Here is an 861,952-nt window from a genome sequence, read left to right on the forward strand (position 1 = left end):
GTTGGTAGTCCCACATGCCTTGTAGGTGATGTACCGCAATCGGAAGCTATTCCACTCCATCAATGTGCAGATGGTGTGTGATGCCAGCAAGATGATAACACATTGCTGTACCAGATACCCAGGATCCACGCATGATGCAATGGTTCTGCGGAACTCCTCGCTACCCCGCTATATGGAAGGAGATGCCGTAGGACGTGGCTGGCTGCTGGGTGAGTCTGCTCCCTGGGCCATGAGAGAGTGTTTGGGGGGGTGTACCTGCATATGCAAGCAGTCTGCTCTCTGGGCCATGGGAGAGTGTTTGGGGGGGATGTACATGCATACGCAAGCAGTCTACTCTCTGGGCCATGGGAGTGCCCTCAATGGGTGTCTGGAAACTGTCCATGATGCCAAACACTGTGCCCACAATTAACCAAATAAGATGCATGACACAGACGTGTGAAGACGTCGAGGGACACGTGCATGGCGTCTACAATAATCCATATGCATCATTGTCTAAACAAGCAGTATCATGTAGTCCATCAACCTAATGCATCAAACATTGCCCAACATGCATTTGTTCTCATCCCCTGCCACACAACCCTCACATGTGTGTACATCATGGACCTTGTCACTCCATCTGGGTGGCTGGTGATTCCAATGTCAAGGCCCCTAAGTCGTGAACGTCACCCAAGACAGCACCATGGATTGCCAAGTAGTGTATAGGGCAGATAGTTGTGCAGATGTGAAGTCAATAGCTGCCATTGACAAAATACTGCATGTGAGCATGAAAGATGTACAGGCCGAGCACAAATGGAAATTGAGAAATACCCTTACACATACCTTTTTGTGCTCTCATGCAGGTGATGCAGGGTATCCCCTGAAGACGTGGCTCCCTACCCCTGTCAGGAATCCGCAGAACAGGCACGAAGAGGACTTCAATCATGCCCATATCGTGCATGGCTTCGCTGCCTCAGCAGGTCGTGTGGCGCCCTCATTTACGGGCCTGAGAAGGTGGGTAATATCATCATGGTATGTGCCATGCTGCACAACATGTGCATCCGGCGGAACATACCTCTGTCACCTGAGATGGACCAGTCACCACCAGGTGAAGTTGAAGATGAGGAAGGTGTAGATGTTTGACATCGGCCAGGTCGCGATACGCTTGAGGGACGTGCTGTGTGCCAATCAGTAATAGACCATTCTTTCTGATGCACTGGGATGCAGAGGGTGCTATGTATGTGGGACTCTGGGCACTGGGTGTGGGGGTATATGGGCACTGTGCACTGTCATGCAATAAATTGACACACACCGAAGAAGCAATGTCCAGTCATGTGTTGTTTTTTACACAACAGGTGTATTGTACAGATGGTATTTACAATGTGAATGAACCCTCCACCCCCCCACACACTTGACAGACGTTCCTCGACGTCCCGTATTGCGGTGTTGGAGGTGGATGGTTGGTTTGCTAGTGTGGATGCGGCCAATATGGGGCTGTCCTCTATTGGAAAACACTCTCCATGTCTGCCCTCTCCTTCAGAATTATGATGAGGGGTGCCCTGTGGGGTGCCCTGTGGGGTGACCTGTGTTACGCTCACCTGGTCTCTGCAGAGGTGTTGGGGCACGGTCGCAACCTTCCCAAGGATGAAACTCCTCTTGTCTGTTCCTCCCTCTGCGTCTTTGTGGGGAACTACAGTGATAAGCAGTGCGGTTCCTGCGTGAATATAAGGGGGAGTCGTATGAGTATGCAGCCTGTGGTCCTTGACCCCTTCTCTAGACCTCTTCTACCTGGATGTTGCTTCCCTGGGGTTGCACTACTCTTGAGGCTCACCTGCTAAATGATGATGATGAGCTCTCCATCCTGCTGCTTCTGGGGCTTGTTGAAGGCAACCGAGTTCCTTCACTGGTCCCTTGTCGTGGAAGTCCAGGCCAGCTGTGACTAGTCCACTTCTCTTGTGGGCAAGCGTTTCCCTTGTTTCCACGTGCCCGCTTGTCTTCCGACTGTTGTAATTGTATTTGTAAAGTTTGTTCTCTGTCCTTTGTATGTAATGTCTCTTTTCTCTGCTCTCTCCCCTTGCAGGTGGTGTAGCGGTGCCGGCGGTAGCTGCGGTAGAAGAAGCGGAACCAGCGGTATGGCGGAGCGGGGCTGAGATGGCCCGACAGCTGGTAAGTAGCCTTTAATGGTGCCTTAGGGTGCGTGTTGGGTTTTAAATGCGGCACGACCCTGGGTTGGGTGTTTTCAGGAGTTCTAACCTTGTCTTGTCTTCTTTTCTTGTTTCAGGACTTCGGCTTCGTGGGACAGAGAGCGCAGGTGCTGCGGCGTCGATTCGGGATCTGCCATGAAGATGGAGCGTTGCCGTGAGATGCGAGCCAGGGTCCAGGTAAGGATGCTGTTGTTGCAGGATCACGAGGTAAGTAGCTGGTCCAGGCGGCGGTGACCGTCACGTTGCACGGAGGTTGCTTGAGGGATAGGTGGGTTTATATAGTCCTGTTCCCAGCCACGACCACTAGCTCTGGCCTGCCTGCTCCCACGCCCTGCATCACCCAATGAGTCAGCACCTGAAGACCAGGCCTAGGGAGCCATGCCCGATGACTCAGCACATGGGGATGTTCTCTGGAATAAAGGCTTCCAGCACCTGGAAAGTTCTTGTAAAATAAAAGCACTCCAGCCTTGAAGTAAAATAAAAGCACTCCTGCACTGAAATAAAATGTGCACTAAAGTAAAATAAAAGCACTCCTGCACTGAAATAAAGTGTTCCTGCTCACATCTCTATATGAGCCTGGCGCCAAAGGTGCCACGACTGAGTCCAGCCAGGGCCCCTGTGTTTAGGAGTCTCAAAGGGACATAAGTGAGTCAAGTGACCCATTCCCCTTGTCACTAGATGGTGTGGTTTTTGTGTTCTCGAGCCCGTGGCCATGACAGCACTCCCCCTCAAGGCACCTCTCAAGGGGGTTTCCCCCTTCCCTGGTTTAGTGGGGTTATTGCGGTAGAACTGCCTGATTAATCGTGGATCTTGGGGTCCATAACCTTTCCAGTCTATAAGGTAGTATAGCTTGGATGGGACCATTTTAGAGTGTAGGATCCTTTTAACTTCGTATTCTGATTCTCTCCTTCAACTATTTTAGGATACCTGGTCTCAATGGTTTTAGGAGGGAGACATGAAACACGGAGTGGATCCGCATGTGGGCCGGTAATTCTAATTTCATGGCCGCAGAGTTGATCACGGCTTTGATGGAATAGGGTCCTAGGTATCTGGGACAGAAGATTTGTGGCCCCTTCAGAGAAATGTTTTTGTTTTTGGAAACTAACCAAACCTTGTCCCCAACCTGATCATTTGGAGCCTCCATTCCATGTCGGTCTGCAAACTGTTTCTGCTTTTCTTTGGCTCTGGCCAAATGTTCTGTTTCCTGCTTAAGGACTCGAGTGATGGTTTCATGTAAGTTTGTTACTGCTAGCATCTCCAGTGCTTCAAGCGAATCAAAGACAGATGTTCGTGGATGTCGACCATATACTATGTAAAATGGCGTTTGTCCTGTACTGGTGTGGATGGAATTGTTGTATGCATATTCGGCCAACCAGAGTATGTCCTTCCAGGTATCTATGGTTTGTTGTAACATGCACCTTAAGTACTGCTCTAGGGTTTGATAGGTCCGTTCGCTCTGGCCATCGGTTTGGGGATGATGGCTTGTGGACAATTGTCGCACTCACCTGATTCCCACGGAGGCGCAGGTCTGGCTTCGAGTGCTGATGCTTCTTCAATGGTGAAGCGCAGGACTCTGATGATGGACAGGAAGGGCCCCTCTACTCTGGCTTTTCTGGCTCGCAGGAATATTCCCCTGTGCGTGAAAAGGGAGTATTACCTACTGACGGAATAATGCTCAAGCCTCCCACTCCCTTCCAACCCTCCACGATACCCTTCCACGATTCCCCGTGAAGTCTCACCTTAGGGTCTGGAAGGTTGAGTTCTCCATCCTGCTTCTGATGCAGGGGCGCGTTGAAACCCAGTTACTTCACTGGATTGAGGTTTGATGGGAGTTCAAAATAAGCTTGACTATTCAGGTGAGGCGCTGTAAGAGTTCTGTTGCAAGTTCAAAAGTTCAAGCTTAATAATAATGTTCATTGTCTTATTGCAGCAAGCGCTAATGCTTATGTCTTTTTCCCCTTAGGGGCCGGGGTTCGGAATGCCGGAGATATGGCGCCGACCCGAAGTGTAAGTTCTGGATGAGCGTTCAGGTAATGTCTTTGCATTCGCTCATTCAATGTCTTTGTCTTTTTTCCCCATAGGGGCCGGGGTCCGGAATGCCAGGAAGCGGCAGGACCCGAAATGAAATGGGAATGACCCAACAGGTAAGTCTTAGAAGGAAACAGAGCTTTTCCTATTTCCCTTCCTTCTCTCACCTTGTTTTCTTGTCTTTTCTCTCTAGGCTCTGGGAAGTGGGTGTGGATCCGGATGATCGCTGCTGAAGATGCAGGCGCCCAGGAAAGGTGAGTGAAATGCAGCGCTGCAGCGATCGAAGCGAAATGCTTTTAAAATGATGTCTTCCCTTTCAGGATCGTCGGTGTGATGTCTCAGTGATGCAGCTTTAGCAGGTAAGGTCTCCTTTCTCTCCAATTCTCTCTTATCTCCCTTTGCAGGCGACCCAGGATGCTGACAGGCGTGGCTGAAGTCCAGATGCAGGAGCTGACACGGTGAGCGTCCAGCTGCGAGGAGCAGAACAACGCGAAGCGTGACTTGCTGATCGGGCGTGGATTAAATAGCTTTGGAAGAAGTTCCAGGCATGTATCCTTCCACCGATCAGGTCTGTATCCTTCCCCGACCACACCCAGGTGGAAAGTAGTCCCACAGGTAAAGTAGTTCCATTCAGGCCTCAAGAGGGCCTGGATGTAGCAGCATGGTCTGCATCAGGCAAGTGCACATTAAAACACTTGAACACATGTCTAGCTTTATGAGCCTGGCGCCTAAGGCACCAGGACAGGGGTCCAACATGAGCCTGGCGCCTAAGGCGCCAGGACTGTGTCCAAAGGGCCCCAGCTTGGGCCTGCTGGCACTTCCCTGGGGGGAATGATGCCTGCCTCTGGGGTTGCTGGGTCGGACCTGGCTCCTTGGAGGTAGGCATCATGACAACAATTGAAGGTCGATTTTGGCGATTCTGCAACATCTTCTCCAGAAAGCTGAGACAAACTGAGTTCCGCGGTCTGATATCAATATTGATGGCCAGAGTAGAGGCCGCCGGGACCCCTTTTAGAGTAATGAAATGGGCCATCTTAGAGAACAGATCCATGATGACCAGGATGGTGTTCTATCCGTTGCACGGGGGAAGATCAGTAATAAAATCCATAGACAGCATGTGCCAAGGCGCCGGCGGCACCATCAAAGGAAATAGAAGGCCTGCAGGACTTTGTTTTTAAGACTTGTGCTGAGCGCAAACAGGTCGCAATGAACTGGGCAATATCTTTTTGCCTAGTGGGCCACCAGTAATTTTTCTTTATCTTAGCTTGAGTTTTGACCATCCTGGTGTCCTTCTATTAAAGAGTCATGGTAGTTTGCTATAATTTGGTTTTGCAGGTCTTTATCCAGAACGTACAGTCTCACTTGAAAGTCCAGTAGATTGTTCACTATAGTGTATTGGTCTCCTCTTGACAGCCATTCCTGCTGTTCTGATTGGTTCATCAAGTGTTGAAGGTCAATTTTTAGGTCGTCCAAAGTGGCAGTTGCTGCAATCGTGTTCAGGATTCATCTTCAGGGATGATTGCCACAGGTTCTGGTGTGGTGAACGCCTTTTTGTCTTCGCTCATTCGTAATAGGGTGGCCGCTTTTCCATTGCGTACTCTGGGTCTGTAGGTAATGACAAAGTAATATTCCGCAAAAAAGAGAGCCCAGCGTAGTTGACATGATGATTGTGTTTTTGTGTTGTTTAGATATTGTAGGTTACGATGGTCCGTAATGACTGTGACTGTGTGCCTGGCTCCAAGAAGGCAATGCCTCCATGCCTTGAATGACGCTTTTATTGCTAACAGTTCTTTAAGTGTGATTGCATAGTTCAATTTGGGAGCGGAGAACTTACGAGACCAGAAAGCCACGGAATGTAATTGACCTGTTTCGGGATCTCGCTGAGTCAAAACCGCTCCCATTCCATTGCTACATTGGAAGCATTTGTTTTTTACGACGTATGGCAATTCGGGTCGGGATGCCGTAAAATAGGTAAGTGCTGATGTGAATGCTCGTTTTAGGGCCTGGAATGCTTCTTCTGCTTCTGTGGTCCGCTGAAATTGTTTGTTCTTTTGCAGCAGGGATGTAATGGGGTGAACAATCTGGAAGAATCCTGGGATGAACCTACGATAAAATTTGGTGAACCCGAGCACACTTTGTACACCTTTTGTGGAACTTGGTGAGGGCCATTGGAGGATGGTATCTACTTTGTGTGTGTCCATGTGTACCCCTAGCGGTGTGAGTATAAACCTGAGGAATTCAACCTTCGTCACGTGAAAGAAACATTTCTACAACTTGGCGTACATCCAATGTTGTCGAAGTCTTTCTAAAACAGCCCGGACATGTCTGACATGATCCTTGGTGGTTGAGTAAATGAGGATGTCGTCGATATAGACGAGTGTGCACACGTCCAATAGTTCACAGAGCACGCCGTTCATAAAATATTGGAACGCTGCATGGCATTACATAGCCCGATGGGCATAACCTGATATTCATAGAGCCATATTTTGTGCGAAAGGCTGTCTTCCTCTTGAAAGGGGCCCCTAGGGGACCCTGACATCTATGGAAACAAGGCGGGTCACCACACACGATAGAGACGCCAGACACGAGGTTGTATTCCCAAAGCTAGGGTTTTATTGCAAAGCAAAAGTCTCAGTTGGCCAACTCGGTCTCACGCCCCGCGACGTGTATCTCTAGACCTCGAGGGACACAAGAGAGTGAATTACGTACATCAGTTACATATATACAAAATGCATATCAAACAATCAGCTATGACATGGTTAACACCCCTCTTTATTGGGTTTCTTTGAACTTGGTGTGAGGATGGACATCTCCGACCACTATGACACCTTCAAACATCTATTCTAGTAACAATTTGCAATTTGTGAGTGCGTAGGCATCTTTCGGTTATTGAATAGAACACAGCGCTTCTGTTCTTGGAAGTGAACTACATACGGGGGAGTTGCATTCCGGACCTTGCTATCTATCAGGTGCTATTCGCGTCCTGGGAGCCGACATGCTCTTAGCGGGCTCAGCAAAGGGGGGCCGTTAGAAAAGCATAATTCAAGCCTTTAGCGGTATTATTCTAACATATTCTACCATATAACGAGACTGGTTGGCAGCTGTGAAATGATTAAATGCCCTGCAGCTCTGCTTCAAGGCTACATTAAGGAGGGAGCCAGGCATTTTTCCTGGCGCTGCCTACGTTTGTGTTTCAGCGAACTCTTGTTATCCTCTTGGCCCTGTGGCCTTGTCCTTTTCACATACAGACAACAATGTTCCACAGTCGAGCAGTGTAAGCGGAAAATATACTGCAAAGCAATAGGAACAGAAAGCAATGAGCAATGGTTAGAAAACAAAATGGTGATTCTTGTTACATCAAAATAGCCGTTCATTGGCAAACTCGAAAACCTATATTCTGTCGTATCGTGCATGAGACGGTTGGTCCACGGCCACCAAAATGCGTTTGCGGTCTCAAATTAGAGGTATCGTATTTCTAGACTGACAAACCCTCCTTTGGCCGTATGCCAAACGTCTCATCTATTTATTGAAACCTCCTCTAGTGATGATGAATCTGAAGTACTTATGTCTGAGTCTCGCATGCTATCGTGGGCATCATTGTCTTCATCAATATCTATTGCCATCAACTCTTTCACTGCTCTCATCTCATTTGGGTCTGGGCTAGTTCGATCATGAGGTTGTTTTTTCTTTGTTATCATATGCATGCATCCTTCCTTACATCCCTCAGTTACCTCTGCACAAACTATGGGTAAACAATGTATACAACAACAGCACGTTAGGAATATTCCAAATACCACTACTAATATTGAGATCAACTTCCATCCCCAAGATCGTAGTATTCCCCAAAACCAAGATCCTATTCCCCAGCTCCCTTCTCCCGTGGGGAGTTCAGAGCTTAGAACGTGCATTTTCTTTATTGCTTCAAAGATCGTGGGGGAATAGTCATCAACATAAACGCAAAATGCTGATCCCACTATTTTGCAAATTCCCCCACGATCAACCAGGATTACATAGAGAGCCATTCTATTTTGCAGCGTCATTAACCTGATTCCTTTTTCTTCCAACGTCATGTTAAATAATATATCTGTTGTGTTTATTGTATTCTTTAGGATTATGGACAGTTGCCTTATATTATAGGAGTTCACTATCTGTCCTAAGAATGGAATGAATGATTCTGCTACATCAGTTGCTATTAAAACACCTTTGTCAGTCCTCTTGACTCTAGTTCTGGATAATCTGGCCAGGGCTGCTGTTTCTAAGAGGAATACTCCTGGGAACAGTAGCCCTAGGTAACATGTACCTCCCCAGTTTCTGGGCAACCAAGGGTATGCTTTCTCTCCACATATAAAATAAACTGGATCACCTACGTATAATGGTTCTATTTCCCATTTTAGTACCACTGTATTCATACAACCAGTATATGTTCCGACTGAAAAAGAGCCTTTCTTTTTTAGACAAAAAAGGACAGTTCTTGGGCTATAATTCACCGTGTAAAATGGGGGAATTGCATCTTTGTTCCCTTCTGTTCTTACACGAAACATCATTAGAGATGTTATTTCTGGCGGGGACAATCTATCTCATCTATTTTGTTGTGTTATCTTCCGTGTACTTTTCCTCGTGGGCTCTGGGGCTATTACTTGTGCTTTATGGAAAATGGAACAATCCACAGGCTTCATTATTATCTCTTCAAACTCATTCATGTTGGTTCTGTCTAATTGACCCGTATTACTCTTATTCCACTTCCCATAGAACATTGCACCTAAAGATGCACTACATGCAGAACTTAATGGTAATGGCTGCACATACCACCCTATTCCTTTCCCGGCATGCTGTGATAAATGGGCACATACCCAGCAGTTTGTTTTCTTTAGGATTGCATGTGTCATGTTCATTATCAGAAGTAAGGTGTTATTTCTAAAACCTTCCCTGTGTTTTTCTTCCATTGGTGATCGCCTGACCCCGGCTTTCAGTAGTGGATATATTAATTATTGGTAAAAACATTTCTAATGGGTGTATTGTTTCTACCCACCATAATATTAGGGCTGTCGATATTGGTGCTACCACGCTCATAAAGCACATTATTATCGTTAGTGTCAGCATACAATTTGTTTTACCATGCGTTCTTCTTAAACTTATAGTCTTTATAACTGACTCATTCTCAGCAGTTGTAGTGCAGGAGGAGGCTGGAACCGGTCCCGGCATGTTTCTCGTCATCCTTCTTCTTCCTTATCACAGTTCGTTGTGGATATCTCTCTTCGTCGCGCTTGCTCTGATGTCTATAAGTTCAATGGAATTCTCACAATTCAGTTTTGCCTGTCCTTTTTAGCCTGGATTCGATTATTCGTTTTTAGGCGAGATCACTTGTCCCTTCTTATACTGCTCAGAGGACCTTTGATCAGTTATTGCCTCAGTATCATGTGCACCCAGCTTGTCCGCTCTGGTTCCGGACACATGTACTGTCAATCAATTATCTCACTTGCCATAGTACCATGTGCGCCCAGCTTGTCCGTTCTGGTTCAGGACAAATGTACTTTTTATGATCGCACCGAGGAGCCGCGGGTCTTGAATTGTCCAACTTGCACAATCCTCACGCTTCTCTCCTCTACACCCCTGGTTCCTTCTCCGTCCATGAGCTGAACCAGAAGTTGACATAAACACCAAATGCGGATCACTTTGCCTTCCGAGGCCGCAGGTTGTATCGCCTTGCTCCTGGTATCGTATGATCCGTGAACAGTGCCGGTGCACTTTCAGATTCAGGCTTGAAGTCAGCCTGTGGCGCTACTGCAGGTGCTGGTGTGCGCCGCGCCAATGATGCAGATTCATTTTTTGGCGTGCTGGCAAGTGCTGGTGGGCGCCAAAGGGGTACACGATTTGGGTTTGCTGGTATCTGCAAGGCAGATTTCACGTCGGTCAGCAGTGATGTCGATTCTGCTGGGCAACATTGGGGCACTCTTTGCCCTTCCCCCTTTTTGGCAATCGTCTCAGGCTTTGTTTCGAGTTTCACTTCATGTTTTGGCAGATCAGGTGGCTGCTCACTGGCAACAGTTTCTTTCGTTTCTGGGACCGCAGTCTCTTTCCGGTCAGCAGTGTCAGGCAAGACTTTCAGTGCAGTTGGAATCTTTTTGGCATGGGTGGCATGGATCCACGACTTCCTTCCATCCACCCGTATTGCCATCTGCGTTGCCAAAAGTACTTGATGGGGCCCGCACCACCTGGGTGCTAATGATGACTTTCTTTCAAAGTTTTTTAGCAGCACCCAGTCTCCTGACTCCAGCACGTGCCCCGGACCGGTATACTGTACGGGTAATGCCTCCTGCACCTGCTGATGCATCAAACGCAATTTCTGCATTAAAAGGCCACAATAAGTACTAAGCACAGGATGTTCTATCTCACTTAGTCGTTTTGGCTGAGGTGCGCACCAAACATTTGCCGGCCTCCCCATCATAATCTCGTACGGGGAGAGCCCAGTTTTAGCCTGTACAGACGTACGCATGCATAATAGTGCTATTGGTAATGCATCCACCCAACTCAACTTGCTTCCCGCACAAATCTTGCTAATCTTTGATTTAGGAATCCTGTTGTGCCTCTCCACCAGACCGGCAGAACTCGGATGCCTTGAACTATGGAATCTCTTATCAATCTGAAGACCTGCACATATCTGTAACACCACTGCACCCACAAAATGTGGTCCATTATCGGACCATAGGACACGGGGCAAGCCAAATCTGGAAAAATACTCCTTCAACATTACTTTTGCCGTAGTCATTGCTATGCAATCTTTTAAAGGATATGCCTCCACCCACTTACTGAATGCACAGATTACCACCAAGAAGTATTTTAAGTTTTGGCACCTCTCCATCTCTATGAAATCAAAATGAACTACCTCAAACGGCATGGAGGGCGGGCCAAAACTGCCTGTTGGTGTCACTGTTCCCTTTCCTACATTGTGTTGTAAACACGTGATACAGTTCTGCGCCAACCTCTCTGCATTCTTTTTTATGTTTACATTCTGCCATACTGTAGAAAGGTGCTGTATAATTTTCTTGGCACAGATGTGCGTAGGGCTGTAGGCCATTGTGACCATTGCAGTCACACATGAATTTGGCAACATCCAGTTTCTAGTTCCCTTGTCCACCCAACAACTCTCCAAATCCAACTCAGCAGATCCCTCTGCCCATCCCTGTATTTCATCGGCCGTAGTCTCGGCCTGCATTTCTTTGACAGTCGCAACTCCATCTTCTATCATACAGGGTACTTCCTCTGTCTGAACCGTCATCATCTTGGTATTCAAATCAGTTTGTTTCGCAATCCTGTCTACAAACGCGTTTCCCTCTCCTATTTTGCATGTTACTTTTTTATGTGCCTCGCATTTCACTATTGCTAGGCGCTTTGGAAACGTGAGTGCAGACAGCAATCGTACAATCAAAGGGCCATGTTGAATTCTGGCACCATGTGATGTCAGAAACCCTCTCTCAGCCCAGAGTCGACCAAAGTTATGAGCACTCCAAACGTGTACTGACTATCAATATATATATTCACATTCAAATTTTCAGAAATCTCGCAGGCTCTGGTTACTGCTATTATTTCTGCGGTTTGTGCTGAATTATAGGGGATTCTTTTACTTTCTACAACACTCTCTAGGGTAGTGATAGCGTATGCGGCAGTTGTCGTGCCATCTGGTAATTTAAAACATGAGCCGTCACAAAATAACTCTCTATCCGGCTCTTTCTGTGGAATATCACTTAAATCAACTCTCCCCTTGGTTTCTTCCTCAGTAACCATTAAGCAATCGTGCGGGGGGGTGATTCATTCTTCCCAATTTCTTTTATGGTTAGTGGCATTAATTCTGCAGGATTCAAAGCGCTACACCTCATAATTTGGATATGGTGCGCGAACAAGATAATTTCATATCGTGTCAATCTAGCAGAGGTGAGGTGTTGCGTCTGTGTCCTATTTAATAGAACGTCTATGGCATCTGGCACCATCAAAATTAAAGTGTGCCCCAATACCATCCCTTCCGTTTGTTTCACTGACGCAGCAGCCGTCGCGACAGATCGCAAACAGCGTGGTAGTGCGCGCGCTACAGGGTCCAGCGCAGAAGAAAAATAGCCGCACGGCCTATTTCTTCCACCTTGTTCCTGTGTCAAAACCGCCAATGCACATCCTTCACTTTCACACACAAACAGTCTAAAAATGTTCTGATAGTTCGGCCTACCCAAAACTGGAGCCAAGCATAACGCAGTTTTTAATCCATCAAATGCTCTCTGACATTCCTCATCCCACTGCAAAGGCATAACCGCATCTTTTCTAGTCAAATTCACTAATGGTTTCACAATTAACGCAAAATTACAAATCCATTGTCGGCAATATGAAGCCATGCCCAATATCGCTCTGACTCCTTTTTGTGTCTTTGGAATAGGCATACAAGAAATACTTTCTGTGCATTCTGGCGTTAGTCTTTTCCCTCCTTTTGAAAGTAGGTAGCCCAAATAAGTTACCCCCTTTCGATTATATTGAAATTTCTTCAAACTAGCTTTATGGCCATGTGCCGCTAGGTGTGACAGTCGCAATACAGTGCTTTCTTTACAAATCTCCTCTGTGTCTGCAGCTAGCAATAAATCGTCTATGTATTGCAAAAGTACACAACCCACGGGTAATTGCAGCATGTCTAGCTGTTCTTTTAATGCTCTACTATAAATACTTGGACTTTCCGTATAACCTTGCGGAATCTGCGTAAATGTAAATGATCGTCCTCTTAATGTGAACGGGAACAAATATCTACTGTCCTTGTCCGCTGGAATACTAAAGAATGCGTTTTTCAAATCTATTACACTAAACTATTCTGCTGAAACAGGTATCATTGTCAATATTGTAGTGACGTCTGGCACTAGAGGAAATTGCGGATCTACTACCTTATTCAATGCGCGTAGATCAATTATGAAACGGTAGGGTACCTCATTACCTCCTTTTTTATAAACCGGAAGAATCGGGCTGTTACATGTACTGCCTGTGATTTCCTCTATTACCCCTAATTTCACCAAATCGGTAACAATACTCTTCAATCATTTCTCACCTTCAGCCGAAATTTTGTATTGGGTATTCGCGGTAGGGTAACACCTTCTTTTAAAATAATCTTTACTGGCTCTATCTTTAAACATCCCACATCATTGTCATGCATTGCCCATATACAGGTTGGTACTTTACTTAGTTCCCCTGGTAACGCTTCGGACATGAATTCTGACACAGGGGCATCGTTTGGCCATATCGTTAGAAACACTCCGTCTGCCGTGCAATGTATAACAGACCTAGTTTTTTCAACAAATTTCATCCCAACAAATTTTCTCCACAATTTTCTGTTAGAAGGAAAGGACAATGTTCGGTAAATGGTCCTATGGTAACTGGGACTGGTTTGGACACTGGGTTTATGACTGGTGTACCTGCGAACCCTACGGAAACATTCTTTTGCCCTGACAGTGGTATATCCGGAACTAAGTGGTGGTCTATTGAACACTTTTGCGCTCCTGTATCTACAAGAAAGCGGTGCTCCTCATTCTCGACTCTCATTTCTACGTAGGGTCCTCTCTGATTCACGGGAATAGACACGGGTTCCGACCCCTGTCCTGGGCTGTCCTATTGGGGAAATAACACATTGTCCGATGTGTAATCATTGCTATTACTGTAATACGTGTTTGGCTGTGTATCGAAAACATTTCCACTCTTCCCTCTATTTCCACCACTCTGATTTCCATATTGTTGATTTTGCTGTCCCTGACTCTGGTTTGGGGCATTTTGGTTTTGGCCTTGGTTTTGATTACCTCCGTTATTCTGATGCTGCTGCATACTATTCCTATTTGGTCCATTCGCTCCTGGGTGTCCTCTATGCTGTCTCCTTTGACCAGACCCATTTCTATTCTGTATATGCGGGCATTGCGCTTGCCAATGCCCTTCCTCTTTACAATATGCACACTGATTCGGCCCCACTGTTCCCCCATGCATATTCGAACTACTCCTTCCTTGTGCGTTCCCTCGCCCTCTATTATGTCCTACTACTTGCTGCATTAATACTTGTGTCTTTAGATTTACCCTATCCCTCTCTTCTTTTTCTTTTCCTGCAGTCACTCTGCGCTCATAATATTGGGCCATATGCAGTACTTCGCCCAACGTTTTTGCTTGCCATGCACTCTCTGATGTCATTATTAGATCCTGAATTGGAAGTTTTAACCCCCTCAGATATTTGTCAACAAGTAATCTCTTTCCTGCTTCTGAACCCACATCCTGCCCGATGAAGTCTGTGAATACTTCTTCAAATCTATTAAAATAATCTGTAGCCAACTCATCTTTGCCTTGTACACATGCAGTCAATTTGTCCCATTGGATTCTTTTCTCTGGGACAATTGTTTTGAACTTCTGTACTATACGTGCTGGTAACGCTGCCAGGTTCGCTCCTGGTATCCCTCCAACCGTTTTATTTCTATCTTCTATTATCAAGTCCACCCATGTGGCGCCAAAGGCCGTTGTGTCATCTACCTTCTTTATTTGTTTCCATGTGTCTGCTAGCAGGATCACCGGGAATATTAGGTCTATATCACCCATGGTAAGCACGGATGATTGTAGGCAGGACTCTACTTCCTTGTAAAACCCTGCAGGATTCTTACTTATATCAGGAATCGTCTGCTTTATGTTGTTCACCTCCTGTCTGGAAAATGGGACATGCACATATTGGGCGGTGTAATGGGCTGGTGTCACCTGCGCCGCTGCACCGCCAGCTGCGGGAACCTCCAATATGGGCACAATGGTAGGTGGGACCTCTCTCATAGGGAATGCCCCACTTACCGTCCCTCCCCCTTCTCTTAGATGTAACAATATTCCCAGATCCAATGATAGGGCTGTTTCTCCTGTCCCTCGCTCTAGTGCTCTTCTATATACTGCCATTATTTCGGGCGGGCTGGCCTTATCGTTTTTTATATCTTTATCTAATAAATGTTCAACCATCGATTGTAGCGCTTTTCTTTTCATAGGCATGGAATATTCATCAAATATCTTGTGTATCTCCATTGTGGGAATACTAGGATCTGACATCCATCTAAACGCTTCTCGCATACATACTTTTAACTTGTCGCCCCTTTGTACTGATGACATCGAATGTCGTCGTTGTATATATGGCTCTACAGTTTCCATTCTATTTCTCCCGATATCTCTACTTCTGTACCCAGGTGCAGTAAACATTTCGGCATAGTCATTATGTAATTCATCTTTAAGCTCAAAAAGTCTATACACATGTTCTCTCACTTCTTCATCCCTCTCCCTACAGCGTGCTAATGCATTCAAATCTAACAATCGCTGCAGTGGTAATTTCCCAATTAGCTGTTTCCATCTATCCACCAAATATTCACCCATGCATTCCAACACTACCTGTCTTTCGTTGCTTCTACGAAAGTCATATGTCGAAGCCAATGTTGCCGTCCCATCATTCCCGTCTATATACATCTCTGCCTGTTGCTGCAATTCCACCTTCCTTTCCTTGCTGATTGCGTTGTGGGTTACCCTCGTGCACTCCTGTTGGTCAGTCCCACCTCTTGCCCCCGTGGTTTCAACTTCAACCCTGGGATGAACGGATGGTACCGAGTCTGTGTCTAAGGCGGGAGGTGCGGATGGGACGATGGGAACAGCGAGTGTCTGTTGTGGGCCTGGTTGGCTAGTAGGAAGTGTTACGTGCGCGGTCTGTGGCTGTGGGGGGGCTTGAGCTACCGGAGGGGGAGCTTGGGCTACGGGCGAGGTCTGGGCAATAGCTACTGACGTATCTGGTCTTACTTCTGATCTTGGGCCTTGTTTCGTATGGGTCAATATATTTTCTATCAACTCATCTTTCATGTGTAATTCTCGTTGTGGGTATATCTTTTCTATATTCAACTGGTCACGCCTGCCTGCCTTTCTTAGACTCTAAGTCCACTCCTCCTCTTCTTTTTCTTCCGCTACCTCACCTTTTGATTTATGCCTGCGCGCATGCTTTGCTCTGCTTTTAAATCGGAGCATTGCTTCCTTTCTCCAGTCTTTAATAGTTTCAAATGCTGCAGGACGCGCTTTCTTTCTTATCAACACCCTTTCCAAGTTATCTATCCTCGCCATCTCAAAACTACCATTAATCGGCCACTGATGGTCTTGTTGCTTTCTGGTTTGCCTATGCCAAGTCTCACAAAATATTATCACAACCACTCCATACTTCACATACATCTCATAAGCCGGCGTTCCCCCAGGTGGTACAATTTGGCCATTTTCCAAAGATTGTCTACCACAGCAGAAAAACCCTGCTAAGGTGGACAATACCCAGGGCATGTTTCAACCTTCCCCCTGGTTAATCAACCTTACCTAGGGCGTTTGATTTTGCAAAGTCAACTCTCAACCAATATCAGGATACTTTGAATCGGGGAATGACTCACCTGATAAATCAAGTTGTCTGTATACTGACGCACCAAAGGACGTCGTGGCTGCGTTTCTTGGCTTCCGCCTCGTTTCGTGACCCTCGCCTCCTTGTTCTCTGACCAGGCACGTCGATCAGGGATCAGATATGTGCAGAACTGCAAAGGAGTCTCTCATCACTTTTACAGGGTGCCCCGAACACCTCTTGATCCCGGCTCGATCGGCCCGTCCTCGCCGTTCTCTGCCTTTCTCAATTTCAACGTTACGCAAAGGAACAAGTGGCGGAGGGTCCCTATTCGGGCGCCATCTTGAAAGTGGCCCCTAGGGGACCCTGACGTCTATGGAAACAAGGCGGGTCACCACACACGATAGAGACGCCCGACACAAGGTTGTATTCCCAAAGCTAGGGTTTTATTGCAAAGCAAAAGTCTCAGTTGGCCAACTCGGTCTCACGCCCCGCGACGTGTATCTCTAGACCTCGAGGGACGCAAGAGAGTGAATTAAGTACATCAGTTACATATATACAAAATGCATATCAAACCATCAGCTATGACATGGTTAACACCCCTCTTTATTGGGTTTCTTTGAACTTGGTGTGATGATGGACATCTCCGACCACTATGACACCTTCAAACATCTATTCTAGTAAGAATTTGTAATTTGTGAGTGCGCAGGCATCTTTCGGTTATTGAATAGAACACAGCGTTTCTGTTCTTGCAAGCAAACTACATATGGGGGGAGTTGCATTCAGGACCTTGCTATCTTTCAGGTGCTATTCGCGTCCTGGGAGCCGACATGCTCTTAGCGGGCTCAGCAAAGGGGGGCCGTTAGAAAAGCATAATTCAAGCCTTTAGCAGTATTATTCTAACATATTCTACCATATAACGAGACTGGATGGCAGCTGTGAAATGATTAAATGCCCTGCAGCTCTGCTTCAATGCTACATTAAGGAGGGAGCCGGGCATTCTTCCTGGCGCTGCCTACGTTTGTGTTTCACCAAACTCTTGTTATCCTCTCGGCCCTGCGGCCTTGTCCTTTTCACATACAGACAACAATGTTCCACAGTTGAGCAGTGTAAGCGGAAAATATTCTGCAAAGCAATAGGAACAGAAAGCAATAAGCAATGGTTAGAAAACAAAATGGTGATTCTTGTTACATCAAAATGGCTGTTCATTGGCAAACTCGAAAACCTATATTCTGTCGTATCGTGCATGAGACGGTTGGTCCACGGCCACCAAAATGCATTTGCGGTCTCAAATTAGAGGTATCTGTATTTCTAGACTGACACACTCATCCCCCTTTTTGACTCTTACCAGATGGTAGGCCCCTCGTAAATCTAATTTGGTATAAATGGATGCTTTTTTTTACTTGATCCAGAAGTTCTGGAATGAGTGGCAACAGGTACAGTTTTTTTTATCGTGATCTGATTGAGGACTCTGTAGTCAATGAAAGTTCTTAGGTCTCCCTCCTTCTTAGGCATGAAAAATAAGGCTGAGGAAGCACTAGATTTTGACGGGCGAATGAAGCCATTGGCTAAATACTGATCCAAGTATGTTTTTAAATGTTGGTTTTCTTGCTCCGTTAGGGCGTAAATCCGACTGCAAGGAATCTGGGCCCAGGGTACAAGATCAATTTGGCAGTCGTACGTTCTGTGCGGGGGTAAGGTATTCCCTTTCTCCTTTTTAAATACATCTTGATAATCCAGGTATTCAGAGGGTAAAGAACTGGTGAGACCTAATACGATTCTTTTCTTTGAACTTGGTTTCGTGTGATCTTTCACTAAGCATTCTTTGTTGAAACAGGTGTTAGCACAGTCTGGTGGAAAAGTCAGAACTCTTTTACACCAGTCGATCTTGGGATTATGGGTTTCCAGCCAAGGCATCCCTAATATCATTTGGAACTGAGGAGTGCCAATGAGATCGAAGGTGATGTCCTCTTGGTGACCTCCCTGACACAGAAGCGTAACTTTTTCGGAATAATGCGTCACAGGGCCAGATGATAACTGAGATCCATTACCCGCTGTAACATTTTCCAATCTCTGCTTCTGTCGGAGAGGAAGACCTATCCAGATAGCCAAATATTGGCCAGTGTAATTCCCCACAGCTCCACTGTCAATATATGCTTCTAAAGCATGCATAGATGGGTGTTTGTGGTCTACCAAGAGCACCGGGATAACTAGGTGTGAGGTCTGTATTGGTTCCTTTTCACCGCTCAACAAGGGGACCCCTATGCTTGCCTGCCGTTGGAGTTTCCCGAGTCCAGTTCTTCTTCTCTCTTGTCAGTTGCTCCGACTGTTCTCTTGGGTGGTTTCACCAGACATTCTCGGAGAAAGTATCCTACTTTGCCACAATACAAGCAGAGCTGTTGCTGTCTTCTTTTTTCTCTTTCCGCCTTGGTGAGAGGGCTGTGCAAGCCCCCGATCTGCATTGGTTCCGACCATTCATGCGGCATGGCCTGATTCTCATGGGGTTGCACATAGACCGACCGCCCTTCAGCTCTGGCTCTATCCATTTTCCGATTCTGCAATCTATGATTGAGTTGAACTGTTAGGTCAATATATTCAGCACACCCCTAAGAAGAGGGATTTACTACTTGAGCTAGAACGTCCTTAAACTCCCCTCAAATCCACAGTGGAAGAGCGTAGTTCTTTTTCCCTCTGGCCAATTTGTTTGGACTATAAGATGGTTGAAGGAGGCAATGTAAGTTAACAAATCTTGGTTACCCTGCCGGAGTGACAATAACTTGTTGTTCAGAGCCTGACCTTGGACATGCCGTGCAAAAAGTTTCTCCATTTCGTGCTGAAAACCCCCAAAGTCCTGAAGCAAGGGGTCATCTTGAGTTACCAAGGGTATAGAACATTCTGCTGCACTTCCTCCCAAATTTGAAAGAACAAATGCTACCCTAGATTGATCGTTGGGAAGGCCCCAGGTCTGCACAGGAAATGAAGGCGGCATTGATTCCTGAATACAGTGTACTTATTTGGATCACCAGTGAAGCGTTCGGGCGGAGCTAAGGGAACCGCCCCTGGAAGAACCACCTGTACGGGCATTGGTGTTGACTGTGGTGGCGGAATAGGGTGGACCAGCCCCGGTAATGGGGCTTGGCCAGCCTGTGCTTGGAGCATCTGCCTTGCTAAATCGGCAGTGCATTTTCGATTCACAATGAGGTCCCTCCTTAAGGCTTTGGTTTCCTGTCTTGAGGCATGAACTTCAGCCCGTAACTCTCCCAGTATCTGAGCCAACTGGTCAGTTTCTGAAGTTTCCATAACGCCCAGGCAGAGATTCATAGGAGGCTTTGCGTTCTGTTACGCTCACCTGGTATCCGCGGAGGCGTTGGGGCACGGTCAGAGCCCTCTCAGGGATGAAACTCCTCTTGTCTGTTCCTCCCTCTGCGTCTGTGTGGGGAACTGCGGTGATGAGCAGTGCGGTTCCTGCGTGAATATAATGGGGGTTGTATGAGTATGCAGCCTGTGGTCCCTGACCCTTTCTCCAGACCTTTTCTGCCTGGATGTGGCTTCCCTAGGGTTGCACTACTCTTGAGGCTCACCTGCTAAATGATGATGATGAGCTTTCCGTCCTACTGCTTCTGGCAGGGGCGCTTGTTGAAGGGAATCGAGTTCCTTCACTGGTCCCTTGTCGTGGAAGTCCAGGCCAGCTGCGACTAGTCCACTTCTCTTGTGGGTAAGTGTTTCCCTTGTTTCCACTTGCCTGCTTGTCTTCCGACTCTTGTAATTGTATTTGTAAAGTTTGTTCTCTGTCCTTTGTATGTAATGTCTCTTTTCTCTGCTCTCTCCCCTTGCAAGTGGTGTAGCGGTGCTGCCGGTAGCTGCGGTAGAAGAAGCAGAGCCGGCGGTATGGAGGAGCGGGGCTGAGATGGTCCGACAGCTGGTAAGTATCCTTTAATGGTGCCTTAGGGTGCGTATTGGGTTTTAAATGCGGCGTGACCCTGGGTTGGGTGTTTTCGGGAGTTCTAACCTTGTCTTGTCTTCTTTTCTCGTTTCAGGACTTCGGCTTCATGGGACAGAGAGCGCAGGTTCTGCGGCGTCGATTCGGGATCTGCCAAGAAGATGAAGCGTTGACGTGAGATGCGAGCCGGGGTCCAGGTAAGGATGCTAGTGTTGCAGGATCATAAGGTAAGTAGCTGGTCTAGGCGGCGGTGAGTGTCACGTTGCACGGAGGTGCAAAGTAACGCAAAGCGTTTGCTTGAGGGATCGGTGGGTTCATATAGTCTTGTTCCCGGCCATGCCCAGTAGCTGTCATGACCCCTGCCCCTGGCCCTAACAGGCAAGCCATCTGGACTGCACCACGGCCTTCCATCAAGGCCTCAAGGGCCTTACCATTCCGCCCAAGGCTCTCTTGGAGTCAGTCCTGGCGCCTTTGGCGTCAGGCTCATATGTGAAGCCAGGGAACTTGAGAACTGGGACTTGCAATAGCCTTTGAACAACATGGATGCCCTCGCATAGCTCAATCCCAGAACTGAGCTATGCGTTCTAGTGTTTTAGGTGTGGTCAGACCTAGGGGCACCTGGGATACCTGCAGGCTATATAAGCCACGTCCAAACTGAGGAACATGCTTCGCGTTACTCTGCTAGCTGCAGTGTGACGCTCACTACATTCTGTTTGGATCCTCATCTGCATTCCGGAGCCTTACCTGCAAGAACAAGAACAGTGTTAGCATACACTTACCTGCAAGCAAATCCTGCTTCTGTCCACCGCCCCTGGGTCGTGAATATACAGCATCTCGGCGAGATGGATCTGGAAAACCGCACCTGGGAAGAAAAGAGAACCGAAAAGCAGCATTAGTACGCGTTTATTCTCCAATATCGAAAACAATCAGAACAAGCGCACGCTTACCTGGAATTGAATCGCCTTTGGCCCACGTCCATTCCGGGCCATTGAACGACCTGCAAGGAAGAGAGAACAACAGGTCAGCGCAAAAAAGGCACATAGCACCGCGCTTCACGATTTCACTTACCATCTCGTGCACAGCCCCAAGCAGCACGGCACCATCAGAACTCCATTCGCACCTAAGGAAGAAGGAGAGACTTTAATAAGGGGCAATAGCAAAGTAAAGGACAAACTGCCAAACCAGCAGTCTTACCTGGACAATCGGAGTCATAGCAGGTCTGGACTCTAAGGGCCTGCCCCAGTGAAGCAACTAGGTTGTGTCGCTCCCACTCAACAACGCACCCCTGCACAGAGCAGCAGGACGGAGAGCACACCATATAATAAAGCAAGGTGAGGAGAGCAATAAGGGGGTTGTTGGGTCCACAAGGGAGGTGGTCTCCAGGCTAGAAGAGACAATAAAACTAAACCCCAAATTTCCGTGTTTCAGACCCGGTCCTCGGCCGAACAAGAGTCCAAGGGAGGGGGTTCAAGGTCAGAAGTGGTCCAACCAGACTGAGTGGCGTTCCCGTCGATATCAGGTGAGCATTACAGTAGCTCTGGCCTGCCCGCTGCCACGCCCTGCCACACCCGATGAGTCAGCACCTGAAGACCAGGCCTAGGGAGCCACGCCCGATGCACACGGGGATTTTCTCTGGAATAAAGGCTTCCAGCACCTGGAAAGTTCCTGGAAGTAAAATAAAAGCACTCCTACACTGAAATAAAGTGTGCACTGAAGTAAAATAAAAGCACTCCTGCACTGAAATAAAGTGTTCTGCTCACATCCCTGTGTTTATGAGTTCCAAAGTGACATAAGTGAGTCAAGTGACCCATTGCTCCCATCACTAGATGGTGTGGTTTTTGTGTTCTGGGGCCCGTGGCCATGATAGCTGGGGCCTTGGGGGTTTGTCCAACATCCTCAGACAAGATGCGTCGTACATGAGTGTTGTCATCGTGGCCCTCTTCCTCATCGCCACTATGAGGTGCGGATGCAGCTGTCTCCCCAACCGAACTTGTTGCCGCGGACTGTGAGCCGTCATGCTCAGTTTCCACAGATGTGGCCTTACCCTGTGTGGATTGTGTCTCCAGGGGTACAGGGGCAGGTGTCTGCTGGTCCTGTGTTGGTGGCGGCGGAGCTGGTTGGGCACTGGTGAGTGACTTGTGTGGCACTTGGACCATCCCTGTTCCCCTCAGCGTGGATGCCTGGTGCCATCATCCCGGCCCTTGGGCCTTTTGGCAGGTGTTCTGGCCTGTGCACTTGCATCGTGTTCATAGCTGTCTGCATCCGTTCCTGTGGGGGACAGAGAGAGGCAGGGCATCAGTGATGGTAGCGCTTGCATCATGCATGCATTTGTCTTTGTGCAGTTAGTGCCATGTGGATCGTTGCATGATTGTTGTGGTAGCGGACAGGGTGCGTGCAGGCTTTGGGGGGGGAGTATTGCCATCTCTCAGGTGTTCACATGTTCACCATGGTGTCTGCTGTGGGTCCTACGGGCGTGTTGTGTCTTGCGTGCTGTGTGACACGTGCAGTTCATCTGTGTATCGGGTGTGTATTTGGGAATGGGAGTGGCATGCAGCATGCACTTTGATGTGACAGTGGTGGGGCCAGCATCTGGACAGGGATATGTGAATGTGTGTATGATGGGCCATGTATTGGCTGGCATCACAATCACATTTGCTGGACAACTATGATCATTGGATGTCAGGTGTTTGTGGGGACACTCACCTTCATCTGCCGATGATGGGACTCCGAACTCTGCTCCACTAACTCATTCGATGGACTCAACATCAATTAATGTGCTGCAGATCTCTTCCCACCTTGGCAATTTTATGGGTGAGTGGGCACTACTGCCCGTTGCCAACCCCTGGCTGCGATTGGCCGACAGGATGTTCCTTACTCGTAGACACAGGTCATCCCACTGCTTTTTGAAGTCCTTAACGGTGCGTGCGGTGGTGCCAACCGCACTCACTTTCCTCGCTACGTCCTCCCAAATCTCCTTCTTCCTGAGCGTTGCTGGACGCCTCAGGTCAGCACAGAAGACCACGTCTGCGTGCTCCACTAGTGTGTCAGCTAACATGTTGAGCTCTTCATCCTTGAATCTGGGATTGCGCAAGCGGGCAGTGCCTTTCTGGGTTGCTTTCGACATATTCTCCAAGGTGTGTCAGGGGTGTTGCTTCACAGGTCCAGTCTGTAGAGGATGGCAATGGATTGTGTTTTTGAAGATAGACGCCGGAGCATTTCCCATTCTGGCGCGATGATGTTGCTTCCGATGCTGATAATAATCGACCTGTTAATACCACTGTGTTAATACCGGTACCGCTATTTGGGGGATGCCGATGGCGGAGGAGGTATCTGCACATTTCATGATGCCTCTATGTGGGGGTTTGAGGGTCGTTACCGGCATGGCAATGACAGATTTTTAGCGCAAATCTAGTAATGAGGCCCACTACTTACCAACAGGGTAATTCATCCATCAAAACATAACAAAAGGCAGTACTGACATTGGAGAATGTTATAATAGAGAAATACAGTAAAAGAGGGTGCTAGTGAGCCCAGACAAGATGGCGGCAAGCCCGTGACCTACCGGGCAACCTTGTAAATCCGGTCAGAATCCTGCTATACGCCGCACCTCTGATACAATCATCGGCATGCCATCTGTTGTGTAACGCTTTCAGGAACACTGAGGGGACGTTTTGTCGCTCTGGGTACCGTTACCCTGCTGATGCAGGTGTTGTGGAGGAGCGGCGAGGGTTGCGCTGTGGAACACATGTCAGGCTGGCATTGACCGTGACCGGAAATCAAGCTGCCTTGGCGCTGCTGTGGAGTTCATACCTTATCCACCGGCCCTGCTGGAGTGAACGCTGGAACCGGCAAAGGGTGAGCAGCAATCTGAGCCATTGGAACAAGTCAAACCACAGCAGTGGTGAGGGGCGGGCAGGCCCACGAGCTGCACTCTGAGGACCGCATGGCTTGAGGTGCTGATCTTTGCTGAGCGGTGCAGCCCCAGGGGCCTGCACCGCAGGAGCTTTGGGCACAGGAGTGCCAGCAGGACAGGGAGTGCAGGACGGCCGGTGCATGGGGCCTGGACCCTCTAGATGGGTCCCTTAGAGACTACAATCCCCAGGATGACCTTAGGTCAAGGACCTGAGCCACATTGAGGGCTGCTACATTGGGTTTTTTCTGCAGCCTGTTTCACCACGTGGACTAGGTTGCACGCACAACTGGCTTTCCTTGGTGCTCTTGAGGGACTGGTTGCTGTGCCACCTGTGGGGACCATATTTGGATACATGGAGGAGCGGGGGGGATTGCCACCCTGCTGAATACTGAGAGGTGCATTAGGAGGAACCAGGTGATTGAGTATACTCCAGAGGTGTTTGTTGTAAGCTGGGGGCACCTCACTTTTGGTGGACGGTGAGTCTTGGGGGGCTGGTTTGTTGCTTGGAGACAGCTGCTGGTTTATGCTATGGCTGCTGTGCCCTGTGAGGCTTTCATGGTGGCAGGTGCGCTGGAGGACCGTTGTCACTGCTTGGCCACCCTTTAATTACAGGTGAGGGGCGTGAACCCGTTTTACACTGACGTGATGTAGAGGAATGTTGTGGACTGCTGGAGGAGTGGGAGCTGATGGCCTTGGTTGTAATCACGGTGTGTGGGTTTGTAGCCTGGGTGGTGACAAGAACAGAGTGGATGGCTATTTGGTCAGCAACTGGAAGTGGGGGGACTGGTAATTGTTGGGAACATTCGAGTGATTCACAACCAGCAGCGCTGTTGTAAACCCCCTGTGTAATAGTGGTTGGTCGGTGGGACAGGTGACACATATCATGAAAATGTCTAAAATGCGGAAAACAGGGAAGCAGCAGTCGAAGTTGCAGTTTGAGACTCCCTCCAATTCTAAGGGCAGCACAATGGTGGAAGGTCCTGCATGTGTGAGTACTCCATCGTCTATGCCTGATTCGACTGGGGCGTTCAACGATATTAAAGTAATGTTCAATCAATTGCAAGTCAGTATACAATCTCTAGATGACAAAATGGATACCTTCATGTGTAAAGTAGATCACATGCCGGTCCGGCTGGACAAATATGGAGAGAGGTTGGATGAAGTTGAACCCAGAGTGCCAGCGGTCGAGGATGAATCATCCGCAACCTCCAGAGAGCTTGTTCAAGTCAAGAAGGCTCTTAAAGAACTGGTGGATAAAAAGGAGGATCTTGAATCGAGATTCAGAAGGAACAATCTCAGGATAGTGGGAGTGCCCGAATCGGTTGATCAGCATTCCATGAAGTCACTGGTGAAATCAATCCTGCATGAAGCGCTGGGTGATGAGGGCTTTTCTGCAGTGTTTTTTGTTCAAAGAGCTAATCAGATCCCGAGTTGTAGGAAGCCGGTCCCAGGTGCGCCGTCTCCACCGATTATTGGTGGAATGTTGAATTACCGAGATCGGTATCTGGCTCTCTGAAGAGGCAGGGAGAGGGGTCCCTTGATGTATAAAAGTGATTCCATCATGTGTCTTCCAGATTTCTCCAACAAGGTCCAGGCATCACAGAGGACTTACATCAATGTTTAAAAAAAAGGCTCGGAAAGAGGGTGTAGAGGAGCAGACGTGTACATCCGCAGAAGATCCTACCTTCCTACCTCTCTTGTATTGGAGCCATGAGACCATGTCCTGTCTAACCTCAGCTACTGTACCAATAGTGCAGTGAGTATATGGAATATTCTATCCATTAAGGTGACTGTATCGAATGTACCCTCGAGTTGATGACAGCTTACAGGAGGAACTCCCTGAAGGAATATGAGAAAGAGCTAAGAAAATTAACTGATGATGTCATAAGAAAGTGTGCACGATGTCCTGAGATATTGAAGGAAGATTATGCATGTATCCTAGAGGAGAAAAGACAAAGTAAAGAATCAAGTAAACTCTCAAGTGTAAAAGAAGAAGATTACGATAAAAAGCTCTCTGAAATCAGAGGCATGAAGAATGTACAGACGCTGAAACGCAAGATAGATCAAGTCATCATATAGGCTAGTGTCATGATGCCCGTTCCCAGGGAGCTGGTTCAAGCCCGGCGTCCATGAAAGCGGACATCCAGTCCCCAAGGAAGGACCCAGCAACCCCATATAGGGGCCCTTTGGACAGTGTCCTGGCGCCTATGGCGCCAGGCTCATAAAAGACATCAGTCCTGGCGCCATAGGCGCCAGACTCATTATGGGAATGCTTGGGTGCACTTACCTGATGCAGACCATGCTGCAGGATCCCGGCCTCCTTGAGGCCTGAAAGGAACTACTTTACCTGTGGGACTATTTTACCATCCGGGCGTGGTCGGGGAAGGATACATACCTGATTGGAGGAAGGATACATACCTGGAACTTCTTCCAAGGCTATTTAAACCCCACCCGAACATCCACACGTGATTCGCGTTGTTCTGCATCTAGCAGCTGGACGCTCACCGTGTCTGCTCCTGCATCCTGACTTCTGCCATGCTTGCCAGCATCCTGGATCACCTGCAAAGGAAGAGAAGAAGAGAACAGAAGAAGGAAAAGTCCTTACCTGCTAAATCCGCATCCCGGAGACATCTCGCCGACAATCCTGAAAAGGAAGACTTTAATTTAAAAGCTCATCGCGTCCATCGCTGCAGCGCCGCATTCCACTCATCTTTACAGGGCGCCTCCATGTTCAGCAGTGATCATCCGGATTCACAGTCACGCCCCAGCGCCTAGGGAGAAAAAGACCAGAACAAAAGGTGAGAGAGAGAAGGGAATAAGGAAAGCTAAATCTCCATGTTAAGACTTACCTGTTGATTCATTCCCTCTTCATTTCAGGTCCGCACCGCATCCTGGCATTTCCGGACCCCGGGCCCTAAGGGGAAAAAGAGACATCAGCGTTAATGAGCGAATGAAAAGACATTACCAAAAAACGCTCATTAAAGACTTACCTGATTTCTACAAGGATTTCACCTCTCATCTCGGGTCGGTGCCTGTTCCCCGGCATTCCGTACCCCGGCCCCTATGGGGAAAAAGACACTAGCATTAGTACATTAATGCATGGACACAAGGGGAACCTCTTATCAAAAATACTTACCTGGAAGCCAAGCAAGTTTGGTTCTCACCAATCCGAAAATCCAGTGAAGTAACTAGATACCGACGCGCCCCTGCATCAGAAGCAGGATGGAAAGCTTGTCCTTCCAGACCCTAAGAAGGATACTTCTGCGAGCCAGACAAGCCAGATTTGGGGGCCCAGTCCAGTCCGTCTTCCGAACCCTGCGCATCACCTTAGAAGAGGTCACAGCAGCGCGAACCAGGCCAGCGCCTCCGTGGGAGTCAGGTGAGCGTAACAGAACGCGAAGCCTTCCTACAAATTCCCACCCAGGCGCTATGGAAAGTTCTGAGACTGATCAGTTGGCCCAATTACTGGGGGAATTACGGGCCGAAGTACATGCCGCTCGTCAAGAGACTAATGCCCTCAGGAGGGAATTAATAATATCAAAGGAAAGAACTGATGACCTGGCCAGACAGCTTTTGCAAGGTCAAACTGGGCAAACTCCTCTACCCGGTTCCGGAGGGAACCCCGCTCCTGTGGCTTCCAGTAACCCTGTGCAGATTAATCTACCTGGAAACATGCTGCTAGCCCCACCCGAACACTTTGCTGGGGACCCCAAACGATTTGCCGTATTCATGAATCAGTGTCGTTTGCACTTCCTATGCAGACCTGGGGCCTTCCCTAATGATCAGACCAAGGTAGCCTTTGTATTGTCATATCTCAGCGGCTGCGCTGCCGATTGGTCAGTTCCACTGGTTACTCAAGATGATCCGATTCTCCGTGATTTTCAAAGGTTTCAAGCAAGCATGGAAAGGTTATTTGCTCGACACTCTCAGGGGCAGGCTCTGGATGACGAACTTCTATCCCTGCGACAGGGCAATCAGGACCTCCTATCCTATATTGCAACCTTTAATAGACTAATTGTGGAAACGGGATGGCCAGAGGATAAAAGAGTCACGTTGTTTTATCGAGGCCTTCGCGGAGAACTTAAAGATGTCTTGGCCCAAGTTGTAAATCCGCCCCAAGAATGCACAGAGTATATAGACTTAGCGGTCCAATTGGATCACAGACTTCAAAACAGAAAAGCAGATCGGTCCAGGTTTGAGACCCGGTTGTTGGTCAAGACCCATGCTAATCCCAAGGGAGTTAATGTCTCTGAGCCTATGCAAATTGGAGGGGTTAAAGGACCCTTAACTCAAAAGGAACGTGAAAGGAGGCGGCAGTTACAATTATGTCTTTATTGTGGGAATTCTGGACACTTTCTACGAGATTGCCTGGCAAAACCGCCCCGAAAGGCGGTAGGAGGCGCTGATAAAAACCATGAAGACTCTGTTTCGGGAAACGACTCTGCCCGACAAGTGTAGGGGTCCGCTTGCCGAGCTTGAAAACTAACTCTCAGACCTCGCATTTCATTGTGCCAATGGTTCTCGTAGATCCAGAACAGCCTAAGCGGTTGCATGCAATAAAGGCATACATCGATAGTGGGGCTATTGGAAACTATGTGGATCGTGAATTGGTCTCTAGGATTAACCTCCCTCTCCGTCCTAAAACCAGCAAAGATGTCATCACCACAGTCGATGGAACTGAAATTGCCTCTGGACCGGTAACACATTCCACTACTGAGGTGACTCTTATTGGTCCCGACGGCCATCGGGAGGGTGTTGTGTTTGATGTAATCAAGGCTCCACAGTTTCAGGTTATTCTTGGAATCCCTTGGTTAGAGACACATAATCCTCGAATTGATTGGCGAGCTAAGAGAATAACCTTCCCGGATTGTATACAAACCTGCTACCCAGAAAACCTGAAGATTAATCTAGCATCTGTAACCTCTGCCTCCATGCAACTACCTCCGGAATACCAAGACTTTCAGGACGTCTTCCAAAAGGAACAGGCCAACACGTTACCTCCTCACAGATCGTACGATTGCCAAATCGATCTGGTGCCCGGTGCACAACCCCCTTGTAGCAGGATTTATGCCCTTACCGAACCTGAGAATCTGCATTTGAGACAATATTTGGATCAATACCTAGCTAATGGTTTTATTCGCCCGTCAAAGTCCCCAGCATCCTCGGCTTTGTTCTTCGTGCCCAAAAAAGAAGGCGACCTTAGAACTTGTATCGATTACGGCGCATTGAACCAGATAATGGTTAAAAACCGTTATCCTCTGCCTCTGATCCCTGAACTCCTTGACCAGGTGAAGGACGCTTGCATATACACCAAGTTAGATCTCCGGGGGGCTTATCATCTGGTACGAGTTAAAGAAGGCGACGAATGGAAAACTGCCTTCCGTACTAAATACGGATTATTCGAGTACCAGGTGATGCCTTTCGGATTGTGTAACGCGCCGGCTGCCTCCAATACTTCATGAATGATGTCCTTCGGGAACTCATCGATGTTTGTGTTGTCGTATATATCGATGACATTCTGGTGTACTCCTCTTCGGAATCTGATCACAGAAAACACGTCAGGGCAGTACCTGAAAAACTGCGCCAACACAAACTATTTGCTAAATTGGAGAAATGTGTTTTCCATACCACAGAAGTCGAGTTTCTAGGTTTCATCCTGACACCCAAAGGAGTCCGAATGGACTCAAGAAAAGTGGATGCCATCCTCAAATGGCCATCACCTAGCTCTGTAAAAGGGGTTCAAAGCATGCTCGGCTTTGTCAATTTCTATCGCAGGTTTATCCCGGAATTTTCACGCGTGGTACAACCCATTACTGCACTCTTGAGGAAAAATAAACGTTTTGAATGGTCTGAAGAAGCCGAGCAGGCCTTTCAGGATTTAAAAGCTAAGTTTACCTCCGCACCTATATTGAAACACCCGTGTCCAGATCTCCCTTATGTTGTCGAGACTGACGCATCCAGCCTAGCCATGGGAGCTGTCCTGTCCCAAAGAGATCCCGAAACCAACCAACTGCATCCCGTAGCATTTTGGTCCAGAAAATTCTCGGCACCCGAGGTTAATTATGCAATCACGGACAAAGAACTGTTAGCCATTAAGTCCGCTTTTAAAGCCTGGCGGCATTATCTGCTTGGCGCTCGACATACCATCACAGTGATCACTGATCACCGGAATTTACAGTATTTGAAAACTGCCAAGGCTCAGTCATCTCGGCAGCTCCGATGGGCTTTGTTTTTCGCTGAATTTGATTTCGTGATTACCTATCAACCTGGCTGCAAGAATGGCAAAGCAGACGCCTTATCCCGAATTGGAATGGGAGAATCTGATAAAACTCAGAACCAGTACCAATAATTCCCGAACAGAGGATTCTAGGCATGACTTTGTTACAGACGCTTGAAGACATTCAAGCCAGAGTGAAACAACTCCTGGACCCTACAACCTTACAGGAATGGATACAAAAGGGATCAGACTTTACCATAGATAATGGTTTACCTTATTTCCAAGGACGCTTATTCCTGCCACATAAGGAATTACACAAACTAGTTATTTCCGGTTATCATGATACATTAATAGAGGGACACCCCGGTATTGCCAAGACAGAGGAAAAGGTGAAACGACAATTTTGGTGGCCCTCTTGGCGAAAAGATGTTAAATCTTTTGTGATGTCCTGTGGTGTTTGCTCCCAAAATAAAAGTCAAAAGAAAAGACCAGCCGGTCTCCTTCAACCTCTAGACATATCACAAGCACCCTGGCACACCCTATCAATGGATTTTATTACGGACCTGCCTCCTTGTTCGGGGTACAATACTATTCTGGTAATTGTGGATTTGTTTTCCAAAATGGCCCACTTTATTCCTTTGAAAGGTTTACCTTCAGCTTCTGTCCTAGCCAAAGAATTCCTCGAAAATATTGTTCGGCTACATGGATTCCCATCTATACTAATCTCTGACCAGGGCACCCAATTCATTTCCCACTTCTGGCGCAAATGTTGTCAAATGGCGCAGATCGACGTAAGATTATCGACCAGTCACCACCCTCAGACCGATGGTCAGACCGAGAGGACAAATCAGACCCTTGAACAGTACTTACGGTGTATGTTACAGCAATCTGAAAGCAACTGGAAAGACATTCTTTGGATAGCCGAATACGCATATAATAATTTGGTACACTCTGGAACCCGCCACAGTCCTTTTTATACTTTGTTTGGGCATCACCCTTGAACCTCAAACCTTGACTCACCTCAGAACCTCGGAATGCCTGCAGTAGAACATCTGCATTGTACAATTACCCAAGCCTTCAAAGAGGCAACTACACATTGACAACAAGCCAAGAGAAAATACAAGGAGAATGCTGATCTACATCGGAGTGAAGCACCTCCGTATCAGATTGGGGATCAAGTGTGGTTAGCTACCAGACATTTACCACTCAAAGGGCCTTGAACTTTTAACCCAAAATATCTGGGACCTTATTCTATTACGGCAATAATTAACCCAGTGGCTGTTAAATTTGATTTACCAGCTAGTATGCGAATTCACCCTGTTTTTCATGTGTCACTTCTGAAACCAATGGTACCCGGAACCCGACTACTCAAACCTCCAGAACCTATTCTAATAGATGGGGAGCCCGAATTCGAAGTGAAGAACATTTTAGACTCAAAAATGTTTAGGTCAAAACTGTTCTACCTAATTGATTGGAAGGGGTACGAACCTCAGGAGAGGTCGTGGGAACCCAGCGACCATGTGCATGCACCTCGATTAGTCAGGAAATTCCACCGACTCTTCCCAGACAAACCAAAACCCCCGGAGGGAACAACCTTGGGAGAGGCCTTGGGAGGGAGTGCTGTCATGATGCCTGCTCCCAGGGAGCCGGTTCAAGCCCAGCGTCCCCGAAAGCGGACATCCAGTCCCCAAGGAAGGACCCAGCAACCCCATATAGGGGCCCTTTGGACAGTGTCCTGGCGCCTATGGCGCCAGGCTCATAAAAGACATCAGTCCTGGCGCCATAGGCGCCAGACTCATTATGGGAATGCTTGGGTGCACTTACCTGATGCAGACCATGCTGCAGGATCCCGGCCTCCTTGAGGCCTGAAAGGAACTACTTTACCTGTGGGACTATTTTACCATCCGGGCGTGGTCGGGGAAGGATACATACCTGATTGGAGGAAGGACACATACCTGGAACTTCTTCCAAGGCTATTTAAACTCCACCCGAACAGCCACACGTGCTTCGCGTTGTTCTGCATCTAGCAGCTAGACGCTCACCGTGTCTGCTCCTGCATCCTGACTTCTGCCACGCTTGCCAGCATCCTGGATCACCTGCAAAGGAAGAGAAGAAGAGAACAGAAGAAGGAAAAGTCCTTACCTGCTAAATCCGCATCCCGGAGACATCTCGCCGACAATCCTGAAAAGGAAGACTTTAATTTAAAAGCTCATCGCGTCCATCGCTGCAGCACCGCATTCCACTCACCTTTACAGGGCGCCTCCATGTTCAGCAGCGATCATCCGGATTCGCAGTCACGCCCCAGCGCCTAGGGAGAAAAAGACCAGAACAAAAGGTGAGAGAGAGAAGGGAATAAGGAAAGCTAAATCTCCATGTTAAGACTTACCTGTTGATTCATTCCCTCTTCATTTCAGGTCCGCGCCGCATCCTGGCATTTCCGGACCCCGGGCCCTAAGGGGAAAAAGAGACATCAGCGTTAATGAGCGAATGAAAAGACATTACCAAAAAACGCTCATTAAAGACTTACCTGATTTCTACAAGGATTTCACCTCTCATCTCGGGTCGGTGCCTGTTCCCCGGCATTCCGTACCCCGGCCCCTATGGGGAAAAAGACACTAGCATTAGTACATTAATGCATGGACACAAGGGGAACCTCTTATCAAAAATACTTACCTGGAAGCCAAGCAAGTTTGGTTCTCACCAATCCGAAAATCCAGTGAAGTAACTGGATACCGACGCGCCCCTGCATCAGAAGCAGGATGGAGAGCTCGTCCTTCCAGACCCTAAGAAGGATACTTCTGCAAGCCAGACAAGCCAGATTTGGGGGCCCGGTCCAGTCCGTCTTCCGAACCCTGCACATCACCTTAGAAGAGGTCACAGCAGCGCAAACCAGGCCAGCGCCTCCGTGGGCGTCAGGTGAGCGTAACAGCTAGCTATAAGTAGTAAAAAGAATGCAAGTGAATAGAAACTGGACATTGGTATCATGAAATAGTAAGCCAAGGAATCATTGAGAAGGAACGAGAAGCTGTGTCGCAATCGAATACTAGGTTGCTGGAGCTGCATGGCGAGGCTGTCTGGCCTGAAGTCAAGATCCTAGTAATCGAGGTAAACTATCTACACTGAAAAAGAAAATGCTTGCAGAGGATGAATCCTCTCACGTTAGGGAGCAAGGAAGAACACAGAATTTGCCAAGTCTTAATTTATTAGACATTTAAAGCTTGCAGAATGAACAGAATTGTGGTCTTGTGTCACGTGAGTCAAGGCTGAAAATAGGGCTTGAACTTGGAGTTGCAGACACAATAGCGAGCGCCTTTAGTCCCGTTGAATTCCTAGGACGAGAATAGTCTGCAAGGGCAAGTGCAAAGACAATTTCCTGGCACAAGGCATGGGTGATGAGAGATGCTGGGCTAATTCGGTGGTGAGGTACCTTCATGTCCTATCTCCCTGAACCTGGGTCTTGGCTTACTTGCTGCTAAATAAACCAAATATTCCAGACAATGCACAAGCGTGCCAACCAATTGCATTAGTCCATATAACAAAGGACCTTAGAGCTTGTGAGACCAATGAAACACTGTGTATCTGATGTTTCTGAAATTACATATTTGAAGAGGTAGGCATGAGTTATCGCACAGCCAATAACAATCCTAGCTCCTATATGATTGTATATCTAGATGTTTCACTTATCCAATCCAAACCCTTGATAGGTTTTTCACTATTGCCACATAGTATGATGTCACTCTAATGCATAATGAAGTATATCAATAGTATTTTTTGTGGAAATCACTGAGGGACTGAGTTTCCATCCGTGGATGTTCATTGTAACATCCCTGTTTTAGATCATTGTTAATAAAACAGTAACTTGCCATCTTCTTGTGTGTGTCCGGTTATTAGGACTCTGAATTATTCTGGTGTAATCCCATCCAGCTATAAGGGCACGTTCCAAGGGCCATAAACTCAAGGGGAATAAAATATGCAATGCTCTTCCTGCAAAGCTCCATTTGGAGCATGATGGCAGGTGCAGTTTTCTCAGCCTCCCTTCCTTGATTAGCTGCTGATGATCCCCAGGAAGAAGGGGGGTAATGAGCATGGGGGTGGCCCCCCTGAAGGAATGCTGTATAACTCTGGCACATGGCAAATATTTGAGGTCACATGTTTGGAGTTATGGAAGGTGACACCTACTGTTGTTGGAGGTCTGATAGGGTGGCTGGGCACTAGGGCAGCCATCAAGCGGAAGCCTATGATGTGTTGTGTTTTTTGGGGGGGTTTTAGGGTTGATGGTGGGGGTGAGGGGAGTTGTGGGGAATGTGGTTGTTCTGGGAGGGAAGCAGGGGGTCCAGCGTTCACCTTCATCCAGTTTTGGGGTTTCCCCTTTGTATGGTCCAGTTGATGTGTGGGACGTTTGAGGGGGGTGGCTAAGGCTTATGGAGCATGTGACTGGTTAGGTGTGCAGAGGGGCGGGTGTCGGGTCTTCCAGAGGTGTACTGGGTGATTGTTCTTGGTTATGGCTAAGGGGGTGTGCAATATGACATGGAATGCGAAAGGCCTCAATTGCCTGTCTAAAACATATAAGGCATTGCTCTACATGAAACGGCACCATGTGGATATAGATTTCCTACAGGAGATAAATCTAGCTGCCTCTGGGGAAGCACAATTTGGGCAAGGATGGGATTGTCACCACTATTTCTCATCCTGTGCCACTTATTCTCATGGGGTTTCCATACTGATATATAGGTCTGTTGGATTCCGCTTGATGGACACAGTGAAGGAGTAGGAGGGAAGATCGTTGTTGGTTATAGGGATTATATATGTCAGCCAATAACCATGGTTAATTACTTTGGTCCTAACACTGATATGGTAGATACTTTGGAATGGCTAGATCAGCAATATAATTGTATGGGCGGAAGATTTCAATGCAGTGCTGGAGCCGGAAGTAGACAGAACTAGGGGTGTTTGTAGACCTCTGCTGAAGTCGACCTGTAAACTAAAAGATTTATGCTGGGCATGGGATCTGAGCGAAATCTGGAGGGCTAGTCATGCGACAGATAGGGGGTACACATTTCCTCAGTGGTGCACCGGATTTTTGATTTTGGATAGGGTGATGGAATGGGTAACTGCGGTCGGGATACTTGCTCACACTCTGTCGGATCACATGCCAGTGGTACTGGGGCTTCATATTCCAGGGAAGATGTGTGGAAGACAAACCTGGATATTTAAGAATGGAGGTCTGTCTGATGTTGTGCTTCAGACAGCTATTACGCAGACTATAGGGATTTCTTTAGGGAAATGTTCATATTCAGTGTTATCGGAAACCTTTAAATGCGCTGTCAGATGTGTGAGAAACCTGAGGGCATCCTCACATCTACTTCTCATGGGTCCCTCTTCTCAGGTGGCCTGGGAAATGCCATCACTTTTGGATCCTGACCCTGGGGGTGGAGAGGCGAGGGAGGATCACCTGGCTGGAGGGTTCTTGGGAATGGGGAGAGGACATCCTTAGGGGAGATGTGGTATTCCCCCTTCGCATTCCACGATGAACCCAAAATCCCAGGCATACTTATGGGGTGTTGTTAGCCCTTTTTCTCTTGCCAGGATAACATCAGGAAATATAAATCAAGAAGCCACAGAAGGAGGGTAAAAGAGAGGAGGGTTAATAATGAGACATAGTATCCCCCTTTTGCTTCTGAAGACCCGCCCAACCCTTCCCCAGCCTTTATGGGCTATTGTAACACATATTCCTGCATTTTCCATCATTCAACTGGGTCGAGTAAGAGGCAACTAAGAGTGATGAACACTAGTAAGTAATTTCACCACTCTAGTACTGAGACGTAGAAGAGGCCTGCAGAGTATTGTAAAGGTCATGCATGTCCCTTTAACTATGGTCAGGCAATTGGACTAAATGACCACCATCTGTGGTCACTTAGTAAGCCCAAAGACATAAAAATGCAGGCTTTTCACAAGAAGTGGGGACGCAGAGCAGGCTGGAGCATGGAGCCGGCTGGAGCTGGATGCTGCCGAACCGGAGAGAGAGGAGCAGGAGACACAAGTGCAGGAAGCCATGTCAGGGGAGGACCAGAGATGCCAGTGCAGAGGCAGGCTCAGAGAAGGTTGGGAAGTCCTCTGCACCCTCTGTGTCGGGCACAAGCAGGAGCTGTGGGGCACCAAAGCACTCTGGTCATCGCGGACCAGAGGGAGAGTGAGCAGCTCTCTCCCCAACCTCCGCGAGAGAAGATCGGAGGCGGTGGAAGCGGGAAAGGCACAGCACAGAAAGGAGCAAAGCTGATGAGAGCTACCACCTGAAGCCAGTGACGGCAGATGGGAAACACTCATACCGGGGTGCTCTGAAAACCGCCAATAAGCCTTTCTTGAATGTCGAACATTGTGGAAACCTTCATAAGTACTTTTGAACACTGAAGCAAGTGCTTACAATCTTGAAATGAAGTGAAGATAGTTTCAAGGGTGAAACAGATAACCTTTTGAATACTGAACAAACTGAAAGCATTATTGAATACCGTATAGAAGTAAAGCAGAATGAAAGTATAATTGAATAAGCATTTCTGAATGCCACACAGAGACAAGCAAATAACAATAATGTTTTGAATGGAACAAAAGCAAGTTGGTACATATGACCAATACCACAGAGCAAGTTGATTGAAATACAAGTGTTGGCAAGCTAAATACAAACCCAAGAAGGGTGTAAGAAGAGAAACAAGTATTGACACAAGCCAAGTAGTCAAGAAACTAGAGGTTGAATGGAAACCTGTATTGGCAAGGGTCCGAGAAGTATCAACAGTGTAACCAAGTGAATGGTGACCAAGCTAACTACGATAAAGTGTTGGAAGGAGATAATTCTGATACAAGAAGTACTTTTCACTGTCAGGGGGGAAAACAGCGGACTATTGTTATAAAAGCAGATGGAAATGGGGTATCGGTTGCGTGACTTGTGGACAGTAGGGTCTGTCAACTGCGCCTAGAGCGAGGGAACCCCTGCATGGGAGCAGTATTAAAGAAGAATGACCAAGGAAGGGTTATCGGTTGCATGACCTGGAATGGGTGGACCGCGTGGTCTGTCAACTGTGCCTAGACCGAGTGCCCTGCATGAAAAGCAAGTGAAAGGAGGAATCAAGAGTGTTAATATCCAGAAGGAGCAAGTCAATGAAAAGATCCATGGAAAGACTTGTGTTGTAACAGACCTGCATTGGTGAACCAGAGAAATTACCATTGGTAAAAGGGTTGGGGAGGATCCGCATCCTTTGAGAACTGTTTTGTTTGAACTTTGAACTTTCTGTCTTGGACTTGGGGAAGGGAACCCCAAAACTTTGTGGAACTGTCTTGGACTTGGGGAAGGGAACGCCAAGGGTTTTGTGGAAAAGTTTAGACCTTGCAAAGTGGACCTGAAAGGTAAGCCAGGAGCTGGAAGAAGTTCAGAACGTTGTTTGGAACACTATTTCATTTATTGCTGACATCCCTAGACATTGTCTAGCTTTAGTTGTGAGGGCAAGTATAGGTTTTGTACACAGACAGACTTTTAAAATGAACTCTTTGAATGAGAATGTCCTTAGTTTCTTTAGTTAGGGAAATCCCACCATATCTTTGGGCAAGTTAGGCCTTCATCCATCCGGACCATTAAGTTAAATAAAGTAAGTTTGCTTGAACTTTGAATCGTTGCCTGTGTCTTGCTTCATGATGCCGTCACAGAGGGGAGTGCATATCAAGAGAATCTGATATTTTGAAAATGATTAGGAAAGAATGAGCAGATAGTAAAGCAAAAATTAGATGAATATAGGCTGAGGTTTTGCTAAGTGGGAGACTCAGTGACACAGAAATTGGTTTGTTATGAGCTGGACAAATTTCATGCTGCAGCTCAGCGGGAAGGGCATTTCTGAGGAGGAAAGTGGCGGTATGACAGTACGGGGAAGGTCAATGCCCCGGTAGATTGTTAGCTAGGGCGGCTAAGGCTGATGCACCCAGAGCACACATTATAGTGGTTATAGGATGCGCAGGGGCTTCTGCAATTCACTGATAAGGATATTCTCCAGGATTTTTCGGAGTTTTACACATGCTTTTACTTTTCACAGAGTCGAGCCTCACAGTCCGATTTAGATAAGTTTCTTGATCAGGTGGAGCTATACTTGTGTGACGCTGGACAAAGGGAGTGGCTACGTCAACCGTTTACATTGCAAGAAATTCTGCAAGCGTTTGAAGCTTTATTACCGGCAAAGGCCCCCGGACCAGATGGCCTTACGGCTGACTTTTATAAGCAGTTTGCATCAATCCTGGGGCTGCATCTGCTGGAGGTTTATTGGCAGGCTTTAGTAGATGGAAAATTGTCTGAATGTATGCGGGAAACAGTAGTCACTGTATTGTTGACGCCTGGAAAAGCCGCAGATGAGTGCTCCTCTTACCATCCAATCTCTCTAATTAAACTTGATAATAAGATCTTGGCTAAGCTTCTAGCTGGGCGATTAGCGCCATTGATACATAAATATGTTAAGTCAGATCAATCTGGCTTTATCCCAGGGAGCTCTACCTCTTATGGGTTGCAGTGGATATTTGGACTAATGTCCGCAGTGCCAGTGAGTCAGGAAGAATCTATTGTGGCTGCGTTGTTGGATGCTGAGAAGGCGTTTGATTAGGTGGAAAGGCCCTTTCGATGTGTAGTATTGAGGGGGTTGGGAGTGGGATTTATTTCTATGGTCTCCTTGCTTTATGCTTTTCTGAATGGTCAGGGGTGTCCTCTCTCTCTCCTCTGTTGTTCGCCTTAGCAGAATTAATTAGAGATAAACATCTGCATAGGGGGATACAGATGTACAGTCAGAAGTTGGTTAGTGGTGTCTTTATATGCAGATGACATGGTATTATACATCAAGGATACAAGGTTAAATCTGTTGCTGATTATGGCTGATGCCTTGGAATTTGGGGAATTCTCAGAATTGAAAATGAATACTATGAAATCAGTGCTTTTTCTGCTTAATGATCACACTACCCAGTACAATGATGGTTTACATTTTCAGTGGCACATGGATTGCCCCCACTATCTGGGAATAGATATTGCTTGTAACAGATATTTTATATCAACGTAACTATGGGAAGATATTGGAGCAGGCCATGGTGGTGGTTGGGAGGTGGATGGAGCGGGCCCTCACCCTGTATGGAAGGATTTCCATGGTTGAAATGGTCCTGCTGCCGTAGTTTTTATATTTTTATTCAAATGTGTCACTGGTACTGCTGCAGCCTTACTTCAGAGATGTGCAATTGGTTGTGTCTCATTTTATATGGGCAGGTAAGCAACCTTGTATGCAGTGGGGGAAGCTGATTGCTTGCTAGATAGAGGAGGTTTGGTACTACCTGATTTCGAGGCATACTATGATGCAGCCCAGGCATAATTTCTGGCATATTGGTTTATTGCTGGTACGGACAGGAGGCCTGTGGAAATAGAGAGAGCACTGGCGGCTCTGTGGTTATTTAGGGCAGTGATTCTCAGTGCTCCTGGTACCCTGCCAAAGCCTAAGAATATGGCAGAGTTGACATGTAGGGCGTGGGTAGACATTGAAGGTAAGGGGAGGGGAGATGTCCTCTATTCTCCTAAACTACCGGTTACATATATTCTGAAATTACCGCTGATCAGCTAACCTGGGTTCACACAGTGTATGGGGAAGATGGGTAGCTCTATATTTCAGGATTTATTTCCCAGTGGGCAGTTTCTCTCTATAGCTGCATTCAGGGAGAAGCAAAATATTATGTCTCTGGATTTATTTTTTGACTTCCGGTTGAGAAACTCCCTGAAGGAACTATTTCCGACGTTTCAGAGTTTGCCAGAGGTGGCTACCATTCTGGATGGGATGATTGGGTTAGTTGATTTGGTCAGTCAACCTCTATTGCAAAATAGTGGATACTAAGGTGAAGTGGTTGGAGACATCCCGGGGCAAATGTGAGGCAGCTCCGGGTTACAATCTTACTGATGAAGTATGGTGATACTGTTGAGCGCAGACTTAGAAAATAGCTCTTAATAGCAGGTTTAAGTTAGTTTATTTTAAATATTTACACCAGTTCTATTATACACCTAAGATTCTCCATAAATGTTTGCCTGACACACTGAACGAGTGTTTACAATGTGCGGCCTTGCCTGTGGAGTTTCTACAAGTGGCATGGCGGTGGCCCCCCGCCCCCAGTGTTACAATTTTGGGAGGAGGTCTTCAATGTTCTTAGTGTCATTATTGGGGAGAGGGTGGATCCTACGCCGGTGGTGGCATTGCTGGGATACACTGGTCAAATTGCAGGGCATGTGCGGAGGTTGGTGGGGCTGTTGCTGTTATTGGCAAAGAGGAGGGTGGCAATGGTTTGGGGCAGGTGAAAGCTGCTCACAATAGAACAGTGGAAGGAGGACATTCTCTACTGCAATGAAATGGAGATGGAATATGGGACTATGGTACATCCAAGTGCTCGGCCAAGGGATATCTGGGACCCCTATAAACAATTTCTCATCTGCTTAGCACGAAAGACTGCTTTAGAGTCAGAGGACGTGATCCCCCAATATAGCTTAGTGAAGGGTGCTGGAGAGGTTTTAACTGGGGCACGCTTGGCACCGCTTATGTTCAATATGTACTGGTTGGAGTTTTGATTAGTGAGGGGGCAAGGGTTGGATAATGCTGTCGGAGGTGCTGAAGATGATACTGGGGAGGTGGATTGCTGGACCTTTGTTCTTATTGTTTTTGTCGTTGGATTGCTTTGAAAACAAAATGGATTTTGAAAAAAGAGAAATACAGCAAAACATTTTTACTATGCATATTAAAACTTCAAAGAATCACAAACAAATCAAAACACAAAATACAATTTTTGGTGCTAAACTAGTATCAATATATACACAAAAAGTAGATCTTTGTTGTCCATGCACAAATGAAAATTTGAATATCTTTCTCATCCTTAGCGCTTGGACAACAAAGATCTACTTTTTGTGAATTAATTACTGTTGGGCAAACACAGCAGTGTATCTTTCACCAAGCGACAAGGAAACCAAAAAAACAGATATACAAATAAACTTGCCTAGAAATTGAGTAAATGTTTGCAAACATATTTTAATATGAATATATGTATACAAATAAAAATCACAAAAATAATGTGTGGAAGAACACATATGTAGGTGTTTTACCCCTGAGGAATGTCCTGCTGTGGTTGTCGTATGGACAGAAACATGTAGGGTGGCATCATAATTTGTTTATGGTTATATTAAGACTGAATCATTCAGTTTTTTTATTAAATTCGGTTCCGATCAGTTAAGGCATGTGAAGGTGGACAGTCCTAATAATATTGATACAACAGTGGTTGTGGTTATATGAGATCTCCTACGGGTTGTGTTTGGACACTTCTAAATGCATTGCATATATGGTGTTTAAAGATCTATATTTCACATATTACTGCATTATGCCTTATATGTTCATATATTTTTCATATGTGTTCTTCCACACATTATTTTGGTGATTTTCATTTGTATACATATGTTCATATTGGGTCAGTTGCAAAATGATTTTTGGGTGTTTTGCTTTGTTTGTGATTCTTTGAAATTTTAATATGTATAATAATGTTTGTACTGTATTTCTCTATCATAACACTCTCCAATGACAGTACTGACGTTTATTATGTTTTGATTCATATTTTAATAAAATGCTACTTTGATCGTAATTTTGACCAGCTTCTAACATAAAGTTTTCTCATTTAAAAACATCTTTTTTTTGGCCCAAATATCTTAAAGTTGGGCACTTCAGTTTTGCCAGTTTTTGGTATGCTCCTAGATTTCTTCAGGAATTGTTGCACTGAAAAACAAAATTGGAAAATCGACTTGATTTATTTAAATATATTAACATTTTATGATTTATATGTATTTGCCCCGGCCCAGTTTTCCAGAGTTCATACGAAGTGTGGCAAGAGGCGTATGAGTTTCACAGTTTATACATGACACCATTACATCTCCTGAAAACTCACATGAAACTGACTTTGATGCTAGTTTTCAGGCAATTTAATTAATGTGCACAAACTGTACAAAGATATGTATGAGTTTTACAGCTCATAAATTACACATTTTAGATCTGAACACTCACGTCAAGTCAGGGCTAACTTGGATATCCGTTTTCAGGAGATTTGATGAATGGATATCTTTAATATGAACTGTGGAAAGATGCTATGAGATTCACAGTTAATACAGTACACCATTAGATCTCCCCATACCTCACATCAAAGTCAAGGCTGCCTTTGATGTCCGTTTTCAGATGTAATTAAAGTGCATAACGTATACGTTTTACAGTTCATACATTACATATTTTAAATTTCCTAAAAACTCACGTGAAAGTCTGGGATGACTTGGATGTCATTTTTCAGGAGATGTACATTGCATACAAGTACAAACCGTAAAAGTTCTATATACCCCTCTTGTACGTATTGAAAACACACATCAAAGTTAGATTTGACTTTAATGTGAGCTTTCGTACATGTAAGAGGCATACAAGGCATGAGCAGAATGAAGGTACATTTTATATTAAATCCCTACATGTAAGTCGGTAAGATGAACATTTTATATATCTACACTAATAAAACACTCTCTTACTACACATGGTCATAGGACACACACTCCAAGGACACACGCTCCTACAGCATGTGCTCCTATGGCATGTGCTCCTATGACACATGCTCCTACAACATGCGTTGCTACAACTCACATGATTACAAGACACACTCCTATGACATGAGTGCCTATGACACACACACCCCTCCAACACACACTGCTATGACACATACACTCAAACGACCCATGCTTCTACTACACGCACACTTTCAACACACGCTTCTATGACATGTGCTCCTACAACACACCCTCTAACAACACATACTTACAACACACTTTTACCACATGCTATTATGCGATTAGGACAAATGCTCAGAATCAATGTACACCTCCTACACAAAATGTACAGGTACATGTAGAAGATGTACATTTTGTACATGTTCACTACTATACATATGAAAACTATTGCGTGCATGTAGTAAATGTAAATAATGTAGCTCATATGCAGGGTTTCCAGTTTTCTGCTTGTACTAACTTTTGCACTTAAATACAGGCAAAAATCACTCTACTTTCAGTGGGATTTTTTTTTAAAAAAAGAACAAAGCAGAAATGTCTTTGTCTGGGTTAGCTATTCAGAGTGTCAATTATTCCTTGCAAGTCAATGGCTGTGCAAAATAACACAATTGAAAAGTGATGTATTTCTCTTTGAAGTTGGCTAAAGGGCTACAGTAATGTTTATCATTTCAGCATAGAGAGCAGCTGTTTGTATTCAAGCTGAAAAGGGATCTTGGATTAAAGTGCGGGAACCCAGTTCGCTGAGCCTCCCTTGCAGGCATTAAAGTGCTACATTTTTTATTTGAATAAATTCAGAAAAGCATTAGTTTCTACTTTTTCTTTACAGAGCAAATACAGAGATAAAATGACTAAAAAATAAATATGGATAAATACAGAGAAAAAAGTTGAAAAAATGAATATCATAAAAGCAGGAGTCTTACTCATATGTTATACGCTAACACAGTCATAAAGCAAACACTCATACTACAGGCACTCACTCACACTCAAAAGAAAATCACCATCTACCAGTCGAATACAACACTCAGATCCAGTGACAACATCTGTCTAGAAACTAAACCATACATGAGGAAAAAACTTGGTGGCTCAGCATTCTCTTGTAAATCAGGCCAGGAGTGGGAATAGCATTAAGGTACTGTGATGAATCACTGGTATTTGCCTCTTCTCTCCAACGGGAAGCTCCCCTGTCAGGCTCGGGGGTGAGCCTTCTCCACAAAACCCTCCCTAGAGGTCGAGGCAAGTGACTCTTGTTCCTGTGAGGAACTCCCTAGACAAACAAATATGATTGCACACATGGGACTACCTGGTAAGATGAAGAATGGGGCATCCTTATTGTTGGCTGAAGGCAATGCAAGACTACCGGTAAACCCTTACCGCATTCCGTGTAATGAGGCCCTTTGTCTTCAGACAAAAGAAAGGACTCTGGATGCGATTTTGCAGTAGCAGTCGATTGGAGAGGCTCTCAGAAAAGGAATCTTTGGTGCTTCTCGCGGCTCTGTGGTTTTGGCTACCTTTTCAAGACACCGGATGAAGAACGATTGCCGTCCAAACTATTTGCCTTGGTTTCTCGGTCCAGTTCTCTGGATAGGGGACTTCAAGGAGTGGAATTTAGCCTCTGGAGGTCCAGAAGGAGTCCACCAATGGTTTAGAGAGAGTCATTCTTAAGAAGTTTATGCACAGCACTCAGCCTTGAGGTTCCAGGGTATTGGTGGATTGAAGGTCACAGCTCGTCGTTGGGTGGTTCGAAATGCAGGTCTTCTACCGACTGATTGGTCCCATCAGTCCAAGGGTCAGAACCATCCTCTTTGGGGCTCCTTTGTCGCATGGAGGAAAGGGTCACCACAGCAGTGGTCACTCAACAGGCATCTCTGGTTGCTGGAAGTAGCTACAGGAGTCTTCTCTTCTTCTTCCTTATCGGATTCAGTTCCAGTGGTCGACTTGTCTTTAGCCTTAGGATCCAAGCCATGTATCCAGGAGCCCAGCCAATCAGCACTCATGCTGTATTCAAACTTTGGGGGGTGGCAGTCCTTTTAGGACAGCCAGTCTCCTAGTTGGAACTGGTTACAGGCAGGCATGGCAAAAGACAAAGGACTGCAACGTTTCGGACTGCTCCCTTATTTCCTGTCTTCACAGACACACTGGAGCCCCGGCAGGCGTCACAAAGGATTCCAACTGAAGACAAAAGTCAAACCAGGACTTCCCCACCCAGCACAGCAGAAGAAGGACCAACAAAGGACAAGCACACAAAAATGGCAAAAAGAATACAGCCACCATTTTGGGTCAATGGGGACCCTTCTGCGCATTACAGTGGCTGTGAACAGAGCCAACGAGTACAAATCACACAGAAGTCAGTAGAACGCGTCCATTGCCACCAGCCATTCAATCTTGTCACTGTAACAGAAATGTTACAGGAGCAGTGAGAACCTGTCAGCACTCCACATAAGGTGGTGTGTGCTGATCTCACAATATAAAATGTAGAAAAGATAAAAAAGTATCCCTGTGTTGTTACCAGGAAAATAGCATAAAATGCAAAGGGAAGCCCAAAGGGCTCCCCAGCAACATTGTACAGTAAGTGCTTTGTGCTGCAAAAGGAAATTACAGATGCCTAAAACGTTATAGGAAAGTATGATTCCAAAAATAAAGTATTGAGAGACACACAAATGACTCCCTTAGTTAGAGTAAAAGAAAGGGTGAGTGGTGGAAAAAGTTCTCACTCACCCAGGAACATAGAAAAGAAATCCACCAGTCCAGCAAAAAGTGCCGGGGGTCTCACCGGTGAAGGACATTTGGCATAAAATGTAAAATCAGACCTAACATCAAAACATTGAAAAATATGTTAAAATTCAATTATCATGTAAACCTTAACTCACCCACAAACTTAAAAGCATACAATATTATCAAAAAAGAATCATAATGAAACGCTTACAAACAAGTAATTTTATAAAATGTAAAAACTATTAAGAGGCAGATTAAATGTACACCTATAATAAATGTTAGAACAATGTACAACATGTTTTTGTAATGCACAATTATTTTATGATAAGAAACTGAAATTATAATGTACACAACATAATTCCCCCTGAAAAGTGCAATTACAAAAAAATCTAAAACACAGAACATTTTGTAAATAATTAAACAAAATTAACCATACATTTACAGTACCAAAATATATATAAACATGTCAATATCATAATTTACATATACAAATAATATCAATAATGAACTACAAGTAATCATTACAAATATATAATTTAATAAGCAAAAACCATAATATAAAAATAAAACATACACTAAACAACTAAAAACGATTCAAATATATACATTAAAACTTAGTAACATTTACTTCAGCAAATAACATCAATATATACACATTTATAATTTACAAAGTTAGTAACATTTAAGTACAATAGGCATTACATCAATTTCACTATAACATATTTTATAACAAAAACAAAATATTGCAAAAAACATGGTGAGTTAAGGTTAACATATTTGATTTAATTATAATGTTTCATGTATTTATATATGGGATTAAGTACCCCCTACTGTAAGTTATAAGGATATTGCAAGTTACTGAGAATGTTCCTGACCTATAGAGGAACGAGGCCGATGGCTGTGCTCTTTGTAAATTCTCGGAAGTCCAAGGTAACTTGCAATATTCTTTTTATGTATGGTAAGGGGGTATTTTATTTCTTGTAATATATGCACACGCTGACAGTCATTCCCTTTAATACCTCATCTCTTTCATGACATAATGTAATAGAGCTTCCATTTGCTGATCCATACATTTACGAAAATGCAGATCCCAATGTGTTTCAGAAAAATAGTTAAAGCAGTTTAATAAAAATGAATCTGAAAAAATGTTTTAATTTTCGGCTATGGGGAGGCGAAAGTGCAGCCCATGGAGACCCCGAGAGCCCAAAAGCTGGCAAAATCCACCGAAACACCAGGACAGCTACTGGCCCGAGTTTGGCCTCCCGGGACCCACGGGTAGTACCGGAGGGAGAAGCAGCCGCCAACGACGCAGGAGGCCCAGGTACGCGGCTCAGTGCTTTTGGCACACAAGTGCCTGTGCGCAGCCCGGGACCCACTGGCTGCCTCGTCTCATGGCCAGAACTGGTCCCGACAGCGAGGCGCAGTTCAAGAATTCGGCTTGCCGCTGAGTGAAGAGGTCGGGCGGCCCACAGCATTGAGCTCCCGCAAGGGGAAACGATCAAGAAGTCCTGATAGCCTTGGAGTGGAGGTGTTGACTGGCACCCCGGAAGGTGTGAGCGGGGCTGTGGCGTGGCAAACTGTAGATGTGGGTCCGGATGACATTGCAGCCAGCCGAGGGAAGTGAGCCCCGCTGCGGCCAGGGACCGGCCCTGCCTGCCCAGCTCCATCGAGTCGGGACACAGCTGCTCTGGAACGCACTTGAGTCCCCGTCTGCGCTGTCCCCGAACGATGCCGACTCCCAGTTCGCAACATTGGTTCTCCCCCAGGGAGTGAGAAAGGCGAGCGCTCAATGCTGATGGAGTGGGGATGGGGGAGAGCTGCCCTCACGCCACCAGTAAGTAACCTGGATTCCCTCACATTGACACCCCAGGAGGTGAAGGCCATTAATGCATGGGATCTTAATGAATGAGGACCCCTTTGGGCACCATAGGAGTCAGTGCCTGCATCAGTGAATAAAGGCCATTACCCCAGGCTCTTTGACCTGCAACACAGAATAGCCTTCTGGTTTGGGAAGACCAGGGGAGAGCAAGGCCATAGAGCTCTTGGGCTACTGGCAACCCCAGAGAGAAAACAGTGGCAATCAGAAGGTGGGCTGCATGAACATAAGCTTATATGAGGAGAGGGTATGCACAGATGGAATGAGAGTCAAGGGGAAGGAGCGGGTGCCCTGAAAGGAAGGGTGTAGGAACAACAGAGGAGATCCTCAACCCCTGCAGTACACCCGGGGCATCTCCAGAAACAATTAGCAACCACAGCCCAAAAATCACCACAATAACTTGACCGATCAGTGGTGGAAGTCAGAGAGGTACGACTGGCAAACAGGGGAGTGAATAGGGTCACTATGGTCATAGAATAAACTCCCTCGGTATACAAGACGTCAAAACCCTGCGAGGCGACTGAGGGGAGAGCAGCATCATCCCCAGCTGGAAACAGTGGCAGTGACCTCTGAAAAACATAACAGAGTATCCCCTGGAGGACAGGAGAAGGATCCCCGAGGGGCAAGAGCAGACGGAGAGGGAAAGGCCCATGCCTGAGCACACACAGAGTAATAAGTAGGAGACCTTGCGATCATCACTCTGAACTGCTCTGATAGAGCCTAGCGTAAGACTACACTGAGTGCGCCCCAGCACAGGGGACACCCCTTGCCCCGACAACACCGCCAGAGAAGTGAAAATACGGGCACAACAACTCTCCCTCACAACCCTGGAAAGTAAGGGCCACACATCACAAACTGTCCACACTGGCACAGCAATCAGTGGGAAATCTCCCCAGGCAGTGCAGGCTCTGCGCTTAGGGCGCAGTGAAGCGGATGCCACGAAAATATTTATGGCAAAAGGCAACAACAAGCGGCAATCCCGCCTACCGTTCACCCAGAAAGAGGGACTGACCAAAGGCAACCCCCAGTTGACAACTCCTTAGGAAGCCCCTACGATGGCGTCCTCTGAGCCCCAGAAATGAATGATCCTCCATTGGAGTTGAGTCTGGTGCTAGCAGAAATGCGATGCGGCTTTGCAGCCATCAATACAAAACTGGATGGTATGGCATATAAAGTGGACATAATGCAGGAGCACATAGACTAAGAGAGTAGCAGGACTTCAGAGGTTGAATCCTGTGTCAGTGCACTTGAACACACTAGCAACGAAACAATGCAAGCCATTACAGAACTGCAGAGAGAGGTGAAGTCCATTAAAGATAAGAATGAGGACCTGGAGGCGAGGTCCAGAAGAAATAACATCAGAGTGGTGGGGGTACCGGAATCTGCTCTGCAGCAAAACATGGCGGTCTTCATGGAGAAGCTCATTATGGAAGTGCTGTAGAACCTGTCTCTGCCCTCCCAATTCTTGGTGGAGAGGGCGCACAGGGTGTCACAGGTCGGCCCCAGACCCTGCTAGAACCCTCGCCCAATCATAGCATGGGTTTTGAATTGCCGGGACTGGGACGCCATACTCCGCAGAGCGAGAAAACCTGTAGATCTCACCTATGAAAATACCAAGGTATCCTTCTACCTGGATTTCACTCCTGCAGTTCAGAAGGCCAGGCTGACCTTCCTCGCGGCGAAAAGAGCACTGCAGGAACATGAGATACGGTACTCAATGCAATAGCCTTCTAAATTAAGGGTGCAACATAATGGACAGAATAATTTCTTTACGGACCCAAGAGCAGTACACGACTTTCTCGAATCTTTGCCGAAATGACCAAGTAAGACCCACAGTCCCAAATATGGAGAGACCCGATGAGATGGGCCCAGCCAAGAGTACTGTTGATTCCTGCTGTGAGATGATGTTAATAAGGTGGACATCGAGAACGGGGCACTCCCGATGGGTCTTGGTAACATAGTGCTAAATATGTAATGAGTAAGTCCAGTTGCTTAGGTACGATTTGTTTAGTTAATCAGGTTCTCCCCTCGAGGTCCAGAGCGGACAAGGTCACTTGGGAGGCAGTGTCCACTGCCCGTGGGCCGTTGCCCAGGGTAATGAGGATGTTGAGGGATCCGGGATGGGGGGCTCTAGTCACTGCAGTTTGTGGGTGGGCAGTGTGGGTGGGCGGGGGTGTTTGGGATTGTTTGGGAATGTTGATGAAAGGGCGTGGGAGGAGTTGTGGAAGTTTTTTGTTTGAGTTACATACAAAAGATTCGTACCTCAAGGAGTAGGCTGTAAGTTGGATATACAGCTGCATGATTGGGCAGGGTGAATTAGCTTTTGTATACTGCCCTCACCCTAGCTATGGCATATAAGGTCATTAGTTGGAACGTGCAGGGACTCAACAACCCGCGCAAATCTCGTAAGGTGGTGCAATATTGTGAACGCCATGGGGCGAAGATTGCTATGCTTCAAGAGACTCACCTTATGGCGGGGGGAAACCTGGGAGTCGCCAAAAGCTGGGGAAGCTACAAGGATAACACCTCATACTCTGCTTACTCTGCCGGGGTAATGACGCTTGTGCAGAAGTCACTGGGGTTCCACCCAAGTGAGACACATAAAGATCCGCAATGAAGGTATGTCATAGTCACCGGATGCTGGGGGTCCACATTGCTCACACTTGTCAATATATATGGTCCAAACTTAATCTAGTGAAACTGTGCCAGAGGTATATGCATACAAATATAGTGTGGGCAGGGGACCTCAACGTGGCGTTAGACCCTGACAGGGACAGAACCCCGGGACATGGGAGACGGCGCTCCAGGGCTGCGGAGGTGGTCCTCAGTGATATGAGTGATTTGGAGCTGGGGCATGTTTGGAGACTTCTGAGGCCAGAGGGAGAGGGGTATTCACACCATTCAACTGAACACAACACCTCGTCCCAGTTGGACTACATCCTTGCAGGCCAAGCCTGGTGAACTGCACGGAGGACTGTGTGCTGCTATTGAGAACACTCTCTGACCACTCCCCTGTGTTGTGGTCACTTCGTCTATACATGGCACAGCCTGGCCCCCAATGGAGGTTTAAGTCCGCGGCGCTGGGGGACGTGGTGTTCAAGAGCGAAATTCATAGCCTGATCCAAAATTACTTTACTGAAAACCTAGGCACTGTTTGCACAATGGGCATGATATGGGAGGCGTTTAAGGAGGTCCTCCATGGAGGCTGTGTGTCCTTAGAACTGGCGGTGTTAAAACAGATACAGAGGCAGTAAATGACACCGAGCATGATATTAAAAGGTGGGACGAGGAGGTGGACAGGGGAGATGCACCGGGCCCACAAGCTAAATTAAGATATGAGCTGGACCGCTTCGGTGCCCTAGCCGAAAGAAAGGTCAAATACCTAGCGCGGCCAGCAATGGCCCACAGATATGGTGAGGAAGGCAGGCCCGGCAGACACCTGGCTGCTATCGTGAGACATGAATGGGGATACAGGGAGATAAGCGTGATAAAAACACCAGAGGGGGAGGTAGTAGTACAACAAAGCGCGATAGCGGACATCTTTAGGCAATACTAAGAGACCCTGTACACCACCAGGGGGACTCAGCTGGAAGCGGAACTGCAGAACTACGTGAGAGAGGCCACTCTCCAAAAAATAAGTAATGAGGCAGCGGAGGCCTTGGCAAACCCCATTACGGTAGATGAGATTGTAAATGCGATTGGAGCTCTGCCCTCCTCTAAGGCTCCGGGCACAGATGGCCTAACTGCCGAGTTTTAGAAGGAGTAGTGCCCCATAGTAGCTCGACATATGCTGGCAGCGTGGGAAGAAGGGCTGACAACGGGACAGCTCCCCCCTTTGATGTGCGAGGCGGTGATCTGATCACCCTTATCCTTAAACCAGGCAATGACCCCCTTGAATGCTCATGCTATCTTATCGCCCGATATCCCTGTTGAACCTTGACACAAAAATGTTTGGCAAGGTACTGGCGGACCGGTTGCTTCCGTATGTCTCGCAGGTTGTCCACATGGACCAATCTGGGTTCATCCCAGGGAGGCCAACGTCCCTGAATATCCAGCGATTGTCCGCTATTCTGGCCCACAAAGACCCCAATGCACAGGCAGGGGCAGCTCTCCTAGACATGGAAAAGTCTTTTGACTCCATGGAGTGAAGCTACCTGTTCAAAGTGCTGACTCAGTTCGGGATCCAAAAATATTTCCTCAGGGCGGTGCGCTCCGCTGTGCAGGCTCCAGCGCTCAAATAAATGTGGGCAGCACGCGCTCCTGCATTTTCAGGCTGGGTCGTGGTACCAGACAAGGCTGCCCCCTCTCGCCCGTGCTATTCGCCATGGCAATTGAAATAATGGGAGCCTGACTGCACAGATACCATGGGCATAGGGATCTGGCAATAGGGGTGGCGAGAGAATTAATATCTCAGTATGCGGACGACGTGATTGTCTATATCAAAGTCCCCACTAATAACCTAGCTCCGGTGACTCTGGAGACTGAGCGGTTTGGGATGGCATCAGGCTTGAGAATCAACAAGGCTAAATCCTATCTGTTCCCCCTCAATGAAAACACTTCTTGTCCCCCGAACATCCAGGGATATGGGTGGGATATTGATATTGATATTTTATTTCTATCGCGCTCGTACACAAGTGTTACAGAGCGCGACAAGGCAAGAGAGGGGAACAGGGGAGAACAAAACAGCGATCTTACTAGGCCCAGTGACATTGAGAACGCGCAAGTGCATGGGAGAGGGGCAGGGGAAAAGTGCATGGAAGGGGGGAGAAGTGGAAAGTGCAAAGCAGAGGATAAACAGATAAATAACAATAAATAAATAATAAAGGCAACAAATAGTGGTAGTGCAGCCAGAAATTTGCAAGTGCTAGGTTTAAGGCAGCAGACAGGGTAGGTCTGATAAGTGCAGGAAGAAAAAGGGGTGCTGTATGGGTACAGATACAGACCCCAGTGCAAGGGGGGGTGGCAGGGTGAGCAGGTACCGAGGCCCAGAAGACAGAGGGTGGTCAGGTACACGGTGCCAAGAGAGAACAGATCAGCAGGGGAGAGGGGGAGCAAAGGCAAAAGAAAAGAGGAAGGTCTTGAGGTGCTTCCGGAACCGGAGATGGTTCTCCGCATGTTTTAGAGTGGCAGCGAAGACAGAGATTTACCCCAAGCTTGCTTCTTTGAAAAATGACTGACCCTGAGGGAGTTGGAGGTAGAGGAGCGAAGAGCTCGAGAGGGGAGGTATTTGCAGAGGGATAACTGAAGGTATTTTGGACCCAGGCCCCAGAAAGCCTTGTGGACAATGCAGAGGGTTTTGAATTGAATCCTTGCATCCACTGGGAGCCAATGGAGAGATATCAGAGCTGGAGAGATACGATCCCAGGGCTTGAGGCCAAGGACAAGTCTCGCAGTCATCTTCTGGATTAGTTGCAGAGGGCGCAGAGTAGAGGCAGGTAGATTTAGAAAGAGGCTGTTACATTAGTCCAAGCTAACGAGAACCAGAGCTTGGGATACCATGAGCTTCTGGGGGAAGGAGAGGAAAGGCAGAGTACATCTGAAGAGGTGCAGTAGGAAATTTGACTTTTTAGAGATGTTAGGCAGAAACCTGTGCAGTTCCCTTAGGGACCACTGCAAAAAGTTTAAGTCTACAGGTGTTAGCAGTAAACCCAATTGGTAGCAGTCTGTACCACCCAGATTTACCCGGTAGCTGTGGCTGAGCAGTCAGACTTCTCTCAAGAAGAGTTAGGCAGTATGTAGAGTATACACATTAGGTACAAAAATACAGTAGCACAAGCAAACACTGACCAGAGCTTTGGTATAAAAGTATATAATTATTTATTTAAAAACACACTTGTAAAAATACACTGGCACTAATATGTAAAGCAAGTTCAAACAAAGCCACTAGAAATATATACACCTCCCTGATTAATTATTCGACAAGTCTTAGGAAAAGAACACCACTTATTATCAACACAGAGGTGAGCGCTTAACCAAGATAGCACTCCAATAATTATTTAAAAAGTGAGAGAAAAGGCAGAAATAGGAAAACACACAATACCAACACTTTTAAAGAACCACAGCAGGTCAAGAAAGGCAGGGTCTAATGTAGAGCAAAAAGTTCATAGGCCAGGCCCACTCTTGGAGAGAGCACGGCGGAATGTGCCCAAGATCACACAGTTGAAGTACACTTTAAAAGACTTTGCAGATAGTTCAAAAAGGAGTTAGATCAGTTCAGAAAAGTTAGTTAAGAGGTCCGAGGTCACCCCAGGATAGAGAGTCAAGGATTTACGGGACACCTTGGACAGTCTGTTGCAAGGGAGACCAGGCGGGACACAGTACCTGAAATGGTGAGAAAGCTCCAGCGGGGGCAGTTGTTCCTGGCAGCGGGTGCAAGTCGGTGCTTCATCAAGGGGAAGAGAAGATCTCGACGTGGAGGAAAGCTGGAGGTCGTTGCACTGCCAGGGAAGAAACCAGCCGCGGAGTTTCCCGGTTAAAAGGTACTACCCTTTTATTCGCGGTAGTGGTGAAGCGTGGCTATCCGGCCACCGGGGTGCTTGGCACGGGCGATTCGACCACAAGACGATCCAGGAAGGTGAAAAAAGGGCGAACTGGTTAACCCCACCAGCTCAAAGGAAGAAGACTCTCCTGGAAGAAGATCTTCTCTGTCGTTGGAAAGTGGTGAGTCGGTTCAGCAGGGCTCCACTGGTGGTGTCGTCGTTGCAGGTGGGCTCAGCTTCTCCCTCTTCGGATTCTTTAGGTCCTGTGGCGACTTCTGAAGTTCCAGTCCCCAAAGCCCTGCTTTTATGCAGAAAACCCCCATTCATCAGTCCTAGCTGTTCCTCAAACATGCTAAGTGGTGAGCCGGGCGGCTCACCACTGGGCCAATCACACAAGAGTGGGACTTGAGTTGCCGAGGCAACTCAGTCCAGGGTGCCTATTCCCCCCTCCCACACATCCTGTAGACCCAGACAGTGTGGCACCACTTTAGGAGGCTTCTGTGCAGAAGCCCGCCAAAAGTGGAACAAAGGGCTTGACTTGGGTTGGATTACAGAGGCGAACACAAACGCCATTTTAAAACCGAGTCCTGGCAAAAAGACCCAACCGGGGAATAAATATTAAATAGATAACCCGGCGGTATCTTTAACATTGCACCAAAAAAGTGGTGCGTTTAAAATGAATGGGAAAATCCCATAGGAAATATTCCGGTGGAATATTTCGTGTGGTATCCACTGCCACCAGCCAGAAACTTGACAAGGGGGGACTGGACAGTGCCCCCTTGCAAAACAGACCCAGGGGCAATCTAATTACCCCTACCAGTACTTCCACAATATGATGGTTTGTACTGGTTCTGTTCACTATTTGAGACTAGTAAAGCCAATGGTGACTTTACATGCCCTGGGAGACAGTAGTCAGTCCCAGGGTATGGAGTCTATGTTTGGGGGTCACTATGACACCCCTGTGTTACTGCACTGAGGGTGATGTGTAACACACATACCAAAAACACATGAAGCCCTATGGAGTAAAAGACCCCATAGCCCATAAAACACATTACATAGTCAAAGGACATTCTCAAATCATGCCTAAGAGTGGGAGAAAAAGAGTCTCACTCTTAGCAGGAGAAAAAAATAAACCCCAAAAATCCAGCAAAGCTGCTGGGGGACTCACTAGGTTTGGGAAATTAGCCTATACAGAAAATTCTCCCTAACACTCGCCCCCCCCCCCCCCCAGACTAAGGGACAGGAGGATTTAATCCACTCCTGGATGAGTCTCATACCTCTAGTCGATGACATACATCCTAGAGAGACCATCAGCATTTTGGTGGTGACACCCTGACCTGTCCTCAATGGTGAAATCAAACCCTTGAAGGCAGATTGACCATCTCAATAGTTTTGGGTTTTCCCCCTTCATTTGCATCAACCATCTCAAGAGTTGGTGGTCAGTCTGAATGACAAAAGTAGAACCATACAAGTATGGCCTAAACTTCTTCAGTGCACACACAATAGCAAAACATTCTCTTTCAATTGTTGCCCACCTTGTCTCAGGATCCTTCAGCTTTCTGCTGATGAAGCAAATGTGGTGCTCCCTACCTTTCCCATCCAGTTGGCTAAGGACTGCACCTATACCTACATTAGAAGCATCTGTTTGTACAATGAAAGTTTGGTGGTAGTCAGGAGCTCTCAGTACTGGTGCTTGGCAAAGAGCTTTCTTCAGGTTTTCAAAGGCCTGATTGCACTCCTCATTCCATCTGACCTTCTTAGGGAATTTTCGAGAGGAGATTACATTCAGTGGAGAAGCTATGGTCCCATAGTTCTCAATGAAATTCCTGTAATACCCAGTGAGGCCTAGGAAGGCTCTCACCTGGGTTTGAGTAGTAGGTGTTGTCCAATTTTGCACAGCTTCAATCTTACTGAGCAAAGGCCTTATTTCTCCACCTCCTACCTCATGCCCAAGGTAGACCACCTTTCTCTTTCCAATCTGGCATTTGCTTGCCTTTATGGTCAGGTTGGCCTTCCCAAGAGCCTGCAAAACATGTCCTAGGTGGTTAACATGCTCTTGCCAGGAGTGGCCGAACACTGCAATGTCATCCAAGTATGCCATGCAGAAGTCCTCCATCCCAGCTAGAACCTGATTTACCATCCTTTGGAATGTTGCAGGTGCCTTTTTCAGTCCAAAAGGCATAACCTTAAATTGGTATAAGCCAACTGGGGTAGAAAATGCAGTTTCTCCTTGGCATGGTCTATTTGCCAATAGCCTGACGATAGATCAAATGTGCTGAGGAACTTGGCTGCATCAAGTCTATCCACCAACTCATCTGTTCTAGGCAAAGGGTGGGCATCAGTCTTGGTGACTGCATTAAGAGCTCAATAATTCACACAGAATCTCAATTCTTTGGATCCTGCCTTTGGTACTAACACAACTGGGCTAGACCATGGACTAGTAGAGGGCTCTATTACCCCGAGGTCAAGCATCTTGCTGACCTCCCCTTTGATATGGGATCTCACATTTTCTGCCATTCTGTATCCTCGGCCTTTGACTGGCAGACAGTCACCAGTGAGTATATCATGCTGGCCCCAAGGGGTCAAGCCTGGTGAAAGTGAGAACTGGGAGGCAAACTGATTTAACATAGATTTGCACTCCTCTTGTTGCTCAGGTGTCAGATTTGAAGAGAGATTTACTCCTTCAATCTTTTCATCCAAGGGTAAGCCTCTGAGGAGATCAGGGAGAGCTTCACTCTCTTGTTCCTCGTCTGTTGAAGCTAGAAGCAAGGCTCCTACTTCAGGCCTGAAGACATACGCATTTAGTCTGTTGGTGTGGAAGACTCTGGGAGCCTCCTTGGGCTTGCCCAAGTCCACCAGATAGTCCACCTCTCCAAGATTACCCACAACCTTGAAGGGTCCCATCCATTTATCTTGCAATGCCCTCTGCCTTGTTGGGATCATAACTAGAACTAGCTGGTCTTGAGTGAACTCAACCATGTTAGCCTTTTGATCATGCCAATGCTTGACCAAAGCTTGTCCAGCTTTCAGGTTATCACTAGCTTCTGCCATCATGTGTGACATTCTCCTTCGGAGACCCATCACAAAGTCAGTCACTCTGACTGGCTTGGGGAAAGGAGCACTCTCCAACCCCTCCTTAATCAGGGCCAATGGACCTCTGACTGGATGGCCATAAAGAAGTTCAAAGGGAGAATAACCTACTCCCTCCTGAGGGACTTCTCTATAAGCAAAGAGAAGGCATGGCAGTAGAAGGTCCCACTTTCTCTTAAGGGGATCTTCCAAAGCACCTATCATGCTCTTCATGGTTCTGTTGAACCTTTCTACCAACCCGTTTGTCTGAGCGTGGTAGGCGGTTGAGAACTTGTAAGTAACTCCACAGGTTTTCCACATGGCTTTCATGTAGTGCGACATAACATTTGACCACCTGTCAGAGATTACTTCCTAAGGAAACCCAACCCTGATAAAAATACCAAGGAGGGCCTTAGCCACAGCCTGAGCTGTAACAGTCCTCATCGGAATTGCCTCAGGGTATCTAGTAGCATGGTCTACTACAACAAGAATAAACCTGTTGCCTGAGAAGGTTGGGGGATCAAGGGGACCAACAATGTCAATCCCTATCATCTCAAATGGGACTCCCACTACTGGGAGAGGCATTAAAGGTGCCACATTCTTGGAATCAACCTTACCAGAAGTTTGGCAGGTATGGCAGCTCTTGCAAAACCTATCTACCTCAGCCCACATCTTTGGCCAATAAAAGTAGAGAGCCTTTCCTTGATCTTCTTGAAACTCAAGTGACCAGCCAAAGGAATCTCATGGGCTAGTTGCAAGAACTGTTGTCTGTTTTCTTGGGGTACTACAAGCCGCTTGTAGTCTCCAGGTGCAGACTCAGTCGGTTCACTGCAGAAGAGGCCATCTTCCCAGTGCAACCTATACTTCCCAGGCTCTTGCCCATCAGCCTGAGAAGCTGTCTGATGGCGAAGACCTTCCAGAGTTGGACATTCTCTTTGTCCCTTACTGAAGTCTGCCCTGTTGGGTCCACCTTCTGCCAGTAAAGACTGCAGCTCAGGATGGTCAACAGGATCCAGATCTCCAATAAGTTCTTGGCCTTCCACTAGCTCTCCTTCAAAGTCTAGTTCAACCATACAGGGTTGTGCCTCCCTCTCAGAATCAGCTGGAGGTGGAGGTACAGGTGTAACTTTGGAAAACCTAGGGTAAGTCCTTGTTGGAAGCACTGGAGTGCTTGCTGCTGGCTGTTTCCTAGAAGTCTTGGGTTGCCCCATTGCTTCTGTTGATTTAGAGACTGCAGTAAGTTGCTCCAGTGGAGAAGGAGTGATATCTTTCTTCATCATCTCCAGAGAAGAATCTCTTCTGGTTTTCTCTCTTGCAGGTCTGGTTAGCTCCTGTAACCTTTTACTAGGAGGTCTGGGGGTGTGTGACACTACTCCAAGAGTTTTCAAGTCATTTCCTAACAGAACCCTTCCTGGCACCTCACATTGTACACTGACAGGATCCTTCACAGTCATATCATTGCACTGGATGAGAACTGGTAATTGGGGGAGCATCTGCACAGGCCCTCCAGATAACTTGGTGAGGCATTTGGGTGCCTTAGCAACATCCTCTGCCTTGAAAAATGATTCATCCACCACAGTTATGCTGGCCCCAGTGTCCCTAATGGCAGTAGTCTCCTGACCATTCACCTGGACACTGTCCTTATAATACTCTTTAGTATTATCTGGGATAGAATTATACACATCTGGGGGACGCTGACAGTGCCATGGGAGTGAGGGGGGGTAGGAGTATTGGATATGGAACTATATTTCATGGCGGCACAACTGTCCTTTGCAAAATTCTGGATGCCAGCAGCCCAGAGTGCCCCCCACATTTGTATCGAACGAGGCTCAGTACACCCGCAAAGGGATTGCTGTTCTCCGGCATGTCACAAGACAGGTGTAGATTGAACCCGGTGGCATGCACAGTACACACCTGGAAAAGGGCTCTAAAAAAGATGGGAGTGGATCGCCCATTTAACTAGGGCATCTCACTCTGGAATATAGAGACCTTTGTCCCAACTTGCGACAAGGCCATTATTCAAGACTGGGAGGCAGCGGGTATCGCTCATATGGATGATATGTACCCAGATGGGAAGTTTGTCTCTCAGGAATTATTTGCAGAAAAGATGGGGGGCAGCTTCCAACGCAAACTCCAGTATTTCAGAATGAAAGCGGCTTTCAGAAAATGGTCCCCGGAATTCCCAGAGATGCCTCAAACAACCCCACTACTACACTATATTAGAAACTCCCCCGGGTGTAGGGGGGTGGTGTCCGCACTGTATAAAATACTCCAGACGGATATACCCCGGGAACCACTGAAATGTAGGGGAAATTCGGAGCAAGACACCGGGGTAGAATTCACAGACAAACAATGGGAGGCACTCTGTCGCACCACGCACAAGGGAGCGTTTAACTCTAGGCTACAGTTAATTCAATTTAAGGCTCTGCACAGAATCTACATCTCTCCAGCACGCATACACCAGAACAACCCCACAAAACCCGCCAATTGTCCGAGATGTAATGTGGACCCGGCAAATATGGTACATATGATGTGCAATAAGATCCGCCCCTTCTAGGAGGGAGTGGTCAAGGTTATGTCAGAAATGTTGGGACATCCGGTGCCGGGAGAGCTGTTGTGTTGCATGTTTGGGGGCTCCCCTGGGTGCCGAAGCAATATCGTAAGCTACTATCTACATGCATGATTATAGTGAGGAGATGCATTCTAATGAAGTGGACAAACTCCTCCCCACTGGGGGTGCAAGCATGGTTGAGAGATTTAATATGGTTCAGCGAGACGGACTAGGAATACGCAAATCTTTGTGGACTCCCCAACCGACCCAAGAATATTTGGTACTCTTTCACTATGTACCTACTGAACAGAGAAGGTCCTCAGACATGCCCCGACACGACAGTGGGAATAAATAGTGTGCTGCCATAACTGTGAGCCTTCTCGGGGGCAGTGGCGAGCCCGACCAAAATGGCCGCAAGCCCGTAGTGCTACGCTGCACACACCAATCCGGTCGTAAATCCGGACGTTGACCAGCGGATGTCGGCGCTGCGGTGTGGAGAGTGCCCGGACCTGGAGGGTGTCCTTTCTTTGTGGATCGGAGCTTTGGAAGCCCGAAAACTCCGAGTGTGGCAGGAAGCTGGAGGTGGTTGAGAGCTGCGGCCGAGTTGGGGAAGGGCCGCAGCGATCCCAGGCGGTGCAGCCCATCTGTGGCACCCGGGAGAGTGCTGCCCAGCAGTGTATCCGGGCGGTGGCCCCTCCGGACTGTGGAGCTCGTCAGGTGCTGGTGAGGAGGCGGATTGCCGTGTGGGAGGATCTGCGCACCCGTCTGGGCTGCGAGCGGGCGGCGGGCTTGGCAGCCCGCGGAAGGAGAGTCCCTGCAGCCCGGGCCCTCCTCCCTGGATTGATACGCGGGGATGGGTCTGCGGACGGATCCGGCCTTGTGCGCATTGGAGACAATCCGAGCGGCAGCTTGCCGGAACGCCAGTGGAGTACGGCGGACCGGCGGTGGAGGGAGGACGTTCTTCAGAGGAGGAGGGGGAGCCTCACGGTGTGCCTGCGCTGGGAGCCATAGCCTGTGCGGAGCTGCTCTCCGGCCTGAATGGGGAGCCTGTCTGACCTGCGGTGAGTCCCCCATGAGTGGTGTCCAGTGGCTGGGGACCGCTCCGGGGGGAGCTGGGACTTGTGTGGGGCTCTCTGGAGACTGTACCGGGCACAGGGGTGACCCCCCCTCAGCTGGAATTGCTTGCCTGTACTGAGGTCTCTCTCTTGCTGTGGAGGAGGGCCCCGAGTTATCTGCAAGGATTGATGGCATTTGGCACTTCTGGAGCTTATAACCTGTGGACATAGAGTGGAAGTGACCGTGGCCTGTGGCAGCTCCGGGGGTGGTGGAGACTTGCCTCTTGTGGGAGCCAGCTGGGGGGGCCGAGGACACCTGGCTGGAAGAGGGTGTATCCTGGCGGACTGGGTGACCGGGCACACTGGAAGGTGGTGGTGGACTGGGCTCAGCGGGCGCCTGGCTCTGGGGCCGACAACCCCGCTATTCAGGTGTTAATTTGCACCTGGATGGTGGCGGTCTGCTCTATTCATCCATGGAGCCTGGTCACTTGGGGTGCCCTGTTGTGCGGGGTTGGAGACTGCTGGGGCGGCGGACAGGCAATGTCTTGTGCTTGTGGAGATTTGGAGGCCCAGCTAAGGATCAGGCCAAACTGAACTTTGACATGGTGCCACAGGGGAAGGGGGGTAAATCCGCTGAGGAGGCGCTAGAGACCAAAAACTCATCCTTTCCCGAAGATCGCGCCTCGGCCTTTCAGGAAATTAAGGTGATGTTCCCGCAGTTGCAGTCGGGAATACAATCCCTGGACGGGAAACTAGACTCGCTGACGTGCAAGGTGGATCATATGCAAGTGAGGCTTGACAAGCAAGGGGAGAGGCTGAATGAGGCCGAGGGCAGGGATTTCGAGGGTGGAGAATGAAATGGCTTCCATATCTAGGGATATGACTGCTGTTAAGAAGGCTTTGAAGGAACTTGTAGAGAAACAGGAGGATTTGGAGTCGCGTTCCAGACGGAACAATGTCAGGATTGTGGGTTTGTCGGAGTCTGTGGACTGGGAAACATAGAGGAGTTAGTGGATGAGATCCTCCGGGTAGCGCTGGGCCCTGAGGCTTTCTCATCATTCTGTGTGGTGGAGAGGGCGCACATAATTCCGAGTGGCAGGAAACCGGTCCTGGGGGCTCCGTCCCGCCCACTAATAGCTTGCCTGTTAAACCATCGAGACAGAGACACGATCCTCCGAAAAGCAAGGGAGAAAGGCACGGTCTGCTATAAAGAGGATGTGATAAGGTTTTTCCCTGACTTCTCCGATAAAGTACAAGCGTCTAGGAAAACATTTATTGCTGAAAGAAGAGACTGAGGGAGAAGGGCATGAAATATGCTATGTTGTTTCTGGCTAAGTTAAGAGTGGAACACAATGAATAGTCCATTTTTTTTCAAACTCCGGAGGAGGCTAGCTCCTTTCTGGATTTGTTGCCACGATCCCCCCAGCCCACGGGATGAAGATGTGTGAGATACTCCTGGGCTCGTGGCGTGATCTTGGCTGCTAGTAGGCACCGTGGTCCGCGGCAATGGGTGAATCTGGTTACTGTAGGCTTACTGTGTGTGGGGAGGGTCAGCTTCTAACCGCCCTCTAAGCGAGAGCGGGTTAATGCTTTATGGTTGGGGTTGTTCATGGAGGGGAGGGTGAGAGTATTATGAAGGGGGAGAGGGGTTGGCAGGCTATGACCTGGTTGTGAGGGGGGGGCTGGTGGGGTGGATGAGACACCGACAAGTTGGGGGGTTGTTGGTAGGGGTGGGGGGTGGGGGGATAGTCATACTGAAGACACGGGAACGTAGACTGATGGGAGGCGACTTGAACATTTCTGATAGACTATTGTGCGATGGCGGCACTTAATCTCATGACGTGGAATATCAGAGATCTTAATAGCCCGCCTAAATGCAGGAAAGTGTTACAATAATTGAGGCGCCATCAGGCGGGGGTGGTCTTTCTCCAAGAGACCCACCTGATGGCAGATACTGAGTCTAAATTTGGCAGGGGCTGGGGTTGTCATAGGTATTTCTCGTCCTTCTCGTCATATTCCAGGGGTGTGGCTATCTTGGTACATAGCTCGGTAGGGTTCAGATTGTCCACGGTTTTGAAGGATCGGGAGGGTAGGGCATTAATTGTGCAAGGGATGATCCAAGGGAAGCTATATACATTAATTTGCTATTATGGCTCCAATCAGGACACAACGGATTCTCTCCTGTGGATTGAGAAGCAGTTGGGGGGCCTCCCGGAAGGCGAGATAGTCTGGGCTGGGGATTTTAATACAGTCCTGGATTCATCCCGGGATCGGACGGGGAAATGCCCCCCGTTTGGGAAACAGGAGCCCTGATTGGGTCCGGGGAATGCTTGCAGTGTGGGCTTTGACGGACGTATGGAGAGTGAGAAACACGAAGGTGAGTCAGTTCACGCACCACTCAGCGCCACACAATTCAGCTTTGCGCCTAGATTATTTCCTGGTATCCCGGGCACTTTTGGGACTGACAAGCGATGCAGGGATTTTGGCCCATACCCTCTCGGATCATGACCCTGTGGTGTTAACTATCGTGCTGGCGGGGAGAGTTGGGACAAGACCTCCCTGGAGGTTTAAGAGTGAGGCCCTTTCGGATGTAGTTTTTAGGGAGGAACTGTCAGCTGCTATAGATTCATACTTTGGGGATAATGAGGGGTCGGTATCATCTGTGTCCACTTTATGGGAGGGGTTTAAATGTGTGATACTGGGGTATGCATAGTCAAGGAATTTTTGCACCATCAAACGGATTCGGAAGGAGCTGGCTGATAAGGAGGAAGAGATCCGTAACCTGCAAGCAGTTGCCCCCACCCCTACTAAACTTCAGCAAGGAGAAATAATGCAAAGGCTTCAGGAATTTCATGCTCTTGTCCAAAGGGAGGTGAAATATCTGTGGGATAGGGCAGTTCCTCGTCAATATTGGGAAGGTCAGGCCCCGGGAAGGTCGCTTGCTAAGGCTACTCGAATGAACGGGCAGGAAAATAGAATTACAGCAATTACGGATGCTATGGGGATGGACCAGTTTGAGGATGAGAAAATAGTCCTTGAATTCCATAAATTCTACAGCCGCCTGTTTTCCACACAATCACGGGCCACACAAACGGATATCGACACATATTTGGACGGGGTGGGTTTGTACTGGTGCTCTGAGGAGCAACGGGAATGGCTGAATAGACCACTGACCCTGGAGGAGGTGGTCGATGCTATTAAGTCACTACCGGGCGGGAAGTCTCCCAGGCCGGACAGCTTTACAGCCAAATTTTATAAAACCTATGTGACTAAACTGGCCCCATACCTACTGCGAGTTTATCAGCAAGCGGCAGATGAGGGACGTCTCCCGGACACCCTCAGGGAAGCTGTGGTGGTGCTGCTGCTAAAAGCTGGCAAACCTCCCAGTGATATCAATCATAAATCTTGATAATAAGATACTGGCCAAAGTGTTGGCGACTAGATTGGCTCCGTTGATGTCGACCTTGGTTAGGGCTGATCAAGCAGGGTTTATACCGGGGCGGTCGACATCATTTGGGCTGCGTAGAATGTTTGGCCTGATGGCAGCACTCCCGGAGAGTGAATCGACGATTGCGGCCTTATTGGACGCCACTAAAGCGTTTGATTCCGTCGAGTGGCCGTTCCTGTTCACAGTGTGCGGCGGATGGGGCTGGGGGCGTAGTTAATCTCCCTGGTATCTCTGCTATACGAAGGTCCGATGGCCAGGGTAAGGGTGAACGGACAGGTGACTGAGTTGATACCGTTGGAGCTCGGAACAGGCCAGGGTTGTCCGCTGTCCCCTCTGTTATTTGCCTTGGCAATAGAACCATGGGCTGAGCGGGTAAGGGAACTTCATCTGCACCGGGGAGTCCAGCTACACACGCACCGAGTGGTCATTTCTCTGCATGCGGACGATATGGTCTTATTTATTCGTCACCCTGAGGTCAATCTGGACCCGATCATGGCTGATGTGCAGCTGTTTGGGGAATTGTCGGGGCTCACAGTGAACCCTAGTAAATCTGTCATATTTCCGTTAACATAGGCAGCGGTTCAATTTCAAGACAAATGGGGATTCCAATACAATGGGAACGAGAGAGTACCCAATATTTGGGGATCACGATAGCCAGAGAGGAAGGTGTGGGGTATCATAGGAATGATCTGGTTGCACTTGAAGCGATGCTCAGGTGGAATCCAATCCCGCTTAACCTGATCGGTAGGATCTCCGTGGTCAAGATGACCATTTTGCCCCGGTTTCTTTATGTGTTCCTTAACGCGCCCATTACAGTACCTAGGACGTTTTTTCGGGAGTTCCCCTATGCGGTGACTAGCTTTATCTGGGCTGGTAAGCGAGCAAGGATCTCTTGGAACAAACTGATAGCACCCGTTTGGGAGGGGGTCTGGCTTTACCAGACTTTGAACTATATTATACCGTCTCAGAGGCTAGCTTTCTAGGGTATTGGTACGGAATGGTGGCTGAAAGCCGACACGTGGAGATAGAGAGGTCTATAGCGTCTCCGGCGTTGTTACGAGCGGTGGTTCTTACTGCGCCGAGCCGAATAGGCAAGGTCAGAATTATGGTGGACCTGACTTGCAGGGCTTGGACCTTTTGCAATGGAAGTCTAAGGGGGGAGGTATTGTACTCACCGGAACTCCCAGTCACGTATATACCCAAGGTCCCCTTGTCCAGCGAAAAGAGCTTTGTGGATATTATGAAACGGCTAGCGGTGTCCAAGTTTGGTGGTTTGTTTCCAAATGGGCGGTGGGTAACCTCTGATCAACTGAGGGAGCGAGGGGCCATGTCCGCGTTAGATGTGTTCCTATATCATATATTGCGAGTGACGCTGAAGCAACTGTTCCTATCTTTCCCTGAACAGCCCCGCGTGGAGGATATGCTTGACAAAATGATACGGGGGGTGTGGAGCAGTGAGTAACATCGGTATTGTATGCAATGGCCCTGACATACAGATCGGGGGTGGCAGAGTCATCACGGGAGGTCTGGGAGCGGACTCTGGGCAGGAAGATATCGGTAGCCATGTGGGGATACTGCTGTGATAGGACAAGGAAGGGGGTGTCATGATGCCTACCCCCGGGCACCCGGATCAAGCCCATCAGCCCCGGGAGCAGGCATCCAGACATTTACAAAAACCCCAGCAGCCCCAGCTAGGGGCTGTCTGGGTTCAGTCCTGGCGCCGTAGGGACCAGGCTCATAATAAAAATCAGTCCTGGCGCCGTAGACATTACTTACCTCATGCAGACCATGCTGCAAATAAATCCAAGCCAACCTGAGGCCTGGATGGGACTATTTTACTACAGGGACTATTTTTTTACTCGAGTTTGGTCCTGGGGAACTTCTTTCCTGGGACTACTTTGGAGGCTATTTAAACCACGCCCGAACAGCAGCACATGCTTTGTGTTATTCTGCATCCAGCGTGTTATTCTGCATCCAGCAGCGTGACTCTCACCGTGCCTGCAGCCAGCATCCAGTCTTCTGCCACGCCCGCATGCCTGCGGCTAGCATCCAGTCTTCTGGCACACCCGCCTCGAATCCGGAGCTCCTAGAATAAAGAGGAAGAAAAGGACAAGGTTAGAAAACAAACTTATTTCAAATTCCTCACCTGATTCTGGATCCATTTCATCTCCCGACCTGGAAAGTACATCAGTCCGGCACGCGTCGCATCGCCAGCTCCAGCACGGCGCCATACTCACCAGTTCTCACAGCATCTTTCGATCCGGCACTGTCTCCATCATTTCTTCGCCGTACTCCGGCACCTAGGGGCACAAGAATAACAAGTTGAGCCAAGGGAATCAACAAATACCTCTTACCACCATAGATTTACCTGATTTACCACCAGCGGTATTATTCCCCATATCTTCATATGCCGCATCTGTAAAGAGGGAGAAAAACAACACGTTAACACATTAACGCATGCAATAGTTACCGGACAGCGTTGGGTAACACAGACTCTTACCTGAACGCCAGCAGCAGCTACGAGACCTTCTTCTCACAAACTCAGTTGCAACTTAAGGAAGGAAGGGGACAAGAGTGAACATCGGGCACATTGAACTCTTTGAACTTGATACTTACCAATCCCGCCTGGGACTTCAGAGTCAATGCTTAACGGAACTCTCCCAACGCCTTCAAACCAGTGAAGTAACTGGTATCTAAGCGCCCCTGCAAGACACGCAGGATGGAGAGCTCATCTTTTACAAACATAAGGAAAATACTTCTTCGGGTCCAACAGACAAGACTAGGCGGGCCAGTCCAGACAGTCATCTCTGCACTACGCATCACGTTGACGGAGACCGCAGCTGTCTGGGTCCGATCGACACCCCTGTGGGGTCCAAGTGAGCGTAACAGGGGGCGGTCTGTTCTAGATTTAAATTGATTCATTTTTAAGTTTCTACATCAGTATTATTACTCTCCAGCCCAGCTAAAGGAATACTTTCCCCAATGCACGGGTGCCTGTATTAGATGTGGGCATGCCACAGCAGACTTCCTCCATGTGGCATGGGAATGCGTGGAACTGCCGCATTACTGGGAGCAGGTCTTTACGGTGGATGGTGAGATAGTAGGGGATTGGGGTGCCTGTATTAGATGTGGGCATGCCACAGCAGACTTCCTCCATGTGGCATGGGAATGCGTGCAACTGCCGCATTACTGGGAGCAGGTCTTTACGGTGGTTGGTGAGATAGTAGGGGACCATATAGCTCCAGACCCGGTGTTGGCTCTACTGGTGTACACTAAGCAGATACCCAAGTGGACCAGGAAGCTGATTGGTCTCCTTCTGATTCTGGCAAAACGGAGAGTGGCCTTGGGGTGGGGTAAGAAGGGCGGGCCTAAAGTTACTCAATAGGCAGAGGATATTCTGTATTGTAATGATATGGAGTCAAGATGGGGAGCTCTGCAAGGGAATCGCTGGGGGGATGGACCTATGTGGGATGCGTACACGCTGTATTTACTCAATCAACCGAAAGCCGGGGATGCTGTGCCCCCTTCGTCACAGGAAACTGTCAACTACTCTTCATCTTCGAGGTGTCTGAACGCTAGAACTGTACCTGGTTAAGGGAGTAGGGGGCGGGTGGTAGCTGAGGTGCTGGGGACACTGGGTGTGGAGTAAATGCCTGCCTGCAACTCGATCCTCCCACTGACAGAACCCGGGACCTCTGAACTGTTGTCCGCCATATGCTAAAGATCAATGTAGTGTTCACCATTGCAATACTGCAGTTCTGGTAATTATCGCCTTGTCATGCATAGTAGGTTTTTTTTCCGTGGGCACTGGGAGGATTGGAGGGGGGTTGTTGTTTGGAGTTTTGTTGTTATTAAAATGCCGATAAAGAAAGTTTAAAATAAACTGTGAGCCTTCTCCACGGAGGCAGTAGCAATAACATTTGATTTCGCCGGCTCCCTCTCCGGGTGTTCTCTCACCCCGTATTAAGTACATTTATGTTCCCAATGGCGCCTACCTGCACAAATGTATGCTTTATTGTAATATCTGCAAAAGTTAAGCTATACCTAGTCGAACACTCAATTTAAAAAGATGTGCAAACTGTATGTGGCCGAGGTGGAGAAGGTACGAATCAAACAATAAAGAAAGTAAAAAAAAAAGAAAAACACTTATAATTTTTTTATTTCCAATTATAGAGCAGCAATAGTTGCCCTATAGTAAAGATGAGTCGGACTCCCATAGGATCCCCACAAAATTCTATCGTTAATAGCTTTTGATTCGAGTAATGTTCTTGGCCGACATTTCTAAGGTGATTAAAAACCCTGGGCCCCCAGACTGTAAAGTTTCGTAAAAATTTGTTAAGAAATAAAAAAGTTATTAATTGACACAAAAGAAATGTTCTACAAAAGTGTGGCATACTTCCCATTCTTTTTCCCATAGACAAACAAGGTTAATTTTTGCCAATGCTCACAGCCCCAATCGCTGGAAAGATTTGGACCAGGTCCAAAACAACTTGGGCACGAAGTGTTGACTCGCGATTCATGCGTGGTTTGGGGTTATTCCATGCAATCGTTTTTTTAATATTTGACAGAGAAGGGGGTTGCACCGTCCCAAAAATAGAAATATCTCTGGGAATTTCCCCCAACTTAGAAATGAAGTGACTGCTATCTTGTTTTTCTCTCGACACGAGAGATATCTGTGGCTATAGCTGAGGATATGGGAAAATGAAATGCAGGAAAAAAGCTATTTGCAGGTCAGAAAACATGCACATACCAGCAGAGTGGGGTGGCTAGAGGGCACCAAGTGAAATTTCGGACTTGGATGGTGTCTAAGGACTGAGTTTGTTAAACAAAGCTTTCAGGAAGCCTTGTATAGCCGACATTTCAAAGAAAAATGTTTCACAGAAACAGCGTGGGCCTCATTCCGAGTTTGGAGGTAAGTACCAGTTATTACTGGCATGGTGCAAATAGCTTGTCCGAGCTGGCAATAGACCGCTAAAAGCGCCCTATTACGACTTTGCGGGCACGAGCTTTGCGCCATGCCGGTAATATACCTAGCGCAATGCCGCAAAAGGGACCCAAAAAGCCCTTACCGGCATCAAGCGCAGTGTACATAACACTACCGCCATAGAGTAAAGCAGCAATAGCGGTGACCGTAAATAGTGGTGACTGTAATCAGTGGTCACTGCTATTTACGGTCACCGTTAAATAGCGGAACCGGAAACAGCGTCATCGCACAGGAACGGGAAGGAGCACGGCGGCCATCTTTAAAAACACAATCCATTGCCATCCTCACCGCACAGGACCCGGAGCCATCTTGTGAATACAGATATCGACCATCAACACCAGCATCATGCCGAAAGCACCAAAAAAGGGAGCTGCCCGCCTCAGGAAGGAGCGCTTTAACCCGGATGAGCTCCAGATGATGGTGGACACTCTCCACAAGCATTCAGACACCGTTTTTAGCGATGACATGCGGAGGGTGACGATTATTAAAAAGAAGGAGATCTGGGCCATGGTAGCACAGAAGGTGAGCGCCGTGGGAAACCCCCCCCGCACCACCAAGGACTGCCGAAAGTGGTGGGACGACCTACGGCTGAGGATGCGGAGCATCCTCTCGGCCAACACCTGGAGACAGGAGGAGGGCCAGGTTCCCTGAACAAATTGATGCCGTGGGAGGAGACGTGTGAGGCCATGATAGGCCCAGAAGCCATTGAAGGGGTTGGCGACATGGAGTGCGGGGCAACGTCATCCTTCGATGGAGGTGAGTGTCCAAAGTCAATACTGACAACGCATTTGTAATGAAAGTCACTGCCAAGGGCTGGGCAAGGTGTCACGTCATGGTTGGCCAAACCCCACCCCCCTTTAAATAATGCCGAAACAAGTGAGACCCAGGCTAATGCCAGGTGCAAGGCTGTAACCCATGTGGCACATACCACACAAAGAGGCCTATTCCGTGAGGCACACAGGGCAGTTGATGTAAATATTGTGCAGGTGAGCCAACACAGTACCCGGCCAACATGAGTGACCCAGACATATGCATGCATTTAACATCCAAGCATGGATCAATGTGCCGCTCACCACCCAAATGGCGACAACCCACTAGAATCCCATTGTGATATTGTAGGCATGTCCAAATGCTGAATCTAAAATCATTGCTCATGCCGTCTCTCTCTTCCACCCCCACGGGCAGCGAGCATGACAGCGAGGACCAGGCAAGCAACCGGCCCAGTACCTCCAGGGGCCAAGTCAGGGCCCGCCGTCTACCTGCAAGCAGGAAGACACCGCAAACCACACCACCAGCTCCCGCAAGGCCCATGGAGGGTGCACAACCCCACCCCCACCGCTACCCCACCCTGCACTGGCGCAGAACACATGCCCCACGCCTCACTATGAGGAGTCCAGTGTGGCTGGGGAGAATGCAGCCACGGGCCCCCTCGATGTTCCTGACAGCCCCTCATCTGTATGCGGAGCAACTGAGGAGGACACTGATGTGATTGTCCACACCCCTGACGCCCAAACCAACCCCCAGGTGTCATACAGCGACTCCGGTGAGAGTGATACACCAGGGCATACAGGGCAAGGAGGTACACTGGAACATGCCAGTCCTGTATCCACTTCCCTTATTGAAGCAACGGAAATACATGCAAGCCCAATTCCCCGCGGGCCAACCACATCTGCCACATTAGCCATGGATGCAGAGCGCTGGCAGCAGCTCACAGGCCTCATTAATGAGTTCATCCGAGACAATCGGGAGTCCAGGGAGGAGTGGCGTAATGAACTCAGGGCACTGGGTGAGGTCATCACAGCCAGCACGAACTGGCTCTGCGAGGTCCTTGGCCAGATTGCAGACGCCCTGGAGGCTGCACCTCCTGCACGACAGCCCCAGCAGGAGGACACACATTCTCAAAGCTCCTCCACCCAGACCAGCCCTCTCCGCCGACATGGATCCCCTGGCCATGGGAGCGCACATTGACAATGCTGGCAAACACATGTGGCCTATGTTGTCCTTATGGCACTAGTGTGGGGTTGTTGTGGGGGGGAGGCGGTGGGGTGTGAGGGTGTGTTTGGGAGTTGTGGGGGGAGGGGTGGAGGGTGAGGGTGTGTTTGGGAGTTGTGGGGGGAGAGGGTGGGGGTTGGAGGTTTTGTTGTTCACGTTTGAACCTTATAATTCAATACACCGGTTGTTCATCCAAAAAACAACAGAGTGGACATTGATCATTGCGCATGTGTCATTTGAAGTTTCACAGTGCATAGTGTACATGTATCCCCATACCCAGTGCCGATGTCCTGACATCCTCACACCCTCTGCTGACTTATGTGTCAGAAATATTGTCCAATCAATGATTGCCGCACGGCACGTCCCTCCTGTGCATCGGCACCGTGATGCTGTCCTGCCACTTCTTCCTCCTCCTCCTCTTCATCATCATCAGGTGCTAGCAGTTCCATGTCAAGGGGCAGGGGTACGTTCCGACGTATGCACATATTGTGCAGCATTACACATGACATGGTGATCTTGGCCACCTTCTCATGGCTGTACATAAGTGCCCCACCCGACCGGCTGAGGAAACGAAATCGTGCCTTCAACAGGCCAAAGGTCTGCTCAATCACCACACGTGTACGGGTATGGGAACGATTGTAGTCCTCCTCATGCCTGTTCTGTGGGTTTCGGACAGGGGTCATGAGCCACGGCGTCAAGGGATAGCCATCATCACCTGCATGAGAGGGGAATGAAAGTAAGTGTTTGTACATTCATGGCAGACAACTGTGGTAGTCTTACATGGCAGCAGGTAATTTCTGCCCATACACACATGTCCCTGGATGCATTGGCCCCATTTCTGACCCCGCTATGTGTCCTGTGCAATGGGATGATGGAGTGGGTAGCATCTTCAGGATGGGTTATGGTGTGCACTCACATCTTGTTGCACATGCATCGTATATGCAATGCAGCAGTGTTGGAGTGAAATCATTGCTGTGTTGTGTTCTGTGAGATTTGGTATTAGGGAGTGTTGGCTGTTTTCAGTAGCATATTGGTACCACGCTGTGGTATCCCTGTTAGGCTGTGTTCAATGCACTCCCAGGGATGACTCTCCGGTGTGGTGATACGCTGGAGGCAGCGACACAGTGCATATGTAGTGCATAGTGCTAGATGCCCTTACGGTGTGTGAGGGCCACCGATGAGTGGTGCATGTGTTGTGGGATGTGACCTGGTCACCTGTTAGTTATGTCGTGTTAGGTGTCAGCCTTACTTCATCACTGTGGGATTTGGTAGTCATGTGCCGTTTCACTGGCTCTGCGGCACAGTGTTCGGTGAGGTGCACATCGTGCACTGGCGTCAACATTCCCACCCAGGTGGTCTATGCAGCCACCCATCTCATAACCCCTATGCACGTCCAGCATGTCGCTCCATATAGCGTGGTAGCGTGGAGTTCCGCAGGACCAAAGAGTCATGAGTTGATCCTGGTTGTCGGGCACAGCAATGTGCGATGATCTTGCTCGCCTTGCATACCATCTGCATGTTGATGGAGTGGTATTGCTTGAGGTTGCGATACGCCACCTCCATGGCATGCAGGACCACCAACTCCACGTGGGTGCAGCCGAGGGCACCTATACAATTTGGCATGCCTGCCAGTGCATGGAAGGCAACTTTTGTATCAAGTATCTCCTGGGGAGTCCGTGGCAGGGATAGGTGGTCCCTTGTGTGCTTGAGGAGGGCATCCAGCACTTGGTTCAGTATCTGGGAAAATAAGGGTTAAGATATGCCATGTATGTGCCCTACTGTGTGCTGGTAGGTGCCTGTGGCAAGGAAGTGGAGCACAGACACTACCTTCAGTGGAGGGGGGATGGCGGTGCGTATTTCTATGGGGCTCACTATGTCATCATGTATCAGGGTCATTATGGTGGTGATGGTGTCACGGTGAAGCCGGTACAGGGTGTGGAGCTGCTCAGGGGTTAGGTTGAAAGGTCTGGCTCTGATGCGAGGGATTGGGGGCTGCCTGAGTGGTAACGGTGGCTGCACTGGTGGGGCATGCTGGGCCTGTCTCACCATCCTTCTCCTCCTGTGTATCCTCTGTGGTGGGGGCTGTGGTTGTTGTTGTTGCTGTTGTTGTTGTTGCTGCCTTGCAAGCAGGGCGTCCAGCTCCAGTAATGCTATTACTATTGTTATCATCTTGGTGTGGGAGGGGGTGTGGTGTGTGGGTGTGCTCCTTTTGTGCTGTGCCAGACTCCATTGCCTCCACCTGTGCTGATTGTGTGCACCTACGGCTCTTGGAAACACTGCTCAGGGTTCTTAACACCTTATCTGAGATGCCGGTATTTACTCCATGCCGGTAAGGTACTTTTCGGGCTTTAGGAGGCCGTTATTTGCATGTCCGCATTACTTGGGATCAGCTCCGGTTTACGGCATGCCGCTAATATCGGCATGGTGTGTCGCGTGCGCGACCGCAGACCGATATTTACGGCATCGTACTTTACGGTGCCGTAAATAGCGGTCTGGTTGGTCAGAATAGCCTGTGGCAGTAAGGGATGCCGGTAATCATTTACCGGCATCGTTCTTCCCTTACCTCCAACCTCGGAATGACCCCCTGTGTGTTGTGGGAGGAAAGGGAAGGCAAGAAGGCCATATTCGGGATGCGGGGAGCTGGCACAGATGAGCGGGGCACTTGGAGAGGGCTTGTGGGGGGCAGGAGCCATTTTGCCAATATGTTTTGGGAATGTGTAGTTCAGTACCTGTGGTTACAGTTTATTTTTTCTCCAAAAGATATGTTTACAGCTATAGTGACGTCAGGTGTGAAAGCTCACTGGTCATGGCCAAAGCCAGTGACACTATTGCCATCCAGGTCTCCCATCTGTGCAGTAACCAGGACAGCCCCTGCTTAGCTTCCAAGTGAAGAAGGGGCCAATCGACTCAGGCCATGTTACCCAATATATAATCGAAATTGACAAGACCACTTAGAGAAATGGGCTGGCCCTTTCCTTGCTTTGAAGCTAAGCACGGTCAGCCCTGCATGTTGCATGGATGGGCATCCACATTGTTTTTTTAAACAGTGCTACTGCCAGTCCTTGAAAGTTTTGCACTAAGAGGCAATGTTTTGCCTTTTGCTGAATTGCATTCTGGTAGTTGTAGTCTCTGAGTCAATAATAATAAAAATAGATATTTTTACAGCAACAGTGGGTTTCCCATCCCGGCAGTAACTGAGACAAACCCTGATTAGCTTCAAAGCAAGAAAGGGGTCAGCACCCTAAGGCCATGTTGCCTAATAAATAAGCCCACCTTACGATACCACTTAGAGAAACATGGCTTAAGGGGGCTGGATCCTTCCTCGCTTTGAAACTAAGCAGGGTTGGTCTCAGTTACTGGATGGATGAGATACAGTCACGAATGCCATGTGTTTTCTTAGTTTTAAATATCTCATAGTACACGGCATCCGCATTATTTATTTTTTAAACTGTGCTACTGTCATACCTTGAAAGTTTTGCACTCAGAGACCATTTTTTGCCTTTTACTGAATTGCATTCTGGAAGTTGTAGTCTCACAGTCAAGATGGGGGTAATAATGCCACAATTGTAAATGTTTTGCCTTACATAGTTCTATAAGGATTTGTATAGTAGAGAATGAGCTAAGTACCCGCCCCTCAATCGCTTCGCCTGTCTTGCCTATATGCTGGGAACCGAGTGTGAGACACATGCGGGACCAGTGAAAATACCAATACCAAGGAGAATCCTGGAAGCAAGGTTCCCATTGAGAAAGCCATACCTGCATATAAGAAAGTATGATGGCCATTTGAATGAAATCCCGGAAAAAGCAGAGGAAATGAATGGTCAAGATGAATGGTGACGTCACACAAAATCAAAACTGACGTACACAGAAGGGATGCAGACTAAAATAATGCTGCTATTCTATAAGGAATCAAGAAAGGATCGAAGATAAGTGGCATCTTGGGATCAAGATTAAGAGACATGCTACAAAGTGGATTAAGATATCACTTCAGTTTACACGTGTACAGATGCAAAAGAAACGCAAGCAGACAAAGTATTCTTGAGGCTAGCTTAATAGTGAATAGATTGCGGCATGTGCCAACATATACATATATGCATAAGTGAGTAAAGATTGGATGTTTCCACTACAAACTATAGAAGAGCTGGGCTAAAAAAAGGAAGGCCTCTTTTCCAGTGTCTCGCAGTGAGAAAACAAATGAATTACAAAGTGGATCTCAGAAAGGCGAGGCTGGATGAACCATGAAGCCAAGCCATGGTCTTATCAGGCTGGAGTGAGCAGACATTGGATACAAAATATTGTGAAAGAATGGAACTCCTGTTCAGGAGGCATGCACAAAACAAGGAAGACGTCAGAGGTTTATTAGAAAATAGTATTTTAATACACTAGAAGCTCCATTTAGTGGTCTTCAGTCATGTGGATGGATGAAGTTAGACGAACATGATGGTCACACCTACGGAGGAGGGCAGAGCGTGCCTTCACTCCCCTGAATTCTCCAGAGCTAAGAACACTCCCAGGGACAAGTTCAAAGTCCTAATTGACAGCAGACCACTGAGGTGATGATAGATGAATATGCTAATTGGTGGGAAGCTATGATTAAGACTAGCTCACCAGCACCTGGAAGCTCAGCCTGTGTGCTGCTATCGTAGGATGAAAAGTACTGGCGGGGGTTAGAGTGCCAACCAATAGTAGGGGACTGCATGATTAGGGGCCCTATAGTTTGTGTAACCAATAGGACGTTGTGTATTTTATTGATGTTCATAGTGACTGTTTATGGGAAGGGCTTAGTTGCCCCACCTGATGTTAAGAAACAAATCATTTTCTTTCACTGCCTTAGATGAGTATGGATTGTATACTTAGATATTCCCTTAGACCCTATCCCTTTCTTCAATAGGTTTTTGTAGTTTGCCACGTAGGATGACGTTAGTAATATGTAGGTTAACGTCATCAATGACGATTTTTTGCTATAAAAGAAAGCTTTTTTTTAGATGCATTGAGAGTTCTTACGCTGCGAAGTCCATTGATGTCCGTTGTACTCCCTGTTTAGATAATTGATATTAAAACAGTGATCCTTTTGCCAACTACCTGAGTTGTTTCGATTATTTATGTTTGAATAATTTCTGCATCCCCATCCACCTCAAGGGTATTACTACCTCATCTTAAAGGGATGGGATCTCCAGTTCACGTGGTAGCAGAGAGAGGATGGTTAGATAGCCATCGAGATAAGTAGGCTTTAGGGTCCTGGAAATATCGCACAACACCTGCCATTTGGCTGAAAGGACGTGATGCTCCCTGTAGATAGCGGTATTAGTTTAAGTGTCAACGCTTGAAAGCAGGGTGAGACGGGTCCCCCGGTTTCCACGGAATCCCCTCCCGACGCCTACAGGAAGCTGAACGGACAGACAATTGAAAAGGCTAATGAGGAGGCGTACAATCCCGAGAGTCGGAAGTTGAACAACCGAATGGTGAGTAAAGACTGAGTGAGGTGGCAAAAGTGTGAATGGGCAGTGGGTGAAGAAAGTGATAAAGAGAAAAATGAGTAACGGTGGGAGGCTAGGGTAAAGTAACTTAAGAAATGATGAGTATTGGAAATTAAGTAATTGACTTGAGGAGAGGCCAAGCAATTAAGAGGTATTGTGAGGAGAGGATACGATAAAGAGTACACCCAACATACCTGCCTTTTAAAGAACATAACAGAAGGAACAGTACCTAGAGTTCCATAGCGAATGACGTAGGAGATGAACTTGGTTAAAGACGAGTTTAAAGAGGACAGTTCAAACTCCGGAGGAGTATTTTTAGAGGGCAGGACAGTATTAGAGAGAAGACTGAGAGATATATGTGGCCGATCGAGTATGTTTGTTTGTCTGTTTGTTTTATGTGAACTATATATGGTGCAGAAGAATTGATAGACACGAAAAAGAATATATGAGAATTGTGAATTAAGTACTTATTTGTTGGTATTGAACTAATGGTGTTTAGTGAAAACATAGATCAAAAGAAATAGAAAACGTAATATAGAGGGTTTGGAGCCTGCGATGATTGGTGCATGCTCATATTGTTTTATTTTTCTGAAAAGTATTTTTAAAATCTGCAAAGTGGAAGACCACCAGGGGCCACAGACATGATGTCAGCCTGAGCCTGTGTCTCCCTCTCCAGGTCGAATACACGTCAAAATAACATTGACAATGGAACACAAATAGCAATTTGAACACAGGTTGCTGCTCATAAACTCATCAGGCATTTTATAGCAAAGCGTGAAAGGAAATGGCAGCGTGTCTCCAGGAGAACGGAATTCGACGAGATAAGCACCCGTCCCAACACGATAGTACCAAGATGGCAGTCAGCTGGCGTACCCTACAGTGAAGAGGCACCAGACCAGCCACGCGAGCAAGGGACCTACCGGGCAAAGCAGGCAGCTCAAACCTTCATCTCGAGGAGCAGCCCCTCAACAAAGTCGCACAAGAGCTGCCGGTAAGGAGAGTGGGGGAAGGCGCAAATACTGCCAAACAATGACTAATCCCCCTCACTAGCGTGAGAAGGGGGTTTAGATTCTATTAAAGACAAGGAGGCGAGTATTATGTATTTAAATCTTTACTCTGAAACCACAGCAGCAAAGAAAAAAAAGTTTGAAAACAGAACTAAATAGAGTTCACTGTCAATGCAAGTGGGGACTCCCCAATCCATCATGGAGGACAGGTCATGCCCTGCAGGAGACCAATGGGCAGGGACCCTCCTCTATATAAGTCCTTTACTCCAATCCCAACTCCTCTTTCTGTAGCTGTCTTGAAGCACACGTCCACTGCACAGACCAGATGATAAATTATGAAGACAAAATCCAGCGAAGCTCTCGTATCACACACTCTCCACCTCTTATAACTGTGACCCATGTTCCTGAACAGAATCTCTCAGCCCGTAGCTGTAATAACAACAAAGAAGGGGGGGTGGATGGGAAAAACCAACAAACCAAAAAATATTCTCACTTGAAACACCTATGTATAGGCGCGCTATAAAAGCCATATCATATCATTTCAAGGGTTGGTGGGTGGGATAATACTCGCCTCCTTGTCTTTAATAGAATCTAAACCCCCTTCTCACGCTAGTGAGGGGGATTAGTCATTCTATGGCAAGACAGGAGGCTCATATTATGCAAGTTTGAAGCCCTTGCATCACATTAATTACATCATGATCAATACAATAGTGAAAGTACAATAACAATAGGAGAAAAAGTGTTTTAAATGTTTCCCTTTTTACCAATCCACTGATTGCAAAATGTATTCCCCCAGGCTAAGCTGCCCCAATAACTGTCCTGTAAGGCAGAGCAGTCTTAACTGCAAGAACTAGGAAGCTGTGCCAATTCCAGCATTCCTCACAGGCCCCCCAAAACCAACTGGTTAAAAAAGAGGTGGGGAAACACTAGGCAAAAGTCTTCCCATAGTAATAGGTAGTTAAGCATAGGAGTAATAAGCTCTATTGTTGTCAACATTAAACATTGAAAACACTTAGGGCCTCATTACACGGTAGGCGGTAACCATGGCGCTACTAGCGCCATGGTTGCCGCCGGTACCATACCGAGTCCGCCATGGTGAATGGCGGAATTACCGCCACATTCCAAGGTTGGAGGGGGCGGTAATTCCCCATTCACCATGTCACTTCCCCATTCCCATTTGAGCCCCCATAGGGCTCAATGGGAAGGGGGAAGTAGCAAATAACGGTACCACTATTAGCGGTACCGTTATTTGCTCTGGAGTGGTCTGACCACACCTTAAGGACGGGACCTGCTGAGGGACCTCGTAGTATGGCGGTAGGGGATTACTGACACTGGTGAGGCCCTTAGAGTCATACCATATTATGGTAACCTAGATAACAACATAATAAGTTAAACACTTAGTTCTCCTGGAGATAAAGAAGTTACCCCCTAGGGGGTGAAGGCTTTGTAGGCTCCATCCCATGTGTTGATGAAAAATATTGTATTTAGAAACAGAACATATCACATGAGTATCCTGGGGACCAGGGTTTGAAAGACAAATCTTCATAGAAGGCAAAAGCAGGCGTCAAAGGGACATTTTATTAACCTGTTATAGGACAACCCAGCTTAGGTGGGGCCACCATGCAATATACTTGAGGGCCTTGTGCACCCAGAAGTGTCAACTCCAAGTCCTGTACATAACTACACAATAGCCCCTGTATACCAGTTACCTTTCCCAAACCAAGAAAAGTATTACTTCTTCTGGAGGCAGAATCAGGATGGAAGAGTGGGGCCACACCTGAAACCCAGAAGATAGCTGCTTAATAACCTTCTGACTTAGAAGAGCCCGACCAGGGGATACTAATGACAAAGCGATACTCCCGAAAGTTCTTGAAAAACACCAGCAAGAGTTAAATCCGCCAAACCGTAAAAGCCTGAGCCCCCCAAACCTCCTGAGTCCTCAAAGAAAGACTCTGCTACCATGACAATAGGAAAAAACTTACAAAACCTGACCCTTAAGAGACAAAACTTGGCAAAGAGAAACTTATCTTACACCCAATCGCTACCATCATAGCGATGCCTGAAATCCCTGCTAGATGCGCCAGGTGCTTGGACCTATCCCCTCCTTCAAGGTTGATAAATCTCGTATGGGAACATAAACCAACCGTAGGGGGACCCACAAAATTCCATAGTCTTGAGAAAAGACTCTAGACTGCAAAGAAAACTGATCACTAAACAATTGAAATAAAGTTGCTTACCGGAGGAGGACTAACCCCCGTTTTAGTAAATCTTAACTATCTTGACATCCCCCGCACACTGTGCTGGAACATTAGTGCGGAACCATCCCCAGAGGAAACCAAAAGGTCTACCTGCCATGCAGGCGGCTAATTGAACCCCAGTCACTAACGAAGTGTCTCCCTGCCAGACACTTGCGGGGATGGCTAATGTTGGGCGTTGAAACGCCCTGTGATAGAGAGGCCGTAATACCTAGGATAGAAGATGAGTACCACCCAAAGACCCCTCTATCCCACCAAGGGATATTGACCCTTTTTATAGGAGGATATAAACCTCCTCCACTTATCCAAGGAAAAACCCTTTCCACCCAGAAGGAGAAGGATGCAAACCATGAGGTCCACACTGAAGGCCAGAAGTTGATCCCCTACACCTCTTCAATATATATATATATATACTTTTGCACTTATAACCAACCCCAATGACCGTAGAAGGGGCTCCCCTGAGGTGAACCTGCATCCTGTTAAATGAAAACACAGAAACCATGAGGTGTTCCTCCCAGAGGTGTAACTATGATGCAAACCCCCTCCCCCTGCAGAAAGGGTGGTGGGGGGGATGTGGAAGGGGGAGGGGCAATGACATTGGGGCAATTATCGTACTCAGTGAACGAAAAGGCTGCAAAGGAATACTGGGACCACCGTCCCTTCAACCCTAAGGCCTGAGCCTCTTTATGCATGCCAGGCTGACTGGCCTCATCGGAGATCAGGGGAAGGAAAGAAGCACATTGCACATAATAAAATAGCACTTATATAGTGATACGAACCCTCAGGAATCTGAGCGTTGCTATTATTACTACCCACGGTGTGTGGTGTGTGTGGAGTTCATTAATTGACCTCAGAAGGATGAAAAAGGCTGATTTTTACCGCTCCAGAATTCGAACCTGCGTCAGCAGGCTCTGAACAGATGTCAAAGCAAGCACTCTGCTTGCTGCGCTGAAGGGAACAAATAATGAAAATAAACAGGTGAGAAACCACTGCCTTGAGGGCAAAAGCTGAGCTTGTATTCCTCGAGCAGAGGAGAAATTGCATACACCGCTAGACGTATTAGCCGGAACAGGCAAAGCCTTGGGAGAAAACTATAGGGTAGATCCACAATGTTATTATTTGGTAACTTTTTTCTCTGATCCCAGCAAGTGTTCCCTAAACACTGCAGCCAGGTCAGAAACTGGGTGCTCAACGTTGTCTTGCTTACAAGACTAAACAACTACCTTTGAGCTGACCTTGTCCCGTCCAATAGTTAAAATTGGCTTGATCAATGCCATATTGGGGCAACAGTAAGGGAAATCACGCCACTATTTAAGAGTGGAAATGAAGTTGCAGAGCAGGCAAACCCTATCTGCACATGAAACCCCACAGCCCCTGTTCATCAATAGGGACATTAGGGGTTATTTCCCTCTTCAGCCTGTCGAGAGAAAAAACCTGGTTACAAGCTCACCACTCGGATACCATCCTTCCAGTCCTCATCCACCCCTCTTACGGGGTCTTTCCCTTTCCTTGGAAAAGAAGGATACCAGCACTGCTTCATCAAGAGGAAAAAAGGGGGTGTTCTAATATTTTCAACGCCTTATGAAGGCGAGTAGAGTAGAGATCTCCACTTATTTGTATAAGAAATAAGGACTGAACAGCCTAAGGAAACGAAAGGACTGAGTTGTCCTGTAACTAACTAATGTATGGGCTGACAGAATTACTAAAAGACCAAGGTTAACGCCAGAGTGATGGCCAGAAAGGAAGGTAAGGCCCCCCTAAGGTCCTGTTAACAACCTCTTCCAAACACTCTTTTCTTTGAAGTACTAAATAAATAATGAATACATAATAAATACAAAGTAATCCTTTCCTAGGAAGTGGGGTTACGCCGGACAGGTGTCCTAACCCTGAGCCCTTATATAAAAGCTGATGCTTACTGAGCCATCCGGGCTACTGCCAACAGGAAAACATTAATGTGCCTCACACATAGCTTAAAATACTGTTTAGGAGAAAAATACACTGAGCAAGTGCAACTCAAACCACTCACCCTAACACGCAACCAGCAGTACACTAGGTGGGGACAACCTCGCACTAGAACACAGGCAAAGCCTTCCACCGATCAGGTTATGGCCCACTTACAGTGAAGGTAATTACCTATGCCATATGCAGCACCTAAACAAAGGTGCCAAATTAAGCGAGGAATACACTGAGCAAGTGTACCTCAAACTGCTCAACCGACCAGGGTGTGGAACCAGCAGAACACGAGGGGCAACCTCGCACTAGAACACAGGCAGACCTGCCACCGAGCAGGTTATGGCCAATTTACAGAAAAGGTAATGACATATGCCTTATGCAGCACCTAAACAAAGCTGCCAACTTAAGCGAGGAATACACTGAGCAAGTGTACCTCAAACTGCTCACCCGAGCAGGGTGTGGAACCAGCAGTACATGAGGGGCAACCTCGTACCAAAACGCAGGCAAAGCCTGCTACCGAGCAGGTTATGGCACACATACAAAGAAAGGCAATTACCTATGCCATATGCAGTGCTAAAATAAAACTGCAATTGGCAGTGCACCGCCTATAAGCCTGAAATTATTTATATACAGCGCTTCATGAACTGTGGTAGACTCCTAAACACTTAGGTAGGCACAGTCCTTATTACTCAATGAAATTGGTACTTATTTTACTTATTAAAATATAAATAAATATATATTAGACACGGCAGGATCGAACCCAGGTCCTCTTGTCTGGTAGACATGCAGCTTGGTCATTGAGCTATCCTGCTTCTGCACTAACACAGAAGCTTTTGCTACATAAACACAGAAAAAGAAACATATGGCTCCGTGAGCGCCAGGCCTGAAGCGGAAGCTTCTCACCTCAAACAACAACAAAGACCTGTGCTCACTGTGTCTGAAGCAGTAGCTTCCTATGAGACCAGTGCGCACAGGGAGCACACAAGGCAGGCAGGCCCAACATTCAGCACCTGGAATTCCCAGGACAATAATTTATCAAAGAGGCCTGCATGTGCCTGGAGAGAAGCAGAAGCTTCCATTAGCCCAGTGCGTGCCGGCTAAATAAACACTAGAAAGGAAACATTATCAAAACGGGCTTAATAGCCAGAGGCATACCAGCGCGAGCACTACATTGTTCAAAGAAAACATATTAGCAAAAGTAATGGCCGCACGTGGCCTTTCCAGATACAATGATAGAGGAACCCAATATAAATTAAGTAATACATTATATTTACAAATTTTTAAAGGCCTAATGTACTACTAAGGCCCACTACTGACTAACATGCAAGACACAACGAAAAGGAGTGACTTAGCTGTGGTGTCAGCAGCAAAGAAAGAGGAGTTGGGATTGGAGTAAAGGACTTATATAGAGGAGGGTCCCTGCTCATTGGTCTCCTGCAGGGCATGACCAATGATGGATTGGGGACTCCCCTTTGCATTGACATTGAACTCTATTTAGTTCTGTTTTCAAACTTTTTTGTTTGTAAAAGTTTTTTTTTTTTGCTGCTGTGGTTTCAGAGTAAAGATTGAAATGCATAATATGAGCCTCCTATCTTGCCATAGAATAGGGAAGCAGAGTGAGTTCATCCCCTCCCCTCGCCTGCCCGACTCAAGCTCCACTACAGCCGCCACTCTCAACGGCAAAAGCTCCTGTCTCCTGGGGCGCACAGTGCGCATTCAACGTGTGAGCCCATAAAGACTCTCCCTGCATGAGCCTGCAGCCAGCATCTGCAGGATCATAAACACGAATCATCCCAGCAGCTGTTTCCCTGGCCATAAGCGGCAAAGGCTGACTAACGCTGGTCACTCCCGAGGTACGGAATTACACGCCTCCCTCTAAAGCAAAGCGGGCGCACTCTCCACACGGCCTGACACACAGCACCTGCACCTAATGCTCTGAGGCACCCTGGAACCTGCTTAGCATACATCTACACTAATACCTTATGGCAGACCCTTCGCCTTTGCACGGACGCCATCAGATAGCGCACAGCTGCACAGGTACAGAAGCAATCACTTGGACAGCACAACGCTTACACTGCTCCCCTAATATTGTGCTTTCAACTGTGGACAGCTAGACCCCAATCAGGGCAAGAGATGAACAACTTCATACTCACAGCCAACGCAGGAGCAGCCCGGGAGAACACCCTCCATTCCCCTCCATCAATACACATTGGGCCTCATTACGACTCAGGCGATAAGGGTTTTACGGCGGCGTAAACAGCGCCGACCCTTACCGCCTGAGTACGAGGTCCCTTAGCGCCATGGCGGATTTAACACCTGCTTTTAGCAGGTGTTAAAATCCATGGCGCTAAGGGACCATGGAGTTAATTACGCCACCGTAATTTACGGTGGCGTAATTAACGCCTTCCCCACTCCCATTGTGCCCTATGGGGCAAAAATGGGAATGGGGAAGGGTAAATGGGGATTGGGGACTTACCGCCCCGCCAACCTCGGAATGGGGCGGTAAGTCCGCCAACCACCATGGCGTAAACATAGTTTACGCCATGGTGGTAAAGTCACGGCCCAGGCGGTAACTTACCGCCTGGGTCGTAATGAGGCCCATTAGGAGGCAAAACCTAGGGTAGCAGGTCCACAATCTATTGCACAGTGGGGAAGCAACCCTGTACTAACCAGCAAGTCCCCACACCTATGCTCTCACCTCAATAAGCCGCTCCACGCGCAGGGGAAGAACAGCAACTGCAGCTACACACCATTCACAAGGAACAAGCAGTGAAGCTGAAAAAGCACTGCTGGAACGGTAGAAAGAACCCTTACATCATGATAGGTGCAAACGGTGTTAACATATGGTTTTCACACGTAACACTCTACCACTTGGAATTCTAAACAACTAATTAATAACAGAGGTATACCTGAATTAAGTGCTGTCAAACAAACAAAGAGAACAATGATCTCCCTCTAAGGGCTATCTCAGCTGCCGCACTACAAGGACACTTGATCCATCCAGACTCTCGCCCCCGAGGAGGAAAGCTGGACCTGTGCAATGTTGCCAAACTGAGATCATTTAGTCATGTTCCAAGCAGTATGAAATCAAACGAGGTTCAGAGTTCCTCTGAAATACCCAGAGACGACCTGGACAGTGCCACCAAATCCGCCATTCGACTCTTGCTCGGGGAGATCCGCACAATCAAAACCAGCCTCACAGAAACAGTTTCGGACCTTCAGACAAGAATTACCAAGGTTGTAGACCAAATGGAGGCAGTAGAAAACCACCAGCAGTCGGAGGACATAACAGCAATGAACTACGAGGCTAGGTTCCAGGATCGAGAGCAGAAGGAATGCGAGATAAAGCTCAAACGCGACAATCACAAAAACCGGAAACAGAGGATGAAAATCTGCATTATGGGCCTGAGTGAGAAACAAGGGAAAACCCAACGTGGCCTGGAATCCTGAGTCAAAGCCCTGCTAACATACCTATATGACAATTCAAATCCCCCGACCCCGAATTTGACAGGATTCACAGAGCAGAAGGTCCTGCGAGAGGCCCACGATCAGTCCTCAGAAAATATCATTACTACAAACAAAGGCAGGATATCTTAGAAAGAGCGAGAGATAGGGAGCCCATAGAGTTTGAGGTGTCAAATGTCCAGCTATTCCAAGATCTCTCCACTGCCAATTAAGCAAAAGAAGAGGATGTCACCCCCTAACTGCCTGGCTACAAGACCGGGGAACCTGTTACTGATGGGGCCACCCTTGCTCTCTGAACTTCGAGCATGAAGGAGAAAGTTATAGACTTACTTCGGAAGAAGAAGCCAAAAGAGCCCTGGATCATCTGCAAGCATCGGCAACAGGCCCAGACACAGACAGATCAAGGAGACCCACAGGACCCTCACAAGAGACTCTGCCTATGTCCCCCAGAAGGGGCTGAGCCCCAGAAAGATGGAAATTCAAGCGACTTAACAACCCCGAGACAGATCACCCCTCAGAGTTTTTTCTATTTACATGTCCATCAGAAACGGGTCAAACAAAGCTTTATGTTAAAGGCACTCTGACGCTGCGCAGGGACTGAAGAAAAGCCTGACGCTCTGCTAGGGACAGACTACTGTAGACTTTGCAACAAAAGTTACAGGGAATTACTGTTCGTGTACTGAGAACTTTACGTCATGTGTTCTTGCCGTTTAACACATTTGTGGTATTAATGTTATTGATTACATGCCTGGAGAGGGGCCCCATCAGAGTGGCCCTTATTTTTTCTCAAGAGCGTCTCCTTTGTCGGAAAACGCCCGCCACAGTGTTTTGGGAAGGGAAGGGGTTGTCGGAGAATGCCAGGCTTGGTGTTCTCCGGAGTGGGAGGGGGAAAGCTTGCGTCGAGAGGAAGAAAATTCCCAATTTCACATCTCACCACCACCACACTCGCAGCTCATCCTACCACTATTCCAGCCACCTGTCGCCTGTAGACCCTTCAAGCACTCTCTCTTAGCAGGGCAACGCAGCAACAACACACACTTCTAAATGGCTCCACCTGACCGCATAACATTTGGGTCCCTCAATGTTAAGGGCCTCAATTCCCGCCATAGACGTTCAATTCTGGCACAGCAATTCAAACTTTAAAAACTGGACATTCTATTTGTCCAAGAAACCAAATATGTACAGGGGGAGGAGCACAAGATATTTGGCATGGACACCGGAGATCCTATATAGGCCACGAGGACCGAAAAGAAGGGGGGGGGTGATCATTCTGTATAGGAAGTCGATAGGCCTCCAAATACAGCACATCTACAGGCACAGCTCAGGTAGATATGTAGCCCTTAAGGGTGCGCTACGATCACACACAATTACCCTATGCACCGCCTATGCCCCTAATCCAAACCAATCGCAGTTCAGCGACTCCTTGCTCGATTTCCTAGAGAGCTGGCGAGAGGGTACTCTGGTGTGTGGAGGGGACCTCAATCTTGTAGCAGACCCCGACTGGGATTGGGACTCCATGAGATTAAATGCCCAACCACCAAACACCCTACGAGGGATACTGATATCGGAGGGGGCACACAGGAAAAAGATCCAATTAAAAAGAGAAGAGGAACTGAAAGCTGAGATTGTGCATCATGAACGGAGACTCCGTACCCAAACAGCAGGGGCAGATCTAGTCTTAGACCACATCAAAACACTTCGGGAGGAACTGCGTGATATATGGCAGAAAAGGGCTCTAACGCAACTCAGGCTGTTGAAACAAATATTTTACGAGAGAGGCGATAAAGCCCACACTATGCTGGCCAATCGCCTACAGAAACAGAGGGCGGATAGGGCAATATATAAAATTAAAAGTGAGCAAGGACTACTCCTGACCAACCCCCGAGACATAACAGATAGTTGTTCGAGATTTTACACTAGCTTTTACACCGCTGATGAGAATGGTTCAGAGTCTTTTACGCTCACCTGGTATCCACAGGGACGCCACCCAGCTGGGTTACTCGCTGATATGCTTCTTAGCTTTGCCCTGATGTGGTCTGCGGGGAAGGTTCTGCCTGAAAATACAGGAGGACTGTGTTCAAGACTGACCGACTGGGGTAAGTATCCTCCCTCCGCCCCCGTATGCTTTTAGTCCCTCTGGCGCCCTCTCCTCACCTTGTGGTAGAATTAGGCGTGCTCTCCGTCCTGCCTTCTTTGCAGGGGCGCGTTGTCTTTCATGGGCGAGTGCGGTCCAGTTACTTCACTGACGCCGGCTCGTTTGATATTGTTCAGGTAGGTCTTATTGCTGTTCTTTAATTTTGTTGCTATCCTGCACGCCTTTCTTTGTTTAAAATGTCTCTTTTTTTTCCCTTAGGTATGCAGAGCTTCAGCACGGCGAACTGGCTTGGTTGAGCCCCGCTGGTAAATGATGGCGCATTAAAAGCACTATGATGCGGTAAGTAAGCGCTAGTCTTGCCTTTGCTAACCTGTGTTTTCCTTCCTTGTAGGTCGCGGTGTTCTTCAGCTCAAATGGAATGTCCGGAGTGGTGCCAGCCGAGATGCGACCAGCCAGGTAAGCCTTTTGAGCAGTTCGTGATTTGTAAATGTCTCTACAGCTTTCTTTAATGTTGCCTCTATCTTCCTCTTTCAGGTCGTTCTCTCCGGGAGGCGTGCAGATTCGGGGAAGCTGTTCTCAGTACCTGCGAGTGTTTAAAGATGAAGACTGCAGGTAAGATGCTGCTGCTAATGATGTTCCTTTTGTCTCTTTGCAGGTTCTGCTTCTCCGAGGTTCGAGGGAATAGCTGGACACGGTGAGCGTCACGTTGCAAGCTGCAAAGTAACACGAAGCATGTTCTGCAGTCAGGGTGTGGTTTACATAGCCCAGGTAAAGTAGTACCAGGGAAAGTAGTTCCAGGCCTGCCACACCCAAAACACTAGACCGCATAGCTTGGTTCTTAGGAACCAAGCTATGTGGATGCCTCCATGTTGGCTGACAATACAATAAAGTAGTTCCCAAGCACATTGTTGTTCATGGTGTATGAGCCTGGCGCCATAGGCGCCAGGACTGGCCCCATGAGGGCTTTTGAAGAGGATGCCAAGCTCTAGAGGCCCAAATCCTGACTCCACCTGGCCAATGGGTTTGCCAGAGGGGGTTTTGGGCGAGGGTCGTGACAGCGTCAGATATTGAGGAACACTTGTCAAGCTTACCCCAGCCCCAATAGTACAAGACCACTTGAACATACTAAATGCCCCTATATTGATCGAAGAGGTCAAAAATGCCATCTCCCATCTCAAAGCAGGCTCGGCCCATGTGCAGGATGGATTCACCACAGCATATCTATAAAGCGAACGCTAATGCCCTCACCCCTTATTTAACTAAACTCTTCAACTCAATCCTAGAATCAGGTCAGGACCCCCCCCCACCCCTGTCATTTGCTGAATCAAGAATAGTTGTAATTCCCAAGGAAGGCAAAGATGCTTCGGAGTGCGCATCATACTGCCCGATATCGCTCATAAATGTGGATGCCAAACTTTACGCCAGCATCATGGCCTCCCGCTTGGCACATGTCCTCCCCCAACAAGTCCACACTGACAAAGTAGGCTATATAAAAGGCAGGCAAGGGGCGGATAATGTACGAAAGACCTTAGATCTGATGGGCGACCCCGACACTGAAGATGAATGGCCCATTTTAATGTCCATCAATGCCGAAAAGGCGATCAACCATGTTGAATGGCCTTTTCTGAACGCAGTAATGAGATGGGCGGGCCTGTGCGAAGTGTGGGCTATGGGTGCTGGTGTGTTGTATTGCAACGTGTTAGCAAAGGTTCTTCTTAATGGCATTGCCTCTGACTCCTTAGACTTAACCCGTGGCAGGCGACAGGGCTGTCCGCTCCCTCCCTCCCCCCTCGTTGTATGCCCTGGTAATTGAGCCTTTTGCACAGAAAGTCCGGTCAAATTCCCAAATCAATGGCATGTCAAGAGGGGGGAAAGAATATAAATTGGCGATGTTTGCCGGCGATATCCTGACATACCTCACACGTCCATTAGACTCTGTCCCTGCCCTCTTCAAAAGCATGCAGGAATACGGAAGGCTGTCAGGATTCTGAGCTAATTTGAAAAAGACAATTGCGTTGCCCCTTAACCCAACCCCTCCCCTCCCACCTCGGCTCATAGCAGAGTGGGGTTTACAAGTGCAAACAGAGGTTATTCGATATATGGGGGTGGACATTACGTCTACTTTGGGCAACCTGTTTCAAGCAAACTTCTTATATCTGTGGAACGCTGTTAAATTAGACCTGAACAGATGGTCCAAACTCTCTCTATCCTGGGCAGCAAGGTTCACATCCATTAAAATTAATGTTCTCTCCAGATTTCTGTTCCTCCTCCAGTCGCTGCCAGTCATGGTTCCCGACACATTCTTGGTGGAAGTCAGGCGAACGCTGTTGGCATTCTTATGGGCAGACTCAAAGCCCAGAATTCCCTACACAACGCTGATCCAACCAAAAGAAAAGGGAGGTGCATGGTTTCCCGATTGCTCAGAATATTATAGAGCCTCCCAACTTAGAATCCTCTCTCATCACCTCTGGGAAAATCATTAAAAGCAATGGGTCTCTCTAGAAAATACTCTCTTTGCCCCGGTCATCTTGGGTGAATGGTTGTGGGTCCCGTGCGCCCTTATGCCCCGCAGGGTCCAGGAAAATCCAGTCCTCACTGTGCTATGAACGATGTGGCATCCATCACAGTCCATGAAGGGAGTAACGACATGGCCCTTCCCGCTAAACTGTATCTGGTCCCCCCCATACGTAATAACATCAATGAAGTTCTCAGTTTCCAGCAGTTATATGAGGAGCGGTTGGTAAGAGCCAGGCAAATGTGGAAGAAGGGGATTTTCCTTTCCAAAGAAGAGCTAAAAAATGCTCTGCATGGCATCATAACTCCCTTTCTCTATTTGCAATTGAGCAGCGCCCTGCACGACCCTCGTTGGGGCAGCTCCCTATGTCACCCTCTCACTACATTTGAGCAGGTCCTATCGACGAATCGAGGTTCGATGGGACTGATTACAAACATATACAATGCACTCCTCACCAGGGCCCACCTGGCGCATCCTACCTCTGAGGCTAAATGGGAAACTGACCTCGCACTTCATGATTGCCCAAACGTCGAGGTGTATGGGGTTTGTCAATCTCCATTCAGTACAAAATTCACAATGTAAAACTGTTGATGAGGTGGCACTACACTCCCCAGCGGCTCTCCGAGATGTTTCCAGGGACCTCTCCATAGTGTTGGAGGGGAATGCAGAGAGGTGTGGGACTACTGGCACCAATGGTGGAACTGTGTGCATGTCCAAACTTATTGGAGCAAGGTTTGGGGTGTATGCAAGCAGTAGACGGCATCTCCAGGACGCTTTCTCCATTACTGGCACTGTTTGGCATAGAATCAGATGGCGAAGACTCGTACACACTGCTATCACACATGCCTCACAACCTATTCCTAGCAGCAAAGGTATGCCTGAAGATCAAATGGAAGTATGATATCCTACCTACAAAAGGGGAATGGATCATTAAGGCACACGCCATATATGAAATGGAAAGTCTCACCACTGCCCTACAAGAGTCACATAAACACATTGACCTGATATGGTTTCCCCTTCATAGAATATGATACAACATACTGAGAATCCTTGCAGAACGCAACTAAGCAAGTAACAGTTTGGAGTTCAAAGCCCGCTATATCTGTTCTGTCAATCCTTACGCAGATCACCCCCTCAGGCTTGAAAGGGGGGTCGGAAGAAATGGGCAGGTCCCGGACTAGGTTTATTGCCACATGTGGTGGATACATGGAAAAAGCAAAAGTGAAAAGTGGACTTTTTGGGTTATTGTTCCATGCTATGTTAACCTTCCTCGTGACAAGTTGGGAGCGGGGAGGGAAGAGGTGGAGGGAGGGAGGAGGCGAGGGACGGGATGGGGGACTGAGGTGGAGTGCAAAGTTTAATGAAAATTGGGTTTTTGCCACTGTTTACCACTTTTGGTTCGACACATCTTGTGACTGTTGTAGTGTATGTAATATGCATATTTGGTTACTGTCACGCTTGCTATAAAACCAATCAAACCTATATTTTAAAAAAAGAATCTGCAAAGTGTAAAGGTGAGTATTGACAGTCAAAGAGTGACGTGTCAAAATGGAGGATGTTACTCTGCTTATACATCTTTGCAAAAAGCTACCCAAGCATGCGCCTATGCTTAGTACAGTGCGGAGTGGGTGAAGGGCACTGTAGACGAAATGTTCATGCCGTGGCCACAATGGGGATCATTATCAAAGGCAGTTCTGCAGCATATGACAACATATTTGCATGCTGCATATAAGGGAAAAAAGTTAGACAAGCGATTACCGAGCTTAGAACTCTGGAAGATGTATCAGGAGGAGAAAGAAGACCCGCCTCCTGTAGACTGGATACTTAATATGTGCAAAGAGGGGGGTGAGGAGCCTTCTGCTCCACTCGCTGCACCTGAAACAGATAGCGATAGTAAGAAAGATGACGGGCTGTACCCAGTAAGGGAGCTTAAGGCAGCGACAGGGTATAGTAGCCGAGCATATGACTCACCTGCGCAAAGCAGCGGCGAGGGCTCAGAGAAACATACTGAGAAAGATGTAATCTGTAAGGTCACCAGGGACAAAGAGAGACGTGATAAAGAGAGAAGTGATCGACCAAGTACATCCGTAGATATAGGACAATAAATAAAGAGATGGAAAGGAGAAAAGGATAAGACTGATGAGTTAGTGCTTATAGAGAACAAATGGATGGGTGGTCAGATTTTGCTCAAACTTGATGGTAAGAGGCAAAGGGAAGATCGAGATGGGCAAGACGAAAAGAGAGGAAAGATTGAAAGAAGATGGGGTAAAAAGAAAGGATAGACAAAGACGGGAACAATTGTATCAGGAGGAGCAATTTAGAAAACAAGAAAGGGCAGAGGAACAAAGAAAATATGACAACAGACAGAGGGCAACCGAAGAGCAGGAAAGATTAGAAAGGAAGAAAATGGAGGAAGAGGAACAGAACTTAAGGTATAAAAAATGCAAAGACATAGAGACGAAGAGATACAAAGAGCAAATGAGAGAAGACACATGAAGAGAAAGGAGGAAGAAAGGGTGAGACAGGAAGCAAGAAAGTGAAGAGAAGTTGACGATGAGTTAGAACGAAAGAGAAGGCAGAGAACACGCAACATTGATTGTATGGAAAAGGAAGTCATGAATCCTAATCCAGTAGTGTCATGGGAAGACATAGAAGAGTTCTTCCCAGCACATGAGCCAATAGCAGGTCTGCCTAGAGCAAATCTAGAGGATGAGTTTGACTCAAGAAGCATTGGGGATGCTATCGATAAAGTTTATCATGGTATGAAGATTAAGAAAGTGTTGTAGTTGAAGGGTAAAAATGATTGAGTCGGGAGTACGCAGCTGTACGATAAAGAAGGAGTCTCATGTAGTTTTGAATCAAAGAAGTTGTCTTTAGACAGACTGACTCTGGATAGAGACGAAGAGGAGAGAAGTCACACAAGCTGGGGGCAGGATATGTCAGATGAAGACAGATTAACCTTCCGTGGGGGAGAGGAAGGTGACGGATGTGGCCCTGAAGGGTGTTTTTCAATGGAGAAGGAAGTAAGGTGGTCATGTCTAGACCTACCCGAATCTCGGGCGTCAGGGTCATTGACGCGGTTAGATCCACCTAAAGGGTGATCCCATGGTCAGAGGGGTGACTCGCCACCTTATGTGAGCAGGCTAAGGTCACTAAACAATGAAAGAAAGAAGATTCAGCCTAGGAATCCTCCCGTCCCCTGCACACTTTCAATTGTTTGGATAAGAAATCCACTACTATGATTAGTCAACAAATATAACAAAATGTTATGTGAAACAAAGTTAGACAACAAGAATCTTAGGAGCAAAGTATTTTATATAGAAAAATATATTTTAACGTCAAAAGAAAGTAAATATTTACAAGGAAAGAAACAATATAGCATCATGAGTCAACATCAAAAGTCAAGAGGAAATGGAGTCCGATAAATTCAGCGACGCGTTTCGAGGATACTTTCCTCTTCTTCATATGGCCAAAACAGACTCATAAATAGTGCGTGATGGAAGTCACGATATGGTAGGAAAATTCAAGAAATAAAATAAAAGATGATTAAAAAAATAATAGTAAAACAGGGTTTGTTGCTTAAGCACGATTCACCTATAATGTGTATTCTTACATATTTTGAATGGATATAGTAAATCAAGAATAGGCATGTAGAGTGCATATCTCAAAAACAACAGGTACAATGTGAAGACATCTGACAAATAAACACAGGTTCTTTTAAACAGTTCACTCAGTACAGTACGTTATACAAATCTGTCTCATTAGAAGTTTGAAGATCACAAATAACAATTCAAGGAGAAATCCGCATTAAGACCCCATGGATGTATGGAGCCCATCATGTCAACCCAGTATGCTTCTCTTTGCAGTAAAAGGGATTGAAAGTCACTGCCTCTTGTGGGACGCTTCACTACTTCAAGGATCTGAAATTTCAGTTGTGCAATTGAATGCTTTTGTAAGTTGAAGTGGCGTGCCACTGGCGAATGTTGGTTATTACACCTTATATTGGACTTGTGTTCAGTCAATCTCAATTGCATTGGTCTTTTAGTTTGTCCAACATATACTTTACCACAAAGCATTTCAACAAATATATTACTCCTGATGACATGCACGTGGAGTAATCTCTGAGTTTTATTTTTTTTCCCGTTCTAGGGTGAGTTACTACATCGCCTTTAATGACATTATTACAGTGTGTACACCCCAGGCAAGGAAAGGTGCCTAGTTTTCTGGTGGTTAGAAATAGTTGTTTGTCTTTGGGGGTTCTTTCGGCTTTAAACAATTTGTCCCTGATGTTTTTACCCCTTTTAAAACACATCATTGGTGGAGTAGGGAATAGTCTCAGAAGGGTTTGATGGTTATGTAAAATATTCCAATGCTTCTTGATACTTTTTGAAATTTGGAAGCTTTGTCTCGAGAACTTAGATATAAACAGAAGCTGAGTGTCTCTAGCCTGTGTTTTGGGTTTTAGTAAGTCAGTGCGTGTTATCTCAGAGGCTCTGTTTTTGGCTTCTTCTAGAATCTCAAGAGGATAATCTCTATTTTGAAACTTGTCAATGAGGTTTGTACATTCCTTATCTAATTATTCTGGATCAGAGATTATTCTCTCAAGTCATAGGATCTGACTGTAAGGCAAGCTCTGGAGCATTGCCCTAGGATGAAAGCTTGAATAATGCAATAAATTATTAGCATCAGTTGGTTTGTGATAGATAGATGTAACAATTTTGTTGTCAGCAATTCTTAAATTGACATCTAAAGAAAAAGAGAGGGGTTACCGATCTCTATGGTGAACTTGATTCTTGAATGCACAAGGTTAAGATATTCAAAGAATAGATTAGGATCATCTTTTGTACCACACCAGATGCAAACAATATCTTCAATAAACCTTTTCCATGTAAGAATATAGCGGGACCAAATGGGGTGTTCTAGCACATGCTGGCCCTCAAATTGAAACATAAAGGTGTTGGCATATACAGGGGCCATCGATGAGCCCATCGAGGTACCTGAAGTTTGTAAATAGTATTTGCCTTGAAATCTGAAATAGCTGTTATAGAGGATTAGGTTTAGTAATTCCAAGACAAATTGAGGATTGCCTTTCAACCCAGAGCTATTCAAGAGCAGCCATTCAACTGAATCTATCCCCTCATTATGATGAATTGATGTATACAGACTGCATACATCAAGACTGAAAATAAATAAATAAATAAATAAATAAATACATAAATAAAACTCGGAGATTACTCCACGTGCATGTCATCAGGAGTAATATATTTGTTGAAATGCCCTTGTGGTAAAGTATACGTTGGACAAACTAAAAGACCAGTAAAATTGAGATTGACTGAACACAAGTCCAATATAAGGTGTAATAACGAACATTGACCAGTGGCCCGCCACTTCAACTTACAAAAGCATTCAATTGCACAACTGAAATTTCAGATCCTTGAAGTAGTGAAGCGTCCCACAAGAGGCGGTGACTTTCAATCCCTTTTACTGCAAAGGGAAGCATACTGGATTGACAGGATGGGCTCCATACATCCATGGGCTCTTAATGCGGTTTTCTCCTTGAATTGTTATTTTTGATCTTCAAACTTCTGATGAAACAGATGTGTATAACGTACAGTACTGAGTCAACTGTTAAAAAGAACCTGTGTTTATTTGTCGATGTTTTCACATTGTACCTGTTGTTTTTGGGATATGCACTCTACATGCCTATTCTTGATTTACTATATCCATTCAGATTATGTTAGAATACACATTATCGGTGAATCGTGGCTTAAGCAACAAACCCTGTTTTACTATTATTTTTTTAATCGTCTTTTATTTTATTTATTGAATTTTCCTGCATATCGTGACTTCCATCACACACTATTTATGAGTCCGTTTTGGCCATATGAAGAAGAGGAAAATATCCTCGAAACACATCGCTGAATTTATCAGACTGCATTTCCTCTTGACTTTTGATGTTGACTCATGATACTATATTGTTTCTTTCCTTATAAATAATTACTTTCTTTTGACGTTGAAATATATTTTTCTATATAAAATACTTTGTTCTTAAGATTCTTGTTGTCTAACTTTGTTTCACATAACATTTTGTTATATTCTTTGACTAATCATAGTAGTGGATTTCTTATCCAAACAATTGAAAGTGTGCAGGGGACGGGAGGATTCCTAGGCTGAATCTTCTTTCTTTCGTTGTTTTGTGTAGGGGTTTTGTGCCATGACCCCAGTTCGTCCCCCACACCTAAAGACACAGGATTGACATTTGAAGTTGCTCTCGTTATAATTCTTTAAAAATTAGGTGTGCACCGTTGTCCAAACCTTGTCATTTTGTTCACTAGTCATCTAGTGTGGCACATTACATTGGTTGCATCCCATCGCTTGAATCTCTATACTCTAGAATGTCCTTCTCTAGACTCAATGAGCCTACCGACAAACATGCTACTACACTAGCCTTTAGTGCAGAAGAAGCAACCTGCATCTTAGGTCTCATTAAAACCACAGAAAAGACACTACAAAGTGAAAACAATCCTGAGAAATCAATTAAAAAACTAGAAAAACTCATCAGACGGGAGAATTCACAAAAACTGCATGCTAGCACATTAGTGGAATATTATAAGGCCAAGAGAATTCCTAGACACCTGAGAGTCTATTTAAGACCGACACTATGTAGTGAAAATAAATCTTTTGTGCTAAAATGGGACCACATTTTGAACAAGTGCTAATTAGACTTGATACTTTTAACTATTGAAGAATTGTCTAAGTCTCTTGAAAGTATTGACAATGAGATTACATCTTTGAAGGAACAATTGTCTAAATTTAAATCGTCAAAAGATCTCTTGGATATACTAGAGGATATTAACTCCAAATTGGCAAACTATAAATCTGAAATAGAATAAAGAAAACTTAGAAAATTCAAGAGGGATACTTTCGACAATTTAAATGACATAGTATATAATTGGCAGGAATATTACCGGAGGCGGAACTTTAATCATAACAGATTACAAAACACAGGTTCGTCTAATTCAGAGAATAGCAGCGACAGTAGTATTGGAGAACCTATACAGAAGTCCGTCCCAGAACAAGCAGGTGAACGCAACCAACCCTAGGACCTAAATAGATCATGAGCTCCAACATCCCCAGTCAGTAGAGAAACTGAACCCAGTACTACAAACAGGGTTTTTTTAGGCACAAGAGAAAGACCAGGAGAGGCAAGAAAACAACCAACAAAAAAGAAAAACAAATAAAGGAGAATCACTTGGTTGTTAATATCTCCAGCAAGATACTTTCAACTGAACAAATTAACATACTTAACAAGGGACTATATTTCGTTCCCACATGCAATACGTCGTTGTTTCAAGAAAAAATCTGCTTACATAGATTGTTGAGAAAACTGAGACTTAAAATCTTCTTTGATTCACAGATTGAAATAGAACCAAAAATGACCCATGAGGATACATTAGAAATGTGACCCAAAAGTGTATTCAATCCTAATATACAGAATTCAGTCTTGAATTTATTTCAGAAGAGTGTTTTTAATGATTTAAATAGAATTGACTACAAAAGAAAAACACCAGTTAACATTAAGAATTGCCAGCACGACTTAGTGGACAACCTAGCCAAAAGTGAAGCTATTACCATCAAACCTGCTGATAAGGGAGGTGCCATAGTAGTCATGGACACATCCCTTTATATGAATAAATGTATGGACCTGCTTAACGACACTGACACTTTCGCGATCCTTGATAGGGATCCATTACCGGAGATTAGAGAATTGATCAACAAAACACTACATAAGCCCAAAGACACTAAGTGGATCAATGACAAAACTCATCAATTCTTTACCAACTGTCATCCAATAGCACCAGTGTTCTACGGTCTCCCCAAAATCCATAAGGACAAATATAATCCTCCCCTAAGACCTATCGTCGCTGGGACGGAGAGTATTTTTGATCCCTTGGCAGTATATATCGATAGATTAATACAGCCACTTATACAGGCATCATCAACCTATCTGAAAGACACCACAGATTTCCTGAATGGTTTGAAAGATTTTACAGCACCAGGTGCAGACTGCATACTGTTCAGTCTTGATGTATGCAGTCTGTATACATCAATTCCTCATAATGAGGGGATAGATTCAGTTGAATGGCTGTTCTTGAATAGCTCTGGGTTGAAAGGCAATCCTCAATTTGTCTTGGAATTACTAAACCTAATCCTCTATAACAGCTATTTCAGATGTCAAGGCAAATACTATTTACAAACTTCGGGTACCTCGATGGGCTCATCGATGGCCCCTGTTTATGCCAACACCTTTATGTTTCAATTTGAGAGCCAGCATGTACTAGAACACCCCATTTGGTCCCCCTATATTCTTACATGGAAAAGGTTTATTGACGATATTTTTTGCATTTGGTGTGGTACAAAAGATGATCTTAATCTATTCTATGAATATATTAACCTTTTGCATTCAAGAATCAAGTTCACCATAGAGATTGGTAACCGCTCTCTACATTCTTTAGACGTCAATTTAAGAATTGCTGACAACAAAATTGTTACGTCTATCTATCACAAACTAACTGATGTTAACAATGTATTGCATTATTCAAGTTTTCATCCTAGGGCAATGCTCCAGAGCTTGCCTTACAGTCAGATCCTACGACTTAAGAGAATAATCTCTGATCCAGAATAATTAGATAAGGAATGTACAAACCTCATTGACAAGTTTCAAAATAGAGGTTATCCTCTTGAGATTCTAGAAGAAGCCAAAAACAGAGCCTCTGAGATAACACACAATGACTTACTAAAACCCAAAACACAGGCTAAAGACACTCCACTTCTGTTTATATCTAAGTTCTCGAGACAAAGCTTCCAAATTTCGAAAAGTATCAAGATGTATTGGAATATTTTATATAACGATCAAACCCTTCTAAGACTATTCCCTACTCCACCAATGATGTGTTTTAAAAGGGATAAAAACATCAGGGACAAAATGGTTAAAGCCGAAAGAACCCCCAAAGACAAACAACAATTTCTATCCACCAGAAAACTAGGCACCTTTCCTTGCCTGGGGTGTACACACTGTAATAATGTCATTAAAGGCGATGTAGTAACTCACCCTAGAACAGGAAAAAAAATAAAACTCAGAGATTACTCCATGTGCATGTCATCAGGAGTAATATATTTGTTGAAATGTCCTTGTGGTAAAGTATATGTTAGACAAACTAAAAGACCAATACAGTTGAGATTGACTGAACACAAGTCCAATATAAGGTGTAATAACGAACATTGACCAGTGGCCCGCCACTTCAACTTACAAAAAGCATTCAATTGCACAACTGAAATGTCAGATCTTTGAAGTAGTGAAGCGTTCCACAAGAGGCGGTGACTTTCAATCCCTTTTACTGCAAAGGGAAGCATACTGGATTGACAGGATGGGCTCCATACATCCATGGGGTCTTAATGAAGATTTCTCCTTGAATTGTTATTTGTGATCTTCAAACTTCTGATGAGGCAGATTTTTATAACTTACAGTACTGAGTGAACTGTTAAAAAGAACCTGTGTTTATTTGTCAGATGTCTTCACATTGTACCTGTTGTTTTTGAGATATGCACTTTACATGCCTATTCTTGATTAACTATATCCATTCAGAATATGTAAGAATACACATTATAGGTGAATCGCGGTTTAAGCAACAAACCCTGTTTTACCATTATTTTTTTAATAGTCTTTTATTTTATTTCTTGAATTTTCCTACCATATCGTTACTTCCATCACGCACTATTTATGAGACCGTTTTCGCCATATGAAGAAGAGGAAAGTATCCTTGAAATGCATCGCTGAATTTATCGGACTCCATTTCCTCTTGACTTTTGATGTTGACTCATGATGCTATATTGTTTCGTTCCTTGTAAATAATTACTTTCTTTTGAGGTTGACATATATTTTTCTATATAAAATACTTTGCTCTTAAGATTCTTGTTGTCTAACTTTGTTTCACATAACATTTTGTTATATTCTTTGACTAATCATAGTAGTGGATTTCTTATCCAAACAATTGAAAGTGTGCAGGGGACGGGAGGATTCCTAGGCTGAATCTTCTTTCTTTCATTGTTTTGTGTAGGGGTTTTGTGCCATGACCCCAGTGCCTCCCCCGCACCTAAAGACACAAGATTGACATTTGAAGTTGCTCTCGTTATAACTCTTTAAAAATTAGATGTGCACCGTTGTCCAAACCTTGTCAGGCTAAGGTCACTGCCAGGTAGAAGGTGGAGTGGTACCATTGTCCCTGATATGGATAGACTGATGATGAGTGACAAATATGAGTTTGGGATTTCACAGTTTCCTTTGTTAGAAAAGGGAGGAACGAGGCCACAGTACATACCTTGGCCAGAGATGGATAAAGATAATTTAAGGTGCAAACTCCAGGGTTTAACTTCTGGCGCTGGGAAGTGGATACATGAGTTAGAGAAAATGACAGGAGGTAATACGTTAGCTGTAGGGGACATTAAAGGTCTCCGGATTGCTATCCTTGGGGAGAGGGCTGATAATGTTTGGTCAAGAGCAGGGTTTTCTGGTGTCACCACGGTGAACACTGCTCATGATGGAGCACCGTTCAATAACTGTAGGGCGGCGATCTGGAAAGGGCTTAGAGTACTGTATCCGGACATGTCAGATATGGGAGTTATAATGATGAAGAAGATGCAGGAAGGAGACGATCCGCTTGTTTACATTCAAAATTTCCAAGAACAGTGGGCCTTCGAGACACGGGAGGCGTGGGGGAAATCTATTGTCACGACCCTCGCCCAAAACCCCCTCTGGCAAACCCATTGGCCAGGTGGAGTCAGGACTTGGGCCTCTACAGCCTGGCATCCTCTTCAAAAGCCCTCATGGGGCCAGTCCTGGCACCTATGGCGCCAGGTTCATACACCATGAACAACAATGTGCTTGGGAACTACTTTATTGTATTGTCAGCCAACATGGAGGCATCCACATAGCTTGGTTCCTAAGAACCAAGCTATGTGGTCTAGTGTTTTGGGTGTGGCAGGCCTGGAACTACTTTCCCTGGTACTACTTTACCTGGGCTATATAAACCACACCCTGACTGCAGAACATGCTTCGTGTTACTTTGCAGCTTGCAACGTGACGCTCACCGTGTCCAGCTATTCCCTCGAACCTCGAGGAAGCAGAACCTGCAAGGAGACAAAAGGAACATCATTAGCCACAGCATCTTACCTGCAGTCTTCATCTTTAAACACTTGCAGCTGCTGAGAACAGCTTCCTCGAATCTGCATGCCTCCCGGACAGAACGACCTGAAAGAGGAAGATAGAGGCAAGTGGTTTTTACAAATTACGAACTGCTCAAAAGGCTTACCTGGCTGGTCGCCTGTCGGCTGGCACCACTCCGGACATTCCACTCACGCTGAAGAAACTGCGACCTACAAGGAAGGAAAACATGGGATAGTAAAGGCAAGCCTTTGCAGCGCTGCGCATAGAGCTTATTTACCGCATCATAGCGCTCTTAATGCACCATCATTTACCAGCGGGGCTCAACCAAGCCAGTTCTCTGCGCTGAAGCTCTGCATACCTAAGGGAGAAAAAAGAGACATTTTAAACAAAGAAAGGCATGCAGTATAGCAACAAAACTAAAGAACAGCAATAAGACCTACCTGAACAATATCAAACGGGCTGGCGTCAGTGAAGTAACTGGACTGCACTCGCCCATGAAAGACAACGCGCCCCTGCAAAGAAGGCAGGACGGCGAGCACGCCTAATTCTACCACAAGGCAGAACCTTCCCCGCAGACCACTTCAGGGCAAATCTGAGAAGCATACCAGCGAGTAGCCCAGCTGGGTGGCGTCCCTGTGGATACCAGGTGAGCGTAACATCTATACCTGTATTTTATCATATATTATGCCAGGGGCTGCCAGACCCAGTACAGAAGCCGCTCAAGAAATTAGTGGGTATGGAAGCAAAGCCATGGTCAGAAATACAGCTGACCATCGGCCATTATTGCAGGCTTTGCAAGAAAAGATTTGAAAGAAAGAAGATGTTAGGAAAAGAGAAGAGGCAAAGCTAGTGCAGAAAAACTATCCAAGTACGCCATCGAAGGGGCAATGTTGACTAGTGGAGACGAATCGGGTGCACAGCAAACAGCGAGTATGCAGCAGGTGAATAACCAAGGGCAGTTCGATCAAGGTAATAATGGGTTTATACCACAAGGAAGGAAAGGTTTTCGGGGAAGAAACTTCAAGAACAATCAAGGTGGGTTCCAAAACACGCAGAATGATAATCAAAGCATGCAGGAAGGGCAGATCAGAAGACCTCATCCTATATGTTGGACATGTGGTCTGACAGGGCACCTCTCCCACACATTTAGAAGTCAAGTCATCGTGCAGAATGGGCAATTCTTAAGAGGGGAACTACAAACCCACCTGCATATCGCAGAAGAATGGAGATGGGTTTGCTCAGAATCAAACGGTGCAGCAGACACAAGCTCAGAGAGCACAACAAGACTTTCAAACACAGCAGGCAACAATGAATCCACCACAGAGGCAGTCGCAGCAGTCACCTATGCAGATACAGCAGAGCACAAACACAGGACAATTAATGACTCCTAGAGTAGGGGGTGTCACTGTTGATGGAAGGAATCCTTTGACAGGTACGGGAATGAGAATGTACCCACAATAGGACAGCTCACTGGAAGACTTGATGTGTTCAATACTATCTATAACGCCAAATCCTCAAGAGGAACCTAGGGTTGCCGTAAATATAGGAGGCAAATCCTTTTCATTTTTAGTAGACACGGCTGCAACACGCTCATGCATACGTGAGGGGACATTTCTGATGTCTGGAAATGCCATGAATACTCAAGGATTCACAGGAGCTACAAGCAGAGTTCCTTTTACTGATTCATTGCCAGTCTCTATAAGAGAGTGTGACATGTCTGTGTCATTATTATATTCAAGGCAGACACCTGTCAATATATTGGGTCGAGATTTAATGACCAAGTTGAACATGGCGATTTCATTCACTGATAAAGGCATAGTGTGCTCAACACCAGGAATGCATTATTTAAACGTGAGTGAAATTATTATGGCATTTGCAGGACAGGTGGCCATACGAGGAATGCCACTAGAACCAGAAGTTTTTCAAAATGGGGTACGCATTTTGTTAGCATGGCTTCCAGGCTTAGTGGGCAAAACTGTGAGAATACCTGATGATTTTTATTCAGGCCAAAGATACCTATGGATGAAGAGGAAGGATGAGCCTTTCCTTTAGAGTTACAAGCAGCTATAGTGCGAGGAGAATTAGCTTTTCTTGATGGGAATGACCATGACGGCCAACGATGGTGCACAGTGATTGCTATTGAGGAAAGTTACCAATTGACTGGCGTCACTGATGAGGATCTGTTTGGAGATCATCCCACACACGACTAAGTGATATTCGAGATGAGTATTACTTATTGGGTGAGAGCAATTAAACGTGAGGTTCCTCAGAAAATAATGTTGGCTCAGAAACGCCCTGAGTATTATGATGAAGACATGGCAAAGATGCCAGCCTCATTATGGACAAAAGTCCCATAAGACGTAGGCCTATTGAAGGGGACTGGAGAAGTAGAGATTAAATTGAAGCCAGGAGCAATTTTACCTCGAGCATGACAGTATCCCATGTCTCGAGAGGCAGATGAAGGTATTTTTAAGACGATTTCTGCTATGATGGAACAAGGCATCCTAGTGATTTGAGAGTCACCATGTAATACCGCAATTTATCCTGTGAAAAAAGGGAAAGGGGGGTTGTGGCGTTTAATTCAAGTTATGAGGGCAACTAACCAGATTGTAGAGGCCGAGTTCCCTCTAGTTCTTAACCTAGCGACAATTCTATGTAATATAGGTTTATTGTAATATGTCATCCACGCACTGCATACAACACTCTCTAAATCTATTGAAAATTGATGGGGACTCACAGTACCCCTGAGGTAAACGAGTGCATTTCAGGCAAGTTTGTCTGAACGTAAATAATGTCAGATCTTGCTAATCTTTTCTGCAGTGGAATTGAGAAAAATGCATTTTTAAAGTCAATCACAATGAAGTATCGTGACTTGACATGTATACTTCACTGTGATTGACATATGCAGAGATTTTTGAGACTGTGTAATTATGTAAGAGCATGGGTCTTTGATTACAGTTCATATATAAGACCCTTGTTGCAAGCTTTGAAAAAAGCACAGGTAAATCAGGAAAAAATTGTTTGGAATGAGGAGATGGAAGAAGGGTTTGACGAATTGAAAAAAGCTATTTGCACAGCTCCAGTTTTAGAGATTCCCAGAATCTAGAGGAATTATTTTTATTTTTGCACACGAATGGCACTGTTATGACAGCTATTCTTATAATGAGGGGGTCACTTTCCGTGCGAACAATCTTTGGCAGCCGCTGCGTTCGCCATAGAGAAGGCTGCTAGCATAGCGATGGGATGTTCTATGACGTTATTTGTTGAACATGCATTATTTGCAATTTTGGGAAAACCTAAAGGCACGTTGACTTCTCAAAGGGCTTCTGTCTACGAGGTAATCATGTCAAATCCAGCGATCAAAATACTCAGATACAGAATAGTGAATCCTGCCATCTTTTTAGCAGAACCATTGGCAGAAGGCGAGTAGGCTTATGATTGCTCGAACTATGAGGAGTTCTATGATGAGCTCCCGAGGGTAAAGGAAAATGCGTTGGGAGCTGGGGAGATACCCTTTATTGACGGTTCTTCGAGAATCGATCAAAAATATGGACAAAGATATACAGGTACTGCTGTTGTGAAGCACATGGCAATGGGGAGTTTCAAGTGTTGGTAAGCGCACGGCTACCGTCTCACTTTTTAGTACAGGCTGCAGAATTAGTGGCATTGATAGTCATGCTCGAGAATCATGCAGACCAGAAAGTAACGGTGTACAGTGACTCCGCCTATATGACATCGACAGTGCATGCAGGGCTAGCACTTTAGAAAAGGAGTGACTACCATCCGAGCGGATGGGCACTCCAGTGCAGCACAAAGCCTTATTGGACAGGCTTATTAGGGCACTACAATTCCCAGTAGCCATCACAGTAGTTAAATGCGCAGCTCATACTAAGAGAGCAGATTTTATCTCATGTGGAGATCAAAAAGCAGACGAGGAAGCAAAACACATTGCATACACGGAAGTTATAATGTCCTTTGATACGCCTGATGTGAATGAAAGCATGGGGGTGGTGATGAGTAGGTCTGAGTGTTATAACAACCTGTCTAGGACTCAATTGGTAGAGATCCAAGGGGAAGCGCCCCAAGACGAAAAGGACATGTGGACGTGGAGAGGGTGTTCTTTAAACCCCTCTGAAGCATTGTGGCAACAAGACAGGACTGGTAAACCTGTGAAGCCTGTAGCCTTATTAGGGTGGCGTTGGAACAGCTACACTACCGTGCAACGTTACTAGAAAGAGCCTCACTGCAACAATTGTGGAGGATTGGTTTGTTCCAAATATAGTAGAACACGTTGCATTTTATGTAGTAAATTGTATTGTACATCAAAGGTTTACTGCTGGGCACACATTGCGCACAATTAGAGGAGTTATTCCGAGACCAAATGGTCCCTTTCATCATTTACATATCGACTATGTCGACATGCTGCAAGTCTGTAATGAATATAGATACATGATTGAAGTGGTATGTCCCTTTTCAAGGTGGGTTGAAGCTGGACCATCCACACATCCAGATGCCACCTGTGCAGCCAAATTTCTAGTACGAGAAGTGTTTCCTAGATGGGGAATATGTGAAGTATTAAGATCAGATAATGGCCCTCATTTTGTTAACGAAGTCTTTAAGCAAATAAGCTTGTTGCTTAGAATAAAGCACACGTTTTAATTGGTGTATCACCCACAAGCAAACAGTATCTGTGAGTGACTCAATGGCTTGCTTAAAGAGAGAATAGCCAAATTAAAATTGACCCTGAAGAAAGGATGGGTGTATTGTCTACCACCGGCATTGTATGCATTGAGAAATCCACTGGGTTCAGACCACCATCTTATCCCCCACGAGATAGTGACAGGGAGGCAAATGAAGAAACCTCTCACACCTCCGGCTAGGGTTAGAAGTGTTGCCCAGCCGACAGCAGAATTGTTAGGAAAGGAGCTATGTGATTAAGTATCTCTGTCATTTCAGATCAGCTCAAGCAGAAGGGGTGTGGGGCAACTCAGAACACATAAGGAGATGCTATAGCAAACAGAGTTAAAGAGCTATGTTTTCCCAAACTTTTCCCTGGAGATGCAATCCTAACCCGAAACTTCACTAGAAGGTGGCACAAGCTGCATTTTCACGGCCCCTTCATAGTGGAGGACGTTACACCATCTGCAGTCAAGGTGCAAGGCAGACGCGCTTGGATAGTCCTTGGTGACGTGAAGACCTACACTGGAGAACCCCCTTCACCCCCACCACCATCGGAAATAAGCATCGGGGGAAGAACCACAGCACATGCAGACCAGGTCTATGACGAGGAAGAAGGACGTAGAAGCTGTTGAATAAAGATAAAGAGTTTATTGGACTGTGGCTTATTTCGGGACACTCTTTTTAGTCATTAAAAAGGAGTTAAGGGAAGTTATTTGTTCTTGAGCCACAAGAGCTTGTTGACATTGGACTGAGGCATGCTTAAACCTTCATCGAAAAATAAAGATATGCCAGAACTGGAGTTCCTTTTCGACGACTGGAAGAGGGAGCAGTTCCCTGATTCCTTTCTCACTGAGGTCCTGTTCTGAGGTGCCTATGGTGGTGCCCAATGACAACGTTTCGAGGATCGTTCTTGTAGTTTTTCTGTTCATATTGTGCGCTTACCCTGCGCTTGTGGGGAGAACTACTAGCGTTCATCTGTTCTTGCAAGATCCTAAGAATGGTCCAATTGTGAGGAGATGGCTTGCAGCTATCATTAAGCAAATTCTTCTGCTTCCTGAGTTCAGTGGGGAGAACGCAAATGTCCCTGCCACCGGATAACGCATATAGACTGGTCAGCTTAGTATTCTACTACCTGACTGAGGAGTGCCCGCATCTTGTTGGGAGGCAAACTGATGTCCAAACGTTCCGGAGGGACCTGAGGAACAATGCAGCGCTCAATAGAATATTGAGAGACATCATAATACAAGTGAATGGGTACTCTGAGAGAACATTAAGAACTGAATGAGACTTTTAAGGGAGAAGATCCAAAGGTCTACTGATTAATGAACTTTGTTTCATGCTGAGAGAGGATCTTCATGTCTTCGGGTCAAAGGTCAATTCGTGGTGTCCATTGGGAATTTGTATTCATCATCGCCTAGCCAGCTGAAGCTGATCGAGGATCTTTTGGAGCCGACTCAGCAGCATCCAGAAGTAGTGCATGATGTTGCATGATTAAAGTTTATTTTTCCTTCCATAAAAGTAAAATGGGCAGCATCAATAGCAATGTTGTCATGGCAGATCACGAGAGACGTCCACGATGTGCAAAAAGCTATTGCTGCAAGTGGTCATACTTATGTGTCATCTACTCTTGTATCTTATTCTTAGTGATATTGCTCTCACTTACAGTAGGAACTGCTTACTATGCAGACATAAGTGGAGCAAAGACTTCTGTGTATCCTCCTATAAAAGAGAAGGGTACTGATGCGGCAACTACAAGACCGGACCTTGTCTACAACTACAACTACAAGACTGGACAGCCGGACCGTATGTGATTATTCCTACACTAGAGATACACACAAGAGCACCTGGTCCTGTGCTAAGTAAACCTGGGTTACCTTTTAGAAGGTGATCACAAATGGAGATTATGCGACATATTTTTATGCCTAAAGAGTATATCAATAGGATGAAATTTCTGAAGCTTTCTCTTACATAGGTAGTACATGCAAAAACACCCAGTCCACTGACAAATGTTTCTAAGATTGGTCCTGTGAGAAGAAAGTATGCTGACATATTGCATGAGATGGTTAGAGAAGCTTGTAAGAAAAGAACCAGACCTAAGAGAAGCGCTAGGGAGGATGATCATGAGTTGAATGATTACCTGGACAGCACAGCACACTTGGGGCATTACATCTGGTATCAGCATATGAAAGAAGTCAGAAGAAGACCTCAAAGGAGGAATGCTTGTATGTGCATCCTGCCTTATAGCATGGGAAAGTCTAAGATCTTCATAGCCATTGAAATAGACGTCCAGACAGCACATTGTCTATCACACATAGCACTTTGCCGCACCAGAGGTCAGTTCATGGGCTGAGATGCCTATCTCAAATGGGCAACTGAATGGACAGATCCAGACGAAAATGACTACATTCAGGACACGAAGACAAGAAATGGGGCGCATACTAAGAATCATGTGATCGGATAAGAAAAACTTGGAGTGAAAGGAGCTGGAATGAGATGGGAAGTAAACAGAAGACTTGAGAGTCCAGAAAAATCGGCAGAAGAAATTTGTAGATGCAAAAACAGAGGCCAAATGCAGATTTGGGGATCAGTGTTATCACCTGATGGATGGGAAGAAGGAATGTTATCTGCAGAGCTTGGGTGGTCATTGGTTGTTATCAACCAGCCATTGACATAGTGCAAAATGGATAAGCCACTATGTCCAAGACTTGCTAAGCTACTGACTGGCTCAAAGATAGAGGAGGACCCTTGAAGATAGTGCCTTTGGAGAGTGCAAAGCTGTGCTTCAGAAATAATGGCACAAGAAAAGTTAGATTGAATCAAAACTGTGCTTAAATCTTTGATGTACCAGGAATGAAGCTTGGAACAGCAGTGATCATGGAACACTATTGGGCTTGTGGATCCAGAGCATATATGAAGCTACCCAAGGATTGGGGAGGACGATGCTCACTAGTGAATGTTCATGTTCCAGCATTGGTAGTTCCTAAAAGTTATCTGAATATTGATAGTTTCCCGAAAGCAGATGCGCACCTGAGGAAGAAGAGATCTGTAGAGCTGATTAATCGAATGAAGTGGAAGACTATTTCTCTGCCAAGTCAAGTCAATAGAAGCTTTTGACTCTATCTCATATGAACACAGACTGTTCAGCCAGACTTTGGGCCTCATTACACGGATGGCGGAGAACCATGGCGCTATTAGCGCCATGGTTCATGCCGGTAAAATACCGGCACCGCCTTGGCGGAAAGGGGAATTACCGCCCCATTCCAAGGTTGGCGGGGCGGTAATTCCCCCTTCCACCCTTGCCCTTCCCCATTCCCATTTTTGCCCCATAGGGCTCAATGGGAATGGGGAAGGCGCTAATTACGGTACCGCAAATTGCGCTACCGTAATTAGCTCCCTGGGTCCCTTTGCGGGTTGGTTTTTAACGCCTGCAAAAAGCAGGCGTTAAATCCCCCAACCCGCAAAGGGACCTCGTAGTAAGGCGGTAAGGATTTACCGGTACCAGTATTTTACCGGTACCGGTAAATCCTTACTGCCATCCGTGTAATGAGGACCTTTGTCAGTATTCACATTGATCTTTATGCCGAGAATCCAAGTTGGAGCTAATACCAAATGGCTGCAGATTACCAGATGGGAATTGCTGCAGATGATCAACACAAACATAAAGGGATTTAATGCTATCAGAGAAGAGATGCAAGCCATAAGACTGATGACTCTCCAGAACAGATACGTCTTGGAGATGATCATAGCCCTGGATGGAGGTGTTTGTGCAAAAATGGGAGAATCATGTTGCACATTCATACCTTCTCATGATGACGTGAATGGCCCCTTGAAAGAGGCCATAGAGATGTTGATGAAGCTACACGTTCAGATGATAGACGAAGTAGAGGACATAGCTGATGACAGTTGGTTTGGATCACTCTTTTCTTGGGTTCCACAATGGATGGCAGACATGTTCAAGTTACTTGGAGCCCTGATCGTGCTGGTGTTGCTTGAATTCTGTGTGATCAAGATAATAATCACACAATGCAAAAACACAGCAAAGAAAGTTATAGGGATGAAAATCATGATCCATGTTGAGTCAGGATGGAAGGCTAGAGACTTGATAGATGAAGAAATCAGAGACTTTGTGAAGGCCAGTATCCATGTACCTGAATTAAAAACATTCCTATATCCAAAGAATCATAAGAAATATGTGGGAAAATGGATCAATTGCAGTCCAAGTGGACAGTGCATGCGCATGACTTGGAGCAAGGATGAGCATGTGAAATCAGCTGGATGCCTGAAGGGAGTCATAAAGAAATGGATCCCAAAGAAGCATTTCTTCAGACAAGGATGTCTAAAAGGATGATGGGAGAGTGGTTGATGAATTGCCCAGATGAGGGAGTGTAGAGAAGGAGCTAAGTACCCCCACCTTAATCGCCTTGCCCATCTTGCCTAAATGTTGGGAACCAGAGTGTGAGACACGTGCAGTACCAGTGAAAATACCAAGGAGAACCATACCTGCATACAAGAAAGTATGATGGCCATTTGAATGAAATCCTAGAAGCAGAGCAAATGAATGGCCAAGATGAATGGTGACGTCACACAACATCAAAACTGACGTACATAGAAGGAATGCAGACTAAAAGAATGCTGATTTCTATAAGGCATCAAGAAAGGATTGAAGATAAGTGGCATCTTCGGATCAAGATGAAGAGACTTATGCTACAAAGTGGATGAACGTATCAAGTTAGTTAACACGTGTACAGATGCAAAAGAAACGCAAGCAGACAAAGTATTCTTGAGGCTAGCTTAACAGTGAATAGATTGTGGCATGCGCCAACATATACATATATGCATAAGTGAATAAAGATTGGATGTTTCCACTACGAACTATAGCAGAGCTGTGTTAAAAAAGGAAATCTTCATTTCCAGTGTGTAACAGTGAGAAAACAAATTAATTACAAAGTGAATCTCAGCAAGGCGAGGCTGGACGAGCCATGAAGCCAAGCCAAGAAGCCAAGGTCTTATCAGGCTGGAGTGAACAGACATTGGATACAAAATCGTGTGAAAAAATGGAACTCCTGTTCAGGAGGCATGAACAAAAGAAGGAAAATGTCAGAGGTTTATTAGAAAATAGTATTTTAATACACTAGAAGCTCAATTTTGTGGTCTTCAGTCACGTGGATGGATGAAGTTAGACGAACATGATGGTTACACCTACGCATGAGGGCAGAACGTGCCTTCACTCCCCTGAATTCTCCAGAGCTAAGAACACTCCCAAGGACAAGTTCAAGGTCCTAATTGACAGCAGACCACTGAGGTGATGATGGATGAATATGTTAATTGGTGGGAAGCTATGATTAAGACTAGCTCACCAGCTCCTGGAATCTCAGCCTGCATGCTGCTATCGTAGGAGGAAAAGTACAGGCGGAGGTTAGAGTGTCAACCAATGAAAGGGGACCGCCTGATTAGGGGTCCTATAGTTTGTGTAACCAATAGGATGTTGTGTATTTAGTGACGTTCATAGTGACGTTCATAGTGACCTTTTTATTTATTTTTTTAATTTATTTTTTATGTTTTATTGGTTAAACAGATTAAACCTTTAACATTTCTCCATCTTCAATTACTTCATATCGAGTGGATGTCCATTGTTTATTGATATGTAATGATCTTTCCTATGCCGGTTTTAAGCGAGGGAATGCTGTGGGCCCGCTTGATTTTCTCACTCTTCAGGTCCTTCTTCCTCCAAACCCAATTTTAGGGATTCCACAAATTTTAGGGCATCTAATGTCTTGCCAACCTTTTCAACTGTCAATAATGTTTCCCAGTATTCCTCCTCCGTCACAGAGGAGATGTTGGTAGTATAGCTTCCCATAGCTACCATAGCTACCTGGCGTTTCGATACCAGGGCCGGGCAGTAGCATCACATGTCTAATGGGGTTTATAGTGATAATGTCGAAAAAAAATGTCGACTTACAAAAATGTTGAAAAAAAAATGTCGAAAACAATAATGTCGAAAACCTATACATATAATGAAAAGAGTCAATTTTTAGAAAAAAAAATGTCGAAAAAAAATGTAATTTTGCACTATCAATAAATACATAAACAAGAAGAGTCCCCCCAACCCCCCTCACCCAACACCCCCTAACACCCCCCCACCCCCAACACCCTCTCACCCCTCATACTCAACACATTTTAATTATTTATTTATTTATGTATTTATTCATTCAATAAATAAATAAACAAGAACAATATCATTTACTAGGGGGGGTCCCCCACCCAACCCCCCTCACCAAACACCCCCCTGTGACCCCCCCACACCCTTTCACCCCTCATATTCAACACATTTTAATTATATATATTTATTTATTTTTTTCTAAAAAATTCGAAAAAATGTAGAAAAAATGTCGACTTACTAAAATGTCGAAAAAAAATGTTGAAAACAATAATGTCGAAAACCTATACATATAATGAAAAGAGTCAATTTTTAGAAAAAAAAATGTCAAAAAAATGTAATTTTGCACTATCAATAAATACATAAACAAGAAGAGTCCCCCCAACCTCCCTCACCCAACACCCCCCTGCCACCCCCCCCACTCCCCCACCACCCTCTCACCCCTCTTACTCAACACATTTTAATTATGTATTTATTTATTTATTTATTCAATAAATAAATAAACAAGAAGAATATCATTTACTAGGGGGGGTCCCCCACCCAACCCCTGTCACCAAACACCCCCCTGCCAAACCCCCACACCCCTCGCCACCCTCTCACCCTTCATATTCAACACATTTTAATTATATATATTTATTTTTTTTTTTCTAAAAAATCCAAAAAAATGTCGAAAAAAATGTCATTTTGCACTATCAATAAATACATAAACAAGAAGAGTCCCCCAACCCCCCTCACCCAACACCCCTCGACCACCCCCCCCACCCCCCACCACCCTCTCACCCCTCATACTCAACACATTTTAATTATATATTTATTTATTTATCTATTCAATAAATAAATAAACAAGAAGAATATCATTTACAAGGGGGGTCCCCCCAACCCCCCTCACCCAACACCCCCTGCCACCCCCCACACCCCCCACCCCCTCTCACCCCTCATACGCAACACATTTTAATTATATATTTATTTATTTATTTATTCAATAAATAAATAAACAAGAAGAATATCATTTACTAGGGGGGTCCCCCACCCAACCCCCCTCACCAAACACCCCCCTGCCAACCCCCCACACCCCTCACCACCCTCTCACCCCTCATAGTCAACACATTTTAATCATATATATTTATTTATTTTTTTCTAAAAAATGCGAAAAAATGTAGAAAAAATGTCGACTTACAAACATGTCGAAATTTTTTTTTCAAAAACAATAATGTCGAAAACCTATACATATAATGAAAAGAGTCAATTTTTAGAAAAAAAATTTCGAAAAAAATGTCATTTTGCACTATCAATAAATACATAAACAAGAAGAGTCCCCCCAACCCCCCTCACGCAACACCCCCCTGCCACCCCCCACCCCCCCACCACCCTCTTACCCCTCATACTCAACACATTTTAATTCTATATTTATTTATTTATTTATTTATTTATTCAATAAATAAACAAGAAGAGTATCATTTACAAGGGGGGGGTCCCCACAACCCCCTTCACCCAACACCCCCCTGCCACCCCAACCATAATCACCCCTCATACTCAACACATTTTAATTATATATCTATTTATTTATTTATTCAATAAATAAATAAACAAGAAGAATATCATTTACTAGGGGGGTCCCCCACCCAACCCCCCTCACCAAACACCCCCCTGTCACCCCCCCACACCCCTCACCACCCTCTCACCCCTCATATTCAACACATTTTAATTATATATATTTATTTATTTATATTCGACATTATTGCTTTTCGACATTATTTTTTTCGACATTTTTTTTTTGACATTTTGACTGTCGACATTATTGCATTCAACACTATCACTGACCACCGTCTAATGGATTGCAGATGTTCTTTGTTTTCACAGAACCTACAATGCACTTTTGACTTTTCCATTAGCTTTCTTCTCCATTTTACCTCTCTAGAGTTCCAGATATTAGGTCTGCATCTCAGCAGAAGGTCTCTGTAGTGGCTTGATGGGAATTTCTTCAGGTTCGGTGGGAGTATGTTTAAAACTTTTCGCTCCCATATGATGTTATGGCACTGATTTCTTATCAGTCTGATCGCCTGAGTTTCCTCCCAGTCCCTTTCCTGGATGGTTCTTTTAGCCTTATCTGGATTGAATTTCAAGGTGTCCGCAGAGATGCCGAACTGTTCCAAGATAGCCTTACATTTCATTTTCCAATATTGGAATATCGTGTCTCCATTTATTGTCCCTGTCTGTGCTAGTATTTCATACGGTTGAGGTGGTTTATCAAGGATACATTTTCTGTAAAGAATTAAGGTTTTCCACAGCACTATTGATACCAAGGATTGGAGCCTTAATTCCGTTCTTATGAGCTCAATCGGCAGCGAATTTGGGAGGCATAAGATCTTCCGCCAAAAGTAAGACTCACACAGATTCCAGACTTCCCAGCGCAGGGCTAACAGGGCCTCTGCTCCATAAGTAATTACAGCCACCACCTTTTGTTTATAAAAAGATGTTATGGGCGTTAAAGAGAACTTTCCGTACCTTCGGTGTATAACTAGTCTTTGGTTAGTCAAGGTTGTTAGCTTTTCCCGGATCAATGCGTAGTGCCCCTCTTCATTGCAGTTTTTCTTTATCCTTATCCCAAGATATAATGTTGTGTCCACCACCTCCAGTTTTTCCTTCTCTAGTGACCAGTCTTGGTGTTTCCCTGCCGGTTTCTTTCCTCGACTGGACTTCATTATTAGTATCATGGACTTCTTGATGTTTATTTTCATGTCATTTTCTATTGGGTACTTATTAAAGGCCCCTATCCGTCGCTGAAGTCCTATGGTCGTTTGGTCGGCAAATACAACATCATCAGCATACAACATCCACGGCACTTCAGTCCCATTTATCTTTGGGGGGAAGCCATGGATCTGGGCTTGCATAATCTTCATATCTGCCATGTATATGACAAATAGAAAGGGGGCTAAGGCGCATCCCTGTTTAATTCCACGGGAAGTTCCGATCTTTCTGGATAGCCCTCCATTAGCTGTTGTTTGAATCTGTGTCATGGTGTCAGTGTACAAGGATTGGATAGCTTCTAAAAGATCTACCGGGCATCCCCAGTTCTTTATTTTGAGCCACAGGCGCTCCAGGTTTATCCCGTTGAACGCCTGTTCGAGATCAATAAAGGCTAAGTAGGTCGTTTTTTTTTTCTCTCCAGGGCCTTAGCTTTCATCAGATTGATCAGGAACAGATTTAAGGCAGTTCCTACTGATGAAAGCTGTTTGTCTTTCGGCCAGGATTTTTGCCTGTGTTACCCATTTTTTTTAAGTCCCTTAACAGAATGGACACAAATATTTTGCCAATTGAATCCAACAACGCTATCGGCCTATAATTTCTGGGGTTCCCTTGGTCCCCTTTTTTATAGATTGGCACGATGTATGCCTCTGCCCACGAAGAGGGAATTTGCCTTGCTTGTTTTATTTGTTGAAACAGCGCATATATTAAGTCCGACCAGTTTTCGCAGCTATCTTTGAGCATCTTGTTCGAGATGCCATCTGGGCCCGCTGCCCTGGAGGCACTAGGTTTTTTTATCAACATTACTATGTCGTCTCTGTCAAATTCCAGAGCCCAGGGAGTTGCATCGGGGGTCTTCTCTATAGCCTTTTTCTTGTTTTTCCCATCATACAATAGGGTAAAATGGTTAAACCAATTTTCCTATGAAACTTGTTTTACACCTATTGCAGATTGGTTCAGGTCTCTGTTGTTAATTATGTCCCACGTACTTCTTGCATTGTTTGTTGACACTGCAGCTAGAATTTTCTCCGCATCTCTTTGTGCTCTCAAAAATCGAGTGGAGCGTAGCCAGTTTTTGTATGTTTGCCGACACTTCCTCCGTAGATCCTATTTTTCACCGGAGTTAGCCTTTTTTATACGTGTCAGATCAGCTCTGTATTGTTTCCTTCTGGCCACTAAAAGTTCATCATAAGCGTGTTTCTTTTCAATTGTTTTCACTCTATTAGGATCGTACTTGACCTTGAAGGCTTCAAGCAGCATTTGTATTCGACCACGTCTTCACTGTTCTCAATGACCTTGTTATAGTCTTGCACCAGCTCTATTATTGCCTGTTTTTTAAGCCTTAATCGATTTCTTCCCCAGGTCACCTCTGTTTCCATCATTCTTTTTCTCCCTGGAATTGATCTTATTTTCCAGGAGGGTTCCGTTTCCAGTAGGCTATGGCCGCTGTTTGCTTGCTTCTTTATTGTGAATGAGTTTATCCATGCAAGAGTATTACCTCCTACGAAGCAATAATCCAGACAAGCTCCCGATTTTCCACAGTGCCATGTATTAGCACCAGTCAGGTCACCTCTCGTCTGGCTATTTAGCATCCTCATGTCTCGGGTTCGCATTTCCTCCATCCATTGTTGTTCTTTCCCTACTAGATGCTCTGTCTTTTTGATTTTACCCTCCGTGTCCAGCAGTTTAATGTTTAAGTCCCCGCTAAGGAGTATCAGCTGGTCTTTTTCCTCCGCCATTGATTTATCAAAGCCATTCATAATGGCTTTTAGGTAGCCCACCAGCTTCGGCATATTTTCGCTCCAATAGGTGTTGATCAACAGCATCTTTACTGGCTCTTCTCTCTCCTCAGATTTGAATGCTATTTTCAATATTTGCACATAGGGGTTCGGGATATAGTGTTCCAGCACTTGTAGGGGACTATCTAATTTTTTTAGAATCATAAGGCCCACAAATGGTCTCCCTTTGGGCCCCTTTCTAGCCGTGTTTATATACACTTCATATCCCTCACACACTGGTGGTTCACGCAGCCAGGATTCCTGAATAGAGATGAGGTTGTATTTGCCCAAGAAACTACTGTCTTTAGAAAACAGATGTTTAAAGCCTCTGGTGTTCCATGAGGCACAGTAGACAGATCTCTGGGACTCCTCAACAATCTATTGTTTCTTCTTTGTGTTTAAAGTGCTAGCCATCCATGTCCAGTCATTGAACTTCTTTTTCACTTCATTAGGGTTTATTTTACCCTTCCTCAGGTTCCCTGAATTATCCACAGTAAACCTCAGGGTTTTCAATTTCTCTGCGCTTTTTTTTATTGTGGATAAGTGTTCCCTTTGGATTTTTGGGTCTTCTTTTGTGTTTTCTCTTGAGTCCTTTTTTGTATCATCCACTGGGATCGGTCTGGTTTTTCACTACACTCCTTGTCGATGACTTTTTCATGTTATTTACTTCCCTCGCCTCCTTGTGTTCCTTTTCTTCCTTCTTTGTTTCTTTTATACTGTCAGGCTTGAGATTATCCTCCAGAGTTTCCAATTGGAAACCCTTTTTTTTAAGGATGTCACTGGCCTCCAGCAATTTCTGCTTGATCTTAATGGAGGTTAGATATTATATAACTTGGTCCATCCGCTTTTCTCTTGGGATTTCCACAATTTATATGTCATCTGTTGATATTGTGCATAGTACTGAAGTTTGATTACAGAGAGTCATCACATAGCTCCTATTTAACACCCCCCTTCTTGGGCCTTTTGATGTTATTTCTAGTTTTAGATAGCAACCTTTAGGTGGCCTAGGTTTTCTGGGGCTTTGCAGAGGAAGGCATGACTTGGGTCATCCTCAGTATTCTCCCCTTCTTTTTTGTTACGTTTTGATTTTGGGTGGAGCTTTCCTTGTTGTTTTTGTGCATTCTTATCTTTGATATCAAGCTCCTTCCTTTTTTGTCCAGGGTTGAAATGGATGGAGTCTCTTTGATCCTCACAGAGGGACCTCTATGTAAAGAGTCTGCCTTCTTCTCTGGTTTCTTGGTCATCTTTGTCAGTTTCTCTCTTTGGGGTTTCAGCATCTTTCAACCTTTTGGTTGCGCTCCCGGGTCGACGGTTTCCCAATTATCTATGATTTTCCAATCAGATAAACTGATGCTATCCCATTCTTCCTCTTCCCTGTTTTTGTCCATTATTTCAATGAGGTCACTTAGGTCTGCAGATAGCTCTGTCTCTTCCCATTCTTCTTCATCTATTGCAGCAGTGTTTTTGGGTTCCTTTTCCCTGTCGTCCTCTAGAGTATCCGGCTCACTCATTATCAATTCTCTTCTGGGCTTCTTTGCACACTGTTTGCTTTCTCTTTTGGGCGGTGTTCTCAAATTTCTCAGGAAAGCTCTCGTGCCATTGACTTTCCGTTTTAGGATTTAATTCTTTGATTTCTTTTCATTTTCTACTTTTTTCTTTGGCACCCCCTTTCCCTTCTGAAGGTCCTGGCCGTTGGAGGTGCCACCTGCAAAAATGGCAAAATTTGATTGATCCAGTTTAGGTGCAGGCTCTCCTCTATCCTCCACCTTCTTTCGTGTAGAGACCAAGATTACATCTTCAAGAGGTTGGCCTGTTTGTTTTGGGTGAGTACCTTCACCTTGTTTCAATTTAATTGGGCCCTTTCCTGCCTTTATGTTAAATCCCAATGGGTCTGGCTCGTTTTACTGTTTGTAAAGGCTTCTCATCCATTTGCAGTCCTCAAGGACTGACTCCATCAGTAGTGATTTGTCATTAGCGTCTCTTCTCGCTAATTCGCTGAGGCGGTTTTGCCAGAGTTGTGTTTGCTCTGCTTCCTTGTTCATTCGTATGTCCAATCTCTGCAGGGAAGATTCCATTTGCAGATTTGCCTCTTTGATTTGTGTATTAGTGCTGGTTACTTCTTGAACAGAGTCCTTTATCACCTCGTAGAGTTTTAAGAATGGGGCGAGTGTGATATTTAAAGATGCCATGATCATTTTTTGAGTGTGGTCAGTGTCCTTTAGTCTTTCAGTTTTACAAACATCATTGATTATTAGTGAGATTTGCTCTTTAGACAGTTCCGCTTGGCGCAGACTTTCATCTTTCAGCTGATGTTTGAGTCATTTTAGTTGATGTTTTTTTCTCATGGGGCTTAGTCGGGATTATGACAGGGTCCTCATCATCAAAAGATCCCCCTTTAGCTTGTTCTTTATCTAATGCTGCCATCTTCTCATTTATGAAGGAGAAACATTTTCTTTTCTCTCTTTCAATTTTCCCCATCAGGATCGTTATGTCTTGCATGATTTTATTTGCTAGACTTGAATTGCTCTGGCTGGCTGCTGGCAAGTTTGGATATTCATTGGCCCTCATTACGACCCTGGCGGAGATCGTGGTGCTAAATGCACCATGGAGCACGGCGGAAAGCTGCCGATACCGCCATGGGGGTTGGCGGATTTACCGCCCCATTCCGACCTTGGCGGGGCGGTAAATCCCCAATCCCCATTTTACCCTTCCCCATTCCCATTTTTGCCCCATAGGGTATAATGGGAGTGGGGAAGGAGTTAATTACGCCACCGTAAAATACGGTGGCGTAATTAACGACGAGGTCCCGTAGCGCCATGGATTTTTCCGCCCGGAAAAACCGGGCGGAAAACTCACCATGGCGCTACGGGATCTCGTAGTAGGGCGGACGGGTCCGCCGCGAATACCGCTGGCGTAGACCCACTCCGCCAGGGTCGTAATGAGGGCCATTGTCTCTTAAACTTCCTGATAGTTTCGCTCTCTTAGCTAGCATCCGGGCTTGATCGTCACTCCACCCAAATATGGGGTCGCCATAATCCTTTCCTGAATGGGGCTTGAGTAGTGGCTTGGTTTATCTCCTAGGTTTTTGTTAACCGTAGCCATTGCTTCATTTTGTTGGCGTTTTTGGTAGTCTCTGCCCTTGTATTCTTGGTTTCGGTGATCTTCCATGTATGGCTGGAAGATGTCAAAAACAACTGGTTCTGCACCTGTGAGACCTATTTGCTGGGGGTTTTTCCCCACAGCAGTAGTAGAGTCCTGTAGGGCTTTTTCCAAATGGCCTAGCTCAGTCAAGTCCCAAGGACCTGCATTTTCCCATAAGGCCTCCGAGTCTGCAGCTGCGCATGGGGTTTGATTAAGGAGTACCTTTACACTATTGAGACCATCAATGGGTATCTTAGGTTCCTCCCCTGACATGCTTTCAATCAAATTACCTGATGGACAATCATTCGTTCCCTTGATTGAGGAGGGCATTTTCGAATTTTGACTTCCGACTTGCTCACCTTCCCCCTTGTCAAGGAGTTTTTGCCCTCCACGGGGCGAGTCAATAGAGTAATCTTTCTCGCTTACTCTAGATTTTTCACTCAGCTCTGGATTCTCTTTCTCAATTTCTGTTCTCGACCTGTCCAGAGACTCACACAGTTACAATCTTGTTTGGCCCAAGCAGATTCCGGGCTCTTTAAAGGGGATGGAGCAATCTGTCTGGCCATTTTCCCCTGAATCGCAATCATCTTGATCTCCCGAGATCCAATGGTCCAGACGAACTTCAGCCGACTGGGTTATGCCAGGATCCATGGGTGGCTGCCTTGTACTCTCCGCTGGGGTTGGAATGGTGCGGGCATCATGGGGATCAAGGAGCTTTGGGGCAGGATCTAATTTGTCCTCAGTTTCCAGGGGTAGCAGTGTGTTCTTTGCAATTGTCAGATCAGCCCCCACTGAGAGGCTCTTTTGCTTCTTAGTGCTAAAAGGTAAGTCTGTCTCTTTTAACATAGGCAGATCCTTTTGCATCATTCTAAGTGAATGGTCAGGGTTTCCATCGACTTCTGGGAGGGAGGTAAATCTTTGTCTTACCGGAAGGTGGGTTCTTAGACCCGCGGTCGGCGTTTCCACAGGTACCGACTTCATTTCGTCGTGCAGCTCCTCTTTGAGCTTCCCTCTTGGCTGAATTCAGCTGACCTCTGCCGTGAGGTTAGTTGGCTGGCAAAGCCACAGCAAGCAGCCAAACAGCACAACAGCAGGTAGTCCCTCAATATCACGCCCTTTGCTTGCACAGGCTTGGCGCCGCAAGGGTGCCTGGGGCAATGTTTTGTAGGCACACTTCCTGCATAAGCGGGGCCTGGAACAGAGGGGTCGGGGCTATTCGGCGCAACGGCGCTTCTCCTCACTCCGATTCCGGGAGGATTTCTTCCTGTTCTTCCTAATTCAAACAGCTGATAGGACCGCTAAAGGGACGCAGCCACAGCACAACAGCAGTTAATCCCTCAATATCACACCCTTTGCTCGTACGGGCTTAGTGACCTTTTTATGGGGAGGGATTAGTATCCCCACCTGATGTTAAGAAACAAATCACTTTCTTTCACTGTCTTAGATGAGTATGGATTGTATACTTAGATATTCCCTTAGACCCTATCACTTTCTTAACTAGGTTTTTGTAGTCTGCCGCGTAGGATGACGTTAGTAATACGAAGGTTAACAATCATCACCAATGATGATTTTTTGCTATAAAAGAAAGCTCTTTTTTTAGATGCATTGAGAGTTCCTACGCTGCGACTTCCGTTGATGTCCGTTGTATTCCCTGTTTTAGATAATTGATTTTAAAACAGTTATGCTTTTGCCAACTACCTGAGTTGTTTCGATTGTTGATGTTTGAATAATTTCTGCATCCCCATCCATCTCAAGGGTATTGCTACCTCATCTTAAAGGGCTGGGAGCTCCAGTTCAGTATATTTGAGTGACACAATGGCATATGTACTTTTCAAGTTAGCTTTATAAAGCTGAGTATTTTTGAAAGCTAGACATGGCGTATGGAGGGGAAATGATGAGGGAGAAAGTAAGTCATGAGTATTTGCCCAACGTGGCAAGAGAGTTTGCAATCCTGGACACTAGTGCAGTTATTTTCCCCTGATTGTGGTTGCTTTTCATGCCACCAGTAAAGGACAAGTGGATGGACAACGTAACTTTTTTTCAGAGGACGGACGCACCGCTTTGTTTTTTTGAGGTTGGCAAGCTTGCTCAAGTATTTGGCTACTAGGATTTTACTCAGGTTGTCATGTTCCAAGTACAGACGCTTACTCACAAGACCACAGGCACTTGTTTCCTATTGGGATTTAGTTTTCCAGAAAATATTTCATGACGGATGGCTGGGTTAAAAGGTGAGCACCTTTTATACTTTGCCAGCATATTTATTGGAACCTTTCCTCTCTCTCAAGTTATTTTTCTGGTGTTCATTACTTTTTTTTAAAAGTCCAATGATATTTTGTCTTGTGCACTGTCGTCTAAGGATTAGGTTTATTCAACTACTTTTGTATTTTTCACTTTAAGATATATGTTCACTTACTGTGCATATATTCATGGGTGCCAGCTTTTGATTTTCGCTATGGGGGTAAAATAACCTGGGCACATGTCATTTTGTTATTTTTGCAGCTGGTCATTTTTTTCCCTTTTACGTGCTGTTTGAATGTGGTTAGTTGGAAGAGACCGGCCATAAAACAAGAGGCTTGTAGCACGTTGCTTAACTAAAATGTGTGATCATCAGCAAATAATGTAATCGCACAGGGCATTGACTCTCAAAGCCTGCAATATTTTATGTATAATAAAAAGCAATTGATATTTTTACAGCTACAGTGATATCAAGGGTAAAAAATTACTGGTGACCTGGGTCTCCCATCCATGCTGCAAGCAGGATTGAGCACAGGGACCTCTCGGCACAAGGATGTTTTGGCGCGAGAGGGCGCAATTGGCATGGCATGAACCTGCAGGCACTTTGCATTTTGTACCTCTCAGTGCAAGGATGTTTTGTTACGAGAGGTCGCAATTGGCATGAACCTGCAGGCACTTTGCATTTTGTAATATGGATTAAACGTGAAAAACATTTATTTACTGCAACATTATAAAACGGAACGGAACATGTATTACACCGTGCCTGGGCAACATTATAAAACTGAAAAAACTAAATAAAAACACATGTGTGTTGAACTCTGCCTTCGAGAATCCTGGCCTGCAAGAGTTTGAGACGCACCACTTCACCATTATGGTAGAATTACATTATTGTGTGGATGCTCACAAATTTCATACTTAGCCTTTAACAATTGGACAATTTTAATTTGGAGGCTAAGTATGACATGTATGCAGCATAGTGCACTGAGTAATTGTGGCGTATTGGTTGCATGCTGGTCCTTGAACTTTGGCAGACTAGGGTTCAAGACTTTAAAAAAAAGAAAATGTAAAACAGTATATTTTGGTAAAGACTCTTCTGTATGTAGTCTTAACAGGCATGCCTTTGATCCATGTGGCCTCCTTCATGGAAATGTTCACCCAATCACTGCATGATTTTGAAGGTCTATTGAGCTGTACTACCAGTGGGTTAAGAATAGTTGTGTGTCTTCCATTGCACTTGAACCAGCGCAAACAAGACTTTCTTTGCAGCTCAAGGGAGGGGCTTGCCACACAGTCCTATTATTCCCTTTGTGTATTGCACTACTTTTAGCCTTTGAAAACGGCGTGGGCAAGTAGACACCTCTCCTCTACAGCACCTTATTCTCATTTTCCCCAGCTGAAATTTCTTTTTTACTTTTTTCCCCTCCTCTGAATCTACACTACGCACCTCCTCCTTGAACAACTTCAGATCTCCTACTGCCATTCAACCCAAACAAATAGAGGTGCAGGGGAAATTATGAATATAGCCAAGTTGCATGTGTTGTATATATTGTTATTTACCACACATACCTTGTTATTTGGAAGATGATCATTCAGATTTCCTTTTTACTTTGCATTTTGGGACTTGTAGTACAGGACACTTGATGGTCAAAACAAAACTACAAGTCACAAAATGCACATAAAAAAACAAGAAATGGATGGGCATCTTCTGAATTACATGGAGACATGCCCTCCCCCTCATGCCTCCCCCCCACACACACTGATACTGAAAACTCACACTTGATGTGTCACATTGCTCACATACACACACGGGTGCACAAGCGTGCACACACACTAACACTCGCCATCACGGAGCAAATGCACACTGCATGCACAATCCCTCACACACACCTTCACATAATGTACACACACACACACGCTCACATCAAACACACACCCACTGCATGTACACCCTCTGAGATGACATGCACACCCTCACACCACACAATCCCCCTTGCACTGTACATATATTCAAAAAGAGCACTAAACCGTCTCTGAGCAACATTATAAAACAGAAAGAATGTAATAAATAAAATCACATTTATCCTGAACACTGCCATTTGAGAACCCTGGCCCGCAGAAGTTTGAGATGCAGGACTTAACCACTATGTTACAATGATGTTATTTTTTGGATTCACACAAGTTTCACCTAGCCTTTTATCACTGAACATATTAAAATATAGGCTAAGTATGAAATATTTGCCCTATGAAGCAGCAACCTATTATGGTCTAGAGGTTAAATGCTGGTCCTTGAACTCTGGCAGACCAAGAATCAAGGACGTGTGTTTTTTAAAATGTAACTAATTGAATTAAACGAAAAGCAACGCAACAGGGAGGTGGCAGGGATTGTTGCAGTTCAGTCCTGTGATCTTATTTGGCATGAGGGCATTTAGACGTGGCTGTAATGTCAGCCACATCCAAACATCCCTCGCACCAAAATAACAGCGCCACAATGTCTTTCTCGCTGAAAAGGACGCTGCGGTGGAATGGCTCTGCCAAATCAGTGAACAGCAAAATGACAGCACTGAAAAGGGGTGTACCTCTTGGAGCATGCTGCTTAACCAAAGTGTGTGGTCCATCGCAAATAATATTGTCTCACTGCGCATTGCCTAAAAGCATTGTGGGTTCTCAAAGCCTGCAATCCGAAGGCCGTGGTTAGTGGTCTGGTAGCATTTTAAAATGGACAGTGGGCACCACTGACCATGGATGAAGAGCATTTTAGTGGTTTGGAAGTGTTCTAAAAATCTATGTAATAACAAAACCCTTCAAATTCAAGGAAAAAACTTTAGTTGCAGGGGCCTTAAGGTGAGCAATAGATTGTAACAAAACCTTTGAAATTCAAGTAAAAATCTTTAGATGCAGGGACGCTGAGGTGTGAAATTAACTCAACAAAACCCCTGAAATTCAGCTAAAGCCACCTTAACTTTGCGCCCCCTGTTGCGCAGCCTGTGACCACAATGATGACATCACAGATAACATCACTGATGACATCACTAAAGTTGGGAAGGAGCCTGCTCCTTTTCTTCATTTCCAAGTTTCCAAAGCGTTTTAGAATTAGGAAAGACTTCTGTTAACTGTTTTCTTTTTTAACATTTTGTTTTAATTTGTATGTGGTTTAACAAAACCTTTACAAAAATACATTTTCATAAAAAGGAGAAAGACAAAAAAAACCCAAAAAAACATTAAAAATTTACCAACAACTCAATTATTTATATTTGAAAAATAAATTGAAATTAAAAGTCAATTTAGATTGAGATCAACTTAGCTCAATTTCATTTACAGCAGTTATCTAATATTCAATTAATGTTATAATGCCACACACTTTTGTTAGAAACTTAACAATCGCCAATTTTAGCTGTATATATAGATTTTCCATGTAACATTTCAATACATAGGGCATGCAGGTCAACATTCTCAGAATTAAACACAAATTTTACAAAGGTCTCAATCTATTAAAAGATGTCTCGAAGTTTCCATTTCTAAAGGGTTTTTACAAAAACGACAGGGAATACATTTGTTTCCAAGCTCTTCTCTGATTCCACGGATTTCAGCTGTCATTAAAACATTAAAACGGAAGCACATATACTTAATACGCAGACCGGGGTCAGGAAATTTTGTAATATAAAATTCCGGATTTCCCAAAGGTTTCACATGTAGGACTAATTGATGGTATAACCTTGATGCTCGTACACTATCTGTTGTTTTTATCCAGTCCGTATTCTGAAGTGCTATTTTTGCCTTATTAGGATTTAGCATCAATGTAGAAAATTAAGAACCTATCTTTACCAATATTTGTCGGCAATCGAGATGAAGAGTAGTTAACCATAGCCCTTTCGATGTACCATTCCCCATCTTCAAGCCTATATCTGACATTAAATTGTTCCGATTGGAGCCCAACAAATTTCTGTACAATGTGAGCCTTCTCCATTGTACATCACAAACTATTGATTGGAGTCCCAATTCGTATCTCAGGGCAGCTAGTGGTACACATTTCGGAAGAAAATAGATAATCTTTCTCCAAATTTTGGATTCTAAGTTGTTAAGAAAAAGCTCAGACAAAATGGGTAATAGTTCTAGTCAATATACAATTTTTGGAATGATTTTTTGCTTATAGTATCTTATAAGAGGGGTTAAAGAGTACCTGCAGTACTTATTTGCTACCTTTTTCATTTGCGGTATAGAATTGAGTACTCTTTCCAGCACACTATTCCTATACAGACAGATTTTTCTTGTATCAAAAATAGGAAAACCCAAATAACGCATAGACCTGGTACGCGTTAACATTTATTTTTTAATATCCCATTTACATTTTTGGACTCTTTTTTTCTGATGTGTCAAACACATTATTACCGATTTTTTCTCATTTATTGTAAATCCATTTTCTTTTGTGTATTTTTCAAATGCAGAGAGTTTCCGTTGAAGACCTATACGTGTACCATCTATTAGTAGAAAGTCACCTGCATATGAGCACCAATTTATCATTATTCCCTCTATCTTAGGTGAAATTACAGATGCTTCGTCCAAAACCCTGCCAGAATCTGATACATAGAGATTAAACAGTGTTGGCCCAAATAGATAACCCTGAAGTAATCCATTAGAGGTTTTTATTGGGCAGGATAGCAGTCCCTCTGAATTTAACCTCACCTGCACTATTGATCCTTCATGCAGATGAATTAAAATTGCCAGTATCCCCGAGGGTAGTCCCAGATATTGAAGCTTAGTCCATAACAGTAGTCTGTCAACCTTGTCAAAGGCAAGGGAAAGGTCGATCGCAGCTATGTATGTTGGAATGGCTGCTCTTTTACATGCCTTTTCCAATAGAAGGCCAAAAATCAAAGCTCCAATTTGGGTACCCATCTCCTTACAAAATCCAAATTGTTTTTTGGAAAGAATGATATTTGAATCTGCCCAAGCTACAATGTTTTTAAGAATTAATCCCACAAAGATTTTAGATTCTGGGTCCATAATTGCTGTAGCCCTGTAGTTTAATGGAGATTGTCTATCTCCCTTCTTATAGATGGGCACTATGTAGGAGATATTTCATGAGGTAGGTATGTGTCTTCTCAGCCTTATATCTGAAAAAATGCAAGTAGAGAGCTTTTGCCCAGGTTTCCGGATTAGCCTTAAGATTTACATTGGACAAACCATTTGGTCCACACGCCCTAGATGGATTCGAGATTTTTATCTGTGTTTCTATCTCTGAGATGGTAAAGTCACATTCCCACAGATAATCTGTCATTTCCAAAAGTTCTTTCGGGAATGCGTATTTCCCTGCATATAGGGAATGGAAATGGGAGGTCCAAGTCACCTCTGAAATACTATTTGATAAAAAAATGTCCCTGTTGAGACTCTAATTTATTAATTAATAACCAAAATTGTCCTCCCGAGGTGTCTTTCAAGGTTTTAATCATAGCTTCACTTTCAGCTTGTAACATTGCCCCCTTGTGTGGAGCGAGAAATAAAAAGGAGGTAAATCACAAGCAAGTACATCTTCTGATACAGAAAGAGGGGGCAAAAGATGGAAAGGAAATGAGGATAGAACTGATGAGATAGTATTTACACAGAACGAATGGATGGGAGGTCAGATTTTATTTAAACTCGATGGTAAAGGCATTGATGACGCAAACCGAAAACAGAAGTTAGACGATGTACAGAGAAAGGAGAAGGAAAAGGAAAAAGGATTGAGAGACCAAAACATTTGGAAAAAAGATAGGCAGAGACGAGAGCAGTTACATTGTGAAGAGAAAGAAAGACAACGAGATCATGAACAGAGAGCAGCTAACGATCAGGACAGACAGGAACAACGAAGAATAGAGGAAGAAGAACAAAAGACACAGGTGAAAAGAATAAAGAGACAAAGGGATGAGGAGATACAAAGGGCAAATGAATGTATAAATGCAAAGAAAGAGGAAGAAAATATGGTCAGAGAGGAAGCGAGAAGGCGCAGAGAATTCAATGACGACATAGAACGTAAGTGAAGACAGAGAGCGCGCGATCTTGAATATTTGGAAAGAGAGGTTAAAAAACCGGATCCAGTAGTAGTGTCGGAAGACATCAAAGAATTCTTTCCTGAGTACGATTCAGTACCAGGCACGTCTAGGGCAAATATCGAGGATGCCTTTGAGACCAGAAGCATTTGAGAGACGAATGATAGAATATACAATGAGATGGGGCTAGAGCAAGCACCCCAAGAGGAAGGGGTGGACGAGTGCCTGGAGAGTTCTCAGCTTTATAATGCTGAGGACGTCTCCCAAAATAGTAGAAATAGAGAGCTATCCCTAGATAGGTTGAAAATCAGTAAGAACAAGGAGTATGCTAGAAGTTGCACAAGTTGGGCACAGACAATGTCAGACGCAGAAAGAGAGGAATATGAGGAAAAGGAAGATGAGAGAAGACGCAAATAACGCTTCTGAAGAGGAAAGGGAATAAGGTGGTGGGATTCTAGTGTGTCTGCACCGAGGGCATCGGAATCAGCCACACAGTCAGGCCGACGTGAAGAAATATTTTACGGTCAGAGGGGGTGTCTCCACCACCCTATGTGAGCCGACTGAGGACATTACCAGTTAGGCGGTGATGCGAGAATATCACTCCTGCAATAGACAGAAAACCAATGACAGAAGAGAGAGAGGGCTATGCATTCCAATTTCCGTTGCTCGAAAACAGTGGAACGAGACCACAGTATATTCCATGGCCACACATGGATCGGGAAAACCTGAAAAATAAGCTTCCACTGCTGACTTCGGGAGCCGGAAAATGGATACATGAGTTAGAACAAAATTCCGGCAGGGAACACGTTAGTTATAGGGGATATCAAAGGTCTTTTAATCGCCATCGCATTGCAGAGCTGCGGTATGGAAAGCATTATGATTGCTATACCCAGATACTTACTGACATGGGAGCTATAATGACACGTAAAATGAAGGAGTCAGAGGACCCTTTGCTTTACATTCAGAATTTCCAAGATGCTTGGGTACTAGAAACACAGGAATCTTGGGGGGAAATCTATACCCGTGTTTTACCATATATTATGCATAGGGCTACCAGATCAGGTACAGAAACAGCTCAAGAAATTGGTAGGAATCGAGGCTAAACCGTGGTCTGAAATACAGTTGACCATAGCTCACTATTGCAGGCTGCTGCAAGAGAAGAATCACAAAAAAGAGGCTGCACGAAAAGCAGAGCCATAATTAGTGCAGATAAAATTGTCAAAATATGCCATTGAAGGGGCAAAGATAACTAGCACAGACGGACCGAGCATGCAGCAGGTCAATAATCCACAACAAGCAAATCAGGGGAATAATGGGTTCTACCCCAGAGGGAAAGGATTTAGGGGAAGAAAATAGCAGAGTAATCAGGGAGGTTTCCAAAACATGCAAAATGGAGGTCAGTATATGTAAAATGGGCAAATGATCAGACCACCGCCAATATGTTGGGTGTGTGGGATGACATTGCACCTAGCACGCACATGCAGAAGTCAAGACATGATGCAAAATGACCAAGGAACCAGAGCAGGTATGGTGAATCCACCTGTGGTGTTACAACAGGGAGAAAATGGAGTTGCACAGAATCAAACGGTACGACTGCAAATGCCAGGGGCACAGCAAAGCTTGCAACCTTAGAATTTGATAAGTTTTCCACAGGCACTGTCCCAACAATCACTGATGCAAATGTCACAGACAACAAGTATAGGTCAGGCTGTGAACAATGGGATAAGAGTTAACACTGGTGATGGGGGAAGACCATTCACGAAATATAGGACAACATTCTATATGGATTAGGACAGCTCACTGGGAAACCTGATGTGTTCTATCCTATCAGTGACACCAGACCCTCAACAGGAACCAAGGGTGGATGTCGTTATAGGGGATAAAGAATATTTTTTCTTAGTTGACACAGGTGCGCACGCTCGTGTATACGTGAAGGCAAGTTTTCCTTCTCCGGTGATGCAATAAATACTTAGAGATTCACAGGAGCAACAAGTCAAGTTCCTTTTACAGATGCACTTCCAGCCTCTATAGGAGAATGTGACATGAATGTGCCACTGTTATATTCAAGGCAAACCCCAGTAAATATATTGGGACGAGATTTAATGACAAAGTTAAACATGACAATCTCGTTCACATAGAAGGGCATAGTATGTTCGACTCCAGGAATGCACTATTTGAATTCATACGAGATGATTAGAGCATACGCAGGACGCACAGCCATGAGAGCTATCCCATCAGAGCCAGAGATATTTGCATATGGAGTACGTGTGCTGATGGCATGGCTACCAGGCCTTGCAGACAGAACCATGAGGACCCCAGATGAGTTTCTATTTAGGCCAAGAATACCTATGTACGAGGAAAAGTATTTCCCTTGATGATGCACACAGCCATAATACGAGGGGAAATGGCTTTGATCAATGGTTGTGATGATGAAGGCCGACAATGGTGCACAGTAATCGCCATTGAAGAAGGGTAGAGATTGACTGACGTCACGGATGACGATCTGTTCGATAAACGAACAGACGCTGAGGAAATAACAGTTGAGGTGAATCTCATTTTCTGGGTGAAGATGATCAAAAGAGAAGTGCCCCAGAGAATGATGTTGGCGCAGAGCCGTCCTGAATATTCTGAGGTTGATATGGCCCAGGTGCCTGTCTCAGTATGGACCACAGGCCCCTATGACATAGGCTTATTGAAAGGAGTAAGAGAAGTAAAAATTAAACTGAAGCCAGGAGCGATTTTAACAGGGCACGACAGTATCCCATGTCTAGGGAGGCAGATGAGGGAATTTTCAAGACATTTTCGGCTATGATGGAACAGGACACCTTAGTGACATCAGAATCGTCATGCAATACCGCAGTTTACCCTATCAAGAAATCAAAGGGAGGGTCTTGGAGACTAATTCAAGATTTACGCCTGATAAACGATATTGTAGAGGCCGAGTTCCCTTTAGTCCCAAACCCGGCCCCAATCCTATATAATATACCTGTTGAGGCAACATATTTCACGGCGATTGACTTGAAAAATGCATTTTTGTCAATCCCATTGCACCGAGACTCACAAGATCTGACGTCATTTACATTCAGACAGATGCATCTGAAAAGCACAAGGTTACCCCATGGGTACTGTGAGTCTCCTTCAATTTTTAACAGAGTCCTGCAGATGGACTTAAGCAATATTGCAGTAGAGAGTGTTGTCTTGCAATATGTAGATGACATCTTAATTTGCTGCACCACAGAGGAAAGATGCAGACGTGATTCTATTCAACTATTGACTATATTAGCTGAGAAAGGATATAAAGTTGACAAAGAAAAGTTACAATATTGTCAGCAAGAAGTGTTGTATATAGGCGAACTGATCTCACATGAGGGGAAAAGAGTTACCCCGGAAAGGGCTGAAGCCATACTGAACAGAGCTAAGCCACACACGATAAAACAGGTGCAGAGCTTTTCAGGTCTTTGCAATTATGTCAGAGCTTGGGTCTTTGACTACAGCTCATATACCAAGCCCATGTTACAGGCCCTAAAGAAGGCACAGGTGACGAAAGAAAATAATCGTGTGGTCCGAGACCATGGAGGAAGGGTTTACTGAACTCAAGAAAGCCATTTGCATGGCACCAGTTTTAGAGATTCCCAGTTATGCAGAGGAATTTTACCTGTTCTCACACACGAATGGCAGCGTCATGACGGCAGTGCTCACACAGTGAACTACATTGGGGTACAAGCCCCTGGCGTATTACAGTGGGAATTTGGACCCATTGATGAGAGGCCACTTCTCATGCGAACAAAGTTTAGCTGCCGCAGCGTTTGCCATAGAAAAGGCTTCAACCATTGTGATGGGATGCTCAATGACGTTGTACGTCGAGCATGTGCTATTTGCCATTCTAGAGAAACCAAAAGGCACGTTGACATCTCAGAGAGCTTCTGCTTATGAAGTGATCATATCGAATCCATCAATTAAGATCGTTTGATGCAAGATAGTTAACCCAGCTATGTTCATAGCAGAGCCAGTCACTGAATGAGAGCCAATACATGATTGCGCAAACTATGAACAATTTTATGATGAGATTCCCAGAGTGAAAGAAGAATGCATTGGCAGAAGGAGAAATTGCCTTTATGACGTTTCCTCAAGAATCGATCAAAACGATGGGCAAAGATATACAGGCGCTGCTGTGATGAAGCACACGGCAAATTGAGAATTTCGAGTGCTCCTTAGTGCACAATTACCATCTCACTATTCAGCACAGGCTGCAGAACTATTGGCATTGATACTCGTGATTGAGAAGTAACAGTATACAGTGACTACGCCTATGTGACATTGACAGTGCATGCAGGCTTAGCGCACTGGAAAAGGAGGGGCTACCTCCGAGCGGACGGCACGCCAGTGCAGCATACAGCCTTATTGGACAGGCTGATTAAGGCTCTACAGCTCCCAGTGGGCATAGTGGTCGTGAAATGCGCCGCTGACACGAAGGGGACAGATTTTATCTCACGAGGAAATCAAGCAGCAGACACAGAGGCCAAGCGTATGGCGTCCAAGGGCGAAGTTATAATGTACGTGGACACAACTAATGTAAACGAAAAAATGATTGTTGCACAAAGTGAACCTGAGAGCTATAACAACATGGGGTAAACCCAGTTAATGGAACTGCAAGGGGAGGCACCACAGGAGGAGAAGAACCCCTGGAAGCGGCAAGGGTGTTCTTTAAACCCCTCCGAAAGCTTGTAGCGACAAGACAGCACTGGTAAACCAGTAATGGCTATAGGCCTGTTAAAATTAACATTAGAACAGCTGCACTATCCAGCACACATGACAAAAGAGAATCTCGCTGCAACGCTCGATGAAGACTGGTTTATAATGAATTTAGCAGAACACGTTGCATTTTTTATGATGAACTGTATAATCTGCCAGCAGTTCAAGGCTGGGCACACACTAAAAGTAATTAGAGGAGTTATCCCAAGGCCCAATGGACCTTTTCAGCACTTGCAGGTCGATCAGGTCGATATGATTCAAGTATGTAACGGATACTGGTACCTGATTGTTGTGGTGTGTCCATTCTCTAGATGGATAGAAGCAGGTCCATGTACACACCCAGACTCTACCTGTGCAGCCAAATTTCTAGTGAGAGAGGTATTTCCCAGGTGGGGAGTATGTGAAGTCATGAGATCAGATAATGGGGATCACTTTGTCAACAAAGTTTTTGAATAGATTAGCTTGTCGCTTGGTATAAAGCACAAGTTCTCGTTGGCATATCACCCGCAAGGTAATGGTATTTGTGAGAAGCTCAACGGCTTGTTAAAGGAAAGGATAGCCAAGTTGAAGGTTACTCTAAAGAAAGGATGGCTGCACTGCCGTCCACTGGCACTGTACGCACTCAGAAACCAACATGGTTCTGACCATCATCTTATGCCACACTAAATAGCAACAGGAAGAAGGATGTGCACTCCCCTGACACCCCGAGGCAGAGCTAGATGTGATGCCCAGCCAACCAGAGAATTCTTAGGGTCTGAAATGCAAAATTACTTGAATTGCATGACATCTTGTCTTACTGTAATTTCAGGCCAGCTGCAGTGATGACGAAAAGGGTGCAGGGCAGCAGAGAGCACAGAAGGAGATGCTACTGCAGACACAGCTCAGAGTCTATGTGTTCCTTCAATCGTCCCTGGAGAAACGGTCCTGGTGAGGAATCACATGAGAAAAAAGTGGGACGAGCCAAGGTTCAATGGACCTTTCACAGTTGAAGACGTCACTCCCTTTGCAGTAAAACTACAAGAGAAAATAGCTTGGATCTTCCTGGGTGACATCAAACCATACTTCGTAGAAATCCCCTTTCTGCACCCCATCGCGTAGAGACTACAGACAACGGGGAAGAACCACAGCACGTGCAGACGAGATCCATGACGAGGAAGAAGAACGCATGACCAGCAGCAAAGCAAAGACAAGGAATTTTTGTGAAAATTGTGGCGTCATTTTGGACCTTCCTCTCAGCAAAAAGAGAAGGATATAAAAACGGACACTTTGTGCATCCTAGTTGCAGGGTGAAGAAGAGAAGTGCACGTATAAATCACAACATAGTCTGTTGACTTTGAACTTTGAACTTAGGCACACTGAAGCCTTGATAAGAAAAGAATATGCCAAATTTCAATCGCAGACACACACATTGGAAGAAAATACAGTATCCAGACTCTTTCAAAACAGGAACATTGTTTGGACTCACAAATGACGTCCCACAGCCGCGACATCACTAAAGACGTTCTGAATTACCTTGACCTAGTCTTGAAATCATACCCATCACTAGTGGGAAGTCTCACTAGTATCACTGTATTTCTGCAAGACTCTGAAAATGAAAAGACAATAAGGAGGTTGCTCACCGTGATCGCCGAGCAGTTCTTCCTGCTTCCAGAATACATAGAGGAAAAAACAATTGTCCCAAGCGGAAGAAGAAGCGAATACACTTGTCAATGTGATATTTTTTCGTCTAATTGAAGACTACCCAAACTTTGTCGGAAGACACACTGATGTCTTAACATTTCTTCGAGATCCAGCAAACACAGAGCATAATTTTGAATGGAGTAATCATCCAGGTCTCTCTCCACACACCTAAATCGTAGAAGCCACTCACAGTGAGTACCGAACTGTTCCAGAAATTAGCAAGGACTAGACAAATGTCCCTGTCACCAGAAGATAGCAGATTGGCGAATAATGTCTTCTTTCGCCTAATTGAGGACTTTCCAGAGCTTGTGGGGAGACCTGCCGGTGTTGACGTCCTCATGTTCATCTGAGATCCAGCAAATTCTACCCAGCTAAGCATGCTCCTGCATGGTATTGTAGTGCGAATCAAACTCTCCAATCTCCATCAGAGTTTCCAGAGGAGACCGTGAAGCTTTCCGCTGAGGGACAGATCGAGAAAGCATTGCTGGAGACTTTACTCTTGTTTATACCATCGAGGACAACATTTCGTCCAGAGTGAAAAAGTTAAGAGGAGTAGATGTAGGAACTTGTGTATTTTGAACTGATGCAGGGAAAAGGACTTGTAGAACTCATTGCCTTGATCGACATTTTTTTAGAATAACAGAAAAGAGAACTGTATCCAGAGACAAGGGAGGACAATTGTTCCAGGACCTGCAACCAACATACAGAAACAGCAGGATCCAAAGATTTTGTTACGAAGAGTATATTAAAACATTAGCCTTTTCCTTAAAATGTTCGAGAGGGGAAATCAAAGTAGCAACTGTGTCCTCCTTCAGGAGGAGAGACACTCTTATTTTTCCGGAAGTAAATGCTGTAGATTAACCTATAAGGGAATCATGTACTTATGCATTATAGTCATCAATGTTTTACTGTCACTGGCGATTAGAACTGCATTTATTATTGGTATACAAAGTGTTCACAGTCCAGTGCACCCACCTAACGATGCACACATGAAGCCCACAAAGGCACCCAGACCCTATGTAGTCATTCCATTCCCTAGAAGGTCTGATAATGGAGTGAGTGAGCTTGAGATGGATGTGAGTAGCAATAACACACACACATTTGCAGTAACAAGCAAATTAAAAAGCCAGAGACAGGGTCGGCAACATGAGAATGAAAAAAGGTTACTGACAACCACACGCATACAAACGATGAGTGCACACACACCAGGTCTAGTTTCAATAACTGCAGAACCACAGGCCAATGAAGGGGAGAAGGTTGAGCAACCAACTGTGAGAATCTACCCTACAAGTGAAGAGAAAAGACAAAGGAGAAAAGCCAAACCTTTAAAGAGCCAAAAAGAGTTGTAGAATGAACCAACAGAGACAGCATTGACAAGCACCTCTAATCCAATTAAGAGAACAAGCACAAGTCCTGCAAAACTATCACGTGCGGAGATGAAGAGGCCTGAACATGAATGGAAGTGCCTGAGAATCCCCCAGTGAGAAGAAGCTACATGGACGCTATTAAGGATGTAATGATAGCACACTACATGAAGACCTTGAGGATAAAGAGAAGCATACAAGGAGATGACAGTGAACTAAACGGTTACCTGGACAGCACAGCACATTTGGGAAACAACATATGGTACCAACACATGAAAGAATTTGTAAGACGGAACTCAGAGGAGGAATGCTTTGTTTGCGCACTCCTACCCTACAGCACAGGAAAATCAAAGATCTTTGTAGTCGTAGAAATTGATGTCCAAACAGCACACTGTCTGTCACACGTAGCAATGTGCAAGACCAGAGGTCAGTTCATGGGAAGTGATGCCTCACTGAAATGGGCAACTGAAGCAACTGATCCAAACGAAGACGATTATGTCCAGGACATAAAGACAAGAAACAATGGAACATAAAGACAAGAAACAATGGAAAGATGAAACACATTGTGATCAGGTACGAGAAGCCTGGAGTTAAAGGGGCAGAAATCAGAAGAGAAGCAAATCAAAAAATGAACGTCCAAGGAAGAACTCCAGAAGAGGCCAGAAAATGGAAGAACAGACGCCAAATGAAAATCTGGGGAACAGTGCTTTCCCCAGACGGATGGGAAAAAGGGGTAGTGATCTGCAGGGCATGGATGGTCACCGGAGCCTGCAAAGAAGCAATTGAAAATGCACAGAAAATATGCAAGGCTCTATGGCCAAGACTTGCAAAACTATTGACATGGGTCTAAGATAGAGGAGGACCCATACAGATAATGCCATTGGAAAATGCCAAACTGTGCTTCAGAAACAATGGTACGTGAAAAATGGGAGAAAATTAGAAATGTGGACGAATCTTCGAAGCCGCAGGAATGGCACAGGGTACTGCAGTGATCATGGATCATTATTGGGCATGTGGATCCAGAGCATATATCAGGCTGCTGAGAAACTGGGGAGGTATATTCATAATGGTAAATGTCCATGTTCCACTACTGGTGATCCCAAAAAGTGATATGAATATTGACAGTTTCCCGAAAGCATATGCTCACCTGAGGAAAAGGAGATCAGTGGAGCTGATGAGCAGAATGAAGAGAGAGACAGAAGAAGCCTTTCATGCAATCCCATATGAACACAGACTGTTCAGTCTGACCTCATCAGTGTTCACGACAATCTTCGTACCGCAAATCCAAGTTGGAGCAAATACTAAATGGTTACAGATTACCAGATGGGAGTTACTGCAGACAATCAATACCACCATAAAGGGATTCAACGCGATCAAGGAAGAATTAAGGGCGATTCGACTAATGACTCTCCAGAACCGATACGCCCTTGACATGATCACAGCTATGGATGGAGGAGTTTGTGCAAAAAATTGGAGAATCATGTTGCACATTTACACCTTCTCACGATGAAGAAAATGGAACTCTAACAGAAGCCATAGGTATGCTGACGAAACTACAGAATCAAATGATTGATGAAACTGACAAAGTGGACAATGACAGCTGGTTTGGATCACTGTTTTCATGGGTTCCACAATTCAAATTCCTAGGAGCCCTGCTAGTGATGATATTGCTCGAATTTTGTGTTATCAAGATAATAATCTCTCAGTGCCAGAAAACTGCGAAAAACATCATAGGGATGAAGATCATGATTGATGTCTAGCCAGGATGGAAGCCTAAAGACTTGACGATGAAGAAATAAGAGACTTTTTTAAAGCTAGCATTCACGCACCAGAAGGAACAAAGTTTCGGTTTCCAAGGAAAAACAGAAAGTATGTGGGAAAAAAAATGTATTGCAGCCCAAATGGACAATGTCAATTTATGACATGGAACAAAGATGAACACATGATAACAGCAGGAAGCTTGAAGGGAGTAATAAAAATATGGACCCCAAAGAGGCATCTCTACAGACTTTTATGTGTGAACCCAGAAGATGAAGGTGAAATGAATACAGAGGATGCAGAAAAGGTGGATACCAAGGGAAAAGTGAAAGTGGTCGATGAATCGCCCAGAGGGGGGAGTGTAGAGGAGGTCCCAAATATGGCCCGCACTCCAACCAACTATTTTGAAGTACCAGGAACGTTCACGCTGAAATATGCGACGTATGATGAGCAAATAAATACACCAGCAGAGAGCCGCAGTGGGGCTCTGTCCAGTACCTATCAGACTGGCAGCACCTATTGAAGTACCTACACTTAAGAAACCTTGGACAGTAAGGTACCCATTGAGAAAACCATATCGACAAGTGAGACAGAATGACGATTGTCAAAACGTAATGCCTGAAGAAGCCAAGAGACTCCTAAAAGAAGATGAATGGTGACGTCACAAGAACTCGGACTGACTCACAGATAAAGAAAATGACGACCTGTGAATGACAAAAAGAGACGAATCACCATGAACAAGTGACATCCTGAGTTTGAAGTGAAATGAGTGATGCCAAGTAAAAATCTTATGCCATAAGAGCGATGAAGATATGCAACCAGTTTACACGTGTACATATGCTTGGAACCGTAAGAAAGCTGAGGTAATCGTGCAGCTTGCTGTGCTTAGTAGAAAGATAGATTGCGGCAAGCACCACCTATACATAGCTACCTCAGAAGGAGCACTTTATATAACGTATATGTCCACTTTGCACAAGAGCAGAATCAACCGCAAGTTACTAGAGGCCCCAGAAGAGGAGCCCCTCAAACATGGGAATCAAAAGCCAAGTACAGAAACGAAACTCAGATGCACGAAACCTGTGCGAAGAAGCCAAGGTCATCTCAGCTGACACAGACTAATACAATGTATGACGCCAAGAGTAGAGTATCCTGTTCAAAGGAGTCAAGATAAGCAACAGAAGGCATTTGGTGGACAGAAAGCTGAAATCAAATACACCAATTGCATGAGACGGAGACGATTTCACAGTGCCTGAAACACGCTACCTGCAAAGCAAGAAGAGTCGGGGCCTTCACACCTACGTGCAGCCTTGAGCCATGCACAGATATCTGAATTATTTCAGACAGAGAGGCAGCATCGAGGCCTACTAACAAGAGATTAATTGACACAAGGCCAGTGGGGTGGCGATGGATGGTGGTACTGGTTGGTGGGAGGCTGGGGGAGCTGACGGGCACCCTGCACCTGGCCGACCATTCTGCATGCTGCTAAGCGAAGTGGAAAAGTACAAGGGGTCTTGGTGCCAACTCAATCACAATGGACCAAGTAATCTACGATCCTATAGTTTGTAGAACCAATGAGACGTCGTACTTTTAGTGACGTCCACAGTAGTCATTCTGAAGGAAGGGCTTAGATGCCCCACCTGACACTAGTTATCCAATCCTTTCACTCCACTATCATATACAGATATAGTACCTATAGTAAAGTTACCTTCCTATAACCAATAGAATTACATGCAACATTTTTGTGTTTCACGTCAGCGATGACAAGTTTTTAGTATAAAGGATTTGATTTTTGTGAAGTTCATCGGAGTTGTGAAGCGAGAAGGAAAATCATGCAACCGCAGATATTCATGAAACTCCCTGTTTTTTGTACTTGTCATTAAACAGAGTCCCTTTGCCAAACCATTGAGTTGTCATTAGTGATTCGATGCTTGAGTATTAATCTGCTTGCCCATCCATCTCATGGTGCTGCTATTCTATCTTAAAGTGCTGGTTGGGAAACCCCCAGTCCTCTGGGCTGGCTGGGGTCCCTCCTGTACACCTTGGAAATAAGATCTCTTGTTGTTCAACTCCTGAGGAGTCACTTTGTTATTATTCTCTTCTCCTCCCCTACCCATCCCTGATCCTCTACCAAAAACAAGGATATCATATCCCATCCTGTTAAACTGTTCATATTCCCAGAGAATTGCGTCAAACACACCTCTAGTGTTTAGCACAACCCTCACGTGATCCAGTCTATCAGGATGTATGAAATCTATTTGTTTTATATCTGCCGTAGATATTAATCTCAGGCCTGGGATTTCATTTAGTAGGGATAGGGCCCACCCTCTATGGAGTGACGGAGGTCCTCCCTGATCGTAGAGGTTATAAAGGAGGATACTAGGTAGCTCAGGATATTTGGGTTTGCGCATTGCACTTTTCGTAGATCACCATCGTCAACATGGTTGGGTAGGGTAGATTTATCTTTTGATGATAGTAAACGCGCCTGTTGATCCACCTCTTGATTTGTCAATTTTTGGTGCAGGCCGAACAAATCAGCTCCAAATTCAGCTCCCAAACTATCTTTACCTGTTTTGTTTTCCTCAGGGTGCCCTTTTCTGAGTGGGATAATTCCTATGTTAACCGAAGTACCAAATGTTGTTAAACCTGTAATTAACTCCTTTAAAGAAGTTTTAACGAGATTTGTAATCAGTTCATGATTCACAATGTTACATTCTGCTTCTAGTGTTATACTATTAGGTGGTAAATTTCCCATTTCTAAATTCTGTATTTTATTAGTCACTACTTTATTCTGTACAGAGGAGACATTTTCTCCTTCTTCCCATTCCCTTTCCACAACTTTAGTTATAATTTGGGGCTGACTTTGTACGTTTACTGCATATCAATTATCCACCGCTACTTTTTTTATTTGTTGAATTATTTCAAATTCATTTCCTACCCTATATTCTTGCTCCCTCAAGTTTGGAAATCCTGGGAGAAGGTCCATCAATGTTGATTTTATAAGATTTGTGATGTTAGTATGATTCCCCTCTGTGATTTTCATATCTGGTATACCAGGTAGTTGAATTTCTTGAATATTACTTCTAGTGGGCAGAAATGTTTTTCCCCTTGCAAATTTCCCATTCCCAAATTCTCCTGACACAGCGGGAACATATTTTGACCAACCCTCTGAGATTTCTGTTGCATTTCCGACAGTTGGTTCACCCCTCCCCCTAGCGTATGGTGTGCTAGAGTATTTATTTGAACAGATAGTTTCTTTGTAGACTTTTTTTCTAAAGGGACCAGTGGTCTTGATGTCATTGGTAATTGCTATCTATTAGATGTTACACAGTTTTCCCGTAGTTCCCCGATAGTATAATTACTATTTTTCCTAGATGTCGATTTTTCCACCATATGGTAGAAGGTAGATAATTGGGATTGTTTAGATTCTTTTGGCACAAGTGGGGATTTTCCTTGTAATAACTCTGTGGTGACTGGTTCCTTTGTAATAGTAGCCTGCATGATAAGGGTGCCATTCTTTTGTTCTTTGTTTTTCTTTTTTTTCTTTTTATTATTTTTATTATTAACAATGGTAAAGTCCTCCTTCTGGAGTTGTAATGCCTTTTGGCTTTCCTCATCCAACTGTATCAGGTCCGAGATAGCGACCTCATTTACAGAACTATTTGCTTTTTGTCTTTTTACTTTGCTCTTTTTTGGGTTTTTTATTTACATTTTTTCTTTGCCTTAAGATCTAGGTGCTTTTGGCGCCTTGATAAATATACTAAATTTGGATTTTCATCGATTTGTTTTAAGTCCTGAGTATATTCATTTTTAGTTTTATTTCCCTCTTCCTCATTTTGTTTTTGCAACAAGTCTGTAAGAGCTAATTGACTGTCTGGGGAGTCATTTGTATAGATAACTTCTTCACCCATAATCCCTTTATGGTCCCTGGACTCAATCAAAGATGTAACTATAGATGCTAATTCAGTAATTCCCATCTCTAAATTGGATACTTTTTCTGTGACTCCTAACAGATAGTACAGTATCTTTGCATATTGAGTGGCATTCGAGAGGGAATCTTTTGTTGCCTTTGGTGCCAATATCTCTGAATAAGATGGTACAGGTTGCAAATCCAGGTCCTGATCAGATGTAATTGGATTATATTGTTCACTCAGGCATTTAAGTGCTAAATTTAGCTTTGGTCTAAGCTCAGATGCAGTACAACATTGACATGTCTTTTGTCTCCTACCTTCAGACGACCTCTCCCTACCAATCAGGAAGCCCTCCAATTTATTTGTTATATTTAGATTATCCAACGCCAAATGTTTTAGATCTCTAATTTCCATGTGAGTTAATTCATGGCCTTTGTCCAGCAAATTTAGTATTCTTGTTATTACTGGACAGTTCTTCTCCAAATCCTCGTATTCCGATGTATATAATGCATTTGTACCAGCTACTGATAGTGAGGCTTCCAGCTTGGCTAGATAGATCGGTTCTTCCAGCAGGGAGCTGGACATGGTGGCGTGGTTGGAGAGTAACTGATGGTTTTCCTTCCCTTTTGATTCAAAATGTGATTGTTCCTCTTGGAACAAGGAGGCTGAGGGTTGTGGAAGAAGTTTTTCCCCTTTGCCAAAATCCCTAAAAGGAAATGTATCTCGCAACCAGGAGTGATATAAATGCACATTATCTATTCCATTTCTGGATACATTCACTGGTGTCGAGGGGCCTAAAGATAATCTCGTTCTTCTGCCCAGCTCCAGTTTTACAGCACGAGCCATCATAGATATGTCATCTATCAGCATGTTGTCTGATGGTATGCTGCAAACGGTTGGGGGAAGCACTGAAAATTTTTCATGCATACTCAGGAAACTATTTTGAAGTGGCAACTCCCTATCTCAAGTCTTCTCTGGACTTAGTAGATTTGAATCATTTTCCACCTATTTGTGGGATTTCAATTTCAATTGAATCTGAGCCCGCATACAGTCAAAATCCACCTCCACCTCCTCCACTATCGCAGCTTTGTGAGTTTCCATATCTGGCAACCCCATAACTTTGGGTGACAGAGGTGGAAAATCCTGAGTGCTGCCCAAATTTATCATTGTTCAGATTTCTTCATTTCTGTTATCTTTAGATGACATAACCTGGGAATCGTTTCCCAAAGTGGATAAAGACTTTGTTATTCGTACGCACAATTTTCCACTTCTTAATAGAGTGGCCATAGGGGGGCTTTTGTCGGGGCTCAAAGGGACAAGGCCCGCAGTCACCCCTTACCACACATGCACTATAGGATAGTTTCAGTTGGATTATTTTCTCAGGGCTCAAAGGCACAAGGCCTGCAGTCACCCCTCACAGCTCATACACAGTAGGATAATTTCAATTAAATTATTATCTCAGGGCTCAAAGGAATGAGGCCCGCAGTCACCCCTCATAGTGCATACACAGTAGGATAATTTCACTTAGATTATTATTTCAGGGCTCAAAGGCACAAGGCCCGCCGTAACCCCTCACAGTGCATACACAGTAAGATAATTTTACTTAGATTATTATTTCAGGGCTCAAAGGCAAAAGGCCTGCAGTCATCCCTCACAGCGCATACACAGTAGGATAATTTCACTTAGATTATTATTTGAGGGCTCAAACGCACAAGACCCGCAGTCATCCCTCACAGCGCATACACAGTATCATAATTTCACTTAAATTATTATCTCAGGGCTCAATGGCACAAGGCCCGCAGTCACCCCTCACATTGCATACACAGTAGGATAATTTCAGTGAGATTATTATTTCAGGGCTCAAATGCACACGACCTGCAGTCACCCCTCACAGTCCATACACCGTAGGATAATTTCACTTAGATTATTATTTCAGGGCTCAAAGGCACAAGGCCCGCAGTCACCCCTCACAGCGCATACCCAGTAGGATAATTTCACTTAGATTATTATCTCAGGGCTCAAAGGCACGAGGCCGGCAGTCACCCCTCACAGTGCATACACAGTAGGATAATTTTACTTAGATTATTATTTCAAGGCTCAAAGGCACAAGGCCCGCAGTCACCCCTCACAGCACATTCACAGTAGGATAATTTCTCTTAAATTATTATCTCAGGGCTCCAAAGCACAAGGCCCACTGTTGCCCCCACTTACTTAGTTTTTTTGTGAGATTCTACCTCTTCACCAACAACAAAAGATTTCCGCCTAAATCAGGGCTATGATCCTGAAGCAGTTCTTCTGGCTGTTTCCAAATTCCAATAATAAGCAGCAATTGCTGTTAGTCATTACTTTGTAAGATCAAAAATTCGCAGTTGGTCCAACTAACACGTATTTACTTCCGTGTTCACAGAGAAAAGAACACAGAAAAAAAACTCAATGGGTATGTAACTAAATTCCCAAGCACAGATATTTTCAGTTATAGGCAATCAGCACTTTTTGTACATCATTAGTCTCTTTAGGATGAATAGAAGCACGTATTAATTCTGTATTCCTAGTTCAGTGCAAAAAAAGACGTGTTAAAGTTATTAGAGAAATTTAGTATATCTTAAAGTCAGATGACGATTGGGACCGCTATTTTCAGATGAATATGTCCTCCAGAGTCCTCTATAAAAGTTTTCTGTTTATTACCGTTATATGCAATAGAGGGAACGAAAGCAATGAAATTACCAGGCAGGGATATGTTAGCGGAGCGCTTACCCTCCAAGCGGTTCAGAGCTCAAACAGAATCTTTCCTGCTTCCGCTGACCCGCGAGCCCCCAAACACTGAACATACTGCAGCACACTGCTGCCCTGTGCTTCCAGTGGAGTTTTTGTAGCTGGTGCTGTCTCTGCCTCCACTTGCAGGGACAGAAAGAGGACTTCCAGGGAGTTTGCAGCAAAAACGAAAATGCTCCACAGCAAAACGGCAGGAATGGCAGAAAGAAACACACAGCAGCACTTCCAGTGGAGTTTTTGTAGCTGGTGCTGTCTCCAGGGGTGGACTGGAAACTAAAAGAGGCCCTGGAAATAATTACTGGGGTCCAAAAGAGGCCCTGGAACTATTTTTCAAAGTGGCCCCATATGACACATTTTCAGCAAGCCCAATGCTTTTCCTATGAGAACATTTGGAAATACCACACAAAAGAGGCCCAGGGTGCAGAGGCCCACCGGGAAATCTCCAGAGTTCCCTATAGACCAGTCCACCCCATGCTGTCTCTGCCTCCACTTGCAGTGACAAAAAGAGGACTTCCAAGGAGTTTGCAACAAAAAATGAAAATGCTCCACAGCAAAACGGCAGGAATGGCAGAAAGAAAATGTTTTCTAAGCATTACAAGAGTCCGGGGGGGGAGGAATGCCACTAAATAAAGATAGGTAGTATTTAAAATATAAGGTGCAAATAACCATTAGTTGAAAACACGTGTAAATGTTATTCTGTGTAGCTTTAAAATCTCAAAGCAGGCTCTCTCTCGCAGAGCACACAAAGTGGCTGAGCAGCTGTTCCTGTCCATCAAAAGCCCATGCAGACTAAGAATAAGAGAATGTACATGCTCATGCACACAATCCAACATTATGTAAAAAATAATGGTTTTTATGAGAATTACTGGACCAAATGAAATATCATTTTATTGATTGAAGTGTTGAGAGAATGGCGGAAAGATGTGTTTATGTATGAATGATTATAACATAGCAAATTTTGCTAAGCAATAGCTACAATGTATTCTTATAGAGGCAGCAGTATGCTAAGCAGGATTGGTCTAAATGTAAACCTGGCATTGCAACACTGGAGACTACAGCATCCCTTGTATGGCAAGAAGAACCGTTTTGGATGAGCTCTGCTGGTATCCAGTGACCAAGTTGAAGAGTATTAAGGCGCCTGCTTGCCATTAGAATGGAGGAGCCAGCCAAGGAAGACAGAATGCTGGTCGGAATGGCAGAGACCTCTGCCATTCCCCCCAATCCTCATCTTTGTAAAGATTAAAGTTTATCTCTTGCAAGATAGACTCATGGCCTTAATTACCTAGAGGGGTGCATTTAATCTGGTGTGAGCGTGACCAAGGGGTACCTCAATGTATTAAGGGGTACAAGTATGGCCTACCTTTCACTAATTACATGTTGTATGAAAACACTGATGACATTACAAATCACATCACTGATGCCATCACTGGTGACAACACTAATTACATTGAATATAACTGATTACATCAATAATGGAATTAGGCATAACATAATTTATAAGTTAGCTCATGAAAACTTTGATTACCTGATTACAATTTGGGCCGTGGACTTGGCTATGACAAAGGGTGTGGTCACTGACCAGTACCAAAGGCCATAGCTAGTGGTCCGTTAGTGTTCAAAAATACCAATGTGCATGGTTAAAAGCCATGACTAGTAGCCCATCAAAGTTGTAAAATATATACTGGCCAATTTTGAAAGAAAGCTGTAGCCAGTGGCCATGACTAAAGGCCATAGCTTGTGCCCATTAATATGTTAGAATATACAGTCGACACAGGCAAAGGCCATGGCCTCTGGCTAGTATTTTGTTGAAGGCCATTGCTAGTGGCTGGTTAGTGCATATAATAAACAGTGGGCATCGCTTATTGAATTTTATTCTTTTAAAATATACTTTGGACATGGCCAAAAGATGGACAAACTGATCAAGGCCAAAGGCCATGGCTAGTGGCTCATTTATATGTTAGAATATACTGTGGGTACAGCCAAATATTGTGGCCACTGGCAAGTATTGTGCTAAAGTCCATGACAAGTGCCTGACCAGTGTATATAATATACAGTGGACACGGTTGAAAGCTGTATCCACTGGCAAAGGGCTACTATGGTTGGTAGCCTGTTAGTGTTTTAAAATATTCAGTGTGAAGGTTGTGACCACTGTCCATAACTAGAGTAGTGTCCCCATCTCCCACAGTTCCAGCATGACCCTTGTGGTCCGCCTCTCATTCCTTGGCCGCCAAATCCCCTATTTCCCATACCTCCAAACCCCCCTCTCTGGCCACGGTACCCACCTCTTCCTCTTGCTGGTCTGTCTTGCCACTGTTGTCCACCGTATTGCTCTTCTCCGTTCCACTGTCCTGGTCCTACTGTAGCCCGTAGTGCTGCTATCGTTGCTGGTCTGTTCCCTGCTCCCTCATCCCCCTCGTTTTCTCGGTCTGTGGTTGCGCTGGCGTTGACGGCGGCGACCTTCACTAATTTGTTCTGTACCAGCTTTGCCTCGTCTGCCAACCTTTTTTGTGCTACCTCCTTTTCTCTTTCTTCGATCCTCCTGCAGTGGTGCACAATTATACTCTGTATTTCAGGCCAGCCCTTGGCTTCTATCCCAGCTATTTTGTCCAAGGCCTTCTGCACCTCCTTCGGGAGCCCCTTCTTGATGATAAAATAAAACAAGGCAGTGGACTGGTTCCACGCCGTGCCAGTTTCACTTCTCCATGAATCCTGCACCCGTAGTATGAATTGCGTAGGATCCTCGTACTCTTCCATTGTACACTGCATTACTAAATATAAATCCAAAATATTGGGAAACGTGCGCCTCAATGCATCCCATACTTGTGCTCGAACATTATTGAACGCTGATCCATCATGGCGATCACAACTCATAGTTACTCCCGGGAATCCGGCCCTTTCCCACACTGCGTCTGCTTGGTCACCGATTGCTGACACTAATAAGCTCTTCACATCCCCTATTGCTAGCGGCACTCCCGCTGTGTTTTTCTCAATGGCGTGTATCCATTTTCCGGCCCCTCCCGACAGTGGGGGGAGGACCTTGAGCAAGTTGTTTTTGTCCATTGTGCCCACGGAATGTAATGTGGCCTACCTGCTCCTTTATGTATCAATGGCATTTTGCAACTCCCTATCTTACTTAACGCACCTTTCTTTGTCTTACTTAACATCATATTTCCCTCTCGCTGTCTTAACCTACCCTGCCATAGTGGTGGCGATGGTGTGTCTGGGTACCGGCGGTTTGGCAGTGGGGACCCTGTCTCGGCAGCTGCCTCTTCATACTCGTCTAAGTCACTCCACACTTCTTCTATTTCTGACACCTGTTCATTGTTCCCTTCACATCTTTCTCCCCTCTCACTTTCTGGGGTAGGTGGGCGTATAATTTTCACTGGCTTGTCATTCAGATGGAATTGGAACTCCCCCGACCGCTACTCCTTCTCTTGCCCTTGCGGTGTGCGTGTTTCTTGTGATGATACTGACCGTGCTGACTGAGATTGCTTGCGCCACTTCTCCTGCTGTGCTTAATGTTGGTGTTAGATCCGCTATAGATAATGGTGGCACCTCTCCTCCTCCTGGCAGCATCTGGCTCCTATCGCATAATGCTCGTAGCCGCGTTATCTCTATCTGTGCATGCGTTATCTGGCGGTCTAATTCTCCAGTGATATGTGCTAAATTCACGGGGGGTGCGCTTGTTGGGCCATACAAACCTCCTTTATCATAAGGGGTGGTGCTGTAGCAACTGCTCCTACTGTAGGTGTAGGAGTTGGACAGGCTGGTACGTACAGGGGCTCACTATATCCTACTGCTGGTCTGGACATTAGACGGTATATCTTTGTTGTATCAGCTTCAGCTGTAGTGGTTGTGCACTCACCCTTTGGTGTTCCACTTACCTCTTCCTGTGTTTTCTGTGTTTCATTCCTCTTCTCCTTGCTTACCTCTGCTGCAGGTGCAACTTCCTCAAACATTCGCCATAGGTCTAGTACTTCCCTTCTGTTTTGCAGTTGTTTCCCCTTATACCTTGCTAACAAGTGTGTAGATACTAGATCCAATACTCTCTTGTCGAATGGCCCACCCTCTGGCCAGATTGTCGTCACACTGTCCCCTTTTATCTCCGTTAACCATTGATCATGATATTTTTGCATTTTCTCACTGTATAACGGAAGGTGCTGACAAATATGTGCTAGTGGTGTTATTCCTCCCATGTTAATATGTTTCCTTCCCTCCCTCTGGCTGTACTTACCTTTTGACCTCCCTTTCCACTCAATCACTTCTTGACCAGTTGAATAATATATCACAAACTTTGTCACTTACTGGTAATTTGTATGTATATATGTGTATCAAGATATATATATCATCCCCCCTTTCAACGTTAACTCTTTAATTATTGCATGTTCAAATTAAACAGTTCATTATTGCATATTTTGCCACTTTAACCACAAATCAACCACAGTAATTGGATATCATTGACAATAAATGGACATAACACGAAAGCACATATAACACTTATCATGCACATGCACTGAATATGACAATCTCCTTTACAGAACGAGGAATAGTGTGCTCAACACCGGGTGTATGCCCAGTACGAGCAATGTTGATGATCAGCACATTGATGAATGAAGTTGTGGTGCGAGGAGTACCCATTGATATAAGCATGTTCATATATGGAATCAAAGTGTTGGCACGGCTGGTGCCAGAAATAACGAGAAAAGAATGGAGAACACCATCAGATTTCATATTCTGACCAATTGTACACACAGACATTGTACCAGGCACGATAATGTCTATAGACATTGAAGAAGTTCAAGTATCCAGTAAACGCATTTTGGTCATAGGACTGGACGCGCAGGGGTGCGAGTGGAGGACTGTGTTATGCATAGACCCAAATGTAATGCTACGAGACATAACAGATGAGGAATTGTTCACTGATGGTGAGGATGATGGAGAAATAATAATGGAAATAAGCATACCATGTGATATTATGGTCCAATACAGAGAGGTACAAAACCCATTGATGGCTAGCGTTAAAGCGCCACTGACTATATTTGAGGAAGACATGACAAAAGTAGCACCTGAAATTTGGACTACTGGGCCCCACGATGTAGGGCTGCTGCATGAGGTGACACCAATAAAAATAAAACTCAAACCAGGTGCAATGCTGCCGAGAGTAAGACAATATCCCATATCAAAGAAGCGGAGGAGGGAATTAAAGAAACGATAAATGCACTCCTGAAACAAGGCATTATAGTGCCATCAACCTCCCCATGTAATACAGCGATTTTTCCGCTCAAAAAAGCAAAGGTAGGGGCGTGGAGGATGATCCAGAATCTCCGCCCACTCAATGACGAAATTCAAAAAGAGCTCCCTCTAGTCCCTAACCCGGCACCAATACTGTGTAGTGTGCCAAAAGAATCAACATGTTTTACTGTAATTGATTTGAAAAATGCCTTCTTCTCAATACCGCTTGACCCAGGATCCCGATATCTGACAGCATTCACATTAGGGAGCAACAGGTATGAACATTGCAGACTCCCACAGGGATACTGCGAAAGCCTCAGCATTTTTATCAGGGTATTGCGGGAAGACATTGGAAACATAGACGTAGAAAGCACCATCATTCAATATGTAGACGATTTGCTCGTTTGTAGCCATACAGAAGAAAGGTGTCAAGAAGACTCGGTAACACTATTGAATGTGCTAGCTGCCAAAGGATACAAGGTAGACAAAGGGAAATTGTAATACTGCCTTGCTGAGGTTGTATATCTTGGACCACTGATATCAAAAGATGGGAAGCAAATACTCCCAGGCAGAGCAGCTGCTATACGCAACATAATCATGCCAAAAACTGTGAAAGACATGCAAACATTTCTTGGCATTTGTAATTATTGCCGAGCTTGGATCCTTGATTATGCGGCATACACACGCCCCTTACTGCAAGCATTAAAAGAGGCACAGAAAAATAGGGCTGCAATAAAATGGACGCAGGAAATGATAACACAGTATTTGAGATTAAAAGACTTTATCGCAGACGCCCCAGTCCTCGCGAACCCAGATTATGAGCGGGAGTTTTTCTTATTTGCACACTGCAATGGGACACTGATGACAGCAGTACTAACACAGAAGACATCACTAGGTCACAAACCATTGGCTTACTACAGTGGAACACTAGACCCAGTAATGCAAGATCATTTCACGTGCGAACAGGCCCTCGCAGCTGCGGCCTTCGCGATTGAGAAAAGCGCCACCATTGTCATGGGATGTTTGGTAACGCTGTATGTAGAGCATTCCTTGTTTGCCATCCTTGAGCGAACAAAATAAACACTAACAACCCAACGAGCAACATCGTATCAAGCCCCAACGTACAAGTAGTGAGGTGCAAGACAGTAAACCCTGCAACATTTATTACAGAGCCATGCACGACAGAGGACATACAAGAACACGATTGTGCCACGTATGAGGGGGAAGGTGACGATATCCCTAAAGCAAGTGAGAATGCCCTACAGGAGGGAGAAATATACTTCATGGATGGGTCAGCATCAATAGACCCCGAGACAGTAGAAAAACACGTCGGAATGGCGGTAGTGCGCATGGAGGAAGATCATGCAAAATTGTTAAATGAGCTGATAGATGCATTAGCAGTACCATCAGTAGTGGCAGTGGTGAAGTGCCAAGCCCATACCAGCAACACAGACGCAATCTCATTGGGAAACGCGGCAGCCGACGCAGCCGCGCAGGAGGCCTCGTATTTCAATATGACACCAACACTTGAGTTTATCACAAAAGCAACTACAGTAGAGCCACGAGAAGAAGCATACACTAATACCCCAATAGCACAGATAATAGAGTTACAAAAACGTGCATCCCAAGAGGAGCAAGAGCTGTGGAACAAACAGGGATGCACACAATCAGCCATATATCTCATTTGGACACAAGAGACGACAGGGAAGGTTGTAATGCCCATAGAGTTACTGGAAATAGCATTCCAGCAGTTGCATTTCCCCGGCCATATAGCAAAACAACACATTGCTGCAGATATCCAAGAACACTGGTTTGTTCCCAACTTACAAGAGCACCTGTCAAAATTCATTGTAGAATGTATAACATGCCAAACATATAATTCTGGAATGACATTAAGAACACTGCGTGGTACTTTGCCCCGCCCAACAGGACCATTTAGAGAGCTCCACATAGACTATGCTGATATGGGAGAGCGGTGTAACGGATCGAGATATCTGATTGTGGTGGTGTGTCCCTTTTCAAGGTGGGTGGAAGCAGGCCCCTGTCCCCATCCAGACGTGAAATGTGCGGCCAAATTCCTTGTACGGGAGGTGTTTTCACGATGGGGGATATGCGACATGATCAGATCAGATAATGGCACGCATTTTGTGAATGACCTCTTTAAGGAAGTGACATCACTTTTGGGGGTGAAGCACAAATTATGCTCGATTTATCACCCAATGGCGAATGGGATGGTAGAAAAGATCAACGGGTTACTGAAGAGTAGGTTGTCTAAATTGTGTAACACATTGAAGAAGAACTGGGTTTATTGCTTGCCCCTAGCACTGTTCCAACTCAGGACGCAGCCGTGCAAAGACTACCACCTAAGCCCCCACGAAATTGTGACTGGGAAGCAAATACACACACCAGTATCCCCAATTAGGAGAGCCTCGAATGCGCACAAGGCTGCCACAGTGCTGGGGGAAGAGTTCAAGGAATACCTAACTCAGTTAACACGTGCAGTACGTAGCATAGCTCGACAAATAGCACCGCCCTTTACTGAAAATGTGATGACTGATACTACTACACCCGCCGCAGATAGTTCCAGCAGGCCACTAATGCCGGGGGCATGTGTGTATGTCCACAGCTTTGTGAGAAGGTGGAATTCACCCAGATTTCATGGCCCCTACAAAGTCATTTATAGTACCCCCACTGCGGTGAAAGTGAAGGGATTGAAGTTTTGGGTGCACTTATCTGATGTGAGGAGGGCACACAGTAGTACAATCCCCCCAGAGGAGCAAGACAGTGCCACTGGGACCACAAACGAGGTTGTAGGAAAATAACAAAAGAGTCAGTAAAAGAACATGCAGAGATAAAAATGATGATATGTATTTTGTTCTGCACAACTTCCCTTTTCCTTCCTTCTTTCCTGCCTCTTCCCCACTCTCTTCTTCAATTGGCCAAGCATACTATTTACACCTCACCTATCTCTCCCCCTCTATCTCCCACCTTCATTTTTTTTTATGACTGTCTCTACAGTAAAGGAACATGAACAACAGAGTAACAGAACAAGCCTGACTGAAAATAATGATTAAATGTGAAGTTGAACAAGACTGTAAATAATTGTATATATTATGATGACTTAACAAATTTATATCGCCCCTCCAGGTGACCAATGGCCCAACGACCCATGATCGGAGAGAGCGTATTAATGTTAGATAGCGATAGGGTCGCCACTAGGCCTAAAAGTTTCAGTGATGTTGAATGCATTTTGAAATGTGCTGCAATTTTTATGTTGGTAATGCTGTTCTTTGCAACATGGTACTACACCCTTTTGTCTCTTGTTGATGACATGCAAAGGGGAGGGAGCGGGGCTAACTTGATAAGAGAAGGATCACAAATGATATGGACTGGGGTAAGGACAATATGGCAGGAGTCACATGGAATTAATGTTAACCAAACAGATGGAATGCACCCCTCAGAATACATAACTGTGGAATCAACAAGTGTGTCAATGTCGGGTTTCAATGTAAATACGAGCAATGCTTATGGATATAATGAATATGATGGAGAGTATTATTGGACAAATGATTTAATTAACACTAGTATTAATGCACAAACAACCATACACTCTACTTCACACAAAATTGCTGCTACTGATGACGATACACATGCCATATTGAATAATAATGATACAACATCGGCTGGGATGTTTCCGATACATTACAAAAGAGTGAAAAACAATGATCAGGAAGGGAGGAGGAGGAGAAAAAGGGGGGCGGGAGGGAAAAGATACAACATCTATCACGATTTGGGATTAGATGAAATAGAAGATCCCCGCCACCCTGATCAATCAAATAAATGGTATCCTGACATGAGTGCCACGGCGAAGCAAGCAACCAATGAGAGCTGTTACGTCTGTTCACTCATCCCGCACGCATCAGGAACACCGAAAATGTTAGTACCCCAAGAAGTGCCCTTGTCGGAGGCCCAATGTTTGATTCATCTGGTTCTATGCAGAATAAAGAGCACATTCCAGGCGCACACTGTCACATTGGAAAAGCTGGAGAACGAGAAAACATGCACAAGCCGACGCCAAGGAGTAGTTTGCCTCGTAGAACCATTTCTTGTCATCAAGGGGACACGATTTGCAGACAATAAATGGCACGAAGAAACAATACAATGCAAAGCAGAAGCGCTTCGAGGCCTACCAAATGACACCTTCCAATGGATAAAAGGGGCATGTAGCCACATCTGGTCACAACACGTCGCAAAGCTAACATGGGTCACAGCACTAGAAAAACCTATCAAAATACAAAAAGAAGTGCCACATGAACTGTGTTTCCGTGGGGAAGAAAGGGTAAACATGGGTGAAGAAAAGAGATGTAACAAGACGGTAATAATCCCCGACATGAAGAAAGGCACAGCTGCATTAATGGACATGTATTGGGTTTGCGGCAAACAAGCTTACCTGCACCTCTCCGCATCGTGGAAAGGAACTTGTGCTTTAGCGACCCTCCACAGAGCCCTGATGGTAATACCGGAGAGCCACATCCAAGGGGCTGCAGAGCAATCGGCTGGCATATCAGCAGCAGAGCAATCGGCTGGCATATCGGCAGCAGGGCAATCGGCTGAACCATCCACAGGGCCCCAACTAACACTAACAGAAGGTCCAGCATATGAACTATTGTCAGAATATGAACTAAAGAAAAGATTGACATGAAGTAAACGATCCTCCAATTACATCTCATCGGAATCATCAAAACTACTTGCTGAGATCCCGCAGAAATACAAGCTCTTTTCATCAGCAGAGACATTCTTTGCCTCACTTCTCGCCCCTGGACTACAAGCATGAGCAAACTCCAAATGGTTACAGATCGTGCGCTGGGAGCTCATTCAATTGGCTAACGACACTGAAGAGGGTTTCAACGTGATAAAGCTAGAACTCCAGGCGCTGCGCCTAATGACAATGCAAAATAGATATGTCCTTGATCTCCTTATGGCAATGGACGGTGGTGTTTGCTGAAAAATTGGGGAGACGTATTGCACATTCGTGCCAACTGAAGACGCTGATAACGGGACACTCTCCCATGTGATAAGTGCAGTACACAACCTAGGGGAGAGGATGAGAGTGGAAGGATGAGCAAAGGAAAGTACATGGTTCGACAATTTGTTCAGCTGGATACCATCATGGGTAAATGTGGCAATGAAAATACTGATCCCCATCATCGTTTTTATGCTCCTGTTCTTTTGTGTATACCAACTGGGACTACGGTGTTGTGAGAAAAGCATGCCAGCCTTGACTATGATGATGGTGACAATGGGCCGAACGACAAAGGTAGCTACCATGATAGATGCACAAATGCAAACAGGGGAGTACACCACAGTACAGGATGACAGCAATATACAGGCAATATGGGGACATAGTCGATAATTTGCATTACACGACAATAAAGGAGCCAAGAGAGTTGCAATGGTACCAAGAAGTATGGGTAGATCTAGATGGGGATGGAGGTATTTACTTAATGTGTACCCCAGATGAATATGCCAGAAGAGGGAACAGCCTTAGAAGCGTTTGCAGAGCTTGGATGCCCATAAAAGGTACCCCCGCGTGGGACGAGGCGGTGGCAGAGGTTGAGTACTACCGACGGGAGAATGAAACGAATAAAAATTAGAAGTATTCGTTACTTTAGATGTAACGAAAGGGGGGAATGTGTGGGAGCGAGGGGCCAATGGGCCCCTCTCTACCATCACTTCTCAGTACAAAACTTGGACCAAGTGCCTCTAGTGGTGGGTACGCCCCTCACCCTTATGCAATACTAACTTTTGGTTATATTTGCATAGATGGGACCACCGAGCAGGACACAGGGCATCAATTTTCTTTTCCCCCCTTCGACTCCATGTTGGTAACTAGGCCTCACTGCGATAGTACAAAATGCATCTCTCCCTTTTTCCTGCCGCTGTAGCTCAGAGCACATGGCCCCCACCCTTGTCCCAACTCCAACTGGAAAACTCTGCGACTCCATTCTCACGCTGAGGCCGGAGCTGCTTGCAACAAATGATGAATGTAACATATCCCTTTTCCTGTGAGATCACTGTCCTGCATGTGAACCAACATGAGCCAAGCACATAGCTCGTCCATCTCCACAAAAGTGTCCTTGCCCTCTTACCCTCGCCAATCGAAACTTATTGCCATTCTAACCCTGTGTCCTTGCAAGGCATCCCTTTCATGTGCCAGACTGCCAACCTCGCCATGAAGCCCACCCAACAGACCCCCCAGCTAACATTAGACCCCGGTGCAGTATATCGTGCCCAATATTAACAAGTGCCACATACCTGAGATTCTTGTGAGACTAACCCTATAGTTCAATGACAGTATTATAGTGGTCAAGGCCCTTAAACCTGTGACCTGTGTAACCCAAATGTGTAGATGGTATAAACCCTTGAGTGATTTGTATAACGACATGAGACACTACTAAGAGTCTTTTGATCAACTGTTATTTAGTGCATGCATTATTCAGAATGTATTTTCTTAGCTTAGATAGTGACCACCGTGTTTCACAGCGACCTGACCTTCACCCATCCGGAGCACAATGTCTGACATCAATCCTCCCGCCAACCCAGCAACCAACCCGGAGGAAGAGATGGTGCCCACACCTAAGTCACCACCACGGCTGACCAATCCTGGTCCAACGTAGCATCATATGTCAAACTTGCAGATATACTATATAAGTGTATTGTAACTTTTATGTGGTCAGAGCGCTCTCAGAGATCTACATAAACCTTCCTTGGAACTCTCACAGCCTGCACTTTTGTGCCTTATTCCCTGTCCAGGGAGTGTCTGTCATGCCCGCGCCGCTGGCGCACGCATTGGCAACCATCATGGACTACTTGGTACTCATTGATCCTTCTAATAGTCTTTGAACAACTCCTATTCACGCCTTGGTCTTTTATTTCCATTTGCTCAACTTTGGTTCTTTCTTATTTTATTCAATTAACTACATTTACCATAATGCACCTGGCTACAGTCCTCAATTCCTGGCTATTCTCATTCATCGTTATTGGGACCACAATCCCCAGAAGCCCTAGCGGCCAGTGCTGCTTCCCCCTGCTCAGGACCAGAGAGGGAGGAGGCAGATTGCCTTCAGGTGTGCTGCTCCAGGTGCTGTCAATTAGCCTGCCTCAGAACAGGGCAGGGCTGTATATAAGCAGCTGCCTGCAGGAGCACAGTGTCTTGCATCTTGAGATCTCTCCGCTCCTGTTTGCCTTGACCCTCTACTTTGTATGCTGTTCCTGTTGCTGCATTATCCTGTTTTGATCCAGTGCCCCTTCCGGGCTCCCCACCTTGCAGCCAATCTCGCTCCGCTGCCTTCTACCTACATCCCTTGTCCTCCGGACTTCCTGCCTTGCAGCCTACTACAGTCCTCTGCAGCCCTCTACAGTCAGCGGTCCTGCTCCTCTGGGCTCACTCCTTGCTGCCCTGCTCATCTGGGCTCCTTGCCTTACAGCCTGCCTCACTCCGGCTGCCTACAGTCCTTGTCATCTGGGCTCCCAGCCCTGCAGCCTGCCTCACTCCGGCTGCCTACAGTCCTTGTCCTCTGGGCTCCCTACCTACAGCCTGCCTCACTCCGGCTGCCTACAGCCCTTGTCCTCTGGGCTCCCTACCTTGCAGCTTGCAACCCTCTGCTGTCTCCAAGCCCTTGTCCTCTGGGCTCCCTACCTTGCAGCCTGCACCTCTTCGCTGCCTACAGCCCTTGTCCTCTGGGCTCCTTCTTTGCAGCCTGCTCCCTCCGCTGCCTACAGCCCGTGTCCTCTGGGCTCCTTCTTTGCAGCCTGTCTCCCTCCGCTGCCTACAGCCCTTGTCCTCTAGGCTCCCTGCCTTGCGGCTTGCTACACTCCTCTGCCTTACAGCCTGTTTTACACTTAGCTGCCTAGGGCCCTGCTCCTCTGGGCTCCCTACCTCGCGGCCCTATTCTTTTGGGCTCTCTGTCTGTCGCCTACTACTAATCTCTCTCTGTCCTGTTCTTCTGGACTCCCTGCCTTGCAGCCTACTACAGTCCTCTGCAGTCCACTACAGTTTGCCGCACCTAGTGCCACTCTTGACTGCAGACCTGCTTCCTACTTTGCAGTCCTTCTGTTTTCCTGACTGCTGCTCCCTTGTTCTCTTCCTTGAGTCCTCTTGTACTCCACCTTTGGTTATCTACTTCAGTCTAACTGTCTTTCCTTCTTTTCCTTCTGCTAGATTGCTCATTGACTTCCTTTTCGCTGGATATATCTGTTCTTGTCTTCTCATGTGTCTTATGTAATCCCTTTGTACAGAGCTTGCCTGTTGGTTTCCGGCAGGCAACCTCTGGCCCTTCCCTTGTCGCGTTTTCAGTGTTACAGACACCCACTGCTGTTGTTCCCAGCCATGAGCATACAGCGTGGGCCTCTGTTATAGCAATCTGTGCAGAAGGCTGGAGTTTCCTATGGTTCGTGGAACACTCTTTCCCATTTCAGCATACACCCCAAGAGGGAATCCAGTTTGTTTGTACCTTTGTATCTTTTGCCCCTTTTGGCTCACAGCTACAGTTTCCTACTCTTCTTCTTGTTGAACTTCCTGCTGTGTGTGCTTATCTGCTTCCTTACTTCAGCACAGCCACCCAAAACCTAACTGGGTACCCTGTGCCACTCTTGACAGAGTGCCATTCTTGACAGTGTCTGTCTTATTTATTTTACATGTTTTAGACAGGGAGGGCACTAACACTAGTACCCATTCATGTGTTAAAATATATCTGGCCATGCACACAGCCCATGGCTGAAGGCCAATACCAGCAGTTACTGTTGTAATGTATTTAGTGATGTCATCAGTGATGTCATCTCTGATGTCATCATTGTGGTCGTAGACGGCGCAACAGGGGGTGTTAAGTTCAGGTAGCTTTAGCTGAATTTCAGGGGTGTCATTGTGTTCATTTCTCACCTTAACGTCCCTGCAACTAAAGTGTTTTCCTTGAATATATTTACAGACACAAAACATGAGCGATACCAAACTTTCAACAATATGCAAATTTGCATAGCAAAGCATTGAAGCTCCGTAAGCAAAAATGCTGAATAATAAAAATGTGTCCTCCCTCGCAAGGAAAATAAAAATTTGGCATGACAAATAATGGCAAACGTTTTAAAAACGGGGCTCATATAAGACTCCGGCTGGCCTACAGGGCAATCGGGCAATACCCGAAGCAAAAACATAAGATGGTATTGTGGGACCGTTTTTTGGGTCAAAGTGGCCCCGTTTTTTGGCTATGTGGGCCAGTTTTATAAGTTACATCACCATGTGGCTAGTAGTTTGGACCAGTGTTATTGAATAAATATTCTTTAAAATGCGCAATTTGCCTCACATTTGATCAAACACTTCCACCCTGGGTACTACTCAGTCAGTCTGTCCCAAAAGGAATGAATTGCCATTTGCAACGGGTGGGCCACTTTTTCATTGGTGCCCGAGACAATTTTATGCCCCAGTCCGACAGTGGCTCATATATGTGACACATTAGGAAAACAATGGGAGACGCTAGCAGAAGGGTGAGGTTGCAGATTTCCCACCCCCGAAAATTCAGTATATTTGCTGAGGGTAAAATACGTCGTGTCTCCAGGGCGAGGAGGTGTCTATCTCATGCCAGGCCGCCAGGAGATGCAGCAGAGCACACACGGGAAGTCCGCGAGAGCGCAGTTGCGTTGCAGCCTCCTCCCACAGCTAGGGTTGCTGAAGTTCACGGTAGACCAGAGTCAGACGCCAAGTGCAACTTTCACCCGCAGCGCCGTGGAGTGGCGGGACACTGTGCAGTCAGGGAGAGTGGGCAGGCGAAGTACCGGAGTGGATCTCGTCCTCCAGGAAACTCACACACCTCCCCATGTCGTCTCCGGTGGCCCCCAGGGCCGCCCCCAGGAAGATTTTCCAGGAGAGGCAGAGGATAACCTCGCTGCCCCTTTATTTCGATGGGTTTCTGTGTGTGAGGCGCGCCCGGCAGCAGGTAAACAGCTGTGCACATTGTGAACTGTCAGTGATCTGGGATTTACCGAACGTCAATACAGTAGTATGCGGAGATGCGTTTGAGGGGAAAGCAATGTGTTTCTCGCGTTTTGTTTGAATTCTGGAATGTGAATTGCTGGCACCTCTGCACGCGGACTTTGCTCTCCGAATCTAAACACATATAGTATAGCTGTGCGGGGAAATGCTTATGCTTAGCCTGTATTGTATGACGCACTTTCAACGTGTTCGTGGTGCTTACAGTAGTTCACTTTTATCACCTACCTGCGTTGTATGTTTGTGCAGTGCTTCGAACTAGCGCAGTAAGCGCTCCACTTTTGAGTTATAATGGCTCGCCTGTTTGATCTTTTTCATGTCCTTATCTTCTGTTATATAACTCCCTCTCCTCATTCTCCCATGTTCTCTCTGAGCTGCATTTCAGGTGCCCTGTTTCATGTACCACCACCTCTCTTGTGTATAGACGTCAGTCACCTTTTCTTCATCTCTTCCTCTGCGTGCTGTCAGGCCATTGTTATTGGTTGGTCTCTACAAACTTCCCCAATTCCCACCTGTCTTTGACCACACGAGCAATTTATTTGTACATTATTTTACTTAGCGAGATGTCATGAGGAAGAGGCTTCCCTATGGTGTTTCATAAAATGATTTACACCTTCGACCAACGTTATATTTATTGTACGACTTCTGTTTTTACAACCATTTAGTGAGCGAGCGTCCTTACACACAGTTTAATACAGTCCATTCAGCAGGGCGTTCTCTAAACAATAATGCGCCGGCCGAGGGTAAAACAAAACACCAGAATACAAGCCCCACGGCCCCACTTTGCTCCACTACTGCACTCCCGCCTTACATCTTTGTAACTTAAACACAGGTCTGTTGCATGTACTTACAATGTATAAACAGATAACATACTAGTTTAAACAGGAATTCATTTTCTATCTCATGTTTTTTTGTAGACTGTCCAAATGAAACGCACTCTCCTGGATGTTGCTGCCACAATAAAGTCTATAGTTCAGGGAAATCTATTTCCCAACAATTTCGCTGTGGATGGAAACCATAGCAAGAGCCAATAGCTTGCTTCGGTTGGTGAACATAGGCAGTAGAATGGAAGATGAGTGTGAAAATTGAAAGAGTTAGGTGGTGGTGAAAAAGGAGGCAGCTCCCAGCTATATTAAGTAAGGTTAGGTTACAAAGAGTTCCTTGAAGCTACTTCAATGCGCTGTAGGAGAAGACCAGAGAAGGAGGTAGGCAAAGAGATGAATCAGTAATGTTGACATATGATCGGCAAACCTAGACAAAGTATAAAAAAATCTGCCGAATAGTGTGAATGCATGGGAGTATAATGGTAAACCTGCTATATGGTGAGAGTACCCAAGTATAGGATTGCACAATCTAGAAAATAGCATTATCACCCGAGTGAGCCAGCCAATCAGGTGGCTAGGACCGCAGGCTTGAACTGAAGCCTGCGTTTTTGCCGCCTGACGGCTGGCTCCCCCTGCCGCCATCTTGCCCCACGCCCGTCCCGTTACATTTTTATTTTTTTTACTTCCTTCCCCCACTTACCTTATTTCAGCTGCAGCAACCCTCGACGCCACAGCCGCACCTTCCTCTCAATGTCCCACGGCTGCCATGGAAAGAGAAGAGGGGCTTCATATGGAGCCCCGCCTTCCCTTTACATGGCAGCCATCTTTGTAAAGGATTTTCCTTTGTTGAAAAGGAGGCACGCAACGTTCCGTTCAACGAAGGAAAATCCTTTTTTTTAGCACCCACGCTTGGCAAAATGATGTTATGCACCCAATCCACGGGCAACACAAGGGGGTAACGGCCATGGGCCCACGTTAATGGCACTCGCTTCGCCCGGGCCGTTAACTGGGGCCGCGGGCCATTACCGCTCTGTGTTCCCCCTGTGGAACGGGTACATAACGCCACATGAATGTGATGCTCATAGTTGCGTAATGGTGTGAGTTCCTGGGTATATAATGTTAACTGCTGGGAAATAGTTGCATGCCGGAATGTTACCTCATGTGCCACGTGCTAGTTTTTCAGAATGAGAGAATGCCATGAAACAAGTTTGAAACCTGGTGGCACTGACCAGGAGAGTTGCTAGGTCTGGAAAAGACCCGGGGCTAAGCTGATGTCGGAGCTATTGGGACTGGGGGCTAGCTAGCCTTCTGGCTGTAGCTCCTGAGATTCTATCCGGGGCTACAGACAAAAGATCAGGGGCTATAGCCCCCTTAGCCCCCCCCTAGCAACGCCCCTGGCACTGACAAGGCCCATCTTCATTCAGAGGGTGATGAATCGAGTTCAATAATAACGCACGTTAATACAGAGCTTGGAAGTGATCCATCTACATGAAGCACTATGAAAATCAAATTATAAATAGATGCAAGTACAATGCCAACATATTTAAATACCTGGCACATTGTGCTTGTTGCTATTGTCTGATGGCAAAAGCTGTCCATTTGTGTGAATACCTGGCAATGATGCGAGTTCCTTACTGTATGATGACAGAACCTGTAATAGGTTCGGTGTTATCAGATCTTGGCAAAGCCTTTATAAAATGATGGTAACTTGGACATGCAATTGTAACAATAGACACATCGCGAATGTACATGGGCGTGTGATTTCAATAGCTTCAGCCAGTACCAAGAAAGAAAACGGTTTCACTACATACACGTCAAAACTGTTTTACCTTCTCTCTCTCTCTCTCTCTCTCTCTCTCTCTCTCTCTTCCATTTCTCCAACTTGTGGTCCCTTTGCTAAAACTTCAAGGGCAGCAACAAACATAATTGCTAACAATATTACTATTTTTACTACTTACTGAAACTTTTTCTTTTTGCCTCCCAGTAAAGAGCATAGTTTGGCAAGGTGAAGTTCCCAGAGCATGTGTTTCCAGTCCTGGGCTTTCTGGGAGGTGTAGCCTTTTGTCTCCTCTGAATTAACATACTGGAAAACAATGGTTTTTACCCCAATGGTGTGCAGATGGCACGTGGTTTGTTATTTGATTGGTCTAAAATATCACGTAAAAAATAAAATGAGCCTATAATCACCTGTGAAGGAAAAAACATGAATGAATGCCAAACCCCTCTTCTCATATTACGCCTTCCTTTCACCATTGGTTTCCCACCCCTGCCCCCACAACCGCCTACTGCTGCAGGCTAGCACTGGCCCTTTTGATTAAGCTAGTATAAAATAGAAAACCTTGAGTCCACTAGAAATGCCAAACCCTCCATTCAAGCATGCCAATTCTCTGCACACGTCATTCGTTATTCCACTGGTTGAGCATGTTTAGTTTCTGAAGTATTCTACACGATGCGAGGTAGAATAGCTTCTTTATTACTTCAGCAGGAAAAAGTGTACAGAAGTACGACCCCACGAACACTGCTCCTTCCAGCACCCAGCTCAGTCAACCGTCTCCCACAGTAAGCCCTCTCAACCTTCCACGTTCCGCACTCCAACCCTGTCCTACAGTAAACAAAACATAGAATAGAATACAACAGATGCTCATTTGGGAGGTGGGAACCTTCTTAAAAAAACCTCTGAGCATTGTATTAACCCATTGACGGCATCATAGAGGTAAATGGATAGGGGCGGGGCAGGCGTTTGTCCCCTGCATCGGTCTGCTTATTGCGCAATGATGTTGAATGTGAAGGCTCCCTGCTTTCCCAGGGCAAAGATTTAACAGGCTGCCTGCTGCGTCCCTTGCCCCAACTGTGCCGCAAGCTACCGCCTGTTTTGCCCAACCAGTACTGGTCATTGAGCCAGCTCTCGCCGGATCCGAAATCCGGCGCTAGATGTGTAGCCGGATCTTGGGATCCGGCCAGAGTCAGCTGCTGCAAAATCCAAATTATTTTGGAAAAAGTTTTTTCTAACAAAAAGCTCCTGCGACGGCACGGAGCGGGGGGGCGGAGCAGCTCATTGCCGCCATGAGCGCTCTGCTGGCTGCGCCCTCTGCGTATACACAGCAGGACTTGGATACAGCTCACAGCTGCAGGAAAAGCAAACTAACTTCCTCCAGTGACCCCGTGCAAGGGGTCACCGGAGGAAGTTACAGTTCTCAGCCAGGAATCGGTTTATTTATTTATGCAATGTTTGTCGGATACATGGACCACGTTTATTTATTTATGCAATGTTGGTCGGATATCGGTATCCGACAAACATTGCATAAATAAATAAATATACAGGTATCCGACAAACATTGCATGAATAATAGCCCTATTAACACTGAAACTATCACACAGATGCAGCCACCCAACTGCTTTCAGAGGGGAGCTGCAGGAGATGTGCTTGGTGTGGTTCAGGTAAAAGAAAACATTGCTTATGTCGAACAGAAATCACCCTGTTTGAATAGTACCAAGGGGAAGGTTTTTTTAATAAAATGGGATGGAAATTGTGCATTTTAAAGAATATTTACTCAGCAACACTGGTCAAAACTATTATTGGCACAGTGAAGTAACTCATCACCAGTGCCACGGAAGTGGTTTAAAGTGGAGTTGATATAGTTTGGAAAAGAAGCAGCATGAAAGAAATAGCGCTGTTTAAACTATTATTTTGGACATCTGCTTTGATCGGAGGTCCACTGCCTGCTCCGCCCCCCCTAAACCCTGCCTCCTCTGGCACCGTCCCCCCAAACTCCACCCGCCCCCTCCCTTGTGGGATCCTCCACCAATTTCTCCCCATTTCCACCATTGAGGCCACCCCTAAATACAGGCCTGCCATTCAAGTACCTCTTACACGTATGGCATATTTTACATGAACACGCACAGGATGGGCACAGTGAAGTTAACACAGATGAATTCATCCTAATTGCTGCCATTACTTTGGGTAATCTTCCACGTCACCTTGCCTACAGTCCGGGCTTGCCTACACCCATTGATGGCAGCACTAAGCCTGATTTGCATATGGCTGTTCCACTTCAGCAGTATATGGCTGTTCCACTTCGGCAGTGGTGCCGACGTGCTAAAAAACGATGGTGTGGAAGGTTGCCCATAGCAACACCAACTGTTAATATTAATTCAGCACCTAACACCCATTACATTTTTTGGCTTATAGTTTTTTCTCCCCAACAAAGACAGTTAAAGTGAGTCCCAAAATAAAACATATTTTTAAAGCTTTGTTCATAGCTATGCTGTCTACTTGCTTTTATGTGGATATTCACATTTTCTTATCATGCATAAGAATCTGGAACTTTGAGCCAAACCATTTAAATAGAAAAGTAACCTTTTTTTGTGTGCCTTTAAGTGGGGAAAATATAGTGATGCAAAACAGAGGACATTCAAGGATTCGATTACTTTGCATTCTGGGACTTGCAGTCTTTCAATCAGGATGTGGAAAATAACTCTGCAATAATTCTTCCTTCGCTTAACATGTTTCAATCAGGATTCATATGTTGTAAAGCTGCCTTACTACATGATTTGTGTACTTTGCAAATAAACTATGTAAAATAGTTTTTTGTAAATATTGTTTCCAACTACTACTCCTAAGGTTTGTTACAAGGCATTGGTAAAGGAGAGCTGGTTCTACTGCAGACTGTTCAAAATAACATGGTCCGGGCCGTGGGGGGCTTACATAAGAAAGATCACATCTCAGAGGTTAGGAATGCCCTACATGGGCCCCTTGTGGCATCCAGAATTATTTTAGACTTGTTGACCATCACACCCAAGTGCCTCCAAAGGCATAAATTAGTTTTCAAAAATTGATTAGCAGAGTTTGCTAATTAAAATGTTCTTGATTAGCAAACAAACCCATTTGATTAGCAATGTTTACTCCGATTTTTAGCACCACCAGAAGTTACTTTTACCATACAAATTGAAATGAACAATGCAACAGTTTTGTGTACCACTGAAGTAAGACATTAGTGAGATAAGTCAGATCTTGCAAGTTATTTAAAATTCCACTAGACCTGCAGGTCTAGTAATTTAGTTTACCCACTCGACCGAAGAGAAATGCATTAGACCCATGGCAACGAATGACAACACATTTAAATGTGCTTTCTGTAAAATGGTGCATGTTACAACAATCCCACTTTAGTTTGGCGCACTGCTGCTACGCAGAGGCCAGCCCTGCACAGTGAAACTTTTGTTTGACATTTACTGCAAACAAAGTAAAGTTTAAATAAAAGTTTCAAACATCCCCTGCAAATGGTACTGGCCCTTCGTAAAATCTACTCGACTACATGAGTTGGTGAAAAAGGTTAGCTGCATGAAGGGACACACATAGATATGATAAAAAGTCTATGTTAACAGTTTGGCCAGCTCTCTCTACTGCAGGTGCTACTACATAATGTAATCATAATCCTAGAGCAAAGCAAGCTCTTAAGGCTAACTACAGTGATGGTAGTGCAGTAGATCTTTAGATGCACAGACTGGATAGAACTATTGATCACTGCTATGTGTAAACATCTAGTTAGCTTTGTCTATTGATTATGTAAGAGGAAACAAGTAAGAGACTAAGCAGAGGGGGTGGTGTAGCAGGCAGACAACTGGGCACACTAGGTGGAATATTGTAGTTTGCAGCCATCTCACTTTCAGGGCATCTGGTATAAAGCAACAGGGTGATAAGACAGAATGTCAATGAGTATGGGATCAGCTTGTGAGTTGAGCACCAGTTGCAAGCTGCATGTAGCCAACAGGTTGCATAGCTAGGTTTGCCATCAAAAGCATTTTGCCATTTGATCATGTACATTTTCAGAAGTGTCCACTAGTCAATATGATGCTTCTTCCCCAACAAAATGAAATATAGTCAACACTATGCTATTTAGATACACTAACCTAAAGCTTTACTGTAAAGCATGGAGACAATGCAGTGTTTTACAGTAGTAATTCTAATTATGCATTATGTTACAAATGAGATTTTTAGAAATGGAATTGAATGACTGCTTTTAAAAATTAAAATAAAGTTAACACAAAGGTGTCTTTGGCAGACAGGATACAGTTGGCTTAATAAAGGTATTATCCCGATTACTTCTGGTTTGCAATTATTTGAAAAAGAAAAGAAAATCGTGCTTGCGTACTCACATAGGCCTTTGTCACATAAGGATGGAGGAGACTGCTGCACTCTCTTTCCATTAGCTCTTTTGAACTTGCAGTGAACAGAGTAAAGAGAGTGGAGGGAGCCCTGTAGTCAATAGGAATGCAGGGCGATCTGTGCTTTCATTGAACAGGGTAAGTTAATTAAATAGGTTTGCTACACAAGTACCAATTTAATTAGCAAATCTACAGAATTGCTTAGAATTGCTTAGCAAATTGCTATGCGACACTGCATATTTTAAACCTTGTGCTGTCATGAACCATCGGACACGCCCCTTCTGGGCCTCCTGGTCCTTGACACGTCGGGGCTTACACTCTGTTGTACTTCCAACATGGCCGCAAGCACAGAACGCTGCCTACCAGCCTTCACGTCCAATGCAGCACTTTCTATAACGTGGCCACACCCCTGCGGCCCCACGCATCTCAACGCTATTGTTAGCTGTGGCTAGACGTGTGCTCCGTAGTTCGTCTTCACGGAACTCTGTTGTTTCCTAGTTCCTAGACCCTCCGCCTTCCCCTATTACCCTCTCTCCTTCTTATTCTGCCTCCTTCCCGAATTCCATGCACCCGCCTCCGAGTGCGCCTTCTACTTATCCTGGACTTCCTGGAGTTTCCTATCGATCCCGGACGTTGAAGCTGATCGAACACTGGAAGCCGAAGACGGCCGAGCGGGCTTGTACAAGACCTGAACCGTACGGAAGAAAACTCCTCCTAAGGATTCCATCAAACAGCGAAAACAGGTCAGAAAGGGGGAAACCTGTGACAGATTGAGACGCCACCTGACCGAAGTCGATACAGAAATGGAGGCGGCCATTCAAGATCTTATGCGCGGCATGCAAGAACTAACAACCGAAGTACAAAACCTAAAGGCAGAGAATGCTGCGTTAAAACAATTAGTCTTATCCCGCGACTCTGCCACGAAGGAAAGCGTACTACTGGGCGGCATTGTAGACAAATACGATGGGTCAGCAAAAAACCTTCGTGGATTTCTTGATTCCTGTTTGGTCCACTTTACTTTTAAGCCCTATTATTTCTCTACCCCCAGGGTTAAGGTGGGCTTTATTATTTCACACCTTTCCGAGGAATGCATTAACCTGGGCCACACCATTAGTTAATGCCGGAGATGCCATCCTGGATGATTATGACAGATTCATTCAAGCCCTTAAGACCATGTTTGACCGCCCAGAACAGGTCTATAGTGCTCAGGAACGTCTACTCGATTTCCAGCAGGGCTCCCAGGACATGCTCACGTATGTAACACGATTCAAGCAATTGGCTAAAGAAGCGGACTGGTCCTCTGAAGCCTGCTTCACTCTCTTTCGAAGAGGGCTAAACGAAGGCATCAAGGATGAACTAGCCAGAGTGGCACGTCCAAGTTCATACCAGGCCCTTATGGATCTCGCTCTACAGATTGACTTTCGCATCCAGGAAAGGAAGGCAGAGAAAAAGAAGACCAAGTTACCCTTCAAGAAGAACCCCCATAGAGACATCCTCGAAATCCGAAGGTGTCCCTGTTCCTAGTAACAAACCCGAACCTATGCAGCTAGGGGCCTTCCGTGGACCATATCCCCCCAAGAAAGGTTGCGAAGGATCCATACCGGCTTATGCATGTATTGTGCCTCGGACAAACATTTAGTGAGAGAGTGTCCTATAGCCCCTCCACGGCGTTCGGGAAACGCCAGCTCCCGATCCTAGATGGAGCACAGTTTCGGGAGAGAGATGTTTGCTCCACATCTATTCTATCCTTGAACTCTCCTGGACAAAACAATCTGGTAATGTTACAGGCCTTTCTATCGCCATCCAAGAAGGAAACCTACCCAATTCTGGCACTGGTAGATTGTGTGGTCATGGGAATATTCACAGATCAAGAATGGGTCTTTAAACACCATATTCCTTACGAATCCCGGAATATCATGCAACCTGTAGAAACAATTGATGGGAGATCCCTTTCTTCAGGACCCATAACTCTTCAGACCAAGGAAATTGAGCTCGCAATAAACCACCATCGAGAGAAGATAAAGTTTCACATCATAAAGTCTGCCCATTACCCTATGGTTTTGGGAATGCCCTGGCTACAAAGACACAATCCATACATCAATTGGGCAGCAGGTTCCTTGTTCCTGGGTTCTGAGCATTGCATGTCTCATTGCCTACTCTTGGACCCCGCTCCGACACCATCGGAAGGACTTTCAGCAAACCATCAAGGTCCGCTCACAGTCTCAAACATCATCCAGGTTCCTAAAGTCTATCAGGAATACTCTGATGTGTTCTCTTCTGTTATTGTTCAGGCTTTACCTCCTCATAGACCAGAAGACTGTGCTATTGAAACCGAACCTTCAGCTGTGATTCCCTTTGGAAGGATGTTCATTTTATCTGAACCTGAGAAAAAGGCCCTCCGTGAATACCTAGATACTAACCTTGAAAATGGCACCATACGACCATCCAAATCTCCAGCCGGAGCCTCACTGTTTTTTGTTCCTAAGAAAGACACCAATGAGCTCAGACCTTGTCTTGATTATCGAGGTCTAAATCAGTGTACCCTTAAGGATCGCTATCCGTTGCCCTTGATCTCAGATATCCTGGAAGCAGTAAGAGGAGCCGTAATATTCAGCAAATTGGATCTCAGAGGTGCCTACCATCTCATCTGTATTAGAGAAGGTGACAAATGGAAGACAGCCTTTAGAACACGCTTCGGTCATTTTGAATACTTCGTCATGCCCTTTGGACTTGCTAATGCCCCAGCGGTCTTCCAAGGCTTCATGGATCGGGTGTTTTCAGACATCCTGTTCCTCTTCGTCATCGTGTATCTGGACGATATCTTAATATTCTCTAAGGACCCTCTCAAGCATGAAGAACATGTCAAGGCAGTATTACAACGGCTACGTGATCACAAGCTCCTGGCAAAACCCGAGAAGTGCCTTTTCCATGCCTCTACTGTTCACTATCTAGGATTTGTCCTTAGCCCAGAAGGTATTGGAATGGATCAATCCAAGGTAAAGGCCATACTATCTTGGCCAAGTCCGACCACTGTGAAACAGATCCAGTCCTTCCTGGGCTTAGCTTACTTCTATAGGAAATTCATAACTTCCTTTTCTGAGATAGTCCAACCGATCATTGCCTTATTGAAGAAAGACACTCCCTTTCACTGGACAACATCCCAAGAGGAGGCCTTCCAACGGTTAAAAACAGAGTTTACACAAGCCCCCATCCTGGGTCAACCTGATATCAACAGACCCTTCCTTGTGGAGATGGACGCCTCTAAATACGCCATTGGAGCAGTTCTAAAACAGGAATTCGATGATAGACTGGAACATCCTATTGCCTACCTTTCACGGACATTAACTCCCAGTGAAACCCATTACTCTGTTTTAGAAAAGGAACTGCTAGCCATCCGTCAAGCCTTCAAAGAGTGGCGTCATTTACTTCTAGGAGAAAAACATCCTGTCCAGGTTCGCACAGACCATCGAAATCTTCAAGTATTATAGGCCCTGGAATGTAGGAATAGCCGTCAAGCCCGTTGGGCCTTCTTCTTTGCCCAATATCAGTTCCAGATTCATCATGTTCCTGGGACGCAGAATATAATTGCTGACGCCCTGTCTCGACATCCTGACTATGAACCCCCTGAAGACCGGACATTCCCTAAGATGTTTCGTTGTACGATATTTGTAGCTCAAGCAAACAGCCTTCTGGAAGACGTTTGCATTCAAACCCAGTCTCCTGAGCTCTGGAAGGATATTTCAAGGATGAATCAATGGAATCTGAGAACCAAGGACAGATATTTGTTCAAGGATAAAGCTCTAGTCATCCCCACACAAAAACTACGACAAAAGATATGAAACCTCTGCCACAATACCCTTCACTCAGGACATCGTGGCATTACTAACACCCTCCGTCTAATACAAAGACAATTTTGGTGGCCTAGAATGAAAACTGACGTACAACTGTACATCCAAGCCTGTTCTGTCTTTAGTCAAAACAAACATGATAACAAGAGACCGGTGGGTCTCCTATTGCAGCCTACACTACCAACAAGGCCCTGGGAAATCATTGTTATGGACTTCATTGTGGAATTGCCACCTTCCAGGGGATACACCACTATCATGGTCACCATAGACCTGTTCACTCATATGGCCCATTTTACACCCCTGTATAAACTGCCATCCTCCTCAGAACTTGCTGGAATCTTCCTGGAACACATATTCCGACTTCATGGACTCCCTTCCAAGATCATATCAGGCAGAGGGCCTCAATACATCTCCCAGTTTTGGAAACACCTTTGCCGGATACAAGGAATTCAACGTGCCCTCTCCTCAGGCTATCACCTCCAGACCAACAGAGCTACTGAACGTGTGACCCAAACCTTAGAACAATATCTTTGTTGCTTCACTACCAAGGTCCAGGATGATTGGTCACTTTTAATACCTGTGGCTGAATTCCCCTACAATAATTCGGATCACTCGGCTGTTAAAACCAGCCCTCTTTTCTGTAGCCAAGGATTCCACCCTTCGGTTCTACCTTCTGTCCTCCCGCATCCTACACCAGTTCCTACAGTCGATTCCTGGATTGAAACACTCATTAATGTACAAAGAGAAGCCAAAGAACATTTAGAAAGGGCCCGGAATCAGACCAAGTATTATGCAGATTCAAAGAGAAGACCAGGGCCCTCCTACGCACTAGGAGATAAAGTATGGCTATCCTCGAAATGTTTGCCCCGGCATCTACGGCCAAATAAACTGGCCCCCCGGTATTATGGACCTTTTCCTATAAAAGAAATCATTAACCCAGTGGCCTTTCGGGTCAAATTACCAGACTCCTGGAAGAAAATTCACCCAGTTTTTCATACATCTCTAATGAAACCTTACATCCAGACCTCTCGGACTAACCTCAGACCCAGTCCTATACTTGTCAATGACCAACTGGAATACTAAGTCTCCAGAATATGTGACTCCAGATATAAACGTGGTCAGCTCCAGTACTTGGTAGAACGGAACGGATACCCTCCCAGTGAACGCACTTGGGAACCAATCTCAAACTTAAATTCTCCCAGATTACTCAGAAGGTTGCACCTCATACACCCGGGCAAACCCGTCGGAACGGGTTTTCGGAGGGGGCATGCTGTCATGAACCATCAGACGCGCCCCTTCTGGGCCTCCTGGTCCTTGACACGTCGGGGTTTACGATCTGTTGTACTTCCAACATGGCCACAAGCACAGAACGCTGGCTACCAGCCTTCACCTCCAATGCAGCACGTTCTATAAAGTGGCCACACCCCTGCGGCCCAGCTCATCTCAACACTACTGTTAGCTGTGGCTAGATGTGTGCTCTGTAGGTCGCCTTCGCAGAACTCTGTTGTTTCCTGGTTCCCGGATCCTCCGCCTTCCCCTATTACCCTCTCTCCTTCTTATTCTGCCTCCTTCCCGGATTCCGTGCACCCGCCTCCGAGTGCGCCTTCTACTTATCCTGGACTTCCTGGAGTTTCCTATTGATCCCGGACGTTGAAGCTGAACGAACACTGGAAGCCGAAGACGGCCGAGCGGGCTTGTACAAGACCCGAACCGTACGAAAGAAAAATCCTCCTAAGGATTCCATCAAACAGCAAAAACAGGTGAGAAAGGGGGAAACCTCTGACATGTGCCTCTATGGAACAAGCCTGGTATACTTGTCCAACAGGCTTCTATGGCAACCCACACGCTCTCTTACCAGGCTCAAGCGTGGCTTAAAGACACTGCTATTCCCGTAACTCCTCTTGTTACTTGCCTGCTGTCCATTTGTTGCCTTCATCGAGTCTGATGGTTTATGTTCTTTGTAGTCTGTCTTGTCAGCGCTCCTGTACCTACGGGTCTTATTTCAGTGCTATCTAAAAAATAAATGATATAAATGTCTAAAGGAGTTTGCATGTATATTAACTCCCTGGATTACAGAGCTTGTAAATCGCTCTTTCTCAGAGGCACCTGTGCCTGTAGCCATTAAGGAGGCGTGGATCACACCACTGCTAAAAAAGGATAACCTGGATCCCCCGGTTCCAGAAAATTACCGCCCCATAACAAACATGCCTTTTATATTAAAAATCCTCGACAAGATAATGTACTCACAATTCCAAACTTTTGTTGAGGCGAATAACATTCTGGCAAAAGAGCAATCCGGGTTTCGAGTGAACCATGGGACCGAAACAGACCTGTTGGATTTAAAAACAAATATTACAGAGATTATTGAGGAAGGAAGCCCTGCCCTGCTTCTCTTGCTGGATTTGTCCTCAGTGTTTGATTTGGTTGATCATGACCTACTGGCAGACTGAGAAACGTAGGACGAGGCTCTCCTGCGGCAGTATCTTAGCTAAAATCTTTTCTTGGCCCTAGAACAGCATGTGTAGCCAAGGGAACATCACAAACACGGAAAACGTCAGTAACGTGTGGTGTTCCCCAGGGATCATGCCTATCCCCCAGCTATATAATATATATATTAAATGCCTGTGTGACCTTCTCCAATCTCTTGGTGTGAAGTTCACCAACTATGCCGATGATACCCAGATAGTTTTTAAACTATATGGGATCTAGGAGGAGGATCTAGCCAACATTAATAAGATCTTTGGGGCAATCCAGAAATGGATGGCCCTAAACTCTTTGGTGCTCAATGATAAAAAGACAGGGCTGCTCATTGTCAGTACCCACCATAGACTGAAGAACTTAGATGCGCAATACAAGACCTTCGTCATCAATGGAAACTCTATTCCAGTGTCTGATTCTGTAAAAACGTTGGGAGTGTATTTTGACTCCCACCTCTCATTCCAAAAACATGTAACATATCTCAAATCATCCTGCTCTTATTTTATACATCTACTATGGCAAATTCGTCCCCATCTGTCTGAACCTAATAGAGCCTTGATTGCGGTGGCAATAGTCAATACAATGTTGGACTACTGTACCAGCCTCCTTTTAGGAACATCTGAAGGCAACATTAGGAGACTTCAGGTCCTACAGAATGGCGCAGTCTGTGCCGTCTGTGGGCTTAGTCGTCAAACTCATATCACAGAACATTGCAGGAAGTTACACTGGCTCTCCATAGAGCAACGTATCATCTTCAAAGGCTCAGTCCTTTTATTCAAATGCCTCACAGGTGAAGCACAGACTACCTTGCATCAAGAATTACAAAAGTCACTTCACAACGGAACTTGCGCTCAAATGACCAGATGCTACTGACCCAACCGCGCACCTTCAGGAATGGAGCGAGCTTCAGTGCATGGGATCCACTTATTTGGAACTCAATTCCCTTAAAAATAAATGAATGTGCTACCATTCAGCAGTTCAGGAAGTGCCTCAAAACATTTCTTATTGATGTCTAACTGAACACTTATTTTAATTAAATGACATCCTGGAATGGCCGTCATACTCAGTCCATATAGTTGCACTTGCAACCCCCTATGTTTCTTTGTTTGTTTTGTTATGTGAGCGCTCTGAGACCTGCGGGTTAGTGTGCGCTATATAAGAACTTATTTAGTTAGTTAATTAGTAATTACTTTATTAATATAAATGTAATACTTTAACTTAATTATTATTACAGAATTGCATAGCAAATTGCAATTAAATTTAATTAAAAAAATCATTTAATTTAAAAAAAGAAAAGAAAAATGTCATTAAAAAAGTAAATGTACTAATTAATTTCAATTTACATAAAAAAATCAATGTAAATTAATTAAATAAATAAATTGCAATTACATTTAATTGCTATTAAATTATAGATTTAATAATATAAATGTATTACTTTAATAATTTAAATGTATTACTTTAATTTAATTATTATTACAGAACTGCATAGCAAATTGCTATGCAACACTGCTTATTTTGTGCCTTGGGTCTCTATGGAATAAGCCTGGTATACTTGTCCAACAGGCTTCTATGGCAACCAGCAAGCAGAGTGCTTAGATTCAACAAATATTTCCCTTTGCATGCCCCTAGGGCTAAATTGACTTGGGTTGCTCAAGGGTCCTTCCCCTATGTTGCGCCTGAATGCTGGAATGCTCTTCCACCTGACCTGAGGTCCTGTCACTCTCTTACCAGGTTCAAATGTGGCTAATGCCCGTAACTCCTCTTGTTCCTCGCCTGCTGTCCATTTATTGCCTTCATCCAGTCTGATGGTTTATGTAGTCTGGCTTGTCAGCGCTCCTGTAACTATGGGAGCTTGTTCAGTGCTATATAAATAAGAAATAATATAAATAAATATAATGTTGACAAGTGCCTCAATTGCATAAGGTGTTAACAACTCAGCTTTGCTTTTTAACCAAACAGTGTGATGTTGGCAAATAATTGAATCTCATTGTGCCGTATCTGCAAAAATTGGGAGCTCCTAGAAGTTTATCAGTTCACACTATTCAAAAATCTCTCTTACTGTAGGACAGATATGTTTATGAACACAATGGTGTCCCTCCATGCTCCTCTACAGGTGACCCCAGGACTGTAGCCTAGAATTAAGTTATTGTAGCATCCAGCCTGCCGCAGTCCATAATTACTTGATTTGACCAGGAGGATATACTTTCTCACCAGCTGGTCAGGGCAGCCGAGATTCCAATACATCAGACTGACCATAGCCGATCCAACATTCATTTACTCCTCTCCTGCCAGTTGCAGGAGTTGCTTGAGCTGGGCCAAGCTCCGTCCCAGAGGAGAATGAGTGAAACTCTTTGTAATGCTCTGTTAGGCCATGTTATTTGATCTTGCACCACCATTATTTTCATGGTCTCTTGGTACTTTATGGTTTGCAAGATGGAGAGTTGGGGGAGATCACTAACGTTGGCGTAGGCAACAAGGTTGCTTTGTTTCAATGTTGAGATGTGCAGATCTGAAATGGTATGGCTCTATATGGTGTGCATATTTTAGTCATTTTGCCAGTTCTGGAGCTTTGGTTAAGGTGCACTCCAGCGTCCAAATGATTAGAACTTTGATCTTCTGCAAAAAATGGAGCAAATAGGGTTTGCCCCAATCAGTATTATCTAACGGTGTTTTTGCAAGGTCAAAAATGAAGCAGACTCGTTTTTTTCTATGTTTACTGCATAGCAAAAAAGAAACCCAGTGAACATATTTATTTGTTTGATATGTAGAAAATATATCATAAAATAAACCCTGCTTTATTTTTGCTTTAGTGCTAAAAATAAATGTGTTACTGAGGATGCTCGATTACATATTATCTAAGCACTTGATTAATAGTTGGCAATGGTGACACCGTTAGATAATCTGGTCCCAAGTTGGCAATGTAAATTGTTTTTGGGGTTGTGTTTTTGTCTGGCAAAGTAGTGCTTAAGGACAATTTGGAGAGTTGTGTTGGTGTATCTGTGGTTGGTTGGCGTGGTGTTTAGCAAAATACACAAGGTAATTCGTGGAATAAATGTGCCCCAAAATCGGGGGCGCAAGTGTGAAAATCGCAGCGCACGCGTGCGAAATGCGCACAAGCGCCCGTTTCCGTATTCATGGAACACATTGTGCGCGGCTTCCCCTCGACCTGCGCTGAATCCGCGTGGCATCACGGAAGCCCTGCGCCAGATGCCCAGAGAAGGCGCACACCGTCCAGCGCACCCACCTAAAAAGGGGAGGGAACATGCGGAATGTGGAACAACATGCGAAAATGTGGGCGTTACAGGGGAAGTTCCGCTACGAAATACTCGCAACGCCCATGCGCGCATTAACAACACGTATTCATGGAACTGAACAGGACAAACCTGTGCGTGCCAAAAGACACGCAAAGCCTGAAACATGTACGCCAAGCGAAAGCAGGCGTAAGCGCCCTCGCACAGCATAAAAGTGCGCGCAAACAACAAACAAGCATATACAGCTAAAATTAATGTCCCATTTCTCGCAGCAGTGATCATGGGACACTACAGGAGGAGGAGAATAGCCAGGCCCTGCATTTCTTTAACCAGGACCAGCCTTTTTGGGATGCCTGATGACCAGGTCTATAGCAGGTATAGGTTTCCACCCCATATCATCCTAGACCTGGTCCCTGAGTGGGAGTATGACCTCATATCACCCACCTAGCGCTCCCAAGCACTGAGCCCCTTGCAAAAGGTGCTCAATGTCCTGTATTTTTTGGCCACTGGGTCATTTCAGCTGACAACTGCCATAGTTGGGGGCGTGTCACAACCCATGCAGTCACGCTGCCTACAGCAGGTGTTGGCAATCATGACTGCACACCCCTCAGTCCGCAGGCACACATACATGTCCAGAACACCCGCAGAAAGGCAGGCTGTGGTCCAGGACTTTTACAGGGTGGCACACTTCCCCAAAGTGCTTGGTGCCATTGATTGCACCCATGTGGCCCTACGTCCTCCTAGGTTTACTGAGCACATCTATCGCAACCGCAAGCACTTGGATTCCATCAACGTGCAGGTTGTATGCAATGCCAAGGGATTCATCACCTCTGTCTATGCAAACTATCCCGTGTCCACCCATGACAGTTTCATATTCAGAATATCAGCCCTACACCGGGACCTGGAAGCTGGGAGGCATGGCAACACATGGCTCATTGGTGAGTACAAATGCCTGTGCACATGCATGCATGTCACACACAGACAAATACACAAACCCAACTAATAACAACCATCATTACCTCCCCAGGGGACAGTGCCTACCCTCTGAGCACCTACATGATGATGCCAATAAGGAACCCCACCACACCACCCCAGGTAAGATACATCGCAGCCCATATTGCGACCAGGGGCATAGTGGAGCGCACATTCGGAGTGCTCAAGTCATGTTCGCGCTCCGTTGACCACTCTGGTGCGCAGCTACTATATGCTCCCCCAGTAGTGTGCAGGATCATTGTGGCAGCATGTGTCCTGCACAACGTTGCAACACGGCGGGGTGTACCGGTGGACATGGTGGTGGCCCCACATCCCCAACCACATGCACCCCTGCTGCACATGGGAGGGGAAAGGGCATGTGGCGAGGCTGCCCGTACCCAGCTTGTGGCAACATTTTTCACCTAAACACCCACCCCTGTGGAGTGCACACAGGCCTGGCACATTGCAGGTGACAATCGATGATGACAAAGGGACAGTGAACTGTCACAACCTTACCACCCTGGGAATGTGTCCTCAGAATTGCAGCATTGTGTGCATCCCTAGCCACTGAAACAAACACAATCCTGTGTGACCAAAAGGCACACATGCAAGCTACGGATTCCACCACCCCCATGCAAAACAGAACATCAAAATCCTGGTGTGTCACCTAAACCCCCCTCAAACCCATGTCACCCGCCCGACACACCATGCCATGGCATGCAATGTGAAAACTCCAAAATAAATTCACAACACATGACACAACTGTCACAAAGTGCACCGTGACAAATGGAAACAGGCCAGAGACAATTCCCTCAGACATGGACTCTGACGAAAGGACTGATCCAAAAAATCCAACCTATACCAAAAGGACGTAAATGCATGCCACCAAAGGTTAGAACACCAAAAGTTCGAACCTTTGGTGGCATGCATTCCAAAAAAACAAATGAATGCGGTTGCTGTGGGGGTGTCCCCCACAACACCACGCTCACTACACTACACAGTAACGTGAGCGGGGTTGCGGGCTGGAAACCCCTGCAGCTGCAGAAAAAATAATCAAACTAAAAGAACCGGCAGCGCCAGTTCCCGATCACGAAAGTGAAAGTGAACCTGCGCATCAGGGACACAGCATGCCTCTGAGGGTAAGTAGTGTGTGCGTGGGGGTATGTTGGGGTGGAGTTTGGGGTGGGGGTGTGTTGTGTGTGTGTTGTGGGTGTGGGTTTGCAGGGGTATTCAAAGCATGTTTGCATGTGAAATGTACGAACCTTCAGTGTTGCATACATTTCCATGTGAACCACTCTGTTGTGGACTCATCGGTAACTGAAAAATCTCCCTGATCCCTGACACCTCAAAAGCAAATCCAACACAGGACTATTTATTTACCAGCATAACAAATCATGATCACAGGACCCAACAGTGACAATGTCAGACAGTGACCAATAACTATAACACAAGTGCCTCAATGTGACATTGCCACCACCCAGCCCCCTTCCATTTTGAGTGTGTCTCTGACAGCTAAAGGGGCCAGGGTACCGCATACAGCATGAAGTGCATCAACAGTGTAGACAGGCAAGGCAATACATGAATAAGCAACATGAAAATATGCACAGTTAACAATATACTCACAAAAATGCAGGCCAACTATGCACTGGAGAAACCATCATGAATCCCCACTAGGGGTGTATACAAAAGTTGGACTTCAGACTGGCCAAAGGTATGACGGAAGCCCAATGCCACTGTGTAAGATACTGTCACACGGTGGCATCCCTGCGAGCCCATGGAAAGGGGAAGCATGAGTGGCATATGTGTTCCTACCCCAAGCCACAAACACTAACACGAGACAAGGCTGTATGGGCCCTGTCGGAATACAGTGGATGCCTTCTTATGCCACAAAGCAATACACTGTGACAGCACGCATGCAGGTCTGGTAAGCCTGGTCCTGCAGGAAGATGGCACGGAGGTCCCCATGCAGCACCTCATGTGTAGCACGGAGTTCTGCCTGCATGACCTCATGTGACAGACGGACCTCCTCACGGCTTGCATGGAGTTCAGCCGAGATGGTGCGTTCCAGCTGGTCCATCCGCTGTTCTGCCCATGTACCCTGGCCCATCAAAAGTGTAGCCAGAGTACGTCTGAGGGAGATGTTCTCTTCCCTCAGGGCTTCCCTTTGGGCCTCTGTGTTACGCTCACCTGGTCTCTGTGGAGGCGTTGGGGCACGGTTGCAGCCCTCCTGGGGTTGAGGTCGCTCAGGTCCGACTTCGTCTTCTGCGCTTATGTGGTGACTGGTGGTAATAGGTGACGCTGCTCGGGACTGCTCCTGCGTGGAGAATAGGGGGCGTGAGTATGCCAGCTTGTGAGCCTGATCCGCTTCCAGACCCCTTCTCCCAAACTGTTGTACCCGTGGGATGCGCTGCCCCTGGAAAGCTCACCTGTTGATTAGCTTTGGTGAGCACTCCATCCTGTTGCTTCTGGCAGGGGCGCTTGTATGATCTGGACCGAGTTCCTTCACTGGTCCCTTGCACGTGGTAGTCCAGTCCAGCTGCGACTAAGCCACTATACTTCAGGTAAGTGTTCAGTACCCTGATGCTTTACCCTGATGCTTGTGTTCAATGTCTCCCTATCTACAATGACGATGGAGGAAGAGGGAGGAGGCAGCGCTGTGGAGCCAAGCGGCGGGGATGTCTCCACCAGCCGGAGACGCAAGGCCCAGTCACCCTCCCAGGTTACTACATCTTCCGGGAGTTAGGGGACTGGTGCCCCGTCCACGACTACAGCCACAGCTGCAGAGGGGATGCCCAAGAGGGCGAGGTTGGACGTGGGCTCCTCAGCAGCGGAAGGGGCAGGTGAGCCCCCACAAGGACAATGCAGTGCGGAAGACGGTGCAGATGCATCCAGGTTGGTGGTGGTTGAGGTGGACGAGGAGGCAGCATCAGACCCGCACATGGGGCCTCGAGGGGGTGATGCCACCAGTGCAATTGTTGTAGTCCAGGGGCAGGGGCAGGAGGCAGCGCAGGTCGCCGTGGAGGGGCCTGTGCCTAATCCTGTCCCTGATCCTGCGACTGCATCACTGTGCACCGGCACCCATGCCTCAGTCCAGACAGTTCCGCAGGTAGACGATGAGTCCACGTCAACTGACCTTCCTCTACCTGCGGACCAGGCAATTCATGACAGGTTTGAGCCCATACTAGTCAGTGTCGCGATGCGCAAAGCCTTCATTCGTGATGACGTGCGTGGTTCCTGGCAGGACCATGCACGTCATCACAAAGAGGTCTGCGCCATCCTGAACTGGCTAGCAAGGCTCATTTTCACGGGTTTGCTCCATGTGCTGGGCACTGCTGCGACACCCTCCTCCTCTTCACCCAGTATGCACCAGTCGTCCTCCCAGCTGTCTTCCGGCCCAGTTGCCACCAGGGCCCCCTGTGGACCTGTCCCAGCCACTGCGGCCACTCTGGTGGAGATCACATCTCTGCCACAGTCGGGAGTCGGAGGTTCAGCAGAGGTCATCACCCCAGCAACAGGACCACTGGCAAAGGAGGTTGTGCAAGCACCTTCGAGCAGGGCACGTGAACGACTGCCCTGGGGGTGTCATCATCCCGCAGGCAGTCCTGGCAGAGCAGGCACAGGGCTTCAAGGCAGCCGCAGGCTCAACATAGGAGGTGTCCGGACTCGGGGCCAACAACACCACGGGGGCAGGCATCGGCCAACAGACAGGAGGACCCAGGAACAAGTGTGTCTTTCGTGTGGCAGCGGATGGGCCAGCGAATTGATGCAGAGCGGCGGCGGGCACGGAGGGCACGACCCACCATGGCCAGGGCGGAGAACTCCATGCGTCGGGCAGGGAGGTGGGCGGAGTTCCTGGCGGAGACTTGCAGGGAGTTTTAGAGGAGCATGACGGAGTCCCTGTGAGCCCTCATGGATAGAAATGAGTCCCGCTTCCCGGATATTGACACAGAGTTCGATGATGCCCTGGACATGGTCATGGGTGATGGGCTGCCTGCTGGGTATGGACATGGGTGTTGGGACTCCCCTGTGGTGTGGGCTACCTGCGGGACATGGTCACAGGTGATGGGCTGCCTGCGGGGCATGGTGACAGGTGTTGGGGTGTCCACTGTGGTGTGGGCTGCCTGCGGGGCATGGTCACGGGTGATGGACTGCCTGCGGGACATGGTCACTGGTGATGGGCTGCCTGCGGGGTATGGACACGGGTGTTAGGGGTCCCCTGTGGTGTGGGCTGCCTGCGGGACATGGTCAGACGTGATGGACTGCTTGCGGGGCATGGTCATGGGTGTTGGGAGTCCCCTGTGGTGTGGGCTGCTTGTGGGGCATGGTCACGGGTGATGGGCTGCCTGCGGCTGACTCCAAACCTAACACACTTCACACACACTGCGTTGTTTGTTGCAGGTTTAACCGCAAGCACAGTGCATATTACACAGTAAAGAGTTTTGGGGCTAACATAGAGTTACCTTCAGCCTTTTAGTATGGCAGTGCAATAATGCAGCAATAAAATGGCGTTAATGGAATTACCACCACTTTATGGCCATTTTGAATGCATCACCATACGTGTAATGACGACAAATGTGTGTAAAGGTAACCTGTTTTTTTTCACTGTCTGACAAAAGGCTAACTTCAGATATGATGGGAGGAAAATATGGCATTCTATCCGTTTTGGTGTGTCAAAATGAGGGGGAGATGTTTTTTGTGTGACATATGTTAATTATCTTGGAAGAAAGCATATCATTGGGGGGCTAACTGGTGCTTTTGCGTAGTTTCTAAGTAAAAAGACCCATTTTGCAGTTCTTATCACTGAAACGTTAAGAGCTCTTGACTAAAACAATAGTTAATTAAAAGAACATCACGTGGCACTTAATTGTCGACTTCTGATTCTAGAGCTCTCAGTTTTCAAGTGACCATGACTGAGAAGGCGCTCCTGTCTTATTTTAATTTCCTTTGGATCTTGGGACTTGCTTTTTTGTTTCCTATTTGAAAGGTAGGAACGCTTCTTCCCAGAATTCCAAGAAAAAGGGCACTAGATGGTCTTCTCGCATGGCCATGGGAGCTCTGTGATTTCGGCCTCCATGCCAATTTAAGAGAGTTAAGCATTTGAGCCTTTCTGCAACATCAGTGAGCTCAAACGAACCTCAAGAAAGCATGTTGGTTTGCCTCCATTTGCAAACCAATGGTTAGGGTGGTACATTGTGATCTGCCCATAGCCATTTTCCCCTTCAGGCCCCGACTCCAGTCTCCAAAACAGGACAAACTGAAAATAAAGAGTTGCTCTAAATATTTCAGGAAAGGTTATGGGAAATGCAAAGTTATAACCCATAGCCACTCAAAAAGCAGACCAGAGAAACGTGTGCAGGGACTTAGACAAACTAGGAATGGAGTGCATACAACATGCAGAAAACACATTTACATCAAACTATTAAATTATCAAGGAAGCGGAAGTGTTTACCTTTTGAAAGCTGCCACTGTGCTAATGTCCCATTCAGCCCAGTAACAACAGTGGCTACAGTAAATGGTTCGATGTAAAGAATATATTCACTCAACTAAATTTAATAATCGTGTGCAAGGGGCACCGCTGCTTTAAAGTTACTCATGAACAATCACAAATCAAAACATGTTCTTGTACCCTTCAACACATTGAAGGTCGGGAATGTGCCTAATATAATAGTCAAATGAAATCACATTACTTTAGAGCTCATATACCCTCCCATATCAGGTTTGAGAAGTATGAGAAAGTGAGATAAAACTGTTGGCTTTATCACTGCTTGTTTTCAACAGGACTTTAGTACAAGGGAAATATATAAATCAAGGGGCTGCAGGCACACTTGGTTAAGACATGTTTATTACACAAGTAGCACATTTTACAGCTTCGATTAAGCCATTACCTCTCAGCAGACAGATTAGAAAGAATACAGGCAGGCCAAAGTTTGATGTTGCTATTTGATAAAGAAAGTTCAAAGAGAGGATGTGTTTTGGGCGAGCAGGGGCAGATAGTGGGTGCACATGGCCATAGGAATTACTACGGGCATGGGCAGTCAATGGGTGTAAATAACCAAACAGCACCTAGATACACTCCAGTGCAACAGTTTCAGCTTTCAGCGCCACCTTTTAGGCAAAACTAGAAAGAGTCTGTCTGAAAACAGTAAAGGACCTATAGAATACAAACTGTTTAAAACTCTATGCTTCAACACAGTGCGTGCAATTTAAGCACAGCTGCAAAAATCTCACTGTACCAGTGCAAAGTTTCTGTAATACGGGCCTCATTGTCTTTAAAAGCTATTTTTGAATTTTTAGTTTTTGAATTCATTTATATGGCGCACCGTACAACCTAAATCATAGTTGGGCGCTGATGTAACAGTTTACCATTGATCTTTGCCGAAATCCATTTTAATAATATAAGATTGGTATGCACCACCTCAAGTCTAAAGTTTTCTAGCAGAACAAATGAGTCTTCAAAAACCTGCGGAATACCGGGAGAGTCTTGATCTCACACATTTCTTTAGGTAGTTTATTCCATACTCTTGGACCGTAGACTCCAAATCTACAGTCCCCTTTACTCACATACTTAGTACGTGGTATCTGAAGCAGATTGTGGTCTGCTGATCGCAGCTGCCGAGTTGGAACATGACTCTTAATTTTGTCTGATATATATCTTGGCGCGTGTTTTATTGACACATTTAAATACCAGACAGAGAGTTTTAAACTCAATTCTCTCCAGTGTAAGGCTCTTCTTAAATTAGAAATTGGGGCTGATTTTTTTACCTCATATGCCAACCTAACTGCTGCATTTTGAGCCACTTGCAATCTTCGCACCTGATAGGCTGGTCTACCTGTCAACAGTGCATTCCCATAATCCAGTCTTGAATTGACCAATGTCCCAATAACCACCGCTCTGTCTTCATTAGCAATAAATGTTAGAATATGTCTCAGTAGACGTAGGGAGTGGAACGCTGCCTGCACCTTCGCACTAACCTGGGCTCCTCATCCCATATTGCCCTCCCAGATGCAGCCCAAATTTTAATTTCTTTTAGCAAAATTCAGCGGTGTCCCCCGAAAACAAGGTGATTGTAACTGATTCCTGTATTGCAGTTGATTTTTTGAGGCAAATAAAGCCACTTCAGTTTTGCTAGCATTCAACAATAACTGATTAGCACACATCCAGGCCTGTAGTTCTTGTAAGCACGGTTCCACTATCTCATATGTCTCCTCTGAATTGTGTATCCTCATGAACACCTGAGTGTCATCTGCATACAAATGAAAATGTATGCAGTGCTTCCTCAGTATGTCCTTGAACAATTTGACATATAGATTAAAGAGCAGAGGGGAGAGTGAGGATCCTTGCGGGACTCCACATTTTTGTATCACTGAGTCTGACAGAAAATCTCCCAGCCGGACTCTTTGTTCTCATCTAGTAAGAAAGGATTCAAACCATAGAAGGGGTTGCTCCGTCACCCTTCCCACTTCCCTCAAGCGTTTCAGCAGGATCCGATGGTCCACCGTGTCAAAAGCGGCGGACAGGTCTAACATGGCCAACAAAGACATATCCTCCTGATCCACCGTTTCCAACAGGTCATCTCAGATCGTCAACTGCGCTGTCTCTGTCCCAAAACCTGGTCGGAATCTGGACTGTAATGGATCTAGCAAATTCTCTCCATCCACATGTTCATGCAGCTGGGCTGTCACAACTTTCTCCAGAATTTGTAATGGCCATGACAGTCCTGCTACTGGTCTATAATTCTGGAAATTCTTGGGGTCAAGGTTAGCCTTTTTCAACAACGGGGTAACCACAGATTTCTTCGGAATCTGTGGTACTATGCCTGATGTGAGAGATTTATTAAAAAACTTTGTAATAAATGGTGTGATATCTGGAGCTGTTCGTTTAGCTACAGAGGAGGGGATGGCAAAGAGTACCTCCTTAGTTGCCTTCAGAGCGGAGAGCAGGGAACACACCCTCTCCTCCAATACTTTGGTAAACGCAAATAGCTTCTGATCCACCACCATTATCTACACCGGGGGCTCCATCCCTCTCTACGTCATTCTGAATCTCTATACGTTCTGGGCCGGTCACCTCTGTTATCTCTAGATCCTCTTGAGAATGTAATGGTTTAATTTCTGTGATCTTTCCTCGTATCAGCTCTATTTTATTTATAAAATAGTTATTGAAAGCCTCCGCTTGTGCTTGTGACGATTCTGGCGCTGCGGACACCCACCTAGGGTTAGCTAACTGGGAGATCACTTAGTGCAATTCCCGTGGCCTATTGATAACTTTGTAAATGTTCCTGATTGTGAATTTGGATTTGGCCTCAAAACGCCTTTCCATATTATCTTCGGCTGTTCTTAACCAATTCTAAATTGATCTCTGTGTGTTTTTTTCTCAATTTTTTCTCTAGAGATCTCAGCTGTCTCCTTTTTTTGGCCAAATCTGGTGAAAACCAGGAGCTAGTAGACTTCCTTACTTTTTTTTTGTTGGAAAGGGGCCTGTTCATTGCATAGCTTGGCCATGATCTCAGTACCCTTATTAAAAAACTCCTCACATGAAAGGGTATCCTCAATCTGTGTCAATGCATGTTTCAGAGCTTCCCCCGAGATATTCTGAAAGTCTTTCAGTTTGTGGAACTGACCAATCCAGTTATCCATCTGCCCTTCCAAAGTTTTCTTAGGCAATATCAATTCAAATACTTAGCATAGTGATCTGTCCATGATATTGGGATTGTCTCTAAGAAATTAATTATCTCCCTTCGATATAACAGGACATCAAGACAATGGCCCTGGAGATGTGAGGAAGATGATAGTAAAAGTTCCAAGGCATGAGCATCCAAATTGTCCCTTAATTCTCTACCATCTGCAGATGTCATGTTCTCAACCCATATATTAAAAGCCTCCCAAACATAACAGCTCATTATGCTTACTCCCTATATCTGCCAGGAATGATTCTAAGTTATCCAAAAAATCCTTTGCTGGACCCAGTGGTCGATAATCAAACAACATTTTTATAGTTCTGTTTGGAGTACACTGGATGCAGGTATTACCAATCTGGGTGTCATCATCCCAGTCTAAAGGTTGCAAATGTTATCGTTTCAATTGTGCTCTCACAATAGCTGCAATGCCACCTCCTCTTTTTCCAATTCTATTGATATTCTGTATCAAATAGCCTTGTGGAACTGGGAGGTGATACATGGCCTGTGAGCTTCATTGAACCATGTGTCCATTAGGAATAAACAATCCAAGTCCTGTGATAAAATGAGTTCATGAATCTCTAATGCATGCTTCATAGCTGATCTAACATTGAGTAGCATTGCTCTAAAAACGTGTGCCCCATTATGATTTTTAAAAGATATAGGTTCCGTTCTATTAATCCTTTCAATCCCCAAATTCCTAACTTTGTCCAGAGTGCGTAAGGATATGAAGCCTCCTTCACTCATTAACTCCTTTAGTTCCATGTCTGAATAACCTACCCTATTGCTGTTATTTTCTAATGCCCATTGGACTAAAGGCTTATGCTATTCTCACCTGATAATCTTGCAGCTGTTAATCCAATGATGGCTCGATATGGCAGAATTCCCTGCCACACGCCGATCTACGGCCACCAACAGGCCTATAACAGGCTTTGCGTCAGCGCTGACACGGGCCAGTTATAGCCCGCGGTGCGTTATCAGATGCATCACAGCTGGCGCGCGGCCCTCAGCAACTTGGGAACTGTAGTATTTCCTCGCATACACTAAAGTGTGCAGGTGAGTGCCTCCGTTTCCCTCAGGTGCTAGGTACGTTTTCTTCACCACATCTCAATATTCTACTAAAACGAATACCCTGATAAACCAAACTAGTAAAGCACGTTATAAACACATTATATTTTCACACTGATTAAAAATTCACACAATTCTAAAAGCACGACTAAAGAGCGTGTACATCTATGAATATCCCCTAAAGTGCAATTCTCTCTTTATTAAATATTTCGGCAATCATTGAGCATCCGATTCAAGTCGGATTACTCAGCCCCGCTGACGCAGGCCAGTTATAGCTAGATGCGCATTTTCAGATGCGTCAGAGCCGGCGCACAGCCCTCGGCAACTTGGGACCTGTAGTATTTCCTCACATACACTAACGTGTGCAGGTGAGTGCCTCTGTTTCCCTCAGGTAGTAGGTAAGTTTTCTTCACCACACCTCAATATTCTACTAAAACGAATACCCTGATAAACCAATCTAGTAAAGCACGTTATAAACATATTATATTTTCACACTGATTAAAAATTCACACAATTCTAAAAGCGTGACTAAAAATCATGTACATCTATGAATATCCCCTAAAGTGCAATTCTCTCTTAATTAAATATTTCGGCAATCATCGAGCATCCGATTCAAGTCAGATTACTCGGCTCTGCTAACGCGGGCCAGTTATAGCTTGCGGCGCATTTTCAGATGCGTCAGAGCTGGCGCGCGGCCCTCAGCAACTTGGGAACTGTAGTATTTCCTCGCATACACTAACGTGTGCAGGTGAGTGCCTCAGTTTCCCTCAGGTAGTAGGTACGTTTTCTTCACCACACCTCAATATTCTACTAAAACGAATACCCTGATAAACCAATCTAGTAAAGCACGTTATAAACATATTATATTTTCACACTGATTAAAAATTCATACAATTCTAAAAGCGTGACTAAAAATCATGTACATCTATGAATATCCCCTAAAGTGCAATTCTCTCTTAATTAAATATTTCGGCAATCATCGAGCATCCGATTCAAGTCAGATTACTCGGCTCTGCTAACGCGGGCCAGTTATAGCTTGCGGCGCATTTTCAGATGCGTCAGAGCTGGCGCGCGGCCCTCAGCAACTTGGGAACTGTAGTATTTCCCCGCATACACTAACGTGTGCAGGTGAGTGCCTCAGTTTCCCTCAGGTAGTAGGTACGTTTTCTTCACCACACCTCAATATTCTACTAAAACGACTACCCTGATACACCAATCCAGTAAAGCACGTTATAAACACATTATATTTTCACACTGATTAAAAATGCACCCAATTCTAAAAGCACGACTAAAAAGCGTGTACATCTATGAATATCCCCTAAAGTGCAATTCTCTCTTAAATAAATATTTCGGCAATCTTCGAGCATCCGATTCAAGTCGGATTACTCGGCTCCGCTGACCCGGGCCTGTTGTAGCCTGCAGCGTGTTTTCAGATGCGTCAGACCAGCGCGCGGCCCTCAGCAACTTGGGAACTGTAGTATTTCCTCGCATACACTAACGTGTGCAGGTGAGTGCCTCAGTTTCCCTCAGGTAGTAGGTACGTTTTCTTCACCACACCTCAATATTCTACTAAAATGACTACCCTGATACACCAATCCAGTAAAGCACGTTATAAACACATTATATTTTCACACTGATTAAAAATGCACCCAATTCTAAAAGCACGACTAAAAAGCGTGTACATCTATGAATATCCCCTAAAGTGCAATTCTCTCTTAAATAAATATTTCGGCAATCTTCGAGCATCTGATTCAAGTCGGATTACTCGGCTCCGCTGACGCGGGCCTGTTGTAGCCTGCAGCGTGTTTTCAGATGCGTCAGACCAGCGCGCGGCCCTCGGCAACTTGGGAACTGTAGTATTTCCTCGCATACACTAACGTGTTCAGGCGAGTGCCTCAGTTTCCCTCAGGTAGTAGGTAAGTTTTCTTCACCACACCTCAATATTCTACTAAAACGAATACCCTGATAAACCATGATAAACCAATCTAGTAAAGCACGTTATATTTTCACACTGATTAAAAATTCACACAATTCTAAAAGCATGACTAAAAAGCGTGCACATCTATGAATATCCCCTAAAGTGCAATTCTCTCTTAATTAAATATTTCGGCAATCATCGAGCATCCGATTCAAGTCAGATTACTCGGCTCTGCTAACGCGGGCCAGTTATAGCTTGCGGTGCATTTTCAGATGCGTCAGAGCTGGCGCGCGGCCCTCAGCAACTTGGGAACTGTAGTATTTCCTCGCATACACTAACGTGTGCAGGTGAGTGCCTCAGTTTCCCTCAGGTAGTAGGTACGTTTTCTTCACCACACCTCAATATTCTACTAAAACGAATACCCTGATAAACCAATCTAGTAAAGCACGTTATAAACATATTATATTTTCACACTGATTAAAAATTCACACAATTCTAAAAGCGTGACTAAAAATATTGTACATCTATGAATATCCCCTAAAGTGCAATTCTCTCTTAATTATATATTTCGGCAATCATCGAGCATCCGATTCAAGTCAGATTACTCGGCTCTGCTAACGCGGGCCAGCTATAGCTTGCGGCGCATTTTCAGATGCGTCAGAGCTGGCGCGCGGCCCTCAGCAACTTGGGAACTGTAGTATTTCCTCGCATACACTAACGTGTGCAGGTGAGTGCCTCAGTTTCCCTCAGGTAGTAGGTACGTTTTCTTCACCACACCTCAATATTCTACTAAAACGACTACCTTGATACACCAATCTAGTAAAGCACGTTATAAACACATTATATTTTCACACTGATTAAAAATGCACCCAATTCTAAAAGGACGACTAAAAAGCGTGTACATCTATGAATATCCCCTAAAGTGCAATTCTCTCTTAAATAAATATTTCGGCAATCATCGAGCATCCGATTCAAGTCGGATTACTTGGCTCCGCTCACGCGGGCCTGTTGTAGCCTGCAGCGTGTTTTCAGATGCGTCAGACCAGCGCGCGGCCCTCGGCAACTTGGGAACTGTAGTATTTCCTCGCATACACTAACGTGTTCAGGCGAGTGTCTCACTTTCCCTCAGGTAGTAGGTAAATTTTCTTCACCACACCTCAATATTCTACTAAAACGAATACCCTGATAAACCATGATAAACCAATCTAGTAAAGCACGTTATATTTTCACACTGATTAAAAATTCATACAATTCTAAAAGTGTGACTAAAAAGCGTGTACATCTATGAATATCCCCTAAAGTGCAATTCTCTCTTAATTAAATATTTCGCAAATCATCGAGCATCCGATTCAAGTTGGATTACTCGGCTCCACTGACGCGGGCCAGTTATAGCCTGCATCGCGTTTTCAGATGCGTCAGAGGAGGCTCGTGGCCCTTGGCAACTTGCGAACTGTAGTATTTCCTCGCATACACTAACGTGTGCAAGTGAGTGCCTCAGTTTCCCTTAGGTAGTAGGTACGTTTTCTTCACCACACCTCAATATTCTTCTAAAACGAATACTCTGATAAACCAATCTAGTAAAGCACGTTATAAACACATTATATTTTCACCAGGGACGTCATTTAGGGGTCGCCAGAGTTCGCAACTGCGACCTCTGATGTCTCCCATGCGACCTCTGTGATCTCCCTTGCGACCTCTCTAAAATAAAAATAAACTATTTTTATCCTTTTATTTTCTTCTTTTTTTGTAATGCAAGTTCCTGGCGTGGCTGGCTTTCTTGTTCAGGCCCTTTACCTTTAAAAAAAAAGAAGAAAAATAAGAACAGGAGTGCCACAGGTCTAACACTTTCAGCACTGACCCTAAATAAGAAAGAATAGGAATACCAAATAATGTGTCTTTCTGGAATTCTATACAATAATTGCCAGACTCATTAAAGGTTTATTTCAGGCACACTTCAGGGGGTGAGTCACTGATTTAGTCTGTTCTAAAAATGCCTCAACTCAGCCTTTCATCCTACTGAGGTCGATAAATGAGTGCCGACACAGGTTGGATGATATTGGGTGTATATTTTTTCTATATAAAGCGCTTAAGCGTAAGTGCTATATAATAACACATCATTATCATTTGGTCATGGCCGTCTGCTTGCATTCACAGTAATTTGATAATATGGGCCTGTACACACTGATTTTAACGCTACATATGGCGATCCATTCTTGCATGAAATGTACATCACATTATAGTGATATCGTAACCATATTTTTCGTAGTGTTCAATGCTATGTGATGTCACTTCCTGTTTTGTCAACGGGTGAAAGGTCGTGTTCCATCGCTTCCCACGATATCACTTCGGGGTGGGGTCAAATGACATCACTTCCTGTGATGTCATCAGGGGTCAAGGGTCGTGTGATGCCACTTCTGCTACCCCTGGTATTTTGGTGAAATGACGTCCCTGATTTTCACACTGATTAAAAATTCCCACAATTCTAAAAGCACGACTAAAAGTGTGTACATCTATGAATAGCCCCTAAAGTGCAATTCTCTCTTGATTTAATATTTCGGCAATCATCGAGCATCCGATTAAAATCGGATTACTCGGCTCCACTGACACGGGCCAGTTATAGCTTGCTGCGCGTTTTCAGATGAATCAGAGCTGGCGTGCGGCCCTCAGCAACTTGGGAACTGTAGTATTTCCTCGCATACACTAACGTGTGCAGGTGAGTGCCTCCGTTTCCCTCAGGTAGTAGGTAAGTTTTCTTCACCACACCTCAATATTCTACTAAAACGAATACCCTGATAAACCAATCTAGTAAAGCACGTTATAAACATATTATATTTTCACACTGATTAAAAATTCACACAATTCTAAAAGCGTGACTAAAAATCATGTACATCTATGAATATCCCCTAAAGTGCAATTCTCTCTTAATTAAATATTTCGGCAATCATAGAGCATCCGATTCAAGTCGGATTACTCGGCTCCGCTGACACGGGCCAGTTATATCTTGCAGCGCGTTTTCAGATGCGCACTGCCCTCGGCACCTTAGGAACTGTAATATTTCCTTGCATACACTAACATGTGCAGGCGAGTGTCTCAGTTTCCCCTTAGGTAGTAGGTAAGTTTTCTTCACCACACCTCAATATTCTTCTAAAACGAATACTCTGATAAACCAATCTAGTAAAGCACGTTATAAACACATTATATTTTCACACTGATTAAAAATTCACACAATTCTAAAAGTGCAACTAAAAGCGTGTACATCTATTAATATCCCCTCAAGTGCAATACTCTCTTAATTAAATATTTTGGCAATCATCGAGCATCCAATTCAAGTCGGATTACTCGGCTCTGCTGACGCAGGCCAGTTATAGCCTGCAGCGCGTTTTCAGATGCGTCAGAGCTGGCGCGCGCACTCTGCAACTTGGGAACTGTAGTATTTCCTTGCATACACTAACGTGTGCAGGCGAGTGCCTCAGTTTCCCTCAGGTAGAAGGTAAGTTTTCACCACAACTCAATATTCTGCTAAAACGGATACCCTGATAAACCAATCTAGTAAAACACGTTTAAACACATATATGTTCACAATGATTAAAAAATCACACAATTCTAAAAGTGCGACTAAAAAGTATGTACATCTATGAATATCCCCTAAAGTGCAATTCATTCTCTCTTAATTAAATATTTCGGCAATCATTGAGCATCCAATTCAAGTCCAGGTCAGCAAGCCACCCATGTGAAATATTTTTCAAACCTGACTTAGTGCTTGTTTTATTGACATACCAGGTGATGAAATCTGCAAGACAAACATTTGTAAAATCATAGAATCATGCAGACTACTTCCCAGCTAGTAACAGCTGAGCCAAATAAATTAATGCTTTTTAGGGTATAAAGACCTGCCTACATTTGAAAATCAAAAACCCTGAGTTTTCTGCAGTTCGTGCTGGATGTATGTGTATATATATATATATATATAGAGAGAGAGAGAGAGAGAGAGAGAGAGAGAGAGAGAGAGAGAGAGAGAGAGAGAGAGAGAGAGAGAGAGAGAGAGAGAGAGAGAGAGAGAGAGAGAGATTATAAAGCACAGAAGGATAAACTGATTTACCCAGGATCAGTGGTGCAGCTGGGATTTGAGACCAACCTGCAATTTAGGGACTTGACCACACATTTGCTCAGGTCTAGTTGGTAGAAATGTGTCCAGTGTGTGGATTTCAAGAATGCTCTGTTTTAACTTCAAAAGTACACAGGTCCTTCCTGATCAACTTGATGAATATATAAACCCCCAAAGCAATATGTTCAGCAAAAGGAGAAATATTGAAGACTCCCCTTCCCAGAATCTTGATTGGAAGACTACAACTACCAGAAGACAAGGTGCTATGTGTTGGGTAACCTATTACATAACAGAGGCTGTAAAGTCAGTGTGATTACACAGCCTACCATGTAAACCCCCACCCACATTGCATAGTATGCCCCTAACAACTCTACCTCCCTAAATGTTTGTGACTGTGAGGGGTAAGGTGTCAGGTCAAGGGGCACAAAGCTAATTAAACCCTGTACCTAAGATATAGCTCAGTGGGTTGAATTTTGTTGATGATACTGTGCAGTGCAGAGTTTTGAATCTTGTTAGGGGATCCAAGCTTGAGCCTTTTTCCTCTTCGGACGTTGCAGCACATCACAAATAGTGTAGGTCTCCCTCTTTCCCACAGAGACCCAGAGAAAACCCGGAAACCCAAAGACACTTATGATGATACGCTCCGTTTTAGTGCCTCATATAAATTCAATGTTTTTACCACGTTTTTTCTTTTAAATATTATTTGTACGGATTGTTTTATACCGGATAATGATAAAAACAAAGCTGGAAAAATGTTTAGCCAATGTCGCATATCACCTCACGTGCGCTACATCATCTAGTGCAGTGGTATTCAAACATTTTCATGCTGAGCATTCATGTGATAAAACATATTGTTGTTGATTCCCCCTCACGTAAAAATAGTGTTGCTGAGCCCCCCCCCCCATATGCCATATCTGCTTATAATTGCTATTGAACGCTGTTCCCGTACTCCCTTTTTAAAGAGCCTTGGGCCCCCCTGGCCAAATTTCTGGCCCCTACACCCCCACAGTTTGAAGAGCACTGATCTAGTGTGACCTAAATGCAAAATGAATCCCTCTTCCCTGCAAGTGCATTCTCGGTTCCATGATGGTAGGCCTGATGTCACATTTTGGATGTTGATGGCCTCTACTCCAGCAGAAAAGGAAAGATGTATTTGATAAGGGATGTTAGCATTTGAAAATAAAAGGGGGCTTGTAGTTGAACATTCTCTGGTGACATAAATGGTAAATAATTACAATTATATAAATGGCTTATTTACAGCCAAACTGGCAAATCAGCTTGTGAACAGGTAGGAAAAGCTCACAAAAGTGGGTGTGATGAAGTCGCATTCCTGGTCCATGGGGCGATGGTTGGGGTGGTCAAGAGTGCCACCCCTTTTACAATAATGTAATCTCACTAGTGACGGATCCCATGGCCAACCTCACCACACCTTCATTGTTTGGCAGGAGCACTTTCCATTCCACACAGTCATTTGTGTAATGACAAATAATAGGCAAGCTTGGTCGTATTATACGAATGACAAGTCTAGACACCCCCATATGCAGAGAAAAACATAAGTCTTACAGTCCCAGCAACCTCGGAGAAACCCTGTCAGAGAATTGAAAGTACGGGGTCAGAACCACGGGCTGAAGCATGGAGAAGGCCCAATTCACATGACTGTCCCCAAATAGCAGTCACAGTCAACCCTTTCGAATTCCATATAACCCTGTAGTCCTGCAGCTCCAAATGTATTACAACTGTAGATAATAATTTGTTAGTAGTCAGCCAATCGCAATCACACACTCGTTACAGGAGCCTCATGCACCGCTTTAGTGTGACTGAGACCCGCAGGGGGAAACAGGTTTTATAAAATCACTGGCTCTTTTAGTCAAGGTGTGGGTGTGTTGCAAAGTTCATTCAGAGATGGGTGGAGTGGAGAGAGCTGACAGAGCTGGAGGGTAAGAGTTGAATAAAGGAGGAAGAAGAAGGTGAGATTAGAAGAAAGGTGTAATATAGGAATATCAGGAGTTGGAGAGAGTAGGCAGAAAGGAACAACAGAAGAGATGAGAAGGTAGATTGGGAAGTAGGGATGGAGCTTAACACCCAAGGAGGAGGAGGAGGAGGGCGGGAGCTAGGAGAAGAGTACAGTGACAACAGAGGAGAGGAGGGTGAAACCTGAGAGGGGATAAGGAGAGGGTAACAGGAGGAAGATCATTAGAGTGAGTGGAGTGGAATGGAGGGATTGACATGTGTGCCCCAGAGTATGCTAGGGTGTTAGTCGAAAAGAGGGTGATTTTAGAAGGGGGATCCTGAGTCAGATGGAGGAACAAGCATGCAGCAAAGCATAGAGGAGGAGGAGGTGAAATGCAAGGACAGTAATATGGAGAGTAAGGAAGCAAGAGAAGGCCCGATGGATATAACGATGTGGCAAGATACATAAGAAGAGAAGGAGAGACTGGACTGGTGGGGAATAGACCAGGACCCTAAGCCGGGGATGTGGCGAGACATCCAGTACTATGTGAAAAACCAGAGGGTGTTTCACTGCCCATATCCTGGGGATCCATTGCCAGGGCAGGGCCATCGCCTTTGGATCCAGACCTTGGGGGTGGACAAGTGTGGGAGGATCACTTGGGTGAGCGGTCCTTGGGCAGTGGGGGAGGGACACCCGATGGCGAGATGCAGTATCCCTCCCTTTCCAATACCCCTACCCAATCCTATTTTTTGGGAAATTCCAACTTCCCAGACCACCCCCCTTTTCCTACACAAACACTGAGCCTAGGAAGAGGATGCCTAAGGCTGAAAGGATTACCACCCATGCAATACATTGGACATGTCCCTCTAACGAGATCAGGCAGGGTCAGGCACTTGACATTAGTTACATACACCTAGTACCTAATAACTCTCCCCACATGGTTAAAAGGTGGAACACTGAGACACACTTTGTGCAAGGCGTTGCATGATAAGGAGCAGTTCCTCGAGGGCTATGGCGAACCAGGCGAAGGAGAGTACCAAACCAAGGGGTTAATCTGAAGGGGCGGGAAGACATAGGAACCTGGCGAGAGATCGTTATTTCTGAAAGGCCGTGAGGATTGCACACAACAGCCCAGCTGCAAGGGAGAAAGAGTCTTCTGAGTGCTACAAGGTTGCCAGCCACTGTTGCGGGTGAAAAACAGAGTTGCGGATGTGCAGACGCGGCAGTGGGAACAACCTTGACTCCTACATCAAAGGCGCGAAAGACAGAAAGCATCTTAACATAACCAGTGAGTTGAAGGAAACAAAGAAAGCCTGGTCTGTGTTCAATTGAAATGTTTACGACAGTATATGAGGGATGCATGTTACGTGAGCGCTGATAAGCTGCGAGAGAAAGTGAATCCATTGTTAAGAACTGTGAATAGGAAATGCAAAGTAGCAGAGTGGTCCGGCGAAGTGAGATTGCCCAATCGAAAGTCTCTGTGAAATGTTTTGAAGCTGTAGAGGCAGCAGGAAGTGAGAGATGAGCGTTAAGTGAAAAGCTCACAAACTGTTGAACTTTGTTTTGTTGAATGGCATGGGAACGAAAGGAGTGCCCGAGTCCGACTTAAGGAGACCCGTGTGAAAACAACAGAAGGGTCGAGCCCAACCGAGGGAGAGCCGTGTGTGAAAGTAAAAAAAGGGTCCGAGCCTCACCGATGTTGACCCATGTGTGAAAGAAAAAGGAGCGTCCGTGCCCAACTGAGGGAGACTATTATGGAAAGCAAGTTGTACATAACAAGAACATTTTCCAAAAGACATTGGAATGGAAGGAAAATATGTAACGTGGAAGTAAAGAAAGAAAGGAGGGTCAAAGTGGTCATGTAGAGGAGAGAGCGAAAATCCTCCCATTTTCGACAGCTAAGTCAAAATACAAAAGGAGTTTTGAGACCATCTGAGGGGAACCTATACTGTGGAATGTGAAGAAAACTTGGGGAAGGGAACCCCACCACGGAGAAAAGGTTTGAGCCCAATTGAGGGGAACCTATAGTGAACTGTGATCAAATACTATATTTAGAAACTGTTTTGCTGAAACTGTGTAGAAGCTTGAAGGAGGACCTGGGCTTGGGTGAGAGGAACCCAAGAGGTTAAACCTGTGAACTTGTGACTCAGACTTGAAGGGCCAAGAAGGCTCCGGGGGGCAGAGCCAGCCACCTAACTGTGTTCGAAAGCCAAAGTGTGCTCATCCATCAAGTGTTTCACCTAACCCCGTTAGTACAACGTGGGGACGTGGGGACGGGACTTAATACTAATTCATAATGCCATGCTGGCATTTCGTTTCATCACTGATTTTTCCTTTTGTAGATACATAACCCTACATCACATTAGAGTGTATTAGAGTGAGGGCAGGCATTAGGTTTTTGTTATAGGCCTTTATTGTTTGACTATTTGATGGTCGAGATGACCCCCATGTTAGTTTTAGGGCCAGACAGGAGTTTTTCCAAACCCCGTGAATTTAACAATAAAGGTTTTGAAACTTGCAACCGTTGTGTCAGTGTCTACTTGTGATACCATGCCTCCCTTAGAACTACCAGTAGGAAACCATTCAGTGGCCTCCTGTTCGATTAAGAATTCGGGTCTTTGCAAGAGACCATACAACATCTGGCACAAACATAGTGGCCAGCTACAACACCAGACCAGGGACCCCAGAGGATGTCTCCCTACCGCACCCAAGCAATCAAGTCACTGGGGGAATTATAAAGAGTGACAGGCAAGGCACCCACTGTTTGGATCTCCCTCTTCCCCAGAAGGTTAGCAGTGACTGAGTAAGGAATGCATAGTTTCTGCCTCTTGGCGGCCCTGGCCCATATGTTGCCATACTCTCAGGATGATGGGCTTTTCCAAAACTAAACGGATGTTCTGGCTCTAGTTAGTAGCTGTAATGACAGGTGGCTGGTACAGGAAACCCTCCAATATTTGGTGGTGAGACTTCAGGAGGCAGAGGATGAATAGGCCAGGGGCTCTTCCTAGAGAGAGGAAATAGTCCACCTCTTCAACCCTTAGGTGCTGGACTCAGTTCATTCTCTTCACAGGCTCTTTTGAAAAAGAGCAACAGCACATTTCTTGCCCTCTTAAGGTCTCCTCAGCACTGGAAGGGTCCATGATGGATTATGACCCCCATTGAGGTATCAGCCAATCAAATATATTAGGGTAACTTAACTCTGATATTCTCGCATCTTGATCAATTCTTAAAGTCCTCATATTTTCCCTGCAGTTCATGCACAGCATTCTGGAGTGTAACTTTAGCTGTGGCTGCAGCTACAGCAGGCTTGTGGTGGTCACTTATGCCTGCTTCATTTTTCCCTTAAACACTCAATCAGGGCTTCAATCGCTTTTCTTGACCCCTCATTTTGTGAATGGTCCGCATAGGTAGTCCATTTCTTTTTCTTCTAGGTGGCATGGGGGCCTGTCAGGCAGGCATTCTGCACCCACCCAACAACCCAGTAAAGTCGGCAATGTTGGTCGTTGGAGTGCACCAAAAAGGTGTATTATGGGCTTGCTGGGAGCCCTTGTGTGAGAAACACCTACTGCAAGTGAGCTACCAGAAAGAGTCTCCCCAAATCTTCAAGTCACATTTGCTTTCTGACTGGGCCCCAGTGCCACTTTGACACCCAGATCAAAATTGTGAAAGTCCAGGAAGGCTCCCTCAACTGCAGCACCTGCAACTTAAGCTATTGGCAGTTTCCACTCATACGCACCCCAGGCTGCAGCATTAGCTCCACCCTGTCACAGAACTGTCGAGCACCAGAAATGGACCACCCACTGAGGAGGGGGTTCCACATGGAGTTCGATGTTAAAGAGGTCATTGACAGTGCGCTCTCACATGGGATATATGGTCCAATAGATCATGCCTGCAAGTCCTTTCTACTCACGGCATCAAGACCATCTCTTCATCTGCATCTTCCCAGGGCCACTTGTGTCACCCCACGCTGTCTTTAATTTCCCTTTAAATCAAGACGTCCACATTAAAAAACATTCACCCAAAGATGGATGAGAGAGATATGCGCAAAGAGAGATAGGATTGCTGATACAGGCAGTAGGAAGCCCCAAGCCTCACAACACCGAACGAGAATTAAGGAACCCGCTAGTTTCAAACTCATGGAGAAGCTATTCAGGATGCCAATATTGTGACAGAACCGAGACCCAAGAGAACTACAGGGCGGGAGCCCAAACCCGCGTGAAGTTGGTGGCGAGACCAAAGAGGGAAATCTGTGGTGGGCCATTGGTCCGACGAACAGCGCCGGGACAGCCAACAGCAGAGGATTGCAGGGTATCCATGAATGCAGCCTGGCACGGAACACCATGAGAAGGAGAGAGAGCTAAGGATACGAATGCCTGGAAGAAGAGAGTGTCTGCAATACTGCAAGACGGTCAAAAACCCTGAAGCTGAAACCCTTTGACAACTTTCCCCATAAGGAAAGAAGGTAACCGAGAGAATGGGAGGTATGGGGAGATCAAAGGCAATCGTATAGCGGGCAGCTTACTCATCACAGTAGAAGACATGAACCAAAGTTAGCTTTAAACCCAGATGGATATAAAGATTGTCAAGCAAGAGAACATCATTATAATATACTGCTAACTCATCACAGTAGAAGATATGGAAATAAGTTAGCTTTGAAACCAAATGACTATAAAGATTGTGAATCAAGAGAAAGTTATTGCAACACAAGTTGATGCTGCCCAGTACAAGAAATGTAACAAATGTTTACTTAGGAAAGAAATAGATACAAAGGTGGCAAACTTAGAGAAAAAGCAGAGGAAAACGTGGGCAACAAGAAAGAGAACCAGAGTGAAAAAATACCCTGGGAAGAGGAGAAAACAAATCGCTATCCCGAACAAGAGCAACTTAGTGAAAAAGAAGATGAAAGACAGGGCGATGACCCTATATGTATGAAACAGAGACAAAATCCTGTGAGTCAGAAAAAAATGAACTGTTATAGAGTGAGAGTGAAAACTCATGAAAAGTATATTCCTTTAAAAGGATCCAAGCAGGTCTATGACCAAAATCATAAACCAGATAAGAAAGAACCAAAGGCAATACGAGAAGAAGAGAAAAAGTGCAAGATCCCAATTCAGGAATTGAAGGAATTAATCCAGGAAGTCACGAGAGAATATTTATGGATAGTGTATTAAAGACTGGTATTAGAAGTACCATCGGGAGAAGGGAGTCATTCTCTTGATTTAAGTTAGTTTTCTCTCAGTGGTAGGGCCAGTTAGGGTACATTTGGACAGCAAACTTGTTACTTTGGGCATTCATGACTGACAAATGAGCACCTTAGTTAGTCAACTAGACAGGGATGACCCACAATGATTAGGAAAATGAGGCCTTCTATTTTTATTTGAATAAACCAGTGTACATCATGTCCTCTAAGAGTCTCTGGGCCTAATTCTAAGTTTGCTGTTTCTGGAAACAAAGGCACCTGTAACCTTACTGGCACCATTGTTTCTGGACCGGCAAACTACAGGTTTGCCTGCCAGGGCCGCTGTGCCCGACAGGTCTGACCCTGCCGGGCACAGTGGTCCCGGCAGGCAAAGCGGTCACGAAAGCACTGGCACCGTTAACAACAGTGCTGGTTTTTCCTTGTCCCCATTGAGACCTTTAGGAGTTCTATAGGAATGGGAATGGGGATTAACGAAATTGCTGGCATCTGACTTCCCGGCCGCCGGACTTGGAATAGCCGGTGGCACCGGGAAGTTAGGCGCTGGTAAGTTTTATGGGTCCAGTGGCAACCCGCCGGTAGCACTGACAGGGTTACCGCTGGACCCATAATGAGGCCTGCGTCTTTCTTCTGACTCACCACAAAGGGTATCAGGAGAGGTATCAGTAGTAGCTGATAGAAGATGGAAAGCAATAACGTTAACAAAACGAACTTCCAAAGCCAGAAACCCCACATTGGCTACAGCGGAATCCTTAGGATGTGACCTGCAGAGCACTGAAGAAATTGAAATTCCACCAGGTGAGAGGCAGTTAATTCCCACAGATCAGACCCTAACCCCTCCCAAAGGAAGCTATGTAGGCTCACTTATACGCCTGGGTTGGCCTGGAGACATTGGCTAGGATGATATGGAAAGAGTCATAGTGCCTGATTTCCAGGAAATATCCTTTGTTGAGAAAAGGGGAAACGATTTCTCAAGGCATTCTAGAGGAGGCACTGTTCCCAGTACCTCAAGAAGTGGCAGAACAGGAAGAAACGGAGAGATGCTCCAAAGGTTTGAGGAAGCTGACCTACCGGTCGTAGAAAGAAAACCTGAAGAGTTAGGAGAGTTGGTTCCCTTAACTGATTTAGCTTTTGGCCAGAGAAATTATCCCAACCTCAGCAAATCCTTTAACAAAGTAATAGCTGATGAAGAGGGTGGTAGTCAGACTAGCCCCTTCTTTTTCTTAAAGAAAGGGTTACTATACAGAGGTTGATAACACCTGAAGCAGTACGTTGAACCAAACTGGTAGTACCCCAAAGTCCTAGACACACAGTGTTAGAACTAGCACAATCCCATCTAACTACAGCTCACCAGGGAATAGGGACCATTCAAAATCAATTATTGCCTAGGTTCTATTGGCCGGGTGTCTTTTCTGATATGAGATCTGTCATAAGACTGCCAACACTCCCATACCTCCTGCACCATTACAACCTTGGCCAATAATTGAAGTCCCGTTTTCACTGATTGCTGTAGACATAGTGGGACACCTGGAAACCTCAAAGTTGGGGAATCACTTTATCCTAGTAATTGTGGACTATGCTACTCACCATCCGGAAGCTTTCCCTCTACGCAATAACACCACACAACAGATTTAAAAAAAACCTGTTGCCATTCCTTTCCAGAGTAGGATTTCTAAAAGAGATCCTTACAGTTCAAGGTAGCACCTTTATGTCACATCTGATGCAAGAGGTAAAGGAATTATTAAATATCATGATTCTCTGAACCTCAGTTTATCATCCCCAGGCAGATCGGCTCATAGAACATTTCAACCTAACCCTGTAACAAATATTAAGAAAATTGGTAAAGACAAACGGGAAGAATTGGGATGTAATGATACCAGGGGGTGCTTTTTTGCAGTCAGGAAAACAATTCAAGCTTCTCTGTGATATTCTCCCTCTTCTATATGGAAGGGCACCGCACAATGTCTTCGACATGCTAAAGGAAACATGGGGGAGAGAGAAGAAGCTCTGTTACCAATTTCTCATCACAAAAGTTAAAATCTCATATACAAGCTGTCTGACAAATTGTGAAGAAATGTTCTGACTTGAGTGTCGTGTAGACCGTTGAGACCTCTGTCCCCAAGTGAAGCACAGGGGAACCAAAAGAACCCCGCTGTGCGACCTTTGGGACCACAGGTGGGAGATGTTACTTCCCGGATCCACGGAACCTCTGGAACACCGATGCTGCTGCAGAAAGAACGAGTTTAAGTACCAGGCAAATACAATATAGCACAAGAACCAAAGGATCTGAATAATCTTACCTATCCGGTGTTTGGAAAACCTGGGAAACCTAGGAAGGAGGTTCGAGACTCAGATGAGAGGCGGTCCCCAGAACAAGAGGGGTCGCAGTCAAGCGTGGACACAGGATAGGCCACCTGTAGAGCTGAAGACATAACTTGAGTTCCCAAAAGGGCAATGGCGTAGAAGTCCAACAAAGTACCAAGGGATGATCCGAAGACAGGTGAGGGTCGTGTCGAGATTCAGCAATAGGTAAACAGTTCCAAGCAAAGGTACAAAAGGGTAATCCGAGGGAGTTCAGGTGAGAGATCCACGATCAAGGTAAACCAACAGAGTTTATCAAACGTAGCGCCAAACAGAGTCAGAAGACAGCTGAGAAGCGATGAGTGCTCCGTGCATCAGGCTTTATATACTGTGCGCTTCTGGGTCATGTGACGTCCACCAAGGTCACGTGGGAAACGCCGCTCTGAATCACGTGAGCAAATGAATGATCGATGCGGAGGTGTTCCGCCGCCCCTACTGCTGTATTTTCTCCATTTTCTCCATGGCAACTGCCAATGCAGGAACGGCTGCAACCGGGCACGTAAATTGTACCTGGTACGGAACTTTTGGTCCTTTGGGGTAACCAAATCACGTGAGTCTCGAACCCTGGAGGGAGTCGTGTGGGAACCCCGGGAAGGTGTTGTGGAGATGTTAGCAGTGTTCTGGTGTGCAGAGGATCGTCTAACATAGCCCCCCCCCAACGGCCCACGACCCCGTGGGCAGGATGGGTGATCCCTATGGAACCGGGCCACCAACCGAGGAGCGTTAACATCCAAGGCGGAAACACAAGAACGTTCCTCCGGGCCATAACCCTTCCAATCCACCAAATACTGGAGCCCACCCCTAAACCAACGGGAACCCAAAATAGCTGACACTTCAAAGACATCAGGGGAGGCCAGGGACACCGGGGCTGCTGGGGCCCGAAGGCGAGAGGAATCAGGGCATGGCTTGAGGAGAGAGACCTGAAAAACAGAATGGATTCGCCAAGAGTTCGGGAGAACCAGACGAAAAGCCACTGGATTCACAACCTGAGAGATCACATACGGGCCAACAAAGCGAGGCAGAAGTTTCCGACAACCAACCAGGCGAAGGTGACGGGAAGACAATCACACCCTGGAACCCACCGTAAGGGGAGGAGCAGCCAAGCGCTTGCTGTCAACACGGGACTTCATAGAGGCCTTTGCTTCAGTAAGATGGACCAAAGTACTAGCATGAACAGCAGACAGATCCCTAAGACAGGCTGTGGCCGCAGGATTCAAAGAGAAGAGGTGTCAGGGACAGGCAAGACCTTGGGGTGTTGGCCATAGAGGGCGTAGAAAGGAGAAAAACCTGTAGCAGAATGAGCCGCGTTATTGTATGCGAACTCGGCAAGCCGTAAAGCACTCAACCAGGAGGACTGCTGCTGCAGGATAAGGCACCGAAGATACTGCTCCATAGATTGATTCGTCCTTTCAGTCTGCCCATCAGTCTCGGGGTGATAGGCCAAGGAATACTGGTATCGATGCCAAGTAGCTTAGTCAAAGATCTCCAAAAACGAGAGGTGAACTGTGACCCACGATCGGAAATAATGACAGAAGGAAGCCCAAACAACGTGAACACAGATTCAAAAAACAACTCAGCCAGGACCGGGGCCGAAGGGATCCCCTTACAGGGAACAAAGCAAGCCATTTTTGTGAATGTGTCCACCACCACCCAGATGGTATCAAAACCCCGTACCTTGGGGAGATCGGTCACGAAATCCATAGTCAGTGTGTGCCAAGGTCTTGGGGGTACCGGTAGCGGAAGCAGCAGGCCGATTGGACGACCTCTTCGATGTTTGGCCTGAGCGCAGACAGAACAAGAGTTGACATAGCATTCCACGTCGCGCTTCATAGAGGGCCACCAGCACCAGCGCTTTAGGAGATCCATGGTACGCTCCTGGCCGGGATGGGCATTAAAGGGGGCATCATGAGACCATTCAAGGGCCAGGTTACGGGTGTCAGGCGTGGGGAGGAACAAGCGATCATGTACGAAAGGCAAACCATCACAATATACGGGATCCCAATCCTGCAATAGGTCAGAATGATTGCTCGTCCATGCTCGCACAGAATCCAACAATGACAGAGAGGGAGTGCAGAGACAAATCACATGACTCTTACCTAGAACAGTATTGGGGAAGGTTGGCAATGAGACTCCACCCGGAGAGCGTGACAAGGCGTCCGCTTTTCCATGAGTGATCCCAGGACGATGAGTAATGTGAAAATCAAAGGCGGAAAAGAAGAGATGCCACCGAACCTGTCTGCTGTTGATGCACTGTAAGGAGGCCAGATCCTGTATGTTCTGATGATCGGAGTAGACAGTGATTGGATGCTTAGCCCCCAGGAGATGATGGCGCCAGACACGAAAGGCGTCCATGACAGCCAGAAGTTCCTTCTCCGTTACAGTATAATGGGTCTCAGTATTGGAAAACTTGCGAGAGTGGTATGCCACCGGGTGCAACTTGCCTGTCGTAGGACATGTCTGAGACAACACCGCAACGAGGGCAAAAGAAGAGGCATCCGCCTCGACTATGAATGGAAGTTCGGGATTGGGGTGCTGAAGAATCGGTGCGGTTGTGAAAGCGGTTTTCAAAGCCTCAAAGGATTCCTGATGTTGCTTTTGCCACTGATAGGGTACTTGAGGGCTGGTCAGAGCCGTAAGTGGGGCCACAATTCTGGAAAAGGACGAAATAAAGCGCCTGTAAAAGTTGGCAAAGCCCAAAAAGGCCTGCAAGGCCTTGAGTGTTTGAGGAACTGGCCAATCTAAGACTGCCTTAACCTTGGATTCGTTCATGGATAGTGCCCCAGGGGTAATGTGGAAGCCCAGAAACTCAACAGACGTTTTATGGAATTGACATTTCTCGGGTTTGGCAAACAGCGAATGTTCCCTCAGACGGGATAAGACCTCCCGAACATGCTTTACATGGTCATCAAGATTCCGTGAAAAGATCAAGATGTCGTCCAGATAAACAACCATGTATACGTCCAGAATGTCCCTGAATATGTCATTCATAAAACGCTGGAATGTTGCCGGGGCGTTGCATAGACCGAAGGGCATGACTAGATATTCATACAAGCCGTAACTGGTGCAAAAGGCAGTTTTCCACTCATCGCCCTCGCGGACGCGCACTAGATTGTATGCGCCGCGAAGATCCAGCTTGGTAAAAACGGAGGCATGGGATAAGCGGTCCAGGAGATGGGTGATCAAAGGGATTGGATACCTATCCTTTTTCGTGATGGCGTTAAGGCGCCGGTAATCCACACAGGGACGTAGGTCCCCCTCTTTCTTGGGTACAAAGAAAATGGGGCTTGCAGCTGGTGAAGTAGAGGGGCGGATGTGTCCTAGTCGTAGGGCGTTCTGTACATACTGTTTCAGAGCTTGTTCTTCCGAGGGGGACAGAGAATAAATCCTACCCGAAGGAACCGTAGAACTCGGGATTAGTTCAATCGGGCACTCATATGATCTGTGTGGAGGAAGCACCTCGGAAGAACCGCGATCGAAAACTGACTCGAATGCTTTGTACTCAGAGGGAATCCCGGTAACTACCCCTCCGACGGTATGGGAATTCACAACCTCTGATCCACCATCATTCAATGTGAGTTGAGCAAGAGCTCCCAAGGCCCGTGAAGGAGTATCTGTTTCTTGATGGGCTGGGAGACAAAAGTTCTGACAGATATCCGACTCAAAGAGCACCGTGCCTGTTTGCCAATTAATCAGAGGATTGTGTTCACGCAACCATGGTATTCCTAATATGATACCGAACTGGGGTGTGGCGATCAAGTAAAAACTTAGCGTCTCTGTGTGAACGTCTTGTATAGTCAATAATAGAGGAGCAGTTTGGTGTCTAACAGGACCAGAGACTAGGGCAGTGCCATCTATGGCCTGAACCGGTTCAGGTCGGGTTTTCACCACTAAAGGTAGATTGAGAGAATGGGCTAAAGCAATGTCTATGTAGTTCCCAGTGGCACCAGAGTCAATGATGATCGTGACTGCGTGAGAGATACCCGCAGAGGGACAAAGAGTGGCCTGTACAAAGATGGGCTGGACACGAGCGAAAGCAGGAGTGGCACCCGGAGAAGAGGACTGGAAAGTCGACCTGGTCTCCGGATCTAAGGTCAAGCTGTCCGAAAAACCTGGGACTTCTTGGGACGCCGAGGGCATTCCTTAACATAATGTCCCGTGGTGCCACAATAAAAGCATGCATTATCCACCCTCCTACGTTCTCTCTCGGATGTCGTGATAGGACTACGTAATCCTCCCACTTGCATAGGTTCCTCAGTGCTGGAGGCGGGAGTACTGACAGCTGTAGGATGAGAAAAACCCAACTCAGCCCTGCGCTCTGAACAACGTGCATCTACCTGCAGGGCAAGATCCACTAGTTCTTGATACTGAGTGGGCACGGAAGGAATCACGGCTAAGGCATCTTTCATTGGATTATTCAACCCCCTATAGAATATGACCGCCCGCTTGCTTTCTGGCCATGATGTCTCGGCGACCAATTGGTTGAAGCGGGTGATGTAATCTATCAAGGTCCCTCTACCCTGGGTTAGCTCTAACAAATCCAGATCCCTAGATTGTGCCTTGTGTCGGGTGTCGAAGACTCGAGACATCTCTGTAACTAACAAATCAAAATCATAGAGAACCGGGCTATTGTTCTCCAGTAAAGGATTATCCCAAGCGGCAGCCGTTCCGGCCAGGTGGGAAAGGGTAAAGGCCGCTTTAGCAGTGGAATTAGGAAAGGCCAGAGGTCTACACAGGAAGTGTAACTTGCACTGATTGATGAAGGTCCTGAACTTCTTGGGGTCGCCTTGATAACGTTCAGGAGCGGCCAAGGGAGAAGGGGTTGGGAGGACCACCGGGGTTGGAGCTGGGGTACTTGCCAACGGACGAGGTGTGGTTGAAGTGGCAGCATCCCCGAATTCAGAGTCTGCAGGGAGGGAATGCTGGACACTCTGTATGGAATCTAGCCTTTGGTGAATCACTGTGTTAGCGGCTGCCATATCTGCCCTTAATACTGTAATTGCCTGGACTAAAGCAGCTATGGGTTCTTCCGTGGGCCCCTGCATTATCTAACACGACTATACGGCTTCTCAGTCTGTTCTGACTTGAGTGTCGTGTAGACCATTGAGACCTCCGTCCCCAAGTGACGCACAGGGGAACCAAAAGAACCCTGCTGTGCGACCTTTGGGACCACAGGTGGGAGATGTTACTTCCCGGATCCACGGAACCTCTGGAACACCGATGCTGCTGCAGAAAGAACAAGGTTAAGTACCAGGCAAATACAATATAGCACAAGAACCAAAGGATCGGAATAATCTTATCTATCCGGTGTTTGGAAAACCCGGGAAACCTAGGAAGGAGGTTCGAGACTCAGATGAGAGGCGGTCCCCAGAACAAGAGGGAACGCAGTCAAGCGTGGACACAGGATAGGCCACCTGTAGAGCTGAAGACGTAACTTGAGTTCCCAAAAGGGCAATGGCGTAGAAGTCCAACAAAGTACCAAGGGATGATCCGAAGACAGGTGAGGGTCGTGTCGAGATTCAGCAATAGGTAAACAGTTCCAAGCAAAGGTACAAAAGGGTAATCCGAGGGAGTCCAGGTGAGAGATCCAAGATCAAGGTAAACCAACAGAGTTTATCAAACGTAGCGCCAAACAGAGTCAGAAGACAGCTGAGAAGCGATGAGTGCTCCGTGCATCAGGCTTTATATACTGTGCGCTTCTGGGTCATGTGACGTCCACCAAGGTCACGTGGGAAACGCCGCTCTGAATCACGTGAGCAAATGAATGATCGATGCGGAGGTGTTCCGCCGCCCCTTCTGCTGTATGTTCTTCATGGCAACTGCCAATGCAGGAAGGGCTGCAACCGGGCACGTAAATTGTACCTGGTACGGAACTTTCGGTCCTTTGGGGTAACCAAATCACGTGAGTCTCGAACCCTGGAGGGAGTCGTTTGGGAACCCGGGGAAGGTGTTGTGGAGATGTTAGCAGTGTTCTGGTGTGCAGAGGATCGTCTAACAAGAAACATCTAGGGCAGGCCCAGGAACAACAACAGGTTGTCTATAACAGCACACCTTAGAAAATAGAATTATCTCATGGTGGTACAGCCCCTTTAAGGTCCTAGAACAGAAGGGTCCTTTGAACTACCTTATAGCACAACCTGACCGACATCAGAGCATGCATGTCTATCACATGAATTTACTTAAGGAGTGGAAAATAGACCCAGGTGAGAAACCACTGTTACTATGGCCTATGGCAGCCCTTCTTACTAATTCCCCTAAGGAAAATACATTAATCTTCCCAGAGCTAACCCCCTGACCCACCCCCCGCCAACAGAATGATCTCCAGGAAATGTTTGACCATTTTCCTGATGTATTGTCAGACCAACCAGGAAGGGTTACCAACTTCTTACACTTTAGTAGAACACTGGCAGGGAAAACCATAAATCTTAAACCATACAGAATCCCTGAAGCCCGAAAGAAAGTGATAGAACAAGAAGTAAATGATATGCTTCAAGCGGACATAATCGAGCCTTCAGCGACCCCTTGGTGTTTTCCTATAGTCTTAGTTGCTAAACCCGATCTGTCTTACTGGTTTTGTATCGACTACCGGAAACTGAACTCAGTATCCTTGTTCAATAACTATCCAGTGCAAGGATCGATAAACTCATCGAGAAGTTGGGGTCTGCCAAATATATCAACGTTAGATCCGACTAAAGGATGCTGGCAAGTATCACTGAATTCTGACGATCGAGAGAAGACCACCTTTTCAACCCCATACAGTCTGTTTCTATTTAAGGTTTTGCCCATCGGCCTCCGTGCAGCCCAGCTACCTTTTAGTGATTAATGGACAAAATTTGAAGACCTTATTCTTCCTTTTGTAGGGCCTACCTGTGGTTCATAGTGGCAGTTGGCGAGGACATCGTCATCAGCTCTATGAGGTTACCCGAGCCCTAAGAAAAGCTGGACTCAGAGCCAGCCTCTGTAAAAATGCCATCTGGGCCAGTCCAAAGTACAATATGTAGACTTCTTCGTGTGCAACGGACTCATTCAACTACAAACTGAGAAAGTAAAGGCAGTTCTAAAAACAGCAATCCCTAAGACCAAGAGAGAAAATAGCTCTTTTTTACGATTCACCGGTTACTATAGAAGATTCATCCCTAACTATTCAAGCATCACCGCCAATCTCACTGACGAATTGAAATATGCACAGCCACAGAAATTGATTTGGAACAAGGAAGATCATGAAAGTTTCAATGGTCTTAAGAATATCTGAATATCTTCTACAGCAATCCCATCCTTAAAATACCCGACTTTAGTAAAGAGTTTTTATTATAAACTGATGCTTCTAAATTCGGGTTAGGAGTTGATTTGCATATGGTATTTCCCCTTCTGTAATGGCTTGGCATGTGAAGAATGATGGTCTGGAGGGTTGCCCAGAGCAATGCCAGAGGTTAAGATTAATTCTAAAACGTCCAGCCATCACCTCTTGTATTTTGCTATAGTCACCCGGAGTGTGACGGGTATGCCCAGACGCGAGTCCATGCCTGCTGGGCCTAGAGACCCAAGCTACTGCTCACTGATGAAGCACAACAAGGTTGAAACATATCTTGGGATGCTAGAGGTCTTGTGCAGAAGGGATTTGACCTAGCATTTCAGGCTGGACTGCCCATTTTGGGGTGTGACCAAGCTTGATTGCATATGGGCTTTCCCCTTCTGTAATGGCTTGGCAGGCGAAGAACAATGGTCTGGAGGGTTGCCCAGAGCAATGCCAGAGGTTAAGATTAATTCTAAAACTTTCAGCCATCATTTTGTGTGTTTTACCGATTAAATTGGTCAGATCATGTGGCTATTTTATTTAGCATACCTCAGTCCATTGCAAACCAACCTAAGTTACCCAACAAGGTACTGTTACGAGTCATGAGATCAACACAGACTCTTAAAGGACATGATGTACACTAGTTTATTAAAATAAAGATAGAAGGCCTAACTTTCCTTATGACTATGGATGGTCCCTGCCTATTTTACTAACTAAGGTGCTCTTATGTTAGTCGTGAATGTCCAAAGCAACAAGTCTGCTGCCAAATCTATCCTACATGACCCTACCACTATGAGAAAACTAACTTAAATCAGGAGAGTGACTCCTTTCTCCTGAGGGTATCACTAGTACCAGTCTTTAACATACTATCCACAAATTGTCTCTCGTGACCTCCTCAATTGATTCCTTTAATTCCCCAATTGGGATCTTGCACTTTTTCTCTTCTTCTCGTACTCCTTTTGGTTCTCTCTTATCTGGTTTATGATTTTGGTCATAGACCTGCTTGGATCCTTTTAAAGGAATATACTTTTCATGGGTTTTCACTCTCATTCTATAACAGTTCTATTTTTCCTGACTCACAGGATTTTTTTTCTGTTTCATACTCTCAGATTCAGTCTGATCCTTGTTATCTCCACCAACCCCCTCCTCACCTGAAGTCTTTATGGCTGAGGTACCGTCTGAATCAGAGTCCCAGGATTCATCCGTTGGTATCTCCTTTCTTCTCTGTCTCCAAGTGTCGCTGGGCTTCTGGGGCGTCCTTACTCCTGGTTTGGTGCGATGGGTATGGGCTCCACTAGAGGCCACTTTGCCTGAGATGCAATTTGCCTGGCAGTGGGGACCCCAGGGAGCCCACCCCACACCAGGGAAAAAGCCTTGCCGAAAAAACCCTGGTAGGTTGTGATATCTTGCTGGGACTACTGGTCCCAGAATGTACTGAGATACTGAAGGAGTAGGCAAAGTCCACAATGGCTCCAGATAAACACCCAAGAGGGCAGCAGCAGGATACTAGGAGTCCGGAGGGCTAGGTTGCAGAAGAATATCAGGTTCCTCGCAAGAACTGCGAGTTAGGAAAGAGGGAGTTCCAAGAAGGTAAGGTAAGCAGTAGACAGCATACAGCGGAACAGCCGTCCGAGAACGGCAGAAACGGAAAGGGGAAGCCGTTCGGAAAGCGGCCAGGAGGAAAAAAGGAAAATAACACACGAGCGCTGGGAAACACTTTCCAAACACTGGAAGTTGCAACGCAAGTGCGTTAGCAACTTCCGGGAATATAAAGTCAAAAGACTAGAACGCGCATAGCGATTCCAGGGAAGGAGTCCGTCTTCTACCTTCTTTCCAGTCTCCATCTTGGGTATAGTCTCCACGGCGGGCGAGTTGTGACAGTATGACCCCTTTTTAGGCCTCCACCCCCTGGTTTTCCGGGATGGAGGTGATGGAATCTCCGTAGTAGACGAGGAGCAGAAATGTTCTTAACTGGTTCCCATGTGCATTCTGACCTTGGGTATCCTTTCCAAAAAACCAGGTATTGTAGTACACCTCTTTTGTATCTGGAATCCATGATGTCGGAAACTTCATATTCCTCAGTGGTCTTTGGAGACTTTTGCGGGGAGCTTTTTGTCTTTCGTGAATGAGGGTCCTCAATATATGGTTTAAGGAGTGAGGTATGAAAGACCGGATGAACTCTTTTGAGAATCGGGGGAAGGTCCAGTCTAAAAGCCACAGGATTGATCTTGGCTGAGATACGAAAGGGCCCAAGATACCTGGGTGCAAACTTTCCTGGATGAACCCATCTGGGTAAATACTTGGTGGATAACCACACCTGCCTTCCTACTTCCCACTGAGGATTTGGGCTTCTTTTTTGATCTGCCCATCTTTTACAGTCTTGTCGAGCTTTTGCGAGATTGGATTCTGATACTCGATGCATCCTCTGTATGGTATCCAGTAGATGATCCACTGAAGGTGTGTTTGTAGGAGGGATACCAGAGAGAGGTATATGCTTTGGGTCGTAACCATAGGTGCACTTGAAAGGACTCATGCCTAGGGAGGTATGTCTAGTGTTGTTATAAGAGAACTCGGCCATGGGCAGAAGATGGAACCAATCGTCTTGTTCTTGGTTACAAAAACACTGTATGTACTGTTCGAGAGTGGCGTTCAAACGTTCAGTTTGCCCATTGCTTTCCGGGTGGAACCCTGAGGAAAGAGATCTCCTGATTCCTAATGTTCTGCACAGAACTGTACAGAATTTGGACGTGAATTGAGCGCCTCTATCTGAGACTATATTGGTGGGAATCCCATGAAGCCTGACTATGTCCTTCAGAAAGACTTCTGCAGTCGTGCTGGCAGTAGGGAGTCCTTTAAGAGGAGAAAAGTGAGCCAGCTTGCTAAAGGAATCGATTGTGACCATTATGGCGGTGTGTCCACAGGATTCTGGCAGCTCCACTATGAAATCCGTGGATATCTGTTGCCAAGGTCCTTCGGGCTGTTTTTCTTGTTGTAGAAGTCCTAGGGGTTTGTGGTAATCGTACTTGTTTTGAGCACACACAGGGCAGGTCTTTACATACTCCTTCACATCCTTAGCCAGGGAAGGCCACCAAAATTGGCGAGATGTTAACTCTAGTGTGGCTCTTTGGCCCTTGTGTCCAGCAGAGGGAATATCGTGACACCAGGACATTGCTTGTACTTGGAGTTCTCGGGTTGGTATATACAAAGCTTCCTTTTTAAAGAGAAAGTTGCCCTTCCCTTTCAAATCCATTTCTGAACTCCTATTGTTCTGTTGTTCCGCTTTTACCCGTTGCAAAAATGTGTTTATGTTGACGATGAATGTCTTCCCTGCTAACATAAGTTCCTGTTCTGGTAGATCTCCCGAATCTTCACCCATACTCCGAGAAAGGGCATCTGCCAGAGTGTTGTCCTTTCCTGGGAGATAGGTGATCTCAAAGTCAAATTGTGAGAAGAAATACGCCCACCTAGCATGTCGTGAGTTGCGGCATTCCATCTTTTGAAGGACTTTAAGGTTTTTATGATCCGTACGGACCAAAAACGGGACTACAGAGCCTTGTAGCAGATGTCTCCATTCCTCACACGCTTGTCGGATGGCCAGGAGTTCTTTTTCTAACACGGAATAGTTGCGTTCACTAGTGGTCAACGTGCGTGAAAAATAAGAGACAGGATGTTCTAAGCCGTCTTCCTCCTTCTGTAGTAATGCTGCCCCGATGGCACCGAGGGAAGCATCAGTTTCCACTATGAACGGGCGTGTTTGATCTGGTTGTCTGAGGATCGGAGCTGTTACAAAAGATCTTTTCAAGGTTTGGAAGGCTTGTTCAGTGCCGGAATCCCAATGGAATTTCACCCCCTTTTTAAGAAGATTGGTGATAGGTAGAATAATCTCAGAGAAATTGGGGATAAACTTTCTATAGAAGTTCGCTAGTCCTAAGAATCGTTGGATTCCTTTGACATTAGAGGGTACAGGCCAATTTGTAATGGCATTCGTCTTGGCTGGATCCATCTGTAGGTTATCTGCAGATAATATAAAACCCAAATATGGTACTGTGGATGCCTCAAATATGCATTTTTCGGGTTTAGCTAGTAGACTGTTTCTCCTTAAACGTTGTAAGACTTCTGTTACCAAGACACGATGTTCAGCCAGGGTGGCAGAAAAGACAAGAATGTCGTCTAGGTAAACGACCACTGAGGAGTAGAGCATATTTGAAAACACATTGTCCATGAATCGTTGGAATTGTGCCGGTGCATTGACTAGTCCAAAAGGCATTACTCTATATTCGTAATGTCCTAGAGGTGTCCGGAAAGCCGTCTTCCACTCATCCCCTTCGCGGAGTCTTAAAAGGTGATAAGCTCCTCTTAAATCCAGCTTGGTGAAGACCCGGGCCCCCTGGACAGCTTCAATGATGTCCTTCATTAATGGCATAGGGTATCTATCTCGCACTGTAAGACTATTCAGACCTCTGTAATCTATACAGGGACGTAGTTCTGTTGTTCCTTTCTTTGGAATAAAAAAGAGAGAAGCCCCTGCTGAGGAAGATGACTCTCTAATAAGGCCGTTCTCTAGGTTGGTGGCAAGGTACTCTTTCAGAGCTTGCTTTTCCGGTAGTGACAACGGAAACATTCTCCCGAAAGGCACAACTGCTTCCGGTGTCAGATCAATCTTGCAATCTTCTCTGCGATGTGGTGGTAGAAGGCGGGGTTGTGTGTCTGTGAATACATCAATGAATTCCTGATAGGGAGCTGGTATCATGTTGACACTGAAGGAATGATGCAGTGTTGCTTGAATGACTGGGGTGATTTCTGTAGTTAAGCAATGTTGACTGCAGTACTGTGATTTGAAGTCTACTGTATTCAAACTCCAATCAATGTGAGGATTGTGCTTTCTTAACCAGGGAATACCCAGTATTACCGGAAAATGTGCCGCCCTGATCAGATCAAATGAGAGGTATTCCTGATGATTAGCCATCTTTATCTTCAACTCCTGTGTTTCGTGACTAATTGGGCCTGATGTTAGTGGGGTACCATCGACTCCTTCCACCGGTATAGATCTGATCTTCGGTCGTCTGGGTAAGAGATGTTCCTTGGCCCACTTGTCGTCCACAAAGTTGCCAGCCGCTCCACAGTCTAACATGGCTATGCACTCCACGGACCCTGTCGGCTGCCATTCTATTAGTATCTTGATCACCATAAGACTGCAACAGTCCAAAGCCGAAGGCTGCGCTAAGTGACAGGGATTTATGGTGTTCACCCCTTCCCTTTCCCTGTTTAAGGTTGGGGTCCTTCGTTTCCCTGTCTTTTGGGGGGTACTGCAGGACAATCTCTTAATAGATGGCTGTTCGACCCACAATACATACACAAGCCGAAGTCCCTTCTTCTTTTGCGTTCGCTAGTAGATAGAGGTCCACGTGTGGTTCCAATTTGCATAGGTTCTTCCGTGGATCTCTTTTCAGGCATCGAAGAGGGGTTTGGTCCTGATAAAAAATTGCGTGGTCTTCTTCTTTCTGCCTTCCTTTCTGCCATACGGAACTCTACTTGTAAGACTAAGGAGACCAGGTCTTGGAAAGAATTAGGTCTGGCAACTCTTGCCAGTTCGTCCTTAATGTCTTCGTGGAGTCCTCTTCGGAATATAGTCTGTTGGGCAGTTTCGGGCCATCCTGCTTCTGCAGCTATCCTTTGAAATCTCACAAGGTACGTTTGAACATCCGATGACCCTTGTCGTATGTCGAGTAGATTTTCAAAGGCGGAATACAAGACCTCCGGTCTCTCGAACCTTTCTTTTAGTCGTTGTGTGAATAGGCCGTAATCAATGAGAACCGGATCTGAAGTAGTAACAAAAGGCGTAGCCCATGCCAGAGCGTTGCCTGTCAGATTGGATATCAAGAACCCAACCTTAGTTCTGTCTAATTCGTAGGTCCTGGGGCGAAAGGCGAATTGGATTGTGCAGGCATCCAAGAATTCTTTTAATTTCTTTGGGTCCCCATCATATTTCCCACACGACAAGGGAAGAGGGAGTAGTTCTCCTCTGTTATCATCCCGTTGAGGTGCCCGTTGTCCCAACTGTTGAACCTGTTGCTGTAATGCTGTATTGTCAGCTCTTAGGGACTGTACTTCAGCCGTCAGGGCCTGGATGGCGTTTACCATTTCCTGGTATTGTTCTAGGGAGGCCATAATCTCTAGGCGTTGCAATCTCTCAGATTCAGTCTGATCCTTGTTATCTCCACCAACCCCCTCCTCACCTGAAGTCTTTATGGCTGAGGTACCGTCTGAATCAGAGTCCCAGGATTCATCCGTTGGTATCTCCTTTCTTCTCTGTCTCCAAGTGTCGCTGGGCTTCTGGGGCGTCCTTACTCCTGGTTTGGTGCGATGGGTATGGGCTCCACTAGAGGCCACTTTGCCTGAGATGCAATTTGCCTGGCAGTGGGGACCCCAGGGAGCCCACCCCAGACCAGGGAAAAAGCCTTGCCGAAAAAACCCTGGTAGGTTGTGATATCTTGCTGGGACTACTGGTCCCAGAATGCACTGAGATACTGAAGGAGTAGGCAAAGTCCACAATGGCTCCAGATAAACACCCAAGAGGGCAGCAGCAGGATACTAGGAGTCCGGAGGGCTAGGTTGCAGAAGAATATCAGGTTCCTCGCAAGAACTGCGAGTTAGGAAAGAGGGAGTTCCAAGAAGGTAAGGTAAGCAGTAGACAGCATACAGCGGAACAGCCGTCCGAGAACGGCAGAAACGGAAAGGGGAAGCCGTTCGGAAAGCGGCCAGGAGGAAAAAAGGATAATAACACACGAGCGCTGGGAAACACTTTCCAAACACTGGAAGTTGCAACGCAAGTGCGTTAGCAACTTCCGGGAATATAAAGTCAAAAGACTAGAACGCGCATAGCGATTCCAGGGAAGGAGTCCGTCTTCTACCTTCTTTCCAGTCTCCATCTTGGGTATAGTCTCCACGGCGGGCGAGTTGTGACACATACATATAGGTTCACCGCCCTGTCTTTCTTCTTCTTTTTCACTATGTTGTTCTTGTTCAGGATAGCAATCTGTTTTCTCCCCTTCCCTGGGTATTTTCTCACACCGGTTCTTTTTCTTGCTGTCCTCGTTTTCCTTGTCCTGTTCTGTTAGTTTGCCACCTTTGTATCTATTTCTTTGCCAAGTTAACTCGGTTTAATTTCTTGTACTGTGCTGAGTTAACTGTGTGTGATAATGACTTTCTTTTGATTGACAATCTTTATAATCATTTGGGTTCAAAGGTAACTTATTATCATATCTTCTACTGTGGCGAGTTAGCGGTATGTCTCAGGAGGATAGCTCAGGGGCAACATTCTCACCTTGGAAGCAAGACAACGCGGAGGAACACAGGTTCAATACACGGGTCAGCGCTTAGTAACCTCTGGGTATTAAACGTGTTATAAATAACCAATTATAAATTATATTAAAATGATTTTCTCTTGCTTCACAATCTTTATATCCATCTGGGTTTAAACCTAACTTTGTTTCATGCCTTCTACTTTGACGAGTTAGCTGTCCGCTATATGGATTCCCTTTGATCTCCCTGTACCTGACGTTCTCCCGGATACCTTGGGGAACGTTGTCGTAGGGTTTCGGCTTCGGGGTTTCTCACTGTCTTGCATTTTTGCAGGCACCTTCTTCTCCCTGGCGTTTGTACCCTCAGTCTCTCCTTCTCGCGGTGTCCCTCTGCCCGGCTGTATTCATGGGCACCCTATGATCCTCTGCTGTTGGCGTTCTCAGCGATGTTCGTCGGACCAACAGCCCACCACAGATTTCCCTATGAGGTCTTGCCGCCACATTCACTCGAGTTTGAGCACTCACTGTGTAGTTATTCTCAGAAACGTTTTGGCCTTATTGGGCCAGCTTGGGTATCTAGGCCCTGCAGGCTCGGGACCGCCCCGAGGTGATGGCTGGCAGGCAAAAACGATGGTCTGGAGGATTGGCCACAGCAATGTCAGAGGTTAAGATTAATACTAAACCTTCTAGCCATCATTTCTTGTGTTTTGATACAATTCAATGGGTAGGCAAAGAAGTACTAAGTACATTTATGCAGGAGATTACCAATATTAAGGGCTCTAACTTTGATTGGGTTGAATCCAGGGGATAAAATGAAAGCCAAGCCCCTTCAATGTTTTACCAATAAGAGCAGAATGGGAATCCTTAGGGTCATTAAAATCTATATTACGGTTCCATAATGTCATTAGGGGCATGACAAACTATGACATCTGATCGATTTTGTAAAATGTTTGAATCGCAGTTAGGAGGCCAATAAATGATGTGCAGCTTAATGTATGAGGAGCTCCGAAAGAAAAAACTACAGGATAGCAGCACATGGATGCAAAGTTAAAGATGAGTGCAGTACCACTCTCTTTTCCCAGCTGTCTGCTAACATTAAGCATGGATCAAAACTCAGGAAGGGTCACCAGTATTGAAGGACCTGAATATTCTTTAAAGCAAATGTTTGGTTACAGTGAGAACATAGATTTAGTTAAACATAAACTGCAGTCAGTAGTGTGGCTGGGGATTGAGCAGGCATTGGTTAATGCACATCAGAGTTTCATAAAGTCATCCTTACAAGGTTTATCTAGAGTATTGCAATCAGAATTATCCAGAAATAATTTCCCTTACCTCCATCTTTTTGTTGCTTTCTGTGTTGTCACTTTATCATCCACAGTTGGACCCAATCACCCAGCTCCCTATTTTAACCACGAATCTAGTGTTTCTGGGACCAGGTTAATAACTTGTAGCTATTATGTTTATTCATTTTGTTCCATGACACAAACCACACTGTTGAAGAGCTAAATGTACTTGTTTGAGTTAGGAGGTGCTGCAATATATTAATGCATTGTCAAGCTGCCAAGCTGTCTTTAAGATGAACAAAGGATGGATTGATATTGCCGAATCGCGCTATACCTCTGTAATATTAGTAACACATAAATATTAAATGGACAAGTCAAACTTGTTAAGTATTCAAATGTTAGTGATTCAATCCCAAAAATCAGCCGACACGTGTTTCGACTTAAGTCGTCCTCAAGGCTGATACAATAAACATAAAACTGTGATCAGGTATTGAAAATGATTATAAACTTGTATATTCAGACATGAAAACTATGGTTAACATACAGAGTGGAAAAATACAACAAAATAAGCCTATTTGTTACATTACACAGTGGTAAATGCAGAATTGATAGCTAAATGTTGGTAAATTCAACAGTAAGTTACATTCCCAATTTCATGTCACAATTGTAGGGGTACGCAGAAGCAAGAAGAACAGACAAGAACAAATTCCCTCAGTTATTCACATGTTATGTTATGTTATGTTACTTGGCATTTATATAGTGCCTTATGTATCATTGGTATGACCTCAAAGCGCTGGTAGGTTGAACGCCCTCGGGAACTGCAGTTCAAGTCAGTAGAGAGAGAGAGTGTTGTATGGTGCGTGGGCGCACTGGATATGTGTGCAGCTGGTGTGGTTGTTGTATGATAGCTGCTTCTTAGCGGTAGATGTGGTGCTAAGGAAATCAGTTGGAATGTGTTTGGTCTGGAGGGTGGGCACCCAGACTGAGTTCTGGCTGTGTTAGGCCTGAGGAAACGCCTAAGCTAGTCGGTATGTGCTCAGCTAGCTGTGTTTTATTAGGATGATGAGGTGTTTGTGGGGCCATGTTAGTATGAGAACAGCTAGGCCGAATGTGTCATAGCATAGCTGTGTTCTAGTTGAATGATGGTGTATAGGGGAGAGTAAGCGTAGCAGTGTGATATGGTGGTTATCAGTAATGTGCCTGCGACCAAGCATGAGAGCAGGACAGGGGGCGTACATAGCAGCATACGTATATAGAGCGACAAGATGGATGGATGGATAGGGTAAACATGTGATACAGATAACAAGGGGATACAGGTACTTAGCATATACATAGCATAAATAAGAGATGTGAAGATATACAGAGCTATACAGTCTGGCCTTTCCACCACTCCATTCACTCTATCCTTTCCTTCTACTCATCCACTTTTCCATCTGTTCCATCCGTTCCATCCTTTCCATCCACTCTATCCTTTCCATGTCCTCCATGCACTTATCGGTTTCATCTACTCCATCTGTTCCATCCATTCCGTCTGCTCCATCCACTCAATCCGCTCCATCTACTCCATCCTTTACATCCACTCCATCCTTTCCATCCACTCTATCCTTTCCATCCACTCCATCCTTTCCATGCACTCATCCGTTGTATCTGTTCATCCATTCCATACACTCCATCCGTTCTATGCACTATCCATTCTATCCATTCCATCCATTCCATCCATTCCATCCACTTCATCCGTTCCATTCTTTGCATCCGTTCTATCTGTTCCATCCTTTCAATTCTTTTTCTATCCACTCCATCCACTCCATCATTCATCCACTCTATCTTTTCCATCCATCCTATTGAGTCTATTCCATTCTATTGATCCGTTCTATCCACTTCATCCGTTCCATCCACTTCATCTGTTCCATCCCCTTCATCCGTTCTATCCACTTCATCCGTTCCATCCAGTTCATCCGTTCAGTGCACTTTGTCTGTTCTGTACACTTCGTCCGCTCTGACCACTTCATCTATGCCATCCGCTTCGTCTGTGCTATCCACTTTGACCGTGCCATCCACTTCTTCCATTCCATCCACTTCATCCGTTCCATCCACTCCATCCGTTCCATCCACTCCATCCGTTCCATCCACTCCATCCACTCTGTCCATTCTATCCACTCTGTCCGTTCTATCCACTCCGTCTGTTCTATCCACTCCATCCGTTCCATCCACTCCATCTGTTCCATGTGTTCCATCCATTCCATCCACTCCTTCCATTCCACCCACTCTATCCGTTCCATTCACTCTGTCCATTCATCCACTCCATCCACTCATATCCATCCACTCATCCACTCCATCCACTTCATCCATCCATTTCATCTGTCCTTTCCATCATTCCATCCATTTAATTTGTTTCATCCACTTCATCCGTTCCATCCGCTTCATCCGTTCCATCCACTTCATCCGTTCTATCCGCTTCGTCCGTGCCACCCACTTCGCCGTGCCACCCACTTCGTCTGTGCCATCCACTACATCCGTTCCATCCACTTCATCCATTCCATCCACTTCATCCGTTCCATTCATTCCATCCGTTCCATCTACTCCATTCGTTCCATTCATTTCATTTGTTCCATCCACTCAATCCGTTCCGTCCACTCCATCCGTTCCATCCACTCCATCCGTTCCATCCGTTCCATCCGTTCCATCCGTTCCATCCACTCCATCCGTTCTATCCACTCCGTCCGTTCCATCCACTCCATCTGTTCCATCCACTCCATCCGTTCCATCCACTTCATTCGTTCTATCCATTCCGTGCGTTCTATCCACTCCATCCATTCACTCCGTCCGTTCTATTCACTCCGTCCGTTCTATCCATTCCGTCCGTTCTATCCATTCCGTCCGTTCTATCCATTCCTTCCATTCTATCCACTGCATCCATTCACTCCATCAATTCCATCCTTTCCATCTGTTCTATCCCTTCATCTGTTCCATCCACTTCATCCGTTTCATTCACTGCATCCACTCCATTCACTGCATCCACTCCATTTGTTCTATCCATTCCGTCCGTTCTAGCTACTCCATCCATTCACTCCATCAAGTCAATCCTTTCCATCTGTTCTATCCCTTCATCCGTTCCATCCACTTCATCCATTCTATCCCTTCATCCATTCCATCCACTTCATCCGTTCCATCCACTTCATCCGTTCCATTCACTACTTCCACTCCATTCACTGCATCCACTCTATCTACTCTGTCTGTTCTATCTACTCCATCCATTCCATCCGTTCCATCCACTCCATCCGTTCCATCCACTCTATCCGTTTCATTCACTCTATCCGTTTCATCCACTCTATCCATTCCATCCACTATATCCATTTTATCCACTCTATCCATTCCATCCACTCTATTCGATCTATTCCATTCATTTCACTTACTCCATCTGTTCTATCTACTCCATCCATTCCATCCGTTCCATCCACTCCATCTGTTCCATCCACTCTATCCGTTTCATTCACTCTATCCGTTTCATCCACTCTATCCATTCCATCCACTATATCCATTTTATCCACTCTATCCATTCCATCCACTCTATTCGATCTATTCCATTCATTTCACTTACTCCATCTGTTCTATCTACTCCATCCATTCCATCCGTTCCATCCACTCCATCTGTTCCATCCACTCTATCCGTTTCATTCACTCTATCCGTTTCATCCACTCTATCCATTCCATCCACTATATCCATTTTATCCACTCTATCCATTCCATCCACTCTATTCGATCTATTCCATTCATTTCACTTACTCTATCCATTTCACTCAGTCTATTCGTTTTAGTTACACTATCCGTTTTAGTCTTTCTAGCCGTCCCATCGGTTCTCTTTGCTCTTTTATTTTCTTTGTTGAAGCAACCTTGGATTTCTGTTTGTTGTGGCTATTCATTCCATTTGCTCTACGCGTTTATTTCTTTGTTCAAGCAACCTTGGATTTCTGTTTGTTGTGGTTATTCATTCCGTTTGCTCTATCCGTTGATTTTTTAAGGAAAGAGACATGTTTTCAGTAATTTGCGGAATGACAGGTAGTCTTCGGTGTGTCGAATGTGAGGGGGAAGCGAGTTCCATAAGGAGGGGGCCAGGGCTGAGAATGATGATCCTCCTACCCTGACTGAGTTGTTGTTTGGTATCACTAAAAGGGGGGCAGAGCTTGATGTTAGAGTGTGCAGTGGGCGGTAGGGTTTTAGCTTGTTCTGTAGGTATAGAGGGCCGGTTTTATTCATTGCTCGGTGTGAGATGCATAGGGTTTTGAAAGTCACCCTTTGTCCAACCGGGAGCCAGTGGAGAGTTCCGAGAGCTGGAGAGGTGTGGTCTCTTGGGCCAAGTGCTAGAAGCAATTTGGCTGCAGGGTTTTGTACTCTTTGTAGTTTAATGAGATGGTATGCTTGGACCCCGAGGTAGAGGGAGTTTAGTCCAGTCTCGACATTACAATAGATTGGACAGTGGCGAGTCTGTTGGGAAAGGAGAGGTACGGAAATATGCGTCTGAGAATTTTGAGGTGGTAATGGCAGGATTTAGAGACGCTGTTGATTTGGCGAGAGAGGGTTAGGTCAGAGTCGAGAGTGCATCCAAGGTTTTTTACTGTGGTCGAGGTGGAGGGTGGGTTGCCCATGGATGATAGCCATGGTAGAGGATGTGGGAGAAGCTCAGTGTTGCCACACACCATGATTTCGGTTTTAGTGGGGTTTAAGAGGAGGTGGTTTATGGTCATCCAGCGGTCAATGTCAAGGAGGCAGGACGCGAGGTTGGGTTGACAGTTGGTGTTTGAGTTGAGGAGTTTTAGGATTAATTGGGTGTCATCGGCGTAGTTATAGCACAGGATGTTGTGCGTGTGGATTATTCCTGGGAGGGTGGACATATAGAGGTTGAACAGGAGGGCTGATAGGCATGCTCCTTGTGGAACTCCGGTATTGACTGGTCAGGCAGCGGAAGCAAAGGTGGAAAGGAGGGTTATTTGTTTCCTATTGTTGAGGAAGGATGCTATCTACTTGAGACCGTTTCCACAGATTCCTAGGGAATGGAGGCGGTCGAGGAGGATTGAGTGGTTGAATGTGTCAAAGGTGGAGAAGAGGTCTAGAAGGATTAGTGCAGCGCATCCCGCAGAGTCTGCAGTGATCTTAAGATCGTCCCAGATTGAGGTCAGATTGGTTTCAGTTCCGTGTCGAGGTCTGAAGACTGATTGTGCAGGATCTAGGAGATTGTTGGATTCGACAAAGGCATTTAGTTGGGAGTATGCGGTTAGATCTATGAGTTTAGCAAGGAACCTTGTGTTTGAGATGGGGCGGTAGTTTTTGGGGTCAAGACGGTCGAGGGAAGGTTTTTTTAGAAGAGGTTTGACATGAGCAGTTTTGAAGTCGTCGGGAAAGATTCCTAACGAGAGGGAGTCATTTATGATTGTTCTTGCGTACTCTCCTGCGCAGGTGGATGAGAATATTTCTTTGAGGATTGAGGTGGGGCAGGTGTCTAGGGGGGAGCCAGATATCCGGGCAGAGACAAGTTTGAGAAATTGGTCTCTTGGTATTGGCCTGAACGAGTCGAAGGTGGGTTGGGTTGTAGTTGGTGTGGCTTGCGTGGGGGTGACTGGTAGGGCGGGTGGAGAACCTGGCAGGGACATGGTGGCTAGTTTGTTGTGTAGTGAATTTGTTCTGTCGAGAGCAGTGGTGTAGAAGTGGAGAGAGAGTGAGTCACAGAGTGACTCAGATGGGGTCGATTGGGTGGTGAATTCACAAACGATTTTGTGGAGTTCCCTGCTGGGGTTTTCACAGTTGAGAATTCGGGAGTTGTAGTGGACTTTTTTTGCTTTTCAGATTTCGGCTTTGTAGTGGCAATGGTGCTAGGCCAGGTTGGATCTACTTAGGTTGGTTTTATCTTTCCACCATTTGCGTTTGAGGGATATATACCGTTGTTTTTGCATGCAGTCTTCAGTTCTGGTGTAAACCATCTGGGATAAGGGTAGCGACGAGCGGAGGACTGGCAAGTGGGGGTGAGCGGGATTAATGAGATATTGAATTTATTGCATTCTGAATTCATTCTATTTGTGCTCAGGGAGTGGGTATGCTACACACCCCATCATACCATGGCCACTCTGTGATTTGCTTCTGTGAGTTAGTCCCATGTTGATTCCTTAACAGTCGTGATATCGTGCATAGCATCTGGTAAGTGTCAGGTAAGTGTCAAAATCTCGGTGTTAAATACTAATGTTATGTGAAATGTCATATACTATTATTAATGTTAGATGGGTCTGTGATCAGTGCCAACTTGGCCACTCCCCAAAGTGTAGGCTAATGCCCAAAGCGGGTATTACTGTATCAGGGGAATGGTACAAACTCACCCTTGGTTTCAATGCTAGTATTGTGGATCCTAACATGTGGAGAAAAAATAGAACACTGTCTGAGTGTACTATGGAGACCCTAGTATTATTGACAATTGGCTGTTGGTTTCGCCAATGTACCATTTTACCAGTAACTGGCGTGCTGGTTATGTAGAAATGTATTCTTTGACAGTTCCTTATACAGCATGGTTAAATCCCAAAGTAGAATCTCTGTGAAAAAGTAAATAGAACAAAGTCTAAATGTACTATGGAGCCCCTAATGTTTTAGACATTGGCTATTGATTGGGTGTATACTATCTTACCAGTATTGGGCACGCTGAATATGTGGATAACTTTCTTGCATTTGTCTCCATCAGTTGCTAGAAGTACAGGATTAATTCCCAAAATAAGGTCTCTGTGTCATCAGTGGTACCTATATATGGCCAGAGATAACATGAGTGATAATCTTACTCATGCCTCCTCCTAGGACCAGAGGTCCATGTGTGGCAAAGATTATTAAAATGCAAAGTCCTTTCCCCCAAGACTTACCATAATGGTTGGCATCAAGCTTTGTCCATGGGTTGAAATCCCGGGAGCCATGCGCATGCTTGGTCGCACCACCGCCATATTTGTTTGCATTATCACGCGGACGTGCATGTGATGTCATGCACGTATAGCGTGTGATGTCATACACGCATCGCGCATATCGTCGCACCTATAACCTCCACGGCTGTGCATAAAGCTGCGCATTTATCTAAATGTATGTGGATACTGTATAGTGCAACAAGTTACCCTAAAAAGCATTGAGGGTGTGTCAAACTGTACCTTCTCTTGAAGATTGGAATCATGTGGTGCCACTTGTCAACTAAGACATTAGGACAGGACCCAACGCTGGTCTTGTATGTTGTGAATATTAACCACATATCATTGGATGTGTGTCATTAGATTAATTGGGTATATCCCAGCAGGCATGGTGTGTCTAACATTGTAAATTGTGTCATTTAGTGCCGAATCCCAGCTATGACATTATACCATGACCCAAGCTGTAGTCATTGTGTGCACAATTCTGGTATGCAATACAGATGTCAAGCCTAAAGGAAGATTGGTCATGCAAGATAGGTGATGCAACCATCTCCACCAATGAGCCCCTAATCTTCACGCCATGTAATGCAGTGTCCTTTCACTTTGTGGTCTATATTTAGACCCACTCCAGTACAACGCCAATGACAATGTCCATTGAGGATTGTTATACATCTTGTATCCCTCAGCATTATATTGTTAAGGAACCTACTACAACATGGCCCATGGAAATTACTGCAGTTAGACATTGGACATCAATAACCCTGGGTTGCAGGCTTGGTCAGTACTAATCCTCACTCTTGTTCTTGAGTGACAGAATTCAATGAAGTAGGGATTTTGCCACAAAGCTGTATCTCTGAAAACAATAGTTGAAGGTGCTGATGATGCACCAGTGGGCGTTTATCCAAAGCAGACACTAAAGCCACCAATCCCAAGCACTCGCAACGTTCTCTTGTATCCAGTTTACACTCCATTGGATCGTCTGCTGAACCTGTGGGCCATCACATGCAGGTGCAGCTGACTTCTCCTTTGCCAGCTCCTCAGGTGCCCTTCTTCTGCTCTATTGCTGTTGTTAATCATGTGGTGTGAGAACTTATTCATACGTCCTTACTCTTCACACCTTCCCCTTTTTGTTCTTTCTCTACTCTTCTTTCTTCAAGTGCTGTTGTCAGGAGCCACACTCGCCATGCTACTTTGTTGCCTTGTGGGATGTGCCTATTGTATGGCCTGCTGTTCTACGATATCTTAGTGTTCAGGTTACTGTCCAGTTCTTTCAATTTGATGTCAACATTTGCATCAGATCAGTGTGTTTTGCAACCACAGCTTATGTCAGTGCATTTCTTAGCAGACCGCACAATTAATTAAGTAGTAATGCCTTAGATGTTCTCCTGCAGAGGCAGTCCAAATGTTTAACTGATTGGAAACCTATTTTCAGGGCCGGTCTTAGACCAGATTCCACCCCAGGCAGGAAGCATCCTTGGTGCCCCTACCCCAAAAATGAGAACAAAAATTGCATGTTACATTTTTTTTTAAATAGAAGTGTCCTATTTTTTTTAAATAGGACACTTGAATAACTAGATGAAAATGCTATGGATACATTAGATACTAGGTGACAGTCTTAGAATGTTACGTGTATTATGTGTTCAAAGAATTTCTTCCTGACTTTGCCCTTGTAAATTGAAGCACAGCGTCGGATAGATCGAGAGACTGACCAATGCCATTTTCAATTGATCAAATAGCCAGCTATGTCAGGCTTCCATTGGCCATTGTTGATCAGAGGTACATTTTAATGAGCTTCAGTTTGGAGAAGCTGCGCTCATCACTTATAAATGTGATGGGCAATTCGTATGCATGGATTTGTCGGGTTGCACGTTTCAATTAATTTCTATAAAACAGAGTATTCTTAAAAGCCAGGCATACGCACATATTTCTAGCAATTAGACATGAGAAGATATGTACTTAAGTGACAAAGTTAAAGACTGGACTCAAATGCCAGCTTCCCTACAAAGTGTGTGATCCTGGACACATGATTATATCTCACTGTGGTTTACCTGCTAATATTAGAAGGGCCTAGAGATTATTATTTTCACACTGCACCATATAGTGCACCTTGAAACACTTGTCTATAGGCACATTACAAATGAACAATAAATGAAATACATACCAACATTATACATTATATTAGGGAGATGCTAGTCCAATCCTGGTTTTAACTTTACATTCTGGGACGTGTAGTCCTGGATTTATAATGGGGAAAACCAGGACTAAAAGTCCCAGAATGCAAATATAACCAGGACTGGGCTAGCATCTGTTGAATGGAAGAGATATGTTGGCATGCATGGAGTACACTATTAAAAATAAAGGCTTATTCATGGTATTTTGTTTCATGTATATATCAATGACCATTTATAAATGCACATCAAAACGTTATGTGCATCTTGGTTTACTGATGACATCTTGCATGCAATGTGACTGACTTCCTCTGTTGCCTCTAGTATCAAAGAATGAGGTCACTCACTGTAAGATAATTTTCTATGATGTCAATAAATATGCAACATAGGGCACCCTAGATGTCCTTTGCCACACAGCACCTCACAATCCCTAGAACTATCCCTGCGTATTTCAGTGGAAATTGACATCGTTTGTTAACCTTAAACTAGTACTAACAGCTTGCTCGCCTAAAGCCACGCAATCTTTAAAACCCACATTTAATACCATTCAGTGTACTACAAACTATCTGAAACCGAAATCACTGCACTTTCATCGTGTTATTTTAGTAAGTGCACAACAGGACACCGACCATAAAGAAAGGTCATTAGTTAGTGTGAGTTTTTATATTACAGGTTGGAGAAAGTGTCAATGTGGTGACTCCACTCTCCTGGCAAAGGTGACATACTTTATTTTTGTAGTGCCAAAAATGGCACCCATAAACCCGGTTGTGCGTGATGGGTGGCAATGTTTAATTTCCATGGGACTGAATATGCACAATGCACCAAACAATAGTAATTTCTGACCCTTCTGTGAGTTTATTTCAGGTTAAAAGCAGCAAACATTTTACTCAGTTCGCATCACAGCAGGCACAAATGCATTATTTTTAAATGCTAAAAGCATTTTGTGAGATTCTCATTTCCAACATACAAAACGTTCTGTGAACAAAATGTTTTTTTCTGAAATGTCCACAACTGCATGATGCTCGACACGGGTCCTCTTCAGTTAACTACTGCCCCCTTCCCTTATAATTACACAGGCTCTTCCTGGCCGTGGTTTCTACTAAGAAAGAAGAGCACCTTAAGTACGCATGCTAACCTCATGAATATTCACAAAGGGTCGAAAACCTCTCTCTCTATATATATATAAAAACCCTTCCACCTGAAATGTGAAAGTAGGAAAGTCCATTGGAGCCAAGTCATGCATTCCACAAATCCACCCAGTAGGCATCGCTGGAAGTTCACCTCCAGTTCTGAGCCACAACAGAACATGGTCAAATGCTCCCACCAGAAGGTTTGCATTTGATCTAATTTGCATATCCACAATGCCTTTCGGTTGTGGCTGAACTGAAGGTGAACTTCCAGCGATGGCTACTAGAGTGCGTTGTGGAATATGTTACTTGGCTCAAATGGACTTTGCTATATATATATATATATATATATATGTATCTGGTATTTTGCTTTCTATGGCATTGCCATTTTCTAATTATTACACTTTTTGGAAAATCAAATCGACACACGCACATGTATATGTGCGTGTGAAAAAATCAAATAAACACACACATATAGGTTTGATTTTCAAAAAAGAGTAACAACTAGCAAATTGCACTAATAAACAAACAGCACTAGATAAAGATGGGTTTTTGTGACAATGCCATGCGCCTAGATGCAGTCGGTGAGTAATGTAAGGCTACGCCACGTCTCCTTCAAACGGTTTAACCATATGTAAACCCTGGCTCAGCATTACACTCCTTGCGCCTCCCAGCCAGCCCTCCCCTCCAGAGGCAGTGAGTGGGGTTTAGGTTTGCGGTAAGAGCCAGGAGTGCAACTAGACTAAGATTTCCGGGGGACCAACCCTTAAAATGTTGTGAGGGGATAACTTCAGAGACTGTAGAGGAGGTGAAAACTTACTTGTGTGGGGGTATCTTACTTCTTTACACATACTAATGAGACTATTTTAGTGCAGCTTCGATGTTACAAGCAGTTAACTCTCTCAGCCACTTAAGAAGTGTTGTGAGAATGAGCTGTCCACTGTTCCGCCTCCACTACCTTGACATGCAAGAAGTACTAACACCCCATCACCATTTCAATTGCCTAACAAACAATGAAACAATTTACAGTAGTAATTGCCAGGCCTTTGTTAACTGTGCAGCTGCAGGTACTGTAATTGAAATTGGTTATTTATAATGCGCTTAATACCCAGAGGCTTCTAAGCGTGGACCCACGGATCGAACCTGTGTTGCTCTGTTTCATCTTGCTTCCAAGGCGAACACATTGCGCCTGAGCTATCCTCCTGAGACCGGTTAGTGCCTGTGTCCTGTCCTACCAATGGTCTGTAGGTGAGGCAGTTCACGTCAAAGTAACCTAACATTTCGGGGTGAGGAGACCGACCTGCCCAGTGGCCTTTGCGCCACTCGTAGCAGCACTGCTATTTGATTGCATTCCGGCACTTATAGTTCTACTTTGTCCACGTTACAGGCACTGAGATACAAGTTGAGTTGCCTGCCTCCCTCCCCAATCTCAAGCCAACACTGGCATCTCCCATGAAATCCCAAACTGGCATGCCCTCAAACCATGTTTGAAGAACCCCCTTACCTGGCTGCCACTGGTGCAGGCAAGGCGAGTCCTTTCGCCTGCAGATCACTCCCTTCACTGCAAGGAGGCATTATTTATGCACGATCCCATAGCAGGCGGCTGACAAATGGCCATTTTGTCACAGTTGGCTTCGCAAACAAATCCCTCGCTCGCTGTTTGTGCCCAGCAATAGGGGGAGATGGGATAAGGCAGCGGCTGGGAGGCCAGCCTTACATTAATGGCCGTTCAGGCGACAAGTCTCGAATGTTATGAAAAACAATGAGATGAGTATTGTGTAGCAAAATGGTAGCAGGATAATCGATCAGCAAGTGCTTCAGAGGGAATATGGATTCACAAGTAACATATTTAAATCACAATAAATAAAATACATCTGCCAGATGAGCACAGCAGTTTGATTAAAATTAAACTCAAATAATACCTTTCCCAAACAGAAGAGAGCAAACACAATAGATCTAACACTTTAGAAATCACAGAAATATTCAAGGGGCTGTACATAGTATGCAACATAAAACATGGCAGCAAAAACTCCTAAATAGGTGCGTTTATTTTGCCAATGGAGCAACAGAATGAGGGTGCATACACTTTTAAAATACATTAATCGGATTCATAAGGGAAATTGTGTGTAAACTTGGAAAGGGGTAGCTGGTGTAGACTTCAAGAGGGGCATCTTAAAGGCATTGAGAGGGAGCTGCCCATTGGCTCAGAGGGGACTTAGCGCTGGCTCAGAAAAAAGCCCCTAGAAGCTTGCAGAGACCCCAGGTGCTAGGCATTGCACGCACCGCTGCTGTCGGCGGCAGCAGCACCTTAGCTGGCCTTTGGTTTGGTGCTACTGGTCACTGCTCCAGTGCCCAAAGTGAAAGGTTTCATAGCACTTTGTACAATTACAAATAAATGAGGCATGATAGCAGTCGTTCTGGCGCCCCTAGAAGCTGCTGGCACCTCAGGCAGCTGCCTGTATTGCCTGATGCAAAGACCGGCCCTGCCTATTTGCATGTACGCGTGCAGCATTCCTTTGTCTAAACTCAGGTTTCACACTGTGAAATTCTGTGCCAAGAGTGATTGATTTACTCGCGGCAATCATTTTCAAAGCATAATTGATGGGTGAGTCACAAGGAAGTTTGAGAAGTTATTTAGTCTCACTGTACATTTTTTCCCTCAGGGTTCTGTTTCCTGTATTCTTCAGTTTCCGTGCCGGTAACTGGCCAGAAACTAAAGAAACTGCTTTGATCTCAGAAAATTGTTTCCATCCATAACATCAACCAAAACAGAGATTTGGGTTTCATGACCAGGGACACTATGGTAAACCTGGTAAATTCTACACCGCTTATAAAAAAATCTCTGTCCTGCAGTGGCTGAGAAAATCTATGGCTAGATTGTAATCATAATATCATCTGCACTATCGTCTCTTACCCTATCACAGTAATGTCAAGCAAACATAGAAATGTAGAATCCATTAGTAGATTATTCAAGATTTCCGGTCCATCTTTCACCCAAGAGGAGCTACTGAAAATCCTGAATCCACCAACAGCAAGAAATGCTGGTGTCCCTCAGGGTTTTGTACTACCCTCCCATATTGCTGAATGTTGATTTGAGGTCATGCGTGAACTCTATTTATCATTTTGGTTTTGGTTTTTATAGGTGCTCTGGCATCAGTGACATTCACTTAAGAATGAAGTGCTGGGTTTTGTGACAAAGGTCCGAGATGATCTGTCGGTTTTACAAAATTGGACGTAAAACATTGCAGCGAATGGGAGATTTTGGAAGCGACAAGCAGCCGTAAAGGGCTCATGGCTGATCTGCATTATCCCTCAAATCCTACTGTGTTATAAGATTTGCTCCTTTTACCTAAATATAGTATAAGGAAGATTTTAATGCTACTCTTGCACCACCACACACTTGTTTTGTCCCTGCCAGTGCTTAATTTGTGGAGGTGCTTGTCAGGGCTCAGCCCAGGCTCTTATTTCTGAGCCCCAGCACTTATTTTTAAGCTCAGCTTGCTTATGTTCTAGTGTTTGGCAGATTCATTATTTTAACTTTCAGTCAGTCATAATAACAAAACAATTAACAACAGTGTGCACTGACCAAGGTCTCTGCATCCTGGGCTGGTTCATTGTTATTCAGAAACCTAATGACCCAGATTGGCAGGGCAGGACTATTTATCCAGGTTCTATGTTCATTCATTCCCATTGATTTTTTCGCTGAGTTTTTTGATGAAATTATTTGGCTGAAAAAACAAATCAATATTTTCCAAATTTATTTTGGGGCTTAACTCTCACAATACCCTCTCCCTTTTATTTATTACCTATCTTCCCAACACCTTACCGCTTACATGCCCTTTCCCAACCCCCCATATTTTTCGATTAGTTATTTTTTTACAAAAACATTTAGGTAAAAAACTCTGCGAAATCAAAATGGGCGATAAATGAACGTCGTACAATTTATCCATTTCCAGGTGACAATCCTGGGTACTGATGCTGGCCATGCCTACACACTGCTCCACTGAGCGTGCATGACATTGCTGAAAATTCTGTAATGTAATAACCAGCATCGTGGGTTGACAACAACAGGACAGTCACCAGCAAACAGCCCAAACACAGGGGCAAAGTCAGTGAAAAGACCCATATCAAACAGGAGAGCCCGTCATGAGTGCCAGCCTATGCAAGACACTCTTGCTGCAGCGTTTGACAGGCAACTCATCAGTTCAGTAATCAGTTTGCCTACATTCTTCCATCAATTTACCATGGAGGAAAGCGTTGCTGCTTTTTTTTCTGTGGTTATATGGTTCACATGATCCACTTGACATCAATAAGATTAGAGCAAAATGTAAACGATGAGGTGTTTTAAAGAAATACTGGAACATTTATTTTATTTCAAGACACAACTAATATATTATAGGTGGGGTTTGTTCCGTCACTCTGCGTTTACCACTCAGTTATGTTTTGGTAGTTGATTTGATTTGAAAGGCATATGTTTGCCCAAGGTCATTTTGGTGCTACCTAGCAGGGGGAAGTGGAGAAACCAACTAAAAGAGAAAAGTCTTCAAAGCTTTACGAAAAGCGAGATAGTCGACTGTAGATCTGAGGGGACAAGGCAGGGCATTCCAAAGACCAGCCGCTACCAAGGAAAAAGAACGGCCACCAATGCGGCTGTATTTCACCATGGGAATGGGCAGCAGACAGGCACCGGCAGAGCGCAAGGCCAGTTTTGGGACATAGGGCCAATATTTTTCCTGCAAATATTCAGCACCAAATCCGTAAAAGGCACGATGAACCAGGCACAAGGACTTGAAATGGATGCACTTAATCGCGTAATCACTGGAAGCCAATGAAATTGAATCAGAATAGAGGAGATGTGACAACAAAGAGGAGAGGGCTTGGTCAGCCGTGCAGTAGAGTTTTGAAGAACCTTAAGGCGCTGAAGGATGTAAGCCGGTTGGGCCAGGAAAAAGGAGTTACAGTAGCCGTGGGAGAAGATCAGTTTGGTCATTGGTTGAACGTAAACGTTGAAAAGGACCAGGGAGATACCAGGCCCTTGAGGGATACCAAAGGTGAGCTACACCACGTGAAAGAGAAAAGGAAGAAGAGACAGAGTTTGACGGCCGTCCACAAGGAAAGAAGTGAACCAGACTAGGATGGTGCTTCAGAGACCGTCCCTGCCTCCGACCCAGCAGGACTCCATGAACGATGGTGTCAAAGGCGGATGATGAATCAAGCAGCAGGAGAGCACAGATGCCACCCTTGCCATGGATCCGTGCAATATCGTCCACAGCAGAGACCAAGACACTCTCAGTGCCTCGCCCCAGACAGAAACCAGACAGAGGAATGAAAAAAGATTCTTCAAGAAAAGTAGTAAGCAAAGGACAGACCAAAGATTCCAAAAGCTTTATAGCAAAGGGAAGCAGAGAAATAGGCCAGAAATTCGCTGAAATCAGAGGCTCAAGTGAGTGTTTTTTCAATAGTGGGATAACAGTGGCATGCTTATGAAGGGCTGGGATCACCCCAGTGGACAGAGAAATGTTTCATGTTAGTCAGAAGATGAATGCAGCGAGGTGCAATAGTTTTAATAATGCTAATTGGAATCGGACCTTGTGGAGAAGAAGACGTAAGTCTAGAGATAGTAACCACTACATTGGAGAAAGAGAAGAGAGGGAAGGTAGACTAAAGAGCCAGAGTAGAAGGCAAGGCACTGCGGAGAACAACAGAGGAGCAGATAACTGTGGGAGCCCAGAGCTAATATTAGACCTGATAATGTTAATTTTACCAGCAAAGAAAGAAGACAGAGAATCACAGAGATCCTGTGTAGAGGGCACTGGGTCTAGGGCCATTGAAGAAAGGCCATGAACAACCTTGAATAATTCTTTAGGCTGGTTGAGAGAAGTCTCAATTAATGAAGCAATGTATAACCGCTTGGTGTTAGCAATGGCACGATGGTACTACAACGTGGCCTGGGTCAGCGCGAGACTTGCCGGTGGAGCATAGAAAAGTCCCCATTTACACTTGAGCTGTCTGCGCTTCAAGCGCACAGCCCAAAGATCCTTTGTGAGACAGGGTTGTAGAAGCCGTACTGGTGGCCTCGACCTCCTATGGGGGGCAAGCTGATCAGCTGCCACCATAGAGGTGTTAGATAATAGGCCAAAATACACACGAGGGGTATCAGAATGATAGGCAAGGATTTGCGCCACAATAACATCAGGCTGACCAGATCGCCAATCCCGCTGATAGATGGTATGAATGCGGGCGGCCAGCTTCGGGCCCTAGAGACCCAGAGAAAGGGGACGATAAAATGGTCGGTCCATACCACAGGAAAGGCAAGATGCACTGAGGCCCCGTCCTCTGCTGAGAAGACGAGGCCCAGTGCATTACCTAATATATGCGTAGGACCAGACACTTGCTGGATGGGTGCGATTTCCTTCATGGAAGAAAGGAAGTTCTGGATCTTGGAATCGCAGTCATCATTTACTTTAAGATTAAAATCCCCTAAAATGAGGAGATGGGCTTGTCTGAGCTGAATGTCAGCCACAAAATCTGAAAAAGCGGCAGCAAAAAGTAGATCATTACCAAAGGACGGTAAACAATCAATAAGTGAAAACAGAAACTGGGGCAGAGAGAGAGAGGCGCCCTAGCATGGCTTCCATTTTAAACTGATGGCTAATAGCCAGTAGAGAACATGTAAAAGAGAGCTAAAAATGACCTCAATTCCACCCCCAATGCTCGGGGGTGGGGGGGCGGTTGATGTGAAGTATTTGGTAGTTCGGTGGTAGCAGCTGGACCAGAGTGGGCCAATAGTTTCCAGCCATGGTTCCGTAATGCAGGGGAAATCAGGCATAGTATTTCAAAGAAGATCGTGGGCTGCATGGGCCACACAAGGGCCACACAAGAACAGGAGTTGAATAATGCCCTCCCAACATTTTGCTAATACGATGGCCGATGGAGCAAACAAAAGTAGCTGACTGCGAGAATAAGTTGTGGAGCTCCCTTTGATAGGGTTTAACCACGTACAGCGCCTCCCGTGGCAGCCGTGCCACGGACGGCCACGGACGGGCTTGACTTTGGCAAGAAATGAAGAAATTAATAACACAGTAAAAGCTGCTTTTAAGTACAGCATTCGCTTAATATAACAAAAGGGAGTAGAGGTGACTCAACCCCGTCCTGCTAGATGAGCGCCAGCCGCCAAGCCAGGACTGACTACCTAAGAGCCAGAGAGTGGCCAATCCCCTGCAGCAGCGCAAGTGGATGGCCAGGGAGGAGACTGCAGTGGGTGAGGGAGCGGCAAGGAAAGCAAAGACAGAGCTGGATACCGGGACGAGCCCTGGAGCGAGCCGAGGCCAGGCAACCTCTCGCCGCAACGCGGCTTACAAGGAAACAAGAAGAAATGAAATGAACAGAAGAAGGAAATATAAATACAAGTAAAATGATCAGCAAGGTAATGAAGTAAATGTAAATGGCGCCCAGTCACACGCAAACGGCCCGGAAACAGGACCGTGAAAGGAAAGCAAAATAAAGAAATGAATGACACAGTAAAAGCTGCTGTTGTAAGCGCGGCGTTCGCTTGCTATAAGAAAAGGGAGCAGGGGCGACTCAACACCACCTGCTAGTTGGACTATCGCTTCACAGGGTGAGCAAAGGTATCCCCACACCTTACTTTTTTTTTTAGAACATTACAGGGTATATCACGCCTGGCACGCGTCCGTCCCCGTAAGATGTAATTAGTAACTTGACTGTGGGAGTTTTATCACATTAGAGTTTTTCTTGCATTGCCCATATGTCACCAAATAAAACTCTAATGGGAAAGGCGCGCGCCAGGGGTGATATACCCTGTAATATGTAATGTTGATTTCACCCTCCATGAACCAGTGGGAGTTGGCGCTTTAACCCCAATTATGCTGACACCATATGGAGCAGCCGTGTGACACTGCATGGAGCAACAGTAGACAGGGCGCTGTCCCCGCCTCATGCAAGAACATGTTTGGGCCCTGGCACTTATCTTCTTGCAAATGAATCACTGGTCGCTGACCCTGATGATCTCCCAGGCAGATGATTGTAATGCAGCACATGCTAACATTCTTTGTAAAACAAGGATGGTGCGTGCACAGGCAGGCTGAGTTGCTGCCAATATTATCTTTTGCACTTCTTTTTCTTCATTTGGATTGCTTTTCCTTGTGAAACATCCATATTTTATTTTCAGGGTGAGCTCCACCTACCCCATTCCTTTTCTAAATTACATAGTGTATGATTAAACAGAATAATTGGTCCTTGCCATGGGTTCTGTGTTTTTTCCCACAGAAAGTTCGCCAAAGTATTTCATTACCACATTTCACACTTTTTTTGCAACAAAATGCAGGGGGAGACCTGCCTACCGTCCCCCTCCCACTCACTTGCTTACAGTATTCTCTCAAGCACTGAATTCATTTCACTGTCTTCGAACAATTGTTAAGTAACTTTTCGGGATGTTGAAAAAAAGGACCTTGTCGGGATATTTTGTCAGAACAAATATTATTGTTTCTATGGTAATTTCCCCTTGTATTGTAGCTACGCATATGCCAAACAATACATTGCGTGACCCGCAAAGAAGTGCAACGCGTGAAACAATGTTGGCTTACTACCTAACCTAACAAAATGAATGTAATCAGGGTTATATGGGGAACATCTAACCCACGTGTCACCTGTAACACATCTAAGTTGATATTAGGGTGGCAATGACTAGATAAGAAACGCTCTGGTTTTCAGTACCTTCATCTTCTCCCATTTGGTCTCAGAAGGACATTTAACATGCTTTGTTGTGTGCACCCATTTTACCTTTTATAAAATTGGGTTATCAGTGCCACCATACATGCACCCTGAAATCTGAAGACTCGGGCACATGCAGACATCCCAACCTACTTTAAACAAGTGATGCTAGGAAGCAGACATTGAGCTCAACTCTTGCTTTGAAATGCTCTACGTAAGGAGCAATGCATTGCCATGAAGTATACAAGGATCACGGATGTGCCAGGCATAACATACAGTTCCCCACAGGGCTTTATAAGAGCTGCAAGTAAAAACTAAAGTAATTTGCTTAGGGTTAGGAATTAGTATAATTAAACCTCAACTGTGATCAGTATGGTTGTGTGCAAAAAGTAAGCATTAGGCTCTCCTAGTAAGCTCCAAAAATCATAGTGTGTTTAGTGGCGTGGTGGTGCTTGGACTCATGTCAACACTCTATTTTCCTGGATGGACACACGCCAACTGTGGTCTGTTTTCACTTTCACTGCTTTCATTGAAGATTTGTGGATTAGAACATTGTGCATGCACGGTGTGTAAGCAGTGTGTTTTGTGTTTGGTGATTGGAGACTGGAACCTAGAGCGAGCTGAGGTCTTGACCATCCCAAGTGCCAGTGAGATATTAACTTTTGCGATCTGGCAGTGGTTTAGTCTGGAGCATGTTTAGGACTTTGTATACCCACACCTGAATGTTCGAGTCCTTGCATCTTCATATTTGGGAGTGCGAGTTATCTCATAGCCATTGTATGGTTGCTGTGAAATCGGAAGTTTGGGAGTGTGAGCCTCCGTAAGACTAGCTCATAGCCCTTTCTCCAATAACACAGACTTGTGTTTTTTTTGTCTCTCAAACACGAGTATCCTTACTTCTTGACGCTGCTTGTTTTAAAGAGGAAGCAATTAATCCCACCACCATGTGTGAACTTCGCAGTGGCAAAACCTTGACTCGCTCAACTAAAACTGATCAGTATATATCCGATGCAGAGAGGCTGGTTGCACTTAATTTGGCCGTTCCCCCTTCCCCTGATGCGACTCAAGACTGCTTTGATCCCTCTTATAACCTTGCAACTGTATCATCATTGAGCGGGGTTGTAACAGATTCAACACGTGCAAATTATCAACAACTTCCGACTACAACTTCCGAATAGCGCAAACACTTTGATATCCTCTTTTTTTCCCTCTGAAGGGAAAATAAAGATTGGGGTCAATTTTATACATCATGTTTCTTCACAAAAACAGGTATAAGGGAGGCTACACAATACTATGCTGAAAAAGGTGGTAATGTGCTATAGTGAGGTTTCTGTGGAGCATAGTTTTGCAGACACCCCAGCCAGCCATTGTCATCGATGCTTCTTCTGCTACGTATTCTTTTTTCGATTCACCTTCAGCGCAGCCGAGACGCCTATCTTCCCTGACTCCAGGACTGACTTGTCGGTGGAATTCTCCTTCACATCATACTCTGAAATAAACCAGATCCTGTGTACCCTGGTTTCTCTTTTTGAAAGCTTGAAAACCGAAGTTAAGTCAAACTCTGCTGCCTTGGAGTCTGTGCTTTTTAACTTTGATAACATAAAACTACATATAGCGGCAGAAGAGTTTCTCTTTCAATGAGGGGACGGGCTCGACTTGAAGTCTGAAGGTGGTGATATATAATGGGGGCTGATAAGTTGAGGTGGGGTGATGGGGGTGTTGAATCAAACTCCTTGAGGGCTTCTGGGAATATACCCAAATCCAGAGGGAGGAGAATTGGTGGGAAATTTAGCGTTGTACAACTCCCTAGTGAAGATTCATTTATAGGACGGGCTCCTCCTATTACACCTAGAAAGTAGTCCTCACCAGTGGTAATATCCGATTCGGCATCTGATGAAGATGTGTCATGTATGATTTCACCATACCTGATACCTAGTGTCAATATTGATTCTGACACAGAGGCTACCTGTCCCGTATCTCACGTCTCTTCTATGCCTAATGTAACAACAACCGTCCATGCTAAGAATTCTGGGCAGATATAGGATGTACAACAACCGAAAACTAAGAACTTACCCACTCAAAAGTAATAAGCAATCATCAAGACCGTTTTTTATTCCTTTCTTAACCAGCCTAAGGTGAAGGCACTTCTTTCAAACACTGCATCTTCTAGCTCTAACTTACACCAATCACAAGTTAAGTCAACTTTAACGCTAAATTCCCATATTACAAATAAGGGCCTGGCCAGTGTTGGGCCAGGTAAAACTAGTCTGATGGCAGAGAATCCTAAAGATATTGCGACTGAAATTACTAGTCATGGCATAGCTAAATCATGTTTTGTGAGGTACAGAACAGATGTAGAAAGGCCTGATCAATCTGAGTATATCCAACAAGTGGCTCCACTCTACAGGAGTATACCTAATGGTCGACCTTTTGATGCGACCATATTTTTGGGAAAGAGTAGAAATGCTAAGTCTGTGTATAACTGCAAATCAGTGAATACCCGTATGGGTTCATCTAAAGATCTCTTTCTGGGGATGGTGGGTCAAGATCCTCAACTTTCTGATGGCTTTATGTATGATGATGACACCTCTTTACATGCCAGTATGGTGGTAACACACGGTTTGGTACATGCAGGTGGGCCGATTCCAGGCAAGCCTAACTCAATCGATCGTAGCCTTATTCATGAGGGAACATCTGAAACATTGGACTTTTTGCAACCAAACTTAACATTTGTTAAGGAAGTGTGAAGGAACTTTTGGGTTGATGAGGGCTCTTCTCTGGGAGATCACAGTAAAAATCAAAGTGCTAATTATGCTTCCAATCTGAGTACCAGAGACCTATGGACTAGGTATCCGGTAGGTCCTGATGTTGTAAGAACGCGAGGGAAACACTCCAACTTGGCACAATCTGGGTGGTTTGGAAACGAGAGCTTTATACCAAAAGAACGACTTTATGGAATCATATTTGAGGCATTATTACCAGAAAACTGTTCAGGGATTTTGAGAAGAACTGCAATTTTACAGTTGTTTTCGGCTTTACTGACGTTGGCTGGAGTTTCCTCAAGTGATTTACAACGGGTAGATTTAATTGATCACTTAAGAGCAGATCTCTCTATAGTCTTTGTTAAATCGAAATTGCTTTGAGACTGTATTATGAATGAACAAGAGAATTTTAGAATCCTTGGTTTTGATACCTCTCAATATCTGTGGTTAAATGAGAATGATAATGAAATATGTGTGGGGGAGTGAGATTTTGAACCCAAGGACTGAAATCAAAGCACCTGAAAGATATGATTCAGCTCTTTGACCAAACCAATGATTGGTCTTGGTTACTGAAAGCATCCCAACAAAAATGTCCTGGATGCCTACAAGAGACCAGATTTTACTCAGATCTCTTGGAATACTAGGAGTCATACACAACTTTTTTCAAATGTTGAATTGGGTGATAAGCTCCAAACCTTTACAGTTGTTGCTCTTCAGGAGACATGGTTGCCGGAGGTACCAGCTATGGATGGCTATCATGTATCCTGCCAATTGGCTAAACCGGAGGCAGTTGGACGGCCTTCGGGCAGCTTATTAACAGATGTTTGTTCCTCCCCTTCAATACATGCAATTGGGCCAAGTGAGATATGTCATGGAATTTTGGCTACCATATACGATTAATGAATAGGACCGCTTTAGACTACCTGATCTTGAATATATATTGGCACAACAAAATGGGGAATCTGGATGTTATATTGAAACAGTTGATGGATTATCTCGAGGAATGGTCTTCTAGTTTTTTGGGTGGCCATATAACTTTCCCTAGAGATGTGAATTCCAACTGTATCACTCCGGAACTGCTTGATGATGTGGGGATGAATGGAATCTGGGGTTATAACAAAAGGGGAAATGGAAGCCGCTGGCTTAAGTGTTTGAATGGACTGGGTTTGGAGATATTGAACAACTAATTATCCACTTTGGCTATAGTAGAACCAACATGGTCAGACGGATCTAGATCCTCAACCCTTGATTATATCTTTGTTTGTAGTTGGTTGTACTCTCGCTGTACTTTGTTTGTGGTTACACCGACCCAGTGGAGTGATCTTGCCATGCTGGAAACTGCCTTCATTATTGAACTGGAATTTGAGGGTGAATTACTGACGGGCCCTAGATATCTGATCCCGAATAGGGCAGGCAATAGGAGTGTGTGGCATGCGGGCAATATAACTCACATGAATAATCATCTATCAAACTTACCTCGATCCTCCTCAGAGGAACTGAAGAATATAATCCTTGCAGTAGGAACATTTGGGCCATTTGTTAAAACTCTCATAGGCATTTCTGGCACTACTGGGTATGGTGGAGGTCTACCTAAGGGTAAAAGAGAAGGTTATCTCCACTTATATAGTGAGGAACTCGTACCTAGAAGACAAGTCAGGAGGAAGATGATAAGATATTTGAAGTCCAATTCGGGACTACCATGGGAAGAGGCTCTTGTACATATTAGCAAGGTTCGACAGTCCTATAAAAATTGGACGTGGAACTCATTAGCCAAAAGACGTCAAGAAGATTCTGAAGGTATGCTGACCAGCTTAGTAAATAAAGACTCAAAATCCTTTTGGAAAACTGGTTAACAGCATTGATATTTCACAACCAAGCATGCAAATCAATGCAGTAAATGAAATGGCATGAGTTACTAACTTTCAAAATATTTTCTCAATTAAGGAAGATCATGAACCCTGTCCTCTGGTACTATCCCACGTGAGTACCACAGGTCTGAATCCTAAAGACTTTGGGCCTGAAGCAGTGTTTCATGCACTTTTCTATCTTAGTTCCTCTGGTGCTCCTGGCCCTAGTGGGCTTACTAATTTTCTATACAGAAGCGACCTTGACTTATGGTCTGAAGCTCCATGTACCTTAATTCAGAATGTTGTGATTTCCATTAAAATGCTAGAATCCCGGTCTACTGCATATGTAATTCCAATCTACAAAAGAGGGGATCAATGTTTTCCACTAAATTATTGTCTGATTGCACCTCAAGACGCTGAAAGTAAGGTTGTTGCATCAATCTTGCTAACACACCTTGAATCTTGGATTGTAGATTGCCATATTTTGAGCAAATGGCAAACAGGGTTTAGGTGCAACTTGGGGATCCCTTTAAATGGACTCATGCTAAATTGTCCACAACAACTGGCTTGGTTGGGGTCCTATGAGTCTATTTATGTTGCGTCACTCGATCTGGCATCCACATTTGATGCAGTCGACCGTAATAAACTGGTTGAAACTGCAAGCATGGGGCATCCCTCTAGGCTTGCTGACACTTATTGTGGGATTGTATAATGACACGCACATACAAGTTTGTCTAAACCACTCTGGTGGCCTATCTAGAACTATTCCTACCTTATGTGGGACTAGGCACGAATGTGTTTTGGTGGCCTGTCTGTTCATTTTATATCTCGCTGGTGTTGACGACTCAGTAAAGTCCTCAGTCTTTGTGTCACCTAAACAAGGGCAATCTAAGGGTAAGATCCTTGACTTATGCAAATGATTTTTTACTTTTCGATTGTACTGCGGTTGGCCTTCAGCAACAGATTAATTCCTTTGTTAAATATATTGAGGATCACTCTACGAAGGTCAACCCTGAAAAGACCAAGATAATGTATCTTTCTAGATGGAGGACTAAGAGCTCCTATCGATGGAACATAGGTGATATAAAACTTGATACTGTACCATCCATGACTTACCTAGGCTTGATAATCAATGCTAAGCCCTGCATTGGGAAACTAAGACTGTGGTTTAAAGATTGTGTATATGATCTCTCTTCTCAGTTAGTTAAGATTGATCAGAAATACTGTAAGTTTTCCTTGAAACCTGCTACTAAATTCTATGAAAGCAAACTCGTACCAAAACTGCTCTATGGTATCGAAACGTATCCTCCTAATGTAATATACTTTTTACCGACACTTAAAGCAATATTGATGATGATTGATACTGTTCATGCATTTTTTCCATATTGTTGCACAACATGGTTTTCCATCCCAGTTATTGAGTGTAGTGTCACACATCTCTCAACCAGCAGTCATCACCGTCATAGAATGTGAATGGCATTGTAGAGTGCATGTTGCCTGTGTTGAGCCTGTGTGCTATCATGCATGTGCCCTTATGAATGGTTGGTTGTTCTTGTGCACGTTTGCGGTTTCTGCTTTCCTTCCATTATGGCATCACCTACATGACTGCCATATTACATGCAATCACTGTCTGCAAGTGTTGCATTGTCTTTGTGCAGTGTTGAAATGTGGCATTGGATGAATAGGTATGTGTTCTCTATGCATTGTTGTTCCTGCAGTCCTTGGTGTGTGTATTACTTACATGTTGGTGCAATATGCATCAATGACATACTATGTATTGTCCTGTGTGGCCTAGTCCTGTGGATTGGTGGCTGTCATGTGAGGGGTGAGAGGGCAGGTCCTGCATTATAGTGCCTTGCCAGGGCATGCATTGATCAGTGATGTCCCCCTTCACATTGCATTTCCCTAGTGCTGCAAGATTATTTTGTGTGATGGTACTCATACTCACCTAGCGTCCATGCTTGTTGGCCTCTCCATGTATGCAGGCATTGTGCTGTTCCACAGGACATTGGCATTGTGGGTGGAAGTAGTGAAGTGGGCACAGTAATGTGTGAACACGAGGACAGCATTGCAGGTGACCTGGGCATCAATGGAGTGATGCTGCTTCCTGTTGCTGTGTGCCTCTTAGGATGCTGGGGGCTCTCCAACGCCACATGGGTGCAGTCCAGAGCAGTTGTTACATTGGTCAGATGGGCTGCTGCGTGAAAACGTGACTTTGTTGCATTTATCTGTGCTGGGGGGGTGGGCAGGGAGATGTGCCGGGAAGCATGGCGCAGGAAGGCATCATGCACCTGCACATGGGAATATGTGGGCTGGGACATGCCTGCAGCATGCCACAGTGTGCTGGAAGGTGCCAGTGGCAAGGAAGTGTAGGACCGACACAAGCTTCAGCAGCAGGGGTGAGGCAGTTCTGATATTGATCTTGCTCTGCATGTCATCATGGATCAGGGCAAGTGGCTCCAGAATGGTCTCCCTGTTCAGCCGGCACAGAGTAATCAGCTGGATGTCAGTTAATGTCAAGGGTGAAGGAACGACCCGGGGAATGTGCACTCGCCTTGCATGGTGTCTCCCCCTCCTCTTCCTCTACTGTGCCCTGTCCTGCTGTGGCTGCCTCTGCAGAGCAATGTGGAGCAGGAGCAGCTGCATGTCCCAGTTCGCAACAGCTAGTCGCAACATGGTGTTGATTAGTGTGTTAGGGTTCGATGTGGGCCTTATGTACCCTTTCTGAGTGGATTGGGTGCACCTGTGACTTGATTTCCGTCACCTATATGATATGATGTCATTTATAACGCACCTGTACACAAGTTTTTCTAGGCGCGACTGTATGTATTTACCTCCACCTTTTAGGAGGAGGTAACTCTGCTGTGTTTTTGGTGGAAGTGCTGTCCAATTCGGCCAGTATTTCGGCAGTATTTCAACTTGAAATATGGCGGAAATACAGTTGTGGATCTCAGCGGTAATTCTGCTGGCGCTAATTCCACCAGTTGTTGGTGCTAATTCCGGTGGTGCCAATTCATTATTCAGCGGTATGGTAAAGGTGGCAGTAATTCCGTTACCACCACTTTTACCGTACACCACTGTACTCATAATGAGGCCTAGTGTCTCTAGTACATTTTAGGCCTCTATTACATCTTCCAGCATAGTGGAAAGCGCCCCCCAAACCCACTGAACCCCTAAGGTACCGAGGCGCCAGAACACCTATGTCCACTCAAGGGCCCTCCCACAAGATGGGATCCAGCAACGTATTGGGAGCATTGCACAGAGAATAGAAAACATTTGCTGGAGACATATCTGGCTACAATTACTGCATTGGCAAGAGGACACCCGTCGGATGCTTAGTGTTCTATATGTGAGTGTGTATATATGTACAAAGCGTTAATGATTAATGCTGTAGTAGTTGCTGGTATGCAGTGGAATTCAAGTGAAGTCAGTATGAGAGAGAGTAGAATGTTTAGACGTACAAGGTTGTGGTTGAAAGAGGAAGGGAAGGTTGGAGAAGTGAGGCAACTGAGGCGAGATGGGACTGGGGCTGTTGCTGTAAATTGCAAACACAAACTTGCCAATAAATCTGTCCGAGACTCACCAGCCTCTGGGACTTAATACTTAGCTAGAGGCTAGCATGCAGCAACTATGAGGCCCACATCATCCCACCATTACTTAACCACAATCTTCAGTGGTCTTATTTGTCACAAAAATGCAATTCGGTCCAACAGCCAAAATGTGTGTGCAGTCTGGAGCAGATGATATTGTGTGTTTGTGTGGGACAGATGCGCCCTTTAGCTGTTGGGATCACCCATACTGATGGGCTTGTCAGGCCAGTACATTGCTATGGCACTGCATACCTCCTCATGCATTAGGTCTCCATTCTGGTCCATAAAGTGGTGCTAACTACTAAGAGCATATCAAAATCATGTCCACTGATTGGTCCTAACAAAAATGCTGAAGTTCTCAACAATAGGTCGAATATTACCAGACTGGCCTATAATCTTGTGCTATGTTAGGACATTTTTAGCTTGGTTGTAATTGTAATTGTATGTGTTTATTTGTAAAGTGCTTATACACAAGTGAAGTGCTTCAAAGCGCTTCAAGGCAGAAAGGGGAACAAGGGAATACAGAGTCATTCTTAGGCCTTGAAGTTTCCGAATGATCTAGCAAGTGCATGAAAAGAGGGGAGGCGAGAAAGGGGAGAGGACAGGGAGAGGGGCATACAATCCTTAAACAACCGTGCTAGGCCAACGACAATTCAGATAGTGCAAGTGCATGACAGAGAGTGAGGTGATAAGGGGGGAAGGAGAAGAACATACAGGTGATAAGGGGGGAAGGAGAAGACATAGAGAAACAAAAAAACGACCCTACAAGGCCTGGCGAACTAGGCCTAATATATTCTAAGGTAATGTAAGTGCGCAGCCTGGAAGTGTGAGGGTCCGTGGAGGGAACAAGTCGCCCAGTCCAGCAGGGCTCTGGGTTAAATCGTGCAGAGAGGTTACCCTTCCCATGGAATGAATTCCAGAAGTGCAGTAGTGGTGAGCATAGTGCAGAGGCCTGGGGGCAGGTGTGAGGACTAGTGGAGGAACCTGAGACCTGAGCGGCTGTGGAGGTGCATCAGGCGACCAGTCAGCAAGTGGAGCGGTGTTAGGGTGAGAGGTAGGTGGGAAGTAGGCAAGAATAGAGAGGAGGTTAACAGGGAAGAGGGAGAGAGAAAAAGGAAGAGAAGAGGAAGGTCTTGAGGAGTTTCCGGAACTTAAGGAGTGCCGGCTCAAGGCAGAGAGAGTCAGGGAGTTTGTTCCAGAGGGAGGCACCTGCAGAGGATAAAGATCTACCCCCAAATCTCTGTTATACTTTAATCTACTGTCCCTGTGAAGAAAAGTGCACTTCAACCATTAAGTTAAAAGTGTATCCATCACAAGTTGAAGAACGATACCTTTCACCGTGCATCCATTGTCCGCTAGGAATCTGAACACGTACACCATCTGAATACGTACACCACTACACATTGCTGGCCCAAGAAGGTCACTAAATTCAATAACATTACTTAATCATTCCTTCAAATATTCAAAGCAATGCAAACAGAAATTCACTGTATGGAATGTACACCATCATTTTTGTTAGAAGATTTGCTTGAGGCAGGGATGCTATGCTACCCGTTGCCTGGCCAAATGCCTAACTGCTGCACATTCACCAGGAAACTTGAGTAATTGTTTCTACGTATGAGGCAGGGACAATAAGGGACACATTTATGATAGCAAGTCTGAATATGATATGAAGTTTAAAAAAGCATGTTTTTCTTTTCGAACAGGATTTTATCAGGTATTGGGCAGAGCTCAGAGGAACAACACTTTTCCTGTATGCCAATAACAAGCAGGAGATGGTAAGTGGAGTGTATGCCATATCTCTGTTGCCATTATATTTGACATTTGCTTTCCTATATCTCTCAATCTCAATAATGAGGAATAATAACATCAGGTTTGTATACAGTGCTCCATGCTGGATTCCTCCCACCTTGAAACTGTAATACTCGGTGTTATCATTACTCAATGTACTGGTACTCACTGCATCGCCCTCAGAAGGATGAATGGTTGGTCCGGCCATGACTGGGGTTCGAGCTTGTGATGTGCAGAACGGTCCAGTTTCAGAGCTGCATGCTTACTGAGAGAGCCCTCCATTGATGTCCACCTCTAGGGTGGCTCAGTGGGTTAAGAGGTCACGGCTGAGATTGCATGTGCTTTGCAGTTCACGCGTTTGAATATCGGTGGGGCAAACGTACCTCGTCGTCCGCCTGAAGTCCGTACATTGAGTACCATAGAGTTGGGTAGCAGGACCGCCTGCCATTTACAGCGCTGTTGGGAGTCAGAGCTATATAAAAAAGTTATTCGTCCAACTCGCTTGTAAAAACGTCCAAGAGATAAGGTTGTTTTCAGTCGTTATTACGTGTCCACAATGCAAACTGAAAAGGGTCTGGAACAGCCCAGGTGCAAAGAGGAAGGTGTATTTCTCGCTGTGCTCCAGAAAATGCAGTGCGGCTCAGGTTAACAGAGGGAGGGAGGATGTGGTCACCAGACTGCTCAGAGCGTGGGCTTGTTCATAGAATACTCAGGTTGTGTGATAATGTCGCCTGGAAAAAGTCGCCAGGCAGGCGACTTTATTTTCCTGACCCCTGAAATACTTTCCCCAAATATTCTAGGATGGGTGTCATTTTATATTATACGCTCCCATCGTAGAATATTGGGGGAAAGTGTTTCATTTTAATGAGGGGGCCTTTTTCAGGAAATGTCGACCCTTGGCTGCCCATTTCCCGGACGACTTTATCACTGGACACCAATACAGAACTTGGGTGGCTGCTTGACTTACTAAGGGTGCTAACTTAATACATATAGTTCAGACAAAGGTTATACGTGTGCAAGGTGAACGTTTGAGATGAACAATGTACTGCCCAGTGCAAATGCACTGGTAACAGCCCTCCTACGCATTAAAGATAAATAAATAGGGCCGGGGGCTTGCATGCTTTCGTACTAGCCTATCCAAGAAGACTATTTGACCTCTTCTCTTATGGGAACGTGTACACTAAATAAACAACATGTTTAAAACCATTATTGCAAGATGTAAGGAGGAGATACAGAGTCTCTTTGCTTCTCACTTATATTTGAGCTCAAAATGTCATGGGCGGCGGAAGCGTTCTTTAGCACGCCCAGAAGACCCATGGACTGGATAGGGGCGTGCATACACAGAATACATTGTTTTTGCCAAGCATACCTCACATTTCATCCTTATATTATAGTTCCGAAAGTGGACAGAGTTGATACATTTTGCCCACCCTTTGATTTGTTCATGATCTGTACACTGTTGTTGATTTATGTTCGATACTACATCCTATCTGTAGTACCTATTTGGTTACACCCACACAAATTCATAGCCATAATTAAATAAGTTGCAAGGGAACATATAAGTGTTTTTGAACTTTTATGTACAAATTTGTAACTCATAACCACAAAGACTAGGAAATTAATTGTGTTAATTTGTATTCCCCATAGTCAGAGGCATTTTTGAGATGCATAAGGCCATGCTTTGAGTAACGTTATCATAGCCTGTGCCCACTATGATTGGCTTGCAGGGTGCCAGAGAAAAGTGACCATTGCCCATTTTGAAGAGGCGGGACAGCCTTTTGCCTAATCCAGGTCACACAGTGACCAATATCCATGGATGCAGGCCATGAGCATTGCCCACTACAGCCTGGCACTGGGTGGCATGGGGGATGGATGAAAGCCATGCTCCAGGTAAAGTGACCATTGGTCATAGCCAGAGGCCAAGGTCAGATGTCACCATTGGTAGGTTTGGATAACCCACGACGTGGCCAAAAGCCATACCCCAAGCAAAGTGACCTTTGGCCATGGCCAGTGACCATGAAGGGTGGATTGGGCACCAAGGCACGTCCACAGGCCATACCCAGGGAAACGTGCCGCAGCCCTACCCAGTTGGCACAATGGCTATGAACCGGGTGTAACTAAACTAAAAACTAAGAAAAAGCATTGGTTAAAAGGGCAATATAATAAAGTTTCCCTTAAACCATTAAAATTCAGCAAAACCATATGCTAAAAGGCCACTAAAGTTACCATGCAAAACAACATAACCCCACAAATGTGCCAAACATAGATCCCTTATGCAACCATAATTTGGCTACTGCCATAGTAAAATAACCATACCCCTGCCAACGTCATGCACTGCTCATGACAGCAAATATACCAACTCAAATGACATGCTTGTTCCCACAGCCATAGCCAGTGGTCACTTCGCCCAGAGGATGCTCTTTGGCCGCGCCCTAGTCACAGAGGATGCTCTTTGTCGTGCCCTGAATGGCCAAAGTGGGCCATTATCCAAGTTTTTAGCAGAAGAGGTTTGCAGAACATGATCTTTCTTGAGCTTGGGCTGCAAGAGTGTGTGCAGGACCATTTTGTATGCTGGACAGAACTAGGCTGCAATGCTGTCAGAAATGTGTAAGAGTTTTCTGAAGTAATCCAGTTAACAATTATAGGTGTCCTCAATTATTGTCACCAATAGGCTTGAGATGCTGTGGTAGAAAATTTGATTTCATTTTAGTATGTGTCACAATTAGTTTTAATAATTCCACAAACTCCAGGAAAACAATTCAAATTTAATGATTTAAGACTGAAACTAAGGTGTGTCCCAAATTTGTCCCTCAGCCTCCCATGGGCTCGCACTACACTAATCCTGGCTTCCCTAATTTTCCCTGGATGCAACTGTCGAATCTAATCTGCTCTGTCTATTCTGGCGTTGAGGAGATAAAGGCCTCATTCTTATCCACCCCAATCCCTAAGAGACTTTCTAAGTATTCCCTGCTCTCTTGGTGCCCCACAATGTGATCAATTTGAGTTTGGGATGGTGCCTCTTCTTATATCACTTCTTTCCACAATCTTGTCATTCTTTCTTCCTGTTCTCTTCCTACTCATTATTCTTCTCCTCTCCTCTCTCAGCTTCTGTACCCCTCTCGTTCTCTCCCTCCCCACCTCTTGTCTTCTCCCCTACCCCTCTTTCTCTCTCCGTCTCTCTGCCTTCTCTCTCTCCTCTGCCTTCTCTCTCCCTCTTCACCCCACCTTCTCGTTCTTTATTCTCCTCCTTCTCTCTCTGCCATCCCCTCTCCTACTACTAATCCCACCTGTCCTTGCCCTCCCTTCCCCTATGTTCCCCAGGTCTTTCCACCTCTGTCCTTCTCCTCTCTCTCTCTCTGTCTCTCTCTCCACTCCTCCCTCTTACTACTCTCTTACGTCTCCAACTTCTCTTCTCCACACGACACCTCTCCCTGTCCCTTTCACTTTCACTCTCTGTTAGGGAGAATTCTGATTTCATGGCTAATTTCCCTTACCTAATGAGTCCCCCAGCACCTTTGCTGGATCTCTAGAGTTATTTCTTTCCACTTGGTAAGAGTGTGAGCTTTCCCCCCACTCTTACTTGTATTTTGCTATGTGCCTTTTACCTGTTTTTAAGATTGTGAGCTCTGGAGTACACCACTTCAGTAGCCCCCTTCTTTGTGTGTGTCACACAGCACCTTCAGTGCAGTGGCACAGGGTTGTCGTTCAGACTTTACACCGACTCCATTTCTGAGGTGACTACTGTCCCCCAGAAAAGGGTAAAGTTACCATTTACTTTACTTAGTCAAATTTAACCACAGATCCAGTACACACCATCTTACATGGAGTGCTGGAAGGGTTAACTCTTAACTCTTTTTATCTGTACCTCCTTGCGCATTGTTTCGCTCTTTTAACATTTAGACATGGCTGGTGGCAGTGGTATCTACCCTAAATTTCTACCGCGGTTATCTTATATAACCGTGGTAATATTGTAGGCTATTGTGTTAGCCTTAAACTTAAACCCGCTTGACCAAATCCTTTTTCTTTTGGCCCCGGTGAGGTTTATTCGCCATTTCTTTTTGTTAAACTCCTTCTTCTGTTTTACTTTGCGCTGCAAACTATGTTTGCCCTCTTTGTTCACTGTCTTTTGGCGGGCTTCTACCTACAAGCCCTCCTCAAGGTGCCTCGGTGTCTAGGTGGGCTGAATGTGAGGGAGGGGTGTAGTCACCCCCTGCACAGGGTATCCTAAGAAACCCAAGTCGCACTTTGTCATGATTGGCTGAGGTGGTTGTCCGGGCTGGACAATCCCCTTGCTGGGTGATTGACAGCCAGGCTGTGTGAATGGGGGGTTTTGCGCATAAAAGCCAGGTCTCTTGGGCTGGAAGTCAGAGAGTCGCCACTGGAACTACAAGGAACCGACGAGAAGTGGAGTTTTTATTTCAACCATCAAAAACTACCAAGCATGATTAATTGCATGCTTAATGTCTTCAGTTGTTTTAAATGATTTGATTAACTATGTTTTGAATTTAACTTTTGGAATTCATTATTATGTTTCCCCTCCCTTATTTTCATTTGATTTTTTTCCTTCAAAAAACATTTTCTGTTTTTACTAAGCATTTGCATATGTCTAATTCCTAAAACAGTATTTTTTAATTTCTTGTGTTCATATGTCCATTCCACAATTGCAAAAACATAGATGTAATGGTGGAAGGTTTAGAATTAATCTCAAACCTCTGGTAATTGCTCTGTGCAACCCTCCAGACCATCATTCTTCACCTGCCAAGCCATTTCAGAAAAGGAGAAAGACCATATGCAAATCAGACTCGAACCCACCACCAAAGGGGCATTCCAGCCCAAACTGCTTGGTCACATTCCTTCTGCACGAGACCACGAGCATCCCTAGACATGTCTCGGCCTCATTGGGTATCATCAGCGAGGAGTAGCTTGGGGCTCTAGGCCCAGCAGGTACGGGACCTACATCTAGGCATATCCGCCATTTCAAAGTGACAAAGCAAAATGAAAGAGGTGATGGCTGGAAGGTTTAGAATTAATCTTAAACCTCTGGCAATAGCTCTGGGTTGCAACCATTGCTTGCTTTAATTTGAAGCTATAAAATTGTTATGTCAACCTTGAGAACGGTAATGCGCATGAGGCATGTGTTGGCTATTTATAACTACAATTGTGTTATAGTGTGACCCACAAAAGTATTAAAATCATTAAATGATCATGTCAGGAAGTTTCTTTGTGAATAACTTTGGTGACAAGCTTGCCCACATCATAAATTAAGGCTTGGCGCACGAGTAAATGTTCATATCATTTACTTACATGTATTAAACTACATGTTTAATACAGAAGTGTTAAGGATCCTGGGTTATGCATTACCTGCTGCCTATCCATGAATGAAATTATAACATAACATCAAATATAATAATCATATTCTCGATTCATTTTAGTATGGGGAATAGTGCAAACTGGAGGGTGTAAGATCCTTCCCTAAATTTAGCTAGTCTGGATTTATGTTTCATCTTAAATATGGTATTTATAAAACCTATATATTTATACCTTCCTCATATCAGTTTTGGTTTGTCCTCCAGGAGGATTGAAATATTTGCTTGTCACCGCGTATCTGGAAGCCAGCATACACAGGCATTATACATATTGAGAAGAGGTTCATATACACCATCGAGCAGATTCTATGAAACGTCAGGGGCAGATCACTCTTTCCTGGGCATTACCCGGGAATTTAAATATTGTAAGCTCCTTCTCCAACTGCTCCACCCCGTTTTGCTAACTTCAGTAGTTCCATTATAGAAATGAATTAGATTTAATGTCCTTCTTCTCTTGTGGTCCTTCGGTGCCATATAATATCTCAAAGAAGCTGCTGATTTGTTTGTTGTCTAGGTCGTGCATATTTCTTCTGCTTTCCTCAAGTTCAAGTTTCAAGATTTCTTCAGAATTAAACATGCCATAAAACACACAACAGTATGTATGATACATACATCATGTAAGGTAAACATATTTTAAACAATTCACTCAGTATTATTATAACGATTTGTCCATAAAAGATATTTTCTGATTTTCGTGGTCTGCCTAAGATAGAATCCTTCCATCCAGTTGAGTTGTTTTGCTCTCCAGAGGTAACCCAATTCAGAACAACATTAGTGAAAACCAGTATCACACAAAATCAAAATAAATCAATGTTGTTGCTCTCCCTTATCCATTGTAAATTGGACAAAAAAACATAAAATGCAATAAGTCTTTGCAGCTGTCAGAACAAAATGTACAGTTCTTTTCCTCAGTGATACCTTTGCAGTTTGCAGTGACTACGTTTAGTGAAAATCAATTGAATCTTGCCCTTCCTTTTTGGGATCACACCAATGGATCTCCTGCTCTCTGCCATTTGATGGCAATGTGCCAGTAGCGGGTTGCACTTCTCCACTTCTTCATGATATTAATTTCTTGTAAAAAAGACTGTGTGTGTACTCTACTCTCTCAGATATTATTTTATCCAGTTCGTATTTCTGCTTCATCAGCTCATTCTATATGTTCACGATTTTGCAAGTGGCATATGGCATTTCCAAACATTTCCTTCTCCAGTCTCTTGAGCCACTTGATTTTTGATCATCCCCCAGTGCACAGTTAAAAGCTTCCCAAGCCATCCTGTCTTCAACCTGTTCCTGTTCACCCGTAGAAATCATTCTGCTTCTTTCACTATTCTTTTACCATTAAGTCTCTAATAATTTCATTTTCTACTACTGCTACATTGAGTTTCCAAGCCACCCTTTTAGTGTGCAGTTGTGAGAAACAAGTGACATCACTGGAGTGTTGTCTGAAATGCAGATGTTCCTTATCTCTTTTGTGTAGCAGCACTAAGTGGTTCAACAGTCTGTCACATAAATAAGCCACATTGGCCATAAATAATTCTTGATTGGAACACACACCACTGTGTTTGTTCTAAGTATTCTCCAGTTCCCATCAGAGATGGGGATAGCCCTTCTGTGAATATGATCACCCTTCTCTCATAATCATGGCAATCCACGTGCATATGTTGCGCAATGCTGAGTGAAATCTGCAGTCCTTGGCCCTCTGATGTTCAGGTCTTCAAGCATCAAAGAAGTTGAACTCCAGCATTAAAGCTTTCACACCCCACAGCTTCTCCTGCTTCATGTAGATCTAATCAGCGATTTGCAACAGTCTATCATTGGGTCTATCACCTTGTTGAAATCATCCCCATGTGGAATTGATTTGCGTGGAACATCCTGTAAATGTTGTGTCACTTTGTGGAAAAACTGTGGGTCTTCCATCGTTGGGGTCATTTATATTCCCTATGATCACTAGCGTATCCTGTATTTCCAATATTACAGACACTACTCGCCCTGACTATTCTTTTTGTGTGAAACAACCTTGATCTGTAGATTCCTACATCTCAATATAGCCACCCCTCCTGATTTTGAGTTGTATGATGAGAATCATACTTACCTCACTTCTTGTATGTATCTTTGCCTCCTTTTAATCTGCGAGGTGTGTGTTCTGAATAAATGCCACTTCTACCAAGTGACCATAAGTATAATAAAATATTATTTCTTTGGATTTGGGTGCTGAGGCCTTTTCACATTCCACAAATCCAATTTTGGGTCAGTTTTGTCATATTTTCCTCTCTGTGTGCTTCTAATCTCTATTCTTCTACCATTTAGTTTTAACGTATTCTATTATGTGACCTACTTGTGTTACCTTACAATAAATAGCACTCCCAAGAATCAGGTTAGTCAATAGTGCACTGGTGTCTCTCTTGACAGAGCTCAGTAATGTATATTACATTTATCCTGTGCATGGCTGTATAACTGCCACTGTGCATTATCTTAGTTGAGTGTAACCCATTGTAAACTATAGACTATATTTATTACCTGCCATCCTATCCCTATTTGTTCCTATACATTTTTTGCTGCCTGTCTATATTCTACATCAGCTAACTCGCCTATATTAGTGGACGCTATAATTCCTATCCTTTAACAATTCACTGTAAACTCCGTTAATTGTGTAATTCTAACCAAAACTATATCTATGGCTTATCAATATATATATCATAACTGGTTAATTCTGCAAATGTAGAGTGCATTCCTACTCAGGTGCTTCCCACTATTATCTCTACAGGTATTACATCCTCTGCTTACCCTGTTAATAATCAAATATTCCCTGTTAATCCTACCAAATTTTAACCAATACTCTGCCCTCCTTTAATTGAAAGGGCCAAGGGCCTCCTCACAAGTTGGGCAGTAGTCTTTAAATCCGGTGCTAACGGTATTAGCGCTGCCAATACCTCTCTGCTGCATTACGAGTTGGCGCAAAAACCGCCGGACCCAAAAGGAACCGGAGCTATTACAGCTGGCACTATTACAGCCAATGTTAATAGTGCCAACAACACCAAGCGCAAATACAGCCTTATCACAAGTGCACTTGAAGCACTACCACTCCCTCAACATGCAGGTGACCTGCGGGCCTGACCTCATCATGACCCACTGCTGTGCCCGCTACCCAGGTTCCACCCACAACTCCATGGTCCTATGCACACTGCTAGGATACATAGAGAGGCACAGAGGACAACGGACCTGGATTGTGGGTGAGTACAACCCCTGCCACATATGCACAGTGTAGCACCAGATAAAAAGGGGGCGATGGGTGTGACAACACAGGAATGAAGTAAGGCATGAGAAGTGGATGCACTGGCATCACTCAGGCAGCACCAGCACCAATGACAGGGGCATTCAAGGGAGCATGCACGCATCAGACACACTTGGACACCCATGCTGATGGACACACACTGCTGCCGACACAGCGACACATTATACCACATGTACCACAATGCACCAGGAAAGTGACACAGCACAGACCCACAGAGCAGCACCCAAAAGATTGTCAAATTTTAGAGATCTTTTTGGACTATATTTTTTAGCATCTCGTGGTATTCTCTTTTGTGATATAGTGGTATGGTGGTATTTTGTTAGCTCTTGGTAATATATTGTGGTAAGTTTGGGGTATTTGTATAGTGGTGAGACTAATTTCAGAACACTGCCTAATAATTATTTTACCAGGGGAACTAACGGTGAACAAGTTCTGGATTTATTACACTCTGAATAAGTAACTCATCCCCTCCTGTGGTATTTTATGTACAATACCACTCTTTTATGCCATTGTGGCTTGCATCCCAGAATACATTAACCATGCAAATGAAATACAAAACATTCATTCAGCCTCTCAGAGTAAAACAAATTATAGTGACTAACTTTACTGTGATATTTTTCTTACTGCACGTTTTGCATCTCTAGACATGCCAACCCCATGAGACTGAGTGCAGAATAAATACAATGAGATTAAATCACCTTTTCGAATCGTTATTCTTTATCAGAAACTCAAAATATGCAAGTCACACAAAATGGCATGTGCAGTCACTTTGTAATTCAAACATAAGTGAAGTTTTTCCTGCAATGGGTCTCAACACTGTATTTGCGATAATGCCCAGAGTTCAGCCTGTCATTGGCCTTGAACTTTGCAACAAAACTGGCAGAGCCTCTGTCACTCTGAAAAGCACAACTTGGAAAAATATGAACACAGTTTTACATACACATGTCAAATGTTATTATGCAGTGCCTAAAAATGAAATTATGTATTTAACCTATGCTACCTAGTATCAAAAATCCACTTTAACATGCTCCTCAATTATTGCATAATTACCTAGATTCAGCTGGCGATATTCCCCAACTCATCTTGGAAGTAACCCACAAATTCCTTCACCAGCCTTTCTGCTTGCCGCACTCAGGGTCAAACACAGATAAGGGTGCTGGAAAACTGAAGCTCTTCTGACGACTGCTAACCCAGGAGAGAGACAGACAGCCCACAAGACACTCCGCCTGCAGCACCGGCGGCAGAACCCAGGAGACTCAGCCTGCCCAGGAACTAACTCTCTCCCAGTCTTTCTGCTCCCTTTGTTAGTGAGGGACTGACCCAGCCCTTTCTGCTTCAAACCTTTTTCTCAAACTCATGTGTCATTCAAGGGCAACCCCCCACCCCCTTTGACAAATCAGCCCATTAAATAGCACGTGATTTCCTTTGTGCCTTTGACTGAGAATCAAACTGCAGCGCTGAAGAGAAAATGTTACATTCACCGAGCGCTCCTCCTCCATTTTCATAAATGAACAATTGAGCCAGTTTGAATAAATCAACATGCATCTCAACCCTGTCACATATTCACTGCAAAACAAATCTAATTCTACATTTCCTACATTTTCAGTTGGCTTTGCACAGTTCAAATATCTTTACATTTTTAATGAAATGGGCCACTTTACCCCTATGCACCAATATTTTGCACTCATAAGCAATGGTCTAAATTGCATTGAATATTAGTAGGGGGTATGTTATTGGGTCCTGAAATATTAATAGAATTAGTATGCTAATTTTCTTTAATTGCATTTAGTCCATTGCTGTGGTGTGTGCAAATGATAAAACCTGTTATGCAGGGTCCAGTTCAAATTGGCTGGCATGTGCTTTTTGCGTTATAAGACTGACATCTATTAGGCACAGCTTGAGCCTCACCCATTAGTCTCACACCTTTGGCCCTAGTTTTAATTCAAACCTTTTCTAAAATGTGGATGATGAAATGTAGAGCTACCCTTGTTGAAATTCAGAATTGGGGAAAGTATTTCCCTACATCCCCCATGACACAGCCATGTGCCCATGTGCAGTCATCTGGCACACACCACAGAACACCTGCCACAGTTCCACAGGATGCATGTATAGTCAAAGGCATGCATGTCAACATAAACAAAGGCCGCACGGACAGCACACATTGCATGGCCGGGATGTACACATACATGCACACGTCGACCAATGCCCTGACAGTGTGTGAGCATACCCAGGTATGAGACAAGTGACTAATGTCAGCGTTCCACACCATGCAGGTGACTCTGGATAACCACAGCTGGTGCAGCTGATGACCCCTGTGCGTGATCCATGTACACCACACAAGACCACCTACAACCATGCCCACAGCCGGACCTGTGTATGCATAGAATGCACCTTTGGGCGCCTCAAGGCAGGATTCCGTTGCCTAGATCGCACTGGTGTAGCCCTGATATATGCCCTGGACAAAGTTGGGAAAATAGTCCTGGTGTGTGCAATGCTCCATGACATTTGTTTGAAGAGGAATGTGCCACTACCCCCTGAGGCGGAAAAGCCACACCCAGAGGAAGAGGCAGAGGGACAGCATAAGGCAAGAGCCAGAGTAGACACTCACAGGGATGACGGGAGACAGGCCCGGCAGGCACTAATAGATAATTTTTTCAGAATAATAGCCCGCCCCAGCCCACTACCAGCTCTGTGAATAAACTGCACATGAGCATAATCACAAATGTGTACGTATTTTTTATTGTTCAACTAACTAGGTCATATTTTTCTTAAACGTACCTCCCTTCCCCCACTCACCACCAACACCCCAGCAAACAAGCCCCCCTACCCTCACCCACCACTAAACCCCCAGGAAACAATCCCCCATCACCCCACCCCCTCAAAGTGCCCATGGCATTGCAACCCATGCCAACAGTCGGCAAGTCAATCACTGTGGCCGTGCCCTCTTTGTCTGACTCCCAACAGCCGGTGATCTGGTCTGCAGCTGTCGCAGTGACTGGCGCCTAAGGGTGCTTTCCTGGGACTCCTCGTTGGTGTTGTTGACCTTGAAGGGATTAAGCCTGTCCCCTGCAGCTGTTGCCGGTGGAGCTCATTGCCCTGATAGATCTGCTCCGCAAAGGCCGAGTCACCTTCTGTCATCTCCCGCACCCTTTGCCCAAATGCTGTCAGTGCTACTGTGCATTCAGCTACGTCCCTTAAGGACCTCACATTGTTGCATGCAATCTTTCTGATTGCACCCTGGCTTGCATCCCGGATTGTCTGCATATGGTCCGAGTGGTTGCGGCCGATGGCCTCCATCTCCCTTTGCCTCTGTTACATCTCACCCAGCCACTGCATTACCATGCCCATTGTGGCTGTAAACTACGTAGGTGAAGGTGTACGTCACGGTGGGTATGGTATTGTTTATTTGTAAAACACCTATACACAAAGCAATTGTTTCAAAGTGCTCAAGGAGGGAGGGAACAATGGGAAAAACAACAGTCATTCAGAGCCCTTGAATTTCTGAACCATGCAAGTCTGCACCGGCAGAGTGGGTTCATGGAACAAGTGCATATAATACAATAAATGGTGAAGATAGCAAATAGGTCTGACGACGATTCTGCAGTTTTTCCAAGTGCATTGAGGCGCCACCATGCACGGAGGGGAGACAAGGGAAAAACACGATCTTCAAGGCATGGTGCATTCAGATCGTACAAGTGTGCAGACAGGTGCAAGAGAGGGGAGTTGGAGGCGGGACAAGTACAGGGGATGGAGGGTGGGGGGAAGTGCACCCAGTCAGTCAGAAGCTGGGGTAAGTGCTGAGAGATCCCACTCTCATGTGTCATTGACCAAGTGCAGTAATGATGAGGCAAGTGCCCCTGCAGAGGGTAAAGCTCTGCCTCTACATCTCTGCTTGGAGAATCGGCTCCCACGCAGAAGGTTGGAGGTAGATGAGCGGAGGGCTATGGGAAGGACAGTATGTAGGTAGGAAACGTTGCAGATAGGTAGGTCCCAGGCCACAGAAAGCCTTGTGGACACTGCAGAGGGTCTTGAACTTGATCCTTGCACTCACGGGGAGCCAGTGGAGGGATTACAGTACCGGAGAGATGCGGTCCCTGTGCTTGAGGTCAAGGATAAGTCTTACAGTTCTGTTCTGGATGAATCAAAGCAGGGGCAGGGAGATTGAGAAAGAGGCTGTTGCAGTAGTCCAGCCTTGAGAGAACCAGGGCTCTGGAGACAGTGAGCCACTGGGAGAAGGTGAAAAAAGGAAGAGTACCTCTGAGGAGGTGTAGCTGGTAGTTGGCCTTTTTAGAGATGTCCGAAATGTGAGTGGAGAAGGAGAGAGTGGAGGCGAAGATGACCCCAAGGTTTTTTGCCTCGCAGCTGGGTGCAGGCGCAAGTTCAAGAGAAGCTGGCCAGAGTGAAAGTGGGAGCAGCAGTCCCAATGCGAATAATCTCAGTCTTACTGGCGTTGAGGCAGAGGTTGTTTGCAGCACACCATGACTGAATTGCTGACAGAGAGTCAGATATGAGCGAGGTAAAGGAGGTGGCTGGGGGTAGCCTGAAGGAGAGTTGCGTGTCATCCGCATAACACTGGAAGTTAGAGATGAAAGTGGCAATCACACGTGCAAGGGCAGCCATGTAGACATTGAAGAACCAGGGGGATAGGTTAGAACCCTGGGGAACACCATAGGTTGAAAGAGAAAGAGTGATAGTAGAGAGAAAGGACCCAAGTTCCACCTGGGATGTGCTGTCAGAAAGTAAGGAGGTTAATCACGCCAGAACCTGATCTGTGATTCCCAGTGTGCCATGCAGACATGCAATCAGGATGTTGTGGTTTACTGTGTGAAAGGCAGAGGAGAGGTCAAGAAGATTGAGGACAGAGGGAGTGTTAGTGTCGAGATTTGAGAGCAGGTCTTCATGGGTGTTTAGAAGAGCAGTTTCCCTGTCTCTGGATGCTCTAAAGCCAGACTGATGGTCGTGGAAGCAACCAGCGCTTTCAGTGTGGAGGGTGAGTTGAGAGATAGCCAGCTTCTCTAGGAGTTTACTCAGGAAAGGGGTGATAGAGATAGGGCGGTAGTTTGCCAGAATAGAGGGGTCAGCACAGGGTTGCTTAAGTAGAGGGTGCACAAGGTGGTGCTTAAGAGAAGTTGGGAAAACTCCAGTAGCAAAAGAGAGATGACAGAGATCAGCCAAGGATGGAGCGAGAGAGTCAATGTTGTCCTTAATGGTTTTGGAGGGGCAGGGGTCCACCTGTTTGGATATAGCCTTCATAGACCAGACTTGTCTGGCGACCTCATCAGGTGTGATGGGAGTGAGAGAAGAGAGAAGTGGTGGAGGGGCCAATGGAGGCTGAGAGGTGTTGGTGAATGAGGTGGTGTGGAGGAGAGAGACGAAAGGATGTCTTGGGTTTTTGCAGTAAAGTGTGTAGCGAGGAGCGAGGGAAGAGCAAAGGTCCTGGGTGGGTGTGACAGAAGAGAAGGCTGCTGCAGGATTGGCAGTTTCTTACAGACTTTGAAAAGTTTGGCCGTGTTGTTTGATGCCGCGTAGATGCAGGCTTGAATAAAGACTCTTTTTATGGTGTGGTTGAAGAGTCGATATTCCTTTGAAGGAGGCAGCAGACCAGTTTGTCAGAGGATCCGCCTGACAAATTCCATTTCTGCTCAGCTGCTCTACACTTGCGTTTAAGGGAAGCCACATCGGAGTTGTACCAAGAGTTGCACTTTTTGGAAGGCTTCAGTCGGAACCTCATGACAGGGGCAAGAGTATCAAGGGAGTTAGAGATAGAGAGATTGAAGTTAGCGAGGGCTGTGTCAGGGTTCAGCCGCAGGAGTAGGAGGCGGAAGGCCACCTCAGTCACTCTTTTCATGGGTCTGGTGACTTTGAGACCGAGTGGCTCCGCCGGGTGTGCCGATGCAAAAGTAGAGGAGAGCTTCAAGTGTGATGAGAGAAGAGAGTGGTCCGTCCAAGAGAGAGAGGTAGTGAGAGGGATAGAGTGATGGCGTTAGAGATGAAAGCATCCTCATGGGCTAGTGACTTTGAGACCGGGTGGAGGTGTATCCTCTGTGGCGGTGTCCTCACCGGCAGGGATGTTATCTGCAGCAACTAGTACTCCTGGTGGGCAAGGGCTAGGGGTGTAGGCCTGGCCCCGCTGTGATGGGATGTAGTGGGCTGTGTACTCCGCCTATGGGTGGCATGTATGCCCCTTTGAAGGGTGGTGGTGGCTGTGTCACAGGACGGCACACTCCCATACGGGCCGGCCACCTCTTCCTCCTCTGACGCCTCTGGCATTGCTTGTCTGCTTGTAGGGGACATAGGTGATGCAGTTAGGTCACATACCCCCACGTGTTTTGGCATGCATGACAATTTATGCATGGTGATATTTGGGGCTACTGGCTATTGACTTTATGCAGAGGCCTGGTCTGGGGTGTTTGCAAGTGGATTGGAAATTATGGGAACTGGTGCACTAAGGGGGGGGGCACAAAGCGAGTCTGCATTTGACCAGTGAGGGGATGGCAGACGATGTTGCTGGGCTTACTGTGCATCTGATCCCCATGGCTCGACTTTGCCAACGTGCGTGGTGTGGAGGGTGGGGAGCAGGGTACATGGCACTGTCAGGTCCCTATGGGGCACTGCTGTGCTTACGCCATGGGTGTGTTCTGCACTGGCTCATACATGCTGCAGTGGATAGCTGATGTGGCACCCACTCACTGCCCCCCGTCGCAATGCCCGGATCATGGGTCTGTCCACTTGGGCATACTGTGCTGGGCTGACATTGTTGCATGCACATGATTGGGGGGGTGTTGACTCACCTTCTGCCTCCTGGCTGCCCGCACCCGCCTCTGCACCTCCAACGCCCTCGATGCCCTCCATATCAAGCACCGAGCTGCACTTCTCCTCCCAAAGTGTCAGTGCAAGTAGTGGCAGTGTCCCTCCACCGGTGACCATGGTATCCTGCATGTGCTGGGCCAGCAGTCCCCGGACCCATACCTGCAGGTCGTTCCACCTCTTCCTGCAGTCTTCCCCATCACTCGGGACGCAGGCAACTTTGGTGACCTTCTGGCTCATCATTTGCCAGATGTTGGTGCAGCGCTGGGCAGACGTTTTACGCTGACTCACACCATACAGCTTCTCATGGTGGATGACAACCTCATCCACCAGCACCACCAGCTCCCCCTCTGTAAATTTCTGCTTTCCGAGCCGATCTTGTTCAGCCTTGCCCCTGACCCTACCCTCATACATTGTAGCTGTTTGGAGTGGATGGTTGCTGGCGGCTCTGATATTTGATGGATTGTGATTTTCAAAATGGGCGCCGCAGTGCTTCCCATTGCACCTGTGACACGTTTCCCACCAGTGTTAATAGCGCCGCCAAAGGACAGTAGCGCTAATTGCGCTGCATTTTTCAGCTGTAGTTTCTGACAGGCCCAGATGCGTGTGCTCGCGTACTTGTGATACAGCGATATTCGCGCCCGGCGGTAACGCTAATTGTGTCCTGCAGAAATAGCGCCCGCTTAGCACCAAACTCGGGATGAGGCCCCAAGTCTACCAAATGGTTCCAGGCACTAGGATCAATCCATACCTAGTGAGAAAGAAAGGATGCAGCCTCACTAAACATTGACTCAGTTTGCTCCAATAGACCCAAACTGACTGCCTCATTTCTTATCTGTTCATCTTTTATTATCACATCTTCTCTCTGTCCCCCTCCTTTTTCCTGCCCCCGTCCCCCGACCAGCTTCTTTGATCCCCATGTTTATTGCTCCTGACTTGGTTTTGGGATGATCAGGTCTCTCAGCCGTTCATCTTTTGCTTCCTGACCTTCAAGCAAGGAACCCTAGCCATACCTAGTGAAGATGCATGCAGGGATGCAGAATGTAGCCTTGCATGAGTAAAGACCATAGGCTGTGAGGGTGAGGGTAAGCCAGGTATTACTCCCTCTGTCCCCACAGGCCATCCCCACCCCTCTGGTCCCCCTGTGATGTTCCCTTGAGCCCCCCCCTTTCGCGCACGTAGGTGTTGCCTGTTTTGCTTGATTCTTCTACCCTGCTCCACCCCCTCCAGCCTACTTCTACAGCCTACTACCTACTGTTCTGATACATTCTGGTTTCACCATCACCATTTGGTGGCCAATGCTGGATTTGACTTTTATGGACTCCATTGATTCACGGTGCATCACCCTTTCTCATGGTGGCCCTGAATCATGCTGTTCCCTTCTTCATCTTGTATCCAGGCTTCCAACATTATGTGTTACTACTGACTTATGCAATTGTATTTGCTCTCCCTTCTTGCTTCTCCACTCTTTTTGACTGCTTACTCTCTGTTCTCTCCTCCTCTCCCTTTTCCTATCTCCTCCCCTCCTCCCCTTACTTTCTTCTATGCACTTACTCTATTAGAATTGTCCCTGGACCTAGTATGATAGCAACCTCGTCTGTCTCCTCCCCCGCACCCTCCACTTATTGCCCCTCCTCCCCCACTCCAGCACTATCTGAAACGTTGTCAGGCCTAGTACGATAGTCGCTTGTTTTGTTCCTCCCCTCCCTTTCTGCACCCCTCTCTCTCATCTTTTGTTTTTCTCCAGCTCTACCAGAAATGTAGTCAGGCCTAGTACGGTAGTCGCCTGTCTGTTTCCATTTCCTTCCCACTTCCCCCCTCCCTTAGCTCTTGCACTATCTGAAATGTCGTCAGGCCGAGTACGATAGTTAATTTCCCATCCTTACTGTTCATGGCCTGTAAGAATGTCATTGTACTGTCCCTTGTTCCCTCCCTTGCCTTGAAGCGCTTTGAAACACATTGTGTATAGGCGCTATATAAATAAACTATCATATCAAACTATCATATCATTCCTTACTGGCACTCAGCTGTGAACCCAGGTATCCCAGCAGTTCACATGAATGTGACAATTCCATTTTGATACCTCACAGTTGATGTATTATCGAATGCTAAACTACCCTTCAAATTAAGGTTTCCTTGGGAGTGATGATATCACACAGCTTTATAACAGAGTTCACGATTTTATTATGACTAATTTGTAAAAGCTAATACTGAGTGAGGCCCTGCACTCTGGATTTGTATTATAAAATACCAGACGATTGATCGCCCTTTCTTCTTGTTATCCCACTGGGCACAAGAATCCGCCCCCTGGCTTGGTGTGCTCCACCTATCAGCTACGCTCTTCCTCCAAAGTGCATTCGCGCTGGACTGAGCTCCTCTCCATAGCTGTGCCAACCTGCTCTCTTCCTCTCGGGATTCGGAATTGTGCATCCCAACAATTTCAGGGAAACACCCTGCAACATGTGCCAGTCATCTTCCCAAACTACATCGTCCCCTCGAGCTGGCGCATGTCGGCTTTCTATGATGTAACTGGAGTGTGCCAGGCATTTCCAGGCGCTGGTAAGCCATTAACTGCTGACAAATCTAAGTGGCATTTTTTTAATCAATAATCGCCATAAATATATTGTCCACTTGTGAAGCCGTACAGTCTTACCTGAGTATTTATGTGAATTTCTTGCCAATTCACCATCATGGCTCATATCGAGGAAAATTCAAGGCTGCAGGGGGGGGGGGGACAGTCTCATCTGAGTACGTATGTGAATCGCCTGCCAAAACGCCACTGCACCTCAGACCCATGTTGATGCAATGACACAAGGCGGACAGGGCAGGGCGTGTGTAAACAAGGCAATATCTCTTTTCTTCTTCAGGGCAAAGTCTCACCAGGGAACTGGTAAACAGGGGCATACAACTGCCGCACCTCAATGCATCTCAGCAATGTAGGGACCTTTATCAGTGCTTCTCAAACCATGTGGCAGGTAAACCTGCAGGTTAGCTGGTTTTGCCAGCATTGTTTTAGTGATCAATTTGCCCGCCAGCACCTTTGCTTCCCCAGAAGCCTTCTTTTCCCCACCACCTTTTTAGGAAAGTCTGGCAAAGGAACATCTGTTCACCCCTCCCTTTCATTCTGTCCTTCCCCTTGCTGCTTTGAAGATATTTTCTTTTGGATCGATCTTGGACAGGATGGCAATTATCTGCCAAGGTCTTCCTAGAGTATACGTCCTGGCTCGGCAGGCATATGCTTGCTGGGCCTAGAGACCCACATTACTCCTCCCTGATGGCGCCCAATGAGGCCGAAAACATTCCTGGGGATGCTTGTGGTTTTATGCAGAAGGGATGTGACCCAGCAGTTTGCCTGGTGTGCCCTTTTTGGGATGGAACCACGCCTGATTTGCATATGGTTGTTCCCCTTTTTGTAATTGCTTGGCGGGTGAATAACGATAGTCTGGAGGGTTGCCCAGAGCGATACCAGAGGTTAAGATTAATTCTAAAGCTTCAAGCCATCATCTATTTTTGTTTTGCTGTTGTCGTCCCTGAGTGGGACGGGTATGCCCGGACGTGGGTCCCGTGCCTGCAAGGCCCAGGGAACCAAGCTATTCCTCACTGAGGCTGAAATATGTCTGGGGATGCTTGTGGTCTCATGCAAAAGGGTTGTGACCCAGCCTATCAGCCTTCCCACATTGCCAGACTGTCGCTCAACTCTGATCCTCCCTTCCATGCAGTTTCTACCAGAGATAGCCTGTAGATCCTCCTAGTAGAGCCTCTCTCTGTGCCGTTGGCTAGACATTGGGATTTTGGTGAAATGTGAACCAAGATCTTCATATTGCAATGCCACAGGCAAGCAGGCACAAGCATGCAGAACTTTGCTAACTTTTTGTGTGTGAATGCAACACATGTCAAAGGGAAACAAGTTTTCCTTTGCGAAAGACATTGATACGAATGAAGGAGTCACATTTCTGCGGTTGACAAAAATGGAGTGCCAGTCAGGAATGGGGACGGGCTCACTGAGCTGTTGACGGTGTACAGGGTATGGGGTGGTCGGAGGGGTGACAACTGGTGCAGAGGGGAGACCACACTGAAGAATGGATGAAGCAGACGAAAGATGGCCTAGGGAACGGCTGGCGACAATAGGAGCACTGGAGCACCCATGGGGACCAGGGCCAGTGGACACAGGAAAGGTGACCACAGGAGTATGGTGGAGCGGGGAAAGTGGTGGGGTGGCAGGCAGGCTTTGTGACTGGAGGAGCTGAAAGGGTAAAGCAGGTTGAAAGGAAGAGGCTGGCATAATGGGAATGGACGCATTTAGCAATGACAGTCTCATGAAAAATGTGCCCACAAACTATAACCATGCAGGACTACCCTGCCAAAATACGTTTGAATGCTCTACTCAACACAGTGTTGCCATGAGAACTCCCTTTCGAGAGTACACTGCCCAGGAGCTTGGCCCACCCTAATATCGAACAGTGTGTGTTGAAGAAGTGAAATGACTATTTCTTGCTTCGTGGTATTCCAATCTAAAATGCGGGAGTGATTCTTTCATGATGTGCCATCAACCTCTTTCTCCATTGTGTCAAAAAGGTATAATTGTTTTGTAAAAGGTTAATGTCATAACCAATGAACATGAAAGAAATAAAATGTAACACTCTTTTTGAGACATCTGTACAAGGGCCCTTGTGTATGGCTTTTCATTTTTCAATACAAGGAGGCAATTGTTGTCAAGATATCCTCCATATCGTAATGGGTTAGTTAGGTTAAGCATGTTAGTTATGCAATTACATTCTAGTACTCCATATTTGTCAAGACCAAGCTTCCAATCAGTTTATGATCTTACTTTATTTAAGTCTGGTAACTAAAAATAAAGAAGTACACACACAACGGGTATTCGATCTCTGGTCCTGCAGAGATCCAACAGAAATCTCTTATGGCAACGACAGTAGTTTTCACGCTGAGCGAATTAGTAAAAGTAGATTGCTACACACATACACATGCAAATAGTCACCTACTTCTGTTGCTTCTCTTTCCCGTAAACATTCCACTTTTGGTGCAACACTTTGTAGATACCCGTAGAAAGAGGACAATGACAGTCATGTTTTGGCTTTAAATATACCATCACAGCAATGAAAATCGTGTCAACCCTTCGACATTAGCTGACTTGATCACCCAGTGAAAGTATACCTTATTGGTGGAATCTGCCCAGGCAGCGCATTAGCTGAGATGTGAGCCGGCCCTGATGGTGAATACACTGCGTGGGCACCATTCTTCGGATAATAAAGCGTGTGCAAGGAGAAGTGCAAATCAGGAACTGCAAACAAGTCATTAGCATTCAATGCCTTGGTGAGGAGGAAGTGCTGAGCTCTAAAACAATCTCTGGAAAGCCTGCAGAGCTCATAAATGTGCATGCCTCTGACATGCCCCATATCTTTGAATGTATTTCCCCTTTTTCTGTCAGGTGTATGATTTCACTTCTAGCAATGACACTGTGTGCTTGCCGTTGCTTTCTTTAAAGGGCCTGACTAATGGAATGTCATTACATGGATCTGGGCGCTCCGAGCCAGCACTTAATGACATGCCCAAGTGCCACAGTTATGAGCAGGCCAGGAAGCCAATTCACTAAAATACCAAGGATAGGAGAAGTGCCATGGAACGCCCTTTTATCTTTCTCCAAGTGACATCACAAGACGTGAGATCACATGACTTTCTCGTTTAATACATTCACAGGAAGTGATCTTGCTGAGATCTGTTGCTTTCTACGTCAATAAATTCTTGGGGGAAGCCTGTTAAAATGGTTAATTGAAAACGCACACGTTTCTAATTACTTGTGATCTATTTCCATTGGGGTTTTCATTGGTGCCTGTTTGGAGGATAACCATTCCGCTATTTAAGTTTAAATGTCCTCTGTCCTCCCTACGTGTCCCTACGTGACTGGAGCACAGGCATCATTAGTGTTATGTCTGGATCCCAGGGCACCGGGGTCCACGTCCATCATTGCTGGGGGAACCCAGCCGACAACCTTGATTGCAGGGATCACCATGATTGCTGGATCGTGGGCACACAGTCATATCACGTCCTGGAGGCACCCAGGCCGACACCGCACACACAGCACAGGCGGAGTTGCACAGCACGGGTTCTGGAATAAGGCTGCAGAGTTGCCCCCAGGGGCTCTGCTAACCTTGGTTCAGGAGGGACAGTGTTGCCCAGCAGGGGCACTGTCATAGTAGAGACCCTGCGCCTGCAAACGTAGTGGCAGGACAGCGCTGCAAGAGCCACACGGGCGGCATCAGTCTGGTGGTGCTAACTGATGAGCGGGAAAGCGCCAATCCTTTTTATTACCTGGGTCACATGTTCACAGACATGTGACATGAGCACTTAAAGGGGTGGCACACCACACTCCTCCCTTTTCATGACAAAACAAAATCAAAATAAACGGGCACACCAATAAATCAACAGTCACAAACACTACTGCTGGGTCCCTGTGGGAATCATTGGTTGGAACAAATACTCACAGACACTTAGACTCAGGCAGTTACACACATAAACCGTGTATTGACCACTTGTATGTATTGAGGGTGAGAGTCAGGGTTGGTTGACTGCTGGTGGCACGTTGGTAGTTTCACCAGATTTTAAAAGGACCCTTTATTGACCTGGGAGAGTGGAACTGAAACCACTGAATGACACTGTTGTCAACTCCTGACACCATAGAAAGCATGCAGCCAATCTGCAGGAGCACAGATTCACATATATACTAATTGGAACCATTTTAAGCATGACATGCAGGCTCACAGCATCACAATACATGCGTACTGAGGCCACTTTAAGCATTTGCAGGGGCTGCAGGAAACAAGTTTAAACTTGCATTAGTATCAGTGCAGGACAGTTACCAACACAGTTCACGGGCCAGCAAAGCCACACCTGGGAGCACCAGTGGCCACATCGGCATGGGCCATTGATGGTGGAGCAGGCAGCAGGACACTGGTAGCAAGGTGTCTGGTAGTCTAGCCTGATGCCATGCAGGATCTCCATGTTACACCTGCAGAGTACCTATGCATGTTCTGTGCCAATGTGAATGCACATCATTATTTCTTTTGCAGTGAATTTCATGGACAGTGACATTAGCCACAGGAATCTCCTTGTTGCAACCTTCACACAGCTGGGTTGTTACACTAGTCTCCAGCACTGGAAACCATAAATTGTCAAAAGGCAACGATGTCTGGCTCTTAGAAAGCATTTGGTGTCACTTATGTTGAGGTCTGGCATGGAGGGTGTGCAGTGTTATTTGCTCCCTTTCTTTTGCAGGTCGGGACAGGGAGCGCTCAGTGAGCATATTTATGTATTGTTTAGCAGCTCCCAGCATGTGAACACACCAGCTACCTCTTTGCACATATCACTCTTGTTCCCAGCACAGAGAAAATTGAAGGGAAATCCACCCTTTCTTCCAGCTGAGCTCCTGGCGCAAACGAACAGTGCGTCTTTTTCTTTTTTCCTTTTGCCGGTCACTGCCCATGGGCCCGGGATTTACTGGTAGGCCAATCAATTCACTGTTGCCGCCATGGCAGAGCGGGCCGTTCCTTCTCTCCCCTAACGGGAGTTAATGATGTAATTATCTCTGCTGGGATCGGCCTCACCTTTCTTCCTTTAGGCATGAGACCAACAAAAGTCCCACGGCGACTGATGCCATCTAATGTACTGTCTGAGTCTCGAACATGTGTACAACCCCAACTCATCGCACTCTTGGCCCGGCATCGCCAAAGGCCATTCACATTTCATTTTTATTTCAACGATATGGCGTGCTTCCTTTCCCCTTTTTACTGTTGAAGCTCCGAAAATTGTTGCTCTTCATTCCTCACTGCCAGAGGTTCAGGATCTATGTTGGACAGCTGGGATTTGTCACCGGAGCACTTCCATTTTTACCTGATCTGACATGCGCACTGAACATTTCACTGCTGGTGGGCCTGGGATTACTTCGGGGCCTGCCGGCACGGTGCCATTGCAGTCTGGCCGCTGAGTCACGCACACACCTTCTTCTTTCCGCTTGCCACTGCATACTGGGAATGCCGGGGGTGGCGGGAAGGGGGTCGGCAGACACCATCCCTAGAGCTGTGAGACTGGAGTGTCGGTGCCGATGAGCGACATGGCGGGCCTCTCTTCCCATCACCACACCGAAAATCATTAAAGCAATAAGCAAACTCCCAGCAGAGAGTCGAGTGGCCGCAGCAGCAATGTGGTCCGTAACCCTTCGTTGCCATTGTTATGTCTGGACCCCAGGGCACCAGGAAGCAAACAAACTTGGATCTACAAAGATTGAGCTGCACAAAGGACTCCATGACAAACACATCTATACCTGATGATTCAGACGAAGAGACGCTGCTTGATCAAAAAGCGCACCAAACTATGTTTGAAACATAGCTTGGATCGCCTATCATGCATACATCAAATTTGTCTCACTCCCCCATTTTATATCCAAACTCGTCTAATTCGACTGTGAGCTCTTCGGCATTATCTGATACATCCTTTGTCAAACCCAATCCAAGACCATTGTTTGTTTTAAAGCAATTACCCATTCCTGCTTATGAAATCACTTTAGCAGCAATGAATAACAGGCTTTACAGCCTGGCGAAAATATATGAAACAATGGAAAACAAAGCAGACGCTCATCCTCTGACTATGAATGATCTATCGGCTAAACTTGATTTTCTAATATCAGAAATTAATGAGCAAAGGAAAATAATAGAGAAAAATATATCTGTTACAGTCCCTCTGCTCCACTAATCTCTGAGGTACCCCTAAGTCTGGAAACTTAAGAACCGATGACCGATGGAGTGGATTTGAAAGTTAAAGTGATGTCTGACATATATGTTGAAGAGCTGGATGTAAATTCTTGTGATGACGGCATAGCAATTGGCCATGAGAAAATTGAGCAAACTCAGGAGTCGGTATTTGAAGTATTGCACCGACAAAAGCGCAAGAAAAAAACAGCAAAATGGGCAAATCTTGCCCAATGGAAAAAAAACAAAAATCAGGGGATTGGAAAAAAGGCAACCAACTCAAGAACAAAAACGTTCATTAGTACCCTGACCACGCCCTTATATAGCAACTCTCCCAAAAATGATAATACTAATATAAAATCACCAATTGATCGTAGACATCAAAAACCAAATATACAAATCAATGCTACTCAGGTGGAGGAGATGGCTATAGCACAAGAGGGAGAGATAGATGAAGAAATCATTAATCTCTCTACCTATTCAGTTACCACTATATATCAAGAGAGTGAGAAAGAACAGCACGTTGCATATCGGGGCAGAGATAAGGCAAAATCTAATTATCAGTATTTACCCACTACCTTAACTAACGCCTTCATGCACGAAATAAGTCAAGGTGTCAATAAATTCCTAACATTAGAACAAAAGAGAAAACACCATGATAAAAGCGCCAAGTCACAGATGCTGGCGCTAACTCAGTTGAAAGCAGGCTGGCACCGCAAAGTAGATGTTTGACAGATATAGCTTATGATGATCATCAAGAAGAAAATGACCAAAAAAAAATCCCAAAACAGGGAATGCAATCTGGGTCGCCTTATCATAACCATGATAGATAGACATAGAAAAAATCCTTACCCGAATAGAAGTACGATCCTAACTGGTTTCCAAACAATCCCCAAATTACATTTAATCGAACCGAGGGACATTGAATCGATTTGCATTAGCAATATGTGAAAAATGGATACTGCAACTTTAAAAATACCATCACTAATCCTAAAAGAAACAATATGGAGTTCAAAAGATCTCTTACTTCAATAAGGCGTTGAGCTAACCATTAAGAAATTATATATGAACTCAAAAAAAGAAATCAATCCACTGTGCACATAGATAAAGAATATGTGGATAAACAAGAATGTGAAGGCTCAAGAGGGAATTTAAAATGTGAAGTTTTCTATGAATGTAACCAACAGACCCCACATATGGCAAAATGGTTGTGGCTTAACAAAGCTATAAAGAACATCAAGCAAAGAATAAATGAATAGTGCCAAATCCATTTGCCTACTCTATCATTTAAAATGGCTGTTTCGAACACCAAGGGTTTTAAACATCTTCTGAAAAGGAGTACAAAACATCCATTAGATGAATTCGATCTTATTATCTTACAAGAAACCTGGATATCTTCCCAACCTACGTTACCCATCTATGAAACATGTTGGGTCCCTGCCATTAAACAAACCAAAGGCAGACCCTTGGTTGGCCTGCTGGCTGCCCTCAGATTAGATGCTGGGGGTAAAATAACTCCTTAACTATACCCCGCTCTTGTATACAACTACTAAAATTAGAATGTGCAAATGACGCGCATCCATTAACCTCTCACACTGCCATTATAAACTTATATTGGAACCCGGCCAAATTATCTGATGATGAGTTTTTTAAATATGTAATCCAAATGCTGGATATGATCTATAGCAAACAGAACTACTATTCCATCTCAATTGTGGGCGATCTTAACATAAGATGCTTACCTCTGAATAATAAATTGCTTTCACCAAAAAGCCTTAGATGGATGAATTTGATGGTGGAAAGAAACTTTACCCTTCTTTATGGAACCGCCAAAGGAGGCACTCCCCTCCACCTACGTGGAAGAGAAACCATTTCTCCGCCATAATAGATTATGGGCCTCATTACGAGGTTGGAGGTAGTTTTGCCTGTTTTACCGGCAAGGCTACCTCCAAACTCGCATCCAGGTCCGGCACCAGCGAATGGTCAATTACCGGCTATTCCGGCCCAGCCGGACCCGGTAATTGCCCTTTTGCCGGTGCCGGGCCCGGAACATCCCCATTCCCATCTGAGCCCCATAGGGCTCAATGGGAATGGGGAGGGTGGTAGCACCGGTACCGTTAATAACGGTACCGGTGCTACCTTCATGTTCTGGTCGTGGGTGCCGGTAAGGCCACCAGGTCAGACCTGGTGGCTGCAAGGGCACCCGCGAGCAGAAATCCTAGTATGGCGGTACGGTAACAACTGTGCCGGTAGCGATACCGGCACCGTTGTTGCCTTACCGCCATATTTGTAATGAGGCCCTATTTCTTTGTCTCGACCCAAGACATACATTGAGTCATGAGTTTCTCTGTCATTTCCACAACTGACAGTGATCAAAATATCCTAGAAACAACATGGAAGCAAACATATTGCCCCTCAAAACAATATTACAAACATAATTTAAAGCTATATGATGACAGAAATAGAATTAAATGGACTGGCCCTAAATTAAAACAATGTCTAGATAAAATATCCTCTGACCTATAAACTATTGAGAGCGGGAACCCGCAAACCGTAGGACTAGCAGAACACCTAGTATGGCGGTACGGTAGCAACTGTGCCAGTAGCGATACCGGCACCGTTGTTGCCTTACCGCCATATTTGTAATGAGGCCCTATGTCTTTGTCTCGACCCAAGACATACATTGAGCCATGAGTTTCTCTGTCATTTCCACAACTGACAGTGATCACAATATACTAGAAACAACATGGAAGCAAACAAATTGCCCCTCAAAGCAATATTACAAACATAATTTAAAACTATCTGATGACAGAAATAGAATTAAATGGACCGGGCCAAAATTAAAACAATGTCTAGATGAAATATCCTCCGACCTATGAACTATTGAGAGCGGGAACTCGCAAACCGTAGGGCCCTCTTACAACCATTTTCTGGCATTGTTTTATGAGAAAGCCCAAACAGGACTTTGTGATACATTTATACAAAGACATTTCTATGACCCGGAGATCAGGATTCAAAAAGCGAAATTGAAGAGAGCACAAGAAAACATTGTAGCATTCTCGCTAGCATAGTATAAAAAAAGGCTACGAATATTAGAACTGCATATAAGAACTTCTTAAAACACCACAAATTATTAAAATCACAAAAAGACAATGGGCCTCATTACGACCCTGGCGGTGACGGTATGAATGGTGCCGGTAAAGCACCGGCACCGTTCATACCGTCCCCCCGAATTACGAGTTATGCTCGCAGGTGCCTGACAGCCCGCCAGGACTTACCTGGCGTGCTGTGCGGCACCCACGAGCATAACTCGTAATTGCGCCGGCACCATTATCAACGGTGCCGGCCCATCCATGCTCCCCACCCCCATTCTGCCCTATGTGGCAGAATGGGGATCGGGAGCCTGGCATTACCGCCACCCACGAATGGGCAATTACCGGCCCATTCAACTCGTAATGGGCCGGTTATTTCCCAATCGCGGGAGCTGCTGCTGATACAGGTACGGCTACTGCCATACTCGTAATGAGTAATGAGCCCCATTGAGAATATGCTTAGGGCTCCAACAACAACATCTAGTGCTCAAATTTGACATCTTCTAAAAATTGCAGATAATAATGGAACTTCATCCCTCTTATTAAATGCAATATGTGAAAAAGTGTGGGTAGATTATGTCTCAAATCTGTTTTCAGAATCTTCAAAACTGATTAATGATGTGAAACCAGGCAATATTATAGCACTTTTAAAAATAGATCATAGCGATATCCTCAATCAAATTAATAAACTGAGCACTTCACAATCTCCTGGGCCTGATGAGCTCACAAATGCAACACTAAAAACGAATCCAGCGATATGGTCCGATATCCTACATGCTATTTTTCAAACCATCACACAATCAGGAACCATTCCTTCATCATGGCAACAATCGATCCTCATTCCTATTTTTAAAAAGGGTAACAGGAACGACCCTACCACCTATAGACCTCTGCCGTTATTGGATACACCAGGCAAAATATATGCCAGATTATTACTCACGGATATGCAAAAATGGTTAAAGGTAACCAAGCTGATGGACCCCCATCAATCAGGTTTCTTCAGTGGAGTGGGTACTGCTACTAATTTATTAGTAATATCTGCTCTAAAAAACAAGGATATCATCATAACAACCAATATACCTTGCGTTCATTGATTTTAAACAAGCTTTCGATTCCGGTTCCTGCACGTAATTACGGCAAAAAATAATAAAAGCAGGCTGTCGAAGTTACATCTTAAATATAATATGACAATTTTACACCAACACGTCCATCCGGGTTAAGCTCAATCAGGAAGGTCTCCTATCCCGCCCTATTAAGACATTCCTCGGGCATAAGCAAGGATGCATACTTGCATCTAAACAGTTCCATTTTTAAATCAGGGACATTGGTAAACATCTAAAAAGTGTCAGAGCCTTCCCGCCTAAACTCGGATCTTATCCGATAGCCTGGCTCCTCTACACTGACGATTTAGTGTTAGCTGATGAAACTCCAATCGGCCTTCAAAGGCAACTAGATGCACTTCAAATATATGCACTGGAGAATAAACTGTCAATTAACACTAACAAAACCAACATTTTGAAATTGCAGAGCAGGAAAGGGGCTAACAAAACCTCCAAGCTCCTGCTTTCTATAGGTTCAGAATCATTCACAATCATCCATGAGTACAAATATTTAGGGGTGAACATCAACGACAATAAAGCAGAAACATCATACAAACTGGAAACAAAGCATAAATTACAATCCCTTTGCTCACAAGCAAAAGCAATACATTGTAAATATGGCAAATTTTCCTACAGCCCTATAATAATATACTACAAACAAAAGGTCATACCGACAATAACTCATGGTGCCCAATCGAAATTCCCAGAAAATCACCCTGAGTGGGATTATTTAGAAGGCTTGGTTTGGAAATCTTTGTTACCAGTAGTAAAATGTTTCACCATTAGCATCATCCGAAATGAACGAGGGCTCATCTCATTAAAGGCAATAGAATGCTGGAATCTATTGACTTTATAGAGAAAATGCTTAATGACAGACACACAGACACTTTCGAGGCAACGCTAATACCAATCATTTCAATTACCATGTATAACAACGCTTATAAATGACTGGACACATGGAAAGACCTCTGTGTATCAACCATGGAAACAGCTGATATTGACAATACCACTCTAATTACTAACGCTGATCGTGCAAAGAGAAAGCTCTGGTATTATGATTGGGCAATCCCATTGACAAATTGTAGAACTTACAAAATTTGCAAAAGCACACATTTCCCCTTTACAACGTTTTATCAAATCCTGAGATAGATACAGAAATTTCCTGACCAAATTACCAGGCTCAAATTATGATTCTACGATTCAATCTATGTCCCACTAGATCTGTGCTGTCTGCTCCATCCAAGGATAGAGAGAATAAAGCATTGTGTAGTTTTTGTAACGCTGAAGTAGATATAGAAACATTAGAACATCTAATAGTTCACTGTAGCGAATTAACAAGCTTGCGCAAGGAATATTATCATACATTTTTTAGCGATTATCGTATTCTTCAGCAATCGCAAATGTGGAACATCATAATTAATGCTGATCATATTTCATTAAACTTAGCTATTATCAAGTACTTAGAAATATTACAACGTGAACCCGCTATCATGGAAAAAAGAATGACTAAACTGGAAATCGTTTATGTAATGTGTATACATTACATAAAGATGCCATCAGGCTGTAAAGCTTGCATGTATACTCATGTACTGTCCGAAAAACATATGATTCTTTTAAAGATGCGTTTGGATCATGCATATCAGATAAAAAGGGTGCAATCACACTTTAGATACTGATGTACATAGAGATTGCTGAAATTATTACTATTTATTGATTTTAACTTGGCTGTGTTATCACTCTGTGTAGATTTGCTCAATGTATTCAAATCATAACAGTGGCTGACATTTAACAAAAAGGAATGATTTATTAAGCGACTACCTTGGACTACAAAACATTTTTTTTTTTTTTTAACTTTGTTTATTTTCAATCAAGGCAGAATGATAATTACAAACAGTATCGGCAGTGATTCTTTAGGTATATAGATCCCCAGTCTCTTATCCCCCCCCCTGGGTTTCCTCCCTCTCCTCGTTCTTCGGCCTTTTTGCTCCTCAGTCTCTCGAGGAGGTATCTTCCCTTCTAGGTTGTCCACTTCTTGCCTCAGCGTCTATGGTTCTGCCTCGGGGGTCCCTTGGTTTTCCAGGATCCAGCGGGCTCGGGTCGGTTTGTAAGTTAGGGCGGGGAAGCGCTGGTCGTATTCTAGCACTGGGGCCCAAATATTCCGGAACCTGTGGAGTATACCCGCTTGTGCCGCCGTCACTTTCTCCGCGATCAGGATGTCCCATAGTTTGGTCCACCATTGGGCTACGTGAGGGCCTTCCGGGGATTTCCAAGTTCGTGCCACCACTGTTTTTCCTGCCAGGAGGCAGTGGGTTAGTAGTTTCGCTCTGGGCCCGGAGCGCGGGTAGATCGCGGGGATCGGAGCTCCTAGCAGTACTGCTTCTGGTTCTAGGGGGATTGTCGTTCCGGTGATCTGCGAGATGGTCTCCAGGCATGTCCTCCAGAACCGTTGGATCTTTGGGCAGGTCCACCACATGTGGAAGAAGGAGCCTGGGTGGCCGCATCCTCTCCAGCAGGAGTGGTCCAATTGCGGGTTCATGTGGTGAAGTCGGAGGGGCGGGTAATACCACCGGAGTGTGACCTTATATGCACATTCCCTGTTGGTGATGCAGGTCGATGAGGTGTGAGTTCTGGTCCATATGTCCACCCAGGTTTGGTCCTCGATTGGGTGTCCCAGGTCCGCCTCCCATTGCGCCATGCATCGAGTTTTTGTGGTCAGGAAGTCAGCTAAAAAGCGTCTATATAGGGTGGATACTCTACCGCGGGTGGGGAGGTCTCTCAGTGTGAGTTCCAGAGCGGTCGGGGGGCGTGTCGCTGCTTGGAGGGTCTGGGGGTGCGAGCACCAGTGGCGTATCTGGATGTAGGTGAATCTGTCTCTTTCCTGGAGTTGGAATTTCTCCTTGCATTGGTCGAATGTGAGTGGTCTCCCTCCTATGTATAGCTGGTCCACTGTCTCTAGTCCCCCGTTTATCCAATTTTGAAAGTTGCGGGGATTCGCTCCCGGTGAGAAAGTTGGGTTGTGGAAGATTGGGGATTGTGGGCTCAGCCCCCTTGGCACTCCCTTCCGTTTTAGTGCCCAGTCCCAGGAGCTGAGGGTGTGTTTAGTTGATAGGAGGAGGTCTCCCCAATGCGACCTGAGGGGGGGTGGGATGTGTGGCAAGAATCGTAGGGGCAGGGGTGTTCGTGATTGTTCCAGCTCTACCCATCTAGGGCGATTTGTTATGTTTTGCCATGCCTGCACCTGTGCTAGTTGTGCCGCTACTCTGTAGGCTTGCAAATCCGGGACCCCGAGCCCTCCTAATTTGGAACCCCCCAGCATCGTCCTGAGAGGGATTCTCGCTCTCTTACCTTTCCAGATAAAGTTCAGCATTGTCCTTTGGAGACCTCGGAGCGTTGGTGTGGGAATCGCTACTGGTAGGGAGGCGCAGGAGTACAGGAATCTGGGGAGGAGGTTCATCTTGCATGCCGTGATGCGCCCTAGCAGTGAGATCTCTTGGGTCTCCCATCGTTTCAAGTCGCCTTCCAATTCTGTGAAGAGTCGAGGAAAGTTGACCTTATATGTGTCTCTCGGGTCTGCCGGGATGTGGACCCCCAGATAGGGGATGGCCTTTTTTCCCCATGTTATTGGGCATATCTTGGACAGTGCCTCCTGCTCCGCTAAATTGAGGCCGATGCCCAAAGCCGATGACTTATCGAAGTTTATTGAAAAGCCAGAGACTTCTCCATAGGTGGCGATTTCACGGGTCGCGTGTTTTAGGGATGAGTGGGCCTCTGAGATCGTGAGCAGAACGTCGTCCGCGTATAGGGCGATTTTGTGTTGCGTGGGGCCACACTGTATGCCCTTAATTTGGTTGTTTCGTCTGATTCTTTGGGCGAATGGCTCCATGGTAAGTGCAAAAAGCAGGGGCGACAGCGGGCAGCCTTGTCGGGTTCCGCATGACAGGGGGATTGGATCCGAATTGTGGCCGTTGATTCTTAGGCTGGTTTTTGGGTTGTTGTAGTTGGCTAGAGCCATCGTTTGGAAGTTTGGTCCAAAGCCGAAGGCTTTAAGGGTGTGCTTCATGAATGTCCAATCCACCCTGTCAGATGCCTTAGCTGCGTCCAGCGCCACCAACACTAGTTTTTGAGAGTTCCGGGAGGCGAGGTCTATTAGGTTCAGTGTTCTTCGTATGTTGTCTCCTGCTGTCCGATGCAGAATGAAACCGGCCTGATCGGGATGAATGATTTTCGGTAGGATATGATTCAGGCGGGTTGCCAGGATTTTTGAGTATATGTTTGCGTCGATGTTTAAGAGGGCAATCGGCCTGTAGGAGGTCAGGTTTCTCGGATCTTTTCCCGGCTTAGGCAGGAGGATAGTGGTCGATTCCTGCATCGACGGGGTCACCGATCCGGTTTCTCTGAAGGAGTTGAATAGGGCAACCAGGTGCGGGGTCAGTTGGGCTCTAAACAGTTTGTAAAACCTAGTTGAGAAGCCGTCTGGCCCAGGGGCCCGTGATTTCAGTGATTTGATGGCTTGTTCCACCTCCTCCGCCGTTATGGGCTCCTCCAGTTCGTCTTTCATTGTCTCGGGGAGGTGAGGTACTGCTGCCTCTTGTAAGTATTCCATCTGTTGCGGTAAGCTCCGTGGGGTTGCCTTCATAATTTGGGCTAGGTAGTCTTTTGCGAGTCGTTGCTTATCAGGCTCCGAGTAGTGCATGACTCCGTTAGGATCGCGCAGGCTGGCGATCGTGTTACTACGTCGGCGTTTGGCTAGCTTGGCTACCAAGAACCTGTTGGCCTTGTTGCCCTTTGCGTAATACGATTGCTTTGCTTTCGCCAGCAGTTGAGCGGTCTGTTCCGCATAGTGGGCTTCCAGTCTTTTCCTTGCTGTGCGTATGAGCCGTTGCGTTTTAGGGGACCAGCCTTTTTCTTTTTGTATTGCCTCTGCCTCTTTTAGTTCATTTTCTAGGGTTATTCGGGCTTGGCGCCTGTTTCGGTGGTAAGCCGTCCCTTGGGCTATTAGGGAGCCTCTTATTACCGCCTTCATGGCGTCCCAGTTGTTCGCTAGCGAGGTGTCTGAGGCGGGATTTTCTTCAAAGAAATTTCTTATGCCTATTGCGATCTTGTCTCTGGTGGCCATGTCATTGAGGATCGGGTCGTACAGTGCCCATTTACGTGGGCCAAGAGGATTGGGGTTCTGTGCCCGGAGTTCCAGGAGCATTGGAGCGTGGTCGGATATGGCTCTGGTGCCAATGGAGACCTCCTTGACAGAGGGGAAAGTTTGCGGGGAGAGCAGGAACAAGTCGATCCTTGAAAAGGTGCGATGGACAAATGAATAGAAGGAGTAGTCTATTTCGTTGGGGTGGAACACTCGCCATGAATCTATTATGTCCAGGGACCTGAAGAGCCGAAGGAGGCTGAGAGCCTGAGCAAAGTCACCTGGAGATGGGGGGTGCGATCTATCTTTGGTGGGATCGGGTACCCCGTTGAAGTCCCCTCCTACGATTATTTGGCCTTCCACAAAGTCAGCAAGCGCTGTGCCCAGCGAGTCATAGAAGAGGGATTGTCCCGTGTTGGGGGCGTAGACTGAGACCAGGGTGTATAGGTCTCCCCTAAGAAGGCATTTGACCGCAATGTACCGGCCCTCCGGGCACGTTTTTGTTTCTAGAATTTGCGGGTGTAAGTCTTTTCGAAAGAGGATCGCAGTGCCTCCCTTTTTGCTTCCTCCAGAGGCGAAGAATTGAAGTGGGAACAGCCGGGAGCGGAGCCGCGTTACGTCCGCCGGCAACAGGTGGGTCTCTTGTAGCATGGCTATCATGGCATCTTCATCTTGGAGTTTTAGTAAAATTGCCCTCCGTTTGTTGGGGGAGTTTAGCCCATTCACATTTAGGGAGAGGATCCGCAGGGTCTGGTGGTCCGTTTGGGTCACTTGTTCCGGTGTTTGGGTTGGGGGGGGGTCGTGAGTTATTGCTTCAGCTGCCATGTCTGTCGGGAGCTACTATGGTATCGTTCTGCACTTGAGGTTTTACAGCGGTGCCCCAACGGGGGGCCGCAACTTTAACTTGTGGGGGGCCCGACCTTTCGGGTATGGGCCTCTCCCTGGCCAACGGGGCCAACTGTCCCATCTCGTCTTGAGAACTACGGGTATCCAGGGAGCCGCTGTTGGAAAGTCTCCCTGGAATGGGTACGAACCACGGGAATGGTCCGCCGCCGCTGCTCGATAGGCTTGTTCCTTCAACGAGAAGGAGGCGGATCTAGATTTTGGCAAGGTCGTAGGTGTCCGGGGTGGATGTTGTCGGGACCAGAGTCCGTGGGAAGTCCTGTTTCTGTGGTGTGCGTCATCCTTAGTTATCGTTTCTTGTGGTTTCGCTGGATCTTTGACCAGGATGATCGCCTGGGCCTTGGGGAGGGAGGAGGTTCAGAGTCTCCAGCTTTGTCTAGGTTTGGCGAGGAGGTCTCACTGGGTGAAGTTGGCTGCATGTTTGAATTTGCGTCCTCCAAGTGGCTGATCCGTCGGAGAGTGCCTCTGTATGAGAATTGCAGTGCCGTGGGGAACAGCCATCTATACCGAACCTGTTGTTTTTGAAGAAAAAGCGCCAGGGGGCGGAGCGCCCTTCGTTTCTGTAAGGTAAGTAGCGAGAGATCCTGATAAATCTGGAGGGGGGAACCTTGGAATGAGAGACTGTCTCCCGTACGGCTGATTGCTGCTATGGCCTCTTTGGTTGTGAAGAAATGGACCCTGGTGATCACATCTGGGGGAGGGTCTGAGTCCATGCCCCGGCGCGGGCGCAGCCGGTGGGTCCGGTCCAGCAGGAGCTGGGATTTGTCTAGATCCGGTAATAGGGCCTGGAAGAAGTCGCCTATGTATTCCGTTAGCTTGTTGTCGGGGACCGAGGATGGGACCCCCCGAATCCGGAGATTATTGCGGCGTGCCCTGTTTTCCAGGTCCTCCTGCTTAAACTCCAGCAGCTCATATTTGTCCTGCATTGTATGGATAGTTTGTTGGATCTCCTTAAGGGTGGTAGTATGAGCTTGTGATCGATCTTCAACCTCCCCCAGCCTCTGTTCCGCCTCTGTTATTCTTTGATCCGTTTGTTCTATTTTAGAGGTGAGGTCGGCTAAGCAGGAGCGGAATTCAGCTTTAATGTCCGCCATAAAGGCTACTAGGTCCCCTCTGGTGGCTAGAGCATCCTTTTCTTCCAGCTGTTTTTGCGGGGTCAATTTGGTAGTGTCTAGTTTTTTGTTTTTGTCCGCGCCAGCAAACATTGTGGGGATGTCCGTTGTTTTGTTAGCTTTCGATTGCCTGGACATGATAGGTGAGTGGGGGGGTCGTTACGACGAGTGATGCGTGGGTTTGCTAAATAATGGAGTGGGCCGGGGCGCCCCAGGAAGAGTGTGGTGGACACGTGTTAGTGGTTATGGGATTTTTAGCTGGAGAGGCTAGGTTGTGTCTGTGCCTCTATTGTCCTTCTTTTGCGTAGGTTCTGCTGTCGTGGGGGCGCCTCCTCTGCAGCTGTTGGTTGACGGGGACGGTGCGCAGGATTGCGTTAAGCGGCCACTGGGGAGGGGGCCCGTTCTTAGGTGCTTGAGTAGGGTGTTTGGCAGTGTGGCCGAGCCTCAGGCCTTCTTTGGTGACGCTTATGCGGCGGGCCGGGTTTGTCGTGGGGCCCCCCGGGTGTTTTGCGGGGGCCGACTCAGCCTCCTGAGGCTCCGAGAGTTAGGGTCTGTTGGTACGGGCTACTCTTGGCCCTCCTGGTGACTCGTGGTGCTTTCTGGTCCCCCGCCCCTCGTCGGGGGGGAACTGCTGGTCTCTCTTGCTGCCGTTAGGGTGCCCCCCGGCAAGGGCGCGGGGTGTTGCCGCTGATCTCCCGTATTGTGGGCTTTCACCCCTGGGCCCCAATATGGACCGGACCCCGGCGTCTTCAGCTAGGGGGCCCGGATTACTGCGGGAGTCGAGAGGGGGGAGGCGGGAGGCAGTCTACCACTGGGCTGTATGTCCCAGCCGGTGTTCCGAAAATCGGGAGGATCCTCGGTGGGGGCTCCTTTGCGGCCGCCGCTGCAGTCCCCACACCGCTCAGGCGGAGGTCGGAGCCGGAGCTGTACCTGGGTTGTCTCCTGTCGCTGGGTCCGCTGCTGGGTCCCCTGCTGCTCGGGCGGTGGTGCGTGTCCGTGCGCACTCCCTCACTCGGTCGTCCCTCTCCTCCTCACTCCGGCCTCCCGAACGTCCGCCAGAGCTGTTCCTGGGTTGTCTCCTGTCGCTGGGTCCACCGCTGGGTCCACTGCTGCTGGGGCGGCGGCGCGTGTCAGTGCGCACCCCCTCACTCGATCGTCGCTCGCCTCCTCACTCCGGTCTCCCGAACGTCCGCCATCTTGGATGTTACGGAGGGCGCTGGGTGGTGGGCTCGGAGGGTGGATTTGGGCACGATGCACGCGCGTTAGGAGTTCATCCACGGCCCAGATGTGCTTCAGTGGTTCCGATCGCCTTGGGTCGCCTCGGCGATCGAGTTACTTGCCGGGATCCGCGTCATATTTGTGGCGGCGGCGGGTCTCCCATGGGCGGCATCAGAGGAGCGACTGCATCGCTAGCGCTCCAAGCCACGCCCCCCACTACAAAACATTTTTAAAGAATAGGGATTTGATTATGATACCTGGTTTGCAGTATGCTGGTTCCTTGCATGCAATTCGTATGGCATTTGGCATTTGTTTTTTCTTCTCTTTTTTAATAGACTGCTTATATTGTTAAAAATGATTGATTTGTGTAAGGTTTTATTTTGTTTTTTAAACCATAACACAAATAAAATGATATTGGGTTGGTTTTTCAAAAGAGGTTGTATGAGACCAGTCTTGAGGGTGTTTGGTCTAATATACAACCACAGTGAATCTAGAGCAAATAAATAATGACATGTTATGTACATATTCGATCCCCAGGTCACCGATTAGGAACCTCTGGGTATTAAGTGCGTTATAAATACGCAACTAAGAGACATATTCCTGTAACAGCGCCTCCATTCCCCGGGGCTGTGTGAGCGTTTTAAAAACGCAAATAAATATTTATTGTGCTTTGCCTACAAATATTCTCTCTCATAAAATCTTCATCTTCAATCTCTTCCTAGCCCATAAGACTTAAATGTCACTTTCTGGGTTGCAGGGGCCACATGCGCATGCTTGGTATTCCAGGGGTATCAAGCTGAAGCCCATGGCTAGTGGTGGGTATCCCTGGCTACCTCTAAATGACTTCCCAGCAATAATGTGAACAGCAATTAGTGCCAGGCAGTTGGCTCCTGATGCTGCATTTTTTAGCACTTTTACTTGCTTACATAGTGCACATTGTTTACATTTCTTTTTATTTTTTGCTCCACAGTGGTTTCGCTATTTGTTTTGCTACCTTTACTGTAGTGGTTTTGTTTCCACTGCTGGGGGGAGGCCTTTGGACTAGTTTATTTGTTATTGTACAATGTAAATAGCAGATGTTTTTTCCAAGGAGTGTGGTTTCTTAGGGGGACCCACATCATAAATAAGTTCAGGACTCACTGGCAGATGGTGACTTTTTTCTTTGGTAGTGCATTCATATTTCACTCAAATCAGTGCAGCGACCGAGCAAAGCAAGGGATGCCCAACCAACATAGAGAGGTTCAGGAGTTTGAGGAAAATGTCAATACTTTTAATTGGCAAACAAGCACTTACCGGGAAAAATGAAGCAGCACAATGACTTTTGCAGAGGTGAGCTGTTCTAACAGTGCGTTGTTCAATGAGATGAAAGCAATTTGGTGCCAATAATGCACAGCAAATATATCCACTGCTTGTCGCAGGATGTTGATCAAATCAGAGCCAAATACAAACTTCTTTTATATTGATACTCGCCCGCTCTCCCAGCCCCCTTGAGTAGAAATATTGCTTCTGCACTTCACCACAATCTATAACTGGTTATATTTCCTATCAAATCCTTATATTTCCTGATAATATCAGTCATCATAATCACATTTTAAAGAGCCTCTCGACCTCCCCCGGACATCCCTCAGGCCCCCATCGAGGGGGCCAGCCTCACAGTTTGAAGACCACTGCTCTACAGAGTTCAAACACGAGATTAGTCCTGGTGTTTGCATCTCAGAATCCCAGGAAAAGCTGTAAACAATGTGGACATGATGGTTATTGAGCCCTGTAAAGGATTATATACACACACACACAATGGTACCAATCCCTCATGGCAACATTCTATAACTATATCAACCATGGCAGCCATACACAATAGCAAGAATTATAATTGCATAAAAAACCACAATGTAACACAGCTCACACATTTAAAACACTTCAATGTCCCATGTACCTTGAAATCCTTTTAAAAGCATCATTCAACACTTCTTTAACCAAAACAGTGTTCCACCTGCTCCTACTAAATGTCTGCCCCTATTTTTTATTTTTTTATTTAATGTTATTTGGTTAAAACAATAACCTTTAACATCAATATTTGACAAAGATTTTACACAGATTTCATACATGAAGATAAAACACGTTAAATTCACCCACATGGTTAAAACACATAGAATTATTACAGCAGCTATTTATAAAAAACAACAACATTCAATAGACCATTCATTATTAATATCAGGGTCAGTTTCATCAGTACTTAACAAAAAGATTAAAAAAACACATTTTAATAGTTTCTACCCTTGCTAAAATGGATACAAATGTCTTAACAATCACCTTCTCAGAGAGCCACGGTTAAAGTGCAAAGTGACTAAAGTGTGATATAATTCAACTAGATCTCTTCCAAAGATTAGATCACATTTATGACATCGCAGTCACTCTCTCAAACAGCCAAAGCCAAAGTGCAACATGACTAGGGTGCAATATGATGCAACTAGAACTCTTTTACCCTAAATCGCAACACATGCGGTTAAGAGGTGCCCCGTTGTGCTGCTCTCTTCCACAGAATAGGCAGTGATCTTGATTTCGCGACAACAACCCATATTGAATCTTAATTTCTTTACTATAGATCAAATCCCAGAGGAAAAGCAAGAAACCTCTTCTTACTTCACTGTCTGGATAAATTGAAAGATACAGGGCTACATTTTTTGTGATTCCATGTCAAACGACTCAGTGTCCACCCTGTCAGACCAATCAAGAAGGTATAACAACTTCATGGATTATCAATCAAATCCGCCGCCGATGATCCCACCATCAAAAGTTGTGAGAAAGAAAAGTATGCGAAAATGTTGATATATCTGTCCGGCAAAGTCTCCAAGATAATTGTCAGATCAAGGAGCAGGGAGTTTTTGGTGGGACAGATGATTCTTCCATAGAGACAGAGATACCTCCAATATGCCCCAGCTCTCATGGATTCAATTCCAAGCTCATACCTAACCGCCGCACTAGGCCCACTGTTAGGAACCCAAAGTATCCTCCTCCACACCAGTCCCTCAAGAACAGGTAAATAGCCCAGAATCCAGAAATCTACCAACTCAGTCCCATACAGGAGTTTGGGAACAATCTTCCTTATAATAACTTTAGCACAGGATTCAGTGAGAATTTACCATATTTTGAATCAATACGACACATCTGATTTAATAACGCACTCATGCGTATACTAAACTGTTCTTTAGTGAGTTGCTTTTGTTTTTTTTCTATATGGTAAATCCCAAATATATAAAATGGTCAACCAATTCGTTCGGCCCCGATTCCCCATTCCAGCTAAACCTGGGGGTCACATTTCCACATGGTACAATGTATAACCATAGTCTTTGTTGGATTGACTTTCAAACCATGAACCCCTGCAAAGTAAAAAAAAAGGCATTAAGCAAGCTCTGTAAACTTTTCTGCGTGCAATCAACTAGGAGTAAGTCGTCGCGTAAGCAAGCCGCATCACTTTAAGATTTCCTATCTCAGGGCTTACACATGCCGACGGCAACAAACACTTACCGACATCGGACATATACAAGTTAAAGAGGCAGGGTGCCGACACACAGCCCTGCCTCACCCATCGTGAAGTATCTAGGCATCGGGAGAGAAGACCTTGATGATTCAAACAACTAGGCACATTTGATCCTTGGTAGAGGCCAGAAATGAGCCGTAAAAGTCCCTCGGGAATGCCCCATCGAAATAGGTTAGCCCAAAGAAGTGATCTATTGACAACGTCTAACGGTGATGACAGATCAATATTTGCAAAAAAAGGTATCATATTTAGCCGACCACACCTGTCTCATTAGTACAGTTCAATACAAAACCATTCAGTGATGTGCCCAAATATTTTCGAAAGACCATCTGCCATTTAGAGATTCTACCGACTGATTTTTACCAATCCTATAGATGCACCAACATCAAGGCTGCAAAGACCTTGCTGTCGGCATCCAGGATTGCAATCGGTCGATGGCTCTTGGGGTCCGTTCTACTCCCCTTTTTAAAAACTGACAGTATGTGTGCGGTCGACCAACTAATGGGAAAACTAAATGAATTGGAAATCTGCTCAAAAACAGTAGACACAATTCCAGCCCATGTACAGGGATCACCCTTAAATAGGAGGTTAGATAACTTGTCAGGCCCTGACACTCAAGAGGTGCTGATTCGATGTATAATTTCCTCTATCCCCTTAGGGGAAATAGAGGTCTTCCCCGATTTATCGGTCAAGGACGAATCACACCTACCACTAAAGGGACCCTCTCCAGTTTTTGCAAATACAGACAAATAATATGATAGCCATGTTTCTTCAGCGATAGGATTAGCCTCCCGTGCTGGTAAAGGATTCCCTGATCCATTGAGCAAGCACCACAAGGTTTGGGTATTCTTATTGGCAAGAGCTTTAAGCAATTTGTTCAGCTTCTCATTGACACCTAATAATGCGATGGGACTTCAACCAATTCCTGTAAAACTGCCTAACTTTTTAAATAGAGACCATTCTTACTTTCTCTGATAATATAGCGGTTCTATTAATAGTTCTTATATGAGCTTGCATAAGTCGTTTCCTGGTTGCCACCTCAACATCATAGAGGTGCACATGATTTTGCAATGCCACCCTTGTATTTACCACAAGGTCTAAACAAACAGGTACCTATTAAGTCCCCAAACAGTACATTCAAAGTTCTCAATTGAGAAGTAGTCCTTCCAGTCTTTATCAGAAATAGTACATACATATCCTGTGAGACTCAAATTTACACAGTGTATATTAGAAGGATTCCAGCAAATCCTATTCCCCGGGATGTTTAGGTAGGTTGCAGTGTCCATATAAGCTACCTCTTCTTTATTACTCCCCTCCAGTTCAAGCTGTACATTCAGCAAACAATGATCGCTGAATTCAGTAGGCACAGTAGTCATTGATTTACATTTCTCAAAACAATCTGGCTTGTGAATATGTACTCCAGTCTGGATGTGAGGGAAGCATTAAACCATGTAAAGTGGCTTGGTACATCACCTGTGACAGCCCCATTTAACATCACCAACCCCCCTCCAACAAGGGCCTTGACCCATACATAACCAAAGTAATCCTTTCCTTTAAGGCCTGTAATGGTAGCTCTAGTGGTGTCTACTTCAGAGCAGGCCACGTTTATATCTCCTGAAAGGAGAATCAAACCACCTACCCGTTTGTCCTACCACTCATTGATTGTGGTCATTATCAAATTGATTTCATTGTTTAGGGTCCCGCAACCAAGGTGCCAGTAGATTTTAATAACTAAGATGTCACAATTAAACCCAATTAAAAGCCAGACGTGGGTGGTTTAAAAGCCAAATGTGTGGTTTATACTAAGATTTTACGTGACTGGCATGATTTCACTAGTGTCAGTAGCCCAACTGACGGATGACCACCCACAGGGCCCTTTTTTGCTGTCTGAGAATTGCAATCATAGCCATCGATAACAGGAAGTTCCATTAGCCAGGTTTCTTGTAAATTTATGAGTGTTTTGGGCTTTAAAAGGGCACCAACTACCATATTAGTGAAGAGCTGTATGTTACTACAGGTGTTCCATGACATAAAAAATAATATGGAGTTTATGCTGGTGTTAGGAGGAATACGAAGTAGAAATCCTTTCCTATTCAGGGTACCCGCAAGGCATGAGCAGTCACTTTGTTGAGCCTCATTCATCCCGCTAGTCGCATACGTCTGCACCCGACAATCCTGGCCATGATCTAAAGCCAAGGCAACCACAATTTCTTTTGGAGGGAAGCTCAAAACAACGGGATCCCCCTGTCCACACTGACAATTACCCCTATAATTATAGTGTGTAAGGTTGAAGCCGAATCTGCGAATGGCGGTAAGTTCATTCATCACAGCGTCAAAGACCATGCTTAATCTCAATACCACCTCCACTCTGTAAGTACGGGTATAATCGAAAAAAAGTATACTCTCTCAATATCCCAGGATGAGATAGTATTGAAGGAGGTTATAGCGTGCATTAGTTGAAGAAAGTTTGTGTGATTTTGGATTATATGTTTGTTTTCACGTACCACACTTTATAAACACACTTTGAGATCATCATCTCGTGGCATTTCCCCAGCACCCAAGACTTTTTGAGACCCTTGTTCACGAGTTCTTACTGTGCCTTGTGGGAAATGCTTATCTTTGTCATGTGCAATGTGTCTACCCTTTGATCCCATTAGAACACTATATATCATAAATTGAGGTTTCACAAGTGACTCTTTTCCCTTATTGTTTAACCAATTTGACTCCTCCAAGAGGGAAATAGTTTTCTGATTATACAACACAGCAGTAGCTCTTATTATGAGGTTTTCCTCAAGACGGGGAGAAAAAGAATTGGTTCATGAATAGGAGCAGTAGAGACCCTAGCGACCACTGCTTCCCTTCCCAAAGAGTTAGGGTGACAAGCGGCACACTAACAGAATCAGATGAACACTCTCTACTAAGTGTGTCAACCCAATCCCTGTTCCAAGTGTGGAGGACTGAAGACACCCCCACAGGGTCTGGTGCAGAATGACTATTACAACTTTGAATTAAAACACACTCATTCTCACTTTCATTAAAAAATATTTAAAAAAATGACTTCCATCATTGTTAGTTACTTCTCCTGCAACAATCACAGTCGCATCAGGTTCTCTATTAAAAGTGGACTGTTTTAAAAAAATGTTCAAAGATTTCTTAGTAGCTTGCTTGTTCAGCCTTTTGAGCGGCAACTTTTCGTTTTTTCTAACTCGTTTGCCACCCAACTTAAGGAAAAACCTTCGCGAGCCATTGTTTGGAGATAGACTTTACAGAGGTAACTCTGCCTCCCCCCACCATCCCTCGTGAACCTGAGATTACTTGAACAGGAAATAAATCCTGGAGGGGTAGACGCTCTGGAGATATATTTCTAGTCAACGAGGAAGTAGTGATAACAGTATACCCAGCATCATTCTTCACAGGGCCTTTACACCCCACCCCCTTACAGCGTTAACACACTCTTGTGACGAGGTGATAGTTTTTTCAGTCATGCCCTTAGATGAAACTGCAGAATTTAGCAAATTGTCCCTATGGTTAAATACCATTTCTTTTTAAATTTGCTTGCACAGTCATGTTTTCAAATTTAAATAAGATGGACTCCAACATTATAGAGTGCGATTGACTTACCTTTTTCAAGGTTTCGTATAGGGACACTAGTACACAGAGATCTTGGTCTATTTTGGTCAGTCTATCTGAGTGTGAATGGTCCACTTTGTTGTTCAGGGCCGTGTGTAAAGATTGACATTCTGCACGATTGTGCTTTCTCACAGGTCGATGAAAATCAGGAGGACACACCACTTTGTTCGAAGTTTGTCTCGAGGGAAGCTTAGGGGGGAATCCAGCATAAAGTTATCCTCATTTTGTGTTTAAACCTCCACTGGAGCCATACTGGATTCAGGAATGGCCAAGATGACATGGCCAGATTCATTGAGAGGAGCAGTCACATGGGCAACTGGAACTGCGACTGATGACGCTGGACGTGAAGATACCAAAAAGTAGTCTGTAATTTTACCAGGCAGAGGTAGCGCTTTTTGTAACTTTGGTTGTGCCACTCCAACACACACAGAATCTGCTCCCCCAGTAGCGCCTGTTAGAAGAAGCTCCTTACCCTGAATTGGGGGCAGGTGGGGGGGGGTCATTACCAGTGAGATTTGAAAACAAGTTTCAATTGGAGAGGGGGGAGAGGTAAACTAAGTGCTTGAAGAATATCATAGTCCAAAATGTGGGTGAAATTTGTTACATTAGGCTGAGGCCCACCTTTCCCACTGCACAGTAAGTACGTAGAGGGAAACCCCCAATAAAGGTGAATCAGGGTATTCTAGCGTCCTGTGAATGAAGGCACACTTTTCAGGCAGTTCAAATGGAGCTCAAAGGCAATCAGCACGCAGTCGCTCCTCTGCTCGCAATAGTTGGCACACAAGCACAGAACTAGCATTATATTGGCGGCCAGCTCTAGAAATCATACAAGATTGTTCTTAGCAGGATTTCCAAAACAAGTAGCAGAACTGATTAGTGGAGCTCAAAGGCATCAGAATGCATCCGCCCACAGCTGCTCCACCTAATAGAAAGCAGCTCCAGAGCAAGTTTCCAACTTGCTCAAACAGTGCCGACTTTCAACTTTCTAGATTTTAACCAAAATGAATTTCAAAGTTTGCTGACATTTTTACCTTTTGTTTCTTTCTCGGCGGGAGGCAGTAGGGGGTAGTGCGCTGCGCCACAGACCACAAGGGACAAGCACAGAAAACAAAACACTCCGTACACTCTGCACCCGCTCTGCTAGGGAGTTCAGTATAAGTATAGTAAAGTAAAGTAAGGTCTGCCTCCAGGCACTGCAAAGGTAGACAGACTCACGTTGCTCCCGGCGTGCACCACAAAACACCCTGTACACTCTGCACCACTCCACCAGGGAGTTCAGTATAAGTATAGTAAAGTAAAGTCTGCCTCCAGGCACTGCAAAGGTAGACAGACTCGCGTTGCTCCCAGCTTGCACACAACACTCAGTCTGCCATTATAGCAACCCTTTCACCATAAATCTATTGCCTCTCTTCCCTTAGTTAACTGCTCTGAACACTATCTTTTCTTTAAAGTCTCTAAAATATGTGACACTCGCACAGTCCACATCTCTCCCTCCCCATCCTCCTTCTGTGCACTACCACTTCTCACTACCCATCCTTGGCAGCCCCAACCCATCTTGCACTTCTGTTGACCTGTTTGTTCCTCAGAAGGTCAAAGGCTTAATCTAACTTATTATTCAAAGGTCCTCCAGCAGCTGGTCTCTAAATGGATCACTAAATGCCTTGAGGATAATGCCAGTTCAATCTGGCTTCCATAGTAAACACTTCACCAAGATTGCACGTATGCATGTCTCGAACTGTCTTTCTGTTCCTCACCACTTCAAACTCCCTTCAATACCTATCCGTTTGGACCTCTGTGCTGCGTTCGACATTGTCGGCCAATCCTCTTTATGCATTACTCTCCAGGACCTTTGGTTTCACAATTCTGCTATAACCTGGATTGCCAACTACATGGGTGGTCGCTCTACCCCTCTTTCTGTCAGTGTGCCCCAAGGATCAGTCCTTGAACCTATGCTTCACCTTCTATACCTCTGACCTAAGACGACTTATCTCATCCTTTGGTGTTTACTATAAACGTTTTGCTGATGAAACACAACAATTGTTCTTCCTTCCCTCCTTCACCTCAGCCACCCCAGAACAGATTACAAACTGTCTTATTGCAATGTGCCAGTGAATAGCTCTCTGCTTTCTCGTGCTGAACTCTTCAAAAATGGAAGTTAGTCTTGGGGGTCCTCTTTGATAGTGACTTCCGATTACAACAACTCACCACTAACACTGTCTCCATTGTTCATATTACCATTCTCAACATTCGCGAAATTCATCCATTCCTTATTCATCATTCTATAAAAACTATTCTCTCCACTATTGTGCTCAGAAACCTGCTCCTGCAAACTCCTTGGCCTTTCTCTCTACACCTTCATCCCTGTAGACAAAGTGCTCAACTTTGCTAGTCACACTCTCTACTACCTAACCAGATCCACGCCTTCTTCTCCCCCACTATGCTGGTTGGCTCTCCATACACAATTGCTCCCAGATCAAGTTTCTTTTCCTAATCTATAAATCTATCAATGGTCTTGCTCCTCAGTACCCGGGTGTCTGCAACTCTGTCTACTCATCTTCTTGTTCACTCTGGCTTCTCCTCTGAAGTCAACCTCACTGTCTCATGTCTTGATGCACACCTTTTTGCTTTAGGTCTTTCTCCCTTCTCGCCCCGCTCTATTAGGTCCCACTGCCATCACAATCAAGCCAGCCAGACTCGGATTAATTCAAAGCCTGGCTTAAATTTCACATAATTGCCATCGAGGAAGCTACCCCCACCGCTTGAACATCCTCCCTACTTGACCTCACCACTCGCCGCTGCGCCTTGCATTAATGTCATTTTACATATTTCTACAGTACCCCTCTTTAGTTAGAAGCACTTGCTGCACTATGTTATTGTTTCCTTTTCTAAGTCATACATTTTTTGTTTTACTATTTGCTTTGTCCGTTGTCTTTGTCCCTTTTCGTTCACATCCTCATGAACTGGCAACCCATGTGCTCTCATCTTTATGCTACTGTTCCGGCAACCTTCCGGGGAATGCTCTGTGATCTGTAAATGTGTTATTGTAAGTCATTTCTGATTGAAATTGTCATCCTGTTCTTAAGTGTGACTTTCAATAACAACAAAGCAGTTACCTCAATACTCTATTGCCAACTTTTCTGAGTGACCAGTTGCATTATTTGAGTAATTTTTTGTAAATGTTATTGTGAATGTTAAGAAGGCACACCACTAGCTATGAGATTGTCAGTTAGAATATAGACGTGTACACATCAAGGACCCACTGGCTGACATAATTATTGATATGAAATTTCTATTTCATCAGACTTGGCTTAAACAGTTCTTCTTATATGGTTGTGTCCCATTCAAGGAAATTCAGGTTGCAAATGAACTGGACGATAATCAGTCAGGAACACTAGCTTAAGATCAGGAAGACTGGTCAGAAGAGTGGTCTGAATTCTAAGTATCTGACAGATACCAAATAACAGGGTTTTATATGTCACAGATGGCCTCAATAGCACAATAACTCCCGGGGATGGTTCAAAGGTTTTTATTTTCATTTCAGCAAGGGGCCTAAAGGCCGTCCCTCTCTCTCTCTAACCAAGGAAGAGGCAGTCCCACCCTCACCCAGACATCCCTCGTTCACAGACTGGTACTGGAGATCAGCAACCCCTACTATCTAAAAAACTGTCTTCTCGTAATGGCCTTAACACTAATACCGTCTCTACCTAGACTTCCCAAGGGAACAATCTTGGAGTTCATATCTAAGGATTTCCTTAGCAATGGCAATGGGTACTTGGTCACATGGGAAGGTTTCACGTAACATGAGGTTTAGGCTCCTACAGATCAATGTGTTACACCAAACTTATTTAACTCCGGCTAGAGTTACCAAATTTAGCAAGGGAGTAACATCTACTTGCCCTAGGTGTGGTGGGGTGGAGGCACACATGATGCACATGTTCTGGTAGTGTGAGTCTGTACAGAGGTTTTGGAGGGCGATAAAGCACACTAGTGTGAAGGCGGCATCACGAGGTTCCAATGGTCTCCACAGGAATGCATTCTAGGTATGTACCCCAGGGTTGGCAAATACAAGCACACTGTCAGGCTTATGGACTTGGCTTGTATCTTGGGCAAGAGATGCATAGCCATGACGTGGAAGTCAAGCAAAGGCCCGAAATATATGGTTTGGTTAAGTGAGATGCGACGGTGGAGTTTGCGGAGACTATGGCCTGGGGTAGGGCCATAGATGTACATGGCGGTGAAGTGGGCCTCCTCTTTGAGGCATGTTAGTCCTTGGTGCACACCGCATTATATCCCTCAGATGATAAACCCCGTGAACTTTGGACATATGGTGCATGGTGCACTTACCGGTTTAATCCACTTTACAGTACGGACTACGCAAAATAAAATCTACATGCCAACCGGAGAATGAGCTAAAACTAGCAAAGGGGGGGATGGGAAGAGGGGGGAAGAAAAAGAGAAACTGACTGTCATGGTATTGTTGGTTGGGTTTTTTTTTTATTTCTCTTTCTTTTCTCTTTGTTTAACGAATATCTCATGGCAAAATGACATGTACAATGGGCTTCTGTTTCTTTTAGCATTATTGTTCGGCCTTGCTGTCCTGTTTATTCGAAAATGTTAATAAAATACCTTAAAAAAAAGAATCTAAGGATTTCCTCAAAGGAATAACTTAAGGGTTGTGCCTTTAAGACTCCCAGTTATTCACCATATCTGGCCTTTCCCTGATGTTCCTTTCCCCTAGACCTCTCTACCACTTGCCCTCTCCCCGTTCTACCCTCCTCCTTCCTACTCCATCCACTGCCTCTCCTCTATCTCCCTCACACTCTCTCTACTGTCCCTCCGATGGTCCCCACTCCCTCTCTCCTTACTGCTTACCTCCACCCTCTGATCTTACTACCACTATTCTTCTCCACTCCACACTAGAAATGCTATCCCATCGCCACGTAACTGCTTCCCTACCTTCTCCACACTACCATTACTCTGCCCTCCGCACAGTACCACTACTCTCCCCTCTCCATACTGGAACTGCCCTCCCCTCTCCACACCACTGCTACTCTTCCTTCTCCACACTACTACTACACCCCCACACCTTCACTTACATTCACTCTCCATTCATTTCCCCAGTCACTGGGTCATTTTCTCCCTACTCTCTCCAACCACTCTACTAACACACCCGCTCATTTAATTCCAGTACTACTTCCTAACACCAACCAACACATCACATTTCACACTGCCTGTATGGTCCTCCTCCATGCTCCTATACACAGACTTTGGTGAGGTTGGTGGTCGTTCTCTCTCTCTCTTGCTGGGGATGCTGGGAAATGTAGCTTTCTGGAAGAAATTGAGAAAGACTGGCCATCATCGTGCAAGATAATTAGGGGTCGATTCAGAGTGGCACTGCATGCAAGCAAACTGGCCCTTCAAGAAAGAACGGTCATTGGGGCTCTCCCAACTGCCATCTTCCCCTCTGCTTAGGACTGGAGGTGTCCCAATCCACTCTTGACCTGGTCACCTTACTGATCTTGTCACACATATGGGACTCCACCTAGTTAGTGAAACAGAAGCAGCACAGTGGCAGCTCTTGATATTAGAAAAAGGAACTGCAATAGATGACAGAAAAAAGAGAGCATTAACTTTGAAAAATACAAACTGCATAATTACTTGGCATAAAATAGAAAATAGCATAAAATACAAACATTTTGAAGGTGGTGATGTTTTAGTAACCAAATCAATGATGTTCTTCCACTGAATACTTGCATATTGTTGCGGCCATTACGTGTAAATCCAGGACAAACACTCAGAGATCTAGCTGCCTAACAGCATTGAAATCTGGTGCATTATAAAACATCTGAGACCACCTCCTATGGAAGAAATGGCCTTTAGTGGTAGATATGATATTTAAGTAAAAAAAGAAGTTTGGAAAAGTTACTCAAATGCCCCAACCTTATTCAAAGAATATGTTCAAGGTGAGTCAATTCAATTTTGTTTTTATTTTGCACAATACATTAAAGAACATTCAAACAAAAATTGTTCCAATTTTGTGTTTACTTCACACCATTTCAATCCTTGATACAACTTGATATTAGGTGTTAACTCCACACCTATAGTTTAATAGCTTCTTCAAGAAAAATTATTTTTGTTAAACTGATTATCTGTGCCTGACTATATCTCTCTCAACACACGTTTCCCCATTGTTGCTAACAATGGATCATCAGGAGAGGAAGTGCATTTGCTAAAAGAAAGAAAAAAACAAAATTTCATTTAGAATAATGCTAAATGACACATATTAAATTTTGCTGTTCATTTTTATATACCCAAAAAATGCATTTTTTTATGTAATGACTCACCATTCTTGTGATTTTAGCATATATCTAGCTAATTTTGACAGGCTCAAAATAGATGAACAAATAAACTTGATGGTTATTTTATTTTTTCAGGGTTTGCCTTTTTATCCCAATTTTTGGATAACGTTCTGTGTTATAACTAGAGGGAGGAAGGTGAAAAGAAACAACAAGAAAGCATTTCTTGTTAGTGCACTTGGAGAAAGGGTCACAGTTTAAATACTAATTTTCTGACACTGCTTAGTTCTACAGAAATAATACTTTTACCTTGTTTCTTGTTTTGCGATCCTTTGCCATGATAAGTATCCGAGTAAAAGGATGACTTACCCTGGCTGGTTCCTACTATTTATGCCGCGATCGTGCCGTGATGACGTCATCACGCCACGTTCACATGATTTAGCGTGACGCGATGACGTCATCGCGCATGTTTTTGCGTGCCGGTGGCCATTTTGGATTGGTAAAACTACCTCTAAACTCGAACCTTCCTAAGAATTGATCATATTTTAGGAATACTTATTTACTTTCGAATATTATTGTTTGTTGGTCATTCAACTAAGAATTATTCTGTTTTTAGTTCTACATAGATAAGTTATATATGTGCTCATTTTGTTTTTTATTGGCTAATTATTTTATTTTTATGGTATGTTCATGCAAACATGATTTGTGGGCTGATTTTGAATTCTCATTTGATCATAGGATAATACAATTTTTAGATCATGTGTATTAAGCAAATCAATTCTAATTGTAACATACATGTATAGAAAGTAAACAGGTGATAAAAAACCTCATAAACAACAAACACAAAAATATAAATAGATATTTAAAGCCAGTTATACATTTCCGTGTCACAATTTAAACCTGTGACACAGGTATCCATGATATAAATCCATTTGCATTCCTTTTCTCGTAATAAATCTTCCTTATTTCCTTCTCTTGGAGATAGAGTCACTTTCTCCAGGCCAAAAATTCTCAAATTGGAGATGTCAAAATCTGGGTGATTTGTGATGATATGTACTGAGATGGGGATCTTAGATCTCTATTTCTGATTGCTCTTATATGTTCCAACATTCTTATTTTTAGTTTTCTTATAGTACTCCCTATTTATAGCTTCCTGCAGGTGCATTCTATCCCATAGATAACAAAAGTGGAGTTACAGTTCATCATTTGATTAATGTGTTTAATTTTTCAATTCAGTAGTTCAATTTCTTTTTGCCTTGTTTTATGAACGGACATCATTTGCAGTGCCCACATTTGAAAGTTCCTTTATTTGCCATTTTAAAAAAGATTTTCCTCTCATTGGGTAATGGACTCAGAAAGCTTGGGCTGATCAAATTCTTAATAGTCAGTGCTCTTCTGAAACAAATATTTGGATGATTCTCCAGATGTTTTTGCAGACTTGAGTCTGTGAGAAGAATATTCCAGTGATTATTGAGTATTTGTTTGATCCTACTTGCTTCCGTACTGTATGTAGTAGTGAAAGAAGTTTTTGGACTTGTTTTTGCTAATTTTGGTTTGTCTTTCAAAAGAGACTCCCTTGATACAAGTTCTGCCTTGATAGTTGCTTTTTTGATGATTTTCGTTCCATAGCCTCTCTGTATGAATTTTTGATGAGTTTGTCGAAGATTATCTTGAAAGGTAGAGACAGTGCTGCAATTTCTTTTAATTCTGAGAATCTCCCCATATGGAATACTGTGCACAGTGTGATTAGGATGATGAGATGTTGCATAGAGAAAACTATTTCCAGCTGTAGGTTTCGTGAATAACTGTGTTTGGATTTGTGCGTTTTCAACAAAAAGTTCAAGGTCCAAAAATTCTATGTTTGTGGCACTGGCTGATTTTGTGAATGACACATTAAAAGAGTTGTTGTTGAGATGAGTTACATAGTTGTCCAGATCTTTCATGTTTCCTTCCCAAATTAATAAAATGTCTATGAAACGACCCTAAAATTTGATATTTGTATGGAAAAGTGGATGTTTCCAAGCATGATGCAACTAAAAAAAAACATTAAAAGATTTGCGTAAGAAGGGGCAAATTTCGACCCCATTGCAGTTCCTTGGAGTTGTTTAAAGATGGTATTGTCAAAGATGAATATATTATTGTGCAAACAAAAATGTAGCATTTCAATTATCAATTTGTTTTGCTCAAGAAATGAGACAGATCTTGTTTTAAGAAAAAACTTTGTGCTTTCCAGGCCTTTTGGTGTTGTATACTTGTATATAGTTGTACTACATCCAATGTGACAAAGTGGTAATTGAGTTCCCATGGTATTAGATTTAACCTCTGTATGATGTGTTTTGAATCTTTGACAAATGAAGCTAAGTTTGCTGCCAACGGTTGTAGATGAGAATCAATGTATTGTGAAGTTTTTTCTGTTATTGAGCCAATGCCATTTATGATAGGTCGAAGTGGTGGAAAATCTTTATAGGTTTTGTGAACTTTAAGCAAAAAATATATTGTTGTCATGATAGAATTTTTGCAAATCAAACTTTGATATTCCTTATCACTTAATAGGTCTTCTTCATGCCAGGTTTTATTCTTATCATTCCAGAGAATTTCCAAGCCAGGAATAGGATTATTAGTTAGCTTCTCATAACATTCTGTTACATTAAGTTGTTTAGATCCTTCTCTGATATAGTCAATTATGTTAAATAGGACAATTTTTCCTCCTTTGTCTGCTGCTTTGGTTATTATTGACTTATCTTTAGACAAATCTTTAATTGCCTGTTTTTCTTCTTTTGTTAGGTTATAGGTTGTCTTCATGTGTTTTTTATTTAGATAATTCTGTATGTTATTGCTGACTGCCTTATGAAATACATCAATTACATTTTCTTAAGATAATATTGGCACAAATGTCGATTTCGGTTTTAAGCTGGTTTCTTCCATTAGATCTGTTAAGATACCTTGTTCTTCTAGGAATGTTTCCTTGGTGTAAAATTGTTCCTCTTCAATATTCAATAAGTCCACAGTGTCTTTGACCATTTTTTCTGTGAGTTGTGATGGAGAAATTGTTTGAAAAATAGTTTTTTTTAAAGTTGTTTCCTCAAAATGTTTTTTCAACTTTAATTTCCTGCAAAATCTATACAGGTCTAGTTGTAGCTGAAAATAATCTCCTTTATACGTTGGACTAAAAGAGAGTCCCTTGCTTAAAGCTGTAGTTAGTGCTGGTGTAACTTCATATTCTGATAAATTTATGATGAGGTTCACCTTCTCTTCCCTTGTCTTTGTGCTCTTGTTTCTACTCCTTGATTTGTTTCTCCTTGTTTTGCTTCCTCCTCTACTACCTCTATGGTGTTTTGGTGAGAGGTATTTTGAGATCTTTGTTGTTTTGGCGGTTCGCGATACATTGGGTTGCTTATTCGTGAATTGATCCTGTGTCTTTGTACTTCCTCCAAAAAAGGACATATCTTGGTTTTGGGAACTTGCATTTTCTCTGTTGTGATGTCAATTGTAGGAATAGCTGCTGTTGAGATAGGTTGCGCTATAGGTACTTCCTTATCACTTGATGTTTCTACATCAGAAGTAGATGGAGTGGAAAGATTACTTGAGGACGGAGTTTTACTTTTTTTGGGTTGTTGTTTAGTGCCAATATCATATTTTCTTTGAAAGGTGAATATTCTGTTATTGATATAATCATTCTCATCTCTGATAAAGGTTCTTTGTTTCTTGATTTTGAGTTCTTTCTCATAATTACCTAAAAATTCATCCAGGATCTGATAATTCTTAAATGTGATCTCTGGACATTGAAGTTCCTTAATTACGTCTTTTGTGTCTTCTATGTCTTTCATAATTCTTTTGTGGGTTAGTGCTGCTTGATTTATAAGCCGTATCATCATTTCCTTAGAAGTGTTATGTAATAATTCTACCCAATCATTTAGGGCTGTGATGTCTTCATCTTCAAAAGACGGGAAAATGCAAATCCGGAGGCCTCTAGGGATTCTGTTGACCTCCAAATACATTTTTAAAGTTTTTATCTCCCACCGTTTATTTAATTCTTTTTTGCTCAGATTTTCTAATTGTTCAAATAGATACTTTAATGAATTTTTGTTTTGTTGTTTTGAGGAGGAAGGACTAGTTTGACGATGTCTTAGAAAAAGTTTGTTCAATATGATATAAGTCATTCATAACGTGCCTGTACACAAGTGTTTCAAGGCACAACAAGACAAGGATGGGGAGACAAAGGGAGGACAAAACAAATGATCTTACTAGGCCTTGTGTCATTTAGATCGTGCAAGTGCAGGGTGAAGGAGAAGTGCCAGGGGGAGTGAGAGGGGAAAGTGCAAGGGCAAAGCTTTGGTAAGTGCTGCCGGGGTTGACAGCTCTGAGTAAGTGCAAGGAGGCAGGCTACTGTTGGATTGCAGATACAGTCCCTAAGTGCACGTTGGCCCGGGGGCAGTGCAAGGGGCTAATGGTCATGTAGGAGCCTGATGCCCATTAAGTTTCAGTGGGTGGACAGGTAACCAGTTAGCGCAGCAGACAAGAACATCAGCAAGGGAGAGAGAGAGAGAGAAAGCAGAAGCGAAAAGGAAGGTCTTGAGTTGCATCCAGAACCGTAGGTGGTCCTGCTCAAGTTTGAGAGAGGCAGGGAGGCTGTTCCCGGGGGAGGCACCAGCCAAGGAGAGAGACCCCCCACCCCTCACTCTCTACCTGTTGAAGCGTCTGACCCCCAGAGTTTTGGAGGTGGATGAGCGAAGGGCTCGAGAAGGAAATTGCTTAGGAAGAGAGAGTTGGATGTAGTGTGGTACCTCACCACAGAAAGCCTTGTGGACAATGCATAGGGTCTTGAACTTGATCCTTGCATCCACTGGGAGCCAGGGGAGACATTTCAGGGATGGAGAGATACGATCCCTGGGCTGGAGGCAAAGGACCAGTCTTACAGTTGTGTTCTGGATTAGTTGCAGAGGGCGAACAGTAGAGGCAGGTAGATTTAGAAAGAGGCTGTTGCAATAGTCCAGCCTAGAGAGAACCAGGGCTCTGGAGACAATGAGATTCTGGGGGAAAGTGAGAAAAGGAAGAATACCTCTGAGGAGGTGCAGCTGGTAGTTGGAGATGTCCGTGATGTGAGATGAGAAGGAAAGAGTGGAGTCGAAGATGACACCAAGGTTTTTTGCCTCGAAGGAAGGCGCATGGAGATGGCCCAAGGAGGGTGGCCAGAGTGAAAGAGGAAAAGCGGGAGCAGGGGTCCCAATGAGAAGGATCTCAGTCTTACTGGCATTCATGCAGAGATCATTGGAGGTGCACCAGTCCTGAATCACGGATAGACAGTCATAAATGAACGAGAGAGGAGAGGTGGGCCAGAGGTGCCAAGTAAACATTGAAAAGCCAGGATGAGAGGTTAGAGCCCTGGGGAACACCACACATGGAGAGAGAGGTGGTGGAGAGAAAAGACCTAAGTTGTGCCTGGGAGGGTCAATCCAGGAGGAAAGAGGTCAACCAGGCTAGGGCCTTGTCCGTGATGCCCAGGTTGTTACAGAGATGATTGATCAGGATGACGTGGTTGACTGTGTCGAAAGCAGAGGAAAGATCAAGGAGGATGAGGACAGAAGGAAGGCTAGAGTTGAGATTAGAAAGCAAGTCTTCACAGGTTTTCAGCAGAGCAGTTTCCGTGCTTCTGGCTGCTCTGAAGCCAGACTGATGGTCATGGAGACAACCAACAGATTCAGTATGGAGAGTAAGCTGGGAGATGGCCAGCTTTTCCAGGAGTTTGCCCAGGAGGTGTAATAGAGATTGGGCGGTAGTTTTATGGAGAGGAAAGATCGGCAAAAGGCTTCTTAAGGAGGGGGTACAGAAGGGAGTGCTATGGGGTGGAAGCTTCAGTAGAAAAAGAGTGATTGCAGAAATTGGCCAAGGCTGGAGCGAGGGTGTAGATGTGGTCCTTGATGGTTCTGGAGGAGCAGAGGAGCACCAGCTTGGACAACACTTTCATTGATCCGACTTGTCTAGAAACATCGTCAGGAGTGAACATGGGGAAAGAGGAGAAAGGAGGAGCAGTGGGAGAGGCGGCTGGAGAGGGGCTGAGGTAGTGGGAGAGAGAGCACAGGATGTCCTGAGTTTTAGTGGTGAAGTGAGAGGGCAGTGCCGTGCAGATGGCCTGGGAGGGAACATGAGAGGTGGAGACTGCAGCAGGGTTGGCCAGCTCCTTGCAGATTTTGAAGAGCTTGGTCGTGTTGTTAGAGGTTGCAGAGACGTGTGGGCTTGGATGTTAGCTCTCTTCTTGGACAGGACAGAGAGTCTGTATTGCCTTTGGAGCAGGCGGCAGACCAGTTTGTCAGAGGATGCTCCTGATGCCCTCCACTTCCTTTAAGCCCCACTACACTTGCGTTTTAGGGTGGCAAAGTCAGAATCATACCAAGAGTTGCACTTGGAGGTAGGCTTCAAACGGATCCTCATGACAGGGGCACGGACATCAAGACTGTTAGAGACAGAGAGATGCAGGGTAGGGAGGCTTTGTCAGAGTGTGAGTCAGCCGCAGGCGTAGTAGGAGGAGAGAAAGCAGCAGGGAAAGCTTCCACTGACACACGCTTCATGGGCCGGATGACCGAGAAGGTGGGTGACAGTGTTGGGATCGGCTGGACCTGGGGGACATCCGAGCGTTAGGTGGGAGCAGAGCAGAAAGAGGTCAGTCCAAGAGAGAGGAGTAATGAGAGGGTTAAAGAGGGGGATGTCTGAAGAAATGGGAACATTCAGGGTGTGCTCAGTAGAGTGTGTCTGGCCAAAGGGCAAAATAGAAAGAGAGAGAGAGTCGCAGAGATTGCGAAAAAGCCCTTACAAAGGGTTAGAAGCATCCAGATGGATGTTGAGGTCTCTGAGGAAGAGAAGTTGAGGGGTGGAAGCAAGGCGAGAAGAGGATAGGTCGTCCCACTCAGAGAGGAAGAGGGCGACCTGGCCAGGTGGCATGTAAATAGTGGCCACAGTAAGAGAAAGGCTAGGAGAGATAAAGAGCTTGCAGACCAGGCATTCAAAGGAGGACTAAGCCTGCGTAGGAATGACAGAAGGAGGCATCCACTCTGGAAAGATCACAGCAACTCCACCTCCTGGACAGTTGCTTCTGGGTTCGGAGAAGATCTTGTGCCATCAGGGAGAAGAGTGTCGAAACTTGTGACAGAGCTCGCCATGAACCATGTCTCATGAGACAGAGGAAATCCAGATCAAGTTCTTCGAGGAGTTGGCAGATGTCGTTTGACAGCAGAGCGAGAATTGAGAGTAGCGACGTGTAGCAGATTGACACATTTGAAAGACTTCAATGGAGGGGTACAGGCTTGAGGTATGCCCTGCAGAGGAAGCAGAGGGGCCTAAAAGTGGGCAGAGGAGGAAGAAGGAGATGGCAAAGTAGCCAGAGAAGATGAGGAGGGTGCCAGTGAGGTGGTGGAAGAAGGAGGTGGCGGAGTAGCCACAGAAGATGAGGAGGGTGACAGAGAAGTGGCGGAAGAGGGAGATGGCGGAGTAGCCACAGAAGATGAGGAGGGTGACAGAGAAGTGGCGGAAGAGGGAGATGGCAGACTAGCCAGAGAAGATGAGGAGGGTTTCAGACAGGTGGCGGGAGAAGGAGGTGGTAGACTTGACAGTGTTCACTTTATTGCATTTGTGGTCTGTTTGCTGATTGCAGATGGGGAAAGGAGCATAGCAATTAAAGTTCGATCAGCACTGTTACATCACCACTGTTGGTCTAGTTAAACGTGGTAGTTAAACTAGACCAAATTGGTCGGGATGGAAATGCTGAAATCTGATTAGCCGGCAGCTGTGTTTAGTAGAGCGGGCAACTGTGAGGTCATCCCTAAACACTGTGTCACTGAACATGCCGCTGAGAGTATCTGCGTGACAGTGCACCGTGGAGATCCACACAACTGGGCAGTGCTGACTATGTGTGTGCCTTGTGCTAGAGATCCTGTCATACGAGGGGCAGGGCGAAGGACGGCAATGGTACCCCTCCTAAAATTGACTGGCTGTGTCTCGGGTCATGAATGATCCCAGATCGGGGAAGAACATAACCCACACACACAAACCACACACCAGTGTAGCAGAGGTAAGGGCAGAGCCCTTGCGTGCATAGGTGTGGCATGAAGCAACCTCCTTATGGCTGGCTGAGGCCCAGGATTGAATCAAGCCAAGGCACCACAAAACGGTAAGTACACATGAATATTTGACAGTCCACATGAGTGAAGGTAATACCGCTGTGCAGTCTCCTTTAAGAACATGTTCTGCACATCAAGTTATAGATGCGAAATCCAAGCAAAGAGTGGCTTGCTTCTAACGCTCTCATTGAACTTATCAGTCAGGCCCCAGTGCTGATGCTATTTCCCTCAAAACAAAGGCGCCAGATGTTAATGAATAACCAAAGCACATCCACCCTGATGTCTAGGCGCGTTTTTCATGTTTTCAAAGATACCCTTCAATGTATATACACCCCACAAGTCTTCTTTTATTAAATACATCATGTTTTCACAAACTGAGGTGGTCATTAATTTCTCTTTAAAAGTGTTAATTCTATATGGAGCTGCAAAGCATTCCTAGGTATAGTGGCTAGTGTGTGCATTTGTCAAGAGGGCTCTGTTAGGTAGCTTTCCTCTTCCAAGATTTAAATTTATAATAACTCAGTTAACGTTGACATGTGATGAATGTTTCCATGGCATTTAACGACAGCCTAACCAAGTTTTCCATTGGGATTTCTATAAAGTCCGACAAAAAACACTTAAGTGGAAAGTGCAGCATAGCAGAGTCTTCTCTACGGGAGTCCGTTTTGCACTAGGTTGCTTACATGTTGCAGCGGCACCGCTTAAAACCTTCCTTTCTTCTGAGGCACATGATTGGCAAAGGTTGGAATTTTGCATTCCCATGGAGGACCCTTGGATAATTCCCTAAATTCTAGCAGTTAGAGCAAGAGGATGTTTCGCGATGCCATATTTTCTACCCTACCATTTCATGCATCTGCTGTTATGGTAGGACGAAACAGAGACAGTTTTATGTGGACGTGGGAAGCTGCGGGGGCTTCACTATTGACACAAAACATTCTCACTCCCCTCTTTTAGTCAAAGCATCTCATGGCCTATTACAGTTCTAGAAGATTCTGCCTTTTTTCCAGCAGAAAAAACATCCGACGTGGCTGGAAGGGCAGGACCTTTTCGATGCGGGGCAAAGTGTTTGTCAGGCGTTCGTCCGGGGAATGGTCTGGGTGGGGGGCAGAGGTCGACCCTCTGACTCTCAAAAGCCCCAAACTGTTTTCACACAGTCCATAATGAACCCCACCTCTCTCGCTACCAACAGCCACACCTCAACAGGCTTCGATGCAGCAGCAGGCCTACTGGGGATTGTTCACGATGAAACAAGCAGCAGAAAAGATGAAAGGTGGAGTGTGGATTCCTCAATCAAAAAAAATGTGCATCACCTTGGCCTAAAAAAAGGGCATCAGGAAGTGAGGCGCCTGCAGGATATTAAAGTTTGTTGGCAGTGACAGACAGGGAGAGGTTTTGATGGTGGGAGATATGATGCGCTTTCAAATAAGGCTGCAACCTTGTGTTTGCAGTCTCTCTGGCCCTTTGCTAGCTAAGGTTCTCGGGGGAATTTCTTTACCTGTGCCACAGCTAAATAATGGGACTAAAACAGCTCTGCTTTATTAATTCAGATTTTAAAGGCTGTCCTTCGTAGGTTATGGAGTAGCTGTCATGAATTAGCATATGCACAAGGTCTGAGCTGTTCCCACAGGTGGTCTCCTAGAGCCAGTGATGGTACTGCTGGACCCATTAACAGCTATTTACACCACAGAAGGGAGGAAAGGAGGAGACAGGCTTTTTGGCTGTTTCTCAGAAGTGCATGGCATGTTGACTGAAATGTTGCCCTTAATTTTACAACGTTTACACAACTTGCTAATATGTGTTAGGAAAATGTAAAGGAAGGCTGCTGAAGGTACCCCACACTGCCTCATAAACTGGGCCGCTGCTGTGTGGGCCATCGGTGACTAGGAAAGCAATGGCACATTGCCCCGCCTCTGTCTCAAGCCAAACCAGCTGAGAAATGTAAACAGGGGATGTGCAACACAAAGAAGAAGCTTGCAGCTCCTTGAAAATTGAGCAACACATTCTTGTGAATGGGATCAGCCAAAGTGTACATACCTGGGCTACACTGTAAACTTGGTCTAGGGTGGGTTGTAGATTGTTGCAAATGTTATAACAATAATATTTCCCTACACCTTCCAACCCACTTCTCCTACTAACACTTCACAGAATCATGCAAAAGGACTTTGGGCCTCATTCCGAATCGGGCGGTCTGGTAAGAAAGTGCCAGTATCCGCGGACAGCAGCACTTTACCGGACCGCCCGAGTATGGGTTTGCTGGTGGGGCACCATGGCCTACCTCCAGCTAAAAGCTGGAGGTAACCCAGGGGTCCTACCAGCAATAAAAGCCCTCATTACCGCCACCGGCATTGCCGGTGGAGGTAATGACAGCAAATCCCCTCATGGAGTCCTATGGTACTCCGTGAATGGGGATTTACACCGCCCCGCCAGCACTCATAATTCGCCGGCAATGTCGCCAGACCGAGTGCCGGTAAAGGTAAGTACCAGATGCCGGTATCTGGCGGCTCTACCGCCAGGATACCGGCATACTCAGAATGAGGCTGATTGTAATTATGTATACATTAGTTCTAGGCACTGATTATTTGTTTTCTCGCCTACTCCCTGCCCTCGGTCTAAGTTCCTATTATTACCCCCTCAGCTACATGTCTACCTCACTCATTCTACCAATGCATCTTGTAAAGGCCCCTGACCTAAGCATTGCCTCCTGTAACTGGATACTCAGTACATCATTTCTGTTTAAAGCGGCATCTAGGCTTTCAATAACTACAAATGTAACTTAGTGGAGTTTATCCTGCAACTATGTAAAGAAGAGACATGTCTGAGGATTAAACCACTAATTATTATCATCCATCGTCTGAAAATATTGTTTTAGAGGTTTTGAGAGGTGTTAATGGCCTATTCATTAAATAAAAAGCTGAAAATAAAGGGTGTGAATTTAACTTTAAAAACATATGGAGATAGTATGAGCTCTGGGCAGAAAGCTGATCTGCTGAAAAAATGTAATGCTTTTCTAATGGCCGGGAGGTGGTCTTTGAGCAGAGGGACCAGCCGCAGGGAGACGAATGAGAGACGTGGAGATGGAGGAGGAGGGATGCTGATCATGTGGGGGTAAAGAGTGGGGAGTCCCACGACCAGTAGGGGCCACTCCTATCTCTGCTACCCTTGAGTTGAGCCAAAGGTGACCCACACTGAAGTGCCAGAGGAGCTAACCAGATTAGGTGCTACCAAGCATGGAGGAGTGTATGAGACCGGCCCCTGATGCCAGTGTCTCAAGGACAGTGTAGTCAGGCAGAGGGGGCCTTGGCAGTGAGATACAGAGAAGGGGGAGCCCAATTGCTTGGGAGACAGCGGCTGTGTGAAGCAACATTTTGAGCGGCTGGTGATCCTCTTGCCAATCTGTAGCAGAGAAGGCAACACTGCGGGGGCACGGGACATTTTGGTAAAGATGTACAACTTCAAGGATAAAGTGAAAAGTATTGGGGCGGTCAGAAGGAAAGGAAAGATATGTTTCAGGGGCAGCAAGGTCTTGCTCTTTGACTATATGTCACAGTTAACGCTGGCCAAAAGGAAGACATTCAGGGCATTACAGGGGAGCTCACCATACGGAAAGTTAAATAAAGCTGACTGTATCCGGCTAGTCTACAAATCCGGCTGGGGAGAGCAGAGAGAATAATCTCCACTGTTGAGGAGGGAGTGAAGATTCTAGGGATGAGAAGCCAGGAAGAAGTGCCAGAGGAAGGAGAGCGCGCGAAAACGATAACACCGAGGGGGAAAATTATGGTTAAAGAATGGTGGTCTATGAAAAGCAGAAAGAATGACTGGGCTTGGGCCTGGCAGGGAGAGGTTGTTAAGAGGAGGAATATAGAGGAATGGAAGGACCTAAAAGTGAAGGGTTATTAGGAGTGAGAGGGCTGTGGAAATTGGTAATAGTGGGAGAGGGGATTTTACAAATGAAATAAGGAGGCAAGGGAAGCAAACAAGACAGGAAGGGAAGGGGCCTTAGCTGTACCAAGTTCACGAGAGGGACGACACGTCAAGAACCTGGATCAGAGTTCCAGGGACATCAGGTATTAAATATGGGGGATCAGGTCTATTAGTAAAGGGGGGAAATATAGGGGACCAAGGATTTATACCACCAGGAGAGGGGGAGATCGAGACAGAGGGGGCCCACATGAGGGATAGCCACAAGAGGAGAGCAATATCCTAAAAGGGCAGTGATTAGGTTTGAGTATTGGAATGTTAGCGGTCTAAATACCCCAAACAAGAGGGTGAGCATTATTAGAGTGCTCCATAAATATGGTGCACAGATAGTGTTCCTCCAAGAAACACATCTTAAAAAAAATACAGTCCAGTATCAGGCACACACGGTTACTAAACAAGCAGGAGTTTCGATCCTCCTACATAAATCACTAAAAATGGAGGATAGCACAGTTGAGAGGGATGCAGGAGGACAGTATGTGATTGTGAAGGGGAAAATGGAAGGTCAGCTATACACAATAGCATCAGTTTACGTGCCCAGCCATCGCCAGGAAGGTTTCCTGATGAGGTTTCTCAGAGAAATTGCGAAGTTTGGTGAAGGAGAGTGAGTGGTGGCTGGAGACCTTAACTTGGTGACTGATTCTGGAAAGGACAGGTCGGGAGGAGAGCGTGGGCATAGCGTGGGGGCAATGTCTTGGTTCTTAATAGGTAGAATGGAGGAATTAAGAAAGATAGACACTTAGAACCTGCTGCACCCCCAGGAGACGGATTGCAGATACTACAGATCCTACTTATGGATAGATAATATCTGTGCTTCCCAAAGAGTGACAAGGGCATTACAAACAGCCAATTTTAATATCAGATGATGCCCCAGCTTTGATAGAATGGGAGGAGGGAATGGTAAGACAAGGGAAGCAGGAATGGAGAAAGGAAGAATACCTCCACAGAGATAAAGGGACTAGGTACTTAATACAGGAAGAGATAAACAATCAACTGGGGCCAAAAAAGGAACAAGGTAAGAATGAGGGTGCCAGGTGGGATGGGTTCAAGACTCACCTTTGGAATTTCCTGATAGGAATAGCAAAGGAACTGAGGGGGGCTGGAGGGAGGGAGGAGCTAGAGTTAGAAAGGGAAGTACAGGAGCTAGAGGCAGCGCCCAAAAAGTCAAGGAGAATAGGTAAGAAGCTGGTGCATATTAAAAGACAGCTGAAGTAGCTAATAAGTAGATCTTTGGAGAGCTCCTTGCTATGGAGAAAACAGCTCTTCTATGAACATGGTGGTAAAATGGGTACAGTGCTGGCAAGAAAGCTCAAAGCTAAAGAGCAAAGTCCTTTATTAAAGATTTACAAAAGATTCCAAGATGGCCGCCGACACCAGGTAGACATGTGTCGACGGCGCTCCAGAACCTCCAACTCACTTAAGTGGTTCCACCACCCCTTATGAGCTGAGGAACTCAGGAAAACAGCGGCTGGCGCCCCCCCCGTACTTTCGAGCACCCGTAGGAGGAGAAGGGGAAACAACCGCGGCGCGCTTCGGAGGCCTGCGGGCGAAACGAGACGCATCAGGCCTACTGTGCTGGGCAGGAGAGGGGGCGCTACAGGCGGGACGAGATTGCAGCCTTGTCCCTGTCCTCACGCCGAGCAACTGATGGAGTGCTGTGGCCTCTGGGGAGCAGACGTGCTCTTGGCCGCACAGCGGACTCTCTGCCGACCATTGGGCGGGTGCGGCTGGCTGAGCCGGGGATGAGGAGGAGACCCGGCGGCGGGCCCCTGGGAAAGGAGGCACCCTCGGGACACACCAGCGGAGGAGCCTCGGATTGGAGTTCCACGGGAGCCGGGCGCACACCGGGGGGCCCGCGCAGGTCCTTTGGAGCGGCGGCGGATTCCGGGCAGGAGCACCGACCCGTGAAGCGGAGTGCAGCCCCGGGCGGTGAGAGGACACTACCAGAGCAGTGCGGTGAGCGGCGAGGGGAGCGGGGCCCGGGTGACATTTGTGCTGGGCTGTTGGGCTAACGTCAGCTCCCCGCGCGGCCTCATTGAGGTACTGTCCTACTACACGCAACCTCAACAGGCCCCAAGGCAACGTTAAGCACTGCAAGGCTGGGGATTCAGGCCTGGTCAGGAACAGCAAGGCAAGGAATTCAGGCCTGGTCAGGAGCAACTCCCTGGGGAGGCACGGGCAGGATCAGAGGGGATCTCCTGTCTTCAAGCCACAATTATGGTGGCTAAAAACAAGAGCAAGGCCAATAAAAGTGGTCAGTCTCAGGGGGGACGCCCAGGCCCCATCATAGCCCTCTGGGCAAGCAAGGACGCAGCCGAGGAATGCAGGGGCACACAGGGGGGAAGTATGGAGCAGGAGCACGCTGAGACCCCGGAAGCGTCCGCACAGATCTCACGCCAGGATCTGCATGGGGAGCTGCTCTCACTTCAAGCATCCTTGGGGAAAACCTTTCAAGAGCAATTTCAACTAATGAGGTCTCACATCAACCAGGCTTTGGCCGAAATCAAGCAGGAAGTGAGTCATTTGGGGGAGAGAACGGACATAGTCGAAAAAGGCCTGCAGGAGATAGGCAAAGAGGTCACGGAGAACAGTGAAGCAATCGAGAGGCTCGTCACGGCAACGCGGAACTTGGAAATAAGAATGGAGGACATGGAAAACAGGTCTCGGCGGATCAACATCAGGTTGAAGCTCCTGCCGGAGACGGTGCAAGATAGGGACCTGAAGGAAACGGTTCAAGGATTTTTTGCGGAGCTACTGGGCTAGCCTTCACCTGATCGGATCGAGTTGGACAGGGTTCACAGAGTGGGCTTCGTCAATAGGAACCCGAAGTCTAGGCCGCGGGACGTGTTAGCGGCGTTCACAAGATATGCTCAAAAAGAGGCAGTACTCAAGGCCGCTAGACAAAAAGAGCCGACATCCTTTAACGACCAACGTATTGAACTGTACCAGGATCTCGCCAGCTGTACCCTGCTCAAGAGGCGACAATGGAGCCCCCTCACTCTGAAGCTTAAAGAAAAGGGGATTAGATATAAGTGGACCTTCCCTTTTGGACTTGTCTTCGAATGGGCTGGTTCTCAGAAACGGATAACCACGATGCAGGAAGGAGCGGACCTACTTCAACTTGAACTGGATCAAGAGCTGTTCGGGGAATCGAGGGTGGCGGGCCCGAGCGGCTCTTCAGAGGCGGGAAGTGGTGTCCGAACCAGGCCTTGGGAATGGTCACTGGTCGGCGAGGGGAAAAGGAGGAGGCCCGTGCGGCGGAGGCCCCCGGAAGGGAGGTGCTGTGGAGCCAGCGGCGGTGGAGTGATCTGGACCAGAGGAGAACTGATCGGGTATTTGAATAAGCTCAGGTGGTGGTTGACACAAAGGCTGTTTTTGATCACAAGGAGGAGAAAGGGTGCTAAGAGCAAACATCATGGGATCACCGAGGGCGAGGAAGCCTAGGGGGGGGAGGGAGGCGGGTAGACCAAGTTTTAAGGTCATTAGGGGTTGGGAGGGGGGTGGGGGAAAGGGGAGAAGGGGGGGGGGATCCTCAGGTGCTGCCCGAGGGGCGAATTAGAAGTGGTCCACGCACCCGGGTAACAGACGTGGGGCAAATGAGTGGGGGTGGGGCGCTGCTGGGGGACTTGAACGGCGGGGGCAAGTGTCTAATCACAATTCAAGTGGGTAACGCATAATGTTAGGGGCCTCAATACCCCGCTGAAAAGGAAAAAGCTGGGGCAATTTACGAAGCGGGGAAAACCGGACTTTCTGGGATTACAAGAGACACATCTGCTTCGCAGGGATCAGAGTAGCTTAAGGTTGAGAGGGTTTGATCAGGTGTTTCAGGCGTCTGGTCCCGCGAAATCGGGGGGGGGGGGTGGCGCTGGCCATCAGGGGCACAGTGAACTTCCATTTGGAAGACACCCTAAAGGACAAGGAGGGGAGGTTTGTTATGGTAAAAGGCACAATTGCGGAGGAGATGTATACAATAGGGGTGATTTACGCGCCCAACACAGGGCAGGACTCCTTCCTCTGCAACCTCATGGGGAAAATAGGTGACTGGGCAAGAGGCCAGATAATCATAATGGGGGACCTGAATATAGCATGGGACAAGGTTAAAGACAGGTCAGGAGGGACTAAAAGACGTGGGGGAGGGGCGGTAGCCTCGGCGGAACTCCGGGACAAGGTGGAGAGCGTAGGGTTCAGGGATGTCTGGAGGGAATTGAAAGGGGACGAGGAGGGCTACACATTCCTTTCCGAAGTTCATGGGACCCAGTCCAGAATTGACTACATCTGGATCTCGGCCAATCTGGTGGGTAAGGTCAAAGAGATAGAGGTTGGGCCCATGGGAATAGCAGATCATAAAATACTGTCGATGCAGCTGGAACTGGGAAAGAGGAGGAGGGGGCTGTGGGGTTGGAAATACCCGGAACACCTGCTGAGGGACCCTTTGGTAAGGGAGGAAATAGAGGGTAAGATGAGAGAGTTCTTTGATAACAACAAGAGAGGGGACACGGGTGAGGCTATAAGATGGGACACGTTTAAGGCCACATTGAGGGGGGAAATTATAGCAGTTAAGGCACAGAGACAGAAACAGCTACAGGCCTTGGAGTCCCGGATAGAAGTGGAAGTTGAGGAAGCGAGAGGCAGGGTAGCAGCGAACCCCAGCAGGACTAACCAGAAGGACTACAGGAGGGCAGTGGGACAATTGGGGATCCTTCGGACCAAAAAAGCGGAGGGGGCCCTGCTTTTCGTGAGGCAAAAATCTTATGCAAGAGGGAATAAGGCGGACGCCCTGCTGGCTCGCCTCCTTCGGGGAGCTGCCTCTAGAAACACAATCACGGCTCTAAACTCAGATAGGGGGGAAAGGGTTACTCGAATAGAAGATATCCAAGAGGCCATGGCTGAATTTTACGAGACCTTGTATGCTTCACAGCATCCCTGCGGCCAGGCCCAGGAGAAATTCCTGGAAAGGTTTAACCTGCGTAAAATTGAGGGGGACGCCCAGACTGGTTTACAACAAAAGATAACGGAGGAGGAAGTGAGGGGGGTTATTCGGAAGCTGCCCGCAGGTAAGGCCCCTGGCCCTGATGGGTACACTGCGTCCTTTTACAAGACCTTTGCCGGAGTGCTGGTTCCACAGTTGACCTACCTTTTCAACTCCTTTTTAGGTAGTGGGCGAATCACCCCATCCATGAAAGAAGCCAAGATTTCTCTGATTCTGAAAGAGGGCAAAGACCCTCTCGAAAGATCCTCCTATAGGCCAATAGCGCTTATTAACGTAGACGCAAAAATCTACCCTAAGATCCTGGCGAATAGGCTCGAGGGACTTCTCCCAGATCTGATCCATCAGGATCAGGCGGGATTCGTGAAGGGGAGGCAGACAGTGGACAATATTAGAAGGGTGGCCCATCTGGTGGAAAAGGTGGAAAAGACTCGTACCCCGGCAGCACTTCTGTCCTTAGACGCTGAAAAAACGTTCAATCGGGTGGAGCGGTCCTTCCTTTTCAAAACCATGGAAAAAATGGGGTTAGGAGGCACTTATTTACAGATGGTCAAGGCGAACTATGAGGGCCCCCGAGCGAGGGTAGCGGTTAATGGGACTTTGTCTAGATCATTCCAACTCCTAAGAGGTACAAAACAGGGATGTCCCCTATCGCCCCTGCTATATGCGGTTTACTTGGAGCTCCTCCTGCAGGCAATTCGGGAATCTGAAGGAATACAGGGAATACCGTTTGGGAGTAGGCAGCACAAGGTGGCGGCCTTCGCGGACGTCTTGTTGCTTGCCCTGACCAATCCCATAGAGTCGAGTATGCAATGCAGGCTACTACTAGAAGACTTTGGGGAAGCATCCGGATTACGCATTAACATGCTTAAGTCCGAATTGATGGACCTGACATTGGCAAGGGAAGAGAGGGAGGAGTTAAAGGGGACGACGCCCTTTGACTGGTGACCGGGGGGAATTACGTACCTGGGGGTGAGAATCACTCCGGCTCTACAAGTATGGTATGCAGCAAACTACCCCCACTCCTGCAAAGAATTAAAAAAGACCTCCTTAAATGGCGGAACTTGCGGATCTCCTGGTTGGGGAGGCTAGAGGCACTTAAAATGGTTACCCTGCCGAGGCTGCTCTACCTCTTCCAGGCTATCCGTCAAGCAGTCCCGGCCAGCTTCTTTAAGGAGCTCCATGTGGTAACAAACGAGTTTATGTGGGAGGGAAAAAGGGCAAGGGTGAGTAGGATGCAACTCACGGCCCCGAGGAAAGGGGGGGACTAGCTCTTCCCAACTTCCGTCAATATTACGAAGCGGCCCAGCTAAGGGTGATTAGGGAATGGCTGCGGGAGGGGGAAGGAAAACACTGGGTTCAGATGGACAGAGCGGTCACGCGACACGAATTGGGGGAGGTTTTGTGGCTACCCAGACAGCATCGTCCGGGCTATATGTACCTGAGCTCTATCACCAAACTAGTTGCAGACAATTGGGACAGACTGGTCCAACGTAAGAAAATTACAACCTACCCATCCCCCTTCACCCCCATCTTCAATAATAAAGACTTTACCCCGGGTTGGAAAGAGGGGCATTCCGGAACTGGCAGGAGGGAGGCTGCCGTTGGATGCGGGACATGTTTATAGGAGGGGAGATCGGCTCTTTTGTAGATTGTAAAAGGGATTTCGCACTGGGGGAAGGTGAAAGTTTGAGATACTCACAGCTGTGACACTGGCTTGTATACCCCATAAATAAGGAGGCGGCTACTAGATCACCGGCCCTTTTTGAGAAATTCCTGATGACCAACGACGGCTCGAAAGGCCTTATCTCGCAGCTTTATAAGATCTTGGATGAGGCTATCCCAAGGCCGCAATGGGCATATATGGGAAGGTGGGAAAAAATTCTGGGCAGGGAAATAGAGAAGACGGAGTGGGAAAATCTATGGAGGAAGATCCCTAAACTAGCAAGAGCCTCGCAAACCCGGGAGGCCTGGTATAAGATATTATATGGGTGGCACTATACTCCAGCTCGGCTGCGCAGGATCTACGCAGATTCATCGGGAATTTGCTGGAGGGGATGCGGCCAGGAGGGCACTGCGGAACATATTTGGTGGTGATGCCCAAAAATAGTCCTGTTCTGGGGAGACATTAAGCAGGCGATGGAACAAGTGTTTGGGGGAAAGGGAGGCATACCGCCGGAATGGTCACTATTAGGCTTCAGACCAGCAGAAGGGCCGGCGGGTTTGAGGGGCAGGGAAAGAGCGAGGGTGATGCTCACTTTGGCAGCAATGACAATCATAGCCCAGAGATGGAAGAGCTTGAACATACCGATGTTTCAAGACTGGTTGCGTAAAGTCTGGGAGATAGTAGCGATGGAATGGGCCTCCTATGCAATGAACAATACAATACAGAACTTTGCAGGCGAGTGGGGTGAGGTCCTCTCCTTTCTCAGAGATGATTTCAGGATCAGGTGGCGCCCGCAACGTTTAAGACTTTTGGATCTGGAATAACCCCGAATAGACACTTTTTGGTGGCAGGGAACTACAGAGACTTTGAAGCAGCACCAGGGGGCGGGGGGAAGGGAGGGAGGGGGGAGTTATGGGGATTGTTAAAGTTGTTGAAAAATTCAATAAAGAGAATTTAAAAAAAATATTTTTACAAAATATGAAGAAGCACATAGTTACAACGGAGGGAGGTAAAAGACAAGTGATAAGGGAATTCTTTGCTGAACTATATAGAGAGAAGCCATGTGACTGGGACGAGCAAACAGCATACCTGGCGGTTTGGCGGGGGCTGAAATTGCAATCGATCAGGCAGAACATTTAGAAGCCCTGATAACAAGGGAAGAAGTACAGCGGGCAATAAGTAGATTGAAATCCAATAAATTTCCAGGGGCCAATGACATAACAGCATTGTTTTACAAAATACGTAGCCACTAGTTGAGCCCCTATTTAGTGGAGCTATTTAATGAATTCTGAACGTAGGGTAGAATAACAACCTCAATGGAAATGGCCCACATCACCCTAATTCCAAAGCCAGGGAAGGATCCACAATTAGGTTCATTCTGCAGACTGATTGCTCTTATCAATATAGATGCAAATCTATATACTAGAATACTGGCTGTGAGGCTGGAGGGGTATATGCCTACACTGATATCACAGGACCAGTCAGGGTTTATTCAGGGGTGGCACAAAAGAAAGGAGTATGCAAAGACCCTCTGTGTGCGCTCTGCACATCTTGGAATAATTGTTGGAATTGGGCTGCACTGCAGAGGTCAAAAACCAGTCATGTCTACTGTTAGGAAAGATTTCTTAATTGTGGGTAATTTTCCTTCCATGTGGCAACCCCTAAACTTTTTGCTGTTGTTTTCACCATGATCTAGACTTTGCCAGAGAAGTGCAGCCTTCTCCCGCACTCCTCTGGGCTTTCGCTCCATTCTTACGGGGAAACTGACATGCCCTTAAGACAGTCAGTACCGGGAAATGCTGTTGTCCGTAGTTTGTTTATCATGTTGCAGCTTTCGTGCAACATGACACAAGGGGACACTGTAAGCTAAGTTACTGCTCTCTTGGGTCTCTAGCCTTCTACAGGCCCTAGATACTCTTTTTGGATTGTAAATGATCGGTGCAAGTGAATCACGGACGGGAATGGTGGCAGCGATCGTTTCTTGTGTTTTTGAGCTCCTTTTGGCGTTTTAAGTGCGTTTCTCGCGCTTAGCCCAAAATGGTGGCCTGGCTCCCAATATTGCCAGACCACGAGGCTCCTTTGTCCTGCCCGCTGACCATCTTGCCCACTTCACCTTCCCCAGGTTGAGCCGACCCGGGGCCTTCCTTATTTGGGCATGTACTTTCCCACGAAACACAGATGCTTTCGCCGGCTTCTACAGGCCTTGTGTGTGCCTCCAGGATGTGGGCTGGGATGTCTGGTCCCAATGCACATCCTGGGTGCCAGAGAGTCTAGTGTGGTGTGAATGCCTGGGACCACCGTGGTCCGTGATAGGTTCACGTATGGTGTGAGTGTTTGATGAGCGGATCTCCCATTGGGTCCCCTCCGTTTTGGCGCGAAGGGAACCGTGGATAAGAGGGGGCTGGAAACGCCACTACCATGTCGATCTCCTGAGTTCTCACGAACAAAGGAATACAGGAGCCAAGTATCCTGCAACCACGAGGCTGAACCGAGGAATCGCTGGTGACCCGCTGAAGGACTGCTCCTCTGCACTGCTGTCGCTTTGTGAAACCCTTTCTACCTCTGATCGAACCAGAAGGCCTGTACTGGTACTTCGACCCTTGGAATAGCGGGGACAGATTTTCTCTGCATCTTCACCATCTCCTACACGTAAGCCTTCGGAAGTGTCTCTGGGCCATCCAGCAGACTGACCAGCCTACCCAGGAGTCTTGCTCTGTAACCGCCGCCAGGTTGTGTTGTATTTTGAGTCCTTGTCACTCTCACACGATTCGTACACTTGGCATTCCCAGGTCTGAAGTGAGTAGTGTACATTTGGCTGAGATACACACGGCCGCTCCGTTGCCCTGCTGTGGTAACAAACTGTGCGGGTTCACTTTGTTTGGGACATCTTTAACTCAACTCTGCTGCTGCAGAATCTACACGACGACGAGACGTCTCCTGCTCCCCTGAACCTGCCAGCACTGAAACTGACGCGGAGAAGCCTGGGTCTGCTTACATCGGGGACCGGTGAGTAGCATAGCTAGGAACTGGTCGCCCTCCTGCAGGAGCCCATAGCTTTTCCCCGCTGTGTCAAACAGCACTCCTTTCCGTACTCGCGCTCTGCTTCTGCCCACAGTGGAGGCTGCGCTTGAGTCGCAGAACTCTGTTCTTCTTCATTTGTGCACCAAACTGAACTGCCTGATTCTCTCGCAGAGATTCCCCTTTTCGCCCGTTGGCACCAGCGTGTGCAGGTACTTTTGAGCACAAGGCTCCACTCTTCGTAGGGCTTGGACTTCCTTTTAGTTAGGTACCTCTGAAGGCGGACTGGGTCTAACCATTATTTCGCACTGCCTGTTTTCCTCCCCTTCTAGGTGGACTACACATTTCGTGCATCTAACGCTTTAGACTCGTTTGTATTTGTATATGTATTGTATTGGTTTGGTATGTGTTGGTTTACTAGAGTTTTATTGTGATTTCTCGCTACGGTCATTGTTGCAAAGGCCTTGGAATAAATATGTATATATTTTTAATATAACACCTGTTTGGAGTAATTTGTAAGTGTCCTTGCTTTGTGTGCTCATTGCGGGCTTTCAGTCACCCTCACCCCTCTTGAGACCTAGTCTTGACCGCCGCGATCGCTACCCTGATTGGTCTGGCTTGTCCAGAGGTTACCCTGTTCCAAGTAATTAGGTTGGCCTTCTGAACCTCTGCGCCTCCAGGACAGAGTTCAGAAATCCGTCTTAACATCTACTCGTACCCGGCAATGTGGAAAATCTTTAAAAGAAATGACTTGCAAAGCACACTCTTCCATGAATTAGCAAAGTTACTGTGATAAGTGAACTGTAAATAAACATGAATGTGAACAATCAAAGTCCATCAGTAATTTATTATCACACAGTGTCAGCCGACACGTGTTTCGACAAAAAATTTGTTCTCAAGGCTATCTTCTTAGGAGTCAATGAACAGTAGATCAAGACACGTGATTAACTCAAGATTAGTTCGCGGAACTATTAATCCTGTAATGATCCTTTCTTGAATAAAGATCATCTGGAGCTGTAGTTTACTTATGGTCCTGACTTAAAGGTCATTCAAAGTCCAATTATCTTGTCTCCCCGTTGGCCAATAAACGTATAAAGGTTTCCTATGTAACAGGGCTCGATCCCTACTCTATACCGTACAACTAACTAAAAGATAGTAAGTAAACTACAGCTCCAGATGATCTTTATTCAAGAAACGATTTTTACAAGATTAATAGTCCCGCAAACTAATTTTGAGTTAATCACGTGTCTTGATCTTCTGAAGCAGAAAGAAGGCTAACGTCGAAGACCATTGCGACGGACCGAACGGCCTTGGAAGGCAGGCCCGGGCTGCGGTGCCCAAACTGTAGGGAGAGAGTGGGGAGGCCATTGTTAGGAGGCCATTTGTAGAATGCATATTCTCCCCTTCCTACACTTTGTTCGCCCAGCTGCCATCACCCTTACCCAGTATTATGGAGAACACCCCATTTAAGTTTTGCCCTAAGTGCAACCGTAAGTTCCCCTGGGTAGACAAACATCTTGTTTGCAACCTGTGTCTCCCGAGAGATCACGTTGAGACGTCTTGTCGAGCCTGTAGGCTCTTCAAGCCTAAGACATTGAAAGACCATTCCACTAAGCGCTGGGCCCACCACGCCAGGCAACTCAAGGCCATGGAGGTGGAGGGAGCCTTCAGCAATGGCAGCGACGCCGCACTTTCGGATGGAAAGGGCACCGGAGTAGCTGTAGCTACACAAGAGCAAGCCCCCGACCCCGTAGGACAGGCCGGCGGCCATGTTGTAGGGACTACACCCGGCGGCGGTAGCTCTCCAAGTACACACACCACAAAACACACAACCCCCAGTCGACACTCGACAGATGAATCGAGTACTCGACAACGCGCGGCACCCCGTGAACGGTCGACTGAATCCCGATCCTCTGGGCAATCTCATTCCAGATCGCCGCATAACAAGACAAAGATATCGAAAGACGGTAAAATATCAAAAAACGGTAAGACGTCGAAAGACGGCAAGGGTGCCTCGCGAAAAACAACGTCCGAGGGTCATTCGTCGGCAGACGAAACCTCGGCCCCCACACCCGAAATTTGACGTTCTTCAGCTGGTAAGACGTCAGGCCCCAAAAAGTCAGTTTCACTCTCCTCTGGGACCCAGGGTGGGGGCAAACACCATAAAACACACTCTAAATCCTCCCATACAGAAGGCATATCCAAGTGGAGATCTAAAGACCCTATGCCTAAGCCTATCCCACCCACTTATGAAGACATGGGTCTTCCCGACTCCGAGCCCGAAATTGTAATTCCAAGCTCGAAAGAATGGTCCGCAGAGGACATCAACAGGGTTATGCGTAGGATGTCCTTTATTAGGAACTTATTTGAAAGGCACCCTAGCCAGCTTTTAAGCCTTCAGACCACTCCACCCACCTCAGCCCCTTCGAGCTCCCGACCCCCTGTGTCTCAACCCCCTCCTAAGAGGGTTCATATTGATGTCCCACCTCAGGGCAGAGTTTTAGCTCTGTATGACCCTGAAGTACATCCAGAAGAAGAACAGGAGGATGTTTTGCTTATTGATACATCTGATCCTCAACTTTTGGATGAAGACTTAGATGAATTCTATGATGGCGATGATGAAGACCCAGACCAGGAGACAAACATTTACTCCTTGGATCCACCCATTAATCAGGATCCTCCAGTGGTAGACACCCCAGTAGACAACCAATCCCTACTCAACGAAGTTTTAACTAAAGCGGCAGAACACTTCCGCATAGATACCCAAGAGGTGGTAGAATATAGAGACTTCGCTGAGCAACTGTTGGGAGATAAAAAAAACAGTAGGCCAATTTATTCCTATTTTAAAGTCTGTGCAACGCGGAATCCAACCTTCGTTGGAGGCACCCAACCTCACACGGGCCGTTAACCCGTGTGTGGAATTCTTTTTCAGATCTGCACCTTCAGACACCCGTTACATAAGAGGGCAGTTAAGACCGGACTCCCTGGTGGTTACCAACACACGGAAAAGAGCAGGTACTCCCCTTGCTTCCTCCAAGACTCCCCCAGACAAGGAGAGCAAAAAGATTTATGCAATGGGCAGGAAAGTAGCCTCTTCTGCAGCCTACCAGACTTGCATCTCAAATAATGCTACACTTCTGGCAAGTTTTAACTGCCACAAGTGGGATGAGGTTTCTGTATTACTTTCTTCCACGCCTGAGCCACTTTAGTCCCAATTAGCCCAGGTGGCAGCAGACGGTAGGGCGGTGTCTACCTGTGACCTAAAGTCAAACTTTGACGCTGCAGACAATGCAGATAGAATTATCGCAGAGGGCACTATCATTAAAAGACATGCTTGGCTTTGCCAATCAGGCTTCAGGCCATAAACACAGCACACTTAATTAATATGCCGGTGGACAAAGATGTGCTCTTTGGCAAGGCGGTTGAAGACTCACTAAAAACTGCTAAAGACCAGTACGAAACACTTAAGTCTTTGGGCCAGCTCACGAACAAACCCACAGGGCAGATGGGCAATGGCAATTTTTGCTGCTTTCAGAACAGAATTCCCAGTGGGGATCTGGATACAACCAGGGCCAGGGTTCCTATGGCACCAACCAAGGACAATCCTTTCAGGGCTATCGACGGGGACAACGAAGAGGTTGCGGCACTCGGGGCAGAGGCCAAGCTCGAGATGGCACGCCACCTCAGAGCAAGTGACATTCCGCTCCAGGTACCCTCCCATGCATCTCTATTAGGAGGACAAATTTCCAACCTCACCCATGCATGGGAGGGTATTACCTCAGACAGATGGGTGCTGTCAACGGTAGCAGAGGGCTTTTGTGTAGCACTTCTTCAAAGACCTCGCGATCACCCCCCGAGTCAGAAGGTACACTTAGAAGAACATCAACAGATTCTTCTAGAGGAAATTTCAGCGCTTCTATTAAAGGACACCATAGAAGTGGTCCCAGCCAACCTGGAAACGGGTATTTATTCAACTTACTTCCTTGTGCCCAAAAAAGATGTAACAATGCGCCCTGTATTAGATTTGAGGCCTGCAAACAAGTATGTCAAGCCACAAAAGTCTGCATGACCACGCTACAAGAAGTAATCCCGCTTCTAAAAAAGGGGGATTACATGGCAACACTGTATATGAAAGATGATTATTTTCATATTACAATGTTTCCAGCGGACAGAAGGTTCTTGCTTTTCAAAATAGCGAACCAGCACTACCAATTCAAGGTGCTGCCCTTCAGAATATCCTCGGCTCCAAGGGTGTTCACCAAGGTACTGGCGGTGGTGGCAGCGCACCTGCGCAGGGAGGCAGTCCTAGTGTACCCTTACTTGGACGACTGGCTCATAACCAAGGAATCTCCTCTGATTTGCAGACAGAACATTCAAACAACAATCAACCTCCTCTTTCAATTGGGCTTCTCGATCAACGAGAAAAAATCAAGCCTGGTGCCCAGCACCTCCAAACAGTTCTTAGAAGCTATTCTAAACACAGAGGAAGGATTAGTCTTTCCCTCAGAGGAAAGAGTAAAGAACTTGTTATTGCAAATACCACACTATCAGGCCTGCCGCCAGATAAGGGTACGCAAAGCAATGCGTTTAATAGGCATGATGGCATCTTGCATTTACCAGGTTCCCCACGCGCGCCTGCGCATGCGTCCCTTACAAGAATGGTTGGCAAAACAATGGTCTCAGGCAAGCGGTCAGTGGGACGATCTAGTGGTCGTTTCGCCAACACTAGTACAGAGTCTTCGCTGGTGGACAATAGAGAATCTTACGAAGGGGAAACCCTTCTACGATCCAGAGATACAGGCCGTCATCACAACAGATGCCTCCCTAGCAGGGTGGGGAGCTCACTACCTTCACCACACAGCTCAAGGTTTGTGGTCTCACACAGTGGCTCAGAACCACATCATTCTGCTAGAACTTCTGGCAGTCTTCAAAGCGCTTCAGGCATTCAAACCCCTCCTATCCAACCTGTCAGTGCAAATCCTAACAGACAGCACGACGGCGATGTTTTACTTAAACAAACAAGGGGGCACTCGTTCGCCAAATCTGTCCAAGCTTGCCCAGAAAATTTGGAAATGGGCACTCAGATGGAAGATTTACCTGTCATCCCAACATGTATCAGGGGATCTCAATTCACTAGCAGACGCTCTGAGCAGAGAACCCCCTCCCAGAGGAACACGAGTGGCGACTACACAAAAGAGTTGTAGAAGATCTCTTCTCTCAGTGGGGATCTCTTCTCTCTTCCCCACTGTAGACCTATTCGCCACAGGCGAAAACAGTCAATGCCCAGACTTCGCGCCCAGGTTCCCCCAGCCAAGCTCCAAGGGGAATGCTCTATGGGTGAGTTGGTCAGGGATGTTTGCCTACGCTTTTACACCAACCCCTCTGATGAGGAAGGTGGTCAACAAAATACATAGGGAATTTATGACGCTCATCCTGGTTGCTCTTAGGTGGCAGAGACAACCATGGTTTCCACACCTACGCAGACTGGCGGTGTGCGACCCCATCAAACTCCCGTGCTGGTACAGCCTACTCTCCCAGCACGAAGGACAAACAGTGCATCCTCAACCCAACTCGATGAACTTGGCAGCATGGCTCCTGAAGTCGTAGATTTCGGCCATCTCAAATTACCCCAGGGATGTATGGATATCTTGAAAGAATCAAGAACACCTAACACAAGGCACTGTTACTATGACAAATGGAAACGATTTGTTATTGGGTGCCAGAATAAGCAAATCAACCCAGTTGATTGTACTCCTTCTAATGTTGTCACCTATATGCTCCACCTATTGGATGCAGGTTTAGTGTATAACTCAAGTGCACCTGGCAGCTTTATCAGCCTACACCACTTCCCATAACAAGGTGTCATGGTGGAAAGTGCCAGTTGTCAAAGCATTTATGGAAAGGGTAAAGAGACTCCACCCTCCAAATTCTAACCCACCACCAGGTTGGGACCTTAATGTGGTACTTACTAAGCTCATGTGCCCCCCTTTTGAGCCCATGCACAAGTGTAGTTTCAAACATTTAACTTATAAAACTGCCTTCTTAGTAGCCATCACCTCCATAAGAAGGGTCAGTGAAATCCAAGCTCTGTCAGTGCAGGATCCTTTCTTTACTATACATAAGGACACACTGGTTTTACAAACTCACCCTAGGTTTTCACCTAAGTTAATTTCAAAATTCCATGTTAACCAGTCTATTGAGCTACCGGCTTTCTTCTAAGAACCCAAAAGCTCAGCTGAGGTAAAACTCCACACACTAGATGTGAGGAGGGTGGTCCTCTACTATGTAGACAAGACCAGAACGCTAAGAAAAACAGATCAGCTGTTTTTCTCCATAGCACCAGGCAGAGAAGGAGATCGCGTCTCTAAAAACGCCATCTCAAGGTGGATAGTTAGATGTATCCAACTGTGCTATTCCATTTAAAATAAGACACTACCTTTCACGCCCAGGGCCCACTCCACAAGAGGTACTACTGGAGCCACGCTGGCTTTCATTGCAAATGTTCCTTTAGACGGTATTTGCAAGGCAGCTACATGGAGCTCTGTACATACTTTCACTCAGGACTACTGCATTGACACCCATTCCAAGACAGATACACAAGTGGGACAAGCGGTTCTAAGACACTTATTCGCTCATGAACCTTCTCACGTCCCACCTCCTTCTTCCACTGCTCGCTAATCTATGCACAGCATGTGATCTAAGCAGATTACACAAGCCTCAGAACGGATACATTACTCACCGTAATCATATTTCTGATGCTTGTATCTGCTTAGATTCACATGCGATCCACCCTTCCTCCCCTCGGAGAGAAGGCGCATGGTTGCTTATGAGCTTGTCTTCTAGGTATCTGCTGGGACATAACTGTACTCACGCTACACCTCATGCTACCTCATGTCAGAAAAAATACAATCTGAGGGACCTCGAAGCGTGAGGGATCATGGGTATAGAGGATGTCACACTAGGGATAGTATTACTGGCACGCCCTGTCGACATCCCTTTTCGAGTTTTGAAAACAACAACTGTAATACTCTGCAGCTTCCACTAGATGGCGGGCTATGCACAGCATGTGAATCTAAGCATATACAAGCATCAGAAATACGATTATGGTGAGATGGTGAGTAATGTATCATATATATATATATATATATATATATATATATATATATATATATATATATATATATATATATATATATATATGTAATGATTGAGCAGTTCATTTTAAACATTGTGGAAGAGGCAAATTAACATACATTATGACATAATGCCTACATTAACCTTTCCTTAATGCATTTCTCCACTGTGTCATTTCCACTGCACTCCAATCATTAAGTTATCTTTTCTGGCAAATTAATTCTTCTTTCATTGTCCTTGGTATGAGTACTTAATGTTTTCCAACCTTGCAATTTGTTGGACAATCGTAATGCATATGGGTATAACATTGGTATGTATGTGCATTTATTTGATCCATGATAACAGGTAAGGTTTAGGGACTCCACCTCAGAGATGCTTATTAGCAAAAATGTCAGTGTTATGTGAGAGATGTGCGCTCAGTTGCAGGAATATAGCAGCTCGTGTTTTAGTAAGAGACGACAGGTCGACACTGGGGATGGCAGGGGACATAAGTGTCTTTCTCAGGAGAATGTGGATTCTAGCATCTGGCTTATCTTTGGTGAAGGTTCAAGAAGCAGAGGACTTGCTTGGATACAGCACAGCCTCTGCATTCCGCTGTTTAGAATGGAGCCTGGTACTTCCTTGTCTAATTGAAATCCCTCTGAGTCGAGTTTTGCCTATGGTCGGTTTCCCACAAGTTGCGGGAGTGGGGGGCCTGGTGAAGAGCTAGTGTGCGCGTCGCTGTTTGTGGAAACAACTGAACTCATCTTTTCTTTAGCGTTGTTAGTGTGTATAAACATTATGTTATTTACGCCACAAAGAAGGGGCTCGAATCATACATGTTTTTTTTTATAAATCTCAAAATGTCGTACACAGGACTCCTTTGTTGCTTCATGTGGCACACAGGTGCCTCCTTCTTCCAAGTTCCAGGCGGCAATGATAAAATATGTGGTATTTTAAACGCCTGTTTTTTAAAAGCCACCTAATTATGAGTTGGAATCACCTGGCGTATTTACAGCAAGGGGGAAATAGAAAGTACTGTATGGAGTGAATATGAATTACTCCCCCATTCATTAAGTACGCCAAGCCATGCCAAATTATAATGAGGTGGTATTTTACAAATGGAAGATATTTCAAATACCACGTGTTTATCTTTGCCACCTGCTTGTTATGTATCAAGATGTCTAGGGTCCAAACCAACTCTAGTGAGGGGTTCTAAGCAAATCCAATGGTGGAGTGTGCACGCGATGGACCACAGGATGGTAACATTTTCTTTGTTTTTCTTGTCTCCACCCAGCACGCCGAAATGATTGACCTGGTGGACCTGAACTCACTAGCCGACTTTTTCCCCTCCGATAAACAGCTGACAAAGGTCACCTTAACTCTCCCGAATGAGGAAGTGCAGCTGAAGGTGAGTGCGGTCGTGGGCTAAAAGCTGCTGGCCATTTATGACCTTTCAACATTTACATTCTGCTCACATTTTTTTTCGACTTCCTTCTCACAAGCGTAAGCAGCGCCTCGGGTTGCGGTCGAACTCAATGGTTTTTAACAGGCGCATTTTGGTTTATTTCCTGGTTTCCTGGTTTCTTTGGGTGAATTCTAGGGTGGCCAGACGTCCGGGTTTTCTCGGGACAGTCCGGGGTCCCGGGAGTTTTTTCGTTTTTGAAGGGCTAAGGTAATTAAAACCGTAATTACTGTTCACAACACTTTTAGAATTTTGAAGTTGGAGGTTTGGCTCGAACCCGCAACCTCTCAGGTACAAGTCAGAACACTTACTGACTGTGCCACAGAGACTGACTTAGAAAATTTTGTACGGCAAGCCATGTAATATGAATTAGAGCTCACGCTCATTTTGAATTAACATGCCACGATTCACAGACAAAACTGCACAAGTGAGATTATATACAGTTTATATGAAGGAGAAGTGCTGGAAATATGGTTGGGGGTGGTTGTGGAGGCATGTTGGGGAAGGGGCGGTAATTGGTGGGCTGCGATGGGGTAGTCCCTCTTTTATGTTGTTGGCCGTCCCGTTTTTTTGTTTTGAAAATCTGGTCATATTACAGTGTCCCACGGTACAGGAGCCAGTCGCGGTGAGAAGGTGTCGCATGAGTCAGCCAGCTCATATCTCAAACCACCCTCTGTTACTGGGATGTCTTTACTAAAGGATGAGGCTTTGTTAGAAAGCACATGGCAAACGCTGTATATCCGGAGATGGACGAGTGGAGTGGCCATCTCAGAGATCAGGGGCTGCCACGAGCTGGAAGCTTCTCTGTCACCACACGGTCTACCAACTACTAGCTAATTAAATACAACTGTGTAGCACTTGCATGTGTGGTCTCGTCCTGTCCCAGATCATAGCAGTTTCTTGACCGCCTCAAGTTTTTTTTGCCCACCCTGTCTCTCCTTTTCACATTGTATTCTCCTTTCATTCCCATCGGTATTTTTCTCTCTCCTGAGGTAACACCGGCGCTGGGGTAGCTGCGTGTTCATTATGTGATGCCCTGTGGAATTATTTGCACCCCCAGCAGAGCAGGCAGGCGTGGCCTCGTTTTTACTGAGGCTGGGCAGAAGTGGTTTTCACGTTGTGGCGCATTGTATTAAGTAGCTTAGTGAAGGAAAACACTCATTCGGAAGACAAAATGCGTAACACAACCTCTTCCCACAATGGCAAGGTGTGCTCTAATATTACAGTTAAAGGTCGGATTACAAACAAAAGGCAGAGCCTTCGCATGCTTTCTTCAGAATGTCGACTTTCCTGTATTTTGGTTTCTTATGTATTTCAGTTGAACACTGCTCTTATGTGACTAGCACGCGCATTTACAGGCTCGAAGGTCCCCTGGATGCCCAGGGAAGATTCTTGTGCTACTCCTATCCGATGTGTATTGCTTGCAGACTGATGTGTTGCTATTGCCCAAAGCAATGGGCCTTTCTGCCCATTGCACACACCTTGCCTGTCGTTTAAACAGAAATTAGCTGGATGGGGAAAATGCCCACCTACAACTCAAATATTCGTTGCTGGGATTCATCCCTCGAACGCGGAAATGATCGTGCCCACTTGGATTTAGGACCTTTGCCCTGACACAGCCCCAGGAAGACCTGTGGTGAGTAAGATCCTGACGTCCTTACTCGCCATAGCTCTGTAACTACCACCATAGGCAGGCCACGTTGTAAAAACTGTATTTTTCACATTTAAACAAAGAATCAGCCTGTTCTTTCCCCAACTGAAACATTCTTAAAGATTGAATACATGTATTGCCCCAGTTGGCACCATTGGCATGTATAGCTTACCTCAAAGAGAAACTGAAAACTATACAAAATGCAGCAGCTAATCCTTTTACAACTTTTTTGCATTGCACAAAACAGTTTCTAAATTCCATGTTTGTTCTGTGGTGGCCTCACAAGGCTACACCACAGGATAACATGTTGAGTACAGGTATCCACCCCCTAAAAGGAGGAGTAAAGTTCTTGAGAGGAAAACCAAAGCGCAGGAATCAACATGTAAGTTAAGCACCAATCTTAATTTGGAGGCAGGTGGGATGTTCTTCAACTTTTTATTGCCGCTTCGAAATGCCGGCCAATTTCTCTGGCCAAAGACAATACAGTCAGTGTTACTCTTCCTACACCATCGGGATTTGCATCCTCCGAAGAAATCTCAAATATTGCAGCCTGATACAGCTGTGGCCCACTCTCGTGTGGATCCAGGATAGAACCTTGTTTCTTAAAGCTTTGCTGGTCTCCGTCCTTTCCGGCTTATCCACGTCAGGTAGAATAATGTTTCTATGGTCTATAAGGAACACTTTTTGGTGTATATTTGATATCTCTGGCATTGTGGACTTTTTAATATGACTGTCCCTCCCACAAGGATAAGCATCTGGCATGTGTATGAGAGTCTTGAAGACCGGGGTCTTTTGTGGAGCCAGCGTGCCAACACATGTTATGTTGTTATTTGGCATTTATATAGCGCTCTATATATCATTGGTATGACCTCAAAGAGCTGGTAAGTTGAACGCCCTCTGGGACGGTAGTCCAGGTCAGTCAAGAGAGTAAGGTGTCATAGGGTGCTTGCGTGCACCGATTATGTGCGCAGCTGATGCAATTGCCTGATGGTAGCTGCATCCTAGCATTAGGTGGGGTGGTATTTGATATCAGTTGAATGTGTGCAGCCTGGAGCTTGTTCACCAAGACTGGGTTCTGGCTGCATTAGGCCTGTGCAGGACGCTTATGTGTGCAGCTAGGCCAATTTTCGTGGGTATAGCTGCTTTTTATCAGAATGTTGAGGTGTTCATGAAGTATTGTTCGTATGTGAGCAGCTAGGCCGAAATTGATTGAAGGGTGTAGCTGTGCTGTAATTGTGTAGAGAGTGAGTATGGTGATAGGAGAGGTGAGTGTCTGGGCGGAGGTTTTGATCTAAAGAGCTTGCTGTTCCGGATTTCAGGTGCCCGTTTGCGATTGCTGCGTTCAGAGTCAAATTGTTAGTGACTTAGTCGTATTCAGAGGCATCATTGCTCGGGATCTCTTGAACATTTGTTGGCAGGTTGCAAGGTTTCAGCTGCCTTAGATGGTCTTAATCGGCATTTCTGGAAAGAGCAGGGTTTTTAGAGCTTTGCAGAAGGCCATGCAGTCTTCGGTGTGCAGAATATGTGGGGGGAGTGAGTTCCACAGAGTTGTGGCCAAGGTTGAGATATCGGATCCTCCGATCTTGACCGAGTTAGAGGTTGGAATCACTAGAAAGAGGGCAGTGCTTGATCTTAGGGTGCGAGATGGGCGGTAGGGTTTTATCTTCTCTTGTAGGTACATGGCAAATTTGCAAGTGCAGGCATCAATAAAATATCTGGGGCAAGACAAGCCAAGTTGATTGGGATTTCAATGCTTTCATTCATACCAGTCACCTCACAACTAGTTTCAACCCGTTCTATTCAGTGGCCATATCAATCCAGTTGGAAGAGGCCTGATCTTCGTTTGAATCAGTTTGGCACTGAAAGTCAATCCTTTCAATAGGTGCCTGCGTTTGCACTGTGTCGAAGGAGTCCACTCATCGGCTAAAGTCCAAAGTATTTTTGCATTGATTAAGATCGAAAATGATCCTCTCTATAATAGATTGCCAACTCACAACATGGGTAGGTCCAACATCCACATCTTTTCTATCCAAATGGACCTGCGCAAGGGCCTCAGCAATGACAGTCTCCATACAATTCAAGGGTGACTGCATCGCCTTTAACACAGCCGAAGTTAAATTAATGTGATCTCCAGGTTGAATCCTAGTCGGAGATACACCTAAAGGACCCACATGGTAATTTACATAAACCACTTCTTTCAGTAGCCAACTCTAGACTTGCCATAGGGATGGACAAAAAAGAGTCATCCTCCTCATTAAATCAGTACTCTCATCTCGAAGGTGTTGTCTTCTCCAAGCACTTCTTGCCATAACATTGGACACACAATAATTTCTTAATCCCACATACGTGGGGAGGTCCTCAGCCCAGGTGGCATAATTTCCTAGATTTTAATTTTTCATTGGTAGATTCCCTAATGGTCTCTAACTCAACATTCTTAGACTGGAAAGGGAGATCTGCAATTTACCCACCCATAATTCTAACAGAATGCACCCTAGTAGTTGGCATTATGAAAAGTAACCTTCAGTAACAGGGAGAGAAGGGTGACGAGATATAAGTATGTGCTGCACATAAGGATCGCTTGGACGGTTCCATAAACTAACATCCCAAAACCTCTCAATTATGGCATGACCTCTATCACATGCCACATTCCTAGTTATCTTAATACCTTAGGCAGCTTTTCGTCTATTCGCCTATGCCCTCCGTCCAAGCCACAGCAGTGAGGGAGCGAAAAGTGAGGGTGCACAGGCAACAACCCAACCCCAGCTGCCCAAGGGAATGGGCAGTCCAATATCTGCACCCACACTCCACTCACAAGCCCAGACAAAGCCTTCCAGACAACAACGTCAGCGGCAATACAGGCGGGCAAACAGCTTGTCGGGAACCAGTGACCTGCCAGATGCAGCAGAAGGAGCGCCAGCAGCCGGTACAAAAAGGTATGATCATGGAGGAGAAGGAAGGAGAATACGGCAGGTACCGGCAACCAGGAACTGCCAGCAGCAAGCCGCACTGTGGACACGCGCAACTCTGAGCTGCAGCGAGCGTGCTCCCACCATGCTTGCTTACGCTGCCGTGCAGCATGTGAAGATCTAGTAAGCGAGAGCAGGGAGGTCACAGAAGATCAAGTAAGTCCAGGGCAAACTTCAGAAGCAGGAGGTGGTACAGGATAGTACAACTCAAAGGAGGTCAGGCAACTCACGGCAGTGAAGGTTGGAGCCATTGTATGTCCCGAATTAGGGCCACTGGACACAGTGTTCATTTGAAGACACCAGAGATTCAGTGACCAGGCCCAGGACGTTGGGGAAGCAGCTTACCTGCAAGAAGCTGCACCAGTACCTCAGTATCTTGGAAGAGATCACCAGACTGCTCTCTATCCTGGAACTGTGGGTCCAGAAAGTCCATACCGCAGATTCATTGGGAGAGGGTTCAGGAACCCTACAACCAACCCAAAGGCAAAGACAAAGATACTCTGCTAGACTTTAGAACAATGACAAGTGTTAGCCCAACTCGGAACTGTGTAAGAGACTCTTTCTTTTTATCGCAATTTGCTTCAAGGAGAGTTATCTGGTCATTCTTTTGTTTTGCATCAACAAAAGCTTCATGAATCTTAACTCTGTATCAGCCGGTTAGTGCTCCCAATCTGGTGCCACATAATGCCTTCATTAGATGGTGGGTACAGAGCAAATGAGTAATACACTTCGTGTTTCTTTCTCATAGACACAACGGGAATGTTCACTTTAAACTTCACTGGTTGAAGTGATAGTGTGCATGGAATGCAGTCTTGAGTCAACCCCATTATCTACAGAGGCATACATCTGGCAACAAGTAACAGTGCACAGTGAAACCGATTCACAGTTCTAAGCATGCTGGGGATCGGACGTCAAGAAGTCGCACATTACTCATAAAAAGAACTGTTGCATAAATTAGGTACAAGCAACCTCAAATGGGGACCCAATGATTTCAATTACCCATGGTACTCTAGCAGTACAATGAAATAATGTATTGAGAAACACAACATTTGAAAACAGCGTGTGTTTCTTTGCATCTACTCCAGAGTCCAAATATCAACAGGTAAGCTTAAAATGTCATTGCTGCAGCCACCATGGCTTCTTAATGTAACATCTGTCTGCATCGCCCTGGCAGCCCGCCCATACAATCAGCTGCAATGGCTTCATTGTCATTCAGACTTAAGAATAGCAAATTGCAACATTGTGCACGCGAAACCATTAAGTCAGAGGTTGACAGGATCAGTGCAATCGCTGGTATGGCTCAGCTGTGTTTTCCTTTTGGAGGACTTGCTGTGAAGCTTTTCCTGACAAGGTTTCTGCTTAGTGCGGGTCTCATGCAGATAAGGGCGAGCCTTCCCAGACGCCACCCTGCCTGTTGGTGAACACCAGGCTAGGTAACCCCTGGATGAACTGCCAGAAAACGCAGGAAAACCTTGCAAAGGGAGGGAAAAATCCTGTGAGCTGGAAACAGGAACAAGGATCCAGTGGCTACACAGCAGACACGCAAGCAGGACTGAAGAATTCCAGGAGTCCGTAGATCAAAGAGTAGAATCTCCAACAAGAGAAGAGGGAGCCGACATAGGGAAGAAGAAGGCAGAAGGCAACGGCTTAAGAGGTAGGAAGCTTACAGGAAGGAACAGAATATAGGGATTCACTAAGGAGCGCTGAGATGGGTATCCCAAAATATTGAGCGTTGAGACGACGAGAGCTCCGGTCAGTGTCTACCTGATGACTGCGGGGTGCTGCGGCCGACGCTAGAATGCCTCATTCACTAGACCGTTCAACCCGCTTCTGGGTGGACAAACAGAGCGCAATGTTGGAACGGAAAATGGCACCCGCATCCGAGAACAAAGTTTCCATGAAGAACATAACGACCACGGGCGGTAAGGCATGACAGAGGTATGCATATGTCCTGCAGCCTCCATTACGTGTCAGGGCTCTGCAGGGAATGCAGTACAGTTCCTTAAGTTCACTGACTGTATACAATGTAACCCCTATAAAACTGCTAGGATTGTGAACACATTTTAATCTGCACCAGATCCTTGCTGCTAGACACATTTTAAAAGAAAGAAATGTTTAAAAAAAAAGGTAGCTGGCGCTCCTCTCCAGAAAGAACATGGCATGATAACCTGTTCTGAGATGAGAGTTTGCAGCACACGCTTTTTGCTCACTGTAGCTTTCACAGATGGGAAATATCCATTTGCATATCAGTCTTTGTCGCACCCACATGGGCAGTCCAGCACCGAAATGCTATGGCAATTCCTCTCTGAACAAGAGTGCCAACAGCAACCCCATACACGTGTTTCAGCCTTGTTGGGCCTCATCAGTGAGGTGAAGCTGCGCCTCTCTGAGCACCGTGAGCAGGGAGTCCACGTCTGGGTGCCCCAAAGTAACTTAGGGTGACCAACCCAAAGTCCCTTGCAAATATTTAAAAAAAAGGTAGCTGGCGCTCCTCTCCAGAAAGAACATGGCATGATAACCTGTTCTGAGATGAGAGTTTGCAGCACACGCTTTGCTTTTTGCTCACTGTAGCTTTCACAGATGGAAAATATCCATTTGCATATCAGTCTTTGTCCCACCCACATGGGCAGTCCAGTACCGAAATGCTATGGCAACTCCTCTCTGAAGAAGAGTGCCAACAGCAACCCCATACACTTGTTTCAGCCTTGTTGGGTCTCATCAGTGAGGTGAAGCTGCGCCTCTCTGAGCACCGTGAGCAGGGAGTCCACGTCTGGTTGCCCCCAGGTAACTTAGGGTGACCAACCCCAAGTCCCTTGCAAATATTAAAAAAAAAGGTAGCTGGCGCTCCTCTCCAGAAAGAACATGGCATGATAACCTGTTCTGAGATGAGAGTTTGCAGCACACGCTTTTTGCTCACTGTAGCTTTCACAGAAGGGAAATATCCATTTGCATATCAGTCTTTGTCCCACCCACATGGGCAGTCCAGCACCGAAATGCTATGGCAATTCCTCTCTGAACAAGAGTGCCAACAGCAACCCAATACACATGTTTCAGCCTTGTTGGGCCTCATCAGTGAGGTGAAGCTGTGCCTCTCTGAGCACCGTGAGCAGGGAGTCCACGTCTGGTTGCCCCCAGGTAACTTAGGGTGACCAACCCCAAGTCCCTTGCAAAAATTTTGAAAAGAGGTAGCTGGCGCTCCTCTCCAGAAAGAACATGGCATGATAACCTGTTCTGAGATGAGAGTTTGCAGCACACGCTTTTTGCTCACTGTACCTTTCACAGATGGGAAATATCCATTTGCATATCAGTCTTTGTCCCACCCACATGGGCAGTCCAGCACCGAAATGCTATGGCAATTCCTCTCTGAACAAGAGTGCCAACAACAACCCCATACACGTGTTTCAGCCTTGTTGGGCCTCATCACAGATGGGAAATATCCATTTGCATATCAGTCTTTGTCCCACCCACAATGTTTAGAAAGAAATGTTTAGTTGGGCTTTTTGTTACTTCGTTCTGACCACATCTGATGAAGAAGTCTATGAGATTCCAAAAAGCCAAGAGCATTGTACAATATTTTCAGTTAGTTCAATAACAGGTATCTTTTTGTTAATTACTTTATTTCGGCAGAATATGCTATAAAAGTTGATAACAGCTACAAACAAGATTAAAACATTTCATTCCAAGTATATAAACCTATTAAAAAACAATACTGTGTGCAAAAGATGCAAACAGTGCATAAACAACAGTACAAGATTCAGAAGCTTACAGTCATAATCAAAGTGCAAGTAGTCAAATAAGTAACATTCAAAACACATACTAAAACCTTCAATACAGATCAAATCTATAAAAAGAAAGCCTATTCATTGAAAATCATAATGTATCTATGTGATCACTACGCCGCCCATAATGTCGACTTTCAAAAAGCCGACTTGCATTACGGCGCAGTGACTTTGGGCCGTAGCGCAACCGGCCTTCCCCTCCCATCCTAACTTACCTTTCGGCGGCACACTTGTGTGTGCGGTGGACTCATCTCTGTTCCTGCAGCACAAGTTCCTTCCACTTACGTGGGTAGGAGCTGGCGCCGCTCTGTCTTTTTTAAAGCTTTGCTTTTTCCTTTTTTTAATAAACTTTCTCATCCCCCAGGAACACCCCCGAAACCCCTGACCTCCATTACCCCAAACAAGGAGAGCAGGGGACACCACTGCAAACCCTGCTCTGCTTATTCGATGTAATGGGGGTCGGGACTTTGCGCAGTATTGGTAATGTCGCCATTTTTGACCAATACCATCATAACAATTAGCTGCTTAAACCTCTAGTGTGTGATCATGACTGCATTTTCTGATTTTTATGGCAGCCTTTAGGAATGAAAGCAGTGCCCACGCCACATAAGGGCTCTCTGCCTTCAAAAGAAAAAATAGGGCTGGACGACATTACACAAAATTCATCTTCCTTATAACTGGTAAAGTTGTACGTTGTCTAATAGAGGACTAGGAAGTACAAAACATTACAAAATGTATAATATCTTCTAATTGGTAACCACAAAGAGGGCAACTACCATGTTCACGTACCCCTTCCAATTTACAGTAACTGATCTCAGCAGAAACAGGTTAAAGCGGGTCCTAGTGATTGCCCAGCAAGCATGTAAGTGGTTAGCAAAAATTAAATAGAGCTGGATCATATCCACTGAACTAATCAGTGACAGCCTCCTATTTGCAGGAATCAACAATGCACTTTCTTCTCCCAGTTGGGTAACGCTTTCCATAAAACTGTTCTTTAGACTAGCGGCATGTTCAGCACTTAGCAAATTAACAGGTGGGAACAATGAGGAAACATTAGACTGAGATAAGAAACCACTGATATACTTTAACCAACGGATCCTGTTCCAGCCTTCTGCCCCGATAATAGCTCTGAGCATATGATGTGTCAAGACCGCCCTCGGGTTAGACCAGGCCCGTAGCCAGAAATAGAATGGAGCCAAAAGCCAGTCATCTTCCAATAGCACAAGTCCCATTTCGGCAGGAATAGAATAATCAGGAGTCAAGCTGGGCAAACCCAACAGCTCTCTCAAGAATCTATTTCCTCTTACTTGCAGTGCAGAGACACCTTCAAAGCCCCACAAACATGCACCATAGCAGGTTGCTGCCTTGGTTTGGCCCGTGTACACCATCAAAATCAAATGTAGGGGTTGACCACTTGGTCTTAAAACGGGAGACTGCACCCAAAGATTGACCTATGCGAACCTCCTGCCTACTCACACAGGTTTTGCCAGTAACCGATTGGGAGAACTGAACACCCAAATAATCAAATTTGTTCACCCTAGGGATATGGGCACCATTACTCAACATTGGGATGCATCTTTATATGCTTGCTGCCTGAGCCACAAGCCATAACAGCTGATTTTGCTGTGTTGATCTTTAAATCAAGGGAATTCATGAATACAGTATACTTATTAATCAGCCTCTGGAGGGCGTTCGGGGTGCAGGCTAATAAAACGGTGTAATTGGCGTAGGCCAATATAGACAATGCCCTGTTGCCCACTGTCAAACAGTCTGCACCCGTTTCCATGAGGGCATCATGGAGTGCGTTAATATACTGCATAAACAGGACAGGGGCCAAAACACAACCCTGACGCACCCCCAGATTTACATCAAAGAAGGGAGTGCACTGGTCCTAGTCTCCAAAATGAACACACGCCCTGTTGCCCGAGTATATACATCTAAGAATTTAAACAATATCAGTAGGGCAATTCAAGGACCCGAGCACCACCAACAACCTAGCTCTGTTGACCATGTCAAAGGCGGTACTCCGGTCCATGAAGGCCAAATAAACTGTCTTCCGCTCTCACAAAAAACGATTTACCCAAAAGCATAATACAGAGGAACTCCACTCTTTGAGATCCAACTACTTGTTAAACTGATATTTATTGTTGCACCAGGACCCACGTGCAATGACCCTAGAACCATATGCTCTATGACAAAAAGTAAACCAATGCATGGACTTTCTTCCTAGCAATCACTACAGCAGCGGTTTGTATAATTAGTGTGTGACTTCATGTTGTTACAGGACGGCACCGGAACACACTGGAATCTTTTTTTCTGTTGAGGGTGTTGCCCTTAAATGTGGTCAATTATGGATCAAAAAGGGATTCAATAAAATATAACGGGGAAAGAGGACAAAAATAGCTAATACATATGTCACAGTGGAAAGATGTAGTGTGCCTGATTGAAAATCCCAAAGAATACACTTTCAGAGAATACAATCTATATAATCACAATTTGTGGAAATTCTTCCGCACACCTTCCTTACATAGGAGGAAGTAAATTCATTCATGCATCCCAGCATCAACCCATTCAATTCCAGAGGTGCGTATGTAGTCCTTTTTTCCTTTCGTTTGCTGCTGGCTCCTTATTCTCTTTCCACTTGTCTCCTTGCGAGCCATTATGTTCATGTGGTGGTGTGTCCTTTATCGAGAGTGTTTGCTCTCACAAAGAACTCTTGTAGATCAAAGGACTGTGCTGTGAATGACTCTGAGATGCAGAAAGCATGCAGAAGCCTTCAAGTCATATATTTCTGTCAGCCATGTTAGGCAAGTTCTTTTCACTGGTCTGCCCTACCCATTGGGAGTCATCACTTGGTTTCCCCTACCCGTGCAGAATAGTTTCTGCATTTCCTCATATTTCTTTATTTTGCTAATATCTTTTTTTAATTAAATTGTTTATTACTTGATTCAATTGTATATACCATTTTTACAAGTCACTTTCGTCAAGTTCCAATAGACAATAAAACCAGGGCAAAGTTAATTGTACATATACAAAGCATCCCAAATTTTTCCTTCCAGGAATCATTCAAAAGTAACATAGATACAAAATAAAAAAATATCTACAAACCCAGGCAGCACCTGCAACAAGGTAATTATTGGTTCCCTATTTGCTATAATGAAATGCTATACTTTCGAATCATAATTGTTGAGACATAGAAAGAACCAAATGAACCAGGATTGGACACAAATGTGTTTTAGTACACCAGTTAATGTGGGCAGTGTCTCTTTATTCTGCTGCTACAAGATGTACAATCATTACATTATTCAAACCTTTGGCATGAAACTATGAAGTATTAAAAGCTGGCCCACTGTGTTCTTACAGCAGGGCTATAAAATGCCTGCATAAACAGGTAATGTCATGCTGTTACCCGCATTTTAACCCTCATCACTCTTATATGAGAGTCATGAAAGTGTGGATTAAAAATCTATCCGGTTTACAGATACAATTAAACGGATAGGTTTTCCCACGCATATTCACCCTTTCATTCCTTCTTCCATACAATCATATTCAAGCCCCCAGTCATAAATCATCATAGGTCCATGTTCCCCCACTCATCCTCACAGCAATACCCGTTCATCATTTATCCTCACTTACTTTCACGTACACAAAAGGCAGGCGGATTGGCATTGCCAACGATTGTCACTGTCATAGTGACTTGTTAGTCTCTCACTCTCAGGCCGCAGTGTTGTGATCATCTTATTTAAGAGTTGTAAATCTACACTACAGAAGATGCTTTCATTTATATAATCAATGATCCCCCTCCCCTTGGTTGCATATAAGCAACCAAAATATCTAGCGCAGACCCTGACCAGAAGCACATTTCCAATGCATCAAGTTGAAATATGACCCGAAAACATACAAATGCAATGTGAGGAGCCGCAAAACCTGCCAGAACATCTGCACTTCATCCACTATAAGAACCCCCAAAGCTGCATAATACAGATTCAAGGGACGTACAACCGGAAAATCATGCAATATCGTGTACCTCATCCAGTGTAAGAAATGACCACAAGCAAAGTAAGTGGGTGAAACCTGTCTGGAACTGGACAAAAGAATGAACCTACACAGGCATACCATCTCAAACCTCCAAACAGAAACACTGTTAGGACACCGCTTTAATCATGATGGAGACAGACACATGGATCCGTCGGTTTTAATACTGAAGGGAGATCTCCCATTTACAACACGAAGAAGTACATGCAGACACAAGTACTTGAAGAAGCAGGACCTAAAGAACAGAGGTTTGAATAGTAACTAAGGTGAACGGTAATGTCTAGCCTATTAGACATTATTCTATACAAAGACTGTACTCTTCACATTTTGTAAGTGCTAGTAATTATACTCTGTTGCCAAGACTTACTTCACAGTGTGGTCCTTCCCTAGAAGAATCGAGCAAACACTATACATACCAGTGTAACTCATTTTTTGTAAGGTATTATTATGTGTGAGAACCATTTCAGTCAGCCTGTATTGGGCCATCAGAACAAGTAGACAATATTTTCAAATGTTCATTTTTTATGCATAGTGTTTCAGCAGTGCCCCTTTTCCTGTAAACATGAATACATTAGAAAACATCCTTTCTTTTCCTTTTTAAACCATGCACTGTGAACGATATTTACCATGAACAGAAATATACTGTTTTCAAGTCCACTAGGCCTCCATATTAGAAAGCCTGTCTCACATGTGTGGGAACACCAAAACACAAGACTGCTTTAATTGTGTAAATTCAAACATCTATTTAAACAGCATACTGCTTCTAAATGCTTTGTCTGCAAACTAATGGTTCTGTGGTGTAGGGTTTCACATCTTAGATAAGGTGATCAGAGCGCTGTATTCCATGCATGCCATCCTTGGTAAAACTCTCAGAATGTGTCTCTGCCCTCACATCTGCCTGTTAACATCAGCTGAAGAAGGTCTTTGGGGCTTCTGAAATCTAATACATTTCCCATTACAAAAGAATATACTGTTACTTCAATAAAAGATGTCATTACTTGTCATTTTGTGATTTTTTTTAAGCCTGGATTTACACAGCAACACACTTTCTTTTATCACTCTGCGAGCCTAAAGTCGAGATACCTTCTCAAAGCCAGTGTTAAAAGGGGAATCAGCAAAAGGTTCTCACGTTCACGCAGATGTAGAGAAACACAAAACCCTCTTCAAGAGGATCAGAATAGGTCAAGCAGAAAATCTTTGCCAAGCCTAGGAGAATGACTCACTAAACTCGCAATTCCTGACAGATCCTCACTAGGGCCAGTGTATGCAAGGATGTTTGCCACAGTAGCTGATATACATTTTGTCTTCTACTAACCTGGCAAGTGGTAAGCTTAGCTGCACGCAAAATATGACACCCCTGCTGTTGGCACCATAGGTGTCGCCGTAGTCTAGCCTTGTCCTACAACTGGGTGTGCCAGGATGTAATATTGCCAGGCTGGCCAGGAGGCCATTTAAGGCTCCCCTGTAAAAACAAAATGATTGTAGGTGCAATTACAGAAATTGTTTTCTTATCTAAAAGGTCTTGGTTGGACAGCGCCCCTATGGAGCTCCTGCCTATCAGGGGCGCAATGTTAAAGGAAGGGGTAAACTCCTTCCATAAGGCTTTTACGCCTTTCATTAACATCACATCCCATTTTTATCAATTGGTATAGCGGTGCACAGGGACAGAGCACAACTTGCTTTTGCGCCTCTTCCCTTCCTCTCCGCCACACAAATGCCCCAGCATTTGTGCCGGCATACATTTTCATGTCGGTGCAAATGCTGGGGATCCGGTGGACTCCATAGGGATCCATTGTAAATGCTTGTTTATGATTAAACGCTGCCTACCATGTGAGCATGGTAGGCAGCATTTAAAATGGATCCCTGTAAGGTCCGCTTGCTTTGTGCTAGTTTACTCATTTGCACAGAGGAGGGCAAATGCGCAGGGCAAAAGGTGTCATCCGTTGCCTTTTGCCCTGCATTTTTGCACTCCGCCAATTACCAAAATTTGGCAACAGGGAACCGCCTGGGTGTATCTCTATACGTAACGGCTCCAAGACGCCAAATTAGTCTTTGGAGCGAAATTACCTCCAATGTATGTTCTTTTTCCTCAGTAGCACGCATTCTCTAATTGAGTATCAAAGGTCCACATGTGTTCTTCAATTAGACCTGTATCTTTCTGGAAAGTATTTTCTTTGTCATGTGGTCATCATGATAGCTGTTTTTCTGTACACTTCTCTTTTAGACGGAAACACCCGAAGATGTGGAGGAATGGAAAGGATTCATTCTGACAGTGACACAGGTAGACACCTCAATAATAAAATGTACAGATTTTACTATATGCCAGTCGATGCGTGCTGCAACTTTAGCTTAACCTACTGCAATAATACTAATTCATTATTCCAGTCAGGTGGCGGTAGATGGTCATGCAGTGGTAGGTATTGAATGGAACACAGGGTGTAGTCTGGAACTGACAGGTTGATGATCCCTTTCCCTCCAGACGCTGACTCACAGACCCTTTGTGCAGCTAGAGAAGAATAACATACACATGATAGAATAGCTTGTTCAACTCTTTAGGGACCATTCAACATAGCATGCAATATAGCTCAGAGAGTTAAGTGCTCCCTGTAGACATCTTTGTTAAGGTTGTAGGAAGTAGATTCCAATACCGATGTGCTGACTCAGTTCTACTTCCTACTGAGGTTGATACATTGATTGGGTGATACCAACACCAATGACTATAGCTTAGCTTAGCTAGCTCTAGCTATGAGGAACCTGGCATGAAGTGCTTTGTGAAAACATTTGGTATTATTATGAATTCACCATAGGGCTAGGAGTAGCAGATGTGACAGTGCATACATTTCGGCCCTCCTCCCCCACATGACATCACACAAGGTGACATCAAAATACCTGTGTGGACCCCCATAACATCACATGAAACAACATAAAATTACAGCTGGACCTGTTTACTCGTGACCTCAGTGTAAGTGATGTGTAAATTAGCTGTGGTCCTGGTCCCCCTGGTGACATCACAGAAAATTGAATTCCTCAAAGACAACCAAAAGTTGGATCAACAAAATGAAAAAAATTACTGAAGCAGAAAAGGCTTCTATAGTAACCACCTATATATTAATACAGCAACCGCATGCCAAGCACATTATCAGGGTCAACCATCCAGTGCTCAGGTGCAGTCTTATGCCTATGTTCAGCATCCACATGATAAGTTCACCTTACTATCCCGGGCCACCACATGCAAGATGCAGAGTAAAATGTTTAGGTACAACCATATTATAGTCGATTGTAGATATCTCATGCTCAGTGTCTACCAAGGCACTGCAATCATGAGTTGAGTACAGCTTCCTTTACCCAATCATCACATGCACCGATAAAGCCATCATTTTCCAAAAACATCCTCATACCCAAATACAGCCATAGATTAGTCTGATCCAATGGGTGAATCCGTGCAGGACTAAATAGATGTCATCCAAGCAGACAAAGAGAGAGTTCTAGGATCTTCAGTGGAACGCAGGGTGAGATTTGCCATGTCCAACATGATCAGGCCGATGCAATGGCAACTAGATATCATGGATGCCCTTGTTACTAGAATCTGACCTGGCGGATATTTCAGTAAAAAAATCCAAGTGCCTCCCAAATAAGTGACACAGAGGCCGTGACCCTAGCTTTGAAGAGACACACATCTGTTACCCACTTAGCCCTAGAGTATTTCCAAATGTACAGAGACTGCTCTCCTGTAGGCCAAGTCCACCATTGAACAGCTTAGGCTGCTTCAATGAAAAGGATATTGCTAGGCCACTTGGTGGCACTTTAAAAACAAGTAAAACTATGAAAAACCATAACCCTAGACAACAATGCGCATGGAGAATATATATGGTGAAGCTAAATTATGTCTTTAATGTGAAGTCACAAATAAATCCAAGCCAGAGAAAGTTGTCTATGAAGTTGCTCCCTGCTTAATACCACATTTGCCTAACACCAACTAGCTGAAATGTGTTTTGACCCTACTTCAGGTCTTTTTCAAGGCAGGAACTGTATTACATAATAAATCAGGGCTCAAACGATTAGGTTTGGAATACAAGATCCGCAATGTATCCTGGTGCCCTTCAAGGGGGTGTTTAACTAGTAACGTTGTCCCATGTCAGTGGAGACAATAACCAGGCTTAGACTGCTGCTGCCCCATCACAGCTTGCTAAGAGGTACTGCATGGCGTGTATGTGAAAATGCGCGTTCAGTGCTTTAGCAGTGAGTATCCTGGTCAACCATGCATAGGTTGATGTGCACAGATTGAAGAAAGTTGCTGTACAACATATGGGCAACTGATCGGTACCTAGTATCTTGAGCGTGACAGTTTGATGTGTTGAAACACAGATGCGTATAGTTCATCATAATAGACAAGAGAGACGCCTAAAGGCCCTAAACCATGGACCGATGAACTATACGCATCTGCGTGTCAACACATCACACCGTCACGCTCAAAAAACTAGCTACCACTCACCTCTCTTCCTCCTGCTCCTCCTACAAGAGGAGGGTTCTGCATCTGTTAAGCTCTGCGTCTCTCTCTCTCTCTCTCTCTCTCTCTCTCTCTCTCTCTCTTTCTCTCTCTCTCTCTCTCTCTCTCTCTCCTGTCACAGGGAGGGACTTCTCACTGCTTGCTGAATCTGCACACACAGAGGGTCAGAATCCACACCAATCATCCTTAAGGGTCATTTCCAGTCATTAGATACTTCAACTCCCATGTAGCCAACAAATGTAGTACTGAAATCTTGGGGATAGGGAGTATAACAACAGTCCCTTCTTAGGGACCTCGTGTGCTGTAAAGTAGGTTACCCCCCCAGTGGGTTCCCGCTTGCCCTGTCCCGTAAGGGGTGGTGGAGGTTAAGCTTAGTGGGCTCACCTCCCTAGTTCCAATGGGGGGGCTTGCCCTTGGGCAAACCCAATCACCACACCCCTCCTGCGCACAATACAAATACCCAGACACATTTGCCTGCTGTTTAAGGAAACGTTCAAAGTGGAAGTTTCAACTTCTTCCTACACTTTTATTTTAAAATGAAACCATTCCAGAATGATTTCTTTTGAAAATGAAAGTATAGGAACGGTAAAACTTAATTAAAAAAAGTAGAGATGCACTGCTACCAACCTCTCCAGCCCACTTCGACCACTGCTTTTCCTGGATTTGTCACAAAGGTGTATAGGTATTTATAGGGCCATCAACCTCGGGTGACAAAATATTAAGTGTTACTGGCTAGTTTGCTAAAGTCGCCACCAGAAGAAGGAATTGATATGTGTAATCAAGTCCCATGCTTCAGTTTAAAGGATGGGACTGGGGTCACCGTATAGGCCAAGGGGCACCACTGGCTCTATGATCCAGGCCCTGGAGGAGGTGCATGCCAGATCTCCCTGGTCCATCCCTATTATGCATGCTTTGAAGGTGACATACTTGACCAAGTTGATCAAACATAACAATGGAAACACTTTCACTTCATCATTTACTAAGGCAACAGATATAAACTTGGTTTTACATTTCCATAGCCATCAGCAATTGAGTTTAGGGAAATGTGATTCAATGTATCCACTTTTGGCGAATTTGCCGAAACTGCAGTGAATTGAGAGATTTTGATAATGCAACAACCAAACTTGCCAACACACTGAAGCCTAGGAATAACTCTTTCCAAATAATAAAATCGGCACGTAAACATGAACAGCATTTACATCGATCTACCCTCTTTACTCAGAGAACATCAGAGCTTGAAGCTGAGTTTGATTAAAACCCATGACCACATTTTGTCTAGTTACTTATAAGATTTGTCAACTCTTCAGAAGAAAATGCCAACCAGTGAAAGATCATATACCCAGTCAGGGGTGTTGTTAGGTCCGGAATAGGTCTGGGGCTACGCTAATGTTGAGACTGTCGGGACTCAGGGCTAGCTAACATTTTGGTTGTAGCTCTGGGGCTTCAATCCGGGGCTACAACTAAAAGACCTGGGGCATTAGCCCCCTCAGCCCCACCTTAGCAATGCTTCTGTACCCAGTGAGGAGGTCCTTTTGTTTGCTTGCAAAAAGGGATGAACTGTTGCCAAACAGATTGTCAGAGCATACTTTGAGCCCACATAGAAAACCATGGGGGAGTTCTGTGGCTCTACCCCTGACAGGGCCATTATCCTTGTGGCAGATATTATTCTTATGATTTTACCAGTGTCTCAAAAATATGTACTCTTAATACATTTAAATGGGAAGAAATGTTTTTGTAAACTGTCCATCTGACACTGGTGAGTTTTTAGAAGGATGGCGTGTTATGCTTGTTGATTGTCCCTAAAATTACTTGTTCTAACATTTAGCTTGTCCATTTTCTTCAGAGCACTAGGCAAGCCTCTGTCCTTTACTGCTAATATGAGGAAAAGTAACACAAAATACTTTTGTTTGACAATTTTCAAAGCACCAACTAATGATATTGGCTGCTTTCATGCACAACTTGAAGTTGCAAGTACTTTTTAATATTCAGCTGATATTACCGATTCATAAAGGTTACTACACAATTCATGGTTAATCTTTTTTTTTAATTCAGCTCTGAAACATAATTTAGTGGCCCGATTGAATGCATTTTGAAAATCACAGGATTTACATTACCAAGAGCAACATAGCTTAATTTTATCATAATAAAATCCCTCTGCAATTGTATGTAAGGCTCGGAATTTTGGTATATAGAATGCTATATGGTTGGGCTTTGGACTTTCCACCCCTCTGTTGCATGTGACACACTTCATAGTCTGCCATTTGCCTACATTTCTATCCTCTCATTTTCCAAATACTGATTTCATATCCATCAGTGAAACAGTTCTTTGGTTGTGGTTGTTTTAGTTATGCTTTGTTAAAGTTAACAACACTAGTTATTTAATTGTTGTTTTCCCTTCATGTTCTTCATTCCCAGATGTTGTGCTAGGTTGACAAACGGACAACAATACTGTGTTACTTTTTGTGGTCTATGAAATTGATTTCCCTGAGAAAGATAAGATTGGCAATGTGTTACCACAATTGACCAAGCTTCTATTCCTGTTGAAAGGCTTTTTAAAGATCATTCTGGCTATTTTTGCAATAATCCATATGAATAATGCAAATGTTTGTGTTGCATGAATTTGTTAATGATTTTTTATTTGTGACTTTGTTTTCTGTAATTAATCATGCGTTTACTTAAACAAGACGTTGTAACATTGCATGATTACCTGTTACAGTATTTAGGGTCTTTCTGATCCTAAACCTTATTCATAGTCAATATATAATTATATTTAAATGATCTGCAACTAAGACTTGCCTTTTGTTCTATAGTTCTGTTTTAATGTTCATTGTCCTTATATGTATTTGATGCTTCTGAAATGCATACCCAGGCCAAGGCATATTCTTAAGGCATATATACGTTAAATAGATAAGTAATTGAATTGATTGATACCATTCTGGCCTCCGCTAAAGGAACTCCGGGGGCCAGATGTGCACGTGTGAATGCTTCTAGCAACTCTTGAGAGTACAAGATATTACACCATCTCCTCTTCCTTCATGCATGTCCTTGCACTCAATATAGTTTGAATACAACAAAATCAGTGTTTGGAGAAAAAAAACTCTGACCTGACTAATGAAGCCACTGTGATTTATTAAAGAAAGAGACCAACATTGAAGAACGACAATTCCATTTTATATCTAGTCTATTGATACATCTTTGGCACCCCCATGGTTTCAACCAACAACAACATGTCCCTCTGCAGTTAAGTAAACACTGCAGAAGTAAGTGATATTATGTGCTGCATTTTCAAAGGTCCACCTATTGCTGCACTAGTTTCAATAACATATAAACCAAGTTGTAGACAAGGCCCTTTATGAAGGAAAAGGAAACATTTATTTATAGGTATAGCGCACTGCATAAGAATATACCATTGGCATGCAATATGTTTCTATTAATAATTATCTCTCTGGATTTTGTGGAGGTGTACAACCCGTCATGACCCTCTGTAGGTTCTACCAACCTCCACCAATGTTCCCTCTAATTATTTTTCTCTAAGTGCGGAAATGGTTTGCTTTTGTGCAGACATTGGGCCTCATTCCGAGATTGGGGGTAGTCATGGCGCTATTTGCGCCATGACAGCCATCAATAACGCGTCCGACACCCGTATAGGTCAATGGGGACTTACCGGTGTAGTCCGACCTTTGTGGGACCAGTAAGTCCCTATTGAAAATTCCATTCCCCATTCCCATTTCAGCCCTGATAGGGCTCAATGGGAATGGGGAGGGCACAAATAACGGGCTCGCGAATGTGAAGCGCGTTATTTGCGCCCTGGTCCTTTAACAGGTCCCGTCCACAACGGCTGGTCAGACCAGCCATTACTGGAGGGACCCGCTAAGTGACCTTGTAGTTGGGCGGTAAGGGATTACTGGCACCGGTCTCCTTACCGGTGCCCAGTATCCCTTACCGCCCACCTTGGAATGACCCACATTATCTTCCAGATGAGCAACTGACTAACAAGGCAAGCCACTTTGTGAGCATGCAAGGTTAGTGAGCTATCCTCTTCGAGGGGAGAGTGAAAGGGAATCATCCCCTCCTCAGCCTCTGCATTTCTTTACAAATGAGTATAAAAGGTGGATCTTACACCACTATTTCTCAATACAGTGGCTAAAATAATCAAATTATTTATATGGAGTTTTAAGATAAGTCATAAACCAATCTAAGCATTTAGGAACTTCATCAGTATGTAGCAAAAAGAAAGTACTCATGGGCAAAGAAAAATACATGTGACAAAATAAAGCATTGTATGTACACTATAAACAGTGGGTTTAGTTGTGGTTGTTTATTTGTTGAGTGGCAAACACTGCTCAGAACATGTTTTATCCTACTGGGAAAAATATGTGTGTGTTACAAATATTACTTAAAACTCATGATGCTAGGAAAGTATCCAGACAAGTATGTTATTTGCCAGACAGAATAATCACAACCAAAAGAAGTGTTTCAGAAAATATGCCAATAAGAATGTATGCGCCACTAGAATTAAGTGTTTCAAGGGCCATGAGAACATGCCTTTTATAATATGTGTCAGGAGAATAATTGCATAGGGATTGCTGCACAACAGAACATGATAATCTAAATTCCTGTGCCACTGCTTACCAGCAACATCACAGTGCCCTCAGAACAACTCAAACATATAACCAGCTCTACTGATGAGAGGCATAGCAGCCACATTTTCTCCACAAAAACAGGCAACTACTTCCAACACAAAATGAGTAAAAACATACCCAACGAAAAGCAGGAAAAATATGGACACATAGGAGGATAGCCCTCCCCTGCTTCTGCCCATGAGGTTTCACTGATATTTCCAGAGCAGTGGTACCAGCAGAGCTGATTCACAGGTAAAAGCTCTAGTAATATTACTGTCTGATATGAAGAGGTACATTGAGGGGAAAAAACATCTTTCAATGGAAAGAACTTTAGATAAAAAAAATGTTCTGTTCTGTTGAAATAGATTTCCATTTACCTGATAGGTAAGCCTGTTGGCAATGCAAATTACTTTGTAGATCCTCAAACGTCATTCGACTTCAAACTCATAATAACAGGGGGGAAGAGGGGGAAACATTTATCAGAGCCCTGTTTGTAACACTGTCGTTAAAAGTGAAATCACTAGGTACAGAATCTAAGCTACAACTGTTTTGCCCTCACCCCAGCCTAAAAAAAACCTGAACAAAGAGAACTCTCATTGAGCTTCCTTAAGGAGCACCTTTAAAATAAACCACACAGCTTTTATCGATAGGCTAATAGCAACGCTAAGAGGTATAAAAGATGAGTGCCTTCTCCTGCAATAAACTCTTATCAGTTAATCAAGACAGTGGGAATGTCAGATGCTCTAAACACAGAATACATGATTATATTAAAAAAGCCCTCATCGTCTGAGCATGGAAAGGAAACAGAAGGTACAGTTTCCTAGACCGTTACTAGAGGCTTTTGTCCTTTAACTCAAACAAGCATCACATTTTCTTCATTGTACTGTACTGTAATGCTGAAACGTCAGACTTGATATTTAAAGGGGCTCATTTGTCCTTACCATCAAGAAATGTTTGCATGTCTCATAGGCTCCTCTGCTGGGCTCCTACACTGGTTAACAGGGCTTCATAAAAAATGTGTAGGATCCTTTTGGACTGTAAAAGACAAACACTCTAGGATATTGGCATACCCACAATTCTTTGCATGCAAAAATTATAAACCCTCAACATGATACTATGGTCAGTTTCAGAAATGATCATAGATCTGTATATACAGGAACATTTTGCTTCGTAAACATAAATGTTTCTAACATCCTTTCCCCCTTATATTGTTGGATAGCATTAAACATGCTCTGTGAAACTATAAATTTACAGTAGAGAGTTACCATATCATTCTTTAACATCTTTGCCCAATACATGCTGTAAAAGCATTGTAGATTTGAGAATATGTATTTCCCTTATGTTATGCATGAGAAGTGCCTGTAATATTCCCAAACCTATAATTCTTTGCAGGTAAAGCAAATTATATTGCAATTTTGCTCTCTCTTTATAGGGTAATGTTAGCACTGATAAAGTAAGAGTCTGAGCATGAAATGTGCCTGCCCAAAATCCTTAGAGGGCAAATAATATGGTTGGTAAAGTCACTGTTGCCTAGAAAGGGTAATGTAAGCAGGGCTATACCAGAATATCAAGACTAGTTAGTATAATTTAGCTTTCTTAACTGAGAAAGCAAATGGCAGGTAACTCCTGTGTCTTGTGCCTTCTAAATGCTCTGTATTAAAGGTTGAAATTGCTTCTAATGCTCTTCTGAGAAGCACCCCAAGGGAAGCCGGGCAAGCGTACATGCGCGCAGCATGCAGGGAACATAGAATCCTCCATGCATTTCATTTTTTGTAAGTGAGCGAGTTACTTAAGGGGATTTGCACCTTGGCTACTGTAACCATTCTTTAAAAAAAATATATGAATGTTAACGGCAGTTGCAAAATGTTTTGAAACCATGCATAACAAGATCATTATTACGTTTAATGATCCCCTGGACACAGTAAGGGTTTCCAAGTCTTTATTTCAGTTATCGCTCCAGCAGCCCCATGCCTTTCCCATCACCACAATGGTTCTTTCTCTTCAAGCCCAAACATTCTCCCAGGAACAAAATGTGGTGCATGAGCCCACTGCTATATAGAACATCCATGACAGCCCATAGATGACATAATATTGCATTAACTCTGTAAGGTGGGTTATGTCCATAACCTATGTAATATATATATATATCAGACAGCACAACAGAGAAAAAAAAATCGTGCTCCACCATGAGGTACTGCAGGTCCCAGAAATGACAAACTCGAATCTATGTAAAGACACGAGTTTTAATGATGGTAAAAAAAGCAAAAAAGCAAAACACACAGCAAACAAAGCAGGACGCCAAGGATGGGTCCTGAACGACGGGTTTTGCGCTTCCCACATTTTGTTAAACTTGTGTTCTTACCTACGTAGCACACCTCTTTTCCTTCACAGGGTGTGTGACTTCAAAACCTATGTCATATCTACATAACACACCTCCTCTTCTTCACAGTTAAAGACACTTCAACCTAATATCTGTTGTAACCAACACCAATACATTTTTTTCATGACGGCCACCTTCACTTTACTCCACCTCTCACCATTACTCAACAAAACTGTGTTACCCAGATCTTTCACCACCTTCATCGGAGTCGAGAACTTGACAACTCCTTTATCCACTCTCCTTCCTTTCCTTGTCTTCACCATCACACTTTCTTTCAAAACACATTGCTTCCCATAATTCTTTTCATCATACTTTTCTTTGGCCCTCTTTTGCGCATTCAACATCCCCTGTAAAACCCCTCATTGTACATCTCCACGCACTTCCACAAATAGTTTCATCCAACCCGGATGCAACCTAGAATTCAGCACCCTTTTTTTGAAAAGCCTCGAATGGAGACACACCTATCACCTGGTGAAGTGCAACTCTATATTGTACTACACGCTCCATAACAGTCCGTTCCCAATCTCCACCTGACGCAATGGCAATTCCAATCACCTCCACCAGCGTTCTATTGAATCTCTCAACATTTGCATTCCCTTTGGATTATGAAGCGCGTGCTAGAGTGCTCAATGCCATTATCCTCCAAAAACACCTGCAACTCTCTTTCCACAAACTGGGGACCATTATCTGACACTATTTCTCTGGGAAATCCCTCTTTCCAGAACACTGACTCCAGAAACTGTATCCCTCTTTCTAGAACACTGACTCCAGAAACTGTATTACCCTATGGGAACTAATGTCCCTCACAACGCACACCTCAGGCCACTTTGACAACAAATCCATCAAGACAATTAGATACGCTCCTCGGGCTCCCCGAACAGACACAGGACCCAAAATGTCCATAGCATCCACATCCCAAACTGAACTGGGTTGCTCCACAATCTTCATGGGCAGTACCGTGGTACATAGGGCTTTATCACTGTCCAAACATGCCTTGTACCCCTTCAAGAACAACTCTATGGCCCTCATTACAAGTCAGGCGTTAAGGGTTTAACGGCGCCGTCGGCGCCGTTAACCCTTAACGCCTGATTCACACTTTAACGCCTGCTTTTTGCAGGCGTTAAAGTCCAAGGCGCTAAGCGACCTTGGTGTAATTTACGGTGCCGTAATTAGCGCCTTCCCCATCCCCATTATGCCCTATGGGGCAAAAATGGGAATGGGGAAGGGCAAATGGTGAATGGGGAATTACCGCCCCACTCACCTTGGAATGGGGCGGTAATTCCGCCATCCACCATGGCGGAATCCGGCATGGACCATGGTGCTAATAGCACCATGGTCCACCGCTTGAGTTGTAATGAGGGCCTATGTCATGGTCCATCCCATCCCACCAGAAATCTTGCCTTATTAGACCCTTTGTCTTATTGACACCAAAGTGTCCCTCATGAGCGATCTCCAACACAACTCTCTTCATGCCCTTCGGCACCACTTATCACTTTCCCCTAGACAATATTCCTTTCTCCACACTCAATTCTTTTTCACCCTCCTGTACCTCTTCAACTCTTCATCCAGCTCCTCTACCAGCCACCCCAGCTGAACATATTCCATCACTGTCTTCTAAATTGCATCCTCATCACTTTCTTCTCTACAGGCACTTTCCTTGCCAACTTTACTGTTCACAAAAACCTTGCCTTCTTCCTCACACATCATAACATCATTCTCCTCTATGGGATTGCTAGACAAGGCATCGTCAATAACATTTAGCTCACCCTTCACATGCCTTACTTCCATGCCCAACCCCTGGAGACAAGAAATCCACCTGACAATCCTCCTTGAAACTCCATACAATCCTTTTCTTTCAAATATGGCCACTAATGGCTTGTGAACAGTCACTACAACAAATGTTCTTCCCCCACACAAACTGGCGGTATTGCTCAAACCCCCACACACAAACCAAGGCTTCTTTCTCAACAACGTAAGAACATGTGACGCAAAAGCAATTGTGTGCAAATCATACCCTTTTCTTCGCATCAATACATATCCAAGTGCGTTCTCACTTGTGTCAGTGTACAACTCCACTTCCCAATCGACCTTAAATCCCTTTAAAATGGACGCACTCCCCTAAGAATTATTTTTATATCCTCAAATTCTTCATTGGACTTTTCTCACCAAACAGATTTCACACCTTTCTTTATCGATGTTCTCATGGGTTTTGTCCTCTCAGCCAAATCCTTGATACATTTCCCATAGAATTTGACCAACCCCAGATATGATAATAATTCCTTTTCATCACTTGGGGCATTGATCTTCATTATTGCCTCTAAGGTTGCATATTTTGGTTTCACCCCATCCGCCGATAACTCATGCCCCAAATACTGGACTTTCGCAACCATACATTTACATTTCCCACCGAGATAGTCAAACCTAGTTCTGCTATTCTCATCAACATCTCTTTCAGTCGCTCATCATGCTCCACCTCATTCTTCCCCCACACCAATATATCATCCTGATAGCAGCATGTCCCTGACAACCCCTTTAGCAACTTGTGCATACCCCTGGGGAATACACTTGAAGCAGACACCAATCCGAACGGCATCCTTTTACATCGATATAGGCCAAAAGGTGTTATAAATGCAGTTAGGTTCATGGAGTCGGGATGTAGCTTAACTTGATGGTAAAGTGCCTTCAGGTCAAGAGTTGAAAAAATAGCAGCCCCTCCAATTCTCACCAGCAAGTCATCAATTTTGGGGCTTATCCATTCTGCCGCATCAGCCTCCTCAATTATACCTTCATTCATCATATGCTTAAATTCATTTTCCACATCCGCCCTTAAAGCAAGCGGTATGGTGCGCACTCTTCACCTTATTGGTACCGCCCAGGCCTTAATCTAATCAGATGGACAAATCCTTTAAGACATCCCATTCTTTCTGCAAAGACCTCTAGAATCAACTTAACCACCTCAGTCTGAATCATCTGAACTGATATAACTGAACTGCACAACTATTACCTGAGAGGGATGATCAGTATCAAGTCTCAACTCAAGATCGGCGTGGGCATCCCAGGACAGTAAATTCCCACCCTTGGATGTCACTTTAACCATTCCTTGGGTGCAACTCCCACCATATCTGAGCGGAGCCCATAATTCCGCCACTATGTTGATGGCAACGTCCCCATAAGCATGTGCACTCACACCTGCCTCTTGTAGAACACAACAATTACATGTTTCCCTCCAAGTTTCCATATTTACAAGGGTATGAGCTTCCCCGTTACCTATCAGTAATTTGACAGCAACAGTATTAATTGATATCGCCACATGGGGTTTTTCACGTGTGGGCATTAACAGCATTTACTACACACACACCTCCTCTATCACTCCCTTCATCCTGCCAAAAAGTCGTGCAATCTTACACTGCTTTAATACTACCAGTCTTGTTCCAATGCTTGCAACAGCGAGCCACATGACCCTTTCTTCCACAGTCCTTGCATATCACATGATGTGCAAAGCACTCTTGATCGCTAGCCAAATGGTCAGGATTTCCACATCTATAACATCTCTTGACAAAAGATCTCCCTTCCATCCTTTGCTTGAAATCCACCAGGGATGTAATTTCACCAAAATGCCAGGGGTAGCGGAAGTGACATCACATGACCCTTAACCCCCTGATGACATCACAGGAAGTGATGTCATTTGACCCCACCCTGAAGTAATATCACGGGAAGCGATGGAACATGACCTTTCACCCGTTGACAAAACAGGAAGAGGCATCACATATTGTTCACTACGAAAAATATGGTTATGATATCACTATAATGTGATGTACATTTCATACAAGAATGGATCGCCATATGTATCATTAAGATCAGTGTGTATAGGCCCATATTACCAAATTACTGTGAATGCAAGCAAACTTCCATGACCAAATAATAAAGATGTGTTATTATATAGCACTTACGCTTAAGCACCTTTATATAGAAAAAATATACACCCAATATCACCCAGCCTGTGTTGGTACTCCTTTATCGACCTCAGAAGAATGAAAGGCTGAGTTGATGCATTTAAGAACAGACTAAATCAGTGGCTCACCCCCTGAAGTGTGCCTGAAATAAACCTTTAATGAGTCTAGCAATTATTGTATAGAATTCCAGAAAGACACATTACTTGGTATTCCTATTCTTTCTTATTTAGGATCACTGCTGAAAGTGTTACACTTGTGGCACTCCTGTTCTTATTTTTCTCCTTTTTCTAAAGGGGCCTGAACAAGAAAGCCAGAAGTAAAGAGCCACAGGGTGCTGACCACAACCCAGGAGCTTGCATAAAAAAAAAATAAAAAATAAAAAATAAAAATCTTTATTCTTTTTTATTGGTCGCAATGGAGACCACAGAGGTCGCAAGGGAGACCTCAGAGGTCGCAGTTGCGACCCCTAAATGACATCCCTAAAATCCACTTTTTTTTATTTGTCTGTTTAGTCTGTTCTTTATTATTTTGTAATTTTTGAGATTTATTCTGATCAACAGTATTTGCATAGCCGGTGGCAGCCTTTGTAGATTCCGTATCCAAAGCCTTAATGCACTTACCAGTCTGCTCCACCATTTTTGCCACTTAAATAGGTCTCTAATGAAAAATCTACACTGCTTGCTCCTTCCTGTCACAAGGCTTCAGTAATCTTGTGATGGGCACATCAAATCATTAACTGATCCCTGATATGTTCATCTCTACAATGGGTGTAGTCACACTTCATTGCCAAACCACGAAAGACAGTAACACATTCTTCAATTGTTTCTCAAATCTTTTGATCCCTTATGGTGAAGTGAGATCTCGCTAAGAATCTATTTTACTTAACAATTAAATGCTTGTCCAACTTCAGCAGGCTCTGCTAAAAAATAGATACACCCTCTGCTTCTTGGCTCAGTAAATCGGGTTGTTTTTTCAAATATCGTCTGACACTCTTGTCCCAGGCAATGATATAACAGGGACTCCTTGCGGTCAGCAGCAAAATTACTCTCCATGCAGATACCTCATGAAGCCATCTTTTCCAATCTGCCTACTTGACATTGGACTCACCTGGGTGTACCAGAAATAACATAGGCCTAGGTATATTAATTTCCTTTAAGCTCAGTTAAGTACCAATGACTATTTGGACAGTCTGAAGAACACCACACCAATGCACTTGTCAGTATAACCACTCCTGGTATGTGTTTTGGAAATAAACTCCCTTTTCTAATCAAAAGTCACTGTCTTTGAGAAAAACGTCTGTTGGATGCTTTTAAAAAACATATGTGGATTATTCACACACACACTGTTCCACATAAAGCACCTGACTTTGGAATGGTGGCGCGCACTTGGATAACGTGCAGTGTCTGCAAGCTTGCCTGACTTCAAAATGGTGGCCGGAGAATCTCGCGAGACTTCTCACGCTTTCGGGACTGTTGTCTGCCGTGCCTGCAGTTCTTCTCACTGTCCCTCAATTTGCAGCAGTGTTGCCAACCTAGAGACTTTCTCGCTATATTTAGCGAAAAAGTACGCCCCCCTAGCGACTTTTTCATTAAAAAGCGGCTAGCGAGAAATCTAGCTACTTTTTTCAATTGGTTTGGAAACTTGCTCATGTATGCAAGTTTCCAAACCAATTGAAAAAAGTGTGGTCATTCGCCCGTTTTCTAACGGGAGTAATGCAAAAACACACTGATAACTTAAAAGGGAGGTGTTAAAAGGGGAGGGGGCCACAGTAAAAGCCATAAATCGCAGGGGGAAAGAGGAGGTAATTATGCAAATTAGGCAGTGACATCATCTAGCTACTTCTGGCGACTTCTAGGGGAGCCAATAGGTACTTTCTTCACTGAGGAGTTGGCAACACTGATTTGCAGACACACTGGTGAGAAGCACTCGTGAGCGCCTACCTTAATTCTGGTGATGGCGATGAACAGCTCAAAGTCTCACTGTGCTTGTCCTTGTTTAACGACTCACTGCTCGCTGCTTCGAGGTTACCTCAGATGAAATGTTCCTGCAAAACGACCGGCTGGGGTTGCTGAACTCGCTGCATCCTCGTCGCCAGTATTATGTTTAATGATCCTCTGGACACAGTGAGGTTTTTCAAGTCGTTATTTCAGTTACTGCTACAGCAGCCCCACGCCTTTCCCATCACCACAGCGTTTCTTTCTCTTCAAGCCCAAACATTCTCCCAAAACCAAATGTGGTGCATGAGCCCAGTTCTATAACAGAACATCCATGGCAGCTCATAGATGACACAATATTGCATTAACAATGTAGGTGGGTTATGTGTATAACCTGAGTAACTATATACACATAAATATACATTTTGTTACACTTGTGTTTTTACATACATAACAATCATATTTGTGACGTCTACAAGTGCATTTTTTAATGTTTCTTTCCACAACCACAAGAAGATATCCCTCCCTCCGCCTCCCAACGAGCTCAGACCGCCCTAACCCCCTGCCCACCACACCCCTCAGCAAAGTGATGCAGTTCTTAAAACCACTATACAACGCACCACGTCCCATTTGCACTCTGGGTGAACTGTGCCGCCCTTTAATACGTGCGCATATCTGCCAGCTCTACCCCTCTCCGCTCTTTCGTTTGCATCAGCACTACGTAAGACACCCTTTGTTTTTGTCCCTGCCATATACATTTGTTAAACTGATGCTTCAGCTCTCTGAAATGGGCGTCTGGCATCGCTATGGGCAGCGCTTGATAAGGATGTAGTACTTTGAGGAGTGTCTTTTTGACTGTGTTCAGCTTACCGAACCATGATATGGTCAGCCTCGACCACGTCTCCAAGTCCCAGAAGAGCCTATGCAGCAGTGGGTATAGTTAATCGAGTACAGGTCATCCAGATTTCTAGGTACCTGTATGCCCAGGTACTTTATGCTGTCTTTCCCAATCAGAATCCTGTGGTCACCCATTTCACTTTCTATGTCTAGCATGTCTCAGACAAATGGGAAAAGAACAGACTTTTCCATGTTGATCTTGAAGCCCGATACCCGGCCATATTCCTCCAGTATTAGGAGGATCCCCCCGGACTGAGTTAACGACAGCGGAGATATGGAGTAGAATGTCATCGGCATATGGGCTGAGTTTATATTCCGCATTTCCCACTCTTATGCCTGCTCTGCTTCTCCTGACTCATTTGAATGCTGAGCGGCTGGTTTATAGTGATTGCCTCGACAGCCAAACCATCGACAACCATACCCTTGACAAAAAAGCATTGACAAAAAAACCATTGAATGCATTTTTTTTCTTTTTTTTTTAATGGGGGGGTTGCGCCCCTAACCCACCTTTTTTAACATTCAAAACCCATTTTTGCTAAACTAAAACCTTTACCATTGCAAAAAATGCATTCAATGTTTTTTTTTTCCGATGCATTTTTTTCAAGGGTATGTTTGTCGATCGTTTGGCTGTCGAGGCAATGACTGATACCGAGCGGCTCTTTGGATTGCAAAGAGCAGGGGGGACAGTGGGCACCCCTGCCTTGTACCCCTGTTGGGAAGGAGAGAGGGTCTTCCCACCCCCCTACGTGGTTCAGAATGAGAACCAAACGATAGACTGTAATTCGAGAGAGCAGGGGGGAGGTGGATGTGCACGTAGGAGAGTGCACAATCACATTGTACATGCATTAGGAGCTATATAGAAGATGTGGATTAACGCTGGTGTTCACTGATTATGTTAATAGTTCAATTAACCTTAAGGAATTGGAAGTGTAAGCTGCATTACCACCTACGCCAACCAGTCCACCCTGGCTGGTACTGAAAATCGTATACAAAATGGGAGTTGAGGTGGAGATGCGCTAAACACTATATAAATAAGGAACACTAGTAGTACAGTTGATGCTTTAATTGTAGCAGGAACAGCCGACACGTGTTTCGACACGCAGGTCGTTTTCAAGGCTGAGTAGTTATATGCAACATTGATATTTCATAACAAAAGCAAAATCCAAAAATTGTTACAATCACATTAAATTAGAGCAAATACAAGCCGTATCACATTACATTAGATAATGATTTAAATAAAACCGAATAACACCACACATTGTATAATAAAAAATCATTGGCATACTGTAAACCATAGTTGAAGGGTGGAATAAGCAGAGGCAAACGGCAGTTACAAATGATAAAACAAAACAGAAGATATACAGTAAGTAATATGTTTTAGCAGTTATAGAATAAATCACTCCCGGTATGGGGGAACAAAAAAACACAAAAGTCCTCTTGAACTGTGCGCAACAACACCGGAGCCCCCAATCATGCATGGTGTGCACATATCACCCATGCAGACAATGAAGTAATGATCTATTCGGCACCAAAGGTAAAGGCCACAGATTGGCCAGAAGCCAATGTCCAATGCAAGAGTAAAATGCAAGAAATAAACTAAACTTACCACAGGCAAATGAAATATATCGAGAAAGTCAGTGATGGGAAATCCCTGTGTAAAGCAATCATCAGTGTCAAATAGATGGCACGGCATAAATAGCGGTTCTAACAATTGTATGGAAGTATGAATTATAAATCAGAGTATTCGAGTCTACATACCACAAAGAACAGGGTGTTGTACGTATCACGTTGATGTCACATTCAGAATTTAAGTCCAAGCCGTAATGGCCGTAACCAATATAAGCCTAGAGAAAATCAACAGAATAGCTAAGTACTACAGCCAGATTAGATAGAATCAATTTACCTTATACTGAGCGACAAAGAACCAAACTTACTCGCTAGATCGAGCTTTCACAAATTCCAGAGGAAATCCCCAAAGCAGCCCTACAGGCAAAAATTTAGAGAGAAATGAGGGAAAGGCAATCGACGTCACAGCGGTGACATAGGTTGCATCGCACGCATCTGGCGTCGCGTGAATGACGTCAGTTGTAAACAAAAAACTGAATTGAAAGTAAAATTAAAACTCAGCCGTCATGCTGGGAGAGTACAAAGAAGACTAATAATAGGAGGCTGGTACCCGAATAATAAAAAAGTAAAGGAGAAATAGAAGAAAAGCAGCCGGCGTCACAGCGGTGACGTCCGTAGCGTAGCACGCATTTGACGTCGCCTTGATGACGTAAGTTGTAAATAAACAACTACATTGAGCGAAAAATTAAAGCTAAGCTGACAGAAACATCATATTGGAAGGATGCAAAGAAGAACAATAGTGAGAGGCTGATACCTGAATAGTGATAAATCAGAGGTTAGTTAATAAGCACACGGTTAGACAGACAGTAATACCCGAATAAATTCATACTTGAGCGAACTATGTAGTATATAGCCTGGACTCGAAATAGCGATGAGAATCAATGTCAAAATATAAGAGAAAAAAAAAAAAAAGTCAGATCACAATTTTAGTAGCAAAAGGAGGACCAAAAGAACTACCTATTGCAATGGTAAGACATATCAAGTATTTGGATAAGAATGGGATAGGTTAAAATTAATGGGTGCTAGTGCCCACGAGCATGATGGAAAGGCTCCGGCGAAGTGCGACTCCAAGTATTGTTTGAAAAACATAAGGTCCATTGTGACTCTTTTATCAAAATTATTATAGAAATACAGACATCTCGTGGTCTGTGTTTAGACCCCGTGTGGTACAACATAATAAACAAATAAGTTTTGCCTCCATTTGGCGTAGTTTCAGCTGTAGGTTGCCACCCCTTTTCCCCTTATGAGCCTTCATCAGACCAATAAAACGCAAATCAGCAATATTATCCAGCTGGTGTTCCAATTGCCAGTGAGCGGCCAAGGGTGACTTTGGTTCAAGCATTTTAAGGCTGGACAGATGTTCCCTTATTCGGATACGAAGTTGACGAATGGTGCTACCCACATACACTTTCTCACAGGTACAAATGATAGCATAGACCACATAGGTAGTCTGTCATGATCTCTGCTTCCAAAAGGTCAGGGTTTTCCCAACTCCCTTGGAAGCAGATCCATAACCCAGGTTCCGAGTGCCAACCAGTCCCAATTGGGACCTTTTGGACCCAGTCCTGGCGCCAGTGGCACCAGGCTCATAAATATGCCCAGTCCCAGTGCTGGAAGCGCCGGGCTCATAATGCTTGGGTGGACTTACCTGCAGCAGACCATGCTGCTTACTTGCCTGCCAGTTGAGCCTCTGATCCTCTTCTGTTTGGAACTACTTTTCCTGTTGGGTGGGGCAGGAGCCACTCCCTAGATTCAGAACACTGGAACTCTTCTGGAAAGCAGGAACTCTTTTCTTACCTAGGCGTGGCTGTGGAAGGAGACACCTAAGCACTACAGGAGGCTATTTAAACCACACCCGGTGGATGAATCTTGCTTTGCGTTATTCTGCATCCTCTGCAGCAGAACGCTCATCGTGTCTTCTGCATCTGATCCTGGGCCTAAGGAAAAAGGCTTACCATCCTGAATCCAGTCTTCAGCAACACCTATAAAGACAAGAAAGAACAGGTTAGCATTACGGTCTTCAGTGACAGCTCTTCACTTACCTGGTCCATCGGCTGTCACCAACGCCTCGCGCTGCATTCCGGCATCTGAAAGACAAAGGCTTACCTACTCTTCGTGCGCTCCGGAGGTCTTCACACTGCATTCCGGCATCTGAAAGACAAAAGCTTACCAACTCTTTGCACGCTCCGGAGGCCTTCGGCACTGCATCCCGCATCTGAAAGACAAAACAAGGTGCGTTTAAAGACATTGGGGAACTTTAATACTCACGTGCCATTACTCCTTTCCACATCTAACCCAGTGGGTATTCCGGCACCCTGCAGCCGCTCCGAACTTGTACCTGCAAAATAAAAAGACAGTTAGAGCGCATCGTGAAGCAGGCAACAAGCGCTTACTTACGTGCTTCCAGGCGCTTCTATTCATCACACGGGCTCCATCTTCAACTCACTTCAGCCCGTCATCCGCCATCGCCGGAACCCTGCAAAACAAGAAACATCATTACTAAAGACTTTAAAGACATTAGAATTACTCGAAACTTACCGTTCGTGCAGTAAACGACGGACAGCAGTCCTCTGAAGTCAAGAGGCCTGCTCCCCTTATCCAGTGAAGAAACTGGTTACAGCACCCTGCCCCGAGGCAGATGGAGAGCACGGCGTTCACTTACCTAAGGTGAGAGCGTTAACCTTTGGGGTTCTACAGGAGAAGAGAAAGGGAAGAAGAGAGAGACATTCAATAACCCAGTTCCTTAATCCCATATTTTCTATCTGCAGACATCTTACCCTTCGAGTCAGAAATACAGTGCACAGAGGTCCAGCCCAAAGAGCCAGCCGTGTGTTACACATCACCTTTGAAGATACGGTATACGCCCAGTCAAGACCGGCGCCTCTACGGGAATCAGGTGAGCGTTACATAGTCTTGCAGTTGATAAAATCACGTATTTCAATTTGAGTTCCAAAATGGTCACAAAAAGTTTTGCATTTACTAACAGCCCAAGGACATTGGTTACAATTGCCACATTTATGAAAACCCCCCGGTTGTTGTAACCACGTGGAGGACCTTGGTTGGTTATCAAAAAATGAAGGGCTCACAATGTTTTTGATCGTAGGTGATCTTGTGAAAGTGAATTTGGGTTTCGGAGTCAAAAATGGTTGTAAGTCCTTGTCAAGTCTTAAAATGTGCCAATGCTTTGCAACCATTTTGTATAGCAATGAGGAGTCATTTGTGAATGGAGTGATTAGTGAGATGTATGGGGGATGCTCTTTTGACCCAGTCACATTAGTCAGGAGGTCACGTTGATGAGTTTGAGTAAATTTAGAGTATGCCTTATAGATAACAGAACTCTTATACCCTCGATTGAGGAAGCGTTGATTTAGGATATTGCATTCTCTTTTGTAATCACTAGATAAAGTACAATTACGTCTGGCCCTATGAAATTCACCCATTGGAATGTTATCAATGGTGGTGCGTTGGTGATTGCTCTGGGCAGCCAAAATTGAATTAACCTCAGTAGGTTTTCTAAAAGTATTGGTGTGTACATTATTTCCTTCATGAAAAATATGTAAATCCAGAAAGTCAATTTCAGATGGGTTACAAAGGCCGGTAAGGCGGATTCCAAACCTATTGGTGTTAGCATGACCTAAGAAAGCAGTGAAAGAGTCTTCAGACCCCTTCCAAATTAGAAAAATATCGTCAATATAACGACGCCACATCACAATATTTGACACAAATTGCACTTGATTGAGGATATGTGTTTCTTCATAGAAAGCCATAAAAAGGTTAGCCAAAGAGGGTGCAAACTTGGCCCCCATGGCAACGCCCCTCACCTGCAGGTAGAAATGGTCATTGAAAATAAACATATTGTTCGCAAGTACAAATTGTAAAAATTGCTTCAACATGAAAACATGATCAGAATAAGATGCTGAGGTATTCCTAAACACATAATCAATTGTCTGTAGCGCTAACTCATGATTAATATTGGTGTAAAGTGCAACTACATCAATTGTTGCCAACAAGTAATCTGGTTCCCAAATGATATCTTGCAGAGACTGTAAAATGTGAGTACTGTCACGTATGTAGGATGACATTTGTACAACAAAAGGCTTAAGTGCCTCGTCCAAATATTTTGAGAGGCCTTCAGAAGCCCAATTAATACCACTCATGATGGGCCGAACCTCGGGTAAGGTCTCAAAAGGTTTATGTATCTTCGGCAGAAAGTACATAGTCGGTATAGTACGATTAGTATTAGACAAAACATTTTTTTCATCGTCAGTGAGGAAGCCTTTATGGTACCAGGTGTCAATTAATTCGAGAAGACCGGTTACCACACGCTTGATAGGGTTGGAATCAAGGGTTTCGTAGCAACCAGGGGTGTGTAAGTGTTTGCAACCCATAGTTCTATAGTCAAGAGTGTTAAGAATGACAATATTGCCCCCTTTATCGGCCTCCTTGATAACAATTGAAGGATCTTTCGCCAAGTTTCGTAATCCTTTCCTTTGCTTTATAGTAAGATTGCTTTTTTTGTTTTTGTATGAGTCAACCTGTTTATCCAAGTAAGAATGAATATCTTGTATGAGTGCTTGATGAAAAGTTTCAATGACATTGTCTGCAGACAGTTGAGGGGTGAATTTAGACTTAGATTTCAGTTCTTTAAGATTCAAATGCAGTGGATTGATGCTTAAATCTTGAGCCACATCACATGATTGTGAACAGACCTCACGATCTAGGGTAACTAAGGTCTCAATTACATTTAGATCCCCAATGCTGAAGGAACTAGGGGGATCAGGTTTAGGCTTAGGTTTCCAGATTGTGACTTGAGTAGCAAAAAACTTTTTTAGCTTAAGTTTCCTCAAAAATTTGAATAAATCGACCTGAAAATTCGCAAAATTAGTACCAATACTAGGAGAAAAGGACAATCCTTTATTAAGTGCAGAATTCTCATCATGAGACAGAGAACGATCAGAAAGGTTAATCACCAAATCTGAATCAGCTATAGACCCAAACGTTTCTTTGAGCGAGTCAAGATCCCTGGACGGGTCGTGTCCTCGTCCGAACTTCCGCTTCCGCTGCCGCTTACCCCCCCTCCTGCCCCTGGTGTGCTTGGGATGGTTGGAGTAAACACAATTGGGTTTTTGGTAAATCTGACTTGTTTGATGTTGGCAAATCCGATATTGCCCTTTTTGTAGCTCCTGATTTCGCCCAAAAAGAGCACACCAGGGGCAGGAGGGGGGTAAGCGGCAGCGGAAGCGGAAGTTCGGACGAGGACATGACCCGTCCAGGGATCTTGACTCGCTCAAAGAAACGTTTGGGTCTATAGCTGATTCAGATTTGGTGATTAACCTTTCTGATCGTTCTCTGTCTCATGTTGAGAATTATGCACTTAATAAAGGATTGTCCTTTTCTCCTAGTATTGGTACTAATTTTGTGAATTTTTAGGTCGATTTATTCAAATTTTTGAGGAAACTTAAGCTAAAAAAGTTTTTTGCTACTCAAGTCACAATCTGGAAACCTAAGCCTAAACCTGATCCCCCTAGTTCCTTCAGCATTGGGGATCTAAATGTAATTGAGACCTTAGTTACCCTAGATCGTGAGGTCTGCTCACAATCATGTGATGTGGCTCAAGATTTAAGCATCAATCCACTGCATTTGAATCTTAAAGAACTGAAATCTAAGTCTAAATTCACCCCTCAACTGTCTGCAGACAATGTCATTAAAACTTTTCATCAAGCACTCATACAAGATATTCATTCTTACTTGGATAAACAGGTTGACTCATACAAAAACAAAAAAAGCAATCTTACTATAAAGCAAAGGAAAGCATTACGAAACTTGGCGAAAGATCCTCCAATTGTTATCAAGGAGGCCGATAAAGGGGGCAATATTGTCATTCTTAACACTCTTGACTATATAACTATGGGTTGCAAACACTTACACGCCCCTGGTTGCTACGAAACCCTTGATTCCAACCCTATCAAGCGTGTGGTAACCGGTCTTCTCGAATTAATTGACACCTGGTACCATAAAGGCTTCCTCACTGACGATGAAAACATTTTTTTGTCTAATACTAATCCTACTATACCGACTATGTACTTTCTGCCGAAAATACATAAACCTTTTGAGACCTTACCCAAGGTTCGGCCAATCATGAGTGGTATTAATTGGTCTACTGAAGGCCTCTCAAAATATTTGGATGAGGCACTTAAGCCTTTTGTTGTACAAATGTCATCCTACATACGTGACAGTAGTCACATTTTACAGTCTCTGTAAAATATCATTTGGGAACCAGATTACCTGTTGGCAACAATTGATGTAGTTGCACTTTACACCAATATTAATCATGAGTTAGCGCTACAGACAATTGATTATGTGTTTAGGAATACCTCAGCATCTTATTCTGATCATTTTTTCATGTTGAAGCAATTTTTACAATTTGTACTTGCAAACAATATGTTTATTTTCAATGACCAGTTCTACCTGCAGGTGAGGGGCGTTGCCATGGGGGCCAAGTTTGCACCCTCTTTGGCTAACCTTTTTATGGCTTTCTATGAAGAAACACATATCCTCAATCAAGTGCAATTTGTGTCAAATATTGTGATGTGGCGTCGTTATATTGACGATATTTTTCTAATTTGGAAGGGGTCTGAAGACTCTTTCACTGCTTTCTTAGGTCATGCTAACACCAATAGGTTTGGAATCCGCCTTACCGGCCTTTGTAACCCATCTGAAATTGACTTTCTGGATTTACATATTTTTCATGAAGGAAATAATGTACACACCAATACTTTTAGAAAACCTACTGAGGTTAATTCAATTTTGGCTGCCCAGAGCAATCACCAACGCGCCACCATTGATAACATTCCAATGGGTGAATTTCATAGGGCCAGACATAATTGTACTTTATCTAGTGATTACAAAAGAGAATGCAATATCCTAAATAAATGCTTCCTCAATCGAGGGTATAAGAGTTCTGTTATCTATAAGGCATACTCTAAATTTACTCAAACTCATCAACGTGACCTCCTGACTAATGTGACTAGGTCAAAAGAGCATCCCCCATACATCTCACTAATCACTCCAATCACGCATGACTCCTCATTGCTATACAAAATGGTTGCCAAGCATTGGCACATTTTAAGACTTGACAAGGACTTACAACCATTTTTGACTCCGAAACCCAAATTCACTTTCACAAGATCACCTACGATCAAAAACATTGTGAGCCCTTCATTTTTTGATAACCAACCAAGGTCCTCCACGTGGTTACAACAACCGGGGGGTTTTCATAAATGTGGCAATTGTAACCAATGTCCTTGGGCTGTTAGTAAATGCAAAACATTTTGTGACCATTTTGGAACTCAAATTGAAATACGTGATTTTATCAACTGCAAGTCTACCTATGTGGTCTATGCTATCATTTGTGCCTGTGAGAAAGTGTATGTGGGTAGCACCATTCGTCAACTTCGTATCCGAATAAGGGAACATCTGTCCAGCCTTAAAATGCTTGAACCAAAGTCACCCTTGGCCGCTCACTGGCAATTGGAACACCAGCTGGATGATATTGCTGATTTGCGTTTTATTGGTCTGATGAAGGCTCATAAGGGGAAAAAGGGTGGCAACCTACAGCTGAAACTACGCCAAATGGAGGCAAAACTTATTTGTTTATTACGTTGTACCACACGGGGTCTAAACACAGACCACGAGATGTCTGTATTTCTATAATAATTTTGATAAAAGAGTCACAATGGACCTTATGTTTTTCAAACAATACTTGGAGTCACACTTCGCCGGAGCCTTTCCATCATGCTCGTGGGCACTAGCACCCATTAATTTTAACCTATCCCATTCTTATCCAAATACTTGATATGTTTTACCATTGCAATAGGTAGTTCTTTTGGTCCTCCTTTTGCTACTAAAATTGTGATCTGACTTTTTTATTTTTTTTATTTTATTTTTTTCTCTTATATTTTGACATTGATTCTCATCGCTATTTCGAGTCCAGGCTATATACTACATAGTTCGCTCAAGTATGAATTTATTCGGGTAATACTGTCTGTCTAACCGTGTGCTTATTAACTAACTTCTGATTTATCACTATTCAGGTATCAGCCTCTCACTATTGTTCTTCTTTGTATCCTTCCAATATGATGTTTCTGTCGGCTTAGCTTTAATTTTTCGCTCAATGTAGTTGTTTATTTACAACTTACGCCATCAAGGCGACGTCAAATGCGTGCTACGCTACGGACGTCACCGCTGTGACGCCTGCTGCTTCTCTTCTATTTCTCCTTTACTTTTTTATTATTCGGGTACCAGCCTCCTATTATTAGTCTTCTTTGTATTCTCCCAGCATGACGGCTGAGTTTTAATTTTACTTTCAATTCAGTTTTTTGTTTACAACTGACGTCATTTACGCGACGCCAGATGCGTGCGACGCAACCTATGTCACCGCTGTGACGTCGATTGCCTTTCCCTCATTTCTCTCTAAATTTTTGCCTGTAGGGCTGCTTTGGGGATTTCCTTTGGAATTTGTGAACGCTCGATCTAGCGAGTAAGTTTGGTTCTTTGTCGCTCAGTATAAGGTAAATTGATTCTATCTAATCTGGCTGTAGTACTTAGCTATTCTGTTGATTTTCTCTAGGCTATATATTGGTTATGGCCATTACGGCTTGGACTTAAATTCTGAATGTGACATCAACGTGATACGTACAACGCTCTGTTCTTTGTGGTATGTAGACTCGAATACTCTGATTTATAATTCATACTTCCATACAATTGTTAGAACCGCTATTTATGCCGTGCCATCTATTTGACACTGATGATTGCTTTACACAGGGATTTCCCATCACTGACTTTCTCGATATATTTCATTTGCCTGTGGTAAGTTTAGTTTATTACTTGCATTTTACTCTTGCATTGGACATTGGCTTCTGGCCTTACCTTTGGTGCCGAATAGATCATTACTTCATTGTCTGCATGGGTGATATGTGCACACCATGCATGATTGGGGGCTCCGGTGTTGTTGCGCACAGTTCAAGAGGACTTTTGTGTTTTTTTGTTCCCCCATACCGGGAGTGATTTATTCTATAACTGCTAAAACATGTTACTTACCGTATATCTTCTGTTTTGTTTTATCATTTGTAACTGCCGTTTGCCTCTGCTTATTCCACCCTTCAACCATGGTTTACGGTATGCCAATGAATTTTTATTATACAATGTGTGGTGTTATTCGGTTTTATTTAAATCATTATTTAATGTAATGTGATATGGCTTGTATTTGCTCTAATTTAATGTGATTGTAACAATTTTTGAATTTTGCTTTTGTTATGAAATATCAATGTTGCATATAACTACTCAGCCTTGAAAATGACCTGCGTGTCGAAACACGTGTCGGCTGTTCCTGCTACAATTAAAGCATCAACTGTACTACTAGTGTTCCTTATTTATATAGTGTTTAGCGCATCTCCACCTCAACTCCCAATTTGATTAGGAGCTATATAGTAGTGGCAAGTGTAAACGCCATCTTAGTTATTGGCAGCCATTTCGGAACGTATGCCCAAACACCAAACGTGATAGTAGTAGGCCTGCATTATTATCACAAACATAACCCACACCATGAGTGAGCTTCTGGGAGTTACAAGCCTTTCATTGTCTCAGAGGCTGTAGGCCCTTTCGCCCTGGGAAGATTGTGCTCTGCAGGGTCACGAGAAGGGGGCAGAGCGCTTCTTAGCAGTTACCACCCCATGATACAGATAGCATGGCCTCTCAGCCCCCTCAGCCCCAACACCCCCCATGTCAGAGCTACAGTCCTCCCATGCTTTGATCCCTAGGCCCCCACATACAATGGTGCGTGCCAGCCAGAGCCAGACCACTGACCATAAAGCTGTAAGACCCCTGATCGATCAAAAAGATCAGAAAACAAAGGCTATATCACCTTCACATTTGATTTGTGCTGCGAGTTGCTGGTGGGTGGAGAGACATTACAGCTCAAAAGGGGGTGGAGGACCTTGGGAGGCTGCTGGCACATCTGGGAATGAGTGAAGTATGCAAGTTAGTATGACCTTGGCTCTCCCCCTGGGCCCATATCTGTGTCTGCCAGGTGCACCTTTACAGTGATAGAGTAGCATTGTTTTCTAAGTAACTAATTGCTTATTAGGCCCTCTTCTACTGCGGATGACGAGCCCAGCAGCACCCACGTGGACGGGGACGACAAGAAGGCTGGGACCAATAGCCTAGCATCACCCATGGAGTGGGCCGCCCATTTATAGGGTCTCGCCAACCAGCCTTGCGGGTTTTCACTGTATGTAATGATGACAGATGATGCCAGGTGCCCTCTTAGCTTACTGCTCACCCATAATTTGGCAGAACGTTCAGTGGCAGCAGAGTTCTTTTGCTGATACACTTCTGTTTTGTAGAAATAAAAACTTGTTATCCTTGCAAGCAGTGTTTTGGGCCTTTTTCCGTAGCGGGTTGTATCTTTTGTGGTGTGAGCGTGCAGGGGCTTGCCTTCACCCCTACTGAGTCTAATGACTCTGGACATCTTCCCATTGACAATTACACAAACAGTTGGCGCTTTAACTTGCACAGGGTATCATCCAGTCTAAGTGCCTTCAACTTGGCTCTCTTCTTCTGTATTACCTCTAGCACTTCATATTCGTACCCACCACCTGCTTGCATCCATGTTTCTCTTTCTGCAGTATCTGCCCTAAGCACCTCCTCCAGTAGTCTCTGCTCTTTCTCTCTTCCTGCACACTCCTTCTCTCATGAGGATCCCCTTCCAGGTGGCCTTTCCCGCCTCCCAAACCACATTTATAGCCATCCCTCCAGTATCGTTTATCTCAAAGTATTCAGAGATGTCCCTAGGCAGCTGTTCAGCAAACAGTGGGTCTCTCCACAAGGAGTCGTTACCCTCCAGCTACTATCTGTTCTGTGGATCCCCCCATGTCTAATTGTATCAAGACTATGCCATGGTCAGTCCATCCCACCTGCCGAATATCATAGTGGATGACTCTTCCCCCCTGATCCCTGTTCAAAAGCATATCATCAATCCTGGTATAAGTAGAATGTGGGGTGGACAAAAAGGTACACCATTTCTGCCCTGGGTGCCCCATTTTCCATACATTAACTAACCTCCTTGCCCCAATAGCACAACCAAGGTGTCCCTCTCTTCGCTCATCCTCAGGGGTTGCCAAAGCCTTCACTGATTTCCTATGCAGTGCTTCATCTGCCCAGGAGTTAAAGTCCCCACCGATGAAAAAAACATCCCCAGTGAGGGCCAATATGTCATCTAATGCGAGCTGAATAAATCCTGCCTGACCCTGAGTGGGGGCATAGAGCACAGCCAATACTATCCTCAGCCCATCCAAGGAGCCCAGCACTATGAGTATGCAGCCCTTGAGCAGTTTTGTAACCAAACACCCCAGCAGCCGACACTGTTTATGCAATATTATTCTCGCCCCACCTCGCTTTGTTGGCCCTGATGCCCAGTGGATCTGTCCTATTCCTGCACCTCGCAGCCGCCGCTCCTCCCCTGCTACCTGCCCGGTTTCTTGAAGAAACATCACGTCTAGACCTCTGTTGTGAAATTCTTGTGCCACCAATGACTTCTTTGTGGGCGAGTCTATCACTTTCATGTTCAGGGTTCCTATGACTAGACTTCTCCCCTCATAGGCTCCCATCACCCCGTGTCCCAGCCTGCTTGAGTCATCACATGCTCTTCACATTCAGACGTCCACCACTTCACAACCAATAGCCAATGGCAGGGGCCATTGTAAACGTCACATTGAGCACATACTAACCTTGATTGAAACTCCCCAACATAACTGAAACATAAACTGTAAACAGAAATCTGCAACCTGCAGCAAATGTAAAAATGCTCTCCGTCCTCCTGAGGGCCACGTAGGGTAGGAGACAAGGGCCCCGCTACCAGGATTCTCATTGGTGCCACACTTTCCCTTCCATTCAACGCCCCATCCTGAAAATGGCATAGAGCACCAAATGATCCCCCTCCATGGGGTCACTCGGGGGTCCTTTTGTGAAGAGGAGCCATTCAGCTGCATATACTTTCTCCCCGTCTGCACTCTCTGATGCCAAGGAAGACTTGGCGGAGGTGTCTGCTTGCCCTGCTTTTTAGCTGGGCTCGCCTGGTGGTCCAGCACCACATCACTTTTGTGTCCTCTTCAAACTGCAGGGCGAACCGGTATGCCCATCTGTACCTGATTCCCTTTTCAGTCAACCACTTTGTGAGCAGCCGGCCATCTCTTCTCTGGGATTAGACAAATCCTGGTAGACCAACACCCTTCAGCCTTCGTATTCCAGGTTTTGCAGTGTTCTTGCCCTGGCTAGTATATCTGCTTTGTCTTTATATCTCAGAACCTTGACCACGACGGAGCACGGGTCGTTGCTGTACGGCCGACAGCCCCTTTGCGCTCTCTCCAGTTGCACCTCCTTTCCCCCTTCTGCTGCAAATAAGAGGTTGACAATTGCTTGCACCTTGTGTTCCACATGCAATGTGGTCTAATGTCTGCTTGCCTCAGTCCCAGGATACAGACGTTATTCCTCCTCTCCCTGTTTTCCAAGTCATCCATTCTCAGAGTCGCCTCCTCACACAGCTCCAGCTTTGTCATGCAGGTATTATGGCGCATTTCAACCATGTCAGCATTGAGCGGGTTGTTCTCCAGGCTTTCCACCTTACTCTCCATCATGCACACCCTGCCTGTGAGGTCTGCCGGGAATGCTTGTAAGTTCCCTTGAAGCACCTTGATTTCAGCCAGGATGCTCCCAGTGTAATCTTTTGTGGCAAAGGGCAACATGTCCACTTCTGTCAGCATTCTTCCCTCAAGCACCTTCTCCGGCACCCCACCATGCTTTCCCGTCTGCATCTCCTTGAGCCTCGGCACTGGGTCAAACCTCCATGTTTCCTATTCCTTTCACCAGCTATGATACCATGCACTGCGGGCAGACCACTCCCACCAGTGCCCCTCAAAAACACTGTCAGTAGGAGGGCCACGTTCCATCTGGTTGTGTTTCTCTCAGCTCTAGGGGTGATGGTGACTTATACTGACTCTTGCATGCAGCAGCCGCTCAGCTGCCTCTGGGCCCAGACCTCAGACACCTCTTCCCGGACCTGGGCTCAGTTCTTTCTCCTCACGCTTCCAGACCAATATCCTCCCCTCACCATGAGTCCTTACTATAGGTGATCAGTCAGCCCTGAGGATCTCCTCCTGATCGCAGCTATGTCGCTGCCCTGTGGTGGGTGCCTTGTTGGGCTATGCCAATCAGGAGACAGGGAAGCTTGGGTCCCCTTCCGCCTTCCTACTGCTCACCACCAATTCCTGGCAGCTCCTGGGCCAGCAGCGGAAAGTTCTAATATAGTACTCCTAGGGTGGGGTCTGGCGACCCGTGTGGATGTCAGTCCCCCACCCACCAGTCCCTCTGTCCATGTGGCCTATTCAGGCCCCTGCAGGCCCAGCAGATGGGGGATGTGCGCTGCAGCCGCCTCCTCACTCCTTTCTGCTCTTCAAACAAGGGCCCCACTGGCCCAGGGACCTCCATCCGCCTCTTTGCGTCTGCTCCTCATGGTCACCTGGGGACTCGCAACGTTCTCCGCTGGGGGGTGAGAAGCCACCACAAGTCTGCAGCCCATTGGCCCTGCTCCCCTTCACGCAGCGCCTGTCTCTGTGCTGCAGTTCTCATGTAGAGTGGATGTATGTAATAATAATAGTGACAGGCTTATACATAGCACTTCACACTCAATTCTTCCGCTTCTAAGCACTGAAAATATAGCTGTTGTTAATACCCAATTTAACAAAAACCCTGTCTATTTAATTTAACAAAAACCCTGTCTATTTACATTGGAAGGGTAAAAGGTTTAACCTTCCCTTGTGAACCTGTAAAGTGCATGCGTGTCCGTTCATTCTCGGAAGAGAGCACTTAACTTGTGATCTATCCACACATAGAAATTGCATCTAACACATTGAATGACTTCTCAATGTCTAGTGATTTGCCAAAACAATGTCCATCCATTCAAAATCATTTTATGAGCATTTGTTTTACGCATGTGGATATCCTAAAGATCATTGTTTGTTGAGGCAATTAACTAAGTCCTGCTTTTAATACTGGAAACAAGTTGAAATCAATATTTTTAGCTCCACATTTAGTGAGTCGTGGTCATCAAAACAGCAAACAGTGTAGCAATTATGTGTTTCGAAGAGTGGGGTTTGGGGTCTTGCCTGAGGGAACCGAAGCAGAATCCTGTGATGTTTTTGTTTTAACTTGTGGAGATACAATTTTGGTGACAAGAGAAAGTTAACACCTAGGCCATTAGCTACACTGATTAGGACTGATGAAGTTGTAGGCCAAGAAATGATTGTGGAGGGATTCAAAGGTTCAAGTATGTCACCTATTTAGTAAAGTGTCAATCGCAACTTCTGGTGCACCTGTGTAAATATCCTTGGCTAAAAGAATATACAAAATACAAGTTCCGAGAGTTGTCCCTTGAGCTTAATCAAGGAAATCACAGGACACTCTCAAGAGTAAACTCTATACGTTCTTAACAGAAATATTCCCACTTAGCAAGTATTAAAGTGGTCATTCGTGGAAAATAGGTCAATGATAACATAATACTTCATTTATTTAAAAAAACTTAATCAGACACAAAACACTTTGTCAAATGGAATTGTAGTCAATCAACATTCTGTTATTAGCGAAAAACAATGTATCTCCATCGAAATTCACTTTTATTTGTGCGCAACAAATTACAATGCTCCCTTAGCCAAGGGTAATTTCTCAACCTAGTAATTTTTCCATACAAGAAAATATCGTAAGAAAAACAACAATACATTGGTAAATCAAGTTCCCCAGGACTACAGCCATCTGTATAATATGAAACCGATATTATGTGTTCGGTTTGGGATTCCTGATCTTGCCACGCATTTCAGGATCAACTCCCTTCTTCAGGCAATGAAAACTCACTTCCTAAAAAATTAAATAGTGTGTAAACTGCTCACTCAACTAATCTATCAAATTCTTAATGTCAAAAAATTCCAACACTAGGAGATTTTTCTAACCTGGTAAATTATCAAACGTGTATTCACCGTTTTGAAATTGCCAATTTCTGAGTCACAATGGCCCAAAGTTTATTCTGAGGAAAGAAGCACACAACAATATGTCCAGAATATAGTCTAGAGAATCTAAGTGAAAAAATAAGATAACTTAATAGTCTCTCTCATAAAAAATAGAGAAGGAATGGAAAAAGGCACTCACAGTTCACACTGAATGATTACAAGTAATCTCAAGGTAGTAGCTGTCCAGTGATCTCATCACAGAATTTTTGCCCAGAAAAGCACTAATTATAAACTTTAGTAGAAAATAGGATACTACATCGCATATCTAGTTCATCTAAAAAAATATAAATATTAGAGCCCCTAGAATAGGTCAAGGTACAGTCTCTTACCTAGTCTGTCTTGAAGTGACGAACATGGGAAAGGAAAGCAGCATAACAGCAGCCTCCCGTCCCTCGTTCGTCTAAAGGTAATGGTCTTCTGATCATGTGACTACAGCGCGGCGCACGCTAATACGTCATCACATGACTCCTGCTTGTTGTGAAATGCAAAACTTGTGTAAAAGCATCGATCATCATGAAATGCCCATTTAGTAATCCGGGAAATTAAATGGATCACTCCCCTCTTAAAAAAGGACAATCTGGATCCGCTTTCTGTGGATAATTATCGTCCAACAACTAACATCCCTTTTCTTCTGAAAATTCTCGATAAGGTGGCGTACATTCAGTTTCAGAAATTTGTTGAACAAAATAATATGCTTACTGACCACCAATCGGGCTTCAGAAGCAGGCATGGGACTGAGACCGCTAAGCTGGTTCTTAAGGCGAACTTACTAAATATTATTGACAAAGGACAACCAGCATTGCTGATACTTTTGGACCTGTCATCTGCATTTGATCTTGTGGATCATGCCCTATTAGAAGACACACTCTGTACCGTTGTAGGCTGTTCCCCCAAGCCTTCCAAGGGATTGCCTCCTTTCTTGGCTCACGTAATGCCAGAGTGTTCTCTGGCGAGGCCTCCTCGAGACCCACTCCCATTACCTATGGTGTTCCTCATGGTTCTTGTCTCTGCCCTTCCCTGTTTAACATTTATATTATCCGTTTCCTGAGACTGTTGGAGGACCTGGGTGTCCGGTATGCCAATTATGCTGATGATACCCAGGTCGTCATGAAGCTCACAGGCTCCTACTCACAGGATCTGGTCATGTTAAATTCCATCCATTCTGCAATCCATGCTTGGATGGCTTCCAACTCCTTGGCCTTAAACACCAAGAAGACAGAACTCCTGATTGTGGTCTCGTTGTCAGTCTAGAAAAATAGATACCTCTCACGACCAAAGGCAATGTATCATATTGGCCGACGACCAACCGTCTCATGCACTAAACGTCAGAAATACAGACTCATAAGTTTGACTAGTGTGCGGCCATTTTGATGTAGCTAGAATCGCCATTTTGTTCACTAACGTTTGCTCATTGCTTTTTGTTCAAAACTGCTTAGCCGAAAGCTTATTATGCTTATTCTGCATCACTGATTACTTTGTTGTTCAAAGCTAAAGAGCAAGGCCGCGAGGCCGCTAGGCCGGGAATTATTTGTTGAAACATAACGTAGGCAGCCCCAGAGAGGAATGCCCAATCCCCTCCCGCATATAGCATAGGAGGAGAGCAACACAGCATTTAATCATTTCACTGATGCCAGCCAGTCTCGTTAATATGGTAGAAATGCTAGACAGAAACAGCTAAAGGCTTGAATTATGCTTTTCTTACGGCCCCCCTTTCCTAAACCCAGCAGAGCGAGCTGACTCCCAGGACACGAATAGCAAATAGGAGATAGCAAGGCCTGGAATGCGACTCTTCCCCCGTACGCAGCTTGCCTGAAAGCACTGTGTTCTGTTCAACAAAGAAATATGTCTCTAGACTCGCAATGTTGCATATTGTTGCTAAAATAGATGTTTGAAGGTGTCATTTTCGTCGAAATTGTCAATCATCAGACCCAGTTCAAAGAAACTGTACAATGGGCGTAATGAACATGTCATGACTGATTGCAGGATGTCCATTTTGTATATATGTAACTGATGTACGTTATTTGCTATCTTGCGTCCCTCGAGGTCTGGAGACACACGTCGCGTGGCATGAGATCGAGTTGGCCAACTGAGACTCTTTGCTTTGCAATAAACCCTAGCTTTTGGGAATACAACCTCGTGTCTGACGTGTCAGTTAGTGTGTGGTGATTTGCCTTGTTTCCACTAAGCGAGGGTCCCCTAGGACCCCTTCATCATGCTCTAAGCTTAAAACCTTACCAGTAGAATATAAGAGATTCTCAATTTCTGGTACTATTATTCCAGTGGGCAAAAAAGTAAAGAGCCTGGGTGTCACTCTGGATGCGGAGTTAACCATGAATCAGCATGTTGCTCAGATCTGTTCTTCATGTGGTTTGGTTAACAAATTACTTTGCAATACCTGACCATTTGTGACACATGAAAATGGGGCCATTCTTGCTACCGCTCTTGTCAACTCCCGCCTGGACTATCTCCTGAGTGGCTGTTCTCAGCATAATTTGTCATAATTTGTCATCTCTTCAGTTCTCCCAGTATGGAGTAGTTTGTGCCATCTCATGTCTCTCCAGACGGGCCCATATAACTGCTTCCAGGCGGGATCTCCATTGGCTGCCTGTAATTCATAGAGTTACCCATAAAGTTTAAAATATCTGGTGGATTGCCGTTCTCAGTATATCCCTTCGCGCTCTCTTAGGTCAGAGAACCAATAAATTGGCCAAAGCAGGTGGACGCAGCTTTAATGTACAGAGCCCTATTAGATGACAGTAAATCATAAGAACACAAATAACAATTTTCATTTATTACCAAAGCTCACAAAATGTACATAATCATTGTTATACCACTAGAGCTCAGTCTCACTACATTACACAGATGATCAAAGCAACCGCCTAGGTCATATTCAACATTCATTCCCCTTGGTTGTAAACTGTTGCAGATATCAATCCATTTGATTTCTTTCTCAAGTAATGTCTTAACAACTCTCCACCACGTCTAGGTTCCTTAACTGTTTCTAGGATAACCACCTGCATTTGAGCTACAGAATGATTTCATGCAGAGAAATGTTGGGACACTGGAGATTTGTCAGATTTAGTTCTGATGTTCGTGATGTTCGATTTGTGTTCCGTCCAACATGTCTTGGCATTGCCTGTGGTGATGCCCAGGTAGTAGATCCAACATGGACACTGTATGCCATAGACTACGTTGGCGGAAGCACAAGTGGAACAATGTTTTAAAGAAATTGGTTTCCCTGTACACGGGTGATTAATGGTATTGCCCTTGATGTTGTTATTGCAATGTCGACAGTTCATACAGGGAACTGTACCTTTAAACGCCTAAATCACATTTTTAGGTGCATTTATGTCAACTCTAATGACAAAATCTCTTATCGTTTGACTCTTCCTGTAAGCAAAAATGGGTGGTGATGGAAATAAGTTAGTCAATATTGGATTAAGTTGTAACATGCTTCAATTTGATTTATGTATTTGTTTAATCTGGGGACTTTGCTGTGAATATGCAGTCACATATACTAAATCTGATGATGGCTCTTTCTTCTTCTTGCTCAAACTAGATTCTCTTGTGATTTCATTAGCCTTTTGAGAAACTTGTTCAATATTACTCTTCGAGTACCCTCTTTTCAAAAATGTTTTAGCCAATTCACATGATTTTAGAGTGTATTGTTGGTTGTCAGAGATAATACGTTTATTTCTAAGGAATTGGCTAAACGGAATACTCTCTATTGTATTCTTCGGATTAGGGTTGATGAAGTTGTAGGCCAAAACACCTGCAGGGCCACAGGTTGCCCAGCACTGTCTGAGGCACTCATTTAATTGAATACAGGCTTCATTTTTTCAAATATGTTGTAGGTAAATAGAAGCATGATCGCAGGATTTAAGCTAATTCGACCAACTCAGATGTAGGACATCCATTTTTTTCTTGCTTTAAGCCAACTGCCCCTCGAATTCGAAAAATATGGGGTGGATTCTTTCATTACATTAGGATCATGTTACTCCGGACCGCGTTATTCCATATTAGACCATTAAAGTTTGGTTTAAGTGAGCCTTTTGCATGAAAAAGGCGCAACACAAGTTGGTTTTCTGACATTATTATGTTACATCTAATTTCATTGCGAAAACCTGTTTGAGGTGCACATTAAGAACACACATTATATGCCTATGCAGTAATTTACATCAACAAGCATAGTGTGAAAAACCAGAGGGTGTTTCACAACCTAGTCCCCGGAGATCCCGTACTCAAGTGGCCAGAGAAAGGCCATCGCTATTGAATCCTGACCCTGGGGGTGGACAAGCTAGGGAGGATCCCCTGGGTAGGGGTTCCTCGGGGAGAAGCAACCAATGGTGACATGGTATCCCCTTTTTCCACAAATCATTTAACACATAGCCCGGCTTATTTTATGGGAAACTACAACTCCCATAATTCCTCCCCACTTTGTCTGACAAAAGGACTGCACCAAGGAAGATGACGAATGAGATTAGAAGGATTACCTCCTGTAAAGACTGGAAGGGGGTGTCTGTGTTCCTGATCTCTATATGGTAGAGCAGAGGTACAGAGGACCACAGCCAAGATTCTCTGTTGGTAGCAATGGACGCGCAATCAAGGCCTAGCGTCTCATGAGGTGATGCAGGCTGGTTCTTAAGTACAGTGTAGTCCCCAAGCCCCCACAAAGAAATGTCCACACACCGTATTAGTTAAAACACAGTCTTTATATATATAATTAAGGTTCAAGGTTATGTACAATATCACAATAACTCACTTTGTGCTCAGTTAATCTAGAATGGCAGATATATACAGTTCTAAGTGGTACCACAATTATTATCAGATTTCATTAAAGTGCATCAACTGTACTCTGGTTAAATGTCACACAAATCAATTAATAAAGGTGACCAACAATAGACATAGGAGGAAAGCAGTTGGTTAGAACAATTGGCAGAATACTGGCCCCGTTACCTAGACACAGCTCTGTGTGGAGATCCCCCCACCTGGGCAACCTGTAAGATAAAGATATACCACAAGCCCAGTCCATATATTGTTCAATGAGTCTTATTTCCTTTTTAAAGTGTTTCTACCACCACAATGTACCTGGAATAGCAGAGTTCCTCAAGGAGGTGTTGATGGATCCTTCTTGAGTGACTCCCTTTAAAGCAGGAGCCACGGATCGTCGATGGTCCGCGTAGAAGATGAACTTCGCGTCGAGGCAGCAGCTTCGGTCCTGATGGTGCTCGTCGACGACGAGTCCAAGACGTCCTGCTAGGATGAGGCGTGCGGGGCACCTAGATGTTGATAGTTCAGGACCGCAAAGAGTTTATGAAGAACTGTGGGCCAGCAAGGGCGTCGAGTCTTCCGGCGTCTCCACAGTCTTTGGGTGATGGGAAACCCACCAGTGGATGCTCCTGGGCGCGTCGACAGCCTGGCCTTCTCCGGTGGGATAAGGCGGTCGGCGGTGCGGACAAGCGCGTCCGGGAATCAAATGTCTTAGGCAAAGGAGCGTTGCTGCTCCAGTTGGCGATGGCACAGCGTCAAGCAGTCCCCGTTTCTGGGCAACTAACTTCAACAGGCCTCCAGCAGTTATAGCAAATCTGTGAACCCTGGTCGACGACGGCTGTCCGGTGTTTCTCTTCGTTTCTCGTCGGCAGTCCCCGTCTCCATCTGATAGTCTTTCGTAGGCTTCGGCGAAGGTTAGCAGTGCACGATGGTCCCTCGTAGCTCGGGACGAGGGTGCATAACCAGGTCCTCTGTGGATCAGTTCTTGAAGACACAGCAGCTTTCAGATCGACAAAGTAGAGCAACAGCAATACTTCTCTTCCAGCAGGGCTTCAAGGTTAAGCTTCTGTTTCAATGTCAGTTTCAACTCCAGCTTCTGAACGATTTCTAGCAGTGAGATCCCCCCAGATATACTGCTGATCTGCCATTCATTCTGCATGGTCACACTCAGGCAACCAATCACTCAGAACGGCATTCAGGCAGTAGTCAGCCAATCAGGCGCACAGTGCATTCATGCCATTCTTCTCCATCCAGACACTCATAACACAGAATGTGGATTCGGACAAGTACCACGCCATTCAACACTACACACTGCATTCATACCAGTTTCGGGCAGGGCTGTCTCAGTCATTGTGTCAAACACCAGATACTAGACATCCACAACACAGAATGCGTATTCGTCACACACTCCATTCACCCAGGACCCACCCACAGGCGTACCCACAACATACGGTCGTTCGGAAGATTCCAGCCAGTCTGTTCGGCACTTCCCCACACTACCGTATATGGAACTTCCACCCAACAGCCAGTCAGGGGGAAGGGACAGAGTCAGGGCTTCCCGGGACTTCGGGAAAACCAAGGTAACAGGCGATGGAAGGCAAGAGGCCATGGGGCCATCTTGTTTCCATCAGCAATCTACTGATTCCAATGGCAGGGCCTGGGCATCCCAAAATGGAAGACCCTCAGGGCACCTGTCAAATTCAGCATGGAGCTGCCACCAGCCCATACCCTGCTCTGTGGGCCACACACAGGTGCCCAAAAACATACACTAGGGGCACAGGGTTGTACCCCCACCCATGGGTGCCATAAGGGTACCCCATTGGTCTGTACACCAAACCAAAAGAGAAAGCTGCACTGCCAGGAGTCCACATGAACTCCTGCGCGGAAAACACAACAGAACATATGCTTAAAAAGCAGTAAAGGACAAGGATACGGAGGCCCTGTCCCTCCGGTGCATTTCCATCATCACACCTCCCTCACTTGCATTGGCCCTGTCCCTGTAATGAGGCCAGGCAGATTCAAGCACGTATCTGTAAAAATGTACACCTGCTCTTAACACTCCCTGTGAAGATAAAAGGTGGCATGCACAGGCACACTTTGAGTGAGGCTGGGTACGAGAAGAAACAGCTCTTCCGACGCTGATGCGAACCAGGCTGTGGAAGATGCAAGGCCAATCGGCTCATCGACAGTTGCGAGGATCGAGAGAAAGCCAGGCAAGATGTCCATGCTTTCGGGAGGCTGTGAGGGTTTGAAGAGCAAAGCCAAGCGAGAGGGGGATAGAAACCTTCAAGCTTCCAGAAAGCGCCCCTCGACCATCGCGGGTGAACTGAGTATTGACCCCATCCTGACTGGTCATGGTCCCTTGGACCTCCAACTGTCCATCTAGTGACATTCATTTTACATATAAATACAACAACCCTCTGGAGCTTACTTCACTACTCCATTGTGCGCGTAAATAACTAAAATCCTGCTTTGTTTTCCCATGCAGTCTGCATGCTCTGGGCGATTTCCTCTAGTATGAAGTCCCCTACAAGGAACAATCTGGCACGCTACATTCCTCACACCTGAACATCGATCCATGGACCGTCCTTCAACAGGAAATAGCCCTCACTCTGGCCACTACACCCTGTCACCCACTCTGCTATGACACCACTGTGTTTTACTGAGAGGACTTTGAAAAAACAACACGCGCAGCAAATGCACTGCATCTTGCCTACAAAAAGGACATTTTACGGTGGTATTCATATCCCCTCTTTCACTTGGCACCAAGGAGCATTAAGTAAAGAGGAAGCGTAGAGGGGTCACCTGTTTCTTATGGGATTTTATGGCTCCAAATTGGCTTGGGGTGCTGGAGGGGGCGTCAAGGTGGCTTTATAGGAACTGTATCCAGTTGTTTTTCTTACTGCTTGTGCATGGTGCTTAATAGGAAGCCTCTGTGTTAGACTGTAGCATATTAAGTCGGGACATGCACCCTTTAGGTTGATTTCTTGTCAGCTATGAATCCAACGTGAAACATTGCTACAGCACTTGTGAAGAGTACTAGCAGTGTATCTGTTTGTGCATAGCCGTATCGCACTTTTTACCATAAACTGTCATCCTTTCGCTTTAGAAATAGATATTTTAGGCAAAGGTAGCATGAATGTGCTCTTACAGTGGCTTACAATGGAATGCCAGCATATATTGGACAGATCCAGCATTAAAGTGTTGTATAGTAGCAATACTGGCATATTTGTCCTTGTAGTGGCAACACTGGAATATACTGGGGACAGCCAGCATGAAAATAGACTATAACTACTTCTTCCACAGTATGCCTTGCCACGCATACACAGGGTTCGAAGTTGAGGGGAGCTTTAAGCTATTTAGATCCTAGGTGTAGCTTAGAAGAGCCTGGTAAGATTGCCACCAACTGCCACCAGGAGTTCATTTTGGCTTCCCAAGTCAACTGGTGCCACACAAGTTTACCTATGTGCTGGGAAATTTGCATCGAAGGTGCAGATATTTAAAGCCCAATGGCTCATGCTCTGGACACACGGTCATAGTTTCCATCACTTGTGGAATTTAGATTTGTGACACCCTTTGTCTTAGCTCCTTAATCTACAGCAGAGAGAAAGTGAGGGAGGTGAAATCACAGAAGAGGCGGCAGACGAAGAAATGTGGCTGTAAAGAGACAGCAACAGTGATTAATGCAGAAACAAATGTAACGGCAGAGTTATGTTTGTAGCAGCAAAGGTCGGTAATGACTAAGTGAGAGGTTGCAGCAAGACAGAAGAACCAACAGGAAAGAAATGGCAATCTAAACAGGAAGTAAAAGTCAAGACATGTAAAGCAACATGGCAAGAGACTGAGTGCAATCAGCACACAGTGTCAGGAATGAAGCGAAAGACAGCAATCTAGCATTAGGAAAAGGGATGTGTGGTGTGTTCATTTTTGCATGCAGGTTCAAGTTGGGGGGAGCACGTTTCACCATCTTTCAGGCACTCTCCAGACGTGCTATCTGGCTTGTGTCTGTGGCTCAATGTTAACTCGCTAAACGAGGGCATCTTTTTTCAACCACGGCATTTCATTTAACCCACTTGCGCGCTCAATTTTTTGTTTCCGTCCTCCATTAAACGTGTCCAATCCTGAGCCTCCTCATGAAACTTGAATAGCTCCTGGGCCATGATGAGTAACCGGAGAGGAAATCCCCATCTCCCAGATCTGCCTGCTCCATGCATTCCACTCACAACTCCTGTATACAGCACAGCTGCTGCTTACCCACCTCATTACAAGCTCTGCGATAGTTACACGGGGTGCCAGGTGAACATCGTGCCCAGTTTAGCGCTCAGAATGCTGGGTTGGTGCACAGAACATATTATAACCTAGGGCTGACATTCCTGAAAGATTACTTCCTTAGACACATGTTCAGCCAAAATTTCAAGTCTAAGCCGTGCGTGCTGCTACAAATACCTAGACATGAAAAAGTGAGAACCCCAGGGGCATGCCTTATTGATGCAGGCCACCAAAATATAGAACATCCTCTCCATGAAATTAAAACTATTCAGGCTCACCTTTGCTCCAGTTTGCCCCTAGTCAGCTAATTGATAGCACTGTATTTGATCTACAGCATCAATAAACCAAGGACTGCGGTCTTAGTGCACTCTGTAAATCTTATATAAAAGAACATTTATAAGTCACAGTAATACACACATTTTTGAAATCATGCTCTATCCAATTAATACATTGGGAGATAATTGAAAACATACACAATTCTATCAAAAACAAATACCTTGTTAATTTAAATGGTACGTCTGTGTCTGTTGTTAAACAACAGCTAAACTTTTCAGGTCCTGTTTAGTGCATCATACATCTTTTTTTATGTTTTTGGCTTTGCATGTTCAAAATGGAATTATAATGTACTCCCGAATATTGAATTCAAATGAATGTGTGCTTATAGAAAGTAGGATATCAATGAACGGGGTGTACAATTTGACTTCTTTCAGGCAGTTGGTCAGTGAAATTGGGTGTGGCACAGGAAACTCTGTGTCGTTTCTATAAAGTGGTGAATTACTATAATAGGAATTTGGATGAGCTATTTAGTGATTGAGTAAATACAATGAGAATAGGTTAAATTGAGACTAATATAGCGTTCAGTCTTGATAGCCTCACAGCAGTTTAACAGTCTGCGTATTCTCTTTAGTCACCATATATCCTCCATGCCCCAGTGACTACTAAGGTAGGTAGTAAGTTGTGCCAAAATCTCATCTAGGCAGTCCCTACAACACTGCAGTATTTGATGTGTTCTGCACGACTGATCTTGATTTTCAATTGTTCATAATTTGTTCAGCGATCTCGCTCACCCATCCGAAACTTTATGTCTGCCAATGCAAATTGAATATCATCTGCATCTATGCATTTAAGATCAAGGTTCCACATCAGTTCTTTGCATGCTCTGTCAAATATGCTTGGCAGTCCTCCCTTTTAATTGCATTAAGTTTCTGAGGAGCAGATATTATTACCTTGACATACAAATTAAATGCACATCCCTTGGCGATTGTTTCAATAGAAGTTAAACTCAAGTCAAACCAAATAAACTTAGCTGGAGTTGTCGGAGAACCTAAAAGGTATTTCAAGCATTTCCCTGCAATGTGATTTGACTAGAATTTACTTACAAAATTAAAATTGGGCTTATATATCATGCTTCATGCCGTAGTCCAGCCTCTAAGCGCAAGACCAGGTATCAAAGCCATGTGGGTCAGTGTTGTCTTGCTTCCAGGACAAGCACGTTGCCCCTAAGCTATCTTCCAGGCCATAGAATTATTGGTACGACATTTAGCATATAGCCCTGAATCATGGCCTTAAACTAAATATGCTGCATGTAGCATCAAAGCACTGTACTGTGCTCATATGCTGATTAACCTTAACAGCTATACATTTGAGTGGCCTTTTCAATGTAGCTTGCTATTTATCAAGTCTCCTTGATATTTATAACAGCCTACTAATTCAATGGGGCAGCTGTTCACTTGCCATTTGGCTTTCTTTCCTTTAGCTTTACAGTTCAACACCATCTAGGTTTTTCAACAGTTGAAATCCATTGCCAGTAAGAATAGTGATCCAAACTGTTTATCATTCTCTGAAGATCGATGGGTTTTAGTCCATTAGGACACAATCGTCTGAACAGCCCAACCAAGATAGTGACGTACCTCCCAAAAGTGGCAGAATAATTGGTGTCTTTGAAAGTGTAGTTTAAGTCAGCAAAGTATATGATGTGATAACATATGATAGATTATTTATAAAGCGGTTAATACCCACAGGTTTCTAAGCGCTGATCCGGGGATGGAACCCGTGGTGCTCCTTGTCGTCTTGCTTCCAAGGGCGAGTACGTTGCCCCTGAGCTATCCTCGTGAGACCCAATTTTATAGATTTGTAAAATTTGCTCCTGTACTATTTACAGATTAAATAGTACAGGAGCAAGCACACAGCCCTGTTTTAGTCCATTGTAGGTACAGATGTTATTACCAAGCCCATCATTTGAACATAATCTAATTCAAGCAGTGGTATCAGAATGCTAGGAAACATTTATTCTGAGCAGTCCTAACCATAGTTTGCTCCAGATCAAGGTATCAAAAGATGGTACGTAGTAAAGGAATGCGACATAGAACATTGTCTTATAACTTTTCTTTGCTTTCTCTATGATCCGGGTCAGAGCCAAGACATTTTTTACAGTTGAATGACCCGCTTTGAAGCCAATCAATGAAGGGGAAAATTCTCAATCCATGTAGTCAGTACCACTGAGAGTACTTTGTATGGAATATCCAGCTATGCTGGTAGTCTGTAGTTCCTTGCCGTAGAACATTTATAATTTTTATATAAATTAGCAACAATGCTCTGTCATCGGGTTGCTGGTGTATCACTTGCATAACCCCAGTGTGAAAGGGGTCCTGCCGCCGTGCACTTCCATGACAATCAGGACTGGGGTCTCTGTAATTCTGGAATTCTTATGATTTCTTGTGATGGTTATAAGATTGTTTAAATTCCCAGAATAGTCCCACTGGGCATTCAGATATTTTCCTGCATATCGTATTTCTTTGCCAAATGTATCATACAATTGTGTAAGATGCTGTTTCCAATGGTACAGATCCACTCATTTCACCTGGACCATTTTAGACTGTGTTGTTTTCCATTGACTTTGTATTTTCAGATTTAAATGAGACTTCAGTCACTGCTTGTATGGTCATTTATAAAATAAAATCTGCAAGCCTTTATTTGCTCTTTGAGTATACTCTCTTTCCCTACTTCCTGCTTCAAGTTCCTGCAAACGGATAAGAAATTTGTCAGCGATGTCAATCACAGGTTAATCCCTTGATTGACACCCCTGTAAGAATGGGTTCTTACAGGGGTCGCAGCTGCAAGGAGATTTTAGCTCCATGATTGCAGTACAACCAAGGGATTAAGCCTTGATTGACACCACTGAAAACTTTCTTATCCATTTGCATGAGGCAAATTCACAACTTTTTGGGCAAATGTCAATTTTTTGAAAAAGGCCCTATGGCCGATACATATGTAAACTGAAGGGCATAATCAACAATAAGAACCAAAAATAAAAAATGAATGGCGCATTCTGAGAAGTGTCAATTTAATCATTATAAATTATGTTTAACTGTCCTGGGGTTGTTCTATGATTTTGTTATCATCACGAAGTTGTGGAACTAGATGTAAAAATTGCATTACAAGACGTCGATTTTATGTCTGATGTGTCTCATCATGGAGAACTCTCATGATTTACATTAATACACTCTTCTGCGCTGTAGTCCCCTTTCGTGAACAAGTTCCTTCACAGCCACGTCACTACCAGACGTATCTGTGTTAGTTCCACTAACTGTCATTGGGCCTCATTACGAGTTTGCCGGTATTCTGGTGGTAAATCCACCAGAATACCGGCAAATGGATTTACCGATACCACCACTCAGTCCCGTGGGTCTTCCACCAGATTACGACTGGTGGTAGACAGTTATTCCCCATTACATTGAGTCCCACTGGACTCCATTGGGGATTTTGCCGGTATTACAGCCTTCGGTATTACCGGTGCCTGTAATAACAGCAATTTTTGCCAGTAAGGTGGCGGAATGACCTCCAACTTTTAGCTCAAGGTCAATCCGCCACCTTTGTCCGGTGCCGTAATGTGCAGGTATACATTAATACCGGCACGTTATTACCGCACCTAGCAACACGTAATGAGCCCCATTAAGTAACTTCTATTTCTGTTATCATGTCTTCTGCTGAGAGTTTATTTAGATACTTCTGAACCTGACCTAGAGTTATTATTCAGATTCAGAACTATTGGCTTTTCAGACTGAGAAGTGTACAGATGGTTTGTTACTTTGACAGTATGTGAGCCCTACATCACTCATAGGGGCTTAGATTTCATTAATTAATAGTTTGATCTTTCTTTAATGCTTCTTCTTCCCCCCTTTTAAAGTTACTTTTTGTTGGTTCAGTGATAACATCATATGGACCCTTCTTACTTTAGCCAGTAGCTCTCTTTGTTTGCCCTTTCTTCGATCAGGCATAGATATTCATTTGGAATTACTTAGCGTGCTTGTTTTATCCATCTTATTTTTACTGTCAAAAGTTGCAGTCTGTGTAGAGACATGAGAGACCTTATTAATCTCCTCGCTAATGTCTGGGGCATAACATGGCTCCTGTCTATATCAATCTGGGGATCTTAAAAGCTGAGTTTTCTCGTGTTTCATTTGGTCGATGTGAGAGCCAACTGAAGTTTCTAAAATCTGATCACTTGCCACTATTCACGTGGCTACAGTTTCATCAATCTTTATAGGAAGCATAACAGGATTATTATCCACACCCAAATCTACCTGGAGCAATGCAACAACCTACACGCAAGCTGTGTGCTTTGCGGATTGTTGTGATACAGTTTCACATAATCTCACCAGCATTGCAATAAAATGATGTAGTGCAATTATACCTGGCAACCGTTGAACAGATGGCGGCTCAAGTATTAAATAAGTAGGATTGGGGAAGGGAGGTTAGAGATGTTTAGGATAAAAAACATGAAAGGTATTGGCAGTTGCCAGATCTCAGTAACAACACCTCGCCTGTTATGTTCTCTGTGATAGTATGAGACTTTACTGGCTATGTTATGATCTCAACTTAAGTAAAACAAAATCAAAATATCACAGAGGCTCCTTAAGTGGAAGTGTGATTTTAAACAATGTGTAGATCATATAGAAGTATTTGACTTCCTGCAAACTCTTTATTGGCAGTGTTTAGGCTTTTTAATGACTTAAAACCATCCAAAAAGGGCTTAACTGAGGAACTCGTAGTCATTAGCGAGAACATGATTTTGCAAATCTCATAAGAAATTACCAGGAGTAACTCTTAGTTTCTTTGGACATACACTATTTGATTTACAATAAAGGGACTGGTTGGAAATCTGACTTACTAATGACATAGTCATCTCTTTACAGGAGTAAGCTCAAGGTACTCCTTGTAACACATTTGTGAATTGAATTATCTTGCTCCAGGAGTAAGTCATGTGTAAATGAAAGTTACTCTGAGTAGCTTTTTTGTGACTCACCCCATATATTCTTTGGCCAAAGGAAGCCAGTTGTGGGGTGTGACGAAGTCACATCTTTGAGACTGAGTGATGGGGCTTAGTGAGCCCTGGGGGCCGGGACCCACTGCCCACTAGCTGAGATAAGGTATGGAGGAGGAAACGAGAAGGATGCCTATGCACACCATGATTTTTGCAAATCTCATAAGAAATTACCAGGAATAACTCTTAGTTCCTTTGGAAATACACTATTTGATTTACAATAAAGTGACTAGTTGAAAATCTGACTTACTAATGACATAGTCATCTCTTTACAGGAGTAAGCTCAAGGTACTCCTTGTAACACATTTGTGAATTGAATTATCTTGCTCCAGGAGTAAGTCATGTGTAAATGAAAGTTACTCTGAGTAGTTTTTTTGTAACTCACCCGATATGTTCTTTGGCCAAAGGAGGCCAGTTGTGGGGTGTGACGAAGTCACATCTTTGGGACTGAGTGATGGGGCTTAGTGACCCCTGGGGGCCGGGACCCACTACCCATTAGCTGAGATAATGTATGGAGGAGGAAACGAGAGGGACGCCTATGCACACCTGCCTATCATCATGCCAGAGAATATCTTCCCCTTTAGGTATAGGAAATCCAGAGACTGGGGCATGTGACGAATCAATGGTATTTGCCCATTCTCCCCAAGGGAGAGTCACCCCCTTTGATGCTTGGGAGGGCAGCCCGCAGCACGAGACCCTCCAAGCATCAAAATAATCTAAGGAGTGTTCTCCCTTGTCACATTAGTGATATCCAAACATCTGAAAAACAAGAGTGCCTCAGGAGGAATCTCCATCATCACTATTGTGATGAGGGGATTACTACTGAGGCTTTCTTGACTCTTAGTCTCTGGCTAGCACTGCTGTGATGGGGAAGATTAGTCACCAGGCTTTCTTGACTCTTAGTTCTCTGGGTATCACTACTATCATGAGGGAGATTACTCCAGAGGCTTTCTTGACTCTTGGTTGTCTGGTTATCACTATTGTGATGATGGAGATTACTCCTGAGGCATTTTTTACTCTTAGTTCTCTGGGTATCACAACTGTGATGAGGGAGCTTACACCTGATGCTACTTTCACTCTCTGTGTCACTTTGGTAATTACTGTAACAAGAAGGATTACTTATGATGCAATTTCCACTCTGCAGGCCTGATCACGACTTAGGCGGTAACGCCGGTGGTATTACCGCCGGCGGTATTAGCCCTACCGCCAAACTCCCCGGCGCTTATAGCTCCGGATCACGAGTTCGGCGGTAATGTAATTCCCCATTGAGCCCATTCGGGAATGCCCCATTCCCCATTGGGCTCAATGGGGAAAATTTGCACTCTTACCGCTGGCGGATTTTCCGCCGGCGGTAATAGTGCAAATTTTCCCCATTTGCGCCAAGAGCTGGGGCGAAATCCGCCGATGTCCTGATTTGGCGGAACCTTAAATCTGGCGGTAATAGCGCGACCGCCGGATTTAAGGGTTACCGCCAAAGTCGTGATGAGGCCCTGTGTCTTTTTCGTAATTACTGTGAGAAGAGACATTACTCCTGATGCAACTTCCACTCTCTGAATCTTCTTGGCAATTACTGTGACAAGAGAGACTACTTCTGATGAAAATTCCACTCTCTGTGTCTTTTTGGTAATTACTGTGACAAGGGAGATTGCTCCCGATGCCACTTCCACTCTGTGTCTTTTTGGTAATTACTGTGACAAGGGAGATTACTCCCGATGCCACTTCCACTCTGTGTGTCTTTTTGGTAATTACTGTGACAAGGGTAATTAATTCTGATGCAATTTCCAGTCTCGGTTCTCACCGGACTGTACCCAGGTTTCCCACAGTTTCTGTTACCTTGTTTGTGTTGGTAACATGTGTCGGTTCTTCCTGGAGTTGCAGGGGGGTTGCTGTTTGCTCGTCGTTTCCTTCTGGTTCATCTGCGCTGAACCACAAAGTCCTGGGGCTGGTGCTCTCGGCGTTGCTGTTGGGCAGAGTGGTCCACCTACCAGAGGTCACACCACCACCTTGAATTCCCCGACACTGGAGTCAGTTGGCTCCCTGCCTGCTCACGGGAATCTTCTGATGCTTTCACTCTTCCGTGTATTCTTTTACGAGGACCAGCTTTTCTTCAAACCTGAAAGGTTCCCGGGTTTGAACTTCCTGGGCTTTGCTGGCTCCTTGCTGGCTTCTCTCCTCTTCCTTCGGTCTTTTCTCAGTTTTTATCTCTCCAAGCTGGGCCCACCTCAGCGCAACGTCATTGGGCCTCATTACGCGGTAGGCGGTAGCCATGGTGCTATTAGCGCCATGGCTACCCCCTTACCGCATTCCGGGTCCGTGTTCCCGAAATAGGGACTTACCGGGTCATTCAAACCTTGGATGACCCGGTAAATCTCCATTCCGGGAACCATTCCCCATTCCCATTCGAGCCCCCATAGGGCTCAATGGGAATGGGGATGGAGCTAATAACGGTACCGCAATTTGCGGTACCGTTATTAGCTCTGAAGTCCCTTAACGGGTCCCTTCCATAACGCCTGGTAAAACCAGGCGTTAAGGAAGGGACCCACTAAGGGACCTCGGAATAGGGTGGTAAGGGATTACCGGCACCGGTGCTCTTACCGGTATTACCCAAATTGTTTGTTTACAATTGTTCGAATGAACAATTGACCGAATTTAAAGGGTCACAATTGACCTTTTCACAATTGACTGTATATATATATATATATATAAATATATATATATCTGTTTGGTAATATATATTTATTTATATATATAGGGGTTTTGGGGGGTTTGGCGTTAGGTGGAGGGTTGTGGGGGGTTTCCCCCCACATATATGTTACAATTGACCTTCACAATTCGGTCAATTGTGAAAAGGTCAATTGTAATTCGAACAGTTGTAAAATGAACAATTCGTATACAACCCTCTTACCGGTGCCGGTAATCCCTTACCGCCTACTGCGTAATGAGGCCCATAGTCTTTTGGTTGTTTCCATGATGTGCTCTTCATGCTTGCTTGTGGCCACCTTTTCCCAGTACTGTTATTAAAAGGTGTGCAATTATTCTTGTTCTTCCTCATCTGAGTGGTGTCAAGACTGAAGGCAGGAAGAGAGGGAATGTTGCAGTAACAAACCATAGCACTTTCAGTTGCACTCTATGCAGACTTTAGGGTTTTTATCTGTGTAAGGACAAGAAGGTTAGGGAGGTCCTTCATAGATCAGGAGTCCTTATACCCATGAGGGAAGTCGTTCCCTGTGAGGTCCTGCTTTCCACACCACTAGGGGGGGTATTTTTTTTATTTAATGCATGTGGCTATGAAAAACACACATTTTGCATATACATGAAAAGAACAGTTAAATAAGATTTCATTAGGATTTCACATAAAACAATTGTTTAACTTTTCATAAGATTTTCATCATCATCACTGCAATAAAAAAAAAACTTCAAAACAATATACTGACGGAATATAAAAGACATCATTAATACAAACGACAGACTGAAAGATTCCTCATCAACCAAGTGTTTGTCACCTAAAATTCATCAGCACCTAGGAGTTGTTATGAAGAGTGCATGCACCCACAGATGCGCTTGCCCCCATTTCCAATTCGTTTGGGTATTCAGCCATCTTGTGCAAAATTCTTACTTAATAGTAGAGGCTTGATCTTATCCCAAACATGAAATGATGCTACAGTAATGACCAAGGATACAGCAGACATAATTGTGAACCAAAACTGGTCAGATTCAATCAAATCAGAGGACGAGCAAAATCGTCTGTACCCCTTTATGTATAGCTGTGCGACTTTCTTGCAAGCAGTTAAGACATGGCTGCAGGACTCAACACAATTTGCACACAACCGACATGTTCTCTTTTCTCTTTGGACCCTATCCCTTGCACCAAGGTTTTCCGTCACAGGGATGTTGTTTAGCCTCAAATACACGACAAACCGTTTTAGGGTGTGTGAACACACTTTGATTAAATAACTGCGCAGCTTTTCGTATTCAAAGCTCTGGGCAGCAAATTCCATAAGGCGTTTATTTGCATGGAGAGTGTCAATGGATCTAACTCTATCCCACTGATAAAACCTATCCTTTTATTTGTACCGATGAATTCCAATATCGGCGTGGTCAAAGGAGGCCAGTCCAATGTTTTCCAAATGTTTTTGCATGGATGCAGCTAATTCTCCAGCAGCTTAATTTGCTTTGCGAAATTACATGTGCTCGTCAAGAACAGTCAAAATTCCTGGAGCATCAACTGACTCAGCTGCTTGGTTTATACTTAAATGGAGTTTGCTATGCTTCACTTTTCTCCGTGTGTGAAGTGACGTGAAACCAAACTCCATTCTTATTGCAGCAACAGGGAACGCTGTAGGCAATCCCAGTAGAGACCTAAGAATCTTGCCCTCCAGGATATCAAGCCATCCCACGTGCTTATCTGGGATGGTCTCTTATCTGTAAAGAATGCATGGCTTTCCTATATATTTCCCTGAGTCCCTCTATCGAGGTGCCACCGACTCTTTAATAAATCCCTTAAGGCTTTGCCAACAACTTAGAACTTTTGTTTTAATGTAAGAATAGTAGGCCAGTGCTCGGGGAGTACTGCATAAAGGGAGGCCTAAGTAGATGTAAGACTTAACTACTTGTATTTTAGTGCCCCTAATGTGCCATCTGTATGAGAGAGAGTGTCGCTCTTTACCCAAAATCTGCATCACCTTAGTTTTGGTGTAATTAATCTTTAGGTAATTGGTCTCAGCGAAGGAGTCCAGATTATCAGTAGCCCGCTGCAATCCCAGAGTGGTGCAGTCCAAAAGGACAGTATCGTCCGTGTAACAAATCCACAGGATGGCCTCTACTCCAGTACGAGGAGGGCCCCCCCCTGCTACAAATTGTTCTCCTGTGTCCTCCAAGTAGAGGTTAAAAAGCAGGGCTGCCGCAAGATGCACCCCTGCTTCAGGGCCCTATCGGTAGGCATGCAGGTGGACACAGCACGCTCCTGTGACAATCGAACTATAACATTTGTGTCTGTGTATAAGGCTCTGATGCAATATAGTAATTGTCTGTCAATACCCCATTTCTCCAATTTAGCCCATGAGGTAGGGCGATGCAAAATGTCGAAGGCAGCCAAGTAGTCAACGAAGCACAGGTAAAGTGCTCTGTCAGCCCCATTCAAGACGTCCGTAGAAAGTAGGCGTAAAGCACATATTGCCTGAATAGTCGAGTGTCCCTTCCTGAATCCCAGCTGTTTGAGTCACAGTAGCTTCTTTTCCCTGGCCCACTTTTCCAATAGGTGCTGTAATAATGTTGCAAAGATTTTGCTGCTGGTATCTAACATCGCAAGCAATATAAAATTGCAAGGATCAGTGTATGTACCCCACTTGTGGACCGGGATCAGGATGGAGATAAGCCAACTGCGGGGAATAACACCCCAAGTACCAATGTTGGTGTACATGTCAAATAAAACTCTTGCCCAGAATTGCGGATTAGATTTTAAGACTGTGTTAGCCAAGCCGTCGGACCAGGATCCGACAAAGGCGTAAGCTTAGTTATTATGTCTAGTATGTCAAGGCATCAATATTGAAGGTCAATTCGCCCTGCTCAAGGAACATTTCAGCATTTTTGGCAATCCCCTGGTCCCAGTATGAACTTTGTATCTGGCAAAGCCACCCCGCTTCCGCAATGCACCATTACTCATTCGGGTGATCGCAGAGATGTAAGTACGATACAAGTACCAGAACTTGCGCAATACCATTTTCCAGTTTGCTGACTTTGTGCTAATTTTGTGGGTGCGCAGACAGTTCTTGTATTTGCTAATAGTAGAACCTATTTACATCTTTTGTTACCTTGCAGTCAATGTCTTGTCTTTCTTAATTGCGGCCACCCTTTTATTCTTTGCATACTTTTCTATATGTATTTTATAATCAAAAAGTTGGGAATTACTCTTACCATGAGCCTTAATCTTGGATAGAGCATGTAGCGATGGCCTGATTGCTTGGTATGACTTGCGCAAGTCCCCCTTGCACTGTTTCAGAAATTCTTTAGGAGAGCACAACATTTTGCTAATATATAAATTGAACCTTTTCAGGTTCGTCTTGGACCAAACAATTTGATTGCCTTGGGCAGTAACCATCACCTTGCTTAAGGCTGTGTTTTGGGCCTTTTGCGCCTCCATGTGGTACATAACTTTGAACATGGCATGGTTACTTGGTGGAGTGTGCACAATTTCATATTTCTGTATAATGCCACATAGTTTGTCCTTCACAAAGATACAGTGCAAACAGGACAAGCTACAACCATTTGACTGGGTAGAGACCCCCATCTAATTTAGGCTCCCACTCGGAATCAGAGGGACAAGACTAAGTTCTGAGAGTGCTTCCGTCCATTTATTCAACCTCTTTAATAATAAACGGGCCAAAGACCAACGCCGATTCTACCTGGCCGCCCACAAAGTCTGAGCAACAGTCTTCTTCCAAGGAGGTACAATGTTCATTAAAGTCCCCAGCGACCATCATGTATCCACTGTTTTTTTAACCTCCAATAGGTCAGAAGGTCCACCACCCAGCTCTTCAAAGTCTCGGTCAAGATGCCGTCAGTGGGGTCGTACAAATTTAGCATCAAAACACAGTTGTTTTTTAGTGCAAAGTTCTTAATTTCTACCGCCAGATAGTTGATATTAGTCGATTTAAGGATATACTTTGAGGCCACATATCTTTGACTGAGGCCTCCCCTTGGGCTCCCCATTCGTGCCTTGATTGCTGATTCTGTTCATATTTGATAACTGTCCAGAGATAAGGTTGTCGTGAGCCATGTCTCCTGCAGGAGAAATATGTCTGATTTCACCAAGGCTTCATATCCTCCAAGCTGCGATGTGAAAGATCAAAAACCCAACATGTTCCACGACAGCTACTCCCAAGGCAGCAGTTTCTGTTGGTCAGTAGTTCTCCTCCTCCCAAACCCTGGTCCATTGAACTTCTTTCTGCGTTTTTAAACAACCTTTGTACTGGTTCTGCGCATGGATCTGGTTTCTTGCAGGCCACTCGGATTTGTTAGGCAATTTTTTACCCTTGCCTTCCACACTGGGAGGAGCCAGTTCACGTCCTCATTGGCTGTGCCCTGTTGGACTTCATTCAAAAAACCAATATCATAAAAGTCCTTCGCAAATAGGATTATTTTCTCTACCACCATTCTGCTCAGAAGGGTTATACCCGCCCAATTGGTCTGACTGAAATATGGAGGAAGTTTCACAGATTCAATGTCTTGTGTTGACATAATGTGAAGTTAGCTGAGTTGTTGAAAAAGGAGCATCAAATTATCCTGAATTCAGGTAGGGAGAAAATTATGTGGGGAAAATGTCCTTAATTTTTTTTAATTTTAGTTTTTGATGTAAATGTTTATTGGTTTCACAGAATTAAAACCTTTTTCATTAACATCAAATCATTCAAGATCTACTCATTCATCATTTAGCATCCTAAACAATTCCTCTCACACCTTTAACAGTTCCTGTTACATATAGATATATGCTTTCCTTTAAGCAGTAAAATTAGTTACAAGATACCTTTCCAATTCGATATTTCACATTGCCCCGCTACTTTAATCTTTACTTTTTAACACATATTCCACTAGTTTCATCACAGCTAGTACCAAACTCGTTTTTTTACCCCAATAGAACCCATTCCCACCATGTTTCAGCCGACAATGTTGAAATTTGCCCAGTGTGGCCCTCCAGGTATCTCAATCGTACTTCTACTAGGGATTTACAAGCGGTAATTAGGTGAAAGAGTTGCCCTCATTCCGAGGTTGGTGCTAGTCATGGCGCTATTAGCCCCCATAGGGCTCAATGCGAAGGGGGAAGGTGTCAATAACGGTACCGCAATTTGCGGTACCGTTATTGACCCCGGTATCCCTTTGCGGGTCCCGTCCATAACGCCTGGTAAAACCAGGCGTTAAGGGAGTGACCCGCAAAGGGATTACCGGCACCGGTGTCATTACAGGTGCCCAGTATCCCTTTGCACCCAGGTCGTAATGACCCCCAGTGTCTCCACCCTCCCCACCATCCCACAGTAGCTACAGTGTGAGTTTGCTCGTTCAGTTTTGATCCTCGCTAGTTGGAATTCCCTAGTGGCCAGGATGTTTAATCTACATCTGAACAAAATGTCTGTGTATCGTGAGGAAGGAAACTTTTGGATGTACATTGGCAGCTGGTTCAAACCCTTCCGCTCCCTGCTCAGAATTGTTCTCAATTTGTCAGTTTTTCTGCCCTCTATGGTTTCTATCCAGGCTAACCCCTTGTCACGCTTACCTGAGTCTCTGCAGGAGCAATGGAGTCCCCCGGTTCCTTCTATGGTTCTACACCACCCTTCAGTTAGTGGGAAATTTTACCTGCCAAAAGAGTGAATAGTTAGGGGTGAACTCCAAGGGATAGCAACCCTCCTTCGCCCTCCCAACCCACCTAGATATCTAAGCACCCTGGTGCGTGTCTCACCTGTTGTTTAATTTGGTGCGCCCTCCACCCTGCTCATGCAGGGGTGCTATTTTGTGGGAGTTGATTTGGAGTAGCTGTCGAATGCACTGCTTTAGCTCCAAGGGTTTGTGTTACCCAGTTTCTGCACTGGGACTTCAGTTCAGGTAAGTTCGCAGGTAAGTTCAGGTAAGTAGAGTCTCAAAGTTCGTAACTGCCCAGTTACCTCACTGGGCGAATCTGGTGTTTCCATTCTGCTGTGGTGCTATGTGCCAGTTCACAGCACTGGACTGCAGCAACAGCGGTGAGCGGAGATGGTGAAAGAATACTAATGTCTTTTCTCTTTCTTTGCAGGATGCCTGAGGCGGGCCGTAGATGCGCGAAAAAGAACAGCAGTTTCTGCTGCAAGCGACTAATGCCTTTTCTCTTTCTTTGCAGGATACCCGAGGCTGGCCGTAGATGCGCGCAATGAAGAACAGCGTTTTAGAGCATGCAGCGTGGCGATTTGCAGGCGTGTGTAACTCACTGTGAGCTAACTGTATTATATCTCTCCTTCTTCTCGTTGCAGGGTTAATGAAGTGAGCGCTGACCCCGGTCGCCGGATGGAATCGAATCGGGAAGGCTGAAGACTGAGAACAAGGCGGCTGTAAACATGTGCTCTCTAGCTTACAGGAAGCACACGAAGCACAGGCTGCTCTTCGGGCGTGGCCCCCCAAATACTAGAATGCCTTGTAACTTCCTGGAAGCCAGGATGTTCCTCAATGTCCATATTGGAGTGGCAGTAAGTGAAGTAAATACCGGTAAACACGTAGGCAATTACCCTAAGAGATAGGAGTGTTTACTCTGAGTGACTGCTGTGAGTGCCTTGAATGCCAGGCCTTTACCCACTTGGCCCCTATCTGATCTCCCCACCTGCCTGCACTTGCCCCAAAAGGGGGTAAAGGTTTAAAGGAGACCCCCTGGCTAGAAATCATGACACCCCTGTAGCTTTTTTTCAACTTTTGTGGGATTTGAAATCAGTTCCTCAACCTCGATATTTGAATCCCTCAAAAGTGCCTCCACCTTTAGCCTCCACTGAGTCAAACATTTATCTTGCATTTTGAGAATTGCAAAGGAGGCCACAGTTTCCGCCAGCATGCATTTCCTATATAGTGCCATGGTTTTCCATAGCACTACGGAGGCTAATGACGGTAGCCTCAACTCATATTGTATCATGGTTTTCAGAGGAGAATTAGGTAGTTTCAAGGTCTTCTGCCTAAAGAAACCCCCCAGATTCATCACAATAGGTTCAACATTGCTTCCGCGCCATAGGTCAAAATCTGGATAACCTTCTGACGATAGAATGTAATAAGGGGAATCAGGGAGTAACTGCCATATTTTCTGTGTAATGCTGCACCCTGTACTGTCAGCTTTTTCACTTTCACCCTCAATGAGATGTGATGGCCCTTATCTATGTTCTTATTGATTACAAGGCCTAGTTAAATCATTGCATCCACAACCTCTAATTCTTGGTCCTCCACTCTCCACACAAACTTAGCCTTTTATTTTCTGTACATGGATGACTAAGCTAGGACCTATCATTTCCTCACGTTGATCCTCATACCATTGTCTTTCCGGTATTTATTAAAGGCCTTGATTCGCCTCTGTAGGCCAACGGGCGTTTGGTCTATAAAAACCAAGTTGTTGGCATACAGTATCCAGGGTACCTCGATCGAATTTATCCTCAGTGGAAATGCACGGACTACTTTCTGTGATTCGCCAAAGTCTGAAACATATAGGCTAAAAAGCAGGGGCGCCAGAGTGCAACCCTGCTTTAATCCACAATGTATGTCAATTTTCCCTGAAAGGTGGCCCTTAGCGGTAAGTCAAACCTGCATCAAGGTATTTGTGTATAGGGCCCTCATGGCTACCACCAGGTCCGTTGGGCAGTTCCATTTCCTCAACTTGGACCATAGGCATTCTCTATGTACCTGGTCGAAGGCCTGTTCAAGGTCCATGATGGCCATTTACACACAGGTTTTTGACTCCAATGACCTCTGCTTCAGGATATTAATGATGAATAGATTTAACGGGGTCTCTACTCCCTTGACAAACCAGTTTGTCTTGGGTCTAATCTACCTGCTTTTGTTGCCCATGCCTTTAAATCTCGCAACAGAAGCGATGCAAAATATTTACCCAGGGAATGCAAAAGGACGATCAGGCGATAGTTTTTTGGATCACCTCGATCGCCCTTTTTTGAAAATGGGAACTACGATAGCTTCCCGTCATGTTGTTGGCACTTGCTTGGTCCGCATTATCTGTCTAAACATGGATGCTAGCAATCTTCCCCATACCTCTATGTTCTCCTTGAAGACCTGATTAGACAGTCCATCGTAGAGCATAGTTCGCTTATCATAAATCTAGCATCTTCCTCCTCAAATGCAAAGTGCCAGCTCTTTGCACCCATCCCCTCTACAATTTGATTTAAACCCTGAGGGCTAGCAAACAAGGCAGAACTGTGGGAAACCCATCTGTCTTTGGTTACTTTACCCATCATGTGAGTCGCTCTAAAATGTCCTCCATTATTTAGGAGTTCCCACAGATTTCTTGTGTTTTTTAAGCAGATGGTTTTCAACATTTTCTCTTCATCCTTTTGCATTCTTAGTGCCCTAGATGCCGTAACCAATTGCGATATATTTGTTTGTGGGCACGTATCTTGTCATCCATTCCCGGGCCTCCCCTCCTCCCCTTGTCTTCTAACATCAGATCTTAGTTCTCTTCTAGCCGTCACTAGCGTGTTATCATAGGCATATTTTGGGGGTATATTCAATTTTCCTCCTTTGTTGCTCACTTTTCTGTAGTCTTTTAGGATCCATGAATATTCCACATTACTTTGATTCTTTTCTATGGAGCACTCATATTCCCGAGCAATGTTCATGACCTCATTTTGTTTTATCCTAAGCCTATTTCCTCCTCAGGTTACCTCAACCAGACCCATTTTCTCCAGAGGTTGTACAGGATTAATATCACACAGAGAAATGGCCAAAAGATTGTGATCACTTAGAGATTGCTTCACTATCTCAAAACCTTCAACCCTTTCTCTCATGTTTCTTGAAACAAAAGAGTAATCCAAGCAAGATCTCTGCTGAACCCTTCCCCATGTCCATGCACCTGGTCGATCGCCTTCTGTTTGTGCATTTAGCATGAACAATTCTCTAGCAGTTGTTTCTGACACCCAACTTTGCGCTCTTTCATCCATTTGCAAATCTTTTAAGGGCCAGCCTTCACCATTCAGCAAGCAAATGTTCAGGTCCCTCGATAAGGCCGCATACCTACAGATACAAGTTTACCTTGAATCTCACAACATCCTAGGTAAGAGACAGTCTGGTGTCCGCCCACGCCATGGCACAGAGTCAGCACTACTCAACCTTAAGAACCAACTCCTAAAAAACATGGATAAAGGCAAATGCGCCATCCTCCTACTCCTTGACCTGTCAGCCGCGTTCGACTTAGTCGACCACAAAACACTAAGTACACATCTCACCAACACGGCCCACTTCTCATCCAATGCCACAGCTTGGATCTCATCCTTCCTGGAAGGCTGTCACACCGCGGGGAATCTGGCGGCTGTGGAATAGGTGGAGACTGCGTCCGCCTTTGCTGGCATCATCACGTCCAATGAAAACGTGAGGTGTCGGTCTAGTTGTACCTGCAGCCTCCCGACACCGGTATTTATACATTTCACTTCCGGGGTCGGGTTGCGTTGCAACGTACAGTTTTCGTTCTGTCCCTTGTCTGCGCTATCTCCTTTTGGAATTCCCTTTCTGATTATCACTGTTTTCTTACATTTTTCCTCCCCGCTTGTTTTTCTGATCCACTTAATATTCCCTTCCACCCTCCCGTCTTCCGTGAGTGCGCTTCCCTTCGTTTCTTTCAGTTTACCTTTTCCTGGCTACCCTGGTTACTTCCTCCCTCGCGGAGTTTGTTCTCCTTCCTCTCTCCTTCTCTTCTTTTCTCTCCACTGATTTCCCGGTTCCGACTTTTGCCTGCATATCGGAGCGCCCTGCCTCGCCCATTCCTGCTTGGATTTACCTGTTGCTCCTCCCGTGTATCGACCACTGCCTGGTATTCGGATTGCCTTGCCTACCATTTCTGGCTGGAGTACTTACGGGTTCACTCTTTCTGAGTACCGCTATCTGCCTTTCTTGTCAGCACTTCCACCCTCGCTGTGTTGGTTCCTACTTCGCTGCAGTATCCTTTGGAGTCATTATACTCGAGCTCTCTTCAGCTGCGGAATCTCATCTCTTCCGGGGTTTTTTATGCCTTTGGCTTTTTCCCCAGTACTCGGCAGCTGCGGAGGGTTGCCACAGATCACCCTTTGGGTGTCACTGTGGCGTCCTACCTTGGTCGCCTTCATCTGCAAAAAAAAGGAGTAAAGACTCGAGCAAAAGACAACCCAACGCTGTCACAACGCCGAAAACTTCAAGGTGAGGTGGAAAGGGAGGAAGGGGAGTCGGGGGCCTATTCGGAAGAAGAGGATAAGTTAGACCAAACTGACAAAGGCAGAGCTATGAGAGTTTACTCAGACCAAGCGTCAGCCACCCCCTCGCCAATCAACTGTGGAGTTCCACAAGGGTCTTGCACCTCCCCGACTCTCTACAACCTATTCACACTCCCACTATTCAACGACTTAGAAGAATTCGGCATAACGTTCACCAACTATGCCGACGACACTCAAATCCTTCTCCCACTAACTGGTGACTATGAGCAAGACCTGAAAACCCTACAAAATACTTATGCCATTATCCAGGCATGGATGGCAGCCAATGGCCTCTGTCTCAACGGAGACAAGACAGAGATCCTACTAGTAGGCCCTAAAGAAACCCTCAACAAGCTAGACAAGAAATATAGTACTTTCCTCATCGAGAACTCAGTAATCTCCGTATTCCCAGCTGTAAAAACTCTGGGGGTATACCTAGACTCCACCCTGTCCATGGACAGACATGTCAGCTACATCTCCTCCTCGGCAGCCCTTACAACCAAGATAATCAATACAGTAAAGCCCCACCTGTCCACCACAAACCGCCTCAACATCGCCAGAGCCACTATAGGCGCGAAACTAGACTACTGCAACGTCCTCCTGCTAGGTACCTCGGCCAAAAACATTAACAGACTCCAGATTGCACAAAACAATGCCCTGAGAGCAGCCCTCAATATACCAAAGAGAGAACACATCTCCCTAGCAAGACAAAATGCCCATTGGCTCCCAGTTAAAGAGTGCATTCAATTCAAGACTCTCACAATCACACATAGATGCATAGCCCAAACCGCCTCAATGAACGGATACAACCAGTCCAATCACTCAGACCCAAAAGGGACCTATATGCCAACCAACTTACAATCCCTAACTTCACCAGAGTCAAAGCTGGCGGCTCGAGCTTCGAAGTCCTAGCGCCAAAAGCTTGGAACTCCCTTCCGCCCAAGCTAAGAGCGGAAACATCCCACACAGCCTCCAGAAAAGCCTTGAAAACCACTCTATTTAAGTGAAACCCAGTTTCCAATTGTATCGCATGCAATATTGTCTGTAAATTACTACTGTATCATGGCTATGGTTCCTATGTAACCCTGGAACCACAGCCATTCCTGTAACCGATTCAACATGCCAAGTAAACCTTCTTGTAACAGCGCCACGATGCCCCAGGGCAGCTGCTGCGCTTTAAAAATGCAAATAAATAAATAAACAAATAAATAAATAAAAATAAATAAATAAATAAAATAAATATGATAATGCAGGGATCTTCCCATTCGATCATAGCTTTGTCTACATTACTCACTATTACTTTAATGAATTTCCCCTTTCGACACATATTGACCTTCCAATACACATTTACTAGCAGATAATTTGTTACCTCTGGATGCTTTCCCCTCCTTAGCTATAAGATTTGCAAATATGGATTCAGGTTTTTTTGGCTAATTATTGCTAGTCCCACATCCACCTTTATCAAAGTTAGGAGTCCAGAGTAGTGACTCCCTAGGATACCTTTGCAAGCTGGATTTAGGTATGACTCATACCCTTCACATGAGGGAATAGATCTGAGCCAAGTCTCTTGGAAGCATAAAATGTCCTATTGGCCCAACCTACATGGATTTGTGGCAAAAAGAGATGTATGTCCTCTTGTATCCAAGATTCAATGAGAAGCCGATGTTCATCTTGGGTTTGGCCAGTCTATTTCTGTTTGCAGTTGCCCAAAGCCCTAGCTTCCCAGTCCCAATTAGTTTGCTTATCTTCTTGATGGTTTCCGGTTTGAGAAATAAGTCTGCTCTTCTGTTTGTAGCTTTGATTCTCGATGGTGAACTTTAGAGGTAGAAGATCTTGTTGGGAAAGAGCAATTGCCTAGTCTTTATTGTTTCTCCCTCATCAGGATTCCCTTTTCTACTCGTTATTTTCTTAGAGCACGGATCAGTAGGTTTTTTATTCGGCACCTCCTTCCAACTTACTTTGCTCCTCTCCTGGTAATCGCTCAGTTCATACCCCAGGGGTAGTAATATATCCCTCTGGGCCAACAGGACCTCATTGGTTATTTGTGAATACAGCTGAAGTATCAGCCAGTCAATTATTTTCTCTACCATAAACTTCACTACCCTAATCTCCTCTGTGGTTAAATGTCTAAGCGCAGGTATGTACTGCAGAAGCTTCATGACATTTCTTTGATTCAAGATTGGAGCGTTTGGGCCCAATATAAATCTTTCCAGATACACCTTTAGATCTTTCTTGGGCGCTTCCTGTTCTAAAATCATCTGTACTCTGTTTCTCTGTTGTAATGTCTGTGGCCTTTTCATACAAGTCTTTTCGCTCCTTCTGCATTCACTCGCACTTCCCCCAGCACTCACCTTTTTTCTTCCATTGTTTTGAACGAATGGTCATTTTTTCCAACTGGGATCGGCTTGGCTTTGTCCATGGATTTAGTATTCAGTCACCTTTGCAGTTTCTGAGAGATCTGATTGAATTATCTTTCAATTTCCACACAATCAGATCAGCTTAAATGATTCCACTCCTCATCTTCTTCTTCTTCTCTGTCCATTATTTCAATCAAGCCAGTTAAGCATGTTTCAGTAGAGGTCTTATTTCCCTCTATCTCTCCATTTGTTCTCCGATCAGGAGATGCTGGTTCTAGTTCCTTGGTCAATAATTCCTCTTGGGGCAGTGCCAGTTCTCTTCTCGGGCGTTTCGAGGATTGTCTCATATCAAGGGGCGGTGGTGTTCTTAAGTTCCCTTGAACCAAAAAAGCCCTTGAACCATTAGATGTTCTCTTCCACACTGCTGTTACATTTTTGGTTCTTTTCTCCAATTTTCCTTCCTTTTTCCTCTTTCCAGTGATCCCCGCAGATACTGCCTGGTTGTTACCTAGGTTGACTAGCCAACATGTTTGCTTCGTACGCTTGCCCTTGAGTTGCAGACTCTCTGGTAGCCGGTACTTCCCCTACTTCCAAGTCACCACTAGGACTAGATGGGACCTTTGAAGTTGCTTTGGGTTGTTTTGATCTAGGTTTTTCAGTGTTCCTTTCTTGCTCCCATTTCCATTGCGCCCTCATCCATTTGCAGTCTTCCAAGATAGCGTCCATTAAAAGCTCCTTGTCAGTGGATTCTCTCCTCGCCATATCACATAGGCGGTTCTGCCATTGGAGAGATGCCTCTGTTTCTGTATCCAATCTCTCTTCGACCTTAACAACAAAGCCTTCCAGGCTAGGCCATTTTTGTCTGCATTATCGCAATTAGGGTTTCCTGATCTTGTAGAGAGCTATGGATTGCTTCATATAATCTGGTGAATGTAGTTAGTGAAATAGTAAGAGCTGCCATCATCGACTGTTGGATATGACTCTATTCTTCACTTGATGGTTTCCACTCCCTTTTCCAGTCTTCCCGATTAAGGTGAGAAGAATTGTGTGAGGTCATCATCGAGGAGGAGGAAGTGCTGCTACCTGAGCTACTCTTTTCAAATATCGAATCATCCATCTCTGATAATGACAGAATAGCATCCTTGCTCATGCATAATTGATGGGTTTATCTCGAGACTCTCTGAGCACCTACATTCTCAATTCTCTTTTCGCTACTTTGTTCTAAAGTTACATGCGTAGATAAGGTACCAATTTGTTTGCAAGCTGATTACAATCTGGTGGGGATCTTAGACCTGGCACCCACCTCAGGACCTTTTGGGTTAAGGTCTGCTCTACTCCCCTCACTCATGTCTGCAATTGTCATATCCTGATCTAGAGCAATCAGCCTATCCTTAATAGTAGCTAGGCTTTTCCTTTTTTGACACATTATTTTTTTGGTCAAATCAGCCAGCTGTGCAGCTAATTCAGAGTTTTTTAGGTCTTTTCTTTGGGTCACAACAGCCTGGATGGATGATTGTTTTTGGGACTCATGCTCCCTCCATTGTCGGGGGAGTTGCTTCACTTTGTTCGCTTGATGTTCCAGAGTCTTCAGATCCTCGAGTCCTCTTTTCCGACCCTCCTCCAAGTCAGTTATAGGCTCTTGATCTTTATTGTGACTCATTGCTGTTACAGTCCGTCCCCATAGTGGGGCTGAGTCTTGAAGGCTTATTTTCGCGGTGGCAATCTTCCCCCATCCCCTCTTACCGAGATCGAGCTCAGCATTAGTTTGAAGTAGCGACTTCTCAGTGGGGGACGTTGGTCCACCTTCCACGATTGCTCCAGTATCCTTGTCTACTTGTCCTTCGCTGCTCCAGGAGCAGACTCCAGTTTCAGTTTCGTTCGGACATGGAATAAATTCCTCCAATCTGAACATTCAAACCCCCGCAGGCTCGCTGATGCTATTGCGACCCTCCTCCTTTTGAGTTTTCATTGCCGTGGCCATCGGCCTTTCCCGATATAATTCAGCCAGGCAATCACAGTGAAAGAGGGCATGCTGTCTTACCGGCAGTGATGTGCATGCTCCTGTTTGGCTTTTCATATGCAGCGCCATTCTCCAGAAAGTGTTGTCTTTTTTTTTTAATCCATTCTTTAACGACTGCACATTTCACTGCGGGGCACGGGCTCTTCCAGCGAACACCATTAAACACCACTTGCCTCCACTTATCCTGAATTCAGGTAGGGAGACAATTCTGTGGGGGAAATTTCCTTAATCCAAATGATACGAGAATAGGGCAGAGGGACATTAGAGGGAGTTTGAAGATGCCTAATGTCTTTGCTTGTTAGGCTTCTGTGTCTCCAACACCCAACACCCCATGCCTGAGTGAACTTATTTGTATGTTGCTCATGAATGCTTTTTCCAGTTACCTCCACATCAGCCGTCCCTTTATAAGCCCCTGGTGTTGATAAATCAATGGGGTTCCCACATTGCACCCCGATGTCTATTTTGTCCTGCTGCCCAGGTGAATGTGCTTTTAGATTTTTAGCACCCTTGAGCTCAACATAGGGAGCTGTGTCCACCTCAGGTTATTGGATCCACTTGTCCAGATGTGCCACGTGCCGTGGTCAATCCTTTGACTTGAGACCTTTCTTCGAAGTATTAGCTCCCTCCTTGTTTGCAAGGACTGTTGTTTTGGCCTATTTTATGTCACTGCAAGTGCCCCCGCGTTCCTTGGTGAATCTTCTTAGTTGCCTGCACCTTGACCTTATGTTTCCCTTTCCTTCTTAAGCAGGATTACTTGACCAGCACGGAATGTGCCAGTGAAGTCGCTGTTACAGAGTCCATTGTATTTTCTATTTCCCTCATGCAATTGCTGTCCTCTATAGTTGCCACGACCCTCGCCCAAAACCCCCTCTGGTAAACCCATTGGCCAGGTGGAGTCAGGACTCGGGCCTCTAGAGCCTGGCATCCTCTTCAAAGCCCTCCTGGGGCCAGTCCTGGCGCCTATGGCGCCAGGCTCATACATCATGAAAAACGTGTGCTTGGGAACTACTTTATTGTGTTTGTCAGCCAACATGGAGGCATCCATGTTCTTGGGGAATATTGGTGGCTTGTATAACATACTGGAATCATTAAAGATCGCCTCTTCCTCCTCCTCCAGTTCAGCCACCCTTCCATTCACACCAGCTCTCTGCTCCTCACACACGGGTCTGTTTGACAGAATGATGTCCACCACCCTTGCCAAGATACTTTTTATAGCTCTTTACTCATTGGCTCGGGTAGAGCAAAGTCTGTAGATATCATGCATAGTCACTGCTATGTTGTTCAGCGTGGGAGCATAATCAGAGTCATTTAATTTTGTCATTTGATTGGAGTTGTTGCCCGATGAGTCATAATTGGTGCTTAGGTCATTGTCACATTCGATATTTTCAATGCGTTCTCGGTCGGGTGTTGCTTACTAGTTTGTGTCAGGTAAAGAGGCCAAAACCTCTCTTTCAGTCAAAGGCCAAGGTAATGATGCCCATTGCAGATTCAGGCACATATTCAGCAAATAATTGTTGTCGTCAATGATGCTAATAGATGGAGAAGGGCTCATCAGAGACATTGGTCCTCATTATGAGTATGCCGGTCCGGTAACAACGGGTTGTTATCGGACCAGCATACTCAGAGTTCTGCGAGCGGGTGCATTTCTGCCCACCAGGTCTGACCTGGCGGGCAGAACGGCACACGCTCGCAGACCTTCACGGATGCACTGGCACTGTTGCACACAGTGCTGGTGCATCCGTCCTCCCCATTCCCCTTGAGTCCAATGGGATTCGAATTGGAATGGGGAGTTTTTTTTACGGCGCCTGGCCGTAGGGACCGCCAGGGCTCTAATGCCCCGGTGATTCCCCATTGCCAGATGCTGGAAAAAAAACATGACTCCGGTGGCAGCATGCTATTTTTACCGGCACGGCTACCGCCGGAGTCATAATGAGGCCCATTGTGCCCGAAGGTCGAGCTGATGCAAGTACAGGGAAGAAGTTAGTTATTTTTTCCCGGTCCTGCAGGTTTGTATCCAGAGGCCTTACTGGCCTCCTCTCTATTTTTCTATTTCTCTGCATTGCAGGAATGTCCATTGGCTTGGGCTCGCATCCAAACCTCCCATGTGTGTTCTTGTGTGCCACCTCCCCCCCATCCTGTCTGAGGGCTGGAGGCTCTCGTAAAACTTTCCAGTGAAACAAGAGGCTGAGCCCTCAAAACCTATATCCGACTCATTTTAGGCAGAGTTTGGCTTCTTCTTTCTGCTGCCATATAGCAGTTCACTCTATTTCTCAGAGGGTATGAGCATGCGGGAAGCGATTTGGTGTTTTTTTGCTTTTTGCCAACACCCAGCATTTTAATTTTACTATACAGACTTATGAAGTCGGAGCTTACTTTTAACTAAATGGGGGGTCTGTGATAAGTAACGCATTTGAGTGATTTCAGGCACCACCACAGTGCCTGATGCCGAAAGAGGGGGGCTGTTCAATCTCAGCCACCTTAAAGTGGCTCACCCCAGTGGAGCAGAAAGAGGCTGTTCCAGGAGCCAAGCCACAAAGCATTAGCAAGCTGTGCTACGCCTCCAGGGAGGCTCAGGTGCAGATCAGGAGAAGCAAATCCCCCTCTAAGTGACGCTGCAAGGTGCACTCACCGCAGCGCGTATCAGAAAGGGAGGTAGCAGAGCGTTTAGGCAGTAGCTTTCACCTTCAGGCACCCCTTGCCTATCTCCCTTTGTTCACTAATGTGGGTAGGACTGGTTTAGCATTAATTTGGTGATCATTAAGTGTCTGTTAGATGGTACTATGGCATGGTATACTGTCTGATTTGCTTTGACAATATTTCACTCAGTTACCAACAGTGTAGGAATATGTAGCAAGGTGTTGTTTATTCGTCCAGCTGATAATATTAGAGGTTACAACATTTCAGATACTTGCAATCACTTTTCTTGAGCTTCAAGCTGCTCTTTACATTGCCCAAGGCAAGGTGTCAGTTATGTTATCAGACACCCACTGCCAACTTCTTATCTGGCGACCGTTAGAGATTTGAGATTGCATTATTATCTTGTGTCATTGTCTACCCTGCTGGTCTCAAGATTGGGGAGATGGATACTCTAGAAACCTCATCAAGTCTGGCATGAATGGGAATATACCATACAAGATACCCAAGCGGTTATTTGTTAAGCTCCAGGGCATATGCAGAGGATTCATATGGCACAACACCAGAAATAGAATAGCGCTATGGAAACTGCAAACCATGTATGACCGAGGGGGCATCAATTTGCCCAGTTTTGAGATTTATTATCGGGCCAGCCAGCTACAATATGTGGCTAGGTGGTTATTGGAAGACCCCACATCAGAGTCCAGACTGTTGAGGGCTGAATGTGTCCCGTTTTTGCATCACGCTTCTTGAAAGCTCCTAAGAAAACCTATGTGACAATTGAAAAAGAAGTTCTAGTAGTCAAGTGGGCCACTGAAAATTTTAGGAGTTTTGTCTGGGATACTAAGTTTGAACTGCATACAGACCACAAACCAGGAGTTTGACTTTGCTATCCTATATATTCCGGGAGTGAAGAATTATGCGGCGGTTTGTCTGTCACACATGACTAATAGTGTGGAAGATGAGGATGACAATGAGGAACAGAAGGTGATTTGTGAAATATGGGAACTCTCGATTTCCAAGTAGGAGTGGTGTGAGGAAATGGAAAGAGACAACAAAATGAAGATTATCATTAAAGACGTGTTGGAAGAAGGACTGAATAAAGATGCAGTGAGAGAGGCAGGCGTTGAAGGACTATGGAACTTGAGAAATGAGCTACATGTACGTGATGGAATTCTCATGAGGGGAGACAAACTGATACTACCGGAGGGATTGAAGGAGAAAATAATATGCCTCGGACATCAAAGTCATCAAGGGATTGTGAAGACAAAGCAAGCGATAAGGAATAATTATTGGTGGCCGCAGTGCGATGCCCAGATAGGGAAGAGTGTTAAGGATTGTATCCTTTGCGCTAATAGTGACAAGGTGTATGTGAGTGAAAGATGGCTTATGGCCCCAACTGACATACTGGGAAGACCGTGGGAGAAACTAGCGATTGATTTGCTTGGGCCAATATGTAGTGAGGGATGTCAGACGTTCTGCATAGTAGTTGTGGATGTTTTAACAAGGTGGGCGCAGGTGGTGAAGATGCCTCATGCCACCACACAAAGGATAACTGAGTTTTTGAAGAGCTATGTGAGCGTGAGGGCTACCCAACAGTAGTTCTCACTGATAATGGTTCACAGTTTAAGTTGAAAGGAAATGGAAACATATTTTGAAAAGTAAGCCATTGTCCATAAGACCAGTGCCATATATCATCCACAAACCAAAGGGATTGTGGAAGGGTATAACAGAATAATTAAGGAAGCCATCAGATGGGCATGGTCTAATGGAAAGGATTTGAAGAAAGTAGTAAAGAGGACGATTGTTGCCCACAGGTTTACCCCACACTGTACCACAGGCATTTCTCCATTTGAGCACCGTAAAGGAAGGAATGGCAAAACAAGGCTTTTTCCTGTTTGGATGGTTGATGTGCCAGGCATCGAGGTAAAGTTGCATGGTGTGGAAGAAAGGATTAGAGGGAGGCAGATGAAGAACAAGCCTTCGCAAGATAACAGACGGTACAGGAAGTGCAATGTTCCCCATGTGGGAGGTTGGGTCAGGATCACATTACCTTTTGCGTTGCGGGGTATGATATGATATGATATGATAGGTTATTTATAATGCGCTTAATACCCAGAGGTTTCTAAGCGCGGTCCCAGGGATCAAACCTGTGGTGATGGATGTCATTGGTCTAGGCCAATGTAGGTGGTTGAGATATTCAGGCATGCACTGAGGAAGAAGGATGACAGGGTGTGGAATATGGAAAGGGAGATGTTGGTGGCATTTGGACAAACTAAAGTGATGGAGAGAAGGAAGGTTGATGTGGGTTCTGTAAGGAACTCATGGTGGCAACAGTAAAGACAGGCAAAAGTGATCACAGTTGAATGGTGTTTATTGAACTATAAATGCAGGGTGGAAAAACATATACACTTAACCTAAATCTAAAATGGGTACAATCGTCGACCATCAAATGAAAAATAAGGCAGTCCTAGTGGCGTTGTGTCAAAATAAAAGGGCCTACACTAAGAAAAACCTATTGTCAAATCCTTAAAACTAATCACAGAAAGAGTGTAGGATATCAAAACAAAGGAAACAGTGTTCAAATAATAAGTCAGGATATGATTGCCTTGAGGTCTCCCTTCCCCACGTTTTTAGCACGGGACAGGGTGGGACTTTGGACCACAGCAAACGCTTGGGTCTTCCCAGCAAGAGCAAACAGTTCTGTATCAGCTATCAAGTTCTTCGATGGTTAAGTCTCTTTTCATTAACAGTCTCTCACCTTCGAGGCCTGATGCGCTCAACAAACAAACACAAAGGTTCTGTTCTACGAATGCTTAAGTGATGACTTCACCTCTGGGTCCCCCTCTACCGGGCACAGGCCCCTCAGAAATGGTATTCAACAAATTCATAAAACAGTACTCTTCCCAGTGAACTTTGGATGATAGCTTTCCACCCCTGAATCTCCCTCGGCCGGGCTCGTATCCCAAATGACAAGGGGGACACTTCCCTTCCCCTTGTCTTGCAGTACTTCTTTTTTTCAAAAATCTTAATGTCCTTTTAAACAGGTTTTCGGGCTTAGCCCCTATCTGTCGGCTTTTGACTGTTGGCTTCCCTCTGCCGGGTTCACTCTCGTCGACTTTTACCAATAATTCCTCAGGGGACTTTCAGACTCCATCCCTTTTTATTAGCACCCCTCGCCCGGGTTGACTCTTGCTAATTTCCACAGTTCATGTGTTAGTTTTCAACAAGTGGCATTCACTTCTCTTAGCTATCACAGTTCTTTGTCAGTCAAAGACTTTGGGCGGTAGAGAGGATTTTACGAGACCCTTCTATGACCACTTTGACCGTTCTTCCCAAGGGCTTCTGGTTACAGTAGTTTCTACCTTCGGGCAATCACCCAGAGTTTCCTGATTGCGCACCCTGGTGGTGCCGTATTCTTCTGTTGCTGGGTTTCCCCTTATTTTATCAATGTATCATTAAGCCTTTTAAAGTTCAAATTAGCTGTTGGTTACTTTTTGTTCAGCACAGTTTGGTTTCTTATCGATTCTCCTCTCGACTCACTGGCTGTGATGAACCGCGCGCCCTTCTTTATCCTTGGAGTCAAGGTTGGTACCACTGAGACAAACATCCTTCCCCAGCTTGATTATCAGCGGACGAGGGTCTTGCGTACCTTAGACATCTGTGGCAACAGACAATGCCTATTGTTCATGGTCTTATACTTTCTGCGGAGGATTCCCTGCCCTTGGTTGGAAAGGGCAAGGTTGCTTCTCTGCTTGTCACCCTCTCTGTCTGTGCCATCTTTCGCCTCCTTTTGAATTGCTATGCTAAGTTAGCTCTCACGTTGTGCGGTCTGCCTTGCTCGTTCTGTGCTCTTATGCTCCATCATTTTATCCATGTGGGGAAGGGAAAGGGCCATCAGGTGTGTGTGATTCTGGTCAATTGCCTGACTTTGCCTGACCCTGGTATTGGGACACTTCAGGTAAGCGGCCCTAGTGTTAGTCTTTTGTCTTTCATGTTGTGCGAAAAGGTTCGTGTGGAAAAGGGCATGGGGCAGTGTTTTGGAATATCCTACGTGGTAGGCTGTGGAAAAGGTGTTGAAAGAAGAAGGGGGATACCTCGTCTCACCCGTCAGAGTCCCTTTCCCACTCCCCAAGGACCCCCCGATTCAGGTGATCCTCCCTCACTGGTCCACCCTAAAGAACTAGATCCAATAGCGATGGATGTGTCCTGGCCACCTGGATGACAGATCCCTGGGGACTAGCTAGGGAGACACCTTCAGGTTTCTCAAAGTGCCGAATCTGGTGTGGAGAGTGATGCTGTGAGAGGTGGAAAGTTTTCCTTGTCAGATACAACAGATATGTTGCTGTCCACTTCGCGATGGGGCAGGAGTTATCGAAGACCACGATACCTGGACTACTATACCGATTAGTGGAAACATCAATGCCATCTCTGTGAAAGAAAGGAGATGTGTAATGTCAGGATGCATCGCTTTGTGAACCCCACAACGTGATGCACAGGTAATTGAGATTGATTAAAGGAACTATAAAAGAAAACCTGACAGGCAAGTATACCAGATGGATGAGATTGAATGAAGATTCCTGGTGGGGGGAGTACACCAGGCAATCTGCAAAGTTAAAGGAAACCGCACAGAAAAACTGTTGCAAAACTTGTGATTTGAACAAGAACTTAGTGAGTCTAGTGAAGGAACAAAGGAACTGGTAATTCAAGGAAATGTTGCCAACCTAATTAAGAAACCAGGGCAAGGGGACTTTACCTTGGAGACAATTTTTGTTGGAGTTATTAGTAGCCCTGATCTTCCCGGAGTGGATCTCTGATTCTGTCATTCCTATGCATGGCTACTGCTCCTTTGAATGCCTGGTCTGCAGGCTCTCTTTATCTCCTGGCCTCGCTCTTACTGTGACCACCATCTACAGGCCACCTGGGCAGGTTGCCGTCTTCCTCTCTGAGTAGGCCGACCTCTCCGCCTCTCTCCTAGCCTCTACCTCTCAACTTCTCCTCCTTGGAGAACTCAACAACCACTTGGATGCCTCTAGGCCCTTCGCTGGGCTCGTTCGCAATCTCTGCGATTCTCTCTCTCTCTCTCTGTTCTTCCCTCTGGCCCGACACACTCTGCTGGGCACACCCTGGATGTTCTTATCTTGTCAGACATCTTCTTCTCCAATCCTCTAACCACTCCTCTCTCCTGGACTGACCACTTTCTCTTCTCCTCTCCTCTGTCGTTCTCTGACCCCCAGGCAAAGCTGACCCCAGCATTGCCACCCACCTTCTCTGTCCTTCAGCCCATGAAGCGTGTGTCAGTGGAGGATTTCCCCACTACCTTCTCTCCTCCTCCTTCACCTGTGGCTGACTCACACTCTGACACAGCCAACTCCAACTCCAACCTGCATCTCTCAATCTCTAACACTGTTGATGTCCTTGCCCCTGTCATGAGGATCCATCTGTAGCCCACATACAAGTACAATTCTTGGTATGATTTCGACCTTGCCACCGTTAAATGCACTTGTAGGGTGGCTGAGAGGAAGTGGAGAGCATCCGGCTCATCCTCCGACAAACTGGCCAGTCGCCTGCTCCAAAGGCAATATAGACTCTCTGTCCTGTCCAGGAAGAGAGCTTGCATCCAATCTTGCGTCTCTGCAGCCTCCATCTCTCCTGTCCCTTCCCAGGCCCTTTGCACGGCATTGGCTTCTCACTTCACCTTTAAAACTCAGGACATCCTCTCCACTCACTCCTCTTCCTCTCCCTCTACCACTCCCGGCCCCTGTCTGGCCGTCTCTCCTCCTCCTTTCTCCTCCTTCCCTGTGTTTACTCCTGACAATATTTCTAGACAAGTTCGATCTATTAAGTACCAGTACTTAAATGGGGCAGGGGGAGTGGCAAATCAGGCATTGGACGGAAAAAAAAGCCTGGGGTTTCTTACTCCACATTACAATGGGCCATACATGTGGGTTGTAAAGGTGTATGTGTATCATGCAGATTTATGATTGCCAGATTATGTTGATCTATAATGCTCCTACTTCTCTGGAGTTTGGCTTCCCCATGTGTCCTTCCGCATACAGCCATCCCCCGGGGTCGTTGTCAGGTACCTTTTGCCCTTCCCTGGCCACATCAGAAAATCTTCCCTCCAGAGAGTAAGTGACGATATCGCTAGATTCGTCACACTACGTACTCAGGTATCCAAGAGTTATCAAATTGGTCATAGGCCCTCATTAGGACCCTGGCGGTAAGGGGTTTGCGCCAGCGTTAGCTGCGCCGACCCCTTACCGCCAACTACGAGTTCCCATAGCGCCATGGTCATTTTTCCGCCCGCTTTTTGCGGGCGTAAAAATCCATGGCGCTATGGGACCTTGGTGTTAATTACGCCACCGTAATTTACGGTGGCGTAATTAACGCCTTCCCCACTCCCATTGAGCCCTATGGGGCCGAAATGGGAATGGGGAAGGGTAAATGGGTCAATGGGGACTTACCGCCCCGCCGACCTCGGAATGGGGCGGTAAGTCTGCCATCCGCCATGGCGTAAAGGGACTTTGCGCCATGGCGGAAAAGTCCGCCGACGGCGGAAAAAATCCGCCAGGGTCCTAATGAGGGCCATAGTCTTTATGTCTGCAGTAGAGTTCGTAGCATAACTTGTGAATGCATTTCTAAAGAGCTGAAAAGATAAAAATTAATTAAAGCTGTAACAATAATCACTTTTCTCTGCTTTTGTTTTAAATATTATAGAAACTAGTGTGAGTTGCCACATGGAATTCCTACCTAAAAAGTAGTTAGGGTGCTGATGATAAATGTGACCCTTGCCCTTCGGATTGCTGAACTATTATTTCAATTATTATCAAAGAGGAGGAGGGGGTGAGGGGAACATTTGTTTTTAATCATCTCAAACAGGTAACCGCTAAAAGGACAACAGGCAGAGGGGTGAAGTAGCATCTAACGGAATAGAAAACATACTTTACAATACAAAGTCGCCATGGTGGGGTGTGTAGCTGCCTGAGTTGAGCAATGACCTTGTGTGAAGTATGCCATTTTGTAGAATGATGTACCATACCAGGTGCCTGATGGGCTTTGGTGAGATATAGGTTTCCATTTTCAAGTGGTTTGTTGCAATGGTTAAGCCATAGTGGGCAGCCATTTTAAAAGATTGGGACAATATAAGGAACCATTTCTATGAGCAATTCGAAGAGCACAGCATTTACATGTGTACTTAGTGTTAGCCATCTTTTAATAATTTGAATTAATCTCTCATACATATATTACCTTTTTCATGGATTTATACATGATGGCAGTAATGCAACTGTAAGAAAGCATGACATGCCGCTATAAGAATACCTCCACGTAAGAACATTCACGTTGGCTTTTCCCTTAAATTTTAGTAATAATGCCATGCAACTGTAAGAAAACCTGTCCAAGGTGTCTTCGCCAAAATAGGTCAGTATACCCACGTAAGAACATCACCTTGGCTTTGCCCACAAAACCAGTAATAACACTATGCTTCTGCAAGAAAATATGTGCACGTTTGGTGTGCACGTATATGCCAGCATCCACATGTAAGAACACTCATTTTGGTTTTCCTATAATGACAGTCATAATTCCATGCCACTGCATGAAAGCATGTCCATCCTGGCTGTGCTAATAAAGGCCAGCATTCCCACGTAAGAACACTCACATTGGCATCTCTAATAATGACAGTAATGATGTCATGCCACTTTAAGAAAAAATACAGATGCTACTGTGTACTGTTCATGCCCACCACTTGGCCCCACAACCCTGCACGGCTCTGGCAAATCCCACCGTCTGTGCAGTGGCCCGGCACCTGCTCCTTCGTTCATCTGCACATCAACACTTCATTAATTCATTCATTCATTCATTCATTCATTCATTCATTCATTCACATATGCTCACACATGCATACACACATTAAACGCACATGCTCACACAGACACATTCCCGCATCATAAAGACACATTCACACAACACTCCAGCCCTCTAACAAACAGTTTTAAAGAAAGTACTTGATTACGAAGATTAGTTTTGCGCTTTGTCCCTCAGATGCTTTGGCCGGTCATTGCAGCATGAAGGAGGGAGGGGTATTAATTGACACTTCCCCTCTGAGTCCTGCCTACAGCACGGCCCATAGAAAGACTTGAGAGGAGAGCCCAATTTAGACACCCTAATGGCTTCCTAAGGGCTACTACACCTGCTTGCTGCTATCTACTGGTGCAGGGACTGAAGCCTTGCAGGCTTCAATTTGAAATAGATCTCTAAATGAGGACCTGTAAGGCCTGTCCCTGCAGGTAGCACCAGATCATTCTGTCATGGAGAGCCCTCCTGAAATCGAGTACTGTGCAGATCAAAACCAGAGACAACTGTTGCATAATTGCGGGGTGCTTCCCAATTCCCCAGCTGGCTCTGCTTGTTCGGCTGTCAGAATGTGGAGCCAAGGTAATGTTTTGTTTATGCCAATTTCGATATATTTGCTTTTGAGCATACCTAATTTGTGTGGGTTTAATCTAGACAGGGACTGAGGAGCCTAGTGAACAGCAATATTTATAGGAATTTGCAGAAAGTTAGATGGTTATCCAGTGTGCAACGTCTTCTGGACATATAGAGTTCCAGAGATTGGAGGCCAGTACTGTGAAAAGAGGCCACTACTTGACGTTTCTTGTTTTATCGACGTTTATTGCAAGGCGTATAAATAATTAACTAATTTTTTATTGTGATCTGTACACGCCTCGCACAATAAATCTCTGCAGGTCGCAAGTTGTTCACTGGGCCTCATTATATGTTTGGCGATAGCCTTGCCGGTACAACCGTCAGGCTGCCACCAAACTTGCTAAAATTTCTGGCGCCCATGAAAGGGCAATTACCGGGTCGTTATGGCCCTGCCGGACCCGGTAATTGCCCATTCACGGGCACCGGAATGAAATGCTCCCATTCCCATTGAGACCCATAGGGCTCAATGGGAATGGGGAGGTTGGATGCACCGGCACCCCGACATGCTCTGCTCGCTGGTGCTGGTACGCCCGCCAGGTAAGACCTGGCAGGCGGGAAGGCACCCGCGAGCAGAACTCGAAGTTTGCCGGTCCGGTAACTACAGTACCAGCAAACTTAATGAGTCCCACTGTGACTTCTGGGCCCCTGCATGTTCCAACATTTGTAGACACTCAGGGTCATTCCGAGATTGCCGGTAAGCGCAATCTCGGTTTACTGATTCCGCCACACAATATGATATTGATATTGAGGATTTATTATGCGAATATCCTTGCGGAACCAACGGAACCAAGCAGCAGACACTGCATCTAGGCGCTGATGATAAATTAACATGCCCAAGTAGCCTCTTTAATGGTTCTAGATTTAATCAAACAGGTATGTTTTGAGTTTAGAGCAAAACACAGCAAAGGTGGTAATATTATGCAAGTCAGCTGTGAGTAGATTCTATAAGCGAGGACCCTAGATGGAAAGACAGTGGTCCCCCGGGTAGCATAGTGGGATAGGGGGAAAGGCAACACATTTTTACAGGATGTCCTTGGCAGCCAGTTCACCAAGGTTAATATCCTCAACTGCTTCCTTGGATGGAGTGCTATTGTCAGGGCTACCAGTTAAGCAAGGGGCAATAACATATGACTGTCTGTCTGGAGCAGCAGCTAACCTTTCAAGACTACCTGCTTCCAGGGGCTGCTACTGAGCAATGCTGCCAGTCCATATCGACAGGTGCATAGCGATATCTCGGTGCAGAGGAACTAAAAAGTGCAGCAGAGGAGAGATGGGCACAGCGAACCAGGACCATGGAGTAAGAGAAAGGCGATGAAGGGAGGTGGGTACTGAAGGAGAATGACTGAACAGAGAGGGAGAAGAGAGTGGATGTGGACAAATGGAAAGTGGATGGAGAGGGAAAAGAAGCATATTGTAAGTGGGGAGAGCGTGCACAAATAGGTCATGACAGGCTGTACCTGTATTGTGTTTAAGTGGTAAGTGCAGCATGGGTGTGTATGCTCTTAAAGAAGTGAGGCTTCCACTTATGAGGCCTGGTAGTGCAGTTCATTGTGAATAAAGCTGATAAAGGTAACATGTTTTTTAAATACATCTGAGCTTCTAGACCATTTCACTCTCCAGAACAGTCATGTTTTTGGAGAGTCAGAACTTACAAAAACACTTTTATCAAGTGCAAAATCATCATTACACAATCAGCGCACAGACATTCAGCTGCCCCCTAAATACCTGACCCCTCCCATCATCTATTCCTCTCCCTCAGTTGGAACCAGCCACAAGTCAATCCACTGTATGTCTGCTGCAATCTAGCAGGAATTTAAAAAAGTTAAACAACAGTCATTTTCTGGGAACGCTCGCCAGCAAGGTCGAGCATGTTGTAAATGCTACACTCCCCTCCTAGAAATCGCTCGACTGTGTGAGTGGGCGAGTGAATTAAGCAATCCCTGTTTAGTTTAGTTTAGTTTAGTTTAGTTTAGTTTATTCATTTGTATTGCGCACTAGACCTGAGGGTATGAGGGCGCAGGAGCAGCAGGTTATTCGCAGCTTTGTTACATGTTACAGTGCAATACAGTAATTACAATGGTTTTGTGGATACAATACAGTAAATACAATGGGTAATGGATTGTTGACGTAGTCATGAAAAAGGCAAAGGTTTACGGATTTACAAATATACATATTTACAAGGTAGATAGCGGTGGGGTGGGATGGATGGAATTAGCAGTCATTGTTCTTTATCCAGTGTATGTAGTTGCGTCTAAAGTGTGTGTAGGTTTGGGGTGTCCTTAGAGAAGGTGGTAGGGAGTTCCAGTGTTGGGCTTCTTTCACCTGGAAACTGTTGCCACCCATTTTGGTGCGTTTGAATCTGGGGACTGTGAGGAGATTGACGTTGGTGGTTCTAGTGGGTCTGTTAGAGGTGTATTTACTTATTCTATCGACTAAGTAGCGGGGGGCAGCGTTGTTGAGGCATTTGTGTGTTAGTGAGGCTACTTTAAGCAGGATTTTATCTGTCGTGTTGAGCCAATTGTGGGCCCTCCTAATGTTGGAGATGTGTTCTCTCTTGGGAATGCTGAGCGCTGCTCTGAGAGCGTTGTTTTGGAGCGTCTGTATTTTGTTGGTAACCTGTTTGCTAGCTCCTACGTAGAGGGCGTTACAATAGTCCAGTTTTGATAATACAAGGGCTCTGGCTAGTTTGATGCAGCTCTGGGTGGATAGGAAGGGTTTGGCTGCTCTTATAAGCTTACATGTGTAGGCCGTGGAGGATGCCATAGAGCTAACCTGTTTGTGGAAGGAGAGGGAGGAGTCGATGTATATTCCTAAGGTTTTCACTTCCTTAGCTACTTTGATCGGGTTCCCGTCAATAATGAAGCTGGTGAAGTTGTGGTCCAATTTGGTTAGGTTTGCGGTGGAACCCAGTATAATGAGTTCAGTCTTGTCATCATTCAGGCATAGACTGTGAGATGCCACCCATGCCTGGATGATGAGGTACACCCTGTTCACCAAGGCCAAATCATGGTTGTAATCTCCCGTCAACGGGATGAGGATCTGGGTATCATACGCATAATTAGTGTAGGTGATACCCAGACCATCCAGATCATCAAACAGGGGCTTCGTGAACGTGTTGTACAGTGTAGGGGAGACGCATGAGCCCTGGGGGACTCCGCATGTGATGGGGATGGGGTCAGCGGCAGCTGTGGTGGAGAAGACGCGCATGGATCTTTTGCTGAGGAATGATTCGATCCAGCCGGAGAAGCAATAAAGCCGTTTTCCCGTTGTCTCTAAGTGTGTCAATTTGAGCCTTCAGGTCGCTGAGGGCTGTTTCTGTCCCGTGTTGGGGTCTGAAGCCTGATTGCCGGATACCAAGGAGGTGGTTTAGTTCAAGGTAATTTTGGATGTGTTGGTAAGCTGTCTTGTCTACTATCTTGACCAGGAAGGGGACGGTGGTAATAGGTCTGTAGTTAGTGGGAATGGAGGGGTCCAGAGAAGGTTTTTTGAGAAGGGGGAGGACCCAGGACTCTTTGAGGTTGCTGGGGACGGTACCTGAGGAGAAGGAGTTGTTGATGAATCTTGTGATGAATGGCGAGAGGTCTCTTGCCGCATCTTTAATAATTTGTGGGGGGCAGAGGTCGCCCTGACAGTTAGATGGTTTTAGGCTGAGGATGATTTTTTCCACTTCGAGAGTGGAGGCTTTGGAGAAGCTAAAGAGGGAGGGGTTGGGCAGGGGGTGTAGGGGCGTAGGGCGCAGGGACGTGTTAGTGGGGTTGGTTGGTTTGGCTAAGGAGTCTTTCTTATTTTTTAGTTTGAAGGCTTGTGACTTTGTTGTTAAGGGCATTTTGGACGCTGGTGCGCCATTGTTTGTCCTTCACACAGGTGTCTGGGGTTAGCACAGGTGTTTCTAGTTCTTTAATGATCATAAACAACTCTTTGATGCTGGAGTTGGATTGCGCGATTCTCAGGTTGTATGACTCTTGTTTGGCAGCTATGATTTCTTTTTTGTTATTTTATTAAGCAATATTTTGTTATGGTCTGTGGGAGAGTGTCTCCAAGCTTGTTCCATTTTGTGTTTCTCTAATCTGAGAGTTTTCAGGTGATTGGAGAACCAGTGGTTGAGATGCTTTTTCAGTTTACATTTTCTTAGTTTTAGAGGTGCAATGGAGTCTAAGGCAGTGCGCATAGTTTTGTTATAGCCTTCTACAAGGTCGTGAGGGTTGGAGGAAGCAGGGAGTTGGTTAAGAGTAGGGAGGATGAGAGGTATCAGTTTTTCCACTGTGATATTTTTTTTACTTCTCGTGGGAATGGCTGAGGCTAGCACATTGTTGGTGATGGGGCACGAGGCTTCGAGGGTAAAGGAGAGGAGATGGTGGTCAGACCAAGATTGGGGGGAGTTATCTGGATATCATAGCATCACTTAAGACCACCTTAACAATCATCCTGCTTTAATATCAGGTTGGCTCGCTCCCTCCTTCAATTGAAGAAAGATCTGAAGACCCTGCTATTCAAAGAACACTTCACCGACAAATGAGGACACAGATCAACAAGGCGATCCCCCAACTCCACTCTATGTTCCACACGCCTTACTGTACTCGGCTCCTTTGGTGTCTAGCTAGGTTTGAGCTATATAATGCACCTACATACATACATGCATACTTACGTATGTGCATATATGCATACACTTGTAGAGAGTGCATTACCATGTGAGTCCATGGTCACACTAAATGGCGTTGAGTCTTCAAGATCTGTAACAGTGATCAGAGAAAAAGAACGAGATGAGTGCAAATATCATGCATGGATGTTAAGGCCACATTATTTGCAGCATTGGCATTGCAACAAAACACACGTCTGAATGTAGTGAGGACACACATGTCACATGTTTCGTCTGTCATTCTGCGCATACAGACATCATCATTAGGGGCATAGGCCAGACGTTGAGGCAGAGGAGACATTGGTTGAAAGCGACCCTCATACAATCTGCCTAGAAGGGGTGAAACAGTATGTCTGGTTAAAGGGTTCTGGAGATAAGTGTGTGCATGGGTGTACCACCTATCGTGTCACACTTCAGGGAACTAAAACAAATCCTGCTGCATGTAAAACAGAACTGGGTCAATGCAATGATCAGAAAAAGCATTGTGGTGTAGGTGAGGTTCCAACTATTGCCAAGGACATAGAGATGACTGGTGATAATTAAGGAAACAAGTAGGGAAAATGTTCCAAGCAAGCCTAAAGACATACTGTATTAGTAACTGCTACCACTCCCATGAGGATACTGTCTTTGTGGCAGAAGATACAGCAAGTGACTTCCATCAAGGGCCTACTACTGTTGTTTAGCTAACCCTACCATGGGATGCACACCAACACCACCTGTCAAAAGCGAGGTATCATCAACTAGTGCACAGGCAAAATTAGATCTGGTGCTGCTCAGGGAATCACTGCTGAGGGCGAGGCTGAGTTGACGAGGAACACATGTTGGTAGAAGAAACATAATCCCATGGAAAGGGCCTATATAATCAAAGGCATATTCACATATATTAAGTGCTTTAGTGCATTTTGTATCCTGTTTAAATTTGCATATATTTCACATTTATTTTGTGGCCATGTTTAAAGTTGGCCATAGAACACTTGTTTAAATTACTATGTGTGGCGTGCGCGGGTTTTAAAATCATTGAGTATGGTTTCCTTGTGGAAGAAGGTTTACCATTGCAGTACCACTCAGTGATATATACTGGGTATTGTGAATGTTCTTACCTGAACATTAGATCTGCACCACTTCCTGACTCCATGCACATCCTCCCCTGGTGTTGCCTTCATCTTTGGGCTCAACATCTAGAGGAATACTTCTACACATGACTATGCTATGCAGCATGGCACATTTGGCTGCGATGTTGCACCACAGTACAGGCTTGTACAGGAGAGGTCCTCTACTTTTTGTTAGCATCTGAAGCATGACCTCTGCTCTGGATGTCCCAAGTCACTCACCTGTTCTGCTTCTTAATGTTCACTAGCTTCTGGATCTCCCTGACTCCTCGTCCTCAGCCTCTATCCATCACTGCCCATACCTCTTTATCTTGTGCAGTCTCTTGCTTCCACCTCTCCCGCTGGGCTTCTTCAAGTATCTCTGTGTGTTGATGATGAAGATGATTGCTCTTCCACTCTGTGTCTTTTCCACTTCTCACAAATTCTGTCTTCAAAATAGGCCAGCCTTCCGGAGTTCCCCACTATGACCGCCTCTTGTCTGTCTCTCTTCTGCTGTCCTGCTGCTTGCAGGCCAACAAAGTCCTCACGCATTGTTCTCCTCTCATTTGAATGTCTTTTAATGCTATTGGTGGGATCACATAGTGATGGCCATGGAAGGAAGATTCTTCAAATAGTGGATAGTTTATAGGCTCAGAGGGCATTGACAACATATGCCTAATGGTTGTTCTTTAGCAGCCCATGTGGCACATGGTGCAGTTTTATAATGATGCTGGGCCTGTGAATTTGCATTTATAAAGCCTGTCAATACCCAGGCACATATTCCATATATGATGTATCCAGGTAAGGGGGGGAATGTTTATGTACGTTCTGAGTTCATGATCATGTGAAGTATGACTAGTACCCATCCATCCTATAAGTACCTGGTTCCAGATTGGAATGTGAGTACCATCAATTACTCCTATGACATTTGGGAAATGTGCTGGGGATAAAATCTGTTCATAGAGATCTGGAGCGGATAGTCTCCCAGTGACTTCGGCATAGCTCCAGAGTCAGAACCATTTATAACAGCTCAATCAAGCGAGGACTCCCCTGGAACAGGGTGGCTTCAGGGGAAGCAAAAGTGCACACACCAATGCCCTTCTGGAGGTACTTCGGATCTTGCTGAACCCACATGTTTCTGCTCCACCTAGCCTAAAGCAAAGCCACCTCCACAATGGCAACAACCATGTGGGTCTAATCCACAGAGTATCCTGGCAGATGCTAAGTGAGCTGAAAAGCATAGAGCAAGTAAGGCAAGGAAAGATCTCTGGTGTCTGTGGGTAAACCAGATCCATCAGCACCTATCAGGCCAAGGGATATCATTGCCTCGAAGACTGCATAGGGTATCAGGACCGTGCAGTGCAGCAGATCCTACATATGAAAACTGGTGAATAAGGTGAGTGGATGACGGTCAACTGCCTAGTGTGGTCCCTGGGCGAGCCCTTTGTGTAACGCAGCAGTGGTACTGATAGTCCTGGGAACAAAACTCTTCTGAGGACTGCAGGGTGTCAGAAATAGCCCAGAAGAGTGTGTCCATATCTGTATTCTTCATGCCTAGGATTGTGTATGAGGACAGGGATCGCCTCTCACAGGGCAGGAAGAGGACGGATTCCATGGACTGTCACCTGTGGGAAATCTTCTTCTGAGTTCCATGGAAGCATTGAAGAAAAAGATATATGTGCTGGATAGCAAGCTCTCAGCAGTCGAAACAGGCCGGAGGGATCTGGCTGCATGTGTTATATCGGCAAAGGGCTCCCTGGCACAGGTTGAAGAGAGGATAGCAAAGGTGGATAAGATACAGGTAGAGGGCCTCCAGGTCTCTATAACTAATTATCAGCAGTGCCCTGGCCAAGGTATAATGTATGCAAACCTTCAGTTGAAAGTCCATGACAACTGAGTGCAAGAGATGAATGTCTGAATCCTGGGATTCATTTGCAGGAGAGTGGGGGATATCTACGGTGATTTCTGGAGGAGTTCATACACAAAGAGATTATTTTTGAGTTGTCAGATGCCATGTACCTGGCTAGTGGGCAATTAGGCTGACAAAAGGTTCAATGGGGACTCTGGGGATGCAATTATCTTGGTCCTTGTAGTCTCCAAAATGTGGGAAATGCTAATTAAGGCAATGATTTTCAAAACGAACTCTGCCATGATATAGGGGCATCTTGATGTTTCCTAATCTTTGAAGTGGCTATTAAGCTCAGAAAATGGATGAGTTGAATGTGCCATAGTAGCATACCCAGCAAGGTTGAAGAACCTTCATAAAGGTACAAACTCATCCTCCTGGGGTCTAAGGCAATGCATACTTAATTGGAGGGGTTGCTTCCCCTGGGTGGTTGCTGCTGGCGTCCCTTCTTGCTTGGGTTGTTGGAAAAAATGCTAAGTTCACAGGGAGTGACAGGTGTTGGAACTGATTTTGTGGGACATATTAGTGGAGTTGATAATGGGATTTTTGTTATTTATCTTGTTTTCCTCTCTCCTTCCTCTTATATCCTTAAAGTGGGAGGGAGTGTTTAGTATTGGTGTTGTTACTTCGGGAGTCTGAAAATTATAAATATGGAGGATATCAAATATGCACCTTTGCTTTGGTGATGTACAAGGGCTATTCTCCGGATGTAAAGTATATACCGGCCTGTGTGTTTTTTCTTGCTTTCTAACGGGCTGGGAGGATAGCTCAAGGGCAACGTGTTTGTCTTGGAAGCAAGACAACCCAGAGCAGAAAAGGTTTGAATCTGGTCCTGCGCTTAGAGACTGGTCTCTGGTATGAAGTGTGCTATAAAAGATTAATAAATTAGCATAATTTGGCATTCTGCGCCAGAGCATCAACTCTGCTTTCATTTGCAGACATTCTGACTTTGTGTATGGATAGTGTATGTACTCTCTTGCTTTCGTGAGCTCGGAAGTGAAAAAGTACAGAGGTCAGCGTGGCCCCTGCATTTTGTGGCACTCTTCCACCCATAACAACAGGTTGACTAGTGGCTACCAGAGGTGAGGAGATACATTGATAACAAGACCTGAGCATGGTTAGGCAAAGATGGTTATGTTTATGTCCTCTGAAGTATAAGGTCTAGCTGATATATGAGGTAATAAAGAATGTCTTTGGGGAATCTGTACCCCCTGAAAGCTTCCTATCATTTTGCCCAAATATTTCACAACCGCTTTGCCTCCTGCCTTCCAATTTCCTGTCCTGCTCTGCCATAGTGCTTACCACATGGTCAAAATATAGAGCATAATTCACAAAGATTTGTGCTGGAATGAAAAAGATGCCTGTGAGCATCTCGGCTTTTAAGCCACTACTTCATAGCTGGTTCCCATGGCCTGGAGCTAGGTCAAGGTTGGAGATACCTGAAGTATCTTTGAGATGCTCAGTGACTCGCAAAAATTTGCTGAAGGACATTTCGAAACTTAACCCCAGTTTAGGCTTTGTGAATCAGGAATAAGGTAACAGGTGTAAATCTGGGAGGCTCACACATGTCTCCTGATTCGCTCCATTGCAAATCTGTATGAATCAGGCCAACGGATTCCAACATATTAAGATCAAATTACAGCCACGCGGGCTCCTCCTGCATGGCTTCCTTATACGGCTCCTTTGATATCATGACTGGCGACACCCGTTTCATTTTTCATGTTTAGCTCATTTTCTGCTTCTCCATAGTGCAGACGGTTATTGGTTCTCTAATGTTGCTTTTTTAATGATCATCATCATGTTTATTTTGGAAATGCACCTTACATTCCATAAAAACAATACAAGGTACAGAATACAGAGTACAATTCAGATTAGTTACAATCAAAATGGAAACTATAAAAATTTTAAAACGGCCATGGGAATTTACATCCAAACATATGAATAGTCATACAGGTTCACTATTTATGTCATACTTCTAAGCATACGTTCCCTCAAATAAAGTGCTGATTTTAGGTATGTACGCAAGGACCAGCCCACACGAGGTAAGTCAGCCCAGAATAGGTATATTAGAGCACGATGATATTGCACAAACCCCATTTCACGCAATAAAGGCAGTAGAATAGAATCTCTCACTTTCACATATGCAGTACAGACAAATACCAAATGTGCAAGATGCTCATGTGGTGCTTCACACAGAGGGCGTGATCGAGTGGCATCCCCCCAGACCAAGCTACCACCACCGACCCATATGGAACACAGTGAAACCGTGCCCTGGTTATAAGTACACAGTCTGTGGGAAATTCTGCCCACAACAAATATTTCTGAACACCAGAGGGACATGATGATCATTAAGACTCTGTTCTTGGGTTTCAGCAGCTCCACACTTTCTCTGTTAGTACTCGCATGCTCGTAAAAGCGGGTAATGCACAATTTTATTTCACCTCGGGAGAGCACATTGTGGTGCGGGAACGCATGTGTGATATTGATTGCCCTGAATTGTTTCAAGACGTGGCACAACTATGGGACCTTGCCACCAGTATCTTTAGCAATCGTAAAGACAATCAATTCATGTCTAAGAGTAGCTCTTCATTGCCCCAATGTCTGATTCAATGCAGAGCGGACTGCAGTGAGACTACATCAACGATTGGCCTGCAGCACAGTTCTATGTTCACTACAAAATTTTGAGCCGACGAGGGTAAATCCAACAATTTCTTAAAGAAATGATTCTCCACTATTTGGACTGTGTTGGCATTAGCATAACCCCACAGCTTTGATGCATTTGCAATGTTGTTTTTTTTATTGATTTCAATTCCCTTGAGTGTGAATCAAACTTCTCTCCATCTCCTTCACGTTTGCTAAAACATCTCAGATTTATAGCTCATCGGCCAATCCTTCACAAGTTAATTTGTATTGAAATCAGCAGATGTAAGCTGCTGATTTCCAGAGGTAGCAGGCAATAGTCTGAACCTTATCAGAATTGGGTGAGAAAAGTCTGTCCGCTTAGTTACGTTTGCACAAGTATAACGTAAGGCAAGAGAAACTGTGATATTATCGACCTCAAACAGGTCAAACACCCATAGGCCAATTTTTAAGAGGGTGTAAAGATGGTGGTCCAAAACACAGGTGATATTTGATGCTAAGAAAACCAGCTTGAATTATAAAAGGTCATCTATTTATTTATATATTTGGTGATGTGGTTCATATTAACCTTCACCTTCTCAAATAACAATTAAAACAACGACAATTGACAAACAACAATAAACATACATTCCGTTTATACTCGTACATTTTAGATAAAATGTTTATAGGAAATCATGTTCCAAAATGTAAAAATCGCAATATTATAGTGACCTGGACGCCATACATTAACAGGGTAATTCATAGAATTTCGCAGAAAAGTGTCGCAAGCGGCTGGCGCAGAGTGTCCGCGTGCGATTGTCTGCGCCAGGCACGTGCGCTAAAACCGATTTCCGCGCACAGCGTATTCATGGATTTTAGGCTCCCAAACCAGCCATGGCGCAGAGTATCGCAGCGACCCTGCAGCAGCGCCAGTAACGCCCCCAAGAACGCCCTCGCGCAAGGAAAAGCCATCAAAATCGCTAAATCATCGCAAAGGGCTGCGCTAACCCTGGACCAGTCTACAGGACTGCCAAACAAGGAACGCAAAGCGGGTAACGTGCATATCAGGGGTACGCGTGAAGTTATACACGTGATTAGCCAGGGTACGTGTATTACAGGGGTACGCGTGAAGTTTTACACGCGATTAGCCAGGGCACGTGTATCACAGGGGTACGCAGGAATTATCACACGCAATTTGGCTGGGTACGTGTATTACAGGGGTACACGGGAAGTTCTACACGCGATTCGGCTGGGTACGTGTATTACAGGGGTGCGCGGGAATTCTCACATGCGATTTGGCCAGGTACGTGTATTGCAGGGGTGCGCGGGAATTATCACACGCGATTTGGCTTGGTACGTGTATTACAGGGGTGCGTGGGAAGTTCTACACGCGATTGGCCAGGGTACGTGTATTACAGGGGTACGTGGGAATTATCACACGCGATTTGGCTGGGTACGTGTATTACAGGGGTACACGGGAAGTTCTACACGCGATTCGGCTGGGTACGTGTATTACAGGGGTGCGCGGGAATTCTCACATGCGATTTGGCCAGGTACGTGTATTACAGGGGTGTGCGGGAATTATCACACGCAATTAGGCTGGGTGGGTCCTCACAGGTGTTCCCTGTACACCCTCCACGGCCCCTGCAGGCAGCCCACAAAACAGGGGACTACCCTGCACACCTGCTCATGTCCCCCTGCACCCCCACCCCCCAGCAGTGCAGGGGCAGCCTCCACCAGGCCCCCACCCATGTCTCCCAACACCCCCACCCCCCAGCAGTGCAGGGGCAGCCTCCACCAGGCCCCCACCCATGTCTCCTACCACCCCCACCCCCCAGCGCTGTGGGGCACCTGCCAGCAGGCCCCCACCCATGTCCAACCCATGTCTCCCACCACCCCCACCCCCAGCCACCAGGGGCATCCTCCACCAGGACACCAACTTCCCTGGCACTGAAGCTGGTGCCCCTCTGCCTCCTTGGCCAGGGGTTGCCACTGGTGCCAGATGTTGTAGTGCCCGACATGGCAACCCCAGAGGCAGGAGTGGGTGGGCAACTGGGTCCTGGGGCTGGGCTATGGGGCGACGGAAAAGCAGTCGGGAGCCTTTGGTTCCAGCAGGGGTGGTCACAGCAACAGCACCCCTGGCTGATGTGCAGGCAGCAAATGGCAGGGCAAGTGGGCAGCAGGCAGTCAGGCAGCAGCAGATGGCAGGTGGGAGCGTGCTCAGGGCTCTGGGGGGCAGTAATTTGGCCTCCTGGGCAGGAGCGTGGTCTTTCGTGTGTGAACGCGTGGACAGCTTGATACGTAGTGAGTGATTTTGCACGTGAAAATCCCACACGTCTGCGTGTAAATCGATGAAAGGCCCTTAGCGCGTAAACGCGTATGCGCGTCTATGAAGTCACGTGCACGCGTAGGAAAAAGTTGCGTGACACGTCCGAGTGTCAAAGCGTGTTATTGGTGGAAATAGCCTACACGCAGAAGTGTCAAAGCGTGTAATTGGTGCAAATGGACCTACACGCAGAAGTGTCAAAGCGTGTAATTGGTGCAAATGGACATACACGCAGAAGTGACAAAGCGTGTAATTGGTGCAAATGGACCTACACGCAGAAGTGACAAAGCATGTAATTGGTGGGAATGGGCCTAGCACATACACGCCGCGTAAGTGACGCTGTACGTGTGGGCCTGCATATAAGGTACGTGTAGAACACCAATTCCTTGTACTGCTTTTCGTGGAGAGCGAGTGGGTGAATTCTGTACTTCTTGTCGTTTCACACGCGATTTACTTCACGGCGTTTCAAATTCGTACTCCCTGTTACCTCTGACAGCTTTTTCTATTTTTTCTCTTGTACTGGTTTACCTGGGCCTGTTCCCTCAAACAGTGTTCCCTTCTACTGTTGTCCTGTCTCCTCAGACAGCGTACATATCTTCTTTTGGCGGGGGTGTTGCCAACCAAACGCGCTCATTTTTCACGCTCTTTTACCTGGCAGACGGTGAGTCACGCACGTATCTAACATCTGTGCTTGCCCCGTGTGTAGCCTACCCCTTCAGAGGTCATTCTAGGCTGCGTGTGACACGCATACGTTCATTCTTGTGTTACTGGGTGCCACAGCGTAGTGCAGGTTTTTCTTTCTGCACACGTGGTCTAGGAGGGGTTGCGTGCACGTCATCTCCCTTTTTTGGGCCTCCTGTGCGTTGCGTGACCCGTCATCTTTCCCCAGGGGTTACATTCAGCCTTGCTAGAGCACTAGGGTACAATTACCATCTGGTACCCAACCCCTTTGACCCCCAATTGCCCAGGACAATAGTCTACATCCACTCCCATATGCACATTAACATCAGTGCCATGGCTGGGAGGCGAGGATTCCGTAAGGGTGGCAAAGGTGGAAGAGCCACAAGTGGTGGCCGTGGTGGATCCGGTAGGGGACGTGGTCGTAACTTGCAGGGTGAGCCTGTCCCCCCATGTGTGGAGGACCAGTCACGGGCACCCATAATCCCCTCCCCGCCCCCCTCCCGTTGAGGCTGATGTGGCTGACACTATCCATGCTCAGCCCTTGTTGGACCAGCCCATTGTGGCACCAGACCTGGCTGACTCCATGGCTGACTTCCAGGTCAGCAGGGCTACGACACGTGCGCTGGTGCACGTTGATGCCATCATGCCACGTGGATCTGGGGCAGCAAGGTCATCTGCTGCACCAAGGAGGCAGGGCGGAGAGGCTGCAGGGGCAGCTGCGGCTCCATCCACCCCAGCCCTCACACACCCAGCCAGGACAGTGTCGGTCCTAGTCCATGCTGCTGACATTCCCCCTGTCACCATCACACTAGAGCCAATGCCTGCACCAACTCCCATGCTGAGTGTGCAATCCCACACTCCTGATACAGAGTCCACCAGGGCTCCTGCCCCTAGTGTCCAGAGCGGCGCAGGACACTCAGGATCACCACCACCTTCCAAGCGGAAGAGGAAGAGTGCTCGTCCGGCACAGGCTGATGCCCCAGACACGGCTACACAGTCCGGCCCGTCCAGGAAGCCCAGCTTCACGGATGACGAACTGAATGCACTTGTCGAGTATGTGTCCGGACATGACAACGAGATGGTCATTGTTGCAGGATCCAAGACCACACCTGCACAACGCCAGGCACACTGGCAGACCGTTGCGGACATCGTAAGTGCCCTTGGAATCGTGAGGCGCACAGCCAATGATTGCTATAAGCGCTGGAATGACCTAAAGCGCAGGGCAAAGAGTAAGCTGGCCTCAAGTCATGCCGCAACTCTAGTGACTGGAGGTGGGTCTCCAGTAGTAGACATGGAACTCACTCCACATGAGTCAGTCACTGGGACCTACGTCACGGAGGAACAGATCCAAGGCGTGGGAGATCTGGCTGATTACGAGGCATTGTCCGGTGAGTGCACATGCATGTGTGTGTCATCCATGTGCATGGTGTGTGTGAGGGCTTCTGTTTGTGTGCCAGGTGAGAGCGTGTGCGCCTGAGTCGTATGGGTCAGCCATGTGCTTCATGCAATACTTCCTGCGCAGCTGCATTTGGCCATAGCAGTATCCCTTCTGCCAAAAGTAGACATCTAGCCCAACTGCACGCCAGTTGCCCTTGAAGTGTCACCTTGCCACAACATAGTTGCTTATTTTTCACTGTTCATTCAGTCAGATTGTTTGCATTCCCCCACTTTTACTAGCCATGTCGCTGTCCACTAGTCACATGTCTGACATGGCTATGGTAAAGTGGAGTGACTTTGTTACCTGGATATCATTTGTACACACATGTCCCTGTGCAATTGGACCATTTCAGACTGGCAGCTCCAGGTGAATAATCTGACCTGTTAGAATTAGAAAAGCAATTACATGCGGGAACTGGACTGAATGAATAGGTGCTGCCCTCCTCTCCATCTTCACTCAATAGCAATGGTACATGCCATCTGTGTGATGGCATGTGTGTTTCACCTGGCAATCACAGGCCAATGTGTGATGCCACTGCCAGGCAGCATGCAGAAAATGTGTTCATCTTCCATCTTGGTGTCATCAGTGTGTGCCATTTGCCTGCACTTCATACGCAGTGAGGGTGCATGCATGGGAGGGTTTTAGTCATGTGGGACATGTGTCAATCAAGTACTGGTTCTCTTGCTTCTCAGCCCTCATTGTGTGCCATGGTGCTAATGCTTGTTTCCATTTCTTTGTTTTCATGTCTTTGCAGGGGAAGACGCACCTGATACTGCTGGGGTTGTGGAGATGGTGCAGACCCAGGAGGGGTCCGAGGGCCGACCAACCACCAGTGAGGGACGTGGTGTGGTGGTGGGGGAGAACCCACAAGTGCTGCAGGTCGTGCTCTCAAGGGGTGTCTCTGGCTGCACCTCCCCCGAGCTGTACTCAGGTGTTGATTCGGATGAGACCTACGTGCCGTCGCAGGTGAGTGTTCCAGGGAGGGATTCTGTTCTGTCTCACCCACCTGCACCAGGGTCAGAACCCTCCATGGGGATGTCAGTGTTGGCAGCTACGCCTTTGGTGGTTACGGATGCAGGGTCACACTCCGCGACATCTGATCCTGTTCCTGGGCCAGCAGATCAGAGGGGGAATGCAGTCCTGCAGCCTCAGGCAGTGCCGGCACAGCAAGGCGCAGTTCGCCTTGCTCCAGACAGGTGTGGTGCCCGCCGACGTGGTGGCCGTACGCCACCTGGCAATACCGCATGGGAGCAATCCATTTACGGTATGGCAACCCAACAGGCTGCATCATCCGAGATGATGGCTCAGGCCATGGATAGGGTGGCCACTTCCATTGTCCCCCCAGAAAGGCTGATGGAGCGACTAGAGCAGGCAACCGACTCCATCTGCCAGTCACACAGGGAGGACATGTTGGGGTCCAACAGGGACAGGCGGGCGGCACTGGCGACTCTGCAGGAGGCCATCTCCATTGAGTCCCAGGGCCACAGGGAAGCCCTGAGGCAGGAGCTCCTTCACCTCAGGACGACTCTTGTTGAGCTTGAGGCTTCAACACACCAAAGGACAGAACAGCAGCTGGAGCGTCTCACCCGTACGCTCTCAGCTGAGATGCAGGCAACGAGGGCGGAGGTCCGGGCATCCCGTGAGTTGTTGCATGGGGACCTCCGCACAATCATCCTCCAGAACCAGACCTACCACACCCGCATGCTTGCAGCCATGGAGGAGCAGACTAGGGCCTTGCGTGGGCTGCCTCCCATAGTGCAACCACCTCTGGATGCAGCTGCACAGGGTGATAATAGCGACAGCAGTGATACTCCCACAATAGGGTAGCCGTGTGGGCCATGAGCCCATGGAGGTGTTTTATTTTCCCAGGATCCACGCAGGTGGGTTCTGGTGTGCATCCTGTCCTCGGACCTCTTGGGTGGCCTCCCCAACCCCCCGGGCCCATCAATGGCCATTTTTGATTGTTTCTTATTTTTATTTTTATTTCTTTTATTCCCAATTTTTTTGGGACGATTTGTTGGCTTCCGTGGTTCCTGTGGGCATACGCTGCATTGTGGCTGGGCACATGCAGGCTTGTAATGTATTTGGTTCAGATGCTTGGGTTTGAGTCACACACACCCCTCCTGCTTCCCGTTTCCATGGGCTTGCAAAGGGTGTGCCCAAGTGACAGTGAATTACACAGTGACGTTGGACTCCCATGAGCTGTGTGGGCAGTCTGTAGTCAATACTGTGTATACATTCCTAGTGCATATTGCTGTTGTGTTGTACACTGCATGTTGCATTGATGTGTAACTCATCTTCTGTGTCTACCTCCCAATTTGCAGGTCCCTTCCTCATGTCTACACAAGGACCTCTAGTCTGGAGATGGGGTCCATGTTGGCAGCAGTGCACCTACAACTCTACATGGCGCCAACACTGCACAGTTGGTAGTGGTGGGAGTGCAGGCATTTCCAGGTGGTGAGACTACTAATATGTAACATTTGTGATGTCATGTTAATGGTAGTACGTGCTCAAGTATGTTGTTGGTCCGGCATTGCTGTGAGCATTTCAGGTGTTGCAGGTTTCTAATAGGGACACTGTACATAGTGACACTAGTGTCATGTTGTGGGGATTACTTTGTTTACCTGCAAATAGCATGACATGGCACGGTGTGTCGTGTGGCGGTGCTGGGGTTGGGTTGGCTGACATGGCACTGTCCTCTTGTTGCATTTTGCAAGTGGGTATTCTTTTTAGCTGCTTGAATGTGTAACTCCACAAAACTGCATTGGTGGTGTCTGTGTGGGTAGGGATGCACACATTGTGACACTTCCAGGTGAACAATCTCAGGCTGATATGGTATTCACGGTTCATTCTCCAGACATTCAGGATCAGTGTCAGGTTGAGTCATCATTGATTGTCAGATGGAATGTGCCAGGGCAGTGTGCACTCCACAGGGGTGTGATTTCTATGTGAAGTAATTAGCCACTAGCTGTGTACGGGCTGCCTCCCCCCGTGCCCTTTCCCCTCCCATGCGCAGCGGCTGTGCATGTGGTTGGGGATGTGGGGCCACCACCATGTCCACGGCCAGGCCCCGGCGTGTTGCAACGTTGTGCAGGACACATGCTGCCACTATGATCCTGCACACTACTGGGGGAGCGTATAACAGCTGGCCGCCAGAACGGTCAAGGGAGCGAAAGCGTGACTTTAGCACTCCGAATGTGCTCTCCACTATGCCCCGGGTCGTAATGTGGGCTGTGTTATATCTTACCTCGGGTGGCGTGGTGGGGTTCCGAATTGGCGTCATCATGTGGGGGCTGAGAGGGTAGGCACTGTCCCCTGTGGAGGTGGTGATTGGTATCATTGGTGGGGTTGTGACCTTGCTCAGTATCCAACATGCATGCATGTGCAGTGGCATACATACTCACCAAGCAGCCATGTATCGCCATGTCGCCCAGCTTCTACGTCCCGGCTTAGGGTGGACATTCGGTAAATGAAGCTGTCGTGGGTGGACCCGGGATAGTTGGCATATACTGAGGTGATGATTCCCTTGGCATTACATGCTACCTGCACGTTGATGGAATGCCAGTGCTTGCGGTTCCTATAGATGTGCTCAGATGCCCTGGGGGGACGTAGAGCCACATGGGTGCAGTCGATGGCACCTAGCACTTTGGGGAATCGTGCCACACCGTAAAAATCCAGGGCGGCAGCATGCCTTTCTGCAGGTGTTCTGGGCAGGTATATGTGCCTGCGGACTGATGGGCGTGCAGTGATGATGTTCAAGACCTGGTGTAGGCAGCGTGACTGGGTGGCCTGTGACACCCCACCCACTATGGCACTTGTCCGCTGAAATGATCCAGTGGCTAAGAAGTGCAGTACATTGAGGACCTTCTCCAGGGGGCTGAGTGCTTGGGAGCACAGGGTGGGTGATGTGAGGTCATCCTCCCACTCACTCACCAGGTCCAGTATAATGTGTGGTGGAAACCTTTACCTCCCATACACCTGGTCATCAGGCATCCCGAAAAGGCTGGTTCTGGGTGTGAATATTCTGGCCCTGACTATCCTCCTCCTCCTCCTTTGGTAGCCCACTGCCACTGCTGCTAGGAACGGTATGTTCATCCTGGCGTCTGAGCTTGTTATTGTTAAAGTGCGCAAATTTATGGTTTGCGCGTGTTCTAGGCGAGCGTGTGACCCGCGCACCCCTGGAATCCAGTTCCCAGTCCAATAGCGTGTGGAAATTCCCACGCACCACGGGATACAGGTGCGCTGACGTACTTGCGTGTGTAAGTGCCCGCGCACCCATGAAATACACGTACATAGGCCAATCGCGTGTACGCGCACTTTTGTCCAATTACACGCTGACGTGCAGTATTTCCACGTGTGCTCCGTCATCACGTGCTGAGTGGGGAACACCCGTGCGGGCCACGTCACAGACGCGCTTACGCGCTGAGGGACTCTGGTCCAATAGAATCGCGTATGCGTGCTGACTCGCTTACGCGCTAAGGGCCTTTCCTCGGATTTCACGCTGACGTGCAGGATTTTCACGTGCCAAATCACTCCGTATCAAGCTGGCCACGCGAAAACACACGGAAGACCACGCTCCTGCCCAGAAGGCCGAGTTACTGCCCCCCAGTGCCCCGAGCAGCCTCCCACGTGCCATCTGCTGCTGCCTGCCTGCCTGCCTGCCTGCTGCCACCGTGCCCTGCCATTTGGTGCCTGCACAGCAGCCATCTGCAGGGGTCCAGTTGCTGTGTCCACCCCTGCTGGAACTGAAGACTCCCGACTGGGATTACATCGCTCCACAGCCCAGCCCCAGGACCCAGTTGCCCACCCACACCTGCCTCTGGGGTTGCCATGTCGGGCACTTCCACATCTGGCACCAGTGGCAACCCCAGGCCAGAGGGGCAGAGGGGCACCAGCTTCACTGCCACCGAAGTTGGTGTCCTGGTGGAGCATGTCCTGGGGCAGTATGATGCCCTCTTTGGATCGTCCCGCACCAGCAAGGAAGGGCGGGAGAGGATCTGGGCCGACTGTGTGGTTGCCATCAACGCGGAGGGGGTGGCAACCTGCAACGTCCTGAAGATCAAGAAGCGCTGGGAGGACTTGAGGTCCAGGACCCTTGTGAAGGCCCGGCGCCTTGTGGAGGGGGGCCGGGGCCGCATGAGTTCCATCCAGATGAGGGTCCTGGAACGCGTACGCCCAGCGCTCCACGCCCAGATCCTTGAGAGGGAGGCCCGTCTGGAGTTGAGCGGTAAGTGTCCAAGCATTACTGTGTGAGACAGGGCATGTTGCGGTGTGCTGGTTCTATGATACTTGCCTGTATGTGTGCCATAGGCCATGTATGCATGTATGTGTGCAGGGACATCATAGTAATGCATGTGCGACCAGTGATGTGTGACCCACATGGTTGTTGCATGTGTTCAAATGCCGCATGGGGAGCCCTATGCAGATTTTGAACATGAGAGCATGCCAGTCTCTGTACCTGGACATGGGTGGGGGTGAGGGATGGGTGCTGATGCCAGGTACATATATGGTAGCCATGTCTGTGTGCCTGACCTGCGTGTCTGTGACTTGTGCATGCCATGGATGCATGACACATGTGTGTGACAATGCACAGATTCAGTGAAGCAGCCAAATTACCCTTGTATCTGCTGTGTTTGGTGTGTTTGGGGCCAGATGGATGTGACTGAGGTGAAGTGTGTGCATGTGATAGGCATGAGCCATGATGCATGTGAGTTACATATCATTGAATGTTTCAAGAGTCCATTGGACATGCATGGAAATGTCCATGGCATGCACCATGCCTGTTACTGTGTGTGTTTTGCCTGGACTGACCCATGTGTTGTGGAGGGACATGATGGAAGTGTACTTTGACAGTGGTGCTCATCTGCTATTGCTTCCTGTGTAGGGGACCATTGTACAGTACCCTGATGCTTGTGTTCTTTGTCTCCCTCTACGCAGCGGCTAGTGAAGAAGAGGGCGGAGACGGCGCTGTGGAGCAAGGCGGCGGGGATGCCCCCACGGCTGCAGCGGAAGGGGTGGGTGAGCCCCCACAGGGGCCTGCTACGGTGGGAGACGGTGAGGAGCCATCCAGGTTGGTGGTTTGCACAGAGGAGGAGGAGGCCGCCACTGGGGCACACATGGGGCCTGGTGGAGGCATCCCTGCTGGTGCAAGTGGTGCAGTCCAGGGCCAGGGGCAGGAGGCAGCACAGGTCACCGTGGAGGGGCCTGTGCATGTCGCTGTCCCTGACCCTGTGAGTGCACCACCATGCACCAGCAGGGATGCCCCGTCCCAGGCCCGTCCGCAGGTAGAGGGGATGTCCATGTCACCTGACTCCCCTCCACCTGCGGACGTGGGAACCCCTGGCCGTGTGGAGAAGGTCCTGATTGGGGTCGCGATGCGCACGGCTGTGATTCGTGATGCCGTGAATGCTTCCCGGGAGGAGCACGCACGTCATCACGAAGTGCACCGTGCCGACGTGGCCCAATTGGGATCGGCCATGTTCGGGGGTTTGCTGCATGTGTTGGCCAATCTGGCGGCCCTCTCCTCCTCTGTGCAGGCTATACACCAGTCGTTCTCCTTGCCGTCTTCTGGCCCAGATGCCACCAGGGCCCCCTGTGGACCTGCCCCGACCAATGCAGCCAGCTCGGTGGGGATCCCATCCCTGCCACAGTTGGGAGTCGGAGGTCCAGCAGGGGTGGACAACACAGCAACTGGACCCCAGCAGATGGAAGATGTGACAGCATCATCGGGCAGGGCACGTGCACGACGGCGTCAGTGGTTTCCATCAGCCTGGATGCCGTCGTGCTGGCAGAGGCAGTGGCGTCGGAGGCAGCAGCAGGCTCGACTTGGGAGGCATCATGGCTCGGGGCCATCAAGATCAGAGGGGCAGGCATCGGCCGGAGGGCAGGGCAACCCTGGGATGGTGGTGTCTTCCGTGTGGGAGCAGTTGGTCCAGCGGATAGGTGCGGAGCGGCAGCGGGCGGAAGAGGAGCGGCTCACCATGGTCAGGGCGGAGTTCTCCATGCGTCGGGCGTTGAGGCGGGCTGAGTGCCTCGAGGAAGCTTGCAGGGAGTTTGAGCTGAACATGGGGTTATCCCTGCGAGACCTCGGGGCCAGGACAGAGTCCCGCCTCCAGGACATCGACATGGAGTTCGATGATGCCCTGGCCAGCAACATCACCGAGTGAGCCGCAGGACTTGCCCGCTGCCTTTGTATATAGTTATTTAGTTAGTTAGTGTTATGTTTCCTTTATTCATTTTTATTTTTTTGGACCGCTCGGACAATGGCCACTTTTTTGTAGATATTTTTTTCATTAGGTAGTAGTAGGTTTCATTTATGGTGTTGGGCTCATGGACCCTGGAATATTCGTGTATATAGTTTGCTTTTTGAAGAAACATTTTTTTTATTGATTATTGTGTTCACCATGAGGAAATGGTTTTTCATTATTTTCCTTCCACATGACATTGCTTTGGACAACATTTGTTTTTGGATTACTTTGTTTTTTTTATTTTTACATTTGTTCTCGGACATGGACCATTTATTTTGTTATCCCCATTGTTGTATGTTTGATTTGTTTACTTATTTTTCATCTTTAATACATGTTTTTTTAACTTTCACTTGTGGTATTTTCTCATTGGTTTCATACATGTCATGATATGGGTTTTGACATTCACTTGCACCCGTTGTGCATGTGTGTGTGACGGACATGTGTTCATTTACATACTTGCCATTGGGGTTGTATCATGTAATTGCATTCACTATGTGGGTGGATGCAATCCTTGCCTGGGTGTTTGTGCTGGGTATGCTGCCCATTACTGCCATGATTGAGTATCGTCAGGACCTGGGGGCAGGGGGACATGTGTGGGTGCCTGGTGGAGGATGCCCCTGCACTGCTGGGGGGTGGCGGTGGTGGGAGACATGGGTGGGGGCCTGGTGGAGGCTGCCCCTGCACTGCTGGGGGGTGGGGGTGGTGGGAGACATGGGTGGGGGCCTGTTGGAGGCTGCCCCTGCACTGCTGGGGGGTGGGGGTGGTGGGAGACATGGGTGGGGGCCTGGTGGAGGCTGCCTCTGCACTGCTGGGGGGTGGGGCTGGTGGGAGACATGGGTGGGGGCCTGGTGGAGGGTGCCCCTGGATGCTGGGGGTGGGGGTGGTGGGAGACATGGGTGGGGGCCTGGTGGAGGCTGCCCCTGCACTGCTGGGGGGTGGGGGTGGTGGGAGACATGGGTGGGGGCCTGGTGGAGGCTGCCCCTGCACTGCTGGGGGGTGGGGGTGGTGGGAGACATGGGTGGGTGCCTGGTGGAGGGTGCCCCTGCACTGCTGGGGGGTGGGGGTAGTGGGAGACATGGGTGGGGGCCTGGTGGAGGGTGCCCCTGGTGGCTGGGGGGGTGGGGGTGGTGGTAGACATGAGTGGGGGCCTGGTGGAGGCTGCCCCTGCACTGCTGGGGGGTGGGGGTGGTGGGAGACATGGGTGGGTGCCTGGTGGAGGGTGCCCCTGCACTGCTGGGGGGTGGGGTGGTGGGAGACATGGGTGGGGGCCTGGTGGAGGGTGCCCCTGGATGCTGGGGGGTGGGGGTGGTGGGAGGCATGAGTGGGGGCCTGGTGGAGGCTGCCCCTGCACTGCTGGGGGGTGGGGGTGGTGGGAGACATGGGTGGGGGCCTGGTGGAGGCTGCCCCTGCACTGCTGGGGGGTGGGGGTGGTGGGAGACATGGGTGGGGGCCTGGTGGAGGCTGCCCCTGCACTGCTGGGGGGTGGGGGTGGTGGGAGACATGGGTGGGTGCCTGGTGGAGGGTGCCCCTGCACTGCTGGGGGGTGGGGGTGGTGGGAGACATGGGTGGGGGCCTGGTGGAGGCTGCCCCTGCACTGCTGGGGGGTGGGGGTGGTGGGAGACATGGGTGGGGGCCTGGTGGAGGCTGACCCTGCACTGCAGGGGGGTGGGGGTGGTGGGAGACATGGGTGGGGGCCTGGTGGAGGCTGCCCCTGCACTGCTGGGGGGTGGGGGTGGTGGGAGACATGGGTGGGGGCCTGGTGGAGGTTGCCCCTGCACTGCTGGGGGGTGGGGGTGGTGGGAGACATGGGTGGGGGCCTGGTGGAGGCTGCCCCTGCACTGCTGGGGTGTGGGGGTGGTGGGAGACATGGGTGGGGGCCTGGTGGAGGGTGCCCCTGAATGCTGGGGGGTGGGGGTGGTGGGAGACATGGGTGGGGGCCTGGTGGAGGCTGCCCCTGCACTGCTGGGGGGTGTGGGTGGTGGGAGACATGGGTGGGGGCCTGGTGGAGGCTGCCCCTGCACTGCTGGGGGTGGGGGTGGTGGGAGACATGGGTGGGTGCCTGGTGGAGGGTGCCCCTGCACTGCTGGGGGGTGGGGGTGGTGGGAGACATGGGTGGGGGCCTGGTGGAGGGTGCCCCTGGTGGCTGGGGGGTGGGGGTGGTGGTAGACATGAGTGGGGGCCTGGTGGAGGCTGCCCCTGCACTGCTGGGGGGTGGGGGTGGTGGGAGACATGGGTGGGTGCCTGGTGGAGGGTGCCCTGCACTGCTGGGGGGTGGGGGTGGTGGTAGACATGAGTGGGGGCCTGGTGGAGGCTGCCTCTGCACTGCTGGGGGGTGGGGGTGGTTGTAGACATGGGTGGGGGCCTGGTGGAGGGTGCCCCTGGATGCTGGGGGGTGGGGGTGGTGGGAGACATGAGTGGGGGCCAGGTGGAGGATGCCCCGGCACTGCTGGGGGGTGGGGGTGGTGGGAGACATGGGTGGGGGCCTGGTGGAGGCTGCCCCTGCACTGCTGGGGGGTGGGGGTGGTGGGAGACATGGGTTGGTGCCTGGTGGAGGGTGCCCCTGCACTGCTGGGGGGTGGGGGTGGTGGGAGACATGGGTGGGGGCCTGGTGGAGGCTTCCCCTGCACTGCTGGGGGGTGGGGGTGGTGGGAGACATGGGTGGGGGCCTGGTGGAGGGTGCCCCTGGTGGCTGGGGGGTGGGGGTGGTGGGAGACATGAGTGGGGGCCTGGTGGAGGCTGCCCCTGCACTGCTGGGGGGTGGGGGTGGTGGGAGACATGGGTGGGGGCCTGGTGGAGGGTGCCCCTGGTGGCTGGGGGGTGGGGGTGGTGGGAGACATGAGTGGGGGCCTGGTGGAGGCTGCCCCTGCACTGCTGGGGGGTGGGGGTGGTGGGAGACATGAGTGGGGGCCAGGTGGAGGGTGCCCCTGGTGGCTGGGGGGTGGGGGTGGTGGTAGACATGAGTGGGGGCCTGGTGGAGGCTGCCCCTGCACTGCTGGGGGGTGGGGGTGGTGGGAGACATGGGTGGGGGCCTGGTGGAGGCTGCCCCTGCACTGCTGGGGGGTGGGGGTGGTGGTAGACATGAGTGGGGGCCTGGTGGAGGCTGCCCCTGCACTGCTGGGGGGTGGGGGTGGTGGGAGACATGGGTGGGGGCCTGGTGGAGGCTGCCCCTGCACTGCTGCGGGGTGGGGGTGGTGGGAGACATGGGTGGGTGCCTGGTGGGGGGTGCCCCTGCACTGCTGGGGGGTGGGGGTGGTGGGATACATGGGTGGGGGCCTGGTGGAGGGTGCCCCTGGTGGCTGGGGGTGGGGGTGGTGGGAGACATGGGTGGGGGCCTGGTGGAGGGTGCCCCTGCACTGCTGGGGGGTGGCGGTGATAGGGGACATGGGTGGGGGCCTGGTGGAGGGTGCCCCTGCACTGCTGGGGGGTGGGGGTGGTGGGAGACATGGATGGGGGCCTGGTGGAGGGTGCCCCTGGTGGCGGGGGGGTGGGGGTGATAGGGGACATGAGTGGGGGTCTGGTGGAGGCTGCCCCTGCACTGCTGGGGGGTGGGGGTGGTGGGAGACATGGGTGGGTGCCTGGTGGAGGGTGCCCCTGCACTGCTGGGGGGTGGGGGTGGTGGGAGACATGGGTGGGGGGCTGGTGGAGGCTTCCCCTGCACTGCTGGGGGGTGGTGGGAGACATGGGTGGGGGCCTGGTGGAGGGTGCCCCTGGTGGCTGGGGGGTGGGGGTGGTGGGAGACATGAGTGGGGGCCTGGTGGAGGCTGCCCCTGCACTGCTGGGGGGTGGGGGTGGTGGGAGACATGAGTGGGGGCCTGGTGGAGGGTGTCCCTGGTGGCTGGGGGTGGGGGTGGTGGTAGACATGAGTGGGGGCCTGGTGGAGGCTGCCCCTGCACTGCTGGGGGGTGGGGGTGGTGGGAGACATGGGTGGGGGCCTGGTGGAGGCTGCCCCTGCACTGCTGGGGGGTGGGGGTGGTGGGAGACATGAGTGGGGGCCTGGTGGAGGCTGCCCCTGCACTGCTGGGGGGTGGGGGTGGTGGGAGACATGGGTGGGGGCCTGGTGGAGGCTGCCCCTGCACTGCTGCGGGGTGGGGGTGGTGGGAGACATGGGTGGGTGCTTGGTGGAGGGTGCCCCTGCACTGCTGGGGGGTGGGGGTGGTGGGATACATGGGTGGGGGCCTGGTGGAGGGTGCCCCTGGTGGATGGGGGGTGGGGGTGGTGGGAGACATGGGTGGGGGCCTGGCGGAGGGTGCCCCTGCACTGCTGGGGGGTGGCGGTGATAGGGGACATGGGTGGGGGCCTGGTGGAGGGTGCCCCTGCACTGCTGGGGGGTGGGGTGGTGGGAGACATGGATGGGGGCCTGGTGGAGGGTGCCCCTGGTGGCGGGGGGGTGGGGGTGATAGGGGACATGAGTGGGGGCCTGGTGGAGGCTGCCCCTGCACTGCTGGGGGGTGGGGGTGGTGTGAGACATGGGTGGGGGCCTGGTGGAGGGTGCCCCTGGATGCTGGGGGGTGGGGGTGGTGGGAGACATGAGTGGGGGCCTGGTGGAGGGTGCCCCTGGTGGCGGGGGGGTGGGGGTGATAGGGGACATGAGTGGGGGCCTGGTGGAGGGTGCCCTTGCACTGCTGGGGGATGGGGGTGGTGGGAGACATGGATGGGGGCCTGGTGGACGGTGCCCCTGGTGGCGGGGGGGGTGGGGGTTATAGGGGACATGAGTGGGGGCCTGGTGGAGGCTGCCCCTGCACTGCTGGGGGGTGGGGGTGGTGCCCCTGGTGGCTGGGGGGTGGGGGTGATAGGGGACATGAGTGGGGGCCTGGTGGAGGGTGCCCCTGCACTGCTGGGGGTGGGGGTGATAGGGGACATGGGTGGGGGCCTGGTGGAGGGTGCCCCTGCACTGCTGGGGGGTGGGGGTGGTGGGAGACATGGATGGGGGCCTGGTGGAGGGTGCCCCTGGTGGCTGGGGGGTGGGGGTGGTGGGAGACATGGATGGGGGCCTTGTGAAGGGTGCCCCTGGTGGCGGGGGGGTGGGGGTGATAGGGGACATGAGTGGGGGCCTGGTGGAGGGTGCCCCTGCACTGCTGGGGGGTGGGGGTGGTGGGAGACATGGATGGGGGCCTGGTGGAGGGTGCCCCTGGTGGCGGGGGTGTGGGGGTGGTGGGAGACATGGATGGGGGCCTTGTGAAGGGTGCCCCTGGTGGCGGGGGGTGGGGGTGATAGGGGACATGAGTGGGGGCCTGGTGGAGGGTGCCCCTGCACTGCTGGGGGGTGGGGGTGGTGGGAGACATGGATGGGGGCCTGGTGGAGGGTGCCCCTGGTGGCGGGGGGGTGGGGGTGATAGGGGACATGAGTGGGGGCCTGGTGGAGGGTGCCCCTGCACTGCTGGGGGGTGGGGGTGATAGGGGACATGGGTGGGGGCCTGGTGGAGGGTGCCCCTGCACTGCTGGGGGGTGGGGGTGGTGGGAGACATGGGTGGGGGCCTGGTGGAGGGTGCCCCTGGATGCTGGGGGGTGGGGGTGGTGGGAGACATGGGTGGGGGCCTGGTGGAGGGTGCCCCTGGATGCTGGGGGGTGGGGGTGGTGGGAGACAGGAGTGGGGGCCTGGTGGAGGGTGCCCCTGGTGGCTGGGGGGTGGGGGTGATAGGGGACATGAGTGGGGGCCTGGTGGAGGGTGCCCCTGCACTGCTGGGGGGTGGGGGTGATAGGGGACATGGGTGGGGGCCTGGTGGAGGGTGCCCCTGCACTGCTGGGGGGTGGGGGTGGTGGGAGACATGGGTGGGGGCCTGGTGGAGGGTGCCCCTGGATGCTGGGGGGTGGGGGTGGTGGGAGACATGAGTGGGGGCCTGGTGGAGGGTGCCCCTGGTGGCGGGGGGGTGGGGGTGATAGGGGACATGAGTGGGGGCCTGGTGGAGGGTGCCCCTGCACTGCTGGGGGGTGGGGGTGGTGGGAGACATGGATGGGGGCCTGGTGGAGGGTGCCCCTGGTGGCGGGGGGGTGATAGGGGACATGAGTGGGGGCCTGGTGGAGGCTGCCCCTGCACTTCTGGGGGGTGGGGGTGGTGGGAGACATGGATGGGGGCCTGGTCGAGGGTGCCCCTGGTGGCGGGGGGGGTGGGGGTGATAGGGGACATGAGTGGGGGCCTGGTGGAGGCTGCCCCTGCACTTCTGGGGGGTGGGGGTGGTGGGAGACATGAGTGGGGGCCTGGTGGAGGGTGCCCCTGGTGGCTGGGGATTGGGGGTGGTGGGAGACATGGGTGGGGGCCTGGTGGAGGGTGCCCCTGGATGCTGGGGGTGGGGGTGGTGGGAGACATGAGTGGGGGCCTGGTGGAGGCTGCCCCTGCACTGCTGGGGGGTGGGGGTGTTGGGAGACATGGGTGGGGGCCTGGTGGAGGCTGCCCCTGCACTGCTGGGGGTGAGGGTGCAGGGGGACATGAGCAGGTGTGCAGGGTAGTCCCCTGTTTTGTGGGCTGCCTGCAGGGGCCGTGGAGGGTGTACAGGGAACACCTGTGAGGACCGACCCAGCCTAATTGCATGTGATAATTCCCGCACACCCCTGTAATACACGTACCTGGCCAAATCGCATGTGAGAATTCCCGCGCACCCCTGTAATACACGTACCCAGCCGAATCGCGTGTAGAACTTCCCGTGTACCCCTGTAATACATGTACCAAGCCAAATTGCGTGTGATAATTCCCACGGACCCCTGTAATACACGTACCCTGGCCAATCGTGTGTAGAACTTCCCACGCACCCCTGTAATACACGTACCAAGCCAAATCGCGTGTGATAATTCCCGCGCACCCCTGAAATACACGTACCCTGCTGAAATCGCGTGTTAAACTTCCCGCGCACCCCTGAAATACACGCGCCCAGGCTATTCGCGTGTGGAAATTCCCGCGCACCCCTGAAATACACGCGCCCAGGCTATTCGCGTGTGGAACTTCCCGCGCACCCCTGAAATACACGCGCCCAGGCTATTCGCGTGTGGAACTTCCCGCGCACCCCTGAAATACACGTACCCTGCTGTAATCGCGTGTGGGACTTCCCGCGCACCCCTGAAATACACGCGCCCAGGCTATTCGCATGTGGAACTTCCCGCGCACCCCTGAAATACACGCGCCCAGGCTATTCGCGTGTGGAACTTCCCGCGCACCCCTGAAATACACGTACCCTGCTGTAATCGCGTGTGGAACTTCCCGCGCACCCCTGAAATACACGCGCCCAGGCTATTCGCGTGTGGAACTTCCCGCGCACCCCTGAAATACACGCGCCCAGGCTATTCGCGTGCGGAACTTCCCACGCACCCCTGAAATACACGTACCCTGCTGTAATCGCGTGTGGGACTTCCCGCGCACCCCTGAAATACACGTACCCTGATGGAATCGCGTGTGGAACTTCCCGCGCACCCCTGAAATACACCTACCCTGATGGAATCGCGTGTGGAACTTCCCGCGCACCCCTGAAATACACGCGCCCAGGCTATTCGCGTGTGGAACTTCCCGCGCACCCCTGAAATACACGCGCCCAGCCTATTCGTGTGTGGAACTTCCCGCGCACCCCTGAAATACACGTTCCCTGCTGTAATCGCGTGTGAGACTTCCCGCGCACCCCTGAAATACACGTACCCTGATGGAATTGCGTGTGGAACTTACCGCGCACCCCTGAAATACACCTACCCTGATGGAATCGCGTGTGGAACTTCCCGCGCACCCCTGAAATCCACGTACCCGGCCAAATCGCGTGTGAGACTTCCCGCGCACCCCGGTATACACGCACACGTATTTTTTGTCAGCGTGTCCGTGTTTGTGGGTACCCCTTTGCACGTCATTTGTCCTGGAGGGCCACAGTATAGGACATTCATCATGGCAGTATATGGGTGCTATTTGTTGGTGCACCTTTTGGCGCACATTTCTTACAGCCGCATAGACGCTACCGCCTGCTTTCTTGTGGCGGTCGTGTTTGTGCCTGTGCGCTGGTTTGAGCGTGCGCTTTTTTGCCCTATTCTATTCCATGAATACGTGTTGTAGGCGAGCGTGTGGGCGTTCCGCGCACTTGTGCCCTGTACTTCCCCCGTGACGCCCACGTTTTTGCAAGTTGTTCCCCATTCCGAGTGTTACGCCCGTGTTCCGCCTACTTTTGTTGCGTGCGCCGCGCTATGTGCGAATTTCGCTGTGGCCTGTGCGATTTTCGCTGTGACCTGGCGCACGCTGTTAGATGGCCTGTGCGCCAACGTGCGCGGCGCACTTTTTATCGCACATCCGCTGGTTTTCTCGCGCACGGACTTCCATGAATCGACGTGCGCTGCTTTTCGTGCGATTTTCGCACTTGCACTGCGATTTTCGCTATTCCACTGCGATTCGCACGTTTTTGCCCACTTGCGCCGCGCTAATTATTCCATGAATCGGCCTGTCAGTGTCCTTGTGTCATGAACAAAACAGCCAAAAATGTCTATCTCCGCTGGATTCTTTCCATGCTTCAACATCATTTTGTGATGAGGATCCCCTCAAGGAAGAATCTTTTAGGGTGAGCACAAAACACATGCAACAAAACCAGAGGTTTGCTTAATATATGTCACCCCAGATTCAGACAAGGCACACTGACTTGCGATGATGACACTATTGAGCCGCCATGGGGGCACGTTGCCTTTTGCACCCGTGCCGTTTTTTACACGGGTGCTAATGGTTTTATTTTTTTTAAAGAAACTTAACCTGCTGTCGCGCTGCGCCATTATTTCACAAAGTTTGTTTTTAGTGTTCATGCATGTGACGTCATCAACAATGAAACAGACTTGGAAAACCATGGTGAGGTGCTAGGGCCGCACAACAAGGTAAGTTTCTTTTTTAAAATGTTCAATTACACTCTTAGCACCTTCGTAGGAAACTACAAGGGTGCTAAGGGTGGTGGGGGAAGAGGAGGAGTGTGAAGGCAAAGGGGGCACCGGCTAGCAGCACCCTTGCTGCTTGGAGCACGGGCTTGTACCATACAATACAGCCTGCATTCCGAGCATCCTGATTGGCCAAAGCCCCCTTCCAGAGTGCTAATGTTTGAGATGGATGCAAAGAATGCGAAAGAAAGAAACTGCAGTGACGTAGTTTTGATGATTCAAATTTCGGGTTTCGATGATCAACTGAATATCTTTTTTTTTTAACCATTGGGAGACTTTGTTGCACAGATGATGCTGAACCTCATAGTTACCAACCTTGAGACAGCAAAGCATGGGCTGACGGAATACCCGAGACTTGGTTCACTGTATATGGTAGCTTTGGGACACCTGGTACATAATCTAGACACCATTAAAAGTGACGATTTTTGGGTGTTCTGTTTTACAACCACATCAATTTCTGCAGTGCTGGCCCTTTTAGGGTCTGACAGACTGTGAGATTACTGCTGGTTTAGCTTATCCATGTAAAGGAGTCCCATTGCAATAATTTTGGCCAGTGGTTTGCCAGTGTACAAGTAACAGTATGGCCTTAACGAGGGTTAGTGGGCTACTGTCGAATAATGAGCTTGTTTTTTATTTCCTTTTCTTTTAATGTGATTTATTTTTCTATTTTAAGTCGTACACATATCCTTTTAAATGACAGACATGTATTATTTGAAATATTTAAGCTTGTATGTGTAACTTGTGTTTTATTAATTGTAAATATTGTAAAAGTTCAGTTTATTTTGAACTATTATACAATAAACTTATAGTTACACCAAAAACAATTTACCTCAAATCGAAATGTTGCTCTGTTATACTCATTCTTTATCATTTCGCATGGGAATCCTGGGTATTTTCTTTTATTAGCAGCTCTGTTTATAATCAGTTGCAACATGCACCAATGCTGGAAGGGTAACAAACTGTTTCAGGGTGGTTTGGTTTGTGGGATTTATTTCGTGCAAAGGAACCAAGTCAACCTAATTCAATTTCAAATAAGCAGTGCAAAAGACCCATATAATGGAGTGCGTTATCTCACTCACTTGATAGAGACAGAGTACCAATTATGCATTGCAGCCACTAGCGGCCAATATTCATTTTCCTTCATATGTCTGTACCAAGGAGAATAATGGGGCTGTATTTGTATGCCAATGGCCAACTCAAAAATACTGCAATATTCAGTTCATTAGGGAATGAATTGCAGCCTTTTTGGGCACAGTGATCATTTCAGTTTTTTGCCTATGACAGAAAACTGAAAGCCTGACTGATTCTCATCGAGCCCTCATCATTTCCAGAAAGCAGGTTTTCGTTCTGTCTTGCCACCCAGATGTGCCCCGTTCATAGACTGCCATAGTGGTTGTGTCCCTATGTTAGATTCTCGAAAGGCAAGACTGTGCTTTATTTGGCATTGTTTGTTTTTGGTGGGGAAAATGTGGAACAATGCTATAAAATGTTTGGACAAAGAGGAGTCTTCTCTAACATCAGAACCGATTGGCCGCGACTAAGGTATAGGCCCCTCAGGTTTCAATGCTGCAGTATTGGGCATATGTATTATTTAGTAGAGAAAGAAAGGCCTAAAACAGGATAGGTAGACAATGAGGGGATTGATGCAAGAGAAGAGGTGCCCTTCAGCTGATTGGAGGAACTGTACAAGGTCAGTTCTTTAAAGGGACTCAGAACTCAAGTGATGCAGTTGTTAGATGCATAATCTATTTAGGGTGGCTATGCCCATTTGAATACGGTTGGTATGTCCATAAGCTGTCTATACTTGCATGTATAACTCAGGCATAAGTGCGTATATGTTTGTCTGGAAATTCATGTTTTGGGCTTAAGGTGTGTCTGTGTGGACTTGAATGTAATAGGATAGTTGGTTTAGTTACTAAAAGTGGAGGCCTGCAAAGTTAGAAAGAGGGGGGCGGGGTCCTAATATACCCAGTAGATGTAAAGGCCACTATAATATGCGCAGGAAAGGTCTGAGAAGGCCTAAAGGGAAACATTTTCTACAAAGGTAGTTGGCTGGAGGCTGCATAGAGTGAAAATGTCACATGCACACAGACCAGTCACACCCCATACACAACACTGAGTTGAGTGATTGGCTGGATGCAAGGTATGCATGTAGCAGAGTTTGGAGGACAGCTTGCTTGGGGGAAAAAAGCTTGAGCGAGTAGCTACAGCGAAGGGAAAAGCAGAGAGACTAGAGTCCTGCTGGAATATAAGGGCATCTTGGAGTCTGCTGTGGAGGCCTTTCTCCTGAATCCTTAAGGAAATCCCCTTCAGGATTCATTGGGTTTTGCCCATAACATACAATAGGAGGGGCAGCAACCTTCTCACTGATGATGCCACATGGAAAAAGGCATGGCACAAGCAATGGCAGAGCATGACTGTAAACCCTGCAGGTTTACATAGACAATGAGAAACGCACAGTTAAAGGGTTTTAGGGCGTGTGGGTGTATCCAGGTACTGGTGGATAGACTTCCACAGGAATTGCCAAACACTCAGATCTGCCATGCTTCAGCACCCATGGTACCTAGGCATTCAACCTTTTATAAAATAAGGGGCCAGAAAGATGGTAAAAGGTGTTACTGTGGGATGATAGGGAAATCTATTTGTATTATCCTATTTCGGATATTTATAAATAGCTATACTATAATCAGAACGCCACTTAGCATTGTACAAAGAACACAGAGAGGACGATACAAAGAGCATGAAGCTGGGGAGGAGGATTCACTACTTTCTTGCAAGACAGACTTCGTGGCGCGGAAGGGCTGGAGGGTAAGGGTGATCCGAGGAGAAGGGAGCAGTTGGGGGAAGATGAGGAGGTTTAATGGGTAAAAAACCCATTTAACCCGTTGTCGCCAACGGGCAACCCCTATGCGCTCTGGTGGGGTCCTATACCCTCCAATTTTTCTTTGTATGCACAAATATTCTTAAATGTTATTCAACATGTTCACACAAAGGAGACATTTTCAATTGCACCAACCAAAGTAACAATTCCACAATTCTCCATATGTAACATAAGAGGTTTCTTTTTACTCAGGTTTTCAACAAAATTTCAAACAAATCCTTTAAAGGAAATCCATTAAAAATTTGGTTCAATTTCACCATGACAATTACATTTGTGTTTATCAAGTAGCACAATTTCCCAATACACAATTATTGTCACGCATTCACAGAGGACACTTACCGCGTCTCGGCGGTCGGCACATCAGGGTCCCACGAGGGCCTGCTGGCATTGGTGGCCGCGCGGGCAGTGGCACCTCCCTTGGTGCCTGCAGGCGCGTTGCGGGCCGGCTCCCAGTTTGACTGCCGCACGGAGAGTGCGATCACGTGATCAGAGATCGAGCCGTCCCCAGCAAACACACCAAGACACTCACTCCTCCCTATGCCGCTCGCCACATGACTCCTTCCACACGCCGGTTGTGCGATCACTTGATCCCAGGCAGGCGATCACGTGACACTAAGCAGGAAGCTTAAAAGGACTGAATGGACGCCGGAATACGCTCTCAGCTGTTGTTCTACACAGCGTGTGGTGTTTGTTCCTGTTTCTGGTTGCTCTTGTTTGATTTTTGATCTGGCTTTGTTTTCCTGGATTCTCTTCTGGTATTCCCTTGGATTTGGTGCAGCATTGTTCTTGGATTGAAATTTTGAACTGCCCTGACCCCTGCTCCTTGGACTGCCTTCTCTTGATCCTTGGATTTGTTGCTCCGGATTTGCACCCTCAACCTGCCTTGCCCCTGGATTGCCTTGATCCTTCCCCATTCCTATCCAGGAACTGCCCCTTTCCTCTCCTGTCCTACAGTGGCACCCCATTGCTGTCGTGGTTTGACAACAGCCCTGTGGTCTCATTTCCATCACCACGACACATCATTGAAACCAAACGGGGGGAACCCACTTACCTTCCATCTCCTGTCTCCCTTCTGGTAGGTGCCTCTTTATATTCTGTCTGTATTATAGAACCTAGTGTTCTGTTCCTGTTTATCTTTGACCTGCTTGTTTTCCTTTACAGTCATCTGGGATCTGCAGTCTGCTGTTCCTGCCACCTGTGGCCTCAACCATCGGTTAGGGAGTACGTTAAGACTCTCTCTGACTGGTACTTGGGGACGGAGGTATTACAATCCACTCAGACCTCAGATCTTGACAATTATAAAGATTCCTGTGTATCATTAACAATGTACATTTTCACATCCAGTTCAATTTCTTTCCCTTCATACAACAGTTGAACCATATACAATTTTTAGTCTGAGTTCAGTTATTCAGTATGTAGCCGACGCTTTTCGGATATATCATCCATCATCAGGGCTTGTTCAACTAAAACGTCTAACAAATAGTCTTTTTCACATTCTTCTGTGAATCTGAAATGAACAATGATGTAGGTTTTAGTATTGGCGATTCGTCTTTTTACCCTTTTTTTATGAGTCCCAGATTAACTAACCTTCCAAGGTCATTCTTCAGTCAACATAATAATAAGTTGTTCTGGTCCAGCTTTCTCCCAATCTCTTCTTTACTCACACAGTTGTAAAAACCTACAGAAAATAATAACATATATCACTATCCTTACATAATCCAGAGTCATATTAGTATATGTGTATAACCTATAACCCATTAACACTTCAACATTTACCTGGGCATTACTACCACAGGTATCCTACCAGTGGTCTTGGTGTCTCGTATTCCAATATTCCGCTTTGGTTATGTGTAGTAAACCGGATTGCCTATCTCACACTAGGTGTTGACCTAGAAGAGATAGAGGGCGTCTCATCAGAATTTGATACTAGGACTGAGTTTAAGGTCAAAGCTTATTACATGTCTTCACCCATGCTAGTTAAACAATGCTAGCACCAGCTGCTGAGCTGCGCAGGTATCTCTTCTCAGGTGCGCTACGTTAAGCAGAATGCGCTGCATCTATAGAGCAGGGGTGTATAACGATGTAATTTCGTAACATAAACTCTCTGTGACTTATTAAACTCATTACAATAGTGTGCGCCGTGAGCAGTGCAGTCTAAACAAGATAGTATTGTGTCAGTAAAGACATCAAGGTCGCGGGGCGTAGAGAATACCGGCTTCTCACTTCTACTAGTGAGTATAGCTGCATAGAGTCCCACGTGGATGTAAAGATCATTTATATATTTGTAGGGTACGGAATTTCAATTCCTTCCCTTTCACTACCACAATAACCCAAGATTCCATGTTGTTTGTCTTCTTACCTCCAAATCGGTCTTTGATGTAACTCTTAGGCTTGCAGCGACAGATGGCGAGAAAGCCGAACCATTCCGCAACGCTTGAAGATAAACCTTACGTTGCCTTGCATACCATGCGCATGCGCACTAGCGGCCGCGGCATCTTAGGTCAGCCATCCCGCTAATGGATAGTTATGATGACATGGTTGGGAGAGATTAAGGAGAAATAACTGGTTTCCTTTACCTATCTGTATCGGACAGTAATAATAAATCCACGTGTATACTTGGCAAGAACTGTTATGTGGTAGACTTCTATCCTGTAAGTTAGTTTCACTGAAGTGTAAGGATAATTTGTGGCAGTACGACAATGGAACACATCAATAACGAAACTTTACACTCTTACTTTACAACCTCTGATCAAACAGTGATCACACCAGAGGTGGGGGCATGAGGACCTCGTCGTTTTGTGCGACTGTCCTTTCCACCTCCTCTTGCGCAATGAAGATTAAGATGATCAGTTAGAAATACCATCTGAGTACCATTAAATTCATTTTGACATTCCTCACCATTTTATTCACATATGTACCTTTGGAGAGGAGACGGCATGAGGATGCTACCTTTGATGGCGACCCCTGGACGACCCCTATCCCTAGTGTGCGTATGTTGAGATGACTAAGTTTAGAATACCACAATGCCGGTTCTCGCATATGTGAGAACAGGTGGATGACACTTTATAACTATCCCCCTAGCACTCTCTTTTGTCCCACGCCTACCTGCCTTAGCCCCCCCAGTTTCTCCATCCTCTCCTCACTTCCACCCCCATGGTGCTTTCTGTTTCTCCTATCTTTTCCAACTGCTTCTCCATTGACTAGCCTTCCCCTCTGACTAGGTCTGGTAGAAAGAAGTTCAAAAAGGACATCTTGGCCTCTAACCCTGGTCTTCCTATCGCCGACACCTACTCCAATACTTCCTCCAAGCAGACCCTCACCAACATCCTCTTTGTCGTTTCTTCGCCAGATCTATGGACTCCTCATATGATCTCTGTGCTCTGTCCCATCTCCTCCTCTCCCATTAATGGTGGCACTCGCTGGGAAGTTCTCATGGCTTCCTTCGACTCCTCTAAAGTCATCATTAATGTGTACCTAAAAATGAATGTCTACCTAAATGCCACTGTCATGGTCCAAGGCCCTCAGGCCAATCTCCTCCTCTTTGATAGGCACTTCCCTCGCCTCATCAATTTCCTCTCATCTCCTGCTGTCCCCTCTTCTCCCCCTTGGCTACCTTGCCCACTCTCTCCTCCTCTGCCCCTGCTAGGGTTATTTCTCCTCCGCAGGGCGTACCTCTGATCTGTTCCCCTCCACGGAAGGTCTTTAAGGCTGGCAACCTTCTACATATTGCCACGCTCAACTCTCGCTCTGCTGTCAAATACTCCTCTGACATCTGCCACCTCCTTGAAGAACTACACCTTCATGTCCTTGGTCTTAATGAGACATGGTTCAAGGCCAGCACTGTCACGAGCTTTGACACTCTCCTCCCTGATGGCTACAAGATCCTTTCCGCACCCAGATCCTCCCGGTCTGGGGGAGGGGTAGCCCTGATCTTTCCTGAGTGGATTCCTGCCTCTATCATTCCCACTCATACCTACTCCTCTTTTGAATGCCTTGTCTGTAGGCTCTCTCTCTCGCCTACCCATTCTCTTACTGTGTTTACCATCTACCGGCCTCCCGGTCAAATCACCTAATTTCTCTTAGAGTGGGCAGACCTCTCCTCCTCCCTCTTGGGCTCTACCTCTCAAATCCTCCTCCTCGGTGACCTCAATATACATTTAGACTCTCTGCGTTCCTCCACTGTACTCTTCCATGACATCTGCCACTCCCTCTCCCTGTCCATCCTCCCCTCTGGCCCGACTCACTCTGCAGAGCACACACTCGATATCTTGATCTCCTCTGACCTCCCCCTCTCCATCCCTCTGACCACTCCTCTCTCCTGGAGTGATCACTCCCTCCTCTCCTCTCATCTCTCCCTCTCTTCCCCCCAAGCCAAGCCTACCCCAACACTGCCACCTACCTTCTCGGACATCCGGCCCATGAAGCGTGTGTCTGTTGAGGCTTTTGCCGCCACTTTCTCCCTCCCTCCACCTCTGGCTGTCTCACATCCTGACAAAGCCATGTCTCTGCTCTACTCTTCAATTTCTGATACTCTTGATGCTCTTGCCCCTGTCATGAGGATCCGTTTGAAGTCCAAAGCCACAGCAATTCCTAGTATGACTCCGACCTAGCTACACTTAAACCTAAGTGTAGGGGGGCTGAGAGGAAATGGGGGGCTTCTTGTTCATCCTCTGACAAACTGGCCTGTCACCTGCTACAAAGGCAATACCGATTCTCTCTCCTCACCAAGAAGAGAGTCCACATTCAAGCTTGTGTCTCTGCAGCATCTAACAACCAGTCCGAACTCTTTAAAATATGCAAGGAGCTGGCCAACCCTGTCACAGTCTCTACCGCTCCTGTTGCCTCCCAGGCTCTTTGCAATGCCCTTGCCTCTCACTTTATCTCACTCAAAAACCCAGGACATCCTGCCCATCCTCTCCACCCCCACGCCTCCTGTACCCTCTCCATCAGTGCTTGCTGACCCTCCTCTAGCTACCCCCACACCATCCTTCTCGTCATTTCCTCTTTTCTCCCCTGACGAGGTTGCTTGACAAGTCCAATCTATGAAAGCCTTGTCAAAACAGGTTCATCGCTGTTCCTCTAAAACCATCAAGGACCACATTGACACCCTTGCTCCGACCCTTGCTGATTTTTGCAACCACTCCTTTGCCTCGGGATGTTCCCCTGCCCTCTGAAGCACTCCGTTGTGCATCCTCTTCTCAAGAAACCCACAGCTGATCCTTCTTGTCCAGCTAACTATCACCCAATTTCCATGACTCCCTTTCTGGGCAAACTCCTGGAAAAGTTGGCCATCTCTCAGCTTAACCTTCATTCCAATTCTGTTGGCTGTCTCCATGACCACCAGTCTGGCTTCAGAGCTGCCAGAAGCACGGAAACTGCTCTCCTGAATATCCGTGAAGACCTGCTCTCTGACTTTGACTCTAAAATTCCCTCTGTCCTCATCCTCCTCGATCTCTCTTCTGCCTTCGACACGGTCAACCATACCACCCTGCTCAACCGTCTTTGTGATAACCTGGGTATCACTGATCAGGCTCTGGCCTCGCTGACCTCTTTCCCCTTTGATCGACGCTCCCAGGTCCAATTTAGGCCTTCCTATCATCTATCTTCCTCTCTACCTGTGGTGTTCCCCAAGGGTCTAACCTCAAACCCTGGCTTTTCAACCAATACCTGGCAACTCTCGCCCACTGCATTGCCATTTCCTGCTCAAATTTCCACTGCTACGCTGATGACACTTAACTCATTTTCAGGCTGCCCTCGACCACCTCCTCTCCCTCTCTCATCTCTGATTGCTTAACTGCCATTCAAGATTGGTGTGCCGCCAATGATCTTTGTCTGAATGCCAGCAAGATGGTGATCCTCCTAATCGGCACACTTTCACCATCCATTCCCCTCACTTTCTGGCCGGCCTCCCTTGGCCCTCCTCCCACCCCCACCTGCGAGGCTAAGAACCTCTGGGTCATCTTTGACTCCACACTTTCCTTCTCCGCCCACATCTCTGATGTCTCTTAAAAGTCAAACATCCTACTGCACCTCCTCAGGGTTACTCTGCCTTTCCTCTCCTTACCCAGAAGCTCATGGTCCCCCAACCTGTGGTTCGCTCTAGGTTGGACTATTGTAACAGCTTCTTTCTAAATCTACCTGCCTCTACTCTCCACCCTCTGCAACTAATCCAGAACAGGACTGCAAGACTTGTCCTTAGCCTCAAGCCCTGAGATCGTATCTCTCCAGCTCTGAAATCCCTCCATTGGCTCCCAGTGGATGCAATGATTAAATTCAAAACCCTCTGCATTGTCCACATGGGTTTTTGGGGCCTGGGTCCAAAATACCTTCAGCTATCCCTCCGCAAATGCCTCCCCTCTCTAGCCCTTTGCTCCTCTACCTCTAACTCCCTCAGGGTCAGTTGTTTTTCAAAGAAACGAGCTGGGATAGATCTCTGTCTTTGGCTGGGGCCTCCCTCTGGAACAGCCTCCCTGCCACTCTAAAAGTTGGGGAGAACCATCTCAGGTTCCGGAAGCACCTCAAGACTTTCCTCTTTTCTTCTGCCTTTGCCCCCCCCTCACCTGCTGATCTGTTTTCTCTTGACATTGTGCACCTGGCCACCCTCTGTCCTCTGGGATCAGGTACCTGCTCACCCTGCCACCCTCCTGCACTGCCTCCGCGCCACCCCTTGCACTGGGGTCTGTATCTGTACCCATACAGCTGCCCCCCTTTTTCTTCCTGCACTTATCAGACCTACCCTGTCTGCTGCCTTAAACCTAGCACTTGCCAATTGCTGGCTGCACTCCCACTGTTTGTTGCCTTTATTATGTATGTATTTATTTATTTATTTATTTATCTGTTTCTCCTATGCTTCACACTTTCCACTTCTCCCCCCTTCCATGCACTTTTCCCATCCCCCTCTCCCATGCACTTGCGTGTTCTCAATGTCACTGGGCCTAATAAGATTGTTGTTTTGTTCTCCCCTGTGCCCCTCCCTTGCTTTGTCGCGCTCTGAAACACTTGTGAACGAGCGCAATAGAAATAAAATATCAATATCAAGGTGGCCGACCTAAGATGTCGTAGCCGCTAGTGCGCATGCGCACGGTATGCAAGGCAACGTATTGTTTATCTTTGAGCGTTGTGGAATGGTTCGGCTTTCTCACCATCCGTCGCTGCATGCCGAAGAGTTACATCAAAGACCGCTTGGGAGGTAAGAAACCAAACAACTAGGAATCTTGGGTTATTATAGTAGTGAAAGGGAAGGAATTGAAATTCCGTACCGCAGGAATATATGAATGATCTTTACATCCACGTGGGACTCTATGTGCCTATACTCACTAGTAGAAGTGAGCAGCCGGTATTCTCTACGCCCCGTGACCTTGTTGTCTTTACTGACACGATAATATCTTGTTTAGACTGCACTGCGCACGGCGCATACTATTGTAATGAGTTTAATAAGTCACAGAGAGTTGATGTTAAGAAATTGCACCATTATACACCTGCTCTATAGATGCAGCGCATTGCGCTTAACGTAGGGCACCCGAGAAGAGATACCTGCGTAGCTCAGCAGCGGGAGCATGCATTGTTTAACTAGCATGGGTGAAGACATGTAATAAGCTCTGACTTTAAACTCAGTCCTTGTATCAAATTCTGACGAGACGCCCTCTATCTCTTCTAGGTCAACAGCTAGTGCGAGATAGGCAATACGGTTTACTACATATAGCCAAAGCGGAATATTGGAGTACGAGACACCAAGACCACTGGTAGGATACCTGTAGTAGTTATGCCCAGGTAAATGTTGAAGTGTTAATGGGTTATAGGTTATACACATATCCTAATATGACTCTGGAGTATGTAAGGATAGTGATGTATGCTATTATTTTATGTAGTTTTTACAACTGTGTGAGTAAAGAAGAGATTTGGAGAATGCTGGACCAGAACAACTTATTATAATATTTACTGAAGAATGACCTTGGAAGGTTAGTTAATTTGGGACTCACGTTGTTAGTCCAAAAAGGGTAAAAAGACGAATCGCCAATACTCAAACCTACATCATTGTTCATTTCAGATTCACAGAAGAATGTGAACAAGATTATTTGTTAGAAGTTTGAGTTGAACAAGCCCTGATGAAGGATGATATATCCGAAACGCGTCCGCTAACTACTGAATGACTGAACCCAGACTAAAAATTGTATATGGTTCCACTGTTGTATGAAGGGAAAGAAATTGAACTGGATGTGAAAATGTACTTTGTTAATGATACACAAGAATCTTTATAATTGTGTATTGGGAAATTGTGCTACTTGATAAACACAAATGTAATTGTCATGATGAAATTGAACCACATTTTATAAAGGATTTTTTAAAGGATTTGTTTGAAAATGTATTGAAAACTTGGGTAAAAAGAAACTTCTTATGTTACATATGGAGAATTGTGGAATTGTCACTTTGGATGGTGCAATTGATAATGTCTACTTTGTGTGAACATGTTGAAAAACATTTAAGAATATTTGTGCATACAAAGAAAAATTGGAGGGTATTGGACCCCACCCGAGTGCATAGGGGTTGCCTGTTGGCGACAACGTGTTAAATGGGTTTTTGTTCGTATTGGTCTCCCAGGGCAAGGAGATGATACCCCCTTGCACCAGAAGTTATTGAATTGCATTCCAAAAGGTTTAGAAACACTAATAGCTGTACTTATAACTATGTTACTTCCTCTATCGAGTTTTAATGGGTCCTCATATGTTCTTTGGTGAATTTGAGCAGAGGTTTTCGAGCAGATATGTTTGTTATTTATTTAACATTGTCTTTGTGTAAAGGGCAACGTGCCACAAATGGCACTTCAGAGCGCAAACAGAACAAGGGACAGGACGGCAGGAACAGAGAATGTGATGCATAGTAATAAATAGTAAAGTACTAAGAGGAAGAGTCATGGCTAGTGACATTTGGCATTGCAAAGCAGACAAGCCTTCAGTAGCCTTTCAAATGTTCGTCATTCCGTTTCCAGGCAAAGAGAAGGATGGGAGAGTTCCACATGGAGGAGCATTGGTAATGCACAGATCTACCACAAATGGGCGGGGTACAGTTGTGTCAGGTAGCCTGGAGTAGGTCTTATTTGAGTAATTGTGTCATGATCTGATAACTGCACAGCCAATGCAATATTGTAAGAGGTGTATAGTAGGGGGATAATCCCTTGTGGTAGCTGCAAGTGGTAAAAATATGACTATCACTGCATTCACCTTTGATGCAAATGGCAAACATGAGGTGAATCCAGTTCAGTTGGGCAGCAGAACGGGATAAGGCTCAGGACTGGATTGGCAAGGACAGCAAGTAGAATCTCTGTTTTTTGGGGTTCTTAGTCAAAGTGAAGTTTTGGTCATCCATTCCATGATCTGTATTCAGCAGTTTTCGTCTGCCTGGTGATTATTTCTCTTTGTTGCCAGTAAAGTTGTCAAGTGATGCAACAGACTGTATTGGTCGAAAGGTTTGAAGGCCACCGAAAGGTCAAACGTTTAAGGTAAAGGTCTAGCTATCGTGCATAGAAAAGAGGGTCGTTTCTGTTCCTCTCAATGGACAAAATCTTGACTGTTAATCAATGAAGGGGTTATGATGTTGAAGGTAGTTAGAGATTTGTTCATTAATGTTCATTGAGGATGTTTCCTGCACAGGAGAGGGCAGATATTGGTCAAACATTTCCCATCATTGTTATGAGGAAGGATATGGTGACGGCATGCTTGAGTGTAGGTGGAACAGCCCATGGGCTAATTAAGCATGTATGTAGTTAGTGGTAGAACAGGATTTCAGTATGAGTATTGCTTGATTTGATAGTCAGGGAAGTTAGGTTAGATTTGTGGTAATGTGATTCCCTTGTGTGTAGTCTTAATGAGGGCCCAAGATGATGAGTCATGCATGCCGTTGAACAGTACTTTGCCACCTTTGAGACAAGAAAGCAACACAGGCCGGACACTTGTTTGAAGGTGGAGTAAGCAGAATATGGTTTAATCCTTTGCTGCCGAGAGAGCTTGAAGCAGGGTGTTTCGTTTGCAATATTTGTCCTCAAGGAGAGGTGACTGTCAATGTAGAAGCCATTTTACTTAACCCATAGGGTCAGTCATGCGGGGAAGGTTCATGGCTGTAAACCATGTTTGGATATGTGGGTGGGTAGTGGTACAAGAACAGATATTTCATTTGTCTGGGTTTGAACAATTTTAGTTAAGTGTAAACTCTACCTCTGATGGGACAGACACAAGTATGTGCCATGGGTAAAGAGCAAGATTTGCCCCAGTGTATGCAAACGGAGAGCAAGAAGTTAAGTGAGCCCACCTGGTCCCACCTAGTGACGCCGGGTGGAGTGTCATGCCCACAATAACAGGCATGCCTGTTCAAGAAGAATTCCTGTGACTGCAGAAAAATAAGATCTGAGAGGTGGGAGGGGTTCGCTCTTCGTCTATTTCTACTACAGAAAGTCATAATTTCCGTACGTTACAGTGTGGAGATAAGGGATCATTGTCAAACTGTGACAGACGGCTCAAACCTATTTAGAGCCGGGCCCCCTTCTGCAAAACCAGGCCAGAAAGTGTACCATATAATGATTTTGATTAAAAAAAGAACACTGCACATGTAAATGATTGTAAAATGTTTGAATTTTATCAGACAGGTACCTTGACAAAACATTCATTGTTTTTTATGCAAGGATATTTTGAAATGCACATTTGAATGTATACATTATTAACATTGATTTTCTAAGGCACTTTTCTGTTTACTGGGGTGATGAGGGGTCCCCAATCCATGCTTCCCACATCACTGGACCATGGCTGAGCTACTCAAGTGAGCCTCACTAGAGAGACAGACAGTGGTTACTTCTGTCTGTGCCTCTGGAGGGGTTAGTCTGTCTACGACGGAGCAGAACCTAGAGACTGTACAAACACCTGTGTTCATATACATTTCAAATTCCCCCATGTGCCATTTCTTTGAGCCAGTTTGCGCTAGTTGTCCCCCATATGACCACATGTGACTGACCTCAGACCGGTTCTTTCCTATGGTCTGCTCACTTCAGCACTCCCCCAGACATCCGTTTGTGGCTGGGTCCCACTAATTTCCTCAAGGCTGATCTGTACATGGATCTGGGTGCACCTGAACCTGCCGATATATTCAGATAATCTGATTTCCCACAGATGTCAGAATCCACTGCTGCATTTTCTCACTGGGCCCAGACCTATCTCAGCCTCAGACATGAACCTGAGACCAGAGGGCTTGCTAGGCAGAGGGATCTGGGGGCTATAGCGACAGGTCTTTTGGTTGTAGCCCCAGATAGAAGCTCATGGGCTACAACCAAAAGGCTAGCTAGCCCAGAGTCCCAACATTAGCATAGCCCCAGATCTTTTCCAGACCTAGCAACACCTCTGCCTGAGACCCTGATAATATATTCTCCTTGTGTGACTAATCATATCTTTACCAAAGAATGTGATGTCTTATCCATGTGTTTAGGCAGGTTTACCCCACTAATGCAACAGAAGATGCTAAAAGACAGAAAGCCCACCAGATGGGACCCATCAGAAGAGTTTCAGCCCGGGGGTTAGAGAAACAACAGATCAGGAAGAGCTTGTTACAGAGGAGCGCAACACCCACAGTCTGTAGATGTCTAAAGCTCAAACCCACATTGCTTCCAAACCTAGGAGACCTCTGTAGACCAAACCACCTACACAGAGAGGCCCTTAGGACTTGGATACAAGTAGACATGGTGCTAGGTACCTGGATATCTACTCTTGTATGTATGTCTGGTGACAGGTCCAGTAGGCCATTGGCTTGTTACAGTTTTCCCAGAACTGAGATCAGACACCAAAGTATATTTCAATAGTATTTAAGAAATATTGTGTTGGGATGGTGGCAAAGCTCAATAAGCATAGTGACATGATGGTAGCTGCAGTGGTTGGAGAATAAAGTGATTGCCAGTGGTGTCCGCAACAAAAGGATTTACGAGAACAGGGACTAACCCATCTGTTTCCAGGGGGGTTCTCCAACAAATTGCTACATTTTTAAGATCTAACAGTGTGGTGGCATGGGAAAAAAAAGTCCTAAATTACTCTCACACTGCCCACCAAGGAAAACCAAAAGAAATGTGTGCACAACGTCTTCCCTCTTCAGGGAGGGCATGTCCCCTCTTCCAGAGATCATTGGAGAGGAAATATCTTGTCCTATGAAACTATTGGGTTGCTGCCTGGCCTGTGGACACTCAATGCTTAGGAAGGCAGGTGTTTATGGGGGGCTCCTGACCACTGCCTCCTATACGTGCTTCTTCGGGTTCTCTGCCATCAGAGCGTGGTAGCTTCACACCCAGCTAAAATACTGTCCTCCCTGCTCACAGGGGTGGCAATGTCATCTACCTTTCCTCACCTGTACACTCTTCCATGGACCAACATACTCCTCTGAAACCTCCCTATTTATCGCTGAGGGCAGGATCTCCCCCTCTCCCTCCTGCCTCAGATGGTACGGCTATATTCCCTTCTCTAGTGGCTCGGCCTCTTTTTAGACTCCTTCTGGAAACCCTTATCTTTCTCCTCCCAACAATGCTCTTCTCCGATGGTGTCTCACCTGGTGAGTATATTTCTCCCTTTACTCCATTCTTCTACCAAACACTACTCTGCTCCTAGATTTTAATTTCTTCAAACAATGCTCTGCCTTTTTTCTTTGTATGTTTAACATTTCTTTGCTATGTATGGCATTGTGTTTAGCTTCGTAATGCATTCTGTGGCAGGTCTTCAGCTGTTAGCAAATAACTTTTCATTTAGTTTTTGGAAGTCAATCTTGAGTTTATAGAAGACACAAACTCCTCTTTAGGAGCCAACTCTCTTATTTAAAAAAAGATTAGAAAACTGTTGTCTCTTGGATATGCGTTCACCCAAATTCAAATATTAATTTTTAATAGTTGAAATCCGGTGAGCGCATCATGTCCAAGAGACAACAGTTTTCTAATATGTTTTATTAAGGTCCAGGTTGTGGGCTTAGTCCCGGAGACACGCAGTCTTCCCAAAATACATTACATATGTTTCCGAAATCAGTAAGCGCATATAACATTTTCTCGGAAGTGAGGTGCGGACCAACAAGGTCTGACAACAACTCTTTGTTTTAACTCTCTCATTTCAGTTACCTTTTTTTTCTTCTTTTCAGTTGTCTGTTCCCTCTCGGCTGGCTTTGCTTCCTGGGCAGATCATAAGACTGCAAGAGGTTCTGGAGAAGGAAAGGTTGAGAAGGGCTTCCCAGCTACATAGGCCAGTGGCCACTTCATCTGCGCGGGCAGTGGATCTGCCAGATTACATTGACGTTCTGAGCATGCCAGAGTAAGTAATAAATGGTATTATTACATCTCTCGATACTTGATTTTGTTATTGTGTGGCTGCTTCTTAACCCAACATGCAGTTTTACAGGAACAAGCAGTTGCAAAAGGTTTCGAACCCGAAGGCACTGGATGAACACTGTGGAGGAATCGTGTACTTCCTTAAGCATATAGGATGCGTGGTTGTACAAACCACCCAGTGCATGAGCGTCTGGCAGTACGCTGCAAGATCTAGTTGTCCCAAAGAGCAGGCTCATGGACCACTCAGGAGAATGCGTGATGAGAGGGAAGAAATGAAACACGAGGCTTGTGAGCGACAAGCCAGCTGTAGGGTGTGGGACTACCAAATGACCCCTTCTGTAGAAGGTCCTTGTGAGGGTTTAGGCCCACTTGGTTAGTCTGCATGAATTGGAAATAGGAGATTGCAACCTGGTTATTCTGACTGGCAGCGAACATCATGGGAGTACCCGAGAAACAGTATTACACCCTTTGGCAGTGGCCTCATGTTAAAGGCAGTCACTTGAGCTCACATCTGCACTAGTGAATTGAGGGTAACAAGAGTTCACATGTGAAGGACACAGTGCAGGTGATTATGGAAAGCCAGCATGCAGACGGGCATTGCTAGGAACCATTTGTGATTCCGTTGGGATAGCTCACTGCACTTATTGACGGGAGGGGCATTGTGCTTATGAGGACGTCTGGGAGTACTTTGGTCCTTTGTGCCAGTGGTTTGTGTCCAATGACTGCTGTTGCCCATTTTGGACGATTCTCCCTCTGAGGTGAAGATTGCCTGAACAAACAGTTTTGTGATCCAGATAAATAAGGGGGTGCAACTAGGCCGTCAAACAGTCGAAGAGAACATAAAGGGGTCCCTGTGACTCGGGTATAATTAATGGGGTGTCAAGTGATGTGGACCTCTAAGATTACCTCAGATAGATGGGGAAACTACCAGCTATGGAGTCAGATTACTGGGTTCCTGGTGTGTAGTTTTCTTTAAGAGGGCCTTTGCTGGAGCCATAATCTTTGGGCCTCATTACGAGTTCGGCACAAAGGGATACCGGGCACCGGTAAGGACACTGGTGCCGGTAATCCCTTTGCGCCCCATTCCGAGTTCCCTTAGCGGGTCCCTTCCTTGACGCCTGGTTTTACCAGGCGTTAAGGACGGGACCCGTTAAGGGACTTTAGAGCTAATAACGGTACCGCAATTTGTGGTACCGTTATTAGCGCCTTCCCATTGAGCCCCATGGGGGCTCAAATGGGAATGGGGAATGGCTTTTTCAATGGGGACTTACCGGTCCCGCAAAGGTCGGAATAGACCGGTAAGTCCCTACTGAACGAGGGCGGACTCGGTACCGGTATTGGAGGTAGTCATGGCGCTAATAGCGCCATGATTACCTCCATACTCGGAATGAGGCCATTTGTGTTTGCTAAACAGAGTTGTAGAGAGATCTGCATTTCTCAAGTAAGAAAATGCATGGCTGATTGACCAGGGAGGCCTTGCACGCATGTGAAGAGTGGGAATTTTGTTTTTGACGCACAGGAAAATGTTGCAATCAAGGGAATGGGATAGTGATCACTTGCCTAACGTTGGTTTGGATTTGACACTGGGCTCCACTGTTACACACAATGTACTGGAAGAAATGGATATGCTGTGCTGCCAGGCTGCTAAATCAGTCGGCATACAATGCTGCAGTTTGAGTCTTTCAAGTATACGATGCGAAGCCACCTGATTTAGAGATCTGGAAAGGAATTGCCTGAATCCATATGTGTTTTTCTATTTTGAGGCCTGTTTTTTGAATTAGAAAGGGCATTTATAGAAATATCAACTGATCACTCTCAAACAAATAGGGGGACAGACTGTGCCCAGTGGTAAACGCATTTACTTACAAACTCTCTCAGGATAATTATCTGTAAAAGTGTTAATGCCCATGGCTTATTTCTTGGAATTCGTGTTGACAAGCCTATATTGGTGAGCAGGGCAAACGAGGGCTTTTTCACAGAAACGTGTCATACTGTTATTACAACATGCAAAAAAGACATGCAATTTCAATTTAAAATCTACAATCAAGGGCTTTCCTGACAGCATTACAAGTCGGATACTTCAGTGAAATGCCTGAGATTGGTGAGCTATAAACTGAAAATACAAGTTGGGGGGGGGGCTAGAAATGGGGCACGGAAGGGAAGGGACTCATGGTGAGAGATAACTGGATCAGTTTAAAGGTCAGGATAAAGGGCAGTAATGGGAATGGATAAGACCAAGAGAAGACACGATGATCTGAGTGCCGAGGATAGCAGAACCCAAAGCCTGAGGTCATGGGGAGCCGGAGACTCTGGGTCACTGTGAAAGAAGAATGGCCGGGTGAAGTGATACGTGGGTAAGGAAAGGCAAGGAAAGGACCCCGGGAGGATAGCTCAGGGGCAACCTGCTCCCCTTGGAAGCAAGACGACATGGAGCACCACAGGTTCGATCCCTGGGTCCGCGCTTAAAAACCGCTGAGTATTCACTGCATTATGAATAACCTATCATCATCTTCAAGGTAGAACACAATGCTGAGGCTTAACCTGCAAAACTACCATCACATTACAGAGGTGAAGGACAATACCAAACAGTAATAGAGAGAAAGCAAGGAGGACAGATTCTATAAGTATCAGGCAATATTATCCCCATAAATAATGTCACCATATATATAGTCGCCGGGAAACGGCATAGGTGACATCATTTATGGGGTGAATCGGAGCTGGGCTTGTGGGGAGGAACCCCCCCACTCCATTAAAAAAAATATTGGGGTTGTGGGGGTGTCCCCCGCAGGTTCCATATGGTAATATCGCCGCAGAAAAAGGCACCAGACATTTTTTGCAGGGATATTAACATATCTATAGATGTGGAAAATGCAAATATGTTTGGATTAAAGAGGGGACAAAGCTGCAGGTAGAGGGGATGTTTAAGGGTACCATAGGAATTCGTTAAGGACCCACAGTACCAGGGCAAAGCCGAAGAGGAATGAAGAGAGCTGTGAAGGAAAAGAGAGGGGGGACGTAAGCAGATTAAGCCAGGAGGGAAATCTACATGTCAGAGGGAGTTAAACAGAGGCATGCAAAAATGCCATCATGAACTCAGACTGGTCTTTTGTGTCATCCGGATTAAAATGGCAAAGGAAACCGGAATCAGAACTAGTAGCAAACTTGATAGGCAAAGCATTGGCAACGCCAACAGCACTGGCTTTTGTGTAGGCTTGCGTTTGCCAACTACAGCCATAATGATACAATTGGACCATAAGATGGCAACAGCTGGAAAACTCTGTGGGCCTCATTACGAGTATGGAGGCAGCCATGCCCTTGATAAGGGCATGGCTGCCTCCATACCGGGTTCCAGCTCCGAGTTCCTTCAATGAGGAATTACCGGGCCATTCCAACCTTGGAGGACCCGGTAATTCCTCATTGAAAAAACCCATCCCCATTCCCATTCGAGCCCCCATAAGGCTCAATGGGAATGGGGAGGGAGCTAATAACAGGGCCGTTAATACCAGGCCCGTTATTAGCTCCCTGGTCCCCTTGCGGGACCCGCTAAGGACGTCTGGTCTGACCAGACGTTCTGAGCGGGTCCCGCAAGGGAACCTTGTAATAGGGCATCCCGTAATGAACGGTGCCAATCCCGTAACGGCACCGTTCATTACGGGACCGCCAGGGTCGTAATGACGCCCTGTATGTACTTCAGCATATGATGTTATTTCCCAGAAAATGCCTTTGTCATAACTATACTGAAGCCACAACTGAGCTTTGCCAATGCTCGGGTTTTAACAGGACTTCAGTGCAAGAAACAGATGCAAATACACACATATTATTTTAATCAAGGGACTGAAGGCATGCTTAGTTAAGACATTTGTATTACATTAGGAACTCGTTTAACGCTACCATTAACCCTCAGAAGACTGTTTAACAAATAATACTGGCAGGCCCTTTATAGCACAACATGTGTTACTGCATGGTAAAACTAGCCTAAAGAGATCCCAGGATCCTGTATGTTGGTCAGGTATTAGCCACAGGAATTGGGGTGACCTTGTCAGTCAATGGCTAGATAAGTAAACAAAGGGCATCCACAGGCTGTGTGCTTCTCCTCATATACCATCACCCTCCTGGCTATACACTAGTGCAATCGTGTGGGTTTATCAGTGGTGCTTAGGCACCACATTTACATTTCATTTTTAAATGTATACCGTGCACCAAAGGCCCGGAGGCATGTGGTCGCTGTCTGATGATAAAGACATATAGACCTACAAATAGAAGCGTATAGGGCAAAGTATTGACCACTCTCAATACAATGGCTGTGGTTATCTAAATAAGAATGTTTTGAGTTTCTTTTTGAAAGAAGTGATCGATTTTATTTCTCTCAAATCGTTCCATTCGAGGCTCTTGGTGCTGCTATAAAGAAAGCACTTTTGCTAACCTGGGTAAGCTTAACTCTTGGTACCACTAACAGACCAGTGTTGTTGGATCTGAGAGTTTTATGCACAGGTTTCCTCTTTATAGTTTTGGCAAGATACTGTGGATTGGATCCATCCAGACATTTATGGGTTATTGTCAGCCGATGGAATTCTATCCTGGCATCAACAGGAAGCCAGTGTAATTTCTGTCTTGCCTCTGATACTTGTTCATATTTCTTTAATCTTGCTATTGCCCTGACAGCACTGTTCTGGATGAATTGAAGTCTAGCGCAGTCACCCTTTCCAGGACCCACCAGGAGGCTGCTACAATAATCAATCTTGGAGCTAATAATGGCCCTACCCACTGTTCTACAGCTTTTCTCTGTACGAATGTGAGATAGTGATCTAATATAATAAGCTGAGGTTGATACCAGGCTGTTGACTTGAGATCTCATGTTAACATTTTGGTCCAAAGATACACCTAAAGTTTTGACTTTTTGTTTGGTGGCAATTTTGCAATCTTCTATTTGAAACTGAGAGTATTCAAGTCTGCGTTTTTTTTATTCTTGCACTAGTGCCTATAACCATCAATTCCGTTTTGTCATTATTTGGTGCCAGGCCACTTTCGAGCATCCAGTCCTGGATCGGCCCATATGCATCATTAATGGCACGTGAATCCTCCTCATATTTTCCTTTAAGGGGAATAACGCATTGTGTGTCATCTGCGTAGTTTGCAAAGAGTGTTCCCCTATCCTCAAGTATCTGAAATAGAGGGACAGTGAAAATATTATAGATTGACGGTGATAGGCAAGCCCCCTGTGGGACGCCATGTTGTAGTGCTGCTGGGTTGGCTTCACCAGTGCTGCTACAAATCCTGGTTAATCTATCTTCTAAGAAGGATCTCACCCAAGCTGCTGCACTGTTGCTAGAGTTAGCCACTTCCTCGAGTCTGTTGATCAGTAGTGTATGTTCAACCAGGTCGAATGCGGCCGACAAGTCCAGCAGCTTCAGTAATATGGTCTGGCCGTTATGCATGCTTTGTAGCATTATGTACTTGAGATCTAATAAGGCCCATTCCGTTCCATAGCCTGGTCTGAAACCCAATTGCCTTTTAAAAAATAATTTTGTTATTAGTTAGGTTGTTCAATGATTTGTTCATATACCACCATAGACAAGATTTTCAGCAAGAACAGGGTATTGGTAGTTGGTCTGTGAAAGGGTCAAATCCCGTTTTTTTTTAGTAGTGTTGATATCCATGCACTTTTTAATTCAAAGGGCACATAGCTTTCCTTAGTGATGCGTTACCAAACTTGGTGAGAATACCTATCAGGAAGTTGGCGATAATGGCTGGACATATATCTCCCTTGCAATTAGTAGGTTTGAGATTGGCAATACAGGTGGATAGTTCAGTCTCTGTAACGGGTCTTAAGCTAAACGTTACTTTTTTTGCAGGGCACTGCCTTGTCTTTGAAGGGGCAAAAGTGCTAATAGCTATGGTAATTGTGTCTTGATAGGCTTTAGTTATCTCGTCAGATGTATGTAAATTACCCATGTTATTAGCTAGTGGTGAAATCCATATTTCTACGGACTCAGGCTTAATTTCTTCAAATATTTCTAGACGTGGTCCATTTTTTTTCTGTACAATATTATTAATCGTTTGTGAGAGCAACGTCTCAAAGTGAATAAAAGAGTGATCCGACCATGGACACTGAGAAATTGTGGGTTTGCTTGTGATAATATTATGTGTAGCTACCCAGTCCAGAGTATTCCCTTTTATGTGTGTGGCCTCCTCAACTTGTTGTGTAAAACCCAGACTGGAGAGAGCATCCTCCAGTTCTTTAGATGGCTAATAGCCAAAACTAAAAAAGGAGGATCAGCAAGAAAAATCAAATCTACTCTACATACATGTGACCCTGTGGGGAGAGGCAGAAACATTGCCCTCGTGCTATGTCAGTGATGCATAGAGACGCAGAAGAGCAGAGCAATTAACTGGCATATCTGCATACATTACTTCAAAGTGATCCAGGAGTCCCGAGGATGACACAGACGAGCCTTAGCGACAGATCTAGTGAGAGAAAGGAGTGCAGGTTCCAAGGTGCAAACTGAACAGATGGTCTCTTTAATCAAGAACTACAGGAAATGAGTATGTCATAAGGAAGGTATTAGGAAAAGTTGGGAGGTCGGGTACTTACTCTAAGGAGTGACATGTCTGGTGGTTGGGAAAAGAGTGGACATTAAAGAGAGTGCCTTGTATTTCCCTACAAGCCCAAGTCGGTAACCCATTGGAGTGGGTGTCAAGGTACATTTCAGAATTTTAAGGAATGCATGGATTACCACTGCCCAGAAGCAGCGGACTTTAGTGCAAATCAATGCCCAATGGATACAATCTACTGGTGAATAGTTGCACCCTTTATTAGCATCTGCATTGTCGAATATATGCAATTATGTTTTCTAAATAAATCCAACAGGTGTCTATAATTAAGCAATAAGCCCCTCGCCGGCGGGCCATTACTGCGTAAGGTAATGTTCCCGAACCCCGTGGGGGGCCTTAACAAAGGCCCCAGGGGCATTACTGAACAATTATGGCCAGCCAGCGAGGGGCTTATTGCTATTAGTACCCCAACCCGTCAGACCGGGGTACTAGTGTTTTTTCCCCCGGTTGAGAGAAAAGAAATGGCTGCCACAGACTGGGAAGCTTAGTCAGTTTTCCCGTTCCATGGCAGCCATAGTAAATAAACGAAATGACCGCCATGGGAGGGAGAAGGGACTACAAGTAGTCCCTTCTCCCTTCCATTGCGGCTATTTAAGTAAATGGAATAAAAGGTAAACAAATAAAATGCTGATATGGAACAGGGAGAAGGGCCTACATGTAGAATATTCGCCCTTTCTATCGTGGCCATTCCGGAATAGGAAAGTCGGGTTGAGACTGGTGCGAGATGCACGCCGCTGCGTGATTGGGATTACTGTACGTATGGCTCGCAAATGAACCAATGGCAGTAAAGATGTTCAGATGCTTTTGTCGCGCCGGGTACTAAGGATCCTTGTTGCGCCACTGTTTCTGGGACTAATGTATCTCGACTAATTGACAAGAATCAGACCCTCTTCTGCATAGGGCATATTCAGACACTACATCTGTATGTGTCCAAAACAATGAAGTAAAGTGATAGATCATATGCATTTGTGTGCGGAACACTCTTTTGATATATTTAAAGTGTGTGAAACTGGACCTAGCACATAGACCGATATTTCTAGAGAAGCCAATGCTTATCGGTGATGATCATTTCCAAATAAGCATCCCCCATGGCCTAGTAAAGAGCGGGTGTCTGTCTTTTACTCCGAGTCAGACCAATGGTGTAGATTTTGGGCTTTTGTCACGTTTTATGGGGCAGTGAGAGTTGGGAAGTCTGGTGAGTTTACAGTATTAGTGGTCTGCTTTCTACAGAACTGCTGGATGCCATGAACAGCAATACCCGCTATCTCCCCAAATCTCTGCATCACACAGAGTTCTCCCTCTGGTAGAGTATCATGTCAATACTAATCCTCAAGCTCTACCCACTTCCCATGAGAGGTTAAGCCCTGGTAGTCACTACACCCCAAATCCCAGAGAGTAAAAGTCTAAAGCTATGAATATCTTTGAGATATGTCTCTGTGCCAACAGGTACTCTCTACTGAGTTGATGCCAGTTGGAGGGGCCCAACTTTCCTGTGCAATGGGTACACCACAACACTGACTGTTTATGTTTGCTGAGCTAGGGGGCGATGTTGAAACATAACTAAACAAACGGTATCCCGTGGTTTCAACGTCGGTAATGACTTCAAAGCAATTTACTTTGAATTGATTTCTTCAAAATGACTTCGATAAATATAGTTAATTGAGGGTAAAGAGGTAAAAAGGGGATTGGGAGATGTTAGGGGTAGGAGAGTAGTGAAGGGGAGGGATGAGGGACACCCTCCAAATAAAAGTTTTAAAAAAAATAATCGAGGTAAAATGTTCAAGTAATCATTTTAAAGTAAATTACATCAAAGTAATTACTTTCGGCGAAAATGGCATGGGACCAAACAAATAAGGATAGATGTGTCCCCTGCACACTGTCTAACATGCCAAATGGTCTAATGGAGATATTAATCCGAAGATTATTTTGCTTGTTTATGAATTTATTTATATTTCAAATGCAGAAGATTTAGGAAAAACAAATTCAATAGACAATTAGTGATTATAAACAACAGATTGTGCTGTTTATTTGTATTTTCAAGTACCCAACGCGTTTCGAGTCGTAAAAACTCTTCATTGGGGGCAGCATATTCATCAAACAATTTCTACAAAAAAGGAAAATTGTATACAATATATTAGCGTTTTAGATAGACTTAGTAGTAAACAAAGGATGACAACAGAATCACATTTGTTATGTAAACAATAATCAGTCAGACACTTTTGCTGAATTGGTGGGTTACACATTCTATTGAAAGAAATGCCCAGCAGTACCTCAGTCTTTCCACATTCACCAAGCGAGTGTGATTATGCGACATGTATGTCTATATGAATGGTGGATAAATGACCATATATTTTGCCCTTGGTGCAATGAATTTTTCGTGATATATTACTATGGAGTGGGAATTAGTACCACCTGTGGTGAAATCATAGAGCTAGGTTGATGCATAATAACCTCTTACCTTGAGTTATGCTTATAACCAGCAAAGACTCAAAAGACAGTCCATTGTGCACTGTCTGGTAGGCACACAGGATCTAGTTCTTTTTAGTCTGTTCCCCAAAGGAGCAGATGGGAGATGCGATTCTCTCAAGTCTAGAGAGAAGAAGAGATATTTTTGAAAATAAGAGGCTCTCAAAAGACGTAAACAGGCTTAAAGCCAAGAACTAAATGTAAGTGACAAGTAGTTAAAAGTACGGCCAGGATACTCACTTCAATTCACGCCAGCAATGTAGGAGGTGTTCAGGAGCCGCGGGAGACGGCAGTTGAATGAGCCTCTCTCACATACTCTGTGTTTTTATATTGTTAAGTGCTATGACGTCACTCGCGCATGCGTCGGCGGCATCACGCGAACGCATGACGTCACTCGCGCATGCGCGAAGTGATGTAAACAATCTCCCATGTTGTTTGTGAAATTAAACGTAGCATTCTACCATAGGAAATACATAAAAAGAAGAAGCAATTATATATATTTCTACTGTATGACGTCACTTAGTTAGTACTTGTGATGACCGTAGATGTGCATCACTAATCTGAAAATCGCTATAGAGGTGATCCGTGGGCCTCTATATGGTCAAAATAGGTCTAACGGGCCATATAATCTGGCTATTATACTAAGGGCAACTAAAGAATTTGTTTTTTAAGTGGGTCGCTCTCTAAATTGGGATGTTATGTAATTGTACTTTGTTTACATTTCATCAACAGTACTGTCAAGGGAACTTTTGTTTAGACATTTGGCATTTTCAAACCATTATTAACATTTCTAAACTTGCAAGTGAAACATAAGGAAAACACACATTTTAGATAGTAACCAATGACTAACCCGTTTAAGTAGTATGGGTGTACAATCTAAATGTAAAAAGATATAATCACATTGACATAGCAAAATAAGAAAACCACAGATGGGGTTTGGATGTAAAAAGTTAAACCGAAAATGGCTTCTAAGTAACATACAATTTATTCAAAAGGTTATGTGTAGTGTAGGGATGACCTATGTAAGTGAAACAAAGATGGCTACCTCCTTGTCGAGGGGGTTCATAGAAATGGTCCTAGATAGTAGTCGTCATTAATTCCAAGCGGTGTCATAGCATCCAATTTGTTGATCCAGAAGAGTTCTCTTTGCGCAAGCTTTTTAGAAAGATTTCCACCTCTACTTGATGGTCGTAGGACCTCCAATACCACAAATCTCATTTGCGAAACATTGTGTTTTTTCTCTTCAAAATGTCTATATACTGGGGATTTGCAATTTTTGGTCCTGATGCAGGATTTATGCTCCGTCCACCGGTCTTTAACTTTCCTGTTTGTTTTCCCCACGTAGTAGATACCGCATGGGCAACGTATAGCATAGATTACATTCTTAGTATCGCATGTTGCAAATTGTTTTAGCGAGATTTTCTTGCCGTTGTAAGGGTGTTTGATATGGTCTCCTTTTATTACGTTATTGCAATGTTGGCAGTGTAGACATGCGAACGTGCCAGGGTTTTGTTTACTGAGAGTTGTTTGTAGTGGTTGTTTTGGTTTTTCTGCCTTAATCAGTTGATCTTTCAAATTTTTACCTCTTTTGTAGGCCATCATTGGTGGATCCCGGAAAAGCTGAATAAGCGTACTGTCTGATTTGATAATGTCCCAGTTTTTGTGTATAATTCTTTTGATCTGGAAGCTTTGGCTTGAGTATCTTAGTGTATGGATTAGTCCCTTCTCGTTCTTCTTTGGGTGGCCTTCCAATAGTGTATTTCTTTCCTGGGTTTCTGTGCGTATTATGGCTCTACAAACAACTGCGATACTAAGAATGTAATCTATGCTATACGTTGCCCATGCGGTATCTACTACGTGGGGAAAACAAACAGGAAAGTTAAAGACCGGTGGACGGAGCTTAAATCCTGCATCAGGGCTAAAAATTGCAAATCCCCAGTATATAGACATTTTGAAGAGAAAAAACACAATGTTTCGCAAATGAGATTTGTGGTATTGGAGGTCCTACGACCATCAAGTAGAGGTGGAAATCTTCCTAAAAAGCTTGCGCAAAGAGAACTCTTCTGGATCAACAAATTGGACGCTATGACACCCCTTGGAATTAATGAGGACTACTATCTAGGACCATTTCTATGAACCCCCTCGACAAGGAGGTAGCCATCTTTGTTTCACTTACATAGGTCATCCCTACACTACACATAACCTTTTGAATAAATTGTATGTTATTTAGAAGCCATTTTCGGTTTAACTTTTTACATCCAAAACCCCATCTGTGGTTTTCTTATTTTGCTATGTCAATGTGATTATATCTTTTTACATTTAGATTGTACACCCATACTACTTAAATGGGTTAGTCATTGGTTACTATCTAAAATGTGTGTTTTCCTTATGTTTCACTTGCAAGTTTAGAAATGTTAATAATGGTTTGAAAATGCCAAATGTCTAAACAAAAGTTCCCTTGACAGTACTGTTGATGACATGTAAACAAAGTACAATTACATAACATCCCAATTTAGAGAGCGACCCACTTAAAAAACTAATTCTTTAGTTGCCCTTAGTATAATAGCCAGATTATATGGCCCGTTAGACCTATTTTGACCATATAGAGGCCCACGGATCACCTCTATAGCGATTTTCAGATTAGTGATGCACATCTACGGTCATCACAAGTACTAACTAAGTGACGTCATACAGTAGAAATATATATCATTGCTTCTTCTTTTTATGTATTTCCTATGGTAGAATGCTACGTTTAATTTCACAAACAACATGGGAGATTGTTTACATCACTTTGCGCATGCGCGAGTGACATCATGCGTTCGCGTGACGCCGCCGACGCATGCGCGAGTGACGTCATAGCACTTAACAATATAAAAACACGGAGTATGTGAGAGAGGCTCATTCAACTGCCGTCTCCCGCGGCTCCTGAACACCTCCTACATTGCTGGCGTGAATCGAAGTGAGTATCCTGGCCGTACTTTTAACTACTTGTCACTTACACTTAGTTCTTGGCTTTAAGCCTGTTTACGTCTTTTGAGAGCCTCTTATTTTCAAAAATATCTCTTCTTCTCTCTAGACTTGAGAGAATCGCATCTCCCATCTGCTCCTTTGGGGAACAGACTAAAAGAACTAGATCCCGTGTGCCTACCAGACAGTGCACAATGGACTGCCTTTTGAGTCTTTGCTGGTTATAAGCATAACTCAAGGTAAGAGGTTATTATGCATCACCTAGCACTATGATTTCACCACAAGTGGTACTAATTCCCACTCCATAGTAATATATCACGAAAAATTCATTGCACCAAGGGCAAAATATATGGTCATTTATCCACCATTCATATAGACATACATGTCGCATAATCACACTCGCTTGGTGAATGTGGAAAGACTGAGGTACTGCTGGGCATTTCTTTCAATAGAATGTGTAACCCACCAATTCAGCAAAAGTGGCTGACTGATTATTGTTTACATAACAAATGTGATTCTGTTGTCATCCTTTGTTTACTACTAAGTCTATCTAAAACGCTAATATATTGTATACAATTTTCCTTTTTTGTAGAAATTGTTTGATGAATATGCTGCCCCCGATGAAGAGTTTTTACGACTCGAAACGCGTTGGGTACTTTAAAATGTGTTGTTTATAATAACTAATTGTCTATTGAATTTGTTTTTCCTAAATCTTCTGCATTTGAAATATAAGGAAATTCATAAACAAGCAAAATAATCTTCGGATTAATATCTCCATTAGGCCTTTTGGCCTGTTAGACAGTGTGCAGGGGACACGGCTATCCTTATTTGATTGCTCTCTTTTCCTCATATGTTTCCAGCCTAGATACCAAGGCTGTGTGTTTTCTCCCCTGCACCTTGAACTCTGTAATCATTTTCTCTAAACAGTCTTCACTTTACAATTTAAACTGTTATTAACTTGGTGTGCAAGTGTATTTACCAGTTTGTGTTCATGGGACCAAACAAATACATACCCTGAAATATGATACTAAACCAAGCAGGATCCTACATATCTTCTGCATGGCATGTCACCGGCTACTGATTAAAGACCACGGCTGAACATTTCCTTTTAGTGACACCAAGTAGAGCAAAAACGATTGGATAGTGGCAGATGGCACTGAGACAGTGACCAGCAGAGGTTACTTCCCATAGGGCTCAATGGGAATGGGGAAGGCGCTAATAACGGTACCTCAAATTGCGATACCGTTATTAGCACCAAAGTCCCTTTGCGGGACCCGTCCTTAACGCCTGGTAAAACCAGGCGTTAAGGGAGGACCCGCAAAGGGAACTTGTAATAGGGCGGTAAGGGATTACCGGTACTGGTGCCCCTACCGGTACCGGTAATCCCTTACCGGCCACCTCGTAATGAGGCCCATTGTTTCATTTGTGCAAGTGCGGTACGCAAAGTGCAGGGGAATGGGACGGGGAAGTGCAAGGGCGAGGGAAGGGGAAGGTGCAATCAGGGCAGCATTGCTCTGAGTAAGCGCAGCCAGATCAGTGGCGCTCTGGGTAAGTCCAAGGAGGCGGGGGACTGTAGAGGATACAGTTACAGCCACAAGTGTGAGACAGGCCGGGAAGCAATGCGGGGGAGACTGGTGAAAGAGGAGCCTGGTACCTAGTGAGACTCTGAGGGTGTCCAAGCAACCAGTCAGCACAGCAGACAGGTAGGTCAGCAGGGGAGGGAGAGAGAGAAAGCATAGGAAAAAAGGAAGGTCTGGGAAAAGGAAGGTCTTGAGCTGCTTCCAGAACTTCAGGTGGCCCGGCTCAAGTTTGAGAGGGGCAGGGAGGCCATTCCAGAGGGAGGCACCATCAGAGGAAAGTGATCTGCTCCCTACTCCTTGCCTGGAGAAGCGACTGACCCTCAGGGAGTTGGAGGCAGCAGAGCGAAGAGCTCGAGAAAGAAGGTATTTAGGAAGACACTGTTGGATGTCGTGCAGGCCTCGGCTCCAGAAAGCCTTGTGGACGATACAGAGGGTCTTGAACTTGATCCTTGCAGCCACCGGGAGCCAGTGGAGAGAGTTCAGGGCTCTGAATACAGTCCCTGGGCCCGAGGCCAAGCATGAGTCTAAACGTCCTCTACTGACAAACATCCCAAATGTCCTAATCTTGAGAGAACACTGTTTATTTTGCTCTCCTTTTTGGTTTGACATGTGTGCCTTTTTTATGGTAACTAATTTAATGATTGTTATGACTTGTAATGTTGTGAACTTTATTTCGGACTAAGTCATGGCATGAACTTTACTTGTGTTTATTTTTGCCCAACTGAATGTCATGGGAGAATGGCATTGAATCTTAAGTGGGGCATGATCTGCTAATGTCATCAGTTATCTGGCCAGGAAATATATTCCGTGTTGTTGAAAGAATGTTATTGGTATGGTTTTAATTAGTGAACAGAAAATAATCAATAAAAAGCTTCACTTAATTTGCAAACGGCCACCTCACATATGGCAACTATACCAGGCGTAATTGGGACAGTTGAGTGTGCACCTGTCACATGCTAGTTCCACCTGGACGTATACCTCGCATGTGGCAATTCATGCATGGTTTCTGATGGTGTTATTGTGGCTTTTGTAAGCTGCATTTGGCATATGACGGCAACACCATACGGGGCTGTACCTGACACATGATGACTTATAAGGAAACTGAAGACATTACTGGGGCGTTTGAGGCTGCACCTGCATTTGTGGAGCTGTGCCTTCGCATGCAGTGACTATATCAGGCATGTGATGTAATTATTAGGGCATTTGAGGCCGCACTTGACAGCCAAAACCCATGAACAACGGGGCAACAAGGCGCCTGAAAGTGCCGCAGGAGATCTTTGTTGAAAATAAGCCTTTCATTTCCAAAAATCAATTTCCGTTCTGGTCGAGCAAACGCATTTACCATTTGTTTTGGCAACTGCGTATAGAAGTAGTTCATGTTTCCCGGTCACCAAAGGCCTTTGCATTTTCTAATTTGGTGCTGTGCAACATGAGAGCATGGACGCCACAGGCTAGTACAGAGAAACATGCACACTTAAAGGAACTTAAAACCATGTATTGTAAAGCAGAGCCGCCAACCACTGTACTTCGCAATACCACATCCACACAGTCTCTGCGATGCCTGTTCCGTACACTAACAGCAGCAACCAAGCAGCATAACCATACACTCGGGGTTGTTTCCTCGGTTTTTTCGAACACAAACGCCCGGCAAAAACAGGAAATGTGTACAAAAATAATTTCTGTGAATTGCTTTCAGGTGCCATTCATAGCAATTATCTGGAGGATACGGTGAAAGATATGTAAATAGTCCTATGGTATGCTCTTCGTATTATGGCCGACAACCGCTTCTTCCCAGGAAGGACTCGCGTCCTGTGCATAATTAGGCATCTTAAACCACAAGTTTAGCCTTTGCCTTCGTGACTGGAGGAAAGATGGGGTAACATTTTGCGATGCCGAGCCCAACCTCTGGTATCACTCTTAGTGTGTAATTATGAGGTAAAACTGCCATACTCATTTGCAGCTGCGTTCGATAACAATGCACTAACGGCAAAGGGGCGCACGAATCCAAGAACTGCGACACCTACTGTTATTCCCCATTGTGAAGTTACTAGGACTCCATTGGGGACATGCCGTAATACCAAATACAGTAATACGCCATGGGTATATACGGTAATGCTTTTGCACACATAAGCAGGCTATAAAGAGTGAGCTTCACATATGAGACAAACCATAATCAGGCCCAAATGTGTGTTTCCCAGATTGTGGGCTGCTTAGCAACAACCTCTAGTATTACCCTGAATTTCACAGATTCTTTCTGCCTTTATGTGCACAACGCCTTGGAGTTCCACTGGCCTTTTGGTGTTCATAGCGTTTTCGAGTTTGACCGCGCTTTGATGGTTCTCATCACTTTGCCGTTTCATCACTTTTCAGGGTTCATAGTGCTTTTTGGAAGTTATCGCGCTAACTGATTTCACAGGGATTTGACGGGTCAAAGTGTTTCTTGGGGTTCACAGCGCTTCCAGAATTTACAGTACCTTCAGGGCCCAGAGCGCTTGCAGAGTTCCCTGTGCTTTTGGGGTTTATTGCACCTCCAGGATTTGCAGTACGTTCATGTTTCAGAGCACGTTCAGGGTGCATAGCAGTTATCAAGGTTTACAGCTCAGTCGGGTGTTCATCAGCCCTCCAGCATGATTTACACTTACAGTGAGTCAGAGGTTACTTTGATCAACCTCCCGCTCCAGCTGTTGACTGTCTTTTGTCAGAATTTTCTCTCTCTCCTTTATGCCCGATCCGCCTTTTAATTTGACTGGTAGGGAATTCGCTCAGTTGGTTCTATGCTCCTGGTTGGTCCAATGAATGAGTTGGTTCTATGCTCCTGGTTGGTCCAATGAATGAGTATGCCTGCTCCTTCCCATAGTGCTCTTTGGTTTTCCCCTTGTCACACTGAAATTCCCAGTTAATATAACCCTGGCCGGCCATTTTGTTTTTTTCTCAGTCCTCATAGTCAGTGTGTGGGTCCAGGCCTGCGACTCTGAGTCTTCCCTGTTCACTGGTAAATTTAAACATAGTTTTTGTGCAGCAGTTTGGGGAACAACGCTATATACAGATATGCTGAAATGGATTCAGCGGCCCCTATACCTATGTATCCTAGAATGTAGACACAGGTTTTCTCCATCAGCAAACACAGGTGAAAACAACCAATAGATGGCAGCGTGCATGAGCATCGCTGGTAGCCTGGTGTTCTGGTTTCAGGCCCCTGGTTGTGGTTGCTGACCAAGAAAGCATTTTCATAACAACTAAATAACATTTAAGTACACCGATCAGCACACTCCAAATGTCAAACAGAGGGCATCATATGTGCTCAAAGTATGTCGTTTAACACAGAGATACGATAAAACGGACATTTTAAACCTGACAACCCTAGTTTTCAGGTCTGTCGGCCAACATGAGGCTTATAGCACAATAGTATGTCAGTAACTTTTCTATGTCTAACAATGTGGAGCCATTGTTGTACACAAGATGCCAAATAGGGAACCACCCCAGCGAATACCTGGTTCAAGTGAGAGCCTTCAAAGTGGGTCTTAAATTACAGTTCCTTGAAATGTTTGCTTTTGGTAATTTATAACTAATCAACCCGAAATGTTCAATCAACAGATTAACTAAAAACTTGAAATGAATGTATGCATAAACTCTGGCCTGATGTGGCACATCTCCAACCTCCACCGGTATCCCAGAAAATACAGGGCAATGCAGGAGTGTTGATAAGGGTATTTTCACTGTACCGCGCTCTAGATCCGGAACATCGTATGTGTACAATTGTATGGGTCTTGGCATTGCTTACATCTGTGTATTCCATACAACATATGTCAATATAAGTATTGATGTTTGTGTACTGTGAAAAAGATTGAAAAAGATTGTTAATCTATTACGTTGTTTTTTGTGATTTTGTACAATAAAGGTATTTTTTTCATATTTTCTATTATATTATCGTGAGGGTCCATTATTTAAGGACTACCTCGCTGTTTTTTGGAGTCCACAGTGAGGAGAGGGACCATTATTAGAGTCTTTCCTTTTCTTGATAGTGTACTGCTGTGATACATTACATTGGATACCACGCACCATTGGCACATAATAAACAATAACCCAAGCTAAAGAAATGGATATTGCAATGCACTTGATTTCATGTTTAAACCTTGCCAAAACATTTTTTTAAGTGATGAGTTATATGCGTAATTTCTTCCTTTGCTCGTTAGAAACATTTTTCAAAATATTTTGAGAGCTCTGAAGATCACTCACTGTGTGAAACATGAACATGCGTGAAAAACTGATTTGTCAATCAATATTCAAGTTTACAAATGGCTCTGCCATTAAACACTTGATTTTTAAAACCGAACCAGTTTGTTATCAGACTTGGAATTGTGCTCAACATTCTGAAAAACAAAGTTCCTCCAAAAGACATTAATATGTTACATGCTCAACTATTGTAAAACACCCCGTAGTGGGATTGCCCCACCCACCACGTGACCTGATGAAATGTGGTTTTTATTTTCCCTCTTTCTCAAATGAATACAACATTCAAAGAAAAACACATAGCTGTTGTTACAAGTGAAATAAAATAGGGGGAGGGCTATTGCCCCCTTTATTTACATCCACAGTGACTAAATTGACCCGGATGCACAAATCCCAGATTAATTTGAGAGGTTGTGAATGTTCCATTTTCCAATAAGTGCGCCATGACCTCAAATTTTGAGCAATGGCCCTTTATCCAACACCCCTTAACTGACAGAAGTGTGTCATGGAAAAACTACCACTGACGATTCTGGTGGATTGGTGAACAATTTATTAGTAAAAGCAAGCAGCAGGAAAAATACAAACCAACAACAGTTCGAGAGTTCGGTGCAAGAACCCACTCCCCCCCACCCCCTGTGCAACATTCTCTTATACCCAAAGGAACACATGCATTTCAATGGAAGGGGTAGTTCAGACATGGCAAGGAATCATACTGAAACAATGTTGCAAGCTGTGAACAAAGCCCCACAATACAAGTCTTTGACCAAAAGGCGCTTATGGGGATCAGCAACCTTGTCCTACGCTGGTTCAAGTCCTACCTTGCCAACCGCCAGCAGTTTGTTCAGATGGACTCCTCTAGATCGCCAATGCTACCCGTCTTCTGTGGAGTTCCGCAGGGTTCCATCCTCTCCCCATTGATCTTCAATCTCTACATGGTGCCGCTAGTGAAGGGGCCCCTGAGGGACCCTCTCATATGGAAACAAGGCACAATCACCACACACGAAGTGATACGCCAGACACAAGGTTGTATTCCCAAAAGCTAGGGTTTATTGCAAAGCAAATAGTCTCAGTTGGCCAACTGGGTCCCATGCCCCGTGACGTGTGTTTCCAGACCTCAAGGGACGCAAGAGAGGGAAAAACATACAACAGTTACATATATACGAAACAAGCATCTTACAATCAGCTGTGACACATTCAATACCGCCCATAATGTATTTCCTTTGAACTGGGTTTGATGATTGACAATTGTGACGAGTATGAGACCTTCAAACATTCATTTAGCAACAGTTTGCAATTTTTCAAGCCTACAGACACAAGTCTTTGTTTTAAAGAACACAATGCTTCTGTTTTTGCAAGCAAGCTCCGTGCAGGGGAGAGACACATTCCAGGCCTTGCTATCTCATAGTTTCTATTCGTGTACTGGGGGTCAACGTGTTCTCCATGGCTCTACAGGGCTCAGGAAAGGGGGGCCGCAAAGGAGAGCATAATTCAAGCCATTTAATGTTCGCTATCTAAAATTCCTACTGTATTAACGAGACTAGCTGGCACCTGTGTACTGATTAAAATGCCTTGCTGCTTACTTCCAAGGACTCGTGAGGGAGGAGACCGGGCATTTCTGTCTGGGTTGCTGCGTTATGTTTCAACATGTCTCTCGCGGCCTTGCATTATGTACTAGTGGAGCAGAATAAGTTTTCAGCAAAGCAGTTTTAACAGAAAGCAAAAAGGCAAACTTTAGAAAACAAAATGGCGATTTCAGTCTCCTTAAAATGGCCGCACTTTAGTCAAGCTTATGGCTATATATTTCTAATACTAAACACATGAGGCGGTTGGTCTTCTGCCAACAAAGTACATTGCCTTCTGATTGAGGGGTGTCTACTTTTTCTGTACTGACAAACCCTCCTTTTGGCCGTATGCCAAACGCCTCATCCGTACATTGCATCTTTTTCCGACCAAGTATCTGATTCTGATTCTGATTCTTGCACACTACTGGTCTCCTTCTCATTGTCATCAATATTGATTGACATGAACTCTTTTACTGTCTTTGATTCATCATTACCGTGAGTACTTGATTTAGCAGTGCTCTTTTTTTCTACCATCTGTACACACTTCTCGCTTATTTCAGTACATTTTATGGGTAAGCAGTGTATGCAACAACAACATGTCATGAATATTCCTAGTACTGCTACTAGGATCGCAAATCATTTCCATCCCCACGAGCGTAATACTTCCCAGAACCAGGAGCTTATATTTAATTCCCAACTCCCTTCAGGAGGGTGAAGGTCATAGCTTAAAACGTGCAACTTTCTTATCACTTCGAAAATCGTTGGGGAGGAGTCGCTTACAAATACGCAACACGCTGATCCCACGATTTTGCAAACTCCGCCATGATCAACCAGGATTACATCAAGAGCCATTCTATTTTGGAGTGTCATTAATCTAATTCCTTTTTCCTCTAATGTCATATTGTATAATATATCTGTTGTCTCATTTATCGTTTTCTCTAGTATTCTGGACAGTTGTCTTATATTATATGAGTTTATTGCTTGGCCCCAAAATGGTATGAATGATTTTGCTATGTCCTCTGCGATTAAACCTCCTTCCTCATTCCGCCGTGGTCTTGACCTGGCCAGTTTGGCTATGTCTGCTGTTTTCGAAAGGAATACCCCAGGGAACAAAAATCCCAAGTAACAAGAACCTCCCCAGTTTCTAGGTAACCAGGGATACGCTTTTTCTCCACATATAAAATAAACAGGATCACCTACATAAACTGGCTCTACCACCTTATCGAGGAATGCTATATTCATACATCTCATAAATGTCCCCACCGAATAGGAACCCTTCTTTCTCAGGCAAAAGGGGACAGAGCGTGGACTGTAATTTACTGTATAGGAGGAGGGCACTGTATCTTTATTTCCTTCTGGGTTCATATGAAACGTGATTACAAATGATTTATAGGGCACAAATAATCTGTCTTGTGGCATCACTACTGGTGTGATCAGTCGTGCTTTGTGAAATATAGAACAACCCACAGGTTTCATAATAATTTCTTCAAATACATTCATATTTGTTCTATCTAATTGACCAGTTTCACTTTCATTCCATTTCCCATAATATAATGCACTCAAGGATGCATAACATGCAGAACTCAATGGCAACGGCTGCACATACCAACCTATTCCCTTACCGCCATACTGTGGCAAGTGGGCACATACCCAGCAATTATTATTTCTCAATATGGAGTGGGTCATATTCATTATTAGCATTAATGTGTTATTTCCATAACCTTCCCTGTGTCTTTCTTCCATTGGGGACAACATATAAGTAATCACATGGACCGGGCTTTCAGTAGTGGAGATGTTTCTAACAGGCAACAGTACTTCTAAGGGGTGTATTTCTTCCAAGTACCATAATCCCAGTACAGCCATTATTGGGGCTAATACACTCATTATGCACATAATTATCGTTAAGATCAGCATACAATTTTTTCGGTAATTCTTTTTGTGTAACCTTCCAGTCTCTATGTTTAACTCATTATCAGCAGTGGTGCAGGAGGGGGCAAAAGCTTGTTCCGGCATTTTTCTCTCGCTTTCTCTTCTTCTCCAACAATGTTTGTCGTGAATATCTCTTGTTGTTGCACTCGTTCGAATGTCAATAGGTTTGGTAATTGTCAACAGTCTATTCTGCAAGTTCTTAGCAGCCTCGATTGCTATACGTAGGGCAAGATCTCTGTGCATCTGCACATTGCTCAAAGAACTCCAGAGCAGTTATCAATTGCCTTCGTACCATGTGAGCCCCTCTTGTCCGGGAAGGGTGATCTGCACATGGATTTTTTTTAGCACTGAGGAGCCTCGCTCTTGGGCTGTCCGATTTGCAAAACTCTCATGCCGCTTTCCTCCAGACCTCCGGTTCCTACTTCATCCACAATAGGAAACAGAGGCAACAAAGATCAAAAGAAATGAAGATTTACTCACTCCTTCTTCCGGTTCCGCAAATTATACCGCCTTGCTCCTGGTATCGTGTGATCAATGAATAGTGCAGGTGCACTTCCAGACTCAAGCTCGGAGTCAGCCTGTGGCGCAATGAAAGATGATGGTGGGCGCTAAAGTGATGATGCAGATTTCATTTCAGGCTGCGGCGCAGTAAAAGACGGTGGGCGCCAAAGTGGCACACGTTTTGTGTCAGCCAGCAATGATGCAGATCTGCTGGACAAAGTTGGGGCACTCTTTGCCCTTCCTCTTTTACAGGAATCTTTTCAGGCTTCGTTTCAGGATCAGGCAGAATTTGTGGCAAAGAACTGGCAACCGTTTCTTTCGTTTCTGGGACCGCTGTCTCTTTCTGGTCGTCTCGATCAGGTAGTTTTTCAGACGGCGACGGGACTTTTTTGGCATGTGTTGCATGTATCCACGCTTTTCTTCGGTCAACGCAGATGGCGGTCTGCGTTGTTAAATGTATCAGATAGGGTCCACGCCACCTTGGTGCAGGCAATGTTATTCTCTCGAAGTTCTTGATCAGCACCCACTCGCCGGGTTCCAGTGCATGCCCCGGACTAGTGTACCTGATTGGTAATGACTCCTGCACCTGCTGATGAATCAAACACAATTTTTGAATTAACAGATTACAATAAATGCTGAGCACAGGGTATTCAAGCTCCCTTAACTGCTTTGACTGCAGTGCACACCAAACATTCGCTGGTCTCCCCATCACTATTTCATATGGGGAGAGCCCAGCTCTTGCCTGCACAGATGTGTGCATGCACAGTAATGCTAGTGGTAATGCATCTACCCAGCTTAATTTGCTTCCTACACAAATTTTACTTATTTTGACCTTCAAAGTGCCGTTGTGACGTTCTATAAGACCACCACTCATGGGATGCCTAGAACAATGGAATCTCTTGTCAATCTGGAAACCTGCGCAAATCTGGAATATCACTGCGCCCACAAAATGCGGACCATTATCTGACCATATGACGCGGGGCAGACGAAAACAGGAGAAGTACACTTTTAACATTACTTTTGCAGTGCACATCGAGGTGCAGTCTTTTTTTTTTTTTTTTAACTTTTATTTATTCAGCTCGGTGACACAAGTACAGGTGAGTCAACATAAACCATACAGGGTAAACAGTAATCAAACAATATGAATACGCATAATTTATACAAGCAAAGCATCAGAAGAAAAAAAAAAAAAAAAAAAAAAAAAAAAAAAACGGCCAAAAAGAAAGGAGTTGGGTGCATACGCACGTGAGGGCCCATGGGAGGTCGGACCACCCATACATGAGGGAGATAATTCAACGGGGAATCTTGAAAACAGTATGGGGGGTGGGTCAAGCAGAGGTAGGAGAAGACCCCGGATCCGAGTCAGATTCAATGGAGGACATAAATAAACGAAACTGCAGCCATATATCCCTAGGCCTGGAATGAGTGGGCTGCTGTGCCGCCCAGACCTCCTCCGTATCAGAGGCCCATGTCACTGCCCTAAGCCATTGTGCGTGGGTGGGGGTGTAAGGCCGAAGCCAACAAAGCAGAATTGTGCGCACAGCAAGTAGCATGCACAGTCCAGCAAGTTTTCTGGAGTCACGGTGGAGGTCGGGGAAGTCATGGAACAAACATGTCATTGGGGACAAGGGGATGTGGGAATCAAGGATAGAGGACATGGTAGAGCACACCGAGGTCCAGAATTGGGCAAGCCGGGGGCAAGACCACAGCATGTGAAGATAGTCTGCATTCTCGCATGCGCATCTGGGGCACCCAGGGGGGGAGTCGTTTGAAATGCGATGCAGTCTGGCCGGAGTGTAGTGGTATCTATGAAGTACCTTGAATTGGATTAATTTAAACCGGGAGTTGAAAGAGACATCCCGGGTGCGTGAGCACATGTGGGCCCAGCGTTCGTCAGTCATCTCGAGTCCAAGGTCGATCTCCCAATAGTGCCGGAGTTTAGAGAATGTGGGGGGCGACCTAGTTTGGAGGAGAGAGTATAATCTCGAGATTTTGCCCCTCAGGGGGACGGGAGAGGTTAATTCAGCAACTGCAGGTTCGTCAGGAGGTAACGCCGGGAAGCATGTGTACTTGTGTTTGAGTACCCTACGGAGTGAAGAATATTGAAGCCAAATAGAAGGTCTCTGTCTGAGAGAAGCCGGGAGGTCAGGCCACTCAATAAAAATGCCTTGATCAAAGAGGTCACGGAGTAGTTCATACCCGGCGTCGGCCCAGCAACGAACCACGGAAGGAGGAACCCGTGGGACCTCAGGGTAAAAGTTCCAGATCGGGAGATTGCCATGAAAGGGGTGAGTAACACCTAGTATCCGCCATAGTTTGGACAAGGCCAGCGATGTGCACGTCGCAGGGTCCATGGAGCCCGGTACCATTGGGATGGGTGAGATCACAAGAGATCGAATGTCGCGGTCGCTGACTGACAGTCTCTCCAGCCTAACATGAGGAGGGGAGTCTGGGATAGCGAACCAATGCGCAGTGTGTTGGAGTTGTGCAGCCAACCAATACCTAAAGAAGTCCGGTGCACCAAATCCACCAGTTTCCATCGGAGCAGAAAGCGTCTCAAGTTTTAGGCGGACTGCACCAGAATGCCAAAGGAATGAGTTCAGGGTGCGAGACAACATCTGGAAGTAATCTGTTCCCGGCCACTGGGGGATGTTGGCAAACTTATACAGTAGCTGTGGAAGTACCACCATCTTCAGAACTCCTATCCTACCCGCCAATGAGATCGGAAGTTTATCCCAGCCCTGTATTTTAACTGCAAGGTTCACTAGGTATGACTGGTAGTTTTCCTGTAGGACCCGTTCGGCATGCCTGGACACCACCACGCCCAAGTAAGTGAACTTAGATTGGGCCCATGCGAATCCCATGGTATCAGGAGGCGGAAGAGTGCTAGGAGTGAGCGGGAAAAGGGTTGATTTGGAGCAGTTTACCGTGAGACCAGAGATACGACCGAATAGGGCAACATCCTCCAGTATAGGGGCCAGGTTAATCTCAGGGGAACGGATATAAAGGAGGGCGTCATCAGCATACAGAGAGACTATATCCGAGGAGCCGGCTGTGCGCAGGCCCCTGTGGGAATGGTTCTGGCGCAGCATGTCGGCGAACGGCTCCATCGCTAAAGCAAAGATTAAGGGCGAAAGGGGACAACCCTGTCTAGTGCCCCTGGCAACGTGGAAAAGAGGGGAACAGCGGCCCTCGGTGCGGACTCTGGCCACTGGATCGGAGTAGAGTAGTTTTATCCAAGACACAAATGTGGGGCCGAATTTGCACCTGTCAAGTACCCGCCACAAGTAGTTCCATGAGACCGAGTCAAAGGCCTTTTGCATATCTAGGGCCGCGGTCACCGCATGTACATCAGGGCTTACTCTACTTATAATGCTAAATAGACGTCTCAAGTTCAAGGAGGTGGAACGGTTCGGGATAAAACCCGACTGGTCTGGGTGGATGATGTGTGGCATAAGGGAGATAAGCCGCAGAGCGAGTGCCTTAGCATATATCTTGACATCACAGTTAATCAATGAAAGCGGGCGGTAAGAGCCGCATTGGGTAGAGGGTTTGTTAGGTTTGAGCAGAACTGTGATAGTAGCTTCACGGAGTGAGGGGGGAAACCGACCCATTTCCACAGACTCCTCCCAGAGTGCCGTCAGATGGGGGAGCAGGAGCGATTTAAAGCGTTTATAGAACTCGATGGGTATACCATCCGAGCCTGGGGATTTGCCTGAAGCCAGGGAGTCCATGGCCTCCGAGAACTCCTGAGGGGTGAGCGAGCTCTCGAGGGCTCCAATAGTGGCGGGAGAGAGGGCCGAGAGGGGAAGTTTGTCAAGGTAAGCATCAATTTCGGCCGTAGTGGCAACGTCGGAGTGAGCGTACAGGGATTGATAAAAGGAGAGGAATTCAGCATTGACCTCTCCAGAGGAAGTGGCCAGCGACCCATCCGGTCTCTCAATCCCGGGAATGGATGTGGGGCCGAATTCTCGGCGAAGCAGTCTAGCCAAGAGCCGGCTGGGGCGCTCACCCTCTCCGTATCTTCTTGCCTGACCGGGGCTGTCCAGGAACTTCAGCTCGCGGTCAGCGAGCGAGCGAAAGGTGTCCAGCTCCGTGCCAATTAACGCAAGGATTTCCGGATTCGGGTCCGAGGTGTACTGGGTTTCCAACCTAGATAGTGTGGCCTCACTCCCAGCGATTTCCCTCCGGATAGTCTTAAGGATACCGTTCTCCTTGGAGAGGGCGATGCCTCTGATATAGACCTTGAAGGCCTCCCATAGTATGGCTTGCGAGGAAACTGAATCAGTGTTGATCCTGAAGAACTCCTCAATTGCCGACTCCATCTCCGAGCAAAAGACCGGGTCGAGGAGAGAGAGGGGTTTCATCCTCCAGTACCTGGCCCGATCCCGATCGAGGCCCCAGCACAGGGTGACAGTCACCGGGGAGTGGTCCGATAGGGTCCTAGGAAGAATCGCCATATTAGTCACGGTCTTAAGTAGGTCGCCAGATAACAACCATCTATCAATCCGGGAGAAGGAATCGTGAACCGAGGAGTAAAAAGAATAGGAGCGGGAGTCTGGGTATAGGAACCTCCAGGCATCAAACAAGGATAGACGAGGAAGTGAGGAGAGTGCGGTGTATGCTGCTCTAGAGAGTTGACGAGGTCTGGAACCGGATCTATCAAGATCGACATCAAATATCGTATTGAAGTCACCTCCCCAGAGTATCGGGATCAGGGGGAAACCTGCTAGGAGATTTATGAGATCAGTATAAAAGTCGGGATCATCAATGTTAGGGCCATATATATTGAGCAATACAATCTCTCTGTTTTGTAGAACACCATGGAGAAGAACGTACCTGCCCTGGGGGTCGATTAGGGTAGTAGTGGGGATAAATCTAAGGCTCCTATGAATGAGGGTCATGACCCCGCGGCTCTGGGTGGAGTATGTAGTGAAGTACCTCTGTGGGCCCCATGATCTTGCGAACTTATCACAAAACTCTGTGCGTGCATGCGTTTCCTGAAGGAACAGAACTTTAGCCCGGTGTCGTTCGGCCTGAAGTTGTAACAACCTCATCTTTTTGTGGTTTCCCAACCCCCTTACATTCCAACTCATGAACGTCAAAGGATCCTCACCAATCCCTCCATCAGTAGCCATCGAAAAACACGGGTGTATGAAAGTATGCACCCCATGGACGTCTCCCAGTGCGCGCAAATCTGTATTGCCACTGGGGGCATAGTAGTTCGTACTCAACCTTCCCTGTGAACACCAAGCTTTTTTTAACATAAAACCCCATTCCCCCCTCCCCCTCCCACATTCCTCCCCCAAACGGAGGGATGACCGCCCTATACCCCAACAGGAAAAACAAAAACAGCGGCATCAACGCCTGGGGGGCCTGTGAGGTGGCCTGGCGGTGATGCTCCGAACCGTGAGGCAGTGAACGGATAGCTGTATATGCCCGTTCTTAGTGTCCATATCCCTCTAAAGGAGGTCCCGTGAGGGCGGGGGCAGTTATGGCAAACACAATGTAAATCAATCTATCGGGGAAAGCCGACTACGTAGCATAAAACAATGTGCAGCAGACAACATAGGCAAAAGAAACACAACAAGAAAGCAACTGGCTTAATTAGGTGCAGTCAAGTGTTCTCGTCGGGATACCATAGGACAATGACAAAGTGCTGATGGGCCAAAGCAGTGCCGAAGTAGGATAGAGAGGTATCCGCTGATCGAATGTTCTAAAACAATAGTGTGCCAGTGATAGTGTTCGCTAGCAGATTGTTTCAACCAGGAAAGCGTTCGTCTATGAACCTAGAGGCTTCCTCAGGCAACGTAAAAAAATAAACACGACTGGCGTGTTCAACACGTAACTTAGCGGGATACAGCATAGAGTATTTCACCTGGAGGTCGCGTAATCTCTTCTTCACTGCAAGGAAAGTCCTGCGCTCCCGTTGTACTGCTATCGAAAAGTCCGGATAAAGATGGATCCTGGCACCACCCAGGAGGAGATCTCCCTTGGCCCTCGCCGCCCTGAGGAGAGTGTCCCGATCTCGAAAGTTTAAAAGCCTAGCAATTATCGGGCGTGGAGGCGCTCCAGGTTTTGGTTTCGCCGCGAGAGAGCGATGGGCCCTCTCGATCGCAAACTGCGGGGAGAGTTTCGGGGAGTCGAGGAGTTGAAGCAGCATACTCTCCACATAGTCCTCCATAGGTCCTTGCAGACCATCCTCCGGAACCCCGACAATGCGGAGGTTGTTGCGTCTCGAGCGAGACTCCAAGTCTTCATTTTTCTTCTCCACTTCGGCAACTCGGGTGGATAGCGTAGACACCTCTGCGCGGAGAGAACCCAGGCCGTCCTCGGCAGTGCTCACCCGCTCCTCAATCTCGGTCACTCGACCATCGGTTCTCTCCATGTGCGCCTTGATGGAGGATATCGTGCCATTCATATCGTCGAGCTTACTGTGTATAGTGGTAAACCCTTCGCGGATAAACTCCAACATTTTCTGGGAATCGGGTGGTACCGGGGTGAGTGAGGCGTCTTGTGTAGATGTCTCCCCTGCAAGGGGGGTCGGGGGTTTAGCGAACATGTTGATGGAGGATTGCTTCTTGCCGGTCCGTGTCGACATGTCGCCGATGCAGGGGTAGGCCCAGGTCGCGCCGAGCAACGGGTGTATCGGCCCGTGCGAGATCAAGGTGGCCGGCGGGAAGGATTCGGCTGAAAAACCGCGTTACGGTTGAAGGGGGGCCGCCCTATGCGTAGTCGATGGGACTCAGTATAAGGCGCTGAAGGTCGGATAGCAGACAGCACACCGCCCTGGATGGGGCAGCGGAGCGGCACGCTCAGGAGTCCGGAGAGGGAGCCGCACGCCGAGCGCGGGGCGCCCCTCCCCCACACAGTAGGCCGCACGCCGCGGGGCTCGAGTGAAGGGCCCTGGAGCCGGTTATGGGGATCAGCAGGCCGGCGGCCCCGCCCAGCACGTAGAGGTCCAAAACTCCGCAATGGAGAAGGTCCGGAGATCGAAACTCGCACAGTAGATTCCCCGTCCGGTTAATGACCCGCGCCGGGGACCAGCTTCGCGTTGTGCCGGGGCAATCAGGAGATTTTCAGCGTGAGGTTGCCGCACGGGACGGAGCGATGAATCAGGCGGCCATCTTGCTTCGAGCGCAACAGCGCCCCCCGTGCAGTCTTTTAATGGATATGCTTCCACCCATTTACTGAATGCACATATAACCACTAGGACATACTTCAAGTTTTGGCATCTCTCCATCTCTATGAAATCAAAATGGATTACCTCAAATGGCATAGAGCGAGGGCCGAAACTGCCTGTTGGAGTCACTGTTCCCTTCCCCACATTGTGCTGTAGGCACATGATACAATTCTGGACCATCCTCTCGGCATTTTTCTTTATGTGTGTGTTCTCCCATACTGTGGCTAGATGCTGGACCATCTTTTTGGCACAAATATGAGTAGGGCTCTGGGCCATCTTGGCCATTGCAGTTACATAGGAGTTGGGCAGCATCCAATGTTTACTCTTCTTGTCTACCCAGCAACCTTCTAGATCTAATTCTGCAGAGCCCTCAGCCCACCCCCGTATTTCATCAGCAGTGGCCTCTGCCTGCATCTCTTTGACAGTAGCAATTCCATCCTCTATCATACAGGGCACTTCCTCAGATTGTACTGTCAACATTTTAGTATTCAAATCAGTGGCAGTTTGCTTCGCAATCCTGTCTGCAAATGCGTTTCCCTCTCCCACTTTACATGTTACTTTTTATGCGCCTCGCATTTCACTATTGCTAGGTGCTTTGGACATGTAAGTGCAGACAGTAATCGTACAATCAAAGGGCCATATTGAATCCTGGCCCCATGTGATGTCAAGAAACCCCTTTCAGCCCGAAGTCGGCCAAAGTTATGAACCACGCCAAAGGCGTATTGGCTGTCAGTATATATGTTTACACTCAAATTTTCAGAAATCTCAAAGGCACTAGTTAAAACTATTATATCTGCGGCTTGTGCAGAGTTGTAGGGGATTCTCTTGCTTTCTACAATACTCTTCAACGTAGTGATAGCATAGGCAGCAGTTGATGTGCCATCAGGTAATTTAAAACAGGAGCCGTCACAAAACAGTTCTCCATCTGGCTCTTTTTGTGGGGGTATCTCTTAAATCAATTCTTCCCTTTGTTTCTTCCTCAGTAACCATTAAGCAGTCACGGGGAGGTGATTCATTTTCACCAAGTTCTTTCGTGGGCAGTGGCATTAATTCTGCAGGCTTCAAAGCGCTACCCCTCATAATTTGGATGTGTGGTGCAAAAAGGACAATTTCGTATCTAGTCAATCTAGCAGAGGTGAGGTGTTGCGTCTGTGTTCTATTTAATAGAACGTCTATGGCATGTGGCACCATCAAAATTAAGGTGTGCCCCAATACCATTCCTTCGGTTTGTTTCACTGATGCAGCAGCCGCTGCAGCAGCTCGCAAACAACTTGGTAGTGCGCGTGCTACAGGGTCCAGCGCGGAAGAAAAATAGCCGCATGGCCTATTTCTTCCACCTTGTTCCTCTGTCAAAACAGCCAGCGCGCAGCCTTCACTCTCGTGTACAAACAATTTGAAAATGTTCTCATAATTTGGTGTGCCCAAAACTGGAGCAGAACACAATGCAGTTTTGAGCAGATCAAATGCTCTCTGACATTCTTCATTCCACTGCAAAGGCATCTCAGCATCCTTTTTTGTCAATGCCACCATTGGCTTCACAATCAATGCAAAGTTTACAATCCACTGCCGGCAATCAATGCAAAGTTTACAATCCACTGCCGGCAATAGGAAGCCATCCCTATTATAGCTCTGACTCCTTTCTGTGTTCTTGGAATAGGCATACCAGAAATGCTCTCTATCCTTTCCGGGGTCAGTCTTCTCCTTTCTCTCAAAAGTAGGTAGACCAAATAAGCCACCTTACGACAATATTGGAATTTCTTTAAGCTTGCTTTATGGTCATGTGCTGCTAAGTGTGTTAACAGTAAAACAGTGCTCTTTTACAAATCTCCTCTGTATCTGCAGCGATCAATAAGTCATCTATATACTGTAACAATACACAACCTGCCGGTAATTCTAGCATATCTAGCTGTTCCTTCAATGCTCTGCTGTAAATACTCAGACTCTCTGTGTAGCTTTGTGGAATGCGCGTGAATGTAAATGATCGCCCTCCTAATGTGAAGGCAAACAAATATCTGCTTTCCTTGTGTACTGGAATACTGAAGAAGGCATTTTTCAAATCAATAACACTAAAGTACTCTGCCGAGGCAGGAATCATTATCAAAATTGTGGTGACGCCTGGAACCAATGGGAATTGAGGATCTACTACTTTGTTTAGTGCACGTAGATCAATTATGAAACAATATGGTACATCATTACCTCCTTTCTTATACACCGGGAGAATGGGACTGTTACATGTACTGCCTGTAATCTCTTCAGTCACCCCCAATTTTACCAAATTAGAAACAATACTTTTCAATCCTTTCTCTCTTTCTGCTGAAATTTTGTACTGTGGAATACGCAGTAACGTTACTCCTTCTTGTAGAACAATTTTTACTGGCTCTATCTCCAAGCATCCCACATCATTGTCATTCATTGCCCATATACAAGTTGGCACTTCACTCAATTCTCCTGGCAAAGGCTTGGACAGAAATTCAGATACCGGTACATCCTGTGGCGAAATTGTCAAGAACACTCCATCTGGTGTGCAATGGGTAACTGCACTCAGTTTTTTCAATAGATTTAACCCCAAAAGATTTTCCCCACAATTTTCTGTTAAGAGAAATTGACAATATTCAGTGAATGGACCTAATGTCACTGCTACTGGTTGGGACACTGGATTGATCACTGGGGTACCTGCAAACCCTACTGAAATATTTATTTGCCCTGACAGTGGTATCTCCGGAACCAAGTGATGGTCTATCGAGCACTTTTGTGCCCCCGTATCTACGAGAAAGCTATGCTCTCTATTCCCGACTTTCATTTCTACGTAGGGTCCTTTTTGATTCATGGGAATAGGCACTGGTTCCAACCCCTGTTTTAGGATGTCCTATTGAGGAAACAACACATCCTCCGATGTGTAATCGCTGCTATTATTATAGTACGTATTTGATTGGGTGTCAAAAATGTTCCCGCCCCTTCCTCTATTTCCATTTTGCGTGTTCTGATGGCTCTGATTCTGGGTAAAAGCAGTTTGATTCTGAGCTTGGTTCTGATTTTGGGTACCATTTCCTTGGCTATTTTGGTGCTGCTGCATGTTGTTTCTATTCTGCCCATTTGTTCCTGGATGCCCCCTATGCTGTCTTCTCTGGCCATACCCATTTCTATTTTGTATATGTGGACATTGCGCTCTCCAGTGACCTTCCTCTCTGCAGTACGCACACTGATTTAGTCCCAGTGGCCCTCCATGCATATTCGAATTACCTCTGCCCTGTGTGTTTCCTCTCCCTCTATTGTGTCCCGCCACTTGCTGAAGTAGCACCTCAACCATTGTTCGTAGTGCTTCTATTTTCATTGGCAGGGGTATTCATCAAATATCTCATGTATTTCCATTGTGGGAATACTAGGATCTGAAATCCATTGTAACGCCTCTCATATACATACTTTTAGTTTTTCACTTGTCTGTCTTGACAACGGCAAAAATCACTGCTGTATATATGGCACCGCCGATTCCTTCCTATCTCTCCTAATATCTTTACTCCTATATCCCGGTGTGGCAAACATTTCAGCATATTCATCATCAAGTTCATTCTTAAATTCAAAAAGTCCATCTACATGCTCCCCTATTTCTTCATCTTTCTCTCTCTCTACAATGTGCTAATGCATTCAAATCCAACAACTGTTGCGGTGGTAGCCTCCCAATTAACTGTTTCCATCTCGCCATTTAATATTCCCCCAAGCATTCCAACACTACCTGTCTTTCATTGCTCCTCCTGAAATCATACATCAAAGCCAGCGTTGACATTTCATCATTCCCGTCTATATACATCTCTGCCTGTTCTTGCAACTCTCGTTTTCTCTCCTTGCTGATCGCACTACGGGTCGCTCTCGCACATCCACTTTGTCCGGTCCCCTCTCTCGTTTCAATGAGTTCAAGTTCAGTTATTGGAAGGGAAGATGGGACAGAAACAATCTCTTGGGAGGAAGGTGCAGATGGGACAACGGGAACGAGAAGTGACTGCTGTGGCACTGGCTGGCTAATGGGAGGCGCTGATTGTGTGGTCTGTGGCTGTGCTGGGATTTGATCAGGAGGGAGGGGCTGAGCAACTGGAGGGGGCTGAGCAATAGTCACTGACGCTGTCATTTTAGTCTCTCCCCTTGGGCCTCGCTTTGTATCAGTCAATATTTTATTTATCAATTCATCGGATGAATGCAACTCTTGTTGTGGGTATATTTTATCTATACTCAACTGACCACGTCTATTTGATTTTCTCAAACTATCATTCCACTCCTCCTCCTCTTTTGCTTTCACTCTTTCTGCTTTCGACTTATGCCTGCGCGCGCTCATCTCTCTACTTTTCCAATGAAGCATAGCTTCCCTTCTCCAGTCCCTAATTATATCAAATGCTGCAGGACGTGTTTTCTTTTTCATCAACACCTTCTCCAAACGATCTATTCTCAGAATCTCAAAACTCCCATGATTCGGCCACTGAAGGTCTTCCTCTTTTCTGGTTTGCCTATGCCAAGTCTCACAAAACATTATCGCTCCCACACCATACTTCACATACATCTCATACGCCGGCGACCCTCTGGGTGGCGCGACCTGGCCAGTTTCCAAAGATTGTCTACCGCAGCGGAAAAATCCCGCTAAAGTAGACAATACCCCAGGCATGTTTTAACCTTACCCTCGGCTAATCAACCTTACGCTGGGTGTTTGATTTTGCAAAATCAACTCTCAACCAATATCAGGGATACTTTGAATCGGGGCACAACTCACCTGATCAGTCAAGTCATCTCTCAAGACGCAATTCGTCAGTATACTGACGCAACCAGTGACATCGTGTCTGCGTATCTTGGCTCACTCTGCCTCGTTTCGGGACCCTTGCCTCCTTGTTCTCTGGCCGAACACGTTGATCAGGGATCAGTTGTGTGCAGATCTGCAAAGGAGTCTCTCATCACTTTCACAGGGGGTGCCCCGAACACCTCTTGGTCCCAGCTCGATCGTCCCGTCCTCGCCGTTCTCTCCGCCTTCCTTATTTTACAACGTACACGATGGAACAAGTGGGGGAGGGTCCCTATTCGGTCGCCATCTTGAAGAGGCCCCTGAGGGACCCTCGCGTATGGAAACAAGGCACAATCACCACACACGAACTGATACACCAGACACGAGGTTGTATTCCCAAAAGCTAGGGTTTATTGCAAAGTAAATAGTCTCAGTTGGCCAACTGGGTCCCACGCCCAGCGACGTGTGTTTCCAGACCTTTGGGGCCCCAAAAGAGAGAAAAACATTCAACAGTTAAATATATACAAAACGAGCATCTTACAATCAGCGGTGACACATTCAATACCGCCCATAATGTATTTCCTTTGAACTGGGTTCGATGATTGACAATTGTGACGAGTATGACACCTTCAAACATTCATTTGGCAACAGTTTGCAATTTTTCGAGCCTACAGACACAAGTCTTCGTTTTAAAGAACACAATGCTTCTGTTTTTGCAAGCAAGCTGCGTGCAGGGGAGAGACACATTCCAGGCCTTGCTATCTCCTAGTATCTATTCATGTACTGGTGTTCAACTTGTTCTACATGGCTCTACAGGGCTCAGGAAAGGGAGGCCGCAAAGGAGAGTATAATTCAAAGCCATTTAATGTTCGCTTCTAACATTTCTACTGTATTAACGAGACTAGCTGGCACCTATGTACTGATTAAAATGTCTTGCTGCTTACTTCCAAGGACTCGTCCTTGCCGTTCTCTCCGCCTTCCTTTTTTTACAACGTACACGATGGAACAAATGGGGGAGGGTCCCTATTCGGGCGCCATCTTGAAGGGGCCCCTGAGGGACCCTCGCGTATGGAAACAAGGCACTATCACCACACACGAACTGTTACGCCAGGCATGAGGTTGTATTCCCAAAAACTAGGGTTTATTGCAAAGCAAATAGTCTCTGTTGGCCAACTGGGTCCCATGCCCCGCGACGTGTGTTTCCAGACCTCGGGGGACGCAAGAGAGAGAAAAACATACAACAGTTACATATATACAAAGCAAGCATCTTACAATCAGCAGTGACACATTCAATACCGCCCATAATGTATTTCCTTTGAACTGGGTGCGATGATTGACAATTGTGACGAGTATGACACCTTCAAACATTCATTTAGCAACAGTTTGCAATTTTTCGAGCCAACAGACACAAGTCTTTGTTTTAAAGAACACAATGCTTCTGTTTTTGCAAGCAAGCTGCGTAGAGGGGAGAGACACATTCCAGGCCTTGCTATCTCCTAGTTTCTATTCGTGTACTGGGGATCAACTTGTTCTCCATGGCTCTTCAGGGCTCAGGAAAGGGGGGCCGCAAAGGAGAGCATAATTCAAGCCATTTAATGTTCGCTTCTACCATTTCTACTGTATTAACGAGACTAGCTGGTACCCGTCTACTGATGAAAATGCCTTGCTGCTTACTTCCAAGGACTCATGAGGGAGGAGACCGGGCATTTCTGTCTGGGTTGCTGCGTTATGTTTCAACATGTCTCTCGCGGCCTTGCGTTATGCACTAGTGGAGCAGAATAAGTTTTCAGCAAAGCAGTTTTAACAGAAAGCAAAAAGGCAAACGTTAGAAAACAAAATGGCGATTTCAGTCACCTTAAAAGGGCTGCACTTTAGTCAAGCTTATGGCTATGTATTTCTAATGCTAAACACATAAGGTGGTTGGTCTTCGGCCAACAAAGTACATTGCCTTCTGATCGAGGGGTGTCTACTTTTTCTGGACTGACACTAGGAGTCCTCCTAGCCACACACAACATCCACATCCCCCGGCACGCCGACGACACACAGGTATACCTCAAGATCAACTCCATCAAGGACATCCAAAGGCTCAAAACCTGCCTCTCGCCAGATCCAGCCTTCTCCAGTGCATCTCTCGAAGACTGAATTCCTACTCCTCACTGACAACACCGAACACCCGGACATACAGACCTGGCTATCAACCATGAACTCTCAGGGCTTCATACCCGAGCTCACCTCCTGCGCCATGTCCCTCGGGTTCCACACCAACAAACACCTCTCCTTCAAGACACACATAGCTAAGAAAAGTCAGACAGCTTGGTATCACCTCTCCCTCCTGTGGAAAGTCAAGCCCTTCCACCCTCTGGACAGCTCTGGATCCACCTACCAAGCACTGGTCCTACCCCACCTGGATGGGGGCAATGCACTCCTCGAAGGCTTCCCATCGGCCTCCGTTGTGCCCCAGAGAAGTGTCCTATATGCGGCTGCGCACCTCATCAAGGGTCTATGCAGATATGACCACATCACACCGACCCTTATCGACCTTCACTGACTCCCACTGCATGCACAAATCACCTTCAGGTCTTGCTGCATCATCTATAAGGCAGTTAGACTTCAAGTCACCCAGCTACCTCTCAGAGAAACACAGCATCTGCAGCAGACAGCGCACTACCAGAAGCCAGGACACGTGCACACTTGAAATGTGCCACTGCAAAAAGGAAAGAACCAGAAAACAAGCCTTCTCTGCCCACTCCCCAAGACTATGGAACCTCCTCCCTGTCAGCAGCAGACTCGCACCCATGCTCCTACAATTTAGAAAAGACTCAAGACCCACCTCTTCAAGGAGTCTCTCCTCCTCAACACACAGTCCATCACGTTGCACCATTGACACCTGATTCGGTAGATGCCACCCACCCCTCTCCTCTCCGCCACCTGGTACATCTGTACCCCTCCTCTGTGCCCATCTGCATCCTACCCCCGCTGTATATATGTTATGTTGTTACCCCTGAAAGGGCTCCGTTATGCATCTGTACGGTTGCATACTTCTGTAAAGCGCTCCGTTGCTTCTCAAAGCTAGGTCTGCACTCAATAAATAACATAATAATAATAATAATAATAATTTAATACAAGCTGTGTTCTTACATGTTAAACAGTGTCATCAGGGAGAACAGGATAGTGTGATAGATTTAGTGAATTTGAATATAATCCTCAAAGATTCACACATGCTCCAAGGCAGGCGAGAACACTTACAGTATGATGACTTCCGTCTAACACAGTGCGAAAATCGCAGCGAAACCCACGCACATCGATTCATGGAAGTCCGTGCGCGTGTAAATCCATGGATGTGCGCTGAAATCCTGCGTGGCGCACGCAGGCGCACACTTCACCAAACCGCGTGCGCCAAAAGTAGGCGGAACATGGGGCGTAACACGCGGAATGGGGAACAACGTGTGAAAATGTGGGCGTTACGGGGGAAATACAGGAGGCAAATGCGCAGAACGCCCACACGTGCGCCTACAACACGTATTCATGGAATCGAACAGGGCTAACGTGTGCGTCAAAAAAGACGTGCTAATCCGGAAACACGTACGCCAGCAGGAAGCAGCATAAAAGTGCACGCAAACAACAAACAAGCTCAGACGCTACAATGAATATACCGTTCCTCGAAGCAGTGGTCGTGGGATACCACAGGAGGATGAGGAGGATAGTCAGGGCCAGAATTTTTACACCCAGGACCAGCCTTTTTGGGATGCCTGATGACCAGGTGTATGGGAGGTACAGGTTTCCACCTCGCATAATACTCAACCTGGTGAGTGAGTGGGAGGATGACCTCACATCACCCACCCTGTGCTCCCAAGCACTGAGGCCCTTGGAAAAGGTGCTCAATGTACTGCACTTCTTGGCTAATGGGTCATTTCAGCGGACAAGTGCCATAGTGGGGTAGGGGGGTGTCACAGTCCATGCAGTCACGCTGCCTACACCAGGTCTTGGCCATCATGACTGCATGGCCATCAGTCCGCAGGCACATATACCTGCCCAGAACACCTGCAGAAAGGCAGGCTGTTGTCCAGGATTTTTACTGGGTGGCACACTTCCCCAAAGTGCTAGGTGCCATTGATTGCACCCATGTGGCTCTACATCCTCCCAGGGAATCAGAGCACATCTATAGAAACCGCAAGCACTGGCATTCCATCAACGTGCAGGTAGTATGTGATGCCAAGTAAATCATCACCTCAGTATATGCCAACTATCCAGGGTCCACTCATGACAGTTTTATATACAGAATGTCAATCCTAAACCGGGACCTAGAAGCTGGGCGGCATGGCGATACATGGCTGCTTGGTGAGTATAAATGCCACTGCACATGCATGCTTGTCAGATACTGAGCAATGTCACAACCCCACTAATGATACCCATCATCACCTCCCCAGGGGACAGTGCCTACCCTCTGAGCACCCACATGATGACGCCAATTCGGAACCCCACCACACCACCCGAGGTAAGATACAACACAGCCCATATTGCAACCCGGGGCATAGTGGAGCGCACATTCGGAGTGCTCAAGTCACGCTTTCACTCCCTTGACCGTTCTAGTGGGCAGCTGCTATACGCTCGCCGTAGTGTGCAGGATCATAGTGGCAGCATGTGTCCTGCACAATGTTGCAGCACGCCAGGGCCTGCCGGTGGACATGGTGGTGCCCCCACATCCCCAACCACATGCACGGCCGCTGCGCATAGGAGGGGAAAGGGCACGTGGTGAGACTACCCCCTAGCAAAATACAACATGAAAATAGCGCCATGTCACCCAACCTCTCCCCATCTCCGCCACCCAACACACCATGGCATGTCATGCAATGTGAAAGCAAACAAAGCAATGCACAAGACCTGACACAAGTGTCACAAAGTGCACTGTCCCAAATGGAAACAGCCCAATGACAATATGCTCCCAGTAATCAATAACAAACAGCACACATGACCAAATACTTACCACCAACACAATGCAGCAACACAGCATGAAACATTGCAAAAACATGACAGTACAAAGTTAAAGTAGTGGTAGTCTTACAACCTGAATAAGCCATCACATCGACCCCTTCCAACTGCAGAGTGTTGCTACGCAAATGTGTCAGTGTACTGCATACAAAATGAACTCCATCTGCAAAGGAGACGGCCTTGTGAAGACATGAAGAAGGTACCTACGAATTTTGAGGAAGACATGGATGCACAAGTACATATCAATACACCATGCAGTGTTCAATACAACAACAATACCCACTAGGGATGTCCACACAGTATTGACTACAGACTGCCCACACAGCTCATGGGAGCCCAATGTCACCGTGTAAGTCACTGACACTTGGTCACACCCTTGGCAAGCCCATGGAAATGGGAAGCAGGAGGGGTGTGTGTGTCACGAACCCAAGCATCTAACCCAAACTCAGGACAAGCCTGTATGTGCCCAGCCAGAATACACAGTGGATGCCCACGGGAGCCACACAAAGCAACAAACTGTAAAAAAAAAAAATGGCCATGTGGGGGCCAGAGGGGGGGCTCCCAGGAGGTTCGAGGACAGGGTGCACACCAACACCCACCTGCGTGGATGTTGCGGAAAAAAAAATACCTCCATGGGTTAATGGCCTACACGGGTATGCCATTGTGGGAGAACTGCTGTCGGTCTCTTCACCCTCTGCTGCTGCATCAGGAGGTGGTGGTGCTATGGGAGGCAGCCCACGCAAAGCCCTGGTATGGTCCTCCATGGCAGCAAGCATGCAGGTCTGGAAGGTCTGATTCTGTAGGATGATAGTGCGGATATCCCAATGCAGCACCTCACAGGGTGCCTGCATTTCTGCACGCATGGCCTCGCGTGATGCCCGGATCTCCTCACGGGTTGCCTGCAGCTCAGCTGAGAGCGAACGTGTGAGCTGCTCCAGCTGCTGTTCTGCCCTAAAATTTCAGGAAGCCTCAAGTTCAAGCAGAGTCTCCCTGATGTTATGAAGTTCTACCCTCAGGGCTTCCCTGTGGCCCTGTGACTCTATTGATATGGCTTCGCGCAGAGTCTTCAGTGCCGCCCGTCGGTGACTGTTGGAAGCCAACATGTCTTCCCTGTGTGATTGGCAAATGGAGTCTGTTGCCTGCTGTTGTTGCTTCATCTGCCTTTCAGGGGGGATAATGGAAGTGGCCACCCTCTCCATTGCCTGAGCCATCATTTCAACTGATGCTGCCTGTTGGGTTGCCATACCGTACATGGAGTTTTCCCATACAGTATTGCTGGTGGCGCACGGCCACCGCGTTGGCGGGCACCACACCTGTTTGGGGCAAGGCGATCTGCACCTTGCTGTGCTGGCACTGCCTGAGGCTGCAGGACTGCATTCCCCCTCTGATCTGCTGGCCCAGGAACAGGATCAGATGTTGTGGAGTGTGACCCTGCATCTTTAACCGCCAAAGGCAGACCTACCAACACTGACATCCCCATAGAGGGTTCTACCCCTGGTGCAGGTGGGTTGGACAGAACAGAATCCCTGCCAGAAGCACTCACCTGTGACAGCACATAAGTCTCATCATCCGATTCAGAACCTGAATAGAGGTCTGGGGAGGTGCACCCAGAGACACCCCTGGATGGCATGGTCTGCAGTAACAAAGGATTTTCACCCACCACCACACCACGTCCTCCACTGGTGCCCGGTCGTGGCTGAGATCCCTCCTGGGTCTGCACCATCTCCTCAACCTCACCAGCATCAAGTGCGTCATCACCTGCAAAAACATGAAATACAACAAATGGAAAGAGGTATGAGCACCATAGCACACACATAGGCCTGACAAGACAGAGATCCTGTACATGATTTACACATGTCCCACATGACTATAACCCTTGCATGCATGCACTGTCAATGAGTTGGAAGGGGAGGCAAAAAGCAGAAACTGAGGACACCAAGATGGAAAAGCAACACACCTGCTGCATGGTGGGTAGCACTGGCATCACACATTAGCCTGTGAGTGGCATGTCCAAAACACATACATGACACATGCCAGCACACAGATGGCATGTAGCATAGCCATGGTACATTAGACAACTACAGCAATATGTCAGTGAATGAGTACTGTCACCCATCCATGTGAGATGGACATGATGAGATGAAAAATCCTAAATAGTGTGGAAAAATATGCATGTGCCACACACTGCAACACATCCAGTGTACAAAAATACAGTAATTGTAGGCAGATGTACACATCAATGGTTGGTCACATTAACATGACAGGAAACAACTATCATGTTCCACATGCAAACAGGCCCTAAAAATAAATGTGAGCAGGCCAATACTCCATCAGCCTAAATGGTCTAATCATTCACATAACAAGGTAACAAATGTGGCCCAATTTGTGGTGTAATCAATGACAGAAGCATGTCACATATGTGGCATTAGGGCTGAAAAATGCGTAGCAAAAATGGAAGAATTGAAACAATCAGCCTGAATGAACACTTAAAAAATCTGAACAATGTTGTTGCAAGATGACAGTTCAAGGGCAACTGCAGTAATGTGGCGCTAATTGGCTACTGTGGGCAGAAGGCATACTGTCATACCCAAATCCAAGGCTCGTGAATGTATTGGAGGAAGCACATGGGTGACCCATACCACTCTGGAGTACACACCTTCACCTGGCACTCAATCAGAACCCGTCACCCAAACAACATACACATGGATTACACACACATGCATGGGCACTCACCGGACAATGCGTCGTAATCAGGTAGGTCTCCCACGCCTTGGATCTGTTCCTCTGTGATGAAGGTTCCAGCAACAGACTCATGTTCAGTGAGTTGGTTGTCCTCTGGTGGAGACCCACCGCCAGTCACCAGAGTAGAGGCATGATTTGAGGGCAGCTTGTTCTTTGCTCTGCGTTTCAGGTCATTCCACCGCTTGTAGCAATCATCAGCTGTGCGCCTCACAAATCCAAGGGCACTAATGTGGTCCGCGATGGTCTGCCAGTGTGCCCTACGTTGACTAGGTGTGGTCTTGCACCCTGCAGTCACCACCATTTCGCAGCTATGTGTCGACACATAGGCCACAAGTGCATCAAGTTCGGCGTCATTAAAGCTAGGCTGCCTTGACGTGCCGGAGTGTGTAGCCGTGTCTGGGGTCTCAGCCTGTAGTGCCAGAGCACCCTTCTTCTTCTTTTTCAAAGGTGGTGCGGATCCTGAGTGGCTTACGCCGCTCTGGTCAGTAGGGGCAGAAGCACCGGTGGACTGTGTACTAGGAGTGTGCGAAGGCACAATGACCATAGGTCTTGGTGCAGGCATTGGCTGCAGGGTGATGTTGGCAGGGGCAACGTCGGTTTGATGGACCTGGACCGCCACTGTCCCGGCTGGGAGACTCAGAGCTGAGGTGGATAGAGCTGCAGCTGCCCCTGCAGCCTCCCCACCCTGCCTACTTGGGGCAGCAGATGACATTGCTGCTCCAGACCCACGTGGCCTGGTGACACCAACTTGCACCGCCACACGTGGCTTAGACTTGCTGACCTGGAAGTCAGCCTGGGAGTCTTCCTGTGCCGGTTCAGGTGCCACAATGGGCCGGTCCAACAAGGGCTGAGCTGGGATGGTGTCAGCTACGTTTCCCACAACCATGGGGGGGTGGGGCATGGGTGTTCCTGATTGGTCCTCCACACATGGGGGTCTAAGGGCACCCTGCAAATCCTGGCCACGTCCCCATCACGGCCACCTTTTGAAGGTCGGCCACCTTTGCCTCCCTTACCGCTTGGTCGCCTCGCAACCATGGCACTGATGTTGTTGTGCGTATGGGAGTAGCAGTAAACTATTGTCCTGGGCAATTGGGGGTGAAAGGGGTAGGGTACTAGATGGAATTCGTACCATAGTGTTCTAGCAAGGCTGTCTGTGACCCCTGGGGAAAGATGACAGGTCACGCAACGCACGGGCACCCCGAAAACAAAAATGAACGTGCACGAAACCCCTCGTAGACCACGTGCGTGGAAAAATGAACCCGCACTACGCTGTGGCACCCAGAAACACAAAAATAAGCGTACGCGTAATACACGCAGCCTACAATGACCTCTGAAGGGGTACGCCACACACGGGGCAAGCACAGTTGGTAAATATGTGCGCGACTCACCGTATGCCTGGAAAATGAACATGAAAAAGACGCGCCTCTGCGCGTTGGCAACACCCCCGCCAAAAGAAGAATTGTATGCTGTCTGATGAAACAGGACAAAAGAAGAAGTAAACGCTGTTTGAGGAAACAGGCACAACAAAAAAATTGAACGCTGTCAGAGGTAACAGGGAGTACGAACTTGAAACGCTGTGAAGTAATCGCGTGTTAACCGACAAGAAGTACAAAATTCACCCACTCGCTCTCCACGAAAAGCACGTACAAGTAAATGGCGTCCTACACGTACCTTTTAAACCGGCCCACACGTACAACGTCACTTACGCATGTACACGTTAAGGCCCTTTCCTCCAATTACACGAGCTGACACTCGGACGTGCAGTTTTTGCACACGTACGATGAACATGCACCCTTGTTGAGGGAAACGCCCTTGCGCGTCACCTCACAGACGTGCTTACGCGCTAAAGGGCCTTTGGTCCAATGAACTCGCGTACGTGCAGTGTATTCACGTGCTGATTCACTATGCACCCGTCATGAGTGAAACACCCGCGCGCGTAACGTCACAGACGTGCTTACACGCTAAGGCCCTTTCCTCGAATTACACGCTGACGTGCAATTTTTTCACGTGCCAAATCACTCCGTATCAATCTGGCCACGCGACAACACTCGTAAGACCACACTGCTGCCCAGAAGGCTGAATTACTGCCCCCAAGAGCCCTGAGCACGCTCCCACCTGCCATCTGCTGCTGCCTGCCTGCCTGCTGCCCACGTGCCCTGCTATTTGCTGCCTGCACGTCAGCCAGGGGTGAAGTTGCTGTTACCACCCCTGCTGGAACTGAAGACTCCCGACTGGGATACCATCGCTCCACAGCCCAGCCCCAGGACCCAGTTGCCCACCCACACCTGCCATGTCAGGCACAACACCATCTGGCACCACTGGCAACCCCCAGCCAGAGAGGCAGAGGGCCACCAGCTTCAGTGCCAGGGAAGTTGGTGTCCTGGTGGAGTAAGTCCTGGGGCAGTATGATGCCATCTATGGAGGTTCGCGCGCCGACTATGAAGGACGGACCAGGATCTGGATGGACATCGTGACTGCCATCAACGAGGAGGGGGTGGCAGTCCGCGACATCAAACATGTCAAGAAGCGCTGGGAAGACTTCAGGTCCAGGACCCTCGACAAGGCCCGTCGCCTCTTGAAGGCAGCGGATATCAAGGGGTGCCGGGGTCCCCTGTCCGACCACCAAATGAGGGTCCTGGAACGCATAAGCCCAGTGCTCCACGTCCAGGTCCTTGAGAGGCAGACCCGTCTGAAGTCGAGCGGTAAGTGTACATGCATACTGGTTGGACGCTCTGCGTGTCGTGGTGTGCCAGTAGTGTGCAGGTTGCACATGTGTTTCTGTAGGGCCATGTATGGATGTTTATGTACAGGGGCGTGAGGCTGACACATGCGAGTCCTCTCATGTGTGAGACACATGGATGGTGTATGTGTGGATAAGCATGCAGGCCAAATGCAGATGTGGGAGCACACATGTTTGAATTACTGTGTATGTACGTTGGCATGGTTGTGGTGTCACACATGGATGTTGGTTCCAGCTGCATGTGTCTGCACTGTGTACATGTGCATGTGCGTGCATTTGACAAGTGTGCAACTGTGATGCAACATGGATGCATGTGGCACTGACATGTAGAAGGCTGAATGCCAGATGTGACATGGATGGCGATCTCATCACTCTGACAGTTGGTGGACATGTACACATGCATGTAAGTGTGTTGGTGTGTGTGCATGTGTTGTGTACTCCCCGTGTTTCATGTGACGTCAGGCTCACCTTCGGATGCTGATGCTGTCGTATGTGTATGGATGGTGCTGCCTGGTGCAATATTGCTGTGGAATTGCTCATGTGTGTGAGTAGAAATGACATGTGTGTTAGGGAGTGTGATGCCATGTCTGAAGTTTGACACTGCCACTCATGTGCAACTGTCATGTGTGTATCAGTCCATTGTACAGTGCCCTGATGCCTGTGTTCTATCTCTCCCTGTCTGCAGCATCAACTGATAAAGAGGGCGGAGAGGGTGCTGCGGAGCAAAGCGGCAGGGATCGCACCACCAGCCGGAGTCGCAAGGCCCGGCTGCCCTCCCAGATTGTCATCTCTTCGGGGAGTGAGGAGTCTGGTGCCGCGTCCCAGGTTGCAGCTGCCGCGGGTAGGTCCAAGAGGCGGAGGTTGGAGATGGACTCCTCGGCAGCAGAAGGGGCAGCTGAGACCCCACAGGGTCCAACAGAGGAAGATGGCATTGAGTCATCCAGGTTGGTGGGGGGTTTGGAGAAGGAGGAGGCTGTGGAAGGGACACACACAGGGTCTGGAGGTGGGGATTCCACTGGTGCCAGTGGTGCAGTGCAGGGACACGAGGCCGCACCGGCCGCCGCGGAGGTGCCTGTGTGTAATCCTGTCCCTGATCCTGTGACCCCATCATCCGGCACCAGCAGGGATGCCTACGTCCACAACAACTGGCCTTCCTCTCCCTGCGGACGTGGCTATCCGGGACCGGGTTGAGCCTGTCCTGGCTGGGATAGCGTTGCGTCAACGGGGCATGCAAGGTGACCTGCAGTGTTTTCGTGAAGACATTGCATGTCATCTCGGATGCCTCTTTGGCCGCGTTGACCTACTGGGACGGGTCACCCGTGCTGGATTCCTCCGTGTGCTGGACCTTCTTGCGACCCCCTCCTCACCTGAACCCCCTACGCACCAGTCGTCCTCCATGCCATCTTCCCACCCATCTATCACGTGGGTACCCTGTGGAGCTGCCTCTGACCCAGTGGCCAGGCTGGTGGAGGATACACCCAGAGGGCAGGAGGACCCAGGACTGCAAGTGTCTTCCATGTGGCAGCGGTTGGGCCACGCCATAGATACGGAGCGGCAGCGGGCGGAAGAGGCACGGCTCACAATGGTCAGGGTGGAGAACTCCATGCGGAGGGCACTGAGGCGGGCCTCGATGCAATTCGCAGGGAGTTGGAGGGCAACATGTAATCGTCCCTGCGAACCCTCAGGGCCATGGAAGAAGACCGCCTCCAGGAAATTGAGCGGGAGTTCGATGATGCCTTGGCCCGGGACATCAAAAAGTGAGCCGTCGGACTAGCCCGCTGCCATTGTAAATAGTTAGTTAGTTAGTGTTAGGTTTCATTTTGGTTTTCATTTTTGTTTGGGGCGCTTGGACAATATCCCACATTTTTGTATATAGTTCTTCATTAGTTAGTGTATTTTTGTAGGTTTCATTTGGACAGTTGGGCTCATGGACCCAAGATTTCAAATTTTAAATAGTTGGAGTGTGGATTTGTCGGCATTTTCTTTTTTGATTTTTCCATGGAGCAATGGATTTTACTTTTTCATTTCTGTTTGGATTTGCTTTGTTGGAAGGAGACTTTGGAGACATTTTTGATTTCATATATTTTGGATTCTGATTTCCTTTTTTTATCGTTATGTGACATTCTGCATTGTTTTCCTTATGTACATTGTTTGGTCTTTGGATTTCTTTCACCACATTTTTTGTTCAATACATTTGTTCCCGTACTTCAATGTGTGGTATTCTATCATTGGTTTCATGCATGTCACGATGTGGGTTTTCACATTCACTGGCACCCATTGTGTGTGTGTGACGAACATGTGTTGATGTACATACATGCCATTTGGGTTGTTTCTTGTAATGGGCATTTCAATGTGGGGTGTATGTTATGCTTGGTTGGTTATTTGGGCAGGGGTGGCGTGCCGTGGTATTTTGGTGGCCATGAGGGCCATGATTGTGGGTCATGTTGACATGTTGGGGGGGACATGAGTGGGGGCCTGCTGGCAGGTGCCCCTCACTGCTGGGGGTGGGGGTGCAGGGGGACATGAGTGGGAGCCTGCTGGCAGGTTCCCCTCACTGCTGGGGGGTGGGGGTGCTGGGGGACATGAGTGGGGGCCTGCTGGCAGGTGCCCCTCACTGCTGGGGGGTGGAGGCGCAGGGGGACATGAGTGGGACATGAGTGGGAGCCTGATGGCAGGTGCCTCTCACTGCTGGGGTGTGGGGGTGCAGGGGGACATGAGTGGGACATGAGTGGGGGCCTGCTGGCACGTGCCCCTCACTGCTGGGGGGTGAGGGTGAGGGTGCTGGGGGACATGAGTGGGACATGAGTGGGGGCCTGCTGGCAGGTGCCCCTCAATGCTGGGGGTGGGGGTGCAGGGGGACATGAGTGGGAAATGAGTGGGGGCCTGCTGGCAGCTGCCCCTCACTACTGAGGGTGGGGGTGCAGGGGGACATGAGTGGGGGCCTGCTGGCAGGTACCCCTCACTGCTGGGGGGTGGGGGTGCTGGGGGACATGGGTGGGGGCCTGCTGGCAGGTGCCCCTCACTGCTGGGGGGTGGGGGTGCAGGGGGACATGAGTGGGAATGAGTGGGAGCCTGCTGGCAGGTGCCCCGCACTGCTGGGGGGTGGGGGTACAGGGGGACATGAGTGGGGCCTGCTGGTAGGTGCTCTTACTGCTGGGGGGTGGGGGTGCTGGGGGACATGACTGGGGGCCTGCTGGCAGGTGGCCCTCACTGCTGGGGGTGGGGGTGTTGGGGGACATGAGTGGGACATGAGTCGGGGCCTGCTGGCAGGTGCCCCTCACTGCTGGGGGGTGAGGGTGCAGGGGGGCATGAGTGGGGGGCTGCTGGCAGGTGCTCCTCACTGCTGGGGTGTGGGGGTGCTGGGGGACATGAGTGGGACATGAGTGGGGGCCTGCTGGCAGGTGCCCCTCACTGCTGGGGTGTGGGGGTGCTGGCTGATGACTGGGGGCCTGCTGGCAGGTGCCCCTCACTGCTGGGGGTGGGGGTGCTGGGGGACATGAGTGGGACATGAGTGGGGGCCTGCTGGCAGGTGCCCCTCACTGCTGGGGGGTGGGGGTGCAGGGGGACATGAGTGGGGGCCTGCTGGCAGGTGCCCCTCCCTGCTGGGGGGTGGGGGTGCTGGGGGACATGAGTGGGACATGAGTGGGGGCCTGCTGGCACGTGCCCCTCACTGCTGGGGGTGGGGGTGCAGGAGGACATGAGTGGAGGTCTGCTGGCAGGTGCCCCTCACTGCTGGGGGGTGGGGGTGCAGGAGGACATGAGTGGGGGCCTGCTGGCAGGTGCCCCCACTGCTGGGGGGTGGGAGTGCAGGGGGACATGAGTGGGGGCCTGCTGGCAGGTGCCCCTCACTGCTGGGGGGTGGGGATGCAGGGGGACATGAGTAGGACATGAGTGGGGGCCTGCTGGCAGGTGCCCTTCACTGCTGGGGTGTGGGTGCTGGGGGACATGAGTGGGACATGAGTGGGGGCCTGCTGGCAGGTGCCTCTCACTGCTGGGGGGTGGGAGTGCTGGGGGACATGAGTGGGGGCCTGCTGGCAGGTGCCCCTCACTGCTGGGGGGTGGGGGTGCAGGGGGACATGAATGGGACATGAGTGGGGGACTGCTGGCAGGTGCCCCTCACTGCTGGGGGGTGGGGGTGCAGGGGGACATGAGTGTGGGCCTGCTGGCAGATGCCCCTCACTGCTGGGGGTGGGGGTGTCGGGGAACATGAGTGGGGGCCTGCTGGCATGTGCCCCTCACTGCTGTGGGGTGGGGGTGCAGGGGGACATGAGTGGGGGTCTGCTGGCAGGTGCCCCTCACTGCTGGGGGGTGGGGGTGCTGGGGACATGAGTGGGGGCCTGCTGGCAGGTGCCCCTCACTGCTGGGGGTTGGGGTGCTGGGGGACATGAGTGGGGCATGAGTGGGGGCCTGCTGGCAGGTGCCCCTCACTGCTGGGGGGTGGGGGTGCTGGGGGACATGAGTGGGACATGAGTGGGGGCCTGCTGGCAGGTGCCCCTCACTGCTCGGGTGTGTGGGTGCTGGGTGACATGAATGGGGGCCTGCTGGCAGGTGCCCCTCACTGCTGGGGGGTGAGGGTGCAGGGGGACATGAGTGGGGGCCTGCTGGCAGGTGCCCCTCACTGCTGGGGGATGGGGGTGCAGGGGGACATGAGTTGGTGATCATATTGCAAGGTGACATGTGGCTTGGCTGGGGGGCATGCCCATGGTGGATGGGCTGCCTGAGGGACATGACCAGGGGTGCAGGGTAGTCCGCTGTGGTGTGGGCTGCCTGCAAGAGCCGTGGAGGGGGTAGAGGGACACCTGGGAGGACCCACATTGCCAATTCACGTGTGGAACTCCCTGCGCACCCCACTGGATACACGTACCCCGCTCTGACAGCGAAATCGCGTGTGAAACTTCACACACCCCCCCAAAATACACATACCCCGCTCTGAAAGTGAAATCGCGTGTGAAACTCCCCCCCCCACCGAAATACACGTACCCCGCTCTGACAGCAAAATCGCATGTGTAACTTCCCGCGCACCCCCGAAATACACGTACCCCGCTCACACAGGGCCAATCGCTTGTTAAACTTCCCGCGCACCCCGAAATACACGTACCCCGCTCGCACAGGGCCAATCGTGTGTGAAACTTCATGCGCACCCCGAAATACACGTACCCCGCTCTGACAGCAAAATCGCGTGTGAAACTCCCCGCGCACCCCCGAAATACACATACCACGCAAGCACAGGGCCAATCGCGTGTGAAACTCCCCGCAAACCCCAGTAATACACATACCACGCTCGCACAGGGCCAATCGTGTGTGAAACTCCCCGCGCCAGGGTGTACATGTATTCGGAGGGGTGTGCGGGGAGTTTTACAGGCGTTTTCGGGGTTGGGGGCTGTATGCTGGTCCAATGGCCCGTGCGCCATGTACGGGATTTGTGCGCTGTGCATGGCGCTGCGCCACTCTGCACCACGGCTGGCTTTGGATGTTGAAATCCATGAATACGCTGTGTGCGGAAATGGATTTTAGCGCACACGGCTGGCGCAGACTGTCGCACGCGCACACTGTGCGCCAGCCGCGTGTGCCACTTGTGCGCTGGATTTTATGAATTACCCCGTGAGTTTAGAGCAATTATGCAATTACCAACTCAGATTCCAGGCGCTGTACATAAAACCGTGCAGACATTAAAACAGAGACATTACAGTGGCATTACCATAACAGCTGATGGTCAGCATAACCCAGGAAGTACGTCCAGTTGGTGAAATAGGAACACATAATGGATTCCCACTCAGGTAGACTGTTTAGCTTAATGAAGTAAGCTTCAAAAGGGGGTAGATGTGGGTATTCATTTGTTTATTTATTTTGTATTGCTTAAAACACGAACCTAACTAGCAAGCATTGGCACTCTTTGCCACAGAAGCGTGCCAGCATTGGGCTTGACATTTTATACAGTAATACAGTGCTGTTGGTCGGAGGAGGTAGGGATTTGTATTTGTTCGGTATGCGGTGAGAATGCCAGGATTGTAAACATTTGCCATTTGGAAACATTTGGAACATGGTGTTGCCTCACTTTCTCACATATCTGTGTTCAAGATGTTGGGCATATCTGGCATGCTTATCTTTAATTCACGAGCCACCATGTATTTATTTGTTTATTTTATGGATGGGTTCAGAGAGGCTAGGGGCCAAGAAGTAACCATAGACCTGTAGAGTTGAGGGTGCACCATTTACAGGCATAAGACTGTGGGCTGGTAGTGGTGCTGGCCAACCAACTTACCTATATGGCTTTGAAGGACGCTGTGGGAAGGAGTTCCTTATTATTAGAGCTGGTTTTAGCCATCTAGCCAGATATCACGACAAACTGGTGAATTTACCCAGGACCTATACATTAAAACTTTTAATGACACACAGGGGTGTTGCTAGGTCTGGACAAGATACATGGCTACCCTAATGCCGGGACTGTTTGGGACTCAGGCCTAGCTAGCATTTTGGTCGTAGCCCTTGAGCTTTACCAGGCTACAACCAAAACCCTTCGGGGCTATAGCCTGCCCCCACTCCCAGGGACGCCTCTGATGACACTTGCCTGGGTCTTTCCATAGGATTTCGTTCAAAGAGTGATGCTACATGACTTTTCTTTGGAAATCAGAACTGCATCATACTAGTACTGGAACATTAAAATGAAACACCAGTTTTACATCAATGAAAATGAATTACTGCCTGTTTTATCAGAACAATACGTCAAGGTCTGACCTGCCGAGCGCAGCGGCCCCGGTAGGCAGACTTTTCATGGAAGCACCGGCACCATTAGCAATGAGTCTCTAATCGGACTCTATGGGAATGGCGAGTTACAAAATCCAGCACCTGACCTCCCGCTCCTCCGGGACTTGTAATGTCCCGGTGTCACCAGGAAGTCAGGTGCCGGATTCGGTGCTACAGGGTTGGTGTCAACCCGCCGGTTTCACCGGCGGGTTACTGCCAACCTCGTAATGAGGCCCCAGGGTCTTCAAAAATGTTTATGGGGGATCAGAAGGTACAAAGGACTCCTCGCTATATATTGGCGCTCAATGTTTGAAGATGGGTTTTTGGTGAACTTGATTTGAGCAAATACCACAAGGGATTTATGCTTCAAAAATCAGCCTTATTCTTTAGGCAGAGTGAAATGGCTTCATTAATGTGGTTGTGCATGGAGGCTCAAATAATTGTCCCGTTTAAGTTGGAAAGTGTGTGTTCCATGCTAACAATACTGCAGGCTAGCCAACTGTTACCTACTATTTCATTCACACAGAAAGTGTTACATGGCTGGAAGAGAGTAAACAAAACATCTGGTTTCATAAGACTGCTTCCTTATGGAATAATCCAGCGCTTCAAATAAATAATAGAATGCTTTATTACAATGTCTAAAGAGAGAATGAATGTGGGTGATGTTATAGAAGGAGATCAAGTAATTACCTTTAATAGGCTAAGAGAAAAATACACTTTAAATGTGAGTGAATGAAGAACATTGAATAATTTAAGTGCACTAATAATGCAAAGAATTCTTATAACAAATACCCTTTCCGCTGACAAACCAGAGTTATGCAAGATATTCGACTCTCCTCCTCGGATGTTGTCCACCTTTCTCAAACTTATGCCTGTTTGCATTGAAATTGTTGATGGATGGGATCGTTTGAGAAAGAAATGGTCTACAGAATTTAGACTATGAAATATCGGAGGAATAATGGATGAAATTGGACCCCATTCTGCATTTGATTCGACAGAAGGTAATAAGTAGATTTTATTGGACTCCAGACAGAATGCATGCGTTGGGTCTCTTAGATGATAATCAGTGGTGGGGATGTAGGAAAGAGAGGGACATTACTGAATATGTTATAGAGCTGCTTCAAAGTTGTATTTTGGACAGATGTTTTGGATAGGGTAGATTTGGTTGTAAATACTAGTATTAATAGCTGTTCTAAACCAGTAATATTGTTTTTAAAGGGACATAATCTGGTTATTAGTCATGGAATAGAAATGTGGATTGACAGAGCCAAAGTTGTTGCTCAAAACAAATTCTGAAAGTGTGGAAAACCTCAACTTGATAGCTGGATAAATGAACTGCGTGTACTATCCAACTATGACAAAACAATGTACGAAAGACAAGAGAGAAATGACTTGCATGAAGATATGTGGGTGTCGTTTAATGACTTAGATAGATGAGATTGAATGGGGGGAATAAGTCTTATGACACCTGAACCTTCAAAAGGTGGTTGAGTAAGATTTGTGTACGTGCATATTTTCCTTTGTCTGTTGTGTGTCATAGGCACTAATTTATTTTATGTATTGAGCGCAGAAGATATGAATATATTCTCTGTCATTATATATTTGTGTAGTTTAAACAATTCTTATCAGATGTAGTAATTTTGTGTTCTAACTGATATCTTAAATTGTGTTGCTTTTGTATTCTGTTGGGAGCAATATTAATAGTATAATGCACATTAAAAAACCTTTTTGATTACCAATGGCAGAGGTGGTATTTCAGCAATACCACTTTGACCAGTGGTAAACTCTAAAATGGGCAGATTGTCTGAAATACCCCATGGTGGTAACTTCCTCCAACTTGATTTCACACAAAAAATCGGCCCAACTGTGAATGACCCTTTGTCTCTCACACACTCTGCCAAATCCCTTCCAATAGGGCCTCAAACATCCACTGCTTTCTCCAAATAGTGCTCTCTTCTCCAAAGAACATGTCTTCTTCCTCCAAGTCTGTGACACAAACTGACATCCAGAACCCTTTATACCCAGTAAAACCTGGGTTTTGTTGGAACTGTACTCCATGTTAGTACAACTAATATATGTCAGCTGTGATTAGTTAATTATTAGATTGAAGTCCTTACCTCCTCCTGTGAACCCATTAGGAGTATGCCTTCATTGGCGTCATCTTGGAATTTTTTGTCTCTGCATTGTGCCTCGTAGGTCAGAAGATTTCAGGACATGGGATTCAAATCTCCTTCTCCAGCGTCCTCCCCTGTATGACTACAGGATTGCATCACAGGATGAATATGCATTGTTTTCGGATCGTCTTGACATTCTGATGGCTGTAGTCTCACAGCCTCCCTGGGACGGTAGTCCCTGCTGAAGGCCATCTGCCTCAGTTTTATAAGAGGCATTGGTAGAGATGTGGAACTATTATCCACACAAGGTCGGGGGGACTGGGAATCCCACTCGATGCATCTCCTGACAGGGCACTTTGGAATGCTGCCGGGTAACTCGAGGCCCCTAGATCTTCGACTCCTCACAGAACTCAACCCACCCCTTATCTAGCTCCACTACTGGTTGGATACAGACATGGTTGGTGTTGAAGCCAAGATCACTTTTCACTAAGCCACTTGGAAAAACTGTGAAAAGTTAGATATGTTTGTTATAGCCAGTGGTAACTGTGTGCCCTTAGGAGTTCATCAGGAGGAGATAAAAGCAAACGTGTGGCATAGTTGACTAAAGTAAGGGAATCACTAGTTTGCTTACTGATATTGTTTTCTTAATTTCCAAGAAGGTGGTATCAATTATGCTAGAGATTAAATCTAAAATATTGTACCCCATCCCTTGGTCCTTCACACCTGTGTGGTCAACCGAGAACCTGAGAGTATGGGTCTCTGCGGGAAGTGGGAACATTGAACTCAGAGGAAGGGAGAGCAGACTAACCATATATTACTTTTATGTATCTGTGCATACGATAGCACATATTTGTGTGGCTTTGAAATTAATTGCAGGGTATGTTAGACCTATCAAAGTAATTATGGGGACTGTACACAGCATTTTTATTTGTGATGATTATCTCAAAGCGTCATAAAAACGAGTCTTAACTATGCTATTTGTAATACTGTGTTTGCAAACACACAAATAGTGTAAAAATAAACACACACACAACCTAATGCAGCACAAAATAAAATATGAAAACACTTCAATCTACCAAGCAGCATGGAAATAAAACAAGCCCTTTGGAGTGCAATGCAGCAAATCTCTCACCAACTTAACAGCTCCACTTGATCTTACAGCATGCCTCTGCTATAACAGAACTTTCTCCAGGGTGCCCTTTATCGGATCATTTCTTAATGCAAGTTTTGATTCTTCTAAGGTGCAACCTCTGATTTAACACCCCGAGCTCCCCCCATCATTTTGGGACAATAAACAGGCTGTATTTGCAATTAGAATTCTATTTTATTTCAGTGAGGAAATCAAACCAAAGGTGGTCTCCTAATTTTATGGTGGGGAAGACATGCACAATATTGTACAATTACAGGAAGTTTGTCGACAAAAAGAAAATTAACATGCCTGTCACAATCTCTCAGCTTTTGCACACACAATTATGTTAATCGATCAATACTACATATAATGGCCGTATTACAACTTTGGCGGTAATTCAGCGGTAAATGAGCCGAATTATGGCCAAAATCATTTACTGTTACTACCACTTGGTCCCGTGGGTTTACCACAGGTTTACTGGTGGTAGGGTGGTGTCATTACCCATTTTCAGAGTCCGCAGGACTCCATGGGGATTTTTGGCAGATTTACTGCTGGCGGAATTACTGTGCAGTAAATCTGCTAATTTATGGAGGTAAAGTGGCGGATTCACCTCCAGCCTTTTGCTGGAGGTAAATCCTCCTCTTCAACTGCAACGTTGTAATTCGGCATCGTAGGAAAGATGGCAGGAATTCCATTATTGCCAAAATAAATGCTAGTAACGGAATTACCATCCATTTTTTCCTGCACTTCCAAACTTGTAATGTGGTTTATAGACCTCTATTTCTAAACAGTATAATGCAATTTCTAAGCGCTATAATGGTCCATATGCCACTTTTCGGCCAGTGTGTTAAACAGTTTAATTCACCTTGTTTTCTTCAATAATAACCAAAAATATTGCCATTACAGAACATATCGATCGAACAGGTTCAAATATCTGTAAAATCATTTCTACATTTGCATCATGTTCTCCTGTGAGTATATGGTATTTTAGGTTTCCAATATATGCAGGAATGTAAAATGCAAACTATGGTAGATTGCAACAAAATCTACAGGCATGGGTTTAGAAAAAAAATGTTTTCATTTTAGAACACACAGAATATTGGTTTATTTACAGATTAAAATTGCAAGCCCCTTTCGATCCCCCTTGAATGAAGTAGGATTTTACAGTGTGCCACTTTTTACCTGACTATGAGCTTCATAGGTCTTCATTTAATAGTCCACACAAGTCTCACCCAGTCTTGCAACGCAATACCAAAATGGGCACCAAAAGTAAAGCAAACATGCATTTTTATTGCTTTACTCTTGATGTCCACTAAAACATGCCATGCCAGAATATCAAAATATATACAGACACGCCCTGTAATGTAGGCTGGTTTTGCCACTAAATAACACTTATCGTGTTTGCTTTACTCTCAATGCTTTACGTGGCAAGTGTGGCCTATGTTGGCAGGCCAGTCGGGATACATTTTCTTATTGTGGTTGCATGCCATGTTTTAATGGGGATCGAGAGTACTGCAATCATGATTCATGTTTGTTTTACTCTTGATGCCCATTTTGTTATGTAGCAAGACTGCCCTATGATGGTGCACATGTCTGGGTATATTTTATACAGTGACATGGCATGATTTACAGACCATCAAGGGTAAAGCAAACATGATAAGTGTTATTATGGGGCTAGACTGTCCTACTTTGGTGAAACCAGTCTGAATATCAGACGTATCATTGTATTTTATACTGGCATCAAGGGTAAAGCCAGTAGGGTGAGTGTTCTTATGTGGTGAGACTGTCTTATCTTTTTGTAGCCAGTCTTGGCATGTTTTCTTATTGCGGCCTCGCTTTTTTACTAGCAAAGCCAGCACAACTATGTTCTTACATAGGTATTCTGGAGTAGACTTGCAGAGCTAGCATTTGCACGTTTTCCTATAGTATATTTAATGGTATTATGCACAAAGCAAACAGGGAGAATGTTCTGATATTGGAATGCTGGCAAATATTGGTACAGCCAACATAGAAGTCAATGGGCCAATATATATTGTGGGAAAAGGCTTCATGAAAAGGCTCCTGTGCAGACTGGAATAAAGTTGGAAATTATACTGCTAAAACTGAAATGAGCAACAGACAACAAACCTTGCTAAAAAAGTAACCCGCTAACTGTTACCACAACATACAAGATACTCCACTGAAAATGTAACTGACCACGGAATCTTAAATAAAGCACTGTAGCCGAGGATACATTAGCACCTAACTACACTTTAGAAAGCTACATAGATAGCAAAGAGATGGGCAATGCCGTAACTGAAGAGATTGAATGTTTAGGTTTGTTTCTGTTAGACAGCATTATAGAATTGTATTGTTTTTTGTTTACTCCACCTACCACCGTGGTTGGCATGTCAACTTATGTAATAACAATGTCAACAACTCGCAGTGTGAATGTTAACTGAATTTTCTCTATCTGTATGTTTATATGTTGAGCTCAAAATCAAATCATAATTATTTTTTTCAAGCAGGCTCCTGTGCACTGTTTGTGACTTGGTCTGTTTGATTTTTCTATGAGTTACCCAACAAAAGCAATTGCAAACTCTATGGCTTTTTACCCAACTTTTCAAAAATGTGCGCCGTAAAATCAACCATTTGAACCCATTATTTAAGACAAATTCTTGGGGGGTGGACCCTCTGAACCCTCTTTAGTTAGTTGATTCTGGCTTGCTCACTACTCATGGCTTGCATACTTGGGGAAAACATTTACACCCCTCCAATTAAAACATTCACCAGCCTGCGTTGAAACCACTGTCAGGCTATGAATTATTGTATACTAGTAAATATCCCTAGTCTCTGATTACATCTGTAAAAACACAGGGTTGAATTTATTTGACTATGTTTGAAAGAAACATTGCGCTCTCTGTACAGAAATGCTCTCAAGTTCTCACGTGGCTTTGAATATGCTCAGAAAGCAGAATACATTTCACACTGAGAAGCTACAACATTCTACTTGAATTCACTTGGCTATAGTTTATCAGATATTGCACTCTCTGCACAGAGAAATGCTATTTAAACTCTATTTCAAATCAGTCCCCCACATCATTTCCCTTCTAGTTCAATGAACTATGGATATGCAATTTGAGTTTGTAAGAAGACAATTAACTGAGTTATTCATATTTATATAATGTATTCATTATTAATACATTTTAATATATCATGTATGGTGACTAGAGGGGCAGAGTCTCATGATTTCAGAACATTTGTCTTTTTTGTTCTAGACCTACGCATTGGAAAGTTATAGTCAAACATGTGTTTTACATTATTTTGTGCTCTCCAAAATAAATACATCATGTTTATGTTATCATTCCTGTGCATGTAAGTGTCCTTTAGAGTTACTGATCCATTTGAATAGCTGACTCAGCACCTTAAAGTCATCCATCAAGCATGGATAGATTCACCTAATGGCCAGCCAGGGTTAATGGCCAGACAGGGTTAAAGGTGGAAGTCAAATGGAAGTAAGACCCTTTGATTCTGAAACCAGACCATCCCCACCGTGTGACCATCTGACAATAATAAAAGGCCGGGAGACCATGTATTGAAGTTACTCACTCATGATGTATTTCTACGCATTAGATATTTTTTAAGGCTGAGCATGTGATCCTATTGTTGTTCTGGGCGTAGTGTGTTTCTTTAAAGAAAGATAAAGAAGTCTGTTTTCACCAGATAGGACACCTTGTGACTTTCAAGATCTCTCCTGGTTTTGTTTTTCAGTACATTGTAACTTCAATTACCTTGTTTTGGGACTTATTTTAAATTCAAACATAACAGACTTAGGCAAAAGGCAAATTTAGCATTAAAGCATTCACAATACAGCTTAAACAGCACCATATGTATATTTCTACCTTCTAAAATACAATAATGTATCTCTGGTATGTGTGCAGGCCTGACCAATGGCATCACACAATTCTATAATTTACATTTAAAATGAATAAAACATATAGAATGTTGGCTTATAGAATTAAAGGTGAATTATTTGGCTTGTGTGCTTACATGTTTCTAAAATAAACATTGCAGTGGTACTAGTTGGGTTTTCATTATGTACTTTACGTGATATGTAGAAGTAGGCACTTGTTCCCTTTTGGATTTCTCCTTGTACTTTAAAATGTGCAAATTCAATAACATATCATGATAGACAGTAAATACTGAAATCTGTGCCCTTTGCTTTGAGTTGTCTGTTATATAACAAACTGCATTTCATAGGCACTACACTGCTCAATGTAGTTGAAGAAAAACACATCACACGTGAATACAACAATGCACCAATCTCAGCACCTCATGCTCTGATTCACCCAGTCTCTATTTTCATTAATGTTTGCCTACATCTTGTTATGCATAACGGAGGAATGGAATGGCACCATTGCCCCTCATGAATATACATCTTTGTGAGGGTTGCATGTGATATTTCTGCATATTGAAGACCAAACACAAATAAGACAGATTTTTTTTGGTCGATTTTGGGTGGCCCTCAATGTGCCCAAATATCACATTGCATGACTCCCAACCCAACCCCCTTCCCTCTACCATGAATCTGATCCCCAGCCCTCCCCCATCCCTCCCACACTGGTGATTTTTATGTCAATCCGGGGAGGGGGGGGTTTGGTTTCATCCCCCAGACCCCCACCTTTCCTACCACTCTGCCCATTCCCCCTAAAAGCCTTTCTCACATGTCACCTCCCACCACAGACACATTAACAGGCATTCAAACACGCACACACTTACATTTACCCTCTCTCCAACTCCTCCCCAATCATTACTCACACACACATACACACACACAGAAAGACACACACCCAGACACAGAAAAAAACTCACAAAAATATAAACACGTACCTCAGGCACCCACGTCTCCCCTCTTCTCACCCCGCTGCGCCTGTCAGCCCCTGCGCACCCTCGTGTGCCTCACAGTGGCTGACAGTTCGATTTTAAATGACCACTCGTAGCAGTCTTTCTAAATTGGTCTTTGAAGAAATCGATTTTAAAAAAATCAATTCCTTCATTTAGTACTCTTTGTGAGATATAGCAGTGAGCAAAGCTCACTTTTGCCAAACAGGTGTTACTCCAGATATGCTAGTATCCATGCGCAAGTGTGTGCCTAAGGAGTTTCTAAAACGGATTAAACTAATAACAAGCCCTGGCTATTTTCTAGAGAAGGCCACTGAATGACAATGTTGAATCTGATCTGACTATTCTAGATAATACATGTGTAGAATCTCAAGTTGTTTCTTCCTTCTTCCCTGTATTTCTTGCCTTATAGGTGCTTCCATCAGGTTACAAGGAAAGAAGCAGCAGACCTTCTCGAGGGAAATCCCAGAAGCGGAAATCTCATTCTGAGGCCTGGGGGTGACAGTAAGAACTTTGCAGTCTCCATCAGGCAACCCACAGAGTAAGTTGAACCTAGGATGCCTTCCTCTACTTCAATTACTACATGTTAAAGTTGCCCATAGTATAATTGAAGCCAGCAAAAGGGCCACAGAAATTGAACTATGCACATTGTGATGGATTGGCCATAACCCTAGGATTTTAATCTCTCCTGCAGATAAAGATCTAGATAATTCAGAACTCCTTTGGGGGGTTCCATGTAATAATGTTGCCACAAAAATCTCGCCATACAAAAATATCGCCGAAAAATTGCCCTTTTTTGTGGCGCCATTATTGCATGGAACATGTGGGGGACACCCCGGCAACCCCCAAATTTTTTTTTTTTAATTTTTTTTTAAAAAAAAGTTTTTTTTTGCCCCTGTCCCCATATATATGGTCACCCAAATAATATCGCCACAACCTTTTCCCGGCGATATTATTTACGGCGACCATATATATGGGGATAATATTACCTGATACCCTTTGGGGTACTTCCCTCAGGAAGTTTCTCTTTGTTAGTCTGAAACATCCATTGTATGATCACATCGCATATGTAGATTTGTGCCTCCCGTCAACATGTCCTTTCTCCCCAGGAGCTGTATGTCTGCAGCTTCGTGTGGATACACTGTGTCAAAGGATTCCTGACCTTAAACCACAAAGTTTACTATGTGCCTGGTGAACTTGGTCTGGTGATCTCTGGGGCTTGTTGCATTGACTGTGCTTTGGTTTTCCTACTGTGGTTTGAAGAAGGCTCTGGCCCTCATTACGAATTCAGCAGTAACCATACCGCTATTGGCGGCATGGCTGCCGCCAAAATTGTGTCGGGGTCCTCGGAATGAGGATTTACCGGGCCATTCCGAGTTTGGAAGGCCCGGTAATTCCTCCCTCCAAGGACCCAGACACGGTCCTTCCCCATTCCCATTTCAGCCCTCACAGGGCTGAATGGGAATGGGAGAGGGAGCAAACAATGGGCCATTACGAGATGGCCCGTTGTTTGCTCCCTCTTCCCTTTGCGGGACCCGGTAAGCACGCCTGGCGTTTTACCAGGCGTGCTTACCGTGTCCCGCGAGGGGAACTCGTAATGCGGCGGTACGGAGTAAACGGCGGCGGCACCTTTTACGGCGCCGTTCACTCCGTACCGCCAAGGTCGTAATGAGGCCCTCTCTGTTTTAACGGTAGTCTGTATAACGCTTTTGAATGAAGGGTTGATTTATTTCCCACTTTTGCCCTTTGGTTAGCCTTCTAACTTCCTAAAGAAGAGTAAGACAAGGGAAGTTTAAGGGGGCGATTCATGGAACAAATGTGCGCCGAAAATCTTTGCGCAAGCAGGCGCAAGCGCAAAAAACAGGCGCACGCGTGCGATTCATGGAAGTCCCTGCGCGTGTTTTCCTCGGGATGTGCGCCAAACCCGTGCATGGCGCACACGTCACAGCAACATCCCGAAAGGCGTGCGCGACGTGCACAGTGAAAGCGCACAACCTCGGCGCATACACCAGAAAGTGGGCGGAACACGGGGCATAACGCGCGGAATGGGGAACAACATGCGAAAATAAGGGCGTAATTGTGGATGTACTGCAGGGAAGCAGACGGAACGCTCACACGCACTCGAACCACACGTATTCATGGAATCGAATAGGGCAAAGCCACGCACAGCCAAAGACACGCACAAGACGAAACACGTCCGCCACACGAAGGCAGGCGGTAGCGTCCCTGCGCATTACAAAAGTGGCAAGATACAGCAATTGGGCCTGTGCGAGCGGGGCACGTGTATTTCGGGGGTGCGCGGGAAGTTACACACGCGATTGAGCGGGGTACGTGTATTTCGGGGGTGCGCGGGAAGTTACACACGCGATTGAGCGGGGCACATGTATTTCGGGGGTGCGCGGGAATTTACACACGCGATTGAGCGGGGTACGTGTATTTCGGGGGTGCGCGGGAAGTTACACACGCGATTGAGCGGGGTACGTTTATTTCGGGGGTGCGCGGGAAGTTACACACGCGATTGAGCGAGGTACGTGTATTTCGGGGGTGCGCGGGAAGTTACACATGCGATTGAGTGGGGTACGTGTATTTCGGGGGTGCGCGGGAAGTTACACACGAGATTGAGCGGGGTACGTGTATTTCGGGGTGCGCGGGAAGTTACACACCCTATTGAGCGGGGTATGTGTATTTCGGGGTTGCGCAGGAAGTTACACACGCGATTGAGCGGGGTACGTGTATTTCGGGGGTGCGTGGGAAGTTACACACGCGATTGAGCGGGGTACGTGTATTCCCCGAATGTGGGGCACCTGCCAGCAGGCCCCACCCATGTCCAACTCATGTTCCCCACCACCCCCACCTCCCAGCACTGTGGGGCACCTGCCAGCAGGCCCCCACCCATGTCTCCCACCACCCCGACCCCCCAGCAGTGCAGGGGCACCCTCCACCAGGCCCCCACCCATGTCTCCCACCACCCCCACCCCCCAGCAGTGCAGGGGCACCCTCCACCAGGCCCCAACCCATGTCTCCCACCACCCCCACCCCCCAGCAGTGCAGGGGCACCCTCCACCAGGCCCCCACCCATGTCTCCCACCACCCTCACCCCCCAGCACTGTGGGGCACCTGCCAGCAGGCCCCCACCCATGTCTCCCACCACCCCCACCCCCCAGCAGTGCAGGGGCACCATCCACCAGGCCCCCACCCATGTCTCCCACCACCCCCACCCCCCAGCAGTGCAGGGGCACCCTCCACCAGGCCCCCACCCATGTCTCCCACCACCCCCACCCCCCAGCAGTGCAGGGGCACCCTCCACCAGGCCCCCACCCATGTCTCCCACCACCCTCACCCCCCAGCACTGTGGGGCACCTGCCAGCAGGCCCCCACCCATGTCTCCCACCACCCCCACCCCACAGCAGTGCAGGGGCACCCTCCACCAGGCCCCCACCCATGTCTCCCACCACCCCCCAGCAGTGCAGGGGCACCCTCCACCAGGCCCCCACCCATGTCTCCCACCACCCCCACCCCCCAGCAGTGCAGGGGCACCCTCCACCAGGCCCCCACCCATGTCCAACTCATGTCTCCCACCACCCCCACCCCCCAGCACTGTGGGGCACCTGCCAGCAGGCCCCCACCCATGTCCAACTCATGTTCCCCACCATCCCCACCCCCCAGCACTGTGGGGCACCTGCCAGAGGCCCCCACCCATGTCCAACTCATGTTCCCCACCACCCCCACCCCCCAGCAATGTGGGGCACCTGCCAGCAGGCCCCCACCCATGTCTCCCACCACCCCCAGCCCCCAGCAGTGCAGGGGCACCCTCCACCAGGCCCCCACCCATGTCTCCCACCACCCCCACCCCCAGCAGTGCAGGGGCACCCTCCACCAGGCCCCCACCCATGTCTCCCACCACCCCCACCCCCCAGCACTGTGGGGCACCCTCCACCAGGCCCCCACCCATGTCTCCCACCACCCCCACCCCCCAGCAGTGCAGGGGCACCCTCCACCAGGCCCCCACCCATGTCTCCCACCACCCCCATCCCCCAGCAGTGCAGGGGCACCCTCCACCAGGCCCCCACACATGTCCAACTCATATCTCCCACCACCCCCACCCCCCAGCACTGTGGGGCACCTGCCAGCAGGCCCCCACCTATGTCCAACTCATGTTCCCCACCACCCCCACCCCCAGCACTGTGGGGCACCTGCCAGCAGGCCCCCACCCATGTCTCCCACCACCCCCACCCCCCAGCAGTGCAGGGGCACCCTCCACCAGGCCCCCACCCATGTCTCCCACCACCCCCACCCCCCAGCAGTGCAGGGGCACCCTCCACCAGGCCCCCACCCATGTCTCCCACCACCCCCACCCCCCAGCGATGCAGGGGCACCCTCCACCAGGCCCCCACCCATGTCTCCCCCCACCCCCACCCCCCAGCACTGTGGGGCACCTGCCAGCAGGCCCCCACCCATGTCTCCCACCACCCCCACCCCCCAGCAGTGCAGGGGCACCCTCCACCAGGCCCCCACCCATGTCACCCACCACCCCCACCCCCCACCAGTGCAGGGGCACCCTCCACCAGGCCCCCACCCATGTCTCCCACCACCCCCACCCCCCAGCACTGTGGGGCACCTGCCAGCAGGCCCCCACCCATGTCTCCCACCACCCCCACCCCCCAGCAGTGCAGGGGCACCATCCACCAGGCCCCCACCCATGTCTCCCACCACCCCACCCCCCAGCAGTGCAGGGGCACCCTCCACCAGGCCCCCACCCATGTCTCCCACCACCCCCACCCCCCAGCAGTGCAGGGGCACCCTCCACCACGCCCCCACCCATGTCCAACTCATGTCTCCCACCACCCCCACCCCCCAGCACTGTGGGGCACCTGCCAGCAGGCCCCCACCCATGTCCAACGCATTTTCCCCACAACCCCCACCCCCCAGCACTGTGGGGCACCTGCCAGCAGGCCCCCACCCATGTCCAACTCATGTTCCCCACCACCCCCACCCCCCAGCAGTGCATGGGCACCCTCCACCAGGCCCCCACCCATGTCCAACTCATGTCTCCCACCACCCCCACCCCCCAGCACTGTGGGGCACCTGCCAGCAGGCCCCCACCCATGTCCAACTCATGTTCCCCACCCCCCAGCACTGTGGGGCACCTGCCAGCAGGCCCCCACCCATGTCCAACTCATGTTCCCCACCACCCCCACCCCCCAGCAATGTGGGGCACCTGCCAGCAGGCCCCCACCCATGTCTCCCACCACCCCCACCCCCCAGCAGTGCAGGGGCACCCTCCACCAGGCCCCCACCCATGTCTCCCACCACCCCCACCCCCCAGCAGTGCAGGGGCACCCTTCACAAGGCCCCCACCCATGTCTCCCACCACTGTGGGGCACCCTCCACCAGGCCCCCACCCATGTCTCCCACCACCCCCACCCCCCAGCAGTGCAGGGGCACCCTCCACCAGGCCCCCACCCATGTCTCCCAACACCCCCATCCCCCAGCAGTGCAGGGGCCCCCTCCACCAGGCCCCCCCACCTGTCCAACTCATATCTCCCACCACCCCCACCCCCAGCATTGTGGGGCACCTGCCAGCAGGCCCCCACCCATGTCCAGCTCATGTTCCCCACCACCCCCACCTCCAGCACTGTGGGGCACCTGCCAGCAGGCCCCCACCCATGTCTCCCACCACCCCCACCCCCCAGCAGTGCAGGGGCACCCTCCACCAGGCCCCCACCCATGTCTCCCACCACCCCCACCCCCCAGCAGTGCAGGGGCACCCTCCACCAGGCCCCCACCCATGTCTCCCACCACCCTCACCCCCCAGCAGTGCAGGGGCACCCTCCACCAGGCCCCCACGCATGTCTCCCCCCACCCCCACCCCCCAGCACTGTGGGGCACCTGCCAGCAGGCCCCCACCCATGTCTCCCACCACCCCCACCCCCCAGCAGTGCAGGGGCACCCTCCACCAGGCCCCCACCCATGTCTCCCACCACCCCCACCCCCCAGCAGTGCAGGGGCACCCTCCACCAGGCCCCCACCCATGTCTCCCACCACCTCCACCCCCCAGCACTGTGGGGCACCTGCCAGCAGGCCCCCACCCATGTCTCCCACCACCCCCACCCCCCAGCAGTGCAGGGGCACCATCCACCAGGCCCCCACCCATGTCTCCCACCACCCCCACCCCCCAGCAGTGCAGGGGCACCCTCCACCAGGCCCCCACCCATGTCTCCCACCACCCCCACCCCCCAGCTGTGCAGGAGCACCCTCCACCAGGCCCCCACCCATGTCCAACTCATGTCTCCCACCACCCCCACCCCCCAGCACTGTGGGGCACCTGCCAGCAGGCCCCCACCCATGTCCAACTCATTTTCGCCACCGCCCCCCCCCCAGCACTGTGGGGCACCTGCCAGCAGGCCCCCACCCATGTCCAACTCATGTTCCCCACCACCCCCACCACCCAGCAGTGCAGGGGCACCCTCCACCAGGCCCCCACCCATGTCTCCCACCACCCCCACCCCCCAGCAGTGCAGGGGCTCCCTCCACCAGGCCCCCACCCATGTCTCCCACCACCCCCACCCCCAGCAGTGCAGGGGCACCCTCCACCAGGCCCCCACCCATGTCTCCCACCACCCCCACCCCCCAGCACTGTGGGGCACCTTCCAGCAGGCCCCCACCCATGTCTCCCACCACCCCCACCCGCCAGCAGTGCAGGGGCACCATCCACCAGGCCCCCACTCATGTCTCCCACCACCCCCACCCCCCAGCAGTGCAGGGGCACCCTCCACCAGGCCCCCACCCATGTCTCCCACCACCCCCACCCCCCAGCAGTGCAGGGGCACCCTCCACCAGGCCCCCACCCATGTCTCCCACCACCACCACCCATGTCCAACTCATGTCTCCCACCACCCCCACCCCCCAGCACTGTGGGGCACCTGCCAGCAGGCCCCCACCCATGTCCAACTCATGTTCCCCTCCACCCCCACCCCCCAGCACTGTGGGGCACCTGCTAGCAGGCCCCCACCCATGTCTTCCACCACCCCCACCCCCCAGCAGTGCAGGGGCACCCTCCACCAGGCCCCCACCCATGTCTCCCACCACCCCCACCCCCCAGCAGTGCAGGGGCACCCTCCACCAGGCGCCCACCCATGTCTCCCACCACCCCCACCCCCCAGCAGTGCAGGGGCACCCTCCACCAGGCCCCCACCCATGTCTCCCACCACCCCGACCCCCCAGCACTGTGGGGCAACTGCCAACAGGCCCCCACCCATGTCTCCCACCACCCCCAACCCCCAGCAGTGCAGGGGCACCCTCCACCAGGCCCCCACCCATGTCTCCCACCACCCCCACCCCCCAGCAGTGCAGGGGCACCCTCCACCAGGCCCCCACCCATGTCTCCCACCACCCCCACCCCCCAGCAGTGCAGGGGCACCCTCCACCAGGCCCCCACCCATGTCTCCCACCATCCCCACCCCCCAGCAGTGCAGGGGCCCCCTCCACCAGGCCCCCACCCATGTCTCCCACCACCCCCACCCCCCAGCAGTGCAGGGGCACCCTCCACCAGGCCCCCACTCATATCTCCCACCACCCCCACCCCCAGCAGTGCAGGGGCACCCTCCACCAGGCCCCCACCCATGTCCAACTCATGTCCCCACCACCCTCACCCCCCAGCACTATGGGGCACCTGCCAGCAGGCCCCAACTCATGTTCCCCAGCCAACATGTCATCACAATCTAGATCCCTGGTCCCTATGGTCAGCCTCCAAATGCAAAACACCCACACGAGTATAGCATCCACCCACTCTGAAATGGCAATTACATGACAGAACACCAATTGCAAGTTTCGAAACAAACACATGTCCCTCACATACACCCAATGGGTGTCAGTGAATCTCAAAACCCATATCATGATATGCATGAAACCAATGAGATGATACTACACATTGAAGTTCGATAAAAAAAATATGTATTAAAGGAAACATAAATAGATTCAAAAATAAAGAAATAGAAATGGGAATGTACAGAAATGAAAAGAAGCATGTCCGTGAAAAAAAGCAAAACCAAAAATCATAATCCAAAGTAATGGTGTCCAAAGTCACTGTCCACAAAAGAAAATAATAATTGAAAGCCATTGTTCCATGGGTAAATTGTGAAAGTGAAATAAAATCCAACAGTGAACTATGTACAGACGAACAAGCCAGGGTCCATTGTCCCAACCAAAGAAATTAAACCTATCTAACAACACTAACTAATTAAATAAACTATATACAAAAATGTGGCCAATGTCCAAAAAAAATAAAAAAATAAAGGAAACCTAACACTAAATACATAACTATTTACATGGGCAGCGGGCTAGTCCAACGGCTCACTGGATGTTGTCATGGGCCAGGGCATCATCGAACTCCTGTTCAATGGCTTGGAGGCGGGCATGTTCCCTGGCCCTGAGGTCTCGCAGGGATAAAGCAGTGTCCAGCTCCAACTCCCTGCGAAGACCCTCGAGGCACTCAGCCCGCCTCAGCGCCCTCCGCATGGAGTTCTCCGCCCTGACCATTGTGAGCCGTTCCTCCTCTGCCCGCTGCCGCTCCACACCTATCTGCTGGCCCAACCGCTCCCACACGGAAGCTACTCCCATTCCAGGGTTCTCCTGCCCTCCGGCCGATGCCTGCACCCCTGATGTTGATGGCCCCGAGCCATGATGCCTCCCACGTCGAGCCTGCCGCTGCCTCCGACGCAACTGCCTGTGCCAGCACGACGGCATCCAGGCTGATGGAATCCACCAACGCCGTCGTGCACATGCCCTGCCCGATGATGCCGTCACATCCTCCATCTGCTGGGGTCCAGTTGCTGGTGTGTCCACCCCTGCTGGACCTCCGACTCCCGACTGTGGCAGGGATGGGATCCCCACCGAGCCGGCTGCATTGGTCGGGGCAGGTCCACAGGGGGCCCTGGTGGCATCTGGGCCGGAAGACGGCATGGAGAACGACTGGTGCATAGTCTCCACAGAGGAGGAGAGGGTCGCCAAATTGGCTGACACATGTAGGAAACCCCCGACCATGGCCGATCCCAACTGGGCCACGTCGGCACGGTGCTCTCCGTGATGACGTGCATGCTCCTCCCGGGAGGCACGCACCTCATCACGAATTGCACCTGTGCGCAACGCGACACCAATCAGGACCTTCTCCATACGGCCAGGGGTCCCCTCGTCCGCAGGTGGAGGGGAGTCAGATGACATGGACATCCCCTTACCTGCGGACGGGCCTGGGATGGGGCATCCCTGCTGGTGCATGGTGGTGCAGTCACAGTGTCAGGGACAGTGACATGCACAGGCCCCTCCACGGGGACCTGTGCTGCCTCCTGCCCCTGCCCCTGGACTGCAACACTTGCACCAGCATGGATGCCCCCACCAGGCCCCATGTGCGCCTCAGTAGCGGCCTCCTCCTCCTCTGTGGAAACCACCAACCTGGATGGCTCCACCCCGTCTTCCGCCGTTGCAAGCCCCTGTGGGGGCTCACCCACCCCTTCCGCTGCAGCCGTGGGGGCATCCCCGCCGCTTTGCTCCACAGAGCCGTCTCCGCCCTCTTCTTCACGTGGCGCTGTGTAGAGAGAGACATAGAACACAAGCATCAGGGTACTGTACAATGGTCCCCTAGACAGGAAGCAATAGCAGATGAGTGGCACTGTCAAAGATCACTTCCATCATGTCCCTCCACAACACATGGCACAGTGCAGGTAAAACACATGCGGTAACAGGCATGGCGCATGCTATGGACATTAGCATACATGTCCAAGGGATTCTTGGAACATACAATGTTGTTTTGGAACTCACATGCATCATGGGCCATGCCTATCACATGCACACACTTCACCCTAGTTACATCCATCTGGCCTTGTACACCACAGAAACAGTGGATACAAGGATGACTAGGCTGCATCAGTGAACCTGAACATTGCGACAGACATGTGTCATGCATCCCTGGCATTCACAAGTCACAGACACACAGGTCAGACACACAGACATGGACAGCATACATGTACATGGCATCAGCACCCATCCCTCACCCCCACCCATGTCCAGGAACAGAGACTGGCATGCTTTCATGTGGCCATTCCGCATAGGGCAACCCATGTTGCATTTGAACACATGCACCAACCGTGTGGTTCACACATTACTGGTCTCACATGCATGACGTCCCTGCACACACACATGCATACATGGCCTATGTCACACATACAGGCAAGTATCAGACAACTGCGACATGCCCTGTCTCACACAGCAATGCTTGGCCACTTACCGCTCTACTCCAGACGGGTCTGCCTCTCAAGGATCTGGGCGTGGAGCGCTGGGCCTATGCGTTCCAGGACCCTCATCTGGATGGGACTCATGCGGCCCCGGCCCCCCTCCACGAGGCGCCGGGCCTTCAAGAGGGTCCTGGACCTGCAGTCATCCCAGCGCTTCTTGACATGTTGGTAGTCGCGGACTGCCACCCCCTCCGCATTGATGGCAGTCACGATGTCCGTCCAGATCCGAGTCCGTCCTTCCTTGTTGGCGCGCTTACTTCCGAAGAGGGCATCATACTGCCCCAGGACTTGCTCCACCAGGACACCAACTTCGGTGGCAGTGAAGCTGGTGCCCCTCTGCCTCTCCGGCCGGGGGTTACCAGTGGTGCCAGATGTTTCAGTGCCCGACATGGCAACCCCAGAGGCAGGAGTGGGTGGGCAACTGGGTCCTGGGGCTGGGCTGTGGAGCGATGGTATCCCAGTCAGGAGTCTTCTGTTCCAGCAGGGATGGACACAGCAAAGGGACCCCTGCAGATGGCTGATGTGCAGGCACCAAATGGCAGGGCACAGTGGCAGCAGGCAGGCAGGCAGGCAGCAGCAGATGGCTCGTGGGAGGCTGCTCGGGGCTCTGGGGGGCAGTAATTCGGCCTTTTGGGCAGGAGCGTGGTCTTCCGTGTGCTTACGCGTGGCCAGCTTGATACGGAGTGAATTGGCACCTGAAAATCCTGCACGTCTGCGTGTAATTCGAGGAAAGGCCCTTAGCGCGTATGCACGTCAGCACGCATATGCGATTTCATTGGACCAAAGGCCCTTAGCACATGAGCGCGTCTGTGATGTGACGCGCGCGGGTGTTTCCCTCATTACACGTGATGACAGAACACGTGGATTTCCAACAATCGCGTGTGAAAGTTCCCGCGCACCCCGGAACACACGTACCCAGGCTAATCGTGTGTGGAACTTTCCGCGCACCCCGAAACACACATACCCAGGCTAATCGCGTGTGGAACTTCCCGCGCACCCCGAAACACACGTACCCAGACCAATCGCGTGTACGTTCACTTCCCTCCGATCACACGCGATGACACTCGGGCGTTCAGTTTTACCACGTGTGCTCTGTCATCACATGTAATGAGGGAAACACCCACGCGCGTCACATCACAGAGGCGCTCACGCGCTAAGGGCCTTTGGTCCAATGAAATCGCATATGCGTGCTGACGTGCATACGCGCTAAGGGCCTTTCCTCGAATTACACGCAGACGTGCAGGATTTTCACTTGCCAATTCACTCCGTATCAAGCTGGCCACGCGTAAGCACACGGAAGACCAAGCTCCTGCCCAGAAGGCCGAATTACTGCCCCCCAGAGCCCCGAGCACGCTCCCACCTGCCATCTGCTGCTGCCTGACTGCCTGCTGCCCACGTGCCCTGCCATTTGCTGCCTGCACATCAGCCAGGGGTGCTGTTGCTGTGACCACCCCTGCTGGAACCGAAGACTCCCGACTGGGATTCCATCGCTCCACAGCCCAGCCCCAGGACCCAGTTGCCCACCCACTCCTGCCTCTGGGGTTGTCATGTCGGGCACTGCAACATCTGGCACCACTGACAACCCCCGGCCAGAGAGGCAGAGGGGCACCAGCTTCAGTGCCACCGAAGTTGGTGTCCTGGTGGAGCAAGTCCTGGGGCAGTATGATGCCCTCTTCGGAAGTTCCCGCGCCGACAAGGAAGGACGGACTCTGATCTGGACTGACATCGTGACTGCCATCTACGCGGAGGGGGTGGCAGTCCGCGACTTCCAACATGTCAAGAAGCGCTGGGAGGACTTCAGGTCCAGGACCCTGAACAAGGCCCGGCGCCTCTTGAAGGCAGCGGATGCCAAGGGGCGCCGGGGCCACTTGTCAGAAAAGCAGATGAGGGTCCTGGAACGCATATCCCCAGCGCTCCACGTCCAGGTCCTTGAGAGGCAGACCCGTCTGGAGTCGAGCGGTAAGTGTACATGCATCCTGATTGTGAGCTGTGCGTGTGGTGATGTTTCAGTAGTGTACAGGTTGCACATCTGTTTGTATGGGGTCGAGTATGGGTGGGGGTGTACAGGGCTGTGGGGCTAACACATGCGAGGGCTGTAATGTGTGAGACATGGATGGTGCTTGTGTGTGTAGGCTTGCATGCCAAATGCAGTTGTGTGGGCACACATGTTTGGATGAATGTGTATGTAAGTAGACATGTCCGTGATGTCACGCATGTATGTTATTTTCAGCTGCATGTATCAGCACTGTGTACATGTGCATTTGTGTGTATTTGACAAGGGTGCAACAGTGATGCAACATGGATGCATGTGACAGCGGGATGTGGAAGCCTGATTGGCAGATGTGACATGGATGCCCATCTGAACACTGCGACACTTGGCAGAGGTGCACACATGCATGCAAGTTTGTTGGTGTGTGTACATGTGTGGTGCACTTCCTGTGTTGCATGTGATGTCTGGCTCAGCTTTGGCTGCTCATGCTGTTGTATGTGTATGGATGGTGCTCGGCAGTTGCGATATGTCTGTGGTATGGCTCATGTGTGCGAGTTGATATGACATGTGTGTTGGGGATTGTGATGGCATGTCTGAGGTTTGCCAATGCCACTCATGTACAACTGTCATGTGTGTATGTGTCCATTGTACAGTGCCCTGATGCCTGTGTTCTATTTCTCCCCGTCTGCAGCGTCAACTGATGAAGAGGGCGGAGAAGGTGCTGTGGAGCACAGCAGAGGGGATCCCACCGCCAGCCAGAGACGCAAGGCCCGGCTCCCCTCCCATGTTGTCATCTCGTCGGGGAGTGAGGAGTCCGGTGCCGCGTCCCAGGCCGCAGCTGCCGGGGGGAGGTCCAAGAGGCGGAGGTTGGAGTTGGACTCCTCGGCAGCAGAAGGGGCAGCTGGGACCCCACAGGGCCCAACGGGGGAAGATGGCACGGAGTCATCCAGGTTGGTGGGGGGTTTGGTGGAGGAGGAGGTTGTGCAAGCAACAGAGACGGGGTCTGGAGGTGGGGATCCCACTGGTGCTAGTGGTGCAGTGCAGGACCAGGGACAGGAGGCAGCACAGGCCGCCGCGGAGGTGCCTGTGTGCAATCCTGTCCCTGCATCATATTGCATCAGCAGGGATGCCTACGTCCAGACCCGTTTTCAGGCAGGGGATGAGCAAACGACAACTGGCCTTCCTCTGCCTGCGGACGTGGCTATCCGGGTCCGGGTTGAGCCTGTACTGACTGGTGTGGCGTTGCGTCAACGGGCCATGCGAGGTGACCTGCAGTCTTTTCATGAGGAGACTGCACGTCATCTCGAATGGCTCGTTGACCACGTCAGCCTGGTGGGACAGGTCACCCAGGCCAGATTCCTCTGTTTGATGGGGCTTGCTACGACCCCCTCCTCAACTGAACCCCCTGCGCGCCAGTCGTCCTCCGTGCCATCTTCCCACCCATCAGTCACCTGGGTGCCCTGTGGAGCTGCCTCTGACGGTGCGGCCAGGCTGGTGGAGGAGGCATCCCTGCCACAGTCGGGAGTCGGACGTCCAGCAGGGGTGGCCACATCAACGACTGCACCCCAGCCGGCGGAGGATGTGCAGGCAGCAGGAGGCAGTGCACGGGCAGAGGCACAGCAGCAGCAGCAACGTGGTGGGAGCCATGAAGGCTCGGGGCCTTCAACATCGGAGGGGCAGGCATCGGCCGGAGGGCAGGGGGACCCAGGACAGAGAGTGTCTTCCGTGTGGCAGCAGTTGGGCCACGCCATAGATGCGGAGCGGCAGCGGGTGGAAGAGGCACGGCTCACAATGGTCAGGGCGGAGAACTCCATGCGGAGGCCCCTGAGGCGGGCCGAGTGCCTCGAAGCAATACGCAGGGGGTTGGAGGTGGACACGTCGACGGCCTTGCGGACCCTCGGGGCCATGGAGGAGGACCGCCTCCGGGACATTGAGCAGGAGTTCGATGATGCCCTGGCCCGGGACATCCAAAAGTGAGCCGTCAGACTAGCCCGCTGCCCTTGTACATAGTTATGTAGGTAGTGTTAGGTTTCCTTTGTTTTTTTATTTATTTTGGACCTTTTGGACATTGGCCACATTTTTGTATATAGTTCATTTTATTAGTTAGTGTTGTTAGATAGGTTTCATTTCTTTTGTTGGGATAATGGACCCTGGCTTGTTCGTCTGTACATAGTTCACTGTTGGATTTTATTTTTCTTTCACAATTTACCCATGGAGCAATGGCTTTCAATTATTATTTCCCATTGGATTTTCTTTTGTGGACAGTGACTTTGGACACCATTACTTTGGATTATGATTGTTGGTTTTGCTTTTTTTCACGGACATGCTTCTTTTCATTTCTGTACATTCCCATTTCTGTTTCTTTATTTTTGAATCTATTTATGTTTCCTTTAATACATATTTTTTTATCGAACTTCAATGTGTAGTATCATCTCATTGGTTTCATGCATATCATGATATGGGTTTTGAGATTCACTGACACCTATTGGGTGTATGTGAGGGACATGTGTTTGTTTCGAAACTTGCAATTGGTGTTCTGTCATAAAATTGCCATTTCTGAGTGGGTGGATGCAATACTCGGGTGGGTGTTTTGCATTTGTAGGCTGACCATAGGGACCAGGGATCTAGATTGTGATGACATGTTGGCTGGGGAACATGAGTTGGGGCCTGCTGGCAGGTGCCCCACAGTGCTGGGGGTGGGGATGGTGGGGAACATGAGTTGGACATGGGTGGGGGCCTGCTGGCAGGTGCCCCACGGTGCTGGGGGGTGGGGGTAGTGGGAGACATGGGTGAGGGCCGGGTGGAGGATGCCCCTGCACTGCTGGGGGGTGGGTGTGGTGGGAGACATGGGTGGGGGCCTGGTGGAGGCTGCCCCTGCACTGCTGGGGGGTGGGGGTGGTGGGAGACATGGGTGGGGGCCTGCTGGCAGGTGCCCCACAGTGCTGAGGGGTGGGGGTGGTGGGGAACATGAGTTGGACATGGGTGGGGGCCTGCTGGCAGGTGCCCCACAGTGCTGGGGGGTGGGGGTGGTGGGGAACATGAGTTGGACATGGGTGGGGGCCTGCTGGCAGGTGCCCCCACAGTGCTGGGGGGTGGGGGTGGTGGGGAACATGAGTTGGACATGGGTGGGGGCCTGCTGGCAGGTGCCCCACAGTGCTGGGGGGTGGGGGTGGTGGGAGACAAGACATGAGTTGGACATGGGTGGGGGCCTGGTGGAGGGTGCCCCTGCACTGCTGGGGGGTGGGGGCGGTGGGAGACATGGGTGGGGGCCTGGTGGAGGGTGCCCCTGCACTGCTGGGGGGTGGGGGTGGAGGGAGACATGGGTGGGGGCCTGGTGGAGGGTGCCCCTGCACTGCTGGGGGGTGGGGGTGGTGGGAGACATGGGTGGGGGCCTGGTGGAGGGTGCCCCTGCACTGCTGGGGGGTGGTGGGAGACATGGGTGGGGGCCTGGTGGAGGGGGCCCCTGCACTGCTGGGGGGTGGGGGTGGTGGGAGACATGGGTGGGGGCCTGCTGGCAGGTGCCCCACAGTGCTGGGAGGTGGGGGTGGTGGGAGACATGGGTGGAGGCCTGGTGGAGGGTGCCCCTGCACTGCTGAGGGGTGGGGGTGGTGGGAGACATGGGTGGGGGCCTGGTGGAGGGTGCCCCTGCACTGCTGGGGGGTGGGGGTGGTGGGAGACATGGGTGGGGGCCTGGTGGAGGGTGCCCCTGCACTGCTGGGGGGTGGGGGTGGTGGGAGACATGGGTGGGGGCCTGGTGGAGGGTGCCCCTGCACTGGTGGGGGGTGGGTGTGGTGGGAGACATGGGTGGGGGCCTGGTGGAGGGTGCCCCTGCACTGCTGGGGGGTGCGTGTGGTGGGAGACATGGGTGGGGGCCTGGTGGAGGCTGCCCCTGCACTGCTGGGGGGTGGGGGTGGTGGGGAACATGAGTTGGACATGGATGGGGGCCTGCTGGCAGGTGCCCCACAGTGCTGGGGGGTGGGGGTGGTGGGGAACATGAGTTGGACATGGGTGGGGGCCTGCTGGCAGGTGCCCCACAGTGCTGGGGGGTGGGGGTGGTGGGGAACATGAGTTGGACATGGGTGGGGGCCTGCTGGCAGGTGCCCCACAGTGCTGGGGGGTGGGTGTGGTGGGAGACATGGGTGGGGGCCTGGTGGAGGGTGCCCCTGCACTGCTGGGGGGTGGAGGTGGTGGGAGACATGGGTGGGGGCCTGCTGGCAGGTGCCCCACAGCGCTGGGGGGTGGTGGGGAACATGAGGTGGACATGGGTGGGGGCCTGCTGGCAGGTGCCCCACAGTGCTGGGGGGTGGATGTGGTGGGAGACATGGGTGGGGGCTTGGTGAAGGCTGCCCCTGCACTGCTGGGGGGTGGGGGTGGTGGGGAACATGAGTTGGACATGGGTGGTGGCCTGCTGGCAGGTGCCCCACAGTGCTGGGGGGTGGGTGTGGTGGGAGACATGGGTGGGGGCCTGGTGGAGGGTGCCCCTGCACTGCTGGGGGGTGGGGATGGTGGGAGACATGGGTGGGGGCCTGGTGGAGGGTGCCCCTGCACTGCTGGGGGGTGGGGGTGGTGGGGACATGAGTTGGTGGGCAGTTGTGCAAGTTGACATGTGGGTTGGCTGGGGGGCATGGTCATGGTGGATGGGGTGCCTGCAGGACATGTGCAGGGTAGGCCCCTGTGGTGTGAGCCACCTGCAGGGGCCGTGGAGGGTGGAGAGGGAACACCTGGGAGGACCCACACGTGCAATTCATGTGTGGTGCTCCCCGCGCACCCCTGTAATACACGTACCCTGATGGAATCGCGTGTGATACTTTCCGCGCACCCCTGACATGCACGTACCCTGCTGACTTTGCGTGTGTGACTTCCCACGCACCCCTGGAATACACGTACCCTGCTGATATCGCGTGTGAAACTTTCCACGCACCCCGAAATACACGTAGCCAGGACATTCGCGTGTGGAACTTCCCGCGCACCCCTGATATACACGTACCCTGCTGACTTCGCGTGTGTGACTTCCCACGCACCCCTGGAATATACGTACCCTGCTGATATTGCGTGTGTGACTTCCCAGGCACCCCTGGAATACAAGTACCCTGCTGACTTCGCGTGTGTGACTTCCCACGCACCCCTGGAATACACGTACCCTGCTGACTTCGCGTGTGTGACTTCCCACGCACCCCTGGAATATACGTACCCTGCTGATATTGCGTGTGTGACTTCCCAGGCACCCCTGGAATACAAGTACCCTGCTGACTTCGCGTGTGTGACTTCCCACGCACCCCTGGAATACACGTACCCTGCTGATATCGCGTGTGAAAATTCCTGCGCACCCCTGATGTACACGTACCCTGATGGAATCGCGTGTGTAAGATCAAGCGCACCCCTGTAATACACGTACCCTGCTGAAATCGCATGTGGAAGTTCAGGCGCACCTCTGGAATACACGTACCCTGCTGAAATTGCGTGTGGAACTTCCCGCGCACCCCGAAATACACGTAGCCTGGAGGTTCGCGTGTGGAAATTCCCGCGCACCCCTGGAATACACGTACCCTGCTGATATCGCGTATGAAACTTCCCGCACACCCCGAAATACACGTAGCCTGGACATTCGCGTGTGGAAATTCCCGCGCACCCCTGGAATACACATACCCTGCTGATATCGCGTGTGAAACTTTCCGCGCACCCTGAAATACACGTAGCCAGGACATTCGCGTGTCGAACTTCCCGCGCACCCCTGATATACACGTACCCTGCTGATTTCACGTGTGAAAATTCCTGCGCACCCCTGATGTACACGTACCCTGATGGAATCGCGTGTGGAAGATCAAGCGCACCCCTGTAATACACGTACCCTGCTGAAATCGCGTGTGGAAGTTCAGGCGCACCCTGGAATACACGTACCCTGCTGAAATCGCGTGTGGAACTTCCCGCGCACCCCGAAATACACGTAGCCTGGACATTAGCGTGTGGAAATTCCCGCGCACCCCTGGAATACACGTACCCTGCTGGTATCGCGTGTGAAACTTCCCGCGCACCCCGAAATACACGTAGCCTGGACATTCGCGTGTGGAAATTCCTGCGCACCCCTGGAATACACGTACCCTGCTGATATCGCGTGTGAAACTTCCCGCGCACCCCGAAATACACTTAGCCTGGACATTTGCATGTGGAAATTCCCGCGCACCCCTGGAATACACGTACCCTGCTGTTATCGCGTGTGAAACTTCCCGCGCACGCCGAAATACACATAGCCTGGACATTCGCGTGTGGAACTTCAAGCGCACCCCTGTAATACACGTACCCTGCTGAAATCGTGTGTGGAACTTCCCGCGCACCCCTGAAATACACGTAGCCTGGACATTCGCGTGTGGAAATTCCCGCGCACCCCTGGAATACACGTACCCTGCTGATATCGCATGTGAAACTTCCCGCGCACCCCGAAATACACGTAGCCTGGACATTCGCGTGTGGAAATTCCCGCGCACCCCTGGAATACACGTACCCTGATGGAATCGCGTGTGAAACTTCCTGCGCACCCCTGAAATGCATGTACCCAGCTGAAATGACGTGAGGTACTTCCCGCGCACCCCAGTGATACACGTAGCCCGCTTGCCGTGCTGGTACAGGGTTAGCGCAGCCCTTTGCGCTGGATTGGGGATTTTGATGGCTTTTCCCTGCGCGAGAGGTGTTCTTGGGGGCGTAACTGGCGCTGCTGCAGGGTCGCTGCGCCACGGCTGGTTTTGGTAGCTGGAATCCATGAATACGCTGTGCGCGCAAATGGGTTTTGGCGCACGCGGCTGGCGCAGGGATTCGCACGCGCACACTGTGCGCCAGCCGCGTGCGCCACTTGTGCGCTGAATTCTATGAATTACCCCCTGTATGTTCTCAATGTGTGTCTCTGCAGCACAGAAAACATATCTACTCAATACAAAAGCTAGGTTGGTACGTAAGCAAATGGTAAATAGAGATGTTGGATAAAAGGAGGTAAAGAAGAATGAAGACAATGCAAACGAAGCATCTGAAAATGTAACATACAGCAGCCAATGAAAAGGCTTTGTACATAAATGAGTAGCGTGAGAAATGCCTGTGGTCACTGGCATTCATTGTGCTAACTTTAAATCCCTGTTCCCAGCATTTCTATGCTTAGAGTCCTTTTAAAGCATCTCTGAAGACGCATCACAGATTCTATAGACTTTGGTGTTATGAATAATCTCACACAGTAAATACATGAAGGAACTCCCAGGAGGAGTTCATATGCTTCTCAGATCCTGCACGGGCATAGGTCCCTATTACTAACGAATCTGCAATATGTGTTTTCTTTTTAAAGACATCTATTCCTCCATTAATACAAGAGTGCAGCTTCGTGTGTAAACTGTATTACACACCAGATCCAAAAAGACAACTATACAAAACACAAGCGCGTTTTCTTATGTAAAAACCATCTTCCATCCTGATGAAGGCTGAGGTGGACTAACTTAATACTACCTGGAGAGCTGAAACTCAAGTGCATGGGTTGACGTAGACACATTGGTGTACCCAGTAATAATGAACTATGTGTATATAAATATGCAAATTAATTTCGTGCCCAACCGTGAAAAACGATTTGTATGAAATACTTGTGCACCTGTTTATTTGATGTTCATGCAGATTTTCTTCTGTGTTTTGATTATTTGATTATTATATCTAATAGTAGTCTTGCCGATAATGCTCTTTTGTTTTTTCTGTTTTGTCTTGATCATTTTTTAATCAGTTGGAATCAATTGTTTGTCACATATTGTTTGTTGTTCTAATTTCATATAATATATCCTGCTCAGGTTTTTTTTATTTTTTATTCGACTTTGAGTCTCATATATAAGGTGTTCATCCTTTGATAGGGTGAAAAATACGACATGTGAGACATGGTACAAATAATAAATGAAGACTACTGAAAATGAAAATGTAAACATGTATTTCAGTGAAAATAACTAAGGTAAAAAGGAAGAAAGAAAAAATATCCCAAGCTTAGTATTTCACTTAATAAAAACATGAAATAGATCAAAACAAAAGTAAAACAATGCTTCTAGCGCCAAATGATGTAACTTTGCCCGGGAGCAAAAAAAATTAAGCAAATTAAGTTAGCACCAATTTGGCTGCTTTCCAGGTTTTACCTCAATCTGTTTTTATCTAAAAATGTTTTCACTTGGCCAAAAATTAAGCACTCTGTTTTATATTATGTTTACCACATTGAAATGTAGTAAACATATTTATTTTTATTCTATAGCAAACATTGAAGAAAAACCAGCCTAATTCATGTTTGCCCTATTGCAAACGTGTTGGGATGATATGGATTGTGACAAAAGCTGAATTCTGTATTAACTAAACGTTTGCTCATATTTTAGCACTGGTACACATGTTGGATAATCTGGCCCCATCTTGGGAAGAGGATGCTTTGGTGCAAGTGAGTAGGACAGAAGAAGGTTAGGGTGGTGCTTAGAGCTTGCTTCCCTCCATTTGAAAAATATACGCTGACGGCTGGAAATAGGTAGTGCAAATAACGTAAGGAAGGATTTATCTGGAATTGGTAGGGTGAGGTTGTCCTGCTACTGCTAAATCAACCGACTCTTTTAATAGGAGCAAATATATTCGTACAGTATTTCATTATTTAGAACTAAAAGAAAAATATTATATTTAGTTATTTTTACTTTCTTCATTTAAAATGTCTTTATTTGTACTGTTTACATGACTTTCAGTGTAAAATGAGTTATGTTTACTGCTTCATTTTTAATGCTTCATTGTCAAGCAAGGTTATTATTCCCGGGATATTCTAATATAGGACTATGAGACATAGAACCATTGCCAACAGATGACTGTTTACTATGGACGTTACTATGGCTGCTGAGATAAATGCATGTCTGCAGACACAATGTTCATTTTAGAAGTATTATTGTAGGGCACAAAGTGGTAACGGAAAACCCCAATGAGATCATCAATGGTCAAGACTCAACCAAATAGGAGTTACTGCGCAAGTGGCCTAAAAACTAAAAACCACATTTCAAAATTGTAGAGATATTTCTGAAAACAGCGTCCTTTGGTGTTTTAGTCAGCTGACTGAATACTGTTTGACACATCCTGTAAGATCTTGTGGTCTGCACAATATGGTTCACATCTGAAGTAGAAGACATTGTTGAAAACTGAGCTAACTTGAAATTATGTGAGTTTTAAGGTATATAAGCTTTGTGATCAGTAGCCAATATTGGCGATGTTTCTATGCACTTGCATGAAAGTAGTTTCCTGTCTCTACCTCCTAATAAGTGTGTATCTTTTGGATTTTTCTTGGAATTTAGCAGCGATTACCCCCTGAAGATGAGACTTAGTCCCGAAACGCATAGGGCACAGAATGGAATCCTTGCATTTAGGTGTTGAATTGGTGATAGGGTGCCTTTTGGCTACAAGGGTTTTTTAATTTTTTTTATTGCAAAATTGACATTGCTCAGAATTGACTTGATTGCTATGGATGTGAGCTTTGGCGATTATTATTTCTACTAAATGGTTTTTGCGATTATTATTTCTACTAAATGGTTTTTGATATAAAAATGAATTTAAATCTACCAAGAGTGTTGTGACGTCAATGATATATTTGACATAGTTTTAAGCAGTGTGCAGTTTACGTTCAATGAGCATGCAAAGTAAATGAATGACAAAAAAGCCTTTGAGACGTCTTTCACATCATTCATGTTACGGCTCCTTTTCAAACATTTGTATGGTGGAGAGGAGGGGCGGAACACAAGTTGCGTTTCCACCGCCTACCTTCCTCTCTGCGATACAAATGCTCCAGCATTTGCGTCGGCATGAATTTTCATGCCGGCGCAAATGCTGAAGATCCCTATGGGGTCTGCCAGCTTTTAGCAACAGCATAAAGCAGGCGTGCCCTCTAGGGATCCATTGTACACGCTTCCTGCCATGCTCACATGGCAGGCACCAACCAAAATGACAATTGAACTCTGCCGGACATGCTTGCATGTTGGGCAGGGTTTAATTGTAATGGTGAACACTGCTTGCCACAGTAAGCAGTTTTCCCAATTGAAATTAAACCGGTGTGCCTTTTGCCCTGCAATTTCGCACTGTGCTGTGCAAATGACAAACATTTACAACAGGAAGCCGTTTACGTTGCAGTGCTAACTTAATGGCCCCCCAGTGCCCAATGACAATTTTTGAGATCATGAGCTCCTGAGAGTTTTTTTTTATTTTTTATAAATGATCCTTACGTCCACTCCTTGTGACAAGGCTAGCTGAGGTTTTGGACAGTATCTGAAAAGAGCTCAATAGTTCTGCTGGACAAATGGCTACACCTACAAGGAAAATCATCTGACATTTACACATGCACATACATGAGGTGTGTTTCTCTGGCACATGCAATTCTAATAATTTCTGTTTAGATTGTTGACCCTAATTTGTTTCTAACAAAACGGTCTATAGTCCTTTGGGCTAAAGCAGCAGGACATACGTTTTTTTTCCTCCAAGTTCTGTAAGTTGATGTGCTACTAGTAAAAAGCCAGTGTTACTTCCCACCTTTTTTGCATGTGGTGGTTGTGAATTTCCTTTTGGTAGCACTCACATTTGCATAGAACTAGAGAAAACTTGCCCATCTGATCATTGATGCAAATTTCTAGGCAATCTTCTGCCAAGGTATCAGGTGTGGCCATTCCCAAAAACAGATTCTTGTGGGAATCCAGCCCACAATTGTCGGGGAGCCGCACATGTGCGGCTAAAGCTGTAGGTTTTCTCTGGTGATTTTCAATTCAGCATGCGAAGACCACGATTTTCACTTAAGGCACCTCAATTTACCATTAAAACCTAGTGCTGTTCTTTTTTGTCAGAGCAGGGAACATAGCTTTTCTGGTGCATCTGGCATTGGGGGACAGCCATGAGTCCGACGTTCCCTCCTCCTCCTCCTCCTCTCAATTGCATTCCTGTTTAATTCTGGCTTATGTATTAATTGCATTCAATCATCCAGGAATCACAACCCTTTCTCTATTCTGCTTCCCCATTCCTTCTAATCAGTTGCCCCAATGTGTTACTTTTCACTGCCTCCATCTTCATCCTCTTGCAATTCCTGCAATGGCGGGGCTTGCCTTTTCCCTCCCAGCTTCTTCACAACAAATACTTGATCACCTAAGAGGTCTAATTTTAGGCTTGGCCTGTTTTTTGGCATTTAATAAAGCACTAACCATAATGGTGTAATGTGGCTTCTCTAGACAACACAGGTAGGTTCTCCTTTAAATTACATTACTTAGTTATAAGACATGTCAAGTATATTACAGAGCAGGACCCCCCAGTGCCCACCACCAAGGCTACCTCCTTCCAACTGCCTTGCAGGAACAGTAGGGCCAGGGGTTGCTTGTCCATAATGGGCAGTGGTGTGTCGACCCACCCATTTTTGATGAGTTGCCGCAAAGCAAGCTCATTAAAAACACTGAGTGTTCCGTCAGCTGCAACAAGCAGCTGATGGAGCATTACTGCACTGGCTTCTTCTTCGTAACGCTGCACGCATGTCCAATGGATCATGCAAGGTTGGGGTGTTTTGCTTCCTCAGACTTGCATATCTCATTTGGAATGCAGGCTGGTCTACTGCAGTTTTGAATGTGCAAGGGGTCTTTTGGCGGTGAGTGGGTCTCTTTAATGCATTAAATCAACGGCCCGCCCACCTGCACAGTGAATGGTGCTCCCTGTGCTGGTAAGCGGGACTTGTTTAATTAATTAATCAAAGCAGAGATCCGCCGGTGAGCGGGTCTCTGCGTTAAATCATTCGATCAAAGGTCCGCTCAAGAGCAGGCTGAGCAGCGCTCACTGTGTTGGTGAACAAGCCTTAGATTTGAGAATAAATCAAGAGGTCTACTCACCAGCACAGTGAGCTGGCCTTTGATTTGTGGGCTCCCGCTACCCCTGGTCCCCCAAATGATTTGAGGATGTGGGTTAATGAGGTACATTTTTTTTACAAGGCATCACTGTTAAAACATAAAATCATGTTTGCTTTAACCATAATCTACATTAAAAACAAATCCCATTCAGCAATGCAGTCTAGTCTGGCCATGTAACAACACTGTTGTTTGAATGGTAAGTCGTGTTACCTGGCTTATATAGACTGTATTTCTGCAGCCAGTCTGGTTGCGTTTTCATTTATTATTACGTGGCTAGATTGCCATTTTACTAAAGCTAGTCTAGTCATTTGTTTCTGTGGTATGTCTTATTTTACTGGGCACGTATGATAAATCAAGCATGTTAAGTGTTGCATAGCTAAACTGGTATTTTGGTGCAGACAGTCTAGCCATTTATTACCATGGCAAGACATTATTTACAGGGCATATACGATAAAGTAAGCATGATACTTGTTATTACGTGGCTAGCCTGGCATGTTGATGCAGCCACCCCAGCCATGGCTTACTGTGGCATGGAATATTTACTGGGGATCTATGATAAAGCAAACATAAGTGTTATTACGTGCAGGACATGTTTTCTTATTGTAGCATAGCATTTTTAATGGCAAAGCCAACAGGAATATGTTATGTGCAGGTACTGGCATACATCGGCAGGGCCAGTTTATACATTTTTTCTTAAAGTATCACTACTGAAATTATGTACAATGTAAACATGAGTATGGGAATACTGGCAGGTATAGGTGCAGATAGCATGAGCATTTTATTTTATACTGACATATTTTATGGGGAAAGGCATCATGAAAATGCATTAGGAAATGCTCCTGTGTGCGGTTGGCGACTTGAATCGATTGGATTTATTCATGCATTACCCTACAAAATAAATTGCAGACTGTCTGGCATTTTACCAATTTTTCACAGATAGTCTGCTGTATAATGCATCATTTGAACCCATTATTCAAAACGTTTTGTTGCCTTGGGCTACCTTGCTATGGTGTGTCACTCATGCATATTTGTGGTAAATATTTACGCCTCTTCAATTAAACAATTCACCAGCGGCCACTAGGAGGGACAGTACATTCTACATGGGACCCACATTCTCTCTCCTCCACTCATATCACTTCACTCTTCACTTCAAGCAGGGATGCAGATACCACACAGGCAATAGGAATGCACAACACACCTCCTCTCTCTCTCAAGCGCACACGCAACACAAACCCTCTCTTTCCCAAGCACATACACACAGCACATGCATCTGCAACACCACATGTTTCAGCACATCCACAACTGAGCTTGTGTGCACACATGCAACACTTAATTTCCAATACATTTTTAACTAAGCTTGCATGCACACAAGCACCCCTTTCATTTTTTGCCCTTCAAAGATGGCCGCCATGGTTTTCTTTGTTGTGTAGGCAGGCAGGCTGGCTGAACTACCTCTCCCTGTGCAGCACTCCCATTGGTTGCTGAGTGTTTTCTTCCATCCAACCAGCGACTGGCAGGCTTTAGCCGGCTGTCATGATGCCAACTCCTGGGGAGCCGGTTCAAGCCCTGCGTCCCTGAAAGCGGACATCCAGTCCCCAAGGAAGGACCCAGCAACCCCATATAGGGGCCCTTTGGACAGTGTCCTGGCGCCTATGGCGCCAGGCTCATAAAAGACATCAGTCCTGGCGCCATAGGTGCCAGGCTCATTATGGAAGTGCTTGGGTGCACTTACCTGATGCAGACCATGCCGCAGGATCCCGGCCTCCTTGAGGCCTGAAAGGAACTACTTTACCTGTGGGACTAATTTACCATCCGGGCATGGTCGGGGAATGATACATACCTGATTGGAGGAAGGATACATACCTGGAACTTCTTCCAAGGCTATTTAAACCCCACCCGAACAGCCACACATGCTTTGCATTGTTCTGCATCTAGCAGCTGGACGCTCACCGTGTCTGCTCCTGCATCCTAACTTCTGCCACGCCTGCCAGCATACTGGATCACCTGCAAAGGAAGAGAAGAAGAGAACAGAAGAAGGAAAAGTCCTTATCTGCTAAATCTGCATCCCGGAGACATCTTGCCGACAATCCTGAAAGGGAAGACTTTTATTTAAAAGCTCATCGCGTCGATCGCTGCAGTGCCGCATTCCACTCACCTTTACAGGGCGCCTCCATGTTCAGCAGCGATCATCCGGATTCGCAGTCACGCCCCAGCGCCTAGGGAGGAAAAAACCAGAACAAAAGGTGAGAGAGAGAAGGGAATAAGGAAAGCTAATTCTCCATGTTAAGACGACTTACCTGTTGATTCATTCCCTCTTCATTTTGGGTCCGCGCCGCATCCTGGCATTTCTGGACCCCGGCCCCTAAGGGGAAAAAGAGACATCAGCGTTAATGAGCGAATGAAAAGACATTACCAAAAAACGCTCATTAAAGGCTTACCTGATTTCTACAAGGATTTCACTTCTCATCTCGGGTCGGTGCCTGTTCCCCGGCATTCCGTACCCCGGCCCCTATGGGGAAAAAGACACTAGCATTAGTACATTAATGCATGGACACAAGGGGAACCTCTTATCAAAAAACTTACCTGGAAGCCAAGCAAGTTTGGTTCTCACCAATCTGAAAATCCAGTGAAGTAACTGGATACCAACGCGCCCCTGCATCAGAAGCAGGATGGAGAGCTCGTCCTTCCAGACCCTAAGGTGAGACGCTATGAGGAATCACAGAAGGGTTTCGAGGAGGGTGAGAGGGGAAAGTGGGAGGCTGATTGCATTACCCCGCAGACAGTTAATCCCCTATTTTCGCCTACAGAAGGATACTTCTGCGAGCCAGACAAGCCAGATTTGGGGGCCCGGTCCAGTCCGTCTTCCGAACCCTGCGCATCACCTTAGAAGAGGTCACAGCAGCGCGAACCAGGCCAGCGCCTCCGTGGGAGTCAGGTGAGCGTTACAGAACGCAAAGCCTTCCTACAAATTCCCACCCAGACGCTATGGAAAGTTCTGAGACTGATCAGTTGGCCCAATTACTGGGGGAATTACGGGCCGAAGTACATGCCGCTCGTCAAGAGATTAATGCCCTCAGGAGGGAATTAATAATATCAAAGGAAAGAACTGATGACCTGGCCAGACAGCTTTTGCAAGGTCAAGCTGGGCAAACTCCTCTACCCGGTTCCGGAGGGAACCCCGCTCCTGTGGTTTCCAGTAACCCTGTGCAGATTAATCTACCTGGAAACATACCGCTGGCCCCACCCGAACGCTTTGCTGGGGACCCCAAACGATTCGCCGTATTCATGAATCCGTGTCGTTTGCACTTCCTATGCAGACCTGGGGCCTTCCCTAATGATCAGACAAAGGTAGCCTTTGTATTGTCATATCTCAGCGGCTGCGCTGCCGATTGGTCAGTTCCACTGGTTACTCAAGATGACCCGATTCTCCGTGATTTTCAAAGGTTTCAAGCAAGCATGGAAAGGTTATTTGCTCGACACTCTCAGGGGCAGGCTCTGGATGACGAACTTCTATCCCTGCAACAGGGCAATCAGGACCTCCTATCCTATATTGCAACCTTTAATGGACTAATTGTGGAAACGGGATGGCCAGAGGATAAAAGAGTCACGTTGTTTTATCGAGGCCTACACGGAGAACTTAAAGATGTCTTGGCCCAAGTTGTAAATCCGCCCCAAGAATGCACAGAGTATATAGACTTAGTGGTCCATTGGATCACAGACTTCAAAACTGAAAAGCAGATCGGTCCAGGTTTGAGACCCGGGTGTTGGTCAAGACCCATGCTAATCCCAAGGGAGTTGATGTCGCTGAGCCTATGCAAATTGGAGGGGTTAAAGGACCCTTAACTCAAAAGGAACGTGAAAGGAGGCGGCAGTTAAAATTATGCCTTTATTGTGGGAATTCTGGACACTTTCTACGAGATTGCCCGGCAAAACCACCCCGAAAGGCGGTAGGAGACGTTGATAAAAACCATGACGACTGTTTCGGGAAACGACTCCGCCCGACAAGTGTAGGGGTCCGCTTGCCGAGCTTGAAAACTAACTCTCAGACCTCGCATTTCATTGTGCCAATGGTTCTCGTAGATCCAGAACAGCCTAAGCGGTTGCATGCAATAAAGGCATACATCGATAGTGGGGCTATTGGAGACTATGTGGATCGTGAATTGGTCTCTAGGATTAACCTCCCTCTCTGTCCTAAAACCAGCAAAGATGTCATCACCACAGTCGATGGAACTGAAATTGCCTCTGGACCGGTAACACATTCCACTACTGAGGTGACTCTTATTGGTCCCGACGGCCATCGGGAGGGTGTTGTGTTTGATGTAATCAAGGCTCCACAGTTTCAGGTTATTCTTGGAATCCCTTGTTAGAGACACATAATCCTCGAATTGATTGGCGAGCTAAGAGAATAACCTTCCCGGATTGTACACAAACCTGCTACCCAGAAAACCTGAAGATTAATCTAGCATCTGTAACCTCTGCCTCCATGCAGCTACCTCTGGAATACCAAGACTTTCAGGATGTCTTCCAAAAGGAACAGGCCAACAAGTTACCTCCTCACAGATCGTACGATTGCCAAATCGATCTGGTGCCCGGTGCACAACCCCCTTGTAGCAGGATTTATGCCCTTACCGAACCTGAGAATCTGCATTTGAGACAATATTTGGATCAATACCTAGCTAATGGTTTTATTCGCCCGTCAACGTCCCCGGCATCCTCGGCTTTGTTCTTCGTGCCCAAAAAAGAAGGCGACCTTAGAACTTGTATCGATTACTGCGCATTGAACCAGATAACGGTTAAAAACCGTTATCCTCTGCCTCTGATCCCTGAACTCCTTGACCAGGTGAAGGACGCTTGCATATACACCAAGTTAGATCTCCGGGGGGCTTATCATCTGGTACGAGTTAAAGAAGGCGACGAATGGAAAACTGCCTTCCGTACTAAATACGGATTATTCGAGTACCAGGTGATGCCTTTCGGATTGTGTAACGCTCTGGCTGCCTATCAATACTTCATGAATGATGTCCTTTGGGAACTCATCGATGTTTGTGTTGTCGTATATATCGATGACATTCTGGTGTACTCCTCTTCGGAATCTGATCACAGAAAACACATCAGGGCAGTACTTGAAAAACTGCGCCAACACAAACTATTTGCTAAATTGGAGAAATGTGTTTTCCATACCACAGAAGTCGAGTTTCTAGGTTTCATCCTGACACCCAAAGGAGTCCGAATGGACTCAAGAAAAGTGGATGCCATCCTCAAATGGCCATCACCTAGCTCTGTAAAAGGGGTTCAAAGGATGCTCGGCTTTGCCAATTTCTATCGCAGGTTTATCGCGGAATTTTCACGCGTGGTACAACCCATTACTGCACTCTTGAGGAAAAATAAACATTTTGAATGGTCTGAAGAAGCCGAGCAGGCCTTTCAGGATTTAAAAGCTAAGTTTACCTCCGCACCTATATTGAAACACCCGCGTCCAGATCTCCCTTATGTCGTCGAGACTGACGCATCCAGCCTAGTCATGGGAGCTGTCCTGTCCCAAAGAGATCCCGAAACCAACCAACTGCATCCCGTAGCATTTTGGTCCAGAAAATTCTCGGCACCCGAGGTTAATTATGCAATCACGGACAAAGAACTGTTAGCCATTAAGTCTGCTTTTAAAGCCTGGCGGCATTATCTGCTTGGCGCTCGACATACCATCACAGTGATCACTGATCACCGGAATTTACAGTATTTGAAAACCGCCAAGGCTCAGTCATCACGGCAGCTCCGATGGGCTTTGTTTTTCGCTGAATTTCATTTTGTGATTACCTATCGACCTGGCTGCAAGAATGGCAAAGCAGACGCCTTATCCCGAATTGGAATGGGAGAATCTGATACAAACTCAGAACCAGTACCAATAATTCCCGAACAGAGGATTCTAGGCATGACTTTGTTACAGACGCTTGAAGACATTCAAGCCAGAGTGAAACAACTCCTGGACCCTACAACCTTACAGGATTGGATACAAAAGGGATCAGACTTTACCATAGATAATGGTTTACCTTATTTCCAAGGACGCTTATTCCTGCCAAATAAGGAATTACACGAACTAGTTATTTCCGGTTATCATGATGCATTAATAGAGGGACACCCCGGTATTGCCAAGACAGAGGAAAAGGTGAAACGACAATTTTGGTGGCCCACTTGGCGAAAAGATGTTAAATCTTTTGTGATGTCCTGTGGTGTTTGCGCCCAAAATAAAGTCAAAAGAAAAGACCAGCCGGTCTCCTTCAACCTCTAGACATACCGCCAGCACCCTGGCACGCCCTATCAATGGATTTTATTACGGACCTGCCTCCTTGTTCGGGGTACAATACTATTCTGGTAATTGTGGATTTGTTTTCCAAAATGGCCCACTTTATTCCTTTGAAAGGTTTACCTTCAGCTTCTGTCCTAGCCAAAGAATTCCTTGAAAATATTGTTCGGCTACATGGATTCCCATCTATACTAATCTCTGACCGGGGAAGCCAATTCATTTCCCACTTCTGGCGCAAATGTTGTCAAATGGCGCAGATCGACGTAAGATTATCGACCAGTCACCACCCTCAGACCGATGGTCAGACCGAGAGGACAAATCAGACCCTTGAGCAATACTTACGGTGTATGTTACAGCAATCTGAAAGCAACTGGAAAGACATTCTTTGGATAGCCGAATACGCATATAATAATTCGTACACTCTGGAACTGGCCACAGTCCTTTTTATACTTTGTTTGGGCATCACCCTTGAACCTCAAACCTTGACTCACCTCAGAACCTCGGAATGCCTGCAGTAGAACATCTGTATTCTACAATTACCCAAGCCTTCAAAGAGGCAACTACGCATTTACAACAAGCCAAGAGAAGATACAAGGAGAATGCTGATCTACATCGGAGTGAAGCACCTCCGTATCAGATTGGGGATCAAGTGCGGTTAGCTACCAGACATTTACCACTCAAAGGGCCTCGAACTTTTAACCCAAAATATCTGGGACCTTATTCTATTACGGCAATAATTAACCCAGTGGCTGCTAAACTTGATTTACCAGCTAGTATGCGAATTCACCCTGTTTTTCATGTGTCACTTCTGAAACCAGTGGTACCCGGAACCCGACTACTCAAACCTCCAGAACCTATTCTAATAGATGGGGAGCCTGAATTCGAAGTGAAGAACATTTTAGACTCAAAAATGTTTAGGTCAAAACTGTTCTACCTAATTGATTGGAAGGGGTACGGACCTCAGGAGAGGTCGTGGGAACCCAGCGACCATGTGCATGCACCTCGATTAGTCAGGAAATTCCACCGACTCTTCCCAGACAAACCAAAACCCCCGGAGGGAACAACCTTGGGAGGGGCCTTGGGGGGGAGTGCTGTCATGATGCCCGCTCCAGGGGAGCCGGTTCAAGCCCTGCGTCCCCGAAAGCGGACATCCAGTCCCCAAGGAAGGACCCAGCAACCCCATATAGGGGCCCTTTGGACAGTGTCCTGGCGCCTATGGTGCCAGCTCATGAAAGACATCAGTCCTGGCGCCATAGGCGCCAGGCTCATTATGGAAGTGCTTGGGTGCACTTACCTGATGCAGACCATGCTGCAGGATCCCGGCCTCCTTGAGGCCTGAAAGGAACTACTTTACCTGTGGGACTAATTTACCATCCGGGCGTGGTCGGGGAAGGATACATACCTGATTGGAGGAAGGATACATACCTGGAACTTCTTCCAAGGCTATTTAAACCCCACCCGAACAGCCACACGTGCTTCGCGTTGTTCTGCATCTAGCAGCTGGACGCTCACCGTGTCTGCTCCTGCATCCTGACTTCTGCCACGCCTGCCAGCATCCTGGATCACCTGCAAAGGAAGAGAAGAAGAGAACAGAAGAAGGAAAAGTCCTTATCTGCTAAATCCGCATCCCGGAGACATCTCGCCGACAATCCTGAAAAGGAAGACTTTTATTTAAAAGCTCATCGCGTCGATCGCTGCAGCGCTGCATTCCACTCACCTTTACAGGGCGCCTCCATGTTCAGCAGCGATCATCCGGATTCGCAGTCACGCCCGAGCGCCTAGGGAGGAAAAGACCAGAACAAAAGATGAGAGAGAGAAGGGAATAAGGAAAGCTAAGACTTACCTGTTGATTCATTGCCTCTTCATTTCGGGTCCGCGCCGCATCCTGCCCCGGGCCCTAAGGGGAAAAAGAGACATCAGCGTTAATGAGCGAATGAAAAGACATTACCAAAAAACGCTCATTAAAGATTTACCTGATTTCTACAAGGATTTCACCTCTCATCTCGGGTCGGAGCCTGTTCCCCGGCATTCCGTACCCCGGCCCCTATGGGGAAAAAGACACTAGCATTAGTACATTAATGCATGGACACAAGGGGAACCTCTTATCAAAAAACGTACCTGGAAGCCAAGCAAGTTTGGTTCTCACCAATCCGAAAATCCAGTGAAGTAACTGGATACCAACGCGCCCCTGTATCAGAAGCAGGATGGAGAGCTCGTCCTTCCAGACCCTAAGGTGAGACGCTACGAGGAATCACAGAAGGGTTTCGAGCAGGGTGAGAGGGGAAAGTGGGAGGCTGATTGCATTACCCCGCAGACAGTTAAACCCCTATTTTGGCCTACAGAAGGATACTTCTGCGAGCCAGACAAGCCAGATTTGGGGGCCCGGTCCAGTCCGTCTTCCGAACCCTGCGCATCACCTTAGAAGAGGTCACAGCAGCGCGAACCAGGCCAGAGTCAGATGAGCGTTACACCGGCCCTCTCAGCAAGGCCCACTTCTAAGGCCCCTTTCTGCTTCCTGTCCACTTCCGGAACGCTAATTGGGGTCCTCCCTGCTCCTTAACCACAATGATGCTGCCACCTCACTCCTCTAAGAAATCCGGACTGCCTTGACATTTTCACCTCCAGAACTATGGGTTAGTTCCCTCCTTCTGGACTCACTCCTACCACCTTTGACTATCACTGTTCTTTCTGATTGTTACTCCCATGTTGTCATCCTGATACAGTGCTTCTTAAAACCCTTTGCTAACATCTGAATCCCTGATTGGAAAGTCACATTTTGCTGTTTTTGCTTTTTGCTCGAAAGTCAAATCTTGCTGTTTTTGCTTTTTGCTAGAAAGTCAAATCTTGCTGTTTTAGCAAAATTGTATGTATTTTGCTTGTATACTATTGCTTCTCTGTAACTTGCCAGTCCAGTGACCTCACCACTGACTTTTATCCCACACCTACCTGCCTTACCTCCCCCCCAGCCCCCGTTTCTCCATCCTCTCCTCGCTTCCACCCCCATGGCGATTTCTGTTTCTCCTATCTTTTCCAACTGCTTCTCCATTGACTATCCTTCCCTTCTCACTAAGTCTGGTAGGAAGAAGTTCAAAAAGGATAGCTTGCCCTCTAAATCTGGTCTTCCTATCGCAGACACCTACTCCAATACTTCCTCCAGACAGACCCTCACTGACATCGTCTTTGTCGTTCGTCTGCCAGATCTATGGACCCTTCATATGTTCTCTGTGCTCTATCCTATCTCCTCCTCTCCCATTAATGGTGGCACTTGCTGGGAAGTTCTCATGGATTCCTTCGACTCCTCCAAAGTCATCATTAATGTCTACCTTAATGGCACTGTCATGGTCCAAGGCCCTCGGGCCAATCTCCTCCCCTTTGATAGGCGCTTCCCTCGCCTCATCAATTTCCTCTCATCTCCTTCTGTCCCCTCCTCTCACCCTTTGGCTACCTTGCCCTCTCTCTCTCCTCCTCCTCCTCTGCACCTCCTAGGGCTCTTTCTCGTCCGCAGGGCATACCTCTGATCTGTACCCTTCCCCGGAAGGTCTTTAAGGCTAGCAACCTTCATCATATTGCCACCCTCAACTCTCGCTCTGTTGTCAAACACTCCTCTGACATCTGCCACTGCCTTGAAGAAGAACTAGACCTTGATGTCCTTGGTCTTACTGAGACATGGTTCACGGCCAGCTCACAAACTTTGACACTCTCCTCCCTGATGGCTACAAGATCCTCTCTGCACCCAGATCCTTCCGGTCTGGTGAGGGGGGTAGCCCTGATCTTTCCCTAGTGGATTCCTACCTCTATCTTTCCCACTCAGACCTACTCCTCTTTTGAATGCCTTGTATGTAGGCTCTCTCTCTCTTACCCATTTTCTTACTGTGGCTACCATCTACCAGCCTCCTGGTCAAATAACCTAATTTCTCTCTGAGTGGGCGGACCTCTCCTCCTCCCTCCTGGCCTCTACCACTCAACTCCTCCTCCTTGGTGACATCAATATCCATTTAGACCTGGCTTGTCCAACCTTTTTGAATGTGGGGCCGAAGCATTACTTTTTTGTCACCCGGTGGGCTGGTGGGCCGGCGTGCCAAAAGTCAACACCCTCACCCAAACAAGTATATTCAAAATCGATGATGTGTGACCTTTGACACAATAGCATCACAGGCAGTGATAGCCATGCAGTCCCAAAGATAACGTTTGGTGTCAGGGACAGTGATCAAAGGTTAGTTTCTTGTGATTTCTTACAGTGTGTATGTGTTGATATTTTTCTGAAACAGTGGGGGTGACCGAGCCTAGCAAGGGAGCTATAACGATCTAGGGAGGGTTTTGCCCCCCCACCCAAGATTTCTTTAGGGCTGAAACAGTGCATTTTAGAGCAGGAAAAGGGGCCAAAAAGCCATAAGTTTACAATCAGTTATAAAGGGGAACATGTACATTCCATGTCACCAATAGCAGACAAGAACATTGTAGAACACAACACATTTTAATTATCAATGTGTCCACAGTGTAAGACAGCACTATCACTGATGTAACACATTTGCATGCTGGTTGTGCCCAAAATATGCCTCTTTAGCAACATGTCTATGCTGGTTGTTCCCAATTTAGGCCAGCATTGTCCTGTACAAAGCATGATTGATGCTGCCTGAGCAAGCATGTGCACAGTGCCCAATACATATGCCAGCTTATCTCTGTAATACACATTCATTGCTTCTGTGGTAATGAAAGAAGCATAATCCTATTCAAAAGATAAAATGTGGAAAATTGATCACCCACGGAGACGTCCATCAACCTCAGCTAGTAGACACTAAGCAATTTGGAGTCTGGTTGCTTAATTCTTGGGACCTTATGCATGAATGGATCATGCACTATTGCACTTTTCCCAAACGAGTCTTTGATAGATAAAGATGCACTTTGAATGAGTTTGTTATATCGGATACAGTATGCTTTGTTTAGTCTTGGCTGTTTTATCTAAATGGAAAATTATATGTTCGTGATTTTATGAGTGTTTCACTTGACCTGTTTTTATTATTATCAGATGCAGTAATTTAGGACCTGTTTAAATAAACAGGAAAACATATTATTATTACAGTGGTGTGTGAATCCCCTCCCAGTAGGGTAAAACTATTTTTGAGGGTTGTTATAAATGATTTTCCTATTTTGGTAGGTTTTTGACTTTCCCATGTGACACCATCTTTCTTTGTGTGTACTTTTTACCGCAGGTGTCAATGAGTTATGGGGATATCCGCCTTCTTTAGGCCGTGATGTAATATTGATGCAGAACTTTCATTATGTATTCGGTTGACAATAAGGAAGCAGGGATAGTAAATTGCCAGTACCTGCTGCTTTAAGGGTAGAGGTTTGAGGCCATACCAGATACCAACTTTTTGTATTAGTACAAAACCAAGACTGAAAACAATGTCGCCAGTATTAAGTTAGCAATATTGTTTCATTTCTAGGCACTAATTATGTGATAGTTTGATGATTTCGGAGAAGAGAAAGGAGTGGGATCAATATGTTCTACACTTTTTTGTTAAGATCAAAACCAAGAAAAAAGAAAACCACCAAGTCTATACAACCTCATGTTATAAAGAAACAGAATCATTTAGGAACATCTAATCAGAAAAAGTAGAGGGTTTTTGTTGAAATGGAAATGGAATAAAGAAGTATGAAAAAGAAATATGGAAAATGACAGAGAAACATCTTCACTATCAGTGGCACCCATTTATCATAGAATTCTAAAAGTATATTTCCTAAAAATCTTTTTTTTTGTCATAACAGCCCTGATCATCTATAAACTTTTCTCTGTCATCCGCAGAGCCAAAACTGAAAGATCAATGAACTAATGATTTAATCCCCAACTTCTGTTGCCTGAAGAAACACAGATACGTAACAAGTATTCACTGCTATTCATATGCACATCCTGATATAAAACGTTTCTGGATAAGTATGATGAAGGTATCAACTCACCTTTGTAATTTTGATTGATTTTCCCCTGCAGGCTGTCCAATAGTCAGTACTCAAACCCAACATCAAAGTCAGGAGCCATGTAGTAGGGAGGTGAGCAGGGGAAAAGGAGACGCAAAAAGCTGACTCTCGACATGTACTAATGTATTACTCCAATATACTGGCATTCCCATTGACCCACTTGTCCAGAAATGAAAATGATAAACCACTAACACCATTAGCAGCACTAAACTAGGCAGCCTCGTTTCCCGCAGCCTCCCCAGATACACCCTGGTGGCTACATGAGTATTTCCCATATGGGTCACACGAGATTCTTTGGGTGTAATACAGAATCCTTGGCCCCTTACTGTAACAACTCCCTTTGAATACTCTTTGTGGATCTGAGTTTCTTTGGCCAAGGCAGGGAATGCTGTAATCATTCAACCACTAAATGTTGTCTCCTGCTTTTTGTATATCACAAAAGGGAAAAAACTCAAAAGGCATCTAGGGGACAAACGAGTAGACCAACTGAAACACAAAAGGAGGGTCCCCTAAATTAACCTGTGATGAGTATCTGGTTCTAAAAAAATATTTTTTTATGTATCACCCATGTGGTATTGGCATATATAGAGCTTGCTAAATATCAGTTAGATAGGGTCAGCAGGACAGGATTAGGACTGTGCATTTATTAATTAGATTGACCCATATCTACAGCCTTTCCTGCGTTTGTAAAATCTCACTTTTACCTACCCATGACAAATTAGATTTCTTTCCTTGGTTTTTGACATTCTGTTAACAAACATGCATAAATGTTATTGACTGTATTACAAATCTGTCACCATGCAATGTTAGGTTTGGGTTACAGGTTTCAAGTGGGGATTTATGATTTTTGATATTCATTACACTCAAAAAAGTGTTTGTTTTATCTGTATAATTGAACACAGATTAAATATAGATTTTTTATGTGGTATGTTGTGGGACCCATGGGCCTACTGAATAAATAATTTCGTTTTTTACATTCGTGTGTGGGCCATATAATAGATTCATTTGATGACTATGCATTATGGCCAGGTTTTAGCAAGGACTAGGCCTTATTGAATCATTAATTGAAGTGGTTCATTTAGGGGACCCCCCATTTTGTGTTTCAGTTGGTCTCCTGCTTTTTGGTCATGGTCCAAAGGGACATCTCCCTTTCTCTTCGTTTCCACAGGTCAACAATCGCTTTACCGTCTTCTGTTTGCTTCTCTTCTGGAAAAACCTGTCATTATATTACCCACCTGCAGTTCTACGTCCAGAAGGATGCTGGAATGTGCATTCTACATCTTGGGCCTCATTACAAGTCAGGCGGAATGGGTTAACAGGGTCCGCTAATGGGTGCGGACCCGTTATTCCCATTCCGCCTGATTACGAGGTACCCTCGCGGGACCTGGTAAGGACGCCCGGTAAAACCAGGCGTTGTTACCGGGTCCCGCGACGGGACCAGGGAGCTAACAACGGGCCGGTCGTAATCGGCCCATTGTTAGCTCCCTCTCCCATTCCCATTGAGCCCTATGGGGGCTCGAATGGGAATGGGGAAGGTCCAGGCCCGGATTATCTGAGGGAGGAATTATCGGGCCCTCCGAACTCGGAATGGCCCGTGAATTCCCCATTCAGGGAACCCGGACCCGGTTTTGGAGGCAGCCATGCCGCATGCCGCCAATAGCTGCATGGCTACCGCCAAACCCGTAATGAGGCCCCTTGTGTTTTTTACTACAGTGTCAAACTTCTCTGCCTTAATATGGAGTTTCACTGTTGAGGAAGTTGCATGCCATTGAAACATCCTGTGGCCTTGATGATTGACCTCCATTTTTGTCACTCTAGTTTCAACCCAGTTAACTCAGCTTGAGATCACCTGCACCTACCTCAATGTGGAATCACTCCTCATGCTCACATCCTTCAGCATGCCCTCCAAATCTGTGAGCTTGGTCACAATGTTACCAGAGGCTTTACGCAGTTCCTTTAGGACATGCACGAGGAAGGGCGTATTCTGAGACATTGGGATTTGGAACCAGCATCATTTTATTTATTTATTTGATTTATGTTTTACATTTGTATAGCGCACAAACAGCCCTTGGGCAATTGGGCACTGTTGCTTGCGGGGAGCTTAGTTTCAGGGGGTACAGGTACAGGTAGGTAATGCATTTACATGTTGTACAATAATACAATAGGGGTACATCTTATATAACATTTTGTAGATTACCATGAAATGCATTCAGCAATTACAGGTAATGAGTGTGCACACATCAGGTGAAAAGTGCTGTTTTCATGGCTTTGCGGAAAGCCATGAGAGATACCTCGCTCGAAGAGTAGGAGGTAGGGCATTCCAGTGTGAGGGTGCAAGGTAGGCAGCATGGCAACACCTTCAATCTCGTCCTCTCTAGTCGTTGTGGTTTTGGTGCTGAAAGAATTGTATCTCCTCGCTTTCCCCTATTGTCCTTGAATAGCATATTCACAGCAATATGGGAGAATAATAAGAATTAACAACTGGACCAGGGGACAAATATTGTAACTTTCCTTTTTTTCATCCTGATAAGGCATCTCATTAAGCCATATGGATTGCAATCACCCTTTCAGTAGACGTTCTCTGTTGCAACTTCTACTTCAATACCCTCATACCCTGCAGTCATCCTGCATATCAAGCTCCATCTGTTCTGCCCAGCACTTGCATCCTCCTCACTTGTCCCAGTGCCAGTGCTATCGATCCATACCAGGGAGCTGCCCATGGTTCCAGTCCACAGTGGGCTCCAAAGAACGTGCCCACTTCCTCTAGTGAGGAGGATGCACCAGGCTCAAAGCCGCATCTCTTGCTCCTGGAATGGGTCAGTATAGAAGCATCAAATCTAGTCCAGTTTCAGCACCATCTTGGGACACCTCATCTGATGGCCTGTTTCAGCAGGCAAGACTGCACCTTTTTCCAGTTCAAGCAATGCCAGGAGACCGCTACTGTTCCCCCACCTGTCGTGTCATTGCAGGTCATCCACTACTCATTCCCTGTGTGGAAAACGCAACACTGGGAAGGGCATCCGTGCTCCTCTTGGTTTCCCAGACACTCTGCCCCCAGCTAATGCTTTTGGGAGGAGTAAAAAAGGAATTGCTTGTTATGTAAAGGAACATTTAAAATCTTTCTGAAACATAATTTGCTAAGCATGTATATTCAATGGGGCCCTGGGCATGCTCACATTGATACCTTGCCCATCCACTTCTAAAATTCTCCAGAAACTAGAAGAAAAGCAGCCCTAGAACCCCGATGGAGTAACAGATGTCCTAGCCATTTTATCTCCACACCCAAATCTTTAAGCTTCCTGAATGAGTTTATATGGTTTGTGGCTAGAAGCATTTAAGTGTTTTTCAAAGTAAAATGTACATCAAGTCCAGTGTACATTATGTGCTTAGTGATTCAAGCATACTCCCCTGTTATCACATAATTATTTTTTAAATATAAATATCTGTGGTCCTTCTTATGTTCCCGAAATACTCTTTGATTTTTGTGCAGAGTATCCAGGAACCTTCATTGGTGCTAGTTGTCCCATTCTCCTGCCCAGTATGGCAATGTAAGAATACCAATATTGGTTTTACCCTTGATACCAGTAAAGAAATATCATGTTACAGTCAGAAAATATGTCCAACTGCCTGCCACTGCACTGATGTGGCCCCCTCCAGCCCCTAAACCCAAATCAGAGGCTTGCTTCCGGGCCTGACACAAGCACATGAATTCATACAGCATGCACTCCCTCATTCACAGATGCACTGTGTGCATATCATATTTTTTGGTAAAGTAAATAAATGACTTTACTTACAAATAAGGCAAAAATACATCTTTTTGTCTCCGTTGTAGGTTAAAGTCGTGTATTTATGCTAACAAACATATTATACACTGGTATGCTAATTGTTTGTATATGTAGTCCGTGAATAAGGATAACTATCCAAAATGCATTGGATATACATTCTGCCTATGTCCAGGATGAAACGATATATTTGAAATGGAAGGACTTTGTTCAAGTGTTTCTTCACTAGTATATTTACACACTATATAGGTTTTCTACAAAGTATGTGAAGCTGTTCAGATTAACTGTATTGTGGATTCACCACAAAGGTTCACATGGCCTTTGGTAGGTTTCACCATATGTTGTGTTTATACCAAGGGTAAAGAAAACATGAGTGTTCTTACATGGCCATATTGGTCTACATTGGAACAGGCAGTCTAGACATGTGTTCTTAATCTTGCATGGCTATTTTGATAATGCTATCAGTGATAAAGTCAACATGATGAGTGTTCTTATGTGGCCATACTGGCCTACATGGGTGCAGTTAGACTGGACATATTCTCTTAACGGACGTCTCTTACTGTGGCATAGAATTTATTTACTGACAAAGTGAACAGGAGTATGTTCTTATGTGGGATACAGGCATATATTGGCAGCACCAGAATGGCCATTTTTTCTATGGTATGATTAATCACATTATGGGCAAAGAAAACATGGGTTAGATATGGGAATACTGGCATATATTGGTCCAGATAGCATGGACATGTATGGGAACAACAAGACAAGAATGTATTTCCATGTATGGGAACAGCCATCTTCGTTTTTGTAATACTGGCATATATGTGGACAAAGTCATCATGAAAATGTGTTGGAAAACTCTGCTGTTTACTGTTGGTGACTTGACATCTATTGGATTTTTTCATGTATTACTTTACAAAACTGCAACTTGTATGGGTTTTTACCAAGTTGTTTTAGAAGGTGTGCTGTAAAAGGCACCATTTTAATCCCATTATTTAAAAAAATTATCTAAGGGTGGACCTCTCCTCCCGCAAACCCTCTGACAACCCCTTGGTTGGTTCCCGCTCCCTCGCTACGTTCGGTCATTCCAGTCTACTTGTGAGACACATTGATGCCCCTCCGATCAACAAATTCCCCAGCTGCCGCTACACAAATCCCATTTCCTCATTCCTTCTTTATTTTTGGAAGTTAATCGTAGGTCGTCTTGTTATCATGGTAGCTGCATTTTGCTCACCAAAGTACAGACACAGTTTAGACTTACCGGACCTACTTGTACAAGGAGGGCAGACATATTTCAAAGATGGCCCTGAAGAAAGCAGATGTTGTATTAGCGGCCACCAGGGGCATTTTACAGTTAATTTGAAAATCTGGTATGTCCAGGCCTGGTATATGGTCTTTCCATCGAAACATTAACCATTGAATAAACATCCAACAAAAATTATCCATTGAAATGCATTTCCATCGAAAAGCATTTAAAATGAATAATTTTCGTTGAATTTTAGGGTTAGGGTCAGGGTTACAGTTAGAGTTGGGGGGTGACCTTGGGGGTTGGGGAGGGCTAGAGGGAACCCCACACCCAATAAATAATAAAACGTTACATGAACCTTGCCAGTGCTGAAATACTTTAAAGATTTCAGCACTGGACAGCTCCATGTAACGTTTTTATGTGAAGCCGGTTTCATCGCGTTCCTATATTGGATGGACCAGTTTCGATGGATATGTACCTTGTAAAATATAGTATTTCGATGCATTTATTTTCAGTGGTTTTAATTCGATGGATTTCTTTTTCGTTTGATTTTTTTCGTTGGAAAGACTATAAACCTCAGGGCCTGCACTTACTGCTTGTCCTACTGCCCATCTATTGCTCTGCTTGTCTGCCCTTTGATTACATTTTGGGTTGCAAGTGGAACACCAGTATGTTCAAAACGTTGTATTGCTTTGCTCCATAGTATTACAATGAAAGTTGCAATGCAAATAAATAATACTCATCATTTTGTGTCCCCTTTTTTTCAGCAAGCCAATCATAAAGCATTACAGAGTGCTGAACACAAAGGAAGGTTACACGATAGAATTGGAACAGCCGGTGAGTACGCTGTTGCCTCTTTTTAGCAGGTCCAACTTTGGTCTTCATTGCTTGGTATCTAAGCAACTGCATAGACCTAAGACCATTGTCGACACACCATTGTACATTGCCACGCGACGCATTTCTGAAGTCACGACAGGTTGTGCAAATGATCCGATGGACAAAAAGGCATGGGGCAGATTCTCAAGAAGTGGCACTAGTGTAAAGAAAAAGCACAGACAACGGACTTGTTTTACTTCCGGAACTTTCAGAAATGTGACCTACACATTTCTTGGGGGTTGTGCTGACTAGCCCACTTGTATTGGAGTTCACGACTCTAATGTATGTCAGGCTCCCAGCACCCACACGTGTGATCGCAGCACATTTCACAGTGACAAGCCCTTATGTGGCACGTCATTGTGAAATGACAAGAAAAATAAAAACGGAATTTCTATCCCTGCGATTGGTGCTAAGTGCATACTGCTCCTGTTCCACTTAAATTAATACATGACTTGCACATCAACCCTGTGTTTGTTCCAAACCTGCTCAAGGGAATGTGTTTGATTTCTGCTCGTTTTAAAGCGCACCCCATTAGTGAATTCAGGATGCGTATTGAAATGCATAGAAATGCCCCCTTATGTGTGCAAATGTGCAAAAGCAAGACAAGGGCCATCTGAATGTGTGCTTCTTGCGCGAAAAGTGTTTTGAGAATCTGCTTCATATTCTCTAAAATATAGGCAATTCAAGAAGGAAGTTGAATTTAGTTAAGTTGTGTAGCTGAGTTTTGTTAACAATATTGCCTGGGGCAAATTTCTACTATGTTGCCACAAGGTTTCCACTATGTGGCACTTACTTAGGAAGGAAGGAGCACCAGTTGCCTGCCCCCTGGCCCCCCTGCTTGTCTGCAGCTATCTTGCTTTGCCGCCACTTCCCAAATGCCAATGCTGATCTCCCCAATTCACCTTCATGAGGAATGGCCGCTGGGCCAGGCACCAGCAGTAGGATGTCAGGCTGGTCCCTGTGAAGATCTCATGAACCTGAGCAGCCGCGAGGACACCCGAGGGCTGATTGGCCATAGATGGGTGAGGAGGTGTAGAGGGACCGTCCACTCAATACCCTGAGGCCAATGCATATGATTCAGCTAAGAGAGCAGTCCCAGAAGAGCAATCCTGGGCCTGCACATGCTGAGGGAATATTGAAACAGTCTAGAGGCCGTGGCCAGTGGACCTGGTAGGGACCTCTTATTAAAGGCTGCCAGTTTCCTGCTACCCTTGTGCACAGCCAGGTCGGAGGGTAGGGGTGTAGCTTTGGTGAGCTCAGGGGTATCTGTTGTTAAAAGAAAACAATGAGGGCAGCTCGGTTGGTTTGTTTAATTTAGCCGCAGGCTTCAGAATAGGTGCAAGTCAGGAGTGGGCACAATGTTACCTTCAGGATAGCTCATTCATCTAGAAAGGAGAAGATGACTAGATCCTGCTTGGTTAGCAGTGCAAGTTGGTGTAATTACATCGCTGGAATGCGCTTTGAATGTGGAAGGTCACATTGTATTGTAGGCTTGATGTTAATTAGTCAGAGGCATTTTGCCCCTGACGATGAAACTGGCTTCTGACAGAATCCAGGATCCGAACATGAGAGCGTGGAGTGAGGGTGCGCTCACTTGGTCTCTCTCATAGGATTTTGGCCAAGTGCCGGAAGAGCGACACTGGAAGATTCCTCTCTGACAAAGGAGCTACCTGCCCTTCATCACAGCCATGACTGGAAAAGCTGGCCTGTCACTGCCTTCTTCACTCAGCCTGTGCTGCCATTATAGAGTGCCCATTCCCAGTTTCTTCCTGCAGCTTATAGCAAGACACAGTATGCCAATGAATACCATCTGTTCCCCTGTCCTCTGGGTAATCCAAGAGTGGAGAAAGTGAGGGTTCAGGAAAAGTGGATTGCTCCAGGGCAACAGGCCATCTACCTTGGGGGAGGGGGAAGGGCGCTGACCCTCCTGCTAGAAAGGAGTGACATGCTATAAGAGTAGTTTCACACCCTGCATAGAGCCATGCCTTGGCGAGAGACTGTAAACATTAAGCAGTGCCTGGACACTCGAGCACTGAATAGAATGAGAGGCAATCAGAAGGTGGGGTTCTCTCCTAGGGCCACTGACCCTCAGCAGGAGCCTACATATCGGAACGAACCTGTAATTCCTTATTGAGAGACCATTATACATAATATTGTGTCCATTTCTGGCCCACCAGCATCCTGCTGCCTGCCCTTCATCTGTCCTAATAGACTTCACCTGTTCAGTTGTGTCTCTTTGGTAGGAACTATTCTTTTTATTTTGTAATGATATTGGTTGTAGTAACGTGGGAGGGCCAGGGGCGTCCTTCAGTGTAGCTGCCCTGCCCAGTGCCACTGCCATCTGCATTGTGAAGTCACTCAGGATCTATGCCAATCTGCTGAGACTCAATCGCCCAAATATAATACAACATGGTAGTAATCCACACACATCTCCTGTGGGCTTTGAGGCGCCATTCCTTTCGTCTCGTCTAGTGCTCAGAAAAAATGCTCAATACTTAGATCACATTATCATTTCAATCTAATTCATTCATTTTCTGTCTGATGCAGTGTACTTATGCAACTATGTAAAGCTGACACCTGACCTTTTGCAGCGTCTTCCAACATGTCACTCTTTTAAAAACCATGCTTTGATGATCTAAGTTCAATACTCACAACACCTCTTAGAATCCTTGCAACTATTGTGGCAAAGTCCAATGTTTGAAGCAAGGAGATGGGACTGGGATAAGCCTGAGGGTCGCGGATACCACCTGCTCCATGGCCTAGACCCCTGGGTAGGTATACCTGGGATCCCAAAGAATTCACAATGCACCCATAGCCTCAGCTTCATATTCATAAATCTAACCACGAACCCTGTTGTTAAAATAAGTTGTGTCAGACTACAGGCTATACAATTGAATAGTGAGTAAAGATCATAACTGAGTTGAGTCTGCAGAACAACCTGTACTTAATTAGAGAACTGGTTTATTGAGAGACGCATGTCTGCCACAGTCAAACTTGTAAATAATCATTGGCCACAAATGTTTACCCTTGTGGGCTTTAGAAAGTCCCAGAACCCCTTATTGTTACTCCTGTAAGCAACAGAAGAGAAGGTGTCACTAGCAAGCATTAATAACCGCTGCATTCCATGATCTGAAAATAAAATGGCGCCAGAGCCAAAGTAAACTTATTTTGCTGAGCCACAGGGATGACTGTTGGCCTCTTGGCAACAGGCTCCCAAGCTTAAGTTCAGGAGCCAACCATTTGCATGATACACACAGCGCATATCATTTAGTCAATTGACATTGTGCAGTCCACCTAGCAGGGAGATACGAGAGGGCCGCAGAGGATTGACAGCGGGAGTGTTCGGAGAGTGTGTGGCATTATAGTGATGAAGTGGAATGGGGAGGGAGAAGTGCATAGGAATTAGAAGAGAGAGAGGATTCAGAAGAGGTAAAAGTGAGAGCAGAGCTGAAAGTTGGAAAAGTGACAGTAGGGGAGGGAGCAAAGTCAGAGCAAGAGGAAATGAGAATTTAGGTGGAGACAAAAGCAGAGGCGAAAGAAGTGAATGAGGTGGAAACAGAAGGAAAGGAGGAACAGCCAAAGTCAGAGGGGAAATAAGAGAGAGAGTAGAGTTGGGGGGAGGTGGTAGAGACCAGTGGGGTGAAATGCTGATGAGGAAAGGAAAAGAAGATGACAGGAGTGAGGCAGGCTGGGAGGACAGGAGGAGGTGAAAGCTAAAAAGGAGGTAGAGGGCAGTAACTAGGAGAAGGGGCCAACAAAGAGAGGAGACTGTTAAAGGGTCAACCATCTATGAAGGCTCTTAGAGTGGTGGAAGAGCAGATTGAGGGACAACCTCACACATGGGGTTAAGCCTAAGAATCCCATTGTCCAAAGCAGCATTAAGATTCTAGCAGCATTTGGGACCTTGGACTTAGACTAGCCGCTCCTAGAGAACACTTGTTGTGGGTTGCATTTGCTGTTTTTGGGTCTATTGCTAAAAACATAACAGTTTGAGCAGACAACTGATCACCAGCAAGTGGTTGCCCATTTGGACTGGTAGGCCCTTTAAATAGGTCGGCCTGTCCAACTGGTTGACTCCCTGCTGACGAGCAGAGACCCTAAGCTAGAAGCTAAGAATGAGCTGCAATGGGGAAATGATTGGAAAGTGGGCAGGGGGAAGAAAGGGAACAGGGAGAGTAATGGGGAGAAGGAAAGGGCATAAGGGGAGGTGTAGGATTCGTTTTAGTGTAGTGGGTCGATCAATATGCAACTGCTGATGGGCAGTCATTAGGCGTGAGCAGTTGGGGTGGAGGGGCGGAAAGTTATGCTCAACCACTTGAGTGGTCAATTAGTTGGATTGTTGTGCATTAGACATTCAACCTGTTCATTATGGGGATATTCTATGACTGCAAACTTTATAACATGGAATATGAGGGCCTGAATATGCCCATTGAAACGAAAAGATAATGACTTGTCTTAGAAAAGACCACATAGATACTCCCTTCCTGCAAGATATTAAAATGCTAGAAGCTGGCACAAAGCATTCAATAGTCACTGTTCGACAGTGGTGACAATTCTTCATGGGAAATTTCAATGTATGGTGAGAGAGAAGGTTAAAAATGAGGAAGAAAGGTATGTATTAAGGTTACCATGAATGGCGAGACCTATGGTTTGTGGAATATTTTTAATTTTTTAAATTTTATTGGAACATTTAGTTTTATTTCAAAACTTTAATTACATGTAAACTGCAGTCAATTCTTTAGTTCCTTATCTTAATTCATTCAGTTAAAGTTAGATCGTTGTCTAAGATCTTTTCCAGGTAATCAATTACTGCACAAATTAATGGAGGCCTATTTCCAGATAGTAGATTAAACCACCAGTCCTCAATGTATATCCCGGGAGAAAAAAATCTGCCTAGGAAGGACCATCGGCGGGACAATAGTTCAGCACACTCTGTGATTAGATGTTTTAACGATTCTGTTGATTTTGTACAGAATCTTCACAGATTATCCGTTGAGTCTTTATGGTTGTTTCATCCACATCATCTCTTTTGTGTTGTAAGCGTTCAAGCAAATTCTTAAAAACTTGTTTCGATGATACCTTGAGGGGAATCTTTCCAGATATTTTGGTAATTTGTCCAAACTGTTACATGTTACGCCTGTGAAAAGAGAGGTCGTCATGGAATCACGGATCTCGTTGTTCTTTATCCAGTTCCACTTTCGAAGCTTCTTTTTAGCAAGTTGCGGTATGTCCATTACCAAATCCCAGGATATATCGGCCACTTCAATGATCTTCATGATTTTGTTGACCCACGTCAGCAGAATCCCAGAGTGTGGGTGATCAACTGTTGATTTAAATATTTTATAGGGTGGGGCAACCTTATGTAGGCAGATTTTTCGTAGCATAGGGATGGATTTCCATTGTATGATTCCATACAGGGGCTCTAGACCTATTTCATGTCTAATAGCTATGGTGGAAGTACCTGGAGGCAGATTCAGCACCCTTCTCCAAAAAAGGCCCTCTAATAATGACCAGAATTTATAATCTGTATTCAGACCAGCCTCCGCTCCATGGGTTAGTGCCGGAATGACCTTCTGCACATAGAAGGATCTTATTGGGCAGAGTGTGAATTTGCCATATTCAGAGTGCAGCCTTTGACCTTGCATGGTGAATGTTGCCATGCGATGTTTCAAGTCTGTTGTCCAATCCCATTCCCTGATGGATTTGTTGATCTGCACTCCCAGATATCGAATGACTGAGACTGATTCAATTGATTCGCCGGCAGCAATCCATTTAAAGGGTTTACTGATGGACTGTTGTTTAGATCGAAAGGCTATGATTTTTGATTTGCTGGCATTGATAACAAGATCATTGGCTGTTGGATAGGAGACTAGTTTGATCAATAGGCGTTGTAGGCCAATCTCCGTTTGATCAAACAGCACAATGTCGTCAGCATAGAGAGCCCAACTAATTTGTTGGCCATTCACTTTCGGTGGAAAACATCGCACATTATTCAGGTCTTCAGAGATGTCAGAAATATATAATTTAAACAAGAGAGCTGCCAAGGGGCAGCCTTGTTTTACGCCATTTGTTGTTCGTACTTCGTTAATAAGATGCCCACTCCTATCAATTCTGATTCTGATTGAGGTTTCATTGTGTAGGGCCATTAACGGGTTAAGTAACGATAACGGACAAGACCATGCTGATAATTTTTTCCAAGGTTTAGAGCGATTGATAGTATCAAAGGCTTTTCTCATATCAATGAAAGCCATAAACAGTTTTTTGTGAGACTTCATTGCTTCAAGTTTTAGAAGATTGACGATTAACAGATTTACCTCCGTGCCAACTTCTTTGGTGAAGCCGGTTTGCCGGCAGTCGATCAGGCAGATGTTAGTGGCCCAAGCAGTAATCTCCAGTTGTTGGCATGTGGCAAAGATCTTACCTATTATGTCCATTAAAGCAATGGGATGATAATTTGCTGGATCTTCCCTGTTGCCTTTTTTGAATATTGGAATAATGACTGCTGTCTTCCAAGAAACCGGAATTTCCTTTGATTTGGCTATGAAAGAAAATTACTCAACAATAAATTCTGCCCATGCTTCTTTTTTTTCTTTTAACATCATGTTAGTCAATCCATCAGGACCTGCAGCACGGGATTTTTTTCATTGTTCAATCATTTTTACAATGTTTTCATAGGATTCACATACATTCCAAGGCTCCATGTCGAGCTGAGACAGAGGAACTGGACAATCGTGGCCTCTATTGAAAACACTTTTAAAGTGCTTTTCCCAAGCTAACGTAGAGATCCCATTTGTCATTCTTACTTCTTGGTTTGCAGTTCCATTTAGTATTGTCCATATTTCTTTGGAGTTATTTTGGGTAATCAGAGACAGAATGGATTCTCCGCGTTCTTGGTCTCTTATGATCTTAAAAGATTTGAGCCAATTAAGATATTTCTGTTTGCATTTCTTTATCGCGAGAAAGATGTCAGAATCGCGACTTGTCCTTTTATGTGTCTGATCTTCATATTCATTTTCTTTTTCTCAAGACTGACTTGAGCACTAAAGATATATTTTTTTGGCTGTGGCTGGATCTTTGTATAGTATTTTTTAGTGCAGTACTGAGTCAAAAAAAGAGCATAATTAATTCTGGAGAATGTTGAGCTTAGATTTTCATTTAGATTTTGTCTCAATAAGCTTATGTGACTTTCATTGATTCTTAGTCTATTACCCCGTTGATTCAATTCCACTGGCCAAGTGTACATCTTCGAGTTTACTGCCCGTTGTAGTGACCAGGTTAATTCCAATAAGTGATGATCACTACTGGATGTCTTATGAATTTTCAAGTTGTTGATTTTTGACCAACAAGATAAGGACATCCAGATGTAATCTAACGTTTTCTTGCTTAGGCCTCTTTGCCATGTGGTGCCAACTGGTATGTCGCCTTTAACTGAGCCGTTAAACATTTCGCAGTTTCTTATTTGCAAGGCCTGTCTCCATAAATCTCCTCTTGCGGTAAGAGTGATGGTATTAGAGGAACATATTTGTTGTACCTCGAACCAGGAAAAATTCAGATCACCGCAGATTATTATTACCAGGTCTGAATGAATAGGATGTCAAGCATGGGTCAATTATCGATGTCACTGTTCTTATGAAACCAGTTGTCGAGATCATTGAAGGGTTCCAATACGTATTTATCAGAAGTAGATGTTTCGTTCGATCCATGTTTGGAGTTGGAAGATACAAGAGTGTCCCCTGGATTAAAATATTTGGATTGAAGATTTGCTGAACTGTCCAACCATAGGAATTGTTCACCCTGGTAATAACACCAGAGAAGGGACGACCTCAGAGATTTTTTCCTGGCATGTTTAGCAAAACAGTATAGCCATCTTTAATTGGTGTTTCCCGCAACCAGGTTTCCTGTAAGCAGATGGCAAAGTTGTTCATTAGGGACAGCGGGAAGTCTCGGAAAAGATGATGAAATCCTCTAGTGTTCCATGATATGATCCCACGTAGTTCTTCTTCATAGGATGTATTTTGTTATGGGCGGGTGTCGCTATTGTGACCAGAACTGTTGGCGTTTGAATTTTTATCTCTGCGTCGAAATTCAGTAGATGACCTTGGCGATTTTATATTGAATTGTTGTCTCAATAACTGACGACGCAGAGGGTGAGATTACTTCATTGTCCTGTGTAGATGGATCATCTTGTAATTTGTGCTGGTCTTTCTCGAGCTGAATGTCAAAGCCATATGTTAAGATCTCCTCTTTGGCAGCTAACAGTGTTTTTTCCAGAGCTGTTGATCTTATATGTAGAAACACCTTGTCAGCTGAGTCCTCCGATATGTATTCCACAATTACTATATCATCTGAAGTGATTGTACGTAGTGAAGGTATGTTGTGTAGTAACCTCATCACATTTCTTCTATTTAGATTCACTTCATTATCATCGGTAAACAAGTTTTCTACCCGGATCCTCCAGGCAGAGCGATTTTGTTCTTCTGATCGCCTTTGGGATACTCTTGGTTGTATCGCCTTTTGATTTTTCAATTGAGCAAATGTCATTTTTGGATTGAAATTTATTGAGGATTTTTTGGTTGGCTTTACGTCTGAAGCTTGAGAGATTGAAGCAGCAGCCTTGTTTAGTGAGATGGCGTCACTGCTATGTCCGACTTCCAGGGCACCGACATTCTTCTTGTTAGAAAACGAAACTTTGGTTGGATTAGCCATATTGCCCAGTCCTAGACTCAGACTTGAATCATGTTTATTGACCACTTTTTGTTGGATTCTTAGTGATTCTTCCGAGCTCTTTGAGTCGATGGAATAAGTAGAATATTCACATAGTTCCAATGATTTATCCTGTGTAACGCTTATTTGATCTTCTGATTCTAAACGAGCCCGCTTGTTAGGATTTTGTTTTTGAGATACGGTCAGAATGACTCTACTATTTTGGACTTCAGGTGTGTCTACGTTTTCAGCTCCTTTTGCAGTTGTTTTTTTTTCTCCTGTTTGCGTTCTAACAGGCCTAGTTTTTGTGGTGTGGATAGATTTCTGACAAATTTCTTGACAGTGCCCGAGTTCTTTTCTCTGACCTTTTTACCAATCTTGCTTGAAGCTGAAGTCGTTGTTTTTGGCTTAGACAGTGCTTTAACTGTTTTAGTTGCAGTTAGTGTTTTGGCTGTGCCAGAAAAGATTCCAAAAGTCAATTGCTTGGTATAATTTGCACCTTCGTTTAGAGCGATGTCCTTGGTTGTCTGTTCTGATGGAAGAGAAACTTTAGATTCTCAGGCAATGTTTGCAAGTTCCTATCCTCAATTGGACCATTTGGGATCAAGGTCAGCTCATTCACTCCGAGATTAAAGGTGTTACTGCTTGGCTGTTCGGTCTATGTAGAGTTTGTTGGTTTCGTCGCCTTAGCATTTTGCTGTAGATGCTCGTTCGGCTGAATGTGAGATTGATCAGCTGGAACTTGAGAAGGCTGCACATTTCCCTTATTTTGTGAACCGGCAGCAACCATAGACTGTTGCGTAGACTTCTGGTCCTTACGCCTTAGCCATTTCATGTTTTCGAGTATAGCATTCAAAAGGGCAGAATTATCTTAATGTTTTCTGGCGGCTAAGTCTCCTAGGCGATATTGCCATTGGGATGACATTTCAGCTTCTCTCTCCATTCTTTTTACTATGGCAGCATTTGTTTGGTCCATATTTTCCACTTTTGTTATAAGAGTGTTTAATAGTGCGCCTTGATCTTTAAGTGCATCATGTAAGGAGTCATATAGTTTTACAAAAGGAATGAGTGCTAGAGATGTTTCTGCGAGCACATTGTTGTGGATTTGAATCCCAGCAGCAACTGACAGATTGGATTTCGTATTTGGATCTTTATTTTGCTCTGGGGAAAGTGTTAGATGCGAACCGTTATGCTTATTTAATGCCGAAGGAAACTGACATGTTTTGTCATGTGACTTCGGTTCACTGGAGTTTGCCAAGTTTTTTCCAGCTGGTGCGGAAGAATGGGCCACTCTTGGGTATGATGACTTGTCCACAGAGGTCGGCTGTTTGTTTCTAGAAAGGTCGCCTTGGTGGAAGCATTGGGATAAGCTCCTCTGCGTGACCATTATCAGTGGAGTTGGCGGCATTTGACTATTGCCTTCCTTTGTTGCACGAATACAAGGCATTGAGGACTTGTCCACAGATGTGTTAGAGAAACTATTAATCAGTTTCTCTTTAATTAGATGAAAATCAGCAGTCAGGCGCTCTGTTAGTCGAGCTTCTCTCCCAACGAGATCTATTTTGTGCGAGCTATGTGGCGAAGGCTCGTGTATGGGCCTTTTGGCCAGCTGCTCAGAGGTTGAGGCTTGATATGTCCGTGAGAGATCAATTGTACCGATCTGACACACAGCTGCCAGCTTTTGATGCTGGCTCTGGCAGCCTAAATTGCTTTGCTGCCACAGAGCATATGCCGGCGTCAGTCACTGCATCTTTAGTTGCGTTATTTGTATCAGAATCCATGGTGTCGATAGCAACCGAAGGCATGAAATTTGTCACTTCAATCGCGGAGATGCTGTGTTTTTCCACACAGGCCTCACGTGTGTCAAATGTAGATTTGGTTGATGGTAAAAATAAGGGGCCTTTATTTAGTGGAAGCGCAATTTCGTTGCGAGGAACATCGCATTCATCCGGTTAATTCGGCAGCTCCATATTGGACACGTTTGAATTGATAGGAGGAACAAAAACAAATCTGGTTCTGCTAACATCATCAGAGGAGATGTGTATTTGCATAAGTTCTGTGCCGGTCACATCAAACGGTGATTGGAACAAGGAGGTATTGACTTCGATAGCTTTGGTAGTATTAGTGTCTGGTGCCTCTGTAGAAGAGGCCCTGGTAATTCCTGATTGTTGGGGTAGACTTTCCCCATTTGTATCATGGTCTGCCGCACTCTCCTGCATATCAGCCGACGGGAGCAAGTCCAGCGCTTGCATCTGTGATGCTAATATGCTGGAGGGTGGCGTCTTAATTGAATTGTTTAGCACCTCGTTCAGGTTCTTATTTGATAAAGTCGGGTCGTGAGGTGTGTTAGGCAATTCGCTGTGGGATTGATTTTGAGTAACATGAAGCGAGATAGAAGCTCCCGCTCCCACGACCGCACTCGCTATTTCACTTTCGCTTTCACACTCACTTGTCTCGACATAAACCACAGCACTTTTATTCAACTTCATATCCGTGCAAGCATTGACAGCAGCATTATGCAACGTACCTTGGCGCTCAAGTTCAAGTTGAGTCTTTTGTTTTTGCCGCGTGTGTGGGGCCATCATAACAGTTGCAATGGCCCTTGGCCCTGGTTCCCGGGGTGGACTGGGGTAGACTGGGACTCTCCTTGGGACTCAGCGCGGCGCTCCGCGCACTCTTACACTTTTTAAGGTGGAGTCTACCAAGTGAGAGCCAAGTGTTAAAGCAGCAGAAAGCAGCAATAAGCAGGTTGAAACAAACAAAGCAGAAGTCGCTGCAGCTCCTCTCACGTCTGTGACTGGGGTAGACTGGGACTCTCCTCAGGACTCTGCGCGGCGCTCCGCGCACGCGTACACCTTTTAAGGTGGAATCTACCGAATGAGAGCCAAGTGTTAAAGCGGCAGTAGCAGCAGAAAGCAGCAATAAGCAGGTTGAAACAAACAAAGCAGAAGTCGCTGCAGCTCCTCTCACGTTTGTGACTGGGGTAGACTGGGACTCTCCTCGGGACTCATATTTTGTGGAATATATATGCATCTAATTTGGGCCAGACTGCTTTATATGTGGAGGTAAAAGATAAAATAACTGTTCTGTTTAAGGACGAATAATGTGATTTTGGTAGGTGACTGTAGTACAACTCTAGAGCCTAAATGGGATGCGCTCTCTGGGTGAAATAGCATGGATGTAGCAAAACAATATGGGCTTGCGCAGAGTGTAGGACATGTTTGACGTAACTGGCCGCTCACAGGACATTGAACCTAAACTAGCTGGAGGACTCTTATTTCTCTGCAGTACATTCGAACTACACACTTTTAGATAACATTTTAATCCCTAGATCTCTTCTGTCAGAGGTTGTTGAAACCCACATGTGCAACATATTGATTTCCAACAGTGCACCATTGATGCTGTAACTGGAATTCTCTGATGATACGTGGGGCAGGTGCTCACAGTCCACTCTTAATGTCTCAAAACGAAAAGGATAAGGATTTGTACAAACCCTTAGGATGGAGATGGGGATTTCTTTGTACGGTTTATGGTAATTTCATCTAAAACCATTGCATCTAATGCATTCCATCGAAATATTATATGTGTATAATGACATCTGGGCTTCAGGGGGCAAACCATATTGCATGAAACCATCTGAATCAGCCTAATTCTAAAACCAGGGAAATCCGCCACCAAGCGTTCTAGCTATAGACCAATGTCACTACTTAATGGAGACATACAAATCCCCACTAACACGCTCACTTTGAGGCAAGTACGCATTCTTCTGCATCAGATACATCATACTGAGGCTGGGTTTGTGGGAGGGAGGCATGGTCCATGCAATATTCATGCTGGTCTGGACCTGATAGAATAATAGTGAACAGGTATTCTCGTCTATCAGTCTTGCAGGAGAGAAGGCTTTTGATCAGGTCAGATGGCTCTTCTCAGAAAGGACACTGCTATCCTTTGAATTCTCTGACACATTTGTGGACCTAATTAGGCTGCTATGTTCTGGATTGAAGGTGAGGTTGTTGACAAATTAATATGACTTCCATTGGAAAGGAACACAAGACAGGGATGGCCCTCGTTGCCCTTTCTTTTTAATGTTGCGTTGTATCGACTATTGAGTTTGTTACACAACAACCATCTTGTGATGGGAATTCAGGTTGGCGAGGGAGAACATAGGTGCCTAATCTGCAGAGATGTATTACTTCTTCTATCTTTACCTGAAGTATCCCAGGGATACGCTTTGATGATTATTGGCACGTATAAGAGAGCGTTGGGATATAAAATCAGCATTATTTAATTGGAAGCTTTGCCAATGACCTGTGCTTGTACCATTGGTCAAACATGATTGGATATTTGCATAGAGTGGTTCTGGGATCAGGTACCTCAGCATCCAAGTTAGGATGGAGACAAAAAAATACAATGAACATTAACGTGTCAAGTGTCTTCGAAAAGGTCACAGAGGCTATTGCATAGCACAGTGGAAAGTAGAGGGTTCATGCTAAAATTTCTAGGTGTACAAGCAATCATTTACTTTACACCCAATTTTGGGGCTGCTTTTGGGGACTGCTCATCACTCATGTATGGAGATTGAGAATGCCACGATATATCCCTTTCATCTAGACATTGCTCGTTTAAATGCACACTAGTGATTGTAGCGAGTGGTTGTATATGGAGAGAGTGGCTGAGAGTGGTATGGCAACATGAATGCTTTATAACAGGTTGGTACTATGGCATAATATAGCCCAGAGGAACTGGTATATCCATCTGAGCTTCACAACAGCCTATGCACTGTTAAGAGCATGGAATGGTGCAGATGAGATGGAATCTGGAATGGTGTGAGGCACTCAGTGAAGACTGGGTGACATCATACCATTCCAGAACAGCGAGAAAGGTGGCAGAGGGAAGAGGAGGCTGTGGTATGTGCTGTGCAACAATGAAAAGAGAAGGCGGCTTATCTGATTCTGTGTACTTCTGTTTGATGCATACAGAAGACAAGAAGGACATTTCCGGGAAGATGCTGAATTGCCAAACTGGGTTGGCTTACACCTGGGCAGTTTTGGGACTCTAGAACACCATTACATTTTGCATATCTGAAATTTAGGTACAAACGTCAGGGCGGGGGACTGCTGCTTCTCAACTCTGCAGAAAATCTTTGGGAGATGGGTGTCTGGTAATGTTGCATTGAGTTTCCCACCCCCCCCAACTCTCATCTTCTGCTGTGATTTTTGTGTTCTCTGAACAGATCAGCTTCTAAAATATACAAGCTGTTGTCAGTCAATTCAAATAGAATAGATCAGGATAGCAGATGCCCGGCTTTACATGCTCTCAACAACATTTTCCTCAATGTTGGTACAGAGCCTTCACCTGATACAGCATAAGTGCATGTCTATGATTACTGGACACCCTAATAAATGTATGAATTGAACAACATTCACAGTTCACCTTCCTCCTTCACTCCTGTCACCCCTGAAGAAGTCACCAGAGTTGTCAACTCCATGAAGGTCTCGTCCAAACAGGTTGATCCTTGCTCGTCCAGAACCATCAAGGAAAATATCGTCTCTCCCGTCCCTGCTCTGGCTGATCTCTGCAACCACTCCTTCACTACTGGTTCTTTTCAATCTTCCTTCAAGCACTCTGCTGTGCGCCCCCTCCTTAAAAAACCCTCTGCAGACCCTTCCTGCCCAGCCAACTACCGCCCCATCTCAATCCCCCCGTACCTGGGAAAACTGCTTGAGAAGCTCACCCTCCCCCAACTCAACTATCATACTAAACTTGTTGGCGGCCTACATGACCACCAATCTGGATAACGAGCATCCAGAAGCCCAGAACCTGCTCTCTAAACTCCTGTGAAGAACTGCTTGCATCGCTTGACTCCAACTCCCCTGGTGTCCTCATCTTTCTTGATTTCTCTTCTGCATTTGACACAGTGAATCATTCCATCCTCATAAAAGGCTCCATGACACCTTTGGCATCTCGGAGCAGGCACTGGACTTGCTCACCTCCTTCCTAACTGACTGTTCCTCCAAAACCATACTGGGCCCTTTCTCCTCCCCTTCCTCCTCCGCTACCTGTGGCGTCCACCAGGGCTCCATTCTTTCACCTTGGCTCTTTAACATATACCTTTCTCTGCTAGCACAACTCATTTCCTCCTTCTCCCCCAACCTCCAGTGCTATGCTGACGATACACAACTTTTCTTTAAACTTCCCACTGACACCTTTGCACCCTCCATCATCCCTGACTGCCTCTCTGCCATCCAGGCCTGGTGCACTGCCAATGACCTCTATCTCAATGCCAGCAAAACAGAGATTCTCCCTATTGGGTCCCCTGCACCATACTTCTTCCCTGCACTCAGGCCTTCCTCCATGGGCCCTCCCCTGCCCCCTCCACTGTAGCTAGGACTCATGGAGTAATCTTCGACTCCTTCCTTTCCTTCAACCTTCATATTTATTACATTGTCAAGAAGTCCCACTTTCAGCTCTTCCTTCTCAATGTGACTCTACCCTTCCTCACCTTCCCCCAGAGACTCAATGTTACCCATGCTCTGGTTCTCTCCAGGCTAGACTACTGCCATAGCTTCCTCCTTAATCTTCCTTCCTCCTCCCTGCGACCCCTCCAGCTAACCCAGAATAGAGCAGCGAGACTTAACCTTGGCCTGAAGCCCAAAGATTGCATCTCTCCTGCCCTACAAAGCCTTCACTGGCTCCCGGTGTCAGCACAGATTAAATTCAAATCCTCTGTTTCATACACAAGGCTATCTGGGGCCGGGGTCTACTTACTATCTTCAACGCTTCCCTACCAAATACTCTCCTTCTAGACTCGTCCGTTCCTCTAGTACCAACTCCCTGCGTGTTAAGCGATTTGCAAAACAGAGAGCTGGTGAGCGATCACTTTCCTCGGCTGGCTCCCTCCTGTGGAACAGCCTCCCTCTGCGACTTGGAGCAAGACCTCCTTAAGTTCCAAAAAAGCCTCAAGACCTTTCTCTTTACCTCTTCCTTCTCCTCCTCTGTTCCCTGCTAATCTTGCAGCAGCATGACTGATGTGCAGGACCTTTATGTGTCCCCGGGCCTTGACCCCCCACATCTCTTTTCTCAGCTGTTGTCTTTCTGTTGCACTTATTTGGGCTCACCCTACCGATGGGTGGTTGCACTTACTTTCTTCTCCTCTTAGCACTTACCCTTAGCCCTTCTCCATGAGCATCAAAGCACCTTATCCCTTCCCCTCCCCCTCTGCACTTGCACGTTCTGAACACTCACAAGGCATAGTAGGATTGTCTCCCCTTCCCTTTATTCTCATTATCTGTTGTACTCTTAATGCAACTATTTATCCTTGCCGTAATTCATTGTCTCCCCTCCCCTCTCCCCACCCTGTTTGCCCTGTGGGCGCTTTGAAACAGTTTTTTGCTAACTGTATAAGCGCCAAATAAGTGAGCAATAAATAAATAAACATGGAGAATGATGCAGGCTGGCAATGTAAAGTGCAGAATGAAGATCTAGCGCACTAGTTATGGAATAGCATGGCAATTGGGAACTATTTGTTTGATATCTTTATTTGGGTACGTCTGGTCACTGGACAAGAGATCACCTGCAACAAAAGGTTCAGTGTCCTAGACTTAGATGAAAGATATGAGATACTGCGGTGTGGAGGTGGGGAGGAAGGAGGAGGACATGGAATTTCTCTTAAGGGGGCAGGTGGAGTAATGAATAGCACCTACACTTTAGAAGGGTCTAGGAATCCCTGTGTTGATGTATTGTTGACTGAATTGTGTCTTTTGGCAAGTCATGACAAAGTTCTGTTTATTTGGAAATTCAAGCAAATCTGGTGTCCCTTTATAGAGTTGGAATTAGGACCTTCTTGATTTTTGTAAATGTATGCCCTAGATGCTATTCTGTATGGTATCTGTCATATGAGTGATTGGGGAGCCCCAGCAGGGCAGGCACAGAAGTTAGCTTCCAGAACTTTATTTACACAAAAGCACGATCTAAAGCAATTTGGGAACAACCAAGGTTAGTTGGAACCAAAATGTCTCTCAGGATACTCTCAACTCCTTTCTCATTGCACGTTTCCAGAGGTTACCAAATTTTTATGATCCGTCAGTCTTTTGTCCTCATTACGAGTATGCTGGTCCGTGAAAAATGCTGGTAAAACGGCTGGTAATGCAGGATCTGGCATTGTTCCCAGTCCGGCAATACTCCTAGTTTGCCGGTAGGGCAGTGAACTCCCAGCAGGCCTGACCTGCCGGGAGTTCAGGCCCCTACCAGCAAAAAAGTTCCCCTATCACCGACACGGTTACTACCAGTATCACAGATATTGGTAAACACGTTCTATGGAGTCAAATGGGACTACATGAAATGGAAACTTACTGCCGTTGCTGGCACCCGCCAAATTCTGGTAACACCGGGATATCGGGCGCCGGTAAGGGTAAGGTGAATCTGCTGGTAACCCGCCGTTAGCACCAGCGTGTTACCAGCAGACTCGTAATGAGGACCTTCGTCTCAGGTATATTAATTTCCCACATCCTTCTCCTCCTGAAAGGATTATTGAAGGTGTTTAGGTATCTACAAACCTTGTTGGCTGATTGGCTTCAGCTTTGCCTCCTGGCATGCCTCCCAGTCTCCTGGGCAACCAGGCCTCTTCATACTTTTCTCATCGGTTTTACTACCTGCCCTCGAGGTCCTTCTCTCTGTCGTGACTCCAACCAACCTCATGACCTGCTGGACTGCACCAACCTCCTGTTGAAGTCCACCAACCCCTTCTTTACTCTGCCAACAACCTCCTCCTGCCCCTTTGGTCTCCAACCTCTTCTTCCAATTCTCCACATAACTCCTCACAAATCTCTCCAATTTGCTCTATCCAACTGCTCCAAACCCCTTTTCCAAATATCCATACTGCCAGAGAGAACTTGTAAACTTTTGCATCCCATTGCTACCGCCCTGTAGACATTTTGTATTTGGTAAGGCTCTGCACCTGTGTCTGGATATTGGTGAGGTGTTGGGCTTGGCTGCTCCTCACAGGCTCACCTGGGCATAATGGGGTTTAACTGGCTTGTCCACCTTCTTGGAATTCACTTCCTTTGCCCAGTTAATGAATTGCAGCACCTAGGGAAAAGAAAGCTACAATGCTTCCACAGCATGTGAACGCAGAGTTAAGAAATCTTTTAACAAGATGGTAACTTAATTGGCATTCATAGGGAACACTTGTCCAAGGTAGAATTGCAACTTTGTATCAGCCGCAGATAGTGAATCCTTCTGCCAGCACAATCTTGTTTGGTGAGTTTAATTTACAAGTGCAGGGAAAGTCTATTGGGTGCCCACAAACCAGCAACAATGTATGCTCCTCAGGGATTGAATCCAGTTCTGACTGGTTTGTGAAAATGCCTGTCTAGGATAGTTTTGTGTGTGTGTGAGTGTGTGAGCCTGAGTGCCTGGTTGTCATTCGAGGGATGGTCAATCATTGGCTGACCACTCCTATGTTTGAATGAAGCTTGGTGTGTGATTGTGTGCTGAGTGTTGACTCACTGCCTACCAAGTGGAATAAAAGGAGACCCTGTTACCCACTCACCTTGTCAACTGCTGGAACTCTGAACTGGCACTCCTGGGAGACATGTTGTTAGAGGAAGGACCAAAGCCCTGCACTAGCACCCGTTAATGCTCTACAGAATCCGATGGCAAAGCTCTGCCTCACCATAAAATCAGAAAGAAACCGATTGCTGGGCTCTTTACCCATGATCCAGTGAGGAGTGCTGGATAACCTCTCCTGCAAGAAGGCCTTGTTTCCCTCGCTGAATCTCCGGACCATGCCTGCATCACGGGATCAGAAGAAGAAGCCCCTACACTGCTGGGACCCTGAAGACTCACCACACCGTCTGGGCCTGAGTTTCCTCATCTAAGTATATCAAGCAACTGCCCTGTTTCCATCTCCTCCATGTTGGACTCTCCCGGAGCATGTGCTGACTTCTGTTCTGCAACTGCACAAACAAAATCACCTACTGCTTCTTCATGGACTGGCCTCCTTCTGTTGTGGCTTGTGCAGTGAGCAAATATTGAACAACCATCCTTCCTTCCTTGTGGTCTTCTTAAGCTAAACCCATCCTCAGAGGCTTAATTCTGAGCCCGTGAAGGACAGAGGAACTTTGGAACAGTGACTACCACCGATCGCAGATTCTTTGCCTTTCTGCACCTCTAGATCAGACACTCATCCCTGAAGATGTGGAATCTTCAATAGTTGTTCTTTCCCAGGGTTCTGGTGTCCGTCCTGCACTGGTGTGTCATTGCTGTAACCCGTGGTGGCCACCAAACAACATGCACACCTCTGAAAACCGCTGAAAACTGTAACACCACATGTTGCAGAATTGCTTCTAAGCCCCAGTTTATTGCTCTCCTGACACTCTAGTACAGCTGGCGAGTCATTTCTTCAGCTGGCTCTCCATCTGCAGCTTCCTTCTTCTTCACCAATTATCTTCTGCGGCCTGGACTCGACTGGTGCACCAGAAATTGCTCTTTTGGACATTTTCACAAAAGGTAATCCTGTTCCGCAAAAGCCTGCCCATATCTGCTTTACTGGTTGCCCTGGGCCTGTTTGTAAAGTCTACACTGCCCTGTATAGGGAAAGCCTTTTATGTTCCTGTACATGCATTTTCCCCTCTAGGAAAGATTCTTTATTGGACTCTTTGAAACAAATGAAAACTGAATGATTTCCTGTTACAGTGTTTTATGTAGTTTACTTATCTGCGAAAGCAGTGTTTTATCTATTTCCTTTGCCTATTTAAATAATATAATTTCATAAAATGTACCGTGAGGGCAATCTCTCATTTGGTATTTGCGAAAAGAGAGTTATGTACATGTTAATCATCCCAACCCCTCCTAATAGCGAAGCTTGGGCTGCTCTACCATACTGCCACCTCAGAGATCCTGGTGGAAATTAAGGTAATCCCTGGTTACCTTACCTAAGTAAAGAAGGCATACCTATAAAAACCTGACCACAGGGTTTAGGGAAATGCTAACTTACATTGTAGAGCTACTTACTGAGACCAAATAACCACTTATTGAAAGGGCCAGGTCAGAGGGTCCTCTGACCTGGCAAACTGAGGATCTCCAGATGTTTTTGAATGACTCCTATGATCCCTTACCATTGGCTATGCTTGATAAGGCAGGTGGGAGGTGTAGTCTAAAACATTTAAGGGAGTCAAAGTTTGCAGCCATGCAGCTCTTGATTTATTGTACACTATAGATACATGAGGCTTCAACAGGGAAGGCTTGCGCCGCGGCTCCTCCTCCAGGAAGGTGGGGGCTGAGGAGTGGAGCCGCAGACCCGGCAGCTTCTCCGTCGATGCTGACTGTTGACAGCCGCTTTCGGCAGGGCCTGAAAGTCCGTCAATCTGAGCGGCGCTGGACCACTCGCTGACTTATTTTTCCTTTTGCGCAATAACTTATCTACACTCTTCGAACTTGACACAAGTGAACTGGGCACAAAGGGTGCCTTAGGAACCTCCGTTTCTCCAGGGGCCGGCAGTCAATAGGCCCACTCGTATGCCACCTCCTCCTCATGTACCGGACCCTCCTCCAGCTCTTCTATCTGATTCAAAAGAAAACACAGAACAGCTTACAGCAGGATAACATTCTTAGAGTCTTTCTTGTTCTACTGCATCATCATTGGTCCAGTTGTCTGTCTCTCCTAGGCTGTAAGATCCCTCCCTCCATTATGACCTCATCCCCCAAGGTCTGATTAGCTTCTTGCTTGAGGCCTTGTCCTGGCTCTGATCTTCCTTCCTTTCCACCGCCTTATCACAAGGGGCAAGGGTTGAGCACCATAGCTCTGAGAAAAACGTGACAATCTGATACGGTTGTTTTTTTAAACCCACCAAGGGGCCGCAGTCTACCTGAGCCCTACTTTTTATTGTTTCAAACAGTACACCTCTTGAAATACATTTCTTGGCTTTGAGTTGTCTTTTAATGCACTGACTATGACACCACATATACCAAAAGTGGTAAAATGTGGTCCACATTTTCTCAGTACTCCTTTCTTGCTTGATAGCTTTGATTCAAAAGCATAGCTGTTGTCACTTTGAGGTGTGTTATAAGCACTCTTTTTTTCATGCATATTTGGAAAGGCATGTGTGACAAATCCAGAAAATGTATCCTTTCTCCCCCAAGAGTGGCCACCCTCATTGAGACTAGGGAGGTGAACCCTCCATAGGGGTTTGGGCAAGCAGGATCTCATTGGGAATGACTTCCCCTTCGGGCACAAGGACTCCCAACTTCAAAAGACAATGAGATCTCCATTAAATTCCATGTTTTCAGCCTACATGGGAATCGATAATTGTGATGACTGAATGGGGCCTTTGCCTGCAACTAATGTGTTTGTTGCACCCTCCCAAAACGTAGGTTTGAGGGATCAATGTGACGGTGCTTCTCATTGTGGAAAACTACAAATAACTAACACACAAACCTACCAGTAGGAGAGAGCTGATTCGAACATCAGCAAGCATAGACCTGAAGCACAGAACAAACACTGCCGCTATGGAGAATGGACACCCATGCTATGTGGAGGGCTAGAGGCCCTTGGAATGCTAATGAATCCAGAGACACCAGGGGAGCAAGGCTCTTAGCTCTCAGACCGAGAGCACCAGTAGAAGCTGCAAGGAACAAGACCGCTGAGGCAGAAGGAAGGCAGCCGTTGCCAGACGCAAGAAACCCACCTCCTGCAGAAAAAGAAGCAGTCTCCAGAGAGACCGCCGCTCCAAGGAGAGTAGACCCCGGGATCCCAGGTACGTGGTGGGAAAGTTGGAGAGGGAAGCGAGCAGCCATATTCCGCAGCACCAAAAGGGGAGCACCGAACGCTTTGATTTCAAGAGTGAGTAACACAGTAGAGGCAATAAGCGATATTCCCGAAGAAGGAGGAAACTTGTTAAAAACAAATTCAGAAACGAAAGAGAACAAAACTCAAACTAGTCTGGGAAAGGGAACAAATTAAATAATTATTTTGGAAACTTGAATGTGAAACCCCAGAGAGATACCTAGTACTCGAGAAAGGGGACAAAGGGAGGGCTCATGGGTCTGAAGGATATATAAGTCATAGACAACTGCATACTGTCACAGAGACATTTGAACACAGTAAACTAAATGGGGAAAGTACCTCAATATCCATGAGGGATCACCAGATATCAACCTGAAAATAAGTCACTTGGCATACTCCAGTAGCGAATACAAAGCCTATGATATAAAATTATGAAGTTCAATCAATGAAACAGGGAGAGACCCAGGAAACCATTATTGATATTTCAGTGAAGCCCAACAAAAGTTTTCTTAGCAACTTGTAAGGAAGGCATGATATCAACAGTAAGACAGACACAAGTGTGTTTATTGAACTTCAAAAAAAGGTTTGAAAAACACCTATCTAATCCTAAATCTGCAGATGGGAGCAAGCCACGACCATCAAATAATAATAACGCAGTCCTCAAAGTGTCTTGTCAAAATAAAAGGGCATATACTAATAAACCTATTGCCAATCTTTACCTTTAAATACAAATAGTGTGGCAAACAATGTTACCAACAAGAAAGAAGTGTTCACAAAATGATTAATCAGGATTTCTGGCAGTTGGCATCGCTTCCCCATGATTTCAGCACAGGACAAGGCGGTATACTTGAGCTTAGAAGAGTCTCTGGCTTCTCTAGCATGAGGATACAGTTCAAACATTAGCATCAGGAACTTCCGTGCCCAAGTCTCTTTGCCTTTCAAAGTCTCTTCATTCAGAGGGCCTGATGCGACAGACAAACAATACATACTTTTCCTTTTTCCAGATTATCACAAGTATTCATTTTCTTAGAAGATTCATTATTCACCTTGGATTTCCCTCAGCCGGGCTTAGATCCTTTCAACACAATGTTCGTACTTTATTTATGCATCTATTTTCTTGTAAAGCATTCTTTCTTGGGTGACCCCGAATTCCCCCTCAGTTGGGCTCAGATCTCGGTTTCCCCTCGGTCCGGCTCAGATCTCAGATCCCCCTCGGTTGGGCTCAGATTCCTTTTAACACAATGTCCATAACTGTACAAAACTTGCTTTAACCAAAAGCTTTTAGCTGATCCCCCTCCGCTGGGCTCGGACCAACTTCCTACACTATTCCATCAACTATAAAAGACTTTCGAACGTGCACATCGTTTTTCCTTGACCCGTTACAGGACCACTTTGATTTCACAATTCTTTGTCACATTTGCCACCTTTCAGTTGGATACCTAACAGAGACTTTCAATTGAGCACCCACATGGCGCCGGCCCACTCTGTCTGCGGTATTGTATCTTGGGTTCAAAGTTTAATCACTCATCTGCTGATTTAATTGTGCTCGCGTTGCTTGCCACATACACTTCATACAATGTTCTCTTCAGTTTTCACTATACAATGTTGCCTCTTGCAACCTTGACTTCAACACAGACCGGTCTGGTATGAGTCTCCCCAACTCACTGGCTGTGCTGACTTCACTGGCGCTGCTTTGTTGTACATGTCCGGAATATGGCTCAAGTGTTAGTCCATTTTCCCTTACAGAGAGTTGTCCGTGAGAAAGTGTTTGTGTCGGCAAAAAAGGAGGCCGGGGGTGAGACCCGATGTATGCTACCAAGTAGGATGGGGTAACGGTGTTACAGAGAACGGGATACAACAGATTCCTGGGGACTAGCGGGTGAAACACCTTCAGGTTTCTCACAGACTGTTGAGACTAAAAAAACATTACTTTGCTCTGTATGGATTGCGTAGGGGAGCAAGGCCAGGGAAAACAGGAGAAATATCCCCTTCATCTCATCACTTTAAGATTTGTGCTCAATAAGACTGGCCTAGAGGGCCATGTGGGGAAACCAGACAAGAGCTCAGTTGGATATAGACATTTCTTTGGGGAAAGAAGTCAGCTATGTGAGGGGTCAGCAATGCAAGGCAGACAACTGTTTGATGATTGTTCAAAACATCCATTTAATTAAGGTGAAAATAATAGTTAATGCCTCACTATCCCTACTCAGCTGAGGTTTTCCTTGCATAACAAAACTAAGGTGAAACACTCTAACACAGGATGTTTGGCCCTCACACTTAAACATACAATACAAAGAAAAACATATGGCAATTCAATCAACATAAACAAAGATAGTTACAGTTTCTTGTGAATCTTTTCGATAACCTAGGTGAATTCCCTGCCCTAGGATTCAAGATTAGTTTACATCCACTGTTCATCATAAGAAAAAGAAAGAAATCCACATAGGTAGCAAAGCCTTAGTTCAGTTCTTGAATTTCCAATCACAATTTTTGAAGAAGTACAGACTTTCCACTTCCTCAGAATAGCATCAATGTCATTCCCATCCACAGTGCTTTTTCACCACTTATAAGAAGACTTGATACAGTTAAAAAGAAATACAACTTCTAGAAGGTTAGTGGAACATGAGTCTTGGTTAATAGTACTTATTCCTCTGTTCAAATTGTGATACAGCCACAGCTTCAGTACTTTGTGATACAACCACAGATTCAGTATTAAGCTTCACAATAGGTATGTTGGTCAGGATGACTTCCCCATGCTACTACTAATTCCACTTGAACAACTTCACTTTTACTATAGTTTACCATGATGACATTCCCCTTTGCCTCATAGCATTCCATTTTACTTGGGTCACTGAACATTTGCATCCACTGACAATCTGATATACCACCACTGCTTAAATAGTATTAAGAATCAAGACAGACTTTGGCAAGAGACTCCCTTCACGGTACTTCAGCACACTTCACATAGGCAAGGCACTCTTCCTCTGAATGTGTCTTTTCAAAAGGGGCAGCCTCTTTGCCTGTCCTGTCTGTCTGCCATAGTAACAACCCAAGTTTGCCTTTATGACCCACTTATCTGTCACAGTCTTTGGCAATATAGGTTATGTCAACTTCAACAATCTTTATGAGCAGCAAGTTCCCCTTTCCCAACTTTGCATTCACTTTCTCTGCCAACTGTTAGCCAAACAATTACTCCAAAAGCTTTGGTGCCACTCTATTGCCTTTAGATATTGCTTGCAATAGAACAATTGGTAAACACAGCGTTCTATTTAAATAAACACTCTCAGAATTATAGACAATCACTTGACAAAGTGTGCATGGTCTTAAGGTGCAGGGGAAAAAACACAATCCTGGCACATGGATCGCACAGCAATCAAAGAGACAAACAAAGTTCCCACGATGGGCGATTGGGCATTGCAAAAATAAAGGAAGAAAAAACAGAAGAACATTTCAAGACTTCAAAGTTTGGGAAACCAGGACTCTCTCAGAACAAGCAGGAGAAATCTGCTGCATCCACGTTCCAGCGTCCCTCTTGTTCTCCCACTTCTGCCTGATTTGCCAGCCGAGGCGTTGCTAGGGATCAGCTTAGGTGGCTATAGCCCCAGGTCTTTTGGTTGTATTCCCCGAATAGGAGCTCAGGGGCGGCAACCAAAAGGCTAGCTAGCCCCGAATCTGGACAGTCCCAACAACAGCGTTGCCCGGATGTTTTCCAGACCTAGCAACGCCTCTGTTTGCCAGCACTGTGTCTACTTCCTTCTGCCTCTGCTGCTACAGCGCTCACTCCAGCCACAGATCCAGCTCGCTCTCATTGCCTGCACATGAGGGGGGCTTTTATGCATCCCAGGTTCGTTCAGGTGTGGACTGTTAGGCTTAATAGCCTGACTACTGCCATAGCATCCCTCTTCAGCTCTCTTCCTTGTCCCAGTACTCTTGGGATTTTGGGACATGTAGCCCCCAACAGCAAAATTAATTATTTTAACTTTGGCTGTTTAGCAAACAGCCATCAAAAGTGTGGGCTTATGGGGAAAGTTAAACAGGGGAGGTTCCCCGTCTTCCTGGCCTGTCCCCCTAACCCCCATGTGATCCTCCCGCAGTACACCATCCCCAGGGTCAGGATCAGGAAGAATTTGCCTTTCCCTGGCCACATAAGAAGAGTCCCAGGCCAGGTTTTTGTGAGGAATCATTTCTGATTCATCACAGCTAACAGAGCAAACTGAGTCTAACTGCTGATCCCTATTGATATTGGTCCTTTGTTTTCTCTAGTGGTAGGGTGTGATGAATCCTCCAGACTCCTCACTAATTCCCTGCCAAAAGTCTCCTCTCAGCTGGCCAGAGAAAGGCAGATGCTTTCTGATTCTGGCGTTGGCAGTGGTATTCTGCTGGAGGATCACCTGGGAGGAGAAAAGGCTCAGGAGAATGAGAGGATGCCATTGGATGATACGCAGTATTTGTTTTCCTCTTGAGAGGGTGACTGTCTAATACCAAAGTGTGTAATGGCTGGTTGTAAAATCCATCTTGCTGTGTCACAAAATACACATGCAAACAGGGGTAAAAACACTCATGAACTCCTAGGCCTTAGAAGAAATGAAAGCCCTGTCAAAATCCCAGAGACATGTAAAACTAAAACCCTCTGTTACACCCAAAAGTACAGTGAAAGGGAATTTATGGGTATTAATGACCTAAAAGAATTGCCTTTCCCTCTTCCATCAGGTTTAGCAACTAATCTTCATGATATTGTAGGCGTGCACTTTCTACCCAATGCGGCCCCAGGCCGCTTAGCACTTATCTTACTATGCACTTCATCTGCTGCTCACCTAGGAGCACAGACAGTCCAGCACTTCCCTCACCCCCCACTTCCCCTCTTATCGCTGCACTTGCACGTTCTGAATACTCACAAGGCATAGAAGGCTTGTCTCTATCTTCCACTGTATTCATTGTTTTTCAATACTATGTTCCCTCCCTGTTGCCCTGTGTGTGTTTTGAAACAGAATTGACTTACTGTATAAGCGCTTAATAAATGCACAATAAATACAGTAAATAAATATTCCTTTAAACAGTGTTTTAAAGAACAAATTGAGGTATAGAAGTGAAATTCCAATAAGAAAACCTAACTTTATCATTGGCGACTTCATGTCCCATAATCCTCTAAGTACAAGGACGAGGAAGATGGCTGAAGAGGGGCAGTATTACAAGAGCGGTCAGATCATTAAAGAAAATGACCCACACCTGAGGGAGACTGAGAAGCATAGAAGCCCCCCTCAGGTGCAGGTCATGAGAAGGAGGAAAGAAGAGAGGAACATCAGGAAGCAGAAGTAGTGTGGTGTGTTCAGGCAGCCCAAGCATAGGTTGGAGGAGAGACGAGACACTGGGATCATTGCATGGCAGAGAGCAACTGCTGGTCCTGAGAGGGTCTGTGCCTCTCGAGTCCTGAAGTGCAGAGGCTGCACAGCAGGAAGCGAAGATGAGGGAAGTTTTCCCTTCCCAGAGGCCATCTCAGGGCTGGATGGAGTGCGCCCGAGGGCCAGAGGGTAGTCTCTGGTGCCTGGCCTGCATCAGGGAACCTCAGGAGCAACAGAAGCAAGGGGCTATTGGAAGATTTATGAACAGTGAAACTTGTTGCCCATACTTTGCACATTCTGTGATGGAAGTTGGCAAAAACTCCAGGAAGAGAAGTAAAAGACCCTTTTCCCAGCAATCATTGGTTATTGGTGTAGTGGAGGAACAAGAGTGGCAAAAACACTGCCTTTGTTGGAAAAGAGATCCAGAAGGAGAGGAGCATTATTCGCAGAAGATATAAACAGGGGTAAAAACACTCCTAGAACTTAGAAGAAATGAAAGCCTTGTCAAAACCCCAGAGACATGTAAAACTTAAGACCTTTAAACCGAAAAGTAAATATTTTATTTTATTTGTGAACACTGCTTACCGTGCGTAGTAAGCAGTGTTCACAATTAAAATGAAACCCTGCCCGACATGCAAGCTTGTCAGACAGGGTTTAATTGTTAATGTACACGCTCTCTGCCAAGCTGCTGAATAAAGCAGGTGACTCCATAGGGATCTCCAGTATGTATGCCGGCATGATAATCCATGCTGGTGCAAATGCTGGAACATTTGTATGGGGGAGAGTAAGGGAGGCTGCGGAATCGCAAGTTGCGTTCCGCCCCTCCTCTCCACCATACAAGTGAATGAAAATGGTGGGTACTGTTAATGGAAGGCATAAAGGCCTTACGCAAGGGTTTTACACCTTTCATTAACCTTACATGAGCTCCACTGACTTTACAAAGCACGTGTTTAATCAGGTTTTCAAACTGGTTGTATTCTAGGAATGCCAAGGCTGCACATTTACCAATATTTTGCAAACTGAGCATATATGTTATGGTGAAGCATAGGAGTGAAGAATGCAATGTACCCAGACTGGAAAGGAATTGGATGAGGAGGCAAGTGCATTTTGAAGCCCCTCTCCTGAGACAGGTGGCATACCCTGCTAAAAGGTTGGTGCCCACTCTGGAGTGTCTACAGTCATGTTTTAGCTCTCTGTGCCCTATACCAGGAGAAATATCGAGTTGGTTTTTATATTAATATAGTCCTGCACACAGGGACATTCCAGCACCAAAATGCAATCCAATTTGTCTCTGAAAAAGAGTACTAACACCAACACCAAACATGTGTTTCTGCATTTTTGGGCCTGATTGGTGAAGGACTTCTAAGGTGCAGTATCTTTCTAGATGCAGAGCACAAGGTGTCTGCATCAGGATTATCCTAGTTTAGTGGGAAACTCAAGGGGGCTCATATTAGAGTTCTAACATTTCGGGAGTGAGGAGCCGTTACGTTTACACATTCACGTACACGGTTACAAGCAGCTGAATCTTCCTCATTTGCATGGCGGAGTGCAAAAGGGGAAGGCAAAATGAGGCAACGTACACACTTGTATGCCACCCTTTTACACTCCGCCTTGCAAATTGTGTAAACTCTGCCTGCCAGGTATGCATGACAGGTAGCATTTACAATGGATTCCTATGGAGACCACCTGCTTTTTGCTGGTGCAAAAAGCCGGCGGACTCCATAGGGATACCCAGCATTTTTGCCAGCATAAAAACCATGCCAGTGCAAATGTTGGAGTATTTGTATGGTGGAGAGGAAGGGAGCGACAGAAACGTAAGTTATCTTCCACCCCTCCTCTACGCCATACAAATCAATGAAAATAGCCGGTTCCAGAAACAAAATGTCATGTCTGGTATTGTAAGGAAATCATGGTGGCAACAATAAAGACAGACACAAGTGATCACAGTTCAAGGGTGTTTATTAAACTGTATAATGGGTGAGATAAACGCCTAATCTAAACCTAAATCTAAGATGGGAGCAAGCTACGACCATCAAATATTAATAAGGCAGTCCTAGTGGCGTCTTGTCAAATAAAAAGGGCCTATAATAAAATCCTATTGCCAATCCTTACCGCTAAATTACTAAATTATATAGGATAGTGTTCATCAGAAAAGAAAGACGTGTTCTCAAAATGATAAGTCAGGATGATATGGCTGGGGTCTCCCCCACGTTTTTAGCACGGACCAAGGCGGGACTCCTGAGCACAGCACACTCCTGGGCCTCGCCAGCACGAGATTACAGTTTGTTTCCAAAATATCAGGGCCTTCTGTGGCCAAGTCTCTTTCACACAGCCTCTTGCCTCAGAGGACCTGATGTGTTACCAACAACAAAAACAAACGTTCCTTCAATAAATCTTCATGTGACGATTACTCTTTGCCTTACGATCCCCTGCTGCCGGGCTCGGATCCCTCGTACAATCTGGGCCTCGCTCCGCCTGGTTCACTGCAGCCTTTCATCCACAATGTAACATTCAAGAGTCTCAATGTCCTTTTAAACAACCATTCACTGTGGACAACCCTCTGCTGGTTTCACTTTGGTCGACACAATGTTCACGGGTGCATTACTGTTCACCCCAATTCGCAGGCTTCCCTCAGCCGTGTTCACGTTTTGCCAAATACACAGTTCACTTTTCTGTATCACAATGTGGGATTCACTCTCGTTAGCTTTCCCCTTGGCATCCCTTTGTTGGATTCACATAGCACTTTTGACTCAGTTCAATAAGTTTCTAATACAGTTCCTGATTTGCTCATCTTATCAGAAAGCAGGGTTCCCTTCCCCTAACTTTCTCTTGGCATCCATCCGTCGATTTCAACTTGCCTTAGTTCACAATTTTACAATCTTTTTAGGATGCGGGGGTCCCTTCCCCTAGCTTTCTCTTGGCATCCCTTTGTCGGGTTCACACTTAACACAGTTCACAAGATACTTCCTTTAGACCCCTTATGTTCTTCCTTTTACCTAAGTCTGGATCTCAGCCCCCAGTTAAGCTTTTCCCCCAAGCCCCCAGTCAGGCTTCCCTTTACTCTCCTTCTTGTCAACGCGTCAGAGACTTTTGATTGTACAAGGGGTTTGACTCGACCCTTGTATGACTCTCCATGTCAGCCTCTGCTAGGGCCTCCTGGTACTTGTAGCTTCAACAAAGGGGGACCAACCAGAGTCCTTCAAATGAGTGCCCACGTGCAGCTGGTCCTTCAGTGGACTTTCTTTCAAGCTTAACACTAGTTCTTTGTTCACAAGTTCATACAATGTTGCCGTTCATAACCGCTGGCTTGTCTTGCCTCTGGAGTCAAGGAAGGAACCACGATAGCAAGTGTGCCTCCCCGTCTGCATTATCAATGCGGGAGGCCTCCATGCACCATTGACATCTGTTACACCACACGCCAGCCGTAAATCCCAGTCTTATGATTCTTTTCACAGAGGCTTCGCAGGTCTGGGTTGAAAAGGGCAAGGGCACTTCCCTCCTTGTCGACCTCACAGGTCTTGCCGCCTTTCTTTTCCGCTTGAACTGCCGGTCCGGTATGGCTGCTTCCTTGTACGTTCGGCCCTGCTTGAAGTTGCTTTCGTGCTCCACCTTTTATCCCTGTGGGGAAGGGGAAAGACTGTCAGGTGTACGTAGTTATTATCAATTGCCTGACTCTGCCTGACCCTGATGTTGGGACATGTCAGGGAAACGGCTCGGGTGTTAGTCCGTTGTCTGTCATGGTGTAGGAAAGTGTTCGTGTTGGAAAAGGGGTGGGTAGAACTTCTGAATATCCTACTGCGTAGGATGGGCAAAGGGGGTTATAGGGAAGTGGCCACCGCGTCACACCTTTAGACACCCAACTTCCACTCCCAGAAGATCCTCCCCCACTGGTTCACCCCCAGAAACTGGACCAGTAGCGATGACCGTGTCCTGGCCACCTGGATGACTGATCCCTGGGGACTAGTAAGTGAGGCACCTTCAGGTTTCTCACAGTATGGGGAGCCCAAAGTGTTCTCACATTTGGCACAAGTATGAGGGCCCCTCCACTCAGAACAAATAAGGTCCATTAACCTGTACTATGGGATGTTGCCTGCTCAGATTTGGACTGCTGTCAAATTTTCACTCATTGTGCCATGCCAAAGTAACAATATTTATTTGCAAATCAGTGTGGTCCTGTCAGGCAAATCCGCTCTGAGCGAGGTTACCAACAGCTACCCCAAAAATGTGCTGGGCGTTTTGGGGATTTAGCTGTGGCTGACAGGAATGAATCACCATGTGGATTACACTTACTAATATAGTGTGAATCCCCAAGTGTATCTATGAGTACATGTGTAGTAGGGCATAGAACAGCAGTTTCAGGAGATGGCAGGAGAGGATCAGGACTTTAGGTCAATGAGGGAGATAGCAGATGAAGATCACAGAACAAGCAGGAGTTCAAAGTCAACACTGAGAAGGCAACAGGACCTTCAGTACTGTAGAGCACATATTTGCAAAGCATGTGTCATGAGGTGGATTTTACAGAGGACGTGGCACACAAGAACTGTCAAATCTCTGCAGGAAAGAGTTGGTGGAATGGGGCTTGTTTGACACAAAAACAAACAACAAGATATCAAATTGAGACATTTCATACATTTCCTATATCAACTTTACACTGTTGAAATCACAAAATCATAATTAAGGCTGCTCTATATGACTCTCTTAGAAGGTTTATATATTACCCACTTAATCAAATTGATTCTGAATAAAAACATTAGCCAATTGTCAAAAGCACTTCATTCCCTTTGGATAAACAAACCCAGAATTCATAGGACAGCAGCCAGTCATTTCCATTTATGAAATTCCGGTAGGGTCCATACTCTATTCTCCCCTGCCCTCAGAGCTCTATGAGCTCTGAGGTATGTATTGCTTGATGATCACCTGCTCTCTCCCCCTGCGTCCCCTGTTCTTCTCACTTCTACAATATCAAATCTCTGAAACCTAGTACCAACTCCCACATACTTGTGGTTTCTGACTCTTTTTATAGGCTGGCTTGGGCATTAATTTCTCCATAAAGAGCTCAGATTGGTGGGGTTTTTCACAAGTAGCCTGGAGTTTTGCCAGTTGTGCCTGCTAATGGTCCCACCTCATCCCCAGACTGATATCCCTGATCCCCAAGTGTATCCAGGTGTTGTAACTTCCCAAATAATTCTGTTTTGTTCTCACCCGGACCCCACTGCCTAATGGCTCAGATACCCTATTCACCATCATCGCTCAGCTGAAGCCTAATGTATGTTATTCCTTACACCCTTCTCCTTGGGCTGATTTTCTCGGGATTTCCTTCCCCTAATAGTACACCTCGCTGAGTGTGGCAGCAGAATGCACTGTTTTACATTCCTCCTGAAATACACTTCCTAGTTGGTTTGACCAGGACCATATCCCTAGTGGGGAAATTCAGGGTGTAAGAAGGGATTCCTAAACAGCGACCGGGGGCGCCTTTTGATAATCCTCCGTACATCATCTTCAGCATCGTCTAGCGTGTGTGTTCCTCTAGACTCGGAGTTCCCTCGTCCCACTCCATTGTATCCAGAGCAGTAATTCAACACACATCCTTTTGGCAGGCATGTTTTTTCTGCTGTAAGAAACAGAAGAATCTGGAGATCTGTTCCTGAGCTTGTTTACGGCTGAGGTGCATACATCCTGCAAATCACTACTCCTACCCTATCGCAATATATTTCAAAACTCTGAAGGAGATTTGTCCCCTCCCACCAAGTCAGCGAGACTTGAAAACAGGTGTGCATTGTTATTCCCATTAGCGGGCAGTGGGATGGAGTGGCTGGGCAATGTCATTGTAGTAACTGGGAAATGTGTCATTATGATGGAATTATATTACTGTACACTGAAGGAATACTAGGATTCTGCAAACTAAATAGAAAATCTGGATTTTACTGTCATTTTACAAACCAGGAATCTTCTTGGATCATGCAAACTAAGATTCCAGAATCTGGACTACACTGGGGTTGTGAAACGTGCATAATTGAGTCAATTTGAATTGTGCAAATTGGGAGCATATCAGTATTTTGAAAATGTGGAATATACATAAATTGTGAAAATGGCAATAGTATACAGTTGGGTAAACTGAAACTATACTTCTTTGGTCAAACATGGTGGTCAATCGGGGACTGGGAGTGCCATCAAAAAATTGTACGTGTGGGCTAAAAAGGGAAGATCTTGAGCATTTTTTGCTAATATGTAACTGGTACCTAGATTTGCGAATAGATTTGTAAAGGCCCTTCTTCTTGGAAAATCAAATAAGGGACTGTAAAGCGGCACTGTATTTTATTTGGAATTGTACGGACCTTGATTTTATTTTTAACTTGGGCACCTACGTGAGCAACACCCTGATAAGACGTTCAAAGAACGTTTTAGATGGAAACTGAAGTGGGGAGAATTCTCTTTTTAACATTGTGTTTTTAACTGATTTTAAATTTAGTATGACATTTGTTTTTGTTTTTACAATGATGTGTTTAATGATGTATGTTAATGGAGATATCTGATTAATAAGGTTTACTTACAACTGGGAATATACTGTAATTTGGAAAACTAGAAATATTAAACAGGCAGTATACTAAATGTGTCAAACTGGGACAGTACTGGGATTGTCGCATGTAGGACTATGCAAACTGAATGCATAGTTGGACTGTGAAATTTACTGGGGTTCTGCAAGCTATGAACATAATTTGGTTGTCAAACTGGGATTTTTCAAGATGGGCATATAGTGGGAGGATAATATTATGAATATGAGATTGGGAAAACAGTAATATACTGGGGATGTTAGAGTGGAACTATACTGGGTTTTAGCAACCGAGAATATACAGGGTCAATCAAACCGTGAATATAGTGGGATTGTGGAAATTGGGAACCGTGAATGTCAAACCGTGAATATACTTCTCTTCTCAGAGGAGGAGGGGAACACAAGACTTAGATGGGGTACAGAAAGCCTACCATTCACAGTTATTGATACATCAAATCAGTGCAAGGAAGGACAACAGAAAGTTACATGTAACGTTTGTGTCTTGAGGGAGTCATCCCAGAAATGTGGGCCCAACATTCACTTAAGGCATTGACAGAAGGGCGTCCAAAGCTCTTATGCTCACGCCGCAGAAGGACAGTACCGAGTGCTAGGGGAAAGAAACCTTTAATGTTGGACATTCCCTGATTTGAAGAAATACATTTTTAACGATATTCTGAATTTCAGGTGGTTTTCTTTTGATGTTAAGTGGAAGGTGGTTGCAGAGGGAGACACCCTCTATCCCAGTCTCTTTTTTGCAAACTTGTCTCTGAGAGTCTTCTGACTACTGTTACGGAGGTCTGAGCGATTTCCTGGAGCCGGGCTGAGCGCTATGTGCTTGCTGTGGCAAGAGGGGAAAGCAGTGTGCCATGAGTTTGATACCGCAGGCGGGTTGACTCACCTCTCCACTTGTGCATCCCCAGGTTGATAAATTGAGTACCTGTGATATTTTAGTGATATGATCACTTATGTGCTTACATTCAATCGTAGTTCATGTACTGTAAACAGTTTGCAACTAACCTGATAAGGTACAACACTGTGCAGCAAGGGAAAGCTTCTCTAGAATCCTTATACTTCCAATCTATTTGGTAAAAGTAGATTAAGGAAAGGCAAAGGCACCAGGGAAACCCTCTGGGGAATAAAACCATGTGGTCTGGTCTTGTGGAGCTGCGGCATGTGATTTGCCCTCTCGTCTCGAAACTAGATACGTTTTGATGAGAAGAAGCTATGGGGATTTCAGACGAGCTGTCCTGATCTTTCTAGAGCTAGATGCAGCAAAGATGGCCGGTAGAAGGCTATCTTGTATTGTCACGCTGTTATTTAGAGTCAAGTAATACAGATTAGTGTCACAGAGCGTTAGTGTATTAGTTTGTTAATGCACGAGTCACACAGAGACATACCAGTAAAGTCTTCACTGTGGCCAGTCATGCGCGAAGAGAGGCTCTCTAGTGACGTTCCAGAGAATTCTCGCTGCAAGGGTAACAAATGAATACTATTATGAAAGCAAGGATAGAGAGGGTTAGTGGAATAAGGAAATAGAAAAGACTGGAGAATAATGAATTTACGCAGCATCCGAAAGGCGGAGAAGCGACGGACCGTGGTCCACTCTGCTGCTGCATATATCTCATAGCGGCATTCGTACTGGGAGGAAACAGGAAGAAGAAGATGGCATTGTCATCTGGAGCTAGACATGCACATGGCACAATGGACACCATCTTGGTAGCGGAGAGAGAAGACACATATATTCTTCTCCACCTGTTCCAAATGGAGTTCTGCCTGAACCGAGATCTGACAGTACCACATCGTGGCTTATAATAACAGCAATAAGTAACTTCAGTTGCCAAGTGCTCTGTATCTGGATTTCTAGGAATAGTATAAAACATCTGAACTGTAACATACTGGAACTGTTCAAACTGGGATTGCATTTGTGTAATGATAAACAGGTAGTATAATGGGATTGTATAATAGCACTGTGGCAGTGCACACAAAATGTGCAACAGAAAAATGGTATTAGGCATGAATTGTGCAAACTGGGAATGCAATAGTTTTGACTATACTAGAGGTATATTGACTTTGTGTCTGCATAAACACTGCAAAATTGGAAGATGTTGGAATTGTCAAACTGGCAATTAATTATAATATAGAAAACTGGAACCAGATACTAAAAACAGGACTATGCTGACATGGTGCAAATGGGCGCTTATTTGGATGGTCAAACAGGCAGTATAGTAAGGATGGAAAATTTGGGATTTTTGTGAAACTAGCAACCTCAAAATGTACTGCAATTATGAAAACCGGTAGCGTACTGAGATTTTCAAACTGGATCTATTCTAGGATTGTTGAAACTGGAAATCATATGGCGTTGTCAAACGTTGAGTGTACTTTGTTTGCCAAACTAGGTACTTATTGCTTGGAGATTATTGGGGTTCATAAACGATCAATATACTGAGGTACTCACATTTGGGAATATTCAGTGTTTTTACAAATTGGTAATATTGTGTGGTGGTCCAAACGAGTATACTAGGCTTGTTAGAATTAGCCTATTTGTGCTGCTATTATCACCAGTTCTACGGTCAGCTTATATGTGGTCAGTTTGCTCTGACGTCCTCCTGCACACATTTTGACAGTGCCCTAGAGCAACACCCAGCCAACTTTAGTCATTTCTGTGGTACTACAGCCATGGCAAATCCTGTCACTATTCCTACTCTAAGATAGTGCAAAATGTATAATTTCCCATTGCCCATGCACCATGACAAGTAATGTCCACGTGCCCTAAAGGTGTTCATGCAGAGAGGTTGGCGTGGAAAGTCAGACCACTGTATCTTTTCCCTTAGCTTTTAGGCTAGTTGGCGTGCCCTCGGCCATCCAGCCCAGCACAACCATCGTTCGAGGCAACAGCAATGAGCTTGATGTGGAATCTCTTGGTTGTCCCCCACAGGCTTTTGCTTTGCTGATTGGCCCTAGTCCTCCATGGCGAAAATTGGCTTCTCTACTTTCTGGCACCAGCAACAGAAGGGAAACCCCGCTGCGAGTGAACACTTGCGTCTAGACAACGATTGCTTAACCGAGCATATTGGAATCTGGACATGATGTGCTAGGGTCTCTGTTCATTGGTTGGGGGACGTCCCCCATATTAAAGCTGCCTGCAATCTACATTCTATTATAACCATGGAAGCATGTTTCTCTTTTTTTTAAATCTTTTTCTTAGCCCATTCACATTCCATTAAAACTGTTTAAGTTCCACAATGTTTTTATTGAGAGTAACTGTGTGATATTTAGTACAGTATTCCATATTTCTTGAGATGATGTATATACACACTTTTTACTTGAAATTGTTGGAATAGGCCTTCCACTTGTGATTGGTGTATTGTTTATTTTATAGTTATTATTGTCATGGTTTTTTCAATTGTATTCTTTCTTTTTTCCGCCATTTTCATGTTTTCTTTATTCCTCTTCTCCTGTATTTGATTCCTCCCCTCTGTTGTTCCCCCCTCCTTCACTTGATGATTTAACCTGTCTTTGCTACACTAGTCAAATGGTGTCATAACAACGTTGTAGTAAATGGTAAAAAAAAATTCTGCCTGTATTTACCGACCCTCTGTTTAAATGTACCTACCGCCTGGAAGAATCATTTCAGGCCGGGGTATTAATGGAAACAGTGTTGCTAAATACTGCATGTAGAAAATACAACATGTTGGGGGTGCGGGGGTGGGGAGGGGTGCTGCTGCACAGTCAGAAAATGGCTGCTTTCTGCTAAACCTCTGCACTGGCCACCTGCAACGAAAGACTCTGCCCCAAATTGATGGTGCTTTGTCGGCAGTGAATGGTGTAGCAAGACGGGCGAAATCGTAGTGTGGGTGCTGCCCTGGCCGGAAAAGCTGAGCCATCCATCCTCTCCTTGCACATATTAGTGGTAAGACTGACCGTTGCTGCGGCCTCCTGAGTTGCCAGGCTGAGAGAAGCTGGAGACTGCGAGGAGCAAGCGGTTTGTGGCCGACACCCGATCTGACCCATCCTCTAGCCTTAAGTAAGGGACTTCCTCACATCGATAAAAAGTATCAATCTGACATGCCAGGAAGACAATGGGGCTCATTACGTGTGGGCCGGTCCGGTAACATTGCCGGAAAGAATGCTGGCACGACTGGCTGCGGCATTGTTACAGGACCGGCTCACTCTAACTCTGCCGGTAGGGGCAGAGAACTACCGGTAGGCCAACCTGCTGGGAGATCAGGCCCCTGCCGGCAGAGGAGTCACTGAATGAGATTCAGTGGTTCCAATCCCACTCCACTGAGTGGGAACGTACTGCTGTTGCCGACACTTGTAATAACCTGGTAACACTGGGATATTGGACACCGGTAACAGTAAGGCGAGTCTGCCGGTAACCCACTGGTTGCACTGGCGGGTTACCGGCAGACTCGTAATGAGGGCCAATGCCTCACAATCTTAGTGACTAACTAAAGATGGAAGAATAGTTTATTTAAGGAGCATTAAGCACTGATTACATGTTGTAGTCTTATCATTAAATTACCTACGCATTAAAGGCCATAATAAGTACATTTTACACTGAATTAGTAATAGTGGGACAGTGATGGTATCACCAGCAAAATCAAATTGCTCCATTTAGCACCAGTGAAAACGTTCATTTAATATTACTCAGCAGCAGACGCATGGCTCCATTCAGTCTGCTCACGGCATCACTTAACACAGTGCGATGGCTTCATAATACCAGTGCTATTTGTAGGGATGTATAATGATGTGTCATATCGTTTTTTCCCCAATGTTTTAGTGTCTAGCTCAGTAAGAATGTTCCATGCACAAAAATTTTGCATCAAATAATCAAACACACTGTTTTCAAACAAGCATTTAAACAACCCTTTTTTAATACACATACTGCAAATGTTTTGATGGTACTTGGCTGTATCAGTTGTGTGTTTCTTTGTACATGCTTCTTTTAGACTTTCGATCTGTTTCTTCAAGTTAAAGAGAATTCTGCAGTTACCATGACAATTTGCTAAAGAGTAAATGGAATCGCCTGCAAACCATGACCCGGAAAGGTTCCCAAGCAGCACCTTGACCATCTTCCGACCTCTTTTCCAGGTTACACTGAGCAGCATGGATGAGGTGGTGGAGTACTTTAAGAACGTGACCCGGGGGAGGCTGGTTCCATACATCAGCAACATGTACGACACACAACTTGGTATGTTTCAGATGTATTTCTAAGGACGTTGAGTCCTTTATTGCGATGGGCTTCTTCGACTCTCAAACTTGATTATGCGGCTTTATGTGATCACTGAGTAGAGTAGTCCCTCAGACAGAGTCTACATTGCGTTCTTAATGGCACAGTAATTACAGCATTGAGAAGGCAGTATGAAGGCTGGCCAGTTATTGAGCAATGTGTTGCTTGGCGGTGTGCTGTTTCAGGCTAAATCTGTGGGTAGTGTTGGTTTACATGATGTCCAGGCAACAAATAAAAGCATACACCAGGAGAATTAGCCCTCTGAGCTGCATTGCCGTCTGTTTACGTTCTGAAAGCAATGATCAGTGATTTGCTTCTTTTGATATATAGTAAGGCCTTGGAGTCAAGTGAACAAAATTAAGTGATGGGGAAGTCAAGTCATTTTTTTAAACTTGGTGATTTAATGGGCTTCATATCACTCACGAGGAATGTTTTATCACTACAAAAATACAGAACAATTGAAATCTCCAGACAAAAATCATAAAAAGTTATACATATTCAATTAAAAGATATAGTTCGTTTTTAGAATCCCAATTTACACACCAGCAAAGGAAGTTATTCCATTCGGAATTAAAAAGTCTCATACACATAATTAATTATTCTTATTAAGAATGTTTTGTGTAAATTAGTGAATTGCAGAAAATCAAGCTTTGCCCAGGAGAAGACTTAAACAATTGCAGGGGCATCAGACTGAGCGCAAACATCCAGGTTCTTCCTTACCTACAATGCATCTAACTGTTCAACAGTAGACCATTTTAGACTGGCAGCTCTCCCCCCAGAGCATAGGCCTGTGTTCATTGCAATGTCCAGTGTATGTTCACTTCCCACAGGCAGGACACACACACATACCTGGCACCTCAGCTGTCGGATCTGCTCTTCCCTTTTACCACTGATTGGCCAGGCAAGACTTCACAAAGCATAAGAGGGAGTGAAGACATCACCCAGGGCTCATGAGTTTGTTTTTCTTCTTCATTCAGAAAATAAAACAAAATGCATGAAGACGCAGCAGCACACGGTTTTTCCAGCAGACTTGAATGCACTGCAGTTCCATGTGACACACATGTTCTTACTTAAGGAATTGCAGGGCACTCTTCTCTGGCTCTACTGGTCCTTCTTTCCCATGGTTCTTTGACGTCTTTCTTTCCTGGCCATGATTATCATTCCATCAGCCTCCCTATCGTATAATTTCTAGTTAGGTGCCCATTTGGAGGATGGGATAAAACTATCAGTTGTGGTTATGCAGGGTTTCCAGCACTATTAAAGGAATTCTGCTCACTATTCCTGTGCTTCTTTAAGTTGCTAGTCCATTATCCCTATTGCTCACTCATCCTTTCTTCCCGTGTGCTCGTTGCACCAAATTGACAGTGTTATGTTATTTTTATTTTGTTGCCTGATACTGAATAACTGCATACGTTCTTTTCTTGGTGCCTTCACTCTGCATTTTTCTCTGTGAGAGAATGGACAGTTATTCCGGTTTCTGAGTCTTCCTACTACCCTGATACCTAGTGTAACTGTACTTTGTTTTTAGTGTGGCTTCGTGTGGTCGTGGGAAACCGTCAGCCCTGAACCAATAAGGGCTTAAAGGATTCAATAAGAACTCAATTTGTCAATAGTCATAAGAGTCCTTATCCCAGACCAGTTAGGATCCTCATTTGTCATATCATTGGCACGATCAACCAGGTGTCTTTAAATATTGTCATCAACAGCAGCACGGATGGACAATTTTTAAACCGCTACTATGAGTAGGATAGTTCAGAAAAGATAGGTAGAAAAGAAATGCCTTGGCTGAGAGACCTTCTTTAGAGTGACAGATGTCTCGTGTTTTCGTGGTTGATAAAATATGTTTTCTATATACCTATTTAGCTTTTATTTATTTATATATAGTGTTACGAACAATGCTCTTTTGATCACAAAAGAACATACAATAGATGAGCAATCAGATTTGATCGGAAGCAGTGAGCTTCTTAGAATGGGGTGAGTTCGAGTGGCATACTGACCAGGCTGTGGAGGGGGAATAAATGGAACAGTCACCGGGGACAATACATGGGTGGACGTACATGGATTAAGGACAACCAACATTAGACATTTTTAAGTGCAGAGGAGTGGTATGGCCAGCTGTGTTAAGGATGTGACCATGATGGATGAAGTGCTAGAGTGGAGACATAGAAAGTGAGGGACTGAGACAGGTTAAATGCCGATGAAAAATGTAAGCTAGAAAGCAAATGAGAGGTAGGTTAAGAGGGTGACTCGGAAGCAAGGAGGTATGCTTTTAGTTTTATTTTGAACAAATCGTTGTGTGGACTGTTTCTCTGATGTCTGGCTGAAGGAAATTCCATGCAAGCGGAGCAAGAAGAGAAGAGCGGAATTGAGAGGAAGCACAGGGCGCATGTGGTGCTACAACTGTAGTCGAGGAGGCACAGTGAAGATTATGAGAATAGTTGTAGAGTTGGATATAGGAGGATAGATACGTGTCTTACCATGTATAGATTAGTAAACCAGGAGAAGGCATTTCAATCTGGCTACGTTTTGCATCGTCGGCTATCCGGCCTGGTGATGATACAAGGAAGTAGGTCTAAAGTGAGGGAGTTCACAGAGTCCTGGTAGCAAAGTTAATAATCTTTTTGAGAGGACAGAAAGTATAGTTACAGAGACCATAGAGGATGCTGGCACCGCAGTCCAGTTTAGAGAAGACTAGAGTGGTCAAGAGATGCTTGGTGGTGTTGAAAGCAAGGAGGTGCCTGATTTTTCTAATATTTAGGATGTTGAGGTGAGCTGCAATTACAGGTTTGGAGATGAAGGTAGAGAAGGTGTAAGAAGGGTCATAGATGACTCCTAGGATTCTAGCTGAAGAAGAGTAGGGGAGAGTGTCAAGTGGGAACTGGATAGACAGCCAGGGAAGAGATGAGAGTATTTTGCAGGGAAGAAGATCATCACTGTTTTGGTAGAGTTTGACATCAGAGAGTGTAAAGCAATCCAATATTTAATGGCAGAGAGACTGTTGGAAATGTTGATAGAGAGACCAGAGGAGGGCTCAGAAAAAGAGAAGAAGATTTGGGTATCATCTGCAAAGAGTTGGTACGAGAGAGAGCCTGAAGTAGGAGATTTGTGCCTCAAGCTCAGAGGTGTGGAGTGTAAAGGAGAGGGGACCCTAGACAGAGCCTTGTAGAACACCAACAATTAGAGAAGTGAGATGAGAGGTGTTGGTCCCGGAGACAGAGATTTGGTGAGGTGCCAGGTAGGATTTAATCCAGGCAAGGACGTGTTCACGAATCTCAATAAGAGAGAGAGAGTATTAAGGAGATCAGGGAACAGGTCAAGGAGATTTAGGAAGATGATAGGTTGGAGTGCTTAGCAGAGGGGATGAAGTTGGAGACATTAATGAGAGCAGTTTCCGTGGAGTGACAGAAATGGAACGCTGCTTTTAGGTGGTCTCGAAGGTTGTGGATGTTTAAGAAATTGCTAAAACGGTTGAACACAAGCCTTTCAAGTACTTTAGAGTAGTGCAGGAGGAGAGAAACAGGGGGAAAGTTCACTGGTAGTTTCGGGTCAGGCCTTTGCTTTTTTAGGAGAGGGATGACCGTGGCCTTTTTGAAAATAGAGGGAAAGCAAGCGAAGTCGAAGGACAGGTTGACGAGTTCAGTGAGGTTAAACACCACTAAAGGGGCAATAGACTTGAATAGATAAGGAGCAAGCGGGTGTGATGGGGTACAAGAAGGGTTAGTCTTCATCGGAAGAGATGGTATTTCTTCAGTATTGGTGTGCCGAAGCAAAGGATGATGGTAGAGTAGGCAGAGTGTGGAGTATAGGAGTAGGGAGTGTGAGGTCCTTACCTGTGAGAGTGGAGTTAATAGTCATAGGTTTAGGAAGAGTGGGAGGTGAGTTTAGGGTGCATTGTAGCAGTCAAGGATGGTTGGAGTGAGAGTGAGGTAGAAATATGTTTTTGCTCTATTAAACAAGGACTTGAGAGAGTTCAGGGCAGAAGGTAGAGTTGCAGGTCCTCGTCAAGTGGTGTAAGGAAGGAATGGTATCAAACAATGAAGACAGACACATGTGATCACAGTTCAAGGGTATTTATTGAACTTCATAGGGGCCAGTTGAACGCCTATCTAAACATAAAGCTAAGGATGGGAGCAAGCTACGACCATCAAATAACAACAACGCAGTTCCATTTAAGGGCCTATACTAATAAACCTATTGCCAATCCATACTTCTAAATACAAAAGAGTGTGGGACAATGAAGTATGCAAAAGAAAAGTGTTCATGAAATAATATGTTGGGACGGTTGAGCAGTTGGCTTCACTTCCCTGCGTTTTCAGCACGGGGCAAGGTGGCACGTTCAAGCTTTGCACGCACTCTGGCTTCTTGGCCAGGATGATACAGAACAAGGCACATACATCGGGGCCTTCTGCTGAAGCCTCTTTCCAATAACAGTCTCTTACTGCAGAGGGTATATCCTAACAAACAAAGTCTCAAAGTTCTGTTCCTATTGGGATTTTCACACGCACAAGTTCCTGCTTTCAATGTTCATCATGAGTCTCCCTCTTCAGGCTGAGACCCTCTTTTTATCACAATATTTACATTTGGTCTCCCTTGTTCAGACTCGGACCATGGATCTCCCACATTTGGGCTTGGATCCTCTTGATATGGATGGATCTCCCTCGTTCGGGCTTGGATCCTCTTGATATCAAAATCTAAGACTTTCGTATGTGCAACGGGTTTTGCTTGAACCATTTCAGGACTACTTCAATTAACTTCACACAATTATTCTCATCAATTTTCTACTTTTGTTTCTCTTGGCGGGATACCTTACAGAGACTTTCGATTGAGCACATCCACAGTGCCAGACCACTCTGTCAACGGTATTGTATCTTTCCTTCGCAAGTTCAAATATTCATCAGCCGTTTAGCTTTCCACGCGTCTTTCATCACACAAGTTTAACAATGTTAATTTCCGCGCTCGTTATACAATGTTGCTGTTTGCAACCTTGAGTTCAACACAGACCAGTCTTGCAGCGGTCTCCACAACTCACCGGCTTTGTTGCTCTTTCTGGCACTTCTTTGCTCTTGGAGTCAAAGACGATAGCACAGCAGATGCTGCTGCTCCTCCCCGCCTTGGTCAGCTGCGTGGGAGGGCCTTCAGTATCTCTGACCTACAATGCATGATTCTTTTTGTCTGGTTTCCTGGCCTTACAATTTTTGCCTCGAAGTTTTCTTGAAAGTAACAGCGTCTGGCCAGAAAGGTCAAGGGTAATTCCCTTCTTACGGATCCTTCTTGGTTTGCCGTCTTTCTCCCCTCATTCAGCTGCTGACTGGAAACTGCTGTACCTTCGTGTGCTTTGCCTAGTGTGCTGTCATGCTACGCCTTTTATCTGTGTGGGGAAATCTAATGGAAGTCATTTGCAAGTGATCATCAGTAATTGCCTGACCTCGCCTGACCACAGCAGCGGGACATGTCAGATACACTGCTTGGGTGTGAGTCTGTTTTTTCCCAGAGCGGGCTGTCCATCTGAAAGTGCTGGGAAAAGTAAAGGGGTGGGTAAGGTTCCCACCTATCCTACATGGTAGGATGGAGTAAAGGTGTTGCCATCCAGTCTCCCACTCCCACTCTCCAAAGAGCCTCACCCAGGTGATCCTCCCGCACTGGTCCACCCCAAGGAACTATATCCAAAAGTGATGGTTGTATCCTGTCCACCTGGATGATAGATCCACAGGGACTAGCGAGTGAGACACCTTCTGGTTTCTCACTGTGGGTACTCCTCTATTTGCACAGCAGCCGACGCATGTCTGTGCGGAGAGAGCTTATGAATGCAGTGACCCATGGTGGGGACGTTGAAGCTTAGGGGTGAAAGTTAGCAGTGTGAAGTGAGAGCTCATCCTGTGAACACATTTAGCTCATATCATCTATCTACCTAATCACAGAAGATGTTTCACAAACAATTAACCCCCAATCAAAAGCTTTCAGTCTTCCAGTGACAGATTGCTGATCAAGTACAGCAATCCATTTGTCTGTGTATACTCATGACATCACAAGTACCTTCTCCCCTCCCCTTATTTCCCATTACACACTAGCAATTTTCATTGAGGGGAAGTAGTGTAGCCCAGCTTATTTTTCCCTGGCCTGGCAGCAAGGCATCTGCCACCAGGTCAGGTAGAGGAGCATGTTATACCAACTTCCTGCTTAGAACCATCTGAGAGAAGGAACCAACATAAGCAGCCTATAATAAGGGGTAACAGAAGTGGGCTACCACACTGAGTTCTTTACAAGTGGTCTTTTGGCCAATATTATTCTGGTCCCATTTTAGATGGACCCTAAGCTAGTAACGACACCAACACCACACCACACCAAGAATTACACCACACTTGAAAAGTCTTCAAATACTAAGGCGACTTCCTTTTCTGCCTGCAATTACACACGTAAATATAGATGGTAATGGTCATGAGTATTCAGTATCCTTAGCCAATTACATGGGGGTGCCTGGTGGCACATACAAACGTACAACAGTAGTCTGTGGCCACTTAACTAAACATACACCTCTAATCAAACCTAATGAGACCCTGAGATCAAAACAGTGTCTACAGTCGTCAGTGGGCTCCCCTGCTTCTAATCCTCCCGTGCCTATAAGGAGACTTCTCTGGCCACCTTTGGGGCAGGCCCAGCATACAGCTTCTTGACGCTGCCTCCAATGACAACACTGCGTTGTCATGGTCAGAATCAGAGCACCGTCTCAGACATGGTGAGCATCACAAGCACAATTCTGATTATCCCCCCAACCAAACCAGCCCCACGCGGTCCAGTCTGTAGGCCCCACCAAATCAGGTGGGGCCTACAGATTGGACCTTGTGGGGCTCCCACAATATCGCGTGGCTCAGCAGAGCCCATTTCCCTCAGGGCTGACCCCATGATTGTAGCCTCCCTGTGCCCTCATGACATAAGGGAAGGTCCCACAGGTGAGCCCTGATCAGCGCAAGCAGCCACCGTAAACTCTGGTTCCTCTTCCATTCACACTGTCCTCCTGGACATTGCCGGGGGACTCACTTGCCCTTGTTTCCTGCTGGTCCTCAGTGAGAGGATGTGTGGATGGCCTTATGAGGGACACCTGCTGCTCCTCTCCCCATGTTAGATAGTTTTAATGTCACCTTTGTAGGCCAAAGCGGGCCTGATTTAACTGGTCCTAGGGGGCTCCCTGACAGGGAAACCCCACTGGGATAGTCTTCCATCCGGTCTTCCTCTCTTCTCTCTCTCAGCGATTCCTCAATAGTCCTCCAGTCAGCCTTCCAAACCACCAGGGAGGGGGGTGACCAGGCCATTATCCACTGATCCAACATTCCAAGACTCTTGTGAGGGGAAGCATTGGTACAGCCAAACAGGAAACAGTCTAAGCAACAGAATAATTAACACCGCCATCAATAATTGTGCATGGCATAACTTGTACATTTCGCAACATATAACCTCCATGTGAAAAGACCATTGCTGTGTGTGTTTTTAACATTTTTCAATTAACATATGGTACATGAATAACTGCAAGCCAGTCCTTGGAGGTCTTCATTTCAGCCAGGGGCTACAGTTGTATTAGTTTCACAATGCTCTCTGAGCATCCAAAATTATATTTTCTTCTGTGTCGAGTCAATTGGGGTAATTCTGAGTTGGGCGGTAAGGGACACCGGGCACCGTTAAGGAGACTGGTGCCGGTAATCCCTTACCGCCCAATTCCAAGGTCCCTTAGCGGGAACCGTAAAGGATGTGTGGTCTGACCACACGTCTTTTATGGGTCCCGCTAAAGGACCAGGGCGCTAATAACGGGCCTGCTATTTGCGGGCACGTTATTACCGCCTTCCCCATTCCCATTGAGCCCCTTAGGGGCTCAATGGGAATGGGGAATGGTTGGTTGAATGGGGACTTACCGGGTCCTCCAGGGTCGGAATGACCCGCTAAATCCCCATTCAACCAGATCGGTACCGGACCCGGTTTTGGAGGCCCAATGTTTTTTTTACAATACAATACTGACAAATGCCCTGGGATAAAGGTGGCAGTTCTTTAGATCTTCCCACCATGGCAGCACCATCAGAGCATGTTAATGTTTTTGGCTGCCTTTGAACCTCAGGTTGTTCCCTGCATCTAGTGGAGAGGTTGGCAACAGGCGGGGGTAGGCAAACACACAAATGGCTCATGAGCGAGACACTCCCAAGCAACCTTTGCAATGGGAATTATATGCTACTGGCTAGTAAATGTGTGTCTTATATGTTCTAAAAAAAAGTAATGCATGACTATAGAAGATTATCATTTCCTCAAACGAGCTGCACGTGAAATATTCGTTCTGCAGTACAGCCTTAGTAAAAAAGCACTTGAGATTCAAATTGGGGACTTTAGGAGCAGTATTCATGAATCTAGGTGTAATCTACAAATGTCCCCCAAAGAACAAAATCAAAATGTCCATGATATGACATAGTCCACTAAGCCCATAGAGCACAATCAATTTTTATTTATTTACTTGGAAACAGCATACCACTGTACTTTGGTAGGGGTTACACGCATACAATTCATGGTTATGGGGGGAGGAACAGTCCTTACAGAAAAGTATTTATTACCAACCTCTACCATACTAGTTAGGGTAGCAGAGTATGGTTTGAATTTCTAGTTTAAATGGGAAACATGTAACTGTGCTGAAAGAGGGCGTGGTGGATGGGCTGTAAACGGTGGTCATCAGGAGGGTTACCACCCAATGGGGGATGTAGGGCCAAAACATTGATACTATCTTCTGTGTCATCAATTTTTAGTTTAATAGAGACTGCCAACATGTCCGTTGCTCAAGGACCAGGTGGTAATTGGCCTACATACATCTAAATTAATGTGACGAAATGAGAAGTACAGGGATGAGTAATAGCTAAACTGCCTATTCAGCCACACACTACTACCAAACCATCAGTGATGCCAATTAGAAATGTAAAACAGACATACTCTGACAGGTTTTACTCCTTCACCTTTTGTGGTAAAGTGGGCTGAGGTCAGGCCATATGATCAGGAGGGGTGTGAAGTGATCATGTAGCAACTCAAACAGAAATAGTACTAATTTTGTAAATAAAGCACCCAAAAAAAGGAATCACCTAACTCCCCCTTAAGACAACACCAGTCCGTAGTGTGGCATGTTTTAACCCACTTCTGCTCTGCTATCGTGCAGCACTGTGTTATGATGGTGCCAGAAACATCAAAATGGCTGCAAAACCCTTGTGCGCGCTAAAACCTCTGAAAATCGCACTTTGCAAAGCACAAAAAGATGGCTGCCCAATCTGCCACGCACATTGTCAGTGGTGGAACAGAGATCTCACTCCTGGAATATGTCACTGGCCTCAACAACAAGTGAAAATGGAATACAGAAGGAAAAAGCAGTGTTTTGCTAATGAAACCTCACAATCGTGCTTTAAATCCCTTTCTCTTTGTTGCTGAAACTACAGAATGCCGGTACAAAACACCCTCAAACATCCAAAATTCTTGCTGGGTGCTACAATTCACCTAGTTTAAGAAATCATTGTGAACTTGCAAGGTGGCCTGTCTGTGGACGTCAAAATCCCTCTACAGCAGTGGACTGCTGTGATGACAGCTGACAGAAGCCTGCCTGATTAAACTTTAAACATGTATAAACTGAAATCAAATGTTTGCAATCTAAGAGGACTGTTACTGAGAGTAACCTATGTTGTAATTGTTTGATCCCATGGTTTAAAATGAGACTTCTGGCTACTATTTTGAAATCACAAGTTTTTTTTCAGCTAAGGAAAAATGCAACAGAATTAACAAGTAAATCAAGCCTGGCTAAAGCTAACCAAACTGGAATAACAGGTTTCCTCACAGAGGCCTTTTCCTCCAGCAGGAAATCACACCAAAGCGGTAATCATAGGGTTTGGAAAGAATCTGGTCTACAGAGGCATGAGGAATAATGAACAACTGCTGCTGAGGAAATGCAAGGTGTGAGGACAGACATAAATGGCCTCTGCCAAGAGCAAACAGGGAGGAGACTGCTCTTGAACTGCAAGGGGACAAAAAGAGGCGGACCCAAACAACCATCTGTGGCTGAACCTTCACAAAGAACACTTTTTTTTAAAAAGACTTATAATTTGCCAGTGAAAATTGTGAAAAATATAAAAGTAACAGATTTGTGAATCTAAATTTTGGCTGCACGTTTCAAGAGGCAGCAAAATCGTGTGACATGTTCTGGAAAGAAATGGCAGAAAATGTGATTTTACGCAAAATGTATTTCTGCTAGAAGTATGAAACGTTATACACTTATGCCCATGTTAAACGCGCATACTTATAGAAATTTGCTTATAAATTGAACATTGTGTTCCTGATGAAAAGGGCAAAATTCTGTGAAAAGCCGAGAAAAGATCCCACAGCTACGGGGTTTTGAGGGATAGCTTCTATATAAAATATGTAATCTGTACATGTGATTGTTATAGAGGTTGCACATGTGTATATATGGATTGTGCCAAAAGTAGATTTTGTGTTCAAGTGGCTGGGGGGGGATTCTCAGCCTCATAAGATCACACCATAAAGGTGACACAATGTTTCTCTCCTCCTATCAAGGCAGAGAGGAGACTCTGACCCAATCACCTGCAAAAGGGGTGAGCTTAGGATAAACCAGCCCACACAGCCCTTTATCATAGCATAAATAGAGACAGCTCACCACTCAAAAGGACAGACAGATTCACTCACTATCCTGATATTGGCGGAGCACCCTCCTGCTGAACTCTACATCTTCCTTGCTCCAGACTCCAGAAACTTGGCAAAGCAGAAACCCATTGCATAGCTGAACCAGTTTCAGCTAGGCTTCAAATTCCAGAACCAGAACCCCACAAACCTAAGGGGAAGTATCAAAATACTGCGGGGCTGCGCTGTACTGCTTGCCTGCTGAAATAATTATCATCAGAACCAAGAAGGGCAGATCCAATCCAGTCCTGTGCCGTGCTGTGACCAGAGCCATTGCAGATCCAGTCCAGTTCTGTGACGTGCCGTGACCAGAGCGCCTTGCTGATTGCAGATCCAATCCGATGTGCCGAGTCGTCTGTCCTAGAACCAGATCCAATTCCCTGACCAGAATCTTGATGGACCAGAATCCTGACGGTTCTGTTCAAAAACATATCTAGTGAGTATCTATCGATAGAACTGTGTCACTAGCATATGTACCTTGCTTAGTTAATCCCTACCTTAAACCCATCCTATCTTGTATTCAGAACCTGTATTGTTAGGAGTATTTTTGAATTGTCTGAACTCTTTATCCAATCCCTCCTATCTTCCTCCTGTACTAGTATTGCTAAACTATCTCTGCGCTGATCTTTTCTCATCTGAAGAAGGCGAGTTCCTCTGCAGGCAGTCATTCTGATCAAGTGGCTGTGTTCGTGTGTGGTATTCGTTTTGTTCATAGTCATCCTCTAGTGTAAGAAACCCATTTGTCATTTTAAAAGTGCATTCCTGTTTTCCATTCTTGCACCTATCTCGAAAAAAAACAACTTCCACTAAAAAGTCCATAACTTCCTCGGTTTTTGAGCTAGAAACAAAACAAAACAACTTCTGCTTGTAGCTAACATCCACAGCTTTAAATCGCATCTAAAACCGCATCCCAAATCCAAACGGTTCTCCCATTATCGCGCAGTGAAAAGTCAGCTGCAAATTTCGTTTTTGGGAAATTCTGACACGTGTAAAACAGCTTTTGATTGCTTCCGACTTGCATTTTAAGATTTCAAATTGTTTTTTTGTATTAAATCATTGCTTGTGTTTGTGTGCAACCATCCAAAGCGGCTCCCATAAGAATTTATAGCAATTTCAGCTAATTTAAAGTATTCATATATCTGACCATGCACCTGTTGAGTTGGTTATTGCGCTGCAATTTGCTACTCGCAGGATTTCACTCTGGAAATTGAACACTTCTATTCTGAAGGAGGATGAGATCGCCGAGAAAGTAGTCAAAGAAGCCAATTACTTTGTGGAGGAAAATGACACTGGTGAGGTTGATCCGGGGACGAGCCGCAAGGCATTCAAATGTACGATGAGAGGCCTAGTGATCGGTTTGTCAAGGAAATGGAAGAAGAACCGAGAGGTGGAGATAAAGAAACTGGATGTGAGGATTAAGGATATGGAGAAAGAGGTGATGTGGAATACAGGTGATGGGAGGAGGAATGAGCTGCGTCACCTTAAGTACGAATTTAATAAGATGGTGTCGGAAAGGGCAGATTATATGTTTTTGCAGTACCATTTTTCAGTTGAGGATTTGCCGAAATCAGCTTTGAGTCTTAATTCCGTAAGGTGTCCAGGACCAGATGGGGTACCCATGGAATTCTAAAGGATAATGCCGGACTCTGTCTTTGAACTTCTGAGAGACATGTACAAGGACTCAAGGGCCATTGGGATCCTACCTGCAACAACTTGCCATCCATCTATATCATTGATTTTGAAGAAGGATAAGGTTCCAACATCTTTGTCGAATTATCGCCCTATTAGTTTCGTTAATACTGATAATAAGATCTTGGCAAAGTCTCTGGCAAAGAGGCTTATGGCGGTTTTGACGGGGTTAATACACTCCATTCAGACCGGATTTGTTTAAGGGAGAAACGCATCAACCAACATGAGTAGACTGCTACAGACTATTGCACAGGTGAATTAGATGAATCATGGGGCGGTGGTCTTCTCCTTGGTCGCAGAGAAGGCATTCGATCAGGTCAGCTGGAGCTTTGTCTTTACTGTGCTGATGAGGATAGGCTTTGGTGAGTCCTTCATGGATTGGGTTAAGATCTTGTACACAAGCCCCACTGCAGATGTATCAATTAACAGGGTTCAGTTGGAAACCTTCAGTCTAGTCTAGAACGGGGGACGTAGCAAGGTTGCTCACTGTCACCATTGTCATTTGTGATTGCGAAAGAGCCCCTGTCCTCGGTTTCCAGACAGGAGGTGAGAATAAAAGGCGTTAATTATGGTGGGCCCACCCAACAACTCTGGTTGTACGCAGATAATTTACTCTTGTTGCTGAGAGATTTGGATAGCTCGTTACCAGCTTTGATGGAACTGATTGCTGAGTTCCATGTTAGGTCTGGATACAACATTAACTGGTCTAAGTCAGAGGTAATGCCTGTTTCTGCATGTTGTGATAAGGATTTGATTGTGAATTCAGGTTTTATGTGGTGCCCAGATAGGATTAAATACGTGGGTATCTGGCTGACCAGTAGGATGACCAAGTTTATGGCAGAGAATATGAGGGGCCTGCTGTTGAGTCTGAAATCTGATTTGGAGGCATGGAAATTATTGAAACTGTCTCTGTAGGGAAAGTTAACACGTTAAAAATGACCTCTACATCAAAGATTACTTATGTCCTTAGTATGTTGCCTTTGCCTGTGGGGAAGAAGGTGTGGTCGGAGATGGAAGTCTTACTGCAAAGTTTCTTATGGGACGACAAGCCTCCTCAAATGAAGCTCTGAAAGCTGCAACTAGCTGTGGACAGGGGTGGCTTGGGAGTTCTGAATTTCCAGGCTTATCACTTAGCTTTTTTTATGGCCAGGCACTTGGCGCCACTTCTGAATTCAAAGCCAGATTATTGTGCCATAGCAGAGGTGAGTTTAAATGGGCTGTTGACACATAAGGCGGTTCTAGCAACAAAGTTGGTGCAGCCCTTTGCATCCATGCAAGTTACAGAATGTTTGAGGGCTTCTTGGAAGAAGCTTGTGCTCTTTCTTTGGGGAAAACCGTTCAAACCTCTTACCTCTTCAATCTGGTATAATCCCAAAATTATGGATGGGAAGAAGATGCTGTTTTGGCCAGAATGGTTCCTTTGGGGTGTCCAATGGATAGGAGATCTGAGGGCAAACGGGAAATGGCTTACCTTTGGTCAGCTGAAAGCCATCTGGCATGTTCCACACTGCACAACTCAGGAGCTCTGCACTCTAAAGAGAGTTATTTTGGAAGTTTCAGAGAAAGATAAGGTTGACTTTGAGAGATTTAATACTCATGTGAGATTGAAGGGCAACAAGCAAGCAAGTATTATAATTTGATTATGTCCTCGGCCAATAGCAATATTGCTTTATTGCAGGAATGGTCGGCAAGGGTTTCGGGTGAAATGACTGAGGTGCGCTGGGCGAATGTTTGCAGAAATGTAGATCTCTCGTCTGTCTGCCTGGGGAAAGGTCCAGACAGGTTAAGATCCTGGATAGGGTCTGTTGGACGCCGGAGTGTTTGTACAAGCATGGTATGAACGATACGGATGAGTGTTAGGGGTGCTCTCATAGAACGGGGACTCTAGAACACATGTTGTGGGAGTGTATAAGAGTGAGACATTTTTGGGAGATGTTGGCCTTGATCTTTAATGGTGTGCTGTGGTTGTATCTAGATTATGATTTTGAGACGCTAGTCTTGGGTGTTGATGAGCTCATTGATGAATTCACAGTTGCACAGAAGAAATTGTTGTTTAGGGGCTCTTTGATGGCTAAGAAATTGATCTTGCATAATGGGAAGTCGAGGATATGTCCTGAGGAGAGTGTATAGAATGATGAAATGTCTAAATTGGCCAGAATAGAGAGGGTGATATATAGACGTCAGAAGAAGAACAAGTTGTTTGAGGATATCTGGGGCAGATTTTGGGATTTGTACTAATTCTGTGATTCTGTAGTTGGGTTTCGGGTGGCGGGGTGGGAGCTTCTTTAAGTCTATTATTATGTAATTATTGTAAATATGTGGAGAAAACAAAACAGAAATATTACAAAGACTGCAAAATAAAAGAATGTCCAATAAAGGATCTATACAAATATATATTCTTTAATTGAACAATAAAAAAATAAAAAATGGAAATAACTTACTAGGAAACACAAGTAAAATCCCACCTGTGAGAAACCTGAAGGTGTCTCCCTAGCTAGTCCCCGGAGATCTGTCATCCAGGTGGCCAGTACACTGCCATCGCTATAGGATCCAGTTCCTAGGGGTGTACCAGTGAGGGAGGATCACCTAGATGGTGGGACCTTGGGGAGTGGGACACTGATGGGTGAGACACAGTATCCCGCTTCCTTTAACACCTTTTCCCCATCCTATCACGTAGAACATTCCAAACCACTGCCCCCAGCCCCTTTATTAACACAAACACTTTCACACAACACAAAGGACAATGAACTAAAACCAGAGCCGTTTACCGGACATCTCCCATACAAGGGTCAGGCAAAGTCAGGCAACTGATCAGAATCACACACACCTGCCGGCCCTATCCCTTCCCCACAGGGATAAAAGGTGAAGCCAGGGAGCACAGTACGAACAAGACTAGAAAGGCGAGCATGGCAGACAGCACAATGTGACGGCAAATCAGGCGCGGCAGTTAAAGAGAAGAAGAAAGGCGGCAGGAATTGAGAGGGTGTAGAGGAGCGAAGGGACCTTGCTAGGCCCATGGAACCTTCATGGAAGAGAGCCTAAGACTGCAAACAATAGCACAAGTCTCTTACAGCAGATGTCAACGGTACACAGGGGAAGTTTATGTCGATAAGCAGGAGCGAGGGAGGCTCATGGGCCCGTGGTACCAGCCTTGACTCCAGGAAAGCCAAAAGTCAAGTGGTTCATCACAGCCGGTGAGACGAGGGGAGAATCGATAAGATCTGGGCTTTGTTGAGTGAGAGAATCGCAAAGTGGCAAGTTTGAACCAAGTTTAATGAACTGTGTAAAGAACTGTAAAAAGTTCTAAGGGGAGACCAGCTGCAGAAGGAAAACCAGCACCACGTGGTTGTTAATTCAAGAGACTCTGGTCGGTCCCCATCAGAGCAAAACTACGGGTACCAGAAGGCCGTAGGAAAATCGCTGAAAGAAGTCAAAGTGGTCATAAAGGAGGTCTAGTAAAATCCCTGTACAGTCAAAATACTTTGATCTGCAAACTATATGAAAGCAAGGGGTTTGAATCCCACATTGAGAGAAAACAAGGGAAGTGAATCCCCCATTGAGAGAAAGCAAGGGAAGTGAATCCTGCATTAGGAGAAAGCAAGGGAAGTGAATCCTGCAAATACAAGCAAATGTGAAGTTGGTAAGGGTCCGAGCCTGACAGAGGGAGACCCAGAGGTGAAGCCAACACCCACAAACTAACACTCAAGAGTGATCCTAGGCCGAAGTAGGGAGATGCAGGGGTGAAGTCCTCACCCCAAATATTGGCAGTCAAGAGGGGTCCGAGCCTGACTGAGGGTGATCCAGGGGTGAATCATTTCTCCCCCGAAAGTTAATTGAAAAAGAACTGTCATAAAGTTTGTGGAATGAGATATGTAAGAAGGGTCAGCGCCCTGAAGAGGGGGACCCAGGGGTGAAGCCATCACCCTACATGAAACTGTGATAAACAATTGAGATGGGTCAGCGCAAAGAAGAGGGGGACCCAGGGGTGAAGCCATCACCCTACATGAAACTGTGATAAACAATTGAGATGGGTCAGCGCAAAGAAGAGGGGGACCCAAGGGGGAAACCATCACCCTACGTGAAACTGTGAGAAACAATTGCGAAGGGTCAGCACCCAGAAGAAGGGGACCCAGGGATGAACCCATCACCCAGCGAACATTGGTAACAAACTTTCATTTTGTGAAAGGAACTTTTGGGTTTGTTATTTGAGCACGTCAGGCCCCCGAAGGCAAGAGACTTTCAAAGGTAATGAGACTTGGACATCGATGGTCCTGAGAACTGCCATTGGAACTGTCGTCTCGTGCTGGAGAAGCCGGAGACTGTACTGTGCTCCAATCTCCCATCTTACCCCGTGCACAAAACGTGGGGAAGGGAGGCCCAGGCTACCACATCCTGACCTATTATTTGAGAACACTTCTTTCTTTTCTTGAGAACTGTCTCAGGAGGCTAGCTCAGGGGCAACGTTCTCGCCTTGGAAGCAAGACTACACGGTGCAACACAGGTTCGATCCCCGGTTCCGCGCTTAGAAACCTCTGGGTATTAAGAGCATTATAAATAACCTATAATATCATATCCCACACCCCTTTTTGTATTAGTTGTGAGGTTTGACAATAAGTTTCTTAGTATAGGCCTTTTATTTTGACACAACGCCAGTAGGTCTGCATTATTTTTCCTTTGATGGTCGACGTGTACTCATATCTTAGATTTAGTTTTAGAATAGGCGTTTTCCCAACCTACATACAGCATTCATTGTTCAATAAACACCCTTGAACTGTGATCCCTTGTGTATATCTTACTTGTTGCCACCATGAGTTCCTCGCACACCCCTGTGGACAAAACACAGAAAAAGTGATAACTTGTAGCAAATAGCACTATGGGTACTTGAGCAAAGGGGATCAGGCATGCAATTGCAGTAATGTCCCTTTAAAGAAGATTTCTTTGCAAAAAAAGGTTCAATAAAGGGGCTTACAAGTCTTTACAGTCCGTGGCAGTAGACATGGGGGAAAGGCCCTTTTAACCGTACTTTGTTCTTTCTCATGATGGTTTGACACCATCTAATTGGGCTTCTCTGCACTGTCCTTACGGTTGTACCAGGTTCAAGATGCAGCAAGTTGCGTTAATCAAAGCAATGAGTCAGCTTCGAGGCGGCACTGAGCCTTTCGGTGCAGCATTTAAAGCGATGCGTTCTAAGGGTCCAACAGGTTTGCATTGGTGGTAGAGACTGTTCAAGACAATGTTACTGCTGGGTTGAGTCAGCGTGTGACACAATGGCGTCCAGTAGTTTGAGGCGATGTTCATGTCGACTCGAGGTGGGGCACTGTTGGTTTGGTGTGGTGCTTGAAAATGCAGCACATCATCCGCAGCATTGAGCCGGTCTTCAAGTCAAGATGGCACTGAGCGCTGCAAGTGCAGTGCAGTGTTGAACTAGTTCAAAGGTTGCAAGAAGTGGTCTGAAGATGCAAAAGAATGCGAGTAGCAGCACTGTGGGTCATGTGACGGTTCGAAGGAGTTGAGCTCATTTGAAGCAGTTTGTCAGTGGCTTGAATCATTGAAAGAGGATTCCAGGCTGCTGTACTTTTCTCAGGGATCTGTGAGTGCCATTTTAGGGGCTCTTGGACCTTGCAAGTCCCTCTTGCTTTGCCTTCCAAAGCCCTTTGGCTCTTACCTACAGTGGTTCCTTCACCTTTAGTGAGGAGCGTGGGGCTCCAGTGATGCTGGCAGGGTTCCTGGCCTTGGTCCACATCAGTTCGCCCCAGTGTGCCATGGAGAAATTTTGGGAGCTGGGGTTTTCATTGACTTGGATAGCACCTGTCCTCACCTCTATGGCAGAGAACCTTTGAATAGACTGCACTCCCAACAGGGTTAGAGTTGAATGAGGAAGAGTGGAGTGTGGAGGAATAGGATTATATCAGTATGAGGTTGGGGCTGGAGGAGGAGAACAAAAATGGGAAATTAGAGAAGGCGGTTGAAGGAGAACGAGGAAGGAATGAGGACATTAGATGCAGGGAGAAGTTGGAGACAGAAGAGGAGAAGGGAAGGAGAAGTTGAAAAGAGAGGTCTGAAGCAGAAAACCATCATTAGTCAAGCCAACCTAGCCAAAAATGACAAGATATGTTTTTTGAGGGAGTCAGGCAACAATACCAGTGGAGCCACAGCTGTTATGCAGGTCTTTTGTTTTCAACCTGGCAATGTTGTGACTTTTGGCTTCTGGTGGTGAATTGGGTTCCAGAGGTGGTGAGTTTCAATGCCAATAAGAATCTTGTTTTGGTTGTTACTGCTTAGTTTGTGACGCAGGCCGCCGTTGACATATATTCGTGAAGTGGAAGCCAGCACGGCTCCTTGAGGAAGTCCTGTGATGAGACATGCTGCAGCATGATGGATGACTTTCAGAGGGGTCAAGTTGGCACCTGGGACTCAGGTGAGTAGGCTGTTGGCACTTTGCAGATGAGAGATGACAGGGCTTTGAAAACCATTCTGACACTCTAGGCATGGATTAAAGGCTGGCCTTTGCTGAGGAGTGCAAGCTGGTATCATGCTGCTTTAGTCTCCATGGCAATTGTTTTTTAATGTGAGGCTACAAGCAATAGTAAACCCGAGAAATGTTGCACCGGGTGAGAGTTGACAAGTGAATCTGTCGTGCTTCATGTCAGTCAGCTAATTCTGGAGCTGAGCATACTTGGGGGGCAGGGGAGAGGGGATGAGCTTCATAGAAGAATACGTTCTGTCTTTGTATGATTGAGCTTCAGGTAGGCGCTTGACTTCCAGGCTTGGATGTGGGACAGAGAGTGCTTGAGTCGATGGGTATCATCAATGAAGTTGCTGTTAAGGTGAAGCTGTATTTAATCTGTATATTGGTGCATCTTGATGTCGGTGTTGGCCAAGAGTTACCCCCATAGGTTCCATCCAGAGGTTGAAGATAACAGGGGACAGGAGATAGCCTTTTGGAAATCTGAGTAATCTGTTTGTGCATCTGGATGGCTTTGGTCTTCTCCATCAGTTTACTGAGGAAAGGTAGATGTGTGATGGGGCGATAGTTGGTCAAGTCATCTGGGTCAGATGTGGATTTCTACATAAGGAGAAGGATCTGTCCATTTCAGTGCATCTGTGAAGGTGCCTTATCCTTATGTGAGGGATGCGTCGATGACATTGAGAAGTGGTGCAAGTGCTTCACCTTTGATGACCTTCACAATGGAAAAGGGGATATTGTTATATACTTAGTTTGTTGGCTTGAGGGCTGCAAGAGTGTTTGTCGGGACTCATGGATTAATTGCCCTAAATTCAGTCCATCTCATATGTTGTGTGCTGGTATGGGTGGGATATTTGTGGTGCATTTGGATATGTCAATGTGTTGCCTTACATTCACTAACTTGTCAGCTAAGAAGCTGTTGATGGTGTTGCATTTGGCAATTGATAGTGATGGGTCAGGGTTATACCAGCAGTTTGATGCAGTGTTTCACAGCTTAGAAGAATGGCATGCTCTTGTTGGATGCTTCCATGATTGTCATTGCATGCAGAGAGAGGCAGAGAATTGAGCAGGGCTATCTGAAAGGCATAAACCATCCTCTGGCAAGCCCACCAAAGAATATAAAGGCCACTTCCTTGCAATCAAGGTAAGATCCACCTTTCCAAGAGGTGAGAGTTGCTGGTCCATCAATCCACACTGACCCATTGCAGAAGTCATGAAGTGTCAGCCTAGGAACCCTGTAGAAGACCAACACCTCCCAGGAGCAAGGGCCATTGGCCCATCAAGCCCAAAGACAGTAAACCCCTCCCAGAAGGCAACAACTGTCAAGCCACAAACCAACGAGAGTGACCCCAAGGAAGTCCCACAAGGTTAACACTAACTGTGACTTTGTACGTTTTTCTGAGACTAGAGAACCTGGACTTAGGCCCACTGGGTCCTAATTAAAATAAGTCAAAAACTTCAACCCCTCATGTGTCCATCAACATTTCACCACACTGTTGTATTTAGCATATCCCTGTTTTCCTATAGTTTCTTTCACCTAGCTGCTATACCAACTCTCTGTGGCATTAAGAACAAATAAAGATTGTGTCCAAATGCTTGCATAGCGAGTGTGCTGTTGATCCTTTACACACTGTGACAAGGGCATGTTTGATGAAATGCAGTGCAAAGAGGCCCTATATAGTGAAATAGGTGCCATTTTGGGTGCTTCTTAACGCATGGTTCTGGAAGAGCAGTGGAAAGAGAGGCACAATTTGTGGGAGGTGAGGAAGAGGTGATTGCAAAAAACATGAGATGTTGATAGGTGCAGCCTAGAAGTACTAGAGTCCTGTGTGCCACTATGTTTCTAGGTCGTTTGAGACTGTGACCCTTGTACGTCTGTCCAGAGGGTAAAGACTAAGATCGAGTAGCTACCAGAGGTACAATCCTGATTTGGAAAAAGTGTGAGGGTGTGGGTGTCGAAAGAATGCTGTGGGGCCAAGCAGGGAGAGCTACCCATATTTCTGTGGTGATTAGTGATGTGTGAGTGTTTTATCAGCTATTAGACCACAGTGTGCATGGCAATTTGTGTATGTAGTGTAAGGCAGTAAGAGACTGGAAAGGTGAGGCTGAAAAGGTGAGGAGGTTAGTTTGAGAAAGTGATATCGATCAGGAGAGCAGGGATCCCACTGTGTTTTTTTCTTCATTTTCATGATGATTGCTGCATGATTGTAATTCGGGAGAGATTCAAAGAGGCCTGTGTGTTAGACTGACATGCTAGCTAGGGTGACCAAGTAGGGTGTCTACATTGATGCTGCAAGGGAGCAGAAGGCTTCAACTTCTGTATCTCAAGTGATGGGTGTGTGCCTGGGGCCATGCTAATTTTGTGGGTGTTTGTGTTATGGGAATATTCCACAGTTGCTTGCCGAGCAAAAGTCATAACCTTGCACATGGAAGGAAATCTTTAAAAAAAAGTCTTGGCCTCTACGCATCCCTTAAATTACTGATCAAATTAGGACTGTGATATTGGTCCTTTTAACATTATGGTGTGCAACAATAATTTAAAATCTTGACTAACTACTGACAATTTCCAACATCCTATACCAGGCAAAACTCCTAGAAAGCTACGTTTACAAACAAACCCTGGAACATGTAGAAAACATTTGGATACTAGACCAGACACAAGTTGACTTCAGACCCATTGGAGGAACAGCAATAGAATTACTATCTATATGGGATTATCTAAAAACCAACACAGACTCCAACATCACATCAGGACTAATACTACTAGATCTATCAGCAGCCTTAGACACAGTCCACCATTAAACCCTCATAAAAAGCAGTGGTCGAAGTGAATGAAAAGAAGTAGGGGAACTATGTTCCCTACTGTTGTCTCCCCACTCCCTACAAACCCCATTACTATGCCCCCGCCCACGCACAATACAAACCCCCGAACAAATATACCTGCTTCTTAAGGGAAATTTCAGTGCAGTGCACTGAAAGTGCAAGTTTCAACTTCTTCTTACACTTTTATTTTAAAACAAAACCATTTCGGAACAGTTTCTTTTTAGAATAAAAGTATAGGAACAGTAAAACTTAATTAAAAAAAGTAGAGGAGCACCGCTCCCGCCCACTTCGACCACGGATCAAAACACTCGAAGAAAATGCAATCACACACAGAGCATTGCCATGGTTAAAAACCTTTGTAGCAGAAAGAACTCAAATAATGGGCCTCATTATAAGTTTGCCAGTCCGGTAACAACGGTACTGGTAAACTACCGGTACCGTTGTTACCGGACTGGCAAACTACAAGCTCTGCTCGCGTGTGCCTTCCCGCCTGCCAGGTCTGACCTGGTAGGCGTACCGGCACCCGCGAGCAGAGCATGTCGGATGCACCGGTACCATTCACAAATGGTGCCGGTGCATCCGACCTCCCCATTCCCATTGAGCCCTATGGGGCTTAAATGAGAATGGGGAGCATTTGGTTCCAGCACCCGCGAATGGGCAATTACCGGGTCCGGCAAGGCCGTAATGACCCGGTAATTGCACATTCGCGGCCACCGGAAAAAAAATGATACCGGCGGCTGCCGCCAGTATCGTAATGAGGCCCAATGTGTTTAAACCCCCTCAACTCAGCACCCCGCACAACAACCTGTGGAGTTCCACAAGGCTCATCACTCTCACCACTGCTCCTCAACATACATCTACATGAGACCTATCATCAACCTCATTAAAAAACATGGTCTCACATGCAGGGGTGTTGCTAGGTCTGGAAAAGATCCGGGAGTACGCTAATGTCAGGACTGTCGGGACTCAGGCTAGCTAGTTTTTTGGTTGTAGCTCCTGAGCTTCTATCCGGGGCTAGAACCAAAAGACCCGGGGCTATAGCCCCCAAAGCTCCCCCTAGCAACGCCTATGCTCACATGCTACAACTACGCAGACAACACACAAATGAACAACAAAATCAACACTAGTGGAGAAAAGACTCAACCCTTATTAACTGCCCCACAGAAATAAACCATTGGATGAGTACTAACATCTTAAACTCAACCCAGTCAAAACAGAAATCATGATCATGCCCAACGACCCATTGAGCCAAAAGCACATTCCATAGCCTACCAACATTGGAAATCGACTGGTACCTTCCAAAGTGGTTAAAAAGTCAGAATATTAATGGACAATGTCTTAATGCTCAAACCACAATTTGACACAGTAGTAAAGAAGTGCTTCTTCCACCTACCCCCAATCAAGTGGATAGTATCTTTCTTCACTTTTCCACATAGAACATTCACCGCCATCTCCCTCATCATGTCAAGAATAGACTACACCAGAACCATCTTTCCAGGAATGGCGAACCACCTTGCTAAAAAACTGCCGCGAATACAGAACGCAGCAGCAAACCTACTCCTCAGACTCACTAAGAGAGAACACGTCATACTAGCACTGACAACCCTACATTGGCTAACAGTCAAAGAAAGAATTTTCTTCAAAACACTCTGCATAACACACAGAGCAATCCACGACCAATGAGTGGAATCCATACAGGGAAAAATCTCCATCTACAAACTAAACCAAATACTAATATCCAGCAAGAACATTTGCCTCAAACCAGAACAATACTCAAATGGCCTCATTACGAGTCCGCTTTGCTGGAATGCGGTGATTCCGTGTCGACGGTGACTCTGCTACCGTGACCGCAAGGTTGCGGAAAGAAGGGCTGATTATGGCACGTGGGTCTCGCGCAACACACCGAGGCGGAAATAGAGTCACCGCCGTCACGTAAACACCTATGCGCGCAGACTTAGCGCCACAGAAAACGTTGCTAGAACCGTGCCCGCCCCCACCGACACGGAAACACCGGAAGCGGAAATGCCATGACCGCGGGGAAAAAAACGGAAACAGAGAGGAGGCCATTATATAAAGCACAATCCACTGCCATCCTCAGACACCACAGGTCAGATCGCCTCCCTGAGACTGACAAACCATCCAACACCATCATGGCATCCAGGATACCAGCACGCAGACAGAGAAAGCAGCGCTTCAGTGAGGCTGAGCTCACAGTACTGGTGGAGCACATTGTTGAGTATGCTGAAATGCTCTTTAGTGCAGATCAGCGGCGGGCTACTCAGCAACGCCGCAAGGAGGTGTGGGCAGAGGCAGCACGCAAGTGCACAGCGGTTGGCGTGACCACACGCTCAGTGAAGGAGTGCCACAAGAGGTGGGATGACCTCAGGCTGCGGGTGCGCAACCTCATCACAGCACACCGCCAACACATGTACAGCACTGGTACATGTAGAGGCCCTGCACCCCCTCTGAAGCTGCATTCGTGGGAGGAGCGCAGCAGCAGTGTCATGCTCCTTGAAGGCATCCACGGCATAGGAGAGGCAGAGGCAGGAGTGAGCCCACCTGCAGATGCTGGTAAGTGCACAGAGTACAAAGCCATATGTGTGTTTGGGAGTGACCCAATGGACCCACTCCCAATGCTGCCCCCCCCAAACAGGGCAGGAGTGACCCAATGGACCCACTCCCAGTGCTGCCCCCCCCAAACAGGGCAGGAGTGACCCAAAGGACCCACTCCCAATGCTGCCCCCTCAAACAGGGCAAGAGTGACCCAATGGACCCACTCCCAATGCTGCCCCTCCCCCCAAACAGGGCAGGAGTGGCCCAATGGACCCACACCCAATGCTGCCCCCCCCAAACAGGGCAGGAGTGACCCAATGGACCCACTCCCAATGCTGCCCCACCAAACAGGGCAGGAGTGACCCAATGGACCCACTCCCAATGCTGCCCCCCCCAAACAGGACAGGAGTGACCCAATGGACCCACTCCCAATGCTGCCCCCCTAAAGAGGGCAGGAGTGACCCAATGGACCCACTCCCAATGCTGCCCCCCCCAAACAGGGCAGGAGTGACCCAATGGACCCACTCCCAATGCTGCTCCCCCCCCCAAAACAGGGCAGGAGTGACCCAATGGACCCACTGACTGGCCAAACGATGAGTATCACATCCCCAAAGCGCGATCCCTGGAAATTCACACAGTGCGTGCCTGACTTGAAGCAGAGACACACACCTGTGTGTATCAATAGTCAAAAGTGTTGAATTGCAAGTGGACATGGATTGTGATGTTTGATGCATGTGATGGACACATTACGTAACACTACACAACTAATTGCATGCCCTCTGTATTCCCACAGTCGTGACAAGTGAAAGCGACGATGGACAAGAGGCTACGCAGCGGCCACCTGCAGGCGCACAATGCAGCACTCATGTCCAGGAGGATGATGCGAGCTGCTCTGGCACACAGGCACCGGCTGCAGCCGGCACACCAGCAGACGACACCATCCCCATGCAGCCACCCACCCTGGCCCCGGATGATGATTCGCAACCCATCTGCACAGCTGAGGAGGCTGCATCAAGTGATGGGAGTGCCCCGGCCATGCAGGCCGAAGCAGTACAACAGGGTGAGGGGGACAACATGGATGGCCTCTCACCCATCCATGGCCTACAGTTCAGCCCCCCAGAACTGAACAGCCCCATGCGCTCCCCAACTCCATCCATGGGCAAGCTCTGTACATGATTGCAGCACATCAAGCAACAACAGGCCACCCTGACGCAGCTGGTGGAAAGACAGCTGGAGGAGGCCAGGCTGCAGCGTGAGGAGGCCATGCAACAGCGGGAGGAGGCCAGGCTGCAGCGGGAGGAGGCCAGCCTGCAGCTGGAGGAGGCCAGGCTGCAGCGGGAGAGCAATGCCTCACCAGGTCAATTGGACGATTTGTGGCCACAATTCTCACCCTGGCATGCCATGTCAGGGAAGGGAACAGTGTGCAGTCCAGCATTGCCGAGTCAATGTTGGTGGCCCAGCAGGCATTTCAAGGACGCTTGCCCATAGTTACACCGACAGTCACCTCAGCTAGCACCACCCCATCCAGCTCTGCCACTGGCAGCCCACGGGGGTGTTCAAGTCAGTTGACTGGATCCACCAGCAAGGACACACCTGCGCACAAGCACCCCCACAAATAGTGGCATCTGGGGATGCCAGTCAACATGACATTTGGGGACACCATGGGTGTTGGAGGGGTGGGAACGTTTGGGTGGTGGGGGTGGTGGGAGTTGCCCATTAGGTGGTTAGTTGTTAGGGGCCTGGTTGGGGGTGGGAACGTTTGGGTGGTGGGTGGGCATGGGTGTACAGCTTCCCTACCCAATGCACATTCTTCCCTGTTTAATTGATGATACAAAACCTTTGAAAACTACCATAATGAGTGGACAGCTGTCATTTCATCAGCAGACAAAAATCATTTATTCACTGGCATCGTCATATCAATGCTTTGCTGTCAATGTGCAGTCTCTCAAAAGTAAATGCGAATGAGTGCATTCTGTGCTTGTTGGCCATCTTGCGCACCCCTGGGAGGTTGTGCTGCCACCCCATCCCCACCCCCATCGCCATCCCCATCTCCATCCCCATCTTCATCTTCTGCGTCTGGGGGCAGCGGAATGTTCCTGCGCAAGCACAGATTGTGCAGTAAGGCACACACAAGCACAATTTTACCCGTCTTCACTGGGTTGTAGAGCAGTGATCCTCCAGATCTCCTCAAGCAGCGGAACCTGGCCTCCAGTAGGCCAAATGTCCTCTCAATCATGCCACGTGTGCGGATGTGTGCCCTGTTGTATGGCTCCTCATGCCTGTTCCTTGGCCTCCGTACAGGTGTCATCAGCCATGGCGTGAGTGCATATCCAGCATCACCTACATGGGATGTAAATGTGTGGGACATGTCAGTGGTTGTGGTTCATCTCACGATCTGATGCAATGCAATATTGTGTCATCATACATTCATCCATATGGGCCTAACCGTGGTCGGAAGGGCGGGTGATTGCCATCCATCGGTAATTGTTGTAGATGGTGGCATTTGGACATTGCACTATTACTTGCTGTGCATATGAAGTGGACCTTATACATGATACTGGTTGGTAAGTAAGGCACTGTGCAATGACAAGCACACATGGGGGAGTCATTCTATGGCCTGTGATGATTTGGCTGTTGCAGGATGTCTCATGTGCAGCCGTCATGTGTTTTGGGGGGGAAGTGGTCCTAAGTGTGGGTGGCTGGATTGAGTGGATCAACTTGTATGGCCTGTTGGTAGCTTTGATCGTATGTCTCCTTAGGGAGGTGTGTACTGTGGCAACCGGTCATGTGTAGATATTTGATGTGTGGGTTATGCTGACCGTCCATTACATGGGCCAGGGGGTGATGCATGTGCAGTGGTAGCAGCTCACTTACACAGGTCATTGGCCTGGGCACTCAACACACTTCAACAGGGCCTATGCATTGGCAGTTGTGCTCACCCAATAGCCATGTGCTTTGTCCAGCGTAGCGTTCCATGTAGCGTGGCAATGTGGAATTCCGCAGGACCATTGAGTCATGTGTTAACCCCGGAAAACGTGCGCAGCAATGTTTAATCAGCACTCCGGCATCACATACCATCTGTACATTCAGTGAGTGGTACTGTTTCCTATTGCGGTACACCATCTCCATTGCATGTGGTACTGTCAGCTCTATGTGGGTGCAGTCTATTGCACCTAGGCAATTTGGCATGGCTGCAATGGCATGGAATGCCAACTTGGTTGCAATGACCTCTGCAAGTGTACGGGGTAGGGCGATGTGTTCCGACACATGGCGCAGCAGAGCGTCCAGTACCTGTCCCAATATTTTTGAAAAACAGGGTTGTGAGAGCCCGTGCAGCTCACCAACTGTGTGCTGATAAGTTCCGGTGCCTAGGAAATGCAGTACTGACACCACCTTCAGGAGGGGGGGGGATAGCGGTCGAGATGGCAATGTGGCTGCTGATGTCGTCCTCAATCATGACAGTGATGTACATGATTGTTGGACGTACAGCCGGTATAATGTGTGGATCTATCCTGGGGTCAGGTTCCAGGGTGAGGCCCTGATGTGGGGTATTGCAGGCTGCCTGCAGGGTCGTTCCAGCTGCGCAATTGGGTTTGGCATGGGTGTAGGGTTTGATAACTGACGCCTGCGCCTCCTCCGCCTCCGCCTCATCCTCCTCTGCACCATTGCTGCCACCATGTGCACTGTTGCCTGTAGGTTCAATAGTCCCAGTCCCAATGCTGCTGCTGCCGGCATTGTTGTGTTTGGAGTTGGCCTGGGTGTGGCCCTTTTGTAGCCCCCCAGTGACCTGCTGGGTATGGCTGGCCACATTTGTGGCACCTGTGGCCTGATTTACCTCACCTGGTACTGTTTAACGTCATGTTCGCGGTGGAGTCGATACCGCCTCCGTGGCCACGGTTTTTCCGCCATTTTTGTGGCAGTGTTTCCATGTCTGTGGTACTCGTGATGCCCATGGTGTTTCGTGTTGCCGGTGACTGGGTGGTTTTGCCGCCGTTGCATTCTACGGATCCCTTAACTCGGCGGCGGCGGTTTGTGGTGGTGGTTTTTCCGCATCCGTGGGTCGTGATTGCCCGGTCACGGAAACAACAGCAGTATGGATTTACCGGTGCCGTTAAGTCCGGGTCGGCGGACTTGTAATGAGGCCCAAAGAGGACATTTGGTGAATCAGTATTCTCCTGCATCTCGGCAATACTTTGGAACTCACTTCCAAAAGAAATACGAACAACAGAAGACCAACTAAAATTCTGAAAATTGCTAAAAAGATGGCTCTTTAACTCACCAAGCTAAACAGGAAATACTGTTGAAGGGAAACACCCAACACAACAGAAGAGAAACACAAATACAACTGGAACCTAATTAACTCAATCATGGATAAGCATTTTAACACAAACCACCATAAAGGAATATGAACCCTGCCAGACCAACATAACCATTGCATAGAAGAGTACTAACATCATTAAATAACACTACTAAAAACGTTCCGATATCCTGCATACTCACTCTCAAACACCAAACAAAACACACACCTGTACAGCAGCCGAAACCCCAAAACATCACAAAATGAACACATTCATCAACACCAAACTAAACACAACAAACTACAGAAAACTAAACCAATTACACCCAAATCATCCCACTCACACTCATACAACAAACACCACCTAACCCTTACCAACTAAATACAAGCCCAGCACACAGTGACCGGTTTTTCCCAAACTAAGCTACCAACAGCACATCAAATCTCTCTAGCGCTTTCCCTCTCTATCCCACTAACTAGCCCTCTCAGCTCTCCTTCTTTTTCAGATCCGCCAGAGCACCTGGAAACATGAAATTGGCAGCATTGTGCGGTATAAATCACAGTAACATAACGTAACATAACTGAAGAAATGATCAATTAATCTACACATTTGCACTGGTTAGCAATGGCTCAAAGGAATCATTCTATGGATGAATTTGAATAAAGTGAAAAACTATCTTCAAGCCACAGAGCGCACGAGTTTTTCTGGCCTTTAACAATTTTAATGAGATTTCTAAGGCATCAAAAATCCTTTCCTAGGCAATTAAAATGCAGAGTGTAAGGGGTGTCATGAATGCGAAATTGAACAATGAGGCTGTTGCCCAAGCACTCAAAGCAAAGCATGCTGGAATTAATGGTACCAGGAGAATAGATTCAATTTACTACCAAAAGCATTGCCACCCGTGGTGGCTTAAACAGGGTTGCCTCAGCTTGAACAGGGACAATTAGAAAAAATGATTCCCCAAATTTTCCAAATTTGCTGGCTGGGTTGATAGTCAATCGAGATAAGGTTGAAGATTGGCAAATTCTGGTGGCACTTGGGCTGAATGGATGGGGTCACTGTCAAATGCATTAAAGAGGATGTAGCAATCCTATAATTTTGGCATCATCTTTATGTTTTAACATTGTTTTAACTTGGTTAAAGATTGGTGAGAAGACAGGTAATATTATTAACAAAGATAAAAAATTGGTTTTCTGCCTCCAGTAGGTCGTGTTTACAAAGCCCCAGCTACGGTTTTAGTGCTTTCAATCTTCAACGTATTAGCTACTTGTTTTTTCCAGTATTTTTGCTAAATTGAAAGATACCCTCTAATACTTGTCTCATCTTACATGGTTGATAGTGTAGGGGCTGAGAGCCTCTCAGGTTTTCAGTGGAGCAGATACCCTTGTGGGTCAGTTATTTCGCTTATTTGATCTTTGTTCTATTGAGAAAGAAGGAAAATGTCTTCTTTCCTCTTACCTTTAACAGCAGTTCACATTTTCTGCATTTACCATTAAGTCCTCAGCAGACATGTAACTCACGTAGCTGTTGATTTATAAATGTAGGGCCTTTGATGTTCTAGCAGTGAGCACCAAATGATCCTCATAAAATAATGCATGGATGCATTGGATGCCTATGCAGGGGAACGTATCTAGTCGCCTCTGTCAGTTTGATAAAGAGGCCAGTGTATATATAATGAATAATAGGGCAACCAATATACACTTCTGTGTAACACGCCTGTTTGCTACAAAGATTTCTGTAGACTGAGATTTGTTCACATACCGGACAATTGCTACATTCTGTTCATGAAGCTCATATATTATTTTAAACATTTTGTCAGGGATTCTCATGGTCCCATCATTTTCCTCAGGAAGCACAATTGAAATCATTAAAACATATTAAAATCATTGTTAAGGATGACATATCTATATATATAAAATGCCTACGTATGTTTCCGTACTCAGCTGATGCAATTCATCAGTGTTAGGTTGTCCTCTGCTGTCCAAATGGCAAGGTGCACCTCTGTGTGCCATTCTACTTCAACAACAGCTATCATTTTACCAAACAGAATGAGCATGGTTCTACGCTGTCACCTTCACCTTCCACTATTGCAAACATTCAGAATAATTTCAAGTTACTTCTTTCCACCCCCACTTCTCTTCACACAGGGCATGGCAGTTGCAGTGCCAATGAACAGTTAATTACCAGTTGAACGCTGCAGTCACTAAAGAGTGAAACGCTGTAGGGCAAAGGCCTCCTCGCAAGCTAAAACTGAATGTAGTTGCTGTAATTATGCTACTACACAATCTTATGCCATCACAGGGACTTTGCAATGGAACAAGTTTGACAATTACGCGTCTACAAAGACACATCATAGAGGCCTGTGTAATTGGTTGAACTTAGATACTGTTCTTTTACGCCATACCTCTCATTCCATCTGATACAAATATACCTTTCAAATTCAAAAGAAGACAGTTACCTATATGTTTAGCCTTTTTAATAACCATTAATAAGTCACAAAGACATACACCCCCTTCCTGGAAGTGATCAGTGGTAATTCCGATATTTAAGAAGGGGTACAGAAGTTACCCTATGAATTACTGACCGATATTGACCCTTATGATCTGCTAGAATGGCGTATGTTACACCAGGAACAGCTAGTAAATGTATGATGTTCTATGGTACCAAACGTTTCGCCAAAGCCTTCCACCAACGATGAAAGCCGGTTGACTTTACCATAAAGTTTTGCTGAGCTCTCAATACGTGAAATTGGCAGATGGCTAATCAGTAGTGATGTATCTGCTTTCTTCAAAGATCGATACTATGGCAATTAGTTTTCAGATCCATCTAATATCCTTGGTAATGCCAAGAAGGTGGACTGACAACAGCTGTCAACACATTTTAATGAGCAGAGTGAGGTAAAAGAAATGAGGTAACACCCAAATTAGGAACATACCGTTGTTTGAATACCAACTAGAAGGCTGTCTGTCCTAGATGTGCCCTGTAAATGAAACAAGGCAACTTACTCTATTGAGATTTCAAATCCTAACCATGGTAACATCGAGGGGTAGGTGACATAATGACGCTTGGACAGAGTGTAAATGTTATTTCAGACTCTATTGAAACCCCAATTCACTTTGTTTTTTTCTATCCAAAATATGCAGAGTTAATGCAGAAATATGTCCTTTGTTTCCTCAGAAGAAAACATTTTATTAGGTGCAGACCTGTCTTTTTATTTCTGCTAATAATGTCTAATTTTATGCTGTCGTGCGCTTTAAATGTACATCTCCGTAGGACTGTAAAATTACGGAAGATACGCGTTCACATAATATTGTATCTTGATATACTGCTGCTTTGATATAAATGTTTTTACTTTACATTGTGATCATTTTATCCTTTATAATTTTAAGGATCTTTTACTGCTTCAAAAGCAGTTTTTTGTGATAGTTATCTATTTGTGTGCTTTTATGAATGTTGTATAAATATATGAAATAAAGCTGATGATGATGAGGAACTAACAGCATAGACCATTAATCCATAAGAATAACAGTCAAAAACATACTGCATTGTGGTAGAATCTGCCTACTATGTTTGCATTCAGTCGTAGACTTTTTTCCTCTGCCCGAATATGTTACAACAAAGGAGCATTTATGTAAAAAAAACATATTTTTACATTATATGTTTTTTCTCGGAAATCTGATATTTGTATGGCTATCTGTGATGGACAAAAAACAAAGAAAGAGATTTGAATTTAATACAGAATTTGTAATATGGTCATGCCAATTCTCAGATTGGTTTGAGGTCTACCAGCTACACAGCAAAGTCTCGAATAACCCAAAAGCAACCTCCACTACATGCAATAAGACTCACTCAAAACAACTGGAACATTTCATCCTGGTTTGGTCCAATAATGCAGTTTTTGCCACATTTCAGAATGGAAATTGAGGAGCAAAGGACCCTGCGGATTAGGGGACTCAACCCCAGAGGTGGTAAACAGAGGATTCCCCAGTGTTTCTCTTCCATGCACATCCTCTTTTCCCATGCAAACCTTCGCCCATATAGAGAGCAACAGATACAGTGTTTTGATCACAAGTATCGTCCACGAACCAGAAAAGGAGAAAACTGCTGGACTCAAGCTTGTGGCCTGTTGAGCAAACCACAGGCCACCACTTACCCAATGCTTGATGATGCTGAAAACAGAATTTGTACCACAACGCATGCCGGGAAGGGAAAGGAACATTGTTCAATCAGGCAGCTACCATATTTTAAACTGGCGGCCCAGGCATTTATGCCCTTGGCACGTGGAGCGGCGGCCAACTCATTAGAGATTAGAAGTTCCTTAGCTCTAACTGGGGTTGCACTGTGGCCTAATAGCAAGAACCAATCCATTGTCCCACTCCTTAAGTCCTTCCAGGTGCAACTGCTCAAATACTTAGTGAATCAAATCACACACAGCTGAGAGTATGAAAGTGGTATGGCCTTCAAGGTTGGTGTAGGAGTGTGCAGATGGAATAAGTTACTTACCTGTAACTCCTGTTCTCCAGCATTGAAATCTTACATGGATTCACATGCTCATGAATATTCCCTGTCATCAGGCTGGGAATCTTCTGTAATATTAGAGCAGTTTTGCTTTAAAGCTAAACCTGCTCATCGCTTCGATAGCCTATTGCTATCACTTTGGGTCATACCGCCCCAACCAGTGACACTCATCCCCCTCAGCTCCACCTCTGGAGGGCATCTTCAGATTTGGTCACACACGTAAAGTAGCAGCAGGAACCAAGAAGAGCAATATAGGGGAAGAATGGATGGTTTGCATGTGTAAGATATCAATGCTGGAGAACAGGAGTTACAGGTAAGTAACTCATTCCTTCTCCAGCATTGGATCTTACATGGATTCCCATGCTCATGAATAGGATTACACAGCAGTACATATACACAACCACGGAAGGTGGCAAGGCTCAACAGAAGCAAGAACACTTACCCCTGGAACACACTCACCTCAAGAGAACAGGTTGCAAAGCACTGCCTGGCTGACACTGGACTCTTCCCTGAAATTCTTTTTGACGCAGTAGAATCTGGTGATGTTAGACCTCCATGTAGCAGCCCTGCATTAATCCAGCAGGGGAACACCAGACAGGAATGCTGTAGTCGATGCCACGGCTCCAGTGGAATGAGCTCTCTGCCATCCTGGCAATGGTTTGTTGGCTAGCTGATAGCAATGCATGATACAGCCAGAGAGCCACTTAGAGATGGTAGCCTTCAACAGCGCCTTTCCTTGTCCCACAGGTCCAAATGTAATGAAAAGCAGAGATGTTTTTCAAAAAGCTTTGATGTCTGCAACATAAAACTTCAAGGCACGCGACACGTAGAGTGAATGCAAAGTGCTTGCTGCAGTTGAAGTAGAATTTGGGTAAAACTGGTAAGACTAAAGTCTTGTTCAAGTGAAAACCTGATGGATGTGTCCACAAAACCAACTTGGATTTGTGAAAGGATAAATGCGGTGGCTTGCAAGAGGTTCCATGTGTTAATATCCCCGCAAAAATATTGCGATACAAACATATTGCCATATTTTTGCGACGATATTGACCCATGGACCCTGCGGGGACACCCCTGTAACCCCCGCATTATTTTTAAATGTGCGGGGGACACCCCCTCAAACCCCGCTCCCACATATCCCCCCCCCCCCCCCAAAAATATCGCCTATGGCGAGACAAACGGTCATATGTACGGCAATATTTTTAGTGGGGATATTTTGTAGGGATACCTTGCAAGAGAGAGTTTGAATCTCCAGAACACGCCTGGCACTAGAAAGGCAGTCTTCCAGCACAAGAACTTCAACGATGCCCGATGGAGGGGTTCAAAAGGAGGATTATATGATATGATATGATAAATCATCTATAACGCGCCTGTACACAAGTATTTCTAGGTGGGAGGACTCATCAGTCTTGACAGTACTACATTGAGCTCCCAAGCAGGAGCTGGTGCCTTGACAGGAGGAAACGTTCTGAACAGGCCCTTGAGGAACTCTTTCAAGTGTCTGTGAAACCACAGGAAGTATACTGGGAAATGGCAACCAGGTGTACCTTGTTTGAAGCATCTGCAAGTCCCGACATGGCGAGCGAGAGCAGGTAAAGCAGAAGCTGCAGAGATGTAATGCGCAACAGAGAGATTCCCTGGGAATTACAACAAACTGTAAAGCGTGTCATTTGTGTGTGTAGCAGGAAAGCGTAGATGGAGCTCTAGCCTTGGCTAGAATGTCCTTGCATTCCGAAGGCAGCATGTAGTGTCCAAATTCTAAGGTCGCAGGAGCCAAACTGTTACGTTCATAGATGCTGAGTCATGGTGCAGAATCGACCCTCCTTCTCTGGAGAACATGTCTGGCAGAGGAGGAAGTCTGATGGCTGTAGCCACTGACAGATGGAGAAGAACTGATTACCAGATCTGCCTGGGCCAAGCAGGATCAAGGACAATCATTCATCTTTCAATGATATCTGAGTGTATTTAGTATACATAGTAGCAGGTGGGTTGGGGGGAAAGTGCAAAGTAACAGGCCCTCCCAAGGGAATGAAAGGCATCCCCCAGAATCCTTGCCTGCGATACCTGCTGGTGAACTTGTGGCTCTTAGCGTTGGCTGCTGTGGCAAAGAGATTGATGTCAGGATGACCCCACTTGCTGAAGAGAAGAGACAGTTCAGTCTGATGGAGTTACAACTTGTGGCAGGACCGCAGCTCTCTGCTGAGCGAGTCTGCAATGGTGTTGTGAATGCCTGCAAGGTGAAATGGGATGAGAAACATTTGCTGAGCTATGGCCCAGTTCCAAAGTTCTCGTGCCTTTCGGTAGAGGACGTGAGTGAGCGTCCCGCCCGGTTTCCTAATATAGAACATGGTGATCATGTTATCTGTGAAAAGGCGGAGCACTTTTCCTTGAAGCTGGGACTTGAATGACTTCAGAGCCCAGAACACTGCTGGCAGTTCCAAGACGTTGATGTGCAACTCCTTCTCCTCCGGGAGCCAGAAACCTCTGGTATAGAACTGGCCCATGTGGGTGCTTCAACCTTTCAGAGAGGTGTCAATAGTGACTGTCTTCTGATGAGCAGCGGGCTGAAAAGGAGCGGCTTGTGAGAGGTGTGGAAGAATATCCCACCAATGGAGGACTTGGTAGAATGCCTGATTGATCGTGATATTGTCATTCCAGGAGCCTGAGGTCTGCTTCCGTGTGGCGTCTAAGAACTTCTGAAGGGGTTTCATTCGTAGTCTGCAATGAAGAACTAGCTGGATGCAAGAGGACATCAGTCCCAGCAGGGACTTTCCGCTGAACTTCCCCAAGATGTCTTTTATCCTTTCCTCTGAGGGAGTCGCCAGACACGTGGGTGTGTTGAGGTGAGACACCAGGAACAGGACGTTCTGGGATGGCACCATGCAGGTTTTCGGATAGTTGATTGAGAATCCTACAGAAGTCAATACCTAAATGTTCCCTGTGGTGTGCTCTACCGCTAGAGTTTAGGTGCAAGAGCGGATCAGCCAACGTCGAGATGGGGTAGACATAGACGACATCACATCGGCGATGAGGCACCACCGGCACCAAGCAATTCATGAACATTCTTGGTGCCCACTTCAGGCCAAAGGGGTTAGCCCTGAACTGGTAGTGCCTTTCTTGAAAGACAAAACACAGGAATTTCCGGTGTGTGCGATAAATGGGGATGTGGAAATAGGCATCCTCCAAGTCCAAGGTCACCAGGAAGTCCCCTTCTTCCTATTGGCTGAGCAGGTGCTGCAACGTGACCATCCTGAACTTGTGTGACTTGAGGAATTTGTTCAGCTGCCTTAGGTCTAGGATGGTTCTCCACCGACCCGACTTCTTCCAAACCAGGACATTTCTAGAGTACACTCCGGAGCCCCAGAGGTGTAGAGGAACTGGCTCTATTGCCCCCTTTTGTTAACAGGCTTGAACCTCCTTTAGGAGCTGAGCAACATGCTGTTCCTTTAGTGGGACAGGGGAGCGGGAGGGCATTTTTCCTGGAATTCCAGGGTATGACCATGTTGAATGATATTTCAAGGAGCGAAACACGAGGACTCCCAAAATGAAAACGTGCAGTAACAATCTGAAGATGGCCTCCAGGGGTGGGGCTAAGGGGGACACAAATGTCAATGGCTGGCACAGTATGACACAGAGTGACAGCAATAGGATATAGAAGCGACTAGCAGTTTTAGCTTTAAAAGAAAATTGCTTTAATAAATATTACAGCGGATTCCCAGCCTGACGATGGGGAATATTCATAAGCATGTGAATCCATGTAAGATCCAATGCTGGAGAAGGTCAGAGATAGCAAGGAAGAGTGAACAAAGGAGCAGAGTGAAGGGAGAGAAATGTGTACATGAAGGGCAAGAACAAAAGGAAGGGAGAGAGAAGAGTTAAGGAGGAAGGAATGGGAAAGGGAACAATGTGGTGTAACGAGGAAGGCAGGTTCAAGGGTTATACGAATTGACTGTTTCACAATTCACCTTTTCACAATTGACTGAATTTAAAAAGTCAATTAGGACACATATGCGGGGGGAAACCTGAAATCCAAACCCCCAGCAAGCCCCCACCTAATCCCCTTATATTATGATAAACCCACATCAACCCACTATATATATATATATATCATAATTAAAAGGTCAATTGTACAGAAAGTCAATTAGGACCACTGTAATTCGGTCAAGAAGGTCAAAAGGTCAATTGTGATCGGTCAATTCGGGTAATAGTGGTTCAGGACCCGGGGGCATTGGAGAATGGAGAAAGCAGGAGAAGGAAGGGGGAGAAAAAGCTGTAGTGAGGATACGAGAAGGGGGAGAAAAGGATAGTGAGTGCTACCAGGGGGAGATAGGGAAGAGATGATGGTGGACAGTGAGGTATATCAATAACACCAATTATCGGCCAAGCTCAGAAGGTCAGATGTTAGGTGTAGAGCTAGGAGGTGGAAGGCTGAGCACCACAGCATACATTGGAAAGAACCAGGATAGCAGCTGACACCCTTGTTTTGTTAACCTGGGTCTGAGAACTGGAATGGCCCAGACCTACGCACAACCGAAAGAGCAAACAAGATTAAGACAGGAGCCCTGCCCCAGATCTAGTGGGAATTGCAGGCACGCCAAGGAGACTATTTACTGGCCCAGCGAACAAGAGACCACCACATTGCCCTTGGTGATGACAGCCTGAAAACTCAACCCAGACCCAGAGGGAAGAAATCAACAGTCACCCGACTCTGAGAAGAACCATCTTCATCTTTCATTGCAACAATGGAATACTCAGGTGCAGAGAGCAACAAGGAACTGTGAGTGACTTTGTTTTCAGACCGACAAAACAGTTGTTGAACTGTAAACCAGGTTGATGAACCATTTGGAACCTTGACTTTAGCCTTGTGAACATTCTTTGCAATTTCTGTTCCCCTTTTGCTCCTAACCTGGTGTGCTATCCCAAAATGCGTTTATGTGGTTTCATTGAAGTTCATTACTTCATGGTAAATTACTTCACTGAAATTACCATGTGGCATTGTCTTTTTAACATTTTCTTTTAATGCCCACCATACCGCCTGCCTCTCTTACCTTTACCCATCCCGCAATCCCCATGCCCCTCAACAAACACTTACCTATTTTACTGCTGTGAGGCTATTTTGGTGAAGTAAATTACCACACAGTAATTTACTTTAAGAAAACAAATGTTTATGCCCAAAACTTCCTATCGAGTCCTCTGTTGATGTCCTGCACTGAGACAGAGGTCAAAGCAATTTGAATTACGTACCTTTTCACCCACTAAAGCAGCGATACGCCTTGACTATTTTGTGGCTGGTGGCGGCCACGCGGCTGGCCTCACTGGTGCTGGGGGGGGCCAGCACCATGTTTGTGTGCCGGGGTCACCCGGACTTACTTGGTTGCAGGGCAGGACCCTGTGTGGCTGTGCGGACTCAGCCTGGGTGCCGGAGCTTCCTGGATGGTGGGTGCCTGTGCTGGACCCAGGGCACCAGGAAGGTCTGGGGGGCCCAGACGAGCAGGGACTTGCAGGGCCGTGATCACACAGCATGAGCCTGCAGGCCAGGGCTCCCGGACCGTGATCACACGGTGTAGGCCGGCAGGCCCAGAATGAGAGACAGAGAAAACAGATGTTCCATATTTGGATTCTGCAGACGTTCTGATGCAAGTGCCTGCAGTTGCTCCTTTTATTAGCCAGGGCCATGTTAAAAGGGCATTACACATTGGGAGGGACCCACATCTTAAAAGGGCAATACACATGGGAGAGGCACACATCACACTACTCCTTTTTTTATAACAAACAAAACAAATATTGCTGAACGTACATGATTCCCCCCGTTACAGAACCACAATACGTATACCACTTGGGAATTATGGGGTAGACAGATAGTAGGATATGCCACTGATACATACATAGGGACTCAGATAGTTCCAGACATAAAACACATTAACACACTCTAAACATACTCAGCGGGTGGCAGTTGTGGTTGGTGAACTACTGCCTGTGGAATGGTGACAGTTCTACCAGATTTTACAAGACCCTTTATTAACCTAGGGTAAGTGGAACTTCAACCACTAAATGACGCCATTGCTAGCTGCTGGCACCATACAGAGCATGCCTATAAACTACGGAAGCACAGATTCACATCCATTTAACTGGGACAACTTTAAGCACATAATCTACATGCAGGCTCACAGCAAATAAACACGTTTGCTGAGTCTCTTCCGAGCACTTGCAGGACTGCAGGAGACCAGTTCACTGTGCATCAGGGCCTGTTCAGGATAGTCATTACCACAGGTCCAGGTCCATTGATGGTACAGCTCAAAGGCCGGCAAAGCTGCACCTCGGAGCACCAGGGGGCACATCGGCTCAGTCCCTTGATGTTGGGGCAGGCAGCGAGACGTGGGTAGGTTGGCGTCTAGGCTGCGCCACATTCAGACTTAGTCAGTCCTTAGATGTTGGGGCAGGCAGATAGACACTGGTAGCTGGGCGTCAAGGCTGCGCCACAAGCAGGCTCAGTCAGTCCCTTGATGTTGGGGCAGGCAGTGAGACGCTGGTAGCAGGGCGGCTTTGCTGTGCCATGTGATGTTGACAGGGCATGGGTGGCAGCATGTTACTCACGCCCTCTTCTTGGCCATGCTCCCCCAGTCAGGAGTGTCTCTTCACTGTATTGGCACAAGAGGGCACACAAGCACTCGCACAGAGCTGCAACCCTTGCTTGCTCATAGCACTTCTTCTGGGTGGTGGGTGTTGAAGCTGCATGACGTTGGTTGGCCAGAGACAGGTTGACGAACTGTCTGGGCCACCTCTTCTCCTCCCCCAGGCGGGAGTGTTGCTCTCTCTATCCTTTTCCCACAACCTCTGTGACAGGGTGTCGCTGGGGGCAGGGTTTCGCTGGTGACAGGGTGTTAGGGCCACTTGCTGTGCAGGCAGGGCAACACTAGTGGCAGGGTGTTAGGGCCACACACACAAGAAGTGCTAGTCACGGGTCCCCTGCTCTGTCTTCTTCTGCTCCCGCAGGGAGGAGTAGTGTCTTCATGGAGTGGCACCATCCATGGAGTGCGGGCAGGAAGCTGCCAGTAGCAAAGGGTGCACACCAGTGGTAGGGTGACAACAGTGGTAGGTCCTTGGGCAGGGCGCTGCCCGTAGCAGAGGGCATACATCAGCGGTCCATTTCTTCTTGCCGTTGCGGACGCTCCATTTCTTTCTTTTTGTCTAGGCGGCTAATGCTGCCAGGGCTGCAGGGCCCATAGCAGCTGCGAGCTGACCCTCCTCTGGCTGCACGAGCGCCCTCTTCACAGAGGGCCACGGGTAGCGAGGATCTGCCGACAGGGCTCTGGTGTCCACGGCGATGGATGCAGCTCCTCATGCTTTCTCCCTCCTTTCCCCCTTCCCTTTTTCTTTTTTGAAAAGAAAATGAGGCACAATGGGGGCGGGTCATCGTGGGGGCTCTTCCTCCTTTCTCGTCACCATTATTGTTTGCCGGCGGCGGTCATACTGGTGTGCCAGGGTAACGCGGACATATCTGGTTGCAGGGCAGGACCCTGTGAGGCTGTGGGGACACAGCCTTGGTGCCGGAGCACCTCGGATGCCGGCAGCATTATGGATGGTGGGTGCCTGGGCTGGACCCAGGGCACCAGCCTGTTCTGGGGGCCCAGACCAGCAGGCACCTGCAGGACTGTGATCACACGGTGTAGGCCTGCAGCCCCAGAATGAGAGACGGAGACAACAGATGTTCCATGGTTGGAGTCTGCAGCTGTTCTGATACACGTGCCTGCAGTTGCTCATTTTATTAGCTTGGGCCCTGACAGAGTCATGGCCCATCTTAAAAGGGTATTACACGTTGGGAGGGACCCACATCTTAAAAGGGCAATAAACATAGGAGGGTCACACATCACATTAAAGTCTTGTGTATGCATGACTATCTCATAAAAGTGAAAGAGAAACTGGTGGCGCTTGATCCATGTTGTAAATGAGAAGCTACTAAAAACTCATACATTCAAGCAGGGTGTTATGATGTGTTCCTTGTATCTGAGTAATGACATCTGAAGATTTGAGGTACATTTATTCTTTTGTGGTAAATACAGGGGTTATTTTGGTCCTGTATTAATTGGTTAAACTCGACATTGGCCATCGTTTCAGTGAATGGATAAGTGATGCCAGGCCAAAATAAACACTGCATTTACCACAAATGAATAAATCATTCAGATGGACCTCTTAGGAAAAAATTAGAAACACAATTACGTATATGGCTTTACTGGCTATGTTATACATGTATGTTTTATTTCATACCAAGCGAGAGGGGGATTGCGATCGTTTTATTTTACCATGGTGAAACTGATTTTTCTTTCTGTGCTCACCAGAAAGATCTGTAATGCCTTTCCCTGTCATTGTATTTTCCCTACAGAAGTACTTGGTTCAGGACCTATCACAAACGAGGCATCCAAGAAAAGTAAACCTCAGGCAAGAGTGTCACCGTTAGTATGCCTTGCGCCCAAAAAAACAGAAAAGCTGGTAAAGCCAGAGAAGCCTAAAAAAATTAAAATACCAATCCAGGAGGACGATCCTGACAGTACTTACATGAATGGTGAGTGAACGCATGCCTTAATGTTTCCTAAATTGTAATTTCCTTAACTCTTTATGGGATTCAAGGCTACTAGTACCAAAGAGGCCCATTTTTAAATATTTTTTTGTGGTGGCCCGATGACAATTTTAGCAACTATCTTGATGCATAAAATCTAATAACAATTGTGTTAATTGGTTTAATAACTATGAGCAAACTATAAGAAAAAGCCAAAGACAAAAAAGGGGGAGTTGCAGTGAGTGTGTTTGGGTGAATCTTATTATAATGCTTACGGCAAGGGGATATTGATAAACCTATCTCTGCTCAGTGTGTCTGGTTTCTACATACACTATCAACAGCCTTGTTAGGTCTATATTCCCCAAATGCCGTTATGTAAAGCAAAGAAAACAATGACTTAGAAATAATAAGAAAGCACTGTGTTTTAATTTAAATCATATATCATGATTCATGAAATTAACACATTTAATCATTATCACACTAATTCATTTTTCAATTCTTAGCTGCCTTATTTGTTACAACATGAAATTGTTTAACAAATCTTAATTGCCAACAGTTGTTTCCAGCCTATTCGTTCTTCTTCCGCTCAATAACAACTCTCTAAACGGTAACTTTTCAATTTTGTGGTGTTAGTATAATTGTGCACACCTCATCACTGATGTACCTCCATTTGTTAAATCAGCATTCACCCCACTTAATGAATGCTGGTGCTTAATCCCCTTGGGCCATAGGAACCGGATTTGTGGCTGTTCAAGTCTAGGCAGCACTGCCTGATAAATATATTTGGATCTCACCAGGTTGCAACTGTTTCAACTATCCTCTATAGGAACACCTTGGGCATCTGCACTAGATTGTCCTTGTTGATCTCCCCTGAATCGAGGAAAGACGAGGCATCTGAGCAGATGTATTTGCCATCTGGTATTCCTGATCCCCTGCTGATTATGGGCATGGAAGCCTTCATACTAGGCTGATGAGATTGATTACAAATTTGAAACCACTTTTGGGAGGAAGGCAAGGTCATTTCTGGGAATGAGGGCTTCTCACCAAATCTGAAGGAAAGGAGCCTTGCCTGGAGAGGTCCCGATTTTCCCTAGTTGGCATGTTGATGGGATCGCCACCATAAAGATTGATTTTAATTTAAGAAACCTGAAATCAATAGACTCAACTGGTTTGAAAGGAGGGAGTTGCAACACTCTTAATACCAAAGACAAGTCACAATTGGGGCGTCCCTGACTGGACAGGGGGTTTTATGCATTTATTTATCTTTATTTGTGTGTGATTCTTAAGGAACCTTTACAAAAAAAAGAAAAAGAGTTCAAATTCAAACACGGTTTGGTTACGAACACACAATTAAGTACAGTTTTCCATCATTTGCCATGCAATTCGTAACCAAACTCATTCCACACATTCGTTTCAAACTACAGGTTTCAAATCACGAATTGCAGAATAAAAAAAACATCAGAGTACAAATTCAGAAGATTAAAAGAATGAGATAAAACATTAAATTTACATTTATTAAAACCCACATTGAACTTCATGGGGATAACCACTGCCACCTGTGTAACATATAAATACTAAAATACAGCAGCCTATCTGCCTGTCTACAATCGGATAATATGGAATCAATTACCCAGGTCATATTTCTACCTGTTACCCTCTGTCTCTTGTGGTAATAATTTTACAATATGTCTCCACAGCCAATGCAGGGCCATTTAAAAACTCTCAGAATTAAGGCAGTTGGCCCAAAAGGCCTCATTCCTAATCGAGTCGTAATTATGTACGTATTGGCCAGAAATACTAATAAAGACTGGCCCCAGTATTGTACAATCTGTAAAAACATACTGGGGTGTTTCTATCAGTCCTGATACTTTACAGTTCCGCCATACCCTTTGGTCTAGAAGGATCTGACGATGGGCACCCTCAAAAACAAAAAGTGCGAGGTGATTGGTACGCAACTTGTGTATTTTTGTTATGGACTGCAGGGCTGGGGCACTGCTGGAGGTAAGTTTGGGTTTTAGGTAACAATGTGTTGAACTAGAAGTGTATCTATACGAGAAGTGTATCTATACGAACGTAGAGTGGATAGGTGTAAATAGTTGTTAGACCAGTCCCATTGTTTAACCTTCCTCTTAAATAAATTCTTCAAAGTATCATAATTAGACCCAACTCCAACCTGAGATATTCCATCGAGGTGGAAGGGGATCATCTTAAAACCCTTCTCCAGAAATAATCTTCCAATTTATCAAGCCAGTTTAAGTTGCCTATGACCACTGCCTCATGACCATATAATACCATGGGGCAGTAACTTTGCTTATACATCATAAGGATCCCTTCTATGGAGTATCCTGCCACCTGGCTGGCAAATGTATCAGTCCTGTGTGTCATTCACCTGGCCTGCTCCTTTTTTGGCATTTATTATGTACACATAATCCATACTGCCACTCATTTCTAGCCCCAGGTAAGTGTAATTTGTAACATAGCCCAGAAAACCCAGACATGTAGAGGAGGTAGGGCGGTTTACCTTCTACACAGTTACCAGCATTACTTGCGTATTGTCCATATTAATCATCATATCATTCTCGACTGCAAATGAGTTAAGTACTTCAAACATCTCCATTGTGCCATGATAGGTGTGATGAAACATCACCAAACCGTTGATGTATAGCATACATTGTATGGGCACGCTTCCAATTCTTGGACAACAACTGCCAACTCTTGAAAAGCAGGAAGGCAGGTCAGCCAAGTAAATGTTATACAGGGGAGACAGAAGACATCCTGGCTTGATTCCCCTGTTGATCGAAACCTGTGCAGTCGTGGTCCCAGAACCATCCAGCCTTACTCACCCCCACCCCTGTGTTAAGATGGAGGCCCTTCAAAATATACAACAGCAGTCCCTCCACTTTACTCCATAGCTTATCACGGTTGACACCATCAAACTCAGCCAGGAAGTCTACGAAGATGGTATATAATCAGTGTTCGAAGTGAGCGGGAGTGGTCGGGAGCTGTGCTCCTCTACTTTTTTTTATTACGCTTTACTGTTCCTATACTTTTATTTTAAAAGGAAACTGTTCCGGAATGGTTTTGTTTTAAAATAAAAGTATAGGACGAAGCTGAAACTTGCACTTTCAGTGCACTGCACTGAACATTCCCTTAAAGAGCAGGTGCATGTGTTTGGGGCTTTGTATTTTGTGTGGGAGGGTGCATGGTGATGGGGTTTGTGGGGAGTGGGTGCAGGCCAGCAGGGAACATAGTTCCACTACTTCTTTTCATACACTTCGAACACTGTATATAATGCTGACCCTGCCTTAGTGGCAGCCAACCCTGTCAATGTGTCCAAGACCTAATATTACGGGTGGTAGCACCCCCGGATGGAAATCCGGTCTGGGTGAACTGAAGAAAATACCTTTCATCCACCCAGACCTGCAGGGCCTTCAAGACCAATGTCGAGAACATTTTCCCTGTCACGTTGAGGAGTGTTAATATGTGGGCAGAAACTGATCACCTTTTTTATAGACAGGGACAAGAATTGACTGCCCATTTGGCCCAGGCACCCTGGAACTCTTAAGTTTCCTAATAGCTCACTCAATATCGTCCTGGGTCGCCTACGGGTGCCAACCTTCCGGGCAATGCTCCACAACTAACTCTTTTGTGGGGCTACTTTCTCTGTCCTTTAAGAACGATAAACTCACAAAGGTTTTGCTTCAGGTTTCACACTGGTTCAATCCAGGCTCCAACACTCCATAAATGCTTTTATGGCAGCCCACTTGGCATGTAAGGAGGACACTGCTAAGCCCATTTGAAACCCCTCCTGAATAAATTGCATAACTATTTGCATGGAGAATTGAGGAAACTGGATCGAATGTTTTCCACACCATGAAGAGAAGTTTCTCCATTTCCTCTAATAAACCTTCAGTGTTGAAGGTCTTTTAGAGTTTTGTTCTGCCAGTTCCAGTTGTGTATTCAGACCATGTCTTTGCAGGCCCTGACTTTCAGTTCTGATGCCCACCACCAACGAGTGATTTTGCAGGACAGATTGTCTGGCAATTTCTTTAGAGTGCAAGGAAAGATGTACCATAGAAACATTGGAGCCCTCACCAGTCCCACTAGTAAAGTGAACCAAGACCAGAATGAAACCAGAAGGATCATGTTTGAAGCTGTGTCCCCGATTTTCACCTTTGCTATCAGGGGCATAGGTGGGAAAGCATATACAAGCTCCTTTAGCCACTGAATAATCATTGCAGCCAAACCAATGATCCCTGGAGCAAAGCCTGGGAAGCTGGGCATCTGAGGGAAGGAAATCAAGTCCAAGGAAGGATTCCTGAACCATCAGCATATTTCCCGGAATAATTCTGGACACATGTCTCAAGATGATGAGGAAAACATTTTGCTGGAGCATTCTGCACTGCTATTGTTAGTCTCATTGATGTGGATTGCCTGTGGGCAGCAACAAAGTGGGTTATGTCCTCTTCTTGTAAGCCAGTTGCTCCAGGAGTCTGAAACAGCTACCCCCACCTGTTTACATAGGCTAAGGCGAGGTGTTGCCTTCCCTGATTACAACAGCCCACCCAAGAATCCTGGTGTTAGCACTCCGTGCCCAGTAACAATATCACTTCTATCCAAACAGGGGTTGATGGTCTTCACAAAACGAAGGGTGCCCCGCCCAAGGCTAAGGAGCCCCCATGTCATTAACTCTCTGGGCACTGGGGCTCTTTTTGTGTTGGTGCATCTGCTCCAATGAACCCAGAGGAGCTGCCCGGAGGAGCTGCTGCCCTTCAAATGCATGCAATGATCAGGGCCACACAGCCATAAACCAGAACAGTGAGATTGACACCAACAGGATGCAGCAAATGGGATTTATTGCAGCATAGAGGTCTGTGCACAATGTAATGGTTTGTGGGAATCCCATCCCACCAAGGACCTCATATGTAATTGTAATTGGTTATTTATAACATGCTTAATACCCAGAGGTTTCTAAGCACAGACCCGGGGATCGAACCGGTGTTGTGCCACGTCATCTTGCTTCCAAGGCGTGCAAGTTGCCCCTGAGCTATACTCCCGGCCCGGCCATATGACTTACATATGATATACTTGAAGTCATTAGTGAACTCTCAACTTAAAAGCTTTTAGCAGATATGTTGCCTGTTCCACTTCTCCTGGTGTTGAATGGCCTCCAGTGTTACCTTAGAATGTGTGCACGAGATTCCTCACGGAGCCTCGCTGCAACAAGTTACACACAGATGAGGCAGCAGCCCACTCTGGACTGCACTGAGCCCCTATGAATTGTTTAGAGGGTTTTTGTCATATCGCTGCCACCACCACTGGAAAATGATACAGAGAAAAAGCTAATACGCACCATATACCCGATGACTTGCGTTTAAGGTGTGATATGGGGTACCGTCACATTGGGCGGATGGAAGATTGGTGTCTACAAGAAAAGAAATTGGCCCTGATGAAGATGATTTGAGCAAAATATATCATTGAAACCGGGTGACTTTACACTCCATGGATGACGCTAACTTATAGGAGACACATGTTGAGAACAACCAGTGTTTAATGCCTAGGATCTATATGATACATGAATGGCTTTTTAATGAAGTATATTGAAACTTGTGAGAAATTCCTTAAACAAAGTTTGTAAGATGTCTCCCGGCACATAAAGTTTTGCAAGAGAATGAGACATCAGGAAGACGCAAAAGTTTTTGATATTTTTAACATTCTGTGATATTTGTACTTGCTTAATGCAAGTTTGTAGATAGATGGGTGGGGAAAGCACACATGGTGGAGGGTGAATAAAAACCAAAAAAACCCTGTGGCCTGTCCTCCCCAGAACCCCCATTTTGTATGCCCCTTGTCTGGGACAGCTTCCAAAACACTTTGGCAATACTGACCCATTAATCATTGTAGAGTTGGGGTCAGTTTCCTTCTTGTCTATCCCTCTTGGATAGGTGGTACACCATTCTCGAACTAAGGACAGAACACTCTGCAGGATCAGGGTGTTCTTCCGGCCAAGGTTATAACAGGTAACACAATAACAGTACTGCCAACATCAAGAAATGTCAGTAATGATTACATTCCTGTTCCTGTTTTGTGTGATATTGTATCCAGTGTTAAACTCCATCCCGGAAAACTGGCACCCATGTTAATCATGATCAGCAAGGAATGTTGTATTGGAACCCTCCCAGAAGATTTTGCTTCTGCAACTTCCACAGCAATCTGCACCTTTGCCCCTGTGGTATTGGACATGAAGTGGGAACTCCTGATATTCTGGCCTTCATTATCTTTGCAGATGGGAGATCAAAGTATGCACATGCAGCCTCACGCAGGGAACCTCAACCACACTGACCACCATGTGCCTCTGATGAATAAGCCTCACTGATGCTTGGTTCTTTTGCAGAAGATTTCTGATCAGGAATGTTAGCATTGTTGTTTAATCCTTTGGCTGCGGACATAGCAACCTGTTTTTTTCCAGATGCAAGATCCTATAAACAGGAGATTTTGTGGAAGCGCCAGGAGAGATTTCTCTCAATTCTAGAGAATCCCAGCGAAGTTCAATGTATTGCATGTTATCCTAACATGTTCTCCAGCTGCTTCTTAGATAACATCCTGATTAGCGAGTTGCCCAGATACAGAATAACTTGTATTCCTTTAATGTGAAGACAGGTCACCACTTGACCCAAAAGGTCGGTAAAGAGACCGGCTGCTGTTTTGAACCCAAAGGGAAGTGCTGTGAATTGGAGTGCATCCCGGCTGCTGAAACCCTGCAAACATTTTGATGTTTGTGTCTAAATGGGACATGAAAGTAAGCATCCTGTAGGTCCAGCAATGCCAGGTATAGTCCCCATAGACATTTAAGAGTATCATTAGATGTAAACATGACTTGAATTCTCCCTTCTGATTTAGAACCAGAAAAATGATGAAGTAGAATCCCCACGCCTCCTCTTCCATGGGAACGTTCGTGTTGGTCATTTTGTCCATAGGTTTTTGACTCCTAGAATCATAGCTAGCTTCTTGGCTTTTTCCCTGGGCAGGGGATTGTGTATCAGACCTGAAAAATCAGGTAGAGAAGGAAACTTTATCTTGCACCTACATCTAAGTATTTTGTTCACCCAGGTGTGTTAAGCGAGACTAATCTAGGCCTCTGAAAAACAATGAAGTCTAGACCTCATTGGTTTGGCATCAGGGCTTATTCGTTCTAGACAGAAAGAATGGTTTTCCTGGTTTCTTGGGAAATTTCTAGATTGGTCAGTTACTATTCTGTTTACATCACCCTTTGTTGGATGCATGCAATTTGGTACTTCTCTTCACCTGAAAAGATCCTTGGGCTCATGTTTGTCAGTGGCGTAACCTGATTTGAGGGCGCAAAAGCCTTGTGTAAGGCTGTAACACCTTTCAATCATGCCACAACACATTTTCATTAATATATATGGGGGAGAGGAGGGGCGGATTTCAACTTGCATTTCCGCCACCTCCTTCCTCTTCGCCATACAAATGCTCCGGCATAGATTTTTATGCTGGCGCAAAAGCTGGAGATACTTCTGGGTCCGCCAGCCTTATGCATCAGCATGAAGCAGGTGGACCCCATAGGGATCCATTGTACACACTGCCTGCCATGCGATCATGGCAGGGAACGTGTACAATTGAAATGAAACCCTCCCCGACATGACAGCATGGCAAGCAGCGCTCACAATGAAAAGTCAATGATGCACAGCATGCCAGCCTGTCAGGCAGCGTTTACTCACTTTGCACTGCACAGTGAAAATGTGAAGGGAAAACGTGTTCACCAACTTTTTGCCCTTTACAGTGCAAATGACGAAAATGTGGTGGCAGGGTCCTGGATATGCCTGAGTGCAAACGTACCAGGTCCCCACTGCCAAATTACGATCAGGAACAACATGAGCTTCCCTGGCTTGGTCTTTGCACCATATTTTAGTTGCAGCCTGTAGACATGTTTTTAAATCTTAAACAACTTTTGCAACTTATCATACAAACAGCATTTGCCACTCAAACTGAATTTTCATTGCCATAATCTTTTGATAGCCATCCAAGCGCCAGTCACTGCGTCCTTAGGTAGCTGCCCCCAGAGCCTTCACTGATGAGTTTACTCCATCAAAGGCCAGGTTGGATAACATCTCTACTTGAGACTTCATCTCTTCCAAGATAGGTGCACAATATGCCCCTTCGTCATTGGCCATAGATAACATCTCAGAGACTCTTGAAGCAATTTCTGCCTTGTAAGAAGCACATGTGGCAAATGTGCCCTTGTATAAGCCCTGCTCTGAGCTGAGTCTATCTTATTATCCAAGGGTTCTTGCTCTGCTGCCCTCTGGGGTCATAGATGAGTGACTCAGTAAAACTGAGAAGCATGGTGTCAATCTGGGCTGATAGAGGCAAAGTATTTTCTCTTCTCTCAGGTGATAAAGCTGTGTCATAAATATAGGAACATTAATCCTCTCAGGATCATTCCATTCATTAAGCATTTTATTCTTACTGTAAGCAATCAATGGATAGCTGCTTACAGCTGTGCTTGAACTCCCCTGTGGCACCAGAGATCTCTTACAGAAACCCTTCGAGGTCAGACGCTTGAATAAGCACTTTAGCCATTGCCTCTTTACCCATGCACGATCCACTAGCATCACTGTAATTCCCCTCAGAAGGTGCTGATTCAGATGGTGACGAGAAAGATGATGAGGAACCTTATGACAAAGAGGACAAAACAGGTTGTTTCTTGTCTTTCGTGCAATTTTCCCATGCCGCCTCTTTCTTTAGAATTTCTTTTTTTAAATATGCCAGGAAAGGATTTCTTTGTCTTATGCACTTTTTTGTTGGAGAAGAGGTAAAAGATCTGGTGGAGTATGTATCTACCTCTTCATGCTTTCTCTTCTCTGATCGCTTTCCTCTGATGCTCATACTGTCGCTAATTGACTAGCAAAGCCCTTCATTCACTCTTCCAGGAACACAACAAAGTATCAGCATTCCTGGAATACTTTAAATATTTTCTTATGATTCTTAGCATGCAGAAGCACCACAAATGTAAAGCTTTGTAGACCAACATGGATTCCACCCCTTGCATCTTTGCTTCAAAAGTCAATCCAATCTCAATTTGTTCAAATCTGTCCTTATCTGAGCCCAGATATGGAGTGACTGTCCTGGTTTCTTCACTGTGATCCCTCTGCAGTGTCTGTCATTTGGGACGGCTGAACAAGTCTTTGGGCCCTCACCCAATACCACTAACCAATCAGGGGTCTCGAGAATGTCTCTCAAATTTGTCCAACACCTGCTCACCCAGCAGGGGATGTTGACCAAATGGAATTCAAACTATTGGCACTGAAGCCCAGCAGCGAGAGGATCCGCCATTGTAGCATTTATCCATGCCCTGACTTTAATAATTTAAATGAAAACATATTTTACTTTATTAAAAAACCTATGGTTGTCATACAATGCTGTGGCCAAAAAATCCTATTACAAAACAAATGGTGTTCTGAACAATATGTTTCCCTGTGCGCCCATCTCTTGCTCTGTGCACACCCTCTCAGCACTCCCGTCGTAGCCTGTGCTCGCCTGGCGTCTTCTGCACACCTTCCCCTTCCCAGCAGTACTCTTGCTCCTTAACTTCCTGCTCATACCAGCAATCAGTGACCACCTTCGAATCTTGTCCTTTGCTAGCCTTGACCCTATCATTTGTAAGCCTTCTCTTGTCCAGGTTTATTTCTTGTCACCTAACATACTGACCACTATAAGGGTTTGGGGGAACTGGTTGGTGTAAGTGGGGGCAACGCTACTGCATGGTGGTAAACAGATGGGAGCAAAGTTGTCGAGACCATTGATGTTAATCTCTGTCTCTGTTTACTCTTAATGGAGAATCCCTTGAAGAGCCAGTACCTCGCCTACTCTTATTTCATTTCCTTGTTTTCCCCTGGTCAGTAGGACCCCAGGCTGTTCCATTCCACTCTGAACTACAGAGCACGCGGGGTGGGGGGGTTGTTTGGCTTCTGGGGCTCTACAAATATGATTGGAATGTGACACTTGTAAAGTAGACTAGTATTCACTGACTGGCGTTGCAAGATTATTAGGGCCTTTAGGTTACCCAAAAGTGGTATTCGTTTTCCCAAATAAAACTTGTACAAAATCTGATCTCAGCCAGAGAGAAGCACAAAGAAGGCCAAAGGCTTTCATGCACTACAACTAAACCTTTACTACAACTGCGCTCAGTGGTGCTTATTTCATAAAGAAAAATCAGATAGAAAGTGAATGCCTCCATCAGATCTATATTGATTGCATTTGCCTACGGCAGGTTATATTATGCAAAGGTGTGAATCCGCAGTGGAAGGTTAAAGAAACAACCTTTTGGTAATTACCAATGTAAAATGAATGTCCAAACAAGATAATAGTCTTTACTGAAAACACACAATTGTTGCCCACCCCTGCAAAATAAAACACACACTAATACTGGCTGAATATAAACTAAAGGCAGACAGGTGAACTGGGATATCAAAAACAGACAAATAGATTAAGAAAAAGAGTAACATAAACATAAGTGGTTAATTTTGAATGTTTTGGGTAGGAAGTCCTCCATTTCACTTCCTTGTTCTCTTTAGAAGGCCTGACAGCATCAAGTAGACCTTCTTGGTGCTTCTTCATGTAGCAGAGGTGCCAGATTCAGACCAGGTGCTGGGTTCAGCGGCTCAGAAAGGCTGGATCCATGGGGACCACTTAGGACATCCCGGGTAGCTCTCAGGACTGTCTCGGCAATTGTGGTTGGGCTTAGGGCACAGAAGGAAATCAGGTGCAAGAAGCATTGGGTGGCTCTATTGGGTATCCCAACTCATTTTGTTGCTAAACTGTCTCAAATGTATTTCCAGGCTCTATAATAAGAACTCTACTGAGCTGGAGCTCTAGACTGCACAGCCCACTCAGGGGAGGCTTGAAAAAAACACCTTCTGGCACACTGTCTCTACTTTGTGTACTTAGATGTCCTTGGTAAGGGGACTTAGTGCGCCCATCCTCAAGTTCTTCCAACTGCTGCTCCTTATTTTCCCCAAGGATGGCAAGGGGAAGGTTCCTCTCCTTACCGTAAGTCTTTGTCCCTATGAAAGTGATCTTTGAGCTTTCAACATCTCTATCAAGAATCCATAGAGAGATGGGTGACTATTCCATTTATACAAAAAAGCCTACCAGAGCATGGACCTCATTACGGCCATGGCACTCCCGTAATGAAGGGTGCCGGTACGGGACCGGCACCGTTCATTACGGGATGCCTTATTACGAGGTCCCCTAGAGGGACCCGCACTGAATGTCTGGTCAGACTAGACTTCCTTTGCAGGTCCTGCAAGGGGACCAGGGAGCTAATAACGGGCCCGTTATAAACGAGCCCGTTATTAGCTCCATCCCCATTCCCATTGAGCCCTATGGGGGCTCAAATGGGAATGGGGATTGGTTTTGTGAATTAGGAATGACCGGGTCCTCCAAGGTTAGAATGACCCAGTAATTCCTCATTCACAGAACCTGGTTGGAACCCGGTATGGAGGCAGCCATGCCCTTATTAAGGGCATGGCTGCCTCCATACTCGTAATGTGGCCCTATTTGTTCCTTTTTGAGGCCTCAGCTTGAATCCAGTGAAAATAACGTCCTGTAGAATTGTCCACCTCTTTTCCTGCAGTTCCTAAAGGCCTCTTCCCCTAGGGAATCACGTTGGGGCAGAGCAAAGCATGATGGGATTTATCCATGCTGGTATAAACAAGCTTTACTTCATCGTGACTCACTGGCTGCCTTAGCTCTGGCTAAGCCCTGCCTCCTGGAGAGCAAAGAGCCTCTGTTAGTAATGATCTTTCGCTTGATTAGAACACCCCCCTGCCTCCAGGCTCTAATGAAATGGTTATACATCAGCCTAACCTTTAAAAATCAGCTTCTCTCCCAAGTGAGTGAGATGCCAAAGGTTCACTTGAGGCTTAGAAAGTAGTTTTCTAGGTGGAAACGAAACAGATGTGTCAGTTTGCAAATATTAATCCTTTCAGCAGATGTCGTTTTCATCTGATCTACCAATAAACTGGCAATAAAGCTTGGTAACTAAAAATCATTATATTCGAAATTGATCACTGCTTCTTTTCTCTGCACATCACCATTGTCTTCTTTGGCAGAATATGGTTTTATGTTTACATTTGTCTAACATCCAGTTTCTGGGACGATTGATTGTATACTGCAATCGGATATGAGAAAGAATCGGAAATGCCTATGGAAATTAACATTCATTCGAAATAAAACCCCATTGCTGCCAGCCAGAATTAGGTTTTAGCATACTTTAATATCCTACATTCCTTGGATCTAATCTTAGTTATGGGTCATAGGTGCCAGTACTTATTTGTATGTTATTAGTCCATATCCCGAGGACCGATTGGTTCATAAAGGGAATTAACAGGAAACATGGCTACAAAGTCTCATCTGTGCACATTTAAAAAGGTAAAAGCAAAACTGGCCATAATGTTCATTCTGTTCATACAACAAAAAGCTTAATGCATATATCTGTCCAGTGACCCATTTCGGGGCTGCTAGAACACTGGAGGGAGGGAGTGAACCTCATAGAGGCAAGTGGAGGAGAGCTGAAAGAGTCAAACAAGGAAGGGAGGAAGGAGGGGGCTGCAGAGGGTTGTCAGGAGGAGGAGGGGGGGGTAGGAGGAGAAAGAAAACATCAAGGAGGAAGTAAGGATACATGTGGAGGAGGGTGGGAAGAGATACCACAAAGATGTTAAAGGAGACATGAGGAGGTTGGATGAGGCATTCACGAGAAGAGAGAAAACATCAGGGAAATGGGAAGGAAAACTCAGGGGGGGATACTCAGAAGGATGAGAAAGAGAGCACTACGGGAAGGGGCAGGGATGTGATGAGGTCATTTGAAACAGATAGAAGGAAAAGGCAGCCTGGGATGGGTGGGGTAGAGGAACGATCATATGGCAAGGATTTGAGGAGGTGTGGGACACCCTTGCTGTCCGGCAAGGAGGGAGGCAAGGACTAGGCTTTTGCTAGTGAGTCTAGGTCTTGGGACAGGAAGATGCAGAGAAGGTAGAACTCAGACCTCTTTGTGGAAGCTCTGTGGTTTTGGCATTACAGTGCCCAGTTCACACCCTTGTGCAGCCTAGTGTGCAAACTTATGTGGAGCTGAGCTCTAGGGCCAAGGATTCACTGACATCCCGGATTTAAAGTAGAGGACATGAGTGCACCAACAAAGGAATCAAGAATGAACTGTGAGGGGCGCTTAAACCCCCAGGACTGTGAGTGATACTGAATTGATAATTCTGCCCAGTATGGAAAACTCTATAAGGATTTGCAGATTAAAGAACCAGACGGTTACTTATGGGAAAGCTATCCTGTTGCTATTGACACGTCACTTAAGTATGTAGTCCTAATAAACCTTTGCTTAAACATAACAGGCTGCACCTACATCCTCTTGATCCTTATTATCTTTGTGCCACTGACCCATCCGAATTGGCCATATTATAGGAGAATTGAAGAGCAGAAGGTAGCTGAGCCAAGTGAGTCACACCTTAGAGGGGTTAAGGCTTGTAAGAAAGGCCAGAATAAGTATCCTACTAAGTGCCTTTTCACAAAGGCTTGCAGGAGAGAGGCCTTGAGGAGAAGCCTCAAAAGAAAGTATCCCGCTAGATGCTCTGGTGTAGATTTTGGTAGTAGCTTGAAAGCCACCAGAAGAACTAAATATTTTTAATACTTTGAGGACCTGGGCAGTCTCTGTTTAGCGTCGAAACCTAAGAATATGGCGCTTGGCAGGAAGGTTATATTTACTGCAGCCTAGCAAAGACCTAGGCGCGTGGGGTAATTTCCTGCTTGGAGGACCCTCATTGCAAGAGGGAAAACTTGCAAAAGCTTGCCTAGTAAAAGCACAAGTCAACCTCAGGGGCAAGAGGAGGAAAGCTACAAGTATTGCCTCAGTAAATAGTACCAGGATACCCTTAGACAAAAGCGATAACTGGACAGGGCTTGGCCTGGGAATGGATTATGGGCACTTTCATGGGTGTGGATGCCCTGAACCTTTATGGATTAGAATAGTGACTTGGCATTGAACTCAAGACATTGCTCTTCGACCAGTCATCTGATTTGCTTTATTTTTTACCCAGGCACAGTTTCTGAGAGTATTCTCTTTTAGTTGCATCTCTACTCCAAAACGAAATCCTTCAAACCCTGCCTGCATCTGAGAACTCAATGTGCAAATGCCTTATTACTATTTTTATTAGGTGGTTAGCTTTAAAATCAAACCTTACACATGTTTCAGTGAATCTCTTTGTTCCCATAGACCAGCAAGACCTTCCATTCTCACTGCGGATATCTGAAATGGCAGCAATTCCTGACATAGGTTTAGTCTCATCACCCCTGCCAAAAGGGTCCAAGTGAGGCTGGGTGCCTTAACCAATGTCCGGCGCAAGGGCAGTAAAGGCGCACTCTAAAAGCCCCACCAAACATTCAGTTTGTGTTGCTTGCGAGGTCAGAAGGTGTGAGTTTGGACTTGGTTGTGAAGTTGAGCAGTCTTGAGAAAGAAGAATTTGGGAAGATAGAGGATACAGGAGAGACAGAGGAGTGGAAGCAGAGAAGATGGGGAGTTCTGAGTTATGTTGCGGCCAACCTGGAAGCAAAACATTGAGGAGGCAAGAGACTGGGGAACTGGGTGGCACCCAAACCTAGGAAAAGGTGGAAAACAGGACGAGTATTTGGAAGAGTACAAGAATTGGCAGGAGGAAGTAGAAGTGGCAAGAAGGTGGAAGGAAGAGCTAAGGAAAGGAGAGGAGTACAAGAAGATCAGAGATAGGGTCAGTTGGCGTATGCAGGTTCTAAAGGGCCAGGTTAAGCCCTAGGCATGGCCAAAGATGGGAAAAGGCATGCGAATAGGTCAGAGAGATTATCACTGGAGTAGAGAGGCAACAGGTTGGAAGAAGTAAGAAAACACACAGACTTGAAGTGGCCTCTTTCCATCTCTCCCTCTGCCACTCTCCTGGGGCTCTGCCTACAAACCTCTCTGATGGCTTGCCTGCACCCATTAGATAGAACCTTGCGGCACAATGTGTAGGGTCCATAGAGCTCTAACAAAACAGAGGCATTGTGCGAGGCTGCCCAGTGAAGTTCAACCCCCAGCAAGGTTGCTCTTTGTTTTGCCCCTCCCTCCACTCCTTTTAGGGAGGGGCCACTTCTTAACTCATGTTCGTGCTGTGTGCGCCTCACCCCGTTCCTCCAGTGGCCCCTCCACCCATTATCTCCTGTTTCTCCACCTACCTTTCTTGCAGCCTGCTCCATTGCCGATTGCTGCCTCTGCCCTGCTGGGTCCAAGTGCGAGATACTGTGTGTCGGCCATATCACAGTGCTGTTTAGTTGTGTCACACTTCAGCTCAGCGGTCTAGAGGCCACAAACAGAATACAGGTCCCTGGAAAACCTGCAAAATACTGGCAATTGTAAAGAAGGGTTCGTGAACAATAAAGCACACAAAGCCCAGGGAACACTAAAGGTGGCGAGGGAATCACACTTTTGGACTGATGACACCAGAGGGCATTATTACAGCCATACCCAGCTCAGAATGCCCGAAGAGCCCAACTATCTAGTGTGACAATATGGGGACCACCACGCTGCAGAGGAACCAACCCAAGATGAGAAAAAGCATTCACCCTATCCACTTATTTTCGAATGAAGTATGTGACACCATCCTTTCCCACCCCACCCCCACACCCACTGTAACCACGCATTTAATACATTTTAAAAAAGAAAAGAGATTTTACATTTGGATAGCAGCAAAATCAATTCTCTCCCTTTACTTGCTAAGAAATAGACAAATAGTTGATAACACTTATCCTTCATAGACCTAAGAAACCCAGAACCTTTCGGAGCACGAGACCAGTATTTCAGTGCCTATTGTGTTTCTTAACAGAGTGTAGAAAACATTCCTACCTCTAAAAAGCATCTCATGCTACCCTGCAAGGTAAAGGTATGTTTCTCACGCATCAATATATTCCACATGCCTAAATCTGGTAATGTGTTGTTTTCCAGTAGCCTGCTGTTAACTGTTATCCTGCTAATAACAACTTGATTAGTAATTCACTTCCCCTTATGCCATAGGGAACCCCCACCCTCTGATGGGTCTACCTCGGAAACAAATAGCAGAGTCATTCAGTAGTGCCTCGTGTGTTATCTCCTCCATCTCCAGGTTAATCTTGTTGCACAACTTTCCAATTTGGTGCATCACAACCATACTTGAATAAGTGTCCCACTCCCTCGCAGCTGCTGCAACAGAGACCCATCTCCTCTCTAGCAAAGTGGATGATCCACTCCAGGACCATATACCAATGACAAATGATGTTGTACTCTTGTTCCCCCGGTTGCAATCAGATCGATCTTTCAATTTCTTGCCATTAAGCTCAGGAAATAACCCTGTGTCTTATTTACACTGCTTCTGCTCTCACAGCAGCAAAGTAAAGTGATCCTTTCACTGCAGGACTGTTACAAAGCCAAGCAGTGTCAACCCCAGTCATACTTGATATGATATGATATTTTATTTATATCACGCTCATACACAAGTGTTTCGGAGTGCAACCAGGCAAAGGGAGGAGAACAGGGGAGATCAAAAAACAACGATCTTACTAGGCCCAGTGGCAATGAGAACGCGCAAGTGCATGGTGAATGGAAAGGGGGAGAAAGTGCATGGAAGTGGGGAGAATTAGAAAGTGCGGAACAGGGGAGAGAACAGAATAAATAATAATCAAGATTTTATTAAGGAAACCTAACCATAGATTCACCTAACTACACACTTCACCATTTCATTTCCCCTTTTGCAGTATCTCCTCCTCAGTCCTAAGTTCCCAGGTTTCAACCAGGGTTTGGAGTCTTATACACAATCACACTGCTCGAAGTTTTAGGTGACTTTTCTCTGGGATTCCCCATCACTTTGTATACCAGGGACGGGCCAATTTAGGAAGTAGAACTTAACAAAGTCTGTCTCTGGATTTAACAATATATCTGGATTCGTGGAATCCCTTTCCTGGAAAATCGCGCAAGCACTCAGTCTCAGAGGTTGAAGTTACCCCCATGCTTACCCTACCACTCCACTGGCAAAGAAAACTTTTTATTCCACCAAAGTGGATGTTGCCCAAACTCTAAGGCTCTTTGCAGTATTCTGAGAAAGCTTGGAAAACCTGAGCCTACTTCCAGCTCTCCAATTCAAACTAAAATGTAGCACAATGACGTGCAACACTACCTAACAAAGAACATTTTGAGTGTGAGACTAAAATCTCTCACTCTAATTGCTTAATTTCTAAAACTCTTACTTTCACAGCCACAGATTTGAAACCCAGAGAGGCAACCTCCTGGAATTCTAGAGCCCCTTTTCTTTCCATACCCATTTCTATAAACCAGACTATTCAGGTAATCACAAAGTGCCCAGGCAAGCTAAGTAATTCTGCCATAGTAAAATAATACATCATGTCCTTGGCTACACTCATCATTGATTTCTTTTTTTTAGAGACACCATCCCTACCATCTTCAAACAAGCATGGGTTAACACTGTTGCGCAACAGTCTTTGGGCGCACTCTCAGTTTTGAAGTACGGACCAATCACCCATCTGCCTTTTCTCTTGAAGACCTTGAGTAAGACCACATATGGGCAGATCCAAACTTTCATTAACGAACATCGGCAGTGAGGATTATGACCTTGTAGGGCATTGAAACAACACTCGTGGATGCGATGGACAACCTGCAGCAGATCCTGGATGAGTGTGATGCTGCCCTTCTGATGTTCCTTGATCTGTCAGTTGCCTTTGAAATCCTGGACACTGCTGTCCTGCTCACTAGACTGGACATATTGGTAGGGATGACATGGGAAGCCAATAATTGGTTAGAGTCTTGCTTGAGTGGCAGACTATCCTGTGTCACAGTCAGCGGATGTGATTCATTCCCTGACAAGGTGGATTGTGGCATGCACCAGGACTCCCACCTATCGCTCTCAATATCTGCTTTATGATTTGCTTGTATCGGGAAGAATCATGTTCCACTACTATGTGGGTGAGACTGGCCGTCTTTAGGTTTAATGGAGATGCTGGCACAAACCATGCAAAAGTGAAGGGACTATTTAAGACTATTGAAGTCTAGATGAGCAACAACCAGCCCAGTCTCAAGCAAACTAAAATTGAACTAGAACTGAACTTCTACTTCATTCATGTATACACCAATTTCCTCTTCACTGACACCAGTATCACTGTCCTGGATAGAATTAAAACTCACCCTTGATGTCATCTTTGGCTTCTCTATTTTCATAAGCCCTCACATCAACTCTCTTGCAAGCACCACTTACTACTACCTTATATTGTTGTGCCACCTCCAGCAATTCCAGTGAGCTATCTTTGCCTATGCCATCATTTGTGTGAAGAAAGATTACTTTGATGTGGTATACCCTGATGCATAATTAAAGCTCCTAAATCGCTTGGAAATCTTAATGAATGCAGCAGCCACAATTGTTAAATCTACTTATAGGTAGGAGCACATCTTCTCAGTCCTCTGCAGAATTCGGCGCGGCTCCCTGTTTGATGTAGGTTTAAATTATGATGCTTACCCTTACAGTGCCCTTTATGGCAATGCACCCATTTATTTAAAAGATAAAGTTGTTCGGCACGCCTGATCCCATCCAACATTTGAAAACAGTTCAAAGATTTTACACCAGGACCCAGGTGATCTGTTTTTATTTACTGACATAAATTGACATAAATTGGAGGAGGTACATTTTTGGGAGGAGAAAGTAAAAATGTTTTTAAATCAACATTTTGGGCTAAACAATCAGGAGCCTCCCATGTGAAATCGTGAGGGTTGGTCAGCATGGGCCATGGGCCTACTTGTCTGGGCACAAGCAATAAAGGCATGTCACTCTCTCCCTAGGGAACTACATTAGGCTTTCTAATTGCTGTCATTTAGATCCAAACTAAAAACCATATGTTTCTAGATTATTCGTCCTGTTCTCTGACTATCAATAGCACGCTGATGCCTAATTAGCCATTAGCTCTCTATAAATGGAAGTAACATAAAAATAAATAAACACATGTCTTTCTTAGTTCTTCAGATTGACTCAGGTCCTCATCTTTTTGTCCTCAACTCCTAAGAAAATCCTTGTCTGGTCCTCAGGGCCCTACGTGAATTGCACGCTAGGCTGAGATAAACGCAGAAGTTGTGGCATGCTAGCACTCAGTTGAACCACAGAACACATGAGTTTGGCCACTAGGGCTTTCCCAACAGGCTGGATGAGGGTCGAGTCGTATGGTGAGAGGCACCAAAACTACCACCCATAAAATGGCTAGATAAACTTCTGTGGAGATGGAATCTCTTGATCATCTCCTCCTTCCTGACATTTGTCCCGGGCTATGGTCCCAAGCATGAGGTCCTTATATACCCTCTCGATGAGTTGCAGTGGTCTGGTACTCTTCTTCTCTGTCCCTTCCCTTAACCTTCTCCTGGGCATCTTCAATGCTTTGCCAGTTGCTCACACCTCCACCCCTCCTTAACAAAATACTTTCAAGCTGATAGTGTGTTTGTTTCTTTCCCTCACTTCTTCCAACCTCCTCTCCATCTTTCTACTTGTATCCCCTTTATTCTGTTCTCCACCCTTTTGAACTTCTTTCTGGGTATCGTCCACCTCACTCCTATTCACCTCCTTTTCCCCCAATGTTGCCTCCAACCATTTCATTTTTAAAATGAATGTTATTGTTCATTTATAACGCGCTTCATACCAGCGAGTGGTTTCTAAGAGTGGGATAGGGATTTGTGCCTGTGTTGTGACGCGTTGTCTTGCTTCCAAGTTGTTTTGCTTTCTTTAGTGTATCCCACCACTCTCCTCCCAGTAATCCCTCCAGGCACCTCTTCAAAATACTCCTCTTCCCCTCACTTAACTCTATCTCCTGCCACAGCCCTCCTTCCAAGGGGACCTGATCATGTGCCTGTGGACTACTTGTGCCTAGTCACAATCAGATGTGGTTTATAATTATAGTGGCACTTTGATTGTTGGAATGGTTCTGGCTTGCTGACACTCTGACGTCTACATGCCCCGAGCCTTAGTAAGGGCGGCCACCATCTTAGATCTGTATCTATCAGCAGTGGGATTGTTTTTGCACAGTTCTGTGAGTTGTTCAGGTCTGTGTATGGTAGTACTCCACTTTGAAAATAAATGCAAGGCTCCTGGTACGCAGTCACCTGTGTCTGCTACAGCATTATGATACGCATTCTGTCTAATAAAGATTAAAATGGTGTTTTAGTTTGAGTAGCTCTTATGGCAGTGTTTTCTCTAAAATCCTCCCTTAGCAGCCGTATGCATTTGGAATATGGTCCGTTTGAATGTTTCATCTTAACAAGTATATAAAGTAGTTGTGAGTGAGTTTCCATTGCCCATATAGTCTTTGTTCTTTATCTGTTGCTTATATAATCTTTTTTCTATTTTCATTGTCCATATTGTCTTTTCTCTATATCTATTGTCCAGTCTTTTTTCTATAACCACTGTCTGATAAACCTTTTGCAGTTTCTATTGTCCTTAGCCTTTTTTCATTGACTGAAGTTTATTGTCTATATCCTTTGCCTACACCATCTTTTTTCCATGTCCATGTCTATTGACCATATGGCAGTGACACCATTTAAAATGGGGTCTGGGTTTGAGTCCAACATTTGCCACTGGCATATCCAGCTAGAGACTCTACCAATTATCTCCAATAAGCCGTGAAGAAGAAGGGTGATGATTCTTATTCCGGTAAGTGTACTCCAGAATGCAAATTCATAATATTTTTCAAACACTACTAGAGTTTAGTTTCTGAGACATCATTTTTTGTTTTGTTAAAGCTTTCCTTTTCATTCTCCAGATTCACCGTCTTTAGCCATCAGTCCATAGTTTATCAGATTTAGTGCATTATTTGTTGCGGAGTCTCCTGGGCCAGCAAGCGTACCTCCCACTGCTGTTGCAGGTGGAACTCTTTATTGTAGCCAAGTCGTTCTAGAACACTGTCTCATAAGATTTCATAGGGCATCTGTCCATCAGCATAAAAGACTTGGAATGTGTCCTCTAAGGCTATCATGAGAGGTGTGAAGTACTGAGCCCAACACTCCTTGTCACATGTGGCCGTGTGATGAATCAGCAATGATTCCCCCAGAGAACCTTGCCTGGAACCCTTCTCAAGTGGCCAGGGGAAAGGCAGGCACTTTCTGATCTCGACCCCAGGGTTGACGTTCTGCTCGAGGATCACATGGGGGTAGGGGGATGCAAACAGGTGAGGAAGATTGGGAAACTCCCTGTTTAATTTTCCCCTAAATCACACACTTCTAATGCCTTATTGTAACAACGAAGAAATAAGAAATCCAAATCTTATTGTTGGGGACTTCAAGTACCATAATTCCCTAAGTATTGGGACGAGGAAGATGGCCCGGAGCAATGCTGCAGGAGTGGTCAGCTTGTTAAGACAAATGACCCACACCTGAGGGAGACATAGAGGCTTAAAAGGCCCCCTCAGGTTCAGGCCTTTATTAGGAGCAACAGCAGGAGTAGCATCTGCAGCAGAAGGAGAAAGAAGAGCAGGCACGTTGTTGGCAGTTGGGAGGAAAGAGAGGGCACCGGGACCATTGTAGGGCAGATGCCAGCTGCCGGTCCCTGAGTGGGCCTTGTTCCCCCTAAATCTGAAGTGCAGAGGTTGCGCAGCAGGAAGCGTGAAGAAAGAAGTACCCCATTTGAACCGAATTGCGGAGATTGCACAGCAGGAAGCGTGTAGGAGACCGTTGCTGGGGGCTGTTATCCACCAGGGGGTCTCCGTGTTCAAGTGGCAGGGACAAAGGCAACTTCAGCGAGGAAGTGTGTCCGTTCGAGAAAAGCCAGAGCAGTGGAAGCCCTGCAGCGCGCAATGGGATCAAAGGGAAAGAAAGAAGCCTGTGAGTGTTACTGAGCGTTCTAATCCCTTTCGCGTATTCAAGATAGGCAACAGTAGCACGAAAGAGTCACTTGTGTGTGAGTGAAATTGCTTTAAACACAACCGTTGATTGCCGGACAATGAATGCAACAAAAGTAACACTTGCGTATGAGTAAAACTGCTTTGATGTTGGTATTTGAATACCGAACTACAGAAAACAGTTTAAATACTAATCCAGTATGCCTAAAAGTGATTCTAAAGTGAAAGCTAACTGAAGAATCCTAAAGCAGCAGAAACATTGTAACATTGAATCCAAGTGACCGAACTTTAAGATTGCGAGTTTCAGTGAACATACAAGCATTGTCCAAAGCCAAGAGTTATAGAAGCATTGCATGAAGCCAAAAGAGACTAACAACAAGTATACAATTAAGTGCATATGGCTAACAGGAAGAGAAGTGGTGAATGAAATGCTTTAAAGGGTGTAGCTTGTTTGTGATTGTTCCATAAAGTTAAAACTGGTATAAAAACTTACATTGTCAAAGCCAAAAGGAGGACAGTCAAAGCCATATCCTTAATGCTTACTGGAGTGGCAGGAAGACAAGGGTGGCCAAGAGGCTGCCCTTCTGGAACAGTATGTGCAGAAGGAGATGAGCATTGCTTGCATGAAAGTGTTGAAGAGCACTAATGTGAATCTGGTCTTTTCTGAAAAAAATGTGAAAGTCATAAAACTGCAAACTGCTGAAGCTGTTGTGAACATTTGATTGTCAGTAGATCTAGGACTCCAGAAGCATTGTTGGTTGTGGAAAACTGTCGGGCAAACGAGTAAACCTGTGCAGTGGATCTTTGTAGACGTAGACCTCGTATGAAAGTAAACCAGGTGAAAGTTGAAGTTCTGTGAAGTTATCCTGACAAAGATGCAAACTGTCATTTGTGGTGTTGAAAGGAGAGCTGAGAGAAGCTGATATCAAGCAGCTGTCTTTATTTGAATCTTATAAGTTGTGGCAAATCATCAAGAGCAAGAATATCATTGATGCTATTTGATGGACTAAAATAACTATTCAAGGAAGAAGAGGAACCTTTACTTTGTTGAACATTGGATTATCGGAACTTTCTTTTGACAAGCTGTAGATGCAAAGAACTGTTGGAACTTTGTCAAAAACCTGGATTTTCTTGTTTCTTTTTGTTGAACAGTGGAACTGAATTCAACTTAACACCTGGGGAAGGAAAATGCACCCAGGTTATAAAGAGGGAATGTGAATACATTACAATTGCAATTATTGTTGTTGTGAATTTCCATGTATTTTCTTGTTTAGTTTATGTGTAATTGTGAGGGCCAGATTGCCTTTGTTAGAGTGTTTCCTTTAGTTTACTATAGACAGGAAAATCCTCGTCAGGGTTGGGGTAGTGAGATGTTTATTGAAACGTATGATTTAATGAAATGGCATTTATTGAAAAATCTTCTAAAAGTTGTCCGCCTCACATTTCTGACCCCTCACAGCTACTGCTGCTATTCCTTCATAGTTCCTGATGAAAGCCTCTGGGTCATCTCCTGGCATGAGCCTCTACAGCAAGGCAACAGTGGGATTACTGTTTGGGGCAGTTTGGTCCTTTGTGTCCTTTAGATAACCTAAGGCAGTTAGTTATCCATTTACCAACTTGTCCAGAATGGCCTATAGTTAAGCCTCCCATTAAGGCTGACAGCATTGTATTCTGGACTCCGCATGTACCATTGGGCCTCCTTGTACAGGACTTATCCCTTCTGCCAAATGGAAGACTTTGGGCCTCATTAAGAGTGTGCAAGTGCGATGATAACATGCCAGTATTAGGACATTCCAAGTTTGGTGGTAGGGTGGCCAGATTTTTCCTGCAGCTCCGAGCTGCCAGCCATCCGGGACCCCACCAACATAAAATGACGGTATTACCAGTGGCAGTAATACGGCTATTCCTATCGGACTCCACGGAATGAGGAATACCCACCCTTGCAGGTTGTCAGCGGGAGAGGTTAACTTTCCACATTTGTATTTGTATTTGTTTATTACTTGCATCACGCACCAAACCCAGGGGTAACTGGGCGCTTGAGAATATAGGTTACAGGTTACGGCAGGTATGCAGGTTATACAAATAAATAACAGAAGGAGTGACCCTGGTTACAGTTGGGTCGATTACAAGATACACAGGTGATAATGCAGTGGTGGACGCTGGTTACAATGGGATCTGTAAGTGAGGTGGCTGGTCTCTACTGAGAGGGGTTGCTGTTTAGCCATGTTTTTATGCCAGCTTTGAAGGTAAGGAAAGAAGGTTCCTGTTTGAGGGTGGTGGGGATGGCATTCCAGCGTTTGGCAGCTTGAACTGGAAAGCTGGCGCCACCTGCTGATTTTAGGTTGTATCTTGGGATCATTAGGTTTGAAGAGTTTGAAGATCTGGTGATGCGGGTGGGTTGGTGGACGCAGAGTTTATCTGCGAGATATTTCGGGGCGGAATTGGTGAGGCATTTGTGTGTGATGGCCAGGGAACGAAGGGTTATTCTGTCCCAGATGGGCAGCCAGTTGCCGTTTTGTCTGTGTGTGGTGATGTGGCAGGATCTCGGGAGGCTAGGTGCTGCTCGTAGTGAGTTGTTCTGGAGCACCTGGAGTTTGTTGAGGTTGTGTTCCGAGGTGCCGAGGAATAGTGTGTTGCAGTAGTCGATTTTGGAGAGGGAGAGTGCTCTGGCTAGTGTTAAGCAGCTACTTGTGGATAGGAAAGATTTGCAACTATATATTAGTTTGTTTGTGTAGGCTGTGGAGGATGCAATGCTGTTGACCTGTTTTCTGAGGAAGAGGGTTGAATCGAGGTAAACACCCAGGGTTTTTATCTCTTTGGAGACGCTAATTGTGTTGTTGTCGATGACGAAAGATGAGTAACTGCGGTCGAGTTTGCTCAGGCATGCCTGTGAGCCTACGATCATCAGCTCTGTCTTGTCGTCATTGAGACAAAGACTGTTGTCAGCCATCCAGGCTTGGATTTCGAGATAGATACTGTTGAGTAATTTGGAATCATGGTCATAGCAGCCAGTGAGGTGGATGAGGACTTGGGTCTCGTCAGCGTAGTTAGTATAGACGACACCCAAGTTGTCAAGGCGGTCGAAGAGGAGCTTCGTAAAGATATTGTATAAAGTGGGCGACACGCAGGAGCCTTCCGAGACGCCGCACAGAATTGGAGTTGGGTCTGCAGAGGCTGAGGGTGAAACGACTCTGGTAGTGCGGTCTGCTAGGAAGGATTTGATCCAATCAGAAGCATTAGGGGAAAAAGCTGCGGCAGGTGAGAGGTGTTTGGCCAGGATTTGGTGGTCGACGAGGTCAAAGGCTGCAGATAGGTCTAATAATAGGAGGACTGCAAGTTTGCCTTTATCCTTTACCTTGTCCATTTGAATCTTTAGGTCTAGGAGAGCAGTCTCAGTCCCATGTCTAGGTCTAAATCCGGATTGTCTAAGGCCGAGGAGGTTATTCTCATCTAAGTGTTTCTGGATTTGTAAGTATGCCACCCGGTCCAGGATCTTTAGGAGAAAGGGGACCGTGCTGATAGGCCTATAGTTAGTGGGAATGTTCGGGTCCAAATTGGCTTTCTTTAGTAGTGGCATGACCCAGGCTTCCTTGAGATTTTTGGGTACCTGATTGGAGGCGAATGAGGAATTGATCACAGCGGTTATGAAGGGGGCTAGGATTTTAGCTCCGTCCTTAATGATGGTGGCTGGACAGACGTCCCCTTGGCAATGTGAGGGTTTTAGACTTTTGATAATGTTTTAGACTTCCTTAGGTGTTACTTGGGAGAAGGAGAAAGGTGGACATGGGGGGTTGTTCTGTCGTAGTTGAGGTAGGCAGATTGGCGGTCCTTTTGAAGGCTAGCCTTTTTAGCTTTGATTTTGTTTTGGAGGAGGGAGATTTTGTCTGTTAGAGCTTGCTTTATTTTGGTACACCATTCTGCATTTTTGATGCAGTCTTGGGTGGGGGGTGCTGGGGACTCTAGCTCTTTTAGGATGCTAAATAATTCTTTGGTTCTGGAGTTGGCGTTTTGGATTCTGGTATCGTAGGAATGTTTTTTGGCTGACAGGATGGCTGTTTTGTAAGTCACAGATGCTCGCTGTTCTGTTAGAGGTAGAGGGCGATTTTCGCCAGATGGTTTCGGCGGCCCTTTTTAAGGTTCTGAGGTTTTTCAACTCGGGAGTAAACCATTTGTTAAGGTGAGCTTGGGGCTTAGGTTTCCTGAGTTTGGGAGGTGCGACAATGTCCAAGGCTGACTTGAGGGTGTTGTTATAGAGGTCAACTAGGTGTGTTGGGTTGAGGTTGTTAGCTTTTGGCTCGCCAAGAATATGTTTGATGAGTGGTTGGAGGCTTTCTATGGAGATATTTCGACAGTTTCTGGCCAGCGAAGGAGGTTCTATGTTGGCTTTTATGGGGGGTGGTCCAGGGATGGAAAACTGGATGAGGTGGTGGTCGGACCATGCAACAGGGTCGTTTTGGGTGATGGTGATAGCACAGTTAAGGTCAGCGATCCAGTCCAGGGTTCTGCCTTTGGAGTGGGTTGGAGTGGAAATTCTATGTGCGAAACTAAGGTTAGATATAGAGTTGGCCAAAGATAGGGCATGTGAGTCTTTGGGGTCATGGAGGCCGAGGTTAAGGTCTCCTAGGAGGATAGTTTTTGATGCGAGTTTGGTATGTGTGGAGAGGAGATCAAGAATGTCGGTCTTGAAAGTGGATGATGGGCCGGGGGGCCGGTAGACAAGATGCATGAGTATTGTGGTAGTTGGCGTCAATGAAAGTTTCACAGATAGGAGTTCTGCGGAGTGGAAGTTGATTTGGGGTATGGCTCTAAGTGCTAGGTGGGATTTGGCGATGAAGGCCACTCCCCCGGCTTTGTTGGACGTTCTGTCGGCTCTGATGATGGTGTAGCCTTCTGGTAGAGCTAAGGAGAGAGCAGGGCCTGCTGCCTCGTGAAGCCAGGTTTCGGTTACTGCTAGGAAGTCCAAGCTGTTGAGAGAGATAATGTCTGAGATCTCTGGGGCGTGTGCCACGAGAGACCGAGCGTTGATAAGGGCTCCTTTGATGTTAGGGGGTACTAGCGGGGGATTAGTAATTTTGGTGTTCGTGTGGGGAGGAGGGTGGAAGGAGGGGCTGGGTATATTTTTAGGCTTAGTAGAAGCTTGGGGTTTGGCAAACCGTGTACCAAGTCTTAGGTTACGTGTGTGGAGTGGGAGTGGGACAAGAGGTGTGGGACGTGTGGCGTAACGTCGTAACCATTCAGATGGGCTGAGTGGGTCCACATGGTCTATGGGCTGGGTGATGAGGGAAGAGTGGGGTTTGGGTAGGGGTGAGGTGGCGTGGGAGTAGTTGGGGAGTGCTGGTGTCCCTGGGTGGACTAGAGGTAGGAGAGAGGCAAGCGCTAGCGTGGCTCTATGGAAGGAGGACATAGCGGATGGCTGAGGGTGAGTAGAAGGGTAGGGGCTGAGTTGAAGAAAGCCCAATGGGCTGGTTATAAATGAGAGCTGTGTCTATAGTAGGCTGCTAACAAGGTTGGTGCAGGGCAGTTGGAGCAGTGGGCTGGTTTCAAACAGAAGCAAAGCATATAGAGGGCTGCAATAGGACTGGCACGGGGCAATTAAGTCAAAATGCAAGTTTCAGCACAGGCTAGTTAGGTCAAAATGCAAGTTTCAGCACAGGCTAGGCATACAATGGGCTGCAGTAAGGGCTGGCATAGGGCAGTTAAGTCAAAATGCAGGTTTCAGCACAGGCTGGTTAAATCAGAATGCAAGTTTTAGCATAGGCTATGCATACAATGGGCTGCAGTAAGGACTGGCACGGGTAGTTAAATCAGAATGCAAGTTTCAGCATAGGCTATGCATACAATGGGCTGCAAAAGGACTTGCACTGGTAGTAGTCATTAACTGGTAAAGTATGACATGAGTGAGTTGATTTTCAAAGTTACAGTACTGTTAAACACTTATTCCGTTGCATACATACATTTCTTAGTATAACTGGCTCATGCGTATGTGAATGGCTAAAGCAGGGAAGTGTAATTTTCCAGTAAGGATAACGTACACGTTGTGATTATGAGGACTATTCAAACAATCTTATGCTATGGTGATCCTATCAGTTACATAATACACAATCATACTGGTCATCTATTGAACTGGGTCCGATATTAGGTTCTTGCATAATCACTGTTAAGGTTCACCATGGAGCATTAAATCTTGTCGTAGTGCGTCGTACATACAATGTGCTCACAGAGTTCTGCTTTTACTCACAGTTCGGATGTAATCTTCCGCCTATTAAGATCACGGAAACAGGCAGAGTTCGAGCGGATGGGCGAGATGCTGACCCCTAGCGGCCCTGCTGCGGACAGCCGCAGACAGTCCCTTGGGGTGCGCGGCTGGCTTCCGCCTCCAGTCGGGGCACGGCCTGTAGTGGAGCGCTGCAACCAATCGAAAGGTAGCAAGGGTGTCAGGGGAACTCCTCAGTGGGTTGGTGAGAATACGGTGGCCATTTTAAGGCGGTCGCTTGCCCGAAAGATTATATTCACAGAAGTTGTGAATTCAGGGCAAGAGATGGCGATTCAAACTTGATGGAGCTGCACTACCATGGGAAAAGGCAGATGATCCTGTTGTGTTGCCGTCGAGTCGTAGATCAGTGCAATCTGCTGATCTTGAGAGATGGATCAGGTCAGCTGCTGGGGGCTCCGGCCCTTCCAGCAAGGAAGCGAACGACGAACTGCCGAACACATGATTGCCAACTCCCTGTTTTAGGGTGCTGGCTTTAGCCACCCCAGTCCAGCGTCACTCAGCTCCTTGATGTCTCACCATGTGCTAGTACTTAAGGGTCCCTATCCTAATCTCTTTTTCCTCTGCTTAGTATTCTCTCACTTTACCTGCACCTCTTTAAGGCTTGCTGTGTGCTCGTTCCTCCACCCACGCCAGCTCATCCCCTTTAGACTCAGGGTTTGACGCTCTTTCTTCAATAACCTCATTTTGTTCTGGGTCCGACACTACCTCTTCTCCAAACTCTGATCTATGTCTCTATCCATCCTTACCCCTGATGTTTTCTCTAATTTCCTCCTAATAATTTAGCTCCTCCTCTCTCCAACTGATATCTTCCTCACAAACTTCCTCCACCACCCCAGTCCATTCTTCCTTCCGACTATCGTCCTTTCTATACTTTGTGGTCTGCCTTGCCTCCACTCCTCTTAATAATGCCTCTCCTCTCCTTCTCTCTACTCATTTCACTATGCTGCTCACTCCGTTCATGCTCCTCTCCATTCTGTTCACCTTCCTTTGCCTGTTCGCTTTCCATCTTCTCCAGCCTCCTGTTCTCTCTCTCTCTCTTACCTAGCTGTCCTTTTACAAGCTGTTCCTTTTACAAGCACCCATACCACTATGTGTTTGCTTCCCCCTTTTATATTGCAGCCTGAGCTTTAATTAGGGTTTTAATTGGGGAACAGGATTCACCTTTGGACGTATTGGTAATGAGCTTGTGTTTTGGCTAGTCAGTTTTAGAACTATTTCCCATGTGCATATAATTGTGTGCAGCATCGCAGACTGACCTATTAAGTTGCCTGTCCACCATCCTGCTGCAGGTATTTACTACCTCACTGCTGCAAATTACACAGACAACTCCAACGTTGCAGTGTGTGCATTTCAAGTAGCACAATTAGAGGGACATTAATTCTGCCCACTCCCATATTGTACTTGGGTATTTCGGAATGTTAATGTTACCCGGGGGGGGGGGGGGGTGAGATGGGGTAGGGTGTTTGGTGTGTCTAAACTACTACATATCTTTTGGGACATTTCACCCTGCAATGGTGTTTGGGTGTTGTTAACGCTTGTTGTTTCGATAGCTTGAGTGTTTTATGTGCCCTTGACTGTTATACCTACATGATGGCATAAAGTGACAGTCGCTAGTCAGCTAGCTATTGACCCCTTTCCCCAGAACTAGACATGCCTTTTGTAAGTTTTGAGGCATGCCTGTACTCCTGGTTTTTCATTCGCAGGCATATGACGGCTAAATTAGTATTTCTGAAGAATCGATTATATTACTTTCTGCACCAACATTTAGGATTTTCTAATCAAAAGACATGAGATCACAGATGTCTTGTTTTTCTGCTGCTCAGTAATTGAAGAATTTATCAAATTAAAGTTATGGAACTCTCTCTTTAGTAAATAAGGTTTTCGCTTTGTGTTGTTTTTTCAGATTTACACTCTTTTGGGGTATACTTAACTGTTTCATCCTGAGGAAGGACAATACAAAAATAGTTTGGAATGTTAAAACATGTCAGTTATATGCCTTTTGGAACCTCAGATGCTCTCAAAATATGCAATTGTTAAGCCAATGATATATGGAAAATCATATAACTTTAAATACGCCTATTGTGGTGTCACAAGAAAGAAGAAATAATTCCCCTTAGAGAATTACCATATTTTATTGTCTATATTGACATTATTGTTTTTGCCTTATCTCTATGTTTAAACATTGTTTGAGAATGTATGATTGCTTGGAATGAATAAGCTACAAATACTAAGTGAATGTTCTTTTTGTTTCTAGTCACCAGGGAGTTTAGTTAATCCCCATTTTCTGTCCATTTAGAAAAAATAAGTACTGTGGTTTATAATAGAGTTCTATATTAAAAGGTTTATAATGCTTATTGCACGATTTATATTGTGAATTCTCTGGAAAAAACAGTTTGCGCTTTGAAAATGAGTGTTGGAGGACATTCACCTAGCATCTCTTAAAGATACAGCACTCTGCAACAACCCCATGAGGCAAGCTCCTGCCTCCTGACAAAGACAAAGTGGTGATTGCCAGGCATCCACCCCTCACCACCACAAGTCCAGCTTCACATAGCGTCCCAACCACTATCAGAAGATGTACTTCCAAAGGAGTTATGGTCTTGCTTTTCACTGTTGCTCTTCTGCCTTTCCTGAGTCATCTGCAAGAGTCTTTTGAAAGGCCATTCATGGGGAGTATGAGGTAGAGAGCCAATACCCTATCTCACCCTGGGTTGGCTTTGTCTCCTGGACGAAATGTTGTGCTCAATAGTCGCCATGTTATTCACCCTTGCTGTTGACCAGTTTCCTCACTTCCAGAAAGTGGTCTGACACATTCACAGTTTTTCCAAATCACTGTCACCAGGTTTTTGTCTGTGAGGGAAGACAGTGCAAAATCTACCTGACCACTGACCAACACCGCAAACAGCACGGGGAGTGGCAACCACCTCAACAACCACCAACTCTCTGGTATGCTCATCAACAGAAGCACATCCGTTTTTGTATATGCCGGTTCATTGGATCCATGCATAACGTTCTCCAAAGTCAGTAAGTCATTACATTAGATCCTTTGTGGCCAGGCACCCCTCCTGCAGGTGATATCTGGTTTAAGATACTTCGCTAACAGGCGGCCCAGTCAAGCTGCATGCAAGCCAGGCCACCATTTTGCTGCATCTTGCAGCCTGGGACTTGGCCCACCTTTGACAGCAAAATCCTACCCAAGCCCCACAGTGATCTGGTGGTGCTGATAGCATTCTGCCTCACTGGGAATGTGCGCCACACTGCCCCATAAAACCAGTCTGCATGGTGTTCAGAACTAGGCATCCCAGGGTTACTGCAGTTAGGTTGCCATCATGGATCACAGACAGCCAAATCCCTCACTCGATTTATTTTAGCTGCAAAAATGCAGTTTTCAATTCTTGGAAAGCTAAAAAGAGCCAGTCTATGGTGAAATGGTGTGCGATTCTCGCTCAGTTGTACTCTGCTAAAGACAAGTGTCTAGGTCAAATGACTCCACACATCCCTGCAGGCGGACAAATATGGTCTTTATATGAGCAGTTTGTCCGACATGTGGTGGGGCCCTTTTATCACTTTCTGACCCACAATATTTACCCATTGATGTAAAGGGAGAATCCTACCTAGGAGATTGCAACCCTGAGGCTTTAATTGCATGGTCTTCATTTAGATCTGGGAGTTGTTTCTTCTGTACTTAATTGGCTGTTCTATGATAACAGAACAACGACATTCATCGCCGGGTGCCCAGAACTATGGACTGATATAGCAAGAAGACAGTTGTTTTGGAGCATCCTGTCCAAGACATGTTTTACTGGGTACAGATAACGTGGCCTTCGACACATTGGGTGCTTTTTGCTGCAGATTGCATGATAAGTCACTGAGCATTGAAAATGGTTTACCCCAGCCTAACGCTGAAGGGGGGTACCAATTAGATTGTTGATACACATCACACATTAGGGCAGGACTTTAACGTCCCTGCTCCATAGATCTGCATTAGGCCTATTAGACCCAGGGAGACTGTCCATCAAGTGCAATGTAAGTATAATAATTAGGGTGGTTTCAAATAGAATGTATATACACCTGAATAGGGGGCGGGCTGATCAGGTGATCGAGGAGATGCTGTCTGACGGTCCTGTCACAGCTGACAGACCATAGCCACCCGGGATGCCCCATTTGTCTTAGAAAGCAGGCATCCTTTTAGTGATTTTGCTGGGGAATATCTTGTCTTCAATATGTGCTCTCGCTGACCATTACATTTCTGAAATGGATGATTGATTCATTTAACAGTGTGGTTTCATTATTGCATTTTACTTTGGATTTCTGCAATCTTTAGATATAGGATTGATTCATGTAACAGTGTGGTGTCATGTTTGCATTTTACTCTTGCAAAGAGATTTTATGATGTATGCATTTGTTTAGTTTGAGTTTGAATACCTAGCACTGGCAGGTTTTCTCTTAGCTGAGCTGGTATCGAAGCTTTTGGTTCTTTTTTAAGGAGAATTGTGATATGCCTATGTGGGTATGAACAGAGCAGCTTTGGGGTTTTGAAAAGGGGTTTCTTGTAGCCCTTGCTCATGAATGTGGTTTGAGAAATATGACATTGCCAGGGGTTTGATTTGATTTAATTTGTTGGTGATTCAGTAGAAAGCAAACTGAGCAATATTATATTGTAGATAAAAATGATTTTATACACTAACTAGTGTGCAGGCCCGTGTACACGGGCCAAAGTGCAGGTTTTCATTGGCACAGTAGGCCCACTATATATCCTAAGCCAACAGCTCCCTCTAGCAGGGACAAGAGGCAAAGCTACTGCATCGGATAAACATACAGGGACAAACATTCATCAGGCCTTTTATTATACTGTTAGATTAGACAGTCATTTTTGACTCAATATGCAAATGTTGTGCTGATGTATTATGCCATTGTGTTTATTTTGTTTGTTTTGTTCTATCCCATTGTAAAATGCATGTGAGGTAACACTGTATTTAATAAGGAGTAAGGATTGTTTGAAATGTGCTTATGTGAAAGGGATGAGGGGGGGCACATGCCTTGAGTTCCCATGAGGAAAACAAACCCAACCAATTAATATCAACAATGCCATAAGTACCAGAGCATACTCAGTTGAAGGAGAGACGTCTTCTGGGATCTGAGCCAACGACCATGTGCTTTCCTGTTAAGCAAAGAGGTACTAGGCATTTATTGTCAGCTGAGGTGGGGGTGGGGGCATCCTCCCCATTAAAGGCCAGCATTTTCAAGTCTAGCCCGGTAGTTATAAGGAACGTTCAACAAGGCCGTTCCACGAGTGTTGGGCCTCCAAACCTTGTTAAGGACCAGTATTGCAGTCACATCTTAATATGCTGGACATAGCATGCCAAACTGATCCGATGGACTCGGAAAAGAAGAAACATCAACCAAGACTGATTTGCCCAGCCTACGCTGTTGTTATGGTGGGTCCTGGGGTCTCAGTATCTACGCGTCCATCATTACTGCATATTTCTTCTGATTTGAAGGACTCTGGGGATAGAGGGACTGGCTTTCCTTTTGAACAGGATGTTCGTATTAAAAAATCTAAAATGCCTGAGATCTTTGATCCCAACTCAAGCAATCTAGACATTTTATTAATTCAAATGTTGACAGACCGGAGAGACCAGAGAAGCTCTCAGAAATAAGGTCATTTTTTGGTTGCGGAGCAGTATGGCCCTGGCTGTGTTCGAGCCCAAGATTTTAGACTCCTGCTTAGGGTTCATCTTAAGGACTGGTGCAATGGGGATGATGAAGAGTGCATCATTATTGGGTGCGGCCAGAGCAACCTCGCCTATTTTTTGACATTGTGTAAACATTTGAATGTTACGTCATCTGTGTCTAGATTAATTTTGACTGGCTTTGCAGCTGTTTTTTTCCCTCTATATTGTTTTCTGTTATTGAATCTTGTTTTGTATATGCTGGATTCTATGCTTGTATTTTTTTTAATGTTTGTCCTTTGTTTGTGGCACTTTATAAATAAATCAAAACAAATGCAAAAAAAAAGAGGTTTACTCGGCCTTCAGGGTCAATAGGTCATGCATGGCCATCAAACAGAGTCTATAAAGCATAATTATGATAATACTAATAATGTGTTCTATTTTATTTATTGATTATTTATAAGGTCTTATGCAAAAAATCGTGTTTGCAAGTGCGACAAAACAAAAGTGGCGAGGGAGCCAGGGAGTAACTAACAAGTAACAATAGTAACAATAACAGTAAATAAACAATAGCAGTCCTACTAGGCCTTGTGATATTCGTACTGTGCAAGATCAGTGCCGAGAGGTGAGGAGAGATGGAAGGAAAAGGGTAGGGTAGAGGGGGGATAAGGGAATGGGCAAGTGCTAATGGGAGCCCCAGAGGGGAAGGGCCATGGGGTGCGAGGGGAGGAGGGCACGGCCAAGGGCTAGGGCGCAGGTGTCCTATTTGGGGGGGAATATGCCAAACTGCCCAATAGTCATATGGGGGCCCAGAGGGCAGTGCAGAGGGGGGTGGGTGCTGGTGTCGTCTCAGCAGAGGGCCTTGTAGCCGATAAGACTCATAAAGGACCAAGCCACCAGTCTCAGCTGCAGTGGGGGAATTAGCAGGGGAGGGAAAGAGGTATAGAAAAGAAGAGTTTTGAGGAGTTTACAGAACTTAATGAGGTCCGGCTCAAGTCTGAGAGGGGCAGGGAGGCTGTTCCAAAGGGAGGCACCAGCCGAAGAGAGAGATCTATCACCGATTCTCTGCTTGGAGAAGCGTTTGATCAGCAGAGAGTTGGAACTAGAAGATCAAAGGGATCTAGCAGGGAGGAATTTAGGGAGAGAAAGTTGGAGATACCGGGTCCCAGTCCCCAGAAAGCCTTGTGGATGATGAATAGGGTCTTGAATGTAATCCTTACGGCCACTGGGAGCCAGTGGAGAGATTCTAGAGCTGGAGATACGGTCTCTGGGCTTCAGGCCAAGGGTAGGTCTTGCAACCCTATTTTGGATTAGTTGATGGGGGCCAAGGGAGAAAAGTGGCAGCTTGAGGAAGAGGCTGTTGCAGTGGTCCAGCCTGGAGAGGACTAGAGCTCTGGAGACATTGAGCTTCTGGGGGAAGCTGAGGAAAGGGAGAATGCCTGTAAGGAGGTGAAGGAGAACGTGGGCCTTCTTGGCAAGGTCCAAGATGTGAGGGGTGAAGGAGAGAGAGGAGTTGAAGGTGACCCCAAGATGTTTGGCCTCAGTAGAAGGTGAGGGTAGAGGGCCCAATAAGGGCGGCAGGAGGAAAGCAGGGTACCAGCTTCCCAATAAGAAGGATCTCAGTCTTACTGGCATTAAGACATATAATTAGAAGCGTACCATGCCTGAATGGTGGTCAGACAATCGGGAATGAGAGAGAAGGATGAGAAGGTATGATATGATATTGCATTTATAAGCGCCTCTACATGAGTGTTTCAAGGCGCGACGAGGCAAGGGAGGGGGAACAGAGGGAGGACAAAAGACAACGATCTTACCAGGCCAAGTGACATTGAGATTGCGCAAGTGCAGGGTAGGGGGGAGGGGAAAAGTGCTGGGGGAGGTAGAGAAGGGAGTGTGCGGTACAAAGGATAGGTAGGTAGTAGAGGGGAGCATGATGGAGAGCTGTGTGTCATCAGCATAACAGTGGTGGTGAGGAGAGAAGGAGGAGATCAGGTGGGCAAGAGGAGCAAGGTAGATGTTGAAAAGCTAGGGCGAAAGGCTAGAGCCCTGGGAATGCTGCAGGTGAAAAGTGAAGTGGTGGAGGAGAAAGGGCCCAGTTGCACCTGGGAAGGGCAGTTAGTTAGAAGGTCAACCAGTCCAGCGCCCAGTCCCTGATGCTGAGGGGATCGCAGAGCTGTTTTACGAGGATAGAATGGTTATCTGTGTGAAAGGCAGAGGGGAGACCAAGGATAATAAGAATGGCAAGAGTGTTGGAGTCGGGATTAGCGAATAGCTCTTCACGGGGGTTCAGGAGAGCAATGTCCATGCTTCTGGATGCCCGGAATCCAGATTAATGGTCATGGAGACAACCAGCCAGTTCAGTATGATGGATCAGTTGGGGAAAGACCAACTTCTCCAAGAGATTGCCCAGGAAGGGGTATTAGAGGTAGTTAGCCGGGCATGAAGGGTCTGCAGATGGCCTTTTTATTAGAGGATGCACAAGGGAGTGCTTGAGGGAGAGAGGGAAAGAGCCAGTGGTGAAGGAGTGGTTACAGAAATCAGCTAGAGCTGGGGCGAGAGAAGAGATATTGTCCTTAATAGTTCTGGAAGAGCTGGGTTGCACCAGTTTGGATGAGACCTTCACAGAGCGGACATCTTTAGAGACCTCATCAGGTGCTATGAGTGAGAAGGAGGAGAGAGGGAGGGCCAAAGGAGGCAGGAGAGCAGGTGGAGGGGTAGAGATAGGGGTGGAGGAGAGTGAGGACATGATGTCCTGAGTTTTAGATGTGAAATGGGAGGGCAGTGCAGAGAGCCTGGAAAGGAAGGGGAGAGGTAGAGACTGCAGTTGAATTGCAAAGTTCCTTGCAGATTTTAAAAAGTTCAGCCGTGTTTTCTATAATAATATTTTTGTATTCTCACATAGTCCTTCATGTCAGACTCTTCCATCTTCTAACCTCTGTAATAACTGGCGTTATTACTGTGCGTTTTTGAAACAGTACTTTTTTAATCAACTTTGGGAATGTAAAAGGTGTACATTGTGTATAGGCGCTATATAAATAAATGATCATATCATGTCACGTCAGCCCTGCTGCAGGATTTGAACTTGCAAAGTGCATTCTTCCCTCACATCAGCGACCAACATTTTATCTGTGTGGCTATTCCACACATGACAATACAAGTGATGAAGATGTTAAATTGATAAATGTTTACAAAAGGTAGGAAATACTTGTGTTAAGCTTTTCCTCTTCTGCTCAGAAGATACATCTACAAGGAAAGTCCCACTTCTCTTACATTTCTGGTTAATGGGCAACAAAAACATTTGGCTGAATGGTTGGATCTATAACGCTTAAGCAGATAAAGGGTTAACATTTGAAGTGTAGTTAATAGTTCTTTGAAGCATTCCCATAAACTAGTTCCTTTCTTCCTGCTGTCATTGCTCTTTATTATAACTTGTTATCTCTGCTAGCATTTGGGAGAGTTATTCCATTTAAGTCTTGTGGCCAACGTGATCCACTACAATTGATCTAAAACACTCCACGTTTTGAAACATTGACAGGCTTTGTCTTCTAGCAAATGCCAAACAAGCTTCCCATTTGAATGGCAATTGTAGGAACATCACATCTTATACAATTATTCATCAATAATGACATTTTCTCCTGGCATTGTCATGAAGGGGTTCAAAGTAATGGTTAGCATGTCTTTTTTTTAATCTTAACAGATGAAATGCCAGCATTGCAGAACATTTCTTTGGGTCAGAAAAGCCACGACGATACTATCACAGGTGAGTATCTATATTTGCAACTTGTGCCCACATATTGTGTTTCCAGTACATACAGTTCAACCTCCACTGTCTCCTTTTGACCCTATGTAGATGCCAATTCCTGAATGTGTAATGTAAATAACAGGGATCAAGGTATGGACACACTCTGAAACAAAGTTAAATTAGGTTTATCTGGGAATCTGGACAGTGAGTGAGCAAAATATTAAACAGGTTGGGCATGCCAGTGCAACAGACGTGTCAACATAGTTCTGGGGCTATGAATTGCTGAAATGACAGGGGAACGAAAGTTCAAATTAGCTTTCTTTAGCCTTGCGAGTATTGCATCTCTCTTCTTTTGAAACAAAGAAAAAAAGTATGCAGCTCGTGTGACAGGCTGGTAGAACAAATGCCCATCACCATGTTCCCAGAACTGAGGCAAAACACAAACATAGAAGTTTTAAGGGTTTTATTAAAGTGATGAAAATATAATTCACAGGATGTTTGCAAAACTCAATAAAATAAGGTGTCCAGATGATGGCTGTCTGTGTTGAGATATAATGTGAGGCAGGGGCTACTGGGGTTCTGAGACAATGATTTCAAAGAACAGGGAACTCCCCAGCACTCCCCGTGCCCCCACGTGTTCCAAAGGTGTTATACAACAAAGTTCTCAGTGATCCAAATTTCTACGAATCCAACAGACAGGTGGCAGGGTCAAATAAAATGTTATAAGTTCTTCCTGCTTCCCAAAACAAAGGGTTCCCAAAATCCTCCCTCCTCTAGGAAGCCATCTCCCCCTCCCCCCCCTTGGGGGTTACAAGGAAAGGATAGTCTAGTCCTTGAACCCTCTTCTTGATTTGCAGGGATTCCCAGGCCAAGAACCTATGTATCCTGGACAGATAGATATGATATGATATGGCATTTATAACGCGCCTAAACACAAGAGTTTCGAGGCGTGACGAGGCAAGGGAGGGGGAACAACGGGAAGACAGTGATCTTACTAGGCCAGGTGTCATTCAGATCGCGCAAGTACATGGGAAGGGGAAAGGGAAAAGTGCGGGGGGGAAGGGAGAGGGGAAAGTGCAGTACAAGGGGTAGTAGAAAAAATAAGATAATAACAGACGCAGGTGGCAAGTGCAAGGTAAGTGCAGACATAAGTGCTGGTACGGGGACTGAAGGGATGCAGAAAACAGTCCCCAGGTGCAGGGGTTGCCAGGGAGGCAGTGCAGGTGTGTAGCTGTCGGTGCCTGAGCCCGAGATCAGGCCGGGTGGCCAGGTAACCAGTGCAGTTTCAGCCAGGAATTCAGCAGGGGATAGGGGGAGAGAAAGCAGAAGCAAAGAGGAAGGTTTTGAGGTGCTTCCGGAACCGGAGATGGTTCTATGGTTCTCCTCCAAGTTTCAGGGAGGTAGGAAGGCTGTTCCAGAGGGAGGCCCCTGTCGAAGAGAGAGATCTACCACCAACTTGTTGCTTGGAGAAGCGACTGACCCTGAGGGAGTTGGAGGCGGATGAGCGAAGGGCTCGGGAAGGAAGGTATTTAGGAAGAGAGAGTTGAAGGTATTGCGGCCCCAGGCCCCAGAAGGCCTTGTGGACAATGCAGAGGGTTTTGAACTTAATCCTCGCAGCCACATGGAGCCAGTGCAGAGATTTCAGTCCTGGAGAGATACGATCCCTATGCTAGAGGCCAAGGACAAGTCTTGCAGTCCTGTTCTGGATAAGTTGCAGAGGGCGGAGAGTAGAGGCAGGCAGATTTAGAAAGAGGCTGTTACAATAGTCCAGCCTAGAGAGAACCAGGGCGCTGGAGACAGTGAGCTTCTGGGGGAACGAGAGGAAAGGATGAATACCTCTGAGAAGGTGCAGCTGGTAGTGTGACTTCTTAGAGACGTCAGAGATGTGAGGAGAGAAGGAGAGTGTGGAGTCGAAGATGACCCCGAGGTTTTAGCCTTAAAGGTGGGAGCAGGAGGAGGGCCAAGAGAGGCTGGCCAGAAAGCTTCAGGGAAGGAGGGAGCCGGTGTGCCGATAAGGAGAATCTCAGTCTTGCTGGCGTTAAGGCAGAAGTCATTGGCGGCACACCACTCCTGGATAGCAGACAGACAGTCAGAGATGAGGGACGGGGAGGAGGAGGCAAGGGGTAGCCTGAAATAGGTGTTTCCAGGGTCATCCTGACTGCTAGCTTTTAGAGCTTCTCCTTGGGTTCTCTCCTGGTAGAACGGTGTGAAAATCTTACTGGGCTGAGCGCAAGGCTGATGATTGCTTGATGATCTAATGCACCCTGGTGGGGTTCAGCAGAGAAATGTGGCCCTACTCTCACCTTCCACTCCTTTCTCCTCTTGCTGTTCTTCTCTTATCCAACCCTAGGCTGTCCTCCCTACTCCCTGGCATAGAGGCACCATCGCATTCCTCCTCCTGCCTCTACGTCGTCGTCCAAAAACTTTCTGCCTTTGCAACCTACAGGGGTAGTCTCTTCTTTTCTCTTAAGACAAAACTAGTCCTGCTCTATCCCCCTTTCTAGTGGCTTGGTCTCTTCCTCTCTCTCCTGATGGTTTTACTTTTCATACTGCCAGAAACAATCTTTTCATATGGTATCTCTCGTTCTCCACATAATCCTCTCTCAACTTGAAATCCCCACTTTCTTCTCTACAACAATACTCTGCTTCATCAGAAATTTACAGCTGAGTATCTCTCTCTTCCTTCTGCCTTAAGGCAGCATCTCCCTCCATCAAGATGGTATCTCCCGCCTTCCACGCACTAATAATATCTCTCTCTTGCCTTTTGAATGTGACAGCACTACCATCACCAAACTTCTAGCTCTTCCTGGTGTTAGATCTCCCTTGCACAATATATCGCCCTGCTGTTCAAAGGTGATGCTCCAAACTTTCCTTTCAAAGGTCGGATCCCTCTTGGTCTGCTCCCAAACATTCTCTAATTCCTCTAGTATATTAAAATATCTCCCTCTAGCAATATATTCATCTGACTCCAGCAAATCAGAATATACCTCCTGCACCAACTCTTACTACTTTTACTCCTCTAATCTAACCACAAATCTCCTCCTACCGAGATCTCTTCCTGCTCTCTACTCCATGCTTCTGCCTCATTGCCACACAGCAGTTGCTCCTCCTTCATGTGTTTTGCTATCATGTTCTTCTCACCTGGGATCTCCAGGACATGGCTTCCCTAGTGTCTGCAGATGACCTCCTGCCCGCTCTCCCAGGGATGTATAGTCTGAGGGGGGCTCTTAAAACCCAGTCTCTTCTACCCTGGGTGGTGCCACAAGCCAGTTGATGATGGTTACGGGGATGGCTTGGGGAGGATCCCCCTGGCTACCTCTAACATGTCATGCATGGGAGGCAGGGCATCATCACAGTGCAGCCTTAGGCCATTTTAAATTAAATGGAGCAGGGCCCAAGCTACAACAGGAAACTCTAGCAAATAACCTGCCCCCTCACAAAGTCTCCAAACATGTGCGCATACAGCCTGTTAGGCTACATGAGTCCTCTCAGAGGGAAAGTGTATGGCAAGCAGTGAAGGGACAACCCATGGGGACTGACTCACCAACCCTAAATCACACATACAAACTGAAAGCAATCCATAGAGGCAGGGTCCATTAACAGATTTCCCTTAAGCTAGAGAGCGGCAGAGTATATGCCCTATAAAATGAAGGGCATGTGGCAGAAGGCTATGTGAGTCCAGCGAAGGACCTCATTTGAAGGTGGTTGATGAAGAGTGCAGAAGGAGATGGAGCAGGAGACAGAGGAGAGACCCAGCAGGCTGGGAAGAGAAGGAGCCAGGTGACTGAGGTAAGGAGGAGATAGGAAGGTGGAGAAGAGTACCAGGGATGGATGAGAGAAAGCCCCAGGTATCTGAGGAGAGAAAGATCATTAGGTCAGGGAAAGAGAGACCAAGGAAGCTGGGGGAGAGAAACCAGGAAGGCTGGGGAGAATGAGTGAGGGATGCCCAGGAAGCTGGAAAAGGAAAGAGAGACACAGGAAGCTGGGGAGAGGGAAAGAAACCAAGAAAGCTGGATAGAGAGATCCATGCAACTCAATAGAGCAATATCACTTAAGCTGGGCAAAGGGAGAACTGCATGGTTGGAGGGAGAGAAACCCAAAGGGCCGCATAGAGAGGAACCCATTGGGTCAGGGGGATAAGAAGAGAAAACCCAGGGGCATGGGGCATGAGAAACCCAGGGGCCTGGGGAGAGAGAAACCTAGGGAGCTCAGGAGAGGAATACAGTGGAAGCTATAGGGCAAGAGAAACACAAGGGTGTGGGCAGAGAGGGAACAAGGATTCTGGGGATTGAAGAACCCAGAAGTTTGGAAGAGACACATTTCAAGGTTAGCTCTGATTACAGAGGAACCACGGAGGATGGGTGAAGAAGCCAGCCTTTTATATAAAGGTGCACAAGGAAGAGGATGTACCAAAAGAGAAGGTGGGGAACAGTAAGGAGACACTCAAAGAGAATGGTGATCCGAGTAGACAGGTGCAGGAGAGAATCGCAAGAAGTAGGAGAGAGGAAAAAGAAGAAAGGAAGAGTAGTGGGAGAATTGAAAAGCAGGAGGAGGATGAGACAAGGAGAAGCCTCGGATGGGTTGAGGATCAAGCTGAAGGCAAATCATCGGGCATATGTAACGGATGACAAGGATAAAAAGAAAAGGAAAGCAAGAGAAAGTACCCCAGGTAGTGGGTGGGATATCGATATAGAGGGAGAGGTTGGGTTGGAAGGCCATATGTCCTGTACCCCTGGAGAGGGAGTTGACAGGAGGCCTAGCGAGAACCCTGTAATGACCCTAAGGTGACCTCTTATCTATATGGCTCTGGACCTTTGTTTAAGGCCTGCTCCAGCATGGCATGCTCTGCTGCATCAAACCATTAAGCTCGATTACAGACATGAGACCCAGGAGGAGGACGCTCTACTGTATGCTATCTGATCTGTACAAGATCATCGCCAAGATGACCAGTGCCTTTGATACATACTGAAACAACAGCATTGTGAGTGAAATATGTCAACAAAATTCTATTTTGTTTGGTATAATAAGCACATACCCCCACCTTTGTTTATTAGCCGCTAGAAGGATGTGGACAAAGCTATAACAAGAAGTGAAAGAACGTTTCCTTTGGACCTTTTAAACCTTCCTGTGAGAACCTGACCCATTAGTGCAAGCACATCCTGACCACCTTTCAGTTACTTTTATGCACATCGGTGACCTTCAGTTACTTGTCTTAGTTGGTTCTAAAAGCGCTAATAAAGACCTTTTGGGTACATTCTCCATGTCTCGGGTCTGATCCATGTGCGCTTCATGACGCATCCCCGCCAGAAACTTGAGCTCACTTGAAGCTCCTCTAGTCCAAAACGGGATGGCATGGAGCAGATCCTTTGCAGCATCTATAATTACATTCTGGAGCGACTCTCCAAAAGCTGCGAGACCAGAATTCAATGAAGGAGATTGAAAAGAACTGTTTGTCATGTGGCTTTCTCAGATCCATAAAATGTCTTCCTAGTGGTCACTCTTTTTTACATTCCTCTAAATGTTTTAAACTTGTTCTTCTTGATCCGAAGAGGTCCTACAGTAGATAAACATCAACTACGTAGCGGCAAGTGAGTTTACATTTAAATGTACTTAGACTAGAATTATTAAATAGTGTCTGGTGCAGTTTTATTGTTGAATGCACATAGAACTAGTGGTGCTAATGATGAGGGAAAATTAGCATGCATACATACTTATCTATATATATATGTATCTATAGAAAGAGATATTTTATTGTAAAGTAGGATTAGCACCTCATTTTACGCTGCTGTATTTATTCGAAAGACCACTGTTAGAAAAACACTGAAAATAAATTGATGTGGCATCATGTTTTCTGTCCAAACACACACCTACATCATAAAATGTGAGCATTCATGAAGAACAAACACAACACTGATTACCCCATTGCATCACACACAACACCTCAATGGCATCAGCTGTTCCCTTCTCTGTGCACAGAGTCACAGGCATGTGGACTCCCTGCCTGCAAGCCCATGATCATCGACCACCATGTGGGAGCCACGTTGCAGTCCCTGATGCCTCATTTCCCTCCTGTAGTCATGTGAATACCACGTGCGGTAGGAATTACATATAAACAAGAGTTTTCAGATATTTTTATCCCATTTAAACCCACCAACCAGCGTGTGGCATTATCTGCCCTTTTGTCTGCCCACCAACTTCCTGGGGCAGACTGCACTTGGTGTAACGCTCACCTGATTCCCGTAGAGGCGCCGGTCTTGACTGGGCGTATACCGTATCTTCATAGGTGATGTGTAACACACGGCTGGCTCTTTGGGCTGGACCTCTGTGCACTGTATGTTTGACTCGAAGGGTAAGATGTCTGCAGATAGAAAATATGGGATTAATGAACTGGGTTATTGAATGTCTCTCTCTTCTTCCCTTTCTCTTCTCCTGTAGAACCCCGAAGGTTAACGCTCTCACCTTAGGTAAGTGAACGCCGTGCTCTCCATCTGGCTCGGGGCAGGGTGCTGTAACCAGTTTCTTCACTGGATAAGGGGAGCAGGCCTCTTGACTTCAGAGGACTGCTGTCCGTCGTTTACTGCACGAACGGTAAGTTTCGAGTAATTCTAATGTCTTTAAAGTCTTTAGTAATGATGTCTCTTGTTTTGCAGGGTTCCGGCGATGGTGGATGACGGGCTGAAGTGAGTTGAAGATGGAGCCCGTGTGATGAATAGAAGCGCCTGGAAGCACGTAAGTAAGCGCTTGTTGCCTGCTTCACGATGCGCTCTAACTGTCTTTTTATTTTGCAGGTACAAGTTCGGAGCGGCTGCAGGGTGCCGGAATACCCACTGGGTTAGATGTGGAAAGGAGTAATGGCACGTGAGTATTGAAGTTCCCCAATGTCTTTAAACGCACCTTGTTTTGTCTTTCAGATGCGGGATGCAGCGCCGAAGGCCTCCGGAGCGTGCAAAGAGTTGGTAAGCTTTTGTCTTTCAGATGCCGGAATGCAGTGTGAAGACCTGCGGAGCGCACGAAGAGTAGGTAAGCCTTTGTCTTTCAGAATGCAGCGCGAGGCGTTGGTGACAGCCGATGGCCCAGGTAAGTGAAGAGCTGTCACTGAAGACCGTAATGCTAACCTGTTCTTTCTTGTCTTTATAGGTGTTGCTGAAGACTGGATTCAGGATGGTAAGCCTTTTTCCTTAGGCCCAGGATCAGATGCAGAAGACACGATGAGCGTTCTGCTGCAGAGGATGCAGAATAATGCAAAGCAAGATTCATCCATCGGGTGTGGTTTAAATAGCCTCCTGTAGTGCTTAGGTGTCTCCTTCCACAGCCACGCCTAGGTAAGAAAAGAGTTCCTGCTTTCCAGAAGAGTTCCAGTGTTCTGAACCTAGGGAGTGGCTCCTGCCCCACCCAACAGGAAAAGTAGTTCCAAACAGAAGAGGATCAGAGGCTCAACTGGCAGGCAAGTAAGCAGCATGGTCTGCTGCAGGTAAGTCCACCCAAGCATTATGAGCCCGGCGCTTCCAGCGCTGGGACTGGGCATATTTATGAGCCTGGTGCCACTGGCGCCAGGACTGGGTCCAAAAGGTCCCAATTGGGACTGGTTGGCATTCGGAACCTGGGTTATGAATCTGCTTCCAAGGGAGTTGGGAAAACCCTGACCTTTTGGAAGCAGAGATCATGACAGTACCCCCCCTCAAGGCCCCTCCCAAACCGGGCTTCTCCGGGGGTTTTGGCTTGTCAGGAAATGTTCGGTGAAATCTTTTGATTAGGCGAGGAGCGTGGACATATTCAGCAGGTTCCCAGGATCTCTCTTGGGGGCCGTAGCCTTTCCAGTCAATTAGGTAAAATAGTTTAGATTTGGAGATCTTGGAGTCCAGAATGCTTTTGACTTCAAACTCGAGTTCCCCATCAACTAAGATAGGTTTTGGAGATTTAGTTAGTCGGGTTTGAGGTTGCACGGGTTTTAATAGAGAGACGTGGAAGACCGGATGTATCTTCATGTGCGGGGGCAAGTCCAACTTGACGGCTACTGGGTTTACTATGGTAGTGATGGAATAGGGACCAAGGTATCTTGGGTTGAATGTGCGTGGCCCTTTTAGAGGTAGATATTTGGTGGATAACCAGACTTGATCCCCTACTCGATATTGAGGGGCTTCCTTCCGATGTTGATCTGCTCCTTTCTTGTATTGTTCTTTAGCCCTTTGAAGGTGAGAAACAGCTTCCTTAAAGGCTTGGGTGATTGTAGAATGCAGGTAGTCTACTGCTGGTGTTTCAAGATCTTGGAGGGGATCCAACCCCGAGGTTCGAGGGTGACTGCCGTACAAAAGAAAAAACGGGGTTTTCCCAGTTCCCGAATGGACAGAGTTATTGTAGGCATATTCGGCTATCCAAAGGATGTCTTTCCAAGTTTTTTCAGTTTGTTGCAGCATGCAGCGTAAATACTGTTCCAGAGTTTGATTGGTCCTCTCGGTTTGTCCGTCGGTCTGAGGGTGGTGACTGGTCGATAGTCTCACATCAATTTGAGCCGACCGACAGCAACTTCGCCAAAAATGAGAAATAAATTGACTACCTCGATCCGAAATTAGAACCGAAGGAAAACCGTGCAGTCGGACGATGTTTTCGAGAAATTCTCGGGCCAGAGTTGCTGCTGTTGGCAAGCCTTTGAAGCGGAATGAAATGCGCCATCTTGGAGAATAAGTCCACGATTACTAGAATCGTATTGTATCCGGAGCATGGAGGTAGATCGGTGATGAAGTCCATAGAAAGCGTATGCCAAGGGCGAGGTGGGATGTCAATAGGGCGTAAGAGGCCTGCTGGTCTTTCCTTTTGACTCTTGTTTTGGGCGCATACTCCACAGGACATTATAAAGTCTCTGATATCTTTTTTCCAAGACGGCCACCAGAAGTAGCGCTTGATCTTTTCTGAGGTCTTGGCTATACCGGGATGTCCTTCCATTAAAGAATCGTGATAACAAGAGATTACTTCTTTCTGTAAATCTGTGCTGGGTAGGTATAATCGTTCTTGGAAATACAATAAGTTGTCCTTTACTGCAAAGTCCTTTCCTTGCAGATGCCAATTCTGTATGTCTGCTGGAGTTACAACTTGCCTGGCTTTATCCTTAACTTCCTCTATGGATTGTGTGGCGATTACACCCAGAATTCTTTGTTCGGGAATGATTGGTACAGGTTTAGGGTTGATCAAGTGTTCTTCCACTCCCATCCGAGAAAGGGCATCAGCTTTACCGTTTTTTGTACCAGGTCGATAGGTAATTATGAAGTCAAACTCGGCAAAGAATAATGCCCAACGGAGTTGTCTAGAGGATTGGGCTTTTGCGGTTTTCAAATATTGCAGGTTTCGGTGATCCGTAATCACAGTAACGGTGTGTCGGGCCCCCAGCAGATAATGCCGCCAAGCCTTAAAGGCAGACTTGATAGCCAGAAGTTCCTTGTCAGTAATCGTGTAATTGATTTCAGGAGGCGAGAATTTGCGGGACCAAAATGCCACGGGATGCAACTGATTGGTTACCGGGTCCTTTTGTGATAGAACTGCCCCCATGGCAAGGCTTGAAGCATCAGTTTCCACGATGTAGGGGAGTTCGGGGCGAGGGTGTTTTAAGATTGGTGCAGAGATAAATTTAGTCTTCAAATCCTGGAATGCTTGTTCCGCCTCGGTAGACCATTCAAAACGTTTGTTTTTCTTTAACAAGGCAGTGATGGGCTGGACTATTCGAGAGAATTCGGGGATAAACCTGCGGTAAAAGTTAGCGAAGCCTAACATGCTTTGCACACCTTTTACGGAGGATGGTGATGGCCATTTGAGAACTGCATCGACCTTCTTTGAATCCATACGCACTCCGCCAGGTGATAATATGAATCCCAAGAATTCAACTTCAGTCACGTTGAAAACACATTTTTCCAACTTAGCGAAAAGTTTGTGTTGACGCAATCTTTCGAGGACCATTTTCACGTGTTTCCGATGTTCAGATTCCGATGAAGAATAAACGAGGATGTCGTCAATGTAAACAACAACACACACATCTATGAGCTCTCTGAGGACATCGTTCATAAAATATTGAAAGGCGGCCGGGGCATTGCAAAGTCCGAAGGGCATGACCTGATATTCAAATAGCCCATACTTGGTGCGGAAGGCCGTCTTCCATTCATCGCCCTCTTTTACTCGTACCAAGCGGTAAGCTTCTCTAAGATCCAGCTTTGTATATATGCATGCTTTTCTGACTTGGTCCAGGAGTTCAGGGATCAAAGGTAACGGATATCTATTCTTAACGGTGATCTGGTTCAGGGAGCGATAATCTATACAAGTTATAAGGTCTCCTTCCTTTTTTGGAACGAAGAACAAAGCTGAAGAAGCAGGGGACTTGGAAGGACGAATAAACCCATTTGCCAGGTATTGATCCAGGTATTGTCGAAGGTGAAGGTTCTCAGGCTCGGTGAGGGCATAAATTCTACTACAAGGAGGAGTAGATCCAGGTATCAGGTCTATCTGGCAGTCATAAGACCTATGAGGAGGTAGAGAGTTAGCCTGATCCTTCCGGAAAACATCTTGGTATTCTAGGTATTCGGGAGGTAACTGGGGAGTCTCTGAAGAAATTGCTGCCAGTGCAACACCAGGTGGAGGGTGACAAGTAGAGACACATTCTGGAAACTGGACCGTTCTTGCTCGCCAATCGATCAGAGGATTGTGTTTCTCTAACCAAGGTATTCCTAGAATAATCTGAAACTGAGGGGCCTTGATCACATCGAACACGATCTTCTCATGGTGTCCATTTTGACTTATTAGCGTCACTTCTTGAGTGGTATGCGTTACTGGCCCGGAGGCTATCTCCGTACCATCCACCGTAGTAATGACGTCCTTTACAGCCTTGGGACAAAGAGTTAGATTCATCCTCAAAACCATTTCATGATCCACATAATTGCCGATGGCACCGCTGTCGACGTAAGCTTCAATTGCATGTAATCGATCCGGATTATCAGGGCTAATGAGGACCATAGGTATCACGAAATGCGAGGTCACGGAACTGGTTTTCACGCTCGGCAAGAGGACCTCTATTCTTGTCGGGCGAGGTCGTTTCCCTGCTCAGAGTTTGTAACTTTGGTAACTGCAGCTCCTACTGCCTTCTTAGCAGGTTTCACCGGACAGTCTCGAAGAAAGTGCCCTGAGTTTCCGCAATAGAGGCATAATTGCAACTGTTTTCTCCTTTCCCGCTCCTTTTGTGTTAGAGGACCTTTCAGACCCCCTATTTGCATGGGTTCCCCGGAGTCTACTCCTTTGGAAGGAGTTGGCGGTTTGGAAAATACTCGAGCATCAAACTTGGAACGATCGGCCTTCCTGTTCTGCAGTCTGTGATCTATTTGAACGACTAAGTCTATATAGTCCGAACAATCTTGTGGGGGATTCACTACTTGGGCTAACACATCTTTGAGCTCTCCACGTAGACCTCTATAAAACAGCGTAATCCTTTTGTGCTCAGGCCATTGAGTTTCCACTATCAGTCTGTTGAAAGACGCAATATAAGCCAAAAGGTCTTGATTACCTTGTCGCAACGAAAGAAGCTCATTGTCCAAGGCCTGCCCCTGTGAATGTCTTGCGAACAGTTTTTCCATACTGAGCTGACAAGCTTTAAAATCATGGAGGACCGGATCATCTTGATTTACTAGAGGGATCGACCAGTCTGCCGCATTGCCACTAAGGTACGAAAGCACGAAAGCTACTTTAGCTTGATCAGTTGGAAAGGCTGCTGGCCGGCATAAGAAATGCAACCGGCACTGATTGATAAATACTGCAAACCTCTTTGGGTCACCAGAAAATCGTTCAGGCGGAGCCAGAGGTACATTCCCAGGTAGGTTGATCTGCACTGGATTCATAGAGGATGTAGAAGGAAGATTTCCCCTAGATGCGGGTAACGGGGTCTGTCCGGCTTGTGACTGTAGCAATTGTCTAGCGAGATCATCTGTTCGCTCCTTGGAAATAATCAGTTCCCTTCTTAGAGCGTTCGTTTCTTGACGGGCTGCATGCACTTCTGCCCTTAGTTCCCCAAGTAACTGGGCTAGTTGGTCGGTATCCGAGGTTTCCATAGCGCCTGGATGGGAGTTTTGTGGTAGGCTTTGCATTCTGTAACGCTCACCTGATTCCCGTAGAGGCGCCGGTCTTGACTGGGCGTATACCGTATCTTCATAGGTGATGTGTAACACAGGGCTGGCTCTTTGGGCTGGACCTCTGTGCACTGTATGTTTGACTCGAAGGGTAAGATGTCTGCAGATAGAAAATATGGGATTAATGAACTGGGTTATTGAATGTCTCTCTCTTCTTCCCTTTCTCTTCTCCTGTAGAACCCCGAAGGTTAACGCTCTCACCTTAGGTAAGTGAACGCCGTGCTCTCCATCTGCCACGGGGCAGGGTGCTGTAACCAGTTTCTTCACTGGATAAGGGGAGCAGGCCTCTTGACTTCAGAGGACTGCTGTCCGTCGTTTACTGCACGAACGGTAAGTTTCGAGTAATTCTAATGTCTTTAAAGTCTTTAGTAATGATGTCTCTTGTTTTGCAGGGTTCCGGCGATGGTGGATGACGGGCTGAAGTGAGTTGAAGATGGAGCCCGTGTGATGAATAGAAGCGCCTGGAAGCACGTAAGTAAGCGCTTGTTGCCTGCTTCACAATGCGCTCTAACTGTGTTTTTATTTTGCAGGTACAAGTTCGGAGCGGCTGCAGGGTGCCGGAATACCCACTGGGTTAGATGTGGAAAGGAGTCATGGCACGTGAGTATTAAAGTTCCCCAATGTCTTTAAACGCACCTTGTTTTGTCTTTCAGATGCGGGATGCAGCGCTGAAGGCCTCCGGAGCGTGCGAAGAGTTGGTAAACTTTTGTCTTTCAGATGCCGGAATGCAGTGTGAAGACCTCCGGAGCGCACGAAGAGTAGGTAAGCCTTTGTCTTTCAGAATGCAGCGCGAGGCGTTGGTGACAGCCGATGGCCCAGGTAAGTGAAGAGCTGTCACTGAAGACCGTAATGCTAACCTGTTCTTTCTTGTCTTTATAGGTGTTGCTGAAGACTGGATTCAGGATGGTAAGCCTTTTTCCTTAGGCCCAGGATCAGATGCAGAAGACACAATGAGCGTTCTGCTGCAGAGGATGCAGAATAATGCAAAGCAAGATTCATCCATCGGGTGTGGTTTAAATAGCCTCCTGTAGTGCTTAGGTGTCTCCTTCCACAGCCACGCCTAGGTAAGAAAAGAGTTCCTGCTTTCCAGAAGAGTTCCAGTGTTCTGAACCTAGGGAGTGGCTCCTGCCCCACCCAACAGGAAAAGTAGTTCCAAACAGAAGAGGATCAGAGGCTCAACTGGCAGGCAAGTAAGCAGCATGGTCTGCTGCAGGTAAGTCCACCCAAGCATTATGAGCCCGGCGCTTCCAGCGCTGGGACTGGGCATATTTATGAGCCTGGTGCCACTGGCGCCAGGACTGGGTCCAAAAGGTCCCAATTGGGACTGGTTGGCACTCGGAACCTGGGTTATGAATCTGCTTCCAAGGGAGTTGGGAAAACCCTGACCTTTTGGAAGCAGAGATCATGACACTTGGGCTGAGTGTTCTCAATCATCTGGGTGCCCCTTGTATTTCTTGCTACTACGCAGCATTTCAAAGATGGCCGTCGCCTTCTTCATATACTGAGAAGGCCCTGAGTCTTCCTCCTGACTCGTCTCCATAATCCGGTTTGGCTCCTGCCACCTTCATCTGGTCTATCAGGGAACCATTGGGCTTTAGCCGGCCCCCTCTTCCAAGGCCCAAGTCTAGGGCCCTGTCTGTTCCTGTCAGTGCCTGGCCATGTCCTGGGTCCCACTTACTGTTATCTTCAGTGAAAATGCTCCTTATTGATATATTTACATTCAGTGCTCCTCTTGACTGTATTTTCCCTACTCGTGCCATCACGTGAGTACTGCTAATTAGTGGCTGCCTCGGCTCTACTGAACTAATTTCTTCTGCCTCCCAAGTCTTTCACCTTGCCGATGCCCCAGGCTCTTCAGTGAGTCTGCATTCTGCCTTCACTCACTGTGACTTATTCTCACTGTCACCAACTTCTATATAGCTGTGCTGCACTTCCTGTGCCATATCTCCAAGACTGTGCCTGTTTGGGTGAAAAATGATTTTAGCGGTGCCTGCCTCCTGCATTGAAACTGCTTGTTTGAGTGAAAAATATTTTTTAGATGTGCCTGTCTCCTGCATTGAAACTGGTTGTTTGTGTGAAAACTCTTTTTAGCTGTGCCTCCCTCCTGCATTGAAACTGCCTGTTTGTGTGAAAAATGTTTTTAGCTGTGTTTCCCTCCTGCATTGAAACTGCTTGTTTGTGTGAAAAATCGTTTTTACCTGTCCCTCCCTCCTGCATTGAAACTGCCTGTTTGTGTGCAAATCGTTTTTAGCTGTGCCTCCTTCCTGCATGTTTGATCTTACCCCTAATTCCCATTTGGCCTACTGCGCCAAGTGGTTCAGCATCAGAACTGTTCTTTGCAGCATGCTCACCCGCACTTCACCTCTCACTCTCTCTCTGTCTCTCTCTTCCTCCCTCGTTCCGAGATGGCACTCTTCATCTCCCCTATCTTCTCCAACTGCTATACCATCACCTTTCCTCCCTCTCTCGCTAAATTTGGATGGAAAAAGCATAAAAAAGACATCCTTGCTGCTAAGCCAGGCCTCCCAATTGCAGACACCTATGTCAGTGCATCCTCAAGAGAAATCTTCACTGACATCCTATTTTTTGTCCCCTCTCCCGACCTACGGACCTCTCACCTCACTGCCACTCTCCCACCTTATTCTTCAATTTCCATTAATAGCGGCACCAAGTGCGAAGTCCTCCTTGCCGGCTTCTTCTCTTCTCGCTCCTGTATCTATGTTTACATCACGGGCACAGTCCTGGTTCAAGGCCCTCAGGCACACCTTCTATTTGAGCGGCTCCTGTCTTCTCTAATGAACTTCCTTCCTTTCTCTGCCCCTCCCCCTTCTGCACCCTCCACTTCACCTCTCCTGACAGATGATCCATGTCCTGACACTCCTCCTCAAAAAAACTTCAAAGGCAACGACTGTCTCCACCTGGCAACCGTCAACTCATGCTCAGCCATCAAACATTCTGCTGACATCTGCCTTCTCCTTGAAGACACTGACCTGGACATACTTGCACTCACGGAAACTTGGTTCAACGCCAGCTCAGTTACTTCCTATGACTTATTCCTCTCGGATGGCTATAAGATCACCTCCAAACCTCGACCCCACCTTGCTGGCGGTGTTTGTTTTTAATCTTCCCAGAGTGGATTCCTTCTACCATCCTACCCACTCAGCAGTACTCGTCCTTTGAGAGCCTAGTGTGCAAGTTGGTCATCTCTCCTTTCTCCACCTTAACCATTGCTACCATCTATCGGCCCCCTGGCACTTCTTCTCATTTTCTATCTGAGTGGATGGACTTCTGTTCCTCCCTTCTCTCTACCACCTCCAACCTGCTACTACTAGGTGACTTCAACATCCACCTAGACTCCCCTTGCACAGCAATTGCCCTCTTCACTGACCTCTGCTTCTTCCTATCCCTCTCCATTCTTCCCTCTGGCCCTACCCATTCTGCTGGACACACACTAGAAGCCATCATCCACTCCAACCTCACTCTCTCTTCTCCCCTCGTCACCTCTCTCCTGGTCGGACCACTCTCTCCTCCCCTCCCACTTGGGTCCTTATGGCCCTGTGACAACTCCTCATACAGCTCTGACAACCTTCTTCACAAACATCCGTCCGATGAAAATAGTGATTCTACCCTCAGCAACCTCTATCTAACTATCACCAACACCCTTGACATCCTTGCCCCAGTCATGAGGATCCGCCTGAAACCTGCCTCCAAGCGTAACACCTGGTGTGACTCAGATCTTGCAGACAAACTGACCTGATGCCTGACCCAGTGACACCACAGACTCTCCATCTGTGCCAAAAAAGAGCCCACATTCAGGCATGAGTGTCCAATTCGTCCAACAACACTGCTGAACTCTTCAAAATCTGCAGGGAACTTGCCAAACTATCTGCAGCATCCTCTGCCCCTACTCCTTCCCAGGCTCTCTGCAATGCACTCGCCTCTCACTTCACTTCCAAAACCCAGGACATACGGAACAGCCTTGTCACGCACTCTCCTAACCGAACCCTCCCCCTTTTGCCCCCCTACCATTCACCCTCCTCCTTCCCCTCCTTCACTCCTGTCTCCCCTGAAGAAGTCACCAGGGTTGTCAACTCCATGAAGTTCTCGTCCAAACAGGTTTCTCTTTGCTCCTCCAGAACCATCAAGGAAAATATTGCCACTCTTGCCTGTGCTCTGGCTGATCTTTGCAACCATTCTGAGCATCCAGAGGCAGGGAAACTGCTCTTCTGAATACCTGTGAAGAACTGCTCGCATCTCTTGACTCCAACTCCCCTGCTGTTCTTATGCTTCTTGATCTCGATTCTGCTTTTGACAAAGTGAATCATTCCATCCTCATAAAAAGGCTCCATGATAACCTTGCCATCTCGGAGCGGGCACTGGACTGGCTTACCGCCTTCCTAACTGACCGTTCCTAAAAAAACATTCTGGGCCCTTTCACCTTCCGTTCTTCCTTAGCTAGCTGTGGCATCCCCCAGGGCTCCATTCTCTCGCCTTAGCTCTTCAACATATACCTTTCGCTGCTGGCACGACTCATTTCCTCCTTCTCCCCCAACTTCCAGTACTAACGGGCCCGTTATTAGCTCCATCCCCATTCTCATTGAGCCCTATGGGCGCTTGAATGGGAATGGGGAATGCTTCCCGGAATGGGGATTTACCAGGTCCTCGAAGGTCGGAATGACCCGGTAAGTCCCTATTCCGGGAACACGGACCCGGAATGCGGTAAGGGGGTAGCCATGGCGCTAATAGCGGCTACCTCCTACCGCGTAATGAGGCCCATTAACTCTCACAAGACAGTTTAGAAAAAATACTGGCAGGCACTTCGAGTGCAAACATTGATGGCAAGGCTTGAATAAAGTCAGCTTAAAGAGTTCCCATGAGAAGGTGTTTTTGGTGGGGAGGGTCAAATACTGGGTGGGAATGGCCATAGCGATTGGCATGGCCATGGGCAGTAAATGGGTGGGCATATAACCAACCAACACCTACAAGCTGTGTGTCCCTACTAATTTCCCATTTCTCCCTGTCTGTACTATAAGTACTAGTAAGATCGTTGTTTGTCCTCCTTCTGTCGCCTCCTCCTTGTCTTGTCGCACGTAGACACACTTGTGTACAGGCGCATTATAAATGACTTACATCACATCACATCATATCATAACACAATTGTTTTGGCTTATAAGTGGCGCAAGCATCAATAATAACCAAAACTAAAAAGAAGGGATTCAAGCATCTCTGGTTGTGTCCTTCTGCCACCCTTTTATTGTGATCGCAACCCACATTTTGATGTGATGTCCTGGCAGCAATTTAAAAAAGCATGAGCACTCCTTTGAAGTCCCCCTTAGCCTTTTAATCCGCAATGGATTCAGAATAATAAACAGGTGGCATTTGAAGGGAAACATCAGTAATCCACCATGAGGTAGGCGTGTTTTAGCATAAGTGCAGGGTGCATTGTGCTGGGAAAAATGTTCAGGTCCCTACTCTTAGATAAATTCCAGCTTTGGGTGAAATCTTCAAAGTGCAACGATCCATTCCAATCAGGCTCGTTAAAAACTCAGGAACCCAAGCTAACAGCTTGGTACTCAGTATCTTGAAAGCAAAGATACTGGAGAGTAGTAACAGAATTTGTCTTGCCTTTGTGGACTTAAGTCAAGCTTTTGATCAGGTAAATAGAGAAAAGTTATGGTCCAAGTTAACAACTTGGAGATGCCCTGATTCCATTCCAGACCCAATCAAATCCCTCTATTCAGAAACCTCCATGCGAGTTCGCCTTAGTGGTGCTGGACAACTATCTAAAGAAATCAAAACTTTGTGAGGCGTTAAACAGGGCTGCCCTCTGGCACCAGCCTTATACAACGCCTATATGGGAGACATTGGAGACAAAGAAAACTTCATAAGAGTATTCCCTCCCAACCTGGGCAACGACAAAATCAGCCGCTTACTCTATGCAGACAACCTCATTCTGCGCGACCAAACAGCATTAGGTCTTCAGTGCAGATTTGATGGCCTGCACAAATATCTGAGAGAAAACGACCTTGAAATAAACACCAACAAGACAAAAATCATGATCTTGGAGAAATCTCGGAAATACAAAGACCCCGGACGATGGTTCATATCAGGGAAACAGGTGGAAAAGGTACTGTCCTTCCAATACCTGGGCATAACTGTTAACTGCAATCCGCAAGAAACAGCTATGCAAGAAACCCTCTGGGCTAAAACAAATTGCTTAACATCGCAAACAAAGAAAATGGATAAAAAATATGCCCGCTTCTCCCTGCAATCAGCCATCAACTTTTATAAAACAAAAGCCATCCCTTCTATCACCAATGGTACAGCAGCAATGCGCACTATTCCAAACAGTATCTGGATAAGACTAGAGGGATTCTACTGGAGAAAAGTTCTAAGGCTACCTCCCTTCACACCGATGGCCCCAATCAGGGGGGAAGTAAGTCTGGTATCATTGAAGGCAACAGTCGACCTAAACGGTTTGATGCTGTTCAGGAAGACGCAAAGTTCCGAACTTAAAATCTTTGAGATAATCCGAGAAGAGATGAAAAACGGTAACAATAAGACGCTGGTCAAGTGGACGCAGAAAAACCAAACCCTCCTCCATGAGATTAGGAGTTCAGAGGTGGAGTTAGAAGCAAACCCCACAAAAGTAAAATCCAGACTAAAAGTGTGGGACTGGACCCAAACATTGGAGGAGGCAGCCAAAAACAAACTCTCTGCACCTTCCAGCAAACTCACAAAAAGTAAATGTAATGGTTGAATACTTGTCAAAATTTCCAAACAAGAGTATCAGGTAAATATTCTTAAGAGCCAGCTTCAATAAATTAAAAACAAATGAGATCCTGGCGATAAGAGGAAGTTCTGCAACTAACTCATGCCGATTTTGCGACAGCAAGGACACAGTGGAAACAATAAGACACTTACTTCTATCTTGCAATGGCAATACCGCCAACAGACTCACACACATGGGCCACCTATTTAAGGACTGTTACATCCTTGACAAAACACCCTGGTGGAACCAATTGATGAGTGCTAAGACCACCAAAAGTGTGATCGCTGTTGCGCAACATCTGCAAAGCTTGGGCTTGGACTCATTGGCCAGCAGTCTCTCAGGAACCTGATCTAAAGTAACAAGATACTGACCTCGGAATATTGCAAAAATTGTTTTAATATAGTTAAATCAAGAATAAAAAAAATTTAAAAATTCAACAATAGCAGCCACAAGGAAAGAAAGGTAAAAGGGCAGTGGTAGAGATGCAGTACACAGGTCATTAACTGCACGAAAAAGGTGCACATATTCTAGCATAAACACAGAGCTCACATTAACAGCCTCATAAAATGTATAAGATTTCAAGGATGGATGCAGGAGACATATCAGAAGCAATGAGTAAGGGAACGTACCATTGTATGATTGGAGGGTAAGCAGTAGAAAATACCAGGAAGATGCATGAATCCTATCATACACTGAGAATAGAAATGGTCAAGTGGTGTTATGAGAAATGAATGACTTTATAGTCTGCAGTATACCAATACTTACTAGTATTATATATAAAACAATACTAGAGCCAGTTAAACAACAATCTTAGCTGTTTTTGGTGATGTTTTGAGAACTAAATCATTTTTAGTGGCCGACAATTTTGAAACATTTATGGACTGGCAGATGATATTTGATCAATTACCTTGATTAAGTGGCAAATATCGGAATTGCGCCAGTCTGCAATTTGGCTGAGGACATTGGGCCCGAATATATGTACGCCCACCGGAAATCCTCCCAAGTGGAATTACTGTTACTGCATGTGGTAAGCATCAGGTAACCTAAAGGCTTCACCAGATTTTGAGTCTGCGGACCCTTCAGTTTTTCCCATTTTGAAGTCCAGTGGGACTCTATGGGAAATGCCACATCACTGAATTTGGGAATATCGCATGTGGTAATGCTTTTTTTGCGGTGGCCATTACTGTCACACAAAAGCAGGCTGAATTGTAGAGTTTCAGTAACAGAACATAGAGCGATGAAATATGCAGTATTTCCAAATACTGCACATTTTATAATTCTCAAACCTGTAAGCAAGACTATTGTTTGCCAGTTATTGTCATGCAGAATGATGCAATTATTTGTGAATGTTTGACTTTCATGAAGTAAAGCAATACCCCCGTTTTGTAGATATGACTTGGAAAATACACAAATCACACACAAAGAAACATGAATTTATGTAATAATAATGTGTAAAGAAACACAATGCAAAAGGAGAATTTTTAAAAATGTTATTTATATAGTGCTTTTCCAGAAGCGCTTTACAGAGAAAACATACGGTGCAATTAATAATGCAATTCATTTTATATGGGAGGAGCATTTAGTGCACTTGTAATGTAGAAGATAGTCCTTTAGATGTTTTTTTACAAGTTGTACCAAACTTCCTGCTCCCTTTGTTTTCTCTTCACAGGCTTGCTGAGTGAGCAGCGTAGGAAAAAACATGTTGCCTCTGCGGGTTACATGTGTATGATTAATTGTAGCATTATGTTTCCTTATCATAAATGCAAATCTAAAAGTCACAGAATAGTAATTTTTGTTTTTGTGTTTTTATTGGTTAAATAAACCTTTTAACACTTTAGTAAATGTCACAATAACATCATTCATATAAACACATTTCATAAAAAACATTTTTAAAATACATCAAAGCTATACTTTTCATCTATAAAATACTAAAACATAGAAAACCATACCATTAACAATGATCACATAGTCTATAAAACTAGCTATCTCTATTTGGACATTACATGTTTTCTAATAGCATACATATTGTATTGCAGATATGGAAAGTAGCAACATTTTAAACTATAGAATTACCAGCATATATTATCGGCCAAGACAAATCTGATACATAGTTACCCATTTTAAATCTCAGGTTAAGGCATCCCTTTCTATGAATCTCCTCTAATTTCGCAGCCTCTATTGGGAGATGTCTAGTAGTTTCGACTTCCTCTTTACAGAATCTGCAGAGCCTCAGCTCATATGGGATCTCAAACCAAGCACCTGTTCTTTATAGGGTTGGTAGTAGATCCAGCCTTAGTCTTATCAAAAATCTTCTAACATTGATGTCAAAATGATTTGTTAGATAGCTACAAGGATTATCCACTAGGAAACCTTCATATTTCCTCATGGTACCCAATTTGGAAATATTGTTATCCCAGTCCCAAATACTAGCTAACTTTTTGATTTTAGTATCCATCACCAACAGTGGGGCATCATTGTCCCACTTAAAATCAATATAATTGAAAAAATTCTTCACATCATTTTTGATTCTTTCAATGTCCATCCAGTACCATTATTTAGAAGAGAGCTGCCTAGGGTCAATTTACTGAGTATTTCTATATAATGGATACCCATCCTGATTTTCATTAGGGTATTCAGAGATGTTAAGCCAAGTTCACAGAAGATTCCTTCTATATGTGCACTTCTGGGCAGACCCGGAACTCTACGCCACAATTTACCCTCCAATTTCTTAAACCTTTTTTTCCTTTACGTGAATACCTCTAGGCCATAGGCTAGGCATGGTATTAGGCATGTTTTATATAATTTCACCAAACCTTCAATTGACAGTCCACTTTTGTGTCTTATAAAGATCGAGATAACCCTGAACCTTTGCTAAATGTTTTGACCAACAACATTTTCCAACAATTGGGCATTTAACGTATCAGATATTAGAATGCCCAAATATATGTATGAATGCACAATCTCTATAATCTCTCCCTCCATCCTCCGCACACAATTTCTGTTCTTACTAATTTGGGAGCCAACCTTCATAATTTTGATCTTGTTGTAAATAATGCTTACCTTATTATTTTTAGCATATTCGCGCAGTTTTTTCATATGACGTTGCAACTCTGTGGGTGTATGATCTAGTAATAATGTATCGACAGCGTAGCCTAACCAATTTATGTGCGTATCACCAATTTTGGGAGGGAAGTTATGAATGTCACCCAGAGGCTTTTGCAAATCAGACACATGTATATTGTAGAGTGTAGGTGCTAATGGGCCTCCTTGTTTGAAACCCAGATTGATAAGTGTTTTACCACTCAGTCTGCTCTCTTGGTCTAGTTGATTCTGTGTCACGTTGTCAGTATATAGTTGTTGTATAAAATATAAAAGGATTATGCTCAGCTTGCCATCCCTTAGCTTCTGCCACAATATGTCTCAGTCTACTGCATCAAACGCTCCCTTAAAATCTATAAAGCAGATATATGGGGGTTTCTCTCTCAATGCAATACTCTGGCATATCAAGTATTGCAATGTCCACACATTAACTAAAGTCCCCATCCCCCGTCTGAACCCTGTTTGTAATTCTGATAGTATTTATTCCTGCTTGGTCCATATGTTTAGTTCCGCTAACAATATTTTTGCAAACATTTTTGAGCAAGCATCAGACATAGCCAGCATTCTGTAATTGCTAGGAGTGTCTCTAGCTCCTTTAAAAAAATAAAAAAAACAGGTATAAGGATAGAGGCCTTCCAACAAGTTGGTATAATCCCTGTGTTCACTATTGTGGTGAACAATAGTGAAAATGTTTTTGCTCACCATTGTGGCTTATGCTTATAAATCAAGTTAGGTATTCCATCAGTGCCTGCCGCTCTCGAAGGTTTCAGCTTATTTATTCTTCTCTCGACATTGTCCAGGCTGCATTCGACACTAAGCTCCTCCCCATCAAATCCAGCAAATACTGTGTTATCTATATCTTTATTAACCCTATAATGATTGGATCTGGCATGTTTGATCCAATTGGTCTCAGATATAGGGTTAATTTCTTTTTAATCAGTATCATATCATAGGAGCCCACATAGTTTTTATATAGATTGCAAAATCTGCAGCTATCTGTGTTTTTGAGCATACTACGCATTTGAAACCATCTGAACAAGGCTTCCGACTCCTTATGCCTTTTAACAAAATTTTTAAATTTAGTTCTTAGATTCCTTCATTGTTTTTCTTAACATGAACTTCTCGTTACACCAAGGATTTTCTTATTATATATATTTTTTTCGCTAGCAATAACAGTATCATAATTGTTCGTTTTTACAGTAGTTTTGTCATAATGCCTGTTTTGCACCTCATGGATATATGGTTGTGCTTTTTGTCCCAGAATGGAGAACTTCTCTGAATACGTGTTTTCTAGCAGTTGAATCCCCATCAATACATTCTCCAAAAAAACATATCTTTCAATATTCTTGACAGACCAGTAGATTCTATTGCCACTCAAGTTTACTCTGTAACCTACGGCCAGGTTTTCCTGTTTTGTCGCTTTAACTTGAATGCTAAACTCTTCTGAACCACATGGTCACTCGGATGAGTGGGCACAAGGCAAAGACGGCCCAATAGTCCTACCATTGAATTAGAAAAAATATGTAATCAATCCATGAGTGTACACTTCTAGCAGACCATGTGTATGAACATACTTTCTCCTGAGCATTATCTATGAACAATTGGCATAGACCATTAATGCAAACAAAGGTTTCCCATTTATCATTCGGTGCTGGATTGTGATCATCTCTAGGAAAATCGTAGCTCCCCAGTGGTTCATCTTAATGGGGAATATTTCTCTGACATTCCCTAGTGATGAAATGAATGTATTAAAGTTCAAATCACGCATTGTGATATATAGAACATTTGCATTTACCTTTGTCCAATCCTCAATTATACTATTGAGTTCATCAATGATTTGACGTAAATCTGCATCATTAGGGGGTTTATATACATTTTTAATTAATACTCTAGAGGTCTTTCCATTAATATTTGTCTCTTTGTAGCCGCCAGTATACATGGGTGGGTTACCTTTTTCTTATATTCAGTTAGCATTAAATGGTTCTTAGCTCCCAGTATCAAACCCCCCCGAAGGTTTACCAAAGCCCGTATATTGAGCCTTTTTTTGAAAGATTTCGTATCCATCCAATACAGAGTCATGACAAAGGCAAGTTTCCTGTATGGCAAAAATGTCAGCACTTAATAGGATCTCCATACCCATCTTACTGGACGCAAATGAGTGAAAGCCTCTAGAATTCCACAATATAACAGATAAGCCCTCTTTATGCTCCATCTTTGGTCAATCGAGAGTCTCACAACCGTCCCGATTCTTAGTGTCAATAGTGTTCACTCCTGCCTAAGTAAGCTCTTCAACTATTCAGTGAATCAGTTTGTCTATGCTAATTTGACCCATACCAACCTCCATCCCACCTGGCACACTCAGTTTATTCCTCTTTACCTTTGCCACATTCTTTTCCGTACGTGTAAACTCGTACCCTATCTCTCTGTAGGTGTTGGCATATAGCAAGATACATTCACAAACAATAGGGGACACCACATGTACTATTGCCCAATTCGGGCCACTATTAACTTTGGGAATTTCCACGAGCGTAATCTCATGTGAGGTTATAGCGTTGAGTTCTTGTCATGATGCCTAGCCCCGGAAACCCAGACCAAGTCCAGCAACCCCGGAAGCAGGCATCAAGTTACCCCAAGCAAGCCCAACAACCTCCGCTAGGGACTATTTGGGTGCAGTCCTGGCGCTATAGGCGCCAGGCTCATAGATTAAAACTTACCTGATGCAGACCATGCTGCAAACTTACCTGATGCAGACCATGCTGCAAGAGCTCCAAGCCAAACGAGGCTTGGAAGGGACTATTTTACCTAGGGACTATTTTTTACTCGGGTGGGACTGGGGAGGAATACTTACCTGGGACTACTTTGGAGGCCATTTAAACCACGCCCGAAGAGCAGCACTCGCTTCGCGTTATTCTGCATCCAGCAGCGTAACGTTTGGAGCTCCTAGAAAAAGGGAGAAAGAAGGAGAAAAGGTTAGAACAAGAGCAATACCTTTGATCCTTACCTGATTTCCCGATCCATCGCGCCTTCGAGCTGGAAGAAAGAAGTTATTTTATGCGCGTCGCCTCGCCTGCTGCAGCGCCGTGCTGAACTCACCGGCCTTCGCAGCATCTTCACATTTCACCGCATCCTCCTGCATGTTACCGCTGCACTCCGGCACCTAAGGAGAAGACAAGAACAGCAAGGTGAGCCAAGGGAATACACAGAGGAATACCCCCCATAGACTTACCTGATTTTACCACCGGGGGTACTATTCTTCTTCACGGATAGCAGCTTCCACTGCATCCTAGCCGAACCCCGTCCCCTAAGGGGAAACAAAAGGACAGCAAGGTGAAACAATGGCCTAACAAGGGGAACCCTCCTCACCACAAAAGACTTACCTGATTTTACCGCCGGAGGCATTATTCCCTGAGACTTCATACTTTCTCTCAGCGCCTGAATAAGGGAGAAAGCAACAGGTTACATATGGACATTATTTTACCGAACTTTGTTTGATAATACAAATCCTTACCAGAACATTACCGGTTGCCACGAGGAACTCTTCAGTAGGGTCAAGCTTCAACCTGCAAGGAATCGGACAAGAGTGAAAGTCAGGCCTTTGAACTCTTACGAACTACATACTTACGGCGTCTTGCCGGGAATATCGGAGTCAATATTGTCCTGGAACTCACCAATTCCTTCGAGCAAGTGAAGCAACTGGTTATCTACGCGCCCCTGCGCTCAATGCAGGATGGAGAGCTCATCTTTTCAAATCATCAGGTGAGACTATAAAAGGGAACATCCAAGGTGATCAGTGGGAAGAACAGCGCGGTGGGGGGATTAACGCTCAACTCCACGGGTGGTTAATTCCCTTTCTCCACTTGCAGAAGAATATTCCTACGGGCCAAGCAAACAAAGCTAGGTGGGCCAGTCCAGTCCGTCATCTCGGCCCTACGCCTCACATTGGTGGAGACCGCAGCAGTCCAGTCCATATCGATGCCTCTGTGGGAGCCAAGTGAGCATAACAGTTCTGTGATTTAGTGCATCAGTTACAGTACATTTTACCTATTGAGGAAAAGGCTATAGGATGTAGCATAGGGATCCACAATTACATTTTTTTTAGAATTAAGTGTGGTGACCCATAGTATATCTTTTAGTCCATATGCACTGCTAATCGTCCTTTCTTGAGTCTCCATGTAATACTGGTCAGTTACTTCCAATGTGTCTGTCATATTATTCCCGTCCATTTGGCCAATCTCTTCATCAAATGTATCCTCCTCGTTCATTTCAGCTGGTACAGTGATTTGAACCCTGTTCTTCTGTTTTCTTTTAGGCTCTTCGCTAACTAGCCATGATTCCAATACTCTGTTTGTTAACCAACTAGTTCTGATCTTTTGGTGTATTACCCACTCAGAAAGATTTTCTTTTTTTAAAATATATTTTTATATATACTTGGCCTAGTCGATTTATTACTATGGGTCTCATTCATTTCCAGGTATTCATCTTTTAGTTCTTCACATCTCACTCTAGATCTTATGGTATCAGCCAAGGATAACGATGACCTCTTTAGATTTTTCTTCTTCTGTTTTTGTTCACTGTGTAGGGCCTTTGTTGATTGGAGGTGTTGCTCAAGGAGGTTCGTTTACTAGGCGATACTAACTGGCTGTTCTCAATCACACCCTCAGGGGAGCTATAGGAGTCATCATGGACAGTAAGTATGGAATCATAGGCATTACAACTGTCCCCAGTAAAGCTGTGAAGTCCCCTGTGGACACATTTCCTCTCTAATTGCCATATTAGGTGCAGTAGGTATAGGGGGTATAGTAGGTATGGGAGGTATAGACGGTAAGAGAATTTCCTCCATAGGTTTGTTTATATTGAGGATCAAATCCACCAATCTAGCAAAACCCTCTTTCATTATTCATTGTTCTTTATAAATGGAGCTACAGATCGTAAACAGTACATTTGAGATTTTTAGAACCTCAGATTCACAAATGGAATCCTCTCCAGAAGAATCTGATGAGGATATAGACACATTCTTCCTTATTGGAGACGATGCGTAAACCTTCTGCACAATTTCATCCAAATCAGGTGTTTTCTCAAGGTTGATGGATATTACCTCCACATCAAATGGAGGAATTTGGGATGCCTTTGTTGTTCATTCTGCCCCCATACTCTTAGCATTTTGCAAATGTAGCACCATATTCAGTAAAGAGTTATCAATAGGCTCTAATTCAGCAATGTCATCCATGTTATTACAATCCGCTTGCGAATCGAACTCCCCCTCCATAGTGCTGCTCTTTTCACTGACTTTGCTCACTGGTTTCAGATAAGTTGTGATTTTATCTTGTGACATATGTGGGGTGCCCTTTTTGTTCCAAACCACTTCAACCACTGCCAAGGACACCCCTTCAGTATTCAATTTACTAATCTTTTTGTTAATTCTCTTCCTCTTGGATATAGGTCTCTTAACTTTTAGAACTCCTGTTTGTTTCTTGCATGCCAATTTCGCAGCACTCGATAGTTGGTATTGTTTTAGAATTGCTGGCATGTTAGCTCACACTAGCTCACACGATAGTTGTTAAATATTGAGTGGCCCACTATAGCTAATAATACTAGGCACGTTAATCTGAATATGACAGTAGGTTTACCAGCGACCCAAGTTTGTCAGACCATATACCCAGCACCATAAAATGGTATACCCACTCATAAGAAACCCCTCGCTTCATATTGTGAAGCTAGCTCCACACAAACAACTGCCTCAGCAGCTTAGCGACCCAGCAGACCAACAGCACTCACTGTGCACTCCTTGGTGCGCATACGCTGGTGCGCATGGCCACTAGTTTGGTAGGGCCTTCTGGGTATTAAGGGGCGTGGCCAAGCAAAATTCGAAGTAAATCAATAAATGTCCACATTACAGTCTCTATAGGGTAAAATGAGAAGATATTGGGCCTCATTCCGAGTACGGCGCTAACCAATGTCGCTATTAACGCCTTGGTTGACGCCGTACCCGGACCGGCAGCGCCTTGGTGGTTGGCGGAATTACCGCCCCATTCCAAGGTTGGCGGGGCGGTAATTCCCCAATCCCCATTTACCCTTCCCCATTCCCATTCTTGCCCCATAGGGCATAATGGGAGTGGGGAAGGCGTCAATTACGCCACCGTAAATTACGGTGGCGTAATTAACATCAAGGTCCCTTAGCGCCATGGTATTTAACGCCTGCTAAAAGCAGGTGTTAAAAGCACCATGGCGCTAAGGGAACTCGGAGTATGGCGGTAAGGGATTACCGCCACCGCTCTCGTTAGCGGTGGCCGCTATCCCTTACCGCCATACTCGGAATGAGGCCCATTATGTTATTCCATCGCTTCTTGAAGTTAGGAGGTTCAATGAATGATGGTAGTCGAAATAATGTTAATTTGCCCTTTTTCCAAGCGTGTCATTATGAGGTCCAAACCGAAGGACAATAGTCTCCCAGCACCAACAGCACTCACTGTGCAATCCTTGGTGTGCAGCAATAGGAATTGATGTGAGATGAAAAATAATCATCTGCATATTTACTGATGTAGTTCAAAGATTTAAATGCACCCAACAAAAGTAACTGTGATAGGTTCACCTGCTTATAATCATTGTCTGACACACATATGGAGATTGTTATTCATGATGTGAAGAACAACATTTGAAATTGTAAAACAAAAGAGACATTTTTTGTGTCAAATAAGGGTACCTTAAAATAAGCACACCAAAGGCCTGTCACATTTGGTCAGCACCCCCTGCCTAAGACTCTCCAGGAGGGTGAGCCAAGTTCACAAAAATGCTGGAGACATTGTAGGAAAAACGTAAACAGGGTTTCTATTAACAGTTCAGCAGTTTCACTTGCTCCTACAACCTCCAAATAATGTCTGACCTTCTCCTGCCGCTTTAGACCAACCTCCTTCAGAGGAGATGGAACCTTCTTCTCACGTATCACTCTGTCTATCCTCTGCCCCCTCTCTTCAACCTCTCCTCCCTACCAGATCTTTCCTCTCTCTCCCACCTATTCCAAACTCCTTTCCCACCTCCGCCAAACTCCTGCCCCAGCTCCAACCCCAAGCACTCAAACTATCTGACTGAGAATCTGGACTTAAACATCCCTGTAACCCCACCCCCTGGGTTTGGGCTTTTTATGAGGGTCTGCGCCTGTGTGTATAAATGAGTGACTGGTAATGTTTGGTTAACCTGAAGTAAGTCACTTTGGGACTCATGACTTGGGCGGTATCCCGTGCTAATTGTGCTGGGATAATGGCCAATGCTATAGCGTTATGCCACTCGGTCTAGCGCAATTTGAGCCGGACTCCAGAGTTGCGGTGGGGAGGTTAATGGTTTGTTGTCTCTATTAGTGCTAGCGCAAGTAGCTCTGCGCTAATAGCGCCGAAAATCGTCAGAAAGGGGACATTTTTACCTCCAGCAAAGGGCCTCATCACAAGTCTGGTGGTATCCCGGCAGTAATGGGATACTGCCAGCGCAAATAGCGCTACCGCTACTCGGTCCTGTGACATTAGCGCTGGATCACGAGTAGCGATGGGGCAGTTATTGCCTATTCCCCATTGCGTCCATGGGACCCAATGGGATTGGGGGCACTATTACCTCCGGCGGTAATTGTGCAGGTGGTAATAGTGCTGAAAATGGGCAGTAAATTGACATTTTTACCTCCAGCTTTTTGCGGGAGGTAAAACTCCAATTTACCGCCCAACTCATAATAGGGCCAGCCCTTAAATGCAGCAGTAACAGCGTTACTGCCTCATTTAAGGGCTACCGCCCAACTCGTGATGAGGCACAAAAAGCTGTAGGTAAAACTCACACCGCCAAACTTGAGATCGGGCAGAGCAGTAAATGCGGCAGTAATAGCGTTACTGCCGCATTTTACCGCTCCGCCAATCCCGTGAGGAGGCCTTTGTGTGTAATTTGGCACTAGGAGGTTTGATCAAGCTTTTATAATGAGGATCCGTTATTTTAGATTCCATTTCCACCCTCAGTACATCTCTACCATGTTTCTGCAAGGTGTAGGTGCTCCGAAACCAGGGCTTGCGAGTCTCAGACATCTGTGTTACTGGTGAGCAAAAGGAAAGCACTTTTACATGTGGTGCCTTTTCTTTGCAAGCATCCTGTGTGCCCGTGCTGCAGGTAAGCACATTATATGCCCGACGTTCCTGTGGGCTCATTGTGCAAAGATGGTCGAAAATGAAGTGTGCTTCATTTCTCTATGCAGACTTGGGAAGTGTGTTGCACCGAAGTGCTCACTCTATGCATGCTAGCTGGGTGAGCCGCTTAGGAAAAATCCCTTTGCCTCTGTGAGCATCATAGGTGAGTCGCATAGAGATTTTTAAGGCGTCTCTGTCGTCTGAGCAAAGATCCACCACATTATCGGGGAAAACGGATGTGTACGTTACATGTTGGTTGGGGGTCTGAAAGCTCTGTTCTCTTCAATATAAAATGTTAGCAACTTTGCAGCTACCTGAAGGAGAACATTGTATCACTGCTATCACAATCACTAGTGCAAGAGCAGAGTCTCTCGAAAGAATAGTGTGCCCCCACTATCCCCCCAGCCGATCTCCTGGCCTTCAGATGGGTGCAGGATAAACTGAAATACCTGGGCATAGTTTTCCGGCGCCAGCAGCACACCTTACTGCTCGAGAACCATGGACAAGATATGCCCCCACTTACAGACAAACTGAAATGATGGGATAGGCTCCCTGTCTCGCCATATGGTAGACTATCACTTCTGAAGATGATCGTAGTCCCCAAATTATTGTACTACTTTGTCATTATCCCGATTTGGCCAGGGCGTATATTCCTTGTCAAGCTCAGATCATTGGCAATCGGCTTTGTGTGGGGCGCTGACACCCCACGCATGAAGAGGGAGGCCATGACAAAACCTTATGACCAAGGAGGTCTTCAGGCTCCTGATTTCGAGCTGTATTATGAGGTTGCACAAGCGCAATTTGCTGGCCACTGGTACACTCCACACACTCGACCAATACATACAGGCCTCGAGAGATATAGCGCTGCCCCATCAGACCTGTGCACAATAATTCTTGCCAACTGCCACCCTGACACCTGCACATTCGACACGGTCCGCACGACCGTCAACACATGGTCCAGACTCTTTAAGAGGCTGCAGGTCTCCGAGCCATACGCATGCTCTATCCCTCTTTGATTCAAGAAGGGTGGGATCCGACTGGCAAGATGACGCTACACAACCTTTTTCCTGAGGGCACTTTTGTAACTCTGCCAGTCTTTTAACAGAAACTTGGCAAAGGCCCAACTAGGATACTACAGTACTATAGAATTAGAGCTGCTGTCAGGGCAAAGTGGTTGTCATTCCCCAAGGAACCTGACGCATGCGAACCGCTCGACCTGGTTATGACAGTAGGTTACACCAGAGGGCTCCTTTCTAAAATGTACAAGAAATGTGAGGACACACAATCACCACTCAGCAAAGCTAGGAAGAGTTGGGAGTAGTATTTGGGTGCTCCATTGGACGACGCACGGTGGACGCAATGGTGCAGTCTCACCAAGAAGGTTTCTCTGAATGCTAGACATGGGCTTATCCAATTTCAAGTTCTCAACAGACTGCACTACACCCCTGCAAAAAGATTTGCCCCTTCCGCGTACGCTGGCTGTATTAAGTGTAATAATGACAGTGTTGCAGACGCACAACACATGTTTTGGGAATGCCCCCTGATCGCCCAGTTCTGGTATGAAGTTGCTGACACACTGTATGAATGCACCAGAGTCCCCCCGACATTAACTTTACCCAAATACCTATTCGGGGATATTGGCAAGGTCTCGGTCAAAAAGAGACGACTATTAACATCGGCTGCTTGTTAGCTAAAAAGTGTATATTACTTCAATGGAAGTCCATATCCGCTCTGAGTATTACTATGTGGATACGTGAAATGACCTATGCTAATGAATGTGAAGAAACATATATATCACTGGTTACACCGTGTTGTAGGCTGTTCCGTGAATATCTGCGCAAAGAAATGAACTACAAGTGTGGTGCTCACTGAACGTAATTGTTTTGACTGTCGTGGTCACTGGACGTAGACATTTGCTGACACTTTCAGCATGTACTGCTGCATGAATGTTATCCGATTGTACACTGTATTTGTCGATGTATGTCTTTCGATGTGTTGAAAAATAGAGTTTAAAAAAAAATAGTGTGCCCATTTCCCCTCATGTGACAGTCATGTGTCTTATGCCAGAGACTAAAAGTAGGTGGCCAGGGGATGCTTCGACTACCATTCCCATACCAATCTTCAACTAGCTTGACCCCTTCATCACCCTACTAGATGTCCCCAAAGCGAGGCATGGGCATGCTCGGATTGGCCTATAGGGCAATAGGCCCATGGCCGAACTAAAAACTTAAAATGCTGGTTTTGGTCAAAGTGGGCCACTTTTTTGGCCAATTTGGGCCTGTTTCATGAGTTACTTCACCGTGCGGTTAGTAGTTTTGACCAGTGTTGCTGAATAAATATTCTTTAAATGCACAATTTACATCACACTTTATCAAAAATCTCCCCCTTGGTTACTATTCAAACAGTTTCACAAAAGGAATTAATTGTCATTTGCAACTGTTGGCCACTTTTTCATTGGTGCCCTAGACAATTTTATGGCCCAGTCTGACCCTGGGCATGGGCCTGGTCACAGACCCCTCCCACTCAAATAGCTTACATGAAAGAAAGAGCAGGGAATAGCTTGAACAATGCCAACAGATTTGATTTTATGGATTTATTTCTGCACATGGTTTACTTAAAATCTTACACAATCAGCATTCAAAACATCCTAATTAAACAATGTTATATCCTTTCATAAAAGATTTGACGATCTGATCATTACACAACCTTTTTCGCTCCGTGCCTTCCTCTTTCATTCCCAGCTCTCCCTCCTGTTTCATTGAACCTCATGATCAATCAGTTTGACAGTAAGGGAAAATTGATAAAGTGCAAGACATAATTGCAATGAATCCGAGTCATACAGTGCCTTCCATACAAATTCCCAAGGTTGAATTCTTAGATTGTCAATAAAGTGTCTACAGTACAATAACCGCAGCGTCGCTAATGCTTCACATTTTAATACCAGGTGTTTGATGGTTTCCACATCTTTCCTGCAAAAAAGTCATAACGAAGTGTCATATCTGTCTTAATCGGGTTCAATCTAAATCTTAAGATTGTGCTTCCAGATTTCCGCGATGGGAAATGCATCGCTGCGCACGCCCCTAATCTCTTATGAGCATTCTTCAGTGCTGTCAGGAGTTTGCATCCATCTATCACATCACAGGTATTACACCAATCCAGTCTCCATAATTGGGTTTTAAATGCAGCTGGATTTTGGAACGCCTTACTGGGATCCAAACCCTGTCAATTGAGTTGGTCCGCACAGCTAGACATGTGAAAAGTACTACAGGTCTTTTGACCCAATGTAAACTGCCCAAACAGGGAGCCCTTAGGTGGCATTATAGATTTCTTAGACAGTCAAACCCTCCACCAAAGGACTCGGATGTTCAGAGAGACTAAGCCCAACTCAAAACGCACTGCAGCCGCCGGTGTAGACTTAGGGAGGTGCAACATTCCTTTCCAGAGCAAACCCTCCAAGTAAGTGGAATTCACATCAACCAGCCGGTATTTCGAGTCCATGGGCGATCACCGGCATTGTAAAACTTTAAAATCGGAAGCACCGAAAATGTGTCATGGATCTCTTATTAAAACGTGCCATTTGAGAGATCATGCAGATTGCTTAAAGGCACTCTCTTACAGGAAGTAGCAAACATGTTAAAACCCACGTGCTTAAAATCATTTACTAGCTCGAATTTCCTGCCCTCCAGCCACCAATTCTGCCTCTCCTTTCTACGCCCTGCTGCGAAAGATAGGACTTTCGTCTTATTCACAGCAACGTATTCTTGAGGGAATATTCCTGGAAAGAGCTTAACAACCATTGACGTCCACCAGATTTCGAGAAGGCAACCCTTTTCAGCAAAGACAGCACGGTGCTATATAGTGAGATAAGACGTGCAGTCCCGGATCACAGTCTCGTGCAATGGCGCCAGGGCCAGACACTTTACCTAATCACCTCTCCCAATCCATGTATTATGCTGCTCATTTAGGGAGGCTGCCGAATTGTTACAACTCTCGTTTGGGGGCTCGTGCTCTGATATGCACCCTGATATGCACCCTACCCATGCCATGCTAGTTTTAGTAACTAGAACGTTTGTGGTGTTTTGTAACACGTAGCTACTAATATCGCCACAGTTACTCAAGCAGTATCAACCACATTCTCTGGAGGATAGCCCAGCAGCAACGTGCTCACCTTGGAAGAAGGACGACCCACAACCACACAGGTTCGACCCCCGGGTCCGTGCTTAGAAACCTCTGGGTAATAAGCGCGTTATAAATAACCTATCGTACCATATCATTCAGAGAAAAATATGCGTTTGCTTTTGCTGGATTTGCAACTGTGATATGACATGTTAACATAGTACGCCACAACATGTCCCTAAAACTGAGCGCACTTCTTAGGCACTGTGGCACTCAAGTTTATCAATCTGTGGTTATTGCATGTGCTTAATGAATTCCCCCAAAGAAAAGTAAAATCACTTAACAAGTTGTGTTCTAGTGAATGCACAGCACACACTGTATGTACTACAATGAACACGGGTCGCATCACAGGATTAACGAGATCATGCCTGACTTGCCAACAAACGTCAAGCAACAGGCGTGTGGCCTCAGCAGTGCCCTGTACTGTATCATGACAGGTTATTTATGTTTTGTAAAAACTGTGCACTAACTTCTTTTCCTGAAGCAGCTAGGTGGTGCCCCTCCAAGTTGGCAGCCTGGGACTCATGCCCCCCTGCCCCATCCATTAGGACATCCCTGCCAGTAGCCATGGAGAATGCATGTTGCTGCTTTCGCCCTTTACACACAACCCCTTCAACATAAGGGCTGATTCCACATGCCAGTCTTCAAACTCTAACCCCTGAACACTCTGGAGGTCTCTCAGTGCTGCTGCTGTCTCCCAAGGGAGGGGGGGTCACTGCAGAAAGGAAGTTCCCTGCAATGTCAGGGCATCAATAGTGCATTGCGCTCTCCAGTGTTGCATGGAAACACAAAATGCGTTTGGAACAGTAAACTTCACTTCATTCCAGTGCCAGGGGCATAATATACGTTTTAAGGGACATGGTCAAATGGGTCTCCTTTTTTCCAAATTACAGTACAACGAGGAGGTGTTTTTCAAAATGAGGTTTGCCTCTTTGTTGTCTTTATTGCATGTTCCTTTGGTTTGCCTCTTTGTTGTCTTTATTGCATGTTCCTTTGTTGCTTCGAGGGCAAACAATGTTCTTCTGATATATATGGACTATCTCGGTGCTCTACCAGAATAATCTCTGCTACGAAATCCTGTTTCAGCTCCTCCATGTTTTGTATTCACATCCTTATTAACGCATATACAATATAATAGAGCAGACAGACCAGCAAACCAGAACATGGTGTGCAATGATGTCCGGTCCAGAAATCTAGCCCATATTTCCTCATACAGAGTCATCTGTTTCTGCTTACGCAAGATGACCCTCTCAAGCAGTGACATTTTGCGAAGGTCTTCACCCCAAGTCGGCCATGAGTGAAAGGTGGTACTCTTACAATCTTGCAGCCCGATCTTTTTTGCAGAGACGCCTTAAAGAAACAACATTTTTGCGGGTATGTCCGATCCTCCAAGAGCTCATCCTCCGCCAAGATAATGGGGGGAAATTCCAAATCAGATAACAAAACCCTGTTCCTTGTCTCTGTAACTCTGAGCCAGAACCATCTCACTTTACAGCATTCCCAGATCATTAGCTCAAATAAGCCTGACCTGTGGCCACAACCCCAACAGGCATCCGAGCCACACATACCTCTTGCACACAGCTTGGTTGGTGTCCACCATACATTGTTTAGAATGTTTATCTGCCACACTCTTTCCTCTACATTCGATGAAGCCAGAGCCACATTTCTACACAGATTCTCCCATCTCCCTACTCTTATTTCAGTGCCAATTGCATCTGACCACGACCTGAGTAGTTGCTCATTGGGTTTCCTGTACTTCTTTAAAACCTTGTACATATTAAGCTGGCGGATCTAGCTTCCCAGTGGTCGCAGCTAAACTGTGGAATACCCTGCCTATATCACTGAGGAACGACACAACCTTGTGGTCATTCCAGAAAGGTTTAAAAACACTGCTTATCAACCAAGACTCCCATTAACTGCCACTGAGTCAAGCATTAAAAACCCTTTCATCTAACAAAGGTATCAACCTGCAGAAACAGGCAAATCATGTGAATCCCTTCAACAAAGTAAAGCCAGTAAACTGTTTGTGAATTCTGTGTAAAACTAAGTCTTCCAGCAATGTATGATAATGGATGGCTATGCCAGAGTTTATTACAAGACTTGTCTGTAGCCATCCCTACTATGTAATTTACCTGTACAAGCTGAAACCTATGTCTGTAATCAATTTCCTAAGTTTACCGGTACAAATTGAAATCTATGTCTGTAAACCAAGATGCCTCTGGTTTATGCGCGCTATATAAATGTTCAAATAAATAAATACATATTAGAAGCAAAATGGCCCTTTCCGCTAAAGTTCAGCAACTTCTCTTTGAAAACACTGTGTCCATCCATTTCCACGTTTCCAATCGCTGTCCTGAATCTTCTGTATTCCCATAGGTGCAATCGCAAAGGTCCTTCACCATTGATAACTTGTTGAAGGGGACCCAGATATTATCCATGAACAAGTCACCAATCCATTGCACACCATTCAGAAACCAGTGCAGCCAGAAAATGGGCTTTCTCCGATCCACACCCTTGCACTGAGCCATAGTGATGCTCTGGGGGCAGTGTGGTCCCGCCCTCCTAATTAATTCCTCAAGCTTATGCCAAGTCTTCCTCAAGAATTCCGCTGCAGAAGGAGCAGTACCTCTTATATTCTGAGTCGTTAAGAGCACTTCAGGGGCAAGCGGTGTGGCCATACTCAACTCCGCCCGTGCCCAAGCATCAGGTGATTCCTCAAGGAATGGAATTAGATGGATCGTCCAAAAAAGAAATGTTACAGAGCAAAATCAGGGATTCCTAAAACCCCTCTCTCCCAGGGGAGTTGTAGTTTCCAGAGCTTCACGCGCGGCTGTTTCTTTTCCCCGAAAAAAACTCCCCTTAGACTCACAAATCTCTGCATTGGTTCCCAGTGGCTCAAAATATTTTCTGTAAAGGTGGTGGTTAGCCTTGCAATGTAAACAGTTCACTACTCCTGTGTATCTTTGCGCCAGACTATATTCCTGGAGTCCCTAATGACCGGTCAGGCCCACTGGTGAATTCTTTTCTTGCTGTCTCAGGTTTTGCATTGGAATCCGAGGTGTTAAGAGGCTTCTCTGACACAGGTGGGTAAAATCTGGAATTTGCTTTCCGTGGGCAGTCGCTTCATGGCATTTGCCTTCTTTCAACCCCTATATACTCATGCCTATGCATGTATAGTGCCCTAAAACTCGTCTAGCAGAATAACTCATTTTATAAATGGTTTTGCTCACTCCACTTAAGTTTGAATATAATAACAATGACGCACTGTAATGTTGGTGCTTTGGCCCCCTTACACAGGGTTACATTTAGTAATAACGGTTATATTATTTCGAAAAAGCTTTTCTACTGCGCCCGTCAGTTGTCCCACAGAGCTTACGTGTGTCCGGAAGGGGGCGAATTGTTCACAGACTAGGGGTAACCAGAGCTTGGTAAAGAAGAAAAAGGGAAAAGTGGGAAAAGAAGAAAGAAAGAGCAGTACGCTATAAAACACACAGGGCCCGATTCTGAGGGCCATGCACAAATAGAAAAGTGTTGTTCCATGGAGGAGCAACACTTTTCTTAAAAGCACCATAGTCTGTTAAACTAATAATGCTGCGGCCTGGCATCAAAGCCTAGGCTGTTGCGTCCCTGACAATGGCCCCAGAGACCATCGTTAATTCAGGGCAGACACTTTGAGAGCACTCTTCTTTGCACAGCCCTTCTTTTGCATGTTAAAAAAGGAGTTAAAACACGGCACCTGTGAGGTGCCATTAACATGTCTACACAAATGATTCCATTAAAAAGTCGACTTTTCCTGGATGGCAACAACACTTTTCGAATTTACTGAAGACTCATCAAGACTTTAGTAAAAATGTGGCAGACTTTTTAGAAATCCTCGTAGTGACACTAGTGCAGGCGTTGCTCCAGAAGCGAAAGATTTTATGAGCGTTTGCAACTGGAAATAGTGAGAATGTTGGCTTTCCACTAGACTTTGTCAAAGCTCAGTATCAGACCTACAGACAGTTGGAAGGTGGGGCGAAGGGGGAGGCGGGTTGTGTGATCGTGAGAGTAGGGATGCAAGGCGAGTCACTCACAGTGGATCAGGTAGAATACTGATCAGAAGCAAGCACATATAGCATTGTAGGGCAATGATGAATTGTCCGGAGATGGCAGTTTCTTTCTTGTACAATGGAAGAGAGTTCTAGAATAAGCGATGGCTCCGGGATGTAATTGGGAAAGCCTAGTGTGGAGGCTTGATTGCCAGGTGTCGTGTTAGGCGCCCTTGACGTTCTTCAAAGGGAATAGTCTGCAGCAGCCTAGCCAGACTGCCAGAAGTGGCAAAGCAAAGTGTTGGCCAAGTAAAGGCGAATGTGGGGAACATAAAAGGGTAGCAGGAACCGGGAGGCAGGGTTGAAAAAGCACTCCCAGGGCCATCCCTGCTAGCCTCGCAGTGAGAAAGAGTTTACAAATGCGAGTGGGGAATGTGGGATGAAATAATTTGAAAAGACTGGAAGAAGTGTCCATCTTGGTGTTATGTTCTCTTGTGCCACAAAGCCTCCTCACTGCACCAATTAAAGAATCTAGTGGATTCACAGCGTCCAGACCCATCTGAGTGGAATGACTGGTGATTCAGGCCTACCTAACCTATTAGATTAGCTCCCCAGACAGCAAGGTAGGCATTCCAATTTGTAAAATACTTTTTTTTAATTAGAACAATAGAACTTGAGATTTTTGCCCCAGTCAGCCTCCTATACCAATCTGTTTTTCTCCACCTACCCCAATCCGTCTCGGTAACATTCTTATTGGTTTTGGTAAATTTTAGTGCCACCTCTGCCACAAAATTGCTGAAACCATTGTTACAGAAGAGAGAGAGGGAATGGGGGGTTCTGAATTGAGAATATCTGGTTGGCATAGCAAAGAACAATGCCATGGCATGAAACTGCCAAATCACCAAAATCTCTTTTTCCAAACACCTCCACAGTACTACCCAATGATAAGTTCCTAACAATATTTGCCCAATCAGCAGCTTTGTACGAAGCAAGTCAGGCGCCTGGTTTTCCATTTCCCAGCTGTGCAGTGATTTCTCATTGGGCTACTTTGTGGACACTTGTGCTATTTCAAGCTACTTTTTACTGCAGATGCTTTTTGTCCTCCTGAGGCTGCCTTTCTGCAAACATCCACCCATCCAAAGCCCACTCTCTGTACCCACCCAGCCCGCTACCACACTTTCTACCTCACCCAAATACAAGAGCTGGTTGAGTTTTGTTTGGGCTATTTTGGGCTGCCTTTGACAAGTCCTCCTAAGGCTGCTTTGTTCTTCATGTTATTTGTCCCAACCATCTACCATCTCCCACCAACACCACCACCTCTCTCTCACCCCACCCACGCACCCTACCCCCCCCTACTCTCACCCATCCAACCCCCCTCTTTACCCTCACTCACCCAACACCCACTCCCTCTATCTACAACCACCCACCCTACCCTCACTCTCTCTACCCCACCCTACCCCCACTCTCTCTACAGGCCTCATCCTCTCTACCCCCACTCACCCACCCTACCCCCACTCTCTCTATCCCAGGCCACCCACCCTAGCCTCACTCTTTCTATCCACACCCTGGTCCCACTCTCTCCAACCCCAACCAATCACCGACCCCTACCCCCTGCCTCTATTCCCCCAACCAACCCAATCCACACCTTCTCTACCCCATCCCACCCACCCTACACACACCCTATCTACCCCACCCCATCCTACCCCACCCTCTTTAGTGACACCAATCTCTACCACCCACCGGGTGCCATGCTATACTCCTCCCACTCACCCCACTGCCACTCTAACCACGCCCACTTACCCACCCTACCCCCGACTCTATACCCCTAACCAACCCAATCCACACCCGCTGTACCCCCATGCACCATCTCTACCCCTACTAACCACCCTCTCTACCCCCCACGGATTCAACCTACCCAACCATCTCTACCCCTTCCAGCCACCCTATCCCCGCCCTCTCTACCACGACCCATCCACCCACCCTACCCTCACTCTCTCTATTCCCCCACCCACCCATCCTACCCCCACTAAGGATGCCTTTCTACAAACACTCACTCTTTCTCGGCCCCCCACCTCCACTCTCTCTATCCCACCCACCCCACTCTCTCTACCCCTACCCACCCTACCCCCTTCTCTCTACCACACCCACCCTCCCTTCCCCCACTCACCCACCTTACACCGCTTTCTAACCCCACCTACCCTACCCTCACTCTCTCCACCCATATCCTACACACACTCTCTACACACACTCACCCACTCTACCTCACTTTATATACCCCCAACCACCAATCCCCACCCTCTCTACCCATACACTCATTGTCTCTGCCCTCACCCACCCCACCCCCAGTCTCTCTGCCCTCACACACCCACACTACCCTAACTCTTTCTACCCAACCACCCTATTTACCCTCTCTCTACCCCACCCAACCTCCACTCGCTCTACCCCCACCCACCATGCCCAAGCTCTCTCTACCAACGCCCACCCACCCTTCCCCACTCTCTCTACCCCCAACCACCAACCGTACCTCCACTCTCTACCCCATCCACCCACACTGCCCCCACTCCGTCTACCACCAACCACCTCTCTCTACCCACACCCACCCAACACCCTCTACAAAGCACCCACCCAACTCCACTCTCTATCCCCTCTCATCCTTCCTCTCACACACTCGCTTTATTTCTTGCCCTCCCACTCGCTCATATTTCCTCTTGCTCATCATCAATGGCACCCTCACTGAATCGTTTCCTCCCTTACTCCATTCTCCTTCCTTCTCATTCCCTTGCACACCTACACCTCTTATCGCACTCTCTTCCTTTCACTCTGGTGCCTAGAAATGCAAAAGGCAAAGAACAGCAGAGAACGCCAAAACGATTGGCTTTGCCAATGCTTTAAAAAAACAAGTTTTTGGTTACCCTTTAAACCATTTGACTCTGCCCACTGTTTTTAATTTGACCTTACTCACGTCGACGTTTTGGCAAAGGCTTGTTTTAAAAAAAAAATATTTGTATTGCCATTTCTTTAGACATGAACATGGGGACTCAACAGTGTCCCATATCAACTCCCATCCCTCTCCCCTGCCCCCTCACCGGTTGTATTGTTCTTCACTGTCCCACTGAGTCTCATTTTCTGCTTCAGTGTTATCCTGTGAACAAGTCCAGTATTCAGAGTTTATGTGGACAACATTGGAGCATGTAGTCGCTTTGTAGATACTCTATCGCTTCCCCCAGTCTGTTGCGAATCTCTGTCTGTCCCCTTGTATATTGTATGTGATTCTCTCTATCGCCACATATGTCCATATTCTGTGTAGCCATTCTTGATTGGTTTGAGGGGACTTTTGTTTAAATTTTTGTGCTATCGCTAGATATGCTGCTATGAGAAATCCCATGAAATTCCTTTTTTGTGTCTTTCCCCCTTTGAACTTCCCCCTCAACTACCCCCCTCCATCCCTCCCTCTTTCCCCCCCCCCCAACATTTTCCCTGAGGAGGGCTCTGGGCCCTATGGTTGCTCGGGCGTTCTGCCTTTGCCCCAGACCCGCCAACATCTATGGTGTACAGTTCCGCAGGGAGTCCTAATCCCTGCTCGAGTTGCGGATTCCAAGGATGCCCCACTGCTCCGCCGCATCCTTGTGCAGACACCTGCCCAGACGGGAGTCTTTTCCCTTTTCGTTATTGTTCTTGTGCCTTCTGTTCTTGCTTCTGTCGTTTATTACTGAGGTTGTTTTAGTTTTTTTCTGATCTGAGGGATTGGAGTCTTGTCTTTCTTTTCTCCGACTGCCATCCATTCGGTTCTCTCCTAAATCTGTGTCTTTCTCCATCATTTGGAGATTCTGGCTCTTGGCAACCGATGATCTTGAGGCCTTCCTCGCATGTTGTGATGCGATGTTGACGCTCCTCCTATGTAAACAGTAGGCCGAATGGGAAGGTCCACTTATATCGTATCTGTTTCTCTGTTAGGAGTTTTGTTACTGGGAGCATCTCTCTTCTCTTTCTGAGTGTAGATTGCGCTAGGTCTTGGTATAACTGTCTTTCTTTGCCATTCATTCTTATTTGTCCAATTGTCCTAGCCTTCCTGAGGATTTGCTCCTTTTGTATGTACTGTGTCAGTGCCACTAGTACGTCTCTTGGGCGGGTTCCAGGCTCTCCCGATCTTCTTGGGCCTACTCTGTGTATCCTGTCTATCTGAATTTCTTCCGCAGAGCCATCTGCGAGTATATCTTGGAAGACCTGTTGTGTTGCTGTGCGAAGGTCTTTATCCTCCACCGTTTCCGGCATATTCTTAATTCTTATATTCGATCTCCGGGATCTATTTTCCAAATCTTCACATTGTGCTTCTAGTTCCTGTGCCAATCGCGCTATCCTGTCTTGTGCTTCTGCGTTGGAGAGTTTCCTCGTCTATATTTTGGACTGTCCTTTCCAGAATGTCTGTTCTCTCCTCCAGGTTTTCTATGTCCCTCTTCAATTCCTGGACCACTTGTTTCAGTTCCCCCTTCATGTTATCGAACTGTGCCTGTGTTGTGGACATTATTTTTTCTTGAAATTCCTTGAACCAGGTCTTGATATCGTCTTTTGAGGCCATACCTGCGTCTTCTTCCTGTTCTGCTGTTCTTCCCCCTTTGTTTTTTTGTTTGTCAGTCTGCTTAGATACTGTTTTTTCTGCGCCCCAGATTTGGAGCAGGTCCTGATCCTGTTTGGTTCTGCTATTGTTTGTAAGTGCTGCCTGAATTCTGTGTCTGGTCCTGACTTTTGACATGTATGTGTTGTTGGGGTCCTAGGCGTCTTGTCTCGTGGATGTAACCTTTCCGGCTTGTAATTCTGGTAGGCTTTGGTGGTCCGTGTGCCTTCTAGGCGCGCCACGTGTTGTCCTTTGCGGTTGTAGGTATCTGCTTCTGTGGCCCTATATTGTGGTGTTCGCGCTGATTGCGCGTGGTCTACGTTGAGCTTGCTGGGGGTCTGCTATGTGTCTGGGGGGGGTCTTGTTGCATTGTCGGGAGCCCCCTTTTCGATCAATTGAAGGCGCAGTTGGGGGCCCTTGCGGCCTCTCGTTGTCAGAGCAACCCCTTCTATTTGGGGGTCTGAGATTTCTGTTTTCTCCCCCTTTTTAAAAAAAATGTATCCTTTTTGGTGGGCCGGGGGACGGCACCCGCCGACGCTTCATGGGGTATAGATTTCACGGGGGCGAGGGGTCGGCGCCCCTAGGCTGAGCAGTGTCCGTTTCCAATGTGGGGCTGGCCCAGGTCTGCCGTCACACTGGGTTGATGTGGTCTGGATTTGGGGACTAGTTTACCCCTCCGTGTAGCGTCGGAGTTGGTGGTTTCTTCCCCCCACAGTCCCGTGAAGTACTCCTGTGTGGTGCCCTGGGGCGCTGCGATATTATATATGGGGGGAAGGTGGTCGACCGCTACTGTACTCTCTCCCCCCCTGCCTCGTACCTGTGTGTTCGGAGTCTCTGCGCCTCCGCTAGGCCCGGTCGTCTTCTGGTGGCATGATCCCTTGTACCTCGCTTCTTCCTCTATTGATCGGCTCTCCGCTTCTTGATGCGGGCGGGGCCTGGAGGGGATCTTTCAGCGATTAGCTTCCCCTTATGCTCCCCGCCGCTGGGCTGCATGGGGGCCGGGTCGCTGGATCCCACCCGTTCTCTGCGGTCGGAGTCTCTGGGAGGGCTCGTCTTCCCGTGCTGGGACCTCTCTTCTTGGGACGCCTCTTCCCGTCAGGTATCGGAGGGAGGCTACGCTCCGTTAGGCACGGCTTGTGCTATATTGTAGATCTTAATTGTTGCGGCCCGAGCTGGGGGACGGAGCTCCGCTCACACACGTCCACCCGGCTCGGCCGCCATCTTGGAATCCCCGCAAAGGCTTGTTTTAAAAGCCTATAATCACATTAACCCTTCCACACAATCCCTGGCAATGAAAGCAGAGGTCTAATGTAAAATTACTGGGCAACTATTAATAGCTGCTTCCTAAAGGCGCAATGACTTCAGATTGGGACGTACCATCTGGAGGCAATTTCCTTCTGTAGTCTGCACGACTGGATATAAAGCTCAGGTGCGTAATCCTACCCAATTGTGATACAGGCACCTCCCAGTAAAAACCTTCCTAGTCTAACTTCTGTCTTAGCATATTTAAGGGCAAGTGCTGAATCGTGGGTCACCCAAGATCCCCTCTTCTGGACTCCTTTTCTTTGAGGAGCAGGTTTTCACAATGATCACCCATTTCCTCACCAACTCATTCATGCAAAGACAAGCATTTCCCATCGTCCTGGCTTTTATAAATCCCTCTATCTGGGCTCTCTTTTCCAGCTCTCCAACTTCCCATTTTCCTTTTCATCTCCACTGGCCAAAGTCTGGTTACCACCGGCGTGGGCACAATACACTTTAAGGACACGCCTTGGTGCAGGGTGACTAGTACGGTGGTACCTGGCACCTTATACATGACTATTTCATTTAACAGCAGTCAGTCCCAGATCAGCCCAATGATTCTTGTCCAGCAAGGCGTGTTCAATTTAATTATTTATCTAAACTTATTGGGTAAAAACCTCCGTCAGTAGGAGCAATGTTCATTATAAAATGGAAATCCACTGCAGCCCAAAAAACCTGTCAACATGTATTACTGTTTATACATATTCATTAAAACTACATAATTAAACAGGTGATCAATATAAAATTTCAAACAAAACGAGAATTAGGGAGGACACTTATTTCATTAACAATAACCAACGTTTACTGATCAGTGTGTTGCTAAGCCCTAGCAGATTGCAGAAATAAAAGTCTTCGACCTTTGCCAAACTCTAAAAGTTAAAATGAAGCACAATGAGACTGAAGGGGGATTCCTGAGGATTTAAGGGTTGTGTAGTGAGTTTGAGGAAGTCCCCATCCTTTCGTATGAGGGGCTTGAGCAGCAGGGGACTGTGTTGTTACAGCCACTACTGAATGTCCCTCCCAGAGGTTGGATACAACATCGAGATTCTGATTCATGCCGGCACTCAACCCGATTCTGTGGTCGCGGACTGGGAGGCTGGAGGCTCTATTCCCATTGGCGGCTGCCTATACAGCGTCTTCTGTTCCCGGGCATGCAGCAGTGACATCGGCTCCCAAGATTGCGGTCGCCTGGGTCTGCTGGGCACCACCATGTTTTGGTCTAGCTTTGCGGATGTCGTGTCATCCGTTGTATGGTCACGCATGATGGATCAGCGTTGCTGGCAGCCAGGACCAAACAGCCTTGGTATGGCACAGAGGCATAAAAGAACATTAAGCGCCTAGCACGGTGCGTCTCAACTTTCTTGTTGGTTACAATCCCTTTTGTTTGCCCGCTCTGTGGTGCTCTACCTATTCTGACCCTCTGAATTAGTCTAGCTCTCTCCTTGCCCTGCTCCTCCTCAATCTTTGCTCTCTTTCCCTTTTGTCCTGTGCCTAATTCTTACTTCACCTTGTACCTTGATATCAAAATCCATTCCATCGTAGTGCCTGAGGCCAGTGCTTGGCACTGTTTCTGCATCACATTAATCTGGGTCAATTTTCATGGTGCAGTAAGATCTGCTCTGCGTCCAACCTCCAATCTATTACACTTTTGGTTGGTGGGCGTAGGGTGGTTTTTTGGTACTGTTTTTTCCTTCATTTGGACTATGAGAATACAAAGTGGCAATCACTGCTCAATGATCTTCACGCTCAATTACGTGCTAGCGCTCAGATCTGCTTGACAGATTGAGACGCCTTCCTCCAGAATCTGCTGATATGGAGGCAATACAAGAATTGAGGGATGAAGTGATGGCACTTTGCCAGGAAATGGCAGCACTTAAACAAGAAAACCAGTTGCAACACGACATCATAGCACAGAACACTGTGGCGACACTTACGTAAAGCACTGTGGCCACTTCAGGGTCAGTCGAGTATGATGAAGATCCCAGGACCCTTACAGAGTTCTGTAACCATTGCAGAGAGCAGTTCCTGTTTTATCCTGTGCATTTTGTGAGTGACAGAGCCAAGAAAGGTTATATCCTAAACAACTACTGGGAATGCCCTGGCTTGGGCAACACTGTACGTGTTGGCTCGAAATCCCATTCTGGATTCTTTGACTAAATTTGAGAAAATATTTTTAGGGGCATTTCAGTAGCCTAAAACAGCAGCCATAGTCCAAAGTCATCTTCTAGACATTAAACAAGGATCACAAAATGTTATCCTCTACATTAGCCAGTTTCGTCAGCTGGCAAATGAAGCTTTATGGCCAGAAGAGACACAAAAAACATTGTTCCAAAAGAGGTTTAAAAGAAGAATACAAGGACGAGTTAGTCCATGCAACAAAATCTGCTACGATCCAGGCCTTGATAGACCAAGTGATCAAGGTAGAGACCCGCCTGATAGCAAGACATACGGAATGTCGAAGAAGTGATTATAACAGATCCATTTCACACACAACCCAGGCTCTGAAAAGTCTTCCTCCTTCAGGGGATGTTGAGGTAGAACCCATGCAGCTGGGAGCTGTATGAGGTCCCCTGTCGGAGGCCGGAAGAAGTAGACATCGAACCAATAAATTGTGTCTGCATTGTGGAGATGGGAGCCATTTCCTGAGCAACTGTCTCATTTGACCTGCTAAACCAGGGGGAAACTAGCAGGCTTGTTGTCAGTCAGGAAGGCAACAACAAGCCCAGCTATTCAGCCCTGCCTTCCTACGGGTCTGGTGCATGCCTTGTCGCCCTTGCCTTATTTGTTTTGCAAGTAACAATGCCCTGGGGCACCAACAACCGGCCAGTGGATACTATGGCTCTGGTGGATTCAGGAGCCTCAGGCAACTATATGGATGAGCGATTCCAAAAACAACAAGGGGTAATACCCCCATCCTAAGGTACACACAGCAGTGGTAGAGGGTATTGGTGGGACACCCCTGGCTTTGAGTCCCTTAACCCATGAATCAGAGCCTATTCTGTTATCTATCAACCAACATCATGAGACATTGGCTTTTGTTATGTTATGTTATGTTAAATGATTTGTATTGCGCACCTGGTACCCAAAGGCTGATGGGTGCAGTCTGACAAACACAAAACAGACCACAAATACAGCAGAATAGTTATCTAAACCGAGTCACCATTGGGGGGTTTAGGCAAAGAGCAGTGTTTTCAGTTTTTTTTTTTAAAGAGTTCTGTTGAAGCCAGCGTTCTTAATGCTGTGGGAAGGGCATTCCATGCAATGGGTGCTGCAACTTCAATTGACCCCTGCCTTGTTTTGTTATTCTTATGCCTGGATACACTGAGTGTATTAGAATTGTCGGATCTGAGAGACCTACCCTTATCCTTCACGACTATGGCCTCCTTCAGATATGATGGCATTTTACCAACAATGCATTTTTGGGTGATAAGCAGAAGCCTAATATGAATTCTCTTTCCAACCGGCAGCCAATGAAGACTCCTTCTGGCATCTGATACATGATCTCTTTTACTTAAACCCTTAACTATTCTCACGGCCCCATTTTGAATTACCTGAAGATGATGAATCTCTGTCTAAGGGGTACCCACCAAGAGACTACATCCATAGTCTAATTTGGAGCCAATGATGGCTCTCGCCAAGGTTTCAGCGTTTTTTTCAGAAATAAATGGACGGAGATGACGGAAAAGTTTAAGAAAGTAGGAGGCCGATGAGACAAGACTATTCACCTGAGCCTTCATATTAAGGTGTGTATCCAAACATACGCCCAGGGTCTTAACTTTGGACAAGGTTTTGATAATACAATTGTCCAGATTGATGTTCTTGTATTCTGCTCCTAACTTATCCAATTTGCTTGGCGAGCCTACCAAAAGAAGTTCGGTTTTAGCACTATTTAGGGCCATGCCATTGGATACCATCCAGTCTTGTATTTTCAGATAAGTTGCATCAATGAAAGCTATGTCCTTTTGGTAAATTCCTGAGATGGGAAGGATGCATTGCGTGTCATCTGCGTAGTTGGCAAACACGATCCCTTCCTCCTCCAACATCTGAAAGAAGGGGATCATGAAGATGTTATAGAAACACGGAGACACGCATGCTCCCTGAGGGACTCCAAACAGTAGTAGCATTGGATCTGCTTCTGCCAATTCGCGGGCAACTCTAATTTGCCTATCCTTTAGAAAGGATATCCAAAGGATAGCCTCTTCTGAAAAGGACACCCTCAGACCTCATTCAGTCCCCCTCTTATCCACTGGTGCTTGGCCTTCCATGGCTGGTCTTCTATAACCCCTACATTAATTGAGCTACACATACCATGATCTTTTGTTCAGACTATTGTACCAGAAAATGTTGTTTTGGCTCCCGTCCTCCAGTTTACTCTTACCCATACAAGACCCATCCAGGGAATTTCTTGCTGTCAGAAGCAACATTCAGAATATGCTGATTTCAACAAGGTTTTTTCTCCGCCAAAAGACATACCCTTGCCTCTGTCATGTTCCTATGATTGTGCTATACGGTTGCGTCCCGACCAACAAATCCCTTATGGCCATTTATATTTACTTAATACACAAGAGTGAGAAGAACTGCGGAGTGACATGACGTAGTGTTTGAGAATATATTAAGCATGTGCAATCATCAGCAGGAGCTTCTCTATTCTTTGTGCCCAAGAACGAAGGCACCCTTCAACCTTGTGTGGAATATCGCCTGCTGAATAATATAAAAAGACAGATACCTGCTGCCTCTTATTCAAGACATATTGGAATTCTTACACGAGGCCTCTGTGTTCACAAAAATCGACCTACATGGTCCCTAGCCCCTGGTGAGGATTAAACCGGGGGACGAATGGAAGCCACTTTTTAATCTCCTTGGGGCATTTCAAATATCGCATAATGCCTTTCGGTCTATGCAATGCCTGGCCGTTTTTCAGCTGTTTATGGATTCTGTTTTTTCTGATTCACTCAGTTTAACCACTTGGGTTTACCTTGATGATATCCTCATCTTTTCAAAAACCCTCATTGACCATGTGGTGCATGCTCCGGAGGTCCTACAAAGGTTGAAGGATAACCATCTATACGTCAAGGAAGAAAAATGTTAATTACATCAGACACAGATTGAATTTCTGGGATATGTGATTGACTCAAGCGGCATCTTGATCGATCCCAAGAAGATCAAGGCCATTAAGGAATGGTATGGTCTAGTCCACGTGATGTCAAGGCAGTCCAGTGTTTTCTGGGGTTTGCTAACTTCTATAGACGCTTTATACCAGACTTTGCCCAGAAGATCACACAAATCACACGATTGTTATGGAAAAGTGTCATTTTTTTCTTGGGATGAAAAAGCAGAACAAGGGTTCCAAGACATCAAAGCTGAGTTCATGAAAGCACCCATCTTAAGACACACAAATGAACATCTTCCGTTTATAGTCGAAACTGACACATCTGCATGTGCTGTTGGCTCTGTTCTTCTACATGGGAATCCTGAGACTGGTCTTGGCCATCCCATAGCATACTTTTATCGGTAGCTGATACCCAATGAATGGAACTTTGCCATCATAGAAAAATAACTCTTGGCCATTAAAGATAGTTTCACAGAATGGAGGCACTATCTCCTCGGTGGCAGGTACCCAGTGGATGTCCGTACTGAAAACAAAAACCTACAATACCTGAAATCCTTGTCCTGTATTAACAGTCAGGCACGTTGGGAGTTGTTTTTCTGACAATTTACATTTACCATTTCTCATATACCCGGAATACAGAACGTTAAGGCGGATGCTTTATCTCACAACCTGCACACCAGTGTTGTACATTTCACTGAACCAACCATGATTATACCGGCTCAGCATTTCATATCAGCAGTCCAGACTTTCTTGGACATGGTGAAGGCTGCTCAAACCGTGGACCCAAAGATGATTACCTTGCGGGAGTCTTTGTTCTTGAGCATTCGGGATTGTTTGGGGTTCTACCCTGACAAATTGTATCTTCCCATAACCAAACTGCAACATCTGATTCTACAAGGTTTGCATGATTCTAAAGCAGCAGGTTATCGGGGAAAGACCTGAACCTTGGATCTCATAGCACGTCAATATTGGTGGTCCAATATGAGAACACAGATACTATCCTATGTATCCAGCTGTCCCAACTGTGCTATGCAGAAGGTGCCTCGTCGAAAACCTGTTGGGTTACTGCAATCCTCCGAAATTCCACCCTTTCCCTGGCACACCATCGCCATGGACTTTATCATTGACCTTCCATCATCGCAAGGATACACATGTATATAAGTGGTGGTGGACTGTTTCAGTAAACTGGCTCATTGTGTTCCCTTTTCTGCCCTTCCTACAGCAAAGGCCTGTCTTCATGAGATCTACCGTCTACACGGGCTACTGGAGAAAATCATTTCTGACCAGGGACAGCAATTCATGTCACATTTCTGGACCTCCCTTTGTCAAGCTCTGGGCATACAAAAAGCCCTTAGCTCTGGTTATCATCCACAGACTAATGGGCAGACAGAAAGGACTAATCAGACCCTGGAAACGCATCTGCGTTGCTATACCTGTTCCGTTCAAACAGATTGCGTAACTGTTCTGGACATGGCTAAGGTGGCATACAACGCCAAACATATGGCGATACGTTGTAGTCTGTTCTTTTGCTCCTTTGTGCTCAATCCGAAGATCCTGTCCATGCCTGCCTTCTCCACTACTTTCATGCAGTCGCTCGACATTTTGACGAAGAAACTGCAAGATACCCATAAGACTGTATCAAGTATTCTAATACGAACCAAAGCACGGCAGGAACATTTCGCCAACCAGACACAGAGCACCCAAGCCATCCTACTCCGCTGGTGACCCGGTCAGGCTCAGCACCTGTGATCTACCTCTTGTAATTGTTCCTAGAAATTTGCTCCTCGTTTTACGGGACCTTTGACATCATCAAGAAGGTTTCTCTTGTGACTTTTCGACTTGAACTTCCTTCCTTTGTGTCATGTCCACCCGGTATTCCATGTGTCCCTTTTCAAACCATTTCAACTGGATACCTTCAATCGGCATTGTCCACGTCCAGTACCTATTCCAATTAATGGTGACCTTGAACACGAGGTGAAGGCCGTATGTGATGCTGGTGTTTCCCAGGGCCTATCTGCTTGACAGATTCCCAGGAGGCACCTTCCGCGCACACATGCAGTATTACTCTGAAACAGAAAGAATCATCTCTCTGTGAAAGGAGAATTTGAGGCTACAGGTTCCAGCAAGCCCTGCAAAAATCATATTCCAATAATAGAGAACATGACAATTGTAAATGCATCATAAACAATAAGACCTGAATGGAGTTAGACATTCACAATGTAGGCCATGGGTGTGGAAAAGCCAAACTGTGCCATAATATTGCAACCAGCTTGCACCCTGAACTAATGGTGAGCCACAGAAGTTCACAGAATACTGAACGCAGAGGGAAAATTAACTGCGAGAAATCTATTCAAAAACATAATCAAATAGAACACTTGCTGTCACTTGAAACAGCAAACACTGCTCACTGCGAGCTTGCTCAGCACTGGGGAACACTGTATTCCCACTCACATTTACAGATCCAAAATGAGACTGAAGACTTGGTCCCTGTTTAAAGGCTTGGGGTCTATCATTTAAAGCAATTGAAACATCAATTATACCCATACCTATAGGGATCAAATAATAATCCCAAATTACAAATGCAACATCATTAGAGAACAACCCAATCAGAACAGGGAATACAAGACATACAATGGAAAAACAAATCCTGGGTGGGCTTAGGAAATCACCAACAAGTCCCACCCTAAAAAAAAAGGTAGAATACACCATTTAGAGCAGAAGATAGAGAGAAAGCAACTGTATGTTATTTTCTCTCTGGATGCACAAGGAGAACGCTACTTGGGAAGAGGTAGTACATTTGATAAATGCTGTGCAAGTTACTCTGGTGCAGGAATCTCAGAGGTCCCATCCATAGAATTTTATACGAGAAGCAAGGCCTGAAGGCAAAGTGCTTCCTTGAGGGACCTGGAAATAAAAAATCCCTTGGTGGAGAGTTAGAATGTAGTCTGTCAGAAAAGGACCCTGAATAAGGGATGGGGGCGGGGTGAAATATCCATTACTTTCAAGAATTTTGTGTTGAATGAATCCAAGCTTGTGAAGAAACCTCAGAGAAGCTTGAGAGAACCCAAGGTTGTGGAGAGACCAGAGAGAATGAAAGGTCCTCAAGAAGTCCTGAGAGATGCCGGGGAAGAGAGGTTGTGGAGAGAACTAAGAAAGTTGATTTTTTAACGAAGGAAGAGGCTATGGGGTGGCCTAACACATTTGTGTTGTACGGAGAATCACTCAGGATGGTAATTTTCTTAAAGCTGATTAAGTGGTAAGGACTTAACATAACAGCCAGGGTGATGCTCTGTACATGCGCTACATATAACTTTGCTCACATGCATACAGCCTGTTTCTGGCCTCTGATGAGCCATGAAATGCATTAACTTTGTAAGAAAGTTTTCTTCTCAGTGCTAGATAATTTTCTTTATAACATTACTCATTATTGAAATTGTATATAATACAGGAGAACATTAGTATTGATGGTATTTTCATGAAGCTGTGCCCACAGTATATGCCAGTATAACTACTGTAAAACAATCTCATTTGCGGCACTCACAATGTATGCCAGCATTTCCATTTTGTGTAACTTTCATGATGACATGCCCCCAATATATGACATCATTGCCACTGTGCTGCTATAAACAGGTCCGGTGCAAGGCATGGGCCACATGTGCTGCTGCAGTGGGCCTTACACTTCATGGAGCACACTCACATGTAGAACCGCAATTAGGAGGATTATGTGTCCCAAAATCCACTTGCCATTCGGGCCTCATAAATAGCTTTACAAATGTTTTACACATTTGAAAGGGCAGCGGTTTGTCACTTGGAAATTACAGCAAGTCTCCCTAAATTAGCACAGACATTTCAGTGATACGAGCTGATAGGGGCTTTAGTAGTTGAAAACCCAACACAGATCCATTTGGCTACTTTACACCCGGTGTAATTTCGCAAGATAATTAAACAGAATCACAATATAACCCCTTGCTGCCTTTTTAGTTTGTCTAATTTTTTCTTTAAATTGTGTTACTTGAATATTTCCATTCACAATACAAATGTATAGCTATAGTTATACTCTTAACATATTTTTGTAAGCATTTATATACTTGACAGGTTAATTTATTATATATTTTGCCAACAAGAGCTGAAAAGACGTGGCCAGTCAAGGGTCTCTTGCAGACTGGGCCCAAATCCCAGCTTCACCATTTACCTAAAAGGTTCTGACCATGGGCAAATCATTTTCTCTTACTTTGCCTAATATGCCAAAATTGCGAGTCTGTAGAAGTGATTCAGTTTATCATGTACGCTGTTCTAATTCTAAAAAAGGGAAAATCATACTTTTAACCGACTATAGTATTCCCGATTTATTTTAATAGTGACCACTCATAAGCTAGTTAGTTATTTTGTCTCTTGTTATTCAATTCTTGTAACTTCACATGGTGCAATAAACTATCAAAGACTAATGTTACTCCCTGTGATATAATTTTCTATCTTGCCACTCTTAGCAATGTCAATACAAATGCAAATTAGTCCCGACCGCATATCTTACCTCGCAAAATCAAGAACCAGCTCCCGACTATTAATCACTTTCATGAAGCTGCAGCAGTATGTGCTAGCAGATTGCCATTGTATATCATGTTCATTATGCTGCACCCACAATATATTATGCCATTCATAGTGGAAATCACCTACTTGATGTCCAAAATAAACGTCATTTCAAATTTGCCACTGAGTCTGCAAAACAGATTCATGAAGCTGCACCCACAATATAAACCCGCATTCCTTTAAATCACTTTTAGGCTGCCCTCTCTCTCCCGCTCTGCAGAATACACATTCACGCAAGTATTTACATGCATGTGCACACACACATTCTCATTCTGTCACACACTCACATAAACATACACACAGGTACAAGCATGTATACACTCACATTCTTCCACCCACACAAATATGCACTGCATTGCCTGAAACATGCATGCATGCAAACTTGTTTTTTAATCTTACCTTTACTCACTGATTACACCTCAAACCTAATGGTTCTCTGGACCACAGCACAGCAATAATGGATTCAGCACCAGCCACCAGGAGTTGACTTTAGCCCCTGTGGCATGCACATAGAGGCCCTGGGGAGGGGACACAAAGACACAGCACATGGAGAAGCAGACTTGAGCACCCAGGAAGGGACACTTGGGAAGGCCGTAGCTCATTCTTTAGAGTGCTCTGCTGTCTACAGATCCATGGCAGTCCTCCTGCTGTCTTCTGTTCCCAGGTCCCATCTACATGCAGCACTAAGGCATGTAGGTCCCACGAAAGGCACTGGCAGGATTGAGAATGTTGCTGATTGGACAGCTTTCCTCCCTGAAACCACTCATATGCCATGCTTCCAACAATGGTATGTAGCCTGACAATTCGTGGGTGGTTGTCCAGTAGGTTTGCTTCTCAGCTAGCCAGTCAGAGCTGTGTCAACAGAAATTATGAACAAATGATGTCTGTAAGGATTTGTAGAGACCACAGACAAATGACTTACATGACAGATTGTATGTGGTAAATATGGACAGGTGGTTACCCTATAAACATACCATAACAAAGATCAATCACAAATGTATACAGACAGAATGAATAGGATTACAACCTTAGAAGATAGCTGTGTTTGGCTCCCCCAACGCTCATTGACGTTTATTGTTGTATCGTCCAATGACCTACCGAGTATAGTTCATCGCGTTCAGCATGTTGTTATGCTTTAGGTGTGAGAGTCGGAGGTTGACTTTGATTAATTTGCTTATTTCAGTAGTCAATGACTGGATCCTTTTTGACCTGGGATTCCCATAATTGTGGAAGTTGAAAAAGAGACTCCCCTTTAATGAAGGTATGGCTGTTAAGTCCACACCCTTGGTGGCCTGGCATCAGTGCCCTTTTTTAATAGGTCACAGTTTGGTTTTTTGTATTGTAGTGCTGGGCGTGTGGAACATCTTGTTCGTTACGGGGCCTGCCACCTCTATAACAAACCTTGATTTAGGTAATTTATGTTGGTCTCTTTAAATAAGGCACTCCCGTAGTTTGTTGCAGGGTGTGTGGTGACTTTTAGCTATGCCTCATTGCATTTTTAATGGGTGGCAATTAGATGCCTACAGTTCATTATATTAAGATGTCTTATTTCTGCTGTAAGGATTGTCTTTTGACAGCCTGTTTGAAGCTTTTGAGTTTCTAATCTTCTCTTGATCTAATCATGGCAGAATGATTTTGGTCTTTTGGCCCTGAAGAGGCCTTTTCATTCGAAACTAGCCTCCCATGAACAAGGGACATGTTCTGCATATGGCCACTGTCTCCACCAGTGGTTGGGTTCATGTTACATCATTAAATGTTTGCATCCATTGGGCTTCTAGTTGGCCATTTCATATATCTGTGTGTACATATTGTTTTCACAAATGATACATGATCCTTGGTAGGAGATGTACAACTAAACTGATTTTCAACATAGCATTATGTCCACACCTCAGTGCAAAGGGCTATGGGCTATATGATGAATAATTGAATAGTTTTCCATTGTGTTTTTTTATATATATCATTTTATTGTTCCTTCTTTATGGGCCTTGTCATTAAAATGTTTTGATGTGGCACCTTTACGTGTTTAGGTCTAGTTATATACATGTTAGAATCAGATAATATCATGTGTGTAAAATCGCTACAATATTTTTCCTGACTTTAAAAAATATTACTGTATGTATTTCTAATTGACTTTGGATTGCTTAAAAGGTATTAATATTACTTCACTCAGATTAGCACAACATATTTTTCCCTTAAGGTGTGGCAGTCCACTTAATAATAATGGCCGTGGTGTATTTAAATAAAAATAATCTAACTGAGGACTTTTAGTAAGCGATCAAGGAGAATCAGTATTTTTTTTGTAGCTTTATTTCCCTGCTCTCCTTTCTTAGGTCAATGTACCCTGGTGTTGTACAGAATGCCAAGTCACAACTAAGCATAGGTGAGGCACCAACTTTCACTCTTAATCAGGCACGAGTCTTGTATTGTAATTGTCATTTATATAGCGCCTTTCATCAATGCTCTTGTTGCAAAGAGTCTCCCTAAGGTTCATGTCCAGAGCGCCACAGAATGCTGATGATGACAATGGTACTCTTATGTTAATCAATTTAGGCATCTCCCCTTCATGTTTTAAACTGTTATTCGACTGGATGAAACTGTTAATAGGAGAGGGAGATGAATTATATCAGTCTTGTCTAACCCACAAGGATGGTGCAGCACTTAAATGTTTGGCAATTCTCCTCTCAACAATAGTACCAACAGCGGGGGGGGCGCTGTTGCGCATGAGAAGGAATGGCTGCTCTCCTGTGAGCTCCGGCGACGTCCAGGGCCGAAATGCCACTGTAACCGCCTTTTTTCGACCTGATTCTCCCTGAAAACTGCGAGAAACGTGCTGAAACTCTCCCAGACTGTGCATACGGAGTTTGGAGGCAGTAGGCAGTGGGATATCAGAACCGCAGTAGATTTAAGCTCCCACGTGCAGAGAGAGAGGCAGGCCGGAGGCACGCCGCAGACCGAGAGGAGGAGCCCGGCGCCAACCAGCACGAGTGGCGATGGAGGGATACACGGCCCGGCAGCACCTGGAGTGAGTCGCGGGTGCTCCGGGTACCGTAGAGTGCCCCCAGACCCCCCAGATACACTCCTGCTGGTGCCTGAGAGGAGCGGAACTCAGGAGCGACGAGATACAGAGTCGAGAAGGTAGGAAAGAGGATACAAGTGTCGCTGCGCCCCGGGGCGGTGTCCGGTCCCTCGGCGCTCGTCAAGCTGCCATAGACACTTGGAGAAGCCTGGAGGGAGAGGTGGGAGACCCAGGCCACTCCTCGGGGGGTCGGGCTGTGTGCCCCCTGCAGCGGAGAACACTAGTGAGCCAGGGGGGGCGCAGAAGGATACTCCCCCCAGTGCAATCTAAGCGTCCCTCCGCTCCGGGCAAGGCTAACAACTTCCTCTTGCATAAGGTTGGGGCCCTCGCCATGTGCTACCACCATACGACAGACCACCACCGGAGAAACACACTACAACAGAGCAACGCCGCTACATAACACCACATGCTGGCCTGGCTGGAGGGGAAACACGTAGGCACCAATTAAAAACCCCTTTACCACGCAATCCTCAGAAGTAGGGGTTCCAGTGTACCTCTGGCTCCACCAAAAGCAGGCGATAAGGGACAAACAAGAGGACACTGAGAGCCGCCCGTGGGGAAGAGGGACTCACATACAGGCAATTGAGGACCCCATAGAGTGTACCTAGCATCCAGGCGGCAAGTGGAACATAGGGTCAGCGACCCACTAATATTCAAGGATCTGGGAGGCGCTGGGACACTCTCCACAGGCTACAGTCTCAGAACTCATTGCATCTAGGCAGGCAATAAACTCGTTTCAGGGGAAAAAGGTGCACGAGAAACATAAATCCAAGACGCAGCAGACATACGCACTTAACAAAACGACTAGCGTAAGACCACAACTCGTCAACAACGATCCAACCCCTAAGTAATAAAAGTAATTATAGCAGATCCACACAAAGGCATGAGGCTGACAACAAGAGTGGGATACTAATAACGGAATTGAAAACACGAACAGAACAGACACTTGTAGGTGCGCAGAACCAGCCCAGATAACGAACCAAACACCTCCAGAAGGCCAGCTTCAAATACCACTCTGCGCTCACCAGGTATAGGAAACACGTAAAAGAAGACTGCTGGGCCTGTTACCAGGTTACACCTCAAAAAGACGATGCCCAAGGGCTTTGGTCCTAAGAACGGAAGAGGAGCTATGAAAAAATACACAACTGCAATAAGGAAAGAAACGGAACCCGAGATGTCCGAGGAAGTATCCCCACAGGAGCAACCGGCGGCCTCAGTACCAATGATGGACCCTCAGGCAGTCTTTCTGGCCATGCAACAAGGCTTCTCCGCCCTCAATGAAAATCTGGACGGGATAACAGCAAATGCTGCCTCCATTAAGACACAACTGGATAAAACTACATTGCGCATGACAGAGGCAGAGACGAGAATATCGGGCACAGAAGATGCACTAGAGGCCTTGAAGAACACAGTTTCCACAATGGAAATAGAACTGGAGACGGTGAAGTCCAAATGCGAAGATTTGGAGGGTCGATCCCGGCGGAATAACATCTGCATAGTCGGAGTACCGGAGGAAGCATTGAAAGGGTCAATGGAAAAGGCAGTAGAAGATCTTTTACGAAATCTCCCGGGAGATTCTGGATGGTCGGCAATGTTCATCGTGGAGCGGGCACGTAGGTCACTCGCCCCAAAGCCATAACCTGGTGCATACCCTAGACCTATCATAGCAAGCATGATAAACTATAGAGACAGAGACCTGATTTTGAAAACTGCCAGAGAAAAACAAGAACTGAGATGGGAAGCCAACACCATACGTATCTTTCCGGATTTCACACTGGCGGTACAGCAAGAAAGGAGACTCTTCACTGGGGTCAAGAAACTGCTGCGGGAATGACAAGTGCAATACGCCATGCTATACCCGGCGAGACTAAAAATACAACATCAGAACAAAACATACTTTTTTACGTTCCCAGAGGAGGCGGCGAACTTCGTTGAAACACATATCCCCGCTCCGCCTGGACAGTCCAGAACCGATAGAGACTCTTGAAACCCCGAAATCATACAACAATAAGCATGTAAACGATAAAGAATGGACTTGCGAAAGCGAAGGCCCCCTTCGGGTGGCTCACATAGGGAATGAACATGACTTACTCTGCAAAACATGTTGTTGAGCTCAACCCCACATCTGTCAACATGAGTGAGAGCAACAATGTAGAACCGGTCACACTGTAAAAGACCAATTACGGCATGGGCACTGGATGTCGCTACAGTCCCCTCGGTAGCAGGTGCACAAGAAGTTGATGGGAGGGGAGGGGTGGTATTTAACTGCCATAGTTGAAGTTCGGGGAACTATGAGGGAGGGGGAGGGCTCAGGTTGGGTTTGTTGGGGTTTAGTTATGGAACGAAAGGTATTAAAACAAAAAGCGCGCAGGTACCAAGCACTACTGTTATTAAGTACACAATTGAAATAAACAGTCATGCATATGATTACAATTACTTCATAGACAATGGCTAAACCAGGCACAGACAACAAAGATTCTGAGCTGGAATGTATGTGGTTTAGGATCCCAGATCAAGAAAAGAAAGATACTAGCATATATTAACAGGCAGGGCCCCAAAATAATATTTCTGCAAGAAACACACTTAGGGCCTCAGCAAGTGGGACAACTGGTGCCAAGCTGGGGAACATACCAATATTACACAACATATCCCAAACGGGCAAGAGGGGCGGCGACTCTAATGCATAAAACCCTGCCATTTACCTGTATTAACTCTGAATGTGACCCCGAGGGTAGATATGCATTGCTCCATGGCACCCTCTATGACAGGGAGATAGTCCTACTTAATACATACGGTCCAAACATCGATGACCCAGATTTCTATTCCACATTATTTGAATAATTGGCAAGCTACCCCAAGGCCTATTTGATATGTGGTGGGGATTTTAACACCATCCTTGATGTCCACTTAGATCGAACCTCAACACAACCTACAGCATTGACCAAGGCAGCACAGAAGATACTCATCCATATGTCTGACCTAAACCTAAAAGATACATGGAGAACAATAAACCCCTCAAAAAGGTAATATACATACTACTCCACAGTGCACAACATGCATTCGAGAATAGTTCTATGGTTGGTAGACAACGAAGTATTGACCTGGGTTACTAGTGCCCACATTTATCCCAGAACATACTCAGATCATTCGCCAATACAGCTAACAATGCGAATCCCTGATCCTACGGCAAACAGGCCACCATGGAAATTTAAACCTGCGGCGCTGCAGGACCTGATCTATAAAAATACGATGACATAGCAAATACAGGAATACTTTGACATCAATGAGGACTCTGTTTCCAGTCAGGCAATATTATGGCAGGCATTTAAGGTCTGCATAAGAGGCAATTCAATATCCGCTGAATGAGGAGTCCTCAAAGACATCCGGGGTAGACTGGCGCACTTAGAGACACAAATAGCCTCTTTACAATCCCAGTACGCCCCATCATCACAGCTGAGTTCAGAGATTAAGAATAAACTAGATGAATATAAAGAAGCGGCGGATCAAGTGATCCGTTACTTCGACAAACCAGCGGCGGCACGCCGATATGGGGAGAGTGAACATCCGGGGAGGCTACTAGCAAGAACAGTAAGGGGTGAAAGAGGCTCGACAATTATACCATGCATAAAATTATCACATGGCACAGTGACCATGGAAAACAGTAAGGTGAAGGAAACATTCTATGAATTCTATAAAAAACTATACTCCCCTCAGTGCAATACCACTGAAGAAGAGATAGATCAATATCTTTCCCAAATACCAACGACACTATTAGCTGACGCCACTAGAGGGTCCCTAGAGAGTCTGATCACTGAGGCAGAGATAGCGGAGGCAATAAAAACACTTCCTAATGGGAAAGCCCCTGGCACAGATGGCCTTGAGGCGGAATTTTATAAAGCATTCAGTCACCTCCTAGTACCCAGACTGTATGCAGTGTGGATGGAAGCCTTAAATAAAGGGGAACTGCCCAAAACCACTAGGGAGGCGGTAATCACGTTACTGCTTAAACCAGGGAAACCCCCAGAGGAATGCGGCTCGTACAGGCCGCTGTCACTAATAAATACGGACGCGAAGATCTTCGCAAAAATATTGGCAACCCGATTAACACCACTGATGCCCTACATGGTACATGAAGACCAAGCAGGGTTTATTGTGGGCAGATCCACAGCAACGAACATTAGAAGATGCCACAAAATTCTGGTCACAGTACCCCCCTCCCCCCAGAGACTCAAGGGATAGCGGTATCTCTCGATATGCAAAAAACATTTGATACATTCTTCTAGCCCTTCCTATTTGGGGTAATACGAAATTATGGATTTGGCCCCAATATCATCAAATGGATACAAATATTATATGCACGCCCCTACGCCAAGATAAGAGTCCATGGCACTTTAACAGACATACTAGAACTACTTGGGGGAACCCGACAGGGCTGCCCATTGTCACCTTTACTATTCGCTCTAGTGATAGAGCCCCTAGCCGACATCCTTAGGTCACTCTACAGTTCAAATGGGCTGTGGCTTGAGGGCAAACTACAAATTATAACTTTATATGCTGATGATATTTTACTATATCTACGGAACCCAGATCGCACATTGGGCAAAGTCCTGGCAGAAGTGAAAAGGTTTGGGGACTACTCCGCCCTAAGACTCAACCCCAACAAATCAGAGATATTCCCACTCACAAAAAATACAGCAGAGCCCCAAGACTTACATGGTCTCATATGGAGCCTGATGCATATATTATACCTTGGAGCATACGTAGCTAGAACAGCCCAACTGTCCCAAGCCTTAAACTACAGCACGTTAGCTGACACCCTATGTGCAAAGATGAAACCCTGGAGTGCCCTTCTCATCTCATTGATGGGAAGAATAGCCTTAATCAAAATTATATTACCAAAACTGTTCTATTTGTTCAATACGGTGCTGGTCTGGCCAGGTCGCGCTCTGTTTGCTAAAATGAAAAGTGCTTGTGTCACGTTTGTGTGGGCAGGGCATCCCAGTCTAAGTTGGAGGACATTAACTGATACATATCCAAGCGGTGGGTTGATGGCACCGGATTTAGAGCTTTACTACTTGGCAGCACAGGCGCACTATGCCGCCCAATGGGCCACAAACTTTCTCAACCCAGGGAGCCCACCACCTGATCTGAGAGCATGAGAAGCAATAATAGCGCTGCACAAAATGACAGGATCAAACCCCAAACATCATAACTCCATAGACCACATGCAGGTAACGACCACAGCCTAGGGCCAAAATTGTCGATATATTTCAAACAGACAGGTTATACCACCCGAGTATGCCGATCTGGGGTGACCCCCAAACACCATTTGTCCTAGATGGAGAGGTGGCCATGCATTGGAGTGCCAGAGGTATCACTCAATGGGGACAATTATTCCCGGATAAGCTCTTTGTGACATGGGAAGATATCAAGGATATAGTGGGAAATACAAACATACACAAGCTACAATATATGCGAGTGAAGGCTGCCATACAAAATGCATGTCCCACCTTCCCAAAAGAACCAGAGATAAACATGGGGATTGGATACATGTTTACAGGGGGGACTCCGAAAGTGACAGCCTCAGCACTATATAAAGTTATAGTTGAAACGCGTCCAGCAGGGAACCACATGGCCAGAAACAAGTGGGTACAGGACCTGGGGCAACAAATAGAGGACCACGAATGGATCCAGATCTATGAATTGACCAAACATATATCTTGCAACTCTAGATACAAACTAATACATTATAAAATAGTGCACAGGACACATTATACCCCTGTAAGGCTTAAACGAATCTATCCCGCCACACCGGGAACCTGTCCAAAGTGTAACACTGAAGATGCAAATATATATCATATGCTCTGGGCATGCATAAAGCTGAGAGACTACTGGGCAGAGGTTTGTGCAGCTCTGGATGAAATGGCAGATCAGCCTGTGGAGTAGATACCACGATTGTGCCTGTTGGGCACAGTGGAAAAAATGAACCCGACATGGCGAAAACTTTTAAACTTGAGCCTGTTAATAGCCAAAAGAGCAATATTAATGAAGTGGAAAATTTAACTCCGCCAACTAAAGCGGACTGGGACAGAGATATGCTATGGACAAACGACACAGAAGAGCTATACATAGACTCAGTGCTGCCCTCTTCCAAACCTAGAAATATATGGGCCAAGTACAAACAATATTTGGCATACAAAGCTGAACTCGAAAAAAACTCTGACTCAGAAGCAGAGTAATTGTGTACAATGTACTGATGGAAATTTGATGGTATATATATGTATGTGCTGTAACTGTGTGCAATAATAAATAAAGTAAAAAAAAAAAAGAGTACCTACAGCAACGCCAGACACCTATTTGAGTAGGACTAGACAATTGAAATTTCTCCTGTGTGGAAGGCGGAATGAGCTAAAACATGGTTGTAGCGCCCCCTGAGTGGGAACCCTCCCTTAGGACAGGTTATTTTAACAATCAATATGATCTGATTGGTTATTTATAACGCGATTAATACCCAGAGGTTTCTAAGCGTGGAGCCGGGGATCGAACCTGTGTTGCTCCATGTCTCTTGCTTCCAAGGCGAGCACTTGCCCCTGAGCTATCCTCTGATGTGGTTATCAGTAAAGGAACGTCCAACATGTTAGCACCATTTAACATTCCATTTACTCTGCTCGATCAGACCTAGTTGACTTGCCACCTAAGACTGCTTCCTACTCTTCGGCCCATGGTGTTGGGCACAGTATGTCCAATTTAGTCACTATCGCTACCTGTTGCCTCTCCCAACTCCGACAGAAAACGTATTCAGCTGGATAGAGGAGGAGCTTAGCATTTTACATTTTGAAACGACACCCCTTTAAAACAGACCGTCCTATCATGGTTTGATATTAATTATCCTATTATAGTTCATTGTTAGAGCAGTTCTGACTACGCAAGGGCCCCATCTGCCGCTTTTGCCAGATAGATTGTGATGACTTCTCAATACCCCCAAAAGTTGTCCTTCATCGCGTCTTCCTGAAGGCTGATGACCGTAATTGGCAACGCAGCCAGTGGTCGAAGTGTACGAAAATAAGTAGTGGAGCTATGTTCTCTGCTGATCTGCCCCGCTCCCCACAAACCCCATCGCCACGCCCCCTCCCACACACAATCCAAACCCTCCGAAGAAACACACCTTCTATTTAAGGGAATGTTCAGTGCAGTGCACTGAAGTGCAAGCTTCAACTTCTTTCTACACTTTTATTTTAAAATGAAACCATTCCGGGAGGGTTTCTTTTTAAAATAAAAGTATAGGAACAGTGAAACTTAAAAATAAAAAGTATGGGAGCACCGCTCCTGACCGCTCCCGCCCACTTCGACCTCTGAGCGCAGCCCTCATGCAAGAGCCACACAAATGGGGTGCTAACATGATAGGTAGCAAGGTGTGTGCCACCAAAGTCTTTAATGTTTATATTTATTTGTAAAACACTCCAGGGCTGGACTGGCCTATTGGGAACTCTGGAGATTTCCCGGGAGGCTTCGGCACTCTGGGCCTCTTTTGTGTTGCATTTCCAAATGTTCCCATAGGAAAAGGGTTGGGCTTGGTGAACATGTGTAATATGGGCCCACTTTGAACATTATTTCCAGGGCCTCTTTTGTTTCGCAGTCCACCCCTGGAGCACTCACTGCTAGACTCAATTGCTTCTTGGCGCGTTTGAAGGAGTCCAGGTGTCTTATCAGCACAAATAGGTCTTGAATGCTTCCATGAAATACATCCGGTTGAGAGGTGCGGGGTGTCTACTGGGAGTTTACTCCAGAGGAGGGGAGAGACTTCAGCAAATCATCTCTCCTTTCTGGTCCTGCACACCATTGTAATGTGCCCAAAACGTTGCTAGGTCGCTGCAAGATTACCAGAATACAAGCCCAAACACCACTGTACATTTTCTGTCCCAAGCAAGAGTTAATTCGATGTCTTCAATTCAACCCATTCCTATCTTCTGTATGTTTATTTACTTTCGTGTTCTATAAAGAGCCAACACGTGGCATTGCGGTTACTTCACCGTTGCTGCGCGGCAAAGAGATATAATAGGATGTCTGTAAATGAAGCTCAGTAGGAATAGTGTCTCATTGTGACAGAGAACAGATCACACATCGCAGACAAGGGCTCATTGTCATTTCTCCTCAAGATCCTTTATCCACTTTCCGGATATGAACTATTTCTAGGTTGCCACAACACCACACCGAATGAACAATAATATTTATATGACGTTCACAGCTTTACCCACCTGCTCAGGGGTGGCAAGAGCCCAGAATATCATGCAGGCGTTACAGCAGTGTGTTGCCTGTGAATCCCTCTGCTCTGTGGTATCAGTCCTTTCACTGCACAGGCAGGGGCTTCACAATGTGCAAAGAGCAGATCACACAAACATGCACCCCTGTGTAGTGCAAACTCAGGCCCTCGCTGTAGGCATGGCCCGTTGGCGTGCATAGTGAGGCCCATGCAGTCCATGTCATTTCAACTGTGTGGCGGCCTTCCGTTCTGTGCATGATGTCATAGCCACATGCAGACTTGCGCTACTTCTGTTTGTGGTTGATCAGGGAGAGCTGGTATTCATGTTTGCCACCTCTCCCCCTTTTGCGTCAAGTCTCAAAAAACACAGAGGAGAGCGGTCGAGTAAGAGTCCTTTTGGGCCATGTGCCACCAAGTACTGGTAACAGCTGCACCTGTTTGATGGATCACATTAGTAAAAAATAGTGTTCCAAAATCGAAGCATGGTAAATACTCAAAATGGAGTACTAAACTCTCGTTTGCACATGCCCCATAGCCAAGAGAGCTGGGCAAGGACAACTGAGTGCAGAGGCAAATAAACACTGCCGCAGACCTCTCCCCATCCCAGGCTTACGCAGCAGGCTTCTGGGTGGGGGATAAGCGGAGGCTTAAGATGTGAAATCAAAATGACAGATGCAAGTTGGGCACCTCAAATCACATCCGAAATACACATCCAATTGAAACCATTGTTTCATGACGATAGTCCTTATCAAGATCATGAAAAAAGAAACCAAATGTATCAGGAAAATTGCTTGAATACAAAAATAGCCCAAGCATATTTTAATGTGTCTGTATCACTATCCCATCCCAACAAGTCTCACTCGTTCTATTCCACGGACAGCAGTAACACAATAATTATGATCTCTTAGATAGCGACTAAAATGTTCTGGGAGTTCTGGTTGTTTTTTGTAGTTCTAATTCTTGAGAAGGTTCGTTTTTGTTCTGTGTTCAATAAAGCATGTCTAGATGATATTCACCTGAATGTAATTAATACAATTAGGACTTTCCATGACGAAGGAAAGCAGAGCCACTAATTCTTCTGCCTCACAAAGTCAGTTATGGTTTGAAATACGCTGTCACATATGACACAGACCAAAGGACCCTCGTTTAAGAAGGTTTATTAAGTGTGTCAGGATGGACTTCACAGTTATACAGGTATCGGTATCATCCAGATTTGTGACAGGCTGCTGTTCTGGGTCCTTTTCTGGTCCGTCTACACACAACTTTCTTCCTGATGGTTGCCTCTTTGGTCCAGCCAAACATTTCTCACAAGGTTTATGAATGACTTCTCTCTACGTCTGCCCATCAGAAACTCTCCCTCGTTCTGGTACGGGTCCACCTGTAATGTGCTTTTCCTGGTCTCTGGCTCGATTTGTTCTTGTGTTCTTATTTGCTTCAGACTTTCTCTAGACTTCTAATTGCTGGAAGTCTAATCTGCATCCTTGTGTTGACTTGACTTTTAGGCCGCATGCGACTTCGTCATAGGTTATACATTTAAATCTCACATCAACACAGTTTTCCCTTTTGCAGTTGGCTACAACATTAACTGGTTTTCTTAAAAGTAGCAAAAAGATTTTCGGCCCTAGCTGTCCGTGACCGCGCTCTTCAGAAAAAATGCCAAGGTTATGGCTACGAGAGCAAGAATCCAACCCTATCGTACAACCACGCCTTTCTGCCTAAGGCATAACCAGTCCACCTAACCATAATAGTTATACCGCACATCTATTTTTCCCTGCTATTTTGCTCGCTGGTGTCTGGCTGCAATGCGACTGAATCACTGGGTGCATCCATTCGTACTTAGTATAATCTGCCAACCATGTCCGAGCAAATCTATCACGTGCTATGTACATATGTAATACATTGTCCAAACTTCAATGTATAACTGTATTTGATCCTTATGTATTATAAGGCTGTACTTTTCTTGTAACCTGTAAGCATAGCGCCCAGATGCCTACGAGCTTGGCGCGCGCTGAAAATAAACTAAGCTGTCTTTTTGATGTTTTATAGACTGTATAACCATTCCACACTTTTGTTGGATTGTCGATTTCCATGGTCTGGGTTAAAACCTTTTACTTTAAATATATATATATATATATATGAAGTAAAATTATACTCGGCAAGCACATTCACTGAAAAATAAGGCAATGGTATGCGTGGCAAAATGTTGAAACCGGACAAAGGGTGATCAAGAAGTGTCTCTTCTTAGGTTTCTCAAATGTTTTCTGGTTTCCAAAGGGCCAGACTGGTATCATTCGTAATATATAGGTATATATCACTTCTTGGAATTAGCGGTGCTTGCCATGAATCTTCAGTGTGTCTTTCAAGTTCAGCATCTTATCTCTAGCTTCTAGCTTCCCGGAGCCTTTCGTTTGAGTCCAGTCGGTTCCAGATTCATAGGGTTTTTAAGGTTCAAATGCTTTTCAGAGGATTTCAGGGTTTAAAGCACTTACCGATCTAACTGTGTCTTACAGTACAGGCCAGGAGTGTCAGCCTTTCAGGATTCGCGAAGTTTGTGGACTCAAAGCCCTCCACATCTTGCGGTGTCTTGTGGCGCTTCCATTGAATCTCTGCTTCGCAAGGGTTTATAGTACTTCCGGGTACAGAAAACATCTGTCTCTAAACAGCAATGCCTGTCATCTGTGTAGCATTTTCGTTATTTAGCAGCGATACACATTTGGGAGAAGTCTCTGCTGCCTCCTATGTGGCTAACAGTTTCTCCTCTTGGCAACCATACTGAGTAGAGGTTTCGCCTACTGCTCACCTTTATACTTTTTTGCAGGCTACAGATTTAGCAGCGCTGTCTCCTACCTCACAAGTGCACCAATCCCTTTCTGTAAAAAGAACATAAAAGAAATAGTTTCTGGAAGCTTACACCGCTTTTGGGGTTCATAATATTCTCAGGGTGCACAGTGCTTTTAAGGGTTAACCCTGTTTTGGAGAAACCAGAGTCTCTTTGCAGTCTCCACATCTTCAAGGCCCTTTAGAGATCACCAGTGACAGCATCAATGAGCAAAGGTTCTCTATAGGCTCTTAATGTTAGCAGGATAAGGAATGTCTCTGCTCTGTTGGCTCCAGAGCGCTGCTTCTTCTCTGGGTTCAGACGTGCTTCTTAAAATACCTCTTCCTGGAATCTGAATGGAGGTGAGTCTCCCTCTTTCCCCTTGCGCCCTCTCCCGTCTCTTTCGTTCTCTCTCGCTCTCTTCCTTTCTCATGTCAAAGGAAAACAGTTGATAAAGACTGGGGAACCATTTTGGATTTCTAAATAGATTGTCCTGGAAGTTCTCTGCTCCCACTCTCTCCTTTTTGCCACCTTAGCCGGGCTGCTGTACCTTGCGCCAAATTAGTTACCTTTCTGCAGTCAGTGAATTTAGAAAAGGCGCCAGTCGCACACTGTACCCGTTCCAGAATTGACACAGTGGTCACACCAACTTTGGGAAGCGGGGTTCAAACCTTGGAAGGTAAGGGCACTACTTGCTGTGACTAATCCTGGAAGATCGTCAACTCTTTTCAAGGTAGAACCACCCCCTTTTGATCTAGGGAGGTGAGCCTGCTACGTTTAACACCCGCTAGGGAACAGGGAAAGTCGGATCCCTCTGGAGGGGATGCCTGGTGTTTACCATGATCTCATTTCATACACCCTTTAGTAATGTCGGACATGGCTTCTGATCTTTCCTCTGTTCTGTTTCCTCCGAGGTCTAAGGGGAAATATGTGTACCAGCCCCCTGGAAGAGCCTCCCTCTGACCATCAATCACAAGAGGCTTTCGCCAGGCTCCACAGAGTTTATCGGCACAAAGGAAAATTGAGGGAGGCGAGTCCGGAGAGAAAGAGAACATAAGTGTCGGCGTGAAGTTCTCAGACATGCACCAACAGAGTTCAGCAGCAGGACGCAGTCAGCCTGCCAGCCGCACAGTCCAGTTGAGAGTTACATAAGTGGCAAGAAGATAACCGAGCCTTCCCACGCCCCTCCCGAGGAGAAAAGCTCGAGCCAACAACGTACACGGTGGTTCAACAGGAGAGGGACGCTGGTGAAAGAGAGAGAAAGTAGAAACGTGCCAGAGTTGGGTGAAGCAGAGAAAACCACAGAGTGCGGAGTGAGAAAGAGAAGCACCCCACAGTGGGGTGTGAGAAAGAGAAGAACCCCAGAGTGAGGAGTGAGAGAGAGACGCATCCCAGAGCGGAGAGTGAGAAAGGGAAGCATCCCTGAGTGGGGAATAAAAAAGAGAAAAGCCCCAGAGTCGTAAAGAGACAGAGGAAACCCTGGCCTGGGGACCACAAAATAGAAACACCCCAGATTGGGGAGAAGTGGAGAAAACCCCAGCCTGGGGAGTGAGAAAGAGAAGAAGCCCAGAGTGGGGAGTGGGAATGAGAAGCACCGCAGAGTGGGCAGTGGGAATGAAAAGCACCACAGAGTGTGGAGTGGGAGAGAAAAGCAACCCAGAGTGGGGAGTGAGAAAGGGAAGCATCCCAAAGTGAGGAGTAAGGAAGAGAAAAGCCCCAGAGTGGGGAGCAACAGGGAAAAGCCCGCAGAGGGGAGTGGAAAAGAGAAGCACGTTAGAGTGGGGTGAAACTGAGAAAATCCCAGAACGGAGACTTAGAAACATACAGAATGGGGGGAAACCAAAGAACGTCAGTATAGGATAGTGAGAAGGAGGAAACCGCCAGGGTGGTGAGAGACTGAGAATCCCTCTGAGTGAAGAGTAAGACTGGCATAATCCACAAGGGGGAGAGACAAGATGAGTCTCAGAGGAACTAGACAGAGATGGAAAGAGACTTGGGGATGGGCCCTCTGGGCCGCAGTCCAGCCCACCAAGGAGTGTCTACTCTGAACTGGAACTATCGGAGAATTCCTTGTCTAACAGGGGACCCGATTGGGGGACAGAAGCCAGCAGCCATCCCGTCCAACCCAAAGTCCCCCAAAGTCTTAAGTTGTTTGTCATTTTCTAAAAGACAGGGAACATTGTTAGGTTAGAAAAGGATTTTGGATGGAGGACTGTTGTATCGTTTTGACATCCTGACGAGCACCATTGTGACTTTTTTTTCTCCAGAATATGGCTTGAGGTTTGGGAAAGATACGTTTTCTTGTGTTACAAGAGTATAAAGAACCGTGAGACCAATGTCTGGTAGTCCGAGCCATGTTTCTGAAATGCCACTTTGCCTAGTACGTACCATCCACTCAGGCGCAGGTGATCCAAGCCTCACAGAGAGTATGCTTCACAATACAAAAATTAAAGGAAACTTCTGGTGCAAATCTTCTTAAGTAATGGAATGTGTTACTCATCAGGTCATCTTTTTATCTACTGAAAAGGAGTGCCTGCACGGAAATTTTTAGCGTCTGGTTGTTAGGGAAATTTTCAAGCAGCCCTCTGGGGAGGCATGTGTACCTGTCAAACCTAATGGTGAGACAACAAATCCAACCTGATCAGGAGCCAAGCCTCTCTAAAGGTAGTAGCAAACAGGCTTAACATCAGTAGGGAGTAGCCGAGTTAAGACAGGTCTGTTAATACACACTGTTAACCAAAGAGAAAAAACAGACACTGACATTCTGAACAAATATACAATTTATTACAGTAACACATATAAACTATTAGGGTAAAATAAGTACTTTAGGTGTACATAAAACATGATGGAACCAGTGCATGTAAAAAAATAGCAGTGGTCGATTAAGACCCAAACCACTCCTACTACTAACATGTGGAAACACTATCTGATGATAGGCACCACACTATTATAAGGAGGAGGGAGAGACAAGGGTTCCCTAAACACAAATAATGCAGTCGCATAGTCATTATCAGGACCTAAATGCCACACACTTAATGATCTTTTTTCCTGACCCTCTAGTACATAGTAACACGGTAGGTACAAAAGCACAATATGCAATACATATACAGAGATCTAGACAGAGAAAAGCAGAACTTCAGAAACCCTACCCAGAGGGCCACAATAGGCAATAATATGTTAGTCTCACAATACTAGTGACAAAGACTCATTGCACTCTTAGAAGAGGGCATACATTGCTCACCGTAATCTTATTTCTGATGCTTGTATCTGCTTAGATTCACATGCTTTGCATAAGCGGACATCTAGTGGTAGTGGTAGGCTGACATATAGTGGTAGTGGTGGAGTATTTCATGATTTGTTTTCAAAACCCGAAAAGGGACGTTGACTGGGCGTGTTAGTAATACTATCCCTAGTGTGACGTCCACTGTACCCATGGTCCTTCACGCATCAATGTCCCTCAGATTGTTTTGTTTCAGACATGAGGTTGCATGAAGTATAGTGTGAGTACACATGTAATAAAGCAGAGAATAGAGATAAAGCAAGAAACATCATAAAAGATCAATTAAGGGTGAGGACAGCCCATAAAGGATGCCCAGGACTTAGAATTCAGCAAGTATGGCAAGATGTTGTCCAGAAAATGCAGGAGTGGCTTCAAGATGAAGAAAATCCTCCTGCAGATAAGTAAAACTGTGGCACTCCTGAGAATCCAACATAATTGAGTGCAGGAACAGGTTTGCTCCTAAATATCTCATACACATAGGGGCCCACAAATCCCACAGGGGTGCTTCAAACAAAGGTTTTTGCAACCAGTAAGTCAGGTTGGCCCCAAAAACTGCAAAACACCCATGCCCATCTCTACAGGATATGCACTGGCCATGTCTGAGGCCAGGAGCTGGTGTAAACTGGCCAAAACCACTCTGGAGACACAGGACTGGGCTCAGAGTGAACCCAATGGCCATATTAGGCCTGCCTTGTGTTTTCTGCAAACAAAGGAAAGCCCCCCTAGTGAAACCAAAACTAAATCACAGCTGCCTCCAGAATCCTCCCCAAAGCCAACATAGGGTGAGTTAATCACCCTTGGGAAAAAAGAAAGTGCTTAAAAGCACCCCGTCTCTCAGAGCCACTTAGACTACCATAAGATCATGCCGAAACAAGAAGTTGCAGTGGCAGGTGGACTTCCGTTTAGGTCTCAGATCCTAAAAACAGGAAGGAAAAATCAAATTGATTAGACGGTCCCTAAGATGAGGTATCAGAATACCCAAAAATTTAATTCTTCCCTAAAACCGGTGGTCAATAAGCAGTCAGATTATCATTTGGATACCTTAGCATTCAGGGAGACTGGGCCCATCATTGCCTTCTGCTCTTTGTTTTGTGGCCCCTCTAGTTGCCAAATAGCAGCTCAAAATAGATCTAGAACATGTTCTTTAATAAAATGTCCCGGTGTTAAAACAAAACGTACCTTTATTTAATATGTCTTCCTTCCTTGGCTCCTCGGTTTGCTAGTCTTTCAGGACCTTCAGATTCTTTCGACTCACTGAATTTTTTATGATGAGATTCACTGTGTGATGGATAGCATCGCACCTCTTGAGCTGTAACATCTGTGCTTCCAGTGCTGTAATCCTTGGTTTACTGAGGCTCTTAATTCTGGACGACAGTTAGTTCGGTAACTGGAGAGAATGTTGTGCTTGTAGCCACTGGAAGGCACTTTGAAAGCCTTGAAACAAGCACATTGTTGTTACTTGGCTAATATTTCAGAAGGAAAGTTATCTTATCATTCTACAGCCATTGATTCAGCTGGTAATCAGCCTAGGGCCCTTTTCTCCATACTGAAGGCTATGATGGTAATGGGCCAAAATGTCACCCTCACAATTACGACGGCCGAAAATGCCAACTTTTTTTTTGTTAGACCCCCCTTACACCATATATATGTGTGGACAGTATGTTATATAATGGTAATATGAGGGGGCTTTGGGAGGCCTCCCTCTGCGGACATGTATGTGGTGTAAAGGTTTTTTTTTTTTTAAATAAGAAAGTCAGCATTTCCGGTCGTTGTAATTATGGGGGTCACAATAATCACATAGATCCGGTTATGATGAACCCTCGCACAAAAGAATGCCAATATTTGTAGAGGGAGAAGTGTCAACAATTTGCGCAGTTTTTATCTAGTACGGTGGTCTTCAAACTGGGGCGCGGGTGAGAGGGGCCTGAATAATGTACAGGGGGGTCCCCACACGGATGCTGAGATCAAGTACGACCAAAAGGAATTAACTAATTGCAGCAGGATAGCAAAGAAAAACGAGTGCCGAATAGTACGAAATATGTAAAAAAAACGCTGAAGAACGCTAAAAGGTCAAGATTTAAATAAAGCGTATCTGCTCTTCTATAATATAAGAATCGAGCAGAGATCTGCTTATCTGAATAGAAAGGTTCAGCTTTCAACGACTGAAACATTTCATTTAACCAGGCATCCAATCACATACGATTAGGAGAACAACAATCCACAATTTTTAGCACAACAAACAAGTTTGATTCATGACACAAGAAAGCTCAAATATCAATAATCATCATATAGATCCTCCTGAAGAACTATTGTAACTAATGGAGAAACACGTGTCGGGGGTTGACAAGAAGATCAAACAAATAAAAGAAAGGGGGACAACAAGGAAAATCAACGAGTATATTGTTTCAACCAAATATTCTCTCCCGTATGCCCTAATGTTCCCCTCAAACTACACATTCAACACGGGGAAGTGCGCATTTCTTTGATAATCCTTTAGACGCCACAGCCTATATCGAGGCGTCGATCCCGCTCCCTCTACCGGTGCACAGGAGAGAGCGCAATCCGGACCCAGGAAACAATGCCAGGCAGAATGGCATGTAGAGTTGATTTAGAAATGCCATTTAGATATTGGTAATTATGATGACATGTGCAGGCACGAAAAGCTGTTAAAATGTTACGGGGACGCATCGGCTGGGTCAGCTCACTGAGGTTGAGGCTGCTCAATGCGTACCTCTGGAAATTTCCATGGTTACACAGGGGCAACATCATTAAGTTGGGGCAGATGGTGAGGGTGTGGGGGGATGGGGTAGTTCAAGAGAAACATTGGGTTATGGGAAGTAGTGCTGGAAGAGGGTGGGGGGAGGCGGAGGGAGTGGGAGGTTCTTAACAGCAGACAGCAGGGCTTGGGTGGCACCATGCCCTAAGGGTAGTTTAAGGAAGGGGCCAGAGGGGTGGGGGTTGGGGTCGGGGGGGTTCGATGTTAAAAAAGGTTGGCTGACAGGTTGGCAGACCGGCGCTGGGTCACACATAGATAATCCATACTTTAGGAAGCACGCAAGCATATTTGATCAATGGCTAAATAATAAATGGGCGAATCAATAGGATTGATATCCTGAAATGTAAGACGCCTCAATAACCACATTAAAGCCAGGAAGATACTAGCATATATTGACTGCCACTCTCTCAAGATAATGATGCTTCATAAAATGCACACCCTGGGGCCACTACATGAGAGTTTCGCTCCTAAATGGGGGCGACAGATTCTATACCTCGTATTCGTCCCAAGCCAGGGGGTGTTGATATTGGTACACCGATCACTGCCCTTTTCCATCCAAAGAGGTCCAAATAGACCCAGCAGGAAGATACATAATAGTCAAGGGAGAGCGAACCAGGACAAATGTAATATTGGTGAACTCATATGGGCCCAATATAGACAACCCAAGCTTTTATAGTGGAATATCCAAGAAACTAGTTGGGGAAGGGGAGATCCCCATTATATGGGGTGGTACTTCAATACAGTCCTCGACGTGGCCATATATAGGTCAAGGACCATGCAACCAAGACAGACTAGTGCAGCTCAGATGATCAGGCAGATCATGGATCAGCTGGTGTAGACAGATGTATGGAGGAATGTACACCTGAGGATAGCCGAATAAATGCACTACTCGATAGTGCACGGTGCAATGTCCCGAATTGATCTGTGGTTAATTTCAGCACATTTGGGCATCCAGAACTCAGGGCAGCAAAATACTGCCACCCACCCTTTCAGATCACTCTCCAGTGGTGATGACGTTATTATTGAAAGAACCACTGAGACCCCGCCCCATGTGGAGGATGTTACCGTCGGTGCTGCAAGATGACTTGTTAGTCATGTCCTTGCGTGAGAAAATAGAAGGGTTCTTTGAGGCAAACAAGTGTACAGTGCATTGATATGGGTAACTTTCAAAGTATGGCTACATGGCATGTTGATTTCAACCACCACAGGGGTGTTGAAAGACACCAGACGGGAACTGTGGAAAGTCGAAAAGGAATGACGAGAGCTAGAGTACCAATATGGCACAACTAAGGACAAGGCTTTTTTTGGGACTCATTAAAGGGAAGGTGATGAATTTCCACGAACTGGCTGACTAAGAAGTGTGATACATGGCTAAATCGGCCCAAGCTTGCAGATACGGGAGGGAGACCGACCTGGAAGGTAACTGGCAGGAGTGGTGAGGGGCGAGAGGGCGGTGCAAATCATCAGTGGAATTAAAGGGACCTCTGGTCAGTTCCTAACGACGACCGAGGCAATAAATGAAGAGTTTCGGAAATATTACATGGCACTATATGCCAATGCTAATGTCAGTACAAATGAAGGGATAGAACAATATTTAACCAGAGGCTCCTCCACAAGCCTCCCGACAGAGGCAAAGGTAGAACTCAATAGGCCGATAGAGTTAGAAGAGGCAATAAACTCACTGGCTTCAGGCAGAGTCCTGGGCCCCGATGGGCTTGGTATCAAACTATATAAAGACATATAAGGGAATCCTGGCACACAGCCCTTTGGGTGTGGGAGGAGGTGCATGAGAACGGACGGCTCCCTCCTTCGCTGTCGAAGGCCATGATCTCAGTGCTGCCAAAGCCAGGAAGGCCACCAGGTTACATGGCCTCATACCGCCCACTATCTCTGATTAACACAGATGCCTAGGTTTTCGACAAAGTATTAGCAAACAGACTTCTCCCCCACAACAACTAGTGCATCCAGATCAATCAGGCTTTATCCCTACACGATCAACTGCCCTAAATTTACGACGCCTCTTTGGCATCATTTCACAAATTGATCCTAGAGCAAGGAAAGGAGCGGCGTCTTTATACGCTGAAAAAGCATTTGATTCCGTTTGATGTACATTTTTGTTTGGGGGTACTTAAACATTGTGGGTTGGGAGACAATTACATTGGATATGTTAGACTGTTGTATACTAACCCGACTGCAAGGGTCGTACCAACGGGACGCTGTCCCAAGCCTTCGCACTGTCTCGGAGTACACAACAGGGTTGCCCATTTTCTCCCATATTGTTTGCGCTCACAATAGAACCCATGACCCGAAGGCGGCGTGATCGTCATGGACACTGGGAAATACACATAGCAGGCCCTGCCCCCCGCCCCCAGATAATCTCCCTGTACACAGATGACACACTGCTATACCTGCGAAACCCTGAAGAAAATCTTAGACCGGTAATGGAGGAAGTAGCTGAGTTCATGACACACTCGGGATACAAGATTATTAACGCAAAATCTGAGTTATTCCCATTAACTGAGGGCACAGCCAAGCCTGCGGATCTAATGGGATTCAAATGGGCCCCAACCAGCCTTAAATACTTGGGTGTGATGGTCTCCCGCAAACAGCAAACGCTAAATGAAGACAATCATGAAACTTACCTGAACGCGTTAGCAACTAAATTGACAGCTAGACTTCCTTTGTCCCAATATGGCAGGTTGTCATTGTTGAAAATCATAGTGGTGTTATTCTATTACTTTACAACGATCCTGATATGGCCTGTACGTAGATTCTTTATAAGACAATGGTACATAGCCATACAATATGCATGGGGGGTGGTGTGCCCTGGATGAGTTGGGTAGGGTTGGCAGAACCATATGAGCGGGGGGGATTGGCTGCCTCAGACGTTGAGCTATATTACATAGTAGCACAGGCACAATATGTGGACCATTGGTATACACAGGCCCGGGGCACGACTCACTTAGCAGTGGAAGGATATAGGGCAGCCCCCACAGATCTTAGAGCAGTAATCCTGGAAGACCGGTACATTGAATCATGTGTATTTGACCCGCTGCGCACAACAGTAAATGCGTGGACACGGGTGTACACCAGCGAGGATCTTGCGTTTTTTTCCGGACCAGATGAATGCATGAAATGTGGGAATGAGGGGACAGACTCAATACACATGTACTGGAACTGCCCAAAAATAACACAGTTTTGGCGAGATGTGTCGGAGATACTGTACGACATGATTGGAATTCCCCCTGTGCTCTTACCATTGAAATATCTATTGGGGGATATAGGCAAAGTATCTATAAAGATGCGTAGATTGTTTGATGTGGGTTGCATACTTGCCAAAAAATGTATCTTGATGAAATGGAAATCCAGAGGAGCACCAACTAGTCAGAAATGGTTGAGGGAAATTACTTTTGTGAACAAGATGGAAGAGAGATATACCTGGTCAATCAACCTGATGAGTAGACCCAAGGATATATGGGGCACATTCAGAGGCTACCGTATTTAAAAAAAAAAACAGAAAAAGTATAAAGATATACTGCAGAAGGAAGATTGTTAGCGTGCAGAGTGTACCCAAGAAAGTGATTTATTTGCGATTGAAATGTGTCAACTTGGTGTCAGATGTAACTTGTTGACCTGTTACTGAAAAAGTTTTTTTTTTTAAAGTAGGAGTAACTGTAAACCCGGTATGCAGTATTAACTGTGCTAATAGCACTAAACCTGTAAAAAGACCCCATGGGGCTCATTCCAAGTATGATGGTCTGGAAACAACAATGCCGGTAAGCTTACCAGCACCGTTGTTTCCGGACCGGCATACTACGAGTCTGCCTGCCGGAGCCAGTGTGCCCGACAGGGCAGGCCCTGCCGGACACAGCGGCCATGGTAGGCAGACCGTCATGGAAGCACCAGCACCGTTAAAAACAGTGCTGGTGCTTCCGCGGTCCCCATTTCCATTAAGTCCTATCGGAATCCATGGGAATGGGGACTTACAATTTACTGGCGCCTGACTTTCCAGAATGCCGGGGTTGTAATACCCCGGCAAGTCGGAAAATATTTACGGGTCCAGTGACAACCTGCTGGTAGTACCGGCACAGTTACCGCCAGACTCGTAATGAGCCCCAATGTCTTTAAGTGTACTTCATGAAGGTGGGTGCATTCCCGATAAACAGGCAAACACACTGGGCCTTTTCACTTAACGCAAAATGTGCACTTTCCCTTGCATTGGGGGCACACATACTTCCCATTTCAGGCAGAAATACCACTGTGTGATGCCCACACAGTACCATATCAGTTCAAGACACACTGCACAGGACGTTGGCCGGGAATCCAAAAGCACAACGAAGATTTGCAATGGAAAAATACAGTAAAGTAACCATCTCATGAGCAGTTTTCCCTTGTCATACAGCGCAGTGCTGTGTCTGGAGGAATCCACATTAAGCATCTGCCATCACAGGAAACACACATCTGTGTATCATGAGAAATGCTGGTACAAGGGTGAGGCGAGGACAGGTATTGGTAAGAGAAGGAAGGGGAAAGGCAAATACTATTGAAGGATCCTATTGGGGCAGGGCCGCCCGGGTGACCGCTTGGGGGTCCATTAGACACCCGTCATGCCAGCTCAGGGGAGTCTTTCAAGGTCTCCCCCGAGCTGGTGTGGTGGGAGAAGGCACGGCTGGCTCCCTATTGAAATTAAATGCGCCTGCTCTTAGCAGCAGAGTGCATTTAATAACAATAGTGCACTGATGCGCTGCATTGCCGCCTATTGAAAAATGTGATAATACATCGGGTAGTCAGGTGCAGGATTATATGATTTAGGATTAATAATGATAAAACATAGATGTCCACAGACTCAGATGCAGGAATCTTATTTGTCCTTCATAAAGCAGGATCGCTGCATAGCTGTGACTGCTCTCCTCGCTTGTTCGTGGCATCTCTTTGCTCTTCCTTATGGTGAGCTCTCATTGTGCACCAATCTTGCGAGACTAGTGCCCCATATAGCTCCTTTTCTTGAGAAGATAGTTCATCATCACAAAATCACTATACCTAGCAGGTATCCTCGCCAACTGTAGAGGGCTGCCATCAATCACTTTAGTGGTCACCTGTCCTTCCCCACCCTATATTTCACTTTGTTTCCATCACATCACTGACCGGTCCTTGATTGTTCTTGTCACTTCTTTCTTCCCTCTCCAATTCCGGCACTCTTTCTCGGTGTCCTTGAACCCAGAATTGTTCACCTCTCACTTCCAGAACACCCTTTGCAATCACAGACACCCTCTCAAGATTCAATTTTTTCCATCTTTGGTGCCCACATGGTTTGTGCTCTTCTTTATTACTTTGATCAGATGACGGTAGCAGGACACTGTTATCCGGTCCTTATTGGGTTTTCTGATCTTTACTATATCTCCTCCTGCAACTTCTGTTCTGTCATCCATCTCTCTGATCCTCCATACCACTTACGTTTATTGTATGGTCGACACTGACACTAGAAAGCCTTGAGGGGGGTACCAATGTAAATGCTGCTCTCCTGCCTCTCAGCAATGAAAAGGTGACAACTTGGTGGCTGCATTGGGTGTCATCTGTCGGTCGCAACAGCCTCCTTCACAGTCGTGTTCGTGTCCATACAGGAGCTGTGGCTAATTGAACGGCTCCTTTCGCATACCGATTTGTCCTTTCAATTAGGCCATTGGCCTGTGGGTGATAAAAGGCCACCTTGATTTGCCTTATGTTATTTTTCCGGTTGGAATTTAGTAATTTCTGCCAATGTCAGCTGTACACCGTTATCCGCTGTTATTTCCTATGGTAAACCTTGTCTTTGAAACTGCGATTTGACTACATCAATCACTGTTTTCATAGTGATGTCTGGTACGAAATCGGTTCCCACCCACTTTGATAAATAGTCTACCACTAATTCTCTGCATTCTTGGCTTCCAAGACGCCTAATATTTCAGATGCTTTGCAATGTAAAGGCACTCCAGACATCTCCCCAGTATGTTCTTTATATCGCAGTCCATGCTAGGCCAACAATACGATTCTCTTATCATGCATATCGTCATGTTACTCCCTAGATGCCCTGAATGGGCTCCATCTAGTATGTTGTTTCTTAGCATCATGGGAGGCATCGCTTTGTCATCCCATAACAACAACAGGCCATTCTCCTTATAGATTTCATCTGTTACTTTCCAGTACAGTCACATGCTTTCTGGAACGTCCCTTTCATCAGGCCACCCATTCTTGATCCATCTGGTCAATTTTGGTACAGGCTCATATTGGGATGATTCCACCAACTAATGTTTCTCACTCATCTCCATGTACTCCTTGCTCCTTAGGCCTCCCACTGATGCCACGATGCATTTGTGTTGTAGGAACGCAAGATCTTTTCCATTTGAATCGGGCAGTCGGGACATGCAATCTGCTTGAGAACTCTTCCATCCCGGAATGTGCAGTATTTGCTACATATATTCCAACATTTTCACTGCTATGCATACAAATCTTGGAGTGGAAGTCTTTGTTCCCCCTGGGTTCAGCATATGCACCAAGTGTTTCTGATCTGTCACCAGATGGATCCTGGTTCCCATATGCAAGTCCTGAAATACTCCACTGCCCATGCACAAGCTAGGATCTCTTTTTTAATTGTTGAATAGTTTTGGTCCGCTTCAGACAGTGCCTTTCATAAAACCGCTGCTGCATGCTCCACGTCACGTCTCTGTGTGAGGGTCTCCATTAGGCTGTACGCACTGGCATCCATGCTGATAGAACGTCTCCCACAGTGGGTTAAATGGGCCTACACATGGGGCGTCTACTATCATCTTCTTCACAGCATCAAATGCTAGCTTTTGCAGCATTGTCCATGAGTATTTAACCTCTTTTTCAGTGATTCCCTCATTGGCGCTGTCAGTTCTGAGAAATCTGTCCCAAAGTTTGCATAGTCTTCTGCAAGGTCTAAAATAACTGCATCTCATCTTTATTGGTTGGTGTGGGTGCATGTACAATGGCTTGCAAGAGATCCTTCTTGGGGCTAATGCCTTTCTACGATATCTTCTATCCCAAAATATTCCAACTACTTCCCCTTGATGTTTCCTTTCTCGTACCTCAATTTGAGTCCCGCATTCTGCAACTTGTTCAACATGTTCCTCAGTACAACATCATGCTCTGCTTCCACTTCTGCATAGTTGAGGATATCATCCTGGCAATATGACACATTCCCAATGTTGCGCAGCAAAGAGCCCATCATCCTCTGAAACAAGGATCCCACCTGGGATAGCCCAAGCAGCATTCTGGTATAATGACAGGCTCTGAATGGTGTTATATATGCAGTGCATGGCATTGACTCTGTGCAAACTAATCTGGTGATATGCATCCCGCTTATCTAATTCATAGAAATACTTTGCTTTCTTCATCATTAGGATGAGTTTGTTCATACTTGGTAACGGGTAGCTGTCTGTGTCCATTTCTAGACTAAGGGCCTCATCACAAGTCTGGCGGTAACCCTTAAATGCGGCGGTAGCGCTATTACCGCCACATTTAAGGGTCCGTCAGATCATGGCTCTGGCGGATTTCCCCCCAGCTCTAAGCTGGGGGGAAATCCGCGGCAAAATTGCTGATTTTCGGCACGATTACCGCCGGCGGGAAATCCGCCGGCAGTAGTAGCACAAATTTTCTCCATTGGGCCCAATGGGGAATGGGCAATAACCCTTCCGCCAAACCCGTGATCCGGCGCTAATAGCGCCGGGGGTTTGGCGGTAGGGCTGTTAGCGCCAGCGCTAATAGTGCCAGCGTTACCGGCCAACTCGTGATGAGGCCATAAGGCTGCAAATGTTTGTGCAGATCCTCAAGTCTATTGATTGCTGTTTCTTGATGAGTACAAATGGGGTCAGCAACTTTGATGATTCCACCATTTCAATGGTGTCTTTTTTTTTACTTCTTTCTGCAACTATTCTTGCAGTGCAGCTCTTGCCACCAATGTTCTAGCTTTATGTTTGACTGGTATGGCTCCTTGTCTCAGACGTATCTTGTGCACTTTATTCTCCCTAGTTCTTCTGAGAACAATCTCGGGAATTCCGTCTGGACAGCAATGCTCTCCTGCTCTTATACATAAGATTTAATCTGAGGTACTGGGATTCATTTTAATGTTTAACTTCGCCTGGTGATCCCAACCCAGCACTGCTGGCCGTTATTTCGAGAATTCAGGAGTGGTGTGCAGCCAATAATCTCTGCCTGAATGCCAGTAAGACGGAGATCCTCATCGGCTCACCTGCACCATCCTTTCCTCTCACTCTCTGGCTGGCCATTCTGGGCCCTCTTCCTGCTCCTACCTGTGAGGCTAAGAACCTCGGGGTCATCTTCAACTCCACACTCTCCTTCTCTCCTCATATTTCTGATGTCTCCAAGAAGTCAAACTACCAGATGCACCTCCTCAGAGGTATACTTCCTTTCCTCACTTTCCCCCATAAGATCACTGTCTCCACAGCTCTGGTTCTTTCTAGGCTGGACTACTACAACAGCCTCTTTCTAAATCTAGCTACCTCTACTCTCTGCCCTCTACAACTCATCCAGAACAGGACTGCAAGACTTGTCCTTGGCCTCAAGCCCAGGGATCATATCTCTCCAGCACTGAAATCTCTTCATTGGCTCCCAGTGGCAGTAAGGATCAAGTTCAAGACCCTCTGCATCGTCCACAAAGCTTTCTGGGGCCTGGGACCGCAATACCTCCAACTCTCTCTACCAATATATCTTCCTACTCAAGCTCTTCACTCCTCTAACTCCTTGAGGCCATTCGCTTCTCCAAGCAATGAGTTAGGGCCAGATCTCTTTCTTCTGCTGGTGCCTCCCTCTGGATCAGCCTCCCTGCGTCTCTGAAACTTGAGCAGAACCATCTCTGGTTCCTGAAGCACCTCAAGTCCTTCCTCTTTGCTTCTGCCTTCCCTCTTCCTCTCCCCTGCTGATCTCCTGTCTGATACACGCACTGGGCACCTGGCAACCCTCTGAATTCGGACCAAGGTCCCTGCTTATCCAGCTGCTAACCGGCGCTGCCTCTTGGATCCCCTGCACTTGTGGTCTGTATCTGTAACCCTAAAGTCCCCTCTCTTGCATTTATTAGACACTTGTCTGCTCTTCTGATACTCGCACTTGCCACCCATTGGCTGCACTACTTGTTTCCTGCTTCCTTGTCCTGCACTTGTCCATCCTCCACCCCTCCCCCCGGCACTTCTGTGCGATCTGAAATTCACTAGGCCAAGTAAGATTGTTGTTTTTGTCCTCCCTCTGTTCCCCCCCCCCCTTGCCTTGTCACACCCTAAAAAAATCCATATCATATCAAATATACTTTTGTTTCTGCCTTTATGACCTTGAACTTTACACATCCCTTCATGTAATCCAACAGACGTATGGCGCACCTGTGAACACATTGGGTTGATGCTTAGTCCGGCGTACTACTATCATTTCTTCATATGTGCGAATGAGCAGTATTGTCAAATCCGACCCAAAATATGCAATCACTTCGGTTCCTTTGTCATCTACCTTAATAATGCAGTGGCACTTTTCTCTTCTAGTTTTCCCATAGTTCACCAAGAGGACGGTGGGTCCGTCATCTTCTGATGACTTCGTCCGCCAGCTCTTCTTTCAGTTCTGTTCTTCTGATGTTACCTTCCTGTGCCTCCATCGTCATTCCATAGCAAAATGTCCTACTTTCTTGCACTTGGTAGTTACCTTGCCTCTGGCTCGACATATCTTATTATTTGAGAGGTGTCACATGCTGGCCCAACTGTGGCATATCAGTGGCTCCTTCTCCCTATCCTTTCCTCCCAGATGTCATTCGTTGATCTTTCTCTACCCTTCTCGGTATTGAAGAGCGTGCACCTGTGCACCCTGCGATCTTCATGCCAGTTCTTTTTTTAATTGAATTGATATTTTATTTATATTGCGCTCGTACACAAATGTTTCAGAGCGCGACAAGGCTAGGTAGGGGAACTGGGTAGAACAAAAACAACGATCTTACTAGGCTCAGTGACATTGAGAACGCGCAAGTGCATGGGAAAGGGAAAAGGGGAAAAGTGCATGGAAGGGGGGAGAAGTAGAAAGTGCAGAGGAGAAAACAGATAAATAATAATAAATACAATAAATAAAGGCAATAAACAGTAGTTGTGCAGCCAGCAAGGCTGCATGCATAGGCTTCGCTGCTCTGGCTATCTATCACCTTGCCTAACTGTAGCTCTTTCTCTGATATATGTGTGTCTTGAATCTTTCTGCTGTTGGTATGCACTACAAGCATATCCTTCTCGGTATTCTTTCCAAAGTCAAATAGTGCCGCTATTTCCCATAGCCTTGTGACAATCATCTACCAGCTCCCTGTTTTTCCGCCTCAGTATATGTTGTAAATAATTGCTCCCACTGGGCCATGGAATCACAGCCTACCTGGCTTTTGTAAAAATGCTGGGGGTATTGTTCCTTGCATCCTTTATTTGTGGGATTTCTCTTTGGCCGTTGACCGGATCCCGCCCTTGTTTCCAATTATGTAGTTACCTATACCAAAATCAGGATGTATAACACTGAAGTATATTGGAAGTATTTATTCAATATTACATCCAGTACCCAGGTACAGAATGAAATGCATTTAGGATTAATCATGATAAAAATGTATGGCCATAGACTCAGATAAATTAACCCTTATTTGTCGTTCATAAAGGAGCGCTGCATAACTGCAACTGCTCTCCTTGCTTGTTCTTAGTCTCAATGCTCCCCCTTAATCCGCCGCTCATGTGGTGCGGAGTCCCATGAGATCTGGGCATGCACCGGTCTCGCAAAACTTGTGCTCCAAACTACTGGTTTGCTAGTTGGAGTAACCACATGAGATGTAAGGTGAAAATGGCCATGGTAGATGTGACTCAGTGATTCACGGCCCAAAGCATTACAGTGAAGTCGAATGAATCCATGTATGTGCAGCAGCCACGTCCCAAGAAACACTTTCAGCCTGTGGAGGGATAGCATTTGCAAGTGCACAAGTGGAAGAGCTTCATTACGTGGGCATGGAGTGGGCCAAGTGTGGTGAATGACAGTACAGCGTTCAATCAGTATGACAAGTAACTACTGTCATGAGGAGAAAAACAAGATGAGAGTGGCAACTTGTGCAACTTCCTGTGGCAATTTAGAAAATGTTGGCAACCCTATACAATGTCTTATCAAACAGGTTAACAAAATTTAAACAAACACAGACCAGGGAGATTTTATCTCCGATTTAATATTTAATCCACTATTCTCAGTATTTTGAAAAATGTGTGCCCTTTAGAAATAAATTAAAACTATGGAATGTTTTGCCTGACTCAACTAAAACTGCCAAAGCCCACATCAGCACACATGTAGAATCCATAAATTTAGAGAACAAAATTTGATTAACTTTATTATTTTTTCTTTTCAATGATTTCAACACAATAGTACATTAACATAAAACAGTATAAGATGAACCAAACTGGTTAGAAAACACACATATACAATATGATGGTGCTCATGTATTATACATTTATCAATAGACCCAGAGTAAGACAATTTTTGATATTTCTTTTTTTATATCCACAACGTGCCCATATATAGGGAGGCAACTTATTTATACGGGATAGGGAGGTTTTCTTCGCATGAGAATTTGTCAAATTCAAATTAGTTTAATTTTTTTTTCATGAATTTGCCCGCAAATATATGTGATGGGCTGGGTAAAGGTAATTATTAAAGTGGGGGGAGTTGGAGAGGTTGTGGGTTGTCTTCCCCGCAAACATTTGGGACAAATTGAATAAAAGAAAAACAAAGTAGATGATATTGGATTCAATGATTTCTCCTCAATGAAATCACACGAACCGTTTATACTCTCTCTGAACTGTGACCATCACATGTATTAAACATACAAACACAAACAGTCGGCATAGTATGTTGCCTTTCACAACAATCAGCACACAATATTTAATGGGCCTTCATAAGGAGTAAATCGTCATATACCAAACTCTTCTCGTAGCAACAGTTTCTATCACATTGTCAATTCAAAGATTAGAAATTCTGGATCACTCCGACAAAAAGATAGGAGCCTCAATACTATCTTCTCAGTTTGTTGGAGCCAGACGTATTAGGCCTTGAGGCTTTACATCTTATGTTGATCAGACATACCCGTATTGTTGCTCATGTCATAGTTGCAAAAATGGCCTGCCAATTCTAGTTATTGCTGTACTCCTCTATTTGATTACTCAACAAGCACGTATGTTCTGTCACTGTCTGTTGTTGGCTCATTTCTCATATAGGGTTATGTAATATGGTGCCTTCTTATCAAATCAGTTACAGATCAGCATTCTATGTATGCCATTAGTTGCGAGTACTGCATTGCTTTGCAGCCAGAGTTTCCTGGTTTCCAGTGAGGTTCCCAAATATGTTGGTATCTAGCTCCGACTGCAGCCAAGCACAAGTGTGAATTTGGCTGAAATTTGAACTAGACACTGACATATTTTGGCACTGTGTCAACTGTATGTTTTGCATAAACCTGAGAGGTTGTGCATGAACCCAAAGAGGTTATATCATATCATCTCAGGTACTGTGAACCTGGTAGCACTAAACCTATGAGGCGATTAGAACACTTGAACCTGAGAGGTTCTGAGGCCTTGAGAGCAAATTAACCTGAAAGGTACAGTTAACAGGATAGCACTTGAACATGGGAGGTGCTGAAACCCTGTAAGCACTTGAATGTGCTGTAAGCCTAAGAGCTCTTGATCTTGAGAGGTGCTCAGAATCTGATAGCACTTGAACCAAAAGCTGACAACTACCTTCACCTTAAGATGGGGAGGGGGGTGTAAAAACCACTCGAATCCTGAGGTGGTGAGCAAGTTATATTGAAAATGTGAATCTTAGTGACTAATGGTGGGATTTATGGAATCCAGTGGCATTATGTGAAAGAACCAGATTGAAGTCTGAGGATGGAACCATAACGGTGTTGGTGAAACATATTCATCAAGAACTTCAGGAACTCAGTAAATAAGGGGACAGTGAAAAATTAACCTTGCTCTGGAGTTCTCCCAAAGATAGAAAACAGTAGCAAGCTAGCCCATGACCCCACCCATCTGCAGCCCCTCTAACCAGATAAACAAAAACCAACCAGTTATGGTACAACAACGGACTTGCACTCCTACTTCTGCATTAACATTCAAACTTCCTCCACCTGCACCCATGATAGAGCTCTTAGCAGGCGTATGTGCGGACAGAAACAAATAGATGGCCTTGTTATACGGCTCCCTCTCGCCATACCTCATCCTCTTAACAGCCACGCATGAAGACTTAGAGCCGAGGACTCTGGTTAAAAGCCAACCCCCTTAACTGAGACTGCAGGTCTGCCTCAGAGGAAGGCACCAATGTGGGCAAATGGGCATCTTGAAAAGGTCTGGGTACCATGTACTCCGCGCCCAATCTGGAGTCATCAGAATCATGCAAGACCCAGATCTCCTTAACCAACTGAGAAAGAAGAGGATGAGGGGACCAGCTGGAATGCATACTGGAGCCCAAATGTCCACTCCACTGGAAACACATCTCCCAATGTCCCCTTTGAGAAATTCACTCAAACAAAAAAAGGTTACACTTCCTGTTCTTCATTAGAAAAAGATTGAAAAGAGGGGTTCCCCAGATGTTGAAGATCTCTAAAAGGACATCTGGGCATAGCTCCCACTGGAGGGAGACCAAGCCCTGCCTGCCCAGGGCATCTGCCCTCACGCCCCCCCCCCAAACTTCCAACCTGGCCAGATGGGCATGGGAGAGGAGGTTCATCTGCCTACTGAAGGGCAATGACTGCATCCATCCTCTCTTATTGAGGTAGTGCATGGCCACTGTATTGTCAGTCAAGATCGTTACACTATTTCCCTGCAATGAAGGTAGGAAAGCCATCAGCATCAAACTGATGGCTTCGAGTGCCAGAAGACTGATGTTCCAAGAGGACTCTGCCCAGAACCAAAGATCCTTTAGGTGAGTGCCCCAGCCATTTGGCAATTCATCCATGACAATTTTGACATCAGACCATGGTCACCAGAATTGCTTTCCCACCATCAGAGTCTCGCAGTGCAACCATCAGTGAAGAGCCTCAGAGACCTCCTGGCATTTAACGGTGCTATAGCTGACCCCGTCCTTGCCTTGCGGCAGGCTTCTTGTTCTAACTCTGTGGCTGACAAGAAGCTCACTAAGAAATATAAGAAGGCACAGGGCGATGATATTTTTTTGTCAAAACATCCTTCACTAGTAAGTCTTGTGGTGCAGGCAGCTTCAGCTAACCCAAAGTCTGATTCATCCTCTACTGCTCCTATCCCAGATAGGAATGGAAAGAAAATTGATGTGCCTGCTAAAAAATCTTTGCTTCAAGTAGTATGGGCCTTGAAACGGTGAACACCTCTTGCTCTTTTGGAGTAATATTTGCTTGTTTACTGGTCCATCCTTTTGGAGGCCTTTACGCACTCCTGAGAGGTGGTGAGCAAGTTATATGGAAAATGTGAAGCTTAATGACTAATGTTGGGATTTATGGAATCCAGTGGCATTATGTGAAAGAACCAGATTGAAGTCCGAGGACAGAACCATAACTGTGTTGGTGAAACATATTCATCAAGAACTTCAAAGCCTCATTACAAGTTTGGTGGAGGTGTTAAAAAGGTGCTGGCGAGTCCATCTTTTTTCTTGGCGTAAAGAGTTAATGCCACTTATGCTGCATTACCAAATTATAGATTTGGCCCTGAAGTGCAGGCTATACCTCCAGCAAGGTGCTGAAGGTAAACCCCCCACTCACTTGAAGGCCAAAAATCGCAGAAATCACCACAGTGGAATTACAACCCATGGTAAATCTGATGAAATCCCCAGAAGTCCTATGATCTCCGTACAGGGGGCCAAAGCCATTGTTACTCCACTCATACTCTTGCAATAAATGTACAGGACTGCTTGACAGTAAACTAGATTGGCAATAATTCAACCAGAATTAACGCCAATCTTGCAATGAGGTCCTTTGTCTTTGTTCACAGCTGGCCCAATTAATTTGTGTCACCCTCCTGCTTGCAGACCCACTGTTAATACCTGCCACCCCGCTCCAAAAGGAGTCAGCTAAACGTGTAACATCTTACCTTGTGTGCTGCAGGCTCTGCTCCTGTCACATTTGTTGAGAAGGTAATGCTGTCTGTGGGCCCACTTAATAGGAATGAAGGGGTATGTAGAAAATTGGGAATCAAACAGGAGGAAGGGCTGAATAGTGAGGAGAGAAGTGAGAAATGGGAAGTAACCATTACTAATGTTGGCTGAGGATGAAGAATGATAACTAGCGAGTGGTAGTGAGAAGAGCATTATGGAACACAGTGAGAGGAGGAGAACAGTGGCAGAGCCCGGGGAGGTGGGTAAGAGGGGGCGCTTGCCCCCTGGCTCCAACCTGGTGCGCTTCCCCCAGCCTCCGCTTGGGGCTGGGTGCCATGCAGTTCAATTTAACAGCCGTGCAGTTCAATGTAAAAACAAAACATATGCACACAAAAAAAAATACTTTGATCTGTGCGAGCAGCAGCGAGCCCGCACCACATAAAGGTGTAATTAGGTATTAAATAAAAGAAAAAAAAAGAAAGGAAAAGTGGATATACTCGTTCTGCAGGCAGGGCAGAGCAGCCACACCCAGAAGTCCCCTGCGCCCACGACTCAGCGACCAGCATTACATGGGCACAGGCCGCCAATCACGCCTGCAGCAAGTTGTGGAGTGCCCCCTGCTGGGGCTACATTCGCACACGATGTGCCTGCGGGCTGCAATGTACCGCTTGGGCTTGGTCTTGGTGTCTGAAAGTTAGGAAGCCCTGGGTTTGTGAGCCCACCCCCTTGGGCATCGGCACCCCTGCCACTTGAGGCAAACCTGGAGCCCCACTGCATGATCAGCCCTTGCTGACCTTCCACTTTTGCAGTGACAAAGTTCCTGTGATGGCCTGGCCGCACAAGCACCCGTGCAGCGGGGCTCCAGGTTTGCCTCAGGTGGCAGGGGTGCCGATACCCAAGGGGGTGGGCTCACAACCCCAGAGCTTCTTAACTTTCATACACCAAGACCAAGCCCAAGAGGTACATTGCAGCCCGCAGGCACATCGTTTCACAACCTCCCGGTGCCAAAGTTTGATATGTTTGTTTATTAGGTTTATATAGCGCTTTAATCCAAAGCGCTTTACAATATAACAACAAGGTACAATAATGGAAGAAGCAAGTTAACAATCATGAGACAAACCAGCGAATCAATATGTAGAACAGTTTCCTTAGATAGTGGAGGTGAGGGAAAGGTGAGAAGGAAGGGAGAGGAAGTAGTAAAGGGAAGAGGAAAAATAATTCAAATATGTGATATAAAGACAAGTGGATGTGAGGAAGGGGAAGGGAAGGTATGAGGGAACAGGAAGATGGGGAGGAGAGATGGTAGAAGGTCAAGGGGGGAGTGAAGAATAAGGGCTTTCAAGGAGGTGCAGAAGCAGGTCTAGGTGGGGATGGAGCGGATAGAGAGAAGTAAGGAGTTCAGTGTAGGGGGGCCAAGAGCTGATAGGAACGGAAGCGAGAAGCGGCACATGGTGACGGGGGTACAGTGAGTAACAAAGAGGTCAGCAGAGCGGAGAGATATGAAGGCGAATCCAGTGACCCTGGGCCTGAGCTGGGCGCAATGGCTGGAGAGGATGGATATGTTTTTCGAGGTGGCCGAAGTAACAGATGAAGCAAAAGAGAAGACACTTTTGCTGTCTTATGCGAGGAGTGAGGTTCACAAGCTATACAGAGTATTGCCTCCAGGTGATGGGTCGTATCAAGATGCGGGGAGGGCGCTATCCAACTACTTTGCCTCAATGGTCAATAATGACTATGAAAGATTCCAGCTCCGACAGGCCACGCAGGGTTCCACTGAGTCCATTGAGGCTTTCTATACCCAGCTGCCCCAGCCAGCAGCGATATGTGAATTTGTTGACTAAGAGGGAGAGTTAAGGGGCCAGGTAATTCACAAATGTTGTTCTAACAAACTGCGCATCCAGATCCTGAAGGATCCAGGAATTCCCCTGGTGTGTATCCTCACAAGAGCCCAATAACTGGCCGAGGCGGGGTCCACCCTGATGGGAGTGGCAATGAAAGGGCTTTGAAACACTTGTGTATAGGCGCGTTACAAATGCCATAGCATATCAAGTGGAGGAGGTGCACGCCAGCAGGACACCAAGCAAGAAGGCTGCTCCGTTGACAGGGGCCAGTGGTGGAGCCACACCAATGAAGGGCAAGAATGAGGCACCCCAGAGACTGTGTGAATTTTGTGAACAGGGGGTGCTGCATGTATGGCCATGTCCGGCAGTGGGGCGGCAGTGTGGCAGGTGCCAAAAGGCAGGACATTATGCCAACTTCTACAAGACCTCCTGGGCGTCAATTAGTGGGGCAAGCGAGCACACAGTGAGGACATACTTCCAAAATATCAAAGATGTTCAAAAATAATTCAATCACAATGTCACATAAAAGATAAAGATGTATTCATATAATGTAAAGTATAGTGTAAATCATATGCAATTAGTTTGCGTCAGAAAGAACACCATAAAAGGTACCTCAAAGCATATTGATACCATTGTAATACAAAAGGTTTTTTATACGGTTTCCCAAACATGATCCAAACTTATTTTTCAAGGAACAAAAGTGTTTTTCTTGAGTAATCAGTCCACAGTATGAGATGGTTCCAAGGTGGTGATTCACAGACACCTCTGATATTCATATAGTCCAATCTCATAAATGTGCAACCTGTTTCGGACCAAAGGCCCATCTTCATGCTATATGTAGACTGCCTTCCTATAACAATAATGTAACATCTATTAGTTAAATTGTTAAGAAACATCGCTTCTTAATTAAATTGAGGATGCCACTCCACTGACCTTTTGAAAAGAAAAACTGTCTCCATTAGACCCAAAACTTGATAAGTCTAAAGGAAAAGTGAAAAATAACCCTGAGGAGTACTTAAAATGAAGATATCGCCCCTTGCCCATAAGTGTCTCTTTGTTAACTAAGTTTCTTTCACAAACTCCTCACTGTTTTCTGTTTTCACTTTCCCAGGCAACCTTGGTGATGAGCTGAAGGATATGTTAATGAAGAGAAGGGAGAAGATGCAGCTATCACCATCACAGAGAACAGGAGCCAATCGAAAGACTTGAATGCAGTCCTCATTTTGAACTCTCTGGTGTTGTGCTATATACAAGCCCTGGACTAGTTTGCCTTCTACGACTGAAAAGCACAACATGTCCACATCAAGCACAATGCTAGATTCAATACTTGGGAATGGTTTCTAGCAGATACTAACTAAGCACTCCTGAGGATCAAAAGTAGCCAACTAGAATAATTTGCCTTCCTGAAGCTTTCTCTTCTTGTAAATGCTGCACATTTCGTAATTATTCATTCCAATCTAATTAGACAATGGGGATATTAAACATTTGTATTACCTCATAACCACGCTCAGAAGCCAAAGTGTCAAAAATATATCCAGACTGACAGGCAATGCCTGAAATGTAGAGCACAAGATGCAGGCTTATTACACATGTTATGAAGGTGTCCAGCCTTGGGTCATTATTAGAACTCAAGATACACTGCATTGTCTAGCATGATAGGAAGGCAGATACCGGGGACTCCATTGTCAGCTATGTTGGGTCTGTGGCAAGGAGCGATGGACACAAAACTAAGAGCCCTCCTGAATATCGGATGTGTGGTTGCAAAGAGGTGTATTCTAAAGAAATGGAAATCCCGTAATGCACCCTCCTTTAGTGAATGGCTAAAGGAGTTAACATGGGTCAAGGTCTGCGAGGAACAATATATACTGAGACTGCCCCACGTGTCCAGACCAAAGAATATCTAGGGTGAATTTAGAGACTACCTGGCTAAAGATGAAACGTAGGGAAAACAATAGCACTTTGGTGGTGAAAGTGGGAAAATGAAATGCCGATTATGTATCAAGTACTCTATCGTAAATTTGGGTGATCAACTGTAACTGTATGGTCATGTTATGCTGAACTTAATTAAAAGTGTAAAACATTTCTTTTTTTTAAAACGGAAGCCAAAGAGTCAGAATTTGTTACCGCTTCTAGGCAGAGTTCTGCGTGATGCTAAAAGCACAAATAACTTGCCTATCACAATGTTCTTTTCGATGGATGCAATCTTCCTACCATAGATTCATCACCAGGCACAGAACAGTTCAGGACATCTTTCTGCAGTCACTAGTGGGCTTTGGTGTGGCTCTATGATCTGCTCCATCATAACTTCATCAGTGCTACGTCTGCCAGATGTAAATTAGCTGGTATATGTACACAGAACTGCCGAGCACAAATTACCCATTCTCCACAGAGCCCAAAAGGCACAGCACTGCAGAGCAAATAATGCAACAACGTGGAGGAGGAATCGCTGGGTGGAAGATTCTATCCATCTGAAGAACAAGTTACTTTCTTACCTGGTAACTTTCTTTCGATGGGAAGTTCCTCCGACGTATTCCACATCTATGACAGGTAAGCAGCACAGCTGTGGTGATTACCTGTCATAGATGTGGAATACGTCAGAGGACACAATCCCCTCGAAATAATGTTACTGAAGGTTCTTTATTCTTTTTCAACATAAGTTCTTCTTAGCCTGCTAAACAATACCTCAAAATGGTAGGCAACAGGTTACAGGGAGCCAATATCCTAAATTAGAGGATGCTACTAGATGGAAAGTCCAAGACCAAGTGGCAGCCTTACAGATGCCCAGTAAAGGAATGCACCTTTGCAAGGCAAAGGCAGCTGTGTGACCCATTAATTGAGGGGCCTTTCAGGAACCTGCTTGTTACCAGCACATTGCCAGTCTTCATACACATAGTAAACCCATTTAGAGATGGCCTTTTTTTGTAATAGTATTGTCTAGCAAACCCAACCGTAATTGTCAATCTGGCACTCTGTGGACCAAGACACACAATCTGAACACGCTGTTTTAGAACAAGGCAATGTAAACTTTAGCTATCTTTGAAGGATAACGAGGAGTGAAAATCAGGACAAATTGCATCTTCTCAGAAAGATGAAACTGAGACCACTTTTATAAAGAAAGAGGGCTTTTACCTATGAATTCAGTTTCCATTGAAAATACCAATAATGGATGGGCCACAAAGCATTTGCAGCTCTCAAAGATACCATGCAGAAGTGATAGCAGTCCAGAAGATTGTCTTTGCGGTGATGGGCCTTGCAGGATAAGAATGCATAGGCTCAGAAATATCTACCATGCGAGAAACCCAAGGGTGTTCCCTTTAAAAGTCTCAGTTTAAATTTGGCAAATGCTTTGGGAAGTCTGAGCCCAAATGAGGGGGACCTAACGTGAACAGTGTGTGACTGTTTAAAAAGATATTAAGACTCTTTGAATATTACAAATGAAGAGGTGATTGAAAGATGATTGTGAACCCGAAGCAAGGACGTTAAGAGAAAAGCATAGGGAAGTGAATCCCACTCTGAGAAGAAGCTAAGTGAACTACATTGTGACGACAAGTATGAACCTGACTGAGGGATGGCCACAGTGAGCAGTTGGTCTGAGCCTGATTGAGGGAGGCTGACTATTGAGAGAAGGATCGGAGCCCGGCTGAGGGGGATCCAAGGGTGAAGGGTAATCACCCAACGTGAAGATTGGTCGAAGGAACTTTTGTTTTGTTGTTTTTGACATATCAGATCCTCTGAAGCAAGAGACTTTGCATGAGAAGAGACTTGGGCACAGAAGGCACTGATATAGAGAAAAGAAACTGTAAGCTTGTGCCAGAAAAGGCCAGGAGTGTGCTGTGCTCAGGAGTCCTGCCTTGTCCCGTGCTAAAAACGTGAGGAAGGGAGACCCTGGCCATAACATCCTGACTTATCATTTTGTGAACACTTCTTTCTTTTCTTGTGAACATTATTCCACACTATTTTGTAGGGATCTATGTGATCACTGCACCGCCAATAAATGCAACGGCCGAAATGCCGACGCCAGTTACGGCGCAACGCAGTGATCATATAGATCACTGTGCCCGCTTCCCCGTCCTGCTTTTCCCTTCCAACCCCCAACCCCCACTTACCTTTCACGGCGGCACTCTTCTGTGTGTGCCGCCTGCACCCTTCTATCCCTGCAGCATCAGCTCCTCCCACTAACGTGGGTTGGAGCTGACGCCGCAGAGTTATTTTTTTTTTCCGTGTCCCCCGCTTACCAAAATGGTAAGCGGGGGACACCCACGCAACCCCCGCTCTGCTTGGGCGCAGTAAATGTCGCCCTCATTTTGTGCGCCCCCAAAGTCACAGTAACTGTGGGGGCGCACAAATGAGGGCGACATTTATGTACGATTCCTTTTATAGCATAGCAGTAAGGATTGGCAATAGGTTTCTTTGGTATATGCCCTTTTTATTTGACTAGACTCCACTAGGACTGTATTATTATTATTTGATGGTCGTAACTTGCTGCCATCTTTGATTTAGATTTAGATCAGGCGGTTATCACACCCACTTTACTGTTTAAAAAACACCTTCGAACTGTGATCACTTGTGTCTGTCTTGCTTTGATACTATGCCTTCCTTAGATATGGTGTCAGTGGGGGATATGATTGAATTGATACTAGTTGGAGAGCAGACTTATATGACGAGAGACTGAATAGGGATTTCGTTGCTCTAACCAAAGTATTGGAACAAGAGCAAATGAACAACTCCCTCCAAGAGGATTCAGAAATCTTTGAGCCAAGAGGCAAACCTAATCAAGCCCCTTTTTCCATCAATAGGGCGAGGTCTATGGAAAACATGACGCAGCCCTTCTAGCCCATGGAAAAGAGAATGGGAACTCAATTTTTTCTCCTAACCTCTCAAGCCATTTCACTGGTCCGAAGGAGTGTTGAAGGCAACACTTATTAGCATTTTTGCTCTCAGGATTATTTATTACAGGGAAGGGACAAAATCTTGATCTCTTTGAAAATAAGAGTACGATATCCCGTGGGTTGGTCTTTTTATATTTTACCCTACAAGGAGGGAAACATGAAAATGGTACCTCTTTTTTTCACACGAAGACGAATTAACCTTCATTTTCCTGAACTTTTCCTCAAACCCCACAAAGATATATAGGGGAGACAGAGTAGGGATCCTAGTACGAACCCCCTTGGAAAAAACCCAGAGAAAACCTAATATATGAGACTTCAGGGGACATATCATCCAATAAAACATTAGGAGGAGGCCCAGAGACCCCTTCTTACTATTCTAAAGGGAAAATAGGGGGTGAGCAAATGGGAGAGGAGGTAAGAAACCCAAATGATAGAATACAAGGGGAACCCTATATTGACAAGGAGGGTCAATAACTAGAGAACAATAATGCTCCCTGATTAAGGATATGAGAGGGTCAACATCCACTGTATCTCTAAATGAGTCGGAAACCTCTCATTTAGAACAATGCTTATTCTGTGGAGAATGGGGCCATGTTATAGCGATCTGCCCTGAAAATATAGAGGAAGAGTTGATGGCAGCTCAAGAAAGGGAAAGGAAGATAGAGAGAGAGAGAGAGAGAGAGAGAGAGAGGAGAGAACTCTTAAAAGCATCTCCTATGCAAGGCCTGATCAACCAGAAAAGGGTTGGAAGCCCCAGCAACAATTATCTTTGTATACTTGAGGTGGAGACCAACCGGGGGTATATGCTGGAATGCTTGGACCAGCAGTCTGGGTGTTCCATGAGGAAGGCTCCAAGTGAGACACTGCCGTCCAACCAGCAGAGGGAAAGGGTATGTGAGAAACCTAAGGGTGTTCACCTGATTAGACCCTGAGAATCCCTTATTCAGGTGTCCTGGGAAGGGCTGATACTCTCAGATCACAACCCGGGGGGTGGACAAGCGAGTGAGGATCACATGGGTAGGGGAGCCCGGGGTTATGCTCGGGGGAATGCCCCAGGTGAGACGCAGTATTACACCGTGGAAGAGGACGAGGGGGACAAAGTCCCTGAGACTTTAATATGCTGTTACAGATCAACCTCCCGTCCACCCAATGAATCTCCCTTACCAAAATCCAACAACCCCACTGCATCTGGTTAACCTATTAGGAACCCAAACCCTGTTGCAGCGGGAAACTACATCTCCCGAATCCCTCTTCTCCTGTTGCCTACCTGAGTACTCCCAGTCATTCTTCTCCCCGTCCCTCTTATTATTTCCCAAACTCCCAGTTTATTTTGACAAAACACTACAGTTACTACAATCCCCCCTATTTATTTCAAACAATAATCCCAGTTATTCCTTCGAGAGACCTTCAAACTATTTTATGGATTTTTTTTGGATTTTTCCCATTCATCTCACAAACCCTACAATTATCACCCCTCCGAGTTTACCCACCCCCACCCCAGGATGAGGGTTGATGAACTAGGAATTAGCAAGACTTTCCATGGTAACAAGAGGGCTATAATTCCCCATGAAAGCCTGCCAGGTTGTCCCAGTTTTTAGGCCAGGCAGTGTCAGGAAATTACTGATAACCACACACACCTGACTTCCCTTTCTCTCACCCTTAGGGATAAAAGGTGGAGCATAAAAGCACACTCTGATTAAGGCCGAATGCAGGAGGAAGCAGCTATTCCAGGACGGCAGTTCAAATGGAGGAGAAAGGCAGCGAGACCTGAATGGATGTCAAGGAGAGAGTTGCCCTTGCCCTTTTCAACCCAGACCTGTGAAGCCTCCAACAAAGGAAACATAAGTTTGGGAATCGCAACTGGCGAATGGTGTGACGGATGTCAATGGTAGGAGAAACCCTCCAGCACCGATAGCCAGGGCAGGGAGATGCAGTTGCCATCGAGGTACCGTCTTTGACTCCAGCGGCCAAGGAAACGCCAATCAGTTTAGCACAGCCGGTGAGTCAGATGAACCTGATAGTGTACTGGACTGTGTTAGGCTCAAGGCTGCAGTGTCAACATTAAGAAGATAAACAGACAGAGGTATTTTTTTGTTGAACGAACTTGGTACCAGAGATAGAGTGGCCTGGCACAACGTGGGTGCTCAATCGAAGGTCTGTAGCTGGTACCCCTCTCCTGAAACCACAAGTACCAAGAGGCAATAGGTAAGGCCGACGTGAAGTGTCAAGGTGGTCATACAAGGGTTGAGTGAAACCCCTCTTACAACGGAAAGTCTTTGACACATTCAGAAGTTATGAGTATTATAAAATTGTGAACCTGACTGAGGGAATTGTGAAACAGGCATTTACACCCGGCTGAGGGGAACGCAGAGCGAACTGTGATTCTGTAAAACCCAAACCTGCCATGGGCTAACAGAGTGACCCGGCAAGATGTGATTGCCCTTCAGAAGTCTCTGTTTAAATTTGCAAATGCTTTGGGAGGTCTGGCCCTGGATGAGGGGGACCTAACGTGAATAGTGTGTGACTGTTTAAAAAGAAATTAAGACTCTTTGAATATTACAAATGAAGAGATGATTGAAAGGCGGTAGTCAACCTGAAGGAAGGATGTCAAGAGAAAAGACTAGGGATGTGACCCCCACTCTGCGAAAGTAGCTAAGTGAACTACATTGTGACAAGTATGAACCCGACTGAGGGATGTCCACAGTGAGTGGTTGGTCTGAGCCCAATTGAGGGAGGCTGACGATTGAGAGAAGGATCAGAGCCCGGCTGAGGGGGATCCAAGGGTGAAGGGTAATCACCCAATGTGATGATTGATCGAAGGAACTTTTGTTTTGTTGTTTCTGAAACTCTAAGCTTTAGAGAGAAGGCTAGGAGTGTGCTGTGCTCAGGAGTCCCACCTTGTCCCGTGCTAAAAAATGTGGGGAAGGGTGACCCCGGCCATAACATCCTGACTTATCATTTTGTGAACACTTCTTTCTTTTCTTGTGAACATTATCCCACACTATTTTGTAGCATAGCGGTAAGGATTGGCAATAGGTTTCTTTAGTGTATGCCCTTTTTATTTGAATAGACTCCACTAGGGCTGTATTATTATTATTATTTGACGGTCATAGCTAGCTCCCATCGTGGATTTAGGTTTAGATTAGGCATTTATCACACCCAGTTTACTGTTTAATAAAAACCCTTGAAGTGTGATCACTGGTGTCTGTCTTGCTTTGATACCATGCCTTCCTTACAACCATATGAAACAGCAAGCCTTTAGAAAATGGAACAGAGTGCTTTGGGAGGAAATAAACAGCCATTTTATTAACTGCATGATGAGGCAAATCCCAAATATGAAATCTGCTCATTTCTGCTGTTAAAATGGGCATACAAGCTAAATACATCCTAATAGCATACATTCTGGGCCAATGACAGCAAAAATGTCAAAGCACCCATGAGGCACTACAACACATTGATTCCTTAGTTTATAACCAGCTGAAAAAACCTTTCCACCATAAGACATTGATTGCTTTGGTTCAGAGATTAAGGGGCAGCAACATAACATCCGGGATATCTTGAGAGGTGTCCTGATCGTAGTACCTCATCTGCTCAGTAGACTCAACAGTGTCAGTTGTGGCTATGGCTGGATGACCAAACAGATCCCCTAGGAGCCGATTTGGTGGAGAAACCCACTAAAGCAGATCACGATGAACAGAGGTAGCCACTGGGATCACATCATCCAAATCTGGGGTCATTGAAACTGCAGACCATATTAGAGGAATTGTATCTGTATTGTTGCCTTTGGCATTAGGGAGATCTATGAGGCCATATGACCCAAAAGGCAGCAGAACCTCGAAATCTGCAGATGCTGGAACATACACACTGCATGACCAATGTCCAGGATGCTCTCGGGAAACTTTCCAACTTCAGCGTCCAGGACTGCGCAAAGGACACTGATTAAAGTTGCTTAAATTAAGGGCAAACCGAAAGGAGCAAAATAATACACACCTCTTCTGATATGTCTAGAAACCAGCTCTGTCAACTTGGCTGGCCTTGAATAACCAGTGAACCTGGCAAACATGTCAAAGTTCTGCCTTCTCAAGAGCTATCACAACTGTCAGACTAAAAAGCAGATAAATAAACTGATAAGTGTTCTCCCCATGATAAACTGCAGACATGGTAATATGGTTCTTATTGCTAGGTGGGGGGGGGGAACATTCTGACAGTCCAGGGGCACAAACAAGTCCTCCTACGAGAGAGCTCTGAGAATGAGTCACAGTTAGAAACCAGCTAAATTAATATTTTGCTCAGAATCCTTGCAACTACCTGGACTAAAATGGGGTCCTGAGAGGGGAGGTATGAAGTGACATGCTCCTGCTACTGAAGGCAGTGTTCAGACAAACTATCTTTAGGACCCACCAGTCTGAGGTAGTGTTTCCACTAAGGCAGCAACTGCTGAATCCAACCCATCTTCCAATAGTGGTTAATGCTGAATATCCACTTCCTGGGAAGGAAAGCCTGAAATTACAGATTTACCTGGAGAGAATTTTCTTTAGACGCAATACTTCTGTGTGGCAGCCGTGAACAGACCCAGAGACTTTGCAGTGGCTAATAAAGTCTCGAAATTTGGGAGGGCATAGGTGCAGCCTAGGTGGCCAGAATGTATGTAAGCTCCAAGCCACCAGAGAGCTCCCCTCTTCCCAATGTGACGATTGTCTTGACAATGACAATCTCTTTTAAGTGATATCTGTTGTTTGGTTGAGGACTCGAGAACCACATTTGCTGCTCGAGGGGTGTGTGTGGAGGCGATGGTGGCACTGAGTGGGAAGTTTGTCCCGTTTATGGTGCAAGAAGCCTTCCTTTGATTGGAGCAGCAAGGTTGGTGATGCAAGGTTAGTCTATGCCTGGTGCCTCTGAAATTCCAGTTCGGCAAAACATTAACAATGTGGCTTTCAACAATACCTGCCCGATGAATAAAAATCCATCCCTCCCTCCACCAACAACACTGCGCTAAAGTATAAAATGCCAAGCCCAATTCTGGCACCATTCTGTTGTAAAGCACTCTGCTGAACTTAAGCTAGGTTCACGCTATGCGCAATAAAATAAAACATAACCTCTGCTAAGCAGAGCATAGTCTGGTGCCTCGGAGGCTCCTTGGTGCATAGTGGGACACTATACCTAGCAACTTGGGACCACAGAGGCATTGCTGATCATCGTGGAATTCCGCTCCCGGGTGTAGTACGGTGGGGGGTCACTGCATACACAAGGCTCTGGCAGCGAGCCTGTACCGCAAAGTAGATCGAAGTTACTTGGAAGGATACACAGCACCATCAGGGTAGCATCTTGAGTGATCAATGCTTCATGTGACAGACCATCCCCTATACTGTTGGTCATCCTTACCCAGTGTGGGCAGTGTTTCTTTACTAGCAGTTGTAAGAGAAATGGAATGCACAAGCAAACGCCTTTGCCTGCCATTGGAGGTTCATTCGCCCCCTGTGTTATTTGGGTCACCTTCACTGCATTTATTTGTGGGTTGGGCGATACTCCTGATTTCTTCTTAGGGGCTACACTCACCTGATCTTCTGCACGGCATTTGGGAGGCGACGTGGTCCCATCTACTCTTGTTCCTCTTCTGGCTGGTCTACCAGGGATTTCATTTACTTGCATTACACAACTTATTTTGTGAGGCTTCCATTGTGGGGTGATAGGATCCATGCATATTTGGAAAAAAATCAGGCCAGTCCTCTCGAATGATGCAGCACCCCTCAACCTAATCAAATATCACATTGTCAGACTGTTTCAGCGAACACCCATCATCAGATTCCAGGCAATGGCCACAGTCATGTGTGCTTCATCTTACTTCGGCAAGACCTTGGAGTAAGAGCGTGTCCCATGATATTCAGCAAAACCTTCTCCAGGCAATGTTCGAGGAAATTAAACTGATGAATCACGGTGTACTTGAATCCTATCAAATGTCCAACAAGCTATTCAGAAGCTTAAGTACTTAACAAATCATATGACCAATCAAGACAAACGCAGACAGAATAATGAGCATTGTTCCAGTGCCATGGAGGACAATTGCAGTGACCGTCTGTCCCAGGTAATTCTGGGCTCTTTCTACTCACCCACCCCTATCTCCACCTGCAGCATCCCCTAGGGTTCCAACCTTTCTCTGTGACATTTTAACAACTATCTTGCCCCGCTTGCACACCTCATTTCCAACTTCTCCCCAAACTTCCAGTGCTATGCAGATGGCACCCAACGTTTCTTCAAACTTCCCTCTGATCCTCTTCTCACTTCATCTATCATTCCTGACTTTATCTGCCAGCCAGACCTGATGTACTTCCAATGATCTCTCCCTCAATGCTAGCAAGACTGAAATCCTTCCTATTGGGACTCCTGCTCCCTCTTTCTCTCCTTCACTCTGGCCGCCTTCTATGGGCTCTCCCCATTCTCCTTCATCTGAAGCCAGAAACCTTGGAGTCATCTTTGACTCCTCTCTCTGCTTCCTCCCTCACATGCAGAACCTTGCCAAGAAGTCCCACTTTCAACCACGCATCCTCAAAGGAATTCTTCCTTTTCTCCCTTCCCCGCTCAATGTCTCTAGGGCACTGGTTCTCTCTAGGCTAAACTACTGCAATAGCCTTTTCCTTAATCTACCCTCTTCCTCTCTACAACCTCGCCAGCTAATCCAGAATAGGGCTGCAAGAATTATCCTTGGCCTAAAGCCCAGGGACCACAGCTCTCAAGCTCTAAAAACTCTCCACATGCTCCCGGTTGCTGCAAGGATTAAATTCAAATCCCTCTGCATCATCCACAAGGCTGTCTGGGGCCGGGACCATGCTATTTGCAACTTGCTTTCACTAAATACTCTCCCCCCAGATCTTTATGTTCCTCTGGCACCAACACTATGTGTGTTAAACTCTTTGCTAAACAGCAAGATGGTGGCCGATCTCTTTCCTCAGCAGGCTCTCTCCTATGGAACAGCTTCCCCCTTTCTTTTTGTTGAGCAGGATCTCCTCAAATTCCAGAAGCTCAAGACTTCCTTTTCACCTCCTCCTTCCCCTCCATCCTCCTCTGCTAAACCTTCAGCTGCTAGATTCGTGACCAGGGCCCCTTATGTGTCCTCGTGGATCCTGGCCTCCCACATCCAATCGCCTACAGCCTCTGCCACTCCCAGCACTTTGCCTTGGCACCCACTGGCCTCTGCCACCAGAGGCTTTCTGCACTTAGCTATTTATTGGTGATATACCACTCACCCTAGGCACTTACAGCTGCTCACTCCCTAGCACTTCCCACTTGATGCACCCAGCACTTACTCCCTACTCCCCCACTGCTTCTCTCTCTTTGCACATGCACGTTCTGAATGGTCACGAGGCCAAGTAGGTCTGCCTCTATCTTACAGTGTTGTATCTTATTTTACTCCCATGTTCCCTCCCTGTTACCCTGTGGGTGCTTTGAAACACAATTTACTTGTTGTATAAGCGCAGTACAAATGCACAATAAGTAAATAAATTATGACACTGTGATGTTAGAACAGGACGCTGCAGTATGTACGATTAAATGGCTCTGTGCGCAGATCTATGATCAAGAAAATCGCTCTGGACACAAAAACATCTACATTGTGGGTTTCCGGAGTAAGGAGGAGGTCAGGATATGGTGTCCTACATCTACAAGCTCTTGTAGACGTAGCTTCATCCCTCTTCTCCACAAACATTATTAAATCACAAAGTGCCCACAGCACTCATCCCGAAAGCCACTCAAGGTGAGATGCCAAGAATCTTTACATGCCACTTTCTCTATTTCTATGATAGAGAGAGTCATCAAGGCTTATAAAACGGTCTGCACAATACAGATTTATCTTCACAAATCTGGTTGTTTCAGAATTATTCAGTAGAAGTTATGAGTCAGAGAAGGGATTTCAAAACAGTATTTGATCTGCTGGAGTGCACCTCTTTGCATAGATATTTGACCTTCCTGATGAGAACATGAAGGCACCGTCCAAAGGTTAAGATCCAAAGAAAACGTGGATTGTATCTGTTCTCACAGCATCGCTGGATCCTCAGATGCCACAGATCAGGGGTTTTTTCATAGCCGGATCAAATTTAATTGTCCAGATCACCGTAGCCACAGTGCTAGGAGAGATTCCACACTAATCATCAGTTTGGAACTGAAAGGAAGCGCAGGGGAGTCATCCAGCAAAGTCACTGGTTTGCTGATTAAAGACATTTGGCCTTGGGTACTATCCTGAAGCTGGCCCGGAAGCAAGGAGATTTGCAATGCAGGAATACCATTCAAATCTTTCCGGACTTCTCATCTAAGGTTCAAGCCTCCAGTAGGTCCTTCATGGCGATCAGGCATTGAGGTCGAGGGCCATCCATTACTCCATGCTCTTCCCGGCCAAACTTCATGTAGAACATAATGGGAAAACTTTTTTCGCAAACCCAGATGATGCTATAGAATTCATGGATTCGCTTCCTCTGTCGCATCTTGTTCCTCCAGCTCACCCCAGGCAGAGCTTCCTCTGTTGCATCTTGTTCCTCCAGCTCACCCCAGGCAGAGCCGTCATAGTACTATTGCTTTGTAGTGGATATCCTGCACCTCTTCTCTCTGGCTGTGCTGGGGGAACTACGGGTTTGGTATTTGTCTTTTACGCTGCTGGCCATTGTGTAATAAGTGCACAGGTAAGGTAGAGTGATCCTGTTGGGGAAGCACACATGCAGAGGGGTTGTTATGTAGGGTGGGATTATGTCTTTGTGTGTTGCCGGTGGGGGTGACAAAATGTTTAGTTTATTGTTTGTTATGTTTGTTGCGACAGTATATCATCATTTGATGGCACGATATGGGCAGTCTGTGGGTGGAAGGGGATTCCCCTTCAAACTAGAGGATTACCTTGCACCATATTTGCTCAACTTTATGATGGCTCAATTGGGTGAGATAAAATTGCTTTTGTGGAATGTTCAAGGGGTGTGGGAGGCGGGGGAATTGCTGGAAAGGCATCAGGTCAATATTGCTTCCCTGCACAGGACTCACCTGCATTCCACTACCAAGTCCAAAGTTGATAGGAGCCATGGTTGTCATTGCTATTTCTCCTCCTTCTCCATGTATGCCAAAAGGAGTCTGCATTCTTATACACCGCTCGTTGTGGTTCAGGCTAGTTGAATCTGTAAGGGACCCTGGATAGTAGGTCATGCAGTAACTAATTATTCATGGGCTCCCTGATGCCTTTATTAACTTGTAAGGCCCCAATGTGGATGCTACAGACTACTTTGATTGGGTAGGTTGACAGCTCTTGAGATTGAAGGACAACGTGATAATCTGGGATGAGGATTTCAATTTGGTAATTGACAAGGGTGGGATCGATCTACGAATACTCTACCACCCATGTCTAAAGCGGCAAGTAGGGTTCTGCAGCTTTATAATCTTTATGGACTTCCTCCCCATCCGTATTATGGGATGCATTTAAGTATATTGGGTGTCTGCATCTCTAAGGAGGTGGTGTTCCTAATGGTTATTAGGTCTGACCTGAATACATGTGAGGATAAACTACGGGATTTGGAGAGAGAATATAATCTGACAAATTACTCGAATACACTGGCAACCATAAATGCCACACTGCTACACTTTAGGGCAACTGCCCAAAGGGAATGTAAATATTTAGGCACAGTTTTTAGTGAAGAAGTATGGGGAAGGGCAGAGACAGGGTAAGACTCTATCTTGGTTGTATATTGCTGAAAGACTGAATACCTTTATCCATCGGATATTGGACTCTGGGGGGTGCCTGGACCACTCTGACATTCTGGGCATTTTTGATCACTTCTATTCCACATTGTATACATCAGTTCTTACCAAAATGGAACATCAAATCAATGAGTTTTTGGATCGAGTGGGACTGTATTGGTTCTCCATTGAAGAGAGTGAGGTTCTGAATTCTCCTATCGCTAGACACGAAATTCGATTCAAGCTCTGCCAGGAGGTAAATCCCTCGGCCTAGGCGGACTGCCGGCTGATTTTTAGGAAGCGTTTGCCCCTACCTTGACCCTGCATTTACTTGAGGTTTATAATCACTAGGCAGAAGTTGGGACACTGGCTAAGACTATGAGGGAAGCCATAAATACCCTACTTCTAAAGCAGTCTTAAATTCCGGCTGACTGCTCAGCGTATAGACCAATGTCTGTATTAAACATTGATAATAAACTCCTAGCAAGAGTCTTGGCTAACAGGCTGGCTTCTTTTATGTCGAGTGTGTGATGGCCAATCAGTCTGATTTTATTCTGGGCAGGTCCACTTCATATGGGCCGAGGCACATTTTTGGTCTGATGCATGTCCTGGATCCAGAGTTGCCAATGGTTACGCCCTCCTGGACGCTGAGAAGGCCTTTGATTCCAGAGAGTGGCTGTTTATGGTTGCAATGTTACATTGGATGGGCCTGGGGTCCTTCTTCATCTCCTTGATCTCACTTTTTTTTTTCAAATATATTTTTATTGGTTTTATACATTCAAGCTTATCGGCACACATCAAATGACATTCGAGAAGATTAGAGCTAGAATAACTTAGAACAAACAATAACAAGGAACAAATGATCAAAAGTCTTCAACAGAAATAGTCCATGGGGGCGGTGGGAGGGAGAGGGGTGAGGGGGTCCGGGGACCATGGGAGACAGCAGTTTAGCTTTACGCATTTTCTGAGGAGGAAATGCACACAAGCGCAGATGGTTGTCTAGCTCGCCTGTAGGTTCTTCGCGAGGGACTCTGTGGTTGCTGACACGGATTGTTCTGCCCGTTTAGTTCCTCTGCCATGCTCGGGTATCGGGGTTATGCCTTGAGTCCTTCTGGTAGCCCTCTAGTCCAGTTTTTCCAACCATCGCAGTGTTGGGGGTTGCCTTGCCAGCCCTGGGTATTGTGTGGAGTCCAGGAAGGGAGCCCAGGTCTGGTAGAACTCATCTCTGTTCCCGAACCGGATGGCTGTGACTTTTTCAGCTGCTATTATGTCCCAACATTTGGACCACCACATTGAGATTGCCGGGCCTTCTGGGTGTTTCCAGAGTCTGGCTATGGATATCTTGGTGGCCGTCAGGAGGTGTAAGCATAAGTCAGCCCTTAGGCCAGTTAGAGGGAACTGCCCGCCCCCGGTTGCTCCCAGCAAGACTATTCCCAGGTCCCATGGGATTGTGAGGCCGGTGATCGCTTTGATTTGTTCTAAGACGGTATGCCAGAATTGGGTGGCCTTGGGGCATGTCCATAGAAGGTGATATAGCGTTCCCCTTCTGGGCACCCTCTCTAGCAGTACGGGAGGATGCCCCTTCTTTGTTGGTTATGCGTTTAGAGCTTGCGTGTCCCCTGGCCCAAATTTGGCCCCATTCCTCGGGATCAATTTTTCTGGCTAGGTCTTTTTCCCATTTCAGCATGTAGGCCTCTTTTTTACTTGGGTCCATCCTGTCGAGCAACTTGTACAGTGTGGATATCTTCCCTTTAGGGGGGGTTCGACGTGAGTGTCCTCTCTAGGGCTGCGAGTTCCCTACTTCCATTTTTCTTCATCGTCTCGCCTGAGAGCCAGTGCCTGAGCTGAGCGTATCTGAAGCTCTCCATTTCCAGAACCTGGAATTTAGCTTTACAGGCCTCGAAGTTCAGCGGGTTCCTGTTCACAAAGAAGTCTATGGCCTGCCGCAGCCCCCCTTCCTTCCATTTGTGGACGTTGCTTGTGGTGATACCCTGGGTATAGTCTGGGTTGTCCCAGATTGGGGTTAGTGGCCCCGTCATGGTTCTGCACTTCCATTGTCTTGCTGCTTTATGCCAGTTCATCACTGTGTTTTCGGTCCCGGCAGCGGCCCCACATTTGGGGGGACTCCACGTTTTTTCATGTGCAGGAGCGACTCTGTTCGGACCGGACACCAGGCTTCCTCCAGGTCTAGCCAACGGGGTTTGTTGGTGGTGGTCTGCCATGCAAAGGCCTGTGAAAGCTGAGCCGCAAGGTTGTACATGGATACGTCAGGGACTCCGAGACGCCAACCGTTGATCCACGTAGCATAATGCGCCTCAGTATTCGCGCTTTCTTGCCCTCCCAAACGAATTTCAGAATGTCCGTCTGCAGTTTGTGGATGTCTTTTTTCCGGACAGTTACTGGAAGGGCTAGGCAATAGTAGAGTAGTTTCGGAACCAGGTTCATTTTTAGGGCTGTGATCCTGCTGAACTTTCCATGAAATTTCTTGTTTCTGCCACCGGGCCAGATCCTTTTTAAGTTCCTTAAACAGTGGGAGGAAGTTTAGTTTGTATATTCTTTCAGAGTTGTTTGGCAGTTGGACCCCCAGATAGCGGAGTTGTGGTTTCGGCCCTGGAATCAGGTGATCGGCATCTAGTTTGTTCTGGCGTTTCCTCAGCATGTTGACCCCCATTGCTGTTGACTTGGAGAGATTTACTTGGAATCCCGACGCCCCCCTGAATGCTTCAAGCCCTTGCCATAGAGCCACTGTCGATGTTTCCGGTCAGGTGAGTGTTAGTAGCACGTTGTTGGCGTACAGGGCGGCTTTGTACGATTCCCCTTTGATTTCAAGGCCGCATATTGCCGGGTTGTGGCGGAGTCTGCTGGCGAACGGCTACATTGAGAGCGCAAATATCAGGGGGGACAGGGGGCACCCTTGTCTGGTGCCTCTCAATATCTTAATGCTGTCCGATCTGTTCCCGTTTAGTCTAAGCCTGTTAGAGGGATGTTGGTAGTTGGCTAGTGTCCATTTTACAAAGTTGGGGCCGAATCCGTAGTGCAGCAGCGTTGCTTGTATGTAGCCCCAGTCTAGCATGTCGAAAGCTTTGTGTGCATCTAGCGACAGGACCACCATTTCCGTTTTCATCCTATTTGCTGATTCAATGGTGTTGATTGTTCTTCTGATATTGTTCTGGGTGCTGCGGTCCGGGATGAACCCTGTTTGGTCTGGGTGTATCATGTCTGGGAGCAGTGGCACTAAACTCCTCGCCAGTATTTTCGCGTACACCTTGGCATCGTTGTTTAACAGGGTGATAGGGCGGTATGATGAGCATTGAGTGGGGTCTTTCCCAGGCTTTAGTATAAGGACCGTTAGCGACTCCTCCATGGATGGGGTGGTGGATCCCGTTGTGAGAAATGAGTTGAACAGGTCTGCTAGCTGGGGCGCAAGGATGTGCACAAACTTTTTGTAGAATTGGACTGTGATCCCATCTGGTCCTGGAGTAGTATTTTTTAGGGCGCGAATGTTGTCACCCACCTCTTCCGCCGCAATTGGGCATTCTAGGGTGTCCAGGTGAGGGTGCAGCGGGCCTTTTCAGGCAGACCTTAAGTATTGCACTTGTGTGGCTTTATCTCTTGGGGGTCCGGCCATGATCTCCCTGTTATATTCTACCATAATCGCCAGTTTCTCTGCGTTTGTGTAGTGGAGGGTGCCAGCGTCGTCCGCCAGGCCTTGAATACTGTTCTGCGACCTTAATTTCTGAAGGTTGTGGTCCAGAAGGCGGTTAGCTTTATTACTGTTTAGGTAACAAAATTGCTTGGTGTAGGTCAGCGCTCTGACTGATCGGTCCGCTACATGAATTTCAAGCGTGACTTTTGCTTTTCTCAGTTCTTTGCCCAATTTTCTAGTTTGGCGTTGTTTGAAGCTGCTCTCTATTTCCACAACCCTTGCTTGTAGCTTGTCTTACTGCAGTTGGTTTAGTCGCCTGTGTCTTGCGGTGCAGTCCATTGCGACCCCACGGATGACAGGTTTCATTGCATCTCAGATGATCGCTTTGGAAACCCCGGTGGTCGTATTCTCTTTAAAGTAGTTGGTTAGGGCTTCCATTCATTCTGTTCTACTGGCTATGTCCGTTAGTACCTGGTCCTGGAGTTTCCACGTGCGGTACAACAGTTCCGGTAGGCCCTGCACCCTTCGGCGCATGACGACTGGGGCGTGGTCTGATATGGCTATGTGTCCTATCTGGATGTCTTCGACGCATGGGATGAGCGTGTCTGTCGCTAACAGGAGGTCAATCCTCGAGTACCCCAGGTGGGCGTGCGAGTAGAATGTGTAGTCCCTTGCGCTCCCATTGGACAGCCTCCAAACGTCGATGGTCTCCGTTTCCTTCAGAAATTCGGCCAGGGCTAGTGCTTTAACAAAGTCTTCCTTTGATGGGGGCAGTGTCTTGTCCAGATTCGGGTCTGGGGGTAAGTTGAAGTCTCCTCCAATTACTAGGCGGCCCACTGCAAATGTCGAGATAATTGGAAGCAGATTACGGAGGAAGTGCTCTCGCGCAGAGTTCATTCAGTAAATTGCGACTACAGTGACGGGCAATTCCATCAGCAGGCCTTTCAGCAGGAGGTAGCGACCCTCGGGATCACATTTGGCTGTAACCTGGGTTAATGGCACGTTGTGGCTCAGGAGCACAGCCACTCCCCTTTTCTTTTGTCCCGCTGAGGCAAAGAAGCGTCTTGGGTACCGCTGGAAGGAGACTCGTCTCTCGTCGTCTGCTATGAGATGAGTTTCTTGTAAACAGACGATGTCTGCTGCTATTTGGGAGAGCCTGTGCTCCAACCATTTCCTTTTGCGTGGGGCGTTTAGGCCTTGCACATTCCAGGTCAGCATGGTTAGCTCCTTATTCGAGGTGGCCATTAATACTCTAGGTTGTTGCTTTGCTTAACGCGTCCCTTAAGTTGCGCGGGCTGCATGTTATCCGTATGTTGATTGTGCTGTTTACTGCTGTTGGAATTGGCTCCTGTTGTGTCTCTTCTCCCCCCCGGTGTTTCCCCCTACCATTTGTTTCCCCGCCACCCCGTCCCCTCCGCCCCCCACCCAAACCCCCGAACAAATAAGAAAAGAAACTGGTTTTCCGGTCCAGCCGTTCACCAACGGGGCAACCGACTGGGTCCACGTCACCAACTCAGTAAGCGGCGATTACTCCTCATATAGTTCCAGATTGTTTATAGCAGTCCTCTCTTAGGTTTGGGCCGATCCTTTGGGTTGCGTGTTTTGCAGCGAGGGCCCTGTTTCCTCGAATATCTGCAGATTGGCTTGGCCATGGGCTCCATGCTAGCTATTGACTTGCCTTTCGCCGGACAACCTTGTTGTGTCCAAGTTCCAATCAGCTCGGCGAGGTCTGCTCAGTGCATCTTGTGCCTTGGGTCTATGAGGGGGGTCCCCCTTTAATGGTGGTTGGCGCTTTAGCTCCTGGGCTGAGGGCCCCGTATTCTGCGTCGACCCTCCACCCTGGACCAGAACTTCAGGGGATCCCTCTCTGCTCTATTCGTGTTAGGCCTGGTCTCCTCAGGTTCGCCCTCATCTGGTTCATCAAGCTTTTTGCCTCTCTTGGGGTATGTATATGCCAGGGCAGTCCTCCCATGGGAACGAGAGGGCTGTGGGGAAGCTCCAGTGGTATATGATCCTTCTCTCTCGCAGCCATTCTGCCACTGGCTTTAATGCTTTCCTCTTTGCCAATGTGGTGGCAGCTAGGTCTTGGTACAGAGATATCGTGGCGTCTCTGAATTGTATGCGGGGCGTACCTCTGGCTTCCCGCATTATTTCCTCTTTAAGTTTATAGAAATGTACTCTTGCCAGCAAGTCGGCAGCTGTAGGGGAGTTTTGCTTTGCTATCGTTCTGTGCACCCTGTCTAGTTCCAGTGGGGAGTCGTCCAGGAGGGTTATAATGAAGCGGAATAAGTCGTTAACATACGCCGCCAGGTCCTCGTCGGGGATTCCTCTCAGTCGGATGTTATTGCACCTGGATCGATTTTCGGCGTCCTCCTGTTTGGCCTCAAGCGCTTCGCATCTGGCTTCTAATGCTGCGAGCCTGGCCGCCCCCTCCCCTATTTCGAAGTTCTGTTCATAAAGTGTGGGTTCGATTTCTACAGTTCTTGATTCTACTTCCCCCACCCTTTTGTCTAGCATTGAAATCTTGCTCTTCACCTCGTCAGTACCTTTTTGATACTCCTTAGTGGTGGCGGAGAGGAGTTCTTGTAGGTCTGCTTTTGTGATTGATCGTGCACTTTGGTCGGGACCCTCTTCTGCACGGTTACTTGGTGCTGCGTTGTCATTGCTCTCCCCTTTTTGCTTTTTCTGCCATCGTTGTCGTGAGGAGCGTAGCGATGTCTGCCTGTTTGGCCGGCTTGGGGTTCTTGGACATTGTGAAACTTTCACACTCCTATGGGGGGAGGAATGATGGGAAGTCCCTCTGTCAGTAGTCAAGCTTTTCTTCTCTTGTGATAGGAATCCTCCCCCTTTATCTCAGCTGCTGAGACCCCTCTGGGTGCTGTTGACGAGAGTTCGGGAGTCTCTGCTCTACTCACGCGGCTTGTGGGGGGGCGGCTGGTAACCCGTGTTAGCCAGGTGCACCGGCTCTCTGGCTTCGGGGTCACCTTGAGGTGGATAAGTACAGGCTGCTGATGGTTAGGAACCCGGCTCTGGGGTGTGATATGAGACTCGAGGATCCTGCGGGCCCACCCCAGTTCTTTTGTGGCTGAGTCAATTAGGTTTGGTTCGACCCGTGGGGCGAAGTGGCACTGCTTGTACTCCTGTTGGATTCCCCCCACTGGTGCGGCAGGTGCCGCCTTACCTTTTAGCAGAGGTGTTGCTGAGTTTTGCTTAAAGTCTCTGCCTCATGGGTAGGGTGCTTTAGATGAGGTACCTGGAGGGGTTAGCACTTTGCAGTTGGCGTCTGCCTCATCAGTAGGATGCTTTAGGTGAGGTACCTGGAGGGATTGGCGCTCTGCTGCTGGCGACAGTAGAGCGATTTCGCGGAGGCTCCCCCCCCCCCCGGGCCTGAAGTACCTGGAGGGGGTTCGCGCTCTGCTGCTGGCGTCTGCTTCATAGGCAGGGTGCTTGAAGTGAGGCATCTGGATCTGTATCTGGAGGGGTTAGCGCATCTGTGCAGGGTGGGCCGCTAGGCATTGTGTTCCTGGTTCAGGGGGGGCCCAGGGCTCCACCTGTGTCCCCAGCAGACGACCTCGTATGTTGGGGTTAGGAGCCAGCGTCCCAGCCCATCGGGGGCTGCTGCAGTTCCACCCCCTGCTCCTTATCAGGCCCCTGGTTTCTGAGGACTGGGGCTGCCAGGCAGTGCTATCCGGTAGTCAGGGAGGGTTTGCAGGACCAAGCTGCTCCCGATCCGGCGGCGACAGCCTCTGCTGTATGGTGAGACAGTCCGGGCCTGCCTACCCCAGCCTGGGGCTCCCCAGCGCTTAGCTCGCGTCAGTGCCCGGCACCCTCAGGTCTTGCTCCCCCTCCTCTGCGCCCGCTAGCGTGGGGGATACCAGTGCTCTCCTCCTCCTCGGGTCGGCGGTATGCGGCAGCAAGGGGGGGCTCCCCCTCCCTCTGCAGCGCCGGGTGCTTCCTACCGGCTTGGGTCCCGAATCCGCCCGGGGGCTGGAGCTCTGGACGGTGTCGCTGGGCAGGACTCTGGGTCGGCGCCGGAGGGGCTCTTAACATCTGTGGGCCGCTCCGCTTGTCGGTTCAGCCCCGCATTGTACCATCGGTCGTGTTAGGGAGAATTCTCGGTTTAGGCTGAATTTCCTAACCTAGTGAGTCCCCCCCAGCAGCTTTGCTGGATTTTTGGGGTTTATTTTTTTCTCCAGCCAAGAGTGAGACTCTTTTACTCTCACTCTTGGTATGATTTGAGTGTGTTTCTTTGACTCTAGATGTGTTTAATGGGCTATGGGGTCTTTTACTCCATAGGGCTTCATGTGTTTTTGTGATGTGTGTTACACAGCACCCTCAGTGCAGTAACACAGGGGTGTCATAGTGACCCCCCAATATAGACTCCATACCCTGGGACTGACTACTGTCTCCCAGGGCATGTAAAGTCACCATTGACTTTACTAGTCTCAAATTCTGAACAGAACCAGTACAAACTATCATATTGTGTACGTACTGGCCGGGGCAATTCGATTGCCCCGGGGTCTGTTAGTCGAGGGGGCACGCCTCCATCGCCCCTGATCGAGTTTTTGGCTGGTGGCAGTGGATACTACTTTTTATATTCGACCGCGAATATATCTCTATGGGATTTCCCATTGTTCGAGGCTACCAACTTTAATTATTTAATTCCTATAGCCTCGAACATACGGCCGGTTTATTTATTTAATATTAATTCTCCGGTTGGTATTTTTTGCCAGAACTCGGTTCTAAAATTGCGTTTGTGTTCGCTTCTGTGACTCCGAACCAAGTTGAGCCCTTTGTTCCACTTTTTGGCGGGCTTCTCCACAGAAGCCCTCCAAAGTGGTGCCACTCTGTCTGGGGTACTTAGGAGGGGTGGAGGGGGATTTAGGCACCCTGGACTGAGTTGCCTAGGCAACTCAAGGCGCACTCCATCCTGATTGGCCCAAGTGGTGAGCCAGCCGGCTCACCACTTAGCATGTTTGAGTGACAGCTAGGCTGAGTGAATGGGGGTTTTCTGCATAAAAGCAGGGCTTTGGGGGCTGGAACTTCAGAAGTCGCCACAGGGCCTAAGAATCCGACGAGGGAGAAGCTGAGCCGACCTGCTACGACGACACCACCGGTGGAGCCCTGCTGAACCGTCTCACCACTTTTCCCAACGACAGAGGAGATCTCCAGCCCGGAGAGTCTTCTTCCTTCGACTGGTGGGGATAACCAGTCTGCTTCCTTTTTCGCTTCCTGGAGCATCTCGTGGCCGCCTTGCCTGTGCCAAGCACCCCGGCAACCGGGATACCACGTTTTACCACTACTGCGAATCAAAGGGTAGTACCTTTAACCGGAAAACCCTGCGGCTGGTTTCTTCCCTGGCAGTGCAACGACCTTTAGCTTTCCTCCACGTCGAGATCTTCTCTTCCTCTGGACGACGCCGCGACTTGCACCCGCTGCCAGGAACAACTGCCCCTGCTGGAGGATCCTTTCCACATAAGGTACCGTGTTCGGCCTGGCTTCCCTTGCAACCGACTGTACTGGGTAGATTTAGCCCCCGGCTTTCGAACCTGGGTTAGCCTGGGACACCCTGGCTAAACTTTTCTGAGCCTAACTAAAACCTTTCTGAACTCCCTGCAAGACTTTTTAAGCCTGTTGTCATTGCGTGATCTTTGGTGCATTTGTGCCCTGCTCTCTCCAAGAGTGGGCCCGGCCTATGGACTTTGGCTCACAAGTAACTTTTGACTTTCCTGCCTTGCTTAAAGGTTCCTAAGTATTAGTGTGGTGTATTTTCCTACATTCTGCCTTTTTCCCTACTTTTTTCGTTAACTTATTGGAGTGCCATCTATAGTTAAGCGCTCACCTCTGTCTGGAAATAAGTGGTGTTAACTAAGACGTGTCTGATAAGGGATGTATATATAATAATAGTAACTGTGTTTAGAGTGATTTACAATAATAGTGCTGGAGTGTTTCAATAAGTGTGTTTTTAAATAAATAATTATATACCTTGATACCAAAGCTCTGGTCAGTGCTTGCTTGTGCTATAGTGTCCGAGTGCCTATTGTGTATACTTTACATACTGCCTAACTCTTCTTGAGGGAAGTCTGACTGCTCAGCCACAGCGACAAGGTAAATCTGGGTGGTACAGACTACTACCAAGTAGGTTTACTGCCAACACCTGTAGTCCTAAATCTTTTACAGTGGTCCCCAAGGGAACTGCACAGGTTTCTGCCTAACAGGTCGCCTCCGCCTTCTCCGATGGCTTCACCCGTGGAGCCCGGGCTAGAGCAACGTCTGTCTTAAGGGCCGTTGAGGTCAGTGGGAGTCGCCGCCATTTTGCCTTCCCCTCTCCGCCCGCCAGGCAGATTTGGCGCCAATCGGCAGGGACTGCGAACCACTGCTCCCAGGGGCTTGGGAGTCAGGCATCTGATGCCGGAGCCTTCCCGCAGGTGAAGGCTGAGTCTGGAGGTGTTGGGGCTGATTGATTCACTGATGCATTTCCGTTGGTAATGTGGCACCAGTCGGGATCTCTTACGGAGCCGCTGCAACCATCATGGCTCCAAGCCACGACCACCCTTGAACTCACTTTTGTATAATAAGCCAGTGTTGAGGCTGAGTATCAATGGGGTATTGTCCAATAGATTTTCTTTGAGTAGGGGCACGAAACAGGAATGTCTGCTCTCTGCGTGGTTGTTTGCTCTTGCCATAGGACCTCTAGAATCTCTAATTAGAGAGAGACATATGCAGCGAGTATTTGCATACACTTATTTCCCTTTATGGAGATGACATGACTATTTCTTAAACAGCCCCACCTCAACCTGAAGCCAGTGATGCAAGATATTCAGGAATTTAGTAGTTACTCCGGCCTCAGAATCAATGCAGCCAAATCAACGTTATTTCCTCTCACCGAAGGGACCCCCAAATTGCAAAACCAGTTTGGGTTTCAGTGCCACACATCCCAAACTAGTTATCTGGTGGTAGAAATTGCCAGGTACCGTAGGATACTGTTCCATGAACAATTTGGGCAAACGATGGGCAGGGTTAAAGACACGAGGGGTCATTACTAGTATGCTGATCTGGAAATGATTTGTCACTAACAACGTGTACCGGCATCTTTTCCGGACTGGCATACTCCAAGTCTTGCTGCCAGGACTGACCTGCTGGTAGTTCAGGCCCCTACCGTCAGATAATTCACTGAAGCACCAGCAACGTTAACAACAGTGCTAGTGCTTCAGTGGTTCCCATCCCCATGGAGTCCTATAGGACTCCATGGGAATGGGAACTTACTGTTAACTCTTCCACCTGTAATATCCCGGTAATACCAGGATATCATGTGGCAGAAACGGTAAATCGAGATTGCCGGGAAGCTGCCGGTATTACCGGTGGCTAACTGGCAATCTCGCAATGACCCCTGCGGTCCTCAAATAGAAGAACCTCCCTCTTTCCTTGTTTGGGAGGATCTCTCTTATAGAAATGATACGTCCCAGGTTTCTCTACTTATTTCAATATGTAACGATCATCCTGGTCTAGTCATTTTTTAAAGTGCTGAGAAGCATCCTCTCAGAATTCATATGGTCGTGCAGGAAGGCTAGGGTCAGCTGGGGCAAATTGTCTGCTCCCCTCATCTGGGGAAGCCTTGCTTTACCAGATTTTGAGTGTTATTACCTGGCAGCTTGGGTCTAGTTTCTATTGCACTGGTACTCACCGTTCCTATACTGATCCCATGTACATACTGAAAGGGCCAAATCTTCCCCAGTGCTACTCAGATCTGTAATTCCTAGGGGATACGCACGGAGGGCTGGGAAATCAACAGTGATATCGTAGCTAAATTGAATGAGGGACTGTAAAATTCACCTTTGCTCCCTATCGCCCACATCACTAGGAGCGCGCTCACTAGAGAGGATGTATACACAATGCATGCCGAAATTGGGGCTGGCCACGTTCTGGGATCTGTTTCGGATAACGAATTTTGAACTGTGAACCAATTTAAGGCACTGGGTCGGTCCACCCAGTTAGAGGCGTTTCTATATTTTAGATTGCGCGCAACGTTCAAACATTGCTGGAAGATCCACTGATGTGGAAATGGAGGTAAACTAATAGGGTAGCCCCATTTCACTTACCTAATATTTTGTTTCTTCCGAGAAATAGATTAACCTTACTAATACAACCCCTGTCAGGGTATCTGTTTTTTTGGGTTTAAGATGCAAAAAAAGGTGAGCTAACATAGATCATCCATCCCTCTTAATCCGTAAACAGACTCCCTGATTTATTGACTCAAGTGCTCCCTGATCTATCGCAGATGAGAAGGAGCGTACCATAACCATGCACGAGCTAAACCAGGATGGCAAAGAGTTTACCTAATTTCAGCTTCTGAAGTTAACACTAGTAAGGACTTGAATTGCTTTTCGGTACGACAGAGCACCTCACTTTTATATACTTTAGTCATAGATGCTAACATGCATCTGAAATTGACTTGTTGGGAGAACGTTTTGTGAGCTAAGGAACAGAACTTTCCATGAGTTCATCATTTTTACAGACTGTTAAACCTAGTCGATTTAGCAAGAAACCAAGCTCTAGCACAGGTCTGCACTGAGGAATATTATGTCCAAATAGAGGTCATGAATGCACTAGCTTTTTTAATATGGTAGAAGATGTGCCATTTTCTGTGAGAAATGGTGAATTCCAATTCAAGCTCATATCGAAAGTGTACTTCTGTCCAATACACATTTCCACCTGGGACGGATCTAATCAACATTCTCCTGGCTAGGGTGCAAGTACGACGGTACCTTTGCTCAGACGTTCTGTTTCTGTAAAGCAGCTCAAACTTTGGGATTATGAGTTGTTGTAATTATCTAGGGTCTTGAATTGCTCTATTCCACATACTCCAGAACACTTTTTGATTGGGAGTGGTATCCCATTGTTAGACATGGGCTTTAATTCAAAGAAAATGTGACGCAGTGTTCCATTTTCACTCTGGAAATTGATTCTTCTGCAATGTAAAGGGACACTGTCACTTCACGAATGGGATAATGTTCTGTGCCAACTATGTTCTGCAAAAAGAAATGGATTTAAACCACAGGCTCTTGCCTAATGTGGCTGAAAACGTATGGAATCAGATAGCAATTTCATATGGTGGCGCGGCTGTTGAATGTCACCCTCATGCTCCTGTGGAAAACTCTGACTATGTCATTACTTTTTCCTGTGGGGGAATGTGTCCGTGAATCCGAATGCATTACAATGCAGGACTTCAAATGGCCAGTCAATGGCAAATTCATTATGTATGTTTTTCATGACATCGACCCCTGAGTTACCTTACCGTTCTTCGCCTTGTATCTGCATCTGACAGGCCACGACATGTGCTGTATATGTCTTTCTGTAGCTTATTTAATGCATGTGTTCATTTTAGTGAGCAATATTATCATTTGCATTGTTCATGGAAAACATCAATAAAAAAGTCTTGAAATGCTCCAAAAGTTATCAGCACTAGAACCAAACAGTTGCCCGCGATCAAATGGCAGGATAACAGATGTATTTTCTCTACATGTGCACTGACAATCCAGACCTGCACACCTAGGAGTGCGATCCGATTACCTCCCAGATGCCCAAGGGCTTGCCTACACATTTTGTTAGGGCAAGACCAGACTTTAGTATATGTTTACTGATGCCACTGCTATTCAAGAACACCTCCATGCACTCTTCAGGTATGTGCTATCGTGCGCAGGTGTACAAAGCATTGACCACAGGTAACCACCACCACGCTGCCAGAGGAAAACACTTCCCTACATATAGAGTATCCCTCCTTGGATGATTCCCTTTCGAGAGGCAGATTAGTGAAGGTATAGGGCTTAGATCTCGTCCACAAGACTCTTTGAATAGGATGCACTGTCAATAATATAGGATAGTTAAGAGCATGACAGTATTGTTACAATGTTTTTGCAGACAGAAAGTACAGAAATAGACTTAGCCCAGAAAGCGTGAACATGCTCATGCAGTGCCCCACTCAAGGTAATGAGAACCTCCAGGTTAGAATCAGGCTCCAGGATGTCCTTGTGGCCAGTTCTGGCAGCTATGTGGGCAAGGGAAGAGAAAGAAAAAAAACAGCTGTGGGAGACAATTGTTTTTTGTGACTCTGACCAGCCATCTATCATCATCATTCTCACTCAGTCAGACTCCATTCAGAAAAGATCTACCTGCATAAATATAACTGTGTTCAATTGTTTAAAGTACAAAAATAAATGTTTTTATTATATAAGAAATATTTAAAAAACTCGAAAGGACCAAAATACAGTTTCATGTCCACTGTTTTTTTTACAGAAATGGGTGATGGGGTTAGTAAAAGTGACTCAGAAAACAGCTTAAAACAGAAATATTACACTTAACAACAAATTCACGTTTCTTATTACACAGACACTGGTCACCTCAATGCCTTTCCTCTGGCCAGTTACAATATTTATACCCTTCTACAATATTGTCTTCTGGCCAAGTGACAGTGGCAGACACATGACAATCTAAACTAACTTTCAAAGGTCATGTGTTCCGTCTCAGACCTGTATATCATTCCTTTAGTGCACTGTGTATTAAACAAACAAATCAGTGTCTATGTGTGCATAAAGCTCAAGATAGTTAGTCACTCTGTGCATTAACAAATTAAATGGCAAGGCCACATCCGAAGGGCAAGAATAATAGTCGAGGAAATTTAGCTTGCTGCATGTATCAAATCCAAAGGCATCAAGGAGGTCCAAAGTCAGGTTCCACTGTCAGGGTTCCCAAGGACAACCCCGAATTCCTGTAGTCTTCTGCGGCATCCTCAAAATGGGTAAGCAGGTTCAGACTCATCATTAACAAATATCTGCTCTAAACACGCTATTTTGAGACTGCTAGGCAAGGTGAAGTCACCTGGAGTATGACCAGACTGTGAGCCAAAGGAACCTCAAAGTATTCCTGCTCCAATCTCACTCACTGCAGTGCCACTAGCGATGGACACACAAAGACCAATCCAAGTTGTGTACCATGTTGAGTGTCAGGCATCATAGCACTGCCCAGTGAAGGAGCTTCAGTACCTCAATAGAAGACAGTGGATGCTCTATCAATGGAAGGCACTAAATCATTGTGCTGAGAAATGACAAGCCATGAAGATAGACTTACAAAGTAATTGTACCATCTTCATCTTTCCTAGTACAGAAATCTAATCCTCTTCAGAGCAGAGCAATGATCGAAGCTGAGGTGATAGGGTATGTAATATGACAAGGAGAGGCTCCTTCAAGAAGATTTAATTACTTATCTGCAATTGTAGTTCTCCATTTTCAGGATGGCACTCCTCAGTGAACCACATAAGCATAGCAGTAAGAGAAACACTCTTCGCTGACAGCCTACCAACATCATTATGGTTCCTTTTCTTAGTTGGTTCAATGTGGGGGAGAGGGAAGCTGAAGCTCCACCCCTGGGAGCCACGTTAGAATGGTCGACAATCCGTCTTAGTGCATGACCCTTCTGCATCCACAGCCTGTCACAAAGGGCAAAGCAGCAGGGCTTATGTGAATCTAGGAAAGATACCAAGCCTGGAGAACTAAAGTTACAATGAAGTAAGTAACAAATTGGATTCTGCCTCTCAGGAGTCCAAGGGTGAGTTGGGGTAAAATGGCCCACTCAGCCCTCACACTTCTACAAACCAAATCATAAAGATAAAACAGGGTCAATCAAGAGATGTAACTCCTTTGCCTTTTGTGGAAACGTGGGCAGATGGAATGCTATACTTTCAAGAGTTTTGTGAAGGTGAACCAGTAGTGACCCAAACAACAAAGCATCACAGTCCAAAATAAAGGGAATGCCCAATCAAGGTTCAATCTGTACAAACCTTTTATTAAACCTGGCCAACTGCAACACCATGTGCAAGGAGAATGAAAAGGGATTACTATACAAAACTCCACCCCAAAGGAAAGAACAGAGAAGATGCAACAAGCTGGAGAAAGAAGCCCTCCAAGTGTAGTTCCAGGGGTGGTGGGTAAGGTACTACCATGAAAAGGATATTGGGCTGAAAACAGGAGCGATCGGGACCTCGCCAGTCTCTATGGTCCAAGTGAACTGTGGGGGCAATTCAGTGTCATAGTACCTGGATTCAGTTTTTGGTGGACTGACGCATCCTACCCAATGTTCAACGATGATGTGAGCTGATCAGGCTCAGTTCAGGCACATAGGATTGTGGCAGACGTGGCAGCAAGCAGGCTTTCATTAGGGTTGAATGTGGGTGCTCTTTTCGATGGCCCAAATGATGCAGGTTGTGGCGGTCCCAAGAACGCTTCGCAGTTGGCCAGGATGAGTCAGGCTTTATCCGCTAGAAGAGTTCGGTGAGTGATACTCCACAGGTTTGAGTCGGCAGGCGATAGTCGTCGAAGTGGTGATAGAGGGTGCTTCGATATGCTATCACTAAGGCATCGGTTCTACGGTTAGTTGGGCCAAGTCGTGATTGTAAGCCCTGGTTAGAGTCGGTGAGTGACCCTCCAAAGATTTGGTTCGGGTTCCAGCACTGAGCAGTCCGTTTTGGGCCTAGCAGGTGACGTGCCTCCCTACAACACAATGTAGTATCGAGCTAGTCTAGATGCAGTGCAAGAGTTTGGCAGGATGGAGGAACGCAGACACCAACACCTTTCTTATTGTTCAGGATGCGGGGAAAATGAAGCGTCCGGTTCAGTGCGATAGAACAAGGAGCTTCGCTGGTCTGCCTCTCCAGTGGCTGTGAGGCCTTCGTAAAGGACTCAAGGACAGGATACTCCAGTTTAGGGTCTGCTCTTCTCGCTGAGAAGATCCGTTGCAGAGTGGTTGGTCCTGGTCCACAGCACTGGTCACTCCCGAGGTCCCCTGGGAGTGGTTAGGGGACATATCTTCCTTCTGTCTTGGATGGCTCCTTCACCTCAGCTTCGGACTTTGAACACCTCAACCTCAGCAGTTCATCTGGCAGGGACGGAGAATGGTTTGGAGGATGCTCTGAGCAGGCAGAGCACAGTCTCACACAAGTGGGAAGTGTGTCAGGAGGTTGTAGAGGAGGTCTTCTCTCGCTGGGGTAACCGACAGTGGACATGTTTGCCACAGAGTCCAACAGGAAGTGCAGGCACTTTTGGTTGAATTCCCAGTGAACGGCGTGCTAGTCCTGGTGTATTGGGCCTTCCCATCATTCTTTGAGCTCTCAGGAGGTTGAGGAGGTTTCAACAACCATGATCTTGATTGCCTCGGACTGGGCGAGGAGGACGCAGTACCCAGACCTTCTGAATCCGACCATCTGTCCATCACTCCGTTTACCGCGCGGTCCGGAATTTCCTAACCCAGTCGGAAGGTTGGGTGCTTCACCCAAACCCGGAATCCCTCAACCAACATGTGTGGCTCTTGAGATGATGAGATACGACTGAGAATTCTCTGAGGAGGTGCTTGAGGTGTTGCTGGCTGCACGCAGACCATCTACAAGATCTCTGTATATGTGTAGATGGAGAAGATGTGAGGCGTGGTGCAGGGAACACGAGATTGACCCTATCTCTTGCCCCACCACTACAGTGATGGAGTTCCTTCTGTCACTGGACTCTGCAGGCCTTCAGGTCTCCACAGTCAAAGGATATTTGGCAACTTTGTGTTCAATAGGTCCCCGGATCAAGGTTCCTTTTTTAAGATCCGGGTTATGGTCCAATTCCTGAAGGGCCTTGTGAATAAGTTTCTGCCGGTTCCCTTTGTTGTCCCAGATTGGGATTTAAATCTGGTTCTTACTTTTTTGATGGCAGCTCCCTTTGAGCCCTTGCACTCTTGCTCTTTTCAGCTGCTGACACTTAAGACAGCCTTCTTGGTTCCCATCACTTCCGCTAGGCGCGTCAGCGAATTGCAGGCTCTTGGTTGTAAACTTCAATTTCTGTGTTTTTTCGTCAGAAGGTCTCGTTCAAGGTAAGGCTGGGATCCTTCTAAACGTGGTTTCTAAATTTCACCTTTAGCAGTCTATTAATCTGTTTGTATTTTACCCACCTCTGAACCCCTCTAAGGAAAAGGAGTGCTTCCATCGGTTGTACCCCAAAAAGGGCCTTGAGTTTTTACATGGCAAGGACAGCAGAATTTCGAAAGGCTGATCAGCTTTTCATTGCTTAATCTTTGGCCATGAAAGGTCCAGCTGTTACTAAGCAGACGCTCTCCCATTGGATCATCTTATGCATTGAAGAATGCTACCAATCTGCTGGCAAGGTACTGCCTCCCGGCATTACAGCACACTCGTTAAGAAGGGTTGCCACATCTAAGCCTTTCAAAGGGGAGTCCCAATTACAGACATTTGCCGAGCGGCTACTTGGTATTCACTCCACACTTTTTCAAGGCATTACAGCGTAGACGTTGCGCGTGAACCCAACACACGCTTTGGCAGGGCGGTGTTGCAAAACCTGTCGTTTTAAGCTTTCTACCTGCCTCCATTGTTCCACTGCTTTGGAGTCTATCAGTTGAGGAAACTGCGGGAGAAAGGCAATCAATTATAGGAGAAATTACTCACCGTAATGTGTTCTTTCTCTGGATTCTTCTCCCGCAGATTCCTCATCACCCCTCTGATCCATCCCCACTCGGAAAGTGTTAGCAGTTGGTGATGGTCCTAGAGTAATGGTTCTTGTCTGGCAAGCCACTTGGCTTTCTCTTTGATTTATTTAATTAAAAAAAAAGAATTCTGGTACTGGTTGGAAAGTGTTTTCCTCTAGTCATCGTATCCCTATCATGTTTTTCGACCTTTCCATTGGCCTTTTGACCTCCTTTTCTCGCTATTTTCCTCTGCAGCGGTCGAGCATGGGTGAAAAAGGCAGGACTGAGGTACGAGGCTGACGATATCTATCAGATAAAGAATCTGTGGGAGAAGAATCCGTAGTCATTTCCCTGTTTAATGAATTGTATTCTCCCACAGATTCCTCATCTTGATAAACTCCAAAAGCAGTGTCCAAGCTGGTGAAGGGTTGGAAGTCACGCCTAGAAACCCCAGAGAACCGCTCAATTAAAGCGAGCAGCGGCTCGCCAGGCAATGTCTAGGCTGTAATGTTTGGCAAACGTGTGCAAAGAAGACCATGTTGACGAGTGACATATGTCTTTAGCTGGCACGCTCTTCTGTAGGGGCCAGGAGGCTGCAACCCCTCTGGTAGAGTGGGCCCTAAGCCCTGGCGGAATCTCCTTACCTCGGTTCTGGCAGCACTCTGAGATGCACAGTACAAATCAATGAGAGATAGTCGATTTGGCAACAGATATAAGCAACCTGGATTGCCAGTCTTTTCGCACAGCAGAATTTCAGGAATTGGGCTCATGTGCACACCATACAGATTTGGGCCTAGGGTGTCGAAGCCACCAAGAAAAACAGGGAACCCCATGCATTTCTAAAAAGAGGACACCCAAGGGAATCCACAGAGGTCTGATTTACGCAAATTGCCCCAGATTTTATTCCCCACAATCCCCGACAAAGTTTGATATTTGGTGGGAAAAAACTCAATTTTCACTTTGTCGGGGGTTCTGGGTAATACATTCTGGGCCGCTTCGTGCAAGTAAGATCTCTGTGGATTCCCTCGGGGGTCCTCTTTTCAGAAATGCATGGGGCTCCCAGTTTTCCTTGTTGGCTTCGACACCCTAGGTCCAAGTCTGTCGGTTGTCCTCATGAGCAAAGTTTCTGCAAATCTGCTGTGCCGAAGGGCATGGGGTTACCCGTGTTTTAGGTTTTTCCATTTGCGGCCAGGTAGGTGCACCCACACATGTGAGGTACTGTTTTCGTCTGGACACCTGTGGGAACGCGCCAAGGGAAGTTTGGTAAACAAAGAAATAAATTGAAAATGGTAGGCTGCACTTTAGGGGGGGTGCTGAGGGGCATCCTAAACTGCCGCAGAATTTCGTATTGCAAAGGGCCCTCTCCCCCCCCACACGAAATGGAAGGGGGGATCTGATTCAGCCCTCCCTGGGGTCAGATGCCCCTTCCTAGGAGCAGATAACTGCCCCCAGGGAGAGCTGCATGACATGGACCCCGGTCCATTATGGGTGGGGGGTGGGGGGAGGGATGAAGGGGCACCACCTATCCATAAAAAAAAATCCTTGGTGGTCTAGTGGGGGTGGGAGGGAACTGCCCCAAAAACAAACCATCTATTTTTATTTGTTTTTTTTTGGTCCCATCCCTAGGGGCAGATGGGCACCCATCTGACACAGGGGGGCCCCAACATTCAGGCCCCATCCTTTGGGGGGCCTGCCCACACTTTCCTGCTGGCCCTCTCCCACCCCCCCAATGGATGGGGGAGCACCTCATTTACTCCTCCCTGGCTGCAGAAATCTGCCCTCATGGATGGCTACAAGGGGTGCCCCCACTTTCCACTTGGGGTGGGGAGTGTCTGTATCTCACCTACCCTCCTGGCAGAGGTGATGGCCACGAGAAAAGCAGTTTTCCACGAAAGGAACTTGAGAGGGGCTTGATGCATAGGCTCAAGTGGGGACCCCATGAGCCTTGTCAGTACCACGTTGAGTTCCCACACGGGGACAGGCGCCTTCACCGGCGGGAAGGATCGAAACAGTCCTTTGAGGAACTCCTGACTAGACGATGTGACAAAAGAGAAGACTGCCCCGGAGACCTGGTGTAGCGGGAGATAGCCACCAGATGCACCTTGATGGAGGCATTCACCAGCCCTGCCTTGGCCAAGGACAAGTACGGAAGGATCTGCAGGGCCGTGACCCTCAGACGGTTGATCTTCAGTGCCCGGCACCATGATGCAAACCGCTTCCACTTGTACTCATAGCACTTAAGAGTCGACGGCGCTCTGGATCTGGCAAGGACCTCCCTGCAGTCCGCCGGTAGCGCGTACCAACCGAACTCTAAGGATGAAGGAGCCAGGCCTCCAGGTTCAGCGATCCTGGGTCATGATGTAGGAATGTGCCTCCTTCTCTGGCGAGCAAATCCGCCACTACTGGCCGCTTGAATCGATGAGACGTCGACAGGCTGAGAAGGTCCGGGTACCAAATCTGCCTCCGCCACACCGGGGCGACGAGGATCATCCAGCATCAGCACCGTTTTTGTTGATTGATGACTTGCAGCAGGAGAAGCAATGGGGGAAACGCATACAGGAAAAGGCCCTCCCACAGGAATGAAAAACGCGTCCCCCATGCTCCTTGCTGGTGGAACCTGCTGGCGAAACTTTGGCATTTGGAGTTCGTCGCAGTCACAAACAGATCGATCTGCGGTCTGCCCCACTTGTGGAAGAGGCTTTCCACTTGATCCTGTAGAAGCTCCCACTCGTGGCAAGAGCGCAGTTCCCTGCTGAGGGAGTAGGCGATGGGGTTATTGACTCCGCCAATGAGGAGTCAATAACCCCAACAATACTGCTCAACAATTGGAAATTGAAACATTAGAAATCGCCATAAAAGGGGACAAAGAAATAGCAGATATAAAAACTCTCCTTGAATAAATTCAAGAAGAAATGAACAAAAAAAAAAAAAAATGTTGGACAAAAAAATATGGAAATTGAAAAAGGATGTTGAGCTATATAAAGAAACAAAAACATATCCATACTTAATTGATTCATATTATGACGATCAAAATAAACTTGCTCAAAACCGTTCAAAACAAAATGAGTTCCGAAGGAAACGGTTTGTTACTTTGTCAAACACTAGCAATAGTGGTTCTAACAGCGATTCTGACCTGACTAACAGCAATGGAGCCAACCGAGGAGGTATGGCCCAAAACTCACAACAGTTTTTTCAAGGGCGGGGCAGAGGCGGACGCAACCGACCACCGGGTCCCCAACGGATGCACACACGCAATTGGCAGGGCCCACCACAGAATTGGTAAATGCAATCCCAACTTTCAATTTAACAAGTTATATTCTCTCACAAGAGGAAATAGACATCCTTAGCAAAGGTCTCACTTTTGTTCCCACGAAAAAAGCAGATTCCTTTCAAACAGCCATAGAATTACAGAAATTCTTTAGGCTAATTCGCCTGAAATATTTCTTTAGAAACTCGCCAACTAGAGATAATCGCGATAACATCACGGGACTCAAACCACCATCCACATTTATTCCTACCAACAGTATGGTTAGCCCAGCGATCTTGGCTTTTGAAAATAAGATCACCCATGAGAGTGAATCTTTACTAAAAAATAAAAATGTTCACCATGACAATCTCTCCAAAAAAGAACGCTTCGCCTTATTGACACTCCAAAGCAATGACACTTTCGTTATAAAACCTGCCGATAAGGGAGGGGGCATTGTTCTTTGGGACAAGGAAGCATACAACACAGAAGTAAAAAAACATCTTGATGACACTACATTCTATCGCCAAATTGATATTGATCCCACACCAAGACTTACAGAAGCAATTACCAGCTTTATGTACCACGCACACCTCGAAGGCTGGATCAGTCTTGATGAACAACATTTTTTGATCGCGAGAAATCTGATCATCCCGGCGTTTTATCTATTACCCAAGATACATAAAAATGCCACCTGTCCTCCAGGCAGACCTATTGTTTCAGCTTGGAATTCCATTCTCGAGCCCTTATCCATTTATGTTGATTGGTGTCTGCGTCCTTTTATTAAAGAAATGAAATCCTTTGTCAAAGATACTACCAATATGATTCAAATAATAGATAACCTATCCACTCTGAACACGGACATCTTGGTCACTCTTGATGTCACCTCACTATACACGAGTATACCTCAACTCGATTGTATTCAAGTCATTGAACTTTATCTCAACAAAAGAACTTCAACTCTCAATTCTGTACCTACATTCTTCATTCTGGAATGTGCAAGAATTGCGCTTATGGAAAATTTCTTCCTCTATAACGGATCTTTTTATAACCAAAAACACGGCACCAGTATGGGGGCGACTTTCGCCACAGATTTGGCCAATTTATTTATGGCCAACCTAGAAGAACTTTCCATTTACCATCCTGAGAATCCATACAAAGATAAGATCATCTGTTGGTATAGGTACATCGATGATGTCTTTATGGTTTGGAGAGAGTCAAAGAGTGACCTCATTCTGTTTACCCAACGGCTTAATAGCCAGAACCCACACATTCAATTTACCGGGACAGACAACTCCAACTCAGTCCCCTTTCTAGACTTAGTCATTAGAAAATCTGTACATGGAAATTTAGAAACTTCACTATACAGAAAAGATACTGACAAGAACACTCTGCTAAGGTTTGATAGCTTTCACCCTGCAAGCCTGAAAGAAAATCTGCTGATAGGACAATTCCTTGGAATTAGAAGAAACTGTACCACCACCTCTGACTTTGAACACCACGGCAAGATTTTAAAAACTCCCAGAACTATCCAACGTGCACACAGAAGAGCAAAGCACACCAACAAAGTTGTCTAACACCAACTAGCAGAAGTTCGTTAGACAAAATCACATGTGTATCTACTTTTTCACCGATCAGTCACCTTTTGAGGAAAACAATAATGACAAATTGGCACATTATCAAGACCCCTGACTTCGATCCTATTACACCCCGTTTCGCGTTCAAGAGACAATCAAATCTTAGAGACAAACTTGTCCACACCTACCCCTCTACACGAAAACCAGATAATTCTCAAACAACATTGTGGTCTTTACCACGGGTTGTGGGCCACTTTAAATGTGGCCTATGTTCTGTTTGTTCCCTAACAAAAATGTAAAAACTCTGGAACTCTACGAAACCAAATGGACCCTTTTAGGCTTAACCAACTGCAACACCTCATGGGCCATTTATGGTATAAAATGCCCATGCAATTTATGGTATATTGGCAAGACGAAGCGTCCAATAAAACAGAGAATATGCAAACATTGTGTGTGTATTAAAAACAAGATTGACAAAAAACCAATGGTGGCACATTTGACCCAGTTCAAACATTCGCATAATGACTTAACTTGGTTTATTATTCAAACTATTCCAGCACCCCCTAGAGGTGGCAATAGAGATCTGCTCCTCACTAAACAGGAACAAAGATGGATTTTTAACCTGGATACTGTAAATCGGGGCTTAAACACCACAGTGGAATGGTCTCTCTTCTTCTAGAACATGTCCCTGGCGCCTTTTCGCTAAAACACTTGTTTCTCAAACATCCTTTTTTCTAAAAACACCTAGTGTTCTAACAATGCTTTATTTATCTAGTTAAACAACTGACTCATGCAGTGCAGTACCCTGCTTTCATATTTGATGATTCTATACTCTCTGAAACATAATATCAGGTATGATATCACCAATTTAAACATTTAGTGTTTTAACATCTCTGCAGTTGTTTTCATCTACAGCAATCAAAAAAATTGGGGCTTCGGCAAATAATTGGCCCACATATTATTGCTGTTTTTCTAAAAAGCATGGACTCACTGAGACACAACAACTTAGGTTTAAGTACGGCAAACCCTAAAACATCAACCGGCTCCTAAATGAGAGTGCATTTCCTCACCAGTCGATACGGGCGAACAAGAGAACATCTCGTGTCCTCCTAGCACATCTAATAAAAAGAGAAAAATTACAAAGAAACAACCTTTAATTGCATTTCATAAAGTTTCTCTCCTCGCTTTATATTGAAAAGCACAAAAAGAGACCCAGCCTTTCTTTCAATTACGTCACACATAGTTTTAGCATAAAAAGACTGGGCATTCTTGCGCTCAGCTGATCACAACAGCTTACGCGCTCGTCCCGCCTCTTGGTCCGGAAACACACAGAACACCACGCCCCGGCTCCTTGACGCCGACCTCCAATCCACGGGTATCGGCGTTCTGCTCGCACTGCCTACAACAGGCAGAAATTAGGTAAGAAACAAGTGTTTTGTCCGGTATGTGGCAAAACAGAAAGAGCAGTTTACGCTCGTTCTAATGTGCGCCCACATTCCTTTTTCGTAGGTTTTGCCCGCTCGTAATTCCATCGACAAGCACCCTTCGTTAACAAGCAGTTTCCCTCTGTAAACGGGAACGTTACCAAGTGCATTCACGGCTGAAGCCAATAAAAGGTAACAAAGCTCATTGCTTTTAGGCTTATTTACACAAACCACAAACACACTCTGTCTCGCATGACTAAGAGTTATGCTTGTTTTCTCCTATTTTATTCAGTAGTTTTTTCCTACCACGAAAAACTTGAGCCATATTGTTCGCACGGATGCAGCACCGTTCAGAAATGAATATTGTGGTCAATTTTCTATAAATAGAAACCATGACTTCATCATTATAGGTGAGTATTTTGACCTGCTATTATATCTAGTGCAACACTGAATTAACAAGTGTTAAAATAGATATAACTAATTACAATCTTATTTCGATTTATAGATCCTACTTGGCCCGCTAGGACAAAAGGTTATCCTCTCCTTGGCCATTCCTCTATCTAACATATAGGTGTGTGCATTACAACACTCAACTATCACTTTGTGGGCATATGGCCCCATTTGAAGGGCACAATGGTCCAAATCACTAATGGAAAATCGTTCTTCCTTTTTGCATGTAAAAAATAACTCCAAATGCATATCTCTCGGCCACTACCAGTGTTAATATTGATGATGTGCACTGTTGTGGAAGACTTCGCTCCTGCTACATATCAACAGGGTAATTCATAGAATTTAGCGCGCGGCTGGCGCACAGTGTGCACGTGCGACTTTCTGCACCAGCCGCGTGCGCTAAAATCCATTTCCGCGCACAGCGTATTCATGGATTTTAGCTTCCAAAACCAGCCATGGTGCAGAGTGGCGCAGCGACCCTGCAGCAGCGCCAGTTACGCCCCCAACCCCTCCCCGTGCGCCATGCACAACGCACAAATCTCGTACATGGGGCACAGGCCCCCCCAACCACGAAAACGCCTGTAAAACTCCCCGCGAACCCCTCCGAATACACTTACTCCGCTACACGGGGAGTCTCACACGCGATGGAGCATGGTACGTGTATTTCGTGGGTGCGCTGGAAGATTCACACGCGTTTGGAGCGGGGTACGTGTATAACTGGGTTTCGCAGGAAGTTTCACACGCAATTGGAGCGGGCTACCTGTATTTCGTGGGTGCGCTGGAAGTTTCACACGCGATTGGAGTGGGGTATGTGTATAACTGGGGTGCGTGGGGAGTCTCACACGTGATTGGAGCGGGGTATGTGTATTTCGTGGGTGCGCTGGAAGTTTCACACGCGATTGGAGCGGGGTACGTGTATAACTGGGTTTCGTGAGAAGTTTCACACACAATTGGAGCGGGGTATGTGTATTTCGGGGGCGTGTGGGAATTTTCACACGCGATAGGACCTGTGCGAGTGGGGTACGTGCATTACTGGGGTGCACGGGAACTTTCACACGCGATAGGCCCTGTGCGAGTGGGGTACGTGTATTTCGGGGGTTCGCGGGAAGTTTCACACGCGATTGGAGTGGGGTATGTGTATAACTAGGGTGCGTGGGAAGTTTCACACTCAATTGGAGCAGGGTATGTGTATTACTGGAGTTCGCGGGAAGTGTCACACGCAATAGGCCGTGTGCGAGTGGGGTACGTGTATTACTGGGGTGCGTGGGAACTTTCACATGCGATTGGAGCAGGGCACGTGTATTTTGTGGGTGCGCTGGAAGTTTCACACGTGATAGGCCCTGTGCCAGTGGGGTACGTGTATTACTGGGGTGCACGGGAAGTTTCACATGCGACTGTCCCAGTGCGAGCGGTGTACATGTATTACGGGGGTGCGCGGGAAGTTTCACACGTGATTGGCCAGTGCGAGCCGGGCACGTGTATTTCGGGGGGCGCAGGAAGTTTCACAAGCGATTACGCTGTCAGACCGGGGTACGTGTATCCAGTGGGGTGCGCCCACATTCCTTTTTCGTAGGTTTTGCCCGCTCGTAATTCCATCGACAAGCACCCTTCGTTAACGAGCAGTTTCCCTCTGTAAACAGGAACGTTACCAAGTGCATTCACAGCTGAAGCCAATAAAAGGTAACAAGCTCATTGCTTTTAGGCTTATTTACACAAACCACAAACACACACTGTCTCGCATGACTAAGAGTTATGCTTGTTTTCTCCTTTTTTATTCAGTAGTTTTTTCCTACCACGAAAAACTTGAGCCATATTGTTCGCACGGACGCAGCACCGTTCAGAAATGAATATTGGAGTCAATTTTTTATAAATAGAAACCATGACTTCATCATTATAGGTGAGCGTATTTTGACCTGGTATTATATCTAGTGCAACACTGAATTAACAAGTGTTAAAATAGATATAACTAATTACAATCTTATTTCGATTTATAGATCCTACTTGGCCCGCTAGGACAAAAGGTTATCCTCTCCTTGGCCATTCCTCTATCGAACATATAGGTGTGCGCATTACAACACTCAACTATCACTTTGTGGGCATATGGCCCCATTTGAAGTCCACTATGGTCCAAATCACTAATGGAAAATCGTTCTTCCTTTTTGCATGTAAAAAATAACTCCAAATGCATATCTCTCGGCCACTACCAGTGTTAATATTGATGATGTGCACTGTTGTGGAAGACTTCGCTCCTGCTACATATCGACACGGTAATTCATAGAATTCAGCGCACAAGTGGCACACGCGGCTGGCGCACAGTGTGCGCGTGCGACTTTCTGCGTCAGCCGCGTGCGCTAAAATCCATTTCCACGCACAGCGTATTCATGGATTTTAGCTTCCAAAACATTCATGGTGCAGAGTGGCGCAGCGACCCTGCAGCAGCGCCAGTTACGCCCCCAACCCCTCCCCGTGCGCCATGCACAATGCACAAATCCCGTACATGGCGCACAGGCCCTCAACCACGAAAACACCTGTAAAACTCCCTGCGGACCCCTCCGAATACAAGTACCACGCTGCACGGGGAGTCTCACACGCGATTGGAGCGGGGTACGTGTATAACTGGGTTTTGCGGGAAGTTTCACATGCAATTGGAGCGGGGTACGTGTATTTCGTGGGTGCGCTGGAAGTTTCACATGCGATTGGAGCGGGGTACGTGTATAACCGGGTTTCGCGGGAAGTTTCACACGCGATTGGAGCGGGGTATGTGTATTTCGGAGGCGCACGGGACGTTTCACATGCGATAGGCCCTGTGCGAGTGGGGTACATGTATTTCGGGGGTTCGCGGGAAGTTTCACACGCGATTGGAGCGGGCTACCTGTATTTCGTGGGTGCGCTGGAAGTTTCACACGCGATTGGAGCGGGGTATGTCTATAACTGGGGTGTGTGGGAAGTTTCACACGCAATTGGAGCAGGGTATGTGTATTACTGGAGTTTGCGGGAAGTTTCACACGCAATAGGCCGTGTGCGAGTGGGGTACGTGTATTACTGGGGTGCGTGGGAACTTTCACATGCGATTGGAGCAGGGCACGTGTATTTTGTGGGTGCGTTGGAAGTTTCACATGTGATAGGCCCTGTGCCAGTGGGGTAAGTGTATTACTGGGGTGCGCGGGAAGTTTCGCAAGCGATTACGCTGTCAGAGCGAGGTACGTGTATCCAGTGGGGTGCGCGTGGAGTCCCACACATGAATTAGCACTGTAGGTCCTCCCAGGTGTCCCCTCAACCCCCTCCACGGCCCCCACCCCCCAGCAATCCAAGGGAAAAAAATAAGTGAAATCCATTGCTCCATGGTGAAATGAAAAAAAAAAAAAAAAGACAAATCCACTGTTCAACTATATACAAATCACCAATCCAGGGTCCATGAGCCCAACAAATGAAATGAAACCTACAAAAAAGACTAGGTAATAAATAACTATATACAAAAACATGGTGCACCTTCCAAGCGCCCCAAAATAACCAAAAACAGAAAGGAAACCTAACACTATCCAACTATATACAATGGCAGCGGGCAAGTCCTGCAGCTCACTCTGTGCTGTCCAGGGCCAGGGCATCATCGAACTCCATGTCGATGTCCCGGAGGCGGGCCTCTGCCCTGGCCCTGAGGTCTCACAGGGAGGCACTCATGGCCTGTTCGAACTCCGTGCGAATTGCCTCAAGGCACTCTGCCCGCCTCAACGCTCGACGCATGGAGAACTCCGCCCTGACCATGGTGAGCCGCACCTCTTCCGGCCGCCGCCGCTCCGCATTTATCCGCTGGCCCAACCGCTGCCACACGGAAGACACTCCCATTCCTGGGTCCTCCTGCCCGCTGGCCGATGCCTGCCCCTCCTATGTTGATGGCCCGAGCCATCATTGCTCCCACCTACAGCCTGCTCCTGCTGTCCATGTGCCCTGTCCGATGGTGCCTGCACATCCTCCATCAGCTGGTCTCCAGTTGTGGTGTCCACCCCCGCTTGACCGCTGACTCCCGACTGTGGCAGGGAAGTGAGCTCCACCAAGCTGGCTGTGTTGGTTGGGCCAGGTCCACAGGGGGCCCTGGTGGAATCTGGGCCAGAAGACGGCAGGGAGAACGACTGGCGCATAGTCTCCACAGAGGAGGAGAGGTCCACCAGAGTGCGCGACATGTAGGAACCCACCGACCAGGGCCCCTCCCAACAGTGCCACATCGCGACACTGCTGTTCGTGATGGCGTGCGTTCTCCGCCCAGGAAGAACGCACGTCATCACTAATGTCACGCGTGCGCAACGCGACACTAATCAGGACGAAGCCCATATGTTCATGGGACCCCTCGTCCGCAGGTAGTGGGGAGGCAGATGACATGGCACTCTCCCCTACCTGCAGACGGGGCATCCCTGCTGGTGCATGGTGGTGCAGTCACAGGGTCAAGGACAGGGACATGCACAGGCCCCTCCGCGGTGACCTGTGCTGCCTCCTGACCCTGGACTGCACCACTTGCACCAGTGGTACTACCCCCACCAGGCCCCATGTGCGGCTCAGTAGCAGACTCCTTCTCTTCTGTGGAGACCACCAACCTGGATGTCTCCGTACCGTCTTCCGCCATTGCAAGCCCCCGTGGGGGCTCATCTGGCCCTTCCGCAACAGCCGTAGTGGCAGATGCGGCACCAGCCCCCTTGCTCCCGGATGATGGCAAGTCCTGGGAGGGTGGCTGGGCCTTGCGTCGCTGCCCGGTGGAGGCATCCCCGCCACTTGGCTCCACAGCGCCGTCTCCGCCCTCTTCTTCACTTGACGCTGCGTAGAGGGAGACATAGAACACAAGCATCAGGGTACAGTACAACATTCCCCTAGACAGGAAGCAATAAAACATGAGTTGCAGTGTCTAACGTCACTTCCATCCTGTCCCTCCACAACACATGGGTGAATGCACGCAACACACATGCATGAACAGGCACGGTGCATGCAATCAACATCAGCATCCATGTACAAGGGCCTCTATTAACCAAAATCTTGCCTTCAAACTCACATGCATCATGGCTCACATTGATCCCATGCACACACATCACCGGAGGGTCATGCATCATGCCTTGCACACCAGACACAGTGGATAGACACAGTGCATACAACGGTGACCGCACTGCATGAGTGAATGTACACATCATCACAGACATGTGTCATGAATCCATGGCGTACCTAAATCACACACACACTTCTCAGACACCCCAACCATGTGCAAGAACAGACACTGGCATGCTTTCATGTGTGCATTTGCCATACAGCTACCCATGTTGCATTGCAACTCAAGCACCAACCATGTGGTTCACACATTACTGGTCTAACATGCATGACCATGATGTCCCTGCACACAAACATCCATATATGTCCTATGTCACACATACAGGCAAGTATCAGACTACCAGCTCACTGCAACATGCCCTGTCTCACACACCAATGCTTGGCCACTTACCGCTTAACTCCAGACGGGTCTTCCTCTGCAGGATCTGGGCGTGGAGTTCTGGGCCTACCCGTTCCAGGACCCTCATCTGGATGTCACTCCTGGAGACCTGGCCCCCCTCCATGAAGTGCCGGGCCTTGTAGAGGGTCCTGGACCTCAAGTCCTCCCAGCGCTTCTTGACGTGCTTGATGTCATGGGTTGCCACCCCCTCCGCGTTGATGGCAACCACTACGTCGTCCCAGATCCTCTCCCATCCTTCCTTGTTGGCGCGTGATGTTCCGAAGAGGACATCAAAATGCCCCAGGACATGCTCCACCAGGACACCAACTTCCTTCACACTGAAGCTGGTGGCCCTCTGCCTCTCTGGCTGGAGGTCGCCAGAGGTCTCAGATGGTGTTTGCCCCGACATGGCTACCCCCGAGGCAGGCGTGGGTGGGCAACTGGGTCCTGGGGCTGGGCCGTGGAGCGATGGTATCCCGGTCGGGAGTCTTCTGTTCCAGCAGGGGTGGACACAGCAACTGGAACCCTGGCTGACGTGCAGGCACCAAATAGCAGGGCACATGGGCAGCAGGCAGCAGCAGATGGCAGGTGGGAGCGTGCTCGGGGGCCTGGGAGGGCAGTAATTCGGCCTGCTGGTCAGGAGCGTGGTCTTCCGTGTGTTGTTGCGTGGCCAGCTTGATACGGAGTGAATTGGCACGTGAAAATCTTGCACGTCAGCGTGTAATTCGAGGAAAGGCCCTTCGCGCGTAAGCGCGTCAGCTCACGTACACGGTTTTATTGGACCAAAGGCCCTTATCGCGTAAGCGCTTCTGTGACATGACTCGCGCGGGGGTTTTCCTCGTGACGTGGGCATAGTGGTTCAGCGTGCGTGAAAAAACTGCACGTCTGCGTGTGAATGCATGTAATCCGAGGAAAGAGCCTACGCGCGTAAGTGACGTGAGGCGCGCGGGCGTTTCCATCAACACGGGTGCATGTTCATCGTACACGTCCAAAAACTGCACGTCCGAGTGTCAGCTTGTGTGATTGGAGGAAAGGGCCTTAGCGCGTACACGCTTAAGTGACGCTGTACGTGTGGGCCGCTTTAAAAGGTACGTGTAGGACCCCATTCCCTTGTACGTGCTTTTCGTGGAGAGCGAGTGGGTGAATTCTGTACTTCTTGTCGGTTCACACGCGATTACTTCACAGCGTTTCAAGTTCATACTCCCTGTTACCTCCGACAGTGTTCTTTATTTTTTTTGGGCCTGTTTCCTCAAACAGCGTTCACTTCTTCTTTTGTCCTGTCTCCTCAGACAGTGTACAGTTCTTCTTTTGGTGGGGGTTTTGCATACGCGCATTTTTTTCACATTATTTTTCCAGGCAGACGGTGAGTCGCGCACGCATTTACCAACTGTGCTTGCCCCGTGTGTCGCGTACCCCTTCACAGGTCATTGTAGGCTGCGTGTAACACGCGTACGCTTGTTTTTGTGTTTCTGGGTGCCACAGCGTAGTGCGGGTTCATTTTTCCACGCACGTGGTCTACGAGGGGTTGCGGGCATATTACTTTTTGTTTTCGGGGTGCCTGTGCGTTGAGTGACCCGTCATCTTCCCCCAGGGGTCACAGGCAGCCTTGCTAGAGCACTAGGGTACGAATTCCATCTAGTACCCTACCCCTTTCACCCCCAATTGCCCAGGACAATTGTTTACTGCAACTCCTTTACGCACAACATCAGTGCCATGGTTGGGAGGAGACCAAGCGGTAAGGGAGGCAAAGGTGGCCGACCTCCAAAAGGTGGGCATGGTGGGCGCGGCCAGGATTTGCAGGGTGCCCCTAGACCCCCATGTGTGGAGGACCAATCAGGAACACCCATGCTCCCCCCACCCCCATGGTGGAGGGAAACGTGGCTGACACCATCCCAGCTCAGCCCTTGCTGGACCAGCCCATTGTGGCACCTGACCCGGCACAGGATGACTTCCAGGTCAGCAAGTCTAAGCCACGTGTGCCGGTGCAATTTGGTGTCACCAGGCCACGTGGATCCGGGGCAGCGATATCATCTGCTGCCCCAAGTAGGCAGGGTGGGGAGGCTGCAGGGGCAGCTGCAGCTCTATCCACCCCAGCTGGGACAGTGTCGGTCCTGGTCCATCAAACTGACATTGCCCCTGCCAACATCACACTTCAGCCAATGCCTGCACCAAGACCTATGGTCATTGTGCCTTCGCACACTCCCAGTACCCAGTCCACCTGTGCTTCTGCCCCTACTGACCAGAGCCGTGCAAGCCACTCAGGCTCTGCTCCACCTTTTAAGAAGAGGAAGAAAGGTGCTCTGGCACTTCAGGCTAAGACCCCAGACACGGCTACACAGTCCGGCACGTCAAGGAAGCCTAGCTTTAATGACCCCCGAACTTGATGCACTTGTGACCTATGTGTCGGCACATAGCCGCGAAATGGTGGTGACTGCAGGGTGCAAGACCACACCTGGTCAACGTAGGGCACACTGGCAGACCATCGCGGACCGCATAAGTGCCCTTGGATTTGTGAGGCGCACAGCTGATGATTGCTACAAGCGGTGGAATGACCTAAAACGCAGAGCAAAGAACAAGCTGGCCTCAAATCATGCCGCTACTCTGGTGACTGGCGGTGGGTCTCCACCAGAGGACTACAAACTCACTGAACATGAGTCTGTTGCTGGGACCTTTGTCACAGAGGAACAGATCCAAGGCGTGGGAGAGCTACCCGATTATGAGGCATTGTCCGGTGAGTGCCCATGCATGTGTGTGTAATCCATGTGTATGTTGTTTGGGAGACGGTTTCTGATTGAGTGCCAGGTGAGGGTGTGTACTCCTGAGTGTAATGGGTCACCCATGTGTTTCCTCCAATCCATTCATGTGCCTTTAATTTGGGGTATGACAGTATCCCTTCTGCCCACAGTAGCCAATTAGCCCCACATTACTGCTGTTGCACTTGAACTATCATCTTGCAACAACATTATTCTGATTTTTTCTGTGTCCATTCAGGCTGATTGTTTAGATTATCCCACTTTTCATATGCTTTTTTCATCCCTAATGCCACATATGTGACATGCTTTTGTCATTGTTTACACCCCACATTGTGCCACTTTAGTTACCTGGTTATGTGAATGTTTAAACCATTCAGGGCGAGGGAGTATTGGCCTGCTGAAATTTATTTTTAGGACCTGTTTGCATGTGGAACATGATAGTTGTTTCCTGTCATGTTGAAGTGACCAACCATTGATGTGTACATCTGCCTACAATCACTGTCTAATTGTACACTGGATGTGTTGCAGTGTGCGGCACATGCATATTTTGCAACACTATTCTGCATTAATCTTCTCATCATGTCCATGCGACATGGATGTGTGACAGTACTCATTCACTGACATATCGCTGTAGTTGTCTAATTTACCATGGCTTTGCGACATGACATCTGTGTGCTGGCATGTGTCATGTATGTGTATTGGACATGCCTCTCACAGGCTGATGTGTGATGCCAGTGCTACACGACATGCTGCGAATGTGTTGCTTTTCCATCTTGGTGTCCTCATTGTCTGCCTTTTTGACTCCCCTTCAGAATCATTGACAGTGCATGCATGCCAGGGTTATAGTCATGTGGGACATGTGTTAACCATGTACAGGATCTCTGTCTTGTCAGGCCTATGTGTGTGCAATGGTGCTCATGCCTGTTTCCATTTCTTGTGTTTCATGTTTTTGCAGGCGACGACTCACTTGATGCTGGTGAGGTTCAGGAGATGGTGCATACCCAGGAGGTTTCTCAGCCACGACCAGGCACCAGTGGGGGACGTGTGTGGTGGTGGGTGAAAACACTTTGGTACTGCAGACCATACTGTTGAGGGGTGCCTCTGGGTGCAGCTCCCCAGACCTCTATTCAGGTGCTGAGTCGGATGATGAGACTTATGTGCTGTCAGAGGTCAGTGCTTCTGGCAGGGATTCTGTTCTGTCCAACCCACCTGGACCAGGGGTAGAACCCTCTATGGGGATGTCAGTGTTGGTAGGTCCGCCTTTGGTGGTTACGGATGCAGGGTCACACTCCATAGCATCTGATCCTGTTCCTGGGCCAGCAGATCAGAGGGGGAATGCAGTCCTGCAGCCTCAGGCAGTGCCAGCACAGCAAGGTGCAGATTGCCTTGCCCCAAACAGGTGTGGTGCCCGCCGACGCAATGGCCGTGCGCCACCAGGCAATACTGTATGGGAAAACTCCATGTACGGTATAGCAACCCAACAGATAGCATCAGTAGAAATGATGGCTCAGGCAATGGAGAGGGTGGCCACTTCCATTATCCCCCCTGAAAGGCAGATGGAGCAACAACAGCAGGCAACAGACTCCATTTGCCAATCACACAGGGAAGACATGTTGGCATCCAACAGGGACCAACGGGCGGCACTGGAGACTCTGCGCGAATCCATATCAATAGAGTCACAGGGCCACAGGGAAGCCCTGAGGGTGGAACTCCATAACCTCAGGCAGAGTCTGCTTGAACTTGAGGCTTCGCGAAATGTTAGGGCAGAACAGCAGCAGGAGCAGCTCACACGTTCGCTCTCAGCTGAGCTGCAGGCAACACCTGAGGAGATCCGGGCATCCCGCGAGGCCATGCGTGCAGAAGTGCAGGCAACCCGTGACGTGCTGCATGGGGATCTCTGCACTTTAATCCTCCAGAATCAGACCTTCCAGGCCCGCATGCTTGCTGCCACGGAGGACCATACCAGGGGTTTGCGTGGGCTGCCTCCCACACTGCCACCACCTCCTGATGCAGCAGCAGAGGGTGAAGAGACCGACAACAGTTCTCCCACAATGGCATAGCCGTGCAGGCCATGAGCCCATGGAGGTATTTTTTTTTTTGCAACATCCACGCAGGTGGGTGTTGGTGCACGGTGTCCTCGAACCTCCTGGGTGCCCCCCCCCCCTCTGGCCTCCACATGGCCATTTTCTCTCTTTTTTTTTAACATTGTGTTGCCTTGTGTGGCTCCCGTGGGCATCCACTGTATTCCGGGTGGGCACATGCAGGCTTGTCCTGAGTTTGGGTTAGATGCTTGGGTTTGTGACACACGCACCCCTCCTGCTTCCCGTTTCCATGGGCTTGCAAAGGGTGTGACCGAGTGACAGTGACTTACACAGTGACATTGGGCTCCCATGAGCTGTGTGGGCAGTCTGTAGTCAATACTGTGTGTACATTCCTAGTGGGTATTGTTGTTGTATTGTACACTGCATGGTGTATTGATATGTGCTTGTGCATCCATGTCTTCCTCCTAATTTGCAGGTTCCTTCCTCATGTCTTCACAAGGCCGTCTCCTTTGCAGATGGAGTTCATGTTGCATGCAGTACACTGACACATTTGCGTGGCAGCAACACTCTACATTTGGAAGGGGTCGATGTGCTGGTTTATTCAGGTTGTAAGACTACCAGTACTTTGACTTAGTACTGTCATGTTTTTGCAATGTTTCATGGTGTGTTGCTGTATTGTGTTGGTGGTAAGTATTTGTTCATGTGTGCTGTTTGTTATTGATTACTGGGAGCATATGGTCTGTGAGCAGTTTCCATTTGGGACAGTGCACTTTGTGACACTTGTGTCAGGTCTTGTGCATTGCTTTGTTTGCTTTCACATTGCATGACATGCCATTGTGTGTTGGGTGGCAGAGCTGGGGAGGTGTTGGGTGAAATGGCGCTATTTTCATGTTGTATTTTGCAAGGGGGTAGTCATTCATGCAGCATAAATGTGGTTTTTTTTTGTGACAGCATTGGTTGTCTTTCGGCAGGTAGGGATGCACACAATGTAACAATTCCAGGTGACCAATCCCAGGCTGGTATGGTTGTGACAGTTGACTGTCCCTTAGGTCATCATCATTGATTGTCAGCTGGTATGTGCCAGGGCTGTGTGCACTCCACAGGTGTGTGATTTTAGGTGAAGTAATTAGCCACCAGCTGCGTACGGGCTGCCTCACCACGTGCCCTTTCCCCTCCCATGCGCAGCGGCCGTGCTTGTGGTTGGGGATGTGGGGGCACCACCATGTCCAAGGGCAGGCCCCGGCGTGTTGCAACGTTGTGCAGGACACATGCGGCCACTATGATCCTGCAAACTACTGGGGGCGCGTATAGCAGCTGCCCACCAGAGCGGTCAAGGGAGCGAAAGCATGACTTGAGCACTCCGAATGTGTGTTCCACTATGCCCCGGGTTGCAATATGGGCTGTGTTGTATCTTACCTCGGGTGGTGTGGCGGGGTTCCGAATTGGCGTCATCATGTGGGTGCTCAGTGGGTAGGCACTGTCCCCTGGGGAGGTGATGATGGGTATCATTAGTGGGGTTGTGACATTACTCAGTATCTGACATGCATGCATGTGCAGGGGCATTTATACACACCAAGCAGCCATGTATCACCATGCCGCCCAGCTTCTAGGTCCCGGTTTAGGGTTGACATTCTGTAAATTAAACTATCATGGGTGGACCCTGGATAGTTGGCATATACTGAGGTGATGATTCCCTTGGCATCACATACTACCTGCACGTTGATGAAATGCCAGTGCTTGCCGTTTCTGTAGATGTGCTCAGTTGCCCTGGAAGGACGTAGAGCCACATGGGTGCAGTCAGTGGCACCTAGCACTTTGGGGAAGTGTGCCACCTCGTAAAAATCCTGGACGACAGCCTGCCTTTCTGCAGGTGTTCTGGGCAGGTATATGTGCCTGCGGACTGATGGCCGTGCAGTCATGATGGCCAACACCTGGTGCAGGCAGCGTGACTGCGTGGCCTGTGAGACCCCCCCACTATGGCAGTTGTCCGCTGGAATGAACCAGTGGCCAAGAAGTGCAGTACATTGAGCACCTTTTCCAAGGGGCTCAAGTGCTTGGGAGCACAGGGTGGGTGATGTGAGGTCATCCTCCCACTCACTCACCAGGTCGAGTATTATGTGAGGTAGAAACCTGTATCTCCCATACACCTGGTCATCAGGCATCCCAAAAAGGCTGGTTCTGGGTGTAAAAATTCTGGCCCTGACTATCCTCCTCCTCCTCCTCCTCCTCCTGCGGTATCCCATGACCACTGCTGCGAGGAACGGTATATTCATCTTGGCGTCTGAGCTTGTTGTTATGCTCCTGTACTTCCCCCGTGACGCCCACATTTTCACGCGTTGTTCCCCATTCCGCATGTTACGCCCCTTGTTCCACCTACTTTAGCTATGTGCGCTGTCGCTGTGCGCGTAGCGCACGCTGTTTGGGGACGTGTGCGCCAGCGTACCCCACGCAGGATTTTAGCGCACATCCAGGGATTGACACGCGCACGGACTTCCATGAATCGCTGTGCGCGGGTTTTGCTGCGATTTTCACACTTGTGCTGCAATTCGCATGCTTTTGCACGCTTGCGCGGGAATTTTCAGCGCATATTAATTCCATGAATCGGCCTCCTAATGTTTTTAAAAGTTTTTCCCAACCACTTGTTACTTATCTCCACACTTGTTTTGTATTCACAGTGGGTTTTCTTGCCAAACAAATACGTTTACTAAGAAGTACTCAACACCATCAAGTTGTTCCAACATTTTGTTTTTTTGTGTCCTGAAGACGGCTACACCTGCATCAACAGAAAACTGTTTTGTGCATTGCCTGATTTTTTTGGATGCTTTTAGCCGAAACATATGTCGACTTTCACAAATAGAAACCTCAGACATCTAACAGGTTTCCTTTTTCGATAGAGCTTGTTAAATCAAACAGTACTTTACCTTTAAAAAAAAGTTTGACGCGGCACATCTAGTGCCTATATAGTACTATTTGTCACGTACTAACCCCACTAAATAATTTCTAGCTGTGTAAATATTTCAGCAGTTGCTGTATCCATGTCTAGATGTATTATGAATAATGTTTTTCAATTTTTAAGTGAAATTTTAGATTAGCTTCTTTACGAAGATAAATAAAATTATTTTTGTTATAATTCAGTGGTTGTTTTTCTAGGTGTTCTTGATATATGCTGTTGTATCAGTACAGTATTGAGTTTCATCATGATATCCATACTTTTTAAATAAGTGTCGCAGCAGTTCTTGTCTTCCTCTAACAGGCACATTGTTTACCTGTCCGGTGTGGGCTTGAATTGGTAGCGCTTTCCCTAGCGCTTTCCCTGTAGGATGAATCGCAGGAACTTCCGATGCTTCCCGTGAATGGGCACGTGGAAGTAAACGTCCTCCAGATCCAGCAACGTCAGGAAGTCTCCTTCCTCCAGTTGGCCGATCACATGCTGCTACGTGATTATCCTGAATTTTTGGGACTTGAGGCACTTGTTGAGACGCCGCAGGTTGGGAATGGGCCTCCATCCCCGGTCTTCTTTTTTACCAAGAAGTATCTGGGGTAGACTCCGGAGCCCCGGAGTCGCTTTGGAATCAGCTCTATCGCCACTTTTCTTAGCATGGCCCGTACCTCCTGCAGGAGCTGAGGGATGTGCTGCTCCTGCCGGGCCACCAGTGGTATCCGCAGACACTTCTGCTGGAATTCTAGAGTGTGTCAGTGGGTGAGAGTGTCTAGGACCTATTGGTCTGTGGAGATCTTTTCCCGCTCGCTGACGAAGTCCGCCAGCCAGCCTCCCACTGGGGTGCATGGGCGGGGGCCCGACGTCGTGGCTGGTTGAATCCTGCTGCGGGGCCTGCATGTCGCCCTTGGAGCGATGATGTCGGCCACCTCCAAAAGCCTTGGAACAACCCCTGTAGGCCTCCTGGGTCGTGGAACGGGAGGGCTGGCGGTATGAGGATGATCCCACGCCAAAACCCTTCAACGCCAAATCCCAGCCCAGATTTCCCTCCTGAGGCAGGAAAGGAAGGACCATGCTGCTGAAGCTTGCCAAGGGCACGGACCATCTCTGTTTCAGTCCTGGTGGCTTGCTACGATTTGTCGACGGCCTTCCAAAAGTGGTTGGCCCCATCGAAAGGCATGTCCAGGACCCTCGTCTGAACTTCCTGCCTAAAGTTGGTGGCTTTCAACCAGCCATGACTGTGATGCTGGAAATGCATCGGAGGGACAGGGCCTCTGCAGCCTTGTGCTTTATTGCTTTTTATTGTGTGTTCTGTCTTGTTTTCCATGCATGAGTTCCTATGGGACGCCTGGAGGTGCAGCTCTCTTTTGGTTTGGTGAACAGACCCTTGGTATACCCTTATGGCAACCATGGGTGGGCATACAACCCTGTACTCCTAGTGTATGTTTTTGGGCACCTGTGTGTGGCCCCCAGAGCAGGCCACGGGCTGGTGGCAGCTCCGTGCTGAATTGGCAGGTGCTCTGAGTGTACTCCATTTTGGGATACACAGGCCCTGCCATTGGAATCCGTTGATTCCTGATGGGGACAAGATGGCCCCCGTGGCCTCTTGGTTTCCATCGCCTCTTGCCTTGTTTCCTAAATTCTCAGGAAGCCCTGACTCTGTCCCTTCCCCTGACTGGCTCTTGGGTGGAAGTTCCATATATGGTAGTGTGGGGGAAGTCCAGGCCAGACTGGCTCGAGCCTTCCCAATTACTGTATGTTGTTGGTACGCCCGTGGGGTGGTACCTGGGTGAATGAAGTGTGTACTGAATACGCATTTCTTGTTATGGGTGTCTAGTATCTGGTGTATGACACAAAGACTGAGACAGCCCGGCCCGAAACTGGTATGCATGCAGTGTGGAGTGCTGAATGGCTGGGTACTTGTCCCAATACACATTACTTGTTGTGAGTGTCTGGAGAGAAATGAATGGCCGAACATTTCTTGTTATGGGTGTCTAGTATCTGGTGTATGACACAAAGACTGAGACAGCCCTGCCCGAAACTGGTATGCATGCAGTGTGGAGTGCTGAATGGCTGGGTACTTGTCCCAATACACATTACTTGTTGTGAGTGTCTGGAGAGAAATGAATGGCCGAATGCACTGTGCGCCTGATTGGCTGCCTGCCTGCCTGCATGCCCTTCTGAGTGATTGGGTGCCTGAGTGTGACCTAGCAGAATGAATGAAAGACCAAATAGTATATCTGGGGACCTCTCACTGATGGAAATCGTTCAGAAGCTGAAGTCGAAACTGACATCGAACTTAATCTTGAAGCCCTGCTGGAAGAGAAGAATTGCTGTTGCTCTCCTTCGTCCTTCTGAAAGCTGTTGTGTCTCCAAGAACTGATCCAAGAGAAAACCTGGTAAGGAGACCTCTTCCCGACCTAGGAGGGACCATCGTGCACTGCTAACCTTCGCCGAAGCGCCCTGGAAGCCAGCCTACGAAAGACTGTCAACCGGAGACAGGGACGTCCGAGGAATCCGAAGAAAAGTGCCCAGACAGCCGCCCACCGAGGTACCGCTGTTATCTCGTCGACCAGAGTCACTGTGCTCTATTGCCTAAGAACACTTTGAATCAAGGACTCCCTTGCTCATCACTGTTGACCTCTTTCCTCCTGCCGGAGAAATTCAAGGTCGTAGACGACTGAGGGGAATCCGCCGGTGGGTTTCCCGCCACCCGAAGACCTCAAGGACGCAAGAGAAGATCCAGACGCCAGCCTAAGTCACGTCCCGATCGCCGACGCCAGACGCTGATAACCCAACCCCTTTGCTGGGCCAAAGTTCTTCATTGACTCTTTGTGGCAACAAACCATTGTCGTCGAGGTGCACTGCACGCCTCATCTGTTACAGGATGTTTTCGACCGATCGTCAACGAGCACCGCAAGGACCGAAGCTGCTGCCTCAACAACAACATTCACCTTTTCTTCATCATGGAATCTCGACGACCGATGGCTCTTGCCTTAAAGGGAGTTCAATCAAGAAGGGCCCATCGAAGAACTCTACAACACCAGGTACATTGGGGTTGCAGAACTATTAGAAAGATCTGAGACTATATTAAGCATATCTGGACTGGGCTTGTCAAATACGCTTTATTTACAGGTTGCCCAGGTGGTGGGATCCTCACACAGAACGGTCTCTTAATCGTGGGATAGACTGTTCTGCCATTGCTTGATTTAACTTGCCTTCTTTTCTGTGTCTATCGTTGATTCATCTTGCCATCTGATTCGTATTTCTTTTGAACTGTTAGCAGTTGATGCAGTTCAAGGGAATCAATAGTTAAGAGTGGTACCACGTAACTTGTATATATTTGCCATTATAGATTTACCAGCGTACAAAGTGTGTTATTGTGATTGTGTACATCACGTGAACCTTATTTATATAAAGAGCTGCGTTTTCACTAACATAGTGTGTGGACATTCCTTTGTGGGTGCTTGGGGACTTCACTGCACTTAAGAACCAGCCTGCATCTTTTCCTGAGAGCTGAAGCCTTTGATTGCTCGACTACATTACCATATAGAGAATCTTGGCAGGGGTCCTCTATGCCTCTCCTCTGCCATATAGAGAGCAGGAGTACAGACACACCCCTCCGGTCCTCCACACTGGCGGCAGCGGTGGGATGCTGATTGTTTTAAAAATCAGTGTGTAACCTTGCCACCTACAATATATCTACTCTTTGTTGAATTGAGGTTTAGTTATGTACTAGATAACGACATTACAAGCAATGGAATCTATTGGAAATGGTACATTGACTTCCAGAGTGCTTGTGAAGCCAGGGAGTTACACTTTGAGGATAAGTCTAGGGCTGAGCGGATAGCTGCCCTGGTGGACTACCAGATCGATTGTGAAGCTCTTGAAGGGGGGGATGCAACCATTGAGGACACTGCCCTGGGGTTGTTCCTGAATCTGTTTCTGGGAATGCCGCCATTCCTGCTGCTTCTATTCCAAAACCCAGCAACGTTTCTTCAGCAAATCCCTTGTAACTTGAGTTATTAAGGATTAAATTAGGCTTTGAATACAAAAAGTTGGAAGCAGAAGCTGAACTTAAGAAAGAGAAGTTGGCCCAGCAGGTGAAACTCAAAGCGAGAGATCTAGGATAGAGATCTTGAACTCAAGGTGAGGGATCTTGAATGCAAAACCAAGGACACTGAATGTCAGTGAATCTAGCTAGAGAAAGCTAGAGTGGAGACTTCAGCGAAACTCGTGAGTGTCAGGTCCCCTGCAACCAGGTTTAGGAAAGAGTTGGTTGGTGTGTATGCAGAGTGTTTGGATATCCTCCAGTGGATTGAAGCGTTTGAAATGGCTTGTGGAATCCATGATGTTGATAAAAGAGATTAAGCTAAGTGTTTGTTAAGCAGAATGCCTCACACTGGATATGACTGTATTCTGAAACTGAGTGTGGAAGAAAGGAGTCAGTAGGAGTGCATGAAGTCTGCTTTGATTGCCAAGTTTGGCAAGACACCGACCCAATACCTTAAAAAGTTCAGGGAATTTAAGAAACAAGAGAATGCGTCTTGGATTGACTGGGTGAGTGCTGTGGACATGAACATGATGGGGTGGATTGATGGTTACAAAGTGAAAATGTTTGAATTGTCCCACGTAATGTTTTTTTAGCATTTTTCAGAAGCCTGTTCACCAGAGCTGCGTCAGTATGTTGCTGACCAAAACATTTTAGATCCCTTTAAGCTGGCCAGCCTGGCTGGCAAGTGGGTCTCCCACCGGGTTTTCTCTAAGGACTCCAGTGGGAAGGACAAGGACAAAGAAACGAGGACCGCTCAGAAGGCTGAGGAGTCGCAAAAGCAATCACAGTCGGGTTAACCAAAACCTTCCTCTCCTAAGACCCAAACATCTAGTGGGGATAAGACTTTTGTGGGTTGGGAGTAAGAGTAGTGGTCCGCCTGCTGCAAAGCAGGGTCCCAGTACTATACCCCGCAGTCCTGGCACTTGTTGGGACTGTGGGGCTCTGGATCACAAGAGGGCTAACCACAAGTGCAAAAGGTAAGGCACTTGGAATCCAGGCTGTCAGACTGACCTACCCTTACCTCGTACCTGAGGTGGAGGCCACTGTCCTCCCCTCCTCTACGGGAATCACCTTCGGTGCTCCTGTAGAGATTTCCCTAGTGTCTCTTGAGGCCTGGGACCAGTACGCAGAAGTACTGGCTACAATCCCACAGAACAGCCGTAGGTTTTTAAGAAGTGTCCTCTTGAAAGGCCAGCCTTCTACTGGCTTGAGAGCCACTGGGGCAAGCATGACAGTGGTGGACAGGACCCTGCTCAAGCCAGAGGACTATGTAGGTGCTCCTCTGAGAACCACCAGGTTAGCTGGTGGGCCTCCCAAATTATCACCTGTAGCCTTAGTCAACATTACGATTGAAGACAAGACAGCAAAGCCTCCTGTCCTGGTTCAGGACAACGTGCCTGCTAACATTTTGTTAGGCAATGATTTGGTGGAAATGGGGATGATCACGGATGGTCTACCCATGGCTGCTGCAGCGGTCACCCGATCACAGGTCACACTGGGTCCGGCTGTGAGTTTGGTACCCACGCTGATGGGGAAACCCAAGGCCCGAAGAAGACAGAAGGGTAAGAAGGCCACATCTGTGGAGGGGAATCCTTCTCTTCCTGCTGCTGCTGTAGCACCCACTGGGATTCATGCTCCGGACAAGCTGAGTCCAGGGGTAGACCCGAACTCAACAACTGTGGAAGAAGTACCAGAAGGCCCTCCTAACGGAGAGGTGCTCAACCCGGAGGACCACCCTGACTTTCAATGCCTGTTGACTGATGGGGGACCCTCCCGGGTGGACTTCTGTAAGGGTCAGAAAGAGTGCGCCTCTCTCTCTCTCTCTCTCTCTCTCTCTAGGGTCTGAGTTAACAGTCCCTGTCCCAGGCACAGGGAGAAGTGCCTAGGACATTCTGGATTTATTGGGAGGGTGAGTTCCTTGTTAGTGAGCCCACTAAGCCTGACCTGGTGCCCTCAGGAGGTTGGTGGTCCCCCAGGTTTACAGGTCATTCCTGTTGCAGTTGGCGCATGAGGTGCCCTTAGCTGGTCATCTTGGTACCAAGAAGACAAAGCAAAGGCTCTCTGCCATTTCTATTGGCCCCGGATGGGAGCAGAAGTCGAGTCCCACTGCAAGACCTGCAAAACTTGTCAGTTGTCTGGCAAGACTGGAGGCCGTTGCCAGTGGTTGGCACACCATTTGAGAGGGTTGGCATCGATATTGTTGGTCCCCTTGATCTCCCACTTCAGGTGGACATCAGTTCATCCTGGTCTTGGTAGATCATGCCACCAGGTACCCTGAGGCTATACCCCTTCGGAGTGTTACTGCCAAGGTGGTTGCCAGGGCTCTCCTGGGCATTTTCCCGAGGGTTGGATTCCGTAAAGAGGTTGTCTCTGACAGAGGATCCAAGTTACATGAAAACAATGTGGAAAGAGTGCTGGGTAACCTACAAGTTCTCCACCTCTTACCATCCACAGACCAATGGTCTGGTCGAGAGATTTACCAAAACTCTCAAGGGCATGCTAGGCGCTTTGGAAGAGCGCCTAAGGAGGAAATGGGATCTCCTCCTAACATGCCTGCTGTTTGCTTACCAAGAGGTACCTCAAGAGGGTGTTGGTTTTAGCCCCTTTGAGTTACTCTTTGGACATCTCGCGAGGGGGCCCCATGCCTTGATCAGAGAAGGTTTGGAAGCCACCCTTCCAAGTCCTGCCAAGCAAGTGGGGGACTAGGTGTTTGGACTCAGACGGAGTATGACACATTTGATGGGCCAAGCGACAGCAAATCTTAAGGCTAGCCAGGACTTGAATAAGTACTGGCATGACCTTAAAGCGTCATAAGTGGATTGGACTCCAGAACAGGAGATCCGTGTGATGGAGCCTACCAAGCCTCGAGCTTTGGCAGACAAATGGACAGGACCCTTCAGGATCATCTCCAAGATGGTTGAAGTCAATTATCTGGTTGACACAGGAGTCCCTGGGGTAGCCCCTCAAGTATTCCACGTCAACAAGCTCAAGTCTTTCCATAGGCGAGCAGAAGTCTTATGTCTCTTGCTAGCTTCCGAGCAAGAAGAAGATGACAGTGAGCCCCTTCCTGATTTGCGGCATAGCAACCCTCAGGATGGCTCAGTGGAGGGAGTGCATCTCTCTCCCGATCTGACGACAGAGCAGAAGAGGGCCTGTAGGGCTTTGCTCCAGCAGTATGCCTCTCTGTTCTCACTTACGCCAGGCCTCACACTGTGGTGTAGGCACAAAATGGACACTTGTGACAGTGTGTCTGTCGAAAGTAGGTGCTACCGTATGTCAGATACAGTTAAGAACCACATCCAGGCTGAGCTTGCCAAGATTTTGGATCTGGGTGTAATTGAACCCTCAGCCAGTCAATGGTCCAGTCCAGTGGTCCTTGTCCCCAAGGCAAGTTCCCAGGCAGGTAGCAAAGATTGGAGGTTCTGTGTGGACTACAGGGGGGGCGGGGTCAATGCCGTCACCAAAACTGACACACACCCGTTGCCCAGGGCTGATGAGCTTGTGGACACCATAAGTGCTGCCAAATTTGGGAGCACTTTTGACCTTACCTTAGGCTATTGGCAAATAGCTCTGACGGATGTCATGGTCATGAAGTCAGGGGCACAGGCATGCAGGGGTCGCATGCACAGGAGACCTGGGTGGACTCTCCTGGCGCCTTTGGCACCAGGCTCATGAACAAAAGTAAACAAAAACATCCATTTAACACCAAAAAGCTTTTATTATGGACATAGCACTTCAGATGCATTAACCTTGAACATTCCATCCATTAAGCAGCCCCAAGTGTATTCTTGGGTGTGGCTGCTAATGGATTGCCTTCACACGTGCTCACTCTTTAGGAGTGGCAGGGTGTGGCTGGTAAGCCGGACCTAATCGGCGTCCCCACGATCTCGGCTATATAAACTGCCCTGATCCTCAAGACAGACGCTTTGCGTTATTCTGCACCTGCAAGCAGCTTAACGCTCACCGTTGCCTGAGGTCAGACTTACCTTTGAAGATCCTGCTTCCTGGACATCCTGCTTCCTGCCAGCATACTTGCCAACTAGGAGAAGCGGTTCTTACCTGTACATCTCTTCGGCGAACCAAGTATTCATCTTTACACTTTCCGGGAGGCCGAAATCTTCATCTTGGCAACGCAGCACAACACGCTCCATCATCGACAGCAGCACCTGCAAGGAAAAACAGAAGACAAGGTTAGACATCGAAAAAACAGTTTAAGGATGCGTTTCGCCATACTTCGCGCTTTTCCTTAAACCATCACTTACCTGCTGTTGAACATTGCTGTCGCATCCATCTTCCATCCGGCCGCGTCTCACAGCTGCATTGAGGCCGCATTTCTATCTAAGGGAAGAAAACAGAAGAGAGACATTATTGCGGGCATAAATAGGAGCAACATATAAAGACATTAAACAGAACGAACAGCATCACAAAAGCTCAAGAAAGACTTACCAATCCTAAGGAGAAGCATAGTCCCAGCTGGACTGGACTAATCCTTTTCAGGTATCAGTGAAGGAACTAGATCCCATTCAACGCGCCCCTGCCAGAAATAGCAGGACGGAGAGCTTATCTACCGTAATTCACAGGAGCAGTATCACCACGTACCACGGCTCACAGCTTTTATACTGAGGGAGAGGCCAGAAGGGGGTGATTCAAGTTCAGGAAGGGCTGCAACCGTGCCCCTACGCCTCCGCAGAGACCAGGTGAGCGTAACAACGGACCATGCCAAGGAAAAGATGGCATTCTCAACACCTGAGGGACTCTACCAGTTTAGAGTCATGCCTTTTGGATTGAAGAATGCCCTGCCACTTTCCAGAGATTGGTCAATCATGCGCTCAGTGGGCTGGAGGCCTTTTGTGTGGCCTACTTAAGACAACATTGCTATCTACAGTTCCACCTGGGAAGAGCATTTGACTCATCTGGATAAGGTGTTGCAGGCCTTGAAAAAAGCTAACCTTACTATCAAGACCACCAAGTGCCAGATAGCTCAGGGGAAAGTCACATATCTTGGTCATGAGGTAGGAGGGGGTCAAATCCAAGGTACAGGACGTACATGACTGGGAGACTCTCACTACTCAAACCCAGGTGAGAGCTTTTCTGGGCCTCACTGGGTATTATCACAACTTCATGGCAGACTATGGAACTATAGCTGCACCTCTGACAGCTCTGACTTCGCCCAAACAACTGAGGAAGGTTAATTGGACCGAAGACTGTCAGAAGGTCTTCAATGGCTTAAAGGAAAGTCTGTGTAGGGCACCTGTGTTGTGTGCGCCTGACTACAGCAAGCCCTTCATCGTTCAAACTGACGCCTGCAACACCGGAGTTGGTGCGGTCTTGTCCCAGTTAGATGACAAAGGAAGAGAACATCCGATCATAATCATAACCATCAGTAGACAACTCAAGGGTAGAGAATTTAGGTGGGCTACTGTTGAAAAGGAATGTTAAAGTATAGTTTGGAGCCTTATGGGTTTTAGACCCTACCTTATGGGGTCTACCTTCAAGGTCCAAACAGATCATAAGCCCTTAAAGTGGCTTATGCAGATGAAAGGAGAAAAACCGAAACTGCTCAGGTGGTCCATTAGCCTGCAAGGGCTAGACTTCACCATTGAGCACAGACCAGGGAAGATTCATGATAATGCAGATGGCCTTTCCATAAGGTATATTGACCGTGTGGATGAGGGTGTCAATCTCGTGGGAGATTAGACGCCCTAACTTCAGTCTGGGGGAGGGTTGGGGGGGGGGAGTGCCTGATGCTGGAAATGCATCGGAGGGACAGGGCCTCAGCATCCTTGTCCATTATTGCTTTTTATTGTGTGTTCTGTCTCGTTTTCCAATGCAAGAGTTCGTATGGGACTCACGCTGGTATTTTTTGGTTTGGTGAACAGACCCTTGGGATACCCCTATGACACCCATGGATGGGAGTACAACCCTGTACTCCTAGTGTATGTTTTTGGGCACCTTTGTGTGGCCCACAGGACAGGGTAGGGGCTGGTGGCAGTTCCGAATGGACAGGTGCTCCGAGTGTCCTCCATTTTAGATACACAATCCCTGCCATTGGAATCCGTTGATTCCTGATGGGGACAAGATGGCCCCCGTGGCCTCTTGGTTTCCACCGCCTGTTACCTTGTTTCTCGAAGTCCCGGGAAGCCCGGACTCTGTCCCTTGCCCCGACTGGCTGTTGGGTGGAAGTTCCATATATGATAGTGTGGGGAAGTCCAGGCCAGACCGGCTGGACTTCCCAATGACTGTATGTTGTGGGTACGCCCGTGGGGTGGGACCTGTGTGAATGGAGTGTGTGACGAATACACATTTCTTGTTATTGTATTTGTATCTGGTGTATTACACAAAGACTGAGACAGCTCTGCCCGAAACTGGTATGAATGCAGTGTGGAGTGTCTAATGGCTGGGTACTTGTCTTAATACACATTACTTGCGAGTGTCTGGAGAGAATGCACTGTGCGCCTGATTGGCTGCCTGAATGCCCTTCTGAGTGATTGGTTGCCTAAGTGTGACCCAGCAGAATGAATGAGAGACCAAATAGTATATCTGGGGACTTCTCACTGATGGAAATCGTTCAGAAGCTGAAAGTCAAAACCGAACTCGAAACTGGCGCCGTTCAGGAGCTGAAGTTGAAACTGACATCAAGCTTAATCTTGAAGCCCTGCTGGAAGAGAAGAATTGCTGTTGCTCTCCTTTGTCGATCTGAAAGCTGGTGTGTCTCCAAGAACTGATCCAAGAGAGAACCTGGTAAGGAGACCTTTTCCCGAGCTACGAGGGACCATTGTGCACTGCTAACCTTCGCCGAAGCGCCCTGGAAGATAGCCTACGAAAGACTCAACCGGAGATGGGGACCGCTGAGGAATCCGAAGAGAAGCGCCCGGACAGCCGTCCACCGAGGTACCGCTGTTATCTCGTCGACCGGAACCGCTGTGCTCTATTGCCCAAGAACACTTTGAATCAAGGACTCCCTTGCTTATCATTGCTGACCGCTTTCCTCCTGCCGGAGAAATTCAAGGTCGTCGACGACCGAGGGAAATCCGCCGGTGGGTTCCCTGCCACTCGAAGACCTCAAGGACACCAGAGAAGATCCAAATGCCAGCCTTGGTCATGTCCCGATCGCCGACGCCAGACGCTGACGACCTGATGCCTTTGCTGGGCCAAAGTTATTCATTGAGCCTTTGCGGCAACTAACCATCGTCGCTGAGGTGCACTGCACGCCTCATCTGTTGCAGGACGTTTTTGACCGATCGTCAACGAGCACCGCAAGGACCGAAGCTGCTGCCTCAAAGACGTTTATTTTTTCTTCATCCCGGAATCTCGACGACCCATTGCTCCTGTCTTAAAGGGAGCTCACTCGCGAAGGGCCCATAGACGACCCGAAGAACTCTACAACACCAGGTACATTGGGGTTGCAGAAATATTAGAAAGACCTGAGACTATATTAAGCATATCTGGACTGGGCTTGTCAAATACGCTTTATTTACAGGTTGCCCAGGCGGGGTATCCTCACACAGAACAGTCTCTTAATCGTGGGATAGACTGTTCTGCCATTGCTTGATTTAACTTGCCTTCTTTCTGTGTCTATCGTTGATTCATCTTGCCATCTGATTTGAATGTCATTTGAACTGTTAGCAGTTGATGCATTTCAAGGGAATCAATAGTTAAGAGTGGTACCACGTAGACTTGTATATATTTGCCATTATAGTATTACCAGCGTACAAAGTGTGTTATTGTGATTGTGTACATAACGTGGACCTTATTTATATAAAGAGCTGCGTTTTCACTAACAGTGTGTGGACATTCCTTTGTGGGTGCTTGGGGACTACACTGTACTTAAGAACCAGCCTGCATCACCTCCTGAGAGCTGAAGCCTTTGATTGCTCGACTATGTTACCATGTAGAGAAACTTGGCTGGTGTCCTATGTGCCTCTCCTCTGCCATATAGAGAGCAGGAGTACAGACACCCCCCTCTGGTCCTTTACAGTGACGACTAAGGCAGACACCATTCCCCATCTGTCGGAACCTTGTGTCCGCAATATCCAGGGCCAGGGTGATGGCATGGTTCGATGCCACTTTGCCCTCTTGGAGAATCTCCAACGCCTCTACCCGTTTGTCCTCGGGGTGAAATTCCAGCAGCGGGCCATCTTATACCACAGCTCCCTATCGTACCTGGCCAGGATCGCAAGCCGGTTTGCTGCCTTAACCCCTGTTGCCGTCGAGTAGATCATCTTTCTAACCACAGCGTCCAACTTCTTCCCCTTGCTGTCCGGGGGAAAAGAGGCTGAAGATGACTGATTCGAAGACTTCTTCCTCGGAGCCGCTGAGACCAGAGTCTGGTGAGGGCTGTGACCGCCGGCACTTGGGTGCAGACTCCAGCACCCAGTACTTCTTTTCCAGCATGTCTCTTTTCGCCGGGGTTGAGGCAGGATTTCTCATCAGTGCCAGGCCCTCATCCCAAACATCTTCCAGGAGAGGCACCACCAGAATGGTCTTCCTCTTGGCTTCACGGCGTTGATTAAGGAAACCTTCCTTCTTGATCTCTTCTGGCATCAGCTGGAAGAGTTCAGATGCGCGGGCGACCATGGCGTGGAACAAACCCACTTTGTCCAGGGGAGAATCCCTCAGGGGTGGGGGAGAATCCCTCAGGGGTGGGGAAACCCTGCCGTCTGTGTCCGTTGTCGCTGTGTCCATTCCTGTATCCCTAAGGGGGGTGAAGGCATACACGGAGCTTGATGAGGAGGCCTATAGTGCGACTTTCTCTTCTTTGCCGGTGGGAGGCCCTGTGCTACAGGTGCCGGCGCTAGGGGTGCCGCCTGCACCCTCTTCTGTATCTCCAGCTCCAGCATGTGGAGGGTCGAAAGAATGTCCAGCGATACGTCCCTGGGAGGTGTCAGAGGGTGGGGGGGACGGGTAGGTGTTAGGGAGAATTTTCTGTTTAGGCTGAATTTCCTAACCTAGTGAGTCCCCCAGCAGCTTTGCTGGATTTTTGGGGTTTATTTTTTTCTCCTGCCAAGAGTGAGACTCTTTTACCCTCACTCTTGGGCATGATTTGAGTGTGTTTCTTTGAATCTAGATGTATTTAATGGGCTATGGGGTCTTTTACTCCATAGGGCTTCATGTGTTTTTGTGATGTGTGTTACACAGCACCCTCAGTGCAGTGACACAGGGGTGTCATAGTGACCCCCCAGTATAGACTCCATACCCTGGGACTGACTACTGTCTCCCAGGGCATGTAAAGTCACCATTGACTTTACTAGTCTTAAATTCTGAACAGAACCAGTACAAACCATCATATTGTGGACGTACTGGCTGGGGCAATTCAATTGCCCCGGGGTCTGTCAGTCGAGGGGGCACGTCTCCGTCCCCCCTGATCGAGTTTTGGCTGGTGGCAGTGGATACTACTTTTTATATTCAACCGCGAATATTTTCCTATGGGATTTCCCTTTGTTTTAGGCTACTATCTTTATTTAATTATTTACGGTAGCCTCGAACATACCGCCGGTTTATTTAATTAATATTAATTCTCCGGTTGGTATTTTTTGCCAAAACTTGATTCTAAAATGGCATTTGTGTTCTCTTCTGTAACTCCAACCCAAGTTGAGCCCTTTGTTCCACTTTTTGGCGGGCTTCTCCACAGAAGCCCTCCAAAGTGGTGCCACTCTGTCTGGGGTACCTAGGAGGGGTGGAGGGGAATTTAGGCACCCTGGACTGAGTTGCCTAGGCAACTCAAGTCACACTCCATCCTGATTGGCCCAAGTGGTGAGCCGGCCGGCTCACCACTTAGCATGTTTGAGTGACAGCTAGGCTGAGTGAATGGGGGTTTGCTGCATAAAAGCAGGGCTTTGGGGACTGGAACTTCAGAAGTCGCCACAGGACCTAAGAATCCGACGAGGGAGAAGCTGAGCCGACCTGCCACGACACCACCACCGGTGGAGCCCTGCTGGACTGCCTCACCACTTTTCCCAACGACAGAGGAGATCTCCCGCCGGAGAGTCTTCTTCCTTTGACTGGTGGGGATAACCAGTTTCACTGTCTTTTCGTTTTCCCGACATACCTTGTGGCCGCCTTGCCCGTGCCAAGCACCCCGGCAACCGGGATACCACGTTTTACCACGAAACAAAGGTACCACCTTTAACCGGAAGACTCCACGGCTGGTTTCTTCCCTAGTAGTGCAACGACCTTCATCTTTCCTCCAAGTCGAGATCTTCTCTTCCCCTGGACGACGACACAACTTGCACCCACTACCAGGAACAACTGCCACCGCTGGAGGATCCTTCCCACTTAAGGTACCGTGTCCCGCCTGGCTTCCCTTGCTACCGACTGTACGGGGTAGATTTAGCCCCCGGCTTTCGAACCTGGGTTAGTCTGGGACATCCTGGCTAAACTTTCTTAAAGCCTCTCAACTCTTTTTGAACCCTCTGCAAGACTCTAAGCCTAGTGTAACTGTGATCTTGGGCGCATTTGTGCTCTGCTCTCTCTAAGAGTGGGCCCAGCCTTTGGACTTTGGCTCACCAGTGACTTTTGCTCTTCTGCCTTGCTAACAGTGTTCCTGAATCTTAGAGTGGTGTACCTTTCCATATTCAGTCTTTTTCCCTCCCTTTCTCACAAACTTATTGGAGTGCAATCTAGTTAAGCGCTCACCTCTGTATGAAAATAAGTGGTGTTTTACTGTGACTTATCTGATAAGGAAAAAGGGGTGTATATATTACAATAGTAACTGTGTTTAGAATATTTTACAATAAGAGTGCTGGAGTGTTTCAACTGTGTGTTTTTAAATAAATCTGTCCCCTAAGGGAACTGCACAGGTTTCTGCCTAACAGTAGGCTTGCTGGGTCCAGCGCCTACGTCCTCGTCCCCGCCTCCCTCCCCCTCGACATTTCCGCCGTCGTCCTCAGCGTTTCCGCCTTCATCGATCCCCATGTCCTCCAGAACCATGTGAATGGACACCATGTCCTCTTCGTCTGAAGAAGAAATATCCGTACCCTGCAGCTCGGTAGAGGCCTCCACTCCCCATTTCTTATCATCCTGAAGGGTCGGTTTTTTCCACCGCTTTGGCCAAAGCCTCCTGTCTTGGGGGAGGAGGGTCACTCTGGGCACCGTTGGCGTTCCCTGGACTGGGTCAGCGCCTTTCGCCTTCAAGAGGGCGGCCGCCACCAGCTCGATTGCTGAGGATGACTTCTCCTGGACTACCTGGGCCTTCAAGGGCAGGTCGGACACCTTGGTCTTCTCCGGCTTCTACCGCAGTTTCCCCGGCTAGCCGATTTCCTCTTCGAGGAGGACATGGAGCGATGGCTTGAGACGGAGGCGGATGGTGAAGATGAGCGCGCCCTGCTAGTTGCGGGACCCGCTTTCGCGGCCACTCTGACAGAAACGGACTCGCAGTGCTTGGCCTGGTCTTGGGGCCCCCACGATTAAGGCACCCTCAAAGGGCTTCGAAGCCCGCTCCTCGGACCGACCGGTCCTGGGTGAGGCATGTCCCTGCTTGCCACACGGGGTAGAGGCATAGGCGTTGAACTACTGTGTCAATGCTTGATGGTGCGCTTGGAGAACCCAAGGCAGATCTCGCAATCTGCTTCCTTTTGATCCTGGTGGAGACAGTAGAGGCACTGCAAATGTTTGTACTTCACAAACACATTCCTCAATCCGCAGCTGGAGCAGAGCTTGAAGAGGGAACCTCCGTCCTTCTTGCCCTCTGACATGGTCCGGCGTGCGGTGTAGGCTCGATGGCTTTTAAGAATCTTCAATGAAAACTCTCGACGATTCTAATCTTGAGAATCATTGAAAGACACCGACAAACAGATCCCTGTTTGCTGGTCAAAGAAATGAAAAAGCACACTGGCTCTATTTGACAAAAAAGGGACTTTTTAACAAAAAAGAGCAAAAACGTAGAAAAGTTCTCGGAGCAAAACACGAGGACTCCCAACACTTGAACCTGCTGTAAAAATCTAAAGATGGCTGCCAGAGGAGGGGCTTAGGGAGAGGGCAGTCATTGGCTGGGGGCAGTATGACCCAGAGCTCAGTGACTGGTTTATAGGAGAAAGACAGTTTTTTAGTGAAAGTGAAACTGTTTTTTCTTTTACAGAGGATTCCCAGCCTGACGGGGAATATTCATGAGCACGTGAATCCTTCCAGACCCCATGCTGGAGAAATCTGGAATTCTTTATATTAAATTGACACAAAAAGGTACAAATAATGAGAACCTGGCTCTCTTGTAGTCTTGCACGCAGCCCCTTTCCTGCAATGTGCCAATCTTACACCCTTGAGTCAATACAAAATGTGCTGCAAAAAGGCTGCAATAAATAAAGTTTTGTGCTGCAAAATTTGCCATTTCATGCCGCATTATCCTGGAGGGTCTGTAGAGTGGATCAGAAGACGCAGAGTGAAACATCTTCTAGATCTGTGGATTTACCGTCTGAGTAAGGGAGGGAGTAAGCAAGGAGGGGGCAATGCGCTTTTTAAAATTCAGAATCAGGCCCTGGCTCCTGAGTGACAATCTTAAAATGGTCTGCTGGTTTTCTAATGATGGCATTACAAAGCATTTGATAAAGGGCGCTTCGAGCCTGAAAGGGTTTTTACCACTTTCTTGTGACACCGTGTGGACATGTTTGTCTGACGATTCAGTTGATGTAAGGCTTTGATCTTGGGTGCTTAGTGCGGTGCAAATGTGCGTCTTCGAGTGTGGTCTCCATCACAGGACCACTGGCCTGCTTATCGGAGGCGGGGACTGGCACTACGGATTCTGAAGAACCCATACCGTCTTCGGCATCACTCTGTGCGCCGTAGCTGCCTTGTTCCTCCTCCGGCTATTCGGCGCACGTTGGGATATCAATGGATGCCTCAGCCAGCATGGCGTGGGCTGCCAAACGTTTTGTACGCTGGTCTTTTAATGTCTTGGGTTTGAACAATTTACAGGATTTACAATGTTTTTCTGAATGACCTGTGGGGAGGCAATGATTACACCACAACCAGAAAAGTGATGGGTGGAAGGTTTTGAATTATTCAGAACCACTGGCACTGCTCTGGGCAACATTCCACATCTCGTGCAGAAGGGATGTGACCAAGCAGTTCGGGCTGGACTGCCCCTTTTGGGGTGGGACCAAGCCTAATTTGCACATGGTCTTTCCCCTTTTGTAATGGCTTGGCAGGCGAAGAACGATGGTCTGGAGGGTTGCCTGGAGCAATGCCAGAGGTTAAGATTAATTCTAAACCTTCCAGCCATCACCTCATTTGTTTTGCTTGAGGCAATGATCATACACCAAGTGTGTATCCTTCCAAGGGTATTTACGATTGCAGGGCGGGGAACATTTAAAAGGTGTATTTTCCATTGTGTGTGTAAAAGGCAGCGCAACAAGTGTAAAGGGGAGAGGCAATTAAAGACATTCTCCGTGTGAATGCAGTATATGAAAACCCCCCACTGTCCCTACTGTAACAGGCCGAGGCCTGGTGTAGCTCAAAGCCAACAGGTCGTCGCGGAACTGAAAGCTTCGAATGTCTAGATGTTTATCGAAAGCTGCCGAATGATGGTTGTCGAAACGATGAAAAACAGCAGACACGAACAACTAACTAAAAGTATAATAACTTCTATAATAATGGCGATAACCAAGGAACCCCGCAAATAGTGGCCGACTATGATGGCAGGAAAAAACAATCTGAGGGACATCGATGCGTGAAGGACATTACACGCCACACAAGAGATAGATAGTATTATAAGCACGCCCAGTCGACATCCCTTTTTCGAATTTGAAAAACAATTCATGCAATACTTTGCGACTACCACTAGATGTCGGCCTATGCACAGCATGTGATTCTACGCAGATACACAAGCCTCACAAATATATATTTATATGGATATGCAAGAGGTGTGTATCTGGTGGGGTCAAACAGACGCATTTCAATAAGAGGCTGGGTGGTTAGTTGATTGTGTATGTGCTTCACTCCTAAAATGTATAGCGAATGATACACTGTTGTGTCACTAAACAGAGGTTCAGTGTTATCAAAGCAAGAATGGTCCATGGAAGAAGGCAACTGATTACGGGTGTCTGAATTTCCTTGGATAATTTAAGTTTACACTTAGAGATGCTCCAATAGTTGTTCCGAGATGGGTCTGGATGGTGAGATTGCACCTAACAGATCTGAATCTACTTAGTCCAGGGTGGCGCATAAATGCCTAGACCAGCATCAGGCCATAAAATCTAAATCCAACCCCTAGGCACCATGGCCTAGGACATTGTCACAGTCTGTTCTCCTTAAGACTCCTAAGGAGAGAAGGTGAACAACCTCAAATCCTTGTTCTCAGGAGGGGCGTTCGATAGCCCGAGCAAGATGGTGGAGCGGTGCTAATGCTACGCAGAAGGCAGGAGCAATATCAGCGAATTTACCCGGTTTGGTCGCCTGGAACACAGAGGTAGCTTTTAAGGGCATGCGTACGCCCTGAGGAGTAACCTGGCGGTCTCCCTGAAATCCCTAAAGCTCCGCTGTGCAAAAACAGAGTACATGCAGCATACGAGCCGCGGCTGGCTCGTTGTGAAATGGCGGACACTACAGCTGTAACGCACTTAGAGAGGGAGGAGCCTTAACACTGGGCGACTCGGGGGCAAGAACGAAACCACCCTCCCCGGGCAATTTCACAGCAGACTGATGCCCCGAGATCTGGCTGATGGTAGGAGGCTGAGTAGTGTGTCTCATCTCTCTCCCCCCACGGCGCTCCGAAACCCAACAACTGCAAGCGGCCGCTCAGGTGTGTACGGAACACACTCCTCCCGAGCCTCTCTCCCTGGCCCAGCTGATGAAACAGGCCAGCGGACGGGGGTGAATCTTCCCGCTGGTGATTCTGAATGGCCGCACACCACAGCAGCAGGCCGGGGCTCCAGATGAGCTTTGATGAGGGATGAGAGCCATGATGCCACGCTGAACACCATAACACTGGAATTATTGTGCTGGGAAACCCCCTTATATGGAATGTGCATTCTCCGTCAATACTCTTTAGACAAGAGCATCAGACCCGGGGGTGCAGTGGCTATATGTTTCATCGCCATTGGAGGTCAGGGGGTGCCTCATAGGACAGATATTGTAGCTGAGGAATTAGAAAATATGTCGGACTGATGTCGGCTGCGGTGCTCAACCCCTCTCCCTGCTAGGCGACTAGTATTCAGGGGCTACATGCGGGTTCTCCGGCTCAGCCCTGGCACCACCCCCAGCGAGATACCACGATATCCAGGGGCTGAGAACCCCCAAGGCACAACGAAATTTGCTAATACAGACACTGCAACCACCCTAGGGGCATCAGGAGGGACGCCGTTTCGCGCTGCCCAGAGGCAAATATTAAACGGATCTTTTGTAAACAAGGCGACACGCATCCACTCCCCTGCAGCTGACATGCCATTTTAACATATCTTAGTTGAGAAGCCCACAGACGCGGCCAACCTTATCTGGCTAAGCGCTGTGGGAACAACTACACCCCCGACAAGAAGGCCAGGCCAGCTGACACTGCAGCCAGCGAGCCCAATATTGACAGCTACATCAATATCCGGAGGGGCAGCAAAGGCTGCGGTGGAATCGGTGGTGCCCCTGTCCTTCCAGGCAGTGCCGGATAACCAGAGTAGCCGCTGCTATCCTCGGGCAAGACAGATCTCACAGTTCCCCCATCGACCCAGTGTGGGGATTATGGCGGAGAACCCTGCCAGCAACAACAATAGATACAGCGCAACAGACTCTTCCAAACCACTTCAACGTCCGTCTGCATGGCAACACGTGAAAATATATGTGCAGAATCAGCTACAAACACTCCTAACGGAAATGAGAGCAATCAGCCACAGTACTCAAGAAACCAATGTTATGGTCCTGGAAATCAAGCGGGACATCCAAGACAGAATGCACTACAGGCAACAAACAGAGAATTAGTGCACTCGAGGACAACACTGCAGCGGCTGCCACTGATCTAGATGGCTTCATCAAGGAAGTACAGCGTCCGGTGGCTAAAGCCGAGGACCAGGAGAATAGCTTCCGATGCAATAATCTCCGAATTATAGGCCCCCCCGAGCAAGCGGAGGGCGGAGACCTGGAGGCGTTTGCGTATCATTTGCTCAAAGACCATCTACACATCCAGTACCCATGCTCATACACTATTCAACGAATCCACAGAGCGCCAATTCCAAAGCCAGCAGCTGGGGAACGCCCGAGGCCTATTACAATGAGGCTTCTTAATTTTCAACACAAAGTAGCCATACTTCATGCCTACAGAGCAGTGGGCATGCTCTGAGCAGAAGGGTCGGAAATCTGCATCTTTAATCACTACTCTGTAGAAGTGTCCCGCCGGAGGAAAAGGTTTGCTCCTCTATTTACAGCACTGCAAGGCACATCCCAAAAATGTTACCTAAAATTCCCTGCGGTCTGGTGTATCCTCTTGACAAGAAATGGCACTCGTTCGACAACCCAGAGGACGCCTGGTGCCTGTGAAGACAATGTGGCCTCGTCTCCACTGACTTTCCCGTCGACATTGAAGAGGAAAGTTCAACCCGTCAAATGGACACCCAAAAATGGTGACTACAGCAACAATGGCATCTGGGGGCAAGAGACAGCGTGCAGATAGACGGCCCAATGGTCCTGATCGCAAAGACCCCCCTGCCGCCAACATGAATAGACTACTTCCCTACCGCCTTCCTCCAGCCTTTGGTGCCTGGAATGGGTGCCACAGTTGGTTCTGCCTGTGAAAAGGCTACACCCCGGGAGAGCCTATTCGAACAACAATCTTAACCTCCCCACCGCAGGCGTTTGAATCCGAGAGACAGTCAACGAAACTATCCTGCCTTCTTGTTGGATCTAACCCCTGCTCCCCCACTGCCCCCAATCAGGGTCTTCCCGGTCACAGACGGCCACTGATGGATTCCATCATCATGCCTGAGAGTTGGTTGAGACCTGTTCTGTCTCTCCCATCTTTCTCAGCGCATGGGCTGTTGCGAGGTAGTATTGGGATATTGTTTGCTTGTCCCAATGTTAATGTTATGGCCTTTGTGTTCACAGCCATGTTTGTTATGATCATAATTTTAACACAGGTATCTCCCCAGTATTGATCGCTGTGCGTCCCCACCCCCTTGGGAATGGCTGATTTACGCATTGTAACTCTTGACGTACAGGGATTGGGGCACCCAATCAAGCGACAGCAGATCCTCAATCATTTACGAGACATGGAATGCGATATCGCATTCCTCCAGGAAACACACCTCGATGCCGATGAATCAGGGAAACTAAGCAGAGGATGACTCAGGGCATCAGTTCACTCACCTCATAGGGGCAATAGGGGTGTCTCCATTCTGATCCACAAACATGCCCCAGTCAATACAATACACACCATCTCCGACAACGATGGAAGATCCGTTTTGATCCAGTGCCTAATTCGGCAGAAACCTATTATTCTTTTAAACATCTACACCCGGGCGGGGGGACACTCCCACGTTTTTTACACTGGTTGTCGAGAAATGTGCACCGTTTCTTGGGAAGTTCACACTCCTTGGTGGGGACTGGAACACAATCCTAGATACGACAATGGACCGCCAAGGTACAGCATTATCGACACCCCACACAAACGTGCTACCTTACTCACACTCATGGCTGATCTGAAACTCACAGATGTTTGGTGATCTCTCCATCCCTTATGCCATGATTTTACATTTTATTCAAACTGCCATAAATCATACTCTAGACTGGACCATTGGTTGGCTCCAACAAATATTCTCCCCCATGCGCGTCGATGTGCAATCCTCCCTATGATGGTATCTGACCATGCTCCAGTACTCCTACATATTAGGATAGCAGATGCACCCCCAGACAGACCACCCTGGCGCATGAATTTAAGAGCACCGACATACCCTGACTTCACTATGAAGCTTGGTGAAGACAGAGCTGTTTTGGCGCACCAACCTAACCCCCGGCTATTCCCCCGCCCCCTGCTGGGACGCTTTCAAAGCTTTCCTTAGGGGGCAGTGCATATCGCGATGGGCCCACAAATTGAAGTGTTGGAGGGAGCGAGAGAACAAGATTGGGTCCGATATCGCGCTTGCGGAAACTCAACATAAACGGACCTGCGATTCCACCACATACATGTGGTTCAACGTGCTTAGAGGGAAACTTAAACAGATTACAACTCGAACAAGTACAAAAACAAACATTCTTGAGCTGGTCTCAGGCTTACTATGAAGATGCTGACAGACCCCTCCACCTACTGGTGCTCACCCTTGGCACCAGACAGGCCCCCCCAACAAATACTCAGCATCAGGGAGAAGGAGGGCCAGTCACTAACTGACAAAAAAGACATCAAGAGGCGCTTCGAGGAATTTTACCACAAATTTATGCCGAGCCGTGCCCAATTGCCCCTGAAAACAGAGATGTTCCTTACCACGCGCCACTTAAATACAATCAGTGATTCGCAAAGGATAGAATTAGAGAGGCCGGTAACAACAGAAGAAATCACTCATGCCATAACCTCATTGTCCGGAGGGAAGGCATCTGGTCCCGATGGTATCCATATAGATTTATACAAAATAATGGCAGACTGTAGGGCCTTATTGCTCAAATCTGTATTTGCTGAGGCTACAACAAAGGGTGACCTACCGAGATCGATGCTGGTGGCTAATATAATCATCTTCCACAAACAGGGGCGTGTCCCTGAAGACTGTGGATCCTATCGGCCGATCTCACTTATCAATGACAAAATCTTGGCTAAGTGCTTAGCACACAGAATCGACAGGGTACTTCAACTACTTATCCACAAAGATCAGACCGGATTTATCAAGGGTCGCCATTCGGATGACGTTAGGCGTCTTCTACATGTACCCGCTGGATGTGACAGCCTGACGAGCTTCTATTAACAATTGATGCTGAGAAAACATTTGACAAAGTAAGGGACTTCATATTCAGTGCACTCACGACCTATGGGTTCCCGCCGGCGCTATTGAGACTCATACGCTTATTATACACCGATCCCCAAGCCTTGGTAACCACGAACGGAATTGCTTCCAACAAATTCAATCAATGCTCTGGGACCAGACAATGCTGCCCCTGTCCCCCCTCCTGTATGCACTGTCCATAGAACCGCTCACGGAAAAACTCTAACAACCTATTCTGAAACTGTGGGCTCAGAGGGTCGGAGGAACACTGTATATCTTTATACTTGGATGATCTGCTGGTTTACCTACGGAACCCCTCGGTATCGCTTCCTCGCCTGTGTCGCCTGCTACACGATTTTGGACCCATGATGGGCTATAAGGTAAATGGGTCAAAATCAGAGGTTCTCCCTATTAGACCTGACATACCCTGGGATCCAGGAGGGGTTGCCCCATTCCGCCTCCAACAGCACTCTATCAAATACCAAGGAGTCCATATCACCCATTCCATTAATGAAACCGCAAATCAAAACTACCCACCCATTCTGGCAAAGATCAACGCTGATCTTACTAGATGGAATACACTACCACTATCATTAGTGGGGCGTATTAACGCTTTCAAGATGAACTCACTCCCAAAACTGATTTATCTCGCACTGATGCTCATATGCGCTCTCTCGCAGAAAATGTATAAGGATCTGGACAAGCAAGTCTCCAAATTCTTTTGGAAGGGCAAAAAGGCCAGGGTTCGGCGCGAGATCCTCCAAGCCTCCAAAAGCGATGGACGCCTGGCGGTTCCAGTATGGTGAACCTGTTACCAAGCCGCCCAAATATGCTGGGCCAAAAGGTGGCTGGACACATCCGACTCATCCAGTTGGCGTCAAATCGAACTCTCTCTGATGCCGCTGTATACGTCGGCTGAAGTCTTAGCCATCTCTCGGAACAAACTGCCTGAAAGCATCAGAACACACCCACTGCTTGGCCCAATGCTAACTCAATGGCAAAGGATGCACGGATATAATGGGTCCGATACCCGGGCCGCCGATGCTGGGATCAGTGTGCGACTCAACCACGTCTTGCACAAACACCAAAACTCCCAGTGGCCGGATATCAGAGTCGCTGACCTGTATGACGGGGATGAACCACTGGGATTCCGGGGGCCAGCAAAATACTCAGACTTCAGCATACAGAGTGGATACACTTGCACACCATACGAGGAGTGATTAAATCAAACACTACCACACAGACACTACAAGACAACCCCACGGTGGTGAATAGGAAATGGCGCGAAACCCCACTGAATCGCCCAGACTTCGCTCATTCTATACCATCTGCACCCCAAACAACACCTGAGGCAATATAATCCTCTCAAGGCAATGGTCTAGCGCATTAAACACCCCAGTTGACGTGGGCAACATCTAGGACTACTTCGAGAACATATCTTCCATGACCTACAATATTCACAACAGGGAAATTCAATATAAGTTAATCCAGTGACTATACTTTACTCCCTGCAAAGTAAATTGCATGGGCCTAGTGCACTCCCCACGTGTTGAGGCCAAAGCAGGGGGCTGGGTACCTTGGACCATATCATATGGTCATGCCTGGCTATATTAAGTTATTGGAAGAGAATACACGGATTGGTCTCTCGTGTCCCCAATACTTCCATTGCCTTTGCGCCTGGGCCCATGCTCTTTGGTGCGAATGACGCAGACTGGCATACAGACTCCAGTGTAAGACACTTGGCACACACTTTCTGTTTTCGGGTCGCAAGCTATTAATCATGCATTGGAAGGCTGCTCATGCGCCTGCGAAACAAGCTTGCCTAGGATTGATCTTTAAAATGTGTACACTTGAATGCACGGTTATGAGGAGGTGAGGTACACCTACTCAAGCAGATCAAAATGGGGAACTTGTTGATGCATACATCAAATGAGGGCATATGGTATACTAGACAAATATGATACTTATTCTGTATGTTTGCTAGCATGGTGAGGATTATTTTAGGCTACTAGTGTATTATGGGGGAGGGGAGGTTGTTACAGTGTATTGGGGTTTTGGAGGGCAGGGAGGGCATATAAGTTGTTGAAGGGGGGGGCTTGTTGTGTCTGTCGTGCCAGACCCTTTTCTACCTAACGGGTCATGTAAACTGTTGATTTTGCTTTGTAAAACTCAATAAAAAGATGTTTAAAAAAAAAAAAAAGAAACCCCTTTGTCTCAGAGAAGCCCTGTCTGCATAGGGAAATTAAAGGATAGTTCCGGGACTTTTTTTTTATTGTCCCTACGGGTCGGCCATGTGTTTGTAAGCATAAATCGGTAGATCGTAGGAAACTTTCCTATGGACCTTACCCGACTTTTCGCCCATTATCGCACTCGAAATCAGCCTCCATTTTGTGATAATCCTATCATTCCGCCGCATCGACCTGGCTCACCTGCCTTTGCGGCACTAAATCAAATCCCCCGCCCCTGAGCCTGACATCAGCAGACGCGTACTGCCCATTTCAAGCACGTCTCGTGTCAACAATCGCTGCGCCTCAGCTATTGACGTGTTGCCATGGAAATGGCAGGACGCCTCTTTCCCCAATAAGTATAAACAGACCGTTTCACAACATACAGCAGCAGATTTTCGATTCCATTCCTCTCTCTGTGTTACTTTGAGTATTTTGTGACTCGTTTCAGTGCTCTGGTCAGCTACCTTCGCCGCTTGTAGCCCGTGTGAACACCTGTACCATCTCTGTAAATTATTTTACTATCTTTACCGCACAATGGCCACAATAATGCCGTATATGTACGAGCCCGAGTACACCGAGGAGGAACTACTGGAAAGGCAAGCACGCGAAAACGATGGGGATTCGGACGGCAGTTGGGAGGACCAGTCAACGGATGAAGAGCCTGGACCATGTCGCATGGACGGCGTCTCCACCTGGTGCACGTGCAATCGGTCCGAGCTAATGCCAACTGAGGAGGAGAACTGCTGCTGCCGTGAAAATTCCGGGTGCTTGGCCTACATTTCGGAAAGCGAGCAAAGTCTGCAGGAAGGCGAGCAAAGTCCGCAATGCATCACCGAGCTGCCAGAGTTCAGGGAAGCCTGCCTCTCACGGACAGTGTTGAGGATGATGATGGTGCTTATGCACGAACTTCGTGGCACTGTTCGTCCGCGTAATCCGAGTAACGAGTAAGTATACTCTGTTTGTGATGTCAGTGATGCCACCACTATTTCATGGTCGTCTCCCACATATGAAATTACATTTACATATCATTCGAACGCATGTAAATTGGTTCCATATAGTGCATTTTCTAGATATAATTTTTTTCTAAGAAAAATGACATGTGTTACCTGAATCGACATTGATAAGAAAGTTTGGTCAGTTTAATACAGTTTGCATCTTTTTTTTTTCACAGGTGGTACAGGCTGGTGGCCTATCGTTGCTTCACTTGGTGGCTTCACGGGAGGCTCGGACACCGCGTTCGGAGAGTAATACCTGCCTGTGCGGTACTTGCCATTAGACAACATTTCCCCAGTGACAGTGGACAATACCGCGGATTTTCCCTCGATGTGCTGCAACCTCAACTTTACAATGTGTAATGTTTATTATTTATGTTTAACTAAAATCTAAAATAAAGCCCAACATATATTTTAACAATGGTTGTTTTGATTTTTTAAATGAATCTAGTGTATATTCTCCTGGGAGGGTGAGGTATTTATAAACTCACCCCCCTGCCTTCCATGTAGTAGATCCTGCAGCCATCCTCTTACATTCAGTTAGATGGCCTCTCCTTGGTGAGGCCCTGCGGCAAACGGGTCTTGTCTGCACGACCACCGCCCCGATCCACCCCCCCCGCCCTATCAAAGGCAGTTCGCACCAGGGTACTTGCGCTGCTGGCAAGTGGAGCTGTCAGGGAGCGATAAAGGCCAAGAGGTGCCAAAGACCATGTACACTTCAAAGTGGTCTATAGAGCATGGGTTGTTGTTCCCATGTCTACCTCCAGACCCCGTGTCTCCTGCCAAGCATCCCCCCTCACGCTGGACGCCCCCCTGCAATCCACATAAGTGTGTCTCCATTCACGAGTCTTCCTGTGTCTTGTCTGCACGACCACCGCCCCGATCCACCCCCCCCCGCCCTATCAAAGGCAGTTCGCACCAGGGTACTTGCGCTGCTGGCAAGTGGAGCTGTCAGGGAGCGATAAAGGCCAAGAGGTGCCAAAGACCATGTACACTTCAAAGTGGTCTATAGAGCATGGGTTGTTGTTCCCATGTCTACCTCCAGACCCCGTGTCTCCTGCCAAGCATCCCCCCTCACGCTGGACGCCCCCCTGCAATCCGCATAATGCCACGACATATACACGTCATTCATTCACAAACACACCCCTGTTTCGAATTCTTTATAACCCACTTCATATTTCTAATGAGAACTTCTTTGCGCTTTGCTAGTCAACCCGTGAAGGTGCTGGTTATCTGCTCTTCGTCTCTGTGAACTTCCGTGACCACTTTGAGCAAACTCGTCAGTTTGCAACCTGTGAACTGCTCCCTGTTCTACGACAAGAAACTACTCTGATCCCTGCATCTAACTGTTTGTTCGTCAAGGTAAGTCCATGTACCATAATCATTTTGCGTCCAATTTTTTAATTTATATCTATTTGCTAGTAGTCATCAAATTGCATCCATGTTTTCTTTTCGTTCACGACAGTACATGCAAGGAACTAGTCACATGTTCTGAGTTTAGTCAAATTACTTTTTCTATTTTTTGAAAGTTATTGAAATACTTATCCGCATGTGAATAACGTGTATAGTTCCAAGAACCAAAACGGACCTTGCATTGAACCTTTTATGTGTCATTTAATGTTTTAACACATTGGTATTCATAGAGAATTGTTGATCTTTACTTTTCAGAACTTTCCATAATGCCTGCCTGTTCCATTGGCGGTTGCCCTTCGAAGACCCATAACAAATCTGAAGGTACTATAATGCATGTTTTCCCTAAGACAATAGATCAGATAAGAGAATGGGTCCGATATTGCGGATATCCAGCCTCTGAGCTAGAAAGTAAAGTCCTAGAAGTCTTTGCGGACAAGAGGGGTGATCGATACCGCATCTGCAGCAGGCACTTTAGCCCAGACATGTACTCCACATCATTGCTAATAAAGAAGAAAACACCGCGAGCGAGGCGAAAATTGCTCTCAACCGCTATTCCCACTCTATTCGTCCACATCCCTCCACTGGTGAGTCAAGTTTACGTATTTGTCTCTCGGCCTTGCGGTAGTGTGTAGCATTAGCTAACAATAATTTCCCCATTTATGTATCCACTCAATATGAAGGCGGAAGATTCTCCATCCGTGTCGTTATTGCAGTCATCAGCCACTTCAAGCGCCTATCGGGTAATCTTACTTAGCTATTCTGACACTGACTTGTTTTAGGCATGTAAATCAATAGTTTTAATTGATTGTGTAATTATTTTACCTAATGGTACACCACAGTACTCGTCCTCTAGTCTTTGTTTTCAGTTATAATTATTGTTATCCAAAATAATGCAAGTACTGTCTTTCAGGGAGATGCTGAGGAGTCCAACGCATTGACGACAACCGTAGATGTCACTCAGATGCTCGAGGTACGTTTCCGGACAGTTCCATCGATGGAGATCATCAGATCTTGCATTCTTGTAGCGTGATTGTTACACACAATGTTTCTTTCGTTTTTAGCCATTGGTATGTCCTTCTGTCGTCGCCCTCCTATGTGTCTTCTTTTTTCAATATTGTGTTCATTACTAATGAAAGTCCTATGTTTCAGGGAGTCGATGGAGCATTAGTCCAAGAAGAAGGGGGAGCATGCAGTTACGGGTCGGCGCAACAGCTTGCAGAAGTGTGCACCGCAGTTACAGCGTCCCTTGATGTTCTTATGCATTTCGAGGTATGGATACTGACAGATCAATCATGCGAGATCAAATGACGTGATTACATCCGCTATACTTCCTTCTTTATTAACGCAAGTACTATGTTTCAGGGAGCTGACGGAGCTTCTTCAACAAGAACATCACCCCTAGTAGTTGATGCAGATCTCTGGGTGGTGACACTTCCAACGATGGAGCAAATCGAATCATATTTAGATATCCATTATTTATTTTAGACAACTGATCATTTGTGCAGGTCTATTTAGATGAGCCGTTGACGCCTGCAGAAAGTTTATGTTCTTTTAAACAAAATAGAAAACCATACTAATGCAATTACTGTGTTTCAGGGAGTTGCTGAAGCGTCATCTTCAATAATATCATCAATGGAAGTCTATGCGGAGCCCGAGGTATGGATCTTGACAGTTCAATCTAACTAGATCAACAATGCGTGAACTATTGTCGTTTGAATGTTCTACACAATGCGTTCATTCGTGTTTTGCTATTGAGATGTACGTATGGGTATTGGTCCCCAAGTACATTTTGTGTTTTCAATATTATTATACATACTAATGAAAGTTCTATGTTTCAGGGAGTCGATGGAGCCTCAGTGAGTGATGGATGTGCTTATCATGAAAATATAGTCGTTGCAGCGCGAGAGGAAGTGGAGACATGCACACACGAGTCGGAGCAACAGCGTCCAGATGTTGAAGTTCGAGGCAAGAAAGTTTCAAAGAAAAGAAAGCAAAAGAAGGTTAGTGTCCTGTTCACTATATTATGTTGTCTTTCACTGTCAATAGTTCAATACTGTAAGTTGTGTTTAAACTGAACATCCCTTTTCTAATCTGTCCTCTAGTTGCGAGTGGGTGTAAGAACTAGATCTACACAGACAGTGAAGCGAACGAGAGATGTTGCTTGTCAAACCTTTTGGCAGGGACTTGAGACTGGAGATGCATCGTGCCAATGGGAAGAATATGAAGTGATTGACAACGGAGCTATACCACCACCAGCCATTGATAGTGAATGTCCTCCTGGTAGTTTGGATGCAGTCGGAGATCAATTCACAGAATCCACACCCGCAAAAAATAAGAGCGCGCGAAAGTTGAAGACATTGTTTTTTTCTCCCATCTCCGGACAAGGAACAGATGTTGCAATGGAAGAGAATGAAGTGGACGACAATGAAACACCATCAACATCACTCAGCATAGCGGAAGACGATATCAGAGATTGTACCTTTCATGCGAGTGACATGTCCTCAACGTTACAGGCCGAACCAGCTGGGATGCAGAGTGACAGTATAAGGAAAGAGGCCAAATTCATTGTATTCGATAGCTGTTTGATGGATATTATTATGATGATGAAATGTGGGCATTGGGTTGGTGGGGAAGTATGTGGGGAGCCATTGATTAATGTGACTCGTGCAATTCGAGGCACTAACCTTAAAATACATGCCACCTGTACACAATATCATCCGTCCGCATGGTCTGCACAACCCATGCTGGGGCAACTGCCAGCAGGCAATCTACTTTGTGCAGCGGTCGCACTTTTTAGTGGTTCAAGTTTTAAAAAGTTACAGTATTTCTTTCAGTTTGTGGGAATCCATTTCATTGCGAAAAGTCAGTTCTACAAATACCAAACCGATTATCTATTTCCAGCCATCAGCGAAGCTTGGAGAATGGAAAAAATGTCAATGGAAAGTACATTCGCGGGCAAACGCTTCAGGCTAGCCGGTGATGGACAGTGCGACAGCCCAGGATTTTCAGCCAAGTACTGCACCTACCACTTTCAGGACATGGAAAGTAAGAAAATTGTGAGTTCGGTGGTCGTGCAGGTGTCACAAAGTACATCCTCAGTGGCCATGGAGAAAGTTGGCTTTGTAGCATCATTGCAAGAACTACAATCGCGGGGAATGGTGATCGACCTGATAGCCACGGACAGACACGTTTCAATTGCCAAGACAATGAGAGAAGAGTACAAAAATATAAATCACCAATTTGACGTATGGCATCTTGCAAAAACAATCAATAAAAAATTGTCGGCTGCAGGAAAAAAAAAAGATATGCAAGGTATTTCACAGTGGTCCAAGTCAATCAGCAACCATCTTTGGTGGAGCTCAAAAACATGTGAAGGGTCGTTGGAAATTCTACTGGAAAAATGGCGGTCAGTAATGTTGCACTGTAGCAACGTACATCGATGGTCGACAAAGGAGCATTTCCACAAATGTGAACATGGCCATTTGTCCACAGAGGAGGCACGGAAGAAGAAGTGGTTGATTCCTTCATCACCCACTCACAAGGCCATTGAAAAGATTGTATTTGATAAAACTATAACAAGAGATTTGAGGGGACTCACGGAATTCTGCCACACAGGAGATTTGGAGGTGTTCCACAATATGTGCCTAAAGTACAGGCCCAAAAGATTGCATTTTGGCATGGAAGGCATGATAAATCGGACTCTTCTAGCGGTCTTGGCACATAACCATAATGTTGGCCGTCAACAAAGTAGGACGACCGGAACTTTAGGGACGCTTCGCTACAATAAGGCCTTCACTAAAAGAAGTAAACAATGGGTGATCAAACCAGTGTTTGAGGATATGCAATATGAGTTTATTGAGAGACTTATCGTAGATGTCCTCGATAGGCACATACATGGAGTGGTGAACGAACCTATGCAGGGGACAACTGCATTGCCACCCAACATTGCCTCTGTTCCATGTCCACCTAAAGCAGAGCTCATTGAGAAATACACATCACGGTTTAAATGATTGTAATTTGATTGTCTGTTCTCTCGAGTCTCCTCATGTTGCAGGCCCATTGCAATTAAACCAAACAGTAATATAAATCATTTTTACAAAAATTATAGAATGTTTCCGTATTACAAACACATGGCCGACCCATAGGGACAATAAAAAAAAAGGCACGCAGACAAGATGCCCTTACACTAACTGCAGCTAACTAGAAATGTGTGCTCGCTCAAAGTGAAGGTCAGCTGCTTTGATGTTTTGCTCGGGTGGCGGAACGGCCCACGACCCAATATAAGGTTCTATTGTGATTTGACCTTGACAGGCCGGGACCATCCTGAAAGACTAAGAAAAGATAATGAATAAAATTTCAGAAACGAAACGATGAGCCACGTTCATTAGAAGAAGTAACGTCAGCAAAGAAGGAGTGGTGTTTCGGGTCTGCCCTACACAGAGACACAATGGAAAATGCAAATATAATGTAAGTAACTTTTGATGAGTTTATACCGCAATTTCATTACTATACAGTGGCTTTAAAGACGGGTTCAGTTGTACTTGTTCGTTCTATGTGGCATATTGTTTTCTACCGCGCACTATCTTGAGGAGAAACATCTGCTTTTACTGAAGCACCTCAAAACCTTCCTCTTTGCTTCTGCTTTCTCTCTCCCTCTCCCCTGCTACAACTGGTCCACTGTCTGCGACCTCGGTCCTGGGCCCTTCCACTCTCCACCTGCACTGCCTCCCTGTCAACCCCTGCACTGGGGGACTGTCTCAGTATCCTACAGCCCCCCCTTCCCAGCACTTGTTCTGCACTTACCTTGCACTTGCCACCAGCTGGCCCTATTTATTTATTATTTTATGCTACTTACCTTGTACTCCACTCCCCCCCCCTCCCTGCCTCGCCACGCCTTTAAACACTTGTGTACACCCAGTAGCGCTGTCCTCGCTATGATTTTAATAAGGATCTGATGGTGAGACTAATTTCGTTTTTTATGTTTTTAGGTACATCATTCACTACTGTCTGTGTCACGAGTACCAGACACCGGCGGACGGCTTCTACAGCCGCCAGTTGCTTCTCCGCGTGAACAACGTTACCACCCTGACCATTTTATGGGACGATCGCCAAGTACAAGTATGCCCTTACGCGGTACTAACGGTTAGATGCAACATACCTACCGTTGTGGTGGCCTAGTGCCTCGTTGTTGGAACAGCCATGCGATTATCAGTGCGACCGAAGAGCTTATTTTTATCGTAAACCAACACCCTGTGTACTGCACACGAACATCGCTTCCCTCAAGAAGAACTAATTTGGATCGAGAGCAAAGAAAAATGCTAATCGCTGAATATTCTCTAAACATTTGATGTCCAATAAACGTACTTTGCCAAATGTACAATCTTGCCGTTTGCTTTTAAACCACGGTTTCACATTCCGAATTGTGGCGCTGTATTGTGAGATGCTCTAAGACCCTGTGTACAGCAAAGGACCATCGCGTTCCTCAATACAAACTTTTTGGAACATGAGCAAATAAAAATGCAAATCGCTGAATATTCTCTAAACATTTGATGTCAAATAAATGTACTTTACCACATTTACAATCTTGCGGTTTGATTTCAAAGTACAGTTTCATATTCCGAATTGTGGTGCGCTGTATTGTGAGCTGATCTGTGTTGATTTCCGGGGTCTGTGTGGAGTCGCGTAGAAGACGCCTGGGCGCGTTTGCCTACGCAGCTCAGTCACGTCACGGATAGAGGCGGGGAATATGAATGTTTTGATAAAGTCTGTTTCAGGTGCGGGGGATTTGATTTAGTGCCGCAAAGGCAGGTGAGCCAGGTCGATGCGGCGGAATGATAGGATTATCACAAAATGGAGGCTGATTTCGAGTGCGATAATGGGCGAAAAGTCGGGTAAGGTCCATAGGAAAGTTTCCTACGATCTACCGATTTATGCTTACAAACACATGGCCGACCCGTAGGGACAATAAAAAAAAAGTCCCGGAACTATCCTTTAAGGGCCACCCGGCAGTGAAATTATCACTCCCTCCATCTCTCACTAGGGCTAGTTCTGAGTTTCTCTTCACCCTCCGCTAA

At 46.3% G+C, this 861,952-nt stretch overlaps 1 protein-coding gene across 2 annotated transcripts; it reads left to right on the plus strand.

The window, feature by feature from the left end:
* Positions 1 to 159,396: 159,396 nt before the first annotated feature.
* STAP1 (signal transducing adaptor family member 1) lies at positions 159,397 to 777,775 on the plus strand. 2 transcript variants are annotated; one of them, XM_069630495.1, is made up of 11 exons: positions 159,397 to 159,653; positions 247,245 to 247,316; positions 327,744 to 327,857; positions 342,567 to 342,623; positions 465,023 to 465,192; positions 524,750 to 524,878; positions 566,574 to 566,643; positions 605,153 to 605,252; positions 646,714 to 646,893; positions 684,476 to 684,538; positions 776,791 to 777,775. In XM_069630495.1, exons 1-11 carry the CDS (start codon positions 159,534 to 159,536, stop codon positions 776,886 to 776,888), a joined length of 1,173 nt encoding a protein of 390 aa, XP_069486596.1. In that variant the 5' UTR covers positions 159,397 to 159,533; the 3' UTR covers positions 776,889 to 777,775. The 2 variants fall into 2 exon arrangements, with proteins under 2 accessions (XP_069486596.1, XP_069486597.1); XM_069630496.1 differs by lacking the exon at positions 159,397 to 159,653 and adding an exon at positions 236,009 to 236,035 and having other exon boundaries at positions 776,791 to 777,032.
* The last annotated feature ends 84,177 nt before the right edge of the window (positions 777,776 to 861,952 follow it).

This window comes from Ambystoma mexicanum, chromosome 6q (genome assembly GCF_040938575.1).
Source record: "Ambystoma mexicanum isolate Mex_15411 chromosome 6q, UKY_AmexF1_1, whole genome shotgun sequence".
Classification (NCBI taxonomy): domain Eukaryota; kingdom Metazoa; phylum Chordata; class Amphibia; order Caudata; family Ambystomatidae; genus Ambystoma; species Ambystoma mexicanum.

Bases quoted from the DNA above. Each gene is read 5' to 3' on its own strand.
- STAP1 (XM_069630495.1), top strand. From the start codon at position 159,534: ATGTCGTCTCCGGTGGCCCCCAGGGCCGCCCCCAGGAAGATTTTCCAG. The intron at 159,654-247,244 runs GTAAACAGCTGT...CTTTTCGAACAG, and splicing joins TGAGGCGCGCCCGGCAGCAG to GATTTTATCAGGTATTGGGC. The intron at 327,858-342,566 runs GTGAGTGCGGTC...CTTCTCTTTTAG, and splicing joins ATGAGGAAGTGCAGCTGAAG to ACGGAAACACCCGAAGATGT.